Genomic DNA, 1,115,875 nt, shown 5'->3' on the forward strand with positions numbered 1-1,115,875 from the left:
TGAGAGGTGTTCAGACCGGACCTAGGTCAGTAGGAGATGAAGAAGATAGTAAACCCATGATACTTCGCCAAAATCACATGTAGGTGGAAAATTTGACACCGAAAACGGCAAGAATTTGCTGTAAACTAGATGATGTAGGATAAGTACCGAGAAACGGCAGTCGCACTTTATACATGAAGATTTTTTTAAATGTCACTTGCAATGGTTTGGAGTCGGACTAGTGTAGAAACATGTGTTGTACATGTAAATGGAGCAAATTTGGAAAAAAAAAAAACGTTTAAAAAGGAAAAAGGATATAACGTCACTGCCGCATAATGGCCATGTGCACATTTTACTCAATCTAAATTAACTGCTTTATCAAATATTTATACATCGCTTCCTAAATGTGAATTTTTCTTCGTTTAATTTCAGTGACTCTTAACTGCCGTTCGCGACGATATAAGATGCGTCTTCCATCAAAGATGTCAGATCCCTATTCGACGACGCCCGTATTCATGCCCAAATTCTCTCTCTTGTTGAAGTTTGTCGTCTACATATAGACTATGTATTTAATATGCAGGGTCGACCTTTTATATGGAATGTGATGTTTGCGTTGGGCTGTTTAGTTATATTCTGTATCAAAATGAGTATCAATCAAAACGTTGCACATAACTATCATTTCATTCACAAAATTTTTGATCTGATTCAAGGAGAAAAAAGAAATAGACTAGATCTTTATACTTAACATCAACCCTGTATGTTAAATAGTACATTTGTTTGCTGATTAGTTAGTTTTAGTAATTTATCGGTAGCTCAAAGGGACATCAACTGTTGGTATGATATCCATATTTCATAATAAATACATTGTAAACAACTCATAGAAAACGGTAGTAAACGTGATTATTCTTGAATTTTTGCTTGCCGTCATATCATGTGACCTTCATAGATGGCTACACTCAGTAATAATCTCTTAAGAGAATATTACAAAAAAACAAACTTCTTAGAAAAAAAAACAAGTCCTAATTTTGAATGTCGGAATGAATTCATTAACCATTGGTAAATATGGGAAAATTGTCCTTTACCTTAGGAAAATCCATTTTTTGGCCAAAATGAACAGTTGTTATCCCTTTATTTTGAAAGTTGACCTTCGGCAGAAAAAAAAACTCGTTTTCATTGCGTTAACTGCCTATCAGAAACTTTTTTTCCAGACACGTAGGCCTACGTATATATTGTATGTTCACCAGATGTTATAACCTGACAACACTGTAATCCAAATTATAATTTTCTCGAAATTATAACATTTTGAAACTTGCAAAAATGCGCTTTCGGTATTACAGAATTGCCCACTGAAACGTATTTTTTCAAATTGTAATTACGAGTTTTTTTTATCTCCCGAAGGTCAACTTTCAAAATAAATATTTTGATTTTATTCAAAATAAATAGAAAATGCATCTACAGGTATACAGCAAAGAGCCTAGTTGCAGATTTGCCCACAGAAGTTAAATGTCAAGTAAAAAAAGAAGTCTTACTGGCACAGTTCTCTACCTAAACATCACTAAGTGATAAGTTTAGAACAGCTGCTTAATTATTTTCATCTTCATTACCATAAGAAATCCATCAGCAGATATATTAAAATACCTTTTGCAAAAAAAAAAAAAAAAAAAAAGCCTTTTACACTACTACAAGACGAACATGAAATTTCAAGTCGAGTCTTTGGCTCAGCAGGCTCCACATCTAAACGGCAAACTAGAGACCAACAATTCGAGGCGAGCTGAGAGAGCAGATACATGTATACGTTTTACAAATTTCAAACAGTGTATATTATATGCATATGTTTATTATTGTACGGTGGCATTAGAGCATATTACATTCAAGATCGAGCAATACCGAAATCTAGTAATTAGTCTGAAAAATTGCATAGATTCGTCCTTCTTGTGAGAACAATTTCAACAGCAACAGCCAATCAAAATTCGCCATACCTGGTGTAATTTACATAATAATAAGGCGTTCAGCGCAGTGTGAGCTATCATCCAGATCAGTCACTTTACAGCTGGGCCGTGTAAGAAGAGGACGCAGGATAGGTGTGGTGAAGTTGCAAGGCCGAATATTTCATTCATTGGAACAAATGGCGTTCGATCAAGAAGGGAAACACGTAAAGTTTATTTTGCATAACTCGATAGTTTTAGACCAGTGCATGGCTGTCGCCTACGTCATTAGCACACGAGTACTTTTCCGGTTTTGTGAGTTTCATACAACTTGTAAGAGTTTGTCAGAAGCATGTATTAATTCGGAATTTTAATGGACACTGTGTCGTTTATAATGATCGAGATGTTCTTTATGCTAAAGACGTTTCTTACAATTTTTCCGTATTTCTTCCAGTTCAAATTACCAAGAAGTAATATCCTTATATTTTCACACGGCCTTGACTACTTGTTAGTCTGGGTGTTTCACTGGATTTTGAAAAAGCTGTCATATAATATATCATTTTTGGTGTCCAGATTCAGCAAAATTACAACCGATTTACTGTGCGTACCTGTAAATTTGACACCTGGAAATTTTTTTTAGTATTTTCGAAACAATTCTTGTTGATCTATCATGCAGTAAGAACAGTATAAACTGGACTGTGGAAAATCTCGCTTGATGTAGGATGTGTTCCGATTTTTACATGTCCGTCTTTTGCATGTTGTACAAGAGTGCTGTTGTGTCGTTCATTATTAGATTTGGTAATTGTTCACGAGAAAACTAAATTATGCATTATGTCATTTTCTTTCTATGAACTCTTTACTCAGTAATATATTCTGTTCCTTGACGGAATTATTCGTAGTCGTTTTAAAACTTTACTTTGAGAACGCTTTCCAATAATACTGTCGTGTTTTTCCATGTCATTCTCGTAGTGTAATAGAAATAGTTGTACAACATCCATTGAAATTTGTGAAATATCGGAGAATATTTGATCTTGAACTACATGTCTCTTCCATTATCATTTTACCCAAGCTAAGTTTAAATGACATGGGGATATTTAATTATGTCAATGACATGTGTTATTTTCATATTTCAGATCACTGCTATTTCCTTTGCCAAGATACGACTGATAGAAGCTGCCCTAGTCTTCCTTTTTTTTTTTTTTTTTTTTTTGGAACAAGACACGGACTGGCACATGCAAAAGTTACATGTTGACAATCGGTCATGATTTTCAAAATGATAGCTTTCTATTAAAATTTCTACATACTGAAATGGCGCACTAAGATTTATCGCGCTTCATTTTCCTTAAAATCAGACATCGATTATTTTAATTATCATATTATACCGTAAGGATTGATTGATATAAATAATAAAAAAAAATATATTTATAAGATAAAGCTTTAATTTGATTTCCACTTGACCGGTCAGTTTCTATTCAATTTTCTTACGTCATGCCATAGTTTCATAATTTAAAGCTATAGTACAATATGAAAAGCCATAATATAATCTTAAAGTGCTTACATATCACAACTTTCAGATTTTAAGGTAAAGTTGCATTTTCACCAGATAGCAAGTTGAAATTCGAGTACGATTATTTATTATAATTTACTACTGTATTATTCGTTATTACGATGTACATTGAAGAAGAAAATTTAATTTTATCATTTGTAACTGTACTCTGACATTTGTGAACGACAATCATTTTTGCCTGAATAAATACGCTTTTTTAAGGGCGTTTTCAGTTTAATCTAATAGATACAGAAGCAAAAGTAGTAGTATTGATATACTCGGGATTTTAAGAAAAGATTTGGAACGTGACAGGTTGGGTGAGTCCATTTGCTTTTGAGGGTCTAGTCCTTTTGATTAAAAGGGGTGACGGGTGGGTCGAGTACATTGTTTTCGGGGGGTGACAGCTGGAGAGAGTCCATTGTGTTTTTGAGGGGTGACAGGTGGGAATAGTCCATTCAATTTAAGGGGTGATAGGTGGGACGAGTTCATTCAAATTTAAGGGGTGACAGGATGGAAGAGTCCATTCAATTTTAAGGGGTGATAGGTGGGGATAGTCTATTTTGTTTTTGAGGGGTGACAGGTTGGACGAGTTCATTCACTTTAAGGGACGACAAGTGGGAAGAGTCCATTTTGGTTTTGAGGGGTGACAGGTGGGAAGAGTCCATTTTGGTTTTGAGGGGTGAGAGGTAGGGAGAGTAAATTCAAATTTAAGGGGTGACAGGTAGGAAGAGTCCATTCAATTTTAAGGGGTGATAGGTGGGAAGAGTCTATTTTGTTTTTGAGGGGTGACAGGTGGGACGAGTTCATTCAAATTTTAGGGGTGACAGGTGGGGCCAGTCAATTACATTTTAGGGGTACCAAGTGAGACGATGAAAGCTTGTAATAGCATTTACTGCATAGGACCACTTGTGATTCAAATTGGTTTGCAAATACATGAAGGAATTGGTAATAATTGGAACATTATTTTGAATAGACCAAGCAAAATGCATGCAAATAAATTCTAAAAAATAGGACTTGGAGGCATATAATCAGGTCTATATCATGAAAAGAAAGCGATCCAATTCCTTTTACATCCAATGTCATTTACTAAAAAGCAACAGAATCTTTATCTCTTGATCATTTTATTCCGATTTGTAATTGCATTATATATACATAAAAAGCTATGAATTACATTATGAAATGTGAGGAAATGATAATCCCGCGGGTGAATAAATTTCTTTTAAAGTACATTGAAAACATCATGACATGGAACAAAATTTAGAAACAAAATTTAACTTCAAAAAGCTGGTTTGTAATTACACTTTATAAATGTGTGTTTATAGAAAATCTTTTGGTTCACCAACAGCCTTGCAGCAGACTTAAGATTTTTAAGTACTCAAATATTATCGTTTTTCAATACAATGTACGTGTGCAAAGCTTTTAAACCATTTCACTTTCAAATATTTTCACGTACCACAGCAAATCGTCAAAGCAATACCAAGGGCAATAGTTACAGATTAAATTATGTAGATTGAATTTGAAACTGCTGAAACGGTTATTACATTTATATCTTTATACTCCTTTTCTATCTATTACTATTATCATTATCATAATTTTTCATATCAAAATATTAAAAATCCCAGACAAATATATTTATTCAATTACCATAAAATAAATGCCTGAATAGGCGTTCATGTAGAGTTCCTGAATCTGAACCAAAGGTAAGGCTTCTACCAGGCGCATGTTGAACTGTACCTCGGTGGGTTTCTGAAATGAGAAAATTAATTTTAGCAATTTTGAATTAAACTGACAGGCACTTAAATTGCTACTAATTAATTAAATGATATATTACACCGGATAGAGTGATTTAAGCTCGCATTGGCTTGTCCATAAAATAGCCAAGCAGGAAATAAGTCAAGGCTGTCTTATGTTTAACATGATCCAAAATGAATGAATAATATACTTAGAGAATACTCCTAGAATGCAGACCATCAAGTAAATGGTAAAAAAAAAATATATATATATATATATATATAAAAATACGAGGACACCCAGATTGTCGAAATTGTAATAATTTCTTTCCCATCTGAATATCTGTGCGTCTTGAAAATTTTCATCAAAATATGCAGAAGACATCAAGAAATGTCTTGCTTAAAAATCATATGAAAAGACAACCCAATTCTTGTTAGCGCTATGCACCACGCCTTTGGAATTCAGGGCAGAAAACACCAAATAAATTCCCATTGACAACCATGCTAAGAAATGCCTGCATAACTGCATGAACAAAATTTAATGAAACATTTCATAACACCATGGACAGCAGACATACTGACATAACCCCCAATGACACAAAGATATACTGTTGAAAAGTACTTGATCGTGTTTGAAAACAAACTACTGCACCGCTCACAGTCAGTAGCTCGCTCCGCCAGAGATTCCACACTGGACGACACCTGTGCCTGCTCCTGAAAAAATATGCATAGTTTACACCTTAGCCTGCTAGTTGACACCAGAGTAAACCCTAGCAAAACACACAAAAAATGTCAGGAAAAAAATAGGAAAAAAACACTAATTTTTCTCACAGCACTTTATTTGTAATTGGTCTATTTGGTGGAATATGCCATGAAGAAAACGCTTTACACCCAAACTCAATATAGAGGTGCATTTCACACGCTGAAGTGTCCAAAACTAAATTGAATAAATTCAAAGTTGTATTGAATTTCTTAAGATATATATGTGCATAGAACAAAATTCCACCGCTGTCTCTATTTTAATTTAATTTTTAATTTTTACCATGTCTACACATTATGTAAAGAGCCCTAAATTGTAACCAGTGGCGGATTTACAGGGTGTTAGGGGGTTCCTGACCCCCCTCCCCCTTCGGTTTCTGAAAAATATATCACACCAATATTCCCCTCTTGAAATAAAAATTTTGACTAGCTAAATCACAGTTCTAAACCGTATCAAAGGGCACTGTTTGCTCTCGTAACACCAAAAAAATTTTGGGTTCCTTGAGCAGGCCAAGGGGGCGACGGTCAGCTTCGAATTCGAGATCTGTCGTTCCGACCCCCCCCTTCAAATAATCCTGGATCCGCCCCTGTAGGGAAATATAAATATTTTAATTTAGAAATGGAATTGCATTACTATACCTACATTAGTCGTCTTTAAATATCACCAATCACCCACTAAATACCAATATGGTATATGATTTTAAATGGGTCATTCCCTAACATTAACTTTTTTTACTATTTCTCACGTTCAACTTTTATTGCCATTACTGTTTAATCCAAGAGAGTTCAAAATAGTTTTCATAGGATACAATTGCATTTTTCGTTTTCACGGGGACGCGTTGAGATGAAGCAATAGAAGAAGCAAAATGTAACACGGGAAAAAATGTAGAGGAATGACCAATCAGAAATCCACTTTTAAGAGTGCAGGCTAAATTCTAAATAGATTCAGTCATGAATCACAAACATATTACCATCAAATGCCTTATATTATTGATGCCTCCATTATGGTTAACTACTTAAAGCGTTACGTTGAAGCTGAAACGCTACGTTGAAATTGAAATATCCATACTTAGTATCTAGACCGCCTTGCGCCCTCTCTATACATCCATCATGACTGAAGAAGTGACATCCCTTTCTGGTGTATGGGTTCAGTGCATTAGATTCATTGGGAGGTGGGGAGGAGGCAGGATGAAGTGAGCGCCTTTCCTACTCAACAGTAAGTATTATCTGATATGAGAAACTCGATTTACAATTTACTAAAATAAAATTACATAGGACGCATTTCGTTAGACATTTTTCAAAATATATCAGAGAAGAAAAATGAATCTCAAACCCCAATCCACCCATAAATGAAACAACACCATGTAGGCCACTGGCTATCCTGCATGCTTTTATGTAAACAGTTTTCACCAAATTTTGACAAATGAAGCCGTACCATAGCGCCATCTGGGGGGAGACAAATGGTTGTCTCTACTGCAATCGGTATCTTAGCAGATAGTTTTTGATATATAATTCTACGGGCATGAAATGGTTATATTTATGTTTGAACATTTTTATCTCACAATGACAAATAAACAAATATACATGCGCATAATTATCTTAAATTTCTTTTTCACGTGTAGTGCTGACCAAATATTTTAGATGCATATTACCCCAGTGTAATGTAAGGAAGTTATTTACTTTAAATCAAAAATGGTACATGGCCAATCAATTATAATAGACAATCAGTTATTAGTGAAAAGAATTTATTTTAACTTTTATTTCTTTTCCCCTTAAGTCCATCTTGTAAAGACAACTGATAAACCATACCATGGTACCTGCATGTACAAATAACATACAATGTTCTTTTCTTAACCAAGCCAACCAACCAACAGTATCTTTTAAACAAAAGCACAAAAAATTCAAGGATCCAGAGTACGCTCATCTAAATTATAAAAGAAAGACAAGCAAATTTTTTTACACCTTGATTAACAATTTGTCATTTACAAAAATTGTAGGTGGATAAAGACTTAAAATAACCATAACCCTTACCCAAGGTATTTTTGCCCAATCATTAGACCTTACGTACTATTTTTTTTTTCTGAAGCTCCAGTACATTAAAACTGCTTTGTAACAGCCAAATTGCTACAATCCAAATTCATAATACAAAGGCAAAACTAGAGGATCAGAGAGGCGATACCGCCTCCGAATATTGTACCACCAGCTGGAGCAAGCGCATTCGTATAGACCCCCACATACACAAAAGAAGGGACACAGCCACCAGTCTTATGCTTGACAAGCTGTAAAAATGCAATCAACAAGAATTTTCAAAATATGCAAAAAATATATATAACTTAAAATGGTACAATCAAAGTTAAGTTCATCATAAGGTAGGTCAAAGGTCAATTTCAAGGTCACAGTAAATTGCCAGTATATGACTTCCTATTCAACTTTAATGGTAACTATGGACCTATCTCTGCCAGGTTTGGAATTAAAAGAGAAAGAAATTTGCAAAGTTCAGTTCATAGTGAAAAGTAGGTCAAAGGTCAATTTCAAGGTCACATTTAGATTGCCAGTATATGACTTTCCAAGCAAGTTCAATAGAAACTATGGACCTATCTCTTCCAGTTTTGGAGATAAAAGGGAACCAAAATTTGCAAAGTTTAATTCATGATAAAAAGTAGGTCAAAGGTAAATTTCAAGGTCACACTTAGATTGCCAGTATATGACTTTCCATGCAAGTTAAATAGAAACTATGGACCTATCTCTGACTTCCTATTCAAGTTCAATAGTAACTATGGACCTATCTCTGCCAGTTTTGTAGATAAAAGGGAAGAAAAATATGCAAAGTTCAGTTCATGGTGAAAAGTAGGTCAAAGGTCAATTTCAAGCTCACAGTAAAATTGCCAGTATATGACTTCCTATTCAACTTCAATAGTAACTATGGACCTATCTCTGCCAGTTTTGGAGATATAAGGGACTAAATGTTTTAATTTTGGAGTTACCATAATGTGCCATAAATTTCCTACAGAAAAAATTAATTAAAATAAAGAAAACGTCATTTTGGTCAAAATTCTTGAAATAAGAGGTGCTCTGAAGTTCCAGATGTTCAAATTTGATGAAATAATGTCATTTTTGACCACAAGTTGTCTGGTTTGCCAAGCCTTATGTTTTATTTTTCCGGAGTTCAAAATTTATTATCCATTACAGTACTGCACATTTTGCTTTCACCACCAATATGTGCCAGTATATGATTTCCTATTCAAGTTCAATAAAAACTATGGACCTATCTCTGCCAGTTTTGGAGATAAAAGGGAACCAAAATTTGCAAAGTTCAATTCATGATAAAAAGTAGGTCAAAGGTCAATTTCAAGGTCACATTTAGATTGCCAGTATATGACTTCCTATTCAACTTCAATAGTAACTATGGACCTATCTCTGCCAGTTTTGGAGATAAAAGGGAAGCAAAATTTGCAAAGTTCAATTCATGATAAAAAGTAGGTCAAAGGTCAATTTCAAGGTCACATTTAGAATGCCAGTATATGACTTCCTATTCAACTTCAATAGTAACTATGGACCTATCTCTGCCAGTTTTGGAGATAAAAGGGAAGCCAAATTTGCAAAGTTTAATTCGTGGTGAAAAGTAGATCAAAGGTCAATTTCAAGGTCACATTTAGATTGCCAGTATATGACTTCCTATTCAAGTTCAATAGTAATTATGGACCTATCTCTGCCAGGTTTGGAGTTAAAAGAGAAAGAAATTAGCAGAGTTCAGTTCATGGTGAAAAGTAGGTCAAAGGTCAATTTCAAGGTCACATTTAGATTGCCAGTATATGACTTCCTATTCAACTTCAATAGTAACTATGGACCTATCTCTGCCAGTTTTGGAGATAAAAGGGAAGCAAAATTTGCAAAGTTCAATTCATGGTGAAAAGTAGGTCAAAGGTCAATTTCAAGGTCACATTTAGATTGCCAGTATATGACTTCCTATTCAACTTCAATAGTAACTATGGACCTATCTCTGCCAGTTTTGGAGATATAAGGGACTAAATGTTATAATTTTGGAGTTACCTTAATGTGCCATAAATTTCCTACAGAAAAAATTAATTAAAATAAAGAAAAGGTCATTTTGGTCGAAATCATTGAAATGGGAGGTGCTCTGAAGTTCCAGAAGTTCAAATTTGATGAAATAATGTCATTTTTGACCACAAGTTGTCTGCTTTGCCAAGCCTTATGTTTTATTTTTCCAGAGTTCAAAATTTATTATCCATTACCGTACTGCACATTTTGCTTTCACCACCAATATGTACTTTTTGATACAGCGTAGCTCGAAAACCGTATGAAATACAAAAAAACGGAGACCACCTCCAGTGTTGGGCTTTACATGCTCTACAAAATGCAAAAAAGAATGGGTCTCTAGCATTAACGGTTCCCGAATTAGAGACAGTTTTCAGTTTCGGTATCTTATGGCCGCTACTCCCGTTAAAATGCACCGATTGACCCCAAATTCACGGAGATGAAAGATGACCTGAAGGGTATCATTTTCCAATAATATTATTGGTTAAGTCTGTGTGGTGTCTGAATAACAGCGCAAATAATTTTTTTTTCGTAAAAAAATTCATTTTTTTGAAAAATTTGGCCTGTTTGACCTTGAAATAAAGGTCAAAGGTCAAATCCAAGGGCATATTTGAAATCTGCACATATGACTTTTGGAAAGCCGTCTGTAGAAATTTTTCCCATAATTCCTTCCGTAGGGTAGATAATTAGCATTCAATTTTGCCATTTTTGGACAAGGGTGCATTGCAATGAATGCCACACCTAGACCCCAATACCGACAAAGCCCAAATTTTACGTGGAACGAGTTGAGATTATAGGTGACCTAAATCCAAGAGATGGGTATGGGGGCCCTTACCGTCTAGGAGGAGAAGCGGTAACGGTAACATGGCGGCGGAGCCGGCGGAACGGACCGGACGGGACTAAAACCATGTGTACCGCCAGCGCTAACGCTGGTGGTACAATTACTCAGAAAAACAGTATATAATATATAAAGGAATGTAACAGTAACTTTGGAATGAACTTGAACAAATATATGTTCATTAAGAGAAGTGACAAAAGTTTCAAAACTGTTTTCATTGTTGCACATTTCCAAGTCTGCCGAGTAATGTAATGTAGTTTTAAAATATTGTTTTGTACCACATTTCTAAACCTGACATACTGTACATGTTTTTGTCTATTAAATAATATTTAATATCAGCTTTAGGATATTTTTTTGTATCTTGCAACACAAAAATGATGTACTGTTTATTTACGGATAACACTCCTGTTACAAACATTATTCAAGCAAAACATGTAAAACTTGAAAACTTCTAACTCAGAGCACAGGAAACACAGCACTGTGATCTCATATGGCTATTAAAATATAGACTATTATTACAAGCACCGGCTGTCACAGAGATATGACAAGGCTGACTAGTGGAGCAAACTGGCTTTCAAAAACACTGGCATAGCCTGCCAATCTGCTCTCCAAATGCCTGATACCACACAATACCTCATCAAACACTAGTACAGTGCTCAGAATAACATGTGAAAAAAATTGTTCAAAAAACTTAGGAAAGCCACAATTATTGTTCTTTTACAGAGAAAATGTTTTACAAAATACCAAAGTAGGTACACTTTGTCTAGTAAAATCTCATATTCTTCCTACCTAGCACTTGCTGAAAGATACCCCAAAAAATGAAAAATTAAAGTCATAACAAATTAGAAATTATGCAAAAAGTGTAAAGAAAAACATTTTCATTCAAAAATCAATTTATTATTCTATCTAGTTTGAAAAATTGCACAGGAAAAAAGCACTCGGCAAATATACATTCTTTGTGCTATTTCTACTCCAGTTAAGAATCTCACAAAATGAATACATAACATAAAAAAAAATTAAGAAGAATACCTTTCTAACATCCACCTACGACAGAAAATAACACAAAATCTGCAATTGCACAAATGCCCTTTCTCGATGATAAAAGAACATACAAAAATGATCTTGTGATGGTCAATTGGCTACAAAATACCACCAATTTAATCAGTGTTCCTTTGTCTTTTGAGGGTCTAGTCAGACGTCCACTGCTTGTCCTCGTAGCCTTCTCCTCCAGTACCGTCTGGCCAAACTCTCAATCTGAGATATCAGAAATGAAATGTCAGGATTATTTACAGGATAGCACATATCAACCTGAAATTCAGAGGTCTCTATGACAGTTAGCTAACCATCAAGCTCTTGCAAAATTGTAACCTTGTAAACTGTAAATAAGTTACTTAATTAAAATAATTTGGCAATATTTACCAAAAAATACCCTGAAAAGGTTACTAAAGTTCATTAAATTTATTTTAAAGAATACTTTTTCATCTTGCACATAAATACTTAACATAATGAATAAGTGTAAAATGTGTTAACAATAATAAATGTAAACTTACTTTTTCTGCAAAAAAAGAATATATGCTGATAAAGATGAGTATTCCTAGGGCACAGTGCGTCATGAACCTGAGACGATCTCGATACAACTTCCTGGAAGTGACAAGAAACAAAGGTTAAAAATTATTAACCATCTTTATTTCAAATATAAAATTTTTTCAGCATATGAAATATTGCCTCAGAGTACAATATGGAAAGGAATATAGACCATACTTACCATTCTTTCAAGTCTTCTACATATAAGTATCTATTTCTATATTCTTTGGGCAGTTCAAATTGTGATGGAATAGGGTAAAATGTTTCATAGAAATCCAACTGGATGGCTCGCACCTAGGAGAAGCATAAATACATTCAATTCCTTATAAACTAATTAAATACATAAAAACATTTAAATCAAATATAAGCAATATCTTATATATTTTTATTCTCTGTAGAGGCTGGTTTACTGCTGTTTAATAATTTATCTGACTTGCTGAATAACCAGTGATAAATAATGAAAAAGTTTGCAAACACTTACAGTTTCTGCCTCTTTGAGTCCATGCTTGAGATTATCATTCAAGCACACAAATTTTCTGGAAGACAAAAAACAAAACTTACAGCAGACAGTCCTCATTCCAGCTCCGTTATCTATTTGCCTCAACACCCTAATCAAAAATTTTTCAAATGTACAAAGAGTCTATAATTCTACTAATTATTTTGGGAAGGGAAGAGGGGAAAACACATACAGCTGTCAATAACATAATATTTTGAATAACATTTCCATTTTGATTTAAAAAAATTAATTAATCATATTTTCATCAATTAAAATAATTCACAAAATAAAATCAGCCATTAAAAATTGAGAACACATACTTAGGGTTCTTCCTGATGTCATCCAGCTGGCCCAGAACTCTGGAAACATTACTTTCCAACATTTTAAAGGCAATCTCCTCCTCTCCTACTTCCTCAAATCTGAAAGTTGACAGGTTTCATCTATATTTACTTGCAGCAAATGCATTATATTAATTGCACCAAACAACTGACATAACAAATTGGACTTTGGGGAAATTTAAGCCATTTAAGATGCTATATGGAATAATATCAACCAATACATACTTGTACTTAGTTCTTCCTTTGAGATGCCTTTGAATAAGTTCAACAACAGGTTCACAGTTTAGCATCAGATTCATTGTGACTTGGGGCTGAAACGTAAATGTTAAATGTGAAGTACATCTTTATTAGAATTCAATCAAGCTCAGCATTACATTAGTACAAAACTGTAACACATTTACCACATAAACTCCACTATATTTATTTCCTTTATTTGCTTGCTCAAAATTATCATTTACCACAAATACAGAGGTTTTAAAAGTAAAAAAAAATGAATTAAATAAAAAAAAAAACTGACCAGCTCAGTATCATAATATTGTTCTCTGGGTGGTGGTGGATTTTCTGCTTGGATTTCTGCTGATAATTCTCTAGAGCAGTTCTTTATCACTTCTTCAAAGCCTGACAATGTCTAGAATACAAAAGAGTTTGAATGTAGATATGTTCAGATACATAACAATTAATGGTTGAATTTTTATGACTTCATTCAGTTTCTATTTAAGCAATCATTTCCTTTGAAGAAAAAAGATTAAATTTCACCAAAAAGACTAAGAGCAACTTTCTTCAATTAAACAATATTCCAGTTTAAATTCAACACTTAAGATTCTGAGAGCTCCTAAGGAATAGTGAAGCAAGCATTGCTCTCTGGGAGGTATTTATATGGTTAAAATGGATTTATATACCTCAAGCAATATAGGTAACTCAAAAATTCTTGTTGCAAGTAAGCGGATTTCACGATCAGAAAAGCACCTGGAAGATAACATTTTTTTAGTGTGCAAAGGTTACCCAATAATATAAAACTTAATGTTTAACAGTTATTGATAATGTAGTTTGATTACATAAAATGAAAATTATCACTTCACAAAAACAGAAAATATAACATCATGACCCAAGGTTACATCATACAATATTTTCTGAACCAACGTTTAATTTTAGACATTCAATAAATATCTTCAGCAGCAGTTAAATACTAAAATGATAAATAGTGAAAGGGGTTTTCTTTAACAGTAATGCTAGTTCACAATAAAAAAAATCACAGTTTTTTTCATCTATTAACCCTTATTACCTGGAGTGGTCAGTGTCCATCTCTTTGAGGAATGTCTCCACAGAGCTATTGGCTGGCTGACTCATCATGAAGTAGAAGTAGGAGAAAGCAAACTGCATGTCATCTGAGCTCCGTACTCTGTGAGAGGATGTAGTCTCCCATTCCTCTGAAAATCTAATAGATAAATCACATGTTGAGGCATGTTCACCAACTAAAACTTAGTTGAGGTTTAGCACAAAGCAGAAGATAAACCCCCCCCCCCCCCCCCCCCACCACACACACACAATATTTATGTTTCACAAAGTAAATAGCAAATGTGATTTCAGAGTGTGTAATTACAGTTTCTATCTTCTCAGGAGTGTTAAATCTTCCTGCACTGGCATGTACCAATTTAAATGCATAAAATCCTGACATCAAAGCTGCTTCATTTAAAAGCTACAAACTCCTTCAAATAACATTTTTTTTTCAAATTCACGTTTCATTTTCTATTGACATTTTCCATTGTTTAAAATTTAGCTTACTTTTCCTGCATCTCCATCATAATGTTCTTGTCAATCATATGTGGCATGTGCCCTGGAACTTTGCGAGCAGCATACCCAAACTCTTTGTTGTATAATTTATTAACATGTCTCAGAGAATCAGCAAAGGTGTCCATAAGCTTCCTGCTGTGGTATGGAGTTGACTGGTACTTTTGCATTTCCTGCAATGTTTTCTTCTTCTAAAATGGGAAAAAAGAGGCTGACAGCAATGAAAATGTAATATACTGTCAGAAAAAAGGGATTACTACAATGCTAGTAATCATGGTTTGGCAATGAATGTTTCAGAGTAAATAGTAAAAGTTAGAAAAGCTAAGTTGGCAAAAATAAAAACTGTATCAAAGAAAAGTGTTAAAGAATCATAATCTGGACACTTACATGTATATATAGGCCAAATATGAATTTTCCTGCAAACTGCAGCAATCTTAACCTCAGCACTTTTCATAAACATCAAGCAATTAAAAAATCATGGACATGTACAATGTTCTGCATTAAAAAGGACAACTGCTAATTAGAACAAGCCAGCTTATGGCTTAGCATGATGAAGTATAATAGGACAACATTTTGAGATGGAAAACCTTTCTATGTGAAACCCCTTACCTCTATTAGCTGAGCAAACAATCCCTGTTTCTCCCAGGGAAATGAGCCAAATTCACCATCATTATATGATGTCAATTTACGGCCAGTAGATACTTGTGGTGATTTCTGATGATTTTGTGATTCTTTGAAATTTTGATCCAGGCTTTTCCTTTGGTTTAATTCTAACTGACTAGTTTTACTGGTGGCCTCCACCTGTTTTGAACCTGGATTCTGTGATTGAAAATGTTGTTTTAACAACTTTGCCTTCCTGATATTGAAACCTTTGTCTGTCAAATCACCTGAAGAAAAGGTTAATAAGCTTTATGACTATTGCACTTGTAGTATTTTTACCCCCCCCCCCCAAAAAAAAAAAAAAAAAAAAAGTGCTCCCATGTTGACTCTTTTACTTGATATGAGAGATTTCCAGTAAAATACATCCATACTTTGGTCTGAGATTTATCATGCTGCTTGCAAATATATTTGTCTGAATCTTAAAATTCATCAAATTACTGATAAAATTAGCAAGTCTTAATTGGTTGACAGCATACAATATGCATTTCAAAATTCTCATATACCTTGTTTAAAACTCTCCTGTAACTGTTTTAGTAGAACCATAACTTCTCCTGAGAGCTGTAGGTTTGATATGTTCATGACCTGGTACCTGTCCAGATCTGACTCCAGTGTCCTCTGGACTGGGAAAGCACTCCTTCATGGAAATCAGAAAAAAATGCAAATGAGGCACAACTAAATAACTACAACATATGTTGTAAATAGGGCCACAATTTTACTGAACTGTGAATTTTCATCCATTGGCCAAAGTATGTACCATCCCTCCATTAAATGCAGGAAACCATTCCGAGTTTTCACATTAACACTGACATTCACTCTGTTCCTTAAAAAAACTTTGAACTAGTTATCATTTATTTTCCTTTCATCAAAATACACCAGTATTCCATGGAAGTTTACCTTATTTCCTTTGGCACATCAGTGAAGCTAAAAGGGGCTTCAGTGACATTTTCTTCCATTTTGACATTGTCATTGCTTGCATCCTTACTGCTAGTAGCATTCACAGATGTAGAGTCTATGACAGCCTTCTTTGTGGGCAATGGCCAAGTATTTACTGTCACATTAAACTCAAACTAAAAGAGAAAATATAAGTTAAATCAAAAGTTATTATCAGTAATTGAATCACTAAATGTTCATTTTTATGAAAAACATCGTCTGGAACGAACCTTGAGAAAACATTATGCATGCTGAATAGATGTTCCCAAACAATTTGATATATGCCACAATTTCTAAAAAAGAATTTTCTGATAATAAAATGAACCAGCAACTTACTTCAATAGTGTGGTTCAATCCCACCCTGCCAGCAATCTTGAAATTCAATTCTGTATCATTGTGCTTTGAGTACAGCAGCAGTGTCATGGTTTTGTACTTGTTGGATACAGCAGCTGTTCTGATGACCTTGTGCTTCTCGTATTCTGCTTTCCTGATACCAGAGGCATCCATTGGGAATATGGCTGTCAGGTTAAAGTAGTAGACCAGAAATCCTGGAAAAATACAAATAACTGGTGTATATGAAAGGTCTTATCAAGGTTTATATCTAGAAACTTTTCTGCTACACTTACTGGAATTGTATTTAACTTGCTGCACCTCTGCCTGCTTATCACTGTGAAATAAGTTAATTCTAGAATTTTTATAATATCAAGTACTGCACCATTCAATCTTTTTGCATAAAAGATACTGTCTCCTCCAACCTTTATATCAGAAGTGTAAGCTGCTTGCCATATTAATAAGCATCCATTTATTGCACAACATATTAGAAAAATATTTTGCAATATTCTTTATCTGAATTTCCCACGTCAACTGATCCAGACCATTCTTACCTCCAGGGAGCCTGTAGTGATGCTGTCTTGGCAGAATGTCCACCTTGTGGAGTTGATTGAAGTTAGCATTGCCGCAGTCTCCAGCATCAAAGCCACAGCTGAGCACATTGCAGGCCTGGTCACAATACCTGTCTGCCACCCAGTTGTTAGCACACCCAGAGTTACAATACACTGAATATACAGAAGTCTTATTTTTAATAGTAGTAGTAGTAGTATTTATTTATTTGAGATAAGATATGCAGTTTTTATAACACTAAATTTGCAAGCAGAGCAATACATGTCTGCTATTCTTAGTGCTAATCAATAGACTGTGCATGTAATCTTGAAAAATATTACATTTGCGAAACAGTCACTTACTTATACTATACTGATAGGGACACTGATGACTTCTACCACGTGCATAAGTCATGACTGTAATCATTTAGCTTTAATTCATCCAAAACAATTTTTTTTTAATTTTGTTCAATATCTATTAAGTATCTGTAGCATTATATAATAGAAGAATTAATAAATTTGTATGCATTTACATTGTTTACTTACATTCTTCTGAAGAGTCAAAGCTGTTTTGGGGGAATTGTGCACCAAAGTTATTAGAACCAACTTGTGTGTTTCCACCTAAAAAAATAAATAAATAAATCATCAAATATATTTACAACTCTTTATGTCACAAGGCAGCTTAGCACTGAATCAAGTAAAGTCTCACTGAAAAATTAAGATATGTGGAAATATAGGATGAATAAAAATATGCACCAAACTTGAGATTTTAATTTTTCATAAACTATCTGCCAAATTTCATTCAATAACACATGTTGTAGCCTGTCATGGTACTGCAATTCAACTGCTTTTATGTTACAACAACCATATAGAGTTTAATATGAAAATGAGGGTCCAAAATTGGAAAAAAAGTGTTACAGCCTTGATTGATGTCCTATTACAAATCAGGGAATCCGCTATTCATATGATTGCAAGTTTGAATATTTTTGTACTAAACACCACAAACATAAGTTACCAAAGCCTTCAGGTCAAAATGTTTATATTCTTGATGTGTTGTTTTGTCATTATCATTTGCTTAATATAATGACCCATTTCTACACTGTCTTTATATGAAAGTGCCATAGTCTGAGTGTGTTATGTGAGTGTACTGTACACCTTCACATACCTGTACAATCTCCTCCATCCCAATCACATTCTGATGAGTTACAAGCTTTGTCACAGTAACCATCTCTGATCCAGGTGTTAGGACAACCCTCCTGACAATTTGGTACTGGCCATGTCAGATATACCTGATGGGTAAAAGCCTACTTGATTAGCAACTTGAGGACAATAATTTATGTTTGTGTTATCAGGATGTGAATTATGTACAAAAAATAAGACTGATCGAGAAATTTCAAATCTATTTATATCTTTCCAATCACCTTCTGTCCTCCAGCATGAGTGTAAAAATCATCAGGCCAGACATCCTTTCCAAACATCACATCATCATTCATGTAGATAAACTTGTCGGAGAGCCCAGGTATACGATGAAGGTGGACTTCAATGGCTGGAGAACTATATGTGGGCAGGTGGGACTGGTTGGGGAAGATCTCCTGGAAAAAAATTGACGATTTAAGTAAAATAATAATTCTGAATTCTGTGAAACCCTAACAGAGGGAAATTCTAAAATAAGTCAATTGAATAACTGAACTTAAGTACACAAAAGGAAAATTCTATTTTAACATCAAAATAAAATTCAGAAAAAAGTATTTTTTGTCCATTTCTTTATCTGGCAATCAACCTTGCAAAGCCTTTCATACTGATCATTGCGAGTACCAACAATCAACATATTTTTCTTCTTGCCCTCTGTGATACTGAACAGAGAAAACCCCAAAAATACTTTCACCATATTTCAATGATTGGAGTATTCATATTAACCTGATGTGTGACCAGAGTGACTCGTGGGTTTTCTAAGTCTAGCCAGGACGGTATCTGACCATTGGTGATAATGTAGATATGACGGACCCAGGGGGCATGCAGTTCTATAGACCTAAGAGAGTAGCGCAGCTCCTGTAAAATATGAAACAAGTGACACCTCTATTGAAATCATGGATCCTTTTAAAAGTATTCATAGAAACAGCTGCAGCTAGCTCACACAGCTATAAAAGCAGGAATATGATTGAATATATTAATTCAAATATATATATACTTTTTGCCTATTATAATATACAGGAAGCTTTTAAATCTCTTAACATTTTCTTCTAATTTGAAATTTCCAACTTATGAAGGACTTTCAACTTAATTTTCTATACTTACATCATTATCTTGAAACCTGTTAGCTGATATCTGTTCACTTTCCAAGTCCTAAAAATTAATCAAAATATCTTTTCAACAAGTTTTACCTCATTTGTCATCATGGACAGAGTTGAATATACAGTACAATGTCTTATAATAAGCAGTGATAGACAAACTGGATCTATGATTAAGCGTTCACTATTTTAATGACTGTCATGTTACTTTTTATTCTGAATGTTCGGACTTACAATGCTGAAATACCAGACCATGTTAGCTGCATGCAGAGTGGGCTCCTTGCCGTCAATTGTGAAGTTAGAATCCTAAAAATTCAAAAAGTTTATTTTATATTTGTATGTCCACCCCTACCCTCTCTCTCCTCCCTTAAAAGGAGTGAAATACAAAATAGAAACATAACATATGAATAACATGTACACAAAATATTAAAAAATAAAAAGATTATACATGTATCTTATAAACAAAACCTGAATTTTCCTGTATTAGCATACATACCACTGACTGTGTATGAACTGTACTGGTATTTTGTTTATTTAAAAAACTACTGAATCATTTCAAATAATGAAAAAATTATTTTGATACCTGGAGTAAGTTTTCAAACTCTTGTTTCACTGGTACATACAAGACAGCCACAGCATTGTCCTTGTACAGCTCCAGCTAAATAACATTAACATAAAAAATTCAACATAAATTTCATTTTGTCAACAATAAAATGTGGCTAGACACAAAGGAAGTTTGTATTTGGACTTAACAAGACAATTTATCTTTGATGCAATTCAAGTTGAGATCAATAAAGTACACCATGAGAGATCTAGCAGTCAAAGAATATAAACAAATGGAGATGGATACCGTTTTTAACAAAATTTTTTAGAAATATGATTACAGAATATCTTGAAGAAGGTAATAATTTTGAAAATTTTGTCGACTATGCTCTCAACTACTGAGTTTTAGCTGTTTAAACTGAGTTTCTGAGAAACTGAGCTTCGGTACATCTTCTTATATTTAAGATATAAAAGAGATAAGCGACCTTTGGGATTCTCGGTAAGCAAAACTAATCAAGCTAAATCTAAGCAACTTGAAAAATAAGCCCAAAAAACTGACCTACATTTTTGTGTAAAATGAAGGGGAGATGGGTAAGTTATATTGCCTTTCTGAAAAAAAAAATTCTAACCTTCTCAATGGCCTTGCTGTACTGACTTGGAAACTTGGCCTTTAGCTCATCAGCTTTGTAGGTATGTGGAAACCCAGTCATAATAATGGTGTCATCCAGCAATATACTGTGTCTGACCGTCCAGTCACTGGTCTAAACAAAAAGAATAGACCTTATAAATGATGTTTACATAAGAGTTAAAGGGAAAAATAAAATTTATTTTCATAGATCAGACTGCAAGAAATATTTAAGTATCTAAATGAAATCAATTTTTTTCTTTTGGTTTTTTTCCTCTTTGGCAGGAGGGAAATAATTATACAGGTACAAAATTAAAATTTACAATTTAATTTACAATTTAGAATCTTTTAACTAAACAAGACTTCTTTAACAAATGTGGAATTTATTTCAATGTACTGTTAGATAAATTACCAGGTATGCTTCTTTCACAGTGTGGTTGATTCCATTGAACACAACTACTTCCTTCAATACTGGAGCAACTGGAAAAAGATGCAGCACATATCAGTTAAAAATATCAATTTAAATACACACATCCAACAGAGGATGGAAAACTGAAAAATACTGGTGATTAAATTTTTGAAAGCTGATTCAGCACATTTGTGACTATGTGTCCTTGAAACACCATTGTTGTCGATCTTGACCTAAAAGCAATGTCCAAAACTTTTAACACAAATAAGTCACATTTTAAATATTTTTTACGTATATAAAGGCACTACTCAACATATCACAAGGGAGGCACATAAGATACTCTTTTACCTACCATCTTCTACATTCTGAAACTTCACTACAGTGACATTCAACTGTTCATCCTGTGGCGATTTCATCACCTTGAAGTTGACAGCTTTGCTAAAAGCTGGGTAAATCTCCACAAACTCTGATACAGTCAGGCCAACAGGTAGAGCTGGCTCCACCACTACACTACTGGTCTGGAGACAGTGGGAGAATGTGCATACTTCTCTGGAAAAGAACAGCATTCACATTATTCACACTATTCATCTAGTCATCCCACTCATTCAAATCATAAAATTTATTTTCTTTGTCATATTTTAAAAAATCAGAATTATGTTGCTACATCTCTCACCTTGGCAAATTCAATTTCCATGAAACTAAATTAAGATTAAATGAACTTATTCACAGAACATGAAAGGCATATAATCAAGTATGAATAAAGTCATGACAAATGACCAAAACAAATATAATAGTTCTAGTATATTCAAGGCTAAACGTGTTTTTAACCAACCCAGTGTCATTAGATTGCACATCCCTCTCCAGTTCCCTCTGTACTAGTCTTAACCCATCCAGCACCTTGGGGTCACTGCCATTCACCCAGGTATATACCACATCTATGGGCACTGGCAGGCACAACCTGGGACAGGGAGGAATAGAGATAAATAGAAGGACAGGACTGTTTGCCTGCATATTGTATAGTTATCAAATATGTATAAAAATAAAACATTCAATTTTTCACTTCACAAGGTGTATAATGAACAAACTGTACTGAATAGGAAGCTACAGTACATGTACATGCATTCTGTCATTTGTCAACATGTGTTGTACATACAATGGGCAGAAACTGAAATGTACATCTCAAAAAGGACCATTTGTTTGCTAAAGAATACGGACATAGACTGATCCTTTAAATGCTCTATGTGTACCTGTTTCTAAAAGACTTGCCAGCAATGTTGTCTGTCAGGGAGTTAGATAAAGCAGCATACTTCTCTCGACTCCATTCCAGTGCAACCTGAGGAGCATAGTGGAAGAATAAATAAGACTCATAGACAGAGTGACCAGTACATCTACAATACATGTAGAACATGAATTATTCAGACTGCACACTATCATATCATTCCATACATGTACAGTAGATGCCAACAAGTGGAAAAATAAAATGTAAAAGCCTGAAAAAGTGCACAAAACTGCACCACAGAGAGTTAATTAAAGTGATGAGGAAGAAGAGGCTGGGAGTGTCTTTAAGATGATGAAAACTGATAATAAACATAAGTCAATACTGAGGGTGTTGTAAAAGAAATCCAAAACCTTATACCTTATACTCGGTAAGTGCTGAGGTTCAAATTTGCTTTATTTGGGACATCAAGCAACTATATATATATATTAATTTATTAACATCGTTTAAAAACACATGACCGGTTTTGATCGTTATTTTTTCGTTAATGTAGACTAGCGTGGTATTCTTCTCTCGTTTTCTTTGGTTTTTAGGTTTATAAACGTAAAACCGATCAAGTTAACAGCCGCTATTGAGTGTGTACATCTAGTCAACAGACTACTAGCTGTTACACGTACCAGAACAATGTGACACGTGACGGCATATTATGGCTTACCTCTCCAAACTGAAAAGCAGAAATTAGCAACAAAATGCCACCAAGCAGAAGTGCAAGCGTTCCATATCGATGGGACAATACATCGTAAGTCTGCTTTTGTAGTAGCTTGCAAAATGTTGAGTGGACTTTCGTTCTAAACCCTCCCACACTCGCCATGGCATCACAGCAAAGCGAAGTGGGTCACTATCCCTAGCCCAACGACAGTGCTTGGATTTTTAAAAATAGAAGTATAGTGCTACTGATTTCAGAACTATGGATACTCCATTTTAGTATTTTAGTGATAACATAAGTGAATGCTGTGTTATTTTAATATAAAAGTGTTTCCATTTTACAGTAACTTTACACTAGCCTGGAAGTTAAGGACGTTTTCAACCCAAAGAGATCAAGAGATCTCCCGCTAGAGGTCACTTTTTTTATCTGCGCGCGAGGAGCTCGCGCAAGGGTAAGGTAATTTAATCGAAAATGACAAATGAATTATCCACTTTTAAAAGTAACATCCTGATATTAAAAGTATAGATACATTTTTTTGTATTTTAATTAATAAAACATGATTTGTGATTAATGACCATTATTTAGACCTTGATAAAGCATGAAAATAGATAAATAAATGAATAAATAAACAAACAAACGAAGACAAATAAATAAATAAAATAAATAAATAAATAAATAAATAAATAAATAAGAAAAGACAAAATATATAAATTAATAGATTTCTCTATAGATTATAACAATTTTCCTTGTGAGCAATTTGTATCCTTTTCAAAACATTTGAGAAAAATACAGTTTCTAAACACAATTTTGAGTTTTTAAATTTCTAATTTTCACCATCAGGCCAGATGGGGTTCATAAGTTGGGTTAACAAGCACGACTGACCTCAATTATGAAAAAAAAAATAAAAAAATTGATCACCTATTTTTCTCAATCAGAAAAACATTGGGTATTATTTTGGAAGATGGGAAAGTAAAATTGTCACCAGTATCTTTTTCCATTATGGATGTGATTAAAAAAAAAAAAAAAAAAAAAAAAAAAAAAAATCAAAATTGGGTTTATGGGTCATAGTCCTGTGAATGATTTTAGGTACATTAATACATTGAGTAGCGGACATGTTATGAAATTTTAAGGAAAATTTACTGTCGTATAACATAAATTTATCATTGTGTGCTTTAATTTTATTTTTTATGCCATTATTAAAACATCTGAACTTACACAGAAGCTTACGTCTTGTAAGAAACACCTTTGGATACAGTGTTTAAATGAATGACAAAGTTCAAGGTGACAGGGGATATAAAGGTACACAAGTTGACACATGATTAAAACAATTTTAATAGGTATTTTGGACCTAATACTCTTCCCTACACCCTAATGTGTTATTAAGTGATAGCAAAAGCATCTCCATGTCTGAAGGTATTGGAAGACTAACATCAGTTCATCAGTTTTGAATTCAATCAAGAACAAGTAAAGAAAATTATAGCAATTAAGCAGTATCCCAAATTAAGCAGACCATTTATGTGAAATTCCATATATCTCACTGATGGCTGACAGTCTTCCACAAGCATAATGAAAAGGAAACACTTATTTTACATTGAAGTAAACATCTAACAATTTATTTTCTGGACGGATAAATATTTTTACAATAGATTGCTGTTCAATTCTAAAACTATTGCACAAAACTGGTAACTTTTAATTACAGCTATAGCAATAATAATAAAAAATACAATAATGTATAAAATTGATATACATATATATGACATTTAACTAAATGACAAGGGCATTTAAGTTGAAAATTAAAAGATGATGACTATTTTTCACTTCTTCTAAAATGGCAAAAAAGTGGTATGATATCTCTGAAAATAATACTATAGTTGTACATTTAGTTTATAAAACCCAACTTCCTGGGATAAAAAAAAAACAACAAAAACAACAATAATAACAACAATAACACATCTGTTTTATGTATCCTATACGGTTTTTAAATTCATACCACTGTTGGTAAAATAACTGAATATAACTGTGACACACTCTAGCACCTATTGCTACAGTTCAACAGTATTTTAAGCATGCACACTTCTCGTGCAACTTTTGGTGGATTTTGGTTTTGTAAGTTACATTTTAACTGAATTTAGTGTTACTATCAATTTGACAATGGCAGTGACCTCTAAGAAGTTGGAATAATCCATTAATTTATCTTGGTCAAATATATCTTGAAATAATCACAAAATGTTTAAAAGCAGTTGCCATAATGGAATTATATCACATTATACAGAACATAAAACTAAAAGCATTGCAAATGCTTTAAAAAAAGACTTAATAAGCAACAATGAAATCAAATTACATTGTAAAGAATAAAGATTACATTTTTAAAAATTAGCTGTAAATATGTGACCATAAATAATCAGAGTGTTCTTTCTAAAAGATCATAAATGGATTTCAGTATAAAAATATGACACAGAGAATTACACATACAAAGACTGTACAGAAGTGGAATGTGAATGATTTACCAGTGCATGTCTGAACAAGCTAAATAATTATCAATCAAAAAAGTTTTATAAGATTATAAAAATGGTTAAGATCACAGCAATTAGGACAGCATTATGACCAACATTGTGTATATCACCAGTCTGATATAAAACATGGTTTAACTGGTATACTGTACATATGGTTTCAAGGCACTGTGTTCTTAATAAACATTTTTTACACATCCCTGAAAAGCTATAGACAAAGATCTCAACTCTGGTTAATAAGCACATCACAATATACACAGTGTTAACATGTATTCATTAACTTGGGGCTATAAAAATAATTTCTAGAGAATATATCAAGGCCTGCTTATACCTTCTACTAGATCTATTCAAAATCTTACATTTCAATGTGAAAGTTATTAGTATGGTGTAATATCTTCATAATTTTAGCTACATAAATGGCTATCAAAAGTTCTCAATGACATACAGTAAGAATATAAGTAGTGTATAAAAGCAAACAATATACATATACATCTATCAAAATAATATATATGTACAGTAAGACCGGAATATCTACATGCTGACAGCAAATTTTACCCAGTCAGAAATTTGGATTTCACCTTTAGGGTGCTTTAGTCTCTGTTTGCTTAATAAGTATGAAATCTCAAACATTTAGAAATCTGAATTTAGATGGTTTTCATGAAAAGGAACTTATGAAATGTAAATGTGGTAGCACTTTTTGCATAATCAAATTTGATAAAATACATAACAAAACAAACTGGAGTTCCTGTTTCTGTCATCAACTGCCTTCAATAAATCTCAATTCAATGTGAATTATCATAAAAGTACAAATCCTAAAATTTGTTAACTATCGGATGCAGGCAGTAGATCTCGACTCAATTCACCATCTCCCTTTTTCTTGTCAAACCATTTATTGCAGGGGAAAATTGTTGATTTGTTGGTGGCTTGATTAATGACTTCCACTTTTTCTAGCAGCCAGGCTGGTCGGAAACCTGAATTATCATGTTCTATTCTCATCTTGGTCAGTTCACCTGTGAAGAAAAGAATAAAGGCACTGACATGAATTATTGTTTTCTTTGTAAGTTAATCAGTTAATGATTATGTTAAGTGTACCTTTTAACCTCAGACACCTTTAATTTACACATAACAATTTAAATTTATCTTCACTTAATTAATAAATTTTTTTATTTAAATCAGGAAAATGTATGTTAAAAAGTGCTTTAACTTTTCTAACTTCCATTAAACCTGTTCCACATATATACCACTTTGAATAAAGAAACTCTTTTTTTAGACGAAATCTGCCTCACAAAATTACAACATTTACCTAAATCTAATACTTCAATCTCAAACTCATCTGTTTGGTTCCTCTCAAACAAATCCCGGAACTTCTGGTCCAGCTGTCTTTTCCCAGTGTCCCCATTGGTTCCATAGAGGGTCATGAACACATTGGCATTGGTGCCTGCTCCCCACTCATCTCCAGTCTTGACTATGATTTTGTACTTCACATTGGCCAGGGCTGTAAAGGTGAACACACTGAGTAGAGCTAGGTTCATAAAAACCTATGAGATTTTTACCATTTGCTCAAATTATTCACTTGGACTAAATGGATATAATAAACTAAATTATAACATTTTCTTTCAATACAGAATTTAAAAAATGCCTTATACATTATCAATCTGGTTAAGAAACAGGTGATTTTATTTTTTGAAAATCTATAGTAAAAGTTTATATAAAACTTACATCTGACAACACTAACTTTTCCCTCTTCCATTGTCTTCAATTCAAGAATCTTGGCAGAGTCAATGTCTATCTCATTTTCTATTTTTACCCAGCTTTTGCATGGGAACACATATCTAGAAAGAAAAAAATTGTTATCTTAGACTTTTAAGACTGACTACTAAAAAGTGAATATTACAATAGGAAAAATGAGAATCTTAAGAATATAATCATACCAGTTGTTACTGTTACATCTGAAAAACATCATTTTATTGCTAAAAATAATGGCTATACCCTAGATACAGACACACTGTGTGAAACCTTTTCATGCATTTTAGCAATAATTTCACCACAACCGCTGCACTCATTCAATAGCTTTTATTATGTAACTTATTTTTCTTACTTGCTCCCTGTGGCAGTATCTGTGACAACCACTTCATGGCAGTGCCACATGGCCTCCCGTCCCTGAGCATCCTGCAGTGGTTTGTCCTCCCTTTCCACGGCACCCAGGTAGCAACGTTTCAGTTTCCCCAGGTTCTTGCTGGTCATCTTGAACTCATCAGTTTGACCCCTAAAATCATAAATATAACAAATGTGTCTAGTAGGCTGAATGGAAGATTGGCTTTATTGAGAAATCCAAATAAAAATGTCTTTGTGGAAAAAAACTGACATAGATGAAATAAAATGAGATTTCCATTCTCTCTCTTTATGACCCTAGATGATTTATGACGCTTGTTTTCCATTATCAATTTTAAAGATAACATTAACATTTCAGAATTCAGAGTTTAGTCATGTAAAATATGGAAAAAGTAGCTATGTTACATTTTAGATCAACATCACATTCAATACAGATGATCTAACTCCAAAGAGAAATTTTTACCCAACAGCATGAAAAAATTTACTTTTCATCGAAAACTGTCACACAATATAATCAAATGTCCATTACCTCCTGAGTATCTTATTTTTAGCGCTGTTCTCCATCAAGAATTCTTTGGATTTCTTCTTGTCCTCTCCTTCCAGGATCAGCCAGGCATTCTGGGTAGTGCCACCATCTTTCTTATCACTGGTGGTCACAGTAATCTCATAGGCTGAAATATGAGATACATCAAAATAACTTTTTATTTCTTAGATATCATTATACTATGCTAGAAAATTTGTCATATATCTCAATGTATATTCATCAGATTCTAAGCTGCCAGTAAAGTTTATATCCAAAAAATCGTCTGAAATAGAATCAGCAGTCTGAATAGACATGTTCATTACAGCCTGAACTTGCTAAAGAACATCATCAACTGAGTTATGTATTTACAATTACTTTCCTTCAAAGCAACATCTAAGATAAGAGTTATAGTGCTGTAAGATTTAGGTGTCTCTCATGTCACCTTCCGCTCTTAGCTATTGTTCTGAAAAATATCATGGAAACTGTGCTTTAACCCACAAATTAAAATGAAATTCTTCAAAAGGATTTAGATTTTATAATATGTCAGGAACTTACTGTTTTGTTTTTTCTTTGACCCTGGAGTGGAGGGACTGGAGCAGGAGAGTTCCCGAATGATTTGTTTGTCATCCTCTTTTGTAGACAGCCAGCGACTACAAGGGAACATGTACTTTTTCTTGCTGCCCAAGTCTTCTACTTCTATGTAATCCAAGTGCCAGGCAGCTCCAAAGCCTTTTATAATATTTAAGGTAAACAATTAATATATTTCAGTTTTACCATTGTATTTACATTGAAAAAGAAAATTAAAATGCTAATCATTACCATAAAAATACCTTGGGCATCCTTTTAAGATGTATTATTAAAATACTATTAAAATATATATAAAATAAAAAACTGAACTTAAATCATTTTCAATTTGATTTTAAAACTACTTTTACGTGGAGTTTTAATGTATGACAAAAATCCATATATATATATATATATATATATATATATATATATATATACAAGTCTTTGCTTTTTATATGTCTGCTCACCTTTGTTATCATGCCACACACGACATTTCATGAGCTCCCCAAGGCTCAGTAAGTCATTGAATGTAAATATATCTATCTGGTTGTTCTCAAAGGGATCTTTGTAAGTCTCCGAAGTCTTGAGATGAAGTTCCCCAGAGTCACCATTTTCACCAAAGAGAATGATGTAAACATTGGCATCTGTTCCTGCACCTTTGACGTCACTGGTCTTGACATTGATCTTGTAATTTGTTTCTAAATTATGAGAAATAAAAATACTGAATATAATTATTTGACATATTATACCAGTATATACTTTATAAATATGTTTTAAAAAAAACAAGATTTTTTATGAAGTTTTAGCCATCTATTCTGAAATTTACAGAGAAATTAAAGACAAGCGATTTTTGTTTGTTTTTACCATATAAAATATGTTAGCACAATAGAAGCAAATAAACTTACTTTTGATCTGTTGCTTTCCACGAACCGTAGCTGCCAGGTCACGTGAAATTTTCCCATCTCCCTTGTTTTTACTCAACCAGTCATTGCACTTGAACACAGTGAGATCACCAGTATCCATATTTCTTAATTCAACCTTTTCCAGGAACCAGTCAGGTCGACTGCCTTTTCCATCGTGGCCAATTCTCAGCTTCTTTATTGCACCAATTTCATCAAGCTCCAGCTGAAATGGACATTTATATAGTTCACTATGACATTCAATAAATTTGTAGTGTGGACAATGCACATTAAACAAACATCTTTGAAATAAGCAATGGTTTAAAGGAAAATGGTAACACATCTTTCCAACATGAAAATTTGATTTTGCAAAATTCTATATAGCTCAAAGTAAACATATAGCCAAGGACAAACATAAAGTCCTTAATGACCCAATTTTCAACTAGGCAAGCTGATAATATAAAGGTAAGTTACTGGCGACCTCTGATATTCAGCCAAAATTTTGTCCAACATCAGAAATTCAGCATAATAATATTCCAAGGCAATAACTCACCTTGATCAGGTCTACCTTGCCCCTCTCAAACCTCTCTCCATTCTTCTCCAGTATAATCTCTGGGGTGGTACCTGTACTCCCAAACACTGTGATGCTGACTTTAGAGTCTGTTCCTGCTCCCTGCATGTCTCCTGTGTACACTGTCAACTCACAAGGTATCACTGGAAGAAAAGAGAAAATTTTGAATTAAGGATCTATACCAGCCATTTGCAAGTATGTCACCTAACAAAGTATCTTTGGAATAAAACTGTTGTGTACTATTTGCAATATTATCATTTCACTTGACTTAAATTAACCAAAATTTCTCAAGAGGGACTTTCTCTAGTTCATTTCAAGTTATTCTGATTGCCATGTTGAAAAAGAAAGGATTCTGTTCAGTGATCCCCAACCTAAAGAATCACCACAACAATATTCCTCTTTCCTCATCGAGCCATGAAATCATGCTTACTTGGTTTGTAAGAGACCATAGAACTCTCCCCATCCTGCAAGCTGAACACCCTGCTGGTCTTCCCATCCCCTTTGTCTCTGGCCAGCCACTGCTTGCAGTTGAAGTAGTAGTGTTTTCCCTTGGTTGGCATGTCCACATCAACCTCCTTCAGGAACCAGCCAGTCCCTGGGGTTACTCCATCATGACCAATCTGGAAAAAACATTAAATCATCAATACTGATGATAGATGATTGACAAAAGAGATTAATTTGAATAAATATTTTATGTGTGTGTTTCGAATTTTGGATTTTGTTATTAGTGCTTTGTACATCACGGAAATAAGATCGGGGCACCAGTTACTGCTCACTAAAAACAATATTTGCATCTACATCTGCTGCAAATTGCATTCCTGTATTGTTAATTTGATTTTGAAAGTGTGCAAAAACTTAGTTCTTTTGCTTATGTTACGTTACATTATTGTAACAGCGATGCCAAAACAGTGCACCAATATAACACCTTGCTCCTAGTACATGTACATGACCCACAACATCATTACAAACTCCCCTACAATCAGCTCACCTCTATTTTCTTCACCTCCTCCACATCAACAGCCTCCACAGAGAATGTCTCAATGGAGCCAGGCATGAACTTCTCCTTCTGCACCAGCTCCAGTGGCAGCTGTCCTGTGTGGAGACCTTTCTTGGCTCCCATGATCTTGATAAACACATTGCTGCTGGTGCCATTGTCATCTCCATCTCCAGTGGTCACCTTGATTGTGTACGGGATAGCTGAAATATTGAGAGTATCAAGCATGAGTACATGAAAATGTTATTTATAGATTACGGAAATCTTGTCTATCAGAGTTAGTTTTGAAAGTATGTATACATGTATGTGGGCTTAAGATATTTGAATATTTACAGCTCAAGGAGACAACACACAAATATGTGCACACAAATAAAAATGTATGCATGTACACTCTGGTATGCACATACAAAAAGATATTTGTTGGAAGTAGTCAGAAACATGTCTGTTTGTGGTAAAACGACCTGATATGCCAACAACTTACTTGGTCCCTCTGGGACATTTTCCAATATGGCAGACTGCCTTCTGGAAAGACGTGGGCTCTTGGAGAAAGGATCTGTGCTCTTGACAGAGTCTAGACTTCCTATGGACCCAAATCTGGACATGGTGGCCATACTGGACATGTCTCCATCATAGCCCTGAAGAAAAAAAAAACAAAAAAGTTTACAATTACAATCAATTGAAAATGATATATCTAATCTTGATATTTAAAATTTCCTCTCAAACCACTGAATTAACAGGTTCCTATCTAAATCTCTGTCTATATGTTCTAGTCTATATGTTTCAGTATATATGATCATCTAAATTATCTTGTTTTCTTTTAATCTGTTTGGTTTTTACATGATTCATTTTCTGAAGTATTCAAGTCATGCAACTCCTGCATGTTTCAAAATGCTTCACATAAATTAATCTTTCTGCACTGTATGTATTGTATATGGTGTAATTATGTACCTTGACATAGAGTGATCGTTCCAGCTTGCCGTCATCCTTCCCTTTGGCCAGCCATCGCTCACAGTGGAAAGTGTACGTCTCGTTTTCATCCTGGTCAATGACTTCCACCTTGTCCAGGTACCAGTCGGCCATCAGATTGGCGTTGTCATGGCGAATCTTCATCTTGAACACCTTGCCAAGGTCAACTATTTCCAAGATGAACTTATCAACCTAAAAGAAAATGTAAATCCTGTTAGACAGGGGTTCTGAACTCACTTTTACTTCTGTTTTAGCTGTTATTTTACCAGGACATCATAGCTACTGTGAAAATATTTTAACTGCATTTTATTTCAAATATTGTAAATTGTCTAATCTGGAAAATACCTGTTTCCTTTCAAATTTATCCCTGTTGGTCTCTGAATGGAGCAGTTTTCTCTCTCCACTATCTCCTTTGTCACCGAAGATTGTGATAAAAACATTGGCATCGGTTCCAGCTCCACGGACATCCCCAGTGTACACATTTACAATGTATTTTTTGTCTGAAAATTAAATATCAATATATGTTAGATTGTAAATAATATTCATATTAATAAAACAAAATGATAACAATACCACATCATACCAATAAAATGTGTTATAAAATAAATGTGTTATAAATATAATTTATCTAATTTGAGTGTTACTTGTAAAATTGATAGTGACCAAAAAGTAAACAAATAAAACAATGTCACCCTATAAGTTTGCCAACCAGTGAATTATCACACTTACTTTTCAGTTTCTCTCCCGTGTCCAATTCTTTCTTCTTCACTGTGCCATCTTTCTTCACATTCTCTTCAATGATTTTCTCTGCGACCAATTCCCTCGCTATAGCTCCATCATCCTCGTCCCTGGCTAGCCAGCGATTGCACGGGAATACATATGTTACAGAACCCTAAAAAGAAAAAAAAAATGAAAAGTGTCACCAACTTGGGAGATTATTCAAAATGTTTTTTTGGACTCTTCTATTAAAATTGAAGCCATTCCTATAGGGCCCATTTTCATTCTTGACAGAAGTGGAAAAACTTCTAAAAATACTTCTTGAAAAGTATAAATTATACTTATATTCAACAGAATACTGCAATTCCAAAAAACACTATCAAAAATATAGTGTGATAATTTTACAAATAATTAAAACTGAAAGGTACCCTTAAATTTTTTTTAGTTTTTTTATTTATTAATTTTATTAATCAATGAATTAATTTTTTTGTCAGAGGCCAAACACTCACCTTCCCAGTGTCCTTCAGTCTCCTGACCTCCACCTTGGAGAGATGCCAACCAGAACCAAACCCAGAGTTATCATGTCCAATACGGATCTTTTCTATAGTGTCCCCAACATCTTCAAGCTAAAATGGAGAAACACATGCTGTTTTATATAAGCTACACCAGGACACCAAGATCATATTTCTACAACTTGAATAAATCTATATTTTGTCTAAAAAGACTAACTTGATATAGCTGTGTACTCTTAAAGAATAAGATTTTACAGAATAATTATGAAATCTAATGAGGTAAATACACAACTAATAATGATCCAAAACAAACTATTCAATAAAAATATCACCTGATGGTAAAAATATGCAAAGACATAAGGCCATTTAAAATAAATGAAAATATGGGCTGAAACAAAAGTTGTTTGTGCAGGATTTCAGGATGGAAGAATGCTAACATCTGTTAATTGTAATATGCACAAAGAAAAAAATGGATCTTAATTAGAACCCAAGTGGGAAAGGTAAAACACAATGACCAAAAAAGCTTTGATCTTAACAAAACCAAATCATGTTTCTGCTTAAATTCAATTAGAGCAACATGGTACAATGCTATGAGATTACTTCTTTCCTTCATGAATCTGTAAATTGCATAGATTATCCTTAATAAAAAAAAATCCGATAATGTGTCTGGATAATTTTATCCCATGTCAATCACAGACAATGCATAAATTGAAATATTTTAATGATCAGAATGACAATATGTACACCATGCATTGTAGAGATAAGCCTATAAACAGCCAGAATGCAGCATGAACTTGTACATAAATTGAGCTTATGGAAATATGTCATGCAACATCTTAGTAAGCCTGCAATATCAGATAAGCATCCACTGATGAACATATGCTGAACTTATATGCAGAATTTAAGGTAAATCTGATGTACAGAACATGAGAGAATGTTGATCAACTCACAAAATGACAGCTACATTACACAGTAGTCTAGACCCTGACTGCAATGGACAGAAGTTGAGATATACAGAGAAAATGAGACTTTACATTCTGTCAAAGCCAAAGTTCATATTATAGAAAAGGATAGAAAAAAGCAGTACCAGGGCAAAGAGGTATTACCATACAAATTGATAAATAATAATACAAAAATTGAGAAAAGATGAGGAATGGTTGTCTTATTTTTTTAAGTTACAATTAAAAGCATAGGTCTATTGATTTGCTTTCCTTTCTACTAATATAGTAATTACTCACAAAATGAATTAATAATCCCCCTTCCCCAACATAAGTACAAAAAAAGTATAATTTAAATAATTCAAAATATTGATTCAAAAGTTTTGAAAAGTTCATTGGCTTTATGTCACAAAGTACAATGTTGTAAGTGTCTGCTGGACATGATAAATCTAAAAAAAATAAAACATTAGAAAAAGCGAGGCAATTGAATTTTTTCAATAAATATCATAATAATTTTTTTGCATGTATATGCTAATGAGCATCTTACCTCAAGTACAAACTTGTCAACAGCTCCCTTGTTAAATGATTGCTTCCTCTCTCTCTTGCTACTGCACAGAGATTTCTGTTGTGTACAGGAGTCTTTACCATACAGCACTACATACACATCAGCATCTGTAGACCCTCCCCGCATGTCACTGGTATAGGTGGTTATCTCATAAGGAACACCTGATTCAAGGTAAAACATTAATATATATATATATATATATATATATATATATATATATATATATATATATATATATATATATATATATATATATAATAAGCATTTCTTATTAACTGGGCCAAACAAGATTAAATGAAATTTAAAAAAATTCTCAGTTTACTAGAATAATAATTATTAATTTTAATGTTTATTTACATGTTGGTTCAATATTTTTACAACATACACTGATTTACACAGTTTGGTGTTATGCATTATAATAAAAAACAAAATGTTTAGGCATAAAATGTGCATTATATTATATGATGCTTTTAATTATTAAACTTCAGTGTGAATATACAGGGTTACCACTTAATATGGAATATTATTTTTTGGCGAGTAAATTTTCTACAAAATATTTAATTTCTCTCTACCTACTTTAAATCCAAAGCTGAGGTGTCACTCCATGTGTAACCAGGTGTGTTAACTAATTACCACACAATTCTCGAAAAAATTGATGCATGCAGTTGCATGTTCTGTGGTCAGAAATGTGAGGGGTGGTCTTTTCGGCAATTTCTGCCCTTGTATAAAAACGCATAGGTTTGGTCAATCTTTGGAGTATGTTTAGAGAAGCAACAAAGGGATCGCTCTGAAACTTGACAGGTACCTTAGTGAAGATATGGCTCAACAGCTAAGCAACGCAGCTTACTATGGGATTCTTGCTCTCAGAGAAAATGGCCAGAAACGGACAGCCATTGCCAGGTAATTCAACATTTATCAGGAACCGTTTGTGAAGTCCTCCAAAGAAATGCTGCAACAGGGGCACCTACTTCAATACCTCGACCAGGGTGTCCGCGTATCACACCAAGAAGACAGGATCGCCTTCTCCTTAGAGGATGCCGTGCTGGTCGTACAAAGACAACCAGTGTCCTCAGAAAAGAGAGGCAGAATGTCATTCAAACGCCCGTTTCAAGGTCCCTTGTGAACAAGAGATTACTGCAAACCGGTTATTTTGCACTAAGGCCAGTAGGGAAACCACTGTTAACAGCAGGTCATATACAGCGACGTCTGCAATGGGCTGGAGACCACGTGCGTTTGCAGCCAAAACACTGGAATCACGTCGTTTTAAGTGATGAGGCCAGATATGGATTTTTTAGGGTTGATCGTCGAATCCATGTCCACCGACGTGTACGAGGGGCATAAAACGATGATTGTGTACTGCCTAGGGTGCAAGCAGGGGATGGTAACGTCTCTGTTTGGGGAGCATTTCATGTCGGTGCCCAGAACCAGTTGGTTTTTCCAGGAGGCAACCTCATCCAGGATTCCTACAGAGACATTCTACAGCAAACAATGCTTCGATTGGTAAGAGTCATCTTCAGGAACAACTTTGTGTACCAAGACGACTGCGCAACCCCACATCGAGGCCGCAGAATCACTGTTTTTCTTCAAAACCAATGGGTTCAGCAACTGCCCTGGCCTGCAAACTCTCCAGATATGAACCCAATTGAAAATCTGTGGGCGGAAGTTACTCACAGAATTAATAGCTATGGTCCTCGGCCGGTAAATAGTGATGAACTGCGACAGGCAAATATCACTGCGTGGAATGATATCCCCTCCCAAACTCTAAAAAACGTGTCACGGGGTTTGCCATGTAGGATGAGGGCGCTGCAAGCGGCTGCTGGAGGTCATACCCGCAATTACTGTCTTTTCATGATTTACTTTAGTGAGTTCTTTGACTGTGTTACATATCACTGTCCGGAGGCTATCACTTTCTTTAATATCTTATCTTAAAGTTTATACTGACATCAAGCTGTTGATATGGTTTTCTGGGGGTGTTCCTTTCTTTTGAATGGCATCTTATGTCAAATTTGATATTATTGACCAAAATATATCACAACAGAAGACTGTATGTTATTATCACTCAGTGACATACTTTTTTAATGACTCAAGCCAAATAAAAATTTAATCAGCACTCAAAAATAACAATGATAAAAATATTCCATATTAAGTAGTAACCCTGTATATGATATTGTACTATATACCAACAGATAAATGAGCTTATTGTTTATATTTTATTGTTTTATCTTTCAATGACTATTGAAAAGAATTTTTTTCAAGCAGACCAAAAATACTTACAAGCTTCGTAAGCCTCTGTTGCCAGCTCTTGTGGATACAGCTCTCTCTCTATCTGTCCATCATCCTCATCCAAAGCCAGCCAGCGTCCACATTGGAAGTACCATTTTCTACCTAAAGATGGCGCATCAATCTCCACACGTTCCAGGAACCAGGCACCACCACCGCCAGCATTATCATGGCCAATTCTGAAATAATAATACAAGGTAAATAAGCTTATGACTTGCAGGTAAAGATCAATGCATATCTGCAGTAAAGCAAGTTTTCTTTGTAGATTTTAAATTCTTTGTAGATTTTGAATTCAAAAATACATTAATTTTTTTTCACTACAATACTACAGTTTAGATGAAATTTTGTTGCACATGTAACTTTGATTACTCACTTAATTTTCTTCAGTTCTCCAATGTCAACTGCTTCAATTACAAACTCGTCTGTCTTCCCTCTCTCAAATTTATCTTTGTTGGTTTTGGAGACTTTCAAAAACATTTGTCCTGTGACAAGAAAATAATAAAATATCTTTTAAAAATTAATCTATTCTTGTTTGCCACAACTTTAAATTGTTTTTTTTTAATCTTTCCATTTGAATAAGTGAAATGTTATACAACACAACACACAAAAATACTCAAGCTTTACCTAAGTTTGTCACATTTGAAAATTACACAACAAGATAAGTTGGGGGTGGGGTGTTCTGTTTGAGAAAAATACATCTTTTTACCTGTGTCATCTTTCTCTCCATAGAGTACAACATAAACATTTGCATCTGTGCCAGCACCCCAAACATTGCCTGTCACAACAATCACATGGTATGTTGTCATGGCAGCTGAAAAATAGACAAAAAACCATAAATGAATAGTAAATTTCAAAATCTTTTGATAAGTACACTGCGTATACATTTTTTAATAAAAGAAAGTAATATGTCAAGTATAACTTTTTATACTAAACTGCTTCAACCATAGTATTAACATGCCCTTTAAAATGGTCATCCCAATACTTCTGATCTCAGCCCTACTAAAATACCATATTAATATACCTTTGGTCTCCAGTGCAATTTCCTGTCTGACTGCAAATGAGCCCTTCCTGTTCAAGCCCATGAGTTTCTTGTCCACAGGCACCAGGTCCCTAGCGATCTGACCGTCATCTTCATCAGTGGCCAACCATCTCTGACAGGGGAAGTAGTAACTAGAGAAGAAAAAATGAAGGGTGTATTATTATCATCCAATAAAATCATACTTTTGATACAGTGCATTTGTCATATGGAAATATAAAGGAAACAATATTCAAATCAAATTCAAAATTCCAATATAGATTAGACCTCTGGTATGTCATTCCCTTTACCATCCAACTATCTCAGACTAACAGAAAAGAAAAGGCTGTTGGTAAAAAATTATTTAGTGCCACATTGTTTATATTAAGAAGAAAAAAATTTAGAGAATCTTCATTAATCTGTTCCCTGTCAGTACAAACCCTCACCTTCTCTTACTCTTGACATCCTCCACCTCCACACTGTCCAGAAACCAGGCGGCGCCACCACCTTTGTTGTCATGGCGAATCTTCACCTTTTTCAGTTTGCCAAGATCTATGGCTTTTACAATGAACTCATCCGTCTGGAGAAATAAGGATTGATCTGTTAGATCTGTTTATTAAAATAGTGACCTCATTCACCAACTGATATTTACACAAGCTCATATAATCTTATTTTTATCATAATTGCTTGTTTATCAACAATATCTCCATGTCAATTTTATATGAAAAAATACAGATATACAATGTATACTATCAAAATGAACATAAAATGAAACCTGAATCTATGATAAAAGGATTAGCTAAAAAGTCTTTGATTGGCATTAAAATTGCACTTACAACATTGCGTTCAAATTTGTTGATATTCTGTGAATCTTTCAGTGCCCTCTCTCCAGTATCACCTTTTTCTCCAGAAATGTTGATGAAGACATTGGCATCTGTTCCTGCTCCCATTATGTCTCCTGTGTGGACTTTCACCTTATACTCAATTTCTACAAATAGGAAATAAATTTTTGTCTGTAATACTGTATATGTAAATAATTGATTCAGTATATTTTCATATTAATTGGTGAATTGATATTATTAGGCACATAAAATGATTAGGCATCCTATGGTAGGCAACCCAAAATCTAAATTGATATCAAACTACATATTAAGTTAAACACATTAAGTTTTCATCACATTTAACGTTTCATTACAATTTCTTGATGTTTTACTGGCCTTTGTTTATTTCATTCAAGTTCAAAAAAGAACTCAAACAAACAAATTCTCTGTCCATATTAAATAACAAGATAATGTGTAGTCATATATAATAATAAAATAAAGTTTCCACTAGTCCTTACCCTCCATATCATGCAAGGGTTTTCCCTGTTCATCCGTAGCCATCAATTCTCTCACAATCTGTCCATCATCTTCTCCTTTAGCAAACCAACGGTTACACAAGAACCAGTAATCTTCTGTCTCATCTACAACATCATCTTTTTGCTCGTCTTCCTCTTCCTCATCTTTATCTTTGTCCTTCCGCTTAACTTTCTTCTTTGTTTTGGCCTTCTCTGCAAGTTTCTTGTTTCTTTTTGAGGTTTTGGCTGGTGTCCTCTGAATTAGTACCTGAAAAGCAAACCAAGCAAAGTTATAAATATTATGCTCCCCCTAATATATTTCATCATGCTATTTTGGTTTCTATTCATGTTATATGTACAAAAGAAGGGGGTATTTTAGATCTGCATCTTTAAAATAATATAAAAACATTGTAAAATGTATAGCTGTTACATGTGTTGATATACATATAAAATACCTTGTCTAAAAACCATCCAGCAAATGCTCCTGCACCATCATGGCCAATACGAATTTTCACCAGAGGACCAATGTCTGCTGCTTCAATCTGGAATAAGTAAATGAAAATTAAGACACTGAAATACATATAATTGGGTGAAGTCACACCAAATCAACACACATAATGTTTGAAATATCCACAAAGACTAATAGATTAAAAAACTGTAAATTTTGGATAACACTTGTTCAAAAAGCCATATAGTAACATAGTACAAATATTTATAGATTTAAGCTGGGCCAGTTACTAGAGTGATCTGCTTTTCAGGAAAGAATATATTCTTGATAAATTCTTGATAAAAGCTAAAAGATAACTTAAGACAATCTTAGTGTTGATTTGTGTGGAAAGGAGTTTTAAGTTACAGCAACTTATTTAGCTTACTCTTCAGTCTCTGTCTCAACCAGTCACAATATACAATTATCTTTTGTCACACATCTTTCCCCTGCCTAAAGAAAGTAATCTATTCATTTACACAACTTCTAGCTGTCACAACTATGTTACCTTGAACTTCTCAATCATGCCCTGTTCAAAATTATTTGTCTTGTTGTCCAGCTTGTATTCCTCTGTCTTCCCTGTCTCTCCATACATTTGCATGAAGACATTGGCATCAGTGCCAGCACCTCTCACATCTCCTGTCCATATTGTCACCTCATAGGGGATTACTGGGTTAATAAAAAATACAAGTAAACAATGATGAATAGTCTAAGGCATATTTTAAATCTAAACACTTAACAATGCTACATGTATATAAAGAATTAAATTTGATATTCAAATAATTACTTTACACTCACATGGACTCTCTTTACAAATCTTAAAAAAATTCTGAATAATAGATTTGGTTCATAAATCAAGAACTACATAAATCAAATAATAATGCATAAGAGAAAAAATATAGAGCAGAAATTCTAAAATTTGGCATTACTCTAATCAATTTCACCCTACACTTACATGAGTCTCCTTTCCTGGTTTCTGTTGGTTCCAGCTCTATTTCAATCTGTCCATCTTCCTCATCTTCAGCTAGCCAGCGATGACATGAGAACTCGTAGTGCTCACCATAGGAAGGCACATCTATATTAACACCATCTAGGAACCAGCCTGCGCCAACACCCTGGCCATCATGACCGATACGGATACGCTCAATCTGTGTGTAAAATGTAGAGTATTATATCAGTTTCTGAAGATCATTTAACATCCAGTTGAGATAATATAACATGTTTCTATATTTTAACTTGACTAATAGAAAAGTAATTTGGTTAAGTCCCATAAAAGCTAAGATTGAAAAAATTATTACACATGTACAGTATGCTTTAACAGTTTATGGTGTATTTCTTATCTGATTTAAAATTTTTTTAATATTTCTTTGACTGTATGGAAAAAAATTTAGATTATATTCATAATTTTGTTATTTAATTAGATTTATAGAAAGATGGCCTAATGGACTTCATTATTAAGAAAAAAATCACCAATCAGGCAATGGATGGCATAGAACTTATATGTCATGTACTATATTACCTTTCCAACATACGTGGTCTCCAGCTTGAAAACATCTGTTTTGGCCCTTTCAAATTTATTCTTGTAATTCTCTGAGGTTTTGAGTTGTAGTTTGCCTGTTTTGTTCTTGGCACCATATATCCAGATGAACACATTAGCATCAGTCCCAGCACCTCGGACATCACCTGTCTTAGTGTGGATATGATAGGTTGTAGCTAAAAAGATGAATTTTTATCTTTAATAAAAGGCTGTCACTAACTCAGAAATTATTCCATAGTTTCAAGTTAAGCCTGGAGCTGAAAGAGAAAATCAGATAGGAAAAAAATCATAGTAAATATAATTAACATTTAATTCAATCTATACATTATTTTCTTAAACAGTGAATTTTAGCTAAAGTTGGGGCATGCCACTGTGCTATAAAAACTAATATATAGATGCTATCCATGGTAGATCATGTTACAGTCAAAACTCTGTTATATTTACACTTTGAGCTGGCAATTTAATTACTTTTTAAGATTACAAATTAAGTATACTATAATGCACAAACAAGGCTTTAGGTTAATTTCTTTTTCAAATGCTAAAACTTTTACCCTGTATTACATGTAGAAAGATGCACATAAAAACAGTATAATATTTGGGCGCTTAATGGATTTGACATGCAAACTTTTCATTTTCATAAAACTTATCTATAAAATCAAGGCAGCTGAAAAGGTGGCCATGCATCAAAATTAAGGTTAAGGATTTTTGGGGCATCTTTTGCATATATCATCATCATCACTATCTAATATATAGCTGATAACATGCAAAATGAGATAAAGCAGTATTAAGCCTGATTGGTGATTTATGATATAATACCCATCATTATTTGAAGTTAAAATCCTGAAACTAAAAGTGCAGCACTTTTCATGCCAACCCTCTGAACACTGCAAATTCTGACTGTGTTTCAATCCAAACAAATGGCAAAAACTTACTCATGAAACAACAGTTGTGCATATCATTTACAAGCATACATAGTGATTCAAAAATGCTCATTATATGTATCTGATCAGGCATCCAAGGGACTCTGTGCATAAAATACAAATATCTGTGACACATACATCCATACAAGACAAGACATTATAAACAAATGCAATGAGTTTACTAGTAAACTTGTCAGCTGGACCTGTAAGTAATACATATAGTTACATTTCTCAAACCATGCACGAATATGTCTCACCATCTTTATCTTCACAGCCTAAAACATGTCATGTGTGCAAACCAATTAGATGTACACTCCTTGTAGTTTAAATTGTATAAATTTATGTTTTAATTTGGCATAATCATTCAGTAGCTATTCTGTGTGTTAAAAAGTACAGTTGATTAATGACATTAATACAATCAAATGAAACATGGAAACCATTCAATTTGGCTAAAAATTACATTTCTCTTTTGATTTTTTATATTTGAATGTTAAAAGTATTGCTGTAATAAATTAGACTTTAAAGTGGAAATAGAATATATTATTCACAATCAACAACATATTACATTATTTGATACTCACTTGCAAGCATCTGAGATCCTCCTGCAGTGATCTCTCGCACTATCTGACCATCATCTTCATCTGAAGCCAGCCACCTAAAACACACATAAATGACTGATACATATATGCACTTATTCTACCCAGATTTCAATTCAACAGTAAATATATATAGACAGGGGGCCTAATGATCCTCAGTCCACTGACTAAATAAGAAGTAGAACAACGCGTACATATGAACACTGACTGGAAAAGTTTAGTCGAAGAAAAAAATGAGCCTGTGGCATTAACCACTGGCATGAGGGATCAGACTAATATATTTAGCATCAGACTAGCTAGTAAAAGTTTCTTGAATTAAGGAGATTTAAGCAAGTTTATTAGATTTTCCATGTTTTTATAGATTTCCTCTTCTAACTAGCAGTTTTTGTTTAACACTATTTATCAGTCTTAAACTTGTACCAGCAACCAATGGACTAAAAATTGAAGATATATACTGCAGTCAAATGGTGAATAAATATGACATGGTGGATGCCACACCCATCTTGTCCATTCAGAAATCAACTCACCCAGTTTACTTTATCAAGTTTCAAATATCACTGTGTCATGTACAAATAAAATAAGAAAAGTTACACTTACCGATTACATTCAAACACTGTGTCATATTTGTCTGAGCCCTCTTGTTTGACCACTACTTTGTCTAGAAACCAGCCATCTCCTGCCTGGGAGCCATCATGTCCAATACGAATCTTGGACAACTTTTTCAGTGTTACTGCTTTCAATATAAACTCATCCACCTGCAATGGAAAAATTCATTCAAAGCAATTCTATTTAAATTTTGTAATTGCTTAAAACTTATTTATAACTGTGAATCCTTTTTTATCTTGTTTTTTATACTAACTTACTAAAGGTGCAAAAATTCTGTTTATGACCTTCTATTTATCTTTTGCATACATATTTCTTTCACTTGGCTCTAAGTGTGAAAGAGTGTAAAAAAATTACAGAATAAAAATTAGATCTATATAGAGCTCCAGCACTTACATTTCCCCTTTCAAATTTGTTCATGTTTGCTTTTGATTTCTTCAGTGGCCTCTCTCCAGTGTCACCAAACTCTCCAAACAGATTTATAAAGACATTGGAATCTGTCCCTGCACCAAACTTTTTGCCTGTGTGCACCTCTACATTGTATGTCACCACTAGATGAAATATGGAGAGAAAATGAAAAAGTTAACATTCCAGAAGCAATGATAATACAATTGTGAAATTTAACTTCTAGCTGATATCTTATCATAAAACAACATTGCCAATTTCTTCAAATTTATACCATGTTGACAATAGTTTTACTATATAGTTGAAGGAGTGGAGCATGAAATCTTAAAACTGCATAAAAATAGTATTCACATTTCTTTCACTAGCTATATCTGACTAATCATTAATCTTTCCAAAAAATGAATAAACAATTTACAATACTGAAACTGTAAACCATTGTGTAGTCAAGCTCATATGGATATGTGTTAAACTAAATGCAGTTTCAATCAAATGGTTTTTCTGTAGACTTACATGGCATAGGCTTCTTGATATCCTCTCCCTCTGCTGGCATCTCTCTTATAATTTCACCATCACCCTCATCCTCAGCCAACCACTGGTCACAGTTGAACACATACTTCTTCTTGGTTTGCATATTCTCCAGTTCAACCTTAAATGAAGACAAAAAAGGTCAAATCACATCTTTTGATATTCACTTCAATTGCAGTTATGCCTATTCTTGAAACACTGCCTCAGATAAATCATCTGTTTCTGTTACTGTTTAAATAACTAGTACAACATTTAAGACCAATAAGTCCAATATTTAGATCAGGACTAACCAAAGAAGTGTGGTTTACTTTAAAAAGTTAACTTAAATATTATCTCCATCATTTTTTACAACTAAGAGCAATGTGGACTCTTATGGAATCTATCAAGAAAATCACTCAATAACTATCAACACCATTTTTTCATTATACCTTGTTCAAATGCCAGCCAGCAAAAGACCCTTTGCCATCATGGCGTATTCTCATTTTGTATGGCTTGCCCACTTCGTCTAATTCAATCTTAAACTTGTCCACTTGGCCCTGTTCAAAGTTGTCAGTCTCATTGTCCAGCTTAACTTCATCTGATTTCCCCTTGTCTCCATACAACACCATGTAGACATTGGCGTCTGTGCCTGCACCCCGTATGTCACTGGTGTAGATACGTGCAAACCAGGTGTCCTCTGAAAATACAGCAAATAGACAGTGACATTAATAAATAATTATTACTTGGTAACCACGTGACAAATGCTTGGCTTCATGTCTTACATACATTGTATAATGCTGAACACACATCACACACATAATAGATAAAGTAAAATTAACATAAATTTCTACAGTAAGCCCTGAAAAAGTCCATCTCCTTTCTTAAGTTTGGACATATGGATCCAAAGCTGTGACATATTTCCATATATAATTTGCAAAATTGATGAAACTTACTCTTCTTCTTTTTCTTCCTGAGAGACTCATGCTCATACAGTGTCCTTTCTATAACACCATCATCTTCATCATCTGCAAACCACTTTCCACACAGAAAGTGCTGCTCATAGCCTGACAGTGGGCAAATCACAATGACCTAGAGCGCAAACAAAATATCATAAATAAGGCAACCAGAATATCTGAATACTGGAAAAGATAGAAAAATACTGTTTTGGATGACTCAAAGCACTTCAAATAGATCTACATACAAAGAAACTCAGAACTAAACCTGTTTTTGACATCACACTCCGAATAATGTTTCTTTTTTTTATTTTTATTTTTTTTTACTTTAAAGCATTCTCTGGCTTACCTTCTCCAAAAACCACCCAGCTCCAGACCCTGAGTTATCATGACCAATGACCAGCTTGGACAGTGGACTCAGCAAGGACAGGACCTCTACATTGAAGATATCAGTCCTTCCTCTCTCAAACTTCCCATTCTCCAGCCAGATCTTCCCGCTGGTCTCATTGCCACCCTTCCCTCCAAACATCTCCACATACACCCTGGCAGACGTCCCAGCATGGCGCACATCTCCCGTTGTTACATGGATTTGATAAGGAATTCCTGGAAGCAAACAAAGAAAAGTGATCATCATAAAAATGAATGAGGACATGCACAAAAATTAAAGTCTATGTACCTCCAATGAGTGCGATATTTTTTGACAAATTTTCACTACACATTACACAAGTACTTTCAACAAATATAATAAATCCCACCAATGTTTTCCACAAGGTAACTGGGAAATCAAAATTCTAAAAACTGATTGGCTTACAATTAAAAATTAATAACAAAAAAGAATGAATATCTTACCTGGTGTAGGGTCATGTGGGCCAACGCCCACTAGTAGTTCCCTTGAAATCTGACCATCATCTTCATCTTTGGCCAGCCATCTGTCACAGGGGAATTCATACACTTTACTCTGGTCTAGATCATCTACTATAATCTGAAACACAGCAATTATACATACAATATAGATAAAGAAGCTCATCAGGATCCTGTGTTTTCTTGGAATGAATATGAATCATCTTGGCAAATTCATGACAAACAAATGTCTGCTCCTTAAACTTTTTAAATACAAGCTTACTGTCAGCCATGAAGGTCACCAGCCAACTGCAGAATTTCAAAACATTGTACACAATTGATTAGAGAAATAGGCAGTCAACTTATGACAATAACATTGATATGTTAACAAAATAACATATTTAATGCTTTTAAAAATCCCACTAAAATACAGATGCTTTCATTTTTTCATCAATTTGATTCTATAAGCAGAAGTTTTATTCTAAATTTTATACTTTGAACAGCTATGGATGGCTGCTGTTGCGAGGGACTGACATCATTTTGTTCTCGGGTAGCAAAGAGTGAATGAACCTTAATTATATTGAGTTTGGCGAGACTGTTGAATTTTTTAGATGAGAATGATAAATGTGCCAGATGCTGGGTGTGAGTGTTTAGTGTGCCAGGCAAGACTATTATGAATGCTAGATAAGACAGTAGAATGTGTGAGTCACTGAGTGTGCTAGGTGACATAGATGAGTGTGCTAAGAAGCTTACCTTATCCAGATACCAGCCTGCCGAGAAGCCCTTATTGTCATGTCCTACTCTCAACCTCTTCAAGGGACCAAGGTTGGGACTTTCTATTAGAAACTCATCTTTCCTAAATATCAAAAAGAGTATGTTTAATTTTCGAATATTTTGATGCAATCTCATTTACAATACAATTCCTTAACAGATGTTATGGTATCCTATATTTATTAATCTTCTATTCAGAATGTTCACACTTCTTTCATAAAAAATCAAAGAAAGCAATCAAGTACATGCAGTTATTAATATAGAATAATTGACAAAAATATGAATTACAATGCATTCAATAAATACATCAATCCAACAGTATTATGTGTCTCTAAGCAAACCTGTCAACTGGCTTGCTGATAGTAATTATGGCCACTTACTGTCCTCTTTCAAAGTTATTATTAGAGTTGTCCAATTTTCTCTCTCCAGTGTCTCCACTTTCACCAAACAGGGTCATGTAAACATTGGCATCTGTGCCTGCACCTCTTCTGTCTGCTGTGAACACTGTTATTCTGTACTTGTTGGCTACAAAATGGATACAAATGATATAATAACACATAACATGACATAGTATAATGTTCAGTGTCATACAGTAAGCATCATAGTTATAGTTTTATTAGTTGTAATAATTATGGATCTTTCTTTTGGAATGAACGTTGTCACATTTGGCTGCAGAAGACCTGGGCAACTGTTTCTATCAAGGATTTAAGCCTGTCATTCTCTTTTCCCCATTTAAGTCATCAAACTTCCTCAATTCCCCACCTCTATCAAAGTTCAAAATGACTACACAAGCAAATACCTTTTCTTATGGCCATGGGGTCCTTACTCCCCATCAAATCTCTTGCTATGAGTCCATCGCCCTCATCCTTGGCCAGCCACTGGTTACAGGGGAAGAAATATTTCCACTTGGGATGTTTCTGGTCTGTGACAACAACCTTAAAACAAACAGCACTTTACATATATACTGCTACATTTATATGTTCATTTATATGTAAATGCAGAGAGAGAGATAAAAGGAAAACAACTGCTATCTTCATCAAGATAGAAATAAAGCTCAAACCATAATTGCTTGTTTATTGCTAATTGGATTAAAATTCTGTAAGCATGCCATCATTATTGCAATGTTACCGATAAATGTGTCATTTCAATGCGATTTCAATGATACACCATTAGCTTGATTTTCACTGCAGACACCACATGTCTATATTGATCACGTTATATCCAGTTGCCATGGACACTTACTCTATCCAGAAACCAGCCCGGGGCACGACCAAGGTTGTCATGTTCTATCCTAAAATAAATTTTAAAAAACTTGGTCAAAACAAAAGACAACACGATAAGTTAGAATCATATTTACTTGATGATGATAATAATACATGTTTTCTATTTGTGGTACCAGGCATCAATTTTAGAAGATATCATGAATTCAGATGGCAAGAAATCTGCATTGTCCACAACATAACCAATTACATTTCTAAAGATAATAAGATTTATTTCATAAAGAAATGTTCCCTCTACCTTATCTTTTCCATGGGCCCAACACAGCTGGTTTTCACATGGAAGATATCACTTTGGCTCCTCTCAAAGCAGTCCTTGCTGTTATTTTTCAGTTGTAATTTAGGAGTCACTCCACTCTTGCCATAGATAGTGATATAGACATGAGCATCAGTGCCAGCACCCTTACAGTCCCCTGTCACTGTCACTATCTCATATTCTGAAAAACAAAAAACATATGTATTGTTATTATTTACATAGACAGATGCACAATTCTTTAAAATCTAATACTGTCGTAAGTTTCTAGTATGATATGTGCCAGTGATGAGGTGAGTTGATAGAATGGGAAAGATATTGAAACTGCTAGTACATAATAATAACTGAATTACACTGTGTGTTAGCAGTGCTGATTTATATCTATACAATCATATATCTCTGTTGCACACATATATTGGGTAGCTAAAGAAAAGAAATATTACTAATTTCAAATTTCAATAGCTTCAACATAAAGAAATTGCAATGAAATTTGGGATATTTTAAAAATGATGTTTTTAATAAAATTTATGCTGAAAATTTCATGACTTTTCTTCTTTTACCTTTGGCACACTGAAAAAATTAGGAGTCTAAGTAAAAAAAAAATCCCCTGTTGGCCTATGGGACTTCTGACAGGTGCAAGTGTCTGTCAGTTTTGACACCTGCCCATCAGTTTTTGATTTGATGATGATATCACAACTGTTTACATTTTAAACAGTTGAAATTTTAAGCGTTGACCAAAAATAATGTATAAAAAACTGCAAAATTTCAATTCAAATGTTTGTGAACTGTTGAAGAAATTGAACTTTGAAAAAAGTAACATTTTTTGAGCCACCCACTACACGAAAAAAACTTCATATTATAATAAATTCTTTTAAATAAATAAGCAACTGACCAGTCTTTGTGTGCCTCCTTGGGTAAAGTTCCCTGCTGAGTTGACAGTCAGATTCAAACAGTGACAACCACTGAGAACAGGGGAAGAGCCAGGCTTTCTTGTTAGCAGTGTTCACCACCTCAATTTCTTGCAAAAACCAGCTATCTTCTTTGGTCAACCCATCATGCTGGTAAAGAGAGACATTAGAAGTATGTAAATAACAGAGATATTCAAAGTATACTACCCATCTAAATGTAATCTGGCAATGATTAATCTGGAACTGTCAAATACATTACATGAAAGAGCAAAACCAGAAAAAAGAATTTTATTGAAGTGCTATTATGGTAGTTGTTGTAGAAATCATACCTCTATGGAAAGAGACTTGAGATCTCCAATATCTGCACCTTTGATTTTGAAGATATGAGTGGTTCCCTTATTAAACCTGAAAGATACTGCCTTGGTTTTCTTAACTGACCCTGCCTTCTTGGTGAGTCTGGTTTTAGAAATTTTGCCTTTTGTACCTTTTAACCTGAGATATACCTGAAAGAAATAAATAGATTAAGATTTATTGCAAATTCTGAAAAGAACAAAAACAATCAGAAATCCTATCTAACAGTTGCTTCCAATGGAATTGTGAGCAATAAAAAAAGCACAAAAAAAAAAAATTAAAAAATATATTACCTTAGCACTAGTCCCTGCATTTTTCTTGTCACCTGTTGTAACTGCCACTTTATACAGAACATCCCCCTTCTTAGCTTTAGCACCTCGAGGACTCTTGTTGCCTCTGCCTGCGTATGAGAATTGTTTGCCACGGGGTGATCTAGGGCGAATCTGAAAATGAACAAAAACCATTTATGCTTTAAATCATTTTGAAAAGGCATCCATTAGTTTACTTTTAGATGTTCCTAGATACTTCTGCTAGACAGACAGGAGAAATTTTTCCCGTAGCATGTATCAAGATCGGGTTAAAACTGCAAGCCTTTCTAAATTTGCATGCTTTAAGTCTTCCTATAGCGCCTTAGCTTATGATTCTGGACTCATAATTAAAGTGATAAAATGAAAAATTAAAAGCATTGCGTATAATCTGCCAAACTCTTGTTTGTTTGTTTGCTTGTTACCTCCACCAAGAAGGTTATGTTTTCACCCCTGTTTGTCTGTTTGTTAATTTGTTTGCCTGTCTGTCATCAACATAACTCAAAAAGTTATGGACCGATTTTGATGAAATTTTCAGGAGCTGTCAGAAGTGGGCCAAGGAAGAGATGATTAGTTTTTGGTGGTGATCCGGATCAATAATCAATCAATAATCAATAAAAATTAAAAATTGCTGCCTTGGCGTGGTTTGCGCTCTTGGAGTGCTTTTCTAGTTTGTTTTACTTTTATAACAAGATGTAATTAGGCTTAATAATACTTACACCTGAAGGAGGTCTTGGAGCACCAAATTTGCGTTGAAAATATTCAGTGAGGTGAGGATCACATATGGAGTTATAGTTTGGAATGCCAATCGTTTTACCATAATCTAACATTGGACTCCCTGCAGCAGACCCAGAGAAACTTTCTCTTGTACGAGCTGAAAACCAAAAGCACATATTAAAAACATATCAATGTATTTTAATAGATATCCTTTTCTGCACCAACTGAGATCATAGTGTATGAGAATTTTGAATGTTTTAACCTTCATTATCTTTTAATCAAATATCAAATGATGGTTGAAAAAAATGCTTATATCTCTCTGTAGTTCACAGATAAAGGATTATTCTGTTTTAACAATTAATTGAATTGCATCTTAATCATTCCAAAGGAAGAAAAAAGTCAAACACTGGTGCTGAGTAAAAAAAAAATGCATTTATCTTTGGTACTCCCAAAAATGACATTTTGGCACACAGAAGTCATTAAGCATAACAAGTTGTATCTAAATAATGCATGCAATCAGAAAATACACTGTCATATATCTTCATTCTAAAAAAAGTCAAAAACTAGTGCTGAAAAAAAATGCATCTTTGGTACTCCTAATCTACAAAGATTACATATTGGCATGCATAAACCATTAAGCGTAACAGGTTCTATCTGAAATACATGTAATCAGAAAATGCTGTCATATATGATGTACGTACGAGCATACGGTGCACGTCTCACGAGGTCTGAGGGTGAAGACATATATCTCTGTGAATCACTGATGTATTTCTCTCTGGGGCTGATGTGATTAGACTGTCTCCATGGCAATGTGGTATAAGCTCTCACCGGGGCTGTAATAGTAATAATTCAATGTCTAATCACTAAAAAATGTATAAATCTTCCATCAATATATGAAAAAGTTTTTTTTTCTATTTGGAAAAATTGTGTGCACTGTAGTATTATACCCAGGACCACAAAGTAAGTTTTAACTTATTTATTAGTTTAAAAAAACAACTTCATCTTTTATACATACATGCATAAAATGTTATCAGTGTTACCCAATTTGGTTTATTTTGGCAAAAAAAAAAAAAAAAAAAAAAAAAAAAATTGAACTTGTTTATGCTTCATATCAATTATTCTTCACATTACCCTTGTTTGCACAAACACTGTTGGAAGTAGATTGTTATTGTAAACCTTACGCTCCTATGTAAATAATTGTGTGAGAAGTTAGCAAATTCTTTTCCTGCCCACCACCCTGACAACTCAGAAACCTTTATGTTTGCTTCACAAATAGCATTCAACTGTTGTTAAAGCCATTGCATTAAGAATTGAATATTATGATAACTTGTCTGGGTCATTAAAGTCAAACTACTTTTTATATTTTTATTGTCTTAAAAGAATTTTTTTTAATTTAGGTAACTCCAGAAAATTTAAAGCAACAGTGACTGAGGTGAAACAATTATAGTGTATAAACTTTTTTTCTCTTTTTCTTTTTTATTTTGAACATATGCTAATACATTAGAATCAGAAATCAGTGTTCAAAATATATGGGGACTATCCATTCCTTAAAAATGCATGCTTCTTGTTCAGTTTCAGATTCAATTTGCTTCAGGAACATCTGAATTATCTGCTGAACACTATGGCATTTGATTAATGTAAGAGATAAGGATTTTTTTGCATGTCACAAACCTAATCCCAAAGTGCACTGCTAATAGTTTATTAATTGACTAACCTAAAAGTATTGGAAAAGAGCAAATCTCTAAACAGTCACTGGTGACCTTCAGCATCATTAGCAGCTACAATAATATCTTGAGGGATTTCAAGTCCTTATTCATTATTCTAACATGCAATATTCCCATCAAAAGGTTTTGTGAGAGTATTTCATTGTAATTGGAAACATGTTACACTTTAAGTTTAGGTCACAAATGGCGATAGATAAATAAATATTTTATTATCAAATTATCTTATCTCCTAAGTAAAAATCTACATTAAATATCCCTACTCTATTTTTCTGCAAAATTAATTTTATATCAATGAATCGATTGTCCAAGAGAAAAAAGTTTGCAAAAGCTGAATTATTTTCTAATCCACTAACTTAAATAATAAATAAATATTTTCACAACTTTTTTGTGCTTTTTAATCATATGTAGCTGGACCTTAATAGGTGGTCAAAAACAATACTCGAAAAGAGCCAAATCTTGATATAAACACTGCTTAATTCTCAATTAAATCATCAACATACAGCAAAAATGAATAACTTTATCTAAAATACCTAAGTGATTACCAAACCTGCACATATGTGGTTTCTTTTAAATATTTTTTAAATCTTCTAAATAGCGTATGGACATTAATATGTAAATGTAAAACAAACTTTCTTTAAGTTGTTAAAAGCAACTTCTACTTTTTTGAGAGAAATATCTTTTTATCCATTAAAAATAAAATTTCATGATATATACCAGTATACACTAAGACAGATATAAGGTATTTTCACTTATTAAGAAACCCACATGGCTATGTGGGAATACTTTTAACAATCCTGCACTCTATGTAGTACATAATGCCTTTTTGGATGGGGTTTGAAAATAAAGATATATTCTCATTTAAAATGCTGAAGTATGTACATTAAGGGTGATTTTATTACCTCATGTGGACAGCATATTTGTTCTAATTAGTCATAAAAACCACTGTGATTAAACAGAACCTAAACTGACAGAATTCAAGCACAGTAAGATAGCCAGTCCTTTACAAAAATATTGGAAGTATCAGAAGCAACAAAGTCAATTTATGTAAGTATCTTTAAGAGAACATCCTGAAAATATGTTATATCCTTAGAAAAAAAGGCCTAAGGCATACAATATAATCTGCAGAGTACATACAGTACATGTAATACAAACTTAACCTGCCATATCAATTGCAAGCTATTTATAATTAAAGTATACTGTCTCAACACAGATTTGCACTGCTCTTCAACCAAGGGCACTGTGCTTGTTCTCAGTTCATTTAATGTGTCACGTACCTGAGGCTGGTCTTGTTCTCCTCCCATAGCTAGCATATGCATTGTAATTAGGTTCTCTCAAGACATTTGTAGTGTAGGATTCCTTCACATAGAAGGTGGCCATGTTGGGAGCAGTCATGGAGAAACGCACTGCCTCCGAGTTATGGTATGGCATTGACATGTAGGCCCCACCTGTACCACCATATTCATAGTCATCCATTGTGTTACTGGAAGACAATAAAGCAAAATGACCATTGATAATGACATTTAACAACCTGCATACTACAATGTGCATACCCTGTACAATGCTTCAAAATGGTGTCATACATGTGTACATAGCATAAAATCGCAATGCTTTTTACTGTGCATAACAAAACCAGCACTATAAATAAACATTTTATATCATTAAAATTGCAGCTGTCAATAAAATGCATACTTTGATGCATGTAAACCATAGAAAAATTAAATACTCTCCAATGTGCTCTCTTGCTCATATAATTATGAACAGCTTACAGAAACTTATTCCAATAAGACTTTCTCCATTAACGGTATATCATGCTTCATTTAACACTCTGGAAAATATTTTGGGAGAATTGAGATGAGTACGATGATTTTCTTTCAGATTTCCTATTCTAACCTTTCAAAAACTTGTAAGCAGGTGCTTGAAAAAATACAGTTCTCTTACCGTTGTTTCTTGCAATCCTTGCTTAAAATAAGTCATTTATCCCAAACCATATTCATATTAGGCGTTATTTTAGATTCCAATAGGCGGTATTATAAAATCCAAATATAATAGGAGGACGTTCAGCATGTGAAATATTCAATGTTTGTATCGATGACAACAACTGCTCTGCGCCTGCGTAAATATGCATGCTTCTGAATAGCAAACATCCGGTTATTTTATGAAATAAAGAATAAGGTTTCTTGATGTGAAACAAGATCCCGAACAAAGTTGTGAAATTCGTAAGTACTTTACAAACAATTCAACATAAATTCATATATTATGTATAGATTTCTGTAACAGAAGTATCATGCAGTTTTCTTTACTGCAACTGTGAATTTTAACGCAGTGCTTAGTCAACAGCTGCATTCACCTTCTCCAAACAAGCGCCTCGATTTCGAAAAGTCAAACCAATCGAAGTAGCATGCAAAAATGTACTGAAGCGTTGTGATACATCCTTCTTCAGTTATATTGCTTGTTTACGTCATATTTAACAAAAATCTTGCACTTTCATTTTAAGTCTAGATAATACTTTCAATGTTTCTTCTTCGCAATATTTATCCTGCACCGAAGGATTTCCAAAAACGTGAGTAGATCTGAATATATAACGGATGAAGGATTTAACTGTTTCAGACGAGTGTCGCTCTAAAAACAAGGAAGACACGGGCGGATGTTACTGAAACTAGTACCACTTTGCAACTTTTTCTAAAAAGATTAATCATATTCAACAATCTACTGATCGATCCCGACAATTCTTTGCCCTCTGCACCATGTACTCCACCTCCAACAATCGCGGTTGTAGTGTAGAAAACTGCTTAGTTACTGTAGTTGGATTTTTTTTTATTTTAATTTATTCCCTGGGAAGTACCTCTCTGCCGACCAAAGTAGTCAGGCTTGTAGTCAGGGAATGTTTGGGGAGCCGAAAAAAACAACCTTTTGCTAGGAAAAGGTTCCCTCTGGGTAAAATTTTATCTAATGTTTCATGGTAAAAGGTCCACTTTTTCAGATAAAGAACCCCCTTTTTGAAATAGCTGGCTACGGGCCTGGTAGTCTTTTGTCATAGTAAAATATATTAGTAAGTAAAAGGAAGCAGCATATGGCAGCTGTAACTATTGTAGTACCAGTAGAATATGAAGTCAACGGAATGTGAAGTAGAATCATCTGGAATCAGCAGAATGTGCTGAGTCAGCAAAATTGGATGAAAATGAATCGGCAAAATCTGTAGTCAGTGCTCAGAATGTGGAGTCAGCAAATTCTGGTTAACAAACTTGGCTGTCCCATATTTTCTCTGTGTCCAGAGGATGAAAGAAGTGAGCAATGATTATGTAAAGCAGTAACCAGGTAAAACTTCACCTGAAGTCAGTAGAATCTAATAGAATCAGCAGAATGTGCTGAGTCAGCAAAATTAGATGACAATGAATCAGCAAAATCTGTAGTCAGTGCTCAGAATGTGGAGTCAACAAAATCTGTTTAACAAACTTGGCTGTCTCATATTTTCTCTGTGTCCAGAGGATGAAAGAAGTGAGCAATGATTATGTAAAGCAGTAACCAGGTAAAACTTCACCTGAAGTCAGTAGAATCTAATAGAATCAGCAGAATGTGCTGAATCAGCAAAAGTAGATGAAAATGAATCAGCAAAATCTGTAGTCAGTACTCTGAATGTGGAGTAAGCAAAATCTGGTTAACAAACTTGGCTGTCTCATATTTTCTCTGTGTCCAGAGGATGAAAGAAGTGAGCAATGATTATGTAAAGCAGTAACCAGGTAAAACTTCACCTGAAGTCAGTAGAATCTAATAGAATCAGCAGAATGTGCTGAATCAGCAAAAGTAGATGAAAATGAATCAGCAAAATCTGTAGTCAGTACTCTGAATGTGGAGTAAGCAAAATCTGGTTAACAAACTTGGCTGTCTCATATTTTCTCTGTGTCCAGAGGATGAAAGAAGTGAGCAATGATTATGTAAAGCAGTAACCAGGTAAAACTTCACCTGAAGTCAGTAGAATTTGATAGAATCAGCAGAATGTGCTGAGACAGCAAAATTATATGACAATGAATCAGCAAAATCTGTAGTCAGTGCTCAGAATGTGGAGTGAGCAAAATCTGGTTAACAAACTTGGCTGTCCCATATTTTCTCTGTGTCCAGAGGATGAAAGAAGTGAGCAATGATTATGTAAAGCAGTAACCAGGTAAAACTTCACCTGAAGTCAGTAGAATTTGATAGAATCAGCAAAATGTGCTGAGTCAGCAAAATTAGATGACAGTGAATCAGCAAAATCTGTAGTCAGTGCTCAGAATATGGAGTCAACAAAATCTGGTTAACAAAATTGGCTGTCCCATATTTTCTCTGTGTCCAGAGGATGAAAGAAGTGAGCAATGATTATGTAAAGCAGTAACCAGGTAAAACTTCACCTGAAGTCAGTAGAATCTAATAGAATCAGCAGAATGCGCTGAGTCAGCAAAAGTAGATGAAAATGAATCAGCAAAATCTGCAGTCAGTGCTCTGAATGTGGAGTCAGCAAAATCTGGTTAACAAACTTGGCTGTCCCATATTTTCTCTGTGTCCAGAGGATGAAAGAAGTGAGCAATGATTATGTAAAGCAGTAACCAGGTAAAACTTCACCTGAAGTCAGTAGAATCTAATAGAATCAGCAGAATGTGCTGAGTCAGCAAAATTAGATGACAATGAATCAGCAAAATCTGTAGTCAGTGCTCAGAATGTGGAGTCAACAAAATCTGTTTAACAAACTTGGCTGTCTCATATTTTCTCTGTGTCCAGAGGATGAAAGAAGTGAGCAATGATTATGTAAAGCAGTAACCAGGTAAAACTTCACCTGAAGTCAGTAGAATCTAATAGAATCAGCAGAATGTGCTGAGACAGCAAAATTATATGACAATGAATCAGCAAAATCTGTAGTCAGTGCTCAGAATGTGGAGTGAGCAAAATCTGGTTAACAAACTTGGCTGTCCCATATTTTCTCTGTGTCCAGAGGATGAAAGAAGTGAGCAATGATTATGTAAAGCAGTAACCAGGTAAAACTTCACCTGAAGTCAGTAGAATCTAATAGAATCAGCAGAATGTGCTGAGACAGCAAAATTATATGACAATGAATCAGCAAAATCTGTAGTCAGTGCTCAGAATGTGGAGTGAGCAAAATCTGGTTAACAAACTTGGCTGTCCCATATTTTCTCTGTGTCCAGAGGATGAAAGAAGTGAGCAATGATTATGTAAAGCAGTAACCAGGTAAAACTTCACCTGAAGTCAGTAGAATTTGATAGAATCAGCAAAATGTGCTGAGTCAGCAAAATTAGATAACAATGAATCAGCAAAATCTGTAGTCAGTGCTCAGAATGTGGAGTCAACAAAATCTGGTAAACAAACTTGGCTGTCCCATATTTTCTCTGTGTCCAGAGGATGAAAGAAGTGAGCAATGATTATGTAAAGCAGTAACCAGGTAAAACTTCACCTGAAGTCAGTAGAATCTAATAGAATCAGCAGAATGTGCTGAGTCAGCAAAATTAGATGACAATGAATCAGCAAAATCTGTAGTCAGTGCTCAGAATGTGGAGTCAACAAAATCTGGTAAACAAACTTGGCTGTCTCATATTTTCTCTGTGTCCAGAGGATGAAAGAAGTGAGCAATGATTATGTAAAGCAGTAACCAGGTAAAACTTCACCTGAAGTCAGTAGAATCTAATAGAATCAGCAGAATGTGCTGAATCAGCAAAAGTAGATGAAAATGAATCAGCAAAATCTGTAGTCAGTACTCTGAATGTGGAGTAAGCAAAATCTGGTTAACAAACTTGGCTGTCTCATATTTTCTCTGTGTCCAGAGGATGAAAGAAGTGAGCAATGATGATGTAAAGCAGTAACCAGGTAAAACTTCACCTGAAGTCAGTAGAATTTGATAGAATCAGCAGAATGTGCTGAGGCAGCAAAATTATATGACAATGAATCAGCAAAATCTGTAGTCAGTGCTCAGAATGTGGAGTGAGCAAAATCTGGTTAACAAACTTGGCTATCCCATATTTTCTCTGTGTCCAGAGGATGAAAGAAGTGAGCAATGATTATGTAAAGCAGTAACCAGGTAAAACTTCACCTTAAGTCAGTAGAATCTAATAGAATCAGCAGAATGTGCTGAGTCAGCAAAAGTAGATCAAAATGAATCAGCAAAATCTGCAGTCAGTGCTCTGAATGTGGAGTCAGCAAAATCTGGTTAACAAACTTGGCTGTCCCATATTTTCTCTGTGTCCAGAGGATGAAAGAAGTGAACAATGATTATGTAAAGCAGTAACCAGGTAAAACTTCACCTGGTTATAGCTAGGTCACAATCAATTGAATGTTATGCAATGTTAGGATCCACATGTTTTTTACAATATTCATCATCATTAACTATGGTTTGGTTAATCCTGACAAGCCATTGTGCTCTGCACCATGTACTTCACCTCCAACAATTGCAGTTGTAGTGTAGAAAACTACTGCATAGTCACTGTAGTTAGATTTTTTAATTTAAATTTATTCCCTGGGAAAACCCCCTCTGCTGACAAACGTAGTCGCACTCCTAGCCAGGGAGGTTTCGGGGTCCGTAAAGGTCCCAGGGGCCAAGAAAAGGTCCCCTCTGGGTAATATTTTATACACCATTTCATGGGAAAAGGTCAGAAAAGAACACCCTTCTTGAAATTCCTGGCTACGGGCCTGGTAGTCTTTTGTCAGTCACGGTAAAATATATCAGTAAGTAAGTTGAAGCAGCATGTGACAGCCGTTACCGTAGTAGTGCCAATAGAATAAGAAGTTAGATGAATATGAATCGGCAAAATCTGTAGTCAGTGCTCAGAATGTGGAGTCAGCAAAATCTGGTTATCAAACTTGGCTGTCTCATATTTTCTCTGTGTCCAGAGGATGACAGAAGTGAGCAATGATTATGTAGAGCAGTAACCAGGTTAAACTTCACCTGAAGTCAGTAAAATCTGATGGAATCAGCAGAATATGCTTAGTCAGCAGAATAAGATGAATGAGCAGCAGCAAAATCTGTAGTCAGTGCTCAGAACATGTAAGCAGAGTCAGCATAATCTGATCAAAATACTTGGCTGTCCCATAACTTCTCTGTGTCCAGTGGACGGTAGTCTAATTGAGCAATGTAGAACAGTTACCAGGTAAAACTTCACCTGGTTACAGGTCACAGCCAGTTGAACACTACTCACAACACTATATATACTGGCACACAGTTACTCTCATGCAGAACAGTACATGTCTATAGTACATGCCTAATGATTATTAGTTTTCTTTTGTCTAGAGAGAGAGATAAGTGTCTGGAATTGTTTTTCTTTGAGAATTAAAAACTAAAATAAACAACAGTGCAACTTAGCATCAAATTAAGCAGATTTAGAGATTTAATGGAGAGAAGGATCAGAGGCTACTTCCCTTTATATAACGGGAATGTTTCTCATCTTAACTCCCCACCATCATTACCCCCTGCACCAGTAATACTGGCATCTATACTTCCCAGCAGTTTAGATTTTCTGGTGAAAATTCAGAATGTGATAATAAAACATTTATCTTAATTTCAGATTCTCTGGCTGCCTAAATGAATTGCCTGGTGATATTTCTCCCCTTATTTCAACATGACTGACCTAAGTCTAAGGAAGCAGAAACTGGTGAAAGAACTTCATGGCATCTTCTCTCTTGTTGAGCAACATGTCCTTGAGGACTTGGTCCATAACATGTGTACTCAATACCCAGAGTCAGATGATAAGGAGATTCTGTTCATTTGCTCAAATCATTTGCTGAACAACATTGCCATGGAAACTGATGACAGTAAGTATAATTAAGCCTTCATAAAACGGCCTCAGAAATATTTTTGCCTATTGAATACTGAACAGTTGCATCAGGTAAAATAATAGTTGGGTGATTTTTAAACATTTAGTGTCTTTCGTTTTTTAGCAACATCACTAGCCCAAGGTTTATCACAATTAAAGGAATGATCCTGATAAACATACATTGAGTTATAAAATAATATTGTGATGAATACAGATTGTGTGACTAACATTGCTGGTATTACTGATTTTTATTTAGGTAATTCCAGTAGTGCCAATACAGTTGTAAAAGAATGTGGGCAGAAACAACAAGTGGATGAGGTGGTAAGTGTAAATAACTTAGGCAGTATTCAAAGAATACTTTTATGTACACTGTATGCTATTTTATTTGATTGGAATATTTTTGACGAGGAGTTCATTGGAAAAGTTTTTACTAAGAAATTGGTGTTGTGCCAATTCTTGGGCACTAAGAAGAAAAATATATTTAAAAATAGTTGTTGAGTTTCAACATGTGTTTTGTGCTGTATTGGTATTAAGTGTTTTATCATTTTTTCCTCAGTTGTCCATATTCCCAGACGCTGACCAAGGGTGGATCCTGCAGCAGTTAACTATAAACGCAAACCACAGGGGTTTTGATGTGCAAACTTTGATCAACAGAATGCTGGAGAACAAATATCCAAAGAATTTAAAACCCCCACACACTGGAGCAGCCTCTCTGAAGCCAGCGCACTCAACTAGTGAACAAAATTCAGAAGCACACAAGAGACTTGTAAGTGGTTTAAATTTAGCTGCTAACGAACCCGGTGTGGTTGGTGCTTCTGTTGTGCCTGACAAACCAAACACTGTGCAGGACTCAGCTTCTCCAGCATGGGGGAGGACAGGTCAAATGATGTCCAGTGATGTCCAGATTCCAAATGATGTCCAGTTACAGGCTGGAAGCAGTGGTGCGAGTTTGTCATCCCCTGCAACCAACAACAAAGAAAGAATGGGCAGGAAAAGCTGGAGGCAAGAGGGGCATTCCCCAAAGCGCATATTGGAAAATCAGGGCCAAGAGCATGCCTTTAAACATGGTTCAGAATCAACCTTGATTAGAAAAAGACTGAAAGTGAAACCACACACGCCTGTATCATCTTCATGTGGGAAAAATACTGAGCAGTCAGCAAACTTACAGATGGATAGTAGTTTGCACCTTGGTCAGCCATCTAATGGTCATCAGAAGAGTGATGAGTTCGGGTCATTATTCCAGTCATTATTCCCTCCACATAAGCATAAGGTTCCAAGTGCCAACAATAATACCACCGTTTTAAAGCAAAGAGAAGTAATGCAGCAAATGAAAAGGTTACAGGAAATATTATCTTCACATGAAAGCCCTTCTTTGCACCAAAATTCTGCTTGGCATAGAATTTTTACTCCGCAGAATGCACCAACATCATCTAATTCCACTCATGGACTACCCTGTTTACATCACAGTCAAAGACAACATCACCATTCTACTGCTGAGAAATGCACCCTTACTCCAGATTGCAATTGCCTGGTTGGCAAGAAAAAACTTGTTAAGGGGCTATTTGATGGGAAGTCAAATCAGTGTTCGCCTATGAGAAGAACAATGCCAGTTGGGGCCGAGAGTGGAAGTCAAAGACCTGCGACCAAGCCACTGAGGTCAGAGGCAGAATTACAAGGGCTAAAGGTCAGACCACCAAGGTTGGAGAATTCGACATCTTCGGCAGGGCCTAGCACTAGTAGGTCAGTTAGCTCAACAATAAACCCCAGTCGTTCCAATGAGCAGCATGACAATGATCCCAAAGAAAGCCTGTTGAGTGAAAGCCGAAATCTAAGGTCGGAGATCAGATTACAAGGTGGGAAAGACGTGCCACCTAGGCATAAGAATTCAACATTATCATTAGCAGCATCCAGTACTAGTAGATCAAACAGTCAGATAATTGAACAGAGAGGTTTTGATGAACTGAATGATAGTGATTCCAAGGACAGTTTGTTTTCTCTCGAACCATCTTCTGCTGAATCATCTTCAGATGATGACTGTCTCCCTGATCTTGAACCACAGAAAGGGGCATCAACCACCTCAAAAGTGAATCATGCACCTGCGGGTGCAAATCAGAGGTCTTTAGGCAGTCAAGTGGCCAAAGGACACAACTTTGATAAAAGCGATATTTTTTCAACCATAAGTGTTCCCAAAGCAAGTGTCATGCACAATGTGCCTGGCATACAAAATGAACCTAGTAGTAGAAGTCCACGCTCTTTTGTAGTACTTGATCTTACAGAGGATGATGGCACTACCATGACAGTGGAAACAACTGATATGGTACATGTAAGTGGAAGTCATCTGTTGGCAGGGCAAGAAAAATCTCCACTGGTAGATAAAGAGAGCAACAGTAACCAAATAGATGGTGTGGCAGGAGTTGACAGAGCTGGTGGTGAAAGTATGATACAAGAAGATGCTGAATATGGTAGTGATGATGGGAATATATCACCTCTGGATCCAGGTATTGGCAGTATTTATGTTTTTCTCCCCCCTCTCTGTGTCACATTCTGTTTTACAGTTTTCATTATGATTGTTGTCCTGGAAGAAAACCAAGAGATTGAATAAGGTTTGGAAATGAATGTAACTTATGTCTGAATGTTTCTTGCATATTTTCTTGTACCTGAAGCAACATGTTGAGTTTTCACATTTCATCATGATTCTAGATTCCTTTGAGATGCCGTGTGAGAGTTGCAGTAGGAGGGAGGCAATTAAAAAACTGATCCAGTGTTTTGATGGTCACCTTTCCTGTGCCAGGTGTGTACAAGATGAGGCCAAGGAAGCAATTACCGGAGATAAAAAGGTAAAGTGTTTGATATTTTTCATTGCCAGTAATTTCAGTACTATATATAGATAAATGTGCATTTTAAAAATAATGTACCCTTTGCCAAATATTTAAGTTCCTCTGATAACACTATTTATACTAGTAGTTTCATAAATATTATTAAGACTTTTTGTGAAAAAAATACCTGGCTTTTACAAAAATAACCATTCAAAAATGTTATATTAAAATATCTATGCTCAGGGATCAAGACTATATTGACCTGTTCATTCATAAACTCTTAAGAACTCATTTCTCGCTAAGTATAACTCATTACCTGCATTGCTTTTCAGGGTTTATTGAAATGCCCTAAGGATGGTTGTGATTGTCTAATGCCAAAAGGTGAGTATATTTTTGTTGCTTGCAAATTATTGTATTGTTGACAGTAATGTAAGCTACTTTTAATAATTATAATCGATAAGGTAAATGTACAAAATGTTAACTGCTTTTCTGCCAGGTTGCTTCTCAATTTATACTTAGCAACAATTTTTTGGCACATAGCAAGCATTTAGTCCAGCAATCTGTCTTTTTACTACATATAATTACAAATAAAATATTAGGTTTTGGAATCGTGGTTATTAAAATTATTGAATTTTATGTTATAAGAACATAATGCTTTGGACATTATTTGTCATGACAATTAAATAACATGAAGAAAAACATATAATTTACCTGACTGAAATGTTTTGTAGAATTGCTAACATCTGTGCTGCCCGAGATGGTGTTGGACCTGCTGGAAGAACAGAGACTGAAAGCAGAGAGGGAACAAATTGTTTGTATGGATGGCATAGTTCAGTAAGTATCATAGATAACACCTGCTGGGTAACAAAATACTCTTATTATGAAACAGGTTTAGGGTAAATTTCATGAGTTGAAAAATATGTTTTGATAACTCTTTGTAGATAAAATTATTCTGATGATAAGCAAGTTGACGAGTAGAAAGTTGATAAAAGCAACATGCATTTTATGGACAGAAATTGATTGATTTACTCTATATGCTATGGTATGTCCTGCCTAATTCTTGTTAGGCATTGTAGTTTTACTTCACAATAATAAAAAGGTTTTGTTTATCTTTGAAACAATCAAAAGTTTTTCAGAAATCTAAATATTGGTAATTTTTAAATTGTGTTATTCATATCAGTGTGCAGTTGCTTTTCATTTGATATTATTATTCTTCATCAGGATGGACACATTTTTTGTATAGGCTTGCATTGTTTTAAATAGAGGCAGTGCAATGCTTTATTGCATTTGTTACAGATGTCCATTTTGTGAATATGCAGCAGAGTTGGATGCAGCTGTGAGGGTGTTTGCTTGCCAGAACACTGGTTGTTTTAAGGTATGAAAATGCTTAAACACAATTGAAAGTATAATAATAGTTAAAGATAATTAAAAAAATATTTTTAAAAAATTAAAATACATAAAATCTAATATATTTATTTTTATTTAATTATTTAATTTTTTTGAGTGACAACCATTTTCAGAAGGTATTTTAATGAAGTTAAGAAATAGTTTATTAATTGATAAGAGCATTTTGTAAACCATTTTAATGCTTTAAATGATAATTTAATTACATACAGTAGCAGTGTAACTAAGTTTTCAATGGGATATTTTAGCAGCTGAAAATGTGGTAAATGAGGCTGGTTTTCCATTTTAGGAAAGCTGCAGATACTGCAAAAGTGAAATGTCGATTGGAAACCACACAAACTGTGGCAATGCCCAGCACATACCAGTGAATGAAGCTGGAACTACCAGAGAACCTGACACCTGGGAGGAAGCTGATACAAAAGAGAAGGTAGACATTTCTAACATAGTTAATACCATAGTAGAGGTCAGGAACAAAAAACCCAAATATGGGGAGCCTTGCCTATATATACGCTAAACATGAATGCCTGTTATACTACACCACATTGAGTCTTTAGATCTCAACTTCTTCCTTGGTGTTAGCTACATTGCTTGTCTTCTTTGCACTGGTGTATATTGCATTCACCTCACAGACTCTTGGTTTATCAAGTTAAAAAGTTTTAGAAAAAAAGTTGCATTGTTTGTTCATCGTAATATCATGTACATGTAATTTTCCTGTGAAAAATTGCCATCCTGTTGAGAAAGAAGACTGAAGTGTTTTTATCTTTGGAAAAATAAGATTCCAGTAGGTAGTAATGTCATTACTTTATAATTTTAAAAAATCCTGGTTAATTTCTTTAATTAGGTAGATTTTTTTATTTGGGATACAGTTGCAGTTTAAGTTAAGGTCATTGAAGCCAGTGTTGGATGAGTTTCTTTGTTAACATAGAATTGAAATGATTGTCTTATGATGAGTAACATTAAAATACATCTTGTGCATGGTCTTGGCAGGGCTTTGCATTAGTCCCAGTGGAAAAATCTAAAGAAGAATATAAAAAAGTGGAAAAATTGTTCTTGCGAACTCTCCCGAGATGCACTATTCTGTCCATTCAGAGGTTACAGAATCCAAAACTATGGCAAACGTATAGTCTGTAAGTTGTTACTATATTTAGCAGTTAATTATTTAATCAGCCTTCGGACTTTCAATAATATCTAACACATTAGAATACATAAAAAAAAAATTTGTGTGTATATGTGTATATTGTAAAAGATGGACCCATTTAAGGTAAACTTCTAAGATGATCTGTCAGTTAAAGGTATCATGCCTGTTACTCAAAAATACCAACTTGAGACTGTTGATCTTTAGAGTTGTAGGGTTATTCTGCTTCAATCAACAATGTGCACAAAAACAAATGTGCAACCCAAAGATGTGTGTATTGCATGTACTAAAATGCAACCTATGTGCATGTTTTCTTCAGTCAGAGGACACATATGCTGGAAGAAAATGGACTACAGAACCTTAATGAGATGAGGCTGTTTCATGGCACACATCAGGCAAATATTGATGCAATTTGCAGACAAAACTTGGACTGGAGACTGTATGGGAGGAATGGATCTGTATATGGACAAGGTATTTAACAGTGCATATCTTAAGGAACAGTGCATATCTTAGGGGTCGTCAATATCTGTATATATGGACAAGGTATTTAACAGTGCATATCTTAGGGGTCGTCAATAAAACATTCCTGTACATTTGGTTACACTCAAAGTGAATTGAAAACCAAGATCACTCAATAGTGTACTACCCCCTACTGCTCGAGGAGGCGTGTCTTTCAGTTTATCTAACTGGTATTCAGCAAAAGTCCAGGTGGAATTGGTTCAATAAATGTAGAAGGATAGTTTTATTAGGAATGCCCCCTTATATGCTACTGAACCATTATGCCATTAAGTTTAAAAAAGCATAATTACACAGTGTATTTATGTGTATGTAATATTTGTTTGGGCTAAAGGGTAGAATTAAGGTATATTTGACTTTGTTTTCCAGGCACATATTTTGCCAGAGATGCCAGTTATTCCAACAAGTATAGTTTTCCTTTTCATGGTGCACATGGCTTGTCAACGTTAATCAGAAAAGTCAGAAGTGGGCATGGCTTCAGGCATGGAGTTACAGCAAACAAAATATTTACACAGACCAACCAAGGTCCTCTGGTGGTTAATGGTATTGCACAAACCAACCAAAATGTGGGTTCCAATCCTAGTGCTATGCAGACAAACCAAGGAACAATTTCTAATCATGGATTTATGCAGACCAACCAGGGTGCAGCTGTCAATTCTGGATTTGTGCAGAACAACCAGGGTGCAGCTGTCAATTCTGGATTTGTGCAGAACAACCAGGGTGCAGCTGTCAATCCTGGATTTGTGCAGAACAACCAGGGTGCAGCTGTCAATTCTGTATTTGTGCAGAACAACCAGGGTGCAGCTGTCAATTCTGGATTTGTGCAGAACAACCAGGGAGCAGTTTTTAATTCTGGATTTGCACAGACCAATCAGGGAGGAGCTTTTAATTCTGGATTTGCACAGACTAACCAAGGTGATAGGTTTTCACTTCTGTTAGGGTTGCCCCAGGGTCAAAGAGATGCAAGACAAGGCAATGCAGTTGCGACAGATGCGAACAAGCAAAGCCATATGGCCAATCTCCAAGGAAGAAATATCCCTAAGGGATACACATTAAGTCTTCCTTCACCTGGCATGTCTCAGCAGTCTGCTTCTACATCTGCCAACCATGCTGGACCCTCAGGCCTTTCTTCTGGTAGCAACAGCCAGACAATATCACTGGGGCAGGCGTTTCATGACCTTTTCCAGCAGTCTGCAGCACGTTTCCACACCAGGCAACAAGCCACAGCCGTTGCTGCTGTTCACCATGGAAACATGGGGCAATGTGAGACAGAGACCGGAGGGCCTAGGTATATGTTTGTGGTACGCGTCCTTGTGGGGAGATACACTAGGGGAGATATATCCATGAGGAGACCACCCCCAATCCCTGGTGATCCGCATAATAGTCAGTATAATTCATGTGTGGACAATCCGAATGACCCCACCATTTATGTGATCTTTGAAAAGTCTCAGTGTTACCCGGAGTATATCATTGAATACAAGTAGTTTCAGATGTATATGGATGTGGTATGAAAAAAGTGTTAGGTAATTACGGAAACAGGATTTCATGTTACATATTCAGATAAATACTTTTATTCACTTAATTTGCATGGATCATATGCAACATTTAATCAGATTAAGATTTTAACTCAAATGTTACATCATGACTTTTAACTTTCTTCATACATGTGGGAGGATATTATCATAAATGTTATACCTTTGCAGTGTTCATACAGGTTTGAAAGTGCTTTAATTTAGCTTTGCTCCCTATATTCAGTATACAGCCTTAAAAAGAGTTTGAATTTATCACCTTGTCATCATCAAGACCAAAATGTGTAAGGCCTTAGGTGCACCCAGGCTTTGACATCTGCTCTCCATTTCACACTAGCTTAATTTTGCCACCTTGCCTCCTGTATGATGCAACTTGTCCATTCCCTGATGTCATCCTTTGGGTCCTCATAGGCATCCCTTGAAACTTTTTTCTGCTGTAGCAGCTTTGAATTAAAAATTCTTTTGACATCTCTTTTTATTTGATGTCCAAAGAACCTTAGTTTTCTCTCCATGATAGTATTTATAAAAGGATTAGGGGTCTTAGAGTCCTAGTAATTTTGGTCTTTTTTCTGTCCAGCTGATACCCAGCAATCTCCTTTAATTTAAAAACCATGATCTTTTTCTTCATTTTTTTTCTGATAAAATCCAACTCTTGCACCTGTACATTAAATGCACTTAAAACGCATTGAGCTCATTAGTTGGATCTTGTATATATTAGATGAATTTTCCTCACTCTCCAGTTTTGCCAATGCACTCTTAACTGCTCCAAATCTTCTTTTTAACTGTAACTCACTTATTGCATTTTCAGTGAAGGTAGCACCTAAGTGTTTGAATTCTTTGACATGTTCTAGGTCTTATCCATTCAGTTGTACTTTTTGGTGTTTACAATGCCCTAGCTTACCTGTAATCATAGCTTTACTTTTCTCTGCACTTATTTCCATGAAATATTTCTTTGATGTTGAATCTAATCTGGCAGTCAAATTCAAAAGTTCCTCCAGATCCTGTAATTTCAAACCTCTTTCATTGTACCAGTACCTACTCCATATTTTCCTGCAATGCTTTCCCAATTTTCATTCTGCATGTAACAAATCTTTGCATTCCAGTCACCTTGTAAATCATCACCTTGGAATTTTGTCAAAAAAATTTTAATTTGGCAGTTTCTGACAGTAATTTGCTTAAAGACAATAACTTTCGGAAGAGAGGTTTACCTTGTTTTGGACATTATGTTATTTTATTCTTTTCATAATTCACAGTACTTCATAAATTGTTTCATCACTGTGTAAAAATGCAAAGCTCACATGGTGTCTTTTTTTCCCTCTTGTATGTACACGTATAGTGTAAAGTAGTACATATTTATTTATAATATTTCACTATGTTTAGGCAGAATGTTAGGCCTATCCTTTGTTCCTTTATTTATGGTTATATTATGCTTAAATTGTATGGAATAAATGGATTGGCATTTATAAAAAGTTGTGTACTATTTTTAAAGCTTTTAAAAAGATTTTTTCAATAGTCCCAGCAAACCAGAAAATTCAATTTATATCAGGAACACTGGTCTTTAAGACAATTTACAAATGACCCGTCACTATTAACTAAATCATTGACAAACCTGACCTCTGCCTTAATACAATGTTTGTAAAAAGTTTTCTTTAGAAGGTGGCTATTAAGAGATTATTTCCACTGTCAAATGTTATATTGTCAACTCCACCCATGCATTTACAAAAAATTACAACTTCATCCAAACTTAATTGATCAAGATAATTTTCGAACTAGTACTATGAATCAGTCCTGCAAGTTATAAAGCAAAATGTGACATGGTTTTCATGTTATTTGTATAACAGTAGATGAAATATGCTGAAAAAGAGAAAAAAAAAACAGCAAAACTTTATGGAAAAATGGTCTGATCAAGCTGATTTTTGAAGTCCACTTGTATTTTATAAATATTCATGAGTTTCGTAAGTTTGAAGACCAAAGGTAAAACGATTTTCCACTCATCTTGTTATCACTGAAATTGCATGGGAACGACAGAGATGACAAACGCAGGTGATGGCTCCCATCTCCCATGAAAATGCACAAATTCCCAGACTTCAATAGTAACTTTTCTCATCATTTCTTTGGTTTGGGAAATATCAAGCATTTTATTTTTTATTTTTTAATTTGGACAGGGGTGCATTGTGACTAATGCCATACCATACTAGTGCCGTACTAATGCCATACCTAGGCCAGTGCACTGACAGTGCCCAAAATTTAAGTGGATCAAGTTGTGACCTAAATCCAATAGAGGTATTCTTTAAATGGTCATATACATTGGCTACTCAATATGTTACCAGTAGATTATTCTTCATTGTGATGATCAACTCATTTTTGCCAAAAATAGTTACTTTATTATACTTGTTATTCATGCCCCTAAGACATTAAACAGACAGACTTGTTAGGATAAATGTTATACACTTGATTATACAATAGTACAAATTAATAGCAATAGTAATATTACTAGGTGTTTTTAAAAATCATTTTTCTGGAATATAAACATGGACTTTTATCAATTATAAGATATCGATAGCAAGTTACCTAATATTTTTCAAGGCAACCTTTCAATATCCTGAATATATTACAAAAGACATGTTAATAAGAAAATGGTAAAAAAAAGTAAAATGTAGAGATTGTTCAGATAAACCTATCACACTTGCTGGATCAATCCAAGGAGATTTTCCCAAAGTGTAATCACTGTAATCGCCCTTAATGCCTAACACTCCTCCTCTACTTGCTTGGGGGGGGGGGGGGGGGGGGGGGGGGTAATTAACTAATTAGCTCGTTACTCGAGGAGGCATGTCAGACACTTAAGTCACTTAGTACTGAATGCACTTAAGCAAGAATCTCTCACAGAGTTGATTGATCAAGCTGTATGAATCTGAACACAGTCGTAGACTTCACATTCATTTGGTCCAAACAAATTACATGTATGCAAAATATTAAAATAATGTATAACGTACATGAACACACAGACACACATTTTACATAATTTGTTTATGATTCCAAGCAAATAAACAAGTGACAAATTTTGAATAATAGCATTCATTTACACATTTGATTTGCTCACTGTTAACAATAAAATTATGCTTAAAACATATATGCAATATATCACAGCGCAATTGGCATTGAAGCAACAACAACACCTTAATAGAACATAATTATGCAATAAAACAATTTATGTAGATACAGTTGGCCTAAGTTGGCAACTTTGGTCCCAGCTGGTACAGTTTCAAAACGTTAGGGATCATATTCTACCTACCCTGGCAAAACTGAGTCATGTTTGGAAACCTCCTCACTGACAGATAGCAACCAAATATTATCTTCATATTAACACAGTGGGTCTAGTAAAAGAAAAATGGAACAAAAAAAAAAAAAAAAAAAAGAAATCTTTCAGAATGATTTACCAGTCCAGTCACAAAGTACTGGTAAATATCTACAAGCCTGAGAGACACAGGCTTGTTAATAGGTCTTGTGCACTCACAGCTTCAAAGTACTACGATCCATTTACATGTATCCATTTACATGTACATGTAGTAAATAATGGTGGCCATACTATGTTGTCAGGGAGGCAAGCTGCTATTTAAAGAATTTTGAAACATTAGGGTCTCATGCTACAACTTAGATTATAGTTAATTATTGTTACTGTTCTCCACTTGCAAAAATCCCAGTACTAAGTAAAAATGCCAGATGTTACTAAATGGCAAACGACAGCTAGGTTTACCATTTACGGCTCCAAAAGACTGTTAAGAAATTCCTCATAGGATATTTTTCCATCTAAATTCTTGTCAAACTCTGACATGATATGATATATATCTTCTTCAGAGACATTGAGTCCACAACTTTCCAAAACTCGACGGAATTCGATCACTTCTAGGTATCCACTGTTGTTCAAATCATTCTTCTTGAAAGCACGGCGCAGGCTCTTCCAATCCAGCAACAGCTGTAATAAAATGTCACATTTCATTACTTTAACTTAAAAACATCAAAATTTTAACATTTGAAATGATCATTCAATAAACTGGACTATCCAAACAACTTGATTGTACTGTATAGAGGTTGACAATGATGTATGAAAAATAATAATAAACCAAAAGCTTATTCACAGTAGTATATATCTTGCATTGCGAGTACAGAGTAACAGCAAAAACATCCAAATTGTAAAAGATAGCATAGAACTAAATCCTTCAGCTTATTTCTGCTGACAATTGCCCACCTTTTCTCTGACCCTGTGCAGTGTGGGAACTAAGGTCAGTGTCTCCTCCTCTCCATTCTGTGTGCAAGTGTGGGTTAGAAAGCAAACAGCAACATTTGAAGTTAGTATAAAAAACTGTGCAGACTATTTAAATACCATGTTTTGTACTGCTAACACATAATTTGTTATTTATTAATTCAAGTGTGATTTGATCAAATTAGTATTGGATATTTGCTGTTTTATTTACCCCAAACATTCAATGGGCATATTACATACACATGTACATATATTTTTTGTTTGGTGCAACTTCTATAACCTTACCAATCTTTAAGTGTAGACCAGACAAAAACTGCCACTCTTAGCCCAAAGTATGGTGACAGTTTCACACAAAACACTTTTTCACACAAAACACAAAGCCACAGCCATGCAGTCATCTATCATATCATTTAATATATATCTTATCTTCTTTGCCAATGCTGCAGATAAAGCACATTATCACCTGTCACTGTCACAACATGCACAGTATCACCAGGTAAAATTTGTAACATGTTGCCCAGAACTTTGAGATTTAAACCATGTCACAAAGCTTTCAGTTTCAACACAGTTTAAACAATGTCATAATATACCTTTTGCCTTAGTTTATACATCCTGTTTTTATATGCTGAAGACACTGCTTGCTTCTTTGGTGTTTGTGGCTTTGGTGATTTGACAGCAAAAGCCTGGAGAAATTTCAGATAATGGAACCTGGAAAATTGTGAACATAAAGGTAAATTCAAATTCTTTTTCAAAAGACATTTTGTAGTAAGTAAAGAAAAAAGTGTTGGAAGTGGATTTTGATAAACTGATATCTAAGAAACAAATACATACAAAAGTATCACTATGATTTTGAAGGAATATCTGTCACTCCATGATTCCACACCACAGAGTTAATTAAAAGAGAGAGAGAGATCTGTCACTTACTGTCCATCTTTGTTCACATCATACTCCTGGCATAATTCTTTAAGTTCCTCTGCTGTCAGGTTGAAGCCAAGAGTGTTCATACATTCCTGGAAATTTTGATAAATGAAATAAGGTGACGTTTATCATTATCAACAGGAACATGGTTAAAAGCAAAAAAAAAAAAAAAAAACTTTATTCGATCACCAGTGTACACATTTATCCCTTATTCAGAATATCATGGCAACTATAAGTCAATTCTCTACCATTAACTTCACTTTAGTAAACATGGCTATGCTAGGGAATTTTACAGTTAGAAAAATGTCACATGAACCAGGTGCACTGTCACAAAATACAACAAAATACACACAATATACACAAAATACAACTCCTTCACTCCTGCACCTAGCAAACTGAGAGGTTATGCACTGTCACATTTTGTGCACTGTCATATTTAGTAAACTTTGACACCTTACACACTGTGACACAAACCACCTCACCCATCCTTACCTTCATTTCAGTACAAGGTACATATGCTGTGCCAACTGTGTCCAAGTTTTTAAAGATGAACTTCAGGTGTTCCCAGTTGGTCAAAACCTAGAATGAAACATGGGCATGTAATATGGAAATTATCCTAAACTGATAATAATCAAAACAAAGGATTAAAAAGTCTTAGAGATGCATTATTGTATACAAATATTATGTGAATTTTACAACTTAAGAAAACAACATTAAAGCAAATTTAGTTGTCTATAAAAGCTAGAATATCATTTGTCATATCCATTTTACTCATAGTCAAAGATTGTCTTTATTCTTCTCCTTTTTGCATGTACAGAAAGAACTATATAAATATAAGTCCGAAAAAAGATATGATTTCCTATTCAAGAAAAATGACATCCCAAGCTTACATCTGATTTGATCTTATTCATGAGTCCTTCCTTGCCTCCTGAATGTAGCTCAGTGGCAGCATTCTCTCTGGGCAGGAGAGTATCTAGCTTATTGTCACGCTCTTTTTGCTTCCTTTCTGCCTCAGCAGGAGTCAATTGGGAGGCTTTGCTTACTAAAATTATATAGAAGTTACACTTTCAAAAATCTGCTCATTTAAAATCTGAGCAGAAATGGAAAAAGGAAATTGGAGTAAAATATAGATTAAGTCTATTGTTGCAGTTGCATTCTAGCCATGTCAATTCAATTAGAATTCAACTAGTGGTGAAGAATATTTTAACAAGTATCTCTGTGATTTTAGTTTTGAAAAAGGGTGGAAGCAAAATATGAGTACCTGGTGGTAAAGGTGTTCTACTTTCAGACTTCTCTGGAGATTTTACTAGACCATTTACTTTGACAAATTGTGCCATGAATTTACTCCATGTAGTGAGGTGATCCTCAAATAGTGGAATATCTTTCCATACCAGGTCTACCTCTTCTGGTCCAAATCCCAAGAATCTGAATAAAGATACAGGAATAAAAAGCAAATCCTGCCAAGTCATGATTGAAAATTACACCTATCATTTGCTTGTATGGTGTTAATACCAGAAATCTTAAATTGTTTAATACAACTAGAATTAAGAGTTGCCTAAATATAAAAAGAGAAAACTATCCTCTTGACTTTAAAGTAAGGCAAACCATGAATATGCATGAATATACAATTTAGTGCACAAGTAGAGACAGCTATTTATGGACTTTAAATTTTTCAATTGATGTCTTACTATTTTCACTTTTAATCAAAAGAAAATGTTTAAATTTTACACTTACTCCTTCAAGATGGCCCCCATCTGTTCTTTACTCAGTCTCCCTGTCTGTCTTCTGTCCATTTTTTTGTACAACTTTAAAAGCAAAAGTGTGAAAACACAGGTAAGTGAATCAGAAATGCAGACTCCGTTAAATTAATGTTTAAATGGTAAGCGCATAAAATGGTTGGGTATAATTTTCAAAACTAACAATGTTTTTTTTCTAGTTTTAGATTCTTCTGGGTTTGTGAAGGAACTTCACCTAACTTACCTTGTCAACTGCATGGAATTTTTCTTTTAACAGCTGCTTGATTTTTTTATTTAACTGTATGAAAATGAAAAAGAAGCAGATTTTAAAATAAAGTCATTGCATTAGAAAACATTCAATACTACAATCAATGATCTTTTTTAGATAATCCATTTTGTATCAAAGAACACCTGGTTTTCATGCTTGAAGTGAGATTTTTTGGGACAAACTCACAACTTCTTGCAGATTGTGGTTCACCATATTTGTGTTTTATGCAAACTAAACATTAAATTTTCTCTGCCTGTGCCAAAAAAAAAAAAAAAAAAAAATATATATATATATATATATATATATATATATATATATATATCACAAAAGTTTCATCACCAGCACTCTCAGAAGTTCGGCTCTTTATTTCTTTTCAGTCTTGCTAATAAAAGCTAACCTCTTCCTTTCTTGTAGACCCTTTCTTAATATCTGCCACCTCTTCCCTCTCCTTGGCTTCTCTGAGCTGCTGTACTTCAGGAGGAGTTCTCATATCAGACACTTTCCTCTCAAGGAAACCTCCCACCGTCTTCTGGTTCCAACCACCTGGGGTACTGGATTGTATGCAATGGAATGAAAATTGAAGAATGATTTGTATATAATATGTGAAAGTTTTATCGTTAGAGAGACCAGAAAAGATGAAGTTTATTTCTGCTTAATGCAGCTATATTACTTTGATGCATTACAACTCCCCCTTGAAGATAAATTTTAAAGACAACACATTTATGAATGCCACAACTTTTTGGCTAAAGATCCAAAGCTTTATTTTGGAAATTAAATATATCCCAAAGAAAAGTGGCTAAAAACACAATTCCTTATCCCACAAAGCTACTAATCAAACAGAAACCCCATAACTAACCTGCAAGCGAACTGTTCCAGAAATGTATTGTATGGGATCAAACCATCTGCATCTTGGCCTACTTCAGCTTTCAATTTCTGCCACTCCCCATCTGATAGCGTCCTTTTTAGCACTTTCTGAATGGCATCCCTAAACTCATACTGTGGAATAACACCCAACTCATACCTATCTGCTCCCCTAAATACACCAAAGCAAGGTAAATTTCATTTTTATCGACTTGGCATTTTCTTTCAATGTCAAAAAAAGCTAACTTTTTTCTAGCACCATATCTTGTTTAAACATTTGTTTCTACAGTCATGAAAAATCATGTTTGAGCAGTATGAAAGTTGTAATCAATACCTGAGGGACCCTATCAATGCCAGGAAGTCTTTGTGTAGGAACTCAACCAATCTGGCTTCCAGGTCTTCAGCCGTCATGTCCTCAGTGAGGGGAGGCAGGGCAGATCTGCTGAACCTGAAACAAAGATGATGCAACACTGTGATTAATATGATGTCTGTAACTGCATGCTTGTTAGTTTATATGTGTTTTTACTTTGTCAGTCTGTCAAATATTATTATTTGACTTCATTATTGTGATTTGAGTGACAGTGTGTTAGGTTTTAAATGCTAAGTGTGGGGATGCTTTAGTTGTGACAGTGTGTTATGTGTGAAATACTAAATGTTAAAGTGAGGAATTCTTCAGTTATGACACATGAAATGGCCCTGAATTGTACTTACACATGGAAGGAATCATTGACCACTCTGGACAGCAAGCTTTGATTTGATTTGTTCATATATTTCAACAGCAGTTCATTATAGTTTAGCTGACCCTGCATGGTTCGGACATGACATCTTTAAAGAAAACAGATGTGTGGTTAGTGCACATGAAGAGTTATCAGGAATGGTGCATCTGAAAGGTTTACAGTCATGAAATGATAACAGTATTTTTTTTTTTAATGATTAAAAAGATGCAGTGTAGGAACCACTACACTGTAACACTCAATACAATCACAACAAATATATGAACAATATACTATATGTATATATATATTTATACCACTGTTGACAATCTATCATTACAAATACTGTTATAGCTAATAGCCATGGGTAACCCACTGTCACATCTAACAAGCTGTACAACTAACACAATGAAATCTGCTTGTGGCATTTAAATGCATATACCTGGCCAGGAAGCTTTCTAGCTCAATGGAAGATATAGGAAAGCCAAATGCATGCAGAACTTTTTTCAGGTCTATACGTGCTATGTGACCATCACCAAGGAAATCAAACAGTCTGCATCCCAGCAATAGGGAGGTGTAGTTTTGCTCAAACTGGAAAATGAGATATATACTTCATGGTCACACAATAATATATCATCTTTTACTACTTCATTTGTTTAAAAAATATTTTAGCATAATTCTGTTGCTGACTTAGATTTAAGATCATTACACTGTAATTTAAATTGCGTTTTATGTAACTTATACATTGCAGGGTTTTCATCAAAATTTGGTTTATCTAAGTCCTGACTGAAAAATGCATATGGCAAACAAGTCACTGAGTGTTACTACTGGTATATCAAAAAGTGATGTCACTTTTATTGCATATGGGCCTTCAAAAAGTTACACTAACATTTTAACCATCCAAAAGATAAAATTAAATCAACCTGATAATGCAGACAATCCACAACACTCTCAAGTTTTGGTGTTTCCCTCCTTTTGTTGACGACAGTCTTTATTTTCCTCTCAGCTGTCTCCTTTCTCCTGGCCCTGTCTTTCTCATATGCCTGCTGATCTAACACCTCCTCTTTAGGATCAGAAGCACCTTGTCTCATCTTTGGTCCATCATCTACACCAATCACTTTCTTGAAATTGGACAGTTTGATCCCACCAGTGCCTTCTAAATTAAGTCTAATATAAAAAGTAATTGATTCAAATTCACAAATATGAAAGGCACTTCCTGTACATTCAAAATAATCATTGGAAAAAAAAACAGCATGTGATGTATTGCCATCCTGAAGTAGCTTTAATCACAACAACATGAAATAATCCCTTTGTTTTTTTTTAATGTGATTTTCTTACAATAGATAACTTTCTTTACTGTAGAAATAGAACATTCAACCATAAAAAATGTAAGGGATAGATTTATGTGCACTCATGAACTGTTTGTAAGTTCTATGCCTGAATGATTTTTCAAATACTTCGGAACTATCCAAACTGCATTAGCAACCAACTACATCAATGCAGTCCATTACTTCACTTTTCAAATTTACTTTCTAGAGACAAAAATCAATAGCTAGTCCATTTTCATTTAACCTGAGTAGTGAGAAGTGAATCAATCTCTACGCTTCAGTACTCTATGTGATTACACTTTAACTTTCAGCTTTATGCACCATGCAAATTCTCATAATTAATCAAAATGGTCTTGTCAAACAACCTGTAACTGGAAGGAACACTCCAAAAAGGATATTTGAATGACACATCCTTTTATCAGGTCAATAATATGCAAATAATACACCACATGTTATTAATGGATCTTTAAACACAGTGACCAACCATAAGCAAAACTGATAAGATCTATCAATGAAAATCACTGCAAGGTTTTGGGCTTAAAGAAATAAAAAAATTAAGTATATATTACAAGAGAGATGGGGAACCACATATATCAAGGATGCCCCAAACTTCAATCATGGTATTGACTGTTGCAGATGACTGGCTTTTTTCTTTTTATTGTATCTTACCTATCCCATAATTTCTTGAACTCATCATCAAAAAATCTCATGCCCAGGGCAGCCATGGCCTCTCTTAGCTGTGGTGGCACTATAATCCCACGGGGTTCAAAGCATGCAGGAGGCAGAATACGAGACAAATTGAGCTTCCTGTAAGCCAAAGATTTTTCAATATCTTAGCACAAGTACTGAAACAACAGTGATTAATCACTTGGTTTTTCATTATCAAACAACTCCATTGCAAGTTGCAAAATCATTTCATGATTATTCATTTCTAAAAAAAGTGTGTTTAAATTACACTGGTAGATCCTGGATTTTGATAAGTGATAGAATATTGTTCTTGTCTTGCTTTGTTTAGCACACATGTAATGAAAAACTACATGTAGTATGTTTTAGGCTATGGGTGTGTTTAGACAAAAACTCCAAAATTTCTGTCTACATGTTTTGGATAACAGATGAATCTTCAGTGTTCACTTACTAAATTCCTTTGTATTTACACAAATGTTATTTTACCATTGATGTCATAATTGCAACTTTGGGATTTAAAAATGCAAAATCGGTTTATCAAATTTCTACTTTACCTGAGCATTCACGAAGACTAGCTGTTTCAAAGCCAATTTAATGACACCACTGAGTACTTAAAATCCCTGTGAGGGATTTTTCTTAAAAGTCTTCGTCAGAATTTATTGTTTAAAAAGGCAAAATAATACCTTTGTTCAATGAATCATTGTAATTAAGGTCTCATAATTCCATGACAAAAAACTTTCAAACCAAAATGACGGCATGGGATTGAAGCCCATACCTTTGTTGGCAACTATGCCAAATTTTGTGATAAGATCTCGTTGAGGGATGAAGTTACACCCTATACCAATTTGCTATCTCACCTCAAAATGGAAAGCTGTTAAAGTAATGAAAAATGCTTTGAGGTCTTTATGTTTATGCTTAGCAATTAGAAATATAAACTATTTAGTGTTTTTAATTAGAAAAATGGTAGATGTATTGCTAAATAATTAGATGCACAAAAAATCATTTTTGGTATTTTGATGGTCGTAAAACCTGAAACCAAAAGGAGAGATAGAGAGAGAGAGAGGAGGGCATGTCCTCTCTATTCCCCCTCTTGGTTCCACTTATGCAATTATGAACACATTAATGTACATTTTAATAAACCAAATCAAATTTGAAAGCCAAAACCATGAATTAAATTTTGAAAAAAATTATTTATTTGATTTTGAAAATTACCATATTCCTTAAAGTGACAATTTTTCCTTACCCCATTTTGGCTTTCTCTCTCAGAATCATCATGCAGTGTGCTGCTGTGGAGAACTCGTTGTTTTGATGAATACTGGTACTTAACAAATTAACAGAAGTGTGGCCTCTAGGTCCCAAAGTTATTATCTCTTTCTGGTGTGCAGGGGCCAACCATTCTCTCTGCACAGTCTGAAAGAGGGCAATTATTATTATTTTTTTTTTTTTGGGGGGGGGTTCTATAGATATGCTACACAGTCTGTTTTAGCTTAGATTTATTTTTATTGAAACTGAATGTAACTGCAGCCAAATTCTAAACCTTCTTAAAGGATGACTTACAAAAGGAAAAAAAACACTCATTCACTCTGCAGAAATTTTGAACTGGATTAAAGATAAATCTGCATAACCATAGAATTAATGAACAGATAATTTTGGATTCCTGATTTATCGTGGTATAAGTAATTAATCAAAAGCATTTACCTCATTGTCCTTGAAACATGAGATAAAATCATCAAATGAAATAGACTTTTTGTGCCCTAGACCCAATCTGGAAAAAAGGGGATATTTGAAGTAATAATCAATAAAAAAAGATAAAAGACATTCTCCAGTTAATTTTTCTCTTGTAACTCAATGCAAAAATCTTTACAAAACAATGAAAAGAAAACACATAAAATTTTACACTTGGGCAATGATCCTTGCAGACATATTGCAAATTAAAACAGCAGCGTTCTTCATATTATCTGTTTTTTGAAAGTAAAGTTCATAAAATATTTAGATCTTTTTTTTGCTGGTAAAAAAGTTTTGTTCATGTGACAATTGGGACCTTCCATCTGGGAGAAGGAAAACACACCAACAATAAAATCAGAAATTGCATTTCCAACTTCCAGTTTGAAAAACTCCAGCCCAATCAATTCCCCAGCAGACACGGTTCAGGAAGTCACATAGAACACGTCATACACATTAGCAATTGATTTCCCAACATAGCAACATATAAACACCCCATGCTGGGTTGGCAAGAAACTGAGACTGAGTCAGAAACAGAACTTTGTACACATTTCCTCTAACACTGCCCCAAGGTTTCTTTTGTGGGATAACAATATGTTAAGCTGGTTTCCATATAACGATCATTCAATCTATTCAAGCAATCTGCAGATCCTAAGTACATTTGGCAATCAAGGGATTTGTATATAAAATCAATAAAATGTTTGATTTAACTATTTCATTTAGAGTCCCCATAATTGGTACCATTTAAATCACAGAATATAAAAAATATAATACAGATGACAGCAAAAAAAAAAAATTATAAAGTTATCTCAAACCCTCAGTCCATATTCTTAAGTCTAAATATCAAAACTTGGGAATGAAATAATTCATGTCACATGTTCCATATAGATTTTCTCAGCATTCTCAAATATTACTTAACTCATTACTCAAAACATCCAGACCCATGTGCATTAAAATCTGTAAACCAAACATTAAACCATCAAGAATATTTCACAGCCTTTACCTACCTTTTCAACACTTTTGGAAATTGCTCTTGTTGTAGGTGCCCACATAGTATCAACAGGATTCTGTACAAAGCCTCCCTGAATGGAAAGTTGTAAATATATATTTTTATAAATGATTAAGATAAAGACTGGTGAGTTCACTTTTCACAAACAAATATTTGATATCATTGAAAATTCATGCAAAAGTTAGGCACTTCAATAAATATATAAACTGTTCCTGTTACTCTGTCAATTAAATGCATCCTGGATTTTTCAAGAACTTTACAAAAAATTAAAAACAATTATTTTCCTTTATCTGCACACTTACTGTGGCTTATGTGTTATCAACATTATAGAGGTCAACATCTTCCTCTTGTCCAAACAAGTGCGTGCACACACACACACACACACACACACACACACATGTGCACACGCGCATGCACAATGATCTTACCTGGAGACAACTCCCTGTCCTGTAGGGTCATTTGATTTAAAGAGATGCCTTAATGCGTGAAACCCTGTCTTCAGTTTTTCATTGATAAGGTCTTTTACCTAAAAATATAGATTACATAGATTACAGATGCGTTACTGTGAGAGACCCTGTCTTTTCTTTCTCATCTCTCTGTATACTTCAATATATATTATATATGAATATGAACACTTTTTGATTAATGTTTTTGGTAAATGTACATGTTTCTTTTACATAACTTATAACATTTAAACTGCTTCAGTATTATTAAAAGAAAAATTTTTGGGGGGGAGATATTAATGCATGGGAAAACAGGGGCAGATTGAGTAATTTCCTTCTTTTATTTACTTACTGTGATTTGTTGAAAACAGAGGCAGATTGAGGCTGTCTTCTGGGTCTTCAGGAAGACATTCAGATTTTCAAGTTTACATTGATATGTATCTAATTTTTTCTGTCAGAATACAGTCAAAAATAGAGAATAGATCAACAAAGATTATTTGGAAGACTGTCAGAAAATATCTATGGATCCACCCCTGCAGAAAATGCATTATAATTTGCTAATAATTAGCTGCAGCACCTTAAAGCTGACATCTATATTAATTGTCTTAGAAGTGACATTTACCTCTTCAGAACCATCTTTGTTTTTTCGTTGAAAACTGTCTTCCGATTCTTCTACTTTTGATTCCCCACCTGGGATAAAAGATTAACATGAAGCTAATTTACAAGGTTGTTATAAACATTTTATGGAGGATACATATAAAGTCTGAGTAATTTCCTTCTTTTATTTACTTACTGTGATTTGTTGAAAACAGGGGCAGATTGAGGCCGTCTTCTGGGTCTTCAGGAAGACGTTCAGATTTTCAAGTTTACATTGATAGGTATCTAATTTTTTTAACGTGAAGGCATTATTAGAATCTGTCTTAATTTTTTCTTTGCATTTCCTCTTTTGAGAAAAAAAATGAGAAAGATCGCGAAAAGTTCTGGTATGTCCATTTACTTTTTAAAAGTAAATGCCCCCCTTCCCCACTTGCCCCCCTTCCCCACCTCAAACACATAAATGGACACATATGAAAGATTTAAAACGACAATGTTTAATTTCAATAAATTAATAAAATCACTTGTCTATGCTTCAAACAGTTTAAAAGAAGGGGGAAAAGCTAAATTTTAAGTTACTAAATCTTCTATAAAATATTTAATTCAAGTAAATATATAAGATACAGTATAGTAATATTCCGTAAAATACTAGTATCTGAAATATTAGCTAAAACTTATTAAATCTGTGTTCGTACAAACATAAAAGAAAATGCCTTTATCTGTATTAATTTCAAGAGATAATCATAAAACAGCTGCAGTAACCCACCAGGCGGCCAAGACATCACTCTGTGGTGCTTCCTTGGTTTCTCAGTCGTCCTCAAAGGCATGCTTGGAAGAGTGGCGTGCCTCGAAAGCGCATGAGGGTGTCTAGGGCTTTGCCGTGAAGAGCCTCGGACAGTGAGCTCGTTGTTGTCAAGCCTTGACGCAGGATGCGAAATCACAGGCAGGGTGGACCGTCTCGGTCCCATTGCGGGCCGCGACTGTGTCTCCAAAGCCATGTTTTGAACAAAATGTTCAGGAGTTACTTGCTTTTTCCAATCACGATGAACTTCCAGTCGGCGCAAAGCTGCCGTCCAGCTCTTGTGCGAAACTTAAGTGATCTCTCATTAAATATTAATTCCTCGGATCCCTAACGCGATTTTGATTGCACACGCATTAGCTGCTTTGTAAAGGGAAGTCTACAATTGGGAACAATTATCCGCTAATTCAATAGTCCACAACTTATCGACACGTGAAAGCCACTTGGAAACTGCAAACACAAAGGTCACGTGAACAAATAAGGTCAGGGGTCATGTCGAGCTTGTTGGCAAATATTGCTTTAAACTTTCGGGGGTCATGCATATTTATTGTGTCACTTGAAATGGAACTGCATTTAATGTGCTAAAGAATGAAACGAACACAGCGCACTTGTTAAATAAATTCACGTGTCAGTTTTAGAATACGACAAACGACGTTTTTTAAGTTGTGATTTGCATAGGTAAATGTACATGTACAGGTACTTACATTAAGGTACACTAAGGAATAAAAGGATAACTCCTTGGTAACATGTACATTTTAGCTTGAGGACTAAGAGGCAACTTGTCCATGTTTGATTAGCCTAGATGTAAGAGTTATGAAACGCACACAATGCACCAGTTTAACAACTTGTGTTTTTTTTTTATCTTCAGAGGTCTTTTATTGGAGAAAACCTAATTTCAAACCGAAACAAAATGCTTTATCAAGTAATTCTTTCATGGTGTAAAGTAACATGAGTATGCATGGATTGGTACACTAATACAGAATTTTGGAAACAAAACTTAATGCTGATCTTTTCAGTGATATACCTGTATACACAGTAAGATCTTGACTTAACAACAAATACATTGAAAATAACAAAATAAAACAAAAAATATTCTTCGAATGAAAGAACATAAAATGAATTTTAAAAAATGTCAAGTTATATAGAAGGGCTGTTTATTTAATAGAAAACAATCAAGTACAGTGACATTTTAAAATAAACACATTGAACCAAATTGAAAAAGAACACTTGTTTTCCAAAACTTATAAAGATTTTCAAAAATGTAGAAACATGTTTAAGGATAAAACATTTTTTCACAGCCTTATAACAATAATAACTCGCACTGAATACCTACTAGTAGAAATTAAGTTACCAGAAGACTTCGATTGCCGTTTCCAGTGGCAGACACTTCAACAACAGCTCCTAAAGAAAGAGCTGCTGTAATAACAAATCACATTCTACCTTGACATCAAAATCTAATTAAATAATAATAATAATAATAAATTTAAAAAAAGAATTGGGGGAAGATTTACGAGGAAGGGGGACAGGGATGGATCCACTCATTGACATCTTTTTTTTTATCAGTTTTTAACAGTCCAGCTACATAATTATGACATAACATACCTCTGCATGCTTACATTAACAAGATATCAACTTTATAGATAAATTTCTCAAAAATAATTATAAAAGAGAATTGCATAACAGGTTAAATGCAAGATATCCATGATCGATTCGATTATTCATATATATATATATATACATAACCAGACCCTTAAAGACTCAGTTTCAAAAGTTGATTAATGATATGCTTGGGATATACTTAGCTATAATATGAGGGCAACTTCAGAAAATCCATGTTGTTTAAAAAAACAAAAAACTTTGGGGGTAGTTTTAGGTCTTAAATGCAATATAAAACTTCAATAAACCAATTCTCATTTTTGGTCACTATGCACACATTTTGTTTCTTTTTTTCTTTTTTTTTTTTTAATAGCCCCTTTCGCAGATATCTTCAACTGGTCGACTTCAGTAAGGATGCATTCCCAGAGATTTAGATTTAGATCGACCTAATTCCCTGGGGGTTCATGCTAAATTGAAGTCAGCTGAGTGCGCACCATAGTTAATTACCCCCTTACAGCTTTAAGTAGGCGGGACAGACGCTTAAGCCGGCTAAGCTGACAGTAATCTACTGAGATTCCCCACAGGGATAGATCGATCTAAAATCTATGGGAATGGGGTCTTAGAAAGAACCCTTTTACCCTTATCAGGGCATTGGTTGTTTGGAAAGTGAACAGGTTTTCTTTTTGTATAAAAACTTAGCAATAGGGAGGTTTCACAAACCAATGTTTAAATACTTATTGTTTGAATTTTTTTGGAAAGTGAAGATATATTTATTCATTTGAATGCCTTACTGACTGCTTATTTCCGGTGAAAGGGTAGAAATTACGTAGTCAACTGAGCAACTTTTAACACTTTAGGAATCTTAATGTTTTCATGGGTGTATTTTGTTAAGCAAGCAAAATAGCTCTAAAAAGTAATTACTAGGCTTTTTGTGCTTCTTTTTTGTTCTTCTTCATCTGTGAAATCTCCCTATCACCACATCATTTCACAATTGAAATGGTAAAAATGTCATATTTTCATTACCACATTTATAATAAATGACACTATTTTTAACTGATTAATTTTTTGAAAAGTCTCCTTCCAATCAAAGTTCTGATTGAACTCTTCAGTCCCTTCATAATTAAGTATTGAAAATGAACCTCAAACAGTGTGGTATACATGTGAAAGATGGAAACCAGCTGCATAGATGTCTAAACTATTCATTTACTAACTACATTTACATACCTTGTAGATCAAGTTTTAGCTTGATCCCTTATATCTGCAATAAGATTTAAAAGATGCCTTATAAATAGACAGTATGTTTTTGAAACATACCCAAAATTTGGATATTTCTTGGTGTGCATCAACCTGAAGGTTTTCTAATCGACATCAAACAAAAGAATAAATAAAATGGGTACACTGAACACATATAAACACACATGATACAGAAATCATCAAAAGCAAATATGCTTGCTTATAACATTGCAATAATTCAGGTTTTAACTATACAAAGCATAATGACCAGAACGTATGACACACTATAAAACAAGAAAAGAAATATCAACAACATTAAAATATGTTCTCTTGTGCCAAGAAAAGCACCATGTGCACACTTCTGACCAAACAAGCAAAAGATACCCGTTTTTGAATGTGTGTACCAAATAGACAACATTTCTTTACCTATATTAATTGCAAATACCATATCATCATTAACGAATGCAAAAGTTTTAATTGAAGTATAAGCCAGCAGTATAATAAATAAAAATACTAAATATAAACCTTTTTGCCTTGGCAAGTACATGTAATTATCACTGGTTAAACTGACCAGGTGACAGCAAAATTTTCTGGCACTTCTAAATTATATGCTTCACAAAACAAAAACCAAAATTTGCAAAAATAACAGGCATGTCTTCGATTTTCACTTTCATATAAAGCTCTTACATGTATAAAAAGACGAGGGGGAGCAGAGTCGTTGTCTAATTGCTAATGTTTTCACATTGCCTTGTTTATGTACCATTATCAGTCATCAGTAGTTCAGGTCCTGCACTCAGACACATTTTGCACACTGTCAGAAGTGAGAGTGCGCTCACTTGGATTCCCGCCAAATCTGGTTTCTGCTTCTTGGTCTTGATCCACGACTCCAGCCTTTTCTACAGAGAGGTCGGACATCATAAATATGTCTTCTTCTTGCTGAAAACATGCAAAATCGAAATGAATAATAGTCTAAGAATAATCTTTCAGTAAAGTACTCAGTTTAGCACCCTTCCTCAGTGAGGCCTATGGTACTGTTTACTGAATAATAAGTAAATAAATCAGCTATCTAGTATACATATGGTTTCTTTTGTTTGGCCTTTGTTTTGAATGTATTGTTTTTGTGCTGACACAAATACACAAACATGTAAAAATTACTATAAACTTTGAAGCAACTTTCATAAATCTTTTTATGTGTCAGTGTGATGTAATGAACTCCACTTAAACAGGAAACATAAAATTGAAGTCTATCCATTACCTGACTTGTCATAGAACGGGGACTGTGCCTATCAAGTATCTCTGAATTCTTCAGATTCAGCCTATTTCTTCGTTTTCTAGAAGACAGACTGTTGAATCTTACAGCCCTAAAAGAAAAAGTGGAGTTTTAAAAAACACATTGAGTATTACATTATTTGGATTCTGATTTTCAACAAGTTAGCCATAAAAAGTTGCACACTGCTTTATTCTTTTATTGTACCTTTTTTAAACTGTAGGGGTCTGCCATATCAATAAAATTTTCCAAATTCAAAATAACTCAATATTCGTTGTATTGTTTGTTATGTTTGTGGAAATGTGTGTGTGTGCATGCGTGCGTGCATGCGTGTGTGTGTGTGTGTGTGTGTGTTTCTTTCACAAAGGGAAACTGGTATTTCTGACATAAAAGAGGAATAAGACAATGCTGGCAATTATATTTATTACAAGGATTTTGGCTCCTACAGTATTCTCTCCCCTCCCTCATTTGCCCTTTCCTCCTGCTTTGTGGCACCCTCTGCATGCACAGTTGTTTTACATGTGGCAGATGAGTTGTGGGCCAAATTATATTACTGCTGTTTAATTGTTATTATAGTAGGGAAATGGTTTTAGAGACACCTGTAACAGTGGCTGGGTAACAAAAGTTTGTGTGAGTATTTGTAATTTAATTTGATTTTTATAATTATATACTGGTATCTATCTACTGTATTTCTTTGTTCATTTAAGAAGCTTTTTGTGTATTTAACCTGATAATGTAATTTAAGTTCTTTGTATTATTACTTGTTTAACCTTTGTTACTGTAATTCTATTTTTTCTGTAACTGTTCTTTATGTAGTTTTTTTTAAGTGCACCATACAAATAAAAAAAAAAAAGACTACTACCACCATTCTGAGTCAGTTGTTCAAAAGGTGTAGTTTACAACAATGCCTTACGTTGATTCCCTGGGTACATCCTGTGGTGTGCTGATGGCATGGACAGGTTCCTCTGGTATGGAAGCCAGAGGAACAAACTCTGAAGCATGCTCTGGCACCCTGAAATTAAAGGTTTAACATAACAATCCATTACACATTAATGCTATTATATAACTGGTGAAAATCTCTGAGAAAAATTGATTATCAAAAAATATGACAAAAAGAGGGATATTATGTGCCCTCTCCTCTCTGACTTACATGTGAATTTTTAAACTCTAGTTAAATATATACATATTTGTATACGTATTCAAGACTTGAGATTTGGAACAATGTGCTGTAGGTGGTTTAATGCTTACTCTATGTCAGCAGCAGATCCTACATGGGGGTCTGTTACTTTAAACTGCTCTGAGGCAGCATTGTATGGTAAAGTGAAGTCTGCTTCATCCCAAAACTGATCTTTAATTAGATCTGGATGTTCTGAATGCATTTCATCAACAATCAGATACGCAACCTAATAATAATGATAATAAAAATAATAAAAATTAAATTAAAAAAAAAACACCTAATAAATCAGGCCATTTTGTTTTATCTGTGCACAGCTACAGGTTTTGCATTAAATAAGGCTGCGTTCACATGAAAAATCTATTTTCTAAAAATCTAAATATCTATTTGCAGTATCTTGTGATCACGGTCGGTGCCCTGAATACCCCGCGGCGTAATTACTGGTTGCGCCGTGAATTAATTACAGCTTTGGAAGTAACTGGCTCCCGCTGCCCGTAATTACGCCGCGGGGTATTTAGGGCACAGACCGAGATCACAAGATACCGCAAATAGATTTTTAGAAAATAGATTTTTCATGTGAACGCAGCCTTAAATTCATGCTTAATTCTTTGAAGATAACATAAAATATAATGTAAAATAAAATATAATCATAAATATAATCAAAATTTTCAGAAATACTACTTTAATTACATACTGTGAATTTTGTCAAATTTGATAGCAGTGTTTGATGAATATCATTACCTGCAGATTTCTGTCAATAAGCCAATTCATTTCAAAGTCATCATCATCTTCCCCAAATGGATTTAAAAGACTTTCAGCAACCTACAAAGTAAAATGTTTAAGTCTTCTGAAATTAAAACGATATAAAAGGGGAGAAAAATAAGGTTGTGTTTTGATAAATATTGTACCTAGATCACTTCAGGTAGATGGAAAGAGAAATAACTGTGGGGTTGTGCATCAACGTGGAACTGGGCGTGCCATTGTGCTACGTGGCACATCTTATCTCAACTACCACAATTCATTCCTAAACCTATATAAAACCTTTTGTCATATTATTTTTATTTGATATAATGAATTGAAACATTTGTATTATCATAAACATGTGGAAATATAGGACATACAAAATTTTATGAATTCACACATGTACAGAATATGTGCAAATAGATGAGCCTATCCTTATCCAAAACATATACATTTCCTCTAGACCACCATGTTGGAAAGCACTCTATTATACAGATAACAATGAACATGCACCTACAAGCAAACATTATTGGTATTAGCCTTTTCTCAATTTATCCAGAAATTGGTGGCTGGTTAAATACTGGCTGCCTCGCACAATTAAAATAAATTTTGCATCCCTCTCCATAGAAACAGACAAAATAACACTAAACAGGACCTCCTATGGACTAATTACTTCTTACTATGGGGCATGCACCTACATACTGTAAATCACCTTACACGGTAACTGCCACATTATATAACCCTTTTTTCTTTAATTGACCATAAATTAACATGACATAACCATTTACTGTCTGTGCACAGTACACTGTATATTTTTTTCTCCCACTGTAGAGAACATATGATCAAACACTTGGTTCTTGGGAACTATTTAATACTGACTGTTTCATCTGGTCAGACTTAAAAGTGGAGTTGAAAAAAAAGCAGCCCTATCCTTTAACTACCCTCTCAGTGATTGGGAAGGTTCAAACCACCCATGGGACAATGGCCCCTCCTGGGTCACCCTTAATGGGCCATTTTGCATATCAATGGGCCATTGATTGACATTTATGGGCCATTTTTAAACATGACAAATATATTTGAAATATCTGTATCAATATTTTTGGGAATGATATGATAAAGTTTTGCAGTTAAACTTTGTTAATATATTTATTTAGTTAAGACTTTTATTTGTCTTTTTCAATAAAACCATTACAATGCCTTCTTTACTGAACTTATTTGAAGACTAAATGAAAAAACAAAATGATCAGAAAACATGTAATACTCATTAGTAATTGGGTTTTTATTTGATGAAACCATCAGCAAGAGGTAAACAATCTAGATCTCTGAAAACCTTGATTTCTCAAAACTGAGAAAATGTAAATGAAATTGTCTGCACATTCTGTCTAGTACTTATTAATCAGTCTTACTGAAAAAGAGATTTCCTTACTTAATGAAGTAATCTCTTTTTCCTGCGCCATACATTCAGTGCATCCTCCTAACTTATCTTACTCCCAAGAATCTTAACTCTTAGCAGGTGATTCGCAGAACATTTTCGTTTGGGTGCTGTCGTACTGGAGCTAGGGCCATAGTTGAAGCCATCGGGGTTTGAAACCTCGTGCGACCTGAGAGTGAGAGGTGCTAGCACTAGCAGTAACACTACTGTCAGTGTCACTACTACTTGTTGTAGTGCAAGGACTGCTGCTCTCAGAAGTTGGTACATTTTATTCCCCGTCTCCTTTGAGACTTTCCTGAACTTAGACGAAGCGGTTGAAGTACATAAACTAACAAATGTAGGCTAGTCTGGCAAGTTTTTAAAAATCTTTTTCGGCAGCATTTCTCTTTTCACTTCATCAAAGTGCTGCTTGAAAAAATCTCATGTGCTTTCAGAAAGAAAAGCAAGGTTACTTCTGGATAAACATGAACTATAAACTGATTGGCCAATAAGATATCAGCTTTTATTTCATTAGCAAAGCTATTGGGACGATGAGCTCATTGCTCTTGGCAAACTTCGGCGATTGCGTTCGATAGCTTCCGAATTCGTTCCTGAGACATCTTCAGGTATGAGAGGAAAATTACGCTAATCACTTGACGAATAGTTTATTGACGAGTAGACTCTTTTTAAAAACGCGAGGCATAACAAAATCACGCGCATTTATGGCGCACAAACAGGGCTTTTTATGCGCCCAGTTACGATTCTATGCGCGTATGGCGCAATGGCCCGTTCCTTCCCAATCACTGCCCTCTATCAAGATGGCAGATATTATAGGCACATTTTCCACATTATTTTATTTATTTATTTATTTTTTGGAAATGTGGAAAATGTGCCTATAATATCTGCTCCCCTGATAGAAGGTAACCTTAAACCATCCCTCCAAAAAATATAAAATGTGGTCCTTACCTTTAACCATCCCATATAAAAGATAAACTGCAAGATGGTGAATATGGGGATATAGAAGTCAATCTGATGGTTATCATAACCCTGCTGTGGATCCAGGAACTGTCTCCCCATGAGACAGGAAAGGAAGAAAGTGTATACAGCCATAGTCACAACCTGGAATATTCAAAACATATGAAATGAAAGGAAAAAAAAGGTCATAAAATTCAATGGCATCAATGGTGAATAGTGTGTTTGCCCACATCAGATGAATTTCTTCAAGAAAAATGATACAATAATGTCAAATTATTGCAAAATATAATTTGTGTACATTTTCTAATAATATTTCAATTAATAATATTAAACATGTCAAAGATATGCATTTGTACAAAACACTGAATATTTAATCAATAAAGAAAACAAAACTAAAGGCCTATGCATCAAAAGCTTTATCAATTAATATGACATAACAGAATGCTATTTATATCAAGCATATAAATAAATTAAATTCTGGAACTCTGTGGTAAGATTCAGAGCCAAAATACTGTGGTCCCATACCTGAGACATTTCACGATGTAATGACCTGGTGGGACTGGTCACCTCTGTAAGTTTGTTATTGAATTTCAGGGGCGGATTTAGGCCGTCTTCTGGGTCTTCCGGAAGACGGTCAGATTTTCAAGTTTACATTGACGGGTATCCAATTTTTCATGTTGGAAGACAGTCAAAATTAGAGGGTGAATCAACAAAGATAATTTGGAAGACTGTCAGAAAATAGCTCTGGGTCGGCCCCTGAATTTTACCACATAATTCTATTCATATCTATTTTTAATTCTAATTCTACTGGATGACTAAGAACACAACTCATTCAAAATACTATCTGCTTTCATAACCATATACCTGTGTATAAATCAGAGGAACATTTATCCAATCATAGTTTAACAACCCTCCAAGCTGCCCTCTTACAAAATTTAACTCCTGAAAAATAAATACAAGATCAGATGATGTTTTTGTTTTCAAATGATCATGGATTTTCATTTCTTTACATATTTTATTCACAAAAGAGCATTCCAACAAGGGCTGAAGGCAGATTTTATACCTTTGGTAAGCAGTTACTTTTAGCTTCTGCAGTATGAAGATTAATCTGCTAGTTTATTTAATGTTTATTTTATCAAAGGTGTATTGAAATGTAACTTCATTGTACCTCCACTAGGGTCTTCATGGCAAAATCATCCCTAATTCTTCCCTCTTTTCTTGCTCTAGAAATGATGCTGGTGGTCCATACCAGTGGCACAAAATACTTACTATTGTTAGTTTTCACACCCTCTATAATTTTCTGTTCGTTTTCTGTTTGTAAACCTTGATTAATGAAAACAAAAGCTATAATGCTGTTTTATGTTCTCAACTAAAAGAAATAAACAATTCAAATTATCCAAATGTTGTGTAACTTCATAATGTGTTAATTGCAGAAACACAAGTAAATTCCCTTGGGACAGAAAACAAAAACCTCTGTACCTATTTCTACATGTAAAATAATAATTTAAATTACAGACCTGCTTCTGTTAAATGGTCATCAGTCGGGAACCTTTTCTTTACTGCTGTACTAATAGCTCTAGCAGTCATAACAAAAGAGAGGCAAATGTAACGCATTATGGTCCTCCTTATGAGACGCCCTCTATCATCATGACCATGTATGTTTGCAGTAACGTAAAGGGCCATCTTGTCAGGCCATGGGATGGACATGAATTCCTCCCACCAACGGGTAACAACTATTGACACGTAGAAACCCAGCACAAATGCCATTGGTATTAAGTTGTTGTACAGTTCACAGTATATGGAGATTCTTTCAAAGGTTCTGAAAGTAAAGTGAGAACAGCAGAAATTAAATGTTGGCACATGAAACAATTATAGACAAAGTTGTTTACATATCATTTAGATATTAAATTTGGCAGACACAAATAAAACTGATCTTTTCTTATTTTCAAACAGACAAAAAAAATAACAAAACTGACATTTGTAAGTGTAATAACTGCATATATATCCTGCATTAAAGTCTTTAGAAAAATCCAAAATATTATTTGACACTGATATAACCATAACAATAAATAATAATAAAGGTTTTCAGTCGTACCTTTTATGATTTTCGGGAAGAGCAAACCTGTAGATAAAGCTGATTGTGAAGTATGCCACAACAAATATCAGCAATTCTACCCACAGCAGTTTATACACACTGCCTTTCCACCTGGAATATATAGAGAAAAACTTATCATTTCGAAATTAACATACATGAAATTTTGGATGAAAGGGCATGACAAAAACTACACCATATATAGATTATCTTTTCTGTTAAAAAATTGGAGACACTTTCACCATTTACTTTCAGCTAAGGTAAAAAAAATTGTCAAAAAATTGACAAATAAAATAAAATACATACTAGTAATTGCAAATCAAAGAATGCATGTACATGTATGCATTAAATCATTTCACGACTGGATAATATAAAATTTCTAGATTTCACTATTTATAAAAACATTAAAATGACTGTTTCCTTATATAAAAATGCCATCTTTAGGAGTATTATCTTAGGCTCATATTGGTGTATATTTTGTTTAAATCAAATTAAATTTTTACCTGAGAAGGAGCCTCCAGAAGGTGCCAAAGTGACTGGTGGCAACCTCTGCTGTATAAGTCACCGTCATTTTGAAATCTCAGAAGACAAATGGCTACAAACACTACACAGGCAATCTACACATCTGAAAAAAAAAGACTTCAAATAGTCTTCATGATAACATAACCAGGTCAACTTTACTATAGACATGAATGGCAACAAACAATTTACAAATGAGAGGTAAAAATTAACAAACACTTCTTCCTTGCAATTAATTTTTCTTATTTAAATTTCAGAATAACAAAATTTTGGTAATATATCAAAATGTTACTTAGGTGGTCTAAGACCCAAGGCATGGTGATATTATTATCCACTTGAAGTGGAAGCATTAGTCCATGTCTACACCATTGCATATGCAGGCATTCAGATACACTCTAATATAAAATGGCCATGGATTGAGTTTTTACGATATATTCATAGATACCGGAACATGGTTGTCTCTGGTTAATTTCTGTACATCTCTCTTTTATTACACAAAAATTTTAGTATGTACTAGTAATTAACGTCATCACTCAGCTTGCTAAAGGGCTCATTACCAATGAAACTACTGTCCTCTTAAGATCAATCCAACTCCATGGGGACTCTAGCTGAATGCAATCAAAGTAACAGATTAACACTGCTCACAAAAGGTTGTTGACGAACCATTGCTTCACACACCCTTACACTTGGATTTGATATTTTATAACATATTAATCATATAATTTAACTCATTCATATGTTTTCTGTACGTTCAATAGGAAAGATCAACATCACTACATTAATTGATAGGTTGTATCGTTTTAAGGCCTAAATGGGGGGAAATAAGTAGCTTTGCAAGACATGTAGACATAAGTGCTCACACATGTACAATATATGACCTTGGGTCAGTTTCAAAGGCAGGTGTAAAGTAAGTCATGTTGGCGATCCACCAACACTTTATGGATATTTATGGATAAAGTATTAAACATATTTAAATAAACAACTATGAAGTACGTTAAGAACCGTGTCGTTCTGTAAAATAAAGTAGATGCCCGGTGGCGATATGGCGACTAACGACCTATTTAGCACAGGCAACTCTGACGCCCCTTTACAACATGCGTTAAGTCTTTACATTTGTCTCTTTCTTTCGAAACTCTGCACCCAGGCGGCCTACCTGGAAATTATGTTGCCATTATTTACAGCGTCCTTTCAAAAAGACCTAAGAATGTCTAAAAGCAATATAGAAACAAAACACACTACCGTTTACGTTAAACGTTCGCGTTAAGTGATTGGCTTATCTTGACAGAAAAGGGGTATATGCTTGTAACTGATACTACAAAATCGAACACGAAAGCGAACTATCATGTATGGTCGGAGTAAGAAAGATTTTATTTCAGGCCATGTGCATACAAAATCACACCCAGAAAATTGTGAAAAAAATCATAACCTCAAAAGGCCTGATCAGTCCAATCAGACTGGTTCTCGAGTTTGGAGATGGTATAATACATGCAACACGAAACATTTATTTGGCTACTAATGAAAATTTGTGAAGACACGAAAATAGGGACAGTCGGTCATCCGGGCACTTTGGCTTAGCAACTAGCATCTGGGGTAAAACAATGCGGGAAAACATGGCGGATCGCATTGGCTTGTGTGTAAATATCGGCAGACTTTGTCCGATCATGTCACACTTCACAGAGCTTGACCACTTGTGTCAGTGAGGATAAGCTATTTACCTGGTTGTTTTCCTTTGATGGCCTGTGCAATTAGCCGCTGCTCACCTGATTACGGGATAAAATCGGCCCTTACCTTCGACGTCCTACGCAAGTGCCAATATCTAAGCACGTGTGGTGAAGAAGTAAAAATGGCATTTATTCGAGTGTGGAACGTTGAGGGGACTTGGAAAGTGCATTGCACTGGAAGGTAATTAGAATAATTATTATTATAAGATTACTGTACACAGTGATTAAACTAACTGCTGCTGGCATAACCAATGGGAATGGGGTTTGGGTGATGTTATCAAAGCTATGGCTTCTATGGCTTCAGCTCCATGGCTTCATTTGGTTTGTATATAAATGCAAGCCTTGCAGGAGAGCGTAAACACTTGCTTGCAGACTTTTTAGAAGAGAAGACATTGTTGTTTCCTGCATTCAGATTACCAGCACTTTTGATATATGTAAGTACAATGCTAATGTGCTATTTTCTGGCATGTTAAATTGTTACTACCCATGTATATTTGATTTACCACGTGCTTTCATTCTTTACTGTAAGTTGTAACCAGTAACATATTAAACATATGGACTTCTCATATCTATGCCCATAATATATCTATGCTTAATTTTTAAACATTGCTTATTATTGTTTCGTGTAAATTAAAAGTTGCAGCTACCTTGTAACAGTGAATTATATTATCTACCGTAATATTTATATGAACAGAGTATGATCTTGTTAATAAGTGTCTCATTCAGTAATGGATATTATTTTTTTTTTCTTTTGGGAAGTTTGGCATTAAACAAAATTTACAGTTTGACAAAATGCTCTTATTTTTTAACTTTAGACACTTTCCATTATATTTTGCAGCTTAATTATTGTACAAGCACAATGGCATATGATTATCAAGAAGGACTGCCTAATGAAGCCAAGACTCGATACAAAATGAAGTTAAACCTGGTTGGGATCAATCAGTGCCCCTACAAAGAACCTGCTGACAAGTGGACTAATGACATGAAGGAGTGGCCAGCTACATATTATGGAGATATATATCATTATTTGATCAAATCTCCTCGTAAGTAAAAATCTTTGAGTAAATATAGAGATTTCCATTGTTGTTTCATATAAGCAGAAATGAAAAGTGTTTTCATGAAAATGACCTCAGCCTGCCTTTATTTTCCAAGTGTTAATAGAATGTGTTAGTGTCCAGTCTTATATATGGTTAAAAAATTAAACCAGGTTCGGAAGATCATGTCAGCTTATTCAAACAGTGGAACACCTTTACAATTTTCACATCTACTTAATCAGAAATTTTTATTTATTTCTTTTTTCATCTTGTTGACAGGTCTGTATTCCCCAGAAGCAATGGAAAACTACAAGTCTTTGGATGCCCATGTTTTTTTCACCTCTGGCTGGGTACAGACTGTGTATCATTACAAGACAAGTAGAGGGGATTTTATCCTAAAAGCAGATGTGAAACCTTCATGGCGTGTGACAGAGGAGCCACATCACCCATGGGTGGCCTTGAGCAAAGATGGAAAAGTTCTTACTGCACACTGCGATTGCATGGCAGGGTAATTATCTTTTTCAGTAGTGATTCTTGCAATTGCATGGCAGGGTAAATAGTTAGTTAATCTTAAACTAATCTTAAACTGTGCAATGCACTCTTTAGCCTTTAAAAATATTAAATATTGAAAATAAAATTTAGATGGTTATGAAAATGCACATTTCCTCCATCTGGAGAGTAACCTGTACAAATTATGAACATTTGCTCTTTATTTTTTAGTTTGGGAGAGACATGTTCTCACATTGGAGCAGTGTTATACAAGGTGGAAGCCGCAGTTAGACTAGGTTTCACAACCTCTGCCTGCACTGATTTACCTTGCCAGTGGAATGAGTGTTATGTAAAAGATGTTGAACCAGCTCCCATTGCATCTATAAAGTTCTATAGTGAAAAAGCTAAGAAAAAGCTCAGGGAGAGCACCAGAGTCCACAGGGAATTGCCGAGGCCAGCCACTGATGAGGAACAACACAGATTCCTACAGTCTATTAAACATCTAGGGACTGCTGTAGTAGGACTAAGTGCCTGGAGTGATTACAACGAGGCCTTTATAGAAGACAATTCTGATGATTTAGCCCCTGTATCCATGGTTCCAGACAATCTGAGAACTCTCTATGAGGAAAAGTATACAACCATTAGCAAGGCAGATATGGTTGATCTGTGTAATGACATTTATAGAAAACATACCATAACCCCTGAGGAAATTAAAAGTGTTGAAGAGAAAACCAGGTTGCAATCCTCATCCTCGGCCTGGCATGAAGTAAGGACTGGAAGAATAACTGCATCTGTTGCTGGTGACATTATGCAGACAAGCATTGCCAAGCCATCCTCTACACTGCTACAGAAAATTTGCAACCCATCTGACCAGCCTCTTAGAGTACCTGCTATTGAGTGGGGGAGGGAAAATGAGGAAAATGCATATGAGCTGTATAGGCATGTCGTTCAAGAAGATCCGCGCAAGCCAAAGCTGTGCCCATCAGGAAATGTATATGTGGCAGACCATGTTGGGCTTCAACATTCTGAGGCCCAATTAGCAAAGTCAGGATTGCTGTTATCACCAAACAAACCACATTTTGGTGCATCACCAGATGGAATCATCACATGTTTATGTTGCGGACTTGGTGCTCTTGAAATTAAATGCCCTTTCAGCTGTCGCGAGAAAACCATGGAGGACAACGTATCCAAGGAGAATTTTTGTCTGGATGATACATTTTCTCTCAAAAAAAAACACAAGTACTATGCCCAAGTACAGCTTCAGATGTACGTGGCTGATGCCCAGTATGTTGACCTCGTTGTTTGGACCCCTGTGGATTGTGTGATTACGAGGGTAATAAGGGATGACCCTTTCATCACAGACATGGCAACCAAACTGGATACTTTTTGGCTCCATTGTGTCCTGCCAGAATTGTTGACCCGGCAGTTGGAAAATGCTTCAGCAAATAGTCAATCATCAACTGTGGGCAACAATTCCAAGGTTTATTGTCTTTGCAGGTCACCCAGCGAAGAAGAACCCATGGTTGGTTGCGATGCCTGTGATGAATGGTTCCATATCAGGTGTCTTAAATTAAAACGTGTGCCAAGGTCTAGAGTTTGGTATTGTAAAAGTTGCAGAAACAAAAAGAGACAAAAAAAGCAGTAAGTTAGATTGAAAAGTTTTGATTGGTGTCTGATAAAACCATTGATTAGATTCAAGCCTTGTGTTTAGTATCTTGTGATGAAGTACAGTTGGAATTTGTTGATTTCAGTATATATAGTTTCATATCAGGTGTCTTATATTAAAATTGAAATGTGTGCCAAGGTCTAGAGTTGTAAAAGGCGCAGAAGCGAAAAAGACAAAAAAGTAGTAAGTTTTATTGAAAAGTTCAGTGTTTAGATTAGTTTCTGATAAGATGATCGAGTTGGAATTTGTTGATCTCAGTATATATAGTTTCATATCAGGTGTCTTAAATTAAAATTGAAATGTGTGCCAGGGTCTAGAGTTGTAAAAGGTGCAGAAGCAAAAAGAGACAAAAAATGTAGTAAGATTTATTGATGTTTTATTGAAGTGTTAAGTTTGGTTTCCAGTAAGGCCATTGATGATGTAGGTTACAGTTCTTTATTTCAGTTATATAGACCTCCAATATAGGTTTCCAATAAGGCCACTGATGATGTAGGTTACAGTTCTTTATTTCAGTTATATAGACCTCCGGCCTTGCATTACAATTGTTCTTACATAACACTTTTTCCTTTAGAACAATAACAGAAGAAATAATAGATGACTGCATGGTGCATTTAAACTTAAATAAAATTTATATTACAGTAGTAGTAAGCTGTAGTCTTCTTTTTTTGCATTTATCTGCGTAACACAAGAGTTTCTTTTGTACCCAAGGATCTTATAAATAAATCCTTCTTACTCACATTTCAATTGCAAAAGTTCTCTAACCATTTGATTCTAAATGTTAAATTAGTGGATAACCTGAATAATATTTAAAAATACACATTTTGACCAGCCAATTTTATTAATAAGTCCCTCTATTGAAATGACAATGCAATTTTAAATCTGTACAGCTACAACAACTTTTTGACAGTATTATTAATATAAATATAAAATACAAGTAAAATGAAATCACTGAACCAAAACCAACCCTGGGCCTGCACAAACTGACATTACTTCTTAAACAATGCCAGGTCCCAAATTGGATAAAACAGCACACACTGTAATTATTTTATCTGCACTTGATATGGCCATGTCCTCACTCTCATCTTTCATGCTTTGCACACACCGTAGTGGTAATGTGCCCTTTAAAATAGTGAACCTGTTTTTTAACAAACCAATTACTCTTTCAACATGTATCCTGACTGAGGAAACACTTCTCGACTTTTCAACATCTCTAGCAGATAATTGCTTCTGTCCTTTTGTAAACGAGGGACTTAAAAGGTGACAACCACACTTAGATGCAAAATCATCTTGCAACAAAAAACCCCTGTCAGCAAGAATCTGATCTCCAGGAAGATGATATTTGCTGCTAATGAAATCTGAGTCACGGACAATTTTAATATCAGATGCTCTACCACCCCAGGCTTTGGATATAAAGTTCACAGAACCACGTGGGTTACAAGAAATAAAAAATTTCATAGTAGTGTGCTTTTTGTAGTTACTATAAACCTGGGCACGTGCTAGTAGATTTTTGGGGGATTCAATAAACACTTCGAAACAGTCTATAATTGAGGTTAAACGTGGGAACTTCTTCTTAAACACTGATGGCAGTGTTTTAAACATGTTATCTCTATCACTCCATTTTACCATGAATCCTAGTTTACTGTACATCTCATCCATTAACCTCCAAAAAGTGTCAATGAAAGTTGATTTTGGTATGCCCTTGACATGTGCCAGAAACTCAAATGTTAAATTATGTCGCAACTTTACTAGTGTCAAAAACAACTGTTCTTTTAGAGGAAGACTAGAACCTGGTTGTAAAAATGGACTTAGAAAAGTCAAAATCTGCATGAACATAGTCCAAGAAATACCAGTCATCATCTGGCAAGCACTGTCGTTACCTTCGACAGAGGATGTGGAGAATGAAGTTAGGGTAAGTAGTTTCTCCATGCTCTGGATCCGTGCATGAGCATCATCTCTCTCCCTTCTCAGATTCTCAATTTCCAAGTATAACTCATCTCTTCCCATTTCGCTCAGTGGCTTATCTATGAGCTTGGCCTCATCCTGGACAGGTCCTGAAAAAACAGTTGTATTGAGAGATTAAGTGAGATTATAGTGTAAATTACTGGATTTAAAAAAATCATATTGTATAAAAATACTTCATCTTGAATCAAATGATATATACACTAATTCTATGCTTTGTGGCATCTGGGTCATAATAAATAATTTATTCAGCTTTAAGTGTTATAATTTAACATTGTTCCCTGTTTAAGCTTCTTCTGACACTTCCCTATTATGCTTATTCATAATCAAGGATTAATTAAAGTATAAAATATCTATCAAGGCCAAAAGATAATATATGTAATGGGTGCTTATTCATTGTGCTGTTAACTGAATATATTCTGACACTGCAATATGGTGTCATTCACATACCTTCTTCAGAAGTAGGCATGCTGGTTGAGGTATCATCTTCAGACTGGTCGCATTCTGTTAGCTCTTCTTTACAGCTCTTCTTTCGCCTTGTGTCAATAACTAGAAGGAAACATCACAAGTCAAAAGGGAGTTACTGTAAGAGTATATTTGATAATAAAGTTTGGTATAGAAATGCAGGTAAAATTCAAACATAGCAGTAATGTCCAATAAATACTAAAACAGGAATAAATTTGCATCAGCAGAAATTCTAAACCATTGATAATACACCTAAGAGAAAGTTTCACTCATATGCCGCCCTGTACAGCTAGAACAAGTAGAATTGCCTCAATATTCAAATTTAATAGATTTATGTATATTAACTATGATATATTGAATATGTACCTGGTGTATCTGAGCTTCTTTTTGTCGCACGTGAATAACGTCCCATGATTGATGCAGACTTTTCATCAGTCTTTACTTTGTGGGGAAATAATGTAGGGATGTAATCTGGGTGGCTGGCATCTCGAGCTTTCACTCCTGAGAAGAAAAAAAAAACTTATTTTAAGTATAATTTTGATTACAATATATAAGCATTAAAGCAAAAACCATCAATGAAGCCCCACACTTCATATTTGAGGAAGCATTACATGTTCTAATTACTTTGGTCTCAACGCTCCATCCCTTTTACTTTTAATACAGATATAGGTACTGTATATAGATGTATATTAACATACATTTATAATGATTATCAATATAACTCTCTTAATCAAATACCAAACAATGTTAATTTACATTCTCCTTACCTGTTATGAAATGAGCTGAACAGACATACACATGTCTAGAACTAGGGGACCACATCTTGTTGTGATCGACAACCCCGTCTTCTGTGACATAAGCACGACCTATGGCTTGTAACCATTTTTCTTTTCTCTCTTCATCTTTAGGAATTACAAAAAATTTCCTTTCTGGGTTTTTTACACTGTTGGCAGTGCAATCTGGTACACAGCAAGCTTTCACCATCGTTAATGTGTGATTGAGTTAAAGATAAACATTGTACGGACCCTTTTATACCAGTAAATCTATACCAAACCAAATCTTACCTGTCACATTTAGCAGCAGTGCAATGTCAACTGTAATTAGTACAACTGGCACCTACCTAGATAAAATCAATCGCTTCCTGAGGGTGTTCTATTTGGGGAGGTGTGAATCTTAGGCTCATCCAGGTACGCATAGTGTCTTTGTAATTTACTGCTGTCAGATTCCTATCAGAGATAACGATCGGCGGTTAAGGTCGATTTTATCTCTTAACCAGGTGAGCAGCGGCTAATTGCACAGGCCATCAAAGGAAAACAACCAGGTAAATAGCTTATCCTCACTGACACAAGTGGTCAAGCTCTGTGAAGTGTGACATGATCGGACAAAGTCTGCCGATATTTACACACAAGCCAATGCGATCCGCCATGTTTTCCCGCATTGTTTTACCCCAGATGCCAGTTGCCAAGGACGTGTGACGTCAGCCCGACTGTCCCTATCGACAATTTAAACAACTTCAAGAAAGAAGGGGCTTGTTTTTGAACAAAAGCTGTATTAAAGTTATAAAGTTTGAACATAATAAGCAGTATACATGTACATGTTTTTCCTTTTATTTATTACTAGTAGTAGTCGAGAAGGCACATGAGATGGTGACGACGGACGCAGGCTAAATGTACATGTCCAGAAACACCATGTTTGGCCATGATATAATAACTCATTAAACGATTATGCCTCAGTCCGAGACCCACAGTCAACCAGCACCTAACATCAATTAAATACATAATGAATGTTTTGACAGAATAAATATTTCATACCCCTCCCCCCCCCCCCAAAAAAAAAAATAAAAAATAATAAAACAGGTAGTAAACAGAAAACCTACATTACATAGACCTTCAGTAGTTGCAACTCAAAAAATATAAAAGGACACAAAAGTCACTCCACATTTCTTTAAGGAACCAACCACAAATCCAAAGCCCACCCTACTGGTACATCAACACATTGGCCTTTTGGGAAGTTGTTACTAATACACATAAATAGCTGCACTCAAAAAATACATTGTTCTGGAAAGTTATGCCACAAACCACAATTTGCTGTTTGTCTGAATGTTGAGTAAACTTTGTAGGACACATCATCATCATATGCATCTGTGGTGGATGGCCATTGGAAATATTTCACTTTCTATGTTGGTTCTCAGTGCTAGATCTAGCTGTCAGCTCATAATAGTTTTATGTATCTCTTGATTTCCACAACTAATGTTCCTTTGCAATGTTTCTAGGTAAATCTTTATTATCTTTTATTGTGGCTGGAAGTAAAAAGCTTCACAAGACTATTTTAAACACTATGAAACAATCCTGCCTCTGTAACACTGTACATTGTGTCATTATATTCATTCCACTATGAAGCAAGATGGTTCAGACCATGTATTTCAAGGAATAATGCTTTATATTTGCAAATACTACAGCTTTTCTTATTAAAATGTGAAAATGACAAAACTATTCTTTCTTCTGTCCTCGTCACAAGGAGACAAGAAGCTTCGTATATCATAATACATTCAGAATTAATACTGTATTCTTGGCTTAGAGGCTATTTTTGGTATATAAGGTGAATAATAACTAACAATAACAATAAACTATATAATACTGATACATGATGTTTTTAAACTTTAAAAGTTTCACCACACTCAGTGGACTAGATGCTGTAAATGCACTTCTGCACATAACTGTTAAGAAATTATTTATATAAATATTGAACACAAATATCAATATATTGCAACACAAAATCCATTCTATCACTGCATGTGGGGAATGTTCGATGAGCACCTTTAACATAAAATTGATGTCTAACAGAATTGGATGTCGATTATTTTGTAAATAATTCTTGCTCTGGTGGTTTAACAACCCAACTGCCCCACCCACCAGCTTGCAAGTAATGGTAGAAAACTTGCTTGGCTTGCTGGTAGCTTTGAGCCGATAATTTGGCATCCCTGTAAGTGTTCACTTTGAGTAAATGATGCTTTTTGGCCATTTTTGCTATTTCCTTGTATCTGTGGAAAAATCCTGCCTTGCACATTCTGCTAGCTAGAGTTGCTCCTGTCTTGAATGGTGAGCTGCAAAAAGAAAAGTTCTGCATGTTATGAGGCATAATTCTCCACTTGTAAAATATAAAATAATTCTTAATAACCCATTAATAATAACTTAATGACAAATATATTGAAAATGTGAAGCAAGTTGAACTTCATACAAAATTTAAAAAGTAAAGCTTTACTTCCCTTTTGCAGCCAGCAATTAACTTAACATTTTTAAAAAATCTAATTTTTTTTAAATTCAAATTAAATTAAAGGCTTCTAACATACATGAATATATGTATGCCTGTACACCTAAACTATAATATCCAAGAGAAACAGAGACCCTTCTAACCTCGGTATTTCCTTTCCAGACCTGGCATCTATAATTTCCACTTTCTCATCCCCCTGGCACCAGTTTGTGCTGAGTATTGACATCTTGGGGTTGGCATGGCGGAGTGTTTGGCAGTGAGTAGTGCGACCTATATAAGGGTGGTTGACACAATAACCCTCTGGGAGATCTCTGATGATGCCCTCCAGCCGGCAACAAAAGGCTCTGGTGGCATGACCATGGTCATAGAGATTACCTGGAAAATATGATTTTAATCATAATAACACTTAAAACCAAGAAAATGAGAATGGAGCTAATGGCTAACAGTTAATATGTAAAGGAAGAGCAATATCCTATAAAAAACTCCTTTCACATTCTTCATTCAAACTTACTTCCCTTCATTTATATAGTCTTGTCTCACCAAACGCTCACCTAATGTAACTGAAGAGATATACACTGGTTCAAGAAAGTTAGAAAACAGAGCTCCTTGCAAGCCTAGAACATTCCACTTCAATATCTTGTCACTACAGGACATGCTCCTCAGTCTCTGCTGCCCACTCTTTATACCATCCCAAGTCTGGGTAGTTAGCTGGTCCTTCTCTGTGGGGATGGTACCTTCTCCTACAAACAGAGTGGTTCATTTATGTGTATTGAAAAGTTGAAAATTAATCAATCTGAATTACTGAATCTATCCTTTTTCTCTCTTAACAACAAGGTAAGCAATTTAATACAAATAAGTACTTCTTGTCTTAAATCTTTTTTTTTTTTAACCTAAAATCACTTAAAATTGTACCTCCTTCAATTTTTGTTCTTGCCACCCCATGGTCACTAGTTTCAAATGTTGGGTAATGGGCACCACTCTGTATTAATTCCCATTCTTCATGTGATAAGGGAGGGGGTGTCCCAGACCTAAAATTTAAAAGTAGTAAGCAAACTAAACTACATCAAATTTACATACCTTAAAATCATTCCACTATAATTCCCTTCTTTAAAATCATCTTTTCATTTCTTAAGAAGAAGAAGAAATGAAGCATTTGCACATTTATTATTTCACATTTATCTTACCTCACTTGCAAATTAGTTGTAGGCAAAGAAAAGGCAAAAAGCTTTTACCAATTAACAGAAAAAACTGGATTATGCCCTTTTGCAACAAATTCCTTGATCTTTACCTTGCAGAGAATAAAGCAGCATCTCCACAAGGTGCTGTGCTGATGTAGAGGTGTATTGTTATGTAGTCCTTCAGAGTCAGCAGTGGTGCACCTTTGTATCTTTCTTCAAATATGGAATGTACTGTGTTCCCCTCATAAAATGACTTCAGCTCTCTGTGGAAGTACCTGGTGTGATGGAATTGGGAACATTTCAGCATTCAGCCAACTGTTTAATAATGCATTTAGACAATACGATCATAATAAATACCAGCAAGCTTAATTTTGTGATATATACCTTACCTTTATCCACAAAGCTATCAAAATAATCATTATTACAAATTTAAGTTTTCCTTGTTATTTGGCAATAAATATTTACAACATTAATGCAAATAAAAGCATTTAAAACTAACACTTACCTTACAAGAGCTCTTCTGGCAATGATCTCTGCATGGCTATCATTGACTGTTCTTCCATCAGCACTAAGCTGTTCTCCAGTGATGGATAAACTTCCTGTGCCCAATGCTACAACCTGGCCACTGTCTGCTTCACCTTGAATGTGAAGGTTGAAACATATTTTTACTGTCACACCTGGTGCTTTCTCATTCTGAATAATAACAGTAATAATAATAATAACAACAACAGCAAATGGTATTTTGAACTAAATAAAAAATGCATGTCCCACAGTTTCAATATCTTACACTGATTATAAGTAACAATATAATAATCCTACAACGTTTTAATATCGTTGATTTTAAAACCTACTCTCCATCTCTTTAAAGTGGTTCTTGTAAGGAACTCTTTAAACAATGAAGCACTCAGTTACATCTTGCAACTACCGCAATAACTTACCTCGTTTGACCACAAATGCTGCCACAACTTTATTTCCTTCCTCTAGTTCTGGCAAAGAAGCTGTTAATTTGTGTAGCTGTTGATGACTCATACTGGCCATTTTATCATAGTGGGTTAGCTCTGCTTCCACTTCTTCTGGCTGAAAACAGTTCTTGTATAATTGTTCACAAACATTTTGATTGAAGGGACTATAACTATTCATATGAGATTCAAAATTTCACAATAAATACATTATAAGCAACACATGGAAATGTAATAAATTCCATTTTACCATGAAAACAGTGGTTATTGCAATTATCCTGAAATCTCTGCTTGCCAATGGACCACATGGACCTTCTAGATGGCTACCTGCTGTAATAATCTCTTAAGATTCCACAATTCTGCTGAATAATTAAACAAACAAACAAATATTATGAAATCAGATTCAGTGAGTACTGCACAGAACAGAAATAAGTTAAATGCAAAATATAACTTTATACACCAATAATACCTCATCAAATTCCAGCAGAAGACTCAAGGCTGCATCTGCTGCTTGTCTTTTAGCATCTTTCTTGCTTGGTCCTGTTGCTGTGGCAAATGGCTCATCATCTACTGTTACTGTGGCTACAAAGCTATGTTTAAAAAGAACTAGCAATGAAATACAGTGTGGTACCATGCTATTGTCAAGACCAACATGGGAAAGAGACAAAACATGAAAGTGAGTAAGTAAACAAATTTTACCATTGCTAAATGAGATTACTTATCAAAATTAGTTATCTAATTCATAGCATAAAAATAATTCTTCTGCAATATATGACATTTTCATAATGCTATGTTACTTTCAATTTCTAGGTATATCTATGAATACAAAATCCCACCTAACAAAACAGTAACCATAATTTGCAACACAATTTACCCTTTAGGACCAGGTGTATCACTGATTTCAATAAGAAAAGGTATTCTTTTTTTGACACAGTATTCCTGTAGCTCACCAACAGGATTTCTACCATATGCAACAGGTTGTGAGCCTGAGGACAGAAAGTAAAATAATAATAGACTACCATTTAAAGTACACTAGTCGACTGCATACATATTTTGTGTTCAAGCGTTGTCAGTATTTTGAGTTAAAAAATTATTATGATAACATATGTCAAGTGAATGGTGAATCAAAGTATTCTCTCAATATTAAAAAACATAAATGTGTTAATTTAATATTGGGATTATGACAGGCATCTGTTCATACCTGCATCGTAAGGGGCATTTTCACTGTCAATTGTTTCTTCAACTGGAAATTCTTCTTTCGGCAGCATGAGTTTTCTGCCCATGACATCATACATCACACGTCCCGTTTCTGTGAATAATACATCAGATATTAATGGTTGTATATCCCAGTGTGTTCTACAGAAAAATAAAGCAGTTAAAAATATGGTAATGGAAAATCTAGACTCTGATCAAAACCTATATTATTCAAGCTTTAGTAAATTACTTATGTCATTGGAATATTTTTTTTTTCTGTAGTACGAAAGTAGACATTAAATCAGCCTCCCTGTCACATCACAAATTTTGGAACGGTTATGCCATAATGATCTCAACCTAGACAACATTACTTCTGTCATATTCTTTATATACCAACCACTTTCATCCTCGATGTCATCCTCTTCCATGCCAAGCATGGCTGTAAAAGCAATCTTTGCAGCATTAACCTTGGCCTCTTTTTTAGTTTTTCCGACACCCTGTGGAAAAGGGCGGCCATCAATCTTACAAACATTGGCAAACTTGGCCACAATGGAAGGTGTTTCTACTGCAGCCTCTTCAAACACTGCAGTCATTCTAGTCATGGAGCAGTACTCCATCAGTGCACTAACTGGATTCTTTGTGCCATTTGTGAAAGCTTGGATAAGTTCTGGTGGAACCTTTTTGGGAGATTTTCTGGGAGATTTTTTGGGAAAGCACTGTCTAGGTTCTGTTGCTGCTGTTGTACATTCTGCACTACCTGGGGTGTTGCTGAGGTTGAAAAAAAATGAAGAAAAAAATATATGTTTTACAGCTTAAATTTGGAGTACAAATGCTCTTTTTAACATACATGGTAACATACATTTAAGAGTTAGTCACATCCATTACATGATATATAAAGAGGCAATAAGATTAATTAATAAATCTATATATTTTGACAGACACTCAACATATTTTGTCAATCAGATTTGAAATTGAATTTGCTAAAAAAAGTTTAAAAAAAATCAAGAAGATCACTAGCACGAATTTTGGTAATTTACAAGGCATTTGAGAATTCCTTCAAAAATGATTACTACGGAAAGCTTCATCCCTAAGGCTTAACAGATTAATTCACAAGTTGACATCAAATTAAAAAATTCACAAAGGCTGTGTCAAACTCAGTAGGAGTGGAGGCCAAGAGAGACAGACACTGCATCAGTAAATATTAATGCTGTATCATGTACCTAGTATGGCGCCCCGATTATCCCCAGATGGTAAAGAAAGACCAGGTATATATTTTTGTTGTTGCACTTGGGTCGTCTGGGGCTTCTTAACTGGTTGTTGTGCTCTCTGCGTTGCGTAAAACATGGAGTGTGCGTTGCTTGTGGAACTGCATTCATCAGCAAGTTTCCCTGGTTGAGAATCAAACATTTGAAGACATTTCGGCAATGTTTGTGGTGGACGCAAAGACCCTCTTCCTATTCCTCTTCCTGCACTCGTAGATATTTGAGTCATATATTGTGATCCAGACATGACTTTAGCCAATCAAACCAACCCACAATGCCACACACGTCTGTCTTATCTGTCCTTTATCTGTGAAGGTCCGTCTTTGAAAGTGACATTACCTGGAAAGGAAATTACTATTCAACGATGTTAACGTTAAAGCTACTTACTTGACACTATTTTATTACATAAATTCACGCCAGGCAGAATCGCCTTATATCATTTTATGGTATACTGATAATAAATTACATTTCCTTTTCTCAAAACGAAGATAAAATGTCTTTAAAAAGATTGCGTTTTTGGTACTGTCTTGACGAGCCAACAAGTGCTGACATCTGTTGATCATTACATTGTGGCAGCTCTGTACATGGCGCGGTGTATTGGGAGTGTTGTAACGTTATTTACATTTAACGCTACAGCTTTTCTGGGAAAACACATTAATGCCACAGACAAGAATGCAATTACCCTTGTAACAAGGATATAAATGAAGCAAAAATATGTAAGTATTATTTGTTTTCAAACCGGCGCGCTTGTTTCGTAAGGTAAATTACGCGTGGGCAGTCTTGAAATTGACAACCCACAGCGTATTGCCTGTGAGTGTGAGTGGTTTTTGGCTAAAGCAGGTTCAGTAAAAATCCAGAGTCACAATGAGTCATGTCCTTTGTCCGCGTTCATCTTACCCATGGGTTATTCAATCATATTATAGTGGTCAGCACCTAATTTTTATGAAGGCAAACAATTATTAAGATAATATTAAAAATATAATCAAGGGGACTGCTAATTGAGATGTATAAAAAATGAACTGTTAAAAAAAATTTCTTATTGAAACATTTACTTCAGTGTTATCATTGTTATGATGTCATGATTTCCCAGTTTGAACAATATATGGCCAGGATGCTTGGATGACATGCATGCATAATTTTGCAGCTCAGAATTCATGCAGTGACTGCCATGTACATGTATACTAATAAATGAGTGTGACTCATATAGTGACCAGTATTTGATACACTTCACAGTATGTGTATATTTTTTGTGTGTGCATCCAATGAAGGAAATCATGTGAGTAATAATTTAAGTACAGTGTACTTCAAAGCATCTGTCTTGAAACTCAAATCAAATTGTGGTGGGTTGATAAATTTTCTGGATAGATTTTCAAAACTGGATCATTCAAAAGATAAAAGATAGTAGACAGATAAATTGGAAAAAAAGTGGAAACTGAAACCTCAATTTTTTTAGAAATGCTTAATTACTAAAAGTGTAGAATATGTGTGTTTTAGGCCTTGATTGATTTCTTAAACTTATGCATCACATTTTGTTTGCTGCTGTTGACAACTTTCATGACACATTCATGTGTCCTGGCATGACACATGATAAAAAGACCATTAATGTCAGGATTTTTTATCTTTAGGGTACACTCCATACAACTGGTATAGAATCTGCAATTTTAGAAAACATGCTTCAGGTAATCCTAATCCTGAATTCATGAACAGGAATTATAAACCAGTCAACCACAGTCACTTTTCTACAATAAATTGTTTCAATTAAACTAAAATTAAGGCCAAATGGATAAAGAATGAAATTTAAGTAGCAGTTATCCTTTGCTCTCTCCCCTTTTTGTAGGTCAAGTATTGATAGCATATAAATATGATATATATTTGCTTAGCAGTTTATCTGAAAATGTTTTTAACCGTTAAACAATATGGTTGAACCAAATATTTGAAAAATTAACTGTGGACATATTAGATTGAAGTGCGTTTCTGTGTCCCATGCTGAAAGAAAATGAATGCAATATTAGTTTATAATCACATATGAATTTATAAAGATTGATTTTAGATCATATGCAAGTTATTATTATTCTGTACAATGCACAACGTTGGTCAACTTAACTAAGATACCATTTACAAAACTAGACCTGTCCAATTATACATTCATGTATTGCAGGTTTTTAAGGTTATTTGTTTTATTAATACATTGCCCAGACTGGTACTTGATCTTTAGTAAATTACTATAATATTTCGTAGAGCTCCCTATGTATTTTCTTGATATCAGTTTGATAAATTGGCTTCACGAATAAATTCTGCCGTGCCTACACGTTACTGATGTATGGTTAATTGACGTACTAGTAAAGTGTGTTAGACATACTTTTTAATGGGACTGGTCTGGGTAACCATATATTTTGCTCTTGGGGGGAAATTGATTATTTAACTTACTATACCCAATCTGTTATCTCATTTCTGGTATATTAAAACTTACCACAATCATTTACAAGCCAATTTCTTGCTTAGTGTATATAGTGAAGGTATGTATCACATAACCAAGGGTCAAGTCATTAAGATATTGATTTAACACTAATCTATAGTTATTGATCCACTTGAAGTCTGAACTCGGCTGCATTATGTTCATGGTGAAGATCAGCTAAGGATCATTAGGGACTGAAAAATGTTGATACACATTTTACAGAATAAGGCCTTGACTACTGATATATGATATTTATGCTACATTTCTGAACTATCTCTCCTTATTGATTGCAGTGCTATGATATATTGACTGAGATGACTTTATTTCAAGTTTGAAAATGTTGATATAAATTACGATATTTCACACATAACCATGAAGTTAACAAAACATATCTTTACTCCTCTTGTCTCACTTCCATCATTTAACCAGATGTGGGGATGATTGATCTTTGAAGTAGAAAATATCCCTCAGAGAAATGTGACTGTAACTATTTAGACTTCATTCTATTAAATAATTTTTTTTTCATTTTGCTTTTTATAACTGCCAAAAATGGTTGAGGGATGACATGTCATGGTTTATTAATCTCATGGTTTATTAATCTCTAAGTAAGTATTGCTCTCTAAGTAAAATGCTGGCCATTAATACGTATCTGTTTAAATCAATGAATGAATACTTAGAATGTTACATAGCCTTTTGCTTTGAAGCCACTGATATATTCAATTATCAGACTCAAGATGAATACTGTATATATATTTGATGGCTTATGTCTTAAATATTTTTAGGTACTGTTTTCACCAGCAAGAAGATAAAATGATTTGTTTATTTACTTCATGCCTGGTCATAATCATATTAGAACACACATTTAAGGTGAAGGTTTTACTGTGTGCTCTGGCGGTGAGTCGCCATGTTTTACCTTTCAAAATATATTCCCTAATAAGGAAGCATGTAACTGATATGTGGAAATTTGTGGCTGTGATGCAGTGAAAACTGAGACAGGTGAGAGTTTCCAAAAACTGAAACAACATATAAACATAATAAGAACAATATGAGAAAAGTTTTAAAAAATGTGTATGTTATGCTAATTGAGTGCATGGGGGTTATTTTACACTGTCATGTCTTCATACACATGACATTTGACATTCTGGTGCCATGAGATCCAGAATGACAGCGGTTGTGTAAGCAGACATTTATTTACAGATGTTGATACAGGGTCTAAAGTCAGATCTCAAAGAGAAGATAGCATAGTGATCTTATTATGACAGTGATTCATATTCTGTAAGCTGCAACTGGCTGTAATGCATGAATACGTGTATATGATATGGGCTTTTAAAGTCGAGTCTCAAAGTAAAGAAATTTAGAGAATGTTGAGATAAGTGCTACATGTTACATGTGGTATTGGGCACACATAACAACTCTGTGCAAGTTATAGAACAATGCCCCCAGGTGTAAGAAATTATGGCTGATATATATAAACTGTTCTAAAGAAAACATTGACCTCAGAGGTGCACAGGTGTGTTGCACATATTTAACAGGTGAAAAAGCTGCCAGTTTTTAACTTGGGACATATTTTTATTGTCCGTTGAATGAAAACCGGTTCGTTGCCTGTATGCGTTGTGTATGTGATAGCCTCAGCAATAGAAGAGAGTTTGTGTTGTTGGTTATCTGACAAAGTGAGCCATTGCATTGTTATGTCCATATATACAAAATGGAAATCAGCCTTCAGCTAGACTCCTGCTAACTTCATGTAGCATACATTAACCTGTGTTTAAGCATAAAATAAAACATGTCTACTTAGCAATGACCAAAGCCAAATGTGACCACCACATGCATATTGTGGACACTGCATGAGGTAGTGCAATTAATGCATCTCCATGTCTGTTGACTCTGACTTTGGAGGGCACAGGTTTTAATATGAAACCTTGAGCTTATATATGTTTGAACATACAGTTCGGCCAATAGGTGCATTAGTACTTGAATCAATAAAGGGTAAACGGTTGCACTATTGATTGAATTAAATTGTATATCATTCTAAATATAATGTTGCTTTGGTCAAGGGCCTTTAGTTCAAGATGGACAAGAATTTGTTCTGAAGGAAAAAAAATCAGCTGTGCAGCAGAGCTGTCAGTCAAAAGTGGTGCTTTCTCCAACGTCTGCCAACTGCAACAATTAAAAGAAATTAATATAAATATTTTCAAACAGTATCTCTTTCAGATGATAAGATAAACTTGCAGAATGTAAAAAAAAAAAAAAGATAAACTTGTCTGCCCGGAGGCTGGTCCATGTGGCTGCATCAGATGTGTTTTATTAACGCATAGATAACCAGGCACAGAATTAACTGCTGATAAATGTCCCACAGGTATATTGCATGCATATAAAACCCCTGTATAAAGTACTGGAGGCAATTCTGCCTCTTTTACTATGGAAGACAGCCCTATAGCATGTGTTTGAACCACCTGGCATACTTTTGTGGAAGTTATAAATGGCCAGTCTATATCAGATAGCATAGTTTTATGAAATATAACGAAAAAATAATTCATACTATGCACATTAAAAGTCATGCTTTTTTAACATATATCTTGTGCAGAATTTACTGGTATTACCTAAAAGGGCTACCATATTGGGAGGTGGCTATAATAAGATAAGATGTTGATAGCCAGATAAGTGCATTATTGCTGTTTGGACAATAAGCTATAGATTCTGTGTTAGCGGGTCACTGTTATCTACATGGTCCTGATGTTTGTCAACACTGGCACAGGACATACAGAAGCTTTGCAGTTAAGTGCTCTTACTGTAGCTTTGCATGCTAATATAGAAATGCTGTAAGTGGTGGGTTATTAATACCCACAGTTTTAAGTGACACTTAATATTCAATGCATTATGCCATTTCCTCATTCATACCTAAACATCTTATGTGAGCTTTTCGCTATGTGATTTATTCAGTTTTAGGGGTGTTTTTGGTGGAATGCTAGTACTTTCTCTTGATATTCATGTCAAACAATATGCTGCCACTGCCTCAGGATATGTGCCTGGAACACCTCTACTAATGCTCGAGATGTTCTTTAATGCTTGGTTGACAGTGTCTTATCACACACATACTGGATGGCATAGTGATATGTGACAAGTTCTAATCCCATAAAATGATAATATGCAGTCATTGGATTTATGTGTGCTATTTTAGTGGGGATTATTTATAGTCCGTTACCTCGGGTTGCAGTGATGGTATGAATCAAACAGCATCTTTTGTTGATGTAACTGCATTTAGTGACTATAATAGTTAAATACTTTTTGATCTAGTGTTAACACAAGAACTTGCATCCAGTAGTAGTAGTAGTAGTGGTCTGACATAACAAAAGTTGCTTGATCATTTAACTTGGGGAGACGAAACAATTCCGCCAACTTATGATGGTCATATTGTATTACAGTTATATATATCTTGAGGTATATCTGTGACAGTTTGATGGTTACAAATGTTTGCCTCTCATGCTTTGTAAAATTAGTGTTATACACTATCTATGTAAGTCAATATCTCCATAGGGGCAATCCCCTGCATGTCTCATTGTTGATTCAATATTAGGGGTTACATATTTGTAGACAAGGTGAACAAAGATCAATATACATGGTTCTGGTATTTGAGTGTGTGTGTGTATGTGTGTGTGTGTGTGTTAAAACTGACCTTTATATTTTATTCTTCATATTCTTACTCGTATAAGACTGTTATTCAGTAATCTTCTTCAAAAAGCATGCTATGTTTTAAAAACATTCTTATATTTCTTATTGTTTTATATTTTTTTGTATATTTCATTGCACAGAACACTGTTGCAGTTGGGTAATAAATAGCATTAAGCAAAGTTTATGTTGTTGATTTTTTTGACAATAATTAGATTAACTAGTGTTTGGATTTAAGTGTATTTTACTTCATGTTATAATCAGAATTGAATAGTCAGTTTCAACATCACCTGGGAAATAAAACTAAGGGAAAGCATAAAGGAAACAGTTTGTCAAAATTATTGTTTTATCATTATATTGTCATTCTTTTGTTCATACAGTCTTTCCCATCTCACAAGGGTTTCATTTTCTACTTCACAGTTTCTTATATATATACACACAGGTTTATATGGTGAAGAATGCTTGTTATGAAAACTGTAAGCTAGCTATGGTTAGGTTTCCTTTTTCTTTTATGTAACTTTCTTAATTTAGGTATAAACATTTTTTATTTTTGACTGTTTTGAATATTTAGTACTTTCATGTTTTAAATAGTGCTCAGTAATGTTGGGAATATCTTCTGAAAGTATCTTGTTAAATTTTTTGCTCTGTAATTTCAGATGATGTTACCACATTCATAGTAGCAGTGATGAAACAGTTTCATCACTATGAGGGACACAGATTGGAATTTCCATTGTGCAGATAAGGAACAATTGCGTTAGCTGTGGCAAATTGTGTTAGTTGTGACATTGCGTTAACCAGCCATGAATCACCACAGCTACCATCCCCACAACCAGGATGAAACAGCTGACCAAGTGTCAAAACTGTTTGACCAGTTTGTCAACGCAAACACCTGTAATGCCATTATGAACACATTTCAACAGCTGTGTGAGCTGTGTGATCTCAAGCCATCAGAACACAAGGATTTCTACACGAGGTTGAAGGCCAAGGTGAAGTCATGGAAAGCACAGTCACTCTGGGCCAAACTGGACAAGAGAGCCAGCCATAAAGATTACAAGAATGGTCAAGCATGTGCTAACACTAGGGTAAGTTTATAAAGGAGCTCAAATTTTAATCATATAAGTGAACATATGTTGGATGCTTCACATGTGTTTGTTTACATATATGTATTTAAAGAGGTGCAAGATATGTGTGTGTGTGTGCGCGTGCGTGCGTGTGTGTGTGAATTTATAAAGGCCCCTGATTACATTAACTCTTTTCTCCTTAATCTCAAAATCGTACCAGTTTCTAAGAAACTCTTTTCCTGTGTGATATGGCACTTAGAAGTTCTAACTGATACCCTGTCCAATTAATGAAGAGCACTGGCAAGAGTGGCCATTTGAAACCAGGAAATTTGACAATGCAGCTTTCCTAGGAGAACATGATAATGTATTTTAGCTGTTTGTCTCTATTTAAGTTGACAGTCCCTATACTGTGTATTCTAGAAGTGCTCTTAAACAGTATACTGTAGTGACAATAATTGAGATACATTTTTATTCTTAACATGTGTACATAAGTACATAAAAGTTTTTCCACTGCTTCAGCACAGTCTTTAACACTAAAAGGAAGGAATTCAGATAAAATTTAAAACTAAAAAATGTGGATGCATTTGTATTGCAAAGATCCATGGCATTAAGTTTGTTATATTAAGGGCTACAAAATGCAAAGTTTATGAGTATAGTTACAGGTTTGTTGCACCTGAGGTCTGTGAGAATTGTGATTTAGAATGAGCTAACATCTAGCCAGCAGGTAATACACGTCACTCATCTTGTAGGTGATTACACAGTTGACTGTTAAAAATGATTGCATCTGTCAGGCACACTTTGTCATTCTTCTTAATTAAATGTAGTTGAACCAGAGTCCTGTGGACTTAATTCCCTCTACATAGACTGTGCTTAGATTGATCATTATTAGTTGAGTCAGGTCAATCCCCTTTTTTTAGTTTTAGGCTAAGGAAATGACTCATTTTCACCCTAAAAATGTTATCAATTTCTCCCATGGTTTTGAGATGCCGTCTTGGCCGCTTATACTGCACTACATGCAGTTGAACTTGATATTCATTCCCTCACTCCTCAGGACAAATGATTTTTGTAAAGTCTCTCTTTTTCTCAGCCAGTTAAAATTATGTAAAACTTTTCTAGTCATTATGATAATTTAGAGATTGTACTGTAAATCAAAGCTTGATGATGATGGTAAAAAAGCTTTATACATGAATGCGAATCATAATTAGTTTTTGAGTTTGTTGCAATAAGCGCACACTCAATCATAATCATTTAGTTTTCTAGGAGAGATCCATATTGATAATGACCTACGGTATACAATATTAGACATAGGTTGGAACCATGTACACATTTTATCCTCAGTGTTGTGCTAATGAATACATGCAGTGTTTGTGAGGTATGATTCACCTGCCTGTGAGCTAGGAACTGTTTTCAGTACACTCAGCTGCACACACAGCAGACAGACAGACAAGGGGCTAGACTTTCTTTGGTGGCGAAAATATCAACTGCTTGCCAACTGAGCTCTATATGTCATCTTTGTGATGTACACAGTGACATTTTTAACTGTTATCAAAAAGTTAGTATGCAGACAGATTGAAGTTGAAAAACACCCTTGTTTAAATACACAACAGGAATGTTTAAATGTCATTGCTGCTTGGGTGCTTGGAATGAAAAATGATAAAACAAAACATCTTTGGAAATTAACTAAGAATGAATGAAAAAAAATGGCGTTTTTGTAACTCCCAGAAACTTATAAGCAAGGGTTATGTATGAGTCTGATGAAAAAGAATTGTTGCTAGATCACAAGTTATAAACATTTTTTTCTGTACATTCTTTTTGAATCAACAAACAACTCCTGACACATATTCAATACAAGAGAATTTGTAGAATGCCATCTATGTGAATGAGAAAGCACAAACTTGCTGTTCCTATGGCATGGAGTTATTCTTGCACTTATTCACCAGAGCATTAAGCAATTTAATCACTCTAGATCCAGATCTTTTTGAACATTTACTGCTTACAAGTAACAGGAAGATGTGTTACCTTAAAAATCAATAATCCCCCTGACGGTTGCAACGGAAGGGAAATGAGGATGTATTTCCAATGCTATGAACTAAGACATCTTCATCATGTACTTAGTGAGTGAATGCAGGGAAAGTGGATTGCAATGTCAATATTATGATGGAATAGGTTGTTCAATGCAGTACTAGTATGGGTATTTTTTGTTACAGATCTTTGTGAAAATATTTATGGTTTGAGAGAACAAACTAGAGTCTTAAAAAATAAGGGGAATGAGTGGATATCTTTCAGTATGATTCTTTCATCAATAAATTGTGTGGACAATGCACTAGAATATATTTTATTTGATACGCTCCGTCCTTTTGCAATAATATTATAATAAGTAAATTAGTTGTGTTAAAATGCTTTGCATGCCATATTGCTCTCCCTGCAATGTCTGTTAAAGAAGCGAACATGATACAGTCATTCAGAAAATTTTCACAGCATTTCTTGTTCCTCTCCAATACACAGAAGTTGCTGTTCAGTCGAGTTATGTATTTTTCCAGGTTTTGATCATTGGCGGCGGGCCCTGTGGCCTGCGCGTTGGAATTGAAGCAGCCTTGCTAGGAGCGACAACTGTGATAGTAGAGAAGAGAGACAGGTTCTCTAGGAACAATGTGCTCCATCTTTGGCCATTTGTTATCCATGATCTCAGAGCCCTGGGAGCCAAGAAATTCTTTGGAAAATTCTGTGCTGGATCCCTAGATCATATCAGTAAGTATAACTATCTGCAGACCTATCAGATAATGTTAATGAGGTCTGTTGCCCTTAGTTTCAAGGGTCTCTGTCACTAGAAACTGATCCTTTTTATCTGCATGCCTATGCTGATTCTGTTATCCAACACATAGCAGGGATTCTGGAAATGGCGGAAGCATGCTAATAATAGAGCGATTTTCTGAATCTCAAGATAGCGTTTGCTTGAGGAACAAGTGTTTTTGATTTTTTTAGATATGGGTGATCTTTCCTCAACCACATGTTTTAATGTTACTGTTTCTGTTTTTAGGTATCAGGCAGCTACAGTGTATATTAATGAAAGTTGCTCTCATCTTTGGTGTTCAAATACATGTCAATGTTGGCTTTGAACGCTTGGTTGAGCCACCAGAAGATCAAACAGAAAGTAAGGATTTATTTTAAGATAAAACAGACTACAATCGATATAGTAAAATGTAAAGATTATGAAAAAGGAATACATTCCCAAGAATAGCCATAGCAGACTAGAAATGCATTGTAAAGATTATTTTAGAAAAATTGCATTTCCAAGAGTAACATTTCTTAAAAGATGTGTAACAGGTATTCTTACAAATATTCATCAATCAAAATTCAGTCTTAAACTGTTCAAATTCACAACATATTTGATTTATTTCAGAAACTGGCTGGCGTGCTGAGGTCACTCCCAAAGATGACCCCGTGTCTGTGTTTGAATTTGATGTCCTTATTGGAGCAGATGGGAAGAGGAACACAGTGCAAGGTAGGTCTGAACTTTTGATTTGGTTATCATTTGGACAAAAGCTGTTCATTGCAAGAAACACATTGTGTAAGATGTAAACATAATAGAAAAATGGGCCATTTGGGTGTGAAATGAAAAAGGTTATTGCACTTTTATACAGACACATAGCATATGTTCTGATCACTGTCTTACACATTCTTCACCCTATTACTGACAGCTGTATTTTTGCCATGCTTAAGATTTTGTGAGGTTTTATTGTGTAAATTTGCAGTTCAAGTTGAATGATTCAGCAGTATTTTTCACAAAATCAGTGGCACTTTTCATGGGATTTTTGCATATATTTCTGCCATGCTTGATCCAGTTGTATCAGACCTCATCTTTGTATTATTAATTAAGTTGAATAGATTGTTCAGAAGAAAGGTAAAATAAAGGCACTTATTTGTTTAATTTTCATTTTTATTGCTTCTTCGTATTTGAATAGTAAATGTATTCACCTGGTTAAAATACAAATTGTTCTTTTAATTGCATGTCAGGTTTTAAAAGAAAAGAATTCCGTGGCAAGCTGGCCATTGCTATCACAGCCAACTTCATCAATAGGCACACCCAGCAAGAGGCCAGTGTGGAGGAGATCAGTGGCGTGGCCTTCATATTCAACCAGAAATTCTTTCTTGATCTCAAGTCAAACACTGGCATAGACCTGGAGAATATAGTGTATTACAAAGATGACACACATTACTTTGTTATGACAGCAAAAAAGCAGAGTCTGTTAGACAAGGGGGTGCTGAGACAGGTATGGGATTTTCAGTTTTAATGTATGTGATTTTGTAAATGTTTCTATTATTATTTTAACAAAACATTAATACCGTAATATTTGTCTGTTGTATGTGCTAGCATTTATTTTGTTATACTTTAAACATTAAAATTTTATCCTTGTTGATTTTTTGCAAGAAATTGAAATATTACTTGTGAATTCAATTTCTAGTAGAAAAGTTTATGGTTTATTGTAAGTATATTATCAAATACAATTCCAGGATCACAACGATACCATACAGCTGTTGTCTAGAGAGAATATAGATCAGAGCAAACTATTGGCCTATGCCACAGAGGCTGCCAATGTATCCACCAATTACAAGCTCCCTAACTTGGAGTTTGCACATAACCATTATGGACAACCAGATGTGGCCATCTTTGATTTTACATCGATGTTTGCTGCTGAGCATTCCTCCAAAGTAATAGAAAGGCAAGGTCACAAGTTACTTATTGGAATAGTGGGAGACAGCTTGCTAGAGGTAAACAGAAGGCAATTCCTATTTGAAACAATATGAGCACCAGCTTTTATAACTACTATGTGACATTTTGGCTTTTCAGATCATAGCTTTCAATAAATGGCAGTAACATCTTTAGATAAATTTTAAATCCTAAAATGGATTTTGTTGATGAATTAAATTTGCAATTGTATTTTGATTAAATTGCTTAAATAACTTAAAAAGTTATCGTTAAAATTACCTATCCTTATGCCTTAAATCTTATTTCTTAAACAGTTCTCTAAATTATAGTTTTGCCAACTTTGCTTTTCAGCCATTCTGGCCTATAGGCTCTGGCTGTGCCCGTGGCTTCTTGGGATGTCTGGATGCTGCATGGATGATAAGAAGCTGGGCTTCTGGCAGAAAGACTCCACTGGAAGTCCTGGCTGAGAGGGAAACTATTTATCAGCTGTTGTCACAGACAACGCCAGAAAATCTGAATAAAAACTTCAATGCATACAGCATCGATCCTACCACAAGGTATGGCTTGAGAAAATGTTTCGACTTTAAAGAAATTTAATTAAAATTCTTCTGTCTATGAGTTCCTACAAAGAAGTTTTTCATGGCTTCTAAATTAGATTTGTAAATGAATTGTTATGGTCAGTATCAGAAAATACATCTGTGTGAATGTAGTTTTCTTCTAAGAGTATAATATGAAACATGGCATATCATATACAGAACAAATAGTCCATGCCAGTATTATTTTATATGCTATAAAAGAATTTAATTCAAAGTTACTTTTGAATTTGTAATTGTTGAAGTAGAACCTGTAACTTTATCTGCTAGATACCCCAAATTGAACATCACCCAGAAGCCATACCAAGTACGTAACCTGTATGATTGCTTGGACTCCACCTATAAAGATGAAGTGGTAGAGGTCCCACACAAGAGAACCAAAACGTATGGTAAGTGAAGAGTGCAAATGAAAAGTAAGGTTAAAAATGTCTCTGGTAGATGAGGAACTACATATTGTGCACATTGAGGACTGAAAATGATTTTGTAAAAAAAATATATATACTATCTGTGAATTAAGATAAAAAGGACACTTAATTTGTAAAGACTGTAACTGTTTCTGATTAATCTTTGTAGCATGCATATCTTACAGCCAAATAATAATGATTGTTTTAGATTTTGTGACAAGCCGGGGTTTGTTAAAATGCTTTTTTGAATTTTTTTTTGAAGAACAATTACAGATTTATCTTGTGGGTGGCATACTGTCAAAAGTATATGATGATTGTTAAAAAGTAAGTTGTTTCTAAAGAGCCAGAATATGTTTTCTACATGCACAATGTTTTGACCCTTCATCAGAGTGCCTTGATCACATGCCTGATTTCGACGAAAGCTCCAAGTCAATGATTAAACTTATTTCATGGATGCCATGACTGTTTCAGATTTTGTGATAGATAGTGAGCGTTTGTTGAAGTGGTGCCAGAAGAAGCTGGAGCACTATAAAGAGTTGGTCCAGGTCACTGATCTGACCACCTCATGGAAGAATGGCATGGCCCTGTGTATACTAATACACCACTACAGGCCACAGTTGATGTAAGTTATGTGCGTGTGTGCATGCGTGTGTGTGAGAGAGAGAGAGCAGGCACAAGTAGCTGTGGATGACATACACCTTGCTGATATTTGGAGCGTCTGGCTTATACTATGTTGGATGATGAGAACCAAAGACCCAGATTTGGTATATCTCACAGTTATTCAAGTCATGTATGTGTGAGACATGTCTGGGTCATTGGTTCTTCGTCCTGGCCATAGTGTAAGTCTTTATAATAGATTTGTGTTAAATAAAGCACGTCATGAGGATTTCAGTTTTGCCATTGACTCCAATATAAATTTTGGCTTTGCTAATGTTGCCAGCACTTGTCCAGTTCTCATTAATTTTTTTGTAAAGTGAATTCATCATCAGACGAGTTTCTGTTAAGTGCGTTTTGTACATTGTATGACACTTTGATGTGATGCAACAAAAATCTTTTCTTTACAGCGATGTTTACTCTTTGAATCCAGAAAATGCTGCTGAAAATAACCAGTTGGTAAGGGTTTTTTGTTATGTTTTTATATCTTAATTTCTAGATTCAAAACTAGATTTCATGATTGTCCAATTTTTAAATGAACATTTAGTAATAATATGGCAGATGTTTAATGTGAAATTATTAACCAAGTTTTTACTCTATAAATTGATCCAACTGTCTTATTTCCAGTTTGATACTGTTATTTTGTTCTTATATAGTTATTGTGTGATGTAAAAGTGGAGTGTTCTGCCTATCTTACAGGCATTTGATATAGCAGAGAAGGAGCTGGGTATCCTCCCTGTTATGACTGGACAGGACATGGCCAGCTGTGACATTCCTGACAAACTCAGCATGGTCTCTTACATATCTCAATTCCATGGGCTCTTCAAGAAAGAAAAGTCTGTCAAATGTAAGTATAAGAGACATGTCCAGTTGTATCAATACTGACCGAGTATGAATTTATCAACTCTGAACAATTTTTGAATATAAGTGAGATGTTCTAGATCAATGTCTGATGTATATTTTATTCTCATCATCTCAGCACCTGGCCCAGAAAAAAGCAAACCCAGTCCGTTCACCACCACTCAAGAGTCCGCTCCTCCACCAAGGATCAAATCTCCCACTCAGAGGATGTCTTTCTTCTCAAGACTTGGACAGAAACTTTCCAGGAAAAAACATGTAAGTGACACTGCTACATAATCAGTACTGTGACAGTAGAAGTACAACTGAAACATGATATTGGAAAATTATTATTTTTAGATTTGAAAGCTGGAAATGCACTAAACATAACATTTTTAGAGTAGGATTATCCCATTAGGAAAAGAAATCATACAAATTACAAGGAAAGTAAGATATTTTTGTGGAGAGATAGGGAAATGATAACTTCATCCTGCTGTTTGTGTTAACTTGTCTTCTCATAAATATGTATATTTTTAACAGGAAAGGAAAGAAGAAAAGGAAAACAAAGAAACTGGAGAAGAATCTCTAACCTTTGGTCAGAGCAAGAAAAGGTCCAGAGATACTAAAGACACTACAGTAAGTCTACACTTGACACCATGTAGTGAAGAATTGTTAATAATATATTACTGGTTGTCGTTGTAGCTAAACTTAATGTGTTTGCAACCAGTCCATACTTAGTCTAAACTCTTACAACAGTGAGACATTGTAAAAATTGGCATTATTTTAAAAAACAAAAGTCAAAATTTTTGTTGTGACTTGGCACAAGATTGCTGTGCCCAGGAGTTGTTTCACGGATTACACTGTCAGCACTATAAAACAATAATAATAATAATGTATTATTCCAGGATGGAGAAGTTGCACTGAAAAAATTCAACAAGTTTGACAATGTGGATAAACAACTACATGACGCCTCTAAGCACCTTGCAAAAGGAAATCTGGCCAACCTGGATGTGGGCGTGAAGGGCAATAATAAAGTCAGTGCCCTGGCAGACAAGTTATTTAAAAATGTCCAAGCAGCCAATGAGATGCCAGGTAGACCAGAATATAAGAAACAGGTATGAACCATTTGAATAAACCATTTTGTTGAAATTCAAATTAAGATAGGGAGATAATTTAAAAGTAGTGTAAATTTTTTGTTAGAGTAACAAGGTTTGAGAAAAAATCAACTTGTTTCAATTAGTATATTGTAATGAAATGCAGCCCCATTTAACTCACATACACCACAGAAATAGTGATTTTGTACAATGTTAATGTAATTATAAGATAATTAATAAAATGGAATAATATAATGCTGGAGGTGTGACTTGTTTGCAGGTTTCTGGGCTTCCAATCAACCATAACAATACAACCAGCGATTTCTGCTACTTCTGCCAGAAGCGGGTGTACCTGATGGAGCGGCAAAGTGCAGAGGGCATCTTCTTCCACAGGGGCTGTCTCAAGTGTGCCTACTGTGGCTTTAGTCTTCGAATAGGAAACTATGCTTTTGAGAAAACCCCTAAAGGAGAATGTAAGTGTGCACATGTGCATGTATATTAAAGTTAAAGTTATAAAAAACTATATTTTAAATATTAAAAATTAAAGTGTATGTCAGTACAATTTGTTACAGTATGGAAGGTATTGCTTTGTTGAATGCATTTTGGCTGTCTGACTTCATGATGTATTTTCTTTTGCTTTCAGCCAAGTTTTACTGTTACCAGCATTTAGGAATGAAGAAGAGAGAGAGAAGGAAGAGAAGTTTTACAGAGGTAATCATTTTGTCCAATATTGACATACTTTTTGCAGTTGGTACTGTTATGTGATAAGCATGAAATGTGTAATTGTTTGAACATCACAGATTTATACTCTGTGTATGAATGCCAAATGTTTTCAGTCTCGTGCTTTAGGTGTCTACTCTAATTGAACATAAAACATCAGTTTAAAACTATGTTTAATAATGGGCTATATAGACATTGACAATAATATTATGATTAGTTTAAATGTGATTTTATTTTCTTGTGAAGGAGGAAGAGCTGCCAAAGATGGAAAAGAAAATGTCAATAAAAGGTAAGCGTTGTCTGTTATTCAAAACTGATTCTTTTTAGAAGAAGGAGATATACATATATATATTAGTGTTTAGCTAAGGAGATCCAAATATGTTGTATGCACATTATTTAGAGAGGATAAACTAAGTATAAACTAAATTGTAACTCAACATGATATACTTACATACTATGTACTTAAAGATACTAATGTATACGTGCTATGTATATTTTAGGTTTAGACCCTGATGCAGTGAAGAACACCGAGACACCAGAGAGGATAGAGTTTGAGTACAGCATTGATAACCTGGAGGAAGATGAAGAAAGGCAGACGGAACACAACCTCAGAGCATCACTTAGTGCAGAGTGTCTGTTAGAAGAGGGGGATGAGTCAGAGAGTGAAGAGTAAGTTTCTGTGACATAATATGATGGACTTGATTTAAAATGGAATAGTCTGTACACTTATTTCTGATCAAAGTTCAAAGTTGATGCAGTGTATGGGTGTATAAATAGCCAACATTTTCAGTGTCTTTGTTTCCAGTATGAAAGAAGCTTACAAGTTAGTTCCAGTCATAGCAGCCTACAGTTCCACTCAGGGTTCAACTAATGTGAAGAGCACATTGACTGGATGACATCTGTTTTGCAGAATATTTCATGATATTTAAACTTTCAGCTGGTTTCATAAATTTTAAGTTACAGTAATGAGTCACTTTGAAAATATTCAAGTAAAAGTAAACCAACTCTTCCCTTAAAAGCACAATCTTGACCAAGATTTCTTTTGCAGTTCTTTCGTTCTGGATAAAATGATGAAGTTAATATTTCCTGTTTTCAGTGATGAACTTTCCAGTGAGCATGAAAGTGACTACATGTCACAGGATGAAATCAACGCCTTTTTGGGGTGGGTAATAAGCTTAGGTGGCGCCACTTGCTGTTGTCAAGGAAGCAGTGTTGCTTTCCTGTCCATGTGTGCTACAATGCATCCTCCTTTGGTTTTGGTTCTGTAGCAGCCAGCATGGACTTAAATCCATTGATTATTTTGATCATTTGTAATCAGCATGGTTTATAATCGATTCTGATAATGTGTTTGATTGTATCTAGATTTTCCTCCCTTGCATGCTTTTATTCCGTGATCAGTTGTCACTTTTCATTTTTACTGTTGATCACTGTAAAAATGTTTTAGTGTTTTTTTTTCCCAGATGATCACACTGTCACTGTCACTGTGGCAATTTCTCATTGACTCTGATTAGCACCCTTGCCCTGCCTTTTGCACCCATTTATCATTGCTTTTCCTCTAAATTTTTATCTACCATTTAAGTAATGTGATCTGTTGAAAAATGTATAATTCCAAAAGCTTACTTTTGCCCATCTTTCAGCAAAAAACAGCTGAAATGTTGTGATCCAGCTGCTTGCTTAATACTGAAGCAATATTTTACTCCTGTGTTGTTTTTTATGTACAGACACAGATGTGTCTGTACATATTGCCATCACCTGCGTCTGTCGTCGCCGTCGCCGTCGCCGATCATGTCGCCGTCGCCGTGCACTTTCAGCGTTAACACCATAAGTGGAAGACAGTTTTACTTTTTGCTTTTATATTAACAGAGCTGACTAATATTCATAAAACGCAGGTCAAGTTCGAAAATCAGCATGATCGGGCCATTATTGAAGAATTTATGCTGTTTTTTCACTTTTTAGCATATATGCAACACTGTTAACACATTTCAAGGAAAACCGATAGGCCTGTTGTCATGAAACTCACAGGAATAATCAATCTTACTTAAACACAGATCAAGTTCGAAAATCGGCATGATCGGGCCACTATTTTAGTAGTTATGCTGTTTTTTCACTTTTCAGCATATATGCAACACTGTTAACACATTTCAAGGAAAACCGATAGACCTGTTGTCATGAAACTCACAGGAGTAATCAGTCTTACTAAAATGCAGGTCAAGTTCGAAAATCAGCATAATCGGGCCATTATTTTATAAGTTATGCTGTTTTTTCACATTTCCTCATATTCAATTCTTAGGCATGTTAACAGTCTCATTATTTAACTAATAAGATTCGTAAAAGTGTTTGTTTGACATTTCCTGCATCTTTACAACATTGTTAGTTGATTATGTAAAAATGATGGTAAACTTGTCATCATGTATTGTAAAATAGAGTTTCAAAAATGGAAAAAAAAAACTCATATCATTGCAGTTTGTCAGATTCATTCATTCACTATGTTCAGAAACTCAGAATGGAGGAAATTGGACATTAAACACTGTTCTATTGATATTTTTCCCATCTCATCAATTTTCTAAGTTGATCATATAAAAATGGCAGTAAATTGTTAATTTTGTTATATGTTAAAAAATTGTTAAAAATGAAAAAAAAACATTTCAGGACAGTGCTGTCTTGTCTACATTTTGGCATTTTGAAGGTATGACTTTGAAGTTCCTTGGGTCTGAAGACCTTTGCTAGGCACATTTTCTGAATATCCATGATACTAATATTTTATTATTAAAAATTGATGGTTATTATCCTGTTAAACATTATGTAATATTGCATCAAAATTTGAAGAAACCCCTATTTTTGGCACTGCTCCCATGATGACCATTTAAGGAAAACCTGTCATTACTGTTCTCAAACTTACAGGATAGAAACATGGGACATGAATAAAGCTTCAGTGGCCAATGCAGTCTGTTTGGTAAATTTTTCTGGCAGTTAAACTGTTTTTTTTTTTTTTTTTTTTTTTTTTTTTTTTTGTGAAAATTTAATTTTTATCTATTGGCATTTTCAAGGTGTGACTTAAGAACCTCCACGAGCTTGAAGACCCATGCTAATCACATTTTCTGAAAATCCATGATACAGATCTTTAATATTAAAAACTGAGGGTCATTCTGCTGTTAAGCATTATGTAATATTGCATTAAAATAGAAGAAAACACAATTTTGGGTGCTGCTGCCATGATGACCATTATGGGAAAACCATGTTACTTATGATTGTCAAACTTTCAAAAAAGAAACTAAAGACTAAAATGCAGCCTGAGTTGGAAAAGCAGTCTAATTGGCTTCTTTTTCTGGAAGTTATACATTTTAGTAAAATATTCACTTTTATCATGTTGGCATATTTATTGTGGGACTCGAAGCTCCCATGGCCATAAAGCCAAATGGTAATCAAATTTTCTACATGCCCATGCTATTTATAGTCAATAATCAAAAATTGGTGATAATTATTCTGTAATTTATTATGTAATGTTACATCAAAATTGACAAAAATCTTTTTGCACTGCTACTACAAACATTATGAAAAGAGACTGTATTACTTATTATTATTTTCAACTTACAAGTATGATTTGTAGGATTGGCATGCAGTTCAAATAAGAAAGCCAGCTCAAATGGGTTATCATTTATTATTGAATTTAAGCAGTTTTATGTGAAATTTTCATTTTTCTCATTCTGGCATTTTCAAAGTGTGAACTTAAACTTCCATGGGCCTGAAGCCTTACGCTTGTTACACATTTCACTTACATTGGTATTACCTGTTGAGCATAATTAAAATTTGATGTTGAATTTGCAGTTAAGCATAATGTACTTTTGCATCAGAATTGACAGTAGCCTATTTTGTGCATTGTTATTGTCTGCTTTTTGTCTGTACATTTGACAGCTTTGCTGCCTTGTTTATTTATACTTTTTGTGTTGACATACATAATTGTTTGCATATTATAATACTAATTTTAACACAAATCTGCATCTTTCAGGTGAACCATATCTGGTACCAAATTTTATATTAAGGTCATTTTGTTTAACAATTTCAGCTACCAAATGATTGCGATGAAGTTTTCAGTAACTTAATTTTAACAGAGCTTGCCATAGTTTTTCAGGAACATTTTCTTAGACAAAGTGATGGGCAGATGCATTAATTAGCCCATCACATATCTATATATGCTACCTCACATTGATTTGTATGTGATATAATACTCAAAGATTTAGTCGCGTGTGACATTATGATTGGTGTAGTAACAGCATGATCCATATGCATTCCACATATTTTTGGTACGATTGCCACAAATGATTCACATAGTGCATATTCAGTCAACGTATTCACATAACTTAATAGATATGTTTTGAAAAAGAAAAATCATTTTAAGCAGCTGTTACATGAACTTGACTTTGGAAAAACATGCAATAACTGAGTGGTTATTATATTCTGGATTTCTATCTTCAGTTTTAAGAGAAGAATTACACATTTTCCCAAATACTAGAATAGAAAAGTGTAGAAATTTTCTGTAACTGTATACCCACTTTATGTATTCAGTATAGAGGACAGTTACAGGTGGACCCCTGTGACTACAACTATTATACCAGAGCGTATAGAATATGAATACAGTATGGGAGAGACTGATGTAGAAGAAGGAGAGGAGGAGCAGACATCATACAATTTAGGTGCCATGCTAAGTCGCACTGAAAGCATGGATGACATAGATGAAGAAGGGGAGCTGTCTGAGGATGAGGATGAGGAGCTGAAAGAGGTTGTCAGCTCTGAGGATGAGGAGTAAGTGACAGCACCACCCTCTCTGACTCCTCACACACCTCAGCATGATGTAGGAGTAATTGGGTGCATTACCAGAGCCTGCCCAATACTTTGTTAGTGGGGTGCTTTGATGGAAACTGTATTTGTAGGGATACCTTAACCTGTAGACAATATTGATAGCAATGAAAAGCTGTTTTAGTGGATACTTTTAATAGAAAAAAAATACTCTTTAATAATCCATTTTTTGGGGACTTACAGTTCAATTTCTTTTCTTTAACTCTTTCATACCACTTGATTGTTTCTCTTTATAGTTCTTTACTTTTATTAGACTAACAGGTCTTTTCGTATTTAACCCACTGTTTCTTCTTGCATGTGTAGTACCGTCTCTGAGCTGTCTAGTATTCACACTGGTGAGCACCTCTCAGAGGATGAACTCTGGGAATTCTTAGGGTATGTACATGCTGTCACACCCAACACAATGCCACAACAAGCATACACTCACACCTAAAACAATCACGACAAAGCTTGCCCCTGCTGGCCTGCCGTGAATTGTGCTTTTCAATTTTCAGCTCCAAATCTCAGCATGTAATCTTCTGAAGGTTGAAATTGTTGCTTTCTTCTTATGCTGGCTATGCCCTTTCAGTCCAAAACCGGTTCTGCCATATGAACCAGATTTTGTTCAAGGTGATTATAGATTCTTTCAGCACAGTGAAAGACCTTGATTGGGCAATTGCGATTTTAATATCAGATGAGGCATTAAAAAGTACCAACCTCTTTGCTTGTTGGAACATGAATGTTCATAATGAGACATTGAATGCATGGATTTCCAATACTGTTGCTTTGTTGCACTGTAAGAAAGTATCACTAGTTATAGTTTTTGAAAGGTTACTATAGTCATTTATGTTGTAAATAAGACCAAATGAGATTGTAAGCTTCTCATGATCCAAAACTGTTATACAAAATACTCAACTACTATATATAATATATACATTTTTATTGTCCCTAAGCTTACTTATTAGCTTTAAAAGCTTTTTATGCAAATATCTTGCTTGACAGGTTAATTTAAAAAGTAACTCACAGTAAGTATGATATTTTTTTCTCTTTAAACAATTTGTAGGTAGTATATAATCTAAAATTAAGTAAATCTTTATTTTTAATTAACTTTAATGTAATCTTCTCTTTTTCTTTTCCCTTCCTTTAACCCCCCCCCCCCCCTTTCCTTATTAAGTAGCAGTGAGAATGAGGAGTTGGGTCTGACCTACGCTGAGGAGATGGTCTTGTCCATGACTGACTTTATGTTGGAACATGTCGATGTTGATAGCAATGCCTCTGATGGTAGCACCGGGTGTGCAGAGGCCTTAAACACTTGTGGTTCCGATGCTGAGGCGAAACTAGATCCTAATGCAGAATTAGGAATTGATGCTAACTGTGAAACTGCTTTTAATCCAGACTTAACTGGCACATCTGTCAAAGAAATAGTGGTGAATTCTAATGCAGAGTTAGCAGACAGATCTGGTGTAGAGATAGAGATGCACTCTAATACAAACTCACACTTAGTGGTCAAACCTGATTTAGGGACAGAAGTTCTCTCTGATATGGAAATTCTTGATAATTCTGATGTTGCAGTGTATCCCGGGCCTTGTTTAGGGTTGGATCCTTCTTCAAGCTTGGAGTCGTGTGCAAGTTCTGGCACAGAATTGCATATAAGCTCAGATGCTGAGATCGAGGACTGTCCCAGTGCTGAATTGCACTCAGAAATGAAGGAGACTCTTGATGATCATGAGATAGATAAAGATACTGGGAATAATGTGCTCACCCCAATTTCTTTCAGTAATGAATTAGAGTCAGTTGTCAATCAAAATGCATTCATATATCCAATAAAATGCGTAATTCCCAAAAAAGACTCCCAGAATCACATAACTGAGAATATTAGAGAAACAAATGAAGTACCTGAAACTACAGATCGAACTGCTGCAGTGCAGAGTGATGTGGAACTGACAGCAGATATAAAACAAAATGTCTCCCCATATCCAGTTATAGTACCAAATGATAACTCCCAGTGTCAAACTACTGACAATATCCCAGAATTACAGAAATCTGCTTTAGTTAGTCAGGTTTCTGAGAATATTGATGTCATAGATCAGGGAAATCAGAGTATTGATGAGGTTGTTGCAGTGTCATCTGATAAATCAGATTTAGCTGTAGAGCAAAAGAAATTCACATATCCAGTCGAAATAACTATTCCAAAACATGATTCTGAATCACCATCTCCTCCCGAGCTCAATAAAGAGCGAGAAGAGGCCGTGTTCCTCCTTAATGATGTGACGAGTTCGGGTCATGAATGGATAGATTACTTAGCCAGGAAGGTGGAGTCTCTTTTACGTCCCAGTGCCTTCCCCGCCACTGTTCTCATGCACGAGTTTAAAGTTAGACCTCGCAGGGATGATGAAGAAGATCATGAGAGTGACCTCTCTAGTTTTACGTAAGTGAACCTTGTTCTCTCACTTCTGTGCACACTCTGCAATAAAAAGAGGGGTCTTAATAGCTACAACCCAGTTCTCAGTGTTTTCAATAATATATATCGACATTGAAGAATTGAACAGATTTTGAAATTGTCTGTACAAAATGTGCAACAGTCAATCAAACATAAAAATTTAGGAAGTCATCTTGCTGAATCAGAATATCTTGTGGTTGAGAGAATTAGTACATCAGTTTATGCTACTGTGTTTTAGGCTCTCCAGGGATAACTTAGAATCTTTGACCGAGGACGAACTCTGGTCTTCATATTATGGGTGGGTATGGGAATGAAGTGTGGTGATGCCTTAGTTCCCCGTTGAATATTGACTGCTAACATCTAAACATCATACAATTTTTAAGTGAGGTATTTGTGCATCTTGTAGGTTGTCTATAGGTATGGGGTAGAAGCATTATCAGTTTTTGTGGAGAAGATGCAGTGTTTATTTCTCCTAGAATTTCTACTAACAAATTATCTACTAAGTTCTCCATTGAATTTATGAATCCAGTTAAAGACTGATGGGTTTCCTGGATTTGGGCTTTAAGTTATTTAAAGTAAGCAGCATGCAGAACATTGAAAATAGCACTTATCTAGTTTTGTCAAGTACAAGTTAACAACCAGTGTCACGACACACATTTTATTTAGCATTTTAGATATCTGCATTGTATTCTGTTGTTGATTAAAAATCCATGGACTTGTGGTATTGGTTTACATTTTCTAAGACAGAGAGTAACTTTCCTTTGTTCATATTCTGTAGTAGTATTCACATCATAATGAGAAGACTTATTCTGATGCATATTTCCTTGATGAATTTCCATTGCGGAGGTATGTGTCGCTTTTGCATCTATTGAAAGATAGGTTTGCCCTACATGAAGCACTGCTTTAGTTCAGCATCTCATTTCCAAACTGAAAGTTTCATAGTGAGCAGATGTAATTGTACGTGGCATTTTTTGTGCAGTATTTGAAGCTTTGATAGCCCATAGCAAATCTCTCTCTTATTTGACTTAGCATGGCCAATGAGTGGCGTTGTTTTCTATGCATGAATGACCATTTTTTTTTTACATTGTGTTAGGTTTCTTTGAGGAATGCCTTTAGAATTCTGGTAAATTAAATGCAAAAAATAGTATGTAGCATATTCCTTTTTAAATGGCATCATTTTTCCTGTTTAGAAGTTTTTAAATATGCATTCTCTATTAGTAAGAATGTTAAGAATTATACAGTAACCTTTTGCCTCCTTTCCTTACCAATGCATCTATTTTATTTTCTGGGACCAAATGAACTTCATTTTATAAGTAAGTTGAAGTCTTACTTTGTACTTCTGTAAATGAAGAAATAATTTGGTTTTTGCTCAATGTGTCAGGGATGTTGAGGACAATGTGTCCACCAGTGGTCAGTACCTTGACAGTCTGTATTATACACCTGGACTTGACCGGTCAGTCAGGAGACCTGGACAACCCCCAACTTCATTGTGGTCAACCACTCCACCACCCCAAACCTCTCAGGTAGTTTCTCCAACCAGTGCAGCAATGGCTAATGCCAGGAGAGCCTTCTTTTTCTCTCCCTCTGAGGGGGTCAGCTTTGATCCCAAAAACTTCCTGCCTGATCTACAGCCAAAGGAGCCTATTAAAGCTGAGGAAGAAGCAGTTCCTTGTAAAGGTATGCCAGATACACCATTAGATGGGATTGAAACATCTATTACCAGTTCAGAAAAAACTGTTGAGGTGAACACTTCAGAGGATTTTAGTCCCTCGTCAGAACAGATCACAGAGGAATTAGGAAAATGTGGTGAAGAAGTTCATGTCTGCACAGAAATACCTTGCCTGAACTGTTCGAATGGAGGAGAAACAGCTATTCCACTTGAACTAAAAGTTGACTCAATGTCTCTGACACATGAACAGCAGGGAACAGAAGAAACAGTCTGTGGGGATGCCACATTGCCTTCAACTCTTTCCCCAACCTTAGAATCTGCTGAATCTGCAGATGTTGCTTTTGAAGGAGATAAGTTTCTTCATGGCCAGGATGAAGTGTCACAGGGAGAAGTTCATGAACAAGATGAACAGCATCTGGAGATTGAACCTAAAGTTTGTGACGAAAAAAAGAACATGATTGACTCAGCTGTTGATAGAGATAAGAATACTGATTTATTGCTGGACTGTTTGTTGATAGATAAGGTGGAGGTGGAAGGAGAGGATGAACAGGCTTTGATTCAGGAAATATGTGGCTCTGACTCAGACCAGTGAGTGATGTTGTGAATAAATAGCATGCAATAGGTTCAGAATTTAAAATGTTAAAAATGTAGAAAGTATAAGAAAACAATTGTTGTCAAATAGCAATGTTTTGAATTTTTCTCAAGGTAATTTCAGATAATATAAGCTTCTTTTCCTTGCTGTGCTTCTCTTTATCAGTACTTTCTGCGTCCTGTTCTGTATTATGTTAGCTTCCATTTCTTTGCTTTCTTTGTTGTAGACTGAGTCTATCTAGTCTTCATAGTAGCGAATCTATGTCAGATAACGCAGTCCTCGACTTCCTTGGGCTGGGGTATGTAAAGTGTGAGCTGTGTCATACAAACAATTACTAGTCACACCCAACACAATCTAGAGGTACATCTAACACAGTCACCTGTGTACACCTGTCGCACTTCCTTTTTACTACAGTTATCAAATGCATGGATTTTAAGAAAAAATGATAAAAGTTATCCAGTGCTGTCACTCAGAGCATGTCAGCAGTAGGATGGGTTCACAGTTGCAGTGTACATAAAGAAAAACACTTTATTATTGAACCTGTTCAAAGCATGTTTCTGTGGTTAGAACTTTTGATGGGTTATTTCATGGCAGATTCGCTGGTTGAGGGCTTGTAGATTTGTTCTTGAAGTGTTTTGACTTTTTCACATAGAAGTGTGCATTAAGTTTGTAAGACCAGCAGTATTTGTTCCTAATACAAATTGATAGTTTGCTGGCAGATGCATGTAGTTTAGAAATTGAGTTTTTTCTGATATCTTACTTTATATATGTGGATATTCCAGGACAGAGCAGTGATAACAAGGAATTCGCAGAAGACCACTACACAGGATATGTAGTAGGATATTTTTCCTCAGTTTAGTTTATTTCTTTGGCACATCTGTTGTGCTATTCGTTGATTTTGTTTTCATAAATCAAAAACATTCATTTATATCCCAATTTGTGCACATATTTAAATTTTTGCCTTACAGTTTTGTGATTGTATGTTTTATATTTTTTGTCTGATTTAAAATGATATATTTCATATGTATGGCTGATTTATTTAATGGTAATGCTTTTCAGGGATTGTTGATATTTTGATGATGAAAGTGTTTTTCATGCCAATGAATTGTTCAAGTGTGACATATTGAATTCTTGAGTTTTGCTATTAGATTTCTGTTCAAACAGTCTATGCCATATTCTTGCCTATCTCAATATTTAAACATTTTGATTATTTAATTATGTTAAAATTGCAGTTATTTTCAGAAATTGGCAGCTAATAGAAATTGGCAGCTATTTCTGTCCATTTCTTGAGGTTGTGACATGCCACAATAGAATGATTCCTACAGTGCAACAGAAGATTGATAAACATGTGTTTTCTATCCTTAGGTCAGAGAGTGAACTTGAAGATGAAGTGTATAGAAATAAAGAAGAGGAAGAGGAGGAAGAAGAAGAGGAGGATGAATTACAGCGATCCATGAATGAGACATACAAACTTGCTGATACTTGGAATTTGAGGCATTCCATGGAGAATTTGCTGGAAAAGATGGATGCTGAGGAGGAGGAGGAGGAGGAGGAAGGGGATGAGGAAGTAGAAGATGAGACTGAGGAGGAAAGTGAGGAAGAAGAGACAGAATCTGAAAGTGAAGAAGGTAGCCTAATGGTTGTCTTAGAGAATTTCACATAAATTTCAAAATTAACTTATGTAAAATTAAGAGAATTTGTGCAGTTATAGATGCTCATAAAAGTTCAACAGAAGCTGTGAAGCAATACTGTAACTGCTAAGTTTTAATATGTCACATTTTGAAGCTAGAATAACATAAGATCGCTTGCAAAATTTACCTCACTCTTAAGTAAAATTCAATGTTATGACCCATGGTTGTGTGTATTTCATTTTAGAAGAGGAAGTACCCCCAGTCACTAAGCAATCCCCAGTTGATGATGGCAAGAAATCACTGGCAGCCAAAATGAAGGCCAAAGCAGCATTCCTGATGGAGGCTCCCAAACCAGTGAGGCTTGACCCAAACAAAGTGTTCAACGCTCCCTCCTCCCCACCACCCCCTGCTTTTGCTCCTCTGAGTGTGTACTGTGATACAGACAGTGATGTCAACAAGTTGTTTGATGGTAAAACCGAAGAGGTCATGGTTGGGGATGACAGCAGTCTGAGAAAAGCAAAGGAAAATAAGAAACAATCACCTGTAAAAACACCAAATTCTGATAAATCTAAAGGAAAAACTCCATCCCCAAAGAAAACTCCATCTCCAAAGAAATCTCCAGTGACTCCAGTTAGTGAGGTGTTCATAACTGGGAGAGAGAGGAGGCAGAAAAAAGTGAAGAAAAATAAAGCATCAGACTCTAGTCTCACTATCTCTACTCCCAGTGGATCTATTCATTCATCTTCAAGCTCACTTGATACAGATTTAGTGGAATATAATAAACGCTTATTGGATGTTGACACCCAAAACTTGACTCTTAGCCGTACTTTAGAAAGAAATCTTGCAGAGGAAAGCTTAAATACTAGTTTCCAAAGTGTTGAAAATGAGGGTAAAATGGACACATCTGGTGACAGTGTGTACTTGACTCCTAATAATGTGGAGAAGAGTCCCACTCATACCAAGAAGACATCTGGTAGGTCAAGTTCAAGGTCGGGTTCAAGGTCTGGCAGCTCCAGTCCTGTCAAATCACCAACACAAAAACGTATTGACAATGAATTTACCAAAAACATTGAAACAAAGACGGATTTGCCTATGAATCAGAGGAAACAAAAGCTTAAACTGGAACTTGATTCATCTCTTTTGAAGTCTGATTCTGATGAAGAAGAAAAGTATCCTTCCAATTCCACGTATGAAGCAGAGGTTGGACGAAAGAAAATTAAGGCAGACACTTTACTTAAGGATATGAGTTACGTTCCTAACACTCCAACCCCTATTGATGAAACTGCAATACCTTTTGCAGACCAGAGTCCTGAACATAAAAAACCACAAGACGTGTTTCACACTCCTGACACATCAATGAAGAAAAAACCTGCAGATTCACAGTCTGAAGTTCCCAAGACTAGACGAGTTCTGCCTGCCATTCCAGCCAATATCAAATCACCCAGTCAGTTGGGAACCAGTACCCTGGAACGAATCAAGCGATCTGGTGAAGCAGAAAGAGAAAAGCTTCGTGCACAAGCACGTCTGCGTGCCAGGTTGAAGAGCAACGAAGAGCTGGGTCTGAGGGAAGGTTATACACCCCGGAAATCTGGTGGCAGAATTCGCTCCAGTGACAGCTCAGGGGCAGAAAGCATGTCACCCACAAAAGACATTTCAACCATACAGGAAATGCATGCCGAGACTGGAGGTATACCAGGCCTAACTAAGATTGAAGAGAAGTTGGGTAGGACTCAGTCCCCTCTTGAACAGGATGATGTGTTTGCCACTAGTCCAGTGTCACTTGATGACATTACCATAGGGGACACAGATGATGAGACAGACAGAGGCCTCTTGCAGGAATCTCAAACCAGCAGTGGTGCAACTTGGTTTGTGGATGACAAGCCAGGGTTAGCAAGGACAATCTCATCTGAACCTGAGCACACAGGGGAGAATGGTTCGTGTGGAAAGCCAGAGTCTGCAGGGGATTTGGGCTCCACAGGGGGTCTCGGCTCCACAGGAGAGCTGGATTCTGCCGATCACATTGCTCAACAAAATGGAAAGAAATCAAAGAAAAAGAAGAAGAAGGAGAAAAAAGAAAAGGAAAAGAAAATTAAAACCCCGAGACATGAAAATGGAGAAGTTGATTCCACAGAGGAGAAGAAAGATAAAAAGAAAGACAGAAAATCTATATTTTCACTTATTTTGCCTTCTAGTAAATCTGGTGAAGGTAAAGATAAATCCAAGGATCGTAAATCCAAGTATAAAGTTCCAGAAAGTTCTTCAGAACCACAAACTCCTCAGACTCCAGACTCTGAACTTGAAGTCTCCATGAAAGACAAATCATCCAAACTACGGTTCAGAAAGAACAAAGACAAAGCAAAAACACCAGACTCTGAAACCCCTAGAGGTAAAACCAAATCCAAAGGCAAGGACAAAAAGAAGGGGAAGAAATTGAAGGATGTTATGGACGAGGAAGGGGCTTTGAGCTCCAAAGTGAAGGACATGACCCTGCAGGAAGAAGTGTTTGTCCATGGAGACAAGACGTACACCAGGGCTGGTCTGCTTTCCAGTGGAGGCTCTGTGGAAGAGAAAGTTGTGGCACCCACAGCAGACGGTAGGATCAAATGCTGTGTTTTATTTCAAAGAAAAAGGCTTTAGGGCATTGGGGTTCAGTAGGATGCAAAATATGATCTTCTTTGATTAAGTGATTTCAGTCTGTTATTTTGGAGCAAGGCTTCATTAAGGAATGATTTTAAAGCAATGTAGAACAGATGGTGGTTGCTGTTTGGTTTTTGTACTCTATCATTACCATGCCTTGTTTTCAGAGGATGACTTCAGTGAAACAGATAGTGAAATGGACTACGAAACTACAGGCAGATCTAATGTAAGTGGTCTAAAAACTGATGTTTAGTTGTAATATCTTTCCAGATCTGTAAAAAATGTCATGAATTATCTTCAATTAAATAATAATGCACTGCTGAGATAATTTCTCTCCAGGTTCTTTGCCATACAAATTTTATTTTTGCTAACAGCAGGGTGCACCATATGCACACACAGGAAAATTTCATTGTCAAGAAATCTTACATTAAATGAGATGAAAGTTAATCATAAGTGTCTTAATTTTCTCCCTACAGCACCGTGCTCCCCTCACAGAGGAAGAGTTCAGTGCCAAGGTGGCCAGGCGTGTCCAGAAAGCTGCCCGCCAGCAGCAGCGCAGTCGCGAGTTGAAGCGTCTCCGCATGGCTCAAGAGATTCAGAGGCAGCTAGAAGAGGTGGAGGTGAAGCAAAGAGAGCTGGAGGACAGAGGAGTCATGGTGGAGAAAGCACTGAGAGGAGAGGGTCCAGGTGAGAGACACAGTCACACCTGTAACTGTGACTTAGCTAACACAATGTCACAATCAGGGTACAACAGAATTTTACGTCTCTAACACAATGTTATTGATAGTACATATTCCAACATACAAGATCATCTACCAACAGTATATCCAACATTCTCACTGTTAAAACAATATGATCCCAGCTCCATGTCAGCTGCAATACACTTTTATTCCAAGCATCTCTTCTGAGATTGACATGATCTGTAATGCTTTTTTTCTTGCATCTTGTTTGCATTTTGTGGATTTTGTTTGCAGTATGACTATATAATGGGAATGGATTATTATTTTATATCAATAACTAAAGGATAATTGAAGTGGTTTAAGAGCTTGAGATGCAGTAGTGGATTTTGCCTTTATTCTTGTATTCTAGGCAAGTTGTACCGCAAACTGTCTAAAGGTATGCTGCTTTCAGAATGGGCTTCCTCTGTTGCAGTGCTGCCTTGAATATCTTGCATTCAAATGTTTTTTCACCCATATTTTGTGCTAACAATCTCACCATATTAACCACTATTGATAAAAAATTCTAACTTATTGATGAAGTTGAGTTTTACTTGTGACATTCAATTAATGATTGAACCTTATGCTGTAGCTAGCAGTGTTGACAATACTAATAATATCATTGTAAACCTCCCATCTAAACCTTCTCATGGGACATTAAATTCTCATGTGATTTAAATGTTTCCTTTTAAATAGATTTAAGTAACAATTAGCATAGATTTAAGTAACAAACAGTAGAAAAAAATTAGTAGATACACATATTTAGTATTATTGACATACTAGACTTAAGTAATGCAATGTTTCTAAAACAGATAAAGGAAAATATCACTGCTATTTTTGCTGTTGCTTTCAAACCAGCATGAAATATGTATTACAGAGCACAAAGTCTTTTTCTATTGGCACCAGTATTAACCATGCAGCATGTAACCTGATGAACCTTGCGGAATATGACAATCACCATTACTAAGCATGCACAATGCCACAGCTATGTGCAAACTAAAGCAAACTTATTTAACAATGATATGATGCATGGTATAGCAACCACGTACAAATTGATCACATTAACATATATATATATATATATATATATATATATATATATATATATATATATATATATGTAGCTTATCATTCCATGTATTTTCCCCTCCTCAACATCTTTACTCAGTAGTGAGCCTTTGTTTTCCTTTTTTAAAGAGAAAAAAAACAGGCACTTGCACCATATCTCGATACTATGGACTCAAACTTGCAGCAGTAGCCTTGAAAAAATGTTTTATGAAAGATGGATGTTAAGGAGGAGAAAAACATTGTATAATGTCCCTTTAAGCACATGCTAGCCTGTCATAACTGTATGTTTACTTTTGTTGAATTGTTGTTTCAGAAGCAAGGCGTGATGAAAAGGAACTGATGCAGGAATGGTTCAATCTGGTCCACGAGAAAAATGTCCTGGTTAGATACGAGTCTGAGCTCATGGTCAGGTAAGCAGTCAAGCTAATCTGCAATAGTGAACGAATAATCCAGAAAATACAAAAATAAACTGAAAGATATAGAATCTGAATTATTTTTGCTTCGAGAGTGTTATAAAATATTTTATTTTAAAATAAACCCAAGTTTTTGTGTACTATTGCAACTGTAGAAAATGTAGTCATTCACAATTTTAGATACATATGTTCCGAGGCTGATTTTATCCTATCCTGTTCCATTTTAGGGCCAAGGAACTGGAGCTGGAGGATAGGCATGGAAGGTTGGAGCAGGCTCTTAGAGAGAAAATGGCCATTGATGGTATGACTAGCAATTAATTTAAGTATGTTTAGCCACAGTAGATCCAGAAAGGAGTGGTTTTGAATAGGAATAAATAACAAGGAATAAGGAATTTGATGAAGCACTTGTTTTCGTCAGATTTTTGTCAAAAATCTTTGAGGTTTTACTTTAACTGCTTTGAAGTTGAATTCTGGTTTGAATTTGCAGACATGAGGAAAACCACAGAGGAAATTGAAGCAGAGAAGAAGATTCTTGATGAACTTTTGGAAGTGGTTGAACAGAGAGATGCCTTGGTGGCACTACTGGAAGAGGATAGACTTAGGTATGCCACATTATTTGCTTTTGGTTTACTCAGAATATATATGGAACAAAGTTGAATGGTTCCTTTCTCTGCTATCATTTTTATTTGCAACTGATTTGTGAAAATAAAGTTAAGGTAGCCTTAATGTTGAATTTTAAAGCAAAAACAGAAATAGTCAGAATTGCATTGCCTTGTTTTATATATCCCCATTTCCACAATTAAAATACGCTCACAAGTCCTCTGTTCTGCACTGCACATTAAAGTGAAAAATTTGCAGCATGTAGTGATAGCGTAGGAAAGTACCGGTGTACTTCAAGTATTTTCCTATGTTTGATATGAATTTAGGTAATATTTTAGAAATTTAAGCAGCTTTTTACCTCTTTAAAAATTGGATTATTCCAGAGAGCAAGAAGAGGACCAGGACCTTCAAGAAATGATGAAGACAAAAGGCTTTGCATTATCTCCTATCAGTTACAGCAAAAAGTTAAAACCTGCACAAACTATGTAATATCTGAATTAAGATCACATCGTCATCCTCACCTAAAGCTACAAGTATATAAAATAATATGTATAATCTGTGCTTCAAATAAAGTTGGGTTAACTCCTGGTTACAGCAGTTCTCTGTAAGGTGACAGGTCACTGAATTGTTGGACTCGAAACTAAACTGATACATTTGGTCTTACTACCCAAATGTAATCATCTGCAACAACATTCTGCAACTTTTTTGTGGAAAAGTCCAGAAATACCATTGTTCAGTAAGTGGCTCTTGTTTTTATTGCACAATTTCTCACTAGATTTTTTATGTTAAATGTAAAATTACATATCTGCCAAAACTGTTTCTACTTCTCACATTTTGAAGGAAAAATGAAAATGTGATTTAATGGTACGTATGTATGTATGATGTAATATTTTTGAGGGTCAGGTACTAAGCTTGATAATGTCCTGTAATGTACATATTGTTTACTCTGGTTTATAGAAGGGTTGGGGTTTGTTATTTTATCACATTTCCTAAGAGATGAATTATGACCACATTTTGGTTGTGAGAGATGAGGTGCAATGTGGATGATAAACAAGTTTTCCCATTTTTGCTGTATGAGCATTAGATCTTGTAGGGTTGCTTAATAATATACTTCAACCTTTTTGTGATGTATAAAATGTAGGATGGAGGATCATATTTACTTTTGCCAGTAGGTATATCACTTGATAATGACAGCATATGGGACAGTCATCCAAATCATAAGGGTGCAAGTTGCAACCAAATGTTATCCCAAATCTTTGATCTCCACAACATGCCACAGTAGTTTACATAATACAGAGCAGTATGCCATAAATATGATATGAGGATAATTGAGCTTGGTTAGACATTATAAAAGTGTATAATTAAATATTTTGTTTATGTATTTTGAATCAGTTTTTGATTGAAGAGGTTCTTCTATTGTAAATACTGGATCCTCTAATATATAAGCACCAGTAGTAAGCTTTATCCTCTGTCCTGTTTTGAGTGCCATGGTAGGTCAATTGTTATATATAAACACGTGGATAGTCTCAGTTTTATATATAGTAATATATATTGTGTGGACAAAAATTCATGTGATATCTGTATATAATCATACAATGCATCAAGTCTCAGCAATCTCAATAAATTTTGTTTCTTTCAGATCCTTGTTCTGTTTTACAAACTCAACTTACTTCTTTAGGACTAAATAAAACAAATGTAACAAATATTTTTAAGCTATACTTTTCAACATCTATAAATGAATACATAAATGTGAGCAATTAATCGATTTCAAAAAAAAAAAATTCCATATTGCACAATTAGTCAAATAAATTATTCAAATCAACATTTGTTACACATATGTAGCCCTCTGAATTAAAGCCGTGACAATACACAATACACAAATTATGGAATTATGACAACATGTACCAAGATTGAGTAACTGCTGCTTTCACAGCTGTGTAAGTTGATCGCAAAACCTGCAAGTCCTGGTAAAGTCCATACAACATAATGGGGATTTTAAGTGAGGATATACATCAATTATAAAATTTATTAAATGTAAGGAATAAAATAATTGATTTTGGAAACACATTTAGACATTTTTGCACAATAATTATTTCATTTGAGACTACACATTGTTCTCTTACAGAACACAGAAAAAAGTTCATTACATTTTCTAATTATCTAATTTTCAGTTAAACTAAATCTTACTTCATTTTTTCATAACATAAAGAATAGACTGTCTAGATTCTATCAGCCCTTTCATTTCCACGGTGTCCATAATAAATGCCATCCATCCACAGAACCCCATGGCTAAGACAAGTGCAACCCGTAGCAAAATAATGGCTGTGTGGATACCATACCCTATGTCAGCATTGAATTCAGCAGTAACAAATAGTAATGCAATGCAAATTGCTCCAACCAATATCCATATTTTCTTGTCTTGTTTCACTTTGTCCATGCCACGGTCCAGAGCATGGACAGCCTCTCTTAACAGTTGTTCTTTGTCATAGCCTGGAGAAGTGGCCCCTGGGGAGTCTGCAATATGTATTGTTAACTTCTTTTACATTTAATTTTGATAGTTGCCCCTAAATATTCACCAGATTGATTGATTATCATCAAATATATGTCACTGTCCAAATTAAATGCCTTCAAAGTATGCTAATTATACTTTCCTGTCCCATGTTCACTCTGAGATCTAAATTGCACTGCTGTTTCTTTTTAAAATCTTGAAAATTACAACAACAACACCTTCATGGACTCTATTTGATGCATATTATTTCTTTTCTTTAAAGGTTTTAGGTTGAATTACCTTTAGAAGACTTGTGAATGGTGAAATCTGCAGCTAAAGCTTCATGGTCAGAATAGTTGATCTTTGTGTTTGGAATGTGTCCCAAAGTGGTATAACACCTGTCACAGGTCATCACCACACCTAGTAACACAGGTAATGGATATTTTAATTTTTCTACATTTATTAAAATATTTACAAAAAAAAAACTTTGTTTTCTGGCTTTGCTTCTGTGAATAGGTTAATTTAAAATCTAGGTAGTTTTCCGTCTATGGTAGGTAAATAAATCATTAATTATTGCCATAACAAGCCTCTGGGTGTTCTTGAATTTCAATTTTTTCCAACTAATTGGGTTTTTTTTTAAACATGACATATTTAAGCATCATAGTGCCAATATTGTTGACAATCTATTATGATAGAAAGAGTTATTTACAGACATAGACTATTTCAAAACAAATAAGTTTGACAAACCTGACTTGCTTTTGAACATTATATAATCAATCCTTTTCCCCTTTGGTGCCAGTTTAAGACATGCTTTACTAGTGTAACAGTTGGAAGGCACATCACATGTATAACCCTCATCATCAGCATTCCACTCTTTCTGAAACAGGGGGCAAAAGGAAAAGCATGACAGAAAATGATTTAAATAATTCTGCTATTTCAAAGAGACAACGTCCAATTCTCTCTTAAGTTAGCTACAAAACAGCAGACCAATGAACGACTGAATAAAATACTTAATACTGAAAAATAACATTTATGACCTTCACAAAAACACTATGGGATATAGCTGGATAGGAAGGCATGATCTTACTGTTAAGAAGGTTAGACATCTCAAATAATGTAAGTAAAGTTGAAATCCAAAACACATGCCTGTTTATATAAGTATATGCGTCCCTTTGCTAGCTTCTTAACAAATTAATCTATTCAGGAAAACAACTCATTAATAAATACTGCAGTTTCATTTCACACCTTTTCTAACCAAGCATCCAGCATATTGGCATTGGTCCTGACAATCCTGTACCCTATATCTACTGGCTCATAGTTGAGATCTCCGCCCAAGATGACCAGGTCACTGCCACCGCTGGTGTGCTTGATAAACTGACTCAGTTCGTAGGCCTGGCTGACTCTGTGGGCAAGGTACTCATCATTGTCGCGGCAGTACTCGGCATGGACCTTTGGAATTAAAAGAGAAACTTTTTAAATCTTTAAAAGAAATCAAGGCATTCAATAGTTTTGGGGTAGGATTCTGCATGGACCTATGGAAAACAAACTTCTGAATTTTCTTTATTATTTTGAAAATAAAATTATGTATTCACCATTAAGTACTTAAGAAAATGATTCAGAGTCCAGGATGGTGCATTCTGTCAGAATGAACATCAGAAATAAGAGATGCAATTTTATAGCTAACATATTTGCTATTGGATACTACCCTTTATGTTCTTTTTGGACACTTGCACCACTCGGAATGTAGGCACAAAGAATAGGAATAGTTTATTCTGATGTATGTCACTCATATCAAGAATGTAAAAAAAACTTAAAATATATATACATCCCTAAATTCAATAATTTCATACTTCAGTGAAGGAAAATATACTTTTAAACGACTACTCATTTACCAACCAACTTTAAACAACTTACATGTGTAGTATAAAGTGCTATTTCAAGTCCCTGGTACACTATCTTATTCATCCCAACCAGTTTTCCTCCAAACCAATCTCCATGCCATATCTTGTGCGCATAGCCATTCAAGTAATAGCGGTGGTTGAAAGCTTCAACTATTTCACCTTTTGAGAACACACAGACACCACTTCCAACAAATCCACTGGAATATAAACATTGGTACACCAACCTTTTGTTCATTAAAGTAAAACATATATGAAAACAAAAGATCACAAACAAAATTCAACCATAAATTCTACTCTTTGTTCACCTTGGTGTCTTTTTTTACTACTTATATATAGCACATTTTCAAACTTTAATAATACATATTTTTAAATATAGAAATCACTTTCTGCAATGACTTTATAAATATATAAACTTTAAAGGCAAAACCTAATGACAATAAAAATGAATAAATGTACCAGTATCAGAAATGGGTAACTAATTAACATGTAATGTACCTATGAAAATAGTGGCTATATGGCAGAACAGAAGAAACTCTGAGCTGTATACTTTTAAAGTCTTTCTCATCCCAAATCTGAAAAAAGAAAAAATATCAAGTTAAATTGATAAAATCCATTAAGCACTTACAAAAAATGTTAATAGTGTCCACTAATTATAACATGATATATAAACTGTTACATGTACAATGCAATTATTCAACTATTTAAAAAAAACTGACATGAGCATACATGTATTTACCTCCTGCAACATCACAATGTCATGCATTCCCTCTGCAATTTTGTCTGCTATAGCCTTCATTCTCTGCTCTCTGTCTTTGCTGCCAAGACCTGGGATTGGAATACCCCTAGAACAAAATAATCTACTGGTGATTTAACGTATGGATTTTTTTCATTGTAAGAATTAAATTCTGTACGTGCCATTATGTTTATTTTGTAGTGTCTAACATCACATGCTTCCCATACTCTAGGCTTTAACTGCATTATTTGTCCATCGATCAATTTTACATTAGAATGGAACGCTGCGGAAAGGCCTTAAATCCAAAGTAAAAGACAAAAGCTGAAAATAGGCACTGGGAAAACATTTTTAACCCTAATGGTAAAGGTTTAAAGGTTAGATCTTGCATTTCAACCTACATGTACGTCTCGGGCACCGAGACGGCATACGTGGAACCTCAAAAACTTACCAGCAATTTAGCGTGAGAACACTAAGCTTGGCCGCAACCATGGTAAAACCTTCGTTAATATAATTACACTATGAAAAGTACTCTTAAGTACAAGCACACTGACTGTCAAAGCGTGAGGGTGTGTATTTTACGAATGGCGACGTTCCGTCCGCCATACTACACTATCATTGCTATACGTGCGAAAACGAGGCTGAGGGAATTCCCATTTGATTATCATCCCTTTTTATGTACAGACACAGATGTGTCTGTAGGGAAGACCGGGGCTAGTTGGACCCCGGGGTAAGTTGGACCCCCATTAAGTCTTTTTAATAAAGTTACTTTAAGATGCTAAATTATTTCATTTGGACTCACTGCCGACGCTTTCTTTAAGTAGCACTATTGGATACGGTCACTTTACAAGATGATGTGAATTCTTTTACCACATAGTTACATGTAGTTTGTCATAAATTGATGGGGGACCAACTTAATTACCCCGGGGTCCAACTAGCCCCGGTCTCCCCTACATACAGCCGTCACCAGCGTCGCCGTGCACTTCAGTGATAACACCATAAGGTGAAAATGTTTTACCTTTTGTCTTCAAACTTATGGAACTGATGAATATTCATGTAAAATTTTATTTTTAAGATATTGACATTTTCAAGGTGTGACTTTGAACCTCCGTGAGTTTGAATACCTTTGCTAGTCACATTTTCTGAATGTCCATGATACTTCATTTTATTTCATTATTAAAAATTGATGGTCATTACAGGGGCAGATCCAGGATTATTTGAAGGAGGTCCAGTTTTTAGGAATGACAGGCCGCGAATGCGAAGCCGACCCTCTCCCCCACCCCACCCCGTCCTTGGCGTTCGTGGGGTTCGGGGCCCGCTGAAGGGCCCCGAAAAAAATGTTGGCATTTTAGAAGGCGAACGGTACTATTTGGTACGTTTTAGAACTATGATTCAGCTAGTCAATTAAAATTCTAATTTCAAGAGGGAACCATTGATGCACGTGATTTTCTTCAGAAATCGAAGGGGGGTGGTCAGGACACCCCCCCTGACAGCCCCCCTAAATCCACCAATGCATTATGCTGTCAAACATAATGTAATATATTGCATTAAAATTGAAAAAAAAAAACTATTTTGGGCACATAATGACCATTAAACGAAAGTTATGTTACGTATGGTTCTCAAATTCACTGAAAAGATTCATAGGACTAAAATGCAGCTTTATGTGTTGGAAAACCAATCTGATTGCATTGTCTTCTGGAAACAGTGCAGTTCTTTATGAAATTTTCATTTCTCACATATTTGCATTTTCAACGTGGGACCTAGAACTGCCATGGGCATGAAGCCGAATGATAATAAATTTTCTTAATGTCCATGTTATGTGTAGTAGATAAGCGTAATAAAAAAATGGTGGTGATTATGCTGTTAATCATGTAATATTGCATAAAAATTGACAAAAACCCTACTTTGTGTATTACCATTACAAACATCATGAAAAAAAAACATGTTACTTATTATTTTTTAACTTACAAGAATGATTATTAGGATTGACATACAGCTCAAATTGGAAAACCTGCTTGATTGGATTATCATTTTTTCTTGAATTCATTTGTGAAATTTTCATTTTTCTCATTCTGGCATTTTCAAAGTGTGAACTTGCACTCTCATGAAGCCTTATGCTTGTTACACACTTTACTTACATCGGTATTACCTGTTGTGCATAATTAAGATTTGATGTTGACTTTGCAGTTAAGCATAATGTATTATTGCATCAGAATTGATAGTAACCTATTTTGTGCATTATTATTTTCTGCTTTTGGTCTGTACATTTGACAGCTCTTTTCAGATTCGGAGAATCTATACAATGACCATTTTACAACATTTGTCAAAAAGTCTGTATTGGTGACAGCTACTGTATATCTCCTTGCTCCGAATAAATCGTACCACTGTATTAACATGACAATAGGCAGGTGAGAGAACTGCATCTGACTCAACCAATAACGAACCGAATGGGTTGAGTTGGGAATAAATAGTATCGACGCATTCTACAAAGAGGGGTTTCAAGCATTTATGAACGAATGGCGAAATTATATGTATCCATCAAGAGCTCACAAAAAATTAATTTTATCAAGTAATATGTAACAACATATAGATTCGCCGATCTATGAGAATGGTTTCGACACAAACTATCCAATCTAAATGGACCATACCTGTTGTGATTTGCATAACAATAATTCGCTCATCGCAGTGCTATCTTCTTGACTGGTCACTTGACTGCTGGACCCTGTACGGAGAGGACGCAGGATAAGTGAAGTCACAGAGCCAAATATATACAGTATATCTTGTGAGTAATTTTTTCTACGAGCGTTTAATAGTGGACATAAGTTACGTCTAATGTGCATAATTTAATATTGAGGTTGTCTTTGTCAGAATAATTTTCTTACTTCTACCCAGTTATAGCTCAGTGTTTGTCAGCTTAGTTTGTTTTAATTGAAATGGGCAGTATAGGCTCTTTGCCGTTTATAATTCAGGTGTTCTTTGCACCGGTAATGGTGTTTCCTAAAAACATCTTTTTTATGTTTTTAGAGTATTTTTTAGGGAATAATTCTAAACTTGGTTTGTCTGCGCAGTCGATTCTTTCAATTTGATGTTCAGCTTTTTTTTCAACATGAGCATAAGCCCTAACTTTTCCAATAAAGTCAATCTCAGTTCAAATTTCATTGCCTTGGAATATACTTTTAATATAGTTGTAATAACGCCATTTTGGTCTTTCAGAATTTCCAACTCCTTTGCCGCGAAGGCCATGTGCGTCTGATAGGGGCTGCCTTTGTCTTCCGATCGTACTTTGGAACTGGACACATAACAGACAAGCACGTGCACACATGCAATGTGATGAAATTGTACAAATTTTTTACTGTTATTTTGGAAACATTAATTTAGGTGTACATATTAATTAAGTTTGATGACGATTGGTGTACTAAGATCGACCATGTTCCCTTTCCAAATTTTACCCTGAAGTCGATCAATGTTGTTTTCAAGTTATACCTCAGGGCCAGCTAAGATGTATCTAACTCTTTTTGGGCCCTATTCAATTTCTCTCTAATTTTATTTTGCAGTATTGTAATTCATAAACGTAATGTAAATTTTAACTGTTTGCATATCGTAACTTTTAAGTCCATTCGGTCGAAGATTAAGGTCGAGTAAGATTTTAATTTATTTAGTCAATCAGCTACCTGTCATTTGCTTTTGTAATCTACATTGTAGAAGTCAGTTTTCCTCCACCATTTGTAAGTGTTATTTCCTGACAATTGAGAAAAAAAGAACAGTTTATTTAAGTAAATACGCTTTTTGGGACAGTCTTTAGATTTGATCTTAAATTAATATTGATGAATAAAAAGGTACGGAATTTTCAACTGTATTATTTCCGTTCAAATACAGAAGTGTATACGGACATATATATATTCTCTTTACTATCGTTGTCTGTTGTTGGTAATGGCCTGTAATAATAAATAACATAATCATGGTCTTTGTCCTATAGTTTGCGCTTTATGTAATTGCACTGCTAATGGTGACAGTTTAGTCTATTCAGTTTGATGGGTGACCACTTTGGAGAGTTTATTTAATTTGAGTGGTAAGGGGTGGGGTGATTCCATTTGTTTTGAGGGGTGACATTGGGTCGAGGCCATTTGTTTTGAATGGGTGACAGGTGGGGCGTGTCTATTTGTTTTGAAGAGATGACAGGTGGAGCGAATCTATTGTATTGAAGGGGTGACAGGTGGGACGATTCCATTTGTTTTTGAGGGATGATAGATGGGGCGAGTCTATTGTGTTGAAGGGGTGACAGGTGGGGCAAGTCCATTTGTTTTGAATGGGTGACAGGTGGGGCGAGTCCATTTGTTTTGAAGGGATGACAGGTGGAGCGAATCTATTGTATTGAAGGGGTGACAGGTGGGACGATTCCATTTGTTTTTGAGGGATGACAGGTGGGGCGAATCTATTGTATTGAAGGGGTGACAGGTGGGGCGAATCCATTTGTTTCAAGGGGTGACAGGTGGGACGATTCCATTTGTTTTTGAGGGATGGCAGGTGGGACGAGTCCATTTGTTTCAAGGGGTGACAGGTGGGGCGAGTCTATTTATTTAGAAGGGATGACAGGTTAGACAAGCCCATTTATTTTTGAGGGGTGCCAGGTGGGGCGAGTCCATTTGTTTTGAGGGGTGACAGGTTGGACGAGTCCATTTGTTTTTGAGGGGTGCCAGGTGGGGAGATTCCATTCATTTTGCGGGGTGAAAAGCGTAACAAATCTATTCCATTTGCCAGACCTTTGCAAATAGAATTATACAAAAAGTACATTATAATGCCAGTGGCCAGTGCCATGGCAATAGATGATTTCAACCAAAATGATATAAATTCAAGAATGTTGAAGGGCTCCTGGGTGTAAACCAAAGGCTAGGTTTCTTGAAGGCGCATCGTGTGCGGCTGCCGGCTTCTGAAATGAGGAAAAACGGTTAACGTCAAATGTTTTTGACTTAACGAATAGGCATAAACATGCCTATTTTAGGGCAATCAATAGCACAGGAAAGAGGGCACTTATAAATGGAATGATGTGTATGTTTATTAGCATTTCCGAAGTTCATAATCAGCAAGCACCCCCTTACAAAATTACATTTATAAAACCTAAAATGATTTAAATTTTACAAAGACTGATTTACAATCTATAAAAATGGAACTTCAAAGACAAAATAATTATAAGATTGCTCAGTTTTAAAAGTTTTGAAAAGTTCTCTTAAAACTTAAGTCATTGTCGGCAAGAGAGACGTCTGAATTGTTGATAGAATGCGGCCGTACATTTTGATCATAAACAAGCATTAGGCCTATATAATCGAAATAAGTCGGTGTTCTTTGTGGTTAAGATTACATTTACATAAAAGATTGTCACAAATAGAATTTTTAAGTTGTCCAGGGCACGTAGTACAAAATGGTCACACAGAAGTAAACTAAGTACAGTTCTAAAAGACTATAACCAATCTTTCTTCCAAGTCGGCCAGGCGCGCCGTTCCTCTCGTTCTTTTGCAGCCCCAAAGCAATGTTACACTTAATAAATACATTCTAATATTCTGAGAGACATACAAGTAAAAAATGGACATAATAATAATAATATTAACAAGAATCGTGTTGTAAATATTTGTTGTAGGTTATTGAAGAAGAAGTAATACTTACAAAACATGTATTTGCTTATAACAGCTGGCCTTGCGACTGCACCACATGTAGGACCTACTAGAGCGCCTTCACGCAACTGTGTTCGACTGCCAAGTGAGAATTCGGAAGACAGCTCGCAGTACGATGAACAACTTATTGTTATGCAAATTACGACAGGTATGGCTCAGTTTAGGTGAGTGATTGTGACTGAAACTGTTTACGCATGTTCACAGTCAAAAGACGTAAGTAGATTGTGACTGAAGTTCACTAGTTATTGGAATACACTGCTTTATTATAGGAAAAAAATAACGTGAGTTTTCCACCATGCAGTATAATAAACCAAATTTCCCGTGATACATCACTTCCACAAAACTCAACAATAAGGGAGGAGGGGGAATGTTGATAATTCTTTTTACCGATAAATCTACCTACCAATAATCCCGTCGTCGTCGATAGAGACATAATGGGATCGTTAAATCTAAGTGCCCGGCAGCCGCTGGATAAAAAAAATGAACAAGTTCTCCACTGATTAATCCACGTCTCAATATGAACCACCCACCGATAGATACAATGTCCCAATTAACCCACAAATCTATCATTAAAGTTACACCAATTTCATAGAGTGGGTTAGTGGACACAAATTGTCAAAATCAGTGCCTAGTTGTTCGAAAAAGTCTTTTTTCTAAAATCATATAGTGCTTTTTTTCACCTTTTGTCTAATATTTCAGGACTGTAAGCAGAGAACAGGTCTTTTGGGTAGGTGTGTGTGTGTGTGTGTCACTTTTTGAGTGTGTATGTGTGTGGAGGGTGAGGGTGGGAATGGGATACCCTCTACTAGGGCGACAGATTGATTTTCCACAGATATTCACAGATATATCTCTAGATAAATAGACGGTCATTTTGGTCTGTTGTCAACGGAACATCTGTGAATATCTGTGGAAAATCAATCTGTCGCCCTGGTAGAGGGTAGGAGTGGGAGTGGATGCAGTGGAAGACCTACGGTAGTATCTAGTTATTTAGAGGCCTATCTCCTGTGGTACTCAGCTAAGATGCCTACTGACGAATATAGGAGAAAAAAGGCTAAAATTTTATAAAGAGTCCCATGATTTATTTTTCAAAAATAATATTTTTAAAGTTATAACTGAATAATGCGTTTTTGTGACGTAAAAAGTAGTTCCGCTCGCGGTACTTAATAAATCTAATAAGTACTTAATAAATCTAATAGTATTGGATTGTATAAGACTGGTCCTTTCTAATTAATAACTGGTCGCTGACATCGCTATCCCGAAAGGTTTTCTCAGGTGCCCTGAAAAAAGGCCAACAAGGTTTTTACAATGCTTGTCGTTTTTAATATTCTTGAGGCATATGAATGTAGTTTTCAATAAGTATATTACGGAAGCCGACAGGTGTCATGTTAAAAAAATTATCTTGAAATTTGGACAAAAAATATTATCTAGAAATTTCGAGGTAGTATCTTGCAATTCTGTTCAAATTTCAAGATGCTACAAATTTCGAGGTAGTATTTTGAAATTTGGACAAAAAAATTATCTTGAAATTTCGAGATAGCTGTTTTGTTACACTGGGATAACAGAATGACTAAGCCACCATTCAATAAACTTTTTTGTTAGGTCATGAACAACAAACTATTTCTTCCACTTATCCCTCTTTATTTTAAGAAACCTTCAAGTAAATGATTCAGATAAAATCTTTTTAATTTATTCAATACAGTCAAATATCAATATTGCGGCATGCAAACTTTTTTCATACAATAATGCAGCTATTTTGCTTTCTTTTAGATAACAGTTCGTTTGAGATCTTGTTAAGACCATTTACATTGCAACACAAGAAAAATATATGACACAGACAAACATTTTCCTTATAGAAGCAAATGAACATACACAAAAGACCTTAGTTAAGCACTGAACATTTGACTTATCAACCATGGTTGCATTTTGATTTTAAAACATTAAGGAATGTCAAGGTAAAATAAGTTTTTCAAAAGGGATTGAACTGGAGGTAAAATAAGAAATTAATTGTTAATTTACCTTTGTAACAAGTATGATGTAAGCCCTTTACTATATTTATATCGAGACTGTCCAAAAAAGAATGTATGGCTTTTGCCTTAAGAGAACATAAAAAGCACTAAAGTTGGTAATCAAGTATTTAGTTGCCAACAAAACAAAAACCCAAGCTCAGTAATAAAGATAATAACAAGTAGTTGGTTTTCATACAAAGAAGAATATTACAGAAAGCATAATGAACAGAAAAATATGAAAATGGTCTTCTTTCTCATAGATATAGACATGGTATACTTATAGACTTGCACTTCCATTTACTTTTTATCATAATGGCAGTAAAATATTTACACTTGGATAAAGATTTGGTAGTTATATCAGACCCCTGTATCACAAATAAACCGTCATGAACACTTGCCGCAGCAGGACAGAACCATAACCCAGGTCAAAATGTCCATTGGCATTGTCAATATGCAGTGTGGGTTATTTTTCTCCCAAATGTCTGTGCTACTCTACATAATAAAATTAACTGTTCTGTGTGATTAATAATCCACCAAATCCCATGTGTGTATTGCTAGGCATGAACCCAAGGATGGGGAGAAGAGTCCAATTTCCTAATTGTAACGTTCCTGGAAAATATAAAAAGTAACTAGTGAGACTGAAGCTTACAAAATTTGAATTTTGACAGTGACCAACCTTCAGCAACACACATATTAAAATCATGCTAATTATTCATGAGACAAAATATCTACAAAGGGGAAGACAAATGCTTAGTCAAAATATCTTAATCATATATCAATTTCTTTTATTTCAATTTTAACAACAACACTGCTGATAACAGTTGCAAATTATGAAGGTATAGCAGGCCATTAAAAGCGACGTTAACCAAGCTTCAGAAATAACCATCCCCCACATTGTTCAAGTAACAGTTTGAACAGAGAGATGTACCACATTTCAGAGAGAAAAGGTAGAAAAAAAAGGAAAAGTTGATTAATCTGTAACAAGTCTGTTTTCTGCATATAGACCTTAAGGAATTTTTGCCGTTACGTGAGAACACCTAGTGTCACAAAAGCTTTTTCACATTCAATATTTGTTCAATTTTGCAAAGCACACAACAAGAGTCCACCAAACCCCAGTTCACCAAGGCTTGCTTACCAACATGTGTTTGACATCAGTCATTTTCTCTGTGAGAACAATGCACACATGGTTAATAAACGCAACTGATATAAGTGGAATGGAATATGGCTAACAAAGGTCTTCACTCTGAAACCTCACTAGTGTAATCTGTTCATTTTTTTTGGCACCATGATTAAACTTTGCATGTTAGAACAAAATTAATTTTCGGGTATTTGCAAAGTATTCAAGACTGAGAAGAAAAATAAACCTACCTGTAAAGTGCTCCTAACTCCATTAGCTAAACTAGAGAGCTTTCCAGCTACTTTGGAAACCCCCTGCCTCACACTGTCCTTAATGTCCTGCATGTCTGGTCCAGAGTAACTCGCCTGGCTGGATGAGGCAGAGGAGGGGCGACCGTCACCAAAATAGTCTGAACTAGAAATACCACTGGCACCCTGGAAACGACTCAGATTTTGTTTTCTTTCAAACTGAAAAAAAGGGAAGAAAAAGCTGTAAACATCTACAGGATCTCAAAATGTGTCACCCTATTTCATAATTATATAATTATCAAACTAATATCAACCATTTATGATATATAATTATACATTTATTTGAGCAAAATTGAGATAATCTTTAAATGCTTGTATGCAACCAAAGAAGAATTAAGAAACAAAACTATGGTAAAAGAACTGCTCCTGAAGTTAACAGGTGTAAGAGGTAACAGAAAGGACATTCAGGATAGAGAAACCAAACTTTAAATACATTTGTTGCATACTGAAAAATGGTTTCATAAAAACATTAGCAAGAAACCACCCTTGATAATATGAATACTCACATCAGAATCTCTACCACCAAAGTACATATCTGAAGAAATGCCTTTTGCATTGCCAAATTTCTTCTGTGCATCATCTGACACAGGTTCTGCATCATATGTCTTCTGTCTGCTACGGCCTCCCCTGTAATACATGTGACTTATGATCATTGTGTTCTATCTCACCCATTATCACATCTACCACACTTAATACAACTACCTGTGCCAACATCTATGTTACCTTATACCACAAACACACACAATGTTTAATTGAAGAGAAAAGGATTGAAACTGCTTGAACAAAAAGCCATGAAAATTTATCAATGTTGTTAAAAAGTGATTTATGATAAGTGCAATATTGTCTAATAAGAAGCAAAGCTTTGGCTCATCTATTAACATGTTATCTCAAGTGCATATTACTGATTTTAATTTTAAAAATTCGTGTAACTACTACAAATTTCAATATCTGAACATAAATTAAGTACACAATGATGCTATAATGACTGACATGTCATTTCAAATCTATTTCAAAGAATCACAGAAAAGTTCACTGCAAGAAAATTGATATAAAGATGAAAGAAATGTTCACTAAAAGGCTAAATGACCAAATGAAGCCAGAAATCAGCGCCCCTCTCAGCTTACCCATAACTGTCATTTGCTGTTGAACTGAAAGTGAAACCACAACCTTTATATATCAGAGTTTAATCAACAAAACCCTTAACATTACTCAACTGCACATTTTTCTAATCAATTCTTCACTCAGAAGTTCTGAGAACTTCCTATACTAGATTAATGCCAACTTCTGCTAATCATTACATTCAATGACCTGAAGAAAAGATTACTTCCAATTACCTATCATCCCTGTCCTTGGAAGGTATAATATCATCTGAAAAGCTGGACTGCTTAGTCTCAAACCTGTCCATATCCCATGAGCTGGACTTGGAAGAACTCCCAAAGTCATCAAATTTGGAACCAAATGGACTGTCCTTGTATCTGAAGGAAGAAAATTGCATAAAAATTCATCATCTTGTGTTCTGTCATGGAATCAATGCAGCTACGCCACATAAACATCACTTCACATGATCACATGTATATTGATAAATAATAAATTTACATATCTTTAAAATCTCAACACTAGACAGTCCTTCCTTGCCAAAATAGGTATTCAACATACATTTTTGTAAAAACATGACGACTTCACTTACTTTGGGGGCCCAGAGGAGAATCCCAGCATAGAATCTAGTTCCTCCTCAAAGAAATCCCCTCTTCCCCTTGAAGAATATTTGTCCAGGCGTGGTTCACGCTGCTTTGTGGGTGTCTCCTGTTCTATTGTCTGCATATCTGACAGAGCAGAGTGGCTCACACCCCTATACAAAAGAAAAAAATTGTGCAGTTATTTGATTAAGGTGATGAAATGGTAATCCTAACATTTTATAACAAAACTGTAAAGGTTTGCACAAAAGAAATGTACGTTTCTTGTCAACAAGCATGCCAAATATGTGTGAACTCACATGTTACTGACAACATGTCCAAACATCTCTCTTTATGCATCTATAACACACTGAAAAATGTTCAACTTAATGCAATTCCACATCTGAGAGAAAGTCACAGATATCTTCATCACGTCCACGACATCTATATAATGATCATACTGATGACCAAATTAACACAGTTTTACCTGACATTGCCAAAGCCCATTCCCAACCTCTCCAACTGCTCAGCTTTCTTTGGATCACTTATCCTGATTTTTTCCTCTTCCTTTTGTCTCTGAATACTCATGTCTTTGTAGGCTAATTTCATAGATGCCCTGTTGAAAAGAAAATGTGAAAAATATTACAAACCTGCTACACACATGCACTTAAGTACACATCCTATATTTTGAAATATGATTTCTCTAATTATAAAGAAAAAAAAGCAATAAATTCTTACATTTGCTTTTCTTGTTCTTCTTTTGTCTTTGCCTCTTTCATTTCCCTTGCAGCCTTCATGTCTTCAATTTCTTTATCTTTTTGCAATGCCTGTGATTCAATCTCCTTGAAATTCGTCCTCACTTTCTGAGCACCGAGGCCTTTTTTTGCACCAAGCTAAAATCAAAATAGGAAGATACAACGGTGCTTTATTAGCAACTACAATTATTGGAAAATAACTGTTTATGACACAAAGTCAAAGTAAACTAGTTGAATGATATGGTGATATCACCAATGCTGTCTACATACCCCTTTCTTTGCAGCAGCTGGTTTTCTGTTTCCTATAGTAGATTTCCTGGGCTCTGCGGTTTGTAAGGCTTGGGTGGGTGAGATGCTAAGGGCAGCTTCCACACTAGGACCCTCTGATGAATCTATAATTTTAGGATATAGAAGATGCTAAAGTTATCTTAATGGATGTGATCGAGTCATATTAAAACTAAAAACTTATAATAATACTAACAACATTGTTCTATCCTGTTCATAATAAACTTAAAATGACCCATTTCATGATACCCTGTAATTTGCAAGAAAAACAGTACGTAAAGTAACAACAACTGCTTTTCAACTTTTCTTGTTTCATGAGAAATGAGAGCTTTTTATCAACCCACCAGTCTCTTTGTTTAAGTTTCCATTTCTAATAGGTACAGGCTGTGTAGCAGTGTCCTCTACTACACTGGTCTGTGGGGACAACTGTGCTGCAGCATGCTCCTTAAAGAAGTCTACATCAGTGTGGGTGGGGGAGACAGCTTCATGGTGACCACCATCTACATGGAGCTAAAAAGAAAAAAAATACTTTTGTATACATATGTACATTCCTATATCTGTATATATCTACCTTGCATACTATAACACTGGATTAATACGATACAGCCCCATATATCATGATAAACTACCCTTTTCTCAATGTTCTGATGCACAATGCACTGTGAACAAGGGGCTTGAACAAAAGATGTTATACAGCAGCAATGATATGGCTAATTGTAGAAGAATATAGTCAGTTTTTGTCATTGAAACCATTTAACAATTAACAAGACCAGAATATCTCTGATTATTGTAACCATTGCAAAAACTATATATTTTCTATAGAAACCATAACTAAACAAGAGCCCCTCCCCATAAAAGAACCAAACAATATTTATCATCATATACCACTGAAAATCGAGCAGATAAACCGATCCACTCCAAGAAAGCCAAAACTATGGATCATTTTGACTTATGTTACAGCAAACAAATATCTCCACATTTCCAAACAAATGTGCACATTTCCAAACAAAAAAATTACCAAAACTACCAAGGTAAGAAACAGGATTTTACAAGAATACACATGATCACCCTGAAACCCAAAAACAAATTAGTAGTAAAAGTACTGAGCAACATTTTATAAGTAGCCATACCAGAAAAAACAGTAAGCTGTAAAGAAAGGATGGTTTACAAAAAATATATAAAATGTTAGTTCTGCTCAGAAACTAGGTGTTCAGCTAAAAAAGAGTTTGTCACGCTGTTTTAAGTGTTTCTGAACTAAGTGCATGTCAGTTACAGCAACACCAAACACCTTGTAAACCTGGATAATAAAATTTATGTTGCACATAGATTAAGCTTACAAACCCTGAATACTCTTTTTAAAATTTTTCTTCTGGTTGGAAAACATACATTTTGGAAAAAATCAATATTTTATTGACAATGCATGTCTCATTCTACTCTAGTTCTCTTTAATAATACTAGAAATGAATAAGGCATAGTTCATTGTCAAGGCCAGGATTCCTTTAGATTAATTACAATTATAATGATATTGAGAAAGTGATACAATTCAAGTTACTAAAGTGCAATATTTATATGGTATACAAGTATTTTGGGTTTGTAAGATAACAAGCAAGCTAACACTTGTCAGCTGACCTTGCCCAAGGAGTGAGCCAGATTTTTATGGTCATGTCCATCATCAATCCATAGCTGTAGAAGAGGAAAGTGACCGTGTTAGAACTGATGCATATGTCAGTAGGATACTTTTTGACCTAAGCATAGATTATTGTATTCTGCCTATAGAGCACCAATGGGGCTAATTCAATGAACAGAAGTTGAAAATTCACACTTTTAACACATTTATTGTAAGAAATATCACGTGCCTGGTTCAAGGCCCAAGGAACTCTATACATTCAAAAGAACAGTGGAAATCCCATAAGTTCTCAATTATTCTCAGAAACTGGATGTAAATTCACATCAAATGCTTCTTCTTGGAACTTTAAAAGGCTTCATTTGTTTTAGGGCAAGAACAGTTTTGCAGCTAGGGAGTACCTATATAAAAGTTGAAGGACTGAACAACTAATACCACACAATGCATGCTGAATAGGCAGAATATGATATTATTATGTGTTTTTTATTCTTCACTGGGTTTGTATTACATTGCTCAACCTTATCCTCAATAAATTATACTTATGTTTGCAATGAAAGCTCTTGGCTGACTTTAAACAAACTCGGATGGATGATGCTTACCTTCTGTAAAAAACAATAACATCATGTTTAAATATGAAGAAAAATTTTACATCTATAACAATACTAAGTTTCATGACAAGTTTATCCTTTTCACAAGGCAAGCTAAGTAGCCTCTTGGTATATTTCACCTTACCTTTGTGCCATGCAGTCTCTGAGCTGCTGTAGCCAGGGAGTGTAATTTCTCTCTATACAGTGTAGCTGCTCTGCTGTGGTACTTCTGCTGGGCATCATTAGAGGTACTACCATGTTGTTGGAAAAAAGAATTCTGAAAAAAGAAAATATTCAACATTGAACATTTTATTTAATCGAGTTATAAATAATTCAGGAAAAAAATGACTTAAAAATCTTATGTTTAGCCACTAAGACTTGCGCAGGTACTCTATTAGATTGCCATCATACATTTCACTTTAAAAAACAAATGATATTTCTACATTAGGTAATAACTGTTAAATTCAAATATGTACCACTTAAAGGCAAAGAAAAACATTAAAATTGATACCACTGAATGGTTTTAATATATTTAACCCCAACTGTTTAATACTGTGTTAGTATATAGTTTCCTTACAGCTGCAGCATTGCCTCCACATTGCATAGCTCTCAGTTGCAGCCATGTCCAGCTCGTGTCCAACTGTGTTGACCGGATAAATGTGACATGGACTCCAAGTGATCTATGAACTGCTGAGCAATCTATACACAGGAACACTCCATATGTCACACTGGCCCATGTGGGGTTCATGGCACCACAGTCAAAACATTGCTGGAATAATAATCAAATAAAGAGTGAATTTATATTTGTATGGGAATGAAACTGTACACCAAACATTTTAAAACTTTCTAGAACAAAACATAATAACAGCACATGAACACTGAAAATTTCATTAAAATAATACTAAATAACAAATAGCAATCAAACCAGTGGTTTAAAATAGTTCAATAACAATACAATATCATTTCAAACTGCTTCTTGGTGCAACAGTGTCACATCTGCTTTCCCTAAAAGACATACGGTACTTTAGTCTATTCATTCATATTACAACAGTTATGTCCTTAACCAAGTCCACCCTGAAATACTCGCTAAAAAAATTAGACACTCGAAAGAGAAAATAATCCTACATAAGATTAAGAGAACTCATGGCAGAACACAATACTCACCAGTTGTGAAAATACTTAAACAGAAGTGTCAAAAGCTGAAGATTGAAACCAAATAAAACCCCTTGCTTTACCAGAACCTTAGGCTGCATTCACATGAAAAATCTATTCTCTAAAAATCTATTTGCGGTATCTTGTGACCACAGTCTGTGCCCTAAATACCCCACGGCGCAATTACGGGCAGCGTGAGCCAGTTAGTTCCAAAACTGTAATTAATTCTCGGCGCTGCCAGTAATTACACCGCGGGGTATTCAGGGCACAGACCATGATCACAAGATACCGCAAATAGATTTTTAGATTTTCAGAAAATAGATTTTTCATGTGAACGCAGCCTTAATCTAAAATAGACCGAACAGAGTTTTGTAAGAAACCGATTTAGTGACAAAACATTACAATTCATTTTCACCAGTAGTGAAAATTCTTAAACAGGCCAGAAGCTGAAGATTGAAACCAATAAACCTCTTGCTTTGCCAGAACCATAGGCTAAAAAAGACCGAACCCAGTTTTGTAACAAACCGATTGCGCGACATAAATAGGTAGATCACAATCCGCTAGGGGCGCTACAGTCGTAACTGTCCACGGGCAGTGAAGTGTTAAACTGAAGTCGGCCTGCTGACAGTTTGCCTATGGAACCCCTTTTTTAAATCTCTCTTTTAGCGCTGCGTAAAAAAACTAATACAAGCCATTAACTAAATAAGTTGTAAATCAAAGAGTAAAATCCGGTCACATGATTTTCCCATGTTGCAGTCTTTGACAAGTTTCGGTTCTGCTTGTTTTAAGTTTTGCCTCTACAAAATACTAAAAAATTTCAGGTAAGTGCTGGTATCATCTTTTTGAAATTTATATCCAGCAAAGTTTATGAAATTTGCTATATCATGTAGAAAAATCATGAAATTTGAAGGTTGCGAAGTATAGTTAATTTAATCCGCAATATTACATGATGTGAAAATTACCACAGGGAAATAGCTCTGCCCTGATTAGTCACAGGCTATGTGAGCCAGACAATAGGCTGAGCACACAAAGACACACAGGGTGCTCTGCTGCGCCTGAGTGATCATTGCTGGTCAGTGGGCACAGGTTTTGAGCTGAGAAGTGTGGACACTTTTGGTGGATTTTTGCAGTTAAAAAACTTCAATATCTTTGTTGCTTGTAGGAATATTTAAAAAATTCCAAATGATTTCATCCGGTTTTTGCATTACCTTTCAGATGATATAAGTATTTTAATTTTCTGATCAGTTTGAAAATTTTTCTGATATACCTAACATAAACATCGCAATTCGTTTACTTTTCTTAAGGGTGAGAGATGAGTACTCACACATTGGTTCAGTCACAGACCAATAACCGTTTTGACGATTCTGACAGGTAAAGTCAGAACAAAACAATAAAATACAATACTACAATCAACATTCCAGCATTCCAGTTTCTACCAGAAATTGCCGATTCCCACTGCCACATGACACTTTTTCTGACTTCCCAGATTGTGGAATATTTCTCAAACAAATAACCTCAAAACGTTATCTTTGGTAACTACTTTGATCAATATATTCTTTTCCTTGTCTTTTTGCTTTACTACTTACTTTATTTGTAGGAAGTGACCGTAAACGCTTGAAAATTGCCTGAATGTCTTGCTTACTCGGCACGTCTGCCATTTTCGCTCAACCGGTGACGTCAACGACAGGTTGGCTGCAAGTTCGCAACAAACAAAATACACGGTTTTTATTGGACAACATAGTAAAGTTTACAATATGGCAGCGGCGGCTGCGAATTATTTTACTTCGGGATGTAATACAGTGCCAACCCTGTTAAACATGTGAGTCTGGTGTGGATCATAGAGTAAACAATAACGAAACAGACGAAATTCAGAGATATCTTAATTACAAGGCTTTCAGTTATCTAAAAGATGCTCTGCCCCCAGCCTTGTGAGCTCCCCAGCAGTGTCGTCTGGTGTACCTCACACTTGTCAACAGATTGCCTCAGGGAGTTCAACCCACCACTGAGGGAACTACTGACCAGGAGGCTTTGTTGTCACTTGTTGTGTGTTTTTTGTTTACAACATGGACAAAATTTCGAATATTATGTCCAAGTTTACAATGTAAAGCTCTCGGCATATATGTACTCAGTAGTGGAATTTGTGTGTTGTATTACTGTAAATTACAGCAGGAGTGATAACTCCATTATGAAAAGAATGAGGACACGTTATAGTTAACGTTAGTTCAAGTTATAAGAATATGGTAAACCAAACACATGAATTTTAAATATTATTAAGTGGCATTAAGATTGAAAGCTCTTAGTTTTTTTACTTACCTTTTTTAAGTATTGAACTAGTATATATACATGTATTAACTATGAAAATGTGGTGTTGAGGGTGATGTATAGGCCCGTAACCAAAAAGTTTTTTTTTTTTTCAATTTTAAATGCAAGGTACATGATTACTACTACATGTGAGAGTACTCCCCCTCTCTCTCTAACACACACAATCATGTAGACTTCATCTTCTGTCAACCAGTCAAACTCAGGGGAAGCCATATCTAAATAGTTAAAAATTCTTTAAAACTCCATGACATTCATCAGCCTAGAATTTATGTGATAAATGAGATATCAGGAACAAAAGTACAGTGTGGAATATATTAAAAATTGATTAATTGTCTATGATTAGATTAGTACTTTTAGTGACATATTAAACTTCATTCAAAAATTTAATTTTATTCAGCAATCTTCAGATGATTTGGAATTTTATTCACCATAATTTTTCCTTAATTTGCATTTATCTATTTTCAGATCTGTTTTGTCCATGGTGGGGCACCTATCAGATTATTTGGAAGCATTGGACGGTCTACCACCGAATCTTAAAGATAAGTTGCTGCATCTAATGAGTAAAAGAGGATTGATTACAGATGGGAACATTCAGAAAGTAAGGTCTTACTGCTGTGAATGCTACATGTACGGTGGTGTTGTTATTGATTGTGCTGGGTGTAAAAATGGCTGTAATTTTAAACGTTGGATAAAGCTAATTCACAGTGCCTATAATTAAACAAACTGATAACAAAATATAATAGTTCCTATTTAGTTCTGATGTTCACTGTAAAAGTTTTTTTAGCTTAATTTATACATGTATTAATGCATATAACAGTTACAGATAAGTGGAATAATTTTGATATTCACAGAGACTTAGAGTATACATTTTATTTGTTTGTCAAGAATTTTTCTGAAACACATTGTAAAATTAATTAATGATATATTAATATACCAGGTGGTGCATTCTGGAGTTCGGATGCTTGACCTCAGTGAGTCTGATGTCACTGACCAAGGCTTGCAGTATGTTAGAAAGTGTAAAGATTTGAAGAAGATTGATCTCAACTCTGCCAAACAGTCCAGGACCAACATCAGCTCAGAAGGTGTGTGCTTCCAGTCTAATTCATCAACCAGCATATGTTATGGTGTTATAATATACAGGTCTATGAAAGATGCACTGTGAAAAAGTGACATTATTTTTAATTTTTTATATATTAAAAATTTTTATGAGTATACTTTTTGAGGGGATGCTTTGAGTATGTCTGTTGTGTTGTTGTTGCTTTGACTATATCTGTTGTTCAAATTCGAATTTGGTGAGTAAAGTTTTCACTTTGTGGAATACTGTTATAATGTTGATACCCGTTTCTTATTTACATCTGTTGATGTGCTAAAAAATATAGCTTGTACCTTTTTGATGTACTACAACTTTTGTTTGCACAGTTTTTAGTGCTGTGTTTTCACTGCCTGATTTATTATTATTATTATTTTTTTCATTTTGTTTTGTAGGAATTATAAGTGTGGTCACCAGTTGTCGACAGCTTCAGATTATTTACCTACGGCGCTGTCTGAATGTGAGTGATGATGCTGTTATTGCCATATCTCAGCAGTGTCCACAGCTGAGGCAGCTCAATATTGGAGGCTGTCACCTCATCACTGACAAGTCACTGCAGGCTTTGGGTGAGAACTCTAGGTTCCTAAAAAGTGTCAACTTTTCAAAGACAAGGGTAAGTTGACTGGCAGTGAAAGGGATAACTGTCAAGTCAAATAAGTGCTGTGTGTATATTTATTAAAAATAAGTTTTAAAAATTTGTATGGTCATTTAACTTAAATTTTTGCAAATTAATTTTTATCAAAATAAATTTTTTAGTTGTAAAATGGCTTGATTTTCTTTATTTTAGAAATACTCATCATCATGTGCTATTTTCACATTATTTGGACATTGTTATTTGAAGGTCACAGATGAAGGTGTCATAAGCCTAGCCACTGGTGTCTGTTCAGCCACTTTAAAGGTATGCAGAGTTTTATTTGGTGTAGTATTGCCATTTGTATTGGGTGTGACAGCATTGATTTTGATAGATTTGACAGAGGTCACTTCATATGGTGTCATTTGCATGGTCACAGAGTACTTGACATTTCCTCTGAAAATATTTATGGTCTCCATTATTTCCTGTTTTCAGCATGCAGTTTACTCATGTACCTTTTAATGTAACATCTTTTACTGATGTATGTCATTAGACAGTTTTTAACAATTTTTGGAGTTTTCTGAAATTGTGATAAAATTATGTGATAAAAAAATTTTGTTGCAATTGGCAGTGGTGGAGTACCTGCTCTTTTCTTTGAACTTTAATTTTAAAGCCATATGTCCAGTATGCCATCTGTAGGACTTTGAGATTTTGAAAACTTTTAAATTAAAGGAAGATAAATGTCAAATTAAGATAATGGACAGGGTATGATAAATTTTTAAAAAGAAGTGTAAAGTGAAGTACATGTATCTGGATTGATGCAAATATACAGTTCTCAGTAAGCAGTAATGTTAGAAACATTTTCAGAGAAACTTTCCACACATTCCAGGAAATCCACATGGATGGTTGTGTACAGCTGACAGATGAGGCAGTGGAGGCAGTGACCAATTTCTGTCCAGCTATTGATATCCTTCTGTTTCATGGGTGCCCACATATCACAGGTAGAACTACATGACTGTGAAACTTTAACAGTAACTGTTATAGCACACAATGCTTGTTTGACATATAGGTTTCAGTATGGAGAATTTCACATTTTCGAAATATACCATAGTAAAACATTATTTAGTAGCTAAAAGTCACCGTTGCTGAATGGACAAAAAGTACAACCTGAACTCGCCTTCTGAGTCATTATTTAATTTTGTATCAATGCTTTGCTGTGTTCTACTCCAGACCGTGCCAGACAAGCCATTGAAGATCTGTCCCAGCATGATGCCCACCTGAAACAAGTGACCTGGACCATCTACTAACATCTGGTAGGGCAGCAACATCGATAGTATTTCCAAGTTGTGAAGACGTATTATGTTGGGACAGTATTTCGATGAAATTGTATGTGTGGATATTCAATATAAAAGTATGTTCTCAAACCTTGACAGCTTTCAGAGGATTCCATGTGAAATGTCTTCCTGTACATGTACTTAGAATGTATATAATATGTACATAATAATTTTTAAGATTAATATTTTGTATATGTTCTGTAAATGTTAAAGATACTTGTGTTCACAAGGTGGATGAAGTTGAACTACAAATTAATATTTATTGGTACATGTATATTTTGTTTGTTTTTTAATGCAAGTTTAAATGTGTAAGTGTTGAATTTTTACAGTTTACTATTGTGATATTTCGCACTTGGTCTATTATCAGATTAGAGCCAGTTGTCAGTTGTGTATGTTAAAGGATTGATTGTATACATATGTGTGCCATCCGTATAAGGTTATTTCATGTAAATGATCATGACAGATGTAACCTTTTATAGGCCATTGTTGGCCTGGTAAGTGTCAAGTATTGTATTCCATAAAATGTATGAATAACACCATTTTGTTTTAGAAAAACGTGGCTAATGTTTGTTTCACTTTGTAACCATTCACTGGGTACAATCATCGTATCTATGTTCTGAGCCTACCAGATTGAATGTACTGTTTAATGCACCCTGCATGAGTTCCAAAAGTCTTTGGAAAGTTGTTTCAATTATCAGCATGCCTCTATTATTCCCAGTATACTGCACTGCACTGATAATAATTGTGGGTTTTCAGTGATCTCTGAAACTTTGGGTGGTCGGATGTGAGAATGGTTGATTTTAATTGTGTTAGGTGTTCCACAATGAAGCTGCACTGGTTGATATGGCAGATGACCACCCTGAATGCAACAGGAAGGGAATGCGATTCCATGCATGAAATTAGTGTTGCTTTGCTTAAGTCTTTTAAAGAGACAGCAGGAGAGAACAGATGAAAGCTTATAGATAGTATGTTTTCAGAGACACAATGCTGTTAACTGTGGGTGTTCATGCAGCGTGTGCATAGCTACCCATTAATCTTGATGAACTGATTTATGTCTCATCTGTTTTTCCAGACCAGAATGAATAGCCACATTTGTGCACAAGAGGATTATCATCCCACACAGAACATACTTGTATATAAACCATACTGTTTATGACCCAGTCACTCCAATCAAAGTACAGCACCATTTAGTTTTCTGCGAAATTCCTGTCTTCTCAGTTAAGTGAATCAGTTTCTGTAAGTTAGATTGAGTGTCCCAGAAAACTAGGTTATGATCATTCAATACAACAAACCACTATCTTACAAAAAAGACACATTGGGTATTCATGAATGTTGTGGCCAGAAAGCATAAAACATAACAACATTGCCAAGTTCTTGGAATCATGTGGGTTTCAATGGTTTCATGTGTAACCTATATGTCAGTTCAGCAGATTGTAGGGCAATTTTTCTTGTTACCTCAATAATTGAATTTATTCCAAGAAATTAGATAATTTACTTGGAACTTCAAGTGTACTGCGCACGCTATACGAAACAAATACATACACAAATGCTGCCGCCTGATTAATGATAGTTTGGGGGTTTAACATTTAAAAACTAATATATTTTTTTTGAAAAAATCAAAGTAAAAAAATTGAAAGAAAAATACTTGGCTTTTTTTAAACCAGTTTCCATTCAGTATTTGATCAGTATTTTTAACATCTAAGCAAATGAGATGGAACCAAATTTGTGATATAAAACTACAACACACGCATTCATTAGCATACTTAACTAAATACAAAATATACCAAATATTAACACCTGATGCTGAATCACAATGACTCAGGATTATGGAAAAACAAACCAATACTTACAGTTTTATGTGATTTGGATTTGGTTAAACAGATGTATTGTTTTATTAATGTTAAAAACAAAAAATTTGCTAAGATGACCTAAGTAATGGTACACAATAAGTTTATAATTGCACATGTACATAGTCACTATGGGGTTCACAGAGTGCAGACCAGTGATTGTTTTATGAGTAATTTTGGTAAGCGTCATTAAATATCAAGTCATATTCTGTGATATAATGTATACATTTAATGATTTTTTCCATCAAAAACAAAGCACTTGTACTGAAATAGAAAAAAGAAAATACTCCCATTGAACTTTGTTATTATTTTATATTAGACTTGTCTGGCAACAGTACTTTAAAAGTGGAACCCACATTTCTTCTGTAGACACATTTCTATTGCTGCAGTCAGTTGCACATTAACTGAAAATTAAAGTATAAATATCTGTAATGCAGCATAAAGTATCCTTAGTTTGAGGACAACCCATTCAGTTGATAAGGCTGACTTGCTTAATTGTGGCCATTTAGTGCTCAAATTCCATTATCTCTGTCCCAAGAGGCTCACCATAATTTACCAGATGGTATGTCGTAAGAAATGTACATCAGTTGTGGTATATAGAGTAATAGAAATAAAAGCCTTTTGGAAGTATGATTAGTTGTTCCTGGGTATTGCTTAGAGCCTAATCATGTTGTATTGGAATTCTTAACTTCCCATAGTCATGCAAGTTTTTTTTCTTTTTCACTTTTGCAAATAGTTTTCACAAATTATTTCCGATTCTTATTCTTACAAGTTTTCTTGGGTGATGAGCAGCTGTATGACACTTCTGTGAATTCACCTGGGGGAAGCGGATGCAGTAAATTGATTTGATGTGTGATGATATCAAGAAGTTGGTTGTCAATGCGTCAAACTGCTCTGCATTTAAAAAAGCGACTGACATAAAAAAGAAGAAATGCACAGTCAGCATAAGGTTCTCCACTTGGTTTATGTGTAGAAAATGTAGTGTATGACTTCTCACAAGTCCCTCAAGACATCCAGCTATACATAGCTCCATTTAGAACAGATGATGGGAGTTTGAGATTTTTGGGCCAGTCAGATGTTAATCAGGAAACATAACTGTAATCTGCATGTTGTGAGATTGTTTGCAATTACAGAGTGGAGCTTTTGCAGATCTTATCACCTGTATCTTTATCAGTGGCATGATATTTTAGGTGGCTTAAATTCTTATTTTTGTTTCTCATATTTTCTAACAATTTTGCCATATGAAATGTACATGAAATAATTAATTGCTTTTAGCTTGGACCTATGATTAAAGTATCATGGGTCCAGTGTTTCAGATACATTTACAGGAAGCATCTCTCAGACAAATATGTCAGCTCAGGGGGCCTTGCTTTGAGAATTTTTTGTTGAACACAATGGTTGATTAGAACTGACAGATGCAGGGTATTACAGAGAAATTTCAGTGGACACCAAGTGCCCCCTCCTCCCTCAACCCACCCTGCGTCTGCTTGCGATTATTACCCCAAATACATGTACAGCAAATAAGAAAACAAGAAATTAATTTGGTTATATCTTTGATAATGGTGTTTGGATGGATGGATATTCTGGTTAAATCTATGGCTTTACATGAAATTATGGTGCAGCACAATTTTGTATGTGTAACTGCACTTTTGATATCATATAATGGTACATATGGCAGTAAGTCTGTTATGCTATATATTTGCCCCTTGGGTATAGTAAACTTCAACCACATTGCTCAGATAGGTAGAACAAAATAAACAGCTGAAATCTCGTTGATGAATCATTAATAAAGTTTGTCTGGTTTTTGATTGATTAATTGTGACAAGAAGGTGGATGTTGGCAATTTTGTCCAGATCGAGGTTGTTCTTTGAATATTTTAAACAAACAAAAAAACTGAGCAACTTCATGATATAGAATATCTAAGGAAATAAACATTTTATTCAGTTAAGTTTATAAGTTACATAAAACTAGGTACAGTGATACAAAAGATACATAAGTGCTCAACTGTGACCATTGTTGTAAGATATAATTTTACTGCAAATAAACTGAGTGCCAGGAATTCATTTCTTTATAACCAGGTAATTCCAAAGAGATTGTTGTCATAAATGACAGTAGGAACATTCCTGTGGAAATGAAATACTCAAATATCAGGCCCGTAGCCAGGGGGTTTCGGGGGGTTCGAAAGGGTCCACTCTGGGTAAAATTTGATCTAGGTACATGAGGTTTTTATGGGAAATGGTCCACTTTTTCAGAAAAAGAACCCCCCTTTTGAAATTGCTGGCTATGGGCCTGAATATAGTGTTTTTTTCTCTGCACTGTATCTCAACTTTGCTTTCATCAACTCAATTCATCCATTAATACTTAAAACAACAGTATAAAAATAGCAGACAGAATTTTTGTAACAATTAAAAGTAGATATCTAAAATGCAGGAGTTAAAATTACAGAAGGTAGCACCATCATATCAGACAACATTATCACTTTTGAACCTTCAGTTCCCAAAGAAAAATCTCATTCCTTCTTAGCAATAGTGACATATCATAGCTACAAACAACAGACAGTAAAATAACACAGGAACTGAGGGTGTATATAATAAATTAGGAATGTTTTTATTGGTATTAAATGTGTAATACTTTTGAGGGATATTCAATTATTAATTAAAGTCATTCATAACTGTTTCTTTGTGACCTTAAATTATGAGTGTTTCATGGACGCAGTGTTACACACTAGTGCATTTTGGTGGTTGGAATGTTCATTATTTTAATATTTGTTCTCAGGTTAAATGACCTACTCGCCCTGTATTTCAGAAAAAAACTGGAAATTCTGGGTGCAATAGCTATAATAATGTTAAAAAGAGCAAAAAACTATTTCCACCCTCAAACAACTTAAAACAAAATGACATAAGACAAAGAAACTTTCAAACCAGTGAATGACCAGTGAATGACCAGCCGATTGAGCTGTCATACCAGTGAATCTTTACTTTTTCTTTAAACATTAAAATTTTCATGTTTTGAAGGCAGTTGATTGTATGATTATTAGGATAAATCTCAAATGATTATACTTCATAATATGCTTAATATGACAGCTAGAACATCTTAATCAAATGTTGTAACATTGTGAGCTAAAATGATAGTTTGTTCATGAATTCAACAAGATACATTTTTTAAATAAATAGTTGCTTATCATAATACTCCATATTGATCTTATAATTTGAGTGTTTTTCTTTCAGTATTATGGACCATTCAGTAGACATATTTTGGCATTGAAGTATAGCCCAAAATACTAAATAAATTAAAATGAAATGATATACAAGCACTGATGAAATGACTTAAAACATAGAAAACAATGTCAAGTGAACAGTGTATTGATATAGATAAGTGTACCATGCTACATGTAGTCTAAGTTTCAATTGTGAAATTCTTATTCAGAATAAACCATAGAATAACTTTTTTTTACTTAGTGACAGATTTGGTCTTTAAATGGAGCAGCCAACCCAGAAAACTTTTTATATGAATTATGTAACATGATGAAGTATGATCAAAATTTAACAATACAATAAATCCATGAATAAATGAATTGGAAATATAAAAAACACAAGCAACTTTTTTAAAATTCATTTCTTTATAATAAATAAAATGAATTCTAACTAAGAATTTCAACTACTTAAAGTCATGATAATATGGTACTGTAATTGCACATAAACTCACACTATACCATTCAACATGGGTTGCATGGTATAGTGTTTTTGGGTGTGATAGTTACAAGTGAGTGTACTTTGAGTGTAAAAAAGGTTGTTTTTAGCTGATAAGACATATTCAGAATATACAGTGCTACTGTTAGTGCAAACTTCATGTTTATAAGTCATCAGTAGAGTCTACTGTTTTTTGACACAAAACTCATATAGATGGTATATTGTTCAACTTAATGCAGCTTAGCACCATGTTCCATAAGACTGCATTCCAGGTTCTTAACCAATATAGAAATCACTAATACATGATTTTTCAGAAGTTACTTACTCCAAAGAGAAAATTCAGGCCATCTCCTCGTTTCAGTTTCTTATTGCCAGTGACTCACAAAGTGTTGTTCCTCTGAGAATATTTTTTCTTGAAACTGATAAGGTCTTTAGCTAATCCAGCTGGAGCTATATTTTTAGGTATCGCACTTTGATAAGCCGCCAATGGTAAAGAAATGTAATTAGAATTTTTTATCTTTTCAACAAGTGGATTTGTCTTCGTTAAATGTTCTAAAATTAGAGCTTTTTCTGTCAGAGGTGATACACATCAAGCAGCCAATCATGACATCACTTTGGAAGAATTCTAGGACATTTTATTCAAAGCCCACGGGAAACTTCAGACCCTGCACAATGTTGCTTTAGCTTACTATTCCTGTGCTAAGGACTGTCTGGCACAACTCTTACAGCTTGCTACAGTAATGAACAGCTAACTACCTGGGTCATTCTCTTATCTGTACTCTATTTCTTGGCAGAGAGCTGGTTTGAATTCAAGGAATTCTTTTTCAGTCAACTTGTGGTGTATCATCAGATATATATCTACATGCACACCATGTGGTTTTGCCTCTGGTGGGTGTTATTTTAGATATTTTGCTGGATGACAAGATCTGCAGGCGAATGGTTGAATGGAAACATTTCTGAATGAGTAGTATATCCAACTCTTACTTCTTTTTCAACAAAAGAACAGTTATTGCAGACTTGATGAAAAATATACCTGTTTTAAATCTATGGCCATGACCTTGACTCCCTAAAAGCCAAAATTACTGAACGTGCATGTGAAACAAAGTTTGCAGAAATTTGTGTTACTAGTATCTTTGTTGAGTGTTATTGACAAGATAATTCTTTGTAACAACGTGTTAGTTGTGACATGTTAGTTTTGACAATTCAGTGGTTGTGACAATGTGTTGGTTGTGACAATGACAATTGGTTAGCTGTGATAATGCCTTTTTTTGTGACAACAAGGCTGTGCACCTGGTATTTTACAGTAAACCTACATACATCATACCAGTAAATGCCTTGTCTTCCCTTTGTTTAGAAAAAAAGTTTCATTCCAAAAAAGATTCATTTCAGCAAGGTAAAAGTTCCTTAAGCAGAGAATTACCAAAAGCTCTATTACTCAGTAACTTCACAACACCAGGCATTCTCAACCATTTGGACATCAAACCTTTCCTCTCACCGTGCCAAATCTCAGAGAAATTCATAGTCTGTTCAAAAATCATATTCACGGGTGACATCATTTGCCAGAACATCCTAGAATTAGATTTTTCTGTCCTGGTGAACAGCCTAGAATATGTTTTCCATTTGGTGTCTTGTCGTTTGATGCTCCTGGAACATGCTCCTGTAATACATACCAGCGTGCAATTGGTTTACGTGGACTCTCCAGCATTTCGTACCAGTGGTCGTACCCCAGACCTACATAGCATGGACCCACAGCACAACAGCCTATCAGTTCATTGTTACCAACTCTGAAATGGTTTGAATTTCTGTACATATACTAACTCATATTGTTATAACCTTTAAAACGTGTTAATACATATGAAAAGTGGACTCCTCTCAGATGATGAATAAGATGTACATTGTAATGTATAACATGCATACAGTCATACTTATTTTAATGAATATTTTATTTTTTACAAAAATTGCAGACCAATTTAATTTTTTTAATAGACAAAATGCATGTTCTCTGAAAAAATGATGTCAAAAAAGTCACTGAAAAAATTAACAAGTTGTACCTGTCATAATCAATGACTTTGATGATAAGGGAGACATCCTCAACATTCTCTTGTGGGACATCAAACACCAAAGCTTCATTATATACTGGGTTAAGGGTATTTTTCTTCACTGATGTCTTTTTCTTTTTGATCCTTTTACCTTGGCACATAAGAGCTACTTTCACATAGGGATCTGAAAATAAATAACCCTTATGCCTACAACAAATATATATAGTTAATGATGATAAATTTGATTATATTGATGGTTTTATTTCACTGCAGTGGCATACAGACTTGAGTGCAGACACTGTCGTTACTCAAATTTTTATTGTGTTGCGTAAATTGAGTACATTTGTGATGCATAATGTTAAATTTACTGGAAGCTTTATATTAATCAAATAAGGAAGCTCATATCTTGTTTTCTCTATTTTGTCACGTACACTATTCAATTTTTATTGTTGTCTGTGTTTGGAAACACTTGGTGCATATTGTTGACTTGAACAGTATCATACTAACACAAGAGGCAACTTTGACCAAACTGTGTCAGTTGTGTCCATGTGTTAGGGTTAACATTGCATCCATTGTGTCATTTATAGCCTAGGGTATTGTGGTGGATCCAGCCACTGTTTCAAGAGAGTTTTAAAGCCAAGTGTCATGGTCATACATATCATATAAGCATAATACTGGGTATTTTGTATTTATGAAACTGGGTGGTTCTGTTATCAAAATTTCCATAGATAATAAAGTCATTAGTATATTTTGCCTGGAAAACAAACAGCAAGGTTACAACTTTTTAGTATGGGCTGATAGAATATGTGGAAATGTGGGATTCAATGTCCTTTTCTCAGTTTTAAGTTCAAGGACTTTGGTGACATTTGACATCAAAAACATGATTTTATTCTAGATGCATGTCATTTAGAAAGAACCACTTGGGTTGCCTAATACACTCTTTTTTTACTGGAAAGCTGTATAGTATGGAAACTTGTAACTTGGGATATCATTGATGGCATTGTGTATATTGTGAGATTGCCATAGATGTGAACATGTGCTAGCCAGTTATTACCTGAGGCTCCCATGACATCCATTGCCTTAAGATTTCTTGCCTTAACCATGGTGACGGTGAGTCTGCCAGCTGTTGGCAGGTAACACAGAGACAGCATCAGCTCACCTAGGTCCACTTTCTCCTGAAATAACATATTAGTTACAGCTTAACAAGACACTGCTCATAAAGGTAGACTTTCTCCTTTACCGAGTTTCAAGCATGGCAAACTCGCACTGGTAGTGTTAGATTGCGTTCAAAACGGCAGACTACCAGATCCGTGAATCAAATATGGGGAACCACTAAAAAGCTTGATGCTAAATTCCCAATTAGACACAGAATAGATTCCCTGTGGGGATTATGGAACAAGCATTCAAGTGGGTCGGCCATGTTTGATTCGCAGATTTGTTAGTCCACTGTTCAATGTAGCTATTATGCTTGGCTATTATTTGGCGGACTTGGTATTATACTTAAAAGGGCTTGTGATATTACCTGTAAATACTTATGATTATGATTTATCATATAGTACACCCTAATTGTTTATAATATTTACAATTAAAATTGCATCAGAAAAAAGGAAAGAAAGCCCAAAGAGCTGAAAGTAAATCCAACACTACACGGTACAGATCTGTTTTGGAGGTTGGAGAATTATTATAGGTCTGATATGGTGTGCATGTTCATAAGCATTAGAAATGACAATTTATGTGCTTGGTATGACTGTGTTGAGTAAAAAAAATATCCCCATCTTCCTTTAGGGGCACGAAATGTGGAAAGTTTTAAAATTAATTATGCCGTAAAAGCATTAAGCATCATAGTGCCATGCGTCATAGATATTAATTACATGTACGTGAAAGAGAACAGGCTCTGTACCAGTTACTGTTGAGCGAAATTAAAATCTCAAAGGACGTTATGTTTTAGAGGAAGCAGTCCATTACAACTACAGACGTAGGTGATTTAATAATGAAGCTCTCTGCAGGGATATTTAATGCTCTTTTGAGGGTATACATGAGTGTTGAAATCTAATTTTCTTAGCTGAATTTGAACTCCAGAGTACCACTGCAGGTCAGTTCAACAGTATATAACTTACTTGTTTTTTAAACTAAAGATGTGTTTCACTAGGAATCTACCATGAAACAGGAACTTTAAATTGTTATATGTGTACCAACCTGTGTGTTATACAGCACATCTTTTGTAATTTCTGTTTCTTTAGATAGATCCGACTCTGCTAGGAGATCTTTCACGACCACGTGCCCTATCAAATCATGCCGTGAAAAACGATCAAAGTCATAAATGCTAAATTGCAGCATCCTCTGGCCCAGATCAGAATATGGCAGGGGAAATACAAACAATTCATTAAACTCTGGATCCAATGTTTTGCGATGCACTTTTGTCTGAAACTTCTTTTTTCTGTCTGGTAACAAGTAAACTTTTACATATGGGTCAGAAGTACCAGAGAAATCCTTTGCTGGTAGGCCTTGTGCCCGTAATACATTGATAATAAGTGCCTCCCTTTCCTGCTCATATTTCATGGAAAATGTCAGCTGTCCACACACTCTTGTTTCTCCGGAGGAACTCTCAGAGATGGCATATCTGTACAGTTCAGGTTTAAGTTTGCCTAGAGTTGGTTGTTCTTTGTGCTTCACACTTTGTACACTGAACTCAATTTTGGACAGGTCCACTTGACACGCCATCTGACGCTGAAAACTCCAGTGTCGCTGGGGCACTGTCGGCAGAGTAGTCTGACGTAAAACTTTACTGCTGCGGATGGACTTAGTGTCACTGTCACTTCCAGCATCAGACTTATCCAAATCGGGTAAACTGTGGCTGATTTTAATATATGTTGTGTCAAGAGGTGTCTTGGAAAATGTCCACTGATTTTTGTTGAAATTCAACATTGTTTTTCCCTTGCGTCTGCAGCAGACCACCATGATGATAATTGCTATGAGAACTCCACAAACTACAAGGATGATGGTGATGATGAGGGTGAGATCTGAAAAGATAAATTTGAATTGGTCATTTTGAGTTATTCCTACAGAAGTAAGAATACGAAGCAAAATTTGTTTGGCCCTGTCATAAAGAACATAAAGATCAAGGTTTAAGGTACCCATAATAAGATTTTCCCACAAAAAAACTCATACTTAACAAGTTCTCTTGGGCTAAACAGTATTTTTCCAACTATACCAGGCACTAGCCATAACTTTGTAACAACCTAAAGAAATGATAAGTACTAAACCCACTCTTAAGTGTGGGTTTATCTATGTCCACAATCACTTTGAGCACTGGCTTCCAATTTTGATTGTGACTCAAAACTGTGTGAAGATGTTTGAAACTGGTGGCAAGGTTTGTCAGGAGGCGATAAATTTGGATTTTTTTTATTGGTAATATTTCATTTATGTATTTTTGTGAAAAAATTAATATTACACGTTCTTAGATAAGTGCAACAAGAGAGTTATGTATGTACTTTCAAAGAAAAAAACATGTTTCACTTTTGTCCTTGTAAGTTTCCATTTTCCTGTACATTCCACCTATATACTAGTAAGTTACAAGATTGATGTTATTTGTACTAGTTCTGGCGCTAATGCTCTGTGGAGTCGAACTCATGGCAGCCTCCTTTGTCTTCAAGGTTATTTGTGAAAAAGTTGCAAATACATATCTGCATGTTTTCTCATGACTTGATGTGAAAAGCAAAAATTTAGAACAACCAGTTTCATGGAAAGAAAAAACCAAAAAAAAAAAACCAAGTGACAGTCATTGTACTGTGCAAAACCCTGCAAACGATCCTCTCAAAGCTAGTCATGATGCGTGTACACTCACGGACGTCTTAGAACACCTAACAACACATACCGAGTAAAAATCATGCATGGCTTCTTTCTGGTGGAGTAATCAATAAGGGAAAAAGTGAAATATTCATTTTTCTTATTTAGGCCCTCTAAACCAAATTTCAAGGGCACTTTTTTGAAATTTTGCACCTTTAGCTAAGCAGCATGCCTCAAAATGAGGGGAACGATGCGATGCCACAGCCCAGATATAACACTTCTCCTTATTAAGTTATTACCTCCATCATAACGAAAGGGGTTCAATAGTGACAAAAAAAATGCACATTTTGGGGGCAAGTGAAAGTTAACGGAGGACATGTGAAACTTGGCAGCAACGTAAGCAATGAACTTTTAACATGAACTTTTTTCTTCCCATGGGCTTAATTGACTTCTTCACTGCTTTGCTGATGTAAGACGTATGGCCTGTTACTGCAACCACAATCGGCTTATTACTCATTAACTTTGCACCACCCCCTCATGGTAACGACCCTTATAATTACCAACTGAGGCGTGGCTTAGTCATCAAAGTGTAGTGGTTAAAAAATTTATCAAAAGACACATCTTTTTATCTATACTACAAAAAAAAAAAAAAAAAAAAATTCATTCAAAGTTAGATACTTTTTTGATTAATGTAAACCCACGAAAAACTCAAAAACATGATTTTTAGGCCATTTTACCATACTTCCCATGCTACTTCAGAAGTTCCCATACTACGTTTTTCCTGATTAATGAAACATGATATAGTTACAGGTACATTAGATCTCTGTATCTCATTCAGTCAGATATATCTTATCACCTGCTTTGCATTCACTGTTACTGTGACTCAAGGCTCAGAGAATATTTTTTTCACCTTTGATGCCCCTTTCATGTATACTCACCTGTTGGTGGTGGTTTCATCTCAGTCATCATGGAGTTGATGTCACCTTGTCGAGTTGTCCCCTTTGTCTCTGCTGTGACACCACCCAGTTGGTCATGGTTGCTGGCTACCATAACTGCGCCAACTCTGAAGATAAATTTATTTCAAACCTAGAGAAACAATGTCAGTTTTTCTCTTTCAAACCAACAGGAAGTTTCATTGAAGACAACAGCAAGGTTTCAGTATTTGCCTTTTCACTCCTGTAGGTTCCTAGATGGATTTCCAATAACTCTCTCCACACGTGAAACCAGAGTTAATGCATCTATTGAAGGTAATCTGCAGGAAAAAAAAACTGCTTCCCTGTTACACATCTACATGCATGAAAAGCGTACTTCACACAAGCTTTCAAAGGCACTGAAGCCAGGCAATCTGGATCTGTAGTCAAGACGTAAATCCAGGAGTCGGATCAGGTGGTAACTAAGAACTGTCACTCAATCCCAAAGAGTACTAAGAAATGAGTGCTAGGAAAAAGTTCATGTGAGGTTTTCACTGCTAGTGATTAAAATTAATGATTTCAATTAATGACTCTCTTTGAGATGCCTGCAATGCAATGCAATGTGCAGGATGTTGACAGGCCAGAGACTTGTTGCTGGCCAATACTTGTCTATTTGGTACAATAGATATAAATTAATATACATAAAAGTCCACTTAGTATGGCATTATTGTTTGTCAATTTACATGCCTGGATCCCTAGATTTTGTTTACATCTAAATTTTCTCTTAAGTATTTTGACTAATACAAGCTCCTCCATCTATGCATGATATCCTAAATTAATTTTTGTTGTAAACTAGATAAAAATCTACACTGTGACCAAAACAATATAACACAATTTTATCCTCAGTCTCACATTTTTCTATTCATCTGCCATGCCTGGAGATTTTCCGGAGCACCTGGATGCTTTTAGTAACCTAAAACAACAGAATATGAAAGTGTAAGATCCTGTCAAACCTCCATTTATCTTTCTACCCATTACATTTTTGTCTTTGTTAATATGTGTTACTGGGTAGTTTATTTTATGTAGTGTTGATAACTATAAAATATATGAAATATTCATTTCATTGGTTTATTGGTCGAAAAAGAAAGCTTCTTAACTCTTTTTGTTGCATTCTTGATAAATTATAGATTAAGTCTAATAAAGATTGTAGCACAGAAATCGAGGGCTCCAAATGTATCAACTTATTAATGTCATATATATCCTCTTGAAACAGAAAAATTAGATTGCATCAACTTATCATCATCATTGAGTGCCATCCATTCTCAGCAGGTTGGCTGTTATGCATTGCCATGCCTCTCAATCTTGTCTTTCCCTATACTTTTAGATCATTCTTTTATGTTGTCCATTTATGTTATTTTTGGTCTTCCTTTCTCAGGTTTCCCAATTAAGTTTCCTTCATTTTCCTATGCTGCAAATTATCTTTTCTTATTATATGACCAAAGTAAATTAATTTTTTTTTTTTTTTTTTTGATGGTGTTCAATAATGATCTTTTTATTTTTAGATTATTTAGCATTTCCTCATTACTTTTGTGTTCAGTCCATGATATTTTTAACATCCTTTGAAACATTTTCTTCTGCTTCAACATACCGAAAAAAAAGCCCATCCATGTTATTTTTGGTCTTCCCTTCCCAGGTTTCCCAATTAACTTTCCTTCATTTTCTTCTGCTGCAAATTATCTTTTCTTATTATGTGTATAAGTAAATCAATTTTCGTTTTTTTTCTGATGGTGTTCAATAATGATCTTTTTATTTTTAGATTATTTAGCATTTTCTCATTACTTTTGTGTTCAGTCCATGATATTTTTAACATCCTTTGAATTCTGTGTATCCACATTTCAAACATTTCCATTTTTTTTATTGTTGTTTTTGTTAGTGTACATGCCTCTGAGCTGTATAAAAGTGTAACATTTAATGATCTGTAGCCTTAGATTGATGGTAATATTTTGCTAATAACTTTTGCTAAGCTTTCAAAAGCTGAGCTTGCAATTTCTATTCTTTTTATTTCTCTTCAATTGTCTGTTGCCATATAACCCAGGTATACCATGCTGCTGACTTGTTGAATTGGTTTTCCTTCTATGCTGATAGTAACCTATGGCACTGGATTTTTTCTGCTCACACCCATTCCTTTTGCCTTATAATGTTCATTTCCATTCGGTATGGTTTTTCTTTTTCATTGACTGACGTTGTTAACTCTTGTGAGTCTGAATTAGTTTCTGTTAACAAAGCTATATCATATGCACATCTCAGATTATTTATATTGATTCCTCCTACAATGTATATTCACACCTTTTATATCTTCAACTTCTCTTAATATTTTTTCAGTAAACAAGTTGAATTAATTTGGTGATATAGCAAAACCATACCATACCCCTTTCTTTATTTTGAATTCAACTTATGCTGAACTATATACGTATTCCAATTACATTAAGCTCTATAAAATTATGAGTACTGCCAACATGTGTGTGTATGATATTTCAATGAAATGATTTTTTTATCAACAATATCATGCTTGCAGAATACCCACTCTGATTCTGATCCAGCATTGTTGACTTAATCATTGCGGTCTACCACAACTATACCCACACTGGTAACAAAATATGATGGAGTACCACGTGTAATCTACTTTAATAAAGCAATAGTACATGTGAGTCCATGCATTTCCAAGATAACACAAATATGTGGAAACAACCAGAATGTACAGATCATATGTAAATATATATATTGACATGTGCGTACTATGAGCTAATAATAATTACTGACCAATAATGCTGCATTTATACTGTTTAAAGACTGGGGACTTACGAGATGCTCCCCCCCCCCCTCCCCATGTCATGATGTATCACAAATGTACACATATTACAATAAAAAATTAAATTTTGAATTCCCTCATCTCTGGTGTTGTTCATATCTGCATGCTACTGCAGTGTTATAAATACTAAGTTAAAAGTAACTGCACATTACTGCACTTGGTCTGCTGATACATGCTTTCATATGCTTTTAACAATAATTTGTTGGTAACTTGCCAAAAAAATAGGCTGCCAAAAATGTGTGCAATTATCTCAAAGTGAATATTCTTTTATTGGTGCAGTCTATATTCATTAATAATATATACTTCAACCAGATGGAGACACAGCAGTTTTTGCCCAACTGCATGGAAGTTGACTTCCATCTTGTCAGCCATAGGCCATCAAACTGTTTCTAAGATGACAGGGGCGTAACCAGACCTTTAAAAATTGTACGCACTTGTATTTCTTTACTGGGGGGAGGGGGGAGGGCAGAACAATTGTGCCTTTACAATTGATACAGAGGATTTGTACATACAGGTGACTTTAATAAGCAGAGGATTTTCTTTTATATTCCGTGAAAAATACACTAAATTTATATAAAATAATATCATGGTTGGCCAAAAAATTGTATGCACAGTGCATCCGTGCGTATGCCTAGTTACGCCCATGGATGAGGGTGCAAGATCTTTATATTATTGTGTGTCTTCCTCAAGGTGTCCTTTAAAACTCTCATTGCACTATTGAGCTGTTTTCAAAGATTCAGGATTACTTCCAAAGTGGATGGTTTCCATTCGAAAAACATTCCAATTCCAAACCTCTTACCCCCAATTGCTTTGATAATTGTCATGTGACCTTCTCAAGAGACCTCTACATTTCCCTTAGCTTATATCCCTTAGATTTGTGGGGATATGTCATTACGGCAAATGTGATTTTTGTACACAATACTATCTGGAAATTATCCAGAAATGATCCATGACAATCTTGAAATAGTAGAAAGGAAAAAGAAAATGAAAATTAAGTCAAGCATACCAGAAAGTTAGCATATGGCAATTGATATTAAAAGATGGATAAGATTGAATTGGTCTGATTTGCAATTGCTTGACTGTATTATGTTTATGATGAGAACGATAACATTTTGCCATTTATTTATGTCCATTATAGCAACCATTTATTATTTGCAAAAGAATAAGCATGGCAACTTGATAATCATTACTATAATAATCATTCTATTCAAAATTAAGAGAACATTTTACATAGATTATTTCTTTGCATGAATGAATGACTTTATTCCCTGACAAAACGGATCCAGGCAGCATTTGTGCCATCAACAGTCACACATAAGTCTTTTTTTTCTCTCTATTTTTTTCTATAGCCATGATCAATTTCCCCTTTAGGGAGTTGGTTTTAATGGCTTAGCATTGCAGCTCATGAACAACAATGCCATTCTGTGATGCTTCTAGATGATCAATTAACTACCTGAGTTCTAGAGCATGGCATTAACATACAGTGCCCAGTTGAGTGATATGACATTACAGATATGGTTGTGGCCTTGATAGCCATTGTTGTTAACGTGCAGTTGTTTTATGCTCAGAAGCACAGCATGCCGAGTTTCCTGGTTCAAAGTTGTTGTCACACTGACATGTTGTTCTTTTGGTTAAAGGTAATCAACACTTTTGAAGTGAGCTTAGTGGCTCTGCACGATCTGCAGCATTTGTTTTTTATATACTGACAAGTAAGAGTACATCCTCACCAAGACTTAAAAATAACCTCAAAGAAAAACAGGCATCATAAGTATTTCCAATGGGACTAAACAACAAAAAAGACCACTTCTCCATTTTTATAATCCAAACGAAACACTGTCAGAATTGACAGCCTCCAAGACTGTCTATAAGATATTAAGCTAAATTCAATTTTGATTATCTAATGCAATAATGTTTGTCTTAAAAAATTGATTATCATTCCACAATCACTTAATATGCCTCTCTTAAACCATTGAGAAATTATGTCCTGTCAGCTTGTTTTCAAGTTCTATATTTCTAACTTATGAGTCACTGTCATAAATATTATTAATGGATATTGAACCTGAAGATTAACTGACACACTCACAAAAAAATATTGTTTTAAACACCAAGATATACCCATTCCAAAACTGTTTTGGTTTTCTAAATTTCTTATTTAAAAATTTCCAGGAAAGCTTCCCAGTATAACATATGACATAACAGTATGATACAACTGACATGTCTGACAGATATATGTCAATCACTTAAATTAATACATAAATTTACTGAGGGGGGGGGGGGGGAATAACCACGTCTGAAGTTAAAATAACAACTGGTAAAATCTGCCTAAATAATTTGTCACAACCACTCACAATGCCATATCTAACACAATGCTATTTTTATAGTGCATGCTTAAATGTAGTTATCAATTCAGAATTCAAATTAAATGTCATATTCACTCTTATGTACAGACACTAATGGCAGGTGGATGGTTCAGCTTCTAAAGATCTTGAGGCATTTATGCCTGAAATTGTTTGATTGGTTGAATTACAATATGAACTAGAAAAGCACTCCAAATGCGCAGACCTCTGCCAAGGCAGCAATTTTGATTATTATTGATTATTATTCAGATCACCACCAAAAACTAACCATCTGTTCCTTGGCCCATTTCTGACAGTTCCTGAAAATTTCATCAAAATCGGTCCATAACTTTTAGAGTTATGTTGATGACAGACAAACAGGGGTGGAAACATTACCTCCTTGGCGGAGGTAATTATAATGTAAACTGATATCAAATGCAATTCTGGGCATGAATGCATCATTTCTAAGCTGTCCTAACTAACTACCATATATAATAAGTTAGTGTCCAGTATGAGATTTTATCTCCATTCTTTACTGATTATATCTAGAACTGATTGGATCACAATACACACTTTTATTTGACATTAACATTATATTCAGCCAGTCATAGTGAATGATCATCATGCCTGACCATATACTGGTAGATTATGATTTTGTTTATAATGTTCTGTTACAGATAAAAACTATTAACCTTGAACCTGACTATGTGTGAATGAAAAGTTGGATTAATTTGCAGTTAAAAACACAAACACATGTAAATTGATTTGTCTGATTGGTTTCCCCAGCAGTATCAGACCAAAACAAGAACATAAGATTGAAATTTATCTAAAGTCCTTACTTACACATGCAACATTCAGATTTAATCTTAGCCTTATCCTAATTATGTTCACTAAATGAAACATTTCATGTACACTCGGTTTTACTTCGTGTTATACTTCTGCCCACCTAACTGTAATACCTCACAATCGAATGTCTGCTAGACAGAAATTTCACAAGGTTTTTCACTCTTGTTCAAGTGTCTGTGCTACAATGAAATGAATCTTTGGATATGAGATTTTGATAAGAATGGACACATTAAGCAGTAATTCCCTTGTGTTCACATGTTGATGACTGATAATTTCATGTGCCCTGTGGAATTAACCTTTGAAATGCCAGTATGATTAAATGCAGAGTTTAATTTTAAGTTATTTGCACTTTTATTTTTCATAGGTTTAATTACTTGAATGTGCTGCTTTTGAGCATAACTTGTAGGTTTTAAAAGCTCAAAAGCTTAAAAGCCCTTACATTTCTAAATATTTTTTTAGGAAGATTAATCTGATACAAATTAGAAAAACAAGGTTGATGAGAAAATTTTAGGCAGAAAAGGTTTATTCCCACAGGGTTTGGGCAAACTTGTTCTTGTCCTGTGAATTTATAGTGTAATAAGCCAGTCAGTTGGCCAGTAGATCGTGGTCGATAGAAAAATATAATACTTTCTCCCCAATGCCATTATCCTGGAAATTGACTTGACAATCAGAAAGCAAACCCGCCTGACATTAAAGTGCAAGGAACTAATGAACTCATTTACAATGGTTAAATAATGATTCAGTCCCATGATTTATTTTCACCTCGTTGTGAGTCCGATCAAGAAGTGGAATTAACAGGTCTTAGCTTTATTTGTTTGCAGACTAGCATATTGTTTAAAATCAGTTTGCTTAACAACTTACGATGACAGTTTTATTAATATCATGTTCATCTAAAGTGCTAATTAATTATTGATTGTATTGTGAGACTGAAATAAGAATGATAATGATACTCCTTTTTTATCAAATATTTACAATTAGATGAGAAGATTCATCCATACATTAACTTTTGTGATAGAAAATCAATGCATCATCATTATAAGTCAAGTTTCCAATTGAGACACTTTTATCAATACTATTAAAAAGCCTAGGACAATAAAAGAGCAGACATCTATGATGTATGTCAAAATTATATTGCAGCACAACTGTAACTTTTATTTTTATACATTTGAAAAGTAATTTAGGTCAAATATGTTACTTAACTAAGTGAAAAGTTTTTTTTCATGTTTACAATAATAAAAAAAATTAATGCCTGAAAGAGTTTCACCCCACACACTGTGAAGGATGACTGTAACTTAATTAATTGTCATGTATTTCAAGTTACTCCTAAGTCTCCTAGAATATTGTTTGTTAAAGAAAAAACCAAACGTCTAATATACGAGGCTCAGGTTCATAAATACCTTCCAAAATGTAAACTAAAACTAACGAATTGGATATCTAATTCCATGTTAAAACACACACATATACATAAATTGTACCTTTTGTTTATGCCTTCTAAGGATGTATGTTCAACTAACATTTATCAAATCAACCATCAAACATGTAACAAAATACAGTGTACTCACTTCAGCTTCTAATGACCTTCACAACCAATGGAGAAGGTGCAGTCACTTTATCAGTTTACCCGACACTTTGGTGCATTTATCTGCCATAACTTTGATAGAAGATGTTGGCGCACCTTACGCGAGTTGTTGATATCGCTGCTGGATGTTCCCCACTGCTGGTCTGATGCCACAGCTATGACACATGAAGGCTGCACCAATGATATTGATTTTCAGGTGTGAGCTGAGTTCATTCCCAACAGGTTAGGGTCCTAGCTCTTTTATGTCTACACATTTACAGGCATATACATTAGCTTTAATCTCTCCAACTACAGCCACCTGAGTTAATGACTGAGACTGATACAGGTGATACCAATATATTACTTTAAGGTACATGCCCTGGTACACATGAAACTGCGATGAAAATTCACACAAAGGAGAAAATTTTTTTTAATGTAATCAGTAGATGATTCTTTATGATATCAAAATTCTTGGTAGGATTTTGCTTGATAGTAGCTGACACTGTAAGTGCACAGTTCAATAATTGCATAACCAAAAAGTGATTTATCTCCCAGGGGAACTTGCCATATGACATTGGGTACACACTTCTCAGTGGTACAAAAGGTTTATGAATCTCATCTCAATGATTTTCCTTATTTCACACGGTTAAAGAGGGTGCAGAAACTCATATTATTTCAATAGAATCTAATGGAAAATAAGCACAAACTCAATTTTGAAAGGGTAAAATATTGGGGTATTGCACCTTAAAAAAATAGTACCAAATATGCAGCTGTGCTGTCAAATGTACAGATTATAAAAGTTTTAATCTGATCATAGATATATATATCACAAACCAAGCGTTAAAGAAATATGCAGTTCAAGTCTTGCATATTATAGTGGTGCAAAATAAAGCTGTGCAATATAACAAAGTGTCAATCCTATAGGTAATTACTGAAAGCTATATATATATATATATATATATATATATATATATATATATATATATATATATATATATATATATATATGTTAAGCATTACACCATCATCATCATCATCATCATCCAAATTTATTTTGCACTGCCAATCTCCAACTCTGACATTCACCAATGAACTAAAATGCATATATGTGACTCATTGCAATTTTCTGTCTAAATAAAAGAAAGCGCCAAGAAGTTCTAATTTTCCTTAATGGTGAATCACCCTCATGGCATATGGGAAAAAAGTAAGAGAGAAGGAAAAGTTTTGTGAAGTGGTTGCACATACCACACAGTTTCCCACATATCTGACTCTTTCTCATAAAAATAGCTCTTGATACACTGACTTTCTTAAGAAATACATTAACAAAGTCTTACATACTCCTACATATACACCTAAACTTTGCTCCAGGCAAATCATTTTTAAAAGCCAGTTTTTGTTTTATACATTATGGAAGTTTTTTTTTCAACTACTACTGATTCTAGCTATTTTTGTAAAATAAAAATAAAAAAAAGTTTCAATTAAAGTAGATTAATTTAATAAACTCTTATTTTTCAATAAGTCGACAACAGTTTTAATTTTCATTTTAACTTCACATTTCACATAAATACAGGTTTCCCTATTGGAGGTGTTTTGACTAATAAATGATTTAAGCTATTGTGCAATCAAAGATAATTTTTAGATAAACTCTGTCAAGATAACAGGCTATATACAGTTCAGGCATCTTCTGCTGACCTGTGATTTTTCAAAAGATGCCACAAACCTGGGACCTTCACTGGGCACCTTTCACATCCAATATCAGCCTACATGCAGGAGATCTTTGTTTCCGTATAGCAGCGTTTTGCAACAAGATGCAAAATGTAGTTGGTTGCAAAATGTGGCGCTACTAGCAGAGCTGTATATGCAACCACAATTCACGTTGCATCCACAGTGCATTTTGTAACCAAAGATAAAAATGTGAATATGCATTTTACAACTGCAATGCTATTTCCAACCAGTTTTTTATATGCCACTGGAGAGGTTTGCAAAGTACACTTATTTGCAAATTGCAGCTCTACATTTCTGAGAACTCCCATCTCAATGCAACAAAGTTATCAAGTTTAAATGATACCTGCTGCTTGTGGCAAGTAAATCTTTATTTCAGTCTCATGTCCTTCTCTATTTTGTACTGTATTTGCCACTGACGTTTTCCTCTCATCCTACGTAAATTCATTTCTTTCATGTTAGCATCTGACTGTGCCATCAATTCCCACTTCAGTGGGAGGCTGCTTGATTCACATGAGTAATTCAAATCCAACAAATAACAAAACTTGATTAAAATCTCCTACGAACACTTCCTAACGATATGGTCTAACATCCATTGAGGTACCTAAAGGAAATTTTAGGTGTCTGATTGCGTTTGTCACTATTATAAAATACTCTGCTGAATATTTTCATGATTATTACCTTTTTACTTCTTTTGTTAATGTAAAAGAAGATGTAGATAATTACTTTAGTCCAGATGCAAACACAGCATTCCTCAAAGGGGAAAAAGCGATTTACAACTGAAACCCCTAGAATGAAAAATGATGTACATGTAACATTTTAAGCTGATACAAGACTCGTCAACAGCATTGCTGTGTTGGTGTTAACCATGCTTTGAAACGTCCCGAGGACACTGAAAACTCATCTCCCTACTACCGTCCTCTGAAACGCAGGGTGCACTTATGCTGACAATCTAGACAATGAATCACCTAAACAGTAAATGGTCAGGAATACTATGTTCAACATAGAAGAGAAAGGGTGTGATTTTTGTTCTCACCTTTTACTCTTCTAATCCACATGTTTAGACCAGAGGTGTACATGACTTTTTTCCCAATGGGTTCTGTGTGTGTGCAAATATAAATATCAGTAGCAGAAAATAACTTTAGCACTCTTTAGGTAAGGGAAATTATTCCTTTGATGGTGGTTGTTAATTTAACGCAAAATAGGCAAATGTTAGTTCCATCCTTTCTGTTAAGTTTTGCCTGAATTTTCGTTCAGTGTATGCTGAGTTACCCAACCTCATCACATTCCACTCCTCAGGGAGGGGGGCAAGCATGGGAGGCAGGCCCCTGATTAAACAGCATACCTGAGGGGTGATAGGTGGTAATACCTATCACAATCCCTCATTTTGACTATCAGCAGACAAAATATTGGCTGGTAAATCTGAGTTAAATTTTCTGTGGCTTTTGGCAAATGAAACTGTTCAACAAAATAAGGGTTTACTGCAGCTCTCTGCTCTGTGAAAAAAAAAATGCTGGGAATTTCATCAATTTTCCTTTGATACTAAAGAGTGCCCTATTCTAAACTGTTAAGAATATAAACCTTTTTTTGAGTTTCAAATTTCTTGTTTCTACCATCAAGAGGGCAATTCACTTATCTCTATCTCCATTATCTGTCTATCTCTAGAGAGTGCCTAGAATTTTCAAAGACAGATTTATGATCATTTATAGATTTTATCGATAATGGCAATTTTGTGAATATAGGTTTTGGATAGGGACCTTGGTGATGAAAGGTGAGATTTCTAAATTAAACGTTTTTGCTAAATAAAGGTGTAATGCCTTTAAATAGCACCAGCACAATGAACAGATTGATTTAAGGATCACATCCAGCATGAGGCTGCAATCGAACCTCTCCTTTCCGAAATTGAAATTAAACTCTTTTGTTAAAATTGTTTTCAATATGGCTGGTATCATAAGTTGATTACCATCATAGTAGTTTTCAGTAGTAATTGCAGTCTTTTTTTAACGAGATCAATGTCATCACGTTCCCTCAAGTGACCGGCTAATGTCCTTCAAACTTCCTGACTTGATGGATTATTTGGTGTCTGCGGCTATAATGTAGTTGTTCAGGGAAGAGGCAATCATTACACATAAACTAGTAAAGGGATTTATATTCCAGGACAAAGTTCTTGAATAAGTACCATTAACTTTATGAGTATTGCTTTGATCCTGGGCAAGGTCATACCAAAAAGGATCATAAAGTACTTGTTGTTCCTTTACTTGGCATTCAGTGTTCGAAAGTTAAAGCAGAAGGTCCGTTATTGTAACACTGGATCCAAGATATATGGCGATTTCAGAGTTTGGTGCCAACTTGCGCAAATACTGTTAAGTTGTTTTCACAGTGAGCAGTACATTTGCCTGTACTGCTCTGGTTAAAGAGATTGTCAACTTAATGGCTGACTATCACATGTATAAGGGCTCATTCCCAATAAAACAGATCGCATTCAGCTAAAATACCTGTGGAGTTAGGCTTCGTTCACATGGAAAGTCTATATTTTCTAAAAATCTATTTTCTATTCGCGGTATCTTATGATCACGGTCTGTGCCCTGAATATCCCGCAGCGTAATTACTGGCAGCGCGAGCCAGTTACTTATACAAAGCTGTAATTAATTCTCGGCTGTGCTCGCATTCTGTAAAATCTCATCCTCCGTTGCCGCATCACTTGCCATCGGATCATGATGGTTGCACTCGTATCTGTCGTGTGTATAGCTTCTTCATCTTCTTCGTCTTGTTGTTGCACAAAATCGACAAACACATTTTTCAAAGCAACCACGACCGCCATTAACTTTCTAACTTCCTACTGTGCATGCGTCAAGGTATCAGAATCTCCTATGAGCACAGCCAAGAATTAATTACAGCTTTGGAAGTAACTGGCTCGCGCTGCCAGTAATTATGCCGCGGGATATTTAGGGCACAGACCGTGATCACAATTTAAGATATACCGCGAATAGAAAATAGATTTTTAGAAAATAGACTTTCCATGTGAACGAAGCCTTAGATTGATCTACATAGACCGATAGTTACAATAGGAATTAATTATCCCTACGTCACCTAAGCGAATATATGCTCAACATGTCAGGTTAACTCAGGATAAATTTTGATAGTTATGTACACTGGGTCTTGTAATACAGAGTACCTCTCTCCTTCCCATGGTAGGCTGGGGTAGCGCTAACACTCGCCGATTTAGCCAAATGCTAAAACTGACTGAAATTGGCTAAAGAAAAAGGGCTAGATTTGATATGTTTTAGCCAAATTATTACCATTTTGATAACAAATTGACAAAAATGTGGTGATATGGCTAAGCGAAAAAAAAATTGCTAGCGCTACCCCAGGTAGGACCAGTCATACTGGTGCATTACAGACAACCAGAGGTGGATTTAGGCCATCTTCTAGGTCTTCCAGAAGACGGTCAGATTTTCAAGTTTACATTGATGGGTATCTAATTTTTTCTGTTGGAAGACGGTCAAAAATGAGGATGGATCAACAAAGATAATTCGGAAGACTGATAGAAAATATCTCTGGATCCGCCCCTGGACAACTATGCTGCTTGATATGAAAATGGTCTTGTTGATAATAAAAGTGCCCTTCTTGAAGGCAGTCCAGTGTCTCACCACAGTATTTAATTTTTTTTGCTTCTCAACTCTGCTCTTACCAGATGGTCAGTGAGACTCTGATATATATAATGCAGAACTTGTATAATGCATGCAACTGATCTCTTTACTTTTACTTATTAAAATGTATATCTATATACTGTAGTTCATCCAAGCATATGCATTTGAAGGAGCAGGTGCCAGGATAAATTTTCCATATTAGTAACATATGCACAATCAGCCAAATATATGTGCAACATGCAATGGAATTTTTCTAAGTCTAGGTAAAGATTGATGATAATTCAATTATAAACTGTGGTTCATGATGATTGATAAACATGGGTTATTTGACCATTTACTGCACAGAGCCGTAGAACTGACCATGTGTCTTAGAGTGTGCAGTTCAGTTCCTGAAATATTTACCAGCAATTACAGTGTGGGCCATATCACATGAATTATGTCAGAGTACACTAGCAGAAGGGAATTCTCATCATCACCAATACTTGATGCCTCATTTTTTTTAGAGTGGTCAAACAGTAGTTAAATAAGAGAAGACACAGAAGGTTGATTGCCAATAAGTAGTTTCTGTTGTGGCAGAAAGAGTTGATTTCCGACAGAAACGAGCTTGGCAAGCTAAATGAGCTGACTGCTGGGACTAAACTTCCCAGGGTCTCTAGGCTATCTCAGCATGCACGCTAATATATCGATGCTCATTAAGACTGCTGGTGTATGCATGATCACCCTGGGATCGTTTCCTGATACTAGCTGCCATTTACATTCCTCAGATTCAAAGAAAAAATCTAACATGCAATTATTACTGGTTGGTATGATGAATGGTTTTCTTGTTATTTTTAGTCTTGGATGACAAAGTTCACTGCTTTAATTTGAACTCAGCACATACCATTCCATTGATAGATCCAAGATTTTTCTTTTTTTGTGTGATACACTTATTTTTGTGTTTCAGTTCATGTTCAGAAGGTTAACATATTCAGTAAAATAGTAGACATGCCGGGATAATTTTATTACAGTAAGCAAAGGGATGATAAAATCAGTTTTGTCTTGATCTGGTAATAAGTTTATTGCCTTAAGAGAGGAAAAAGTGAGAAGCTCAGAAGCTGAGGGAGGGGCAGGTGCCTGGTGGGCATTCCCTTGGTCCGCCATTGCAATCAGAGGCTTTCTCACCACGAGTTTATTAGTTTGCACATTAACATGTTTGGTGCTAAAAACAATGTATTGATGGCAAGCTGAAGGTTTAATATGATACACTGCTTTTGGATTTTTGTACACCTGCCATACAAATGTACTAATATTCACCTGTTGAGAAAAGCATTTAGTAGCACCTTCAGTGGGCTTTTTTTAGAGATATGCTAAACACCTGATTCACATCTTTCATGACATGCATATATATATATTTTTAATGTAAAGCTATAATAATGAAAATCATTTTAGATGTATTAAAATGAGGCTGCCAGCACTTTGCGATATCATACAAGACTAGAAAACGTCAGGTGGGGTCAACTTATCTGCAATATATGGGTGAAACTCCCCGTGCTGTCCTGCAATATTATCTAAGAATTCAAAAAGAATACAGCAGTGACACATAAAACATGGTGCATTTGTACCATTGTGACATAATTTAAAAGAAAACAACCACAAAAATTACCCATGGATAGATTCTGTCAGTTTTCACTCTCCTCCAAATCTAGCAGAATCTCTTTTGATTTTTTGCCAAGCCATGAGATTCTGAGCTATCTTGGTTGATTCTCTGTGCTGTAATGGTTCACTAAAATGTACATATAATTGTCATCATTTAGGCTTAAATGGCAATTTTCTGCTTGTTGACATGGTTTTAATTTGAATAATCCAACTGCATAAAACTCCATAACATTACCATATTGCAAAAGTTTATCTCACTGAATGATGAAGGAGCTGGGGAAATTAAAACTAAGTGGTTTCAAATAAAACACATTGTGGCAGTCAGGGCTGGCCTTTACTGAAATATAAAAGATTGTTTAACAGTAGACAAAAAATTATTTCAGTGTTTTATCATCACGGTCTATATTTCCTTGTAAAACTCATCATTTGTTCTTTCATGCAGATGAAAACGTATGTAGTTAGAAGCATGATTTATAACCCAATAAAAAAGTAACAGTTCCACTGTTGAAAAAAAATTTACATTATTAATATTCACATTGTTTGCTCAAAAGGAAGTGCCTTGGAAATTTATCTTGCCATTATTCTAGGCAGAACTGTATCTTTATATTACATAGATGAATTTGACTCACTTGATGGATTGCTTTTATCCTGCATTCAATAAACAAAAGCTGGGAGAATCATCAAATGCCACCTAACATATCTGTCTAATGGAGGAGGGTTGCTAATTAACTGATGTTACGTTATCTCTGCTATTAGGAGATGATTTTCTTGGAGGGGATATTGGTGCCATTGTGTTAAGTTGAGGACATAACCTTACTGGAGCACACCAATATCACAACATTGGGGAAAGAGAAGCTGCATCATTTGCATCAAACAAAATTGTCTGGGTGTTCCAACACATCAAAGACATTGATTTTTCAAAGGACATGATAGAAATTAATGTTTCTTTGACTGTGAATCTGTTCTAGCCTAGCTGTCAAAGTTAGTCAAATCATCACTTCATTGAAGTTGAGAAGAATGAAAAGAACACTGGACACATTTACCAATCAAAACTGGATCTCAATGTCTGCAGCGCTGTCCCTGGCACTTCTCTCAGAGAATCCTTCAAGCGTCTCCTCTATGTCAAAATTGTACATGGGATGCTGTCAGAACCCATGTTGTGGTTTCCGCAGTACTTAATAAAATATTCACCGGTTCGCTGCAGATGAAATAGCTTTCTCAGGCCCTTACTAACATTTGTGCATTATCATCCTTTGAAAAGAACTGCATCCCCACTAATTAGCAGCAGAAAGTCAACTGCCTGTAAGCAGTGCCATTACTCTAGTGGCGCGATATCCTGAACTGTTCTCGAGGTTTTACAGTTTATGATCATGCATCTCTGTAGGACTGTTGTCATCTTGGGGCCAGCGTGTGTGCAGCAAAGCACATCCATCCAGCTTACAGTAAACCATTTGCACAAGTGATGCAGTTGTGATGATGGCAGATCGACTGAGATGGAAGTGCATATACAGACATTAGTGTGTCATTATGACAAACACTGGAAGCCTTATTGTACTTTTTCCATCACGTATCTTTCCTGGCCAAATCATTACTTAAGGGCATAATACCAGTCTGAGGAATATGGGGTCTTATAATCAACAAAGGTTATATAAAGATAATGGTGATCAAGTTTACCACTCAACATTCTAATAATCTCCAAAATTTATGGAAATGTGAATAATAATTGACATTATTATTCAGCTTATACCAGCAATTTCAAAAGGTGTGTGTGTGTGTGTGTGTGTGTGTGTGTGTGTGTGTGCTTTTTCCACAAAAAGTGGAGTTTTTTACCTCCTTCATTGGCTCAACTTGAGAAATGACAAAGAACTGAGATTAAAATTTGGTCCAATCCAGACCTTTCGTAGCAAAAAGGGCAATTCTTTCTAATCCAATTCTACATTGCCTAAATATAGACCTATTACCATGTTTAGGTTACCTGTAACTACTTTCATCCCAATTGCCATGCAAACATGCAAATTTTATGATATATTTCAACAAAACATTATATTGGGTTGGCAACCATTAGTGAACTGTCTGGCAAGTAAGCATGCGTGAGGTGCTGCCATTAAGCCATGTTGTGTGGAGTGACTGCCACTGCTGTCGCCAGGAATATACTTGCACACCAGCAACACTGCAAGCCTGTGACAGTCAGCCTTGGGAATCCTAATTTCCTTACACTGCAAAGAAATTCTACTGTTTTCCCAGAGTCCAGAAAATAATTGCAACTAATACTGAACATGGTATAGCATTTAGGTTGATATGCTGCATGGCAATTAGTTTTTTTTTTCTGTTACACTTCAATCAATATAGGCTAATCATAATCCGTATTCCAGTGCCTTATTCTGTCTTATATACATCATGAATGCAAACCAAAACTATCGAGATTGCATGTCAATTACGTTAATTTCCTGCAGTAATGAAATATTTTCAATCTTCCTCAGAATCGTGTCTTTGCCAAATATCCCTGATTGCATGTGCTAGCAGTATTTTATCTCAAGCTTAATAATATATGGAGTTTTCAACAGACAGAAATAATGAATTGCCATTCTTTTTGAAACTTTCAAACATTATATCACAAAGCCCTCAAATCAGTATCGATTTTTTATATAAAAATGTCAAAAATCAGTTTTTTATTTAGACTTATTCAAACTATCTGCAGATTTTATTTCCTTCCAATGAAAGATACACACATCCACTGTAACAATCTCAAAATTTAGTTGTAGACTGGCTGTTTTTTTTTTCTTTTCTTTTTCCTCTGCCATTTTCCTAATAAGTTTTTGAAATGCAGTTGTATGAAAGAGTTTAGCTGTTTGTCCATCCAAATTGGTTTGTCAGTCCAGAAGTTACAGTTACACATTTACTTATGTTCTGAATTTACAAACATCATGCTGTGTTAATACACTAAACCACTTGGCAGAGGTAGAAATTTTAAACTGTAGTTGGGGAGGAGGGGCCCCTACCCCATATACCCTTCAACCTGGACTTTCCCTTGAAACCCATTCCTTTTTTTCGACACTGATGGCTAAATCAGAGTTATAATTATAGCAAAAACTAGGCTCAAAAATTATTGTTATGCCAAATGTCCTGAGGAGAGATATAAAGTAGCTTAAGCAATTACATATCCCAGGTGCCCTCCCAAAGGACATGGAAAGAAGCCTTCAAACAGAGCAGGAGGTGCACGGTTGGTCGATCTTTTGACAGCTAAAACAAGACACAATGCCCTTATTATTGTAATTGGCTTCTTTACCTTTTTATGGTTTTGCCTTTCATAGCAAAATAACCAGGTAAGCATCATGCAAGGACAAAAAAGGATTCCACTGCAAGAAAAAAGTGCATGAAATCAAACCACTTACCAAGCAATTATCTAGGACAAATTAATAATAATGCAAAATGTGCTTAAACACCAGAACCGAAAAGTCTATAGAGGGTCAAGGAATGAAGACCTCTGACATGCAGCCACGCCTTTTTTCCCCCATTTATGTTTCTAAATAAATGTTTCTGTCAGTCTAGTCCACTGTCCCCAAAACTTGATTAGTCATAAAACCTGGTAAACATATTCAGAGGAGAGAAACCCCTCCCCCCCATCCCTTACAGACAGGCCCTTCACATGTTACAAATGGACACCTGAATCTAAACAATGCTCCGAGAAACAACTGGCATCTGCCACATTTTTTCCATTTCCTAAGATCAGGTCCACTAATGCTCTATAGATGCCATGCATTATCTATTATTTACAGGCATTTTGCTTCTGTACTAATGGCTGACAGTAAAACTTCATGTATGCATAATTAAATGGTGCATGCACACTGTAACTTACTAATAGTTATGTTTATAAAATACAAATGAAGCTTTTTATGAAAAAAGACCACAGTGACTGAATGGTGTTGACACTCTGTTAGCTAACTGTTACAAATATGCTGTTACAAATATGGCAACTTCAGAAAACCATTCTCTGCGCTGGTCATTTAGGCCATATACTAATATGTAGAGCATCTTGCCATCCATGTTTTAGCCCCCCCCCCCTCCCGCCCTGCCCCCGAGGTTCAGAAAACTTAACTCTATTATCGGCATGGCTTCGCCAGCTCCGATTCTCAGAGTGCATTCCATATCTCCCTTTCACAGACTGTCAACTGTAACAACCTTCCAAAGCTAGTACAAAAGCACTGCGTGTGTCCCTCGAAACTTCCATGATTCACAGGTAATGAATCAGAAGTGCTTTCATGGAGATTCCAGTAAAATAGGCGTGGTTTTCTCCATTTACAATTTTAAATAAACACAATAACAGCTAATTTTCTTACATATCATTCTCTAATTTTAGTTACTTTAAGTACATATTTTGAAGGAACCTTTGGTGCTGTACTCATTTACATTCCTACAATCTCTGACGAACATTTACTCCATTTTTACAAAAGAAAAGCAAGGTAAAAAAAAAAAACCTACTGAACAATATTGAAAAGCAATTTACTTACTAATATTTCAATAAAAGATGTGTGTTGGGAGAAATAAAGAAATATGAACAACTGCAGAAGTAACACTTACCCTTTGTGCTGTTTTTACATGAACTCCCTGGTTTTATCCGTTTTTCTTGCTCTGCTTAGCAGCCTTATATTGGTTTCCCTGGCACCACACCTGGATTACCAAAGGCCAAAGCTGGCTGCCTTTTAAACAGCTTATCTTTATTATAAATCACATCCAGGATAACCTTGAAAATGTATATGCCACAGTTTTGCAAAACCTCCTCATTGATACCAGGAAAAGATAACCATAATCAAACTAAACAGATTACATACAAAAGAAATGAATACCGTCTGCTAGTATCCCATGCCTTATTGATTCCAGGAAACACTAAATGAGAGATGCTTTTATTCTGGGTAGCAGTCACTGAAAAATTGCTGTGTAAGAAATATATGGGCACATTCACCTTCTCAACAACCACAATGTTGTGAAGAATGCTTCATTGCTGCACTCATCACAGCATATAAGTAGTTTTATATATTTAAAAAGAAAAGAAAAAGCAAAAATGTGATTTTGAGAATCTTTTAAAGATTCCTTTACAAGCATATTTATTGTAACTGTTACCTATCTCACAAACTCACACATTAAACAAACAAAAAACAAAATGTCTGTTTGGATTAAGTAAAGCAAAACCAAACAATGTCTCCCACCAAATGGACACATCTGTTGGCTTTAATTATCATCATTCCTTTGAGAACTCTACAAAATATTTGAAGAATCATAGAATGTCTGGTTACATTAGGATTACATATGTCAATTTTACTTAAAGGTGAAGGGTTTGAGCTTGTGATATAATATTTGCTGACAAAATGAAATGCTTCAAATTTATCTAAAAACATGTATATATTGTGTCCACAGATTTCTATAATAAACAATGTCTGAACCTTACCAATACTAGGTTAGAGTTACAGATAATTCAAAGAACTAAATCTTCCTACAGATTTTTATCATGTTACATAAAAGTACTGACTGATATGTAGCTATGTAATCCTAAACATTTGTTTACTGTTATTTGGCGACTTCTATAAATCAATCCTGTAAAAAAGCAAAAAGAGAGAATATTTTGTTGAAATAAGTTCCATCAATTTGGTATTTGTGATATCATATCACTGTTTTCTTTTGTCACACACAAAGAGTTTTAATACTCCTAGATAGGTTTTGATGTCAGATTGCATCTGTGAGAATCAAATAATATTGGTTTGTGACAGAGAAAATTTGCAACCTGGGGACAAAGAGAATTTTTTTACAACATAATGTTATCAGCATATATATCACACCACAAGATCAAACCTTCATTCAAAGTTATCTTTTAGTGTTAAGTCCTTCAAATAATGTAGTGTTGTTCTTATTCAACCTCTACACCCATACCTAATACAGATAAATCCATTTAAATTCTTTAAATCTTTAAGCACAATCATTATACTAACAGCCAGGTAACATTTAATATCAAAATGATTTGTAAATATAATATCATGATTAAAGATATGATAAAATTATAATAACTAAATGCAAAATTTGCTTACAGTAACTAACATTATTCTGACCAATTTACAACAGAAAACATAAATATAAAATCACTATGCAAATGTGTCTATAATGTCTTAAGATTATAAAATTACACCAGTTCAAACTTAATTATAAAAGTGCGACAAAAAAGATAACCGATTCAGCCATTTATGCCTGAATGATTCCAGTAATGGAAAATTCCATGAAGCAGGAAACTGCGATCTCCCAAAATAATGGAAATGAGTCGTCTTACCACAAAGCAGCATGTCATGCATAAAAGACAACAGGGCTGTATGGGTTCTAATGTTTCAAGAGAAACAAAACCCCACATATTGCCTCTTTAAATGATGAGGGTTAATACATACATGTTAAATGTTCTTCAGACAACCTCTGTAGAACCTATATTAAAAACACATAGGAAAGAATAAAAACTCAATTATTTTGATGAAGCCTATCCATTGTATACTAGATATCAACTATTTATACCACACTGAATTGTTCTTTTTAACATAATGATTCTATTAGTGTAAAATGAATCAAGTAAACCATGGATGTTAACAAAATAGAATGTATCAGTATATTTTTATGAAGATTAAAGCATTGTACAAGGATAATGCATGGGCATAAATATTACTTGTAAGTACAACACAATCAAATTTTACGACAGCCATATCATTCATTATATATGCCAGTAGATATATAATGAATATATACGCAAATAAATTGCAGATAAACACCCTATAATGATACATTTAATTGACAGAAATTAATGTACCTCACACGATTCTAATCACATGTATATAGCACTTGGTATGCAAAACAATTCTGCTTTCCAGAACCCTGTCTGATAATTCTACATGGCCCTTAACATCCAAATCCATCTTGGAGTATTTACCTCCTTACAACGTCAAATTCTATAGCTCAAGTGAGTGACAGAAACCAACATGTGGTGAGCATCACTTATTCTTGCATCTTCTTACATGTGGTGCTCAATGAAAACATTACACCTCAATATATCACAGTCACTGCTAGTCTAAGATGACCACAAGCTTACTTCAGTGTGTTCAGTGAGGGACCAAAACTTCTAGCACATTCCTCAACAAATTTTATATCAATTTGTTTTCAGTTTGCCAAACGTACATGAGTAATTGATGTAAAGCCTCATTTGAAGTCTCTCTTAAAGATATTACAGCAAGTATGCACCCCTGTGTCACTCTCTGTGAACCCCTTATAACAGCTAGCTCAGAGGCTACTATACCCATGGGTTATGAAGACTGTGACAGCGTACGACCTGCTGATGATGATTCCTCCTGAATGGGATTCAGAACAGAAGATACCCGAGGAATAGGGCTCCGTACTGATGGCTGAATTGGTGGCGGCGGCCCAAACGTGTCATACCTTGGTGAAGGAGAGTCTCCACTTGGTGAAAACATCTGCCGAAATTTTGGCCTCTCGTTTGGAGGACTAAACACTGAAGTATAGGGCTGAAATGATGGTAAAAGTGAAGTAAAAAAAGGGAAGTCTTACATATCACATGGAATAACATCTCAGTACAGTTTACAAAATGCCTAGCATATTTTGGGGGCCCATGATTCAAACTGGCTGTAGACATCCACCAGGAGGAGGCAGCCCAGCTGACGTATGAGACTCAGAAAACCTGCGTATCTTTCACCGTCAGACCAGGTGCTTATAATCCTGCCTCAACCCCATAAGGGCAGAGTGCCAAGCCAGGAGACAGCAGGTACCGTTTATAATGAACTGGCATATCCCCATAGGGGGTCACACCTACATCCTGCGAGAGATGAACACTCTAGACACAAAACCATCTGGTCTTGACAGATGGATGACAGACATATAGATGTAGGAATTATGCTGTGTTCTGTTTAAAATTTTGGTCTTTTGTTTGAAAGACTAAACACTTAAGTATAGGGCTAAGATGGTAGTTAGCTGCAGTGATGAAGTTTAAATGATGAGTCCTAACATGTCAGTTGTGACAAAGTATTTGCACATAGCCAGCAGTTAGCTTTTGCTTCTAATTTGACATGAACTGTAACACACTAAAATCTATCAATGCACCACACCAGGTATCATTTCACAGTTATTGAAGCACACCACTGTCACACCCAGCACACTTACACATCCACCACAATATCTCAACTAACACACTGCTTAGACTTACCCCATCCTCTGAGCTATTCAGACCAGGTAGAAGGTCCTCCTGGTCCACTGGGGTGGCCTGGACAGGGTGAAATACACACAACATGGCCCAGATTGGGACCAAAAATTTCACTATCTGGAGTAGTAGAAAGTTTTAAGTAAATTAGCACAGTTTGATCCAGATTAGGACTAAGATTATGAAAACATGAAAGGTGGCAATTTATGAAGAGTTACATTGAGAGTATACACTTTATGTAAAATATAAATACCAAGAATAAGATTACCTTGTAAAACATGATAAAATGTCAGTTTATTTTAATGTGGGTCAACTCACAATATAGCAAAGGACTTAAACACCTTGATGCAATTTCAGCATAACACAACTCGAGCATGTCTGATATTTGTCATCTTGACAAATTTTAAATTTTGTTCTGAGCTTGATTTTGAACTAACTGCAAAGCTTACCATAAATGTTCCAAATATTGGAGAATACAGCTCTTGCATGTACAACTTGAAAACAAAGGTAAATATTGTTTAGCTTTGACATCATGAACATTATCTCTTCAATATTGTCCCACCATAAAGACACACTTCACAAATTACTTTTGTAAAGCTTAATAATTCATGTCTGAAAGTCTAAATCCATTTACTACTATAGTTATAATAATAATCATAGTCAGTTCTAAAAAATATTGATATCTTAAAGTACATAAACTTTATTCTTGAGGAATATTACTCTCCCTGCAATTTGGATACTTACAAATATTCCACTGCACCCTTTCTCTTCATCACCAACTACAAAATATAATGATATGATAAAGAGAAGGATAATCTAATTTATTCATTATTTATTTATTAGTTTTATGCTGCCGATGTTCAGGAGCAGAAATTGTATGAAGAAGAAAGAACAAAGAACCATGTCAATTAGTATTTCATGTGTTAAAAATAAGATGATTCATACAAAAGACAAACCACTGCCTAATTGTTTGAGAAAAGTAAAGAAGAATATCAAGTGATCACTTTAATTTCTAATGCATACAACCTGAAGCGACACTCAAAATATTGAAAGATACATTTGAATCATACCCTCACCTATTTTTAATGTGGCATCATAAACAAGACCAAACAGTGCTGACAATTCAAAAAATATTATAACTCTGAAATAAAAACACATTCTGTTAATAAATAATGCAAAAATGTACATCAACTGAGTCATAAAATGTAAACAATTTACTTAAGCAATTTTAAACACTGAAAGATAAACACCAAACCAATTGTCTAAAAGCTGAGGTCCAAAAGACAAATGAATGTTATTCCACAGAAAGTACTAATTTTCTGTACTTTAATCCAAATATTTAATACAAAATTTAATACAAAGATTTCATACAGAGACAAATGGTAACATAACTCAAAAATTATGGCACCATCCACCTCTTCCACAGTCCATTATCACAGTTCACTTACATCCATATTTCTCTTTTTTGAGTCCTCCTAACAGAGTCTAAAGTGCTTATTTCATTAAGCCTTCTTGTTATATAGAAGCCTGCCAACATGAACAGTTGGACCAGGATAAATTCAGCTGAAGACAGCATAAGCCAGTAGGGTTCTGAAAATAAACAAAGATTTTGTTAATTGCTGACCTCTCATCACAATTTTCACAAGGTTAAATGGCTGTGTTGGGGTGGGTGGACAACTCACCTGGACAAACTGGTCACAAATGGTCAGACAAGGGAGGTTAATAGAACCAGCCTGATGGACAAAACAAACCAGAGAATGTCACAGGAATGGAGGGGAGACAGCCATATGGAGAGACAGACGGACAGACAGACAGATAGAAAGACAGACTGGAAGCCCCTTACCCATGCACTCTGTCCAGCTGTCTTTGATGTTGATGATCCCCATCACCATGACAACTGTGAAATATATCAGCGCAATTGCAAACACAGGAAACAGGACCCTGAAAAACCAGAAATCTGTGTTATTTGTTTTAGATGAAAGAAACTAAAAGTTCGGACCTAACACTACCTGATGTGAAAAAGCCCTTATTTGTTTGCAAAATATTTTTAAATATAAGATTAAGAAGAAGATTAATACCAAGACCAATAAAACTGCTTGACAAAATATCCTAATTAAAGCAATAATAACTCTTCCTTTGAGATTAAAAATTCCGCAAGAAATACATTGTAAACAACGCATGGAAATATATTACATAGCATTTCACCACTAAAACGGTTGATATTGTAGTAAAACTAAAACCTGTGCTTGTCAATAGGGCTTTCGATGCCTTTCTTCCCGGTCGTCAAGGCATCCGTTGCCAATGACGTTGGGGTGTCACGTGGATTCTCGCGTTCATTCGAGACCAAAATAACATATGGCGGCAATATGATAGCAGTGCATGATGGCATCCTCAGATGTAAGTTGCGAATTTTTGTACAGTGCGTCGGATAACGAATAGCCCAGAACTGCACACATTGTAGATATAAATGCATTTTGAACAATAAGACGAATATATCGTATGAATCTTATATTATTGTTATATAGTGTTGTTGTTGTAGTCTGCTTTTCCCGCGGTTTTAAGTAGGTCACCAGAAAACCTCGCTTGATATCGCGTGACTGTGCAATGTCAGAGAGGGTTCCGTCAGTTAAAATCTCTTAGGAGATTTTAATAAAAAACCAAACTTTTAGGAAAAAGATCCAAGACTAACTTTGAATGCAGGAATGGGGTCGTTGACCATTGGTAAGTACGGGAAAATTGCCGTTTACTCCAGGAAAATCCAATTTTTGGCCAAAACGAAGAGTTATTATGACTTAAAGTTAAAATTAATAATTAAATGCACAGATAAATATTTGCTTTAAAAGCATCCTCTGGTTCATTGATACTTGTGACATCAACAGAGTGCTTTAATCTAACATAAACCTTGCGGTCAGATATATGAGTACCTTCTCACAACTGTAGATGACACTGATAATGTGATAATGAAATGACAAGAGTACTTATGTGGTGGTCAGGTATATCCTCATCAAGAAGGTAATAACTGAGAAGCACCTCTATTTTAAATGTTTCATCCAGTAGGAATAAGCAGGGTATTTACAGCACTCTCAGACCCCATTCCAATACCTAGATCGATCTAGCAGGATTGATCCATCTCCGGGGGGTTTTTCGCACACTTACATTCAGCTTAAGTGGCTTGAGATGTCTTGCATGCTGAAGCTGTTAGGAGGTAATTAACTATTGTGAAGCAGCTTCAGTAGGTGTGGCAGACATCTAAGATGTTTAAGCTGAATGCAATTTAGCGAGAGTCCCCTTGGAGATGGATCAATCCTGCTAGTTCAAACTAGGTATGGGAATGGGGTCTAAATCCAGCACCTCCCTCCTTAGTTCTGCTGGCACTGACCTTAAGAAATGACCTACCTTGTGGTGAGGTAATCCTTCCTCAATACTCGAGTAGCTGCTGTCCAGTAGAAATGACAGACCACTAGAAATTGCACCAGTTTGAGGTACTGCATAGCAAAGTCAAACTCTGCATATCTGCCCAGGATCCAGTGCACAGTGCTGTAAGTCCAAAAGATACAGTCAAATTTTGCTTTTACATGTTTTGCCCTAAAAATATGCATAAATACTCAAATATTGGGGAAATTAGTCATAAGTCATTTTGATTTCTACTTTTTCAATGTATTCTTTAAAGAAATGATCATTTTCATTAATTTCACAAGTCTTATTACCGTATTTTGTGGTATTCATATCATACACTTTAAACTTAATCAAAAAAACCTTTTGGTTGAAATTTTAGAAGAAGCTGCTTTCATCATTATTATTATTATTATTATCCTATGTGGGACAGAATTTGTTATAGTGTTATCAACCCATATAATAACAAACATGATGTCAGTGTTCACATCCTGAGAGAGCCATTATTACAACATTTCCCCTCTTAAAGTGCTCACGCTAAAACCAGACAAGCCATGTTCAATAAATATGTAGCGCAATTATTAGCCTGGCATGCAGCAAGCTAATTATATCAGCACAGCTTATTTCTGTAAATTTTCCATGAAATTGTATGCATGGGACTAATGGCAAGAAATAGTCATCCTGCTTCACCAATCTTGGTACGGTAAGACGTGTGTGTGTGTGTGTGGGTATGTGCGCGCGAGCGCCCATGAACAGGAACTGTCCTCCATACCTCCCCTACAATGTCCATAAGTTTGTCACTTCCCTTCTCTCTCCCTCCCTTCTTATCCCTCTGAATAATCAATTAATATTTAGCACAATATTTCAGTTGAAAAGGAATCATCTAAATATACATTCTAATTTTTTTTCAAAATTTGCTAAACACTATTTGAACTAATTAAGATATTTAAACTTCAAAAATCAATAAGTTTGATTAATGTTTTGTCTCTGTTTGTCTCTGCCATTTTTTTTGTCTCTGTAGTGAGTGTGTTTACTGGTACATGCACGTACATGTGTGTGCACACTTACCATATGATAGTTTCTATTGTGGCACAGTAAAAAATAATGAACTGGTGGATGACAGGATGGCGGTACGAATGCAAGCGAATGACTTTGGCGGCACACAGCAAACCAGTTATGCTGACAAACAATGCCATGATTCCATTCCTAGAAGTCGAAAAGATATTTCTAGTTTAGATTTGAACAAATCAGTTGGCAAAGTGCTATCCATGCAGATACTTTTTTGCAGAATAAAGCTGAACTGGAACCATCTCTGAAATATATGAAAAATTAATACCCTCCCCCTCCCCCCCAAATTCACTTTGCAGGAGAGAAAACTGAAACAACTAACAAACCAACAGGAGAGATTCCCTAGCCATAACATGAGCTAACAGTAATACCCAAGTATAAAAAAAGTACATTGCTTCACTATGTGAATAAGAATTCAGTAGAACTGACTGAATATCAGGTGGGATTTGTAGAAAATTGACATAATGCTGACTTTATCTTTCTTTTAAATTTGCTATCTTTTACATCCAAAAAAGAGATCAATTTAAACAGGACTATTTCCAAGAAATATGGTCAAAGAAAAACTGAAAAGCTTGTGTGAGATGACTGACCACTTCAGCCCACATCTACATGTACAGGCATACAGTGGACACTGTAATTATAGCACTGTCCCCTCTTCATACCAAGGAAAGAATGAGGGAAAAAAAACAAATAGTGCTGGAAACATACAGGTACAAGTAGCCGATTGTTTATATTGCAAAACTGAATAGCTGCTTAAATGCCCTTTATTCTAATGGGAAAAATGAATTAATGAACATTCTGACTGATAAAGGCCCCTAGAGAGTATCAAGATTCATAACAAAGATAACATGTAGCTACAATTCATATCTTATAAATTGAACTTTCAAGATTATATATCTCAATTATATACAGTACTAAACTCACACATTTTTCTTTTATTTCTTATGTTTTTGTGCTTCATCACTGAAGAGCTGTGTTGCTACCAGTCAGGAAAATGCATTTGCAATATTACACAGCATACTGACATTACTCTCATATGTGGTACTTCTTTCTCTCTCTGGCATCATAAAAAGATACAGCTCAATTGCACTGGCAGACTGCACTGAATTATGTTTAGAATTTTTTCCCCAGCCTATCAGTGGTAAGAGTGAGTAAAGGTTAAGTTTGCCATTCTACCCTCAAGATGACCCAGTTCCATCAGGAAATGAAGGTCAAACCTGGAAATTGCCTGAGTGAAGGATGAAGATGTAATAAGGAGTGAAGGATGGAGATGTAATATATAATTTACACAGACATTAACTGCCTGTCAAATCAAAAGGAAATTTGACAATATGTCCAAATTTTACTTATGAATTTTACTTGAATAATTCTGATGTGTTATTATCAAGAAAATATAAAAAAATGCCTTCTTAAAATTTTATGGATTGTGTAAAAGGATTCAACTGATGGAGTATCAAATATATTATAGATTGTGAACTTCTCTCTTCAGAGCCTTCTCCTTAAATATGGGCACAGTTTGAAAATAAATTAATGTTCAATTTTCAGTAAATACCCTGCACTACATGTATCCAGAATGCATATTCATTTGTACTACATTCTTGAATACATACATTATCTAGGCCAAACCGAAACAATACAGAAGTTTATGGTGATAATTATTCTTGTGGAAGGAGACAAAATACCTAATTTAGTAAGTATTATAATACACAGGAAGGTGAAGAAGTCAACATGCAGTTTTTCTTTGACCATATTTCTTGGAAATAATCATTTTTGTACTGATAAGAGAAATAGATTCGTTCTAGCTAGTGCAATTGGCCAATAATTGAAAAGCTGACGAGCTGAGAGAAATGACTCAGTAGAAGCAAGCGCTAGAATGTTCTAAAATGGATTTTGAGCATAAGGTTGCCTAATAGTGTATGCAAACCTGGGTGTCAGAATTAACTTAAGAAAAATTATTGTCACTGACAAAATGAAAACACTGAGGTATATTCGCACCGCTCGGTCGTCAAGGTATTCCTGCTCAAGCAACACAGGGTGACTCCTGCTCTTGCCACCAACACCATCCAATTATTGAACCAAGCAAATTATTTCTTCCTCTTTCATATAGCAACTATAAATGTGTGTGTGTGTGTGTTTAATTACCATACTTTTGCTTGCTCTGTGTAATAGTTACAAATTATAAAATGCCTCATGAAAAAATGACCAATTTTATAAAAATAATGACAAATTTTGAATGTGAATAAATTTCTTGTTGGTAAATATTTCACACAGCATTCTACATTAGACACATCTACAGTCAACTCTGAAATTTTGACCCAATTATCAAACACACCATCTCTCCTAACACAATTGGTGCTCACCTGATACAGGCCATGGCATTGAAGTTCTGGCAGTCATCCTGGAAACATCCTCCCAACATGATATCTGGCATTATAGAGTGGTTGCCAGATGAGTTTCCAGGCAAAGTTGCCATAGTAAATGGAGATTCTGTAGAAAGTGCCATGTTAGCTTCCAGACAGAAGCAGTGTAAATTGATAGTCTGTCTTCTCTTTTGGATACTAATTAGTATATACGATAGGATTATTTTTCAAATTTCCAGTCTCTCTCCTGCTTGCAATAAAAAATCCCCCTTTTCCTGTCTGCCTGACTCAGTGCACAGCAGCAGAGAGCCACTGTACCATATTATGACTGCAGTTCACGTCAAGACCCAGTTCAATATTAACTAAGGTTCCCATCAATATCCAAGACCAATTTGTGGCTTGTGATTCACTTCCGAGACTCAACTCCTTTTTTGATGACCGACAGCTCTTTGGTTACTACAATGCATTGCTGCTGAATATTCTCAGTGTGTTTCCAAGACATGCTGAATTTCAAAACAGATGCCAGTGGAGTGTATCCCCATTTCCATCAGTGAATCAGCTATAGAATGCAATGCCCCTGGGACTTCCCACAATATCAGTTCCCCCCGGCAAGACAATCTGAAATTAACAAAGGTTTGGAAACTTTTAAATGTCAAAAGAATCATTTTTCATGTCTGTCACATTTCCAATGAAAATGTATCTCTCTCTGTTCTTTGGGTAAGTGGGAGTTGGTATACATATTTGATGTTTGCTCTGAAAATAACCTCTTCAGTCACATGTGAGAATGCTGCTGAAAGGAGAGCTGAAAAAAATCATACATTAACCTTGCTGGTCAAGTGATGGGTGATGCACAGCCTATTACCTTATATATCATGTCGGATATCATTATAATGAATTGATGAAAAAACTGCATGCAATAAAAATAGAACACCACTGCAGTTTACACTTATGTACGTCCACCTTATAAATAGGCCAAAATTATCACAATTATAACTCATAAACCTCATTCCCAGCATCAGATCAATAGGTTGAAGACAGCCTCCTGCACTTAGGTGCTATTCATAACTGTGAATTGCACATAATAAATCAGCCCGAGTCAATCAAACTGTTAAGTACATACACAGAGAGATGTTACCAAGCCTCTGCAGCAGCATCAGGGGCTACAGGTTTGAAACCACGCTGCATGCTTACCTGGGGCTAGTGCTAGTGCATTTCCAGTGCACAAGGCTTTTTCTTTTTCTTTTATTTTTTTTAATGAGACAAGTGCCTCAAAAGGCACAATGCAGATTTGTCATTATACTAGCAGTTTGGTGGTCACTTCAGGTCAGTAGAGTCTAGACAGTATAAGAACAAGAATGATACTTATTTACCGTTTTTGGCACACCTTCAATGTACAGTATGGGTTATTGCAGGGCAAACAACTTTTTTCACTATCTCATCCATAGGCATAATTCCTATTGGTATATGATATACTCACCTCTTGATGGCATTTAAGTGACCCTCTAAATTATGTCTTCGGAAGCTGCATCTTGTATCTTACCATTTCCAAGGACACCATTTGTAATAGTTTTCAAAAGGCTAGTTACATTCATTTTCAGAAAATACCTGTTCCAAACAAAAAATATGCATTGCATGTAATGGTTGAACTGCCTTTAAGAAAAGATGGTCCTAAACCAATTTTGTCTCTTCATGCAAACTTTATGTAACAGGTCACACTAGCCTTTAGCCAGCAATATGAAAGGGGTGTCTTCTAGGCACTTGTAAACAAAGCTTAGAACCTAGGTCAAATTTTGATTCAGAGCAGACTTTTTCCCACCAAAAAGGATACTTTTCCTGCCCCCCCCCCCCCAAGAGCAGACTTTGCCCCACCCCACCCCCACCCTGGCCCCCAGGGCCGGCACAGGACAAAAGTATTACAGGCTACCTCGCCAGAGGTCACCACCAGACGTCTGGGTCATTATGTTTATTAAATATATTAAATATATTAAATATATCCATTTGTCTGGGTCTGAATATGAGTACTTACATGCACATGAGATTATTTGTTTTTATTTAAATTTTATTTACTAACTGAAGAGCTGTGTTCATTTTTAAACCTAACCTTTGAGTTCCTGCAACAGGTTGATAAATATATTATCAAACCAGATACTAACAAAAAAAATGGCACCAAGAAGATAAAAAAATGAAAACAAAGCTTTAAATCTTTTCAAATACATTCCCAATTTCTTGTGCTGAAATTATTTAACCAATAGACATATTTTCCATTATTAAAGGGAAGGAAGCACTGTGCAACATTTCATTTTTTAATAAAAAAAATGAATACCAGTAATGATCAGCATAAATAACATTCAATATCACATATACAGAACATAAATATTTCAAATTTGTAATGAGCTAAAAGGAACCCTTCTTTAATCTTCTGCATTATAAAATGAAGGTACGGATTATCCAGTGACTCCAGTCAGTTATCTATGAAGCCCATCACAGTAAAATGTGACAGAAAAATGTGGCAGTGAAATTAGATAAGACCTATCCTTAACCACTATGCAAATATTCAACATAAAATATTTTGTTGTGCTAAGTTGGTCACTGTGTGAGGCAAAGGTTACATGAAGGGCACGGGCTGTTCTAATCTCATGATGGCTGAGTTAGCACTTCCTCATTATTAAGGATATGCGGCTTTCTCGTGGGATTTTTCACACAGTCAATGTAATGTAATTGGATAATTGCATTCATTCACCTTCACTCCAGCACAGAAATTCATCAGTTTAGTTAAATGGAACAGGTGATTTTTTTTTTTCAATAAAATTTGATTAAGTCTTTAATTCATGTGAAGTCTATATACAAATATTTTTAGCATTTGCTTACATTTTGAATGCACTTCTGACACTTTGCCAGACAAAGCTCCAGACCTAACGTTAGGAATTTAGAGTAAAATATGAACAGAAAATTGGGCACAGAGCCAATGCAGTTGTACAATTTAAGTGTAACACCAGCTCCATAATCAAAATGCTTTTACATAAAAAAAAGTGTACATACATGTACATACAGAGGCATTATGGCTATGAGAGGAATTGGTAGAGCTTCCTTATCACTGCTGGAGACAAAATTACCAGGCTACGTTTGAAGTCAAGATGTAGGGAGGGATATGACATTTGTTTAGCTGTGTCTGTACAAGTTATGTTATCTGTACATAACTTGTTTTTTGTAAACTTTTAAGATAAAAACTTTTTAAGGGGCTGGAGTGTGATAACTAAGATGTTTTAAAATATTCTATTGTTTCTATTTTCTGGTGCCATTTTCTACTGACCTTTGGTTCAAATAGGAGTTTCAACAGTTGAAACTCCTTGATGAAACTCAGATCAAACATGACTAAATTTTGAACCAAGGAACCTCCAATATTCAGGCCAAGAACATTAAAGAACAATAAACCATCCCACAAGGCAAGTTGTTTGCCAGCACACCAAATTCCAGCACTAACATGAGGTCAAAAATATTATTACACGAACATCCATCATCATTCTTTCCCTTTAGGCTCGCCTGTTTTGAGTATCCAGTCAGTGGAAATTCACTAAAAAGTTCAAGATGCAAAAGGTTTTAACTAGTAATTTTTTGCACGCTGTTTTGAACTTGTGCAGCTAAAAGTGCAAATATATCCATCACAAGATCCGGTTTTGAGGTTTATTCGATTTTTGGACAATAATCAAATGGGCGTATAAAAAAATCAGCGTGAAGCTAAACAGCTACATTGTACGACTTAGTGCAACCACTTTGAAAGTTCGAAACGCCAATGTTAAACAGATACAGTATTGAGTACATACAGTACGCCAATAAAACTAAGCCAAACCTGATAAATACGCTAAGAAAGTTATTAGCTTTAACTCCCAAGCGTGAGAAATAGCGCCATCTTACATATAAAAACAAAACGTGGTTTGTACATGCGTTAACCTCGGAATGAGTAACAAACAAACGATAAAACCTTTATTTACTGTACCCTATCACATAATCAAATTCAACAATTAGATCACACAAACAGCAAATTTAACATACCTGATTCGTTCAACAAAAGTACTGGTGTATCTTTTGATATAACGACAATAAATTTTGGAGATATAAAGTTAGCAAATCCTACATCGTGTCTCGCTTGTAAGGTGACGATAGAGGGCGTTGGTTTGTTTACTTCCGGGTGAGTGCCGAATGCCATAAACAACGAAGTGCTGAATGTGCGAAATTGATCTGGAGGTATTGATGACTGGACTGCCTGTTAAAAATCTTATGTCATCCGTTTTCCATAATATAAGTTAGTGGGAATAAAACATGTAAGTTCAGTTGCATTGCATTCTGTTAGAAATGAATTGAAGTTAATTTGAAGTACATGTATAAGTGGATGAAAAATGTACATGTACTCGAGTTGAAACGCGGAAATAATCCAGATTATTATTATACCTAATATCAAATTAATGACAAGCGTTTATCAGTAATTTCAGTTGTAATGTTTAATGTGACACTTGTTGGTGTTTTGTGCATTTTTATTACAACAATAAATTCAGTATACTAGACAAGTCTTTATTTATGAATTTTATTTTATTTTATTTATTTTTTTTTTCAGATTTTACCTGGAGGGTGTGGCAAAATGGAAACCGATGCTACAGCAGACAACACCAAACAAACAAACCCCCCTGAACAAGCGAAACATGAGTCCAATATTTTGGACTTGGCCTTTGCCATGGACTGCACTGGAAGTATGGGCTCATACATAAAGCAAGCCCAACAGGTAAAACAGTGAAGGGGTGGGGTCTTACATTTAGGGATATAAGCATGAAATTTATGCATTAGCAGGCATGTTCAAACATATAGGCCTAAGTACATACAGTGCATAGCAGAGATCGGAATTTTCATGCTACATGTAGTAGTAAATTTTTGGAATTAAAACACAGGCCAAGTCTTGCAGGATGAAGGACACTTGAGCAAAATGAGGGACTACCCTGAATAATCTGGGACATGGCAACTGTGATAATTGGGCCAAACAGTTTTACAAATAGCAATATTTCTACAAATAGAAACATAATAAATATCCCTTAAGACCTGCACAAAAGTCCTGTGTTAGCACTCCTATGGATGATTTCTGATATGTACACTGTTGTACATCTCAAATTTGTCAATAAGGAGTGCTAACGCATGAATTTTGTGCTACCCTTAAGACATGACACGAGTTGGGAATTCTGCTATATTTATGCATTTTTCCTACTTTTTCTATTTGTCAGTTTTTGCCTCTGTTATATTTTACATTAGAATATACGCAAGATAGTGGAAGACATCGTGGCAGCAGAAAAAGCTGATGTACATTTGGCACTGGTAGAGTATCGTGACCACCCACCTGAGGATACTTCTTTTGTCACCAAAGTTCAGGATTTTACACCCTCTGTCAGTGTCATGAAGAAATGTTTGGATGCTTGCAGTGCCCAAGGAGGTAAGAGGAAATTTATGATCAATAATTTCACATCAATTGCACAGGCATTTGACAGTGTTACCCCTAATACATTGCCTACCCTTTTGTTGTTGTCATGAATATACAGTTTGCCAGTATATTATCTCGTCAGATTGAAGGAAGGAATGTTGATAAATGTAGTGAGAATGGCAGGAAGAATGTTAATGATCATTCTATAAATCATCCATGTCTCATAGAATTATACAAAGTTAAAAGGTGCATATTGATCTGAAATACTAACCCACAGGTCCAAACAATTTGTAAAAAAGTATACTATAATTTCCTTTGGAAATGTCTCAGATGTGTGTGTGTGTGTGTGTGTGTGTGTGTGTGTCACAGGTCAGGTACCAATCTAGTCCACTTCCTTTAAATATTTATGCAATAATCTTTAAATTAGCCTCAGATGAATACAACTATATTTCATTTGACCCACCTGCAAGTATCACAATATATGGCTTGATCTATGACATACCCTATTTAATTACACGTGTCATACAAACAAACTGGTAGCTCACCTGTAAATTACTTGGCCAATTAACATCCTCATTAACAATGGAAAGACCCAATTGGTCTGGGCCAGTTAGGAAGTGGACTAGATTTTGGATTTGGCCTGTGATATATTTTTTTCCTGCAAAGCCTGTGATCTGCCCCAATTTGTATTTTAAAAAAGACAAAACCCCTCAATTAAGTGATGTCAATATTTTCTTGTGAAATGACAGGAAGACTATAATGATGAGTTATCATTTTTCATGATTCATTAAGCACTAAGTTATTTAATTAGAAATGGACAAGCAATGGTTCCTGAGCAGGAGAAAATAGATTTCTCTCTCAGGGAAAATTATATGTGAGACAAATATCCCACATGGGTTATTATAACCTTAATGTCAAAAACTTGTATAGTACTTACACTACAAAGGAACCCAGTGAACACTTAAAGCAAATGTCACACCTAACACAACTGGTATCACATCTAACGCATTTTCACTTGCTTCACCAGGTGGAGACACTCCTGAGGCAGTGGCTGATGCATTGCATCAAGTGTTAAAACTAAGTTGGCGTGAAGAGGCTACAAAAATCTGTGTCTTCATCGCTGATGCACCCCCACATGGTCTTTCTACATCCAAATTCAGTGATCATTTTCCAAAAGGTAAGACATTGCAGCAGCAGTGGACCTGCTTTGAAAGAGATGAGTTTATTAATAAGTTAACATATAGTTTTGAACTGTGCTCATTTTTTTAATCAGCTATAGATTTAGTGTACACCTAAATCTCATTTTGCTGACAGGTCTGTAATTTTTTATCTAAATCTATCTGTTATTTATTTTGTCTAATAATTAATAAAATCTCTCTTTCTCTCTCTCATTAATAAGATGTTTTTGTTTTATGCTCATTCATGTGTATTGGTGGTTTGTATGGCAAAAAGTATATGTATATAATAACTACTACATCTTTCCTCTCTTTCAGGTTGCCCAGATGGTCTGGATCCAATGGAAATCACTCACCAGATTGCAGAAAAGGGAATCACAATATACACAGTAGGCTGTGAACCAGCAGTAAACCAGTGTAAAGATTTCTTCATGGCAGTTGCCCACACTACAGGTGGACAGTATGTACCACTGAGGAATGCTGCTTTGCTAGCTCAGGTAGGCCAGGATAACTTTTTTTTACACAGCCAACAAAAGATATATTTTCTTGATTCTGGTTGCATTATAAGGTATTGTAAAGAAATTGCTCAACAGAGACAAGATTTGGTATAGATCGTCTTTCCTTTGGAGATCATTGAAGAAGCACAGGAACAACAGTATTATCAGTTAATCCATTGAATTCAATAGAATGGACATTGCATTATTCTAGGTAATAATTGGTGGAGCCCAGGAAGAGGTGACACTGCAAAGACACCTGGCAGAGGTGAATGAAGAGGTCCTGCAGGAAGCACAAGGAATGGAGGAATTAGATGATGAAGAAGTAGCTACTAAAGTACACCAGAAACTGCTAAGCAAAGGTAAGCACGCTACTTTTTTATGTACAGACACAGACGCAGGTCAAGTTCGAAAATTGGCTTGATTGGACTATTTTTACAAAAGTTATGCTGTTTTTTTTCCTTTATTCAGCATACATGCAACACTGATAACGCATTTTAAGGAAAACCAATCAGCCTTTTGTCTTGCAACTCACAGGAGTGATCAATCTGACCAGTATACAGATCAAGTTTGAAAATAAGCTTGATCAGCTAAGTTTTGATGAAGTTATTAGCCTTTTTGTATATAAGTGGTTTTGCTTCAGATTTAATTCTTATGCATGTTAACAGTCTCATTATGGAACTAATTAGATATGTAAAAGTGTTGTTTTGACATTTTCTGCTTCTTAACAATATTGTTAATTGATTATATAAAAATGATGGTAAACCGATTATCGTGCATTGTGTAATAAAGTATCAAAAATGGAAAGGAACTCATCATTGCAGTTCGTCAGATTCAATCATTCACTATGTTCAGAATCTCCGAATGGAGCAAATTGGACATTTAAAATTGTTCTACTGATATTTTTCCTATGTCAACAATTTTCCTAGTTGATCATTTAAAAGTGACAGTAAATTGATAATTTTGTTTTAGTAAAAAAGGTGTTGAAAATGGAAAGAAAATCATTTCAGTACAGTAATCTCTTGTGTACATTTTTGCATTTTGAAAGTGTGACTCTGAACTTCCATGGCCTTGGAGACCTTTCCATATCACATTTTCTGAATATCCATGATACTTTTTTTTTTATAAAAAACTTGATGGTCATTATGCTGTTTAGTTTTATGTTATATTGCATGAAAGTTGAAGAAAACCCTATTTTGGACACTGCTGCCAGGATAGCGATTAAGGGAAAACCATGTTACTTATGATACTCAAACTTACTGAAAAGTTTCATAAGACTGAAGTGCAGCTTGTGTTGGAAAACCAGTGTGATTGTTTTCTGTTTTGGAAGCAATGCAGTTCTGTAGAGTGCTATATGGTGCAATAAATGTCTATGGATAGCAGGCAGTATGTTAATTCAGGGTTATAAAGTAATTTGCTTAATTGATTTTCAAGTTATTTCAGGGTTATAAAGTAATTTGCTTAATTAATTTTCAAGTGGCCATTAAATGAGATTACATAAAACACACGTTGAGATTTCATTGTAAAGTCCCATGTAAAAGTTCACTTTTAATGATACTTCCTGTTGTGCAATATTTGCAACTTGACTTTGCAGTTAAAGGGATAATAAGTGTTCTTTTTGGCAAATAATTAATTTTTTTCCAAAAAGTTTTTTTTTTGTTATAATCTCTTAAGAAATTATTACAAAGCGCCGCGCCATTTTCTCATCATGTGCGGGGGTATTTTGGTGAGATTTTTGCCTCGTGCGGCTGAGCAAAATTTCTCACATGTTTGATTTTTTTGGTCTCTTGAGGCAAATGTCTCAGTGTGTGCGGGGTGCAAGCGCCAATTGCTCACGCCATGCTAACAATGCGCATGTGCCAGTAGCCGGAAACAAACAAAAATGGCAGCCCCCAGCGAAGTAAACAAAAATGTACACAGTTATAGTTAGTCTGATTGATTAACGTGGTCACCATTTGCCATTACTTTCAGAAAAAAAATAAATATGTAATGTTTCCTTAATCACATAATCCCACAGTTCACGGTGCGTCCGATAGGGGCAGGCCGGGAGGCATCTCTGCTGAGCAAAGAGCGCATCGTTTGCGGGGAGCTGAGGAGCGCGAGCATCTTGCGCAGCGCAAGTGGCGCGCGCGGTATGCTCACCGTGTGCGGGCCCCTTTAAATTATATATATATATATATATATATATATATATATATATTTATATATATATATATATATATATTTTTTTTTTTAGTTTAAGCAATTTTTTTTGGTGAAATTTTCACTTTATCTCATTCTGGCATTTCCAAAGTATGAACTTAAACTCTTATCAGCCTGAAGCCTTAGGGACCATTTCCAGACCCTATCACGCTAACTGTGGATCGTTCTATCTCCAAGTGAATTCTCGCTAAACTGCAATCAATGTAAGTGGCTTAGCTGTCTGTCACGCCTACTGAAACTGGCATGCCAGAATCTTAAGCTGCTTAAGCTGAAAGCAATTTAGTGAGAAACCCCTTGGAATTGGATTGATCCTGTTAGATTGATCTAGGTATGGGAACTAAGTCTAATGCTTGTTACACATTTTACTTTCATCCTAATCCACTGTTATGCAGAATTAGAATTTGATGTTGGCTATGCAGTTACAGTAAGCATAATACATCAGTGCATCAGAATTGACAGTGTCCTATTTTCAACATTTTTATTTTCTGGTTTTTGTCTGTACATTTGACAGCTTTGCTGCCTTGTTAATTAATACATTTCAGAATTCCAAATAAAAGTTAGTGTGAAGTAAAGAGTATTTGCGTTATTGTTTTAGATTCAAGTTATTTTTTTTAGTATTCCCGTGATAAAAATGTCCTTGTTAAAATACTTAATTAAAAATTGACAGACTTGATTCAGATAATATTAATCAAAACTAAAGATCTAATGTTTTGTAAAATATTTGATGGTATATTTTCTTTACTACATGGCTAAAATAATAATTTTTAGGAGCTAAGACCAAAAAACTGATGCGGAATCAAGCTGCCTTACCTGAAGCTTCTGGTGTGGCTAAGAAAATGTCAGCATTCAAGAACATGGCAGAAGTACAGGCTATGTATGATTCAGAGGTAGCGGTAACTGCTGCACCTGAATTTGAGGTGAAAAGGTCTGTATTTGGTGGCAAAATGAAAAAGAAGTCAAAGAAACCCATGCCCATGTCAGTGGATAGTCCTCCTCCACCTATGGCTATGGCAATGGTGAGTTTGATATTAACCAGGTGGTTCATCTTATGTGCTAAGTAATCTTTTAGGAAATTTTTTTCTTATTGTCACCTTAATTTGCAACCATCAAGTTATTTCAAAAATGCATTGTAAATGTGTAAATGTGCTAAATGAGGCCAGTATTAAACTAGTCCAAAAAGGCCTCAATAGCTCAAACTTTGGAAAGATTTGCCAAAGATTTGCCAAGTAGAAGGCCCCCCTGTAAGTTATCTGTCAGTTGTGTTGATGTATATGAATATGACCTATGTATATGATATGCTAATGTTATTGAATGGTTGATATTTCAGAGCAGTGCCCTAGATCATTACGAAGTTTCAGAAGGCAACATAGACTATGCACAGACAAAGCGTTTGGTCAGTAAATCCATGGCACAGAACAAAATAAAGCAAGCTAGTAAATTTTAGACAGATAACCAATAACATTTGTTAAAAATGTGCAGAAAATATGGTATTTGTTGCAACAGGCTAATGATAGGATACTGTTAAATGTTATTAGGTTATGTTGCATATTTTACATCTTAAATATGCACTGAATGTTAAGATTTAAAATTTCCTTCATTTTTTCAAATATTGATCACTTCTATATTTTTTAATTTAGAATTTACCAAACGTGGTACCGTTCTTTTATGTATTATAATAATTTGTTTACACGACAGTTTGTGATAGTTTTGTTGTGATACATAATTTTTTTTGTTTTAAATATGGTTAAACTGCAATCTTTTAATACTCTGTGGGTGCAATTTTTATTTATGGAGATGCACTTTTAAAAAACATTCCAATTTTGTGAGTTAACAGTTTTAGAAAAACTATCTAACTTGTTGTCAGTCCAATTATACTATGCAAGGTGTTTAATTTCAGTTCAGTGTCAAGGACTAGTTGTGCCTTTAACATTTACAATTAAAAATGATTGCCAGTGTTCTAAATGGTTAGTAAAACAGGGTATATCAGATGATACTATGTGTGGATTTTTTTTCTATGGACAGAAAACAAGCAGTTGCTCTAAACACTTTTTACCACTGATAACCTGGAATCAGTGGCACAATCTCTTTTTCAAGCAGCAAAGAAACAACGTATTACTCCATATAATCATTTTATATGTCACAAGGAATAAAAAAGCTGGAATTTATGGAAACTGTATTTTTGTCAATAAATCCATATGTATAATCTTCAGGATGCTTTCTATGAACATTGTTTAATCTTTTTTCAGCAGGTCAGGTAATATTCCTAATCTTATAAATTAATAAAAAAACTCAATGACAACAAAGCTCGTCTTTGTTTCTCTATATAAAAGAGAACTGCCCACAAACATGGCATGACATATTTTTTCAATCATTTCACTGGTTGTTCAGTGTCAAGGACATTATGTCACTGATGGTGTCACATTCACATCAGTCTTTTGTTACAGTGACATTGTTTATGTCTGCCATGCTGAAATGATGACATCAAACTGCTGTTATTGAATCTGTATCAGTCTGGTTGTTTTGGTCCAGTGAAAGGATTTCTATACTGTTTATCCTTAGAAAACACAAATGATCTCGGGATACTGAAAAAGAAAGACTACTTCAGTCTTTGCATTACTACTATAAATGAGAATATACATAATAATACAGATATGAATAATCTTCAGGTAAAAGATTACTTGCAGATATGTTTAGCACTGAAAGAACAAAGCCAATCAAGTGTTGCAGTAATTTGTATTCATTTAAACTATGTAAATTCATTGAAATCATGTTTTTCTTTCAACATTATTAATGCCAAAACAACCGAAGGAACAAATGTGTGAAGTTCACTGTTGACTGACTTACATTTAAGATTTCTATACTGCTTTCTTCTTTTAAATTTGAAGACTGGTTTCACAACATCTAGTGTTTTTTCAATCACTGTTGCCTCCACTCGAACCATGTTTAGACTACAAATGTGAAAATACATGACATTCATTTATTATAGTTTACTAGTATGTGCTTATCATGGCACAGTAAATGTAAGTAGAATCATATTTTTCATTTATTACTTTCCCCAAGGTTAATATTCATAATCTATCATCTTAATTTTAAGATGAAGAAACACTGGACTTGTATTTCTATGAACATAAAACAAACCTGAGTATTGGTCTTCCTATTAGTGTGAAGTTGTTGCCGCCAACCATCATGACCTACATGTGTAATAACAGAAATTGTGGTCAGAATTCTTCAACAAGTATATATACTGTTAGCTAAGCAATTAATATTAGGGTCACAAATTGGGTGTAATAAAGATTCAACTCAGAATGCATGTAGCTGTCACATTTGTAAGGGGCCATTTAGAATAGGAAACTAACTAGTCTAAGGGTCAAATATGGCTGACCTACTTGAATACTTCCCCCGGGGATATCTATTCAGTGTTTATTACAGATTAGACATCAAGCTTTGTAGTGGGTCACCATATTTGACCCCCGGACTACTTAGTCCCTATTCTGAATGGGGCCTAAGATTTTTGTGCAGAGATTTTAGCACATAATTCCTTGTAGTATGTTAACTCCTAATTCTTGTGAGTGAGTCAGATACTGAAATTCCACAATATAACATCCCAATACCCTGTGTAAAATAAATGATGAAGCATCTATACATGATCTTTAGTGTGACCATACCTTTTGCAAACGTATCCTGTCACCAACATTGGCTGTGATGTTTGAATTCATCACTAAAGTGTCCTCTGTAGTCACTTTCCTCTGTGTACCAAACAAGAACACCACAGCAAATAGGCGCCCTCTATTTAAGTTCTGCAGCTCGGTGTCTACCTGGTTAATAACAGCTGGAAACAAAACAGACACATGTGTACACAAAAACTCAATTCTGACAAAAATTAGCCAAAAACTATATTAAAATATCTTATCTTTTTACCTTTCTTAAAACAAACTGAATACATTACTATACAAAAAACTGCCTTTTACATTATGGACAGAAAATGTGAGAAAATGCATGCATTTATTTATTATATTTCACATTCATATTTAATACGGTAAGGATACAGTGGCAATTCAGAATGATTCATAGGATCATTTATATACAATTATCATAAGCTAGAAAATCCCATTACCTATGTCAGAGGGAAATTCTTCATCTTTCTGTTCAGTTTCATGAGGTTCTGCAGCAGTGCTGAACTCTTTATGGCTTAAAAGTGAACAAAAAAAATTTAACATGCATCATGTTTCTGAAAAGTAACTTTCCCAACATGAAATGCCCAAAACAGGCGTAAACAGACCATCCTAAGTTACACCACCCACTTACAAGATCCACTCAAAATAAAGAAGTAATGACCTTTTAAGCAGAAATATTGGTGTATATTTTAGGCATATACTAGTACATGCCCACAGAGATAAAATAATAACAGCAACATAATGCCTTGCTGATGACACCACACAGTCTATTTCCATATTTTGCATTATTTTGTCGATGGCATATTGTTGACTGATCTAGACTATGTAGAAGTTGATTTAGGTTTTAACTTCACCACTAAATTTTTAACATCATAATTAAAATGGCTGACCGAATGAGATAAAATTAGACATTTCAGTAACTGCATCAACATAGCAGAGCTAGCACAGTCTGTCATGCAATCTGATGTACAGTGCTGTGATCTTGATATAAGCAATATGAGATTCTGTGATATACCTACTATAATCATGTCAAAATATTGTTCTCTAGTGACATATTCATAATCATTGTTCAAGAACACATTTTAAGTGAATTAAGGCCAAAATGACAAGCACAATCTTGATCAGACACAACGTCTACACATTCCTCTTATGCACAAAGACATACACACAAACATGTCACACAATAATAAAGGAAAGGATATTTTTGGCCAACTGAGGCTAGAACTTTAAAGATTTGTTCACTTGAGTAAAAATCACTGAGCTGAACTTGGATTAAATGATAATGTTAGATTGGATTGGATTAAATGATAATGTTAGATTCATCCCATCCATAATGAACCCAGTGATAAATGATGGTCCAGAGGTGTTTTCTTTCTGATCTCGATGGTCCTTTCTATGATGGTTTTCTATGTGTTTTTACCTCCTCAGTGTACACTAGGATTTTGTAGGAGCATGTGTCCAGTCGAGCCATGAAATAAACTATATAAATTACTTACTTTAGTTTTGAATTAAGTAATGTTGAAGCTTTTTCTCGGTGACAGGAGGATGTACTGTATTTACAATGTGCTGGGTGGATTGGAACAACTTTACCTAAAGACAAAATATAAGAAAATTACTATTCTGCTTCAATGTTACACTGTTGTGTTGCACTGACTCGGTTACTTTCATAGTACCAAATAAATTTTAATTTTAAAAATGCTATGCAGGTAAGGCCTCATAACAATCTGTGTTAGAAACTTTCACAACTATATGTGGCATCACATACAAATGGCACACAGAACTGCTAACACTACTGCATCTAGCTGGAATTACAATGTAGCATTAAATTCATGCCTTAGCACTTCTATTAACGATTTAGATTTATGCTGTGCTAAGGCATGAAAGCAGAGGCCTCAAAGAATGTAAAAGGAAGGCCAGTTTCCTAACCAGCCACAGTACCAGGGCTCTCAAATATTTATCTTATCTCTCAGCTCTGTTGATGAGAAAGATAGTTGGTCTTGCAGAAGTGTGAATGCTGAGTGGATGAGATATAAAGTAAAAATTTGAGAGCTCCTGTACAGCGACTGGTGCAGAAACTGGTCTCCATATGACATTTTTGAGGAGTTTGCTTTCATATGTTACCACAGCATAGATATCAAAATCATCAATAGGAGTGCCAATGCGTGAATATCGTGCTAGGCTAGAATAAAAAGAGAGAGAAAGTGAAACGTAACAATTAAACTGGTTCAAGAACCAATGAAAAGTGACTATTTGCGAATGATATGCTTCAATGTGCGACGAACGACACACAGATTCCCCAGGATTTGCATATTTATAGCCCCGAGAGTTGGTAACAAAGGGCGTTATTAGGCCAGACATGCGTATCATGTAAAGTTCCGTAAGGCTGAGACCTGAGGGACCAAACCTGAGGCATCGGACTGAGAAAATCTAGCTAGGCAACGCAGAGTAGAGCGTCTATTTCGAAAAACGCTTGGATTGAATAAACATTTACTGGTATAAAGTCAAATCTAAAGGTTAAACCATTCGCTTACATTTCATTTGACAAGCAACACTGCTTCCTGTAAGATTAAGACGCCCAAACTTTCGAGCGATCCGTACAACGTGATTTGCACAGGAGGTTGACATCTTGGCATGTGCAAGCGGATGTGATAGGTGTAAGAATATCATTCGATACATTTCTCCGCCGGAACTGCCTTTTCACTCAACCAGGGCCTACACACCAGAACAAGTTCCCGAAAATTGAATTTTTGGGCAGTATCATAAACTCAGATAAAATGAAATTGCACACTGTTTGTATGGAGCTTGCGGAGTCAGTCGAGGATTGCTGATTGCCGAAAAACAAACGAGTAAAGGTCTCGCGCTGAAAATTTGATGAGAACCAGAAACTCAACAATTGAGATTTTAATTCTACATTCTAAAAAAACTAATTACTGGTAAAGTTTAATTTGTCGTCCTCCCCGTAAAATATCCAAAATGTCAAAAATGCATCACCCTGCATCACCGATTGGGTCTCACCGATTGTCTTTAGCAACCGAAAACGAGACTAACACATGTACACAATATTCACCCAAGAAACCGTTGTCACATTATCTCGCTTGATCAGGGGAGTCACCCCAGATAGGTAGCCAGTTTCCCCGCAAAAGTTGGTGAGTGTTAATTGTTGGCAAAATTGTAACACTTGAACAGAAAACGAGTCAAAGAATTTACAAGGTGCCGGTTTCACAGCTGACCTTGAAATTACAATGCACATGTACTTATGCATTTGATTTTAATTATCGATGTTCCTCATTAGTCAGTTACATATGTATGTCATGAATTTGATCACTAAATGCTTTTCAAATGAATAAGTTTTATAATTGATTTTTGTTCCAAGGCTTCATTTACTTGTATGTTCAGAAGTTTGCAACATATGTTGATTGATAATTTGTATTTTCTAATGATAATTATATAATGTTATTTTTACATTATAAAAATTATTATAATGAAGCCTTGGAACAATTTCCACTGGTTATGATGTTTCAGCCGTGCAGTTTTTTTTTTTTTTCTTTACGAAAATTGGTCGGTTTGTCATATTTTGCAGACAATGACCTTACATGTATGACTAACACATTTTAACTGTCAGGATCCATCCACATAACCAGACAACAGTTAAGTGTAATAGTACTGTTATTATCCAGCAGTTACTGTTGTTGGGTCAGACAAATCCAATATTCAGTCATGTTATAACAGTTAAAACTGTGTTGTTAAGCATGTCCTGACCTAGTTCATGAGCACAGACAGTACATATCAGAATAGGATTAGGAGTGCTAATGCATGAATTTTTGTGCTAGTCCTGACCCTATGACTTTTACAACTATAACAATGTATACAGTCTGACCCACTTTTTAGAAGTTGAAAAGTTAACTCACAAAATGCTAAGGTCATGTACAGTTCTGTCGTTTAAGTTAAATATTTTTTGTGTTATTTTTTTTTCAAAAGTCTAAACTTTAGAAAGTATACCCCCATCAGCCATAAAATATTACACAAATGAGCGTAAGTCAATTTGTTGCTTTGCAAACCTCAGGAAAGTGCAATTGGACGAGGCTCAAAATTGCATTATTTACCTAACAAGGTTCAACAAAGTCTATGAATATAACTCTGTTTTCTCTAGACATATTTGACAGAATGCATGAGTAGGAATTTATAGAATGATGCTGATACATCAGATGAACTTTGGCATTTAGATTCCAGTTGTGCATTGTGGAGAAACTAATTAAATCTATGTGCTTTAATCCATTAAACGAGATATGATGAGGATGATATAATCTTTTTCTAAGGTTTGATGAAGCACATATATTTGCTACATATTCAGACATATTGTGCCACTTGATAGAGACGTGGCTTATTACATGGTTACTGAGTGCAATGGTTGTTTGGTTCACTGTGTTAATTGTGACAAAACTTGAATATCAGTTTTTGTACCCCAGCAGATGTTGAAAGCAAATTATTTAGACATGATGTATCTTGGGTCTTTAGTTGTATTGTAGTAGAAAATCGGTTATACCTGGCAATTAGCAAGGTGTGTTTGACAGCTTTTCATACTTCTCTTTCATGTATATCACAAATACATCTCACAAACTCCCAGCTGTCCTGTGGTGCATCTGTTACATATAGTAGTGAAAAATATGAGTTAAAATCTGTTGACATATATGTGATGCATTCTGTTTAATGTACTGAAAATTTGAATTTAAATATGCTGATAGATACTGTATATAATAATCAAGTTTATTGTTTGGTTACTTTATTGGTCATATATATCAGTTAGTGTTTGTGTCTGCTCTCTTCTTTAACACCCCATTTCCATAGATTAGATCGACCTACTTTAGATCGACCTAACTCCCTGGGGGTTCATGCTAAATAGCTGTCAGCCGGGCGGACACGAAAGTTAATTACCCACTTACAGCTTGTAGTAGGCGGGATGGACATTTAAGTCAGATTATCTGAAAGTAATCTAGTGAGATTAGATCGATCGGGGATAGATCGATCTAAAATCTATGCGAATAGAGCCTAAAACTACAATTTCATCAACTGAGCTGACAGGATGTTGGTCTGACTTGCTATCATTTGTATTTATAAAGACAGGTATACGTAATTATAGATGTATACACCTCGCTTAGCTTATAATTAAAAGTCAAAGCATGCGATATGATGTATAATAGGTAGGAAATAATTAGAGGCTCTGTGTTTGATGTTATGATCACAGAATGTGATATTTACTATTTCATATTTACATTATAGGAAGTTTAGGTTCATTAAGGGAGGCCATGATAGTTAACAATCTAGATTTCAAAATTATGTCTGTCTGTAAAAAGAATCTTTAACATTTTAAATCATCTCCATCTGAGGTAGACCAGATTAATTAAGACCTTATATATTTCAGTTGTTCTTTCTCTTAGATGAATCTGTAGCGAGGAACTCCCAATCATGGTGGCAGGGACTGTTGACAAACCGCTCACATTTGCGTAAGTTTAACTCACATAGAAAGGTTGGGAAGTGGTAATATCAGTAATGTTGGAATTTTGTGTGGGCATTTAATAACAACTTCATTCTTGCACAATCCCAGGGATAGAGTCTACACACCATATTCTCAGTTATTGATGAAAAATAAAATTTTTAAACTTAAAACTCTGATTCATATGAAAAGAAAGCACATTTCCTATTTGAAATTAAAAATTAAATAAAATAGTTTGGTATGCATGTTATAATGAAACATGAATGAAAGAAGAGAATGAGATGGTCTTGTATATAATTTGCAGGACTTGTGTTTTATTTCAGGGGCATTCCCAAGATTCTCAATGGTGCTATGGCTGGCCTTGTTGGGGTGACCTGTGTATTCCCAATTGATCTAGTTAAGACAAGGTTACAAAATCAACAAGTTGGGCCCAATGGAGAACTTATGTACAAGAACATGTGAGTGCACCTTAGACTTTTTCTTTTTGCACCTTAAAATGATGAGTATGAACTGTTACTAAAGACATACAAATATCATAAGATGTGAAACATTTCACATTTGAAGACTCTTTTTCAGTGAGTGATTCATAAAAATAAATTTTCTGATCAACTATGGCAATTATAAATTCTGTAAAATATTCCTGCTTTAATACTCAGTTTAAGGTGTGTACACTACTTGTATATTGGCAGTTAATACCACTTAAGTCTTTTAAAAACTTCAGGCGTGATTGTTTTATAAAGACATGGAGGAACCAGCCGTACCTGGGCATGTACAGAGGTAGAGATGTTTTCTGATATGGTGTAGTAGGCACCAGGGGTGAATAAAAACTATGACCCTACCTTTAACCTTAGTCACTTCTGTGCCTCTCTTCTAAAATATAGCAGTTCTAAAGAATTTCTGTATTTTGTATATACTGCACTTATAAGTCTTATTTGTTTATAATTTTTTAAATAAGTAGATTTTTGTCGTTTTTACAAAAATTTTTCTATAACAAATGCAAAAAATCAACATATTCATGATTTGACAAAAACTGGAAATTCTTTTTTTTTTTTCACTGTTTTTCCCTGTATGTCTAGTGAAAATGACATTTTGTCAAATAAAATACAAAGTATTAACTGCTTCTTTACGATGTGTGCAACGTTTCAGTGTAAAGTACATGAAGGGATATGAAACACTTTGTTCACACTGACAATTTAAGGTCAGAATTGCACAATTTCAACTGTCTGATTACGCAGTTTAAGTTTTGATTTTTCTATGATCTGCATGCTTATTTTGTTAACATTTGCATAAGATATTTCTTGACAATTACAACTGTCTGACTCTATAGCAAAAGCATTATTTCTATTAAATAATATTTGTTGGATTTTCTTCCTTCAGGTGCCGGGGTTAACTTGTTGCTGATAACACCAGAGAAAGCTATCAAACTGGTGTGCAATGACTTCTTCAGACACCGAATGGGAGAGGGGACGTAAGTTAAAATAATATGCAACAAAAATAGCTATGCCCATTTCAAAATTACTGTGTTAAAAAATTGTATAGAATCAGATGGCAATTTATATAAGAAAGAAGCATATCAGTTTGTATGTAAGCAGGATGGTTCTAATTTCAGTGGTCAGCTGACATTTTTTGGTGCATTAGTATCTGGTGCTGGTGCAGGGTTATGTCAGATTGTTGTTACAACTCCCATGGAACTCCTGAAAATACAGCAACAGGATGCGGGACGCATTAACACAGGAGCAGGTAGGAAAATTCTGAGTTGGTAACTGGGTTCATTGCTTGGAGAGTCTTGCCTTATGTTTTACCTTTTAAATCTGAAATAAAATTTTTAGATAGCCAAAATTTCAGCATAGTCTCATCTAATATGCTATCCACACCTAACATTTCTTTGTACTGGCACACTGCACATACTGTATAATCAAACTTGCTTCTCAGGAATGCAAATTCGTTTTCGTTTTGATGATTAGGAAATGCTGCAGCTGTCAATGCCAAAAGAATCACAGCTACACAAATGGCAAAGAAGCTAGTTGCTGAGAAGGGCCTGCCAGGGCTCTACAGAGGTTTCGGTTCTACGGCCCTCAGAGATGTACCGTTCTCTGCCATTTATTTCCCTCTTTTTGGATACTTACAAAAGCTAGTAAGTTGCACAGAAGTATCGATATTATTTCCCCATCTGGATTACCAGACCCATTCCTGAGCTGCAGATTTCCTTAGATGATCTTGTTGCTTGTCAAGGTACTGCAGTCTGCTCAACATATGACCTTTACTTCACCTAATAGGTACCTGTCCATCAACTTATGCTTTCATAGCAAAAAAGGTCTTACCCTTTCTATATAATGTATTTGAGCACATCTAGCAGTATTCAGAAGCCAGTTATCATTGACCTTTTTAGTTTTCAGCAGTAGTGTAGAGAAATGAGACGACCTTTTTTAATTGCTTGAAAAATGAAGTTAAGGGCATAAGATTTAGAATCTTGGGATATGTGATATTGCATGAATGTGTTCCTGTTTATTCAGTTTTATATGGCAGTAAAAAAGATAGATAGATAGATATGCATAGCTTGCGATCATGCTGCAATAATACAGTTCCCATATTAAGTGATTCTTGTTTTGTGATGTAGACTGTCTTCATTATATTATATCTTATTTCTGTTGTAAGCATCTATTTGGATCTGTGTGAATTCCCATGCTATTTTCCAGGGGCCTGCTAGAAGGGATGGAAAGCCTGGCACTGTATTTTGGTTCAACTGTTTGTCTGGGATAGTGGCAGGATCTGTTGGATCTTTTGCAGTCAATCCCATTGATGGTATGTGAAGTCTGTATTGAGCTAAATTTAACACATTTTAAGGTGAAGTAAATAGCACAGGAACAAAACGTTGCGACTTGATATGAGAACCAGGTCAACCAGAATTATTGTCATATTCATTATTATATTTTATTATATTTAGTATTATTGAAAGTTTTAATAATAACCTAAAAGTCTTTTGATGTACACCAAACCAATCTTTGTTAAAAAATTCCAATTTTAAAGAGATTACAAATTATATCGTTATTGTACCATTCCCTCACTTTCAAAAAATTTAAACTCAGTCAAAACACATCAGAAGAATACAAACATTTTATATCAGCTGATTTCATCTACTCGTAAAAAATATCCTCACAGCATAACCTGCAATTAAACGTCCTATGATTTTTGGTGCATTTTGCAATATTATTTTTAATCTGTCAAATGGAGCATTTTGTTTATCAAGAGTGGGGGACAGGTGGGAAATTCCCTTGGACCCACACATTACACAATAGATGCAAAGGGACTCCCCTTACAATAAAGGCAAAATAAATGTTATTCTAAGCAAAGTCCCTTTTAATACATACAATCGACAGAACATTTCCAATACATTTCAGAATGACACCAGAAAGCAAATTTCTCAATTTTGAAATCAATCAGACTGTAAACACAGGCAGGCTTTGTCAATTTCTACATTTTGTTTATTTCAAACAGCGTGCTTTTCGTGCATGCGCAGTCATTTGTATCCTGTGCTGAAGCAGGTAGGTAAGGAGTGGAGAAAACTTCTGAATCTGACCTTAAATCTGAAATCCAAATACTGCGTACTAACACATGTACTTGGTCAATTCTTATGAGTTGGAAAACACATGAATGCAAGGAACAGAGCAAAGCACAGACTATTTGCTTGAATCATGGTTTAAGTCAGATAAAGCACTCTTCATGAAGCTTTATGCAAAACAGAACAGATAATTGTCTCATCTCATTTTGCCTGTCAACTCTATTTCATGTAAAAAATCCCCAACTAGTATTTTCTCTTTTACAAAATGCACTTTTTTTTGCTCTTTTTTAAGTTACGCTCAGCAGCCAGTCCTTTATCTACTACCAAGTATGCTTATCTATTTTTTTGTCTCACCAGTTGTCCTCTTAATTTCACTTAAAGCTCTGCAGCTTGTACTTTATTTATTACAAATTGCATTTATCTATAAAATGCCATAATTAGAACCATTTTGTGCTTAGTGTCTGTTTATATGTCTGTTTTAGTTCAATTTTGTTATTCCATATTGATAGTGCTTTAGTTGTATTCGATTTTAACCTTATATGATTAAGAAATTGTCCAGCTTTACTATTTCCAAGTTGTATTTTATATTTCTTACAGTCGTGAAAACCCGGTTACAGACGATAGAAAAAGGAAAAACGGAAGCTTCATACTCAGGAATAAGGGATTGTTTTGTGTAAGTTTTAAGTAGAAAGTATCTTAGACAACCATAAGTAAAAATGTGTTAAACTGCACCAAAATGTTTTTATGTATTGAAATGGCCATGGTAGTATACATGTAAGTGGTATCTGGACAATTCTTCTCCCAGACAATCCCCCCATTTATAATGAATACCATACTGAGAATGAACAATGTGATATTGGGGATAAAATGTATGTATCCCAGGTAAAGGCAGGTAAATGGGTAATCTCACTCATTCAGGTATCCCTTTGATGAAATAACAAGGGGGAATTGTCCTAGAATCAGTATAAGTGTATTTTAAACTTTTTTCTCCTTGTTCCAGCAAAACCTACCAAATGGAAGGAATGCCAGCTTTTTTCAAAGGTGCTAGCTGTAGGATTCTGGTCATTGCTCCTCTCTTTGGAATAGCTCAAACTTTTTACGAACTTGGTGTAGCAGAAAGAATCTTGGGATATGACAGATAAAGTGTATTTAATCTGCTGAATGGACACATTTATTAAAGTGAATTTTAATCAATTATTTGATGAAATTTATGCATCAGTTACTTAGTATTTTATGTCTGCCAAGGTTAAGCAAGCTTTTTGTTCAATGAACCACATTGCCCTGTGGCAGCTAGTCAATTATTTGCTCTTCATAGAGTTATTGAATTATTGAAATGAACACAATTACTACAAAAAAAGAATTTTTTGAATTCTTTAATGCTCCAGTTAATATTCTAGTCTAACCGACTTCCAAGGTTGAACAAATTCAGGATTCTTCCATTAACTGCTCTTTTATAGCTTGTCATTTTTTTGCACAAGATTGCACTTTTAGCATCGAGTGTACTAACAGAATCACAGAAATAAAGCAACACAGAATAAAGTATCATTGTTGATTGTTTATAATAAGAATCTATAATATCCAAACAAGGCTAAGGGCAGTTTGTTTTAACAGTTTTCAATTCAATTTTCTAGGTAGTGGATTTTCGTCTTTACATTGTATTAAATTGCCCCTGTAGATTGTCATGTAATATGTCTCCCACATCTGTTATCAACCAAAAATATTTAATCAACCACAAAAACATAGCCATCTTTCTACTTGGCCAGCACATGGCAAACATTAAATGAACACAACCCTTGTTTTATCAATTTTATTGCCATCACCTTTAAGCATTACGATACTAAGAAAATGCTCATCTAGAAACACCATTACTGACATAAATATGAATACAGGTATATACACACTCTCCTGCTGCACCTTTTTTTATTTATTTATTTATTATCATTAAATTGTCCATGATACCGTTGATTTGCTAATGTATCCATCAATGTACAAAGTGACATAAACACCTTTATATACATATGGAAGTTCTACAATTCTAACATCATAATCTGAACATGCAATTTCTTGCCTTTTTTTCACAAACTTGGTTAACTTTCTAATCCACTGAGAACAATCTGGAACAAAGAAAACGGGCATATAAGCAAAACACTGAATGATATTGAGCAAATTAATTTCATAAAATAATTAAAAGAGTTCTATTTCAGCATAAACTTTAGACTAAATATAACTTACAACAATTTATCATAAAGTTATCAGTTGACAAAAAAAAAAAAGATGAATCAAAATATACATTTAATAAAATACCAAAACCTTAAATACCAGTATTAAGTTCTCTGCCAATTCTTCAATTAATCCATGAACTTTCTGTTCACATTTATACCAAACAGAGTTGTTCTTATCTCTGGGAGAATCTGAATTAAAAATGATTTTTATTTGAAGCTATCGAGGTCAAACTTTGGGTAAAAAATTACTACTATAAAACATTTTGACACCATTTTTAAATTTCCCATTCACCAAATTTCACTCAAATTTATTCAATACACTTTCCAAATATCATTTCAAGAACATTTATTTAAATTTATTTGGCACTAAAAGAAAAATCCTCATCACTATTCTTGTTGTATGATATGAAATTTCAATGTATCAATTATAAGTTAATAAAATTATTTACAAAATCCCAAAATAAAATGATAAGCATCACACAGCACGTATGAATGTTATGTAAAATTTACTGGAACTTTTTTTTGTAAAAGTGATGTTTAGGGAGGTAATGCTTACAAAATATATTGAACTTGTATTATAAATACACTTAAAATGAAGAAAAAGGTCCCATATGTTTACCTGTTGTGAGATCATTTCCAGCCTACTCTCCAATGTGTTAACTACCTTGATCTTCCCCTTCTGTGCATGAACCTCAATGCCACCAGACCTACAAACACCAAGACATACAACTAAAAGTCACAAAAAAATTCTTACCACAATACTATACAACAAAATGACTTTAACAACACATCTGGTCCTGCTAGTTTTCAATTCACTTAGTGACAATTATTAATTTAACCACAGTGTACTTTTATGGAGCGTTTGGATAAACCCATTGTACTAGCTGGATCGATCCAACTCTGAGGGGTATCTCCCCAAGTGCAATCACGGCAAGCGACTTAAAAGACTGACACACCTTCCTCTACTTGCTAAGGGGTAATTAACTAATTAGGAAGCTACTAAAGGAGGCTTGTCAGACAATTAAGCTGATTACACTGAATGCACTTAAGCACGAATCCCCCACAGAATTTTATCAAACGCAATCTTAGGATATACATACACATTTGATCCAAGAAAATCACTTTCATCTACAGTGACTTTGACATCCTGTTTGGCTATGTCCTTGTAAACTTTGACGGCATCTGGAACTACCTCCTGCAACAATGACAGTAACACTCTTTATACAAGTGCATTTATATATAATTTACTTATGGCAGATCCAGAGGGTACACATCTGTTTATCCAAAAACTGTATAACAAGTGAAACAAGACCCCCCCCCCCCCCCCCCAAACAAGCCATTTTTCCATTTTCTAGTTCTTCACCTGATATGTTTTCAATTTGACACTCAGATCAAGGCAAAATCTTTTCATTCTTGCCCCCCCCTCCCCTTAGCAAAATCCTAGGTCCATCAGTGTTTACACCCAGAGTTCATTTACTGAAAATTTCAGTAAGTTGCCCATGTATAACATAGGCCATCTGTAGTCTGAAGAGGCCATCCAATGACTGCTCACTGGTTAAACCCTTGTCTGTAATTATACCTTCACAAGGCTCGAGTCCTCCTTCCTACATTTTAGAACAACTTCTTTTTCCATCAGCTGTAACAGACCCTGTAGCAATGAAAAAGTAATAGTTTCATCATATGCAGTTTTAAAGTATACTGCATTTTCAATACAAAAAAATAAGATTTATGCATTGAAAACGTCTGATAAAAAAAAGCATTATAGAAAACCAAAATAAATTGTCATCACAGAAAACCTACCTGTGCAATCAAACCCTCCAGGACTTTTTTGTATTTTCCTTTATCTTGTGTAATCTTTCCTAATCTTTGGGTAGCCTCTTCTAGCAAATTCTAAAACACAATAAATTTAATTACAAAGTCTAAAAATATTTTGTTTTAAGTATTACACTGAAAAATACCATGAAATGTCAGACAAAAAAATTAATTAATTTCTTGATGCTGTTACTGGATAGGAGTTCTCAAAACCTCACCTTGACATGGTCTTCTCTGCATTTTAAAACTTGAAGACGAGCTGCATTCAGGAGATTGGAGTTTTGACTGAAACAGAAATAAGTTGTCAGATTTATCATTACAAATAGTGTTGTACTAGACAGTACAGGGAAGTTGGCACTGTTATTCTTTTAGCTGTGAATGAATTTTTGCAGCATATGATGCATTGTCACATTACAATATATATCTTATTCACATCCTTTGACAGAAGTATATTTTACAGTCACTAAGTCTAATATTTGATATTAGTTGATAATGATTAAGTTAATCTAATAATAACAGATTTTAATGCTTACATTTTCTTTTGTAATTCTACTTGTTTTTCTTTTCTTTCATAGAATTCCATAATTTTAACACGCTGCTGTTGTACAAGTCTGCCTTTTTCAATGTTGAATTCTTCCTCCGCCTGAAATGGACATAAACATTTAAAACTTATTAACAATTATGACATTAAAACATACTAGTATTTCACTGCAAAGGAGTTTCATTTTCTATAACACAATCATTTTAACCAATTCCACAGCTTGGTTAAAAATCAACAAACAAAGCAACCTCATATTCTTGTTGTAACTATTTTTTAATCTTAGGCAATTACTGGTAAAAATATCAAAAATGGCAAAATAATCCTATATGAAAAACAGTTCCATGATGACAGAAATACTTACTTTAGCATCAATTTCCTCTGCTTTTTCATTAGCCTCTTGTTCTATAAAGGCCATCATATGTTTGATCTGCAATGATAACAGTCATATACACTGTATCAATATACAGATGCACTCATGGTACCAAAATCCAAATCATCATAATCATTAAATTAATGACATACGGATTGAAAAAAAAAAAAAAAAACTAAAATGTGGAGCTAATGGTAAAAAATTTCTTTTGACATAATTTTCAAGCTTAACTCATAAAAATATTTAAACCTAAACTTGAATTCTGAAAAAATAATAGTACTGTACTGAATAAAAATATTATAAATTGTGGAAAATGTGGCGATAAATTGGTCATTCAGAAGGCAGAATTTACGATAAATTTCTGCATAGAGAGTAACCTCATCAGAGTTTATATTACAGAAGATGAACTATGAAATCATTTATGAGTCTCTACAAAATATATTCAGATTTTTCACATGATCTTTTCGATCGATTGGATGACAGACCAACGTTTTAACTTGTGCTACAACTTACAAGTTGTAGAGTAAATACACTAAATCTACATACTGTTTACTAATCAGAGCATCACCCTTACCTGTTTTTGAACATCTGCATCACTGAGAGCCATTTTGCTGCTTATTTGTTCTTTCCAGAGTATAAAATATCGGAGAAAATTGCAGATCCCTTTCCCAAGATGTCAAGGCTGTGTGACTCTCATGTGACCGGCTGACCCTGGTGAGCTCAAACGCGCGTTGCAACCTTGACCTAAACATTACAATCTCTCCTACCACAATGCACTTTCTACTCACCACTATTTGGTTGTGATATGACTAGCCCCAGTGTCCTAAATATCATCGCCATCACTGGGTGCCATCCACTCTCAGCAAGTTGGCTGTCGTGGATCATGCCTCTCAATCTTCTGCCATTCGTATACTTTCACCATATTTTTTTTACTTTGGTCCATTTTTTCTATGTTGTCCATCCATGTTGTGCTTGGTTTTCCTTTCCCGTTTTCCATGTAACTTTCCTTCGAATAGCAATCGCCGCATATTATCTTTTCTTATAATGCGAACAAACTAAGATAACTTTCTTTTCTTGGTGTTCAATAAAGATCCATTTTAGGATTATTTAGCATCACTTTTGTGTCCAGTCCATGATATAGAGTTGTAGTTGTAGACAACAGACTATTTTTTTACTTTTTCTGTTAGGTAAAAAACAGCAATGAAAACAATTCAAAACATAATTTTTCACATTTTTATTTAGTAACAATAATGCTCCTTGACTTCATATCAGTAACCCATGTGCTTCCTTTGTACAATATATACAGAAGATTTGTTACAGAAAAAAAGCCCTCAGCAGTTCCCAACACTTGTAATGTAAATGGACTTCTCTTGGGTGAAACCCCATAGGTATGTAAGCATAAAAGCATGGAGCACATTTGCCTTCACAAGTGCAAGCCATTGCTTTAGATGCCAACCCTACAGGTCCTAGTTTGAGAATGTAGAGATTATGTACAAAGTTCTAAGGAGAAAATGATACAATGACATGGTTATTCACAAGATGGAGTAACAAACATGATTTATGTACATGTGGAGACAATAACTATGTGGCTTTCAACTTCTCATGTCGACAACTCTTTTACACAATATGTTAAAGAATAAATCACAACTCTCCTGTTATACATTCATTTTACCTCTCATTTCATTCTTTCTTGAAAACAGATTCCAGCTACACATAAAATGTCAGTTCTGTAAAAAAATCTTTTTTCAAGTTAAATAAAATTAAACAAGCATATATTTAAATAAATGCATAAAATAATTAAGATTTACATGAACATAAGAATATGGCAAACATTTTATTGCAACATATTATGCAAATCAGTATTATGTAGTATATTTTCATTTGACACTTTTTTTTGTTTGCTCAATCTACCGACTAGCAGCATAAATACCCAAACCCTGATCACCATCTGTACATTTCACCAATGACCTTCATATGAACAAGGGTCACTCATATAGGTCATCTGTTCACCTGCTGTACAATACAGATACTTGTATATGATAGACTAAAGTGATAATCTCTTTACCCATTAAATCACCATTTTATTTCCAACAAATGCAGAGTCAGAATCAACTGGATCATAGTCCTGCTTAATTTGTCAGAGCGAGTACTGTAACCATTAGGATAATTGTTGCTTGCTCATTCACTTTAATTTTACACATATATTTCAAGAATAATTACTGTTCAACTTGGGCATTTTTTGTTATAAATTAGTAACAGAAAGAATTGCTGTCCACCTGCCAGTATGGGTATACAGTGTGACATGTCATGATTTAGCTGCTGAGATTTTCCACTGTCATGCCAGATTCATTATTTTGTCTGTTTCTGCAAAAGATTTGTGAATGTGCTTGTAGTATTTGCCTGCATCAACTTAACAGTGATGATATTCATCACAAACAGTGATGACATACATCACAAAAAGTGATGACATGTACCACAGACAGTGATGACATTCATCACAGTGACTCTATCACAGCAACAGCTCATTATATGAGAATACAATACCCTTAGAAAGAGTGCCATGCTCCTAGGTTTACTTAAATTAAGGCACTGTGTACATATATAAAATTGTCATGGGACTAACAAAGTTCCACTGCAGCTTGGTTCCCTGTGTGGATGCGACCTTCTCCCTCTCTCCCCAGCTAAATGGCATCAAACATACACAGGAGAGTTGGTCTCAGGATCAAACATTTTCACTGCATATGGATGTCCACCATCATCAAAGAACCTTCTGAAGGTGAACTCGAAAAATGCATGTTCTGGATGTTTCCCGTTGTCATATCCAAACTCTGCCTCACCTTCACCGCTTTTGTTTAACTTGTCGGGCTCAACCTCATCAAAGTTGGACGTGTCTGTGGCATAGCGGATCTTCGGCGTGTACGGCGCTGGCTGCCTCCTCATGTTGACGAAATTGATGGAAGAAAAGAAAGGATGATTCTTGATTTCCTCAGCCCCATTCTTGCCCAGTCTGGTGTCTGCTCCAGCACAGAGCATAACAATGAGATCCGATGCCTCCGGTGATAACCTGGCCTCTTTAGGTATACTGAGACATGTTTTCCAATTTATCACCTGAATCATAAAGAAGAAAAGCATAAGAAATCAGGAAAACAATTTTTCTTTGAAACCATTCAGCAAAACAATCTTCATGAACACAATGAAAAATTGCTGTGAGAATGTTTTCTATGAAGTTGAGTATAAAAAGCTGATACTCATTCAAACAGATTATGAAACAGAATGACATTTGTCATACTATCCTCTATATACAGCTATATAAAAGTTCAATTCATCAAATAGGATACCAAGTACAATCCGAAGAAAGAGAATTCAGTACAGTGTGATAGTGCATTTCATGTAACCCTACATAACAAATGTCAGTATGCTTACCTTCATCTGAGTCTCTGCTGGTGTATTTGCAAGGAATGGTGGCTGCCCCACCAGCATTTCATATAGTATTACCCCCACAGACCACCAATCACAACACGAGCTGTAGCCTGAAACATAAGAAAGTTTACAATATACATTCACAGGTCACTTGTTAAAACAATGGATTAAGTTGGATAAAAAGTTTTGTAAGCATTACACGCGCACACTAGTTTTATAGCAACAATTTATATTAGAAACTAATGTACATAAGGACTGTGTAGAGTAAATGAACAATTTTTTATGCATTGCACTGTGTGTTGGGATAACGCATGTATGCTTTTCCCCCCTCTCACTATTTCACTAATCTATAGATGCTTGACAAAAAACAATCACACAGGCTATTCAGAATAGAGCTAAATTTTATGGTTCAAGAGGTACAATAACCAGCAGGTTTTTTATCAAGACAAAAATCAAATTTTTTTATGTTATTCATTCCAGACATTTACATTGTTTGAGTCTCTTGAGTATAATTAAGTCAGATCAAAGTAAGAATCCACCCACATCCTCAGCTTCAGACAGTGAACCTCTTAACATCCATTGTTGACTGCTTATTCAACTTATTCAACTAAGAAACACAACAAGATAGATTATATAGAACACGTTTCCACTGGTGCATCTACCAAATGTCTTTTGTTTCGAGCAACTCTAACTGACAGCAAATACAGACCAATGATATGGTGTGAGAATATAACATTGAAATTTTTATCCCAAAGTAGAAAAGCATTTCACTTAATTTATGATCCACATGCTGTAAAAAGGAAAATCATATGGAACATGCATAAATGACGTTTTGGATCAAAAGTTGCCAAATTGAAAAATGTAGTAGGCCTTTTCATTCATATTACTTTGGAATCCAGATATTCAGGTAGACAAGCTATAATGAAATGCTATGACCTCCAAAGCACTTCAACTATGCACACCAATGCCAAATGCTTCACTTCTCCTCATTATATGTAGCTCTACCTTAGCCTGGTTAAGGCAACATTTACAATGCTTAGACATTAAACTTTCAGTTTTTGCTACTGCTCAATTGTAACCACCTAATGTGCCGTTAAAAAAATTAATAGTTTGAAGAAAACACCTATGGACAAGTTCACTGATACCCAATCATTCATTCTTGGGTCCAGATTCCTAAGACTCTTGTTCTGCCTTATTCAATTCCAAGTGAAAAGGTCAAAATGGGAAAAATTTGCAATGAAAACATCACCTGTTTCTTAGGCTATGGTATCTATGCCTTATCCCATACATCCCTTCACATTATCGAGATATATACCCAATGATACAAATCCAGTCTCAGCGAAAACCTTTTTTTTTTAGTACACAAGCAAATGTAACAGTGGCCTGAAGGACTCTTCATCTACTTAGGTTAAAAATGTCACAGTCACACAGTAGCATGCCTCTTAAGTGATGCGCACACTTATAGATACATTGTAGACTTCTTTATGACAACTAGTGACGTGATTCAGATAGGAATTTTGACCCTGCAGATAATGAGTGTAATTTGTGGTGAGACAACAGTCATACAGACTGGCCACATTCAGACATGCTGTCTGCAGTAAGATATTATATACAGACAGAATATGGCAGAAAAAATTGCTAGCTTCACTAGGAAGGCTCATACACAGACAAAATACAGAGAGACCTGCTGACTGCAGTGAGAGATTCCTGTATTCAGCTGTTTTCAGAGCTCACATGTATAACTCAAGCCACACATTAGTCAGATTCCAGCTCACACAAACAACATAGCTCTATTTAGCACAGCCCAACAAATCATAAATAACAGCAGCAGCAAAATTGGACCAGACACATCTTTCATCATCAGCTCACTCGAGTAGGTAATGATCTGGTGTAATGGCAATGACCACGAATAAAATGATGGAGGATTTAGCATACCTCCCCCCCCCACCAACACACACACACACACACACACACACACACACACACACACACACACACTTTTCATCAAGTGTAGTTAAAAAGTCTTACAAAATGAAACGCTGCTATGAGATAATTGCAGGTTTTAAGTTTGTGGTTTGAAGAGAGCAGATTCATGAAATTATTACTTTAAATTCAAAAAAAGACATTTCATTGTTTAAAAAGTAAAACCTCTGTCACTTGGGTAAATCCCACCATACCCCTTTTTTCCATAATGAATGCCACACTTAATGCACACCTCTTATTTCGTTTATCAGATCCCCAAATAACTTACCTGATCTTAGCAAGACTTCTGGTGCAATGTAGTTTGGTGTCCCGACCAGCGAGTGTGCCAAACAACGTTGATGGTCCCTTCTCTTCCGCCTTTCCAGCGGCTTCAGAATCTCCATCTCTGCTTTACTATCACAGTCACAGCCACTGATACCCCATGCCTCATCTGCTATCATGGAATCTTGCCTAGCATGGCCATCTAAAACATTGCACAATACCAAGTGAATATTGATATCATTAATGTAGCTGCCATTCACTCTGATAACTTAAAAGATATTGGTCAGAAATACAACATTATATTGTGCAGTTCATATATAAGATCACCATTCAGAGCTTTTCAAAATGTTTCAATATTTCATAACAACAACACAGGTTTTTTTGTATAACACCAATGATGACCGGGTATTCGTGTCTGAACTTATGATGCATATGGCCAAGAAAAGCGCATACTTGCTCTTTGTTCTTTCCTTCTCATCAGATTTTCAGATTCAGATCCACTTTCTAAAAGCTTTCACATTATCAAATCTTCCAATTCAAGTCCATTTCCATGACAAAAGAGAGCTTTTGTCAACTTTTCAGTTATTTCCGGCCAATTGTAGTTTGTTAGTATTGTTATTGTAAATAAGGTTCAGGTTTCAGTTTTCAAAGCTATGGTCACAGGTACATCTTTTATGGCGCTGAGCACAGCAACATGATAGCTTCAGCTCCACAGCTATTTACTCAGGTGGCAACCTTCCAACTGATCCACTGGTAAACAGCTACACGCAACATGAATTTCAATGATGTGTGTGCTTTTTAAAAGGCTTTTGCCATAGAGATCACTTTACAAACACAAAATGCCTGGCATTTGCACAATAATCGGCACTGAGCTAGTCAACATTTTTTGGTTATTACCTATGAAGATAACAGTACAGAGGAGAGAACAGAATTTTGGGAGGCTAGAGAGCCTATGTAATGGTTCGATGGCAAACAAAAGGATGACACCGTGACCAAAGCTGAACAGAAAACCAATTTCGATTAAAATTCAAATGGGAAGATTCAATAAAGAGAACTGTAGAACTGAAGAGCAACTGTATTGACACTTTTGTAAATCTGTTTATTATATATCTTAACAAACAATGAGGGATAAAAGAGAAGACCTACCTTTTTGATAGTATTTGGAATTGTGTGTCCACCTGAACCCTGTGCATAAGCCAAAGTCTGTGAGTTTAATGTGTCCATCTCTGTCTATGAGAATATTGTCTGGTTTAATATCTCTGTGAATGAAGCCCATTTTATGCACACTTTCTATGGCCAGCACCAATTCAGCAATATAGAAACATGCCAGAGGCTCCTGGAAGATCCCAAACTTTATGAGCAGACTCATCATGTCACCACCAGGGATGTAATCCATTACAAAATACAAATTGTCTGTGTCTTGGAAGGAGTAGTACAGTTTTACCACCCACTCATTGTCAGCTTCAGCCAAGATGTCACGCTCAGCTTTCACATGAGCAACCTGGTTGCGTCTCAACACGTCGCTCTTTCTGAGCGTTTTCATGGCATACAGTTGGCCAGTATCCCTCTTACGTGTCAAAGCAACTTCACCAAAAGCCCCAATGCCTAAAGTTTTTAGCTTTTCAAACATGTTTTTGTTCATCTTTGCTCTTTTCAAGCGTATGTAATTCGATTCCTTTTGATTTAACATTCTCCTCATTTGACACTGTGCCTGTTCAGTCAGTCCCACCTTGGCCATTTCACGTTCTAATTGTACTCTGCGATTTATCCTCTGTTGCGTGGACTTCAATAAGTTTTCCACATGTTGCTCCATGTAAAATTTAAATGCCTGAGGAGAGTAATTGCGTACAATGGTCTCCCTCCTCTCATCATCTTTTTTCTGTGCATCTGGATTGCGTTCGGGGATGGGCGACATGCAGCGTGTCTTTCCCTCTGTGCTAGCAGTGTCCTCCGACTGATCTGAACTTTCTTCCAGTTCAAGCTCTGAATCCTCTTGCTGCAGCATTTGTTGCTGTTGAAATTGTTGCTGTTGTTGCTGCTGATGTTGTTGTTGATACTGTTGCTGCATTTGATGCAGTTGTATTTGCTGTATTTTTTGCAGCTGAGCTTGTTGTTGCTGGTTTTGTTGTTGCATCCAGGTTGTATGTCCAGGATATGGAGGTGGGGGTCGGTCAGGTACATCAGAATTTGTTGATGGGGTTGATATTGTTGAAATCATAGAGAGTGGAGAGTGGTTATTATTAGTCCTGCTCTGAATAGGAGAGTCTGAGCGTGAAGGTGTGGAGGAAGGGGTTTCTGGAGATATCACCCTCTGATAATACAGTTCCATTCCAGGCGGGATATTCTGAAGACCCATCTGCTGCAGCTGTTGTTGTAGGTTGGGCAACTGTCCTGGCTGCTGGGCTGGTTTACGCAGCTGACTCTGCTGTACGCCTTTCATAGGCTCTGACTGTATGTTAGTGTTAATTTGAGTGTGTACTGCTGTGGTGTATGTACCCTGGGGTGCCGACCCCTGGGATGTAGGCCCCTGAGAGGGAGAAACAGGGGCTGTTGCTGTCTGTAACACTGGCTTTTGCACTTCTCGACTTTTGACTGACTGCATAAAGATTGGTGCCTGTTTGGCCCCCCATGCTTGCATGGGCACAGGTTTAGGGATCTGGGGGGCCTTGGAGACTGAGGTAGGGGTCTGAGCACCAGAGCTAGGGGTACTACTGCCAGAGCTGGGCTCATAACTTTGTCTACTACTGCTGCTGTTATACTCTGGCAGAGTCTGCTCGCCAGGAACTTGTTGACCCAAACCAGGGATGGGACTTTGTCTACTGTTAGGCTGAGCTGGGCTAGTATATGGAGGGGGTGGCGCTGTATATTTAGTCTTGATCCCAGCACCACTACTGTATGCCCCCATTCCATTGTTCTGCTGACTACTTCCCAGATTAAGCCCTTGAAATTGTCTATTCAACTCCACCACCTGTTGCTGTGACAGCACCGGTTGTTGTCTGTTTACTGTCATAGGACTCATTCCCCTGGGGGGTGTTACAGGGCCATTGCTCTGCCCCTGCACTGGCCTCATGTTAGTGGGGGTAGGGTGGCTCATTAATTTTATCATTTGTTGAACATGTCCAGGTGCGGCATATTGTTGTGACTGCAGATCAATGTCCTGTTGATGGAGTTGTTGCAACTGTTGCTGTTGCTGCTGTTGCTGAGCTGCTCTGAACTCAGCCCCTTTTGGGGGTGGAGGAGGTGGCAAACTCCCAGAGGTGGGTGGTGGAGGGGGTGGGGCCCTGTGCGTCCGAGGTGGTATTGGTGGTGGGGGTGTCTCCCTGCCGTTGTTGTATGTGTGGCCATTGGACACAGAGGTCACAGAGGATGGGGCATAACTGTTCTGCAAGATGGGTTTTGGTAACTCTGCAAAGAACTGTGCTCTGTTCATCTGTACATTGTGGATACCTGGACTTTCAGATCTGATGCTGGAGTTGTCAGAGACTGGACTGCCTTGTCTGTACTTTTCCTCAAAACTGGGCTTCCTTATCACTTTGTTACTGTAGCCCACTAGACCTGGAAGACAAATAAATAAATCATTAAGCCACTCCTTCCTTACCACTACCAACCTCTCCTTTATATATTACAGAATACATTTTATGGAAACTGAAGAACCAATGCTTATTCAAATTTAGGGGGCCTCTTTATAGAAGTAAACAAGAACAAGATGTACTGATCAAGTTATATGTACTCTGAGGCTGTGTTCATTCCAAAGTCAACTGCAAATTCAACAAAATTCATAACCCATTGACTAAAGGTGCAAGACCATGAAAATTCTTTCCATGACCTTTATTCAGTAGTCAGAACAAAGCCAAATGTTTCTGATGGGTCCCATACAAACAGCCTTCATTGAGGCTAGTAAGAAAAGCTTGTGTTTCTACAATGTCTGATTGGTTTGGTTTTAAGAATGCAACCATTATGACTGCTCCTTGGGCAGAACAAATAAGGAGGGGAAAATGACGTTTTTGAATTAGTATCGTTTTAGTTGTGATCCTGCCACCTTGTGTCAACAAAGCTAAAAAGGTTGCTGCAGGTGGACTTGGTCCCCATTCAGGAGTGGTCTTTTGGCTAGTGTTTGAGGGGATAACCTTGTCACCACCTCCACTAGGGCCACTCTGCTAGAATAACATGGCACAGAAAGCCTGGGAGCAAGGGGGTGAGGGCCAAGACAGTTTCCCTAACTCACACGTAGAACTCTCCAACCTACCATAATACCTCTTAATACAGGGCTGTTATTGTAGGATGCAGTGGTTGTTGTGTTTTAGCTTGCCACTGATCACAGCTAGGTGAGAGAGTACTGCAAACATGTTTCACAACAGGGAAAAAGGGGTGAAATCAAATCTTCAGAACATAGTCCTGACACCATTTTATGCACATCTTTGTAATAACATGTAGGATGACCATGCACCAAAATACTGAAAAAAAACTTTTAAAGAGTAACATCACGGGTGTAAGCAGACCTCTAAATAATCTTTCAGGAAGTCAATCATTATCATAAATCTTCCTAAATACAATTTCACCCTGCCTATTCATATCCTGAGTTGATAAAATTTTAACTTCTGGGTAAAACTTACCAGCATTTTTGTGTATCCCATTCTTTACATCATGTCCTTTTAGCATGATTTCAATTGCACTTTCTATATTTCTGCTGCCACAGAGCTTCAGAGCCTTGGCTGCCAGGTCCTGAAAAAGGATGCATTTAAATTTGTAAGTTGCTGCAAGATGTAAATCTACTGCATAAACACAAAACACTTAAACTTTGTCACATGGAACAATCAATTGTTATTTGAGGAAAAAATAGTCTCTTGACATTCAAAAAGTTGATTGATCTTCCAAGATAAATGTCTAGTTCACCAAAGGCTTAAACTCTTTCCAATTCAATCAAGTCTCTTAAAAAAGCTATACTACATTATGATTGAAAAAAAAAATACTCCTGGATATCAGCATACCAAGCCCCTCCCTAATCTTTTTTCCCCTGTTACCTTTCTTTCATTGTTAATCACACAAAAACCAACATATTGCTATCTGTAGAACAGGTCTAATCTCCCTACATTCCTAAGCCATTCAGATTATTGTACTACATTCACATAAAAATAAAGGTATTATAGCAACATTGCATTATTCACCCCAACCAGCTATATAACCCTGACACAACCCCATCTAACCACAGAGGCCCCCTTCCCTTGAGGACAAATTCCATGTAATTGCACTGACCCAAAAGGCCTACACATTCCAGGTCACGGAACAGTAGAACAACAATGAAAAACAATCCACCTCTCCCTAATAAAACCACCGCAGGGCTTAAAATTCCAGTGAACTGATGGACATCAAGCACATACATTAGGATCTAAACTAAGGAGGTTTCCAGCTTTCCCCATTGGCATGGATGTCACATAAAACTGCCAAACAGGAATACATATGAATACTCACTTATGTCAACATGGGTAAAAATGCTAAAGGGTGCACATTTTATTCAAATATCCATCAAGGAACATATTTTACCAAAGTGCAATAATTTTAATTGGGTGCAAATTTCAACTCAGTTGCCCCTAGTTTTCTTGGAAGATATGTTAAGCCCATCGTTTAAATACTTTTAACATACATTGACAGCTCTGACATACCTTGATAACTATGATAACAAGTTTATATATGACACATTAATAAAAGCGTAATCTGGTATTTTGCCTCAAGTCAATAATCTCAATTCTTTCATAATCTTAAAGGGGCTTTATATAGATAGCCTTAAACAGTTTACTATCTTTAACCCTTATGACCATGGAAAGCTTAGAAGGTGGAGGAGGATGGGCAGGTCTTAATCCTACTGTGATTAAGTTGTAATAGACTATTATATATCTATCACCATTTACAACTAATATTTCCAATACAGCCCAGATCTCTTTCATCATGACCAGGCCCTTGTACCATCAAACTATAAGTGACAACAAGAAATGTATTCCTCTCACAATAACCAGGTTATAACCTGGTTTGGTCAGCTTTTGGAAGGGCTGTTTGTTAAGTTATCTCAACCTGCTGATAAACCAAAGTCCTGGAATGCAGTCTATCACTTTATATATACATAACAAGAGTATCACAACAACAACAGCAGGACCAACACATATTCTGAAATACCAGGGCAATAAACTCTGCAAAGCAACCAGCCTTTTGTTTTAGTCTCTCAGCAATCCAGATGTAAACACTTGCTTATGATAGTGCTGCTTCTTTATTAAAACCCTGTTCTGCTCAATCTTGTTATCTAAATTACATTACATTAATATTTTGCTATTTTTATTTTGGCATAATGTATGGTATCTAAGTATTCAGGAATGCCACAATTCATGTCTATATAATGTACAGTAGCAGCTCCCCAACATTCTTTGCTTAACATTCCATGATGGCTTCATCCTTGTAAACTTCTGAAAATGGCTCAATGAAACATCCAGTTTGACCAATATTACAGAAGACTTTAAGAGTGAGGATTTAGAAATATTTTAAAGGTATATCTTACTTTGATTGCTGTCACAGTTCATTTTTATGTCACACCACCCATCTAGACCCTTTTTGTGGAATAAATTTACCTTTATCCATGGTTTCAGAGAACATAGCCATAAGCATTATTCTTTGGCTCCCTGAATTGTATGTACACAATATAAAATGTCATTCTAGACTGACTCCAGGTGGACTGCCTTCTGCTACTGTTGACCTCCTTAAAAAGGCTCCTTTCCATCTGTGCACCTTTGGGTACAAAGAGGAATTTTTTCCAGCAAAATCCAATTATGCCAAAAGATAAAGTTTCAATTGATTAACATTATTCAACTCACATATGTCATTTTATAAAACTGCACAACTTGATTTAAAAAATATTGAAAATTGACATCAAAAGGGGCCTAGCTGACATAAGATCTGCACAGTCATTACATCTTTCAACCTCCTGTAACATCTGCTCTTATCCCTGCACTTAACGGGCTCAATGTTAAGTACGATTTTCTTCCTCTTTTAGATGAGAAACTTTACAGTTTAACAGAGGGGAAATAATGTTTTAGAAGACAACCTCTGTGTATTCCTCCTATGGTAAGAGATGGTGCTGGTAATGAACTATATTAATATCTAACAAAAATCAACAACTGCTCCTGAAATGTGTATAATGTTTAACAGGCAAAGTTTAACCAATTATTCCTAGCAGCTAGCACTGAAGTCAGCATATAAATGGTCAAAAAAATTTTTTTTAAAGTGTTGCCTGCTTCCTTAACCACAAATATGGTATTCAGCACTCAGCTAGCACCAGTGAGAAATGTACACAATGAAGCAGTAATGTAATCATGTCCTACATGCCAGCAGATGTCATTCCATTGTGAGCATGTCCATCTGTCTAGAGACACCTGCCCTTTATTCACATTAAGCACCATTGAATCCTCAAACCTGCCTGACCCTCTCAAATACTAACCAGCTGACCTGTACTATTAAATAGGGGTGCCCATGGCTACATCTTTAAAGGGGCATTGGCTAGCCCCTGCATATTTTCATGACACTGTCAGTGGATTTATATTATGCCATCTATACTTCCAATTACTGCAATTGCAACCTTCTAAGAAATATATGGAAGTCTTATGACAATAATTTCACAATCGTAACACGAAACCATCTCACTGCCAGAGAATATATGTCAAAGAGATATATTTCTAAACAAAAATAATTATCTTCCACAGATTTAAGAAGACAAAAGGGATGTACTTAGCATGAAATTTATCTTTTTCAGACATAAATGTTTTTTCCTTCTTAAAACAATAGCTTCATATTCTAGATTAATTCTAAATATATGGACTGCTCTAGAAAGCCATCTTCCCAGCATTCTTGCTTTATAAAACACAAGCTCTGGCTTTTGTACATTGTTATTGAATGTGTGTGTTCCAACTGTTGTTTTACATTACCAGGGTGAGAGCCAAGCTGAGTTAATCACCTTTTTACAGTTGTCTTTAAAAACAGTACTTCACAGCAGCTAACATGTGCACAAGGTGCTTCTGGTCAATGTGATATACTTCATGTGTGCATGTAAATTGGGAACTATCCTCTTATCAATTCATACCAGCCTCAACATAAAAAATTCCTTCTTTTCAAACCAAAAAATACATTTTTTAAATTGTGTCAACCATACAACAAAAGCCTAAGCATGGCAAAGATGACCATAAACCAATTATTATTATTGTTTCAAAATTATAGAATTTTTAATAAGCCTGAATTACCATTATATTCCAAACTGAACAGTTTTATTTGTGACAGCCTCCCCCACCTATTTATCATTTCCCAATCCCAATTTATCACTGTTACCAATAGTGTGTGGATGGATAAGTGCACTGATCCTAGCACCTCATTTATCATTGCATCAGCCCAGCATTCCAATATCCCCTTCATGAATGCTTCATTGATTCAACTCTACTACAATGTCAACTATGCAGGTGTGCCAGTGTTTGTCATCAGACTTTTTCTTACTTTACAAGATCAATACCAGCTTTTGATAAGCTTTTCTAAAGAAGCATGCAATCAATAGCGCCATCCCGGAGCACAACTTCAGACAACTCAACTTCTGACCGTGTTAGAATGGCATTAACTAAGACAATAAATAGCTTTGCTTCTTCACCTTTCTGTCTAAAGATTCCCTCAGACATTAAAGGTCACAGCGCTAGCCTGTGATAAACATCTACACAGCTCTACATTCCATTCTTCTTACAGAGGCAGCCTTTACTAACAGAAAAATCACCACTGACTATCCCTGAGAAAAAGAGTAAAGTGGGGGAGGGGCAAATGTTAACTACCATTTCTTACTGTACTTTTTCTGAACTTTTCAATACTTAATGAAAAAATCACTGGTTCTTCACAATTTTAATGGAATCAATCATGAAAATAATTTTATATGATAGCATCTTTCTCTGTTTCAATATTTACCATTTACACTTTTCACATTATTCAGGTAGCACTTATTTTACATCCACTATGCAATCTTTAGAATGTCGCTGGTGAAAGGAAAAACATTTTGAACTAAAGTTAACTTTTGACAACAGGTCTTTGCAAATTTCTAGTACCATAATAAAATCATTCTTTGTGGGGAATCTTGAAACCGAATAACCTGGGTTGCCCAATCCTAATAAGAAGCAATCAATTTGTACTGAGTTGACCAGGCTACCATAGGTCAGTTTACGTGTCCTGTCAGACCTGACCCCTGCCAAACACATGATAATGTCCAGATGGGAGTCTAGCATCAAGTCTAGAACTAAAATAAGGTGGGACTTCTGGAGTTTACATGGTATTAGCTTTTACCAGACACAGGCTTCCTGGTATGGTAAAGCTAATACCATGGCATACTAGTACATAGTGGACAATATATGACTGCATGGCAAAATCTAATTGATGAACTGATACCACAAAATACATAACTGTAGTCGACAACTAGCATAAAAGAAGTCTAATGAATAAAAGAGCCTGCACATTAACAAACTGCCCATCAAGCCTGCATCTGCCAAATGCTAAAGATGATTGGTGAAGTGTGACATGACCAGTGCCTCTGCACCTTGCATAATTACGCAGGTGCATTTGCACTACCATAACATGTTAACATGCCCAGCCAACTTTTCCTTAGCATAATTTCTTGGCATTTCTACACTTTCTCTATCTGTTAGTAAGGTAATTCAAGTCACACATGCCGAAAACATTGACACATGGACTCGGAGGGGAGAGCATATTTTCAATTAAATCTGTAACCATTAACTTCAAGCATCAGCCAAACACAGAGATGTTACCTTGCCAAAATCATATTATCCATGATGTCCTGTCAGGCATGGGAGGCACATCATTTCATATTTTATTTACTATCATGAAAAAACAGAAAATTTATACTTAAACAATATAACAAGAAGAGGGTGGGATCTTATTTTAGGTGAAAGTAAAATAAGAATTGGCTATACACTTTACCTCATCATAACCCATCTTGACCAGATGTAACAGCATATGCCTGTTAACACTGTCTACATCCAACCCATTGCTACTGCTAGGACTGTTCCCTGCACTGGCAGAATCGCTATTCTGGAAAGGCTTTAAGCTATCCCTTATCTCCGCAAGAGCCTTTTGGTGATATCCCAATCTTCCTGCTTTGCCTACACCAATGCGGTCTGCAATATTGGATGTTGACTGACCAGCCTCTGGTGGCTTTATTTGCATAGGCTCTGGCTTCCCACCATCAGCTGGCTGGTTCTTACGCAGGTGGCTGAGACTGTCGCGGATTTCATGAAGCATTTGCCGGTTATTACCGGTAAATGTAGATAGGAGTGGACGGCGTCCCCCCGCCTCCTTGCGTATCATGTGTCCCGCAATAATGTGCGACACAAAAACACTTTACATCCCCTTCAAATTTCATGTAAACACTGGTACTCTCTACACTGGTATTGAATTAAAGCGCATGGTGCAATCCACAGATCATCACATTGTGGGATACTCCATTCAATGAAACCTTTAGGCCATGTGAAACTTAAATTGTGTTTCCTCTTCTAAGAGTAATCCCTGGAGGCTTTCTGAAAAAAAAAATCTTGAAATATATCAAATCTGGTAAACATTTTCGCCCACATTCTGTAACAATGTGAGCGACTCAAAACATTCATCGCCGTGTTCTATTATTCACTGTAAGAATTATGGCATGTTTTCAGACTATCTCGGCGTCCTTCAATACAAAAGAAGTCATCATTTCTCTTTTAGCAATCACATCTTTTGGTAACCTTTATCTACTTCAATGATTAAAAATATAAAATCGCTAACGTTACACACTCGTCCTATCCGACTGTATCAAGACCCAGTCACAGATGATACACAGTGGCTTTGCTATGATCAATATCCAATTATAAATAACCTTGATAAGATTGTCAGCAACAAATATCCTGCGTCGAATCTCCTACTGTATATCTTAATTCCCGCAACTGAATCAAATGTTCGAATTTCTACGCTGCATGCAAAATACCCAATAATCAACAATCTATAGTCGTACTCGGCGTGGCAGCCATGTTTTCGTGACTCATCCAACAATCGGTCAATGTTGACATACTTTCTTTGATTTAACTACTGTTTGAGGCCAAATCATGATGCCGATGACTGTGTTACATCGGCAATGGTTAAATGTGAACAAAATTTAAAAATCTGCATTATATGACCAGGATACTTACATAAATTTGTTCATTAAATACAGCATACACTCGATGAATAGGACAACCGGAATGCCAATGACTGACTGAGGTTAGGAGAATTCATATACTGATCAGAATGGAATGTGACGCATGAAATATTTAATTTACCCACTTTAGATATTGCAACAGAAATTTTGCTCCCAAAAGACTCAAATTAATTGATTTTGGTTATTCATGTACTTTTCAATATTTTGTTTTCATTTTTTATTATTACGCTAAATGAAATATCAATGAAAGATAATGACGGTTCTCATTCATGTCTGCACTCTTCTGGTTGAAAAGGCCGAGATGATTGACAAATCTATGCATCTCGCTACGCCTATTTCGAGGCATTGTTGACATTCCACAGTGATCACATGACCAGATAAATAAGAACTGAGTAAATAGAAGCCACGTGGGCATAGATTAATGGCAGGGTGCACAGAATGCATTTTACATATCCATTGAGCATAGCAGGTACTCGGGGAAATTTTAACAACGTGTAATTATCGTGTTTAACAAATATGCGTGTTTCACACAATTATCACCACTTCCTTTCCTAATTTTATGACCCTGCATTTCCCAGTGGACATTTTTTAACAAAGCATATTGAAATAATCACGGCAGAACGAGACGCATATCCGCTTCGATAATGTACGTACATCTACTGATCTCTCTGCAGACCTAGGGATGCCCAGGCCTTATAGGAATTAGGCCTACACATATAGGCCTATACCGGTATATATATAGGTTTATTTTGCCTCTAAAATAAAATAAAATAAAATAGGTGATAAATCAATTGAGAGATTAATTCTGACGGAATTCTTTCTTCATACTGATGCCTTTCATATAGGCCCTACCACAGGTCGAACGAATAATTATTTTTCTAAGAGGGCAATATAGATCTTCGTCAACTCGGCCATTTCAAACTTTGATGTAGACCATACACGGGCTGTAAATAATATTGTTTCTTCTAAAACCCACCTAAAGGCCTTGGTGAGCCTTAGCTATCTAGATTTCATGTACACCGTATGTCCAAATATTAAACCAAGATTACATGTAGATATTACATAAGACAAATGTCTTTTAAGTAGGTATACCAATAAGGACGATACAATTAAGGTTGTTGCTCAAAATAAAAGCTGGCTAGGTGTTTTCGATGTCTGCGTAGACATACACTGTACAAGTATGCATCTGTTTAAAGTGTCTAGAAGCAAAAATGTTCACATCATTTTACCTTTAATGTTAAATAATGGGTGAAAGTAAAGTGAAATGGGATTATTGTGAAAAAAAAATACGTCTATACGCAGTATGCGATCTGATATGATGAGAAAAGACATCGTATTCATGCATATTGGGCACCGTGCCTCTGGATTGATTTCCAGATTAGTAATTTTCTGAATATAAGAAGACGTTACTAAAATCTGTGGCGCTCAGGATTTATTTGACCCCTATTTCACACGATTCGGTATAATATCCGTACCGTATTTATAAAAAAACACGGTAGAAATTTTCGATTAAAACGTCGATGTTAGCCTACAATATAGGCTATATTTACAAATACCTATGGTTATACTCTGGGGCACCTGCGGGACATACCGGTATGCTTGTATTTGAATATCCTTTGTGTTCATTTCGTTCTTTACTCTTGGGAACAAGATAAACTGATTTAAGAATTATATGTTGTCGACTACTAACCATGTACCAATATACCGGTCTTAATTTGTTATATATATGTGTATCCCGAAATGTAAAAGCCAGTAAGCCTAGTTCATTTCGAAGTGCACGGCATGCTTTTGATTCACATCGTCTGGAATCTATATTCGTAAAGTACGATACATTTATCGGGGTAAAGAAATTTCGGGTTCACGCTGCTTTAACGCGAAAAGTCACGCGCCTCAAGGTGATCCAGGTTGCAGAGGTCGGCGAAGTTTGTTACTCAGTTTAATCAGGCGTAACAGATTGTAAAACACGTCGTATATTTGCGTTTGAGCACCGCATAGATTTAAGTACGAATAACAATATTACATACAAAATATTCAACTTATTTTCTTTAAATTCTAAGATAACGCAAATTACTGGTTATTTTTATTCAGAAGTTACCTTTATAATAAACTGAATTTACCATAAGTTTTTTTTTCAAAACATAATACTGGTTCCAGAGAAGAAACTTTTATTTTTGAAATCTTTTGGAAGAATACTGCATGAAGTCAGGTCATATTTTGTTCTAACACACTAAGTGGAGAGATGCTTAAAGAAACTCCTGCGTGGAAATTGGCAAAATAACAGAGCCTACGTTGTAAAGGATTGATTGTCCCCTCTGACATTGAAAAGAACCAAGGTTAAAACTGAATATCTCAAAAGATGTGCAAATTCATTTGTCAATACTGGGATCAGAAGACAAAGGTCATATGAACTGGAAATATGATATACGATAATATATACTAGAATACAAACAAAACTATTCTACAATTACCCCGAGTTTCAGAGGTCACTGTCAACTCACTGCCATTAATATGCTTGCATCTGCCGTCCCCAGTAAGAAATGATACTGGAAGTGGCAAAGGCATTTTGATTATATAGTACTGTTTTCAGTGACCTATAAATTCAGGGTGCGCGCCTTGCCCTTATACCGCAAAAAGGGGTCACTGCTCTACGTTTTTCTTTTGTTTCTTTATTTACAATTTCGACAACACGTGAGATATTTTGTCAGAATACGGTTTGTTTTATATTATAATTGGTAGGAGATGTTTAAAAAATCGGTTTGATAAAAAAAATTACCAAGAAAACAGGTGGTACATAAAACTGATTTTGATGTCGGAAGAATGAATATAAAAAAAAGGATGGATCAAATTTAAAAGGAGAGATTTCCGTCAATGACGAACTTACTGAGTCTTCAATTAATTTTCATACATTGGTTGGAAAATTTTTAAGAACAAGTTTTCATCGACTAGCAAATAATCATTTAAAATAGATTTTGGCTACAGAGTTACTTCAGCATTCTTTTCAAAATTAGATTATCTGCTTTTCTTTCCAATCATTAATTTTAAGTAGCACCATGTTTCAAAAACAAAAAAGTGCAAATCACCTTACCTCTACCAGGGTGGCAGATATTAAAGGAAAATTTTGAAAAATCCAGAGAATTAAATGACTGTCTATTTATCTAAAGATATATCTGTGAATATCTTGTGAAAAATCAATCTGTCGCCCTGGTAGAGGGTACAAAACATCCACGGTAGGTAGAGCTCTTCAGTCGATTTCAATATGGAAAGCGGGGACCATGCATGGATCGGCAGGTCAAGAACCACCGATGATGTTATTATTATTATTATTATTATTCATTTATTCACATTGGAACCCTTTCACTTATAAAACCGCACTTCGCAATCGCTGGGCCTCTGCCTTTATTCAGGGTGAGGTAAAGATTGGAGGCATTGCAATTGGTCACCAACGTTATATAAAATTTAATCGGTCACGAGTGAATGGTATAATAAAGCTAATCTGAGCAGTGTATGAAATACCGATGTGATATACATTCAATACCACACTTTACAGAACTTGAACACATCCACCAGATGATCAGTACGATTTCAAAATAATCTATTCGTAAAATTTTTCTCTATTGATATGTAAATATTCCAGATATCCTCAGTCTTCGACGTGTTTGTATATTGCCGCAGTAAATCATCCATCTTTTGCGTTTCTGTGCTTGCATCATAGACTTCCACGGCATTCACAATCATAGAGAATCCCAGAGTTGAGACGGTATTTCTGGCACACCTGGCGCAATTGTTAAGTCTCAACAATCTACGACACAAAATATCTCAGAATTCCACGAATAAAAGGAGTGAGCGTTGCTGGCTCACGCTCATACGCGTGCATAATAGGCATCATGGATGCTGCAAACACCACAACGGACCCATAAGGAATGTACTTACAAAAGCCCTTTTCCAACCCTAGTAGAAAGAGAGCATTGATGGTGTGAGGAATAAGAAACATGGCAAGTTCCTTTCTTCGTGACGCCCTCTCAAATAAAACACTCAGTCCGCAAGTGAGGCCGGCCAGTAGTGGGATGTATGCCGGCAGTGGGGGAGGCTTGCCCGACATATTCCTAAGCAAACATATAACGTACTTGGCTAGCATTACCATTGCTGACAGAAAGGTGGCTGACATCACAACGTTCTTCAATAGGGACTTGAGTACTTTTTTAGGCCTGGAAAATAAAATGGAAATGAAATATCTTCATGATCAAATTGAGGAACCTTCACTTGATTTTAAAATTGACCAAAAAGACAAAGTTAACAAGTATGAAAATGTTACTCAAGGGAATGAATATTTTATTTTTCATCAAATTCTTTATAACAAGAAATAACCTCTGAAGGAAGAGGAAAAAAGAGAGAAAGAAAAAAAGAAAATTAGCCATATAATAAGCGCCGCTTACTGTTGACGTAAAAGTTTTCTCTTGAACAGAAGAATTGGCGCCACATGAATAGGTAGATACAACTTGGCAAACCCCGGCCAACTTTGCAGCAAGTCAAGGAAGGCATGTCTAGTGCACGTATTGTCGTGGATTTCACCACGCGCGCACGAGACGAACACGCTTCCTTGCTTTCTGAACACCTTCTCCAGGTTAGAGTTCGTGTAGTCTCTGGACCACTTGAGTACCGAGTAGTAGTAGCCTTTTTGTAGCAGTTGTGGTTTAAGGGCGGTGCAGTAAACCATGAAAGAACAACAGAGGCAAAACAGGGTGGTGTAACCATGGGGAATAGGGCGGACCACGCCCTGGCGGTTTGCGGCATCTGCAAGAACACCTACAGCACGGGCCAGTGCAAACAGAGCAATAGTTCTTCGTCTCATATTGCTCTCCACAAAGAGTGACAGGCCAGCAATACCCCCAGATATGACATAGTTCATTCCATTCTATAATATAGGATAAAAAAAAACAACCTGTACATGAATACACTGCAAACATACATGCAATACTGTAGTTTAATCATTTTATTCATTCACTAAATCGATGCGGGTTGGACAGAATCAATGAAATATCATGTTAAAAAATGGTTACCTAACAAACAGAAAGAACGCCGCCTAATAAGTTAATCCACCAAGAGTATAGAAAAAAAATTAAAATTGTTAAAGCACATGTAAATTTACCTTCTTCAGATCGTAATTCTGACATAGTTTAAGAAACAAGTTGTACAATGCCGGGTAGAGACCAAGGAAAGAGGCAAAACGGAAACAATCTTTGCTGAATAGCTCTTTCCACAGTGGCGGATAGCTGCAGATATCAAAATGTATATATATTAGAAAAGACACGAGGAATCGTGTCTCTTCCAGAGCCATAGAGAATTTTTCACTAGATATTCACAGATATATCTCTAGCAAATTCTGTGCATATTACTGTGTCCAGGGGAAATTTATTTACAGCATTTCAAAAAAGACGTCACCACTCAGCTTGCTCTGGGGAGAGTATATGAATGACCCTAAGCATCTTCGGTGTTACATGACATAGCCTAACCGCCCTGTGCTTAGATATTTATGTGTTCTATTATGGCTATGGGAGATTGCTGCTTTGAGAAAAGTACAGCTTATTTCATATATATGCGTTGCCTGTTATTGTATACGATTTAAATTAGTATAAATGGCAAAGAAAAGTGTTCTTTCGAATAAATGTGATATTGAGGACACCTGTGGAGATAAAAAACAAGAAGGTCAATCGCGACCAGACAGTGCTGTAATCGGCATGCATTATATATATATTCCCCAGGACATAAACTGATATTTCTCTGTAACTATAATAGCACCCTAGAAAGTCCACCAATGGAAATATTTCCGTGGCACTAATCAAATCAATCAAAACGAAGCAATTCCCCACCCCGTGCCTTACCTATTATTAGTAAAATTGCCCACATCCTTATTTTTGCCACAATTAGATCTAGATTTTATTGTTTGTGAAGCATCCCCGCTCCCTTAAGCAAAATCCTGAATACGTCCATGGCGACTATGGTTTTATACGGTATCATCCTTATCACTATGACAGTAGAACTAGGTTAAGTGTACACTCGTGGCCACGATTAAGTTCTAGTATATGTAATTATGTTCCGATAACAGACACAACACTGTCCGGGCACAGATTTATCAGTTAATATAGGCCTACCATTGTTTTTCTATAGGGCGCACATACTCGTAAGTTCAAAAGGTCAATATTATATTGTTGGGTTGAAAATACATGTAGGCATATTTAGCATGCTAAACATGTACATATACTAAAGAGCTCCCTCTAAACTCCCTATGAAGGTCTGTTGTACCCTTTCTACCTAGAAAAGCACTGTCTCAATGAAAATTTGTGCTTATTCCTCATCCCCTTACGTATGACATGATGTAAGACATATCTACTGTATAATATAAGCGTATGAGAGGCGTACTCGCCGGCAACTTATTTATATATAAGTATGAACTACCTCTAAGGCAATCGATCGCACAAAGGATTATAAATGATGATGTGTTTTCACCAGGAATAGACTGTTCTATTGTGTTATATTGAAGCTATGTCACCGTCATACAGAAAAAAATAAAATCAAATACATAAATTTACCGCTTTCTGAAAGGATTTTTCATAAGAGCTGTTATTATCTTGAAGGCGGCATATAAACCAAATCCGCTACCAGCACCTTTACAAAAAATCTGCAATGCATCTTTGAAATTAACTCTCCTTTCCTTCTTTCGGTCGACATTTTCCGAGAATGTCCGAGGTCCGTCTCCACTGTATGCATTGGTTGCCATTATAGTGTCTCACACATCCCGTGACTGAAAGATGTTGATATCGTGATGATTGGTTACTTGTAAGTTCTGCGCATATGATATGTGTTTATCTTCACCCGTATTCTATAGATTGTGATTATCGTCTAAAATAACACAATTAGTGCGTATCCGTTGTAGTTGTATCTTTATTTAGTTTACCTCTTAATTTTAATGATTTGTGTCTTATTTGTAAAGGTTTGACCAATTAATTAATAAATTTAATGGCGTAGGAACCGGGGGGGGGGGGGGGGGCTGATAGAGTTAGCTCCTCCCCTCGGCTTTCGTCAACCTCATCAGCCCTAAGCGCAGGAAGGGGGGAGGGAGTTATTGGTCATGTCAACTTATTTGAGTCAAATAAATATCAATAAGTCATTGAAATAAATTGCGAGCTGACACCAAAGTCATCCGAAGTCCAACTTCATTAAGTAATTTTTGTCCTTTCCGCCACCCGCTCCTTTCCGTTGCCTAAAATTTCGATCGTCCAGTCTCAGAATACCTTTCGGTCCTACAAAACAGACATCGTTTTGGGAGAAAAAAGCCTTGATCTTCATTTAATGATATAATGATATACCGAAATAGTATATAATAATGCTGAGAAATTACAACAAAGAAAGAACGGGACATGTTCAAATGAACGCATATTGTAAAATGTATTTTTACCTCCGCCAAGGAGGTTATGTTTTTGGTTCCGTTAGTTTGTCTGTCTGTCTATCTGGTCGTCTGTTAGCAACATTACAGAAAAAGTTATGGACCGATTTTGATGAAATTTTCAGGAACTGTCAGAAGTTTTTGGTGGTGATCAGGATCAATAATCAATCAATAATCAAAAATAAAAAAAACTAAATCAGTATAGAAATGAAAATTTAGGGGTGAAACGGCATTGGGTGGAGACTTTGCTGCCTTGGCGGAGGTCTGCGCTCTCGGAGTGCTTTTCTAGCTTATCTTTATTTTATTGGCTTCTTTCATTCTCCCCAATCACTCCTAAATATCCATAGTGTCCACCAACCTACTCACCTAACAGTTTGTTAGCTGCGCAGTACGGGCCGGGCCTGTGGCAGCGTTTAAGCTTCAACATTTGCTTCTAATAGCCTCAATCATTAAGGATTTCATGCACAAAAACGTGCTATTAAAAGGTGTGTGTTTGTGTGTGTGTGTGTGTGTGTGTGTGTGTGTGCACATGCCTGTATATTTGAAGTATTTTATTACCCATTCAAAGGATCGTTGCAGTGAGATTGTGGGTGGTGAGATAAAGTTATTTAATAAACAAGGCAGCAAAGCTGTCAAATGTACAGACAAAAAACAGGAAATAACTATGCACAAAATAGGCTACTGTCAATTCTGATGCAAAAATACATTATGTTGAATTGCAAATTCAACATCAAATTTTAATTATCCTCAACAGGTAATACCAATGTAATTAAAATATGTGACAAGTTTACACTTTGAAAATGTATAACTTCCAGAAAAAGAAGTCACTTAGACTGCTTTTCCAACTCAGACTGCATTTTAGTCCTGTATTTCTTTTTTGAAAGTTTGGCAATCATAAGTAACATGGTTTTCCCATAATGGTGATCATGGCAGCAGCACCCAAAATTGTGTTTTCTTCTATTCTGATGCCATATTACATAATGGTTATCAGCATAATGACCGTCAATTTTTAATAATAAAATATGCGTATCATGGATTTTCAGAAAATGTGACTAGCATGGGTCTTCAAGCCCGTGGAACTTCAAAGTCACACCTTGAAAATGCCAATATGTGAAAAATTAAATTTTCACAAAATAACTGTTTAACTGGCAGTAAGAACTACCAAACAGACTGTATTTCCTACTGAAGCTGTATTTTAGTCCCATGTTTCTTTCCTGTAAGTTTGAGAACAGTAAATGACATGGTTTTTCTTAAATGGTCATCATGGGAGCAGTGCCCAAAATAGTTTTTTTTCCAAATTTTGATGCAATATTACATAATTTTTAACAGCATAATGACCATCAACTTTAATAATAAAATATTAGTATCATGGACAAATAGTAAACGTGACTAACAAAGGTTTTTAGGCCAATGGAACTTCAAAGTCACACCTTAAAAATGCCAAAATGTAAACAAGACTGCACTGTTCTGAAATGGGTTTATTTCCATTTTTAACACTTTTTTTAACATAAAACAAAATTAATAGGTTACTGCCATTTTTATAAGATCAACTAAGAAAATTGATGAGATGTGAAAAATATTAATAGAACAGTGTTAAATGTCCAATTTCTTCCATTCTGAGATTCTGAACATAGTGAATGATTGAATCTGACAAACTGCAATGATATGAGTTTATTTCCATTTTTGACACTTTATTACATAATACACGATAACAAGTTTACCATCATTTTTACATAATCAACTAACAATGTTGTAAAGATGCAGGAAATGTCAAACAAACACTTTTACGTATCTTATTACTTAAATAATAAGGCTATTAACATGCCTAAGAATTAAATCTGAGGAAATCTGAGGAAATGAGAAAAAACAGCATAACTTCTAAAATAATGGCCCCATTATGCTCATTTTCGAAATCAACCTGCGTTTTAGTAAGATTGACCATTCCTGTGAGTTTAATGACAATTGGCCTATCTGTTTTTCTTATATTGTGTTTACAGTGTTGCATATATGCTGAAAAATGAAAAAACAGCATAACTACTAAAATAGTGGCCCGATCATGCCGATTTTCGAACTTGACCTGCGTTTTAGTAAGATTGATTACTCCTGTGAGTTTCATGACAACAGGCCTAACGGTTTTCCTTAAAATGTGTTTACAGGGTTGCATATATGCTGAAAAGTGAAAAAACAGCATAACTTCTACAATAATGGCCCGATCATGCTGATTTTCGAACTTGACCTGCGTTTTATGAATATTCATCAGCTCTGTAAATATAAATCCAAAAAGTAAAACTGCCCTCCACTTATCGTGTTTACAAGGAAAGTGCACGGCGCCGGCGACGGCGACGACAGACGCAGGTGATGGCAATGTGTACAGACACATCTGTGTCTGTACATAAAAATTATGATAATAATGGGGCCATTTGGGCAGCCATACCATACTGTGCATCAAATTTGTATTACACGCACTTGTACATCAGCATTACATGGGTATAGCATAAGTACTATCCAACTTAATAGTGCAGGAGAGTGCCAGATGCACACAGTCACTCCTCAAGAGAGACAAACGTAGATTTTAATCATTTTAATCCAAAATTCCAACATACATCTTCAACTGATAACAAATAACAACATCATATCCATTTTTCTCTAGATTAAAGGTGCACTTGGCCCCACTCCCATAGACACTACTGATAGTACTGGTCTACGTGGATCTACCCAACTCTGTGGGGACTCGCACTGATAGCAGTCACCTTAACTGAATCACATGGCTCCTCCTGGTGTTGAGTAAAATACAGAAAAGCTCATGATTATATGAGCACGTTGGACACAAAAGGAGGCGTGTCATTCACTTGAGCTGATTGCACTTAGCAAGAGTCCAGAAGTGATGGGTCAATCACAGGCCTACCCAACTACCAGACTCGGCACCGAATGTTCCTGAATTCACCGGTAAATCGGACCGAACTACCCGTTTTCAAGGTGTGTATCAGTACGCATTTCACAGTATCAGATGCGACACTGCTCTTGCCTAGTACGCAATGTGATAGTGACAATTCTCAGCGGGGTTGAAAAGCATTGCATCACCACTCAAAATTTGTTCAGTGTATGATACTGTGTAATGCGTAATGACTCACACCTTAAAAACGGGTAGTGTGGTCTGATCTACCGGTGAATTCAGGATCATTCGGTGCCGAGTCTGGTAGTTGGGTAGGCCTGAATCACTGCATATCAATGGTGTCTATGAGAACGGGGTATTACATTTTGATGTGGAAGGTTATTACGTGAGATTAAACCAGTGATACAAATAATTTCAAGGCAAACTTGTTTAAGTCCTCACTTGTTGTATAAGAAACACTGAAACAATGGGGTATTACATTTTGATGTGGAAGGTTATAACGTGAGATTATAGCAGTGATACAAATAATTTCAAGGCAAACTTGCTGAAGTCCTCACTTGTATAAGGAACACTGAAAAAAAAACAGTTATGTAAACAAATGATTTTGATGCTGTTAACACTGCCATAACAAAGTTAACCAAATGTCTTACTGGCCAATTTTGTCTTAAAATCACTAATTATAAAAATCTGCTACTGCAGTGTGTTATCTTAAGTTGCAATCATGCAGAATTGAAGACTGAGATCAAATTGAAAATGCAACTTTGGTCTATATCACAAGAATCCATAGTATATCCCTAAAAAAATCCTTTACACTGGTAAATATAAACTGAATATTTTAACTGGTATTCCTCTTTAGACTAACTTGAGGACGAAGACAACTTGGTGACATCCATCTATGCAGCTTGGGATGAACACAAAAAGCAGATGGACTTGTTAATGGATTGCTAATAATATTAAGCACAACATCATTACATACAATTATGTTGTAATTAAAAAAATATCAGTTATAAAGGACAGTACTGGTCAAAATGTACGTCTTAAACCATCAAAATCTGTTAGTTTAGCATTAGCAAATATATCTGCACTCCACAAGTAAGGATGAAAATTTAGTCAACTCTGTTGCGAGACCCACTGACTACTTTTATCAACTCCAGCGCCCCCTTTCAGGTTGGCGTTCTCTGGGTGTGGCTGTAATAATGGTATCCACACGGAGTATCATCTCAGCAGCCTCTGCAGCAGACAACAGCATGCAGCTCTTAACTTTGAAGGACTCTGTCACTTGGCAATTTGACATATCACCAACTTTGCCGTGCTTCATGTCTATGAGAAAAAAATGACAAAATTGCGCTTTTTTTAACAAGTTGAAGTCTTGCTTAGATAATGTCATATGGCTGAAGGTTCATTGATTTGAAAAATATGTCCAAACAAATGCTAGGACACTGTTTCAACAAATCATCAATAAGGTGCAGGCCCGTAGCCAGCAATTCCAAAAAGGGGGTTCTTTTTTTGAGAAAGTGGACCTTTTCCAATAAAAACTTCTTGTACCTAGATCAAATTTTAACCAGAGTGGACCTTTTCCCAGCAAAAGCGGCGGTTCTTTTGAACCCCCCCTGAACCCCCCCTGAGGTGTTCTGTTTCACAACAGTTCAACCCAATGGTCTTAAATTTTTCGGAGAGAATTTGCCCACAGACACTTTGGACAAATGATTTCTCATGAATTCTTTCATACCGAGAAACCTTCAGACATAGCATCACATGTTCACTTGGCACCATTTTTTGTATGAATATATTTTTTTCATTCTGTACAATTTTATAAAGAAATTTACTAAAAATTTCTACCTTTATAAATAACCACTGGTAATGAAATGACACACATGACAGTAAAGTACTACGACTTGTTTTAAATTGAAAGATGTTAGATATTAAAATTAGAATACTACTACTACTGTGTTGTTTTTATAACTGTGTTAGGACTGGCCATTGCACCTGGTATGGCAAGGGGCTGAATTGGTAAAAAGCACAGGGAGCTAATTTTTGTAACAAAGAAAGTGCTTTATGACCAATTAACAACACCAGTATGCCTAAAATATCTTGTTTCACAAATTTTTAAGTATTTTGCCACAACAACTTGCATCCTATGCCAAAAAGTTTTAGGTCAATGCAAGCATCAGTTTTATATTTACCTCTGTGTGCACCAAACATTGTTGCACATAGGTAATTTGTTGGTAGCTCCCAAAAGGTGATAAACCAAAATAGTTCCATTTGCCAAGCAAAAAAGTTTTATACAAATATTATAACAAGTACATAAATTGAGCACATTTAGACACATACCCCAACAATCTCACCTGCACTTGATTCCCACATGGATAGATACAGTTAGTGAAAAAGCTTACAAAATCAACAAGCAGCAAAGCTGTTAAATGTACAGACATAAAGCAAATAATGATGCACAAAATCGGTTTGTTGTCAATTTTGATGCAATTTTACATGAAAATTAAAAACAAAATCAACACAACAGTTAATTCGGACATAAGGATTATTTAAGTGGCAGTAAATAAGAAAATATGTAGGTAAAGTCATATTCAAAATCTTCATATGACTTTTGGTCAGGCTTCTATACTAACTTTTCCAATATTTCCTACGGATTGGGAGAAATCTTATTATTCTAATATTGCTTGAAACCATTTAATTTTAAAAATATGCTAAAAAAAGGGAAAAAAAGAGCATAACTTTTGGAAAAAATGGTCCTATCACACTCTTTTTTGAACTGGACCAGTTAAATGGTTTTTTACTTATAATATCATCTCTGAAAGTGCACTTTGAGCCAAGGACAGACACAAGTGATGGCTGTATGTACAGACGCTGTCTCTGTACATAAAAAAAGTCTACTTTTTGAATTATCTAAATATGGTTGTTATTCCAGTACTCACCATTTCATACAGACTTCATGCTCCACTCAACTGAGGTTCGATTATGCATGAAATGCTGAATAAGCTGCATGCAATGCGTGGTATTGGAAAGTGAATTAAATTATTTTGAGGGCAGACAACTTTGGCTAAATCTATACTTTTTATTTTTAGTTGTTATCCAAATTTTAGCACGTAATGAACAATATGCACCTCTTACTATGTCAGCAACCCTGCAATATCTGTTAAACTTTTGTTTAGTTGGTAAGTTTGCAGTTATTTCATAAAATATACAAGTTTTTGACAACAAAGAATGATGGCCCCGATGCCTAAGATCTTTATTGAATAGCTCATTTACTGGTTTAACTTCAAAACATTTCCCATTTCTTTCTAAGTCAAATTCTATAAGATTTACGATTTGGATTCATGTAATACATTAGTTGCTGGTTAATTGGTAGGTTTGCATTCATTTCACAAACTGTTCAACTTTTTGATAATAAAGAATGATTGCCCTGGTGCCTTTTAGATTTATATTAAATAGCTCGATTTCCAGAGTTTTTCCCAGTTAAAATTCTAAAAGATTTACAATTTGAATCCATATAATTCATTAACAAAGTTGAAGCCAAGTTAAACTAAGTAGTGGGAGACTATACTTTGGTCACCAAAACGAGGCACAAAATTACATATTTCACATATTCAAGCTCTTATTAAAAATAAAACCAAAACTAACTTTTTCACATTTGTTTATTTTTTATAAATACACACAAAGCAGTTGTCACTCCAAGATGATATATAATGCAACATTCAACAGCAATAAAATATTTATACTAAACAGCATAGTCCATTTTACCTCATGATCAATGGTCTATTTTTTCTTTGGTCCACCTACAAAACAAACTTCCAGAACATCTTCAAGACATGCTTATATAGTGTATAGTCTTGCTGATATGACTCTAGGCACATTCATATTACCTGAAGATTGAAGTACACATGCAACTAAGATGACTTTATCATGATAGTGCAAGCACAGGAAAACAAGTGAAATATAGCAGTTATTTGACAAGTTGGTTCAGTCAAATTTCCCAAATGTGCCTTGAAAAGACTTGCGTTGTGGATCCAAAAATTCACACTGCACATCAAATTTCTCTCTTCTAGATAAGTCTAAAGCATGACAGACTGACTGACAGACAGACAGGTGACACCTAGTGACCATGGTCCGGAGCTCGCTGACGCGGTGCAGCTTTTATGATGTCGTCCACTCTAAGGATCATCTCTGCTGCCTCAGCTGCACTAATGAGGACTTGGCGCTTCACTTGGTAGGACTCTGTGATTCCCAGCACTGTCACATCAGCTATTTCTCCCCTGTTCATATCTGAAACAGGAGGTGGTGGGGCATAACCATCATGGGGTATAACCAATCAACATCGACTGCTCTTGAAACATATGTGGGAAATATTTAATAATGGGTAAAATGTTTATTGAAGGCAATTTTTTTCCCATTTTATTTCACTTCTGAAGCACAGGGCATATTCTACTACATAGGCCAATCCATCTACATTGTATAAAATACTCAAATTTCAATCAACCAGCAAGCAAATGTTTGCTCCAGATTTATAGCCTTAGGCATATATTTCAATTTGCATTTTGGATTTCAGGTAACCGTTTTTATAAGAGAATATTAAAAGGAATCTTTTAATGTTTGCAAGGTAAAAGCTTCCAGAATTTAATCTTGTTTCTGGCAGAAATAGCATGATAATTTCACTTTTTCTCTCATGTCATAAAAGCTAAGATCATCTTAAGGTTAAATATTATTTCATGTCCATTAACAGAAAATATGGTACATGGCAAGCTATGTACAAAATACAGGCAGACATACATTCAAAGCATTTACAATACAAAACAAGCTAGGACTGGTGAAAGCAGGGTAATGATTTTTTAGTGCTTCCATTTAATCTGTACAAGGATGATAAAAACTAGATGATCAGAGCGGCAATACCGCCACCACATATTGAGCCACCAGCGAGATAAAACTCAGTTTAATAATAGCTATGGATGTTTCCATTTTAGTTGTGGAGAAATAGGGCTGGTAAATATGTGAAGTGTTCTTCACAGAAAAAGTAGATGGAGCTGTACAAGACAGCTTGGGACTAAAACCATGAGTACCGTCAGTGCTCACGCTGGTGGGCCTAATAATATGGTAATTTCTATATGTTTCTGGGATATATACATATACATATATAAAACTAATAATAAAGACAACACTGCAACTCACCCAGCCCTGTGGTGTTACGTCCTTCCTTGTGAGCTGCTCTCAACTCTGTAACGAGCTGACTGCTATCATAGCCTGCATTGTCAGCAATAATTGTGGGAAGCTTCAAGATAAAAAAAGTGGTAAGTTCTCAAATTGTACTTTCATTCAACACTTGCAATTTTCTTGATACAGTTTGGTCAACAGAGACTGTATCCGGATGTGAAAATGATTTAATATAAATTATTTTATCCATAAGTAACTTTCTTTGAACATAGTAAAAAGTTTAGTGCTCCTTTTCTGTAAATCATTTTTTCTTTTTTATTAAAAGTTACATTTAGGCCATTATCAATTACCTCTCCGAGAATGTCTAATCAGAAACTCTACAATGTCTTACCATTCTAAGAGCTCTAGCAAATCCTTCCATTGCCAGGGCTTCTTTACCAGGTGTTTTCATGGCAAGTTCTGAGACAGCATTTGCCATAAGCATCTCAGAGCAACCTGCAAAGTTGTTTTATACATGTAAATCAAATTTCAAATCAATATATTTTCACACTGTCAAACTGCAGCAGTTGAAAAAAAAAGAGGAGAACAGGCTCTATTATCAAACTCTCATCCTATAATTACTTGGAAGTCTATAAAGAAATAAATTACTTTTATAAGTGAAACAGTTGCTCACCACCACCATAAACTGTCCTGGTTTCTTTCACAGTCTGCGCCAGAACACAGAGGGCATCATGCAAGGAACGCTCTGCTTCGTCCAGAATTTGCTGAGTAGCTCCACGCAACACTATGGTGCAGGCCTCTCCCAGAGCAACACCTTAATATAAACAAATATAAACTAGTAATCTGAAGAGTGGATGTCTCCATATGCAGAAGTCTGTCCATTAGACAGTGACAACAAAATACATGTCACCTCAGGTTTACCATTTTTTGGTATTTACAGTTGTGTCATTTTACTGGTGTTACTTTGACTGATAAGCAATTTAAATTCAGCACTTAAATTTAAAATGCGACTGGTGGTAAATTAAGAGAAAAATGGTAATGATATTTATTCTTTAGCTTACCTGAGAACTTGATGAGTTTATCCTCTCCAATGATGACTTCCTCGATGAGATCACAATGACCAAGCTTGACCAGCTCTGGGTTGTCAAAAGTGGACACTATCTCTCCACCTGTGGTGAATGAAATATTCTGTGTGTAACATGTCACAGCATCAAAGGTTTGACTACCCAACTTAAATATCTTAAATTGCTCAAAACACTGCATTTAAATGTGTCTTTAATGCTAATTTCATGGGTGCTAATTCAAAAATTTTATTACAACTAACAGCTACTTTGGTAACCAAGATCCAACAACCACGATTTTCTAGTACAATGCCATTTAAATTGAATGAACATGAACATGGTTTATCTAGGTAAAAAATGGTTGATATCTACTTGTAATGTTTCTTTATTTTGACGGGAAAAAATCCCTTTATGCTGAGCGTACATAATTTACCTGTGACCAAGGCCAGTCTCTCTACTCCTTCAAAGTCAGCATGTTCAATGGCCATCACACCAGCATCAGCAAACAACTGCTCTGGATAATTGTAAATTAACTGCCTACAAGACAACAAATACAGTTTAAGCAATAGTTGTGAAATTGAGAAAAGGTGACATGTCTATAATAGGAATTAGAAAACTTCAGAAATTCAAGATGCTTTTTTCCTTTTCTTTGAATTAATACATAAGATTGTGTACCCCCTTTTCCAAATACAGAGAGTGCATCTTTTGGTGGAGACATTAAACTGCCATTACACAGATAAGTATGGCAATGTAAACCAGACTGACCTACCTGTTAATGAAAACATTACAACCATGTTTAATTATCTTTCCGACTTTATCTTTCATCTTTTCCTTTTCAGCCAATTCTAATTCTGCAATTTTGGAAATGGCATCCACTCTCACTCTGGAGCCAAACACCTGGAAAATGCAATGAGACTTTTTAAAGTAGTTCAAATAAAAAGCTATATTTTTCTCAACATGCAAATAATCTTTAGTAAAAACACTTTTTCCATCTTATTTTATTACAATCGCCAATTAGGAATTACTACACAAAAGATCTCAATAACTCTAACCATTACCTAAAAAAGTACTAATCAGAGTGTCACTTAATTAATAATTAATTAAGTCTAAAAGTGAAATAATATCTTACTTTTATTTTATCAGCATCCATTGACGTGTTGGCTATTAAGATCTTAGCATTTTCTACTCTCTTTGGTTGATTAACTCCAATCTTCTTCTCCAACAGAAAACCTGCAGATTAACACATCACAGAAAAATGTTCAAAGACAGGCCAACAATGCCACAACTATCAAAAACAAATTACCTATATATCCACAAATTTTCAGCACATAAAAGGCTCCTTTAACATAAATAAGCCTCAAAGACTGGTTCACATTCAAAATGTCTTATACACTTTTAAGAATAAGTTAATGTTAAAACATCTGCTGCAAAACTAGTTTTGTTCAGGTTCATCCACTTAACTATAACACCAATGTAATAGTAAAAACAACACAACTCTTCAGTGACTCACCTTCATCTAAGGTAGAGTCCAGTAGACTTCCACCAAGAATCTTGATCACTTGTATTGCCTGCAGGTCACCATGACCCTAGAAAAGAGGAGAAAAACACTTCATCACAAAACAAGAAAGCTACCACGTTCTTTATAGTATCAAGGAAAGAATAAAGATATATTATCAAACATCCAACCCTGAAAAAAAAATTTCAAGTTAGTAACAACATGCCCAACATGTTTAGAATTCTTATTATACCTCTTTTAAGTCATAATAACTCTTCGTTTTGGCCAAAAATTGGATTTTCCTGGAGTAAACGGCAATTTTCCAGTACTTACCAATGGTCAACGACCCCATTCCTGCATTCAAAGTTAGTCCAGGTTTTTTTTCCTAAATGTTTGGTTTTTTGAGATTTTAACTGACGGAGCCCTCTCTGACATTGCATAGTCACGCAATATCGAGCGATATTTTCTGGTGACCTACTTAAAACCACAGGAAAAGCAGACAACAACAACACTATATAACAATAATATAAGATTAATAAGATATATTCGTCTTATTGCTCAAAATGCATATCTACAATGTGTGCAATTCTGGGCTTTTTGTTATCCAACGCACTGTACAAAAACTCGCAACTTACGTCTACGGATTGCATCAACGCGTTGATTGCATGAACGCGAGAATCCGCGTGACACCCCAACGTCATTGGCAACGGATGCCTTGACGACCGTGAAGTAAGGCATCGAAAGCCCTATTGACAAGCACAGATTTTGCTTTTACTACAATAACAGCCGTTTTAGTGGTAAAATGCAATAGAATATATTTCCATGCGTTGTTTATAATGTATTTCTTGCGGAATTTTGAATCTCAAAGGAAGAGTTATTATAGCTTTAAGTCTAAATCTAGTTTTATTCCCTTCATGTGCTTAAAACAACTAAGCTTTTTCTTCTTACCTTAAGTCTTAACACTGCATCCACAGCTAAATTTGCAAAGTGATCTTTGTTCGCAGTCAAAATCTTAGAGCTTAGGGTAGTTCTGGCAATGTTCATCAAATCCTCTCTAAATTTATCAGGATTAGCCCTACAAAAACAAGATGTCCCTGATTTAGCTGATCCACAAATTAGGAAACAATACATTTTACATATTTTGTATACAGTATTTTCCTTTCAACTTGTCACTTTATTTGTAGACGTTACATGAAGATTCGAGTTTGAACAACTTTTATGTAATAACAAAGAAAAAATACATTTCAAAAGATCTGTTTCAGATAAATGATAATATGAGTTATAAGGTGAAGGGTTATGTGAAGTCTACTACATAGGAAAATCATGTTAGCAAAGAGTAAACCTTGAAAATTCCCTCTGGACAAAAATAAATCCGGCAAATGAAATGATAAATACAGACATCAATATTTCTCAGCAATAACAAAGGTTTTGATGATAAATGCTCTGACTAAGAGTAGTGCCACATACCCATTATCTTTAGCAGACTCTTCTAAAGCTCTCCTGGCCTCAGTGACAGCTTTCCTCCAGCCTGACACTATGGTCTGTGGATGGAGGCGTTGTGCAATTAGGTGTTCAGCTTCCTGGAACCAAAGTTAATTACATTCATAACGAGAAAGAGGAAGAAGTCCATCTGTATTTTATATTAAAAAATAAGGTTTCCTAAAAAGTATCAGACAGAAAAACAAAAGCCTGTAATTTCGAGTCATTATCATGATGTAAAGAAATTTAATTATTTTTTCGCCCTAACTCATATCTTTGAAAATTTCTGACTTCAGTTAGATACATATGCAGTAATCCTGCATCATTTCTACTTCTTACTGCTTTTTTCATTATCAATGAATTTGCAAGTCACTTATGAAGGTTAGCATTATTACTGAAAAGTACCTTTAGTAATTCACAAGCTAATACTGTAACAGAGGTGGTCCCATCTCCTACTTCATCATCCTGTACTTTGGAAATATCTAACAGAAAACAATAAAAACAATCAGAAGTGTCAAACAGATGAAATAATGCACTTTCTTCATCAAACCTCTGAGAAAAAAGTGAAAACTTTGTGGCACATTGATATTTGCAAGTTTTCTTTTGAAAATGCTTTATAACAAACAAGTTTGACTCACCAACTAAGATCTTCGCTGCAGGGTTGTCCACACCTATAGCCTTGAGAATTGTAGCTCCATCATTTGTGACCTGAATTGTGTTATTTTTGTTCCCAGACTGCAAGATTTTGTCCTGAAAAGAGAATAAATTGAAGGCAGACAATGAAAAATTGGTAATACAATACCCCCAGGTTACTCATACTTCTTAAACAATATAATGTAAGATTATTGTATTTTTGAGTATCAGAGACATACTAGTGAAAATGTCAAGTGTACTGAACACTGAATGTAACCAGAAGCAATGAGCCTTACCAACAGTAATTTATGGCTAACATTTTGCCACTTCTTGTATTACTTTTTCTACTAACCATTCCTTTTGGCCCTAATGTAGTCTTGACTAAGTCTCCAATGGCAATGGCACCAACAAAAGAGGACTGAAAATAACAGGCAATACAAGCTAATTAATCTGGATCACAGGGATAATCTAATTTTGGCAATATGTTATAAAGCATAATAATAAGTCCTGCAAATTTGATCTGCAGTGTTAATCCAAAATTTCAAAATCAAAGCTCAGTTAATTTCAAGAGTTTTTATGATACAAAGTAATGATAAATGTCAAATTCCCAAATAGGAAGAACAAGAAGTTCCAATTTGAAGGCCGTTACCCAGAGGTGTGGAGCGTGGAGGGAAGTGGACAAGTTGGTTGTTATACTATATCATTTGGTACTTATCAGTTGGTTGTTATGTTGTATCATTTGGTACTTACCATACGAGCAGTCTCGGACTTCTCTTCCTCTGCCCCTGGCTTGTAAATACCAATAGGCTGCATGGACACCTGAAATGAACACATTGCCAAGCCTAAACTTTATATTAAACTTAAAACAATTTGAAAGGAAAATCTGAATGGGCAGGAATGACAAAAAGAGTTTTAAAAATTGTGGATTTTTAAAAAATCATCAACCTTATGAATTGTATATGCATACTGTATACGAATATGTGACATATCAAAGTTGAAATAGTTTCTTACACTTGAGCTTCAAAATATAAAGGGCATTCAGTCATTAAACGATCAAATAATACAATGACTTTCTTGTTAAAAAATGCAGGTGGGGTTTCATCTTTACCTATCAGTTCTTTACCCATCCGTACACAGACCAAATCACTCAACAGTCCAGAAGATCAAGTCATATATTTGATATTTCTATTACATTCTCATTTAAGACGAAAACAAATGGCACATTTCCATATGTCTCACAAGTCACGTTTGGTTGATAATGCTATTTGTAGGTTTAACATTAAGTTCATCTTGGTTTGTTTCAAACAGTATTTCAACAAAGTTATGGGTTTATCTCACAACCTTAAAGTTACCAGATTTGACAAAACGGCATCAGAAAAATGTATAAATTGTAGTTGCCTACTTTTGATCATCCTAAGTTACATAATGGCATATGAAGTCAAATATTTGCCTATAAAGCCTTGATATTTTTATGAGCGTGTTTAACGTCTGACACTGCTAAAGGATGCACTTATTACTAAAATCCGAAAAGTATATTCCGACTGTTCGGAATGGTAAGTTAGGGTGCTTTCCCAGAGATTTAGATCGATCTAAAGATTAAGATTTAGATCGACCTAACTCCCTGGGGGTTCACGCTAAATTGCAGTCAGCCGAGCGGGCACCATAGTTAATTACCCCCTTTCAGCTTTTAGTAGGCGGGACAGATGCTTAAGCCGGCCAAGCTGACAGTAATCTAGTGAGACTCCCCACAGGGATAGATCGATCTAAAAATCTATGGAAATGGGATGATAGAATATAATCATTTTGCACGTGCTTTCAATGACTTTACAAAAATAAAAGTAGCATTTTATATCTGGCACTTTGTACCAATTTAAAGAATGAAACATATCCTTGTGCTTACCATTATTAATTCTTTTGTGGCGATTCCTCAAATGTGATGGTTAAAACTGTGAAAATATATCACTTAATTTTACAACATGAAATCAGCATGGATGCCTTCAGACTCTGAGGCTAATATGTCCATAGGGGGCGAAAGTGTCCGCAGCTTGTATTGAAGTGGAAATCATGATAATTAACTTCTTTTGCTAGGTAATATTTCAAAACAAAACTAAAATAACAAATATATCGTAATTTTAAATTATGCTTTTATCTATCTGGTATAAATAACATGTCGAATAATACATAACGTTAACATTGTGCAGAATTGCAAGTGGGTTTCTCTTGCATTGATTTACACTTTCGTCCAGTTTAAGAGAACCGTAAGTTAAAATTAAATAGCAAGGCGATTGATTAAAGTGACAAAAGGATATATAACAAAATTTTAACTTTTTTTGAAAAACTGTATGTTATAAAACTAATAGTTGTAAAGTATTATTCAACAAGGATCGCGAAGTCACAAAATATAGATGTAAAATTTATATATTAATCAACGTTAGGCTTTCGGTTCTCAAAGCAGACAGCAAGTCTGATTGAGCCCGCATGAGTATGAACACTGAAGACTGGTGTTCAGGAGCGTTGGCATCTATGAGGAAAGGTGGGGTAGGTGCTATTTGCGATAAGAAAATGACAACGTCCATTAGAAGTGAATAAGTACATTTTTGTGACTGGGATACTTTTTATTATTAATATTATAATTATAATTATTATTTTTTATAATTATTGCCAGATAAGGCCTTGAACAAGGGTCGGGACTGGCCTGTGCAAACGCCCGGTGCAACGCATTGTTTTGTACTACAATTACACTCACTAGTGTTGTTACTATGTCTAGTCTTTCTTATTTCTACTAGTTCAGATAATCTAACTTTAGGGTTGCCATTAATGTATAGATATTGAGTGTTGTGTGTAAGAATGATAATGGTGCAAATAAGCGGCTAAGCCGAAGTGGAATTGTAAACAACATGAATTATATCATCTCACATGGCTCTCGAAAAGCAATGCTTCTTGCTGACTGTAGAACTCTCCAGAGTTTGCTAAGATATATTAAACTGCCCACGCTCAAAACAAAGTATTTGCATAAAATACCTATGTAAATCAATTACTTAAATCACTACGGTTTTAAAATCAATAAAACACTTGTGGATATTGTAAGCCACCCAAATAATGTAGTCTTGTTGTAACTTTGCTCACTATTTAATTTCATTTTCATTTTTTTCATAATTATTCAAGATAGACCAGAATTTGTACCAGTCTTTGAAATGGCTTTTTTTTTTTGCAATCGGTAGTAAGAAAGCTAATCTTGATTTCATGAAAGCGTTTTTGTGTTTGAGTTGATGGATCTTCACAAATCGATGACTCTATCAGAAGCATAGATCCTTGACTTTAAGCATTATGAACAAAGTGAAAGGTGTAGAAAAAGGTTAGTCCCACCTTTATTGGACCATACTCATTTGCACTTTAGCATAGCAGCAATATATGTAATATAATAGAATCGAGAAAAAACTGCTACGCCTAGGGTACAACTTTACAAACCATATTCAGTCAAAAGGAGAAAACAGTAGATTTTGTCTTTTATGTCTATATTTCTTTCATAAGCAAGGGTTAAGGAAAGGGGCTTTCTTTGACAAATTTAAGACTTGGTATATTGCTAGTATTATTACCAAATATCAAGCACTGCAACATGAATGTTTGAAAAAGATCGACAAATTTTAAGAACCTAGATTGACAAATTTTAAGAACAATTTGAGGTTATTATGTACAGACACAGATGTGTCTGTACATATAGCCGTCACCTGCGTCTGTCGTCGCCGTTGCCGTTGCCGTTGCCGTTGCCGTTGCCGTTGGCGTGCACTTTTACCGTAAACACGATAAGTGGAAAACCGTTTTACGTTTTGACTTGAAACTTACAGAACTGATGAATATTCATAATATTCAGGTCAAGTTCGAAAATCAGCATGATCAGGCCATTTTTAGGGAAGTTATGCTGTTTTTTCACTTTTTTCAGCATATATGCAATACCGTAAACACGATAAGTGGAAAACCGTTTTACCTTTTGGTTTGAAACTTACAGAACTGATGAATTTGTATAATACGCAGGTCAAGTTTGAAAATCAGCATGATCGGGTCATTTTTAGGGAAGTTTTGCTTTTTTTTCACTTTTTTCAGCATTTATGCAACACCGTAAACACGATAAGTGGAAAACCGTTTTACCTTTTGGTTTGAAACTTACAGAACTGATGAATTTGTATAATACGCAGGTCAAGTTCGAAAATCAGCATGATTGGGTCATTTTTAGGGAAGTTTTGCTTTTTTTTCACTTTTTTCAGCATATATGCAACACCGTAAACACGATAAGTGGAAAACCGTTTTACCTTTTGGTTTGAAACTTACAGAACTGATGAATATTTATAATACGCAGGTCAAGTTTGAAAATCAGCATGATTGGGTCATTTTTAGGGAAGTTATGCTTTTTTTTCACATTTTCTCTGATTCAATTCTTAGGCATGCTAATAGTCTCATTATTGAACTAATAAGATATGTAAAAGTGTTTTTTTGATATTTCCTGCATTTTTACAACATTGTTAGTTGATTATGTAAAAATGATGGTAAACTTGTTATCTTGTATTGTGTAATGAAGTGTCAAAAATGGAAATAAACACATATCATTGCAGTTTGTCAGATTCAATCATCCACTATGTTCAGAATCTCAGAATGGAGGAAATTGGACATTTAATACTGTTCTATTGATATTTTTCCCATCTCATCAATTTTCTTAGTTGGTCATATAAAAATGGCAGTAAACTGTTAATTTTGTTTTATGTTAAAAAAGTGTTAAAAATGGAAATAAACCCATTTCAGAAAGTGCTGTCTTGTTTACATTTTGGCATTTTCAAGATGTGACTTTGAAGTTCCATGGGCCTGAAGACCTTTGCTAGTCACATTTTCTGAATATCCATGATACTAATATTTTATTATTAAAAATTGATGGTCATTATGCTGTTAAACATTATGTAATATTGCATCAAAATTTGAAGAAACCCCTATTTTGGGCACTGCTCCCATGATGACCATTTAAGGAAAATCATGTCACTTACTGTTCTCAAACTTACAGGAAAGAAACATGGGACTAAAATACAGCTTCAGTAGCCAATGCAGTCTGTTTGGTAATTTTTTCTGGCAGTTAAACAGTTTTTTGTGAAAATTTAATTTTTCACATATTGGCATTTTCAAGGTGTGACTTTGAAGTTCTATGATCCTGAAGACCTTTGCTTGTAACATTTTCTGAATGTCCATGTTACTAATATTCTATTATTAAAAATTGATGGTCATTATGCTGTTAAACATTATGTAATTTTACATTAAAATTTGAAGAAACCCCTATTTTGGGCACTGCTCCCATGATGAGCACTTAAGGAAAATCATGTCACTTACTGTTCTCAAACTTACAGGAAAGAAACATGGGACTAAAATACAGCTTCAGTAGGAAATTTAGTCTGTTTGGTAAATTTTTCTGGCAGTTAAACAGTTTTTTGTGAAAATTTCATTTTTCACATATTGGCATTTTCAAGGTGTGACTTAGAACCTCCACGGGCTTGAAGACCCATGCTAGTCACATTTTGTGAAAATCCATGATACGTATATATTATTATTAAAAATTGATGGTCATTATGCTGTTAAGCATTATGTAATGTTGCATCAAAATAGAAGAAAACACAATTTTTGGTGCTGCTGCCATGATGACCATTATGGGAAAACCGTGTTACTTATGACTGTCAAACTTTCAAAAAAGAAACACAGGACTAAAATGCAGCCTGAGTTGGAAAAGCAGTCTAATTGGCTTCTTTTTCTGGAAGTTATACATTTTAGTGAAAAATTCATTATTATCGTGTTGGCATATTCATTGTGGGACTTGGAGCTCCCATGGACATGAAGCAGAATAGTAATCAAATTTCTAAATGCCCATGCTATTTATAGTCAATAATCAAAAATTGGTGATAATTATTATATAATTTATTATGTAATGTTACATCAAAATTGACAAAAATCTTTTTGCACTGCTACTGCAAACATTATGAAAAGAAAACTGTGTTACTTATTATTATTTTTAACTTACAAGTATGATTTTTAGGATTGGCATGCAGTTCAAATTAGAAAGCCAGCTCAATTGGGTTATCTTTTATCATTGAATTCATGCAATTTTGTGTGAAATTTTCATTTTTCTCATTCTGGCACTTTCAAAGTATAAACTTGAACTCTGATGGGCCTGAAGCCTTATGCTTTTACTTTCATTGGTGTTACCTGTTGTGCATAATTAAAATTTGATGTTGACTGTGCAGTTAAACATAATGTATTATTGCATCAGAATTGGTAGTCTCCTATTTTGTGCATTATTGTTATGTGCTTTTCTTAAGATGTGACTTATGGGCCTGAAAGATCTTTGAGAGGGTCAGTCTGTAAATTTCCCTTGGGTATCACTTGGGTATCACTCAGAGTTATAAAGTCATTAATAGGCCATTAAATGAGATTACATAAAGCACACTTGTTGATATTTCCCTGTAAACTCCCAAAGGTTAAGCTCTCTGCTAGATTAATAATAAGTAAGCAGTGATAATTATGCAGGTAAATTTTGTTTAATATTGCAAATAATATTGCAAATAAGTTTTATATATATATATATATATATATATATATATATATATATATATATATATATATATATATATATATATAAGATTAAAAGTTTGAATGGCAGCATCATTGGAATTATATTTACCTCTGCCAAGGAGGTTATGTTTTCACCCCTGTTTGTGTGTCATCCACATAACACAAAAAAGTTATGGACCGATTTTGCAGAAATTTTCAGGAACTGTCGGAAGTGGGCCAAAGAGGACAATGATTAATTTTTGGTGGTGGTCCGGATCAATAATCAATCAATTATCAATAATAATCAACAATTGCTGCCTTGGCAGAGGTCTGCACTCTCAATGTGCTTTTCTAGTTTTGTTGTTTTCTTTTATAATTTTTTCTCAAACACTTGCATTTGTGACTTTTAACTCTCATCTGCCTGGGGCTCTGCACATTTTCTGTATTTCTACATAAGCAGTTGTATTGTTTTTTATGTCTTTAAACATTATGTAATATTATTTTATGCACTGTCATCATTTTTCAAATATTGAGACTTTCATAATGTGAATTTGAACTCTCATGGTCCTGAAACTGTAATCTTATTGAAGGGGTGGATTGAGACCATCTTCTGGGTCTTCCAGAAGACATTCAGGTTATTAAGTTTATATTGACTGGTATCTATTTTTTTCTGTTGGAAGACCATCAAAATGGAGGATGGATCAACATAGATACTTTGTAATACTGTCAGAAAATATCTCTGGGTCTGCTCCTGTTATTGACCATGTTACCTGTTGTGCAAGATTAAAATTCAGTGTTGACTGACAGTGCTATTATAAGCATTATTTATTATTGCATCAAAATTGACAAAATGACCTTTTTTGCATCTTTATTTTCTGTTTTTTGTCTGTACATTTGTCAGCTTTGCTGCCTTGTATTTTTATTTTATGTCAACAATCTGCTTACTTTGTTAGAATTGCATGCTTGGATTTCAGGCCTTTTTCAAATATTCATGTTGCAGTGCTTGATATTTGGTAGATAATAGACCACAAACAATCATTTTTAGGAATACAACAGACTGAGACTCCATACACCCTGAACATTTATCTAATGGACATTAATTTGCAATTAATACTAAAGAATGCTTAAAGGCCTTGCATAATTATTTTACTTTTTGATAATGACAACAGTTGAATCAAGAACATCATTTAAAAATGGTGAACAAGGAGGTTTGGGGTTGCATTTGTAATTAATTGTAAGGTAATAGTTAAAAAGTGTAAAATAATATTTTTTCTTTCAGATATTAATATCCATCAACAAATAAAGCCAGCAGAACATAATAAAAAACTCCCAAAAGTTCTTTGTTGAATTTCCCTGCATAATGTAAGTTTTTTTTAAATAATGTATATGATGCCAAAAAGCAGAGGACAGTTTGCACCCAATGATAATAACAACCTCCATTTAAACATTTAATTTAAATCAACAGCAGCTGAGGGAAATATAGTTGAATTTAATGGAAATTGTTACTGGAGGCAAATGCAGTGGTCCTTATTTACCTTAAAAACAAATGAGGTTTGTGATGTAGTTGTGTAACATTAGACTGTTTTACTGGTCTGATTGATAGTACTGTTAGAACATTTATTTACAATATATGTGTGTGTGTAAACAGATCATATCAACTTAGTATGAAGCTGAAATTAGTAAAGTGACCAACCAGTCTGAAGTTTAGTTCATATCACAGTAATCAACTATTAAGGGAACACACAAAGCAGTAGACATATCGGCTTCTCCACCTGAACAGGTTCATTAGAAGTTACCTCAACAATTAACTCATATACTAGGCTATTACACTATAATCACACTTACAGGATATAGCACTAGCACTTAGACTGGACATTAATATATATTATTTTTATGGGTAAAAGAGGTAATGAATTGAAATTAAAGTAAATGAGTAGGTAGAAGGCCATTGGCATAAGTATTTTTTATTCTTTTTCTTTGAATTTCTATATTTAATTTCTATACATGTGACATCTTTATATCTAATTAGATTATGAGCAACCTACATTGCTTTTATGCTAATAAAAAGAGGACAGTTTAGATGCAATTACAGTTACAATTTCCATTTAATTAAGATGGAAATTCTTACTGAAAATGGAGGCAAATGCAATAGTCTCTATTTACGTAAAATACAATGAAGTGTATGATGGAGTTGCACCATACTCGACTGTTTCACTGGTCTGATTAAAACATTGCAGTTACAAGTAAGAAAAATACAGGATTTATACATGTATTGGTATTATTATTTTCATTGTTTTAGCATTTTTTTAATAGTGAGCTTACCAATTCCATTTTTATAATTAGCAATTAAAACTTAATTTGCACATAGCATGGTAAAAGAACAATTGACTTTTGTTTACCTAATTCACAGACTGACCCAAAAAAGTTTCTCTGACTACATTTGCTCTTCCCAATGTCCTCACTGCTGATATTGTTTTCTAAAAGATATCATGCTAAATTAGTTGTATCAGGCAATTGTATGTACTGCATGCAATAGTTTATTCTAGTATGAATGTTGCATTATTTATTTACTTCAGTGGCCAGATTGTTTGACTCATACAGATAGCAAGTAGGTTTACTGTAGAGTCCTTGATCATAAACTAGGAAATTGTAGGTATTCAGTCTTTTTACTTGCTGCAATATATATGAATATATTTACTTTATTTTGGTTAATATTTTGGTAATTAAGGTTTGATAATTTTTCAACAGATCTGAAGTGGTGGAACCAGCAAGAGATGCAAATGCAACAATAGTGCTACGCTTGGTTTATGTAAATCTACGCAACTTAAAAAGAGCCTGCTTAAACCAGAAAACAAAAGAAAAAAGAGCAGTAAGTATCCTTGCCATCTCAAAATCAATATGTGTGAACACACTGACTCATGTTTGTGCTATGTTTTAAAACACTGAAGTACATGACAGTAGTCTTTGATTAAAAGATTATTTGCATCTTGATGGTTCAGTAAGTAGTTATTTTGTAATAAATACCTAAGGTATTTTGTCATTTGCAACTATTTTGTGTGTTTAGAAAGGTATCTAAATAATATGAACTTTAAGGTTTTAATATATAGACACTGTGTGTCTATATATTCTGATCACTGTCTGTCTGTTTCATTGCCATCAGACACATCAGTTGCTAACTTCTTCCATATCTTTTGTTTTCCTTTAAAATTACTAAGTGGCTTTGTTGGTAAAAATGTAGGCTTCTTTTGAAGATCAGCATGAGCAGGGTTTTTTTACAATTAAAGTTATTGAAAATATTACATTTTTTTAGGAAATGTTCACCTTTAAGTCTTAAAATGCCAAACTATTTTTGTTATACTTCAAATTTGCTGAGTGGCTTTGTTTGATAAAACGGTAGGTTCATTTAGTAAATTAGCACGAATGAATTATTCTTAACAAAACTTCTTGATTTTTTTTGTCTTTTTTTTCTGTGTATTTTGAGATATACTAGAACACCAGACCATTTCCATTTTATGGAAGAGACATTGTTAGTGTAGACATATGCAGTTAAGTACTTTATGTCAAATCATTCATCAGTTTAAGCAGAAAACTTGGAGAAGATTTGCTGTACAACATTTTTCCAAACATTTTGATAATAATATTGTGGTATTTTGAAGTTTTTGTGTATCCCACAACAGATATAAATATTTGTTGTAGATGAAATTCACCTGTTCTAAAGTGGGCACTCTTGATATTTTTTTAATTTTTTACCACTGCCTGGACTTGCCTGGACATCATTTATTTCAATGTTTATTCTCTATACTTGTTCCATCTTTGATGTCTTATAAAATCATGAGCAACCCACATTGTTATTTATGCCAATAAATAGAGCAAAGTGTGCATCCATTCACAGTAACAACTTTCAGTAAACTTCATTTAATTAACTTAAAGATGGTAATTGTTACTGTTATTGGAGGAAAATGTAATAGTCCTCTTTTACCTTAAATACAAATGAAGTTAATGATGTAATTGTGCAACTGTTACATACCTTCTACCAGGGCCACAGATTGATTTTTCACTAGAAATTTACAGATACAAACATCTCTGGTTGAATTCACGATTATTCTCTGTGCTTTGGTCCTGTAATGAAATCTCAAATATGATTACATAGCTGGTAATTATTTACATAACTACTCCACTTAACAAGTACCCCTGATAGTAATCAAGACTTTTGTCACAACAAAATAGCTTTTTACTTCAGGGTATTCCTTCAAACCATGTGACTAGTCTCAGCAAACAGACAAGACAAGAAAGGTTGCGTAACGTGTGTTAATCACATTGGCAGAAACCCCAGCTCCCACTGAGCTCCTGCAGGGAGGGTACGATGCCATCAGCATGCGTGCAGATTTAATTGCTTCATGTGCCCAAAAGTTTCAGGGTCCCCTCAGCAAAAATGTCCACATAATAATAACTGCGGCCCTGTTAGAGGGTAACTGTTTTACTGGTCTGAGAAAAATGTTGCAGTTTGGAGAAATATGTGATTTATATATTTGTTGTTTTTCATTTATTATTTTTTATTAGTTATGTATATTGGCATGGTGAACATACAATTCATAATCAGCAATAAATAAACAAAAAGAAATGACCTTAGTGTGTGTATATATGTACACACACACACACACACACACAAACACACACACTCATACACACAGTCTGAAACAATCTGAGAAACCTTCATTGACAGATATATCATTTCTTTTACTTAGAACTACAAAAGAGATGATTTGTCACTTAATTTGCATGCGGCAGGGTGAAAGAACAATTGACTTTGGTTGACATGCAATTTGATCAAAAATGTTCATCAGACTACATTTGCTCTTTCCAATATCCTCACTGCTGTTCTTTTTTCAGAAGATACAGTGTCAAATTAGTTGTATCAGGCAATTTTATGGACTGCATGCAATATTTATTTTAGTGTGAATATTGCATTATTTATTTAATTTGACCAGTTTGTTTGACTCATACAAATCTGTAAGACAATATATGCATAAACTAGATTTACAGAGACCCTAATCATAAACTAGCACCCTGAGCTTCAGAGCTAACTTGACACTAACCTTTTCACTGTAGCCTATCTCCATCGTGTCAAGTAACCTCTGACCAGATTCGATTGCCTCCGCCGCCCGCCAATCAAATTTAAAAGCCCGCACTCAATGACTCATTAAACGATCTAGCCAATGAACGCGAACGAGTCAAAGCGCGCTTTGTTCAAATCCGGACCAATCAAAGATAAGGCTGAATATCAGGGTCTTGCCGTAACCTGTGGGCAGCACGCAAATAACATCGTCTCTCAGAGTCTCAGTAGATAATGATGCAGGGCATCATACTGCTCTGGTTTCAATTCCGATATACTCCATGCTTTTGTGTACGGTTATGCACTCAGAACCACTCGGAACTACTCGGATGTCTCCGCACTCGACAATAACTATGTTGTTAGTATGGAGCTTGCGGAATCAGCCGAGGATTGCCGATTGACGATCAACCAATCAGCGTTTTCACCAAACTTTGGTGAAAAATTTTGAAACATGGATTCGATTGGCTTATATAAAATAGGTCAAACTATTTTCGTCAGAGGTTACTTGACACGATAGAGATAGGCTACAGTGAAAAGGTTAGTGTCAAGTTAGCTCTGAAGCTCAGGGTGTAAACTAGATGAAGCCATATGTATTCCATCTTTTTATTTGCTGGAGTATATGCAAAGGTATATTAAGATTATTTTGGTAAATGTTTGTCCTTTCTGGAGTTTAATCATTTTTCAACAGACCTGGGGAAGTGGAAGTGATACATGTACAACACATAGTGTAGATCAGCATAACTTATAAAGTTGATTATGATACTTTTAAGGAAGTGTAAAGTATGAGCAGGCAAAATATTAAAAGGAAAAAAGATAACAAGTTACTTTAACATTTTACAACAGTAAGGTATTGAAACCTTTTAAAATGCCCCTCTTCATTAGTAGCATATACTAGTATCAGTGTAATTATTCTCAATTATCTGCTGTGCAAGCTGCCCTCAGGAAATTATTTTTTTACTTCACCAATAACTTCATGCCAATCTCCTCAGCAGAAGCCATAATATCTACTGAGAGTAGGTGTTGAAGCAGAAGTAATGACAGGCCTTTTGTAAAGAGGAGATGGAGAAAGAATGGAGATATGTTTGCTAATAGGTGTCCCTATATGAAGTCTAGATTTCCATGCCAATGCATTGCTTGTATTCAATTTTTTTTATTATATATCTTTATAAGAAAAAGAAGTGTTAGAATATATAATTTATTAGATTTGAGTGGAAATGAATAAAAAACACACACACATATATAATTCCAGTAGTAGATATTACTAATGATTATTGGCAGATGTTAGTAATAATTATTTTAGTTATTCTTTTTTATTCAGCCTTTGAAAAGCACTTAACATATGAGGAAAAAAAGAATTTAAACAAAGTTATCTATTATTATGAATAGTTACCTCTGGGGAAAGGATACAGGTTAAGTTCAAAAATATGCTTGAAGTTATCTGCTGTTTGTGTTTTTTTTGCATGTATTTCATGTTTTGAGCAAGAATTTAAAACTCGCACTGCTTTAGACTGAGTTAATTGTTTTCACATTACTCCTATAACAGCCTGAATTATTTTTTAAGTTCATTTATTTATTATTAATATTATTACTATGTGCATGTTGAAACTGAAATTGGTTATTGCCTGTATAGTTTTGGTGGAGAGAATGGGCTATGCATTTGCAAGCTTCAGCTTGCTTGTTTATAATGTTTAATTTTCTTATTTATTGTATTCACAGCACATAAACTTAATATCGAAAATCTAGATTTGCTTGTCTTCTGAACTATTGTACTTATTTTGATTTTAGAAAGACTATTTTGGTCTTCTTTATTTTGAATCTTGGGATTTGTTATATCTAAAGCCTACAAAGTTTAAAAAAAAAGAAAAGAAAAGAAAAAAAGAAAACTTCAGGTGTTGTTTAGTTTAGGCTTATTTATTTAATTTAAAAACTCTAGAGATTTTAATTTATGGATATTATATACATTATATGTAGAAGAATGAGCCTGGGAATTGTTCAGAAACAGTGGCAAGAAGCACATGATGTTCAGATTATGTGAGGTGTACCTCGGAATACCTTTGATTGCGGTTCATGTTTTTTACCTTATAAACAGTGGTTCCTTGGAGCTTTGTGTTCTGCCACAATCTTTAAGTAAAAGTGACAGAAAATTGTGAGTTGCACACAGAGAATTATTGATTTTCCTAGTTTGTGTTTTTATGCATGTCTTCATTACGTTAGCAATGTTTTACATTGCATACAAGTGATTATAGCATTAGTAGGAGTATAGAACTATCAAATCATGTAAACATTTTGGGGAAATTGAAATAGGCATGGATCAAATAATTAATAGAAATGTCTGATTTTTAAAGGTTGGATGTCAGTTCCCTGTCAACATGTTCTTTGTCATTTTCTGGGTCAGTTTAATGAGTGAACTTCATTGCAGGCAATTCACCACAAAAATGATGTTGAACATATAAAACATATAAAATATAAATAAATAAATACAAAGTTTCCAAAGAAATCAAAGTAATGAATTTCTGTAATCTACTGCATATTAACATGAGACTATGGCACCCTTGACAATATGCAACACAATATCTATTGTGGTGTACACAATAAGTATTTTTAAGATCACACCATGAAATACCCCTCCAAATCATAATTCATTGTTCACGATCAAACCTGTGGCTTGAGTCACAGACAACAATTTCATTTATAATGCCTGTCCATGGTCATAGGGCTTGGGTTAGAGACTAAAATAGGTAAGCATTCCTTAATATTCTTTGTGAAATGCATCTTTGTTGGTTTAGATTCTTACCAGCTTTGGCAGGTTTTAGTTCTGGACAGTTTTTTTATGTGTGTGAAACTGGACCCAAATGAATCATTCAATGCTTTTTACCTCTGCCAAGGAGGTTATGTTTTCACCCCTGTTTGTCTGTTTGTTTGTTTGTCATCAACATAACTCAAAAAGTTATGGACTGATTTTGATAAAATTCTCAGGAACTGCCAGAAGTGGGCCAAGGAAAAGATCATTAGTTTTTGGTGGTGATCCATATCAATAATCAATCAATAATCAGTAGTAATAAAAAATCGCTGCCTTGTTTAAAAATGATTTAAAACAACACATGGGTGGGCTTTAAAGCATTTATTGCTTTACTAACTATGACTAACTACGTTACAGGCCAATTAAGCAATGATTAGAAGCACAAGGTACATCAAATATAATGAATGCAATTAAACATTTAACTTTGCAGAAAATAAAACCCCTCACCATTTTGTTTCAAAGGCAGTGGAAAGTGGTGACTTCTTATTTGCACTAGATAGTTCATTTTGTTCAGTATTTGGCCCTATTGGGGCCATTCAGAATAGATGATCCAAGTACTAACTGATTCGCCAACTAAATATGGCTGACCACACTTCAAAAGCGATGCTGCTGATTCCTGATGGTCTCCCCACCTCCACATGCGCCATTTAACGGATTAAATCTCAGCTCTGAGGTTTTATCGCTAGGCCCCTGCAGCGACGGCGCATGTGGAGGCGGGGAAACCATCTTGGAATTAGCGGTATTGCTTTTGAACTAGGGTTGGCCATATGTAGTCAGCGGTTCAATTAGTATTCGGATCATCTATTCTGAATGGCCCCACTCAGAATAGGGGACTAACTAGTCCGAAGGTCAAATATGGCCGATCCACTTGAATACTTTCCCACAGAATATCTATTCAGTGTCTGTTAGCGGATTAGACAGCAAGCTTTGTAGTAGGTCGCCATATTTGACCCTCGGACTAGTTAGTCCCCTATTCTGAATGGGGGATTTGGCAATATTTACAGCATGTTTCATTTCAGTGGTGGGGGTTGCTTATATATTTATATGTTTGTTCTTACCTATTTGTTTACTGTGTACTTCATGACATGTTACATATGACTTATTGCAAGGTATTCAAGACATGTGTAGATAAAGATCTCAGTCAGAGAATACTAGTACATATTTGTCAGGGTATTGTCAGTGAATGGAATATATAATCTTTGTGAGAAGAAAATAGCTGTCATATTGCTTGTACATGCAGTGTGTTCTTTGCAAGGTTAGACGTGTTGCATTGTCCATGTCTCTGTCTTGGAATAATCCCCTACAGCATGATTTTGTAATAGTCAAATAATAGTAGCAAACTAAAATTTTAGGGAGGACTGATAAAAGTTAAGAATTTTGATTAAAAGGTTTAATCATTGAAAAAGTTGTGGTAAAACCAGCTGAGATGATTGGCAAAATACATGCAATTTTGATACACATTGCATTAGAGTGTGCATTGTAAAGAGATCTAATGGAAACAAAAGAGTTCAGAGAAAAATGATCTCCTGATAGGGAGTCTGAAATCTAATAGGATTGTGATGTATCTACTCTTTTTTCACTGAAGTCAATGTACTTTTAGAGAGCATTCCCAGAGATTTAGATCGATCCATCTGGATCGACCTAACTCCCTGGGGGTTCACGCTAAATTGCAGTCAGACGAGCGCACACGACAGTTAATTACCCCCTTATAGCTTTTAGTAGGCAAGACAGACACTCAAGCCGGCTAAGCTGACCGTAATCTAGTGAGACTCCCCACAGGGATAGATCTATCTAAAATCTGTGGGAATGGGGTATTAGAGAAGTTTTTATGTATTGGAAAGCTTAAATGTGATGATACAGTGCATTATTAATAAACAAAATGGGAATCTGAACAACTACTGAACTAGCAGTTACTCAACCAAATTACATTAGCAAAGAATTTTTAATTAAAAAGTATTTTGTATTGAAACTCTCCCAGGACAAAATTTGGCTCGTTCCAGAATTTCTGATGACAAAAAAATTGTCAGCATGTGTTCAGGAAGGATAGAAATAAAGACTAAAGAACTATAGGGATGTTCTCTCACATACATTTACTATGTTGGGAAGAGCATTTTGATTGATTTGTATTAAGATGTATCAAGGAAACCAAAATCTTTTTGTTGTCTACCTTTGAAGTTGCTTTGATTATGAAATCTTAATGTTTTCTTAGCGATGTCTTGTGGATTTTGGTTTTGTGATTTGCAAGCAATATCTTTCCATTTTTAGGACAACATCATGTTTTGAAGCTTAGGCAACCTGCCTTGTCTGCAGCAATTTGTAATCAAAAGTGGTGAAAAGCTAGAGGTAAGATTATTAATATTTGTTCATTAAAGCCATAGCAATTTTGTCACAAGCAGTCTAGTTCTGTGTCAACACAAAAGCTGAAAATACATTAAACTGCCACAGATAAAACAGATGAGTCACTTAACATTCTCACAGGGCTCCCATTAATTGAAATATTATCTCAAAATGTGGGAAGTGCCTTTGTGGTAATAGTTTTAATATAAGTAAAACCAATTGGCTTGTAACAATTACCATCATATGGCCTCCTTTAGTGTTGGAGAGGGTAGCGTTTGGAAATTAATATATTTTTGTAACTATGAAGAAGGTCCTATCGTATTAAGACACAATTTTTGTGTAACTATATTTACCTAAATCTTCTCAGTCATCCACGATAGATCCAGGATAACCAGAAGGGTTGGGGTTCTTTTTTATCCCTAGCTCCCTCTGCAAAATTTCCTATTAAAACCATCAGTGGTTACTGAGGTGATTTGGTTTAACATAAAAAAATCATTGAAAAGATGATGCGATTTTGGGCTTTTTACAATATTGAGGAAAATAAACTTTCAGTTGTGTTCAGTTTTTGCCTTTTTTCCTTTTTTAGGAAGGAGATTGGGCTGAATATGTCTGATATAAGCTTCTGATAAGAAAATGAGGTGGGGTTTTAAAACCTCCCCTTAACTGATCTAGCATTGGTCAACATTCATAGTTAGCCTTATTATTTTATATTTCCCATGGGAAAGTTTTTGAAAAATAAAAATATAGACTTGATAAGACACAAAATTTGTTGAAATTTATAGCATATTTTTATCTTTGTAATCCATCTGTTGTCTGTTTCTATGTCTCAGCACCTCAATATATCTTCTTATTAAATGTATCGGGGAGAGCAAGCCAGAAATAATTTACAGTAAGACGAAGCCCATAAAACCACAAATTCCCCAAATCACTTCTACAAATCTTTTGCCAAAAGAAGAAATAATGACTTTTATGTATCATTTTTAGAAGAAGAAGAAAAAAAAAAAAAAACACTTGGCACACTGCCAGTGCAACAGTTACTTGTGCCACTAGCCTAGACAAGAATTCATGAAAAGCTAAGTTGGAAATCTTTTAAGATATGTAGTTTTGGCTCTCAGCTTAAATTGATATTGCTAGTAACTGGATTTTCAGCTTGTACTGGTAGGCCATTGGCTTGTCCACTACTGAGGTAGTGTGGTGTCTGTGGTCATCATCTGTGACCTTGTTGTCACCCATAAAGCTTGTCTTCTTCAGCTTGCTGGTGTCCTTATTTCCTGTGTTAGCTTTCTCATGGGATCCCTAATGAAGTTTTCCATAATTACTATATAAAAAAGATCCATTCTCAGAAATTCAGGCTGGCAGCCAAAGCACACACTTTTTAACCTACGCAGGATTTCTTTTCCAAAATGTTTAGTGAAAAAAAGTTGATCTTTTTTATGTGTTTTAGTTATTGGTATATAAATATAAAAAGAAACATTTTGGAAATACAGTGAATACAGGTGTTGAATATATGATATGGTTTCAATATTCCCATTATTTATTAACAGTTATTATTTCCTCCTATAGCATTCATTCAGTGTGGGGCAATTTATCCTATAGATATATTTTGTGTACAAATGCTGAGTTTTTATCCACCTGTCTTCCCGGAAATCGAGCTGTTAGTGATTGGCAAGGGTAATTACTGCTTTCTATATCAAACTGAAACATTCAAAGCTGCCTTCCTGCAGAGTGGTATTGCCCTCTCCCTTTGGAATAACATGATTGGGTTAGCTTGTATAATATAAGCCCCAAAGGCTCAAATAACTCCCAGACATGTTTTGTATTTCCCCCCGATTTTTGCCTTTACACATTTGGTGCAGTTGCTATTGTATTAAAATGACTGTGGGCTTTGTTTTATTAATTATGAAATTGAACATTAACTGTTTTCTTTTCTGAGGTTCTTTTATGTAATGGATTGCAAATAGTTGTTCTGAGACAACTTTGTAATTTAATGACACTGTTCATTGCTGTTGTTTTAATGTTCAATAAATTTGCACGTTCATTAACTTCATTACATTTAAGCGTAAGGTAACAACAGTCCATTAGGATATTAGCACATTTGAAGATAGATGAAGGCAAAAATACCCCCCAAAAAATGCATATTTTAACTCTTAAGTAGTACTGATTATTTCCATATCTCAACAGACTCCATTTGGTGATTAATTATTAAAATTCTATTCGTTAGTGATGTTATAAGCAGCGTTGTTTTTAACACGGTGCTGGTTGTGACTTTCATAGTTTATGAACTGTCTGATAGGACACTGTCTGGAACAGACTTTTTATCCATGTCCTTTATTTACAATTCATATAGTAACATTTTAGATAATATGTGTAATTTACAAGTGTTGGCAAGTCAAGATGTTCTTGAAACTGTCCTACTGCCTAGATTACTTACGATCTGAAGAGTGCCTGACTCAATAAAAAAAAAAAAAACCAGCTAGTGGAGACAGCAATTTTGACCCTTACTCTATGGCATTCATGAAAAGCACTATCCTTTGAATAACCTTATAAAGAAAATAATGTTTATTCCTTTAAATAACACTGTCACCTGCAACCAAATTCAACAGGTGAAAAAGATCAACAAGCTAACACCATTAATAGTTTAATATGGGACATGAAGATGATTTATAGATGTCATTGTAGTCTTATTATCAAGCAGTCCAGCACAAGATGACAGAATGAGTGGAAGTTGACACAGCTTTGATGTGTATCAAGTGTTGACACCTGGATTACGACTGCAGGGAGAGCTGATATTCAGCACACTGTCAATATTGTCCCTCCTACCTCCACTAGTGTCTCTGTCCTTTCACTTTTCTCACAGCGAGACCTGGGTGTTAAAGGGACCTAAAGATAGGTAGGTAGGTTTGTGGGTAGAATGCTTGAGAAATATAGTCGGTTATCAAGATTTGTTTGTGTGTTTTGGTGGGTCACATCCTTATAGAACTGACCAAGCGGAGGCGTTTGCTGTCAAGATACAAATATGTGAGTTATAGAATGTGATAACAGATCTAGAATACACTAAATAAGCTTTTGTGCACTTGGTGAAATGCAGTTGTATGCCCTCATAATATTATACTGAGTTCATTTCTGGTTGAACATGCAATGTGTTGTACAGAAATAGGTTATTAGTTCATTTTGTAGGATTAAATGAGGGCATGATTAGAGCTGTGTACACTAATAAGACTGCTCACAGTATACATTTAGACCTTTGAAAACACCAACTTTGGTAGGCTCACAGGTGGGGTGGGGGGTGTAAAGAATTTCCTTTTATGCCAGGAAAGGTCTACTCTGCATAAAAATTAGATCTAGGTTCTAAATTTTTTCTCAGATTGAGTCTTGCAACCAAACTGGCAAAAAGGTTCACTTTTTCGGAGACAGATATATCACACCCCCTTTTTGAAATTGCTTGCCACAAGCTTGTTGGATTTTTTGCTTACATTAATACTTCTGATTTGTTTGCCTTGCTACTTTCAGCAGAGTAGTTGCATGGCCCACTACGTTTATTGGCATGTCAAATTACGATGTACTTAAATTATAGGTAATATTCAAGACCTTTGTTAGCAGTGATTTCTCAAATTTTCAATTAAAATGAAAGAGCATTATTCTTTTGTGTCTCCTGTCTTTTGCTAACTTGATCATAATGTCACAGGATATGTAATATTATCATTATCTGTGACAGCTTATACTTAAATTAACCTGTCCTGAGTATCTGTATGTACCATATACCTGTACTTTTAATCCTATATCTGTCTTTTAAACTTGAAATCTGAAATGACTGTAAGACTTGAAGCATATTTTCTTTTGTCATGTATAATAATTGGGTGAAACCCAACAAAGCTATAAATAACTCTAGGTGAATATACACACTTAATGCTTGAGTTACATTCACTGTATTAACTGGCTTCTTGCCTAAAGTGACTTCTATTTTGCCTAATTTACCCTATATATTGTTAATGTTTTTTTTTTTTTAATTTAAAAAAAAAATTTATTTTTAGAAAATATCAGGGTAATAGAATACTTGCTTGGCCATGCATTATTAATGAATAATGTTTTGTTTATGTACTGTTCATGGTTCTTTTATAACGGTGAATGCGTGGGTGAATATGTATAGTGAGTACGACTATGCAGGCTGACACTGCTCTAGGTCCATACAGTTGCATGTGTGCACAGGTTTCTGATGGACAAATATTAGGTGGGTTGCATATATATCTTGTTTTCACTGGAAAATGAAAAAGAATTCTTGAACAGTTTACTATCTTTTTTCAGCGAGATGTGTATTTAGAGATCTGTCCATAATACTTAAGTATTTGTATTGTTTTAATGTTTACTTTGTGGTTACAGGAAGGGATTAGGTTTGGTTCAGTTGGAATGAGGTATTCTTAATGTGGCAGATATTGCAGGTTTATTGTTCAACACTATGAATCATAGATCCCATTCCCAGAGATTAGATCAATCCAACTAGATCAACCTAACTCCCTGGGGGTTCACGCTACATAGCTGTCAGCCGAGCTGGCACAAAAGTTAATTACTCCCTTACAGCTTGTAGTAGGCGGGACGGACATTTAAGCCGGAATATCAGTAATCTAGTGAGACTCCCCACGGGGATAGATCGATCTAAAATCTATGGGAATGGGCCCACAGTCTCCATTTAAGCCTCCAGTCCCTCCTCGAACCCAATCACTTAGATTGTCTCAGTTGTTATGGGGTGATATTAGCTGACTGAAAAATTTGTGGAAAAAAAAAAGGTTCTAATCATCCACAAGAGCAAAATGTTTCTGTAAGACAGAGTGAGTTAACCAATATTCTTTCAAGTTTTTCTTCACACTGTAAAGTGACTGCATATGGTATATCCAGGCTCAGAAGGAAGAGGGCTGTACAAAAGAACATGCCTTTAATATATTGGAAAGTATCTATCCTCAGGTGTGAAAAGGTCCACTTAAAAAAAAAAAAAAAAGGAAGAAAAGAATAAGCAAATGAAAGTGCTGGCTACATGCCCGGTATGAGCTGGTGTTTTATCTCTACTCAGTGAATCAGTGAATGTCCTTTTTCCATGTACTTTGTGTAAAAAAATTCATTTATTTAGATTGGCGGGTTGGGAAGGGGATGAACCACATGCATTTCGGGTTCTTCTCTTTTGGTAATTTAATTGTTATAGCAAATGTTGCAGTACATTATATTGCTGGGGTAGCGCTAACACTCGCCAATTTAGCCAAATGCTAAAACTGACTTAAATTGGCTCTAGAAAAAGGGCTTGATTTGACATGTTTTAGCCAAATTATAACCATTTTGGTAACAAATTGACAAAAATGTGGTGATTTGGCTAAGCGAAAAAAATTGCTAGCGCTATCCCAGTATTGCATCTCCTGCATGTTTTTTTTTTATTTTCATAATTTCACAGTCTGTGCATTGAAAGTATCTGCACCAAGTACATGTACCTGAGGTTAGGAAGTGCATGGACACCAGTGGACAACAACAGCTGCCTAGATGCTTATTTGACATTGTCATCAGTGCCTTAGACCATTTTTAGTGCAATCACTACAGAAACTGGCTCATAAATATATACCATCTGCGTGTAAGTACTTGCAGAGAGCAAGTAGCCAGATTTTAGAAGCAGTAATCGGTTATTATCTTGTCTCTCCACCAATATTCAGGCACCAATTATTGTGTGGTGAATGCACCATGCTGCTTGTTCTGGTTTACCTAATGGGCACCTAATGTCCTTCATTAGACCAATTCTTCAGCACTAATGTAGCTGCATTTTACTGAAAATGCTGGCAGCAGCCTTCAGAGTTAGGTTCTGTTCAGCAAAGCTGTTTGCAACCACATTAAGAGCGAGTTTTTTGCTCAGCATCTTGTGAAATTAATTAACTTCACTCATCTTTTCTTCAAGATATCACTGCCTCCCAAACATTACATAAATATTAAAAGATAAAATTCCAAAATGATAGCTTTGGTCAATAAAAAAGTGCTAATATAAGCGGACCACCTCCCCTGAAAAAAAAAAAAAGAAAAGGAAACATGTTCTCCAACGCCATTCTCCAGTGGGGACAGTGAGTGATAGATTCTTGGTAGCATTGATCATGACTACTGTGAAATGGAATCACTAATAGCTGGAATGCACTGAAATTATCATCTTTATTATTTCCTGATACAGAAATACCATTGGAAGGCTTTGCAACTCCAATAACCACAGTAATATTGTCAGCCGTTTTACTGGAGAATGATGCTTTGTGTAGTGAATTGAGTATTTTTTTCGGGGGAAGGTGTGTGATATTTTAACTACTAGTGGTGAGAGTATGACAAGATAATTGTTGTCTTCGATAATTTTGTTTCTCATGAAAAGTTGCATGAGAAGAAGCAGAGTTATAGAAAAAACAGTTTCATAGATCTTATATTTTCAGTGGCAGTGCAGGACGTGTGCTTTTGGGCAGTGTTTTCACAGTGTTTAATGCTGTTCAAGCTTGATACAATAAATATTGTAAAGTTCGAGTAAAGGTTACTGTACATTTCCTGAAATGATTTCCTGAACATGTCCTTGTATGCATGAATGGTATACAGTATGCAGATATACTGCACAAAGTGGAAAAGTGTTCTCATCATGTACCTTGATGTTCATGTATAATTGAATGCCTAATTTTAGCTGTGTTCTGGTTCTGGTATCAGGAATGTACTAGTAGCATTATCGAGGGGATTAGTGACTTTTCAGTGAGTATGTTTTGTGGCTGTGCCTAGCATCTGCCAATACCATATTAGGTTGCAGACTTTAATTAAAATGAAAACTGTTGAGATTAAGCCTGCAGAAATCTAGTTCTTAAAGATACTGAAAATGTCAACTTCACTTTGTATTGCAGGTGACCTCAGACACTTGTTTGGAATCAAATTGTATAACAGTCGGATACTTCAACTACAAATACATAGGTTTATAGCACCGATATGACATGTTCTTTAAAGTGAATATATAAACAATTAAACATTTTAAAGATTTCAGTATCTCTAAGAACTAGATTTTTTAAGGTTTTATGTCAGTCAGTATTTTTCATCTTTATTAAACACATGCATTTATCAGCACTGAATAGATGGGCCAAGTGATAGACAGCATGGTTTTATGGTGCAGTTGAGGTGATTGTTCCAAAGACCATTGTATAATAAAATGGTACTTGCTGTCTGTTGCTTAAATATTGAAGTCGGCAGCAAGAATTAAGTTGAATTAAGGATAAAAAAATGAACCATTGACTGAAATGTCTACAGATTGGAGTCCTGTCACATTGTGAATCCCTCTGGTGAACAGACTGATTGCAATGTGGTTGTATGGACAACGCATATCACTGTCCTATCCAATGAGAATAAGCTAGCTGTCCATGGCAGCCTGTGTATCTGCCCTTTACAACAGCAAACATAAGCTGAAAGGAACCCTGATCTTTATACAGCAAAATGCATTTAGAAAAAAAAAGTCAAAAGCCAGCATATAATGAAGGATGTTGTCACATTTCCACTGAGTCACATTTCACTCAGGAAGAAGAAACAGCATTGTAAATTGTTAATTATTTTCCATATTGTTAGGAAAACTGTGGGATTTATGCCAAAACTCCTTGTTTGATGAGTGATAATTATATCATCTGTTACTTTGGTTTGTATATAGTTCAGAAGTGGGAATTGTCAAAATGTCTCTTGGGCTATTTCAAATGCACACCTTTAAATTCTTTTTCTTTTGTTGATTGATTAATATATGATTCAAAAGTGAACTCAATCATTTTTTTCTCAGCCTATTTTAGATGCAAGTTATTTTTCCCACTTCAGTCTGTTGATTGGTAATTATGCCACTTGTTTTACCCGGAATAATCTGTCATGTATGATCCAATGAATATTTGAGTAATATATTGTTTCTTTCCTTGTTGAAAGTTTTGGGTCACCCACTGTTATCATGTTTTCCAGATCATTGCAGCTATAATGGATGCAGAGCTCACCACCATGCACATGCCGGGTTGACTTATGATTGGAATCCAGTTTTATATATATCTGAGTGTCAGCTGCTGTTCAAAGAAAATTAAAGTTGACCACATTGGACATAGTTGAAGGTAGAGTTCTTCTCCATGAATTCACTCCACTTGTTCCAAATTTCTCTGAATGTGAAAGCTATATTAATTTTCTGTCAGTACAAATTTTTTTAGAATTGTACATTTTGCATTCAGAATAAAAAAAGCACATATATCCACAGAAGGATTTTAATGGACCTTTCTGTTTTAAAATTTTATAAATAGATTAAAATAAAAAGAATATCATATGTTTATATGAATTTTAAGGCATTAATCTGGTTGACTGAACAAATCCGTTTTGCTTGGATGTGCCATTTGTTGCTTACTGAACCACACTCTATTATTTTGTAATGGCTGCGATTATAATGAATAATTTGTTTCTAGGAGTGTTTCAGCGATCTTCAAAATGAATAATGCATGATTAATTTCCATATTTTTAGTCATTTAAAGTTTGTAGAATGTTAAGATTTGTACATCTTGTCCATTAGTGGTTGAATTCTTGTTGATGAGAGGAATTTGTTTTAACCCTGAATATTTTATTTTATGGAATTGTTTAAAAATAATTTTCATCTTTTGCTTGAATACTCAGAGGATGATGACTACCAGAATTAATTTCTCTTTTGTGAAATTTTTACCTAGAAGACCCTAGGCCTTATAAACAAAATTGTTGTTTTTGATTTTGAGTCAGGCTTGTATGATTGCAAACAGAGAATTAACGACTTAAATTGCGATTTTATGGTGTGTTTGTAAAAGTCCTTGCTGGGAGTACTACAATATAGATTGCAAACTGCAAGACCCCTCATCTTCCTGTTCGGCACGCTCTATTTGTGCCGGAGATTGTCAAGACTGCATCGGGCCCAAATTAAAAAACAGTAGGAAAAGTAGCATATACACTGATGCTCATAAATTAAGCAACACTCCATGTTTTCAAAAGATTTTCTATCGTGATCATTATTGTACCACCAGCGTTAGCGCTGGCGGTACACATGGTTTCGGTCTCGTCCGGATCGTTCCGCCGGCTCCGCCGGCTCCGCCGGACGGCTACCGTTACCGCTTCTCCTCCTAGACGGTAAGGCCCCCCATACCCATCTCATGGATTTAGGTCACCTATAATCTCAACTCGTTCCACGTAAAATTTGGGCTTTGTCGGTATTGGGGTCTGGGTGTGGCACTCATTGCAATGCACCCTTGTCCAAAAATGGCAAAATTAAATGCTAATTATCTACCCTACGGAAGGAGTTACGGGAAAAATTTCTACAGACGGCTTTCCAAAAGTCATATGTGTAGATTTCAAATATACCCTCTGATTTGACCTTTGACCTTTACTTCAAGGTCAAATGGGCCAAAATTTTAAAAAAAATGAAATTTTTTACGAAAAAAAAATTTTTTGCCCTGTTATTCAGACACCACACAGACTTAACCAATAATATTATTGGAAAGTGTTACCCTTCAGGTCATCTTTCATCTCCGTGAATTTGGGGTCAATCGGTGCATTTTCACAGGAGTAGCGGCCATAAGATACCGAAACTGAAAACTGTCTCTAATTCGGGAACCGTTAATGCTAGAGACCCATTCTTTTTTGCATTTTGTAGAGCATGTAAAGCCCAACACTGGAGGTGGTCTCGGTTTTTTTGTATTCCATACGGTTTTCGAGTTACGCTGTATCAAAAAGTACATATTGGTGGTGAAAGGAAAATGTACGGAAGCCCACTGGTGCCATATGTAGAAAAAAAAATTATCTCGAAATTTCGAGATACTATTTTGAAATTTGAACAAAAAAATTTACCACCAGCGTTAGCGCTGGCGGTACACATGGTTTCGGTCCCGTCCGGTCCGTTCGCCGGCTCCGCCGCCATGTTACCGTTACCGCTTCTCCTCCTAGACGGTAAGGGCCCCCGTACCCATCTCATGGATTTAGGTCACCTATAATCTCAACTCGTTCCACGTAAAATTTGGGCTTTGTCGGTATTGGGGTCTGGGTGTGGCACTCATTGCAATGCACCCTTGTCTAAAAATGGCAAAATTAAATGCTAATTATCTACCCTACGGAAGGAGTTACGGGAAAAATTTCTATAGACGGCTTTCCAAAAGTCATATGTGTAGATTTCAAATATACCCTCGGATTTGACCTTTGACCTTTACTTCAAGGTCAAATGGGTCAAAATTTTCAAAAAAATGAAATTTTTTACGAAAAAAAAATTTTTTGCCCTGTTATTCAGACGCCACACAGACTTAACCAATAATATTATTGGAAAGTGTTACCCTTCAGGTCATCTTTCATCTCCGTGAATTTGGGGTCGATCGGTGCATTTTCACAGGAGTAGCGGCCATAAGATACCGAAACTGAAAACTGTCTCTAATTCGGGAACCGTTAATGCTAGAGACCCATTCTTTTTTGCATTTTGTAGAGCATGTAAAGCCCAACACTGGAGGTGGTCTCAGTTTTTTTGTATTCCATACGGTTTTCGAGTTACGCTGTATCAGAAAGTACATATTGGTGGGGAAAGGAAAATGTACGGAAGCCGACTGGTGCCATATGTAGAAAAAAAAATTATCTCGAAATTTCGAGATACTATTTTGAAATTTGAACAAAAAAAAAAATTATCTCGAAATTTCGAGATAGCATTTTGATATTTGAGCAAAAAAATTTATCTCGAAATTTCGAGATAGTATTTTGAAATTTGAACAAAAAAAATGCTATCTCGAAATTTCGAGATAATTTTTTTTTTCAACATATGGCACCAGTCGGCTTCCGTAAAAATGTGCAGTACGGTAATGGATAATAAATTTTGAACTCCGGAAAAATAAAACATAATGCTTGGCAAAGCAGACAACTTGTGGTCAAAAATGACATTATTTTATCAAATTTAAACTTCTGCAACTTCAGAGAACCTCCCATTTCAAGAACTTTGACCAAAATGACCTTTTCTTTATTTTAATTAATTTTTTCTGTAGGAAATTTATGGCACATTATGGTAACTCCAAAATTATAACATTTAGTCACTTATATCTCCAAAACTGGCAGAGATAGGTCCATAGTTACTATTGAAGTTGAATAGGAAGTCATATACTGGCAATCTTACTGTGACCTTGACATTGACCTTTGACCTACTTTTCACCTTGAACTGAACTTTGCAAAATTTGCTTCCCTTTTATCTCCAAAACTGGCAGAGATAGGTCCATAGTTACTATTGAACTTGCATAGGAAGTCATATACTGGCAATTTTACTGTGACCTTGAAATTGACCTTTGACCTTCTTTTCACCATGAACTGAACTTTGCAAATTTTGCTTCCCTTTTATCTCCAAAACTGGCAGAGATAGGTCCATAGTTACTATTGAAGTTGAATAGGAAGTCATATACTGGCAATCTAAATGTGACCTTGAAATTGACCTTTGACCTACTTTTCACCATGAACTGAACTTTGCAAATTTTGCTTCCCTTTTATCTCCAAAACTGGCAGAGATAGGTCCATAGTTACTATTGAAGTTGAATAGGAAGTCATATACTGGCAATCTTACTGTGACCTTGAAATTGACCTTTGACCTACTTTTCACCATGAACTGAACTTTGCAAATTTTGCTTCCCTTTTATCTCCAAAACTGGCAGAGATAGGTCCATAGTTACTATTGAAGTTGGATAGGAAGTCATATACTGGCAATTTACTGTGACCTTGAAATTGACCTTTGACCTACCTTACAATGAACTTAACTTTGATTGCACCATTTTTAGTTATATATATTTTTTGCATATTTTGAAAATTCTTGTTGATTGCATTTTTACAGCTTGTCAAGCACAAGACTGGTGGCTGCACCCCTTATTTTGTGTATGTGGGGGTCTATACGAATGCGCTTGCTCCAGCTGGTGGTACAATATTCGGAGGCGGTATCGCCTCTCTGATCCTCTAGTTTTGGTTGTTAGTGGGATTACTAACATTTTATTATACTGTGCTTTCAAAGTTTTAAACCTCTGTTTGAAGTACCTGAAAGCATTTTCAACCACACCTTAATTGGGCATGGATAGCAATCAGTTTGGTGGATAACCTCTGCAGATAATATTATCAAAATTGATGTAGTTATTGACAAAAGTGTAAAATACAATCTGGTACCACAGATATTTGATAACATCAACACTGTAAGACCCCATTCCCAGAGATTAGATCGATCCAACTAGATCGACCTAACTCCCTGGGGGTTCACACTAAATAGCTGTCAGCTGAACTGGCACGAAAGTTAATTACCCCCTTACAGCTTGTAGTAGGCGGGACGGACATTTAAGCCGGATTATCTGACAGTAATCTAGTAAGACTCCCCACGGGGATAGATCGATCTAAAATCTATGGGAATGCGCCCTAAGATTTGGGTGTTTTTAAACAACTGTAGGCTGCTGTGTTAGGTGCACCCATCTACAAAGTCAATCAGGGTTAACAGTCAGGAAGGTGTGATGCTCTGATGGCATGTTATCATGCATGTTTTTATTTATTTATTTGTGTTGTGCATTTTAAATGGCTATGACCTAAATTATACAATATAATTATAATAACTGAATATACAATATGAGAATAATAATGTTTATGAAATAATAAAAATAATAATAGAAGTAGTAGTATACATGTACAAGTGACATGAATGTAACATTCAATTATACTTGATATGTTAGTATAACACAGTAGTTTTGTAGTTGTCCTGAAAATACAATCTTCTTCTAGAGTATGTTTCTCCCAGTGTTTATTGCTCTAACTTACTAATTGTACATTAGAGAATGATATGTATCCTCTTAGTAATTGGCATCAAGTTACATTAGTGTCAATGCCAGATATGGAAATTGATAGGCACTGATTGATGGATGCGTCTTAAGTAAGCTTATTGGATTTGGTTCATATTAGGTAATGTGATTCCTTCACAAGCTTTATCAGCTTTGTTCTTCCTTTGCTTATAAAGGAGTGTATGTCTTCATTTTTGAGGACAGGTATAAGTTCTCAATGAATTATTGGCTTTTTTAGTGCAGAGTTCAATAGATACATTATCTTGAGAACTTGGAGCTTGAGTTAAGTGCCAGATACATCACCAGTGTCTAGAATGAGGAGCGCAGAATTAATGAGATATTGTTGAAGGAGGTCTATACACCTGTACCATGCACAAAACTGTTGTCAATTAACATGAACTAATGATTAATAAGATTATATGTACTTTGTTTGTAGACTTTTAAAAATATCCCATATGTCTTTTTTTTTTTTTTTTTTTTTTAGAAAAAAAATTCTCATACTCACAAGTGCTTGTCCTATACATATGTGGACTTTTAATTGATGTTTTGTATATGTAACATATCTAACAAAAAAAAACTTCTAAAATAATCATGATTCATTTAGATCATTATCTTCCTGACAAAGGGTAACACTGACGTCACATAGTTTTATTTAGGAGTTTGATTGTTTTTTAGGGACTGAACTGAAAAAAGGTAAGTAACTTTACTGGACATTTAGAGATAAAAACATTATTTTGGGACATTTTAAACATACTATATTTTTAAGGATCTTCCTTATGCTGCAACAGCAGCATTTTTGGAATAAATTTATTATATTGGGGTTAAAGATTTTCTTTAATACCAGAGCTGCAATCAAAACCATTCCTAAGCCATTTGTAGATGTTAGAGACATGTTGATAAGTTATTACAAAAAAAATTAAAATACAATTGTTTTATGTGCTGGAGCTCCATGTTGAAGGACCGGGTATATTTGTATTTTTGTCTTATCTGTTGGTAAAAGGCTACAACCAGTATGGATGTATTATAGAAGTGTGAAAGCTTTTCATTTGATACAGTTGAGTGCATGGTTACCCAAGTTCTGTTTTGTACTGTAAGAATTGTTGCTAACTGGAGGAGTACCATCAGCTATTTACATTGGGTACATGGGCACTCAGGCTTTTACTTTATATTTTTGTCTTGCATGCATCCTTATCTAGAATGCTATACCCTAGGTATGTCTTGAACAAAAGTTTTGGTCTGAATGGTTTTCTCCTGAGAGCATTGCAACATGTTAAGAATGAGTTTGTCCTAACTTAGTACATTAAAAGGTACGAGGAGCATCCTACTCATGCCTGTTGTTCAACAAAATTAAAAAACTTATTGTATTTTTGGTAAATCTGTGGTGTATTTTTTGGTAAATATAAAAAGCAATCAAACTTTTTTATAAATAAAATTTATATTTTGCAAAGTTTTAATGCACTTTCACTCTTCAACTTTAATGTTGCTTCAATTAATTGTACCACCAGCGTTAGCGCTGGCGGTACACATGGTTTCGGTCTCGTCCGGATCGTTCCGCCGGCTCCGCCGGACGGCTACCGTTACCGCTTCTCCTCCTAGACGGTAAGGCCCCCCATACCCATCTCATGGATTTAGGTCACCTATAATCTCAACTCGTTCCACGTAAAATTTGGGCTTTGTCGGTATTGGGGTCTGGGTGTGGCACTCATTGCAATGCACCCTTGTCTAAAAATGGCAAAATTAAATGCTAATTATCTACCCTACGGAAGGAGTTATGGGAAAAATTTCTATAGACGGCTTTCCAAAAGTCATATGTGTAGATTTCAAATATACCCTTGGATTTGACCTTTGACCTTTACTTCAAGGTCAAATGGGCCAAAATTTTCAAAAAAATGAAATTTTTTACGAAAAAAAATTTTTTTGCCCTGTTATTCAGACACCACACAGACTTAACCAATAATATTATTGGAAAGTGTTACCCTTCAGGTCATCTTTCATCTCCATGAATTTGGGGTCAATCGGTGCATTTTCACGGGAGTAGCGGCCATAAGATACCGAAACTGAAAACTGTCTCTAATTCGGGAACCGTTAATGCTAGAGACCCATTCTTTTTTGCATTTTGTAGAGCATGTAAAGCCCAACACTGGAGGTGGTCTCGGTTTTTTTGTATTCCATACGGTTTTCGAGTTACGCTGTATCAAAAAGTACATATTGGTGGTAAAAGCAAAATGTGCAGTACGGTAATGGATAATAAATTTTGAACTCTGGAAAAATAAAACATAAGGCTTGGCAAAGCAGACAACTTGTGTTCAAAAATGACATTATTTCATCAAATTTGAACTTCTGAAACTTCAGAGCACCTCTTATTTCAAGAATTTTGACCAAAATGACATTTTCTTTATTTTAATTAATTTTTTCTGTACGAAATTTAAGGCACATTATGGTAACTCCAAAATTATAACATTTAGTCCCTTATATCTCCAAAACTGGCAGAGATAGGTCTATAGTTACTATTGAAGTTGAATAGGAAGTCATATACTGGCAATCTATATGTGACCTTAAAATTGACCTTTGACCTACTTTTCACCATGAACTGAACTTTGCAAATTTTTCTTCCCTTTTATCTCCAAAACTGGCAGAGATAGGTCCATAGTTACTATTGAACTTGAATAGGAAGTCATATACTGGCAATCTATATGTGACCTTAAAATTGACCTTTGACCTACTTTTCACCATGAACTGAACTTTGCAAATTTTTCTTCCATTTTATCGCCAAAACTGGCAGAGATAGGTCCATAGTTACTATTGAACTTGAATAGGAAGTCATATACTGGCAATCTATATGTGACCTTAAAATTGACCTTTGACCTACTTTTCACCATGAACTGAACTTTGCAAATTTTTCTTCCCTTTTATCTCCAAAACTGTCAGAGATAGGTCCATAGTTACTATTGAACTTGAATAGGAAGTCATATACTGGCAATCTAAATGTGACCTTAAAATTGACCTTTGACCTACTTTTCACCATGAATTGAACTTTGCAAATTTTGCTTTCCTTTTATCTCCAAAACTGGCTGAGATAGGTCTGTAGTTACTATTGAACTTGAAGAGGAAGTCATATACTGGCAATCTAAATGTGACCTTAAAATTGACCTTTGACCTACTTTTCACCATGAACTGAACTTTGCAAATTTTGCTTCCGTTTTATCTCCAAAACTGGCAGAGATAGGTCCATAGTTACTATTGAACTTGAATAGGAAGTCATATACTGGCAATCTAAATGTGACCTTAAAATTGACCTTTGACCTACTTTTCACCATGAACTGAACTTTGCAAATTTTGCTTCCCTTTTATCTCCAAAACTGGCAGAGATAGGTCCATAGTTACTATTGAACTTGAATAGGAAGTCATATACTGGCAATATAAATGTGACCTTAAAATTGACCTTTGACCTACTTTTCACCATGAACTGAACTTTGCATGTAAAGCCCAATACTGGAGGTGGTCTCGGTTTTTTTTGTATTCCATACGGTTTTCGAGTTACGCTGTATCAAAAAGTACATATTGGTGGTAAAAGCAAAATGTGCAGTACGGTAATGGATAATAAATTTTGAACTCTGGAAAAATAAAACATAAGGCTTGGCAAAGCAGACAACTTGTGTTCAAAAATGACATTATTTCATCAAACTTGAACTTCTGAAACTTCAGAGCACCTCCTATTTCAAGAATTTTGACCAAAATGACATTTTCTTTATTTTAATTAATTTTTTCTGTTCGAAATTTAAGGCACATTATGGTAACTCCAAAATTATAACATTTAGTCCCTTATATCTCCAAAACTGGCAGAGATAGGTCCATAGTTACTATTGAACTTGAATAGGAAGTCATATACTGGCAATCTAAATGTGACCTTAAAATTGACCTTTGACCTACTTTTCACCATGAACTGAACTTTGCAAATTTTGCTTTCCTTTTGTCTCCAAAACTGGCAGAGATAGGTCCATAGTTACTATTGAACTTGAATAGGAAGTCATATACTGGCAATCTAAATGTGACCTTAAAATTGACCTTTGACCTACTTTTCACCATGAACTGAACATTGCAAATTTTGCTTCCCTTTTATCTCCAAAACTGGCAGAGATAGGTCCGTAGTTTCTATTGGACTTGAATAGGAAGTCATATACTGGCAATCTTACTGTGACCTTGAAATTGACCTTTGACCTACTTTTCACCATGAACTGAACTTTGCAAATTTTGGTTTCCTTTTATCTCCAAAACTGGCTGAGATAGGTCCGTAGTTACTATTGGACTTGAATTGGAAGTCATATACTGGCAATCTATATGTGACCTTCAAATTGACCTTTGACCTACTTATAATCATGAACTGAACTCTGCTAATTTCTTTCTCTTTTAACTCCAAACCTGGCAGAGATGGGTCCATAGTTACTATTGAAGTTGAATAGGAAGTCATATACTGGCAATTTACTGCGACCTTGAAATTGACCTTTGACCTACCTTACGATGAACTTAACTTTGATTGTACCATTTTAAGTTATATATATTTTTTGCGTATTTTGAAAATTCTTGTTGATTGCATTTTTATAGCTTGTCAAGCATAAGACTGGTGGCTGTGTCCCTTATTTTGTGTATGTGGGGGTCTATACGAATGCGCTTGCTCCAGCTGGTGGTACAATATTCGGAGGCGGTATCGCCTCTCTGATCCTCTAGTTTGTGATGCAATTAAGTGTTTCAATTACTTATTAAAAGCAGCCAGGTGTGACTGGCAGAACAACAACTGATAGATTGGCCTGTTAATATCAGACATTAATGGCATGTTGTCTAAAATAAGGAATAGAATGGAGAGTGGCTGCCAGCTTGTATATTGTAGAGGTAACAAGTGTGAGAGACAAACACGAGTGTGATGTAAGATCATATTTGATTTATAAAGAGACCTGTCTAGAACAGTTACTGTAGGTAAATTCATCAAATATGAGTCTGGAATGCCATAGTAAAATTCACACATGCAGTGGGTACGTTAGCGAATGAAATTGATGCATTAATGAAATCAGTTTGTTTGGATTGCGCTGCCTGTTGGCAGCTCTGTTTTGAAGAGCAGCGATTCTAATTGACATTTGAACAGTGAGCTGATCATCAAATAAAAGTGGGTGGATAAGAATTTTCAAATTTGCATAAATCATATGGACAACTGAGATGAAGGGAATTGTAAAGCCATAAAATATATGAGGGTTTAAGATATTGGCAGCATGTTGTGTGAAAACTATTGATTACTGACTGGGACGGAGTCAGGAAAGATAGAATCTATCTTCTCAGGCAGGCTTCAGTGGCTAATGGGAAATTAGGATCAAAGGATTCAAGCCAACAAGTTTCTTGGCTATTTGACGTTCATACTTAAGAAAGAGACAGTCAAGGGTCGCATTTAGCTCAAAAGAACAATGACTTGGAAGAAAAAGTACTTGTATTTTCACTGAAGACTCTGATAGCTGTAAGGTAGGATAAATTGTCTTTGTATTGCTAAGGAGAAAGAGTCCAAAAGACAACTTGGTGTGGTTTGTTTGTTATTCAAATATTTTTAATTGTACTATTGTCATAAGCCTTGCATTAATTGTTGTTCATAAAGGTGACTAATGTAACGAAAGCATGCAATTTTTCACAGCAACAAACACAAATAAAGCATAGATAAGATATAATGCAATGCATATTGATGAGATTATAGGCTGTTATCTTTGCAGATGGATTAGGATGATTTCTGTCAGGTTATTGTTAAGATAGCTTGAAGGTTGAATGTCTGGGATAAGCAGCAAAATCTGCTCTGCTCTTAAATCATGCCTTGCCGCTCAATAGAGGAGAGAGAATGCAATATGTCACAGAAACAAACACAAATAAGACATTTTGACCAAAGTGTAAATGCAATACGTATTGATGAGATTATAGGTTGTTATTTTTGCAGTGGATTGGGATATGGTTTCTGTTTTTTTTTTTTTTTTTTTTTTTTTTTGTTAAGATGGCTTGAAGGTTGAATGTCTGGAATAAGCAGCAAAATCTGCTCTGCTCTAAATTCATGACTTGCTGCACAACATAGGTGAAAGATAACAATATTATTATGTGGGAATGGCATTTGTTGTTTTAGGTTAATATGCTTCTAGGGTTTCACCCTTTTATTTCAAGTGCTTACATGCTTCCAATGTTTGGGATCTTTATTGCATAGGTCCTAAACTAAAGTAAACTAAACTAAACTAAACTAACTAAACTAAACTTGATTTAGAAAATTGCAATGTATAACATTATTTCTCCCTAGTTTCAGATATGTTAAAGATTGAAATGTTTTCAAAAAATTAAAAATATTCACAATGATATAGCAATAAAAAATCATAAAGCCATTATTGAAATCTCAATATTATTGCTCAGCCAAGTTGCTTTTTCTAAATTTCTCTATTGTTTGCTGACTATCAATTTCACCTTTGAAAGTATAAGACAGTACAAGGAAAACTGTCAGACTGTGACTGCAAGTTCAATGACATTGATTGCATGTCTATACTACAATTCATCTTCTTCCTGACTTTCCTTTGTAAATTAAGTGATCTTACGTGTGGTCATGTTTTATAACCTGCAAGATCATGCTACAGATTGCAACATCGTGCTATTGACTGTGGAGTTATTTATCCTTGATTATGGAAAATTAGCAAGACAATGTCTGGCAGACAGTGAAGACGGCAAAGTGCCTGGAAAGTGGAAAATGAAGATTGCATGAGCACATGCCATATCTTCTTTTAGTCCTTGAGATATCTTTATATGTTTTTTTTTTTATTCTGTTATATGTTTTCAAGATTTACCATCTTTAGTTAATCATACAAGTAAACTTTACAACAAGAAGACAACTAACTTTTCCAACTTTTGAATCAACAATCTGAACATTACTTACAAAACATTTAGGCCATTCACATTAGAAAGTTAACCGCAGTGGAGTTAACTCCGATTGAATCGCAGTCAACCAAAACAAGATTACTTGCATTCACACTGATCCCGGCAGTGATCAGTAGCGATAGAATTTCAGCAATCGTACTTCCTGTTCAGCATGCGCTCTATTGTTCAGATAAGTAAAAATCCGACCCTTTATATTTAAATGATTCTATTTCAGATATATTACTTTACCGCATAACGGTGACAAAAGATAAGATACCATAATTCTACATGTAGGCATGGTGATACAGATAACCTAAGGCCTATTTTGCTACAGACCGTTTTATTCTTGGCGCTTCCTGCTAATTTACGTTGTACCTCACTCTCTGGCCATATGGCGAGGAGGCCCTTGACGGCATCCTCAGACCATGATTCTCTTTTGCTGCTACTGATACTCATAGTACTCAAATAGTTGCGAGAATTTCTTGCGAAGGAGATCAGTTGATTAATTGCCCACTTGTGTGCATGCTTTCCATATGTAAACAATCCGGTCTTGACCGCGATTTGGAGTTAACTCTGATTTAACCCAGCTCCCGATCTGGGTTTATTTCGACCATGGTCAGGGGTACTTCGTCCGTTCACATTAGAAAAGTTAACTGCGATAGGACTGAGGTCAGGCCTTGACCGCAGTTGAAAGTGCTAGTGTGAATAGCCTAATTGTTGTGTGCAAATTTGGTAATTTATTAATCATTGTTTGTATTAAATGAGTAATTGTATATTTAATTTAAAGCGTTTTAAAGTGTCTGCTAATGAATCCGTGAAAAGTGATTGAGACTGCTGAATATATTTTTTCTGACTAGATATAATTTGGATATTTTAAATTTATACTTGATCGGAGAAATCTGTAGACAGGAATATACAGGTACTATTCCAACTGATTAAGGTGCAGTATTTATATATTTCCTTCACAGATCAATTACATGTCATGCTAAATCAATAGACAGGATGTATATTGGTGTATATCCTGCTTTTTGTCTATTTTTTATTTTTGCATGAGCACCAAATAAGCAATTATGTCAGCTTGAGGCATCAGAGTTCCATGAGGAAGCCAAGATGCATGTAGAAGCTATGGCTTTTCATTATATTATCTTCAACAAAAAAAGGAAAATAATTGGATTTACCTGAATATCCCTTTAAAGAAAAGGTCATATCAGAGATTGAGAAAGGTTTTGGATCTTATGTTGATTACTTTAAACACAATTTCCTAACTTCATTCACAGCATTTTGATTTGAATTTTTCAATATCTGTCCTGGTTTCTCTTTAAGTAGATTTTGATGAAAGGTCTCGGTTTAGGTGGTGACTGCTGATTGATTTATTACCCGCCCCTAGAGAAAACTGTCCACAGTCTCTTAGTATTCAATTGATTTTGGGTCAAAGTTTCCTGTTCATCACAAAAGTGCATTAGTTACCTGTCCTTAGCTTGCGAGTACTGCATTTTGATATATTGTTTGTCAAACAAAGAATCTCTTAACTTAATTGTGTATTCGGGTTTTATCTAGACTCAAAACACTTTTCATAAATTTTCTTTCTTTCTTTGTTTTGGTGCCCTTCAGAATATTTGCCATTTACATTCAGTTTGGTACCTGCATTTCGCAATATTACAAATGACTAAATATGTATGTGTGTGTGTTTTGTTTTGAAGAAAGTGCAGCACATTGCAGTGGAATTACATGGTAAATGTGTTAGTGATTCTAAGAGAAGACAGTGGTCATTTGGGACTCTACTGTAGCATTAACACATCTAAGATTTGCCATTCATGTTTTACATAGTATTTAGCCTATGTTTCAGTTGACTAAGAAATTGCTTGTTGTTTAGTGAATCAGTAAAAAAATCATCAGACCTGTTTACTACGTGGGTCAAGCTATTAGGCGATCCATCTTGTAGAATGTAAGTGCTTTACCTGGTCATGCTGTGTTTTGATGCTTCAGTTGTTTCTCCAGTTGTGCCAACCAAAGTGTTTGCCTGTTAATCACTTTAAAAAAAGCACACCTAGTCAAGTGGCTTTAATGTCTTTGTTTGAAAAGCACTAATAATTTAGAATCGATAATAATGAGAAAAACGGTGAGTCAGCCCCAGGTGAGCAGAAGAAACCTTGCAGCTATGGAAGTGCCTAGACCTTTGGAGGGTCTTTCCTTTAAAAGATCAGTGGATTAATTGATTTTACAAAAAAATGATTGGAGTGAAACCTCATCAGATCTTCTACCTGCTCTGATAGTCCATTGTAAGGGTTCTGTGGTATGGCAGGATACATGGAGACAAACACATTGTCCTTGTTACCTACATGCACTGATCTGATGATGCAAAGCTGATGAATGGTTGACTGCATTTTAAGACAACTTTTGTTTATTGTTTTTCATAAATTGTATCACTTGAAAAAATTAGTTATCAGTATATGTCAAGAAAATAATTAAATTTGCAGAAAAAAGTGGGTATTTTTGATGGTTTTATAAATGGTTAATTACACAAAGTCAAATATCATTGTTTACTGATTGTTTCACCAAATATTTAATGTAAGACATGTCTTTTAGACTGTCCTATGCAACTCAAATGCCTTACACAACAGATCCATAGGCGTGGGGGATAAAAAAAAACTGCCTTTTCTGATTAGAATCAAAATTTGACTTATTGTATGTTCTTTATGCCATTTCTGAAAGACCCTTACATTTAAACAAAAAGAGCTGACTGTGCAACACAAACAGTATCTGGCCAAACATACCATCCTAACCAACACCATAATTTAATATTTGAACAGGGTTATGTTTGGACAAATTAACTCTTATCATGGTCTACTGAATATTTTGAACTGGAAATTTAACCAAAAGGCTTATGTAAGTTAATCTCCTGTCATGGCCAGTTTGGCATTCACTTAGATGGTTCCTGGGATCTTAATAATTGTTCCTAATACTGCTGAGCACCAATAATGCCAATAAAATCAGTCTGCATAGTGACAGGTCAGGCCAGAGAAAGGTTAGGCAATCAATATGAGCATGAACACAATAAAATAACCAAAAGCATTATCTACAGGGATGAAGATGGTTATTGCGCATTAGTATTACATTCTGATAAAACTAATCAAGCCATTGAAAGTATGAGTGACGGATCAGTTCATAAGTTTAAGTGCATCATTAGTTATTTTGTAGTCCACATGAAGGATTATAGGCCTAGAATATTGACCATTATCATTTGGTGGAAAGTGTCTCTATAGATTTCACACTGGGAATGCGATTTTTATTTGACTTTCATGATATAAAGGGTAATTAGGTAAAAATGGTGATGGTTTTTGTTGTGATTCGCTGATGAATGATTAACACCATTGTAAATTATTTTGTGAACATGTATCAAGTAATAAATGATGATTTCTAATCAAAGTACTGGAGTGCCAAGAACCAATAGCCTCTCGATGATGAGGCACTTCTAATAAACTCCCCTCTGCACTTCCAGCATATCTTTCACAAGGAGATATTGGTTTAATTCTTGTTCCATTTATATCGCTTATTATTAATTTGATAGATACTGGCCAGTGACTTGGTTACAGATACTTTGTAACAAAAAGAATGAACTCTCATGCTTTTTTGTGTACTATTTCAGAAAAATTGTTTGACACATTTGTGTTTAATTAAAGTTGGCATGAAGTATGAGTGGATAACTTGATTAATAAATTTTCTTCCATCTTTCAAGGAAACGTCGAACAAGTTTTGTAAAAAAAAAAAATCAAATTAAAGAGTATCTGCCATGCAAGGGCACTTGTGATTGATTTTTTTCTGACTGAGATTGGACCAGTAATAAGATTAATTCTTTGATAAAGTATTGGACAGTTGTCTTGTGCATCAGGAACATGCATGCCAGGTAGTGTCAGCTCAGGCCAGGGAGGAGGGAGAAATCTTGATGGATGACTGCCCAAAATAACTTACTGATGATTGCTGTGTGTTTGTATTTGCCCACCACGCCAGATTAGTCAACAGCTATATGACCTGTCATAAATCTGTAGGATCTCATATTAATGTGACGTAGTGTTGGAGGTTATCTTTTATAATTGTTCCTCCATTTAAGTGCCACCCTTTTCTAAAAATATCATCAAAACTATTGGCTGTTGTCATAGAGATATAGTTTAAGCTGTTTCAGCGGTGGATCAATTGGGCCCATTGCACAGGTTGTGGCATTGCCTAGGAAACGTGGAGCGGAGAACCCAAAACTTGATCAGTTCTGTACTTACTATGATGTAGAAATCAATCAATTAAAGTGGGACATCTCACAGTCAGGGGGCAAGTAATGCATGCTCACGGGATGCAGCTTGCTTCATTGATTTTCGGGCAATTGCTACCAAGAGCTGGTTAGAGGATGGTATTTAGAGCTGAGCTTTGCTCACTTTTTTTTTTTTTTATTGAGGGCTTGGTTCCATTTATATCTTGGTGAAGTAAAAGTGGTAGGGATTGGAAGGGGGGAGATCCCCTGAGTTTGCTCCCAGACAAATAATCTGGCAACTTTATGCAACTTATCAATAGAGGATGAACCAAGTAGCAGTATATGTAGCACGATAGGATGACACTTGCTGGCGGTTAGATATGGATATTTCCTGAATCACTAGTTAGTATTTGCGTTGATTAATCAAATCTGTGTGAGCACTTTGTTTGTTAAAGGGAGTAGGCAAACCATATGCTTTTCAGCCGACAGACCTTTATTGGATGTATGAAAAGTTTCCAGTAGAAGAGGCAGTTATTACTCGCAATTACTATAGACTGAAAAAAAATCCAGGGTACTTAGCGAGAGTTGTAGTTGTGGAGGATGTAAAGAGTACCAGGGGTTTGCAATTTAATATTTTCCATGCAAAAAAGGGGCCAGATATCAACTCATTTGCAGGTGTAAATTTTCTTGTGTGGGTGGTGGATATTGCTGTGTTGGAAAACGGCAAGTCTGATAAAGAAAGATAACTACCACAGCACAGGAGGTAAATACTGGAAGTAGGAAACATGGACCAGTATAATTTAACTTTCACCACATGTCCTGAAGTGGCCAGGATAGTCCAGACAGAGACCACTATTACCCTTCACTTTCTAACTCCCATACGGAAAGATGGGTGTCGGCTGGCCATGCCTCAGGGAATCAGGACGGATCTGGCCATGGAGTACCCTGGGAGCAGGACCGAGGATAACATGACAGGACGCTATAATATCACCTCAGGCTCAGGGATACAAAATGGCACACACAGTGGAGGTAAGAAACTGAAATATGAAAATTTGGGAAGTCTGTATCAATAAATAGGTATGACCCCTAGTAAAAAAATACTTGTGATAATAGAAGTGATTAATATGCTTTTTATTAGGTTTGTTGTGATTCTTTCAAAATAGATTCCAGCAAGAGCAAGATGCATTTTTAGTAAGTCTACATAAAGTGGATCAACCCAGTGAATTATTCTTGAAGAAAGTAAATGTTTCTGTGTGTTAAAGTGCCTGGTATTTTCAACATAGGCTCTATAAGGGAAACAGTGAACGGTCTACTAATATTATTTTCCCATACATGCCGCTGAAGTAGAGATAACTGGAAATTGAACTGAAGCATCTGAATTTGATGGGGTTTCAATCAATAGTATACATTTTTCGGCCCTTCCATTTAATTTCATCATTTTGAAAAAAAGAAAGAAATTTATTGCAGATAAAGTTGCACTGGGAAATACAGTTTCTGTGTTGTTATGTGTCCCACTATGGTGTAAATGGCAGGGTTATTGCATCTAGTGTCATAGGTGGTTGACCTCTCATACATTTTTAAAGAGTTCATATGCTGTATCACACCAATACAGGTCCGATCACTCTGAATACTATTTGGTGCGAAAATTGCATTTTTCCCTTGGGATAAAGTGTGGAGAATTGCAGCTGAGAATTGCAAATATTGATATATTCATTGTGTATGTGTGCAAATACTGTCCAGATCACTTCATGTTCCACATGTTTCACCTACTGCAGGGGAGTTGAATAAGGGTGTTTTGAGGTTTTTCGTTTTAAATATAAGGCTTATTAAATCATGAATAGATGAGCATTCTGAGCCCATTTTGCAATACATGGGTTGCTGACCGTAGAGCAAAAACACTTTTCACTGTGTTTATCAAGTGTTAAGGCAACAGTAAAGGGAATCAATAAAATATAAAAATGACCATTGCCTATAGAAAACATTTCGCACAAGAATTACGAGCAGGAGGAATAAAATTCCCACGTCTGTCGTTCTACTTCTCAAATGTATCAAGTTCTATTAATTAGAAATTAAGAGAGAGGATCAATCCCCATTGGTCATTAAGAATTCGTTTGAGCTTTTTCCAAAGCTCTTTGAAAAGGATGAGCTGAGAAAATGTCTACTGTTAATCTATCTTTTGGCTAGCTTATTAAACAAAAATGAATTTAAAAAAGCCTGTATAGTGGTAGAAATGGAAATGCCAGACAGTTTTGTTGCTGTGGGATAGTGCGGAATACTTATAATTATCCCAATGGCATACATAAGCTTAGCTGTTTTGTGATATAATGAATCTTAATTTCAATGAAAAAGGTACTTAGGATTTGGTTATTTAGGATTTGTAGGTGTGATCTGAATTATTTGATACTACAATACCTGAGACAAAATAGATGTTTGAGATAGTATACCTTTTAAAGGCATTTTTTGCACAATCGAAGACAACACTGCATGTATTCTTCATATAGTTTTCGGATTGAAAGTAGAATGAAGTGATGGTTGATAAAATGGCAGTTTTTATTTTGTTTTGTTTGCCCCTTTTGTGGTATATTTATTGATTGTTTTTAATATTTCACCTGGTTTTAGCTTCAGGAATTAAGCAGTATCAATCTAAATCTTGCTAAAGGTATAGTTGCTTATTTCCCCTGTAGTAATTTTCTAAGATGTTCGATCATTTACTTAATTTTGAGACAAAGGACTCAAAAAGTGTTTTTATTTTCAAATAAACAGTTTTTGTTCTCAGTTTCGTTAAGTGCACTTGGAAGTCTTTTGCAATTGAAAAAAATCCATGTTAAAAATACATTTATTAACAATACAAAGGTTGCTTTAGTACACACAACAAACAGGAGAAAGACATCCTGAACACAGATATCAAAGAAAGTTGTCTTGTCCTTTGGCATTTTTGTCCATTTACATCCTGAATTAGGCAGAGGATGCAGTCAGTGACAAGCCTTATTTCTTAACAAGATACATGAGAAACGATGTTTTTAAGAAACATGAATAACTAATCAGTGTCTTAGGCAAAAGTGAATATTTCTTTGCTTCAGTATATTTTGATTAAGTGGTTGTTGTATTGCCTGAGCAATATCCTTAGATTTGTATTTTACTTTTTTTGAGGCATTTTAGATATTTGATTTTTCCCACTTCCCCTTTTTTTGTTTTTGGAAAGGTGCCACTGAAGAAAGCATTATTTCCCATTTTAGAGTTGAAATGTGATTTGCACCTTTTAAGTACAGACATCTGAAATTCAAAATACTTGGTCATCTCTCAAAATCAATTTCTCTTCCATTTTGTCGAGTGGTAAACCCTGTTTCCTAGCCACTATAATAATTATTATTTTCAAAAACAGTGGGCAATATTTAATGAATTTTGGATAATGTTGTGAAATTAGAAAAATCTGCATATTGTGGGCTTGCTATCAAGTTAGTAAACACTGTAATTCTATTATTGTTTGATTTTTAAAAATTTGTAACAAGATGTTCATATTTATTTTGTAGCTTTTGTTTGAAATTCCTTTTTTCTTTTAAAGTTGATTGTTGAGCTACAACAAAATACCAAAAAAATTTAATATACACCTTTTCTCATAAATTGATTAATCAAAACTTGTATGGCTGGAACTCCTACACAACCTGACAATGCATGCTCAACTCATGTGTAGGAAAACTTAAAGAAGGGAAGCACATTCATATTTTAGTTAACTTTTTTATGTTAAAGTGATGACTTCATTTTTCAGTCTGCAAATTAGACTTGAGAGAATGGAACAAAAAAGACTGCATATCTGAAGGATAAACCCCATATAAGCCAAATCAATTGAACATTTCAGTAATATAAATGCTGGGACATCATTTGCAAGGAAAAACCAATTTTTTAGTCCCTGGATGCTTCTTGAGACCTGAACACCTACATAAATCTTTCCTATAGTTTGTATTTAGGTAAAGAAAAAAGTTGAACAATAAATTGCATAGACAGTGGCCCAGAGGGACTTCGTCCCAGCTTCAGTCCATGTATGAATTCTATTTAGAAATGGGGTCCTTTTCCTACACAGTAGTTTGCAAGCCTGGATATGGTAATGAAGGGGCGATAAGTAGGATTAAGATCATCAGAGAAAGCTATTTGATTCCCAAAGGCTTTTCAAATTTTGTAGTTTTCTTCGCTAGTCTTTTTATGGAATAGAAATGATTGGAATAGACTGGGTGGCTCTTGTGTTTATGAGAAGGAAATGAGGAATCTGAATAAGCATGTCATCTTCTCTGTAAGTGTAAACTGGTTAAATACATTTAAATATTTTTATACAACATATAGCTGATATCTCAGGGCTCTTTTTTCTCAAAAAATACTTTAGGGATGGTATGTAGAACTTTAGCATGAAAAACTACTATTATCAAATTTTTCTCCAAGGTCCTAAGCAATTTTGTAGTATTCACTATCACTATTATTATTAAATTCTATGATTGGAAATAAGACATATAAGTCCACCATTTTAAGACCACAGTTTTTCTGTTGACTCTGAGTGGATTGTTATATGTTTCCTTTTTTTTTTTCAAGTCAAGTAAAATTGCATTTTAATGAGGGGCGTAAGTTAAATTATCATAATAGTATTCTATTTAGATATAAACACAGACTATGTACGATGAGCATTTAAAAAAAAAAAAAAACTTAAGGCAACAAAAATCCCATGTATGTTCCTTTTCTCATAGTAAGCTCTGCTGTAGTTGCTATAAATCAGATAACTTGCTACAAAAAGCTTACTAATTGATAGCAGCATTAGACAGTTATACAAATGTTTAGCCTACTCAAAAGTAGTTGACTCACCAAAGTTTACTTCAGTCTCCATAGCAGGCAAAAATTATTGTCAAGACAATAAGATTTGGCTTTGGGGCTCAGGTCTGAGACTGAAAATGTGAGGTAAGCAGCCCTGAATGCAACTTATCTTCTAAAATTTTACCCAGAATAGAGTTGTAGACATGAGTCATTTGGAGAAATAATTCCTATTTCTAATATTTGTCAGTCATCTGGATAAATTTGTGTGCTTTGGCAGCATGTAATTAGCTACAGCAATGTGTTGTTTGTGACAGCATGTTTACTATGGCAGCATGTAGTTTGCAGCAACCTGGTTGCCATAACAGAATTTTAACAGTGTGTAACAGGTTTTAACAGTGTGTAATTAGCCATTACAGAAGGTTAACCCTAATTGTCTGTTGGCTGATTGTACTAGGTTCTTAGATATACCGCAGGTATAATCTAGACGCTAGGGGCTCTAATCCACCATTGAAAGATTCTAGGTTCGGTACGCGATTCCCGACTTGGGTTATGCCCGGAGAGAAGAGTAACGCAACACCACTGTTTAGTCACAAAAATCAAAACTCGTTTATTGCCAGGTCGCAGCCTGATTTTATACCTAACTTTGCGTGACAGACTTGTATCTTTATTGAGACTTTACTATAATTAAAGGAGATAAGATAAGAAAAGAGATTAACTTTAGATAAGAGCTATAAACTTCTATTGACACGTATTACAAGTCACGCGCTCAAGCCCGCGACTCAGATTGAATAAATTACTAGTCTGAACATGATGCAGCTCATTGGTCATAACAGAATGTTGGTTGTAGTATAATGTGTTTATCATAACAGAATGTTGATTGTGGCAAAGTGTTTGTCACAATATCAGAATGTTTGTTGTGGTTGTGTATTTGGTCATAACAGAATGTTGGTTGTGGCATTGTGTTTGTCATAACAGAATGTTGGTTTTGGCAGTGTATTGGTCAAAACAGAATGTTGATTGTAGCAGAATGTGTTTATCATAACGGAATGTTGATTGTGGCAATGTATTTGTCATAGCAGAATGTTGGTTGTGGCAGTGTATTGGTCATAACAGAATGTTGCCTTGGTTGTGGCAGTGTGTTTTTCTTAACATAATGTTGACTTTGGCAGTATGTGTATGCCATAACAGAATGTTTGTAATGGTGTGCCGTTTGCCATAACAGTATTGGCCATATCATCTTATTGGTCGTGATAGATTGTTGTTGTGGTAATGTGTTGGCCATAATAGAATGTTGGTTGTGGCAAGGGCAGTGGGGTTGTATAGGACAGCTTCAATTATGTTGGCAGGATTATATTGGCAACTGCACCATGCTAGCAATGTCATTTTATTGTGTTGGCTGTGACAGCTATAACCTGTTCATTTTAAATACAAACCATACATATGGCTGTGTGGTGGGTGTGACGGTGTAAAAAGGTGGTGAATCATAACTGCTGGTCTAAACGTAATGCCTAGCTTATCAGTTGTTGACAAGGTGTGTGAACATTTGCATGATTTTTCTCTTATTTGCTCAGAAATGTACTTTTTAAGAGGCTATACTCTCAGAGATAGTTCTTGTTGAACTTTATGGTATTAGATGAAACCTTAGTCTCATTACTTTCCTGCTAGCTAGCATAAAGCACTTCAAACACTTTCTGAGTTTGTAATTGGCAATATAGTTATTCAGCTAAGTAACAATTGCTAAGAAACATAGAAATGTCTATAGTATTGGCAACACTTCTCAGAATTGAAAACGCAGGGGATATTGACAAATATAGTGGTTTTCAGTGTCATGTAGTAGAATAATTGTGTTATTATCTCATTGAGCTTTTTCATTTTATTTTATGGTTACAGTTCTTGTGAAATGCTATTGTGTGTTGATGGTATGGGTGTGGTTTGATATCTATAAATTTTTTAGGCACCAAACATATATTCAATGTACAGCAAGGGGCATAGAGGGATTATAATGGCTATGAGTGAGGGGTTGGTTTGACTGCATGTTTAACTAGTGCCCTTTCCTTTAGCCAGGTCCTATGTTTAAGCTGTATTGAAAAATTAGTACTTTGGATTTTTTTTTTTCTCTAAGAAAATTCATCTGTGTAGTTGGAATTTTTTGTTAAGTATTGTTTAATTGCATTGCTCTTAATGTTGTCTTACTGTTATGATCGTTTTCTGGTTCAGACAAGCTGGGCATAGAGGCAGAGGTATGCCTTTGGCCTCCTCAGGACACCCATGTGTGTGGGGTGTATATGAGGAATACCCTGAGTTTGAGAAGTCAGTAGGAACTTGCCTCTAATTGTCAGCAAGTGTCTGCCAGATGCATGCTGACAATATGTGCAGATGAGTTCCCATTGACTCACAGTGGTGTGGGAAGGGATGGATGTGCATGTGTATACATATATGATATTTAATCAAACTACTTAGCACTCATATTTATGTTTTTTAATTAACTTAGTCACCATTTTGGTAGATTATGGACAAGTTGTATGGATCTGTCAATGCTGCGGAGGGGGCATGGGCTGTACTAGATTCTCTAAATTTCTCCTTACAATGCATGAAACTTTGCATGTGAACCCAACTACAGTTTTTATGTCAGGAATGTGAACTATAAAGAGCATGCTTGGTAAGGCTTATGATAAACTGATAAAACACAAGGTGTACTGAAAAGTAAACTTTACATTTGACATTATTCACATGGCCCTTAGCTGTTGGCATGATAGCAGAACTTGTGCTGCATACTAAAAGTATTATGCCTCTGCATATAGGGCATTGTATTGCTAAGATATGTGCTTGCTGCTAGTCTTTCCCAATGGGCCTAGCACACGAACAATATGTGGTGCCTCGATATGAAACCAGACAACTTTTGTGTTTTTAATCTCCAAATATTAAAAAAAATCAATTAAGTTAATAAATAGGCCGGGAACAAGAACTTATTATATAGTATATTTTATATTAACTATTATTGAAGATCATAATAATAAATGAGTTGCATTTCAATGTACTCCATGCTATGGTCTTTATTTAAAAATAGCAATTTTTACGAGATTACATATTGCATCGTATTGTTTGGTTCCATTGCCTCTTTTTCAAAAATTAGAACAGGCGCTCCAAAACCGGGAGATGAAGTAAAAAAAAAATTATATTGACCAAGTTCGCCCTTGCACAAGAACGTCCTCGCAGCATTATCTGCAATTAACCTTCCTACGATTTTAAATGTATTTTGCAATATCATTTTCAATCTGGCCCATGAAGAATTTTATTAATCAAGAGTGGGGGAGGGTTGGAAAATCCCCTTGAGGCCACATATAACACTATAAATGTCGAGGGAATCCCCCTTACAATGAAGGAAAAATAAACATTAATCTTAGGAAAGTCCGATGGATTTTCTTTTTAATACATACAATCAACATAATATTTCTAATATAATTTCTCAAAACAACACCAGAAAGCAAATTAAATCAACCAGACGGTAAAGACCGGCAGGCATTGTCAATTTCACCATTTGTTTATTTCCAACAGAGTACTTTTCGCGCATGCGCAGTAGTTTGAGACCTGTGCTAATGGGCCTTAATTGCTTAAAGTCATAATAACTCTTCGTTTTGGCCAAAAATTAAAATTTCCTGGAGTAAACGGCAATTTTCCCGTACTTACCAATGGTCAACGACCTCATTCCTGCATTCAAAGTTAGTCCATGGCCAGGGTTTTTCGTTTGCTATAATCTCTTCAGAGATTTTAACTGACGGAGCCCTCTCTGACATTGTGTAGTCACGCGATATCGAGCGATATTTTCTGGTGACCTACTTAAAACTGCGAGAAAAGCAGACAACAACAACACTATATAACAATAATATAAGATTCATAAGATATATTTGTCTCATTGCTCAAAATGCATTTTTATCTACAATGTGTGCAGTTCTGGGCTTTTCGTTTTCCAACACACTGTACAAAAACTCGCAACTTACGTCTGCGGATTGCATCATGCGCTTGCCTCATATGACGACATATGTTATTTTGGTCTTGAATGAATGTGAGAATCCGCGTGATACCCCAAAGTCATTGGCAACAGCTGCCTTGACAACTGGGAAGAAAGGCATCGAAAGCCCTATTGACAAGCGCAGATTTAAGTTTTACTACAATAACAGCCATTTTAGTGGTTAAATATTATATAATATTTTCATGCGTTGTTTACAATGTATTTCTTGCGGAATTTTAAATCTCATAGGAAGAGTTATTATTGCTTTGAGCTTAATTGCCATACCTGTATTTCTAAGAATGACCTTAATTAAAGCCTCGGTCAAAACCGGACGCACAAATTTCAGGATCGTACGTCCCCTGCGATTTTTTGGGGGTTGCGTAGGCCGTGGAGGTTGTAGAGGTAGAGGAAGGTCTGCCTTACCGTACGTGCTTTCGGGCTGTCTGCGAACTCGAAATTGCGTAAGAAGGCCTTGCGTGGGACGTGAGATTCTGCGCAAAATTTGGACGCAAACAGCCTGTAAGAACCCGTACGGCCGGTTGTGACCGAGGCTTAAGATTATAATTTAGACAACTCTTGGCAGGGTTTTTGTCAGAAGTATATAATGCTGTTGTTTGCCTATATTTTTATCTCCTGTAATGTACCCCTCTTGACATCACGTTTCCATTAAAATTGGCATACCTATTTCCTTATAAACCATTAGCAGTTTAGGCTTTGAGTTTTAAGCTAAAAAAATGATATGAGATTTTTTATTGATCAGTGCCCAGCAAGTCATGACAGCTTCCAAAGCTCTCAGCCCTTAAAATGTTTATAGTATCCCACCTGAAGCACTTTTTTTTTAAATTATTCATTGTGCTGTGACTCTGAAGTATTAGTTCACAGAATCAGAGTCAATTTGTGAGGATGTGAAGCATGCAATTTTTGTGTTCATAGCCTTGTTTGTAATGTCTTATAGACTTTTATGTGCTCCATGCAACAGCAGTCCCCCAATCACCATGATGCTCACGGTGTGCACATAACAAACAGAACGAAAACCTGACAATACTGTAATTATTGAACGAAATGTTTTATGGATTAAACCTGTAGCACTACCAATCCCAGCAAATTGCATACTTGTCTAATGATTGATATGGATATAAAGCAAAAGCACTGTTGTCAAAAGGCACTGTCTGTTCGTTTCAGGAAGCTACTGTAATTACTTTTCCTTTTTATTGCAGCTGAACTTGGCATTAAATTGTGTTTGGATGTATCTGATACAACTTCAAATATAATGTTTATGAATTGAAATCATCTTTTTGTGTTGTAATAAGGGTAGGTAGCTTGTGATTATGTCAAGCAAATTTTAATCTCACCCAGAGTCACTAAAATCAATGTGCCATAATAAAAGATTACTTATACAATATAAGTAAGGAAGTGATCATGACAGTTTCAAACCAAGCCAAGTATCAGTTTTTTAATTTGTTAATTGATGTCACATTTTTTTGTCTGTGTTTTGGAAAATGAGATTTTTCATGGTTGAAGTATAACTGACAATCTTTGTGAATAAACAAAGTTGGGTGTTTGTATTATTTTGTAATGAGGGAGATTTTTGATAAAATCAATCATAATGTTTAGGTGTCAATAAATGTATGAATTTTAGTATATGTGGGGTTATTGACAGAGACAAATTAAGGTCAACATTTCCAAATGGCATAACAAGGTCTGTGATGTGACATAGTGATAGAACTTGATTTGCAGAGATAAAACTAGATAAGATACGGACAGTTTTTCGGTTTCCTATAATAAAAGTGGCTATGTAAAAAAATCCTTCCAGTCTCCTTATTTACTCAGGCTGAAATTGTTATTAAGAATAAGATCCTTAAGACAGTGAACAGATGTCTCATGGAATATTTCACATTTAATTCTTGGCCAAATGTATCATAACCATGTCCTGACTGTCACAGTTATTTTATAGACAGGTACATTTTCTGGGTGACTGTTCATAGGCAGTTCCCAATATAGTTGGGTTCCCTGTTCTGTAGGCAGTTTTTATTATTGTCATGCATCAATAAGCTGCTTTATGGGCATTTCTCTATAGTCATTCTGGCCATTCTGTTGGCAATTCCCAATGTTATTCTTGATATATCTAGATATATTCTTCTGTCTTGTCCAAGTATATGCTTGTATATATGGCCATTTTACCCATTTTATGGGCAGTCCCCAATATTACAACGCAAGGAACTCTTAGAAGTACAGGGTAGTTTCCAGCATTGGTATATAACTGCTAGAGTACAAACAGTTCCCAGTGCCATGCTGTCAACTAACTTAATACAGGCAATTCCCAGTATTGTTTGGAGGCTATCTCATTATTGAAAGTGAGCAGATATAAGGTCACCATTTAGTTTTAGGACATATTGATTTGTCAGCAAATGCCTACAAACACTGGTTGTTTTATATGTCCATTAAAGCAGTCATACATCCCTACCAGAAAGGAATATCCCAAGTGAATTGTCTTTACTGATTTTTTAAACCTGTTCATTAATCACAGTAGGAAATCCATTATGAAAGTAAAAATATTGTATGGCATAAATTTTGAACAATATGTATCAACTTATGCTGTTGGTTAATGTATGTGGTTATGCAAGTCCTTAGGTGTGAACTCTCTGGTTACATTCTGGATGGCATGAATTTTATTTGAGTCCAGGAACCATCATCATTTATTTAAAATCCTTTGTGTGACAGGCACTTAGAACATCTTCTTGTTGAATTGAGGAAATTTCCATTTACATATTACTACTGTGCATTATGCAATTATTGAAGACTTGAAACAAAACACAAAATTGAGCTGCCCCTAATGTTCTGTATATATCCCTTTCTTAAAAGCACATCCCTGTTACGTCAGTGAATGTCATTTTTAAAAGAAATTTTCTGTAGTCATTATCTATGTCCTAGTTTTTGGACAATGTTTCATTGTGTATGCCTAATGCAGTCTGGAACTGTCTGGAATGATATCTTCACTGATCATTCCAGTAGAAAAACCTATACAATTGGAAATATTTACAACTTCTTAGCATGTGTTTCAGTGACTTGCATGTGACCATGGGCTATTTATCTCTTTTCATCCAGGCAACACACTCTGGCACTCTGTTGGCTTGACAAATTACTAGTATTCACAAAGCAGTAAATTGGGTGCTATGTTGATATTATTTCCAAAACTCTAAAAGTGAAGAGATAAAAAAGGTTCTTTGTGTGACAGCCTTTTGTGTCTTCATCTTAAATCTCTTTGTTAACATGTGTAAACATAGAGAAATGGTCTAAAGCACAGACTCATAGGCAGGGGGTTTAGGACAGATTGAAAGAACCATCCCTATGGCTGAAAAAGATCCCCTCTGAATCAAAATTTGAACTGTTTTCTGTTCCATTTCCCAAGTTGGGTCAAGTAAGGGAATAAAAAGGTCTATTATCAGAAATAAAAAAAAAAACCCCAAATTGTTGGTTACAGTCGTGAAAGCTTAGTGTATAGGAAAATCAAATGAGGCTATGTATGATATTTGTCTTAGATTCAAGACTTATTTAGTAGATAAACAGCTGGCATCAGGAAATGTATGCATTTTATGGATTTTTTCAGTACCATGACTTGAGCATGCCTAGGTATAGCATATACAATAAGAGAATAAGAACAGGGTATTTACTCTAGATCTCTTCTATGAAATAAATTTAAGCAAAGCTGAAATACATACATAAGTATATATTGAGGTACACTCAAGAACATTACATAAATGGAAAAAAAATTTGCCAAGTTTTTATGTTGGTTGCATGCTATCCTCCAACACAATTCTTTGTGTTGGCTGCATGCAACCCTAGAATTAGGTGAAGTACCTTGAGAAGCATAGTTAAGGGGAAAAAACATTGTGGGGAAGCAACCCGCTATTGCAGCATTCATTTAATGCATCCTTTGGGAAGAAAAAGAACCCATTATTGTACCAGGAGTGAAAAAGAACACTACATGTGTATATGATGTTTTATATCAGTCAAATGTAATTTGATTGTCATAATTATCACCACTTTTTTTTACAATAGACCCTTCATTATTGTGAGTTAATGAGTACTTGATGATGATAAGCCATTATCTAATTGCAAACTTGGCAGTTAACAGGCTTCCTGGTGTTGAGTAAAATACAGAAAAAATGGGTGCTTATAAGAGTATGATGGAAACAAGAGGTGTATTTGTCTGTTAAACTGATTGTATTTAGTAAAAGTCCCAACAGAGTTGGATCAATCTATTTAGACTGATAGTTTCCTTTGGAATGTGCCCTAAAGATAATCTCCAATATAGCATGCTGCACCATCCTTCACCAGCATTGGCCTGACACCAATCCATCCTCTACCATCTATGGGCCAATACTAAACCTGCATGGTTCAGGCCTACAGAACTACCAGACTCGGCACCGAATGATCCTGAATTCACTGGTAAATCGGACCACACTACCCGTTTTCAAGGTGTGTATCAGTACGCATTTCACAGTATCGGACGCGACACCGCTCTTGCCTAGTACACGATATGATAGTGACGATTCTCAGCGGGGTTGAAAAGCATTGCATCACCACTCAAAATTTGTTCAAGGTATGATACTGTGTAATGCGTACTGATTCACACCTTGAAAACAGGTAGTGTGGTCTGATCTATCGGTGAATTCAGGATCATTCGGTGCCGAGTCTGGTAGTTGGGTAGGCCTGATGGTTGATCTTCTGTGCAACTGTGAGAGCCAGAGCTTCAGAATTTACACATGCAAGCTATTTCATTTTCAAATTTTCTGCTTGTCATGTCTGAATTTGAAGGCAGGCCCATAGCCGCAATTTTAAAGGGGGGGGGGGTCTGTTAAAGTGTACCTTTAGCCATGAAACATTTGTGCACCTAGATCAAATATTGCCCAGGCTTTTCCCGGCCAAAAGAGCAGAATGTTCAGTCCCCTCCCAAACCCCCCTGTCTACTGGCCTGTTGAAGGGGATTTTGATTTAGGTAAACCACCTCAACCACTGATCTATTAATTCCTAATATCACGTCCTTCTGTGGAACTTTGAAATATGGATAGCTAGATGTATATTTCTGAACAGCCTGGAAAACTCCAAACATACCAGTGAATGATCAGAGTTTAATAATAATGTACATTTGAAGATTTGATGTTCAGGTTACCAATACTGTTCATGCACTGTTGATTTTTTGAGCAGCTTGGACCTAGTAGTAATTTTGTTTTACTCTTAGCCTAATGATAAGAATATTGATGACATAAAATTGTGTTTATTGTCTTGTTTTGAATACTGAATACTCTGAGCAAAAATAATAATAAGTATGTCTGCATTCAAACCCCATCTAAAATGCTAATAGAGGTCTCCTAGAATAGGAAAACAATTATCTGCTGGTAGGAGGCCCACTATAGACTAAATATGACTGAATATTGGAAATATTCTCCATAGGCAGCCTTTTATTCTGTGGAAAATATAAAAAAGGCATTTTGATGCGATGAAATTTATGATTCATTTCATTATGATTGGCTTTTTATGAATTTACTTTTTCATTTTGTTTTATATTAAAGAAAAATTATTTCCAGGTTATCAACATCAAAGGTACCATTATGTTCAAAATCAACCAGCATGGCAGCTTCTAGTTATTCATGTTAATATATTGTGTTGGCGTACTTTGCAGGGATGGAGGACAAGATGACAGTTGTTGCTGTCAGCACAGCTGTGGCGTCGCTAGCTTGTGTGGCATTTCTGGTGATGCTGTGTGCCTGGTGTTTTGGGCGTGGAGATGAGGAAGAATATGAGCCCATAGAACCCAAGGAAATGGAAGCAGGAGGAACCATGCCTGCAAAACCAAAAAAACTGTCATGGAAAGAAAGATTTTTGTTTGGAAAAAGTCCGGTGATAATGAGAAGCACAATAAAGTAAGTATAGCTTTTTTTTTTTTTTCGGGGGAGGGGGGCTATATGAATAACAAGAGACCATTTCAGTGGGGAAATGAGTTGGGTTACTCAGATGGCCATTACCCACGCAAAGTAAATAGATCAGTTTTATTGTGTGAGGAACAGCCCTGGGGAAACAATTTGTAGTTTAGACACAAACTAGTGGATTGAGCTGTATTGAATGGATAACAAGTGTTTTCTTTGATTTGAACATAGGCAATATTTCCTCATACAATAATCTCAGAAAACAAGCTGCATTCATTAGTTGAAATGTGCTTTTTGTTGGGAAAACCTATCGGAGGATTATAGATTTTTGCATTTCTAAGGGTGTCATTAACTTATGGGATTCCACTTGCAATCAATATTCACCATGAGTTATTGTTTTGGAGGCCTTTTTGTGTATGTTGTAGAGTGAGCTGTGGCTTTGATGCCTTCCAGATGGTTTTGTAACAACTAGATGAAGCAGATTGTCCTGTTAAATCAGATCTACTTAAAATATTGACTTTGTAACTGCTTCTTGCTTCACTGTGCTTGTGATGAAAAGTAAATAGGTGAAGTATCATAAAGAAACATTAGGATGTATTAAGTACACCTAGATTAACACATTAGTAACCATCCTATCTAGAATGGTTGCACAAGGTTTCCATGCATATGGTTAACATTTTGCCTATTTCTCTCTTAAAACTATTTTGCAGCCTTTTTTGTTGTCATTAGCTCACATGCATGTCTACAAAATCTAAGTTACAAACTAAAAGCTTTGCACATAGATTCACCAGCACAGATGCATATATTTGCCAGAGAATAACCTTTTGTTATAGAAATGAAGTAGGATGTCAGAGCATTCTGTTATTTCAATTGTCCACATCACCAGTTGTATTCATATCCTGTGTTACTGCTTTTTAAGGTCATTTTCAATGCACTTTGTGTGATGTTGATTTATTCAATTGTTATAAAACTGTCTATAGTCACCTAAATTCATGCCATGGTATAAAGAAACAAGGCATTGGTTTATATCTACAGTGTCCCAGAAGGGCGGTGTCACATCACTGTGTGGTATGTATCATTATCATTCATGTTATGGAGATGTGATGGTCAAAGGAGTGGATCCAGAAATAAGCTTAACTTCATTAACTTCAGTCTCTGTAAAAAAAAGTCTGTCCTTTGCCTAAAATGTATGCCTTTATTGACTATATACCTATTAGCCTATTACAAAACTGTTTTTGACTAATAGACAGTTGAATACTTATGTTGACTTATCATAAGTCAGACTGGTGCCAGAATATATATTTTAGTGGACCTATAGGAGGTTAGAAAGAATAGCCCTGCTGGCCATGGAACGGTCTGCTCTGAATCAAAATTTGATCTAGGTTCTCTGCCATTTCTCATTTTGCAGTAAAATGTCAACTTATTTAGAAAAATAAAATCCTCTCCCACTGTTATTGCTGGTTAACATCCTTGGCCCAGCTTCACCCCCTGTGTCAATTAATGAATCATTTTGCATCAGACCCACTCATACACACGTAGGTGCACTTGCACATTAGGATAGACTAGAAAGTGGCTTTACTGGATCTCCTCCTTGGCCAGGGGAATCCATCAAGATGGTTTAAAATTGCACACATACATGTATAATATGGTTTTATATCTTAGCTTGTTTGTTCTGCTTAGATCATTTGCAGTATTGAAAAAAAATATTTTGGGTCTTTTTTTCTCTCTCTTTGGGATTATGGTTGGTTTTTTTTTAGTGGTGAATAATGACAACGGTTAAGATGTTTGTTGTGCATCTTTTCTTGCAGAGAAGGTGAAGAAGTAGACTAAAATGCCCTTATGTAAAGCATGCCTATACATATGGCCATCACCTGTGCCTGTTGCCGTCATTGTTGCTGTGTACATTTTGCAGTAAACACAATAAATGGATATATGACCATGACTTATGATCCTCAAACTTACTCGATTGATTTTCAAGACTCAAATACAGCTCGAATTAGAAAACTAGCCTGGTTGTATTATTTATCTTGAAATTGTACAATTTTTTGGGAAACTTTCACTTTTCACATATTGGCATTTTCAGTGTACGACCTTTAGATGCAATGGACCCGGAGCCCTAGTTACATTTTTTGAATGACCATGTTATGCTTTTAAACATTATGTGATATTAAATCAAAATAGGGGGGAAAATGTATTTTATGCACAATCGGTGTTTTTCTTTTTCTTTTTGCTTTATGTCTGTACATTTGACAGCTTTGCTGTCACATTTTACAAATTACCAATTGGTGCATTTGTTAATTTGAGGACCCTGGCATGTAAGGCAGTATAGTAAATTGAATACAACTAATGTTTTTTCAATGGCAGTTTTTCAAGCTTGGCAGATTTAGAGAAGAAAAAAAGAAAAATTAATGGCCAAAGTCCATTATTAACAAGAAGAAAACATACACTTTGCTGCTGAATGGAATACTTAAGAAATAAATATTTAATTTGGAGGAAGGGAGACAGAACAGATTGCCAAGATTTGTTTTTTATTACTTTTTTAATGATGCTGTCCTGGTTTATCATGACTGCAACTATTGAAACACATTGCTTAGGCCTGCACAACTTCCACAAGGAAGACACCTGGTGGCACAATGGAAGACTTCATCATCTTGGCATTCTCTGATATTACTTGAGGAAGGTCATGTGGTAAAGGTGCAGAAGTCATGGTGCCCATGTCATGTGTTTGAATTTAAGTTGCTACCAGTCTTAATAATTTTTGTGAGGCTTTTAACATAGGTTGAATGCTCATTCTACAGCAAAAAGGGGAGAAGCAAAGGCCCATTTTAACCCTGGAAAGTAACATCATGCCCAAGCTTACTTTTATTTTTTACTTTTTGATTCTGGGAAAAAGAAATAGATGTCTTGTTACAGCTGCTTGATTTTCATTGAAATTTGGCTCTTTCCAAAATAGCATTATTCTCAGAATAACTGTAATTAAATATACAAGAAGTATGAAATAAAAATGACGTCATGCTTCTCTCCTTTTATAGGTGGTAGAAAAATGTACCCAGTACATATGCTAGCAGCTTCATTGTACTAATCTTTACTTTGAAAAGTTGCAACAAATCACATTCAATATGTTCTCTGGAGACTGAATGGCCAAAAATACCCCTTAATCCCTTTTGTTGGGATGCTGATGAAATACAGTAGAAATATGATAAGGTTTCCTGGAGGTTTGTTGGACAATTCTCACACAGCTGTGATTAAATAAAGGAGCTTTGAAGATGTTATCTGGTAGGCCAGGAGAGTTGATGTCCATGTTATATGCTGCAGTATACAGATCAGTGAATTTGGGCAACGGAGTTTATCAACTAAATTAGTTAGTAGGCTTTGGTAGATCTGTTGATCAAGCATGGTATTTTGATTAATTTTATCTTTCTCTTTTGAAAATTGTGCTTGTGTGGGGTTTTTGGGATTGGCTATGTCTGAAATGAAGAATACCTGGGTGTGGATACTGATTAAAGAGTGACATGAATAATATTTTTTTTGATGTTTTACTTTTAGGCTCACTTAAGCACAAATTTCATTACACACATCTAAATTTTGAGCCTACGCTGGAATTAATTGGACAAAATTTTTGGATTATTTCTGATTTTGTATAGTCATAGTACCTTATGTTAGGATTTTGCTGAAATTTATATTTGCTAGAGTGAGCCTAGATTTTAGAGAACTGAATTCTACACAGATGTGGGAAGTGGTTTTCTTCACCAAAAGAATTGGCAACCAGGGGAATGAATTGTCCATTCTGCCAACCTGAAATAATTGGAACTGTTAAATCATGGAGAAATTAATCATATGCCTTGGACATATTGTTTTAATCTCCTGGATGTTGTGTTTTATGTTGAATTATGGTCAAAGTTTGAGGCAATGTGTAATGTTTAATGCATTGTAGCTCAGTTTGATCATTTCTATTTTTACTGGGATGGAATATTTAATTTTCTTTTTTACATTCATGGTATTGGTAGATTAAAGACTCAGATTACTTGTGGTGTTATAAGGTGCTTTCAGTCGCTCTGGTCTTTCGACTTACTTTAATCTGTTTGTGGTACCAGACTGCCATTTTGATAAACTTGGGATTTAAAACTGTGTCACACTTGGGAACCAGTGTATAATCTGTCTGTAATCTGTCCCACCCCATAGTAGCCATGGTAATAATGAACAGAAGGATTATGTAGGAGGATATTTTTCATGGAAATATGAGCAATGTCTACATTTAATATCTTTTTTTTTTCAGCACTGAATGGATTCACTGCATATGTATTTGTAAATTTGATTTTTAATCTTTAAATTGTTTTGTTAATTAGTATAATGGGAAAAGATAAAGTTGTTTGAAATTTGGGACTGAAAAATTGCTTATTAAGATTGTTGATTTCAGTTTATAACTTTTTATAACTGTGACAGTGATAGTTATTTTTAAAGAATTGTTCCTTCTTGTGCACTTTATGACATATAACCTTGTGCTCTTACTGACCATTTTTTACTGAAGGAGCAGTCTATTTTTGAAATACTTTTAACTTATTGATGGTTTATGCCTAGTCATTTAATCTAGGTAGTAGAACAAAAATGAGATATTACCTAACATTGATTGATTTCAATGGTACTTTTTCTCCCTTTCTGCACCTCATTAATTAGTCACCTGTGCCAAAAACCAATAAAGACATTACTCAGGGGAAAAATGCATTGTTCCTAACTTCCATATAGAACAGAATTCTGTTAATTAATTGCTGTTTTCTCACTCACTCACTGCATTGAGATTGGGAAGGGCGAAGGTCTCTTCATGTCCTCTTAATTCCATAAACAAGGTAGAAAGCAAATACTTCAGGATGAGTTTATACAGGTAATGTTGGTTGCATTGCTTTCAAAATTAGCAATAAAAGAACATTGTTTTCCATTTTTTTGTTATTGTACAGGTTATGCTTTTCTTTACAGTTATTAAAACTTCCTTACATTTGTCATTCAAGGTTTGAGAAGCCAGCTGATAAGCAGATGACAATAGAAAATGTCCAGCCAGACCCTCAGGCACCTAACAATGTCAATGACTCAGTAGGGTACAGTAAAAACAGGGGACAGATACAGGTAATAGTTTGTCCAATGCAGGTAATAGCCGTTCATCATGTTTTATGAAATTTGCAGAGGTCCATTTTTAATAGAAACAGAAATGGCCTATTTTTGAAAAGTGTAGTGTACTTTGGTTATATATATATATTTTTTTTTTCAAAGAAAGATTTTAAATAGGATGTGCTAAACATTTAAAATCGATAACAACTTTCAGTCGAACTTTGTCTGGTCTCAGGTAACTGAAACATATTCAGCTGAATTTGTATTTTTCAGTACTCTGTAGGAAATGAAGTTTACTACTCATACAGTGCATCTCTCTTCCAGCGCCAGTTCAGTATGCAGCAAGGTGGGAATGGCAACTTTTCACGTGGCAGCAGCCTGGAGCACCAAGGTGCTCTACAGGCCAGCAGCTCCAGAAACTTTCTGGACGATCCAGATGAGGATCACAAACTGGGCCGCATACAATTTAGCATCGGCTATGATTTCAATGAGAACACTTTGATAGTGAAAGTAATGCGAGCCACAGACTTGCCAGCTAAGGACTTCACGGGGACTAGTGACCCCTATGTCAAAGTGGTCCTGCTGCCTGACAAAAAACACAAATTGCAAACCAAAATTAGGAAACGGTCTCTCAACCCACACTGGAATGAGATATTCTGCTTTGAAGGTAAGTGTTAGATTGATTTCCCTTGTTGTCTGATTTTGGTTCATTTTTATGCATATCTGGAATAATAAGATCTTTGTCTGCAGAATAGACACCCCTGAAGGTATACCTAGATCAATTTCATTTGAGTGATTGTAAGCCCAAGGTATTTTATTATGAATATTATAACATCATATTGTCAAACTCTCTCAGTTTATTTATTTATTTATTCAATTTTTGTTGGATTATAGAAATCTTTATTAGCAGTTAATAAATAAAAAGCTACCCAAGTCTATTTTGACAATGTTATTACTGACAATTCCAGACACATGAAATTAAGTTCATGCACCTTGTTATTTCTTAGCATTGTGTGACTGGTTGTAATCGAGTAAAATTTGGATATCATGGAAATTAAGGTTTAAAAATATCAACAGAAGCACTGATCACTTTAAAGTAGGAACTGTGCATGCTGTCTTGTTATGCCTGTAACACTGCCATGCCTAATGCCATAGGTACACCAACATGTAACAAGCTATTCCAACACAGTCAATATCATATTATCATATCAAAAACATTTACAAAGAACACCTAACAGAAGGGTAACTCCAACAAAATTACACTGTTAGAATTGAGTGTGAGACAAAGTGTTGGAATTAAGTTACTGCTGGATGTTCACTGCTGTCACTTCCAAGGTGTTCTCAGAATAACATATAAACTTTTAGTGACACCCAGTATTAAAGGACCTTATTAGCTTTAGTATGTTTCTTGGTTTCTTTGGTTATTATGAAACTCAGCTGACCAGCAATGTAGTGGGGCTTTTACACTTAGCACATTAGTAAAGGACCCGAAGTGTTAATGGAGTGAGTCCACTCAGTACGCACACAACTTAGCACTTCAGTCTTGTTGTGTAGTTAAGATCATGCTGCTTGTGTATATAGTAAATGGCAGGCTATACCCAGGAGTGAAATTATTGCAAGGACAAAGCTATCTCTAGCTTACTGGAGATCAAGCCAGTAATTGCATTGAACCCAGCATCACACTGTTCCTGTAGGTGGGTAAACTCCTTTCTGAAATCTGAAATCAATGTTTTTATTTATTTTTCCAGGAATCCCAAATCGGATTTGGCATTGTCTCTCCCCTTTTTTCGTGTGGAGAATGTATTTTTCCAGTCTCATTATTGATCCAGCCTTATCTGACACATTTGACTTTCCAATATAGGATCACATATAGAAGGGGCAAATTTTCCAAGTGATTTAGAGCTTAACCATTTTCACTATGCATAGTTTAACCCAAGCTTATTGACATGTGAGATGATGAAATACTAATAGTGAAAGGGGAAGAAATGTACAGGTTAAAGGATAACTTATTTGTTCCTTTTTTTCCCTGAATCTTTATTTCCAGGAGGGAGAGAGCTTGACCTTTAAATTGTAGGATCTTTAAGCCATACAGGTGTTAAGTACTATTTTCAGTGAAATGATATTTCCTGTGAATTTTTCAGCATGGCATGTCAGCCTTCGTTCAGTTTGTACAAATTCAACTTCTGCGAGAAAATTCTGTCATGATCGTCTGATTAATGTGTGACTGTTGCATGACTGCTTATAGTCACCATGTCCGCTGCATGTAAAAACAAATGTCCTAGGAAACAGAGTTTGATTCCCCTTGAGAATTGTTGATGTAAGGGCTCCATACACTGGAGAATCCTATCACACAAACTATAACTGCTGGCTTGGAAATCAGATAAAGAAAATCCATTTTTATCACCCTGGTTAATCCTACTGATAATGGAAAGTTTAGATCTGTCTCCATGAGATGGTGAGATTTTCTGTCAAATCCAAAGAAAGCTACTTTGCTTAAAAAGTATGCATATTATTTTCTATCTTCTGTCAAAAATGCAGTTAATTGGTTTAACTGACCAACAATTAAGTTACTGAAAAAGCATAGTGACATGGAATAAGAAAATTCATTTTGTGGACATTTTTTGAAAAGAAATTTAAGAGCAAATATATGATTAAATTAACTGAAAAGGCGAATTCCCACTGCCGTACCACCTCATTCTGCATCTTTGTCCTACACAGCATATGTTATGAAATAAAATGACACTTTACTCATTGTCATTTTCTAAAATATTTAACATACACTGAAATACTTTTTGTACACTGTTGCATATAACAACACTACTGCATATCCTATACACAGTCATAAGCATAGTCATATGTAGTTAATTTTCCCTGGACATTATCTCTTACACATTATCTCACTATAGGGATCAATAACTTCAATACATGTAGTGAAAACCATGATAAAACTACCCCAGTTCCTTCCAAAAACCCACGCCTACCTCTAACACAAAATTGTACTTTTCAGGAAATAAGTATGTGTGACACCCAAGAGGATTCAATGAAACACAAAAAATACCAATACAAGTTGTTCAGTATTCTTTTATTTTAAACCATCGGGAAATACATGTTCATGTCAAATTGCTAGAGTGAGACTTGTTAAGGAAGTGGTACATGAAGATGAATGTTATTACAGTATTTAAGGGTGTATGTGACAGTGTGTGGTGTGACTGATGTAGAAAGTGACAGATAATGATGTCTGAAAAAGCATTGTAATGACAAATATATGTTTTAAGGGAAGGGGGGTAGAAAATAGAGGGTAGAAAATGCAGGTTAAACTCGTGCTTTTGAGGTGTTTGTATGTTTATAACTATCAAATACATATCTAAGGCTGTATAAAATCACCCATCTGATCATGAGAGAGATAACAAGTAATTTCTTTAAGTTCTGTACTGACTATTAATGTTTTCTGCTGTTTTTACAACCTTCGTGGACTATTTGTGGACCATAGTTGTGTAGCAGGGATTGTCACCAAAATTGTTTGAGTTATCAGCTTTTGAAGCATAGTCCATTGTCATATGGAGTAAACTCACAAAGAAGCCTATAAAATCAGAAGGATGTCATTTTAGAGAATTACCTGATATCCTTGAGTTGTGCTTTCAGTAGTCATATATATTTATCATTTTAATAGCTGCCCATGTGTTAAAAAATCCAGAAAATGAAAATGGTATTTTTCTCTTCACCTGTAGGACACTTCTTGTAATCTCTGTGTTTAATTGGACTTTTGGAAGTACATTTCCGTGTTACATTATTTCTGTTATTTTAATAATTTCCCCCTTTTCTTTCTTAACTGCACGCTAAGGTGGATTGTGCATGCTAACTATGACGTCAAGAACTAAGATTCATTATGGAAGAACTTAAACATACTGTATATTGATTCTGAATAGTAAATGGAAGTCAAATTAAGTTACCCTTGTCTCACTGCTAAATGGTAAATTTGTTGCATTCAAGACAAATGGTTGCTTTTGGAATTTGGCTTATCGTGTTTCAGTGCAAGAAAAAGATTGAAGGGTAAATTAGATTTTTTGCTCAGTTGATTGAATGAGTTGCAAGTTCAGATATAATCCGAGTTATCTACGGTTTCTTGCAATGCAATTTTAGAAGAATCACCACAGTCTGAACAATTATTTGGTGCATTTCTTTAATTATCAGCTTATATGTCTTACCTCAAAAGATTTCTCTTTACACATCATTTAAGAAGATTTTTGCTTTGGCAGGCATGGACAGCCATACAGGGAATATATCATCTCTTGGGGACAAATACAGAAATCTACATGCAACCACATGTTCATCCCACTGTATCATAAAAATGGTATAAATTTTCTCTGAGATCAGACTGAAGTGAAATGTATACATGAAAATGTATTCTTACTATGCATAGAACAGTGTAGTGTCTGTCTCCTGAGAGCTTTACTATAAAGCTAAAAGGAAAGTCACTGGAATACTTTAACATTAGTAGAAGACTGTAAAAAACCTGTTCTTCCTATGCTACTTCAAAGAGCTTTAAGCATCTCTAGAAAAGTATAATGTAAAAAGCAATCACATAACTGAAGCTACAAAGAAAAATAAACTGTCATTTGAAGATATTTATAGACTAACTTTGTTTTCTTACTACAGAAGAATGGTACTTCTTATGAACACTAGTACAATGTATTGGTGAGGAAATAAGGAATTGATGGTTATGTCTATTGGACCTTAAATTGTGTTTTTGCTCAAGTTAGATCATCCATTCCTAATTTGACCCATCTCAGTGGACTGTCTAACTGCAGTTAGCTGACCACAGGAAGCAAATCTAATCTTGCTGTTGTCCTGCATAATTATTTTGTAATTTAGATAAGTCACATATGGGTGGTTTCTTGTGGTTTGCCTGTTCTATTTGGAAATTCTGCTGAAATGGGTCATACTTACTTGGCTAAAAACATTATGTGAGGACTGTACTCAATGTTCTAAGTTCAGCTAAGGACTAACAACAGTTTTTCTAACTTTGGTTGTTTTATGTTTCATTTCATTATATAAGACCCCATTCCCATACCTAGATCAATCTAGCTGGATCAGTCCATCTTCAAGGGAAATCTGGCAAAATTGCACTCAGCTTATTTGGCTCGCCTACTGAAGCAGTTATGGGTAATTAAGTATTGTTTAACAGCTTCAGTAGGTGTGCCAGACATCTAAACCACTAAAGCTGAGTGCAATTTAGCGAGATTCTCCTCTGAGATGGACTGATCCTGCAAGATTGATCTAGGTATAGGAATGGGATCTAAAACATGTGAAAAAAAAGTTCAATGTGAGTTCTCTGGTGGTGAGATGGCATGTCAATATCATTGTATCAAATAATAGTATGTATAAGCCTGGTTACAGAAACACATCTAAATAAGCTCTCAAGGGAAAGGCTATGAAAAAAATTAGACAAGTTGATGGACCACTTTCTACAATCACATCGTAACTGATGCTAATAAGCTTAAACCTATCACAGTGATACCTTGATGGTATGGTAGTATTGTTTTTCAGCTAAGAGTCTGCTTTCAAGAGTATTGAAATCCAAAATTTAATCAAATTATTTTGATGCCTATATTTGTTGCACTTCATTTTACTTGACGAAAATATTTTTTTCTTTTTTCTAGGTTTCCCATACAACAAGGTAGAGAGCAAGCTACTAATGCTACAGGTTATTGACTTCGATAGATTTAGTAGAGATGATGTGATAGGGGAAGTAATAGTACCCCTCAGTCAGATCAACTTGGCATCATTCCCTGCATTTTGGAGATATATCCAGCCATCTAGTAAAACTAGAGTAAGTATACAACATTTTGCCGTAGATAAGTTAAGAAATCTTGTAAAACTTGCCAACATGCATCACACTGTCACAGCTAACACATTTTCAATCTAGGCACCATTAAAGTTTTACACGTAGCCCTCTTCTCTATATTTTATAATTTCACAAGAGGACAAAATGACATACATGTAGTATACGTGTATGGCTTTCTAGGATTGCATCGAGTTTATTTAGGAATTTTATGACCAGTGCAAGTATTAGTTTTAGGGAACTTTAGAGTTAACTGCGTGGAAGACCATAAATATAGCTGATTAACCATTCAGTTTACCCACATTCTGTGTAACTGTGGTTTATAGTTATAAGTTTGATACACTAACATGGGAATTGAGATACCAACAGCAAGTTATAGAGTGGCACATTTATAGATATTCCTATTTCCCTCCGTGACTTTAATGAAGATGCATGGCGCATTTTGTCCCTAACGTCAAAGCTTTTGCTCAAAGTTATTTATTGCAGTGACATAACATAATTTGTGAGCCTGCAGAAAATTGATGATGATTACCTATTATTTGTTTGAGATAATTATGTCTGTTATTTTGGCTAGGGGTTCCTTCATTCCTGTCCCTCTTGAGACCAGACATATTATGTGAGTCTTTTCACATAGAGAGACTAAGTGGCAATTTGAAAGATTAAATTGAAGGTTAAACCCTTGATGGCTGCTTTTCAGACAGCTGCACTGAATCATGGCTGCTAGGAGCAGGTATTTTCTGTTGTGCTGATGAGGTTATGGACTGTTCTACCCTTAAATTTTCAATGGATGAATAATAATTGCTTGCCAATTTGCCCGCATTAAAGCAAGGCAGACAGCTCTGTAGCCCATCAGTTGTGTGCTACAAATCTAAATATGGTCTCTATGGGCAGATAATACATGTTATCTCAATGGTGAAGAGGTTGTTGATTATTTTAAAACATTGTTGCCTAGGGAGTTGAGACTTATTAAATATGTCACACGAAATGTGTGGTGGAAGCATCGAAACCATTGAAAATATTGGGAGAACGTAGATGACTTGTGAGGCACTGCCAATGCAGTTCATGGTCATTTTTTATATCTGACTGTGTAATCAGTGAGAACAGAGAAATATTAGAAACCTTTGATGTTCAGGGCACTGTCAAGGGAAGCACTCCAAATCTGGCATTTTAAATGTCATTCTTTTGCCAAAAGTAGCTGTATGAGATATGGATTCAACTGGGGTTTTCAGACTACTTTATATGATAATATGCTATTCTCCAAAGCACAAACAAAAAGAAGAATTCAGTGCAGAGAGTGTAATCTTTGGGCATATTACCAAAGTAGATAGTCTGGAAGAAGTGAGGCAGATACCTAGAGGGCTCATATGTTCTTATATATCTTCTTTTTTTGTATGATAATCCTAAACACTATAAATATTGAAAAAAGAGATCTGAACATTGATTCATTGTCCTAGGGATTGTTTCTTCCACCTAAATGGAACTTGTAGTTAACCCCAAGGTTAATAAATCATTTGTTTGCTTGGTTTTTTGCTCCCATGCCATATCCTAGCAATTGAGTTTTTGACAGATTATACCTCCAAATGAAATTGAAATAGGAAATGGGATCTCCTAATCACTAATTACTTGAAAAGTGTGCCACCTTCAATGGGTTTCCTCTGAAATGATGTGTGGGGGTTTTGAATCCACCTGCTCTTCACGGAAATATGAACATTTTGTAGCGTTCTCTGTAAGCTGTTATTTGTCATTTTGTGTCTTTACGTTATTTTCACTAACACATTTTGAATGTGTGGAGAAGTCAGTGGAAAGTATCCAAATATGAGAATTGATTTCCAGGACCCTTCTTAATTGCCCTTGATAAAAAAGCAACAACAAAAAAGCACAATAGCATGGTCATATTTTCTAGATAATTTTAAAATAAGCTAGTTTGTATGTTGAAAGACTAATGTATGTTCTCTGTAGGAATTACATTCTGTGCAGGGAGTCGTTTGTAAAAGTACCATAATCTGCCATGTCCATGATTCATATGACATTGTATCATGAGCTGTTTCTGATGTTTCATTTTGCTGTGGTATTGATCTTGCCTCGTCTGATGGGCACCAGATAAGACAGAGGCCTTCTGTGCTAGGTGCACATTGCATAATATGTGCAGTCTGTTATGTCTAGTATGAAAAATTCATTCCAGTAAAGTTGGTATATAACTAATTGCCATTGAGATGTTGGATATGATTTGATTGATTTTATTGTCATTTTTATACATTAAGCCATTATCACAGTCTGCTTGCGAATCATAAACCATCACAACAACTAAAAGTGTGCATGTTTCTGTTTATTTCGATTATCCAAATGGGGATCATCTGAGATAGCGTAAGAAGAGGCTGTCAGTACAACGTAGCAGAGTAGAAGTCCAGAGAAACCATGGGGTGGGGTTAACTTTGAACCGATAGGGGTGAAAGTCCATACACTGGGAAAATGTCCATGAAAGCAATAAAAAGGTTATAGAAAAAAATGGTGAAATGTTGTGTAGTAGATTGTAATTTGTCTGAGCTCCAAGAAAATGAAACAAAAGTACACCTGGATAAATTCTGCCGGCTTTTATTCATGACCACACTGCACATAGCAGTCTTATGATCTATTACCCCATTCTCCTTCACATAGTTTCACAGGCTTTACAACTAGTTTTCAGGGTCACATTGTCATATATACATGCTAACAGACAAAATGTAACTGTTTTGCTAAAAACTATAATAATTTATTGTAGTTATCTGTACACTCTCAATGCTGGTACAGGTCTATAGATTTGATAATTTTAGTTGTCTGGCTTTGTAAACACTAATAGGTTTTTGTCAATATTTTCCTACTGTCAAACATAAGTGTAACCATGCACTGTGAAGCAGTTTTTAAGTATCAAGAGAGAATCTCTTAAATTGAGACAGATACTAATTGTGATATTTTTTTTTTCATTTCTTGATAAGCTACACAAAGTCTGTGTTTATTTCAGGGCAAACTAGGAGAGCTGATGGTTTCTATATGTTACACTCCCACACCAGGTAGAATACAGGTAGAAGTTGTCAAAGCTAGAGATTTGAAGGCAAAAGATGTGGGAGGTTCTTCAGGTGAGTAAATGTTTGTTACACACTGTGGGTATGTATACAGATTGACATGACAGTGGTTATAACTTCATTTTATCTGTCATGCAATATTATAATACAAGGTTAGCAAACAGACCAAGTAATTGAGAAAGCATCTAAGTTTGTTATTTTACTGAACACCTTAATTTTCATACGTATGCTTTTTTCAAACCTAATCATTTCGATAATTTAAAAGATGTTTGCTAAGTGGTTTTCTTTTCTTTTTCAGATCCTTATGTAAAAATATGGTTAATGCAAGGAGGCAAGAGGGTAGAGAAGAGAAAAACCACTGTCAAGTGGAGAAATTTATCTCCTGTGTTTAATGAATCATTTAGCTTTGACGTACCTCTTGAAAAAATAAGAGATACTAGTTTAGAAGTTTCAGTCATGGACTTTGATAAAATGACTAGAAATGAACTGATAGGAAAATTTTTGTTAGCATCAAGAAGCGGCCCAATAGAACAAAAGCATTGGAGTGAAATGATGCAGAAACCAAGACAAGCTGTTGCACAGTGGCACTTGTTGAAGGATTAGGTAGCAGAATTCAAGACAAGCTGTTGTACAGCTGCACTTGTTGAAGGATAAAGGACAAGAAAGGCCAAGGAAGGTTGTTGAAAAGACTCGACAGGCTTTTGAAAAGGGGCTACAGCGTCAGGGAGTCAAAAGTACAGAGATGTAGATTCAGAATTTCACATTTTTGAGAGCAAAGATAAAGAGCAATGTGAAACACAGATAGTATGTAAATTTATTTGTAATACAGCATTTTTTCAATGAGAAGTTTTCAGTATGAATGAACTGATACCTGTATTTATGAAGAAACTATCTCATAAAGTTTGATTGGAACGATTTGTTCTGAAAAGGAATTTTTTGTCATGCCCAAGTATTCAGATTATTGTATTAATCTGATTAGTGAATGACTGTTACAGGCAATAATGCAGAGGAAGCTAGAGGATAATCAGTGGAGGTAAAGATCTCATGTTTATTGGGCCAAAGAGCTGTTTTTTAACACTCACTGATAGATAAAAAGAGACACTGATAGATTTTATCTTCACTGAAATGTTTCTAAAGAAATGTTTCTGTTACTGTACTTGCACTGCATAAGCAATTTGAGTAAAATGTTCTGGTACAAAATTGAGAAATATGTTCTGTAAACTTCTAATTTAACGGAAGATTCCAAACATAGATGTTCCACATACCTATCACAGAGCCTATTTTAGAAATGTATGTGTAGATGGAAAAGTTTGGGTAATCTTTAGCAGTCACATTCAACTCAAAGATGTATAAAGTTTGGCAGTTTTAAGTACACAGAGCTGCATTGGTTCAGAGAACCATGCATGTTTCTATCTTGGTTGTGTATTGAGTTAAAAGGTGTTTCTCTTAATGTCTTATTGTACCTTAGCTAAAAAAAGATTATTTTCAGGATGGAAGTTAGCCTTGAATTGTTTTCAGTGTCCTGTCACGTCAGATGTCTATAAAACAGACACGTCCCAGCTGTCAAAGGCATTTACCTCAGCAGATGAGCATATGAAAAGTGGTCCTTTTTCCATGGGCAGAATAAAGCTATCCAAACCTTTCATCTATTTATGAACCTGCCATAAAAATCTCCTTTTAGGGATTTTAAGTTTTATCTAATGGACATGTTATTGATTTCTAATTTCTTCTATTAAGATTCTGTTTATTATCACCCATGTAATGCAGTGAATGTGGCCATTTCCACCCACAGATAACTCACTTATATTTAAGTCTTGATCTTTTTTTTCCACAGGAGCTGCTAATTCTAAGTGATTTCATTAAATAGATATGTATTTAATAGAAATATTTGCATTGCATCATTCAGCATGTTTGTTCTTCAAAGGCACCTGCTCTCTCTGGAAACTGCTTACCCGTTTAAAAAAAATTGGAAGAAATCCAATACTGCTGCAGTTAACTTTGAGATCAATTAGGAGAAATATAAATGAGTAATGTAACGAAGTATAAAGCTGCATATAAAGAAAATTGATTGAAATTATGAGTATTTGTTAAATGCTATATTTGTTAGAAGTGATGGCTGTACAGCTCACTAAATGCTTTTAGTTTTAATTGTTAAGTCTAATCAATTCTTTGATTTCAGTAATATGTTGAAGTTGTCAAACACTTCCTGCAGTCCTAATTTATGCATAGAAAAGATACAGTTACGAAAACTAAACAAGTGCTTGACAATGCAGTATCATGGTCCATCTTTGTATCTGTATCCAATTTGATAGTTATTTTCCCAGGATCATCCTGTTATGGCCAGTTTGTGACAAAACCTGTCATAATCAGTATTGTATAAAATATAACAAAATGTTGAAATTTTGTACTATGGAAAACCACTTGTGAAGACATTTGATATTAATATCAAAGTGAATATTTTGATTCATCCAGTTATGATATACTGAGATTACTAAAAAATTTAATCTAATACTGGATCCTGTGTTAAAAAGGAGATCATGAAGTTTGGACCTTATCATAAGGTCTTCTTCAGATAAATGGGTTTTGAATTGTCAGTGGTGACAAGAGGTGACGCTCTGAGGTGGGTGTCTCACAATGCCCTTACAATGCCCAATGATCTTACAGAAATGGTAGTTGGTATCTCAAGCTACTGTGCTTGTTGTGGGTGGGTTGTTCAATCCACTCATGAATGGCTTCTTTCACAGCTTGTCTGAACCAGTCCTCTTTATTGAGGATCACAAAGTTCTTCCTGTCAAAACTAACACATCTTTGGGACCTGGCCCTGGGATACATCCTGTGCAGAACGCCACCATGGATCACCAGTGACAATTCAAAATCAGCTCACCTGAAGAAGACCTTGCAATAAGGTTAAAATGTCTTGATCCCCATTTCAATGTACATGTAAGATCCAATGATAGGTTTAATTTTCTCATAACCTCAACATTTGGTATGGTTTACAACAGTTAACTACCCTTCTATAAATTTAAGTTGTGTAGTTCCAAAACATCTTCATTTCAGTTTGTGTATTTTTTCCATGATAGAAATTGATTGTCAGTTCAGCTTCTCTTTCATGAGCAACCTCTAGCGTATTTCTGGCTGCTATTTCACATTCCTCACCTTTGACTAGGTTGTGATATTGTGTTAGATGTGACATTTATGTCTCTTCTCACATTCTTACTTCAGTGAGAACAATGGAAATCTATATTTTATAGTATACCACTTAAAATGTTGTTAAGGTGTACAAAGGGTACAGTCGTCAGTTGTGTTATCATGTACAAGTGTAAGTCACTTTAGTTAGAAATTTTCATACAAAATGTAAAAAAAGGAAGACAGTTATGGTGCACATAAATATGAAAAATAAAATGATCAGTCAAGCTGGTTTTCAAAATAAAAGTGGTTTTCTGCAGGCTAGAAACCGCAGTATGGTACTGTATGTAAGTATGCTACTTTCTGTTACAGTTCCTAGTTGCTCTGATTTTACCAAATGTTGTTAGGTGCTGCAATTATTAAAGTTTTTGATAAGCTGGCAAAATTAATACTTTTTGCTGAAAATGAATAGGTATTAAGACATTATTGATTTTGTGGTAAACTTATGTTGCTGTTGCTGTGGTATGGAATCATTTCTATATCATGAGCAATCACTGTAAATTAAGAAAACTGTCGCAGAGTGTAAACTTACTTGATTGTGCAACTTTCAAGTAAAATACTGTTGCATTTTGTTTAATTATAAATCTATTTAATTATAGAAGTTGAAGACAAGTTACAGGTGTGCAGATCTGTTACAGTGTTGTTATTGTCATATTGTCATAGTGCACAGTATTTATATAAATATATATAACTTGATATGTTACTATGATTATTGCCCAAGATGTCTTGCATACAGACATGATGACAATAAAAAAGAAAATGTCACAAAAGACTGCTTGTTTTGGCCTTTTCATTTTTTGAAAATTATATACAAAGTACATTATTTCTCAGTTTTGTACTTGGATCAAAGTACATATAATTTCCTCACACTTGAGATTAACTTACATGCAAATAACCGAATCTTCATGTAGACCTTAATTTTTTCTTACACTTTTTGGCAAAAGTCAACATTTTTGTCTTGTGAATAATGCAATCTACATTCCGAGAGACACTTTTTAGAAATGCTTTTTTACTTCAGATATTATCCTCTGACAGAAGTAAATATTCTGAAAATAAACATGGCATTGTTCAATTTACATGTACTTGATGCATTTTTACAAATGCCTGAGTTCTACATAGTCTTTCAGAAAGTTTGGCAGGGGAAGTTGTTCCACTGCAGCATAAGTACTCTGTCCCCATCTTGCTCTGCCTAGCTGTTGTCTGATGACATGTCCACATAGCTCCATAAGCCGTCGAGGCTTTGAGGCATGCTCCAACAGCCACTGGTGGAACTCTGGATACATCACTAAATACATCTTTGGCAGAGATGCGATAATTCTGTGAACTGAGGGCAGAGCTGCACCAGCCATAATGAGTGGGGCCAGCACATCATTAAAGTTCCCTTTACTATTCCGCATAAACCCTATGGCACAACTTACTGGAGAGATATTGTTTCTACCTATATGATTTGGATTGGCACCGTGTTGTAGGAGAACCTGAACTGCCTCCTTCTTGGCATATTTACATGCAAGACACAATGGTGTAGCACCTTCACATTGTTCTAAATCAACTACAGCTCTGCTGCGCATTAAGAACTTCACAAAGTCTATGTTACCACGAATGACAGCCACATGGAGGGGCCCCAGCCCATGTATATCAGCGTAATTAATGGCACACTGACCACTTTTTATTATGGTCCTCGCCATAGATATGTCACCATACAGGTCTGTTATATGCCAGAGAACAGAGCACCCCATGTCGTCACACAACTTTAAGTCTGCCCCTGCGGTTACAAGCACTTTAACAGTTTCAACATCATTGTTCACAACTGCCAAGTATAAAGAACTCTGTTTTAGATTTTTCCCTAAATGTTTTACAGTGGAAGGGAGGTAGGATCCTGGGTCTTGCGTGGACAGAACGTTCACATCACATTTTCTTTTGATTAGAAGTTTGATCACGTTGCTGTTTTTGCTTTTCACGGCAACATGCAGGAGTGTCAAACCAACATCCTGCGGTGGAATCCTCTTCGTGCAAAACGTGTGGTTCACGTCAAAACCAGCTTCAAGAAACTCATCCAAAGTCTTGGCATTATCATTTTTCAGAGCGTTATAAATGTCTGGCTCGATATACTCCATTTTCAAACCGTGTCATTCTTTTTTGCATGAAGTATATTCGAATAAAAGCAATTTTTGTCGAGTACAAGAAATAAAATCCCGCAGTTGGCAATGTAAACAAGGCACTTTAAAGAATTTATTTCCATAGATGGCGCTTACATAAAAGACGATTTTGTAGAGGAAATTTATGTTGCATGAGAATGTTAGACACTTCTTATGATTATTTCCAAAACAAAGGACCTTTATGTAGATTTATAAAGATTTTAATGTTATATCTAAAAGGAAAAGATGAAAAGAAGAAGATTTTATTCATGTCTTATCTTGACCCCGACTTCTCCTATAAACAGACAGGTGCCGCTGAAAAGACCGCGTGCAAATCAGTACTTTCAGCCATGGGAAGAAAAAGAAAGGTTAGTGCTTGTAGTTTTTTTTTTTTTTTTTTTTTTTTTTTTTTTTTTTTTTTGTATTATTTTCCACAAAGTGCTTATGTTAGTTGTGAGTGCTACATTGATAATGTATAGTTGCGTGGCTGACTATCTCATCACAGACATCTCGACTCTGTCCAGACTTCCTCTGTCACTAAAGTTGAACAAAGAGAATGAGCTCTCTTCTTAATATACCTTTTAAGATACTTGATAATTTAATATTTGCAGCTTTCATTTATCGATCATACTAATTACCGATATCACGTGAATAATCCGTTCTCGTGAACAACCCGTTCTGACGGATTATTCACTCGGGGGTTGCAAGCCTTGCCCATTTTTTGGCCGTGCATGCTAATGATACCACCCTGGTATGCATCTGTGAGTTGAAACTCACCTCTTTGCGTGAATGGTCTTTCTTGGCATGATAATAGCTAAAAACGAGTTGCCCTAAAGAATCCACCAGCCTTGGGATATGGAGTTTTTTTCCATCTATTTCATTGCTAATGTAATTTAGAGATTCATATATAGTTATGATTGGTCCATCCATGTCCCACTTAAGCTCTGCATACAACAGTGTCTTCATTGTAACAGACTGAGACTGATTGGTAGGGACTCATATTATTTATTATTATACCTGCAATAGGTTGGACAGCGTGGGTTGACAAATGTCTCTAAGAATAGCGAACAGAACAAATTACACAAACTAAAAAATAAATAAATAAATAAATAACATTCAAAGTGATCAAAACAAACTAAATAAATACTTATCTATGCTAGGCATTTGAAGGACTTTCTTTATATCTTTTATGGGAATCCATGCTTTGTCTTCTGTGGCAGGAACATAAAGATTCTTTTGCCAGAACCTTTTGTGTGTAAAAAGCTGACTTCCACTTTGCCATCTTCAGTCTCATGGGTGACCTGACCTAAGAATTGTTTTACTTCTTTCCTGGCAGCAAACTCTGCAATGACAAAATCTCCCTGGTGAAGCTGAGCTGTACCTTGAATGACATTGTCATTGTGTATGTATCTTTTTGGGCATGTATATTTTGGCCCTCCTCAGAGCTTTTCCATGGCTCTGTGCATTGGAGAATGGCATTTCTACAAGCAGAGAGGCAGTTGGCATAGAAGATGATGTGGGTATGGAAGCACAGGAGGGTGTGGATGGGCTATCTAACTAAGATCCAACCACCACGATATTCCTGTTCCATGGACGGATGCTTGTAAAGACGAACAGTGTTGGACAAATGTCCACTTTACTTCTTAATCGCCTTTTCCTTGAATCTGGCACTATACAATTGTGTGGAACAAGCAACTTTGCCACTATGGCCTGTAATTTTTCTAACATCTGTATTAATTCCAACTTCCAAAAACATTTTTGGAAGATAGTTAGAAAGCGTATTAATTCCAATACTTTGCGCACTGAATGCTATTGCACCGTCCTTTCTCACAATCGGCCTTTAGAAGGGATATATGACAAGTATGTTTGAAATTTTTTAAATATACATCTGCTATTGTTGGCACTTTTGTAATGACGTGCGTTTTGGGGCTCTGCTTTACTACTTATGGACCCACTGACATTTTTTGATAAACGTCCTTTATATTCTATGAACCAACACCCGGGCTCCTCCCCAAAAGAAAATAATTCACACATTAAATGCTTCAACAAAAGTGCTTCAAGTCCTGAATTTGATTGTTTTTATAACAGATTATAGTTTGCACTTTGATGCTCTCATGTGTTATTTTCTTTACAAAATCACTCAGTAGGTAATTAAGATTTACAGCCAAGTTGAACCCACCACTGCTCACACCTTTACCTTTTTCCTTTGAATTTTGCAGTGTGTTCTGCGCCTGGTGCATATACGTGCAGGCTTGTCCTGCTCTCTTTCTGTAGCCATTGCAAATTATTTGCTCTTAAATGGCCTTTGGGTTCCCCAGGGCTGCAGGATTTTCAATTTTTTTCAAAAACATTTAGATGGGTTCTGATGTGCGGCCTTCTGGAATTTTTTGAGTTCCTACATGAGGACCTCCCAAGACACTTACTGTATTAATGTATTCCACAGTGCCAACATACAGTCTTTCCTAGACCCATTACACTTTTTTTCTACCCTTGGTCTAAAGTCACCTTGTGTGACAGTCACTGATGACCTAGTCCGTATTATAGTTATGCGGAAATAATATAATAAATTATGTATTATTATTATAATGTACATATTATATATTATGTATTCTGGTAATTGGTATGACCATTGGTTCATTGCCACTGAACAAAGGAAAAAGAAAAAAGTGAAAATGTGACTGTGAAGTAAATACTTCATTTCCTTCCTGTTGGTATTTCCTCTGATCTGGGGTTTTCACTTTGGAAAAGTTTGATGACCTTTGGCACATCCACGCTCGGCTGTCACCTTGATTGGATAGTAAACGATTGTCGTAAAATCGCTAAATGATATTAAAACCGGGTGCATAAACTTGAAAACCACCTAGGACAACCTTGGACTGCCACATTAATCTAATACAATGCAAAAATAAACTATAACAAGTGGTTAAAGCCTTCAAACTGAATGTCGTAAAGTCCCCATATACCTCCATAGAGACAATAAAATAGAGTAAGCTTGTGAAACAAGATTCCACAATTTTAAACATAATAATCAAAATAAAATACTGCCGGGCATCGGAGCGGCCTAAAACTTGGCACGCTTACCGCAAATACTGCAGGCTACATCATCCCGTCGCTCGTTTGTAAATTCCCTGCATGGCATACGCACAATCAAACCGTAAATCCAAATTCCACCTCTGATGCTTGAGTCGGTCCTCTCCACTATCCAAATCAGGAAATGACGTAACCACAGAGGTCGCATTGTCCAATGGCATGGCTTCTTTTTCGTAATGGGAGGTTAGAGTGGACCGACTCAAGCATCAGAGATGGAATTTGGATTTACGGTTTGATTGTGCAGTATGCGTGCCAAGTTTTAGGCTGCTCCGATGCCCGGCAGTATTTTATTTCGATTATTATGTTTAAAATTGTGGAATCTTGTTTCACAAGCTTACTCTATTTTGTCTCTATGGAGGTATATGGGGACTTTACAACATTCGGTTTGAAGGCTTTAACCACTTGTTATAGTTTATTTTTGCATTGTATTGGATTAATGTGGCAGTCCCAGGTTGTCCTAGGTGGTTTTCAAGTTTATGCACCCGGTTTTAATATCATTTAGCGATTTTACGACAATCGTTTACTATCCAATCAAGGTGACAGCCGAGCGTGGGCACATCCAAAAACTTTGTGCCGAGGAGTGGGCTCCACCTGGAGCAGTGTCACATCCTGTGTCAGTTGTTTCTGGTAAGGTCTCTTCATGAACATCTTCTGGGTCAGCCTCTGACTGTTGTGGTAAGATGGGTGGATTTGGGGAGACTTGATCCAAGAGTGAACCTGATGCGTTCAAATTCTGGTATGTTAGGTTGATGTTTCTTCTTGTGGTTACCTGATTTGGACAAGAACCACAAACTGGTCTGGTCTAAATTCACCTTGTGTGACAGGTACTGATGAACTAGTCCATATTATAGTTATCTCTGGGTGGTGTTATGTTGGGACTCCTCTCCTATGTATGACTCTTATCAGTGGCGTTGATAAGAATTCTGGGTGAAGAGTTGGTGGAAAGGTAGAAAAGAGGGGTACAAAGTGAATTCAAGAGTTGCATCTTGTATTATTATTCTCACTGTATCTCTTCACCTAAATGTTCTATCAGCACAGCACAAAAGATTTTTTTTTCTGATTTGAGCAGTGTCTCTGTTTTTTTTCTGCAACTCCTGATAGCTGTATCCATCTATAACAAAATTGAAATGGTTTAGCACATTCACTATGTTAATGGTCTCCTCTGTGCCTCTAAAATAAGTAAATGAAATAGAAAAACATTAGAATTGATCTACTTCTAACATAATGTAAATTTTTAAAGTTACATGGGTTAACGTATCCTTTGGGATACGTTAACCCATGTAACGTATCCCAAAGGATACGTTAACCCATGTATCCTTTGGGAGTACTTCCCCCCTCAGTGCACAATATGTATGAGTCCATTTTGTCTGATATTTTTTGTTAAACAATAAGGTCCCAGCCAAGGCATATCTTCTTTTCTTCCTTTGCGATCTTGTCGTCATGTACATGCATGTATGATATGAAACCAATGTATACATGTAAATCCTTTTCGTTTTCAAGTTTGATATCTGACTTTTCCTCCTCCATTTGGCTTATATATTTAGCAAGTTGGTATACCAAGTTGCTGTATTTCATTAGACGTTATAAGTCCTGTAAGAAAATTTTATACGCTCATTAAATTTTCAGACAGTATGAGAGTACTCACCTGGAATATTTTATAGTTCAAAATGATGTCCGCCATAAGTACTAAACTGGCTAAGTTCAGACTTGGCTCTGTGTCAGCTTGGTGGGAACACTTGATGCATAATTACCAAAGAGGGAATCAGCACTTCATGAATGGTTCTCACATAGAACTGTTGTTAGCAAGCAGAAATAAGCAAACACATGAAAAGAAGATATGCCTTGTTAATAAGGTACTGATATGTTTTTAGAAATGCTGCTTGGGTTTCTGTGTTTTCCATTGAAATTCAGCATGGCACATTTACAGTATGTTGTGATTACTAGTACTGACTTGCTTGACTAGGCTGATTTTTTTTCCTCCTTAATTGTTTTTTAGGAGGGTGACTCTTCAGAGGAGCCAAAAAAGAAATCAAAAAAAGAGGAACCTGAGGTATTGTATTACATTTATGTTCATATACATTTACATTGTGTATGTCTGAAATTCTTTGTTGTTTCTCAACTGAGTAAAAAATTTGGAATTGCTGTTTGATCTGCTTTTTATCCCATGTATGATGTGTACGTGTTTGTGTTTCTCACAAAGGATCCTGTAAGACTGTATTTAGCTTGATGGTAGAGGCAATAACTATTTGTAAATTATATGATTTGAATTGTTCACTTGATTTAGCAGTAATTTAGGAGATTAAGATCTTAAAAAAGAGATTCAATTTTTGAAGTGGTATAATAAGTGTAACATTGCATGTTAAAGCGTAACCCACTTGTGAAGCATGCACACCTGAAATTCAATGTTTTAGCTCATACAGTGGATATCAGAAACTGTAAATAGGATTGCTAATGCATGAATTTCATGCAAACCTGTTGAATATATGTTTTTTATGCTGAATCTGTTTTTAAATGAAATGTCTTGTAGGCCTCTGCACCTTCAACAGACTGGACAGCTAGTTCTGATGCTAAATCTAAAGATGGCCGCCCATGGAACATGAAGATTGTGTCTTGGAATATCAATGGCATTCGTGCATGGATCAAGGTACTTAAATAATGTTAGCCTTTATTTTTCATATTGGATACCTAGTGCAGATTCTTATCAATAGGAAACTCAATAAGTACTTTAAAACATTTTGTAACTTTTTTCCAACATAATACTGTCTGCAAAATTATACTATTGCATTGTTAGTACTGGAAACTTAATGGAGTCAACACCTTCAAAAAGAATGAGCGATGCAACAAAGTACCTTTGGATAATTTTCTCTAATTTAGAAAAATGGACACGAGTATGTCAGGAAGGAAAATCCAGATATAATTTGTTTCCAAGAAATCAAGTGTGCGGAGGACAAACTTCCTCCAGAGTGTAGCATTCCAGATTACTACCCCTACTGGCTGACAGCAGACAAAGAGGGCTATGCAGGCACTGGGATTCTGTCTAAAACCAAACCGCTCAGCATTAAATATGGCTTAGGTGGGACAGTGGTTTCTGATTTGAACATTTTTCACATTTAAGAAATTTTGTAACCCAGATTGATTACAAGAAGGAACTGAGGGCTGTCATGTTTTAAATGTTTTATTGAAATTGAATTATTGACTTTGAGCTTTTAAGCTTAGCTTTTATTTTTATTTGTTCAATTTTAGGTTTAAAGTTTAAATGCTGAACTTTTAAATCATGCTGAATTGTTATTGCTAAAGACTCATAATAAGTACAGTATACAGAACATCTGTGATGGATTTATGATTTTTATAGAATATTTTGCAAAAATTGTTTGGAAGTGAACACTTGCATCTTCAGAATTTTCTTCTTGACAAGTTTTTAATGATTTTGTAAAGCATGTTATAAACTGGAAATTGTGTCTTACAGGAATTGAGGAACATGATAATGAAGGCCGCGCCATCACAGCAGAATATGAAAAGTTTTATCTAGTCACTTCATGTGAGTATGTTCTCAGTTTTTGGAACTCCAAACAAACAAAAAGATGGAAACTGGTAAATAAACTGTCAGTCAGCAACATAAACAACTAGCTTCATGTCAAATGCCAGTGAAATTGTAGGTGGGTCTGTAAATATTTTTTTAAATTATTCACTTTTTGTCACTTTCTCTGATTTGGGCCCATAGATTCTTAGAGCCTTTGACCTCCAATAGTCTGTGAGCTGAAGAGGCTTTGGCACTGACAATGATGTTGGTTTTGATAATTTTTGCATGTTAAGTTGGGAATAGGATAAGATTGTGCTATGAAATATTATTCAGTTTAGCAAAATCTACCTTGTTAATCCTTGATAACATTATTTTATGGTAAAAATCCACCTCTGTTTCAGATGTTCCTAACTCGGGGCGTGGCTTAGTACGTCTTAACTATAGAACCAAGGAGTGGGATGAAGCATTCAGAGAATATCTGTTGGGACTTGAGGAGAAGAAGCCAGTAATACTTTGTGGAGATCTTAATGTGGCTCACAAAGCAATAGGTAAGTCTCTTATTGAATTTTTTCTTTTTTTATTAATGAAAGTTGTTGGCGTGGTAATAAATGAATTGACATTTTTAAGACAAATTGAGCAAGTTTTTTTGTGAAAATAGTTATATAGAGATATAGATGTAGTTTTGTTATAGGATAATGTTACTGCAATATACTTTATATTTATGTATGGATATTTATATATATTTTGTCGTTTGCTGCACATTTCCAGATCTTGCTAATCCAAAGAGTAACTACAACAAGACTCCAGGCTACACTCAGGCTGAGATTGATGGACTGAGTAAGCTACTGGATAAGGGGTTTGTTGATTCTTTCCGGCACTTATATCCAGATGTAACTGGTGCTTATAGCTTCTGGACATACATGGGCAATGCTAGGTCAAAGAATGTGGGCTGGTGAGTGACAATTGGTGCCTGGATCACACTTTACATATTTAATGTCTCATTTATCTGACATGCACTGCCACACTGAGAAAATGATTGTACTTAGTATGTATGGATATCTCTTTGGTCTTTTTTATGATGTCACACTGAAAAATTGTTCAAACCTGCTACATTTTGCTATCACATATGTGCCACAGTATACAAATTTAAAACTCGCCAAAAAAAGATGTACCTCATCTCAGTCATTTAAATGAAGGTAGCTGGAATAACATAAACTGTATAAATTGTGGTGTAGAATAGAATTATTAATATGTTCTCTTCTATGTTTCAAATGAACTTTTGATTTTATAAGTGAGAAAATCAATAGAGGCTCAAATTTGATTGTTTCAAAAACAATTTCTTAGAAAAAGGGGATATCCTGATCAGCAAATGTTCATGTATTTTCAGGCGACTGGACTACTTCCTGATTTCCAAAAAGTTGCTCCCTAGTCTTTGTGACAGTTTGATTCGTAAGGAGGTGATGGGGAGTGACCACTGTCCCATAGCTCTACTTCTGGCCGTCTGACCAATGGAACAGGCTGCATAACAATCATCTCTGGGAACCATCCCTGACTGTGTTGCCCTGTGATAGTTTTACTTGGAGAGACCTTAAGAGAAGAGGCTGCGTGAAATGTCCTTGTTTCCAGAAACACCTCTCTCAGAAAAATGGCATGCATGGATTTTAAAGGAAGTTTCTTGCTTTCATAACAAATAATCTTCACATTTAAGGAATCAAGAAAGAAATGTGTTTTTATAACTCTACTTTCTGCAGATAGTTGTCCAAGAAAGTATTTGTTGAAACAAGAAAAGCATCATTACTTTCTTTTAACAATTCTCAGCCTCGGTGTAGGCCTGCAATATTCAGATTGTATGAAAACTGACAAATCAAAAGATCGTGCATGGGGATGCAAAAATGAAAAATTATTTTTGAGGAGCAAGTCAAATGTAAAGCTGTACTGAGGTCTTGTACCTGTACCATTTGAATGTTTGTCTTGATTTGACAAGATTCATATTATACAGCAATTTTTATGTACAGATACAGATGAGTCTGTACATCTAGCCATCACCATCATTAAAGTACACTTTCAGAGTTAACATGACGTGGAAAACCGTTTAAACTTTTGTCTAATGGAACTGATGAATATTCATAAAATAGAGGTCGAGTTTAAAAAATCCACATGATTGGGCCACTTTTTCAATAATTATTTTTTTCCAGCATATATGCTCTACTGACAACAAATGTCAAATAAAACTGATAGGCTTATTGTCTCTAAACTCACAGAAGTAATAAATCTGACTGAAAATCAGCTTGATTGAACCATTTTTCCAGAAGTTATGTTTTTTTTTCTTTTTTTTTTCTGCATATTTTATCCACTGTTATACAGATAACATAAAAACCATGTCATAGGGTGCATTCCAAGAGATTTAGATCGATCCAGAGATTTAGATTTAGATCGACTTAACTCCCTGGGGGTTCACACTAAATCGCAGTCAGCTGAGCACGCACCATAGTTAATTACCCTCTTACAGCTTTTAGTAGACAGACGCTTAAGCCGGCTCAGCTGACAGTAATCTAGTGATACTCCCCACAGGGATAGATTGATCTATGGGAATGGGGTCATATTTTGCTTTCATACTTTGCAGGACCGATTCAAAGGACTAATATTAGAGTTGAGCTATTTCCCTGAAAACGCGGAATTCCGCATTTTTAATTCAATTCTTACAGTTCATGAGATTTGTTAACAATAAGATCTGGGGAGATAAATTTTCAGTTTTTTTTTTTTTTTTTTTTTTTTTTTTTTTTTTTTTTGCATATATGTGGTTTATCCTCAGATTCAATTTTAGGCCTTTAATTATGTTAGCATGTTAATGTATAATTGCATGAGAATTAACAGTTACCTATTTTGTGCATAATTTTTTTATGAAAGAAAAAAACTTTTTTATTATTTTTAAACTAAAAGAATGATTCTTAGGATTGACATACAGCTCAAATTGGAAAACCAGGTTGATTGTATAAAATATTTTTGTGAAATTTTCATTTTTCCATTTCTGGCATTTTCAAATTGTGAACTTGAACTTTTAAGGGCCTGAAGCCGTATGTTAGTTACACATTTTACTTACATCCAGATGTCCTGTTTTGCATAATAAAAATGTGGTGTTGACATAATGTATTATTGCATCAGAATTGACAGTTCTCTATTTTGTGCATCATTTTTTCTGCTTTTTGTATGTACATTTGACAGCTTTGCTGCATTGTTTATTTTTATCAAATAATCATGTATTTTTATGTACAAAGATAAATCTTCATTAAATACTAGTAGAGTTCGTAAATGAGCTTGATGGGCTCATTTTTTCAAAAGTTAAAAAAGACACCCCACCCTTTGAAATTGCTGGCTAGTGGCATACGTATGTCACAGTTATGACACTGGCAGATTTATGATTTTGCAAAAGGGGAGGAGGGCAAAAGAATATGAAAAATATTAAAGGCATAGAACATTTTTAGTATAATAATAACAAAATGTAGGCCTCATTGATGAAAAAATGCGTTGTTTTGTCTTCACTTTTTCTTTGGGAGTAGAAAGGGTATGTCCATTACTAGTTAATACTTTTAAAGGAATGACAAAATAAAAATTTATACATAATCTTTATTTATTTCCAAACTGCGCACAAATCATAGCACTTTAAAGCAATCAAAACAGACCCAACAATTGCTTAAAATATAAACTATCCAAATAATGTAATTAGAACCCTCTAATTACCTATCTGCTTTATAATGATGACATTCAGCAGTCAATAATTCATAATTCCAATTTTTTTTTCATGACACATTTTTGAACCAAAAGCAGCAACACGCTTTGTTAACCTTGTGGAATGGTAAAAAAAAAAAAGAAACAATCAAAACGGATGAAATTTGCAAGATTAAGAAAACAATTGTACACATTTTGTAGACTTGCTTGTAAAAGGTAAATGGATAGTCGATATAAGCACTAATGTCAAATTATTCATCTATTGCCGTTAAACCCAGCTTAATAGGCCTACCGCCAAATTTTTCGAATACACGTGTCAAATACAGAACTTCTTTTCATCTTTTCTTGAAAAAATAATATTTTCAGATTAATTTCCTACTTTGTTTCGGTGGTTTATGGACTAGAAGGGGGAATAAGATGAAATTTGAGACCAGAAATTAATTTCAGTTGCTTCTTGGCATGTGGATTTAATTTGTTTTGTAAAAAGCTGGCATTAATAATTTAGATTCGTTAAAAGATATTTACACTCCATGTCTTTTTTTAGTTAAGTATGATTTCTTCATTGTCGTGGGTGCTCGAAGTGTGAATGAATACGATGAAGATTCAATTATGAGTTTTACAGATACTGCGATTTTTCAAGTCATAAATTCTTAAATTTGGAGCATTATTATCAAATGGAAGCAGCAAAATTAAAAAGTAGGTTACCTTTTAATTCTATTCTATATGGTAAAAACACCTCAAATGCCATATAAAAATATATATATTAATGTTTCTAAAATATGTATCTGAAAGATTGTTGATTTTTCTCATTGAAAAGGTCGAGTCATTATATTATTGTACAGTATCACAATCCTGAATTTGCTTGCTGACAAAATATGTTTTGACCTGGAAATATTGTCTGATAAGAATAACCAAGAACTTTTTAAGACTTTTTCTATGGGAAAGAGTCATGACCAAACTTTAACTTGTATATAAATGATAATTTCCGTATACTAAAGCCAGAGTTATCTTTAAAATTCACTTTAAAAGATATCTCATTTCACGGTAGTAGAATATTAGAACTGTTCAGCTTAAATAATAGAAATGTAACCCGGTGATAGTGTCTTGGCAGAATTTTCTTTTATTTTTCCTACAATATGATTAAAGAGGGTTTGGGGCCTTTAAAAAGTGAAAATCTTATATTCAAGAAAAACAGTTGTTTTTCTTTGAGTACACTTATCCATACCCATTTGTAAAGCATAAAGCTCTGTGTCACAACAAGAAAAAGACTATAAAAACTGAAATGTATTTTTGGTCCTCTATTGAAAATAACAAGAAACTGAGATCTAAAAATGTTCTTTTACAAAACGCATGAGATTTTTCCATCCATACATAACAGGTTCATCTAGGTGATCTTTTTCATTCACTTGCAGTTCATTGAACATCATCACCATCAGCTGTCACTCCAAACTACTATTTGTGGCCAACTTAATTTTACCAGAATAAGAATTCAAAATAGAACATTTCCCACTAGTTTTAAATGAAGGATGCAAAACTGCCTTACAAGTCATTTGAAGACAATGAAAATTTCTACCCAAAGATGTATGTAAACGTATCCCTGCCTAATATAAGCAAATTATAACATAAACGAGACCACAGTACAAGGTTAGTTAATGCAATACAAAATATATATTATTTGATACAATCTGCATACAAACAAACAAAATAGTTGCTGCCACAAGCCCAGTTCCTTGTTTTTTATTTAATTTTTTTTTTTTTCATTAAAAAAAATCCTTTGTACATAATACTATTCATCACCAAAAAAATGCAATATAGTTAGGAGTAGTATATTATTTTGGGAAAATGAAATAAAATAATTTTTTTGTTACAATGACAACAATAAATGCCTTGCTAGTTCAATAAAATCAACCCAAATTATAAATGACAAGACACATACTAGAGGGCACTGCTAATTTAAATTTTCAAACTTGAAAATGTTATTTTTCCAAAAACAATATTTTTTTTTGGTGAATTTTCCTTGAGACAATGGCAATCTACATCTTTATAACACCAGGCAGTTTTAAAAACAAAACTTACTGCATATACCTGTTTCATAATGCACAATAAAAAGCACCTGTAAGTTTTTCCATTACCATCAAGACATTCTATTACAAGAAGAAATAACCCACTTTGCATAGCAATAACCTAAATCTAAGAGCACATTGACTGCAATTAATTAATTTACAAACTAATACCATAAAATATTGAGTGATGCAGAAAATTAGCAGAAGTAACAAGATGGAGACTGGCATAAGTCATGCATATGTAACTGCTGCTAAAGCCCATTATCTTATTTGTTGTATTAACTGGAATGCACTGCCTAAGAAAACTAGTGTCCTCAACAATTTGCTTTGGTCCAAAATTAAATTCCACTTTCAGCAAGGCAATCCACTGGGTGATCCTGGAATTTGTTTGAGTTGGGGGTGGGGGGGGAATCGAGGGCACGATGATAATTTTTTCTGTTGAATAAAGCAAGGCAAGTCTAAAATAGCAGACAGGGATGAGAAAATATTTAGTGCTGTTTCATTGTGCTTTAATAATCTTTTTTTTGAGGGGGGGGGGAGGAGGAGGATGGGGTCCCTTTAGTCCAAAGGGCAGGGGGTAGAGTGGTGGCCTATTGAGTCTCCCCTAGATCCAATATTACATTCTAAAAGAAAACGAGCATTGCATTTCAATTCTCAGCCTGGCACTTCTGCTTTATCTTAATGAATGCTACTCCCTTCTGGATGGTATGCTTTTGAAAAGTCTAATCTAGTTTTTTTATTTCTTTTCTAAACTCAAATTTTGTTAAGAGTCATTTACAGTGTATCAAGATACCATGGGTTAAAAGCAATGGTCCCAAATGCATCACTTATCCCCTGCATCCTTCACAAATTGTATCTAAAGTAAAATTCATAAGCCATTTCACTCTCATATTTTCAAAATAATTATAGAGTTCATATATTAAACTGTCAAAAGTATCTGAAATGTGTATGCCCAAGAACTAAAACAATAAATATTTTATTCAAAAATAATTAAATTCTTTAACCCATAACTTAAACAAAAATATATCTTTAAATACATATAACTATATTTATATATGTATATAAATTGTGGATAGATAAAAGAAAGCCATCCTGAATTTCAGAAATATGAATAATGTGCATATAAACATATATAAAATCAGGTTAGGGTAGTATTAAATACATCAGCTGTAAAAGAATAAAAGAAAGCCCTAAATTATTGGGTCGATTGTCCAGCAATTTCTTTAAAACTTGATATTTGATTGCAGCAAAGTCTCTGTCTTCTTGAATGCTATTGGTGTGACGCAGTAATAGGTCTTGTCAAACATGCTTCATAGGGCAACATTGTTAACACCTTCTTCATGGACACTGGCATGGTCCTGCCCATAATATTGTCTTCTATGTTCTGCATATGACAATCTGGCTTTAGTCACAATCTTGATCATGTTGCAAGCTAGCAGAATGGCAAAAAGCTGAAACAGAAGTTTTCATAATAGTTAACATATCTAAATGAAGTCAAACTCAAAGCAAAATAATAAAAGGAAGCATGAAACTACTAGAATTAATATTATGTGCAAACACTATGACATGAATATAAAATGTTCATTGTTGATAATAATCAATCAATTGTATATATAGATATATATAATTTTATAACTGACCATTCTTCTTAAAAATGTAATCAAAATACATATACAAACAAAACAATTTAACCTTACCTCCAGAAATCCAACAGAAAATGCAATCAAACCTATAATAAATAACTGATCCCTGAATAATTGTAAAAGAGCACCAATACAACCATTTGTGTAAATCACATTATCAGCAGATTGTTCCTAAAATTGAAAAAAAAAAAGATGATACTGATTGCATCAAGAATCGTAATGTCAAGGAAATCTTAAGACTCATGATAACCAAATAAATTTCAATAAAAGTCAAAATATTTCACAAAAAAAAAAAAAAAAAAAAATGATTGTCTGAACCTGTAAAAAAATTACCAAATGTAAAAAAAAATGTAGCAGTGTGTCTGATGTCAAAATATATTGAAGTGAGATTGCTTGGGATGGGAGACCATTCTCACAGGGCCCAAGAGGGGTGAGGCACAAAAAATACAAGTAAATAAAGTAAACAAAAAAGCATAATGAAAACATTGATTATTCTATCCCAATGCCCTACATACAATAGTAAGATTTTTATGTTAAACTAATATGAACAATTATGCAAAGATTTCATAGGAAACTGCTCTTTCAGGTCACAGTAATAGAAACTTCCTGGACCTTGCAGCATGTGTGTGACTTACCCCCAGGCTCCTTGAACCATAGCCACACTGTATATTTTTGAGAAGTGACTGTGGCAGAGTTTGCTGCTTGCAGCAGGACATGGGAACACCACAGTGAGACACAGCAGCGGAGGAGCAATTGAAATATATGTTGACATCCCAGTCATTGTAGCCACTGCCCCCACAGCACTTGTACTGCATAAGAAATAAAGAATATTGTTAGAATAAAAACCATGTTATAGATGCTTTCCATAAAAAAAATTTTATACTTAACAGAATTCCACAGCAATACAGTTATGACAACATATCCTGATGTCCTTTTTAAAAATCATTTTTCATTCATCATGTACAACCAATGTATGTAACAAGGAAAAGAAATGTCAAGTAATATTATTGTCAGGTAAAATCACTTTCATTTAAGAAGTCCCTACCTCAGACTGTATGTAGTCTATAGCATTTTGTAAGTCGAGGTCATCCTGATAGTTAACTATGGCCTGCCTGGTGTACTTGGTGAGGCCTGCTGTGATGTGGTCCAGAAAGACAAATGCTATAACACCAGAAGCCAACTCAGCCAGGAATACTAGCACCAATATGGCACAAAACTGAAATAATATTTTTTTCATTATAATTTTCACAGTGTATGGCAGTTATTACTGAAAATGTTAATTTTAAAACTTAAAAGTGCTCAAGGTTAATGGCACAATGCCACTATTAATGTACATCAAAATATTATTATTAATTAATATACTTTCAAGTCCACAATATAATACCTCATATGCAGTGTCACTTTCTAACACATTGTATGTCCAGTTTTTTAGTTCATTCTTATTACCCCCACAGAAACCTATTCTGCTCCACTAACATATATTCAAACCTAACAAATAGCTATATCTACACTGTACCAATCCAAACAAAATAATCAACATAACACTTTGCTACCACTCATGCATTGGCAATACCTTCTCCCCCCCCCTCCCCTCCACACGCAAGCACACACATGAACTAAAATTGAATGAAATAAAATCAAAACTGAACTAGAAAAGCACTCCGAGAGTGCAGACCTCCGCCAAGGCAGCGATTTTTGATTATTATTATTGAATATTGATTGATTATTGATCCTGATCACAACCAAAAACTAATCACTTCTAAGTTAACCCATTTCCCACCTACCCTGAAAATTTCATCAGAATCGGTCCATAACTTTTTGAGTTATGTTGATGACAAACAGACAGACAGACAGACAGGAGTGAAAACATAACCTCCTTTGCAGAGGTAATAAAAAATTAAAATATCAAAAAAATCTGACTAATCTAATTTAGTCAATATACTCACTGTCTGTAGCAGACAGATATTTTCCCTCAGTGCACCTAAGCAGCCAAAGAAGCTGATGACAAACATAGCACACCCCACAGCAAGGACAAGGAAAGCAGGATCTGTTATCACACTATCCAGACTGGCAAACCCTTGTTTCTCTATCCTTGCCCAGCTCCCTATACCAATGAATGCTCCACCAGCCAGCTGAAATAATGATAAAACAACTGCACATGCAAACATATGCACACAGGCTATATATATATATATCTGCCTTAAAATACCATAATGATATAATTTATTACTTGCAAAGTTGAAAAATCACAATGGATATGAAGCAAAAACTAAAGAGATGTTTAAAGAACTAAGTAGAAAGATTTTCCTCATTGGGTCAAAGACATCTAATAAAAACTGATGAATGTCTCATATCAACAATTTTTTTAAAATTATGATAAATAACAGTATAATTTTATTATACTTTGACTGTAATTTCAATGGGGTGTCACATGAATAAAGCAAGATTTTGAAATGTGGCCATTTAAGCATGATTTGGTATGTAGTTTATTTATTACATTATAGATTTGAATAACATTTTCCATAAATAAAAATCAAGCGTGTGTTTATATCTCTTGGTATAACAAATATGATATGATATATGTGGGAAGGGGGGGCTTAATTGTGGAACCTGATGAATTGAAATTCAAATATTTCTTTTAATCTGTCCAACATGTTTTATTTTTACCTTTTTCTGGTATAAAAGGTATAATGGGCATAAAGCTCTATGAATAAAGAGACGTGTCTGTTGAACTTTTGTGTAACAGTATGCAATACAGTTTTATAAAATATGTTTGTAGATATGATCCGGTCTTTACAAACAATGCAACAGTATGAGAGGCAGCTTTATGAAATCCAAGACGATCCAATTTTTACAAACAAGCTGATAGCATTTAACTTAAAACAATAATTTACTCTAGGATATACAAGTCAAATCAATTGCGCATTGGATTGTTTTTACTGTACCTGAGTAAAGTACGGTAACCTGAAACTGTACACACGATATCAAAAATAAACACGTCACATGAGTCACCAACTGCAAATCTTAAAATTTGCACAGCTGCACTTTTAATGAACATGGTACTGAAACTGGCAGTGGTACATCAAAACAAACGACGATTTGCACTCGAATTATCACCAAATTTACAGCACATTATTTACAGCATCCACCAAAAAAACTTACCCACACTAAAAAATTAATTCCAAATAAGCTGTATTTAGTCCATGTTTCACAGAGACAGCAGTCATCCACGGAGCAGCAACCCCCGTGCGTGCGAATCACTCGTTCATCAAGAGACGTGGACTCGTGCCAATCTTGAACGTGGTTGCTGTAAGGCTGCATAGCTCTAATTCAGAAAATGCCGTTTTATAAGGTGTGCAACTTTGTGCATAGTTAACAACACGCATATACTCGCATAAACCGTTTGCATTTGATTTCATGCGGGCTTCACTAATTTCCGATCCCACCTGAGCACTCCGAGATCCTCCATGTTGTTTACACGACAAAGCCTCATTTTCAATATCAAGACAGTCTTTTACTTTGGTACATTAGCGAAATATCGTTGACAGAAAGGGAGTTGGGGGGGGGGGGGGGGGGGGGGGGGGGGGGGGGGAGGGAGGGGACAAGACACTTAAAAGAGGAAGTCATAATTATATCTTAACTATTGTATTGCTCATCGTTTTTGTTCAGATGCAATTTCTTTAACACTGTGAATGTTAATATACTACCGATATATCTTAATTAACCTTATAAAGTTCGAGATTAATTAATGAAAATAATAAGTCATCTCCAATATCTGATTAAATTGGTTTAAGTTTGCCTATATTCATGGTTTCACTGTTGTTCGGAAAAAAATTAGGACTGCACTTTTATTTGCACAGAAATTTGAATCTTTATATAACTGCATGAGGCAAAGCCTTGGATTTGATTCACCCATTACTTTTGTGCATTGCGCATTAGAGAAAATTCGAAAATAGGCAATGAGGACATACATTTACATTACTATGCTATACATGTACTTAGTAATTGGTTTTCTGTTTTTATTTCAAATATGAGAGGGGTGGAATTATCCCTTTTTACAAAAGTCTTTTGAATGTTCTTTTTTTAGCCCCTAGATTCTTGTTGTCGGCAACCAGCAGATATTCTAAAAAGTCAATAACGTAGATTTTGGCAGCAAAGGGGATTTTCTTGTCGTAGTTTAACCCGAACCCTAGAGCCAAGTATATCGGCAGAAAAAGAGCGAGATAAATGGCCGGGATTCGGACAGTCATTGTTGGTAAAGATGTTGATTCCCCTATCTTCAGATGCTGAACCATCAGATGGTCCAAAAGGGTTAGGTGAATTCCACTTTGCAGCCACTACCGTCGGCGATGGTCTTGAATGGCGTTTTGGTGTCGGTTTTGGAAACCGTTGTACACCGATTTCACGGCGCCGTGGTTTTTGGCGATTAGTCTCGTCTGGGCACAGTGCGGCCACTGCGGCGGAACATCTGTTAATGTTTGGTCCGCTGACATTTGCTGAAAGCAAGGGAAGTGTGCCATATATTATAAGAAGTATGTTCACGTTAAATTAAAAGACGTGCTAGCTGAAGTCAATCTGACATGCTTGTAAATTTGGCATTCCATTGCCTTCACTCCAAATATTTAAACGAATACATTTATTCAAAATGATAGCGCGTTTTGACTTCCAAATAAAACCCAATCGAGCAAGGATATTTCTACTCACTTAATCTCAGTTTGTCATTTGTTGAGCTGACTGCCATTCTAAACATGAAAGCAATGGTGGCGCCTGTAATACTGGCATACAGCAAGCACGCAAGGGTCGCAGAATACGGCTCCAACGCGAAGGCCATCAACACCTTGATGTGGGGGGTGATGGCTTTAAATAACGCGTCGAAGAACAAGAAGGTGCAAACTAACACAAAGAAAAAAATTAAGATACAGCTTTAGAAATAAAAACAGCATTTTCATATTCTAACACAACAGAAGCAACACTAGGTTTGAAGTTTGAATGATTTCCTTTCCGAGTGGACCTTTATCCCACGTTGACACGGAAGGCAATGTTATCAATATTATATGTTATATTTTTCATTCGTTATATATATGATAGTATATCTGACTTACTCATTAAACCCATCATCTTAATATCCTCCCAGTTGTTAAGATAGCTTCTTTCGGGGATCATCTTGATGAACAAGGCGATTCCGAGTATCAGGATACAGTCGTAATATTCGTTCAGCAACCACGTAAACAGCATGAGGCAGTCTGCCATAAATTCCTTCCAACTCTCAGGGGGCAGCGCATATGCTTCATTTATATGTATATATTTTCTCCAGTCAGTGGCGCAGAATGCTAAAATATAATTTGAAAAAAGTGTATCTAGTAACAAACTTGCAACCTACAGAACCTGCGTCAGAAATCTGACAAATGGCTTCGGTTTGAAAGAGGAATTTATTCTACGACCTAAAGACTCGTTTGACTGCTCCGTTGAAAACAAGAATGATGGTGCGTATCAACATCCATATCAAGCAATTTGAAAACTATAATGGGAATGGAAATTGGCACTGAATAAAGGTCCATTACTTAGCAAATGTCTCTTCGTTTTTCGGGGTTTTATTTTTTAGAATTTTTATAAATAGCGTGCTGGCACCCTTCAAACATAAATAAATGAAAATAATAAAGATATTTTGAAAAACTTACGGTCAAAATAGTCAAAGACATTTATTGGTATAGTAGCTAGATCGGGAGTCTCTTCGCAGTTATTGCACACGGTACGGATTCTGGTCCATTTTGTTGTCTTCCCGTCTCCGATTTTATTGCTTGAAACGCGTTTCTGACCGCCAGAGGATGAAATGTATCCTTGTTCCAAAGCAGGGCTAAAAATAACGAAGTTTTAAAACGCAGCACAATGTCAGATTTGAAGGCATTCACATCATGCATGGTACATGGCTCACAAACTCACATTAAGTGAATGCATCCATCTTGTTTATTGTTTCCGTTTCTTTTACGGAAAATGCAAGGTGAAATCGACCCGAAAATTTCCTCGCAAAATTTTCTGTTCAATATTTCGCGACTACTTTCACACGGATTCATTTGGAAGTACACTCAATATACGTATATATAATAAAAACTGGGCAACAAATCCACCTTTCCTCATCAAATCAATCTTTTCGTTTGGTAAAGTCCTTAATTTTGTGTAAGTATATAGATAAGAAGACAAGCACACGTCAAGCCTGATTAAATTATTCTTTAAAGGCAACACTTACCCGTTGATACAATTCTGGATGGCAATGATGAAAAGACAAAGTAATTTAAAATCCATTATGTCAAATATCAGGCAATACGACCCATTTCTGTCAAGTTGTTGCCACAAGTGTAAACTCTAGGTGAATCTACGTAGCTTTTACGTCATAGGTAAACGACTTGACACAATGAGCTCAATGTGACGTCATCCCAAACCATCTTTTAAACAAAGTCCGAATCATCAATTTCTACCTACTCTTCAACCGTTAAGGGTTTTTAAATTATGCATACGTGATACGTTACGTCATGGTTTATCCCAGATTCCATACCGTATGTTTACAAAATTATGTGATCAAAAATATACAACAAGCACGCTCGCAGAAATTTCAACGCATCCAAGCATCCCTCGTTTGTTGTTTCACGTTTAAAATCATAAGTGCAAACACCTGGTTTAAATGCATTTTACCGCTAGTGAAAAACAAGTTGTAAAGCTGATGCGTGAGGTGTTTATTAATTATACACGTAAGGTTAATTGCGACAACAGTGCGAGTATACCGATTTCATAAGAGAATTAATCTTTTTGATTTTTGAACAGTTCCACCAAAACCACTGCATGCGCATTTGTGACTGTCAACAAAAATGACAAACATAATATTTTTTTATTCTTTAGCGTTTCAAGATTCTCACTTTTTGCAAATAAGTCTGAAAAAAACGCAAATGCTGCCCCGTCCAATGTTTTCCTAGTGTACATTATCTGTACGTAGGGCTACGAACCAATCTTTCTCGAGTGCCCGTTCGTCCTTTTCACCAGTTTGTCGAGGTATGTGAAGAAGGGTGCGTAATTGCCGCTACCCTGCACATGGTGAGCAAAGTGCCGAGCCGGCCCACCCATCAGTCCAAAGGGAACTAGCTTGTCCAATCCCCATGGCCAATCATACACGCAATGGTTTTCCATTAACAACCACAAGAAGATTGGGACGTAGATGGCTCTGGTGAGAGGATGGCTGTTCACGATCTTAAGCCCTTCGTTTGCTGATAAAATGAGCACAATTCTCTCCACGACGGTCAGCTGGTTGGTCACGTGAATGTCGACGGTTGCATGGTCGTGGTGTAGCGCGTGGAACGTTTTGTAGAGCCAGGCGTTCTTGTGGAGTGAGTAGTGAACCAAGAAAAAGAACATATCAAAGACTACCAGAGCACATACGATGTGGATGGGGATAAGGGCCACGGAGGGTGGTTCAGCTGGGAGAGCTCTGGTGGTCTGTACCCATGTCTGTCGTTTCATCTTCCAAACCATCGGATCAATGCCACAGCCCTTATAGTGCTTCACCATGAATGTGTCCATCAAAGCAAGAGGGGCCATATAAAACACACCAGTCTTCAACATCTCCAGGGCAGTAAATGGTATAAAACGATGCTTCTTGTCGATCTTGTACCGATTGAAAAGGGGTATCGAGTCAATCAGTCTGTACATGGGAACGAGCAGTACTGTGAAACACACTGGCGCCCACACGGTTTCGAAGTAGACGCTGTTGAACCACCACTGCTGAAGAAGCCACGCCCATGTCTCATTCACAGCATTCTGTAGGTGCTCAGCCAAAAGCATGCCTACAGGAATGCAGGCTAAAATGCAGCAGCGGAGACCAAGTATTAATGCTGTGGCCATGTCCTAAACACACAAAAAAAAGCATTTAGTGGTAAGCAATACTGCTGTTACGGGTCGAATCTTTAAAATATCTACATAACGGAAATGTTTAAAATATCACCAGTTGTAAGATGACACCTGGATAATTTTTAAAAATAAGTTTAGCTTTTTTGAAACACTGGTGATTAATGGGCCCTTTAAATTAGACTCTGCAAGATCCTATCTGTACTATATAATACACTGTGTTCACGAGCCCGATATACACGTTAGGATGCCGAGCGATAGCGATGCACGCATATGGAGTATACCGGGGGGGGGGGGGGGGGGGGGGGGGGTACAGTGCATTATTTGGGAAATCGTATGCGTTTCCCACCCAAAACCCCTTAGTTTGAATAGAATGTACGCTAATATCACCGCCAGTGATTTCAGCCCCACACTACACAGTATGTATAAATTGATAAACTTTGAGCTATGAACTCAAGGTAAAGAATCGTCGGTACTTTTGCAGTATCCCCCCCCCGGCCCTTATACAAGCATGTGCTCGGCTTTCTTATTGAGCTATGTCGTTCCTTTAATCAATGATTCTGACTGCCACCTAAATAAACCAGTTTCTCAATTAACAAGATAATGTTTTTGTGTTCTCATACCTCATCTAATTCCTTGTAAAACATCGAAAAATTGTTGCATAAATTGTCAAATTAATTTATTTGAATAGTCGCTATTGATAAAAGTAATCAATAACTGAATTTAGCAACAACCAAATACTTGAAGTGAACAAACTGGACTGGATTCAGGGCATAATTTCGGTACCGAATCGTCATGTCCGTGTCCGCGGATTTCTAGTGTTTTTATTGTTAGGTCACATACTGTCAGGATTTAGGTGTGATTTGAAACTACAATGAATTGACTTTCCATATTTTAGAGACTAAATGAAGAGTAATCCGTCTATTGAAAAACTGTAAGCTTTTGTCAACGCACTGTACAGTTACAGTTATTACTCTCCGAATCCAGAAAACTGAAAATTTTACGTGTCCGAAAATGCTTTTGTACAGCGAGGGACTATATTGCGAGGAAATTGTTTCCAAATACGAAATCGGCTTAAAATTAATAAAATATAGCCAGGTTTTCGATTTTGAAGGGAATTTTCCGCACACCCTCTGATTAAAGATGCATACAAAGTCAATTTTTTGTCACAAAAACCAACCAAATGCCAGCATATGGTTTCAAGTAGTATAACTAAGAGAATTACCAAAAGGCATTGTTTAATTTTACCCAAAAAGGATGTTTGAACGGATTTTTCTGCTGGCATTCTAAGCTGTATGTCAATGGGGCAGGAAAGTAGGTCACGAATGTAGGTTAAATTTACAACCATAAATTTAAAGAAAGGAGCAGTCTAAAGGTCTTTTATGGCTGATTGAGTGATCTATTCAGTTTATCCCTTGGCATGTCGAATTTATTTGAGTCATATAAGAATCTAGTAGAAGTGGTTTACATGTGTTACTGGGAATCCACGCTCCACCGATGCTCGGTTCGTATGTACCTTTAAGAAGTCTCGACAGAAAATCCGAAAAGTTGTGAAAAAACAGTGCAAAATTTCTCCCCTGAGGCACCTCCAATAGGAGTGCACATCTCATTCACTTTCCGAACTTATAATTACATTAATTCACCTAAAAAAGTTAGTGACTAACCTCAATTTTCACGTAAAGCAATAATATTCCATAACTTGCTACGACAGCATTTTTTTACCTTGAACTGTGGAAGTTCAAAAAAGTCATGTGATACAAATCATGCGACGCGCAGATTTGGGTGCTAAAATGCAACTTTATAGACCCATATTAAAGATGCATACAAAGTCAATTTTTTGTCACAAAAACCAACCAAATGCCAGCATATAGTTTCAAGTAGTATAACTAAGAGAATTACCAAAAGGCATTGTTTAATTTTACCCGAAAATGATGTTTGAACAGATTTTTCTGCTGGCATTCTAAGCTGTATGTCAATGGGGCAGGAAAGTAGGTCACGGAAGTAGGTTAAATTTACAACCATAAATTTAAAAAAAAAGAGCAGTCTAAAGGTCTTTTATGGCTGATCGAGTGATCTATTTAGTTTATCCCTTGGCATATCCATTTTATTTGAGTCATATAAGAATCTAGTAGAAGTGGTTTACATGTGTTACTGGGAATCCACACTCCACCGATACTCGGTTCGTATGTACCTTTAAGTCAAATATAAATTTAAGAAACAGAATAAACATTTCTTTTATCAAAGACCAAAAACTTAATACAAATTTAGTATATTTACCGAAATCCCGCCCACTAAACGAGAGGTGTACTGAGGAAACCCCGCAATTTACCACGATCGGCAGGGACAGGTGAAGTAGGTTGTGCGGCAAGTTACGATTTTTATCCTTACTGATATATGGAACCCACATATTTATAGCATGTCAGAGACTCATTATCAGGTACGTATGCAAATTATTTAGATTGTAAAATATATATAAATGCTTTTTATAACGAGAAATGTGCTAGTTTCGCTCCACTACGTACTGTACATAATCAAACACATTTGTTATATACTGTATTGTATCTTGTAGATTTGTTGTTAAAATGTGCACCGTGTGACCGACGCAGGCTCATTCAGAGTAATTTAACTCCGACTACAGTTCAATTTTAAGATTAACTTTTGATCTAGTGTTATTTAGAATAATACTGATATTACATTACGGCATGTGCTTTCATTAGCACGTACAGTTTACGTACTGTACAGTATAACGTAGCATTGCAAGCACTTGTCATGTGAAGCATACATAATGTGCTTGACAGTTGTATATATTAATTGAATTATGAATACATCACCTTTTATTTGTAATAATTAGCAATAGGTCAGGGGAGTATTTGGCAAGATTTAACATTTCTTTTTTAGGCTGATAAAAAATTAAAAACTTTCTAACATTGATGTAAGGAAAAAGATGTTTGGATATAGAATGGTAGAAGTATTTATGTAATATGAGCTTTTTTCATGATCATTTAACACTCATTTTCAGTATAAAGGTCCATTTGAAAGTGTAGGGTTTATTTTATAAATCCCTGAAAAATTTTTAATACATGACTTGCTAGTGAAGGTATGAAAATGAAAGTTGAGACATTTATACACCATATTTGCTTACTGTTGAAGTTGTAGATTTTTTACTTTAGTTAAAATGAATTCTTAAGTAGATCTATTCATGGACCTATTAGGTCCATGATCTATTGTAGAATGTTTATGGTTCTAAGATCAACAGTAATAAAGATTTAAAATAAAATCCATTTATGTTTTCTGAGTGAAAAAAGATAAAGCCAGTAATTATTATTTTATTATGTGAGTTCCTAGACTTGTGTTAGTTAAGTACCACTTGGACATATCTTCCGTCCCTCGCTCATTGTTAGTCAATTTTTTTTATGTAAAATTGACCTATATATTGAAAATGGGTGAAAACAGATTGTTTTTATTTTTAGTTGCATGGAATTGTAAATTTTGAATTTATTCTTATTTTCTTTTTCAGATAAAAGAAGAACATTTTTTCAGATATTACAGAATATCTGCCAGGGTTTGAAGTGCCCTGAAAAGTGATCACGATGATATGCTGCATCATTATCATGCATTCCTATTAGTTATATTAAAAAAAACTGTCACCAAGCCCTTAGTGAAAAATGGTTATAAAAGTATTCTTTGGCAGCACTTATATTTTTTGAAACATAAATATTGAATTTTTTTAAAAGAAATATGACTCCTATGGTATTTCTTTAAGATAATTGGATGGCAGTGTTGCAAACAAGTGTTATTATGAAGACATTTTTTCTAATTGGACTCCCAGGAGCCAGACTGCTTTTCACATTCAAACGAGAATTTAAAAAGAAAAAAAATGTCAGAAAAGTAAAAGAGGTATTTTGAATATATTTACAGTCCACATCCATTTATACCCAGTATATAATGCCTGGTGTTCACTAGTACAGGTAGAGCCCTTTTCGGAAGCAAGTTGCATATTCCCATATTTTAATATCAGATATCAAATACAAGCATATGGAACTGTTTTGAATAAAGACATAAATTGTCCTTTGTGATCAGCATATTTTTCTCTTACATGTATTTTAAGTCTTAAAAGGATAGCTAATGTATTTTGAGATAATGCATTTGAAGATGGAACGTGTATGAAAATTTCTTCAGCGAAAAAAGGAAAGTCATTAAGTTCAACCTAGTGCAATGAAAGTGAAAATTTTATATTAATTTTGGAAATATTTTTTGTTTTTATTTATATATTTTTTACATTTTTACACACTTTGTATAACTAAATACTTTGTGTATTCTTACTAGCACCCATGCATATGGACTTCCTGTGCAAGCACAGTTTCCAAAGTAATTGTGAAAACTACCATTTTGGTGGTAAAATGGAATAATATATATTGTATTCCTATGGGTGCTTTACACTACTAGTATTTATGCTTAAATGTGAATCTCATACAAACAGTTGTTAACCCTTCAAAATATTTATTTAAGAACCGATGAATTTGTCTATACAAAATAAAGAAAAACAAATTGATGGGCTTTTTTTAAACTTAATTTTTGGATTCAGAAATGTTCAATTACCAAAATAATTTCATAAGTAACACTGAAACATATGCAATGTACATGCACCGGTAGTAGTGCATAGAAATTAAGAAGGTGCAACAATATCAAATTTACAAATTAGATATAAAACTGACACGCATTGTTTGACTATCGATTGAAAACTGCAATAATATCCAAAAATAACCGGTGATAATTGCCAAAATAAAATACTTCTGCAAATGTAAACAAACGTCGAGTTGGGCCCATCTTAGGTCATGGATGACGCAAAAACCTGAATTTTGCATGATTTTTGGTACAAAAAATACTGTAACATTTGTTTCCAAAGATGGATTTAAATAATTTTTTATACATACAACATTGATTAAAAGATACGTTATCACTTATCCGGAATTTTCCACACACTCTCTAGTTGAGGAATAGTGGCCAAACTTACGATGTTGCCAAGGTCAAATTTTACCGCTCAGTGCGACTTTGACGAACGCAAGCTCGCTCTAAACGACACAATTTCAATATAAGTGTACATGAATATGAAGTCTACATGCCCCACAATCATAATATCGTATTAGACTTGCTAAGTATGCATTTATTTAGAGTATTTAGCTATTCTTCGACCAACAATTAAAATTTTCACAAAATTTGAGCCCGACGTTACGTCCTGGCGCGAGAAAACGACGTTATATCACTCCGCATCGACAGTATGTGTATCGTTTTCAGGGTGCATACAGATGGTCGCAGCCAAGGGAGTGTCCCATAAGAGCAACCCGAGGTCCAGTATGGGGGGAAAAAGAAGTAAGTTTAGATATTCCACGAAAGATAAGCATTCGTACAAACTAAAGCTTAGGAATAATTCTTTTGCACTTTGCAGTATTGTTACTGGGCAATAACATTATATAGTATTTAGATTATCGAAAGCGCGTTCAAAGCCCGTTTCATCGGATATTTTGTGTCGATAATTTGCCTCTTATGCCTTAGAAAACAGTAAACAGCCAACCGACATTCATAAACGCGCTATACTAACCCCTGTTGTGAACAGTTATCCACTTCAGAATATGCAACACCAGTGATGCAACAGAAATCAATTTGATATTATGGGATAGAATCTGAGTCCGGTCCCATCGGGTTCTTTCGGGCCTTTCCGTTGAAATATAGATCATGGGTGGATCCAGCAGCCAGCATCCTGGTATAGGTGCGTGTTGAAAATAGTTCAAAAATCTCGAAACCCAGTGGGAAATTTCAGAGAATAGATATAGTTAGCGATGTGTTCATTCTACGCGCGACGTCGTGCCTCAACTTCTTTTTTACACATCCATTTTCGACCGTTTAAACTCTTTCTAAACCCGTCTAAACCGTCTAAAATGCCCTTTTTATCTTTATATATTCACGATGCACCGCTTTGCTACGTTCTCAAACTTCCCCATTCAGTGTGTGTAGATATTACGTGAAATCATATTGCCTTGGTTCTGCTTACATATAGGAAGGCCTACAGGGTTAATCGACAATTTGATACTTGAAGTTAGTGTCTATTGTCTAGTTTCCAGTTTCGTTTTTCAAAAACGAACCTGGCAACTACATGTAGTACCTACCGGTAGTGTCGATTTTCAAAAACAATTCCTGAGAAACCAGAATCGTTTTTGCGAAAGAAACGAGAGTTACCGCGACCAGAGAACCGTGGAAGCTGGTAAGGGTGTTACGACGAGAGAGAGGGACGACCGCCAATCGATGTCTACGGCGCACAAGCCGGTGTCATGTACCAGAAATTGCCCCATGACAGAGAGCTTTTGCGGAACTTGTATTTAGCCGGACGCTTTATTTCATGACAGCTATCACGAAACGCAGATTTCGCCAGCCATACAGTTCTAATAACAATATACAACACATCTGAAATTATAAGGTCCTACTGTACAGCAATAGATATATTCATTGACAGTGAAATCACTATAGGTCTATATGTACCCTGTGTTACACGTCGTCGCCACTGACGACGTCGTGTGCGATGACGTTGCTCACGCGTGGAGGCCGTGACGCTCTCGGCGTTGTTTGATGTTCCGTGAGCGGGGATTATTTGTTATTATTCTGTTTCTATCGCTGGAAGCCTTATTTTTATTTCCAAAGAATAAATTTATTAAAAAAAAAAAACCCACGCGTTGTTTCTCCCGCTAACATTTATATTTACAATCTGGGCCATAATAGCATTATAATAAAGCGACCTTTTGATAGCAAAACGAGTAAATAGCGTGATTTTTGGAATAGATTAAACAAAAGTTTTCTGGTTATACATGCAATGTGCTAGTAGTACTGACTAAAAGTGTTTGTTCCCTCATTTACAATTTCAAGAACATATTTTAAGTTACAATGTGTGAAACAGCACCCCTCCTTTTTTGGTTATCCCAAGATATGACCCAAATGTCTTCTGTTTGTAGAAATAAACGAAAGAAAGAAAGAATTAAAGAAAGAAAGAACTTTGCAGCCTATATGTTATAATTTGCCTATCGTTAAATCAAGGAGTTATAACAGAGTTATAACTCCTTGGTTAAATAGAAAGTAAATATTGAAACGAAACGTGTCGCCATCTAGTGCTGAAATACCACACCCATACTCTCTAACCCAATGAAGGCTTGATATTTGATTAAAGAACCGTGTGTATTCATACCGAAATATGACATAACGTCCGTAACATTTCTGACGTGGCTGAGGTTTAGTTTTTATCATATATATGCAACCATCATCAACTTTGAAAGAGTTGAAGACTTATCGGGTTTAGAGAGTATATATCAACACCCAAGCGGTCACTAAATCTTATTACTATGTTCTGAGGCAGGTTAGTTGTGGGTACATGAACAACCGCGTACAACCAGGTTATCCACAAAATAGTGTGCAGGCAGACAGGATGTCGGGCTATCCTCCTGGTGAGGGCACGGCCCCTCCACCCATAGGGTTTGAGATGCACACCCCTCATAGCGGCAACGGTGAGTTTGGTTTTTTGGACTCTGTTTTGGAAACATTTATTTAAGGTGACCTTTAAGTTGATTGTGAAATTTTATTTGTGCAAGAGTAAAGATGTGTTAGATTTTTATCGTTCCAGCCCCCGATAATGTATTTGGGTTCATTTTGTATGTCCGATGACAACCTTTCTAAAACTTTGTCTCAGCTGTCCTTCCTACTATGTAATAACAAAACACAAATTGGAGTTATTGACATTTGTGTGATATTAACACATTATCATCATGTTAAAAAATATGCTCACAGGTACCTTTCTAGTAATCCTTCTGCACATATTCTTATACATTTTGTTCTGAAGATCGGTCGTAATCAGCATGAATTAATTTCCATTTATCACTATATAGACATAGAAAAATCATCTTAGCAGTAAGATCTGACTTATTTTCAGTGATATTTAAGCATAAAACTGACAAAATACATCACACCTGAAGTTGATTTTGTTGTCATTATTTTAAGAAATTAAACATCAAGTTTGTAAAGTTAATAATTAAAGAAGTGCTATTGGGTTTCTGATAGCCAATTTCAAATGTATTTTGAGAAAACTTTAAATCTAAATTTAATATACAGCATTTGCCATCAGCCTGGCTTCATTCTCATACTTGTCAGGTCAGAATTTTACATCATGGACTGGAATGTATTAATTAATGATCATTGATGACATAAAAAATTCCCACAGGAATCTCTGCACTAAGATCATGCATTGCTAAGTGGAAAACTATTTCAATTCTATGAATGACCTGTGTCCCTAGGTAGTGATATTCCCACTGAGATATCTTAAGTGCCTTCTTTCTCTGTACTGATAAATATCTTGTGTTTGTAATACATTGTGTGTGCCTAGCACCTTGGTGGCCAGGCATATGGTTATTATACTTAGGGATGTCCCAGCCATACAGGGTGTGTTTGTATGTATGTAAGTGTGTGTACACAGTAACCATATTTGTATATATACTGTGAGAAGTGCTGATATTTAACTGTATAAGAAGTCCCACCCTGTAGTTACTATACAGTCACTTAAATGGAGCCTCTGTGCTGGACACAGTCAATGGATTAACTTTATCAGTATAAGAACCTCTCAAAGTATACTTGTACAGATTTTATTACTAATATATACTATTGTATCACTAAAATGTCTATTAACCGCACCTTGTCATATTTTAAACATTAAATAACATAGCTATAAGACCAATATTGCATGACTTTATTTTGTTTTATTAAAAGCTGAAAGGGTAGTCCTGTACTGTAAGGTATGTGTGTTTAGTCAGCGTTATAGCTAAGGCACTTTAATGTGTGCACTCTGGGGCCTCAAAAATATCTGTTTAGTCATTCTGAAACCAGTTGTACAACTCCCATCAATATGTAAAGTGACCCACACTAATGCAACCATTTAACTGATTGAAATCTGGTTCACAGGGAGAATTTTTAAGGACACTTCCACCACATTTTCACTTTTTTTTTTTTTTAGCTTCACTTGTCATCTGAGGTACATATTATACTGTATATACATATACTAGTACTTACTGGAAGAGTGGGTTTGTATGAGAGCATAGAAGCATAAATATAACAAAGCTTATCATAATCTAAAAACAGACACGCCCTTTAGTCCTTGTTATGCTGATACGGAATATTCATTGAGTGTGTGTTGACTTATTGTTATCTAATATCACAGAGAACCTGCGTAGGTGAAATGTCCCAATTTACTGATAAATTTGTAGTATTTTGTTACATGTTGGAGTAAATGCATCTGCAGAAGGGCTTTTATCATAGTTCCAGTATCATGTTAGATAACTTGTGATATGTGTTTATCATGTAACATTCTCCATATGTGCCCACATGTGCTTACATGGGTGTGTATCTATGAGATTTTTTTTTTTTTTTTTTTTTTTTTTTTTTTTTTTTTTTGTGATGATTTTATTTTTTTGGTATGTGTTTGTGCATGAATGTATGTGTGTGAAAAGCAGTTAAGACACTGACTCAGTGTGTTAAGAAATCTCCACTACAGCAATAGTTCAGCAATAAAATCAAGTGAAGAGTTAATTGACTGAATTTTCAGTTTGCAGTATCTTCTCTCAAGTGTACAAAATATATTGATTATCAAGACAAAAAAAGTAGATAGACTATCTGATAACAATATAAATGTCAGAAATGTATCTTATGAAAGAACTGGACCATGCAATTTTTGTTGACAACTTAAGCATTGTTAATTCTTCTTTATTTACCATTTAACATAATGTTGTTAAAATATTTCCTGCGAAGTAAGCCACACATTTTAACACTCTACATATTGGAAACACATCATTTTAGAGGTGAGCTTCCAGTGAAGTCCAAAACTCGGGGTAGGTCCCAGTCAATTTTTTGCTCGAACACCATATCCTGGTGACACGTTTAATGATGTTTTCAGTTTAAGTAGGAAAAATTTTGACTTTTATTGTTTTTCCTCCTTTTAGTCTCATGAGGTGGCTGCATAAAATAAAAACAGCCAAAACAAGAGCTGTTATGATGGTACAACTATGGACAAAAATATGGTGACCAATGTTTTGTTGCTAATTAATGCAGATGCTGGTCAAAACTCCTTTGATTTTACCACTGGGGGGAAAAACTTGACGCTGCAGTATTTAGAGAAAGTTGATTCTATATCCATTAAAAATGACCTTGCAATTTGCAAGTTATCAGGAAGTCTTAGAGACTGGGGGTTTCAGAACTATCAAACAACATTTTTATGGCATTGAGAGCAAAGACTAATTGCTAAATGTCAGTACAAGACATATTTATCAAAGTGATTTCATGTCTGTTGCGAATCCATTTCGTATTTCTATGAATGATGTTATTTGTTTTTGGCTGATCTGTATAACAAGGGTTGAGGATATAGTTCCTTGAATGCAGCCAGGAGTGCTCTGTCACCAGTTGGAATTTTGCTGGGACACAATTTGGCAGGATTGCACCACAAGTGATTTGTTATATGAAAAGTGTATTTAATCTACGCCCACATACAAATAGATATATCTGTGTGGGATATTGATCAAGTTTAATGTAACTTAACACAAATTATCTCCTATAACTAATATTAGTCTGAAAGACTTGATTTGGAAACTTACTATGCTTAGTGCATTAGTAAATGTTGCCAGAATTCAAAATGTGCACTTGTTAACTGATAAGAATTTTTTAAAGTTGACATCTGAATGTTTTGTTGTGACAGTTTACTTAAGTAAGCAGAGTAGACCAGGAAGAACTTTTTTCAAAGTTCGTTTTAAAGCTTATCTTCCTGATAAGAGACTTTGTGTTTACGATGTTACAAAGGAAATATTAAGAACTTAAAACTGACTAATTTGTTGAGACACTCTAAAGGAAGCAGGTTGTTAATCAGTTTCAGAAAACCACATAAAGCAGTGTCAAAGACACTATTGCATGGTGGATCAAAGTGGTCATAATAAGATCAGGAATAGCAGGCCCGTAGCCAGCAATTTCAAAAGGGGGGTTCTTTTTCTGGAAAAGTGGACCATTTTCTATTAAAACTTCATGAACCTAGATCAAATTTTACCCAGAGCGGACCTTTTTCCAGCAAAAAGGGCGGTTCTTTGAACCCCCCAAACCCCCCCTGGCTACGGGCCTGGATAGATACTGTGAAGGGTGATGCTCATAGTGTGAGAGCAGCATCGGCCTGTAAGGTTATAATGAACCAGGCTGGTTGGACAAAGTAGAATATGTTCTATAACAAAGAAATAGTTGAAAATGACGCAGTGAAAGTTGCACTTAAATTAGATAAGTGAACTTAAGTCAGTTTATTTATAAACTGTTTGTGTTTGATAAATAACCAATAAAGTCTTTTTGTATGAATTTAAACAAGAGTTCATGTTTCATTTTGCATGATTTATGCTTTAAAGTCTCATTTCATGACGAACCTATATAATTGTTCGATATAAAATTCAAAAATTAAACGAAACTTACCTGTAAGTTGATGTTTGATTGTAATTCTATGAGACAATTATAGGTGAGGAGATGAAATGCCTCTCCCACCCTCCCTTATTACACAACTTATGATAATAGTGATGTGGATTATTATCAAAAAATGAAGATTAATAAAAACTTCTGAAGAAATCATGCAAAAATGCTTCAAAACCTGACGCGAATGCGCACTGTGCATTCTCATTTCATCTCCTCCTATAATTGTCTCATAGAATTACAATCAAACATCAACTTACAGGTAAGTTTCGTTTAATTTTTGAATTATACACAAGTGCTCTGCCTCCCGCTATTCAATTAAGTCAAAACTCATCAGATGTGAGAGATAGCAAATTTTTAAGTAGCTATCATACCCTTTTATGTTTTCTCAAATATTAAGAAAAAGGGGAAGTGCCTGGAAATAAAAAATGTTGGCTTTTTTCCCTTTTAATTATTTTCCCTTTTACATTGTTTTCATTCATTCTCCTATTAATGATATGAGGAAGCATAAATCTTTAAATAGATAAGTGGCCTTAAATGTATACAACACTGTGCACAACAATAGAAATGCATACATACAACACTGTACACAAAAGCATGGATGAACACAATAATGTGCACAATAGCAGAAGAAGGTAGAGATTACAGCTATTAGCGCCCCATTGTTGTGGCATGCCAGTCTCCAAAAGGGCACTGCACTCGCCATGAAGACTACAGTGTGATCTATGTTGTTATGTGTTGTTTGTGACAGCCCAAAGCAGTGGTGGCTGCTGGTCCTTCTGGACATTAATAACACAACATAGCCTGCATTTCTGGGTTGCATAATAACATACTATAATTCCTGCTGCTTTTAATGTGCATTGTGCAGTGGGCAGTTCAGCGGGTGAGTTACTATTGACCTACAGCTGGTGGATAGAGGAGCTGGTCACTCACCAGTTGGGAGTGGCTACTATATGCAGTAAGAAGCTGTAGAAGCAGTGACAGCTAATGTTTAAGTCTGGGTGAGAATTGCTGTGCAGCAACTGTAGGACCAGCTAGAGCAAGAAGCATTGACAGTGAATCATCAGTTGTGCAGCAGGAGGAAGTGACTTAGGGTTCGTTAAATCATCAACTGCTATAGCAGAGCAGAGCTAAGGAAGGCTGCAGCAGGGACAACAGGATACATTGAATTATTTGCTAAGAAGCCAGGTTTTATATTGGTTTGTAGTCATGGACTACGACAAAGAAGTGATAATAGTGGATAAGGGAGGGTCAGAGGAGGAAACACCCCTCACTGGTAATGGCAGTGTCAGGAAACCATCGCCATCTGTCTCACAGGAGAATATCAAACTGGAGGAGATGGAGGGTATGTCATCTGCCAACACCCATCAACAGAAGATGCATATATATGCTCAACATATTGAATGAAAATGCAGATCTTGGAAAATGGCACAAGATCAATATAAAGACTTCATGAAAACATGTTCTGGTTGGCTTTATGCTAAGATCAAGCAGGGTTTTTCATTGCAGTAAAACTCAGAACTGAACCAGTCCTATAATACTGTACTTGAACCTAGGGCACGTTGACTTATTTATGTATCTAATGCACAGATTTGTACTACCTGGTTGATCTCAGTATTGTATTCTATTTCAGGAATGACTGGTCCTCCCCCACCACCGCCAGCAGAAAATCTGTATCCAGTTATAAACCCTGGCCCCACTCCAGTGGAGGTCCCTCCCACCACACCAAGCTCAATACCCATAGGATTTGAGGGACAAGGTAAAGGCACTCTACTTAAAATGGGATGTGTGTTGGGAGGAGGGAAGGGGGAGGCTTGTAGCAAAGCCAGTATGGGGTTCTAAAAGATGAAGAAGTATTTCCAGGATGAATTTTTTGCAATATTTCTAGCTGCGTGAATCTCACAGTCACCTCCTGTGTGTGTGTGATGACCAGCACAGCACTTGCATTCACTCCATTGTAACAAGGCATGTGCATGCTAATATGGAACTGTTCAGATATATGGGGGGGACAAATAGACTATAATTAAACAATTAGCATCTAATTAGACAGTCAGTCCATAAATTAAGCTGTGGACTGGCCTTTGCCAACAGATGCCATTTGGATTGTGGGGAAGGGGGACAAGAATGATTTGATTACTTTAAAAAGAGAAAGGGTAATATTTATCAGTCACTACCTTAATCAGGGGTTAGCAGAGATGTGATAGATGATTATTGTGATCCAGGGTTGGGAGAGTGTCGTGGCTTCAGTAATTGAGTGAGCTAAATGCCGCTCTTAGGAAGCATTCACAACAGCAGACTAATAGATACGCAGATCAAATATAGCAACCCAGGTAAAAGCTTGCCATATTGTTTTCCTAATAGACACTGAATAGATTCCCTGCAGGGATTAAGCAACAAGCATTCAAGTGGGTCATCCATCTTTGATCCAAAGATCTGTTAGTCCCCTGTTGTGAACGCAGCCTTAGCCAGCTAGGAAATGAGCTTTTACTACTTGCTAAGTGACACTGAGTTTGTAGTATGAATTAAGTAGCTAAGCCATATTTGAAGTCAAGATGATATTTTTCTAACAGTAAATCATTACAGTGACAAGTTGATATATATAAAGAATTTTTGGTGTTCATGTTGTCAAGTTGACATTTTGTCATAGTGAATGTAACTATCTTCATATTGGAATAACACAGTCGCATGTCAAGGTATCATTATCCAGGGGCCAGAATGGCTACTGTTGTCACATGCCACTGTGGTACTTAAACTGATAGATTGTCACATGATGACTTCAAAGCATTTCTGCCTTGATGTCTTTATGTTGTTATGAAACAGATGACACTGTTAAAATTCCAACATAAATATTTGTGTGAATCTAGCTATATACAAAAACAGATATTTAAAATTTTGCACAATATGTGTATAAAATTTTGCTCAATATATATATATATATATATATATATATATATAATTTATATTGTAAACATATATACTTTTATCTTACATCTGTATAGTGCTAGAGGCTTGCATAGCATGGCATTGCTTGGCTGATGGTGACTGCTATTAGGCAATAGTTTTGTGGCAGTGTGCTTTATTTACTTTCTGTACATAAGTAAGAGCAGACCATTTGACTTTTGCTTGATGAGGTTTAGGTGAGAATATACAAGTTCCCTTCACTGATTAATTACTGGTGCTATGCATTATTACTGGTATATGGCTTCTTGTATATATTAGTATGAGCGCATTCTCAACGAATTAAGCCAGGCTTTACAAAGCCGGTGACCTAAAAATGGCGGACGTACATGAAAGAAAAACCGCCTAATCTTTTAATAGTCTCTCCGCCTCTCACATGCCTCCCCACACATCGTCCCTGCGGGGTACAGTAATTAAATCGCATCTCCGTTCGCCATGCGGAAGCTACCTGAGAAATATTAAGTGCGCATGCTCATCAGTTAAACTCGTGGTGAAGAAAGCATGGCGGCTGAAGGCGATCGAAGGAAAAAAGCTCTTCTGTTCTATTATCTTTGAAAACAGAGACGAAAAAGGAATAATTTGGCCCGTAGAGCAGCAATGAATCGACTATCTGCGGAGATAATATCACCAGAGATATTCACGGAAATATTAATGTTCGGAGCCGAGATTTAATTACTGTACCCCGCAGGGACGACGTGTGGGGAGGCGTGTGAGAGGCGGAGAGACTATTAAAAGATTAGGCGGTTTTTCTTTCATGTACGTCCGCCATTTTTAGGTCACCGGCTTTGTAAAGCCTGGCTTAATTCGTTGAGAATGCTCTCTATGTAACATAAGTATGACCATAGCTCTTACAGACATATTTTTATGGCTGTCAAGCTGATTGCATATTAAGGAGGCACATAATTAATGCAGTAAAATATCTTAATACGAGAAGTAATGAAATCAATCTATCTCAATAGGTGTTTCTTATTTTTATACAATGATGGGTTTTATGAAACATCCATATTTTTGTGCCCCTTAATAATGTAACCAGTTTAATCCTTCATGTAAAAATATGCCTTAAAGACATATTGCATGTCATATCCAATGGACAAGGAAAAAACCACATAATTCCAGCAATATGTTTATAATGGTAAGTTAATCATTGCATGACTTTCTGAGCTCTAACCACAGATCTGCCTATGTGATGTTGACTCAAATAATTCCTGAATTGTGAGGCGTAATTCAAAGCATTTAGGTTACACATACATCTGATGTTGTTAAGTAAACAGAGTTGTCTATGAGCAGTAAAGAGCTATTGCTCATGGGCTACAACTAGTTGTTTAGGAAAGGATGATTATAATTTAATAAAGAAAAAACTGAAACAATATTCCATAGGCAGGTCTGTTTTTGTAACTTTAACAGTTTTTTCTTGGTATCTGCTACTACGGTTTTTGCTTCTGCTTTGCTTTAGCAGTATTTCAATTAATAACAATAATTCCAATTAATAACAGTAATGTTATTCTTTGGAATACTTAATTTTAATAAGTCAAGCTGTTTTGATGAAAAGCACCTTTGCTATGTGTTTTGGTATCAGAAAATATATACCTGCTGACGCCAAACATACCAGTCAACCTAAATGGTATGTTTGTTACTGATAAGAAGTAAAATAATTTCAAATAGCCAGTCGTGGATATACACACCCATCATTATATGCACGCCATAAAGCACAGCACTGTGGCACCCCGATGGATTTGGACATGGAGCTGCTATGAGATCATACTAACACGTAGCATATTAACACCAAAAGTTAAAACTGACTTGCTTTGGTGACAGGAAATGAGAAGTATTTTAATTTTTTTTATTTAGCATTGATCTGCCTCAAAAGTTTTGATTTTATTTGGAATTTTTAGTAATAAGATCATGCAAAAATTCTGTCTGTCTGAACTGTAGAGCTTAGAAGGCATTTACTAGGACTTGACAAGATTGAGAAGCAGTCTCTGAATTGTTTGGGTTTTTATTATTATCATGATCATTATTTTAAGATGCACAGGCAGCAAGGGTCAAAACAGAATATGAGCAATTTTTGGACTGCTGAATCATATATGTCTGTATTTTTGTTGTAGTTACTAACCTGCTGTCTGACTGTTGATGTTGTGCATGTATGTGTTTAATCTCTAGGCAAACCAAAAGGAATAGACAATCCTGCCTATCTAATGGACAGTGGCAAAATGGACCCAGGTAAGTATTCTGTACTGAACTTGGTTGCATGTCGTCTTAACTGTATGCATGCCATTCTCTTATTAGTATTCTAATCTAGGTGCAATTTAGGGATTAATACCCATGGTTTCTTAAGAATATTTTATTATAGTCAAAAATCATTGTTTGTGCTGCAAATTTGCTGGTCAGTAAGTACACATTAGAACAAGGCAAGTAAAGAATTGGCCATCAATTTGAAGGGTCCAGACAACACATTTTAGTTAGGTCTACAGTTTTTATTTCTTTTTACTTGTACCAAGAAATATGCAGGAGATAGTTTAGGCTGAGTTACTATCACATCCTAGTTTCAAACTCTGGTTAAAAATACTGGTGGATTTCTATCTCTATAATATTGCCTGTGTAATGGCTGACCACACATATGATATGCAAGTAGTCTTAATGGGTTATCAATATTTGATAAGATTTTTTAGGTGTTGTCTCTAGGTGTGAAGCCAGTATATGTATTTTTTGATTTGATTATTATATTTTGAATTATGTACATATGGCTCAATACAAGGTCTAGAGTAATTATACTTGTGATTAAGCATCATGTATTTTGTTATGTAAAGGTATATGCAAAAAAGTGGTTTGAAGCGTTACAGGGATAAATTAATATATTGGGTTTTATAAATTCTAACTTCTTAAATACAAGGTCTTGGCTCCCTTTTTTCCCAGAACTCCAGTTTTCATGCACACTTGCCAATATGTGCAATTTCCATTTGTACAATTTCCAATTATCAAGCCAGTTGATGAATGGGTATTCCATTTACCAATGCACCATTTTATGTTACAGTATAAATTGATACCGTGAATTTGCAGACATGTTAACAGAAGCATCATGTAAATGTCTGCTGTAGTGCAGTAATAGCTTGATGGACATTACTTGAACAATTTAATGCTTAACGGTACTAGGTACAATCAATTTTCAATTGACGATGTTTAGACTAAGTGTTATATTGTGTATTATGTTCATGTGATTATTTATATCTCCTATGCCCCTAGGATGCATAAATGTGTAATGGCATCAATCATCAATACGAAACAAGAAAACTAATATATTCAGCATTCTTTATTTTCAGTATGTGGTTACTGGGTTGTGTAAAGGGTGTGTCATGTATAGTATTTATACAATATTACGCTCTCTCTGTTATTTTTGAATGAAAAATGTCACTGTAGTAGGTGTGTGTCACATGGAAAACAGGTGGATGACATATAGTTTAAGGATATTGAAAAGGGTAAATGTGTTCTGTCATTGCCTGTTATGCCATAAGTTGGGGACAGTGTATATCGTCATTTGCAGTATTAACCCAAATGTGTCACCTGTTGATAGATGTGGCTGTCATTTCATTGCATACCATCACATGCCATTGAACATCAGCATTTTATCAAGCATTATGTCATTCTTACTGATAGCACTGGTGCAACTAGCTCTGGTTGTTTTCATGCTTTGAGAGCAAATTAGGATTTTTTTTTTGCCCATTTTTTGGGGGGATAAAATAAGATTAATCCTGACTGAAGATATTGCTTAAATTTGATAATATATATTCTGTTATGTATTTCACAAAAATTATCTGAAAAGTGCATCACATAAGAATTATGTAATTGCAATCTTCTTCGCTTCTTTATTCAGACATTTTAACTGCACATATAATTCTCATCTCCCTTGCTTTATTTAAAGAAAATATAATATTAAATAAATGACATTCCTTCTTAGTGCTTTTTAAACAGACTTGACTTAAAGAATTATATAATTGGAATCTTCTTTGCTTCTTTAACCAGACATTTTAACTGCACATATAATTCTCATCTCCCTTGCTTGATTTAAAGAAAATATTACATTAATTTATATAAATGAAAATCTTTTTTAGTTCTTTTTTTAAACAGACTTATTTAAAATTTACACCTTTTCTGCACATTCATTAATGTGCTATTTAATATTCCTGGGATTTTTTACCAAGATTGTAGTTCTAAATTCAAAGTCTTGGTCTTACAGCTCAGGACAGTGACTTGCCAACTGCTGTTGGTCATTCGGAAAGTGACCAGTCCGCACTGCTTGGGGACGATGCTGAGACAGGTGCTTTACATGCATGTGCACGTTTTCATATGCTTGCATGTTTTTTATACACCTGGTATTGTGGCAGAAACATTTTGTGTTGTAGAACTTAATCTTTATTGTGGTTTTTGTTTGGATTGTAACATTCAAATGGATAATGGATTCAACTGGGTTGTTGGTTTTTAAGTTTTTGTAACAAGTCTAGCAGCTGAAATTATTTGCAGTCAATGTAACAATGGCTTAAGTATCCATGTTAACCCATATACTACCATATTTTGAACACAGTATATGTACCTCTCTACTTTAAAATGTCCTCTCCAGCCTCCCATTATTACAACCACATGGGCTTTTATTTACCACGTCCACATCTGACCTCATTTCCCAACAGGGCGATTACTATCTACCAGAATCCTGAATCTAGGACCCTGAATTTATTGATTCAGAAATGTAACCTAATGCTTTTATATTGTGCTATAGTCATAAGCTATAGTTAGGATGTATTACCAAGACTTTTCAACTGAAGTGTCCAAAATCAGCCTATAATGTTCAACAAAGCTAATATATATCATGATACATAGTAATTTTTAATTAAATCAACAGGAGTTCACATATACCAATAATGAACTTCACATCTCTTTATACGATGACTTAAGAAGACATTTTTAAATTGATTTTGAACATTTCAGTAAAACATTCTTGGCTGTATGCATGCTTTAAACCTTTTGCCCCCCTGCTGCATGAGACCAAATGTACGAAATGTCCTAAGAAAGAAGATGAGCTCTCTTTCTCTAGGTTTCTAAGGGAGTATTTCAGTAAGCATGAATCTGTCTAATAATCTGATAATTTAAAACCCCTGAAATGTTCATATATTGAAACCAAAGTTCCTTAATTCTCTACTTTTTCCATAGCTTATTTTATTTACATATCCATTACTTCTGAGCATGATACTACATATTTGATAATTTCTTGTATTGCAAAACCCGCATGTTAATGCATGTTGTAAACCTCTTCAGTTTGGGTTTAATCGACTTTTTTTTAAAACAACCCCAGGTACTTTTCACTTCTAGCTGTCAATGTCTTTGTTTTATCATTCGAGATGATCCTTCTTGTCAACACTTTACACTGTCAAGTTTTTAATCACATCCAACGCAATTGCCATACCTAATTATGCTGTCACACCTAACACAATATTTGCTCATTGTCACACTATCTCGCCTCAAAACTTTTGTGTCATCCTGCACAATGTAACCTCTAACGCATTGCCCTAACCACTTCTTTAATGCATGTTCTTTAGTGGTAATGTAGTTCCTCATTGTGTATTGTAACTCTTTTAGGGAAAGTCAGGCAGCGTGCTGAGGAGGAATTAAAACATGATACTCTTAGATCAGCTTTAATGTCACGTATGTCTTTTTTTTAATGCACTACAAGGGATGGTGTTGTACATAGTGCCTTCATTGTTTTGTGTCAAAGTACTTCTTTTTTTTCTGATCCAATATCATTTTGGTGAATTATTTTATGTTGTATGTACATCTCGGTAAACACCTGGTGCCCATCAGTTTTAGGAAATACAAGGATGGTTAATTTGTGATAAAAAGCTTTGGAATACCTATATGACAATTTGTTAGATTAGTTCCATTAGCAGAAGGACACAAATCTCAATGTGACTAACTCATGTGCACAACTTGCACCTGGTCCCGTCTCTCATGTAATGTATTATGATTAAGGAGATGTCATATAAAATACAGTTTTCAGTTTGTCAGATGTTCATAGATTATACTGTGCTGTTAGAAATAATGCCTTCTAAAGTATTTGTGATTTCTCATGAATTGGACATGCCTGCTACTGAGTCAGAGGTTGTGTATGCTAGTGTTTCTAGGAAGTCGGGTAATTTAATCACTAATTATTGAATTTCTTAAAGAAACTTAATTTTTGAAAATTTTCTATTGAGTTGTTGCAACGCATTTTTTAATTATAACCCTTGATTTAACTTTCTATTTTAGAGAAACAAGGTGGTGAGGAAACGATTGATATAGAAAATGTACATCCAGCAAAGGTATGGATATAATCTATATTTTAATTGATCATGCTGATAACATTAAAGGAATAATTTTCAAGAATTTAAGATGAGCTACTCTCTTATAATTTAACCTCTGAAAAAAATAAATTATCAAAATAATTATTGCCCCTTGACAGTAACTGATTACCTATTAATAGCCAAATAGAAAAGCCTTTGCTTTGTTTTCAGCAATGTCGTATGAATAGCCATTTTGCTTTGAGTACAGAAAATGAATATTTCATGTATGAATATTTTTTTACAGAAAAAAGATGCAGCTGAGACATTATTGTTCAAGGATGGAATTAGAAAAATTGACTTTGTGCTGGCCTATAAGGAGTCAAATGATGTGTCAAAGGAAGAGAAACGCATGGTATTCAAACGCAACTTGCTGGATGAGGGAATAGAAATGGAAACAGAAGATAAATCAGTGAGCTTGATAGTTTATTTTATAGAAATAGATGTATTGTTTTCAGATAAGCTGCATCTTTTTCACTAGCATGACCAATATGCTTGTAATTGCTTCATATAGTTTAGCTCTAGTTAATCTGATAAGCATTTAGAGATATTTTTGTCAGTAATAGAAAATTATTTGAGGGGATTTATCTTCATAAGAGTTCTCTCAAAATGATCAAACATGGGTTTTGTTCTTGTTGGGTTTTTATCTTCAATCCTTAAATATATATTGTTTAACGTATTGTCCATTAAATTGTGTCTGTGCTGTGATCATACAAAGAGCAACACCATCTTGTATTTTGCTCACAGTGGCTGAAGGTACCTACATTTCATATGTTTGCATTTGCTTTGAATAAATCATAAATATATCAAGGGCTATTTTATTTGAAAGACTACAGAGGGTCTGGAATATTTTTAAAAAAATCTATGGACTAGTGGTAGTTCACATTTTGTATATCATGGTTTAGGATCAATGAGCATTTATTTTTGCCAAGTGCTTAATTAAATTTGAATCTTTCTAATTATGTGATGTATCAAAACTTGGGGTGGGTGGTGAACAAACATATCTCCAATTTACCCACTTATTTGACTGTAGATTGAAATAGAATAGCCAAAATAAGTTTCAAGGCTGATATTTTGATTTATTCCTTATTTGTTGCAAGCAGACAAACACGGTAAGGTGGTAGCACTAGGGGGTAATGATTATGTTGTTATTATTTTCTGTACTATTTTATTTAGTTATGAAGAGCATCTCATTTTTATTTTCATATTTGGCTAACATAGCATCTGGAGAATATTGCAATGTTGATTATTGCCTGTATTTATTTTGTGATGCAGTGTTTTTATTTTCCACCCAATAAAAAAAAAGATCCCAGAGAAAATTTGAGTGTTAGTGTAGAAATATCTGTATAAACATGTATGCGCAGTTCTCTAGGTGAATCAAAATTTAAGATTCAAAGTAATTTTTAGTAATGTTCTGTACAATAACTGACTGTGGTTTTAGTAGGACAAAAGCTATAGATGTTTGGTGTAGGATATGTGTGTTGTGAATTATATTGTCTTATGGTCACAGTAGATCATATCTCTGTGCAATTTCTTGATAAAGGTAAGTAAATCTAAGAATGTGCTGCAGAAAGTTATTTTTATTCTGACATGTTAAAACCATATCCTGCCAGGATTATATTTACATTTAGACATAATTAACACAGGTACTAATTTGTTAATTTTTATGTTTTAGATCATTTTAATCAGTTACAGGTCAATTGGAAATAATTAACCTAGTTTAAATCTTGTATAATTACAGCTGTTTTGCATGAGGCACAAGAATATTATCAGCACAGTTTTTGAAACAAAATAAACAAATTGCCATCATTATGCACTTACTGGTGTCGAGTTAAGTATCATTTCAGGGGGAAAAAGTAACACATTTGAAAGTATTCTATATTATAAAGGTGTAGATTAATATGAATATCAGTGAATATGTATGTGTAATATTTTAGGAATCCACAGATGAGAAAACATACTTCATCAAAATCCATGTTCCATGGGAGGTAATGCTCAGATACGCTGAGATGATGAGAATGAAAATGCCTATTAAGGTCAGTCCTGTCATTATACACTTTGGGTCTATTCCCACAACTTTGGATCGATCTATCACCGCAGGGAGTCTCACCAGACTACCGCCAGATAATCCCCCTTAAGTGTCCGTCCCCGCCCACTACAAGCCGTAAGGGGCAATTAACTTTCGTGTCCGCCCGGCTGACAGCTATTCAGCGCGAGTTAGATCGATCCAAAGTGGGTCGATCTAATCTATGGAAATGGGGTGTTTGACACAATTTTTGATTAGTATAGCCAAACACATTTTAAATTCTTATAGAAAGTTTAAAAAAGTGTCTTTATGTATGACAATGTCAGCTACAATGAAATTGTACTACAGTAAATTTCATTTTGTCTTGCAGGAGTATTATTATCTTGAAATATGTCTGTTATTCCTTTTCAGTTGTTTATGTTGAACAGTCTTTATATATGCATTATTTTATGATTTAAATCATACTTTTCATTATTTTTCGCGATAATTTTAGGAAAATGACATAGACCCCACAGATGACTCTGAGAAGACTTGCCCCAATCCATTTGCTGTGGATGAGGACATCATAAAGCCAGAACCCAATTATTTCACAGCTGCCTTTGACAGAGAGAGGATGAAACAGTCAGTAGTCACACACCATTTACAAACCTGTCTTGTGTGCATGTTGTCAAGAACCCATTACTGGTTGAACAGCTTGTGAATGATATGGTTGAGCATTCTGATTAAGCTTTCTTAAAATGGCATTTTGATATACTTTGGGAGCAGGTCTTAATTAAGAGGGGCACGATCTGTTGACATTCTTCAACATATGTCTTGGTCTCATCATTTACCATCCTTGAAGTAAGGTATTTTGCTGTTTGGCTATTTTAATGCATTAAAGATGCAAAGAGTAACCTGGTACAAAACATTGTTTTGATGCAGCTAATTTAGCAGATAAATACCCAAAACCACTAAAAAATTTCAAGCGTATAGCCTACCTCATATATAACAATGTGCTAGAAAAGGCTCATTAGCTTTTTCTGTCTGTTGAACATTCATAACTGATGAGCAAGGCCTTAAGTAAATCAAAAGGGATGTATATTTGAAAACACAGATGGTGCCCTTTCATAATATTTTGGTTTCCAACATAAATTCGTATAACTAGCATGGTTGGCTTCTGGCTTTGGCATGAAGCTTGGCTCTCTCATCTCTTGAGTTTGTCCGTGGTGCATGGGAAGATTGGACCTGATGATTGATTTTTATCTCTTTGTATCTTTGAATCCTGCTTGGTATGTGATCACGCTATTTGATTTTTTCCCAGTTGTAATGAGCTGAATTCATCTTGACTACAAAATAACTACATTATCTAGAAATTTGCTGTACCCTTTTCTGAATACAACCAGTATTCTTTGATTTTTGGGTGGAGGATCTTCCTTGACACATTAAAATATTTACTAATATATTACCTTGGCACCCAATTACCTTCTTTACTCATTCATACCATCCTTTGTCCACCATCTTCATGATATTTTGTCTAGATTTTTACACAGTTGTTTCATGGTACATTTTAATAGTCTGCTGAGTCAAAATTGATCCATTATTAATTTGACTCAACTTACATTTGTATTGCTGTGACATATTAAAAAGTAGCATGTATGCTTTGATATTTGATCTAAGGATATTATGTAGCATAGGCATGCAAAAGCATTGTGGTGTAAACAGATTAGTGAATTAGTTTAGACACAATTGCATGACTAGCATGATGAAGGCATCATCTGCTTGCATGAAGCTTGTCTGTCATTGTATTGGCAAAAAAAACAACAACTTGAAATGTAGTTAACATGCAATGTTAAAATGTATCTATACACAAGATAGACCTGGTATGGTCTCTCTTGCCATGTTTTTTTTTCTATGTTTTGAAAAAATCATAATGATATTCAGTAGACTGATTTGATCAAAGTGTTTTCCTTTTTTGAACATTTGCCACTACTTTTCAAATTAATTTACTCCCATTTAAATTGGTGGATGTTCTTTCTTTAAAAAGCCTGCTAAATAATTTCAAAAAGCAGAAAAACTTTTTTTCATCAGCTTGAAAAGTGTGAATTTTTTTCAGATGTGGCTTAATATGAACAAAAAATGTCTGCTACCTGCATTTTGGTTGGAAAGGGAGCTTCCATATCTTCTTTGTTCATTTGTTTATTTATTTTAATTAATTTATTTATTTATTCCCTCACCAGCCTTAGAGATTCCTGGTTTGTCACTTTTGCTTTCCATCATATCCCATGGATAGTGGCTTTATCCCTGCATGTGTAGTTTTTTTTTTTTTTTCAAGACAGTCACTAATATAATTGACTGACAAATCCATCTTCACACCACAACAGTGTTAATTAAAATAAAGTTTTGAACTAGGCTGGTTAAAAATAATTTCTTGCTGACTTTTTGTTCGAGAATATTTCATGATGTGTCATTATTTCACAAATACTTTTTTCAGTGAAGTCAGTGTTTTGTTTGTTTGTTTGGATTAAATATACACTGTAAATATCAACTTAGAAGTGAAACAGTTGTGTAAATGTAAAAAAAAAAAAAAGATCGCTTTTGGTGCCTGTGGATCTTATTATAAAAAAATACTAATAAGTATCTGTATCATTTCTCTTTTTCATCTCTGCCATTATTCATTCATTCTTCTTCCGCCGGTTTCCATTTGGTGACGCAGAGGGATGTAAGGGTTGCTTTACCATATATCTTTATATATATACATACACATAATATAAGCTTTATATTGTTTATATATCTTTCCTTGGCCATCTCGAGATGAAATAAGATCTGTTTATGATTCCTCAGTTAACATATATATGTATTAATCTGAGTTAAGATTTTTGGTTTAATGTTATACACAGACTGATACATGTAAGAACATTCTTCTTTATCTTTCTTCTTTCTGCTGCAAGATAAGTCTTACTTATATACTTATTTTGAAGACTATTTTGCAACTTGGAATAACATCCCTGTTAAGTAATGCTTTATGTTGATTGTTTTTTTTTGGCTTTATCAAAGTTTTTTGTCCATTTTGACATGCTTCTGTTGGATGGCAAAGTTTCAGTTACTGTTTACCTTACTTAAGTACATTTTGTCTCTGTTATTATGTTTAAGTTTAATGTTCAAGTTTCATACGTGTAAAATCTTTTGGTTCCTGTGTGGTTTATTAGAAAATTTTCATATAATTTACCATTTATTTTCAAGAAATTTTATTTTCAATGCTTATGATATATCTGCAGTGTAACATGTCATGAAGTCTTCCAATTTCCATATAGTCATCATCATATGCCCTTCACTTAGGTTCGTGATCAAAGACAAAGAATCCTTTTTCACCAACGCTCAGCGTAGTCGTGTGGCCTATGAGATACTTGCAAGGATGAGATACGATGACACTGATAGAGACAAATTTGGTAAGCTATTGTTCCATCGTGAATGCTGGGATTGGAGGAAATTTTATGAAAGCATTTAAATTTTATTTTATGAAAAAAATTCATGAATACATCTTTATTTTTGAGCTCTTGGAAATGAGTTTATCTTAAGAGGTTCACTTTACTTGCTAATTTTGATTTGCTGGAGTTATATCTTTGCTTTAATTGTCAAAGGCATACTATACAGGTGACAAACAGGCGACAAATCGCTAATAAAAAGCTTATCTTTTAGGGATGATTTAAAGACATCAGTGATTTGAATGAAATTACCAATCATTTTGCCAATGCACTTTACACTGCTTTAATCATTACAGGCATCAAAAGGTTGATAAATAATGGATCATTTGCAGCAGCTTACCCACTGCATGAGGTACTTGGTGTCTCTGTGTCTTTTTCTTCTTCTGTTATTTCTTTTTGTTATAAGTAGTAGTGTTAGTATTGAACTTGGACACATTATGCATTAAGTATTCACACAGTAAGTTTATAAGCTACAAATAACAATGTCAAAAACAGTAACAAATACAAAAATACAATAAGGTACATAATACATGAAGTGGAAATGAGCACATGCATGACAGGTTGACACATTGATTTTCCAAATGTTATACTACACACTGCAATACAACATGAAAATACAAATCAATGCAACACTTCACTATAAATTTAAACAAACGCATATACATAGTATTTGCTTAACCCTCTGTATCTTGACATAAGATAAATATTTTTAAAACTTCGGACTCTTCAGTAGTTTAAACATGTATATTATTTTTACTTTTTTTAGTTTATTTGATTTGCAAGTTCCTGGTATACAAAGTAAGTTTTAAAAACTTCCTGAAAAGAGTGCACTTCAGATTTTTATATGGAAGCCTTGTAATAATTTTCTGTCCGCTAACTGTTTTGGATTTTGAAATGTTTTTTCTAGGGCAAGTATAAGACGGAACATTCTGTGCTAACCTGGGGAGCTGACAATGAGAGAGTAGTAAGTTAACTTTGATAATGTAGTACAGTATTTCAATGCAGGTGTAGTTTCTCCTTTGAAAAGAAAGTAAATAATGTATTAAGGTTGAAATCTCTGCAAAGTTAGTCTGTTTTAGTTTGTTAAAAGTTGCACAATTTAAGAAAATATTTCAGATATTGTTATCAATTATGTGTTTCCATTGTTGATATCTGTGTAATTTTAGCTACTATTTGAAGAATGGGCCAGACCTGGAAGATGGTACAAATACCAGCCTTTGGATCTGATCAGGTGAGCTCTCTTGGTACATATACACATATGGTTTCTTTTTTTTTCCTTTTTTGGTGTGTGTGTGTGTGTGTGTGTGTGTGTGTGTGTGTGTGTGTGTGTGTGTGTGTGTGTGTGTGTGTGTGTGTGTGTGTTTAAGAAATTACATGCCTTACAGTTTTCTGTAAAATGCAAGATACACTTTTACAAATAATAATTTTCAAATAATTTAATTGTAAATTATAAAACTGCTTTTGCTTGTCCAAACAATATTTAAGTTGCTATTCAAATCAATTTATCTGCTCAAAACATTTTTCTAATGTTGCTTTTACTTTTCAGGAAATATTTTGGAGAGAAAATAGCCATCTACTTTACATGGCTGGGTTACTACACCATGATGTTGATTCCAGCTTCCATATGTGGCTTGGTGGTCTTTATCTATGGACTAGCTACTCTGAGCACTGACATACCAAGGTGAGGATTGCATAGACCTGCCCTGCTTAGACTTTGTGTATGTTTTGAGGGTGTTTTCCTTGGTTTATGATATGACTGAATAATATTGTTTCTTTTGTTTTTGTTGTTTCAAACACTAGATTCTCTTAATATGTCTTAGTAGTGAAGGCAAATGTTACCAAAAGTTTCTTGAAAAATTACATGGGACCAATTGCTCAACAATTTATATATTTATATGCCTTAGTTCCAAGTCAAATACAACACTGAACAGACCCACCAAGCCTTATGTGTTCACCATAAGATTTATTTACTTAACCAACTTAACATTACAAAATGCATGTGGCAAGGAAAATAAATATGAGACTTAAGAGTGTCATAAACCACAGAAAACAAGTATCAGATTTTAAATGAAAAACTATTTGTACAATGAAGCCATAGTTCATGTGTTCTGTATCACATCATTACTTACTGTATCACATCACTACCTACTAATGTCTGTATAACTATGCTGTAAGAATAGTCCTAATGGTTTAAGATATTGTTTTAATTCTAGCAATGAGATCTGTGACCGGAGTGGGCCAGGGAACATCACCATGTGTCCACTGTGTGACAAGAACTGTTCCTATTGGAGACTCTACTCCAGCTGCAGGTACTCCATGGTCACATACTGGTTTGACAACTATGGAACCATGGTGTTTGCTGTATTTATGGCAGTATGGGGTAAGCCAGTGGTGGAATACTTTTCAGTTGAATTTGTTTGTTTCTCTACCTCAGTCTTTAAACTTGATTTTCACTTTCTAAGTCCTGGTGATTTTGTATTTTAGTAAGATATAAAATCAAACTTCACGTTTTTAGAAAAATTCAAATAAATAGTCTAACAAACTGCCATCAGGTGAAATTATGAAATGAGGTCCCATTGTTTTTTAGCCACTATGTTCCTTGAAGGTTGGAAGCGGAAGCAGGCTGAGATAGAGTATGAGTGGGATGTGGCACATTTTGAGGAGGAGGAGGTAAGATGATGTACTGCCAGTGAGATAGAGTATGAGTGGGGTGTGGCACATTTTGAGGAGGAGGAGGTAAGATGATGTACTGCCAGTGAGATAGAGTATGAGTGGGGTGTGGCACATTTTGAGGAGGAGGAGGTAAGATGATGTACTGCCAGTGAGATAGAGTATGAGTGGGGTGTGGCACATTTTGAGGAGGAGGAGGAGGTAAGATGATGTACTGCCAGTGAGATAGAGTATGAGTGGGATGTGGCAAATTTTGAGGAGGAGGAGGTAAGATGATGTATTGCCAGAGAGATACAGTATGAATGGGATATTTTGCCAGTTATGATCTAATGTATTATGTATTGATGGACCTCAATGGGCAATAAAACTTTCAAGGTCAGTTTGACCACTCATAAATGAATAAGAGATTAAATAATTATTGATCAATAAATAATTACCAAAAAGTTTATTTTTTTCTTTGACTGTGAAAACTTACATTTCTGTTCACCTTGCATTGTTATACCTATTACTTTCTGATTTGATACATGTTATATCTAGGAAACCGTGAGACCAGAATTTGAAGCTACAGTTCGCCACAAGAAGAAGAATCCAGTTACCCAGGTAAAACTTGTCTTGGACCAGAGAAAAATACACTGAATCGTAATTGTTAACAATTTATAATTATTTTCACATTTAACTCAAACTGCCATATAAAAAGATACCACAAGTGTCTCCAGTACAAAATCAATATATATCACAATCACACAGGCACACGCGCACACAATATTATATTAGTACATGGTAATCATACAATATTTTTGACTTACAGACAGATGAACCATTCCTTCCAGCATGGAGCAAGTGCTTTCGATATGTCACAGCGTTCTCTGTCATTCTCTTCATGGTTTGTATTTCAAATTTGAATATTAATGCATGCAGACTTTTTGAGGGACTATAACTATATATACTCTTTTTAATGTTTATATTTACCCCAACAGAATGTATTTTAAAATAGATTTTTATTTTATCAAGGGAAAATAAAAGCATCAAGTTTCTTTATTCTGTAGCTTTTGGGATAAGGGCTAACCTCTATGGTCCATCATAGGTTTGTTTTGATGTTGAAAGATTGTTCTAAAACAGTAATGTTTTGGGAGGAAATTAAGGGTCTAACCCCCCCCCCCTCCCAATTCCTCAAGATGTGTGCTCTCAAAATAAACCCCTCTCTTCCCCCAGGTGTATCCCCCCCCCAAAAAAAAAAACAGAAAAAAGTAAATGGTTTACTCTGATTTCAGCTGTGCTTGGTTCTGGCTGCTGTGTTTGGTGTAATCATCTACAGGATTGTCATAGTGACATTGTTCTACTCCACTCCTGACCAGCTGGTGGCAGAGAATGCAAGACTGGCCACCACAGCCACTGCAGCAGTCATCAACTTGGTGGTTATCATGATACTTAACAGGGTATGGACATAAAGTTCAATTTATTGGCATGTATACAGTATATATGTATATATAATAGGGTACCAGTATGGAAGTCACTTACAATGCAGTGTCACACTTAACACAGTGCAAAACGAAAAGTAGTTTTACAGCCAATAGGCTTTGAATTAAATGTTTCACACATTTAATATAAGTGATATGACAAATACAGTTTGTGTGACCTAGAGCACGAGTTACATTTAAGTTTTATGCCTTGTTCAGTTCAACAAGGTATCAGACGTATACCCTTTACTTACAGTGTGTTCTATAAAGACAACAAATGGTGCAGGACCATCATACTAAAACACTTATTGTGAAAATCAAACACCATAGGATAAGAAGAATGTCATAAAAACACACCATTTGCACCCGATTTAGTTGTGTTGCCAAATGGCTTAAATTTTCTGCTGCAGTTTTATCATTTGGTTGCTGACAATATTCGCTATCGTCTCTTTTAGCTTTACCAATTCGTTGCACTTGGTCTTACAAACATGGAGCTCCAGAGGACACAGACAGAGTGGGAAGACAGTTTCACATTCAAGATGTTCTTGTTCCAGTGTGTCAACTTTTATGCCACACTGTTTTATATTGCCTTCTTCAAAGGACGGTAAGTGCACATTTTGACAATCGGTTTAGTAAGCTCTTTTATTGGAAAGTTTTGATTAAAAGGTCCATGCCAAGTATAAGGAAAAGCATGTTGTGATTAACTGTATTACATTAGTGTTAATAAAAAACATTGTTGTGATACAGTTAAGCATAAATTTTTGAAGATTTCTGTTGTTATTAGTACCACCAGCGTGTACACTGGCGGTACTCATGGTTTTAGTCCCGACCAGTCTCGTCCGGCTCCGTTGGCTCCGCCGGCTCCGCGTACTGGCGCCGGATACAAGTCACCGTTACCGCTTCTCCTCCTAGACCGCAAGGACCCCTGTCCCCATCTCTTGGATTTGGGTCACATATAACCTCAACTTGAACCCCCAGGTTTTTTTGTCTCAGTCGGTGCATTGACCTGGGCGTGACGCTCGTTGAAATGCACCCTTGTCAAAATTTTTGAAAATTCAATGCCAATTATCTACCCTACGGAAGGAATTATGGGAAAATTTTCTACAGACGGCTTTCCAAAAGTCATGTGTGTAGATTTCAAATATGCCCTTAGATTTGACCTTTGACCTTTATTTCAAGGCAAACGGGCCAAAATATTCAAAAAAATGAAATTTTTTACGAAAAAAATATTATTTGCGCTGTTATTCAGACACTACCCAGACATAACCAATAATATTATTGGAAAGTGTTACCCTTTGGGTCATCTTTCACCTCTGTGAATTTGGGGTCAATCGGTGCCTTTTTACGGGAGTAGCGGCCATAAGATACCGAAACTGAAAACTGTCTCTAATTCGGGAACTGTTAATGCCAGCGACCCGTTCTTTTATTGCATTTTGTAGAGCATGTAAAGCCCAACATTGTAGGTGGTCTCCGTTTTTTTGTATTTCATACCATTTTCGTGTTATGCTGTATTAAAAAGTACATTGTGGTGGCACATTATTGTAACTCAGAATAGTAACATTTAGTCCCTTATATCTCCAAAACTGGCACAGATAGGTCAATAGTTATTATTTAAGTTGAATAGGAAGTCATTTACTGGCAATCTGAATGTGACCTTGAAATTGACCTTTGACCTACTTTTCACCATGAACTGAACTTTGCAAATTTTTGTTCCCTTTTATCTCCAAAACTGGCAGAGATAGGTCAATAGTTACTATTAAAGTTGAATAGGAAGTCGTATACTGGCAATCTAAGTGTGACCTTGAAATTGACCTTTGACCTATTTTTCATCATGAATTAAACTGTGCAAATTTTCTTTCCCTTTTATCTCCAAAACTGGCAGAGATAGGTCCATAGTTACTATTGAACTTGAATAGGAAGTAATACACTAGCAATCTGTGACCTTGGAATTGACATTTGACCTACTTTTCACCATAGATTGAAATTTGCAAATTTTTATTCCCTTTTATCTCCAAACTGGCAGAGATAGGTCCATAGTTACTATTGAACTTGAATATGAAGTCATATACTGGCAATTTACTGTGTCCTTAAATTTGACCTTTGACCTACTTTTTACCATGAACTGAACTTTGCAAATTTTTGTTCCCTTTTATCTCCAAAATTGGCAAAGAAATGCCCATAGTTAGTTTTGAATTTGAATAGAAAGTCATTAGAGGCAATTTACTGTGACCTTTAAATTGACCTTTGACCTACTTTTCACCATGAACTGAACTTTGCAAATTTTCGTCCCCCTTTATCTCCAAAACTGACAGAGATAGGTCCATAGTTACTATTGAACTTGAATAGGAAGTAATACACTAGCAATCTGTGACCTTGAAATTGACCTTTGACCTACTTTTTATGATGAACTGCTTTTTCGCATGTTTTCTGGCCTTTAAGTCTGCAAAATTGGCAAAGAAATGCCCATGGTTGCTATTGAACTTGAATAGAAATTCATATACTATGATATTGAAATTGACCTTTCACCTACTTTTTCACCATGAACTGAGCTTTGCATATTTTCTTGCCTCGCATATCTTTAAAACTAGCAGAGATGTACCCATTTTTGCCCCTAGGTTTTCTCTTTTGTCAGCATATATGCACCATTGACAACACATTTCAAGGAAAACCAATAGGCCTTTTGTCTAGAGAATACAGGAGTTATCAAGGGTAGGAAAATGCAAGTCAATTCGAAAATCTGCTTGATTGTACCATTTTTAGTTATATTTTTTTGCATATTTGAGAACTCTTGTTGATTGCATCTTATAGAGCTTGTCAAGCACAAGACTGGTGATGGTGTCCCTTTTTGGAGGGGGGGTCCATACGAATGCGCTTACTCCAGCTGGTGGTACAATATCCGGAGGCGGTATCGCCTCTCTGATCCTCTAGTTGTTTGTAGTTTATAGTTAGATTTTAAAAATGATACTGTTTCACAGGTATTAGTTATAACTTCAAAATGATGTACCAGTAAACAAAATCATTTATGTAACTGATAATTTGACATAGAATGGTAAGTATCTATGACTTAGAGAAACTAGATGCTGTACATTTGCTGACTACATATCGATGCACTTAAAAATGAAAACCAAGAAATGGAAAGTAAGAAAGAGTAATTGAAAGACCATATTAAGAAATGATTTTAATAAAAGCTTCAGCCTTATCTCATGATTAACATCATACTGCAAATCACTGAAGAATCCCTTAGGATTAATAAGGCTTTAAGTCAGGCTTTTAGTAATAATTTAAAAGATTTGTGATTTAAAAATTGCAAATATAACAGAAACGGTATAAATACCACTGCCATTACTTACACAGCTTTGCAGGCAACCTCAATGGTGGAGACAATTATATTTTTGGATTCAGATTGGAAGAGGTACACAGTAATGTTTCCTGTGACCTTTGCTGGAACACTCTTATCTATGCCGTTGTGTTACTTACAGTACTTGGCTTTGGAGTAGAGGATAGATATAATTGGAGATTGTGGTCCTGTCCCCATCTCCTGCTTTTTAATGCCTTTTTTCTCAATATTTTCTTAATAATTGTCATGGAAACTCTGAGCTCACTCCACTTTTGCCATGTGCCAACAAAAATTAGTTTTTGACCAGGGATGAAATGCTTAAAATATTGACAAATTGAAACCACATCTTGATTGGAATGATGATTTTAACATAATTGCATAAATATATTACTGTATTCAAAGACAAAGGAGAGAAAACATTTTTTAGAGTGAGCACAGGAACACTATAAACATTTTTTATCTGCCCATTGACACATAACTTCCTTATAATTATTGTATATTTAGTATGAATTCATGCTGTATCAATATATGCATGGGTTTCTGTCACCACATTTTCCCTATATTATCACATTTTTTCAGAGCCATTAGGATATTCCTCAGTTTCACTGACAACCAGTTACTAAATATGCAGCATACTTATTATATTCTCTACCACTGCTCTAGTTGCACCCTGAATTTCATTGCTTAATATCTGACAACATTCATTTCTGCAGGTTTGTTGGGAGGCCTGGTGATTATGATTACCATTTGCTGGGGTTCCGCCAGGAAGAGGTTATAGTCTTTAACACTTTAACACTAGATATGCTTTGCTTTTGTTATTTTTTATGTTTACCAGTTATAATTATAGTTCCAAATCACACTATGAATGTTAGACCTTTATATGTCAAAAATTTTAATTTCCCTGGAATTTTCCCCTTTTGTCAACGTTGTTAATAGGAGTACCTTGGTGACTAGGGGAATGTGGCAGAAATTAAAGAAATTGAATTTGTTATATTTATTAAGGTCTAACATGCATCATATGCCTTTATTTTAGTAGTAGTAGTATTTAATAGATGTAACAATAGCATAGCAGTAGCAGAATCAGGGTTGCCAATATTATATGTTCCCAATTTGTCTTCATTTATTGTTTATAATGTCAAAACAAAGGAATAACACAAAGATCAAATATTGAAAATGTATTTGTCAACCCTGCTCTTCTTGCACCAAACCTGGGGCCTGTTTCACGAAGCAGTGGTTAGTTAGAATAACTAACCACTGAACTATCTCGCTAACGAGAAAACTTTAGGGGTGTTTCAACAAGCAGTTGTTAACTCATCGCTAAGTTCAGTCGTAAAGTTTGGTTGTTAGTTCTCTCGTTACTCACTGTAGTCTTGAAACAGTTTACCGGAAGTGGAACTCTTGCGTAAACATGTCGCGAAAGCTCTAACTCTCCAATTTCCGGCAGTTGGAAATGCATAAGAACGTCTGCTTTGAGGTCGTCGTAAAGGATCTCCACCACCTTTTTGCGGCTCTTTTTGTCACAGCTAGGCGCAACCTCTCGTAAATTGCATCGATCATCGGGTGTATATTCTAATAGATTCTGCCTATCATGAAAACGTCGTAGTTTACGTTGCCGTCTGGTGGTATGGATAGCAAGAAAGGTCGTCCCCATATTGGATACAAAGACAAACAACAGACAACGGTAACTAAGCAACCTTTCTATTTCATTCATTAAGCATGCGTACGATGAAACTCTAGAGTTAGCGACTGCTCTGACCAGTCACTAAATATCCATAGTAACAACGACACAATAAAGAGCGAGAGAACTAGCGATAGCTTCGTGAAATGGTACTCATAACTAGCAAGAGGCTAACTACTGATCTCTAACTAACTACTGCTTCGTAAAACGGGCCCCTGTAGTTGCAGTATTTAACCTTAGTTTGCTTGTCTCTGTACTGACACAGCAATGCACACCAGCCTAAATATCCGCCTCACTGAATTTGGCAAATGTTTGAGATCTATGCACTCGATAGTGTTACTAATCTATTATTTGATTAAAATTAAGTCTGTTATGGCAAATGATGTTCCAATATTGCAGTGGAAAAAGGTTGTATAAGTTTGATTCTTATTGGCTTTGTGTTGGCATATACAGGCTAAATTCCTTTGAGAAATACCTTTTATAATATTTTATAGATGGGTTATTTGAAAGACTTTTCTTCTCTCCAATCCAGTGAATAACAAGAGAAAGAATGTCATACTTGATGCTAAAAAGGGGGGGGGGGGAGTTGTGCATTTCAAAAAATGTTATGTTCTACCCAAACCTAGCCCCTTTTAACTTGATTTGATTCTCAATTTTTACTCCTTTATTTTAGTGATATGAATCTTTGAACTAACATGCAATATAATATGTAATGGGACATTTGTTACGTTTGTCATAATAAAGTTCTTTGCATTTTTCAATTTCATTCTTTAAAAAGAGCACCAAACTTTGGTGTGAACTTGAATGCCTTTAATTAATGTAAAATACTGTACTTATTTCCATCAGATTTAATGATATTCTTGTTAAGCATAAGCAGTAACCACAATCCAGAAAACAAATGTAACATAGACATTATGTTTAATCATAAGCATGTTTAACACATGAAAATATCTTTTGAAAATATCTTGAGACTGCCTGTGTTTCAGTGTGATCCTGCAGGCTGTTTGATTGAGCTGTGCATTCAGCTCATGATTATCATGGTGGGCAAGCAAGCCTTCAACAACACCAAGGAAATTATTATACCGTAAGTTGAACGTCCCGCAGAGCACTTGCATCCTGTGTCTAAGGCTGCGTCACATGCAAAATTGATCCTCAGACTAACAGGTCTGTGGATCAAATATGGCTGACCCTCTTGAAAGTTTACTGCGGAATCCCCACAAGGAATCTATTCAGTGTTTATTTGGGGAATATGTGGGAAGCTTACAAGTAGGTCGGCTATATATTATATTATAGTGGATCTGTTAGTCTGCAGATCAACTTGTTCTGAATGCTTCCTAACATAGTACCACCTAACACAATCATATTTAAGAAAATGTCACACCTAACACACTATCATTTTAAATATCTTTACAGAGAAATGTTTTTCAATAACAAAAAGTTAATGAAATGAGAAAGTTTTATACTCTTACACTATGTAAAATCAGTCATTGAAACAAATTAAAAATCTTTTTTCAAGTCTCAAGATATCTTGATATTTATGTTGAGGTATTTGGAATTTTAGGAAGATCATGAACTTCTGCCGCGCCCGGAATTCTAAGAAGATAGAGGAGACAAATCTCTACACAAGATGGGAGCAGGACTTTGATCTTGGCACCATGCCACCTCTTGGACTCTTTGATGAATATTTGGAAATGGGTATGACTTTTTAAAACCAAAGACGACAAATAAAGTTTCAGTGATTCACTACACCCAGTGTCTATTGTCAGTTTCAGATAAGTATGAAACAATGGATATTACTGCATTGAAGATATACAAATCATTTCCATCTTTATAGAGTCAAATAACTTTGGTCAACGTATTATAATATCATAGTTGAATCATAACTTTTTTCTCTTATTATAGTCCTACAATACGGTTTTGTCACCTTGTTTGTGGCTGCGTTTCCACTGGCACCTCTGTTTGCTTTGATCAACAATGTTATTGAGATACGACTGGATGCTTACAAGTTTGTCACACAGTGGAGAAGACCTTTGGCAGACAGGGCGCAAGATATAGGTAATGTTTTTTTTTTCTGAAAATGTAGACCTTTTAACTGTGCAAGTGATGGTATTGAACGTAATTTTGATTCAGAGGGGACCTTTTCTCATCCAATATGGTGGGTCCGATTGTACCTCCAAAACCCACCCTACCTATGGGACCTGATTTGCTTGATTTAAAATGATATAAATATTACATTTATTATTAAATTAATCTGCTTAATAGTTATTATGTTCATCATTCCAGGCATTTGGTGGGGAATCCTGAACACTTTAAGTATGCTCTCGGTGCTCACTAATGTAAGTACATCTAACAGTGTTACAACAACCATGCCACCATCACTTATCATGTTAACACCTTTTTAAACCACACCCATAACACTTCTGCTGATACTCAATTGTTTATTTTTAACTGAGTATGAAACAAACATTTTATGTGCTGCTTTGTATGTAAAATTACTTGTATTTTTTACTTATAAAAAGTCATCTGCTGTCCTTATTATTTACAAGTACATTGAACTTAGGAAAGAATAAAAACTTTTAAGTGCAGTTTTGTATTTAAACCAATTTGAAATTCTGCATAACATTTTTTAACCTATGAAATATCTCTTTTATATTTCAGGCCTTCATTATTGGTTTCACATCAGAGTTTGTTCCAAAGCAGCTATATCTGTTTACACAAAGTACCACTGGGGATCTGACTGGATACACAAACTTCTCCTTATCTTCATTTGATGTCAAAGATTTCCAGAATAAAAGTATCCCCAACGATCCTAAAATAGATGTTTTTGGAAATGTTACTAGCTGCATGTAAGTAGTCTAGATTTTGTTATAATGTAATCACTCATATATTTCATGCACAGACACAATAGGATTCATGCTATCAAGATCTTTGACAGAGATTGACTGAAAAACACTGTTGTAACACAAAAACAGTCACTGTTTAGTTTCAAACTTATATATTATGTAACTGTTTAAATGTTCTCTCATTAATGTGTTTTTTGGAGAAGAACCCCCCCCCAAAAAAAAAAAAAAAACAATTCTCTAAGTAGAGTCCATTTTCAAAAATTTGCTTCATTAATGACAAGTAGACTCTTTTAATTTGAAAAATCAACAACAGTATTATATCTTGTATTTGTAACCAAATGTTCCCCTAAGGTCACATTACTCTGTCTGCATGATAGTTAATGTACTCAACATAGTATACATACTCTATTAATTTTGTAATTTTTAAAGGTACCGAGATTTCCGTGAGGACCACGCACCTTACAACCCCACTCTCACATACTGGCATGTCTTAGCTGCCAGGCTAGCCTTTGTATTGGTCTTTGAGGTAAACAATTGTTTTACTGTTTTTCAAATATGTTGAGTCAGTGTTGTGAAAATTTATAGAATAACAATTTCAGAGTGCTTTAAATTTTTGGAACTTCGAGATTTAGGTGACAGAAGATCTATGTTAAAAAAATCCATGAACCAATTTTATGGTGCTTTTAAAGCCTTTAATGCCATTTCCAATACCAAGTGCACCTCATCTCTTTATTCAGAATACTATATCAAAACATGTTTCCTGGATCTTTGTGGAAATTAAGTCATTTCAAACATTTACTGTTACTAAGTGGACTACTATTGATTTTTTTGTGAACTGAAGTTGGCCAACTTTTAGTCTAAAATTTCAGACCAATTTAGGGTCTGTGACAGTTTTGTTAACCATGTTTTCACACAGTCTGAATAAACATCCAATTTAATCACAGCACAGGGGTTATACTGTAACTATATCAGCTTTGTTTCTTATCTTCCAGCATGTTGTATTCTTACTTCGCTTCATTGTTGCCTTCATCATCCCTGATGTACCAGGTTTCATCAAGATCCAGATGCTGAGAGAGAATTACTTAGCCAAGGAAGCTCTTTACACGGCAGAACTAGAGAAATCTAAAAACGAAAGAGAGAAGCAAGATTAATACCTCTGTATTCAGAATTTCAGTGTTAACAAGAAATGATTTTTGCACTTTTTTAGATAAAGGATGAATAATTGAGGGTTGTTATACAGGAAAAGTAAAGAGTCTAGATATGTGTATGTATATATCTCATTGTCTTTGTGTACAGTTATGTATCAGGGGCTATTTTTTACAAAGGAGAAGACTTGATCTTTCTGTCATATGTTTACTACAGTTGTTAAAGGTTCACAATATGCTCAGGAGATATGCTTTGTTGACTGTATTCTTGATAAGCTGAGAAATTGATTTACATTTTTATAACAAAATTGTATCTGTTACTTTGCAGATACTGGTCTGTGAATTCTATATTGTTGATAAATGTATGCCACTTTCACCAATTACGGTAAATCTATTAATTTTAAAGTTTTTAATGTTTTATGAAGAGCAGATTTAGATAATACCAGCATTAAATGCAAAGGCAATCAGTTTGAATATTTGAGCAAGCAACAATAAGGGATTTGGTTTTCAATTCCACATAAGATATTTGTCCGTATTGGACAAATTATGCCATTGTTTGTTTCAAGAAAAAATAATTGGTTAATTGTTTTGAGAATGAATATATTGGTTCTGATAAAGTCGGTTACATTTTTGTGCAGATGATCTATGTTGTCTGCTTATTACAAGATTCTGTTCTGGCAGTTCTGAGGCCTGTTTCACAAAGAAAAACTCAGTTTTGAGGTTAAGCTTAGACTGCTAAACTGGACATTTGAAATTATAAGTGTATACATGTAGTTGTGATATTGAAGTGGCTATCATCACCACTCAAGAGTTAAAATCATCACTAAGACAATCACAATATGCTCTGTGGGCTTGGTAAAAAACCAACAAAACAAGGTATGCGTAGTCTTTTTAGATCAGCTTAGCTATTTATTCACACATAAATCTTTGCTTTGACAAATTTTCAACTTCAGTCATTTTGTGAAACAGGCCTCTGGTTTCATACTTAGATATATACAGTGTACATAATCAGTACTTGAAAATTTGTTTACATTTTCAATTTTGTAAGTTTATTTTTTATCTGTTGATTCTGTATCAATTGTAGAGTGCATTTTATTGGATTTAAACAGATATCATGGTAGGATATCACAGACTCATTCAGTCTGAAAATGTTTGTACAGAAGGTGTGAAATACACTGATTTTTGCCGGAGCATGGTTCTTTCAGCTGTTCTGGAATATTTACAACAGTTAACCTATTTTCTTTGAAATTTTTCTCTAAAATATCTCCCTGATCACACATAAAGGTAGTCATTTTCATTATTTCAAATTATTGCAGCACCATACAGTTTAGATTAAAGAAGGAGATAGCTATATATTTTTTCTATCAAATTGTACTATCTGGTGATCAGTATCAAGCTTGGATTCACAAATTATGTCAAATGTATCTATGTCTTTGTTATTCTAGTCGTGAAATAAGCACTGTTAAAATTTAAAACACTGACAGAATGTGTGTAAACAGTTGTCTTTAGAATAAGTGAATCCAGAGCAAAAATTCTAAATGCTTGACTAGAATTGTTTTCATTTTGCGAAATTTGCAATTGTCTGCACCGCAGGCCGTGTTCACAGTCATGACAGAGCTTTGCTCATCTCCCTTTCAATATACTAGGACGTGTACCGGGTATGTGGGTAGATTTAATTCACCTCTCAGTAGGTGATTGTTGTTTTCTATAATGGGTTTAGCTTCTTTTATACGTGTTTCTTGTGTTGCATGCACTTAACGCCGAAACCGTATTCTCAGAGTAACAGTACAAATATAATTATTTTCCTTCTCCTTGGGTCATTTTCCAAGTGTAATATTTGACCATTAGCTCATGTAAAGAAAACGGCTACTACTACTACCAGATTTTTGAAAACGTATTTTTATTACGTTAATAGGATTCTTTATAAATAAAAGAGCATTTGTAGAACGGTAACCTGTTTCTGTTGTTAGGTACTTACATTTACTTCCCGCCAAAGATTCATTTGCTTCACTAGTGACAATTTAGCAACTGTCAAGCAATTAACTTTTCGTTAAATTTTTATTTCAAATTGATCCGAAACGTGTCTGATATCATAATGTGTAATAATTATTTACTGAACATTTTCATACGAATGATTTCAACATGGTATAAATAAATCATAAAGCCAAATGATCAGATGGATGGACGGATAATTTATTCCAGCTTGAATACTGGCAGATACTGGTAGTACAAAATACAAGTTATAAACACACTAAAAGTACGATTATATAAATAAGAATATCACATCGTCGCTGAAGAATATTTGCAAGCATTTACGCTGTAAAGGCTGTAAAGCATTCATTTCTGCTAAATTTATGAAATAATTACAAAATACACTTGTCTATATACATAAGTGAAATATGTCCCTTTATCCATGAGAACACAAACAAATTAAAATGCCTTGAATAATATTTATATATATACTTTGATAGCCAAAAAATAACTAAAAGAAGCACAGCACACCAACATGATACATCTTTAAAATAACCTTATTATTTTGGTGATTGTACGTCGCATGTTGGAAACCGCAAACCAAAGTCAGAAGTTTTCTGAATTTTAAAGATACATTAAACAAGATACATGATTTCAAGTCTATTGAGCCTGAGTGACATCCGTGATTATGTCTCTTGTAAGGTAATCCAAGTGTACATTAAGTTCCTTCAGGGTAACGGAATGTCGTCAAAATCACTGAGATCCTCACTATCTGCTGCAGTATCATATTCCGCATATGAGGAAGTGCTGTTTGACAAGAAAGTCTCTTCTGGTGACAATAATTGTTTATTTTCGTTGCCGAACTGACAGTATTGATACCTGTAGATATGATAAATCGTCGTCGATGAGGAGGGTCTGTAGAATCCTGACGTGCCACCAGAACAAAACGTGGACTCGCGACTTTGGAATATGTCGCTTGATGTGTCAAGTCCAGAATCGCATAAGGTGCTACGCTGACGCTCTCGGCATGACGGCGGCACGTCCTCGTGAACCATTTCGCTTCTACTCAGCTGTCCAAGGAATGTTGTTTGAGTTGATTTGTTAAATCTAGGGCTCAGCGAACATTTGGTGGGCACAGGGATGGATGTTTTCTGGGCCGATCCTGGTCTGGGTTTTCGTCCCAAGGACAAGGCGCTTAAACGACTTTCGTTCTTTGTCCACAAACCACTTTCAGATTCACTGGACGTCGTCTCAGGTAGGCCTACTTTATCTGTGAAATCGCACTCCTGAACAAGCAGCATTGGAGAGGGTCTGGTCTGCTCTCTCTGAGAAGGATGCGTGGTGCTGTTAGCACTCGTCACCCGACCAGTACCAAAATGACTTTTGTCCAACAAACCACTTTCAGAGTGACATTTTAAGGTGTCTCGCTGACGCTCTTGGCATGACGGCAGCACGTCCTTGTGAATTACTTCACTCCCATTCGGCTGATCAAAGAACAATCTTCGGCTGGTTCTTTCAGCTAATTTTTCTGATTTGTTGGTATTAGGATCCAGCGAACATTTGATGGGCCGAGGGAGGGATGTTTCTTTGATTTTATGGATCGATCCTGGTGTGAATGTTCGCCCCAAAGACAAAGCGCTAAAACGACTTTCGCTCGGTATCCACAAACCACTTGTAGATTCACTGGACGTCTCAGGTACATTGTCTGTGAAATCGCACTCCTCAACAACCAGCGCTGCAGGGGGTCTGGTCGTTTCTCTTTGTGAAGGACGAGTGGTGATGCTTGTCACTCGGTTAGAACTGCAAACGACGCCCATTCCGTTTTAAACATATGATGAATAATTTGTCGCACCGACGATGACAAGTAAAGAACCTTCCAAAATTCTTTATTAACTCTTGTAAGAGTTTCCCAAACTTTTTTTATCATATTGGGAATTTTCTAAAAGTAGCAAACAAATGTTGGAATTTCCAGCTAAGTCAAATGGTTGAACTTATTGAACTGAGTTTTGAAATAATATAATAGAAGGCGTGAAAGACGATCACGTGCTCTTAAATCAATACATTGTCGTTACCTGCGTAAACAGTTTTATTTACCTAGCCGTCAGGCTTAGGGCATGCATTCAGTCAATATTAACAAGTTAGTTGACGCACATTAAAGTATCGAAATAAACCATTCGATAACTTCATTTGCCGACGTTACCAAACACTGCTACTATTTAAAAAGAATTATATAAATTTAGGAGTTTGAAAATGCACCAAAGCCATATTTTCTGTCTACTTTCATATCCCAATTTAGAGTCTTTCATTGGTTTAAAAAGTATGGTATCTGATAAAACCCCTACTTGTCATTGCTATTACCTTCTGCAATGTTCAGGGAGAAATGGCATTACTGTGGAAAATGTGGTATGAAACATCAAATTCAAGTCGACCAATGATCTCACCTTTTTCAAAGAAACATTGATTTTGCGGGAATTTCGTGACTTTTTAATTATTATTATTATTATTATTATTATTATTATTATTATTATTATTATTATTATTATTATTAATTTAAGTGTAAAATCCTTTAAAGTTCGGTAATCTTTACAATTTTGAAAATTTAACGTATTTTAATTTTATTTTAAAAAATAATAAGACGGGATATACAACAGTAGTTAAGGTATTGAAGTAAAGGGCATATTACGGGGGCGGATCCAGGATTATTTGAAGGTCCGGAAAACCAGGATTTGAAGCCGACCATCATCCCTTTGTTGTTTTGGAGAGCAAACAGTGCCCTTTTGTACGGTTTAGAACTATAATTTAGCTAGTCAAAATTCTAATTTCAAGAGGGGAATATTGGTGTGATATATTTTTCAGAAACCAAAGGGGGGGGGGGGGTCAGGACACCCCCTGACCCCCCTCTAAATTCGCCACTGACATTAATAGTTCAATACATGAAACGTCTGATGAAAGAATTTCAACAATAACAATTATTTTAACAAATATAATTAAATGAAACTATTTCGCTATTTTTTTTAGTTCTGAGTAAAATTTCCAAGTAAAATTTACCAAAAAAACGCTCCATTCTTTCAAAAAATAAAAAAAAGATTATCTCCACCCCAATGAATACGCATAGTAGCCTAAAATCATATTTCTGAGCATTTCAAGTTTCCCTGCATGTGTGTCTTACTTAAGCATTCCTATTCAGAAAACGTGAATAAAGAGTGCAATTCAGTTACATCCATTATTGACAATACGATATGGTGACGAGGCACAGTCAAATGTTTTACATGACACACTGCATGTGTAATTATTACAGTATTGAGTAATTAGCAAGGCATTCGTTACCAGGCACTGTGAGAATATATATAGGCCTAGGCCTACTTGAGGTTAAAGTGATAATAACTCTTCGTTTCGGCCAAAAAATGAATTTTCCTGGAGTAAACAACAATTTTCCCATACTTACCAATGGTTAATGAATCCATTTTTACATTCAAAGTTAGTCCCTGGTTTTTTTCTAAAAAGTTTGGTTTTTTGTTAAAAGAGTATAGCCATCAATGGAGGTCACGTGGTCTAAAGACAAGCTCAGATATCAGAATAATAGCTATAACAGCCGTTTTTGTGGGAAAACAGAATATATTATATTTTTATGAGTCACTCACAATGTTTTTATTGTGAAATACAGATTTCATACGAAGAGTTATTATCCCTTTAAGGACAAAATGCGCCAGTAAAATAAACGTGCATCTCGTTATACCCCTTTACCGCACTCCAATTTTTTTATAGTAGGCCCAATATAAACGCAAATTTTATCCAAAAGGGCTGTCATTTTAAAAAAAAATTTTCTATAGGGGCCTAGAGAAATAGACTAAAACCTTCGTTACTGAATACGAAAATTCAACATACAGTAGGCCTACTAGCAAGGCATAAATTTTAAATTTATACAAAACCCAGATTCATCACTTTCTGTCAACAGACATTTAGAAAAAGTAAAAAATCATGAATAAATCTTTAACTTTATGTCCACTTTTCTGTTTTCCTCAAATGGATCTACCCATAGGCCTATAGGCCTATATTGTGAACGAGATTTATACAGTCGGCTTTAGGCCTTACACAGGAAGCAAGTCTTCATTATTAATTTTTGACCAAGATTGTCAATAAACCATTTTGATGAATAAGTGTGCTTCGTCGTCAATTCTGTTTCTGTAATCATAGTTCGCGCGGCTTAGGAAATATATGCTACACGTAATATTACAGGGAAAAGTGAGGTCACCGATAAGATTGGGTGCTGACCACATCATGTTGATGACGTCATGTGACTTCGAGCTGACCTAGTTTACAAACTACTTCCGCAAGCGCTGATACTGAACGTCGCAGTTGTACCTGAATATAATATAAGCTTTGGTTAATGGTAATCAATTTCTGTATTAACAGAGTTGGAATATCAATTCCAATCAAAACTGTTGTTCTTCTTCGAAGCAAATACGCAAAGGACGCTTATGAGACGGTAACCAGCGTTTTCCTTTGCTCCATGCTACTGTGTTGTGAAACTGGAAAGTGAAAATGGATTTCGCTTCAAAATACGTATATGACTACGAGAATTCTGATGAAGAATGTGTGTCAGAAGACGAACTTGAACATGGAATGACACTGAGGTAAATAATTAACACGGAATGTTTAACATATCTGACCCCCAGCTTACAGGAATGCAAAGCTTTGGGAGGGCGTCGTGTGATTTCAAATTGAGTATTGTTTACTATTTTATTTTGATGCCAGTTTACTTGTTTTGTTGCCGTTTCCTCGTAGTTTGGTCGGTGGTTTTATCAAGATTTCAAATTACTAGCCACCGGTGCTTGTTTTTATAATGTATCATATCAACCCACAAGACTTCATATGAGCAGAATACACTGTACTTGCATAGCATATTATGTTAATGCATATTGTACTACCATGTAGTACTTGGCACTTGTCCATAGATTTACAATGTATAGGGTGTTTTTATCTCGGGGAATTCCGAAATTACAGTTTCAGTCTGCAGCACACACCCATTTATTAGTAGATTTATATGTAGGCTCTACTCTCGGGGAATTCCCAAGATAGCAGTTTGTCTGCAGCTCACACCCATTTATTGGTACATGGAATCAGATGTACATGTACATGTAGTAGTAGGCCTAGCTCCTAGCTCTCTTGAAAATGTTAAATCATGAAAGTGAAGATAGTTAGCCATGTAGCCTTTTCTGGGTAAAAACCCTCAGTCTGTATACTGGTACTGCCGCACCAGTACAGTGTATAACTAATGGAGGTGATTTAATGAGTATAAGACAAATAAAGTGTACAGAACTAAAAGTTGAAGGCTGCATACCACATTTGTCCAAGCACTGTGTTACACGTAAACGTAGTTTTACAACATATTATGCATAATTTCCAAAAATTTAATGAACGTTAGGATGACTTACTAGAAATGTATTCCTTTAAAACAAGAAGTGCTTGAACTATTATGACATACATTATGTATACAGGATGACTGCTACATGATTCTGTTAACAATTTTCATACCTCAGCAATGAGCAAGAAAGAAATAATGTGTGAAATTTTAGTGAATCACAATGGATAGCTTTAAGTAATAGCCTTTGAATTCTTAGGTTTGGGACATTTCTTTAACCACAGCTGTAATTTTTCAGTGATGATGAAAGTGATTATGATGAGCTTGCTCCCAGAGCTGTAGCAGCAGCTGCTGTTGCCTATGATAATGTTGGTGAAACTCCAAAGGACCCAGTGGTGGCAGATGCAGCTGTATATGATAACGCGGAAGAGCAGAGATATGAGGAGATACCTGGTAATGACGGTAACATGTATACAGTGTACTAGGTCTGATGATAATTTTAGGACTTATTACACCAGTTGCAAGCTGTCACATCTCGTATGTAACATCTGATGTGACATTATGCAACTATGTAGGACAAAAGGGGCGTTTTATGTGAGGTACCTTGAAAATAACGATTTAAGCACATTTAATAAGTTACAATCACATTAAATAAAAGCATTAAATTGGCTGTCAGTATGATACAAGTTATATTCACATGGTCTGTTTAGACAAGATATAATTAAGTTAATTTGATATCAAACTTTAACTTTGTCATATATGAAGGGGCATATCATTGTTTATTTATTCAATTACGTTTTATTTAAAGATGGTTCTTTTGATTTCTAGGAGGTGGCCCTCCATTGGCAGGTGGAGCCCCACCCCCTCCTCCACCCCTACCCCCGAGGTCTGGAGGATTTTTCTCGAGTTTTTTTTCAAGTCTTCGTGGATCTTCTTCAAAACCAAAAGAGCATGCATCTGCTCCTAAACCAGGCCAGCTCAAATCTGAGAAGAAGAAGAAGAAGATGAGCCATTGGAGGTCTGTGCCTGCAGCAGGTGAGATATGGGATCTTGATTTCATAAATTTCATTATAATGAAAGGTAATCAGGAGGGAATTTAAAATGCCTCCTTTTTTCCAGTATTTTACTTTCGTACATTTCATTATTTTTTTAGACACTCATAACATTCTCTTTCTGACATGAAGCAAACAAATTTTACAAAACTTAAAAAATTTCATAGCAATAAGGGGCTTGTCTTATAACAGGCAGTCATGTGGATTAGAAAATGAAGAAGCAAAAGTGCATCAATAAATTAAACTTGAGCTAGCCATGCAAGCCACAATTACATCTCCCTCATGAATGTATCCTCATCATTACAGGTGTAACACAGGCCAATGTTCAAGGGAAGAAATTCAGACGAGCCGACACTAATGTAGTCTCTATCAAATTCCAAACATTGACATCTCCCAGCCACATGCACACAGGGGACCCAGTGTCTTGCAGCAAGTGCCAGGCTCTTCTGTCCCATATCAGCAAATTGCATAATCAGGGAGAGGACCAGGTTAGTGTTTGGAAAACTCAGATCTCTCACATATACATATATGTCAGTTATATGTGCGACACATTTGGATTGTACAAATGTATTGACTAAGGGAACCACTCGTGCTTCACCATTAGTTGAGAATTGAGTGGGTTCAATTAAGTGGGTAACAAGGTCCACTTTTTCACATAAAAAGACTTCCCCTTTTTAGAAGAAAATAACAAACCTCCTTGATACAACAGAGGACATGCATTAAATGAAGGAATCATGCACAAAAATGACCAGGTCTTTTATGCCATTTCCGTCTTGTTTCCTCAGGTGTGGACGTGTGAATTCTGTGGGGAGGGTAACATTGTGGACCTGGTGCCAGAGGAGATGCCACAGAAAGAGGACGTAACCTATATGATCCAGCCAGCTCCAGTGACCACGGCCAGTGGGAAGTCTGGGGCTGACGAGTCTGTGGTCATATTTGTAGTGGACACTTCTGGCAGTATGTGTGTTACGACTGAGGTACAGTGGGTGATACTACATATGCTATTGTATATATGTATTCTTTTTACACATGTATATTTTGCCTTTTTGCAAGTATGATATTCAATTGATATTGGAATTGAAATATTTGCTTCTAGTTAATTGCCAGTTATTGGGAAGAGACAAAAATGCTTTAGTTTTTAACTGAATGTTCTTGATTTTGGTGAAGTTTTAAAGTATTAAAATATGATTTATTAACTGGAGATTTGATAGTCTTTCTGCGTGTTCCAGGTTCCAGGTAAAGTAAACTTGCGTGGTAGAGAGCGCCTGAGTAGACTTCAGTCATTTAACGAGCGTCATGAAGACCAGCATCTCCCCGGTCAGCGCCATAATGTGACCTATGTGTCCAGACTACAGGGTGTCCAGGCAGCAGTGGCACATCAGCTGGCCGAGTTAGAAAAGGACCATCCGAACCGTAGGGTGGCTCTTATTGAATTCAACAATGAGGTGAGTGATGTCATGTTCTGTAACACCTTGCATGTATCAAGGTAAACCACCCTCTCCGTCTCATTCTCACACTGTCATGCCATTCTCTCAGCACTGTTATGTCATCCTATTAGCACTGTCTTGTCACCCCTGGAGTGCTGTGACTGTGAACTGTGATCACACTAACAAGCTTTTGTCACAAAACACTATCACACCTAACACACTGTCATATTCTCTCAGCAGATGGCTGTGATATGAACCCTTACTATTAGTTAAACTGTCACTCTTAACCTTTCACATCCAACATTCACTTCCACAAACACTACATTGTCCCGTAATCAGATTTTGCTCATTTTCCAGTGATTTAATTACCATATTTCAGGTGACAGTGATAGGAGATGGCTCTGGAACCCCCATTACAGTAACCGGGGACAAGCTGACATCCAAAGATGCCCTAGTTGACATAGCCTCTGACCTTCAGCTACCAAAGAATGTCAAAGATACAAGGCAGAACTTGGACAAAAAAGTGTTTGAGTGTGTCTGATTGGATAAACACGTTTCTTTAGTAAAAATGATTTTATGATTTATCATGCTGAAATCATTTCTAACAAAAGGGAAAAAGTATAATTTGTCTCCATTTGTATTGTTTTGAGACAAAAGGGAGCTCAAGTTCTTATGATGAATGATTTCATATATATCTTTTCTAGCCTTGAGGAGGGAGGAGGCACAGCTCTTGGACCAGCACTGTTAATAGCTGTCGCCATGGCATCCAAATACACGGCCTCCAAGGTGATCATATGCACAGACGGCATGGCCAATGTGGGCCTGGGGAGACTGGATGAAGAAAATAGCCAGGAGGCCGCAGAGGAGTTCTATACAGAGGTTGGACAGATGGCTGTTGACAAAGGGTGAGGATACTTTATCAAAATATGTTGAACATGCCATAGATATTTATCCAAGAGTGTTGTATTGGGAATATTGAAATTTCTGACAGAGTGATGGTGAATTTTTTTTTTTTTTTTTTTTTTTTTTTTTTTACAGTAATAGCATTACTAAAACAGATTGTTATCCTAGCCTTGCACTTTTTCTGTTTTGTCTGGCACCTCAAATGATGGCATTTAGTACCTGCATGGTCTTTTTAAAGTTATTTTTTCAGTGGATAACGATATTAATTGTAACACTTTGTTTTCTGTCAAGAGTGATTGTTACTGGTACAGACCAAGAGAATACTTGATCCTCAACAAGTTTTATTATTTTTTACTGTGTAATCGAACTCTGTTTGTGTATGCATGCATTTATGTGTGTAAAATTCCATACAGAACAGGAGACTTCTATATTGTATCCCCTTACATTGTGTTTAGTGTTGGTGTCTCTGTGATCACAATCAAGGGGACAGATTGCAAGCTGGTAGAACTGGGGAAAGTGGCAGACACCACAGGAGGACAGGTAAGATGGAGCACCTGAATTAACCCTGTGTCCATTACATGTGGTTACAGGTATAGGAACATAAGATTTTACTCATACTATATCAGTATATATAAATATTTGTATCACCAGGATGTGGTTTATTTAACATCAGTGGGTGTGCTTGTAGAACTGCACCTAAAAGTCAAGAGAATCTTTAGCCAAAAGTTAATGATTTCCAACACATGCCTGTGTACAGTTGGTGGCCCTGCATGCTCTGTAAAGAATGGCCTACTTTCCCTTTTATACCACATGATAGTGAACCATTGAAATATTATTTGTTGTATTTAATGTATGATAACAATGTTATTACGACATATCCTTAATTTTAATTGCCATGTTGTAGGTGAACATAGTAGATCCACTAAAACTTACCCAAGAGTTTGGCAGTATTTTGGCAGATCCTATCATTGCAACAAATGTCACGGCTACGTTTATTCTTCACAAGGGCTTGTAAGTATAACATTTGCCATTTAAGTTTCAGATCATGTTTGAAATTATTTTAAAACTAGATTGCTGCTTATTTAATTATACTGCGTTCACTAATGTCCGCAAGAATAATCTTAGGTGAATCCAAGTTGTTGTTGAATTGCAGAAACTTCAAAGGAGCTGAATTATCGTGTCCTGTCCTAGTATTTGGTAATATTTACATCTTAAGCTGGATTGTATATATCTCTGTTTCATACATCATGTGTTTTGTCAGAGAGTACAATATTTTCATGCAGATATATACGTGATGAAGAGAGCAAAGAGAGCAGAGCAACAAAGTTTATTGGGAATGTGACCGCTGACACAGAGGTTACCTTCGAGTATGGAGTGAGGCATCAGAAAAAGCAGAAAAAGGAAAAGAAAAATGAAGAAGAAGGCAAGGAAGAAGGTAAAATTTATGGCAGTTGTTAGACTTTGAATTTGAAAAAAAAACTGTAATGGTTTGACAATGCCTCACTGATGAAGGTTCATACAAGGGGCTACATGTATTTGCTTTGGAAACAGTGAAAATGAAATCTTCACCTGGGCTCACTATGAGATTTGAAAATGAAATCTTCACCTGGGCTCACTATGAGATTTTAAATATGAACTTAGGTTTAGCCATATGCTAAACATGAGAATCTCAGTGAGATTGGTAATACTGCAGTATATCTATCTGTTGTGCATCAATTTTATACTAGATTTGGTTCAAAAGTATTTTCTTCTTACTTTTGATAAATTCAAATATACTAGTGAATCTATATCCAAGGTTCAAAATAACATTTTACCTTAATTACATAATACATTGGCTTTTTTCATGCCACAGAAATATTCAAATTTATGTCTGAAGTCAAGTTCAAGAAGAATGTATTTTCCCTTTGTATTTCATAATACAGTGGCTGACGCCCAGGTGACCACAGAAAAAACAGAATCTGAAGCAGGGGCTGAAGTTGGAGCAGAAGCAGGACCTAAAGTTGAAGCAGGAGCAGGGGCTAAAGTTGAAGCAGAAGCAGGGGATGAAGTTGGAGCAGAAACAGGGGCTAAAATTGGAGCAGAAGCTGGTCCCAGTACAGGTGACGCTGGGGTAGGAGACCTCTCAGAACTGCCTTTCCAGTTACAGATCAAATACACAGACCTAGAGGGCTCTCAAGCCATGAGAGTCCTCACCCAAAGCAAACCCATCACAAAGGACAGGAATGTGGCAGAGAGAGGTTGGTGACATTGTGTTAGTTGTGACTGACTGGTCAAGTAAACATGGTGTTTTAGGTGTATCCAGGTGGTCACTGTTTGCCCATGACAGACTATATTGCGTGTATACAGGGATTAAGTGTAAGAGGACTACAGATTTAAATCTCAAAAGGAATGTGTACAATTTTAAAACAAAGTTTCTATCTAGCTTTTTTAGAATTATTTTCTCAATATTATTTAGATTTAAAAAAAAAAGAGTTAAGATGAATGGCTCGGGTCCCTTTTAATGACTTCAGTGTCTCCATTTCAGAAATGAACCTGCAGGTGATAGGTGCTCACACAGCGCAGACGACGGCACGCTTGGCACTCCAGGGGGATTACACCGCCTCCAGACTGAACGCATTCACAAAGCAGAGGCTTGTATCCAGGCACACGTGAGTCTAGATAACAGTCATCTAAGTGTCAAGAGATGTTAGACTAGCACTTGTGTCTGTTTGCTTGTATGATGTATTGATCCCAGATAATAGACAGTGCTTTGAGCAAAGTGGGATCTGATGTAGATGTTAATGGTTATATTTGTTTTTGTCTTGATATTAATTCAGTGCAGCTGTAAAACTTGGTGTTGCTAGGTAACTGTGAGAGATGATTTTTTTTTCTTCAAGGAAAACCAATACATCAGCAAGGGCAGCCTACAGACAGTTCTTTTGTAATATAGCACCTATAGAGCAGACTGTCAATGCACAGTTACAGGTAATGAAACAAAATGTTGCATGTCCCATCACTTCACAAGATACAGTATGTGCTCAGACCAATTCAGATTTTTTTTTATATCTGTAACACAAATGTGGCCTTATGTCCCACGTGTTTCATCACTTCATGTCAATAAAGTGTGAGTGTAGATTGTCTTGAACATCACGTCCATCTATATTTCTTGACGCCTGCTACATATATATATTTTTTTCTTCAGTCTGAGAGGCAGCTGTATGGTGGCAGCACCCACAGTGATGATGAGATGGACGAGGTGTCTGAGGTGGCAGAGGCATGCGTTAGTGCACCCCCAAATCTAGGCAATAAAAAGGGGAAAAAGGGACTTAAAAAGGTATTTTTTGTGATTTAGAATTCTGAAATTGTTTAAGATCTATGGGGTGTTATTCATATTAATAGGAATAGCAATCGTTGTTGTTGTTACTGTGAATGTAAGTAATGATGGAGCATTTCTGAATGTGTAAGAAGTAAAGAATTAAGAGTCATTTGTGAAAGTATTGTATTCGTAAACATGCTGCCACTGATTTATAAAGGGTGGTTTTGGTTGGTGGGGGTTTCAACTAATTTTAAGAGTCAGGGATTTTACACTTTCTAAGAAATTTTGACTTGAAGTTATTGAAATTGTATTTGATTTCAGTTGAAGAGCCGCAAAGCAGAATGTAATGATGCACTGTATGAACAGTTGTTCAAAGCACAGCGTTCCAAATCTGAGGCTTTCAGCACACCAAAGTCTGATGGTTAAACATTACAAATGGATCATTTTCTTTGTACATCCCTTGAAAATTTAAAACATTGTTTCTAATGTTTGTGTTATATGCAGTGGTTACATAACATTACCCTTAGCCATTACCTAAATTGATTCGGGTAATTGGTCTAGGATGGACAAAAGATTTTTACATGCTTTCGCCTCCATCTTCTTGATTTTTTTTTATTCACTTGTACATCAGTTATTGTACAAACATTGTTGAACTAAAATAGTTGTGAAAATGAAACTACATGTGACTATGGATGTAGGATAAATGTCAATAACCAGCCATTTTATGGATAAAAGCATTTTCATGTAACACTCCTGATAATACTTTAATTATGTCGATTGTTCTATTTACTACATGTTATTGAATTAGCCTTATTATTGTGTACTCTTTGTTAAATGTTTTTCCTGTTATCATTTGGTGCATGTGGTAATTTAATTGTAATTGCTATCTTTCTGTTTAACATAAAGAGTATTTGAAATAATTGTTAGATCAAGATGATCTATTTTAGATGTTATATTACCCACTTACTGTGATTTTTAAGATTATCCTCTATTGAAAATGCATTAATAAAATTGTCTTTTGAGTTTTTTAATACACAAACGTAGTTAGTTGTCTCTTATTCTGATCACGTTATAATCATTTATTTATTTATCATGATTAAAGTCCATTAACCTTTGTAAACTGACAGCAATAAGTTGGTTTATCCTGACTAAAGGCTTTATACGGACCACCCTGCATATGTACGTCTAGGTAACGAAAGAAGTCGCCAGAACGGGAAAAGCTTAACAAAAGCAAGTTTATTGTTGGAACAATTGTCTTTTTATGTACAGACACAGATGTGTCTGTACATATTGCCATCACCTGCGTCTGTCGTCGCCGTCGCCGATGGCGATGCCGATGCCGATGCCGTCGCCGTGCACTTTCCTTGTAAACACGATAAGTGGAAGGCAGTTTTACTTTTTGGCTTTATATTTACAGAGCTGATGAATATTCATAAAACGCAGGTCAAGTTCGAAAATCAGCATGATCGGGCCATTATTGTAGAAGTTATGCTGTTTTTTCACTTTTCAGCATATATGCAACCTTGTAAACACATTTAAAGGAAAACCGTTAGGCCTGTTGTCATGACACTCACAGGAATAATCAATCTTACTAAAACGCAGGTCAAGTTTGAAAATCAGCATGATCGGGCCACTATTTTAGTAGTTATGCGGTTTTTTCATTGTTCAGCATATATGCAACACTGTAAACACAATATAAGAAAAACAGTAAGCCCAATTGTCATTAAACTCACAGGAATGGTCAGTCTTACTAGAACGCAGGTTGAGTTCGAAAATCAGCATAATCGGGCTATTATTTTAGAAGTTATGCTGTTTTTTCACATTTCCTCAGATTTCCTCAGATTTAATTCTTAGGCATGTTAATAGCCTTATTATTTAAGTAATAAGATACGTAAAAGTGTTTGTTTGACATTTCCTGCATCTTTACAACATTGTTAGTTGATTATGTAAAAATGATGGTAAACTTGTTATCGTGTATTGTGTAATAAAGTTTCAAAAATGGAAATAAACTCATATCATTGCAGTTTGTCAGATTCAATCATTCACTATGTTCAGAATCTCAGAATGGAAGAAATTGGACATTTAACACTGTTCTATTGATATTTTTCACATCTCATCAATTTTCTTAGTTTATCATATAAAAATGGCAGTAACCTATTAATTTTGTTTTATGTTAAAAAAGTGTTAAAAATGGAAATAAACCCATTTCAGAACAGTGCAGTCTTGTTTACATTTTGGCATTTTGAAGGTGTGACTTTGAAGTTCCATCGGCCTAAAAACCTTTGTTAGTCACGTTTACTATTTGTCCATGATACTAATATTTTATTATTAAAAATTGATGATCATTATGCTGTTAAACATTATGTAATATTGCATCAAAATTTGAAAAAAACCTATTTTGGGCACTGCTCCCATGATGACCATTTAAGAAAAACCATGTCACTTACTGTTCTCAAACAGTACAGTTAATATGTACAGATGTGTCTGTACATATTGCCATCACCTGCGTCTGTCGTCGCCGTCGTTGCCGTCACTGTCTCTGTCGTCGGCGACATGCACTTTCATTGTAAACACGATAAGTGGAAGGCAGTTTTACTTTTTGGCTGTATATTTACAGAGCTGATGAATATTCATAAAATGCAGATCAAGTTCGAAAATCGGCACTATTTTAGTAGTTATGCTTTTTTTTTCACTTTTCAGCATATATGCAACACTGTAAACACAATATAAGAAAAACAGATAGGCCAATTTTCATTAAACTCACAGGAGTGGTCATTCCTGCTAAAACGCAGGTTGAGTTAAAAAATCAGCATAATGGGGCCATTATTTTAAAGAAATGCAGTTTTTTCACATTTCCTCAGATTTAATTCTTAGGCATGTAAACAGTTTCATTATTGAACTAATAAGATACGTAAAAGAGTTTGTTTGGCATTTCCTGCAATTTTACAACATTATTAGTTGATTATGTAAAAATGATGGTAAACTTGTTATCGTGTATTGTGTAATAAAGTTTCAAAAATGGAAATAAACTCATATCATTGCAGTTTGTCAGATTCAATCATTCACTATGTTCAGAATCTCAGAATGGAAGAGATTGGACATTTAACACTGCTCTGTTGATATTTTTCCCATCTCATCAGTTTTCTTAGTTTATCATATAAAAACGGCAGAAAACTGATAATTTTGTTTTATGTTAAAAATTGTTAAAAATGAAAAAAAAAACATTTCAGAACAGTGCTGTCTTGTTTACATTTTGGCATTTTCAAGTTGTGACTTTGAAGTTCCATGGGCCTGAAGACCTTTGCTAGTCACATTTTCTGAATATCCATAATACTAATATTTTATTATTAAAGTTTATGGTCATTATGCTGTTAAACATTATGTAATATTGCATCAAAATTTGAAAAAAAAAAACTATTTTGGGCACTGCTCCCATGATGACCATTTAAGAAAAACCATGTCATTTACTGTTCTCAAACTTACAGGAAAGAAACATGGGACTAAAATACAGCTTCAGTAGGAAATACAGTCTGTTTGGTAATTCTTGCTGCCAGTTAAACAGTTATTTTGTGAAAATTTAATTTTTCACATATTGGCATTTTCAAGGTGTGACTTTGAAGTTCCACGGGCTTGAAGACCCATGCTAGTCACATTTTCTGAAAATCCATGATACGTATATTTTATTATTAAAATTGAGTTATTATGCTGTTAACCATTATGTAATATTGCATCAGAATAGAAGAAAACACAATTTTGGGTGCTGCTGCCATGATGACCATTATGGGAAAACCATGTTACTTATGATTGCCAAACTTTCAAAAAAGAAATACAGGACTAAAATGCAGTCTGAGTTGGAAAAGCAGTCTAAGGAACTTCTTTTTCTGGAAGTTATACATTTTCAAAGTGTAAACTTGTCACATATTTTAATTACATTGGTATTACCTGTTGAGGATAATTAAAATTTGATGTTGAATTTGCAGTTTAACATAATGTATTTTTGCATCAGAATTGACAGTAGCCTATTTTGTGCATAGTTATTTCCTGTTTTTTGTCTGTACATTTGACAGCTTTGCTGCCTTGTTTATAATTATTAAGTATTATTATTTTGCATGGATTTTTATGACGTACGCCCCAAACCACATTTTTGTTTTACTTTATATTTGTTAGTATTACTTTATATTTGTTAGTAGTTTTGTTTAATGAAAATGCTTGTGATTTCTGTTGACTGTCTGTGTGTGCCGGTGCAACGTGACAGAGAGTTCCCCATAACACAGTCTGCTTCCCGTTCATTTGTACAGACGAGACTTGCCCTAGATTTTGACCCACTTAGATCAGACTAACCCTAACCATTATAACTATATGAAGGGCGGACTTTCTGTTATACGGATCCTCAGTTTCGTTACGCCGGCTTCAGTATTTAGTTTTTTTAATGAGATTTTTAAAGAACTTCTCAACGGAATGTATATGAAGACCATTGTATGATCAACGTGGTTATTGTCATTGTTACTTTGTTCCATTTGTTTGTAATGTATATTTGACAGTTTTTCTGTCTAACTTCCAAGTACATCAAGCCACCCTTCTCTAAAGCACCTTAAGCTTTTGTCACTTAGTTCACTTAAAAGCTTAAATGAAAAATAAATGAAGTCCAAGTATGTTGGATCTACAATGGCTGGCGATGTAATTTTTTTTTCCAAACCGACAAAACATTTATGGAAAATACATGTCATTTTTTTTTACTCGAAAATGTTCAAATACGAGATTTTTCATGAAAAACGTAATATCAAAAATATTTTTCAATTGATTGTTATGCCGATTAGGCTGAATCGCCAGATATCATTATTTGATTTCGGAATTAGTCTCTAAGTTACCGTATTGTTTAACAAGTGTTGTCCAGAAAATATTTACTCTGCGGCTTTGAATTGGTTGACTTGTATTATCGGTATAACAGCGGGCGAGGCAGTTCGTCAGTTTCAGGAAAGATAGTGGACGGAGAAAATCTTAGGAATAACGAAATAAATTTTTAAAGCGCATCAGGTATGTTTGTTTTGGAGATTCTTATTTAGCGACATTCTGTTTTAACTGGCATAATTAATCAACAACATTCATCTCATATTTATTAAGTTTTTTTTCTGAAAAGCACTTAAAATAAAGGGAAATATTTATGCATATAACTGATTTGCTGTTCACACTATTAGATAAATGAATTCAACAAAGTAAAAAAACAGTTTTACAATTAGCCTGTACAGTTAATTTGCATTACAATGTTATTTTAGTTACCAAGTCCCGTCTTTTTGGCCTTTCGTTGTGAATATTTACTTTGCGTTAATTCTTTAAAAAGTTTTTATTTCAGTTTTTAGGATGGAGCAGAAATCAGTGGTTGTCACACAACCTGGTCACGTGGGGGCCCCTCATATGCCACAAAACGTCCGCTCTTGGTCTACAGGACTCTGTGGCTGTGGTTCCGACTGTAAAAGCTGTAAGGAATTCCTCCTGTACAATATTTCATAAAAAAGACTGTAATTCATCACTTTTTCTTTTGTATTTGCCTTAAACACTAGTGTTCGTTAGTCGGTTCCCACATGTTCCTCTGTAATCATTTTTTCCATGTCATCATTTTTCTCTGTCATCAGATTTCATATTATTATGTTTTTGTGATGTGAAAAACAATCTCTCTCTCTCTCTCTCTCTCTCTCTCTCTCTCTCTCAGGGTGATATTGAGAGGGGACGTGAAAAGGACAGAGACAGAAAGAGATAAGTAGATAGAGACACGTGGGCCTAAATGATTGTACGTACAGGTACACGCACCTACTTAAAACAATCTTCTTTGTAGGCTGCTGTGCCATATGCTGTTTGCCCTGCATGCTCTGCTCCTTGGCTACACGCATGGATGAGAACTGCTGCCTGCCATTCTGCTGTGGACCACCCGGCATTGCCGCTATGAGGACAAAGCTTAGAACCATGCATGGGATAGAGGTAACGCCACACTTGAGCAAATTCAGTAACTGAATACATTTTGGTAGAAAAATTAGTATCGGTTTCAAGTTAATATTTTATGCCAAAGGTACCAAATATATAATACGCGTCCGACCTTTATATTAAGGCAAAACAAAATTCCATGAAATCACGTTTCCATCTCATTTAGGTCAGCGCCTAAAAATACCGTGAAATTTTCTAACATTGTATGCCTTGAATGACGGTCCTAACAAGATTACCTTGTTGAACAGCTTTAAGTAAGTTACAAAACAAATAACACGTGCCAGGCGAATACAGCACGTACTGTGGCATAGTTGACATTTTACGCACGTGTCCAAATTTCTTTCAGGGATCTATTTGCGGCGATTTATGTGCCACAGGGCTTTGTGGATTGTGCGTGGCTTGCCAGCTGTCCAGAGAGATGGACCACGTTGGGATGTAAAATTCTTACATAATTGCATAACAGCATATAGATTACGTCATGAAAAGTAGAGGAATCGTATGGAGCATACTGAAATTATAATGGATCATATCTGGAAACCTCCAATCGAAGTTTATACATTAAACTTTTTATACATTTAATTTTTTATTTTTGTCGTATCTAAAATGGAGCAATGTGCCGTGCAAAGTTTCTCAAAAATAAAATAGTGTGAAAACTAAAAGCAATAAAGGGAAATACTTTTTTCATTCTGTTTCAAAGGACACGTGTGCATATCCTGTCTGACTTAATGCACAGAAACGATTCGAAAATGGGTACAAACATCAGTGCCATCAAATTTAATATGAAAAGGAGATAATTCGTTCGGCCCATGAAAACTCTTTCCTGCTTACACACACACGTCCAATTAAGTTGTGCATAAACGGGCAGTCCTAGACACCAGAACAATGGTCAAACAAGAGTAATCAGAAAAAATTCTCGTTGCCGGAAATGGACGCTATGCATTTTTAGATTGAAATATTTGCACTGTGATTTCCCTGTAAAATAGCTCAATATAGATTCTATAATTGATTTTTGTAATGTTAATTTACATTTGCAATATAGTCTACTAATATATTTTAATTACCTTTTTTGTGACTGTGTTTTGTAAAATAAATTCAAATTTTTTCTTCTACTTCTTCTTCTTATTGTTATAAGGCCCATGTGACACTCTTGCGAATTTGAAAACAAACGATTAAGTTACTCAGATTCAGAGGGTTGATATTCCACTAATATCTTTACGTCATATCATAAAATAGTATATTTTAATATTATACTTATCAGCGTTAAAATTACAACTTTCAATTCCACGAGTTTGGCTGAACTTATTTACATGATTATAAGTTTTCTTACATCAGTATCCATTAAGATTCTCACAATTATAGTTTAAAATTGTAATTAAAATTGTAAAGGCGTTTTGCTAGGCGACCCTTCACAAAAATGCATTAGGCCTACTCTTTCAGAAACGCACAAGTGAGGCACGGCATTTTTGGAAAAAATTAGGTAAAAAAATTGTCGACAAACTGTTTTAGTGTCCCCTACAACAAGCTTCCTATGTTGATCACCTTTCCTCCCCTCATTTACAATTTGGGATTTTCACAAAATTTACGCACCTTACCCCCCCCCCCCCCCCCCTCCGAATATTTTTCATCAGCGTATCTCCTGAAAACTAGGAAGGAACTCAACTTCCTTGCAGTACATTGGTAGGAACCGAAGTGACTGCAAATTTCAGAACTGGTTATAAGTTAGAGGAAAGTACTTTGGGAGAACTTTACGCGTATAGGCCTATAGTGTCAATAATTGGTCATAAATTTAGCTACGTGAATTGTCCAGAAAAGTGCCCTGAATGCTATCGGATCCATTGATTAGAGTTTATATACTGAAATATCTGGATATGGTCCTAAAGAAGTAAAACAAACACTCGTAGACATTTGGTTGACAAAGAGACATGCACTTGGCAGGTCATTGATAGGAACTCCACGTTCACAACGTCTTATGAATATAATATAAGTTACAGTTTGTTTTGACCTGCAACAAAATGTATTATGCAATATGGTTAGTTATGCGAAGTATACATGTAAAATTTGCATTATTAAAATGAAAAAGTTCAAGCCGATCCATTTTATTGGATTCAAATTGAAATTGTACATAATGGTTGTCACGTTACTACCGACGACTTTTTGAAGTGCGTAGAAATTATCAATTAATACAAATCTGGAGGATAACTATTTCACCTCTACATCCAAATGCTGGCTAGAGAAGAAGAAATCAAATATCACTTATTCAGTAAATGGTAGAGTGATATAGTGAGATGTGAAAACGGGGTGTGGTCCTCACTATACCCAAGCCAGTGTCTATTGTCTATCAGTTGTGTCGCTGAATGCGGTAGAGAAGACGTCCGATAGCGACGTTCGGTTTGCCAACGCAACATAAAAAACGCGTTTAGAAAGTTTTTGATATAGTTTGATTTCACTGACGATGCGTAGCAGATATACATAAAAAGAGATTGCTGGCCGACAAAATTTTAATACAGACCTGTTTGGATTGCAGCAATCATTACGGAGAAGACGCCTAGTGTCGTAACTTAAAACGAACATGTAAATGCTTTATGTTTCATGTTTTATCTGCTGTGCAAATCTGTGATATCCTTTAATTTTTTTCCTTTGTAACAGCGCTTAAGTTATTTAAAAAAAAAACCAAGGTCAGACATAGGTATTTTTTATTCATTTCTACGAGAAGACCCCGTAGATAGCATTTGCTTTAAGGTGAATAACTTCTGAAAATGTTTCCAACCAACCATAAACAGATCGTTATTTAATATTAAGTTGCTATAATTGTTACCGCTAGAGAAACAGCTGAAGAGTTAACTTAATTATCTGACGCTAAGGGGAGTCGTTATTTCGTTAACTTCGGTCAAGATTCTCTTAGTAATGGCACAGAGCGTGTGTTAAACGTGGTATCTAGACATACGTGTGCGTGTTCAGATGAGTCAATGACATCTGGGTAATTGAATAAGTGCAGTGTCACTGTCCAAGTGAATAGTGCTCAATCAAACAGATCTTCAGACATGTAGGTCATTTATAGCGACTAGACATGGCACCGGTACGTTAATCTTCGTCTCTCATATTTCCTTGCTCTACTTCTCCAGTTTACCCTTATTAGTTATCATTCTTCTGTTATACATCTTGTCAACCTCTGTAAATGACCAGTTTGGGTACCAGTAACTCGCTCTGTTTTTTTTTTCTCACATCTCTTACTTTCACTTTCTGTTGACTACAGTTTCGAGCTACGGACTAAATTTTCTGATCGGAGATTACAGAATCTTCACGATTAATTCCTTCACATATTCTGTATCTTAATCATTTCTTCAGCTTTGCTTTACTAGTGTTGCTGACCTTTTAGATGACGATGCGATCTAAATCGGAGTTTGGCAAGCATGTCAAAAAGGTAATAAAATCTATATGGCACAACATTAACACATTTATAAACGCTATGTAGGCCTACACCGCTTTTCTGTGGGTCTGTTTATCGTGGAATCATTCCACCCTGAGGCTCAAAGATTACAGGGAACTCGCCTCTATCATCAGTATGCCTCCGCCGTTTTTAAGTAATCTCTGACACTCAGGGTTAACCAGCTCCCAGTGGAGGTATCAGGACCATAACCCTGCATTCGAAAACATTGCGTTTTAAAAGGACCCAAAAATCCATATTATATCAGTTTTGCTAGACCATTTCCCTCTGATGAAACCTTAGTGTACTAAATACAAAGCGAATTGACATCATACCTGATAGTGCTTCTACAACACTGAATAGTCTTAATAATCCGATAATCCCAATGCTCGTGCAATGTAACACTTATTTGTTTTCTGGGAGAGAGACCGTTTCCATCTAATTGAATTTCTTCATACTAAGTGAATGTCGATGAGACAGCAAACATGACAATTTTCTACAAGACTGAGTAGATTCGAACAATTATCCGAAACGTCGACGTTAATGGATTGTAACACTAATTGTTCTTTGGAAATAAATTGTATGCTCTAACTATTCTGTCATCCACGGCTGATAGTCACCTAATGAATAATTTGATGGCTATATTTGATTAAAGGCTTACTGCCATTTCAATCAGTTATTTTTGTACTTGTCGCGTGTTATTTTCTCCATAGTAGAACATACTTCTACGATTATCTGTCTAAGCTTTGACACCTTTAATATCATGTGCAAATCAATTTCAATGAAACTCAATGAAACAGCGTTTTGCTGATATACAGAGCCAAGGAGAACAAGTAATCATTGTGTTTGCGTACAAAGCAATGGCCACAGCTTAATCAGATATACAATACGTCAAATTAACACGCTCTGTCACCAGAAAACATAGCCTGGCAATCAACTAGTGACAGGATGAACTAGAACAACACCTTGCATATAGTATTCCTTTAATGCCAATTCAATTGTAACATACAACATATTACATCGATCTCTTCCCATACTTGCGTCGCCTGCTTACAATTGGCACGTCCCTTGCGGCAAATCACCAGGCTCTCATGCTGAACGCATATGGTCTGAGTAACCATGATCCCATTAGTCTTTTTAATGCATGTTTTTCAAGAAACCTCTCTCCACAGGGAAAGTCTTGTAAGACTTAATAAACTCCAAGTATCTTGATATCCTTTCATCCTGGACGATAAGCTAAACCTGAAAGTAAACACTCCAGTCAGGATAATTGTCACACACACGCGCGCGCTTTTTTTCGTATACTTCATTTGTGCGTGCGTGTTTGTCTTTAGACAGATAGATAGATAGATAGATAGATGGATGGATGGATGGATAGAACACCGCCAAAACAGCTAGTGTGTCATTGACTGGCACTTATGGATCAAACCTACTCGTCGAATATGAGTAACATATCGAATACATTTTGAACTAAAAATGTGTATTTTAATAAATATTTTAATATTTTTATAAATGTAAAATATTTAAATATTTTAATAAATATTAAAATACCCATACTGCCTATTAGAATTTCTGTGTTCGTTAATATCATAACGAAGATTTGTTTCTATACATAAATGAAATACTCAAACTGATAATGGAACAAAAACAAACCATATCATGCCCACGCAGCATTTCATTCGCAGTAAGTCAAATGCCTTCGTGTTTGCTTTACATTTTTTCCATTAGTTGTCAGCTGTCAGCAATGAATTTTTTAATACATGGACAATGTGTCGTGTTTGTTTGCAAAGTTTGACTCATGATTTATACAAACCATTATTTGTTGGCGACAAATCATACAAATTGGATGACAGAGAGTGCCGTCCCTCCCACTTTGCCGATGTATCATTGTCAGAGCATGTGCTCTTCCAAATGGTGATGGCGGTGAATAGAAATCGACCTTGACAAAGATTATTTTCTAACTTTCTTGACCGCGAACCAGTTCACTTGCAGTGCTCAAAGCAGGCCCCTACTACATAACAGGCTAAAACAGCGTTGAAAACGTAGATCGGCTCGATTGCGAAGTGAAGAAGGTGATAGGTAAGTAGAACAAACGATTGCAAGTTTGGTTAACACTAATCATTGCCATCGTCTGTAGACCTTTGCGCTCTTCAATGGTAAACGTTTCCAAAACATTTTGAGAATGATTGCAATGAATGTCAATATTGGTTGCATTTTTAGCTGCTATGGTTTAAATTGACATTTCCATGTGAGAAAGCTTTGGCATTGGTTACCTTGCCAGTGTTATCAAGGTATTTACCAGCCATGGCTTCAATGTGGTGTCCAAATGAAAGTGAAAGTAGATAATTATACGTATCCTTAAATCACGTTTCTAGTGGATAACCTATTGATAAAAGGAGAAATAGTTCAAAATAAGTTTCAAAATTCAAATTAAAAGAAGACCGATCCTTATGTGTCCGACAAGAATTTTAATTGTGATTGCTATTATCATTGTAATATATCAATGTCGATTGCACCTCCTTGATTTACAAATGTAGCGCGTGCACTTTGCTTTAGAACATTCTAGTGTGGTTAAGGCTGTGATTACATTAAGTGACAAACTAATGACTTTTTAAAATAATTTTCCAGCAGCCAATTCATAAGTGAAGGGGGCTTTTGGATCCCTGTAGACCAGCAGAAGTGTTGAGTGGCCAAGAAACCAGACGCCTTAAGGACACCGTTTGAAAAAATCGAATTGCTACAGCGTGTAACATTTAACTGTGTAAAGAGCGGAAAATCAGAAAACATACTGAACATTCATGTGATATAGAGTCTTGCAATTTGTGCGTGCTGTGTAGGCCGACTTTACAACTGAGCTGCTTTGTTCAGGAAGCATGCAGCTTGGTTTAAACAGGGCAATCCGAGAAGCTTTAATAAATAATATCCATTCTCACGCCCATTTGCAAAGGATGAAAGCAGATACGGACATTTTACAAAATACTTTTCGTATATCAGATTGACTAAAGGCATATGGTTTGGGGCCTTGACTAGCAACACGCTGATCTACAGTGATGACTTCATTTGTAGGCCAAATACTCTTTATTACGTTGTGTACCTGAAGGTATCGATTGAAACAGCGGAGGTTTACTCTACAGGGATTTCAAAATGTTCACTCCTACTACTTGATTTATAACAAGCGCTTATTGACAATTTCCCCTCATGGTAATCATCGATCTTAGTATTACAGTTGCATTGTTGATGACCTCTTATCGTGGTTTCATCATTGTTCCTGGCCAATAAGTAATTCTTTTCACGGATCTGATCACGATTGTGGTCACTGAGGACGAAAATGCAAATAGTACTGTGAAAATGAGACAGCAATATAGGCGATAATTGCTACCAGAAAGCCTGCGCCGTATGAACTCAAATGGGCACCTGTTGTTGTGCGATATGAAGATATCTTGCGAGTATGACTATGCTTACTGTCACCGATGTTTTATAGCAGTAAGAAATTGCTTCAGGTATCATGAGTAGGATCAGGTGTACTGGTATATCCAGAATCACTACTTATTAAATAATCATAAACCAGCAGACTCGTTTGTTTGACAGCGGAGGAAGTACCACAGGAGTGATTTCTTTCTTGGCACCAATGACTTGGATGTGATATATAGTTACTACTTGTTTTTCTTTTTCACACAGGTAATATTGTGTCCACGGAGAAGTAGTGCAGCGGCACAGCATATGCTATACACACACATCCACTTGAGAGCAAGCTTTCATCAGAGAAATCAAAATGGAACTTCCAGAAGTAGAATATTTATCACTCACCGCAACTGAATTACAAGACCCGGTGTCTCCGACAGAAGAAGAGACCATCATTTTGAATGTCGGCGGGGTGAACCACGAGGTTTCCTTGGAAACATTATCAAGCAAACCAGGGACAAAATTGTCCAATTTGAGTGTGCTCAAGCAGCACTATCGCCCGACAAAGAAGGACTATTACTTTGATCGCCACCCAATGATATTTCTAGCCATCTTGAACTATTACAGAACGGGCGAACTCCACATACCTCTCCAGTTTTGCGGCCCGTCAGTGAAAAAGGAACTGGCTTTCTGGCAGATAGACGAGACACTCATACAGGAATGCTGCTGGATAAATTATCATGAATATCAGGAACAGAAGGAATCTCTGATAAAGTTTAATGCTTTTTTCTCCAATGATGAAAACATCTACAAAGATATAGAGGACACGAAATGCCCACTGTGGAAACGCCTGAGGCTGATGGCATGGCGGACGCTGGAAGAACCGTGTTCGTCATTGGCGGGCAAGGTAATGTTACCTACTTTGAAAGTGTCCACTGCTATTTCGCTTTTTTTTTTTAATTTTGTTTGGGCAGTTTTACTGCCATTCGTGGTAGCACAATGGAGCAATTTATATCTGGATGATCCAAAGCTCGTGTTAAATTGAGGTAATATCAAGTTCGCATTCGTTAAAGAAAATATCTTTATCAACTTTCCGTTGGTCACTTTCCTCCGCTTATCCACAGTTGCTATCGTTGCCTCACATTATATTTGCAGAACCACTTGAAATGTTCATTGCCCTTAGTAAGTAGACCCTGAGTGAATCATGTCTCCAGTTCCACTTGTTAATGCCATTTATGTTGTAGCAGGATAGAAGAGACAAGTCAGAAAGTTGCAGCATCATTACATTTATTCGGTTTCGTGTCATTATTTTAGAGTGACGTGGAGGGATTCGTAACTGTTCCCATTATTATTATTATTATTATTATTATTATTATTATTATTATTATTGTATTCTGTATCAAATTGACATATTCTAAATACACCCATTGATTGCTGTCACAAGAAAGGCTATTCAGTACAATGAGAACATATGATTATCTGTAGATTTCCTAAAACGTTGCCCTTAATTTATTTTACTTTTGTCTATTATATATGTAACATTTGCTTTTATAAATGGTGACCTCGAAAACATATCATCAGTCACACAGTTATTTTTTCTTTGGCGTGTGAAGCGTGTATGGCTTGTTTTTAAAGTCTTTAATTGCAACCAGAAAGGCCACGAAACGCCAAGAATATGAAACCCCGAACATAAAATATTACGTGATGAAATAATTAAGTTACCAATATAAATAGTACGCAGATACATTTACATCACGTTAAAGGAATCAAATTACTGTTATTACCACTACAGTAAGCAGACCAGGTTCCAAGCAAATATTCCCGTAGGACCTTTAGACACAATGAGGCACAGTGACACAAAGCAAATAGCCAGTCAATTAGTGGATTATTTTCCGATTACATTGCCTATTCATTACGCTTGGGGAGAATTTTAACATACGTTTATCTCAAAAACGTTAGCGGTTCATTGCCCCAGATGACACTTTCCGAATACGATGTCTAGATCTGCTCACTTACTATTACGTGTAGGGTATTGCAAATGAGCGAAACTTTGCCTTATGAATAGCAATCAACTGGGGTAGCGCTAACACTCGCCAATTTAGCCAAATGCTAAAATTGACTGAAATTGGCTAAACAAATTGGGGTTGATTTGACTCATTTTAGTCAAATTTAAACCATTTGGACAAAAAAGCAATGAAAAAGTTGTAATTTGGCTGAACGAAAATTGCTAGCGCCACTCCAGCAATAGTTGGCTATAAATGTCCCATTGAAACCTTTATAGAGTAATTTATTCTGCAACAGCAGTGACAACCTCAGTACGTAAAGTCGAAAACTGTTTTTATTTTCTCCGCAAATGCTGACACGTAATATAAAGCTGAACTTTGATAAATTTTGGTTATTAATAATTAAACTTGCATTATTTTGATATAAATTGTCACCTATTCATTTAATTTTTCGAAAACTTCCTGTGCCCTAGCACGATAACACAACCTTATGTACGACAGCAATAATTATCTTATCAATGTAACGTTATACACAGGTCTCTGAAGGTGACTCAGTAACAGTACGCTCACAGACAGACAGCATACAATACAAGTTAGACAGTCGTATATTAAAAAATACTACACTTTCATTATCAAGGTAAACCATATTCAAATTAAGAGAGTTACGTCTTAAAAATGCCTTTTTGAATCTCTTGAGAACCACTCGTGGCAGTAAAATTAGAAACTTAGAATTTAAAATAAGGTCGCAATATTATCAACGGTGATGGATATGGTTTGCCTGAAATCCACAAAAAATTGCAATATTTAAAGTTAAGCGTGCAACGAAAGCTGATAAAAGTCATGTTCTTGGAAATTACACCATCGATAGCGAGGACATAAAAGAGAGGTTTATGATACATACTGTAAAAGCTGTTGCCTCAAGCTTCTTATCAAAAATACTACTAGGGCCTCTATACCAATCATTTAATCACATAGAAGTGCTGTTGGTGTTTTTCCGAACTCATTTGGGTTTGATAAAACAGACAAGAATGCAATCAATACCTGACAAAAGAAAAACATAACACAGCTCTTTCACTTTCAAGTTTATTTTATATAATTCACCAGATAATGTAACGCTGTCAATGCTAATGACAAAATTTATCATAGTCCACATTTTCACAGTAAATCCCTATTTATTCCAGTTCTAATTCAAATAATAGGCCTAGACGACATGAAATAAATGATGATTGTGTTTTTTGTAAAATGAAGTGAGCGTTATAAATGGTTGCTTCATGCATTGCATCGTTTGAATAAGCCATGTTAACTTTATTAATCATAGGCAGTGAAAAAAGCCGATATTCGAGATAACGCTCGGAGGCTCTTAACAGCATAAAGAGGCAATTAATTTTTCCTGCCCAAACAGAATTCACGAATAGATCTAGTAAAGAAAAAACGTCTGGATGCAGTGTATTGAATGAATGGGAAAGATGTAGTGATGTAGTTGGCAATGGGTACTAAAAATAAGGAAATTGCGATTCAAATCTGTTTCAATGAAGTGTTTAACGCCAATACGTCGCCCCTTTGTCTGAAAATGCACCCTGCTAGTTCATGGTGTTGATCATAAATGGCCCCTACTCTGTTCTGTCTCTATAAAATGAGTGGACTTCTTTAACCAAAGCCTACTGTATTGAGAGGGTAGTTAATAACATAGAAATGGAATACATATATATTTCTTGCCAAACGTGTAACAAATGTTTTAAAACATTGATTTTCGGTTTGTAATTTCCTTGATAATTGGCAATAAAATACTTTCTTATTTATTAATTCATATCTTAAAAGAAAAATCTGCGGAAAACTAGCATCAAAGGTTTATCAGTAGTCCGCAGTGTCTGGTAGATCCATTACACACCACCAAATGTCTTTCTTTATATATTAGCAGTCGACTTATGGGTTATTAAAGGAATATCAACTACACGCTTTTCATCATTTGGTTGAAAGTAACCCAGTGCAGCCAATATTTTGGGTAAAGGTTTTTGCAACATATAAGTTAACCCTACACTTGTAACATAATGATAATAATGGCAATCAAACACGGGGCCCTTATATGTTCTTCTGGTGACCTTTAAGTTACAACGTTTTTGGCTGCCAAACAGTTTCATATGCTATTCTGCTTATCATGCTTTTTACAAAATGTCTCTTTTTTCATGCCAGGTGTATGCCGGGGTCTCTCTGATGATGGTCCTTTTGTCCATCTCTATCTTCATGTTGGACAGTCACCACATTCTGGACGTGAGGCCGCACGACGGGGCGTGGAACCTGACCATGTCGCTCTTCGGGACATCCTACGAGGAATACCAGGACCTACAAGACCACATGAGCGGAAAACATGACAATGCCTCTCACGCAATCGGTGACGACGTGAGGTTCAATTTACTGCATCCCGCTGTTGAGATTTTAAATTTCTTTTGCGCTGGTTTTTTCACGCTGGATCTTTTAGCGCGAATTATCTGTTGCCCGAGGTTCCGGTTATTGGTGTCGCCTCTGATGTGCATCGATGTTGTTGCCTTGGTCCCATTCTATGTGGAACTGATTCTAAATATCTGCCGACCGGAAGAACTGTATAAACAGTCCGTTTTCGATTTTCTCCAGCTTCTCCAAATTGCTCGAATATTGCGTATATTTCGCGTTGCTAAGCATTACACAGGTATCAAGGTGATTCTTTATGCCCTCAAGGAAAGTGTATCGGAAATTATCCTGACTATAGTCATGCTATGCATTGCCATGATCTTATTTGCCTCGCTTATGTTTTATGGAGACAACGTTTATAACGAAAGTAGTAAAATCGAAGACATTATGATTGGCTGTTGGTGGGCGGTCATAACTCTAACGACAGTGGGGTACGGGGATAAAGTACCAACGTCCGGCATCGGTTACGTCGTTGGAACGGTGACTGCGTTCTGCGGCGTGTTACTTCTTGCAATGACGATACCCATCATCGTGAGCAATTTCTTGTTGTACTACGCGCAATCGCAATCAGACAAGAAAAAATGCAAGACGAAGAAACCAGAGAAGGAGGATGACTGTGATGCATAGCCACCCATTTCGCTAACGCTTTTTATTTAAATGTTTAAAATTGTCTATTATTATGCCAAAATCAAATATGTACCCACTTGGGCCTATTATATAGGGAGGTATTTGTTTAACCTTTTCAAAATTATAAACATGATATAAATATTGTGCTGTTGTGTTATGGATTTCATTCACTTATCAACAGGACATCGTACCCTTTGTAACGGATTGTTGATTGTTCCTTTTGCCACACTATTTCAATAAACGCGTCCTTATTGCTGTACTAAAACATGTATTTCTTATATTTGTTTATGATTTTGTAACTTACGGTTGACTTTCAGCTTGTTTTAAGCTTGAAAAAGTGGAATCAAATTATAGATTATAAAAGAAACCCAAGCTAAATGTCGATTGTGACGTTTCCCTCATTTCAAGGACTGACATGGTTACTGGTTATAAATGCTTGGCAAATAAACCAGCTTAAATAATATTTAAAGGAAAAGTTGCCCTGAATACACCTTTAAATGCATCAATTGGCTAGCAAACTTGTTCATAATGAACCAAAAGAAAAAGCATCTTACAAGGAAAATAATAACAGAATATCCAGGGTAATACATTCTGTCGGAAATAATGTTTTATTAAATATTTAAAAAGCACAAGAAAGACAAAATTTTGACGCGTGTTGTAAAACACAGGAGGTAAGCCTACCCAGTAGAAAAGTACCTCTACGCATAAGATAGGTAATGTGTAGACCTACTATGTGATGAAATTACTACTCCGTCATTCACTGTGCAAAAAAAATAATTTGTTCAAATCAAATTATTAGATCTATAGAATATGTTAATATCAATGTACTTGTATAGTAAGGAGTGTCAATTTTTATAATTTTTTTATGTTCGTTTATATTGGGAATTATATGTAGGCACCATCGACATAAAAGAAACCGAGAAAAGAATATTTATACAGCAGCAAAGAGAGAAAGAAGGGGAGAGCGTTTATTTTCTTTCTCTCCCGATCTCCCCCCCCCCCCCCCCCCCCCAAATAAGAATAATAATGAATTGGGCGGTGATTGCACAATCTCAGATGATATCATTATGGATGAAAAAATAAAAGAAAGAAATATGAAACAGATCTAAACAATGGAACCTGTAGATCAATATGCTACACAGACAAGGATTTGGTGATCCTCTATAGGTGACGTCACACTAAACTCGCAACAGGTCGTTGTCATGACTCCAGTGTCGTTCTTATTGTTGATAACCATTGTTCACAACAGTACCATCGTTTGCGATAATATAACAGCTGACGTCATAATGTAATGACAACATAGTGACATCACAGAAGAGGTCATTTCCATAGATATCGTATACGAATCATAGATGGAAATAGTGATGGAGAAGATGAATCGGTTATATTTTGAAATAATTTACCATGCGAAGTAGCGTTTATCATCATAACAAAATAAGAATACTCTTATTTGAAGAGTTGTCCTTTGAAGAGCAATGGGACAAAATCCACGGTGATCTCATTTTGATGGTATGTTTCGCTCTGGGGTTGATACTAGCGTACCTCTTCTTCTATGTGAAAGGTAAGTCAGTATTCACTGATATTAGATAATATAACTCTAAAAATATTCCTTGTATCATATTACATCATTCTTTGTTTGTCAATTTAAAAAACATTATGGTCTATTAGTTAAGTATAGGTCTTAAAGGAATGAAACCCACCCTGAGAGTCAGAGAGTTGACCGTTGCCATATATCAGATTCTTCCTGCAACCGAAGAACTACTGGTGATATTCATGTTTATAATCTGCATCTTCATGATCTCCCAGTTGTCTAAGTGACTTTAATTCATGACACCTCGTTGTTAGGCATATGTTGTCCCCAGAGGTGTAGAGAGCTGGTCATATTAGATGTTACCTTAATCCAAGTATGGGTAGCCGAGTGGATTGCAATATTACAGTAGTATTTCGTTTTAGACTGCCTTTGTCATTAACCCGAGTGTTATTGAACTGATTCTAATTTCAACTTTATCTTTAAATGGGGTAATCTAATATATAGGTATGAGAAAACTGGTGGTTATTTAAGCTGCTGGCAAATGTTTAATGAAAAAAATGTTGTACATCATTTCTTTTTCAGTTGCCTTTCACAAGAAGAAACACAGAAAACGAGGTAAGATTCTCTATACGTTCACTGTATAGGCCCTACATTTCTTTTATTTATCTTAATGCTCATATTGTTTGTAGCTTTTCACGTTTTATGAGTTCAGCAAAGACACATGTAGATTGCAATCGGGGAGGTGCACATTGTGAACATTTACTCCAAACCTCACTTTTATCATAAAAGTTACGAAGATTTGTTGATTGATTTAGTTAACGTGTTGTTGCTCTATTATAGCCGCCCGCAAAAGAACCGCTGCTAAGACGCGCCGCTACAGGAACAACCGTGCGGTCTTGTTGAGACGGGTAAGATTTAGTAAAACAACAGCACTGGTGTTCTTTTCTTACAATAAAAATATGCTTTAATATGCTGCCAGAGTCAAGCTTGATATATATATATATATATATATATATATTATTGCATCATTTTTTTCAAACCAAAGCCAGTGTCATTTGATCTTTTTACCATTACGTAATGGTACATGTACATGCATATCGAACTTGAAAAGAGATTACTCTGCTTAATCTGCGGAAAACTAATTATTTAATAACGAAAACTAAATCTGAGCGAATCATAAAGATGATTAATATTTATAATGAAACTTATTTCTTAAATTTTAGCCCCGTCTTCATGTTGAACGGATGAGAAAATTTAAAGACTTGAAAGTTAGATGTGCACATGGAATTTGCAGAAATGTTATCAGGATGAACAAATTCCAGAATGGCCGGGTACAGGTATGTTTTCTGATAACTAAAGTGGATGTTAGCGCTTAGATGAAAAAATTGTTTCTTTGATAATAAACAGATAATATGTAATAATATTTATTATAAATACCGATAGATATATGTCAGAAGTAAGAAATGCTATCATTATTTCACTGTAGGTCCATTCCCTAGTAAAGCGGCACATAAAAGAATGGCAGAACCAAAGGGCTGTGGCGGTTAGAGAAGTAAGTATTCTGATATAAAGGGATAATATAGGCGTTTGGTATATATATATTGTTTTTAACAAAGTCCAATAAGAGTAGGTGCATCCTGAATACAGAATAAGATTGCTAAGCATTAGATCTTTCGGTGGATGGATATACAGGGGTAGTAGCCGAAACCTGTTATGACTCGCAAAAACATGAACAAGCTTTTATGCTCTCCCAAACTTGAATATAATAGGGCAACTAATCATTCAAGAAAATAAAAATAAATAAAACATCTGATCAAACTTTCAAATGGTAGTTAATTTCTTTTCAATTCAGCCCCACGTTCACGTTGAACAGCTACGGAATTTTGGAGACCTGGAAGTAACTCGTTCACTTGAAATATGCAAGCATATAATCAAGGTTGACAAATTCCAAAACATCCGTGCACAGGTATGTTATTATTATTATTATTATCATTGAAAAAGTTGTGAACTCTTTCTTGATTTATGATAAAATTTACAATATCCATTAAAAAAACAGATGGATATATGTCAGAAGTAATGTAATTCTTTCCCTGTAGGTCCACCCCCTGGTAAAGTTCTACTTACAAGAATGGCAGAACTCACGGGTCGTGGGGATCAGAAAGGTTTGTATTGTGATATAAAGAGATAACATATGCATCAAAACTTCAATGTTTTTTAATCGATTTAAAAGTGTAATGCCATTAGATGTTGAAAGATTATATATAGAATGAGGTGAATGGCCGCTATAGCCATTAGATTATTTTTGCGGGAGGGCGGGTAATGTTTTCACCATAAAATACATGGGCTACCTTCGATGTTGTCCCATTCATTTATATGATAGGACGACCTATTATTCAAGTTAACCTTAAAATCTATGAGAAAATTTAACAGCTTATCAAAATTCAAAATGACACCTATTTTCTTATTAACTTAGCCACACGTCCACGTTGAACAGCTACGAAAATTCGGAGAGCTGAAAGTCACTCGTTCACTTGCAATATGCAAACAGATAATCAAGGTTGACAAATTCCAGAACATCTGTGTACAGGTATGTTTTATCGTTCTTATTATTAAAATGGTTTGAAGGCATATACATGTGCAGTGAATAATTTGTTTCATCGATAATAAAATTATATAATACGAATCTTTTAAGCAGATGTATTTTTCAGGGATAATCCAGAGGTAATTCTGAACGTATACGAAGAAACGGTCAAAGCGACCGACCAGTTATTTAAAACTTAATTTTAATTAGAAATGATGCAAGACATCGAATTCAAAAAGAGGGACGGGTCGGTCAATGGTTCGTAAGTGGGAGAAATCGCTTTTTCATTCGAGGAAAATTCGATATCTGGGGGAAATTCTGGATATGATACCTTAATCAGGAAATCTTTTAATTCATAAATGAATTTAGATTAAAATTGCAGAATATATGGGGTTTAACAACAAACAAATGATATCTATTTCGAATTCAGGTGAATAATTTGATTGTTCAGCATACCAAAGAACCAATTACGGCCAAAGTCGTTTTACAACAGACATCGGCGAAGGAAATCGAGTTGGGAGGTCAGCCACTTCTTACACCACACCATCAGATCGAAATCTGCCATATTTCAGCCTCTCTAATATACGTTGATCCAAGTGTCATTTTATCAAGACAAAGGCATGTATCATACAGCATAGATGTGACAGATCCTACTATTTTACTGATTGGACATGTAACTAAGGAACAACCATCAGAAGAGACGAGAGAGCCAAATGTCGGGAAGCACGGGGTTCCGGTGGTTCAGCGTCTCAGCAGAAAAAAGCAGATTAAACCCAGCCCGACAAAAGAGGCAGAAACACTACAGGTACGGCATTAAATGGAAGAAATAGTTATCGTAAATTGAATTCCTAATGGTAATAGACAGATCTCAGTGACGTTGTATCATTGCGACCATATGTCCCTCTTGGGTAAAGAGATTAAGTAAGTAATGATGTTTTAATATGTATATTTAATCTAATGCCGTTTTTATATTACAGGTGGCGAAATCTAAGTCTCCCAATCTGCTATCGGAAAAACGCGCTGCAACCAAAGCCAGCTTATCAAAAGTGCGAAAAGAAAGACAGAAAAATATGGGGAAGAGAAACAAAAATGTTAAAAAGCCTGATATTCCAGTGGTTAATCACCTGAGCAGAGAAAGCATTAAAAACATTTCAAATAGGGTCATAAACCAGGTACGATCTAAAAGAGATATCAGAAATATTAGCTACTATACGTAGGTTAAAATTGATTTTAAACATGATCATGTTAAATGAATTGGATAAAATGGGCGAGGTAGGGGTAAGATACAGGACTCAGTGACGCGGTGACATTGCGACTTTGTTCCTCTCGGGTTCAAAGAACAAGTAACTAATAATGTATATACAGCCTATATTTAACTTAACCTGGTGATTATTTTTATTACAGATGGAGAAGTCGAATTCACTCAGTCTGTCATCGGAAAAACATGCTGTGACCGAGGCCAGTTTATTAAGAGTGCGAAAGGACAAGAACTTTAAGGTAGCTGCCTCTGCAGATGAAAAAGATAATGATCAGCTTAATCTTTCTCTTGTAACCCAAGAAGCTATAATGGAAAATGGCTTTTATCAGTTGCCCAGATATGATCTAACCAGAGAGACTGGCGGTGTATCAAAAATCCCAAAATCGAAGAAAAAACGTGGAAACGGAAAGAAACCAACCATTTTGATGAGAACATCTTCCTTACCCAAATACAAGCTCACGACACAAAACTCGGATGCATCACTTGTTGATCATGACATACCGTCACCTAAAGCTAAAGCTGTAGTGGCCGACATCGAGCAACATAGGTCCTTCTGTCCGACACTTCCGATACTGACGAGCAAACCCGAACACAACGCCGAGGACTGCGTCAATCAAAATGCGAAGAAAGAGGACCTGAACCTTGTATGTGAAGATCTGTGCATCCTAAATAGTGGCTCTTCGACCTCTGAACAAATAAAGATTAAGCCCACTTTGCCAGAAACTGAGGTAAGCAATAAAGGAAAAAGAAACAGCAAAATCCTTTCCTTTTTAGGTTGCAACCAAGCGATTTTTATGTTCGTTGTAGTTGCTTTGTAATGGTTGCATCCACTGTTATAATCAATGAATCTGATTTCATGAGTTATAATACATTTTGTTATTAGTAACATCCTTAGTTTTTCTGTAAACATCTTATGCTGTAAGACGTCCGTAATAATTCACTGTTTTGCATCAAAGTTTTCGAAAAAATGCTCACTGTAGGTCTACATGTGATCAGTAAATTAAGCCAATAGGAATTATTTGAGTGTTTTGATTTAATTTTGTTTATTCATACTTTTCATCTTTATACAGACCTTTTTGTATGCTTGGTCATTAACAAGCCATCATTAATTATTAAGGAAAAGATCACCAAAAGCCTTATGAAAAAACCTGAAACCAAACAGTTAATTGAACCAGGCGTCGCCAAAGCCAGCGTTGTTACAGTTGACGCCAATGAACAATTTGTAAGAAGCACAGATAACGAAAAAGATGTAGCGGATAGTCTCCATCAAAATGCGAAGAAAGAGTGCATGGATGTAACTCCTAACATCCTGTGCGCCCAAAAAAGTTCCTCTTCGACAACGGAACAAATTAAGACTGAAGCCACTTTGCTGGAAACAGTGGTAAGCCATAAATAACCCTTTAGGTGATAACCATACATTACATTTCTGGTGTTCATTTAACCAGCTTTGTCATATTTGCATCTTCTATTATTTTTGGTACAATACATTTATGGCGCAAATGCATTATTTCTGATAAGTATTTTTTCTTAAAGTTTCCACTAAATTAACTTATGATGAAGACCTGGTGATGTCCTTTGGTTCATTTACACTTTTTCATCATTTTTAGAGCTTGTTATTTACTTGACCATTAATGATCACTAACTTATAATTGTTGAAATATGCATATTTAATCTTATGACATTCTTACCACAGGCGGAGAAAACCAAGTCCGCCAATCTGCCATCAGAAAAACACGTTGTGACCAAAGCTATATTAAAACTGCATGAGGACACTGAGTTAGAGACAGCAACCTCGGCAGATGTAACAGAAGAAGCTCTAACAGAAAGCGACTTTCCACCTTTGTCCAAATGTGATCCATCAGAAGAATCAAAAAGCATTGACAATGTAACAAAAATTCCAAAATCAATGAAGAAGTGTGGAAGCAGAAAGAAACCAATCGTATTGGTGAGAACGTCCCTGCCCAATTACAAATTCATGACAGAAAATTCTGGTGGATCACCCTTTGAGAAACCGGCTCCTAAAGTTAAATCTGTTGCCAACACCGTGCAACGGGAGTCCTTCCATCCACCACTTTCAACTGTGGCAACCAAACCCGAATACAATGCCGAGGACTGCATCAATCAAAATGCGAAGAAAGAGGATCTGGGCCAAGTTTCTTGCATCCAAACTAGTGCATCTTTGGCCTCTGAACCCACTTTGCCAGAAACTGAGGTAAGCAATTAAAGAAATGACATCAACCTTTTCCCTTAAGAAGCTTTGATATAGCTGACTGCTCCGTCATAACCGATGGATTAGATTTCATACTAGTTTTAATACATATATTGTTTTCAGTCATATTTTTAATCATTCTTGTAAAAAACCTAACCTTTTGTTCATCTAGACTTTTTAATATTTAGAATGAACACGTTGTATAGTTGATGACTAATAAGCCATTATCAATTTCTCATTTAGGCAAAGGAATCCAAAAACTTAATGGAAATACCTGAAACCGAACAGTTAAGTGGGCCAGGCGTCACCCAAGTCAGCGTTGTTACTGTTGACGAAGACAAACAGTTTACGGATGACGGGCAAAAGCCAGCAGATAATTTTCATCAAAGTGTGAAGAAAGGGGGTGTTGATGTAGACTGCAAAACTCCATGCATCAAAAACCGTTCCTCCTTGACACCGGAACAAATTAAGGTTGAACCCACTTTACTGGAAACTGAGGTAAACAATTACTAACACACGCCCATTTTTCTTTGTTTTATAACCAAACGTTTCTGATGTTCATTTTACCAGCTTTGTGATATTTGCATCTTCACTTATAAGTGGTACAGTGCATTTTTGGGCCATGAATAAGTTTTTCTGTATTTTTTCTCTAAAAACCTTATGATAAAGAACATGTAATTTACTTAATCATTAATGAGACAATTTTATAAATATAGGCCAAGAAAATCCAGAGCTGTTCTCAAATAACTGAAACAGAACATTCAAGAAAGCTAGACATCTCCAAAGTCGAAGTACTTGTGGTTGGAGACAAAACACAGTTTAAAAGCAGCACGGGAGATGACGGGATAGAAGAAGCATCACAAACCCAAAGCGAGACCCCAAATCTTTCTATTTCTCTCACAGACGTCGATCCAAGCATAATTTTGCTAAGACGGAGTTTCTGTGGAAAAACAGTCGTCTTCCTTGACAATGCCGCTTCCTCCATCAAAGAAAACTTGATAGACCCTAGCATTTTAGTGATGGGACCGGTATGTACAGCACGAACATTGGATGGGACGAGAGAGCTAAATGCCGGAAAGCACAACGTCCCATTGGATGAACATCTCAACAGAGAAAAGCAGGTTAAAACCAGCCCGGAAAACGGGGTAAAAACCCTGCAGGTACGAGATTAAATGAAAGGCAGTCGGTATCGTAAATTGGATTTGTTTTTATAATTATTTTGGCTCAAAACCCGTCGTTTTTGTGAAAGTGATTTCATTCATGAAAAACCTCAGGTGAAGGCAAGTAACGTGTCATTGCTTCCTAACGTGTGTCCCTCTTGGGATGAAAAGAATAGCTACCGTGTAGTAGCAACTACATGTATTTATATTTGGAATATGTATATTTAATCTACTGACGTTCTCGTTGCAGGTGGAAAAATCCAAGTCCACCAAAACAACACTTGTGTCATCAGACCATGCCGTGTCCTCTATCAAAGAAGACTGGATAGACCCTAGCATTTTATTGATGGGTCCGGTATGTACAGCACAAACAATAGAAGGGACGAGAGAGCAAAATGTCGTGAAGCACGAAGTTCCCATGGTTGAAACTCTCAACAGAGAAAAGCAGGTTAAAACCAGCCCTTTGCAGGTACGACATTAACTGAAAGGCAATAGGTCCCGTAAATAATGTATTTGAATTTTGTTTGCATTTGTTGTTTTAATAATAATAATTATAATAATAATAATAATAATAATTATTATTATTATGTATTTCTTTTGGTTCAAAAAGTATAGTTTTCTTTAAATGTTTTTAAATATGGTTATTTAAATTAATTGGATGATATGGGCGAAGTTCTGGTTAAGGCAACAAATATGCATGGCTCAGTGGCAAGTCATTTCAACCGCACGTATGCACCTCTCAGGACGAAGGCAACAATTACATGTACTAGTAACTGATTATATTAAGAATGCGTATATTTAGGCGACTGACATTTTTATTACAGCGAGGGAGATTCAAGTACCTTAATCTGCCATCAGAAAAACAAGTGCGAGAAGACAAAGTGTTAAAGGCAGAAGCCTCGGCAGATGTTACCCCTGAAGCACTAATAGCAGAAAACGACTTTCCTCCTTTGGCCAAATACGATCCATCAGAAAAATCGAAAGAGACGGGCGGTGTAAGGAAAACCCCAAAATTTACAAAGAGCCGTGAAAACGGAAAGAAACCGATTGTATTGGTGAGAACATCCCTGCCCAATTACAGATTCATGGCACAAAATTCAGTGACATCAATTGTTGAGAGCCCGCCGCCTAAAGCTGAAGCTGTGTCCAACACCGTGCAACAGAAGTCCTTCCACACGGCTCTTCCAACTGTGGCGACCAAACCCGAATGCAACGACCAGGACAACCTCAATCGAAATGCGAAGAAAGAGAATCTGGGCGTTTCTTGTGGAGTTCCTTGCATCCAAAATAGTACATCTTTGACCTCTGAACAAATAAAGATTGAAACCACTTTGTCGGAAACTGGGGTAAGCAATGACGCCAATTTCTTACCTTTAGCAGCTTTGCCCGCTCTTTAATAAGTAATATTCTTAGTTGTTTTAGAAATCTTCTGCTGAAGACGTGCCTTATAATTTACTTTAGTTCATGAAACTTTTTCATCTTTTTAAACTCGTTGTAAACTTGATCAGTAATAAGCCAATATCATTTATAAAGGCGTTATTATTTCATTTTGTTCATTAAAATATTTACCTTTACAAAGAACTTGTTGTATTCTTAATCACAATTAAGCCATTGTCAATTATTGATTAAGGCAAAGACAACCAAAGGCCTTTTGAAAATACCTGAAATCAAGCAGTACAGTGAACCAGGCGTCGCCCAAGCCAGCGTTGTTATTGTTGACGAAGAAAAAAGGGTTAAAAGAAACAGGGATGACGGAAAAGAGGAAGCGGATACATATAGTACCAATCAAAATCCGAAGCAAGAGGGACGCGTAACAAATCAAATTCCGTGCATCCAAAGCTGTTCCTCTTTGGCATTGGGACAAATACAGATTAAAGCCACTTTGCTGGAAACTGAGGTGAACAATTAACCACACACCCCTTTTCGTTGAGTTTGTGATGTTCATTTTACCAGCTTTGTGATATTTGCATCTTCCATTATTAGTGGTGCAATACATTTTAGGAGTCATAAATACATACACTCTTATGAGTAACTTTCTTCAAGATTTTTTTACAATGTTCTTTTTTGTTCATGAGTACCTTTCCATCCTTTCTGAAACCTTGTTATTTACTTGATCATTAATGATGCAATTTCAACTTTTAATATAGATCAAGAAACTCCGGAGCGGTATACGAGTAGCTGAAACAGAACAGTCATTAGAATTAGACATCTCCAAAGCTGAAGTACCAATGATTAAAGATAGCAGCACGAAAGATGAGGGGAAAGAAGAACCATCACAAATCAACAGTGAGACTCCGAGTCGTTCGAATTTTCCTTTAGACGTCGATCCAAGCATAATTTTGCTAAGACGGAGTTTCGAAGAAAAACCACTTGTCTCTCCAGAAAATCTCGTCCCCTTGAACAGCTTAGATTTGAAAGACCCCAGCATTTTATTAATGGGACCTGTCGCAAAAGCACGGACATTAGAAGGGGTGAGAGAGCAAAATGTCGGGAAGCCTGGCTTTCCCATGGCTAAACCTTGCAACAGAGAAACGTGGGTTAAAACCAGCCCGACAAACGAAGTCAAAACCCTGCAGGTACGACATTAAATGAAACTCAAAATATATATTAAAAATCAACATCCTCACAGACCCACAGACCTTTTAATTAAAAATTATTTTAAACAGGGCTATTTTTTAAAATAAATTGAACGAGATGGGCGAAGCTTTCACGTTAAAGGCAAATGACTTTAAGGTAAATGGTGAATATAGGGTAAGAGAACAACTGACTTATACTGTTTGGACTATGTGTATTTAATCTAGTGACGTTCTTATTACAGGAGGAGAAATCCAAGCCACCAAATCTACCATCTGGAAAACAAGTTATAAGTAAAGCCAGCTTATTAAAAGTACGAGAAGAAGCACAGAGAAATGAAGTGGTGCGAAACCAAAATGCTACAAAGCCATTTATTCCGCTGGTCCAACACGTCAGCAGGGAAAAAATTAAATCTAACACAAAAAAGGTTAAGAAACAGATACGACATTAAAATTATCATTGGTTTGTTTATACTTTTTGAATTTTTGGTCCTTGTTTTCTTATCATAATTTTAAACAAAACCCTTATTGATTAGCGTTACTAATGTACTGTCGTTTTTGTTATAGGCAGAGAAATGTTCTAACCTGAAGTCAGAAAAACAAGCTACAACCAAACATGAACCACAAATATCAGAATGCATTATGAAACAAACAGATAGCAAGCAAGGGGTTCTGACGGTCGGAAATTTTCCAATAGAAAATGGGCATAAAAACGCTACTGGAGCACGACCAAAAAGGAAAGCAAACACTTCGATTATCCGGCATGCAGACGTCGAAATTAGCATAAATAGTTTGGCCACAAAGCAGTCCAAGTTCGAACCCTCTTGCCTGGATACTGAGGTTGATTCAGAGATCATTTCAAGAGAAGTGAATCCCAATCGAAAGGATGCAAAAACGAAAGAGGAGCGCCAAGATGCGGAAGCGTGTAATACCAGAGGAACAAAAATGACCAAAACCGAGGAAGCTTTAACGAAGGATAACAGGGACGTTCAGATACAGAAAGTAACACATTTGCCAGAGAGAGAACAGAAGGAATCGACGTCAATCCAGAAAGCATGCTCCTCTTTCACTATACGCGAACAGTTTTTGGAGGACTTTAGTACATGGTACAGCGATTTATATCTTACAGGGGGACATTTAGAGCTGATCTATATGAAAAAGTTCCACGAGTACCAGGAAATGAAGTCTCGACGTGATAAACTCTTATGTATATTTCATAACAGCCTGAGACATGTCAGAACTTTAGCCCAGTTGGCTAAAATGAGAGTTGGGAATAAGCACAGTGAAGGAGCATGTGTGAAGACAGCAAAAACAGTTAGAGAAAAATGGAAGAGAGCAGCCTTTCGAGCGCGACATGCCGCTTTACGAGAACTTGCTTTAATCTGGGACGTGGCAGATTTTACCGAAACTTCAGTGAGTCGTGCTCCCTCTCTCTCTTCCGTTGCTTGCTCGTCTACTGCCCCAGAAGAGCAAAGTTTGGACAGGCGAACGTCCAACGCCTCGGGCATAGACACAAAGCGGTATGTAAGTCGACAACAGGATGCTGCTCTTCGTGATTCCGAGGAATACAACAGACGGGCATATTTCTACAGTAATATGAAGCTCTATAAGTTTGTCAACTTCTTCCAAAAACAATATATTTTAGAACATAATTACAACGTGGCTGACTTGAATTATCTAGACTGGGATATAATCATCAAATGTCAGCAAGCACACGAAAGGAAGATAAGAAGTTCAAAATCTGAAGGTGTTTCTCCCGGAATGGAGCTTAAATGCCACACACCCTGTAAGGAAAAGAAGGCGCCCACTTTGCAAAAAGACACAGCCCCTGAACAGAGAAATATAGATTTAATCCACACACAAACTTCTGTTGAAACAACACCGTTGCCTTCAAGTGAGAGTCATGATTTTAATAGAAATGAAGCTATCGGACAACAGATAAATACAATAAAGAAAAAGAAAGGAAATAAGAATGCTGTTGTTCTTTTAAGCACATGCGCTCTTCCACGTTATAATTTGTGAACAACTGACTTCATCCAGAGAAGTACATGTACAAGCTTCCTCGTGTGTGTATTTGTGTGATCGTGTGTGTGTGTGTGTGTGTGTGTATGTATGTGTGTGTTCTTTATTAATTTTTTTAGAGAAAAGTTACCAATACAAAAAAGACATTATCATTTTATAACGGTACGACTTATTTTTTATTCATTAAACACATTGGGAGGAATTTGAATGTTATGACAGTTATACCGTTTTCCTTTCTACATCTTATTACATAAAGTTCTGTCCCAATTGACAGATTACGATATTTATGTATAAACATGTTGAATTTTTTGAAATAATAAAATAAAATTTTAAGTGAATTCTGCCTAGTTGTTTTCATTCCAAATATTTAGTAAAGATATAAAAAATAATTTATTCATAGCTTATAAATACATGTAGTAAATAAGATTTCTGAAAAATCTGGCCCCTACATCTTTTGTACGAAAAAATAATGTAGGGCCTACCCTTTAAGGCTGCGTTAAAGCCTGCAATTAAAAATTTTTATATTATTAAAAAATAAAATATAAATGAATAATGAAAGACATCTGTGATTTTTGTTCCTTTATTAATATATGTTTATTAACTGCATATCAGAAAAATCAGAATATCGAAAAATATAGAAATAAGTTGTCGTATTCATGAAAAATCTAAATATATCTAATTATTCATATAAACGAGAAAATGTTCTAAAATTCTGCCAATGCACCTGCCACAGCGTTATATATATATGTGTGTGTGTGTGTGTGTGTGTGTGTGTGTGTGTGTGTGTGTCTATATATATATATATATATATATATATATATATATATATATATATATATATATATATATATATATATATATACAAGAAAGAGAGAGAGAGAGAGAGAGAGAGAGAGAGAGAGAGAGAGAGAGAGAGAGAGAGAGAGAGAGAGAGAGAGAGAGAGAGAGAGAGAGAGAGAGAGAGAGATTTTTTTTTGAAAAATAACATTTTTCCATTCTCTCATTCCATCAGAAGTGTCTAACTTTTGCTTTAGTCAGCGTCTGGATGAGTACAACATGCAGTAAAACGGGTTCCCTACGACCATGGTCATGATGACGGCAACATTTATACAAATATATCATGGATGATTATGATTTTGAATAAAGGGAAAAATCCTGTAAACCTGAAAATATTTTATTCGTCTCACATACCAAGACTCAGACTCATACTCAGACGGAATGATGGCCAATGTATAGACATACCTGAGCTGAATTTGTATAGTACATAATTAAAAAGAAAACAAAATCTTTTTTGTCCTTTTCTTTTTCCCCTTTTTTATCATAACAGTAAAATAATAAATTTGTTCCATCAATGTCCCACATTAAAGAAAAATGTTAATTGCGAACATTTTGTCTTACTATGCCACCATTCAGAATAGGAGACTAACTAGCTCCGAGGCTTAAATGCTAGATCCTTGCAGCGATGGAGCATGTGGAGCGGGGAGACCATTAGGGAATTAGCAGTATCGCTTTTTAAGTGGAGTTGGCCATATTTAGTCGGTGGATCATCTGTTCTGAGTGCGCTCACATGGGGCAATTTGATAACAGAGGCAAGCTTACAGTATTCTGGAGCTTACCTTTCATACAGTTAACCCCGAGTTTCAAAGTTTGGAAGAAAACTTGTAACCCCACAGGCATCCGGATAATAGAAAAGTTTTGACCAACCTGTGGTTCTTAGGGTGTTACTTAAACTTACAAAATCACTGAGAATAAAAGTCTAGTTGTCTCTGAAACTCCGGATGATTGACATGCACTTCTCATGTTATATATCCATAGCATCAATACTCTACATTGTTAACATTCATTAATTTCTTAACAAACCCTATGGAATATAAACAACTGTCTGTAATCTCTTATTACTGTAATTGAAGCAAGTCATCATTGTCTATAGAGATACTTTTATTAGTTATTTATTTATAAACATGAACGCTCGGGTACCGCAGTACATCTTTTCAACATGAACGCTCGGGTACCGCAGTACATCTTCTCACATAGACAAACATATTTTCTCTCGATAATACTTAATAAATTTTTTAAATGTGAAATGGACCTATGTATGGAGAAACAGTGAGTGTTCTCGTGGCAGGCGAAGCAAGTCCCGATTTTCAAGCAGGGTCGAGTCAAAGACCACCTCACTGAAAAAACACACAAATGGAGCTATTGTTTGCCTGGCCATGAAAACATTGATAATAAGCAATTGGCTTATTAACACGTAAGCTCTAGTGTTCGACAATTTAGGTTGATGTGATCGCCAGTATGACGTGAAAGGATGCCAGTGACCACTCAGACTTATAACAATGTTAAAAGTGTATTAGTGCAGTTTTCAACTGAGGTTTTCGGGGAAAATGTAAACGCATAAATGAGAAAGTCATGAAGGGAGGCGTCCGCTATTAATTATTACCTATATTAGTAGACGCTATATATGAAAAATATTCATTTGTTTCTACTGCCTGGCATAAGTAAATCAAGATTTTTCATTTGACCTACTGCTATTTTCTCTCGTTTCGTAAAAACACAAAAGGCCTAACTTGTTTTTCATTTCTCAGAATAACACGATTACAACATGTATTTCAAGGTACAGAGGTGGCTGTATATGCTAAGCCCAGAGTACTTTCAATTGATTCACTACAATCAAAACAAACATGTTCCCTGGGACTGCCTTGAAAATGCAGTCACCTTACAACCTATTACATTATCCACATCTTGGATCAGTGTTCGAATACGCACTTACTATAGTGGCCTGCGAGATGTTCGCGTCTACCTGATCCAGTTTAACGGACATCGTGTCCATTATAATTATGGGGAGAAGGTATGTTGCTCAGAAATTGTCATCAAAATTACCTGTACATTTCGAAGTCACTATCTAATGCGCATTGCTCTTATTAAAATAAAATGATAAATAGAATAATCAAAATAAATGTAGTTAATAAAATGTACATGTTGATCAGATATTAAAATCAATTATGAGCATCACTATCAAACGCCACCCCCTATAAACAAGTTGATCATTAGTGACAACTGGAACGCCACCATGTGACTTTACATCACTGAAAGCATAAAAGCGCGGGATTTTGAAATTGCGTTCATTCAACGCAAGCAGATCTGGAGCAACAGGAAGGATGTCATATACTGCGCCCCGTATCAAGCAAAAAAGGACACAGGAGTCAATTCACATTTCTCCGAATCTTTTCCTCGTCCCAAGTCAACGCTTCGCTCATCGACGATCACGCAGTTGTCTGGACGGTGGATTCGACGTTTCTCTAAGCTGGCCAGCTAAAACCTTCGCTTCTCTTCACGAGGAATCGTCGCTCAGGAATCTTCGTAGGATACTCATCGGCTTTCTGCTATTATGGGCTATATTGTTGTAGTGCCACAGCACATATTTTCATGCATTCCAGGTTTCTTTTTATTACATACATAGGTAGGAAAAGTAATTAATCCGTTTTTCTTTCTTTTAACAGAACTCGATTATGGCGATTCACGATAGAGCTCCCAATGACATCTGCAAGGGGAAAAGAGCGACTTCTACACTTCAGCTACTTCGATCAATCCTTGGTGCCAGTGAGTCCTGCCATGGTCTGTCTACGAGGTGGCTGCACTGGGGATGTATCCAGTGAGTCCTGCCATGGTCTGTGTCTACGAGATGGCTGCAGTAGGGAAGCGTCCAAGGCATATGACAGTGAAACCTCTTAAAGGTAAGCCTGACTGCAGAGTGCTGACATAGGTTAGAAAAGGCATTAATCCATTTTTCTTTCTGTTAACAGGATTCGATTATGGCGATTCTCGATGGAGCTACCACTGACAACTCCAAAGGGAAGAGGGCCACATCTACACTTCAGCTCATTCGATCAATCCTTGGTGCAGCGAGTCCTGCCATATTCTGGGTCTACGAGATGGCTGCAGTTGGGGAGCGTCCAAGGCATATGACAGTGAAACCTCTTAAAGGTAAGCCTGACTGCAGAGTGCTGACATTGGTTAGAAAAGGCATTAATCCGTTTTTCTTTTTGTTAACAGGATTCGATTATGGTGATTCTCGATGGAGCTACCACTGACAACTGCAAGGAGAAGAGGGACACATCTGCACTTTAGCTACTTCGAGCAATCCTTGGTGCCAGTGAGTCCTGCCATGGTCTGTCTACGAGGTGGCTGCACTGGGGATGTATCCAGCTAGTCCTGACATGGTCCGTCTACAAGGTGTCCTCACTGGGGCAGCGTCCATGGCATATGAGATGGAAACCTCTTAAAGGTAAGCCTGACTGCAGAGTGCTGACATAGGTTGAAAAAGGCATTAATCCGTTTTTCTTTCTGTTAACAGGATTTGATTATGGTGATTCTCGATGGAGCTACCACTGACAACTCCAAAGGGAAGAGGGCCACATCTACACTTCAGCTCATTCGATCAATCCTTGGTGCAGCGAGTCCTGCCATATTCTGGGTCTACGAGATGGCTGCAGTTGGGGAGCGTCCAAGGCATATGACAGTGAAACCTCTTAAAGGTAATCCTGACTGCAGAGTGCTGACATAGGTTAGAAAAGGCATTAATCCGTTTTTCTTTTTGTTAACAGGATTCGATTATGGTGATTCTCGATGGAGCTACCACTGACAACTGCAAGGAGAAGAGGGACACATCTGCACTTCAGCTACTTCGAGCAATCCTTGGTGCCAGTAAGTCCTGCCATGGTCTGTCTACGAGGTGGCTGCACTGGGGATGTATCCAGCTAGTCCTGACATGGTCCGTCTACAAGGTGTCCGCACTGGGGCAGCGTCTAAGGCATATGAGATGGAAACCTCTTAAAGGTAAGCCTGACTGCAGAGTGCTGACATAGGTTGAAAAAGGCATTAATCCGTTTTTCTTTCTGTTAACAGGATTCGATTATGGTGATTCTCGATGGAGCTACCACTGACAACTGCAAGGAGAAGAGGGACACATCTGCACTTCAGCTCATTCGATCAATCCTTGGTGCAGCGAGTCCTGCCATGTTCTGGGTCTACGAGATGGCTGCAGTAGGGAAGCGTCCAAGGCATATGACAGTGGAACCTCTTAAAGGTAAGCCTGACTACAGAGTGCTGACACAGGTTGGAAAAGTCATTAATTCGTTTTTCTTTCTGTTAACAGGATTCGATTATGGTGATTCTCGATGGAGCTACCACTGACAACTGTAAGGGGAAGAGGGCCACATCTGCACTTCAGCTACTTCGATCAATCCTTGGTGCCAGTGAGTCCAGCCATGGTCTGTCTACGAGGTGGCTGCACTGGGGATGTATCCAGCTAGTCCTGACATGGTCTGTCTACAAGGTGTCCGCACTGGGGCAGCGTCCAAGGCATATGAGATGGAAACCTCTTAAAGGTAAGCCTGACTGCAGAGTGCTGACATAGGTTGAAAAAGGCATTAATCCGTTTTTCTTTCTGTTAACAGGATTTGCTTATGGTGATTCTCGATGGAGCTACCACTGACAACTCCAAAGGGAAGAGGGCCACATATACACTTCAGCTCATTCGATCAATCCTTGGTGCAGCGAGTCCTGCCATATTCTGGGTCTACGAGATGGCTGCAGTTGGGGAGCGTCCAAGGCATATGACAGTGAAACCTCTTAAAGGTAAGCCTGACTGCAGAGTGCTGACATAGGTTAGAAAAGGCATTAATCCGTTTTTCTTTTTGTTAACAGGATTCGATTATGGTGATTCTCGATGGAGCTACCACTGACAACTGCAAGGAGAAGAGGGACACATCTGCACTTCAGCTACTTCGATCAATCCTTGGTGCCAGTGAGTCCTGCCATGGTCTGTCTACGAGGTGGCTGCACTGGGGATGTATCCAGTGAGTCCTACCATGGTCTGTCTACGAGGTGGCTGCATTGGGAAAGCGTCCAGTGAGTCCTGCCATGGTCTGTTTACGAGCCGGATTTGGGGAGCATCGACTAAGTCCAGGAGCTACAACCCCCCTCCAACCTCACCCTCAGTGTAACGGTTGTGATACTAAAAGGCAATCGTACAGGTGAACTTGTATTTTCATCTGTTTATATTGTTTAGATCGTTAGGCGTTTTCGTGATTCATATGCCTTCCTTCATCCCTCTTATTTTCTAGTCACTTTCTTTTTGTAGAATCTAAGCACTCTTCTTAATCATAATGTGGTTTTCTTGTGTTGTATTATGGAAATAAAATAAAATAAAGTAAAATAAAATAATCATGTAAAGAACCAAAGCATTATGGAATATCAAAATACTTATTAGTGTTAACGGTATGTAAATACCTGTATCATGCATGTTCTTTGTTGCATTAACTGCAAGATATCAATTGCTTTTGATATTTTGTGAACGTGTTACATTTCATTTGTAGGTTACGGAAGGACAATTTTCCAGAAATAATGCCCGAACGCAGATAACATCAAACCTAGCCTAAATGTCCAAGATGTGAAACACTATATAGCGCTAGCAACGAGCCTCTGTAGCCACTTTCATTGATGATCGGACGTCCTAGCAGTCTTGGTTTTTAAGGACACAGCTTGCCTGCAAAAATTTTTTAGAGAATGTGGAACGGTAATGAAGAGCTATATACTGAATTTAAGAGGAATACAATCTAATAATGTACTCGAGTCTTTTGGATGTTGAGAATTTTTGCGGTTCATGGGTCACAGATACGAGTTGGGTGTAATTGTAATTGCATTTAGTAAGTTTTATTTTTTTTTCACTTATAACAGCGAAACGTTTTATTTCAATAGCTTAAGAAAAAACTGATCGTTCATAATTCCATAAGTGATCAATTGAATAAGATAAATTGTGGTTCTGTATGAAAAGCTTGTCTGCCTCTACAGTTATTATAATAATTGTTTAAAAAATAATAAAATTGAATATCCAGTTGCTTTATCCACATTCTAAATGCAGATGGTTTTTTGCTCACAAAACATTGGTGTTACCACCACTTATGGTCGGTTGTGTTTATTTCATTCTTAGTGATGTAGTCATTTTTCAAATTTGTGCTGTTGATGTGGAATTGTTCGTCAGTATAGCGTTTGAGAAGATCATAATCCGCACACTAATCTCAACTAACCATCGCATCTTTGTAAAATCTGACTTCATGTAAATGCTTTTACATGAAGAGGTTTTACATTGACAGCTTGTGCAAAATCTATAATATAATGAAATATATTACGTTTGAGAAAATATTTCATTATATTTTTTGTACAGTCTGCTCCTCGTGAGAGATGGCTGGGTGCACACAGTTATCTCTCAAGATAGAACATCACAAATTATTAATATTACTAATATTATGATTTTCTCAAGTGTTATAATTGACAAATATGTCCAATTCATCACATATGCACTTTTTTCCTCCGGATCAAAAAATTCGCATTGAAATCTACATAGACGGCCATAAAGTGTAGTTTAATGTGAGATCTGAAATATTTCAAAGCAAGCTTGCTTAACTTTTTTAAGATTAAAATTTGTATCATACAGGTAGTTGCGATTGCAGGGCAAAGTTACATTTGAGAAACTTAGTTTAAACCGAGTTAGATGTCGGTTTAGTTTTAATCGTTGAGGTGTCTGAGTAATAATCATATTACCTGAACTTTTTTATGCTCATCATTAGAAAGAACTATGTTCAAGTTTTGATGGATGTTTTAAGTTGTAAAAGGGTAGAATCACTTTATGACTTCATCCCCTAGATAAAGTTAAAATTAGCCTCGGTTTAATTGTGTTAAGTCTCTAGTAAATGTGTCTCAATTGGCTTTAGCATCTCTTTCTGTAGAAATTACTTTGGCAAATACTTGTGCTTCATCTTGTGTACCAGTATAGAGTATATAGAGAAAAGTTTGTAGTTACGAGAGAAAGTTTATTCAGCTGCACCACGCTGTCTAAAACGGGACGATATTATTGAACCGTTAGGCGTCGTGTCAATAAAAGTTATCATGATATAAAGACTGAAGTATTCGGGCGTGGGCACTTTCCCGGCATTCCCCACGAAGGGTTTAGACGGGTTTTTCCCCGCGGGCATCGGGTACCAGCTTCCAGCCACAAGAGCAGCATTATCGGACTGTATGCGTTCTGATGTTAGATGATAAAGACAGGAATGGAAATCTTCAAACTTTCAATCATAGTAACATTTATTGATTAATTTCGTTTACGTAATTCATTGATTATTACTAAGGTACTTTTGATATTGAATGTTGCTGTATATAAAGATTGAATAAAATTATATTCTCTAATTTTTCTTTTCGTTAAGAGGGAAGGCTTCTACAGATGGCAAAATAATCACCAGACTTGCGAATTGATTTTAATGGAGTTGCATGCATGTGCACGCGGCTCGTTTAATTATCATTCGAAATTACATTCTATTCTATCGCCCCTCATCTCACTAAAATTTAAGTTTTGGCGATTTTTGTCACATTGTCATATTTTTGGCTCTGGAAATAAAACTGCGGTGTTGCGGAACTTTTTTCCCCGGCAATAACTCTAGCCGATACCTAGCCTTTCCCGAGTCGGATTACAGCCCCTAGAAATTACTAGAATTAACTATCTTATATAAATAAATCGCGCCGTAGATGTACGAACCCGACGCCTCTTTATATTATTGGACGGGTACGTTAAGGTACTTTTGGCTTAATCTGATATCCTACTTTTACCAATAAAGTGTAGGCCTATGTAAAACTTCTTTTTTTATGATAAGATTTGACACATTTATTGGTTATTTCTCACGTGGGTCCTATACCAAGTCAAACCTGTCAGAAAACTGGCCATTCAGTTCAATTTATTTTAGTAATATAGCATGCGAAGACCCCAACAAGACCCACGTATCGGCTGGTTTATACATGTAGTATAGTAGTATCTGATTTTATGTAATATAAACACGAGCCATTATGACAGTTTAATACACATGGTTTTATTTCATTTCCATTTGCTCTTTTGTTTATATCTGTATTGCGTCTTAAAGCATTCTTTTGTCGCAGTTTTGACATTAGACCACATCGTAACAATAACAATGCCGGAGTCTGTCACTTAAAACAGCTGGATGATTTCTCTCTGAAATGAATGCAAATATTAAGGTAGTTGGCACTGTTTTCCAAGGAAAAAAGTGTACACGAGGATAACATGCTAGTTTTATTGCTATGAATTATCACTTTAACCCTGGATTCATGTGTGCGTGTGCGTGTGCGTGCGTGTGTGTGTGTGTGTGTGTGTGGTTCCTTTACCTGATCATGAGTCGGTCTGAAAAGTTGATATGAGGCCACTTTGTCTTGTCAAAAGTTCGCTACAAGTTGACGTTGCAGGGACATGCCCTATGTTCTACCGCTGGGGACTGAAGGCCGTTGTTTTCGTGTCTGTTATGTCTGTGACCGGGAATGGGCGCATGATGCTTGTTTGCATGGAGGCAGAGTAGCTCTCCCCGCCAGTCATGCATGCAGGGCAAACCGAGGTAAGACAACTGTTCTCATTGGAGACAAAGACTACACAGTGGACAGCAAGACGCACCACGGTTCAAGCCCAAAATCATGGGCGTTGATCGAAGCAGTGCCCTTTTTGCAGTATGCTATGTAGGTATGGATTTTGCCATAGTCTTCTGCCAAATAAGGGATACATGTATATCCTAACAAAAATACGATTGGGGTGAATGCTTTATGGAGTGTGTTAGATGAGATCAATTACTGACATGTAGGCATGATGAACGACAGACTCGTTCAACTGTACTAACACAATGTGCAATTTACTTCTATTTAATTTCCTGGGGCCTTCATGTCGGATCCACAATTGTAAAATCATCTATACAAAAAATAACGAGGCACACGCTGATGGACGAGACAAAAATGGCTCCGGATATGCCTGATAGTTAAATATATTATTTGAGTGCACTGTGAACAAAGTTTCTGCATCTCTGATATTTACTCTCCTCCCTGTGCTGCTTAGTGGAAACTTCAAAGATTTCATTGGTTTGCAGTGAAACATACTCTTTATTGAGATAACTAAGAATAGGGCTTGGTTATTTTGATCATCCAACTGGAAACGTCATTATCTTTGTAAACAATCGTGCACATATCAAATTGTTATTTGACCACTCACATTAACATTTCAATAGCACGGTATTTAACCTCCAGTATATGATGCTTTTTTCTTATTAAAATTTCATCAATAGAAAAAGCAATCAAAGGTGATCTGCATTTTTCATGAAACGTTTTCCTTTACATTTACTTGACAGATGTGTTTCGCCTCTTTCGGCTCGCTTTGGTTGCATGTAATGTAATTAAACGTGGTAATTAGCATCACCTTTCTGTGTTTAATTAACTATTAACGCTACGCTGTGACAATTTCACACACGTAACGGCATTAGTTATGTATCAGTAAGAGGTAAATAATTAAGATCCATGTTGCAAACGGCTATCGTCCTGTATTTATATGTGAACACTCAATTGATCAAGGCTGCAAGATAGATCATTTACGCTGTCATGCACATCAAAATTGTTCTTGCTTGTAAAATCATGCTGAACCGGATACAGTCGACCATTTCACGTTACGCTTTCAATAACTGAACCACACTGAAAACTGGGCACCGTTACAGTGTAACTACGCTTACGACAAGTTAAACATATACGTATAATATATAAAACCATTTCACACTTCATATGGATATGTTTCTCCATTAAGGTGCTTTTTTATTGGACATATGACAACCACCATAGCCATGGAAGCACGGGAATCGTCATAGTACCACGACAACAGGATGTGGTTTGCTAAGGTAAGAGGCTTATATTTGTAAATTTTTTTTCTCTCATATTCAAAAATTGAATACATCTGTCATAACTTGCAGGGCCATAAGGACGAATATCATCAAGAATGAAGGATCGCTCCTGATGAGACAATCGACAATTATAACTGTAGAAATCTGATATTATTGTTTCCCTATTCACCCTTCAAAGACTATACGCGTCCACATGAGGAAAACTCATATATATATATATATATATATATATATATATATATAGAGAGAGAGAGAGAGAGAGAGAGAGAGAGAGAGAGAGAGTTAACATTTGTACAGCCAACTTGCAAATGGTTGACCTGCATAAACTGAAGCACCTCCACATTCTCAAATATATATATTTTTTCAAAGTACCTTTTGATTTCCGCCTGACAACATAAAAGGGATATTTCTAGGAAATTTCAAGTTTATCAACTTCAGAGGCTTTTGGTAATCAATATTGATCATCAATAAATAGACAATGCATAAGATATCATTTCCTTAAGCCGCCTAAGAGTGTCATTAATAAAATTCATATTTCATGTGATCTTTAGATATAAGGCATAAAATATGACACATTTACACTTCAATTAACCATAAATCTTCATGTTAAAAAACAATCAAAAAAAAAAAAAAAAAAAAAAACATGTACAATATTTCATCTATTCGGTCTTTTAACAATTTTCCATAAACGTTCTTATTATTTAAAAAGCCTTTCATTGTCGTCCTCAAGAAGAAAAAGACGCATAACAATACCATTTTCCTACCACAAATGTCCATGGTAATGGGATAGCTAAGAGCTTGTATATTTGCTGGTGCTCTCTTGTTCTAAATGAAACTCCATCTATTGTTTCATTTGCTATATTATTTGCTATGAACATGTGAATTGCACAAGAGAACTCATTAAGAGAGACGATATAGTCAAAAAAACTAAGGATACAGCCATCTTTTTATCCACCCTCCGTGATTAAAATTGGAGGAAAACAGAAAAAACAAGAAAGTTAAGATCCTAATATTTTACAAATAATGCATTCATTTCAACGAAGTTTTCTCTGTACTTCTCCATGGTATTGCTTCTGATATATATACGTTTGAACAGTAGCTTTCGTGATATAATTAACAAATTATGTTCCAAAAACGTAATGCTGTAACAATGCGTTTTAGAATTTCTCTTGTAATGTTTGGGGGAGCTGATCATTTGGCCTTTTCCACACATGGTATTCAACTGTCACTTTCTTTTTTTCTATATCGCCTACTAGGAACATGTTCCCAAGTCTGTAATATGGTGATTTTACCTTTAACCACCATCCGACCGCTATACACTTTCTATGCTAGCCCAATAGTGACTTTAGATTGTATTGTACCTAATAGGATAAATTCGATCGAGAATATTTATGAATCCAGACACAAATTGTTCAAAATGTTCTTCTGTGACTTTAATTCTATGGAATGTTGTCCCATCCTTATTGGAAATTTAATTATCAACTTTACTGTGTGTGTGCAAGCAGTCTTCAAGGGTACCGTCATCAAAATGACAACAATCCCCTTCATTGCATTTTTGTATTGATCGCAGCATAGCTGTTTGGACTTTATTCAGCAAAATATGTTATTTAACGTCAGGCTATAGTATAAATCAGTTGTAACGTTTTGACAACAATAGAATTGACAACTCAAATATGGTCCTATGTAAATTGTTATATTGACATGTACTCAAAGAATTTGTTCCAGTGAGAACGCTTTCGTTTTTTTAAAAAAAGGTTATACTAGCAAATGACGCTCAATTGTCCGGTCGTTATTTTCTCAGTATAACTTATTGTGACAATCTCTCTCTCTCTCTCTCTCTCTCTCTCTCTCTCTCTCTCTCTCTCTCTCTCACACACACACACAGTTTTGCATTCTCTCTCTTCTTCTTTATGGTCTCTGTGGCCTTCTTCCCCATGCCACACAGCAGTGCCTTAATCGACGGTGTTAATCTAGCAAAACGCAGTATACACAAAATAATACTGCTGCTGATATTTATCATGGTGTGAAGCGCCTTAATAATGGGGCAGTTTCGATAAAAAAACTCATATAAACATAAAGTGCGTTATTTCTACCGGGCCTGCAGGTGTAAATAAACATAAAAATAAAAAAAGAAACAAATGCACATGGGTTGATGATAAGCACAGACGTCAGAACGCATTTAGATTATTATTCCGGAAAAGATTATTTGCTTCAACGTAAAGATTTTATGTCTTTGCGTGTTTAACAGATGTGCTTTTTTATGATTAATCCTAGTTTCCAAATGTCTAAGAAAATTTCTCATTATCATGTTTAAAATTACTGTATTAGGCTGAATTATTCTTTAGGCGCATCCTTTGCACGCGAGTAATTTGTCCCGAAACATTTCCAACGTCTTCTGAGGAAATATAAGGTTTCATGATAAAATGATCTAAAATTTTCCTTCGATTCATGGGGAATGTACACGCTATTACAAAAGAAAAAGACTAGCAATATATTCACTTCAGGTTTTTTATTTAATACCATTGCGTAGACACCTGTCAGTTCAAGTCATTATTTTAAGATCATTGTTAAATAGATAGTCGGAATGTAGAAAAGCAATGTATGGACAATCATGTATTTAGTTACAGGAAACGTCGAACAGCCCCAGGGATGTCACGGTAAAAATTCATGTCCTTCGATGTTGTGGAGATAATGTAATCAGACAGTGGCATTCATTTGTCTGACTGCCTGTCCTTCAGTCTGTTTCACTGTAGCAGGATAACTAAGAAACAATGGATGCATATGTTAAGAACGTGGCTGGATATCCGTTGAATCTAAAGATAAATGGCTACCCTTTTTCTTTTCTCTCGGGCCTTACAAATTAAATTATCGTTTGTTATTTCGAGCCGCAAATTTGTGATTGTGATCGTCGAATTAACAACATAAACCGCGATTTCATGGTGCCATCGTACAAATTCTTGTTGCAAACACCGCAATATAAACTGGGAACCACAAGTACCCTCATCTTCCCGTTCAAGACAGTCCGTATGTGCCTGAGATTATCGAAAGCGCATTAATTATTCTTGTTTTAATAGTTTGCGGTCCATAAAATAAATCCGTATGTAAAGAGCGAGAGTGAGAACTCGGATTAAAGCTGGCCAAATCGTTCGCAGTTTATATTTTGGTGTTCGTAACAAATTTTTTAACGATCTCACCATAATATAATGGGCACAGGCGTTAGTTCGGCAATCGCAAACCCGCGACTCAAGATCAAAAAAGGCAATAATCGTTCATGAGGCCTGTTTCTGGCAGAGATTAACTTATTATATTCCAACAGTTATCTGTGACTTAGGCCTAAGCTATTCTCTGGGGCTTAACATGTCAGATGACGTGAATAGTTAGTATGTCACTCTCATTGTAATCATACCGCATTCTTGTTTATTCACTGGACCATTTGGTTAGATTTGACAGGTTTGATGTGATTCACTGGAAAAAGCTTTGCGCTTTACATTGCACATAAGGTGCTGCTTTTCAACCATGTAGACCCAGGGGTATTTCATGGCACACATTTTCTGAAAAAGAGGTATAATCACTGGAAGTTACTACTAATATTTGCAGTGGGTGGCACAGCATTGCCAAATGTTAAAATCCGAGTGGAAACTCTGATGCATCATCTTGAATATTGTCACGTATTAGGATAAAGCTGATTGCTCCTATTTCGACGCAAAAATTGTGTAATGATAATGTATGTGACGATAGATCTCTGTTAGGATTTTCATATAAATGAACCCGAAGTAATACCACCATCATATTTTCATCCTGCATAGACCTATATGAGGATGTTTACCTCTAGTTTAGAATATAATTGGTCAATAACAAATCAAATGGAGTTTTTATGATAGCCTTGTTGAAATATAGATCGATAAATTGAGGGACTATTGTAATTTCTTTGTGATTAAAATGAGCGATGCAAAGCATATGTAACTACGCACTTGTCAGTTGCTCTGTTGAATGGTATAAAGATTTAAAAGGTTCTGAGCTACATGAATTAAGTAAGAGTGCAGAGGCACTTCTTTAGCTCCCAAGGTTGGTTTGATTGGCAATAGCGGATCCAGGGGAGAGGCGGGGGGGGGGGGGGGGGGTACAGCGGGCTACGCCCCCTCTCCTCCCTAAAGATTGCTCGGAAAAATTGTTATCTTTGTGCTCCCTCCTTAGAGACGCCAGGGAGCTGTATACTTATTGCACTTTACAAAAAAAGCCAATCTCTATAAAACGATTTTGGCAGATGACACTCTGGTGTCTGTTGACCGCGTGCGTTTCACGCTGAGCATTTCCCTGAGGACGTTTGTGCGTCCTTTCTCGAACAGTTCACGAGGCAGACCGAGAATTTTGTTCAATTATTTCTAGAACACACCTGCCGCAGATTGACGCAAGTCAAGATAATGTCCCATTGATTCAAAGCTTAATAAAAGCACCATGAAGAAATATCCGACCAGCAAAAGGTTTGTTCTCATAAACATTTTATCTCCATCATTTTGACCTCGTTTATTATTTTGCAAGACCTTAGGCCTAAAATTAAAAAGCCATCAGGTCAGCCCTGTAGAGCGTAAAAACAGGTGCGTGCTGATATAAAAACAAGATGGACTTGTAAAACATGTTTTACCTTTAGCATCATTTAATCCAAACATTGCAGAAAGTATCTTTTTTAGAGAAAATCATTCGGAAATAAGAAGCATAAACAATACTCTCTCTCTCTCTCTCTCTCTCTCTCTTGATTCCATAATATGGAACCAATGAAGGCGTTTCTTGACATTCCGCACACCAAGCTTTTCCACTTTTTTCTTTTGGGTGCCAGTGCATTGGTCTGGGAGAAAAAATAATTTTTTTTTAATAAACGGATATCATCTCCCGGGAATTGCATTCCGAATTTTTCAGTTAAACTACTACTACAGTACTCACCTCGTTCGTAGCGGTGTATGGATTCAAACATTACTAGAATAAAGCCTCTGCTATATAATTAAATGAACTAATGAACAATAATAATTAATGGCAAATAACAATTAAGATGTGATTATTTTACGTTTCCGACTTTGAGCTCGTGACTGGAGTGAAAACTGTTTTATCTATAATTATGTCTTCCAATCTAATGTTAGGATATCACGTTGGCAGTTTCACGAAACCAATAACTAAACCCGGATCTCTACTATCTAGCCATTTAAAGGGCGTTCGAAATCAAAACGTTATATAAGGGCATAGTTGAAAGCTGCCAGGATAAGATGGAAACCCGTAAAACACTCGAACTCGGCCTCAAAGAAACCCTTCAGATATGAAACCAGGAAACAAAAACACGGCATCGATGCATCCAGAATATTTCTATAAAGGGTCTACATCGCCAGTTTATGAGGCTCAGTGAGAGGCTTGCACTTGGTGTGCTCTTCTTAATATTTATATGCTAATTATAAATGTGTTAATTAAGCGTCTCCGTCAAATATACTGCAATTTAGCGTGCAGTCGCCAATTTTGAATGGAATTAGTCTCTTGCCTAGACATGATTAATTCCTCCTGATTTCCTGGCTTGTCCTCAAATAACTCTAGTGATTGGCTACTCACCTTTCCGTCAAGTAACGTTAACCATACCCCCAACCCCCAAGCGAGTTTGTTTGTTTGTGTTGGGTTTCCGGCGCGTGCCGCCTCTCCCTATATCAACTACAGCCCAGGGTGAAAACATCTCTATTATATAGACAGTTTGATTACACGTCTATTAGTCAGTGGCTCATATATCACTCATCATCACCGTGTTCATTAAGATCAACACACCTTTTCTTTTAACCATTCGTATCTGCGTTTTCCAGTAGATCAGGATTCATTTATTGTGCAGGGGTTTTCTGCTCAATTTTGTAAATGAAAGGTGGACGGTATTATATCACCTGCGACGCCTATTGCCGGACTCGATCCTGTGATACATTCCTTACGCCATATTAAAAAATTTGCTAACTCGAAGTATTAAGGCGCAATTCATTTTTTGTCTAGTTATTTTCCTTTTGTTGATAAAAGTTATATTATTCAGCATTACAGGTGTGTGTGTCAAAGGGAATAAATATATTCGATAAACTAAAAACTGCACATAACAGGTGCTGTAATGTTTGCAACTGCTTTACCTCCACCTTTTCCTGCCTTTCTGCTGGCGTCTCCATTTACAACACACCTGTCGCCTTGTACGGGACAAAATAAACATGTTTCTTAATTATATATTAACCTTTATTTATCCAAGTTGACGTTATGAAGGCAAACAAGTGTAAATCACCTTAAACAAAACATTGAAAACGCTGAGCAATCAATAATTACATGAATAAAAAAAGAACGGCAGACTACCATGCACCTACAACAATTTCCGGTAAAAAAAACTCAAAAGCAGTCTTATTTTGTGATTTTTAAAATACTTTACACCACACCTTTGATACAATGGGCACATCGTAATTCAATAGTGCTTTATTTTGTTTCAAAATCCCTTTATGTAGAGATTTGTTTTAAAAGTACAAAAACGGTTTCCAGTTTCGACTGAAAAAGCTGGGAGATCAGTAATGGTGTTGAACCACGTGGAACCAATATCACAAACCATCCATGACTTATTAATACTTGTTTAGATTATTGTGCAACGTTATTTTCATATTTTGGTTCTTTCCTTAACCTCTACTGCTCTACTGACATGTTAGTATTATGTTAAAAAAGAATTCTGACAGAGTGTTAGTCACTGACGTTTACTGCTACATGAGTTCCCATTAAAGGATTTATCTGATGTTATCTTTTACAGGCTTAGGAGCCAGAGGAGCGCTTATCCCTCTTTTTTTCAACCATGTTAGTTATAAACACAGTATGCAAGGGCTAAGGGGCCCTGTCTACTTTTTTAACCAAAAAAATATATTTTGATAAATCATGAATATATTTAATTCGCTGGCCGAGATCCCACTCAACCCTTTGGTCAACTTCAAATATCGCCCCCCTCCCCACCGTCGCTAGGCTTAATCCTTAATTTTTCTGAATGGTACCCCCCCCCCCCCCCCGACACACACACACACACACACACACACACACACACACACACTCAGTTAATGGGCTATTTCACAATCTCCTGATATATCTCATGCCAACGTCAGAGGTGTGTGTTCCTACTTATGAATATCTTCCCTATCGCTGTTGTGCTGCAGTAGTTGACAACTACTGCAGCACAACAGTAGTAGTTGTCAACTACTGCAGCACAACAGTAGTTGACAACTCATATTAAGAGTAGGTCTAGATCTAAAAGATAATTTGAAATCCGTTGTGACTTTGAGCATCACAGGTTCAAGTTTATTACGATTGATGACTAACAACAAATAAATGTAAGCCCATGCTATTACTTACAGCTGCAACTATTATTGTATTTTTCCATAGCTTTTTTCATTTAGCTTTTTATTTAGGTATGACTAGCATTGGAGTTTTTCTCTTGTTCTTAGATATTTAAAGTCCTGACCAGTTACTACTCTTTGCGCTTCGCATCGATCTCCCTTAAAGGGAATCTTTGAGGAGAGGGAGAAAAAGCATATTAGCAACAAAGGGGAGATCGTTTCATCAATATCAGTGCATGTAGTTGACTTTCATGTGGAACTCAAATCATCATGACACCCATCACTTTCGTTTACACAAGTCACTCCAGAAATCATTGGCCAATACATTCGTCCATACAAAATGTACTTTTAATGGTTATTTCTTAGTCAATCGTTTGTACATTTAAAAAAAATGACAGAAAAGATGACAAAAGATTACTTTTTATTATTTCTATTTTCTTGTTATGTCTGGTCCCAAGCTTTTTCATTGGACAAAAAAGTGGTGTTGGCATTTGATTGATTGAAAAGGTTTAATTCATTTTCATTGGAGTGACTTTTTAATTCCCATTCTTGTTTTTGACGCCGTAAAGGAATACGTTCCATGTTTCCCTCTTCATTGACCGTACATGTATTTATTGTGCTGATTTTATTCACTGAATAAGTATCAGTACTTTTCATTCTGATTCAACCTGATCTTGTTACGTATATTACCTGTTTACGTTTACGTAACGCGACGATGCGTTTAAATCCACCACCCAGCCGTGAAAAGAGCGTAAGCACAGTAAACAGACAACGGGCATATTTAAACAACGACGTGCACAAATTAAACAAGTACGTGCCATAGGGGCCAGGAGGACTGACGGTCGCTTTGAGAAGACAACATGGAAATTTGTTGAAAATTAAAAGGGTTCAATTGCCCTGTTTAAACCTGTTGCCCTTGCCTGCACCTGTTGGGTACATGCACCGTCGTATTGGCACAGGTGGACACGGTGTTTTTACTACTTTCATTATTTTCATTATTATTATTATCATTGCCTCTTTGCTCTGTGAGGTCGGGGGATGCCCCACGCGCACTAACAGAATGGTTTTAGTAAACTCTGCCAGAGAAACACTGATTTTAAGTTAAAGTATTGCGACCTTTGTCATCGATAGCAGATAATTGAATACAGTGCGTGATACAATATGACGCTCATCAGTCGTCCTCCTTTTATTGTAATTACCTTAAATGTGCGGGTGCAACATTGTACGGTGTTTGTCTTCTTGTTTGCCTACGTGGAAGTAGTGCATAAATAATAAATACTAATCTATCGTAAAATTATGTGGAATGACTTCATGGATACTGTTTTACGAAAATCCATAAAAGCAAAGCGAATTACGTAATAGCTGTACAAAAGTAGCAAATGAAGAAAAGTTAAAAGCTTGACTATATTGATTTCTCCCAATATCTGATTTCCACCTTGACCAGGGGGTCACAGCTTACATTAACCACACTCAAATCTGCTATCCGCTCGGACACATGTATAAAAACTAGGATCAAGGAGAGCGAAAGGTATGGCTAAACAAATTTTTCTATTTTCTATATAAATTAATGAATAATATTATCCTAATCGTCCCAGTCATAGTTTACTTATATGATTATGAACTTAAAGTAGTTGCATAAATAACTCGTTGGACCTAGGGGATATTTTGACGGTCCAATACTGAGCACTGCCATTGAATATGTGCCTCCCTTGAGGCGCACGGTAATCTATTACTATAACTATTTTAGCCACTAATATTTATACAGCTTTATTCGTGTAACAAAGTTTGCAAGCACTGGCCACAATTGAGCTCTATGATCAGTTACTGAAAGTCAATGACTGTAGAAATCCCTGCCGGTAAACTGTGAATCAACGCATCGACAAACAATTGCCAACAAAAGAGGTCCAACCCCGACATACATGTAGCGTTTATAGGTATAAAAGAGCTACGCCGGAGTAGCCTAGCAAACCAATTTGCTACATTATACCTGCATTATATCCAAGTTGAAAAACACAATACTCAACTTAAGGCATGGTTTTGTTAAATAATCACCACAATGCGGTTAAAATTGGTGCGACGCGTAATTTCCCGGTCTTGCGCAATACGTGTGATTTTTTCCACTTCTCTTTCGAAAAGGGAATGGTTGTAAAACCATGTGAGAGAGAATGGTGAATTTTAACAGGTATTCCCCCCTAGCGGCAATGAGATCGACACTCGCTTAAATAAGATAATGCATAATATAAATATGGGATTATGTAATGACACAATGGCTGACCGGTAATAATATACAAGTAACTTCTAGATCAGTAGAGCCATAGTAATCGCGAGGACCCAACAAACTATTCACATATTAAAGGCTTAGGTTTCCGAAATGTTCACTCACCCCTTACAAACAATCGGGCCCCCAAAGTAATTTTGTCCATACGGGCTAGAAAACTTGAATGCCAGTCACGGGTCATTCATTTGAACTGCTCAAATCGGCTGCTCTGTATCTCGGACAAAACGTCTGGACTTAACGATAAAAAGGTAGGTAAGACATACGTGACTGTGTGCAGAAAATCCAACTTGAGATTTAATGCACAAAAGGTGAAAAACCTGGAGGCATTCACCATTTGAATAGCCAGACGAAAGATCGTTTCCTTAAAAGCACAACTATTGTGCGACACACTAAAATGTCAATGAAGCCGTGCAAGAACCTCAGAATCCGTGCTTCCTGTCAGTTTTAGGAGAGATACGCCAACCATAAAAAAGTATTCCTGGTGGACAAGTAGAACAGGTAATTTAAACGCTACCTGGGTTAGGTAATATTTATCTTGAAAACAGGACAGACAGGAAGAGGAGGCTAGAGAAAGATGGAACACCTATCTTCAAAGCTTGATCGCTAGGTCTCCGACAGAAACGTCTTCTAGAAGTTTAAGAATTAGACGCCTACTACCCTATATATATGGAGGTACATATTATTGAGCAATATGATAGTATTTGATTGAACCAGAGTGTTACGTTCCTTGCATGTCCGGTCTCTAGCGAACCTTGTAACAGCAGGATTTCGTTATCTCGCAAACCTGGCGTTTTTCTGTAAAATAGAGACTTATTTCTGTAAAATGAAGAATATTGGGGTTTACACGAGAGATGGCATATGATAGGGTTATGGAGGTGACAGTGGGAACTCGAGTACACACGGTTTAGGTACGGGTCAGTTCTGCATCTGTATATAGTGATGGTGAATGTTACTGTAACCGAGCCAAATGATGCAACTATTAACATGCCACGGTGCTGCTGCGAATTCAGTTGACAATAAATGTCATCCATACTGCATGATCTCCGCTCGACCATTTAACAAACCAAGGCAGTTTATTGTAAAGAACCAGTGATTTGGGTGTCCTCTTTGCTCCCACATAATGCCTACTGGTCATAAGTAACCAGATCAAAGGACATGGTTGACTACCTATTTTCAATTCCACGCGGTGCGGTAACATGAAAATGGTGTTAAACCGTGTGTTGATGCAGGCAGGTATCCGCCCCCGGAAAGCGTGCCAATATCATGAAAATGTAAATTATTTATTCTCTTGTAGATCAAAAGATGGTTAAATGAGCTGGATAAACATCCAGCTTTTAAAAAAATAGAGTCCCGTTCAAAAAAAAAAAAAAAAAAAAAAAAAAAAACGACGAATATGATTATTTCTTGTAATTTGTGCTTTTTTTGGGATTTAAATGTCTACATTTCCCGTCTATTATCAGTGATGTACTACACGCCTACACTCAGACTTAAGCATGTGTGCCTGGGATTATCTATTCAGTTACTGTGTAATGTTTTCTCGTTTTCCATTATCATCGAAAAATATAATTTTGTCAGCAGACCTTAATGATGTATGGGCGCAACAAATGCCACCCTTGTAAAACACGAGTACATGATATATGCCTGAGATTTTCTGTTTTTACTGTATGACATTTTTTGGATCCCCACACTCATCGAATAAAAAAATGTCAACTTACCATAATGATATATATGGGCGCAACAAATGTAACCTTTGTTAAGCGTGAGCATATAAAGGGCGTTCGTGTCCTGTCTGTTTCCACATTCATAATACAAAAAGAGGGGGACATCTATTGTCGCCAAGACGTGTATGTGCAAAAGGGGATAATAAACTTTTTGTAAAATACGTCTATTCACAAGAAGATGATGTAGACATTACTTCGTCCCTTGGCAAGCTGGCAGTCCCTTGCCCATACAAACACTAATGTGCTGGTTTTCATTTGCAAATTGCGAATTCGTAATATTCGTCCAAGTTTAAAGGGATGAATTCTGACTTCTGTAGCTATTGAAAATAGTTGGTAGTCTATTCTTATTCAGTTGTTTATGTATTTCACTATAAAGCTGTATCTCACCGTATGTATCGTACTGGAACACCTTCATGTAATATTCTCTCTGGCAGAGTCAATTACCCCTAGTATACAGGGATGAGGATTGGCGCTAAGAGGCGTTCACAGACGCAATAAAGAGTCTAAATTGCATTTCATTAGGAGCAAATTCAATAAAATTGATGTCTTCCACATTCGGCCTATGAGTATGTACAGTATTATGCGAGGAAATCACAATAAACCATTCATCGTTTTGTGGTATTGGTCAAATAACGACAGATATAGCTGACCGTGTTTTGACTTCGGGATGGGCCTGAGCCATTATTGATGATATCCCAATCGACCAAATTAATTGTGCGTATCCCCACTTACCGGCCAGGATGTTATCATATCATTATTTAAGATATTCAAAAACAGGTTCCATATCATACTGATCTCCTCAATATCAGTTGAAAACAATACTCTCGTTTTTCTATCACGCCACCGACAACCTTTAAATTATAACTATTTGAATAAAAATGTTTACTTTCAAATGTAAATGGACAAAATAATCCAATATACGTAAATCCTTTTTGCTCACTTAACCTACAGTGAACGTGCTTTTGAATATAGACTTATCCCTGTGTGTATATTGTTTCATAAATAGTTGGCATACGATCAATTTTTCCATTTGCTGAACAGGGCATCTCTTTTCCGCTCTCTCTGCTGATAGTCAACTCACGTCGTCTTTGATGTTCGATCAGAAGTTCACATATCTAAAAAAAAAAACAAACTTTATTTGTTTACGAAGAGGCGGCTCGCGGGATTGACAGCGAGGTTTTTGGTATGCGCGTGTCGGAAGCGTGCACCTGAGCGTCCCGGAGTGTTCGTGGTGCAAAGTGGGTATTGGATGAAACACCGGGAATTAATTATGATGGGAGATCTTCTTTCTCTTTACAGCTAAAGGCCAGAAATACTTCCACCCCGAGACCGAGGTAGAAAAGACAGAACATGTAAGTGTATATAAATTTAGCGCTGAGCCAAGGAGAGGTGAAGTAGGTAACACGAAGCCATTCATACAGATGAGAAGTGATCTGTGGGATTCTACGTTCATTTTATGTGAAATACAATTGACAACACTCCACAGACAATGAACACAGTAAGGATCTTTGGGGTCCTCGCTGGACTGTGCCTTAACCTAGGTACCTTTACCCTGGGGCAAGACACACGCCGGATTAAGATCGGTAAGTTAGTCCAGATTTCTCGAATTAAATACTGTTTAATACACCTGTAGCCTTTTATTGTAGCGTCTTACTTTAGAGCAGATGTAGACGTCATATTTAAGAATTGAATTGAGTCAGTATTTGGTGCCCTGTTTTTCATTATGCATTAACTCCCCCCTTTTCATGTGTACATCATCTTCACGCCTTATGATACAGTTACCTGACAAGGAATTATATACAGCACATTTGACAGGATTGTAACCTAACAAGATCACGACACATGCGGGTTGATGAAATTATTACTGCAACTGACTCTCACTCTTTAATAACGTGTCTGTAGTTGGAAGGCATATCTTGCCATATACTACTGCACATAAAGATAAGTTTCAGAGTATGTACACAATGACTGCGTATGTTTTTTTCTGTGTGTGTGCGTGTGTGTCCGTGCGCGTGCGCGCGTGCATTGCGTGCTTAACTCTTTACAGGTGAATATCAATAGACATTTGTCGAATTGTATGTGTTTGACAAGCTGGTATGCATAAAAATTTTAAGCAGAACTTATTTAGATTTTTTAAAAAATTAATATACGTGTCCAAAAGACTAAACCAAATGATACATCTTTATTTTTATTCGAAACAGAACGCTTGTTTATACATTGGAACGACGGAATGCAAAAATTAAAACCTAAGTTCTCGGGAGTATTTGACTCGTACATTTAAACTGCCATAAACTCAAAATCAACTAGCAAGCTGCCATTCTCCCGAGGCTTTTAATCTCAGCGATTTACGAAATGAATATTCCCAAAGGATTACCCAATAACCCCTTAGGTGAACCTTGATTGAGTGGGAGTGTGCGGTATGAATAAACTGGATGAAGACGCACGATGAAACACCCGCAGATCTTGTTTACCTAGACGGGACTTTTAACTACTTGAATTTAACATAATGGCGACTACAACCGACTCTTATTCACGATTCATTTGCGTTTTTTGTGAGTCTGACAGGTCGAAAAGTTTTTCTCTTTCTGTTTCCCTTATTTCTGCAATATATTTTCTCTTGGGTCAAGAATTTCTGATTTCTTTAAACTAATGTCTATTCTTTTATGTCCCTTTATTGCAATCAATGATGGCCCTATCACATTTGTAAGTCTATAATATGATGAAAACGGAAGAGAAATAACTTATAATTGTGGATAAATGTATCGACCTTTTATATTGAAAATCACATGTTTGCGTGTCAGTTCGCAATACTCCTTTGCTAGAAATTGCCAGTCTCTCTCTCTCTCTCTCTCTCTCTCTCTGACAGGATTAGTGCTGTAGTTGTTGTTGTTTAAAGTATCGATGACTCTACCCTGATCGTTATTTCATCAGTGCCTTTCCGTATCCCGCTTCTCTCCAATTTCCCCTTCTTTACATCCAGTTAACACACCTCCAGTGTTATGGCCGAAGCACACACCTGTCTCGGACTGCTGCCCACTGGCTACCTTGCAGACATTTTTAGGAGTAATCTTCCTTCAGATGGTCAGCCTTGATCGCATTTCCCAGGAAAACCGCGCTGATTGAAGCCGCGAAAATACGGGCGATATAAATACGTTTCAGTGTCAGACAGGCTGTAAAATTTAAAAGGAAGTATTGACAATAAAATCAGATGTTCAAAGTTTTACAGAACTCCAATTAAAACACCCGTTGCACCAGGTTTGCGACCGCTGGGAGAGCGAGTTTTTTGTCCACCCTCATCCCAAAGTTTGGACTTTGACAATAATTGATAGTTAACATCAGACTCATATATTAGTGTTAATAAACTTTTAACATCGCAGCCTTTTTAGTTGCGTATTTTTGAAAAGGGCAGGAATTCATTCGTCAAGCAGTCTCAATCCCGATGTAACAAGGCTCAAGGAAGTGTGTGAGGGAGAAATAAATAGATGGTTCAGCGCTGGCGTCCGATCACTTAAAGCTCATTTCAACAACCAATTAACCCTTCAACAATACTCCCATTCACTTAATGGGTCCTTTATCAACATCTTTCTTAATAATGGGAAACGGTTTGTCATTCAGAATATTGGAGTCCTAGCTCATATACCCTGTGATTTAAGGCAGCATTGCACTTCTCTTTCGTTAAATTGAATGGTTTTTATGTTGTACCGGTATATCAGTTTCACCAAGCATGATTAATCAATTTTATATGGGTGAGCTCTATGATCACACCAGTAAGCTGATACCGTGTGTTTTAACCCATCCTTGAAAAAGGACGTTAAGGTGGGGGGTGGGTACTCCAGTGAAGTTACGACATAGGTGATGCCTTGTAAAAACACGCCGCTGAATTTGCAGCACGTAATTGAGAGCATGGAAGCAGCACCAGGGTGCTACTGTAGAACACCTATATGAAAACACGTCAATATATATTCAACGAACGGCTGAAAGATATTTACGACACTTTTAATGAAATGGGGAACCTCGAATTTATAAAACACTACCTTTAAATAAACACCTCGAAATATTACAAAATATTCCATTTTCTATCAGAGCTTGGTAAGGGCATTTTCTAACTTTTTGTTCACTGTTTTGCAAATGGCAATATATCTAATTTGCAGATTAGATTTTCACCAGTATTTTCACATTCAAGGCAAATGATTGTTTTTGGCAGACATTCATCTTTAAGTATGTGAAGTACGTCTAATAGCACAGAAGTAGAATAGAAAATGGAGTAGACGATGCCATATGAAAAAAAAAACTGAAAAAAAAGTATTTTCGGTTTCTGCTTTGGCCATCCGGATGACCAGTTGTTCTGTTTGCCAATACAGACCTGCAATTAAACGATTTCTGCCTTATTTAGATGATTGGTTAACTATGCCTTGACCAATAAACTTTGTTGGTTATTCCAATATAAGCCAATCAGTCCGATTTTAATTTGATAAATGTTGTGATGGTCAGATAAATCTGTAGTACAACTGACCCATGCGGGATGTAGATTTGATCATTAGAATTTAGTAGGAAATTCTCAGTTTTATGGAAGCAGCCGGCGGCGCAGGTGTCCAGTCTTTAGACTCACGATTGACGTATCTGTAGTTTGCCTTTGCTATCAAAAGAAGCGTCTCTAAAACACAGCCGATTGGCGTATTAATTTCTACAAAATATACATCGGCAAAATAAACAGTTTTTTCTGCTTATTTATTTTTCAGCGGCAGCAAAGCGTGCTATACCATGAGAAAAATATTTTAAAAAATCACATGACGACTTGCCACGAAGTCAATCAACGTTATATATTATAGAAGACTGCGCGAGAAATCAAATATCGTAAAATCGTTATGGAAATATAACCTAATCACTTTCTTGAACCTAGGACATCGGTTAAGTTCCAACATGGCAATGGGGAACTCTACTTAAACTGATTATACTACCATTTCATTGGGTTTGCTGGGCCATTACAATAGGTCAAGAAGAAAATTGCCCAACGATTCTCAAAAGAATACACTATAAATCTAGAATTTGACGCATCACCTTTTGGGTGTCTGTGTCATTACCTCGCCCACAGCATCAGAACAGTGGGGTCTCTGCGTTCATTGTGATTTTACTCTTCTATTTGAACCCTACATTGGAATTACGTTTTACAAACAATTCAAATGTGTTTTTTATAACAGACTTTGCGAAAAAAAAACACCCAGTCTTTCAACTGAATATGAATTAGCAGATTAAGATTAAAATAGTAACTTAAACATAACTTTCCTCGATGCAGGCGAGCTGTAAGCAGTCATTACGTTGTTTGACATCCACACCAAGGTTTAATGACTCGTGTTATACATGCCACATTCCGGATTACCTGTTATCATCCACGCCTAAACTAAGAAAAATAAGTCCGTTAAGCTAGATGTCTCCGTCAGACGTAAGCAGGTGGGCCTGGATAATGACCCATCACTGGTAACAAGCCTGTCTGTTTTTCTTTGGTCAGCGCCCCGGTATTGACCGTGTTTTTTGATACAACGAATTTCACCATAAGCGCTTCCAACGTAAATAATAAGTCTTATTTTATTAACACTCCCAGTTATCGCATTCCGTAATAATCCCAGAATGTATACGGTGCGCTCCCACGAGGCTGGGCAATACGCACACATGTTGTCAGTTCATATGTTTACAGAACTGTAACCAACAGTAACCACAAGTGTTGGCTATTCTCTATGTATCTAAGAATAAATTGTTATACAGTTCAACAATAAGGAGTCACTCCTTGTAGTTTCAGCTGTAGTTTTACAACCAAAGTTGACAACAGTTTTTCTTCATGCTTCTGATCAAAGCATCCTAGTAATGCAGTTGCATTCGCCACTTTCTAGTCTTTAGGACCTACTTTTTTATGAACTTGTATTTCAATGCCCCCCCATAGAGGGGATAACAAAAAGTTGTGAGCGTCACAGACAAAGAGCAATCCATACTGCCTTACTTTCGATTCAGTCCCTGTCTAACTCCACACAAGTCCATGGTACCCAATCGGTAGAAATTTCAAGTTGAAACATCTTGGTCCCCAACTAGCCTCCACAGCAAGTGTCAGTTCATCATCTCCAAACATTTTTTTTCAGTCTGGGAAAGTGATATAGATACATGTTTTGTAAGGCTGTTTTTCTCTTGCTAGTACTATTGCTGACCTATGTTTGCATGCTGTATGTGTGTGTGTGTGTGTGGGGGGGTACAGTGCCTGAATTGAGTACCATGGAGCCATGGTACCACTGCTCACACGTACTTTTGGTTGGAAAATACACCAAATGCCTTGAAAGGAACTGTTAGATGTGCGTTACTTTAAATGCCTTTGTCTACAACTGATGGGTTGCTTCTTCCTCTCTTCTCCCTGTTACATGTAGTATTGTTTAGTGCTGAGATACCTTGTTATATATCGTAGATATCGTGGATAAACTTATAATATGCAGTTGTTCAGGACGGCAATGAACTAGTTAACCTTCAGGTGCAGTATATGTCAGTCAAAGGTCCATGGGAAACATTAGAGGTGTAGTGACAATGTGTTTTGTTTGTATTTCTTCGCACGGGGACTAGGGTTATGGTAAATTCCACTTGGGGCTTAACATACTGGCGGATCAAAGGTTTTGATGAGGGGGAAGGGGTGAGGGGTGAGGGAAAGAACATAAAATGTAGGCGAGGGGAACTTTACTTTTATGTACTATTTTGGGGAGGGGGGCAACAGGGAGAATGTGGTTTCTCCAAAGACGAGAAGAGGGGGCACGTGTCACTCTGTTGCCATTGAATTCTTCATTGTCCTGCATGTGCAGGTGTCCTTTGCCTTTCGTGCTTCAGAACTGTTGTGATGCGAAGTCGTATGCAGTGAACAGTCCATTATGATATATCTCTTTCTATTTTTTTAGTTTGCCAATGTTTTCATACATGTATACAGGTGGCAAACTAAAAAAATAGAAAGAGATATATTATACGTTTTTCTACATTTTTGTCTTCCAATGTGTACTTTTGTTGACTCTGCCATGATCGTCCGAAACAAATGAGTGCGATATTTCCAACAACCCGCATGCCATCCAAACAGTACATTAACGTGAAGCAGGGTACGTGTCTGGGCTCTCTTGCATTACTTAAATTCCCATCCGAGAGAGTCTTGGACGCAAGTTGTTGTTTTTTTTTCTAGGCTTCACATCCATATCATGCGATTTGGACTTTTCTTTCATCTTCATAGGTCTGCAGTTTGGTCTATCCAGACGTGCTTTTGGAAAATAATATCTACAAATATAATTCAAGATACTCAGACAAAACATGCACGTGATTTATTACTTGTGCAACTGTCCTTTGGGAATATAACAAAAGGCCAAAAATTGTCCATCTACAAGAACATTTCCGATTACTTTTTGATGATAAAGAACAGTCAATAATTTCTGGAGTCGGAAAATCTTTCTGAGACATTTCAGTGAAATCGTGTACAAAAAAAGCTGCTTGATTGAATTCTGTGAATTCTGGGGTTGTAATTTAAAAACGTTTTCGTCTAATTACCATGAAGATAACGAACAGCTGAACTTGTTCCATCCTGGTGTGCTGAACTCTGTGTTCTAGTGAGAACATGCTTAATGTGTGATAAATATACTCTGGCTGTATATGTAACAGGGTATATCTATATTGCATTAAGGGCATCTATACTGGTAGGCCGACTTGTATCGCGCCGTAAAATGTGTTGGGCTATTTTTCTCGGTGCATTTAATAGGATCATTGTTGCGAAATCAGCTACCGCTTCTGGTGATATTTAAAATGGTAGAAAACTCCATTTTGATGTACGCATTCATCAAAATTTATTCCATTATTGGTATATAACTAGATAAAATGTGAGAAAAAGTCTGTACGGGACACTTTCCCAAAACCTGACAAGAGCCATGCGCCGCTTTGTTTGAAACAAAGGAAATACTATATGTTTCAACACCAAGTGAGCTTTTAAACTTGTCGTTACATTTATTGGATAGTAGGACAGGGAATTGTCACAGGTATCACATGTTGCTTCAAGGTTCACAAAGATGTTTACATATGTATATAATTGGCTGTATTTCTCTGCTCTACGCGTGTGTGTCCATGCAGAAGATATCTTAAACACGACTGGACATGGCACTTCATAATCCGTGTCCTTTTTTGACACCTGCGTCACAAAATTAAGGTGTCACTCATATTGGTGTGTAATTTTCTGTCAAGGTCACAGAATTTACTTTTCAAAAACACACGTTCGCCGGAAAATCTTATCCTTTAGGTACTCTTGATGCGTTTTTATCTCCACGTACATGTTCAAGTTTTCCAATATGTACATGTAGCTTTATTGTATTCATGTATCAATATGTAGGTTCACAGATTTTGATAAGTTTTTGCTTTTATTACATAAGTCATTCATATAAAAAAAACTTGTTATCAACACTTGTTGTCAATAAACAGCTGTAGAGTAGTAAAGAGACAAGCGTCCTCGATGGACTACGTTGAAACGACGGTTAGATAAAAGCTGAGAGTCTCCGTTGAAATGATGTTGGACACTATCCAAAACAGGGTCTGATGTACGCCACGTTGTTTTGAGATGATGTTGATTTGAATGCGAAGAGGATAAAACTTACTCACCGTTATGAACATCGACGAGTTAAACGTCGACAGACCCACTAGGCTACAACTCCAATATTTATTTTTTAGAACCCATTCTACCGTAATTTTTCAATCACAATGAAATGCATATCCCTGACATGGCCAATAATCACTAACTGCCTAGGGATAAGTTGGAAGCCAAATTTGACGTGTTTATAATTGACTTACAATGCTTATATCGATAATCAACGCCCACTTGGGAATGAACTTCAGTCCCCGGCGATATTAAGCCACTTCACCTTAACTCATTCTCTTAATCGCAGTTCTGAAATTCAATTTGCTTATTCTTTATGACTATTTAAGTGCAAAAGGAGCCCCAGTTATGAATAAAAGACGACGATATCTAGCTAGTTTTTCTGTGAAACGATACAAATAAGACAAAAGATATACAGCACCTTATCCGGACGCAAAACTACTACTTCTAATTTGTCACTAATTTACAGTGCAATTGTTGCCTTGTTGCCGATACTTCTCTGGGGGTTTATTTGAATAGATGCACGAAGAAAACAAGGTCTTAATCGCCTGTATATATGTTTATATGTTGTCAAGAATCATGATAAAGATTATAGAATTATGATTTTAAAGAAAGTATTTAATTACCATATATATATATTATATATATGACAAGCGTCATAACGAACTTTGCGTTACCAACAGCATTGAAAATGACTGGGTGCCTAAATGTGCAATTTCCAAGATGATTTTTTTTACAAATAAAGTTTTTTTTTCTGTCTAGGCGCAGTTTTCGAAGGTGCTAGCAGCATTGAGGAGCTGGCGTTCAAGTATGCCGTAAACAAGGTGAACAGCGAAATCAGCGCCACTCTAAACGGGGTGACGTTAGAGTACGAGTTACAAAAAGTAACATCAGATAGTTTCCAAACTTCAAAAAAAGGTAAGTCACGGGCGCTTACAGTAACTCAATCCAGAAATGATTCCCGACATCCTTCAGATGACAGATAGAAACAAATTATTTGTGTTCATGGTTCAATAATGCGATGTACATTTAGTTTTGAAATGGAATAATTATTCAAACTAACCACATTTTGCTTTTATTGACCTATAGAAAACTGGACAATGACGTATAGGGAAACAATGACCCATAAAATTACCCATCGGACGTCAAAGGATTCATTCGATATCACGGCAATTAGTACTTGTCACAGGTGCCATAGGTTTTGACTTCAAACAAATAGCTTGTTAGCTTGGCAATATAATAAATTGGACCTCTCATCACAAAAGAAAAAAATACCAAGCACTGAACTCGACCTTAGGCCTCCTTCCAAAGAAATTAGGAAATCGGGGAAAAATAAAAGAATGCGACATTGCTTTTTAAAAGATAAAACTTCATATGGCAAGAACGTTTCTTTTAATTTTGAATACGAAACGGAGACTTTCACACACACATTCATTCACACACACACACACACACACACAAGAAAAAAACAGATCAATGCTTAAAAAACACATTTAAAAAGCGTGGAAATGACGAAGGAATATAACTAGTGCATGCAAGCATTGATGGTTTACCATCTCGTACCACATCATTTACCAAGGCCACAATGCCGTCTGCATTTTATGAAAGCGCTGGCTGACCCTTACGAAATAAATTGCTTGTAACTAGTGTAAGGGCCCACAGCATGCTTGTCAATTCAAGCAAAGATGGTCGGTTGTGTGCAGTAGTATCATTACAAAAAAAGGCATTTTACTTTTTCCTTGCAAACGATGATGGCTATATATATGATCCAGACATTGTGCGTGCGCCAGATGTTCAGTGTTAAATTTATGATAACGGAGAGGAGTTAACTGGAAATGAAAAACAAAATGAACTTTGAGTATCAAAAGTTGCAGAAAATTTTTAATACCATTTATCAGTAAAAGCACATCAAATCTTTCATCCCAAATATCAGTTTGAAAGAAAGCGAGAATCAGCAGTGGTATAGATAAAGTCATCTTACAAAAAGAAAAAATGGCATGTCTGTAGCAAAAAAGCGCAGATAATAACATTAAGCACCAGTTTGTCTGGCGCTGTTCATCTTCTCACAAAAAAGAGCAGGTATCTGAAGGACAATGACGAACAAGATAATGACACCAATTTCACCGAATGCCATTTTTCGAGATTATACAAGCCTACTTGGTAGTTCTGTGTGAACGGTAAAGCTCCGTTTTAATAATGGGCTAACTTGAGCTGTTTGAGGTCTGCATATGGTTTGCTTTACAAAGCATTTTTGATAAATCAGCTATCTTGTAGACTTAGGCCTACCTCATCATTGATAGCGACCATGCTCGGTTGTTTTATTGAAAGAGAGGTCAAAGTTACCAAAATCCCTGGGCGTTAGTCCATACACACGTATGCACACAAGCACACACACACACACACACACTCATGCGCACACGCGCGCACGCGCACACACGCACACAGTCATATTCTTTACTTTTAGACCAAAACTTTAAATTTCTATTACACTTTTTATCTTACAATAATGAAGGCCATAAAACACTTTTATTGAAAAACAGAATGTCAAATTGTTGGGCACGATGAATGCGGTGGATTGAAATAGCCCTGTGTGCGGTGTGGTCTTCTTTAAATATGTTACAAGCAGCACTATGGAATCCCAGGAGGGCCAAGCGAAAAAAAATTGAAAAAAAAATTTTTTTTGAAAAAAAAAAAAAAAATTTGAAAAAAAAAAATTTGAAAAAAAAAAAATTTGAAAAAAAATTTTTATGAAAAAAAAAAAAAAATTGCGAAATTTGCGAGATCGCGTGTAATCCCGCGAGATCGCGCGTAATCCTGCGTGGCCACGTGAAATCCCGCGGTACCGAGCAAATTTTATTTCAAAAGGAAATCAAGAAAAAGAGAAAAAAAAAATCACGATATCTCACGAGAAATTGCGAGAATAGAAACATGGCGGAAGAAGCCACGATGTGTTTAAAATGCCAACATAGCACGGACTATGAACAACAGGCTCACATTCCCATTTGTAATTCATGCGGATGTGATAATATATTGCACGTAAGTTGTTTTCTCTTTATTCTTTATGCAGATGATAGTGTGACGTATAGTATCATTAGTGAATCAAGGACGAGTGTCCTCTTAGTCTTATTTCTTTACTATTACTACACATCTCCAGTGTTATTATCAAAGCTTTTCTTTGGGCTACAAGTATGATATATATATATATATATATATATATATATATATATATATATATATATATATATATATATATCACTGTAAAAGACTTATTCATATGTGATTGGCTCTCGAGGAGAAATCTCAGAAAAAATTCACATCCATTTTGTAATAAACAAAAGAGCATACTAAATGAAATTGCCTTATAATGTGTGTATGTTTAATTGTATCTCTTATAAGTCATCTATAGTCTGTCATTGCTTCATGTAAAAAATTCATTTTATTTTTGAATTTCAGATTTAAAGGTTTTCCTCAACAATCTAGTGGAACATTATAAAAGCAAAGCTTTGATATTAGAATATTTAAAGGACATTGGTATTACCTGGAGGTAAATATTTTTGTGTAGAATTCTTTGTGGCAACAAATGCTTATTTATATTTGCTTTTTTGTAGAGAAATCTTTGTGTCAATCAATGTCATGTTAAATTGGACAGCTGCTGACATCACTGGGTAGTTTTTTTTTAATGATGGCTTGGACTCCTGGAATTTTTGTTGAAAATTACAAGTGGTGATTTTAAATGGCATGAATCCCCAGAAAAGTCTTGGTCCGTGTTATCATTTTCATATAGATTCCCATAAAAATCTGCAAAATCCTATTGCATGAAGGGCAAACTTTAAAGTTGTCAGCTCACTGAATATCTTAAAGCAGGTAATAAGTTCAGAAAGGATCTAATTATTTTTAATTATTTTGTTTTTCACTGTCAGTGAAAGAACCCTCAAGAGAAGGTTAAATGTTCTTGAAATCAAGCAACATGAACATGTCCCTGTTCAAGAATTAAGGGTAAGCGATAATTTTGATGCTGCCTACTTTGAATCAATCTGTATGTTGAAATAATATCTGTAGTATTTTGATCACTCAAGTCTTAGAATAGAGGAGATGGCATAAATACACCAACCAACCAGTACAGTATTAGTATATAGATATGTCTGATAGAAAGTCTGTTACAATCCAAAACTTAATTATATCCCCCTTGTACAAATAAAATGAAAATATTGACATCTTACAGTGATTTATATTTCCAATTATAATTTAATAAGGTTATATACATAATAAATGGTCATTTTAATGTGTGAGTCATATCTTTTTATGTAGGATATTATTCAACAAGAAGTCGTTGTTTGTGGGGGACTGGCAGGTGTAAGGCGAATATATGATCAGTGTCGCCAGAAATATCACAAGGAAGAAAAAAAGGTTAGTTAAGCAAAGGATTAATTTTTGCAATTAAGCAGTTAATTAAAAAATGAAAGTAAAAAATCTATATTTGTTTCACCTCTATTAAATTATATTATTCTGTTACTCTATCCTAAGAATTGATGTGCAAGAGATATTGCATGAAGTTGATCATGAAGGTCGGAAACTAAGATTACGAAGGGCTTTAAATCGACGAGTTTTTAAATCACAGATAAATATTATTTTTATGTATAGACACAGAGACCTATCTGTCTTGATCATTTAAGCCATGCACTTTCAGCAATAACACAATATGTGGAAAACTATTTAGTCTTAAACCCTTTTCTGGTCACAAAAATTGCCAAGTCATCATACAGTCAGTTTCAACTAACTTAAGATTATAGAAAGATAATTGTATGATGGAGCCACTTATCAGTAAAAGTTGTTTGATTCGTTCATTTGAGGAATGTATCAGTCAGATTATTCACATGTATATACTTTCAAAATGACATTTAATTTTAGGTTTTCATGTGATAATATCAACTATTTCTTTTCAGGGACCAAATTGGATTTGGTCTGTGGATGGTAATGACAAGTTTCAGTTCTGCCATATTTACATACATGGATGCATTGATACATTTTCACGCAAGATTTTGTGTATGTATATAATGTACTGTTTTAAGTAAAAAACCAATTTGAAAAACTTTATCCCTTATCTAACCACACACTACTGGGTTTAAAAGAGTTTACTAGTATTATCCATTTCTGATTTTGCCATTGTAACATACTAGTTTGGGGTATATTTCAACACTGTGGTCTTCTTAAACATCTGTGCTAATAGTTACCGTTTTTTAATAGTCTGCCCTAATAGAACTAGAAGTGACCCAGAGACAGAGAATGTAGACTTAATTGAATGCCAAATGTTCCTAAGAAGAAATAGCAGTGATCAGCGTGCTTTCTCCGATAGTCACATCATGGGGCCTTCACCACTGAACCAGGTATGTAAATTTATTATTATATTTACCCATTTGTCACAAGGATGTCTATTAAAGCCTGTAGTTGGATCACGCACTATTCTGATGTCATGCATTTATTTCAGAAAATAGAGTGTTTCTGGTCAACTTTCCTAAAGAGAGTTTTAATCCGTTGGCATATCATAGAATGACTGATAAATTCACAAGTATTATACTTTTCAGGGTTTGCACAGAGATGGTTGGTATGACAGACACAGTTGCATTGACAAGTGGTGCATGGTATTTGTTTACTTGCCTCTGATACAACATGATATAGATGCATTTCAACTGTGGTGGAACAACCACAAAATAAGACACCAAAGGCAGGTGTGGTTACCCACTGGTGCTGCTCCAAATGACATTTATGCATTTCCACATTTATATGGTAAATTTGGCAATTTCAGTTACATGTTTAGCATATAAAAGATTGAAATATTTAAAACTTAAGACATTTTTGTTTTAAAAATCTTTTACTTTAAATATGAACATGTAGTCAATTTTACACATCACCATGTTCTTGTGGCATGGCTATGTGACTAAATGGAACAACTGGCTTAAGGTATATCAACCTACATATTTTATGTAATATATATTTGCAGGCGGTCACCAGTGTGGATTCACTGTCAGTGATAGAGATTTGGCAGAAGTTGCACGAGAAAAAACACTGAACTATGAACAATCTGCTCGTGTGCCACAGGACTTCTATAATGAAGCAACTAACTTCACTGCCACTAACCACTTGACAATAGAAATATCCACTGAAGAGGAGAGTTATATTCAACTAAGGAGACACTTCATCCTAGAAAGATCTGCATTACAGTCATCTACATATGTGTAAAATGTAATATTAATGTTTCTGCACCAACCTGCAAATTCCAAATTGCTGTACAGGAAAAAAGAGAATAAAGAATCACAAAAGAGGTTATTTACTTTTTTTGATACATTTTAATGTTATTAAAATACAATGCGCAACAGGCTACACAACCCATTTTTATGAAACCACAAGTTCTGTAAGACAAAAAGGTAAATTGGTTTTCCCTTGATGGTGTTATCTCTTTATGTGCATGGAGATGCTGGTGTCACACCTGTCAGTACATAAAAATTCAACCACTTTTCAATAAACTTGACAATACATATAATTCAAAGTCTCTATCCCAGCATAGCTGTCAAAACTACAAAAAAAGAATTAAAAAAATGCACAAAGTAGGTAACTGTCAATACTGATGCAAAATACAGTATGCTTAACAGGAAGTCGAACAGCATTGCAGGTATATGTCTGTTAGGAATATGTTACTAGCAGACCCATGTCAGTTCAAATTCACAGTTAAAATATGCAAGCAAGAGAAATATGAACATTCAAATAAAAATGCATAAATTTCAGAAAAAAAAACAATCAAGCTGGGTTCCCAATTTGATCTGTGCTTAAGAATAATTATTGGATTTTCAAACTAATATGTCACTGTTTTTTCTTTATAATGTTACTATTGGCAGTACACAATTTGTTTTGCCAAATCTGATACAATTTTACGTAATGATACAACCTTGAACTGTCTATCATAATAGTATAATGTATAAAAGGTCACTGCCATTTGACTTCATGCCTTTGGGGGTTAAATCCCTCAATAAAAATGCTAATATTTAAAAAATATTGAACGCACATAAAAGGCAGTCAAACTGGTGCAAGTCTAGGTACAATTCAGACCAAGAACCCTTTCAGTAGGTTTGAGAGCCACGAGTAGCATGACGTTAATGGCCATTAAGGTGAGAGTGACCAAAATTTATTTTCCCTCACCTTTGATGCTATATTACATAATGCTTAAGAGCATAATCACCACCAATTCTTAATTATGCAATGCAGTTAAAATGGTATTTATAAAAAAATTAATTAGCAAAGGTATTCAGGCCCATGATATTTGAAAATTCCACTATGTACACAAGTGAGAACTATAACTAATGAGTTTACTTCCATTTTCAACAATTAAGTCAATGATAAAAACAGCACAACTTTAATAAAATTGTCCTATCATTTTTAATTACCAGTTTGCTCCTTCCTATTCAAGTTCAGTAGTAACAATGGGTGTATCTCTGCTAATTTTGGTGTATTTTACATTTTATTTTCACATCTGAATATTGGATGTTGAACTATTTGATACAGAACAATGCCCGAGCCCTAACGAAAAAAATAAAAAATACAAAAAAAACCTGCAGTGTTGCGCATGCAAAGCTCTACAAAATGAAAAAAAACAAGGTCTCTAGCAATGATGGTTCCAGAATTAGAGAGTTTTTAGTTTGGCATCTAATAGCCACTACTCGTCTGAAAATGCCCCAAATGACCCCAAACTCACGAAGATCAAAGATTACCCTAAGGGTAACACCTGCCCATTGTATTATAGATTAGATCTGTTTAGTTTCTGAAAATAGACAATAATAACTATTTTTCACAAGAAAGTTAGCAATTTTAGAAAACTGTGACCTGTTTGACCTTGAAATAATGCGCTCTAGGAGGAGAAGCGGTAACGGTGACTTGTAGTTCACGACACCCTGCAGAGCCATATGAGATAGGTCGGGACTAAAGCCATGAATACTGCCAGCGTACATGCTGGTGGTACTAAAGAGTGTTTTTTAAATATTCTAGCTCCATAAAATCCCTTCTCATCGTGGCATTGGCCTAGCATGGAGCCAATATCCCAGGCTGTTGGGCGGTTTTCCCTTTACAAATGACATCCTCCTCTTCATGTTCGGTGCAATGTCGGCATTTTGAACAGCCCCTCCCTGCCTCATTCGCCAATGCTTTTTTCTTTCTCGCACTTTCTCGCGAGATTTTGTGTTTTTTTAAAATTTCATCTTGAAAATGAAACACGATTGATCTCTCGGGATTTCGCGCGACCACGCGGGATTACGCGCGATCTCGCGGGATTACACGCGATCTCGCAAATTTCGCATTTTTTTTTCAAAAAAAATTTTTTTTTCAATTTTTTTTTTTTATTTTTTTTTTCAAAAAAAATTTTTTTTTCAATTTTTTTAAAAAAATTTTTTTTCCGCTTGGCCCTCCTGGGATTCCATACAGCACAGAGCAAAGCCTAAGACAAACATATCAGCCTCAAATCAAAATAGTTAGCAGTTGCGTGGTATAGCATAATAGGTCAGAGCCGGAGTCATCTGGTCGCCGTGTGAATGGCCTTAGCGTTCTGAGCAGGGCCTGCAGGTGAGAGGGTCTGGAAGCTTCAACCGCAGTTTAATCACTGCAGCTTATCACAATAAACTACCAAAGGTGCATTTACCGGAGTATATTATACCTCTCCAACTCAGCCCTCACCTTAAGGCATCCAGCTTTGGCTTTAACCATCATATTCACATAGCTACTGGGCCCAGACGTAAATGTTTAATGTAAGACATTTACCCTACAACCTCTATTTATTTATCGTTCTTAATTCGACGATGAAATAGATTATTCCATCTCACAAAAAACGATTTTGACATTTCAATGAATACCTTATGTACACATATGAGAAAAAATATGTTATTGCTGTTTCCCGTACCGAACACGTCTCATTGGCAGCATTATCTTGATTTTTTAAAATATTCTTTCGATATAGGAAAATATATCTCCGGGAAAATTAGGTATTCATTGTCTTTTACATACTTCATTCGAATGTATATCCCTTAACCTATGCCACAACCATCAGATATTCATTTCTTGATGTGAACTTAAGCCACCTGCTGGCGTGAACCCTCAGACGCTAACCCCAGTAGTGAAACAAACGCGCAAATGGCGCGCACTTGTTTTTTTTTTTTCACTATTGAATGTTGGCAGTGTCACGCGTAGGTATGAGGTGAATTTATGCACCTTAAGGCTCATACCGATGGTATCTTTTTATATGATTCCTTGGCAAGATCAGATAAATATACACCTCCACCCCCTGCGTCTTCCATGCCGGATGTGGTGCCAGGTGTGATATGATGATGGTGGAAAAAAATGAACAAAAAAATTAGTGCGCTACACTGCTCTCTCCATAGGTGGTCTTCAGTCTGTATATAAAGCTTATTTCTAATGAAATGAAATGAAATATGAAATAGACACTCTCCATCTTTCATATTTGTCAATGCCCTAAGAGCCAAAAAACAATCTCGGTATTTAGATTCCCTAAATACACTTAAGTTCTGAACTATATTCTCTGAAATTTAAAGAACACAGTGTTTTGTTTTTCCTCCATTGTCGTAAACACGTTTCGTTTTCCGTTTGCATCATTGTTTTTATTTCAAAATAGGTCCTGTTTATTAATTATTTATTTATTTGCAAAGTTCATCCAATTTTTCCATTGTGTTAAACGAGACAAAACACTTTGATACTTAGCGTCTAAACTGAGCAAGAAAGGTGCAGCTATACGTACAGAGTGAGGTACATCCATTCAAACTGGATTCAAAATAGACGCGCAACCTATTCATGCTTTTGTTGACATTACCATAGTTAAGCTCGTTTTTTAACAATACTGTTAATGGCATAGTTGAAAGTACTTTCTAATGACTAGTAAGATCTATAAAATGGTGTATTAAATCTAATTATAAAACGTCATCGGATATATATAATCACTTTATTCTAGTATGTCGCCTACTAAAAGACGGAAATGGAGTGGGTGCCATATTTGGTCCTATGGCCACCATCTCGGCCTCTCACGTACAGTCAATCTGTGATACTTTAGAAGTCCCCCACATAGAGACGCGTTGGGATTACAAAGAATTCAAGGATTATTACTCTGTGAATCTTCACCCCCATTATACCTCCATTGGGAAGTCACTGCTGGATTTGGTGACGCACTGGAAGTGGGGTGCCGTCACCATTCTGTATGAGGACAACAATGGTGAGAGACGTTATGTACTTAATGCCAGAGAGAGAGAGAGAGAGAGAGAGAGAGCAGGATAAACAAAAAAATATTAATGCTGTTCAGCGTTACTTGAATTGTGCAATAGTTGTGTTTGGTATGTATTGGTGCGTATGTTTGCAGTTGAACTATACACTTTGAAATACCATAAATAAAAAAAGAAAGAAAATAAACCAATAAAAGAAATGCATATGTTCACTTAATCAGCCCTCAAAATATACCAAAGATACAATTCATCAGAATTCTTCTTCCTTTTTATCAGGATTATTGAAATTGCAAGATTTGCTCCGAGTTCCTGGAAAGAAGAAATCTTTGCAGACGACCATTCGCAAACTCGAGGCATTTGAAGATGGCGACTATAGACCTCTGCTCAAGGATCTTAAAAGTCAAAACCAGTTCCGATTTATAGTAGATTGTGACTATAAGAAGATACCCACTTTGTTGGCACAGGTAATTTTCCTCATTGCTCAGTTACTGTTTACAATAATAATATTAATCTGTTATAGTCGTAACTTTCATTCCTCTAGTATAAAATTACATATAAAGTAGGTGCAATTAGAATAATTGAATATCTTAACCATGACTGATTATTATATTTCAGGCGATGTCTCTAAGCATGCTGTCACAGTATTATCATTTCCATTTTACAAGTTTGGTGAGTATCCCGGATATTTTTTTTTAATTGTGGCTAGATATGTAGCGCCATATAAATAATCGTCTTCAGGGCGCGTCGCACTGCAACATTTAGAATGAATGAATAAGGTGAAGATTAGCCCAAAGTCCCTTCAGCTTTTTACATACCTTGCTCCTTGCCTCATCAGAATTGCTCTCGACAGTTAAAAATATCACTTATGTAGCCATTGTTTGTCTTTTAATCTTTATAGCAGGCCCTTCTCCAAATATAGAAACAGATTATGTCCTTTGAAAGTGATGACTTACGGAGATAATAAAAAGAGACATGACTTGACGTTTCTGACATGATTATATTGCAAGACATGCATTTGCCATTCACATGTTTTAAAATAAATGGAGTACAGATGAAATTGCAAAATAGATTTGTGTCGTAAAACCGAAATGTTTTCATATTCTTGGATAGGCTGCATCAGTTGAGTGAAGACGTACAGCCCATGACTTAACGTCCAATTAATTCGTCCATTCCCATTGTTTCTTTTCAAAGGCTACTTTATGCATATTTTTATGATCTATTTATCAGATGCATCTGTAGGGCTACAATCAACCAAACTTTTATTCAAAAAGAACCCCAAATTTATGAACCAGTCTTTTTCAAAATACAAATAAACATGCATTAATCGTCATTTGCCATCGTCATAAGCTAAGTAGATAGTGTATATTTTCAAAGCCCCGCTGGTAATGTATTGTTGATGCTATGCACCCTCTGCGCGCATGTCCTGTATTGCTTGTTGCACGTGGGCTGGCGCCTCGAGGTCCCCCTCCGGCAACAAGCCCACCATCAGTTTGACGTCCATGCCAAATACCTCTTCCATTATATTAAACACAACGTCATCTAGCTCTAACATTTGTTGCAAAAAGTTGTCCATCAACTCTGGGTCTTCTGTGACTATTGTTGTGAGCCCTGCTAATTCAGCGTCCTCAAGATCCGACTTCTTCACTGATGAGTCGCCATTGCTCTGGGGACTGGAAGCTGGAGAGGTCCCGTTTTCCGTACCGTTGTCCCGCCTTAGGCTCGCCGATTCGAGAGACTGCGAATCCCCATCACCATCAGCCCCTAGCAGACGCTCAACAATAAACTGTTTCAGTCTTTTTCGGATGAATTCGATCAATCGTCCTTCAAGTTTCTGGTTGGTAGTTTCCTGATTGTTGTGAACGGTACCATTTTCAGATCTTCCAAACTGGTTCCCATGATGGTTTCCAAAATGGTTGTGTATCCCATTAACTTGACCAGTATTAGTGCTGTTGTCGCCATCATTGTTGCTTGAGTATTGGTGACTGTCTCCACTTTGAGCGTGGAGAGAGTCGTAAATATGTCCTTTTTTCAAAAGCAAGATTCTAAGCAATGACTTAATGAGTTCTTTATGGCCTGGGTTGGGATGGTGGTGGTGGTGATGGTGATACTTGTGATCATATTTCTGAGTGGTCGTCTCTGCTATTTCAGTGGTGGTGTCTGTTGAGGCAGACGTGCTGACCGTAGAAAGAATTGTGCGAGCGGTAGGCAATGTATCTGTGAGGGTCCTCACTACTGTCGTTGCCGTGACAGTACTTGTTGTTCTTTCGAAAGGTTTCCTCTCATATTGCTCGCACAGGTGCCCACAGGGATCGCCGTAAGCGTCAGGAAGCATAAAAATTTCGTCATAAAGATCTGGTGGAATGATCAGACGATCTATGGTATGAATTACGCCATTGGTTGTACAAATATCTGTCGTCTGCAGGGTCGCACCATTAACTTGGATGCTGCCGTTATCTTTAGAGAAAAAGAAGATATTGATTTATTTAAACATTTTAATAATATGTGGCTCATTATTTATTATCATGAGTTCACCGGCAATAAAGACATGAGGGCATATTTTTCTCCACATGGTTGATTGAGGACTTTATAAGACGGAATAACATTTATAATATTTAATTCATCATTATCATTAGTTCATTGGAAATATAGGCACACTTTACTCCATCACAATGTAGATAGTGGACTAAGTATTTAAAATTGGCCAAACATAACATATATTTCGTTATTGCCATTGGCTGACAGAATCAATTGGACGCGTAACCAATTTGTTTGTTGTTCTGTTTGATCAAGAACAGAAACTTATGAAACAAGTTTTCAACTTACAAGCCTTCGTGATCCAAAGCTTGAGTCCGCACTTCGTCTTCACTGCCATGTCGTAATGCAGGGACTTCTCATAAAAAGTCCCAATTATTTTATGACATTTGGCCAACTCTGTAGATAAAAAACATGAGATAGTTTAATGATTATAAATATATCACTTCTGGTAACAAATTGACAAGTCACCCTGTTTTGAAATATTCTATTTTATGCAGGAGAAATAAAACCAAATGGTGAAGAAAAAGTGATAACATGGCATTTTCCTTACAATCACTAAAGAGTTTTAAGTTAAATCATTGCGAATATGCTAGCAAGTTCATTTGCCTAAATAATTATTTTGCTTACTGAAGAAAAGGTAAAAATATATACGACTTATCTGAAATATAAAGGGCTCAGGTAAATATGCCCTAATTGATGTAAATATAAATAATTGGTAACTGTGAAAGATTTGTGTGCAACGCAAATTCAAATTTTTCTACATACCCCTTTTTGGTTAAAAATAGATCCATGCAGTGATATATAAAAAGGGTAAATCTAAAATAGGAAGAAAAAACATAATATGAAATATTTACCTTTTAAGACATCTGAGTTTTCGCTGGCCATTAGAAAATTTTGAACTTCTGTTGGGAGATTGTTGAAAGCGTCATCTGTGGGGATTAAGAAAGTGCAACCCTTCCCATACCCGCTGTAGTATCCGTGGTCGTTGTAGTCGTCTGCGTGGTCTATGAAAAAAAAACCAATTATTTGTTGTCTTTCTCTGTTTGTTTGCATGGTAATTAATCAATTACTTCCTCCAAAGAGGTTATGATTTTGCCTTTGTTGGTTTTTGACACCATGCAGTGACAGTACTGCTTTGACGCATTTCGTATATTAATCATGTGGGAACGAGAAACATTCGAGAACTGTGGAATATTGTCAAATAGTGTCCATTTTTAGAGTTAAACAACACAACTACAAAAATTCCCCTTACCTGTGTGGTCAAAGAGATCCACTCCATTAAATAGATCAAAGAAAATCTGGAAATTGTTATCGCTGGCAATACTTTGGGCTTCTGTCGTGTTGGAAAGGTCCAAGAATGGGAAACATAAGTAACAGTCGACCAAATGAACGACGCCATTTTTGGCCCACAGGTCTCTTTTCAATATCTTTGAACCGGAGGCAATAGTAGCCTAAGAACAACAACGAAAAAAAAAAGAAAAGAAAAGAAATATTCATTTGATACGAAGAAAATGAGTTATTATCTGACATTTCAATGATATAGTGCGTTCATTGCATCGATTGAAATATCAAGTACTTCACATATTTAAATACCCATAGAGATATCTTTAAGAGTACTAAAGTTTGACCATCTATCCTGTAAAGCATTTCAGTACGTACATAACCATCGTTCGTTACGCGAATCCTGTCGTTATTCAGAGTCAGGAAAGAAGCTTCGTTCTTGAATTCCTTGCTCATCACAAACCCGCTCACTATGTGGTTCCGCAGAAAGTCGATGGCGGTCTGGTTGCATTCTTCCAGGGCGGCCTGCAGGTCGTCTGACAGCTTGTCGAACGCATAGTCGGTTGGGGCAAACACGGTAAATGGACCTAATGGTTTTAATAAATTCGGGATTTTAAGTAGTTTGGCGTGTTTTTATTCATCATTGTATTTTAAAAAGTACAAAAACTTTAAACAACACGCCCGCGACATCTTCCATCTTCGTAAGCGAGTGGGAATTCTGATGAATCATATGGAATAAGAACAGAAATCCATGGCACTGTACGGAAGTACATACATTTATAGCTTATAGAAAACAAAACATTACCCGCTCCATACGTGCAGACCTCTTCCAATGTCGAATCATTGCTTGAACATCTGAGAAGAATGGTGGCAAACTTTGAAGCTTTGATAAAAAGCAACTGCTTTATATTCGGTTTGAATTCCTTCCGGTAGTTTCTAGAGGATTTGTATCCTCTTCTCTTCGAACCGTAACCTCCACCTCCGTGTCGAAATTCGAATCCATCGTGCCCACCATTATACCCGCTGTCATCATCATATCCGCCATGAGACGAACTATAGAAACTGTGGGAATCATGATGGCGAATATATCCACTCCTGCCATTCTGCCCATGGTGTCCTCCGCCATACCCATGAGCATTATGATCTACGTCGTATCCATGGGAACTACCACCGTGTCCATGCGAGTCGTGACCACCGTTGTAACCACGGTAACCATATTCATCACCATGACTAGGATGATCACTGTAATGGCTGTCGTCGTACCCGCCATCATCCTCGTACCCATCATACCCACCAAAATCACCGTGTCCATAATTACCATGGTCATGACTGTGAACCCCAGCGTTTGCTTGGTGCAAGAAGTCTACTGCTTCAAGTGCAGCAATGATTCCAAGGAATAAGATATATCTAAAAACCATGGTGACAAGGGGCTCACGTACGTCCCCTCCTCGCCTATATTTGTGTGAAAGCGCTATGTGAGTTTAGGTCATAACAAAGAACAGTGATGTTGAGATCGTGGCGTTTACACCAAGCTTTTTCACCTTCCATTGTCTGATTTTACAGTAAAGTTTCGTATTCGTGTGTCGTTAACTCTTGGTGAGTCATTCTGCTCACTGTTTGTTTTCTGTTTTTGTCATAAAGGATGCACGTTATCTTCTACATATATGGGCATTCAATGTTTAAAGCTGTTTAATCGGAACTAACTATGCAGACATTGCAATGCTCACTATTTAATGACAGCCCTCAAGCATGCCGCTTGCGGGGTAAGTAGAACAAGGCGAGGTGTTTTCAACTGTTTCGGATATTTGGTGTCACAGATATTATTTCCTATTCAGGTAGTCTGTACTTGGATCCCTTCACAGACTGGCTAGTTTCCCCACATTGCTTCTTACCTCAAGTATTTATTATATGCTTCCTGCTTATCAACAAGATCTATCCTGTCTTTTTTTTTTACATAAGCATATTTTGAAGGCGAATATACAATCAATGCATCCAAAATATGCAATAAGCTCAAGTCGGTCGAATCTTTAAAAAATAGCATATGGGAATATTCATGCCCATAAAAGATATTAGGCATTATATTATGAAATTGATCCAAGACCGCGGGGGAATTAGTTGTGGTATTATTTCCCTCCAAATCAAAATTCTTAATCAGTAAGCATGGTTTGGCAAAATAAAAAAAAAACTTTAAATTAATTTTTACACTCTGTATTTTTGCACGTAGGACTTGGACCTTCTGGACCTAGGAGACTACAGGTATGGAGGTGCCAATCTGACGGGCTTTCGGCTGATAGACTGGGACGATCCCGAGGTGAAGATAGCCATGCTTGATCTGGCCAGTCCCAAAGCTCTCCCGGTAAGCACGCCTAACCTTTTCTCACTTTGTTACATAAAAAATAGCCTGCGGTTCAGTACACATTACCGCCTCGCTGTCTAGCCTTGTTGCCTGCAATATATATATTAATGTATATTTGAATGCCACTAGGTAGGTTTTAAATAATTTGCAGGAAACTGGGAGGAAATTGGCACAAATAAAGAATGACTATCGTAAAATAAGGCATAAAGTGCCTCCTTATTTTTCTCCATTTTTATGTTAAGTAATGTCCATATTTTCTAGATAAAGCACCACGAAGGATGCTAGTTCACCTAAAGATTGTTAGTAAAGGATACGATATTGAAATGGCAACAGCAAGAACTTGTATAATACTAAACATTATAATTAAATTAACCAAGTTGGTGACATCCCAAAATGGCGCTTTAATTCTCAGGGAACACCTTTCGTCGGCGCTGTCCAAACAAAGACCAAGGTAACCGTAGGGCGCCAGAGAGCACCCTGTATACTGGCTTTACAATTAACCATTGTAGTTGGGATGTTAAATCTTTCTCTCTTTTTCTCTCAACTAAATAAGAGCATAAAGTGCATCATCTATAATTTATGTATCGACTTTGTGTCTCGTCTCGTGTTTTGGAAGTGGCATCTGTTTTTCATTTCGTGGCAGCTTGATATTTTAGGTCGTCCGAGAATTCATTTTCTTTCAAACGTTTATTTCCAAATGAATAATGGATAGTTGTAGATCTGAAATCAAATTGATCCTCAGTAAAAAAAAAAATCAAAGTGTCGCTCTTTTCTTGTGTACGCTTATTCTTGGTCAAACAACCCCTACACCAAAACTTTATTTGAAGCCAGCTTTTTTAAATCAAAGTCTGCTTTCCCTTCAAGCCAGACCTAGCATCGATTCAATCCATGTTTTCAGTTTTATCAACTATATGAATTCTGTCATCGATCCGAATCACCCCTTTGAAAGCGTTGTCTGGTCCCAAAAGCGTGACATTGACCCCGCTTCACGCGAGCAAGCACCACCCAAATTCAGCGAGCCGCCACATGTTTGACTTCATTTTGCTATCCCTTCTTCACTGACCACCTTCACTTCACGATTTTCGTACTCTTTTCTTAACCAGGACGATAATGCAGAGATAAAGAGCAATGTTACGGTAGGTATGGCCTTCGGCAACATCGTTCACTATATGTAGTTCTCTATATGCTGTGACTGCCTGGGAATGCATTTCAAAGCTTGCAAACCGTACCATTCATCTACAGTGACACCTGCCTTTTTGGGGACTCTAGTATAGACACCTGTACAGAAACATAGTTGCGTTTGAACTTGGAACCTAGGTACACATAGAAACCAATATACGGTAATCATATTGGTTTCTATGAAAAAGGAAACAGTTTGGTGGTTTGACTACATGAACGGACGTTAGGTGCAGTGATTTTTTAATCTGCTTATTGCACGCCTTGGGCTTGGTTTTGACAGTCTCCCTGCATGTGTCGCCAGTGGCAGCATGTGGACGACATTTTCTCTCCATATTTCACTTGCTTTTGCCTCCCATATTTATTTCCTGATATTCTTATATGCTAGTGAATTTTGGAATAATAATAATTAAAGAAACATTAACTTGTTTCTTTTTAGAAAAATCATGTTCGGGATATATCTTTTGCAATCTTTACCGACTTGTTTTTATATATTAACATCTCACTTAGGAATAAGGCTTTTTTCCTTGTGATCATAATCCCTTTATAATCCCTTTACCCCTTTACCTCTGTGCGATAGAGCGAAATTAAAGGTAATTTAAGTAAGTCTAAGAACCCCATGTTCGCGTAGAACTATGAACACATCGTAGTAGATCTGCGAGCACTTTAAGGTGACATCCTGACAGCAAGTCTTGCAATAGACAATATTTCAGTATTACGCATGACCATGTTTGACCTCTATGACGACCGCAAAAAAGAGGCGGTTCGTTTAAATGCATGCTCTGTCCCGAATTCAGGAATGCTGGGAAATTTACGTAGCGTAGCGAGTGAAAGGCAACCAAAAAAGTAGATAGCTCCTCAGAAATTCCGACCAGAATGCTGGTAGTGTGTGAATAGAAAGGATAAAAGAAATATAGATATCTATATATAGGGTTGACCCAAAAAGATAAATATGCCCGTTTCCATCACTGATGACTATTACAAATAACAGTGATGCTAGGCATTCGCCGTGTATCTCAAAACTTACACTTACTTCGTTCTTGTTGCTGTTTTCATTCATTGTCTTATATTACAGTTTATAACGGTGGAGGAGAGCTTTAATTTTTGAGGGAGAAGCTTAATTTCTTTGCAGTTTTTTTCTTTAATATATTGCTTGAATTATTTTTTCTCTTATTTTCCCCAATACTAGTTGTCTAGATTGAATATTTATTAAACGTGTATTTGAACGTATTTTTCTTATGTACAGGTACGTATCATACAGGTTTATATATTTAACAAGAGTTTTGCTTTAAAAGTTGCCTTATAACCTTTTCTGCCAAAATGCTATCAATATAAATACCAATATTGCATCAAACAAGATTCACACCAAACGGCATATTCATGATCAGTTAAAAATATTGTAGAATTGACCTCTGGTTTTCAGGTACAGGCTGCCGTGATGGTAGACGCCGTGATGGTCTTCGCACGAGCAATTACAGACCTGTCGCGCTCACAGACCATCCAGACTCGCAGTTTGGGCTGCTCTAATCCCGGGCAGACATGGACTCAAGGCAGCAGCCTGTTCAATTTTCTTACAAGAGTGAGGGCTACTAAGCTTTTTAATTCTCCTAAATTTCCATGGCTGAGTACTTTGTAAACATACCGTTAAAAAGAGTTGCATTTGAGTATTTTACATGTTAGAAATGACATTGATAAACAGTCGGGTTGCCGATGAATCAGTGGTGGATTTTAGTTTTGAGATAACAAATACATATGAACTGATTGAAAGTCCATGTATTATTTGTAATTAATAAAAAATGCCCCGTTTCCAGGTAGGGTTGACTGGTCTGACAGGCAGGATTAAATTTGATGGCGACGGAAAGAGAAGAGACTTCGACTTGGGGATTGTTAAAATGGGGAAAAGGACTCTAGAAAGGGTATGTATGAAATTTCTGGCAACTTTCAAGCGTTCAATGATTCGTAATTCCTAAAAAAAAAAAAAAAAAAAGCAAAATCCAAGCTACACATGTAACTGAAGTTTAAAGATTAATTCAGAAATCAGAAACTTGACATTTGAGCAAACAGTACTAGCCTATTTCATTTTCGTTTGTAGCTTTTATATATTTTTTCCTTTAAGTGAGCTACCGAAACCATGTGCGCTTAAACGCTGCCATTACTGTAATTTACCAGCATCGTAAGGGCTTTTTTAATGGGAGATCCTATAATTCTCGTTTAGAGTTATGCTGGTTTATTTGTCACACGCGTTCAATATGTCTAATGGCCTGAGCGGGTCGCTTTCAGTACAAAAATGAAATCTAAAGACTTGTTAAGTGATATATCGGTAATTTACTCTTTTCTTTGACCGCTCACATCTTGTCGAAGTGCGCAAACCTTTATCTCGCGTTCTATAACACTCTGGTCACAATGGTACCCACTTAACGTCTCCTCCATTTCGAGAAATGCGTGTGTCCATTAAAGAGATAAATTACAAACACAATAGGAATATAAGCTGATTGATGCTTGCTTGGTTAAATATAAGTAGCCATTATTTATTTTTATAAAGAAGACTAAAGATTTAATTCAGAAGTTACTTCATTTTACTGGATTATTACGGATTTATATTGAATTGAAGTAGACCAAATGTTCTGTCTTATTTTTGCGAAATCCTTGATGAAATTATTTTCTTATATCGTCTTATTTTCCTACAGATTGGTTTCTGGACTCTGGACGGAGGTGTGAATATCACAGCAAACTTCACAGAGCTGAAGGATCAGCTTCATGACACTCTGCAAAACAAAACCCTTATTGTCACCACCATTCAGGTTAGTTTGATCTGTAAAAGAAAATAAACTAAGAGACATTGAAAGTAGTGGTTACGCCAAAAACGCAACCGCCACTCATGCTCCTAACACAAGGATACACCAAATACACCAGCGTATTGCAGGGATATATTATGTCTATCATGAGAAAAAATTAATGAATATTCGCATTATTAGTATTTCGTGCCATTTAAGAGAAAATACTAAAAAGATGCCACTTTTGTAGGAGCCACCGTATTTGATGCTTCGCAAGGCTCAGCCTGGTGTGGAACTGAAGGGCAATGCGCGTTTTTATGGTTACTGTGTCGACTTGCTGGCCGAGATCTCCAAGCTGTTGAATTTTAACTTCACCATCAAACTGGTAGACGATGGAAACTACGGGGCACCTGTTGGACCAAATGGAGAATGGAATGGTATGGTGCGGGAACTAATAGACATGGTAGGTAGCAAATCCCTCGAATTGTGTTAGGTGTGACTTGACGTTAACACCATGCACAGTATTGTGTTGGTTGTGATTGGGGCTAACTCACCAAATTAACTGACATTTACAGAAAACTAATATCAAACGAATATTCATTACATTGGTGCTAGAGCGGCTTTTTACTTAATTGTATTCACTCAGTGAGTCAGTGAGTGCACCAAATAATAAAAAACCTATTTTAATTTTTTTTAATTTACTTAAAAGTACATAAAAAACTAAATCACTAAAAATTATCAAATAATACAATTTAAAAACAACATTTTTTGGTATTTATTTTCAGAAAGCAGATCTAACTGTGGCACCCATGACAATCACATATGTCCGTGAGCAAGTGATAGACTTCACCAAGCCATTCATGAACCTTGGGATCAGCATCCTGTTCAAGAAACCAGAAGCTTCAACTCCAGACCTTTTCGCCTTCATGTCCCCTCTTTCTTTCGAAGTGTGGCTCTACATGTTGGCTGCCTATGTTGGAGTCAGTATAACTCTCTTTGTGTTGGCCAGGTTCAGCCCATATGAGTGGTACAACACGCACCCTTGCAACCAGGAATCTGACATTGTAGAGAATCAGTTCAACATGCTCAACAGTCTCTGGTTTACCATCGGCTCTCTTATGCAGCAAGGTTAGTACAGCTGTCACAATGTGTGCATTATCCACTGGTGGATCCAGGATTTTGATGAGGGTTGGATAGAAGAATGAAAGTTTTTGCTTCCCTTTTCTTGGCAAATATGAACAGTATATGAGAACAGGGATGAAAATTGCTTGTTTTGTCTCACATTGCTCATTGTACTGCTTTTTATTTATTTATTTATTATTTGGGGAGATGGGAGAGTTGGAGAAATGGGTGCCAGCCCTCCACCCCCCCTACTCCCCCCAAAATCTGCCATTGATTGCTCTCAACATGATGAAATCAATCATTGGGAAGGACTTTGACAAATCCCACTTGTTACAAATGTCACTGTTATTAAATTTAAAAAAAAAAATGAAATGATAATATTCTTCAAAACAATATTTTATTAGTAATAGTCTACACTGTACATGAAAATGTCCAAGTAAGCTGGCTTCAAAACAGAAGTACTTTTCGTAAGTAACTAAAAATATAAATCTTGAAAAGGTGAAATGCTGGAATGAGTGAGAAAAAAAATTAAAGTTATTACTGTTATGCTATGTATAACACTGTACATTATGTAAGCTGTCTAATTAGCATGGATTCCCTTTTTCAGGTTCTGATCTTGCCCCTAGAGCTCTTTCCACTCGTATGATAAGCGGCATCTGGTGGTTCTTCACTCTAATTATGATTTCCTCGTACACTGCTAACCTTGCCGCTTTCCTCACAGTGGAGAGGATGATCTCTCCCATTGAAAATGCAGATGACCTGGCAAAACAGACCGATATCAAATATGGCAGCCAATATGGCGGTTCAACCATGACTTTTTTCAAAGTAAGAACTAATATGTAATTTTTTTAAAGTGGACTTGGTTTTGGAAAAATTACAAAGATTTAGATACTTGGCAAGCATAGAAAACCAGACAAATGATAAGTTGTAAATCAGCAGGGTTTTTTCCCAGTAGTTATTTTTTTCAGTTTTCATTGAAGCTTCAGCACAAAAAAAAAAAAAAAATAATATTAATAATAATGTATCAAAAATCTAGAAAGTTCCAATTATTCCAAATATTCCTACCTGTTTGAATTTTTCTTTAAATTTTAATAACTTATTCATCAATTTTACACGGATATGCTCTTAAACCATACATATGTTGCTTTCAAGGATTTGTTTACCATTTTTTCATCCAATTTTTTTTTTTCAAATCTATTTTAATTATATTTAGACCTCCAAAATTCCAACATATGAGCGTATGTGGAACTTCATGTCCAGCACTGAGCCCAGTGTTTTTGTGAACAGTTCCAAAGAAGGAATTGACCGTGTGATGAAGGGGAAGTATGCCTACCTCATGGAGTCCACAATGATTGAATACACTGTGCAGAGAAACTGCAAGCTGATGCAAGTGGGAGGCCTACTGGATTCCAAGGGTTATGGAATAGGAACACCAAGAGGTGGGCCTGCTATATAATAATAATAATAATAATAATTTATTTTTCTATGGCGCCTTCCATTAAAAATCTCAATGCGCCTTACAACATTCACTTAAAAGAGCTAAATAACACAATACTAATATAAGAACACATTACAATTTTAAAGGACTAAGAACTAATTTAAAGAACCAATTATTCATATTCTAAAATGATAAGAACCTAAAGTGACAACATTTAAAATTAATCATAAAATTACAGTACACCTTATTAAAAACTAAAATTAACTATATGATAGCTACTGATAGGCTATTCTAAAAATATGAGTTTTCAAAAGCTTTTTAAAAGTATTATTATATAATGTATTTATCAGTGTGTAGAAAAAAGTATGTAATTGTGAATGCCCGTGTGTGTGCAATTGTGTGTGTGTGTTTGTATGTGTGCGTTCTTAGTGTTCCTATACCATGTATCTTGGTATAGAAACATAATAGGTAAATTCAAATTGGGTAATTACCTCAAAACCTGGAGACAGATTATTGAATCATCATATGCTGTGTGGATAGACAAATTGTAGCTGCTTTAATTCCATGTTCTGGTTGTGACCCTTTAAATTCACAAATATTTTTCAATTGTTCCCCAGGATCCCCTTATACAGAGATTTTGTCAGAGGCCATCTTGAAACTCCAAGAGCAACAGGTCCTGCAGGTCCTGTACACAAAATGGTGGAAGGAGAAAGAGGGTGGAGGACAGTGTGAGGAGGCACCATCAAACAAAGCCAGTGAACTGGGAGTTATACATGTGGGTGGAGTGTTTGTAGTACTGCTGGCAGGACTGGGACTGGCATGTCTGTTTGCCTTGGGAGAGTTCATCTACAAAGCAAGGCAAAATGCTGATGAAGACAGGGTAGGTGGAACTAAGTGGACATGTTCAAATGGTCTTTTCACCTAATGTTTCTCCCCTTTTAAATTATTTTGAAAGTACTTCAGCTTTATATCTGTAACTCTTAATGTAACTATAAATATAAAAGCAAAAAAAAAAAATAAATAAATAAATAATAATAATAATAAATAAATAAATAAATAAAATAAAATAATAATAATAATAATAATAATAATAAATTCAAGAGTGAATTTGATAAAATTCTGTACAATTTAGGTACTGTTTAAACATATATTGATTGATTAAAATATTATTTCAAAGTAATTAACTTTTGTTTTGTGCATTTTGTTTATAGTCAATCAGTTGGAAAGTTTAATTAATAATTGATACAAATAACAATCTAGCTTCATGGTTTTCAGCAATCCATATGTTCTGAGATCATAGAAGAATTGCGTTTTGCCATAAGATGTTTTGGATCTTCTAAAAAGCCTGCTGTACACAAATCCAACCATAGGAAACATGACAATGGCCTCATAGACAATGGGATGACAATGGTTCCCCTGACAGCCAACAATTTCCCAGGCAAGGAGTCATTTGCTTGATCATGGTACAGAACATGTACATAGCAGCAAATCTATTTTCCTAGCAGAGGTTTACAAAATCATTTTAGTGCCTGGTTACAGAATGCATGCAATTTACCATGCAGCAGATGCCTTGTGGCACAGCCAGTGGCAGCCATTTTGGGTCTTGCCAATTGTGAAGAGCTGTTGCCCTTGTTGCCTGCAGAGCGACCAGGTGCAAAACTCCCTTGTGAGTGATGCATGTTGGTTTACATTTTGATCTATCATGTTGGCACATGATGAAAGGCATTGGTTGAACCAATTGCAAAGGACACACTATTATGAACAGCTTGATCTGCGTGGGACATAAACAGACATTTTTCTGGAGTTTTTGTAGATGAAAAAAATAAGAACTGTATACATAGATATAATGTCTTCCAGATGGTGCAGTTTTATACAGTGCCTAGTCTATGCAAATATAACAGTAATACAACAAAGGAGTGTGTATGAAAATGAAAACACCCATGACAACGGAGGCCTGGTGTTTAGAAAAATAAGCAATGTTGCCACATATTTGTATATTGCTCTTTCATTCTTTGGGTAATGATTTACAGTTGTTTTGTTTTTCACTATTTTATAATCAGAATCATTTTTCTATAGAAGACATTTAGTCACAGAGTGAAGCTTCATTTTTTTATTTTTATTTTTAATTCATTTTTGTAGTGTTGATTGCAGCACACTTATTGGTATTTTCATTTGACTAAAAACCACTGTATATATATTGACCAAAAGTGTATAAATTTGGTGCAGATTTGTAGACCACTTGTAGCAGAGCAAGCTATTATAAAACTGAAAGTTACATATTTTGCAGTTTGGTTGAATTCGGAAAGGTTCAAATATTTTCAGAAACTTATATAACTGTATATTGATACTGTACAATAGCCATAATACATACCAATACAAAATAGGAAACTTTACTTTGTAAATGAATTTGTCCATGACTCACACAAAAAAACCAAGCATATAAGTATAACTTTGGTATGACATAGCATTATTTTTGGAGTATAAGCTGTACAAAATACATGTAGCACATTTTTGACTGAAAAGATAATGAATTTACAGCACATTAGTAATTTTTTCTGATCTGCTGTCACTTAATTCAAAACTAAGTCTTTTTTTTTTAATATGCTTTTCATTCTTTTAAAAGATTATTTATTTTATTAATTTTTTTGTTAAATAAGAAATGCAACAGAGAGATTTTCATCATTTTAAAAATGTTTCACCCTTGCCAATCATTGTTTCATATCATCCTTCACGCTTGCTTTAGTTTATGCAGTCATTTGTAGTTACTATATGCAAAAAGTGATTTTAATTCTACTTGTTTTCTTGCCATGTGTGGACTCCAGTGTATAAAAACAGTCAACTACGGCAGTTGGTAGAACACTTGGGTTTTCTTGGAATAAAGAATTTTCAAGACTATTATTATGCTCATTTTGTTTACTTTACTTCAAAAGAGAAGAAAACGAAAATAACTTGTAAATAAAAGAAAAAGAAAAACAAATGGGCAATTAAGAGACTAATACCCCCTTTACACGGCGTCCTTTCTGCGTCCTTTCTGTGACCATGAAATTTGGAATCGCTGTGGTCTTAATAAGGAGGCACAAGCATCGATTTTGTATCAGAATTAATGCTCAATGATCGGCCAGTTATCGGCCGTAAAGTATTATAATTTTTTAACTCTCAAATGGGGCCGTACTGCTGGATGCAGAAAGGACGCCGTTCAGTGTAAAGGGGGCTTAAGGAAAGCAATTGAAAGTTTTTTTGTAAAGAAGCATATTTATTTTAAAGCAAAGGTTTATGCATGTAATGTAAAAAGGTCAAAACAAAAGAAACTAAGCTATTTAACAATTTATCAAATGAGGTACTTTTGTGAAAATATTTTTCCTCCAGATAGTGCCATAGTGCAGTCTGGTCTGTCAAAGGTTGGTAAAAACTGCTCAGATAAAAGCATGCAGTTGACCATGTTAGGATAGCCAGTGACCTACATAGTGTCGTCACTTTTGGGATGGGTTGGGGTCTGGCATTATTTTTCAAATATTTTCAGATATTTTTCCAAATTTTGAACACTTATGCACACTATGCATTGTGTCTTTTTTATTTTTTGTGCATGATGTTCCACCTATTAGATAAAGATGAGGGTTGAAAAAAAAAGCCCCCACATCACCCTGACCCCTCCCCCATGAATCTAATTGAACCTAACTGGGTAAGAGATGTCACTTTTTGTTTAGTGTTGCGCGAGCCGGGAGTGGACGTAAGGCGGCCAAGATGCAAAATATATACGGATATTTTGATTCCAGCCGATACGGTATACTTAGAAAACTTATAGATGCTAAGCATTTGATGATAAGTTAATTGTGATATGTTTTCAAAAAACATTTTGATGTCTGCATGATTTAAACTACATGAAGTTCTGGGCATTCCCATATTTTCCCCGCGTAACCTTTGCTACGTCCATTTAATTTTCATATCTTCATTGTCAATGAAAATGAAATGTTCTTTTACTCCTAATGTTAACTTTTCTTAAATCCGTTGGTAGAAATAGCAGTGGTAGTTCAAGTTTTGCGTGAGCCGTAGCCAAGAAGGGGAAAATGCTGTGGAATGACCTTGATTGAACACCTAGCTGTTGGTATGTTGATATTTATAGAGTCGAACTCATTCAACTCAAGACCAGTAACAGGTTTCCATTTCCGAATTAAAGATCATAATGATACTCGTAGGTATACATGTAGCAATATAATTTCATTTTCAATTTTGGGACGGTTTCAAAAAGTAAATGTAAAACTTAAATATTTCGTGACAGGTTAGATCAACCTTTGAAGGCATAGGGGCAAATTGAAAGCGCAAAATACTGTTTGAATCTGATTTTGATCGTACTCAATACTTCTATTCATTCCTAACATGTTAACGTCAAACTGTTCATTCAAAACGTTCTGTCCAAATAAAAGACATTTTCCATATGATCTTAACGAACGCGACATCTGGACTTTTGAAGTCTTTACAAATAAAACATTTCATATTTGACCCCACTGTAAATCCGCCACTGGTTACCATTTCGGGCTCTTTACATAATGTGAAGACATGGTAAAAATTAAAAAAATAAATTAAAATAGAGACAGTGGTGGATTTTTGTTCTATGCACATATATGTTTTAAAAAATTGAATACAACTTTGAATTCATTCAATTTTATTTTTGGACACTACAGTATGTAAAATACACCTCTATATTGGGTTTGGGTGTAAAACGTTGTCTTCAGAGCAGATTCCAACAAATAGACCATTCACGAATGTAGTGCTGTGAGAAAAATTAATGATTTTTTCCCAATTTTTTCCTGACATTTCTTGTGAGTTTTGCTAGAGTTAATTCTGGTGTCAACTAGCAGGCTAAGGTGTTAACTATGCATATTTTTTCAGGACCAGACACGGGTGTCGTGCAGTGTGGGGAATCACTGGCGGAGGACTGAGCGGTGCAGTGGTTTGTTTACAAACAAGAGGGGTCCACGTGATAAGAAAAGAAGCTTTTCAACAGTAAATCTTTGTGCCATTGGAAGTTATGTCAGGTCCATGGTGTTAGGAAATGTTTCATTTAATCATTTTGTTCATGCAGTTTTGCAGGCATTTCTTAGTATGGGCGTCAATGGGAAATTATTTGGTGGTTTCTGCCCTGAATTCCAAGGGCGTGATGCATAGCAATAACATTCAATAGTATGCATAATTACGATCCACAAATGAAATGGGTTGTCTTTTCATATGGTTTTTAATCAAGATATTCCAAAATGTCTTCTGCATATTTTGATGAAATTTTCAAGACGCACAGTTATTCAGATGGGAAAGAAATTATTACAATTTCGACTGAATCTGGGTTTCCTCGTATTTTTATATTTATTATTATTCAGGACCGTAGCCGGGGGGTTCTGGGGGTTCGAAAGAACCGCCCCCTTTGTCAGGAAAAGGTCCATTTTGGGTAAAATTTGATCTAGGTACACATAAGTTTCATAGTAAAAGGTCCACTTTTTCAGAAAAAGAACCCCCCTTGTGATTTTGCTGGCTACGGGCCTGTTATTATTATTATTATTATTATTATTATTATTATTAACTTACCATTACATGATGGTCTGCATTCTAGGAGTATTCTCTAAGCATGTTATTAATTCATTTTGGACCATGTTTAACATAAGACAACCTCGACTTATTTCCTGCTTGCCTATATTTTGGACATGCCAATGCGTGCTTAAATCACTCTATCCCGTGTGATATATCATTCATTAGTAACAATTTAAGAGCCTGTCAGTTTAACTCAAAAATTGCAAAAATAATTTTCTCTTTTCAGAAACCCACCGAGGTACAGCTCAACATGCGCCTGCTAGCAGCCTTACCTTTGGTTCACATCCAGGAACTCTACGCCTATTCAGGCATTTATTTTATGAGAATTGAATAAATATATTTGTCTGGGATTTTTTTATATTTTGATATGAAAAATTATGATAATGATAATGATAATAGATAGATAAGGAGAATGAAGATATAAATATAATAACTGTTTCAGCAGTTTCAAATTCAATCTACCGAATATAATCTGTAAATATTGCCCTTGGTATTGCTTTGACGATTTGCGTTGGTACATGAAAATATTGGAAATGGAAATGAAATGGTTTAAAAGCTTTGCAAACGTACCTTGTATTAAAAAAACGATTGTATTTGAGTACTTAAAAATCTAAAGTCTGCTGCGAGGCTGTAGGCGAATCAAAAGATTTCAAAACTATAAACGCACATTTATAAAGTGTAATTACAAACCTGCTTTTTGGAGTTCAATTTTGTTTCTAAATTTTGTTCCATGTCATGACATTTTCAATGTACTTTAGAACAAATTTGTCTATCCTCCGGAATGTCATTTCCTCACTTTTAATAATGTAATTCATCGCTTTTTTATAGGACGTTTTTTTTTTTTTTTGCTACCGCCAATTTGACTATTTGAATACTTGCATATTTAAGTCTATTACAAATCTGAATAAAATTATCAAGTGAAAAAGATTTTGCCGCTTTTTAGTAAATGACATCGGAATTGGGCCGTTTTATTTTGATGATATAGTATTGATCACATGCCTCCTAGTCCATTTTTTTAAATTTATTTATTTGTATACATTTTGCTTGGTCTATTCGAAATAATATTCAAATCATGTACAATTCCTTCATGTATTTGCAAACCAATTTTGAATTCCAAGTAGTCCTATGCAGTAAATGCTCTTACAATCTTTTATCGTCTCACTTATCACCCCTAAAATGTAATCGATTGGCCCCACCTGTCACCCCTCAAGACGTAATGGACTCTTCCCACCTGTCACCCCTTATATTTAAATGGACTCGCCCCACCTGTCACCCCTATAAATTGAATGGACGCGCCCCACACCCCTCAAAAACAAAATGGACTCTTCCCACCTGTCACCCCTAAAAAACAAAGTGAACTCTTCCCACCTGTCACCCCTTAAAATTGAATTGACTTGCCCCACCTGTCACCCCTCAAAAACAAAATGGACCCTTCCCACCTGTCACCCCTTAATTTTGAATAGGCTCGACCCACCTACCTTCCCTCAAAAACAAATGGGGCTCACCCAACCTATCACGTTCCAAATAGAGTACGTTATTCTTAAAATCCAGAATATTACTTTCACTTCTGTATCTTTAGGATCAAACAGAAAACGTATTCAAAAAGCGTATTTATTCAGGTAAAAATGACTGTCATTCACAAATGGCAGAGTACAGTTACAAATGATAAAATAAAATATTTCTGTACAATGTACATCATCATAACGAATAATAAAGTAGTGAATTATAATAAATAATTGTACTTTGAGATTATATTATGGCTTTTCATAGTATAGTATAGCTTTATTTTATGAAACTATGGCATAACATGAGAAAATTGAAGAGAAACTGACCGGTCAAGTGGAATCAAATTAAATTAAAGTTTTATCATATAATTATATTTATTTTATTATTTATATCGATCAATCCTTATGGCATAATTTGATAATTAAAATAATTGATGTCTGATTTTAAGGAAAATGAAACACGATCATTGATTCAATCTTAGTACGCCGTGTCAGTATGCAGAAAATTTAATATAAAACTAGCGATTTGAAAATCATGAACGATTGTCAACATGTAACTTTTGCATGTGCCAGTCCGTGTCCTGTTCCAAAATACGGAAGACTACGGCAGCTTCTTTCAGCCGTATGTGCATTTTGCAGTATCTTGGCAAAGGAAATGGCAGTGTTCTGAAATATGAAAATAACACACGTTATTGGCATAATTAAATATCCCCATGTCATTTAAACTTAGCTTAGGTAAAATGATAATGGAAGAGGCATGCAGTCCAAGATCCCAAATTATCCGATATTTCACAAATTTCAATGGATGTTGTACATCCATTTCTATTACACTACGAGAATGACATGGAAAAACGCGACAGTATTATTAGAAAGCGTTCTCAAAGTAAAGGTTTAAACGAATACGAATTATTCCGTCAAGGAACAGAATTCATTACTGAACTGAATAAAGATTTTATAGAAGGCAAATGAAACAATGCGTAATTTAGTTTTCTCGTGAACAATTAACAGATCTAATAATGAACAGCTCAACATTCATATAGTTCAGGAATACAACAATCGAAATAATACTAGCCAGAATTGAAAAAAAAATTAAACTCGTGACTAGAATTAATTGATTGGAAAGCGAGTCATTCTACTTGGCAATTTTTTGATATTTGTTTAGTGGTCTTGCAGCTGATCTCAAATTTCATTGTGTGACATTTTTGTTCAAATTTGATAGCGTGAGCAATACTGAAAATTCAAAATGAATACAATATCATGTTAGCGTTATCCCCGCACGAACGCGCCTCGCTCAATATCGTCGTGCTGTTGTGCGCACAAAAAGGTAGCCAAAAATAATTAATTAGGTAAGATTCGTATGTGTTTTACTCTTCGATAGATGTAGCTAAAGTTTTACAGCATTTGTTTTCTTCACTTCTTATGATTTATCCATCCTAAAATCGGTAATTTTGAGCGATGACTATTTGAAAGTGCAAAACGTGCGAATGGGGCAGGCATAACCCTTGGCCATGGTCAGTATACAAACTTGTCCAAGTCATGGTAATTTTTAAGAATGATATGCGAACAAAACAGAAAACGTAACACAACATGAGTTCCCTTGTATTAACTTAACACATTCTTTCAGAAAATGCTGAAAATTAACTTTGTTCTCCGGTATTCAGTGGTCAATCAACCCTAGGGAAAAAAGCCACACAGGATGTGAAAGACCGACATCTAATCAGGCCTTGTCTTCTCAGTCAAATAATAGAATTCAGAAAGTGCCAATTACACAACCAACCTTAAATAAAACTCCAACCTGCAAATGTTTTTTACAAGTTTTGATAACCAAATTATCAAGCCAGTTTTGATAATAAAATTTCAAACGGATCTGCAACAAATTGTATATAATAAGGATTTTTCGAACATTTGAAATAAAAAAAGATAAAGATGAACGTCAGTCCTGCAAAGACCTCTTTAATGTAAAATGCCGAAATCAAACACTTTCAAACACTTTTTTCTTTTATGAACATTTACCATATCTGCTTTGGAAAATTGGTAGAAAGCAAAAGCAACGCACAAATGGGCTCAATGCCGATGATGAAATTCTGGTTGCAACCGTTTACCTTATCGAGTACGCAAAAAATTATCCTATGCAAAAGAAATTGCACGTCAATTTTGTGAAAAATCCACCCTACCCGGTTTCCTTTTCTTAAAACAAATATTTTGGACCCCTCCCAGCAGTAATAATAAGGGTATTTCATTGATCAGATGCACAATGTCAAAACACCGAGAACCAAAGAAAGTTTAATCATAACTTGCGTCACAATCGCATATTCACAGTTTTAGAAATAACTTTTCAATGCGTGTGGGCAATTCCGCAATAACTTGAGTACATTCTGTCTGTTTCATCATGCTGTAACTGTTGTAATTTAGATTACCAAATTGTAGTTTTCCTCTTCAACCGAACAGGCAGTTTCTCTCCCGAAAGAAGTTTTCTCTTTGCATTTTACGTGATGGGGTTGCCACAACTTTTTATCTGATTCGTCATTATGTCCAAGCTTCTATCAAGAACGTCCTTGCTACTATTTACAGTGAATTAATATGATACCAATAACATAAATTTTATTCCAAGGAACCAAAATGGAATGTTTTCAAGTTCAGGACAAACCTTTTAAATTTTAATGACCTTATACCAGACGTTTTAATTGTTATATTTAGAAGCGAATAAAAAATATCTTGAGCACTGAAACTGAGTGAATTTGTTCTTACCTGCATGCTCAAAAAAGGTTAGTTCGGTAGAGAAACATTTATATGTTATCAGTTTCTTTAATAAAAGTGGTATTTTTGTTTTAGAAAACAAATCGCTGTGGTTGTGATATAAAAGAGCCTAACAATTTGCAAATAAAGTTACCTACTAAAATCATTTAAGTCGGAAGCAGCGTTGGGTATTTTTAACAGCGGGAATTAGCCTCTAACATCTTTATTGGGAAACGAGTTCCCTCTGGAAAAATAACAGATGATAAATTATTTAAACTTCAAATTGATTATGGAAGTTTATGGGAAAGCATCGTTCACGTCAATAAACTGTCACCATGCTCGTCATACTAAGAGTGCGAAAGGTATCATTTTGGACAAATCTCATTAACGCAAAGAAAAGCAATGTTATCTTACAACATTTATACGTACTGCTGTCGTTTTTACTGGCAAATTTTCGGCTAACATGTAGAAATATTGAAGCAACGTGGCATGTGGCTTCCTTCCATCTTCTTCTGACCTTGGTCATATATGAACACCTCTCACCTAAAATGCTCACCTGATTTACATAATCATATTCAGTTCACTCACTTTCCGTACCGAAGCCTCGATGTAAAATTTAGTCTTTAATATTATAAAGTGCAAAGAATAGCAATCCCGGGAAAGAGATTCGCATTTGCTGAAATCATATTAAAATGCCAAAACAAGGTCGAATGAATGGTTCCAAAAACAAGATGCAATTTTACCAATTTTACCATCAGGTTTCCGTGTAATCATATCAGAAAGGTTAATTTTTTTGATGTATGAAATATTTATAAGCTATAATCTCTTTTATATTCGTAAAATAAAGAAATGTACAGTTCCTGGAGACAGTTTCCCAGCAGAACTCGGGGAGGAAACAAGAAGAAGTAACCGGCTTTTTAACGCATTCGATCAATATGTGCAAAATTTCCCATTGATCTCAGGGGTACCCATTGCGATGGGGATAATCGTTTACTTTATTGTACGTTAGGCAATAATAATAATAATAATAATAATAATAATAATAATAAACTTCTCTGTCGCAATTCGTGTGCCCAAAACTTCCCTGCCTCGTGAGTCTGATAGAAAAGGAAAACCAGTTATCAAGCTCTATACGGGTGGCAATTGCATTTTCTTTTGGATAAAAGATAGGGTTGCATACAAATCGAGTCAAAAGTACCTTAAAAGCAAAAGTCAAAACCCGTAAAAAATTTTAAACTGCAGTTTTTGGGCGCTTGTACATTGTTTAATGTTCGGACTTATAAGCTTAAAAAATAGCACGTGTGAAAATATGCTCTTCCAAGTGAATGCAAAAAAAAAAAAATAATAATAAAAATAAAAAAAATAATAATAATAATAAAAATAATAAATAAAAAAATAATAAATAAATAAAAAATGAAATAAAAATTCATCTTGAAAACCAATGTTGAATATTTCTTTTTAAATGTTTGAAGTGCAACCAGAAAACACTGTTTTGTCTGGGTCCATTTTTAAATGCCTTTATATTTTGGCCAAAATACTAAGAGATCTGTCCAATTTGAGGCTTCTGGCTTCCCCAGAAACCATATAATAATCAAATTTGACAACAAAAACAAGTACTTCCAGAGAAAAATAAACACTTTTTTGGAGGGGGGAGGGGGGGGGGAGAGATTCCAAGTGAAGTGCATCTCTCCGGATAAATGAGGAGAAAAATCAAACTCTGAACCATGTCCGAATATATTTTATTCTTCCAGACCTCTGCTCTTAATGTTTGCTGAAGTAAAGCATATCCAAAAAAATATATAAAGCATTTAGAGTTTGATTTTACTGCCAAGTGTTTGGACTTCAGTTTCCTTTTCTTAATATATATATTTATGTATAAGCCGACAGATATACAGAAATATTTTGAATGAATAAGTACCAGCAAACAAAGACTTCTCCCATCACTATACATCATTTCAACTCCAAACTTGAAAAGAATCCAATAATGCTTTAACTATAAACAACCTTCCTTTGTCATCAACTGGATTTCACATTGAAAAACGACACTTATATAATTTAATATTATTACTCTACACAGTATACCAGCATTACTTCATATAAAATAATATATTTCAGAGTAACAACTGCATGCAGACATGATAATCAATATATGGAACTTCACACTGTTTCATGCATCTTTTCATAATCTTTTGGTGATAAATCTAATAATGTCTTCATATTTCTGTACATGAGAAACAGCCATCGTCATTTCATCAATATAAGCCCATAAGCTACACTCAGTGACGATGCATTCACATATACTTGTACGATATAATCTATCACAGACAAATGTACACGTAACAGGCAGTCTCCAGCATAACAAGGTTATGTATAACCACAACGATATGTCACAGTGATTATGTGTTTTCACTCTTAATACATTTACATGAATCCTCATGATACAATATTGGGCTTATGCGCCTTTCTCATTAATTGATTACAATAATTAGTATGCCAATTTTAAGAATGTTATGAAGTATTTGATGAGCCAGTTTGTGGGAGTTTTCAGCACATACATAAACACACACTATTAAAATAAAAATAAATAAATAAATAAAACTCTACAAATTGTGGCAATAAAAAAGTTCAATCAAAACACAGTAACTAAAAGCTCTAATATTTAAATGCCCTATAAATGGTCAAACATTTACACCCTCTGAAATTATTGGACGGACAAAAGTCAACTGACACTTGATTAGTGCCTAAATGTAAAACAGATCTCATATACTTAAAACAGCTGCTTTAATCTATGAAAGAACCTAATACTTTTGATAAATAAGAATATCTAATACTGTTATTTTGTTCTGCCAAATGTAAAGAGAGAAGGGAAAAAACTCAACATTTAGGTACAAAGACAACTACCTCTCTCTCTTCACATTATCAAACTAATTGTTGGACTGGGCTCACACTTAAGATCAACTCAAGTCAAATAGCCCTAGAAATTTTACCAAATCAAAATTTTGTGTACAATTGAAAACTGGCAAGAAAAGAAAATCTCCAATCATCATTTGTTATCCTTTACCAAGAATAAAAGGTACTGATATCTATATTTCTAAACTGACCAGGGGAAAGAAACAGTGGACTGAAAAACATGATTTAAAGGAAAATTCTCTTATTATCATTTTAGGGAAAAGAGATGATGTCCTCTGTTGATACCAGTTATACCATGTCCATCTGTCCTTAACTTCATAGTAGGCACTGTAGGATTATCACAATTTACAAATGCAACACAGGCAAATGGTGCCTGGGTCCAATATATAAATAGAACCCAAGATAGTCAATTAACAGCTACTGTTAAATGTACTCTCCCCTTTCATTTAATAATATTTGTCGACTGTCAACAATACAATTGTCAGATATTAATGGTGTCAAGTATTAAGTAGATTAAAACCCTGTGGAATCTACCCAGAAGTAAAGCTGCATACCCATATGAAACTACACAATATGAAAAATCTTACATTTTGAACTGTATTAATAAAATACTAATAATAGATAATAAGTGCTGAACAGTGTTCCTAGAATGACTCCGATGTTTATGGTTTTATTTGAATGTATTGCAAGAATGAATACGCTGTTTGAAACCACCACTGTCCCTGAACACCTCAAATCTTACACCTTCCATCCACATCCAGAGACACTGTCATATGCTGAAGAATCATTTCTCCTTAGTCTAATGAAATCATGCACTGTCCATGAGGTCCAGTAAGTCGTCACCACCACCATTGTCTTGGTCATCGCTGGCAACATTCAACTCACCCATGATCTTATTTAGCTCTTGATTTTGTTGCTTCTGCAATGCCATGAATGTAGTTTAAACACTGTGACAAGTTGTAAATGTTATCATAATTTATCATGCGCATATCACGCATGTACAGGAATATACATGCTGTGTGTGTTTGCATTTCAAAATAAAGAGTGATTTAAGATGAAGCCAATACTTCTCACTTAAAAATGACATGACAAAAACTGGCAACAATGTGTGTTTAATTAAGTCGTACTTAATTATATGTCAGAGGTACCAGAATTTCTTACCTTAGTAGCATCTATATTGATAACCTGTGACCCTGGTTCCTCTGCTGGCCTTAGTGCAGCCGCTTCTCTGGAGAAATGAAGATGTAATCACACAAGAATGGCACGCATTTCAAACCAAAATACCACACATTTTGGACATCAAAGGAACTTGACAGCAACACACTTGCTTTCTCAATAATAAAAATTGCAAAGATTTCATGTTATTTACATTAATCTCCAGACTCGTCCTGAAGTAGCCATATACTTACTCCTCCTCTGCATCAGTGGTGAATAAATTTAATCTGAATTCCGATTTTTTGGTTGTCTTTTTCTCCCCACCACCAATAAGCCTTGAAAGTAAATCTAGTTGAGCTTTTGCCATTGGATTAGGCCCATGGTCCTGGAAAAGTAACCATATGATATTAGCGCAGCTGCAGACAAAGGAAACATGCTGTAATTCTTGGAATAATAGATACTTAGATTGAATCCTATTGAATAAGCCTCAACATGCATCCGTAATTAAGCTTATGAGCCTGTGAGGTTGTTCACACACGTGTGCATGTGCTTGCATGTTTGTATATGAGTAGCACATCTTCACATTGTGGTAAGTTTATAACAGATAGGGACTAAAGGTAAAAAAGAAGTAAACAGAAATTGCAATACCTAACAATATTACACATATCTCCAGATAGTCTGCTGCATTAATTATTTCAAAGACATTAATCGTATCAGGTATGTGAGTGAAAGGCAAAAAAAATCTGAGAATCCCCTTAAAAACCACACTCAAGGCCCAGATCTGGTCAGAATTAAATCTCCCAACATCATGTAATCCAGTAAATAATTTATCAATTACACATCTTATGTATATAGCATACTCCATAATTACCATGTCTGTTGCTGAAGAAGTTGTGGAGCCAGGTTTTGAAGGTCCACTGCCTGCCATTGCCTCTACACTGCTTTTAGCCACATTGTACCTGAGGGGTAGGTATGATATAAAATATACTTCAAAACATACTACCTAGTCAACAAAGACATATCTTCTACATCTATGCTTGCAAATACATTAGTGCACATGGTTCATCATATGCAGCACCTATGCAAACAACTCTAGATTACTATGGAGTCATATTCTAAATTTGAATTCAATTGAAGAAAAATGCTATAAATTAGGCAAGAAGTATGTTCCCAATTCTGAGTTCTCGAAGCTTACATGTTGGTCCCCAACTTCGTCTCCCTGTTTCCTTTCATATCAGAGCTGCCTTCTTTCTCTGTCAGTTTGTATGGCCCAGCTGCGTAGAATGAACTGGTCTTTACTTGGTCACCTTGAGAGTTAAATATTCTGGAGAAAAGAAACACAAAATAAACATAACAAAATATTAGAAAAACAAAATTCTGTGTGCTGAACTGTCTCAGTAAACACCCCAGCAGACAAATATTCATTCAAGATTAATCAACTGAGAGTATTAATGAAATAAGGTGACTGTGTTATTTCATCATTGGCTAATCTCATAATGAACTTCCAGGGAGAATCAATCTCAGCTCAATACAATGTAATACTGTTACATAATGTACAGATCCTGGTGTGTTAACATTGGCAAAATTTATTAAAAGTTTAAACCCTAAAAACTTATCTCCCATTTTCTCGACGCATTTAAACCTTATGAAAAAAAAAAAAAAAAGATCAAAGTGAAGATTGAAAATCCTGAACTCTGGCATAATCTTTTTTTTTCAAATGGTCATTTTTTGAATTTTTTATTCTACCTGTGTGTTCAACATGCTCATGTGAAAGGTCTGACAATGCTATGAATGCAAGTGGGTTGCATGTGATAGGAAGTTGAGTGTGACAGTGTGTTAGTTGTGATAATGTGTCACGTAAGACTTAATACAAACCTAATCGTTCCTGGCATTTCTGTCCCATATGGTAAAGCCCCAGAAGTGGACAATACAAACCGCCCATTAGAATTTTGAACTTTGTCTTTTAGGAATATTGACACCTAGAAAAAATCATCCCTCAATAATACTGGATCCTTTTATCTGTAATGCTCAACAGAATGAAAATTCCACTGACAGATGAGTGACAATCCATGTTAATCTAGCTAATGTATGCCCTTTGGCAGTACAGATCTCAACAATTAAATCAATGATGCGTTAGTGCATTGGCATGGCCCTGGTTGAGGTTTATATAGAAAATAGTTCAATAATACATGAAGCAACAAAATGGGAACACTTATATGGCTCTAGATAAAGATTATGAAATAGTTTGCTTACATTAACAGCATTACTTCTACTGCAGTAAGTCAATCTGACAAAGGCTGATACATTGGCTTGGAATAAGAAAATCAATAACTCCACAAATCTGATGAGTAATTAATTGGAATTCCAATTCTCCTTCTAGTGTTTAACTAGTTCAAGCCTGCTTATATTTTTGTGACTTGTATCTTAAAACAAAATTATAACTTACTCTTATATGCATATCTTGGAAGAAAATTAATAACGTCTGCCTAATCAACTGGAATTCACCCAAAGACATACTGCCAAAGTTCTGAAGAGAAAAATGAAACAATAAAATACAAATTTTGAAAAATGACTGCTGAGAGGATGTGACAAAGAATTACATAAAATGAATCTGTTTTTACAATTTTTTGTGCTTTATAAAATATTTATGCAATACTATGCATCTGATGAGGTTTTACATTTGTAAGTGTATATAGAAAACCAAGTATTAAAATGGTTCCAATTACTAAATCAAGATTGCCTATGAAGTATATGGTGATCAGTAATTGCTATGTTACCAGCTTCAACTTGACATTTTGCCTGCTCATTAATCAAACGTGATTTCACATTAATGGATAAAGGGAGAACAAAATACCGACTTTATGACAGCAACATTCAAAGAGAGAGAGAGAGAGAGGGAAGTATCAAAGTATCTTTCAAACCAGTGGTACAGTAATCAATATCATGCATCCAATAAAGATGAATTAATAAAAGTAGCTGTTATCTTTCTGCTAACTAGAGCAAAGGCCAGCATATCCTGGATACCTGATCAACACTGCTGAACACTAGCAACAATGCTTGACCACTCATCAAACATTTTGTTAACTGAGTCAGACAATTGTCAGCATCTGAAGCACACTAGGGTTTGTGCATACAAGATACACTATATGTTGTTCTTTCAGAAATAATAAATCTATGTTGCGAAAAGAGAGTTTGGATTTCTGTCTGAAACAGACTTGTATTTCTGCATCAGAGAGTCAGTACTAGTACATGTTACTTTTTATAACTTGTATTTATAACTAGTTTTAAATGTAATTAGAGAAATATATGGTAAGTGAGGGTTCTGACTTCTAAAAAAATTGTCACATGATCAAACTACCCAAGTTACATACATAAATGAAGGAAATATAGCTGGTGACCATTCCTGTTTCATCAAGTATTTCAATTCATCATCGCTCACTGAGAATCAAGCACATATTTGATAAAAACAGTGCTCAAATATTGTGAGCACAAATGCCTTTACAGATCTAAGGAAATGATACGGAACTGGGGTATATCCTGCAGATATGTACATAAACTAGGCAGAAGAAAAGTGGGTAAATACTGCCACTTCATCAAATATTCGATAACTTTGTGCTCGCACCTGACATCTTATCAAATAATGTTTAACAGGCCATAATGCTTCTTTTAAGAAAAAACGAGAGCAAATATAGCACAGCTTATCCTTATTTTATTTGTTGATATGTGTAAACACACTACTAATGGCATGTACAGAAATATCCCTTAGTGGTTAAAATCATTATCATGGGTTATAGAAAATGAAAAATATATATTAAACTGTCTCCATGATTATTTCCCTACAATTATGAAGTAGGGCCAATTTAAATATATTTTATGTTTATGCCCCAATAAATCATTTCAGTGAGGTCAGTTTATAGGACTCAAGATTTTTTCAGTGATTGCATTTTTGATCACTCATAACGAAAGATGACTTTTTTGTACTTTCCCAACTACTGTGTGCTATTTAGCTGGGAATGCATCCGTTGTCTCTAAATGTAACATGTGTTATCATGCTGAGTTCTGATATACATCCTGAAAATGTTTATAATATAAAGGAGCTGATGTGTTTTAAAACCTACCTGTTTAATCAGTGTATATACGTACTCCACCTGTGACTTGACATTGGGTGCATCTTGAACGAAGGCGGCAATGGCATCCATGTGGTTCAGTGTGATCATGAGGATGTCGCGGGGACGTAGACACAAGGACACTTGGTATTTGAAGGCCATGGTCATCAGATCATACAGCTGCAAAACAAGATAATTTTCTAAATTGTGTAAAATAATATTTCATATATAGTACAAATTCATTCTCTTGACGAAGAATACAGCCAGCAAATGTAACTAAATCTAAATTAAGTTTTCAATTTTACTTATTAAAATATCAAGATATCAATGAACTTGCTGCCAAACTAAGACCCCATTCCCAAAGATTTTAGATCGATCTATCCCTGTGGGGAGTCTAACTAGATTACTGTCAGCTTAGCCGGCTTAAGCGTCTGTCCTGTCTACTAAAAGCTCTAAGGGGGTAATTAACTATGGTGTGCGCTCGGCTGACTGCAATTTAGCGTGAACCCCCAGGGAGTTAGGTCGATCTAAATCTAAATCTCTGGATCGATCTAAATCTCTGGGAATGCACTCTAAGGCTCATTGTGGCAAATAGCAGATATATTTAAAACCTGGTCAAATTCTTCAGTATCTTTGGTAAATTATTTCTTTGTGACAGGGTAAAGGTATTATTGTGTGTGTGTATGCATGTGCGTGTGTGTGTGTGCCTGGGGGGGGGGACTTTTCAAGAAAAACAGGCAATTCACAGGACTGATTCTTTTTCAAATACCTCATAATGTTTAAAATCAATCCCAATGCATTTTCTCCCTTTCAACAAAACCTATGTTTAAGGCTCATTCAATATTCTTTAAAGAAATTAAAAAAGCAATAAGCCACAAAATTGCTCTTACACTTGACTGAAAAACTAAAGCACTCAATGCCACGTCATACATATTTACAAATTCAGAACAATGATCAGTCAACAGTATGCATTAGGGTTTACTGCTAACACCTTGTAAACAACTACATCAATATAGGTCACAGAATATTGAATCTCAATAATAAACTCAAAGAGAAGGCCAATCTCTGCATTGTTTTCGGTTAATCTGCCACGAGAGCTGTGGACTTCAGACACCTCTGATACGGATAAAGTGCATTGATTTTAGGAAATGAACCATGCTGTGAGAAATGATACTTGGTATAATTTCTATCATGCGATCAACACTTTCCATTTACCAAGGCACTAAAGTACTGCTCACTTTCAATAGCTAAATATACAGATTGCTTGACGTTCAATGTGTTTAAAAGTCCCCATGACTTTCAGTGTCCCAGAAGTACAACTGACCACATACACTAAATTGAAGTCCAATTTTTTCTTTACCCTTGGGTCTAATATATGTTCAGTACTATATATATTCTGATCTTGCAACTGAAGTCTGAATAAATGCAATATTAAGGTATTAAAATGGTTAAGAAAATGTGCATGTGTCCTGCAAAAATATGTACTTGCCAAAATGGTCTGAGATGTGCATTCTACTGATTACTGCCAAAGTGAACAACATTTTTTTCTTCAAAATTATTTTCAATGGGGTTATCGAAACAATTCCTTGAGCCCCCCCTTGTTGACTCATAATACCTTGCTTTCATGAAGTCAAAACAAGAAAATATGAAATTAACACATTCTGTTTATTTGTTGCCCAAGCAGAAGAGTTCATAAATTGGACTTTTGGATGGGGGCCCGGGGAGGGAGGGAGTCCCTTGGGGTGACATTACTGTAGAGTCTAACACCATTTTGCACATGTGCAAGCATTTCATTTCTGTGCTGAAATGGCCCTAATGTCATGCTTACACATATGCAGAACTACAGTCCTGAAAAGTAATACGATCATCAAATATTATTATGTAAACAGAGAGCGTAAATTCATATACACAGGTTAGGGAGAAAAAAAGAGCATTCATGCTACCACATTCACAGGCATGTTTGAACAAAAGCATTTACATAAATACCTTATCCATACTGGCTGCATTAAGTCGCATAATAGACGCATGTGCTAGACGATCAAATACCGTCCTCATGGCTTTGCGCGAATATAGCTCCTGTGGCTTGAACAGCTCTTCCATAAATCTCTTGTTGAACATTGTGGCAATGATATCATGAAGCACTGAAACATGACATGTTTCATAAATAATAAATAATAATAAAATAGGAAATAAATATCAAGTCAAATTTTGAGGTGAAACAAATGTGTATGACTTAAATATATGACTAAGCTAAACATAGACTGCATTACAGAGATGAAAGAGGTCCTTTTTTAAAAAATCTGGAGACTACAAGTGCCAAAGCCAAGCAAGTCTGTGTGGGGATACTGGGGACATAGATATAATACCCAAATACTGGAATAACCAGATAAACCTTGAAGACTTCCATCTCTAAATACATCATGATATCCCTTAATGAGAAATGAAATGAAAACAAAATGCTAAGAACTAAATCATGATCAGGGGCGGATTTAGGGCGTCTTCTGGGTCTTCCGGAAGATGGTCAGATTTTCAAGTTTACATTGTCGGGCATCTAATGTTTTCTGTCGGAAGACGGTCAAAAATGGAGAATGGATCAACAAAGATAATTTGGAAGACTGTCAGAAAATATATCTGGATCCGCCCCTGATGATAAGGCTTGTTGATTGGTTTGAAATGCAATGATTCAAGCAATCAAATAAATCTTAACTGATATATTGTAAATTTGGTTAAAAATAATCAACTCCTTCATTCAGTGTTTATAAAAAATGCCACAACTATATACATGTTGAGTTACATTGCTTTTCATATAGCACAAAGTGATTCAAAGTTTCAGGTCAGATGTGGGCAGATGACAACTCAAAACTTCCATTCTTCTTTTCATTTAAACAGAGATAAAATCATGGATATAACAACTTCAGTACTGCGGAACACACCAAACCCATAAACATGGTTAGGTATTTATATTATGACCACAGCTGGAGTTGTATTTTTTACCCTGCTATGACTACCAATAAAATTTCACTGATTGGGCAGCAATCCAATATTGTAATATTTAAAGTAACAGTAACTCAACTACCATTTTTGCTATAGTATACTATATACTTTTGAGGCAGATTCAAAAACTTGGGTTTAAACTTTGTTAGAGTTCAGGGATTCATGAAATGTTGAATGTTACAGTAATATAAGTGACTAATTTGTTAGACTAACATTATCATCTTAATCTAGCAGATAACTTACTTCGGATCATGTTATGAGTCATGACCAAGAGAAATGCTCCAGATTTATCAAATCAGGACTGTTGGAAATGGGCAATGTTGAGATAAAAACAAACAAATCAATAAAATGCTATTCAATATCAAAGAATAGGTTTAATCTTCATATTATGGTAATATCACCATCATAATTACAGATTGCATAACACTTTAACTACCTTTTCCGATTTCCCATTATTTTTATTATATATGTTATATATAATAACATAAACCAACAAGTCATCACACTGCTGAAGAGAGCACATTTCTTTTTGTTTGGAGTTGTGCTGACTTCCTGTGTAGCAATTTTAACTAAGTGAACAAAATATTCTTATTATTTGGATTGGGTTTAGACAAGGAATTAGACAGCATATTTAATTCTTTGGATTAGCCTATGTACAGTTTATTTTTTCCTCTCTGATTTATTTTTGTGTCAATCATTCTGTCATGGTGTAAAAAAGGACCATTCACGAGGAATTTTGTCAATCTAGCTAAGTGATTCAAAGTGACTCTTGCTGAATGCAGTCAGATTAATAGACTCACGTCTCCTCCTGGCATTGAAAAGAACATAGAAAACCTGGCGATTATACAATTAAGTTCTTTTGAAACAAGAGAAAGCCTGTGAGTCCATGAATCTGATTGCATTCAACAACAGTCTTCATGCATGGAGTTAGCATGAAAATTCATGCGTTACGGTTAGCACTCCTATTGACGATTCTGATATGTACTGGCTGTGCTGGGGATACTGGGGACATAGATATAATACCCAAATACTGGAATAACCAGATAAACCTTGAAGACTTCCATCTCTAAATACATCATGATATCCCTTAATGAGAAATGAACTGAAAACAAAATGCTAACGCACAGACAGTACATATCAGAATCGTCAATAGGAGTGCTAACACATGAATTTTCGTGCTAGCATGGAGTTAGTGTGGATCAGCTAGGTCGAAGAAATTCATTGTGGACTGTCCCTTACACCATGTTTTGTAAATATATGCATAAATGTAAAACTGGTGCACTAAAAGACAGATTACACCTCCTACTGCCTGTCTGTGGAAGACTAGCACTAGCAGTACCGGTAGTTGTTATATTTTATTAGTGCTGTCTATAAAATCCTATTGAAATATAAACAACCTCCAACTGACCAATACTGCTATGGTTCCGGATAATATTTTTCATTGTCTTAATAGGACTTAACTTGAGTTAACTGTTTGATTTAAGTTTAATACGTATTCTGCATAAGGCCGGAATCTTGATCCAAACACGGCAACTGTGGTTCAGTGGCATTGGCACTGCACAAGATTTAAAACCTGTGAATCTTTACCTTTTGCTGCTTTATCCTGGGGTATATTCTGTGCACGTAGTCTCTGGTCCAATATATACATCATCTCACCACCTAAATTAATGAACAACAAGGATAAACTTTTCAGCGACATTTTGTTAGAGTCACCGCTACTTTCCTACTAGTGAATCGCGAAACCTGGGACTCAAACAAAAATGGACGATAGAGGTCAGTGTAGGGCAATGCCAAGACGAGACATGGCAATGTGGTTTGGTTAAGATCAGTTGTAGGACTAATAACTTAGGTCCTTGGTTAAGAAAACATTAGTTCATTTAGCAAAAGGTATGATGGAACGCAGACAAATGTTCAGTGGAACACCAGGGATTTTGTCCTTTTACATTTATATTTAGCACTGCTAAGCAGACAGAAGTTTAAATATAGCTACAGTAGCTGCACTAATGGTTTAGAAAATATTTTTGAATTTGATTTTACACTTATTTTGCCAGAAAAGCTTATACAGAAATACACAATTAAAAAGTAAGTCATGTTGTGAGTTGAAAGTGGAGATTAATGGTTCATTTTTAATAAAGTAAAAATAAAAAATCAGAAATTGAGGTGCAAAATTAATTGCAATATACTCAGTACGGGTGCATTATGTTCGTTCTTGACAGGGTATTTTTTTCAGAAACTGTTCAAATTTAAAAACACAATATAGTTTTACAGAAAAGGTACATGTAAATTGTTTTATTTATTTTAATTAATCAATGTATTTAATTACAACCACAAAGTGCATCACATCTCAACTTTGGTAGTAGTTAATCTAATGAACATCAGATCAAATGATTATAGGAAAGTCTGTCTTTTAATAATCTAAGCCTTAATTTTGAAAATAATCATCAACGTGGCAATCACTCTGCTTCATGAAAGTGTACAGCACCACAGCAACCAATAACATCTTTTAGATTTTAACAATGCAACATGATAACATATTTAGGCACACTCAATAGTATTACAGTATTATTTAAAACAAGAAAGGCAACATATTTCATAATATTAGTTTTTAAGCACAGATCAATGTTAAAGAATGATATTTGATCAATTTCCCTAATGTAGGGACTTTTGACAACAAAAAACTTACTACAGATAAATGTTCTTTTATCAAACAGTATCACAGGTCAATATACAGTATAGGATTTATAATATCAAAAAGAAAAAACTGTACAGTATGCACTAAACATATAGAAACAAAATTTCTCATGCATAAGTGGAATGTATAAACAACAGGGTTTGTTATATCAAAATATTTCATAATCAAAGATTGCACATTTTTAATAAAACAAGTTAGATATCTGTTGTGTGCAAAACCTTCAGGGCAATTTCAGTAGGAGATATCACTCTCTACATAATATAATGTTTTTATTACTCTCTACATACAATAATGCTTTTTTACATTACTGTAACAGCATTTCTTCTTCAATAATGCTCTATTTATATATGGTGGAGACGTTTGTAGCCAGAATTTCACCCTTTTTTCTAAATTCCTTCATAAAAGGATTGAGTAAAATTAATCAGTTCTTAAAATCTCTTTAAATCTTTAAGGCTGTCATTCTAATATCAGCCTGTCCAGCAGCTAGTATGTGATTCAATCTTCATCATCATCATCTGAGGCAACTTGTGGCCCCCGCTTCATGGGGACCATGCTTCCCCCCACCAGGCCATTGGCTGTATTGAACAGATTGATAGGGGAACTGCCATCTGTGATCAGAGTGGACTTCAAGCCCAGTGCCTTCAGGAGTTTCACCTGGAATTAGGAATGTGAGGGTTAAAATTATGTTATTAACAATTTCCCATGTCAGTTAAATGTTGTTCCTCCCAGTGTTCCGTGACAACTTTACGAAAACTTTCAACCAAACATATACAAAAATACTTCAACACATTGAGAAGAACAACAATTTTATTATATGCATAGTTGTAAATCATATAATCAGCATAATCAGAACAAACCATGATAGAACTAGCCATGAATTCTACTTGCCTGCATCTCGGGTCCAGAAGTTGCAATGGCTCTGATGGTGTCTGCACCTATGGAATTCACCATGTCTTTAAACTTGCCAGTCTCAATGGCAGTCATCTCCTTGGACTTGGACAGCTCAAGCTCATTCTGTTCACGAAGGAACCTGATCTCTGCTTCACGGGCACTGGTAAGGCGTTCAAGTTCTCCTTCCTGTAAGTAACAATAATTCATGTATATAAATAACTGTCTGTGCAAAATAATTTGGCACCTAGTAGCCCTTTCACACAATTGAGTCAAAGAGCAAACTGACCCAAAAGCCAAAATAATCAACACTATCTTAAGAAATTTACACAAATTTATAATCATTACTAGCATTTTTAAAATTAAATATATGTTTAAAAAATGAAAATTTTACAACTGTTTTGCATGTCAATAAATACGTATCATTAATATTATCAAAGCCCAGCTTCAATTTTGCTAACATTAGGCATGGGGCCTTAAATAAAATTGCAGACTGAAATCAGTGCAACTTTTTGTATTAACATCTAGTTCACTAAATACTAAGATATAAAACATAATCATACGTACTGCTTCAATTTTCATAGCCTGCGCCTTCAGTTTGGCTTGCTCCACATTAGCCTCTCCCTCTATTCTGGCAGACTCTGCCCTGGACTGTGCCTCTGCCTTGGCTTGCCCTGTGCTCTCTACGGCAGCACTCTGAGCCTGGAGTTCTAGAAGAGCGCGGCGAGATTTCTCAGCCTCAGCTTCATCACTTATCTTTTGACGCTCCAGGCGACCTTTTGCCTCCTGCTCTAGACGCTCTGCTTCATGTCTGAAAATGATCAAATACAACATGAGACCTTTCTGTATGCTGTTTGTATAATATTAGTTAAACAATTGTGATAAATTTCTCTCGACTAAAACTAGCTGACCATTCATAAGAATATCATACTGTATGTGATCATTATACAATGTAGTTTAAGAAGCACTAGGAGTAGGGCAGCAATACTGGTGGGTGTGGTTAAAATAAAAGCTTCCACAATCTTCACCCAATCAAAGCCTCTGTTACATATGACATAAGACTACAGTTTACCTGGCTGCTGCCTCCTGTGAGTTGGTGGTAATTTCAATGGCCAGTTGGACAGACTTCTGCAAGGCATCTCTAGTTCTCTGGTCCACTGGTTCCACAGACTGAATATCTATGCTGGTGATGATCAAGTTGTTCTGTTTGAACACAAAGCGATCTCGCACTTTCTTGCTGTCGTCAATTCCAAACACAGACGCACGGATAATTTTGGCAGAGTTCTGAAATGGAAGTTTGTATTCTCAGGCACTGACATTTTAATTTTAGTGAAAGTCTATGGTTGGGTGAAAAGACTGCCACTAATTTACAACAATTCACGCACCTATATTAAATTTTTTATCCAATGTCCATTTTTAAAAACCACCAACTCAGAAATGAACAACTCAATCATACTTCTTGAGAAGTATGCCAAACACATTGAGAGACTTACAATGGAGAAAATAGTCCAATGAAGTTTACCTTATGAAAGTCATCAAACTGAACCTGTGCCACAGCTCCTCTGACTCTAGATGCAATTGCTTTACAAGCATCTCCAACAAAGTCGGGAACACTGAACAACTTAGCTGCCTCAGTTTCAAAGTCTTTGTCTCCAGCCTTGGTTGAAATTTCGAAGTGCCTAAAACCAAAGACAAATTATAGTGCTCTACAAGTTCTGCTTTCATTACAATGTTCATACAAATTTTTTAAAAATCTGAATTGTGCTAAACTGTGATGGTTTTAAACCACGAAAGACCCAACTAAGAAAAACAATTTCCATTACTGTCTACTATATTGTCAAGCAAGAGTTTTTAAACATAAAAAAACATACATATAAATATAGAATACATACCAATTGTAAGATAGCTGCAGAGAGAGCCTTGCGTGATCCGCCGTCTCCACCACTATAATGTCTGTGCAGAAGTCGGGACCCATGAGAAGGCACAGTGATTTGATAAGATTGGGTTTCTTGGGTTTACCACCAGACAAACTGAGCTGAGTAAACTGTTCATCTGGACCCAGCATCACCAGATCTGGACCAAACACAACTCTGCAAAATTGTGAAAAATTTATTACAAATATATAACAAGCAACTGTCCGTCAAGTGAAATTTGAAAACTGTTTGACAAGAAAGTCACAAGACTGACAACAATCCATGAGGCTTCATGGAGATGATTTGTCTGCTTCAAAATTAAGAAGTCACAAATATAAAATATTATTTGTTGGCAACTCTGTATACATTTATCAATTAAGCATCTGAATGACTGTAGAAATCTCCAAGTCAAAAATCTTTAAATCAGTTAATCCTCTAAAAAATTCTTGGCATAACAAATACCTTGCTTTTTTCTCCTTGTAATCATATATCTGCACTGCTGCATTGTGTGGCACTCTGAAGGTGACTACTCTGGTTTTGTCACGTGTTTGGGTGCTTGCCCCTCTGCCGCGCTCTCCTCTATCAGCCAGTGGATCTTTCCCTTGGGCCAGAAGTGCCTCCACAGCAGGGGGCAGCTCCTTACACCACAACTCCTCATCTTGGTTCAACATGTAGGTCTCCCCAGTAATGGCTCTTACCTATAATAAAAATAATTACACTTTGAATTTCAGCAAGGTATCTCCAGTTATAAATAAATGATGAGTGCCAGCAGGTCTACACCAGTAACTTTTTGCCCAATAAAACAATTTTATCTGTATTTTTTAATTTATTAACTATGGGACCATTCAGAATGAGAAGAGCCGAGTGTTAGCTAGGCCAGGACCTAAATATGGCAGACCTACATGAAAGGAAGACTGCTTAATCCTGTAATGGTATCTCCGCCTCTCACATGCCTCCCCATGCATCGTCCCTGCAGGGGCACAGTAATTTAATCTTGGCTCAATTCAACCTGTCAAAGGATGACGCGTGGGTAGCCATGTGAGAGGCGGAGAGACCATTACAGGATTCCAAAATGCTTTTACATGCCTCTGTTTTGCAATAATGAAACAAAACAACAACTTGTATGGTGGTCCTTGCATTTTCAAATTCAGACAAAAATACACCATAGCAAAAGTGTGACCTTAGTACACATATTTCTATTTTCTTTAACTGATAACTTAAAATGACCTTCCAAATAAAAGTGTAACAACTGAGCTAAAGAAATTGATGCCTCCTTGATTAAAGCAAAATTTTCAAGCAAACCCACCTTGCCAGTTTTGACATTTCTGACATAGATTCCTTCATTTTCATCTAGTGGGATGGCTTGACGTTTGCAGACAACTTCTACTTCAACTGGAGGAACATATTCCTTGGGGCCTCTGATCATCCAACGATCTCCAGGGTGGCGCTCAATGCCCTAGGTGTAAGATTATGAATAAGTAAATTTCTTGGCAACAATGCTATAAACACTCTGATAGAAAAAAGTAGGAAAAAACAAAGGCAGTAAACCATCATGTCAAAATTGATTTGATTTCAATTTTATGTTCCTCACTTACCAATATAAAACTTGTATGAACATTTTCCTATGTTTGCAAATATGGTTACCAAAAATCACTTACTGCCCCAGCATCCTTGAACAACTCTGTAGATCTGAGGATAAGACCTTCATCTTCCCCAAGAATGTAGACATCTTGGATTCCTTCCTCCAGACTCTCACCAGGCATCAAGAAGAAAGACTTCTCTCCCTACAATGTAAAAAGTGGAAATTCATTGTTCTATTAAATTAAATATTCTTGTACAAAAAATTGCATGGAAGGCACATTTGTTTCGTACATCAACAGTGAACAATAAATAATACTGCACTTACAAAAACTACAGGTAGGCTTTTTACATAACTTCACTCACCTTCACTAATTTCTTCTTTCCAAGTTGGGGTTTCCCATCGTCATCCACGGGGTCCAGGATGACACAGTACTGTCTGCTGCTCAAAGTGGTGATATCAACAACACCAACAACTTCCTCGTACACTTGAGGAATGTGAGTTTCTGTGTCCGACATCTTGATTAACCACTCCTCTCCATTTTTACGCACATTGCCAAAGTCATCCTTGAATGTTCTTATGGCCCTCATGTGCAAAGCTTTCTATAATTGAGATCAAACAAGGGTTACTTTGTTGATGAATGGGCTTTCTTTGACATACTGTATTTTTATTAAATACTTCAATAAAGTAAAGGTTATCAAGTTCATACAAAAATATCACATCACCATGGAAACTGATATTATCTAACAAGTTCTTTAAGGTCTCATGTATTGCTTAATAAGCACAACTTCAGCAAGCATGTAAAAAATAAAAATAAATAAATAAAAATTCTAAAGGTTGTATCACACATAAATTCTATATATAATAGAAAACAGATCTTAGCATGCTATTAGCTCCACAATAATGAAGACAACAAGATACCTTTTCTGTAAGTACAAAGGCATCCTCTACATCCACTACTTCCTCATATGCTCCAGGCAGGTAAGCCCCAGTCTTCTTCACTATCCACTCCTCTCCTGTGACACGAGGGACACCATCACGATCTATGCACTCTTTGCGTGCACGTAGTTTGCATGCCTGGTTGGGTTTGATAACTGTGGCACGTATTGTCTCCTCTACTGCTACCTCCTTTCTGGGAATATAAGTTCCTACAAACAGAGAAAACTTGTATGTAGCAGCATGCTTCCCAAGATGTATTTATCTGTTGTTGGAGATTACCAAAAATGAAGTTTAGAATAATGAGATAAACAGATTTTTCATCAAAAATTCAGATTACACAGATATAAGAAACTCACACACACATTTAAAAATAATCACTATATTTTTATTAAAAAAACCCAAAAAAACTCCGCAAAATCAAGGTATCATTTTTTGAGAGGAAAATATTTTTCTTAACAAAAATCAGTATGGGTACTATTGGGCAATACCACAATCTTTTAGATCGTAAAAAAAAACTGAATAATCTAAATTATTTTAACTGATTAAAATCACAAATCATTACTCAAGCTGGCTATAACATATAAAATATTACCACGATCTAATCTTACCTGGCCCCTCAAACAGCCATTCATCCCCAGCTGTTCTTTTCTCACCAGTCTCATCTTCAAAGTCCAAAACAGCACGCAGGCGTATTGCTGCATTTGCTGCAACTATTTTCAAGGGTACCACTGGCTGTAAATAAAGAATTTATAAGATACCATCTTCATGAAGAGGATGTATGCAATCAACAAGTGCCTCTATGATAAAACTGCCCAGGTTTTCTAAATTAGGTTTGCCCATAAAACATAAGTAAAATGATATAATCAATCTTGAAGTAGCTTGTACATTCATTGAGCCATTACAAGCTTCTGAATCTGTTAGCTGTAGTTTTCAAGAGTATTTTGTGTGACTGTCACTAGCTTTGTACCTGCTTGAGCACCTCCCCTGGATAAAGAGGGAAAGGATCTTGTGCAAGGCGTATCTCCTGGTCAGCATGCAGCAGCTTGGGCTGTCCACTCTTGTCAAACACACATTTGCCGTCCTTGTCTTTGAGGATAGGGTTTTCAATGACGCAAAAATGCCTAGGGGGCACTGTCACCATCTTCTCAGGCCCCAAAACAACCCTAAACAGGCAAATGACATCATATTTACTTTTGAGTTAAAATTCCCTTTAAAAATGCAATAGGAAATCATATGGATGAAACTTGAAGCCAAAGTGAAACAAATTTTCTCTGTTAAAGGATGAAAGATCCTTAATTTTACCTTTCATTGTCCTGTCTGATGTATGTGTTTGGCCCAATCTCCAGTCGTGTGACATTGGTGTTCTGATCCAACACATGGATGTAGAAGTAGGGAGGAATACGGAACAAAGACTCATCCTTGCTTCTGGATGCCATCTTCAAAGCTTTATTCTCAGATCTGTTTAACCTGTAATGAGCAATATGACTAATAAAGAATAAATTTTAAGGTGACTGACTCATCCCTGTCTTTTACTGGATGAACTTAAATTACCACTTTGTAGTCACCTATAATGTCCCACAGCATAACATACCACACCATATCATAGAGATATAACAGATGAACCAAACTATAAATCATTTTAGATCCTGCTTTTTATATTTGTGCTACATCCATAAGAATATGGTAATGAGATGTCATAGTTTTCAGGTAGCTGAAGTATAAATTTATCATCACCAATTAAACTCATTAAGAGGGAGCACAATCTTTTAAATAACAGGGACCATGCTTATTAAAGTTTTTAACATCTATATCTTGGGGTAAGAAGTTATTTTTTCTTTAGCTATTATTATTGTACTAAAGATATGATAACAATTTAAACTAAGACTTGAACTTCTTATTTTACAGTAAGATAAAATATTTACAGACATTCAAAGATGGTCAATTGTTTTTTTTTCTTTAAAAAATGTTTTCTTTAGAGATTATTACAGAGGATAGCAATTTATGAAGGTCCACGTAGTCCAGTGGCACACAAAGACTTGGACAATTGTTGCCAAAATAAATGGAAAAAAAATTTGTAAAACAATCTTATCATGTTGATTTTCAAAAGGAACCTTCCACTTTACCAAACAAAACCAAGTTATATAAAGATACAGTTTGACAGTAATAGGGTGAAATAAAGATGTGTTGGACACCAATTGCAACAGCATGATCAGCCACGTGCACAGTGATCAGAATATATACAGACACATACAGTGTCTGCATATAAAAATATCAGCATATGCTATATATGTACGGATACAGTGTAACATATCTGAATCAATAACACTCATTTTATGCATCTGAATAATATATCTAAGCTCCTTTTAATTTTGCAAACATTTCTATGCAGCTTACATTTTGGATCCAAATGCACGTAATTGTTATCAATGTCACAGAGATATCAATGTCACACAGAACAATAAGTTTGTCATTAAATTATTAATATAAACCATCAATGATAATAACAAGAACATTTTATCATCAGTCACAAGATATCTGGTTGCTATGTCAGTATAGTTACATTTATCATGACCCATTTTATGCAGTGCCACCTGAATTTGGTAATTTCCGTATTTGATATGCACATGTAGTTCTTATTTGCAATTATTCCATTTCCAGTTTAAAGAATATTAAAAAATCTTTTAATATTTAGTTAATGTAAATTAACATTAATAACAACATTAGGAAATAATAATATTAATAATAATAAAAAGAATACGGATCAATCAACCAGTATTTAGAAAATATTTAAAATGTCTATATTTAAATTACAGTATCTATATTGCAAAAAAGTAACCTTTTAACAATGTCACATCACCATTACTGATGTAGTTCTCACCTCAGCACCACCAGCCAACCAGGCCTAGGAATTGAGGATTCTGCTCAAATTTATAAGGTTTTGCACGAGCCAGTTAAATATAACTTGATGAAAAAGCTGATGTAGCAAAAATGGACCACCTGCAAACGCATACGTGTTTGGAAAAACCGCTGACGCAAGGCAATTGCAATGAAATAATGGTGTTAGTGATGTTGCACAAGCTGCTGACATCAGCAACGCCAAATAGACCGATCAAGTTACAGATATTTGCTTACTCATATTGACCACAATGACGTCAAGGCCTAAGCAGGGAAGCCGGAGAAACATTTACAGGTGTATCAATAAATTGTATTATGCCTTTTTTCAAAAAGCAAATTATACTGCGGTTTAATAGATTTTTTAAATAAACCTTTTTTACACTATGAAAAGAAACCACGCAAGTCCTCAACTTCTGGAAATTTTGTTTACCCATTTACGTCACAAGCTTTCAATTAAAAACACTATGCTACCCAATGCAATGGCACTCTTGTAGAAGAAGCAAAGCTGGTCATATCTTTACCCTGTTTTCACCATGACAACCCATAATAAAAAAGTCTTTACTTACGCCAGTAAGTGAGTTAGTGAAACGAGGAAGCGAGCACCTGACCGACAGGAATGCGAAAGAGGTCAATATATACACCTCCAGAGCAACCAATCAGTGTATGTATTCGCTGCGGAGATATAAACCTCAGAAATAAAAATAAAGATAATCAGTTAAATTGATCATACGTGTGATTATCAGTTTAATAAGATTTACATACTCGTGGTTGATAACGAAAATTTTCAAAGAGTAAAACAAGTATTACCTCATCTATTTTACCCATTGAAATTTGTGCAATGTGTTTGCTGCACATGTAACTTGCCCTATTTTGAGTTTCTCTTAGATTTCATATTTCAGCATGAAACGAGTTAGAAGTGAACAAATTAATAGCTATGTAGGTCATTATTTGAAAAGACGACAATTTAAGGTAGGTATGTCATTTTGGAGTAAATAACAGAGTGGAAAAGAATCATTATTGGCACAAATGATCGGCATTTCAGAAGTTATGAACTGTATATTGCCTAGGCTGTAGAGAAAGTACATAGAAAATGATTCAAAGTTATACTTCTATATATATATTTCGTATGCTTGAGTATTCTGAAAAACTACTGCTTTTTCCCAAGTTGTACCGTGAAAACCAGAAAAGTACCTGATATTGATATTTCCTTCTGAAATGTTAAGAAGACATGGTCTAAATGAAGACTGATTGATCCTGATCCATTAGAACCCAAATGATTTTAAAAATTAGTCTAGAAAAAGAACTGTTATATTGCTGGGGCAAGTTGAGTGATATTTATTGAACTGAGGACAATTGCTTATTTTTTAAAAGGAAAATTAGTATTGCCACAGAAATCGGTTACCTTTTATTTCCATTGTTAATAACAGATCTGTACATGCTTCAGTTAAAATTAATCAGTACTGTATAAAAATGGGTAAAGAAATGTAAGATGTAGGTGTAATATTGTTATGTGCATCAATAGAGACATTTTCTTTTGCCTCCTCTAGAAACCCTGCACCCAACTGAAAATCATAATTAGTAAATTGTCCTTGTCCTTACAACTATCACTTTGTGCCATATACTAGTAGGAGTACATGTGCCAGGGGTAGCACTAACACTAGCCAATTTAGGCAAATGCTAAAACTGACTTAGGTTGGCTAAACAAAAATGGTTGATTTGACTTGTTTTAGTCAAATTTAAACCTTATGGGAAAAAAGGTGATGAAAAAGTAGTGATTTGACTAAAAGAAAAAAATTGCCAGCACTACCCCATTGTAATGCATATTTATGTGTTGCTTATGATTGGTTTATAGATGTTACATTACCATCTTAACATAAAATTTACAGGGAGACAGTGAACATATAAATAAGAAAGACCTGAAAGTCCAGCAAACTATAGAAGAGATGTCATTGCATGAGGCTTGCAATGCAGCTGTAGGTGTTGACAGTTCTTTCTCATTTAGCAGCATCACTGGGGATGCTACAGCTTGCGATCAACAGTATGTCAGGTAAGTATTTTTTTGGCTCTGTGTGGCAGTTTATATTAACAGTCATTCCAAAAACATATGTTTTTCATTGACCTGCGTACAAAGACTACCTTTGGCCTCATATTTATTGAATAATGTTGATCAATATTGATAACTTCAGTATGATGCTCTGACTTCAACTGTGCCTGATGGACATGCACTAGTATTCAGAACCCATTTGTCATCCATAGCAGTGCATTAACATTTTTTTCACTATGATCTGTCTATTGGCAGGTGAAATACTAAGCCATACCCATTACCATAACATGTCCATTTATAACAGTTTTTTTGATACAGCATTTACTGGCCAGTTAATTATTAGATGCAGTGTGATGCAGTAGGATAATAAAATTATTTTCTAAGTCAAAGGAATTTTTCACATGCTCTTTGAAGTTTCATGTTTGATCCAATATTGAAAAATTGAATGCAAACAACTATGGATGCTTCAGCTATGGATGAAGATATCCAGTTTGATAATACACAAAGTTAACAAATATTTATTAAGGATCTATATGATTATTCTTAATCTCAGAGTAACAAAAGTAACAGATTGCATGTTATATTGGATAATAATGTATCTAAAAATCTTTAATTCTCTTTCAGATTTCGCACATTTATTCAGGACTCAGTGGAGCCATACAGGACAGACCTGTTGTTACTTCTGTATCCAGTTTTTGTGCATGTTTACCTCGAGTTAATCTGCAATGGTCACAAAACTCCAGGTGAGACATCTCCTTGATGCTCTTGATACATTGTAATTTTTAATGTCAGTTCTTATTTAATAGCATATTTTGAGGAACCTTCACCTGTAATTAATACTGACTGAAAGGGATAAGTATAATCTAAACAACATCAGTTTTTATTTTTGTATATATTTTACATCATTATAATATTAATATTTGAGTGCATTTATGGTATTTTTTTACGGTAGCTAAAATAAACTGTAAATAAAAATGTATACCAATGATCTGTTGTTTATAAATTGATATAATTGATATTTTCAGCCCACAAGTTTTACAGTCGGCACCACTCTTACTTCCTAGAAAACTCAGAGTACAGAATGATTGTAGAGGCACTGGCACAGTTATTTCACAAAGAAGATGTGTACAGCAATGACTATATTAGAAAATTTAGGTAAAATAACATCTAATCTTTATTTTAAACTGGGGCAATTTTTACTTCTCTCTAAACAAATTATTAACTAGAAAGATGCAATGGATCACATGCAGACTTTTATCAGTATGAAAAGCTTTAATGTTTGGAAGATATACATGTACCAGTATGTGCAAGTAACAGTGTGTGGGACTTGCCTTTAACCATAAGTATTAACTTCTTGAAATATGATATGTAGTATTGCCATTCTCTTCTTACTTAGGGAAGATAAATTCAAAGTGGTCCTGTCAGAAGATGCTTTACAATATCTGTTTCGATACCTCAAGGTAATGATAGGTATATTTTATCAAGGTTTAACGTGTCATTTTTTGATTTATTATTACTTAAATAATGATACTTAAAATGTGGTCAAATGGTTGCTTAAGTTGAGGTGTTTACATTTCTAGGACCATTTTTAATAGTAAATGATGTAAAACTCTTTTTGTAACATCTTGGTGTAATGACAATGTTAATTACAATGTTACATTTTACTTCAGAACGAGGACAACATGATTATGTTGCAGATATTCAACCACCATATCCACATTAAAGGTATGTATTGAAAGTATGCTTTGGATATTAGTAGCTGGAGATTCAAAGTAAATAAGTTGTTATATCTGTTGGCAATTTACTATACTCATTTAAGAATAACTGATATCTAAAACTTGAACAATTGATGTGTGGTTAGTAACGGAATATGCCTACAATTTTTGTGTGAATTTTTTAAAAATTGAGTTTATTTAATTGAAACGACTCACTTTAAATGAATATGCATTTGTAAATATGTTCTTCACAAATATAAGCTAGTAAGTTATCATTGAGACATTGGGATGTACATGTACTTGGACTAGAGACAACATGAACAGGGACACAACTATTTCCTGTTGCACTCATTCAGAAAACTGTGATTTTCAACCCATCATTAACTATGATCAAGGATCAACATAAATATTGAAAATTCAGCAAGATATTACAGCAGTTGGTTTGCAAAATTTCATTAGTGAGAGACAACGTACCCGTGTACTTAGTCATACTAAAAGTGTATGAATTTTGAAACAAATTATGAGAAAAGCCTTCGGTTGCATTCAGTTATGTTTCTCATTAACAGCAAAGTATGGATTTCTGTGACACTAATTCCCTTAAAAGTACTTAATGAGTGGTTTCCATACACCTGCCTCTTGCAGATTTAAAGGAACTTGTAATTGCCATTGCATTTTTCACTCAGTAATAGTGTAATTATTGTTAATTAATAGCTATTAGCTATATAGGTATTGAATGGAAAAGTAGGTGTGCCAGGTACTGTAATTGTGCTCAGTGCAGATCTTCCTAGCTTATGAAATTAACTGAAAGTGAAATTGCTTTATGCTTATTTTACTTCCAGTGAAGATGCCCACAGATGTGGAGTTAGACCTTCAGGACTTTGTAAACTTCCATGACCTTGTTCTTCCTTCTGCTCCTGACACCCCACAAAACAAAGTGATCAGGAATGAAGTGTCCCTCAGCTCTCTACAACAAAGTATACAGAAAGTGCGGGATGGGGCACCATGTCTGACTTCCATCTTATTTTATACATTTCTCAATACACATCAAGGGTATGAGAAATGTGTTGGTCACCTTTTTACAATTTTGTGATAGGCAATGAGTATGGTTATAAACATTGCTACATAATCTTGTACAGAAGAAAATTAATGTAAAAAGAAAATGAAAGAAAGATCTTATGTAATTCCATCATCTCCTGGAAATTGGGAGAATCTATAAATCTTCACTAAAACTTGTCACAATACTCATACATGCAACATATTTATAATTTAGCTTAAAAAAGTGAACATTGAACAATTTCTTTTCTCCCCTCTTTAAGAATCAATTTTGATCTTAAGTTAATCAGTTAGAATTAAAATGAAACATTTTTATTTTTAATAATTAGATTGTGTTGCACAAGTATTTCACCAAATGAGGCACTCATCTGTGGAGGCTTTGAGGAAAATTCAATCAAAATCTGGAGTTTAACACCATCAAAATTGCACCCTAAAAAGGCAGTAGTCAGGACAGACAGAATCACAATGGTTGGAGATTATTTGGAGGATGTAGAGGAAAAAGAGTGGTAAGAGGATATGTTTTACAAGTAGCATTATAGGTATTTGAGGAACCTTAAATTTGTCATCTATTAAAATATTTTGAGACTAAGTGTTTCCAGATTTTGTAAAAAATCATCCTTATTGAAAAGTGCTTTTTTTTTAGTTCCAGAACGAGACCAAATGAAGTTATCACAATGAGGGCACATAGTGGTTCTGTTTATGGAACTGCATTTACTGCTGATTCCAAGTACCTGCTGTCTTGTTCAGAGGATAAATCAGGTGAGCTGCAAGATAAGTCACTGGCAGGTCTAGTCTCTCGAAGTCAGTTTGGATGCCCTACCATTTATTTCACATTCTGAAATTATCTTTCAAGAACATATTGACCATGTTTCTTTTTTTTCTTAAAGACCCCTGAAGGCATCTGAATGTTCTTTGTCTGTAGCATGTTAAGTTTATTAATGCTTTTTGTTTTGTTATTTTTTCAGTACGGCTATGGGATCTTGACACTTACAATAATGTTGCACTATACAGAGGACACAGCTATGCAGTTTGGGATATAGATACAAGGTTAGCTTTTTAGATGGTTTCTACCAAACAGAGTTACTTAGTAGTTTTATTTATTTTTAAGTAGATTATTTTAAATAGCAGCCTTAGCTTTAAAAAGATCAAGTGAGCAAGGGTTACAAAAAATGTAATAAAATGATTTACATTTGGTCCTCAGCAGTTTTCTGGTATTTTTGACTTCAAAGCTCAAAGATGTTTTAAAGACCACATGAGTGAACATTTGATTGCATTCCTTGCATTTTTGCTTTGTTGTCTTTTGGTAGTATTTCCTTACTTAAAAAGGCTGTAATATACTTTGTCTACCAGTATCTGGGTACATTGTGTGGGAAGATTTAAAAGTTCACATCCAGTTTATTTATTTATTTATTTATTTATTTATTTATTTATTTGCTAAAAATTTGGATTTTTTGTGAATGAACTTAGTGGGCTTTTTATAGCAGGCTTTGAATAGCCAACACTAGGTTTACCCAGCTAGAAATTTTGGGATATTTGTGAAAAGATTTGTGGTCCTTTTTTCAGCCCCTCAGGCAGCTTCTTTGCCAGCTGTTCACATGACAGGACAGTAAAGTTGTGGGCAGTTGACAGAACCTATCCTCTCAGAACATTTGTAGGGCACACAATGGATGTGGATGTAAGTGATATTGACTAAAAAAGTTTTATCTATCACAGAAAAAGCATTTTTGTGTAGAAGAGATCAGGTGGAGACATGATCAGCAGAAAGTGTGACGTGCATTGAGTGGGCACCTCATTCACCAGACTTGAACTCCCCAGATTTTTATCTGTGGGGGTATCTCAGGGGTAAAGTAATAGCATAACAGAACAACCCTTAAATAATTGGTGAACTGAAGACAACAATCACAGCGAAAATCAGGGAAATTCCTAAAGAGGAATGTGTTCGAGTGTATGACTATTTTGCACTACACATGCAAGTATGCCTATAGCTAGCATGCCCTGGAGGCCATTTGGAGCATGTTTAAAAAGCACATAACTTTTATGGAAATCTACCAAGTTAACTGAAACTTATGAGAATAATCATACACATACTAAAGTTTGAGTTCAGCAAATTTCTTGAAATATGATGGGCCTTGATAAAATTTTTACGGGTTCTCTTTCTCTCTCTCTCTGTTTTTTTTTTTTTTTTTTTTTTGGGGGGGGGGGGGGGGTTGCAGGCACCCTATACAGTAATAGCCTAGGTTTCAAATCTGATGCAGACCATTCTTCACTTTCAAAAAAATTTCACATGGAGATTGATTACAAGTGGAGACACATTGGACCTAAGCCTGGGCATTTACATATACAGTGTTACTTTGATCAATATTGTTGGATTTTTCAAATATTAAAGTACTGTAGATTATGTATGTCACCTTTTCAGTGTGTGAAATTCCACCCTAACTGTAACTATGTAGCCACAGGATCTGGGGACAAGTCTGTAAGGTTGTGGAGTGTGCAAGAGGGCAAATGTGTCCGCCTGATGCAGGGCCACAGGGGCAGTATATACTCTCTGGCCTTCTCTCCTGATGGACAGATGCTAGCCTCAGCTGGTAGGTTCATATCACATTGGCAATTTTTTTGGGATTTTTTTTCAGATTAACTTTAATCCTGAATTAGTATAATTGACATCACAAGACAAGCATTTAGTGTAATATAGTATAATACATTCTAAGGTGCGATAGATGGTTAAGTTTGCCTGGTTCTGAATATGGCCTTAACAAAGCTTGCATCAAACTTTTAATGTTTGGATTTAACTTGCTCAAGGACTTTCATTGATTTTATGCTCTCTCCAGTTGTGTTTCCAATCTGTGACATTTTTCTCAGTCTAACACAATTGCCTGGTTATGCCTGTTACTTAAGATGCCGCAAATTACTTGGTACTTAATAAGATCATTGGAATAGTCTTAACATTGTGATATATTCAATTTCAGGGAAAATGTGCGTCTGGGTTCTGGCTCTTGCATAAAAATGTAATTTTGTCACTGAAGTTATGTGAACTTTCAAGATAAGATCATGTTTTTTCAGGCTTTTTTTAAGCTTTTCACATTGTGAGAGTTGACACATAATGCTATTACACTTTACTTTCTGAAAATTCAGGAGAAGATAGACGTATTAGAGTGTGGGACTTAGGCACAGGTTCTATAATAAAAGAGCTAAGGGGCCACACAGACATTGTTCACAGTTTGTGTTTTAACAGAGAAAGCAGTATGTTAGCATCAGGTATGTTTATTTTCAGTTGAAGTGCATTTCTATTGGAGTACCAGTAGAAGTACGTAGTGAGTTGAGTAAAATTTCAGAAACATTTAAGATCAAAAGTAAAAATTACTTGATGTCGAATCATTAGGTGTTCATACTGCCATGATACAGACTTCCCAAAGTCATGGGCAATTTATATAATTTTATACAATGTTTTACAATTACCAGGTGGTTTAGATTGTATGGTGAGAGTATGGGACGTAAGAAAAGCAGCCAATTTAAATGCAAGTGTGTAAGTATTTAATATTTTTAGCACCAGAGAATGAGAAATAAAATCAAGTGTTGAATATTTGGTCAATGATAGCCATTACACCTATTTCATTTTCAACCAGATTCCAATTCATAGAAATATCAACTTCACTAGAAATCACATGAGAAGAAACAGATGATAAAGTAATGTAAATAATGCTCTATTACAATTATTTTTTGCATCAAGGTTTAATATGTACAGTTAATTCACTGTGTATGTCGAGTTTGAGTGAAGAATGTAATGTATACACTTGTTTTTCTATTCAGGTCTGAGGGCCACATATCACCAGAACAGCTGGGGTCTTTTTCCACCAAATCTGCAGCAATTTACTACTTACGTTATGGCCAGCACAGTGTGCTGCTTGGATCTGGGGCTATACAGTGAGCTGCCACTATGATATTTGAAGATACATAACGAGATAGAAAGCACCAAGATCCAAAGCCATCTCGCCAAAATACCTTATTTTTATTTAAAAACATGATGACATTTTGTCTGGAATATTGGGTAATATGTGGTTAGCATTTGGGTAGGGTGAGGAATTAAACCTCTCCCCCCCCCCCCCCCCCCCCCACTCCACCCCCTTGGACAGGAGCCCCACCATGAAGGCAGTGATGTTCCACAGAAGGGCCATGAGAGATTTTATATATATATATATATATATATATATATATATATATATATATATATATATATGGGGATAGTGACTCACCATGAAGGCAGTGATGTTCCACAGAAGGCCTGTGAGAGATTATGTTATACGAGGATACCGACTCTTAGGCAGGAGAAAGCCCTTTAAGATGAGAAATGATAAAAATATTTCCTCAAAGAATGGAGTATTCACAGAGACAGGAACCAATGTTAGCATGCTTTTTTACTCACGACTGAGAAATGATGAGTGTTACATAAATAAAATGAAAAGGATTATTTTTTCACCAGCTCGAGTTTTTCCTATATATTTTCTAGGTTTATTAAATTATTTTCAGTGCCTCAGAAATTTAGCTGAAAAAATATAACACTAGTCTTATATGTAGTTCATTTTCACTTGGGAATTAATTCCATCAATTAACTAACCCTTGCATTTCCATAGGAACCATAAGTACCTTAAAAACCAATTCTCTCATGTGTAAATATAATGCCATAGTAACTGAATCATAAGAGTGAAATGCCATTAAAGCTACATGTATCAGCTTCAGATAATGAATTTTTGCTTTGTTCTGGTAACTGTTGCTGCTTGTATCAGCTAGTCTGCATGTACCAGCATACAACATAATGATGAAAAATTAATGTTTGACTTTTTTCAATTAGAACAGAAATAACATAAATGTATTTTTAATCTTTCACATTTGAATCATACAAACATCACGATAAATATTGTGAACACAGACAAAAATAGGTGGCGCTAGTTGTTTTTTTTTTTTTTTTTTAACTGCCATAAAACGTGTCCACAGAGTATCAGATTTCTACCCAATTTTACATTGCATGCTGCCAGGCAACTACTGCTTTGGGAACTGAACCTGTGTAAAAACATCACTAAGAACAGCTGGTACTACCACATGAAAAATGTTTTGATGATCTAGGAAATGTTGAAAGTGAAAATTTTTAGCAAAACTTTTGAAATGAATTTTTAGAAAGTCTGCAAAGCAGGGGGCAAGACCAAATTAATGTCATGTATTAGAAAAAGGACTTAAGTTTTTTTCACCATGATCATGCTCAGCATGGGTGCAAGCTTTCAGGATTATGCCCGATTTCAGGATTTTCATTTTTAACATTATTTTCCCATGGTCTTAATGTGATGAGAAATTGCAAATTACCTTTTCATGATTTTCAGTTTTTACAATTTCACCCATGAGCATGTCAGATTTTTGGGAGAAATTTGGGAAAAATTTTGTTACCTCCTCCTCCTCCTTCGCCCTCTTCATCCCTATTTAGGCAATATTAAAAAAAAGTAAAGCTCTACTGCATGGCTTTTGACAGATAAATTGTATTAATTTGTATTTCCCATATCGCTTGCACCTGTGGCCCGATATTCTAACACTTTGCCTAATTCACTACTCTTCTTGGGTAAACCATTAAATCCCAATTAAAAATGTGTCTTTATGCCTAGCTCCTTTACCCATTATAATGTGACAAGTTTCAAGTTTCTCTGGCATTATCTAAGATAATCAAGTTGGGCATCTTTGGACTCCTTTGTCAAAGAGGCGTATGAATAAAAAAAAAAATAATTAATTTTTATTTCAAGCGTAGCTTAATTCGAATAAAAAAATCGTTTGGGACCCTACTACTACCGTAGTAGTCCTATAATCACAAAACATTTCGATCTAAAAATTCTCCCCTCTGCTTACAACTTTCACGAAATATTTTGTAAAAAAATTTAACCAATATACTTTTAAACAAACTATTATTTATATCATTACTGACAATTTTCGTTGAAGTGATTTCACGAAACGCGTAATTGAATATTTACATGAATCATTTTAATACCAAATCTAGATCTAACGTTACTACAATATATAAACGCAAATACTAGAATAATTACGCCGGCCTTGGCATGCATGAACTTCAGTTTTGCCCATTGCCCCTTCTGGCAACTCGTCATTTTAATAGATACAGTTAGAAATTAATTTAACGGCGTCTCTCCTAGCACAACCACCACACTTGGTCGGTAGCTGTAAGTGCCTTCCAGCCGAGGTTAAAGGTCAAGCTGAATTATGATGGCGGAATGCAGATGAGGGACAAAAACAAAGACGGTCGCGGTAAGCTGGGTTTTATACCTTGATTATACAGGTAAGTTCACTAATTGCATCATGTCCTTGTTTTTAATATATACCCAAAATATTCTAGATAAAAACGAGCATGTTTATACATCTTTTTCGAAATCGGGATTCACCTTCGTCACTGCATATCTACGACGGCGAAAACCTCGGGCGGTGAACGAACAGTTAAAAGAGCAATTAATAGTGGGAAAGGTCCTGTGGACTGCTGATAGCTTGCCTTTTAATACGGTAAGGTCGCCCCTCGATCATTCAGTCGATTGTCTTATGGGTTGTGAGATTTTATGGGCGGTATGGCCTAGGAGTTAAACCCCCTTTCAATCAGAAATCGAACGCAAATACTTGTGCGAGATTTTAAGTGGCAATATATGAAACGTATTCCCCGAAAATGGAGAAGTGTAATGCTTCAGAGTGAAGATATCCATGCGGGTAGGTGCCATCGTCATTGGACGTATTTCATGATTGGGATCATCGAATTTTTGTTCTATTCATTGGGTTTCTAATCCAGATTTACGAGACAAATCCTTTGGTGCTGTAAGGGCACACTTCAACGTATTGTGGACTATGTTTGCTGTAAATATTTGTCTATACGGTCGTATAAACACTGGGAAAATGAACTTGTTTGCCTTTGGCAGATGATCTCAAATATCATTCTTTCAGAGTCTTTCAGTACAGTTGCTACTGTGTGAGAATTGTGGTGGGACTCTCTGCCCTTTGTACTGAGACGGGGAAGTTTTTTATTTTCATCCTTTTAAAGGGGATGGGAGACACACTTGGTTGGCTGTTATATATAGATCTGCACCTAACGTTCTAAAAATTGGTTGGTGTTAAATTTCTTACTGACTACACAATGTGCGATGAAGATTAAGTTTTTGTTAAGATTTTTAGCTGTAACATTACGCTGCACCAATAGATATCCATATTCACATTGCTCATGTTTATCCATATTCCTGTGGAAAAATAAATCCTTTAATGTGAATTAACAGATTGAAAATAAGGTATTGGCTTTTATATTAAAATCATGTTCGATATATATAGCACAAGACGTACGTGGATTTTTAAAGATTGAAATTGTGGCAAAAGTACTAAGCCTTAGTTAGTTCTTGTTATTGAATTTAAAAACATAATCGTTCTCATGTAGTTTACGATTTTGCCTCCCACACAGGTGACAGGGCATCACTAGCTCTTATTTAATCATGACAGTGCAAGTTAATATTTTGCTCTCACATTAGTCACAAGACAAGAAGCACATTTGCTTTACACATTCTGTCTGGGCAAATTAAGTATGGAAGTTATTTGTCTCCTGATGCGGCAATAGATAGTTATTATACACTATCAGCCAATAGTTGATACCTTGGAGACAAAATTCAGTGATCCTGTTTAGAAGTTCAAACATTCCCATGCAATCCAGCAACTTATTTGTAATTTTTTTTAGCAAAAACAAATATTAAGTGTGGTTTTCCTTTCGTCCCTGTGTAAATTTACCAGATAATGGAAGATTGCTGTAGCTTCTAAATCTCTACCACTGGAGAACAATACCTTCAAGTTTACCTGGATAAGGTTTGAATAGAATTGTATTATGTCTCATGGATATGTTGCACAAAGGTTGACATTTTTAACGTTCAATGAACCTTTTATCTTCTCATATCAGTAACCAGACCAGTAGAAGACATAATTTTGTTATCAATTGTTTGCCAAAGTCATTATTATGTTTATACGAAATGATGCAGTCCCTGTATGTCAAGGTAAAAAATTTCTAAAAAAAAAAAAACGTCTTTAAAAAATGTGTATCCAGATGTTTTCTTCCCACATCTAGCTCAATATTATTACTAATCGATCCTCACTTGTTTTTAATATCATCATAATAAGGAGAATGTGTGATAGACAGAGATGTGGGGTTGTAATTTGTATTTAATCTCCTAGGTGCCTGGATGTAACCTGTTGCTATTTTATCACCTGCCCAATTGCTATATATCAAGCAGAATACCTGTTCTGTTCATATTACAATGTAGACCTTGTTGTTTATTTGCCTTTTTCTCAAGGTGTATTCTTTAAATCCACTCAATGTAGGTGGTCTGCTGAAAAGGTAGCGGTGAATAAAAATGTGGTAGTTCAAATTGATGATGAAATTGCTCCTGTATCGTTGTTATGCCCTGAATAATGGCAAGGACATTTTTTTAACATGAAGGGAAATACATTGAAAAAATGGGCCAGAGTAGAAACTTTATGCTACTGTTTGTAGAACTGGGTATGAGGTCACAAAAGAATTTAGCCCGACTAAAAATTTGGTCTAATTTTGTTCATGGTAAAGCCTTACTAGTACTTAGCCCGCTTATTAATAAGGTATTGGTCTGAAACATTGACAATTGTCTTTCTTGTTACATAACATGCACAGTGATTCATTTAATTAGACTTCTACTAATACTGATTTATATTTGGTCAAAGTAGACGGTGGGTGAGTGGCCTAGTTTGATTAGTGTACTCTCACATTGTGGTCAATCATCATCAGAATGTAGACATAATATCAGTTGCATGGCTTCTTAGAGGCAGAGATCAAAGCCATTTGGTAATACTTTAGCCAGAGTATCCAAAACCACACTACAAGGGTACTTTGCTGAAAATGTGCTGCTAAAGTAGTGAAAAAACAACAGCCAATATAACTTTCAGTACTCTCATTATGGGGTTTGAACAAAAGTACTACTATTCTGAGTGTTTTCCCATGGACATGGTCAGTGTGGGTTGTCCAGGGTCAAAATAAAACCAAGCAGCTTTTAACAATAATGAGCACCAGAGCACTTTGCTGCACTTTACTACAGCTAAAGTAGCTCATCTTAATATTTGGGTAAAGCATGTTCTCATTGTTAAAAGTATTTCCATAGTAAGGGTTATTGTTGAAGAGTGTCTGAGAAGTTGATAACTTCAGTCAAGGGGCCTAATGTATGTATAGAAAACCACTATAGATTATGCAACTTGTAAGAATTATCGTGACTCTTTGTAGCTTTAATTAGGGTAGTTCAGTGAAAATTAGCTGCCATTTTTCACTGTAACTTGGCATTGCGGGATCTAGACACACACTGTACTGTTAATTTGGTGTTAACCTCCTAGTGACAGTCAGTTTTACTTGTCTTGATCTTTATGGCAGTGGTCCTGATATATTTATCCCAGCTTGCTTTTCATCTCCAATATTACTACTAGTAGTAATGTTATAACCAATATTCCACTTGGAAAATTGGTTTTAACATAACTAGTACACAGTTGACAAAATAATTTGTTGGATGACAAAGTGCGTTATTCGAACAGTCAATTTAAGGAAAGAAAAGGTGTGAGGCTTATCTGGATAGGAAGAAGTAATTAGCACAAGTTTATGTAAATCAGCATGATATTCTGTCAGGTGTGGACTGCTATCTGGACAGATGGTGAGGTCACTGACAGTAAGATTTAGAAAAATCCTAGATTAATTGATAAATGGGCCTTTCCATATATTTTAGACAAGATAATGAACAATTTAGAATGTTATATGAAAATGTCACTTTGGTAGATCTGTTGATAGTTATGATTGTGAAAAAAATTGACATTGTAACTGAGAAATAAAGCTGTTTTGTTTTCGTTAATGAAATTGTTTACAGTAACATCTGCTGAGTTTGAAAAAGAGCTTCACCCATTTTGGCTCTTACCTCACTTGTTAGATTTTTACAGTGCTTGTGTACAAATAATGTTTTTTTTTGTTGTTTTTTTTTTTGGGGGGGGGACAATAAATGTATGCTTAGTAAATCGATAGATTTGGTCAGAAATATTTTAAGTTTTTACTGTTTTCATAGTAGTGTATTATTTTATGAACCTAGAAGATATTTTAAAATAACAACTGGGACCAAGGATCTAGATTACTACAGTACCTATTGGCTCCCACATACATAACCCAATACATTATTTTACTACACACTGTGGGTATTGACAATTCCATATTTGTATACACATTATTTTCCTCAGGATGGGTGACCACAACATGTGAGTAATAACAACTGTAGTAACAATACAGATTACGTCCTCACACAAGACAAGACTTTGAGTCATTGTTCTCAAATATTTCTCTCCAGTTGAAATGGTTCTCTCCATCACCCAGACATGTTAAAAAATTTGTGTTTGAAGTGGTATACACCCCCCCTTCACTCGCCCCCTTTACAATGATTGATGGTTTGGGAAATAATGATGGAAAAAATTTGCCAAGAAATTTACTTGAGAATCCCTGACACATGTTAGCTGATTCCAATCACATGTGCTGTAAGTGGGGAGATTGGGTTGTGTTAGTGGCCTCCCGCACTGAGCGTGGTGAAGAAATCTGCTGGATATAATGCTAAGAATTGTGACAAAGTGTACCAGATGAAAAACACCCTGTGCAAATTGACCTGTTTGTGTAGGAGTGATTCTGGAGGTTGGTTCTGAAAAAAAGAGATAATAGAAGCCAACTGACTCAGACTGTTAAGGAAATACCGCATACATACATATGTGTGCAGAGAGATCTATTACTTGATTCATTTTCACTAAGGTTGTCCTTCATTTGTGATTTAACCTGTTGACCATGTTCATAAGACTTAACATGCCTCAGTATTGTTGGTAAGTAGTTGTATTTCTCTGACGAAATATTCAAGGACAATGAATATGAATTATGAATATCTTAGTTGTGAGTTTGGCAGCAGATCATTTACAGTTAGTAATTGAGTATTTTATCATGAAATAGTAAATATTTTAGAATTACGGATAATTAGAGCCATTTGTATTCTTTTATATAAACAGTTCTAAGAAACCCTCCTGTGAGACTGTCGGGTGATATCACCTTTCCTTTGTTGTTTCAAATGAGAAATTTGAATACTTCATGCAACAAGGCAGGTTCACAATTATCAGAAATATTTTCACCAAAGCAGGGATGAAGTACATTTTGCTAAATGAATAATATTCATAATATTATATAACAATAATAATATTCATAATAGTAATCATTTTATAGGTATATTATATAGATACAATCAGTGTTTATTTCTGTTTATAAAATCCCACTTATTAGATACATTTTTTGAATTTATTTAAATAAAAGTTAAAGATGAAATTGATGTCTAGTGAAAAAAGATAAAAAGAGAGTACCAAAAGTGTGACAATAGATTATGATTGGGATTCTGATGGTTTTGCCAATTAGTTAGGTGTGGCAGTGTGTTAGCTGTGACCTTGTATTAAATAATAGTTGGGGGCAAAGACAGAGCTTAGTTACAAGATACATAGAATAGGTCTGACCTATTGTTACTGGTATGAAACCAAAGGAATTGCTGCAAGCTTGATTCATGGCTTTGATATGTTGCCACATTCTTTAGTTATTTATTACTCTTGTCATGAATGAAAGAAAATCGATCTTTTCTGTTCTCCAACTGCACACCATTGTCATGTCTGACGACATGTTGCATCTTGATATCGATTTTTTGGGGCTCATTTCTCAGAATGCCAGATGAAATAACCAATGAATGAAATAGTTTGAAAGAATATTGACAAGTAGCTTTACTTTTTCTTCAGGATGATGCATTAGGTGACATATGTTCAGCAGAGCACTGAGCCCAGACTTGCCAGTTTCCAGCTCGCCTGGGAGCTGAGGATAACAGGGACGGCTAAAAATTACATTGCCTTTTTTTGTTGATGTTGTTGAGGGGGAAATTTTACCTTTGCAATCCAGGCACTGAATATGCCTGGGATTCCTGGACGGCTGAGGCCTCCTTTAGGGAACAAAAGAAATACCCTGAAATAATGATCCTCATGTTAGGTTCATAGAATGGATATCTTCAGTGGTAACCCAAAAACTTGCAACTTAACATAAAGCCAAGTTAGATTTTGCAAAATTTTTAGGAGAGGTCAAAAGCATTGGCAGATAACCATAGCTAGGTATGTGGTACAGCAACAAATAAAGCTAACAGAATGATTCCTTTGATATTTATCTTGTTGTTTTCTCTAAAGTTGTGTCCAAATTACAGTCTGTTGCATAACAGTATGAATTCACAATGTTTTGGGTCTCAGTTTAGTGTTGTTTCCCAAGATGACATCCTAGGTGAATAGAGTTTAACCCTTATTGCTTAAAAGTTCATCCCACTTCATGCAGGTTCCTAGGATATATATTATTGGGGCCTCATAAGAATGTGACAGGGATATATATATATATATATATATATATATATATATATATATATATATATATATATATATATATATATATATATATATATATTTTTTTTTGCTTTGGGTAAACATAAACTGAAGATATGGGGATAAACTGTACTCCTGGGGTATTGGATTAGAAAGACTGCTGGTGTTAAATGTTTAAGCTGACATGGAGTCATTCCACAGTATCCCCCCTCCCTTGATATGGATCATAATGTGATATGACCTTAAATAGTAAAAAGGCACAAGATTTTATGAAGAGAAAGAAAAAAGGTTGATACTGCTCTGAACAGGAAATGCTGTCAGTAATGAGTCCAAAATGTGTCTGTATTTGCTTGGCCAAGGTCGTGTAGTCAGTTTTTTAAAGAAGAAAAAACTGGTATAATGATAATAAAACAAATGAAAATTGCAAACAAATAAAGAACAAATATCTTAAAGAAAAATGTAGTCACTCAAAGCATTCAGCTTGTCCTGATGTGAGTGCAATTGCATTATAATCAAATGTGTTTGGAATGAAAGGTGGCATCAGTCCATTGGTGTTATTTTAGCTCCTGTGTGTTGATTGATAGGCTGTGTAGGCAGATGATGTGATTGCATGTCATAAGAGGCACTATCTATTTACAGTAGCGATTACATACTCACACATTGCTTTTCTTTATTATTACTTCTATATTATCACGCCATTTACGCACTTCAGGCAAAGACTGATGCAATTTTCAGTGGCAAATACTGACACCATGTGGCTCAGTAACTATCAGTATGTTTCCTTAACTATTTTAATGTTTCAGTTTATTTTGGTCTAGATTTGATTACACAGAGCAATAACCATGCTTCGGCTAGAGTTTTAACTTTTGAGTTTTTAAGTGTCAAATGCCCATCTGAAATATATAAATTTACAAAAAAAAAAGATAAAAAGCAATAAAGAAAACAATAGCTCCATGCCCATTTTTGAGACCACCTCTGCTGAGTGGCTTCTTTTGGCAGCAGGCCTGATTTTTTCCCAAAGGTTTGGTCACATTTAGTTTATTTGAATGACAGTTTATCCCTAGTGCAAATAATGGAACATGTCTGTTTAGTCAAAAGTAACATACAGTTTAGACAGTGTTGTGACTTTATACCCCCTTCTTCCAAGATAAACTATTGGGAAAACATGGTTGTTATAATAGCTGTAGAATATAATAAGCATATTTATTTAGTAACTGTGGCCTCAAATTTGATTTTATCCTGGGTCAGTGCACACTAATTTTGAGGGAATTTCTATAATATGCGACATGTAGTGCACACAAGTAGTCAATAAGATGTAATAATTTGCAGTGGTTTATTTCTTAAATATCCAAAAGATTCTTTTGTCAGCTAACAACTATTAAGAAGGGAACCCATTGATACACAGTAGTACTTTAACTGTAGAGACTCTATCCCTGTATAACCAAGGAAGTCCTGTTGAGTACCAGGTAGTCTTAATGCATACCTGTGGGAGGATGCCGAGTTGATTTTTGTGCCTGATAAAGAACTAATATTTTGATATCGGAATCCAGATCTTATCTCATCTGGTGTGCAAAGTGGGAAGAAATGAGGCTTTGGCATGAGGGGAAGTCTGTGTACAGCAGAGGAGGGGCTGATGTATTGGTTGGGTAATGCAATGAATTAATGAATCAGTGCCATTCTATTTCTTTCCTGTGGCTAATGAGGTGTGGTTGTCAGCCATATTGTGGAGGCTTTGGTTTATATCTGTTGAAATTTAGAAAGGTCAAGACATAACCATATTGTAAGAGGTAAGAATGGCTAATGGAAATAGGATGCAAATATAGCATGAAAAATTATTGTTTACAAAATAATAATAATAATAATAATAATAAAAGTTTTTATGCTAGGCTTATTGACAGTCAACTTAACAGTGTCCTGGGTTCCAAATTATGTTATAAGATCTTGTCAATTGACTGGATGAAGTTGGCTTCATACCACCAGTATCACTCTATTATTCATCTTTATTTCAGGAAAAATTGTCTATATTTTGATACTTTGATGCAGAGTGAGTGAGGAATTATCCTAAAGTTGCTAATCTATTGAAAATCTTTTTAAATTATAGTTAAAATTGAACCAAGGCATGCCATAAAACAAATAACCTGTCAAACAAGTTCAAGGAAAATATGTGCTAAGTGAGTCTAAAAATGTAAAAGGGGAAAAAAGGTAGAAAGAAAATACAAATTGAATGAAATATTTTTATGGTTCAGTGGTTTAATTAGTGTTTGTTAGGATGACTTTATTTACTCCCTCTGCTCTATATTATAATACCCAGTGTTTTAGATTTAACCCCCAGATTAAGTTGAGGTGCAAGAAGAAATGGAAAGGACTAGTGTCCACTTACTAGTACCAGCATGTATGTATGTCTCTAGCCAGGAGATAAAAGAAAGTGTACTGAAGGGATTATGTGAGGACTTACTGAGACACACCTGTTGTAACAGACAGGTAAAAAAGTTGACCTTCTCAACAGGGGTTTTATTTATTCCAAAAGTATCTGGAACCCATCACCACATGTTGGCAAAGAATGTACAAAGGAGTCTGATCCATGTAAAAAAAATCAATTTCAGCAATTAAATTCAGAGTATCTAACATGGTCAGAAGTAGAAATTTTTCCAGACAAGAAGGTAGAAGGTCATCAATGATATATTGTCTTGTTTGTAGTCATATTTAAGTGAGTTCTATAGAAGATATGAGTGTCACTTTATCATCCAAAATTAAACATGTGTGATATATCTTTAATATGAAGATCTGCTGGATAAGATATATATATATATATATATGCTAAAATGTCTGGACCCAGGATGGGAAGCATGTCAAGATATGAGTTTTTGTATTTGTCTTTCGGATTATTATGGATTATTACCCTGTGGTGCCCTAGAAGTGGTTTATTATCCATTTTCTCCTTATCAGCTGTGTGACGCAATGTTCATGATAGAGTAGGAAGATGGAAAATATTAGAAATCTCAGTGGTTGTTACCAGTGGTTGTTCTAGGATGATGTTGTTTTTGAATGACTGATTTATTGTGTAGTAATTTCGGCTTTTTATTATGTACAGACACAGATGTGTCTGTACATATTGCCATCACCTGCGTCTGTCGTCGCCGATGCCGATGCCGATGCCGATGCCGTCGCCGGCGCCGTGCACTTTCCTTGTAAACACGATAAGTGGAAGGCAGTTTCACTTTTTGGCTTTATATTTACAGAGCTGATGTATATTCATAAAACGCAGGTCAAGTTCGAAAATCAGCATGATCGGGCCATTTTAAGGGAAGTTATGCTGTTTTTTCACTTTTTTCAGCATATATGCAACCCTGTAAACACATTTTAAGGAAAACCGTTAGGCCTGTTGTCATGAAACTCACAGGAGTAATCAGTCTTATGAAAACGCAGGTCGAGTTCGAAAATCAGCATGATCGGGCCACTGTTTTAGTAGTTATGCTGTTTTTTCATTTTTCAGCATATATGCAACACTGTAAACACAATATAAGAAAAACAGATTGGCCAATTGTCATTAAACTCACAGTAGTGGTAAATCTTACTAAAATGCAGGTTGAGTTCGAAAATCAGCATAATCGGGGCATTATTTTAGAAATTATGCTGTTTTTTCACATTTCCTCAGATTCAACTCTTAGGCATGTTAACAGTCTCATTATTGAACTAATAAGATACGTAAAAGTGTTTGTTTGACATTTCCTGCATCTTTACAACATTGTTAGTTGATTATGTAAAAATGATGGTAAACTTGTTATCGTGTATTGTGTAATAAAGTGTCAAAAATGGAAATAAACTCATATCATTGCAGTTTGTCAGATTTAATCATTCACTATGTTCAGAATCTCAGAATGGAGGAAATTAGACATTTAACACTATTCTATTGCTATTTTCCCCATCTCATCAATTTTCTTAGTTGATCATATAAAAATTGCAGTAAACTGTTTATTTTGTTTTATGTTAAAAAAAGTGTTAAAAATGGAAATAAACCCATGTCAGAACAGTGCTGTCTTGTTTTACATTTCCTCAGATTCAATTCTTAGGCATGTTAACAGTTTCATTATTTAACTAATAAGACATGTTAAAGTGTTTAGTTGACATTTCCTGTATCTTTACAACATTATTAGTTGATTATGTAAAACTGATGGTAAACTTGTTATCATGTATTATGTAATAAAGTTTCAAAAATGGAAATAAACTCATATCATTGCAGTTTGTCAGATGCAATCATTCACTATGTTTAGAATCTCAGAATGGAGGAAATTGGACATTTAACACTGTTGTATTTATATTTTTCCCATCTCATCAATTTTTTTAGTTGATCATATAAAGATGGCAATAACCTGTTAATTTTGTTTTATGTTAAAAAAATTGTTAAAAATGGAAAAAAAAAACATTTCAGAACAGTGCTGTCTTGTTTACATTTTGGCATTTTCAAGTTGTGACTTTGAAGTTCCATATGGGCCTGAAGACCTTTGCTAGTCACATTTTCTGAATATCCATGATACTAATATTTTATTATTAAAATTGATGGTCATTATGCTGTTAAACACTATGTAATATTGCATCAAAATTTGAAAAAAAAACTATTTTGGGCACTGCTCCCATGATGACCATTTAAGAAAAACAATGTCACTTACTGTTCTCAAACAGTACAGTAAATATGTACAGATGTGTCTGTACATATTGCCATCACCTGTATCTGCCGTCGCCGCCGTCACTGTCGCCGACGCTAGCGCCGTGCACTTTCATTGTAAACATGATAAGTGGAAGGCAGTTTTACTTTTTGGCTGTATGTTTACAGAGCTGATGAATATTCATAAAACGCAGGTCAAGTTCGAAAATCAGCATGATCGGGCCATTTTAAGGGAAGTTATGCTGTTTTTTCACTTTTCAGCATATATGCAACACTGTAAACACATTTCAAGGAAAACTGATAGGCCTGTTGTCATGAAACTCACAGGAGTAATCGATCTTATTATAATGCAGGTCAGGTTCGAAAATCGGCATGATCGGGCCACTGTTTTAGTAGTTATGCTTTTTTCTTCACTTTTCAGCATATATGCAACACAGTAAATACAATATAAGAAAAACAGATGGGCCAATTGTCATGAAACTCACAGGAGTGGTCATTCCTGCTAAAACGCAGGTTGAGATCAAAAATCAGCTTAATCGGGCCATTATTTCAAAGAAATGATGTTTTTTCACATTTCCTCAGATTCATTTCTTAGGCATGTTAACAGTTTCATTATTTAATTAATAAGATACGTAAAAGTGTTTGTTTGGCATTTCCTGCATCTTTACAACATTATTAGTTGATTATGTAAAAATGATGGTAAACTTGTTATCGTGTATTGTGTAATAAAGTTTCAAAAATGGAAATAAACTCATATCATTGCAGTTTGTCAGATTTAATCTTTAAAATTTTGCATCAGAATTGACAGTAGCCTATTTTGTGCATAGTTATTTCCTGTTTTTTGTCTGTACATTTGACAGCTTTGCTGCCTTGTTTTTATTAGAATTTAAAGAGAAAAAAAAGAGAAAATCTAAACCATACCAGTTCTGGTAATCCTGAATAAGATATGAGGTTATTTTGATATTGGAAATTGTTCAGCTTAAAGAGCAATGTCACAAGCTTTTCATCTCCCATCATTTTATTGAACACAGTTTGTTGAAACATGGAATTTAACAAATTGATTTTTATGGGCAGTGAATTTAGTAATACATGGAAATTACCAATTGCCATTTTGTAGTGTTAATGATTCCAAAAATTCATGAAGTTTGATAATCTTAGTTTCTAGGAAAAGGTTTTCAATGTAAAGCGTTAATTAAGCCATTAACATAACATTGTCTGTATTTTCAGATCATTGTTTGCTGAATTGAAGATGTTAGTATAACAGCATGGGATGTGCTATAGCAAAACAAGACCAGGAGTGTTCCAATATTTTCCATGTGTACAATGTGGATGAACAAGGGAACTCCGCCAATGCTGGTAGACTGGAAATAGCCAATATGGACTTAGTTCTACACCAGCGTGGAAAGGAACCAATCAGGTGGCCTGTTAGATGCTTACGTAGATATGGCTACGACCAGGATATATTCTCTTTTGAAAGTGGGCGCCGGTGCCCCACTGGCCCTGGTATATACGCCTTTAGGTGTCGCCAGGCAGAGACTTTATTCAACATGTTGCAGGAAGTGATTCAGACTGCTGGGCAAGAGAATGATACTCACACAAATCAGAACGGCAGCATTTCGCTTAGCCGACCTGTGTCGTACACAGAGCAGCAGTCTCCTCACCTTCTCTTGCCTGCCATTCCTTCACAAAATGGCACAAGTATGGCACGGCGGGACCATTTATATGTCAATGGGACAATTGCCTCCGAGTACTTGCCGCCATCACAGGTGCCCCAGAATGGCACGGTGCTGCTTGATGCCACACATGACTATGTGAATACTGCCAATGCAGCCAGGGCTTTGAGGACCCATAACGGGACAAATTCCCTGGAACACACCAAGATTCAAATCACATTTGATAATAATGACAACCCTAGTGCTATCATAAACTATGCAGTATTAGACTTGCCCAAAAGTACTGAGAATCTGACAGAAGGTGCCAACATTACATCACGGAGCTGTGTCCAGTACACAAATCTAGTTGACCCCCCTCCAATTGAAAGGGGGAGTCCCATAAGTTCACGCAAACCCAGTAGTGGATCATGTATGAGTGGGAACTCTGTGGCTGAAATGGACACCACCACAAGTAGCACTGAGAACCTTTCCTCGCCCACTGGTCAACCCAATGGTTGGGGTGCTGCCCTAGGGAATGGGGGCCCTGGGGTTGGGGTCCACAATGGGGGCACCCAGCCGACTTATATTAATGTTGGTGCTGAAGCTAAGAAAATGGAATTCCCCAATGCACAGGACCCCAAGGTACCCCCTAAACCTTCCAGTGAACAGCATAGCTATGCCAACTTGGACCTGGTGCCACAGAACTGTAGACGAGAGCCCCTCGGGATGCGCCGTGTCAACTACATACAATTGGATCTGGAAAAGACCCCCGATGACAGGGTGAATGGTGCAGATAAGGTACCTCCCTCGCCCCTAAGCCTGCTGTCAGTTCCAGACTCCCCTAGTAGAAAAACCGAGAGTTACGCTACTATTGATTTTAACAAGACTGCAGCGTTGTCTAAAACTGCTGGGCCCTCTCCAGGCCAAGACGAGGGACAAAGGAAGACACGCCATAACAGCACTATTGCAGATTTGGAATAATAGCTCCTGCTCAAATGTGAAATGCTCAAATTTTTAACTTGGCACGTATGCGATATGGACAAAAGAAGGGAACCCTCCATGATTAAGTAAGATGATAAGAATGTGCTTAAAAAGGAGGCAGGAAACTGTTAAGTGTGATAGATAAAATCTTCTCATAATGTAGCGAATAGCTTTAACATTGAATGAAATGTAACTCTTATGTTTTCAAAATTCGGAAATTGGTGCTCTTATTGTAAGTGTGCTCTGTAATGCTCAGTAGAATTTAATATACTTGTATTCTTCCCAGTATTTTGATGTTATTAAGTTTTATCGTAGACTCTTTTGTCATACACGTTTGGATGCCCCCACCCACTCACCCACACTGTGGTATTTGTACATGATGTTTAAATAGGATTAAAATGTTAGTATTTATGGCAGTTTGTAATATACTAAAATCAATTATCACAGAGTACTTTTAACACGTTATCTCTCTGCTAGAGAATATACTCATATCTTGTACATAAGCCTACATTAATCATGCTGAAAGCACATAGTATTAAAGCTACATATTGCACAGTTCTTGTCAGTATTTTGCTCAATAGGGATAATGTAAGTAATAGCAATGTGGCTAATGAATAATTTCATAATTGATAAATATGTGTATATATAGTCACTTATGTGATTAATGCCAACATTTTTTTTTTTTTTTTTTTGGTGAAAAGCCAATAAGTTACATTTTTAAAGCTGAATATTTTATGCTGAAGTAGCAGTAGGTTGGTGAAGAAAATTTATTGTCCATTTTTTTTTAGCCAAAGTCAATTCTTTTAGCCAATGATTGAATTTCTGTATGTTAGTGTGGGTTCATCAAGGTATTACTATTTCTGTATTATAATCAACTGTTAAAATATCCATTCATTAATATGTGAAATGTCGGTAGGGAAAATGAACTGAGTATTATGACTTATTCTATGTAACACATTCTTGGTGAGGTAATACTGTGCTTATACATGTCAGAGCAGTCTTTTGGGTTATAAATATTTTTGGCAAGGGTGCATTAATTCAGAAGAAATGCTGGCTCTTGTACATTTATGTTGGAATGCTTTAATTATGAGAAGAAATGGCTTATACAAGGATTTGTTTGTCAAACTCTTGAGTCATTTGAAAAATAGTTGGCGTTTTAATGATAGAGTTTTTAAATGCGTATCAATTGAAAAGTACAGTCCTTTCTTACAAAATTCAAGGTTTAGTAGTTATATATGATATGATTTTATTAAAATTCCTTTAAATTCTAAGTCGTGTCAAAGCCAGAAACATTTTGTTAGTATCTGTTACATAAACTTAGAAATGATATAATGCTTGGATTAAGTGATGCAAATGAAGTATGTGAATAATTATAGCATGTATTCAAAATGTGAATAAGGGTAATTATGAAAAGCAGAGTTTTGGCTGTCTTGAGTGAAAAAGATCTGTCATTTAGAATTATTACAGGCTTTTTATTTGTCACTAGCTGAAAATTTTGTGAGGAAGTAGTGAGTAAGGAATTAAAGCCTACCACATTAGTCATCATTTATATCAGCACTAAATATAGTAGAATTATTTCCTGTATAGAGAATACATCTCTAAAGGGGACCATTGGTAAGGTTGGTGGGGGAAAAACAGCAACAAAACATTTCTGTGGCATATTTTATACTACCATGTTATCAAAAAACTTTAAAAACCCACACTAGAAAACAAGTCTTCTTTTACGGGACTGAACCCTGGTGAAAGTTTACATTAATATTGGGCTCTATATGCAGTAGTTGAGCAGTTTAGTTTCTTAGCGATGATACAATGTGTAGGAATTGGCTTTGAAAAAAATAAGAAAAATTGAGGACACGTGTCGCCAAATATTCCTCATGGTCCCTTTAAACTCTGTGCTGTAGAAGAATTATTCCAACCCTTTCTCTCTAAAACTTCCAGAGACTAGACACTGCAGTTACCATTTGATGAGCTGTGAAGGCAGACATTTAAGTGAGAAAGATCATAGTTGTGAGGGTCAGTGATGTAAGATCACCTGTTGCACTGAAGTGACTTGAAAAGGGGTGCCTGCAGGTTAATTGCCTTGGTTGTAGTGCCCGGTTTTTATTCATTATTTGAAAAGTAAATTTTATATGAAGTTAAAGATGCATTTAATGTAAAATTTTTGCAACAGAAGCTCACCAAATGCTACAGTATAGTTTCAAATAGTATAACTTGGAGAAGTACCAAAGGATGCCATTTCATATTATCTGAAAAATATTTGATTGGATATTTTTTGCTTTCTTTTTGTGCTGTATATAACTGGCATAAGCAGGTCAATTTTTGACAAAAAATTGGAAGGTGGAGTTTTTAAGCTCTTTAATGGCTGATGTAGTGGTTTATCCCTTCACATGTAGACATAATTTAAGTCATATAAGAAACAAGTAGAAGTGGTTTAATATATGCATTATTGGGAATTTACATTTTGTTCAAATGTGTCTTTAAGATTGTTAAGACCATAAAGAACCTGCCAAAATTTCCCCTATCCTGTCTCAAGTCTGAAATATATTTTTCTGCTTCACTTGGTTCATCAGAATATGAAAATAATTTAGCTTTCCCTTATGTAATTTGATTGCATAGTAGTTGAAGCAAGAAACTGCAATAACAAAAGCATTTTAGCAGAGATGAAGTAACCTACCTAATTTTTTAAAGAAAGTCAGAAATATACAGTGTTAAAAATGTGACAAAGATATGCTTTTCAGATTTCAGTCAACAAGTTGAGAAAAGGTGACTTTTTCCCATTTACCTCATGCTGTGTAATTTTAGGGCATTTTAGTAAACTGGTTTCGTCTTCCATCAAGGAGAGGCGTGTTTCACTCACATTTTTTTTGTTTTACACAGGTTATTACTGTAACAATAGGAAAGGAATGCAACTGAAATAGTACTCTTGAGTGCTACCATTTTGTCAGCAGTGGTGTCAGGGGTTTTCACCTCCTACTTCTACTCTACTAAAGGATCATCAGGTCTTGAATTACACTGGTTATGAGTCAAATAGCAGTTTGTATTTCAAATAGCATTTGTTGAATGGTATTTTTATGGTGGCACATTTTTATTTCATTTTTATGGTGGTAAACTTAAAGTAACTGTTCATTGCCACTGCTTAATTGAATTGGTTCTTATACTGCAGATAGTTGAATTTGATTCCCATTTTATGTTGTCAATGGTTAATAGTGTGTTCAATCTTGCCAATTTGTTGAAGAAATCCAGAAAAATGTGATATTATAAGTTATTTGGTTTTGAATTGTAATAATAGATTACCTCATTTTCAATAATTCCCGAGCATTATATTTTAGGAGAACTGGGACTTTTGTATCAATATCATTGTGCCTGCTAATTGTGCAACAAGGCAGTAGTCAGAAGGAACTGTATGAATGTGTTAGGTGTGTAACTGCAGGGTGTGATGGACAGTGTTGGCCATACTCTGGGCCGCAAGGATTAGGATAGTGAAACTTGAATTTGTGACTGTCAGAATTTATTTTTAACAATAAACCAACGTGCTAAGAATATGCTTTATGTTAATTTATGTGTAACACACGCAAAGGCATTATCATACAAAATTGTGTGATAATTATGGTGTTCTCATTCTCAATGAAACCAACGTTCTATGTAGATCAGTCCACCTTCATAGGGACTCCAACTGAATGCAATCAGTTTAACAAATTAACATGCTTCCTAATCTTTGATGTACTCATGTAATTACCAGCTTTTCTGTATCCTACTCGATGCTGGGAGGAGGCGGGTAAATCAGAGAATGGCACTGCGTTCATAGAATGATAGTTTCATTAGTAATGAGCCCAATTAAAATTGTGAACATGCTTAATAACATCTCTATTGCTGTAGGGGGCATTGCAGTATTCCCTTAAATATTTTCATGAAAAAAAAATTGCTAAGTTTTAGATGAAAAATTTGTAAGGATTTCAAATTTTCTTTTAACCCAGATTTTCCCTGTTGAATTGACAAGAAAGTGCAAGATAAGATTTCATAAATTATTTTTGCACAAAGTGGGTACAAAAACATGTTTTCAGTCTCCTGTGCTTTGCTTCTTTCTACCAATTTTGGAATCTGCGACGTACTCCTGTGCTATATGCAAAAAATTAGTTGGCATTCACCCATCCCCCAACTTTTTGTCTCTTTGAGATGGTGTTGTTTTAAATAATCACTTGTTCGTTACCTAAACAAATAACTTCAGAGTTCTAGCAGCTCATGCACTGGTCTTGAACATCCCATAAAGCTGAAATAGCCAAAAGACAAAACAACACTAGGTAAAGAATAATGTTTAATAGATCTAATGGGTTTGTATTACACATAATATCTTTTTCATCACTGCCATTTGTTCTTAGCAGATTTGAAGGCAATCAAGAATCTATCCTTATTCAAAATGTCTTGGGAATTTAAATGAATCACAAGTAACTATATTTACACAAAACATTAAAAACACTTAGTGGGAAATGATAACATACCTCTGTAATACACAAAATAGACTAAAGTATACAGATATGAATAAATTTCCTTCTAAAATTTAAGTACTCCATTTCAACGTCGGAGTCTTACATTTCCTTTTTTGGATTTTAAAGTGACTGCACTTCTACCCATCACAAGGATAATGGGTCTTAGCAGTTGTAACTAGAAAAATTCCATGGGTCCCAAACTTTTAAAAAATTTTCATGAATTTCTTCAATGCTACGAAGTGCTTACCTGTTTAAAAATGATTTTTTTTCATTTGGTCAGTCTTCTAGCTGTAGACTATTTGCATGCACAAAGCTAGAAGACATTTCCAGGATAAATAATTCAACTATGAAGTCTAAACTAAAATGTATGGTGGGGATGAGTCAGTGACAATGTCTACTAAAAGAAGATTTAAAAGATTTATGAAAATAGAAAGACTGCATTTATATGTTATAACAATTATCATAATCATGGTGTATACCACATAGATAATTCATTCCAGTTTGTATCAGTTACACTTGCCTGTCTTACCAGTCTGCTCTGCTGTCTTTCTTTCCTAAATATAAATCTTTTTTTCACAATTATTGTGTACATCTATGTACAATTTTAAAATAAGGATTTGCACGTTTTCAAACATAAAGGTATAGACAAATAAATAATTAAATAAACACACTATGAAGTGCTCTTGACAATTCTATTATTTAAACGAAAACACTTAAAGTATTCCTCTACATAAAACTTTGCAACTTATTAAAAATCCCAAAAAGGTGTGTCTGCTTAAACTTGGGACACCTTGACAATTTTGATATTTCCTCATGTACAGTTTGCAAAGTTTTGTAAAATAAACTTAAGTGCAAGTATAAAGACAGCACCTACTGTCACACAATAACTGTACTACCTAACACTTAGTAAAAGACTTAGGTAAACAATTACCATGTAAATAGCTGCCCAGGGTTCTACACAATGTTACATTTGATACTGGAGAGATTTCAGTATGCGCTAAGATGATACACTCTCTCTTGATAACATAATTAATTCTTACCACATTTGATATGACACTTTTGATTTTAAAATCAGAGTATTTCATTTTACTTTCATATCATGGCGCAACAATAACTAATACAACTCAAAGTCATCTACTTTAGTATGCTTAATTCTAAGCTGTAGTTACTGTAGCCATAGGGGGGTCTCCCATGATGCTAAAGTGAAAAAGCCATCAATATCCTGACTCACAAGCAAACCCCTACAAGGCTTCAGTACTGCATCTACTGTAGTTCTTGATTTGATTCCCTTTGCAGCAAAAAAAAAAAATAAATAAATAAATAAAAATAAATAAATAAATAAATAAATAAATAAAAATAAATAAAAAATAAGAAAAATAAATAAAACAAGAATCTTGTTAGTCTTTTCTTTATAATACACTGTCCTCCCTTAACCTCTCTCTTTTAACTCTGAATCTTCGTCATGCTCCATCACCCTTTGTCTCGCTATCTGCCCTGCTCTGCCTCACTCTTTACCCTTCGCAGAGTCACTATCCATCCTCCTCTGTGCTTGTTCCTGCAGTATGGTGCTGATGTTGGATCATTTTCTCCTTGGACAACATAGCAGCTTTAGAGGGATGGTGGTGAGATGTGCGATATGCTGGAACTGAAAAAAAATTATACGATAGCAATTTGAAATAATATTTTCAAGTCCATTTGGTTGTTTTTCCAAAAATACATTATGAAATTCAACATACTTACGTATCTTTATATATATATCAGTGTTAAGTATTCCTGATGGTCTCCCCACCTCCACATGCGCCGTCACTGCAGGGGCCTAGCAATTAACCCTCGGAGCAGAGATTTAATCCGTTTAAAGGAGCGTGTGGAGTCAGGGAGACAATCAGGAATCAGCGGAGGCGCTTTTGAACTGTGGTCCCTCTATTTAGTCAGCGGATCAGTAAGTACTCGAATCATCCATTCTGAATGGGGCTTAAGATGGTTACATCTTGTGATGTATGATAGATTCAACTTTTTGCAAAAAATTGGAAAGCATTCTTGGTCCAGATAATTTTAATGTGTATCTAAATTAAATGTTTACAAAATCCAAGTAGCAAAGCTATCTCCCTGGTTATTTATAACTGGGGCTGTTTTTAATATTTCAACATTACACATAAGTCATTGGCTAAAAACTACTATAATTTTTAAAAAAAAAAAAGGATGACACTAAGATTTTTTCTCATATATTTATCACTGCTTAAACCTAAATGTTAGTCCCAGTGGTCATCATCATGTGAATGCAAGTGTGGAAACTGAAAATAATATTATCAGTTAAACATCGAATTTAAAACATAAGAGAAAAAAAAAGAATAAATCTAAACCATACCAGTTCTGGAAATCCTGAAGAAGATATGTTGGTAGACCTGTTTCATTCTCTCCATGTTTATGTGACTGACCTCAGCATGGTTAACCATAGGAAGAGGGTAGTCCTTACCAATGATGCACTTGGCCATCTTCTGGACATGTTCTGGGGCATTCCATGGGTCATAAATATACTTAGCAGGAAAGCCCTTCAGTGCTGGGATGTATTTCCTGTGAATAAAGGTGTTTTATAATCGGAAGAGAAACTTCAATGGTACATTTTTGCTTTGTTCAATAATTGGAATAATGTGGCAAGAGAGAGTCACCTGAAATGTTATCAGAATGGTACAGCGCGAGGAGGTTTGATTAGTATTATAACAGCACAGGAACCCATTTAGCCATAAAACAATTATTGAAGGTGGGGCTTGATCAGGCCCACAGAACACCCATGTGTGCATGGGGGTTCCTAAAAAGTCCAAGGCTACATATAAAGAAAGTAAGAATACTCTTACCTATAAAAACTGCTAAAACGGGGAATAAACTGGTGGATATATGTCGATCTTGGGGATTCGAATCTATTGAGATGTCCTCCTCCTTTTGAGAATCAGCTGTGCTGGGAGAAAGTGCTTGTGCCACGTGACTGAATACCTACCCATGATTGGAGGAGTTCTTCACACGGGCAGGATTATGATAATCAGATGACTCCCTCACGCAGGGTCTTTGTCTTATAAACCCAATTATTGCTTGGGCGATAATTGATCTTATATCAGCTAAATAAAACAAGGTGTGCTGGCAAATAAAATTGGACATTAAACAAAATAATGAAAATTGTTTTTCACATCCCCAGATATTTACAGAACAGTTAGGTGAAAACAAAAACACTGATAAAAGCAAGAAAACTGTGCACTTTGACATAAAAACAGCACAAACTCAGTACCTGACAAAATCTCCATTAGGGTCTGCCATCTTTCCAAACCCTACAGGACAGTAGCACTGAAAGAACTGTTGGAAAAATGAACTGCAGGAAAGCCACATCCACATGCCAGCATTCATACTCCAGTCTGTATCCAACAGAAACTCATCAAACACCTGGGACAAAGGAAACAGCAATCAGACAGGTCTCTCATTGCACACCATGACTTCAACACAATGCATCCAACTGTAATCTATTGCACAGCCATATGGATCAATTATAGATGTAATGCACTACAACTGATATAATACGCTTGCATGTACTTGCATAACTACCACATCAGTATCAAAAATTTGCCAAAAGGCAGATGAAATTTATAAATCCCATAAAAAAATCCCACAAGAAGTTACTTTCATATAAACCCTTATTCAACGGATATTAGCTATGCAAGTTCAAGATAGACAAACCTTCATGCCTTCCTCCCAAGAGATCCACAGATTACCGCGTGTAAGAAAGCAGGCCACAGCATGGCGGGCTAAGTGATGAATCCAACCTTCTTGCCGCAGCTGGATCATTATAGCATCTATCCATGGAAAACCAGTTTTACCCTTAAATAAAAAAGTGAAAAAAAAAGTAAATTCTGTAGATTAATTATGTGTGTGCTACAGCTGTGTACAAGTCTAGCATCTTTCCAACAGAGACCATGCCTTACAAATTTGCTTGATAATTTCTTTACCCAAAGAAAGGATTCCCAAATCACCAATAATGTCGCTACTTGCATATTTGAGCTAAAAATATAATTATAGTAACATTATAATCATGGAACATAAGGCAAAAGAAACTAGTGTGATACCAGAATACTCAGTTCAATGGGAGCACATGAGCATCACATCTTTTTCTGGGTCCTTTAGGAATCCAGAAAGAGAAAATTACTGAGAAGGAAAGGGAGGAAGAAAGTTACCTCAGCCCATTTAGCTAGTGCTATAGCATTTCTATCCCATGGTATTTGTATGCACACAGGATTGCCCACCATTCTATCAAACTTTGGATTATTTGTGGCAACCACATAGAAGAACTCCCTCCACAGCAGCTGTCCAAAAAGTGAAACTGGTGGGTCACTTCTTTTCTTTACCTGTTAAATATATAATAAAAGTCTGCTAAAGATGACAAATGTACAGCCCAGAATGCACGAAGACTGAAAAGGTAAGCCTCTTTCGGTTTTTACACTTAGAAATTATTATTATCATTAAGTAAACTTTAGTAATTTCAATAAATCATTTTTGACATACCCAAGCATTGTTCAAAACAAAATTCAAAATGTTATTTGTGCAGAAATTGTAATGTAACAACATAAAGACAGTCTGACACTACAGGAAAGAAAATTACCGTTGGTTGTGTTGGATGCTGTACATAACTTAACAATTAGTAATACTATCTTACCCGTCTGTATAACTCTGTCAACTTCCAGTGGAACAGTCTCACTGATAAGCATCCAAATCTGAGGTATGGACTGACACCTGTCTGGTTGCTCATCAAGGACTGGGGGGTCATCTTGGGCTTCTCGAAGCTGGCCACCCAGGCCTGGGGAGAATGGAACATAGTTGAAATATAATATAACTAGGGTCATGTTTCATTTTCATTGTCAACTCTATTTTTTTAACATGATAGATAAAGGCGTTGCAGTACCAGTGCTTTTCCGATGTGTACTTCCAAACACATAGTTCATCATGTAAAAGAATTTCTGTCATATTTTATCTTTACTTCACATAACACTATTGATTAATATGGAAAAAGATGACATCAGGAACAACTTATACTAATTCAAATGTTTTATTTATTTGGGTTCAATAGAATCAACTTCTCACCCTTCCCATAATGTGAAATGTTTATTTGGATTCAGTAGAATCAACTGCTCACCTTTCTCTCCAAGTGTCTGACAAGGCGTGCCAAACCTTCCTGTTCTCCTCCCTTCCATTCTGCAGGTGCTAAGCCCTCTGTATCAAAGCCTAAAGTGAAAAATAGGCATCACTGTACAGTAGCACCTAATTAAGTGGATGTAAACATATCTAAATATCCAAAAGCCCAAATAAAACATTCACTTCCATAAAAAACATGTCCTTGATAAAATTCTACAACTTCAAAAAAAAAATTTTTTTGAGTTGGTTAGTGTTACTTCATAGTTATTTGAGGCCAGAGAGAACACTTCCTGTGACAATGTGCTGTGACAACGCCTATGCCAAGTAGTGTTAGCTGTGACACTACACTTAACATGAAAGAACACAAAAACTGAAAATTGAAAGTGCAAAAACCATAATAATTAGGTATCAGCTATTGTACTGTGACAGCCCTTAATTGCTAAAATCCTTTAAGCCTTCTGGCCCTTTGGGGACAAACAAGTCTAGGAATATAATGTCCCAAAGCAAAAATCGTATCCAAAAATTAAACAAATTGACAAAATTTGACTGGTTCTGATTAGATTCCAAATGGCAACTGGCACAGAGCCAGAGCTAATATTTGCAGACATCTATGGCTGATCTTACCTAGCTCATCTAGAGTGGGCACTCCATATTTCTCATCATGGTCCTCCGAGACCACCGGCAGTGTCCCACGCACCATGTCCGGCGTGATGGGGTCCAGTGCCTTGGGTGGGGGCTCCATGCCAGCAAATATGGTCTGGAACCTTTTGTATGTGAGTGGTGGTGTCCCCCCATTGAGGTCTATTATTCTGTTGGAAAAAAATGTATTGTGTCACATGTTATTGGGAATAACACCCTGTGCTACCATCCTGTTTTAAATGAAAAATAAAAGCAAATAAAATTAACACCCTATGCTTACATCCAATAAAAAGGAACAGCCCATACTAACATCCTATTTGAAAATGATAAATAAAACTCAATGCAAAAAACTTCCTGTAACTGGTACAGGGCTTCAGGCTCATTTTAGTTCAAAGTCACATCCAGAAAATGCCAATGAGTTAAAAAATAAAAATTCACAAAAACTGCATAAATTAATCGTAAAAGAATCCATGCATCACGATTACACTGACTGCCACTTAGTGAGAATCCCTGCTGAGATAGATCAATCCTCCTAGAACAATTGCAATTTCTATTCTAGACACAGCATAAGTCACACAGTTATCCATTTATTGTGTTTACAGTGAAAAATACATGATGATGACAGCGTCACCAACCCCATTTTATGTACAGACAATTAAAGCATGAAAGCATTTGTCTATTTAACTCTTTATTTGCCCTTACCTTTTAGGATCATGCAATGTATGCGAGATTCTGCTGATGACAGACACTCCAGCACTTTGTGCTAAACTGATAATAGTAGCATCTCTCTCTTTGCCATATGGCTCAGGGTCCGTCTCAAAAGACAAATGAGTGGTTTTCCATTCCTAGAATGTAACATGTCAAAAATATCATTTCACAGTTTGCTTCATTTTTGCATGATTCAATAAACTAAACTTAACAAAAAGAAACTACTAGTATTTTTCAATGTGTAAAAATTAAAATTAAGATAGCTACAGCTAGGGCACTGTCAACCACAAGTAAACAAAATATATGAAGACATTACTAGTATATGCACAGTATATGCCCACAGATAACATTTCCATAGTGTGTACATAAAAATTGGCTGATCAAGGCCCATTTTCTTACATGGTCTAGAGAGAAAGAAAAACTGAAGTAAAATAGTAAAACGTTCCCCACTCTTTCTCAATCAGCCATCACTGATTGCTTACCTGTTGTCACTACTTCAATTAGTCCAATTTTCTTGAGTTAACACTCCTGTTAACACTAAACAGTTTCTGATATGTGCAATATATATGTTGAATTAGGTATGAAATATGAAACACCTTGCTACACTTTAATTGTTCTAGACTTAAAACAGTAATAAACCTATAACTTCAGTAAGATTTTCAGTGAAGTAATAATTATGTAGAAAATAATGTGTGCTATTATTGTTACCTTGAACAATTTTGGAAATACATCTGCTGGCTGCCCACGCACCACAAACAGTCTGGAATTCAACTTTCTCAGACTTGCATCTACATCTTCTAAACACTGTAAGAGGAATCTGGAAACAAGTAAATAGGGCACAATTATGTCAAGGTTATGCTTTCTCATCTGGTTAAAAGACAAGGGCAAGGAAATATTGATCTCATCTATTTAGTTCATCTCGCGTGGGCAGTGTTTTTATCAGTTTGCCATCTATTCAAACTGCACAATTTAAGATACTGTATTTGACAGCAAAACATTAAAGGTTTCTACAGACAGTGACATGGTGGACAGCTTTATCACACTTTCTAATCTTTTAAGGAATAGCAGACAAATAAAAGAATTCTCAAAATTAAAATGTATGGTCTTTGACAGTACTGGAGGCAGTTTTCACCTAGATGTCAACTGTATAGATTTTCCCATTGATTCAAAAAACCATAATCTAACTTTTTAGATATTTATTACAATCTCATACTATGCTAAACCACTGTGCATTACCAAAAACTTCATTTTTTTTGCAATATTAAGTGTAGTCCAACTGTGTAAAAGATGCAAGTTTGACATACTTAAGGTATACAGTGGTAATTAATGTGAAACCTTTATTTCAATTAAAAAAAGTTTCCTTCTCCTTGAAATTGAATCTTATCTTCACTTTTAAGAACACAACAAATTTGGTCATTGTACATGTATGCAGTCTACTTCATGCAAGTTCACTGACATGTAATTGTATAACACGCGTGATGAGACACATGTGAGTTTTTATATAACTACCATGATACCTAAAGTGCCTTTGTACGAGTCTACATAAGAGTATGTCTACTGCAATCCATGAGACAGGTGTCAGATATAGGACATATCTTCTCTTCACATTGCATATATGTAAGTCAAAGAACTCACATGTACATGAGTACACATCTTATGTAAGCATTTTTTATGTTCATTTTTGACACACTTTCATTTCATTTCTTCTGAGAAAAGAATTTTACAATATAACAATAATAATCATAATAATAATTCTTTTTAAATATAATAAAAGTATATAAAAAATATTTTAAGGAGGCCTTCCCCATGCAGAGAGATGTCTACCATCATTTGGATGGCCATTTTTTTTAAATGGCCAATATTTTGATGACCTCTGGACAGCTGGGCTTCCAATATGTTATCAATATGTTGTCAGGAAATGGCTTGATTTGTCAAGATGGGTGATCGGCCTAGACATACCCAGGGTGATGTTTTCAGATTAATTGATAAAAAGTAAAATGTCAGAAATCAAAAAGACAATGTTTTTCCAAGCCATGCAGTACTTTCCAAGGCACTTTCAAAACAAGCAGTAACAGAGTAATATCCACAGCAGGTCACAGTCCCCACAAATGCCCAGAAACCAGATGAAACAGGTATATGCTGTCAATTAATGTTCTGTGGCGTGCTTGATGTCATGCGTAGCTTGGATACGTACATGAGGCATTCCCAAGTCAAGAAGCCCATATAGTGATGACAGACAAGTAACAAGAAAAGGAGCGAAGACAACAGGGAAATTTGACACTTGTATTTTTTCCTGCCAACCTTCTACACACACACACACACACACACACACACACACACACACACACACACACACACACACACACACACACATTTATGGCATAACACACTTTTTCAATACATCTGATAAAAAAACCAAACCTCAATGAAACAAAAAAGGTGCTATCCAACTACTGTGAGTTAAAATAATTATCTTTGTTCAATAGCCCTTCTTTATTCAAAAGTCTTAGTTATCAAGGATAATATGACAATATCATACTCTATCACCATAAAAAATTACACATGCCCAGTTTATGCCAAATTCTTTTCAACCTACAGGCCACTCGAGTCACCAGGGTCCAGTGTAAGACATGGTAAATGTGTAAGGCATGGTGAGCTGTGTAATTATCACCTAGGAAGGTGTTGAAATTACCTGTCTTACCTATTTAATGGTTACATAGCATTAGAAGGTGTTAATAAAAGAGGAAAAACCATAGTTATGGCTCTCCTTAGTGAACAACTAAAGTAACAACTGGTGCCTAATGAGGTACCAAATCAGTTACCTAACGAACAGTCTGGGTCCCGTATCTCGAAAGAATCGCGCAAGCGTCTCAATTCCATAACTTCCCTACTCGTCCCATATAATACACTGTAGCCTCTATTTGATATAGCGATTCGCAATACGTAATGCTTTCGAGATATGGGGCCCTGGTTTACCTGTATACACGATAGTATAGCAATGCAGGAAATCTTTGAATTTTATTTGCTCAAATATCTAAGATAACCCTCAAATGAGACAATTTAAAAATGTAGAGAATTGACAGTACATGTACAAATGATAGAAAAAGACATGATATGGCCACAGCTTGCATTAGACTTGTACCTTTCCACAAACTAGATAAAGATATAAGCATGGCCGCTTGCTACTTTGATTTTATAACAAATATAATATACCACTTTCACATATCTTCACTGCCAAAAGCATTTTAAAGAACTCTGCAAGTATACTTCATCATCCCTAAAGAAACTGCAACCATGGCTCGGATGCTTGTACAGCCCACCATATTTAAATTGAGAAATAAAATATCTAATTGCTTGATTCACCGTTCAACTAACTCTGTCTCTTTGCCTGTGGTTGACGCATTTCTGTGCTTTAGCCACCTTTTTAGTTCTGGCACTGTGCACGCTTGCAATCAATTTGTAAATTCCGTGCATGGCATACGCACAATCAAACCGTATATCCAAATTCCACCTCTGATGTTTATTTCGGTCCTCTGCACAATCCAATTCAGGAAATGACGTAACCGCAGAGGTCGTATTGTCCAATGGCATGGCTTCTTTTTCGTAATTGGAGGTTAGAGAAGACCGAAATAAACATCAGAGGTGGAATTTGGATATACGTTTTGATTGTGCGTATGCCATGCACGGAATTTACAAAAGAGCGACGGGATGATGTAGCCTGCAGTATTCGCGGTAAGCGTGCCAAGTTTTAGGCCGCTCGGCGCCCGGCAGTATTTTATTTCGATTATTATGTTTAAGTTGGTTGAGTTTTGTTTCACAAGCTCACTCTATTTTATTGTCTCTATGGAGGTATATGGGGACTTTACGACATTCGGTTTGAAGGCTTTAACCACTTGTTATAGTTTATTTTTGCATTGTATTGGATTAATGTGGCAGTCTAAGGTTGTCCTAGGTGGTTTTTAAGTTTATGCACCCGGTTTTAATATCATTTAGCGATTTTACGACAATCGTTTACTATCCAATCAAGGTGACAGCCGAGCGTGCTTGCAATAGCTCTTTTATACAAGCAACAGGTATGTCACCCTCACATACCAACACCTTGCTGTAACATTGAGGACTCTAATGATCCTTGTAGCGCACTTTTCTTGTAATGCGCAATTTCCATTTCGGTGAAAGATGAAAAAAGCCTATACCAATCCTCAGTGAAACTAATTAACTGACCGATTTTCAGAAATTTCACTGGCCTGGTCTGATTTTTACTGCCACTGGGATTGGGAACAGAGGTTAACATTACAGACTATATGCCATATTTACTATAGCAATCTATCCTGAGTATCAATTTTTATAAAGCAGCATAAACAAGAATGTAAATTATTTTACTGTAACTAAATAGTAAAACTTCTAACAGATGTTCAATACATCAACCACTTCTTGTTGAACTTATCATCGGACAAAGTTTTGATCTTATTCTAACAGATAAAAAGTGGAATTACAGGGGTAGTTAAACCATTGATTAAACAAATGGGTTTAGGACCAGATTGTTACAGGGTTATGGCGAGTGTCAGGAGATCAAAGATTGGTTAATCAGAAGAAATAATGTTCACTCCAGGATATTTTGTCAAGTATGAATTTAATCTGGGAAAATCTTACACTGTGTACCTTTAATTTTTTATGCGGCCCCTTTTAAGACAAAGTGGGGCAGTACTAGAAGCAAATAATCCACAATGAAAATTACCCCCAAATCATACATGATGTGAAATACACAGGAACTACTACATACGACATAATCAAAATAAACTGTGAGGTATAATGCTTATCGATTTACATAATCATAAATTATCACAAAGAACATGCTTACCGCCATTTATTGATTCCGACTTGTGTAGAGCCAGCAAACCATGGATCTAAAATATACACACATCTGAAAGTCACAGCTCCCTCGAGAGCTTCCACTAATGCTGGGTTGTCGTGCAGACGCAATCCTTTGCGAAACCAGTGAATCACATTTTTCTGCGTACTTGTCATTCTTCGAACCGTTCTCTCGATTTAGATTGCATTTTCTTCTCGAAATAAATATGATAAATGAGGAGATTAATGCAGGTCTACCTCAAATAAAATGTCCCCAGGACAGTTAATATCCCGTATGATAACACTAAGCAGTTTGATACCCGGTATATAGACAAGAATCACAAATCAATTCGGTCTGTTTTGACGTTGCTCATGTAGATTTGGCTCACGTTTTCACGATGTGGTTTATCGTGCAGGGAGAATTTCCCAGCTGTACTAAAGTTCCCAAGGCAATCAAGTAATTTTACAGTAAAATAATGATAATTTATTAATTCATTTCGTTTAATATAATATTTTGTTTAAATTATATTGTACAATATGTTGATGTGTTGAATTTGATTTTGATATTGACTTAATAAAAAGAAGTACTTTCAACCTAAATGAATGATCCCTATATTTCAAATTTGCATATGTATTTTTTTATATTTTGTGCATTAAACTGGAGTAAATGCACTATTATAGACATAATTTTAACGTTAAAGCAATAATAAGCTTATTTTATAAGTTAATTTAGTAATTTGAATAAATATTTTTCTTGTATTTGAGAGTATATGTCTTCGCCGAACAAGGTGAAGGTTCTTGCGAGAAACGTGTCATCCGGGTACTTTTTATAGCATACAGGCGGTGGACATGTTTGTTGTGAGCAGAGGAACATTCATGCAGTTGATTTTTTGAGGGTGTTATTTTGCAATATTGGTCTTTTTACAATAAAATTGTGTTTGTTGTTTGCTTCTATTTCTTATTTTCTGTAGCGTTGAGAGAAATAATCTTATAAGAAAATGAGCCAGCGGTCTGCAAGGGTAAGTAATGAATTTTGCTAGTTTTTTTTGTGAGTTCACTGGAAATTTTCTGTTTGACTTGTTTGTATATTACCCAATTTGATGTAATTTGTTGTTATTATTCAATGTAATCGATCGAAATATACTTCTAATCTAAGAGGTTAGTGTTGCATAGTTGCGTGATCTGCAAATAAGTGTTGCTGTTACATTTGCTCATACTGTGTGTGCCTTCTGGATTTCTACTACCTTTGTGAAGATATAATACGGCGGTCTTTAACGTTCAGTTTTATTAACTTTAATTTATGTATGCAATATCCATATACAATAAACTGTGGACATAAATTTGAGCAGTAAAAAAGGCGAAGACTGAAAGGAAGTAAAACGACCTTTAAAAACGTGTTACAAACCATTTCAGTACAGACATCTATACCCTGTGAAGGATACAAGAATAGCAGGCCTTCTGTTTTAGTTTTCAGTTTCAATTTTCTGTAACCATAAGTAATGGATAAAGACATTTACAGAATCCTCAGATTGTATTTTTTTGTGTGTTATTTTTTAATTATTTGAAAATATCCTAGGCCATTTAGAATTCATCCTTTTATTTTTACTTAGTATTTATGTTACTTTTGTCTAATGCTAGATATGCTGTCATGTGAAATTAATTTTTGTTTAAACCTTCAGCACTCCAGTTTAGGATGGTAATATTGTTTCAGAGGTCTCCATATTGTGAACATGAGGGCGTCTCGATAGTCCGAAGGTTCATTGGTCCGAAGGTTCATTGGTCCGAAAAGTGGTAACATTTTCATCGATTTTTTAATCAAGGGTTCATTGGTCCGAAGGTTCTATAGTGAACATTCGGACCAATGAACCTTCGGACTATTGAACCTTCGGACTATCGCTACGGCCCCGTGAACATACTAGATTCTGTTTTGTATACCTAGAAATTGAGAAATTTTCTGGTGAAAGGGTAAGAATTATCATAGGGTAAGGTGTAATATAAAGTTACGCAAGATACAGTATTGCTGATGTTTGTGTTGGAAAATGTTATCTTTTGTGTGCTATACTTTTCAGGAATCTGGATATATTCCAGATAAGATTAAAAAAGCTGAAATGCGGATAGAGGAAGATCAGTTTGATATGGAAGCGTGGAGTGTTCTTATAAGAGATGCTCAGGTATTTACTTGGGAAAGATAAATTGATACATTAGCCTTAAAAATTTTTGCCCTAAAATTATTTTTGGCTTGAAGCATTTCTGTAATGTTAGATGTAAAAGTAATAAAGCCATGTTCAGTCAGAATCCGTAAAAACAAAATTGGGCAAATGTCTTTGTTCCACTCAAGTTTGAAAGTGTTATTTCTTTTAACATTGTGTATTATACGTAAAAAATGTCAAGATTGTGCTGTGCTTAACTTTGTGCAAAAGAAAAAAAAAATTGTTTTTGAGTTTATTTGACTGAAATGATGGATTGATAATAATGAAAAGCAACATCCCAAATTCAAAAGTTCATTTAATTCAATAGTTGCACTAATCTTGCCAAAATCTTGAATGCAATGCTTTTGATTGTTTAATTTCTCCCAAGATTGCTACTTTTATATATTTAAATATTCTCGGCTTGTTTGAAAACACAGTAAAAAAGAAGTTACTACAATCCTATTAAATTTTCTGTCTGACTTTTTAGCACAAAAAGATAGAAGATGCTCGGCAGCTGTTTGAAAGACTTGTCGCTCAGTTTCCTAATGCAGGCCGTTATTGGAAGCTCTACATAGAACAAGAGGTGCTACTTTTTGTCAACAGTAATGTCAACTGCAAAAAAAGCTTAAAAGTATAGAAAGTATATTAGGTACTACTGTCGGAAGTTTTGTTGATATTTTGACACTGCAAATTGATACGAGTTTTGGCATAATAGTTTTAAGTACACGGTGAACAATTTTTCACTTGAATTGGACATTCAACCTGCTGAATACTTCAAACTTTAAAGCTTTTGTTTGCAAATTTCCTTAGTGTATCTATTCCTTAAGATTGGTTAAGAATATAGATTAGATCTTTTTTTAGATGTAAATTGTTCTTGATTTATTACATAAAGATACAAAGTTGCTTGGTGTCTTGCCTTTTTATTGGAGAGAGTCGCTTAGCTCAGTCTTCTTAACTGTTAATTATATGGGTTTGTATTTACTGAATACAGGAAATATAAAGTGAAAGGGAGTGCCTCTGAAAAAGATTAAGTTATTTTCAATTTATAATCAAGTTATGAAAATTTCAGTCCTCTTATGGTAATATTAATTTTTGCTTGTTCTTTTTCGATTAAAGAAACATTTGTATCCTTCAAAACATATGATATGGATTAAGATATAGAGCAAGTATTTACATTTCAATAAAATATACCAGATATATGATATATTATAAAATAGACATATGAAATATATGAGACATGAAATATAACAAATTGTAAATGCTGAATGAGGCATAAAATGCATTAAAAATCATAGCTGACCATGGAGAAAATATGCAATTAAAATGGATTTTGAACGTAATTTTGTCGTTGGATTTGAGATTCAAATCCTTATAACCGGGATTTTCAAATGTAATTGCATAAATTGTTAAATTTTTATTGATACGGTATCATAAAATGAGCATAAAGGATAATAACGTAATCTCTTGATTCGTCATTTTAAAGAGTTGTTCATTTCTCGTTATGTTCTATACCTATGGTTTATAAACCGGATTTTTCCCAAAGATGGGATTTCTCATATTGCATAGTAACTTAAAAAGTTGCGTATAAAAGTGTCCCAGTAATGTATGTAAACCACTTCTACTAGTTTTTACACAACTCGGATAAAGTGGACATACCAAGGGATGAACAAAATTAAAAGCTAGAAAAAGCGCTTTAAAACTGCACCTTTTTGAAATTTTTGCTCATAAATCGACCTTTTTATGTGACCTAGTTATCTGTCCCCATTATTTTCAGCACAAAGTTAGCAGCAAATAATATTCAAATATCATTTTTAAGGGTAAAACATTGTCCTGTAGTATTTTTTTTTTAAATTTTATTTATTTATTTTTTTTATTATTTTTTTTTGTAAGTTATACAAGTTGACACTAGGGTGGCATTTGGTCGGCCTATGTTGCAAAAAAAAAAAAATGTCTTCATATGTATCTTTAATCTTCAAAAAAAAAAAATCTTCAAAGCTGGCTAATTTTTGTGAGTGAACTGGGTCTCTTTAAATAGATGATCATTTTAATCTGCATGTCTCTTAGCAAATTGATAACATGGTGACAATTAAAATGTGGGTTCAGTTTTTGTGCAGACCATTTCAAAAAGTGTTCTCAGAAAAATTGTGAATATAGATGGTTTAGTTTTCAACAGTTTTGAATGATTTATGGACATTTTGTGGCAAGCCTCTGGAAAATGCATGTGATTTTGATCAAGGTATCTTCATTATTTGCCATCAGTAACAGTTGGTAAAAATCGGTACCCTTCAGCCGTAAGTTGATGAAATTACAAATGCACCAGATTTAAAATTGCAAGAAGACTGTTGGCTCCACGTTCAGAGAACATTGTGTATTGGTTATCCACAGTGGTATCTATTTATCACCTCTTTGAAGCATTTTAGTGAGAATGAAGGCCCATAACTGACCTCCCTGGAGATTTCTTGTCTAGAATTGCTAAGTCCAACCTAAAGGATATTTCAAAACAAAGTATGATGGCACTCGATAACAATTTTGAATTATGTATTATGGGACAACTAAACTGTCACCATTTCAAAAGCTAATAAATTAATTGCAGACAAAAGCCACCTTTTTTTAAAAGAAGTGATTCATTGTGAAATTGTTTTCATATTTAAGAAGCTCTGGATTGCTTAAATTTTCTTTAAAAATTTTCAGTGTGTCATATTAATTTTTTTTAAAGTAATACTGATGTTTTATGGGATGACACAGTTTGAATGTAAGTAACTTTGTTGAAATAATGTTTTTCAGTATTTTTGGAATATTATGTGCATTATAAGCACTAATTAATAGCTGGTAAAAAAAATTTATCTATAATAAGTTGTACACATGATTTAGAGATAATTTTTAAAAATGTCAGATTGCTGATGGGCTTCAGACTTGCCCTGGAGATAGTTTCTAATTCCTATTTACCAGTGGTACCTTAATAGACATATGCATCTTGTACACAAAGTGCCATATCAGTTCAAAAATTTGAAAAATGACAATCATTTGCCGTAATTTTTACATTAACCATGAATTGCATTCTAGTACTGTTGCATTTTGGAATGCTATTATTATTAACCAACTATGAATGCCGTCTTTTCTTAAAAGCACCAAAACAAAACTAATGTTTTTGCCAGTTGTGAGGTTTTAAAAATTTGTTGCGTGAATTTTCATGGTATGACATGCCCTAAATTGAAGATACACAGTGCAAGTTTTCCTTGCAATAAAGCTTTATAAAAATTCTGCTGTAAAACGGTATTTTTCTCTGAGTAACCAATCTTTGATCTCCCTTTCCTGACTGTGGCAGCAGCTCTATGACAATGTAGGAAAATTAAAATGCCCTTAACTCCTACTTGGTGTGGGTTATTGAAGTGCTACCCAACTCCCCCTTCTGGGTTGTGCTTAATTCAAAATTGTGTCAAGATTATTGAGAGGTGGTGAGGTTAGTGAGAAGATGATAAATTTGATTATCTAACATTTACACTGCTTTCCCATATAGCCATCGTACCAGCTGGATCATTCTATCTATGCAGGGCTTTTTGCTTTAGTTCCTTCAGTGTAATCAGCTTCATTGTCTGGCACCCTTTTGAGTAACTAGGGGGTCATTGACTATTGTTAATTATCCCTTTGCAGCTTAAGTAAGCGTGCCAGCTCCATTTTTTATGGATAAGTTTAAAAAAAAGGATAACGTGTGTTTAAAATCTTACACTGTGTCCCTATATTTTAAAAAGATGTATGTAAATATGTCAAATAAGCTGTTTTATTTGTGTATAATGTTTACTACTGCAACGCAGCCTTTTGAGTATGCTATTCATTTTTGTGTCTACTGATCTGTAACATTTTTAAATGACAAAACAATGAACACTTGAAGATATAAAGATATAATTATTGAGGTATGGAGCCATGGCTTAATGAGTTTTTTCCTGTGATTTTAACTGTGCTGTTGTGAAATGTCAAAACTTGTCAAAAACAAATCAAAACGATATTCAATCATTTATGTAATCATACTATATATATATATATATTAAATATCTATCTAACATTTTACGGAATAACATTTTTACATTTTGAGCAAAAAGTATGCTTTTTCTGAGATGCTTTTTTTGATGAGTTTTTTTTTTGATCCTGCACTCATCGGCACCGGTGGCTTGGTTTATGCCCCGCCTTTATTGCCAAGGGTAAACTCGGTGGGTGGACCTTCGCAGCATTAGTGCGATTGGCGAAACATTATAACTGGAATGTGTCATACTTCCTTTGTCATAAACAGCGATAAATAGCCTTGCCTATTGTTCCCCTTAAGCTGTTTTGATAGCCGCTCTTGTTTGTGATCAGCGCTAAGGAGAATCTTTTCCGACACATTGGATTTGCTCAAAATACGCGTTTTCCGTTGAATTGCTTGTTGTTATACATGCTCTTTCGATTTTTTCTTGGTAACATTTTGAGATACAAAAAAAAAACAAAAAAACATTCCACTGCTTGCTACTTGTGACAGCAACTGTCATACTATTGATCAATCTTTGACTACAGCTATGCAGTCGTCAGATTTTATAGATCTATGCAACTTGGGCTATCTGGCCTAGCATTGAGGCGCAAATGTTAATCAAATCTTTAACATAACAACTTACGATTACTTGGGTCTATGATGGTGACCTTAGCCTCTAGTCATGTCTCTAGCAATAATCATCGGAAAATCAACTATGATAATATATATAATCATTCCACCTGGCACGCAGTCGATTTAAGTATTAGGAATATTGACATCAAGCTCTAGTCTTGCTAACTTGCCATACTAATTTTGACTTATGTGCAATTATCAGGTTAGGCATCATTAAAAGGTAACTATCTGATAATATCTCCCAGTTCCAACTGACGTCCAGTCCATTCAAGTGTGTCATATAAATGACAGCACATGTGATTACAACTCATAAGTTTGATGTCAGTAAGGATAACATGCTGTCGATATGGGTAAAAGGAATAAAAGTAAAAACTGCATTTCCTCAAGAACGTAATGTAGACAAGACCACCTGCAATGATGCTATTGTGTGCACATCTTTGAGCGCATCCCTAACATTTGCCCCAACATCCATTGGCTTGGCCACTGATTGGTTGAGTCGTTAGGGATTACTACCCTGAGTGTCAGAGCAACGTAAAAGCTAGCTTGCTAAATATACCTTGTGGTGGAGTGGCTGGTATTGCTACTATGGGTTATATATGAAATCAAGATCGAGCTGGCAATACCGGAATCTAGAACCTAGGTTAGGGGTCACTTGATTGCCTGTCAATTATTCTGACTGTGCTAGCAGTAGCCCCTTGAAGTTACTAACAGGAAGTGAGATTGATACAAAAATAAGATTTTCTGACATCCAAAAGCACGCAAACAAGCTAATTTCAATGGGCAATAGAGGACCCATCTTCGCGATTGTAATTACGATAACAGGTAAAGCTGTCACCTATTTATTTTGCAATTGTGGACAATTAACCTCTGAAAAGGTTTTTGCTCGTTTTCTTCCCTTTTAAGATTGACAAGATTATCGGTTTGAGCTATAAACGTCTACCTGTCCACCTGAGCGATACCAAATTTACAATGCTTATTAAGAAAAGAATGCACTACAAGTAGTTTTTATAAATTTTTGATTGATCTTGTAATTTCCATTTTATCGAGTTTGAAAGTGAAAATTCCTTAATAGTTTGATGTAATTTCACATTTTTATAAATAAAATCAACAATAAGTCTTTAAAGAAAAATTCCAGAATCCCTTTTGTAGTACTTTGTTAAAGTGTTGTAATACCATTAAAAGCATGTTTATAGCTGTCCAGGTGCCTGAGAAAATTGGGCAACTGAAAATTATGTTTTTGTCCCAAAATCCAAATATTACGTCACACGATGATTTTGGAGCTGTGTTTCAAGCATGATTAGATGTTTCAAAGTTCCATTAAATGAATGCAACAGGAATAAAAATGCAAAGACCTTTATTATAAGATAAAATCTCTAACATACGTCCCTGCCTTAAACAAACCAAAGCAAGTTATAAATCAGGGGGGTTTAATCACTGTTGTTTGTTTTAAAAACCACTTAAATATTTTGAGTTGTTGTATGTCTTCATTTGCTCTTAAAATATCACACAGTTTATCCTTCTACATTACTTTGTGCTCTTTGACACTATTTTATTGAATGTTACTGATACACTTGCAATCACCAATTCTACATCGTTTCATGACATAATTATCTTGCTAATAACTTGCGTTCTATTTGTAGCACCATAACTAACAAATGTAAGTTTATATATATATATATAAACAAATGACTTTAATGCTGTCTTGGATAAAGTTCCCTTGTTGTATTTGGTATTTTATACTGAAGAAAAATTAAAGTTGTAAATATTTTACACATCAATAATGTGATATTGATGCAAGAAACCTGAACCTATCAGTGCAGCAAATGGGATATGTATGCCAGAGAAAGCCTTAATGAAGTATTCAGCACTGTAAGGTCATACGAGAAAATAAAACGCGAGAATCCACGAGGTGGGGTTAACTTTTTAGCAGTAAGGTGGAAACTGTGCCAGGAATTTCCTTATCCCTTGAAAGCAGTAATTTATAAAAAGTGACACCCAAGATGTGGTGAATATCTATTGTTGTGTTATTGACTGTAATTTGACTGACATTCAGTTAAAACCAGAATGGGAAAAATATCCGTGGATAAATTCTGTCAGCTTCAAATTTGTTGCTGCCAAGCACTTACTAATCTGCAATCATTTCTGACCTTCGAAATCCTGCGCAATCTCTCTTGCTTTTGCAGGAAGTCGCGAGTCCCATTGCTTTACATACAAAAGCTTGCTATTCTGCCATTTCTCAATAAGGAATATTCATTAATGGAGGAAAAATTTATTACTCCCTAAAACACTTCTTGAATTTGTTAATTAAATGGATTGATGAATAGAAGTTTTTACTAATACCAAGCTGTATTATGCCAATTAATTTAAAAAGAAAGGGTGCTTTTTGTCGTTTATCTTACAGTTTGTCTTTAACAGATGTAATGGGATCTTGATATTTCTTGATAATGCAGTGTTATGTTTGCACTTCAAAAAATCTTAAAACAGTTGTAAAACTCACAACTTTAAAGTTTTTTTGTGGATTTTCTTTATTCAAGTGATTAATCATAAGTTTATTCCTTCTTACACTCTCAGGTCATCTTTAAGCATGGGTATGTAAAAGTTTCTTAATGAATATTATGAATATAATATTAATGAATATAATGAATATATATTAATGAATATAATGAATATTATGATGCAATATAAAACTGACATTGGTTTAATTCTATGTCCCATTGCATATAGATGTTGTAAAATATAAGAGAGAGAAAGAGATGAACAGTGTGCAATGAAAAAACATAAGTCAGTAGAAGTTTTTTTTTTATTAAAAATATAGCAAATACTACGTCGTGGTGAAATGTAAGACTGGTATTCAGATGTCTTGCCCAATCTCCCATGCTTAAATGCATTTTGTGGCACTGGGCATAGTATATACCAATACAGTTGGATGTATAATCTATATACGATAATATGGTACATTTACTCTCATCAGTAAGTGACCTAGACAGAAACATTTTTTTTTAACATGTAAATGGTCCATGTGTAAAAAAAATCTCCATGTCCCAATCGTAGAATAATCTTGTAACTCTCTTGAGAGACTTTGCGGCAAGATGCCTGAACTGAGTCTGAAGCGACTAATTGGATTTTTAAAACCAGCCTCTTTTCTGCAATTTATTGTTATTTTATTAATTTTTATTTGCCTGCTTGATGAAAACACTGTTGGATGATTTAAATACCAGTCATGCTGCAGGGCCTTCAGGAGCAGTATTTATTAATTTATCCAAACAAACCACCCGCATGTTGTATGTGGCAATTGAATCTCAATTATATGTACATAAAAAATAAAAAAAAAAAAAAAAATCACTTTTGAGATGATGAGTCAACAGACACTGAAAGACCTTGATAGCACTTTTCAGTCAGCAGGCATCATTTTTAATGTCTCATGGACAAGAGGTGCATGGTTTTTTTTTTTACACCTCTGGGACAAGTCTTGAGGCAATTCTCTGGAGATTAACATTCCTTAATCAGATGTCAGAATTAGTTATTATTTCTGCCAGTGAAGGGTGTTTTAAAAGAGCACATTTAAGCAGATTTTAGCATCCTTTTCCAGTTCCTGTGCTTCTTGTAGTGCCTTCACAATCAAAAGTAAATAAAGACAAAGAAAAAAAAAAAAAAGTGAAAAAGACCTTAACATTAATAATTTCTTTATACTGCAATTTGTAAACAAGCTTTCGATAATCTTACAATTGGTCAGGTGGCTCTGTTTTTCAAAGTTATGTCTCAAGAAATGAGGTATATTTTTCCCTCACAGAAATTATTGTGTCACTCGTACAAATGTGAAGGGATGCAGGACAAAACAATGTAACTAAGCAATTAATAATACTACTTGACTTAATGGCATAGGGGCAAGTAATTGGTGGAAAATGATCAATTTAATAAGATATATTAATAGGTATATTTAATAAGATGTTTGTGATAATACTGAAATTAAAAATGAATATTCTGATGCCCCACTCAAAAAATAAATAAAAAAGAAGTAAAAATGAAATTCATTGCCAATCCTTAAATTGAGGAGTGAGCATACCATAACTGAATTCTAATTAATTTATGAGGAAGGCCAGGGTTGATGTTGTCAATGGACATGTCATATTTTTATACCATATTATGTCATCTACCATATGATATTTTGAATCAAAAATAAGTTGCCGATTTTCCCTGTAAGATACTGAAAGGATACGTAAAAAAATCTGAATCCCTAACAATATTCTTTAACTTGAATTTTACATTGCAAAGTCTTTTGAACATATTTGAATTTTAGCTGTTAAAAACATTAGTATAAATTCCATGTATGGTTCAGTTTTTAAGATCAAAGCTGAAATAATTTTTGTGGAAAAGCACTGACTGATTTATAACTCCATGGAAAGAGGTCAACTAACGGGCTAACCACTGTAAGTGACAAGATTTTAAATTGGTAATTTAATAATTTTATAGGTATTTTATGCTTTCCTACTGTTAAATTTTGGTCCAAGTAAAAAGGGAGGTTTTGAGGGCTCTGAACAGAAACACACAGGTTTCTGTTTTTCTGGGCTGAAATGTTGTACTCAAAATGTTTTATTGAAATACAAAAACCCAACTTTCAGGCAACATAGGACATGATTTGTTCAATTTTCAACCCTAGTGCAGTCTGTAGGCACTTCAAAAGCCCCTTGATAGATTGATAAAGCAGGTTAATAAGAGGAAAAAAAACAACAACAACCAATAAACTTACAACTGTATGCAATCTAGGTCTTGACTTAGAATTAACTTTCTCTGACGTATATCATCTTTGTAAAATGTATGTAAAAATGTTAAAAGTGGTAAGAATAAATAGTTTCGGTGAAGTTATTTCCCAGGTCATGGATTCCCCCATCCTTCTTTCAACTTAATTTATTTCAAAATTTTAAAACGTAGTACTGTTTATGACATTTTGTGGTTTTAAGTCTTCCACTGAAGTCTTTCAAATTGATTTCATGTAACCCGCACTTGTATAGCAAAAACATCACAATGATTTGACCTACTTTCCAAACTGCATTTTTTCAATTTCCCAGCTTGTATATCTCCAAAACTTGGAATGATACATACTTAGTTACTATTGAACTTGAATAAGAAAAATACAGGAAATTCAAATTATTAATTGTTAAAATCCCCCCATAACCAAGGCTTCAGTTAAGTTTACACAATATTTATGATGGTTACTGTAGTGCTTCCTGTGCGGAGATTGGCAATAATATTGTAGAATATACAAGGTTTCTTCTCATTGCAAAAAATTAAGACTCATATTCCCACACTTTGCAGTGCTCTTGTTTTTGTCTGCTGTTTCTTAATTCATCCTTTGAGAAATTTATTTATTTATTTATATATTTTTGTACATGGTTAATTTTACACATATTTAGATTATAACCCTTTACCTGATTTTTTTTTAATTTCCTTTACATAACAAATACTGCATATTGCTTACAATGGTCTTTTCAAATTTTTTAGCTATATTCCACTTGTCGTGTTTTAAAAAGTGGGAAAATGGCAGAAATGAAATAAACAACACATTCCATTGCAATTCTGTGCAAAATTGAACAAAATATCAGAACTGCTCATTAAAGATCAGTGGGTACTTTTGCACTTAAATATAATATAATATAATATAATATAATATAATATAATATAATATAATATAATATAATACAACATAACATAACATAACATTATGATTTCAAGTGTTGCTACTACTTTGAGATTATCAGTAACGTACATACAGCTTCATTATAAGGTTATTTCACAATTTGTCCAAAATTCAAACAACAGCTAAGTGGATATTCATCCCCATAGGATAACTTACAAGCTGATTATAGAAGTGATGTTCATATTGAAATTGTTCCCCAGGGTCATGATTTACCATGGAAACTGTGAACTGGGAAATCGCTGAAACTAGTGAACCCAACTTAAAGTGGTTGAATGGATCATAAAACTTGCCTTATTTTGACACCAATTGTTTGCCCTTGTTGCTTTAATTTAAATTTAATTTAAATTTAAATTTAAAAAAATTAGGAAATAAAAGTACTAACATTGAATGCTGGAATGGATTCATTAAACATTCATTAACCATTGGTAAGTATGAGAAAATCATTGTTTACCCCAGGAAAGTCCATTTTTGTCCAAAAATAACAGTTGTTATCCCTTTAATCAACCTTGGGTTTCAGAAAGAAACTGGAAACTCGCTCTCTACTGTCAGCATCTGTTGTTTCCATAAGCCATAATAGTAGTAGAGAGGTGAGTTTTCAGTGTCTAAAACTGATGCTGCTTTAACTTACCTGGAGGGAAAAAGGGCTCTTTAAAACAAACAAACAAACAAAAAAAAAAGATGTTACAAATCTATAAACAGAGTTATTTGTTCAAGTACAGCAAGTATAAGCAGGAAAAACACTTATTGAGCGTCCAGTGGAAGGAAGCCTAGATTATTCCTTCATCTTCCTCAACAATGAGTGTAATTAGGCCTTTAAATAGCATAATACTGATTTTCTTGTGATAATTCTCCTGATCACAAAGGAACCCTATATCTGAAACCAAAATATTAGTCTATAAACCTGTTTTTGTGTTCCAGATGTCTCATTTTTGAGTCCTTCTTTTAATGTAACAAGAGACTGTGCAATTTCAATGGTAATGGTAAAAATGAAAGTATAATGCAGATCAAATATGGGCAACCCATGGGGATTCTATTCAGTGTCTCTAAAGGAATTATGCAGCAAGCTTTTAAGTGAGTCTGCCATATTTGATTTGCGGGTTTGTTATTCTGCATGTCAACTTGTTCTAAATTCACCCTACAACTCAATTTGAGGGTTTATAAGTTGTAACTTTCTTGGCCCTTCTGTCTTTTTTTCTTCCTCCACATAATTTTCTCTTTGATAATGAGGAGGTGTGACAAGATCAGGGTTCCTGAGATGATCTTCTGAAATAGCTCTATTGTCACTCTTGACACAAAGTACGAGAATCCAGATAAACTTTGCTTGTACTGGTTTCTATGACAAGCCCAGTTTCCTAATGCCACACCTTGAATATAATGAAAATTGGTTAATTAAAGGAAGATCACCCTGAGTTTTAGAGGACACTGGAAACTCATTTTATCTGTAAATTCGGTGTACTGGCAATAGCAGGTGCATGCTTACTGTAGAGAAGCAAGTTTCCCCTGCACCCTGAACCTTGAGGGGGGGGGGGGGGGAGTAGGGTACCAAAAGGTAGGGACAGAGAGTAATGTAAAGATATTTGAACAAGTTTGTTTACCAGCGTAGATGAATGTTTTTGTCAACATTTTAGACTTGGATGTTAATATAATTCTATTTCATTTCTATGTGTGTGATTGTGGTATTCATTTCTGAATTGAATTTGTTGGATGATGAAGTTGTGAAAGGTGTTAATTAGCTAAATCAGTTTGTGACGTTAAGACATGCCCTCATACCAAGTGCCAGTAAAATTGTGTAAATTAGTTCTGTTTCTGGACACCATTTCTGCTTTGAGCAATTAGATTCTTAGAACATGGAGGGGGAAACAGTTTTTGGTACAGGCTCCTTATTTCATGTAAATTAGTGTATGTATAGGCTTATGTTATCTTTTTTTTTTTAATTTCAGATGAAATTTAGAAACTATGAAAAAGTAGAAAAGGTAAGATGATCACTTAATTTTTTTCTTACGCATATAAAACATACATGGGAGCATAACACCAGAATTGTTATATGAAACACTTTATAAATATGTTATTTTTATTTAGTTGGTGAATTATTTTCATATAAAAATAGTGCCAGTCAAAAGTATATTCAATTAATTGAATGGAGTGTTTTTCTTTTCCTTTCAGTTATTCCAAAGATGTCTTATCAAGATTTTAAACATTGACTTATGGAAAACGTATCTTAATTATATAAAAGAAGCGAAAGGAAGTCTTCCCTCCTACAGGTATGTATACCTGATTTTAAGGAAAAATCACAACTTTTATGTATTCATAAAAGTAGAAACCTAACCCTGTGTCTATGAGGACATCACCCCCAAAACTTGAGTGATTCATAAGGAATGTAATTTTGAAAAAGCAGTAAAGTTTAAAGTTTAATTGTTTTACAGCAAAAATAGCCCCTCTTAATCAATTGAAGCTTCACACAGAACATGACCTTCTTGTTTTTTATCCTGACTTTAAAAGAGGGTGTGAGTGACCTTTTCCCATTTTCAAATTCCCACATTAGCATATGCTTATGCACATTTTTGAGATTTGAAAATTTGAAGAGAAGCTGGTACACATTGGACTTGAAGCTCAGATTATATATATGTGTTTGTCTTAGATGAAAACAATTCTAAATATGGCTCAATGCTAATAAAAGTGCTTTGAATTCAGAGAAAAGATGGCACAGGCATACGACTTTGCTCTGGATAAGATTGGCATGGACATAATGTCGTACCAGGTCTGGGCAGACTACATCAGTTTCCTCAAATCTGTGTAAGTATTTTAAGGTTACTTTTAATTAATATTAGATTGCAGTGAAATATTTTTTTATACATTTGAAATTTTTATCCAGTAATAGGACTTTGAATTAAATCCTATATTCAGTTGAATGTTGAATGCCACCTCTGGCTATATTTAAATGGTAAATATAAGATCTAGAATTTTTTTCTGAAAAAGAAAGACGTCCACAAAGAATAGTTTACAGTGCATTGTTATTTTATCATTTATAAGTTATACTATCCTTTCCATAAAATTATACATATTTAGCCCTTTCCTTCTCTATCCCCATCTGAAGTATTTTTAACAGACTTACAGTAAAAACTAATCAGAATTATGTGTTCAAATCAGGGAAGCAGTAGGATCATATGCAGAAAACCAAAGGATAGCTGCAGTCAGGAAAGTTTACCAAAGAGGGTGTGTTAACCCCATGGTCAATATAGAACAACTGTGGAAAGATTATTGTGCTTATGAAAATGTGAGTACCAGACCCCCAAGTTGAGATCTTTGGATGAAAATGAAAACGAGAAAGGAACAGAGAAAATTGGTTATGGTATAGTGGATATGTTGATAAACATGTAGGCAAGCTATTATATGCTTTTATATGTGTGGCATGTATTGTAGAAGTTAAAAGTAAAGAAAAAAATAAATTAAACTTTATTATGGTTCCAGAGTATCAATCCTCTAATAGCCAAGAAGATGACAGAAGACAGAGGGAGAGATTATATGAATGCTCGCAGGGTTGCAAAAGAGTATGAGCTGGTGACAAAAGGATTGAATAGGAATGCTGTATCAGTGCCACCTCAGAATACCCCAGATGAAGCTAAACAGGTTATTCTTCCCTCAAAGGGGCTCTTTGAAAAATAATCATTGATGTCACTGCATTCAAATGCAACTAAAGTGTGTGGACACCAAATGTGTGCCAGAGCATTTTTTGTTTTGGAAAAAGATAACTAATGCTTAAATTCTTCCAATGTCAGTGAATGTTCTTGATAAAAGGGAAGTACTGCATTATTTTAGCCACTCCAGGGGACTAGTTTTTGTGACTTACATGTAAGTGTATGTGTATTTTCATGAATTTATGAACATTAATGTTGGGAGTTAAGTAATACATACTCCACTGTAGGATTACAATGGAGCACACAGAAAAGATAGTTTTGTTGTGGTCCTGTGTTTTAGGTTGAACACTGGAAAAAGTACATACACTGGGAAATGAGCAATCCACTAAGGACTGAAGACCAGGCTCTGATTGCTAAAAGAGGTAGACCACCTCATCTGAGGTTTAATATGGTATCATATATATTAAAATCATTTGAGCATGGCATCAAACTATTTTCTTTGAAATGAAGAAACAAAGAGTAAAGTAAATTGAGTAAACTGAAGTCAGTTTAGATCAAAGTGTTTGGTAACTCAAGTGAACCAAATTGAATATACTGAAGACAGTTTAGATCAGAGTTTCTTGCCCATAGAACTAGAATTATTGGAAGGGGCCTAACCTGTTTACCTTTTTTTTTAGTGATGTTTGCCTATGAGCAGTGTTTACTGTGCCTGGGCTATCACCCTGATGTTTGGTATGAAGCTGCTTCCTACCTGTCTGAAACCAGCAAAATATTGACAGAGAAAGGGGTAAGTAGGTAGGGCAGCCTTGCCCTCAGACATGCATGTGCTTACATATATGCACACATGTGCCAGAAAATATGCCTGTTCACTTAGAGATGCCCTGAGTTTTTGGTAACTCAACTCTGTTATCACCATGCTCATCTTCCATTTTCAGTAACTAGGGTGAATCTCTGAAACTCGGGGTGTTCGTATTACAGGACACTTTTTGCTAAGGTGTGAAATATTGATAAAGAATATAGATAAGGAAAGGGGACAAGGCAATCATGTGTCATGTAACTGATTCTCCTCACATGCAGTTGTGAAAGTGAATGAATATTGAACGAAAGCGAAATAACACAATTATTCTAGTGCCTTTTCTTGTAAAATAACCTCCATTATGTCAAAAAAATTTTCAAGGAAATGATTAGAGCGCTGGGTCATTTCAGGATCAGAATGCTGGGAAGCTGTTTGCTGATGAGGCAGCATCGGTGTATGAGAGGGCAATCACATCACTTCTGAAGTCCAATATGCTTCTCCACTTTTCCTATGCAGATTTTGAAGAGGTAAAGTGATCAGATTGTTCTCAATAGGAAATAGATTTTTAGAAAATAGACTTTCCATGTGAACAGTCCCTTAGTCTGAGTTCTTATTTATCTGTTTTTGGTAATTGGTTGGTATTGTTGTGATTGTGCGATTTATAAATTGATTATTTTGAAATTCAGGGAAGGATGCGACATGAAAAGGTTCATAGCATTTACAAGAAACTCATAGTGATTCCAGATATAGACCCAACTTTGGTAGGTTTGAGAGTTGTAATAGAAAAACCTTTCAAAAAGTCAAATTAACAAGATGGTGTTTACAAATTTATCAATATATTTAACAAATACTTTAACTTCGCAAGTCAATTTGCACTTTTTTTGTTCAGAAGATAAGTGGCAAACTTAAAATTTATCCCTTTAAATACATTTATGCCATTTTTAATTGAATGATCACAGAAACCCGACTTATGCCATTCTACAGGTTTATGTCCAGTACATGAGGTTTGCACGAAGGGCTGAGGGTATCAAGACAGCACGCACAGTATTTAAGATGGCACGAGAAGATTCTAGAACAACATATCACGTGTATGTTGCAGCTGCTTTAATGGAATATTACTGCAGTAAGGTACAACCATAAAATGAGCCCTAGTGCCAGATGTGAAATTTCAAATGAGAGAATTGTTCTTACAAAAATCAGAATTTTTTTTCTGGTTGAATATTGCTGTAAAAGGATAAAGTTTGTACTAAAAGAGTTTTTGAGCACAAAAAGAAGAAAGAAATCCGTTCTTTTATTATCAGTGTAAGGTGTAAAAAAGATGATTGTTTTGATGGTATATTTTATTTATTTCCTTTCAAGATGCTTAAATACTGATCATAGAATTCAATCTTTTCTTTTAAATGCATGAAGTGATTTTGAAACCATTTAAAATTTAATGAGCTCAATAAAAAAAAAACAAAATTAACTAGGACTGTCATTTTATATTGTAATGTTGCTTTTATTTTTGTTCCAGGACAAAAATGTTACATACAAAATATTCGAGTTAGGCTTAAAAAAGTATGGTCATATACCCGAATACTGTTTAGCATACATAGACTATATGTCACATTTAAATGGTAAGCATATTGATATCAAATCATAAAGCATTTTAATTTAGTTATTTTGAAATAATTTACCTGTTATTTATGTAATTACATGTCATATGAGAGGTCTTTGCTAAGATTATTGCTTTTTGGCATTGCTTTGAACACATAATCTTGTCAGTTAATACTACTTCAGTATTAAAAGCTACATAAATTTTGATTATTTTTATTTGATCAGTAAAACAAATCGTACTAATATCTTAAAGGTGTTATGGTTTAGCACTCAGAGCATGTCCACTGGTTTCATATTTTCATTTCAGAGGATAACAACACAAGGGTGCTGATAGAGAAGGTTTTGTCTGGTCCTCTGTCCCCCGAGAACTCTATGTGAGTATGACACCGTGGAAACCTTACACTCTAATCTCACATCAATGTATGAAACACCAAGGTAAAGCCTTTCACTTGATTTAAATCTAATATAACTGAAGTTAATTCTTTAAAGTAAGTTGTTTGCTAGAGTTTATTCAGATCACATCCAAACCTCACACAGCCACAACCAATACAGGTACAATTAATGCAACTTGACTAAATTGTTGCAACAAACACATTTATATACTGATATTACAAGATAACTGAATGCAGTATTGTAATCTGCACCATGTTGCTCTCCATACAGGGAAGTTTGGTGGAAGTTTCTAGAATTTGAGTCAAATGTTGGAGACTTGGCAAGTGTTCTCAAGGTTGAGAAAAGGAGAGCAGTAGTATTAGAGAAGGTTAGTTTTAACTCTCTTCATTTTGAAAAGCTTTCTCTCTTTAACTACAAGTTTCTAAAATGATGATGAATAAATTAATAAAATAGTCTGGTTTAGATGATTAGTTGTTGAAGTGAACAGACTTGAAATTTTACCATTTGGTTAGGTGGTGAAATATTTTTCAGTGCTGTCAAGCTTTTCTACATATAATATTTTAGTTACCCAGATTTTGCAACCAGTTTCAAATGTCTTGAATGCACCACTAAATAAAAATTCCGTTTCTTATTCAGCTTAAAGAATTTGAAGGCAAAGAGACAGCTCAACTAATAGACAGATACAAATACATGGACCTTTTCCCCTGTTCTCAAAATGAGTTGAGAGCTTTGGGATATCAGGTAGAAAACATTTAAACAGTAGCATTTTTGGTATGATTTTCCTGCTGTTATTTTTCATTAATATATAACGTTACATAATCATGCTTTTATTGATATAATTTTAAAATCTATAAAAAATGAAGATGAGTTATATATTATATGTTGTACTGGAATTATGTAGATGTACAATTAATTTCGTTTATTTAAGTAATAAGGTATGAAAAGGAGATTACATACAATGATCAGTCTGTCCCTTTGATAGAATTTAATAGTATTTTGTTGTGGCATGGCATAACATCAGAGTCCACTTATCTTGAGTGTTTTCATTGATCAAAATATAAGTCCACATAATATGTTTGTTGATTACAGAGTCTAGTAAAACAGAGTGTCCTCCATGTGCCACTGCAGCTGGGAAATGAACCTCAAACATTACTAGCAACTGAGGAAGAAGAGGCAGTAAAAAGACCAGAATATCCAAAACCAGACACATCTCAAATGATACCATTTAAACCCAAAGCCATAGTTCGTAAGTATTTCAAATCCCAGAAGCATATTTTGAACAATATGGTTTAATATGTGAGATGCTTGTAAGGTTTAAAATTAGGTTAGATTATAAACCTTTTTAAAAGCACTAGGGCCTGAACTTGAATGGAATAGTTGGAGTAAGCCACCAAATCCTATTCCTGGTGTGGTATTTAACTGACAATGTAATAATGATTTATACACTGTTATTTCAGCTACCGGTGCACACCCTGTAGAGGGAGGGGTTTTCCCCCCACCCCCAGCTGCCGCACAGTTACTCACAATGATCCCACCACCAGATTGTTTCACGGTAAATAATGTCACGCTGGTTCGATATAATAAAATGTTTCCTCATTGTTTTAATCTATTATGGACATTAGTATTTAGTATCAGTGTATAAAGAATTAAAGAAGGATCAAGGTATTCTTGACATTTGAAAAAATAATGATCATGTGAAAAAATGGCTTTGGACAAATTATACCCTGAGCTTCTGATCTGATGTGTCCCAGCTTATTCATTTTCAAACCACTATTTAATCACCTTTATTGGTCTATGATATTCAGCAGTGTGTAGTTTGAGTTTACTGCTCCAAGCACAAATATGGAATCAGGGATGGCCACAGACATACACATCTATTTTGTCTTCACATGCCCATCAATGAAAACGTTAAAATCTGATGAGTTTTTACTATTGTCATGGTAAAGTGAAAGCAAACACTGCGGACATATTCTTTAAAGCATTTACCTGTGAATATTTTACCAATACACAACAGATCAGAAGGTAGGGGTAACAAAAAATTACACAGAATACTTTCTTGAAAAGCTTGTTCCATTAACATGTCAGTATTCGTTCCCATTTCCAGGGTCCTTTTGTTCTCATGGACAAATTCATAGAACACATGAAGGACTTAAAGCTCCCTGATGCCCCGCCCCAGTCACCCATGGTAAATGGAGACATGGACTCAGGCACCGCTCTGTCAGCTGAAATGGCGTCTGGTAGGAAACGCAAGGCAGCAGGAGGGGATGACAGCGATGACGAGGACAGTAATCTGGTACCACCAGTTCATGATATCTATAGAGCTAGACAACAGAAGAAAGTGAAATGAATTGGCCTTGCTCACTGAAAAGAGTGAAATATGTGTTACTGTGCAAAAGTGTTCTGTATGTAGGTGTACAGCAAGTAATAAATATGTAAAAAGTTCTCTTTTCACTTCATTAATTCCAGATAAAAAAGGTGAAATAGTTTTTCCTCTGGTGTATGTTGACCAAGTTTGCAGATCAAAGAGAATTAGGAACATCTCATAATTGTGAACTAGGTAGAGAAAACTTTTTTGTAGAACCGGACTGAACAGGTCAGCGAAAGGTTTAGTTCACCTGACATTTGTGACTCACCTGTGTACTCATCATGTCCTTCATAAGCTTCATTTTTTACCATTCTCAAATGTCATAATGTCAGTCAGATGGTTAAAGTTATCCATCTTTTTTTTTAAAATGAGGACCCCTTTGTTTAAGAAAAAGATCCCTTGAAATTAAACCAAGTCAAAAAACATAATTTTAGTTAACCAAACAGTTTTTGTGGATTGAACTCACCAGGCAGCAGCACTGTAGAACTGTAAGATATGTATATTATTTTTGAGGTTCCCTTTCCTATGATTTAAAGGAAGTGATTGTAGACTTAATTGTCTTAGCAGCATAGCACTGGAGTAAGTATTGGTTAGTTGACTGTTCTTCTTTATATTCCAAATAAAACTGTAGATATTTTTGTTCCTGGTATTTTTATCACACTCAATCTAGATTGAGTGAATTTAATAATAGGGGGAAACTCTTACCATTTCTTCATTGTATACACGCAGTCATAAATTCTTACGTTCAAACTTTGCCATTGTGGATACCAAAAGGTTAATCTTTCTGTCTCCAAATTTGTGTGAGATCCTGTCAATTTTAACCAAGTTCCCTTAACACATTTTCCATTGAGAGTGTCTAGGTGTGTTGCACAGACTTTGGAGAGCCCCATAAATCATTGCTAGCTGTAGGTTACTCATAAGGAGGGAAGACAATTAAGAGTAGGATAAGTGAGACAACTCACTTCTACTAAAGTCCGAGAAAATCTCCCTGGTCCAAAATTGTTCCACTGGTTGTGGTAGAGACTGATGTAATTACATTATCAACAGAGGTCAGTAGTTTTTGATCACCTTTTTTTTTTTACATTTCTTTACAAATGACTAAATGAAAACCAATTTCAAGGAGCCATCAAGATTTTTATGAAAAGATTGAAACTGCAAAAATAAATGGAAAACTTGGGTTTTTATGTAATAAAATGATGTCACTAAACAGTGTTTTGCGTTATTTAAGCTACAGTGAAATAAATTGAAATCAAAGATGTCCTAAAAAAAAAAAAAAAAACGAAAGAGATGAAAGTTTAAAGAAAAAAAAACATTTCTACTTTTAATAAGTTTTTATTCCATGGCAAGGTTCCATAACAGTTAAGCTTTAACAACAATAATCTCTTCAAAGTTGACATTCTGGGACTTGGTGCCACTGAGAATCAGTGGCCACAGATAATTACGCCAGAATTTTTTTTTATGTATGTCCTTCCAGACAAAAATTTCTGTCAAATATTGCACAAGTATTTTGCAAATTCCTCCTCTTCAGCAATCTGACAATCTTTCCATTTTTTTAAAGTAAAGAAAAGAAAATTCAATATTTTTCCTTCATAGCACCAAGATTTTGTTTCTGCAAGATTCTTTATATTGCACATAGATTAGATTAGCAACGTATTAATTACACTTTGGTGTACAATATTAAATTTATTGCACTTCAGTGGCCAGTTAATTGCACCTATGCTTAAAAAGAATGAGTGACCTAAAGATTAAATTAAAACTGTGACATCATTCATATGAATTAAAAGATTTTAAAAAATATGACAACTAAGAGAAAAGCTTTGACAATATTCAAATCCAATCCTGTGCTACAAACTGTTTTTTAAGTTCAAGATTGCTCTTGTTCTTTAGTTTTGATGTGCTTCAAGTTGATGGTTTTCCTTTAGATCTTTGTTTTCATAACAGAAAAGTGACTGTCTATACTTGAAATGAATTCCTGCACAACAACAATCTCTGGCTTATTCCATTATTTCTTCTTCACCCTCCTCTTCATCAAATTCAGCCTCATCATCTGCAGTGGCTTCCTGGTACTGCTGGTATTCAGACACCAGATCATTCATGTTGGACTCTGCTTCAGTGAATTCCATCTCATCCATACCCTCACCAGTGTACCAATGTAAGAAAGCCTTGCGCCGGAACATAGCGGTGAACTGCTCAGAGATACGCTTAAACAGCTCTTGGATAGCAGTGCTGTTCCCAATGAAAGTGGCAGCCATTTTCAATCCACGAGGTGGAATGTCGCAGACTGCAGTCTTCACGTTGTTGGGAATCCATTCAACAAAGTAGCTGCTGTTTTTGTTCTGCACATTCAGCATCTGCTCATCAACTTCCTTCATTGACATGCGTCCACGGAACATAGCAGCAACAGTAAGGTAGCGTCCATGGCGAGGATCGCAAGCAGCCATCATGTTCTTGGCATCAAACATCTGCTGGGTTAGCTCAGGGACAGTCAGAGCACGATACTGCTGGCTACCACGAGATGTGAGAGGAGCAAACCCTGGCATGAAGAAGTGGAGTCGAGGGAATGGTACCATGTTTACAGCCAATTTACGCAGATCTGCATTCAGCTGGCCTGGGAAGCGGAGACATGTTGTGACACCAGACATAGTTACCGAAACCAGATGATTCAAATCGCCATAAGTTGGAGTGGTCAACTTCAAGGTGCGAAAGCAGATGTCATACAAAGCCTCATTGTCAATGCAGAAGGTTTCATCTGTATTTTCAACGAGCTGATGCACAGACAGGGTAGCATTGTATGGCTCAACTACAGTGTCTGATACTTTAGGAGATGGCACCACAGAGAATGTATTCATGATTCTGTCAGGGTATTCTTCACGAATCTTGCTGATGAGAAGAGTTCCCATTCCAGACCCAGTTCCACCACCAAGAGAATGTGTGAGTTGGAAGCCCTGAAGAGAATCACAACTCTCCGACTCTTTTCGCACCACATCTAATACAGAGTCCACAAGTTCAGCACCTTCTGTGTAGTGACCTTTGGCCCAATTGTTACCAGCACCACTCTGACCTGAAAATATACCAGAAAAAGCATAAACAAATTTTTAGGTTTTAACCAAAAAATACGATCCTCCTCTTTCCTTCATTCATAAATGCAATCACATGTATTTCACAAAGACATAAAAAGGAGTAGATAAGATAATGCTGAAACCTGTTAATACAGCATACAGTGAAATAACATTCAACAGATATATAATATTTGAGGAGACTGACCACACTGAACTAATTCTATGAACTATCTGATCATAAACATAATAATGGCCCAGATCTGATGTGATTTCCAAATTCACACTTAATTGGTCTGAAAAGTAGTACAAATGTTTCATGTCACAAAAATAAATTTAAAAAAAAATAAAATAAAAACAAAAAAACCTTACCAAATACATAGTTATCTGGTCTGAAAAGCTGCCCAAATGGTCCAGATCTCACAGCGTCCATGGTCCCAGGTTCCAGGTCCACCAGTACAGCACGCGGAACATATTTGCCTCCTGAAAGAAATTTCAAACAAGCTTCATTTACTATCTTTGTTCTCAGTTTGTTGATTGATGTCAATATTTTTACTATAAGAGAAGCAAGTTTTGTTTCCATCTTCATTCTTTTATGCTTTGCATCATCCTTTTTCATCCTTAATGTTTTTGTTTTAGATATACTGCCAAGTTTAAAATGTGTTTTAAATTAACATTTCCACACACACGCAGACACACACACTACTGGAGTATTTTTACTGTAATACAAGATATTTATCCAATTTCTATAATTGCTTGATGACCTTATCTTTCTTGCCACATGGTGCACGTCATTAAGACTCTGGCTACAGACAGTATTGATTTTTGCACATATTAACATACCCATGCTATCCATATACAACATTACGCTGCTTTAAAACAAATTATGCATGCCTGTCCGCTTGTCTGGCATTCTGAATATCCAGTCATTGGAGAATTATACAATTTGGTTCTAACACTTGATTTGACAATCTTTTGTAGTTCTATGTTAAAACTTCCTTGTTTTTTCATTTGTCTATTTTTATTAATATTTGTCACATATCATAACATGCATTTGCCATAATGGAGGGGAAACAGTCTGTGACAATAGAGCTCATCTATACTTTATCTGCATAAAGAATTGGTTCCTACTAAATTCCTCATATGAATAAGAATGTGTGTAAATGAATTGCCCTTTGGTTTCAATGAAGTCCCCAATATTCTGTTCACACTTGGATGTCACCAAGTGTCTGTCTCACTGATGAGGGTACCACCCAAGCTCACACATGATTAGCTTACCTGATACCATGTTAAAATGCACACAGATTAAACGGTAATTACTCACCAATTTCAAACACCTCCTTCATCTCATTCTTCAATTTTTCAAACTTTATAATTTTCTATTTAGTCATTTAACATTATGACGCAAAGCCAAACATGCAACTTCAAAACTTTAGACTCAAATAATTTAAAAATAAAACTTACGACTAAGACGGTGTTTTGTGGAAATTTTATTCATTTTGTTCAATTTTAATGAGTTTTTACCATAACTAATCCCTGGTCATAAAAAAGCTCACCTGATGCCTCATTATAATACACACTGATCCTTTCTAACTGCAGATCTGAATCACCATGGTATGAGCCTGTTGGGTCAATGCCATGCTCATCTGAGATCACCTCCCAAAACTGGAAAATAAGGATGATTAATTACCAAACTACAGTTTAACTTCAGGCTAGTTTCCCCTTAAATGTATCTCTATATTCTTTGTTCTTCCTTTCTCACAATTCACCACATATCATGACCTTGGTAAATCTCCACAGATTATATTGTTGTTTACTAGTGACCTTGCTTCCAGTGGTTCAATTAAATGTATTTATTGTAAGGTAATCAAGTTATTAAATGTACATTATATGTATTTCAATCTGCCTACAAAAAAAGAGAGCCATTGTTGACTTTTTAACCCTTTCCAAGGGCAAAAGAATTCAGAGTAATGAGTGCATCAATGTGCCTGCCTCATTCCATAGGCTTATGCACTGAACTTTTTCCAGCAGGCTTGACCAGCATGAAAAATTACTCTCTTTTAACACACCATTTCACCAAGTAAATAATGCAAACTAATATTCTATATAATTTAGCACACCAGTTCATACCTGCAGACTGAAGCCTGCAATTAATTTTTGGCAACATCTTGTCTTGATCAGGCTAGTTATAGCAAGTTATCTAGACATACCCTGAATGTTCATCACGTAAGTGATTTTTTTTTTCCAGTATATATTTTTCTTTTACTATTTACGACCTGCACCTGTAAGCCTATTACAGACATGAATGAATGAATAAAGATATGAATGAATGGGAATCTTTCCCTAATAGAGAAAACTGTTTTAACTAATTTTGTATTCTTCTATCTCCCACTTAATAATCTAACAGAAAAAGGGTGTGTTAATTGCTTCTTTGTATGCTGAAGACACATATGGTCCATCTTTCAGGGTTAAGTAACTGGATTACTCTTCCTCAAAAATCAATGGGTTTTGCCTACACTTGCACCTGTATATAGAAATATGTGGGATACTATTTTCATCCTCTCCAGTTTTCTTAGGCCAAGGACCCTTAACTGGTTATTACTGGTTCAGCCTGGCTATTTGGTCTAATCAAGGAGTTATAACAGAAGGAGATTACACGCGTGGGGGCGGAGCCCGTATTACGGTCTCTCATTGGTCGGAATGAATAGAACCCAGAGAACAATGGATGCCTATCTCTGTTACGCTTAATTGCTACTCTCGTTTAAATCTCGTTTGTTAGTATCTGTGCCTTCGTCTGTTGATTTTTGAGGACAGAAACAGAAACGGAGTCCCAAGTTTCTAAAAAATGAGAGAAATACAGAATTTATATGATATTACGTTGGACAAGGTTTTCAAAAAACAGGTAAGTGCTTTTAAATGCATAACTACACGAAATATGAAGATAAATTGCAACTTTTATGTCGTAGGGTCTCACTGTGTAAGTGTCCAGCTACACGTTGATCTCGCGAGGTGGTGTGTGGAGAATAAATATTGCACGAAAAATATTTCCCACTCATAACAAGTGCCTATAAATATAGTATCAGATGAAGAAAGTTTGGTCTTTATACAGTTGCAATTGTTAAGTAATTTGTGGCAACAGCAAAGAATAAAACTTAGGTGCACTTTCAGTAGCCGAATAACAAGCAGATGCTTAAGCCGCCATCTTGTTAATATTTCGAAAAAAAATTACTCCAAAAGACATTTTCGTCCTACTTTTTGAAACTTGTGTCACATGACAGTCATAAAATTTATCTTATTGTTTTGTGTGCAACACACTTGCTTGAGCAGTATTGTTTTTTTTTGCGATTTTACATGTGGTCTAGCTTGGATACGACAATTGACAATTTTCATGAGTTCCGATCAAAAAGTGTTACGCTTGTTACGGCCAAAAGCCTTACCGCTTTTTGTACTTTTCAAATGCAAGATTATAAAAAAAATTGGTGTGTTTAGATTCTTGAACATCTTGGTCGTGGCGTGGTATATATTGCATGGATACTGCTCCAATATTTCTTGAAAAAAATAACCTGATTTGTTCAGAATACCAATTTTTTACTCTAGTGTTATGGGTAAATGTACCATTTTGGCCTTTACCTTTTTCATGTTTAAATCTAAAAAGACTTATCATGACAGTTGGTCATCATTTTTCTTCTCACCATGGTGGGTGGCTTTGGAGTGGTAACTTTGTTGTTAAAGTAAAGTGCTCAGTTTTTTTGACTGGAAAATTTTGCCTCCACCCAGCATTTCCCATCATGGCGGTCTAACAGGAAGTTTGACTTCACAGTGTCTTTGGTATAGTTATTTTTAACTTATTTAGTCTTCTTTTTACATATATATGTTTTAATTCATATTAAACCTTTGAAAAAAGAACACACGTGAATCCTGGTGCTTCTTAATTTAAAGTCTTAAGGTTTTAAGTTCACCTAGGCTCCACCAATTACTTTACCTGTTATCTCACTACACATCTCTCTTTGAGTCAAGGTGTGTAAGACACACCTTATTGTGTAAGACACCTCTATAATTAAGAGGTACTTGCTTCTCTACTTAAATTATACTTCACTACTTTGGCATGTTAGGTGGCAAGCTTGGATGTTTCAGTTCATTTTAAGAAAGAAGCTTTGCCTTGGTGGTTACAAAAGAATAGAACTCTATTAAGGTTTATTCATTACTTGAAATTAAATATTTCATCTTGTAGTGTTGAAACAGAAATTCTCTCAAAATTGATAATGAATTTGACATGCATATCTTAACACTACTCAAGTTTTTTTTTTCTATTATAGATATGGGAGAAGGCTGCATTGAAAATATGAATTATGGTCAGGCTGGAAAAAAATTAAAATATGTCAATGAAAAAAGGAGGTCAGTGTGTCTGAAGTAAGTTACTTTTGTCATAATGCCTAAGATGCATTAAACATTCACTAACAACAGTACCCTTTTTAATTTTTTTTTTTCAAAATACAACAACCTTGGGCATTTTCCTTTTAGCAACCAGCCTCTCTGAAATCCCCTTTTTGTCCTGTCAGAAGAGTAGGAACCAGGGCGGATTTAAATAATTTCTTGTAATAAATACAATTTCTTTCAATTTCTTGGGGTTATTAGCTTGTGATCATGAATCTTGATGTTCTATATAAATTTAGTTGTAAATTGTTCATTTATGTGGTGAACATTATTTCAGTCAAGTCATAACAAGACACATTAAACTTCACTGCGTAATTCCATAATGACTACATGGATACTAGTAGTTCATAATGCTATTATTATGTTTTTTTTTCTAACCTACAGGTTTCTCTCTTTTCTGAGTGGCATGGCATTAGCAAGGCAGAAGAAAAGGCCCTGAAGAAATTCTCACTTGAGTTGTCCTTTTTGGAGAAGAAACTGGATAAGACTGGCCAACAGAGATTGCATTAAATTAATAGTGCTCCTTTATGACATTTTAAAATATTTTCAGTCACCTAACTGACTCTATACATTGCAAAAGTGGACATAAATTTTATGTTACTGTTACATGGAAAAAAATTCAAAACCTATACATAAATTGTTGAGTGCCATGGTATAACTGTCTACCTGATTGCCAGTGAAATTTCTGTTTCAGTGAAATTTCTTTAAAGTAGTCACTTACTGCTTACTTACCAGTTAATTTTTTCAGCTGTTACATTTTATAAATGTTCTTACTAAGTGTTGTCTTGATCTATAATAACCTTTTGAAAATCCCATGTTTTTTATCCTATTTGTAAGAATTAACCACTTTATCTTCTAGGATTTTTTTTTTTTCATTCGGCCCATTAGATTCTCAGACCTTGCTGGCCTGTAAGTGGAATAGTATCTGGCACAGACTGGTATCAGCAAGTCAGATAAAAAAGAATATAATTATTTATATTTGCACGATTGAAAAAAATGCCATCATAGACTGCATAAAACTGGAAAACTGTAGCAACTTAATCATTCTTATGACTTCATTTATTACTGCTTATGTGTAAAATTTTTGTTTTTGTTCTTCTATTGATATAATAAAATGGTTTTACTCACAGATGCTACTTTCATGAGTATAGAGTATAGAGTGCTTGAGTATAGAGTTGACTTAAAAGATATTTTAAGTTAATATAGTAAATAATAGTTTGAAATTCAATATTCTCATCTTTATTTGTTTCACTTTAAAGAGCTCAGTGAATACTAAAATTTCTGATATATTTTGTACATAAATATATTTATGAATTAATAAAAATTATTCTTAATGTATAGCACTGTGCACTTGTTTACCGACAAATATGAACAGTGTTAGTACGTGTCAAATAATCCTGAAAAAAAGGGAAATTTCCAAGATAAAGAAATTTATAACGAGTATTCAGTAAACTGACGTGTCGTGGCATTGCCTCAACCTTGGATTAAAATTTTAATTAAATGCATTATAATATTAAAATTATACCGAGTGAGAGAAAAAATACTTTAAGAAATTTAAAACCAGACACAAAGCGCAGGCACTGTCACAATGTATATGTTTATGGGACCCAAGGGCAGGAGGGTCCAAACGTTAATGTATTAATATTATGTCCTTTGGCAGTGAGGACAGACGTTCACTTGAATGTCATTTTCACAAACCACAGTTGGGACGTTTTCTTTTGACTTCTCCTTGGTGATTTTTCACCGGGTTGTGCCATAAAAAAGCCATCTATCACCGACTAAAAAAAGCTCATGGCGACCATCCTCAGTCACCACCTTATAATCGCTTTCTATGATATCGTTCCCTTCCAGCACATCGTCCAAATAATTACCTGTGAAAAAAATCGTCAGCATACAGCGGCGCTTTGACATTACTGATCTCGAATTCTAACGCGAAATAACGCATATGAAATTTATCTCCAAGCTGAGGAGAGCGACGCAGACGAAACCTTGAGACCGGAGGCCCCCCGTAGCTAGCTCCGCCCACCGTAACAGACATCGGACAATAGAAAGGCTTGCGTGTAATCTCCTTCTGTTATAACTCCTTGGTCTAATCCTGGGACACCTCTTTATATTTATGAACTTTTTTATTTTTATTAAAACAGATTTATAATTGTTCATTCATGTTTCAGGATCTTTCTGTCTGCAATGTTTTAATACCTCATTTGCTGATAATCAGCAGGTGCAGCTAAGAGATGCATTCACTGCTGTTATCGTATTTTTCACATATATTTTTCTTCAATTACAAGATGTTGAATTATTGGCCTATCATCTTAAAGGTTATTTGCACCTTTTTTGTGCTAATATTTTTAAATAGAAAATAAAGTGATTTTTTGTCTGCAGCAGTTTTTAAGAATGACAAATAAATGTTGTAATTTTTAATATGACTCGACGTCAATAAAATGGGTAAATTACCTGTAAAAATGTAACGTAGCTGAGGCGAATGCTAGTAATACCTGTAGCTCTGTCTATAGACGGTAATGAAATGCTTTCTCGAGTCACAGCATGCAAAGTAGCCGGTCTATGAAAACCCGCATACAAAAACATTATTTAACCAAAGCCATAGAGTTGGAAGCACTGATGCGTCATCAGGTCAAACATCTTCTATCTATATCTTTAGGGAGAGGCTGCGTTTTTCTAGCAGCGCTGTCTTGATCCTAACTTACTTTAGACCCTATCTGGTTCCCGCACTGGCCAGCTTGGAGGTGGACGATTTCGCGCATAGTTGTCTCGTGTTTGTCTGGTGTCTGGGTCTTAGAAAGGCTGGGCTCAACTGTTGCTGCTGATGTTCTCGCTGCTACTGCTGCTATGAATCATCTGCTTAATATGTATAGTGTGCAGCGCTTGCGCTAACACCCAAATATACCATATCACGTGGTTATCAATCTGACAGATGAGTTCGACGGGGGAGGGACTAACAGAAAACTTGCACTACGATGTTTTTCTCTGAAACTTTGAAAAAGTCGTAGTTGTGCTTACGGAAACTAGAATAACTGTGTGCCTATGTTCCTCGTAATTAAAAAAAGAATAATTTGTGCACCATAGTCCAACCACATTATTTATTAATTAAAATAATCTCTTCGGTTTTAAACTTTTTAAAACTGGAGTAATGCAATCATTTTTGTCTTTCACCTTCATCAGATGTATCTCAGAATCACATTAAACAACTTAGTAAAAGCGCACCTGTCAACCGAAATTCAAAAATCCCGATCAAAATAAGTATTTTAAAATCACTATGTATACTCCATGCATGACCTTGTTGAATAAGAAAACGTTTTATTTCATCAACGGGCTGAGCGCGAGTGCATTGCTACACGTACAAAAATAATTCTTATTCGGGCTACGTGAACATTATGCATTTTTTTTCATTTAATTTATCTTTGCATGCACTTAATGCAGCGGGAAATAAGTTTCGTTCTCGTTTTCTCGTGTCAACTTCACACACAAGCCACTTTTCTTGAACAAAATGAATACTGGTTGTGGATTGCCCGAGGGGTTCTTTCACTTTTTTCTTCATATGGCCACGAACTCCCGATTCCAAAAAATCGTAGTGAATTTTCTGACAATATTCGTGCGATTCCAGCCGAATCCCACGTATATTCGTAACACTATCGCACCTGTATCGTAACTGAAACGTAGAACGTGTCGAATTAGCAAGAAAATTTGCAAAATCTCACGAATTCTCACGAATCCTGAAATCTGTCAATTCCTGGCGATTCTTGGGATTCGTGGTCTGTGTGAAATAGGGGCATAAGACGTTCCCCGTGTGACGACATATGCACAAGGTTTTTTAATATTACATTTGTCATGTACAACTATCCGGATTTTGATCTTTTGGAAATGTATCGCTTTACCCATAACAGTGACTGGCTGCTTCCAGATTCTAATGGCTAAATTAACGTCAGAACTCTGAATTTCAAGGTGTAAAAAGCAAATCGGTATAACATGGATATTGGGAATGGAGAATTAAAGAAACTGAATTGGGGAGGTGAGAGCGACTATACTGTAAAGTGCAACAGGGGCAAAAATGACCAGGCTTCTCAGATTTAAAAATAAATTTCTTTAAAAATAAATAAAAAAGTATATATATGTATAACTTCAACCTTAGGGTTGCAATATTTCAATAAAGATTATTATTATTATTATTGAAACCCCTTGCTGGATTCTTGGACTTGTTATTATGTCCAAGCTGGATTTAAGTGAAGCAATGGTACCTTATTGCCAGACAGCATTTTTTTTTTTTTTTTTGGGGGGGGGGGGGGGGGGGCAGCAAAGATGTCACAACTAAGTCAATGCATCTGCCATACATTACACAAATTTGTCATTTTTAAAACAGGCATTCTTCAATTTTCTGGGTACAATTATGATTATGTAGATTGTAGGAATCCATCTGTGTTAGTAGTAAAATGGACAAGGAAAATTAATCCAAAATGTGCAGTCTAAACAGCACATCAATTTTTATGCACAAGGGGAAATCTATCAAATTGAAATCCAACCAATTTAAAAAGAGTGTACATCATCCTCTCATTTCACATTCAACAAAAGACTGGTCCCTTAAAACATAAAATAAGTTGAAATGAAGTATTTTTTATTCATGCAGGATAAAAATCCACATCAAACATGAATGCAATCTACACATTTTCACAACTCTGAATAGTGACTAGATAAAAAATTTTCATTCTTTTAGTCTCAAATGGAGTTGACAGTCAACATTTTCAATATTCAGTCTTAACCCATTACATCTCCTCTTCTTCCTCTTCATCAAATTCACCCTCTTCTTCTGCAGTTGCATCCTGATACTGCTGGTATTCAGACACCAGATCATTCATGTTGGACTCTGCTTCAGTGAATTCCATCTCATCCATACCCTCACCAGTGTACCAATGTAAGAAAGCCTTGCGCCGGAACATAGCGGTGAACTGCTCAGAGATACGCTTAAACAGCTCTTGGATAGCAGTACTGTTACCGATGAAAGTGGCAGACATTTTCAATCCACGAGGTGGAATGTCGCAGACTGCAGTCTTCACGTTGTTGGGAATCCATTCAACAAAGTAGCTGCTGTTTTTGTTCTGCACATTCAGCATCTGCTCGTCAACTTCCTTCATAGACATGCGACCACGGAACATAGCAGCAACAGTAAGGTAGCGTCCATGGCGAGGATCGCAAGCAGCCATCATGTTCTTGGCATCAAACATCTGCTGGGTTAGCTCAGGGACAGTCAGAGCACGATACTGCTGGCTACCACGAGATGTGAGAGGAGCAAACCCTGGCATGAAGAAGTGGAGTCGGGGGAACGGTACCATGTTTACAGCCAATTTACGCAGATCTGCATTCAGCTGGCCTGGGAAGCGGAGACATGTTGTGACACCAGACATAGTGGCTGATACAAGATGATTCAAATCGCCATAAGTTGGGGTTGTTAGTTTCAATGTGCGGAAACAAATGTCATACAGAGCCTCATTGTCAATACAGTAAGTTTCATCTGTATTTTCAACGAGCTGATGCACAGACAGGGTAGCATTGTATGGCTCGACTACAGTGTCTGATACTTTAGGAGATGGCACCACAGAGAATGTATTCATGATTCTGTCAGGGTATTCTTCACGAATCTTGCTGATGAGAAGAGTTCCCATTCCAGAGCCAGTTCCACCACCAAGAGAATGTGTGAGTTGAAAGCCTTGAAGACAGTCACAGCTTTCTGCCTCTTTTCGCACCACATCTAATACAGAGTCTACAAGTTCAGCACCTTCTGTGTAGTGACCTTTGGCCCAATTGTTTCCAGCACCACTCTGACCTACGGAATAGAAAAAGCAATATGAACATGCTGCCACACTATATAGAAAATAGGGATAAATAAAATCCTCCCAATACAATAAGCGAGAGTAGCAAAATTGCTTAAATTAGACTTGGTTCCCATACTTGGATCAATCCATTTGGATCGACCTAACTCCCTGGGGGTCCACGCTAAATTGCTATCAGCTCAAGAGACTTAAATGTCTGTCACGCCTACTGAATCAGCTAGGGGTAAATATAATTACCCCTTCACTAGGCGTGACAGACCTTTAAGCTGGTTAGTTTAATAGCAATTTAGTGAGACTCCCCAGGGAGATAGATCGATCCAAATATCTGTGGGAATGGTCCCTTATTTTTGCAACATTTTTTACAGTTGATAAATTTTTCATATATTTGAAACAAACATACCAAAGACGAAGTTATCTGGTCTAAATATTTGTCCAAAAGGTCCAGATCTGACGGAGTCCATGGTTCCAGGTTCCAAATCCACAAGCACTGCACGGGGAACATATTTTCCACCTGTTGCTTCATTGTAATACACGTTGATTCTTTCCAATTGCAGATCTGAATCGCCATGGTAGGTGCCTGTTGGATCAATGCCATGCTCATCTGAGATCACCTCCCAAAACTAAAAATAAATTCAAGAATTTAATCAATAAGGCCTTTTAAAATCTATAATCCAAAATGCCTTTTAAATAAACAAACTAAAGGAATATTGACCGAAGTATAAACTTCCGTAGCACCCAATTTTGTAAAGACTGGGCCAAGTCCGAGTATTGAATTCTAGTTCTTCACCCCTTTTAAAAATCTACGTGTCTGTTGTCTAAATGAAATCAAGTAGGACTGTAATAAGATGATATAACTGTTAGCACACGGGACTAGATATTAAACAATACATGTTGCTGAAAAATAGAGCGGTCTCTAAAATTATAAATCAATATTTTTTCTATTCGCATGATTATAGTGCTCTTTATCAGATATGCTTTTATGCAGTATTGTCCAAGGTACGTACCTTTGCCCCGATTTGATTGCCACACTGGCCTGCTTGCAGATGAACTATTTCACGCATTTTTGGTCAACGGTTTTGATGGACTTATATCTAGTGAATTTAAATCAGATTCCCCCTTTTTACCGCTTTAACTGATGAACATTCAAATGCAGCTTCCTTTTATACGTTGCTGTCATCCGTTGGATGTCAGCCGTTGTTGCTAAGTAACGAAATTTTGATTGAGTGATTTGGTAACGCCTATCTCCATATAGAGATATCTTTTTGACCTTTCAACCTTTTGCAGGGCCATATGACATCCCTTATTTAGAAATGGATGACCCATTTATTTAAAACAGAACAGCGGTTTTTAGGGGGGTTTTAACCACTGCAATTTTTCACATAATATGAAAAAGAATATAAAAAATAATAAATTTACATAGTTAAGATATGAACATAATTAGGCCTATGGTCTATATGAATAAGACGAATCCTTGCTTTATACCTACTGTCTGAGAGTGAACGGGGAGCGGTTAATAAATAACCGGCTAATACTGGCTAATACTGGTTTTCCCATTAATCCACTCTCCGCCTGTCACTAAAGTCATGCACAAAGGAATGTGTCACATCAGTGATGGTGATGGCAGCTGCACTGAATCAGCATAATATATAAAACATGCTTATTCAGTTTGACTTAGTGACTTTATAGGTGCTTACTAACGCAATGCGCTGATAAAAGCTATTTGCAAATGACCTTGCTGACACGATAAAAATGGTTCAAGTTGTTGCTTGCAGGGTGAACAAAATGCATGCACATGTCATTGGAGTTTGACTCAATTTAAAATAACCTAAAAATAAATAATGAAAAACTATATTCTTTTCAATAATAATATATTCTCCTGACATCGGGAAAAGAACCACCCTTGACCAACAGAATATCAATAAAGCAAAAAATTTAGATAAAAACTCATGCTTTAAGGAAATATTATCCAAGTTTGATTGTTTCAAAAACCAGCGCTGCGCTTATACAAATATTTTTCCTAGATTATGTGAATTTGTTCAAAATTATTAAATTTCAGTCTTGTCAATGTTATTTAACGTACGGTACATGTACAGTATATTTCAGATCGTCACTTTCATCATTTTGAGAGAAAAGTATTTTCTGCAAAGTCGTTTTATCATTTTGCATGTCGAGTTTATTGTTTTGAGATACTGACATGCTTTGCGCGAGATGACACAAAACCAGGGGTCGTCTCATAACGAACGGTGGGAAAAGGAACTAACGCATCCAGGGATCCGTGTATAGCGGGGCAAAATTAATGGGGGGGGGGGGGGGGGGGGGGGAGTGATTACTATTTCAAAATGATGACGATCTCAAAATGATGTTAGCACCTCTCAAAAAAAAAAAATCTGGTCAAAAGGATACTTTCATCTTTTTTGTACAAACGGCGCTCCATATTAAGCCACTTAGGAGAAAAAAACTTTTGACTGAATCACATGATAAATTATTATCCAATGTAGTGAACAAAACTATCCTTTTGCAGGAAGTACCATAAATCAGTGAAGCCATTTTTATTAATAATGTAATTGTTATTTATTTGTGTATACACTTACAGAATTTTTCATAATGTTGCTTGATTTATAGAAACATTTGAAATATTTATTAATCTTATAAAATGTCTCAATCCACATCTTATCATTTCTGTCACAGAGATATATTGATATATACTGAAAAATTTCAGTAATACATAATGAACTTGAAACTTACAGCTCATTTTAATCAATTATAAATTGCAAACTAAACAGTTTATTGCAATCCTTAGCACCATCCATTGATGACGAAATTCTGTCAGTCAGGCAGATTCCTCAGTGAGAGGAGGGTCATATATCATAAACATCACATATTCCCTTATTTGAAAATATAACAGGAGGCCTGTTGAATGAATTTTCCAATGCTGTACACTTGAAACACTTAAGTCTTAGTCACTAAAGCCTCCACTGCTGTCATCTGAAGCACTGTCACTAAAATCTGAAGCATCATCATCTTTATTTTTAGTTTCTTCTCCCTCTGGGGCAGGAGCATCTGGAGTTCTGAAAAAATACAAGAATCACAAAATGATAACACATACAAGCATTAAAGTGTTTTCATTATTTCAATACCTATTGCCAAAACTAAAAGTCATCAGCTAGTTTTTATGTTATGCACTGAATTATATCATTTAATTTGCAGGTGTATGACTCTTTTAACTGACTGCTTTTTTTTCAAAGTGTTTCCAACATTTCTCCAAGCTGCCATACAGGTTAAAAACTGATACAAAAAATCACGAATAAATGTGAAATTTACTCATTTTGCTTACTCATAAGGTTGGAAATTTTGTAACTCATAAACAAAATTCAAGAGCCCCAAAATCGAACATACTCTAAAAGATCTGGATTTAAACCTTCAGCTAACATTTTTGGCCTCACAGCTGCAGCAGGAACTCCCTGAAGAAGGCAAAAATACCCAAAACTATTATAACAGGGTGCAAAAATAGGATTTGCATTCTTAGTTACTTGGTAAAAGAATCATGATCAGTCTAATTTAATCCTAGTAGATTATAAGCCCAATGTTTTTGTTTTGCTTTGCTATTTTTCTGGCACCCAGGGAATTTTTTATCACGCAAATTTTAATGACTGATAATGATTACAATTAATCAAATAATCATTACGTTTTCATTCATAAATGTTTCTCACCACTGTCACCATTTTAAAGTATTTTGCATATCTTGGATCTTGGGAAACTGTCATTTTTGGTTTTTCTGGCTGTGGTTCCTGAAATAAAAGAGACAAATGACATAAATATCCATTTATTGCACCACTGTGACAAAACACCTTCATCAGCATTTTTATGAGGAGATAATTTACATTTGACTTTTGTTTCATATAATAATATATGTCAATTCATCTTAACATAAGAAGGGTCAAATGTTGCCAAATCTCATCTGATTCATAGTTAGAGTTTGAACTTTTAATAATCTACATGTGTAATTATTGTTTGTTCAGGGGTGACTCAGGATATGGCTGTGAGACATGAAATTGGGACTGAATTGCTTAAAACCTCTTGTCAACATGATATCAGGTTTATTTATGTAGTGATGGAAATATCTGGTATACCTCAGTCTGTGCTGGTTGTTCTGCATTGGGTGCTGCTGTTGGTGCAGCAGAATCCCCTGCTGGTGGTGGTGCTGGTGGTGCCACTGGTGCTGTACCTGGTGGTGCTTGTGTGTCTGCTGTTCCAGAAGAGGGTGCACTACTGGCTGGGGCTGTTATGTTCTCCAGGCCAGGAATGGAAGATATCTACCCAAAAATAACTGACTGATAAAATATTTAATCTGAACAATTTACTGTCACAATACCATATACCCTGGATTTATGGCTCAAGTGTTATTCAATATATTAATAAATGATATATCAATTTTAGTCATCATACATTTTAAAACAGTCTATCTGTTCTTGTTATATATAAAAACTAGGAGAACAGCAAAAGTCCAAAACAATGGTAATTATGTATTTTTAGTGTTGTATTGCATACATGATACAACTATATGTAGGCATGACAATATCATATCCAGTATAAGTTTACCTTTGTTTCCAGCATGTTCATAGTTGTCTCTAACCTCTGGATTCTAGTTGACAGATGCATAAGCTTTTCTTCACAAACACATGAAAACCTGTTAAGAAATCTTGATGTGTGGATGACAAAATGGTTAAGGAATGCTACTGTTCTTTTATGGTGAATTGCTCCGACCTAGAAACAGAAACAACAACTATAAGTACCAGCTGAGTACTATAGCCTCTATTACTGAGGAAAAGGGGAAAAGTGAGACAAATGCACAACTGAGCACCTTACATTAGTACTGGTTATCAATATGATCTTGTGGGCTAAGTAAAACAAAATATACATTAGAGCAGTTGCATTAGAGACTGCTTTCTGACTTTCAAGTATATATATATATATATATATATATATATATATATATATATATATATATATATTGTATGTGGGTGTGTGTGTTGGAGGGGGTGGGGGCAACTTGGAAGGTTGGGTATGCATGCACACACTTGTCTGTCACCAAATCTAAAAACCACATAAAACTACTTTTAAATACCACAGTAATCCAGGTAGATTAGTGCGGTCTTTAGATAAATTACCTTAGCTATCATGGTGGCAGCTTAGCTAGTATAGGTATACATCTTTGGTATACAAATTTGCAACATACTCAAGTTCTTTCATTTAGGATTTTAACTCTTCTTGTGTACAAAACAATGGCCCAAAATAAGTTGGATGTCTAACAAAGATATAATACAGGTCACACACTACCTGACCTCCCAAAGCCCTTCTGATATATGTGGTGAATATATACAATATAGTTGTTCAAGCATGCTGAAAGTTAAACATATTTTAGGGGTCGAATTCTAAAAGTCTAGTCCCAAGTAAAAACACAGGAAACTGTCATTCACAAGGAAAGAGGGTAATTTAAAGGCCAAATATATTACCAAAGGTGATTAAATAATTAGCAACTCTTCATATGAGATTCAAAATTCTGCAATAAATACCTTGTAAACAACACAAAGAAATATAATAAAACGTATTTTACTACCAAAACAGTAGTTATCTCAATTATCTTGAACATGTGGACCTTCAAAGATTACTACCCTCAGTAATAATCTCTTAAGAGATTAATACAAAAAAAAAAAACTTCAAAAAAAATTATAATAATAATAAAAAACAATCGACTAACTCTGAATGTCCACATGAAATTATTATCCACTGGTAAGTATTTGTGCCAAAATATATCATAAAATTCAACAAAAATGTGTGATGATACAAACAAAATGAACACTTCAAAATGCCTTGGATATTTAAAAATTTTAACATATATATGTATTGTTCTGACACTGGTACTTTTGCAGTGTTCCCCCCACCCTGTAACTATTTTTAATGCTTATCAAAACGGAGTTATGTGGTGGCTTTGGTTAATGTCTCTGCTATTCAAATAAATTAGTTTTGAAATTTACTAAGTTATTTTTTATCTTTTTAAATAAACATTCAAGTTTTTTTAACAATGAAATTACAGCAAATTTTCACCCTAGTGATAACCTCAGCTCTCATAATAATAATAGGAGGGCAAAGTTTCATGTAAAAATATCTTAAAATTAGTAAATGAGTTGCAAGAATAATTATTTGAATAACGGAGACATTGCTTAAAGTCACCACATAATTTAATTTAGAAAAAATTATTGAACATCATAGGGTTATGTGGGGTGTTGGGGGGGGGGGGGGTACTGCAAAAATGCCTTGACGTTAATGCCGAAAATCACATGACTGCAGGCAAACCGACTTCAAAAACCTGAAGTAAAAAAAACTTTCAAATGCTTTAAAGTTAAGTGGTACGTTTATTTCACTTCCCCTTTTTACCTTTGTAAAATCTACCCCTGGGCCTACTAATGGTAATCCGTCTTCATCCATAATTGAAGCTTAATTTGATGAATTTACAAATAGTAATTTAGAATCCCTACTCCAGTTTCCCCTTTTTACTCCCACAAGGTGAAGGTCACTTTTTCAAACTGCGGATCAGTTATAATCAAAGTATATAATTACACCATGTTCACACTTTTATAATATATAGAAATATTATATATATTATCTAAAAGAGATCTGAAATATATCTAATCGAAGTTTAAGTAGCTTTTAGTAATGTTAAAGATTTAAGCTCACCATTTTCTGCGGTATTGTGGTTGGGCTGGGATTTGCAAGGCTTGATTTTCTGTGCACAGGCCGCTTTGACTGTAAACGTTTTGTGGTAAATAATGGATTCAGCACCGTCCATTGAGACGGTGCTACAAGCAATACATGCTCTTTACCACCACCCTGATCCAGCAGGAAAAGAAAAAGCGTCTGTTTGGTTGGGAGAATTACAGAAATCGGTGAGTCCTCTGTGCAGCATGGTGAACATGATTGATGTACATTCTAATGTCAAAGCTATACAATACTCAATCTGTGGAATGAATGGTTAAAGTTAGGTAGTTGCAAATCTTCTTAAAAGCCACAATATCATTTTAAACAGTTGAACGATTTTTATCACATTGGGCTAAATAAGTCATTGCGGGATTAGCAATAACTGAAACAATCGGATTGGCTGATCTGTTACTGTACAGTGTCCGGTGTCACGTGTACGGTCCGTTCTGCGTGAACCATCCGTCCTGACCGATTGTACACGCAGCAGACGCGTGTATGAGCCGTTCCGTGAATGATCCGTTGTTACTCACCTGTACTGTTATATTCGGCTAGTTCATTCCCTACCAAATTATATATTTACTATGATGGGGATAAAGTTCATGTGTTAATTGATAATTTTGATAGAGAATCAGCGTCAAATTACAGCTTGATGCATGGATGAACCTACCATGGACGGGCCGTCGTTATTCAGCTGCTGGCTACCATTTTAGTACTGATTTTACTAGGTTAGTGTGTTGATATGGCCACCTGAGGGAAATCACAGTAGAGGTGATCATCTATAAGATATGAATACTTCTAAATATTATGTTTGAATTTGCAGTATGTTCTCAACAGCGCATGTTTATTAAAGGCTAAGAATGTATTCATGACTCTATTGAGACGGACTGTACACGCCGGAAGTCTCAGATTTGCCTGCGCTTTGTGCGCATGAGCAGAACGGATTGTTCACGCTCCGAGCGGTACACGCCACACCGGTACTTTTGTAGTATAGTATACCCCCCCACCCTGTAACTTCCTGAAACTTTCATTTTTCAAACATTTTTTTACATTGTCTTTTTCACCTATGTCAAAGCTGTTGAAATAAAATGTTTTTGTAATTACCTGTGGTCTTTTTATTAGTTTTAATCACGTTCAATCCACCCCATTGAAATACAATGTGAAAATTTACAATGTACCCGCAGTCAATAACTTGCCGCGTTTTAGTTGGCTAACTCTGCCTTATTTTATGTAAACATAGGATTGATACATTGTATACTTGGACTTCCTCTGTGAAATTATTATGAGCTACTTGTTCACATAAAATTACCTTAGAGTTAGCCAACGAAAACACGGCAAGTTACTGACTGCGGGTGAAAATTGAAGATTCTAACATTGTATTTCAATGAGCTGGCTTAAACGTGATTAAAACCAATAAAAAGTCCACAGGTAATTACAAAAGCATTTTATTTCAACAGCATTGACATAGATGAACAAGAAAATGTAAAAAACTGTTTGAAAAGTGAAAGTTACAGAAAGTTACAGGGTGGGGGGGTATACTACAAAAGTACCCAGTATCCTCTGTTTTCTTCCAGGTGTTTGCCTGGCAAATTGCAGACCATCTTTTACAACAAAATAGAGACCTAGAATCATGTTATATTGCAGCACAAACCATGAGGACAAAGGTAGTTTATTACTGAGTAGCATGTTATGAACAAGTTTTAAGTTTGACAGCACTTTTTATTTCATCAGTTGGTTAGCTGTTTACATTACAGATCAAAGTTTACCACTTTTGCAGTACCTCCCCACTCTTATTACTCTTTGATTTTCAATATCTTTTCTAATCTAAATTATGTGGTGACTTTGAGCAATGTCTCCACAATTCAAATAAATAAGTTCTATAATTCATTCACTAATTGATCAGTGTTTTATCAGAAAGTCAATTGCAAGGGTGAAAATTTACTGTAATCTCATTGGTCAAAGAGCTTGAAAGTTTAAAGGGAAAAAAGTGAAATTATTTATTTGAAAAGCAGAGACACCGATCAAAGTCATCTTATTATCTAATTTTGATAAACATAAAAATGACAGTTTAATGGTTGTTTTGGAGGTGGTGGGGGATACTGCATAAGCACCCTAAGTTTGCAGCATGTTACTCTGATTGAAGTTATCCCGCATAAATTGACATTTGAAATGTCTATTGTTTTTTCATCATTATACTGTTGTTTACAGATTCAATATGCCTTCCATGAACTACCACCAGCAACACATCAGGTATGTGTAACAGTTTGTGCCTTAAGATGGATTTGGTTAATTTTTTTTTTTCAGAATATTGTTTTTATACAAGGCGAATAGCAAATTTTGAAGAAATATTTAAATGACTTTTCAAGTGGTAATGTAAAGAAGGAAGATTTATGAATTTCTTTGATCAAATCACATTTAATTTTTTTGCAGTCTTTAAGAAATTCTCTCTTAGACCACATCAGTAAAACCAATGCAGGGACAAATCAAGTAATAGTCACACAGGTAAATCACATCCAAATACTTTTAAATAGTTTGAATAATAGTGCTATTGCACTAATGTTGACCTTTTAATAAATCCACTGTTTTTAAAGGTGTAAACAGAAGGTGGAAATATCACCAAGGTAGACTAGAAAAATATGCCACGTTACCCTCACCCTCACATGCCCCACTCTTTTTTTATTGCCAAATTTTTTTGCAATCGTTTAAAGTCATAGATTAAAGAAGATCTGCCAAATGTTTTTAAAAATGCTACTTCAAAATAAACAGTCTGGAATCATTTTATTTGTTCATATGGTAATCAATTTTTGCCACTGTTTAAGTCATTGGTTCCTGAAGATCCCTCAAGTCCAGAAATGCTACTTCAAAATAAACAGTCTCTAGAATTATTTTTATTATATTTTGTTTATATTTTAATTATAATTATTATATGCTAGAAGTGTTTGAAAGTTTGTCATTTTATTTTAAAGTTATGTCTAGCACTTGCTGACTTAGCTCTTCAAATGGCAACCTGGAAGAATGCAGCCAGGGATCTCATTGACAGGTATTTGCTCCTTTTTACTTGATGTTTAATAAACAAAAACCTTGTACCCACTACCTGTACAGAAACGCCCTATCATATGATATTAGTTACTTGAGTGAACCAATTATCTGAAGTGAAATATCTTTTTCATTGTGATTTAATGTTTGTATTAACAACAATAAACATTTAGAATCAATTATTGATGTCAAATTGATTTCTCTAAATGTAAGTCATTGCTTGTTTATTTATATATGATATTTTTGTGCCACATTAATTAACAATATCTGCCATGAATATATATTCAAAACATTTTTATGGTAATTTATCCAAATGCAATGTTAAGTCTAATTTGAAAGTAAGTACTTCCCTGTGTGTCTTGAGGTCATCTTAAGCAGACTGGGAAAGCTGAAATATTACCTGTTCTCATTCTAGGTTCAGTGGCAATGTGGATCATGTGCACTGTTTAGTGGAAATCTTAACTGTGATGCCAGAAGAGGTTAGCATGTTTGCCTTTTAAAACATAAAGTGAAGTGAGATGTATTGTTACAACCCTTTAGAAAACTTATTTCAAAGACTATCATCTCAACACCGTTTTCTTTCACTGATGTGCAATTTTAGCTTTTAAACATTGTATGATGTTTACCATGTAAAGTGCTTTTTATTGAAGGTGAATAGTCGGTCACTTCGACTTGGTGCTAATAGAAGATCTGAAATCATTGATGAACTGACAGAAACGGCCCCTATGGTGCTACAATTGCTGGTGAGTGTATTGCAGTAATACATGATAATGTGGTCTGAGTATTGTGTGTTTGTTAGTGCTACCTTTGCCTAGTTTTAAAGATGAACTGGTTTACTGAAATGTACTTACTGGCAGTTCACTAAGTTTTTCATATGAAGATGGAGGTAATAGTGCATCCATTATAATGTGCCTTTATCTATCATCAACTGCCATCCTATATTGTTTGGATTCAGGTTAATGATAATTCTTCAGAAAATTACAAAGGAAACAGCAGATATAAGATTATAACAGTTAAATATGTTTAACCCAAATATATAAATAATACTATGGGTTTGCAATTGTTTAAATATGTGATTAATATTTTCTGCTTGGTGAATAAAATGCTCTCATTTGTTTATTTATTCTATTTATCATTCAGGCTGTTTGTCGTGAGAATTTTTCCCAGGAGGAGAAAATGCAGACTAAAATCTTTCGCTGTCTTGCAAGTTGGTTCAATGTTGCTGCCGTACCTCAGGATTTAATAGTCCAGAGCCCTATGCTGACAGCACCTTTTCAGGCCTTGGTAAATCAATACGATAGAACATTTTATCATTGAATGTACATAATATGTGGGTTATATATATATATATATATATATATATATATATATATATATATATATATATAACATTCTTGTTAAATACCTTTGCACAGTTTGGTTTTACTTTTTTACTTTTATGCCATTTGAAATTTCAATTTGAATTGCTTCATTTTTCTTGCTATATGGGATTGACATTATGTAATATGTCTATTTTTCATTCAACTTCTTTTCATGCTAATAGATGCTGTAGCACTCGTTTTTCTGTGTGATAAAATGGATGAATAACTTTTTCATCATTCTTTTATTTCAGGTTTTACCTGGTTGTTCCTCCACACTACACGAAGCTGCCACAGACTGCGTATGTGCTGCACTGTATTGTACTGAGGTATGTGTAGAATATGACTCACAAATGCAGATATATCTGTTGTAAATAAATAGGGTTTTCATCAATGTTTTCCATTTAACTATATTGATTTGCTTTGAAACATAAAAGGAAAATAAGATTTTCTGTCTTAAGACTTCATTTTGGTGAACAGTGTCTCCATCTTTGAAGGACTCCAAGGAAATGAAGGTGTTGTCTGAGGCACTGTTCCAAGCTGTGATGACCTTGACAGATGCCTATCACATGTCTGTGGCACAAGAAGATCTGGACAAGTGAGTTTCAACTGAAGTTCTTTTTATACTAGTTTAACAAATAACTGTAATAGATGGCTGTCTCAACTTCTTCTAGATTTTTCTTCGCAATGTTATGGACATTTCAGTATTAAAAACTACTGCTGACAACTGAAGTTGGGGTTGTCCTCAGATATTTTTTGTGACGAAGAAAATTATGATGTTGTTTTTATTTGCAGGTCAATCAATTTCTGTCGGATTTTTACTGAAATGGCAGAATCGTTTTTAGAAGCAATGTTGAAGACACCAAATCAGGTAAGTGCAGAGCATTGGCTTATAATGTGTAAAGATGGTTATAAATCACCTGGATATCTTCATCTGTCGAAATGTTTAAACTCTGTGTGAACAATTTTGTATATTATTAAGCTGCTAACCAAAATGATGTTTTATTTTCAGGGTCTTGGAGATTTTAGAACACTAGAAATTCTGTGTACATGTGTAGGTCACCATCAGTATGAGGTAAGAGTTACACCTAACATGCTGTCATACCTAAACAATTAAAAATACAGTATGACATCCTTCTTTTTCATTTTATTGCACCTCGTAAATGTTTTTTATTTTTAATGTTTCCAGTGATATGCCATGTACATAACTCTTTAATTATAAAACTTTCTGTCATGCTTTTAGTTACTCCATGCCACAAAGATAACAGTTGCAAAATCACTCAAAAGTTGTTTTTTTTTGTTCATTTTGTCTCCAGATTGCAGAAATCACATTTAACTTTTGGTATCGCTTGTCAGAGATGTTATACCAGAGAAATGATGAGATCATGAACAGAATGTTCAGTCCCTACATACAGAGACTTATTATAGCTTTGTGCAGACACTGTCAACTTGACCCAGATCATGTGAGTAACATATCTGGTTTAACATATCTGGTTTTCCCATTTAAAATGCAGTCAGCTAAATGTTTCACTTTTCTTTCGTGTTTATAATCTCTAGTAACTGTAATGTTCATCATATAAGGTGGAAGTTGTTAGGTTTCATTTTAAACAATATATATTTATGGTCTATTGTGTTTTGTTCAATCTATTTAAAGAAAAAAACATAATTATGACATTTATTGAAATTTCAGGACAGTCTGCCAGATGAAAATGATGACTTTGGTGACTTCAGAGCCAGAGTTTCAGAACTGATCAAAGATGTGGTCTTCCTTGTGGGCTCTGCAAACTGCTTTGCTCAAGTGAGTAACACATTCAGGTTTATTACAATATAATTACAGAACATTTCAAAGTTAAAACTTATAGAATCAGTTGGTTCAAATTTTTAAATACCTTGTATGCATTTATAGATAATTGATCTTCCTTTGGAATGATATTGATAAGAGAAAAAGGATGAAATTTAGTCATGTGTGTTTGATGGTTTAAAACATTGATAATTTTGTTGCAGATGTTTGATAGTTTAAAGAACCAAAGTTCAGAAACATCTTGGGATGTGTCTGAGGCAGCTCTCTTTGTTATGTGTGCAGTAGCAAAGTTTATTTTACCGTAAGTCACTCTATCCATTAAATATTTATTTTCTTAGCATTTTGGTAGTTATTTACTGAGTACAGATTTTTGTTACTTATTCACATTTTCCGTCTTTTTGTATTCTTTATCTAACCAAGAAAATTTCATGATAATAGATATTTGGAGACTGAATTAGATTACAAATGTAATAAGTCCCACCCCTCCCTCTCTCTCTCTCTCTCTCTCTCTCTCTCTTTGTGTGTGTGACTCATTTTGTTTAGATTTTATGCTTAATTTTCTCTCCACTTCTTATACTAGGGATGAGAATGAAATAGTTCCCCAAGTCCTCCAGGCTATCCTCCATCTTCCTGAGTCTGCCCACATAGCTGTCAAATACACCAGTGTACAACTCATAGGAGAGCTGAGTGAATGGATAGAGCAGCATCCAGACGTGTTAGGTAATTCATGTGTAGAATATTTCCTCAGTCTTTGATTGAAAAACAATACAACTAGTATAGTTTTTCAATCTTTGATTGAAAAACAATACAACTAGTATAGTTTTTCAATCTTTGATTGAAAAACAATACAATTAGTATGTAATTTTATGGTCCATTAAGTTGCAGTTTTTTTTTTGTGTAATTTGGCATCAGTGTTTCTAAATGTTTGACTACTTTTTAGGAACACTTTTTTTACAGTGTCTAGGAACCCATGGTTCTCTCTTGTTTCCAAAACAATTTTTTAACAGCAGTGTTCCACATCTCAGAACCGATGCTTAGTTTTAAACAGTTCTGTATCCCACATTTCAGAACCCGTGCTCCAGTTTCTAATGGTGTGCCTCCATGTGCCGAGTCTGGCATCGGTGTCGGCCTCAGCACTGCTGTACATCTGTGAGCAATGTAAACAGAGAATGACAGACCACTTTGCTGGATTGATGCAGATAATTCAGGCCATAGACAGTTTTAACTTAGACAATGATGCAGCTGTGGGATTATTAAAAGGTATTGTGCAGAATTTGCATAATTCATATATAACATATTATAGAACGTTACTTTATAATATTACATATTATATCTTTATTATCCCATTATTTGGTGATGTATCATTTTATGGAAATGATTGTAGGTGAATATTGTAGGAATAGTCAGTATCAATTTTTGAATGTAGATCAAATAAAGTAATACTCACAAATGTTTTTTCTTTCCAGGAGTGTCTTTGATTTTGGCTAAATTACCTCATGAAAAAATAACTGAAGGGTTAAAAGAGATGTGCATTCTGCAGATCACACCACTACAGAAGGTGAGAATCAGGGGTGGTGTTGACGTAATCACTTGGAATAAGAAATGATGTGCCAACTGTGAATTAGCCAAATTTCAATGTAAGGTTTTTCTAGAAATATTTGTTTTATTCCATTTAAAATTTGAATAAAACAATAGAAGAGCACAATATGATATACTTACTAGTTCACTGTTCTGTCTCACAGATACTGGATGACAGTGCCAAAGATACAGGAAGTAAAGCAGACCCAACTGTTTGGTTAGACAGACTTGCAGCCATATTTAGACATACAAACCCCACAGTCATCAATGGGCAGCTTCATCCCTGTCAGCCTGTAGTACAGGAGGTAAATATACTCACTGCTGTTGCAATATATGACGTTATGCACTAAAATACTGTGATGGATCTTGCAATTTCATATGTCCAACATTTCGTACATAACAAACGGCAGTACCTTGCGCTTCTTCAGTGTCTCACTCAACAAACCTTATTGCTATTACCAAACAGAATTCTGAGAAACACCACATCAGTAATATCTTGTTTTGATATGCATATGGAATTTTTAGAGAATTTTGTGTAAACATGGAACTGTGGATCTAGCAGAGTTGAAATTTAAGTAGAAAAATCATTGGTTTCTCGTCAGGTCTGGCCAGTATTATCCCGGGCCTGCCATCATTACCAGGCAGATGTAAAAATAGTAGAGCGCTGCTGCAGGTGTATCAGGTTTGCCATCAGGTGTGTGGGCAAGGGCTCTGCTGCTCTCTTGACTCCGCTGGTTACACAGGTGAGGTTAATAGTCCTGATATACAGCATGGTATTATTGTAACAGTCTTATGGCAAATACTTTAAATTGTACAGGCCTTAAGAATCCATTGGCCCAAAGCTACCAGTAACTGATCACATGTACAAAATTTAGCTGGCCGATATTAATTTTACTGTCTTGTGGCCAGTGATTAATGTTGTAGGCTGTTGTTAAAGAAAAATGGTTGAAGAAGACGATGACAATTTACATATAATACAATTTTCATATTTTTAATAACAAAAATTGATTTAAAAGCTTTGAGACTAAGTAAATCTGTAACCGGAACATTTCTTTACAAGATAATTTAAGTTGGTAATGAAGGACTTCCTATCAATATCGTCATTTATTTCTATGTTTCTAGATGGTGGAAATGTACTCCTTACACCAGCACTCTTGTTTCCTCTACCTGGGGAGTATACTGGTGGATGAGTATGGAGAAGAAGAGGGCTGTCAGCAGGGTCTTCTCGATATGGTCAAAGTAAGTTCTGAGGAGTTGCACTATCCAGTCTTATTGTGATCTTAAGTCATAACAGAAATAAAGATAAAGCAGGGTTACATGTGTGTCAATAAACAATTTCGTTTTCAGATTTTGTTCTTTCCGGAAGTTAAGTGTGGAATATTGGGCCTTGACTAGTGTTACATCTCACACAGTTCATAATCCTTATACTGTTTTGTGACATTTCAGGCTTTCATGGGACCAGCCTTCAAGCAGTTAGAAGAACCAAATGGATTTAGAAATCATCCGGATACAGTAGATGATTGGTTTAGACTATGTCTTAGGTATGTGACTTGTTGGCACGATTGGCTTAGTTGTCTTATGCATGACTACGTGATAAAGAGTTTCACACACACACACACACACACACACACACACACACACACACACACACACACACACACACTTTATCTTATAAAATCCAATAGAATTAAGTTGGATTAAATATATTATTATTATTATTATTCTCACATAGGTTTATCCAAAGAGCACCACAGGTCATCTTGCAGTCTCCAGTGGCTAAGCCAGTCCTTATGTGTGGAGTAGCTGCCTGTCCACTGGATCACAAAGAGGCCAATGCTTCAGTCATGAAGTTTCTCACTGAATTGATTAGAGCAGGGAGAGAGAAAGAAAAGGTGGAAGTATTACAACTGCTACTTGTTATACATAAGTATTTTATCTCAATTACTTGTCATTTTGGAAAAATCTGACATGTGAATATTATAACATGGATTCAGTCAGTATGTGACACACTTCACATATATCGTAGTCTCCTTAGTTTTCAGGGTTTAAGATTATTTTCGCAAAAAATTGAAATTTAATATTTATGACACAAGTCAAATAGTTAAGACCAAAAGGAAAACCTTGAAAACATATAACAAAGATATGTTTTGTTCTTTATAACAAATGTCAAAGGCAATGGGGGATAAAAATTTCAACCCACCTGATGTTTTGGGCTAATATTTGGCTGAGACAGACTTTTCATACATGGAATGCACATATACATTTACAGCTTATTGTCTATATGTTTACCAGTGCATTGCTTCATTCCAGTCAAGTGAAGATGCAGGTTTAGAAGTCTGCAGAAGCACTGTCCAGGGCCTGATCAAGGACACTGGTGAGGCCTTAGTTCAGTCCTTACTGTCAGCAGCCGTGTTTTTTCTCCCTTCCTACATGATAGTAGATGCTGCAGAGGTGCTGTATGAACTGATGCAGTTAGACAGGCCAGTGAGTAAATACAGTGTACAGATCATTGTACCACCAGCGTTAGCGCTGGCGGTACACATGGTTTCGGTCCCGTCCGGATCGTTCCGCCGGCTCCGCCGGATCCGCCGGACGGCTACCGTTACCGCTTCTCCTCCTAGACGGTAAGGGCCCCCGTACCCATCTCATGGATTTAGGTCACCTATAATCTCAACTCGTTCCACGTAAAATTTGGGCTTTGTCGGTATTGGGGTCTGGGTGTGGCACTCATTGCAATGCACCCTTGTCTAAAAATGGCAAAATTAAATGCTAATTATCTACCCTACGGAAGGAGTTATGGGAAAAATTTCTATAGACGGCTTTCCAAAAGTCATATGTGTAGATTTCAAATATATCCTTGGATTTGACCTTTGACCTCTACTTCAAGGTCAAATGGGCCAAAATTTTCAAAAAAATGAAATTTTTTACGAAAAAAATTTTTTTTGCCCTGTTATTCAGACACCACACAGACTTAACCAATAATATTATTGGAAAGTGTTACCCTTCAGGTCATCTTTCATCTCCATGAATTTGGGGTCAATCGGTGCATTTTCACGGGAGTAGCGGCCATAAGATACCAAAACTGAAAACTGTCTCTAATTCGGGAACCGTTAATGCTAGAGACCCATTCTTTTTTGCATTTTGTAGAGCATGTAAAGCCCAACACTGGAAGTGGTCTCGTTTTTTTTTAATTCCATACGGTTTTCGAGTTACGCTGTATCAAAAAGTACATATTGGTGGTAAAAGCAAAATGTGCAGTACGGTAATGGATAATAAATTTTGAACTCTGGAAAAATAAAACATAAGGCTTGGCAAAGCAGACAACTTGTGTTCTAAAATGACATTATTTCATCAAATTTGAACTTCTGAAACTTCAGAGCACCTCCTATTTCAAGAATTTTGACCAAAATGACATTTTCTTTATTTTAATTAATTTTTTCTGTACGAAATTTAAGGCACATTATGGTAACTCCAAAATTATAACATCTAGTCCCTTATATCTCCAAAACTGGCAGAGATAGGTCCATAGTTACTATTGAACTTGAATAGGAAGTCATATACTGGCAATCTAAATGTGACCTTAAAATTGACCTTTGACCTACTTTACACCATGAACTGAATTTTGCAAATTTTGCTTTCCTTTTATCTCCAAAACTGGCAGAGATAGGTCCGTAGTTACTTTTGAACTTGAATAGGAAGTCATATACTGGCAATCTAAATGTGACCTTAAAATTGACCTTTGACCTACTTTACACCATGAACTGAACTTTGCAAATTTTTCTTCCCTTTTATCTCCAAAACTGGCAGAGATAGGTCCATAGTTACTATTGAAGTTGAATAGGAAGTCATATACTGGTAATCTAAATGTGACCTTAAAATTGACCTTTGACCTACTTTACACCATGAACTGAATTTTGCAAATTTTGCTTCCCTTTTATCTCCAAAACTGGCAGAGATAGGTCCATAGTTACTATTGAACTTGAAAAGGAAGTCATATTCTGGCAATCTTAATGTGACCTTGAAATTGACCTTTGACCTACTTTTCACCATAAACTGAACTTTGCAAACTTTTCTTCCCTTTTATCTCCAAAACTGGCAGAGATAGGTCCATAGTTACTATTGAACTTGAAAAGGAAGTCATATACTGGCAATCTAAATGTGACCTTAAAATTGACCTTTGACCTACTTTACACCATGAACTGAATTTTGCAAATTTTGCTTCCCTTTTATCTCCAAAACTGGCTGAGATAGGTCCATAGTTACTATTGAACTTGAAAAGGAAGTCATATACTGGCAATCTAAATGTGACCTTAAAATTGACCTTTGACCTACTTTACACCATGAACTGAATTTTGCAAATTTTGCTTTCCTTTTATCTCCAAAACTGGCTGAGATAGGTCCATAGTTACTATTGAACTTGAATAGGAAGTCATATACTGGCATTATAAATGTGACATTAAAATTGACCTTTGTCCTACTTTTCACCATAAACTGAACTTTGCAAATTTTGCTTCCCTTTTATCTCCAAAACTGGCAGAGATAGGTCCATAGTTACTATTGAACTTGAATAGAAAGTCATATACTGGCAATCTAAATGTGACCTTGAAATTGACCTTTGTCCTACTTTTCACCATGAACTGAATTTTGCAAATTTTGCTTCCCTTTTATCTCCAAAACTGGATTCAAGTCATATACTGGCAATTTACTGTGACCTTGAAATTGACCCTTGACCTACCTTACGAAGAATTTAAATTTGATTGCACCATATATATTTTTTGCAATAGTTTAAAAATTCTTGTTGATTGCATTTTTACAGCTTGTCAAGCACAAAACTGGTGGCTGTGTCCCTTATTTTGTGTATGTGGGGGTCTATACGAATGCGCTTGCTCCAGCTGGTGGTACAATATTTGGAGGCGGTATCGCCTCTCTGATCCTCTAGTTATTATATTGTATACTGTGCTACTTTAGACTGTTACTCTCAAATGATTCATCTAGAACAGTGTCGCATATGTTACCAGTGCATGGAATAATATGTTGCTTTTGTGATGATGTCTTCTGCTTTGACTTGTGCAATTCGTTCCCTATATTTTATATTATATGTATTTATTGGCTAAATAATTCTTTATCTCTTATGTCGTATATGTTAATCTTTAGCCATGAGAGTTGCATTTAAAGAGCTGCCATGTTATTGAGAAATGCCAGTGTATACATGATACCGTCTTCTTATTTAGGCTGTGTGTAAATGGCTGGAACATGCATTGAAATCATTGCCTACAGAAAGTTCTGGTGGTGCTGTCACAGCAACACAAAAACAACTAGTAGACTTCCACAAAGAAGTTACAAGGTAAATGTTTATTAATGTTCATTAATAAAATGCAGTCAGCAAATACCAAAGGAAAACATTCCTTCTACAATATCTGAGTTATTTGTTTAGAAGTTTTCTAAGTTTGCTGTACTTTGAATATGAACCATGTTCTCCCCCCCCCCCCCCCACACACACACACACACACACACACCAACACACACTCTTTTTGTACTTTGATCATATCTCCCTGTTGTATTTCTATTTTCAAGTCATATTAAGTATGGACTTTTGTTTTCAGTGCCGAGGGGTTCAAACAAGTGTCACATGCTCTGAGGGATTTCTCCCGCCTATATAGGTGACACCTGGTGAATGTTTCATGTGAATATGGAAGTCGAGGACAGATTTGTGAAGCAAAGTATGAAGCTTACAGCTTCATGCAACATATTGTTAGAGAGAGGATTAAGGGCCCATGTCTTACAATGCAATGCGGGAAATAGAAACAGCAGTGAAGTGTGCACATGGTCAGGCAATCTAAACTCCAGCTCACGTGTGGGTCACATTAGTTGGCAAGTTGAAGGTGGAGAGAGAAAGATATATCTGAATGAAAACATCATCCATTTTTTAAGTACTAGGTTTTAGCAGTGTTGAGCTTTCTGTATGCTGTATTTGATGCAGTCCTCCTGTGGCAGTGTGGTAGTGACAATCTGTACAGTTTGAAAAAGAAAACTTTCAGATTTTGTAATCTTGGATTATGTAAGTCTCCAAATGGTGCAGTTTTTATAATTATGGAATGGCTAAAGAGGTGATCTTCTGTGTCTACTTATCCTTGTAAGTTTATCCAGTTCTTTGGCTTAGGCAAGGTGTTGCCAGTGAGAGACATGGCCTAATGGCGATTGGCCATTTTAACAAAATAATGCTATACTTTTTCAACTTTTTATGACTGACAGTTTTCACCCTTTTAGCAGATGTATTCATTTCACATACAACTTGTTTGGCTCACAAGAAGTGATACATCAGGTATTTCATTTTTTCTACTTCAAAGGATTTTCAGTGTAAATATAATTGGGCCAGTTCTTACTGTAATGGAGAAAGGTCATGCCCCTAAACCTCAGTGTGTGCATGTTTTAGAAGCATAAACCTTGCCTTTTTGTTGTATTTGATTATATTTTAGTTCTTTTGGTTACATTAACTTCATTGGCATTTACATTTCAATTCTTTGTTATGCTTGCTGTATACAAATGGCCCGTTTCATTTACTATTTCATCAAGTAGTAGGTGAACTGGCATGTTTTTTTTTTTTTTTTTTGAAATTGGCGACAAGAATATTTAAGAAGTAAAATGTAAAAAGATTCTTTTCAGTAGAACTTTTCTTATTTTTATCTTCTATGTTACCCCTGATTTTTTATTCCAAATATTCTTATCAGAAGTGAATGTGCCTTGAACTCATCTGGACCACCTGCTATAGTCAAATTTCACACATTCATTTGTACATCACAATTGTAATGTTATTTATTAGGATTTAAAATTGGTTCTTTTTTAAGAGGAACTAAATATTTATGACAACTGTTGAATGTTTTTGAAAGGTCTAAGAGAAAATTATGATGCAGATGTGAAAAGCATATAACAGGGACCTGTTCAAATCTTGATGGCATTATTCAAAGCAGTGATGGAACAAAGATTTAAATTTGTGTAGTGCTGGGCTTACATTTGGCCAAGACTAATCGTGCATGGGATTGTTATTTTTCTGCAGAAAGTAAAATTTTAAAAACTAGTGCCTTTTGGTTTTTATTTGTCATGTCAAATTCAGACATTTAGAAGTAAATTACTTTTTGCACCTAATGACAACTCATGAAAATTTTAAATTCATGGATCTTTTCAAATCAAAAGACCAAGTTTATCCGTCCATCTTCAAAAATCCATCCAACTCTGAACCAGCAAATGGTTTTTTAAAAATATTTTATTAGAAAAAAAAAGATAAGTACATAACAATTTGGACTGGCATCTTGCCAACCAACATTGTCCAGTTCAAAGACGGTCTGACTGGCCATAGAAAGAGAAGAGCAATACCTTTGTGCTACAAGAGACGGGACTTGTTTAGCACTACCGTACCCAAAGCTGCTGAAATTATGAGACTTATTTTATCAGCCTTCTTCTCTAGAGATTCCAAAAAGAAAACATCTCTTCAATTTTTACGCAATTTCCTTTCTTCTGTGAAACAGTCAAAACATCTTGAATTTTGTTTATACTCATGCAAATACTACAATTGACGAGGCTTACACTTTTTGTGTAAAGCAAGAAAGATACATTGTCCTTTTTAGTCACCTGTTAATATGATCCAAATTCAAATTCTACATAAAACACACCATCTCCCAGCCTGTCACAAAGTACGACTGCAATCTTGCCAGATCTAGTCAGACAGCTATGAAGCAAACATCTCTCGACGTATAAATGGAATGTAAATATGTCAACAAGATGCTTTAACAATGGACATACAATATGAAGATGGTATTATAACAAAAATAAAAAGCATTCAACAGTGGTAAATAAACATAAACGATGCCATACACAGGAGCAGTAGGGCAATAATAGCACCGTACAATCTGCTTGCAAAATAGAAAATATTACCTACTTCCTGTGCAGGCAACGCCACAGTAAAGTTTCAAAAAACCTCAATACCCCCATATCACTTTAACAGTTGTAAAATTGCTTGCTAGTGGTGCAGTACCGGGGTCATCATACTCATCATCCCATCTACCCTTGTTCCTACGTTGTTCCACATACCTGTGCTGTTTAATAAATCTGGGATCTTATTTATTTACCTCTGTTCCAAAGCAGTATTAATATATGCACAATTTTGGTTCAAATGTTGCCTGAATTCCCCTTTCTCTGTTTCAACAATATATATATTCAGAGATACAAATGAACAGTTTCAGACTTACAAAAAAATTGGGGAAACAGGTGCCCTTAAACCCTAGCATTCAAAAATTTACACATTTTAAACAAAAAATAAAATTCACTTTTTCTTAAAAAAACTCCAATTTTCAACTGTGTTTGACTTTATCCTTACGCTGCCAAAAAGAGACAAAAGCTTCATGGTACGTCTGCCCCTCAGATGGGATCAAACAAACTTTCAGATCAAGTCTCCTTGGCCCTTATACAAATAGTTTCCACACATTCTTGATGAAATTTGATGTAAACTTGACAATTTTATCATCAATGAGAAAAATGAAATCTAGCAGTGTGGAAACATAGCGGTCACTTCTTCAAAGCCAGGGAGGGAGTTATAGTATTCATATAGTATTCATAAAAAGCACTGCTTTTCACAGAGATGGAACTGCTCTAATGTAAGATGTCAGAAAGCACAGAACAATGTGGTAACCAGATGAACAGATCTGTTGTCTTGTGTAAAAAGATTAGTAATAAAAAAATTCTGTAAAAGAATCCTGTGAGTGAGTGTCTATCTGGACTGCAAGTCACAATGATACTGTACTAGCATGTATAGAATGCCGTTGTCCCAAGTGCATTCTCCCAGTATATTTATGATAATGAATGCTATATCACTAAGTGCTTCTAATCTCAAGGTTACTCTCCTCTCTTCACAGTGGTCATCTCACCAGCTTCTCTCCTCTGAAAAAAGAGAATGTTTTTAACCAATATGGTAATTTAAAACAAGTTCTAGAAAAAAAACCTGTGTCAAGTTCACAGGTTACATGACTAATGAAGTTGAGTCATGCAACAATGCAATCTGCAGCTCTATAAAGCAGCATTTTTTTTAACGTTAACAAGTTTAAATTCTTCATCTTTTTTTCATGCGTCACCTGCATTTATGAATTGGTCAATTTCTCCCATAAACAGGATGCAGTCAATATATAACAGGGATGTTAGTAAACCCAAAGCATACATTTTCATAATCTGAAAGTCACAAAGCAAGATCTTTGCAACAAATACAATTAATATATACTTGTTTAACAACTTCAATATACCACTTATACACCAGGAAAGAAGTGGAGGTCTTGGAAAGGTCTTATCACTTCCCTGAAAATGGTATCAGAACTGGCTTCACAAAACATATTCTTAACATAACGAGTTTGACTGCCTTTTTGCATTCCTTCAATTTCACCGTGCTTAAAAGCAAGCAATGTTTTTCCCAATCATTTTGACATTTTCTAGTGACAGAGGGTCCCTTCTCCAGGTTTTTGAACACAAACTGTGGCAAAACACAAAAGTGGGAAAGTCCATGAAATGGCTGGCAATGCTCAGAATTGAATGATACAAAGAGAACCGAAATGATGGAAAAAATCATCTGAAAATGCTGTCAATTTTCAATGCTAAATAAAATTCAAGTGTAAGTGACCTGCATTCTTTCTTTGCTAATGTAGTAAGTTTTTCCTACACATCTTTTATAGTATCTGTGGATTATTTTTAGCATTATTAAAGAAAAATTATAATGTACAGAAAGGCCTAAAAACCAAACAAGAAACGCACTCCGAGAGTACAGACCCCTGCCAAGGCAACTCGACTCCCATTAATATAATTTAATGGATCGCAAGCAAAATCGAATCAATTTAAAGTAATCCCATTTTTGACCAAAATACGACTTTAATTTTACGAGTTCGACTAACAAACCAACAAGGGGGGGGGGGGGGGGTGTCACCCTTTGTGGAGGTAATAAAATTGACAGTTACAGTATAAAGGATGTAAAATCCATAAAGAAAAGCATAATTCTAGAATTAGAATGGCCATTTTGAGGCCTACGAGCTGTCAAGTAATGAAGGTCTACAAAAAATCCCACAGGACCAAGACGAAAACACTAAATACCAATACAGCCCTTTCTTTACAAGAGCATCTACATTTCACACAAAGATTTTTAGAGTTGAGCAGGGACAACATTCTCTGTGAACATAGCTCATCTTCCAAGCATTTAAAATTGCTAAAAAAAAAAAAAATCATCAAACTCCCCACTTCAAGCCCACCTTACCTTTAAAGTTGTCTTCAGTGAGGATGATAAACACCATGGAGTTTCTTGGTCGACTACTAACTACTACTACAACCAGCTCCATGGCAAGTTCTCCTCTTCCAGAACCTATGTTGTGGAGGCAGCGCCAGCCAACATGCAAGGTCCACATTCAGGAATATAGCCAAACACAGATGAAGTTGGATTCCAATCCAAAGTGAATTTCAAATTTTCCCATAATTATACGTTTTAGCGATAAAACAAAAAATATTTTTCCAAGTCCTCAAAAACGATACATTATTTTTTTTGTCTATTTTTGTTTTTAGTGTGATAATTTTTTGTTGATGAATATTTGAACAAAGCCAATGAATGAGCAACAAGAACAGAACACAGGTGACTGCACAATTTGAATTTGGCACAGAAGACTAGTCACTTGCATAGCCTACTAGAACAAATACGAGGTTCCAAAGTAATGTTCCCAAGATTGGTGGTGTTGGCAATGGTGAGGGACAGGGAAGGAAAAGAAAAAAAGAGAAAAAACAATTGTTAGTGCAGTAAAACAATGCATGCAAAGATAAACATTAATTTATCAACCCTTAAACTAGAAAGCAGAGCTTGCCACTAAAAACCTGTAAACACAAACAACATTTTGTTGGGGTTTTCTCCTTTCTCAGAAACAATGCACACCAGTCTAAACTGATAACAGAAACAACTAGACATCTACACTGAAAATCACGCTTAGGGAATATAACATCTCTAGCCATCACATACATTTATATACTTGTAATTAATATTTTCAACAAAATTTTATCATGCTGTGTGAAATGGGTGGTGAAAGCCTCTTTCTGAACAGGGAATTTTTACTTCTTTTGAATAAATATCATTTATTTTGTTTAAAGATAAGAGCTACTGTTTTCATCACACATTTTCAGGTAATATTAAAGAAAAACTTCAATTCATAAAAAACAAGCTCTGCTTTCATACTGAAATCAAGCAAAATTTTCATCAAATAATTACCTCCCATTAAAAATTTTACTAAAACAATGACATTTATTTACTTGATGGCTCAATACTGACTACAAATTCATTATCATTAATAATAATGGCAATAAACATCAATAAAAACTCAAACCGAATGGGACAAATATCATTCCCATTTTTTAAAACCACGTTGTCTCACATATCCAAACATTTAGAAACAAATTGGGTAGTAAGAATTTGCTGTTGTCTAAGGTCCACGTTTCTAGCAAAGAGCTCACTAGTATTGCTATTCCACTACTTGCATGATATCGATTTAACAATTTCAACATACAAAATAAATGCATTCTACACAAAGTTACAATTTGGACTAAATAGGGTAACTATGTACAAATGACCAATTGCTCTAAATACTTTTTCCAGAGAGCTGGTCAATTATTTTCATTTCAGTTGAATGAATTCCAGAAAGAATTTCTGTTCAAATGCAGCGATCTTGCAGAACACTTTTCCATAAGATGTTTTAGAAAGTTGAATAGTACATTTTCATCCCATGCATTAACAAGTGTTTTGTCAATGAATTCAATGGTGCATTTTGTGCTGTTAAAAATCAAGCAGTATTTTGCTTGTATTTTTTTCTGTAAATCCAATTCAGGAAATTCAAAATCCCCATTTCTGATATCCTTTTCATACTTCAACACAGCTGGCTCAAAATTTGCAAGATGGGATACTTTTTTCACAGAGGTCTGCAATAATTTTTTGTCCAAATAGATTTTACAGGACAAGGTTTTTGGACAGTACCAATGATCAATTATATTTTTGGTGTTGAAAAGAGATTATTTCCACTGTGAGCCATAGGAATCTTGGTACCACTCCTGTCCTCCATCAAATTCCAGTGGTTGCTGAGCAATGGGCTGAGCACCCCACTGGTCACTGGTGGTGCGGCGTTTATTCTGACCTTGGTTTCCATCGCCTCCCATCTTGCGCTTGCCCCCTGGACGTCGGTTGGCATTGCCTCCTCTCATTGGCTGCCCTCCACGCCCACCTCGAGGAATACCGCCACGCCCACCTCTAAATCCTCCACCTCTACCTCCCATGCCACCACGCTGCATGGGGCTGCCTCGCCCTCCTCTTCCACCCTACAACAGAAAACAAGATATTCATTCACACTCTCTTTTCAAAGAAAAACATGTGTCTTACTTTCCATGTTGGGTTCTTGGTATGCTGGAAAAGAAAAAGTGTACCTGAGATTGCGTGTCACAGTTCCTAAGTACAAAAGCATGACATAGCTGTCCCAGTATTGCTGTTCACAGTATAAACGCCAAGGCTACTGGGGTAGCATAGCACTGGAGCTGGACTGTGAATATGCATTCAACTTTATGGTGAAACAAAAACTAGTGGTAAAGTGCGTTTCCATCCAAGATAATAAGTAAATTCAGGGATGAGAATTTTTAGCTAGCAGATTAATTTCATTACTGTTGTAAGCACCAACACTAAATAGTTGTAAATCCGCATTTAGTCAAAAAAAACTAATTCATGCAACATAAGTACATGTACATCATCTGATTAAAAATAAAGAAAAGAAAATCTCTATTCCCTCCTACTGATGCCTTTCAGTATTATTGCTTACCCCTGGGGGAATGCCACCTCGTCCCCGAGGTCCAGCTCTAGGGGGACCAAAGCTAAAGTCATCATAACCACCACCTCCCGCATAGCAATCATCATAGTATGGGTCAGCATAGCCACCTCTGTATTCATTATACCCATAGTCATAGAAGTCATAGTCTGAAAACAGAGGAAAAAAACAGTGCAAACACAAAAACGGACATTCACAGAACAGTGAAACTGATGGGTTAAGAACTGTGGAATACTTGGTTTTAAATTTAGAATGAACCTACTCACCCATAGGTCTTCCCATTGGCCTGCCCATGCCACGACCACCCCGGGGAGGGAAACCACCTCTTGGTGAAACAAAATAATCATCAAATCTGAAATAACAAAACAATTCTAACTTTACCCAAATCATTCACATTTACCATCAAGCTTAATTTTAGCTTAACAGTTTTAAATGTACAGACTGCAGTCACTGAAATAACTCACCCCCTTCCTCCCATCATCATCCTTTGTCGGTCCTGTTCTCGTTTCCTCATTTCTTTCTTCTTGTTTTCAGACTGGGGCTTGGCCAGGGAGATTTCCATTACACTGGCACCAAGTTTCTGAAATACCAAATATCATACATGACTACAGATTGATGTAATTACCCTCAACGTGCCCATCAAAAGACCTGTCAGGCTTCCATTTATGTCAAATAATAATTTTACATCAAATTTTAAAATATCTATTGTACAATTTATAGGAACCTTACCTGTTCATTCAGATCATTTAAGGCCTGCATTGCAGCATCCCTATCTTCAAAGTGAACAAAAGCATAATCTTTTATCTTCTTAACACGGTCCACCTTGCCATATGGCTCAAACTTTTCCTTGATCATTTCTTCTGTAACATCAGCCGTGAGGTTCCTGACATACAACACTTTTACCTAAAATTTGAAGACAAGAGTCATAACCTGCCAAACCCCACTACTTGTGGCCATTCCCTGCTCAAGAACAGATTAACAATTTTTCATCAATATCACTAAGAATGTTATCTTGCTGCTGGGACAAGCATTCTGACAGACCACCCAAGCCCACGACATCTCAAGGCTCCTAGCAAATTCAGAATATGCAGAGTTCAAGATTAATCATTGGAGGGCAGTGGATTCATAGTTTGTAATTAAACCAGGCCTGTCATGTTTACCTTGGACATGGTCTCCTGGTCAGGTTCCTCCTGAGGATCAGCCCAGTCCACGGCAAAGTCTCCATTCCAGGCTTTTACTCTCCCTGAGCTCAGCCGCCTCTTAGCCGTGGATGCAGATTTGTGGGAGTCGAACTCAAGAAAAGCAAAACCTCTATTTTTTTTCTTTGGATCATCTGGATTTCCATAAACTATACAATCTACAAGACCCTCTGAAACAAAAGAATACCAGCATATAAAAGATATGCAGGCCATGTTCCACAATACCATCACCATGACAGGTAAGTAGTACTATTAAGGTCAATACCCATGATCAAGAGGGGCAAAATTTTGAACAACATGAATGCTCGACTCCAAACTGACAGAACATTTCGTTACCTGCAATTTTCCCAAACTCCTCCATAATGTCCTCTTTGCTTTTGTTTTTGGGAATGTTTCCAATAAATAACCTTACATTGGGCACGGAAATGTTCACCTTTATCTTCTTGCCTGGTTTGATCTCATAGTTGTCCAGCTGTGAGAGGAAAAAATATATATATATACTACATTGAAACTTCACATATACTACAAAGCCATATGCAAGAGCACATGATCAATATTTGTTTTCAAGAAATCCTCTCAACATGTATTATGGAGACTTGTATGAAAAGTTCTGTGCTTTCCTGACAGCCTAATGCCAGGCTCAATTGGGTCTTTACCAACCTGTTTAGCTGCCTCCTGTGCCCCTTCCTTGTCACAATATGTAACAAAGGCATATCCTCTGTTGAGACCTGTGAGTGGATCCATCATCAGACGCAGATCCCAAATTTTCCCAGCTTTCTCAAACACAGGGATTATTTCATCTTCAAATGAGTCCTTGGGAATCTTTCCCACATAGACCTGAAAATTACAATGATGCAATTTTTCACTTACATTGTTTACCATGCTCCATTTTCTTTCTTAATTCACACCATTGTTTATAAGTTAAAGCCATCTGTTATATGTGCCATCAAGTCCCATATTATCTATTATAGAAAATGAGACCAGCATTACCTCTGTGCCACTCCCTGGCTGTGCACCCTCCCAGTCTGGGGGTGGTCCTCCATACTTCCTTTGCCCTGTTGTTACATCCAATGAGTAACCAGTTCTGTCAAGGATTTCCTATAAGGCAAAAATTTATGGCATCTTTTTAGGGTTGAATAAGCAAACACTTTCAGTTTAAGACCATTCTTTTCTCCGTGGATCCAACAGTAACCTCCATGCAAAAGTTGAAACATGGGCAAGGTTTTTCTCTTCCTTTAAACCTAGAAATAGCAAGTCTTAATGTGATCTTACCTTTAATTTGGCCTCATCAGGACCGTGTGTAGTTTGAGCTGCACCACCTGGCTGCTTCATCCTCTGTCTATACGTCTTCATCACCCCACACAGGTACGCACTTTTGTTGGTCACATGCTCAAGGTTACTGGTGCAGAACTCCTTGATAACCTCCAAAGCACCCTCAACATTGAATTCCTTTAAAGCATCTAAAGCTCGCTCATCAAGATCGTCATGACAAACTGTTTCTAAATGAAAAGGGTAAAATATTTTGAAAATTATAAAAAAATAAATAAATAAAAACTCCCCTACACATTCCATAAGAAGCAGTTTTGTAAAATGTGAATATACCCGTCTTATTCAATGCTTTAATTTTGCAATCATTTCCAAAGTACACACATCAAGCCTGGTTTTAAATAACTTAGTTCTTTAAAGTCCTTATTAACTACAGGAAATTGAAAAGTCAAAAGCTCACAACCACTAAAATTCCAAAGACTCAGCTAAAGGATCAGTCATTTTATTTAAATGTCTTTGTCATAATTTCATGATGACAAACCTGTTTGATAGACTTTGTCCAATTCTTCTGCTACTTTTTGGTCAATTCCATAATCTACAAGTTTCTGGTATCCTTCCCCATGTTCGACAGGTTCTTGGGTTTCCATGGGTTCCTCTGTTGGGTTCTGTTCTTCCAAATCACCATTGGTGTCCGCCATGGTGGGCCTGTATAAGACAAAGGAAACCGTTTCTCACTATAGTGTTTTGACTTTTGAACAGACTCCAAGCCATGTGATCAAAAACTTGAGTAATGACAATTGAACTCTGTTAAAAAAGGGGGCTTTTTAATAGAGTTACGGAGTTGGCAGTGGCAGGTGGAGTGAAGTACAATGTCCCTTTTAAAAGCAGGAAATGGTTGAAAATAAAGTATTAAGTTTGACAGCACAAGCAGCAGTAGTTATTATCACCACAAAACAAACCAAGATAATGTTATGTTGACAAAGGGTTATTTTCCTCCCAACTCGTCTTCTTTTATATCTAAAAGGTGTTTCAAATAAATGAGACTATGAAATACTACTGTCACAACACTCATGAATTTTCACAATGAGCAAAGTTTAAAGAACAAAAACAAAACCAGTATGAAATAGTTCACTGCTAAAATATCAAATTCAAAATATACTAGAGAACCCACATTATGGCTTCTAAAATCTCTCCTAACCCATGAACTTTCCCTTGTCAACACAAGTTAGTAACTTAATAACAAGATTTGAAAAGAAAGTTAATCAACTGAGCATTTAAAATCATGATGACATATGCAAATACTGACACCTCAGAAAACCCAAGGTCAGAATAGTGTAAGCCAGGGTTCAACTTCTGGAACCATGCAGGTCAATTAGCACTTTCAACCAACCTGGCAACTTAATAGTCCCCACAGCTGACATCTACAACAATAAATTATCCAATCATCTGTCTCCTACAATTAAGTCACACCTTAATTAAAATCCCGTATTGCCAGTCCTTATGTCTAACTAGTTTTCAAGTTGACTCAGAATGTGTAAATCTACGGGATACATCTTCATTTATTTTTGGTGAGGTATTTTACTTCAGTCTTAAATAGTCAGGAAAAAAATTATGGGGAGTTCTTTGCTGCTTTTCAGGAGGACTTAAGTAATGATCACCACCAACAGAAATTCAACTGCTTTATTACGAATTATTATAATTTCCTCTCATCTACTGTTCATGACCACAAGTTTGCGAAAAAGCACATGAAGGCTCATGACAAGAAGAAAGAATACAGTCTCAGGCTGGGCAAGTGCCACCAAAACTTCAATTAACCAAAACAGGCAGTCTCATTTTGCATTTAGCAATGCATGTTTTTGCCAAACGCAAAAGGTGAAATTGTAACTGATTAACAGACATTTTTATGGAGAGCATTTGATATTACAAGCTACACACTCTTCATTATCAAATTGTATTTTGGTCCTTGTCCATTCTGCAATGCCCCTTTCATGAAGTTATTGTGAAAACAGTGTTAGAAATTAACTCTGTACCGTCTGCCCAGGGTCGGCAACTTTCAGAAAGGGCCCAGAAGTTTTCCCACCCAGGAGACATTCAGTCCAGCTACTTTTCAAGGTGGCTGGACCTTCGGTCCAGCAACTAATTTTTCTAAGAGGCAAACACTGTGTGGAAATGTCTTTTTTCCCTCTTAAAAATAAAATAATTTGCCAATTTCTTCGATTATGCTTCAGTATCACAGATTTTCAATTTGGTCGATCAGAATTTTCAAGCCTGTCATACAGAATGTCTGCCAGTTTTTTTTGTTTGTTTGATTTTTGTACCCTTCTTAAGTCTGCTCTAGCTTGTCACATCACAAGAACCAAAAAATATGCTGTTGGCCATTTTGTAACATCCATGTCTTAGACATGATACATTATCAGATTAATATCTTGATTATCAAAAATCCAAACCATATAATCTTTTTCAGATATTATGAAAAAGTGTTATTCAATTTATAGTGATTCTAGACTTTTCCATACAATAAAGAATATTATTAAGGATAAGACAAAAATTTCATCTTTTCCTTCTCTTTTTAATTAAAAGCTTAGAAGATATTTTCCAGGAATAAACCAATCTCTCTTTATATATTTTGCACTTCCCTAACCAGAACTTCATAAAGAGGAGTTAATACAGTAGCAAGTCTTATCCTCCATTACACTGATCACAAGCATACATTTCATTTTTCACAGCCATTTTACAGAACAGTAGATCAATGTTGACGTTAAGTCAGTGGGATTTATGTAGTCACAGAGATGTCACAAAATACAGAATTTGTACCATGCCTTTTTACCATCCATGCACAGTGTAAGGCAAAAATGTGTACCCTTCAGGTCCCACATTGAAGAGACTGGGGTTGGAAAAAAATGAGGCCCAGTAATATCCTGAAATGATTAATGAGCTAACACAAAATCATTTTTGACAAGAAAGCGCTGAAAATTGATTGCTAACAAACCTATGGTAGAATATGTTAGTAAAACTCAATAAGAACCGTGATAACAAAACAAAGGACCTAAAACAAAGAAACAAAACCTATCCCAATACACTCACAAAGCCTATTTTCTAACTTCAAATATTATAAATAGTAATAATTTCAAATGACTGAATCCTTTACAGTGTTGCAATTTCGTTCCCAGTGCATGCAATATGGATTTCTATTCAACTTTTTTTTTACTAATAGATTGACGTCAGGCGCAATGGCGGGCAAAACGGGGTTTTTGTGGGCAAAGCCTAGAAGTTAATATTTAAAAATACATGTTTAATTTTCTAAATACCACAAACGACATTATGCAGCAGATATATTGTTCAGTAAATAAACTGCAAATCGGGCAGCAACATGGGTTTAATACTAATAGAATGTGCGCGTAACGACATTTTCACAAAAGCAGTAGCCAATCGAGAGCAAATTTCTTTGTTCTTGATTCGGATACACAAACAAGTTACTAATCATGTTTGTAAGAACAGTGTTACATAAGCATGCAGGCATTCCCCTGAAGTGAAATTCACTCTGGGAATACCGATATTACTTACCTAAATTTAAAAATGCGCCAGAATTTTAAATTTACTTCTTTCCTTATTGTTTCCTGCACCGGCTTCTTTAAAGATGGCGGCGGTGACACATGTGAATAGATTTTCAGGGGGCAACATTTCGAAAAGCAAGGTGTCCTATTCTCAATACCATTTTAAAATATCACAGACACACAGATTATGTGGGATTATCAAATAATATTAAGTCCAAATTCTAATTATAATTTTAAAATTATATTCTATGGTATAAAATTATGTATAAAATGTAATGTATGCCAATCTTCACTAAAGCTGGGTTCCAGATTATAAAAAAAGACGCACCTGCTTGGTACCGATAGTGTGCAACAAAATTCCAATCTGTCGAATATAAGCGTTGGAATTAATGCATTTTCGATTGGAATTCTTTCACTCATCTTATAACTGACTTAACACAGGGTTTCAAACTGGTGCCTGAATGGCAGATCCAGTACTAGGTATTCTATGCAGATACAGTGATGTTAGCATTATATTGGGGAGATGGCCGTAAGCTATGTCTCACGTCATTAAACATATTGACATTGCACCCGTATTTGTAGGATCGTTGAATTATTATTTTGCAAATCCAACATCTATTTAGGATTTAATTTCCCCTTATGCTTGTTGAAAGTTCGAGCTTATCTGTCCCCGTCTTAATTCCCCCGCCCCCCAAGAAATAATTATAAACAATTAAGCGAACCGAGGCAAAGTTAAGCTAATTTTCTAAACTTGTACCCTACGTACTGTGAACTACCATGCGTCGACTATTTATATTTGTTTTGCTTTACTCGATAACTTTATTTTTAAAATACATATGTGTACTACTGTAGTATTTTTATTAAAAGTTTTGAACTGAAGACAAAAAATATGATTGCATTATCGACAATTAAACGACTTCATTTAAGACCTACGGCGTCGAAGTCATCAGTATATTAGCGTTCCTATAAAGCAAAATAATTGCTATTTTAGAAGTACGGCCAGGCTATTTTATACAAAAGCAGTAAAAATCGTCCGAACGTATTTTAAAAAAAAGGAACATACTGTCGACCGATATTACCGTAAACAAGGATGTGAGTAAAACGGCCTAACTGCTGAGGGACATTCGGTACTCATGTTATCAGTGAAAATGTCACGTAGGCCGGATATATATGCTTTTACATATAAACTTTAATGGCTTGGCGGTCTACTTTGTGTGGGTCTCGTGTTTCTGTCATGGATTTTACTCCATTTCTGTTGTTTACATTCCTCGTTTGCCAGCAGGGATATTTTGCTGTTGAAGTCCATAAAGAAACCAGGCAATGGAAACGGTTTGGGGATGGACCCAGTCATACCATGGATGAGGTTGATGGCTTCCCAGAATCCAGGACTTTCTTTGAGAATTATGTATTTAAGTCAAGACCATTGAAAATGAGAGGTGCTGTCAAAACGTCACCAGCATTCCGACTTTGGGAGGATGATTACTTTCTGGAGATGGAGATGCCCCCTGATTTGCATGTCACCGTCGAGACTATGAAGAAAGAAAACCGTAGTCAACCTGTAGAACAGATGCACTTCAAGGAATTTGTCCATGTGTATAATCACACCAATCAATATCTTGTCAATAGTGTGCCAAAGATTATAGCGTACGTTTATATGTAGAAAAAAATTACTTTTAATTTAAGTTTCAAAAATTGGTTCTTCTCATAATTATGTTCAGATAGTCAAGTTTTCTGTCTGTAGCACTCGTGTTCACATTTTCTATATTTACTGAGCACCAAAACCTTGCTTTAAATAATTAAAACACTTTTTTTTTCAAAATACACCTAATTAGTAATAAGGTAACATCGAGTTGCAGTGCTGGGGCGTATCGATGCGGGTAATATCAAAATTTTACCTAAGGGAGTAACAGTGCAGAAAAGTAATGAAACGGATATAAAGGTGTTACTGTGACCTGGTTATACTCTCTAAATGCTCTATTTTAAGCCACCTACATATACATTTTAGGTTTTATAGCAAAATCAAATGCATAAACAATAGTTTATATTTTTATTTGATTTTATTGGATTCCAGAAAAGATATAATATTACCAAGACCACTGCAGTGTGAGGAAATGATACATGAGGGATTTCTTACTGAAGCTGTAAGTGTGTTAATTGTGGGCAACTAGATGAATGTGTGGAAGTTCTTCATATCAGTATTTTAAAATTTTAAATACTCCCTTACAAACCACAAAATGTTTTGACAGTTCTTCATGAGTACAGTCATAGTAATTCCACAACCATTGCCGGAGGCCTATTTTGTTGCTGTTATTTTTTGGGGATGCAGGCCAGGCCTCTCCTTCCAAAAAGTATGAACATAAATGGGATTGTGAAAGAGTAAGGGTCCATTGCCAGACCCTATCGTACTAACTGTGGATCTATCTACCTCCGAGGGGATTCTTGCTAAAATGCAATCAACTTAAGCAGCTTGGATGTCTGTCACGCCCACTGAAGCTGCTAGGGGGTAATTAATTACTGTTTAGCAGCTTCAGTAGGTATGCCAGACATCCAAGCCCTAAAGTTGATTGCAATTTAGGGAGAAACCCCTCGGAGATGGATTGTTCCTGTTAGATCGATCTAGGTATGGGAACTCAGTCAAAGTTAGAATTGTACCATATTTTTACACATTATAAGTTTTTATGTATCAGTATACATAAAAAGCAGTCATTAAAGTAGTGTACGTATGACTGTGTTCCCAAATCTTTTCATACTAGCAGGATTGATCCATCTCAGCGGGGATTCTTGCTAAGGCACAGTCATTGTAATCAACTGAATTGTCTGGCATGCCACAAAGCAACATGAACAACATATTATGGACCACAAAGTTTACCCAACTTTACCCAAGAACTTCAAGTTACGAGGGGCTGTGCCAGATATTTAAGCTGCTTAAACTGAATGCAATCCCCAAGGAGTTGGATCGATCTAGCTAATACTCCAGGGGGTTATGGGAACAGTCCCTATTTCATGAAAGATGAAGAAACAGTTGAAGAAAAGGTTCTGTTTTATACACTAGTACTATTGTATTGTCTTTGGTCTGAATCATTTTCCAGATTATGTATGTTTGTACACTGCTTCACGAGTACTATAAATTGTAATACTTCAGATGAGGTACGCACTAGTAATGTAATATTAATATTGTATTTTATCTGAATTATTAATTAATGTGTCCATTGTATTATTTTCAGATGATGTGGTATAGCAGCGGAGGGACTAGTTCTGTTGTACACACAGATTCTGTAGACAACATCAACTGTTTGTACAGAGGGGATAAAGAATTTGTCTTTGTTGATCCACATAAGTATGGAGAATTGGTAAGATATTTATTTTTTAGTGGCATATCTCATGAGCAGGTGCACCAAACGGCATATTAAACTTAATGAAAATTTGACTTACCTATAGCTCTTAAATGGTACACCCAATCTTGAATAAGTCAAAGTTATTTTAATTGTGCTATTTCAATACACTAAATATAAAATCATTAGAGGTTTTTGTCAGCATTTATATGAAAAAGAAGCAAGTCTGGTTTTATTTCTGTTTAAAACTACTTTGGCATACACTCATTTTCTCTTAACACACTTAGACCAACAAATTTCAAAATAAAATTTATAACATGTAATTTTTACAGTAGTATTTTTCTTCAAGCTGTTGCTGTTAACATTCAGTAGAAATGATATATGAGCATGTATGTTCTTGTGGTATTGTGTGTTTCAGGTTGATTTAGACCATCCAGAAGGTGCATATAGTGGTATTGATGTAGACAGGTAAGAACATTTTAACTGTGATTAACAGGTATAGTAAAATTTTCATAAGGTGTGTCAGTCTTTGTGGCAAAAGCTTTATTTCAGTAATGGTTTCCTCTAAGCAGCACCTAAAATCAATTGTTATTTTTTGCACTAATGAATGCATTAGCTGTTGAAAAGAAACTGTACTGTTATTGCTTTTTACAGGTGTTTTCTAAGATTAATAAATTCTTTTGAAGCAGCCAAAATGTGCCTTGGTATTACATTAACCAGATTAAACGACTTGTATTGCAAATATATTTTCTGTTTCAGAGTTGATTTTGATAAGTACCCAGGATTGAGGGAAGTTGAATATTACCATGTCAATCTCACAGCTGGTGATTGCCTATACATTCCTTATAAGTGGTAAATATTATCTATATACCTTTTGCCTCCGACATGGAAGTATTGGTTATTCCTACTTTGCCTTTTGCCATTAATTAGCTTCTCACTGTAAGTACACTGTAGGTTATAGTTGCTATGAGTCATTTTACAGCATTTTGGACAAGAAAAATTAACAATGAAAAGAGTTTTAAAGAAGTAAAAAACTATTTCTTTTAGTTTTTATCCACTTATGCCTCATAACAGGTGCAATATAGGCAAATGCCAGTAGTGTTAACAATAATGATTTATGAATTATTGTTAAATAGTTACAAGGAGTCAAACTATTTTGCCTGCTCCTCTGTGACAATTGTATTTTGTCAGATGTATATTTTGGAATGGTCCACTGTCTTGATATTCATTGATCAGCATTTGATAATGTTTCAGGATCCACCAGGTCCGCTCTTATAACCGTAACATAGCAGTGAATATCTGGTGGAACTTTCATAAAAATAAAAAGCTTGATCTCAGCCAGTGCGAGGGTCGGGAAGAAGACCCTGCTATCACTTTGGATAAATGTCAGTTTTCAGGGTTTGATGAAATGTTACAGGATGTAGAATCAATTATGTAAGCACTTTTTGTCACAAATTTCAATTGTGCATGCAACTCATGCAGTTATATACATATTCAATATTCATTGTCACAACATCTTTCAGTACATGGATGCATCACAAGTGGCAGATTTAAACTAAATGGTTCATTAATGGTCTTGTTATGTTTTTTCCTTTTTTTTTGTATCAGTTTTAAAATTTCAAATTTTGAGATAATATGAGATATTTGAATTGACACTAAATGTCCTTCTGGGTTAAAGTACAAGCATTTATGGAACATAAGCTAATACTTTGCATGATTTCTCTTTTCATTGTTTTTTTTTAGTGCACATTTTCTTGATATTTGCAAAACCAACAAAGAAATCACATTTGAAAAGTTCCAGAAAATCCTGGGAATAGTAAGTGCAACTTGGTCAATACATTTTACAGCTTTAATGTTTTTAGCTTTAAAGTTGGTTAATATCAAGTTTTTATACAGGAACTGTACATTTTCAAAAGGCGAAAACAACCTTGATTTTTAGATGGCTTTTGATAACACAATTCAGTGACTTATGAGATATTGTTTGATGGCATTTGTACATGGCAAATTTAAATAGATGAAAATCACCTTTCTAAATTGAAATAAACAAAAAATGAAGTCATTTTGCTACTATTTGTTTGGTTATAAATTATTGTTACGTTTTCTAACAATATTAGGATTTAACTGAAGAAGATGAACAAGTACTTGGCACAGAACATAAACTATACTTGAGTGAGGTATGGTCTGTCAAATTACAGATAAAATATGGTACTGACTAGGTCTTTTCAATGGGGGGGGGGATTGTGAATATTACAGATACTGTATTTTTGAAGTCTTAATTTCTTAAAATAAGAGCAATCCTATTGAGTGGTGGCAACAAAATTGAAAAGCAGACTGCTTTATAGTTCTATTCTATGCATAAAATGGACCACAAATGCAACACAAAAATATCATTTTTTTGGTTTTAAAATGATGTGTCTGAAAGTTTGATAATTTTTGCCCATTGAAAAGATCGAGTCATTACTGTACATATTGTAATATAAATTGTAAAAGATCCTTGGTAAAAGGAAAAAGTGCATGTTTTAGTACTTGATATAGCAAAGCTTACAAGAAGTTATTAGGTTTCATACCAACAAGGTTTCAATGTTCATTTATATTGCCTTTTCCCCTTTCCCTAGATATTCAGAATTTTAGATGCAGACAAAAGCCAGAAGCTGGAGTATAAAGAAGTTGAAAAAACAAGTATTGAGGTAGAGGTTTTTCTGTCAAATTCCATACTGCACGTCTTTAATCTGTAATGTTTTTCTTCCACAGATCATTTCATAGATCTTTAGGGAACCACTTAAAGGTTCTCTTCATGTGTCTGAAAATCTTCCACAGTCATATTTATGTCCTGTAAAGCTTTTTTATGTTTTCCAATTCAAACCCTAAAGATGATAAAACCCTTTAAATGAAAGTTTATCAGAAGCGTACCTAGTGTCGTTACTTTCTACTCAGCCTCATTGGGTAGCCATTGCATGCTCCCAACATCTGTATTATACATGGCACATTTTCTCGTGTGAGAACGAGGCATTGCACGTGACAGCTGATGTCGTTCTGTTTGACTGGCCAGTCATTTCAAACAGCACTAACATATGAAATTAAAAATGAAATGAGACATCAAATCCAAGTACAGGGACAGGCCAAGCTATCCTTTGTGAGTAAGAGAAAATTGCTCTTTACCCCAGAAAAGTTCATTTTGGTGGAAAATTCCTGTGGAGAGAACCTTTAACCTCTTTAGAGTGGTAAACAAGATTCTGTATAATACTTGTACTAAATCAAACAGCAGTCACATCTCCTAGTCATTTCAGAAATCAGTGATTAAATATTAAATGTTTTTAACAAATCAATTTAATTGCAATGCTATACAAATCTACATCAAATTGCTTTGGTGTGGTAAACAAAAACAAAGGTAAGTGTTGATATTTGCACCAAACAGAACTACAAGTACCATCACAATCAATAGTAACATCTCACAGTCATTCCAGTAATTCAATGTTCCAGGCATGGGAGAAGGTTCAAGAGCTGCTGATCAAGTATGATGACTTAATGGGAAAGCTAGATGAGCCAGACGAAAATGAAACGGCAGAAGAAATAAGAGATGAGTTGTGACATAGAGGTGATGAGGTGTGAAATGTCTCATTAATGTTTGCAGGCATGTTAGAATAGAGCAGGTAGACCAGAACACATGCAATGTAATTTTTTTACTGGACTACAGATTACTGTCATTATTATTATATGCCATATTGATTATCACTTAAAGGACATCCATGCCAACTGGAGAAAGCAGCAATTGGTGAAAACATTTATTCTTGGCACATTCCTTATTTAAACATAAATACACCCAAAATCTAAGCAATGTAGAAAAGTATTTGTGAACATTAAAAACGCGTGAATCTTTCTTGTTTCTTGGTTATGATATTGAGACAAAGGGGCATCTTTTTTTCTCTTTTATCTTTTTTTCTCAGATAAACCCAGTTTTCCAATTGAAATGAATGAGCAATATATGTCTTTCAATAGGATCATTTGTAAAAGAACAAAACTAGGTATTCAGTGTTGTGAACTGAAATTTGTTATGGATTATTAACTAGTGAATGCAAAATACATATTGACTAGTTCGAGTTAAATTACTGCCAGCTGAACAAAGAGGGGATTTTTAAAATTCAAATCTTTACTGTTATTATTTTAGTAATGGAATATTCCATTGTATGGCAATGCAGTAATAAGCATGCATCAATTTTTTTTTTTTTTTTTTTTTGGGGGGGGGGAGATTTGGCATAGGACGTGTGCCATTGTTCATTGTTTATAAGGAATAGGTCTGATATTTGTTTTATTTATTCAAGACAAGGAATTTGTGAGAGTTTATGTTGTGTTTAATGCAAAACCAAGGCAGTTGTGTATTGATAAAATGAATATTTTTTTGAAAATTGGCAGCTTTTTTCAAAAATGAATTGTGAAAATTTCCTGCTCATTATTTGTCAGTATCAGCATTAGTTGTTGACTTAAATGACTTATTGATTTTATATTTTTTCACTTTACCAAGGAGCAATTGGTATCAATTTTTATTTTGAAAATTTTTGTTGAAATAAAAAGTTGTTTTAGAAATGTTTGATATAGTCAACTTTTATTGTAATTTCCAAATTATCAGTTTACCTATAAGTGTCTTTGCCTCTGAAACACACTCTTGGCTAAAAGGGCACAAGTGTAAAAGTTATTGTACACATAAGTTTATTTTATTTATTTTATTTTCATACTACCTCAGAACCATTTTTGTGGTATATATATAATAAAAACGATATACAACTTAAGTTGAATTTGAGGATAAATTGCCAAGTATTTATTTGCCTATTTCCAAATTGACTTTTTTCAAGTGTATTGGTGCATCAAATTCCATGAAAAGGCACGCAATGGGTTTTGACTTTTGGTAAATCTTTGATGATTTTGTACATTTTTAGGTATAATGTGTGCTTTTAAATCAGCTTGTCCTCAAGTGAACTGAAATCTATAAAAGTTGTCTAAAGTCTGTATTAAACAAGACTTCTGTATACGCACATGGTCTATACATTTTAATAGGATTTCAAGTGATACCTTACTTGTTTTTGACTTAAAGAGAAAGCAAGGCCATTAATCTGTCATGGAGGGGCAATTTTATAAAATAATTTTATAAGCAACGACACAGACAATATTTTCTCACCAAAGAAACTAAAGTTATATCACAATACACCAAAATGAAACTTTTTTGCTTATTTACTTTCCTCTACTGCAGCAGCAGAAATAAAATCCCTTTCAAATCTAAAGTAAATATTTGCCAGAAAAATTCCTTCTACCTAGACTTTCTCTTTTGATTCTTTATTAATTCATTATTTTATATATTCATTTTTTTCTCTTTTACAAATGTATGCAAGTTATTCCATACTAGTGCAATCTGATGAAACTATGAATATTTTCATTCTATTAATCTTATTAAAATTAAAGGGATAACAACTGTTCGTATGACATTCATATTTCATAGTAAATACATTGTAAACAACTCATAGAAACATAATATATTCTATTAACAAAAACGACAGTTATAGCAATTATTCTGAAGTCTGCTTGTCATCAGACCACGTGACCTCCATAGATGGCTATACTCTGTAATAATCTCTTAAGAGATTATTACAAAAAAACAAACTTTTTTGAAAAAAAAACAGTGACTAATTTTGAATGTAGAAATGGATTTATTAACCATTGGTAAGTATGGGAAAATTGTCCTTTACCCCAGGAAAATTAATTTTTTGGCCAAAATGAACAGTTGTTATCCTTTTAATACAAATACCTACAGCTTGAAAAGACCATACATATATATATAGACCATGGTTAAATGTGTATAATAATAATGACAGCTTGTAGAAAAATAGTAGCACTTGAGTTTATATTTTAATCCTAGAACTTCCAAAGCCTGAGTAAGATATTCAGAGAAAATACATGTAGCTATTAATTAGAATCACACAGTCTTGAATGCCAGGAAACTGTCTGAAAGAGAGTCATTAGATGACAAGATTCAGTTATAAAGACAATGGGTCTTTTCCGATCAAAAATAATTATCTGAATTCATTGAAAAGAGGAATTAACAGACTTGGGTTTGATTTTTCTGTGAATGATGCAACTTCTTCCAAATGGGTTACATAAACTGATGAGCATCTTGAAGGAATTTTGAACCTTGAAGGTAAGGAATATAGTTGGAATATGACAATAGTGAAGTCTGAATTTTAAGTTGTATAATTATACATTTGTACCACAAGCCTATATAGCCAGCGACTGCAAAGGTGTGGATTTTTTTTTTAATAGTGGACCTTTTTACCACAGCTGTAACAGAATCTAGATCAAATTTTGATCCAGGCAGTTCTCCAAACTCCCTGTCTATGGGCTTGCTGCAAGAAAGACTTAGTACAATATAAATAATAATCAAAAACTATCCAGGGCACTGTGGTCATAGGCTCTGTAAGAACATGTTTACAAAAATATCCCTCCTACTCATCGAAGTTGTCTTTTACGTTTGATTGGAAATAAATGCATTACCTTCACACCCAGAGATGTAAAAAAACAATGTCATCTCACCATTCGTACACTTAATTCATGACTTTAAGCCAATCCAACGAGATGCACCAATAATCATAAGACTGATCTATATACAGTGAGAAATGGTTCACAATCTCAATATTAGAACCTTCTCCAAGAAATAATTGTTCACAGTTCTGTCTGCAACTTTCCCAGTAAAGTCAGACCTGCATAGACAATTTATACCAATCCAACAACTCGAGCAAGGCATGTGTGTTCTTGCTCTTTCCTGCATCTCCATGCAAACAACATATTGTGCCAGACAATACTCATACGTCACCACAGAGGATCATTTGCATTATGCTCTTATAATTTTTATGTCAGGCTACTTCAAGTTCAACTGTCACACTGTGGAAACTTTAGGATTGGTATCTTGCGAATGATTTGGCTGTGTAAAGAGATTTTCATCATCTACCGTGCTGCCTCGAATAAAATGAACTTCTTGCTCCAAGTCCTGTTTTTTGTCACGTGATTTCTTCCTGCGTCGTCTAAACACACAGACACCAATCAAAAGCAACAGCACCGCAGTTAAGATCAACCCAAGAATCACATGAACAACATTCATCTTCTTGGTAGAAGGACCTGCAAAAAGTTGATATTTCTCAAAATTTCAATCCAACTTATGTGTACTACATGAAAAAAATTAAGTGACATGAAAATATGCCAAACAAAATTTTGAAATAAAATATGTACCAGTATGAAAAAATTCACTACAAAACTCACACAAAAGTGAATAATTTTAAAAGAAAAGTGACAAATCTCCAGTACTGCATTTGTTGCAGTTTAAAGCTTCTCCTCTTAAGTATAATAATTTTCTTTCAAGGTCTGTCCTCCCCCCCCCCCAAAAAAAAAAAGTAAAAAAAAAAAAGACATATGACATCTGTCAGTATATGTGTGTGCACACAAATGAAGCACCATGCTATTACCTATTGTTTTTGACCTACATGTATAACAAATTAAGAAAAACATTTTATATAATTTATCTCAACTTTTAAAAAATTTGTACACATCAGTACTTGGAGTTTTTAAATCTATATAACTTTTGGTGAAATAAAATAAACTTATACTGAACGCATATGTGCCTCTTGTCTTTCTAAAACTCCTTAAGGGCACATAGAGACTACACAAATTTAATCTACAGATGGTCAGAATGTACATATGACTCAAATGACAATGAAATGGGCACACTGACAGTAATCAATAGGAGGCAATTACTGGAGAGCAAAGATTGATGCCAAATTCTTGATGTGTTCTATGGGCCAAATTACGTCCTCTTCATCCAGATAAGTGATGAATGACTTTCAAGTTGATCTCAAAATTGATGAATCATGAATGTCTTGGCACTGATACAATAACAAATCAATTGCACCAAACCCATGAAAAATGTCAAATTTGCTGATTAAAAATGCTGCCTACTTGTCTACTTTTCATACAGCAGGATTAAGCAATATCAAAATGGAGTGAAAATTGTAAATTGTCTAAACTTGACAATATTCCTCTGTTATGGCCCTGATCTATAAATAAATGCAAAAAAAAAACACAAAAGTTTTTTTTTTTTATTTTAGGCAGCACATTTTATCCTCCTATAGAAAAAATGCCAGAAAAAGAATTATATTGAAAAAATCTGATCTGAAAATCTAATGCAGCATATTCTGTCCATAAAGACTATTATCTTTGTCTAAAATAGACACGTTTTATGTGCATGTATATCATAATATAGGGACACATGTAGCACATCTATTCAAGGGAAAAGCAGCAGTAACTTTTATTTTAAGGCTATACATGCATGCTTCAGTAATATTTATGACATAAAGGTGAGAGTCGGTGCTTGTCATACAGTGAGTAAAATCTACTTTAAATGAATATTACTTTATTTTTCTTATCATTCTCAGTGCAGTGAATCTTAAATGTGATAGGGCACTTACTTTTTTGTTCTACAAGTGCAGACAGTGGGAAACTTCAACTAACTGCACCTACAGTTCTAAATACTGTGTGAACAAATGGAATCCAGAACAAAAACCAAGAGAGAAATGAAATAAGTCTACGGGCATCACCTATGACATAAAATGAAGAAAACACAATGCATTTACAATAAGCAACAAAAATAATATTTTGCTTGCAATCAGCCAGCTTTTTTTTAAATTCCATACCAGTTCATTTATTCTTAAATGCTTTCAATAGTGGATGGCTGGAAAAATTGTTATATAAAGGTAAAGGGGTAGCTGAATAGCCATTGGATTTTAGAGAGAAACATTTATTCAACAAGAAATGTCTGACAGGAATTTTTTTCTGTTTGGGCTAGTTAAAAATTAAAAAATCAATGCTGTGATTCAAGCAATATAAATATTGAATCCAGCTAAATCCTTCAATTTTTAAACAATTTCTCCTTGACTGTTTGCAAGCCTTCTCGAAAAAAATCACTATGTCCATTACAATGATGACAATTTAATGTAGACTTTAATGGAGACACATTGATTCGTTATTAAGCTTATGACCACATGGACAAGGAAGTAAATAAGATAAAAAACAAAATACTTCCAATGAAAGCATGATTTACACAGTACGTTGTCTTTTCACAAGTGACATATTCAAATGTAAATGTTCAGTAAATGTGTTGGATGGGCAATATTGTGTAAAGTTAACAAATGTAACAGTTGAGTGTACCAGTGTGTTAGTTGAGGTAATAATTAAGTCTAAGCCATGACCTTTGCTGTACGGTGTTGTTTGCTTCAGTCCATTCAGTGAGTTTAGTGTTCCAGTGTGCTAGTGTGTGATTCTTTCCTTTGCTGTGAAATATGTAGTATGCCAGGGGTCCATAAGAGTTAGTTTTGACATAGTGGTGTATCTACTAAGTGATCTGATATTCGAATAAGAAATTGTGACAGGTGTTCCTGCACCATTGTGTTAAGTGTGACAGTTTCTCACATGATATCCCTTCATCTGAGGTGTCCCCTTCTCCACAATGTGTCACCTTGTCACACACCAAATTCCTGGGGATGCAATACTGGTTAGCATGACACTTGAAACCACTGCAATACCCTAAATGTAACAACACACATATGTGGGCTTTTGTGAAATATAACAACTGACTAATTAATCAATTCAAGTAAATTTAAGTGACTTATTGTTTAATCTATGTTTCAATAATTGATCCAGGTTTATTAATCAATATCTCAGGCAATAATTATTTTTATATAAAATACACTTTACTGGGGGAGGGTGGGGGGAAAGAAACCTGTGTGGATGAAACTTTTTTTTGTAATAAAAAATTGAATAAATATTGAGTCTTCAGGTAAGGACTTAATTTACCAAGATAGACTTCAGGTATAATCTCTGCCCATGCTATGAAGAATCCACCATTTCCAATAGCACTGCTTGAAGTAGTAAATCTATAGGAAAAATAACCAAAGAATAAATCAAAACCTTAATTTTAAAAAATCAAAACAAAAATACATTTTTTCTTCGATCTAATATAAATATTTTGCCATTTATTGACATCATGTATCATTTAAATGAAACACTCTTTTTACCATGAACCCTTGCCTTTTCATCAAAAGTACATACTTTAAAGTAATATTGTTTTGAGCTGATATAATCATCTTGGTCTCTGGCTTGAGATCTGTACCGCACAGCTCCTCGGGTTGACTGCCACCACCTTTGTATATTCTGAGAACAGCTGCTGAACACCCGCTGTAAGTGTGAGATAATACTAATGAATTATAACATTGCATGCTGGGAATTACATGACCTTTTATGTTCTGTACTATATGTTTCAGTCAACCCTTTGATCCCGAACAGGTAAGGTATTCATACCTGTATAAAATTTTCCATAATATCACAGGGGAGTGGCTGCTATTATTATTATTATTATTGTTATTAATATTATTATTATTATTATTATACTACAAAGATAATTCACACTTTGCCACTACTCACGCAGATGGGCTGCCTTCCATGGCAAACTTTTGTAGATGTAGGAGAACTTTGCTCTGAGGATCTCTGAGCTGAATATGCCATATACATCCTGTGTCCTTCTTGTAGTTGGCAGGATAGTTAGGACTTGTGATGACACCCCCGCCATGTTCATCTGAGGTTAGGTTGCCACCACAGGCTGGAAGTATGAGAGACTTTTTTGAAATATTAGAAAATAAGAAAATGAAAGTAAAATATATTATACCATGTATAAAAATCACTGAAAAAACTATAAGAAATATGAAACTGAAGAAAAAGTACAACCTTACATAATTCTTGAAATAAAAAACAACTTATTACTAATATAACTTCTATATATAGTAAGTACTAATTGACAGATGTCAGTACTTACTTGGGTCCGTGAGTTCCAAGAATTCATATTTTCCTTGAAAACCCCCAGCAACACCTTCAAAATCTGACTGGAATTCTACCATCATGTTGTTTATTCCTCTGGGTGACAGAATAGGGCCTGGTATGATAGCTTTACAATATACTCCAATGTTAGTTAGGGTCTCATTCCCTGTGTCGCGGTCATAGGTAATTTCATAGATAATCACTTTATCCTCTGGGCATCTGGAAAATCATAATGTGCTTGTACACTTACTAAGTCAAAAGTGGTGTGTGGCACTTTTAAGCTAAAATTGTGTGGTACTTTTAAATTAAAATTGTCAAACTGGAAAATGACTATATGTATAATGCAAAGAAGTGTGAATTCAAGTCCTTTACATGACATCAAAAAATTAATAAAAGCTGAAAAATAAAAGTTCTGTCACAGGAAATAAAATTTTCCTTGCAAATCAACATTATAATTGTCTTAAATTGTGCTTACTCAGTGTTTGATACTCCATCGCTTGCCTTTAATAAAAACTTGTCAAATGAGATCCTTATTTGTTCATTTCTTAGTCCTCGGAATATATAGATGCACTGCATGTTTGGAGGGTATTTCCTGGGATAACGAGGCGACGTGAATGTTCCAGATTTCTGTGAATGTGTGTTATATTGGAATCTACAGCCTTCCTCTGACATTGGTGTACCAGGCACAGCATAGTCTGGAATAGAAACAGAAGACCATAGTCAGTGGAGCACTAGAATGTTTTAAGTGGTATTGCATTATACAAGGGAGTGTGTTAGTTGGGCTAAATGGCAATGTGCTACATTGGAGAAATATGGAAGGTGTGCTAGTAAGATTATGTGTTTTACAGGGCAGTGTGTTACGTGTGCTAAGAAGACAATGTGTAATGCTGGGCAGTGTGTTAGGTGTGCTAGGAAGACAATGTGTTACACAGGGCAGTGTGTTAGGTGTGCTAGGAAGACAATGTGTTACACAGGGCAGTGTATTACGTGTGCTAAGAAGACAATGTGTAATGCTGGGCAGTGTGTTAGGTGTGCTAGGAAGACAATGTGTTACACAGGGCAGTGTGTTAGGTGTGCTTGGAACACAATGTCGTATACTGTGCAGAGTGTTAGGTGTGTAAGGAATACATAACAATATGTTATACAGATCAATGAGTTAGATGTGCTGTTATATAGGGCAGTGTGTTCGGTATGATGGATGACAATGTTTTATACAGGGCATGGCTAGGTGTGCTATGAAGACAATGTGTTGTATAGTGCAGTGTGTTAGTGTGCTGGAAGGTCAATGTGTTAAATAAGAGGTGTTATAGGTGTGCTAGCAAAACAATGTTTAAGCTAAAATGATGCATGATGTTTCCATGTCCTCTGTGGTAATCAGACATCTAACAATGACCACTCTTAAGATTAAATGCATTCCTTACTTAAGTATAAACATTCACCCAGTTAATAGAAAAACAAGTGACCTGTACTTAAATAAAAGTCAAAAATATCTGCATGTCATAGTTTCATCGTGAACAGAGTAAAGCTCATAGGAATGTCAATGCCAACACAATCTGTTGCAAATATTCCCAAAAGACAGCTGTTTTCAGGATATTTTCCAATCATAACTAAAAACTGTACAAGACTAGCAAATATTTTCCAGGTTACTAAATTAAAGTAAGCTGAAATTGATTGAGGTTATGTTGCTAACATATTCCTTCACATCTTTAATAACATAGCTGCAGGTACAATGTGTGCTGCTTCCCATGACATACCTGTGAGGAATTCATAAGTTGCCTTGAAGCCACTGCCTGCAATGCCTGCATGGTGAGAGTCAAATACCAAGAACATTCTTGGGTGTGAAGAAACGATTGGGGAGTCTGGTACCCTACCACAGTAGATTGCATCAGCATCGTCTGTTCTTCCATCCACTGGCAGTCTGCCTTGTAGGTATACAGCAAGGAAACCATCGGTGCATCTGAAAGATCATTTTTAGAATATGCAGTTGTGCTTCAGAGATTACAGATTAAAACTGTTCCCCTCTATACAGCATGTATGTACTGACATAACATATCAGATACTAACAGCTACCATATAGTTCATGCATTCTGCAGATCTGTGATCTCTCTAAGCACTATGGGTATTAAATCTGCTTGGTGTCTGTTTAATTTTGATCAAATTCTTCTAAAGCATAAGCAAAATTTATATTTGATGAACAACGAGGAAGATTCTGAGGCCCTTAATTTGTAACTAGCCCTTCAAACACATCAAAATCAGGATCTGATAACAACCCCAGACTACAATTTTCAAGTCAGAATCAAATGCTATGATGTGTATCTTCACCTCTCTGTGGACCTAGATGGAATGTAGAAATTGTTAAATGTCAGGCGCACTTTTTCAAGATCTTTGTCATCCTCAAGGCCATCAATGTAGAAGTAGCAGGTGACATTGATGGGGTAAGACTTGGGGAAGTATGGAGATGTCACAGTGCCATTGCTTTGTCCCGAGCTCCTGATGACCTGGTCACATTCTGGAAGCATATAACACCAAAAGTCATTCCACAAAGCAACCCATATTTAATGAACATCCAATAAAAATAAGTTTGAATAAAGGTACAAATTTTATTTAAAATCAAAAACTTCAAAAAATATTATTAATATATTTTCAATCATCTTTACATTTTCATATAACTAAAATTCATTTCAGTTGTCAGAGCCAGATAAAGTGTCACAGTGTGTTTGAAAGTTTTTTCTTTTCTTATACATATCAACATTTACCTGTGCCTGGGTAGTGCATTGCAGGAGGTTTAATGAAATCTGAAAGAAAAAATGGCAAAGCTTTAACTTTGATGTAACTAGAAAGAATCCATCAGTGATATCAGAGCAAGTTACATGAACCACCACAGTAAACACCATTGCCCTGCCAGGAATGTTAATTACTACAGCTTATACTTCACATTCCATGCAGCTAAAACACCTTCCTTAGATATAGTTTTTTTTTCTTATTTTACCTAACAATAAATGATTTTACTACACCCTATTTTGCTTTCGAAAATGGAAAGGTCATATGGAGAAAAAAATTCTGGATATAATTTCATGGCATTCAAAAAAATATGACAAGCACTGGATTTTTTTCTTTTATCATTTTTCCTTCAGTTAAAATGTTTTTAGTCTCCACCAGACACTGAGGCAACAAAAATCAATAGCTGACATGTCACAGTTCAGGACGGCAATTGATTTCAAGTCTTTTTCTACAAAGCCAACTAACGCTATCAGCAAACTATTCAGGCGCCATCATTAAGAACATCATTTAGCAACAAACCAGCCATTACCTAGATTAACAAATTTATCGCTGAACTCATATTCAGCCTTGAAGCCTTTCTGTTGAAACCGGGATGACTCCTCCAGTTCCCAGTATGGCAGGTAGGAGGAGTCGGTGGGAGGGACACGCCCACTTCTGGTGACAAACTCGATGTGTAGTGCCGGTCCTGTGGAGTAGAGGACCCGGTCTTTCATGACACTGCCACAAAAAGTACCAATCAAAAGGTCCTGGTTCGTGTAACCATCATAGACCTTCACATGGTCTATGGGACAGCTGGGGATGAAATAGATGCAAAGCCTTTGGTGAACTCTTAAGCAGGTTAACATTCCTTTCTGATTACATTCAAGTAGGAGAAGTCTTTTTTTTTTCAATAAAAAATTTAAAGTGGAAAATTTGCTTTTGTTACAGCTTCCTTATATATTATTCCTGTAAATACCAACAATATTTGATGACAACACTATTTGTTACACCAAACTCTCAGCCACATTCCTCTGAACAATATAAATGATTCCATTTGCGCACACTTATATATACTCACTGAAGTCCACCCTCATATACATCAAAGTCTAAGAAGTGCAGGCGAATCCTCTGTCCCTGAACTCCCTGGAGTTTGTAAAAGCAGAAGAGGTGATCAGGGTAGATACCTGGGTATGTGGGGGCAGCTATAATACCCTTAGGTCTGTTCAACCCATCTATATTATAGCCACACACTGGTTGTGGAGCTGGAGTCCCCATGTCATAAAGAGCTGAAATGTGAACCATGATTCTGAAATGTGAAATATGTGACTACAAAAGATATATACCTTCATTGAAAAATGGTAAACTGTATATTTATAGAGGAGTTGTAGATTCTTAGATCCTTTTCACCTATTTTTAGTTAAAATAGAATGGTTACCGAGTCATTAAATCAAAGCAGCAATTTTTTTCATTAAAACGAGACAAATAAAATGGTTTTACAATTCTAAAATTCTAAAAATCATTTAAGTATCAATTAATAAAATGCAACCAAATAAACTGAAATAAAGTAAGGCTATCTTATGATTATCCTTTAAAAATATTATCTTTCTTCAAAAATTACATATACATTCACTATAGAGTGAAATACATTGAAATACATACATGAATTAAGAAAATGATATGTTCCAAGGAACCCCTTGCCTGCCTTGGCTGCATCTGTATTGAGCATGAGGATGAAGATCTGTCCCATGGATACCAGGTTGCCAGGCAACACCTGGGCAGAAGACCCACAGTAGCGTCCCAGGAATGGTGTGTCTAGCAGATTAACATCTGGATGCTCTGCTCTGATAAACAGATCTACATAGTCATGTTGACATCTGTGGAAAGATGCAAATATATACATACATAAATATATCATCGTAATGCAAGGATTTCAGTTTATAATCAAAAGATGCTTTTGGAGTCATTTCTTTCTCTTTTCTATACATCGATCCTCTTTATATAATTAACAATATATGTAATATACAGAATATATTCTTTATTGTTGATCCTCTTTACATAGATAACAATACATGTAATAAACAGAATTATTCTTTATCATTGACAAAATTAATTTTAGAAATTGAGAACACTTCTTTTTTATAGTAAACAATATATTTTTGCCATTATTTGGATATAAAAGAATTGGGCCAAATCTGTATTGTTTCATTTCATTTTTAATCATCTTCCATTTCCCCTTCTAATTATCTGCCGAGTTTGCAGGATTTGTAAAAAGAGGGCAGAGCTGCTCTGTATTTAGTGCTTCATTTATCATAATGCCAGACACATTAATACAAGAGGGAAAAGCAATTCACAAATGACTGTTTTTATCAAAGAAATAAATTGAGTTTTATTCAGACTATTCACTATTTTCAGCACAACAAAATCTTTCTTTTTTTTAATGGCTATATTGTGAAAAAATCTAAATTCAATATCAAACCAATTCAGAAACTAATTTATTTTTATAAATCTATAGTAAACAAAAATCTGTTAAATGATATAACTGGTACTTTCTAACCCCATTATACAATTTAAAATTATGAAGAAAAAAACAGAATATTACTTTCAAAACCAAAATCAAATAATTAACATTGAAATGCAGACTGCCTAAGCACTGGTGAAATATGGTATCTGGCACTACTTCCAGCCAAATATGCTTTGGTAATTCAGTTTCAATTAACTTTTCATTTCATTATCAAATTCACCTTTAAATTTGTGAGGCAATAAAAAAATTCCATGCGCAGCACAAGTTCTCAGGTTAGGCACATACCCCCGAAAGTTTAATCTAAAGTAACCTTGCTTAAGAGAGGTCAGGAGAATCAACTCATTAGCTATTAACTGGTGTGGAAACAAAAAGCGAATAGTGCGTGCAGACTTATATGATACCACAGACAGGTGCCTTGTCATAATGCACTGGATAAAGCCATTAAACACACTGCAGCTAAGTGCTGAAAAATGCTCTTCATCATCTTCCCTTCAACTGCAGATAGACGCTAAATATCAGACAAGAAACCTATGCGTGCCTAAGATAACACAAATGCTGCAATGTTCACCAGAGTCCCTAAGTCAGTTGCTGCACTGTACTGAAAATGACTAGTACTTATTAAGCTTAGCATGGAGGAAAATGACGGAAATCAATGTTTTTACAGAAATTCTATTTTCTGAGAGTCTTACTTTGGTGGGATGCCCTGGATATCAAATTGATCAAATGTCAGCTGGACTCGTTCCTGTCCAATGCCGATAAACTTATAGATGCAGCACAAGTTGTTTTGGTAGCTTTCTGGCCAGTTGGGAGAGGTGAAGGTGCCATTTTTGGGCCCATCTGCTGTACTCTGGAAGACCCTGTTACAATCTGAAAAAAATGTATGGAACATAGAAAAATAATGTTATCTATATATAGAAAATGTTGGGGAAATGACTGATAATAATAAATGGGGAAGCTATCAATTTTATGAGCCTAAAGTCACATTTTTCAAGCCATTCAATTCTTCCTCTTCTGGGTTAAGTGAAAAAAATTATATAATTGAATATCAACAGATAACTAGACAAACAAGCAAACATAACAATATCAGGGGCGGATTTAGGCCGTCTTCTGGGTCTTCCGGAAGACGGTCAGATTTTCAAGTTTACATTGACGGGTATCTATTTTTTCTGTCGGGAGACGGTCAAAAATGCAGGAAAGATCAACAAAGATAATTTAGAAGACTGTCAGAAATTATCTTTGGATCCGACCCTGAATATTAATTAACAGAAATACAAAAGAAAATGGATGAATGGAGTGACAAGTGAAATCTTAAATGTGTAAATTATCAGACCTTCAGCTGCAGAAACCTATGCCCAAAGCCTTGAAATTATTCCTAGGGGAAGGGTCCTTCAAAGTCTTATAAGCTCTCATTTCCTTTGTGAATCAAAAACACACGAAAACAAATCTAAACAATTGTAACACTGGGCTAGCTGTATCAAAGTTTTCAATTAAAATAAGAGCTGGGTAAGGTGTCTGATGCCCCTAAATATGGCAGGTGGGCATAAATTGTGGTAACTGTGAAGAATGTTCCCTATCAACAGTAACATCCAAGCTATCTCAGGTGAGATGCCAGTGCTCCTTTACCTGACCCTCACCTCAACATCAAAATATCACAGCCTCAATATAGCATAGGGTCAACATAAAAAACATTGTTCTTTTTGGATCACTCTAAATAGGTACATTGAAATCAGCCATGGACATAATTGTTTATTCGATTTTGATATTTACTGATATAGAATTAAAGTTTAAGTTTACTCTTACTCCTAAAAAATTTTGTGTGTCAATTTCATGAACTTAGTGCTTTTAAGTATAGGCTATACTAACTTAATTTAAAATCCATTTGGTTTTTGCAACTCATGTAAAACATTAATTTACACCTGCATCTATGTCATAACTGTACATCAATTTGCAATTTAAACTTTACTTGCTCATTTTTACAAATTTCTTTTATCAAATATGAGTTTAACAAGCAGAAGTACATCAGTGAGTTCACACTTGTCCATTAGCAAAAGCCCTTCATGTGCCAGTTATAGTTATACCTTCCTTTCTCTTTACTTTACAAATTACTACCTAACATGCAGAATTCTTCCCTAGGGACAAGCTGACAGGCCGGATTAGGACTCGTCCTGTGATCAATTCAATCAGTGAGAGAAGCTGATTGGATAATTTGATCAAGATTTCATAGCCTCATGAAAGCACAAATCTTGTTAGCAATAATGATCCATGCCAATACACAATTTTATACACCAGCTGCTGTAACAAAGTGCAATGAATTCATAGTCATGCACAAAGATGCTTGAGAGAGAGAGAGTTTTTACTAATCTTCCACTAATACCTAGCTAGTAATTATGATCTTTACTGGAAAAGATTATATCTCCTACTCAACCAACAAGCAGATATTCATTTCAATTTGATTCATTTATTTTTTCTCATCCATATTCCTGGTACATAGAATAGTATAAAAATATATATAAGCATTGCTAATTAATTTTGCTAGTTATTACTCTACAGTTTCAGTAAATATAACTCTTAGTAGTCTACAAAAGTTCTTCATTTTTTCCACATCTGCGATACTTATTGCTGCCTTAAATTTCAGGATATTATGTTTGCTATAAATTTTACCCAAACTGACATAGCATTCTTCAGTAAGATTTGGACACTGTAATGAGTAGTTAAAGCAATAATAACTCTTTGTTTCGGCCAAAAAATTAATTTTCCTGGAGTAAACAACAATTTTCCCATACTTACCAATGGTTAATGAATCCATTTTTACATTCAAAGTTAGTCCCTGGTTTTTTTCTAAAAAGTTTGGTTATTTGTTAAAATCTCTTAAGAGATTTTAACAGAGTATAGACATCAATGGAGGTCACGTGGTCTAAAGACAAGTTCAGATATCAGAATAAAAGCTATAACTGCTGTTTTTGTGGTAAAACAGAATATATTATATTTCTATGAGTTATTCACAAGGATTTTATTGTGAAATATAGATCTCATACGAAGAGTTATTATCCCTTTAAATTCATTACCCAGTTTTTCAGTAGTACATTTAAGACTATTTCTCTGTTCAACATTTGTCCAACTACCAGTTTCAACTGGGAGTCAATATGTATATACATATCACTATTAAGAGCTCCATCAGTATTTTGTATATCAGAAATTTGAATACTGACGAAGATGAATATTAGATAATAATAATATATATATATATATTTTTTTTTTTTTTTAAGTGAAATTCAATAGATGACCTTCTGATAAATCTAACCCAGATAAATGCCATATTATTGTCCTAGCTGAAACAAGACCTACAATCCATTCCCTCTTCCAACTTCATTAAGTTTCATTAAAACAGCAACTGATAAATTTGTCTTCCCTTAAGCTAAATATAACACCCACTGACTCAGAAAGTTTTTATATGATCTGGCTCTTCATCCCGACTGGTCAACCATCTGCTTTTCATACTTCTTATTAACATGAGCACAACATCTGCATAAACATACACATAAACATACACACATGCATGCATGCATACACATGAACATACAACACCCACACAAACACACAGACAAACAAATACTATGACCACCACCACCCCTCAATACAAATGAAGACAACAAAATTCAGTTCAATGGCCAGAAAAAATTGAGGCAGTCGATAAGATCCAAGTGGTCTCCAGATAAATCAACTTGTTTTCAATCTGGAGAAATCTTTTTGTAATTGGATTCCACAGAATCTTTCTTTGAAGATCAAATGATGAAGTGATACATGCTATACCAATAGCTTCGAATTCTCTCAGCAGCATACACATTTTTATCAAATACTAGAAATAATTTAATGTGGCTTTCAAGAGAAAATGTAAAATCTGTAAGATGTTTTTGGCAATTCGTCATTGTTTTGACACTAAAAAAAATTAAATTTGGCTTAATCTTACAGCTGTTTTTGTATTAATAAGGATGCATGGTTGGGTCAGTGCCAACCAGCTATTGTCCCCTCACAAAAACTTTCCACTGGTCACATTTTTGAGCCATTCTGTCCACTTAAACCATGGACCCACAGAGGTCTGTCAGATCATAGTTGTATCAAGTCTTAGGTCTGCCGTGTCCTTGAGGTCCATATGCTGCTGCCATCGGTAATGATTTTTTCATTTGCTGGCTACTTAGAATGTGACCCATGAAGAGGGTAAGCTTTCTCTCTGGGCATAATATATGATCAAAAATAATGTAAAATAAATAAAGAAACCATTTGCCAATTAGCTTTTCTGCAAACTTGACTGATATTATTTCAAGAAGTGTTTTAAAAGTCCATTTGTCAAAAGTCTAAGTGCATCACTTTCACATCAAAACATAGCCATTTATCAGATACTACTGTTTCCTTTTCACTGATACCGAATACACTGAAGTATATTATTTTCCAGTCTCAATAATTCAAAGTCTTTTTACCTAATAACAATATTTCAACTGCTCTAAATTACCGATCTATGAATCATAATGAAAGAAACTGAGAACCAAACACCTGATCACATAAGTCTCTCAAAGAGAAGGTAACTGCCAATATTTTGTTAGTCTTCAGCAGAAAGCTTAGCTTGAACCCAAGACGATTTTTTTACATAACCCACAAAGCCTAATACACCAGGGTGGAGTCTGAATACGTCTGTGAGCTTAATTACAGCCAGTAAATACGTGCTAAAACTTCCTGAAGATGCATAATGCTGAGAACTGAACACATGAGTAGGAATCCCAGTCAGGATATACGAGACACTAAATCAAACCAATGGTCATAGCTCTAGTGCTGATAAGTAGAAATATTACTATCCATGTGTGAATAGATCACCTGCTTTTATATTGCTGTGTTTAGGTGTAACACTGGTGCTCCTTGCTAGGTCATCATAAATAAATACATGCAAAGAAGTAAATATTGAACAATATTTGTATGAAACTTTTCAGATATGAAACAATAAATTTATTGTTTTCTTTTAATCAAAAATTACCAACAAGTGACATTCTTTTAAAACATTTATATGACATTTCATAGAATTGAATCTGAGATTACTTTCCCTTGATTTCTCTCCTGGGTATGTGTTATTGGAGAAGTCATTAACCATTTAGTGTTAATGGACTGTTTTCTCATTAAGACTAAACCTAACCAGTGTTCCCAATAGGGAGCAAAGAGGAAAAAGTTGATGACTAAAATGCCTTAGAAAAATCACTAAGAGAGAAAAATAGACAGGGTGTAATGGGGTGTCATATGAGTAAAAGTTATGCACAAAAGCTTTTTCTGAGAGTACATCACTGTTCTTAAAGGGATAATAACTCTTCATATGAGATCTATATTTCACAATAAAAACATTGTGAATAACTCATAGAAATAAAATATATTCTGTTTTACCACAAAAAATGGTAGTTATAGCTATTATTCTGATACCTGAGCTTGTCTTTAGATCACGTGACCTCCATTGATGGCTATACTCTGTTAAAATCTCTTAAGAGATTTTAACAAAAAACCAGGGACTAACTTTGAATGTGAAAATGGCTTCATTAACCATTGGTAAGTATGGGGAAATTTTTATTTACTCCAGGAAAATTCATTTTTTGGCCGAAACGAAGAGTTATTATCCCTTTAATCATTCTGTTACTGTTTTGCACATGTCCATAAGTTGCCTTTTGTTTTCATGTTCACTTTTGAGAAAAATGTCAAGTTACATCTATTTTTCCATCTAACTTCATAAGTCGATAAAAAATTAAAATATCTGTTTTTTTTTTCTTTTGAAAATCTATCTATAACCTAGATATATTGTACTTTAATTTACAGTCAAACTTGGTACATCGATTAAAAAAACGTACCAACGTCAATCTACCATTGGCCACAAAAATGCTCTCTACTCAAGATTCAGAACATCTTATGGCACTTAATTTTCTCTTTATTCAATCTAATATATGTCACCTGCTACATAAGCTACAAGCATGTGAATCCTCTTATGCATTTAAAGGATTCCACTGTTACTATAAGTATCAAACTGATGGTGCCAGCCAGCTTATCAAGGCAATTTTGCTTTTAGTGCCAAATTAAGTCAAAACCACCTAAAGCAAAAATGAATCCTTGTGAATTGATTGTGCAGTTTGCACCAAACTACCAAACTAAGAAAGGACTTCATGTATTACACATATAAATACTTATTTATAAATAACTACTCCATTCAAATTCTTGAATTTTATGAGTTACACAAAAAAGTATGTGACAATTAGGAAAACACCAGTCACCAGCAAAGTTCTCCTCAACCATTATCATAGCACAACCTACATCTATAGATACATGTATTTGCTTGCCTGACTTGCTTAGATCTCAAGTACATATATTTGTGAGAATGCTTTCAATTCCACACAATTGTCTTCCTAAAAAGTTATACACAGAAACTGGTGATAGTATATAGTGAAAACCATTTTATTATCAAAAAAAAAAAAAAAAAACATTTATAAGTTAAACCTTTAAAACAAAATATCAGAACCTAGCCACTCTTTAACGTCTTATCAATTCTATCATTACCTGCTGACTCTGTGTCGTCTGCTGAAAGTAAAGTCAGGACAAGGAATACGAGCCCACAGCCTGGTTGACATTGCCTCCACCACATTGCGGGCTGAAACAGAAAAGCATGTCATTCAAACTGGCATCCACTTGGGCATTGATCGCTCCTGATAAAATTATCCTTTAAAATGTACACTAGTTTCTATGGTGACAATCTCCTTTTGGTAGTCATTGATTTTAATGTAGCATCCCAGTGGCAGTTTAAGCTTTCCAGGAGTGCAAATCTTCTGGCGGGTTAGTTGAAGATCGTTACAGTTACAGTTTGGTTATCTTATGTACAGCATACATCACACTATCAATACTCGGCGGCAGCTATCAATATCTTCTATGTAGGGAAGATGTTGCAAAGCCCTTGGTCTTCAACTCAACAAAACCATAAATTGATACTAAAAATGCTTTCAGCTATTTGCCAATAGATTTCTCAGACACCCGCAAACAAACTGAGTATAGGCAAATGCGATAGCTCTGTTCTGTCAAACTTCACAGATTAATGCCAGTAAAACAACTGTACAAAAACCCATTGAGCAGCATTACGTACATTGTATTGACCACATCACAGACAGACTTGCCCCGGTAAGAAGATCGGCATTTCTTGCCCAGCTCCAGTTTAGGATGGAAACAAACATTAAGATTCCGAAAAGTGCATCATCTATCAATTTCATGATCAATAAAGTCAACCCAATCAAACAGTTAAGCCGGGGTACAGGTTGTAACTCTGAGTTGTCTGGCTAACACTTACCCCAACTTGTTCATTCTACCTACTCGGCACCTGAGTGGAGATCATTCATAGGTCATCTGCCATTCTCCCACTGGTGGATGATGAACCATGGCGGCCTGCCAGATACAACTATAAATCTTACAACAAATCTTGATCTCCTTGTGAAATTACCTGGAATGCTTGTTGCAAAGATATAAGTGAAATTATATTGAATACCTGGAACAATTTACTTATTTGAAGAGTACTAAAAGTAGCTTAGTTAGCGAGGTACTTACGTCTTCATATTTGAAATCAAGTAAAATTACATCAAGAAAGATTTTTTTTTTTTGGTGTAGCTATTAAAAATTAATCAGGGATGCTTGTGATAAAATACACCTGTTATTTACTTCTCAAAAAACGGTTGGGATATTTGGGATAAGGGCAAACTACATGTAAATTTACCTGTAAAACAATCTAACATGCAGTGTCTGTGGCATGGTTCCAACAATCTGCCCAATAATTAAAAATAAAGTCCAACACTATCCCAGCAATTTCTGTGCTTTCATAAACTATAAAGAGGTGTCCAGAATAGTCTTATTTTCTAAATTACAATATTTATTTAGGAAAACATCAATATTAAATTCTTTCTAATCTTTAAAAAAATAAAAAAAGTGCTTGGATTACTTGATATGAGTCACTGAGGTGGAGTTGACATAGAGAAAAAAACATTCTCAAAATTTGTTTCATTAACTATTTCACTGTGTAATAATTTGTCCCCCATGCCTTTAATCATTTACTTATAGCTATTCTTAATCCATTTATACATCCATAGTATTAAGTAACCAATATTTTCTCAGTGATTTGTGCATCTGATAATTGAGATTGATTTATAACATGCTCAAAAATATCTAGTTGCAGATTCTGTTAGACATTAGAAGCAAGAGGAATGAAGCATTGTAACTTCTGGTAATTATTTCTTTATCAATTATCTGGAACAAGCCATGGAGTTGCCTGCAAAATCATTTAGTCAGTTCTATGTTATTCAACAGAATCTTATTTCAAGTCCCATCAAAGTTTAACCTTGGGTTTTCAGTCAATACCATTAGTTTATCAGGCAGTATAAGCACACACAAGCAGGTTGCCTCTCTCCCAGCGGGAGCTGAGCTCTGAATACTTTCTAACAGAGAGCAATTTCACATTTGGACACAAAAGGTGGAGGATCAATAGACAAGTGTCAAAGATATTTTATTCCGGCTTAATACGCTCCTGCCAAACAATAACAGATCTCTAAATCAGAAGAAAATAAATAGAGCTCCTGTGCCGCCACATGGAGTCATGGTGTCTAGACAATAAGATCAAGCTGCTCAATTAATGAACCAAGCAGAGTCTGTAATAAGATTATTTCATGAAATTAACACAATAAAATAGTTGATTACAATCCGACTTTATCTGCTAAAGATTTTTCTCTATCTTTTGCATGAAGAATATCATAACTGAAGATAGTAAATTATGGCCAGCTAAATAACAGCCTCACAATAAAAAGCTGCAATCCAGGGATATTTCCAACAGTTCCTGCAGGGAAAATCAACTGACCTCCCGCAGGAATCAGTCTAGGGTCATCTGTCAGATCCTGAACACTGTGGATAACAATTCTAATTAAGCAAAAAAGCCCAAGCAAGGAATAGTCAAGTCAATTGGGGTCCATTTACCAGACAGCTAGGTAAGCAAACACATATGCTATCTTAAATCCAGAATCAATTAATGCAAAACTGTAAGATACATAATCCACATAAACATACTCAGAAACTAATTAGGATCCAGGCCCCTAGCCAACAATTTTAAAGTGGTGACTCTTTACTGAAAAAGTGGACTTTCTGTCATGAAACCATCATGAACCTAGATCAAATTTTGTTAAAACCAGACTTTTTCCCCATCAAAAGGGCGGTTTGTTGAAACCTCCACATCCCCTGGCTACAGGCACGGAAACTGTTTAATTTCATATCTGGATATCATTGACAATGCTGTTAATTCAGGTTTATAACTTTGAAACCTTAAATTGTGTTCTTATTTAATTACACCAATCAGCAGGCAGGTACTTATGTTTTATTATTATCATAACAATAGCAATAATACTTTATAATGATTCTCAAACACGAGACAGAACAGCTTGGTTTATAAAAAAACAAATACACCAGCTGTCATCTAAGTAAAAATCCATGGCTTTACATTGAATCTCATTCATATATACAAGTCAAGTGCAACTTCCATTGCATCCAACAATACACACTGAATAGTTTCTGTAAAGGTGAACAGAAAAAAATGTGTTAGTTGAGATACAGTTCTCAAACAACACAATGTACACTATAGCGCAAAGTGAAATAATTCCCATTTCCTGTTGTTTAGTACCACTGTAAGTGTCAAAACAATAAAGATTTGGTATTATCCAAATCTGCTTGCTAGTGTTAACTCTTTTGCACTGATTTGCAAGTCACATAACACACAGAGGCATTCTCTTTGTCTTTTTTGGAAGATTTAGTTCCTTTTTTACCTTCATGCTGGCCATTGATAACTTCTCCTGGGGACATCCTTGCTTCTCCAAAGGTTAGACGCTCATGAATGGTTGCTGTTGACATATGACTTATTTAGCTTATTCCATATATTTTTATTCTAAGGATTGAAGAGGCAGTTTAAAATTATCATTTATGTCCCCAAAAGGCATTTTATCAATTAAATTTCCCTTTAAGTTATTCATATGAACTAAAAAATGAGTTAGTTTTTGTTACTTTTGTGAAAAAAAATATAGTGGTGTAATTGCATTTTGGTCTGCGAACCTGGCAACTGAACAGATCAATGTCAAAAAAAAGTTACAGGTCTTTTCTGGGTTACTTTCAACAGTTATATCATGCTTTGTGTTATTAATGAATTCCAGAGTGCTAATGTTGCGCTTATCTGTTATAAATACAGTAGGCCCTACTGCAGCTCCAGCCGACTTTGTGGTGGATCTGTTTAAAAATTCACTCTTGCTGCCCTGAAAGATCGAAGTGCAGGTCACGTTCACGTGAGAACTCAAACATTAATATTAAGCGTAGGTCTCTTAATCATCATTTTGACGGTAATTAAGTTTCTCTTGTATGTGAAAGAGGGTAGGGAGTACCCCCCCCCCCCCTTTAATCACCAATATATAATCAGGCCAATCACCAAAAATTCCTGAATCGCGTTTCACGCAGAAAATTGGGGTCAAATAACGCATCACGCTCGAAAAATAAGGCCAATCACGCGGAACGCAAAAGGTATTCCCTACCCTCGTAAAATTAAAGAGTACTGAACCCGCCCCCTCCCCAATTCCCATTTTTCTTGCATACACGTAAAATAAAAAAGCGGACAGGAACAGCAAATATAATCATACCCAGAAATACACGCATACAACAAAAAATGAGGAGCCGACATAAAAGTTGTTTGACAGGGCCAAATAGGATGCACACACATACCGCATATAACATAGATACACATTTCGCGCCACGTTTGTATTCGTTTATTCGTCGTTTAGTTTCGTTGCTAAGTGCACATATCAACATGTTATAAAAGCATTGTAAATATCCATATATTTTTTTTATATTTCTTTGTATCATAGTGACCCTTTGATGATGTAAAAAAATAAAGGCAATTTTTGACAAATAAAATTCAAACATCCTACTATCTCTACATTTCCCGGTTGCTCCAGCAGAAAATTAGGTGACCTCCAAGGTTTTCTGATTTTCAAGCAAATAACCATGCTACGGATTCTCTCAAATTTGACCAGAAGCGGACACTGTGATAAGCAGGTAATGATGTCATTGTGCTTTTAATTTTCTCTCTGATACATATTTTTTTTCAGACAAAATACAAATGGCGTTTGTCAAACCGCTGCAACTTCGCCTCGGACGGCTTAGGACTGTATATTTAACTTTTTAATTCAATTAATGTTATGTACATTTATTGTGGTGCCAAGGTCAGTCAAGTCTGTAAAGTTAGCAAGAAACTGACATTGAATTTTTGGATAAAACTCTTAATGGGAACTTCTCAATTTTTATCCCAAATGAACCTCTAAATTCCAAATCTGTTCAGTAGAATTTTAACAGCGAGTACAATTATGTGCGGTATATATATATATATATATATATATATATATATATATATATATATATATATATATATAACAGTTTGGTGCCTGGTCATTACAACCTATGTTGATGATCTTTCCCTGGGAAAGATACAGCCCAGCTCCCATGTGAGGCACTGAAAGCTAGCAAGCTTACAATATCGTTCTCAGTCTGGCCAGAGCTCCGTAACTAGAAAGCATCTCAAATAGCAATATCACCTTTTATTTCGAGGCTGTTATATGGGGCAAGTAAATCCCAAGTTATGGAATAGAGACACTTTCACTAGGTCGCAATTTGCTATGCTTTCAAGTTACAGAGCCCAGGCCCCCGTTTCACAAAAAAACTTAAGTCGGTTTCCCTGACTTAGGGCTTGGTTACCAACGTAATTAAGTCGTTACGTCACTAAGTCCCGTTTCACAAAGAATCTAAAAGGTCGCTTACGTCGTTTTTTTCTTAGCTGTAAGTCGACGATGTCAAGCCTCCTCGGGAGGAGACTTAAGTCGGCAAGCTCAACTAAAACTCGGTAAATGAGAGCATAAACAACAAAAATTTGGAAAGAACATACCTCCTTCAAGATATTGTGTTAAAATATCCTTGATAGCACTGACATTTATGGAATATTAAAATAAAAAATAAAATTCCACTTTACCCAGCCGATCGCGTGTTTGTTTATGTTTTTGACCGCTAGACGTCCCTCAGTAGTGTTCCACGACAAGCTAATGTTTAACTGTTACTTTGAAGTTGTATTGAAGTTAAACTTATCAATGAAGTTCAAAAACAAACATTGTTTGTGTTTTGGCTGACTTTTATTGTTGATAAACGATCGTTCTCGGCTGAAAGAGGCCATGAAACGTCATGTCTTGTGAAACTTTTGCAATTTTACACCTCCTTTTCTTGAAGAGTTTCTCGTGCGCGTCGACTACGGTAAGCACGCCAAGCTAAGACGTTAGATTCTTTGTGAAACACTCCAAGTCGACTTCAGCTAAGTCGACCTAGCTAGGCCACCCAGCTCGAGTAAGTCGTCTACGGATTTAAGATTCTTTGTGAAACGGGGGCCAGGAATCCTGCTTCAACCCCTAACTTAAGTGCTGAGTGCCAAGTGGGCAGACAGAAGGTACCATTTGTGAAGGATTGATATGTCCCTGGACTGGAACGAACCCATGTCCTCCTGCTCTGGAGGTGGACACTTTAACCACAAGGCCATCCAGTTGGTCTTACTGTTCTTGGTACTTTCATTTCTTTACTTAAATTGAACACTACTTAGAAGATTGTGGTAAGAGTGTTGCTTTGAGCTTTAATTCATTAGATCAGCAAAGGTCTATCAACTTGCCAGTGAAAAATGTCAGTGCCTTTGGTTAACTTAAAGGGATAATAACTCTTCGTATGAAATCTGTATTTCACAATAAAAACATTGTGAGTGACTCATAAAAATATAATATATTCTGTTTTCCCACAAAAACGGCTGTTATAGCTATTATTCTGATATCTGAGCTTGTCTTTAGACCACGTGACCTCCATTGATGGCTATACTCTGTTAAAATCTCTTAAGAGATTTTAACAAAAAACCAAACTTTTTAGAAAAAAACCAGGGACTAACTTTGAATGTAAAAATGGATTCATTAACCATTGGTAAGTATGGGAAAATTGTTGTTTACTCCAGGAAAATTCATTTTTTGGCCGAAACAAAGAGTTATTATCACTTTAACTTTATTAGGTAGCCTAACTTGATAAGGTGGATTACACAGTGTTAGTTCTTTTTAAATCATCAAATAAGGAATTAATTTCGGTCTTCGGTCATTTGTAAATAAGTGCTCATGCTAAAATTGAACAGAATTGCAATCCACATGGGAACAAAAAAAAAGGACTTATCATCTAATACAGACATGGTGAAACTACCTGATCTACTGATCATGGCCACTTGAAATGCCACAGGACCTGCAAGATTTTTTATATTACAGGTCCTCTGAACTGGCAAGGTTTAAGTGAAAATGCAATACATAATAATAAGTCACATATAAAAAAAGACTCACAAGTTATGGAAATTGGATATTTAGTTTCAAAAAAAGACTTATGGAAATTGAATATTTAGTTCGTACCTGCACAGAATTAGGAGGACCTATAGATTTGTTATAGTGCAGGTCCTATTGACCTTCAATATTTCCAAATTTTTCTCCATGTCTGCTAATCCAAGCTCAGGGCACGTTTTTTAATCATAGCACCTTCCCTAGTACAAGCTTCTGTCTGTGCCACTCTTTTTTTATGTATATAATTGTGTTTTCATAAATATTTGCTGCTGTGCTACAAACAGGTAGCCATTTTGGTGGTTAAAGCCCATGCTTGAAACTGTGTTATCCTTATATTAAAAATTGTCAAAACCATTTCCTTTCTGTTCCTCTGACATTTGTTGTGATATTTTTTTTTTTGGAAAGTTGAACAGGTAAATAGTAATTCTAAATAGTGTTTGCCATATTGCTATTTCAAAACTTTTAAATAAAAGTGTAAGGGCATTTCAGTTCTAATTTTTGTCTGAAATGTGTTTTGTTACCATTTGTTTCAGGGTTTACTCTGCTTGGTCAGTGTGAGAAATGCATCAACTGTTCCGGAAGCAAGTTTTGAGAGTCAGGTATGTTTTAACCGATATATAACACCCCTGGATAGTTAGCATGTGTTGAATTTATATAAAAAGTTAAGGAAAAGCAGAGGCTTCTAAGACAATAAATATTAAGGAAACAATTGTCACCCTATGCTATAAGGAAACATTTTCTATTGACATGAAAGTCTAAGATGATTCGATTTAGGTTTAGACATTGAAAAATATCTATTTCTTGCCAATTTAACATTGATTATTTGGCAGAATAAGAGAAATTTTTATCATTATCTCAGAATACCAAAAAAAAAGTGACAGCAGACTCTGATGGCCCTTAAATCAAATATGTAAAAAGAGATTAGTTTAAGAATTTTTTCTATATTTCTTCTAAATTTTAACGTTAAAAAATTTTTTTTTCAATAAGTGTTTCTCGTGGTTGTCATTTGGCTACGATAAGATATGCACAAAATGACAATTTTCATATATCATTTTAAATTCAAATTTATTTCAATTTGTGATTTACTATTCGTAAAAATTCCATAATGGCAAGGCTAGATACTGGTGAATTATTCTCATAATATTGAACTAATGCTTTTTTCCAGCCTTTCAAGCTTCATCTGACAGAGGAAGGTCCCAGTACAACCACTAAATGTTCACGCGATGATGCTCTGCTTTACTACAGACAGATGCAAACCATTCGAAGGATGGAGACAGCTGCCGGGAACATGTATAAAGAGAAAGTCATCCGAGGATTTTGTCACTTATATTCAGGACAGGTATATTATGGGAGCAATCAGTATTTGATCTGTTGTGTTTTTATGTCATTTCTGAAATGTGTATGCCTTTGCAGTTTGTAGTATATTTTAAAATGAATATTTGAGGTCAGTCTGAAATCTTTCTGAAGTGTACATGTCTACAGTTACAAATATTTTTCATTTCTTTGAACTGATATTGGTTTAAGAAATTGAGAAGTTTACTTTTCATAAAGTTTTCCTGAGTTCAGTTAAACATATGGACTGAGAGATTATCGAATAATAATTTAAAAAACTAAATATTTTTATACTAGGAAGCATGCTGTGTTGGTATGACTGCCTCTATTCTGAAGTCTGATGCTGTGATCACAGCTTATAGAGCTCATGGCTGGACATACATGAAAGGTGTCTCTGTCACTGGAGTACTGGCTGAACTGACAGGTAATTCCAACATATGTCACATGCACCACATGCAGCCACACCAAACGTAATCGGGTATACAGCTAACTCTGTAGAATTAATATTTACCTGATCAAGTGAATGGTATACAAGTAACTAACATGGAAAATTAAACCCTGTTTGAACTGGAATGTATCTCCATGAAAATTCTGGTCCAGTCTACAAGTATTCACCAAGATGAGGAGAAACATTCTATTCTGTTTTATTCAATAACAATTCTTGAGTTTAAAGTTTCCTTTACATCATAGAGTAGGCTACAATCTATTTTTCTTTGTCTTTTCGCCTTGGTGTAATAGGGGGTTTATCTTGAGAATTTTTTCCACAAGCTTTTCCTTTTGCTGGCATTGCATACAGGGCATCCAGTTGAAAGTTCTCATAATTTTGCTGAATATCTTCAGAAACATATATGTCACAGTCCATCATAACAGCCTCTTTGTTATAGAGACTGTCGCTATCACTGCCTTCCTGAAGGTCTTCAGATGTGTAAATGTCACAGTCGGTCATAATAGTTTCTTCATTGTAGAGGCCATTGCTGTCAGTGTGAACAGTCCGTGTAATGGTACCATTGTCAAATTCATTTTCTATAGAATCTTGACTATCTATCCCTGATGTCCCATCACCATATAGGTCATTAGCTACCATATAGTCAATCTGTGAGTGTGCAGCATTATCACTATTAGTCTTGGGATCTGCAGTATAGTCATTTTCAAATGTGGTGATCTTAGTTGTATCGTTGTGGGCCTCTTTGAAACAGAGGGTACTGTAAAAATGGATTAAATAATTAATAAGTAATGAATGAAAGAGATATAACAATTGTGAACAAAGACAAATAATTATCTGCTGGTACTCTTATCATTGTCTGTTTTTGTGACATTTGATCTGAATTTAAAGAGAATATTATTCTATATTGTATGTCACTCACATTACGAATTAAAATGGCAAGACAGAGATCTGCAGATAGATATGTCGTTGAGCTTTATATTGAACCAGTGTATAATGGACTGTGTATTGACCTGCACTGATGGCAAATTAGTAGAATATTTTTTATTACTAGATTGTTTCTTGCTGCAGCTGGGTCTTTTTCAGGCAGTGCTTAAACATTTAATGTAACTGTACTTTGGTATATTTTGCAGATGGGTGAGACATACCTGTGACCGTGTTTCCTCCTGTAGAGAATGAACAGTACTAGTGAAACACACAAAGCAGTAGGAACAACCACTCCCATAGTAGCTCCAATCACTGTAACTTTAAAAAGGGAAAAGCTTGATCTCTTGCCTTATGTTAAAAGTAAAGAAATATGATTTAAAGCAAAAGAAAAGGCTATCAAGAATTTTCACTGGGCCATATTTATCTTAGTATTTATGAAAATGCAAGTAACTTTGCATGTGTCTTACCTGTCTGGCTGTTGGCACCAGTATTCTTAGCTTCACCTAACATCACCATTGTTGATGTGTAGTGCACTGGAAGACTGGTGGTCTGATCAGCAGCAGTTGTCCTTGCTGTAGTAGGATCTGTCTCTCTTACTATTTAAAAATAATAATTGAATGAAAAAATGACTTGGACTCTAAATAAAATGTTTTCATTTATAGGGGGAACTAAATCAGTAACTATATGTTCTAGATGCATAGATGGGGATTATTTTGGACTTTCTCTGAAGTTTCTGGTGTTTTTGGTGTAAACTGACTGATTGCATATTTTCCAAAATACATAGTACAATATCTCCTTACTTCTGTTCACAGACAGTGACTATATGTCCTCTTACCTCAGTTAGACTGATGACGACATTATCATTACACAAACGGTAACTTGTCCCCTTACTTCTATTCAGTAATATTGATATGCACCCATACCTCTGTACACAGACACTGAGGTTTCCCCTCCACACATCTGAGTGTTATCTGCTGCACAAGGTGAAGTACAGTTCCCCCCAGCAGCCCCCAGTAAGTTGTCATGTCCACAGTAACAATAGTAGTGTCTGACTGCAGCCAGCTCATAGTCTGCAGTTCCATTACAGAACTCAATACATGTGCTGGAATCCATGTCCTGCATGGTCATGTTGATTGTGTCTCTCAAGTCTGTGGCAGCAAAACAGCCCACATAGCCAGGTATACCTTGGAAATATAGAGATTTTTGGCACCATTTTGCCCTGGCAGTTACTGTCTTTAACACAATGTAATCATTAACTACATGTGTATGGGTAGAAGTGGTATTACGGATAAAATGCCAAATATTTACCTGGTATTTTTTTTTAATGAACATAAATGAACTCTCATTAGACCACCTTAGTTTTAAAATTTATTATTTTCATTGTGAAATACTCATCTTGGGAATGTGGTTGAACATGTCAAGGTAGTTGTTATTATCACAGACACGTAAAAACAAAAGATGAACTGGGTTGTCCATTTACCTGTACACTGCAGTGTATTGTTCCATGCCACCTCAAATTTTCGTTTACTTGGGCTGTCCGTACAAACAGCTGTCTTGGGTCCCAAGACCATATCACCATCATGACACTGAACACTCACTGTATCTCCAAACAGGAAGGAACCTTGATGTTTGTCTAAGCGAACTACTGTCCCATTTGTCATCAGCCAATCACTGCTGCAGTTCCCAGCTAAAACATTGATAAAACCCTTTGTGTCATTATAATCCTGTAGAGGGATATTTTTTTAAACCAATATATGATGCCATAGAGGTTTAGAAAAGGCAATGGGATTTGATACAATTGAGATTTTAATCTGTGGAATTGATAGCATGATGGTTTCCGGTCATAATTTTATCTGGTAAATGTGTCCATTTAGTCTAACAGTTAGTGCTCTGCTGGAAAGTAGCTTTAAAGTGGATTCATAAAGTCATAGTTTTTTTTTTTAATTTAATATTCATATTTTATTCATTAAACAGTTTATTATAAATTATTATTGTTATTGTTATTATAATAGGTGTGATAATGACTGAACTTACTAAGATAGACATTCATGCTCCAGTCCCCTCCACATGTTTGTTGCTCATTTCCGGCACACTTTTGATTGCATCGTCTTTGATTAATTTTCTTCCCACCTGAATATCTCATCAGGTTGTCATTATTACCACAGAAACATTCATCTTTGTGTTCAACACCACTGTACTTGTATCTTCCTTCTCTGCAGCGTTTAACACAATATCCAATTGTCATTTTGTTATTTGTGATTTTAACACTTTCCCCTTCTTTCCACACAGCTCTTTTATTATGCCCTTCGTCTAGGTAGCAACCTAAATGTCCAACTAAACCTCCTGTAGTTAGAAAAATCAAGACTTTTCAGGATAAAATAAAATATTGATTCAATTAATAAGTTATATTATATATTTACTTTGATTGAATAGATATTATGCTCATTCCATCTGATGAACAAATTTGCATTGTTAGGATCTGTTCTCTGCCTATTCACTGAATTATTGCTTCATGTATGAGTAATTAAAACTTTGTACAAAGCAGTACTTGCCATAACAGACAAAATAGAATGGCTAAGAGTGCATTCAGAACAGTGGACTAACAGATCCACATATCAAATGTGGCCTACCGACTTGAATGCTTGTTGTGTAATCCCCACGGAATCTATACAGTGTAAAATCGAGAATTAAGCGGCAAGCCTTTTATTGCGTCGCCATTTTTTATCTATATTTAGTCCGATGTTCTGAATGCGCTCTAAGTATCCTCCAATTTACCAGCATCTGCACAGTGACATGCAAAGACTTGCAGTAGAACAAGAAGTCCAATCCTTCCCATCTTATTCAACTTTAGCCATTTCAAGTACAAGTGTATTGGCATCATCTGGTCTGGTGTTCTTCACTGTCAACTTATCCCATACATTTACAACTTTAAAGCACTTCCTCCTTTACTAGATAGCCAGTGTATGGGTTAGTAAGGCCTTCCACTGTAGTGAAGGGAGATAACAGCTGATATTATGAGTGGCCAATAATTGAACAACTTCCTGATATCATTACCTATCTAACTAACAAATGATTACACTAACTTATCTGTGCTGTTTTGCACCAATTGGTGCGCCCTTTTCACCATTTTACATGAGAACTATATAATAAGGTCAAAATCATGAAGCTTGGCTTAAAGTAGTATTGTTTAGTATCACCACTCAATAGAGACTGAGTATAGTTTCACGCAAACAACGTTATGCAGGGCTTGACATTAAGGGTGTCCCACTGGCCCTGGGCCACTGATAACCAACCTAAGGCCATTGTATCACTGGGGTCATTGGCCTAAAGAGCAAGTAAAATGTCATGTGTTAAATCATCCTTGCAATATTTACCGATATCTCGGGCCAGTATCGAAAAAAGTTAGTGTCAAGCCCTGTATTGCAGAACATTTCATTTTGATATTGATAGAAAGCCTGGTCATTTTTATGTACAGACAAAGATGTGTCTGTACATATAGCCGTCACCTGCGTCTGTCGTCGCTGTTGCCATGCACTTTCACCAAAAACACGATAAGTTGAAAACCATTTTACCTTTTGGCTTGTTTAAATTTATTGTGTGAAGTTCTACAAACCAGATCCCAGCTGTTTAGCAATGAAAATTTATTTGCTCTGTATTTCAGGAAGTTAATTTGATTGTTTTATCTAAAATGTCTTAGACACAACTTGTCTTGGGCGATTTTAGTGGTGCATTTGATGATTTAAGTTAAAAATAATGAATTGAAATGTGATAACAGACTGAAACCTCCATCTTGATATTTCAGGTCGTAAGTCTGGCTGTGCTAAGGGAAAAGGTGGCTCTATGCACATGTATGGAGACAACTTTTATGGTGGCAATGGTATAGTTGGGGCTCAGGTAAGTATATATATATATATATATATATATATATATATATATATATTGTTGTGTAAAATACTTACCTGTTTATTTCAAAGTTCCACTCCTTTGGTTGTAGGACTTATGATATTAGTGACATGATCTGCTCACACAAGGCTGCTTCAATCATTAATTGGTCTAAATTTGGTCTTCAGAACACCTCAGCTACAGAGAGAGTCCCTATTGTAGATTCTGAAATGTACCTGTCCTAACTGTTTGTCAGAGCTATGTGCAGTGCATGATGGTCCTTGTCTAAATTCAGCTTTGAAGTTAACCATCTATAGGGATATTTCTTAATTAAAAATTTTAAAAAAGACTGGTTGTAGTTGTTGTCTGGGTGTAGTTTTCCCAACAGAACCATGATCATTTCTGTATCTCCGTGGTTTTGATCATCCTCTATATAAAGGTCCCATTGGGAGCAGGGATAGCCTTTGCCCAGAAGTATAATGGCACCAACAATATCACTCTGGCACTGTATGGAGATGGTGCTGCCAATCAGGGGCAGTTCTTTGAAGCAGTCAATATGGCCAAGCTGTGGGATCTGCCCTGTGTATTTGTATGTGAGAACAACAAGTATGGCATGGGGACATCCGTGTCCAGGGCTTCTGCCAATACAGACTACTACACTAGGGGACAGTACATACCTGGAATATGGGTAAGTTATGTTTTTTCTTTCTCCAACTTTATATTTCTGTTTTTGTATCAGCTTGCCATGAAATACAACAACATAGAAAAAAGATCATGACTTAAAAGGGTTAAGTGCATTTATATTGGTTTTTATCTTATTTTGGGTTGCCAGACTGCATGTGTATATTTGATTCAAAAGAATGATGTTATATTCCTATATTACCTGGATATCACTTAGGTTGATGGTATGGATGTGTTGGCAGTGAAGGAAGCCACACGCTGGGCTGCAGAGTACTGTCGCTCTGGCAAGGGACCTCTGTGTATGGAAGTGGAAACGTACCGCTATTCAGGACACAGTATGAGTGATCCTGGAACCAGGTAATCACATGCATTGTGTTTATTGTGACTTCCTTTTTATTTGATAGGGGAGGGGGAGAGCACCCTTTATATTGTAAGATTTGATGGAAAGCATAAATGTGCTGCAGCTTCTTTCTAATATGGTTTCATTAAGCATCAGAGATATATTATTATTTAATAGTTTGTATAAATGGTATAATAAGAACATGATTATCCTAATTTGACTAAAAAAATCTTTTAAAAATATCAAGCACAATTTGTTGTATTATAGCTACCGCACACGTGAGGAGATTCAAGAAGTGCGCCAGGCAAGAGATCCTATCACCAAGTTCAGAGAAAAGATTATTGAGGCAAATCTTGTCACCAGTGATGAACTTAAGGTATAGCAGTTTTTTCTTATATATATATGTTATCATTATTACTATTATTGTTAAGCGAAATCAATTATTTAATATCTTGGGGGTAAAATTTTGATTCAAAAACTTAATAATATAGAATAGATACAGTTAAAACGTATGAAAAATTTATTGAAATGTAACTCAATTCATCAGCCCTTTTCAATATCGACGCCACGTTTATAGCAGTCATTTATCGCATGGGGGCAAATAACATTTATGCTGTCCAGTTGTATTCTCATGGTATGAGCAGAGACATAACAGTCTTCCACACTTTGCAGCAAATTGATGCTGAAGTTCGCAAGGAGGTTGATGCTGCTGTACAGATTGCCAAGACTGACTCAGAGCTCCCTGTGGAGGCCATGTATGACGATGTCTACCACCAGGTGCCGCCAGGGTTCAAGATAAGAGGGTGTGACAACCAGACATGGGTAGAGACACATGTCACACAACACTAGAGATACTTGACTATAATTTCAGAGTATGTCATTGCTTATCGTAATTAGATGAGAACTGTCAAACTTACCAGATACTTCTATGGATAAACAGCAAATTGCTGTTAAGTTTCGTGCTGTGCATAATAAACTCTGCTGTATACATATTTCCTCAGCTCAGAAATGACATTATTAACCACTTACTCAGCATTCTACTTTTGCTACTGCCTACAACTAAGATCTGAGTTTTATTATTATTTTGATGAGTTGCCTTATATGGCTTATTAATATTACTCAGCTGAGGACATATTCAAAGTGGTGCAGGTTAAACAAAAGCTAACATGGAACACTGTATTAAAAGACTGTGTCTAGAATAAACAAATTATTTATTAACATGTTTTCTATTAAAGTGTATATAAACTTGACAGTATGTAATTTGGCAAGATCTTTTTTTGTGTAGCATATTTAAATCTGGCACTGTCCAATGTGGATTAAAGATGACCACTAAGGTAAGAGAAAATTATTCCCCCATATTTGTAAACGGTCGTTCTGCTGGAGACATTCGTTATGCTCAAAAACTACATTTTTAACAGGACAAAATTGTTCAACTGTGACAAAGCTTATCTTGGGAGTAAAACAGTAGCCTTAATCATTCCACAAAATGGGTTGTGATTTTGCCTTAAAAGATTTCATCAACTTACTTATTCAAAATGTTTCCAAGCAGGTTATACAAATATTTAAAATTGCTATGGTTCCCACATTTTGTAGTCAAAGTACTTCATGAAACAAATTTCGTTTTGATACAAATAAATTTGATCTTGGTGTCCATCTAATAAAAACTGTTTTTGCAAGTAAATAGTGCTATACAGACAACACAAAATAATACTTTTATAGAAAGACATCTCCTTCTTTTATTAGAAATACATTAGTTTTAATCTTTACTTTTATTATACATAATTGAGATAACAGTATGAAGGATCAAGTAACATCATGCTTAGTTTTGTCATATTTTGTTTGGATGAAAAATTGGTTATAAAATGGTATTTCATGCAATTAAGTTTTTTAATTCTATAACCAAAAAAAAAAAAAACACAGGACATCTATTCTGACACCTCTCTTCAACAAAAAAAGGGCCTCAACTTCAAATTAATGGCACAATTATCAAATCAATCCAGTCTCTCTAAAAAGCGGTGTACCCCAATTACCTTCACAAATTTCTTAATTTCACATCATGATTGGTATAATTATGAACAGATAATCAAAAATTACATCAATCTTCATGCAATAACTTAAGCCATTTCACTGTGAACAGGGAATATGTTACTCAATAACATCAGTGAAGACCTTGTACATGCAAACTAAATATCAAAATGAGAAACTGTATTTCATAATCACAAAAATCTTCATGTTTTTGTAAGAGCTTGAATGATGTTGAACTACACCAAGAGTCATTCTCTAATTCAGTATGAAGTAGCCAGAGTATTATCTAGTGTAATTTGAGTGGAATTTCTCTTCACACTTCACTCCCTGAGCTTGTTCCAGCTTTCAAGGACTCTTTAAGTAGCTTGACAACAACTGAGGCCTCTGATGTGTCTGGAAAAATGTAATAAAACATTAAGATTTTTAACATTTCAAAACCATCAAATGTATATTTGTGAAATAGCTGATCATTACAAAAATTACAATAATTAGCCTTAGATTTTTTTTTTTTTTTTTGCTAAAATATACCTTACACAGAAAAGAATTAATATTTAAATCTTATGCTTATCAAAATTTTTATAGTAATAATAATGATAATAATCAAAATATTTAGGAAGTTTTTTCATATTCTATCTTACTTTGTTTCCCAGTGAGATCTTGTTCTAGTTGTAATTTCTGGTTGGCGCAGGCCAACATGGCCTCCTCCACTGTGTTAGAAGCAATAAGACGGATCACTGTCACATCTCTAAAAAGGAAGCCATTATAAGGACTAGTTTTCAGTTAAGTCCCCTAACATTAAACACTAATGAGCTCAAGTTTCATCAAAAGTGTGTCTGCCTAAGCCATTACCAAGAGGGAACCAATAGTTCAATTGCCAAAATATTCAAGACAGTGATTATCACAATGCAAGCATGCACTGCACAGGGAATAACGTCCAAACATTATTTTAAGTAGAAACTTTTCTTTTTAAATGCTGTTATATCTACCCAAACTGTACACCCTATTTTAAAGGCACACACATTAGCATTAGAACTTTATAAGGCCAACATTTCATTGAGACCTAACAATTTCCCCAGCTGCCAATTATAACCATCACAGTACACCATACCTAAAACTATTCACAAAATTTTAATCTATACACCCATTTTTCAGTCAAAATTGCTACTTATTGAGTCACCCTCACAATAGCTAATTTCTGGAGATTTTTACCTGTGAGTGTAAAAATAATAAATTTAGATCTTGGAAATTACATTTATATTAGATGGCAACTTTCCAATTTGGATTGGATATACACAGATATAAAAGGAATGCATGTTTTTACCTTGTTTGCCCTACTCTGTGACACCTGTCCTCTGCCTGCTTGTCATTGTAAGGATTGAAGTCTATATCATGGAGTATCACAACATTGGCCGAAGTCAGGTTGATGCCCAGACCACCAGCTTTAGTGGACAGTAAAAATATGAAGATGTCTTTGTCGTTGTTGAACCTGTCTATCATTTCTTGTCTGTTCAACAAAAAAGGAAAATGGTTAAGATGGTTCTTGCTCTTTGTTGAAACAAAGGTAGCCTTTTTAGAGCACTGTAACCAAACTATGCTCAATTCCCCAAGATATGTCATATAAAACATACACCTAAGCATCCTATTCCTACCTTTCTACTACAGGGGTACTTCCATCTAATCTGAAGTATCTGTGTCCTCTAGCTTTCATATATTCTTCTATAATATCTAACATCATAGTAAACTGGCTAAAAAGCAGCACCCTGTCACCCTGAAATATCAAAATACAAGATGATTATCCTGAAACTGCCAGTTTTAAAAAACATTTTACTCAAAAATTTTTAATTTATATAAAATTAGTTTTTACAATGCATAAACCTTGCCAAAGATGAAAGAAAATATTGGAAAGCATTTATTAACCTTAGTCTTCATGTCAGGTAGAAAGTCGTCTAACACCCGGAATTTTCCAGTTTCCAAAATAACCTCCTCCTTCAGATCAAAATTTGACAAAACCTACAAAAAAAAAAAATGAAAATTTTGTGAAAGATTCAGCATATGTGACAACCACAGAATCTTACATCAAAGGAAAAAGCACCTTAAAATGCATCCTCTATTGAAAATTGCTTGGAATTGAAAGCTACTACAACCTGCAAATGTCACAAACGTTTTTATGCCTATACCACATTATAGTTTTGTTTAAACATACTTAAACTGTAAGAAATCCCTCACTCACCTTGTACATTTGACATAATTTATGGAGTTCAAAGTCGGACATAACTTGCATGTCTTCGTATATATATTCTTCATTGGCATCTGTGTGCGTAGGTTCCTTAAGAAAAAAAAAAAAAAAACGTACCTGACTCATGTTTTTTTTTTTCAAAGTAAATATATTTGGTTTGTACCTCCTGTATAATTCTTTTTTTACATATCTGAATGCATCTTATTCTGCTATGCTTTAATCAAAAATGAAGACCAACGGCTAATGTTGCAGACTTAGAGGTAATCAAGTGTACCAGTGAAGGTGGTGGAACTACATTCTTTACCTTCAACATCAGTTTGGCCATATGTCTCAGCACATTATCAGGATATTTGTTCCTATGCAGAAGTTGGTGGTTGGCCATCTTTCTAAGCTGCATTAAGATGGAGGACCCCTTCTCCTCTTGGTCTTCCTTTAAAGACTGTGCGGAGTATTTAGTCACCAGCTCATCATAAAGTCGCCGCTGTTCATTTGTCAAGGGACAATGATGTATTTTTTCTACTTTGGCTGGCAGCTGTTTCAGAACCTGCAACACAGAGTGAAATGTTATCAAATCCGACATGCAGTGGTCTCATCTAGTGTTATTATCTTATACGTAACTTGTCACCTATAATTTCTGGATCCATTGTAGGTCTTTTTTCATATAATGCAAATACACATGTGTCAAACATGTAGCAACTGGAATTCAACAATAATCTAGAGTTAAAAGAGCAGCGTTGTGCTTCCAACCCCCGACTTCGAAGCAAGAGGCTTCACAGTGGATCTTTTGTCATAATTGACTGCAAATCTGTATAGACCTGTAACAGGGTTCAGATACTTCTGATGTATTTTGGCAATATTCTGATATTAAAAGAGAACTTTTGTACCATACAGAACACTTCCTACCTCAGACTTCAAGCGCCTCAAGACAAAAGGCTTCATGATGCGTTTAGCATGAGCTATTCTGCCCTTCTCAAACTCACTTCGTCCAGAATTGTCACTGGCCCCTTTCTGAATCAAAACAAAAAAATATACAATGTCACTTGTTAGAGAGGACTGCCAAAGCAGCCAGCACTTCTGCTATTATGTCGTAAAATCACAAACTTCTTGCATTCAGCATATAAAACAGAAAAGTCTCAAAATTGACAAAACATTTACATATATCTGTACTGAGAAATTACTTCGACCACAACCTTCAGACACACATGAAAAAGTCTGACAGGTATACGGACATGAAAAAGAAAAGAGAAATCAAACTTACAGTACAAGTTGAGAAAATCCTCTTCAGCTGTTCTGTTTTCCCCACAAAGATTTCAGGCATCACAAAGCAGAGCAGGGACATCAGCTCTACCAGATTGTTCTGCAGAGGGGTCCCTGTGAGCAGCAGACGTCTGCTTGCCTAAATACAGGAGAAATTAGAGAAAGAACCCTGATGACTTAAAGTATCCCTTATATTTTTGCGACAATCTAGAAAAGCTGCATAAATAAAAAAAAAACAATCTCTGTAATACCATGTAGGTACAAATAGCAAACAGCAGAATAAATATCTCAATCAAATTTGCTCAATCACATAAAGTCAAAATATTTAAAGATGCATACAAAGTCAATTTTTTGTCACAAAAACCAACCAAATGCCAGCATATAGTTTCAAATAGTATAACTAAGAGAATGACCAAAAGGCATTGTTTAATTTTACCCGAAAATGATGTTTGAACGGATTTTTCTGCTGACATTCTAAGCTGTATGTCAATGGGGCAGGAAAGTAGGTCACGAAAGAAGGTTAAATTTACAACCAAAAATTTAAAGAAAGGAGCAGTCTAAAAGTCTTTTATGGCTGATCGAGTGATCTATTCAGTTTATCCCTTGGCATGTCGAATTTATTTGAGTCATATAAGAATCTAGTAGAAGTGGTTTACATGTGTTACTGGGAATCCGCGCTCCATCGATGCTCAGTTCCAATGTACCTTTAATAGTATGTAATTTTTCATTTTGCAAGCATGACCTACTAAGCAGATGATGTCCATATACATGTATTATTAGTTATTCTTCTTATATGCTTTGAAAAGGAGCTTACTTACACTGACTCTCATTAGACTCTGATATCTAGCAGATGACATATTTTTCAACATGTGTGCCTCATCTAATACAGCATAATGGAACTTGAACTTCTTGAATAAACCCCTGTCCTCTGCTGTACCAGTGGCAATGTTGTACCTTGTAAATGTAAAAATGCTGTATCTCAAAGATAAATGTACTCTTCTAAAACATTCTACAAATTCCATCAAAATGATTTTTATGTGACCTTAAACACAAGCACAAACAAAAGAGACGTGATAGTAAATAGGGCTTCAGCTCAGAAAAAAATTCCTTTGAAGAGCATTGTTCAAACAAGTGTCAAAATAGTTCAATGTGTGCTAAATTATTGTACCAAATAATAATGTAAAAATTTTGTTGAACTTACGAGGTAACCATAACATTGAAGTCAATCTGTCCTCCAAGTATTTGGTATCTGATTTCGGCCCTTTCACTCTGACTACCATAGTAGACACACACCTCAAGACTTGGGCACCACACTTTTAACTCTCTAAGCCAGTTGTCTGAAATTATCAAACAAAATAAACTGTCTGGATTGATAGTCAGTGCTTGCTATGTAGCATGGTGGATAAGAGACTAGAGGCTATGGCATCATACAATAACTGTAAAGACAAATGAAAAGCTACATTCAACAAAAGTTCAAGGTTTCTGCAAATCAGGCCAATAAATTAACATATTTACAATTCAGTGACTTAGTTTCAGTTTCCTGCACCTCACGTCTTATAACTTACCCAAAGTTGAAGAAGGCACAATAATGATATGAGGTCCAGTGTCACCTATTTCTAAGAGATGTGCTAGGAATGCTATGGCCTGTATAGTCTTGCCTAGACCCTGGAATGTATTTCTCATATTACAAAAAAAACACGTTCTGACAAGTCTGATATCAATGTATTTTACTTTTACTTTTCATGATAAAACTGACGAATGTTTAGGGCGTGGTATTGGATAACAAAAGATATCTGATTGTTTTAGATATTTGAGATACAGATAGTGAACATATGGAAAAAGAGTTGAAATATATACACCACCACCCCATCCATATCCAATATCTGCAAGTGTCTGAAAAATGACATTTTTTGGCTCAAAAAGGCAAACTACACTCAGTAGCTGGTATATTCCCAGGTGGCAAGCCTGCTTATAAACCTACCATTTCATCTGCAAGAATTCCATTCAACTCCTGTTTGTGCATCAGTCTAATCCAGTTCAGGCCGACCATTTGATAAGGCTTTAAAGTGAAACTGAAACAAAAGTGAAATTCTGAAAAAACTGGTAGAGGTATACATTCAGAATGTACGAAAGGGGAAATTTTGCATGCTACATTCAAGAGTCATGACACAAAAAGAAAAAAAAAAAAAAACAGACAGAAAAGTACGCATTGAACCAATTGCTTCATGTCCTTACTCTGAATTGAGTACATTTGGTTGCCGGGTGATTTCTCCCTCCTCTCCATGCAAGGCCACATCTCCAGTCAGTCTGCTGACCAGAGACTCCATCCTCCTAGAAATGTCCTCACATCTCAACATTAGCTTCGTCACAGCTGCTCGTGTGCGGATCAGCTCCTGGCAACCTGTCAGGGTATCATAGCTCAGTCCTTTGGTGGAATCAAATTTTTCTACCTAAAAATAATTCAATATTTTAATGTACTTTTAACATAGTCATCAGATGTAAAATTGCATACTCATCTTCACCAGCATGAGTATTTTCTTCTATCTGACATTAACATTAATATGTTAAATTACTGTTGGTAGTTTTTATCATCATAGATGAAACTGACACTAATTTGACCTTTACAACAACCAGTCAAAGAAATCAAATTTTTCAATTTATTATGACAATATTTCCTCCTGTTAATTAACTGTGACCTACCAAATCCTGAAAGCTTTCAAAAGGCCTTAAACTCATAATTAGTTCAGCTTTTTTCTTGGAGCAGGTGGGCATATTAAGGAGCTCTTCATATATTGCTTCATTGAAGAAAGAAAACACCATCTCCCTGGCAGCCTGACGCCGTGTGTCATCTTCATCAAACTAAGGAGATATGCAGTTTTAACTTAGAAAATAGGTTGCTAACACTGGCAACATTACTAATAACGTAAATGACAACACTTATATTACTACTACATGGTGCTGAATATACATTTACTGAATTATATAATAATTATGTAATATTAGAGAATTATATGAAAGGAGACCAATGCATTAAAAAAGGCCATTATGCTGATGTCCAAAATTCAATTACTGCAATGATCCATGAAGTAATCAAATATCTGCATGTAAATAAGTAATCTAGAGAGCAAACACTAACAGATGTATGTGGAGTAGAGAGAACTTCACATATAAAATAGACTCACCTCAATGCTACTATCACTGTCATAGGCACCCATTTCAAACTCCTCTTCTTCCTCCTCAAAATCTTTAACATTTTTCCTTTTTGCTGTGTCTGAAAAAAACATACATAATTATATCTTTTTCACTCCAGACAAGACCATTACCATGTTACAAGGGAAATAAATTAATTATTAATTCATCACATCCACTTGATTCAATATTTACTATTCAGTACAAGATCCTTTAATGACTACAAGTGTGGCTGTTTATGGAAGAAGAGGGGGGAGGTTAATTTGACTGGACATACACTGAATATGCTGTTGTTTAACAGGCAGTGATGTAGAAGGCTGGTTGCTGTCTTCATCAGATATCTCAATAACTTCTTTGTCACCATCATGTTGCTGGTCACTTTGGTCATCCCCCTGGCTTTGGAATGCTGTCAAGGACTCGGTGGCCTGTTCCACTGACCACTGGTTATCTGACAGTACCACAGACAGATCCTAAGGAGAACATATAGAGTTGACAGTTAAAGCACCTTGTACCTGGCTATGTTTATCATTTAATACATAGAATGATAACTTTTTATAACATGATCTATGCAATTTCACTATTGTTCAGTATCAAAATATAGCTGCTATGGGACTCAAAAGCAAGTGTCAAAGATTTTGAGGAGTACAAAATTCTCAGCCATTAACATATCCAACTGGTCTAACAAACAATTCTTGGAAATCGCAAATACTTTGAGAGCCAATTTTTACATGCAATGAAATCATGGCTTAACAAATACATTGATTATTTAATAAAATTAAATGCCATTACCTTTTCAGGGATATTTGGGAATGCTTCTTTAAGAAATCTAATCCTTTCTTGTTTGGTTTCTTCATCTATATGAAAACTAGCAACCTCCTCTTCCTGTGAATGCTGGGAACTAGAGCTGTCTATCCGCAGTGGCCGGCATTTCTTAGACCTTGGAAAAGATATGTCAGACTCCACACTCTCCTGGCTTTCCTGGCGTGACCTCTTCCTCTCTAGAATATTTTTTGCGAAAAAATATCATTTTTATATCATCTCAGTGAAATCTTAATACTGCAAGCAGTCTGATACTACTTCATCAAAGCACTGATTACAAATTATGACTTTGATACATAGTCTTTGCAAATGACCACTAGCCTCACACCAAATGCCAATGAAATTGAAGTAAGGCTAGTAAAATTTTGTAAATATATTCAGTAACTGCCCACCTTCTACTTTAGGCCAGTAGACTCGTAGACCCTGTCTGGTATGAAGGACCAGAGGGCAAAAAGTTATTTGGCAAAGACTGTACACACAAGACATACCTGAAGTGCCCATTGTGTCAAATGCTATAACAGCATCTATTGCTTGGTCCAAGTTAGGGGTAGATTTAATTGCCTGTTCCAGATACACTCTTGGCCTGGTCGGAAACAACTCCTGTAACGCAGTTAGTTTCTCACAAAACTCTGTCTCTGCTTTGTGACTAAGATCCACAGTTCCGTTCAATACTTGTTTACCAAATTCTTTGGACAGCCATGGAGAAGATGGAGTTTTCAGTGGAGATTTGGCAGATTCTTCCTCAGAGTCTGTTTCTAAAATGCGAGCAGGTGCTTTCCTTCCCTTGGTCTTTGTGAATACTGGACTAGACATTGGACTGGAGTCCTGCTGGACTTTGGTAAATATTGGACTAGATATAGGACTTGGGTGACTGGCTTCTGGAGTCTCTGGGATCGCAGTCACTGAGGGGATAGAGTTACAGTGAATTAAGGACCAATAATATAATATGAAGAATAGAATCTTTCAACAAAGCTTACAAAAATGCTTTTACTATGTACACTTCATTTTGTCACAAATTTTACGTTGTTTGGGTGCAAAAAATATACTGATGGTGGAAATTTATGTTTGAGTCAATACCATTACAATTTTTAAATTTGTGACCACTTTCCATTTTTTCATTCCTTAAAGATGCATACAAAGTCAATTTCTTTGCTGCAAAAACCGACCAAATGCCAGCATATAGTTTCAAGTAGTATAACTAAGAGAGTTACCAAAAGGATTTTACCAAAAAAGCTCTTTTATGGCTGATCGAGTGATCTATTCAGTTTATCCCCTGGCAGGTCAAAATTATTTGAGTCGTATAAGAAACTACTAGAAGTGGTTTACATGATTGAGAGTGTACTAACACAATCTTTCACCTTCTGGTACGGTAGTGCTACAGCAGAGGACAAGAATCGCCTCAATCGCGTAGTAAAAACTGCCAGGCACATTGTAGGTAGGGACTTGCCGTCTATTGAATGTTTGTATACGAGACGAGTGCTCAAGAAAGTAAAGTCAATCACGGGTGACCCTGGTCACCCAGCGTATAGCCTACTTATGCATATGTCAACAAGCCGACTACGGTCATTAAAAGCAACCTCCACGCGCATTAAAAATAGTTTTTATCCATCAGCAGTACGTATTTTTAATGAACAAAATGTATTTTAATTATTCCACTGTATCACATTTTATCGACAGATCATACCAATATTCATTTTATACTTGTATAAATATGACAATAAATAAATTATTATTATAAATTAGTATGTGTTACTGGGAATCCATGCTCCACCGATGCTCGGTTCGTATGTACCTTTAACTAGACCTTTAAGGCTAAATAAATAATAGGTGTAAGTGTGTGATGTAAGCATACATTTCAGTACACAAACATGTACTAACCCTGTTGTTTTTCTGGAGTTGAGGGTTGGGCCCTGGTGACTTCCACCCCATTCTTGACACTCTGCACTTTGTTAACCGCTGTCTTCTGAAACCTGTACTTAAGCAGACTGGATACACCAGTTTTATTCCTGCCACTGTCACCATTCTCAAGACATTTGGACTCCGAGCTTGGCTGAGACCCACTCATGGTACAGCAGCGCCTGTGCTATAAAAGAAAATTACCATTAAAATGGACCTAAATTCTCTAAAAGCGACCCATTAATGACCGTTTTCCTTACTAAGGCCCGCTAACAGTAACAATCATTCATCATTCACACAGATCAGCTCGCGTCCACCATAAAACAAATAAAAATCATGTGATTAGATTGTCACATTATTTTTCAAAGGAAGTTAACCAATAGCACATTTAGATAATGGTTTTGCTGAAGTTGGCAATTATCACATTATCAGAAAAAACGTCACTCACGGTACCGCGGTAGAATGTGATCAAACCAACAATATATATTTACAGAACTTTCCACTTACAAAGACTTCTGAGTGTCAGATCGGTATCTTATAGTTACACAGGTTACGCTAGTAAACTACCTGAAAAGACCACTTTCCTATGTGTCACAGTAGCTATGCTTCAATCACTGGTAAAATGCATGTTATGTATCTGTAAGCTCCCCGCTCTGGTCGGAGAAAATAGATGGCGCTGTTCAAGACAAGCTTCAATGTTATAAGTACCCGCTTCCAGGGGCCCACAGTGATAATGGGTGCATTCACAGTGAATGTATAGTATTAGCTACTATGCACTAACTCCAGAGGACCCTCGCTGAATGCAATGGCATACAACACTTTAAAGTCGTGGTAGGCCTACCCTTTTTGGACCATAAATGACCTAGCTTTGTTTAGTCTTGTTCAATTCATAAATTGGGGATGCCGATTTTCACTAAAAAAAATTCTGATATTTCAATAAGGCAAGGACACAAATAAAATCAGAATAATTAATTATTCGATAAGCCCTTGGTGTTGGGACAAAAACGATTAATAGGAATGCAGAGTTTACAGTCAGCATGGTTTCTTTTCATAACATTGCAGCATCCAAATAGTTATGATGATCAGTACACAGACAATGTTACATCTATAGGTTACTAGCAATGGAAAAAAAATAAAAGAGAAAAATGAACATTCAGTGAAGTGCCTAGATATATTCTGGCTAATAACATTCATCAAATAAGAACGCAAGATTGTAATGTAATGTAAGCCTTACGACACCTGATCACGGTCACGTTGTTCAGCTTCAAAAATTTGATATCTAGGCATGTATTGAGCATGATTTGTCTGTACCAGAACACCTTGACATGTAATTATGTCTGTTACTGAATAACAATCTGAAATCGAAATTGGAGAGGGATTTAAGGGAGTGATGTAAGGCACAGGAGTATATTGTGTGGTGTATAACTACCTAAACATGCACTGACAGTGACTTTGTGTGTGTGTGTGTGTGTGTGCGTGTGAAACGTTTTTCTACCTGGAGTACCGCGAGTAGCGGGAATTAGGGGGGTCGCGTAATCTAGATTTTTGCGTAATAATGCAAGCATTTTCGTATTCATGCCTTGCTAGTACGGAAAGTTTTCGTATTCAGTAAAGAAGGTTTTAAAAAACCATTTTGGATAATATTCGCACGTTACTCATACCACCAAAAATTAGACTGTTCTACAGAGGTTACGAGATGCACATTAATTTTACTGACACATTTTGTCCTCAACAACCAAGTACATGTTTCACAATGCTTGTTAACGAAATTACTGTCTATGAAAATGCAGTTTCGTCTAAAACAATTAACTGTGTCCTGCCATCATATCGTCTAGCTAATCATGGATATAACTTAAGATTCTTTAAATGAGAATCATAGAGTATTCTCGTGGCAGGCGAAGCAAGTCCCGAGTTCGATTTTCAAGCAGTGTCGGTCACCTCACTTAAAAAACACAAATGAAGCTATTGTGTGCCTGGCCATGAAAACATTGATAATGAGCAATTTACCTATTAGCATGTAAGCATATATGTACCTGATATCAGTATAGGGCCTACCTTTAATGTGCAAAAAAAAATATTCATTTGTTTCTGCTGCCTGGTATAAGTTAATCGAGATTTTTCATGTGACCCACTGCTGCTTTCTTTTGTTTCGTAAAATCACAATAACTTGTTTTTTTATTTCAAAGAATAACAACTCAGTTAATTCCGAAATATGTTTTACAGTACTGAGGTGACTGTATCTGGTAAGTCCAGTGTACTTTCAATTGACTCACTACAATTCACTACAATCAAAACAATCATGCTCCCTCAGGCTGCCTCGAAAATGCGGTCACACTACTTCATTATCCACATTTTGGATCAGTGTTCGAATACACACGTACTATAGTGTCCTGCGAGACGTTCACGGCTACCTGTACCAGTTTAACGGACATCGGGCCTATCATAAATTTGGGGAGAAGGTATGTTGCTCAGAAATTGTCATCAAATTTGTCTGTACATTTCGGAGTCACTGCGTAATACTTATCACTCTTATTATAAAATAAAATGATAAACAAAATAATCAAAATAAAAATATAGTTAATAAAATGTGTATGTTAAAAAATATTTCAATCAATTATGGGCATCACTTTCAAACGCCACTCCCTATTAACAAGTTGACCAGGGACGCCACCATGTGACTTTATATCACTGAAGCTATAAAAGCGCGAAATTTTGAAATTGCGTTCACTCAACGCAGACAGATCTGGAGCAGCGAGGAGGATGCCATGTATTGCGCCCCGTATCAAGCAAAAAGGAAACAGGAGTCAACTCGCATTTCTGCGAATCTTTTCCTCGTCCCAAGTCAACGCATCGCTCATCGACATGTTGTTTCTCGCACACGCAGGCGTCTTTACGGTGGATTCGACGTTTCGTTTAGCTGGCCAGCTAAAAACCTTCGCTTCTCCTTATCCTCGCTCAGGAATCCTCGCTCAGGAATCGTCGCTCAGGAATCGTCGCAGGATACATCATCGGCTCTCTGCTATTGTGGGCTATATTGTTGTAGTGTCACTGTATATGTTTCTGTGCATTCCAGGTTTCTTTACATACATGTACATAGGTAAGAAAAGTCATTAATCCATTTTTCTTTCTTTTAACAGAACTCGATTATAGCGATTCTCGATAGAGCTCCCATTGACAACTGCAAGGGGAAGAGGGCCACATCTACGCTTCAGCTTCTTCGATCAATCCTTGGTGCCAGCAAGTCCTGTCATGGTCTGTCTACGAGGTGGCTGCATTTGGAGAGCGTCCAACGAGTCCTGGCTGCATTGGGGAAGCGTCCAATGCATGTGGTGTTTCACTGTGATGGAAAACGCTTAAAGGTAAGCCATTCTACAAAGTGCTGACATAGGTAGGAAAAGTCATTAATCAGTTTTTCTTTCTGTTAACAGAACTCGATAATGGCGATTCTCAAAGGAGCTCCAAGTGACAACTGCAAGGAGAAGAGGAACACATCTACACTTCAGCTACTTCGATCAATCCTTGGTGCCAGCGAGTCCTGCCCTTGTCCGTCTACGAGGTGACTGCAATTGGGAAGCGTCCATCGAGTCCTGTCATGGTCTGTCTACGAGGTGGCTGCATTGAGGAAGCATTCAAGGCATTTGGTGTTTCACTGAGATGGAAACCCCTTAAAGGTAAGCCTGGCTGCAGAGTGCTGACATAGGTTAGAAAAGTCATTAATCCGTTTTTTCTTACTGATTACAGAACTCGATGATGGCGCTTCTCGATAGAGCTCCCACAGACAACTGCAAGGAGATGAGGGCCACTCGGCTACTTTGATCAATCCTTGGTGCCAGCGAGTCCTGCCATAGACTGTCGACGAGGTGGCTGCATTGGTGAAGTGTCCAGCGAGTCGTGCCATGGTCTGTCTACAAGGTGGCTGCATTGGGGAAGCGTCCGGCGAGTCCTGTCATGGTCTGTCTTCGAGGTGGCTGCACTGGGGGAGCATCCAGCGAGTCCTGTCATGGTCCGTCTATGAGGTGGCGGCACTGGGGGAGCGTCCAAGGCATGTGGTGTTTCACTGAGATGGAAAATGCTTAAAGGTAAGCCTGACTGCAAAGTGCTGACATAGGTAGGAAAAGTCATTAATCCGTTTTTCTTTCTTTCTTTCATTGAGGGAGCGTCCAACAAGTCCTGCCATGGTGTGTCTACGAGGTGGCTGCATTGGGGAAGTGTCCAGCGAGTCCTGTCATGGTCTGTCTACGAGGTGGCTGTACTGGGGGAGCGTCCAAGGCATGTGGTGTTTCACTGAGATGGAAACCCCTTAAAGGTAAGCCTGACTGCAGAGTGCTGACATAGGTTTGAAAAGTCATTAATCCGTTTTTCTTTCTGTTTACAGAACTCGATGATGGCGCTTCTTGATAGAGCTCCCACAGACAACTGCAAGGAGGAGAGGGCCACATCTACACTTCAGCTACTTCGATCAATCCTTGGTGCCAGCGAGTCCTGCCATAGACTGTCGACGAGGTGGCTGCATTGGAGAAGTGTCCAGCGAGTCCTGTCATGGTCTGTCTACGAGGTGGCTGTACTGGGGGAGCGTCCAAGGCATGTGGTGTTTCATTGAGATGGAATCCCCTTAAAGGTAAGCCTCACTGCAGAGTGCTGACATAGGTTAGAAAAGTCATTAATCCGTTTTTCTTTCTGTTTACAGAACTCGATGATGGCGCTTCTTGATAGAGCTCCCACAGACAACTGCAAGGAGGAGAGGGCCACATCTACACTTCAGCTACTTCGATCAATCCTTGGTGCCAGCGAGTCCTGCCATAGACTGTCGTCGAGGTGGCTGCATTGGGGATGTGCCCAGCGAGTCCTGTCATGGTCCGTCTACGAGGTGGCTGCATTGGGGGAGCGTCCAGCGAGTCCTGTCATGGTCTGTCTACGAGGTGGCTGCACTGGGGGAGAGTCCAGCGAGTCCTGTCATGGTCTGTCTACGAGTTGGCTGTACTGGGGGAGCGTCCAAGGCATGTGGTGTTTCACTGACATGGAAACCCCTTAAAGGTAAGCCTGACTGCAGAGTGCTGACATAGGTTAGAAAAGTCATTAATCCGTTTTTCTTTCTGTTTACAGAACTCGATGATGGCGCTTCTTGATAGAGCTCCCACAGACATCTGCAAGTAGAAGAGGGCCAAATCTACACTTCAGTTACTTCGATCAATCTTTGGGGCCAGCGAGTCCTGTCATAGACTGTCGACGAGGTGGCTGCATTGGGGATGTGTCCAGCGAGTCCTGTCATGGTCTGTCTACGAGGTGGCTGCACTGGGGGAGCGTCCAGCGAGTCCTGTCATGGTCCGTCTACGAGGTGGCTGCATTGGGGGAGCGTCCAGCGAGTCCTGTCATGGTCCGTCTACGAGGTGGCTGTACTGGGGGAGAGTCCAGCGAGTCCTGTCATGGTCTGTCTACGAGGTGGCCGCATTGGGGGAGCGTCCAAGGCATGTGGTGTTTCATTGAGATCGAAAATGCTTAAAGGTAAGCCTGATTGCAAAGTGTTGACATAGGTAGGAAAAGTCATTAATCCGTTTTTCTTTCTGTTAACAGAACTCGATGATAGCGCTTCTTGATGGAGCTCCCGCTGATGGCTGTATACATATATTTAATAAAACTGGCCTGGATTGCATTTTTATATTATTATTAAGATGACCTTGACCTTTTTATAATTATGTGACAGTTACATTAAAAATTAAATCGAATCAAAAGTTCTTTCGAAAACTTTAAAAAAACTTATGGTCAAATAATTTAAACATTATGACAAATCTACTTGTCCGAACAATAATAAGTTGAGTCGATGATTATATATTCAATAATACATTATTACACAGTCAATAATAATAACTGGAAAGTGTTGCCGTTTTAGAGAATAAAAGAAAAGGAGATGAGACCCTTGAGAATCGCAATCGACAGCAAGAAGTGCAGAGACCTGATATTGCTGGCTTTGTCTTGGAAGAACACCGTCGATGACTCGAAGGCTTACTTCTCACAGTTTGGTGAAGTCATCGTGGCACAGGTACTCGTTGCTACTCATTAAGATCATTGATATGGGTTTCACGAAAGAAAAGTATCTTTAAAGTTAGTCTTTAATTTTAGACCAAAAAGATTAAAATGGAGCAGCCAGAGTTACTCCTGGTATCAAATGATTGCAATTTCGTTCTTCAAATAAAACTAATTACTATTTTAAGTGAACTGCTTATGCCGAAGACTGCTTTAAATACACAATTTATGGAAATTAAACAAACTAGACAACAGTTCACTCTTGTGCGTACCTTTAAATGTTGAAGTTAAGTCAGATTGATAGAAAACGAGCATCTAATCATAATTCTTAAAAACTAATTCATGCTAAAAGTTAATTTATATTTTGATTTAAGATAAGTTGATAGCATTGTAAAGGCCCTAAACACTTTCATGGGGGCAGCCCACTTAGTCACTCGAAATGAATTCCCTAGATGCTTGACAACTAATGATTTTCATTTCAAGATTCTGGTAGAAAAGCCCTTTACCATGCACTGTTATGAAACGATCCACCGTCACCGTAAAAATGATTACCCTCGGCCATTATCCACTCTTTTGGGATGAACCACTTTTCAAAGTTAGTATATTGGGGGAGGGAGGTAAAGGGAAAAATTAAGGCTATTTTTCCTTTCTACATGTATTTACAGAATTCGATTGTGGCAAATCCAGATAGAGATCCCACTTTTCGTAAAAAGATTCCAGCTGCATGGGGAACATCAGAAGAATATAGCGTTTCTCAGAAATGGAAATCTTCCAAGCCGTAACAGGTAACTCAAGTTATTTCGGAGAATATTACACTAAAGTCATTTTTCACTTTACAAAATTCTTAAGATAAAATTCTTAGCCACATTAACTTTACATCTCCTTTTCACAAGGAAGTGCATCTTCCCCTTGACCCACTTCTAGAATAAAAAATTAAGTTTAGTGAGTTGGGTAGGGAGAACAGGTAAATAGGGAAACTAATGTCTTCTAAATTTCTGTTTTAAAGTTGAGGCAGAAGCATTGGTGAGCGCCTGGCCTGATGATAGTCTTTGCCTAGTTGTGATACCATTGGAATTTAGGAGCCTTTAATGTAAGTTATGGGCCAGGGTAGAGGGTGAACAATTATTCTATAAACTTTACAAATCTTTTGTCAATACAAATTCAATAAACTGGACATTTTGTGCAACGCCAAAGACAAAATTGTTTCAAATTAGACTGTTTGGAAACTGTTGTCTAGCCACTAAATGTAGACATTTTTCTATTTACAATTTATTCAAGGAAATTCATATAGCAGACATTTTAGAATCCAAAAGCTCTTTCAATTTGTCACAAACGTGAAAAAAACTCATTTAAGTGGTCAAAAGCTTTTGTCACAAACTTGTAAAAAAATAAAAGAGAAAGAAATCGCTCACGCCTATCGGCCAACTTTCAGATCTCCATCAGTTACAATGTGACACACGTTGTGTTATCACTAGTCTAGAATACAAGGCTACTACCACCCAATCTCGCCCTCAGTGCTGCGGTTGTGGTACTAAGAGACCATCGTACAGGTAAGCATGTATTTTCAACTGTTTTGTGTTGTTCGGATCGTTAGGCGTTTTCGTAATTCACATTCCTTCTTTTATCTCTCTTATTTTCTAGTCACTTTCTTTTTGTTGAATCTTAGCACTCTCCTAAATCATAATGTGGTTTTCTTGTTTTGTGCCTCAGATATATAATAGAATGAAATAATCGTGTTAAGAACCAAAGTATTATGAAACATCAAAATACTTATTAGGATTACAAGTGACATACATGTTCTTTATTGCAATTACTGCAAGCTTTCAATTACTTTTCATACTTTTGTGTGAACATGTTACATTTTATTGTAGGCTACGAAAGGACAGTTTTCCAGAAATAATGCCTGAACGCAGATACCAACAATCCTAGCCCAAATGTCCAAGATGCGAAACACTTAATGGTGCTAGCAACGAGCCCCTGTAACAACTTTCATCGATGATTGGACGTCCTAGCAGTCTTGTTTTTTAAGGACACAGCTTGTCTGCACAATAAAAAAAATGAGAATGTGGAATGGTAATGAAGAGCAATTTACTAAATATAAGAGGAATACAATCTAATAATGTACTCAAGCCTTTTATGTATTGGGTCACGGATATGGGTCGGGTGTAATTGTATTTAGTAAGTTTTATTTTTTCACTTAGGACAGTGAAACATTGAATTCCAATAGCTTAAGAGATAACTGACTTCAGTGCGTGATCATTTATAATTCCTTAAATGTTCAATTGAATAAGATTAATTGTGGTTCTGTGTGAAAATTTTGTCTGCCTCGACAGTTATTTTAAAAATTAAAAATAGAATATCCAGTTGCTTTATTCACATTCTAAATGCAGATAGGTTTTTGCTCGCAAAGCATTGGTATCACCAACACTTATGGTCGTCTGTGTTTTATTTCAATCTTAGTGATGTAGTCATTTTTCAAATTTGTGCTTTTGATGATGTGGAGTTGTTCGTCAGTATAGCGTTTGAGAAGATCATAATCCGCACACTTCCTTCAACTAACCATCACATCTTTGTAAAGTCCGACTTGATGTAAATGCTTTTACATGAAGAGGTTTTACATTGATAGCTTGTGCAAAATCTATAATGAAATATTTTACTTTTGGGAAAATATTTCATTATATTTTTGTACTCCGTCTGTTCCTCGTGAGGGATGGCTGGGTGCACACAGTCATCTCTCAAGATTGAGGTTCGCACATTACTAACTTACTAATATTATGATATTCTCAAGTGCTATAGTTGACAAATATATCCAATTCATCATATATGCACCTTTTTTTTCCTCCGGACCCAAAAAATCACATTGAAATTTGCATGGACGGTCATACAGTGTAATGTGAAATAAAATATGTCGAAGCAAGCTTTCCGTATTTTATTACTTGTATCATACTGGTAGTTAGATTATATTTGAGAAACTTCTATTCGATTATGTCAAAGTTTAATATCAATCATTGATGTGTCTGGGTAATAATCATATCACCTGAACTATTATATTTTTTATCATGAGTGAGAACTATATCCAAGTTTTGATGTATGCTTTCAGTTGTAAAATATTGAGTTACTTTATTTATGACTTCATCCTCCTAGATGAAGTTAAAATAAGCCTCGGTTTTATTGTGTTAAGACTAGTATATGTCTTAATTGTCTTCAGTACATTTTTCAGTATGTTTCATCTTCTGAAGTACTTTTGAAATTGAATGTTACTGTATATAATAGTTCAATAAAACTATTCTCTAATTTTTATTTTTTGTTAAAAAAAGGCGTGTACAGATGGAAAAATAATCGCTAGACTTGCAAATTAATATAAATGTTGTTGCATGCCTATGCACGCGGCTCCTTTAATTATCGTTCGAAATTATATTTTCAATTTCCCCTTCTCACTTGAACCTTATTTAAGATTTGGCGATTTCTGTCACGTAGATTTCTTCCATAAAACTAGGCAATGCCCAGGTAATAAAATTGATTTTTGGATTTGGAAATAAAACTGCGGTGTTACGTAACTTTTCTCCTGGCGTAACTAGAGCCGATACTTAGACTATCCCGAGTCGTATTAGAGGCCCTAGAATAAACTATCTTAGATAAATATATCCCGCTGTAAATGTAAGAACCCAGCACCTCTTGATGTTAGTGAAGGGGTACATTATGTATTGGGTCGTATCCAGGATTTCCTCGAGGGGGGTTCGTTTTTATTGATTCCCCCACCCCACGAAAAAAAAGCACTTTTCAAAATTCAGTGTGTTGACGGAACGATTCAAACCAAGCATTAAATAAATTATTTATAAATTAATATATTTTGATAATATTGTTAAAACAATAAAGTCATTAAGTTCACGATGCAGGACTCGGATATTTTCGATATGTAAGAATTTTTGTCGCATACTCGATTGACGGACCACATCTAAGATGATCTCGCGACATAATCAGCTATATGGCTGTGTAAAGAAAAGGATCGAAAGTAGGTCGATGGCATTGAAAGTCGCAGCCTCCCAGGGCCCGTTTTTGGGCACTTTTTACTCTTAGTACAGAATTACTGTTTAAATATAAAATTCTGCATACTTCAAGATGACTTATTACCGTTTATATCCACTCTAAGGCAGCCAGTTGGGACATTTGATGCCACTCACGCTTTACCCGTCTTGCAAACATATTTCGATCGTTATATTTCAAATGAATGCAGCTTCACGTCATAAGTTGAACCATCTTTTAACCACCATATTATATTAATCTATATATCAGTGATGTTAATGGCTATAGAGCGAAGTCTCTTTTAAATGATACTGGAAAATTGTACACAAAGATTATTAATAATAGTACTTATTGATAATAGTATTTATTAAAATGGCGAATGAAAATAGAAAATGTAACGAAGACGACTGATATAATTGTATTTGAAAGAAATACATGTAAATAATTAGAAGAGTTGCCGTACGCCTGCATGGCAAAATTTCACAGCTGTGTCGTGACCAGTTGAACGTGATACTTCTACAATATTAAGCCATCCTACTGACAACAAACATGGACGAATAATACGAATTTGCATTTTCGTCTACGCTGCAAAATACCTGATTTAATACAAATCTTACCATAACGCGCACTGCACCCTTTCTTAACTAGCCTTATTATTAATTGTACTCACAATTATAAAGCCATGAAACGGGTAAAGTTTTGTTAAACAAAGCGACATGAACATTCATATAGTAGCAAAGAGAGAAGGAAGGGAACATCGTTTTTCTCTCTTTCTCGATCTTGATCTCTCTCTTCCCCCACCCAAAATTTCCCCCGCGGTTGCACAATTGTAGTTAATATCATATTATGGGTAAAATAACAAAATGAATAAAAATATAAAACAGATCTGAATACTGGAGCCTGCGGGTGCTGTTTTCTTATAGATATCATCATCAGATAGATTAATGTGCTGCAGCAGATACATAAGAGTTATAAATGTGATCCTGTATCGATGACGTCACACTAAACTCGTAACGGGGCGTTGTCATGGCCCCAGTGTCGTACCTATTGTTGATACCCATTGTTCACAACAATACTAACGTTTGCCATATTATTAAAACTATTGTAGAAGTTGACGTCATAATGTACTGACATGACAGGTAGTGACATCACAGATTAGGTCATTTCCATAGATATCGTTTACGAATTATGGATGGTAATAGTGATGGACAAGATGAATCAGTTATATTTTGAAATAATTTACAATGCGAAGTAGCTCGTATCATCACAACAAAATAAGAATACTCTTATTTGAAGGGTTCTCCTTTGAAGAACAATGGGACAAAATCAACAGTGGTCATATTATGATGGTATGTTTCGCTATGGGGCTGCTGTTAGCATGCTTCTTTGCCTTTGTAAAAGGTAAGTCAGCCTTCACTGATGTTCAAAACTATTATCTTAAAAATATGCCTTATATTATATAATGAATTTTTTGTCACTTTTTAAAATATTATGTCCATATAGTTTAGGTCTTATGTGAACGAAACCCTGACAGTCGGAGAGCTGACCGTTGCCATGTGTCAGAATCTCAGCCAAAGAACTGCTGGTGACATATATCCTCTGTGTCACCATGCTCCCCCGGGTTGTCTGAGTAATTTTATTTTCATGTTCCCTCTTGCTTAGGCATACTGCCCCCAGAGCAGTAGAGAGCTGGCGGCATTTCCTTTATCTAAGTGTGCTAAGCCGTCACTCTCAGAGTGGACGGTAATATCAGGGGGCGAATCCAGAATTTTTTGATGGGGGGTCCGGTTTTTTAGGGATTGATAGGCCTCGGATTGCTAGGCCAACACTCACCTCCTCCAGGTTCGTCTGTTGGCCTCGAAAAAAATTGGTGTTTTGGAGGGCAAATGGCGCCATTTGGTACGGTTTAGAACTATAATTTAGCTAGATCAGGAACCCCTGACACCCCCCTAAATTCGCCACTGAATATTACATAGATATTAGAGTAGTATTGCAGAATGCCATTGTCTTCAACCTGGGTGTCAATGAACTGATTCTAATGCCAACTTTATATTTATATGGGATAATCTAACAATCTAGACCCCAGGTATGAGAAAACTGGCGGTCATTTGACATTTATTCAAAAAGGTTTACGTTCGTCATCCGTACAGCCTTGTGATGATTTTACAGTTTAAACCTGCGCGTCTCTTTGTCCTTTAATCAGAAAGGTGCTGGCTATCATTTTATGAAAAAAAAATAACGTGTGTTATTTATTTCTTTTCAGTTTACTGTCTCAAGAAGAAGCAAAGAAAACAAGGTAAGAGTTTAAAACCTGTACTATAGACCAATATATATATATATATATATATTCCTCTTATTTATCTAGATGAGAATATTGTTCGTATTTATTCACGTTTTATGAGTTCAGATAAAGGCACATGTAGCTAAGTGCTCCTTTTTAATCCGGGGCAGGAGGTGCATATTGGTAACCTTCAATCAAGTTCGCACTTTCATCAAAAATGTTGTTAAGTTTTTTGGTCGTTGATTCAGTTAACGTGTTGTTGCTCAATTATAGCCACCCGCAAAAGAACCGCTGCTAAGACGCGCCGCTACAGGAACAACCGTGCGGTCTTGTTGAGACGGGTAAGATTTAGTAAAACAACAGCACTGGTGTTCTTTTCTTACGATAGGACAATATACTTTTAAGTATATTTAAAAATATGCTGCGCCGGTCAAGCTTGGTTGATATTTTTATTATCGTATAATATTTTCAAATCAAAGCGAATTTCATTTGATATTTCCAGCATTATGCAATGGTATATAGAACTTGAAAAGGGAATGCTCTTTGCTTAATCTACGGAAACTAATTATTTAATTTTACCAGGCAGAATTAAATTGTGCAGATGATGAATATTTCTAATAAAGGCACATTTCTAAACATTTAGCCCCACGTTCATGTTGCACGGACGAGAAAATTAAAAGACATGAAAGTTACATGTGTGCATGGAATTTGCAGAATTGTTTTCAAGATAAACAAAATCCAGAATACCCTTGTGCAGGTACGTTTTCTCATAACTGAAGTGGACGTTAGCACTTAGATGATAAAGAATTTATAGTTTGCTTCATTGATAATATACAGATAATATTTGACAATATTTGTGGAAAAAAAACAGGGAGATATGTGTCAGAAGTAAAACGCCTATAATTATTTCACTGTAGGTTCATTCCCTAGTAAAACGGCACATAGAGGAATGGCAGAACCAAAGGGTGATTGCGATTAGAGAGGTGAATATTCTGGTTTAAAGGAATGACATAAGTGTTTCTACCTCAACTTATTGTTTTTATAACAATATTCTTCAAGTCCAATAACAGAACATGCATGCTGAATGGTTATACAGAATGAGAATGCTAAGTATTAGATTTTTCGGTGCACGGATAAGGTACCTGAAAATTGTTATGACCCACATAGAAAACCTTTTTTGGTCTCCCAAACATGAATATAATAGGCCAACTAATCATTCAAGAAGACACGATAGTATATTTAACATCTGATCAAACTTTCAAATGACAGCTATTTTCTTTTCAATTCAGCCCCACGTTCACGTTGAACAGCTACGGAAATTAAGAGACCAGGAAGTAACTCGTTCACTTGAAATATGCAAGCATATAATCAAGGTTGACAAATTCCAGAACATCCGTACACAGGTATGTTATTATTATTATTATTGAAATAGTTGTGAATACTATGACGATAACTTGTTTGATTTATGATAAAATATTGTTACAATTTACAAAGTCCATTTCAAAGACAGATGAATATATGTCATAAGTCATGTAATTCTTTCACTGTAGGTCCACCCCCTGGTAAAGTTCTACTTACAAGAATGGCAGAACTCACGGGTCGTAGTGATCAGAAAGGTTTGTATTGTGATATAAAGAGATAACATATGCATTAAAACTTGATGTTGAGTGATAATATAGAATGAGATGGAAGGCTGATAACCTTCAGATTATTTTTTACGGAGGAGCGGATAGTGTTATGACAATTAAAATCACAGGCTACTTTTCGTGTCGTCCCATAAAATAATATAATAGGACGACTTATTAGTTAAGTTCACCTTAAAATCTATGTGCAAATTAAACAGCAGATCATAATTTCATATGATACTTATTAATATACTCTTCTCAATTCAGCCCCACGTTCAGGTTGAACAGCTACGGAAATTCGGAGACCTGGAAGTAACTCGTTCACTTCAAATATGCAAGCACATAATCAAGGTTGACCAATTCCAGAACACCTGTGTGCAGGTATGTTTTATTATTATTATTATTATTGAAATAGATGCGAATGCATAGACGATGAATATTTATTTGATTGATTATAAAATAATTGTAAATTATCCAGTGTGAATCTTTTAAACAGATGTATATATCAGAGGTAATGTAATTCTTTCTGAAATACATGTTTTTATGAAGACATAGCAGTCTTGGTGAGTGACCAGTTATTCAGAACTAAACCATATAATTAGAAATAACATAAAATAGGTGGGGAAAATCAGATATGATACCTTTAACCAAGGGATGTTTATTAAATTGAAAATTGCAGAATATATGGGGTTTAAAAAAGAATAAATCAAAATTTTCGAATTTAGGTGAATAATTTGATTGTTCAGCATACCAAAAAACCAATCACGGCCAGAGTCGTCGTCCAACAGACTGGCGGGAAGGAAATCGAGTTGGGAGATCAGACCCTTCTCACACTACAGCATCAGATCGAAATCTGCCATATTTCAGCCTCTCTAATATACGTTGATCCAAGCATCATTTTATCAAGACGGCCCGGTAGACGAAGACATGCATCATACAGCATAGATGTAACAGATCCTACCATTTTACTGATTGGACATGTTACTAAGGAACAAACATCAAAAGAGACGAGAGAGCCAAATGTCGGGAAGCACGGGGTTCCGGTGGTTCAGCGTCTTAGCAGAAAAAAGCAGATTAAATCCAGCCCGAAAAACGGGACAAAAGCACTACAGGTACTACAGTAAATGGAAGCAAATAGTTATCGTAAATAACCATATGATAAAACTTAAGGACAGGACCCAGTGACGTTATATCATTGCGACTAATGTCTCTCTCAGTTTAAGAAAATAACTAACTAATGATATTTGGAATGTGTATATTCAATTTAGTGACTTTTTTATATGCATTACAGGTGGCGGAACCTCAGCCCGCTGTAGCCAAAGACAGTTTATCAAAAGTGCGAAAAGAAACACAGAGAAATGAGGGAAAGAGAAACAAAAATGCTAAAAACCCCGATATTCCAGTGGTTAAACACCTTAGCAGGGAAAAGATTAAAAACATTGCCAATAGGGTCATAGACCAGGTAAAGGAATTATCAGAAATATTGGATACTTAACGTCTGTTTAAAATGATTTTATAACATGCTCATGTTAAATTAATTTGGTGCAACGGGCGAGGTTAAGGTAAGATACAGGTCTCATCAGCGTGGTGTCATTGCGACTTTATGTTCCTCTCGGAAAAGAGAATAACTAATAACTAATGTTTGGAATATGTATAGTTAATCTAGTGATATTCTTATTACAGATGGAGAAAAAGAAATCCCTCAATCTACCATCAAAAAAACATGCAGTGACCAATGCTAGCTTTTTAAAAGTGCAAAAGGACAAGAATTTAAAGGTTGCTTCTTCGGCAGATGAGAAGGACAATGACCTGTTTAACCTTTCTCTTGTAACCCAAGAAGCTGTAATGGAAAATGGCTTTTTTCAATTGCTCAAATATGATCCAACAAAAGAGACTGGCGGTGTATCTAAAATTCCAAAATCTAAGAAGAAGCGTGGAAACGGAAAGAAACCAACTATTTTGATGAGAACTTCTTCTCTACCCAAATACAAGTTCATGCCACAAAACTCGGAGGCACCACTTCCTGAAATGCCAGCACCTAAAGTTACAGCTGTGGGCGACACCGAGCAACATAGGTCCTTCTGTCCGACACTTCCAACAGTGGCGAGCAAACCCGAATACAATGCTGAGGACAGCATCAATCAAAATGTGAAGAAAGAGGACTTAGGCCCTGTGTGTGAAGATCCGTGCATCCTGAATAGAACATCTTTTGCCTCTGAACAAATAAAGATTAAACCCACCTTGCCAGAAACTGAGGTAAGCAATTAAAGAAATGACCCCCATCTTTTCCTTTAAGCAGCTTTGCCTGCTGTGATATAAGCGATAAATTAGGTATCATGAGTTATAATACATATTGTTATTAGCAACATTCTTAGTTTTTCTTTAAACATATCTTATGCTGAAAACGTCCGTTATAATTCACTATTTTTCATTTAACTTTTCGTCTTTTTAAAGTACCCGCTGTACATATGATCAGTAAATTAAGCCAATATCAATTATTGATGTCTTATGATAAAATTTTGTTCATTAAAGGTTTTCATCTTTATAAAGAACTTGTATGCGTGATTATTAACAAGCCATCATTAATTATTAAGGCAAAGACCACAAAAAGCCTTATGAAAAAAACTGAAACCAAAGAGTTAAGTGAACCAGGCGTCTCCAAAGCCAGAGTTGTTACTGTTGACAACAAAAAACAATTGATAAAAAACACATATGGCAAAAAAGATGTAGCGGATAGTCTCCATCAAAATGCGAAGAAAGAGGGTTTGGGTGCTACTCCTAACATCCCGTGCATCCAAAAATGCTCCTCTTTGACAACGAAACAAATTAAGATTGAAGTCACTTTGCTGGAATCTGAGGTAAACAATTGATGACAGACACCATTTCCATTTAGTTAATAAACATACGTTTCTGGCTTTCCTTAAACCAGCTTTGTCATATTTGCATCTTCTATTAGTAGTGGTACATTTCATACATTTCATGGCTAATAAATGCATAAGTCCTGAAAGTAATTTTTGTCAAAATTTTTGCTAAAGAAACTTTTGAAGAAAAACTGGCAATGATCTTTGGTTCATTTTTGCTATTTCATCATTTTCAGAACTTGTTATTTACTTGATCATTAATGAACACTTACTGATAATGTTTGGAATATGTATATTTTATCTTGTGACATTCTTATTACAGTTGGAGAAATCGAAGACCTCCAATCTGCCATCAGAAAAATATGTTGTGACCAAAGCCAGCTTATTAAAAGTGCCAGAGGACACTCAGGAGTTCGACACAGCAGCTCTGGCAGATGTAACCAAACAAGCTCTAACAGAAAACGACTTTCCTCCTTTGGCCAAATATGATGCACCAAAAGAACCAAAAGAGACTAGTAATGGAAGGACAACTCCCAAACAAAGGAAGAAACGGGGGAACGGAAAGAAACCAATTGTATTGGTGAGAACGTCCCTGCCCAATTACAAATTTATGACACAAAATTCGCAGGGACCCCCTTTTGAGAGACCGGCACCTGAAGTTAAAGATGTGGCCAATGGCTTGCAACAGGAGTCCTTCCATCTGACACTTTCAACTGTGGTGACCAAACCCGAATACAATGCCGAGGACTACGTCAAACACTATGCGAAAAAAGACGATATGGACCAAGTACCCTGCATCCAAAATAGTACATCTATGGCCTCTGAACAATTATGGATCCAACCCATTAGGCCGGAAACTGAGGTAAGTAATTCAGGAAATATCACGTCTTTCACTTTTAACAGCTTTGATATAGTTGCATGCTCTGTTATAAAGAATTAATTGGATTTCATGGGTTATAATACATATATTGATAAAATCAACATTCTTAATGTTTCTCATGAAATCTACTGCTGAAGAGGCACGTTATAATCTAAAAGCTTCTCATCTTTATAAACGCAATTGTATATTTGATCACCTATATGCCATTATCATTCATTGCTTTAGGCAAAAAACACCAAAAGCCTAATGGAAATACCTAAAACCAAACAGGTAAGGGAACCAGGCGTCGTCAAAGCCAGCGTTGTTACTGTTGACGAAGAAAAACAGGTCAAAAGAAGCACTGATGACGGAAAAGGGGAAGCAGATAGTGTCAATCAAAATAAGAAGAAAGGGGGACGAGAAACGAGTAAAATTCCGTGCATCCAAAAACGTTCCTCTTTGACAATGGAACAAGATGAGATTGAACCCACTTTACAGAAAACTGAGGTAAACAGTTAATGACACACACACTTTTTCCTCGGGTTACAACCATACGTTTCTGAAGATAATCTTACCAGCTATTTGTGATATTTGCATATATTTAATAATAAGTGGTACTATGCATTTCTCAGAGTCATAAGTACATAAACTCTTATAAGTATTTTTTGTCAGTATTTTTTAAATTCTTATGAGAAAGACCTAATTGTGAACTTTCATTCTTAAATTTGTTTTCATTCTTTTGTAGAACTTGTTATTTACTTGATCATTAATGATAAAATCTTATAAATATAGGCCAAGAAAATCCAGAGCTGTTTGCAAGTAGCTGAGACAGAACACCCAAGAGAGCTTGACATCATCAAACCTGAAGTTCCTATGGCTAAAGACAAAACACAGTTTGATAGCAACACGAAAGAAGACAGGAAAAAAGAAACACCGCAAAGTCAAAGTGAGACCATGAGTCTTTCTGTTTCTCCTGTGGACATCGATCCAAGCATTATTTTGCTAAGACAGAGTTTCCATGGAAAAACACTCGTCTTCCCTGACAATGTCGTGTCCTCCATCATAGAAGACTTGATAGACCCTAGCATTTTATTGATGGGACCTGTATCTAAGGCACAAACATTGGAAGGGACGAAAGAGCTTAATGTCAGGAAGCACGAAGTTCCAGTGGTTGAACATCTCAACAGAGAAAAGCTGGTTAAAACCAGTCCCCTGGAAAACAAGGTAAAAATCCTTCTTTAAATGAAATGCGATAGGTCTCGTAAATTGCATATTTGGCGGTTGTAGGCTTTTTTCATTCTTTTGACTCGAAAGCCGTCGTTTCCTAAAAATAATTTTAAGCATGGCCATTTTAAATGAATTGGATCAGATGCCTGAAACTCAGGTGAAGGCAAGAAACAGGGGTTAGTGACATGGTGTCGTTGACATACGTACGCCCTTTCTCGATGAAAAAAAACTTCTAGTAACTTATAATATTTGGATAATTTTTATGTAAGAGACTGACATTTTTTATTACAGGGAGAAAAATCCAAGTCCTCCAATCTTCTAGCAGAAAAAGAAGTTGCGGGAGAAGTTGGCTTATTGAAAGTGCGAGAGGACACAGTTTTTAAGGCAGCATCCTCGGCAGGGGTCACACTAACAGAAAACGACTTTCCTCCTTTGGCCAAATATGATGCATCAAAAGAACTTAAAGAGACTGGCGACGAAAGGACAACCGCCAAACAAAGAAAGAAACTTGGAAACGGAAAGAAACCGATTGTATTGGTGAGAACGTCCCTGCCTAATTACAAATTTATGACAGAAAATTCCGGGGGATCACATTTTGACATACCGGCACCTAAAGTTACAGCTGTGGCCGACTCAGTAGAACAAAGGTCCCACCATCGGTCACTTGCAACTGTGGTGAGCAATCCCGAATACAATGCGAATGACCGCGTCAATCAAAATGCGAAGAAAGTGGATCTGGGCCAAGTATCCTGCATCCAAAACTCCAAGCAATTAAAGATTGAAATCACTTTGCCGGAAACTGAGGTAAGCCTGTACACATGATCACTAAATTAAACCAATATCAATCATTAAAATGTTATGATTTGATTTTTTTTTTTTTGTCATTAAACTTTTTCGTTTTTATAAAGAATTTGTTGCACGCTTGATTATTTACAAGCCATTATTATTATTATTATTATTATTATTATTATTAAGGCAAAGACCACAAAAAGCTTTATGGAAATCCCCGAAACCAAACAGTTAAGGGAACCAGGTATCGTCAAAGCCAGCGTTGTTACTGTTGACGAAGAAAAACAGGTTAAAAGAAGCACTGACGACGGAAAAGAGGAAGCGGATAGTGACAATCAAAATACGAAGAAAGAGGGACGAGAAACGAGTAAAATCCCGTGCATCCAAAAACGTTCCTCTTTGACATCGGAACAAATGAATATTGAAGCCACTTTACTGGAAACTGAGGTAAATAATCAATGACACATACCCTTTCTCTTTGGGATAAAAGCAATTTCTGAAGTTCATTTCACCAGCTTTGTGATATTTACATCTTCTATTATTAGTGGTACAACTCAGTTCTTGGGTCATAAATACATACAGTGCACTCTTTTAAATAAATTCTCTCAAGATTTTGTTTAAAAATCTGATGATGAAGACTTTATTTTGTTATTTGATTCATAAATAATTTTCTTCTTTTTTATAACCTGTTGTTTTCTTGGCCATTAATGATGCAATTTCAATTTTACTATAGGTCAAGAAACCCCAGAGCTGTTTACAAGAATCTGAAACAGAACAGCCAAGAGAGATAGATATCCCCAAAGATATTATGGTGAAAGACAAAACACAGTTTGAAAACAGTACGAGAGATGACGGGAATAAAGAAATATCACAAACCCAAAGTGAGACCTCGACTCTATCGAATTCTCCCTTAGACGTCGATCCAAGCATAATTTTGCTGAGACGGAGTTTCAATGAAAAACCACTTGTCTCTCCAGAAAACCTCGTCTCCTTGAGTAGCTTAGATTTGGGAGATTCGAGTATTTTATTGATGGGACCTGTATCAAAAGAACGGTCATCAGAAGGGGAGAGAGAACAAAACGTTAGGAAGCACAGCGTTCCGATGGATGAACCTCTTCACAGAGAAAAGCATGTTAAACCCAGTCCGACTAACGGAATAAAAACTCAGGTGCGACATTAAATGAAAAACAAATGATATCATAAATTGCATATTGATTTTAAGTTTGCATTATTATTATTTTCGCTCAATTATTTATGTTTTCGCTCAAAAGCCATCGTTTTTTTAATTATTTGAAAATTGATCATTTTCATTGAAATGGATGATATGGTCGAAGCTCAGGCTAAGGCAACAGATAGGGGTCAGAGCGTGCCATTTCGACACCAACGACGAATGCCACCCTTGGACTGAAGAAAATAACTACTAGTGACTAATAACATTTGGGATATATATATATATATATATATATATATATATATATATATATATATATATTAAAGCTACTGACATTTTTATTACAGACAGAGAAATCCAAGTCCCCTTATCTGCCATCAGAGAGACGAGCTGCGACAAAAGCCAGCTTATTAAAAGTGCGAGAGGACACAAGGTTTAAAGCAGCAGCTTCGGCAGATGGAACCCCTGAAGCACTAACGGAAAACGATTTTCCTCCTTTGGCCAAATATGGTCAATCAAATGAATCGAAAGAGACTGGCGGTGTAAGGAAACCCTCCAAATCGATAAGGAAACGTGCAAACGGAAAGAAACCAATTGTATTGGTGAGAACGGCCCTTCCCAATTACAAATTCATGACAGAAAATTCGGAGGGCTCAGCTTTTGAGAGACCGGCACCTAAAGTTAAAGCTGTGGCCGACAGTGAGCAACAAAAGTCTTTCCGTTCGGCACTTTCACCTGTGGAGACCAAACCCGAATGCAATGTCAGAGACTACGTCAATCAAAATGCGAAGAAAGAGGACCTGGGCCAAGTTCCTTGCATCCAAAATAGTACATCTTTGGCCTCTGAGCAATTGAAGATTGAACCCACTTTGCCGGAAACTGAGGTAAGCATTTCAAGAAATGACATCCAACTTTTCCCTTAAGCAGCTTTGGCTGTTCTGTTGTAAGCAATGGATTTGATTTCATGAGTTATAATATCGGTATCAGTAACATTTTTAGTTTTTCTTTAGAAATCCATGGCTGAAGACGTGCGTTATAACTTACCTTTAGCTTGATTCATTAATAATATTTCAGTTATCAAAAATACTTGTGCGGTTAATCAGTAATAAACCAATATAATTTGTTAAGGCGTGATGATATTCATTTTGTCCATTGCTAGTTTTCGTTTTTTTTTTTAACCGTGTTGTAAACTTGATCATTAATAAGCCACTGTCAATCATTCATTAGGCTAGGAACACCAAAAGCGTTATGGAAATACCTGTACCCAAACAGTTAAGTGAACCAGGCGTCGCCAAGGCCAGCATTATCACTGTTGACCAAGAAGAAAAGGTCAAAAGAAGCACGAATGACGGAAAAAACGAAGCGGATAGTGTTAATCAAAAAACGGAGAAAGTGGGGCAAGTAACGAATAAAATTCCATGCAGGTCGGAACAAATGAAGATTGAAGCCACTCTGCTGGAAACTGAGGTAAACAATTAACGAGATATACACTTTTTCTTTGGGTCATAACCAATCGGTTCTGGTGTTCGTTTAACCAGCTTTGTGATATTCGCATCTTTTATTATTAGTGGTACAATACATTTCTTGGGTCATAAATACATACACTCTTATAAGTACCTTTTCACAAGGTTTTCCTTTAAAATTTTATGATTGAACCTTATAATGTTCTTTGGTTCTTAAATACATTTTCATCCTTTTCCAAAATTTGTTATTTACTTGATCATTAATGACACGATTTCAATTTATTAATATAGGTTAAGAAACCCCAGAGCTGTTTACAATTATCTGAATTAGAACCGTCAATAGAGCTAGTCGCCTCCTCGACCGAAAAAGTTACGGTTGAAGACAAAACACAGTTTGGTAGCAGCACGAGAAATGACGGGAAAAAAGAAACGTCACAAACTCAAAGTAAGACCCCGCGTCGTTCGAATTCTCCTATAGACGTCGATCCAAGCATTATTTTGCTAAGACGGAGTTTGGAAGAAAAACCACTTGTCTCTCCAGAAAATATCATCTACTTGAGCAGCTTAGATTTGGGAGATCCAAGCATTTTACTGATGGGACCTGTATTAAAAGAACGGGCATCAGAAGGGGAGAGAGAACAAAATGTTGGGAACCACGGCGTTCCGATGGTTGAACCTTTCAACAGAGAAGCGCGTGTTAAAACCATCCCGACAAAAAGGGGGAAAACCCTGCAGGTACGACATTTTATGAATCTGAAAAGCTATTGAAAATTGTAAACAATCACAAATCCTTTTATAAAAAATTATTTTAAATGGGGCCATTTTAATGAACTGAATGAGATAGACGGAGTTCTGGTTAAGGCAAAAGGCTCAGTGACATGGTATATTTCGATCAAATGTACCATATGCCTCCCTCATGTTAAGAGAACAACTGACGTAAGATGTTTGGAATATGTGAATACAATCAAGTGTCTTTTTTATCATAGGAGGAGAAAGCCGAGCCACAAAATCAACAATTGGGAAAACAAGGTGAAAGCAAAGGAAGCTTATTGAAAATACGAGAAAAAGCACAGAGAAATGCAGGGATACGAAACCAAAGTGTTAAAAAGCCATATATCCCGGTGGTTGAACACGTCAGCAGGGAAAATATTAAATCCTTCTCGAAAAGGGTGAAGATACAGGTAGGACTACGCCATAAATGGAATACCCTTACTCTAGATTTGTTTTGAACCTTTTCTGATTTGTTGGCCCTTGCAATTTTATCATAATATTAAACATAGCCTTCATCGATTTGTGTTATTAATCTACTGTCATTTTTGTTATAGGCAGAGAAATGTTTTAACCTGGTGTCAGAAAAACAAGCTATGACCGAACATGAAGCACAAAGATCAGGATGCATGATGAAGCCAACAGTTAGCAAGCAAGGCGTTCTGGCGGATGGAAATCCTCCAATGGAAAATGGGCATAAAGATGTTACTGGACCACGATCGAAAAGGAGAGTCCACACTCCATTTTTCAATCACGCAGGCAGCGAGCTTAGCGTAAATGATTTGGCCATAAAGCAGATCAAGATCGAACCCTCTGTGCTGCATACTGGGGTTAATTCAGAGGTCGACATAAGAGATATGAGCCCCAATCGAAAGGAGGAAAAAAATAAAGCAACGCTGGAGCGTCAAGATTTAGAAGCATGTAATAATGGAGGAGCAAAAATGACCAAACCCGAGGAAGATTTAACAAAGGATAAAAGGGACGCTCATGTACAGAGAGTGACACCTTTGCCAGAGAAAGATCAGATAGAATCGACGTCAATCCAGAAAGCATGCTCCTCTTTCACTATACGCGAACGATGTTTGGAGGACTTAAGTACATGGTACTGTGATTTGTATCTTACAGGGGGACATCTAGAACTCATCTATATGAAAAAGTTCTACGAGTACCAGGAAATGAAGTCTCGACGTGATAAACTCTTATGTATATTTCATAACAGCCTGAGACATGTCAGAACTTTAGCCTGTTTAGCTGAAATGAGAGTTGGGAATAAACACAGTGATGGAGATTCAGAATGTTTAAAGACTGCTAAAACAGTTAGAGAAAAATGGAAGAGAGCAGCTTTTCGAGCGCGACATGCCGCTTTGCGAGAACTTGCTTTAATCTGGGACAAAGCAGATTTTACCGAAACTTCAATTAGTCGTGTTCCCTCTCTCTCTTCGGTTACTTGCTCGTCCATTGCCCCAGAAGAGCAAATGTTGGACAGGCGGACGTCTGACGCCTCGGACATAGGCACAAAACGATACATAAGTCGACAGCAAGACGCTGCTCTTCGTGATTCCGAGGAATACAACAAGAAGGCATACTTTCTCAGTAATATGAAGCTCTATAAGTTCGTCAACTTCTTCCAAAGACAGTATATTTTAGAGAATGATTACAACGTGGCTGACTTAAATTATTCAGACTGGGATATAATCATCAAATGTCAGCAAGTACACGAAAGGAAGATAAGAAGTTCAAAAATTGAAGGCGGTGTTTCTCCCGGAAAGGAGCGTAAACGCCAAACACCCTGTCAGGAAAAGAAGGCGCCCACTTTGCAAAAAGACACCACCCCTGAACAGAGAAATATAGATTTAATCCACGCACAAACTTCTGTTGAAACAACACCGTTGCCTTCAAGTGAGAGTGACAATTGTAATGGAAATGAAGCAACCGGACAACAGATTAATACAATAAAGCAAAAGAAGGGGAGAAAGAAAGCTGTTGTTCTTTTAAGTACGTGCAGTCTTCCACGTTATAATTTGTGAACTACAGACTTTATCCTGCTAAAATCTTACTCATTATTAACTATGTAGGACATTTTGTGTGTCTGTGAGTGAGTGTGTGTTAATTATCAGTTTTGAGAGCAAAGTTACTCATAAAAAAAATCTGCATAAGAGAACGACATAATATTTTCACTGAACACAGTGGCAGGAATTTTTAATGTAATGACAGTCATGCCGTTTTCCTTATCTACATCTCAGTTTATTAAGTTCTGTTCCCATTGACAGTTTTCAATTATTTATCTATAATATTTAACTATATATTTTTTTGTAAAATATTACTACTGATCTACCTAATGTATTAAAATATGATTATTTGACTTATTACTTGTTTACAAATGTTGAAACTTTAAAATTACGAAATAAAATTTGAATCGATTTCTACCTAGTTGTTTTGATCCCACCTTTTAAAATATACAGTGAAAATAAGAAAAATAGTTTATTCAGCTTATGTATAGAATGTTTGTACATTAGAAACTGATTTCTGTCTTAAAATAAACGTGATAGGTAGGAGTACGTTTGAAATATAAATACATTATATACTGACAGTCAATGAAAACGCATCATTTATTTATCAAATAATATGTTAAGTTCCTTTGGCACATTAAGAAAACAGTTTTCGTGTGAAATATGACCCATTATTCAGTCACACAAGGTGAAATAAAGGTCAGAAAAGAGCATTAAAAAAAATCATTAAAATGCAAGGTCACGTGATCAGATCTCTTTGGTTCCGCCCAGCCTCCAGCATCCCCAAGGCCCGCAGTCGCTCTTCCAGTGTCAGACGTGGCATCACAGAACTTTTTTGTCATGTGTCATACTGGATTTGGTGACTACATTAAATAGGCTTAATATATTGAACCTGATTAATTCACATCAATCAGAAAAAACACATGATTTTGTAACACTACCAAAGGCAATTCCTTACGGCCTGCTCTCCTACTTAAGGCATATCTGAACTTTAAAGATATTATTAATCAAACCGCCCTAAAAGATCTACAAGATCTTTTCAAAAATTTCGGGGGAGGGGGGGGGGTAATTCCCCCTTACAACCCCCTCCCCCCTCAGCCTATAGCCACGCATATTATACAAAAACGCTATGATTATATGACGCCGGGCGACGGGTCTAAGTAAATAGTAAGTTACGTGATATGAGATAGCATTAAGAATATTGGCGCGGGAGGAGGGTGTTAAATGTTAGGTCCGGTGCCTGGTTTCAGTAATCATGTTAACTATACAATGGAGTTTCGTTAAATGTGGTTCTTGGCTTATTTTATACATATACAAATGTAAAAGATTTACTAACCATTTTTATATTCTTTAACGAATTACTATTTCCAAACAAGCAGTGTCCACTTGTGTTAACAGCAATGAAATCATTCTAATTAAGTGTTAAGACAGGTTAAAAGGTCAACATACACAATGGGTAGGGCTAAGTCTTTGAATTAAAACGGTTAAAATATGTTTAGAAATAAATCTTAATAATATTTTAATCTGATGCTGATTCCTCTTTTAAAGGGTACGTTCTATAATTGTGCAAATGAACATTAAAGCATTTACGATTATCTTCATATTTCTCCAGTTTTTTGTCTTTAGTTATACATTCGTAGGACCCTATTTAGATTCAGCATTTAAATCATTTATCAACCAAATATACACAAAGGTTAAGCATCTAAGCATGCGCACAGATAAGGATGGCCTACTGACTTTTGCTTGACTAGCGTGTAACCATCATGGAGGCAGAGCGTACCTTTAAGCTGAATACCGGTGCTACCATCCCTGCCGTCGGACTGGGGACTTGGACAATATTCGGAGATCATGTAAAGTTCATTTCTATACGGTCTTTATAAAGCGTCCATTTGTGACGAGAGAGTCGCGAGTAATGCCCGTTAAACCTGTGTGTATGGTACATCGTAGGCGTGTTTCGTTTGGGGTGTTTTCTTGTATTTGTCAATGAAGGTAACGTTTCGGTTGACTTTTTATTTTATTTAAATGTATTACCCAAGTCTTTAAAGCTCGGCTAGCTGTAAGTGGGCAAGTAAAAGGAAGAAAACTCCATTACATAAATCGGGTTTTCAAAGCAAAGTTGACATCATTCAACAGAATTCTGTCTGAGCCTTTGCTATATGTGTAGAGCTATAAAATGTCTGCTTAGATTACACAATCTAGTTCATGTCGACATATAGACCAAGCTTGCAAACAAACATCGTCAACTCGATTAATATTTGGAGGAATTCATATTAAGTTGATATTTGTGGAAAAAAGATGTAGGCATAGTGCAAACATGATGCGGGCCTCCGATGCCCTGAATTTTCCAATATTTGATATTTTACAAAAAAAGTACACATAAGCTATGAGAGATGCTCATCCAAATGTTGAGAAAGTGCACCATCTTTTGCTAGAAATAATTTAGAGGTTGATATGTGACTTGAAAGGCACTGCACAGTTTTTTTTTTATATTATTCCGTAACCGTTCGATTTACAGGGAAGTACTACTGAGGTGGAAGAGGCAGTAAAAGCCGCAATAGAGCTTGGTTACCGCCACATAGATACCGCCTTTGTGTACGACAATATTTCCGCCGTTGGTAGAGCCGTCAACGCCAAGATACAAGATGGCACGGTGAAACGGGAGGATCTATTTATCACCAGCAAGGTACTGAAGTAAACCCAGTTTTAACAAACACGCTTTACATAGTCACTTCATTTTCCAGAAGCCTTTTTTAAAACGCCATATTGTGTAGAATTTGTTTCACTCCAATAGGTAAGCCAACAAAATGCAGTTTAAATTTAGTTAGTTTTCAAAATTTGGCCTTCTGCTTTACGAAAACGAAATGCATGGTTTCCGTAGACCCGCATATATTCTTTCTTATATAAAACTGGTCTGGTAATATCCAATGGAATATGAGCACCGTCTTATTAATGTTTAAAACAAGGTAAAATGTTTATATAGAACGTGATGGTGTGTGAATGCGTTTGTGAAGCCTACTTTAAATTTGCATTGTGGACCATCGATACGTCATATTGCTTTATGTTTCCGTAAGCTGTGGTGCACGTATCTTCGTAAAGAGTCAGTAATGCCACAGTTGAAGAAGGAACTGGAGCAGATGGGCCTAGAATACCTTGATATGTATCTGATACACTGGCTCTTGGCTTACAAGGTGAAATACAAAAACTTTTTGTCTTACGTTTTACAGAAACTTTTAAAGATATTAGAGTTTTTTTTAATTTTTGAATTTAGATGATATGAATATCTGCGAAAAATGCGAAAAATGATATTAGTTATGTAGTGTAATTTGCATTCTGGGGCATATTTGAAAAAGGCTTGATGTTTCAAACAAAGAAAGGTAATTAATAATAATACTAAAGATATCGTTTTTTCTTCTCATTTTACATGTAAATATTTATTCGTTTGTTTTAGTCCGGTTGCTTAGGGCAAAAAAATTGCCAAATCGTGACACGGCGGATAAAAGCACCAAATTTTGCATGTGGGTACCTTTTGACAAACTAAACCAAATTAGAGCCGTAGCCCACGGAAAAAAATTACCGTTTGGCCAAAAAAGCCAAAATGGCCGCCAATTTGTGAAATTCTGTAGAAATATATACATACCTATGTTTATTTTTTATCATATTAAGTATTTTCTCAATGATTTCCACATCCTTATTACCCATATAATGCATATGTGTCAGATAACAAACAAGTGTCCTTGGACTTTTTGAAAAATCCAAGATGGCCGCCATATGGCATAGGAATACTACTGTAGATCATGTACACGGGTTTTCAACTAACTAATGCCAACTAGGAAGATGCATTGCCCACTATCTAATTGTTTCTTATTACACAAATAATATATTTGTGGTGAGTAACTAACCTTTATTCTCAGGCATTTCGAGAAAAATCCAAGATGGCTGCCATATCAAAGGAATACTAGTATACACATAGGGCTTCTTCTGCCGTGGAGATATAATATTAATTGATAAGTTAGGTTTGTATTTGAGTATTTTCCACATCTTTTTAATTCACATAATATATATATGATGAGAATGTTATGTGTATCCTTTTTGAAAAGAAAATAAAACAAAATGGCTGCCATATTAGCCATAGAAGGTGGGGTTCAGTTAATACCTGCGGTAGATAGGCTAACATATAAAATGAAGCGGAATTCAGTTGTCATTCTGTTATTTTTTAGTATTATTATCCCATGATACATATCTGTAAGGTAATTAATGTCTATATTTTATCATTTTGGGGAAGTCCAAGATGGTCTTCTTTTCCCCATAGGAAAACTGGTGCATTAGATTTTATACGTACTTCTAAGGCAAATGAGGGTAATCATGATATTTTGTCAAAATACTTAAGGGTACACACTTGTTACCCACCAGATAGATATCTCAAAGTCCAAAAAGAATGTGGGAAATACCGAGAAACAAAATTAATGTCTCATTGAACCCAATGTCTCTCTGGCAATAGTTGAATGTACTATTCCTATTGTGAATAGCAGCAATCTTGAATTTTCTCAAATGCGCAAGACACACTTGCTACACACCAGATTTATATAGAGTAAGGTTAATAAGGATGTCAACATGTTTGAACATCAAACGGCTTTATTTCATGTTGGAATCAATGTCTGAACTGTTCCACTAAATGACACCTATTTGCATTTGAATGATATATTCCTATGATAACTTGCAGCTATCTTGGGTTTTCTCCGAATAATACTCAAGGATACATACACTTTTTACACACACATAGACCTTCTTAAGGATAAATAGGATATGAAAAACATTTAAAAACGATCTAAAGTTAACTGCATTTAAATTGTACTCAGTGTCTCTGGCACTATTCTCTGGCACTATTTGATTATATGTTCGAATATTCTAATGACAAAAGGCAGACATCTTGAATTTTTTTCCAGAATACTCAAAGATACACACATGCTACAGACCAGGTATACATCATAGGAATAATAATAAATGGAATGAAAAACATAAATTAGTTTTAAAACAAACCCATGGTAATGTAATTGTATAATAAACCATATGCCTCTCTAGCAGTAATTGAAACCCATCCATTTGTATTCCTATGTCAAATTGTAGCTATCATGGATTTTCTCAGAATATCCAAGGATGTACACTGTTTACCCACCAGATATATATCATAGGACTAATAAGGATGGACAAAACTTGATAAGCAAACACAATTTCACCCTGGTAGTAGATGAAAGGCCATGGATGTGCAGTTGTAATTACCGTGGTATTCCTATTAGTCCAGGAAATTGGTGAAAAATTGTGCATTTTTTACCTACAAGCATGAAATTTGGCACACTTATGGACAATAAAATTCTAAGCAAATTTGGATATATGGGCATGTCTGAAAATTCCAAAATGGCCGTCAAATCCAATATGGCCACCAAAATACCTTTTCAAATTAAAACTTCAAGTACATAGTCTTCTAATGACTTAAAATATCATATAAAGGTTAGAAAACACCATGGTATGAATCCTTCAGGTGTATTAAATCCAAACTGGCCGCCAAAAGTAAAAAAAGCAGACCATTTATTCAAGATATCCATTTGAATGAGGAATTCATCAAGCACTTAAAACTACAAGCATAAAGTTTGGCAGGTTTGTGGAAAATGAAATTCTGAGCAAGTTTGGATGTATGGGCATATCCGAAAATTTAAAAATGGCCTTCAAATCCAAGATGGCCTCCAAAAATACGGCTTCTAATTAAAACTTCAAGTATATAGTCTTTTAAGGGCGTAAATATCATACAAAGGTTAAAAAACACCACGGTATGAATTCAGAATCAATATTTCCTTTTTTAGGTGTATTAAATCCAAAATGGCCGCCAATAGTAAAAAGCACTCTACTAATCCAAGATATCCAGCAGAGTGGTTAATTCATCAAAAACTACAAGCATGGCATTTGGTACAGTTGTAAAACAGGATTCCAAGCACTTTTGGATGTATGAGCATGTCTAAAAATTTCAATATATGGCCCCCAAATCCAATATAGCCGACACAAATACCCGTTCAAATTAAAACTTCAAGTATATATAATCCTATAATAACTTAAGATAACATTTTATGGTTAGACAAGACTATGGTATGCATGAAGTATCAATATTTGATTCTTTAAGTGTATAGAAATCCAAAATGGCCCCCAAAAATAAGAAAAACAGAGCAGCAGCAGTATGGTGAATTCATCATGCACTTAAAACTACAAGCATGAAAATTGGCTCAATTGTACAAAACAGGATTCTAAGCAATTTGTTATATAGGGACATGTCTGAATATTCTAATATGGCCACTAAAACCCTTTTAAAGTAAAAAAAGACTACTATATAATCTGACTGACAACAGTCTTTACCCTTTTTTGGTTTTTCGCTCCTTTAGTTACATTTAGACCCAAATGACCATAAAAAATGGAACAGGACTCCTTTTGGTCTAGTTGTGACACCACATGCAGCAATTCTATAAATGTCAAGGATATGAAAATGTCAAGGTATTTTCACAAATAAGTTTCAAATTAACGAAAGTTATTTTATCAAGTAAGTGTTGCACATTTTATGGGCGGTCAACCTTTTACTTTAGTAAATGGACAATATCTCAACAGAGGATAACAGCTAGCTACACCGAAATTTCTACTTATTTGGTTAAATAATTTTCATTCATTAATGTGTGCCTAGCTTTACTAGTAGTTGCGTTTCCCTCAGCTTTCCCAGTATTTCCTTAAAGCTAAAGCTTCTACACGTAATCCTCTTTCCCCAACAAAATACCAAGAGGCATTGGTCGTTTTTAACACCAGAAAGCATCAGTTTACATGCATGAGGGTCAATAGGAATATGAAAGTGTGGTAGGGCATAGTAGTAGATGTAGGTTACTAGTGTGAACCCTTATAGGACCAGTCTTCCAATGCTTCTGACTCCCCTCACCACAGTTAGCAACTGCACACATAACTACAAACAGATGTGGTAGGAGCTACCTGGTAGATTTTGTAAGCTGGGTAAGTGAATACTCCTCATGGCTTCATTCTGGATTGTCCCACAGAGACAATGATGCCGGAAATCTCATGAATTTTTACCTTTCAAAGTCCATATTGCACTAATTTCTTGGTGTAATCCTCAGAATACATCGTTTTTTGAAGTTTTGTATGTATTAACTGTCTGGAGGATTTTAATTCTTTTATTTTCATGTTCAGTTTTTTGAAAGTATAAGTTTGTAACTAAACAAGTTGCCAAATGATCAAATGAAAACCAAAGTTTGGCGCCTATAGATCAGTGCTTCCTTTTTAGTGCACGAAGTGTGAAGTCTGCAATGCAACTCTTGGATACAGCACGTATCAACACCTGCCCTCTGTTTGGGGTACAGGTATTTCTTTGCTCATAAATTTTCACTAAATTCTCGGTGGCCATTACTGCAAATGTACTAAAGCCAATTTTTTAAATAAGAAGCTTTTCTAATTTACTTTTGAAGCACAAGATAACATCATAACATTATCGAGTGCAAATGTGCCCCGCTTTTAGTACTTTACCAATGAAAAACACCAAATTGTTGAGACCTGTATGTTTGATTAGCTGTCATTTTTGTTATATTTATGAGCATTTGATGAAGCGCCATGCACTGATCTAGCTGAAGAATCATAACCAACAGACAAAATTGGTACACCCCAAGTTTTTTATATTTGCCTCTTTAAGGCTAAGTTATTCTGGTGTTTCTTTCACATTTTATGGATTTTGCACGATACTTTTTTCTTAGAAAGGGGGAGTCACTCATGAGTGCCATATAAGAAGATTGCTAACTGGGAATTGATCTAAATGTGAATCCAGAGCAAAAAGTCAAACTACTTATGTTGGTTTATCAAAAGAAGGACTTTTTTCAGTACATAATAAATGTATCATGCTTGATGGTTTTTTAAAAACTCTGTAGAATAGCTCCTGCACAGGTAGGAATATGCTGATTATACAGGTAGTTTGCAAAGCCCACATGCCTATTCCCGAGTGATTACAATTCAATAGTTGTGGTCTGCTGACTTTTGGAGGCCATTTTGGAATTTTAAAACCTTAAGTGGCAGATATTGATACTTCATACATACAATGGTATTTTCTAACCATTAAATGATATTTTTATAAAAGACTATACAAATAACTTTCACCTTGAAAGGGTATTTTGGGGGCAATATTGAAATTGGCTGCCATATTGGAATTTTCAGACATGCCAGTATATCCAACGTTGCTTAGAATCATGTTCTACATAACTGTGCCAATTTTTATGCTTGAAATTGTAAGTGCTTGATGATTTTACAAAACTGCTGCATATTTTGCGTAAGTAAACTGCTTATTTTACTTTTGGAGGCCATTTTGGAATTCTATACACCTGTAGAAGCGGATATTGATAATTCATTCATGGCATGATATTTTCCAGCTATAAAATGATATTCTAAACCATTTTAGGACTATATATTAGATGTTTTAATTTAAAAGAGTATTTGTGGCGGCCATATTGGATTTGGCGGCCATACTGGAATTTTCAGACATGCCCATATATCCAAAAAAGCTTAGAATTCCATTATCTACAACTGTGGCAAATTTCATGCTTGTAGGTAAAAAACGCACAATTCACCCTTTTTTCTGCACCAATTTCTTGGACTATATGGCCATTGACGGCCATCTTGGATTTTCTCAAAAAGATCAAATATGCACATTTATTACCTGCTAGATATGTATCACAGTGTAATTATTATGTGTAAAACACTAAAATAATAAACTAAATTTGATAGTGAATTAGCTGGCATTAGTTCCAACCCTTTGTAATACTAGAAGTATTCCTAAGACATATGGCGGCCATCTTGGATTTTCTCAAAATGCCCAGGAATACATGTTAGTAACTCACCACATGCATATTGTGTGGATGGAAAGGATGTGGAAAACACCCAGAAACAAACTTAATTTGATAGTGGAAAATGAATCTTTCCAGTTGCCATTAGTTGAATCCCCCGCATACTAGAATTCCTGTGGCACATGGCAGCCATCTTGGATTTTCCAAAATGCCCAAGAACAATTCGTAGTTACTCACCGCAAACACCGGTAACAAAAATCTGAGAAACAGACTTAATTTGATAGTGGATAACGTATCTTTCTAGCTGATATTAGTTGTGCACTAGTATTCCTATGGCTGTTTCTAATGGCATATGACAGCCATCTTGGATTTTTTCAAAAATTCCAAGGGAACTTGTTTGCTATCTGCCATATATGAATAAAATGGGTAATAAGGGCGTGGAAAACTCTGAGAAAATAAATTATTTGATAAAAATCAACATAGGTATGTACACATTTCTATAGAATTCCATAAATTGGCGGCCATTTTGGATTTTTTGGCCAAACGGTAATTTTTTTTCCGTGGGCTACGGCTTTTATTTGATTTAGTATGTCAAAAGGTACCCACATGCAAAATTTAGTGCTTTTATCCGCCGTGTCACGATTTTTTCCTTAAGCCACCGGACTATTTAGGCATGTGACAGTTTTGGGTATTGAAGAAATGTTACATCAGCGCTCACCGAGGTGTAAGAAAGGCCAGCTTTAGATTATGCCCTGGTTAAACTCCTTCTCATTAAATTAAAAGGATTATTTATTTATTTTTTATTTATTTTTATTTTGTAGACTGGCGACGTTCTCTTTCCTAAAGACGCTGCGGGAAAGATGATTCTGGCAGACGATGATTACCGCCCGCTGGAGACATGGCAGGTAATACTGCACGGTGTATACACACGTACATGCTATGTTTATCTACTATTGTGTATTGTGTTATATTGTTTAAAGGGCAGCGTCTAGAAAAACTGAATACATATTCACACTTATTGACTGACTATATACTGATTTTTACCTTTAAAGGGATAAACTAACGGCATTAACTAATTAACTTTCGATTCCTGATTATTTCATAGGGGCTTGAAGAATGTCAAGATGCCGGTCTGACTAAAGCAATAGGGCTGAGTAACTGCAACTCCAAACAAATCCAGGAAATATTAGATGGTGCACGAATCAAACCAGCAAATATTCAGGTAATTATCTCTCTCTCTCTCTCTCTCTCTCTCTCTCTCACACACACACACCAAATACCGAAAATCCAATAACATGAACAATTTAAACTGGGATTTTCACACGCATCGCTGTTTTATTTCATTGTAGGTGGAAATACACCCACTGTTCTCAAACAGCAAGCTTATACAGTTTTGCCGTGAGAAGATTCCGGGAGTGGTTATAACTGCCTACGCTCCTCTCTGTGCTCCTGGTAGACCATGGTGAGTACATGTAAAAATGTGTTTTTTTAATCTGAAAAAGTTAATTTTATGACGGCATCTGTTTATATTTTCATTATGAGTGATCTTCTTTCTTGGTTAGTCATATTTTGCATAAATTGATAACGCATCATTGCCAGAGTAGGGGAGGCCGAGGCTAGTTGGCCCCCGGGGTAAGTTGGCCCCCATCAAGTCTCTTTCATATAGTTACTTTAAGATGCTAAATTATTTTATTTGGACTCACTGCTGACGCTTTCTTAGCACTATTGGATACGGTCACAAAATGATGTGATCAATTCTTTTACCCTATAGTTACTTTGTCCTTGGAGCTTTGTCATAAATTGATGGGGGCCAACTTACCCCGGGGTCGAACTAGCCCCGGTCTCCCCTAAGTAAAAGCCACAATACAGGAGCAACTTCATAAATTTGTCAAAACACACCTTAATAATAATGTCATTATGTATCATGTAGGCGTAAGCCGACCGATCCAATATTATTTGATGATCCCAGACTGGTGGAGATAGCCAAAAAGAAGAATAAAACACAAGCTCAAGTATGTCCAAATATATTTAACGTAATTTCATCTATACGTGTATATATACTGTAAAATCCCTAAAAGACTGAAAAAGAAACTGCAAATTCTTTTATAACAATTGTTAATTAAAAAAACAGTTTGCATTTATTAAATTTGAAAGAGTATTTGGTCATCTAACTTTCTCAGAAAATTGTTCTAATTAAATATTTATTGAGAAACTGCATTCGTTTGCTACAACGGGAATTTTACAACTTGCCAGACGACTAAATTACACACTTGTGTCATTGCAGGTAGTCCTACGTTACATGAATCAGAAGGGCTACGTCATAATTCCGAAGAGTATCAAGAAAGAGAGATTAAAGGAAAACTTCGACGTAAGTAGTTGTGTAAAAAAAAAAAAAAAAAAAAAGAAAAAACGGTTAGCACTTGCACTCATATGTTTGATACCAGAATGGACATCCTCAGAGAATATAGTTTCTTTTTTTTTCTAAACGCTAAGAAAAATTTAAGAAAAACGCATTGCCATTGGAACTGTAGAACTGATTAATTGTGGAACCTTTGATCAATAGCAGGTATTGTTTTTGCTCCAGATATTTGATTTTAAGTTGAGTCCCGAAGAGATGAAGATCATGGACGGATTTGACAAAAACTTCAGAATATATTGGGAAGACATGTACGTACTTTTTATATATAGCGTGGTACAATTTACAGAACTGACGCCGGTCAGCTTCTTCATTTTTAAATTCCCATGTAAAGTATGTTCGTCGATCGATAAGCACTCAGATATTGAGATTTGGCACGCATCAGATTAAATTACCCCAAAACACACACACACACACACACACACACACACATATAGGGCCTATTTGTAAATAACTTGACAACGTTATACTTGAAAGTTCATACAACGGATAACAAGTTGGAATACAATTCATACCTAGTAACATGTATTTATGTCGAGTAAAAGAAAAAAAAAATGATCAAACCTTTCACTTGATATTATTGTCATTCCAGAGGCAGGCACTCCCCACACTATCCGTTCAACGAAGAATTCTAATCAAGATGGGATGCATCAAAAGACTGAATTGTTTCCTAATAGAGTAGGAACAGTGATTACGAACAATGATCATTACCCAAACAAAAATCATTGAATTTACATGTAAAGTAAAATTAAATGAGCCAAAACACAATTCCTGCTCTGAGAATGACTTATTTGAAGTTGTTTGAAGCGCCGTTGCTACAGTAGCTCTACCTGTTCAGAATTGTTCAGAATTCTACCTATCTTATAAAAATAATGGGGTTTTATTTTCTGATTTTTAGTACTCGTCATACCTGGCACTAAATTGAGAGTGCGTGTCATATATAACAGTAGATTAATAAGAGCTTAAACCAGCTTTAACCAGCTTTTGAATATTGAGTTATGATACATTCTTATACCTTGTTCTCATTTAGAGAATTTTGAATGATACATATCATATGTGTTAAAATATAAGACCAAATATGTCCACAAATTTAGTCATGTACATATAACTTATAGTTATACTATAATCATAAAAAACTAAGAGCATGCAGTTACTTTTATCCAATTTAAGTAACTTTTGTGCTTATTTTTGCCACGATAGGAATTACCTGTAATTCACATAGGCCTACTGTAACAAACAACTTCGACTTTTACAGCTTCTTTAAGCATAAAAAGGCCCTCTTTGCAAATCTGTTTTTTTCCTTTCTGTGACATGAGAATAAAAATTTGTTGCAAAATGTGTCTCTTGAAGAAAAATCAACTGAAAAAGGTATCATACAGGTATATCAATGGTAACAAATTAGAAGAATCTGCTTGTAGACCTACATAAAGTGGCATTTCTGCATTTTTTTTTTTTTGAAGATGCATTAAACATATTAAGAGACAGGCATGTGAAAGTCAAATTCATTTTAAATACCAGTAAACGGTGACAATATTTGTTTGCAAACTAATGACTTTTTAATTTATAATTTATTTATTAACAGGCCTAAAGTTGATTGTAATCAATTGTTTTATTGAAAAAAATTCTAAAACGAGAAGGGATAAACATTTAATCGTTGAATGCTAACGTCTAGATAATTAAATGTATTTCAATGGGCTTCATTTATCTCTGCTTCCTCGGCATAAACGGTGAGAAAAGCTGCCAACTTGTTAGGCATTTTACGCGAGCTTGTTCAAATGATTTCGCGTCGGCGGACATGGAGCAAACACCCACGAAAAATGGCTGCGCCCACGAGAAGGTAAACAAACAGTGATTGATTGAGCATTGAGTATAAAAGCGAAGTTGTCGAACCGTTTATGTTAATATCTTGTAGTCAAACATGGATAAGAGAGCATTTTTATTAAGTGGATCCAAACAGTTATATGACACGAGATATAAATAGTAAGGGCGAAATTGCCAAAAGGATGGGCAAAAAAAAGTCAATTCGAGTTCGTACATGTGCTTACGGAAACTTAAACATGTGCCACGATTGGCTGTCATCGTGTAATTCAAACGCCTTTATAACACCGTATTGGTCTACCGTAAAGACAAAAAGAACTGTTAAAATCGGCTAAATATTCCAAACGAATTAATCAAATTGTAGTAGATATGCTGTACCGGTAGTAATAATATTAATTGCAGCAAAGCATAGTTCAATGTTACTAGTACAGTCATTTCAATTTTCGTCATTACAGTTTACATGCTTCAGTAACTAAGGTAAATTTACAGGGAATAAGTGTACAAGTATATTGTTTGAAAGGTGTTGTTCAATTGTGTACTGTAGACTTTAAGTCCACAAGTTCATATGGGTAACATTTGTTTTAATTATAGCCTTTAATTTGTTCATTGGTACATGTACTGTGTAGCCATATTATCTCATTATTTTTGAAATTTCACCAAATTGGCACTACTAATGTCATCAGCCTAAATTTCCAGATGGTATGTAGAAAAAAAAAGATAAGTTAATTTCAAACCATAAATGCACAGGTTTTTTTTAAGTTGAAATAGTTACAAATGTACATGTTGTTCAATTATAAAATCTGCAGAACCACTACATGAAATGTTTTGATGAGATGTTTAATTTTCTTTGTAGACTCTGTATAACCTGCAGAGTAATGATGGAAAGGCAGACATCTCTTTTGACTGCACAACAGATTTTGAATCCCATTAAAAGGCACTGCACCAAAGGTATGGTAATCAGATTATATGCTGCTTCTTCATCGCTTGTAACATGCATGATTTTTGTCCAAATTTTAAAGAGTCCAAGCACATAATGCATAGTGTACTTTCTATGAAATCAATATGGTTGGCTAGAAAATTGAAACTACAAAAATGTTGATGTTGCTTGCAACATTTTGCAAAAAAGAAAAGGAGTTCACTGTCTGCTACTTTTGTTTAGGAAGAATAACAGCAGAAAAATTAAAGAAGAAAAGAATGGGAGGGAGGGTATGGAAGTGTGTGGCATTTTGGAGGTGTTGTATTGCTGAAAGAAACTGATAAATGAAAATTTCTCAAGTGGAACTTGCAGGTGGTATTTTTGTGAGCAATCAAGGAAAATGAGGATATTTTACTTGCAGTTGAATTCCTGACTTGGAAGTTGAACAATTCATGCTATTATATTATGTTGTTTTTACCTGACAGGTTCTCAAGGTGAAGCAAGTGGATCAAATGCCATAGTGAGGTACTTTAGGTCAATTAAGTGGACGCCCTTACCCCTGAGTGTGGGGTTTGCACTGATTGCAGCTCTTGGGTACAAGCATGCTTCAAGGCGGACAAAAAAGGAGATACAAGCTGAAAACTCTTTGAAAGCTCAAGAATGGCAGGTAGGAACTTTAAGGTTAGAGGTTATAAAAGAGGATTGGGGTGAATTTTTTTTTTTTTTTTTGGGGGGGGGGGGGGGTGACATTTTACTCAAATGTAGAAGCCTGAGTAACTACTTTGGAGAGAAATATCATGTATGGAGGCTGAAGGTATGACTTTGATCTGTTTGCATTGGCATTGTTTAAACAGTGAAGGTTTAGGGTGCAAAATGGAAGAGTGTACCTTTAGTTTTTAGACATGTCTAGTGCCATTGTTAGTTAAAAACTCATAAATTTAGGTATGGTGAAGCTAATTCTAGCAAGGTGTTTGAGATTCAGGTAATAGAATAAATAATTAGTCATTCTTGATATATTTTTTTATATGACAGTATGGAATGGTCAGTCAGTCTTGATATTATGAGGATGGGTTTGGTGATCTTGTATACCTTGTATACCATGGCATAATTCAAGAATTAATAAACAAGGTCTGGGCAAATAGTGCCATTGAATTCACAGGAATGACTGATATACTAAGTAAATCCAACAATTTAATAACTGAATCCATAAACAAGTCATAATGTTACATTTGAATACACCTTATCTATGATAATATGTTAATTGGTTTAAATGACATGGATAGACCATGATTATTACTGTGCATTTTAATTTTAACTTTGTTAAATCAGTCAAAAGGTAAAACAAGGTAATAGGTCATTTTTAAGCAGAATGCTTATTTGATGTTGAGGAAAACATATTTCATTATTAAAGATGTATTAGTTTAAAAAGAAAAGAAAATATGTTTAAGACAAGGTTTATGTGTATTATAGTGGTGATTTCATGGCCAAACTTCATTTTAGAAACTTTCACATTTTAAGTCAAATTAAAACAACATTTGGTAAAGTTTGTTCAGATGTCTCCATTATAATGAAATAACATGAATCTGTTAATGCATTTTATTCATTGGAAAGAACTGTAACCAAGTTTTAAAGGATGTTTTCAGATTTAAAAGGATTGAATAACTTTATTAACAACTTCATCTCCAAGTTAAAGTTTAAAGCAGTCTGAGTTTAATTATGTAAAAGGTCTCTAGTAATATGCCTCAATTCTGTTAATTGGCTTCAATATCTCTGACTTGTTTTAGGATTCACTGTAATGTATTTTTTGTGTATGAGTATATAAGAAGAAGAACACTGTATTAGAGATCAGAGATTGGAGATCAGAGCTCGGAGTTAGTTTGGTCAGTTGAACTGATAGCTGGATTGTCCATGCTGTCTTAGGAGACTCCAGATCTCTCAGCCAGAGTAATAAACATAAAGATCAGGCAGTTAATAGTGCATCTGTGGAAAACATATCATATCTGTTGTGTTACCTGCTGGAGAGTTAACCTAGACCAAGTAGTCCCCTGTAATAGTTAAGTCAAACCCATGCGTGATATGGGAACAAGAAGTTGTATCCATCATGATCTTTTGTTGTATTAAAAGGTAGACAACAATACTTGAATGAAATATGTGCTTGTACATATATATTATTATAACTAGTATTTCTGCATAGTGTGGCCCACTTTGTAAAATATAAATGTTTAAAAATTGCATATTTCCCACTAAAGAGCTGGCCTAAATATATTTCACATGTTTATGAAGTGAATTCTTCTTTATCCCTCTAACTGAATTTATCTTCTCCGTGGTAAAATTCCATATACTGAACCTGGCAATATTTTGACTATATATAGCTATTTAGGTTATTTCCAACTTATCTTTGAAAGCAAGTTGATACCAATTTAACAATCACTTTTGCTGTTTTTGTATTTGTTTTTGCAGCAGTTGGATTTAAGATTTCTCAGTTAAGTGATGCACTCAATCTTGGCATTTTTGTTTATGGTTTTTTACTTTTGAATTTCTGAAATTCTTTTATATAGCCATTATATGTTCAGGGGCGGATCCAGAGATATTTTCTGACAGTCTTCCATATTATATTTGTTGATCCATCCTCCATTTTTTGACCGTCTTCCGACAGAAAAAATTAGACACCCGTCAATGTAAACTTGAAAATCTGACCGTCTTCCGGAAGACCCAGAAGACGGCCTAAATCCGCCCCTGATGTTAGCCTTGAATCAATTACAAGTATGTAAGTTATGTCAGCAACTGATTCTCATAATGCTACCATAATTAATTTATTTCAAATTTGCTATAGTCAAAATTGTTATGAAATGATGAAAACATATTAGACAACATGAAATCTATTTAATTTGATTTGAAGTTATCGCTTAAAAAGCTTATATAATGTTTACTGTATGTATATGATGAATCAGTGTTCAAAATGCCATGCTGAATGAATAATGTGTGGAACATTTTCATGGGAGAGCGATTTCTTTCAATATATAACAGTTGTAAGAAGTGCCAGTATTAGAATATAGCACAGAATTTTTAATGTAGTATATATTAAGGGACACATTTCTATTTCAAGATGCCACCTTTCTTATGCTCTCCATTCATTTTCATTGATGGTAAAAACAGGTTTAATATATATATTACCTCACACCTCTGATGCAGCATGAAACCAGCCCATTTAAATGTCAGGTAACATTTCAGTCTCCACGTGGAAGATACTATTTTCACTCAGTGAAAGGTTTGATTGTTTACTCCTTTAATCTGAACACAACAAAACAACTGTTTAGTACTTGAGCAAACTGATTCCTATTCTAAAGATAAAACAGCCGACTCAAGGGAGGATCTCAGCACCCCCTATCATGATGGTGGAAAATTCCATCCCCAAGGCCTGATATTTTACCCCATGGTCATATGCTGGTAAAAGTTGATAAGTAACTTAAAATTTGCATAGCAACATGATAATTATATTCTTAATGTTAAACTTTGAGTATTTTGACAAGCTTCTTTTCTCAGGAATTAACTGCAAATTAACTGGTGTATTTTTATTGATTAACCATTTGTATTTTACTTGCTGTATGCAAAGTTAAATGAATTTCCCAAAGAAGTGAATTATTACTGGTGAGTGCCCCAGACCTGAACTTCCTGTCTTTGCTCCCCCATAAATTTTGAACATTCCTTGGCCAAGAATCTGATGATCCTGGAACAACCAATAGAGTGGAGCAGCCTGTACATAATTAATGTATGCTGATTTGAACATGCAGCCATTACCTCCACTCCATTGCCTAACACCTAACTTAATCAATGAAATATAAATAGGATATTCATTGCACAATCTAAAGATCATCAATAGTAATGATCAATTTTTTTGGTTGTAATTTGAGAACGAATGTGGATGAAAAGAACTAGGAAGATTGACTTTTTATTGATTTTTCCATCTGTTTCTCCCTGAGAGGGGTTGGCCAGCACTGATCCCTTTTACTTCTGTAGAGCTGCACTGTTTTCATGTGTATCAGCTGCCCAAGATTCCAAAGTTTAGCAGGACTCAATCAACCAAGTCAAAAGGACCCTGGCTATCTTACATGCATATGCATCAGTGTGACAAGAATCTACGCGCTGTCATATAAACTGAGGCGAGCTTTCCTGGCGGTCACTTTCTCCGCTTTCAGTCAAGGGGTGTGGTGAGCCAGTGGCGAGTCTGTAATGCTGAGTGCCTTGCTGCAGTGAACAATATAACCATGCCTACCAGTGCCATAACCATGCTTCCCCTGGCATCCACGTGGTCAGGGGACTGGCTCTATGTTGTGACTATCTTGGCACTGCTGCATTATTATCGGGACACATTCAGGGACAACAACATGCAGTGGAACAAGGCACTGAAATACCTTCACTCTCAGTCACTGAAGCGGCTACAGAGAAGACTTCCCAACAGACTTCAGAGGAAGCACTGCCACCGTCACCATCATCAACATCACCACAACCACAGAGTCCCCGGGGCCAAAGAATTGCAGCACTTACAGAAAACTTGGCATCACAAGCTAGCACACCCTCACACCAGAGGGAAGAAAAAGGAACAGCTCAGACGTCTAAATAGAGGGGTAATTAGTCCATAGGGGCATGGATATTATACCTATAGTTTACTGAAATAAGCAAACATCATAGGTTTGGGGTGGGGGTGATAGAATTGCATGGTTGTGTTAATATAATTTAAATGTGGTGAAATATTTTCAGTCATGATGAAGTCGAAAGAATCACACATCATTCACATTAACTCTTTGGAATTAGTATGTGTTATTTAAATAGCATTGTAACTGATACAAATACTAGTTATGATATTTTAGGTTTTAGGGAAATGGATAAGTTACTTTATTTCTAATTAGAAAAAATGCTGTATTACAAACATCCTTTATAAATGGACTTTGATCTGCAATGTACAGTGTATTTAACAGTACAAGTCTTATGAGTGAGTCATCTCTGGTTAAATATAGAAATGCTCATGCTCTAACATATTAGAGGTAGAGTGCATGGTGCATCCTGTATTGCATAGTGCAGAACTGCAGATAGTAAAATAAGTAGGCAACATTGATCCTATCAAATCCTTTTGGGAGCACAGGATCAATGATGGAGTATTTTTGTGGTAAAGAAAATGATGTTCTGATGAAAAATGTAGTCCTGTCACATTTTAGTTGAAAGGGAGGGATGTGACTTTCAGACATTTTCCAAAATGTTTTTATCTATAATTCATGCGTGTTTTTCTAAATTTAAAACAGTTAATTCTCTGATTAATATTTGAGCAATATTATCTTTTACATTTATTCAAAAGAAAATTAGATCACAAGAGACCAGACAGACACTATGATTAAGCAATGTAATTAGCTTGTAAGACCTTCTTTATTGATTATTGATCATTTCATTGCAGAAGACACTTATATGTTTTCAATATAAAGGCATTAAAAACACTGAAACATTTTGATATATTGTAATACAAATCTCTTTTGAAATGATAAGAACCAAAAGTGGATTTATAAAGGTAAAAAATGGAGTTAAAAAGAGTGAGACTATATGTCTTTAATATTGAGTTCTCTTCAATTCTCTTGTCTTGACATGCACCTTACCCTGTGCTCTCTGAGGACATTAACTTATTAATAAGATAATTTTGAAGAAACGAAGATAACTGTGACATAGCAGATATGGAAATTGGTCCTTCTAGTACCAGTTACTTCTTTTCCAAGATGATATTATACAATGAAATGCCGGGGAAGAGATTTGTCATGCTGCCTATTAGTTGTTGCTAAGAAAGCAAATCCACAAATTAATTTTCTTTGTCATGAAATTTTGCCATGCAATAATATAAGGCAAAATCTTTTGTATTCTATTCAGGGATGTCAGCTCTCAACATTTAACATAATCTGCATATTTGTGACTATTGTTTCTCTTAGTTTTTTAGGTGGATGTCCACTGTTACTCACAATCACACACACACACACACACACACACACACAAATAGATTTGGACACTTAAGCACTTAAATATTTGCAACCTTGACAATTAAATAAAACTTTTTGTCTCTTTCACCAGGTAAACCTTTACCGTAAGATGCCACTGAAGTTTGTCTCTCGCCTTTGGGGTAAAGTGAACAGCTTTGACCTCCCAGTTTTCATGAGGACCCCAATGTACAAATTCTACTCCTGGTCATTTAACTGCAATCTAGAGGAGGCAGCTATACAGGACCTGAAGCACTACAAAAACTTGAGCGAGTTCTTCAGGCGCAAACTCAAACCAGAAGTGCGACCAATAGATCAGTCTCATAGTATAGTGAGTGACACTTGTAACCTATCTTCTTTGCTCCTCATGGGACATAAGTCTAGTGAAAAATAGATAATGCTAGAACAGATTTTTTTAAAGTAAGAAAATTGTATAAATTTTAAGAAAATGCATATTCTAAAAACTCAAAATTTGTAATATTTTATTTTCTGTCAGTTCCAAGATTATTGTTCTCTTATTTTCTTGCTTGAACGAATATGAGTACACATACAAAGTCAAGTATTTTTGAACAAAAACATCACAAATAAATGGCTTCTTTTTGTAGAATGAATGATTGAGTATTCTTCTTTGATCATTTCAGACAAGTCCAGCAGATGGAAGAATTCTTCATTTTGGCAAAGTAGAAAATAGTATAGTAGAGCAGGTGAAGGGGGTCACATACTCCCTGCAGGGGTTCCTTGGACCACCCACCTGGATGACATCGCAGGGAACAGAGACAGCAGAATCGTCCCCTCACACCAACAATCCTACTATATCAGATGTGGAGTATCATAAGAAGCTGCTGAAGAACCCAGAGAATGAACTGTATCATTGTATCATCTACCTGGCCCCAGGCGATTACCACAGGTTCCACTCACCTGCTAGCTGGTGTGTCAGATATAGGAGACATTTCCCAGGTAGGCTGCCACACCCAACACACTGCCAGATCCAATATTATCACACCTATCACACCACCCCTATGCCACCTATCTCCTAAAGTACACACACCACTCCTACTGCCATCTATCTCCTAAAGCACACTGGCATATCTTACATAATGTGTGGCAAATGTCATTTGAAAAATGTAACAGGCTTCAAAAGTTATCTATAATGTTAAGTTAATCCAAGATGTATCTGTAGTGGTGAATATATGTAACAAAATTAAAAGAAAGGATTTAAGTTGGCAATGACATTTCTAAACATTGTAAAACACTGTTTATGGTATTAGAGTTGACCAAAATGTTTTGTTTAGTGTGTCACATACCAACAGAGAATTCAGCCAAATCTTTAATTATGTTTAAAATGAGAAAGTTTCACAAAGTCCATTGTAAATCTGCTTTGTCCAGTTTTTGGGATTGCCCCCTTTTTTATACGAAAGCAGAAACTAATTTAGAAGTGCTTTCTTAAAAAACGTTGTTAACCACAAAACGCCACCTCTTGCCACATTATCCACAGAGAACCAATATTTTCAAGTTGATTTTACCAAATTAAAGATAATAAAGCAGAAACTAATTTTGAAGTGCTTTCTGTAAAAATGTTGTTAACCACAAAACGTCACCTCTTGCCACATTACCCATAGATAACCAATATTTTCAAGTTAATTTTTCCAAATAAATGATAATAAATTATACAATGAAGGGAGTGCCTCCCTTCCCCCCCCCCCCAAAAAAAAAAAAAAAAAAAAAAAAAAAATTAGGAAAAATTAATAATAATGATAATTTGTGCATGCACAAATATTTGAAGCCTTTGCTGCCTAACTAGTATTCCAGAAGCAACAAAAATGTTTACTAGTTTTCTCTCTTTCCTTTCACATCAAAGTGTTTGTGCCAAAATTTTTTGTACAAAACATTTTCATAGTCCAAAATCTATCATTTGAAAATATTTCATGGCTATACTTGCTCTGAAAGAAATTGTTCAGTTAAACACTCCATGTTATGACTTCAGAACGCAAATGAAAAAAAAAAAAAAAAACACTCATGATTTGTCTTCAGAAAAAAAGTTTTATCATGTTGTAGCCAGGATTTCATGTTTTATTACATAGAAAATTTTACGTCAGTTAAGCTTTTGTGCAATATTTTAGTCCAAGATTCATAATGAGGATTGGGGCCTTGGTAATAAGCATGGCTGATAATAATCGAAATCAAAATTTGCACTTAGAAGGATAACTTTCTCTGTCTCCACATAACCTGGTGAGCACATGGGGTACTCAACCAACATTTACATATGTTGTTTAACTTTGAACCCTTGTATAAGTCATAATCGATAGTGTTTGTCAATTTAATCTTTTCAAGATATATTATCTAGAGCTTGTGTTGACATTTTGAGTATATATACACATAGATATACCTACACTTATACAAGTGATACAAAGGAAAGTTTGACAGACATGCTCTTCTTTCCTCCACGTGCCCAGGCAGTGATGGCATTGGAGTTGAAAGGAAACTTTCACAACTTATATTTATAAATCAGCTATTGGGGTTTGGGGTTTCAAGAAGTTATGCACCTCCCCCATTTTTATGTACATATATTAGCTTCTTGCCACCAAACATTATACCCTAGATTAGTATTTTTCACTCTCTATCCAACTTCTCAAGTTTTCTGTTTTCATTGTTTTTCTTTGTGAACATTGAAAAGAGTTTTTATCCAAGATTTAAATTGTCAACTGGATAACATGGTTCCATCCATCATTATTTGTTGGCAGTGCAATGATGGAGGAGTTGCAGAGAAAAGCTGAATACAGTATTTGATTAAATAAAACATTTGAGTGAGAGAACATTGTGTGCATCTTTTGCAAGGAACTGCTCTTTCTTAGATTTATTGATTGTATTCATTTCAGATTTTTTGACAGAACTCCAATTGAAAACTTGGTTTCCGATCAACCTTTTATACATCAGTCTTTTGCTTGGATTTTAAAAAAGAATTTTTGTTTCTATTTCTCAATCTTTATATTCTTGTTTGTAGGAGAGCTGTTAAGTGTCAACCCAGGAGTGGCCCGCTGGATTCAGGGACTCTTCAACTTCAATGAGCGGGCAGTGTACTATGGAGACTGGGAGAATGGGTTCTTTTCCCTAACAGCTGTAGGGGCCACCAATGTTGGTTCCATACACATCAACTTTGACAGGGTATGGATGTATTTTTTTTCCAAATTAGTTAATTGTCGAAGGAAGAAATATGAAATTACTATGTGTTTTGAGATTGGTCATGCTGTCTTGGGTCATATTGCTGAAAATATCCAGTATTATAGGGAGAAATTTTTGTTGTTGTAATTTCACACATGATAAGATATACTATATTTGGAAAAAATTATACATATAGTGACAAGGAGTACTTCCTTTTGCATACATGATAAAATGAGTTTGTTGCCATGCACATAAATGATAGGAAGTATTAAAAGATTTGTATAATGTAGATTCTTAAATTGTATCTGCAGGACCTAGCAACAAACTGTGGCTGCCAGTGGCCAGAGGGAACATACTTTGACAAAGCCTTTGAAACTGGAATTGACGTCAGAAAGGGAGAGAACTTTGGAGAATTCAACCTGGGGTCAACAATCGTGCTGATATTTGAAGCCCCTAAGAACTTTAATTTCAAGATTCAGGGTGGACAAAAGATCCGTTTTGGGCAGCCAATGGGCTGTTACAGGACTTCTTCTGAGAATACAACAGAGTCAGAAAATCTGTAGTTCTTTTTCTAACTGAAAGCATTGTTTGTGTCTGTGTACGTTCATTCATGAAGTGCACCCTCATTGTCAAGTAAAGTTCATTCTGTAAAGATGGGGTGATGGGAAAGCTTTCGGCTAGCTATAATAGGATGATAGGGGTTAGACTGTTGCCTTACAGAGATGCAATGGTCAGTCAGTGTTAAATGACCTAGCTGGTAAAGAATTGTTGAACTTGTCAGTCATGCAGACTTATTGGTGTAATGTTGGAAAGATTTGTTTACTTGATTGGAAAAACACTACAGAGGGCATGAGTAAATAATTCTCAAACAATTGTCAGTGGAATTATGGTCCTAAATTAGTCAGATTAAACTGATATCATAGTGGAAAGATTTGTTGCAAGATAGACTGGACTTCTGCTGACAATTTGATTAATATTTAAGATCATCGCCAATTGATGCAGCAATGATAAACAAAGACCAAGCATATTCCAGCTTAGGCACTTATTGTTGGGTTTTTTAAAGTCTTCCTTTAATAGCTCACTGCAGCTGGATCAATCAAACAAGTTATCAGTTATGTTTCTGCATATGATTAATGATTACAACTGGGAACTACTACACTAAATAAAGTTGCAAGACACTTGTTTAACACAAAAAATGTATACATGTTGAGTTTAGTGTGTCAAAACATCAGGCTTGGCCAAAGTAATTTTCTCTATGTGTTTGTGTAAATATAATGAACCTTTTTTACTTGAAAAAATAAATTCTTGAAAGTGATCAGTTTCTTCGTTTTTTAATTAATACAAAATGTGATACAATTTTGTGTGTACATGTAGCATTAAGTTAAAGATAATCCTTGTTTTCTGTGAAATACTAATTGTAATATTTACTGAAAAGAATTGGGTATGCTTCCAGTTTGCCTGAATTGTGTGATTGGCTGCCCGTTGCTATGCGAATGTGTGCTATTAATGTATATATTGGCTAATTGTGCTCCACATAATGCACAATGTATGCACACGTACCGATTAGAGTACGTTGGATGTGTTCAATAATTTTAATACTATTATGATATTTGCATATATTAAACGACTTTAATTAAAATATTTCTAAAGAGAGAAAAAGAAAAAAAAAAGATTTATCTGAAAGGAGGTGCATTATGTGTAGTTTACTGAACAGAATAACAAAATTATAACCACAATCAACTTCGAAGTAAAACGCTTGCCTACATGGATGACACACCAAAATCAGTGTCGCTTACATCTTTTCACTATGATATTTATTGTTTGTCAATAATTCGGTATGAAATTTAGATAATTAATAATTTTATACCATGTGTAAGAAGCTTAGTGTTCACTATGATCATTTAGTTTTATTCAATCCAAAACTTGAACGCTATTAGAAAGGCCTAAGCGACTTTAATACACTGCAGAAAATGAAGTACAGACGACCAAAGCGGATGTTTTAATCAACACTGATCAAATTAGTATTTATCTTGTAAGTAATTCTTTTTTGACGTTGAAAACTTAAAACTTTGGTAGATGTCACATTCTTAAGCCTCTTTTGGTAGGTAAATTGCCGTGGTACGTATAGATTTTCACATGATTGTAAATTTCAGGAGCTTGTATCTCATAATACATACATGTACATATATTCGTAATCGCACTGTACTGGTAACCTACTGCAGTTGGGAAGACTTGAGTTCTATACAACGTGGATTAAAGACAGGGTATGCTTTGAAGGTATATCAAGAGCCCCTACTTCTTCATGAAACATGTACTTATTTCATTGTATTTTGTTCAGTGTTAAGCGTCTGCAATGACAGCTTATATTGTATGCAATTTTTATAAATACAATTGGATTTGCAGCACAAACTTGAAAACTGATGCTCTAGCATTCCTTTTTACATTTAATGTTACAAGAAAATGTAAAATAGGGGTGTTAACACATGGATTTATTTGCTATTGCAGCACCAAACAGTAGCACTCTTTCTTACAGTTTTATATATATATTCACTGCTGGATTAAATATAAATGAAATATGGATCCTAAGGTACTAATATATAGTGATTTTATTAATGGGACATGTTTAACCATGCTCTCCAAATTCATATGTCTTATACTGTTGAAAAGCCAATACTTCATCAACAGAGTAAGATTGAGAATACATTACTAGTAATTCATCTTTTAAAGATGCCTAAAACAAAACCCACTGGCTGCTGAAGACTACATTTTCCCCATTATTTCATTTTTAATAAAAATTGGCAAGAACTGACGTGTATGATGCCTCACCCTTGATAACCTTGATAAAAAGTAAAAATAAGATTGAACAACAGTCAAAATTACATATAATCTTTATGGGTATAAATTTAAATTATTGAGAAAGGCAACAAATTATTGTCATTTCTTATGTGTGAGCCATGTAGCCATGAAAATTGGAGACTTCAATAGATAGTTGATGTTGTGTTGGCATTTAAGATAACGTGAATGAATTATTGTAAAGTATGATAAATCTAATAGAATTCTACAATATGGTTTTATCTAGCACAAAAATCCATGCATCCTTTTACATCTTTTGATGTGTATTACCTGCTAAAACATGAGAGATATAGGTATTGACAACTGTAAAATGATTAATAGTAGGTCTTTTTTATAAAGCACTGCGGGACTGGGACTTGCAAGTTTCATATTATCTGTGTGTTAAACTGCAATTTTTGCACTTGGGTATTAACGTCATACCATAAGTTTTTGTTCCAGCTGAAAGTAATCTTAGACCCCATTTCCATAGATTTTAGATTGATCTATCCCTGTGGGGAGTCTCACTAGATTACTGTCAGCTTAGCCGGCTTAAGCGTCTGTCCTGCCTACTAAATGCTGTAAGGGGGTAATTAACTATGGTGCGTGCTCTGCTGACTGCAATTTAGCGTGAATCCCCAGGGAGTTAGGTTGATCTAAATCTCTGGATCGATCTAAATCTCTGGGAATGCACCCTTATTTTTTCAGATGCCTTTGTAACCTTCAACTAGCTCTGAACTTTACGTCTGACTGGACCAAAGTTCAATAACCTCTAGCATCTCACAGGTTTTTCCAAATATGAAGATAAGTTTACAAAGAAATCCCCACCTTCCCTGTATGAAAACACGCAAACGCGTGTGTGCATTTGTGCGTACACACATACTCATTCCCAGGATTCTCATTCTGAATGGCCCCATATAGTGCTTATGAAAAGAAAAAAACTGGATTCTTACGACAAATATTGTACTATACCATGTTCAGGTATTACTACTATTAGGTGGAGAATAAGTGAAATGCAGCTGACAAAGGGTCATAGGTTGCATTCACAAAAGATGATCCTTGGATCTACTGGTCTGTGGATCAGATATGGCAGACCCTATATATGAAAGCAAGGCCGCCTAATCCCTTAATGGTCTCCCTGCCTCCACACGCTCCTTCCCTTGACAAGCCTAGCAATTAAACCTTGCAGCCAAAATTTAAATTCGTTTGGAGGCGGGGAGACCATTAAAAGATTAGGCGGTCTTGCCTTCATTAACGGTCCACCATATTTGATCCGTGGACCAGTAAATCTGATGATCATCTGTTTTGAATGCGACCATATTCATTAATAAATCACAAATGCTGTTGTCTTTAAAATGTTCAAAATTGTTCACTTAGAAAACATTTTCAGTCATCTATCAAATTGCATGTGTGTACACATACATTGAATTTGACAAAAAAAATAATGTTGAGGGAAACCATATATTGATGCTTTTCTAACCAGAAATAGAACCACTGCTGCTGAGAGATGTGTTTTAAAGTGCTTTAAGGATTAGATTGTTTTATTTTGTAGCCCCCATGGTAAATGTTTCAGACACACAGCTCATTTGGGATAATAAAAATCAATTGGGTTTCAGCAGAGTAAAATATTAATGATCTCCCATCACGGCCATGTCCGCTCTAGAGACAATCCAATAGTTTCTGTAGATTTTCTAACTGGGAATGGGTCATTGTCTGTGCTTTACATTTACATACACTTCAGGTATTTTTAGCAGTTACATGTAATGGAGTGTAGCATTATCGGCAGTCCTTTTACTGTTTAGCTAAATCATCTGGGTTAAAGGCTGGTGTGGAACTGATGAAAAATTATTGATTTCATTTTGTATATTACTTTGTTGGATACGTCTGCTGAAGATTCATCGAATGACACCTGCTGATGAAATTTATCATACATAATTACATGACAGTAATGAATGAATACTTAAATAACTGCAGTTGAATTTTTAATTTTAGCCACATAGTTATAAAAATTAGCCTTACATTTTTGATAAGATCATTCATTCAAATTATGTTGAAAGAAGTGCATATATTATATAGTCCAGTTAGATGACATTTATCTACCAAATTTAATTGCTTTAAAACTGAACATAATCAAAATGCATATTTGTAGTACTTCAGAAGCTTAAGTATTTCGTTTTTCAAATCCAGTGCACACTCCTGTAGGAGTATAGCATTGAGTGGGGAAACCGCTATAGTATATTTTTAGAGTACTTACAGCTGCTAATAGACAATCTATTCTTAGGTCTATGATTAAATGCCTTTAGGAACTAGAAAACTAAAACTAAGAGCTGAGTTAGGTTTCATTTCATTTGCAAGGAGCAGAGGAACCATATTTTTCCCTGAGTGAAGTACATCTTTTGTAAGGTCATGCATGTTTTAATGATTAATAAGTCTTTGCGTGCATGTCTCCAATTTCTTGATTGAAAAAAGTGAGAAATGCACTGGTTCTCAATTCTTTCAATCGGAGAATTTTCTTTAGATGGGGCACTTTGCAATTAACTGTCGTCTAAAACTTGTGCCATACTAGCACTGTTTAAGGTAGCACTGTTTTTTTTCTTTCAAGTGCATGGGACCAGTATGTGTGGATTGTTTTAATCAAAGTGTCCAGCTTTTAAAAATGGAAAACACCTTTACCCATTTGGGGTACATGCATATTGTAATGTATATGTTGTATACAATATTTTTCAGTACAGGGATGTTTCTGAAATGTTCAGTATTTCTGTAAAACAACATACTGTTCTATGGAATGTGCCTTAATAGGGAAAATTGAATCTTGCAACTCAGAAGCATCATGTGTCTTTTGTAACCCCTATCATATGTTTATTGTCTATAGTTATGTACTGTGATTTATTGAACAAGGATCAGTTAATCGGCTCACTGTCAGCCATATTTCATAGATTATGCTTATATACTTGATACTGAGAAGTAATGTAAAATCAATAGATTGCTAATAGTCATTGCTGGCATAAGTACTGTCACTGAATATATGGGAAAGATGCCTTGCCAGATGCAAAGATGGGCCACTCTTTGTCTGCTTTGTAATATTAAAATAATACTTGTAGTACAGGTGTAAAATCATCTTATGGGAAAGTGTATAATTTTTAATCTACAGGATCTTATTAGAAAAATGTATTACCAGGAAACTTATTTGATGTTGAATGAGTGCTGAAACAGAAAAAAATATTCCAAATAATGGGGAAATATAGGTATATTGACAGTCAGTCAGTAGGTGTTAATTTAATGTTTACCAGTAAACCAGATTTGTAACCCTGATCATTCTCTCTCTCTCTCTCTCTCTCTCTCTCTCTCTATATATATACATATATATGTTTATCAAGAATTCATTACCAATATAGGGTTTCTGTGACTTTGTGTCATAGATGACTGCCAGAGACAGCATTCTGTAATTATTTGCTAAGGTATCAGTGCAAGCTTTTTGGTTACAGGCTTTTATGCTGATGATGCAGTCAGTTTCTATGGTACTTCTGCATGACTAAATAACTATGGCAGTCACTGTACAGTGGCATATAGTGTTGGCTTATTGAATGATGACAGTATTGATGAAGTAATAACTGTGGTCGCCGCCTCATATTGCTGCACACACAGGACAAGGCTGTATTGAGAATATGGCAACAGGTAGCTGCTCTGACGTCCATGATGCATTCTCAAGATGGCAACCAAGAACAGAATGCCACAGACTTTTGGACTGCCTGAATATTTCCTGGAAAATTAATCTGAGCATGTGAAAGAGTGAAACACAATTATAGCCCTGTGGTTTAGGATAAACCTTAACATAACAGTGTAAAGTATGTTAATATGACTTCACACTTGAGTCTTCCGCAGTTTCTCAGGATTGCTTCATGTTTCATAAGAACACTTGGAATAATAAAGAAGAACTGGTTCATTTTCATGAGCCATTTACTTTACATATTTCAGCTATTTAGGGTCTTGGCAGATCTAGTGTTGTAGTGTGTGAGTTTTTTTTTATTTTAAAAAAATGTTATGGTTGATTTCACTATTAGGAAACACTGTCACAAGCAATGGACAAACTCTATTTCCTCTTACTTCTTCAATTCTTGGTTCATTCCACTATACCTAGAGAATAAGACTGATCAAAGCAATTCACCTTTCAAAAATCCAAATTTACTTTTATTCATGGTCTCTACAGAATTCATCTCTAAACTGATGTGGTAGAATTTGCGTACAATTTAAGTTCTGTAAGCCATGAGATATTTCCAGGATTTATATATATGCAATGGCAAAATGCTATCTTGGAATGTCTGGACCAATAATGCCTTCTGCCTTTAAATTTGTGAGAGTGGCTCTGAGTCTTGAACAGCCTGAAGATGATGATTGAATCTTCTCTGTTTGCAGGTGTGCTTCCAGGAGTATCCAGTGGTTTGTTGATGCTCTGTGCTGGCAGACACTGTTCTGAACCATGTAACCTTCTCAGCAGGTAAGAGAATAATCTCACAGAAAAGGGGTTTACATGAGTTTGACAATACAAAAAGTTACACTTCAGTATATTGCATATGATGAGGTGTTATAGAGTGTAAGTATTATATATAAGAGATCTATAAAGTAATGGCCACAAGAACAGTGTAACCCCCTTCATTGGTCATGATCTGCAGGCTTGAACTCTTAAGATATTTGTATTTGAGCACAAATATTTTGTTTACCTCATTGCATACATTTAACTTTGAGTGTGTAAAATGTCAGATGAAGAGAGTGAGGCAAGGGACCCCTGGTTTAAATGTGAGATGGCCATTATGTACATTTACTGCATGTTAAGATGTTTCAGGGGGGAAATGATAAATTAACTGACAAGTTGATAACCTAGAAATTAACAAGTGGGAAAATTTCACAAAAATTAAAAAGTAACACTGCATGATATATTATCTGCTGGTATGTATACTACTATTATATTAAAACAAGATGGAGAACATTTTCATGAAGATTGTTTTAACTTATTTCCTATTTTACTTACTAGTAAGTGGAAGGCATTTAGTAGAAATTGGAAGCTTTTACTAGTAAGTTGTACTAACAGAAACATTGCTTAGGTCTTCTTTGAATGTGATAATGATTTTGGTATTTGTTTATATGAAAACATGAATGCACATATATGAGAGTAAAAACATCAAGCTTCCATCAGATATTGTGTACTTTAATTTGTTTGAACCATGATATCCATAAGCATATATACTAGTATGTTTCGTCATTTATTCTGTTTATGGCTCCTCCTTGTTTCTGAAATGACAGATCAATTATTTTATGAGAATTAGTGGATGACAGATTGGGCAGCCTGTCAGCGATTTAGACCAGGCACGAGGAGACTATTGGATGCCATTGTGGCACTGGCTAACTGGCAGGCCCAACATCTATAGAATTCTCACTGTCTAAGCCTGCATTCTGAAGTAGCAAGTGCTGCAAGTTATGACCATATGCTAAGCCAGATTGTTGCCTTATGGTAAAAAAAGTGATTCATCCTCTATTAGCAGTATGATTGCATTGCTATGCAGTATGAGATATTGGCATTTTGAAATGAGACCAACCTATTGACTTGTGATTGTAAGGGACTCCGCACAGCACTAATGGCAGACAAAACACAATCCTGGTTTTACTAGATATATCAGTGATAAACGCACAGATTCAGGACTGACATTTCTAGCTCTATCTGAACACACTGGTATGTGTAAAAGGAGAGAGACCAAGTACAAGCATTCTGTTAGTGTGTGTTTCCAGTTGAGTTGGGTTGACATATCTCTGTACAGCCCATCTAATATACCTTAAGCCCGTCATTGGAAGTTAAACAGAAGGTATGCAGCTTGCCTATGTACAGTACCATTGGAAAAGACAAGAAAGCGATGAGTTTTACTGCCTGTTTCAGAAAATAAATTTAGCCCAATAATTTGGTCTAGTTCAGTTCAAGATAACTACTAGTACTTAAATAAGGTAAGTATATATTGGTCTTAATCATTGACGACATCTTTTACAACAGGTGTAATGATGGTAATATATTTCATTTAATTGGAATAATAGTACTGATATATCCTGAACCAAAGTAGACTTAAATTTTAGTCTAAATGTTACAACCAATTTTCAGGCTAAAGTTCTTTGTGAAACTGGCCCCTGACGATCCCCTGAGATGGGCCATTGTCAGATAGGTCATTGTAGTTTGACTGGAAACACACTGTATGCCTAATATCTGTATGATTCCTTAGAGGGATCCTGCTGTATATTTTTAGTTAAAAATTGATCTCTACGTATATTATAGGAAAGGCAAAATGGCTTTGGTGGTGTGTAAACATGTTTGTTTTTACTGTTGATGGTTAGCTGCCGGCAAGATAACATGTACTAGGATGCTAGAATGTTGTTAAGGCAGGATCACACGTGGGTATCCAACTTCACATGCTCAGAGGGTGTATAGCCAGTCACACTTCTCTTTCAGTATAATAGGACTGGTAACTTGAACAGTACTAGTATTTAAATTGTTTACAGTGCAGTTTTTAGGCTAATGATGAAAATAAACAATGTATGATAAGCTATCTTTGTAATAATAAACAGTAAAAAAATTGTTAATAGTTAACAGTACAGTTTGGGATGTATTTGTCTGTTACATACTGTAATATATTTATGAACACAGTGAATATACTGTATGTAATGAGTTTGGATACCATGAAGATGTACATGTTATGCAAAACCAATACAGAGATGATTTCTGTTTTCAAGATTATTAATATTCTCACTTTGTAAATATAATAAATATATTATCTTATTTTTACAATAGTACACATTGTTTTAAATATTTTTTGTCAATTTTAAGCAAAGTAATGCTTCTGATTTTAAGTTTGGCTTTATTGTAACAGCTGTGGCTCTTTTCACATCAAGAGGTACACATTTCTTTGGGGGGGGGGGGGGGGGGGGGCATAAGTTTTTGCAAGTACTGTACCAGTCAGAATTACTCCACTTAACTGGCCATGTCAAGTGCTGGGGATTCATTCAGGTGAGACTAACATAAATTATAATCAGGCTATAAAATTGTTAATCTCTCATAAACTAGTGGGTTACAAAAAATTGTTACACTTGATATGATAAGGGAGCCTACAGATATCAGTTATATATTTGCTAAACACAGATAAAGATGGGATTCTGATTATACACCAACTGATCAATTAGAAGAACCAGGTTATTACTATGATTATGATTATTATTATTTTTCAGAAAAAAATAATTCTAATTGAAAATGTTAACTGTGCATCGCGGCATGAATTTTGATCTGTGCAATACGTAAAGGTGATAGTTCTGTAAAAGAGAAAATCATGCCAGCAGAAAACGGGTTAGCTGTTCACTGAAGTCAATGAAGATCAGATGTGCCCTTTTACCTTCAGTGATAGCATTAAGCTTTTTGTAAATCAGTGACAAATGTTCTTTAAGTTTAAAATCAACGGGTTTTGTAAAAATGGTTGATCTTGTTCTGTGCTGAAATATTTCTGCGAGCTCTAGGTTGAAAAGTACTCAATTATCTAAAATATTAACATGTTTTTAGCACACAATGAATAAAATCATACTAGTTTAGATAACCTTCCCTGTGCTTGGACATTTTGTTTTGACATAATAAATAGCGTTTCATTTATTTTGGAATATATTAATACTCCACAATCTTTAAGAAAATAAACCCACAGTTTTTATCCTTTAAAAGGATACATATACAGTTAAATTTTTCCCATCAGCAATGCTAAGTGATATAGGCATGTAGCATCTGGCCTGTCAGTACAGAGTGATATGAATGGCAGATATTAGCATACATAATAATTAGTGTGAGGAGAATAAAATACATATGCATAAATTGTTGTGTGGGAATATGCTGGTTGTATGCTGGTATTGTGGTGACAGGTTGTGTTGTATGCATGTCTGTATTCAACTCCTACGCATTTAAGATGGAAACAAAGTATAGTTAACAATTTATGTTTTTCGGCTATAATTCTTTTGATATGTTTATTGGGGTATTATTATTTTTTATCACATTTACATTGAGGTGAAATTTACTAAAGGTTCTGTTTTGTCAAAAGCTTCAAAAAAATATTGAACTGTATTGCTGCCACAATTTTTGTTGAGATGAGTAAAGTATGTGTTCATCAAAGGCACACACTATCAATAATTGTACTTGTAAGTTTGCTTAGAACTGTCAGCATCTCTCTTCACGTTTTGTTGATTGCAATATCAGAACATGAATTATTAAAGATTATATTGGAGAGGTTAATTAATTTAATATTGCCTGACTATGACATTTAAAAGGACATGAGACACATTTTCATTAAAAGTTCACTGTTCTCCCCCTAAGGTGATGCTTGTAATTTGTTTGTACAGTTTAATATGGACATTTTGCCCTTCTTTTAACACATCGATTCCACTGAATTGCCTCCCCTGTTCTGATAAAAGTCTGGTGAATTTAATTGATATATTTGAACATATTTGATCAGTGAAAATTCTTGAAATTTATTGTTTTTGATAAGTATCTTTAAAAAGTTATTTCTAACATCTGAAATATGATTGACTTTGAGTTTATTGTAGTCTTAAAAATGGCAAATCTTGAAATAAAATGTTGCAAAGTTGATATTTTCAATAACCATAAATTTTGATTTCAAGACAACTAAGGGCTAGTCATGTATGTCAGAGTTAGTCTTATCAGGCAGTGAAAAGTGCATAAAGAACAATTTATATCCTAGAGTTATATCTTTACGTAAAACATTGCTCCAATTTCCTTCAGATATATAATGAAGGTCATCTAGGTTTTATCAGTATTAAATAATCTCCGAGATAGGTATGAATACTTGGAAAAAATTAAGATTTTATAAGTGCTATACCAGGTCAGTGGTGTTAATTGCAAGTAATCAATCCTTTAAGCCCTCAGCAGGTAGTCAAAATAGGTGATGGAAATTGATTGCGCTTATTGGATCATTGCATGCATTAGGGTAGTGACTTCAGGATGTGATAGGTAAATTTATGTATGTATATAATGGGAAAGAGGTTTTCAAGAAGACCTTCAACCTATAGTATATAGGCAGTGCAATAGTGGGTTATGTAAACATTGTATGGGAGAAATTTCCCCATTAACATTTTGACCCTATAGCATTCTGTTGATGCTGAAAAGTGAATTATATTTAGTAGTCCAAGTCTAAATGTAGTGTGGGTAAGCTGGTCTAATTTGAGATTCCATGTTATCATGCTGGCAGACTACCTCAATTATTCTAAGAGATACAGTCTAGATTTCAATTTTCAGTTTGCATACAAGCAATTGATGAAATACAGATGTATTGTTGATTTGTTAATATATAACTTCAGTGAAGGATTTGATTTTCTTCCAGCATAACTTGCTGTTCAGTAATTTTTTGCACCTACAAATATAATGGGTGTAAGGTACATGAAGTTTAAAGCTGTATGAAAAACCGAAAGATGAAGATATTACTACATACATATACACAGTAAACATGTACATACATACAGAATTAGGCAAATAAAGGAAAATGGCACTTATGTCAAATGGAAAGTTTTCATAAAAAAATTAAAAATTCATTTTCCTTGCTTTGACCAATAGTCCACCTGTCCAAAAACGTATGAATATAAGTATGTATATATGTAGTGCAATAAAGCAGCTGATTCACTTTCCTCTGGAAACTTGGCAGAAAAAATATACAATCAGCTTCATCTAGTGCTTGTTTTATAAAGGATGGATGATTTTGGTGGGTTTTTAACTTGCAATAGACCTGTAAATGTCTGTTTTAGTAATTAACTTTTGGCTTGAAACATTAGTCATGTATTTTTTAAATGGTTGTAATTTTGTATTTAAGTGGCTTACTACTGATTTGTAGTAATTTAGGTAAGGTCATAGTAAACAAAAATTTGGGTATAAAATTCAGACTTACTTTTGCACCAAAGTAATTTTGCTATGCTGCCATTGTGAATGAAATTTCCTGAAAGAACACTATTTTTGGGCCATTAAGCATTTTTTTATACCTATGTCATCTTTTTAGTTTGTCATACGTTATACGATGACCTCATCTATAATGGCAAGGTTCCTCGTGACACCACCGGTAGGGTAATAATTTTCCACAGCTTCTGTCTGTCTGTCTACTCTGTGTATTGGCTGACATCAATAAATATGTTATTGCCTCTCTAGATGACAATGCAATCTCAGCTTTATTTGACATGGTGTAAACATGACATTTTTGTATGATTTGATTACAATTGACTTCATATATCACCCCTCTTTCACAACTAGCTTTAGGCTCATAAAGGTTGAAGCCATATAAGTATATTCATGTTTGACGCCCTTTTCTTTTTTCAGTGGGTGTCTTTATCAGTCATGTACCATATGATTGACTACACAATAGTGGGCTTTCACATGTTATATTTATAAAGGACACATGCTGTATTAATTCAAGTCTTTACTTTTCCAGTTTCTTGACAGCCTGTGTGCCACTCAGAAGAGTAAAGGTGAGTATCAATATGTCTCAGTAACTGCTCTCATTTGTATTGTCTTGCACTATTATAGTACATACATGTATTTTGGGAAAACTCTAGCATTTTTACTTGTGGCTACATACAAGTAACTTTCACATTTTGTAAAGACTGATTCAATTTGTCATGTTATCATAGTACTTTAAGAAAGCTAACCAGTGGCGTTGTGTTTCACAAAAAGCCTCTATGAATGACCATACAATGCCTTTTTTTTATATCGCCAATCAACAAGCGTTTCTTCAACTGTTGGCCCACAATTTTTACCCTGTAGAGTAATAATCACAGTCAAGAATGTAACAAATTGATAAAGAGCTCTGTTAAAAATCAGGGAAAAATCATGTACAGTAAGTGGCTTTTAAGATTCCTTGTGAAACTCAATTTAGTTGGCTAAATTCTTAGCAGTCTTTACAATTAGCACAGTTTTTACTCTTAAGTCGCTTTAATTTGTGGAACAGGTTTCTGATGCAGTGCATACACATTTGTTTGCAATTAAACATGGTAGACTAAGTTAAGTACTTATTTAAATACTTATAGGTTTATGTGCCTGTTGAACTGCAAAGGATAGTTGGCTCATTTTCTGTCTGGTATTTTCGAAGGAAAATTGTCTCATTCTTTGTTCAGTATTAGCTATAGTATATGGAGATATTATACTGTATGCAGTGTTAATTACCAGTGCAGAATACTTTAACATAGTGCTAAAAATGACAACCTAAATGAGTGAGGATTGAAATGATTCATAGTTTGAAATTTTCACCTTTGAGTTTGTCTAACAACAACATGCTTTAGTAGATCATCCGGGTAACTCCCTATCACCACAAGAATAACATTATTAATTATCAAACAGAGTAAAGAGTATTTTTTTATATTTTAAACTGGGATAAATTTGACTCTGAAACAGACATGCTGAAACTGTCGGTCCGATCGGTCATGACCGAGAAAATTTGTCTGGACTGGTAAAAATTTGGATTTGGTCGGTCCAAAGGACTGACAAGAGTTTCAATTTTGAATTTTCCAATCATCATTCGACATACTTCACTGATAAAATTATATAAAACCCAAAGCATTTGTCCCTTCCAATTCAAACCTATCACATTCACAAACAAAGTAAGCTCCCCTAATCGTATCTGTCTCAAACAAATAGAGTTATTTTCGGTCCGACAAAAATCCATTCGGTCCGACAAATTTTTCATTACTGCTGGTCCAAATGTCCGGCCTTTCTGAAAAGTTTTCAGCATGTCTGCTGAAATAGAAGTTATATATTTTATGTATATTTTTCAAATATAATGCTTGGAAAGATTATAATAGGATGTTGCTATGGTTCATTTACTTCACAATGCTAGACACATGCTTATATGCTAAAAAGATTTCCAATTTTATGCTACTGACAGTGTTTAAAGCCATTCTAATAACATATCTGAGCAATGGAAAAACTCGGCATATAAGCAGTGATCTTTCGTAGTGATAACTACTTTAGTTTTGTTCTGTTGGAAATGATGTGAGGCTATGGTCTGGTACACCAAGGCATATGTCAAGATCAGAAAATCCAGCTGCAGTTTATTTTGCATGCATGTGCAACATGCATGAATGTGATGTAGACCTCTTGTCAGAACAGTGTCTGTGACCCTAGATCACATATTACACCTTCCTAACCCTTGTTGTATCGGATTCTTGTTTCAGGGGACGCCTAGGTTTCTGGACAATGCAGTTCAATAGTTGACTGGACACCTGACTGGTGGGGAGAAACATGCTGATAAAGGAGTACAGGATCCCCCTTCCTCTCAGTGTAGAGGAGTACAGGATAGCTCAACTGTATATGATACAGGTAATAATACTCTAACACAAAGTTCACAGTAGTAGTATTTAAAAGATACATAAAAATTGTGGTGAGCCTGTGAGTGCTTAGTACTCAAGGTGAAAATCCCCATCCATACAGTACTCGTAGCAGCAGATACTAATGCTTCATATTTATTATTTATTTATTTACTTTCTAGGTTTGGGCCTGATTGAATTATTAACTCTGCAATTTTTTAGTTTTCCGGCTTTTCAGAGGCAGTGATTTGTATCCAGAATGGACTTAAAATATAGATCAATAGTTCCTTAAAAAAGAAATTCATAATATCTATGTTGCCATTTTGAAATTTATTTTATTGGCATATGAGTCATTTTTATCTTAATAAGTTAAATGCAATTGGAATAATTTACTTGACAGTATAAATGCCTTGTCTGATACAGAATGGGGAAAAAAAAGATCTATTACATGGAAATGGTATAACCCTTTTAATGCAGAGTGCAACTTGTGCTTTTAATCCCCCCAAGATATTTTCTCCCATCAATAGGCTACACAGGGTATCTTTCCTAAATGCACCAGTGTTTGTTACTAATTCTTAATGATTTAACATTTGCACAAAAATGTCATAGAGAATAACAAATAAAAATCTCAATGAATCAAATTCAAATGGAATGTGAATGCCTCTGGATTTATATTTTCCCTTTGAGAAATAAATACCTTCACCTGCCTGAGTAGATTGTTGCAGCTCAGCCTTGGAGTCCCTCAGTGGAGGTTAGAGACCATTAGTGTGGCATGTAGTTACTGTTGTGATGATAGGCAGAGAACCTGGACCAGTCTAGCATGCCTAGAATTTTCCATTGAAATGCCATGTATTTCAAGCAAGTTATGTATTACAGCTGTATATTTTCAGTTCGTCCTTCTTATATTTACTCTTCTCTCAGTGTTTTCAAAGAAAAAAAAATGGAGGGAAATTGAAAAAAATGATGATGTTTGTAAAGAGAAGTGATGTGAATTTTTTTCACAGCTTTGTAAAATGGGGTAACAAGTACTTGGATGGTGAGCCACAGTGATACTCTTTATATATAGGTGGCTGTGCACAGGTGTTAGTTGGCCCACAGCCCACTAACCTTATTACAGGGGTTAAATGGTATTGCATTTATAGCTCAGAATGTTGACATTTGAACCATTAATCCCTCTTTAAATATCAACAAGAGTTTATTGTTTACTGAAAGTTAGGTTTTTTTGTTGAGGATATCATTCAAGGATTGGATTTTATGTCATTTGATATGATTAGGCAATTTGACTTGGTTCATTATGGTCTTATTCCTCAACCTAATTATTAGCAAATTTGTTTTTACAACAATGCAAACATTCTAAAAATCCTTATGAAATGATTTAACTTGAATGTTTTTTTTTATTTTATAGAAAAAGAGCAGAGATGAAAGCAGCAGCTCAGGCAGTGGTGTGGAAATTATTGTTAATGAGCCCTACAAGGATGGCCCAGGAGGAAATGGACAGTATACTTATAAGATATTTCACATTGGGAGCCATTTGCCAGGTAGTACTTATAGTTTGTGGATTGCTGGCATAAGTAGAAACTCTAACATTTTTGCATTTATTTTTCTTAGCAATTTTTAGCTATTTTTATGTAGACTGAAAATTAAATTGTCAGCCTGTGGTCTGTGTTTGCGTGATGGTTTTTAACACTTTACATGGACTAATGTAGTTGCTACATATACAGTTTCAGTATTCATTTAAATGAAGAAAGGTTAATACACTTCCTAAAGTGTCTTTTGCTTAGTACAGTTGATATTGATCTGCCTTGTAACCATTTGTGCTATTTTTGTTTTATGTCAATGAAACAAGTAGTACAGTAATCAATGCTAAAAGGAAAGCAGTCTTTTTAATGGCATTAAGTGTACTGCATTGTTATCTGCATGTGTATTGCCATGATTTCAGGTTGGTTCCGTGCTATCCTTCCCAAGTCGGCCCTGAGGGTGGAGGAGGAGGCCTGGAATGCTTATCCCTATACCAAAACCAGGTACAAGTGTCCTTTTGTGGAGAAATTCCTCCTGGAGATAGAGACCAAATATCTTGGTGATGGAGGAGAGGTAGAAAATGTGTTTGACCTGTCAGCTGCAGAACTGAGGAATAGGACAGTAGGTAGGTGGTGTTTGATTTGTGCTGATTGTGTCAGTTGTGATGGAATGTGTTTAAAATGTATTGCAAAGTTTGGTATCAGCTTGGACCCAGTTGCTTAAAAGATCTTTGGACTGAATGCTAGTCAGAACTTAAAGATGTTTTGTTTAAAATTTTTTAGTGTACTTTGACACAAAATCCATCAGTATTAGACCTCTTTTATCTCCTATACATTGTGCTGCTTGGTGTACAAAAATAATTTCATGGAGTATTATTAATCCACTTGCTAGGTACAGCTGTGGGTGCATTGTCTTTGCATCTGACCTTCTCTCTCAGCCTGGTGCATTTGACTGCAGAGCATGATTTTCAACTGCTCAAATCCCCTTTTCATTGTCTGTATTGCTGGTTACTATGTCATAAAGATATTCATCAACACTCGCCCATCCAACTTCAAATTTGTCAGCAATGTGCATCAACTTATTGTGCTTTCTGATGGAGTATCTATCATTTGTAACATCACTTTTTGCAGCACCAAGATTGTTGCGCCCTATGTCATATAGTAAATAGTGAATATTTCAAGCTTAAATTCTTATTGCACTCTGTTTCCTTTCAATTTGTATTTAAAAGAAAGTTACCCCTTCTTTCTTTATCTTCTTTCTCAAGTTGGATAATTTTTTTTAATCCTCAAAGGTTTCACGCTTCTGTGCTTCAAATTTTGATGTCAAATGTTTTTCTAAAGAAGCATTAAAAAGTTCAAAAGCTTTGTTGAAAGATGGACCATGTAAATGTTCTTTCTTTTGCCTTCCGTTCATTGCTCTTAATTTCAATCTATTTTGACTCAAGATAAATCATTAGTAGTCCACTAAAATCAACTGATTTACCTTTTATTAAAAAAAAGAGTGGTTGGTATTTAAAACCTATTATCATTTTTAGTTTTTTGAAGTTTCTGGCCTGCATAATCAGGGTTGAACACCTACAGATACTTAATTTTATTGAACCATTATATGTGTTTATCCTTAACTGAAATGTAACATAAGTTAATCTTAGAGGTTAGACCTATTTTAGTCTTATGTGTCTAGATCTTAAATTGACCCCTACTGTATTGAAGGGCACAAGTAGGTACATTTTTAGTAATAAGGTAACTGTATAACAATAATATTATGTATTAGTTAGGACAAACATTTGTTTGACAAGATTGATCAAGTCTTTTGTCCCAGTGTTATACTTCTTGGACTGCTTAAATGAAAAAGGCATTTTGGTCTGGTAACATCATATTTAATATGTATAAAAAACCAAGATGTTAGGTTGGATATTATCATTCAAGTACACTTTTGAAGTGTGTGTGTGTGTGTGTGTGTGTGTGTGTGTGTGTGTGTGTGTGTGTGTTTTGCAGCTTTTAGACTTTTCCTAAATATCTTTTATGCTATATTATTCCAGATAGAATAGACATTGTAAAAGATCCCATATCCTCTGGTGACTACAGGAAAGAGGAAGACCCTAAATTATTTAAATCCAAGACCGGGCGAGGACCTCTCTCTGATGACTGGCTACAAGAACACATAGACCAGTCTAAGAACCCAGGTTCTTCAGGCACCAAGATCATGTGTGCATATAAGCTGTGTAAAGTTGAGTTTAGATATTGGGGAATGCAGAGCAAGATTGAGAGATTCATCCATGAAATTGGTGAGTTGTCTTGGCTATGTGATAAATGACTTTCTTTTTCACTATGTTATTGTGCTAAGGATTTTTATGGAGAGAGGCAATGTGCCTGGACATATAACCATCACCTGCATCTGTCAGCACCCTTGGTGTTTCTTTGCACTTTCTTGAATTTTTTGCTCATAAACAAAATGAAAGGAGAACTGTCTTGTTTATAAATATTCATAGATGTTTATAAATATTCATTAATATTCATAGAAAATTACAGTGCATATTTTTCCATTAATAAAATGTGTTCTTTTGCATTACTTACCATAAATTTCAATGGCAGCAAAGCTGTTGTTCTTAGCTTTTGTCTTGTTCTGGGTAGCTTGGACCAATAGTAAAATTTTACACAATATATCACTGCTGGAGGTGATTAATAATTCCTGTTTATGGTGGTATTATGTAGGTCTGCGTAAGACCATGCTGCGTGCACATCGACAGGCATGGAGCTGGATGGATGAGTGGTATGGACTAGAACTCAGTGACATACGCAGACTGGAGAAAGAAACACAGGAAACATTAGCAAAGAAAATGAAAAGCTTCATGAATGAGAATGATGACAGCATTATCAGTGATAGTATCAGTAACAGTGTTACTCCAGCTAGGAGTTTACCTGTCAATGAGTCCAGTGCTACTCTGACTGAGAGTGACAGTATAGCCAAGTCCACAGAGACATTGACCAAGTCCACTGGGAACCTTAGTGAGGGCTCCAGTACTCCCACCACCCCGGTTAGGCGCATTTCCACATCTGGGACTGCTAAGAGAAAGTCCTGGGAAAATGCCGCATCTGCATCCAGGCGCTCACAGAGAAGTAGGTTGATGCATATATGTTTGGTGAATAGTACACACATTTACTTATATTTTGTAGCTAGTTTACTAGTTCACTTAGTTATTCTACTCAGAAATTTTGTTCATAGTTAAGAATCCTGTTTTCTCTTGATAGAGAAGTCTTTATATTATTTTCTAGCATTGAGACTTCCTGATTTTATCTTATCATTATTATGTACAGACACAGATGTGTCTGTACATATTGCCATCACCTGCGTCTGTCGTCGCCGTCGTCGCCGTCGCCGATGCCGATGCCGTCGCCGATGCCGGCGCCGTGCACTTTCAGCGTTAACACGATAAGTGGAAGAAAGTTTTACTTTTTGGCTTTATATTTACAGAGCTGATGAATATTCATAAAACCCAGGTCAAGTTCGAAAATCAGCATGATCGAGCCATTATTGTAGAAGTTATGCTGTTTTTTCACTTTTCAGCATATATACAACACTGTTAACACATTTCAAGGAAAACCGATAGGCCTGTTGTCATGAAACTCACAGGAGCAATCAATCTTACTAAAACGCAGGCCAAGTTCGAAAATCGGCACGATCGGGCCACTATTTTAGTAGTTATGCTGTTTTTTCACTTTTTAGCATATATGCAACACTGTAAACACAATATAAGAAAAACAGATAGGCCAATTGTCATTTAAACTCACAGGAGTGGTCAATCTTACTAAAATGCAGGTTGAGTTTGAAAATTAGCATAATTGGGCCATTATTTTAGAAGTTATGCTGTTTTTTCACATTTCCTTAGATTCAGTTCTTAGGCATGTTAACAGTTTCATTATTTAATTAATAAGAAATGTAAAAGTGTTTGTTTGACATTTTCTGCATCTTTACAACATTGTTAGTTGATTTCGTAAAAATGATGGTAAACTTGTTATGGTGTATTGTGTAATAAAGTGTCAAAAATGGAATTAAACTCATATCATTGCAGTTTGTCAGATTCAATTATTCAGTTTGTTTAGAAACTCAGAATGGAAGAAATTGGACATTTAACACTATTCTATTAATATTTTTCCCATCTCATCAATTTTCTTAGTTGATCATATATAAATGGCAGTAAATTGTTAATTTTGTTATATGTTAAAAAATTGTTAAAAATGGAAAAAAACACATTTCAGGACAGTGCTGTCTTGTTTCAGCATATATGCAACACCTATAACACATTTTAAGGAAAATCAATTGGCCAATTGTCTTGAAATTCACAGTAGTGATCAGTGTTACTGAAATACAGATTAAGGTTTGAAAATAAGCTTGATCAGTTAGAGTTTGGTGAAGTTATGCCTTTTTTTGTATACAAGTGTTTTTACCTCAAATTTAATTCTCAGGCATGTTAACAGTCTCATTTTTGAACTAATTAGATATGTTAAGTTGTTCTTTTGACATTTTCTGCATCTAACAACCTTGTTAGTTGATTATACAAAAATGATGGCAAACCAGATATTGTGAATTGCGTAATAAGTGTCAAAAATGAAAAAAAAAAAAAACAACTCATATCTTTACAGTTTGTCAGATTCAACCATTCACTATGTTCAGAATCTCAGAAAGGAGCAAGTTGGACATTTATAATTGTTCTATTGATATTTTTGCTTTGACAACATATTTTTTGATTGATCATATAAAAATGACAGTAAATTGAATATTTTGTTTTATGTAAAAAAGGTGTTGAAAATGGAAAATAACTCTTTCAGTATAGTTTTCTCTTGTTTACATTTTTGGATGTTCAAAGTATGACTCTGAACTGTATGGGCTAGTCACATTTTCTGAATATCCATGATACTTTGATTTTATTATTAAAAAAATTATGGTTGTTATGCTGTTAAGCATTGTGTAATATTGCATCAAAATTGAACAAAACACTATTCTGGGCACTGCCTTCGTAGTGGCCGTGAAAGGAAAACCATGTCACTTGCTCTTCTCACACTAACAGGAAAGAAACATAGGACTGAAATACAGCTTCAGTTGAAAAATTGTCTCATTAGTTAATTGTTTGGAAGTAATACAGGTTTTTTTGTGAAAATTTTTATCTATCACAGGTAGCAATTTTCAATGTGGGACTTAGAGCTCCCTTGGGCATGAAGCCCAGTGGTGATCAAATTTTCTTAATGTCCATGTTTTTAATAGAAGATATTTTAAAATTGGTGGTATTTATACAGTTAATCGTGTAATGTTGCATCAAAATTGACAAAAAACCTACTTTATGTCTGCCACCATTAATATTATGTAAAGTAGTGTTACTTTCTATTTTTTTAACTATTCTTACAAGAATGATTCTTAAGATTGACATATAGCTCATATTAGAGAACCAGCTCTATTGGATTATCATTTTTATTAAATTTATGAATTTTTTGTGAAATTTTCATTTTTCTCATTCTGGCACTTTCTAATTGTAAACTTGAACTCTGATGGGCCTGGAGCCTTATGCTTTTACTTTCATCAGTGTTACCTGTTGTGCATAATTAAAATTTGATGTTGGCTGTGCAGTTAAACATAATGTATTATTGCATCAGAATTGGCAGTCTCCTGTTTTATTTTGTGCATTATTGTTTTCTGCTTTTCTTAAGGTGTGACTTATGGGCCTGAAGACCTTTGATAGACAAATTTGTGTGGTCAGTCTGTAAATTCCCCTTGGGTATTCACTTGGCTAATTTCAGTGCTATAAACTAATTTGCCTAATTAAGCGGCCATTAAATGAAATTTCATAAAGCACACTTGTTGATATTTCCCTGTAAACTCCCAAAGGTTAAGCTCTCTGCTAGATAACATAGTGTCCATAATAAGGAAGCAGTGAATAGCAGATTCATTGGAATTATATTTTTGTTGTTTTCTTTTTAATTTTTTCTCCAACACTGGCATTTTTAAGATGTGATTTTTAACTCCCATCCACCTGAGGCTCTGCATGCACATTTTCAGTATTTCCACATAAGCAGTTGTATTGGTATTTATGTCTTTAAACATGCTGTAATATTATTTTATGCACTGTCATCATTTTTCATATATTGGGACTTTTATCATGTGAATTTTAACTCTCATGGTCCTGAAACTGTAATCTTATTGAAGGGGTGGATTGAGACCATCTTCTGGGTCTCCTGGAAGACAGTCAGATTTTAAAGTTTATATTAACGAGTTTCTGTTGGAAGACCATCAAAATGGAAGATGGATCAACAAAGATACTTTGGAATACTGTCAGAAAATATCTCTGGATCTGCTCCTGTTATTGACCATGTTACCTGTTGTGCAAGATTAAAAATCAGTGTTGACTGACTGTGCTATTATAAGCATTTATTATTGCTTCAAAATTGACAAAATGACCTATTTTGCATCTTTTTTTTTCTGTTTTCTGTCTGTACATTTGACAGCTTTGCTGTCTTGTCAATTTTAGATAGTCTCCCCTTTTATAAAATAGTTTAATGCTAAAAAATTGGTCCTTAGGTCAGTTATTGTAAATGAAATATTGAAAAGTGGGAAGAATTGGAATACTTGGGTTATGTAGTGTAAAAATGTGTTAGGTGTGACAGCAGATAGTGATAGTCCAACAAACTTTTATGCATTTAACATATGTTATAACAGCTCAGCTAGAAGTGGGTTACCATAGCAACTTAATTTTAGTATTTTGCAGCATTTGTGATTTATGTCTCCAGCACTTTCAGATAGTGATGACCTCTTTAATATGATATGGTATTAAAATGCAAGTTTATCAGGGAGTTTCTGTGACTGTCTGCTACTGCCCCTAATGAATTGAAATAGTCAGAATATTCGATGTAGTAACACTTGAATTTGATACACACGACCAGCACACAGTGGTAATGGAATCAGCAACTGTTAACTGTGCAACTCAACTAACCAATTGAACCATCAAAAGGCATCTCTTACAGTCTTCATTGTGCAGTCTCAGAAAACAAGGAGAATCAATATATAGATGTCTCTGGGGAAGTTTTTTGTCTTTGATGGATTTAATGTTACAAGGTCAGCAATTGAATTTGTGTTTTTTCCCTCCTGGTTATCCTCACTCTCATCTCAGTGAAATATCAGAATGACCTTTTCATATCTTACGAGATGGTAATCAGTGCTCTGCCCCAGGAAGTCACTACAAATTGGGCAATTCTAAGATGGAGAAATTGAAAGGTTCAGAGAACTTAAAAAGGGCGGAGGGTGTTTCATGTACGTAGGAATACTAGTACTAAGATGTGATACTGCAGACAGCAGGATATGCATTATGGAGAGAGCAATATCATGTACTTTAATGTGGAACGACTCGAAATAATGGACATAGAGAGAGTGATGGTTTGCCGGTCAGGTGTAGTAAACAGTGGAGCTATTTCTGTCAGTACTTGTAAATTTTTGCATTTACGGTATACTTGCTGCAGTCTTGTATTCATCTTAGGTTTCTATAATTTTTATCACTCTCTGTTTTGATTTCAGTTGGAAATAGGTTTAATTTATTCAGTTTTTCTTTTTTGTTGTAATTCTCTGCAAAAAAATCAATGGGGAAATGTCACATTCTTTACTTGTGAGTGTATATGATAGAGGCCATATCAATTGCCATTAGATTAATTTTCATAGAAGTGTTGTTGGGAGGGGAGGGGGTTTAAAATTAAACCTGCAGGTGCTTTGTGTTGATTACATTAAAACCTCACTTGGGTCTCCCAAGAGAGAGTATTTGCATTTTAGAGTGCACAAAAACCTATCATGGCTGTGTGAAAATGTATAAATTTCTGGGAAATAGGAACAAGATTTTTTAAAAAGAAAGGAAGCTGCTTTGTGAAATTTTGATACATGTTCTCAACAGCAGAGGCAAGCTTGAAATTAGTTGTGCTTGTAGAAGCCCTCATGTGGCATCTTAGTTGAAATGTGAGCTTTTTCATCAAAGTATAAGATATATATGTAGTAATATTTACCCATGGTATACCTATGATGAGACAGCTGACGAGAGTCAGCATGGATTCCCTTAAGTGCAGGCTTGTGTCACATACATTTACTAATGCACACGTACAGTGAAACTCAGCATGGGAATAGGTTATCAAACAGCTCCATATAGGATCTGAGGGAAAACTGAAAAGGAAGTTTTTATAATTCAGGTAATTTTATCACAACTTTACATGTAGAACAGAGTCAGGAAACAAGTATTTGATGACTTTATAATCATCAAAGTATGGATGGTATATTCTCTCTCAATATTTGCAGTTCTAATGTAGGTTGAAGTGAGCTGAGTACTGATGAATATGTTCTCTATGGTATAAATGGAGGTATAAATGGCAATATAGCTTGATAGCAATGTCAGGTAGAAATCTAAATAACACATTGGGGTTTTAGTGCTGAAAAACATTCACGCTAAAGGGCCAGTGTATGCTATCATCTAGAGGTTACATATGTAGCATTAATTTCCCAGAAATTTCCAGGAGATTCTGAGTACGATACAAGTTTTTGTTGTAGTTTTGATCATTTATTGTTCATACAGCATTAGCAAACTGTAGGCTGTGTACATGGTAGATTACCACATACAGCTGGGATGCTTGGGAATATATAAAAAGTTTGACATTTTTAAAAATCTGCCTTAGATATAGAAAATAACACTTGTCCAAATTTTTATTCTGAAAGAATACAGTTTTGTATTACCATTTCGTCTGTCAAGTTTGTGAATCCAATGCTTTAGTTGCAATGCTTAGAGCAACAGGGCGCAAATTAAGTGCAACCCATGTCAGTCTTCGTCTGGTTTTGATGAACTTTGTGACTATCACTCTGGGAAAATCCAGTTCATTTCAGTTTCTGCTTCATTTATCCCATCACTAGAGAGAAACCTACTTTCACACTGATATTGACTTCTCTATGGCACTGCAACCTTTTAATAAATCACTGATGAAATACACCAGATAAAGAAAAACGCAGTATGTTCATCACTGACAGTGTCTGGGTTTCCTCAGAAATTGTTGAAATTTTAAAATAATTTCTTAGAGTAGTATATATATTCATTTATTCAAGGTCCATTCTGGTTATATATGTCAGGTAGGGTACTGAATTGGACTGATTCATTATCTGCTGAGAATTAATACTTTATACACAATGAGTCTGTAATTTTCATAACATGTTCATAAAAGATGTAGCACATGTATGTTTCCAAGTTGTCCTGTCAACCACATTATATTGCCAGGACTTATTGCAATGTATAAGCCATTTGTGATATGTGGTAATGTTTGTTTCAAGTAATTGAATGTGATTTTATCTTTTATTTGAAATGTGTGTCAGATGAAATATATTTGTATATAAATGCTTCTAGGAAAAAGTCTGATCTGGATAATTAATGGGATGCTGGTTTCACATTCATCTTGTTCTTGTTATGCTTTTGTTAGATATAGTAGTTACTTCACTTAACTGCTGTGTGTGCCGATCAGGATTTTTTTTTTTTTTTTGCCAGTATATGGTTGCTGTGTGTGCGAATGTGTGTGCATGTGTGTCAGTAGATGATAATGCTGCTTTCATGTTTTGTCTGACATTTATTTCAGGTTCATTAGGTAGTATATGTACTTTTTCAGTATGTGTACAACTGTATGTTTGTGTTTGCATATGTGTATGTGCAAGCTTATGTGTACGTGTCTGTGTGCTGATGTATGTATATTTTTTGTACATTTATTCTATAAGGCATACAGTGGGTTAGGTATAAATAATGTGGTAGTTAACAGTGAGTTTATTCAGTACCTCCATATGATGTTTATAATGTTTCCACTGCTCTGTTTTTTTCAGGTTCATCTCGCAGCATGTCAGACTGGGTGGTGGAGAAGATAGAGGATCTTGCAGACACCTCTGATGAAGAATTCTTTGATGCACAAGGTGAGTGAGGTGTCAATTTTTGTTTGTTTCAGCTAAATAACATTTATATTTTTGCTCCAAATTAATGGTTTACACAAAAATGGTCAACTATTTACAACTGTCATTGGGCATGTAGAGTAACCTATCTAAAGGATTTGGCAAGAATTAAGTATGTATGAGCGCAGAAGAAAATGAGATAGTTTTAACAGACTTGTGAAGGATGAAATGAATTGATCAATAGCAACACATTAACAAATTAGAGATAGATAAAAGACCATCCTAGTGCCAGTTTATTGCCTGGGAATTGAGTATGTATGAATCTATTATATCCTATTACCAACATGATTAAGAATGTATTTGCCTGAACTGAACAATACATTAGACATGGGCTTTTTCTGGAAAATCACAGCATTCCAAGAATTTTAATTCAATTCTGATGATGACCTCTGGGGCCCTTGTGTGATGAAGTGTTGTTGTCCCAGGATTAATCTTTACATATTTTTTAAAACCCATGGTCATGTCTGATGCATACAATATCTTGACTTTCAAACAATGCAGTATAGTTTGGCACTTCATATATAATAGGGAAATGATGACTTTAAACAATAAAAAGGTCTGAGATAGTACAGCTTTGTCACTTAGAGCAAAAAAGATGAGGGAAATCATATCCTGCATTGACATGCAGAAAAATTACTATTGATAGATACATTGCAGCAAAAAAAGTTCAGATGCCTGATTTTGATGCCTTCTAATTAGGCCAGCCAATAAACAACTTAGGTTGGAAAAAATTGGTGACAAAGGTTTCTCAACTGATTCTGGTCCGTTGAAGGCCCAATATAGCCCAAAAAATTTCCCCCATGAATCCCCCCATGGCAAAGTATCATTTTCCACAAAAATCCAAAATGGCCGCTATTGAATGGGGTGGGTGGAATTGAAATCCATAACTTGGGAACCCAATGTCACAGAAACATGTTTTAAGTATCAACTCCTACTAAGTGAGGGATCCCCAATCTTTTGCAACTAGTCTCAAGGTCACTGGAGGTCAAGGTCATGACCTTATTACAAGGTCAAGGCATTTTTGGAGGAAAAAACCCATAATGTCTATATGACAGTTTCCCAATGTAACAGAAACATGTTTTAAGTATCAACTCCTATTAAGTGAGTGATCCCCAATCTTTTGCAACTAGTCTCAAGGTCACTGGAGGTCAAGGTCATGACCTTATTACACGGTCAAAGTATTTTTGGAGGAAAAAACCCCGTAATGTCTATATGACAGTTTCCCAATGTCACAGAAACATGTTATAAGAAACAATATCAACCAAGTGGGACACTGCCAAACACTTGCAACTATTTTCAAGGTCACCAGAGGCCAAGATTATGAAAAAATTTCAAGGGCATGGTATTTTCCAAGTGAATTATATCATATTATCTATAACTTGGTAACCGTATGTCACTAAAACATGCATGTTTAATGTATCAATTCCTACTAAATGAGAAGTCAACAATCAATTGCAACTAATTTAAAGGCCACCAGAGGTTAAGGTTATGACCGCTAATTACAAGGTCGTGAGATTTTCAAGCAAAATTCCATAATTTCTCAATTACCAAATGTTACAGAAACGTGTTTAGCGTGTTAATAATGCCTTGTAAATGGGGTCCTGTTTATCATTTGCAACTATTTCCAAAATCTAGGAGGTACAGGCTTGACCTTATTGCAAGGTCATCATGAAATTTAATGAAAATTTGATTCTAGGGTGATCTAAGTACAACACATAAGATTGTTTAAGAGCAAAATATGCATTTCCATTCTTTATGACAAATGTTACATTTTAAAGAGCGACCTGAGCCCATTGTTGTTTGATGTAAAAACTTCATTTTAATACAGGTACTACTGGCATAAGCTCTCTTCTTGTCTGCCCAATGATTGACCTAAAGCCTTCTTGTCCCACCTTTGTATGTATGATCTACTTTGGAGTATCTGTGTGCCATTGTAGAGAGGAGATAGTTGATAAAACACATTTATTTGCCCATTTAATCAGTATCTTTGTTTGGTTGCTTTTATGACAACCAAAGGCTAGCCATTACTGAATTGCCAATGGTAAAATGTGTTGATTCTTAATGGTTGATTCAATACCTATAGCTCCGACTCTGCTCCATCATGGATGGGTGAGGTCTAAAAGCTATACCCTCTCCCAAGCCTACTGAGCATGCTGTCGCAAGCCGATACTTGGGTTAATTGGGTAATTTTAATGTGGTGAGTGGAAAATTAGTAACTTGTCTTGTGTGAAGACAAACTTGTAGATGGTGCCCTTTGAGCGTCATTTCAGCATCTGTTTTCCTAAATATCCCAATTCTTGGTCCTGCAGTGGGATTCTGAAATAAGCAGCAGGCCACTTGCTGAGGAGAACTTGTTCATCACAAGTGAACTCTCTATTAGAAAGTGTAATATGTTTTGGTCGACAAACTTTGAAGCTGCTGTTTTTTTGGTGTGCTCATCTGTGTCAAAAGTAGTTATATGTTTTCATATCATGCCAGCTCCTGTCAGATTATAGAACTAGTACTGAGACATGATCGCAAACTGGAAGTTTTTATCAGGTCTGTTAGGATAGGAAACTGGCTACAGGCTCTCACCATCATCCTTGGTTTACTTTGCTGCATCTCATTCGACAGTCATTGTGAAAAGCTAGCAGTCTCAAAAGGGGGGAGGGGGGCTTTTTCTGAAAAAGTGGACCTAGAAATATTTGTGTACCTAGATAACATTTTACCCAGAATGCCACTGGCTACAGGCCTGTATTTGATGGTCAAAGCACCAAGGACAAGGGACGTACAAACAGTTGTAGCTGTGGGCGAGGATCTAACTTTGTATCCTTCAGTTTGAAGCTCATCTTGTAGAAATAGCCTTCTAACAAATATCAGTTGATCAGGTGGTAATAAATGCTTATTGAATGTTGTGCATTAATGCAGACTGCCTTATCCTCAAGTTGCATTGAAGTAAATAGTCCAACTTATCTGCAGAGGACACATTTGCCTTTTAACCACTGTCTATCATGCAGTCAAATTGCTCCTTGAATTTGTCCAGGAAAATGTATTTCTTCTCTGAAAGGGACTCTTTTATTTGACCCATACCTAACACTGCTATGCCACAACAACATGTAGACCTACTGTTAGTATAGAGACCCACAGCTAGCAATTGTGATAAACTTGTGGCTAGTAAGTTTGAAGATTCGAGAGAAGCACTGGAAGTGTATATCAATGAGAAATCAACATTTGATGGTTTTTAAAAGCTAGAGAGAAACGGTTACGGATGTGTAAATGGTGTAGCAAATGGTGTAGCAACCTGTCTTCTGGGCAAGAAGATAAATACCATAAAAAGGTGCCATTCCACCTGGTTATATCCCCCCCCCCCCAGCCTGTGGCCAATATAAAATGTCCTCATTTCTAATTCCATAATATTTTAGCTAAATATTTATGTACCCAAATGAATTAATTCCCCCATTGCAGTATTACAGAATGCTGTAATAAGATTTTGAATATTCCATTTTTTTACATGTCTTATGTGAGGCTACAATGGTTATTGTGTAATAGGCTGTCTTTGCCCAGTATGAAACAAGTTTATATCATGTTATTAAGCTTTAAAGGTCTCCCACATGTATCTGAAGTTTTTGAAGAAATGTAATTTATCTTGGGGGAAAAAAGCACAAAGCATTGCTCGACTCCTCCCTGCAATAGAATAGGAAGTTTTGAACAATGTAGTTCTGACATATAGTGGGATATTCACACAAGGTTCAGGTACTTGATGTTTTTTTTTTCACTTTTAGTTCCTGTATAATGTAAAACACAGCTTTATTTAAACATATATCTGTATAACACTTAGTGATTTTGAAATGGGTACAGTATACCCTTAAGCCTTGTAAACCGAATGTCATTGATTTAAATGAGTACTATGCAGTAGTGCCGATGCCTTTTCTGTAATGAAATATTCTTTAAACAATCACCTGTGTTGTTTTTGATTAGTGTAAAATCAATTTTTCTTAAATGTTGTGACAACCTTGTTATAAGCTTAGGATATGACCCTGACCGGTGGTGATCCTAGAAATAGTTTCAAATGATCGGCAATATGTAACTTAGTATGAATCGATACTTTAAACATGTTTCTGTGACATAGGGTTATCAAAATATGGACATGATGGCATTTTGTTCAAGCTAAAAATGCCATGACCTTGAAAATAAGGTCATGACCTTGACCTCTGGTGGCCTAGAAAGCATTTATAAATTATTCGCAGAACCTCACTTAGTAGGAAATGATATTTAAACATGCTTCTGTGACATCCAATTACTAAGGTTTAGATAATATGGGAATTTTCTGCTCAAAAAATGCAGTGTCCTTGAAATTATGGTCATGACCTTGACCTCTAATGACTCTGAATAAATTTGCAAAAGATTGGCAGTGCATTATTCAATAATAGTTAAGACTAAAATATGTTTTTGTGACATTAGGTTACCAATATATGGACATCAAGTCATTTTTTTGCTCGCAAAATGTAAAGATCTTGTGATTAGGTCATGACCTTGACCTCCTGTGACCTTGAAAGTGGTTGCAAAAGATTGGGGATCCCTCACTTAGTAGGAATTGATACTTTAAACATGTTTTTGTGACATTGTGTTCCCAAGATATGGACTTCATGGTGACCCACCCCATTCAATGGCGGCCATTTTGGATTTTCGCTGAAAACAGGACTTTGCCATGGGGGGATTCATGGGGGAAATTTTTTGGGTTATATTGGGCCTTCAACGGACCAGAATCAGTTGAGAAACCTTTGTCACCAATTTTTTCCAACCTCAATGGGGAAAATATGCTCGTTTACTGGCCTAAATTATTTTCGTGAGGATGCTTTCAAACATGTTGATGTAAACATGAAAACTAATTCCTTCTCGGCTGTTTCTCATCACAGACCTCATGGAACCTTTAGGTGAGTATGCAACAAACTCATTTACAACCAATATTGCTGCAAGGAAATAGAACAGTGTAGGTATTGATTGCTTTCTATGAAATTTTCGTCTGCAGAAAAAATAGATATCATGGTTGGAGATGATATTTGCGGCCTTGTAGAATACTCAATATTTATGTACAAAATTCAGAACAGGGCCCATATCAGAATAAGCTTTTCTATATCAAATATGTTTTTTCATCAAGATCAGTGCATTTTTTATTATTTGTTGGGAAAAAAGAATGTAATAAGTCTTCCAAATTAGCTATTTCAGTCCTTGGTGGAAGCATCACTTGTTTATTTTGGTTCAGCAAAAGACTATGAGATAATCAGATGTGAAGGAAAGCATGAGAAATATTTGATTATATTTATTTGTGTTACAGCACAGTTTCTGTATGTTGTTCATTAACATAATACACACGTATGTAGTAGTGTTAGTGTTTTTAAGTTTTTTTATACCACCAGCAATAAAGCTATTTTTTTTTTTACAAAACACAAAAGGGCCATTTCAGTGTTAAAGTGACAATATTTGCTAGGTTAAAAAGCATGCATCACAATGACACAGCCATGATCTGTCTTATGAAAATAAGAGTAATAAATAAAACAGACAAAGCAGGATCGACATTCAAAGAGGGGGAAATTAATTTACACAAGTTGATAAATGAGATATACCCCTGGAACATCAAGCCGTATTCCTGGAAATGCTCAGTAATTGAGGCAGGGCATGTCTGGATTCAGTAATTCAAGAATAATGGTGTTCTTATCATCTTTAGCCCTGTAGCACCATTAAGCCATTTCTGCAGAATTTTTGCAGTGTGCATTTACAGCGAACTGGGAAGTATTTCAGTCCATATCTTCTCTCAATTTGTAAATTTAAAAGATAACTATATTTGTAAGAACAGGTAATTAAAAAGCCCACATTGTACAGCTTGGTAATAAAAGTATGCTTCTTTGCACTTGTTATCACCACTTACTGCTGTCAAGTGAGAAAGTCATTATTTTTAAGGTCACATTTTGTGAGTTACTGTGATAATTGATGTGCCATATTTATGTGACTTAATCCAGAGCATATAAAACTTAAGTCCATGAAAATAATAGTCAAGCAGTTGTCTAGTCATTAAATATGATTTTATGAAGCTTGTTATCTCTCTCTCTCTCTTTTTTTTTTTTTTTTGGTAATGCATAATTTTTGGTACAGTTTTTTATCATCAGTACTCGGATTTATAATATAGATTCCCAGATTACATTTTCAAGGCATCTTGCTTTGAACAACACATTTAAAGTTACTAGAATCATTTGCCATGCAGATTTTATTGCTTTGTTATATATCTGCCCCATCTTTAATATAATATGAAATAAAATATAAGATATAAAAATATTATATAAAATCTAAAGTGATAAGAAGAAGTGCAATGATATAGATTTACATATCTGATGTGATCACTTTGCACTTATTCTGGTTTCAGAGGAATTTGCAGAGGATGCCAACACGGCAGTCTCTAGTGTTGTGAGGACCAGTAGTATGGAGGCCCTCTCATCTGGTGACCATGCTGGCAAACTAGCCCCTGATGAAATCCTGGAAGAGGAATACTTGGACAGTATAGACTGTCAGATGATCCATGAAGCTGAGGATGCTGATACTCTCGGAGAAAGTAAGAGTGCTGGTATTATAACATTATAACATCCTACAACACCTGGTACATGTGTTACAGTACATAGGATCATTTGGTATTATATGTGACATTTGGCCTTTCAGAAAAGTTTGACATTAACAGGTAGCATTTAAGGTAACATAGTAGTTTGTAGTGTAAGGTGGCAGAAGTGCAAATATCAAAAATAAGGTAATGACATGGCTATATGTAACTTAGATTGCCTTCTATAATATATGACCTAATTGTAATGCTCTTTTTGTGTGCATTTATTACCTAGGTACAGATTCCACATTTAGTCGTCGCCTAGAGCAATTCCAGTCCATGAAATCGAGACCTAAGAGGTCTGACCATTCCCCTCCGAACACTCCATCCTCCAAGTTATCACCATCACCCGTGTGCAACACAAATGTTCTCTTTCTGGTGCTCCATGGAGGTAAGTGTCACCCTGATTGACATCTGTCAATTGAAGTAAAAATTACCCTCTCTGTATCAAAATGTTGCAAATGGATTATCTGTTCATTGCGCCATTTAGAGATTGATGTGAAATTTTTGCTTCATTGTCTGGCATAAAAATTGCTTATCATGTTATTTTTGTACAGTATGTATAAACATCTAGATCTACACCTTTTATTATTTGGGTAGATTAGACAGTTTATAAATAGTATAAATAGTATAAATGCAATGTGTCTCTATTGTTTTCCAGGCAGCATCCTAGATTCTGGGCAGTTTGAGCTTGGCTCTCAGCGTTCAGATATCAGCACACTACGAGGGACTTTTGATAAAGTGATCAGAGCACATTATCCCGCCATGTATGGTCATCTGGCTATACGACTTGTTAGATGTCCCCTCCTGTGTGCCGAAACCTTGCAGATTTTAGAAAGGTATTTGAATACAGTCAGTTTGAAACAAATATGAGAATTTTCAGAAATACTTTTTGCAGATATTAGAAAGGCATTTTCTTCAGGTATTCTCTGTGAAATAATGACATTTACTATACACACTGAATAATTTCAGTTTAAAAATGTAATAAGGTGTAAATAAAATTGTTTTCTTTTGTATATATATATAAGCAAGGTATACATTCACAGAAGTGGCTACTTGCTTAATTCTTTAAGAATCATACATGGTAGTAGTGATTTTTGCTATAATTGCACACTGATACATTTTCTATTTGTTGGTGTAAAATTTAAGTAAGAATGAAAACTTACATCTCCTTCCTACTTCCAGCTTAAGCCCATTTGGTTATGACAGTCAGCGCAGCAATGATGACACATCTCCTTACCTGACAGACAATCTTCCCCTTGGTGCCATTTCTCTGTTTGCTACGTCCAATGCAGATTACCAGGACCAAGTAATTCAGGTGATTGCTAGAGTCAACCAGGTCTACAACGACTTTCTTAGGTCAGAGGAGGGGAAGGGCTTCAATGGACAGGTATGTGCCATTGATCATTGCATTACATTACATTACATTACATTACATTACATTACATTATATTACATTACATTACATTACATTACATTACAATATCATATGGACATGGGTGAAAGTTAACATGACAGTCTTCACTATTTACTTTCGAGCCCATTGGGCTGGAAGACCTAAAAAAACTACTTGTTCAAATCAAAATATACTAATCTGAAGATGAAAGCTTTAGTTGATGGAAAAGAATTTAAAACAACTGCTCAATTTCTGCTTGTTTGGTTGGAGTAGTAATGTTGAAAATTCATAATTTCTTGTTGATTCAACACCAAGTATTCCATTAGATTTGCCTTAAACTTGTGGCTAACTTTGAAGACTGCATATTTAAAGACCTTGAGGTCTGTGAGGACCTCTGCATGACAAAAAAAGATGGTTAACTATCCTCCATACCTCCGTATTAGGTGTATACATTTATTATAATGATCTATAAAATAACATATATAATTTTATGGGGTGTTTTTAAATATAATTATTTATAATTGTATTAAATTAATTTGATTTTTATTTTCAGGTGTGCATGATAGGAGACTGTTCTGGTGGCATCTTTGGCTATGATGCTTTATGTTACGCTTCACAATCACTACTTAGTCGCACAAACAGTCGCCATGGAAGCCACTCCAGTCTAACTGAAGGGGATGACGAACCTGTACAGAAATTAAATGTAGAACCCGATAGGAGACTCAGTTCTAGTAACCCTGACCTAACTACCGATGATCCCAGAGCAACATATAAGCGGGCACAAAGTGACAATCGTGGTATATCGAGTAATGAGGATAAACCATTGCAGCATAAGCCTGTCATGAGACATTTATCACTGCCACCTACAAGGCGGATCAGTACAGGGAGCAGTCAGACAGAGGGAAACAATGACCTTAAATTAGAATTTGAAGTGACTGATTTCTTCTTGTTTGGTTCTCCTTTAGCTCTGGTACTTGCATATAGGCGGATAAACAGCTGGGATGAGAAACACAGTAAGATAAAGCTGTTACAGCATATGTGTGGGGTGGTAAACCAGGCGTGTTGCGTGTTAGGTGTGGTTTTTTTGGATGTGTCTGACATGATGTACAGGGTAAACGGGTGTGTAAGATATGACTGTGAAGTTGATATTTTTGATGCAAATGAGAAAAGTTTTTAAATCTTGAAAATAATGTTAAGGTTCATTCATTTAGCTCAAAAGGTTGATAAAGTGCAGAATGTGAACTGTAAAAAGTATAAACTTTTTAAAACCACATATAGAAAAATGAAAGTGAAAAACAGTTTATATCATCATTTCTGCATTATTCTATTCCAGTTCCTCCTCTGAAGCCTTCCTGTCTCCAGCTGTACAACCTTTTCCATTCATCAGATCCATCTGCAGCAAGGTTAGAGCCGCTGCTAGACGACAGATTTAGACAGGTGCCCCCTGTAAAGATATCTCGATATTCCAAATTTCCACTGGGTGATGGACAGTCTCTTCATGTTGGTGAGCATGGAAAAATCACCATCGTGTGATCACTAAGCATTGCTTTGAAGTTGTTTGCTAACTATAAGCCCTGATTTCAAACTTTTAGTAATATTTCTGCACGTTTTGCTAATTACAGTTTCACCTTTGCTTTTTCATAAGGGGAAACAGTTTAAAGGAAAAAAGGAAAAAAGGAGTAAAATTCAAATGGTGCTCCTTTTGACTCACAATTTTGTAGTGTTGTAATCACTAATGATATCTGAGTGGTGAAGATATCTGCTGTCTTGCATAAATATAGTACTCTTGGTTAGAAATTCAATCTGGCTTACTAGCAATATAGTACTCTGGGTTAGAAGTACAATCTGCCTTGCTGGCAAGAGGCTAGTGCTTTTCAGTATAGCCACCTATTTCTTGCATCTTGGATGAAATCATTCTGTAAGTATAACCCAGTATTTGATAATTATTCATATATGGCAAGTAAAAAAAGTGAATTTCTAACTGTAAGTACTTGGTGCTTCACACATTTATACTGCATTCACTCTACTGTAGTGGAGACAGTGCAGACCCAGACTTCAGTGTTTTTGGCACAAGAGGGCACTGTTAGCTCTCCAAGAGGAGCCCCCATGGACAGGCGCGAGAGCAACATAAGTATGGTCAGTCAGCTTTCTGGCCAGGCTGACCCGGTCATCTCTTCTATAGCGTCAGGTAAACTATACTGGTCTTTGTGGTGTAACACAAATACCACAAGGATCTACAAATCATGAAGCCTGTGACACCTGACACACTTAAACACTCTGATGCACCTAAAACAGTCACAATTATATTGATAGCACATTCAAAGTACAACATAAAATATGTATAGAGGCTTATAGTATTTTAGAATATGTAGAATCTGGTGGAGCTACTGCTGATTGCTTTGAATATGGAGTGCTTTGCTTTAACAGAACTGATCTCTTTTTGCGATGAAATGCTGTTGGTTATATCAAAATACTGTAACAAATCCTGCAGTGAAATAATTTAATTGGTATGTTAAAGTGTGACACCCAGATCCATAACAGAAACCATTGCTTGGTACAATAATTGTTATAAAACTAATATAACCTCATGAGTAAAGGTAAATTATACAATGTCAAACAAGAGTCTTCAATTAAGATATAAACTCAAACCTTCCACTATCAGATACTATAAATATGATTATATATATATATATATATATATATATATATATATATATATATATATATATATATATATATATATATATATATATATAATTTTTCTCAAATATTTCCAGTTGTGAGCAAGTGGTGGGGCAGCAAGCGTCTAGACTATGCTCTCTACTGTCCTGAAGCATTGAACAGTTTCCCTGTCAATGCTCTACCTCACTTATTCCACTCCAGCTACTGGGAGTCCACAGACGTTGTGGCTTTTATTCTTAGACAGGTACAGCTATAGCATAATACAGAATCATGTTCCCTTGATGTAACTGTCATATTAAATTACATTATATTGCTTAACATTACATTACATTACATTACATTACATTACATTACATTACATTACATTACATTACATTACATTACATTGATTCAGCTAGAATATATTGTGATATTCAACTTTTTCAGGCCCGTAGCCAGGGGGGGTTCGGGGGGTTTGAAAAAAAATGCCCCTTTTCCTGGGAAAAGGTCCACTCTGGGTAAAATTTGATCTAGGTACATGACGTTTTTATGGGAAAAGGTCCACTTTTTCAGAAAAAGAACCCCCCTTTTGGAAATCGCTGGATACGGGCCTGTTTCTTTTTAAACTAGCTGATAATAAATAATTGTGCAACGTACTTGATTTTGTCAAAGTTTTGACCATATAGTTGCAAGAAAATTACCAACCTGTAAAGTTGCATTCATGCAGGAAATTTCTCCCTTAGATTGTGCGCCAAGATGACATGTATGCAGCGTCTGAGACAACAAAGGATGCTTCAATATTTAGACCTCCACAGCCTAGAGAGAAGTGGTTACACCGGAGAACTACTATCAAAGTCAGAGTAAGTTATTATTGATCATCTTTCAAGATTACAATCAAAATTGTAATTGGTTTCATGTGAGAGTTAAAATCTCGGTTTTACTTTAAATTTTTTTTTTCATATCTTGGTCATTGTGTTCTTAAGTATTTGTTTTTGTGTAAAGTCTACCAAACATTGTAAATGGATTTTGGACTTGAAATTAATTAATTGTTATTATTATTACGTTTTACCTGAAAACAGTTATGAAGAGGCCATTTTAAGGCACATATGAATTCCAAACTAAGTGATTTTAAGATTTGATTGAGCTGGTAACATATTTCTTTTAAATTTATTGATGATTGTTATTTTTCCCATTGCAGAATGTAGGTCCAAATCACCGTGGTAATGACACTATAGTTCAAGAAGATAGGCCTCAGGTTCTTGCTGCAAGGTTTATGTATGGACCCTTAGACATTGTACAATTGTCAAGGGAAAAAGTAAGATAAGAGTTCTTCTGTTTTTAAGATTATCCAGATAAATACTAAATGTAGGCAGTATGTTGTCCTTATTTATAAATGTGTAGGCAGCTTTAGACTTTTTCAGAAATAAAACTTTTTCTGTAAAGTGGATCAATTATAGTAGACCCCACATAAGTTGGACACAGTGGCACCATAACATTTATTTGAGTTATGCAAAGATTTGAGTTTGTCAGTGATGATATTAGTATTCTAATTTGGAAAAAAAAGAAAACATTTCATAAGATTTGTTGACAAATCAAATCATAAGGTGACATATGATGGTGTAAGAAGTTGATAAAAAATTCAACTGTATCTTAAGGTATTACTTTCTAATTTATTGTCTGTTTTATGTACAATATGAATATGTCTGTTAAGGTTGACATCCATGTGATGACACAGCCACCTTCGGGAGAGTGGCTGTACTTTGGCACTGAGATAACAGACAGCCATGGAAGAGTCTCATTTAAAATTCCTGAGGACAAACGTCTCAGCCAGGGAATGTATCCTGTTAAAATGGTAGTCAGGTATGTGATCTTCTTGCCTTCCTGTGTAGTAGGTGTGCCATGTCCCATCCTGTACATAATCACATCTACCACATCATACAGTGGCATGCCTGATGCATTCACCTTCTATATATTAAGATGGATTCTCATCAAGTTCTATCGCACTCACAGAAACATATGACATTGTGAGTCTACTAGATGTGACATAATGGTTTCATCAAGTACAATGTCAATTCTAATAAACTCACCATGTTATACATGCCTGTAAGTTAGTTTGATGTGACACTGTGCTTATTGAGACTTTTTTAAAGGCTGTATAAAGGATGCCTGAGATGTATTTCACCTATTTGTGTATTTCATCCCTTTTAGTTTTCATAATTAACTGGCTTAATTTTTTTTTAGTCTCTCTTAAAAACCTCTTGGTCTGTTTAGAAACCTGTTAAAAATGGATGGGTTTGAAATGAACTTTTCTGTTATGTTTTATTTTGCTGAATTGCTTTCCTTTGCATGAAAAATTTTCATTATTTTAACTGTAATTCCAGAGGTGACCATACTTGTGCAGACTTCTACCTGGCAGTTCTCCCACCAAAGACAGAAGCTGTAGTATTCAGTATTGATGGCTCTTTTACAGCCAGTGTGTCAATCATGGGAAAAGACCCCAAAGTCAGGGCTGGGGCTGTAGATGTAGTCAGGTAATGTACACAGCACTTTGAAATGCACATTAAGACCCACAGAGGAAAATGTTTGAGAACTTGTTTTCTTGTTTGGAACTGATATAACTATTTAATCAACATTAAGACATATGAAAATTCCTTTATTATAATAGTTTAAGCTAATGCTTGAGGTACCTTCCCGATGAACAATTTACATTGAATACACTTGATTATAACTGTCTCTGCCATTCAACTTTATATCCACATCCAAAGCAATAACACCCAGGACCTTTCATATTTGTACTCGGTGTTCCAGGCATTGGCAGGATCTAGGCTACTTGATAATCTATGTGTCAGCCAGGCCAGACATGCAGCAGAAGAGAGTGGTGTCATGGCTAGCACAGCACAACTTCCCCCATGGGATGGTCTCCTTCATGGATGGGCTTTCTGCTGACCCTCTCAGGCAGAAGACTCAGTATCTAAAAAATCTTGTCAGTGAGGTAGGGATTAGATTGGGAAGTATTCCTTGTTGGTTTTTCCCCATTGGTTTTGACTGAAGATTTCGACAGAACATTTCCAGTTATGTCATAACAGTGAGAAAAATTTTAATCAGAAGAAAAAATATTGCTAAAAATTATTTTGTGTAAAATCTATGTAGATGGACAATGGCAAGTCCAAGGATACATACGGTATTTGTTTCAAACATGAACCTTAACTCCCTAAGCAGAAATATTCATACAGTAAGAATTTTATTTTATATGTTTTGATGTGTAGGCAGAGATCTCCATCCATGCAGCATATGGCTCCAGTAAAGACATTGCAGTTTATCAGGCAGTGGGCTGCAAGCCAGAACAGATATATATTGTTGGCAAAGTGGCAAAAAAGTATTACCAACAGGCCCAGGTATGTTGCCCCAATCACAAATATTTTATTTTGGCAGCCATCTCTGAGCTGCAAAAAAGTTGGGGGGAAAATGATGCTTGTTTATGATGTTGGCTTAGGCAGAACATTATTTGTTTAGTTTTTTTAAAAGAAAACATTTTCTCTTAACTATAATATGATAGTTCATAGCATCAATATTTAGAAAAATATATCAAATTATCCTCAACTTAACCATGGTATTTCAGATCCTGGCAGATGGTTATGCTGCACATCTCAGTGACCTGATCCTACACGGAGCTTCTCGCCCTGCAGTGGGTAATGCACGTATGTTTATTCGCAAGAGTTGCTTCATGTTGCCAGGCCAGATGAAGACATCAGGGAAGAAGCAGGCAGCTCGCAGGATGTCATCATTCCCCAACCAGCCAGCATTAGAGATTCCAGAGGACAGCACTATGCCGGCCATAGGGGTCAGTCAGTCTGGGAACACCGTGGTGGATGCAGGGCAGCTAGGGGTGGGTAAAGTTCGAGCCAGGGGAGCATCACCAAGGGGGAAGAATAGAGGTTTTGAGACTGGGGTCTAGGTTTAGAGGAGTTGCAGAAAGACCTAGCATCCTATGGGATTGGAATCTGACTGGTGATTAAGTTCAGCTGTTTAGTGGTTGAGATGGTTGAAAACTCTGAGGTTGGATTGTTTGACTTCCTTTTGGGATAAAACCAAATTTTCCTACCCACACTTTCAGGGAGAAAACTCTGACCTTATGAATGTGGGTTAAGGTCATCTCCTGGAACGAAAGGAACACAACATTGATAAAAGTTTAACTATGGTTGTGAGATGCAGGAATTATAGACAGCCATTTTGATGGTCATTTGACAAGTTGATTACAGACACAATGATTTTAGGAAAGAGACTATTTATAAGAATTGTACATGGAAAATCAGCAAATATGTTTGTTTGTAGCCCAAACCAAGTGATGAGCCAAGAAGTTTTACATGGAGTTTTACATAAAGCTTTTAGTAAATCATGCTTCATTCAGGAACTGAGAAACATACTCTCACATTAAAAAAAGTTCTGGACTCGGTGTTATGTTGTTACAGAGTATATTTTCGATGGTTGTTTCGTCACTAATTTGTTTTGTCTGTTCAATAATGAAAATGTGTAAAGAAGTGAATAATGATATTCTTTTTATGTAATATTGATTTCATTGCATAGTTTGAGTTGTTATTAGTAACTTGTTCAGTACAATCAATAAGGATCTTTCAAAAATACTTGCAGTGTAAACACTAATTTATGCTAAAAGCAAATTCTTTTTGTTAAATTAAGGATGTGAAAAAAAAGTGAGAGATATGAAAGGGGTCTGTACTAAAAGGTCAAGATTGATATAAGTTACATTTATAAATTTTGCCATGAATTTAGTACTTAATTCTTAGCATTGGTAATAGTATAGTTATAAAAACATGGCCATTAAATGCGATCCATGGGGGATGCACTGTTTATGGACAGGCACTTTTGGCTGTTTTTTAGCCATCCCTTATGTCTGTCACATCATTCTGTGCACTTTTTGATCACCCCATTTTTAATGATCTTTCATGGTAGAACACTAATCGAATTAGTTTATTGATTAAGATATTTTTTTATTTAAATAGTCTTAACCTTCTATACTTCTATTCTTATCAAGGTTTTATGATCTTCATCAAATTTACATGTCAGTTAGTTGAAGTACTGTACATTTGGCAGATTTTGCTGCTTGATGTTTAATATGTGCACATTGTAATTAGTTATGAAAATAATAGGACTTTTTATATTTTAATTGAGGATTTTGGTCAGTATTGCTCTGGTGGAAGTTACTTTTGATCCATCTTTTAGTCTGTCTCTCAGTTGTGCTAACAATCATGACTTGAAAGAGTGGAATGTTTTCTTTTAAAACAATAGATAATAAAGAATTTTTACATATTCTGAGTTATGTGAATTAAAAATGTTCATATAAATTACAATATTATTTTTAGCTCCAATTATTATATTTCATTTTGTTAATGATTAGCATCATGGCTACAATTTCAGGCAACTGTTCATATAATATTGGGTATTTTTTTCCAAAAAGTATGTATGTTTATCTAATGAATATCATATATATATATATATATATATATAAATGCTTCAATTTTCTATGTATCCAGTTTATATATGATTGTTAACTCTATCTTTCTCCAAGTTGGCAGTTTTTTCTTTGACAATGTCAAAGAAATTGGAAAAATTAATATATCATTTGAAAAAATAGTTATTAAAGGCATAATAACTCTTTGTATGAGACCTATATTTCACAATAAAAACCTTGTGAATAACTAATAGAAATATAATATATTCTGTTTTACCACAAAAACAGCAGTTATAGCTTTTATTCTGATATTTGAACTTGTCTTTAGACCACGCGACCTCCATTGATGTCTATACGTTGTTAAAATCTCTTAAGAGATTTTAACAAAAAACCAAACTTTTTAGAAAAAAACCAGGGACTAACTTTGAATGTAAAAATGGATTCATTAACCATTGGTAAGTATGGGAAAATTGTTGTTTACTCCAGGAAAATTCATTTTTTGGCCGAAACGAAGAGTTATTATTGCTTTAACTGTTTGTGTGCTATGAAATCCCCCTCCCTTATTTCTGTTTACTCTTCCACTTAAGACTGTACCAAAAATAAAGTATTGTATTGATAAGGTATTATTTTTGTAGTTTTATGTTATTGTACATGTTGCTTGAATGTACATTGTTTGACTATTTAAAAGTTCAGAGTATATGTACATACATGGATATGTAATAATTTCACCTTTTAAATTAACCATGACTAGGTTTAATCACCAGATGAGAAAAGCATTAATTTACATCATAAACAGTTGTTAAAGTGATATATGTATGAATGTGATAGGTGTAAAATTGGTGCTGTACAGTGTTCATTATGCTCAGTAGAAATCCCATTTTACAGGTGAAGCTCATGCTTTGTACCAGTTTGACGATCACTCATGTATCACAATGTCAAGTTTTCAGAATCACTGTTGAAAGTGTTTTTTGCAATATTTAACACGAATAAATGTCTCATCAGATGAGGAATATAGCTGTGTTTGTTATGAATAACTAAACTGGCAAAATGCTGCTATAAAATGAAATAACGTGTGATGTCCAAGTTAAAAATGCTGCATAGATGAAGGTCCAAATTTTCACTCCTCATAATATTCAACCGTTACAATTGTACCCGTAAAACGCAGCAATGAATGCGAAATATCCAAATATACTCATAGCACATGAAGCACTGTTTAAAAAACTGTGGAAATGAGGGGGCTAATTTGAAATACGTAAACCAGTAGGACACATACTGGTAAACGAAATTTGGTCTCGTTTTCAAATTAGAATGACGTCACAATGTGGCCATGTTTGATGCGACGATTAGACCGTGCGCACGTTTGTAATATTTATTGTTTCTTTCGTTTGAACGTGAAACACGGTTTTTCGTCTACTGTGCTATTCTCTAAACCGAATATACAATCTATATTCTTATTTAAGGTGAGGAATTAAAAGCTTCAACAATGTTAACTTTAGTTAGATCGTCCAAAGTAATCGAGTGTTTTGTGTTTGGGCAGCCGTAGCAGACGAATTTACGATGTCTCAGCCTTGGGTCCGTTATTGTTATGATATCTTGATAAGAAAAAAAGCGTCGGTCAAATTAAAGAGATTAATTAAATGCTTAACTGCAAAAATAGCAGGTACCGTAAGACAATGTGTCTTTTGCAGAGTTCTCATTATGCTGAAAGCTACAGGAAAGCGCGTCACGGAGGAGGAAGATGATTTCTGCGAGGAAAGTTTGCAGGAGATGGAGCTGGCACGACTGCAGAGACAACTGCGGATTATGGAAGGAGATCGCAAGGCATATCAAGAAAAATCAGTATTCATTATCAAAAAGCAAAAGTAAATAAGAATTTTTGTTTCATACACCACTAAAAATTAAGTTCACTATTTCTGTAGTTTTTACATGTGTAAGCTCAATGTAAATCCTGACGTGATGTTCCATTAGTTGGAACAAACTCATTCTTTTCTTTGTTACAATCATTATTTATCGTTTTACAGATGGAATGACTTAAAGACAAAACCATCCATTTTCTGAAAATTGGAGCTTGTTAAATATCCTTCCCAAAAAACTGAACATAATGTGCAGATACTGGGGCATACATGAAGGGCCACTGTTTGTCCTCTTTCTTGTATTAATTACATGCTTCTTCAGTAATTAAAAGTGTTGGTAACAGCACAAACATTTGATTTCTATTAAACAGTGCAGAAATCAATGCCCTCACCAAAGAAAATGAAGAGATCAATAAGGATCTGATGCAGGCTTTGAGTGATAAGAAATGTGCACAAGATATGTACAACACTGAACAGCTACAACTTCTCATTCAGAGCACTGATGATTACAAAGCACTTGTTGATGGTGAAAAATTAAAGATAGCTCAAATGGACGCACAGGTCAGGTTTGCAGGTTTTTCATTTTTATTGTATTTGCTTTATTATTATTATTATTATTATTATTATTATTATTATTATTATTATTATTTCTTTTCATTTTTTTTGTAAGTGGGCACTGCCACTGCTAAATTTCATTAACTTATTTTACAGTTATAATAAATTAGTAAAATCACTAAGTTATTTCTGTTGTGCCAAAATACTTTGATATTCATGTGAGAAAAAATGCCTTTCATGTAATTTCCATTAGATACTCCAATCATAGGATATCTTCATCATCATCATCATCATCATCATCATCAAAGGAAATGTAAAAAAATTATTTCACGTAAATAAATGCATTTATATGTTTACAACTGTACATGTTCGATTTAAAATAATTTCCCTTGAAAAACTCTTGTGAATGTCTGATAATTTTTGAGTCACTGGGGATGTCTATCAAACACTTTGTATTTAGAGACACAAGTAAGAAACAAGCAAGAGGTAGGCATATCATGGTTTTTTTTTTTTCACAGCCAACAATTTATATCTGAGGAAAAAAAAATGACTGTGCCATTTTTAATGCGAAAGTTTTAACTTGATTCATCCAATAAAAACACTACATGTAGTTCAGTGCATATTTATCTTTTGCTTTGTTTTCCTTTCTTACAGATTTAAATCTTATCCGTTCTTCTCTCTACTGCATGATATATTCAAAGAAATAATATGACTACTAATACTGAGATTTTTTTCTGTTAGATTCGTGCAATGGAAGAAAAGATCTGTCACCAGAGAATGACTATGGGTGGATTGTACAACAGCGCCACCAAGGCCAATGCGACAAGCAAAAGACTGAGAGTATTGGAAAACAGACTTGACAAGGCTGGTTTAATTTAACCTTTATTTTGTGGCTTTTCCCTATAATTTGTTCAAAAAGATATATTTTAGTCAACATGATATTTTTCTTTTTTTTTTTTTTTTGACGTAGAACTTTAATATACTTTTCTTTCGGTTGCAAAGAAGATTGTATTGTTATTGAATCAAGTTACCACATTTAACACTTTTAATTGTTGCGTTGTAAAAAAGCAGGAAAAAAATCACTCATATTGTAAGCTCTTGACCAATATACTGGTATGTCAATTAATTTTTGTCAAAATGTCTGACCTTAGATATATGCACTGAATAAGTGTGTCTGGTGTGTGTCTTCATTGTTTAAGTGGAGTAATTATAATAATTATGGTTTAAGAGAAATGATCTCTTCTTGACCTTTTAGCTCAGATCAAAGTGTACATGTAGTATCCAAGGATATTTAAGACATAAAAAAGATCCTTTCAATTGTTCATTTTTTCAATTTAGGCCATGGTGAATCTAAACAAACAGCTTGCTACAAATGCCAAACTGCGTGAAGAAATAGACCACTTGAGGCAAGAGAGAGCAGTGTTTGATAATTTACACAAGAAGTTATCTGCAGAACTGCAGCAGTCCAAAGATAAAGTAATGGAGATAATAGCAGAAGCAACTGCTGCTTATGATAGCAGGTAGTTTGGAAATTTTGTGATGTTATATGTACATAAAAACGTCAACCAGTGTGTGGTCAGCATGGTATTTGCATTATGAACATTGGTAATGCTGTCACCCTGTCCGTGTAGATTCAGCTCTGACTGCACTTGTATTCTGGTACACCTGACACAAAAACACATGCTAGTACATACAAAATACTCAATAGACCAATTAACAAATATGGGTATAAAATATGTTACCTTTTAAGGTAAAATAAACACATTGACTCTTTATGCAGAGATGATGCTGTTGTTTCATTGAACAATACCACACCTGAGAATTTGAAAGTTTTTTTGTGCAATTATTGCAGAGATGATGCTAACAATAAGATGCTGAGTCTCCAGGAGCGCACAGAGAGAGATGAGGCTCACTACCATGTGGAGATGAAGGACTTGCAGAGAATGATCAAGAATGATGAGAGTCTGAGGGAGTTCATGACAATTAAGGACCACGACAGGATGGAGTACAAACTGATGGAAATGGCTAAGAAAAAGAAGATGGGTAAGGGAGTAAGGTCAAATGGTGAAGAGTTTTAGAATGATTGCAAAAAAAAAAAAAAAATCTGAGTAAAAGATATGAAACCAATTAATATATCAATATCTACAAATATGTGACATATGTTTAAGATTAGTATATATGTAGAATTCTTTTTTTTTTTTTACCCATTTCATGATTTACTGGTAGTTATGTATTTCTTGTTGATCTTTATTCTTGTTCTTTTTTCGTAATCACTTTAATATTGCTTCTGTTAACTTACTATTTATGCACAGACATTATAAATGTCTGCATTTATTCAGAACATGTCTGTTTCTTTTAAATGCAGGACTTGTGCTTTATAAAAAATGTTTTAATACAGAAGTTTACAGAGATGTTTTCTTTAGCCTTGTTGTTTATGTGAAAATTGCTGAAATTGTTGAAGAAAATTTCTCTTTTGTCTATATAAGCAAGAATGTTTACGATCTGTTTCTTCAATAATTTTGGTCAATGTCTGTTCATGTACCAGCTGTGCTGTCTTGTTTACCTTTTTTGTTATTTTGCTTGGTCATCCATATTATTCCTCAGCAGCCTATATATAAAATATATAACATATTTTTTCATCACAAGTTCAAAATAAAGTAATGTCTCTTTCAAATTTTTTCAGCTTTATGCAATATGTCACATATTTAATTGAGTTAACCAACAAAATTCAACAGTCAAGACTTAGTATAGTATTTGTTATAGGTTGCTGAGGATGATATTTTTTAGTTCAATGTATTATTATAATTATTTATAGCTTGTGATGTTTTTGTGAGTGATGTGTTGGGAGTTATGCAGCAGGCACAGAAAACCTCCACACAAATCCTAAACAAATTTAAGGAATGGGAAAACACTGTGAGCAAAGGTGAACATAATGATAACTTATACTGGACACATGCATTGAATTCATCCTGTGCGATTGTATATGAGTAAAAGCTGTTTGTAGGAGATTCAGGGAGTGTTTTTCAGGGTGTATTACATGTATGTACCACAACTTCAAAGTTCAGTGCTGACAGTCTTGTTAACTAGCACTGCTTTTGTCACTTGGACTATTTTTTTAAATAGAACTATTATGGAAACAGGATTTTATTTGGGCTAGCCATGCAAACTTTTCAGTATCATTTGGGATGGGCCATTTTAGTGCATTTTGTGTGGGAAATATAAATCCCAAAAAGTTGGTTAATGGCACAATGACATGAATGACTGTCACAGGTATGAGGCAGTCTCCAGTCGACAAGCTTGTCTGCAAGAATCTGAAAAACCATTTGGTGCTATTATGCAGGCTCCTAATATGATGTTAAATTTTAGTTGTTATTAATTCATTTTTTAAAATTCATTTTCTTTCTTTAGTTGTTTTTTTTTTCCTTTTCCGTTTTATTTCTGACATATAATATTATCCCTAAATTAATTTTAACAATAATTTTAATACCCAGATTACCAGCACATTTGCCTCAATGACTTTCAACTCTGTTTGCTAGGATTGGATGCTGATAAGGCCATTGCTCAGAATCAAGAAAAGATCAAAACCTACGAGGAAGCCTTTGAACGCATCAAAACTGCCACAGGAGAGCAGGACATAGATGTGATAGTGAAACAGTTCATTGAGAAAGAGGGTGAGAACTTCGCACTGTTTAACTATGCCAATGAGGTGAACCATGAAGTTGAGTTGCTGAATGAAGAGATCAGTGCCATCAAGGAGGACATCAATAGGTTCAAGAGTGAGGAGGCCACTGTGGATAACAGCAGAGAGAAGATGCTTAAAGAACTGCAGGTCAGTGTAAGAGGCACAGGTTGTGAACTTTGATATGCAATAAACTATTTATTACATAATTATTTATTTTCTCTTTCAATTTATCGTGTGTATTTTTATTTACTTAACTTTTATCATTTTATAAAAATAGAAAATTTATGAATGGGTTTCTTATTAAAAATCTTGGGCCTGTGCATCATGTATAATGAGTGCAAGTGTAATTTTGTTGTTATTTATTATTATTAATTTTAAAAAAATTCAGATTAGCATCCAGAAAGCCACAGCTCAAACGGAGAAATCTCAGCAAAGGCTGAAGGAGGTGAACAAGTCCATGGAGAATTTGCGTCAGCAGATAGGTGCCATGTTCAGCAGTACTGGCTGTGATGACAAGCCAATACGGGAGATGCTGGGGGCTGGTGTGGGCATCACAGACAGCAATGTGATGATGTACCTGGGGCTGATTGAGCAGAGGACCAACGAAGTGCTGGCTGTGAAGGAATATTTGGAGATGAAGGTAGGTATAATTATGGGCTGATATTGAGGAGGGCAGTGAATGGAATCCTTTTCAGAACACTTTTCTTATTAATATATAAAACAATTTAACATTAAGTTGGCCTATGTTCTGTTCTCTCTTCATGCATTTTATCGATAATATTGTTGCAAGCAGTGAGACGATGAACTCATTCTTGTTTGAAAGTGGTATAGAAGAATTTTAATTGCAGGCTTGTGCAAACTCATTTTTTTACAAAGAAAAAAATGAAACCATATAGTATTAAAGATATTTGACAACACTTAACTATATTTCATTGGCCTGTATCTTATTTTCCAGGAGCAAGGCATCATTCCACCACCTAGTGCTGCTGCCCAAGCTGCTCCTGTAGCTGTACCTAAACCTACCAAACCCAGCCTGTCTAATGTGGTTCTTCCTCGGTAAGTTACCACATTGAATAAGGGTCGAAAGCTGGAAACTGGAGTTGCAAAAAAATTTTTTTTCAGTGGTTTTATTCTCTTTGCATTGTAAGGAAAGATTAGTAGTGAAACAACAGACATGTCAACTAGTTTTGCCTCTTAGAATGCAAAACTTTTAATTTGTTAAAAAGTAATGTCAGAAAAAAAAATGTGATTCAAACTTTTATTCTTTGCAGTGGAGACAGTGACACAGAAGAGGAAGAGGAAGATGTGAGGCCACTCAACCCTGACGAGATCAGAGCTCGTGTCCTGAAAGCTATGGATAAGAGGATGGCAGAGGCAGCCAGCTTGGAAGTGGAGCAGCCCAGAACTGGATCTAAAACTCCCACTAAAACTGGGACGAAGAAGAGAGTTTGACCCAACAATTTCTCTCTGACATATATTGTATATTATACTGTTGTAGTATTTATTGGTAGTGTAAATTAATTTATTCTGGAGATGTTGTTGTTACTGCAGCTTGCAAACAAACTGTTTTTCCATAATTCACAATGAAGGCGTGTATATTGTATGAAGAAAGTACTACGTTTTAACAGACAGATATCAAATGAAATTTTGCGTTGATATTTTCAGACAGCGTTTATGTGCGTTATGCTATCCAAGACGGATAAAAGGACTTTTTTCAACATGTCTAAAAACAAATGCATTCAAGGCAAATTTGCACTCTGGTGTAACATCTTTTGATTTACTGCATTTCAGTAGTTGCAACATCTTTATGGAGTTAAGTGGTGCTTTTGAATAAACACTTCTTTCAAGTTTTAGGTTGTTATTTATTATTAACTGCTGTCAACTTTTCTTTTGAACATGACGTGAGCAAATTTCAAACGGTGACCTAAAATCCCTGATTTATGACAGATAAGGTGTGCCTCAGCAGGATTTAATGTGAGAACTAAAGCAAGTGTTATTCTGCAGATAAAAACAAAGTGGATGTGCACCACATTACATCTCGTCACTGCACTACCAACATGCCGAAGACGCTATTCCTTTTGATTATCTGTATGGCTGTGGCGGTACAGGTAGGTTTAATTGTAATGATAATTGTAATATGTGATAATAGTCATAATACAAAAGTGCTAAGTGCGATGTGGATTCCACCGGTTAATGACATAAAATCGAAAAACCATACAAAGTCGCTTGCTATTGACTGCGATATTGACTAAATTATTTGATTTCATTGTAACGTTTGGTCATATTACAGAAAATTATCTGTGCGGCATTGTATATATAAGGCCGTCACCAGAGACTTTCAGTGCTGTTGGTCTTTGAAATTTCTGTTGCACTTGTCCCAATGCCCATCCTGCTTCTCCCATTTCTTTCTCTTTGGACTGTCCCAGTCTTCTTGAGTCCAGACTTATGAACATTAATACTTGTTTTTCACAATCGAAGGCCACAAAATGAATTCGCTTTTAGAGCCTAATACTATAGTCTATAGAACCTAACATTTTTCAGAATCGAAGAAGTTATTGGTGCAAAATTAATTTTAATTTCACAAAGCGTCATCCTATGTAGTTAGGAAGAGGAGCATTTTGGTTTTTGAAAGAGGCACGGGAAAAACAATTGTTAAGTTTGTTAACATTTTCCAGAGCATTCCTGCTCCCGGCCATGGCGGCGTGTGTAACAACGCCTCACACTGCAATGACGACGAGTGTTGCGTATCTCTGCTGCAACCCATAGGGAGGAAGAGGTCGTTAAGTCAACTCGGAATGTGCTCGAAACTGGGCACAAGCGGATCTTGTAAGTACTATTTTTATTACCGATTTATGCATTCGATTATTCCCATATTTGTTTAGGATACTCTCTAATCGATGGGTATTTGATTACGTACAGTGTATCATACATTTTCATTACTTTCAAAATCAATCTAACGATGCACTCAACTTCAGGGTTTGAATAAGAGAAAGGAAACCTTTGAAAATAAGATTTTAGAAGACTCGAAATTTTAAAAATATTTTCTTTTCAAAGTGAAGAATTTTTAAGATAAAGACTTTCAGAGATAAAAAAAATTGTTTCCACAGGGTGTGACCCGTCTTCTCTGTCTGGCCAGCCACAGGCGATGGTTTTGGAGTGTCCCTGTGCCCCGGGGTTCAAGTGTATTCCTCAGGGTTGGTCTGGGGGCATTGTTGTACCGGTATTGCATGAGCCAGGTAATACCACTGGGCGTCTAACCCTAGGGAAAGTTCTCCCTCGTTATCACCCTTATTTTTATTCCCTTGTTTTTTAAAGATCGTGTAAGACCAACAGCGGCCTTTTATTTCAATTGTTAGTATAAATTTTCACTATTGAAAAAAGAACGTCAAATCTGTGTGACTCCCATGTGTCACAACAAGGGTTCATGTTTATAATAATAATAATAAGAATAATAAGAATAATAATAATAATAATAATTTCAGACTTGTTTGTGGCTTACCTGAATTATTTTTTCTTTCAGGTCGATGTACCAGTAGTGGTGGTAATTAATATAGAAAAAATTCATTTCGTCTAGGTGGCAATTTTGCAAAAGTAATACTTCGACAGTTTTATTCCAGACAATATCTAAGGAAAAAAAACGATTGCAAAATTTGGTCACAACGAAAGAGCTGAAAAAGCATTAAAATGTATAAAAAAGAACTGTTCATTACCTTAGTATGCCTTCGTGTTAACTAACGAGAATATAAAAAAAAGGCACTTTATGCTAAAACGTTGATAAGATAGTGAAAATAAGGATTTATGAAGTGAAAAATAAATATCACCCAGATCCTCGTCTTCTCATTGCAGTTTGAAGTGAAACGATAAGCAAAACGGTGAAATTACCTCATATTTCGGTTATCATGGATGAGAGTCCGAGCTAAGAGGAAAGATTTGATTCATCTTGTGTCTGTTGAGACTAAGAACACATTACACTTCTGTTGTCTTCGCTACAGCAACGCATTATATTACTAACGTTACATTACTAGCGTTTTCAACTGCGAGCACATCCACTGTCGCATATCATGTAATTACTGGTATATTAGTAATAGAAGTTAGAGGAATCATAAATTATGCAAAGGTGATAAGTACTAAGCCAGTGCCACTTGTTCGCTATCGCACTGTATGCATTCAACGACAAGGTTTTTTTCATTTATCCCAAGGCTCCGTCGTGTTTGCGTTAACTTAAAAAGTATCCGGGAATTCACAAAGTTTTGCTTTGAAAAAAAAAAAAAAAAAAAAAAAGAAAAGAAAGAAAGAAAGGAAGAAACCCTTTCAACTCAGCAGTATTCATGAAATGTAACTCACACCAAAGAAATGTTTAATTGAAAAGACACTGCTTAAAATACTTGATTCGCCCATAACGTACTTTAGGTAACGGAAATATTGAGGCAGGTGCAAGATATACCAGAGGTGAATACGCAACCCAAGTTTTGGACTCGGGCTCGTTTTGTAACAAGTCGCAATCCAAGCGTGCAGTGTGGGGGCCCTGGATTGTGAGAGGGACTTATCATTTACGGGTCAGGCGTTACGGAGAGAGAGAGTGCAAAAATCTTTTGAAAACTTATGTAAGCAACTTTGTACTTTTCCCGTAATGAAAACAGCAGTTTTTTCTTTTGTGATGAACTGGGCCTTTCAGCTAGCTGTAAGGGTTCAGTTAAAGATGGCATTGATAAAATAGGACCATAATTTGACTGCCCAGAGTCGTGCCAGGAATATATTAACTTTATCGTCCTAAACTCGTTTTTATAAAGCATGTTCAAGCATCCGCCCGTCACCATCTTCAACGTACCCTTAGGAACTCTCCCTTCCCCTCCTTTTTTTCTTAGCTGTGCTTGCATGTGGTCGGTACTCGAGAGCTTCAGATTCTCGTTCGTAAAATCCATATACATATAACTTTCAGTTTCATTTCACGCTGTATATACCCTGTGAAACTGTTATGGCGCACACGCTGTTGAGCTTGGGCTCTTAAGTTCATTTATGATAATGTTCAAGCGACATGATACTTGTTAGTCTCGTACTTACATAAGGGCGTTGTTACAGTTAACAAAACTACCGCTTCTACGGCGCGTCGACCTGCCCCTTGTGACATACTGAAATCTGGCTGTCGCCCCAAAACATCAATTACCATTAGATCACTAAGAAAACTTTCACATCCCACTGACCAGAACCAAGACGAATTGCGTTCAAAAAGACATTGAGGGCAGTTTGATCAGATTGGTGTTTCGCTTATCAACAACCGAAGTTTGTTTTATCCTGCGACCTTATGCGGATCATTATGATCAGACAAAATGTTTTTCACACTAATCAAATAGAAATCGGTTTGTGATTTTATAGTATACCGGATGCTTTGTCCAAGTCTATTGCCTATATACCAAATAGGCTACGGGTGCAGGTGTCTATATTTAGAATGGAAACTTTTTAATGGGTAATCTTTATTTTAGATAGCACGAAAACCTCAATGATCACTCGATCTTCACGTGCGCTCGTGTCTGCAGTAAGGTTTAAAGTACAAGCAAAAGGTGCACGCTCGAAAAGCATGTTAAACTGGCTCCACCGAAAAACATTTACGTCACTTTGTAAAAGGTTGATGGAAACAAAGAATACACTTAACAGCATCAGCTATTGTGAGCAAACATACACTTGCAGTTTATAGATAACAATTTATTGTAATCAAATTTATGTACATAAAAACGAAAATAGTATGATAAACCGCGTACAAGGTGAAAAGTTAAAATATCTCCAAACCGCCAACAAGGCATACGGTACACATAAGCACATATGAAGCACCAGTACGCATATAACAACATTTTCTCATTAACGGAATGTGCCGAAAAGCTATATATAGAAATATTGATCTCATACTGAAGCTCGACTAGAGCAGTACACTGAAAGGAAGCGGTATGCGGTTACATTCATTATGATAAAAAGGCCGTTGCTCCTTTAAACAAAATTCTTTCCCGGAAAAGTACGGTAAATTGAACTTTTCCGCATTAATCTCATCACTCTTCAAATATACTGAAAACTGTCTTTTGATCACCGGCTTTTTAAGCTGCTGCTGAAGTTAAAATGCTTTTAAATTAAGATTCGCGGAGTTTTAATACTGATAGAAGGTGCGGTGTTCCGCTGATACATATTTGAAGCTCAGCGTGTGTTAACACCTGCAGAGGGCACGTAGTACAACTCGAGTACGCCACACGTGGTTACTCCCTGGACACCAAGTTACAAGCGCCGACGCTCGGAAGGTCAACTCCCTCCACCTTTAACGTTGTCGCTTCTCTGTTACCCTTCTTCTTCACAACATGAGCAACACCGGTGACGTAAACATTCGTCTGGCTCCAGCTGCCAAAATCTATGGTGCACCAGGCAGTCACCTGGACCCTCTTCTCAGTGGTGCCTCCAGATGTCGCGGTGAACGTTTCCAACTGCACTGGATCAACTCGGTTGACGAAGGCGTGGCCGATAACACATTCGCGCTTGTCCTGTACCAGGAACTGTTCACCGGGAACAACTGCCTGCAGGCTGAACGCGTATCCCTCTGGGCGGCTGTCAGACCAGAAGAAGTGGGTATTGGTGTTGCAGGTCTCTCCCTTGAACGTAATCCGCTTCCCGTAGCCCATCCCTATGCTCAGTAAGGGTAGCGCTTGGTCGTTGAACAGCGGACGCTTTGAACCGTTCGGGCGCACCAAGTAGTTGAAACCGGGAAGTATGCGCGGATCGATATAGAAGCCTGAAATGGAAAACAATCTATAAGCCTGTCTATTCAACTGAGTGAGATCCGCTGGTTAATCGGATCGTTTGAACAGTCTATCGATAAACTGTATTGAAAAGCACTCAAGATTTTAGATATATATTATGTATTAGTCATAAAAAAGCTGCCGCTTTGAAGTGGTAAATCTAAACGCACACCATAGACAGAAAGGAAGAAAATGGGAAGTATTCCTTACATATTTAATGTGCCATAAATAAAAGAATTCACAGGCTTTTTTATGATAAGTTCACTCTAAGATATACAGAACCCTCCAACATACTGTTAGCATGTAACTTAGGTTACTGCGATTCAGTTGTAAAATAAAACAATCAGCAATGACGAACTGCGCTCCTCACCGAGTCCTTATCTCATTTTCACTCGTCTGCAATCAAATAAGCATGTAAGCATAGCAAAAAAGCATCAAGTTATACAATTAGTTTTAAATGAGAACTTCGTTTTCAATTACCTTGTTTGGTTTCAACTTGAGAAATTTACAATTTGTATAACGTAATTCTAAGAAAAATATCTAGGATAAGCCAATAAAGTAAGATGACTACGCTTAAGACGAGTCATCTCATTCACATAATGCATAAAGGCGACGTTATTTTCGTTCATAGGTTCTTTGTTACCTTTAGAATAATTTTCTTAAACAGACTATAACAACACAGAACTGACTATTACCTATGACAGGCATCTCGTGTGGCTGGATTCCTTTAACAGAATACCGAGTATCGGTGACGGGGTCAAAAACAGCAATGTCTATTTCTGTTTTCTCCGGCGTTTCTTCGAAATCGGCAATCTGCTGGGTTTGTGCACAAGAAGTAGAAACATTCAATTCGCATAAATCAACTGAAGCTTTCCTCTGGTCCTCCCACCAGGTACGAAAAAAATCGTTTTGTTTTATCCTCCGTTCCCGTCTCAGGGCATTGGTGTCAACGCCCCCATCTGTATGACGGGTTGTGTATTGTCCAACCGCCAAGTCGAGAACGCCGTTATCCCGCGAGTCTCTCCATTCCACGTGCTCGCCATCTAAGTGGTGCAGGAACGGGTGTTGTCTGTTGTCCGTATCTCCTGTCATCGTTTGCGCTTCTTTGGATGGTTTTGAGACGAGCAGTTGGTCCACGCATTTCAGATCTGTAAGGTCAACAAAACTCCCAGGACAAGAAACAAACCCGGGGCTCACAGAACTTGAGGTGGCCATGTATGTTTTTTCTCTGTTGCTAGTTTAGAAAAATATTCAGAAAGCACCAGTTCAATTAAATGAATCTTATTCACGCTGGTTGGAATTGGTTAGTTATGTTGTTTTTGCTGCAGAGGATGATGAAAATACGGTTATAAATGCGTGTTTACGAAATATCTGGCTCTATAACGTATTTTGGATCCTCTGTCTGGTATCGTCGAAAGGGTAATGAAATTGCTTGTGGGAATATTGTAGCATTAAGTCCACACGTAATGAATTTTTCAGGAATATGATTGGTCATCCTGATGTCTACGATTCTGATTGGTTTCCTTTAAGCATCATTCCTAGACTGCGTGTTGTTCACGTGAAAAGCTACGTTATTTTGCTATGAATAATTTGATTTCAAATACTTTTTAAAGCCTTCATGTATTGGATCTTAACGATATAGATGACTTCTTAAATAAGTTAAATAACAAAGACAGGACATTTGGTGGTTAGTTTGAGCCAGACAAAATTAGCACGTGCTTATGTTTACTGGTTGATTAGTATACTGCGCCCCTTCTTTCAGCGTAAAGCAAAATATCACTTTTCTTATTCTTTCTCCCTTATAAGAAAAATTATGAAGATATCACTGATCAACAATGATATAAATTGTACCACCAGTATGTGTTGGTTTTTGTAGGAATCATATTAGAAAAAAGTAACTGACACAAAGCTGATGAAGATAGTTGGCTGATGTGCAATTGATGGAAGAGCGTCTGCCAATATGACCTATTTACCTACATCACGGAGCTGGTTGTATATATATCCTAGCTGTCATAGTGCGTGGAGTTTGTAACGTCCGTCTCTGAATCCAGGGTTACGACGTCCGACAGCTTGAGTAAGATAATCGGTCTTCAAGGTAAGTTAAATGCGTTAAATTGTGTGATCAGAAAACCCCATACGAGATAATTTCCATTCATTTGTGCATATGTTTATATGAGGCGAAAGCGATACGCACGTGGCTGGCTGGTTAACGTAGCACTTACCTATGCAGTTATATAGTTCAAATAAGGCCCGCGATTATGCTTACTTACAATATAATAACCTTATTGTTTGGAATTTTTGTACTATCTTTAAGAGTTTGCTCTGAGTAGTGCTTACAAAATGGGGAAACGCCATGAGCATTTGAGGTTAAGTTAATGGTCAACTCAAGTTCAATCAACAGTGAATCAATCGTATACATTACTCTGTACATCTACACAGCCTGCCTTTTCTTGGTCGGGGTACTTGGTCGATGACGTTGTTAATGTAATAATGGGAAACAGTTACACGGCAGATGTCATACGGGTTTACCGGTTGCTAGTCCAACAGGCTGAGATGCGAGAGCAAAGCTTTGAAAGCATATAACAAATAGAGAAAGGAAAAGAAAGTTTGGCCTCTCCCCTTTGACATTGCTTTGACATTGCTTTGTAATACATAACTTGGGGCAGAAAATAAAAACAGTTAAAAGGCCTACTGCAGTAACTCTAGTAGCACGGGCCCAGATACTGTCCATGTACCTTTAAATTTTATTAATGATATCCATTATGGACAGATAAGTAAAATATCTGTTTGGGTAGAAAACCATGTAATATGTGTGTTTTGTGTGTATTTTAAGAAGGTCAGTATTGTCATTGTTTATTGTGCCGTTACCTTTAGGCTTTACATCTCAGGTGTAAATAATGTACTGTACTACTAGTATGTTAGGGGCAGGCCAAAGCATTGATAGCCAAATGATTGCTTTGAGCTATATAAATACTTTATTCTTTGTTAGCAGAAATGGTGTAGTTGGAGAGGCACAGTGGCTAATAGTCCATGTCTGACAACATGTTTTGGCAAGGCTCTTTAGACCCCTCTCTAAAATTTTGGGTCCATCATATGGAATGTGCCCTTGCTTAAGAGTACATTTTCATTCTTAAGGAAGTCATTGCCCATCATGTTGTGATTGGGAATAATTGGTTTTCATACCCATTAGGATACATATAGTGCTTGCTATTTTAGAAGGGTTGGGAATTTATGTTTTTGATATTGTTGTGGTCTGTCATATGCCTTGTAAAAAGAGTTAATTCTTAAGGGGTGATGTATAGTTGGGTAGTTATCAAAAATGATTACATAAAAAGACTTAACTGTTTTAATTGAGCTGTTAAAGTTATCATTTATCCTCTTTAAGTGGAAGGAAATGGAATGAGAAAATCAATTTATGCTTATGAAATCAGACAGGAATCTTGCAGCCAGCATCCCCTCCCTCTGGCATATCTAAATCCTTGAATGCATAATGGGGGATTATGTAAGAACAACCAAGGTATCTGACTGCAAAGCATTAAATGACAGAAATATGTCCTTTTATCTGGTTTTAATGATTTCACTTAACTAATTCAAGAAAAACAGAATCACACATGGGGGCTATAAATTATTTCACTGGTGATGAATTAAATTTAAAAAAAAAAGAATTTGAAAAAGCATTTGGACACGAGTTGAAAAAAATGACTGCAGTGTTGTTGATGTGGCATTTAGAGGAAAGTATCAAATACATTATCAAAATCCATATTTGTAGAGTATTTTTTGCTCATGGTTTGCCATTAGGTCACTTGTATTTTATAAATACTAAGAAAAAAAATACTTTTCATAAGAAATCCCCAAAAGGTTGTAGATTGACATAGAACTGGAATCCACCTGAGGTAGAACTTTGTATGCATGTTTAATAGCCTCCAACATTATTGATTAAAAAGTGATTATGAGACGATGTTACCAAACAACCCCAGATGTCTTATCTGAATTAGCGCCAAATCATGATTAAGTACCATCCACAAAGTGTTTTTGAGCCTTTCACTTGCAGCTTTTTTTCTGCTCATTCATTATGTATTTCAGAAAGTAAACCCTCTTGTTATTTTTTTCTATTATAAAATAGTGTGCCAGATTTTGATGGTATAATTGTATTATGGGTATGGGCATGCACTACCCATCAAAATTTTCATAAGGTTTAAGTGACCTGTAGCATGTTGTTATTCTATTGACTTGCAGTCAAAACAATGGCAGTAAAGTTGTCCTGAGATGTACCAGTACTATATATATACCTGACATGTTGTTGTTGTTGACGTGTGTTAGCTGAGTCGCACTGGCTTGACCCCTGGTCACAGCAATGACCACAGATAACTCCTGCTACCAGAGAGCCTTAGAAAATAATCCATTGGCATGCTGTCCATTAGTATCACAGTTGTCACTAGCTTTCAAGTGTCCATCATTGCCATTAGATTATCAACAGGTAGGTTCAATTATCCTAGTCTGAAGTGGGTTTTTGATGAAGGAGGAGAAGCAGTGTTGGGAGGGGGTTTAGTGATACATTCTCAGACTTGGCAAAATCTCCAAGGGTACAGCGGTCTCAAAGACCTGCTGAAATCTGGATAGTGCAGGTGTTGATGCCAAGATAATGCAAATGCAACATATATATATATATATATCCCTCCCCACTCAAGACATACTTATGTAATTGTTCCATGGTATTGGGGCTACATATATACAGTTATATTTCATATATAGGTATTTAATAGGTATTTCATTTGACTAACTGTTGTATTTAAATTAAGGGGAGACACTCAGGAAATGCAATAATTGCTGAAAATTATGTACATGTCGAATGGTGAGTGAGAAATGATTGCTAGTCCATCTGGGCTGAATAATGCTCAGATTTCTTTGAAATTGCCAAGGGTGCTTCAATGTTGCTTAATTTTGGACTGAAAGCCATCAAGTTTAGCCATGGCTGTGTTCTTTATCTTACTGTGACTTATCTCAGACACTTCTTTTCTTACGTTTTGGATGAACTTCTAATCATTAGATGACCTTGTCTGAATAACATGTTTTTGAATATCTTTCATAAAGATATCTTATTTGATGTTCTCTTTTAGTTTTGCAGACATCAAGAAAATTTAGAGTTCCATGGCACAGCAGCTAGATCAACATGGTGATCCACAGGGCAAGATTGGACTCTATGACCCAGAGTGTGAACGTGATTCTTGCGGCGTGGGTTTCGTTGTCAATATAGATGGAAACAGGACTTATCAGGTACTCCAAACATTGTGAGATAACATAATGGGTGATGCACTTGTAAAACCCAAAATGTACCAGTTGTGTACTAGTACCAATATTTGATAATCAGCCAAACACAATAATTGAAATGTGGCAGTAAACATTCTTTGTACCTGAATAGAGATCAGCTTTAATTATTCTACCATTTGGTAGAATAAAAAGATCAAAACACTTACTAAGACATCCTCCTACATGACATATTATTGACGCAATTTGAGACAATGTAGGTATCTATATGTACAGTACTTTATGTATATTAGGAAAAAAAGGGAAATTTCTTAAGACTATACTCTACATACTACTCTGTGCACTCAACATTTCATGTCAAAATCTAAATGGGTTATAGTGTATTAGCTCGGCATATAAACCTACATGCATATGCCCCCATTGAAAAGTTGACCTAATATTTTGTCCTAGCATGCCTGGATCACATGATCAGAGGCTGCTTGCTGTCTGGAGGGAATTATAAACATTAAAAAAAATTAGACTTTGAGCTTTTGTCTAGTGATTTTTGTTATTTGTTTAGCACATTGCATAATACCTGGCCTGGGTGTACCGACATATAGGTTATCAGATATATGTGTACTCAAATGTCTAACATGATGTATGATGTAATAACTAGATCACGTACACTAAGAACTAGATCACCGATGTCAATTTGCTATCCTTCTTTTAGGTTTTTTGTGTGTGTATTTTTTTGTTTAACTGATGTTTACTCTCTGTTACAAGAATGTTTTTGTGTTATATACTGTAACAGAACATACACTGTGCTTTACCAAGTAATTTTTTTATTGTGCAATATAAAGCATTTTAAATGATAAACTGAGATGTGGCATACTACACATGCTAAACATTACCCTTTTTGTTCACATTGAATAAGGGCTCATTCCCAATGAGACTATTGTTCTACGTAGATCATTTCAACTCAAAGGAGACTCTTGCTGAATGCAAACAGATCTGCATGCCTCCTCCCTTATATGAATACATTGCAAACAAGAGGAAGCATGTAGATCTCTTAATCTGATTGCATTAATCTGAGAGTCCCCGCAGTTGGATCAATCTTCTAATAAGTAGAATGGTGGTTTCATTGCGATAACGGGAATTGGGAATAAGCCCTAAGACATTTAAAATGTGTTTTGTGATGTGACAACTATATGCATATATTCTTTCAAATACTCGATATTTTGCACTATTTTCATTGGGAAAATATAGCCAATGTGTGTTGTTTTCTTAAAACCAGGTGTGTCTTGATGTCATGAAATTTTTTATTCGGTTTGCCTAGTTGGTAAAGAGAAATGTTTACACATTTTTCTCTAGGTCTTGAAACATGCACAGACTATGCTGGAGCGCATGGAGCACCGCGGAGGCTGCGGGTGCGATAACGACACAGGAGATGGGGCAGGGGTATTGTGTGGGATTCCTCATGAGCTTTATGCAAAAGTTGTAAGGTATGTATTATGTATATCATATTTTCCACAGTGAGATGGGTGAATGCATTTTCAGCAAAACTTGTTAAATGAGGGGAGCCTGGAAGCAAAGAAATGTTAGTGAAAGTGAAAGAGGATGGGCCGTAGGTGGTTATCATGTTGTGTAACATACATATTTGACACTGACAAGGGAGACTGGGAGGGGTATTTGAAAAATTATGTAAATAATAGTTTGGGTCATCATTTGTTAGGTAAGAGGCCAGTACATGTACATTGGCAGGAAGTGTGGTTACATTTGTGTTTATTTTTATAGTGATGTCTATTTTAAAGGTTGTTATGTTTTTTAAACAAGTGAACTACGAGTGTATTGTTCATCATTGAATTAAATTGTCTGTGGTACAGAGTGGCTTATTTGAAATTATGATCTCAGCATAAATTTAAAAATAAGTTGTGTCAAAGGAAATTTCCCTGATTAATATATACATTAATATAAATCAATGTAAGTGCATTGAGATAATTTGGCAGATTTTAAATTTTGTTTGAAATGTTTTGAAGGGAAGAACATGGCATCAACCTTCCAGAGCAAGGTGCCTATGCAACTGGGATTTTCTTCATGGATGAACAGGGCTCTAAGAAGTGTGAAATGTTGTTTGATCAACTTGCTACTGACAATGGACTGGAGGTAGATTTACACTTAACGTCTGGATTAATTTTCAGTGAAAAAAGGAGAATTCTTTTTTTAACCAGCTTGATGGTTTCTGATAAGAAAATAGCTATTCACTTTTTTTCTTTTCTGACATTTTCTAGCATTTTTCTAAAGGTGTTTATCCCAAATGTCACGAAACCTGTAATATTTTAGAAGTCTTACTCTTTTTGATATACAAAAGAAGACACTCTACAGTTACTGTAATACAAGAACACAACTAAAAACAAATTGACATTTGGAACAACTACTCAAAAGAAACATGCAAAGATAAGTTGCTGTCAGCATACACTTTACTTCCTGTTTGTATGTCACTGAGACCAATGAAATAGCATTATTTTTTTAAAGACAAAATTTTACTTTAAGATATATTCTGAATTATTTTTGTGCACTCTTAATTTTTTAACATGATACATTGGATGGCTATCTTAGCTGTATAGCTGACCTATTTATGCACCTGTTAAGGTACCTAATAAACCTAATAGTAGAAGGAATCTGTAGGGCATTGCTCTCTTCAGTGGCACACATGTTTATCAATGAACCTATCACCTATCTCTTATTAATGTGAAGGTTCACCCCAATATGATTTCAGCTTCTATGAAAAAAGAAGTGTAAAGTCTTTATTTCATCACTTATGTATTTATGTGGTTAGCAAATATTGTTGTCATTGAAAAAAAAATGTCTGAAATTATATTGTTTTTAAGAGGAATTAAATGGAGCCCAGTTGATTATTGGAGTTAAATTGGTCCAAACATTTTTTATATGTTTTTATTTATTATGAACAGCCCAAGTGTCTCGGGCTAAATCTTGTGTTGATTTTTCTAGGTACTCTGTTGGAGGACAGTCCCTGGTGATAATAAGGTCATTGGCAGCATTGCAGCAGCCAAGGAACCTCTGCTTAGACAGGTGAGTTTAGGGAAAGTTTAGTGTTGTCGGTTAAGGGGGGGGGGTCGAAATGGCAGGCTGATAGAATATGTGGGAAGTTGTTGTGAACACTTGTGAGTAAAGGAATGGTAGGATGAAAAGGGGGATGCTCTATGCACAGTTGGCAGTATAGGAGGTGGTTTACAGTTGAAAACAATTATCAGAATGGTTGGCTATAATGATGATCATATCATCACCTATCATCATGATGATAATTATCATCATCATCAAAATAATAATAAAAATAACAGCCATAGAGAGTATTTTCTGTTTTGCTAGTTTAGATGCTAATGGGTTTTTCATTCAAATCATCTTTCAGTATACAAACAGATCATCATTCATTGTACAAACAGGTTCCACCTAGCTCTACTAATGAATTGCTATGGTACTTGCATGATTAATAAGGCGATTATAAGATTAATTACTTATCCAGTAACGTGGGATGATGTACTTACTAGGCATGTTAATATGAAATGCCGCGTGCACATTGTTTAAACTTTGTCTAGTCTAACACTCTTGAATACACACATTATGTTTACTTATCCATGGTTTGAAGCAATACTAGTACATGTTGGTATAATGATTATTTCAATGAAGAGAAGAACCCCAAAAATGCATAACCTTACTGTAGGGACAGTCTATGCATATTAACTGTCCCTGAAAGGTAACCAGTGGGTAGCTATGTAGAGCTGTGCCTATAATATTATTTTTGAGAGGGCACTAGTACTCCTGACGGTGAAGCATTGATCATGGGGATGCCAATATACCACATTTAGTGGCCACATGTGGATATAGGTATATGTACTGTAGGTATTTGTGGCTATAAGTAATAGGTTACTTATTCTTAGTCTTGGTCTGAAATGCCCTCTCATTGTATACAAAATAAGGGCAAAAAGAAAATGCTTAAATTGACAGCATTTGTGAAAATGTAGTGGTCTAGTGTTAATTATATATGGTTTAGTGTTAATGGATCAGAAATGATTCCATAAAAAAATGACGTTTATGAATTTTCCTGTATCTTGCACATGATTGAGGGGGGTATATCTGGCTTATAGAAAATTTTATGATATAAAACAATAAGTTATTCTGAAGTTTATGTTAAGTATCAGTCTCTCATGGGAACTGACTATATTTCTATATTCCACTATGTCTGTGTGCCTGAAAATCTAAAGCAGAGTGAGAATATATCATTACCAAACAGCTCTTATTCCTCAAACCTATACAGCATGAGACAAAAACATGTATCATTCAGTTTACACAATTGTGGTTAAGGTAGAAAGGTGAACCAGGATGAAAAAGTACATTTCCTTGAGATTACAGACCTAGCTCCATGTGAAGCATACATAATCAGGGGATTTTTGATTACGAAACCTTCCAAGTTCATTGAACAGAGCATCTTGAGGTTTTATGTAATACCCATTAACAATTCTGTAAATACTTACACTTAGCTCAAGCCATCTATTAGGCCCCATTTTACAAACAAACACAGGTAGGGAGTACGTGCCTATATTCATCATAAATAGATACAGAGATAGGAAAATCAAGAGACAGGTAGAAATATAAGAATGGTATTCTATTTGTATCTTATCTTTTGTGTCTTTTCAAAAGAAGTGGTTTTATATTCTGCAATACATGTGTTTACAGCCAAGATACTTTAAAGTATTTTTCTTTCTTTTTATTAATTAATTTTTTTGTATTTTATTATTTAATTTCATAGTAAAGAGTCAACACAGATGAGAATAGTACTTATCTCTTTCAATTAGGAACAGTTAGTTGGTAGACCAGTCAAAACTAGTTTTCACTGCAGTTACACATAACCTGACACAACTTTGGAATTGTATAGGTCAAGCATGGTCGGCTAGATGAAACTGCAATACAGCCAGATTGCTGCCTATATTTGAATATAAGGACAAAATGCCACAATAAAACCCTAAGGTATATACAGGCAGTCAACTTCATTGATGATTTGCAAATTATGTTAGACATGTTGAAATAAAATCAAAATGAAACCCTGGGCAAATCCATTTTGATAAGGTTATTTCTAGAAACAACATGTTTTGTAGTTTTGTGTTCTCCTGTAAAGACGGAAATGGCAGAATAAATTCTGGTCAAATTTATCAGCTTAGGTGATTTATTTTGAGATACAGAGGCAAAAATATCAGATACTAATTATATAAGTTGGCAGTTCTTAATAGATTATGACTAAGAAGACAGACATGAAAGAAAAACACCAAGTAATTTATATTTTTTTTCCTGAATTAAGATATTTTTTATCCAATTGATCATTTCTTAATTAAGACAGCAAACTTTTTTGTTTGATTTTAAGTAAATGGAGCTGCTAGTTAAGATTGGGATGCTTATTTCCATTTAAATTAGATAATGAACAGACTAAAATGGAAATGTCATGTGAATTTTCAAGAAAGAGATACAGCATAATATATTATTTCTTAATGAAAATGATAATAAGATAACTTCTCAGACAGCTGTGATTTATTTCCTATAAAGGTAGAGTTTTTATACATTACAGGCAAATGTGGTTATAAATTGTTTCCAAAAATATGATAATGGTTTCCTGAACAATTTTAACTGCATAGGTAATGCTATTCAGAAATTCCAACAATAATATCAAAGAAGTTATATGCATTTTCTGTGTAAATAGACATTTCTTTGTAAAATAAGATGAAAGCATTAAACTGAAAATGAAGTGTTTGGCAAAATTTAAGTTGTTAGGATTACTTTACAGAATAGGGGATAATCCTCAAAGGGAGAGACATAGACATTCCAATCAACACAGTATTTACTGCCCATAATCAAGGGAAACGAGCCTTTCTTTTTCTCCTTTCATTTAACATTGAATTTTTTGCTGACTAATTGTTTTGAGATCTTGAGGGGGTGGTGGAAGGGGCGAGGAGGAAAAAGAAATAATGTGTTCTTGATTGATTTGAAACATGTTGAAAGTGTTTTCTTTATTACTCTATCTGTCCGTCCATGAATAGCTAAGAAATAAGCTGCTGGTGTACATTCAGAGGAGACAAACATTTTGAAAATTCACTTTTCCTGCACTGATAGAAAAAAATGGGCATTTTTATTCATTTGAAGACAACCCTCCTGCAGAGCACAGAAATGGCAAATTGATAACATGCTGCGAATGGCAGAATGCTAAATTAAATCAAGTGAGGCTCATAGGAGGAAACTATTGACAAGATTTCACTTTTATTACGTAGGTGTTTGTGACGGTCAATCCTGAAGAGCGTGCTGAACTTCAGAGAAGGGTAAGTAGAGATTGAAGAAGTTCGATTTCTTAATAATCAATTTCCCAAGAGAGATTAATTCAGAATACTGTCATTTTCTAATGGACTTAATGAGTTTATTACTTGAGGCTGCGATTCAGAAAGTGAGTGGGTGAAAGGGCCCATTTAAGTACACAGAAAATGTATTTCTGACCAAAAATATTGAAAAGTTATTTGTGAAAAAATTGATCGAAAAAATTCTTATGACAAAAGCTTATCATATAATGTTTCATCACTTACTAGAAAATGTTTACTTAATATCATAAAAAAGTGGTGAAAAGTGATTGCTAATTGTTTTTAGTCTTCATGTTATTTGATTTAAAACATGACATTTCTGATAAAACAACTTTTCTGTGTGGAATGTTTTTTTCAGTATTGATTAACAGTGGTTGGTTTTTGTCTGTCCAGGTGTTTGTATTACGTAAGCAAGCCACCCACAGGATTCCACAGCTGGGGTTTAGGTTCTACATATGCAGTCTGTCCACAGCCACCATAGTCTACAAGGTGAGTATTTTATCTAGAATAAATGGGCGAATAGTTAATTTCACAGTATCTTTCATACTCTTCTAAAATAATAACTGGGGTAAAAAAAAGATTATCAATTATCTTAGCTAATTAGTATCGCAGTGAAAAATGAGGATTGTAATTACAGAAGCTGAAATATGAGGGTATATAATTTGAATATAAAATTCTAGGAGGAAAAATGGTTCCCAGGTTTCCCCTGGAGGTTTTGGATGATTTCACACCCAGATTAAAGCAAAACAGCAAAGTCTGTTATCTTGACAAGGCTTGCCATATCATATATTGATTTGCAAGAAGATTGCTTCCTTTCATTCACAGCCATGCGCTATGTAGGTGTATATTAGGATAACAAGGTTTTAAAGGCAGACTAAATTGATTTCTTTGACGCACAAGCTGAAAGCAAAAGAAAAAACAATAGTTCATGTAGGTGGATCAAAAATTGTAAATGCCATCTCACTACTGAGATTCATGCTCATGGAAATTAAAGTGGAATGCAACCAATATAGGGGTTCCTGGAACATTTGGTTTATCAAACTACAGCTTCAATCTAGATGGGATAGTAAACATCATAGTTATTCATAGGTACACGCTTTCTTTGTCCCTAATAAAGATCTATTATGGTTGGAAGTTAATCAGTATAAAAATCAATAGACTATGTTACAGATTTATGTAGTATGTAAATGCCTAGGAAGCAATCATGCCACTTTTTAGAGATGTGGATGCTTATGTTTCTATCTTCATATTAAAGGACAATGTTCATGTAAAAATCCATTTCTCGAATTTTGAAGATACAGCACTCAATCTATACACTAGAGGTATGTTTTAATCGATCCCCGCCAATTAAAAATTATAAAAACAATCTATTAGTAGAAAAAAAAGCGTTTTAGTAAACCTCACCTCAATATGCAAAAATGAAGCAACAGATCTGGGTCACGTGATACTGTGACGACAATCACGATAAAGGTCTATGAGACTCAACTGAGCTGCATGGTGCATTCAGACGGAGAAGTTAAGGAAAGTTGTGTTGAACGGAGTTGAGGAATTTTCGTTATGCCTCGGTGTGTTGCCGTGGGATTCACCAAAATTGCAGCTCTCGTTGACAATCTTTCTTTGTCTGTGACGGTCTTCCGTGACTTACTTACTGACTTCGGTGACAATAGTTGCGATGCTCTAGATCATGGTCACCTCAGGTGGTTTAGATCATATCAAGAGCTGGTAGTCTTTCAGATTAACTGTCATCAGTTGGCAAACTTACTGATTGCTGATGCATTTTAAATGCATTGTAGTTGACCAAAAGCTCGTTTACAACAAACCTGTTAATTATGCACCGCTGCAATTCCCAAGCCAGGTAATAACAGGTATGAAACTCGTCTTGGTGGGCTTTCATATTTTTCAATATATCTCATTTATTTCATGGGGTTATTTTATTGGTATTTGTAAATGACGTTAAATATCAATACTTAAACAATTAAGTTCAAACACGGTCGCGAACATTAATAAAAGAAATTGCTCTCAGGGTATCTTGAAGCTTCCGTGGAAGAAAACGTGTTGAGGAAAAACAGAAAAAAGAGCGTTATATTAAAGAAAAAATGGGAACTGCTATAATAAAATGGTTCGTTATCCTAATTCGTTTATGCTTTGAGGATTTGTTTCTGAAGATTATTTCATCTGAAATATTAAATAATTTAAAAGATTTATTATTTTATAACTTGAAACGCAAATTCTGCGTCAGTACGCAATTTTTTTTTTTTTTTTTTTTTTTTGCAAATTTGTAAGCTTATAACACCGTGCTATAAAGATCTACTCAAGAAAAAAATTTGCTTGGGTAAAATTGAGTACGGAATGAACTGGAGACACTTGGCTTGTCATTAAGTTTACACGAAAATATGTCAGGAAACTTTATACTGTCTTTGAAAGAGTAAAGATTGAAAGATAATTTTAGACAAACTTTGACGGGGGAAATACCTACAAAGAGTAATGGGCTATTTCGCCAACATCTTGTTGAAAATTTTGCACTGCAATTCTATTCAAATAAGCTAAGGAACTAATTGCCAAATTAATACTCTCATCACATAACAGGGGGGTAACCAGACCTGCAAAAATTGTACGCACATATTTAAAAAGATAACAAGCACATACAGCAAAATGTAGACTTACGCAAAACATGAAGGACAGCGTAATCACAGCAAATGTACCTCATATAGTAGCTTAATTTCCATTAATAATAAAATCATCATTTAAGTCAAAAATATTCTTGCGATTTAATAACTATTTTAATTTACCCAGAACGGTATATTTATTTTAAAGGCGGTAAACTGAAATATAGTTTTATGATTTGTTTGTGAAAATTGCCCATGTCACCCTGTTAGTTTGGAGGTCTAAGCTGGATCAAGTCCGTGTTAAAATTCCTATGAAGTTGTGCAGGAAAAATTCTTCCTTTCTTTCTCTAGCTCCTCGATGAACCTGGTGTTCAGATTTTATCTAGTACCCCCAGGTCTACGGGAGCTGCGCTTTGTAACTAACGCACAGGTAGATTTTTACCTGAGATAACTGGAGTAAAGCTTAGATAGAGAGTGCGTTCGATACAAGCAAGACAAATTGAATGCCATTTAACCCTCTAATTAAGAGGTAAAGGAAGTTCCAGTTAGATGGATGATTAAGATAGGACTTGTAAAGGTAACGGGCATTGTTTACCTCAGTTTAATAAAAGTATGCAAGATGGAGTGTCAGCGGTTTAATAAAATAAATTGAATTTCACAAATAACATGGACCTCATATGCAATAATCAACATTTCCCTTAACTCATTCAAATGAAGTGTTTTATACAACTTGGGATAACCATAATGAAATGCTTGTTAAAGAAATGACTAGACGGGAAATGGTTTTACACAGCTTCACGAGGATTTAGACCCCTCGGGTAAGAGATTTGAATGAGTATAAACTTTTATCAGAAGCCAGAGAAGTCATCTTACAGGTAGACAATGCAGCTCAGTTTGACAGCTAAGCACGCTCTGTTCTCCAGTGGCTCGATTGTCGTCATTGGACCACGTGACCACGTAGCTCATTAACTCCTAGGCCGAGCAAATAGGACGTTTTTTAAAGCCAAAAATTTACAAAATGAGCGTTTAATTTGTGTATTTGGATAAAGATATCGTTAGTTGGGCATGTTTTCTGAAGAATATGTTCCGTTCAGGCCATTCTGACGGCATGAAGCAAACCCTGAAAAGGGATAATAACTGTTCGTTTTGGCCAAAAATGAATTTTTCTGGAGTAAACAACAATTTTCCCATACTTACCAATGCTATAACTGCCATATTTGTGGTAAAACAGAATATATTATATTTCTGTGAGTTGTTTACAATGTTTTTATTGTGAAATATACATCTCATACGAAGAGTTTCAGATCAATAGACTATCCCTTTCAGATCATGTAAAGGTCACTGTCACATGCTTAACTAGTGATTTTGGTGATATTAATCTTTGGATAAAATTAATTGTACCTATGAACTTTGCTTTTTGTTTTTCCTAGGGCTTGTTTACATCCAGACAGATCTGGCATTACTATAAGGACTTAAGTGATCCTGACTTCAAGACTCATGTGGCCTTGGTGCACAGTCGATTTTCAACTAACACGTTTCCCTCCTGGGAGAGAGCACACCCACAGAGGTAATGATATCAAGTAACACATTTCACATCCATGGAAGTTGGCATCTCAACTAACACATTTCTCTTTCTTAGAAAATATCTTAAGTGATATAATCTGATTGGTTATGTTTACCACCTGTGAAAATATTTAACTGGAATGTAATTGAGCTAAAGAATATGTGAGATATATGGTTTTAATTTTGTAAATATTTGCCATGTAGAAATATGGTTGTTTAAATGTAAAAATTTCTTTTTTCTATGAAAACCTACATATTCCTCTATATGTAGATATCTGGCTCACAATGGGGAGATCAACACCCTACGTGGCAACATCAACTTGATGAAGGCTCGTGAAGGGGTAATGAAGAGCTCCACGTTTGGCGATGACTTGCAGAAGTTGTACCCTGTGGTTGAGAAGAATTTATCAGACTCTGGAATGTTTGATAATGTGCTGGAGTTCCTGTGTGCTGCAGGGGGCAGAGAGCTACCAGAGGTATGGAAGATGTCATAAGTTTATGTTGTAAGAAATCTGAAGAAAAATTATTTTTGAAACTTCTGAATTAGCAGTTATGGACAGCAAAAAATTTAGAGGTACTAGTATGCCCAACTTAAATGGTCCCACAGTACATTTATTGAGAAATAACCTAGGAGCGAGAGTTAATTTTAACACTTACACTTAATTATATATTATTTACTTAAAAGTCAGCAGTCTGAAGGATTTCATCAAAAACACTCTTTTAGGCCATCATGAACATGGTCCCTGAAGCCTGGCAGAACGACAAGACCATGCCAGAACTGAAAAAGAACTACTATCACTACTGTGCATTTGGAATGGAGCCATGGGATGGACCTGGTATGGCTGTGACTTGCAGTTATTGATAAGAAATGGAATCACTTCTTGTAAAATTCAGTTTATAATATACATTGTTTACTTCTCTTTTGGTACATTATCAGGGCGTCAAGTTCCTATTTTTTCCTGTTTTTTGGAGATCTTCCTATTTCTTCCTATTTTCTAGAGAAAATTCCTATTTTTTCCTATTTTTTTGTCTATAAGAGGCCGTGGTTTAAGCCTGCAGCTCAACAATACACTCATAATATATCACGTACAGCTCGGCAACTTGTATTTGTACACACATGTACCTATTTAGCTAGGTGTGACAGAGCCTTTAGCATTTTATGTTGCTGTTTGTAAATTTGTTAGATAAATTATTGTTGTTACACTAAATAGTGTTATTTACTACAATTAAAGATGTGTATTACACCAGTATGGCTTTAGAGGTGTTGGAAAGCCATCTTTCTTTTAGAATAATTCCTATTTTTCCTATATTTTTTTGATAAAATTCCTATATTTGTCCTATTTTTTAAATTTTTTCCTCCTATTTTTCTATTTTCTGAAGTTCCGTTATAACTTGACGCCCTGCATTATTTAAGTTGCTTAGTTACTGATTAAAAACTTAAGTCATGGCCTAGGAAAATAGAATTTAAGAAATGGTGAATATCATTTACAGAATTTTTCCCTGTATGTAAGAAGCTAGGCATTTTTGTTACATTGTTGATGTACATGTAATAAGATACAGAACAGCAGTCCCAGTAAGCATATTATTTTTGTAGCCCTTCTTGCCTTCTGCGATGGGCGTTATGTTGGGGCCATCTTGGATAGGAATGGCCTCCGACCCTCTAGATTCTATGTTACCAGTGATAATCATCTTATCATGGCCAGTGAGGTGGGAGTGACTGACTTCACACCCCCTAATATTAAACAGAAGGTATGAACTGATGTAAAGCTAATAATGTTTGTAGAAGTTCCATGAATGATTTAAAATCGTACTTTAAGGCACATTTAGATATAGTGATTGTTATCTGGATAATTTTACACTACCTAGTTTTGAAGGTTATAACATTTATATTTTTCGTTTGTTCATTCAACTCACTTATTTTACCTTCATCATATGGTGGCAAGGAAAAGAAAAAATAAAGTTGAAATGTTTTGGTAATTCATTATATCTTTAGATAATTTGCAAGTTCATTGGCATGTTTCAGGGCCGTTTGAAACCAGGCCGCATGTTGCTGGTTGACACAGAGGAGAAACAGTTTCTGCAAGATGATGTCATCAAGAATAAACTTGCCACACTGCGGCCACATGGGGAATGGTTGAAAGAGGTACAGTTTTTATTGTTTTAATTAGTACCACCAGCGTGTACGCTGGCGGTACTCATGGTTTTAGTCCCGACCCGTCTCGTCCGGCTCCGCCGGCTCCGCCGGCTCCGCCGGCTCCGTTGGCTCCGCCGGCTCCGCCGGCTCCGTAAGCTCCGCCGGCTCCGCGTACTGGCGCCGGATACAAGTCACCGTTACCGCTTCTCCTCCTAGACCGCAAGGACCCCTGTCCCCATCTCTTGGATTTAGGTCACATATAACCTCAACTTGAACCCCCAGGTTTTTTTGTCTCAGTCGGTACATTGACCTGGGCGTGACGCTCCTTGAAATGCACCCTTGTCAAAATTTTTGAAAATTCAATGCCAATTATCTACCCTACGGAAGGAATTATGGGAAAATTTTCTACAGACGGCTTTCCAAAAGTCATATGTGTAGATTTCAAATATGCCCTTGGATTTGACCTTTGACCTTTATTTCAAGGTCAAACGGGCCAAAATTTTCAAAAAAATGAAATTTTTTACGAAAAAAAATTTTATTTGCACTGTTATTCAGACACTACACAGACTTAACCAATAATTATATTGGAAAGTGTTACCCTTTGGGTCATCTTTCATCTCTGTGAATTTGGGGTCAATCGGTGCATTTTCACAGGAGTAGCGGCCATAAAATACCGAAAATGAAAACTGTCTCTAATTCGGGAACCGTTAATGCTAGCGACCCGTTCTTTTTTGCATTTTGTAGAGCATGTAAAGCCCAACACTGAGAGTGGTCTCCGTTTTTTTGTATTTCATACGGTTTTCGTGTTATGCTGTATTAAAAAGTACTTTGTGGTGGCACATTTTTGTAACTCAGAATTGTAACATTTAGTCCCTTATATCTCCAAAACTGGCAGAGATAGGTCAATAGTTATTATTTAAGTTGAATAGGAAGTCATTTACTTGCAATCTAGATGTGAGCTTGAAATTGACCTTTGACCTACTTTTCACCATGAACTGAACTTTGCAAATTTTTGTTCCCTTTTATCTCCAAAACTGGCAGAGATAGGTCAATAGTTACTATTGAACTTGAATAGGAAGTCACATACTGGCAATTTAACAGTGACCTTAAAATTGACCTTTGACCTACTTTTCACCATGAATTGAACTTTGCCAATTTTTGTTCCCTTTAATCTCCAAAACTGGCAGAGATAGGTCCATAGTCACTATTAAACTTGAATAGGAAGTCACATATTGGCAATTAATCAGTGACCTTAAAATTGACCTTTGACCTACTTTTCACCATGAATTGAACTTTGCCAATTTTTGTTCCCTTTAATCTCCAAAACTGGCAGAGATAGGTCTATAGTTACTATTGAACTTAAATAGGAAGTCATGAACTGGCAATTTACTGTGACCTTTAAATTGACCTTTGACCTTCCTTTTACTATGAACTGAACTTAGCAAATTTTCGTTCACCTTTATCTTCAAAACTGACAGATAGGTCCATAGTTACTATTGAACTTGAATAGGAAGTAATACACTAGCAATCTGTGACCTTGAAATTGACCTTTGACCTACTTTTTATGATGAACTGCTTTTTGCATGTTTTCTGGCCTTTAAATCTGCAAAATTGGCAAAGAAATGTCCATAGTTGCTATTGAACTTGAATAGAAATTCATATACTATGATATTGAAATTGACCTTTGACCTACTTTTTCACCATGAACTGAGCTTTGCATATTTTCTTGCCTCTCATATCTTTAAATCTAGCAGAGATGTGCCCATTGTTTCCCCTAGGTTTTCTCTTTTGTCAGCATATATGCACCATTGACAACACATTTCAAGGAAAACCAATAGGCCTTTTGTCTAGAGAATACAGTAGTGAGCAAGGGTAGGAAAATGCAAGTCAATTTGAAAATCTGCTTGATTGTATCATTTTTAGTTATATTTTTTGCATATTTTGAGAACTCTTGTTGATTGCATCTTATAGAGCTTGTCAAACACCAGACTGGTGATGGTGTCCCTTTTAGGAGGGGGGGGGGGGTCCATACGAATGCGCTTACTCCAGCTGGTGGTACAATATCTGGAGGCGGTATCGCCTCTCTGATCCTCTAGTTAATATATTTTTTTGTTAAATTATGATTGATTTTTCTAAAATCATCAGAGATACACTGTAAGCTGCCTTGCATATCAGATGTTTTGTCACGCAAGTGATGATAAGACGATGTAAATTAGCAAAGTATGGCAGCTGTTGAAGGTGTAGATTAACTGCATGGTGCTCTTTCCTGTAAAAATATACAACAGCCTTATGTAGCAGGTGTATCACATGTTTTCCAGATCATCACCATGGCAGATCTTTTTGAAGCCTACGATGATGAAAAACTCCACAACTCGGAGCACATCCTGGGTGTGAATGATGTGGATAACATGGTGAACGGCATCACTGAGAATGGCATGCCAGGAGTGAGTGGCAGTGTGGTGGAGGAGGACAGGAGACTGCCGTTGTTTGGGTACACTGTTGAGACACTGAACTTCTTGGTGTTGCCCATGGTCAAAGCTAGGTGAGAAAGAGAGAGGATGACGGTTTGATTTTGTTATCAAAGATAGCGATGTGTCTTGCCAACAGACTGCTGCATGGGATGACTTGATATTGCTACATTGTTGTAACCGACACTTTTTTCTTTGTGTGAAATTATATTATGTCATATTATGTACATTGAATTAGTAAACGATATGTTACAAACGTAGTTACAACAAATGATTCTTGATTGTTTCTTCATTATACAAACAGTATTGCAAAAATACAAGGCATGATATTGTTCAGAAGACAGCAGCAGCTAATGTTTCATTGTTACACTGGACAATACCTCTTTCATACCGTCAACTCACATTTCAGCAGACATTTAAATTGTTGAGAAGGAAGAAAGAAAAAAATTTGCACGGGTTTTTTAACCTCTAAGACAGATGAAAGTGGATTTCATTATCAGTTCCATTTTACCGGTTCTTTAAAAATTAATATTGTGATTGTATAATTCTGCCTAAAGATTTTTGTTGATTCTTTTCCAGGAAGGAAGCCCTGGGGTCTATGGGAAATGATGCCCCCCTGGCCTGTATCTCTGAGTTCAATCCTCTGATGTTTGATTATTTCAAGCAGCTGTTTGCACAGGTCACCAACCCTCCCATTGATCCTTTCAGAGAGAAAGTTGTGATGTCTCTGGTAAGTAACATTCCATGATGTAAGATATATGAAAAGCAATAATGCAAGTCTAGATGAGATTCAGTCATTTTGTGAATATGTTTTTAGGCAGTGTATTGATACACATATGACATGGCTTTAGGTTTCTACAATAAATAAATTTTGATTCCTACTCTGTTTGCCTTCATTTATTTCATATTAAAAAACGTATTATAAGTGCAGCAGTCAACAGCACTCAAATTTAAAGTAATGAAAGTATATTTGTAAAATGTACAAATAAATATATTTGTAATACTCATGAAAAAATTCTTTTATGATGCTCAAAATGTATTACTACAACAGCTCTCACTAGTCTGATCTACATCTCACGTTCTCTTTCCAGGCATGTCCAGTTGGTCCTGAACAGAATATTCTAGAACCCAACCGTCTGCAGTGCCAGCGCCTATGGCTAGATCAGCCATTGCTGTCCCTCATTGACTGTGATGTCATCAAGGGAATAAATTACAAAGGATGGAAAGTAAGAACACCATATCCATAATTATATCTATCGTGTTGTTCAGGTATATTTCTAAATAGGCACTTGTTCCACTGTTGCTAAAGAAAGCAGAGCTTCGGTTCATAAGAATTTGCACATTCAGCTAAAGCGGCTGATAGACCTGTTGGAACATTATGCAATTATATACATTAATGTTTCATTTCAAGTGTTTAGAAGCAACATGTTTAGCCACAAAGCATAGTTATGATGTGTTATGTATATCTCAGTTTGCTGATTGTCTTTTCCTTATTTACCCCAGGCCAAAGTGCTGAACATGGTGTTTCCTGTGGCGTTTGGAGACAAGGGTCTGGTACCAGCCTTGGACAGGTTGTGTGCCGAGGCAGCAGAGGCAGCCATTGAGGGATATCAGCTGATTGTGCTGTCAGATCGCAAAGTGGACAGAAACCATGTGAACATCAGGTACGTATGTGTTTCTTTCAAACTGTGTTTCATATTGTTTTAAGTTATTGATGCTTTTTGTGGCCTAGGAATATCAGCAAAAAGATTGAGGTTGAATATAATCAAAAATGCAGGTATAAGATGCAGCATGATGTCATATTCATGTATATCAGTGTATATATATCCTATATTTTTCAGCTCATTGTTGGCCATTGGAGCAGTGCACCACTACCTGATAGATCATAAACTCAGGATGAAAGTTGGGCTCATTCTTGAAACTGGAGAGGCAAGGTAAAGATTTGTTTGTAACTTATTTGTCAGGAAAAAATTGAAATTTTAAATTAGGGTAATTTCATTTGGGATAGTTGATATTAGCTATAAATGTTCTGTATTCTGCAATTTTGATTTTTTTTCATAGAAAATTAACATTTCTTCTGCATCTTTCTTGCCTATGGCTCAGCTAGATGCAGTCTCTCCCTGTCTGCTTCTACAATGTAGGTAGCTTTGGAACAAAGAATGCTAAAATATTGAATTAAATAAGCTGCATAGTCTATATTAATTTCTCTGTATTTGAAATTTGATGTACCTTTTCAGAGAAGTCCATCATTTCTGTACGCTTCTTGCCTATGGTGCAGATGCAATATGCCCTTACCTCGTCCTCGAGTCCCTAGGAAGGTTGCGAGACCAAGGTCTTATGGAGCCCCCACTGTCAGACATTGAGATATTTGACAACTACATGGCGGCTACAGCTCGTGGCATATCAAAAGTGATGGCTAAGATGGGGATATCTACACTGCATAGCTACAAGGTGAGATTGGCTGATTACCCTTGTTTTTTTTTATAAATAGTTATTGATAAGTTTATAAAAGATGAAATATAATAGTTTATGTTTGGAAGTGAAATTAAACTGTTTTTTCTGTTTGCAGCTGTGAAATTGAAGTATTTATACCTACTAAAAATTCTTGTTTTGTGATGCAGAGTATTTAAAAAAATATCTACTACAGCTTCAACCTTATTTATTGATAAGATTTCAATAATTGTTTGTTAAATACATTCGCATATTTGTTCCAGGGTGCCCAGATCTTTGAAGCAGTGGGTCTGCATGAGGAGGTTATCAAGAAATGCTTCGAGGGTACTGCCTCCAGGATAGGGGGAGCCACCTTCAGGGTGTTGGCCCAAGAGGTTTGGTTGTTTTCATGTAGCAGAAGTTTGTTCTACATTAATATAAAAACAATACTTAATGAGATGATATTACATCACTGACATCTTGCACAACTGTACAAGTAAAATATTCATTTGTTGTCACCTGATGATTTTGATCTCATGCTCTAGGTACTGAACAGACATGCATATGCCTACAGCAGGAAGGAAGGCGATAATTTCATCATCACCAACCCAGGTTTTTATCACTGGAGACAGGGAGGAGAAAAACATATGAATGATCCCACCACCATTGCTAACCTACAGGTAGGCAATCGAATCAGTTTAGTTTGATGATTGTTGTTCAAAACTTTTTGTTTGAATAATGTCATATTGTTAGTTACTATAGTTATGTTTTTTTTTCAACCACATGTTAATATGCAACTATATATATATTTTTTAGAAGTACAAAACAGAGCTATTAAATTTATGATCAAGACAAAAACACTTGCCACCTAGCACTATTTGGATAACAGTAAATGGTATTTTTGTGGTGTCTATGATTAATTAGGAAATTTGACCACATTTTACTTGAATAGGATATCAACATTTTCTCTGTGAAAATTACAGGATGCAGCTCGTAACAATAACAAGTCTGCCTACAGCAAGTTTGTAGAGTCGGCCACTGAGTCCACCAGGTGGTGCACCCTGAGAGGCCAGTTGGACATGAGAGTGTCCAAGCAGCAGGTGGACATCAGCGAGGTGGAGCCAGCGGCCAATATTGTCAAGAGATTTGTCACAGGTAGGCATTATATCTATTAAACTGTCTTCAACAATATCACTGCACTCAAGTGTATTTATGTGACTATATTTTTATGTTAATGTCAATAATAAATTAATTTTGAAAGGCTGGTTCATATGTATTGATGATTTGGAGTGATGTAGATATTCCTAGTGCTCTGAATTTTGTCTCCCTAAGATAATACTCACCAATCTGTTAAATGACATGAATAACCCCACATTATCTAGATAATTTTATTTTATGTAGTAAATAATGCACTGTCCATGAGCCCGATATCACGAGGGCTCGCGCTGGCACTGCTGGCGCTCGGCTTGCTATCGTGTATATTGGGCGAGAGGGTAACAGTGCATTATTTGTCATACATACAATGGGAAATCGTGCGTGTTCCCCACCCAAACCCCCTAACTTTGAATAGAACACGCTGATATCACCGCACATGGGATGATATCAAAGAATGGACTTTCCCCACGTTTACTGCCTAATTGCGGTCACCGTCCAATCATTTTCATTTGCGTGAATGGTTTGTGGTTGCGTGTGTATTGACAGGGACATGGGTCAGTGGTTTTCTGTGAGTAGTTGGCTGATTTCCTGCCCATCTTTCGCATGTGGCAGTCACTCCGTCTCATTCATTGTATCGGTCCCTGCAATCCTTTAGTTTTGATATCAGCCCAGTGGTATGTATTGGGAAAAATCACCCATCCTTTATTCCAGGTGCCATGAGTTTTGGTAGTATCTCTCTGGAGGCCCACAGCACGCTTGCTATTGCCATGAACCGTCTTGGTGGCAAATCCAACACAGGAGAGGGAGGGGAGAGCCCTGAGAGATACCTCAATGAGGACCCCCAAAATAATACCAGATCAGCCATCAAACAGGTAGACTAGTCTGTTTTGTTTTACTGCTCTATGTCAGGTATGATATGAATTTTTTTGTGAATGGTTTTGTGTGATTGCTTATTGATTTCATTTTTATTTAAGAAGTGATCTTTGAAGTTTAAACACTCTTGCTTGGAGTGATTGTAGAACTTGCGTGCTTTCAACATCTGCTTTTCTTGCCATAAAAATCACAAATCACAAGTATATTTGTAAGGCAGGGTTTGAGTAACAATTTAAGAAACTTTATGGAAACATAATGCTGGGATAGATTTCTTAAGATGTATTTTGTTTAAATAATGTTGGATGTTGTACAACATTTTCATTTGATTTGATTTAATTTTATTTCATTTCAAACCATCCACAAAATGGCATAACGCCAAAACTAGCCATGCAACACTGTCTTTATAACATAGAGGATCATATAGATGATTAAACATTAATGAACTTGAGCTTTATTAAGATACTTTTCTCATTTAAAAAAAATTGATTTATTTCTGTGCATTTTGAAATGAATGGCTTATCAAATCTGTAAAGTAAAAATAATATATTTTCGAAATTACTGTCACTGATTATGAGTCAAACACGAACTCCTGAAGAATATGAGTAAAGTCAACCAACAAACCTTTGAACAGTATATTTCAGAGAAAGAATATAATCCATCAGTTATTTGCTGCTAGCACCATGTCTTTTTTCAACTGTACAGAAATAGAAATCAAAATAAGTCAGTAGCAATAGCAATTTTACCAAGTGCAAAATGACTTGTCACTTTTTTAAATGAAAATACTAATTTTTTGAGGTCGATTGTTGTTGTTTGTTGGACCATGCTTTGTCTTGACCTCTATCTGATCGTCAGGTGGAAGGAAAGTACAGAAACAGAAGGGCAACGTGCAGGCACAGACAGGGGACAATCGCTCTCTCTCTTGCTGCCTAGGTGGGAGTGAGTTGAGTGGAAGCTCACCACTTCAAAACACACGCAGACAACATAGTTAAGCAAGCACCTAGTCACCCTGCATGAGACTCCTTAAATTTTACAGAGTACTGTGATTCTAGAATGGTTTATTCAGTACCCTATTAAGTTAGGCCCTTTTTACATCAAGCTGTATACTTTATACTTTAGTACACTTTGATAGGTCCCAACATGAAATTATGCTGCGGGGGAGGGCTTCCTTCTGCAAGATCACATCCTACTGTTTGGACAGGGGTTGATTGGCTGTCTGTCAAAAAGAGGGGCTCTGTTTAGGTGACTCTTAAACCTATAATAGACAGGCTATTAAGTTGTCAATCCCTCAGAGTGTACTGGCAAAGCTGTATTGCTGAAGTAACTGTAAAGCTCTGTGAAAAGGGCCTTAGAGTCTTAAGTGTCTTATAAGCTGCCCCCTGAATATACTAATGATAATCATAAAATGAAAGTACTGTAGTTGTGCAAAATTAAAAAAAAATAATCTAGATGTCAATCTGATTCACTTAATTTATTTTTATTTTAAATTAAGTAAGGAGTCTTAAAATTATTTAACCCAATATGTCTTGTTGACTGAGTTTATTTTGTTTTCTTAACAGGTTGCTTCTGGACGATTTGGAGTTACCAGTTCTTACTTGGCACATGCTGATGAACTGCAGATCAAGATGGCCCAAGGAGCCAAGCCTGGAGAGGGTGGAGAACTGCCTGGATACAAGGTATTTATAAGATATCTGCTGGCTAAGGAAAAAGATTGCACTAGTTTTATGCTTTAACATGGACATTTTTTCACCAAATTCTTACTGAAAGAAACCCTTAAAGCTTTTTGAATTTGGTTAACATAGATTTAAATTCGGAATAAATACAACTGATATGCAATTACTGATTAAAATTCTATTTTGCTTATTGGTATTTTTTGTACATTTATCATAGTTACATAATAGCGCTGGCTTTAAAGATATTTTAGACAAAGAAAGCTTCCATCTCTTCACTCATGATTCTTGGCATGTATACATTTACTTAATATGCTCATGTGTAGGTGTCCAAAGAAATAGCAAAGACGCGTCACTCTATCCCAGGAGTGGGTTTGATCAGTCCACCTCCACACCATGACATCTACTCCATTGAAGACTTGGCTGAGGTAAGAATTTTCTTTTGCATTTACTTTATAAGTTGAAGATTTTTTTGTAATAATGATATTCCAAATGGTATTTATATATAATTATATATGATTAATCCTTTTAGACACGTGTTGACCTGTTTTGTTTTTTTTTACACCGATTCCATTCTTGTTGCATCAACAGAATTTTGATTTAAAAATTTTGTTTCCATTTCAGCTGATCTATGACCTGAAGTGTGCGAGCCCTGCAGCTAGAATCAGTGTGAAGCTGGTGTCAGAGATGGGTGTGGGTGTTGTGGCAGCCGGCGTGGCCAAGGTATAGTCACAATCATGTGGAGTGTGACTAAGTAAGATTTAATAGGAAAAAATGGGTGTAAAAAACCAATAGGATGTACAGTTTATGCTTGTATCTCAACTGCCATTTTTTAATTCTGAAATAATGGTGCTATTTTAAAAGGATTTGATGAAGTAACACTTTTTATTCTGCATTATTTAAATCAATTTGTTTTAATCAATTTTTCCGTTTGTTTTAATAACCTTTTATTCTATATATTCCTATTGTAGATTAAAGTTGGATTTTAAACTTTTAAAAATGGTATTTTTATTATTTAGATTGTCTTTTTGTATATGAATGCATTGATTCTTATAAGATACAATCCTCTCATTGAAGTGTGTTAATTTCCTTCAATTCTCAATTTAGGGCAAAGCTGAACACATCACCATATCAGGCCATGATGGAGGCACTGGTGCCAGTAGCTGGACAGGGATCAAGAATGCTGGGTTGCCATGGGAACTGGGCATAGCAGAGACACATCAGGTTCTGGTGTTGAATGACCTGAGGTCAAGAGTGGTGTTGCAGGCTGATGGTCAGATGAGAACTGGTATGGACTTTCATCTGACTGTGCTCTGATTTGATTAAAATGGCCAGTTTCATTTTGCTGAAAATGTTGATTCATTGCTTACACAATATTTTTCATAATAAGACATATGGAGCAAAATAAATCTGCTTGAGAAAACTTCATAAAACAAAGCTGTGAGATATTTTTTTGGAGGGGGGGGGGGGTCTGGTAAATAAATTTTCCCCTTTTCATTCCTAGATTTAACAAGCCTTGACAATTAGGTCCATACATTATGATTTAACATCATCCAATTTTAATATTTTTCTTTGTTCAGGTCGTGATGTCATGATAGCCTGCCTGCTTGGAGCGGATGAGATCGGGTTCTCCACTGCCCCTCTCATTGTGATGGGGTGCACCATGATGAGAAAGTGTCACCTGAACACCTGTCCAGTGGGGGTGGCCACACAGGACCCTGTCCTCAGGAAGAAGTTTGAAGGAATGCCAGAACATGTTGTCAACTATTTCTTCATGTTAGCTGAAGAGGTGGGCCATGAATTCAAATTTTGATGCTCTTAGATTTTTTTTCCAAATTAAAATTGTCCTCTGAGAACTGGTCAGAAGAAATTTATTGAGATTTAATGCTGATTGAAAGCACTTTGTAAATAACATCTTAGAAATATTAGATTTGAGAGGTACTGTTTATCTCTTAAGGGTGCCAGTGATAATAATGTGGGAACTGTGTTGAATGTGAAAATTACTAAACTATTAACATATATGTGTAGGTGAGAGGTCACCTAGCTAAAATGGGCTTCCGTTCCTACCAAGAAGCCGTGGGTCGATCTGACTTCCTGAGAATGACTGCCAATCCAGTAAACGCCAAAGCCAAACTGCTAGATTTAGGGCCCATCTTGCACAGTGCTGCTGAGATGAAGCCTGGTGTCAATATTGTAGGGGGCAGTGTTGCTCAGGACTTCAAACTGGCAAACAGACTGGTATGTGTATAACTTCACACTTTTTATGTATAAATTGATGTGAGAAATTAAAATACATTACAGTTTGTATAAGATGTTAATTGAATGTTAACCTGGTGGCTTTTGTCTTGTGATTTAAATGAAATAGGTTTATCATTCAATTTGAGTTCATTTTAATTCTCTGTGTATTCAGGATAACCAGCTGATTAAGGCAGCTATGGATGTGCTGGAGGGAAAGAGCTCCCAGTGTAACATTGACATGACGGTCTGCAATGAGGACAGAACTTTTGGAGCTACTCTCAGCTACGAGGTGTCAAAGTAAGGTTTTTTCCCTTTTAATATCAAAAATGACTAAAAGTTAAAAATTACAAATAGTAAAAAAAAAAAAAAAAAAAATGAGAGAGAGAGAGAAGCTTTTGCTTTCTTACAATTTCCATTCATGAATCTTGGTGGTGACAAGTAGTATTTATGAATTAATATACAAAAAGGTTACATTATTCTAATGACAGTTCGTGAGAAATTTGCAAATATGATGTATTGAAAAATATGAAATCTGATTCTTGAGCATTGAAATACATTTTATAGGAGATTTGTCGAGGCTGGTCTGCCTGATGGAAGTATTAACATCAATCTCAAAGGATCTGGAGGCCAAAGTTTCTGTGCTTTCCTAGCCAAGGGGATCCATGTGACACTTGAGGGAGATTCCAATGATTATGTGGGCAAGGTGAACTGATACAGCAAATAAAGTCACAGCAGCACTTTGATTATCACATGAAACACCACATTTTAACACTTTTTTCAAGTATTAAGACACTTTACTCTAAAAAATTCATTTCTGATCTTCAAGAATGTTTTCAATTTTGCTGTTGTTCTGAAATTGCTTCCAACATTATTTCTTGCTTTAAAATTTGAACTGCCCAAGGTGGTTTTGATTCAAAATGATTCTTTTATTATACTGATGATTTTTCAGTAATACCTTCTTTTTTTTAGGGATTGTCTGGAGGAGAAGTTGTCATCTACCCACCCAAGGACATGCCTCCTGGTTTCAAGTCCATTAAGAATATCATAGTGGGCAATGTGTGTCTGTATGGAGCCACCTCTGGCAAGGCTTTGTTCCGAGGCCAGGCTGCTGAGAGGTTCTGTGTCAGGAACTCTGGTGCTACTGCTGTTGTGGAGGTATGGCAGTGTGTCAGATGCAACAGAAAAGTGTATACTTAGAATTTAGAATGAATGGAGACAAATGACTGGTCCAGAATATTTTTTTAAACAAGCAATAGCTCTTAGTGCTGAGTTTCTGTAGTTAAATGAATGCTTCGAAGCACTGTCTCAGTTAAATTATGTACCTTGCCTTTATTGACATTGTGAAAGTATAGAGGATGATAATATTCAAAAATCAGTCAGATTCTCCAAACACTGTATTCCAATAATTAAAAAAAAATTTTAAAGGATTATTAGACTAGAACGTCTGTTATCATCATTTCTAGGGTTGTGGTGACCATGGCTGTGAGTACATGACTGGTGGCCGTGTGATCATCCTTGGCCTGACTGGACGCAACTTTGCTGCTGGCATGTCTGGGGGGTTTGCCTATGTCTTGGACAGGTAGGTGCAACTAACACTCTAGAGCAGCACAGTGCTACACCTGAAAGTACCAGAAGATCTGCTTGCTTTTAGATAATTTGAAGCAATTTTGAAGAATTAGTATTTGTATGGCGACACCTTGAATGTTGGATATTATCGAGTTTGATGCTAAAAAGGCTGTTCAGTCTACATCCATATTTAACGAAAGTCAGTAACTTTTCAGAGAGAAAGTCTTTCATGGCAAGTGTAACATGGAGACCATTGATCTGGAGTCTCTTGGAGACGAGGATGTGCCGTTTGTGAAGGGTTTGCTGGAAGAATTCCACACCAAGACAGGGTCAGAGATTGCTAAGGATGTTCTTGACAATTGGGAACAGGCCATGGATGATTTTGTCAAGGTGTGGTTTCGTATAGAAAATGGGATGCTAATTATAGATCACTTTAATTACTCAATTTTTCACAGTTTTTTCTTAAACATGACCATGGATACATATAGGTGGTTCAGATCATGAATTTTTAGGTTGTCTTGCCTGAAAGTGTGTAAATCAAGACAGGTTATATAAAACAGTAATGACTTTTTATTTCAATAAACTATACACTTGTGTCCCTTTCCAAAACCTAGGTGTTCCCTAAAGAGTATCGCAGAGCATTACTGGACATTGCTAAGGAGAAAGCCCAGGCCAAAGAAGACTTGGAGTTTATGGAGAAAATGAGGGCAGAGAGAATTGAGAATGACTATAAAGAAGACATAGTCAATGTTAGCGATGTTGCTAATAAAACTATGAAAAAAAAGAGGGAGCTAATGGTCAGAGTAAGGGGACATTTAGAATAGAAGATCCTAGTATCAACTGGTCCAAGGCTTGAATACGGCAGACCCTACATGATAGGAAGACCACTTAATCCTGTAATGGTCTCTCCGCCTCTCACACTCCTCCCCACGCATCTGGTCGAATGAAGTAGAGATTAAATTTCTGTGCCCCTGCAGGAACCCTGCGTGGGAAGGTGTGTGAGAGGCGGAGAGACCATTACAGGATTAAGTGGTCTTCCTTTCATTTAAGCCATGGACCAGTTAGCACTGGGATCTTCTTATTTTGAACGGCCCCTCATTCTGAATGCCCCTGAGTGATCATAATACTTCTTCTGTAATAAAGGGGAAAAGTATGTCAAGTATGTTACTGTTGCTGGCAGATATAAAAAAGTATTACATTAATAGTCAGTGTGACCCCAGTAACTTGACTACTTTGTTGCTCGATTTTATTTACATTAAGTTGTTTTCCAGTCTAAAAGTTTGGAGAGACTGTTGGAGGTCCACCATGAAAAGACAGTGAAGGACATTGAAGAGATTGTGGCAGACACAACTGCTGAGAAGAAATTAGAAAAGGCTCTTGACAAGACCAGGTATTGTTTTATTTGCTTTTTTCTACTTCCCAGTTTACTTCAGTAATGGATAAAGATATTGTATTTTTTTCACAAGTTGGAGGATTATGCTTGTTTTTGCAAATTGAGGTGTTTCAGTTTAGTTCACATAGGTTAAGTAATTCTTATAATTTTAATAATTATAATAATCTTTTTCTTTTAAAAATATTTCAAGACAGCATTAATAAATGAAAATATGTATGTTTCTAGAGGGTTTGTGAAGTATAAGCGTGCCACTTACCAGTACCGACAACCTGCAGAAAGAATGAAGGATTGGAATGAGATCTACAATCACAAACAAGTGCAGAATGGACTCAAAGAGCAGGCTGCAAGGTCAGTCTAAATATACCTCAATGTCACTGTGGGTGCTTTCATGTGTGTGAGCATAAATGCATGTGTGTGTGTTTAAGGAAGAGTGAAATTATGTTGAGCTTAATCTGTAAGTATAGATCAATAAATACGATGTTTTCTGAACATGTTAATTTCATATTCTTTAACATCTTTTATCAGTTATATTGCCCTCTCTGTATCATGATACATTGTTATGACTCTAATTCTGTGCATGTTATATTTGCCAGGTGTATGGAGTGTGGTGTCCCATTCTGTCAATCGAGCAATGGCTGCCCACTAGGAAATATAATTCCAAAGTGGAATGATCTCGTCTTCAAGGTAAGGAGGCCATCTGAAATAAAACTGTTGAAAGGACTATCAGTCTAAAAGATTGCAAAAAGTGTTTTATAATTCTTTCCATTCTTTTGTTGGAAATATTCTTTCAAATGTTATTAATCTTTTTTTATTTTAATGCTTAAATTTTGATTCCTTTAGGGTTTCTGGAAAGAAGCACTGGACCAGTTGCTCCAAACCAACAACTTCCCAGAGTTCACTGGTAGATGCTGCCCAGCACCTTGTGAGGTAGACATGGCAACCTGTTAACAGATCTGAAAGTGAAATTAAATTTGGACTTTTGGAAAGGAAAAAAATTGGAATTTTTCTGTTGATATAAGAAGACATTCTTTATTAAATGTACCATATTTTATGTAGGGTTAAACAGCAAGTTTCCTCTATTACCATCAATCAGTATACCTTAATTTTTAATTGATTTGCAATAAGCCCAATATAGTTGGAGTAATTGACATATCTTCCTTTAATACAATATGTACAATTTTATACTTAACTCTACTGCACCTGTAATAAGTACCATTTATATAAGCAATGCTATCTTCTCAGGGTGCATGTGTTTTGGGCATTAATTCCCCTGCAGTCACCATTAAGAACATAGAGTGTGCCATCATAGACCATGCCTTTGATCAGGGCTGGATGGTTGCCCACCCACCATCTGAGAGGACAGGAAAGACTGTAGCTGTTGTGGGAAGTGGACCATCTGGACTTGCCTGTGCTCACCAGTTGAATAAGGTATATATGTAGTCCCACTCAGAAACCACAAGACCATAGCACATGCATAACCAAGTCCTTTATTTTCAAGAATCGTTTTGTGTATAGGCATATGTTGCTTGACTCATTGGTTATTGATTGTTACTGATATGAAGAAAAATATTATATGTTTTGTGTATGTCTCTCCTAGGCTGGCCATACAGTGACTGTTTACGAGAGAAATGACAGAGTTGGAGGGCTGCTACAATATGGTATACCTACCATGAAACTAGGCAAAGATGTGAGTTCATTTATAATTGATTTCTCAAGAAAAAATTTGAAAAATTCATTCATATTCTGACAGAAAATCAAGTAGTTCTGATCTGAAATTTGTGCCTGAAATGAATAGGCTTATATTGTTTTAACCCAGGTTGTTCAACGCCGCGTGGAACTGTTGAAAGGGGAAGGCATTACATTCAAGACCAATGTTGAGATAGGAAAGACACTATCTGCTCAGCAATTAGTGGATGGCCATGATGCAACTGTGCTGTGCTGTGGAGCCACCTGGCCCAGGGACCTGCCTATACCAGGTCAGAGTCTAGATAATATACTTATATTTTATAAGAAATGACTGAGTGGCATGTATTAGATACACCACAAGTCAGCAAGATATATATGTTGAATGCTTATATTTAGTAAATAGGTGGATGTCACAAACACTTTGCTAATGCACAAGGTGCAATGAATTTGTACCTTGGTGGATGCCAAGAACTAATTTAAAGATAAACTCCTTGCATGCCTCTCTATTTGTTTGTGAAATACACTGCATCTTGATCTTTTTTCAAAACACCCATCTGGCTATAACTATTAATACAGTGGCTCTCAGTTTGCTGCTGCGATTATGATTGAATAATTGTAGAGGTGTACCCATTAGATTAGTGGTAATTAATCTTCTTCAGGTCGTCAGTTGGATGGCATACACTTTGCAATGAGCTTCCTGGAGACTTGGCAGAAGAAACAGATGGGGAACAACCTGGATTACCTCAAGTACTATGCCAAAGACCGAGACGTGCTGGTGATTGGAGGTGGAGACACTGGATGTGACTGCATTGCTACTTCCCTCAGACAGGTGGGTGTGATGTGACAATGTGTTAGTTGTGATAGTATGGGTGAGACAGGTGCATTGGTGATGTGATACATAATGACATTTTTGTAATCTCTCTGGAATAGGTGCATTCTTTGTGTTGTTTTGTCTTGTATGTAGGTGGCATTAGTTGACAAAATTGATGCTTCTATCTGTTTGATTGATGAAGTGTGGTAGATGTAATAATTTGTTTTTCACAGTGTTGTGGGGATTAGCTTACACATTGCTTTTTTAATAAGTCCAATTTGAGTTGTGAAAATAAAATTTTTTTTTTCAAAATTAAAGATTTTGCACAGAGTTGGTCTTTTTTCATATTTTGTATTTTGACTTCAAACTTCAGACATGAGCTTTATCCAAAAAACGTGGAATTACACATTTTTTAATTCAATTCTGATGGTTCCTGAGATTCGTCAAGATCTGCAATAAAATCTGTTCAGAGGTTTTTTTAACCTAGGCTCATGTCTGAAACTTGTGTAAGTAAAACTGTTGAGAATCAACATAAATGGTGCTAAAAAAATAGAATAACAAAAACAAACTGCTTCAAGTTGAACTTTGTACCCCCAGGGGGCCAAGTCTATCACCACCTTTGAGATTCTCCCTCGCCCACCACCCGACCGCAGCTCCGACAACCCCTGGCCAACATGGCCACGGATCTTTAGGGTTGACTATGGCCATGACGAATGCAAGGTCAAGTTTGGAAATGATCCACGCATCTTCTGTGTTATGAGCAAGGTGAGTTTTTTCATTCATGTGATAAAAAATTTACATGCTGTAGTCAGTTGTTTATTTATTTATTTATTTATTTATTTATTTATTTATTTATATCTTCTGCATAAATATAGTAAAATGTTTTAAGGTATACATAATTGTCAATAATTAATACAAAGAAGAAAATGTACACATTTGAATGTTGAACATTTCTTAATGGTTATATATACTATTTGTCTATATTTATACATGTATGTATCATTTTTAGGAATTCCTTGGTGATGAAAATGGTCGTGTGTCTGGCATAAAGACTGTTCAGGTTGACTGGAAGAAAGATGAAAACGGAAGATGGAATTTAGTAGAAATTCCAAGTAAGAAAATTTATTGGTTATTTGTTGGGATTACAATTAATCTTCAGTTTATGGTGATCAAAGTGATGGAGGTCTTGTTTTTGCTATAAGGAACATATTGCATTTGAATTTGAAAGCTTGTTTTATATTTTTGTGTAAATTTAAAATAGATTTCATCAAGCACTGGTACATTATTTTTATAATACTACTTTCCAGACTCTGAGAAGGTCTACAAGGCAGACTTAATCCTTCTTGCCATGGGATTCCTAGGACCAGAGAAAACCATCATAGATGAGCTGTCCTTGAACCAAGACCCTCGCTCCAATATTGAAACTCCCTCTGGCAAATACAGAACTAGTGTGAAGAAGGTCTTTGCAGCTGGAGGTAGGATATTTGTTATTAAGGTCTTTCATTGCATGATAAAAATTGGAAATGATGTGTTCTAAAAACACCAGCTTTCTTTTTGCTTACTAGATAATTAGATTAAACTTGTGCTCGAACGTTTAGAATATAAAATAGTTAGATATAAAAAATTAAGATATAAAATCCCTGCTACCAAGGGCTATTTATATAAATGTATTTGTCAGATTATTATCATTTTGTATGATATTGTATCATGATTTATGTTTTGTTTCAGATTGCCGACGTGGCCAATCATTGGTGGTCCATGCTATCAACGAAGGTCGCCAGGCAGCCCGTGAAGTTGACCTTGACCTGATGGCGAAGACCTCTCTGGCAGGACCTGGTGGGGTGGTGATAGCTAAAGGTGTCCCAACTATAGCCTAAACAATAAAAAAGATGTTACATATTATGGAAAAGTGTTACCTGCATGAGAATCTCCGCATGCACCATAAACAATCACAAAGTTCTGTTAATTTCCACATATGTGTGTTATGAGAAAGTTCTGTACTCATTCAGGATAAGTAAGCAAAGTTTAAGGATCATGGAAAATGCCATCATGCTGGTGACAGTGATTATTTGTTACTTACTTATGCCATAGTAACTAACAAGGTCATATTATATGCATAATTTTAACAATTTCCAACAGTGTTTAACAGTATTTGAGTTTATCCTCTTATTTCAAGGATATTTTTTCCAGAAATAGAAGGGTTTTATTTGTACATGTATTTTATTGAAGTTTTACTTAGTATTGAAATGTTATTATTTTTTGTAGAAAGATATATTCAGCATGCACATCAAAAATTTGGTTTAGCAGCTTAATTATGTATTGACCAGACATCACATGCACGCATGCATTGCAGACACATTGAAATACCTAACACAACTCCTCATTTTTTCAATAGGTATTAATCACACTTTGCTTTGGTGCTGGTTTCTTTGGTTTTGGTGCACATGTGATTTTCTTTCCTAAAAATGGATCTTGTATTTCAGCTTTTCTAGTTTAATCTAGATTCCAAGATTCGCATTTGTTAATGTTATGCTTGCCTGTTTTAGTTGTTAACTAAGGACATAGAATTCATTTTTGAAGGAATTTATTTTATCACTGAAGACACCTAAAGGACAATTTTGAAACAAAGTTTGAAAGAGAGTGACTCCATTTTGTTGAAGGATTGTTGAGAAAGGGGAACTTTGTGAGCTGATTTCCTTTCGGCTGTAAAGTGTTGTAAAGGCTGAATCAAATGCTGCTGTTCCAAAGAAGAACATTGTAATGTTACCATTTTTGGTATATGAGGTTCCTGCTTGTCCAGTTTTGATTTTATTACGTTCCATGAAACAATTAGAGTTTTTCCCAAACAACAACTTATTTGTGTGTTACTAACTGATGAAAAACAATTGCTGAGATTTTTAAAATTTATTGAATGATGGATTTTATTGTTGAATCGATTTAGATTGTCGTTATGGTAAAATGTCAACAATATTTAATATTGTAAACAAATAAATTGTCAATGTACATATTTGTTCGTTCATTTGTGCTTCTTTCAATTGTATAGTAAATTTCACAGTGTAATACTGTAAAAATTCTGAAGTGTGATAGAAATTCTATCACATCCAGCACACTGGCACACCTGATGCAATGCAGGGTCCAACTGTACATAATATGGAGATTGGAAGTTTACTTGGAAAGAGCCTTGGAAACAGCTACGGTTTTATTAACCTGGAAGTTGCACTGTTCACGTCGTCTGCTACGATGTGTAACTTCGGCTGTGTAACCTGGAAGGCGCTCTGTAAAGATCGTCATTTGTCAGGGACATGGTCATCACTGACACAGCGGGGGTATTGTGTGCAGGCGCAGGGCTGGGAACTGTAGGAGTAATTCCAGCATTTGTGCCTACCCTTGTAGAGTTACGGGACAAAAGATCGAATGTTAATTTGCGACGTCTACTCGGAATTCTAGGCTCCTTTGTCGAATAGACGGTGGGAGATCGTTCCACTTTCTGGAATGCTGGCGTTTCACTGCCAGAACGTCTCTGTTTCTTCTCTGTTTCGATCATGGACATTTGGGACATAGTATCAGTCGTTCTTTCTGTTTCTATCCCCTCTGCTTTGCTCTTGCTCCTTTTGTGCTTTTTCTGTCGTTTGCCAGATTCCTTTGGTTCTATTTCCCGAACTGGTGTCGTTGTAGGCAAGGTGAAACGTGTTGTAGGAGCCCGAACGTCATTTAGATCTGGTTCTTCCGTATCAAGGATTGACTTATGGTATTCTTTCAACTTTTTCTCTTGCTGCTTGACCCTAATCTGTTCTAGTTTCTCCTTCCTGACTTGGTTTTTCATGCCTCTTGAAAGCTCGCTAAAATTTGTTGAAAATAATTTCGTTATTGCTAGCACCCGCTCAATAAATCAATTTATATAACAGTAGCAATGCCATTAAAAAGAATACAGCGATGAACAATAACAATAAATAAATCTCTTGGTTTATTACAGAAGTCCGAGTCACAACCCGTCTCTTTTAAAAATGACTCCGAATACTGATGTTCGTAGATATCTACTTACGTGGCGTTGACACCTCCTTGCTTTGACTCCGACACCAGAGCTAAGACCTCCTCCAAGTCGCCTTTATACAGACCCATGTCAGCGTTCTGAAATAGTGTATTCGACACTATAGGCCCTAATTTTTTTCCTCGATTTTCGGATATTTTTCGATATTGAATTATGAACTTAATGGGAACTCCCGTCTACATCAGTAGACCTGTACATGACAGTCTGCGATGTATTAACGTATGTTTTGTATCTCTCTCAGAACTATTTACAGTTTTGAGCATCACAAAAACGAAAAGTTTGCTTACAGCGTGATTGTTCCCTTCTTCCAAATACGTGACTGCTTAACATGAGGCGCTACTAGTACATAGTAAATAGTTCATAGACTTCACAAACTAAGCTATTCCTTGGGGTTGAAAATAGAGGTCTTTAAAGTGTAAGTCAGTATGACATTTTAAAACTATATAGAGCAAATACTAGAAAATTGTGTACGTCGCAAAAAGGTACTTTTGCGCAAAACTCACACGACCGAATTTCAGAAAAGCTATCAACTGTTTCCTGATAGACGAAGCAACTTACTTTGAGTCTCTGTCTGAACGACTCTTTGTTCATGTTGTACATTTTCTCCTTGTCCATACTTCGGAATAGCTCCAAAGGTCGCAGGTTCATGGACTGCATATGTACAATCACCTTTCGCATTGGATCCACTGCGGCGTCTAAAATCGGAATAAAGCGCTGGGTATCAAACTTTTTAACGACCTAAAACTCAAAATTCAAAGCGCTTTCGAAAATAAATTTATTTCACAATAACATTAACTTACATTTCTGCGTAACATTGTTAAAATCGACAGAAGGCCTATTGCATCAGATACATCATTACGGTGACTTTACACGATTCAGTATATTGGTCTTTGGTGTTAGACTGCTGATTAACTGATTTTGATGGGTGTGGTGTAAGAGTGCTACTTTGTGTTCGTTGCAACAGATAGCTGTTTGTTTTTCCGAAATAGGCTATATCTCATCTTTCTTGAACGGCCAGTAGGCCTACAGGTAATAACAAGCTGCATGCAATGAATAGTTCTTATAAGTAAAAATAGTCCTGTAATTAACCAGACGTAGGATGTAAGTCCCACCGATCTTAAAATGGGCAAACCCATGCTAGGTCCTATTATGAACAAGTTGCTTTGTCTAACTTAGCCTAGAAGACGCTCTTGGGCCGTAGCATAGTCACGTGGTCAAACTGAAGTGCTGCCACGTGTTTTCAAATGCCACTGGAGTGTATTTTAGCCACTTTTCTGAAGAATGCTTTACGAGTCCTTACTCGGTTTCCGTCCTATAGCATCATGATTGGACACTGTTCCTCCGTGTGTGTATTTGAACTGCCTAGACTGCTGTATTGCACCAGCCATAAACTCGAATTCTCCCAAAACCGGAACGCCCTGAAAAAATGCCATAATTAGATGTCAGGGACTTTACTGTAATAATTTGATTGGTCCTAGCTCAAAACTGTGTATACCCTAGCCGCATAAAACATACATAAATCAGGGGTTTGGTGCGTAGATAATATTGAAAATAATAAACAAAACTTTATTTATCAATCTTTTTTTCTTTTTCTTTTTCAATATAAAGTTTACTTACGCTCATATCCAATTCCTTTATTGCGCTGCACGTGCAGCTAACGCTCTCTATAATGTTTTGGGCCCCGTTTGTTGTCAGTGGATTCATTCCAATCTGAAACGATGAGGGCGACATGCAAACCAATACATTTTTGTCGTGATGTCTAGAGAACGCTGCTATAAACGCTCCTAAAGATTTTACAGTATATTCGTTCTTGCACTTTTTATTTATTTATTTATTTATTTATCTTTACCAAAAGAAAATTTCATAAATTTTCTCAATTCGCATTTCAAATTGCCAGGTCAGAAGTAAAACATTGGAAGCATCGTAAGTTGTTCAAGCAAGTCTTTCTTTCGAACCTTGAGCACTTCGAGTGTTGAATTTCGCCGCAGACCGTTCGCAATGAATTCCGCTGCACGGTGTGAGATGCGATTGTTGCTGATATTTAGTTCCTTCAGCCAGCGGTTTCTCTTTAGGACTTGCCCTAAGGCAAGAGAACCTTCGTACCCGAGACCGTTCCATGATAAATCCAAGTAAACCAAAGTCTTATTTTTCTGCAATGGATTTGATGAATTACAAAATTATATATATATAAAACAAATTATATATATATAAAACAAAATAAAGTAAAATTAAATACAACTAAACACCGCGATCCTAATGTTTTTTATTTATTTATTTAAAAAGTTATTTATTGATATTTATTTTATTTATTTTTTGGTGGGGGGATTATAAAAGTCGATTTTCTCAGATTAAGCAAGTCTGAAAATAAGATGTGGCATTCAGAAATAAATATGTATGTTGGAAATAAAGTTTACTTTGTACGCACGTAATCCAAGACAAATACTTCAGGCCGAGCCAAATAAAAATCATTTAACTGTAAAAGATAAATCGAAATGCCTACTACATTAAGAAAAATTTTTAATGATTTTGCGATACATATACTATCTATAAATTAGTTCCACGAGAACATTCTAGATATAAGAGTGGTTCTGTTTCCCAGACCCGATACTTACTTGTAACGCTCTGCAAATAGACACTGCTCCTCTGCGGCGGATATGGTTCCAACTAAGATTGAGCCGCTCGATCGATCGATTCTCTCCTGATGATAAAATGGATCACATTAATATTAGAACGACATGAAAACCGATCAATAAATACAAAATGTACTTCTCAAAAGCACCACGTCAAACTATTGACTGTACGCCATAATCAAATGTAGTTGATATTACCGCTTGCTATCATCTGAATTCTTGGGTGGCCTTACCAAGAGCTTTCCCAATGTACTGTGCCCCCTTTTCCTGGAAGTGATTGTTACTGAGGTCCAGCTCGGTGATCTGGTCATTACCCTGCGTGACGTACAAACAATCCGTTTATTAGGCTCATTAATTACGATAGGTAAACACTGATTATTTGTATTAAGCTATACAAAATCGATATGTTGACTTTACTTGACAATATTGTTACCCGCGCATTGATTTCCTGTTACAACAACAGCAACCCGCCACATGGAGTTTATAATAAATCACTTCAAATTAGCTATAAGCGATGGGACTATGACATCCTTACCTCTATCCCTAGTGCGAAGTACTTGGCATCTTCTTCTGTAAAGTTGTTATCTGTAATAATGAAATTGATATAAGGCTTTGCGGTTTTTTATTAACCTCGATATTTTTTGACGTATATAATAATGAATTCGAAACTGATATAAGGCTTTGCGGGTTTTATTAGGCCCGATATTATTTGGCGTATATTTTTACACCCTCGTACATAAGTCAGAATTCATTCAGTTAACATAAAACCATTCCATTTACTTATTAAGAAACAATGTCTATTCTCTTTACTCGACTTTTTCGTAACCCCCCTCCCCCCCCCTCCCCCTCTGTCTCTTTCTCTCTCAACTGGCGATTGTCTTACCTGACAGATTCAGGTGTTTGATCTCCATATTCCGTTTCATCACCTCTGATAATGGGACAGAAGCACGGATGGTGGGGTGTGCAGCTCCCATGTTATTCTTGGCCAGATTCTGATGGCAGGCAGACAAAAAAATGAAGACATTATTGTTGCGTTGTCTTAAACATTAGATAGTGCTTCATTTGAAACATATGAAAAGCAATAAAACGGTAACATCGTTTAGATGGTAAGTTGGTAACTTTATAATTTTGGAATCCTCTCTAACAAGAACCGGTTTCTTAGGGAAATTACAATAGCGAAATCATAAATAAATGAAAAAAAAAATAGCACTCAACTGGTAGTACTACAACTCCATACTCACCACATGTGTGATAAACTGGTTGTAGACCAACACCTGGGACATTACTAACGCACCAGGTGCTTCAAGTTTGTTGCCTTCCAAATCTAAATGGACTATTGTGGTGTTTATCTAAAAAATGAGAACAATATGGCATATATATGTTTTAGGTTTCAATCTTTTACACTCTAAATTCTTATTAGAGGGGCTACTAAATGTCAATTTATATTGTAATAACATTCAAAAGACGCCATTATTTTATACTCTGCACTCTTAGTAGAGTAGCCACGACCAGTAAGTGCCACTATGTAATTTTTTTTAGTAATAATGGCCACGGGCTATATAACTTCTCCTTTACTTTCTAATCTTGCTGATTTAAATCAAGTAGTTGACACTGTCATGTTAACATACAGTTATCTTCTGTGTTAAACAGATTGAAAAAAAAAAAAAAGAAACGGGGACCTACATCGTTCTGTTTCGACAACCAGAAAAGTCGAATGAGCATTTTACTACATATTCTATGATGAATAAAATTTGCGATTTACCTCAAAATGTAAGAATCACTGAGATTCATAATGCAAAAAATAATACCTCTAGTGCTGCGGCGAGGGCTTCGGCGGCCTCAATTCCCATAGCTCGGTGTCGTAATTTCATTATATCTTTATTGAGGTACTTCAGTATTGCCGTCATGGGAATTAGCTGTCGCTTGCGACACTCAGAACGGTAGATGTTAGCGCCAATGCTATTCTCCTCTACCACCGGGGCCACGGCTATGAAAAATGGAAACAAAAATTAATTTTTTGAAATAGTGTGTGTGTGTGTGAGTGTGTGTGTGTGTGAAAGTCAGTTAGAGAGAAATAGAGAGAGGGGAAGAGAGAAAAAAGAGAGAAAAAGAGAGAAAAAATGTCTGATTAATATCAGAACTTAAGAATTTACTTTTTATTTCAAGATCGACATCCTCAAGATCCGTGTCATATTTGTCGCTGTCGTAGAAGGAGTTGGTCGCATTACGCTCTAGATGTGGGATGCTTTCCAAAGCAGGAGCCGCCATTTTGCACCTAAAATAAAGATAAAAATAAATTGAAAAAAGAAGGTAAATTCTATTAATACAATCTTACGGTATCCGTAAAAATTGTAAAAATAAATACGTTAACTCCTCTTTCTGAATCTTGCTACTTGAAGCATTTCTTCAAGAACGCAGACGGCGACAAAAACCTACACTTCGTTGCGTGAAACTCTTTTGTAAAAAGTCTTTAAGATAACGGATCTTTATATCAGATGTCACATGACAAGACAATATCTGATTTGCATGTTGTCTAAAAAGGATATAACTAATGAAATACTTAAAAGTTTTGTCCACATACCTCCGACCTGCTGTGAAATCGCCGCCTAAGTAAACTGGAAGTTGTTTTCATAGTGTGGCAACAGTGAATGCCGTCGCCCCTTCTGATTATTCAATATCATCCGAATTTACAATTCGGACCTACATTCCGATATCGGACATCGATATTCCTTCACAAATCTATTTCGGTCTTAAATCGGAAATCGAAAAACCCACAGTAGTTGGAAATTTAGTTCCAATGTATTCGACGTTTAGCGACGTAGGTTATAGAGTTAGTTATATACATGTCGCAGTTACAATTTACATTGACTGATAAAAAAAACTCTCAAGCATAAAGATAACGATACGATAAGAGAGAGAGAGAGAGAGAGAGAGAGAAAGAGAGATGCGATGGGGGTGGGGGTGGTGAGGGAGACGTAGGCCTACCGACGTTCAACAAAGTTCAGTTTAAATATTTTATAATTAATATTACTTAGATATGGCATACATAAAGTATGCACAATTTTTAAGTTGCAATAGATAAATATTTTTTTAAAATCCACAAAGATATGAGATCACGCCCGGGGCTTATGATGAATTTTTGAGACGACAGAAACTGAAAAAGAAAAAATAATTGCAAAATTTAGGTACAATAGTTTGAATAAAAGATGAAGGTGGGGTTGAAATCGGGCATTAGAAATATATAAGAGTGCGATCAAATTTGGTTTCATAGAGCATTTGGTGCCGCTAACGCCCATATTCCTTTATGCCTACATAATAGCATTTTACATAGTTACCATTGTGAATGAAGTATATGAGCTGTTGTGCTGGTACCAGGGATGCCTTAACTGAAACGACGCAAATAAAAAAGAATAAAAGATCTGTCACAGCGGTCTTTTGTAAAGGTCTTTATTGAGAAAAAAGACCCCAGAAGCTGATGTAACATGATGACTGCAACGCACTGGAAAACATCTAAATTCAATTAATAGATTTTGATTCGAGATATATTATGACAATGAAAAATAAACTGCATTCTTACAGTATGTCTACATTGATCTGTTTTTTTGGGCGTTGTTCAAATAGTGGTAGTTAAAAAGTAACAAGATCTATATTTAATTTTATCGATACTTACATCTTTCTACAATTGACCGTATTGTATTCTAAGCAATAATATTTTTGATTACCAACTTTCTAACGTAACATAAAAAGTCTAGAACATCATTTCATTTAAAAAGTATTTTAGATAAATCGACCTTTATTTCCCTTTTCAAGCGTGCTTATGTATTGTTCTGAAAAAAGAAGAGAAAGAAGCCCAGAAAATCGTCTTGGCTACCTGAATTTGAGGAGTCAAAAAAGAAAAAAAAGAAAGGACAAATGAAGCTATCCTCAATGTGCTAAGACTGAGCAGGCCTCGAGTCCCATATGCTCTGTTTTCATGTGTTATTTTTATTAGTTCGTGCTGGATCTCTCAGATGTCGCCACTTACCGCCAGGGAATCCCGCGAGAATTTCGAACGAGATGTATGCGCCGCAACCTTGCGCAGTGGTGCGGTAGAGTAAGCTAGCCTGCTAGATTCGTTGTGAACTTTTCACTTCAACAAGGATTTACAGACGATGCGAATTACAAAAGCTATGAAACAATGACAGGCATATCGGCTGATGTACATTTGACATATATGTACCCAATATTAGCTGAATTATGCTCTTGATCTGGATTTGACAAACTTTAAAGGTAAGCAGGCTCACTTGACAACAACCACGCCAACTGGCTCCCCGTTTAGATAGTAGGGTAAGCTCTAAACGTCTGGTTCATACTTATCTTTATTGTCTGACGCAGGGCTGTCAAAATTAATACTGTCCCATTTTAGCATCATAACATCATTAAGTTATTCTAAAGATAAAACTACATTGGGCATAATGGCTTAAAACAGAAGCGGTATATTTGCACTTTTACTGGTACAGTGGCAGAGGCAGAGCCTAATTTTCAAGTGAAATTTGTAGTGTGTAAAAAAAACCTAAAAATAAAAAATAATTCAATGATTTAATAAAATTAAGAAAATAAATAATACCGAAAATGTGGATATTTAATGCCATGTGTTTAAATGAAAATGTATTATTTTCATTCAGGTAGCCCTGAGCAAAATGCATAAATGCACCCATTCCAGCTCCTGAGAATTAAAATAAGCAAAAGATCTGTGCTGAAACTACAGGTTAAATTCAGCTTTCAATGCATGATGTTATTCCATATACAAATGTAGTTAATTTACCACTAAATTATTGTGGTGTCGTGAATGCTTAATCTACCAGTAAGTAATGATATTTGAACACATTTAGATTAAGTAAAATAGAGCAATCAAGCATCTTAAAACAAATGCCTTGTGACATAAAAATAACTGGATATAATTTTTAACAGATCCAGTAAATGCATTTAACAACATGCATGCATGATTAAGTGTAAAATATCAATGGTTTTCTCTGTAAATGCTTCTTTGGTGAGGGGAGTTTACAAATTGAATCATGTCAACAGGTTTAAGCCTGGTTATCACCCAGAGGAGAGAGTGAGTCAAAACAAGACCCTAAGGATAAGGTCAGGGCCTCCCTTTACCTTTCCATACCTTAAAGCAACATAAATTGATAAACCCATTGCTCCTTGCTGTCCTTGCCTAAAATCAATTGCATTATGGCAGCAGACATTGATTATTATTGTAAAATGTTTATAACATCAATCATTTCTCAATAATGAAAATATGAAGGGCATGTACCTTTGATTAGGCTTAGATCTAACCAGAATATTAGCATGTGTGTTATAGTCAATTGTCTTTCAAGAATAATTTTTAGCTTTTAAGTTGTAAAAGAATTGGAAAGCAAGCTTTCATCTTGTTCACGATCTATATTCAATTATCTGATAGAAAGCCTAGTGGAGGCAAAATCACACGAATGTGTATCAGGGGAAGGTAAGATATTGGTACCTCATTAATGACATGTTTATCAATACTTTTAAGTTACATGTATGTCTTTATTCTGCTGATTTATGATGTAATGTCATTGATTACAAACAGACTACCGCTGTTAATTATCTTTTCAAAACACTACTTATTTAGATTAAAGAAAAAACATATGAGGTAAGAATTATCACACTTGCAATGCATTTATATCTTGTTGTATTATTTACTGTTAACTCCCTTTAAAATATACCTCTGTATACACACATGTGTAAACCAGCTATTGCATTAAGTCATGTGGATACAGGTTTTGTATTTCTTCCCTAAGTGACTGCCTGTGTCACACAGTATAAAGTTCCTGTTCAAAGTCCTGTTACAGTTATGAAGGCAACATTCCTTCTGGTATCATAGAAACTGGAAATCCCTTTGTAACCCTGGTTTATTCACTTAAGCTTCTTGCAAACCAAGCTTATAGCGCGATCCTGGTTCACTAGCCATGGAACATGGTTATATTTGAGAAGGCAATTTATGTGGTCTCACCTCTCATTCATTCATTGCTACTGTCAGTTTTAAGTTCCCACATTAAGTGGTGGAGAGAAAAATGGCAAAATGAGAATGTAATTTGTAGGTGAAGAGGTGGGTGACAGAAAAATTACCAGCTTTTGCCATAACATCTAGACTTATGGTGGTGCTTTTGTGATAAGGAAAATTGTTCTTGTATAAGAACAAGTGTGTTTTTTCATGTTTAGAAATTGATACATTTATTGCCATGGTTAAATTTGACACTTTTAGTCAGGATCTTTGTGCCTGCATAAAGGAATATATGTTGTTGCCAACACCAATTACAGAAAGGCACTACTTGGCACTTTGGGGAGCAACCGTACAGTAGTCTTCACTTTGTAAGTACTACAATTGTTATGATAAAGATGCAACATTGAGTGAGAAAACCTGCTTCAGAGGTGGATGTAGAAGCACAAGTTTATCTTGTTAACGAGTTAATATATTTCCAAGTCTGTGTTCTCAGTCAAGCGGGTCAGTTGACGTAAAAGCCTGTTGTTGTAGTTTGTTTGCCCCTTCCAGGTAGGCAGGAGGAGGTTGTTTATGCAATACAGCCCTCTTTTCTTCTTGCTTACAGCACCACTGTTTGATCACAATATTGGTAGGCCCAAGCAATTGCACAAAAGCTTCCATTCCATTATGTGGCGCTGTTGATGTAAAGTGAAGGTTGATCTACACCTGACCCTGTATAGGGCTCCTATGCTACAGCAGTTAGTTCAATTGGGGTCTTTCTATGTTGCTTTTTAAAAAGGGATGTATTTTTATTACCCAACTACATAAAGTCAATGAACCCACAGCTGGAGTTTCTGCTTGAGGCAGAACCAATCTATACTACTTTCGTAGAACTTGTTAAATGAGTTATTGATGATGGTCATCATGTGTAATTACTATGTTTTGTTGAATTGCCTGTTTCTATTGATTCTTAACCTCCTTGTTTTTGTTAAAATAGGTGTCTAGACAATGTCCTCAAAAGGAGATTGCAGAATAAGTTCAATCATACTTAACACATAATAGTTAGTGTAGTACTATTGGTATGATATGTTGACATGTGGATTGTAATAACTAATCCTAGCCATGTATGTTGACAACCTGCCCTTTTGGTGATCAGAAAGTACTTCAACTATACTTTTTTATTTACTTTATGAGTGTGACAACCACTTAAATTGGTTCAACTCAATATATGTCTATGCACAGTTTTAGGCAAATATAAATAAAGTGGGTAAAAAAAATCAGTGTCTTATATGTTATAACATTTTCAATGCTGCGTTTTCTAGTGATGGTATATGGGATCTACGGCCTCAAATAGGGTTAACTAAATCAAAAAAAAAAGTAAATAGAAGTGTCACAGTGTAGTTTGAAAATCAAACTAGCTAAAGTATGATAGACTTCCAATTACCAAATTTGACCTCTTCTGTCTTTCAACATTCTGTGTTTAACCTAAAAAAAGTGTTACAGTGACCAGAGCATAACATCATGCACAACCCTGCAATTTGTTGTAAAAAAAAGTGCCTGTGGTGTGATTTCTTGGCACATGAAGCATGTTAGGTGCATTAAACCATTCACAAATGTCTGCAGTTGTGGTAGGAACCACGTTCAATTTCCTGACTAGGTCCAACGCTGACAGGCCGTGTTCATGCAGTCAGCATTAACCGGAGACAAATCTGACGTGTGGAATCCGATAAAAGCGCAGAATTAAATTTGATTTTGATTCATGAAATTACATGGGCAGATTATGGTGGAGATAGATGGATGTAGAATTAATAGTGTGTAACCTCAAACTGGCAGGTGTAGCAGTAACTGTATGAAATAGAGGGTCAGGGATACATGTACAAAAGAGACACATTTTCCAGATAACATTTTTTTACTTCTGTTGCTATAAATTCCAGCAGAATCAATGCATTTAATGCATAACAGGAACTTTTTTTAAAAAAGGCAACTGACTGGAAGAACTTACACTGAGAGCTTCTCCTGTAAAGTAACACTTATAAAAATGTACTATTGATTAACTACATTGTACAACTGTGTTTATCAATAAAACATGCTTTGTTATGTATCCTCAAATCTTTGAAACAAAGAATGTAAATTTGCATAGAAGTAACACTTGAAACATCAATTGGCATGTAAAGTACGTCAGGCTTCTGTAATGAATGTTTTTGAATATTTACAAATTAGTATCTTTTGAATAAATTTCTACCATGCTGTTTGTTTTCAGTCAAATCAGTCTAGGAGAGTAATTATTGTCAAGTTTTACTGTAAGGTGTGTACTTTTCTATACTTTTCTATTCATTATAATGTGAAAACGGATAATTTTACTAGTTTTCCTTTACCTTCACTCTCTATTGCAAGCATTTTTTTCTTGTCATGGAAAGATGGATGCTTTCACCTTGAGTTTCGTAGGTCAATGGAACTTGTTTTTTGGTCTGAACTGTTTATAAGGATAGATATATTCCATTGTTAGAAAAAAGTTGAACCAAAGGTTTATACCTATTTTAAGGGACTTTGAAATTAGGGTTTTTGGGGCAGCTGAATTTAAAGCACATACAATTATCAGAAGTTGTGAGCTTTAGCAGGTGACTGTGAATCTGGGGTTCCAGGAGGGACAGTCAGAGGATATTGAGACTTGTATCTCCCCATGTACTGCTTGATAAGTAAATTTTCCTTCAATGGAACTTCACTGGTCACTCTGGATATCCCCTGAGTTTTACCTGGTTGACTCTTGGCTCTGTTGTCATCAATGTTACTAGTAGAGCCCTTGGCCTGTGGTAAATGTATAGGAGTACTTATGAAGACTGGGTTTTCTAGACTAGATTGCCAGTGTTCTTGTGAAATGTTGTAGCTTGGTTGTGATAATACAAACACAGAGCTTGGTGGCAGGTTTCTGTTATTAAAAGAAACCAATGAAGCCTTCTTTCTGCCTGTCTTTGAAGTATAATGTTTTGCTTTCCTTCCAGAATTAACAAGTTCATGTTTATATGGCACTTTTGTCTTAGTTTGCAAAATCTGAAGGGATCCCTGTAATTGAACTTGGTTTTGAAGTGAGATATCATGTTTTTGCTCATTCGAAGTTTGCCGTTTCCTCCATGATTTCCTTAGTTTTTCTCCTGTCAGAAGATTGTCATGTTTCTGTCTTATTTTCCTTTTGTGTTGCGCTTTTAAAGCACTGATGCCTGGAAGTGGTTTGTCATGATCTTGATGCAGTGATGTTAACGGGTTCACTTTGTCAAATATATACTTTTCATTTATTTCTCTAACTGGCTGTGAGCACAGTGCTTGTAGCCACTTACCCTGTATAGAGCTGGCAGAAGAGGATCTCAGTTTTGGATATTGTGATAGGTGAGACATTGTGGTGGGTGTGACATTGTGTGTTGCCTTCTGATCCAGTGACCACCCATTAGCCTGAAACGATGGTAAAACCAGCTTGCGTGGGGCAGCATGACAACTGGCTCCACCCTGATAGTCATGAGTGACCCTCAACTGATGTAACTTGCCTGACCTTGTCTGAGTATTGTTCCTAATTGTGCAGAGGTCTGTGCAGGTTGCAACTGGCAACACAACAGGCTTCTTGTTTTTCTGCATCACTGGTGAAAATATCCCATGATTCAGGTGACAATGATGAATTGGGATAGGTTTTATGGATTCTGATCCAAAAGAAAAAACCTTCTCTTTGTGGTATCAAGAATGTATATACTGGTATTAATAATACCAAGATAAATTGCTCAAACTTTCTTTCAGTTGCTTGTAAGTCTTCCACATAGTTGGTTTCTATAAAAGATCCTTGACATCTCCATCAACCCTCTTGTCACCATTTCCACCCAGGCATCTGTGTAGAACATGTAACATTATGTTGCTATATGTATACTATCCATCTCCCATGGTCTTATCTACACTAAGTGTGTATAGCCTCTTTGGGGTCATGTCAGCTTGATTTTAAACATTTCATAGTAAGGGACATGGTTTGTCAGAGAAACACACACAATCTTAGCTTTTTGTGCTCATTAAAAGGTGAGGCAACAGAACAAGGATACATTACCCCTCAGTACACAGAGTACCTAGTGATAAGTAAAACACACATGGAAAAATGTTTTCCTTCCCTACACCTTAAACTGTTTGCTCTTCCCTAATGGTTTAGTTTCTTTGTCTGGCCTGTGTCAGAGTGGCAATTAATGGGGGGAGTTATGTTATCTTTGTCATACCTAAGGCAAACTTTTGCTTGGCTATTTTCAGGTCTCACGGAAGTGAAAAAATAGAATCTATGTGCGAAATAAACATAACTTTCTTTTTTAAGAAGAAGCTTTTCATGCCTTGTTTAAATGTACAGACAAAACCATAGGAATGTTATTTTTTCTCATGAAATTTGCTTTATTAAGGAGTTAATTGGAGATCTCATGTGTGTCCATGTGTGAGGAGGTTAAGTGTGCACATGGGAGGTAAGTGATGCATATATATATATATATATATATATATATACAGAGGGCTGGTAAGGTGCTAGCTGAAAATTGTCAGACTATACTATAAAACAGTATGATATCTAGCCTGAAGGCGGGGTGGGGGTGGGGGGGGTTCTGGGGGGTGGGTGGTGGCACATGGTGAGATAGGGGTGTTCATAAAAAAGGGGCACTGTAGGTTAAGGGTCCATTAAGAATCAAGAATTAAGAATTTGACTTTATACGGTATTACCCATGCCATTTTGGGTGAACTAAGGAGGTTAAAAGGTCCAAACTTTTTTTTTTTTGTTTTTTTAGAAAATTACTTTCTTTTTAGAAAATGCTTGCTTTGCACTTGTTTTAAGATAGTATGAATAAATTAATAATAATATCAGAGTGACAGATTTTGGACAAGACTGATAAGGCTGAAAACTCTCAAGATAGCTAAAGCCTTTTTTTTTAATGGAAGAAGTAGAAGTATGATCTTTTTATATGAACAGTGCACAGATAAGTCAACATCAAAATATAACTTATCTATATATATATATATATATATATTGGGATTATGGAGGAACTTATAATATTATCTCTGATAGGCTCATTGACTGAATATATATGTATATAAAAACATATATACCTGATAAAATAAAGTATTATCTCATATGTTAAAAGTTTTATTGAGGGGGGTAATTAACAATTTTTTTTTTCTGCTTTTGTGATGGTTTTTGTTATAATAACTTCTTGGTGGTGGAGAAAACTATTGTCACTTTCTTCAAAAATATCATAGCTTCGAGAAAAAATGAAGTCCATTGAAATGAAATTAGGCTCTTTGGGTATTTTATTATTTCCAAAGAAACGTTCATTTATATTTACTTAAATTACTGCCTAAGATATTTGAAAAGGTACAGTTTTGTAGTAGACTTAAATTGTGTAAGTACTCGTGACCTTTGGCAAATCTTTAGTCCCAAATATCAGTATCCTTCATAGTTGACATTGATCTGAAACCACCCAGATGACAAATACAAATTAAGAGATTAGAGACCAGTTAAGAGAACCAAAACACTTAAAAGACCCGCAAGTGAGTTTACTCATGTTCAAATTTCCCCTTCATGAGTTTTATTTGTGTCTTATTTCTTCAGGTGGGTTTCAGTTTAGTAGACAGAACATGATCCAATCACTGTATTTGATTTTTGTCAGACAAAATCCCATTTGATCTGACTCCACCAGTGTATTTGTTGAGCCACTTAGCCTTGCTCTAAGCACTCCAAAACATTATTGATTAACATTGCATGTAGAAAAGACTGCTGGGGTTGGTGGAGTCTTTTTCATATTCAAAACTCTTTTCGAATGTAAATAAAGATTAGAATTCTCATTATGATGGGTTTTTATTTATTTATGAAGTTGAATTGTAAAGTCAGACTCTGTAGCTTGTTGTAACTGGATAGTTTTATGCATAAGTAAACAGTGGAGAAAATTGTGCGGGAGGTAACGGATTAGGTTTTTTGAATGCTGTGTTTTATGAGGGACATGTCAAATCGTAAACTTCTGGTTCCAGTGACTTGTCTATTCCCCCACCCTTCAGTTAGTTATTTATAAGGGAGTGGTTGACTCTCGATCTAAACTCACTGACTTAATGTATTTCGTCATTTGCTCTTGTTGCTAGATTGACATGTTATGCCCATGATTGGATATGTCATTATTCCAAGGTTGACTGAAGCTTTACAGTAAGCTCAGTTTGCAGTTGAGTGAAGTAATGTGAGATATACAACTTGACCAGCTCTGACTACAGCCCTGCAGGCTTTTCCACCCAGAGTAAAAGGTCAGGGAAGTCAGGTTCCAGTGAAAGAGAGAGAATTGGGAGATTGTGTTTTGAGAGTTGACTCCACTGTGCTGTGTTGTGCCCAAGGAGTGAAGTGATCAGCAAACAACACTATCTTCTTTATTTAAAAAATCTCTCCTGGTTGATGTTAATAGCTGATGTAATGCAGTGTCTATGTTTGTGTCTTGTACAAGCTCACCCCGTGTACATTGAGTCCCTTTTGTCTATTGAGACCTTTTTACTTGCATCTCTTTGAAAAACATGAATTTGAAGTGAATTCTAAATGGTCAACAAAACCACAATAGAGAGTAAACAAACTGGTAAAAGAGCTGCACTGTTTAGAGGCATGTGCAATTTCATGGTAGATTTGAGTCTTGAAAGTGGACTTTTCTTTGCTTGTATTAAAGCAAACATGGTGCTTGAATTTACCTGCTTTGATGTGTTACAGGCATGGTAGTATATGTGTGCGCAAAGAACACTGGCACTTACAGCGCTCACTCCGGCAACCTTTGTGGTGACATTGTCAGCCATTACGTGAATAGCAGAAAGCAATCCCAGCATAAGAAATGAACTGGACAAGTCAAATGGAATGGGAATCAGTTCATACCTAGTGCATTGATTATTAGACTTCCAATGGAGTCTTGTTTGCTGTAGAATATCCATCTGATTTGCTTCAGCTGGTAGTGTGTGAGCTGAGGACTGGGTCAATATTTGATCTTCTTGAACATATATCAATATCAGTGGTGATAAGCTTTAAGTGTGTCCATGTGTCAGCACAAATAGTAAAATGTCATTGCTGACCACTCCACCTGGAGGGCTGTCCATAAAAACTGGAGAACTTGACATATTTGCATTTGCGGAGATAATTAAAAAATCAACATAGCTTTCTGTAACGGTCAGCTCATCGTACCTGGCACCAATGGCAGTTAACACACTTACATAAACACATGTGTACACACACAAACAAATTATATATAATACAATATATAGATGGCAAAATAAATAAATGTTTAAAAAAATGTCAATTTTTAAAACAACAGCTGACATAAATTTGATTTATGAGAATAGCATCTGAATTTTTACTTAGTTTTTAGTCAAATACTAAATACTTTTCAGCATTTTGCCAATGGTAATCAACTGACAAAAATGATACAAAGTAATTTTATATAGCCCATGTTAATTATTTATCACATTTAGCAAAAATGGGACCAAATTTTTTAGATACCAGTGCCTCCATTTCACTAACATACACATAAAACGCTGAATACATGTAAAACAACCCAATTATGAAATGTCAACTCAGTTTCACATCAAACTATGTTTAAACTACATTTATTACTTTTGCATCAGTTGAGTAAATCCATAAATATAAAGACTTCTTTTCTAAGAAAGCCCCCACCTACATTTTCTTTAGTACAAAACACTTGGGGTAAAATTTTGTTTATTGCTGTCTGGGGGTAATTTAGCTTACTAAGCTTTGTTTTGTGACAACTAACCTTGATATTTACTATTTATGTGTGCAGATAGCATTAAATTCAATTTAGATTAAAATTAAAATGAAAAAAAAAAGTATAATGTGGGAAATACACTTAGATATTTGTACACTTTAAGTCATTTGTTTAACAAAAAAGCATTTTGCAAATGTGAAATATTCTGATGAAGAAAAATGAATTAGTTTGCTGTGAAAAAAAAAACCAGCTAATCTTACTGACTGAGCAAAATAAACAAGAGAATCTAACTGTAAACGTAAATCTGCCTAACACATGTTATGCTATATCAAAGTAAGTATTGTGATTCACTCACCAGCTTCACTGGATGCCATCTCTTATCTTATAAATAGTTTTATAAAAATCCTGAACAATAATTGAGTTGTTGTATTAAGGTGTCTGTCAATACCTGTTTTTGTAAGAGCTGTGGAGATAGGCATTTGGAACTGTGGTGAGACTGAAGTGTTCTTATCAAAGAGTGTGGTCAGGTGAGGTGGTAAATGTTTTCCCTGTGTAAATATACCAAAGTGGGAGAGACTGGTGAAAAAAAAAGGTCTGGAGTTAATATCAGTTAATATCAATACTGTGGCTTTGAGCTTTGATTATAACAGTTAAATGGCTGACATAGGGGTGCAAGATTGACGAGTAATGTAGTGGAGAGAGAGAGAGAGAGAGAGAGAGAGAGAGAGAGAGAGAGAGAAAATAAAATCAAGGCATTACATAGTCCATAATGTATTGGCACAGTGTAGATAATTAAACCATTTTGGAAAGAGTTTGTCAAATTCATTGATGTACAAACACCAAGAAGTCAAAGATATAGACCCAGTGCATCCGTACTACAATCAATGGACTTAAAATAATGTTTGTAAAGTTGTACAATTCATTGACAACACACACCTTTTATAACGAACCTTCTCATCCCTTGTCAATATTAGCCAAGACTTAGTTATACATCAGGGAGTCGAGTAGTTTATATGGTGGATCTATCCACCCCTGGGCTATTAAAAAATCTTTTGACTAATCAAAAGGCTGACTTCTGTTGTTATCTGAGGCTGTGTCAGCCAATATAAAACATGTAATTAATTGACTTTACTTTTTGCTGAAGTATTTAGTGTGTGTGTTCTGCATGCTTGTGCACATAACATCATAGTAATGTCAGTTCTACTGGTGCTACACGCCACTGCCCCCTGCTTAACATTCCAGCCAGCAGGGAGGACAGTCCGCATGCTAAGATCTCTGCCTATAGGTACAAATGTGCTTGGATTACTTAGTTTACTTGGAATCTGTGTACATCATTTACTGAATTTATTCAGTTAAAAGCTCCTTGAAATTGTTTATTCAAACTTGATTGTTTTTTAAAAAAACTTTGGCAAAGAGGGAGTCAAACTGCCTGACATTTATCAATGAATATTATTTCCGATTCTGTAAAACTCTCATTCAGGAAATTTAATCACTGTCAACTGTCCATCATAGTGAGAGATTTAAAGATGATTGATTTTTTGAAGCAGTTATAGTAGTTGGAAATGATTGATAAGGATATTAATGATAATATTGATAAAATTATTATAATCTTTATTCAGTCAACTGAGTATATAAGTTTATATGTTTATTGATTTCATTGTCTCAAAAGTAAAAGTAAGAAAAAGAAGAATATTTTAAGAAAAATGACAAGAAATAAATATGAGTTGTAGGTCTAAGAATGATATGTTAAAAAAAAAAAAAAAAAAAGGAAAAAGGATCAACAAATAAATAAAAATTTCTTGAAAAAAAAAAAAACTCAATTAGTGACAGCTTTTGAGGTTGGATCCCAAACTAAATGTTATCTATAACAAACAAGTTTTCACATAAACTTCACTAATATCATCCAGAACATTTACATGTGACACAAGTAACACAATAAGATAACAGCCTGAAATACTGATACAGAACATAGTATTATACCAACCCCCCTCTTTCATGGCTGTGTTTTATTACTTGCAGTTTGTGTGTGAAGCAGCATGAGTAGCAAGCAGCGACAGGGCAGCGCTGGACGACAGGTTCCCCACACCAGACTGGAGGATGACTCCGTTATAGAGAAAACGTATGAACTATCAAAAAAACTTGGCCAAGGCAGCTTTGGGGTCGTCAAAGAGGCAAAGAACAGAGCAACTGGGGTCACCTGGGCAATCAAAGCTGTAAATAAAGAAAAGGTAAATTAAAGGATAAACTCCCTTGTTTTTGAAAAATATGTTTTCATTGTAAATGAATACACTTCCATAAGATTTAGTACCACTTATTACAGAAGAAATACATACAATTGGGGATAAAGTATGAATGTGAATTGAGAAATTGTTTAGAATTATTATGCACTGACAAAATATTACTATTATTTTTAAAGATAAAGTTGGGTCTGCAGTACTAGGTATCTAGATTTCAGCAGGCCTGTGGGCTTGTAATACATTTGAAGTTTTTGAAATATATGCTTAAAACAACAAAAAAATAATTTTAGACTTTTTTCTTTTATAAAACATTATTTTTTCAGGCTGGCAGCTCTGCAATACAACTTCTAGAAAGAGAAGTAGCCATACTGAAAAAGGTGCAACATGAACACATTATTCATTTGGAAGAAGTTCTGGAAACTGCAAAAGTAAGTGCATTACTGCTATTTACACAGTTGTTATGTTGAAACAAGATTATTAAAACTTTTCATGTGTGGTGTCAACCATCACTAAGAAGGTATGTACTGTGGTAAATTTGTCTTATATATTTAATTTTCTCATTTGATTAGTGCTAAAAATGACAGTTGTTGAAAGAAAAAAATGCCCTCCCCCTGTTACTCAGTCCTTTAGTACTGTATATGATGGCAAAATCATATAATCTTTCATTAATGTTAAGTTTTTAAAATTCCCTTCTCATACACTTGCTCAAAGTAGTGAAAGTTTGTCTTAATACTAACATACTTTGACCAGTGTACGTGTCTATCAAATGACCACCACCCCCTTCTGAAGTACTGACCACAAACACTCCAAAATGTTTCACAAACAGCAGACTTTGCTGTTGGTACAAAGCCCATATAACCAGTATCATGTACCTCCCCTCAGGGTAGGCTGTAGTTCACATTACAATTACTATTAGATATATACCCAGGGCGACTGTTTAGCAGGCCAGAAGTTTGAATGGGGCAAAAAACACTCTGAATAGGGCAAGAGTATACACACTGGACCCGTCAGTGTGTTGATTTTGTTGTAAGTAGCCATTATCACAAATAATGCTCTGCTTTAATGCAGTAGATTGAAACAGAACAATGGGGACATGAAAGCGAGAATTAGCTGGTTGAGAAATCACAGTGAAACACAGCAGAGCTGGACCATTTGCATCAACACTGCTGCACAAGAACAGCTATGAATAAATCAACAGAGTTATGAAAGGTTCTGCTACATGTACACACCTGTGATAGAGACCAGGACATTCAGATATGAAGTAGTCACTGTACTGAGGATTAGACAAGTTATTATGCACAGAGAAAGTTAAGAGTCTGAGGGGTTGAACCACTTGTTAGCTTTTAACTCAAGGTGCTCTTTCAGTTTGTCAGTGCTGCATGTACTTTGTTTCATTAATGAATAGGAAAATAAATCCATTTTTCAGTCTTATATTTTTATACTGAAAAAATAGTAAAAATCTAATATACTAGTAATTTGTTTCATTGATGCCAAATATAAAAAACATATTTCTTTTCTGAACTAAATGAAAAAGTGTTTAGTTATGTATTTTAACAAATTGTATGCCTCCCTGGGCTAAGTTCAGAAAAGGTTTTGCTGTTCATAATGCTGATAAAATTTATGTGTGGGGCTTTTTATTTTTGTTCAATGTATATGGTGCCAAATGCTGTTTTAAGAAAAGTAGTGATTTGATATAGTCTAACAGTGTGAAGGTCTAAACCAAATTTTATATTTCATCTCTATGAGATGTATAAACTAGCCACTGGGATATATGATAAATCAACTAGAGATTATATTAAATTATGGTCCAGTCATTCACATAAGTCTGGTAATAGAAGAAATTGTTTCAAGCTATTCCCTCAAAGAGCCAAATTAGACTTGAGAAAATACAGCTTCACTGTGCGTACAACACAAATATGGAATAGCCTACCCGATCAAGTTGTCAGGGCAAAAAGCCTCAACTCTTTTAAGAACAGATAAGACAAGTGGTGGGATGACCAGGAACTCAAATATGACAATTATAGATCCGAAATCAACATCATCGGAAGTCACAAGTTAGTTTTGGAGGAAGAGTCCGATAAAGAGGATCCAGTAGGAACCTGAATCGGAAATCAACGCTAATCTAATCTAATCTAATCTAATCTCCTCAGAAAGAGAAGTCAAAACATGCGTTAAAAATGTAGGGACATAAGGTAAGAAAATTAAATAGAAAAAAATAAACGAAAAAGAAAAACTAAGTTGTCAGGAGTGGGATTCGAACCCACGCCCACAGAAGTGGACTGCGACCTGAACGCAGCGCCTTAGACCGCTCGGCCATCCTGACTTGTGAAAGAGACAGAGGGTAAAGTTGGGATTGGTACATTTTGTACCAAAGAAATTCTTTGTGATAAAAAGAACATACTCATTTATTAAAAATTTGATGTTTTACGCGTTTTATAAGCATTTTGGTGGTGTTTTACTCACTGTAGTTACAAATACCCCGACTTATTGATCTCTTTGGTAGTCTCGCTGCTATTTATTTAGAACAAGGTCAAGGTTATTTAGGCATGTACGCGTGGTCTGTATTACATGTTATCATTTGCATAAATTAAACAGTAAAGCATGGTATATAATAGTAAATGCAATTATTGTCACTACTGTAAATAATTATAATAGAAAATACGTGGGAAAAACGAAATTGATCAATAATGTAATATAGGGACTGGCAAAATTTGTGCAAATGTCCGTCAAGCGTGGATGGTGTAACGGTTAGCATGGTTGCCTTCCAAGCAGTCGATCCGGGTTCGACTCCCGGTCCTCGCACACTTTTTGAAATTTTAATTTCAATTATAAGTTATTTTTTTTCTGTTATCGTACTTTTACATAAATACATTTTATAACAACAGTATAAACACGATTTAAATCTGGTGTACTTTTCAGAGAATGTACTTAGTGTTGGAACTATGTGACCAGGGAGAGTTGGCAGATGTGTTGAAGGAGAAAGGGAAGTTTACTGAAGCTGAGACCAAAACAATCATGAGAAATTTAGCAAGTGCAATTCAATACTTACATAAAAATGGTTAGTGTCTGTAAATATTTTAGAGCTAAAGTGATATTTTATCTCAAAATTGTCTTCCATTATTGTACATTGATATTCTTATTCTTCTATAAAGGTATATTTGCCCATTCACATACTGTATTATTATTATGTTATTTTGTACGCTGTCATGTTGATCTATGTACAGTTACAGAAATGAATTGATGGAATTATATCACTCTATATCCTAGGAAAATCATATTATTATAATTATCATTTTTATTTTTGTGCTAATTCCATATAACATATAAATAATAATTTCTTTACAGACATTGTACATAGGGATTTGAAGTTGGAAAATATCCTTCTAAGTCACAATCCAGAAAATCCAGAAGATAAACTGCATATAAAGGTACATGTGTTGTTACATATGCAGAATATTATATTCAGTAGTTATATTTTTTCTTTGGTTAAATGATATTTCAAGGAAATGAGTCAGAATACTAGATGCTTATTAACGTTTTGCCTCAAAATTGAAGCTCTGTATCTACAATATTGGATGACAAAAATATACAGAAAATTAATGTAAAACATAGTTGTTTAACAACACTTCATTTTTATTACAGGTGACAGATTTTGGTCTTTCAGTATGTAAAGGAGGAGTTGGCCATGAAAATATGATGCAAGATTTTTGTGGAACTCCAATTTATATGTGTAAGTTTTAAAGATGAAGTTTCAAAGGATATTGTTTCATATTTCCCAAAAATTATATTTAAATGGACACTTTTTGCTTTTTTAGTGCTTTAGATATACCTTGAATAATGCAATTGCGTGGACAGTACTGTCATTTAGTGGACCTTTATTAATTGCCAGGACAGATAAACAGGCCAATTTACCAGCAAAAATTTGAAGAAGGTGCAGTTTTAAGGCTATTTTTTGGCTGAAGAAGAGATTAATTTGGTTTATGATTTGGCATGTCAACTTTTTTTAATGTATAAGAAACTACATGTAATAAAAGTGGTCTATATGCATTACTGAAAATCCGTGCTTGCTTCATACATATCTTTCAATAATAAATGACAAAAACAACCCACTCATTCAGAAATTTCCTAGGACATAATAAATTTATTCCTTGAGACCACTGATGCCTTTAAGTTTTAATATTGTTCAAAATGTAAGTTCCAGAAATTAAATGAACAGGCACAGATTTGGACTGTTTTTAAAAACATTTGCATTACTTGAACATATTTTGTTTCTTGAAGATAATGTTAATTTTTTAATGAGAAGAAGTTTTGAACAAACCATTTGATTAAGTTGAATGTAATTTTTTTCATTCAGCCCCAGAGATCATAGACAACAAAACCTACAGTCAACAGTGTGATGTGTGGGCAATGGGAATAATCATGTATACACTGTAAGTATTCAGAATTTGATAAGTAAGAAAATTTGATGCTAAAAATATCTACCACATAAATAATGGTGCATGGGAGGGATTTACTGCCTTCTTGGAATTGATCAAAATTGATGGACACCCACCTCCTCAGTAAGACAGATATCATATAATACACCGCAGGAGGGCTCACCTTTGGTGAAATACAGCCTAAGCTCTGCTTTACTTTTATCTGTCCTCATAATTTTGGGGCACAATAATTTTCATGGCTATCATATTTTATACAGGGTTTTGAACAACAATGAATGAATACTAGTAGATAAAAAAGAATAAATGAAACATTACTTATACATTTTCTCTTTTTTCCTTAGTTGAACCATTTTAAAATGTTTCTAAACTGCTTGGATATTATTAAAATCATGGTGTAAAAATACAAATGTATTAAAATATATTTGATTAACTCACATCTTCTTTCCATCTACAGATTATGTGGTAATCCACCATTTCGAGCACGAGAGGAGGAGAAGTTGTATGAAATGATTAAAAAAGGAGAAATTGATTTTTCTGAGCCAGTGTGGGAAGAAATCAGTGAGGATGGTGAGTTTGCAAATGAGATAAAGAGTGAGAATTAGAATAAAAAACAAACAAAAACATGATGTTTTTTGTATTTAAATAGTATACAAAATAGAATGTTAAGTAATCTGTCCTAGAATTCCCTAATAAAGTCCAAAGCGCATAAATTTATTATTTTGATTATTTCTAGCCAAACATGTGATCAGTGGCATGCTGAAGGTGGATCCTGCCCATAGAACTACAGCTAGTGAAGTGCTGGCACATCCTTGGATAACAGTAAGTGGCCCTTGTTGTGTCTACCTCATTGTTACACTGTCACATTTAGTACAACCAAAACACCACTGTCCTGAGTCAACCCACTGTGGCTTGTATCATACTGTCACATCTAGCACAGTGCCACTTCTAGTTTTACACTGTCACCCACAACAATTAATCACATGGTCACTGCAAGAGTATTGTTGTTGCATTTCATGACAGAATGTCAGAATGGTACCACAGTTATGATTAAGAAAGCATCTATCTACCAATCTATAGATAATGAAAAAATAATTTAAAACAACCACTAAAATTTCAGCTCATCAGGTTAGGTTTATAATATCTCAACTCCTGTATTAAAACTAGTCTGAGGCAATTCCAGTTGTCTCATATTATTGGCTAATATCCCAGACCAAATTATGAACAACTGTTTTAATTTTTAGGGTGAGGAGCGCACTTGCCAACCTGCCAATGTATTAGAAATGATGAAGCAGTGGAAAGATGAGTTAAAACTGGAATCCGAGGAACAAGGGGAGGATGATAGTGCAATAAATGGAGACCAGAAAACTGCTTCTACCTCAGAGACTGAAGAACGGGTCTCTAGTGGCAGTAGTGTAGGGGAATATACTAAACGGGTAAAAAGACACATTTTAATATCTAAGATAATAGAATAACTGGGAAAAAGTTGATAAAGCAAATTATAAAACTATCAAAAAAAAAAAACATTTCTTATAATTGCTAATAACTTTTCTTATAATAGGAGAAAATTATCACATAAATATAGACTTCTGACATGGAAATCATTGAATATAAATATAAATACATGAATGTACAATCATTTAAAATAATTTTACTTCTTAATGGACAGTTTGAAATATTAAATGCCATTATTATGCTATATGGATGGCTTTTGATATAATGTAGTAACATTGAGTTTGTTGTTATTTCAGAGCCCCAATGGGAGTGGAGGAACTAAGAAAACAGCTTTAAAAAGTAAATCACAGGTGTGTAGCATTATGTCTGTAATTCTTTATAACAGAAAAACATTTGAATAGCATATATTTATTTCTCTCATCAGTATTATTATTATTATTATTATTATTATTTTTGTGGTAAAGAGAAATTTCAGCTATCCTATTGTTATTTACTTTTGTTATTATAATGGCTCTCCAGAGTTCAAGCGGAGGTAGTAGCAGCAGTCCTGCAAGACAAACACAAAAGACAATCAATAACAATGTTCCTGCTGGTAAAAGCAGGTCTCCAATCACTGGGTCAAAACTGACCACGCCTTCACCTCGGACCCAACAAACCCACTCTGCCAGGACAACTGCAACACCATTGACTAAACCCAAATCACAGCCTTCAGCACAACCGACAAAGAAGAAATAGCAGTTGGCATGACTGTAACATGGGGTAAACATTTAGCACAAGGGTACTACAGATGAAGAGTTCATTCAAATTGTGGCGTTGCTTCAAATTTGAGTTCTTAACTAAATATGACATATGATAGTCTGCCTTGTCTGTGGATGCTGAATACAAGTGGTCTGCTATATATATATATATATATATATATATATATATATATATATATATATATATATATACTGCAGACTGGTTCGAAGATATCTTTACTGGGTTTAGGCTTGGTGTTGTGCCTTTAAGTCTATTTTGCACATATTTGCATTGATTTTAAGGTTAGAGGAGAACAAGAAGTTCTGTTTGAATACCATTAACAAGCTTGGGAATTGACTGGGTTATATTCAAGATACCTGCACAGTAAAAGATTGGTCAAAAGATATCTGTGAAGTTTGAATATTAACTTTCAGGTTAAGTAATGACTTTGATGCAGGTAATTGTGAAGGTTGCACAAGCTTGGAGAGATATCTGAGACTTATGTCAAATGTCTACAAAATATGTGTACAGGCAAGGAGATGCATTGCAGCTAAAATGCTGCTTGAAAGTCTAGTATATATATATATACAATAAAAGTGCTGTTGTGACTCACGCCATCATTATTTTGCTCAATCCATGGAGTATGAGAAAAATTTCATGAAATGAAATTTTAACAGCAAGAGACATTCCATGAGTAGACCTAGTAGTGAAACATATCTTGTGTAATTATTATTTTTGTGATATTATGTTGGCTTCCATGACAAAGATTATTGCTTTTGTTATTTTAGTGACCTCACAAGGGAGTTGTTGTTAAAAGTTGATATCATTCATTAATTTAGTGAAAATATCTACAGAAGATACCCTGCATATCAGTCTTTGTTGAATGGCAGAATGTAAAAGAACATGACAAAAGATCACTTAATGAACTTGTACAAAGCTGCACATTTATGGTTCATGTAACTGAAATTGGTTTGATCAAACAACATCATTACTTTTCTTGTTTTTGCTTTCATTAAAAAGAGACCGTATATTAATGGCATTTTGACCAAAGAAGACCAAAGTGTGAAAGTATAAAATCTAGTGCTTAAATGATTCTCATCTATCTTACACTTATGGCAAGTTCTGTCTTAAGCAGATAGTTATCCCAGATATATATTTTGACTTCTAGGTAGAGAGATGTATTTGTATAGGAAATGAATACAGATTCACAGGATTTAAACTGTGAAAATCTTCGTCCATTAAACTTTCCGTCCATTGGAAACTTTTGTTGCACTAGTCAATATATAATTGTGTTATCCCTATTGCACTGCTCTTTTACTTAGTATCTGAAAGTCATTTAGAGAAAACCATTCTGTATCATTGTAGGAGAGCAGAAACCATGATTAAGGTAAAGGGACTTGAACAGGTCATGTCCCCTGTCAGCTAAAAAAAAAATAATGCAGCCTCAATGCTTCAGTGTTGCTGAAATTTATAACAAAATATTATGATATTCTTAATGTTTTTTTAACAAAGTGAAATGTTCAAGCTAGCTTCTTTCACTTATGTAACATTTTATACATATTGCTTTACAACTGTACAACTTTCCCTTGTCTGTAAAAATTGAAAAATATAACTTTGGACTGTTATCTAGTATTCATGAAACTGCATTTTGAATAGGGTTATATCAGTGACTTTTGGAACAAATGGAGCAAACAGATAATGCATGCCAAAATACAAGAAGTGAGCAAGCAGAATACACCATTGTTGATCGGTTGTGATGTAGATCTCTATTTTTAAGGAGGGCAGCCTGCTTACTGTGATATAATAGATGGTGGCTCTCTAACATATGGGTAAACATTTACAACTTACATAGTTATCTTGTTGGTTCAAATTTTGTGGGCTTTCAAAACAAATTCATTCATCATCCTCTATCCAGAGTTTTCACTCTCAGAATGAAATGGTTTTTAAGCTCACTTAGTGCATGTGATGTGAGTAGACTAGTTAATGTTTGCACTTGTGTCCACTAGAAAGATTTGTACCTAGTTGTTAGAGGACATTTTATCTGACAGTTGAAAAGAGCATTTGTCCAATAAGTACAGACTGTAGTTCTTTTTTAGTTTGGCTGGCTGCTCGCTTCCTGGGGCAGAGAAGATGTGTGTACAAAGTCAGTATTTTAGGTTCATTTGATATCACACCTTGTATAACATCTGCATTTCACCATAATTATTACTTCACATTCAACATGCATCCTGTTCAAAATTTACTTGTGCATGATGCCAAAAAAGGTAAATAAACAAAATTAATAAGCAAGTTCAGAGAATGTTTCAATTTTATTTATTAAGGTCTTATAGAAAGGGGTAAATGAGTACCTTATATACAAACTTACACGTAGTACATACACCTTGATGTTTATAGGCTAAAAGAAGTATTTCTGATATTCCAATCTAATCAACAGAAATAATAGATAACCATTAAGATTTCGTTTTTCATATTGTAAATTACTAAAGCAATTGTTACAAAATAGCAGAATCTGACGTCAGCTTGATGCCTTGAATCTTGCAGGTAAAAAAATCAACAGTTTGAAATTAAAATGAAGCAAAATGTTTTCTGTACATTGCTAAAATTACTGTTCACGGTACAACTGTAGTCAATAAAATGTTCAACATCAACTACTTATCAATGCAGCACATTCCAGGAAAATCCAACATGGACTCATACTAATTTTCTAACTCAAGCTTGGATGAAATATACAGTTATGTAAAACTCTTCCCTCTTGGCTAAGGCCTAGTTATAATTGTAGGTCTCCATATTCATATGCCAAGCTCATTAGTCCCCTTCATGACTATTTGAAGACCTAAGAGAGTACAAGAAGATAATAACCTGATGCTGATCGTAATTACATCCAATCTCGATAGTACATGGAGCAAGATGCATAGGAATGGAGCTCTTTGCCACTGTTCCTTCTAATCACAATGAGATGTGAAACCTTCAAGAACTTCCTTTTACAAAACCTGCAACCTTGCAAGAATCATCTTTTTCTGGTGAAGCATCTTTTGTTTTTCTTCTTTCTGAGTCTTCTTTAAGCTTTTCAGGGGGGTCCTGAGAGGATTCAGTGTCATTGTTTTCAGTTTTTTCCTTATTTGTTTCATCCTCTTCACTTTGAAATCCCAGTCCTAAATGCCTCCTTGTTCCTCCCTTTAATTTGTGCTCCATGCCATGCTGAAACTGCTGCTCCAACTCATAGTTAATTTTGTCTACATTCCCTAGTATTGAAAGATTGAATATTAATTAAAAACTATAATTTAATATGAATTTCAGAATGATCAGCCATCCATGAAAAATTTTTTAAAGTAATGTGTTTACAGGAAAACAGATATACTTCAATGCTTCATTGAAAAAAATGCCTGTTTCACGAGTTTAGCACAATTGTGCTCAGCAAATTATTCAATACATGAGCAAAATAAGAATAGCTGAGGGCATACAGAGCACTGTTTAGCTTAACCTGTTTTAAGAAGAAGAGGTGGGGGTAACAAAGAACTGTAACGCTGTGCTGAACAGCCTCTGAAACTATTTGGTCAATAAAAAGAATTTAACCTTATTCAAGCTAATTCAAAGTTAATCCTGCACACTACCTGTTTGTTTGTGTTCTGGCTGGTCTCCAATAACAATTTTACCATGATGCTCTTTCTGTAGAAAAGAAAAAACATATGCATCTGTAAAAATAAATTGTACAAGTAGCCTGTATGTCTCTGCATGTCATTTGCTGTCTCTATCAAGAAGCAAAAAGCTGCACAGTGACACTGATAGTGAAGTAATTGCAAGAATATACTTAGAGGCATCCATTGTTTTTACTTTGCTGCATTCTGTTTTTAATGTTGTTAATTTTTATATGTTTTCTCTTTTTAAGAAGACTTTGATCTATACCTTAGCTGCCCCCATTAACCTTAGGAATTTATTTTTCCTGCCAGCATCTCCTAGATCTGCATGTTCCCAATCATTTGGAGAAGAAACCTGTAGTAAGAAACATTAATAAAGCTTTCAATAAGTCATTACATTAACTTAAATTAGTACTACTAGTAGTACTACTACTGCACAAGCAATTCAACACACTGCAACTGTCTGTACAGTAGTAGTGTGGTGTAATACTAGGTACAGAAATTCAAAAGAGTACATGTACTTACTTGGTCAAAGCGAAGACCACAAAATCTTTAAAGATAAACGCTTCAAATTTTGTTGACACTTTCTAGAGATGTAATTTACAACATAAAGCATAACACTAAGACTGCAACGCACTGAAGAAATCGTATTCAAATTCATAATCATTTTGAGTTGACTTACTTTGTTTGCTATATCCTCTTTTACTTTCTCTGCTGGTCGTTTTTGGCCTTGCTTATCGCTCTTTTCACCATCTTCAGTTGCATGGGTATCTTTCGAAGCCTTAGCTTTATCCGGAGAAGAACTCATCCCACTTATTTATCTTTAAAATTGGCAGAGAATATCATAGAGATACATACAGCGTGCTTTTACTGCGGTCCTACCAATTTAAGCTTTCTTTCTCATTTAAATAATTAGTAACGACTAACAATGGATAAATCTAGATTATTTAATTAAAAATACGCTTAAGAGTAATAAGCCAAAATGTCAAAGGGAAAAACGTTATAAGGGTAACAGGAAGTTTGATAAAATTTCCTCGAAGACTTCCGCATGCGCACCACCTACTTCCTTTCCTCTTTACGGCACCAAGATGGTGAGAAAAGCAATACCGATTCTAAATTAAATCCCCTACCATCGATTTCATTTTAGGGTCAAATGATGTGTAAAAAGGTCTATGTTCAAATTGATCTCTTTGTAATGAATATATTCAAGTATCCTGCCATAGAATAAAATGGATTTTGATATATAATATCTTAATGTGCGTTACCTGATGGATTTCTTGAACTCGGTTTCTTGGTTTTGTGGCAATTATATTATTTGCACGACTTTCAGGTGAATGTGCCTAAGACCCGCAGAACCTTCTGCAAGGGCAAGAAATGCAAAAAGCACACCTTGCACAAAGTGACACAATACAAGAAGGGCAGAGATTCTGTCCACGTCCAAGGTATGTATTTTCTTGACTTGTATTTTTACCATTTCCATATTTATTTTTTAATTTAAAGTTCATGAATTTCATAAGCACTGCACAGTTGTCACCATTCCACTTATTGTTGCATTAACCTTTCTGTTACTTATAACTGAATGAGAGTAGTAAGGCTGTGAGTGTAAGCTCTCACCGTAAGGCCACACTTTTTTATTTTTATGGATGACATCCTCTGGGTACCCCAAAATCGGTGCGAGAGGGCGAAAAAAAAAAAAAAACAGTCCAAAAAAAAAAAAAAACTGCTTAAGTAAAGGAATGCTGTCAGTACACAGCTGGAAACACAAATTTAAAGCAATAATAACTCTTCCTTTGAGATTCAAAAATCCGCATGAAATACATTGTAAAAAACGCATGGAAATATATTCTATTGTATTTTACCACTAAAACGGCCGTTATTGTAGGAAAACTAAAATCTGTGCTTGTCAATAGGGCTTACGATGCCTTTTTTCCGGTCGACAAGTGCATTCGTTGCTAATGACGTAATGGTGTCACGCGGATTCTCGCGTTCATTCGAGACCAAAATAACATGGCGCCAAACGCATTAGTGCAGACGCAGACGTAAGTTGCGAGTTTTTGTACAGTGCGTCGGATAACGAAAAGCCCAGAATGGCACACATTGCGGATATAAATGCATTTTTAACAAAAAGACGAATATATCTCATGAATCTTATATAGTGTTGTTGTTGTCTGCTTTTCCCGCGGTTTTAAGTAGGTCACCAGTGACTTTGCAATGTCAGAGAGAGCTCCGTCAGTTAAAATCTCTTAAGAGATTTTAACAAAAAACCGTACGTTTAGGAAAAAAACCCTGGATTAACTTTGAATGCAGGAATGGGGTCGTTGGCCATTGGTAAGTACGGGAAAATTGCCGTTTTTTCCAGGAAAATCCAATTTTTGGCCAAAACGAAGAGTTATTATGACTTTAACCACAGAAACACGTATCAAACTAACAATATGTCTTTATCCATGCTCTCAAAATATTAAAGCATTGTGAATACTTCGTAGAAATGTAAAAAAAAGTCATGAATTGATATACTTCATATTACCAAATCTATTTAAGGTTATTTCATGCATTCATTAGTACCACCAGCGTGTACGCTGGCGGTACTCATGGTTTTAGTCCCGACCCGTCTCGTACAGCTCCGCCGGCTCATGCGGCTCCTGCGGCTCCTGCGGCTCCGCCGGCTCATGCGGCTCCTGCGGCTCCGCAGGATGGCGTGGGATACAAGTCACCGTTACCGCTTCTCCTCCTAGACTGCAAGAACCTGTGTCCCCATCTCTTGGATTTTGGTCACATATAATCTCAACTTGAACCCCTTGGTTTTTTTGTCTCAGTCGGTGCATTGGCCTGGGCGTGGCACTCGTTATAACGCACCCTTGTCAAAATTTTTGAAAATTCAATGCTAAATATCTCCCATACTGAAGGAATTATGTGAAAAATGTCTACAGATGGCTGACCGAAAGTCATATGTGGAGATTTCAAATATGCCCTTGGATTTGACCTTTGACCTTTATTTCAAGGTCAAACGGGCCAAAATTTTCTAAAAATGGGATTTTTTTGCAAAAAAATTATTATTTTATGCCGATTTTCAGAAACTTCACAGATCTAACTTATAATATTATGGACAGGTGTTACCCTTAGGGTCTTCTTTCATCTTCGTGAGTTTGGGGTCAATCAGTGCATTTTCACGGGCGTAGTGGCCATTAGATGCCAAAACTGAAAACTCTCTCAAATTCTGGAACTGTTAATGCCAGAGACCTCTTGTTTTTTTCATTTTGAAGAGCTTGTCAAGCACAACACTGAAGGTGGTGTCCGTTTTTTGTTTTCGATACGGCTTACGCATTGTACTATATCGACAGTTCAACATCCAATATTTAGTGGTGAAAATAAAATGTGAAATACTACAAAATTAGCAGAGATATGCCCATAGTTACTATTGAACTTGAATAGGAAGTCATATACTTGTAATCTATCTGACCTTGAAATTGACCTTTGACCTACTTTTTATGATGAACTGCACTTAGCAAGTTTTCTGATTTTTATATCTCGAAAACTGGCAAAGATATGCCCATAGTTACTGTTGAACTTGAATAGGAAGTCATATACTGGCAATCTAACTGTGATCCTGAAATTGACCTCTGACCTACTTTACACCATGAACTGAACTTTACAAATTTTCTAGCCCTTATATCTCTTAAACTGGCAAAGATACGCCCATAGCTACTGTTGAACTTGAGTAGGAAGTCATACACTGGCAATCTTACTGTGACCTTTAAATTGTCCTCTGACCTACTTTTCACCATGAACTGAACCTTGCAAATTTTTGTTCCCTTTTATCTCCAAAACTGGCAGAGATAGGTCCATAGTTACTATTGAACTTGAATAGGAAGTCATATACTGGCAATCTAGGAGTGACCTTTAAATTGACCTTTGACCTAAATTTCATCATGAATTGAACTTTGCAAATTTTGGTTCCCTTTTATTTCCAAAACTGGCAGAGATAGGTCTATAGTTACTATTGAAGTTGAATAGGAAGTCACATACTGGCAATTTATCTGTGACCTTGAAATTAACCTTTGACCTACTTTTCACCATAAACTGAACTTTGCAACTTGTTTAATGCTTATACTTTCAAAACTGGCAAAGATATGCCCATAGTTACTATTGAACTTGAATAGGAAGTCATATACTGGCAATTCACTGTGACCTTAAAATTAACCTTTGACCTACTTTTTACCATGAACTGAACTTTGCAAATTTCCATTCCCTTTTATCTCCAAAACTGGCAGAGAAAGGTCCATAGTTACTATTGAACTTGAATAGGAAGTAATACACTGGCAATCTAACTGTGACCTTGAAATTGACCCTTGACCTAATTTTTATGATGAACTGCTTTTTGCATGTTTTCTGGCCTTTAAATCTGCAAAACTTGAAAAGAAATGCCTATGGTTACTATTGAACTTGAATAGAAATTCATATACTATGATGTTGAAATTGACTTTGACCTACTTTTTCACCATGAACTGAGCTTTGCATATTTTCTTGCTCCTCATATCTTCAAAACTAGCAGAGATGTGCCCGGTGTTGCCCCTAGGTTTTCTCTTTTGTCAGCATATATGCACCACTGACAACACATTTTAAGGAAAACCAATAGGCCTTTTGTCTAGAGAATCACAGGAGTGATCAATGGTAGGAAAATGCAGGTCAGTTCGAAAATCTGCTTGATTGTACCATTTTTATTCATATTTTTTGGCATATTTTGAGAACTCTTGTTGATTGCATTTTATAGAGCTTGTCAAGCACAATACTGGTGATGGTGTCCCTTTTTTTGGGGGGGGGGGTTTCCATACGAATGCGCTTACTCCAGCTGGTGGTACAATATCCGGAGGCGGTATCGCCTCTCTGATCCTCTAGTTTGGTATAGCAATCAATAAAACAAATATCAATCAAACAGTGCGTCTTTATTTGTATTCTCAGAATATTAAAACATTTTGAACACTTCACAGAAATGTTTAAAAAATGATGCAAAGATATGCTTAATACTACCAAATCTATTAAAGGTCATTTCAGACGATGCCATTTTGTCAACTTCAACTCACACGAAGCAGCTAAACTGTCAGGTGGCCTGTCCGACCTTCAGCCCACCAAATACCTCGACGCCCTTGTCGACCCTTTTTTCACTACAGAAAACCTGGTATTAATGTGCTGCTTTATACAGAATGTCACAGAAATGTTTCGGCCGCCTCCAGCCTTTCGCACAATTGTAAAAAGGTGATATCTCCATGCCCAATATCAATGGCATACCAATCCAAAACGATGGCGCCCGTTCTCTTGATGACTTTTATTGTTGTGTAATTTGAAAGTAATCCTAGAGATGAATTTGACAGCAAAGTGGCCGCATTTCCTCGTGGCGAAAATACGCATGCGCAGAAAGCTCATTTCCTTGCAAATTCAATAACAACGTTTGCGACAACCGACTTCGTTGGGGCCCGAGGGGGGGGGCTTTTTTTTTTTTTTTTTTTTTTTTTTTTTTTTTTTTTTTTTTTGGAGAACGGGCGAAAATCCGTGCGCGCGCAGGATGTCATCCATAAAATTAAAAAAGTGTGGCCTAAACCAAATTGAATAGTATCCAGTTTCTAGAAGTTATATATATGGTAACTTGGATGTAATGCAGGTTTAATCAAAATTGGGGTTTGTCTGTGGATGTGGGCGTTCATTGGGACCCCCTACACAAGTGCTATATATACTACAGTGGATAAATTTTTGTTTTAAATGCAATTTCATTAAGGTGAGCATTGCTGCAGCTGTGTGCATCTTTAAGCTTCAGCATTGTTCTGATATCTGTCAGCTTCAGTTTAGAATCTCTAGATTTGCAAGCTGATGGACTTCAGCTACATTTAATTCTAGTTCACTGTGTTTTGTTGTGGTTTATTATGTATCTGAAAACTGGTGCTTGGCATAGGGGACTAACATCTTCTGAGGGCAAGATTGATAAAGCATTGGGTCTGAAATTCAAGATGGACATTTGTATCTGATATTGTTTATGGATATTTCAGGTAAAAGAAGATACGACAGGAAACAGAGTGGTTATGGTGGTCAAACGAAGCCTATTTTCCACAAAAAGGTGATTAAAACAAAGTTATCTAAAGAACAAATTAATTATCAATCTGTTACATGCAAGCAGTCCTTGGTGATTGGTGGAATGTGTTGTTAGTTGTGCTACAATGTCTTCTAATTCTGTAAATTGACAGTATTTACATTCATGGAGAGTGTTTTATTTTTCTGCTTACGTGCAGTTTAAGTAAGAACTTTTCTGATAGTTTTTGCAAGTCTTGGAAGGGAAAGGTATTTCATGGTTTAAAAATAGCACCATGAGTGTTCACGAAAAACACATTTAACTTAACTACATGTTTTAACAATATATTGTTATTACTGTCTGACCTGTATATCAGTAATATTAAATTAACAAATGATCGTTTCAGGCAAAAACTACAAAGAAGGTTGTACTGCGTATGGAGTGCACAGACTGCAGATATAAGAAACAAATCTCAATTAAGAGATGTAAACACTTTGAACTTGGAGGAGACAGGAAGAAGAAGGTAGGAAAATTTAGTCAGCAGCAAGTTGCATCATTAAAAAATTGTCAGCAGCAAGTCTTGCCCCGGAGAGCCGTCCAGCCCTCATTTGGAAGGTGCTTAGCCTCAAAAGCTGGCCTATATTTCCAAAAAAGGCTGGATGGCTTACAAAATTCATAAGTGGGTTGGAAGTGCTTGCTTTAGTTGGACTCCCTGTAAATCGATTACCAAATTACAGATTCACACTTTGGACTACTTGTACCCCAAATCCTGGGGGGAACCCCTGGTCAGCAGTGAAAGAACCTTTTGCCAAAGAAAAAAAAAGCTGCAGCACTTTTCACACCATGCAATATAATTATCTGTGAGGATATACAAGTAGACTGGTCCTAACATGTTATTATGATTACTTGGTATTGCAATGAGAAATGGTTGGGCTCCATCAATTTAGGCGACTCTTTACAGCGTTTCAATTCAGATAATTCGCAATGTAAAAAGGGCCTACCTTTTGGCTTGATAATTATAAGAAATTATTAAAACAGGGAGTAATTATTTATTTATTTATGATTATCATTATTTTGTATTTAAAAACAGACATCTTGTTCCAAATGAGTTTGCTTTGATTAAAATTTGAAATGGAATCAAATTTGCTGGGAGAAGCATTACATTTATCCAGATAAATGTTGTATTTTAAATGACTGATTTCGCTTTTTCTTTCTTTTTAGGGCCAGATGGTGCAGTTCTAAATTCATGTCGATTCCTGTATTTAAGACCATCTTTGTATATTAAAGTGAAAAAATATTGAACATGAAGTACAAAAATATTTTGTTATTATTTGTACATGTGAGTTATTCATTGAGTAGGCAAAAATTTTACTATAAATGGAAACAAACTACACCACGACATATGGCTGTTGATTTTGTTCCAAGATGTTCTACTAATTGTCCAACTGCATGAGTCTACATAAAAAGCCAACTGTCAAATAGTTAAATCGTAACTTAACTTTAAAGGCAGCTGTTGTAACACCAATGTATAACATAAAGAACAAATAATGAAATTTAAAATCCATTACCGTAAAATATAAATAATATATTGTTCATTAACATACTAATACACAAGTTCGAAAAGTTCTTAACAAAAATTAAAGGTATATCAATTCATTGCACTTTGACAAATGTGTTAAATGAAATATTTAGTTTTCACAGGTTTATTTTTAAAAAAGGGGAAGGTAGCAAACTTTTTGATACATCTTTTGTGCATTTCTAAGATCTTGTTAAAGTAATGTCCTTTTCCCTCAGAAGTACCAACTGTATACCAAATGGTGCCAATTTAATACTTGGGTGCAGATTATTCAAAACTTCTTCACTACAGTCCCATGCCTACTTTCCTTTCTTCACTTCTGTTGCCTGCTGGTGTGCCTGTGCACATGTGATGTATGGCAAACACTTCATGTGGAAAACTGGGCATTCAACCTCCATGTTTAGTCCTAAAAGAACATATCTGTAAGGTGATTTTTAGAAAAATATCAAAGTCTACTTAATACAAACAAAATTAGCAGAGTATGTTCCACCTTCAAGAGGTAAAGCAAGACTTCACCACGTTAACAAAATTATCCAATATTTGACAAATGCCAAAACTATCTCCACAAAATGCAGACAAAAAAAAAAAAAAAAATTAAGATGCAAATGGTTGATCTGGTGCAAGTAAAATCTTTTGTTTAAACTTCTACAAATAAAATATTATCACAAAAAATAATGTACTTTGAAGAAGGGAAAGGTTGAGTCATCTTTTAACAGCAATGAAAAGGGGGTAAGAGGGGTAACTAAACTTCATGATATAAAAGTATGCTGAAACTAAACTTCATTGCATTTAGATTATAAATTGCCAATCTTGCCTTTTGTTTTTCATTTGAGATTACTTTCTTCCAACAGTTAATAAACCAAAGAGTATTTCTATAAGAAATGTTCCAAAAATCTGTCTGTTGTATACCTGTTTTAAGATTTCTGAAAGTAAAGGTTCCCCTCATATTCCCTGTGGGTGTGGCAAAGGAACAACAGCTTGTGTAAGAGTAGATGGCCTTGGGGCGCATTATTGGGTACTCCCCTGGAGTGGAGAGAGAGAGAATATGGACAAATAACACAACTTGCAGAGAATGGGAAACTACCTCTGAGCATAAAGTGGATGCTTTTGGGATCATTCTTGAAATACCCTTGGATCATTGGCAACACCTGTCTAAAGATGCTCATTCCAAAATTTAAAAAAAAAAAAAAAAAAAAGCTAATGGAAAAGAGTACAACATTGTCTCTGCATCCATCCATCATTGGTAATTTCCCAATCTCAGAAAGCTTTTCAATCATCTCCAGGACATTTTAGTACCTGTTTTCAAATTCCTCATTCTGAAATGTCCCTTCATGTTACCATACGTGGTACCAAAGGAAGTGCTACTAGTCCAGGAGAAACTGGAGCCAGGACGCATGATTGGGTAGTGACCTAGGTGCCAGTATAGCAAAGGTGAGTGCCTTTGTAATGAAGACTCATTTATTCAAGACAAGCCTCTGCATGATACATTTACAAAAATTTCCATTCCATTAATTTTGTGGAAACTTGACCTGTAATCAATGAAGTTGCATACTGAGAAATGTTTCCATTCAAGCTTGAAGGACCTCAGCAAGCTGTCTTCATATTTTCATCACTGGGAGCCAATTTAATACTTCAGCCAGCAGTGGAGCAAACCAAACGTATTTGCCTCCTTGTGTGTGTGTGAGCTAATTCTAATCAAGTCATAACAAAACAGGTTTTCTATATCTTTGAAAATTTGAAGACCTTTACTTCATTTTCACTCATTTCTATTTACGTTATGAATAAGTGCATTTAGTTACTATCGGTTACTTTTCTGTTCTGACAAATATTTATCTTTTACATTTTAGTTGCTGTCATCAGTTAATTAACATTTACCTACCCACTACTCCAGGTCCATCAACTCTCTCCTCATTTCCTTCCTCATTGGTGATAATCCAGTGCCGTGTCTCTAGCTGACAAGATTCCTGTGGATCTTCATCTTCTGCCATGGACATGCTATAAATAAAATCAAGATACTGTTACACCCCATTCTCATAGATTAGATCGACCTACATTGGATCGACCTAACTACCTGGGGGTTCATGCTAAATAGCTGTCAGCCGGGCGGACACGAAAGTTAATTACCCCTTAAAGCTTGTAGTAGGCGGGGACGGACACTTAAGGGGGATTATCTGACAGTAATCTAGTGAGACTCCCCGCGGTGATAGATCGATCTAAAAGTTGTGAGAACAGAGCCTTAAATACGAAAGTGCATGCAAAGATAAATTATTAATTTACATTACTCAATCATGATTCTAGTATTCTGCTTTTTTTAAAAAACTTCTTTATGAAAAAGTATTGTCCTCCCTCAGCAACATTTATTTAATCAAGATAATTCACAAAGCATATTCAATATTACCAAAACTTACGTGATATAATAGACAAAGAAGAAGTGAGGTGGGTTAATTGTGCTGAGCTCTGGCATGAAGGCAGTGGCAACTGTTACTTGGATACCACTGGTGACAGCAATACAGGAAGGCTCACGATATAACCTGCAATCAACAACAGTTAATGATGTGATTATTCAGACAGCTGTTTCTTAGACTGCTTTAGTGACACCCAACAAGGAAGGAGATTTTTACATTCCAAATGAAATAAATAATAGTGGGCAAACATGAGCACTGTATGCATTCAGATTGGTTAAGGTGAGTAACTATAATAATAAGACTAAATTTTAGTTATATCAGTTATGGGTGTATTTTAAATTAATGATTCACCAGTCTGCAGCTTAAAGAGATTCATTTCAAAGTGTTATATTTTTATTTCTGTAATGACTTAACACATAAAATGACTGGTAAATGTTATAATTTAAGTCACCTGTAAATCTGCCCATTCACAACTGAGAATGTATTTCTCTCCAAATCCTGTGCATATGATATAAACCAATCCTCAAAGGAATTCCCTTTAAAGCAGAATATGTAAGTTTTTTGCATTATAAGGATTTACCAGGCTATATTCCTTTTTTCATGCAAAAATCTAACAATAACTTACTAAATAAAATATATAAATTCATACTATTATTAGACATAATATTCTCAATTGATGTTACAACTCGTTAGCTATCAGAATCTGTACACAAAGCATACAGCAACAACCTCATGTTTTACACCAATCACACTGTTACAACTTATCTATATATCTATCTGTCCCATAGTCTGATGACCTTAGGGGCACAACAGACGAACTGGCAACCAATACAATACAACTAATACATTCATAATTAACACATAAATACACACATGTATAGTTATGCAAATACAGCAGTTCATTAAATAACATGCAGACCTGATATAAAGAAATCCATGGCAGAATTATTTGAAAGGAGCATATTGTCAGGTGTAGGATAGACCACCTGACCATAACCAAGACCGCCGTCTTCCGATAGCACCAGTAACTGAGCCACGTGTGTGAAAGGGCACAGTGTGATAGGCATCATGAACTTTAGGTCCCCATGATCCTAAGACATAAAAACATGAATGTACTCCCTAATGTGCAAAAAGCAAACACAAGAGTGAGAAATGTATCCTTTATTTTACTCATACAAATCAGATAAATGCTTATAATATTATCTTGGACAAATAGGCCAACATAGCCTTTGCTCATTGTATTTTATTTTATCATAAATATGACCATCTCTTACATTTTTTATTTCATCAAATTCTTGAAAGACTTTGCCAGTTTTCATCAAGACATGATATCTATTGGTCAGTTTTGCCTTTATTTATTTTCATTTGGTTTTACTCACCTGATAGTTGTTGGTTGCTGTCCGCAGATCCAGAAGCTCTTGTGTTCTGACATGACTAGCAATCTTAACAGTCCCCATCAGCCTTCAGGGATATGAAAATATTTCAAAAGAACATATAAAAAAGTTCTATAGTCACCCCATCTATTACTGAAAGAGAAGTAACATATCACAAACAAAAAGAAGATACATTTACAAAAGGGCCATGCACAGATATTTTCAGACTGATAATTTTTTGATTGAATAGATCTTTGTATTTTAATTATACACCAAATGCGCAATACTATTTGCATGAAAAAATATTTTCTCCAAAAAAAGTGTACATATCAAAAATCAGTAATTAATATTATTAACAATTAGTGTATCAGGGAGTATTAAAATGGTCTTGGGTTGATTTTGTTGATGTGCAAGTCATGGTACTTTGTTTGGTGTTGAAGTGTGAAAGGTTGGAATTGCACTCTACCCATGTGTTATAAGAGACTGTCCATTATGAATTCTGTGGGAACATCTGAATGCATCTGGTAGGTTCTGATGAATTCTGTTCTCTGCTTCTGTTAAAACCTCCTCGGAAACACCACCTGTAAGCATGATGCAAAGATACTCACATTAAACAAAAAGGTACACTCCCCTTTAAAATTTAGACTGATCAAATTAAATTTGAAATAAAAATAAATATGTAAATAACAACTATCTGAAGAGGTCCTTGAAGCTTTTAAATGTACCTCGAATTAATAAGGTAAAATTTACTTTTGAGCAATTACTAATAACTTTTGCTATTCCATCACAGCTAGACAAGTTGAAGATACTAAAACCACATGGAAAAATAATAAAAACAGCTGTAACAATGTGAATGACTGATCACTAGCTATGTGACTTCTATCTCAGTAATGTCTACTTCATTTTGGAAAGTTAAGGTTGACAACAATTACTAAGTTATGTCTTTAAGTGTTTGCATATACTCATATTGTGTACATACATTGGATTGAACTATATATCTTTGGACATGATTTTTCGATGAAGTTTTCAATATTTGTCCAAGCTTTTTTTATTTTCCTGTAGCAGTTTACATATCGCCCATAGTCTTTGTACCATGCTACAAAATGTTGTTTCCAGTCACTAACACTGTTTGAACTAAAAAACAAAGATTTATAGAAATCATAACAATCATAACAAAAATGTAAAGGTTATGATGTAAAGAAAAGGAATTAAATCCTCTTAAGTGCTTTACTGCAAACTTTGTCTATGGCTAAGCTCAATTTACTATTTAAAAATTATTAGATACTTATATACACTCCAACTCTAGATTATGGAACATTTCCACATTATGGAACAAACACAAAGGTCTGCTAAAATGTATTTAATGTGCAATGCCAAGGTGGGATTATACACTGCATGCTAGGAAAAAGAGTGAACCTCTGTGTTCGTTTCATAATTTGGTGTCATTCCAGAATCCAGGGTAAGAGTCTAGTAGAAAGAAATTATGTAGATGTTATAAATTATATTAAAACATAAAAACATCATAAGTGAATGATTCTCACTTTGTCTCTAGCCAGTAAAACTGACATAATCTTTTCCAATGAACGTTGTTTTCAGCAACTGCATGAAGCCGATGGCATGCTCTACAGCAACTAAAAATAACATAAAAGTAATAATATAATTATCATGACTTAATTCCTTACTTTCTATCCAACAACCCATCAGACTTCAGTAGCGCCCCCTCAAGTATGTTCATGAGCCTGGGCAGCTGTGAATAACATTGAACGAAAATGTTATAACGCTCTTTAAACTACGCACACAATTAGCAATACATACTGAAAGGTTGGAGCTACATTCCACAACTTTGTACATGATACGGTTATTCAATTTGTGTCAGCTGCTTGGACCAAGTCTTGTTGTTACCAGGACATTTGGCTATTATTAATATAACCAGCATTGGATTTAAATCTGACGACTTCTATAAACCATTTGGACAAAGTATGCCATGTACCTGACCAAGTCCTTATAATCCAGGTATGAGAAAATGTGATTTAAAGGATCATCTGGAATATTGTTTAGATTTACGGGCGCTGCCATCTTGAATCTCCGAATTTGCGCGAAAAGAGCCGAGGCATTTAACTGCAAACTCTAACTTTGGTATTTTAGATTGACAATTGATTGTGATACAGTGACCGGCTTTATTAGGGATTTAGGGTTATTTTGCTATTTTTCTTGCACTCTGCTTCGACCAGATATTACCTGGTTTACCGTCGACAGTCGGCGGAAACACATGCACCGCCATCTTGTTTTGTGTTTGTGGTGTCCTGTGTGTTTGTCTCTACGTTATCAGGTAAGTTTGCATATTACTTCTTACTTTTTGTCAACAGCAAAATTAGAACAGATTCCTTTTTCATGTAAGATAATCCCCTAATTGTTTGTCTGTAGCGTTATCATTTTTTGCATAAATAGCACGATATATAAAGTAGAACCAGCTGTCGGAGAGGATCGGAGCAGAGCATATGGCCGCTAAAAATAGCAGCCGATTGTAGCGCGAAGTCCATGGATTTGTGGTTTTATATATCTTGAGAGTTTTTGACACATTTCACAGTGTAGCATATGAAAATGGCATCAGCAAAGTAGCTTGTATTGCTTAAATGTTATTTTGATTTGTAAAATGCTATGCTTTGGTCTATAATTTATATACTGTCGTGCGTTGTTGTGTTGACATTGACAGAGTAGACTGGTTACTATTTTCAATATTTAGTCGACAGTTAATTCACTGAGAGTTAAGCTGATAGTTTTGTGGGTTAGAAACCGTACTTTGCAGTTGTTATCAGATGCTGTAAGGTTGCAGCCTGTTGTTAATCAATTGATTTCTGATAAAGAAATGTGGTGCTATATGGATTGCATAATAACCTGTGACCCAGAAGAACAGGTGCACTGGCAGCGGATTTGCATAATAGGCCAGCTTAGTTTTTCCCAACCTTAACACAGCATTTGCTGTCACCATGAACATTATATACTAATGCAAGGATATAATATGAAAGTCCAGTAGCAGCTGATATCTCGCTTGGCAGTGCATGCCATCTCGCACTCTAGGATTAGGTTAAATATCAAAATGTACATAGCACATTAGTGGCAAAGGGCACTCTGTCTATAATGAGAAAAAATAATGAATATATTCAGTCAGCAGTTAATACATGCAGAAAGTCTGTACACCTTTGATAGAGAGGCAGTTCATTATTTTCTGTTTCCATGAATCTATTCCCATAAATCAGATACTTCTGGTCTCTATAATCAGGAGCTATCAGTGTCTAATGACTGTGATTCCTATGATGTCTGATAATGATGAGCGTGGACTAATGGAAAATCCTTTCAGATAGAAATATCAATATGGAATATGTATTGATTTTGAATTAGAACAATTCAGTGGAAGTGGTGTTCTCCATGCTGTGGAACAAAAGAATGATGCACATTGTCACGTGCATAATCTACCTATGTGTGTTGGATGATTGATGATATTAATTTCTCCACAGAAGTGCTATTATTACCAAGGTTTATTGTCTCTCAAGCTAATATTGAGTTAAGCATTGACAGAAAATGATTTCCCCATATGTATTGAACAGCTTAATGCTACACTGTTGGATTCAGAATTAATGATTTAAACTCTTGTGTAATGAGGGTAAATTGTGTTTAACTCCTAGATAGTTGAGTGACAATATGGAGATCGAGATCTAATTAATGGGACTAGATATATGTAAACCATGATGTACAAGTTGTTTCTATTATATTCTGATGCTTATAAAATGTATGGTTCTCCACACTTTTTTCTCCTGCCTGGATGATAGTTTCCCACCAAGTGCTGTTTTGTATGGATGCAGAAGTCAATAATGCCAGCATAAATGTAATTATTTCTAGGCAGCACAGGTGACTTTCAAATAATAGGAAAAATTCATACAAATCAGCAGCTTTGATAAGATCGTGATTTAAGTACAAATAAAATATTTATTTTGATTGTTCCAACAAACGGATGATAACCTTCATATGATTTGAGTGGAAGACAACAGAGCTGATAAGTATTTTCTGTAGGTTTTCATTGATTTCATCTCATACTTTTGAAATCAACTTGTTGATAAGGCAGCTGGTTTTAAGAAGCATAGTGTCGAATACGTGGTGGGCTAGCAAAAAGCTTGCTGCTGGCTTCTAAAGGTGACTTCCCAAGGTCCATCAGGTATAGGATTATCATTTGTATGTCTCAGCAGGTGAGAGGGGGAGATAAGCTGCCTGAACAGCAGCAGCAGCCTTTATATTATTGCCTCCTCCTCCAGGTAGACTATTAATCTCCTTATAGACAGCACAAGTCTTTACCAGTATCCCTTGGGAGCATTTCCTGGCCATTAGAAACAGGTTAGAATACAGCGAAGTTCTGTCAAGTCACGGACCAAAAAGATAACATATATTCGCAGTAAATGCTGGGACTGCAGGTACAAGGAGCGTATTGGCCTGCCGCACGCAAGCTTTATTGTGATACTAGGGAATATGCATTATGAATTCATGGAAGGTGGTTGTTAAACAATGCCTTCTTGTTTTATGTTTGATGATATCTTTATGCAGGTTGTCTTCATAATCTGCACTGCCTATCCATTGGTCTGGCACAGGGCCTGAAAAAAAAACCCAAACAGGCAGCCATTGTCAGAGGATATGATGATTCACCAAGTCATTTACCTGTCCATATTTTTGGCACATGCGACCAATTGTTAAATGCCCTTTAGAAGCACAAAAGATGTTGCAGGGGGCTTGTATTACCAGTTTGAAGCAAGTTTGAGTTTAATGGTTGTAGAACATTCAAACCTCTTCGGCATTGAAGGCGGAGGTAAAGCACATTAAAGCCAAGGTGTAGTGTGGGTAGAAATGTCAAGCATTAGGCCAGTGCTGCCAGGAATTAATTCTTGAAGAGACGGTTAAGTTTGCAAGAGCACAGTAGTGCACTATCATCCAGGAGAATGAAAAGAGCAGGGGTTGCCCTTGGGAATGGATTAACCTTCTCCTGCATTGGATTACCAGCAACTCAGAAGGGGATACCTACACCTTGCAAGCTCAAGAAGTACAGTACCAAGCCTTTCTAGCACTATTGCTTAGCAGCACACGTAGTAGTAGTCTTAGTAGTACTAGTAGCCTGAGAAGTCAGAAACGACAGAATTTCTCATGGTAGAAGCTGTGTGAGTGTTTGGAGAATGAAGTCCCCAGCATGTGTGCATTGAAGGACTTTAATGGGACTGGAAACGGAATTTATGGGTTTAAAATACATTTTCAAGTATTGATGCACTTTCCACATGCTCTTTTAACTTTGATGATGTTTATGGCGTAGGACTTGAAAACCACTGACTGTGTTTTCTATGCCTGTTTACTGAGTTTAAGAAAATAATTTAATGCTGAATATTTAGTTTGAGTGTGCCCTACTGATTGTCAGTGAATTATTCTTAATGTATTGTCAGCATGAAGTAAAATATAGTAACATGGAAGGGTGAGCATTGTTATACATTATGGAGATGACATAAAGTTAATACTGGAGGAAGTTTAGTGCTCCTGTGGTCTGAACTTTGACCATTTAACTCTATGATTTTACTCTGACCATTGGTAATGTTTGACCAGCGTTCATGCAGAGAACTCTATTTTCCTAAGCCTCTGTACCTGCTGTTCTCACTGTTTCAATTAGTTTTCTGGCACTGAAGCCAGTGTAGTTGTAGGGTACAGAGGAACAGTGCTGCACAGGGATGCATTGAGATTTGCTCTTTAAGTCTCATGTTAGTGTGACTGGGTTAGAATAACAGGGGCAGCAGTGTGGTTGGGTGCCCTATGCACTGCCCTATGGCCACAGTCCAGTGGGTAGGTGCTGCTGTTACATAACCACAGCACTCCAACAGCAGGTGGCCAGACTAAGCTTGATTTAAATATCAATTAAATGTATGTATGGATAGTTCACACACTGAGCTTTTCAGTGTATTTGTGGTCTCATGGTATTACTGGTATAGAAAAGTGGTGTAGATTAATTCTGATAGAAAAGGGAATCTGTAAAATTACACCATTGGGTAGATTTGCTTCAGGGTACTGTGAAAGGTTAGGAGAAGCATGGTGTAATTGAGCTTCTTAATGTTTAGAAATGGAATGGGTCAGATCATGTCAAATATCTATCCAATCCATTAGGGATCCATATATCCAATCTTTTATGAAAGCAGTTTGATGTCAGACTGAACAACACAATATCTTCAAAACACTTCTCTTTTTTAACCAGAGCATAAGCTTGAAGCGACAGCAGAAATTAAAGTAAATCTGTCGGGATCCATTAGCCTGGATGATTTTAACAAGGCTGAACTTATGCTTTGTCCATTGATGTAGTTGAAAACAAGAATTTTTTTATTTCAAAGTTAAATTTAAGATTCAAGATAAGTGGTCAAGTTTGGTAAGTTGGTGATGGATGTTTTTTAAAGGGGAGGTTTCCAGACAAAATACATTATTCAGATGATATCAAAGGATTTGAAAAAAAAAAACCTAATTTATTTTTAATTTAATTTTATAAAAAACTAGGATGGGTTCTCATTGTCTGTGTAAGAATAGTGTGGCCCTTGTATGAATAGTGTATGTCTGAGGGAGTTATGGGTCTTTGTGTCTGGGCAGCATGGGGTGTCGGAAATGGGGCAATCTCACCTGCGGTAATCAGAAGACATACAGATAAACGGCTCAAGATAGCACTGGCAAAACTTGAGATGTTTGCTCCAATAACTTTTGGAGGTCTGTGTCAATCAATGAGAGGACCAGGGGCAGTTAGGGGTCACTGGTTTTCAGCTGAAGCTGTTTTATAGATGAGATGTTGTGAGAGGTAATAATCTGCCAATAATTTGTGATCTGATGACCTTTTTTCAAAGTGAATATAAAGCCAATGGAGCAGGCATTGTGGAACGGGGAAATAAGAGCACACTTGAATTTATAGGAGTTGACAGTTAAGAGGGAGCTGCATAATGCAGGATAACTGTATTCAAAATTGAAGATATTTCTGGTCGTTGCTGGAGAAGCCTCAAGTATGTATTTATGCCTCTGGTTGCTTCTCATCTTAGCAAGATATCTGGGCATCAGTGTTGATCCGCTCTCTGATGTTAGCTAGTAGATGTTTGGACCTACTGGTTGTTGCACAGCATCTGCTCTTCTCTTTGATGCCTGCATGGTGTAGTTAACCTGTACCCAGAGGTATATCTACTCAGACACTTAATGCTAGATAATCATATCGAAAATTGAAAAAACCCTCAGATTTGGCTAGTTAAGCCTGGCATGCATGTAGGCCTCCTGACTGTAGTGTGACTGTCTGCTGTGTTGGTTCTGTGATGCTGTTGATGCATGCATTATCTTCACTCCACCTGCTGAGAGGCACTTGGCTTCTGTGTTGCCTGCACTTCAGGTGTGCAGCTACAATATCTTGTGCCACCATGTGAAGTTGAGAGGGTTTGCTTCTAACACTGAGCAGTGTTGAGGGAACACGTGTGGAAAGGGGTGATTGGATTGTTTCTGTATTGCTGTTTTGAAATGGTCCTTGTTATTACACAGTGTCTACCAAATTTTTCTGTTACTTTTCTGGAAAGGGTCCATTCCTAGATGCTGAACAATTTCTGCATTATTTTGTACTGAACAACTTAACCCTTAGTTATCTATTATTAAATAAATGTTGCTTAAGCAAACTGTCACTTATAGACCGTCAATAAAAACAGAAATTACAAAACCTATTTAAACAGCAGCTGATGTTTGTCCAAGCTAAGTACTGTAAGCTAAAAACTGGGGTGAAAAAGTAGACACATTATTTCCACTGGCAACTTTATCCAGCTTACAGGTCAGCATTCACACTGTCAGCAATAAATGCATTAACTCCAAAAATTAAAGGAATAACTTTCATAATTTTTCCTAGGTATGTTATTTGTATTGCTTTGGAATAATTCTTGAAGGTTTAATATGTTGAAGTAACCCTTCGGTCTCCATAGATTATATCAGTGTTTTTGTGTTACTAGTATATTTAATGCAAGGCCCTGTTTATTATTTTACTGATGAAAGCCGTGACAACGTTTGCCCATACCCTGCCTGCAAAATTCTTCCAATCTCCACAAAATGCATGAACTTTGTCACCCTTGATATTCAATAGCATCAAGGTACGTGGTTCCGGCTGATATGAGACTGGTTACAATGTTACAACAAAGAGTTACGTAATACTTGCAGCCGTTGGTAAAGTGTTATGGCTGCTTGGTCGGGCGGGTGAACTGGTGCACGCAGGGGCTGTTTTCACAAGCTGATGTGTAGACTGAGAGTACTTGGTTCTTATGAAGATAGGTCAGAGTTTGAGGAACATTTGGAAGAGTTCTGGAAAACCATTAGGATGATACAGTCATAAAAATAACTTGTAAAAGTAAGCAGATGCTGTTTATGTTTCTTGGTAGATCTGATAATTAGTCCAAGTAGTCGTACTTAAGGTGTTAAAAGTAAACAAAGATGCAGGTGTAACTGCCTATAACTTTAGGTTAAACATCACTTTTGATAGTAAGGACTAAGTGGTACCCCTTCTGTGTGTATGAGAAACTGTAGAATTTTTTTTCTTGTCTGTAACACATGAGGTGGATAGGTTGAATTTGGTGGTCATTGTTGTTATTTGATGTTTATATACATGTTAGATAGAAGTCGAAGGTTTTCTGATTTTGTCAAAATACTGTACCAGCTACAGCTGAAGTGTGTAATAGATGCTGCATTCCATGTAATCTTATCCAAAGATAATATTAATTTCAGTAACAGCAGTGTAAAATATGATCTTTGTGCATATTTCCTATGCAATTATCACAACACTGTGGGATGTTATTGTAGCAGTTTGTGTTATATACTGTCTCTTGATTATTTTTAGGACGCTGAAAATGTATTTTGCACCTGTTGTAGCATAGTGTTCTTCTTGTATGAGAGCCTGAGAGTCTATGACCTTGTATATAGATATGGCAAGGTTTTTCCAATTGTCGTGTGCCACTTGTGCTATGTCCGTCTTATATTTATCAGCTAAAGTTTTTAATAAGCCTTATACTTTCAGAGTGGAATGTTTACAGGGCTGTTTGTGGATTCTGTCATGTTTTAGTATAAATTTGACTTTCAGTGGCAATCAGTACCACAAGTATTTTCCAGTCTAATCTCCTAATTTTTATGTTGATACAGCTTGTTTGCCAAACTGAGAAAACATTCTGGCTTATAAAAAAGAATTGGGCTTGAAACAAGTTTCTGTAGATGATTGCATGAGTAGTGGCTTTTAATTAGAATTTTTAAAGGTTGATATTGAAATTCGAGATCATTGGGAAAAGGAAATGACATGTTATGTTACAATGAATTATTCCTTTCTTGTCACTAATACTCCTGCAACGGCTATGTTGCTATGGCAATGTATTATTTTCTTTTAGAATTAAGACAGTATATTACCTGTCAAATTCTCATGGTGAATTTTCCTTCTAGGTAACGATAACTGAGAAAGATATATTTAATGCTTAACCAAACCAATATTTGACAATCACTTTCTCTAATAGATCATGATATCATAGATATAACATTTATTGCCTTATTTAATTTCTTGCCTCAAAAGATGTGATATATATTAATTTCCCTTTTGTTATTAGAATTATCTTTTTTTTTTGTCAGTATCCCCAATTTCCTGTGTGCGCTGATGATCCTGCAGCTTTGTAGCCCACACCACTGCATTGTGTCAGGTTAATGTTGCTGGTGCACTTTTATATATTCTTTCACTGATGCCATCTAGTTGACTTGTGTGGAAATTGTAGCATACTGTTTTGTCGTCGTGAGCGTCGCAACTGTATAGGACTCTGTGCTACCACTGACACAAATTATCTCTGTTGACCATTGTGACTGTGATCATTTACTGGGTCTTTTTCTCCATTTCGCTTCAGAAAAATGAATTCACAAACACGTGAACCCGATCCTGATGCGATCAAAATGTTTGTTGGCCAGGTGCCAAGGTCCATGGACGAGGATGATCTGAAACAAATGTTCTCAGAGTTTGGTGAAGTCCATTCATTGAACGTGCTACGAGACAAAGCAACAGGACAGAGCAAAGGTAAGACAGTGGGTACCAGCTCTCCTTACAAAAACTACAGTAAGGAAGAGCTTTAATTATTGTTTGATAAAAATAATTGAAAAGAATTAGAAAAAATATATGTGAGGATGATTTTTTATGTTAAGAATGTAAAACTATTTTACTGTTTAGAATCTGTAGTTACAGAAGTGCACAAGCTCAAATGTTGAATTTTACATGAAAGTAAAAAGTGAAGTCTTTGAAAGATAACCATACCTGTCTTTTGTATGGTTAAGCTTAAGTTTGACATTGATAACTGACATTGGCTATGAAAATACTCTTATTTATGTATCAGATATAACTGACAGCAGCAGTCACTATCAGAATTCTTTTTAAACACCTATCTGTCATTCACTGAGGTCATTAACCAGCTGTCTTTTTTTATAACTGGCCATTGTATAAGAAAAAAGTTTTTATTGCAGCAGGATCGTATATAGCACTTAATTAAAAATTTATGAAAATGTGTAATTTGGGAAACAAAAAATGTATCAGTTGCATATGTATAAAGTCTGAAAGAAAAAGATGATTCAGTTATTTTGTCAACATTTTTTAAAACAATTTTCCAGGTTGTTGTTTTGTGACATTTTTCACAAGGAAGGCAGCGCTAGAAGCTCAAAATGCTTTACACAATATCAAAACAATGCCAGGGGTAAGTACTTTTTGTCATTGTAAACACAATTCAATTTACACTGTTAATTGACCTCACTCTTTAAGAAGCAGAAGTGCATTATATTAGCACATGAACTTTTTCTGAGCTTGGATTTTATTATCCTCTTTTTGACTGCAAAGCAGATAAATGTTAATCGTCAGCGTAAAATCTATCTTCTGAATACACTGTCTTGCTGTTAACTAGTTTGGTAATATTAAGATAAATATGTTCTTGTTGTTGGCCAACAAATGATAAACAACTTGTTATGCTTGTGGTGGTTGAATGATATTTTTTATTGGAAACTCTACCAAGCCAGGGTTCCTAACAGCTATTACTAGAAAGGTCAGGTACCTGGTACTCTCTCGTAAAATTGGGTTTGGGTATGAAAAAAACTTCTTGGTAATTACAGACATTAAAAAAAAAGTAGTAATAACTAAATTTTGCTGTGACCGTAGATAAGTTCAATACACCAAATGCCATCAGTTTGGAACGGGCAGTGAAAATGTAAGATTATCTTTTCCTTCTCTCGTTCCCTCCCTTTCTCCTGTTTTTATCCAACACACATGCACATGCACACACACGCACACACACACACCTTTCAAACCACAGATAAAATCAGTTGGGTGAAGGAGATGTACATTACTACCACAGATGAGAGAGGCCCACTCCTTATTTGGTCAAATGGTTTGGGGTGTGATGGCAGGAATTAATGGAAGCTATGATATCTTCCTCTTTTCATCTCTTCAGTTTTAACCATATATATCAGGTATTTGTGTAGTTTGTGTGACCGGAAAGGACTAGACCTTAATCCTTACATAATGAGCCTAGAACTATTCTTTGAGCATTAATGCTGCTAATCTGGTTTATAAGCATGGTATAAGGCACCAAATTTTTCAAAGAAATTTGGACCATGTGAAAAAAAAGAATGTTTTTTATGTTTGCCAGATTGCCATCTGTTTTGCTATGTAACTTTTGATACTGATAGACTGTGGAGCACCGAACTTGCCTCTGAACTAGCTGTCAAACCTAAAAAAACTTAATGGTCATTTAGCAGGTCGCTTTTTTTGTGGTCTCAGTTTCAGTGCACTTTTCTCAAACCAAGTTCCTTGCTATTAAATGCCACTCAAACATATTTTTAAGCCCTTGAAAATACAAGAAGCAACTGCTAGAAGTGACTAAACATTTTGGCCTTCTTTATGGGATTTTAGGAAAAAAACATCTTTTATCTTTTCACTTTTAGGATGTATTTGTTACTATAACATTTGTTATAGTAACATTGTTGTTGTTCCTATCTAATAAAGGTTTAAAGGAAGTAGATGGCAACAAAATGAAGTGGAAAATGAAAATGTTTGAGGAAATGACAATGTTGCATGGGAAATTATATTTATGTAACTAAACTTCAATATTGACCAAGGATAAGAATAATGAAATAGTTCTCTTACTGGTAGAGAGCCACCATCTTTGAAGCACTTTGAATGCTTTAGATTGATAGCAATAAATGACCTCTGAATCATTTTCAAAACAGATCAACAGCCTAATTATTTGATAAAGATTTGTGGAATGAAGCCATTAAACTATCAAAGCATTTTATAAAGTTGTTTAGGAGCTCAGAGATAGAAGTTGATGTCCTGTAATTTTGCACTGAAGAGCTGAGTGTCCAATTTTCTTTATAAATGAACACAGCTGTATAATGAAGCACAAAACCAATGCAGCGTGATTTACCCATAGGAGAGACTTATCATGTCGTTGTACAATACTCCGTGCTAAGTGGGGAATTGATAAGCGAAAGGCTTCTGATAAAGCAAGGGTCTCAAACTGGTGCTAATATTCCTGTTTAATGACATTTTATATCACCTCTTGGATGACTATTGAATACCAGACACTGTGTTTGAGTATGTTTTCTAAACTAGAATATGTGGAGACTGGCAATCCTTTATCTGTTCTTGTGTTACAGTGTTCATAGTCTCTTCATAGTCTCTTGAGATACTTCTTTATGCAGGACTAATATCCTTAATGTAGGGACTCATGCAAGGATTTCACGAAGAAACTAAATAATCCGCACTAGCGATGGCACAGGTTAAAGATGCATATCTTAATATGACTACCACCACCACATGCAATCTGCTCATCACAAGAATTTTGACTGAGGAATCCATATATCTTCTACAGACAAACCTAATTTTTTCAATGTAAGGGATTGTAGGTAGTATAAGACATTTTCCTGGGATCCTCAGTGATTTTCCAGTGCTGATTGATGATCTCTCTAGTGCCAAGTGCCACATACCCTGTAAATACCAGTTTTTAAGATTACTTTTTAAGGCCTTATCTTGTGCTAGTTACATGCTTTTACAGGTGAAATTGTCATTTTTTAAATAGGGGAGGGGGGCTGTGAGTTCATAACATGAAGGGTCTAGGCAGGATGAAATGTGCCATTAGACACTAATACACGCTATCTAAAAAGAAATGGGAAGATTTAAGACAATGAATATACTAAATACTACCCCTTTAATTAGTGTATTGTATGCCAGTTAATACAAAATAGATGTTGTACCATTGAATGAAGCAAGGAAAATCATTAATTTAAGTGATTTTAAACCAGATGAAATGGATATTTGTATCTAAATGTTGCCACTTTGCGTGTTTATGTACACTTTAAGGAATTGCTTTTAATGGGTGTTGTATAGATGGTTTCTGTTTTCTGAGTATGTAGTGTCTGCCATATTAAGCACTCAATAATTGGATGATGATGATTCTACTCCTGACGCCAGTTTCACCTTCCATATACATCCGCATTGATGTCACACATCCTGCAGTTGCCATGGCAACTCATTATTTAACAGTTGCTGTGACAACCTTATCACAGTGTGTGCATAAATCAAGCTGCTGGTATTTACCCAGAATATGTGTAATGAACTGTTATTGCACAGAACAATGAGACCTGCTATCTGTCAAATGTTAATTCTCAGTCAAAGTGAAATGGGGAAATCAGCGGAGCTGAAGAAATGGCATATGAATGCCACATTCAGTCTTATTTTCTTACTAATTGGTGTTTGATGTATGGTGCCCACAGTTCCATTGATAAGGAAAATATCATCACAGGTCCTTTGTGACAGTATTGATAACATCTTCCTGGAATTAACGGCAGGCTATTGTGTTTTTAGATAGGCCTTTGTTTTTCTGTCCTTCCTTTGCAAATTGACTTAATGTGACAAAGTTGTTCTGGGGGGATGTATGCCACAGTGTGGTTTATTACAGGGAAAGAAGATGTTTCAGAAATCTTTTTTGTTCCTTTATAAAATGATCAATCTATTTTTGGGGTATGTGAATGTGTGTATCTTCTGATTTTAAATTGTGACAAAACTTTCTGTAAATGTGATTATACACATTTTCGGAATAACTGTTAGAATTAGTTAACATGACTAAGTTATGTTGTGATATAAGCATGAGTTTTTTCTTTTGTTTAAAAATAATTTACAGATTAATAACATGCTTTTTACTTATTATTTTAGATGCATCATCCTATACAGATGAAACCTGCAGACAGTGAAAAAAGAAATGGTAAGCATATTTCTGCTGTTTTGCTTGCATACTGTATACAGATAGCATGGCATAATGAGCTAACAGAGACTCGTTGTCTGTTAAAAGGTAGGAAGGGGGGGGGGGGGGGGCAACATTTGGCCAAATTAAAGTTAACAGCTGTTTCTGTGCTTTAGTGCTGATTGAGTCCAAGAGGAATTTATTTTGATTTAGGAAAATATGTTAACTTTTCCCAAATTGAATACCAATCAGCAGTACACAATCGAGTAATTTTTTTTCCTTAGGCCTGAATGAAGTTTATTTGATAAATTATGAAATAATTTCACATCATCAAAAATTTTGTGCTACCATGATGCAAGCAATTGTCATCAGTACAAGTACCTGTTTTTTTCTTGACAAGCTGTCATATCCAGCACTGCGTCTCATTTAACACAACAAACTACCGCGCCCAACAGTATTGCTTCCCAGCTTGGTAACCCACATCATGCACCATGCTAAACCAATTACGGAAACAGAATCGCAATGACATGTAACAATGGCTGTGGGGAGAAATGGAAGTGCTTTGAACTCTTAAAAGGGTCAGTTTTCATTGAGCACTTCAAGGTTCCCTATTAACGGTCTTATATTGTCTTGAAGAAAATGCCTCCTTATCTGTTGTTTTCTCTAGCCTTGACAGTTGGTGGTGGTGGTGGTGGGGGGGGGGGGGGATTTTTTTTTTTTTTTTTTTTTGTTTCACCCTATGAAGGTAACTATAACGATGATGACCATTCAGAAACCTTTACCTAATTGTTTAATTTCACAAAATTCTTAATATTTTGAAATAATGTTTTTTTTTAGATTAAATACTAAGCTCCTAACATATTGGTTTACATTTGAACAGTTGGCATGGTGGTAAAAGGAGGAAAAATATCACATAATGTGCTTTCTATGACATGTAGTTTCTAAGCTATGGAGACTAGTTTATATGCAGGCAATTAGTTCTAGGGAGTTGAAGTTTGCTCTCTGACTAAGCTGGTGGAAATCAACTGGTGCATGCCTGCCACACACCACTGCATGGTACAAAATAGAATCATGACTAACCACCAACAGATGCAAATCCAATTTGACCACTTTTTACCAGAATCAAAAATTATAACATCTGACTAGACAAGCTCACGAACTGCTTAAAATGCAATTACGAGAAAAAGGTATGTTTGTCCTATCTTTCACCCCCTAGATTTTTTTTGGGGGAAAGGGGAGGTAGATAGTTATGAATATCAAAAGATTTTGCCCATCGAACTGTAAAGGGTTTCTATGGCTTTTCATTCAAGAAATGATTGTGGTGTTTTTTTCTTCTTGTTGGTTAGCAATAAAGTCTTGTCAGAATTAAAAAAGGTTCAATTAACCCAACTGTTGACCTCTACTTGGTCACGCATCCATTTGCTGTAATTAAGAATGAACTGAGTGACCTAACTGCCTATACTTGAAAAAGCATTGTCATAATCAAATTTCCTCCGTAATCAGTCGATTTATTCACATATTCTTGGATTAATTCCATGGCATATATGTGATTGACATGGATATGCACACAGCAATTATTGTCAGCTTTCTCCATTTAAGCTGTCGCCAGGCTGATAGTTATCTTGAAGTGGCACTGTTGAAGTTCGTGACACTTCAATGTCACCCTTGTTAACTTTCATATCTAAGTTACTCTGGCATCTATCTAGCCAAGTGTCCAAATATTACAGCCCTACCCCCATTAGATCTCAAAGAGGTCGTTATCATTGTAGGATTTTAACCATGGAACAATATTTCTTTCTTTAATTGCTGAGATGACCTGAGTGACAAGAAGGAGGGGGTGTGCCTGTGTGGAGAAAGGGAAACAATCTATCATGGAAGTGATTTCATGCAAAGTACATCATGTACTTGATGTACAAGCTTTCATATGTGCTGAGCTGCTTTTAAATTAAAACCCCATATGATATATAACATGTGAAATGGACTTTTCTAGACAATATATTTAGAGTTAAATGGCAGAATTGTAAATTGAGGAAGTTGCTACTATGTTTTCCCTTTTGTGAATACTGTCGTGTCTGGATTCATGCAGAATGGCAAAGTGTGTTGTAGCTATCCATGTTGGTCAATATAACTTTCTGTAGCTGGTTAGTTAAGGCATAGGAGGAATTTTATCTAAAAATGAGCACATTTTTTGGTAGATGGTAGTTTGGTATGATTTACGTATGATGTATGAACTGCACTGCCATGCAGAGGTGATTGGTTCATGGCCTAGTTAAATTCCACTTTTTAAAATAACATGAGTCAGTGCTGGGCCCCTCAGGATGTGTTTTGAGTTCTCCTTGCTATAGGACACAAGATAAATACATTTGAGGTAACTTATTAGGTTATGTATGGTGTCTAGATGAAGATAATTTCAGTGAACAAATGAGTGTAAGAAAGTAATGGATTTGGTTTAGGTATATTACCTAAAAATGGTAGTAGGGAGGGCATTGCTTAATTAAAAAGGGAGGTTGGATGTGTACTATTTGCGAAAAAAAAAAGAGCTTTTCACTAATAGGTGACTTCCATTTTTTGCGAGTCAAAAAGAAAAAACACATGGCACATAAAAATATCAAAATTGGACGATATTGAAAAAAAATTTGGGGGGGGGGGGCAAGAGAAGGTTAAAATGGCATATATTTGGATACACTTGTTGAACTTATTGAAAAAGGTGTGGCTGAGATTAGACACCAATAGAAAAGTATGGTATTTGAGATTAGTTCATTGTATTAAGTATTTCACACCTGTTAATTAGTTAAATCACCACACTAACTTTGAAGCCTAATTTATCATGACATTGCATGTGACATGATGTGAGACAGTTTTCCAATATCTTTCCATTTTTTGCAAATCTGATTTTTTTTTCTAGAGCTTGTCTGAAAGCTAGCACGATGTTGAATTGAGACCAGTTAATGATACAACCATAAGGTCATCATCAACAAAGTGGGAATCCATACAAATATTGGCATTTATCTAGAGTTTTTCTGCATAGTTAGTGAACTGAGGTTGGGAGATGATTAACTTTTCAACTGATATGTAATTCCTATTAACCTTTTTATCTACAAATGTAAGCAGTACTTGAAGGTGGCTGGAGCATTTTTTTTTTTGCTAATTATGATCTAAAGCAAAGTTTTATTTATATCAAAAATAGTTAAATTATCCTTTTAACCAGTTTATTTATTTATTTATTTATTTATTTATTTATTTATTTATTATTATTATTATTATTATTATTATTATTATTATTATTATTATTATTATTATTATTATTATTATGCATCATTTAATGCAATAGCTTTGAATAAACTCTCAGGGTGTTATTCAGTGTCTATTGCATTTGGTTCAATAAAGCATGTTGAGATGAGCTTGGGTTGAGATTGCAGGGGTAGAGTCATTTATTTCTATCAAGCAGACAACCTGTGATTTGTGCTCCTTGGAAGAGTCAGAGGTTAAATATGAAAATGGGTTATTAAGGCTGCCTAGTCCTCCCACAAAGCCTCATTGTCACAGTTGGACAATCAAGACAGACCCTTGGGCAATAAGTTGTGTTTGTGGAACTTCTTATCTATCCATACTTAGATATACACCTTATCTGACTCCAGGCTCTCTCTCCATTTACGTTATTGAAATAGACGGGTTATAATGTCAGGCCATTCTTATCTAATTATCCAGTTGTTTTGTTTTATGTCCAGCCTTGACATTGACCATTCTGTGGACTTTTCAGTCTGGTCAGCAATAATATCCCTTAATCACAGAAAGCCTGGAAGATTTTTCCCAATTTGTTTTGCATAACTGAGTTTTAGAAAAAATTATTCACATAAATGCATAGGTTAAATATTGATGTCAACAAAGCTGTTTAATTTCCCGTTTGTCTTTGAAAAAAAGTGGGATGAAAAGTGATTTTTCGTGTGTTTGTCGAGAATTATTCAGATTATGGTAATGCAAGAAAATACAAATTTCTCTCCCAAGATATGCTCTCTGGCAAAAGTTCACTGGTATTAGCATATGTCGGCCAGTCTTGTCTGGTTATTAGTTATCTGTCAGACAGGTGAAACCGACTGCAAGCATTCAACCTTCAGAAGCCTGCTTACATTTTTCAATTTCCTCTGGTATGACAGGGTAATTATGGCCTTATAAGCAACGCTCATTACTCTGAAGCAGCCCTATACCTCTAATACTTTTCATTCTTGTCAGTATGGCAGATTTTTTTCTGGACTGATCATACCATTCAATTTTTAATCTCCTTTTCCTTTCATCATACAATCAACATTATTATGTGATGTCTATGTGAGATAAATGTTTTATTAGCACTGAGGTATCTGTGAGCTTTAATATTTTCACTGAAAATTTTTTCCATTAATTAATTTCACCAAGTAATAAACAAAAAGGTTAAGCCACTTGATTAAGAGCAATGTATAACAAGTAATATTTTTGGCATTCTGAACTGAACAGTCTGATTTGCAGGTATACTAACTGTAGAAAAGAACAGTTATGATGCAGAAGATAATTTAAAAAGAAGGCTGCAAACTGAACTAAATAAGTAGTGTATAGAAGTGAACAATCATAATGAAGGAAGAAAATTTTTGAAAAAGAATCCCACAAAATATACTGTAGATATATATGTATATGCATGCTTTTTTTTTTTTTTCAAAATCTGCATTTCCAACTACATAATATATTTAACCATATGGCAGTGGCATCTATTACATCTCCTGTCTGTAAGCGCCTGACATTGATGATGGTGCTGACATTCTCGTGTTCTTTCCTGGTTATACAGAACATTTTTTCAGTATCTAGGATGTCATTTCTTCATATCTCACATGGCTTTTCTTATAAGATTTACAATTTTAGGGACACTATGACAGGGTTAAGATAAGGAATAACTGGTCATTGTAAAAATCTGACTTATTGATTATTGCATTAAGTTCTGCTGTGAATGAAAAAAGCAGGGCTTTCATCCAGCAGCTGTCAAAACCTTGTCCAAATCCAAGGCACTGTCTGTATTTGATAATTTTATTTTCATTTTGCTATATAGCTTTTCTCCATGTAAAATCTAACTGCTATTGTTTTCTTTTCTGTTTTTTTCAGTTGAAGAAAGAAAACTGTTTATTGGTATGGTAGCAAAGAAATTGAATGAAAATGACATCAGGATGATGTTTTCTCCATTTGGTCAGATAGAAGAGTGTACAGTTCTCAGGGATCAGAATGGACAGAGCAGAGGTAGGGTTTAGGCAGTGTGTTAGGTGTGACACAGTGTGTTAGGTGTGACACAGTGTGTTAGGTGTGATGCAGTTTGTTAGGTGTGATGCAGTGTGTTGGGTGTGTCCCAGTGTGCTGCATGTGCAAGTGTGTGTGTGTGTGTGTGTGTGTGTGTGTGTGTGTGTGTGTGTGTGTGTGTGCAGATTGTTGAAAAAGACAATATTTGTGGTAGCATTTATTTGACAAACCTTTTGATGTGGTGAAATAACATAACAAATTATAAAGTATTGTGTGTCACTTTGTTGTATGCAATATTATGTTGGGTGTGTTAGTATGATTGATATGGGGATGTTTAATGGCAGTTCTTATAGTTTAGAATGAACTGCTACACAAGAAACAGCTGAGTTGAACTTTATGCAGGGAAGGTCAAACACTATATTTAAGGCTGCATAACCTTTATTCAAGAAGTTTCTGTAGGTCTCTATGCCTGAGAACTATAGTGATGTTAATATATAGCTTCTAGGGGTTTCTCTTAGCATTACTTGTACACTTTTCATTATAATTGTATTTTGGTAGTTTTGCATGAAAAGCTGGATTGGTATTTCCTTGTGTACTTATGGTTTTATGTTGCACATCATGTCAAAAGGTTCTCAGTTACTTAAAAACTTCCAAGGTCCTCTTTAAATTGACCTTAGTATAGCACTTTCATATGGCTCTTTTTCAAACTGTTTTTTTATGTTGGTTGGTTACACAATTTCCCAATTATTTGGCTAGTTTCATATGATCCACTATAAAAAGAAAATTTTGGATATGACATTGATGTTTACATTTTTTCATTCACCAACTTATTGAAAAGCAACTAAAATTTTGTTTCCACAATGAACAGTTATAAAAGAAAGTCAATGACAGGATAGATTTTCCCCATTTTGGGAAGATGTTTGCGGTAAATTGTTTGCCTTCATTTAAAGTTGGCTTCTGTAGAAATTATGAAAGGATATATCAATATAGTCACACTCTGCCCTTTAAACTTTGTGCAGGATCTTTGTATAAGAGGAGCAGCTAATGCAAGAAAGGGTTATTTTCAAGTTTTCTTTAGCATGAATGTCTGCCAATGTGTGTGTGTGTGTGTGTGTGTGTGTGTGTGTGTGTGTGTGTGTGTGTGTGGTTAGAATTTTTGACTTTATTATAGACTAAACAGTGATTGTAAATTACATGTTAACAACAAATGTAAATCAGTGCTACTCATGGATTTTTATATTACCACTACACTGCTTCGTTTGCAACTCATTTTGAAAATCCTTTTTACCATTGCTAATCTTCAAGGAAGTTCGATTTGGAAGAGAAATGAAACCCCACAGATTGTGTGACTTCATTACCTTACTCTCCAGCTTATATTTTCAGGTTGTGCATTTATAACATTTGTATCCAGACAGTGTGCCCAGAACGCAATCAAGGCCATGCATCATTCACAGACAATGGAGGTACAGTACTAATATTATATACTGTTACTTTATATTTAGAACATGTGCACTAAGATGCAGCCTTTAATAATTATCAAGGCCATTCTACAGATGAGAGGAAATACAACACTGTTATCAGGAATAGTTACCTTCAAATTTTGATCAAGAATATTGGTGCTGAAATTGGTGATTTGTGACCAAGTATGCATAATATCTATAAACCTCGATCTTGATAGAACCATGCCCCATAGGAGTCTGTGCTTTCATTTTTGGATATCAGTAAAATGACAAACTTCAGGCACTTAAGGGCCATGGTGTGATAGAGTTATCATATGGGGAAATAAGACAGGTATAATTGAAGGGTACCTTACCTCTGTTGTACAAAAAAGGTTTTTGGACTCCGAGAGTTTTAAAAATTTATTTAAGTATATATACATACCTAAATGAGACACCATTAAGGTATAAAACCTTTGTCAAGATGATCAAAATTTACTCAAGAGATTTAGCCAAAAGACTAGGAAAACAAAATAAATTAGATTTTTTATTTTTTATGTGATGCAACTTAGTTTCCTTGGGCTTACTAGGCTAAGAAATTAGTCAAAAAACTGACTTTAGACTTTCGTGGAAAAGATCCGAGGTCTCCCTGGGTGGTATATTGAATGTGAGGGCTAACAGGGTTCAGGTGGTCAGTGTAGTCCCGTATAGCTGTGATAACATACTCAAATAGGATAGTGAAAGTATTATCCTTGTATGTGGGTTGGGGTACTTTTCGTAGGTTTTCCTTCCTAGTTCTCCATCATTAAATTTGCTTCTCCTGGGATTGGAAATCACATCTTATGATGCTATCAAGATTCAATAGTTCTGTTCATTTAAGTTCATTGTTATCTTTTTATGAAGACCAAGTTAACACTGCCTAAAACCAACCCACAAATTAAAGATATTGATTGGTCACAGATGAATATTTGCCTTCCGACTTCATTGCTCTGCACTTGTGATGCTATTACAAGCACTGCATTATTTTAATTATTAATTCCAGCAATTTATTTGGTGCTTTGTTCAAAATTAACCAGATGTAGAACATCTTTTATAACAAGGCAGGCTGTGAACCATTAATGCCCTCTGAATTGCTGCATTTAGATTGAGTCAGACATTTTAAGGGGGAATTATGTAAGACACAGTTCTGCTGAAAACTGTGGAATTAATGCTGTATCAAATGCTCCATAAAGTTGAATGTACCAGCATTCTGGAAAGTCGGGTCTCAAGTACAAAATAATCTGTCGAAACACAGTTGTTTAGAAATGTTTTTCATAAAGCTTTGATACTTTTTTTCATTTCATGTGCTCAAATTTTTTTACAATAAAAGAGATGTTTCATTTGAACACACGAAAGATATTTCAAATATATATATATATTTATATTGGACTGATGTGAAGAAATTAATGGAAACCAGTTGGTCTGAAAGCACATGCTTCAAATCATTTATTGTTCAACACCCAGTGAAGTGATCAAACAATACACACAGCTGGGAAGTAATCTAGACTGCAATTTTTCTCAGGAAATGACATTTTGCATGTGATTTATATCTTGTAAAAATGCGTGAATGTTTCTCCATTTCTCCTGGCTTGCATGTTGCGCCCAATATATGTGACAAAATAAGTTGACCTGCTTTGGAAAACTTTTAAATTGGTGATAATGCATTTAGAATTGTGGCAGAAGATTTCTGTATTTTAAAATTATCATTATGGGAACACTGTATGTTTGACTTCTCCTTTAAATTTCCCAAATTTAATGGCCCCATAGTTGTCAGTTAAAAGAATATAATCTTAACAATAGCTGATTATAACGAAGAAACATATTACAAATTGCCATAAATTTTTTTTAAAGATCGCCTTTTTTTCTTCCAGGGCTGCTCTGCTCCATTAGTTGTCAAGTTTGCAGACACGGCCAGAGAAAAAGAACAGAAGAAACTACAACAGATTAACGCCACATTACTCAGCAGTTTAGCAAACCTATCAAATCTTAGTGCATTAGGACCACAGTATTTATCGGTACAATACTTAACAGTAAAATCTTATTTATTTACAAATTTTTGATGTACAAACATAAAAAGTTTTTTGTAAATAACTGGCAAGTATGATAATTACTAGTATGCGCATTACCATGGAAATTGTTTTTTTTTTTTTTTTCAGATGTTAACAGTTGCAGCTGGCAACATATGTCAACCTTTCATGAAGTTTCTGTGTAATCCAACCTTGAAATGAATAATCTTATGTACAAATGCATACATAATGTTGCTAGCTTTATGCACAGTATAGCTATAATGCAGGCTTTTTACTCTTTGATGTATACATAGACAAACACACACACACACAAACTGTGCTACGTAGCCAGTCAGTATTTGTGGGTAGAACCATTTGTCACTTATCCCATTTCTTTTTCTTGTCTCTTTTCAGCTCTTACAGAATGCTGCAGCATCTGGGAACCTCAGCAACCTGGGGAATCTCAGTAATTTAGGTGGGTTCTCTTGGTGATCTTGATGGTTTCATGCTTTAACTACCTCACACAGTTTCCTGACCCACAGACAAATGGCATATGGGCTTATTCCACAGGTGGTTTTTGCAACAAATTTAATTTGACAAAAAGGGTTTTTTATGTTGTTAAAGGTGAAAGTTCATTTAATTACATTGCCTTTTATTCCCCACCCTATTTGCACAACCTTTATGTTATATGTATTTTGTCAGAATTGTTAGTGTTTGTGCTGTTTAAATGTCATACAAATGGTGAGGGAACAAACAAAACATATCGCACATAGCTTGAGAAAGAAACTTCTGTCTAGATCAGAAACTTCAAAGACACTCTGGACAGAATGTATGAACCACAAACTGATGTTGCTTTATGTCTCAGATTCTGCTTTTACTGCATTTTAATGACATTAAGAAAAGAGGTTATGGGAATTTTACATTAACTTTGATACACCAACACCATGGCGTTTGCCTGGATTTGAACAAATGAAGTAGAGCCAAGGCCTAAGAAATCCAGACAAGTTCAGTATTCCTGGCCTGTCTTATCAGAGGTTTTTCCTGTCTATGTAGGTGGTCTAAATGCGATGTCTCTCCAGCAGCTTCTAGGTGCGGCAGCTCTTGCCAGCGCATCACAAAATAACTCAGGTAAACATGGTGTCCTACCATAGCTTGCTTGGTCCCCAGAGTGGTGCTGTTTAAGTTCTGTCCTGTCCATTTTTTTCCTTCTTTGTATTTTCATCCAACTTTTTTTTTCTCAACTTCAAAGAATAGCTTGCTGTATTTTTTCTAAATTCTTGTTTTCCGTTTCTTGCTCTATGAACAATTTGCTGCAAGATGAGGTTTGTTCTCACTTTCTGATTTTTTCCAACTTGTCTTTTATCTTCTAGTCTTGCTGTCTTGTTACTCCCTTCAGTGCATTTGTTTCATTATTTTATCTTTTTTTTCTGTATTATTTCCAGACCTTTGTTCAGTATTCCGTTGTTGAATTTTTAGAAAGATTATTTGCTTATTTAATTTAATATATTTGTTTTGTTTTAATGTTTGGTCTGACTGTGTTTACTGGCATCATGCATATGGCAACTAGATTATGCTATGCTTCTGCTGTCGTGGCTTTTTGGCTTAAAGTAATTGAATTTTACAGATTTGAAATTAAAGCATATAATATTGTTAGTTATTCTTAAAGATAGTAGTGGTTGTTCCATAATTTAGTTTCCATATCTTACATGATACCAACAAAATATGTAACATGTTTCACCTTAACCTCGTTAGATGCTGTATTGTCATGTTAAGTACTGTGCTGTACTGTGATATGTGTTTGTGTTTTGTGTAGGCCTAGGAGCTATGGCCTCCAATCTTGCTTCCTCTGCGCAGACTGGCAATCTGATGGCGGCCTCTAGTAATGTTAACAATATGGCGGGAACTCCCGGGACTTCCAACAACACTGGTAATACAACAGGAGCTATTCCTGCTACAGGTACAACCACCCACTGCATGGCACACCTCCCACATGCGAACATTTAATACGGCAATTCAACCAACAGAGGCAGTTAGACTATCCCAAGGTTCAGGACCATTCCGAGGTCTGATTCCGTTCCAGCTTCATCATTTTGAAGTCTCCATATGCACATGCTAGTTGGAGCTTGACCTTTAGCAGCGTGTCTGAGTGAAATTCACAGCACCAATCAGAAACTTCTATTTAGTTATCAGGATTTCATGGTTTCAGTGTAGGGCATGTGATGCAGGTAATAGTCCTGCAATTGGTGCAGTTAACTTCAATCGTTGCTGCTGAAGTTCAGATGTGACAAGTAGGTGTATATGGCAGTTTGAAAATGGAGAAGCTGACTGTTGTCGACTTCGATTCTTGGGCTACAGTGAACCCGACAAAGTGGAAGTAGTGTAGACCATTATCATGCTCAAGGTTCCACAATCAACCATAGCATATGTCAATCTAGAACACCTACCACAGTTATGTAAATCTCATACATATATGTATGAACCATATGCCATAAATGTAGAAATAAGCTCAAGGTCGTATCGCTAGGTCTGAACACTGCTTCCAGGAAGGATATTCATTATATACCTCTGGCCTTTTTGTGAGCTGATATGATTCCATTCATATATAGGATGTGTGTGTGCTTATCCCTATACATCTCCACACCCACGTGTCTTCTTATTTTAATCGTTTATATCAAGAGCACAAGTGAATTAATTTATTTCATTTTACATACTGATTTAATTTTTTTTTTTACATTTAATTTGTTTTTGTTTTTTTCAGTTTATTTATTTTGCACATTACAAGCTTATACTTGTTGAATTGTGTTCATTTTACATGTAGTAGTTGTTTTTTCCCCTTTATTTTTGTTTTGAAATGCATTTTGAAATATCTGCATTCACATTGAACTTTTTATTCCGCAAGAGGTTGTTATTTAAAGTCTAGCTGACATCCAATAAGTAAGTAGCTGGCTTAACAATTTACAGCTGGTCTTTACAGATATGTTAAGCCCTGAAAAGACATTCCCCCACTGGACAATAATAAAACCTAATCTGCTGTATGCATGCTGCTTGAAATTATCATTTACAGTTACCTTGACCAGGTCTTTACTCCGTGCTTCACCCTCTTCACCCTCATAGTGGCAAGAAAACACCATTTTATATTGGTCTCTTTGATATTGACCCAGTCATGGGAACCAGACCCATTCCAGGAAAGAGCTCTCTACCAGGAGAGTCAAACATTTGTCATTTTTTTTCCCAGTTTGATTTTGAAATATTCTGGATAAATAATATAAATGATTTGTTTAAACTATTGAAATTAGATAAATCACTACTATTACTACAATCTTCGGAGGAGTGGTCATAGCAAAAACACTATGTCCAAGTGTTCTGTGTGCCCAAAGTTTGGCAAATCAATGTTTTAATGACTGTCTCTGTCTGTGCCGTGTCTTGGTTCACTGTGCCTGTCTGATCTAAGTCCCTGTTCATCTTATCCTGTTTGTGTATCTCTTTTAGTTGTAAACTAACATAGCTAAAACAGTGTTTTTTTTAAGTTATGCATTGAGTTATTATTATTATTATTATTATTATTATTATTATTATTATTATTATTATTATTATTACTTTATTTTATTTTAATTTTTTTTTTTCATTTGGTTTTGATAGTGTGGTATTATAGAAAACACGTCAAACAAAATATTAAAGCAGTTATTTCATTAAAAACTACATGAACAAGACGCACTAAATCCACCTAGCTGTCAGTCACACTTGCCAAACCATCAAGCTGGGAACAAACTGTCACAGCAACTGGAACACCTGTGTGTTTATAGATTGGTGTCTCTTCCAGGTGATACTTCAAACTTGTCCAACCTTCAGAATTTGCAGGGTTTAGCGGCACTGGCTGCAGCCTCCAATCCAGGTGAGTTTCTATAGCACCTGATGCATGGACTCCAGGTGTGATAGTAGAAGGGAAGGGGGGGAATGTTGACTGAATTAATAATTAATGCATTTAGAGCCTGTGATATGCTCTAACATTTAAGTATGTTGATATATATATGAATTTATAAATATTGGATAAAATTATCATAATGCAAAAAAAAAAAAAAAATCTAACAAGTTTCTTAATATCACAGGTTGTAAATGTACAGAAAATGTAACTACTTATTGTGTGCTCTGAATGTGTGGACACAGTGAACTTACTAAAAGTGCAAAAAAAAATCATTTGAGGTTACAAAGAGAAGGATATGACCTTAGGTGATATATAGATAACAGATAAATTAACTTTAATGCTCTAGATAACCTGTATGGTTTTGTACTAATTTCCTTTCTTAATTTCCTTCTACATTAGAATTACATGACTTGTAGTTAGAAGTCTTAATAATCGTTGCTGTATGTTTTTTATAGCTTTTGGCTTAACCATGTTATATATCTGTACCCTTGTGTATTGTTGTCTAGTGTTACACAAAACTTACCTAGTAGTTATTTCACTCTGCTGGTCATGCATGTTTGGTTATGACATTTTTATTGCTTGATACGTTTAAAATTTACCTGTTATGAAGGTATGTTTCTATAATAAATGTTTACCTCAGATACTTGCAGTACTGATGGCATTCATGGCCCTTTAAGAATCAAGAATAACTTACCAGGTGCTAGACTTATAATGGAGTGTTAATATATATTGTAAGTCTAGCATATCTGGTGAGTTATACATATAATTTTGCTGTATGAGATACATTTATTTATATATTTATGGTGTAGAAAATGTTTCTAACCAAGAGTTGTTTCTTTTCAAAATACAAATAGTTTTATAGGAGGTCCCTCACCCAAATTATTAATTAAATTACCTTTCAAAACATTTCATAAAACCACCCACAATGTGGCCCACTTTGGACCATGCCACTTTCAAAGCCTCGTCTTTGAACACCCCCTTCATTGACATGATATGTGTTGCATGCTGTACTGTGTCTGTTTAGCTTACAATTGTGGGTCCTTGTTGTCTTTTTCTCAGCGCTGAATCTGTCTGCCCTGAGTCAGCTTGCGGCTGCTGGTGCTAATCAAACAAATAATACTTCATCAGGCATGACGGGAATGAATGGGAATCATGCAGGTAAATCACAGTGCTGGACCAACCGTACAACCTACTTTACTTCCCCAGCCAGGTGTATTAGAAAATAACACTCATTACTGGGCCTTTGGCAGGTTCTCAGTAGTGCTTGTCTATCACTGAATTTGACAGGCATATTCCTTTATTTATTAATTAATTTTTCTTCTTGTAAAAAAATGAAAGGATTGCAATCCTCTTTTGTATCTCTAAATAAAAAAGCTGTTCTTTAAAACAAAATATTTCTAATCAACCTGGCATTTCAGTATTAACTTATATAGTAACTTATATAGAGGTGGAATCTCCTGTAGAACTGATATCTTAACTGTGTTAGGCCATTACTTCTTATACTGCTACCATTAAGAATACTATCTTCTACAACTTATTCACACAATGTAGATTTACCCTTCAATTAACTTTATTATTATTATCCCTGATGAAGGAATCAAACTTTTACAGTATATATCCTAGGTAGTACATGTGTCTAGTTGGGTTAATACAACTTATATATCAGAACTTATCTAAAGACATCAATGTCATGTCTGTTCACAGTACAGTATGATTGTGTGACTGAATATTTATCCAAACCCATAATTTCTATGTACAAACTACCATTATATTATGTATTTATTTGCCTGTATATGTATTTAAGTTAGTGGTATTTACAGTATATCAATATGTGTGTTTTGTATTGGATGTGTTTCTGTACAATATCTGCAGAAAGCAGCCATCATGGTACTGTACTCTATGTGACTGCGCATGATGTCGTCTCACTTGGTCATCTTTCAGGCTCAAGTAATGGTCTTCAGTCATCAGGGTGGAATATGGGCACACAAGAAGGTGAAATTTTGAGGCCAAAGCCATCTTGGTCTGACACTTTATGACATAAACTGACAGGCTGACAAAGGCACATTTGTAGCTGTCCCTTTATGTACTTTTACCACACTGCTATACACAGTGATACAACAATCAAGTTGTCCAATACAATCAAGCATGCTATTATCTTCACAACACATACTAATACAATCACACAATCACACTGTCACACCTAACACACTGGCATGTAATGGCTGTCACTTTATGCTGTGGCATCTCAATTGTTGTCACACAAGACACATTTACAACCGACTATCACACTTGACACCATTTTAACTCACATCATCACACCCTCAGCTTTGCCCACGATGTAAACACTTCAAATTCAATCTTCCAGAAACAAACTGTATTTGAAGAAATCGGTGGATAACCAAAAGATGAACCAGACACATTTAGTTTCTTTCTCAGACTACAATGGCTATCCAGTGATTTCTCAATAGCTCAAAATTTCACCCAATACCCTTTTCTAAGTCTTGCTTTGCTTTGACATAAAACTCTGCTTATCAATTATTTTTAAAAAGTGGGATGCAAATCCCTTTTCTCTAAAAGTTTGTATGTATAGTTCATGTCATATGAGTGAATAATTTCTGAGCTGATGTTTTATACATTGTTTTATACACATTGTACAGATTATTTAACAGCTCATAAGTTATTCATTTGAAATGAAAGCTTATTTCTAACCTTTGTACTTTTTTTAATGTGTTTCTTTCTTATTTCTGTTTCTTTATTCTTTAGTTATTTGTTTGTAGCATGTTTTTTTACTGCTCACTGTTTTTAGTTTAGCGTGGCACCTTGTGTAGATACAGCTGTACACCATTTTTGTTATGATTTCTGTCTGCATTTCTTCCTTGCTGTTTTTATCATGATTTCTGCATTTTTTAACATCATTACTTATTTATTGCATTTATAATTTGTAATTGAATATCCGACTTGACACAACCCATGTTTTTGTTCTCCTAAGCTGCTTTAATGGCACAGTTGAACAGACCAGTAGGTGGGTGAGACTTGAACTGTAATAAGATTATAATGCATGACTACAATCCAGTGTATCTGTATACATTATCATTTGTGTGCATTCTTATTATTTGTCTGTTTCTGCTTCTCATTATAGGTTTATCTTGCTTTATTTTTGATATGGATATGGGTTGGTTAAACAAAGAATCTGAATTGATCAAAATAAAAAAATATAGTAAAGTTTTATATCACAAGCTTATTTGCTTGACCTGAGCACATGATAATGCACTTCTTTCTTTTATTGGACAATTAGTTAGTCTACATTTACAACAAACTGTTGTCTTTAGATTCTTTGCAATAGCCACGATGTCCTGAAGTAAAACAATCCCAAGTCTACCACTGTGTTATTAAATTGGTTCATGTTATTATGTTTCAGCTGGGAGTGGCTCCATAGGTGTCAGCAGTAACCCCAACACCACTCTCACTGGGATGCCTACCATGACAACAGGCAACAGTTTCAGCAGCATGCAGTCTGCGCTCAACTCCACTGCCAACTCCGCTGCTGCTGCTGCCACCAACATGAACGGTTATGGCAACAGCACTGCCGCCATGACAGCCAGCCAGCCTGGTGGCATGGACGCCCTGTCCCAGGCATATTCAGGGATCCAGCAGTATGCAGGTTTGTCGGGTTTACTCAATCAAGGTAAAGATCCCATTTTGATATCTCATCATCTTGGCGTGTGTCGCCACACGTGTGATGTCCACCTGGTTGTAGTAGTCCTGCTTTGTTGTTTTTGTATTCAGTGATGGTGCTGGTTCTCCTCAAAAGAGGGAGCCACCTCATTATCCTCACAAGAGAGGCCCACCTGTTGGTGGTGTGATACCTGTGGATAGAGCTGGTTTTCCTCAAAAATTGGGAGCCACTTGTCCAAAATGGCTGGTTGTTGGTACCAGGGGGAGCCACCTATCAATGGTGTTAGTTCTCCTCACTAGAGGGAGCCACCACCATCAGTACTACTTACTACTCTTGTCTTGACAAATTGAAGCTAGAGCAAATTTTTTGTTTTTGTATTTTTGAGTTTGTGTTGTAGACTCACACAATTACTTAACTTTGCAGTGCTGCTTTGACCAAAGTAATAAGGCCAGAGATTTTGTTTTTTCACATGAATAGTGTTATATTATGCTGAAAAAAAGTACATTTAAATTCACTGTTTTATCTCACAAATTTAGACATTTTTTAATCAAAAACGAAAATCAAATAAAATGGCAGCTGTGGAGGCTGTCTCACCAAATTTTACCAGTTCTTAGTTTCACAGCACCTTGGCTGCCAGATTGAAGCTTGTAGTAGTTCCAGCACTGCTTGCCAAACCAAGATTACAAGACAAACTGAGCCATGATATAACTGATCACCAACTCCCCAATGCCCCCCATATTTGTGGTGTGAGGTTTAAATAGATGGCAACATTTTAACATGAATTGTATGGAATAGATTCTGGGAAACAAATACTTCTCGTCCTTCCCCCCTCCCCCCCAACCTGGTCCTGTTTTGCCAGCCCCTGTATATTCCCCCATTGCCCCAGTATACCCAAGATGATGTGTGTCAATATGTTGATCAGGGGTGTAGGTCTGGGAGAGGGTAGTTGCCTGTGGGGAGGTGGTGGTGGTGGGCTGTAGAGTGACCAGATACTGACCCTTTTGCATGTTTTATATTTAAAATATACAGCACCTCATTCTAACAACCTGCACTGAATGCTGCACTTGGTCAAGATGGATCAGACTAAAGTGAACACATTAGACATAAGATTGCCAAAATCTAAAATATTTGTCAGTAAACAAGGTGAGACAAGTGGGACTTTTACCTTAATGGATGGTTTATTATTTTGGACAAACTCCCCACTTGAATTCAGAATGTGTTAACAGTCTGTATAGCAAAACAACTGATTGCAGCATACTGCACTATAGACATAAAGCCTTTTGGTGCTTTTAATTACCAGTTTCTATTACTAGTCAATAATAAAAGTGATGGGTTTTTTGCCCTTTAGTTTAGTGTAAACAGTATGCAGGTTATTACATGAGGTGCCTCAGTGTTAAATGTCTTTGGACGTCAGCAGGTTGCTTCCAGACACGTGCTGGCATTTTCTTGGATGTTGCACTGAAAGATCAGTTTTATTGTTATTATTATTTTATGGCTACTGCACTTTGTAATTGCACCTTAGATCAAAGATAGTCCCGCAAGCTAAAGATTGGATTTTGAGTGCTTTTTCTAAGCATTTTTCCGGCTCCCTTTGAAGATGAGCATCAGCTCTTTGCTTTGCGAGTGTCTACACCTTCACCTTTTTGGGACTTTGCCTATATATAGTTGACCTTGATGTGTATGAAGGTCATTGTGCAATACGTATCTCATACCTGTATGCACATTGCCATACCTGCCTATCAAAAGATGCATCCCTCCCATATTTGCTTGTTGGATTGATCTTTGATGTTTGGCTACCTTAATTATGAATTCCTGCTTTAAGCTGTTTTGTAGACAGTGGGCAAAGAAAAAAAAACAGAAAATAGTGACAGATGTATTCTTAGAAGATTCATATTTATGTTGTTTCCTTGTCCTGGAATGTTTCAAAATAGTGCAATGTTTTCAATACAGCATCCTCATGCATTTTAGTTTACAAAAGTATGTTAATTATTCATTTTAGTTCTGGTCTATGGGGAATTCTTCTGTTTGCTTGCAGTCAATATTCTTAATATATAATATCTAAGGTAGCGATGAATGTTTTCTCAATGTTCTCTACTTTTCAGCTGCTTGGGGTGAAACTTTTGATTTCTTTTTTAATATATTTTCATCTCACATGTTAAGAAAACATTGAATTATGCCGCCCTTTGTACAATTGAAGACTCCTTTCATATACGTCTATTGTCCTTTTACACCCTTCATTTTAACCTGTTATCCGAATACTGTGCCTCTTTGTAGTCTGTTTGAGCCATGTTTAAGTGTCTCTATTTCAGCCACGTTTCCGAATGCCTTCAACACACAAGCTGCTTCAGCAATGCTTCAAGCAGCCATGAACACGCCAGCGGGGAAACAGACAGAAGGTAAACAGACCAACGGTACAGAAAAACTTCTTATCACAATGCATACAAAATACTAGACATTTGCATCATGTAACTCAATTGCCCTATATTGTTGTAGTTATTCCTGTATCACCTTTTCATAGAATGATATTTTTTTAGTGATTTGGAATTGCATTAGCAGTATTGAAACCATCTGCTAATGGTGTTTAAGATGTGATACTGAAAATAACATTGTGTTAGATGTGACACTGGTTGAGATATTCAATTGTTCCTCATTCCAGGACCTGAGGGTGCCAATTTGTTCATATACCATTTGCCACAGGAGTTCACTGACCATGATCTGATGCAGACATTCATGCCATTTGGAAGTGTGGTCTCTGCCAAAGTCTTCATTGACAAACATACAAATCTTAGTAAATGTTTTGGTGAGTTATTAGTTTTTGTAGCAGTTTTTACGTAATTCACTTTTACATATTTTCTGGTTCATATTAAAGTAGGAAATTGTTAATGAATGCCAAATTCTAGATTTTCAGTTTTAGTTGCAAATGTATTTGTATAAATTGTAATTTGCAGGTTTTGTCAGTTTTGACAACCCTGTCTCAGCTCAAGCAGCCATAACAGCTATGAATGGGTTTCAAATTGGAATGAAACGGCTCAAAGTGCAGTTAAAACGTCCCAAGAATGACAGTAAACCTTACTAAATTGGAATTAACAGAGGTATTTTTCTACAGAGGTAGGTTGTGTGACACAGTCGTCGAATCCTACCCAGTATCGTAATGGTGTCACACAGTTGTCAACCCCCACTGTCGTTAATACTGATGTGTGACTTACACAGAATAGAAAAAAAAATTATATGATACTGGTGCTTAGTCTCAGTATCAGTGAGATGATGTCAGATAACTTGGATAACTTCATTAACATGATCTCTATATTGGTCAGTTATAAGAGTTGCAATGGATCATCTACCTCTCCAGAAATTTCAAGCTCAAAGATGCTCAAATAAAACTTGGGTGCTGTAGATGTCCTCTTTCATTGTTAAAAATGACAAGGATAGTGGCAATATCCCCACTGCTGGCCAGAGGTCACTGACACTAACTCTTACTCAGAAAGAAACTGATACAGGCACCACTACTAACATCATATCCCCATATTCACCTCCAACACTGTAACATTGACAACATATACCAGTAATAACAACACCACACCTGTAACTGTTAACACCATACCTATGCCTAAACACTGAGACTATACATATACAACTACTATACCAAAATCTTATCATTGCCCTCATGCATATACCTAAGCACTGACAACGTATATATCACCATACATATATCATACAGCTGACACCATACTTCTACCATCACCATACATATACCATACCACTGACACCATATCTGTACCACCACAATGCATAAGCCATACCATTGTCCCCATATCTATACTACATGTGTCACCATGCATATACCATACCAATTGACACCATCCCTATATCATCACCATGCTTATACCTTTCCACTGACACCATACCTATAATATCTTAAACCATATCCATACCATCCGTACCAACGACATATTTGTGCCCTCACTTTTGACTTTCTCATTTGCTTTTGACAGTGTCATCCAGATGACTGATACCATGCATTCCCTCACTGCTATTATTGAACTTGTCTGACACTGAGTATGTTCCTTTCACTTGCACTCATGACACCAATAATTTAATTTATGTAGTGTCACTGATTGAATAGTTTGTGCTGAGCTGCATTTATCCTCAGTATCTTCAATATTAGTCAAATTGGAGTAAGATGTTTATGCAGATTATAATTTTTCTTAATGATGAATAGAAAACAATCACTGTGATTTAGAGTACTATGTAACTTTAGAATACAGAATGGAGATGCTGAAGTGGTCAGTATTAAGAGTGGACAATGAAAAGTTATGGACATAGGGCTCATGTTATTACTATGAAATCATTGTTGAATAGCATAGACTAAATGCATTGTATGAGAAAAAAAGAACTGAAGAATTCAATGAGTGCCAAATTTTTGTAAAGATTAATGACTGTACGCACAATCATCAGTGTTGAATTTTTGTAAAGACAGGAATTCATTATAGGACAACTTTTTCTAACTAATTTGAATTGATAACTGTGATCTACAAGTCTTTCAATAATACCTAAGATTGTCTTAGTGGTAACAAATAACTAAGTTTCTTCTTTTGACCTGTCAGTGTGACGTGACGCCTGTTTCTAATTTAGTTATTTTTGTAAACATTTTATGTTACGCATTTTTGCAACTGTCATACTGATCTTTGGTTTATTATTTGACTAATTGGGTTTTGTCATTTTGATCATTTTGTTGGGTTTGCTTTCTGTGTTGATTAACAATGAGTCATTTTTTGTTAATCTGTGTTGTGAATTTATCAATTACAATTTTTGATGAATTTTTTCCAACCCCAAAGAATACTATTTTGGCTTGCCCCTGGATTAATTCACAGTTTAACACCTCACTCTTTCTGTTGATTAATTACACTATTGCCTTATAAATTTCAAAAAACCATTATATTTAGTTCAGCTTCCAAAATGAGATATTTTTGTGTGAAACAGGTCTGATAACACACTGTTAAACCTGACACAATGTCACCCAACATTTCCACATCTAACACAATGTCTACCAATGCCATAAATTAACCCTGTGCTTATCTTCTTTCCTTTAGATTACACGTGGCGTGACGTCTGTATCCCGTGTCAGCGTGGCGTCTTCATGTCCCTTCTCACACTTTTCCTGTCAGTCCGTCACGTACGCGTGCTCCGTGTGGGCCAACATCTAAATTAACGCTACAGCTGCTGCTGTCACTCCTTACTGCCAAGACTGCCTTGCGGAGCAAAGGGTAACTTAGCCAGGTACTGTCACTAATCAGTTTAACAAGACACCTCTGCCGTGCCCAGTCTTAAATGAGCACAACAGGGTGTAAATGGCATTTATGCCCTCTTCTGATGATTATTCTGAAGGCTGAGAGTCTTATTTTACAAGGACAGGCCTGTCTTAAAGAGGACGCAAAGGTTTTAGAGACAACACAGGACACTTTTCGTTCCATGGATATTTGTAACAAATATTGTTATTGTATGGCGTTTTTTGAAAAAAAAAATCGCAGTCATTTTAAGTTGGTTTTAGTCACTTTTTCTCATCTTATTAACTGTTGTTATTTCTTTGATGTTAAACTGTGTTATGTTAGTGTCCATTGTGGTTGTACCCCGCAGTGTAAATAGGAAGCAGGCAAAGCTTTCTTTAGCAGCCAGTTTGCTTTGATTTGTTTTATCTTGAAAATTTAATATTTGTTTACATATTAATAGGTGAGTTTACTAGTTTGATCTTTTTTGTGCTTGTGTTTCATATCAGTGTAAATCAGCAATCAGTTGATGTTGATGATATGGTTACTGGGTAATATTGTATTATTTATGTGTGCTGTGTAACTGAAATCATGGAAGTAACTTCTTGGATGTTCTAAGTGTGATCTACACGGTTGCTCAACAGCAGCTCTTTCTGTGTTGATGTTTGTTCTAGGTAGCATTGTGCTGTGAAACATGTTTTACTTCAAGTGAAATGTTATGTCAGTTTGCTGGCTGACAGGAGAGGAACAAGGTACCCCACACAGCCTCTAGATGGAACCACCAGTATACACAGTCCCAAGATGGGCAACTAAGTCATTTTATTTTTTAAGATCCAGTGATATTCAAAGGGTAAAATAAGTAAAAAAAGGAAAACAGTTTATTTATGATCTCAGCAATAGGTGCAATTTTGTAGCAGAAGAAAGTATTATTTCGTTTTAACCTGTTTTGATTTTTACCTCTTATACAATGTTAAGTATATTTTTATTAATTTCATTTTCAAAGTATTTCTTCATGGAGTATGGATAATTTTCAGTTTGGTAGTTTACCTGTTCCTCTCTCTGTCCGGCAAGGTTCCCAGTTAATGGTCATCTAAACAAACTGGACCAGGTCCAGCCAAGTGTGAATGACAAGGTGTGTTGTTTTTAATTGGACAAACATGTTGGACATGTTACAGACATGATTAATTTAATTACAAGAAAATTTATAATAGTAATAATTAGGAAAATAAATAAAAATAATAGTTAAAAGAGAAGGATCTATTTTAGCACAACATATCATCCAGTAGTTTTTATCTATCGCGGGGTGCTGAACATGCTGACAAGGAGCAGCTCCATTGTTGTCATGTTTATGTCCATTGTTTATTATTGGACACCTTTCTCTTGCCTTCATGTTTATATTTCATACATGTTTTTTTTTTTCTCTAGTCACATTGGCTTCTTGTGGAAGCAGCTATATACACAACATTACACCAGTGACCTTCTTTTGTATATAGGTCATTGATTGGCCCATATTTGCTCCTAGGTCATTGATTACACTATGAAGGGTAGGGTTTTTTGCGGATACATATCATTTTTGGATGAAACATTTATATCAAGAAAAATGAGACTAGTCTCCAGTTCTTATTCAATTCATTCATGTTTTTACTGTTGTATATGATAAAGATTAGCAGTGAATACTCACAGTTTTGACTGACAGTCATTTTATTTTTTTGAAATGTGAGCATCATGAAGTAATTGACTGACTTGATTTTTACTGGTTTTCAACAGAACATGCTTTGGCATTTCATAAAAAAAAGGGTTTTATTTTTTTGAAAAAAATAAACTTGTTGTTAGTCCATCAACCCTAGTACATTTAGTGTGTATATTGTTTTGTGGGTTGCTATTATCTTGTGAAAAATGGAAATAAATTGCAGAAGTAAATGCACATTTGTATCTGTTGTTGATTTTGTTTGTATACATAAACTCTCAGTAATAAGAATAAAATCGAGGCCTATTTCACTCAAAAGTTTGGGAGTCAATGTTTGTGAAGTGCACTTGGAAAGCTCAAAAATGAATTTCCCTTTATTTTTTCAATGAAAGAATTGCACAAAACTGACATTTTTCCATTAAAATTCTCATTGCCATAAGTGCAGGCAACCATGATTTTGAATTATTATTGTTAAAGGGGTATGTCGGAGAACTCAAAATTGGCAGACTTCGAGGCATAATTTCCAAAGCACAAAATAATGCACTTGTAATTTTAAAATGGAGAATTTCAAAACAATCACTTTTGTTTCTACATCCAGGTGTCAGAGTACATCTGTTTTAGGGAATACAATTATAACAGTCACCTAAAAAAACGACCAGATTTTGTTAAAAGGAATACCTCTGAAAAGAAATGGCGGCAAGTTTTGTTCATTGCATTGAACAGTTAAGACATGGAATGCTGGCAGAAAAAAACAATGTGGCAAAAATCCATTATGCTCTGCAAATTTAAGTTTTGCAACAGAAAGAAAATACTGTGAAAAACCTAAATATTGTGAAAAACCATTCCTGGTTTTATTATTTTAAACATGAGTAAAGCCATTCGAATATGAACTCAAGACACGGTTTAATGTACGTTGTATACAACGAGCACTTCACAATTGCATTCTAGTGCATTGAAGTTCACATTTACTATGATGTATTTCATAAATGATTTTAAACAATTTTGTATCACTTCACACCGTCAAAGTCCGCCAACAAAAATAGCTTGACAACCTCTTGTTACACCTTTTGCATAACAAATTGTCATTACCAATGAAAATACATAAGGTACCAGAATGGGCAGCAGACATCACAATAAGGTTCAAAAAGGCATAATTTTTCACCCTGGAAAGTGTCATTTGTTATCATCTTTTTTCAAATTGCTTATAAACATTTTGCTTCTCCGCCTTCATTGTTCTCCAGAGCCCGACTCAATTTTAAAAACTATTACAATGCATTTCAATCACTGATAAATGTATGCATCGACCAAATTATTACGAAGGTGCTGGAATCTTGAGTAATATTGTTTTGGCGTACTGGTATGTATAATTGTTACCAGCGACGGCCTTAAAGACCCATGTCGCCAATTCTGCCAAGAGCTGTACAACCGGAATGCATTTTTTTTCAATAATTACTTTTAAAGCTCATCGTTGTTAATATGTTTAAATTTAAAATCATTATCATTATAATGTAATGGACACATGAACAAACTGAATTGTTTGTCAAAACCAATAACAGCACGACAAGACGCAGTGTATAGTTTGGGCTGGGTCGCAGCGTATTCGCGATCGGCAACATGTAATATTCATGTGTTCAGTAGCGTTTGAGCACATCAAATGTAACAATCAAAACAGAGAAATCCTTTAATCTGTTCAATAAAAAATATTCTATCAAACCAGCGACTTTCACTTTTCTCGCGAGTAAAGTAAGCGGCCACAAGTTTTCACTTGTAATGAGCCATACCTGTTGATATTTACATAACAATGAGTCGGTCATCCCGATGTGAGCTGTCCTCCATGAAAGTCACCATATTGAGAAGACGCAAGAATGTGGATGGCGCAGTCCGAATCTCAAGGATTACCCCTGCAATATTGAACTTTTATGGGCCTTAGAGGGAATTATGTCTTGTAAGTATCAATATTTCTGTGATTGTTTACGCCACTATTTACTAAAGGCGTCTAGTTTTTTAAAAAAAATGTGCCAAATGTTTGATAAGCGCATATATCGTTGTTCCATTACGCCCATGATGTTGATCGGAAATAGGAATATGTCACACTATCCAATTTTAATTCGGAAATCTTAAGGCTTTCGCCCAGGTTCCAGACTTCCAACTATGCGCACCAACTGTAGAAGTAACATCTGGCACTGCGTCAAATAATAATAATAATAATAAGTAATCTTGTAAATTTTGAGCTTCAAAAACCTCCCTTTTGGGTGTTTTGCAACTGAACAGATAGGAAAGATATAGTAAAGAAAATGGCGGTAAAATCCGTAATAATTGAAAACGGCCTTAGTAGCTTATCACAATAGTTTTGTAATACACTTGTTCGGATTATCCCCGAAGAAGGCCCAGGGACCGAAAGCTCGGATTGTATTTAACAACAATAATGTAGATCTTTCAAGGTGCATCAATATATATACTTCTATTGTAATACACTTGTTAACTCGGTTAAAGCTTGGACAAAATAACGTAATTTTGTGCATGGTTAAATTAAGGAAACATTTTACTGACAAGATTTTCAGACTTAACGCTGATCTTGAAAAGAGGAGTAAAAAGTAGCTTTATATCCTCGCCAATCTATACTTGGTTAAATTTTACATTATGATACCTGTAGGTAAATGTATGACGGCTATAACAGCTTGGTCGTCCTATAAACCAATAGGCCGTGACAATGAAAGAGGGCACTAAAGACGGCAAAAGGTGCAAAGAAATGGACATTTTAGCTCAGTTGTCTACGTGTAATCGGCAATAACATGAATTCTAAGGCTATTTAAATCCCTTAAATCGGCAAATATACTAACAATACTACTTTCAATGAAATGTTTGATTTTAAAGCTAAGAAGTTCTTTCTATACGACTGCATCAAAATTTCTTGTGTGTATTTTGGCTGTCATACTTCTTTTAATATGGCACATAGGTGTAATTGACCATGTTTATGACGAAAAATATATTCATTTCTCACATAAAGCCTCATCATAATTTTGTTTAACACGGGACTGTTGTATTTCAAAAATATGCAAATTTGGCACATTACAATACATTTTGCAACAACAAAAACAACAAAAAAAGAGTATGAAATATGGTTGTTTCGCACATGACGTCGTCGAGTTATATGTTAAACGATAAACTGAATATTTGTGAAAACTTTTAAAGACCTATCATGTAAAATTTATCCATGTGGGACGCGCAAATAAAGCTAATTTGATATCAATTATACATTAATTTCAAACCTACTCCCAACAAGTACGTTTATTTTATGACAAAAATCAATTTCTAGTGTATAATATATATATATATATATATATATATATATATATATATATATATAAGCTGATTACACTATTTCTGTTAATTTTACTGTATATTTTAAAGCGCGGAATCAAAACAACTAGGTAGAATTCACTTTAAATTTTATTTCATAATTTTAAAATTTCAACTTTAAAACGAGTAACAAATCACAATTTTTCCAATAAATTAAAGTGGATGATATTTTACAAAATAAGATATTTCATACCCATGAATATTCTGTAAGGTTAAATATATGTAGTTAAATATAATAATTAATAGATTGAAAACTCTCAGTGGAAATATAACAATGTAACAAGATGAAGATACAGAGAACGGTATAACTGTCACAAAATTTTCATTCCCGTTAATGTGTTAAGTGAAAAAAATTAAAACTTGTTATACAGTGGTGAAAAGTCTTTCTGTCTCTTTTTTTTTAATAAAACACACACACACACACACACACACACAATGTAATATGTAGTTAATAACGAGAAGATTTAAGTATTTTGGATGAAATCGGTAGTTCACAAATTATAACGCTGAAGAGCGCGTGTGCTCAAAAGAACAACAGCATTCTTTCTTCCCTTCTTTTTCTTTATTGTATTAATTTTTTGTCCGGTTGCTTCATTTCCATTAGAATCTTCACTCTTACTTGAAGGCAACGGTGTTGTTTCAACAGATGTTTGTTTGTGAATTAAATCCGTATTTGCCTGTGTAGGGGTTGCGTCTTTTTGCAAAATGGGCGCCTTCTTTTCCTGACAGGGAGTATGGCGTTTACGCTCCATTTCGGGAGAAACGCCGCTTTCAATTTTTGAACGTCTTATCTTCCTTTCGTGTGCCTGTTGACATTTGTTGATTATGTCCCAGTCCGAATAATCAAAGTCAGCCTCATTGAAATTATGTTCTAAAATATACTGTCTTTGGAAGAAGTTGACAAACTTAAAGAGCTTCATATTACTGTGGAAATATGCCCGTCTGTTGTATTCCTCGGAATCACGAAGAGCAGCGTCCTGCTGTCGACTTATATACCGTTTTTTGTCTATGTCCGAGGCGTTGGACTTCCGCCTGTCCAAACTTTGCTCTTCTTGGTCAGTAGACGAGCAAGTTGCCGACGAAATAGAGGGAGCGCGACTAATTGAAGTTTCGGTAAAATCTGCTTTGTCCCATATTAAAGCAAGTTCTCGCAAAGCGGCATGTCGCGCTCGAAAAGCTGCTCTCTTCCATTTTTCTCTAACTGTTTTAGCAGTCTTCAAACATGTTTCATTACTGTGTTTATTCCCAACTCTAATTTCAGCCAACCGGGCGATGGTTTTCAAATGTCTCAGGCTGTTGTGAAATACACATAAGAGTTTATCACGTCGAGATTTCATTTCCTGGTACTCGATAAATTTTTTCATATGGATTTGCTCTAAATGCCCCCCTGTAAGATACAAATCGCTGTACCATGTGCTGAAGTCCTCCAAACACCGTTCGCGTATAGTGAAAGAGGGGCATGCTTTGTCAACTTCCGTTGATTCCCTCTGCATCTGAGCACCCTTTTTATCCTTCGTTAAAGTTTCCTCGGTTTTGGTCATTTTTGCCCCTCCGTTATTACATGCTTCTGCAAGTTGGTGCCCCCTTGTTGCTTTCTTTTTCTCTGCCTTTCGATTTGGGTCCACATGTCTAAAATCGATCTCTGAATTAGCATCAGTACCCAGCAAAGAGGGTTCGATCTCGGTTTGCTTTGTGGCCAAATTATTTACACTTTGCTTGATGTCTGAGTGCCAGATAGAGGGAGTCTGGGCTCTCCTTTTTGGTCGTGCACCAGTAGCGTTTTTATGCCCATTTTCTTTTGGAGAAATTTCGACCGCCAGAACCCCTTGCTTGCTATCAGCTGTTTGCTTCATCATGCATTCTGCTGTTTGTGCTTTACGTTTGGTCATAGCTTGTTTTTCTGACACCAGGTTAGAATATTCCTCTGCCTATAACAAGCATGGTGGTATATTTTAATAAATTACATTTATATATGTTTTAATTAAAATTACAAAAATCAATAGAAGCTATGTTTAAAATCATGATAACGAAATAAGGACCAATAAATCAAAAAGTTCATGAACAAACTGAGAACTATGATATTCCTTTAATGTCGTACCTGTTCCTTTACCCCCTTTGTAAAAGTTTTATTCTTTTCCCTGTTGATGTGCTTAACCACCGGAATATATGGCTTTTTAGCACTCTGGTTTTGCACCACATCATTTCTCTGTGATTCTTCTCTTTCTTTTAATAAGCTGGCTTTGCTTACAACTACTTTATCTGATTGTAATTTTAGTGGCTTAGATTTATCCACCTGTAATAAGAACGTCACTAAATTAAATATACAAATTCCAAACATTATTAGTCAGTTGTTCTCTGCTTAACCTGAGGGATACATAAAACCCACATCAGGGGCTGACCAATGATTATTTGAAGGGGGGGGGGAAGAAAATTTTTGATACTTTGAAAGACAAACGTTGCCATTTGGTGCGGTTTATAACTACGATTCAGCTAGTCAATTTTCGAACTTCAAAAGGGGAATATTAGACGCAAGTAAAAAAAAAAAAGTAAAAACCAAAATATTGATGAACCAAAGAACATTATTTGGTCTTCATAATAAGATTTAAAGAGAAAATCTTGTGAAAACTTATTTAGAAAGAAAGAAAGTATATTGTGCCATTTATAATAGAAGTAGTAATATAAAAAAGCTGGTCAAGAAATGAGCATCAGGAACGTTTGGTTATAACCCGAAGATAAAGCGTGTGTGTCAATAATTGTTTACCTCAGTTTCCAGTAAAGTGGCTTCAAACTTAATTTGTTCCACTGTCAAAGAGGAACGTTTTTGGATGCACAGAATTCTACTCGTTACTTGTCCCTCTTTCTTCATATGTTGACTGACACTATCCACTTCCTCTTTTCCATCATCTGTGCTTCTTTTGACCTGTTTTTCCTTGTCAACAGTAACAACGCTGGCTTTGAGGATGCCTGGTTCTCTTAAGTGTTTGGTTTCCGGAATTTCCATAAAGCTTTTAGTGGTCTTTGCCTTAATAAATAATAATGGCTTGATAATGGCTTGATAAAATTATAATGGCCTGATCAAGCATGCAACAAGTTATTTATAAAAATGAAAAGTTTTAATGAAGAAAATTAAATCATAACGCTTTAATGATTGATATTGGTTTAATTTAGTCATCATGTGTACAGGCTTACCTCAGTGTCCAGCAAAATGGGTTCAATCTTTAATTGTTTGGAATTTTGGATGCAGGATCCTTGGCCCAGATCTCCTTTCTTCGCATTTTGATTGACGTAGTCATTCGCATTGTATTCGGGATTGCTCACCACAGTTGGAAGTGACGGATGGTAGGACCTTTGTTCTACTGAGTCAGTCACAGCTGTAACTTCTTTTTCTGCTAGAAGATTGGGGGGCTTGGATATTTCTCCCTGTAATAAAAATGTCAGTCTCTTTAATAAACATTTTCCAAATATTATAAGTTACAAGAATTTATTTTTTTCATCCAGATGGCATAAGTACGGCGGCAAAGACACCACATCACTAACCCCATGTGTCTTGTCTTCACCTGAGTTTTGGACACCTCATCCAATAAATTTAAAATGGCCATGCTTAAAATCTATTTAAGAAAATGATGGCTTTCGAGTCAAAAAAATTAAAAAGCCTTTAACTGCCAAGTATGTAATTTACAAACTTATTGCCTTTCATTTAAAATCATACCTGTAGGGTTTTTACCTCGTTTTCCAGGGGACTGGTTTTAATCTGTCTTTCTCTGTTGAGAGTTTCAACCACCAGAACTTCGTGCTTCCTGGCATTAAGCTCTTTTGTCCCTTCCAATGTTTCTGCCTTAGATATAGGTCCCATCAATAATATGCTAGGGTTTATCAGGTCTTCTATGATGGAGGACACGACATTGTCAGGTAAGACAAGTGTTTTTCCATGGAAACTCTGTCTTAGCGAAATAATGCTTGGATCGATGTCCACAGGAGAAATAGAAAGTCTCATGGTCTCACTTTGACTTTGCGATATTTCTTTTTTCATGTCTTCTTTCGTGCTGCTATCAAACTGCATTTTGTCCTTAATCATAGATACTTCAGCTTTGGGGATGTCAAGCTCTCTTGAATGATCTGTCTCAGCTACTTGTAAACAGCTCCGGATTTTCTTGGCCTATATTTATAAGATTTTATCATTAATGATCAAGTAAACTAGAGGATCAGAGATGCGATACTGCCTACGGATATTGTACCACCAGCTGGAGTTAGCGCATTCGTATGGAAATCCCCCCCCAAAAAAGGGACACCACCATCAGTCTTGTGCTTGACAAGCTCTATAAAATGCCATCAACAAGAGTTCTCAAAATATGCAAAAAAATGCGAAAAAATACAACTGAAAATGGTACAGTCAAGCAGATTTTCGAATTGATCTGTATTTTCCTAAAATTGATCACTCCTGTGATTTTCTAGACAATAGGCCCATTGGTTTCTCTTGAAATATGTGTTGTCAGTGTTGCATATATGCTGACAAAAGAGAAAACCTAGGGGCACCACTGGGCATTGCTCTGCTAGTTTTGAAAATAAGAAGGGCAAGAAAATATGCAAAGTTCAGTTCATGGTGAAAAAGAAGGTCAAAGGTCAATTTCAATGTCACAGTATATGACTTCCTATTCAAGTTCAATAGTTACCATGGGCATTTTCTTTACCAATTTGGAGATTTAAAGGCCAGAAAACATGCAAAGTGCAGTTCATCTTAAAAAGTATGTCAAATGTCAATTTCAAGGTCACACTTAGATTGCCAGTGTATGACTTCCTATACAAGTTTAATAGTAACTATGGGCGTATCTCTGCCAGTTTTTGAGATATAAGGGAAAAAAAATTTGCAAAGGTCAGTTCATGGTGAAAAGTAGATCAAAAGTCTATTTCAGGGTCACAGTTAGATTGCCAGTATATGACTTCCTATTCAAGTTCAATAATAACTATGGGCGTATCTTTGCCGTTTTTGGAGATATAAAGATCAGAAAATTTGCAAAGTGCAGTTTATCATGAAAAATAGGTCAAAGGTCAATTTCAAGGTCACAGTTAGATTACCCGCATATGACTTATTATTAAACTTCAATAGTAACTATAGAAATATCTCTACCAGTTTTGAAGACAAAGGGAAAGAAAATTTGCAAATTTCAGTTCATGATAAAAAGTAGGTCAAAGATCAATTTACAGGTCACACTTAGATTGCCAGTAAATGACTTCCTATACAAGTTTAATAGTAACTATGGGTGTATCTCTGCCAGTTTTGGAGATATAAGGGAAACCTTGCATAGTGCGGTTCATGGTGAAAAGTAGGTCAAAGGTCAAATATAAAGTCACAGTTACATTGCCAATATATGACTTCCTATTCAAATTTAATAGTAACTATGGGCGTATCTTTGCCAGTTTTGAAAGTATAAGCACTGAAAAAGTTGCAAAGTTCAGTACATGGTGAAAAGTAGGTTAATGGCAATTTTAAGGTCATAGTTAGATGCCAGTATATGACTTCCTATTCAATTTCTATAGTAACTATGGGCCTATCTCTGCCAGTTTTGGAGATAAAAGAGATGGAAAATTTGCAAAGTTCAGTTCATGATGAAAAGTAGGTTAAAGGTCAATTTAAAGGTCACACTTAGATTGCAATTATATGACTTCCTATTCAAATTCAATAGTAACTATGGGCGTATCTTTGTCAGTTTTGTAAGTATAAGCACTGAAAAATTTGCAAAGTTCAGTTCATGATGAAAAGTAGGTTAAAGGTCAATTTAAAGGTCACACTTAGATTGCAATTATATGACTTCCTATTCAAATTCAATAGTAACTATGGGCGTATCTTTGTCAGTTTTGTAAGTATAAGCACTGAAAAAGTTGCAAAGTTCACTTCATGGTGAAAAGTAGGTCAAAGGTCAATTCTAAGGTCACAGTTAGATTGCCAGTATATGACTTTCTATCCAAGTTCAATAGTAACTATGAGCGTTTCCTTGCCAGTACGTTTTGGAGATATAAGGGACAGAAAAGTTGCAAACTTTAGATTTTAGTGAAAAGTAGGTCAAAGGTCAATTTCAAGAACACAGATTGCCAGTATAAGAGTTCCTATTCAACTTCAGTAAAAACTATGGGCCTATCTATGCCAGTTTTGGAGATATAAGAAACTTAAATGTTGCAAAGTCCAGTTCATGGTGAAAAGTAGGTCACAGGTCAATTTCAAGGTCACTGTTAAATTGCCAGTATATGACTTCCTATTCAACTTCAATAGTAACTATGGACCTATCTCTACTAGTTTTGGAGATATAAGGGACTAAATGTTACAATTTTGTAGTTACAATAATGTGCCATAAAATTCCTACAGAAGAAATTAATTGAAATAAAGAAAAGGTCATTTTGGTTGAAATTCTTGATATGGGAGGTTCTCAGAAATTCAAGATGTTCTAATTTCATGAAATGATGTCATTTTTGACCAGAAGTTGTCTGCTTCACCAAGTCTTGTTATCTTTTCCAGACGTTCAAAATTTTATGCATATTACCTTATTGCACATTTTACTTTCACCAGCACAATGCACTTTGTGATACAGCATAACTTGTAAACCGTATGAAAAACAAAAAACAGAGACCACCTCCAGTGTTGGGCTTGACATGCTCTATCAAATGCAAAAAACAAGGGGTCTCTATTTTGGCATCCAATGGCTGCTGCTCCTGTGAAAATGCACCGATTGACCTCAAACTCACGGAGATGAAAGATGACCTGATGGGTAACACCTGCCAATAAAATTATAGGTAAAGTCTGTGTAGTGTCTGAATTGTAGCGCAAATAATTTTTTTTTTTGTAAAAAATTCTTTTTTTTTTTTTTGAAAATTTTGGCCCATTTCACCTTGAAATAAAGGTCAAAGGTCAAATACAAGGGCATATTTGAAATCTCCACATATGATTTTCGGTCGGTTGTCTGTAGAAAATTCTCCCATAATTCCTATGGCAGATAATTAGCATTTAATTTTGCCAATTTTGGACAAGGCTGCATTGCAATGAGTGCCACACCTAGACCCCAGCACCAACAAAGCCCACATTTTATGTGGGGTGAGTTGAAATTATAGGTGACCTAAATCCAAGAGATGGGTACACAGGCCCTTGTAGTCTAGGAGGAAAAGCAGTAATGGTAACATGACGGAGGAGCAGGCGGAACGATCCGGACCAGATTAAAACCATGTGTACCGCCAGCACCTACGCTGGTGGTACAATAACAAGTTCTCCAAAAGATTGAAAACAAATTTATGAAGCAAAGTTCACGATTTGGTCTTTATCATATGATATGAAAAAATATTGGCAAACATTTCTTATCAGAGTTAATGTACTTATGACTCTGAGAAATACATAGTACCACTTATTATTAAAGATGCAAATATCACAAATAGCTGGTAAAATGAACTTCAGAAACGTTTGGTGATAACCCGAAGAAAAAGTGTGTGTCAGTAATTGTTTACCTCAGTTTTCGGCAAAGTGGGTTCAATCTTATCTTGTTCCATTGTCAAAGAGGAACGTTTTTGGATGCATGGAATTTTACTTGTTTCTCGTCCCACGTTCTTCATATTTTGATTCACACTATCCACTTCCTCTTTTCCTTCATCCATGTATCTTTTGACCTGTTTTTCTTTGTCAGCTGTGATAACGCTGGCTTTGGCGATGCTTGATTCTCTTAACTGTTTGGTTTCAGGTATTTCCATTAAGCTTTTGGTATTTTTTGCCTTAAGCAATGATTGATAATGGCATATTAGTGATAAAATATACAAAAACCTCTTTTTAAAAGCAAGGTTTCTAATGAACAAAAATTCATAACGACTTAATAAATGATTTTGGCCCATTTCTGATCAAGTTTGCAACATGTTTATAAAAATGAAAAGCTTTAAGTAAATTATAGCATGCGTCTTCAGCAGCTGATTTCATGACAAACATTAAGAATGTTAATTTCATCAGTATATGTATTCTAACCCATGAAAAATCCAATTCATCCCTTAAAACAGGGCATGCAACTATATCAAAGCTGTTAAAAATGAAAGACATTTGACATTTCCTAAATTACTTACCTCAGTTTCCTGCAAAGTGGGTTTGATCCTTAATTGTTCAGAGGCCATAGATGTACTTTTTTGGATGCAGGGTACTTGGTCCATATCGTCTTTTTTCAATGCTTGTGCTTTAGATACAGGTCCCATCAGTAAAATGCTAGGGTCTATCAAGTCTTCTATGATGGAGGACATGACATTGTCAGGGAAGACGAGTGTTTTTCCATGGAAACTCTGTCTTAACAAATTAATGTTTGAATCAATGTCCACAGGAGAAACAAAAAGACTCATGGTCTCACTTTGACTTTGCAGTGTTTCTTTTTTCCTGTCTTCTTTCGTGCTGCCAACAAACTCTCCAGAATCTTCTGTCTCAGCTACATGTAAAATGCTCTGGATTTTCTTGGCCTATATTTATAAGATTTTATCATTAATGATCAAGTAAATAACAAGTTCTACAAAAAAAATGAAAACAAATTTACAAAGCAAAGTTCACAATTTGGTCTTTATCATATGATATGTAAAAATATTGACAAAAATTTCTTATACATGTAAGACTTAATGTACTTATGACTCTGAGAAATGCATAGTACCACTTATTATTAAAGATGCAAATATCACAAATAGCTGGTAAAATGAACTTCAGAAACATTTGGTTATAACCCAAAGAAAAAGTGTGTCAGTAATTGTTTACCTCAGTTTTCGGCAAAGCGGGTTCAATCTTATCTTGTTCCATTGTCAAAGAGGAACGTTTTTGGATGCATGGAATTTTACTTGTTTCTTGTCCCATATTCTTCATATTTTGATTCACACTATCCACTTCCTCTTTTCCATCATCCGTGTATCTTTTGACCTGTTTTTCTTTGTCAGCTGTGATATCGCTGGCTTTGGCGATGCTTGATTCCCATAACTGTTTGGTTTCAGGTATTTCCATTAGGCTTTTGGTATTTTTTGCCTTAAGCAATGATTGATAATGGCATATGAGTGATAAAATATACAAAAATCTCTTTTTAAAAGCAAGGTTTCTAATGAACAAAAATTCATAACGACTTAATAAATGATTTTGGCCCATTTCTGATCAAGTTTGCAACATGTTTATAAAAATGAAAAGCTTTAAGTAAATTATAGCGTGCGTCTTCAGCAGCTGATTTCATGAGAAACATTAAGAATGTTAATTTCATCAGTATATGTATTCTAACCCATGAAATCCAATTCATCCCTTATAACAGGGCATCCAACTATATCAAAGCTGTTAAAAATGAAAGACATTTGACATTTCCTAAATTACTAACCTCAGTTTCCCGCAAAGTGGGTTCGATCCTTAATTGTTCAGAGGCCATAGATGTAGTTTTTTGGATGCAGGGTACTTGCTCAATATCGTCTTTTTTCAATGCATGTGCTTTAGATAAAGGTCCCATCAATAAAATGCTAGGGTCTATCAAGTCTTCTATGATGGAGGATACAACATTGTCAGGGAAGACGAGTGTTTTTCCATGGAAACTTTGTCTTAACAAATTAATGTTTGAATCGATGTCCATAGGAGAAACAGAAAGACTCATGGTCTCACTTTGACTTTGCAGTGTTTCTTTTTTCCTGTCTTCTTTCGTGCTGCCAACAAACTCTCCAGAATCTTCTGTCTCAGCTACATGTAAAATGCTCTGGATTTTCTTGGCCTATATTTATTAGATTTTATCATTAATGATCAAGTAAATAACAAGTTCTACAAAAAAATGAAAACCAATTTACAAAGCAAAGTTCACAATTTGGTCTTTGTCATATGATATGAAAAAATACTGACAAAAATTTCTTATACATGTAAGACTTAATGTACTTATGACTCTGAGAAATGCATAGTACCACTTTTTATTAAAGATGCAAATATCACAGATAGCTGGTAAAATGAACTTCAGAGACGTTTGGTTATAACCCGAAGAAAAAGTGTGTGTGTCATTTATTGTTTACCTCAGTTTTCGGCAAAGCGGGTTCAATCTTATCTTGTTCAATTGTCAAAGAGGAACGTTTTTGGATGCATGGAATTTTACTTGTTTCTTGTCCCACATTCTTCATATTTTGATTCACACTATCCACTTCCTCTTTTCCATCATCCGTGTATCTTTTGACCTGTTTTTCTTTGTCAGCTGTGATATCGCTGGCTTTGGCGATGCTTGATTCCCTGAACTGTTTGGTTTCAGGTATTTCCATTAGGCTTTTGGTATTTTTTGCCTTAAGCAATGATTGATTATAGCATATTAGTGATCAAATATACAAAAAGCTAATTTTAAAAGCAGACCAAAATTCATAACAACTTAATAAATGATTTTGGCCCATTTCTGATCAAGTTTGCAACATGTTTATAAAAATGAAAAGCTTTAAGTAAATTATAGCGTGCGTCTTCAGCAGCTGATTTCATGAGAAACATTAAGAATGTTAATTTCATCAGTATATGTATTCTAACCCATGAAATCCAATTCATCCCTTATAACAGGGCATCCAACTATATCAAAGCTGTTAAAAATGAAAGACATTTGACATTTCCTAAATTACTAACCTCAGTTTCCGGCAAAGTGGGTTTGATCCTTAATTGTTCAGAGGCGATAGATGTAGTTTTTTGGATGCAGGGTACTTGCTCCATATCGTCTTTTTTCAATGCATGTGCTTTAGATAAAGGTCCCATCAATAAAATGCTAGGGTCTATCAAGTCTTCTATGATGGAGGATACAACATTGTCAGGGAAGACGAGTGTTTTTCCATGGAAACTCTGTCTTAACAAATTAATGTTTGAATCGATGTCCACAGGAGAAACAGAAAGACTCATGGTCTCACTTTGACTTTGCAGTGTTTCTTTTTTCCTGTCTTCTTTCGTGCTGCCAACAAACTCTCCAGAATCTTCTGTCTCAGCTACATGTAAAATGCTCTGGATTTTCTTGGCCTATATTTATTAGATTTTATCATTAATGATCAAGTAAATAACAAGTTCTACAAAAAAATAAAAACAAATTTACAAATCAAAGTTCACAATTTGGTCTTTGTCATATGATATGAAAAAATATTGACAAAAATTTCTTATACATGTAAGACTTAATGTACTTATGACTCTGAGAAATGCATAGTACCACTTTTTATTAAAGATGCAAATATCACAAATAGCTGGTAAAATGAACTTCAGAAAGGTATGGTTATAACCTGAAGAAAAAGTGTCAGTAATTGTTTACCTCAGTTTTCAGCAAAGCGGGTTCAATCTTATCTTGTTCCATTGTCAAAGAGGAACGTTTTTGGATGCATGGAATTTTACTTGTTTCTTGTCCCATATTCTTCATATTTTGATTCACACTATCCACTTCCTCTTTTCCATCATCCGTGTATCTTTTGACCTGTTTTTCTTTGTCAGCTGTGATATCGCTGGCTTTGGCGATGCTTGATTCCCATAACTGTTTGGTTTCAGGTATTTCCATTAGGCTTTTTGTATTTTTTGCCTTAAGCAATGATTGATAATGGCATATGAGTGATCAAATATACAAAAACCTCTTTTTAAAAGCAAGGTTTCTAATGACCAAAATTCATAACAACTTAATAAATGATTTTGGCCCATTTCTGATCAAGTTTGCAACATGTTTATAAAAATGAAAAGCTTTAAGTAAATTATAGCGTGCGTCTTCAGCAGCTGATTTCATGAGAAACATTAAGAATGTTAATTTCATCAGTATATGTATTCTAACCCATGAAATCCAATTCATCCCTTATAACAGGGCATCCAACTATATCAAAGCTGTTAAAAATGAAAGACATTTGACATTTCCTAAATTACTAACCTCAGTTTCCGGCAAAGTGGGTTTGATCCTTAATTGTTCAGAGGCGATAGATGTAGTTTTTTGGATGCAGGGTACTTGCTCCATATCGTCTTTTTCAATCTTATCTTGTTCAATTGTCAAAGAGGAACGTTTTTGGATGCATGGAATTTTACTTGTTTCTTCTCCCACATTCTTCATATTTTGATTCACACTATCCACTTCCTCTTTTCCATCATCCGTGTATCTTTTGACCTGTTTTTCTTTGTCAGCTGTGATATCGCTGGCTTTGGCGATGCTTGATTCCCTGAACTGTTTGGTTTCAGGTATTTCCATTAGGCTTTTGGTATTTTTTGCCTTAAGCAATGATTGATTATAGCATATTAGTGATCAAATATACAAAAAGCTAATTTTAAAAGCAAAGTTTCTAATGAACAAAAATTCATAACGACTTAATAAATGATTTTGGCCCATTTCTGATCAAGTTTGCAACATGTTTATAAAGATGAAAAGCTTTAAGTAAATTATAGCGTGCGTCTTCAGCAGCTGATTTCATGACAAACATTAAGAATGTTAATTTCATCAGTATATGTATTCTAACCCATGAAATCCAATTCATCCCTTATAACAGGGCATCCAACTATATCAAAGCTGTTAAAAATGAAAGACATTTGACATTTCCTAAATTACTTACTTCAGTTTCCGGCAAAGTGGGTTCGATCCTTAATTGTTCAGAGGCCATAGATGTAGTTTTTTGGATGCAAGGTAATTGCTCCATATTGTCTTTTTTCAATGCATGTGCTTTAGATAAAGGTCCCATCAATAAAATGCTAGGGTCTATCAAGTCTTCTATGATGGAGGATACGACATTGTCAGGGAAGAGGAGTGTTTTTCCATGGAAACTCTGTCTTAACAAATTAATGTTTGAATCGATGTCCACAGGAGAAACAGAAAGACTCATGGTCTCACTTTGACTTTGCAGTGTTTCTTTTTTCCTGTCTTCTTTCGTGCTGCCAACAAACTCTCCAGAATATTTTGTCTCAGCTACATGTAAAATGTTCTGGATTTTCTTGGCCTATATTTATAAGATTTTATCATTAATGATCAAGTAAATAACAAGTTCTACAAAAAAAATGAAAACCAATTTACAAAGCAAAGTTCACAATTTGGTCTTTGTCATATGATATGAAAAAATATTGACAAAAATTTCTTATACATGTAAGACTTAATGTACTTATGACTCTGAGAAATGCATAGTACCACTTTTTATTAAAGATGCAAATATCACAAATAGCTGGTAAAATGAACTTCAGAGACGTTTGGTTATAACCCGAAGAAAAAGTGTGTGTGTCATTTATTGTTTACCTCAGTTTTCGGCAAAGCGGGTTCAATCTTATCTTGTTCAATTGTCAAAGAGGAACGTTTTTGGATGCATGGAATTTTACTTGTTTCTTGTCCCACATTCTTCATATTTTGATTCACACTATCCACTTCCTCTTTTCCATCATCCGTGTATCTTTTGACCTGTTTTTCTTTGTCAGCTGTGATATCGCTGGCTTTGGCGATGCTTGATTCCCTGAACTGTTTGGTTTCAGGTATTTCCATTAGGCTTTTGGTATTTTTTGCCTTAAGCAATGATTGATTATAGCATATTAGTGATCAAATATACAAAAAGCTAATTTTAAAAGCAAAGTTTCTAATGAACAAAAATTCATAACGACTTAATAAATGATTTTGGCCCATTTCTGATCAAGTTTGCAACATGTTTATAAAGATGAAAAGCTTTAAGTAAATTATAGCATGCGTCTTCAGCAGCTGATTTCATGACAAACATTAAGAATGTTAATTTCATCAGTATATGTATTCTAACCCATGAAATCCAATTCATCCCTTAATACAGGGCATCCAACTATATCAAAGCTGTTAAAAATGAAAGACATTTGACATTTCCTAAATTACTAACCTCGGTTTCCGGCAAAGTGGGTTCGATCCTTAATTGTTCAGAGGCCATAGATGTAGTTTTTTGGATGCAGGGTACTTGCTCCATATTGTCTTTTTTCAATGCTTGTAAAATGCTAGGGTCTATCAAGTCTTCTATGATGGAGGATACGACATTGTCAGGGAAGACGAGTGTTTTTCCATGGAAACTCTGACTTAACAAATTAATGTTTGAATCGATGTCCACAGGAGAAAAAGAAAGATTCATGGTCTCACTTTGACTTTGCAGTGTTTCTTTTTTCCCGTCTTCTTTCGTACTGCTATCAAACTCTCTTGAATGTTCTGTCTCAGCTACATGTAATAAGCTTTGGATTTTCTTGGCCTATATTAATAAGATTTTATCATTAATGATCAAGTAAATAACAAGTTCTACAAAAGAATGAAAACAAATTCATGAAGCAAAGTTCCCAATTAGGTCTTTATCATATGATATGAGAAATATTCACAAAAATTTCTTATAACACCCCATTTCCTACTTAATATCGACCTAACTCCCTGGGGGTTCACGCTAAATAGCTGTCAGAAGGGCCGACATGAAAGTTAATTACCCCTTACAGCTTGTAGTAGGAGGGACGGACATTTAAGTCGGATTATCTGAAAATAATCTAGTGAGACTCCCCACGGGGATAGATCGATCTAAAATCTATGGGAATAGAGCCTAAGACTTAATGTACTTATGACTCTGAGAAATGCACAGTACCACTTATTATTAAAGTTGCAAATATCACAAATAGCTGGTAAAATGAACTTCAGAAACGTTTGGTTGTAACCCGAAGAAAAAGTGTGTGTCATTAACTGTTTACCTCAGTTTTCGGCAAAGTGGGTTCAATCTTATCTTGTTCCATTGTCAAATAGGCACGTTTTTGGATGCATGGAATTTTTCTCATTTCTCGGCCCCCTTTCTTCATATTTTGATATATAGAGGCCATAGATGTACTAATTTGGATGCAGGGTACTTGGTCCATATCGTCTTTTTTCAATGCTTGTGCTTTAGATACAGGTCCCATCAGTAAAATGCTAGGGTCTATCAAGTCTTCTATGATGGAGGACATGACATTGTCAGGGAAGACAAGTGTTTTTCCATGGAAACTCTGTCTTAGCAAAATAATGCTTGCATTGATGTCCACAGGAGAAACAGAAAGACTCATGGTCTTACTTCGACTTTGCAGTGTTTCTTTTTTCCTGTCTTCTTTGGTGCTGCTATCAAACTCTCTTGAATGTTCTGTCTTAGGTACATGTAAAAAGCTCTGGATTTTCTTGGCCTATATTAATAAGATTTTATCATTAATGATCAAGTAAATAACAAGTTCTACAAAAGAATGAAAACAAATTCATGAAGCAAAGTTCACAATTAGGTCTTTATCATATGATATGAAAAAATATTGACAAAAATTTCTTATAAGACTTAATGTACTTATGACTCTGAGAAATACATAGTACCACTTATTATTAAAGATGCAAATATCACAAATAGCTGGTAATATAAACTTCAGAAACGTTTGGTTATAACCCAAAGTAAAAGTGTGTGTGTCATTAACTGTTTACCTCAGTTTTCGGCAAAGTGGGTTCTATCTTATCTTGTTCCATTGTCAAATAGGCACGTTTTTGGATGCATGGAATTTTTCTCGTTTCTTGGCCCCCTTTCTTCATATTTTGATATATAGAGGCCATAGATGTACTTTTTTGGATGCAGGGTACTTGGTCCATATCGTCTTTTTTCAATGCTTGTAAAATGCTAGGGTCTATCAAGTCTTCTATGATGGAGGACATGACATTGTCAGGGAAGACGAGTGTTTTTCCATGGAAACTCTGTCTTAGCAAAATAATGCTTGCATTGATGTCCACATGAGAAACAGAAAGACTCATGGTCTTACTTCGACTTTGCAGTGTTTCTTTTTTCCTGTCTTCTTTGGTGCTGCTATCAAACTCTCTTGAATGTTCCGTCTTAGGTACATGTAAAAAGCTCTGGATTTTCTTGGCCTATATTAATAAAATTTTATCATTAATGATCAAGTAAATAACAAGTTCTACAAAAGAATGAAAACAAATTCATGAAGCAAAGTTCACAATTAGGTCTTTATCATATGATATAAAAAAATATTAACAAAAACTTCTTATAAGACTTAATGTACTTATGACTCTGAGAAATACATAGTACCACTTATTATTAAAGATGCAAATATCACAAATAGCTGGTAAAATGAACTTCAGAAACGTTTGGTTGTAACCCGAAGAAAAAGTGTGTGTGTCATTAACTGTTTACCTCAGTTTTCGGCAAAGTGGGTTCAATCTTATCTTGTTCCATTGTCAAATAGGCACGTTTTTGGATGCATGGAATTTTTCTCGTTTCTCGGCCCCCTTTCTTCATATTTTGATATATAGAGGCCATAGATGTACTTTTTTGGATGCAGGGTACTTGGTCCATATCATCTTTTTTCAATGCTTGTGCTTTAGATACAGGTCCCATCAGTAAAATGCTAGGGTCTATCAAGTCTTCTATGATGGAGGACATGACATTGTCAGGGAAGACGAGTGTTTTTCCATGGAAACTCTGTCTTAGCAAAATAATGCTTGCATTGATGTCCACAGGAGAAACAGAAAGACTCATGGTCTCACTTTGACTTTGCAGTGTTTCTTTTTTCCTGTCTTCTTTCGTGCTGCTATCAAACTCTCTTGAATGTTCTGTCTCAGCTACATGTAAAAAGCTCTGGATTTTCTTGGCCTATATTAATAAAATTTTATCATTAATGATCAAGTAAATAACAAGTTCTACAAAAGAATAAAAACAAATTCATGAAGCAAAGTTCACAATTAGGTCTTTATCATATGATATGAAAAAATATTGACAAAAAGCTCTTATAAGACTTTATGTATACTTATGACTCTGAGAAATGCATAGTACCACTTATTATTAAAGATGCAAATATCACAAATAGCTGGTAAAATGAACTTCAGAAATGTTTCGTTATAACCCGAAGAAAAAGTATGCGTGTCATTAACTGTTTACCTCAGTTTTCCGCAAAGTGGGTTCAATCTTATCTTGTTCCATTGTCAAATAGGAACGTTTTTGGATGCATGGAATTTTTCTCGTTTCTCGGCCCCCTTTCTTCATATTTTGATATATAGAGGCCATAGATGTACTTTTTTGGATGCAGGGTACTTGGTCCATATCGTCTTTTTTCAATGCTTGTAAAATGCTAGGGTCTATCAAGTCTTCTATGATGGAGGACATGACATTGTCAGGGAAGACGAGTGTTTTTCCATGGAAACTCTGTCTTAGCAAAATAATGCTTGCATTGATGTCCACATGAGAAACAGAAAGACTCATGGTCTTACTTCGACTTTGCAGTGTTTCTTTTTTCCTGTCTTCTTTGGTGCTGCTATCAAACTCTCTTGAATGTTCCGTCTTAGGTACATGTAAAAAGCTCTGGATTTTCTTGGCCTATATTAATAAAATTTTATCATTAATGATCAAGTAAATAACAAGTTCTACAAAAGAATGAAAACAAATTCATGAAGCAAAGTTCACAATTAGGTCTTTATCATATGATATAAAAAAATATTAACAAAAACTTCTTATAAGACTTAATGTACTTATGACTCTGAGAAATACATAGTACCACTTATTATTAAAGATGCAAATATCACAAATAGCTGGTAAAATGAACTTCAGAAACGTTTGGTTGTAACCCGAAGAAAAAGTGTGTGTGTCATTAACTGTTTACCTCAGTTTTCGGCAAAGTGGGTTCAATCTTATCTTGTTCCATTGTCAAATAGGCACGTTTTTGGATGCATGGAATTTTTCTCGTTTCTCGGCCCCCTTTCTTCATATTTTGATATATAGAGGCCATAGATGTACTTTTTTGGATGCAGGGTACTTGGTCCATATCATCTTTTTTCAATGCTTGTGCTTTAGATACAGGTCCCATCAGTAAAATGCTAGGGTCTATCAAGTCTTCTATGATGGAGGACATGACATTGTCAGGGAAGACGAGTGTTTTTCCATGGAAACTCTGTCTTAGCAAAATAATGCTTGCATTGATGTCCACAGGAGAAACAGAAAGACTCATGGTCTCACTTTGACTTTGCAGTGTTTCTTTTTTCCTGTCTTCTTTCGTGCTGCTATCAAACTCTCTTGAATGTTCTGTCTCAGCTACATGTAAAAAGCTCTGGATTTTCTTGGCCTATATTAATAAAATTTTATCATTAATGATCAAGTAAATAACAAGTTCTACAAAAGAATAAAAACAAATTCATGAAGCAAAGTTCACAATTAGGTCTTTATCATATGATATGAAAAAATATTGACAAAAAGCTCTTATAAGACTTTATGTATACTTATGACTCTGAGAAATGCATAGTACCACTTATTATTAAAGATGCAAATATCACAAATAGCTGGTAAAATGAACTTCAGAAATGTTTCGTTATAACCCGAAGAAAAAGTATGCGTGTCATTAACTGTTTACCTCAGTTTTCCGCAAAGTGGGTTCAATCTTATCTTGTTCCATTGTCAAATAGGAACGTTTTTGGATGCATGGAATTTTTCTCGTTTCTCGGCCCCCTTTCTTCATATTTTGATATATAGAGGCCATAGATGTACTTTTTTGGATGCAGGGTACTTGGTCCATATCGTCTTTTTTCAATGCTTGTAAAATGCTAGGGTCTATCAAGTCTTCTATGATGGAGGACATGACATTGTCAGGGAAGACGAGTGTTTTTCCATGGAAACTCTGTCTTAGCAAAATAATGCTTGCATTGATGTCCACATGAGAAACAGAAAGACTCATGGTCTTACTTCGACTTTGCAGTGTTTCTTTTTTCCTGTCTTCTTTGGTGCTGCTATCAAACTCTCTTGAATGTTCCGTCTTAGGTACATGTAAAAAGCTCTGGATTTTCTTGGCCTATATTAATAAAATTTTATCATTAATGATCAAGTAAATAACAAGTTCTACAAAAGAATGAAAACAAATTCATGAAGCAAAGTTCACAATTAGGTCTTTATCATATGATATAAAAAAATATTAACAAAAACTTCTTATAAGACTTAATGTACTTATGACTCTGAGAAATACATAGTACCACTTATTATTAAAGATGCAAATATCACAAATAGCTGGTAAAATGAACTTCAGAAACGTTTGGTTGTAACCCGAAGAAAAAGTGTGTGTGTCATTAACTGTTTACCTCAGTTTTCGGCAAAGTGGGTTCAATCTTATCTTGTTCCATTGTCAAATAGGCACGTTTTTGGATGCATGGAATTTTTCTCGTTTCTCGGCCCCCTTTCTTCATATTTTGATATATAGAGGCCATAGATGTACTTTTTTGGATGCAGGGTACTTGGTCCATATCATCTTTTTTCAATGCTTGTGCTTTAGATACAGGTCCCATCAGTAAAATGCTAGGGTCTATCAAGTCTTCTATGATGGAGGACATGACATTGTCAGGGAAGACGAGTGTTTTTCCATGGAAACTCTGTCTTAGCAAAATAATGCTTGCATTGATGTCCACAGGAGAAACAGAAAGACTCATGGTCTCACTTTGACTTTGCAGTGTTTCTTTTTTCCTGTCTTCTTTCGTGCTGCTATCAAACTCTCTTGAATGTTCTGTCTCAGCTACATGTAAAAAGCTCTGGATTTTCTTGGCCTATATTAATAAAATTTTATCATTAATGATCAAGTAAATAACAAGTTCTACAAAAGAATAAAAACAAATTCATGAAGCAAAGTTCACAATTAGGTCTTTATCATATGATATGAAAAAATATTGACAAAAAGCTCTTATAAGACTTTATGTATACTTATGACTCTGAGAAATGCATAGTACCACTTATTATTAAAGATGCAAATATCACAAATAGCTGGTAAAATGAACTTCAGAAATGTTTCGTTATAACCCGAAGAAAAAGTATGCGTGTCATTAACTGTTTACCTCAGTTTTCCGCAAAGTGGGTTCAATCTTATCTTGTTCCATTGTCAAATAGGAACGTTTTTGGATGCATGGAATTTTTCTCGTTTCTCGGCCCCCTTTCTTCATATTTTGATATATAGAGGCCATAGATGTACTTTTTTGGATGCAGGGTACTTGGTCCATATCGTCTTTTTTCAATGCTTGTAAAATGCTAGGGTCTATCAAGTCTTCTATGATGGAGGACATGACATTGTCAGGGAAGACGAGTGTTTTTCCATGGAAACTCTGTCTTAGCAAAATAATGCTTGCATTGATGTCCACATGAGAAACAGAAAGACTCATGGTCTTACTTCGACTTTGCAGTGTTTCTTTTTTCCTGTCTTCTTTGGTGCTGCTATCAAACTCTCTTGAATGTTCCGTCTTAGGTACATGTAAAAAGCTCTGGATTTTCTTGGCCTATATTAATAAAATTTTATCATTAATGATCAAGTAAATAACAAGTTCTACAAAAGAATGAAAACAAATTCATGAAGCAAAGTTCACAATTAGGTCTTTATCATATGATATAAAAAAATATTAACAAAAACTTCTTATAAGACTTAATGTACTTATGACTCTGAGAAATACATAGTACCACTTATTATTAAAGATGCAAATATCACAAATAGCTGGTAAAATGAACTTCAGAAACGTTTGGTTGTAACCCGAAGAAAAAGTGTGTGTGTCATTAACTGTTTACCTCAGTTTTCGGCAAAGTGGGTTCAATCTTATCTTGTTCCATTGTCAAATAGGCACGTTTTTGGATGCATGGAATTTTTCTCGTTTCTCGGCCCCCTTTCTTCATATTTTGATATATAGAGGCCATAGATGTACTTTTTTGGATGCAGGGTACTTGGTCCATATCATCTTTTTTCAATGCTTGTGCTTTAGATACAGGTCCCATCAGTAAAATGCTAGGGTCTATCAAGTCTTCTATGATGGAGGACATGACATTGTCAGGGAAGACGAGTGTTTTTCCATGGAAACTCTGTCTTAGCAAAATAATGCTTGCATTGATGTCCACAGGAGAAACAGAAAGACTCATGGTCTCACTTTGACTTTGCAGTGTTTCTTTTTTCCTGTCTTCTTTGGTGCTGTTATCAAACTCTCTTGAATATTCTGTCTTAGGTACATGTAAAAAGCTCTGGATTTTCTTGGCCTATATTAATAAGATTTTATCATTAATGATCAAGTAAATAACAAGTTCTACAAAAGAATGAAAACAAATTCATGAAGCAAAGTTCACAATTAGGTCTTTATCATATGATATGAAAAAATATTGACAAAAACTTCTTATAAGACTTTATTTACTTATGACTCTGAGAAATGCATAGTACCACTTATTATTAAAGATGCAAATATCACAAATAGCTGGTAAAATGAACTTCAGAAATGTTTCTTTATAACCCGAAGAAAAAGTATGCGTGTCATTAACTGTTTACCTCAGTTTTCCCCAAAGTGGGTTCAATCTTATCTTGTTCCATTGTCAAATAGGAACGTTTTTGGATGCATGGAATTTTTCTCGTTTCTCGGCCCCCTTTCTTCATATTTTGATATATAGAGGCCATAGATGTACTTTTTTGGATGCAGGGTACTTGGTCCATATCGTCTTTTTTCAATGCTTGTAAAATGCTAGGGTCTATCAAGTCTTCTATGATGGAGGACATGACATTGTCAGGGAAGACGAGTGTTTTTCCATGGAAACTCTGTCTTAGCAAAATAATGCTTGCATTGATGTCCACAGGAGAAACAGAAAGACTCATGGTCTTACTTCGACTTTGCAGTGTTTCTTTTTTCCTGTCTTCTTTGGTGCTGCTATCAAACTCTCTTGAATGTTCCGTCTTAGGTACATGTAAAAAGCTCTGGATTTTCTTGGCCTATATTAATAAAATTTTATCATTAATGATCAAGTAAATAACAAGTTCTACAAAAGAATGAAAACAAATTCATGAAGCAAAGTTCACAATTAGGTCTTTATCAAATGATATAAAAAAATATTAACAAAAACTTCTTATAAGACTTAATGTACTTATGACTCTGAGAAATACATAGTACCACTTATTATTAAAGATGCAAATATCACAAATAGCTGGTAAAATGAACTTCAGAAACGTTTGGTTGTAACCCGAAGAAAAAGTGTGTGTGTCATTAACTGTTTACCTCAGTTTTCGGCAAAGTGGGTTCAATCTTATCTTGTTCCATTGTCAAATAGGCACGTTTTTGGATGCATGGAATTTTTCTCGTTTCTCGGCCCCCTTTCTTCATATTTTGATATATAGAGGCCATAGATGTACTTTTTTGGATGCAGGGTACTTGGTCCATATCATCTTTTTTCAATGCTTGTGCTTTAGATACAGGTCCCATCAGTAAAATGCTAGGGTCTATCAAGTCTTCTATGATGGAGGACATGACATTGTCAGGGAAGACGAGTGTTTTTCCATGGAAACTCTGTCTTAGCAAAATAATGCTTGCATTGATGTCCACAGGAGAAACAGAAAGACTCATGGTCTTACTTCGACTTTGCAGTGTTTCTTTTTTCCTGTCTTCTTTGGTGCTGTTATCAAACTCTCTTGAATGTTCTGTCTTAGGTACATGTAAAAAGCTCTGGATTTTCTTGGCCTATATTAATAAGATTTTATCATTAATGATCAAGTAAATAACAAATTCTACAAAAGAATAAAAACAAATTCATGAAGCAAAGTTCACAATTAGGTCTTTATCATATGATATGAAAAAATATTGACAAAAATTTCTTATAAGACTTTATGTACTTATGACTCTGAGAAATGCATAGTACCACTTATTATTAAAGATGCAAATATCACAAATAGCTGGTAAAATGAACTTCAGAAATGTTTCGTTATAACCCGAAGAAAAGGTATGCGTGTCATTAACTGTTTACCTCAGTTTTCCGCAAAGTGGGTTCAATCTTATCTTGTTCCATTGTCAAATAGGAACGTTTTTGGATGCATGGAATTTTTCTCGTTTCTCGGCCCCCTTTCTTCATATTTTGATATATAGAGGCCATAGATGTACTTTTTTGGATGCAGGGTACTTGGTCCATATCGTCTTTTTTCAATGCTTGTAAAATGCTAGGGTCTATCAAGTCTTCTATGATGGAGGACATGACATTGTCAGGGAAGACGAGTGTTTTTCCATGGAAACTCTGTCTTAGCAAAATAATGCTTGCATTGATGTCCACATGAGAAACAGAAAGACTCATGGTCTTACTTCGACTTTGCAGTGTTTCTTTTTTCCTGTCTTCTTTCATGCTGCTATCAAACTCTCTTGAATGTTCTGTCTCAGCTACATGTAAAAAGCTCTGGATTTTCTTGGCCTATATTAATAAAATTTTATCATTAATGATCAAGTAAAAAACAAGTTCTACAAAAGAATGAAAACAAATTCATGAAGCAAAGTTCACAATTAGGTCTTTATCATATGATATGAAAAAAATATTAACAAAAACTTCTTATAAGACTTAATGTACTTATGACTCTGAGAAATACATAGTACCACTTATTATTAAAGATGCAAATATCACAAATAGCTGGTAAAATGAACTTCAGAAACGTTTGGTTGTAACCCGAAGAAAAAGTGTGTGTGTCATTTATTGTTTACCTCAGTTTTCGGCAAAGTGGGTTCAATCTTATCTTGTTCCATTGTCAAATAGGCACGTTTTTGGATGCATGGAATTTTTCTCGTTTCTTGGCCCCCTTTCTTCATATTTTGATATATAGAGGCCATAGATGTACTTTTTTGGATGCAGGGTACTTGGTCCATATCGTCTTTTTTCAATGCTTGTGCTTTAGATACAGGTTCCATCAGTAAAATGCTAGGGTCTATCAAGTCTTCTATGATGGAGAACATGACATTGTCAGGGAAGACGAGTGTTTTTCCATGGAAACTCTGTCTTAGCAAAATAATGCTTGCATTGATGTCCACAGGAGAAACAGAAAGACTCATGGTCTCACTTTGACTTTGCAGTGTTTCTTTTTTCCTGTCTTCTTTCAGGCTGCTATCAAACTCTCTTGAATGTTCTGTCTCAGCTACATGTAAAAAGCTCTGGATTTTCTTGGCCTATATTAATAAGATTTTATCATTAATGATCAAGTAAATAACAAATTCTACAAAAGAATAAAAACAAATTCATGAAGCAAAGTTCACAATTAGGTCTTTATCATATGATATGAAAAAATATTGACAAAAATTTCTTATAAGACTTTATGTACTTATGACTCTGAGAAATGCATAGTACCACTTATTATTAAAGATGCAAATATCACAAATAGCTGGTAAAATGAACTTCAGAAATGTTTCGTTATAACCCGAAGAAAAGGTATGCGTGTCATTAACTGTTTACCTCAGTTTTCCGCAAAGTGGGTTCAATCTTATCTTGTTCCATTGTCAAATAGGAACGTTTTTGGATGCATGGAATTTTTCTCGTTTCTCGGCCCCCTTTCTTCATATTTTGATATATAGAGGCCATAGATGTACTTTTTTGGATGCAGGGTACTTGGTCCATATCGTCTTTTTTCAATGCTTGTAAAATGCTAGGGTCTATCAAGTCTTCTATGATGGAGGACATGACATTGTCAGGGAAGACGAGTGTTTTTCCATGGAAACTCTGTCTTAGCAAAATAATGCTTGCATTGATGTCCACATGAGAAACAGAAAGACTCATGGTCTTACTTCGACTTTGCAGTGTTTCTTTTTTCCTGTCTTCTTTCATGCTGCTATCAAACTCTCTTGAATGTTCTGTCTCAGCTACATGTAAAAAGCTCTGGATTTTTTTGGCCTATATTAATAAAATTTTATCATTAATGATCAAGTAAAAAACAAGTTCTACAAAAGAATGAAAACAAATTCATGAAGCAAAGTTCACAATTAGGTCTTTATCATATGATATGAAAAAAATATTAACAAAAACTTCTTATAAGACTTAATGTACTTATGACTCTGAGAAATACATAGTACCACTTATTATTAAAGATGCAAATATCACAAATAGCTGGTAAAATGAACTTCAGAAACGTTTGGTTGTAACCCGAAGAAAAAGTGTGTGTGTCATTTATTGTTTACCTCAGTTTTCGGCAAAGTGGGTTCAATCTTATCTTGTTCCATTGTCAAATAGGCACGTTTTTGGATGCATGGAATTTTTCTCGTTTCTTGGCCCCCTTTCTTCATATTTTGATATATAGAGGCCATAGATGTACTTTTTTGGATGCAGGGTACTTGGTCCATATCGTCTTTTTTCAATGCTTGTGCTTTAGATACAGGTTCCATCAGTAAAATGCTAGGGTCTATCAAGTCTTCTATGATGGAGAACATGACATTGTCAGGGAAGACGAGTGTTTTTCCATGGAAACTCTGTCTTAGCAAAATAATGCTTGCATTGATGTCCACAGGAGAAACAGAAAGACTCATGGTCTCACTTTGACTTTGCAGTGTTTCTTTTTTCCTGTCTTCTTTCAGGCTGCTATCAAACTCTCTTGAATGTTCTGTCTCAGCTACATGTAAAAAGCTCTGGATTTTCTTGGCCTATATTAATAAGATTTTATCATTAATGATCAAGTAAATAACAAATTCTACAAAAGAATAAAAACAAATTCATGAAGCAAAGTTCACAATTAGGTCTTTATCATATGATATGAAAAAATATTGACAAAAATTTCTTATAAGACTTTATGTACTTATGACTCTGAGAAATGCATAGTACCACTTATTATTAAAGATGCAAATATCACAAATAGCTGGTAAAATGAACTTCAGAAATGTTTCGTTATAACCCGAAGAAAAGGTATGCGTGTCATTAACTGTTTACCTCAGTTTTCCGCAAAGTGGGTTCAATCTTATCTTGTTCCATTGTCAAATAGGAACGTTTTTGGATGCATGGAATTTTTCTCGTTTCTCGGCCCCCTTTCTTCATATTTTGATATATAGAGGCCATAGATGTACTTTTTTGGATGCAGGGTACTTGGTCCATATCGTCTTTTTTCAATGCTTGTAAAATGCTAGGGTCTATCAAGTCTTCTATGATGGAGGACATGACATTGTCAGGGAAGACGAGTGTTTTTCCATGGAAACTCTGTCTTAGCAAAATAATGCTTGCATTGATGTCCACATGAGAAACAGAAAGACTCATGGTCTTACTTCGACTTTGCAGTGTTTCTTTTTTCCTGTCTTCTTTCGCGCTGCTATCAAACTCTCTTGAATGTTCTGTCTCAGCTACATGTAAAAAGCTCTGGATTTTCTTGGCCTATATTAATAAGATTTTATCATTAATGATCAAGTAAATAACAAATTCTACAAAAGAATAAAAACAAATTCATGAAGCAAAGTTCACAATTAGGTCTTTATCATATGATATGAAAAAATATTAACAAAAATTTCTTATAAGACTTTATGTACTTATGACTCTGACAAATGTATAGTACCACTTATTATTAAAGATGCAAATATCACAAATAGCTGGTAAAATGAACTTCAGAAATGTTTCGTTATAACCCGACGAAAAAGTATGCGTGTCATTAACTGTTTACCTCAGTTTTCCGCAAAGTGGGTTCAATCTTATCTTGTTCCATTGTCAAATAGGAACGTTTTTGGATGCATGGAATTTTTCTCGTTTCTCGGCCCCCTTTCTTCATATTTTGATATATAGAGGCCATAGATGTACTTTTTTGGATGCAGGGTACTTGGTCCATATCGTCTTTTTTCAATGCTTGTAAAATGCTAGGGTCTATCAAGTCTTCTATGATGGAGGACATGACATTGTCAGGGAAAACGAGTGTTTTTCCATGGAAACTCTGTCTTAGCAAAATAATGCTTGCATTGATGTCCACAGGAGAAACAGAAAGACTCATGGTCTTACTTTGACTTTGCAGTGTTTCTTTTTTCCTGTCTTCTTTGGTGCTGCTATCAAACTCTCTTGAATGTTCTGTCTCAGCTACATGTAAAAAGCTCTGGATTTTCTTGGCCTATATTAATAAAATTTTATCATTAATGATCAAGTAAATAACAAATTCTACAAAAGAATAAAAACAAATTCATGAAGCAAAGTTCACAATTAGGTCTTTATCATATGATATGAAAAAATATTAACAAAAATTTCTTATAAGACTTTATGTACTTATGACTCTGACAAATGTATAGTACCACTTATTATTAAAGATGCAAATATCACAAATAGCTGGTAAAATGAACTTCAGAAATGTTTCGTTATAACCCGAAGAAAAAGTATGCGTGTCATTAACTGTTTACCTCAGTTTTCCGCAAAGTGGGTTCAATCTTATCTTGTTCCATTGTCAAATAGGAACGTTTTTGGATGCATGGAATTTTTCTCGTTTCTCGGCCCCCTTTCTTCATATTTTGATATATAGAGGCCATAGATGTACTTTTTTGGATGCAGGGTACTTGGTCCATATCGTCTTTTTTCAATGCTTGTAAAATGCTAGGGTCTATCAAGTCTTCTATGATGGAGGACATGACATTGTCAGGGAAGACGAGTGTTTTTCCATGGAAACTCTGTCTTAGCAAAATAATGCTTGCATTGATGTCCACATGAGAAACAGAAAGACTCATGGTCTTACTTCGACTTTGCAGTGTTTCTTTTTTCCTGTCTTCTTTCGCGCTGCTATCAAACTCTCTTGAATGTTCTGTCTCAGCTACATGTAAAAAGCTCTGGATTTTCTTGGCCTATATTAATAAGATTTTATCATTAATGATCAAGTAAATAACAAATTCTACAAAAGAATAAAAACAAATTCATGAAGCAAAGTTCACAATTAGGTCTTTATCATATGATATGAAAAAATATTAACAAAAATTTCTTATAAGACTTTATGTACTTATGACTCTGACAAATGTATAGTACCACTTATTATTAAAGATGCAAATATCACAAATAGCTGGTAAAATGAACTTCAGAAATGTTTCGTTATAACCCGAAGAAAAGGTATGCGTGTCATTAACTGTTTACCTCAGTTTTCCGCAAAGTGGGTTCAATCTTATCTTGTTCCATTGTCAAATAGGAACGTTTTTGGATGCATGGAATTTTTCTCGTTTCTCGGCCCCCTTTCTTCATATTTTGATATATAGAGGCCATAGATGTACTTTTTTGGATGCAGGGTACTTGGTCCATATCGTCTTTTTTCAATGCTTGTAAAATGCTAGGGTCTATCAAGTCTTCTATGATGGAGGACATGACATTGTCAGGGAAGACGAGTGTTTTTCCATGGAAACTCTGTCTTAGCAAAATAATGCTTGCATTGATGTCCACATGAGAAACAGAAAGACTCATGGTCTTACTTCGACTTTGCAGTGTTTCTTTTTTCCTGTCTTCTTTCGCGCTGCTATCAAACTCTCTTGAATGTTCTGTCTCAGCTACATGTAAAAAGCTCTGGATTTTCTTGGCCTATATTAATAAGATTTTATCATTAATGATCAAGTAAATAACAAATTCTACAAAAGAATAAAAACAAATTCATGAAGCAAAGTTCACAATTAGGTCTTTATCATATGATATGAAAAAATATTAACAAAAATTTCTTATAAGACTTTATGTACTTATGACTCTGACAAATGTATAGTACCACTTATTATTAAAGATGCAAATATCACAAATAGCTGGTAAAATGAACTTCAGAAATGTTTCGTTATAACCCGAAGAAAAAGTATGCGTGTCATTAACTGTTTACCTCAGTTTTCCGCAAAGTGGGTTCAATCTTATCTTGTTCCATTGTCAAATAGGAACGTTTTTGGATGCATGGAATTTTTCTCGTTTCTCGGCCCCCTTTCTTCATATTTTGATATATAGAGGCCATAGATGTACTTTTTTGGATGCAGGGTACTTGGTCCATATCGTCTTTTTTCAATGCTTGTAAAATGCTAGGGTCTATCAAGTCTTCTATGATGGAGGACATGACATTGTCAGGGAAAACGAGTGTTTTTCCATGGAAACTCTGTCTTAGCAAAATAATGCTTGCATTGATGTCCACAGGAGAAACAGAAAGACTCATGGTCTTACTTTGACTTTGCAGTGTTTCTTTTTTCCTGTCTTCTTTGGTGCTGCTATCAAACTCTCTTGAATGTTCTGTCTCAGCTACATGTAAAAAGCTCTGGATTTTCTTGGCCTATATTAATAAAATTTTATCATTAATGATCAAGTAAATAACAAATTCTACAAAAGAATAAAAACAAATTCATGAAGCAAAGTTCACAATTAGGTCTTTATCATATGATATGAAAAAATATTAACAAAAATTTCTTATAAGACTTTATGTACTTATGACTCTGACAAATGTATAGTACCACTTATTATTAAAGATGCATATATCACAAATAGCTGGTAAAATGAACTTCAGAAATGTTTCGTTATAACCCGAAGAAAAAGTATGCGTGTCATTAACTGTTTACCTCAGTTTTCCGCAAAGTGGGTTCAATCTTATCTTGTTCCATTGTCAAATAGGAACGTTTTTGGATGCATGGAATTTTTCTCGTTTCTCGGCCCCCTTTCTTCATATTTTGATATATAGAGGCCATAGATGTACTTTTTTGGATGCAGGGTACTTGGTCCATATCGTCTTTTTTCAATGCTTGTAAAATGCTAGGGTCTATCAAGTCTTCTATGATGGAGGACATGACATTGTCAGGGAAGACGAGTGTTTTTCCATGGAAACTCTGTCTTAGCAAAATAATGCTTGCATTGATGTCCACAGGAGAAACAGAAAGACTCATGGTCTTACTTTGACTTTGCAGTGTTTCTTTTTTCCTGTCTTCTTTCGTGCTGCTATCAAACTCTCTTGAATGTTGTGTCTCAGCTACATGTAAAAAGCTCTGGATTTTCTTGGCCTATATTAATAAGATTTTATCATTAATGATCAAGTAAATAACAAATTCTACAAAAGAATAAAAACAAATTCATGAAGCAAAGTTCACAATTAGGTCTTTATCATATGATATGAAAAAATATTGACAAAAATTTCTTATAAGACTTTATGTACTTATGACTCTGAGAAATGCATAGTACCACTTATTATTAAAGATGCAAATATCACAAATAGCTGGTAAAATGAACTTCAGAAACGTTTCGTTATAACCCGAAGAAAAAGTATGCGTGTCATTAACTGTTTACCTCAGTTTTCCGCAAAGTGGGTTCAATCTTATCTTGTTCCATTGTCAAATAGGAACGTTTTTGGATGCATGGAATTTTTCTCGTTTCTCGGCCCCCTTTCTTCATATTTTGATATATAGAGGCCATAGATGTACTTTTTTGGATGCAGGGTACTTGGTCCATATCGTCTTTTTTCAATGCTTGTAAAATGCTAGGGTCTATCAAGTCTTCTATGATGGAGGACATGACATTGTCAGGGAAAACGAGTGTTTTTCCATGGAAACTCTGTCTTAGCAAAATAATGCTTGCATTGATGTCCACAGGAGAAACAGAAAGACTCATGGTCTTACTTTGACTTTGCAGTGTTTCTTTTTTCCTGTCTTCTTTCGCGCTGCTATCAAACTCTCTTGAATGTTCTGTCTCAGCTACATGTAAAAAGCTCTGGATTTTCTTGGCCTATATTAATAAGATTTTATCATTAATGATCAAGTAAATAACAAATTCTACAAAAGAATAAAAACAAATTCATGAAGCAAAGTTCACAATTAGGTCTTTATCATATGATATGAAAAAATATTAACAAAAATTTCTTATAAGACTTTATGTACTTATGACTCTGACAAATGTATAGTACCACTTATTATTAAAGATGCAAATATCACAAATAGCTGGTAAAATGAACTTCAGAAATGTTTCGTTATAACCCGAAGAAAAAGTATGCGTGTCATTAACTGTTTACCTCAGTTTTCCGCAAAGTGGGTTCAATCTTATCTTGTTCCATTGTCAAATAGGAACGTTTTTGGATGCATGGAATTTTTCTCGTTTCTCGGCCCCCTTTCTTCATATTTTGATATATAGAGGCCATAGATGTACTTTTTTGGATGCAGGGTACTTGGTCCATATCGTCTTTTTTCAATGCTTGTAAAATGCTAGGGTCTATCAAGTCTTCTATGATGGAGGACATGACATTGTCAGGGAAAACGAGTGTTTTTCCATGGAAACTCTGTCTTAGCAAAATAATGCTTGCATTGATGTCCACAGGAGAAACAGAAAGACTCATGGTCTTACTTTGACTTTGCAGTGTTTCTTTTTTCCTGTCTTCTTTGGTGCTGCTATCAAACTCTCTTGAATGTTCTGTCTCAGCTACATGTAAAAAGCTCTGGATTTTCTTGGCCTATATTAATAAAATTTTATCATTAATGATCAAGTAAATAACAAATTCTACAAAAGAATAAAAACAAATTCATGAAGCAAAGTTCACAATTAGGTCTTTATCATATGATATGAAAAAATATTAACAAAAATTTCTTATAAGACTTTATGTACTTATGACTCTGACAAATGTATAGTACCACTTATTATTAAAGATGCAAATATCACAAATAGCTGGTAAAATGAACTTCAGAAATGTTTCGTTATAACCCGAAGAAAAAGTATGCGTGTCATTAACTGTTTACCTCAGTTTTCCGCAAAGTGGGTTCAATCTTATCTTGTTCCATTGTCAAATAGGAACGTTTTTGGATGCATGGAATTTTTCTCGTTTCTCGGCCCCCTTTCTTCATATTTTGATATATAGAGGCCATAGATGTACTTTTTTGGATGCAGGGTACTTGGTCCATATCGTCTTTTTTCAATGCTTGTAAAATGCTAGGGTCTATCAAGTCTTCTATGATGGAGGACATGACATTGTCAGGGAAGACGAGTGTTTTTCCATGGAAACTCTGTCTTAGCAAAATAATGCTTGCATTGATGTCCACAGGAGAAACAGAAAGACTCATGGTCTTACTTTGACTTTGCAGTGTTTCTTTTTTCCTGTCTTCTTTCGTGCTGCTATCAAACTCTCTTGAATGTTGTGTCTCAGCTACATGTAAAAAGCTCTGGATTTTCTTGGCCTATATTAATAAGATTTTATCATTAATGATCAAGTAAATAACAAATTCTACAAAAGAATAAAAACAAATTCATGAAGCAAAGTTCACAATTAGGTCTTTATCATATGATATGAAAAAATATTGACAAAAATTTCTTATAAGACTTTATGTACTTATGACTCTGAGAAATGCATAGTACCACTTATTATTAAAGATGCAAATATCACAAATAGCTGGTAAAATGAACTTCAGAAACGTTTCGTTATAACCCGAAGAAAAAGTATGCGTGTCATTAACTGTTTACCTCAGTTTTCCGCAAAGTGGGTTCAATCTTATCTTGTTCCATTGTCAAATAGGAACGTTTTTGGATGCATGGAATTTTTCTCGTTTCTCGGCCCCCTTTCTTCATATTTTGATATATAGAGGCCATAGATGTACTTTTTTGGATGCAGGGTACTTGGTCCATATCGTCTTTTTTCAATGCTTGTAAAATGCTAGGGTCTATCAAGTCTTCTATGATGGAGGACATGACATTGTCAGGGAAAACGAGTGTTTTTCCATGGAAACTCTGTCTTAGCAAAATAATGCTTGCATTGATGTCCACAGGAGAAACAGAAAGACTCATGGTCTTACTTTGACTTTGCAGTGTTTCTTTTTTCCTGTCTTCTTTGGTGCTGCTATCAAACTCTCTTGAATGTTCTGTCTCAGCTACATGTAAAAAGCTCTGGATTTTCTTGGCCTATATTAATAAAATTTTATCATTAATGATCAAGTAAATAACAAATTCTACAAAAGAATAAAAACAAATTCATGAAGCAAAGTTCACAATTAGGTCTTTATCATATGATATGAAAAAATATTAACAAAAATTTCTTATAAGACTTTATGTACTTATGACTCTGACAAATGTATAGTACCACTTATTACTAAAGATGCAAATATCACAAATAGCTGGTAAAATGAACTTCAGAAATGTTTCGTTATAACCCGAAGAAAAAGTATGCGTGTCATTAACTGTTTACCTCAGTTTTCCGCAAAGTGGGTTCAATCTTATCTTGTTCCATTGTCAAATAGGAACGTTTTTGGATGCATGGAATTTTTCTCGTTTCTCGGCCCCCTTTCTTCATATTTTGATATATAGAGGCCATAGATGTACTTTTTTGGATGCAGGGTACTTGGTCCATATCGTCTTTTTTCAATGCTTGTAAAATGCTAGGGTCTATCAAGTCTTCTATGATGGAGGACATGACATTGTCAGGGAAGACGAGTGTTTTTCCATGGAAACTCTGTCTTAGCAAAATAATGCTTGCATTGATGTCCACATGAGAAACAGAAAGACTCATGGTCTTACTTCGACTTTGCAGTGTTTCTTTTTTCCTGTCTTCTTTCGCGCTGCTATCAAACTCTCTTGAATGTTCTGTCTCAGCTACATGTAAAAAGCTCTGGATTTTCTTGGCCTATATTAATAAGATTTTATCATTAATGATCAAGTAAATAACAAATTCTACAAAAGAATAAAAACAAATTCATGAAGCAAAGTTCACAATTAGGTCTTTATCATATGATATGAAAAAATATTGACAAAAATTTCTTATAAGACTTTATGTACTTATGACTCTGAGAAATGCATAGTACCACTTATTATTAAAGATGCAAATATCACAAATAGCTGGTAAAATGAACTTCAGAAATGTTTCGTTATAACCCGAAGAAAAAGTATGCGTGTCATTAACTGTTTACCTCAGTTTTCCGCAAAGTGGGTTCAATCTTATCTTGTTCCATTGTCAAATAGGAACGTTTTTGGATGCATGGAATTTTTCTCGTTTCTCGGCCCCCTTTCTTCATATTTTGATATATAGAGGCCATAGATGTACTTTTTTGGATGCAGGGTACTTGGTCCATATCGTCTTTTTTCAATGCTTGTAAAATGCTAGGGTCTATCAAGTCTTCTATGATGGAGGACATGACATTGTCAGGGAAGACGCGTGATTTTCCATGGAAACTCTGTCTTAGCAAAATAATGCTTGGATCGATGTCCACAGGAGAAACAGAAAGACTCATGGTCTCACTTTGACTTTGCAGTGTTTCTTTTTTCCTGTCTTCTTTCGTGCTGCTATCAAACTCTCTTGAATGTTCTGTCACAGCTACATGTAAAAAGCTCTGGATTTTCTTGGCCTATATAAATAAAATTTTATCATTAATGTCAGTAAATAACAAGTTCTACAAAAGAAGGAAAACAAATTCATGAAGCAAAGTTCACAATTAGGTCTTTATCATATGATATGAAAAAATATTAACAAAAACTTCTTATAAGACTTAATGTACTTATGACTCTGAGAAATGCACAGTACCATGCACTCATTATTAAAGATGCAAATATCACAAAAAGCTGGTAAAATGAACTTCAGAAACGTTTGGTTGTAACCCGGAGAAAAAGTGTCGGTAATTGTTTACCTTAGTTTTCGGCAAAGTGGGTTCAATCTTATCTCGTTCTATTGTCAAAGAGGAACGTTTTTGGATGCATGGAATTTTACTTGTTTCTCCTCCCCCTTTCTTTATATTTTGATTGACACTATCCACTTCCTCTTCTCCATCATCCATGTATCTTTTGACCTGTTTTTCTTCATCAGCTGTGGTAATGCTGGCTTTGGCGTTGCTTGATTCCCTTAACTGTTTGGTTTCAGATATTTCCATTAGGCTTTTGGTGTTTTTTGCCTTAAGCAATGATTGATAATGGCATATTAGTGATCAAATATACAAAAAGCTCTTTTTAAAAGTGAGGTTTCTAATGAACAAAAATTCATAACGACTTTATAAATGATTTTTAGCCCATTACTGATCAAGTTTGCAACATGTTTAAAAAGATGAAAAGCTTTAAGTTAATTATATTATTACATGTGTCTTCAGCAGTTGATTTCATGAGAAACATTAAGAATGTCAGTTTCATCGGTATATGTATTCTAACCCATGAAATCCAATTCATCCCTTATGACAGGGCATGCAACTATATCAAAAGCTATTAAAAATGAAAGACGTAACATTTCCTGAATTACGTACCTCAGTTTCCAGCAAAGTGGGTTTGATCCTGAATTGTTCAGAGGCCATAGATGTACTTTTTTGGATGCAGGGTACTTGGTCCATATCGTCTTTTTTCAATGCTTGTGCTTTAGATACAGGTCCCATCAATAAAATGCTAGGGTCTATCAAGTCTTCTATGATGGAGGACACAACATTGTCAGGGAAGACGCGTGATTTTCCATGGAAACTCTGTCTTAGCAAAATAATGCTTGGATCAATGTCCACAGGAGAAACAGAAAGACTCATGGTCTCACTTTGACTTTGCAGTGTTTCTTTTTTCCTGTCTTCTTTCCTGCTGCTATCAAACTCTCTTGAATGTTCTCTCTCAGCTACATGTAAACAGCTGTGAATTTTCTTGGCCTATATTTATAAGATTTTATCATTAAGGATCAAGTCAATAACAAGTTCTCCAAAAAAAATGAAAAATTTACAAAGCAAAGTTCACCATTAGGTCTTTATCATATGATATGAAAAAATATTCACAAAAATTTCTTATAAGACTTAATGTACTTATGACTCTGAGAAATGCATAGTACCGCTTATTATTAAAGATGCAAATATCACAAATAGCTGGTAAAATGAACTTCAGAAACGTATGGTTATAACCTGAAGAAAAAGTGTCAGTAATTGTTTACCTCAGTTTTCGGCAAAGTGGGTTCAATCTTATCTCGTTCTATTGTCAAAGAGGAACGTTTTTGGATGCATGGAATTTTACTTGTTTCTCGTCCCCCTTTCTTCATATTTTGATTGACACTATCCACTTCCTCTTCTCCATCATCCATGCATCTTTTGACCTGTTTTTCTTCATCAGCTGTGGTAACGCTGGCTTTGGCGATGCCTGATTCCCTTAACTGTTTGGTTTCAGATATTTCCATTAGGCTTTTCGTGTTTTTTGCCTTAAGCAATGATTGATAATGGCATATGAGTGATCAAATATACAAAAAGCTCTTTTTAATAGCAAGGTTTCTATGAACAAAAATTCATAACAACTTAATAAATGATTCTGGCCTATTAATATTAATGATCAAGTTTGCAACACTTTTATAAAGATGAAAAGCTTTAAGTAAATTATATTATTACATGTGTCTTCAGCAGTTGATTTCATGAGAAACATTAAGAATGTCAGTTTCATCGGTAAATGAATTCTAACCCATGAAATCTGTTTCGATGTATGCATACGACAGATCGTAGAGGCATACTCGAAGTTAGAGAGAGCGAGATAGAAGTGACACAAGCGCCATTGGAACTCAACATCCGGGACTTTATTCTAGTAACAAGGTCAAGGTTACTACACAGTAAACAGAATAGTGTAACATCCCCCTTTTTTTTTGAGGATAAAGCTTAAGAAAGAAAGAATGTGCAATAGAAACAATATCAAACATTTTACAGTAATGCACACACTATTCAGTTCTCAACAGTTACAGTACAGTTCATATAAAGTAAATGTTCATATGCAGAATCCTGAAAAAGAATTGATGAAACTTTCATCAGTAAAGTTGAAACAGTAATAAATGTCAGTTTGAACTCTGAGATTTATGAGTTATGTTGTTCCTCAACATCAACAAATGAACAGTATCTGCAAAACACAAAGTTCAAGTTAGAAACATTACTTGACTTGCTATGAACAAAATCACTTTGGAACAAAATCTTTAAGATATACAGGCTTTTTAACTGTTCTAGTAGATCTACGCGTAGGCACAGTTGCCTTCTGAGGCTTAACAATATTCTCTGGCACTTTCACAGAGACTGGCTGCTTAAGTGAATCCTTCACTTTAACACAAGATTTTTGACATGTACTCTGAGTGATCGGTACAGATTTTTCTGACTGACTTTTCACAATAAGATTTGGAGGAGATTCTTTTGTTTTCTTTAAATGAATACGGTTTCTCCTGAATAAACCAGTAGGTGTATCAATTTCATAAGATCTCTCGTCTAGTCTACGAGTAACAACACCTTTCTGCCATTCCTTCTGATTAAGTCTGAATGGTTTCATACGCACAGTGTCACCTTCTTCCAGAGGTGGAAGATCATGTGCATGTTCATTGTACTTTCTACATTGAGAGTCTTTCTCACACTTGAGTTGATACTTATCAAGCTGAAAGTAATCATTGCCTCTAGGCTGAAGTAGTTTATCAGTCACAGGTAACAAAGTTCTGGTTCTCCTGTTCAGAAAACGTTGAGCTGGACTTGTCCCCATACTCTGAGTAGGTGTATTACGAATTTCCAATAATGCCAAAAATGGATCAGTTCTGCTTTTCACACACTTTTGGATCATAGTCTTAGCTGCTTTAACTGCAGACTCTGCTTTGCCATTAGCACTGGCATGGTAAGGAGAAGAAGTATAGTGCTCGAAATCCCAGGTTGCAGCAAAATTTCTGAATTCCTCAGAACAGAATTGAGGTCCATTGTCACTAATGACAGTAGATGGGATTCCATATCTGGAGAAATGTCGTTTTAAACACTTAATGACACTGTTGGAAGAGGTATCTGTGAGTTTATCACATTCCCAGAATCCACTGTAGTAATCCACAGAAATCAAGTAGTCATGATTCTCCACAGTGAAAAGGTCAAGACCTACTTTTTCATAAGGAGCTTGAGAATCAATTGGAGTAAGAGTTTCTCGTTGCTGGGATCTCTGGTATGACTGACACGCGTCACAGACTTCTGCTGTCTGACGTATATCCGCTGTCATCCCTGGCCAAAATATGCATTCACGTGCACGGCGCAACATACTGTCACCTCCTAAGTGCGAAGTATGTAAATGATCCTTGATAGCTTTACGAGCAGCAGCTGGCACGACAACACGATCGCCTTTAAAGATCAATCCACTGTGCACAGCTAATTCATCCCTGTAGGAGAAGTAGGGCATGATCTGAGAAGGTACATAGTCTTTGGATTCTGGCCAACCTTTAACAATGACTGACTTAAGGAGATTCATAGTGTCATCCTTCAAAGTAGCATCACGTAGCTCACCGAGACGTTCAGAGCTCATTTTTATGTTGCCAATGACATTGATCTGCTCAAAATGATCACTCTCATCTGTCATATTCGGTAGGTAGTTCCGAGACAACATATCAGCTATAAACATTTCCTTGCCTCTTTTGTAAATGACTGTAGTGTCATACTTCAAAAGGCGTAGTAGCATACCTTGTATACGCTTTGGAGCTTTGTGCAGTGGCTTCCGCACAATCATCTCAAGAGGCTTGTGGTCAGTGTGAATAGTAGTGTGACGTCCAAATGTATACTGATGGAACTTTTCCATAGCAAAGACCATTGCTAGACATTCCTTTTCTATCTGAGCATAACCCTGCTCAGTAGCGGAGAGAGCACGGCTGGCATAAGCGACTGGACGTCCATCTTGAAGCAAAGCTGCTCCGAGTCCTGTGCTTGAAGCATCACACTGGACAAATAGTTCCTTACTAGCATCATAGTAGGATAGCACAGGCGCTGAAGTAAGTAGAGCTTTAAGTTCAGACATGGCTCTGTCTTGCTCATCAGTCCACAGAAATTCAGTGTCTAGTCTAGTAAGACGCCTGATTGGTTCAACAACCGTTGCTAGCTTCGGGAGAAATTTAGACAGGTAGGTCACAGAACCAAGTAGCTGTCTAACACCTTCCACATCCGTGGGGTTCTCTAACCTGAGGATGGCTTCAATCTTAGATTGATCTGCTTTTAGACCTTGATTGGTTATAGTGTGTCCCATAAAACCAACTTCAGAGGTACAGAAAACACTTTTCTGCTTGTTTAGCTTTATGCCTTTCTCAGCACACCTGTCAAGTAGGCGCTTTAAGTTATGGTCATGGTCCTCAGTTGACTTGCCATAGACCAAAATATCATCAGCTATGCAGATAACACCACTGAGACCTTCTAATGACTCGTTGAGTTTCCTCTGAAAGATTTCAGAACTGACTTTCAGACCAAAGGGCAAACGTTTCCAACGGTATCTACCGAAGGGAGTGATGAAAGTCGTGAGGTTACTGCTCTCTTCATCCAAGATACAGTGCCAGTAACCATGAGCGAGGTCTACCGTAGAGAAGATTTTAGCATCTGAGAGTTCTGGCAGAACATCCTCAATAGTAGGGAGTTGATAGCGCTCTCGCTGTAGCACTTCATTGAGAGGTCTAGGGTCAATGCAGATCCGAATGTCTCCATTCTTCTTAGTCTGGATTGATATCTGTGAGCACCATTCAGTAGGCTCACTCACAGGAGTAATCACATCTAGACGCACAAGATTCTCTAACTCTTCTTTGAGCTTAGGCTTCACTGAGACTGGGACACGCCTAGGTGGGCATTGCACAGGTTTGGAGTCCTCTTGCACCTTAATATGCACGGCACCAGGTAACTGCCCGATCAGTCCATTAGTAGCAAACACTGAGTCATACTGAGAGATCATAGCTTCACAGTTGCTATGGCTATTCACAGCATCAACTTGCTGAAAGTTATCATAGTTAACAGTTATGAGATTCATGAGCTCAGCTGTTTCTCGAGAGATAATGGGCTGAAAGTTTTCCTTTACAACTTGGAATTCCACAAGGTAGAACTTCCCTGCATTATCTAGAGTGAGTAGACACTTTCCAATGGGCTTTACTTTGCTCCTGTTGTACACAGAGAGAGTAGTCTTAGAATGTTCAAGCTTAGTGCCTTGGACATATTTCTCAGGTATCACATTAACACTGGCTCCACTGTCAATCTGGAATATCACTTGCTTTCCATTTTCTAAGGACATTTGAGCACAAATAGGACCACCATTCACTGAATTCACCTGAGTATCATCAGTAACACACAAGGTAAAAGATTCATCAGACACTCCATGGACTTTCTTCACAGTAGGGCAGCAGATAGCAAAGTGATTCGACGCTTTACATTTGGAGCACTGCTTACCCCAAGCTGGGCATAGCTCTTTTTTTCTAGGGTGATTCTTACCGCAAAATTTGCACTGGATTATGGAGGGGGTTGGAAACTTTCTGACAGGCTGTTTGTTTTTTTTCTTATCCAACTTCCGGACAACATGTAGTGAATTGTCAGAGATAACAGAGTCATTTAGGAGAGACATGTGCCTTGAGGTGCTCTCGTAGCTCCTGCAAATGTCTATGGACCTTTCAAGTGTTAGGTTCTTCTCCTGAAACAATCGTTTCCTAACATTGCTGTCAATAACGCCAATGATTATCCTGTCTCTGAGTAGACTGTCCCGCATACAATTGCAAAAATTACACGTTTTTGCTAGTTCTTTCAAAACACTAACATAATCCTCTATCGTCTCACCTTTAGCCTGGCATCTAGTGTTGAATTGATAACGCTCAAAAGTTTCGTTGGTCTCGCCAAGAATATGAGAGTCAAGTTTCCCGAGAATATCCTCCACTGTATCGGTGTCTGCCGGATCACATCCGTTGTAAACTCGTAAGGCCTCAATTCCCATGACAGAGATAAACAAAGATTTCTTATACTGTTCTGTTTTAGAGTCAAGGTTACTTACAACCGAGTAGTGAGACCATAGCTGCTTCCACAGTTTCCAGTTTTCTTGTTTATTCTTAGTTAAAGTCACTGGTTCCGGTGGTTTTACATTAAAGAAAGGCGAAGCAAAGTTGTTGTGATCATCCGATTGGCCTCCTTCTGCCATCGTTATCAATGTAATAAGGAAGATAGCGAAGAATAAGATCAGCATGTACAGTTGGTCACGTGGCGTGCGCGTAGCTCCCGCCAACACAGAGCTTCACTGAAAGAGCTTCTCCTCAGTTAGAAACGCCGTCGAGTTGGTGTCGAGGCAACTCTAGGCATGGTCCGATTACGCTGCCACCATGTTTCGATGTATGCATACGACAGATCGTAGAGGCATACTCGAAGTTAGAGAGAGCGAGATAGAAGTGACACAAGCGCCATTGGAACTCAACATCCGGGACTTTATTCTAGTAACAAGGTCAAGGTTACTACACAGTAAACAGAATAGTGTAACAAAATCCAATTAATCCCTTATGACAGGGCATGCAACTATATCAAAAGCTGTTAAAAATTAAAGACATGTAACATTTCCTGAATTACGTACCTCAGTTTCCAGCAAAGTGGGTTTGATCCTGAATTGTTCAGAGGCCATAGATGTACTTTTTTGGATGCAGGGTACTTGGTCCATATCGTCTTTTTTCAATGCTTGTGCTTTAGATACAGGTCCCATCAATAAAATGCTAGGGTCTATCAAGTCTTCTATGATGGAGGACATGACATTGTCAGGGAAGACGCGTGATTTTCCATGGAAACTCTGTCTTAGCAAAATAATGCTTGGATCGATGTCCACAGGAGAAACAGAAAGACCCATGGTCTCACTTTGACTTTGCAGTGTTTCTTTTTTCCTGTCTTCTTTCGTGCTGCTATCAAACTCTCTTGAATGTTCTGTCACAGCTACATGTAAAAAGCTCTGGATTTTCTTGGCCTATATAAATAAAATTTTATCATTAATGTCAGTAAATAACAAGTTCTACAAAAGAAGGAAAACAAATTCATGAAGCAAAGTTCACAATTAGGTCTTTATCATATGATATGAAAAAATATTAACAAAAACTTCTTATAAGACTTAATGTACTTATGACTCTGAGAAATGCACAGTACCATGCACTCATTATTAAAGATGCAAATATCACAAATAGCTGGTAAAATGAACTTCAGAAACGTTTGGTTGTAACCCGGAGAAAAAGTGTCAGTAATTGTTTACCTTAGTTTTCGGCAAAGTGGGTTCAATCTTATCTCGTTCTATTGTCAAAGAGGAACGTTTTTGGATGCATGGAATTTTACTTGTTTCTCCTCCCCCTTTCTTTATATTTTGATTGACACTATCCACTTCCTCTTCTCCATCATCCATGTATCTTTTGACCTGTTTTTCTTCATCAGCTGTGGTAATGCTGGCTTTGGCGTTGCTTGATTCCCTTAACTGTTTGGTTTCAGATATTTCCATTAGGCTTTTCGTGTTTTTTGCCTTAAGCAATGATTGATAATGGCATATTAGTGATCAAATATACAAAAAGCTCTTTTTAAAAGTGAGGTTTCTAATGAACAAAAATTCATAACGACTTTATAAATGATTTTTAGCCCATTACTGATCAAGTTTGCAACATGTTTAAAAAGATGAAAAGCTTTAAGTTAATTATATTATTACATATGTCTTCAGCAGTTGATTTCATGAGAAACATTAAGAATGTCAGTTTCATCGGTATATGTATTCTAACCCATGAAATCCAATTTATCCCTTATGACAGGGCATGCAACTATATCAAAAGCTATTAAAAATGAAAGACGTAACATTTCCTGAATTACGTACCTCAGTTTCCAGCAAAGTGGGTTTGATCCTGAATTGTTCAGAGGCCATAGATGTACTTTTTTGGATGCAGGGTACTTGGTCCATATCGTCTTTTTTCAATGCTTGTGCTTTAGATACAGGTCCCATCAATAAAATGCTAGGGTCTATCAAGTCTTCTATGATGGAGGACACAACATTGTCAGGGAAGACGCGTGATTTTCCATGGAAACTCTGTCTTAGCAAAATAATGCTTGGATCGATGTCCACAGGAGAAACAGAAAGACTCATGGTCTCACTTTGACTTTGCAGTGTTTCTTTTTTCCTGTCTTCTTTCCTGCTGCTATCAAACTCTCTTGAATGTTCTCTCTCAGCTACATGTAAACAGCTGTGAATTTTCTTGGCCTATATTTATAAGATTTTATCATTAAGGATCAAGTCAATAACAAGTTCTCCAAAAAAAAATGAAAAATTTACAAAGCAAAGTTCACCATTAGATCTTTATCATATGATATGAAAAAATATTGACAAAAATTTCTTATAAGACTTAATGTACTTATGACTCTGAGAAATGCATAGTACCGCTTATTATTAAAGGTGCAAATATCACAAATAGCTGGTAAAATGAACTTCAGAAACGTATGGTTATAACCTGAAGAAAAAGTGTCAGTAATTGTTTACCTCAGTTTTCGGCAAAGTGGGTTCAATCTTATCTCGTTCTATTGTCAAAGAGGAACGTTTTTGGATGCATGGAATTTTACTTGTTTCTCGTCCCCCTTTCTTCATATTTTGATTGACACTATCCACTTCCTCTTCTCCATCATCCATGCATCTTTTGACCTGTTTTTCTTCATCAGCTGTGGTAACGCTGGCTTTGGCGATGCCTGATTCCCTTAACTGTTTGGTTTCAGATATTTCCATTAGGCTTTTCGTGTTTTTTGCCTTAAGCAATGATTGATAATGGCATATGAGTGATCAAATATACAAAAAGCTCTTTTTAATAGCAAGGTTTCTATGAACAAAAATTCATAACAACTTAATAAATGATTCTGGCCTATTAATATTAATGATCAAGTTTGCAACACTTTTATAAAGATGAAAAGCTTTAAGTAAATTATATTATTACATGTGTCTTCAGCAGTTGATTTCATGAGAAACATTAAGAATGTCAGTTTCATCGGTAAATGAATTCTAACCCATGAAATCCAATTCATCCCTTATGACAGGGCATGCAACTATATCAAAAGCTGTTAAAAATTAAAGACATGTAACATTTCCTGAATTACGTACCTCAGTTTCCAGCAAAGTGGGTTTGATCCTGAATTGTTCAGAGGCCATAGATGTACTTTTTTGGATGCAGGGTACTTGGTCCATATCATCTTTTTTCAATGCTTGTGCTTTAGATACAGGTCCCATCAATACAATGCTAGGGTCTATCAAGTCTTCTATGATGGAGGACATGACATTGTCAGGGAAGACGCGTGATTTTCCATGGAAACTCTGTCTTAGCAAAATAATGCTTGGATCGATGTCCACAGGAGAAACAGAAAGACTCATGGTCTCACTTTGACTTTGCAGTGTTTCTTTTTTCCTGTCTTCTTTCGTGCTGCTATCAAACTCTCTTGAATGTTCTGTCACAGCTACATGTAAAAAGCTCTGGATTTTCTTGGCCTATATAAATAAAATTTTATCATTAATGTCAGTAAATAACAAGTTCTACAAAAGAAGGAAAACAAATTCATGAAGCAAAGTTCACAATAAGGTCTTTATCATATGATATGAAAAAATATTAACAAAAACTTCTTATGAGACTTAATGTACTTATGACTCTGAGAAATGCACAGTACCATGCACTCATTATTAAAGATGCAAATATCACAAATAGCTGGTAAAATGAACTTCAGAAACGTTTGGTTGTAACCCGGAGAAAAAGTGTCAGTAATTGTTTACCTTAGTTTTCGGCAAAGTGGGTTCAATCTTATCTCGTTCTATTGTCAAAGAGGAACGTTTTTGGATGCATGGAATTTTACTTGTTTCTCCTCCCCCTTTCTTTATATTTTGATTGACACTATCCACTTCCTCTTCTCCATCATCCATGTATCTTTTGACCTGTTTTTCTTCATCAGCTGTGGTAATGCTGGCTTTGGCGTTGCTTGATTCCCTTAACTGTTTGGTTTCAGATATTTCCATTAGGCTTTTCGTGTTTTTTGCCTTAAGCAATGATTGATAATGGCATATTAGTGATCAAATATACAAAAAGCTCTTTTTAAAAGTGAGGTTTCTAATGAACAAAAATTCATAACGACTTTATAAATGATTTTTAGCCCATTACTGATCAAGTTTGCAACATGTTTAAAAAGATGAAAAGCTTTAAGTTAATTATATTATTACATGTGTCTTCAGCAGTTGATTTCATGAGAAACATTAAGAATGTCAGTTTCATCGGTATATGTATTCTAACCCATGAAATCCAATTCATCCCTTATGACAGGGCATGCAACTATATCAAAAGCTATTAAAAATGAAAGACGTAACATTTCCTGAATTACGTACCTCAGTTTCCAGCAAAGTGGGTTTGATCCTGAATTGTTCAGAGGCCATAGATGTACTTTTTTGGATGCAGGGTACTTGGTCCATATCGTCTTTTTTCAATGCTTGTGCTTTAGATACAGGTCCCATCAATAAAATGCTAGGGTCTATCAAGTCTTCTATGATGGAGGACACAACATTGTCAGGGAAGACGCATGATTTTCCATGGAAACTCTGTCTTAGCAAAATAATGCTTGGATCAATGTCCACAGGAGAAACAGAAAGACTCATGGTCTCACTTTGACTTTGCAGTGTTTCTTTTTTCCTGTCTTCTTTCCTGCTGCTATCAAACTCTCTTGAATGTTCTCTCTCAGCTACATGTAAACAGCTGTGAATTTTCTTGGCCTATATTTATAAGATTTTATCATTAAGGATCAAGTCAATAACAAGTTCTACAAAAAAAATGAAAACAAATTTACAAAGCAAAGTTCACCATTAGGTCTTTATCATATGATATGAAAAAATATTGACAAAAATTTCTCATAAGACTTAATGTACTTATGACTCTGAGAAATGCATAGTACCGCTTATTATTAAAGATGCAAATATCACAAATAGCTGGTAAAATGAACTTCAGAAACGTATGGTTATAACCTGAAGAAAAAGTGTCAGTAATTGTTTACCTCAGTTTTCGGCAAAGTGGGTTCAATCTTATCTCGTTCTATTGTCAAAAGGGAACGTTTTTGGATGCATGGAATTTTACTTGTTTCTCCTCCCCCTTTCTTTATATTTTGATTGACACTGTCCACTTCCTCTTCTCCATCATCCATGTATCTTTTGACCTGTTTTTCTTCATCAGCTGTGGTAACGCTGGCTTTGGCGATGCCTGATTCCCTTAACTGTTTGGTTTCAGATATTTCCATTAGGCTTTTCGTGTTTTTTGCCTTAAGCAATGATTGATAATGGCATATGAGTGATCAAATATACAAAAAGCTCTTTTTAATAGCAAGGTTTCTATGAACAAAATTCATAACAACTTAATAAATGATTCTGGCCTATTAATATTAATGATCAAGTTTGCAACACTTTTATAAAGATGAAAAGCTTTAAGTAAATTATATTATTACATGTGTCTTCAGCAGTTGATTTCATGAGAAACATTAAGAATGTCAGTTTCATCGGTAAATGAATTCTTACCCATGAAATCCAATTCATCCCTTATGACAGGGCATGCAACTATATCAAAAGCTGTTAAAAATGAAAGACGTAACATTTCCTGAATTACGTACCTCAGTTTCCAGCAAAGTGGGTTTGATCCTGAATTGTTCAGAGGCCATAGATGTACTTTTTTGGATGCAGGGTACTTGGTCCATATCGTCTTTTTTCAATGTTTGTGCTTTAGATACAGGTCCCATCAATAAAATGCTAGGGTCTATCAAGTCTTCTATGATGGAGGACACGACATTGTCAGGGAAGATGCGTGATTTTCCATGGAAACTCTGTCTTAGCAAAATAATGCTTGGATCAATGTCCACAGGAGAAACAGAAAGACTCATGGTCTCACTTTGACTTTGCAGTGTTTCTTTTTTCCTGTCTTCTTTCCTGCTGCTATCAAACTCTCTTGAATGTTCTCTCTCAGCTACATGTAAACAGCTGTGGATTTTCTTGGCCTATATTAATAAGATTTTATCATTAATGATCAAGTAAATAACAAGTTCTACAAAAGAATGAAAACAAATTCATGAAGCAAAGTTCACAATTAGGTCTTTATCATATGATATGAAAAAATATTGACAAAAATTTCTTATAAGTCTTAATGTACTTATGACTCTGAGCAATGCATAGTACCACTTATTATTAAAGATGCAAATATGCAGATAGCTGGTAAAATGAACTTCAGAAACATTTGGTTATAACCCGAAGAAAAAGTGTGTGTCTCATTAATTGTTTACCTCAGTATTCAGCAAAATGGGGTCAATCTTATCTTGTTCCATTGTCAAAGAGGAACGTTTTTGGATACATGGAATTTTACTTGTTTCTTGTCCCCCTTTCTTCATATTATGAATCACACTATCCAGTTCCTCTTTTCCATCATCCATGTATCTTTTGACCTGTTTTTCTTCGTCAGCTGTGGTAACCCTGGCTTTGGCGATGCCTGATTCCCTTAACTGTTTGGTTTCAGATATTTCCATTAGGCTTTTGGTGTTTTTTGCCTTAAGCAATGATTGATAATGGCATATTAGTGATCAAATATACAAAAAGCTCTTTTTAATAGTAAGGTTTCTAATGAACAAAAATTCATAACGACTTTATAAATGATTTTTAGCCCATTACTGATCAAGTTTGCAACATGTTTAAAAAGATGAAAAGCTTTAAGTAAATTATATTATTACATGTGTCTTCAGCAGTTGATTTCATGAGAAACATTAAGAATGTCAGTTTCATCGGTATATGTATTCTAACCCATGAAATCCAATTCATCCCTTATGACAGGGCATGCAACTATATCAAAAGCTATTAAAAATGAAAGACGTAACATTTCCTGAATTACGTACCTCAGTTTCCAGCAAAGTGGGTTTGATCCTGAATTGTTCAGAGGCCATAGATGTACTTTTTTGGATGCAGGGTACTTGGTCCATATCGTCTTTTTTCAATGCTTGTGCTTTAGATACAGGTCCCATCAATAAAATGCTAGGGTCTATCAAGTCTTCTATGATGGAGGACACGACATTGTCAGGGAAGACGCGTGATTTTCCATGGAAACTCTGTTTTAGCAAAATAATGCTTGGATCAATGTCCACAGGAGAAACAGAAAGACTCATGGTCTCACTTTGACTTTGCAGTGTTTCTTTTTTCCTGTCTTCTTTCCTGCTGCTATCAAACTCTCTTGAATGTTCTCTCTCAGCTACATGTAAACAGCTGTGGATTTTCTTGGCCTATATTTATAAGATTTTATTATTAAGGATCAAGTCAATAACAAGTTCTACAAAAAAAATGAAAACAAATTTACAAAGCAAAGTTCACCATTAGGTCTTTATTATATGATATGAAAAAATATTGACAAACATTGCATTTAAAAGTTTTTGTACTTATAACTCTGAGAAATGCATAGTACCGCTTATTATTAAAGATGCAAATATCACAAATAGCTGGTAAAATGAACTTCAGAAAGGTATGGTTATAACCTGAAGAAAAAGTGTCAGTAATTGTTTACCTCAGTTTTCGGCAAAGTGGGTTCAATCTTATCTCGTTCTATTGTCAAAGAGGAACGTTTTTGGATGCATGGAATTTTACTTGTTTCTCGTCCCCCTTTCTTCATATTTTGATTGACACTATCCACTTCCTCTTCTCCATCATCCATGCATCTTTTGACCTGTTTTTCTTCGTCAGCTGTGGTAACCCTGGCTTTGGCGATGCCTGATTCCCTTAACTGTTTGGTTTCAGATATTTCCATCAGGCTTTTGGTGTTTTTTGCCTTAAGCAATGATTGATAATGGCATATTAGTGATCAAATATACAAAAAGCTCTTTTTAAAAGTGAGGTTTCTTATGAACAAAAATTCATAACGACTTAATAAATGATTCTGGCCTATTAATATTACTGATCAAGTTTGCAACGCTTTTATAAAGATGAAAAGCTTTAAGTAAATTATAGCGTGCGTCTTCAGCAGCTGATTTCATGAGAAACATTAAGAATGTTAATTTCATCAGTATATGTATTCTAACCCATGAAATCCAATTCATCCCTTATAACAGGGCATGCAACTATATCAAAAGCTGTTAAAAATGAAAGACATGTAACATTTCCTGAATTACGTACCTCAGTTTCCAGCAAAGTGGGTTTGATCCTGAATTGTTCAGAGGCCATAGATGTACTTTTTTGGATACAGGGTACTTGGTCCATATCGTCTTTTTTCAATGCTTGTGCTTTAGATACAGGTCCCATCAATAAAATGCTAGGGTCTATCAAGTCTTCTATGATGGAGGACACGACATTGTCAGGGAAGACGCGTGATTTTCCATGGAAACTCTGTCTTAGCAAAATAATGCTTGGATCAATGTCCACAGGAGAAACAGAAAGACTCATGGTCTCACTTTGACTTTGCAGTGTTTCTTTTTTCCTGTCTTCTTTCCTGCTGCTATCAAACTCTCTTGAATGTTCTCTCTCAGCTACATGTAAACAGCTGTGAATTTTCTTGGCCTATATTTATAAGATTTTATCATTAAGGATCAAGTCAATAACAAGTTCTACAAAAAAAATGAAAACAAATTTACAAAGCAAAGTTCACCATAAGGTCTTTATCATATGATATGAAAAAATATTGACAAAAATTTCTTATAAGACTTAATGTACTTATGACTCTGAGAAATGCATAGTACCACTTATTATTAAAGATGCAAATATCACAAATAGCTGGTAAAATGAACTTCAGAAACATATGGGTATAACCTGAAGAAAAAGTGTCAGTAATTGTTTACCTCAGTTTTCGGCAAAGTGGGTTCAATCTTATCTCGTTCTATTGTCAAAAGGGAACGTTTTTGGATGCATGGAATTTTACTTGTTTCTCCTCCCCCTTTCTTTATATTTTGATTGACACTGTCCACTTCCTCTTCTCCATCATCCATGTATCTTTTGACCTGTTTTTCTTCGTCAGCTGTGGTAACACTGGCTTTGGCGATGCCTGATTCCCTTAACTGTTTGGTTTCAGATATTTCCATCAGGCTTTTGGTGTTTTTTGCCTTAAGCAATGATTGATAATGGCATATGAGTGATCAAATAAACAAAAAGCTCTTTTTAATAGCAAGGTTTCTAATGAACAAAAATTCATAACGACTTAATAAATGATTCTGGCCTATTAATATTAATGATCAAGTTTGCAACACTTTTATAAAGATGAAAAGCTTTAAGTAAATTATATTATAACATGTGTCTTCAGCAGTTGATTTCATGAGAAACATTAAAAATGTCAGTTTCATCGGTATATGAATTCTAACCCATGAAATCCAATTCATCCCTTATAACAGGGCATGCAACTATATCAAAAGCTGTTAAAAATGAAAGACATGTAACATTTCCTGAATTACGTACCTCAGTTTCCAGCAAAGTGGGTTTGATCCTGAATTGTTCAGAGGCCATAAATGTACTTTTTTGGATACAGGGTACTTGGTCCATATCGTCTTTTTTCAATGCTTGTGCTTTAGATACAGGTCCCATCAATAAAATGCTAGGGTCTATCAAGTCTTCTATGATGGAGGACACGACATTGTCAGGGAAGACGCGTGATTTTCCATGGAAACTCTGTTTTAGCAAAATAATGCTTGGATCAATGTCCACAGGAGAAACAGAAAGACTCATGGTCTCACTTTGACTTTGCAGTGTTTCTTTTTTCCTGTCTTCTTTCCTGCTGCTATCAAACTCTCTTGAATGTTCTCTCTCAGCTACATGTAAACAGCTGTGGATTTTCTTGGCCTATATTTATAAGATTTTATTATTAAGGATCAAGTCAATAACAAGTTCTACAAAAAAAATGAAAACAAATTTACAAAGCAAAGTTCACCATTAGGTCTTTATTATATGATATGAAAAAATATTGACAAACATTGCATTTAAAAGTTTTTGTACTTATAACTCTGAGAAATGCATAGTACCGCTTATTATTAAAGATGCAAATATCACAAATAGCTGGTAAAATGAACTTCAGAAAGGTATGGTTATAACCTGAAGAAAAAGTGTCAGTAATTGTTTACCTCAGTTTTCGGCAAAGTGGGTTCAATCTTATCTCGTTCTATTGTCAAAGAGGAACGTTTTTGGATGCATGGAATTTTACTTGTTTCTCGTCCCCCTTTCTTCATATTTTGATTGACACTATCCACTTCCTCTTCTCCATCATCCATGTATCTTTTGACCTGTTTTTCTTCGTCAGCTGTGGTAACGCTGGCTTTGGCGATGCCTGATTCCCTTAACTGTTTGGTTTCAGATATTTCCATCAGGCTTTTGGTGTTTTTTGCCTTAAGCAATGATTGATAATGGCATATTAGTGATCAAATATACAAAAAGCTCTTTTTAATAGCAAGGTTTCTAATGAACAAAAATTCATAACGACTTCAAAGTTCACAATTAGGGTATGCAACTATATCAAAGCTGTTAAAAATAAAAGATGTGTAACATTTCCTGAATGATGTACCTCAGTTTCCGGCAATGTGGGTTCGATCCTGAATTGTTCAGAGGCCATAGATGTACTTTTTTGGATGCAGGGTACTTGGTCCATATCATCTTTTTTCACATTTTGATTGACGTAGTCCTCGGCATTGTACTCAGGTTTAGTCACCACAGTTGAAAGTGTCAGATGGAAGGACTCCCGTTGCCAGGCATTGGCCACATCTTTAACTTTAGGTGCCGGTCTTTCAAAAGGGGGTCTCTGCAAATTTTGTGTCATAAATTTGTAACTGGGCAGGGACGTTCTCATCAATACAATTGGTTTCTTTCCATTGACGCGCTTTTTCTTTGATATGGTGTTTTTTGTAACACTGCTAATCTCATTCCCTTTTGATTGTTTGGTGGGATAATGTATGACCAAAGGAGGTAAGTCACTTTCTGTTAGAGTTTCTTGGGTAACATCTGCCGAGGCTGCTGTCTCTAACTCAGTGTCCTCTTGCACTTTTGATAAGCTGTCTGTGGTCACTACATGTTTTTCTGGTGGCAGATTGGGGGAGTTTGATTTCTCCACCTGTAATAAGAATGACAGTAGATAAAACAGACATATTTCAAACATCAACAGTTAGTGATCATTAATGATCAAGTGATGACAGGTCCTAAAAATGATGAAATGGTATAAATGAACCAATTAACATTACAAGGTCTTCGTCATAATTTTCTTTAGCGAAAAAAATTGAGAAAAATTACTTTCATAATAGATGTTATTTATTAGCTATGAAAGGTATTTTACCACTAATAACAGAAATGTGTCATAAATTTACCACAGTTTCCAGCAAAGTGGGTTCAATCTTAACTTGTTCTGCTGCCACACCTTTGTCATCTGTGTTTCTTATGATTTGTTTTTTGTTGTCAACAGTAACAATGCTGGCTTTGACGACACCTTGTTCACTTAACCGTTTGGTTTCAGGTATTTCCATCAGACTTTTAGTGATCTTTGCCTTAATAATTAATGATAACTTATTAATGATCAAGCCTACAACAACTTCTTTATATAGGTGAAAAAATTTAATAAACAAAATTGAATCATCCCAGCAGACAAACGACATTGATTCACCGTTGAATCAACGTTAATTTTGGTGGATCAACGTTGAATCAACGTAGAATCAATGTCGTTTGCCTGCTGGGATAATGCTTTAATAATTTATGGCTTAAAGGGATAATAACTCTCCGTATGAGATCTATATTTCACAATAAAAACATTGTTAGTAACTCATAGAAATATCATATATTCTGTTTTACCACAAAAACAGCAGTTATAGCTATTATTCTGATATCTGAGCTTGTCTTTAGACCACGTGACCTCCATTGATGGCTATACTCTGTTAAATGTATTATAACTCATGAAATCTAATGCATCGCTTATAACAGGCAGGCAACAGGCAGGCAAAGCTGCTAACAGAAGAAGATGGGTGTCATTTCTTAAATTGCTTACCTCAGTTTCTGGCAAAGCAGGTTTAATCTTTATTTGTTCAGAGGCCATAGAGGCACTATTTAGATCTTCACACACAGGGCTCAGGTCCTCTTTCTTCACATTCTGATTGACGAGGTCTTTGGCATTGTATTCGGGTTTGCTCGCCACTGTTGGTAGTTTCGGACTGAAGGACCTCTGTTGCTCTGTGTCGGCCACAGCTGTTACTTTCGGTGCTGGTATTTCAGCAAGTGATGCCTCCGAGTCTTGTGTCATGAACTTATATTTGGGCAGAGAAGATGTTCTCATCAAAATGGTTGGTTTCTTTCCATTTCCATGCTTCTTCTTCGATTTGGGGACTTTTGATAAACCGTCAGTCTCTTTTGTTGGATCATATTTGGGCAACTGAAAAAAGCCATTTTCCATTATAGCTTCTTGGGTTACAAGAGAAAGGTTAAACAGGTCATTGTCCTTCTCATCTGCCGAGGCAGGTACCTTAAAAGTCCCATCCTTTTGCATTTTAAAGAAGCTGGCTTTGGTCACAGCATGTTTTTTTGATTGTAGATTGAGGGACTTCTTTTTCTCCATCTGTAAGAAGAATATCAATAGATTAACTATACATATTCCAAACGTTAGTTATTTATTCTCTAAAACCGAGAGGAAAATTAAGTCCAAATGTCACCGACTCCTGTTATGTATCTTAGCCTTACGTCACCCATTCCATCCAATTAATTTAACATGAGCATGTTTAAAAAAAATTTAAACAGATGTTAAGTATCCAATATTTCTGAGATTTCCTTTCCTAGATTGTACCTGGTCTTTGATCCTATCTGAAATGTTCTTTATCTTTTCCCTGCTAAGGTGTTTAACCACTGGAATATCAGGCTTTTTAGTATTTTTGCTTCTCTTTCCTTCATCTCTCTGTGTTTCTTTTCGCACTTTTGATAAACTGTCTTTGGTTACAGTGCGTTTTTCTGATAGCAGATTGGGTAGCTGAGATTCCGCCTCCTGAAATATATGTAAAAACGCCACTATATTAAATTAAAACATTACTAGTAAGTTAAAATTGTTCTCTTAACCTGAGAGGGACATATATGGTCACACTGATCCTTCATCTCTTACCTGAAGCATATTACCTTAAGTTTTATCATTTAGTTATTTACGATAACTATTTTCCTCTATTTTAAGTTGTACCTTCAGTGTTTTTGTCCCGTTTTTCGGGCTGGATTTAATGTGGTTTTTTCTGCTGAGACGCTGAACCACCGGAACCCCGTGCTTCCCGACATTTTGCTCTCTCGTCCTGTTAGATGTTTGCTCTTTAGATGTATGTTCAATCAGTAAAATGGTAGGGTCCCTCGCATCTATGCTGTTTGATACATGGCTTTGTCTGGGGGGACGACTGCGCAGCCTTGATAAAATGATGCTTGGATCAACGTATATTGGAGAGGCTGAAATAAGGCAGGTTTCGATCTGATGCTGTAGTGTGAGAAGGGTCTGATCTCCCAACTCGATTTCCTTCCCGCCAGTCTGTTGGACGACTCTGGCCGTAATTGGTTCTTTGGTATGCTGAGCACTCAAACTATTCACCTAAATTCGAAATAGATATTTTATTTAAAATACATTTTATGGATCTTAAGATTCCCTGCTTAAAGGTATCATACCTGGGATTTCCCCAACCTAATTGAATTTTCTTTGAATAAAATTTTCTCCCACTCACCAACCATTGACCGACCCGACCCTGCACTTGTAAATATAAATAATTTAGTTTTAAATTACTGCCCACTCACCAAGACCTCTATGTCTTCATAAATATTTCATAAAGAATTACATTATTTCTAATATATGCATCTGCTTAAAAGATTTATATTATGTAATTTATTGTTATTTTATTATTTTCAATCAAGCAAACTATTCATCATCTATGTATTCACAACCGCGTCAGTAATAATAATAATAATAATAATAATAATAATAATAATAATAATAATAACTTACCTGTACAATGATGTTCTGGAATTGATCAACCTTGATAATGTGTTTGCAAATTTCAAGTGAACGAGTGACTTCCAGGTCTCTGAATTTCCGTAGCTGTTCAACGTGAACGTGGGGCTGAATTAAGAATAAAATGAGTATTATTTGAAATTATGATCTGCTGTTTAATTTACTAGATTTTACTAGATTTAAAGGTGAACTTGAATAAGTTTACGTCCTTTTATATTAATGTCTGGGACAACATGAAAGGTAACCCGTGATTTTGATGGTCAAAACATTACCAAAATTTGATGGTCAAAACATTACAAAACATAAGCAAAAATAATCTAACGGTTAGCATTCTATATCATAGTTTAACAACTACTGGCATTGTATTTTTATATCAATTAAGAAAACATTAAAGTTTTAATGCAGATGTTAACCCTTTTTTGTCACAAAACAAACCTTTCTGATCTCCACGGCCCGTGTGTTCTGCCATTCCTTTAAGTAGAGCTTTACTAGGGGGTGGACCTACAGTGAAAAAATTACATTACTTATGACATATTTCCATATGTTTTTTTTTTCTCTTTAATACATATAAATTGAAACAATATTTTATCATAAATCAAACAAGTTATCGTCTAAGTATTCACAACTATTCCAATAATAATAATAATTATTATAAAACACCTGTGCACGGATGTTCTGGAATTTGTCAACCTTGATTATATGCTTGCACATTTCAAGTGAACGAGTTACTTCCTGGTCTCTAAATTTCCGTAGCTGTTCAACGTGAATGTGGGGCTGAATTGAAAAGAAAATAACTATCATTTGAACGTTTGATCAGATGTTAAATATACTATCATGTCTTATTGAATGATTAGATGGCCTATTATATTCATGTTTGGGAGACCATAAAAGGTTATCCATGTTTTGTCGGGTCATAACAACTTTCAGCTGCCTTGTCCGTCCACCGAAAGATCTAAAGCTTTTTCATACTGTATAACCATTCAGCATGCGTGTACTGTTATTGGACTTTAAAATGTTATTATAAAAAAGAAACAATCTTTTTTCATATCAGAATACTCACCTCTCTAGCCACAACTGCCCTTTGATTCTGCCATTCATTTATGTGCAGCTTTACTAGGGAATGGACCTACAGTGAAATGATTATAGCCCTTTTACTTCTGACATATATCTATCTGTATTTTTTAACAAATATTGTCAAATAATATATGTTTATTATCAATGAAACAAACTATAAATTCTTTATCATCTAAGCGCTAAGGTCCACTTCAGTTATGAGAAAACGTACCTGCACAAGAGTATTCTGGATTTTGTTTATCTTGAAAATATTTCTGCAAATTCCATGCACACATGTAACTTTCATGTCTTTTAATTTTCTCATCCGTTCAACATGAACGTGGGGCTGAATGTTTAGAAACATGGCTCATTAGAAATATTAAGCATTTGTATATTTCCCTCATATCAAGTTATGCTGTAATTAAATAATTAGTTTCCGTAGATTAAGCAAAGAGCATTCCCCTTTCAAGCTCTATATACCATTACGTAATCCTAGAAATATCAAGTGAAATTCGCTTTGATTTGAAAAAATTACACGATATCAAATAAATATATCAATTAAGCTTTACCGGTGCAACATATCAAAGTATATTGTTATATTGTAAGAAAAGAACACCAGCGCTGTTATTTGTCTAAATCTTACCCGCCTCAACAAGACCGCACGGTTGTTCCTGTAGCGGAGCGTCTTAGCAGCGGCTCTTTTGCGCTCGGCTGTAATCGACCAACAACACGTTAATTGAATCAATTATCAAAAACTTTGTAACTTTTATGATGAAAGTGCGATCTGGATTTACGTTACCAATGTGCACCTTCCGGATTAAAAGCAGCACTTATCAACATGTGCATTTAACTGAACTCATAAAGCGTAAATAAATACAAACAATATTCTTATCAAGATAAATAAGAGGAATATATAAGATTGATTTATAGTACATATTTTAAACTCTTACCGCGTTTTCTTTCATTCCTTTTGAGACAGTAAACTGAAATAAATAACACGCAGGGGATATACATGTCACCAGCAGTTCTTAGACTGAGATTCTGACACATGGCAACGGTCAGCTCTCTGACTCTCAGGGCGAGTTTCGTTCACATAAGACCTGTACTAAACTAACTGAACATAGCACTTTAAAAAATGACAAATAATGAATGATATAATATGATATTAGGCATATTTTTAGGATTAAAGATTTTAACATCAGTGAATGCTGACTTACCTTTCACATAGGCGACGAAGAATGCCAGCATCATTCCCAGAGCGAAACATACGAACAAAATAAGATCACTGTTGATTTTGTCCCATTGCTCTTCTAAGGACAACTCTTCAAATAAGAATATTCTTATTTTGTTATGATGATACGAGCTACTTCGCATAGTAAATTATTTCAAAATATAACTTATTCATCTTGTCCATCACTATTACCATCCATGATTCGTAAACGATATCTATGGAAATGACCTACTCTGTGATGTCACTACCTGTCATGTCAGCACATTATGACGTCAACGTTTACAACAGTGTCAATAATATGGCAAACGTCATTTTTGTTGAGAACAATGAGTATCAACAATAGGAACGACACTGGGGTCATGACAACGACCCACTGCGAGTTAACTGTGACGTCACCGTTACAGGATCACTTTTTTTAAAAAAGATTCTTGATGAAAACATTTGAAGCTTTGTAAGCCCTAATTTAGTTTCTTTATAATTTCTAAATCTTCAGCCAACCATAGCGGTTGTTGCAAGGAGGCCCTTATTTTACTACCAAGCGACTGTATCATATTATTGGCCGACTTTGTGTACTTATTTGAGGTAATTTTTATAACCAATGAAACATTTCATCTTGTGCTCTATTTTCCAAGTCCTCCCATATTTCTAAAAACTCCTTATTAAAACTTTCCATAAAATCAGCTTCTTTTTCATAATCCGAATAAACACGTTTGTAAGGGGAAACTTCTCAATTCTTTGATATTTCAGTACCTTAGATGTGACATCTTGTAGTGCAATCGATGGGTAAATGGTCAGAAATCTCAAGAGCAAAAAATGGGAGAAAGTTCCTTGATACTGAAATATAGTCTACCATGCAGGCTACAGCCATTGTCCAAATTTATTTATTGATTTGCGTTTACTTTTCCGTTGAAGATCAAAATCATCTTCACCACATCTATAACAATCGCACAGATTGGAATGTATTGGTTTTTAATCAGTGTTACAATTTGGGATAGAAGATATTCGGTAAAGGTTGCTATTATCACCGTTGTTAAACACGAAAGGCGTATGAGAATGAAAATAAAAAGCGCATATCGAATATTTGAAACACGTGTTATTGCTACAGTCGTTATGTTGTTGATAATATATTGGATTTGTATAACGTTAAATGCACGATTTGATTAAAAACATGCAGGTGAAGCTGTACTTTCAGTTGACTTTTGCTTGCCGTATTTATTTCTGTGCACTTTACTTTTTAAAGAAAATATAGTTATCAACAATTTTGACCTTAGACAAATGAGAGGGCTCTCGTTATAAAGAACATTTACGATATTTTTATGAGAATATTGATTGATTACAAAGAACACGGTCACCTTTACATAATAGTGCCTGTTTAAGTATTGAGTTTACAAACAGATATGAAATGTATTAATACCTCGTATATTTCTTTCAGATGAAGCTTTGGCGTGAGGCTCGAGCCGTTCTCTGCTGCAAGATAAACACGCCCTCAAAAATCATATTTTAGATGAGTATACTTTATGTATCACAACACACACGAACACAAGCTAATACAATCAGACACACACACGCCTTCACACACACACACACACACACACACACACACACACACAAAACAGTGACTATTATTTAATAGACAGATGTTTTTCATAGATGCTCTCCGCCCTCTACAAAGTACCGTATGTTACTCATACGCAACATCGCTGTCTATTAAAAAGACACCTTTTACATTTAAAAGAAAAGACTTGATCGTACTTTTATCCACATTATGCAAGATATATTTACAATATCCATTAGTGGTTGCATTGTAAAAACATAGTTTATCAGTTATTTTTATTGTTTGCCGTAAAAGAAATTCGTCAAAATGATCTTCAATAAATCATTACCCCTAAACGCATAATGCATATCAATTCAATGATATAAAATTCCATAGTAAGTGTCATAACTTATTTAACAACATATATTCATTTCAGATCATACTGGTAATTTGACGCCAGTCAAGCTCAATCCCAACCTTTTTTCGGTTCTAGCGGCCTGGACCCTGAATTTTGGACACACATACAAAACGTGAGTGGATTCAATTATAACTAAACCATCCTTGCACTGGTCGCAGTATCCAAAAAGCCTCTGGTAAAAGAACGGCTTCTCTCATCTATCACCCCTATTTATATAGCTATCACGTTGTAGTTTAGTGTACATTTTCACTTGTACATACCTTCTACCAGAGCCACGCATTGACTTTTCACTAGATTTTTCACAAAAAAATGCACATAATTAGTTTAATTTGCATCCATGGTAAAGGGTTCTGGTTCATAAGTTACAATTAAATCTTCTTCTTTACACAAGTTGACTTTTATAGCCTTTCCATTCATAAGAATTTAACAGAAAATTTAAACCATTATTTTTATATTTTAGAAGCACCATCCGAGAAAGTGCACACCATGCGCCTGCAAGAAACCTGATCAGTTGTTTGTTTATCGGGAACCTGACGCTCGTTTTTTATCTTAAAACTGAATAAATTCTTTTTCTGTGGTTTGTTATTTCAATATGAACCTATGATAGTGACAATAATGACGAAAATAGAGATCAAAATAATACCAGCGTTGGAGGAAACTTATACTAAAATGGTACCTGTTCGAGCACTTTCAAACCCAGTTTATGTATAAATAAACAGTTCATGAAATTTTTTAAATTAAAATTGTTTTAAAACTGGCTTTGTAAAAATATGCCCAATTTTTAGACCCATTGTATATTAAAATGTCTTTTAAAGGTTAAAAACCACACAAAAAATTGTTTAATGCTTTTATAAACCAGCTTTTTTCTTTTCCTATTTCATTGAACAGATCTCAATGTTCTTCCTCAGCAAATCTATCTTTGCAATGTTTCCTTTTAATTCCAAATTCTGTTCTGCAGCATTATAGTTTTTAACATATCTCTGAACAAACTTAATTTCCCCTGCTATCACTTACCTATTAGGCTGATTTTAATTTTTTTTTTTTAAATTTATGTCAGTTTCATTTTCGACAGTTTCTGAATTTTTCATTCTCACACGCAAAAAAAAAAAAAAAAAAAAAAAAAAAAAAAAAAAAAAAAAAGAATTGAAATTGCTCAGAGAGCAAGTAACTTGCGAAATTGCAAAATAAGTTTTTAAACAACGAATACATTAATGAAATATGGCGGTTAAAAGATGATTTAACTTATCCTTGTCATTCTCGATGTTCTAAGCGCTGTTGAAAGAAGGAATCCCAGAATTCTAAGTGCCTTTGACTGAAAATTTCTATTATATTGCACTGCACATTAGTTAACACAGGGTCAAACACACAGAGAACACAGGACAGGCTATTTCAGAACACACTTAAATGGCGTTAATAATTAGCAGGAAATTTGAGCCGGTCAAAGGCGGTCTTGATTAATGACGGGTGTGGCAGCTTGCATATCGTTAATGTCTCTGTGGCACTCTCCTAGCTTCTACCGCAGAATTCAATGTTTAAAAGCTTCAGGATTTTTTTATCTACTAAACAGTTTGAAAAAAAAAAAACGCGAGAATAATGAATAAATAAATAAGGTTGATAAAAAGTTTCCAAATTCGTATTCTCTGCAAAAAGTTAACCTGAAAGTTTTATTTTTGAGTCCTACGCGAATTTGTAGTAAATAACCACACAAAATTTTAATTCTTGCTAAATTAAATCTTAAATCAATTTTTCACTGTATTAAAAGTTGACATCCTCTGATCTAAAAAAAATGCAATATTATCTTTTTCCAAATGTTATCCCCTTGTTGATATGTTGCCTTTACGCCCATATTTCTCAACATTTTTACTAAAGGTTGCTTAAATAGATATATTTTGGTAGTTTGTTTGCTTGCTTGTTTGATGGATAGTTTTGGCAGTCATTTGATTTTGTTTATAAGACTTCTCAGCAGATATTTGATTTTGTATTAACTTGTTTAGTGTTTTGCATAACATTAAAATTTGGTACTGTTCAATGTCGCTGTTTTTTTTTATGAAAAATAAATGAAAAGAAAACATGTATTAGTTGTTTTTCATGGACTCTTCCCACATGTCACCCCTCGAACCCAATGAACTCTTCCCACCTAACACCCCTCGAATTAAATTGACTTGTCCCACCTGACTCCCCTCGAATCAAATAGACTCTCCCCACCTGACACCCCTCAAATGAAATTCTTCCCACCTGACACCCCTCGGACTGAATGGACTCTCCCCACCTGACACCCCTCAAATCAAATGGACTCTTCCCACCTGACACCCCTCGAATCAAATGGACTCTTCCCACCTGACACCCCTCGAACCGAATGGACTCTCCCCACCTGACACCCACAAATGAAATGGACACTTCCCACCTGACACCCCTCGAACCGAATGGACTCTTCCCGCCTTACACCCCTCAAACCAAATGTACTCTCCCCACCTGACACCCCCCGAATCAAATGTACTCTCCCCACCTGACATCCCTTGAACCGAATGGGTCCTTCCCATCTGACACCCCTTAAATTAATTGGACTCGTCCCATGCAGTCATATTAATCATACTGTCATTCCAATATACCAAACATATTTCTTTGAACCGTTTATTTATCATCAATTCTATTATCCATTTATCACAAAACAATACTAAAAAAACTTAACGACAGAACCAGAACGTACAAAATAATTCAACTTTTTTCAAAGGTTTATATTACGTAAAAACACGCCATATGACAAAAAACAATGTTTTTCAAAAAATTATACGAAATGCAGATTCAATCGATACCGAAAATTTCACATACACTGTTAAACCAAATTATTAAAACGAGTCACCAAATAAATCTACAGAAAACTAAGAAGACATAACGTGAAAATGTAGAAGTAAAGTTTTCCATTTTCTCAAATTATGTTTTTTGAAATGAATTAAATACAGCAATGTAAATACATTAAAATATAAAAATAGCGCTCCTTAGAGGATTCTCAGAGTCAAATATTGAAACAATTTAAAAGGGTTACAACGACTTCAAACAGGGTTGGGCACATTCAGTCTTTTTCTACAGGATTCGTCAGTTTATCCGGGGATTAAAAATCTTATTCTTAAATGTTTTATAGAATAGGAAGAAAAACCATCAACCTTTTGAAAGCAGAAATATTTGGAAGGGCGATCACAATACGTAGGCATAGATAATTGGGAGATTTAGGTAAATTTCAACTGTTCAATGTGTGCATAGCACTTATTTGTAAAAGAATCCAAAATTGGACGGCGTTTTGAAAATTCGGCTCATAATGCGATTTCTTTTACTTCTAATCCAGTATTTCAAATCAAACTGAAAGCGTATTGTTCGTCACTCAAAAAATGCTATTATAAAAAGAAACTGAATTCGACTAAGTGGATTATAGTAACAAATTAAACAACAGTTGATCGACTTTATTGAACAATTTTTTTCAAGATTCGACCTGCTATTTGGTGGAAAAATGCACTCCAACGTTTAAGTTTAAACTTTAGAAATGTAAACACTTAAAAAACAAACATTATTGCATTTACTCTACTGCAATGCCACCCCCCTCCAAAGCTAAAGTGTCTAGAATTTTTTTTTTTACCAAATAGCTGTTCTAATCGTAATAAGTGTGCCGGCGGGCGTGCATGCGTGCCATGTTCCAAAATCCGGAGAGCGAAGGCAGGCTTCTGTCAGACGGAGTTTACATTATCTTGACAAAGGAGATGGCAGTTCTGAAAAAACAAACAAACATTAATGGCGGTACGCATCTCCAATGTAAATGATTTTACACTAAGATTTAAGGCATTAAATATGGTATTAATATAGATATTATAAGGACGCATATAAGGACAAAAAATCTAAAGAAATCGAACCAGAATTCAAGGACGAAAAAATATTTCTCAACAAATTTCAAGGAATGGAGTACACCTATTTCTCAGAAAAAAAAACAGACCAATGTTAGAAAATGGAGCTCTTTGATAAATTGCATGAAAATTTAATGAACCAATACAAATGGAGATATTAAGACTACAATTCCTTTTCAGAAAAGATTCTCTAAAACAAATTATTGGAAGTACGTTTCCGTGTTCTCATAAAATCAGGCTTGTTGAATAACACAACGCAAAAGTACACATTTCCAACAAGTACCTTAGATTTCAAATCTGACGTTGATAGTGATACAAATATCTTATTTAATTAAATAAAGCAATTAAAAGACGGCTGTAAAAGAAATGCTGCTTACATGACAAAGCTTCAACGCTGAATGAGAGTCATTACTTGCGGCTTCAACACACCATGCATCTTCCCTTTACGGAATCCTACTGTCAAGTGACCATGAAGAAGAAACGATGACAATATGTCAGAAAAAAATTAAGTCTCTAAAGCAAATTATCGAACGTACGTTTCAGTGTTCTCGTCAAATGAGGTTAGTTGAATAGTACAACGCAAAAGAAGGCATTTACAACACTGACTGAAGATTTCAAAACTGATGTTGATAGTGAAACAAATACCCTACTGAATTGGACGAAGCAATTAGATCTTGGCTGTAAAGAAATGTTACTTACGTGACAAAGCTCCAACACCAAATGTTGCTAGCTTCTTCACCACACCCAACCATGCGCCTTCTCTTCACGGGATCCTACTGTCAAGTGACTATGAAGATGGGTCGCACTGCCGTGAGCGACCTATTGTTATGTAAATTATAACAGGTACAGCTCATGTTCATTCAGGAGTATTGCGCTTGAAATCGTTCTCATTAGGAAGGCGAAACTATGTGATTTCGATAGTTTAACATAAAATGATGAATCTGTTTTTCGTGAATTCTTGATAATATAATTTAATCCATCGGTCAGAAGTATCTTGCGATCCCTCATGGCTGAATACGCAGAGACCTAACACTGAATCTTCTCGGCACTGTCGGGCGATCATTGGTTTAGATGGAGAGCACGCTCACCTGTCTATTGTCATGGTAATCGTAATGGTCTGGTTCACTTCTGAGTAAAGGGATATACAGTTGCAGTTCCCTCGACTATTCTGATAATTATATTTCCATTTAAGGTCCTTGTATATTTACGACGGATAGATCTAGCTATACGTGCAAAATTGAAATACCTAACGTAAAAGCCGCTAATACATGAGAACCTGGCATTTCCGTAGTATTAGTCGAAGAAGGGACGCACATGGGTCGCAGTTTAGTGTGAAGGGGGGCCCCCCAAGTTGTCAGGCCAAAGAGACCCATAAAATAGCGCATTCTTAACGAAAATTCTATACTTTTTCTCAGAAAAATATTGTTGATTAACAAGGTTTTACTCTGTACCAAAGTTAAAAGCAGTTGACACTAGGATAGAAATTCATAAATTTTATTCTCAGTGGTTTCCAAATTGCAATTATTACGTAAAAAGATGCACGCACAAATTACTTTCAAATATATATTTCCTTTCTAGATTTTCCTCTTTTCTTTCTTTAAATGAGGGGAAGAGCGTCTATGGATTTCAACATAAGAAATAAAGTAACTGTGTGTATATAAATATAGCTGTGCACAAGTTACAATGCTAGAAAAGTAACAACTTGATAGTGATACAAACTTACATAATCTATGCAATATACACAGTTTAATAACAATTACACTGTGATTTTTCAAAAATAGAAGCATACCGATTTACTTCAGTTTTAAAGTGCCATGCTGTACAATATAGTTCAGTAAAATGGATCTCTCTGAAAATACTCAACAGGTTACCTAACAATACCTTTCTTTGTTCAATATATGAAAAAGTTATTGACATTCTTTCTTTAACAATCTAAATATTTTGTCTAATACTCATAACACAACTCACTACTCATATGTACATATTAAGTAAACAATATCTTATATAAACAATGTAAGTAATAAAATCCTTTATGACAATCAGTTAAAAGCACAAAAGTAATACTAAAACTGTGTAATAGTATTTTATTAATGGCAACTATGAGTGGTAGTGAAAGTAGTGTCCCAACCTTGACCTAAGTTGAAATAGAAAGAACACAAACTGCGATAAATGTCAACGACAAGCACCATACCAAAAGAAATACAGGACATTTTAAAATGATAATTCTTTTTCAAATGCCCTTTATTAAGTAGAAATGAGTACAAAAAAGAATCCCATTGGACGAATATTTGTAATGCTTGAAAGTCTGTAAGTACTTATTTAATAATAAAATTTAATAATTCTTCTTTTAATCTTCCTCAATATCATCCACTGTCTGGTTTCAACTTATCCTTCTTTATTTTTCCTAAAAAAAAAAAGAAGTGATTTTTTAAATCAAATAATTTTTCATATTTAGTTTTTAACTATACATGAAAACTTGTATGTGCTAAAAAGCTTTCACCATATCCGTTGAATATGTATTCCATGTATCAACTTACTGCAAGATCAAGATAGCAAAGAATTATCTCCATTTGGATTTGGTAAAACTACATTAATTTCATCAATGTGCTGAATAAAAACAAGTAATATGCAGAGTGGGATGAGGAGTGGCAGTATGCAAGATTCCTTATGTGCTGTGAAATATGATAGCACTGGTTTACTAAAAAAAAATTAAATGCTGTTCATTTCACCTCATTGAATGTTCCTTTTTTCTTTTATTTTTTCCATTGTGATAGATTAACATTATGATTAACAGTGTCTTAGCTGTGTCTGTGTACTGATCATCATAACTACTGGGATGCTGTTAGTATATGATAAGAAACCATGCTGAGTGCTAAATCATTTTAAGATAAGATACATTCTCCAAGGTGTTGTAATGTGTTATAAAGTTGAAATACACACCTTTCAGGCCCTATTAATAACAAGGTTGTAAATTACAGTATCTCCTCTGTAGTTTTGGTCCACAGGGTCTACCTCCATTCTGGGGCTCGACAAGGACATGTTTTGACCTCTCCTGAATGCTGTCATATCCACATGTCTTGGCACATGGCGTCCAGGGTCCCCAGCCTCCCAGCACGCAGTCTACACGCTCTGTGCTCTTACGAAACTCATTACTCGACTCTGAAAATAAAACATTCAATACCTACAAGTAAATGATATTTGCAGTATTTCTTTCCGAATTGTCATATTCTGTGTGAATTATTCTAAACATTTAGTTGTGTTCCACAGTGTTTTCAATCTGTCACGTGATATCAATCTCTAAATAAATTTATTTCTTATTTCTTTACATAACTATTTTTATCTGTACCACTTTCCGATAACTTTCAAAAAATTGACAGAATCAGGTTTTTTGTGAGCCTTTGACTGGTTTCATTAGGTGTTCGTAAGTATCTAACACCAATTTAATATTTCAACCTGTGACAAATTGTGAACTAATTATGAAGCTTACGTGTATTCTGTACAGGCTGTACTCTACTGGACTTCTCAGGATGACCAGTGTCTGTCTTATGGGTCCCTTTGCCTGAAACAAATACCAGAAGTGTTATGTATTTACAGACCTAAGGTACTAGATAGTGTAGCACTTAACACTGCACCCTGGCACATTGATATGTAACATGTTATAAGGTCAATAAAGTCAGTTCCAACAAACACATGAACTGGTGTGTTTGTCAGAAAAGAGTCAGTCCAGAAACAAAGAAGCTGGTTATATAAACAGCTGTATTCATTTTATAAATAATAGAAAAATAATATCTGCATCTACATTGCTTTACCCAAATCACTATCAAATACTTCAATTTAAATGTCAGTGAGAGTTCACATTAAACAATTTAACATGATATTTCAACTTTTCAACAACTGTCAATGACCGAATAAAGTTTTGCTGTTTTTCATTAATCAAGTATACTATTAATACTCACTACATTTCCTATGTTTGCACTTTTTCCTCTGTCGCATCTTCTTGGGACATTTTTTCCCACCATTTTCAGGCTGAACCTTGATCATCCGATAGCGTGTCACTCGCCCGCGGCCACATGTGACAGAGCATGGTGACCACTCAGTCCACTGTGTCACCATGCAGTCGATTTTATCAGTTTCTGATTTCTCATTTTCTTCTGTTGTCTGCTGCATCATTTTCTTTTTAGCCATCATGGCTGCCTGGATCTCTTCATCACTTCCTCCACCATGCTGCTGCCCCTGCATCATTTTCAGCTTTTCCATCATGGCAACTGTAACAGACAGAACTAATTATCTGGCAGTGAACCAGTGACAAAGGTCAATGATGTGGATCAAAGCAAACATCTTTCATTCAATTTACTGTTATCACTTAGTGTTTTAATAAGCTATAATTCAATGATGTTAATATAATGTGAATCTCTTCAAATGAGCAAATAAAATACTTCAATAAAATCTCAAAACTAACCTAACTGAATCTAAACTTTACAAAAAGCAACAATTCTTTATTATCAGGAGCTGCCTCCTAATTTTAGCTACAAGTGAGTCATCAGTAAAAAAATAAATGAAACCTGAAACAAAAATAATTTCTTTGTAACGTGCAAAACATAAAGCCAGTTTAAGAGTCAGCAGATCACAAATAACATTACACAAAGCAGAGACACTGGTAAGATGTTATATTATGCACACTGCAGAGACAAAGAACCACGGAATGTTCTAACTGAAGTAAGAGCATGACAATCTTTCATATTGTTACAATAAGCAGAAACATAGCAAAAAGCATAGTATTATTATTATTATTATTTTTGCATTTACTGTCCACATACACCCTTATGCCAAAGAACTTAAAAAAGTTTTCACCAACTTTAAAAACTGTAATAAGCATGGTTGAAAGCCACATTTTAACTGTTCTCCCCGTCTCCTTAGTTTCCATGCTAGCTTCCCCTCTCCCCCACGCCAAAGAAAAATAAACTCAGCAGCATATGCGAAATTGCATAGCATTACAACTACATATTAAATCATTCTGTTGCACATTTCAAGTAGCCCCAGCCTAGCACTTACTTCTGTTATGCGTTTGACTAAACAACATTCTACCTCTGGCCATGCAAATTTCATTAATCACAGTCTAACACAATGACTTTGCCATGACAGTAACAATGAATACTATACATCTCTACTATGTGTGTACGTGTATGTGTGCGCATGCACAAGTATGTGTGTATAATTACATAAACAGCAACATGAGACCACTGTCCAGTCTTGATAACTGACCTTTGTCAGCCATAGCAGACACACATCTCTCCTCGCACTCCGGCTGTGAGAAGAACCTGTTATTATTCCCTCCACACCCACCAAACTTAAACGGCAGGCACTTCCCCATTGGGAAGCTGTAATACCACCGTGGGAAGTCCCCGTAACAGGGACCCACATCAGGAAGGTCCAGACACACTTCTGAAATGGGAGGCACACTCAGGGGGCTATAAGGTTGTGAAGGGGAGTGGTACCTCAGCAGTCTGGGCATGGATAGTAACGTTGGACCTTACAGAAATACTTTACATAGGCTGCACTTTACAGAAAACAATTGATTTTTTAAAAATATCTTGTAAATTAATATCCATTTATGAAGCTTTACATGATCCATATTACTGAGGTACCACTTATGAACATGACATATAATACAAGACAATGTGCAGAAGTTTATAAAAATGCAGTTTGAAATAGTATAGAAGTGATGACAATTAGTTATACAGGATAACAAGTAAGAAGTGGAACACTTCTATAAAGACTAAAAAACATTAACATCTTTGACATATACCTTCACCGAGAGGACTTTTTTAAGATAATGAAAACAAGACAACATGTAACATTACACTGTCACTCTGCTTTTTCCAGCATCCAATGCAGTGTTAGACCTTACTTAGTAAAGGAAATTAATTTACCTGGAAATAACAATGATTTTCCCTTCATCACCAAGGTACATCCTATCCAAAACATGCAATTACAAAAGTTTAAATTTCTATTTTTAATGTTATATGTGAAGTTCACCAAGCTACTTCTCCATTACTCAACAATGAGTTTATAAACTGAAACCCTGTCAATAGTTTTTTGATATGGTATGCCTTGGTGTTGAAATTTCCAGGAAAAGTAACTTCTTGCTTCATAAAGGCCTGCCACGCATTACAGGGTTTTATAAGCACTTCACTGTTACCTTCAGTGGTAGGACCTCTCCTGTCAGAATCTGATGAAGTATTCTGGAGTCCAAACTGCATCATGAGTTTTTTAGCCATCAAGATTGCTGTAAATGGCAAAAGCCTTTTATAATGCTGCATTTGTCAATACCACATTTAAGGACACTCAATTCATGAAAACAACCATGATAATTTTTCAAGTGAAATACCGAACTTTCTAGTGAAAAATCCAATATTCTGAGAAAGATTTAAAACAGTTCATATACCTATCATAAAAAGGATTTATCATCTGAAATTTTTGCTAAATAAGCTGCAATATATTCAAAATAAAGCTAACAGGAAACATTTAACTGTTTCATTACCATTTGCTTGCATCACTGTCGAACATTTCTGGTTGCATTCAGCCTCTGTCTCAAAATTATTTTTGTTTCCACGGCAACCCCCATAGACAAAAGGTAGACACTTCTGCATGTCCTTATCAAAGTACCATCTCCTAAAACTCCCTTTGCATCTGCCTGCTTCGTAGGGCTTTTGACATATGTCTGTGTGAATTGGAGAAAATTATACAATCTTTTAAGTTCTTTTTTCCAATGCAGAATGGAAAAGATCTAGACTGTTACATAAACTACGATTTTGGTTAAAAGTTAAACAAAAGGTTATGTAAGTAAACATTACAACTTGCTTCAACTTTAAGTATGATTTTTAACAAATATTCAAGATGATGGGGCAATGACACAATGATTTCATTTGCAAGAAGATTATGAAAATTTTAAATTCTAGAGAGAGAAAGCCTTAATTACTGGATGCCTGAATTAAAATTGAAGTCAATAATTTCAATCCAAGCATTTCATTCAAAACCTTTTTTTCTACCTGCATAATCCAGCATGGCCTCAGCTTTCCTACAGTCCATAATCTCAGTCATACACATCTCACTCTCTGTCATGTCCTTGGAACATCTCCGCACCATCTCTGGCTTGAGATACATGCGTGTTCTCTCCCTGACCCCCTTACCACAGGTGACACTACAGGGGGACCACTGGGACCAATTCGTGGTAGCACACTTGTCATTTTTATTACAGATGTTCTCAAAGCCCAGGCACTCTTCCTTGTCCATCAGTTCATCCTGACATTCAGCCGGAGTCACGTCCTTGAGATATTTGCGGAAGCGTACACGCATGCCAATGCCGCAAGTGACGCTGCATTTTGACCAGTCTTCCCATTCTGACAGTGGACACTTTTCCATCATGGCTGTAATACAATCAATTATAATTCCCAATTATACTGATTATCTCCAAATTAAGTTCTTAATAGTTTTTTCCAATTTCAGTACACATTTAAATTGATGTTTTGATATACTCTATTACTTAAATAATATTGTGAGAAACGCCATTTTATTGAGTTAAATTTAGCCATCAGTTTTGACGTCCCATCTTTTCACAATCTTTTTTCACATGAGTTTACAATGCATTTTTAAGCAAAATGCCTTTATGCAAAAGAGCATCACACAACAAGAGTTCTTACTTTATCTATAGTACAAACAGTGGTAATATTTGGTTGATAAGGGTAAAGGATAGTGCTCTAAAGTACATCCTTCTAGCAACTGTGATGGGGGGGGGAGGGAGGGGGAAATCTAAATCTAATTTGAAAGACCAGTGTCGAACAAGGTATGAAAAAATCTATTTCAAGAGATTACTAAGAGCCATAAATTCAATAGTACTTCACAGTCTCATATATACAGAAAGGTAAGGTATTTTCAGTTTCAAGTATATACTCCCAAGTATGTTCATGTGAAGTCACAACTACAACATTAAAGGACGAGTGCACCCAAGAGGACACCACACAACAGGACAATAGCCCCATCCAGACATCCTACCTGCATACCCATATCCACAGGTATATGCAGCTTGCAAGCCAAGCAACAAACATAGCAGCATATATAAACATGCACAAATAAATTCATCAAAATTGTAAGCACATCTGAACCTATTAGCATATTTTAACTATTGTAAATGATTTTTCAACATTTTAGTACATATCCACTTTATGTCACTTCAAAACATAAAACATGCAACTTTAAATAACCAACTATTTCAGGCCTGCTTTTACCTTTTTTCATAATCATCTGCTTCTGTTCTTCATCTGATAAAACCCTGTCTCTGTCCTTGTTCTTATTTCTTTGGTGTTTTCTGTGCTTTTTCTCCACTCTTCTATCAAGGAAGCCAATCCCTGGATCTTCATCTGCATAAGAAAGTAAAAACTAGAAATGACATTTTTTTATCTTGGCAGTTAAAACATGTTAACATAAATCAAACTTTAAAATTCCAATTACTAATGCTATCCAGTTGAATGTGAAAGCTGTGTCAAAAATGTGCTTTCTGGTATAATATAAATTTACGATCAGCGATTTAACTTTTCCAACTTAAAGCTTTATGTGGTGAGTGTTTGAGGGCATGCCTACAAGGCAGTAAGTTAACAGTCTCAAAGATCTCAAAGTTTTATTCTCTATAATTTAGATGTAATACAGTAATAAGATAAGTAATGTGTAACCCTAAATATGTTGACTTTATGTACCATATTACCACAAAATCTTGATCAGTGGTATAATTTACTTTTCTTATCACTTGAATTACTCTTCTGATTGCCTTGTCAAGGTAAAATTGACCTTGTGTTGGCATACATTAAAGCAGCCTTTATTGGCCAAGTATCAATCGTGTTTGCCATTTATCTAAATAATATCTTGTATTATTCAGGGGCGGATGAAAGCTGTCTTCTAGGACTTCCAGGAGGCTGTCCGAAGTTTACATTGACAGGCATCTAATACTTTCTGTCAGGAGATGGTCAAAAATGTAGGATGCATCAACAAAGATAATTTGGAAGACCGTCAGAAAGTATCTCTGGATCTGCCCCTGTTATTCAGGATGGAGGATACATAAAAGTTATGTTGTATCAGAAAGGACAAAATGCTGAAGTGTGAGAGTCACAGTTACATACCACCCTCATCACTGGTGCACTGTCCCGGGGCAGCTGCTGGGGTGAGGCGTTTGATGTGTAACTGTGCCAGAGGTTTGATGGGATACAGGCCATAGAAAGGAGACTTGATGTTGTCTGGGTAGGTGTTGGTCAGTCTATGGATCTTCTCTTGAGGATGAGTCTTCATGTTGGGAGACTGAAACAGGTTGTGTAGTGCATAATGCCACAGTGAAAACACTGTATTTTTGCATCTACATATTTGTATTTAAATATTTTTGTGTATTTTTAATTTTTTTCAAATTGCCAGATAAAAATAAGTCTTTCATGCACTTTGATGTTTTTTTCTTAGGCCACTATGCAGTGAATCTATCATCAAGAAAGCAATATTGTAACAGTACTTCTGATATGTTATTCACATAACCAAATTCAGCAGAATGCCATTCAAATGTTTTAAAAGTCCGACTTCTCTTACATCATTGTACAGTGACATACGAAAAAATAAGGGAGCAGTGCTATCACGAAAACATCCAGCTCATGCCTCAGCTTCCATTACTTACAGCATAGGTGATCCCGCTGTCAGTGCCTGCATCCCATGGATACAAGTCAATGGTCTGGTCCCCTGCCCAGGTACAGTTAGGGAGGCACAAACTCAGACTGGGAACACCTGAAATAGTGGATTCAAGACAGGGGGTTTCATTTGTTATAGACAGACATCCAGGATTTATGGCATCAAAGGATGGTATCATAGCTTATCAAAACCTACCAGTACATTATCAATAATAACAAGCACTTATAAAATCATCAATGTGAACAGAAAATGTAAGCAGATATGATCCTGCACTTAAAATACACTTTCATGACACATCAATAAAAACTTTTTTCTAAACATTTTTGGGGGTCAAGATAAATAGCATATATTAAATTCACTATTGACTGAATAAGAAGTTTGGCTACGAAAATAAAAGTCATTTATTTTACCTAACCTCTATGCAATTTGACTGAAGATTTTGATTGTTCAAAAGTCTTAAGTATGATATAAAATTTCTGAATGAAACACTGCTCATCTTTAGACAGGAATAACTGAAAGCTTCAATTATTCATGGTTGCATGTCTACTACTGCCATATATCTACAGCTCTAGGCTGCAAATGAGTGAAATAGTTCTCTCTCTCTCTCTCTCTCTCTCTTCATTTGTAAAGAACTTGATACTGGAGAAAATTACATAACATGACATTCTGTAGACTTACATATTCCATAGAGGCCAGTAATAATCAATGATGTGAGACAGATTTTGTGTGAACAAATCCCACATAATGGTTCATAGTGTATACTTCTGCTCAAGCAGATTACAGTATGGTTGACTGGATTACTTTTGTCCACAACTGATTACAAAATCATATGACTATGGGAGCTTCAATCCCTGGATACAAATGTGTTATTAAGGATGAACCCTTGTTCATAATATAGATCCAACGTTACACATGACCTCCTATAACACGTCCCTCAGGATTCCAACCATAACTGAGAATAAAAGCAAGAATTTTCCATAATGTAACTAAGGACACAACTCCATACAACCCATAATTGGCAAGCCAGGCTCTATCTAACCAGCTATCAGGTTTCAGTTGTCAACAAAGAGGAAAGCAATCAATATCCCACTTCATAAAATGAAAACAAATTTACTACACAATTTGGTGTATGTTTCTTAATTGTAAACCATTCACAGCCTTACCTACACACCAGTCTGGACTGGGTCCAAACATGGTCAGTACTGACATTAAATGGTGCTTCTTACTGACACTGAAATGAGCTGAGACAGGCTTCATCAAGTTACTCATTCCCCATAATCCATGGGTACTGATCACTGTGCGAATAGCTGAACTCTGAGAAATAAAATAAAATTGATTGTAAAGCTGAAGACAGGTTTTGACACCAAAAGTGATTTGTAACATAATTGATTCATTTATCTATTATTAGATTACCAACATATACTTTTCATTATATTATTTGTCCAGAATTTTATTTAAAAAATTTAATGTGGCCATACAATGTGCATGCTTTGATCAAATAAGCAAATTTGTAACAATTAAAGAATGTTGTTTTTTTTTTATTGTCTGTCTTGTTCAAACAACAAATAGGGGTACATGTAGGAGATGCTGGAATAAAAGTGGCTAATGTAAAGTGTCAATTTATTCTTTCACTCTAACATATTGCATGCCATAAAAAAAACATAAGGTCACTTCCATTCACCATTAAATGCTTCTACGTCAATGTCTGCTAGCAGGAACCCAATTAAAATGCACTGGCTCTGTTCTTAAATGTCTCTAGAGCCATCAAACTGTCACTTAATCTCAGCAATCTTCTTGTAACATCAACTTACATGCTGCTTGAATTGTGTCTCTAGTTTTCCTGGTGAGCCATATTCACAGACCCATCTCACTGCTTCTGAGGCGTAATCTCCAAACTGCCAGATTTTGTAGCTGGGCCCATGGGTTGCCCCAATCAGATTAGACCAGTGGATGAGGTTGGCAATGTGACCTTTTCAAAAGAAAGGTTCAGAAGGATGACTTTTTCCATAAATTTAAATTTTGTGACAAAACCATATAACAAACCATATTCTAAAAGTGAAAATCTATCATGCATTTATTAAAGCTTTATTTTTAATGCAACAAGATCAAATAAAAAAAAAGCAAATACATGTTCTTTTATATTTTCTTTTTAATTTTGGTTTTCTCCATTAAATCCTATATTCTACATGTTCATCATTTAACAAATAAACACCTTTCCTCAGTATCTTAATGCTTGGTGTTTGGTATAAGCAGATACTTCTTAAATTTAGTAACAATTAAGTCAACACCTGTCTCTCTATCTGACAGGTGTTCAATCTCTTGGTTTCGCCAAGAAATTCAGACTCATTGACCATTTCACCTTGCATGACACAGACTAAAACCAAACCAGACAGGTGTGAAAGTGGTAATTACCTGTTGGGAAATCTTTTGGATGTCTCTGTCTAGTCCAGTTTCCTTGAAAGGTCATCCTGTATTTGGCCGTCCCACAGGCACAGCATTCACCATTATCAGGCCATTTCTCACTTTTAGATCTTGAAGAACCTGGATTGTATTTCAAAAATAGCCTTCAGTGAACTTTAAATTAAATTCATTCATCTCAACATCATATTTTTTCTTTTTTTCTATATCTGAAATTCTGTAAGACAACCCTTGTTCATGTATAAATAGGTGAAGGGAAGTTTTCTAAAACTGGTAGTTCCACATAGTGAATATTTTCTTTCATTTCAGACTGCCTGCCAGAGAAAAGTTAGTGATAGATTTACATAGACAAAGTGTTGTGTATATACATGGCTATAAGCAAAAAGAGGGGATAATATTCTGCAAGTTGACAGAACTGCCTAGAAACCCAATATGTTTACAACCATTTAGTCTATTTCTGTTTCTGGAAAAGATTGTTTCTGTCAGCTTGATGGTTTTGAGTACAGCAAGAATAACATGGGGAGTGTGTTAAGCTAATATGGTGGAAAACAAGCTACAAGTTCATCAAATTCCAAGGATATTAGGTAACAAAGGGCCTGGTGTTCTTGCCGGGAAGAACACAAGAATTGTGGTCAAATTCACATGTACTACAGCATGCCTCCATGTGCAAAAACAAAGGAGAGTCATTTGAGAATACAAAGAGAAAACAAAGTTATCAAAATACATGTACCTCTAAATAAACTGCAGATACAGCTCTTTAAGTTCTGTACCCATGCATGTTCATGTTGCATGTTTTTAGTTGTTTTAACTAATACTTTCAAATAAATTATTCCTTGTAACATTATATTAAATGGCATTTTAATCAAGCAAAATGAAAAAGGCACCAATGGTCTTTGTTTCACAAATATTAGGCATAAGATTACAAAAGATGTGAACAAGGGCAATCTTTGGGCAAGACTACATCTCTCCTCAGGCCCATGGTTTGTCTTATGGGTAAGGGGGTACAATTCATACCGGATAGTCAGAGGGTTTGAATGAACTGTCCTTTTTGCCAGGTTAAGGTCCCCACAGAATTAAAAATTGATTCTAGGCTCTATGCCAACATACATGTAGATTTCACAGTAAAATGTCCACATTTAAATTTTTCAGAAAAAAATGATTTGAATAGCTGTAACGTTTCACAGTGAATTTTCTTCTTTACATGCTCAGCACCTCCATGGAAGGTTTTTTGGAATTTAAGCAACAAACTGACAGTGTCTAAGTCAGTGATGTTCAATTGCTGAATGCCAAAGAAGTACCAAGTAACTGCAGCTGACTTTTGTTATTTTGTTCCGGACTGTTTAAAATGCACAAGACGTTTTCTCTGTCTAGCGTACACTTTTGCCGTCCCCTTAGTCAAGATTTAGATCCCCAGAGAAATCAAATTCTAGTAGCTAAGCTTAAATTGCATTAATAACAATTTGCATGATCAATCAAAATAATTGCTATGATTAAGTTCCTTCTGATTTCAAATGACTTTTTTTCTCTCTGTTAAATATGTACACATATTACATCTCATGATTTAATGAGGAAAAAAGCTGAGCTACATCCTATTAAGATAATTAAACAAGACAATGCTCATAATTACATAATAGCTTTGACAAGAAAAAAATATTAGTTAGTTAGTTTACAGGATTTCAAGCTGGACCTCATTGTCAGTTTCAACATAATAATATGTCCTTGCAAAAAAAAAAAAAAAAAAAAAAAAAAAAAAAAAAAAAAAAAAAAAAAAAGGAAATGCAAGTTTTCATTTTGACCACAGTGCTTCAAAATGGCCAAATATGCACACATTAGAATGGTCACTATATTCAGTGACAGAACACCATCTCAGTTCTGCAGGCCAGTACTGATACACATAAATGATTTCAAATGATGGCTGGCTTTAGATTTTCAGACATCAGATCTCATCTGAAAACAAACTAGGACAAAAGTCTTGCAGAATTCAGTTGTCCACAATCAATGCCAGAGGACACAGGAATCAAAAAATCAAGTTAAGGAAACTGTAATCCATGGTGACATCATGTCACGGCTAGCTGATCTGGACAGGGGTTATGCCACGAGCACAGTGTTATGGTTTTGGCAGGTATACAGTAAGTGGCAATTTCCAGACAGAACTCGTGGTGATTGTGCCATTTATGCATCAACACCCAACCCTACGCTTGCTCCTGCAGGACAACACCTGTCCCCATACTGCCAGGATAGCACAAGCATACCTGCAGAAAAGCAGATGGAGACTTCTTTTTGAGATGAGACATGTCTCAGATTGAGCATGCTAGTGATGAACTAGGCAGATGACATCATAACTGCCAGCCATAGCCTACCACTGTCATGAGTTAAGGTACTGGTGGAAGAATGGAGAAGGGAGACTCATAAAACCATAAAGCCATATGCATAAAATAAATTTGTTTTTCCTTTTTTGGCTAGTATACATATCCAACAAAAAAAAACTGTGGGAGGAGTATTTTTTGCTATGTTTAACTATTACTTTTAGTTTTGTTCTGTTCATCAGGAGTCACCTGGTCAAACTTTAAATTTAAGCATAAGCTTGCTCCGCGGCACATGATTATTTCCAAACAAATTCTCCTCAAACATAGAGTTGGCACCTGAAGTGTTACCCAAGTTCACACCTCACCCACTGCCCCAGGTCCCATCCGCCCAAGTAAATAAATCACCGACCTGTGTCTTCACATATTTCTTTAGTAAGTGCCCCATCATCTTTATACCAAATGTCCTTTAATTCTTGAACAGTAGCTCTGGAAGATGAAGGAAAACATATAAAGCACAAATAAAGCCATGTTCTCATGGGTATAGTTACTTAGAGCCCATCTTCATAGCAGATAGCTGATATCAACCCCTAATCCTTAGCTTGTATGTGTTAAGATGTGGGCTACAGGTAACAAGTATCAAAATTCATAAAGATGGTTTTAAGCAACCTGCAGATTTTGTGTAATTTCTGTCTAATTTTGGGGAAAAAAGACAACAATTGTTAGTATCTCTTAGTTTAATTATAAAAAATATGTAAACAATTTGAAACTTGCTCACTTGTAAAGTACTTTTGAACCCTGTATACCTACCTGAATTCTACACAGCCACTACCAGCAGGGGGTGCTGTCCACAAGACAGTGACCCCCATCTTGTGGTAGCGATAGTTGTCATCGATAATTCCAGGGTAGCGGTCAGTGATGATGTTTGGACAGCGTTCGTGACTTTTTGTGAGATGATCACTCACGTGCTGAAATAAAGGAAGCCATTATATTTCAAACTTAAAATTGATGCACAGAATTCTGTTTCAATAAACTTCACTAACTCACTTTTCAACTAGAAGCAGTTAATGTACAATGTTATCTGCTGCTGTATGTGTTGGCATTTTTTGCAATTTCTTATTCCAAAACATAGGTTAAAATATACTGTAAAACAGATTTTTGGGTGGAATCACAAATTAACCATTCAGAAGAAATATTTTCATATTCATTAGTTGCAAAAATCATATTTTTCTCTATGCTTGCCTGAAACAAGCCACACCTGTATAAATACAGGTGCAAGCTCATATGTTTATCATAAGGAACTAGATTTATCAATGAACAGGTTATGCATTATAAAATCAAACACATTTTTAGTATAAATATTAAGCAAATAATGGCTGCACTTTAGTACAAATATTATAAGGTATTAAGCTTGTAGACAGTCTTTGGAAATCTGCCATGCAATCCTATTATAAAAAGTTTTGACAAAGATTTATTTCTATTGATTAGATGAAATAATATGATCAGATTCACAGTACTTACAGGTAGCATTATACAGGTGGTTTTGAAAGGAAAACAGGTAACAATCTATAATCTATAGTCTACAGAGCATTATAAAATGCAAAGAGCTTACACCTAATACATGGGCTTATTATCTTTGACACCTAGCATGGGACATAATTAATCATAAATCCAATAATTTTTCCAGAATTTCTTTGAAGTATAATTGGTCCAAAGGCTAAGGTTTCTTTGTCATTACTTTACATGGCAACTCAAATCAATATATCACCTTTCTCTTTTTTACAATCCAACATACAAATCAACAAAGAAATTTGATTATTCATATATCAAAAGACTGTTAATCTTTTCATTTTCAAGGCAATAATAACTTGCCTATCAAATCTTACTGACATGTTGCGAAACTTTATACTGCATACGTAATAACACAAAATGTACAAAGGACGTAGCAATAACACAATACCGAAACAAGAATCATAATGTGCAAAATGGTAGATCATAATTATGTCAAAGAAAACAGAATATACTTTAACACAAAATCCCTAGCATTCCCTCTTCTCCATTTTTTGTCAGTAAATATAACCTGTCAGCCATCAGAACAGTTGTCCTTCAGTTTAGAGGAATATTTAAGGAGTCTTTACAAAAAAGTTTATGTCCAAGAACAATTTTTAAAAAAGCAATAAAACAGGGGAACTTAGTAAAAGTAGTATATTATGTCTTATAATGTTTGTTTCAACTGTATAGCTTAAAATGAGGCCTTAAAGCAAAAAAATCAGGAGATGTGTAAAGAGTTTTTTCTTTTGACAGATCATTTCCATTTGTTAAAAAACTTTTGTATGTAAAAAACAAAAAATTAAATATGTTATCCCCACTCCCAAACCATTCACTGAAAATCAAAATCATTTTTCATAAATTGTGCACATATCCAGTGTCTGAAATCCATCTGTTGCTCCATGACACTGCTGTCCATGCAGAGTGAAGTCCACCACCTCACCTGACATTTGTACAAAGAGGCTTCATCTTAACTCTGCCCAGCAGGCTATAGATAATAATACCTTTCCACTGCTGTGCTATATAGGCTCAATTACCACTACATGTTTACTCACTCTGTGTGGGTGCTAATAGGCCCACATTAATAACAGACAACAGATCACTCAACGGAAAAATTAGGGAGGGGAAGGGCTGTCACCATATATATAACAAGGATTCCTCCTATTGAGAAAGCCATTTATCTGCCAAATATCAATATACAACTACTATTGTGTTTACTGGTAGCTGAACTGACACTACTGTATACATATTGAGCTGAATGCTAAATCATACGGATAATGTGTAACATCAAATCTTTTTGTCATCATTACTGGACCATCAGACTTTGAGGACAATTAAAAACGAAAAACACAAATGCTTCTGACAGGAAATATCTCTAGGCTGATGCATTTAAAAAATGCACCAAAGCTGAAACCACAAAAAATGATTCATGTTTCAAATTTTTCTGACCAAAAAGGATTGACACTTGGGCACAAGTTCCTAAAATACCAACAAAACTAGCACTAACCTGGAACCTTCCTATCGTGACATTTTCATCCCTAGCATTCTTGGGAACAGCAACAAGCATAAACCCCAGAAGTCTTTGTCTGGGATATGTGCCATTTAATGTTACTGAAAGACAAAAGTGAAATGTAAACTATGCATTTTGCATTTACATTCAATTTCATTAATTTTAATTTCATTAAATATCCCTACAGCTTACGAAAAGTTGGTTATTTCATTTAATTCTTTAATTAAGTTTTTAATATATGGACAAGGAGTAAAAATTGATTGAAAGGACAAACTAATATCTTATAAATGGAATCTTAAAAAAGATTTGGGCTGTTGGAGAAGTTTTAAATAACATGCCAAACCGACAGCGCTGAAAGACGTCTTAAACTGACATATCTTGTTACATATTACACAATGATCCATTTTCTGACATATTTTATCAGTATGCCATATGTAAAATCATTCCATAAAATTATTACCAAAAATACAAATAACCTCTTTGGACTACAGTACCAATGAAAATATTTTTTAATTGTCAAGGAATAAAAAAAAATTCATTTAATGAAGACTCTTATAAGAATCGGGCCCATTTTCACATGAGCGCAATAAACATATTCTACACCCCTGCTTTCTGTGGTTTCATTACTCAAGTCTGGTAAGGAGCTTCGATGAAAAAATAAGTCCTAAAAATCTTATTTACATTAAAACCATAACATTCTTCAGTTTAATTACACTTACTGGTGTACTTCTTGTTAGGCGTGTACGTCGCATGGGGTGTAGTTCCAATAACTCGTATTTTAAAGCCGTTGTCTCCCGGAGTTCTGCTGGCCCTTGTTTCTGAGGGAATTCGCCGACAATAGCCGTCCGGTTCACTCGTCACGAGGCCACATATTGCCAACAAAGTTAATAGTAATAATCTACAAATTCTGTGACACAATATCATATCGGTAAAATACTCATAAGTCCAACAGCTAGAAGATGTGTTGATTTTAACAGAACTTTCAAGTTTTGCGTGCCTCTCTCACCGCACACACAACTGTTTGACCCAGTTTCCGCCAATGGCTATTACTTACGTCAATATCACTCCCTCTTGAATTGCTGTTAATGCGCAAAACATGCCCATAACAACATGGACATTGTTCCCTGTTAAGTGGTCTGAAGAACAGGAAAATTGACGTAACTATAAGTTTATCAGCATAAAACACCATTTGATGTTAGCGGTAACAAGTAATCGTTTTGGCTAGTAAATATCACGTGGGTGTAGCGCAGTAATCGGCGACCGCACCAGATGCCCGCAAAACATTCCAACAGCTTCATATTCTGGTAGTGTATATGGGTTATCTCAGTTAATTTTATTTGCGAGGGGCTTCATCCTCATAAACATGACTCGTATTCACTGCATTTCTTGGCAGTAATCACATCATGCTGACTACTGACAGTTTTCCCTCGGTTGTTGGTTCCTAACAAGCATGAACACTCCACGCTAGCCTGAACAGGCAACGAGCCGTCGTCTGCTTGAATGAGGAGTGCACTGAACTAAACGACTGTAGGCCTACGCTTTACTTTTCAATTGTGGCTTCTTTTGTCGCATTTCATCCCGTTGATTGTAAAATAGCTTCTGTCAGCTAAACGTACTTGACTTTGAATAGAGAAAGAAAAACGTGCTATTTTCTTTAAATTGTTGGCGAAAAAAATTAGAGAAAAGCCTGACGCGAAGCCCGACACCGGTTGACGCCCTCGTTTTAAAAGAGTGTAGGAATACAGGGTAGATGGGGGACCTTTTCTCAAAATCCAAGGCCAAAGACTACCGCGGATAGGAGGCCTAATATTAAACATCATTTAGGGGGAAAGACAACACGAAAAGGTACACGTCCTCGATGAAAATAGGTCTTACGCGTTTTTCTGATTACAAATGTGTCTGATTATTGAGTAAAACTTTAACTTTTTAAGTCATATTCTCTGCTGGTCCCCATTAATTTTTTTCGTGACACTAACAGAAAAACATATATTTTTGTTTAGATAAACATATTCATAAAATCGTTTTTATCCTCTTCTTGTGAAAACATAACACAAGTGATTTTTTCAACAAGGACGTGGACGCGACCTTTCCATGACTTTCCATCCTGTCGATTCTCCAGTTTTCAGATATAAACGCTGCAATTTCTTGAGATCTCTTCGGTGCACGTGAACTTCACATTTAAGAAACAAGTGGAAAGTGAAGCTGAAATAGACAAAAACGAAGCCCCCTCAATCTGGCTAAACCCTCTATCTTCAACTCCTGCTGTTTATCCTGAGATGGAAGGCGGGAAACAAGTGTGCGTACGTGTTATATAGGCCCTATATATTAAACAATGGGAGAGGGGATTCCTTTTAGTCAACCCCTATTCCAATTTTAGTGCTTTTTTGCTTGACGTGGATGAGAAAGTTAATTACTACGCCTCGCCAATGGTATTGCAAGTTTATATTTTACCAGTAACGTAACCAGAAGGGATGAATCAAGGCATTATTTACACATTCAGTTTGCGTAATGCCATCTATTTTATCTCTTACTACTAACAGGATTTTCAATTTGAAATGGATTCAGGAACTTTTCATAAGCTAAAGGTCAGAAGTAAGCCAATTTTATTGCGAGTGACAAGCGTCTGGTCGGGCTACATGCAGGGGCAGTTTCAAGTTTTTGAGATATATTCGTAATATAGATATAGGCGATAGATTTTACTACGTAAAAATAAGAAGTTAACAAGCTGAAAACATCAGTTTTCTCAACAGTTTGGGATATAGCATTCCTTGGTGATAAAGAAAAAATTGAAAAAATGTACGAAAAAAGACGGAAGACATTTTTGCTGTTCTCATGTGGATTTTGCAATTGAAAGGAAAAAAGCATACGTTTATCTTCGTTTTCTCGACACCCCCGTGACTTTACAAGAGAAGCATGGCCACAAACTCCCTGGGGAAATCAGCAACCAATTTTGACAATCATACAAGGCAATTAGGAAAGAAAATGGGGAATTCAAATAGAATTTTCTTTTAGTTTACACTTGCTGCAAAGGAAGTTCCCGCGAAATATGCGAACACGCTGCTTCCATTTCAGTCAAATGTTATCAGTCAGTTTGGAAATTTACACAAAGAATAATAATGAAAGTGATTTTTGTTGTAGATTTGCTTCTGAAAATTTCATTTAGAACCTTCTCTGGCCTTGGCGACGAAACTATTTAATCATCTGTCTGCAAGCCCAGCTGGGGTGTGCAAAATGTACTGCTGCCAAAACGCTCATTTCTTGTTGGTTATTTTACTTTTCTAAGCCTGACCGATCTTTTCATATAAACAGACGTTTGAAATTCCAAAATTTATGGCCACCAACTCTAAAACTAGTCCGCCAAAGTTTCAAGGCCCAGTCAAAATCAGGTTGAAAATGAAGACTCACTTCAATAAGTCGTCTCCAGGTATTAATTTTGTGCACTTTGCTGGAAAAGTTTTAAAGGTTGGTTCTCACGACAGCTCGTGACACTTCAGGACAGAAATACGACCACTTATATCGACCAACTACTTGGATTTCTACTCATTTACTTTCAAGACAAAACAGATCTCAAGTCCTTCAGACTTTGGAGGCACCGTCCTCCCACAAGAAACTTATCGCAATTGTGTTTCACTTCTTTTTTTTTTTTGGTAAATCCAATATTGTTGCCATTTATGCTGGCAATTATTCAGTAATAATGCAAAACAAAAGAGCATAGTAGTAAACATAATTTATTTGTTTAAATAAATAAAGCGTACAATATTTCCAAAAATGGTATTTTCACAGATTACTCAACCAAAAATAAAAAAATTACATTTTGACCATTTCAAGTTCATTCACAAAAATATTTCAGTAAAATTCTTTGCCATTGTCTATTTTTGTATGTAAAAGCTATTTTTTGCAAATAATGTCTAGTATTTTGGTAAAATTTTGCTTCATATTTGTCTCTCAAAACAAGAAGCCCAAATTTCATAAAAATTCAGAAGCCCTGAAGCAGCTTCAATCAAGTTTTCATAAACTACAACAGGAAATATGAGAAATACCAGTACATGATAAATATATCTGTCTACTGTTAACTACGTCGTTCTGATAAGCACTCATGAGATGTTTCTTAAATTTTAACAGGTCTGTAGTTTTCCTCAGGTGTGACTCAAAACGATGCCAAGCAACGTCTGCTTACAGGCACAATGTTCCATAGTGCACTGGAGGTCTCAGTATATCAAATCATCAGTGAACAATTCTTGTAGAAATACAGGAAGTGAAGCATTAAACTCCGGTGCAGTAGAGCACAAGATCCGCAAGCAGCTGCAGAGTGCATCAATTTGTTACTGTATCAAACTTTCCAGCTCAATAAACTGTTCTGGAGTACACCACCATTATTAAGTAGACCAACATCTTGTTTGCTGGCTGGAATCTCAACTCAAGTTAGCACAACAACAACAACAAAGACACAATACTGCCATTATCAACAAAAAATCTAGATTATACATAGTTATGCAAAACAAAACAATGTCACTTGTGCTTATTAATACCATTTTTAGTTATATATCTCCAAGCAGATATACATGAACAAATTCAGATGGAAGATTCAATCTGTAAGCAGTTTTTGATAGTCACAAGTAACTGGGACTATCATGAATTCCCTACTACTTTCAAAATCGCAGTGAATTTTGCAGTTTACAGAAATGTGTAACATATGTGTCGCAAATGAAGTATCTGGTTGTTCAGATTTGCTGAGAAATAATCCATAAGGAATGAGGTTTCATATTCGATTTAATTACAAGCTTATTTACACTGCTCTTGTATACAGAATAATTGATTTCCTGGTTGATTTGGTGGAGGCTCAAATCGCACAAGCACTTTCAGCTCATTGATTTTTCCATCACCAATCTGTCTCAGCATACACATATATGTATATACACCAGAGAGGGTTTGAACAGAACTTCCATCTGGTTTTGTTCACCATACTTACTGCGCAGTAATCATTCCAATCTCTCCAGGTTGTATGGGCATTCTTCACTGCTGGTGTTATCATGCTGTTGCCAAGGATACCATAAACATTACCGAAGGGCAGTGTGATAGGTTTTCAGTTCTGTCATACTGAATATTTTCTTTCAATATTAGTTCATTTTCACACTTTGCCAGGGAGCACAAGACCAACAACTGTGTGGTTTGGCCTGCAAGTTTGTGATAAAAAGTTACTTTTTTATTATTATTAGATCTTCCCAGCCTTCAATTGTTTTAAATTTTCAGGTCAAAATTCAGATTTGCAGGATAATAAGTCCATGCTGCCAAACGTTTAAAAAAAAAAAAAAAAACAGATTTTCTTTCACAAGCAATTTGCAACTCTTAATATTCACTTAAAAGTTGAAATATCTCTGAACTGTTTACACCATTTCAGAAGAATTTAAAAATAAATAAAATTTAATGGGCTATATTTAATGTAAAAGGACAATAATCTAATCATTGACAGGGCTCTAATATTACAACTGGTTCTTGGGCTTCAAGAAAGTTTGAGTATAGTGGCAACAAAGGGAGCAATGTTCACTTCTAAACGGTTGCACTCCTCTATCAACTTGGTTACAACCTCTGCTGCTTGTTGACTGATGGCAAACAGGATGAACTGTAATGATATAAAATATTGCAGAAATAGAAATGTTTTTAAATCAAGATGGCAATTTGTAAAAAAAATGTTACACAAATGATAATTTTAACGTACTTCTGACATGTAATCAATTGAAACTTTACATTAAATATCCAGTGCTACAACATGTTTAAGTTTTATATAAAAATAAGAATGTGTCTTATTCTTAAGTTTTTCCTTTTCCTTTAAGGCTAATACAAATCTAGGAAAAATCCAATTTAACTAGGGAAATGAGAAAATATTACATCTTTCCATAAAGACACGGTGTACTGGAGACTTCCAACTGCCTTCTGGTATGCTTTGTGAACCTAAAATGTAAAACATTAATCCTGTCACCTGAATAACAAGAAACAATCAGTAAACAATGTGTCTCCCCCCCCCCCCATCCTTTTTCAAAAATACTACATTTTGCATCTGAAAAATGAAAGTGAAATGTTCCATATTCATCTAAAATAATCAATACATGTTGCTATTTCTGTTGAAAGCAAATACAGTGTCTGTGGTTAATCAGGCAGTTTCAAACAGAAAAGGGAAACTTCCAGCATGCAATCAGTCCATCAAAGCCCTCTCCTGTCACAGCTTCGTGCTTTATTAGTTTTCTGACTGCCTTTCAACGAGTGCCCTAGAGACAACTTAGAGGCAGCTGGGTCCAAGATATACTGCCAATTGACACACTGCTAATTATTAATATACCTTGCCATTCTATCATTATTATTACAAGAGACATTTATGACAAGATGATTACACCTTACTAGGATAAAATGAAACGGGCACTGTTATATCTGTGCAGCTTTAATTGCAAGAGTGCTCTATAAAGAGTTTGTGTTATCAAATCTGGGCATTGTTACCACATTTACCTCTTTCACTTTTCCCTGCTTCAGCAGCAGATTAATAGCACTGAAAAGGAAGGTATTTAGGTGTTAGATGAAATTGGATGGTATGATTCATTACTTCACTACACTCATTTCCTGCCAACTTTGGTCAGTGATTTGCTTTGTTAGAATGAAATACTACAGGCTGTCTGGTTCAACCTTAACCACATTATTCTTACTTGAAAGATGGCCTTCATGTGGATTATGTTAAAACATATCTAAGAATAGAAAAGACAGACATTTTAACTGCAGAGCATATCAGGCCAAGTAAATCAAATTTCCATATCCGATTACGTATTTTGTGTAAAGTGGTAAACATCTTCTTGGCAATGTATCACTGATGAATTATTCAAACTCAACTTGCTGTCTCAACAGATCATTTTCAGTGCTTCAGTCCTCTCAAAGAGGAAAAAGGATTGAAGAACAATTAACTAATGCACCAGAGATATAAAATTCCATTTGAATGGTGTCTACAGGGATGAGTAAAGTGTTCCACTGTATCAGGAAGTGCCAAAAATGTACAGTTGTGTTTACAGTCACTTCATTACAGATAATGGGCTCTGGGGCTGGTTTCGCAAAAGAAATTTAGACTAAAACTTGGACTGAACAATTATAAGTCTACTCTGACTCAAGATAAATCAATACTAGTTCACAAAAAGTGTTGCTTCATTTTTTTAATAAACTACAATATAATTTACCAGAAGACCAAAATTTAGTTTAAAAAATATGACCAATGTTTTTTGCCTAAAAATCTTCTGTAAAACCAGCTCCTTGGGGAACAATTTATCATAAATGAATGATAAATATTGTGGTACATTATTACTTAGGAAAAATTCAACTTACCATATCAATCTAAACAGTTCCACTTAGACCTCATGTTGCATAGCAGACCAAAACCCACCCACCCTTCATCTTTACCTTAATTTTGTCTTCCACAAAATCAGTTTGCTTTTCAGTTGAAGCAGCTCCACTTAACTTTAACGATCCATTCAATTGGGAGCTCAATGACTTAAACAGATTTTGCATTGATTTTCTGGAATCATTCTGGATGTCCATGTTGGACATCTTTGTTTTAAAGCTTTTATTTATTAAGTAATATTTGTGCAACATTTTCTATATTAGTTGATACCCCATACATTTTCCAAAGTCTTGTACAGGCAGGCAGATCATACAATGCTGGATAGCACAAGCTCAAAATGGCAGGGTCATCTCCATCTTCATGAAAGTATTGCACTGACCTGAAGTACAAAACCAAATACCAAATATACAGTAAAACAATAGCCATTGTTACTGAAATTATTAACGTGCATGTCTATGCATCTGCTGGCTAACAGTTCTATGTAGTCAAAGACAATGAGTGTGGTTTAGTGGTGGTTATTTGTTGGAGAAAGTCTTCAAAAATCATTGACAAACAGTGGTGATACTGTGTGTGAGAGAGAGAGAGAGAGAATGTGTTCATCAATTATTCACAACCAGGTCTTGGTTGTCATCCAAGCTTATCAAATTAGCTCACTCCTGACACTGAACTGGACAGAAAATAAGGTAATATATGTAAATTAACACTGTTGTCAAACAAACTGACAGTAATTACAGGAGAGAAGTGACACTCCAATGATGCTATCCAAATCCTATTCCCGAAAATCAATAGAATTGATATTTATGAGAGGTAGCGAGTTTGCAGTCCTTTCTGCAATGTGCATCAATATCGCCCTAATAACACACTTATATTCTCACTAGCTATATCCTCGTCTAATGGATTTCCTGAATACCATCTCCAGGCACCAGTGGAACAATTTCTTAGTCAAATTCTATGGATAACAATTCTCAGTTACAGATTACAGTTATTTTTTTTCATTTGTTCATTTTTATAAAATCTCATTCAGATTTGGGATTAACGTTGTGACTTGGCAAAAGTTAAAATAAGTAACTTCAGCATCTGAGAGTTAGCTCAAAAAGGAACAAGGCAGCAAAGCTGTCAAATGTACAGACAAAAAACAGAAAATAAAGATGCAAAAAAGGTCATTTTGTCTATTTTGATGCAATAATAAATAATGCTTATAATAGCACTGTCAGTCAACACTGAATTTTAATCTTGCACAACAGGTAACATGGTCAATAACAGGAGCAGACCCAGAGATATTTTCTGACAGTATTACAAAGTATCTATGTTGATCCATCCTCCATTTTGATGGTCTTCCAACAGAAAAAATAGATACCAGTCAATATAAACTTAATAACCTGACTGTCTTCCGGAAGACCCAGAAGATGGTTTCAATCCACCCCTTCAATAAGATTACAGTTTCAGGACCATGAGAGTTCAAATTCACGTTATGAAAGTCTCAATATTTGAAAAATGATGACAGTGCATAAAATAATATTACATAATGTTTAAAGACATAAAAAACAATACAATTGCTTTTGTAGAAATACAGAAAATATGCAGAGCCCCAGGCAGAAGAGAGTTAAAAGTCACAAATGCAAGTGTTTGAGAAAAAATTATAAAGGAAAACAACAAAACTAGAAAAGCACTTTGAGAGTGCAGACCTCTGCCAAGGCAGCAATTGTTGATTATTATTGATAATTGATTGATTATTGATCCGGACCACCACCAAAAATTAATCATTGTCCTCTTTGGCCCACTTCCGACAGTTCCTGAAAATTTCTGCAAAATCGGTCCATAACTTTTTGTGTTATGTGGATGACAGACAAACAGGGGTGAAAATATAACCCCCTTGGCAGAGCTTGAGGTAAATATAATTCCAATGAAGATGCTATTCAAACTTTTAATCTTCCAGTTTGATATATATATATATATATATATATATATATATATATATATATATATATATATATATATATATATATTTAAAACTTATTTGCAATATTAAACAAAATTTACCTGCATAATTATCACTGCTTCCTTATTATTAATCTAGCAGAGGGCTTTACCTTTGGGAGTTTACAGGGAAATATCAATAAGTGTGCTTTACGTAATCTCATTTAATGGCCTATTAAAGCAAATGACTTTATAACTCTGAAATTGATCTACTGATACCCAAGGGTAATTTACAGACTGACCCACTCAAAGGTCTTCAGGCCCATAAGTCACACCTTAAGAAAAGCACAAAACCATAATGCCCAAAATAGGAGACCAATCCTGATGCAATAATACATTATGGTTAACTGCACAGTCAACATCAACTTATGCACAACAGGTAACACAGACGAAAGTAAAAGCATAAGGCTCCAGGCCCATCAGAGTTCAAGTTTATACTTAGAAAGTGCCAGAATGAGAAAAATGAAAATTTCACAAAAAATGCATAAATACAATAAACATGATAATCCAATAGATCTGGTTTTCTCATGAGCTGAAGGCCAATCCTAAAAATCGTACTTGTAAGTTTAAAATCATAATAAGTAGCACAGTTTTCTTTTCATAATGTTTGCAGTAGCAGTGCAAAAAATTGTTGTCAATTTTGACGTAACATTACATAATAAATTAGAGAATAATTATCACCATTTTTTGTTTATTGACTATAAATAGGATGGACATGTAGAAAATAGGATTATCATTTGGCTTCATGTCCATGGGAGCTCCGAGTCCCACAATGAATATGCCAAAAAGATAATGAATATTACACTAAAATGTATAATTTCCAGAAAAAGAAGCCAATTAGACTGCTTTTCTAACTCAGGCTGCATTTTAGTCCTGTGTTTCTTTTTTGAAAGTTTGACAGTCATAAGTAACACGGTTTTCCCATAATGGTCATCAAGGCAGCAGCACCAAAAATTGTGTTTTCTTCTATTTTGATGCAACATTACATAATGCTTAACAGCATAATGATCATCGATTTTTAATAATAAAATATAAGTGTCATGGATTTTCACAAAATGTGACTAGCATGGGTCTTCAAGCCCGTGGAGGTTCGAAGTCACACCTTGGAAATGCCAATATGTGAAAAATTAAATTTTCACAAAAAACTGTTTAATTGCCAGAAAAATTTACCAAACAGACTGCATTGCCTACTGAAGCTGTATTTCAGTCCCATGTTTCTTTCCTGTAAGTTTGAGAACAGTAAGTGACATGATTTTCCTTAAATGGTCATCATGGGAGCAGTGCCCAAAATAGGGGTTTCTTCAAATTTTGATGCAATATTACATAATGTTTTACAGCATAATGACCATCAATTTTTAATTATAAAATATTAGTATCATGGTTATTCAGAAAATGTAACTAGCAAAAGTCTTCAGGCCCATGGAACTTCAAAGTCACATATTGAAAATGCCAAAATGTAAACAAGACAGCACTGTTCTGAAATGGGTTTATTTCCATTTTTAACACTTTTTTAACATAAAACAAAATAAACAGTTTACTGCCATTTTTATATGACCAATGAAGAAAATTGATGAGATGGGAAAAGTATCAATAGAACAGTGTTAAATGTCCAACTTCCTCCATTCTGAGATTCTGAACATAGTGGATGAATGCATCTGACAAACTGTAATGATATGAGTTTATTTCCATTTTTGACACTTTATTACACAATACATGATAACAAGTTTACCATCATTTTTACAAAATCAACTAACAATGTTGTAAAGATGTAGGAAATGTCAAACAAACACTTTTACGTATCTTATTAGTTCAATAATGAGACTGTTAACATGCCTAAGAATTGAATGTGAGGAAATGTGAAAAAACAGCATAACTTCTAAAATAATGGACTGATTATGCTGATTTTCAAACTCAACCTGTGTTTTAGTAAGATTGGCCCCTCCTGTGAGTATAATGACAATTGGCCAATCTGTTTTTCTTATATTGTGTTATCAGTGTTGCATATATACTGAAAAAAGTGAAAAAACAGCATAAATTCCCTATAAGTGACCCGATCGTGCTGATTTTCGAACTTGACCTGCGTATTATGAATATTCATCAGTTCTGTAAGTTTCAAGCCAAAAGGTAAAATGGTTTTCCACTTATCGTGTTATCGGTGCTGCATATATGCTGAAAAAAGAGAAAAAATAGCCTAAATTCACTAAAAATGACCCAATCATGCTGATTTTAGAACTTGACCTGCGTATTATGTATATTCATCAGTTCTGTAAGTTTCAAGCCAAAACGTAAAATGGTTTTCCACTTATCGTGTTATCGGTGCTGCATATATGCTGAAAAAAGTGAAAAAACAGCATAAATTCCCTATAAGTGACCCGATCATGCTGATTTTCGAACTCGACCTGCGTATTATGAATATTCATCAGTTCTGTCTTTCAAACAAAAAGGAAAAACAGTTTTCCACTTATCGTGTTATCAGTAAAAGTGCACGGCGACGGCGACGACAGACGCAGATGACGGCTATATGTACAGACACATCTGTGTCTGTACATAAAAATTAAACACATTGTAGCAAGTCTTAATAATCAGAAATTGGCAATTTTCTATGCCCTATCAAATCCCCCCCTCCCAATGTTTTCTGCACCAACCATTTGGAGAGGGGGAAGCTTTCTTTAACTCCAAGTAACATCTTTGCTTACGAATTGCTTTGTAAAGATACTACTGCTAACAGCTTTGCTTTCAACCCTACTTAAAACTCAGAGAACTGACAACCTAAAGATAAGTGAATGGTTTATGACCTGCAGAACTGTTACAGGAATGCTAGCACGACAGTGCTTAAATCTCCACAACTAAATGACAGCCAATAATATAAAATGGCATTTTAACAAATTTTACATATACCACAGAATCTGCTAAAACAATGCCATTAAAAATCTATAAATAAATCCAAATAAATTCATTGTATCAGTTTTAGTCCAACCAGTTTCATGATCAGACATAATAAATAAACAAACGTGTCTGCCTTTCATATAGGTGCTATACTGATTGTCTCAATTCCCAAGACACAAATGACATATTAAATAGGTTTGCATTACAGGGTCAATGACAGTTGCTCATTTCTTGACTAGATCCTCAATTGTTAGTATAGATAACTGACAACCACTCACTTTACAACTAGTTCCACATTCCCAGGCATCATTTTCAGGAAATGCCGAAATGCTGGCCCTATTTGATCCTTTGTGAGGGACTGAAGGTAAAGGTCCACCACCTGAAACAAACAAGAACAAAAACATTACAAAACAGCTCAAAATATCACACTGCAATCATCAAACAGGTCAGGAAATTGCAACCATTTTCCAATTCTCTTCAATCCATCAAACTCACTTCTTGATTAAATTGTTATGAAGTGCTGGCTTAATGGGATAACATCACCTTACAATGAGATTCAAACTGTAGTGTCAGAGAGTTCTAATACCTGGTTGTGGAATGTGTAGTTATTCCAGTGTTTGGAAGGACAGAATGGCAAAGGGAAAGATACTGGTGTAGTCTGAAGGCACCGACGGTTTAAATCACGCAACACGGACACCTCAGAACTCTTTCCTTTGGTGAGAGCAACCTGGAACTTGTGTCTAAGATAGCTGCAAACAGAACAAAAATTTTTATGAACAAAATGGCATTCACATTTTCCACAAAATCTCAATTCAGCATGTGTATTCCATTGGTATATAGGTTAAGAGGATAAGGGCCATTCCACTCAATAACTCTTAAACTCCACACGTCTTGCAGGCTAACATGCAGTCCTACCTGACCCAAACTGCCCTAACATCCTCCACAGACTTCACACTATACAGAGCTGTCTCGTACACTTCCACAGCCTGGGCATCATCCCCTTGGAGATGGAGCAATGTGCTGGAAAAATATCAATCTGTTTATTTAACAAAATTGGAAATGTCTCATGAAATCAATACTTCTACAAAATGTGTAATTAATAAGTTGGGCTCTCTTCAGTATGGTGTATTTTATCCAACCACAAATTTTAGTCTAATTTTGTTCAAGAAGATATGAAATGATAGTAAAAAAAAAAAAAAAATCCTCTTTAATTCAGTTGGAGACCGATTCATCTTAAATCATCCAATTTTTTGACAAAAAGAATATTGTAGGGATCCCAAACATTCCCCAAAGGTATATTTTTTAAAGGTAAAACACAACTTTTTTTTTTACATACCTGTAATTCAGCCACATATACAACATGTGTTTTCTGACATCCTCAGCACTAACACCTTCTTTGTACTGTGGTTCTTTATAGGTGAGAGGCAGACTTTGGCCCAGGACTTTGCTGAAAATAACCATGAAAGTACTCGTCTGGCAGCAATATGTCTGTTGTCATATATTTTCAATATTGCCATTACATTTTATTCCTACAAATACATTGAGTTTAAGTTTTTTACAAGAAACTTTGAGTTCAACGGGAATTTAAGAGGTGCATAATAAAACTAAACACAGCCAAATAATGTCAGTCCTATCTTCACTTTTTAAAGTTTTGTTGATTGCAACCATTTTGAATTACATCTTGGTGAATATTTTAACATGAACTTCTGTATGTGCAGACCTACCAGTAGAGCAAGTTGGGATCACATATCTTGGAATTATTGATATCAACATCAAATAGGTCAATAACACATCTCTCTAACTCCTCTAAGGCACTGTCTGCATCACCCTGAAGACAAATCCAAAGAAGATGCAATAGAATATGACAAGATACTGAAAAAAACTTAATTAAAAACTTAATTTAAAAAGAGTGCAGGAAGGCAAGGTCACCAACGTAGAGCAACTTTGAAAACCACCGTAATACATCATAAAAAGATTATATCTTTCATATGCAAATGTTTTTATATGAGAGATTAATTCCACAAGAAAATACTTAAACAAGAGAATTACCTGTGTGAGTTCAAAGCTGACAGCTGCATGATATAATACCGAGGCCTTGGGCCCTGCAACTTTTGACTTTGCTTCAGATAGCACCTAGACAATATAAACAACAGGTAATTAATTTGTGGCTCTTAATTCGTTTTTCATAGTATTCCTAAAAGAAGGAAATGTTGTGCTTTTCTCCAATACAAAGATATATCAAAGCTTATCAAAGACAGCATTTCTTTTTAGCATTGAACTGTATTATTGTTAGCAGACGATGCACATTAAAAGATGTAAAATTGTTTCAATATTGCACCTATCTGTAACTTGTTGTAGCACCTGAATGGAACACAGTACATGTACATAACTGAACCATGTAACTTAGGGTGCACATTTACTTACATTGCCATTCTAACAATGATTAACAACTAGGTCAACTTTTGTTGCAATGAGTAAAAGGTAGGATTTGGACAGTATGCCTCATTCTTGAAAGTGTTAGCTGACAATGTGCTAGCTGTGACAATGTGTTAACAGTAGAGATGAATCTGGTGCTTTCAACAAACAAAATAATGCAAGCACTGAAGGGTCGGAGTCGGGCATACAGACACTCAAGAAGGCTTTAATCTCTGTAACAGTAACATTGTAGAACAATGAGTGCACTAAAGGTGCTTTAACAGAGTCCGTGTGAAAACTTATGACAGCTAGGTGTGGCCCTACGCTTAACCCTTACCGCTCTGACTTCTTCCACTTTCTTCTGTCTTTTACAGATGTCAGCTAGACACAACCATAAATCTGTATTGCTTGGGCTGGAAGACAGCAGCTTACGGCACACCCCCTTGGCTGGTTCATATCTGAAATATGTCCACTTAAAATCAATTTCTTTATGTCCACTTTTTAAGGGGTCTAAAATAGAGGCATTAAAAACCGTAAGATTTAAATAACTTTTCAAATCATATTTAATAAGTGATGTGTTTTTAAGAGGTTAAAAAGATTTTTTAAAAAGTTTACATTGCTTTGTTAAATTAGGTTTGGTATTGCTGCAGATTTCCTCTAAGGCACGCACACGTGTCTTACCTTCCTTTAGCCACCTCTAAAGCTACAAGGTTTCTATACAGTGGCATACAATTGGCAATGTTTATTTCTGTGCCAAGTTTACTCTGTGAACACTGTTTAAAAGCCAGAGAGAAATTCTGGATTGGATTGTCTTTGCTGCCTTTGGGTCTTTTGCTTTTCCATGGAACAATAAACGGTTCCTAAATGAGCAAAAAAACTTTATCAATAAATAAAGAAAATTTGCCACTACCAAACAGAGGAAGTTGAAAATGGGAGAAATGTTGAATGCCGGATGTGACGTTCCATATTAAAAATGATTCACTATTATAAAAGGTCCAGGTAAAACATCTGTATTCATTTTCATAAAAGATGGTACTATATGTAACATTTTTTGTCAACAGAAGCTGCATATTAAGCCTTGCACAAGGTCTTAAAGTGAACATCATTCTGTTGTTACTGTTGCACCTGAATGGAACACAGAACATGTAGAAAAATGAACCATGTAACTTAGGGTGCAAATTCTACACACTAAATGTTGACCTCAATCTACTTTCTTACAAACTGTTTTTTCCTCTATTAACAAATAAAATCATAAATGTATATAATATGAATTTTCCATGCTAATCAATATCATTTAAAATGGCAATTTTCAACAATATTCTCACTTACCTTGTTGACGATTCTCCCGGGGTTATTATTAGCAGGATCAAACATACACTGAGGCAAGCTCTGTGTCTCTAGTAAGTTTAAGTATGCTAGCCATGTAAGCACGCGGTCCTGGGGTACCATACATCTACACAGGGGACTGATGCCACCTACTTCAGGCTTAAGGACATTCTACAATACACAATTTATACATGAGAATACAGTTTTCTCAACATATATAACATAATTTAATCAATGTGATTCTTCTTGTCTTCAATATTTGTGTGTCAACTTCAACCTTAAGGTTGCAATTTCAGAATAACTTATCAATTAAAAAAAAAAAACTTCCATTCAAAAATCAATACAAAAATATGAGAATCAACACAGGTGTCCACCATGTTACCTGTATTATTTTCAATCCAGACTTGTATCTCCCACTCTGGATGTTAAGAGAAACTTGGTAGAGCATTATTTCCAGAATCTGGTGTGAGATTTGTGCCTGTGGCATATGGTGCACAGCTTGGAGATATGCAAGAATCTGTTGACAAATAGTTTCCTTCTTGCTGAACGGCTTGGTCAGGGTTAAGTACTGGAAATATCCAAAAGACTATAAGATTTCTATATAACATGAATTTTACATATATCCAAACAGTGTTATGGTTTTTATAGTCCAGTAAATTACAACAGATTATAATACAATAACAAGCACGTAATTTTGCTTGAATTAATGACAGTGACATAGATTTACTGTTATATGAAGCAAAATGTTACAGCTGTATGCTGTTATTGCCTTCAAGGTATTCCAGGGTGTAAAAACAAAATAACAAAGGAAAAGATATGGGTGTAATCTGCAGGCAAAGATGGCTTAAACGATGAAATTCAGACACCTCAGTACCTCTCACAGGGTCTAACACAATACTGAGAGGAACACATCTGATATTACGGTACCAATACTTACCATCCACCATAATTCATAAGATGGAGCCAGTTTCACTGCCTGCTCACACATGTCTAATGTCTCCTGGAACTGACCCAGCTTTTTGTGCAGGTTTAAGTAATGTTGCCACAGGTCAGTGCTGTGTTTGTTAGCCTCCAGGCCACGAGCTAGGACATTTAGTGCATGTTCTAGTGCTTTGTCAGTTGGACTGTCACTGGAGAGGGAGAGAAAGACAGAATTTAAAAGAGAAAATTATCAAAAGGTTTTGTCAGTATACCGTGAATCAACAATCTCTCCAAAAGTATAAAAAGCATGAATGACAAAGTACAATGCTCAGTAAGTTTCAAACTGTTGATCTCAGTACAAAAAGAGATCTTTTTAAAAAAAATTCAACATAAAAATATAATGAAACATTAAGCATCTTCCTCTTTTTTACTTTTTTTTTTTTTCAAAACTCGATTTCCACAACTTCAAATCATCTTATTTATCATTTGTCTACAAACGGTGCTATGAAACTTTATCACAGGTACTAGAAAGTTATAAAACAACAACAACAAAAAAAAAGTATTCATCTGACCAACCTTTTGTGGTCCCTCATCTTCTTATATGCTAGCTTAATCCACAGCTGAGTATCATGAGGGGTCTCCAACACAGCTGACTCCATGTCCTGGATGTCATGACTGCTCAGCATGAAATAGCGTATGTCCTGCTCACTTATTATGTCATCTGTGTCCACTGGCGACACTGAACTGTGAAGATCTGGAACAAATACAGATATAGTTCACAAGAAATGCAATCTTTATTTTTCTTTGTGCTTTTTTAAAAATATGTAATTCTGTCTCAAGTATTCTTTAACCTGCAAAAGAAAAAAAAATCATTAACATTTACATAACACATGTTTATCAGAACAATACTTTAAAAATACATAAGTAGTGCATACTTACCCATTAATACTTTAGTTTCCTTTGGTTTTAATTCTTGGGACGGTGGAGTTCTGCAAATTGCAGTGGGCTTCCACTTCCTAGGCTCAGTGAATACAGTACAAGGGGGAGCTGTGAAATAGGAATAATGTATTTGTTTTGATGCTAAAATGCCTCTCTGAGAACCAAAAGAAGTAAATACACAGTTGTTAATGAAATACATAAAATTATTCAGCTATTAGCACTTACAATGCCCTGTCTTTTCATTGACTTTGTCAACCAATAAAAGGCACATTTCTTCTTGATTCATCTTGCTTTCATGTTGCTTCTTGAAGTTATCAACCCAAGAACCTGGAACATATATACAGTATTTAAATATGTAACATATACAGGCATTTCCTCATAACAGAGAAACAACATACATATGAACAAAATATTTTCATCCAAATGTTTTTCACAGTCATAACTGCTAGATAATCCAAAGAAGGACAAAGAATTATTAAATTAATTTTGTCTTGTGAACAACAGGGTGCTAATTGCTAATGGTGGTCAACTTACTGATAATTCTCTCACACTCCTCTGCTGATGCATTATCAGCTACCCCAGCTACAGATGGGCAATAGGATATAATGTCTATCAGCTGTTCACTTGCTGTCATAACATGGTCACTTTCATGCTGCCTGGAAAATAAACAAGGAAAAAGGTGGAGAATCTCCATTTTTACAAGCTGGTTCCTTGAACAAAAGGTAGTGGCTTTTAAAACCAGGAATATCTATTTCTGTAAAAGAGAGACTTTTAAAACCAGGGGTGTATATATATATATATATATATATATATATATATATATATATATATATATATATATATATATATATTTCTTACCACGGCATATTTCTGATAAATGAATATACTATGCTTATAGGTAATCATACTATAATCAATTAATAGTTCTCTTACCATGGACACTCCTCATTGCACGTTCCCTTTAGATCAAACCTACACAGTGCCTTCTTTGGCTCTAGCTTGTGGGCAAATGTGGCAGTTGTCAAGCAGTGACCACTCTTTTGACGAAAATATGGACTGAACCTTGGGAAAATAAAAACAAGGATAAAAATTTCTAGCCTCAGACAAAAATCCTTGGCGGGTGAGAGAAAGGAACTGAAATGGAATCATAAGATCATAATTTATAACAAGATGATAAATGTGGGTAAACTGAACTCACCTGTAAGATCTAAAGTTCAGCAGTGGACTGCAGTATTGATTACATTGACTAGAGAAAATATCGCAGACAGAATCAGTGCTTTTCTCCATTTCAAATGACAATCCCGGAATCTGAATCAGAAAACAGATACTAAGAATAACTACCAGGTAAACTGTATGCAATTTTAAATCAAATTGTAGATACACATGTTAAACAGAATGTTAAATAAAGCTTTACTTAGTAACTTTGAATATGCAAAAAACAAAGAGAACACTTCATGTCCCTTTTGACTTCCTAGTTATATTTGCTGAACAAGTTTTAACATTTTTTTCAAACATACAAATCCATTATAACTTGAAATACCATATCCATGATAAGAAAATTTACAGAGAAATTCTCTCTCAATGCTATTGTCACAGACCTCTTGCAACCTTGACCAAAAACCTTCTGTAAGATCATAGTGTATGTTCTTGGTGGAAAATTCATCAACAGCGAACTTATCTACTTTCTCCTTCTGTAAGCAAAGAAAACATTAAATTTAGAAATTCAGAAAATCAACTACTCATTTAAAAAAAACTTACAAAGGCAATAGTTGTTCATACTGATCGAGTAATTAGTTTGGTAATCTCTCACAGAAGAGGCATTATCCCCGATTTCAAATCAAATGTGCATGCTCACAAATGAAAGCCCTGTTTTCACATAATATATTCTTTACATATTCAACTTTTGATAATATAAGAATATACTACTTTTGGCAATTTTCCCCCCCAACTTGTCTCACCTGTAATCTACACAAATTCTCCAGCTGGCTGCCAGTTGGCATTGTGAACTGTGATTGTCCCTCTGTTCTATCTGCCACCTGCTGCTGCACACTGGTATTAGTTGAGACTTTAGCTGCAGATCCAGAACTAATGTCATTATCATTGTCATTACCAACTGGTTTTGATGCAGCAACAGAACCCACACCTTGTTCTAAATTTGTTAATTCAAGATTTGGCTTCATACTGATATTCAAATCCAAGAAAGATTTCCTCCTGATTTTTGGTTGTAAATCATTTGCAGGCTTTTCTTTTTCCTGGCCGACAGTCAACTTTTCAATATTTTCTAAATTTGGCTGAGCAATGGGTTTAGTTCTTGCTCTTCTTGTGTTGAACTTGATCCTGTGTTCTTTAGTCCTTTTGTCTTGCTCTTTTGATTTTACAGAGTTCTCTAAATGAGTCCTCTTAAGCATTTCAATTTTTATTCTGTATTCTTGCTCTAATCGCTGAAGTTGCTCTTTGGTCAATTTTTGTTTCCCTCTGTTGTCCATTTTCCTTTCTGAATGTTCTGTTGTTATCACAGTTTCCTTTGCAATTGCTTGCTCTGTTGCCACTGTCTTTGGTTTCTTAAATGTTTGCACGTCTATTGAATTGGCCTTCCTTTTTACAGAATTTACAGCAACATTGTCTGTAATTGTGTTTTTCTTTAAAATTGCCTCTAAATCCGCTGCTTCTTTTTCTGTTTCGTTTAAGATAGCACTTCTTCTCTTTATTCTGGTCTGTATTAAATTGGACTGAAAATAACAGATGATAGTGTTTTACTAACATAAATACAAATAAGCACTAGGTTTGCCCTCCCTACATTTTCTTTCCATTTTCCTGAATATAAATCAAATTTAAGTGGATTTAAAATTCTTTGGCTTAGAAGAATGGCTATTTTAAGTTTTAATATAAACAGACACCAACCTGCTTGTTAAGTTTTTCGATGTTGTTACGATGAGTTATTGCAATCTTCTCAGCAGCTGCCAGCTGCTCTTGAAGTTTCTGAATCTTTTCCTCTGCAGTTTGTAGGGCAACTGTACGTTTATCCAGATGCACTTGGATTGTCTTCAGTGTTTGTTCATCTTTAGTTATACCTTGCCTATAAAATAATGTTATAATACATGAAGGACAATCAAAAAAGAATTTTTTGTCATATTCCTAAAGCATACAATGTTTGTCGTCTTCAAATAACAACTAAATGATAACATAACAGTGCATGGGCTTGAAGAACAACATTTTGATGTAGCACTAAAATGAAACATTGTACCTACTGCAAGGATACAATGCCACTTTATAGTGCCATGTTAACTTTTAGTACCACCGTGCTTTTAAATCAATCTCAATTTTATGATACACAGGGTTTTGGAAAACACAGCCACTTTTAAATCTGCAAATTGGTTTATTATTTTTGTTTATAAATACAGGTCTAATAATTGCATTCAGGCTCACCTCTGTATTACTATCTTCTCAGAGCATTTTTGGTATTTCACTTCCAGTCCTTCTAATTCATCAGATCTAACACTGGCTTCTCTTGCCTCGGGATTAGCAACACCATCTAGTGTTGGAACAGCTTTCATAGAAACTGCATCAGTTTGTGACACCTCTAATTTTTTGACATTTTGTTTTGCAGCACCATCATTAGAAGCTTTGGAAATTCCTGATTCTTGGTTTAACTTGGAGGTTTGTGAAAGTTTCTCTTTTTCTTTTTTAATCAGCTTTTCCTTTAGTTCCTTATATTCCCTCTTCTTGTCCTCTGGCATCCCAACCATAGCTTCGGGAGTAGTGGGGCTATGCTTTTGTCGTGCTGCTGGTTTTGGAGTCTGCAATAAACGAATAATGAGAAATATCATTTATTTGATTTTCTGCTAACCTGTTGGCATGGCAAGCATCAGTTGTCCACTGCCAAAGAAAAATTGAAGCATTGTACAAAAAGAACAATATATAACAAAGGACATCTGTTTATAAAATGTCTCAAATGTTTTTCATTTAGTTCATTTTTTTCAAAGTGCTTGCCTCTACAGATTGTCTTGCTTGTTTGAGGAAGAAATCCAGGCCTCCCAGCAGGTTTGTAGCTCCCTTGTCTTCATGCTCACTATCACTGGAGTCTCCGCCCAAGTTGATCACTAAAGGCTAAAATAAAAGTAAACCACAGTAGAATATGTATCTGACATCTGTTTCAACTGTTGATGTATTGTAACCAATCTCTGTATCAACATTTACATCATTTCAGAAGTTTCTGTACGTGCTGGTCATGCATGACAAGCTCTGGTAGTTCACCACAGCTTTTTTTTCTACGCATATTCAACTCAAAACAATCAAATGTTAACAGCTGAACATTTTGATGTTAAAAGTAACACAAGCAACATTTCATACTTTCACTTTAGCTCATGCTTTCTAACTCCACCTTGATCAAGAGTTTCATTTTCATCTTGCTCCAGTTTGACATACTTAATTACATTTGCTTAACATACAAAACTGTATTGTTACCTTATGCATGACGCGCTTTGGCCTGGGTGGGTACTTAGGTTTGTGGAGAACTGGTACAGGGGACTCATTTCTGCTGCTGGGTTCTGACATTTGCTACAACAGAAATATATTTGCAATATCAATAATACTTATGTTTATCACAGGCGAATATCAAAAAATACAAATCACAGATTAGCGAATACAAAACTGATACAAAGTGTTTATAGTAAAGAGTTGACTTCATTTTTACAAACATGTCTACCAGCATCCACACACCTCTGGCTCTGGCCTGTCCACTTGTTTCCTCTTATTTATAATACCCTGTAACAACATTGCTCTGAGTTCTGCCTCCTCTTCATCTTCTTCTGGGTCCTCCTCAGGCAGAGGGGGTGGTTCCTCGGGTGGTGGGGGCGGTGGAGGGGGATAAACTGTACCAGCACCTCCTGATGGTAGCGGAGCTTCCATCTGAATCAAATCAAGTTAATATAGTTGTTTCCAGTATTCTATGAGGGTGCTGGTAACTGTGTGCTACATATTCAGAGTTTGCTGAGTAGATATGATATATTTTGCGAGAACACAAAAATTTAATTTAAACAAGGCAGCAAAGCTGTCAAATGTACAGACAAAAAACAGAAAATAAAGATGCAAAAAAGGTCATTTTGTCAATTTTGATGCAATAATAAATAATGCTTATAATAGCACTGTCAGTCAACACTGAATTTTAATCTTGCACAACAGGTAACATGGTCAATAACAGGAGCGGACCCAGAGATATTTTCTGACAGTATTACAAAGTATCTATGTTGATCCATCCTCCATTTTGATGGTGTTCCAACAGAAAAAAATAGATACCAGTCAATATAAACTTAATAACCTGACTGTCTTCCGGAAGACCCAGAAGATGGTCTCAATCCACCCCTTCAATAAGATTACAGTTTCAGGACCATGAGAGTTCAAATTCGCATTATGAAAGTCTCAATATTTGAAAAATGATGACAGTGCATAAAATAATATTACATAATGTTTAAAGACATAAAAAACAATACAAATGCTTATGTAGAAATACAGAAAATGTGCAGAGCCCCAGGCAGATGACAGCCTGCCTGGGGCTAAAAGTCACAAATGCAAGTGTTTGAGAAAAAATTATAAAGGAAAACAACAAAACTAGAAAAGCACTTTGAGAGTGCAGACCTCTGCCAAGGCAGCAATTGTTGATTATTATTGATAATTGATTGATTATTGATCCGGACCACCACCAAAAATTAATCATTGTCCTCTTTGGCCCACTTCCGACAGTTCCTGAAAATTTCTGCAAAATCAGTCCATAACCTTTTGTGTTATGTGGATGACAGACAAACAGGGGTGAAAATATAACCTCCTTGGCAGAGCTTGAGGTAAATATAATTCCAATGAAGCTGCTATTCAAACTTTTAATCTTCCAGTTTGATATATATATATATATTTAAAACTTATTTGCAATATTAAACAAAATTTACCTGCATAATTATCACTGCTTCCTTATTATTAATCTAGCAGAGAGCTTTACCTTTGGGAGTTTACAGGGAAATATCAACAAGTGTGCTTTACGTAATCTCATTTAATGGCCTATTAAAGCAAATGACTTTATAACTCTGAAATTAATCTAGTGATACCCAAGGGTAATTTAAAGACTGACCCACTCAAAGGTCTTCAGGCCCATAAGTCACACCTTAAGAAAAGCACAAAACCATAATGCCCAAAATAGGAGACTACCAATCCTGATGCAATAATACATTATGTTTAACTGCACAGTCAACATCAACCCACAATGAATATGCCAAAAAAGATAATGAATATAACACTAAAATGTATAACTTCCAGAAAAAGAAGCCAATTAGACTGCTTTTCTAACTCAGGCTGCATTTTAGTCCTGTGTTTCTTTTTTGAAAGTTTGACAGTCATAAGTAACACGGTTTTTCCATAATGGTCATCAAGGCAGCAGCACCAAAAATTGTGTTTTCTTCTATTTTGATGCAACATTACATAATGCTTAACAGCATAATGACCACCGATTTTTAATAATAAAATATAAGTGTCATGGATTTTCACAAAATGTGACTAGCACGGGTCTTCAAGCCCGTGGAGGTTCTAAGTCGCACCTTGGAAATGCCAATATGTGAAAAATTAAATTTTCACAAAAAACTGTTTAATTGCCAGAAAAATTTACCAAACAGACTGCATTGCCTACTGAAGCTGTATTTTAGACCCATGTTTCTTTCCTGTAAGTTTGAGAACAGTAATTGACATGATTTTCCTTAAATGGTCATCATGGGAGCAGTGCCCAAAATAGGGGTTTCTTCAAATTTTGATGCAACATTACATAATGTTTAACAGCATAATGACCATCAATTTTTAATTATAAAATATTAGTATCACGGATATTCAGGAAATGTGACAAGCAAAGGTCTTCAGGATCATGGAACTTCAAAGTCACACCTTGAAAATGCCAATAAGTGAAAAATTAAATTTTCACAAAAAACTGTTTAATTGCCAGAAAAATTTACCAAACAGACTGCATTGCCTACTGGAGCTGTATTTTAGTCCCATGTTTCTTTCCTGTAAGTTTGAGAACAGTAAGTGACATGATTTTCCTTAAATGGTCATCATGGGAGCAGTGCCCAAAATAGGGGTTTCTTCAAATTTTCATGCAATATTACATAATGTTTTACAGCATAATGACCATCAATTTTTAATTATAAAATATTAGTATCATGGTTATTCAGAAAATGTGACTAGCAAAAGCCTTCAGGCCCATGGAACTTCAAAGTCACATATTGAAAATGCCAAAATGTAAACAATACAGCACTGTTCTGAAATGGGTTTTTTTCCATTTTTAACACTTTTTAAACATAAAACAAAATAAACAGTTTACTGCCATTTTTATATGACCAATGAAGAAAATTGATGAGATGGGAAAAGTATCAATAGAACAGTTTTAAATGCCCAACTTCCTCCATTCTGAGATTCTGAACATAGTGGATGAATGCATCTGACAAACTGCAATGATATGAGTGTATTTCCATTTTTGACACTTTATTACACAATACATGATAACAAGTTTACCATCATTTTTACAAAATCAACTAACAATGTTGTAAAGATGCAGGAAATGCCAAACAAACACATTTACGTATCTTATTAGTTCAATAATGAGACTGTTAACATGCCTAAGAATTGAATGTGAGGAAATGTGAAAAAACAGCATTACCTTTTAAAATAATGGACTGATTATGCTGATTTTCAAACTCAACCTGCGTTTTAGTAAGATTGGCCCCTCCTGTGAGTATAATGACAATTGGCCAATCTGTTTTTCTTATATTGTGTTATCAGTGTTGCATATATACTGAAAAAAGTGAAAAAAAACAGCATAAATTCCCTATAAGTGACCCGATCGTGCTGATTTTCGAACTTGACCTGCGTATTATGAATATTTATCAGTTCTGTAAGTTTCAAGCCAAAGGGTAAAACAGCTCTTCATTTATTGTGTTATCAGTGTTGCAAAAATGCTGAAAAAAAGTGAAAAAATAGCCTAAATTCACTAAAAATGACCCGATCATGCTGATTTTCGAACTTGACCTGCGTATTATGAATATTCATCAGTTCTGTAGGTTTCAAGCCAAAAGGTCAAATGGTTTTCCATTTATGGTGTTATCGGTGCTGCATATATGCTGAAAAAAGAGAAAAAATAGCCTAAATTCACTAAAAATGACCCAATCACGCTGATTTTCGAACTTGACCTGCGTATTATGTATATTCATCAGTTCTGTAAGTTTCAAGCCAAAAGGTAAAATGGTTTTCCACTTATCGTGTTATCGGTTCTGCATATATGCTGAAAAAAGTGAAAAAACAGCATAAATTCCCTATAAGTGACCCGATCATGCTGATTTTCGAACTTGACCTGCATATTATGAATATTCATCAGTACTGTAAGTCTCAAGCCAAAAGGTACAATGGTTTTCCACTTATCGTGTTATCGGTTCTGCATATATGTTGAAAAAAGTGAAAAAACAGCATAAATTCCCTAAGAGTGACCCGATCATGCTGATTTTCGAACTTGACCTGCGTATTATGAATATTCATCAGTTCTGCAAGTTTCAAATCAAAAGGCAAAATGGTTTTCCACTTATCGTGTTATCGGTAAAAGTGCACGGCGACGGCGACGGCGACAGCGACGGCGGCGACGACGGCGACGACAGACGCAGATGATGGCTATATGTACAGACACATCTGTGTCTGTACATAAAAATGTACATAGTAGAAGCTGGGGTAGCGCTAACACTCGCCAATTTAGCCAAATGCTAAAACTTACTTAAATTGGCTAAACAAAAAGGGCTTGATTTGACTCATTTTAGTCAAATTAACACCATTTGGATAACAAATTGACAAAAAAGTGATAATTTGGCTAAGCGAAAAAAATTGCTAGCGCTACCCCAGAGAAGAATACCTACCGGTAGGTACAAATCTTCAAAACCAAATTGAGGACCCAAATCTTCGGTAAAAATGGCTAAAGATGAAAAGAAACTTAAAAACATATTAGATGCTTCCGTTAAATTAAACTTTTAAAATTCAAAACAACTCTTTCACCAAAATCCACTAAATTAAATATTATCTGCAGTTTATATCTATCACAAAATACGTTGTAGTCTATATCCATCACAAAATATGTTATAGCAAAGGAATGTGCCAACTTCCAAGGACTTTTTAGAAGTACCTGGCGAGCCTTCATTACTGTCTATTTCCATTTCCACCTCTTCATAATTGTCCAGTAGTACTAGAGGAGCATCGTTTTCCGCTTCTCTTGGGTCATGTGACCAATCTCCAGTCCTATCACTGCTCACTCCTTGGTGTCTCGGAGACTGAAACATTACAACTTAGAACTGAGCATTTTTCATATAATGGATGTGCACAATACAACAGAGCAAAGCACTTAGTGTCTTTCTGTCCCCAAAAAGTTGTTAAAGCTGAACATAACTAGAGGATCAGAGAGGCGATACCGCCTCCGAATATTGTACCACCAGCTGGAGCAAGCGCATTCATATAGACCCCCACATATACAAAATAAGGAACACAGCCACCAGTCTTGTGCTTGACAAGCTGTAAAAATGCAATCAACAAGAATTTTCAAAATATGCAAAAAATATATATATTACTAAAAATGGTACAATCAAAGTTAAGTTCATCGCAAGGTAGGTCAAAGGTCAATTCCAAGGTCACAGTAAATTGCCAGTATATGACTTCCTATTCAACTTCAATAGTAACTATGGGCCTATCTCTGCCAGGTTTGGAGTTAAAAGAGAAAGAAATTAGCAGAGTTCACTTCATGATAATAAGTAGGTCAAAGGTCAATTTCAAGGTCACACAAGATTGCCAGTATATGACTTCCTATTCACGTTCAATAGTAACTATGGACCTATCTCTGCCAGTTTTGGAGATAAAGGGGAAGCAAACTATGCAAAGTTCAGTTCATGGTGAAAAGTAGGTCAAAGGTCAATTTTAAGGTCACATTTAGATTGCCAGTATATGACTTCCTATTCAACTTCAATAGTAACTATGGACCTATCTCTGCCAGTTTTGGAGATAAAAGGGAAGCAAAATTTGCAAAGTTCAGTTCATGGTGAAAAGTAGGTCAAAGGTCAATTTTAAGGTCACATTTAGATTGCCAGTATATGACTTCCTATTCAAGTTCAATAGAAACTATGGACCTATCTCTGCCAGTTTTGGAGATAAAAGGAAGCAAAATTTGCAAAGTTCAGTTCATGGTGAAAAGTAGGTCAAAGGTCAATTTTAAGGTCACATTTAGATTGCCAGTATATGACTTCCTATTCAACTTCAATAGTAACTATGGACCTATCTCTGCCAGTTTTGGAGATAAAAGGGAAGCAAAATTTGCAAAGTTCAGTTCATGGTGAAAAGTAGGTCAAAGGTCAATTTTAAGGTCACATTTAGATTGCTAGTATATGACTTCCTATTCAACTTCAATAGTAACTATGGACCTATCTCTGCCAGTTTTGGAGATAAAAGGGAAGCAAAATTTGCAAAGTTCAGTTCATGGTGAAAAGTAGGTCAAAGGTCAATTTTAAGGTCACATTTAGATTGCCAGTATATGACTTCCTATTCAAGTTCAATAGAAACTATGGACCTATCTCTGCCAGTTTTGGAGATAAAAAGGAAGCAAAATTTGCAAAGTTCAGTTCATGGTGAAAAGTAGGTCAATGGTCAATTTTAAGGTCACATTTAGATTGCCAGTGTATGACTTCCTATTCAAGTTCAATAGTAACTATGGACCTATCTCTGCCAGTTTTGGAGATATAAGGGACTAAATGTTATAATTTTGGAGTTACCATAATGTGCCATAAATTTCCTACAAAAAAAAATTAATTAAAATAAAGAAAAGGTCATTTTGGTCAAAATTCTTGAAATGGGAGGTGCTCTGAAGTTCCAGATGTTCAAATTTGATGAAATAATGTCATTTTTGACCACAAGTTGTCTGCTTTGCCAAGCCTTATGTTTCATTTTTCCGCAGTTCAAAATTTATTATCCATTACCGTACTGCACATTTTGCTTTCACCACCAATATGTACTTTTTGATACAGCTTAACTCGAAAACCGTATGGAATACAAAAAAACGGAGACCACCTCCAGTGTTGGGCTTTACATGCTCTACAAAATGCAAAAAAGAATGGGTGTCTAGCATTAACGGTTCCCGAATTAGAGACAGTTTTCAGTTTCGATATCTTATGGCCGCTACTCCCGTGAAAATGCACCGATTGACCCCAAATTCACGGAGATGAAAGATGACCTGAAGGGTAACACTTTCCATTAATATTATTAGTTAAGTCTGTGTGGTGTCTGAATAAGACCGCAAATAATTTTTTTTTCGGCAAAAATTTTGTTTTTTTGAAAATTTTGGCCCGTTTGACCTTAAAATAAAGGTCAAAGGTCAAATCCAAGGGCATATTTGAAATCTACACATATGACTTTTGGAAAGCTGTCTGTAGAAATTTTTCCCATAATTCCTTCTGTAGGGGAGATAATTAGCATTTAATTTTGCCATTTTTGGACAAGGGTGCATTGCAATGAGTGCCACACCTAGACCCCAATACCGACAAAGCCCAAATTTTACGTGGAACGAGTTGAGATTATAGGTGACCTAAATCCAAGAGATGGGTATGGAGGCCCTTACCGTCTAGGAGGAGAAGCGGTAACGGTGACTTGGCGGCGGAGCCGCAGGAGCCGGCGGAGCCGCAGGAGCCGGCGGAACATACGGGTCGGGACTAAAACCATGTGTACCGCCAGCGCCTACGCTGGTGGTACAATAACCACAGCCACTCTGAATGAAGACAAAGATCTACGTAATGTTCTCAAATAAGGACAGACAAAACAATTAGTTGTCAAACTTTCACAAACTTAAAGAGCAAAATGAACCAATAGCTCTCAAACTTATAGAGCAAAATGAACCCATAGAAGTTTTAGGAATGAGGCAAACAAACATATTAATACCTTGCTCTGACTCCTGGAGTTACCACTTGTTGTTGTGTTCCTGTCATTTGCAACCATCTTCATGAATCTTCTGTACTGCTCCTCTGGGTCATCAATTGACAGGACCGAGGCAATCAAACGAGGGCGTTCTGATTGGTCATCAAATCTATGCTCTCCTCTTTCTCTTTGCCTCTCCCATTCTTTTTGTCTTTCTCGTTCAGATGACCTGCGCGTTGGTCTTTTTGTTCTCTCCAAGGACTGTCTGGCATATCGTCGAGAGGGACCTTTAGCAAGATAAGATATGTCAAAAATATTCCATATTTCATCTGCTTGTTATTTCATATTATAATTGGGCCACCTTTTATCAACCTTGAATTCAGCCTTCTTGGAGGAACTACAAGAGAATCTACATATGAACAGACAAAAAGATCTTCTTTCTCCTGATTACTGACAGGTTATATGTACAATTCAAAACATGCAAAATCAACTATGCAACAGCCATGAATTTGAATGCAAGACCAAAATTCTATGAACACTTATGTCAATGATATTTACCTCTTCTGTTACTTTGTTTTCTATGCACATCCTGTCTTCTGTAAGGTTCAGGTTTTCTAAGTGTTTCTTGCCTCCCCCTCCTTGGCTGCTTTTGGTCTTGAGATTTCTGTGGTTCATCTTCTGCTTTCTTTTGGAGAACAGGCTTTTTATCTAAATTCTTGGCTGCTGATGCTAGTGCAAGTAGTCTTAATTCAAGCTCATCAACATCTTCCTCTTCAGACTTTAGCTGAAAATAGACAATTTGAAAATATTTGCAATTCATAGTTTTCAATTCCAATTCCAGGATATATAAAACTTATCAGTGTTCACATTAAAAAAAAAAAGCATTCCTTTCCACAATGTTTAAAATAATACACTTTTATCTCAGCCTGTTCAGTGCCATATATTACCCTATGAAGATGCTCCTTTTTCCCTCCCCCATAACAATACAAGCAGTGAAACTGGACAAAACCCAAGCAATTTTTCCATTCTTGTGTCCTGCATTTTACAGCAAAATTGTCCTGGTGTACCATTTACCCAGCCCAATTAGGCAATTTTTTTTCAACCTTTACTTGATTCACCAGTAACTGTGTCACCCAGTACTGCCTTACACATGTTCATACTACCTTGGCTCCAGGGTCTAGAGTTTGGTCTTCACTCCCTGGTTGCCCATTTTCAGTATGTGCAGTAGACGTAACTGTGTCTGCAAATTAAAAATTCACTCCTGTATCATTCATATTATGTTAACTATTAAATTTAAAAGCCACTTAAATGTACAAGTAACAAATCAAAATGTTGACCCTGTACATCTGACAAAACCGTCCTACTTAATCTACCATAACACCACATTATGTTCAAACTGGTTAAAATCGATCTTACCAAGTTCATCTATTTCTCTCTTTTTTGATCCTGTATCTTCTCCACCAAGCAATTTTGATGCCTGCTCATCTTCCTTCCTTAATACATCCAGTTGTTTTTGAACCAATTTATACCTCAGAAGCAGTTCATTATAATCTCCATCACTTTTATCTATGGGTTTATCTCCAGATGTTGGTCTTGGTTTGGATTGACGCCCATTACTACGATGCCTTTCTCTAACAGCTGTGACAGTTGAGGAATAATCACAAAAATGTCTGGTGATAATTACAAACTCACGTTTCTCATGCCAGAAAAACTAAGTAGGAAAGCTGACAACTATACAGACATTTAATAGAGAAGTTATTATATGAGCGTAATTGCTCCAATTTAATGTCAACCAGAAGATTCCAATAGCAATCTTTGGTAAAAATAATCTGATCGGAATAATGATGGTTTTTGAAAATATTTAACAAATGAAGACACTGAAGCAAATTTTAAGTAAAATAAAAATATCTTTGGCACTTGAAGGATAAACATTGCCATAATACATGCAAAAAAAAAGGCAAAAAAAATTACCTAATGATGCCAATTTTTTAAAAAGTTACCTTCGTTTTTATCAAACAATTCTACTCAGTAAAATGTGAAAGAAAAAAAAAAAAGTTAAGCAGTTATAGGGTGAACAACAGATCAAACACAGAACACAGATAAATCAGAATATAGACAGCCACTACTGTACCAAATGTGTTGTACATGGAATGAAGCCTCAATTTAACTTTGTCAAAACAAGTGTGCCATACATTAAAAGAGACAACTAAAGTTAATCTGTTCCATTAGAACCCTCAGACTTAGACACTTGTGTGATTAAACAGAATATCATACCCTGACAATGCCTTGGAGATTTAAAGGTTAAAAACATATTTATATTATTGTAACATTTAAATCTTTCAACACCAATGGATTCCAAAGAGTAGGCTTTGTATAAGATTACATTCTTAACACAATGTTATGTCGAATTAAAATTTAATGTTACAGAAAAAATTCTCCAAACTTTCATACTCGTTGCAAAAAGCACCCCTATAATGTCTTCATTAAAAGATACGCCTATTGGTGTCTCTTGAACCAGAATTTCTCCTCCAGTCTTGAGCTGCTGCCATGGGGTCTCTCTCCATTCCCCAGGGGTGGTACCTTGGCGGGGATGAATAGTGAGGGGGGCGGTGGGGTATGCGGGAGGGGGGCTGATGATGGGGTTCATTGTGATGATTAATGGGACCATGAAATGTTGGGGATAGTGACCTACTCACAGGGGGTCTGGCCCAGAAATGGCTGGACGGAGATGGAGGCGAGGGAGGGGATGCTGGCCTCCGAGATTGTTGACGGGGAGTTGTTTTAGAGTTTTTTCCATGACGGTATTTTTCAAGTATTCTGCTGCTGGCCTGCCTGGTTCTCGACCTCGTAGGCGTTCGTTTATTCACCAGGTCTAAGCCTGGGATATCTACGGCGTCTTCGGGTCTGTTCACTAGGTCAAGTCCTGGAATGTTCACTTCTTGATTTGGGTCATCTTTTGCTTCGCCCTCTTCTTCAGAATCTCCTTTTATTTCTCCATCGTCTGATAATTCTCCTTCCTCGCGCCCACTTACATCTTCTTCCACTTCCATATATCCCCTTTTTCTTTATAATTTATCATATAATAGCATTTTTTTATTTCTTCAATACTGCTCCTAGAAGAAGATGGCGACCTCATGCGCTGTTTAACACCGCCAGGCGGCTTACAAGAGACGCTAAGTATGTTCGTATCTCGATTAACGTTAATTCTGTTAGTATAATGAGTATCCACCAAATTTAAGTTACATGAAAATTGCACATCCCATTTTACAAGTACAAAGTTATTTGAGAATCAGTATCAAACCCATATCGAACCACTTATCAAACCAAGAAACCTACCAAGGCTTTTCGTGGGCTAATATGGCGCTACCCAGCACAAGGCGTGGATTCCGAACTGCAATGCGTTTATCGAAGCAATGCAGCTTGACTCATTCATCAACTGCTAAGAGAACGTATGCAGAGACAAAGATTAAAAAGAAGCCAAAGGTATGAAATGTCTCTTGGCCGTGTTGCTTTGTCAAACCCCTCTCTTCACTCGCGCTCTCCCCCCCCCCAATTCTCTCTCTCCTCTCTCTCTCTCTCCCTCTCTCTCTCTCGTATATATGAATCATTTTTGAAAAACAGTTAGAGAACATCTTAGATCAGATCTGATAATGTTGTCACATGTTCACTTGAACATATGTCATAAACTGAAAACGTTTTAGGTTAGATCTATACTCACATTTTATTTCCCCCTATTTTTTTTTAACCTTTCATGCTTTTGAAAACTGGGGGAGGGGGGGAAAACGCTACATGATTTGGTAAGTTAGTACTTGGACAGCTGTGTCTTTTCTGTAGTACCCAGTTTAATCTCTGGTCGCCTTCATCATTCATCGATTGGTTTTTACATTCTTTTTTCAGGGTATATTTGCCAAATGCCCTCCAACAGTGTTCTCTGGTATCCAGCCAACTGGGATTCCTCACATTGGGAATTATCTTGGTGCAATAAAAAACTGGGTTCACATGCAGAATACACACCAAAGAGTGTTATTTTGTATTGTAGATTTGCATTCAGTAACACTGCCACAGAATCCCAATGCATTGAGGTAGATTCATTACAAATGTATTTAAAATATACTGTAATTCCATGCATGTCGATAAACTATTCTTTTTATCAAGCAATTTAAAATGACTTGTAGGGCACAACCTCATAGCATTATTATTAATATATGTAATTTTTTTTTTAAACCCTTAAGCTTTATTGTCATGCTGGCAGGTTTTTGGATTTTATGTACATTGTGATATGCAGGGGTGGATTTAGGCCGTCTTCTGGGTCTTCTGGAAGACGGTCAAAATTTTAAGATGACATTGACGGGTATCTAATTTTTTCTGTCGGAAGACAGTCAAAAATGGAGGATGGATCAACTAAGTTAATTTGGAAGACTGTCAGAAAATATCTCTGGATCCGCCCCTGATATGAAAATAAACTTTAGAAGCCTTTTAGTTCTACAGTACTGTCATGCTATGTCTATGGCTAAAAAATTATTCATATTATTTTTAATCTTTAGGCAGAGTATTTTTGATACTGCGGCCTGTTTGTTGGCATGTGGAATTGATCCTGACAAGGCCATTCTATTCCAACAGTCAGATGTAAGTGTAAATGGAAATTGTAAATTAATTATAAAAAAGAAGTTACAGATTTTGAAACTGATTCTGATGAAGATTGTACTGTCAATATTGACTGCTTTTACAAAAATAACTGATATGATGCATTTTGTATTAGAGGAGTTGTTTTGAAGCTATATAGGTTAAGTTACATAAGTCTGTCATCTCACCTAATTTCTTTATCTGAATACTGACATAAAAATATTTTTTAAAAATTTATTTCAACTATGCCATCCTGGCATATTTGCACATCAGTAGCAGTTTATTATAGGTGCCACAACATTCGGAGCTATGCTGGGCTTTTACTTGTTTGACAACTTTGCCAAGAATACAGTCTCTCCCACAGTGGAAGGTGAGATTTTTAATATTCCAAATTTTTGTCGGGGATGAAACTTCTAATTCTGTAAGGTTAAACCTTTGTTTTTGTTAGGTGTCATGGCACATTGTCAGAGGTCTTATATTGTTTCATGGTTGAGAATATTTTACTAATTTAGTAATTTTTTATTCATTTTTTCCAAGTTTTTAAACATTATCAATCTATTTTTGCAGGAAAAGTCGGAAAAATATGCTAAAGATATTAATGTTGGTCTTATGACATATCCAATCCTACAGGCAGCAGATATACTTCTTTATAAGTAAGAAATGGGTTTACATCAGTTATATGTTTCTACACTTTTATTCGACATATGTAGTATTATGATTGTTGAACAGATTGTCTTTTTGTTAACTTAATATCATTATGGTGCATCAGTGAGAGACTTTGAAACAATTTTTCTAAACCTAAAAAGTTATTTTTAAATACTCTACTATGTATTCTGCTCAATGAAACATTTAATCCATGTTGGGGCCATTCAGAATGGATGATCCGATTACTAACTGATCCACCGACTAAATACAGCCGACTCCACATCAAAAACAATGCTGCTAATTTCATAATGGTCTCCCTGCCTCCACATGCGCCATCGCTGCAGGGGCCTTGAAATTAAACCTTGGAGCCAAGACTTAATTCGTTTAAAGGCGTGTGAGGAGGCAGGGAGGCCATCGGGAATCAGCAGCATCGCTGTTGAAGTGTGGTCTGCCATATTTAGTTGGCGGATCATTTAGTACTCTGAACATTTATTCTGAATGGCCCCATCGTCTCATTTATATGAAACAGGCAGTTACATATGGTTATAATTGTATGTTTTCACTATTGTTTCAGAGGAACAGAGGTGCCAGTTGGTGAAGACCAGATACCACATGTAGAATTGGCCCAAGATTTAGCAAGAATATTTAACTATCGTTTTGGAGAATTTTTTCCAAAGGCATCAGCAGTCATTCCAAGTAATAGCAAAATAAATTATTTTCAAAATTCTTGGTGTATAACCTTAAATCCAATTGCTAAATATGAAAACGCTGCATGGTTGTCAATTTATATTATGTAAAAATGCATGTCAAAATGTTTAAGATAGATTTTTAAAATTAATAAAAACAAATATCTTAAGATAGGTCAGTTAAAATTATTGCATGTTATTTTTGCTTTGGCTCATATGAATATGACACTGAATTCTCTTTTCATTTTATTTTTTTCTAAAAGAATCTGCAAGGATCAAGAGTTTACGAACACCCACCAGCAAGATGAGCAAATCCGAAATTGATGTTAAAAGTCGCATTGACCTCACAGACTCTCCTGAAGTCATTAGGGGCAAGATTAAGAAAGCTGTCACAGACTTCACCCCAGAAATATTCTATGATCCAGATAATAGACCTGGAATTTCTAATTTAATGGACATTCATGCTGCATTCACAGGCCTCTCCAGTGATGAGATAACAGAACAGAACAAGCTCAAAAATACTGTGGGATATAAATCTGAAGTTGCAGATATTGTGACTCAGTATTTAACCCCTATAAGGGAAAAAGTACTAAGACTTAGGGAGCAGCCTGAATATGTACAACAAATACTGGATAGAGGTGCAGAGAGAGCTGGTGATATAGCTCAGGAGAACTGGATGCAAATTAGAAAGCTAATGGGGTTCAAATGATTAACTGTTTTACTTTGAATATGTCGTATGTTTGAATCTGCCATTGGCTTTGCTCATTTTTATAAGGGAAAAATAAAACTGTCTTTGGTAAAAACATTTAACTGAAATGCAATTTTATTGTTTACCCTTACAAAAAGCAAAAACTAGTTAATTTTACAGCACCTGAAATTTGGAGACCAAAAAATATAAGCTCCATTTTCCCAAAACATGACACACACTTGGTTGAAGTATGTTTTACTTCTGTCTCATCCTTGAAACATTGTCTTCATAAGGTCAATCATATTGTAGCAGTCAGTTATCATTGGTGGCATTTCTTCTCCACAGAATCTCATGTCCAGATATTTCTCCACATTTTCAAGGTTGTCAACCAATTTTGCACTTTTCTCCTGGGAGTCGGCCATTTTTTCTATATCCAAAAGTTCTAGCACTTGCATTTGAAAATGAACTTGGTCTGTGGGTTCTAATTCTTCCATGGCTGCCATACACTTTTGTAAGAATTCTACCAATAACTGGGGATCAGATGATGATTTATCACCTTTGCTGTCATCTTTTTTATCATTTGGAATTTTGCCAGCCTTTTTAGTATTCATTGCAACATTACTTCCTTTTTTAGATGTTTTGCCAGACTTGGACTGAACTGATGTTTTGGCTTTGTTTTTCTCTTCGGTTTTAGCTATGGTTATTCTGGCCTCTAGATTTGCAGCTTGCTTCAGTTTAATTATTTCCATGGCTTCATCTCCAAGCAACAAAGTTCTGATCTCCATGTTTGTAGCCAAGTCCCCAGCCCTGTGACCATCCTGGAATATTTGATCAGAAGAAATGTCAGTTATTACCATAAAAACTAATTATCAATGACAGCCATAGGAATTTTAGCACGTTATTTGAGCAATTTTTTTTTTTTTTTTTTGCAAAAGGAGACTTCTAGAACCCCCCCAATTGACTTATTTCTTAGTAAACCAGAGTAACATACATTGTCAGTTATTTCAATGTCACATCCTGCTGAGAGCAAGGCTGTCACCACATCCAAGTGGCTGTTGATAGCTGCATAATGTATGGCTGTCCAGCCAAACTGAAAACACAAAAAATGTTCTTTAAAGAATGTGTGCCACAGTTAAGTACCGTGTCTTCATAATTTTCATCCTCTGTTGTACAACTGATTAATTTCACTTAAAGCATATTAATAGGTAAAAAGAACCTTACATTACTTACCGAGCACTGTATATTTGTGTTGCACCGCTGGGACAAGAGTGTTTTAGCAACTTCTGGGTGGTTGTATTTGCTGGCCATGTGCAAAGCAGTAAATCCATCCTGCAATGTGTTTTAAAACATTGACACTGCCTTTGTTGTAAAGAAAATAATGTCGAGCCACATTTTGAAAAAAAATGAAAAATTCATCTGACAAAATTTAGCATTATTTCACTCACTAAAATATATATATATTTATATAACATAAGCACGATGTTCAAAAACATCTTGACACTGACGTTACAGTGCTAGCTTTTGACCACTTTAATTTGAGATCCCATTTACATTCACGCACCTGGGGGTTCCCCAAAGGGAATCCCACAAATGACGTCACCCCTATAAATCTAAATAGTAAATAGGTCAAATCAGAGAGAGGCCGGTCACACAGCTTTTGCGGACTTCCATGCTGCAGACGGACGTTTGACGGACGTTAAAACTGAGAAGGCAGGTAATCCCTTGTTGTTGGAGGACAGGGAGATATGGAGACGGAAGACTATGTCTGCACAGGATCCTTTATTTTCACATTCTTTGTTGCGATTGTGTCAGGAAGACGAGCATGGATGCTGATAGACATGATTTCAACGATCGTCTTTGGAGTGTGGTTTTTCTTCCCAAAGAGCATTTTGCCTTTGCAGGTAAGTTTTGTACTTCGGGGAAATTACCAATAATTTCAGCTATCATTTATACTGGTATGTTACAAATTATTCTGCCCAGATGAAAAGAATAAATGAAGAATTATGTGTACTGCAGTACGTATGCAGACAATGTTTTGCATGTTAATAAATGTTCTGTATTGATAACTTGATGATACAGTACATACCGGGTATGTACTGTTATTATTATTTTTTTTTTTAATTTTTAAAATTTTTTTAGCCAGCCACAGCGAAGGAAAAAGTGTATTCATTTTATATAAAACATGTTATTCACCTTCCAATTTTTACCTTTTTTTTCTTTTTTTATGTTTTTTCTTAGGCAGATCTTGTTATAGACTCTGGTCATGTTTTACTTTGCCACATGGTAGCTGCAACACTCCTTGGATCTGCAGTGGTGTGGGCATTGAGTAGAAACTCCAGTGATGAGACGGTGCAAGTAACTATGCTTATCACCAGGGTATTGGTAAGTATCATTATACTCTGAAGGGATATAAAAATGTCTGCTCTTTTCAAGTGTCAGTCTCACACACACCCACAGATGAAGAATTGCCTGGTTTTACTCGCCAAGTATTAAACTGTAAATTAGGACAGTTTTACTGTAATATAAACAGGACTGTGAAAATTGTTTTCTCTTATTTAACTTATTATGTCTTTTGTTTATTGATTTTTTAGTGGGGGGAGGGGGAGAAGAGGGGTGTCTCAGAAGCTAAGGAGGGGGCACTTGCCTGCTTCCTCTGCCTAGTTCTGCCATTGTCTGTTGGAAACTGATCTCTCAGAAGTCAGCATTATGATGCTGCTCCCCAAAGCCAGTCCTGAATTTTCATTAAACTGTTACTCAAGGTTATGCTAACATCACAGGTACAGCGTAAAATGTGCAACAATGAAACAAATGCAACATTATCAGGCTATGATAGTTATTTTTATAACACTTTAATGTAGTCATTAATTGCAATATAAAACTTAATGTTGATCTTTTTCAGAGTGCCTCTCTTATACTGATCTACATGATATATGCCCAATATGCCAATGCTCAAGCCAAACATGGAAGGTTTACCCAACAGGTATGATGCTTAGATAATGGTGTGACTGAGTATTAGTCAGATTTGTTTGGGAGATGTAGCAATGTATAAACATTATGTCAAGAAAGTGGACAGAAAAATTCAGATTGAAATAAATACAATACCATAGTTATTAAGTGATGTGTGTGCGTACTTGCATAATCATGTGTGTGAAACTTATGAGTCCATATTACCATGACAGCTTGGACATGGCTATAAATTATTACCCAAGGTAAAATCCATGCTATGGTTACATAAACCTGCACGTGCAGTAAGCTAATTTTTCTCTTGGGATTCACAGATCTTGAATGCAATAGCACCCAGTTTGTTTTGGCACTTAAACAGAAATGTCACTCATGGAGAAATGGTTTTTCGCTAGAGAGCACTAAAATGTTTCTTCTGTATAACAGTCGTGAGGTCTGTAGAAAAGCTTTCAGTTTCAAACTGAATGCATATTTCATGTTTTTGCTATGGTGGTAAACATGTCTTACTATCTGCAGTTTCTGCTGCCTGAATGATTCATTTGCTGTGATGTTAGGTTTGGCTGCTGCCTGAATGATTCATATGCTGTGATATGTTGTTTTGATGTTAAGTTGTTCTGCTGACTACCCACACTAATTTCCTACAGCCTCGGATTTCTCCCACAGATACTGGTAGCAGTTTACAGTCACTTTTAACAACTGCCTATGTGTGGTTACATGTACACACATGACTGCTCTATACAAGATAGGTATATTAGGCTGATGTTCTTAAGCTAATTGGGCAGTCAACAAAGTCAGGAATAAACGATGGGTGATTAGATTTATTTAATGTCATTTACTAGGCATGAAAAGCTGAGTGAACCATTAGAATTTATCTTGTCATATTATAGTCAGTTGTTTTTACTCTCTTATTTCTATCTGCTTGATAGACAAAAGACATAATTGACATATGCTGAAATGTGAGGCAGAATCAATTGAAAGTACCCTGAGTTTTAGAGAGTACTGAGAACTCACCTCTCTACTATCTAATGTGAGACAGCAGAGGTGTACTGATAGTAGAAAGGTGATTTTCAAGTGCCCTTTGAAACTCCGGGCGAAAGAGAGAAAATTGGGCTGCAGAGAGAGTGAGTGAGCTGAGACTGCCAGATTTGTTAGGTGAAATTGTTAGATTTTAAGATAAATGTAGGGGAAGAATGCTAATTTTTATTATTTTCATTTTCCATTATTTTCAATTATTTTTAAATTTCATTGCAGAATTATTGGTTTGGCATACTGGGAACAACACTATGGGACCTTGGAAACATCATCCAGCTTCTGAGAACAGTGGAGTGGGGAGGAGGGGCAGAGAATACCTCGTCAGGGTTGGACCACAGCCTAAGGAGGGACTTTTTTGTTATCTTCATCGGGGGAGTTGTAATGGCTACATTTGCTGGGAGTACAGTCCAGTGTTTAGTAAGCATTCCTTCCATATTTTTAGTCTTGCATTAACATTATGTATAAAAAAAAGTACTATTGTAGCCTCTATCTGTGGACAAATGCCCCAGCTGGTGCTTATAAAGCTTGGTTGTCTTCAAAAATTCATTATGGACACAAGTGCTCATTGCTTTGCTTTGTTTGTGACATGATTTATTACCTGCAGATTTCTCAGTTTCTGTCCATATTTTGAGAGAGTTTTGAGAGATTTCAAAATTGCAGTAATATTATGCATCTTACGCTGTGACAGCATTCTGATCTTCACATCATTAAAAAATAGAAATATCCATGAATAAAATGACCATGTCGTGTTATCTGTATTTAAGTCAATTATTGATGCAAAACAGCCAGCTGTCACATTCACAAAGGCTAGACATATCAGATGGACAAAGGGATATAAAGATGATGTTGATTGTGTAAGATGTGACAAGTGAATGTACTATTAGGTATGACAGATGTTTTAGATGTGACAAATACAAATACTTCAAATTAATTTTTTGTTCTTTTTATTTCAGTTTCCACATCTCATTCTTGACGGTATACATTCTCATATGGACCGCACTGTTGGTGCTCTGAATATTGGAATGGCCTTCCTGTCCTTCATAGCACCAGGCTTCCACTCAGATGAGGATAAAAGAGCTGTATTACTGGGCAGGATTGTGGTGAGTATGTTCCAGGCATCTTAAGTACCCTGAAAACACTGTACTTGCCTATGTGGCATGTATGCTGTAATAGTTTTGGCAAAAGAGCAGGTTATTTGAAATATTACTAGATATGGATTTTATCTCTCAATTTATATAGTTTTAACTAACTAGATGTTAATAATATTAAAAAATGGCTTTTGTATGCTCAAATTCTATGTATTGCTGTGTAGCAAGTTGAAACAATTATATGCATGTAACATTTGTCATTTGTTCCAGCAATGTATCATGCTTTTGGCCAGTGTTGCATGGCAGCATTTTTATATCATCTCCATGACAACCACACAAACATTGACAGTGGGGGCACCACTAGCCCTCCTACTGCTCAGTGCTCTCAGTGGATACTTAAGTTCTGGGGAAAGGAAGAAAGAGGATTGAAACATTGCTGGGAGATATTTAATCCATACTTTCAGTTTTTCTTTGTATGAATTGGAATTTAATCAAAATAAGTATGTTGTAAGGTGCAAGACAAAGAATAAGCACAAGAGGGAAATTATCATCTTATTTCATCCCAAGGATATAAGTAGGCAGCTATTGGAAATTCTGATATTCCTCTTTTTTCAATTGAAAATTGTTTAGCCATTAAAAGATAATGTAAAATTTGACAAAAAACTTTATATGCGGAACAAAAGTATAGAAAATTCACATGGGGCATTTTTATTTTTGCTCAGTAAATTTATAAAACTATTGAAATACCTTGTTTGTAATCTTTTCATGAGACTGACGAGTTTGTTATGACTAGAGATTGGAATTGTAGAAAATGTTTTGAATGCACTAAGACCAACTTTTAAGACCACTGTCTCAGGTTATTTTAACACTAATATCTCTGTTTAACTAAAATACTGTGTGCAATTTTAGTTATTTTGTTTGTCAGTATTAGTTTGTCACATGCTAGAGTTTACTTACTAGGTTAGATTCAAAGAAGTAGGTAAGGCACAAAATAATATTATCAAAGATGCTTTAAAAATATGCTTCATAGTCGATCACATTTTTTCTTTAGTTGTTTAAATTAAATGTGCCATAGTGATATAGCATTCATATCTTTGATATTATGCATCACAGCTGACATAAAATGGATTAAAATGTCAGTCTAAAAGTTGAGACCAAATTTCAGGCTTTAGTTCTTTTGTGAAACAGGTCCATGATCTATTTGGCATGTGTGTTCAGTTGTTCTCTAATTAAATAATTTGGTTCATGGACATGTTGCATTCCAAGTGAAAAAGTGGCAACAGCTGTAAACTTTGTAAATTATTATTCTCATCTCATGATTAGCATGAAATTTTCACCAAATGTTGAATATAATTAACATATTTGAAACATTTACATCTCAAGCAGGCATATTTGTTTTGCCTCTTTATTATTTAAGATTAGTTTGTAAAAAGTAAGTCATTTGTTGAAAACAATAATGCTGTTAGGGTTCTAGTTTTGGTTGGACAAAAATGTATATAATTTCTGTTTTAAGTGTTGTGCTTCCTTAGTTTTCAGTTTTGAATATAATGTGTTTGGTAGGATCGGATAACATGTTTTGGTATGTCTTCATTTCTTACTTAAAGTAAGAAGTCTTCCATATCAAGCTTTTATTTTTTCTTGATATGAACATTGGACTTCTGTATTTTTACTGTTCTTTTTGTACACTTAAGATAACGTGAAAGGGATTTTTGTCAACAAGCTTGAAAGGCTTCCTTCTCTTAGGAGCCTTTTTTTAGCCATTTTATATTTTCTGTAATTTAATTATATATGCATCTTGCAAGTGCAGATTTGTGGCAGCTTTATGATTTTGTAATAAGCATTGGAAAATAAAAAGATCCCTTTCAGAAAGATCGTATTCTGCTTTTTTCCTTACTCACTCAAACAGGAAACACATGGCATTTACAGTTAAATAATCTGTTAGTACCCAGTTAACCTGACATCTGTTTTTAACCCTTTAAATTTGCTCAAATATTACTTCAGCTCATCAGTACATTTGCTCTTTATGGAATCTAACGGATGATTCAGTGTAACTTTGACACCAGAAAATTTGTGAAATTCACATTACAAAGAGCTGGGTTACTGTTCATATTAAACAATAAAATCTGATCCTTAAGATTTGTTGAAGTCGAAGATGAACAATAATTTAATTAAAGTGAGGAATAATGCCCATTCTACTTTATTATCATTTTAATGAAAAAAGGTAAAATAATAATGGTTTGTAAAGTAGGATATGCCCTTACCTTTGCCTGTAGGTTCACATCAGCCCCAGCATCCAGCAAACATTTCACAGTGTCTGTGTGGCCATTACTGCTAGCTGCATGTAGAGACGACCATCCTAACTGTGAAAGAATCAAGGTTTTATTTGGAAGGACACCAATCACAGGGATGAGACTGCCATTTAGTGAAAAAGACGTGGGGTCCAACCTACCCTGAACCCTCCAACCCCAGTTTTAATTTCAGATGCAAACTTTCATACACATAATTTTATAATCACAACTACATTATATTTCTATTTAGCATTTGTGGTGTTTTTACTGCATAAAATAAAATTATAAAGTAACCTGCTTTTTTAATTTTGTTGCTGTTACTCCAAAGGAATGTTCCAATTTCAAACAATTTTGACTTAAAAAATACCATCTGTAAAATGCACAGTTTTCCACCTTGAAAAGATTGAGTAATTACAGTAAACAGCTTACCTGAGAAATTACGAGCATGTCCCAGACTTTTTGGCATATTTTCAAACACTTATAAACACTTTTCAGGCATTAAAAATTCATTCATGACCATTTTAATGTTTGTTTACATTTTAACAAACATTTTACAATTGTAACATGGTGTCTGGTGGGTGCAATCTTATTTTCTCTATTGAACTGATTGAGAGAAAGAGTGCTGTTTCAGTCCGCCATGTTCTGTGAAGCTCTGATGGCAACTCCACAGAGCATATATTCTGCCATCACTAAGATAATGGCAAGAACACGCCGTTACATAAGGTCAGTTTTTGCTAGCCTCCGAGTTAAAATGCTCAAAACAAGGCAATTTCAAAGTACAAAACAATTTTCACAAGAAGAAACCTAAGTATGTCCAACATTTCTTTCATTATTTTTTTTCCACAAATTTGCTCCCTTCTGATATTTTCTCACACATTTGCCACAAAACCACCTACCCATACTGCTTGCTACTCACATCTGCCATCTTGCGGTCAACACTGGCCCCCATGTCTAAGGCTAACTGGACAGAGTGGACATCTCCATCCCAGGCAGCAAAATGTAGCTGCTCATCTATACTCAAGGACATTAAGTGTCAGCTCTCGCCTACAATAAATAATGCTTCTTTGCTCTTTTTTCTATTATATCAGTTTTTTGGTAACAATTATATCTACTTGAAATCCCTGATGTTTGACAGTTTCAAGACAGGTGTTCCACCAGAAACTAACCAAACACTGCCTCACTACTTGACTATAATCAACTACATTTCCAACGTAATCTTAAGCCACTTAAAACCTTACATGTCATTCACTGTATAGATTTCTTGTGTAATCTAGAGCCAAAGTTGACCAAATAGTCCTCTGGGAAAGGTTTTTTGTGTGCTATCTTATTTTCCCAAGCCAGTCAATTTGCCTTGTCTTAAGAAATGTGCTAACTTTCAATACATTATTGATGAACTAAAGAAAAATTCCCTTTTCACACAGCAGTATTCAAATACTCTCTAATAACAGAGACATTTATTCAATGATTTTAATTACAATGTATCTTTATGTTATGCCACATGGCCTGCTTCCTTGATAAAACAGAAACCGATAAGTTTGTGTAGTTTACACAAGATATAAAAGTTTGCTTTGAAAGTCAGCACTTGCTTTTATCATTGCACTTCAAGGGTAGACATTTATCCCTCCAACTCAAAGGTAATAATAGAAATAATACAATATTGGATACTTTTAAATGAATGAGCATTATATAGGTAAAAAAAACCTGTTTTTGCACATGATGATGCCAGACCTTTTTCACCAACTGTTCACCAACTCTATTGTATTTATCCTTTTATTTCTATTCATATCCAATATTAAATGAAAGTATCAAAAGCAGTCATAACTAAACAGTCTTAATGACCAATTGCTGACATAAACTATAGCAGACTCATTGTGTAAAGCATAGATTGACAAGATGTATTTATACTGGCCAAAATTACACAGTTTTAAAAATATCTTTTAATTATAAAGTGTGGCTTAAGCATAGGCTTAAGTATGTTTACTGAAGATCATTGATTGATCTGACTGTCAACATTACTCTGTTATTTCTCTTTTCACCTTTACTAATAACAACTGTAAGACACTTGTCAGCATTGAAAGCTACTTGAATAGAACTTAGAACTGTTATTTAACTCCCCCCCCCCCCCTCAAAAAAGAAAATATCTTCAATAACAATTCAAATTTTGGCAAATAATAAAAACGGCAATCTCAGTAGCAGCATTATGATGGCTACTTTCTAATCTAAATGCCCTTTTTTGATTTTAAAATACATTCCTTTCTGTCAATAAACATAAACAGCTAAAGGTGTCTGGTACTGGCAGCCAGTGATAGCAGCAGGTACTGACACATAAAACTCTTATTTCTAATAAAAGGAAAACTATTATTTGTTACATAATGCAAGTATTTCTTGCATATATACACTTTTTAGCACCAGTTGCATAAAATAGTTTTCCTGAAAAAATTTCATCATCTCTTTAATGCTGTATGTAAAAATACATCTGAGCTTATTGTACAACACATCTTTGAGCTTCAGTTTGTTTTATTTTAGATGCAACAAATTCTGCCAGAATCAAAAATGATTCAAATCAGTTTCTCACATATTCCCATTTGGTGTAGCTGACTGTAGCTGTTCATGACACTGCTCCCAGAATTCACGTAACCTGTTGTCTTGGTTACTACAAAATGCCCTGAAATCTGCCAGCACTTTATCCTGGAATGACTCATCTCCAGTGTTTGGTGAGCGCCATCTTTTACTCAGCATGGAGTTCCAGCACCACAGGAAGCCCACCTTGATATCCTCCGTCCCAGCACTAATGTCAGAACTGAAGCTGATGTTCACACTGTCGGCGCGGTTTCTCTGACGCTCTATATAATCTTTATGAGCATTACTCTTGGTAAACAGTTTGTGCATAGCAGTGGGGTTTGGCATCCTCCTGTCTGTGAGGCACGTGCTGTTTTCTGGGATGGCCGAGGCTGCACTGTCAGGGATCATGACAAACATTCCGCCTGTGCAGTGGACCCACTGTGGCTTGGTGTCATCTGACTGGTAGTTGAGGGGACGAGGTGTCTGCACCAGGCAACTGTCCAACATGAATCCAAACCTCTTCAAAATGAACTCCTGCAGCAACCGTAATCTTTCTGATCTGGAGTCGCTGTCATATTCTACAAGAAAACGAGAAAATTATTTTACGAGAAATATTGTAAAATTTCCAAAAACTTGCACATTTAGTATCAATATAAAATTTAAAATTCTACATATTTTATCCATTTAAACAAATCAGTAGAGATTTATGAAGAATCAGTGTTTAAACTCACCTGAAAACACTGGACTTATTTCATCATCTGTAAGGCACTGTACATTGAGGGGGACATAGATGGGACCCCGGAGGGGGTCAGAGTTGTCTGTATAAGGCAAGGCAAAGGGATCCACTGGTACTGCCAGCAAGTGATAGGAGCAAGTACTGACCTTCCTGACCCAACCAGATACCTGGGAGGAGAAAAAAAACAAATGTGCCAGGTGTGAAGATGACATATAATACAACATTGACAACATAACTGTGTAAAGTGTTACAACATACTTGTTATGGCAATATGCATGATATTCCTTCAAATCAGTAGCCCTGAGCACGAGAAACTATCAGGCCAGCTTTTTTATTTTCAAATTTCCATGTGCTATGCCTGATTGAGAGATGTGCCTCAAAGGTATAGAAAAAAATAAGTAGGCTGGCAAAAATTTTCTGTAGCAGTCAGTCTGTGGAAGGAGGAACTTGGAATTATTTCTTTAATCCAGTTGGTTGATTGGGAAACTTTCTCTGATCCTCAGTTCCTGACATTCTTCAGTCAGTTTGAACTGAGAATGAAAATATGCTTATTGACTTTGAGGTGCACCTTGATGACAAAATGAAAAATGTTGACACAAAAATATGAATGGCAGTTGAGGAGGCCATAACCACAAACATATCAAGTTTCAAGTCTAACCTGGAATGCCTCCTAAGCAATTTGAACTGCTTTGAGCCAAAAATAAAAAAAATGAGAGAACAACTGAGTTATGCTTCTTTAATTACTAACCAAAACACAGCATTCAAGAAGGCTTCAAATAAGAATTAATGGTGTCCCACTCAGTGATAATGAGAAAACCATGCCATCCACGGTCGATCATTGCATTACAAGTTCGGTTGATACTTTGTTAAAGACACTCAGACATTTTGAGTTAGATCACCATTTATTTGAAACTGTTCACAGGCTCTGTCTGCAATAAATGTAATCATAACTCGCAGCCAATGTTAGGCTGAAATCTAAGTTACACAAAAAGACCAAGAGCAGATCCCTTACCCACAGAAATAAATATGAAGAGAAGAAGAACATGTCAGTATAAGATTAATATGCTACATGTGATTTTTAGTTGACCATTCTGAAGACCTACCAGTTCTCCCAGCACTGGACCAGTGCACACTAGCCAGTTCAGGGTCAGTTCATATGCACACAGAGGGTTGTAGTTGGCATGGTAACGCATGGTGCACCACTCTGGTCTGCCACATTTGCCTGCAGGGTCTGTGTCTATCTTGATGTGTTTGTACGTGGTTTGACCTGCCAAAGATGTACTCATTTATATATATATGGAATCACACTTGAAAGACTAACCAAGATCCTCTTTTTTAATGGCTAACCCCTTAATCAAATGTGTTACTGAAAGTTTTCTGGTATTTTTTTTACAATCTTTGAGTTTAGAATGAAAGTAAAATTATAAATGCCATCATTGAGGAAGTGGAACAGGTGAATTTGCTTCCTGGACATTTGGCCTATTTATGCACAGAAACACTGTTTCTGACAGTGAAAAAATTTGCTTCCAGATGTATTCAATCAAAAAAATGTGGAATTTGGATTGACTCAATTTTCTTTCACGAAAGGACACAGCAATATTCAAACAAAACATAATAAATTATCGAATATAAAAAATTACATTTTTTTCTTTTCTTTCACTAACAAAAATTTTAACTTACCAAATTCATCTGTCAACCTTCTACCACCCCAGCCATGTGCTGATTTGGCATCTTCTGGAGTCACACTCAGTATATCTGTGGTCCCTGCACGCTGGGGCAACAAAGGCATCAAAAATGGTGGCACCTGATAATGAGGCTTCTGCATGTTATTGTGCACAGTGACCTCAATCCAGTCATTCTGAAATGTTTGTGCATCCTGTTGTGCATAGCTTAGGGGGTCTGAATCCACTGGAATTGAAAATATGTATAATTCAGCTTTTTTTTTTTCATAGTAGAACAAAACTGTTTCGATCCAAGTATTTCATCTTTAAAGTGCAATGCATCCTAGAGTTAGGCATTTCTAGGCATTTTTAGAGTTAAACAGTGTATTTTAGCAATGATCAGCATACTCTAAAATGCAAATCCAGTTCAGTTAAATGCAAAAAAAAACAAAAAAAAAACAAAATTATCAACAAACCGTTCTTACTACTTTTAAATACTTGACATCAAACCCCTGTATCAGGAAATCAAAGGAATCCTGATATTTTGGCTGATTCTTACCTCTCTCTTTCTCTGTGACAACAAAGTAGAGGTAGAATCCATGAATATATCTGTGTCTGGTGTTCCTGCAGCCATGGCATATCATCTTCTCATCCACCATTGTCTGGAATATGGTGAAAAAATTAATTACTGTCACCTAAGTGATTTTAAGCATCTTTTTATTTTTTATTGAAAACACAAAGATACAGCAAGAACAGTATCTGCCCTTAAAAACATTACATACACTAGCCTATTTAGTGTTTTCAATATAAATTCCTCATATGAAATACAGCAACAATGCCTGTAATATGGCTAAAACACAATCAAATGGAAACACATTGATCACAGTCATGCCATTGCATTTCTTCTCTAACATAATGATACATCTGCTGCAGGGGTGGGCTTCAAGAAAGAACCTCACATCGAGGGTTGCTCTTAGCAAGAGCAACCAAGATTACAGAAGTAAAGAACAACAATCACTAAAATGGTCATACTGTCAACCTGTTTTCTCCAGTACTTTTTTAAATGACTTGCCTGCAGTAGAGCTACAGCAGTGGGAAAGCCTGCTGCTCCCTCCACATTCTCCTGAACCCATTCTGTGGCCTCAAAACTCACAAAGCTTTGGCTAGGAAGACCCTCCTGGACTGGTAGAAACTTCAGACCATTACTGAAAACAAAAAAAAAAACTTTCAAAAACTATATTGGTTCAGTAGATATGTGTGTGTGTGTGTGTGTGTGTGTGTGTGTGTGTGTGAGTGTGTGTGTGTATATATATATATATATACACACACACACTCACACACACACACACACACATTGTGAACGAATTTTTTGAGAAACTTAACCTTAAACTTTTAAGTCATCTTGGAAGATAAAGTGAAGATAATAAAAGATATTTCTTGTTTAGAAAAGGTTTAGTAAAGATAATTAAGTCTAATAATTGCATAATTTTTCCCTGAACCCTTTTTAAGTTCTCTTTGTAATTTAAGCTGTAACTTTCAAGTCCTCCTTAAGTGAAGAATCTAATGTGCACACAATCTTACCTTGGGTCTTGCATCTTTTTAAGAACTGCAGACAGTGGGGATGACATACTCAATTTTTCCTCCTGAATCTGGTTGACACTGCAATCACAAAGTTTATAGCTACTGCAAGAGCAATTCATATCCTTATATCCATACACATACATCCAATAATGAGATAAACATTGTATATATTTCAATATTTTTACTCACTCACTTACTGACCAATGCATCTGGCTTTGTGATTCTGACAACTGCTTGCAAATGCAAATTTTTTCAAACCAGTGCCTAAATAAGAGGATTACAAGCAATGTGTATTGAAAGTTCCAAAAAATGTGATAATGCAATGTGAGTGTATTAGGCTGTTCAAGTGGCAATGCTTACTTGTCTTTGGCTGGAGTTGAGTCTGACTTGACTGTAGCATCAGCAGGTGCAATCACTGTGGAGTCTGCTGCGACTGGCGTCTGGGAAATTATTAGTGAACAAAGAAGAAAATATTAATGAAGACTTACAAATTAATTAATACTAGCCCCAGAAAAAAGGAACAAATGCTAGCCCCAGACCTTTGAAGTATCTTTTATGCATTTCCTACTGCAAAAGATGCCAAGAGACAGCAGGTAAAAGGCAGCTCAACCATGCCAATATTTCTATAATCAATGTAAAGATTCACAAATGATGCTTTTATATTTATTATATTATACAATTATACACTTTGTTTGAGGTCTGAGAAATTACATACTGACTGAAAGTTTAAGTTACATAATTGGTTCACTTTTTCATTTTTAAATTTAGTCTTTTAGTTATTAAAATAACTAAATGGTGACATCCTCCACATAAATATGCTAAATCTCTACCTTCTGACATTGTTTTTGTCTGATTGTTTTTACATGTTAAAATTATTCTTTTTCTATTATTGGTTAAAAATGGAAATAACATCATCACTAAATGTATGTTTTATCAGACCTCAAAAACACAGATATAAGATTAGAATCTATGCTAATTATATAATGAATGCATTTGTACCAGCACACTAGAAAGCTGCCCTGAAGCATACAGTACGATGATTCACTTGAAATATCAGCATATAGAAAGCATACCCTTTTCAGTTCTCCAGTGGGGGTTAAAATACATGGAGAAGTTGCATTAGGGGATGGAGTATTATCAGCACTTTTGATAAAGCCACCGCCACCGCTACCACCACGCCCATCATCTTGTGTGTTAGGAGTAAGATTTATGTTTATCTTACTTTTCTATAAGACAAGTGACATATGAAGTTGTAGGTTAAGATTAATCATGCAGGGGAAGCAATTTATTAACAATGTTATTTAATTATTCAATTTAACTGTTACTGTCAAGTTCTATTCATTAACTGTAGATACATGCTATAAGGCAACAACATGCTTCTTTTAAAAAAGTGTTGATTGACAACAGAAAACTCAAATATTTATTCTAGTTGAATTTATTTTCTGAAAATTTTAACCATATAACAATAAATGTTTATTGTACTATAGCACTGACTATTTAATTTTGTAATCCTATTGTCAATTAAAGGCTTGTTTCCGCAATTTTTTTCAAAAATGAACCTAATAAGTTACCAAGACTGACTATAAAATTGACACTTTTTTTCTTACCAGTCCTGGTTTTCTTCCCTGTCCTGGCCTTCTGATTTTATTGAGCATTTCCAAAATTTTGACGAATCCTTCTGTCATCTGCTGTTGTTCTTCTAGGGATTTCTCTTCATATATATCACATCTGAGGTAGGATGAGCGCATTGCAAGGAATTTGTAGTATTATGTCACAAAATAGCAATTGCAAAAGCTTTGTGATAACACAAAGCAGCAAAGATTACATAAATATCATCAAGACTAGAATAACAAAGGTTGGCGGTAAAAATCTGAATTCATGAAGAAACTACCATTTAAAGCATCTTGGCATAATAAGTTAATACATTTTAGCTTATGTTATACAAGTGTGTCATTAGAAACTTCTAACAACATTACCTTTCTGCTCCGTCTATTATCTTTTTGGTTGCAGGATTGTGACAGGGCAGGAGTAGGAAACGGCTCTTCCAGTACTTCAGTGACTGTGAGACAAATTAATTCCATTTTAGTCAATGACATTGAACATGTAGGCAGGCAAACAAATAGAAATGAATGGAAAGAAAATTCTGACTACACATGTAACTGATTGACATTAAAACTGACAAACAGATGGTCATAAAATATTGACAAACTAAGTGACATGAAGGCTGTCAAACAGAATGACAGACAGCTAAACTGAAGTATAAACAAACAGACAGACAGTGAATGACAGAAAACAAGGCAGCAAAGCTGTCAAATGTACAAACAAAAACCAGAAAATAAAAACGCAGGAAATAGGATACTGTCAATTCTGATGAACTAATGTATTATGCTTACTGTAACTGCATAGCCAACATCAAATTCTTATTCTGCATAACATTGGATTAGGATGAAAGTAAAATGTGTATCAAGCATTAGACTAAGTTCCCATACCTAGATCAATCTAACAGGATCAATCCAACTCCAAGGGGTTTCTCACTAAATTGCTTTCAGTTTGAGAGTCTTAGGATTCTGGCATGCCAGTTTCAGTAGGCGTGACAGACAACTAAGCCACTTACATTGATTGCAATTTAGCAAGAATTCCCATGGAGATAGATCGATCCACAGTTAGCGTGATAGGGTCTGGAAATAGTCCCTAAGGTGTCAGGCTGATAAGAGTTAAACTTTGGAAATGCCAGAATAAGGTACAGTGAAAATTACACACAAAAAAAATTGCTTAAACTCATAATATATATATATATATATATATATATATATATATATATATATATATATATATATATATATATATATATATATTATTATTATTATTATTATTATTAATTTTTTTTTTTTGGCTGTATGTCAGTCCTAAGAATCATTCTTGTAACTTAACAAAATACAGAAAATGTTACAAAGTAAGAGTACAGGGCTCCTGGCAGATGGGAGTGATAAGTCACAACTTGAAAATGCCAGTATAGCACTCTATAAACCTGCATTGCCTCCAAAACAGAAAACAATCACACTGGTTTTCAAACACAAGCTGCGCTCTTCTGTCTTATGAAACTTTTCACTAAGTTTCAGTATCGTAAGTAACATGGTTTTCCCTTAATCGCTATCCTGGCAGCAGTGTCCAAAATAGGGTTTTCTTCAACTTTCATGCAATAAAACATAATACTTAACAGCATAATGACCATCAAATTTTTTATAAAAAAATAAAAGTATCATGAATATTCAGAAAATGTGAGTTGGGAAGGTCTTCAAGGCCATGGAAGTTCAGAGTCACACTTTCAAAATGCCAAAATGTAAACAAGAGATAACTGTACTGAAATGATTTTCTTTCCATTTTCAACACCTTTTTTAAAACAAAATGATCAATAAACTGTCATTTTTAAATGTTCAACTAGGAAAATTGTTGACATAGGAAAAATATCAATAGAACAATTTTCAATGTCCAATTTGCTCCATTTGCAGATGCTGAACCAAGGAGTTATAACAGAAGGAGATTACACGCGTGGGGGCGGAGCCCGTATTACGGTCTCTCATTGGTCGGAATGAATAGAACCCAGAGAACAATGGATGCCTATCTCTGTTACGCTTAATTGTTGCTCTCGTTTAAATCTCGTTTGTTAGTATCTGTGCCTTTGTCTGTTGATTTTTGAGGACAGAAACAGAAACGGAGTCCCAAGTTTCTAAAAAATGAGAGAAATACAGAATTTATATGATATTACGTTGGACAAGGTTTTCAAAAAACAGGTAAGTGCTTTTAAATGCATAACTACACGAAATATGAAGATAAATTGCAACTTTTATGTCGTAGGGTCTCACTGTGTAAGTGTCCAGCTACACGTTGATCTCGCGAGGTGGTGTGTGGAGAATAAATATTGCACGAAAAATATTTCCCACTCATAACAAGTGCCTATAAATATAGTATCAGATGAAGAAAGTTTGGTCTTTATACAGTTGCAATTGTTAAGTAATTTGTGGCAATAGCAAAGAATAAAACTTAGGTGCACTTTCAGTAGCCGAATAACAAGCAGATGCTTAAGCCGCCATCTTGTTAATATTTCGAAAAAAAATTACTCCAAAAGACATTTTCCTCCTACTTTTTGAAACTTGTGTCACATGACAGTCATAAAATTTAACTAATTGTTATGTGTGCAACACACTTGCTTGAGCAGTATTGTTTTTTTTTGCGATTTTACATGTGGTCTAGCTTGGATACGACAATTGACAATTTTCATGAGTTCCGATCAAAAAGTGTTACGCTTGTTACGGCCAAAAGCCTTACCGCTTTTTGTACTTTTCAAATGCAAGATTATAAAAAAAATTGGTGTGTTTAGATTCTTGAACATCTTGGTCGTGGCGTGGTATATATTGCATGGATACTGCTCCAATATTTCTTGAAAAAAATAACCTGATTTGTTCAGAATACCAATTTTTTACTCTAGTGTTATGGGTAAATGTACCATTTTGGCCTTTACCTTTTTCATGTTTAAATCTAAAAAGACTTATCATGACAGTTGGTCATCATTTTTCTTCTCACCATGGTGGGTGGCTTTGGAGTGGTAACTTTGTTGTTAAAGTAAAGTGCTCAGTTTTTTTGACTGGAAAATTTTGCCTCCACCCAGCATTTTCCATCATGGCGGTCTAACAGGAAGTTTGACTTCACAGTGTCTTTGGCATAGTTATTTTTAACTTATTTAGTCTTCTTTTTACATATATATGTTTTAATTCATATTAAACCTTTGAAAAAAGAACACACATGAATCCTGGTGCTTCTTAATTTAAAGTCTTAAGGTTTTAAGTTCACCTAGGCTCCACCAATTACTTTACCTGTTATCTCACTACACATCTCTCTTTGAGTCAAGGTGTGTAAGACACACCTTATTGTGTAAGACACCTCTATAATTAAGGGGTACTTGCTTCTCTACTAAATTATACTTCACTACTTTGGCATGTTAGGTGGCAAGCTTGGATGTTTCAGTTCATTTTAAGAAAGAAGCTTTGCCTTGGTGGTTACAAAAGAATAGAACTCTATTAAGGTTTATTCATTACTTGAAATTAAATATTTCATCTTGTAGTGTTGAAACAGAAATTCTCTCAAAATTGATAATGAATTTGACATGCATATCTTAACACTACTCAAGTTCTTTTTTTCTATTATAGATATGGGAGAAGGCTGCAGTGAATATATGAATTATGGTCAGGCTGGAAAAAATTAAAATATGTCAATGAAAAAAGGAGGTCAGTGTGTCTGGGGTAAGTTACTTTTGTCATAATGCCTAAGATGCATTAAACATTCACTAACAACAGTACCCTTTTTAATTTTTTTTTCAAAATACAACAACCTTGGGCATTTTCCTTTTAGCAACCAGCCTCTCTGAAATCCCCTTTTTGTCCTGTCAGAAGAGTAGGAACCAGGGCGGATTTAAATAATTTCTTGTAATAAGTACAATTTCTTTCAATTTCTTGGGGTTATTAGCTTTTGATCATGAATCTTGATGTTCTATATAAATTAAGTTGTAAATTGTTCATTTATGTGGTGAACATTATTTCAGTCAAGTCATAACAAGACACATTAAACTTCACTGCGTAATTCCATAATGTCTACATGGATACTAGTAGTTCATAATGCTATTATTATGTTTTTTTTTTTCTAACCTACAGGTTTCTCTCTTTTCTGAGTGGCATGGCATTAGCAAGGCAGAAGAAAAGGCCCTGAAGAAATTCTCACTTGAGTTGTCCTTTTTGGAGAAGAAACTGGATAAGACTGGCCAACAGAGATTGCATTAAATTAATAGTGCTCCTTTATGACATTTTAAAATATTTTCAGTCACCTAACTGACTCTATACATTGCAAAAGTGGACATAAATTTTATGTTATTGTTACGTGGAAAAAAATTCAAAACCTATATATAAATTGTTGAGTGCCATGGTATAACAGTCTACCTGATTGCCAGTGAAATGTCTGTTTCAGTGAAATTTCTTTAAAGCAGTCACTTACTGCTTACTTACCAGTTAATTTTTTCAGCTGTTACATTTTATAAATGTTCTTACTAAGTGTTGTCTTGATCTATAATAACCTTTTGAAAATCCCATGTTTTTTATCCTATTTGTAAGAATTAACCACTTTATCTTCTAGGATTTTTTTTTTTTCATTCGGCCCATTAGATTCTCAGACCTTGCTGGCCTGTAAGTGGAATAGTATCTGGCACAGACTGGTATCAGCAAGTCAGATAAAGAAGAATATAATTATTTCTATTTGCACGGTTGAAAAAAATGCCATCATAGACTGCATAAAACTGGAAAACTGTAGCAACTTAATCATTCTTATGACTTCATTTATTACTGCTTATGTGTAAAATTTTTGTTTTTGTTCTTCTATTGATATAATAAAATGGTTTTACTCACAGATGCTACTTTCATGAGTATAGAGTATAGAGTGCTTGAGTATAGAGTTGACTTAAAAGATTTTTTAAGTTAATATAGTAAATAATAGTTTGAAATTCAATATTCTCATCTTTATTTGTTTCACTTTAAAGAGCTCAGTGAATACTAAAATTTCTGATATATTTTGTACATAAATATATTTATGAATGAATAAAAATTATTCTTAATGTATGGCACTGTGCACTTGTTTACCGACAAATATGAACAGTGTTAGTACGTGTCAAATAATCCTGAAAAAAAGGGAAATTTCCAAGATAAAGAAATTTATAACGAGTATTCAGTAAACTGACGTGTCGTGGCATTGCCTCAACCTTGGATTAAAATTTTAATTAAATGCATTATAATATAAAAATTATACCGAGTGAGAGAAAAAATACTTCAAGAAATTTAAAACCAGACATAAAGCGTAGGCACTGTCACAATGTATATGTTTATGGGACCCAAGGGCAGGAGGGTCCAAACGTTAATGTATTAATATTATGTCCTTTGGCAGTGAGGACAGACGTTCACTTGAATGTCATTTTCACAAACCACAGTTGGGACGTTTTCTTTTGACTTCTCCTTGGTGATTTTTCACCGGGTTGTGCCATAAAAAAGCCATCTATCACCGACTAAAAAAGCTCATGGCAACCATCCTCAGTCACCACCTTATAATCGCTTTCTATGATATCGTTCCCTTCCAGCACATCGTCCAAATAATTACCTGTGAAAAAAATCGTCAGCATACTACAGCGGCAGCGGCGCTTTGACATTACTGATCTCGAATTCTAACGCGAAATAACGCATATGAAATTTATCTCCAAGCTGAGGAGAGCGACGCAGACGAAACCTTGAGACCGGAGGCCCCCCGTAGCTAGCTCCGCCCACCGTAACAGACATCGGACAATAGAAAGGCTTGCGTGTAATCTCCTTCTGTTATAACTCCTTGGCTGAACATAGTGAATGATTAAATCTGACAAACTGCAATGATGAGTTCCTTTCCATTTATGATACTTTATTACACAATGCACAATATTATAACAGGTTTACCGTCATTTTTATATAATCAACAAACAATATTGTTAAGAAGCAGAAAATGTCAAAACAACACTTTTACATATCTTATTAGTTCCATAATGAGACTGTTAACATGCCTAAGAATTAAATCTGAAGAAATAACAATTATATACAAAAATACAGAAAATGCACAGCACTTCTGGTGGATGGGAGTATAAAATCACATCTTGAAGATGCTAGTGTTTGAAAAATAATTTAAAAAATTTTTTTAATAAAACGTAAAAAATTCCAATAAAGCTGCTATTCAAACTTTTAATCTAGCTGTATTAACTTGATATTAATAACCCCACCAAGTTTGAGAAAAATAAAGCACTGTTATGCATCTATAGCATGTTGGCATAACACATTCTTTTTGTTGTAAATTATTTGCAATGTTAAACACCATTTATCTGCACAATTATCACCAAATCCTAATTTTGTGACACAGTTAAGAGAGCTAAACCTATGGGACTTTACAGGGAAATCTCAAGGAGTGTTTTATGTAATCTCATTTAATGGCCAATTGAAAATTAATGAGTAGGCAAGTGACTTTATAGACCTTAATTTAATTAGTGATCACCCAAGGGACAATTTTAAAGACTGCTATCCATACAGTACCGTCATATAGCACAAAGGTGTTGCATACATGCTGAAAAAAGTGAAAAAACAGCATTACTTCCCTAAAAATGACCCGATCATGCTGATTTTCAAACTTGACCTGCGTATCATGAATATTCATTAGTTCTGCAAGTTTCAAACCAAAAGGTTAAATGGTTTTCCACTTATCATGTTATCAGTGTTGCATATATGCTGAAAAAAGTGAAATACAGCATAACTTCCCTAAAAATGACCCAATCATACTGATTTTCAAACTTGACCTGCGTATTATGAATATTCATCAGTTCTGTAAGTTTGAAACCAAAAGGTAAAATGGTTTTCCACTTATCATGTTATCGGTGCTGCATATATGCTGAAAAAAGTGAAAAAACAGCATAACTTCCCTAAAAATGACCCGATCATGCTGATTTTTGAACTTGACCTGCGTATTATGAATATTCATTAGTTTTGTAAGTTTCAAGGGAAAAGGTAAAATGGTTTTCCACTTATCGTGTTATCGGTGCTGCATATATGCTGAAACAAGACAGCACTGTTCTGCAATGGGTTTACTTCCATTTTTAAAACACTTTTTTAACATAAAACAAAATAAACATTTTACTGCCATTTTTATATGTCCACCTAAGAAAATTGATGAGATGGGATAAATATCAATAGAACAGTGTTAAATGTCCAATTTCCTCCATTCTGAGATAATGAATATAGTAGATGATTGAATCTGACAAACTGCAATGATATTTGTTTATTTCCATTTTTGACACTTTATAACATAATACACAATAACAAGTTTACCATCATTTTTACATAATCAACTAACAATGTTATTAAGATGCAGGAAATGTCAAACAAACACTTTTACGTATCTTATTAGTTCAATAATGAGACTGTTAACATGCCTAACAATTGAATCTGAGGAAATAAGAAAAAACAGCATAACTTCTAAAAGAATGGCCCGATTATGCTGATTTTGGAACTCAACCTGCGTTTTAGTTAGTTTGACTACTCCTGTGAGTATAATGACAATTGGCCTATCTGTTTTTCTTATATTGTGTTATTAGCGTTGCATATATGTTGAAAGAAGTGAAAAAACAGCATAACTTCCCTAAAAATGGCCCGATCATGCTGATTTTCGAACTTGACCTGGGTATTATGAATATTCATCAGTTCTGTAAGTTTCAAGCCAAAAGATAAAATGGTTTTCCATTTATGGTGTTATCGGTGCTGCATATATGCTGAAAAAAGAGAAAAAATAGCCTAAATTCACTAAAAATGACCCAATCACGCTGATTTTCGAACTTGACCTGCGTATTATGAATATTCGTCAGATCTGTAAGTTTCAAGCCAAAAAGTAAAATGGTTTTCCACTTATCGTGTTATCGGTGCCGTATATATGCTGAAAAAAGTGAAAAAACAGCATAAATTCCCTATAAGTGACCCGATCATGCTGATTTTCGAACTTGACCTGCGTATTATGAATATTCATCAGTTCTGTAAGTTTCAAGCCAAAAGGTAAAATGGTTTTCCACTTATCGTGTTATCGGTGCTGCATATATGCTGAAAAAAGTGAAAAAACAGCATTAATTCCCTATAAGTGACGCGATCATGCTGATTTTCGAACTTGACCTGCGTATTATGAATATTCATCAGTTCTGTAAGTTTCAAGCCAAAAGGTAAAATGGTTTTCCACTTATCGTGTTATCGGTGCTTCATATATGCTGAAAAAAGTGAAAAAACAGCATAAATTCCCTATAAGTGACCCGATCATGCTGATTTTCGAACTTGACCTGCGTATTATGAATATTCATCAGTTCTGTAAGTTTCAAGCCAAAAGAAAAAACAGTATTCCACTTATCGTGTTATCGGTAAAAGTGCACGGCGACGACGGCGACGGCGACGGCGACGACAGACGCAGATGATGGCTATATGTACAGACACATCTGTGTCTGTACATAAAAATAACAGATTTTAAAAAACATAAAATGAATAATTTAATCATATACATCTAGACAATCAAACTGACAATTACCTCCATAAGTCCATAGTCCCCTTCTCCCTTGGTACATATGTAGTTATCTAGGTAGTTCCAATTGTAATTCTCAAGTTGCTGGTTCTTGAAAGTGACCCAGGACACATCATAATTCACAGAATCTGGACATTTGAAGCGATACTTGTAGTGCACAGTCCTCAATGTGTATGGGTGTCTGCAAAGCGACAATGAACTTTTCTAAAAATGGACAGCTGAAGTTTTTCTTTCATTGGTTTACAATATCATTTAAGTGTGTAGGTATTAGTCAGTCTATGGAGTACTCCTAAACAATTGTCTGAAAACATTTACAACTGTTATATATCTATAAAATACTTTATATAATGATGGTAAAGGAAACAGTCTCCAAATTGTCAAAACTATTCATGACATTTTGATAAAGGGCCAAAACACCCTTGCCTCAAGGATAATAAAACATATTTCTTAAATGATTGTGTTATGTTTAAAAAACAGGTTTTACAAAAAAAAACTCATATCTGCTAAATGTACTTGCATCCAAACAATGCTACAAATTTAATCATGGGTCAAAAACTTATTTGAATAACACAAATATAAGCTACATGTGATGTTATGGGTTTGGTTGCAAACCAAATTTACACTTTTAAACATGGTTGTAAATATCAGGGGCAGATCCAGAGATATTTTCTGACAGTCTTCCAAATTATCTTTGTTAATCCATCCTCCATTTTTGACCGTCTTCCGACAGAAAACCTTAGATACCCGTCATTGTAAACTTAAAAATCTGACCGTCTTCCGGAAGACCCAGAAGACGGCCTAAATCCGCCCCTGAATATTATTTGAAAAATACAAATATAAGCTACTAATTACACATGTTGTTACAGGTATGGTTGTTAACCAAACTTGATTTACCTGGGCCTGTATCGGACCACTGTGATCTCTGGTCCAGTGAGATTTACTTTATGGTAGATACGGCCAATACTCAAGCGGTATTCTTCCTAAATATAATAAATGAAAGCACAATTATGATTTTCTGCAGTCCTTTAGCTTAGTTGATATGAAGTCATGCATATTCATTCTTTAATAGTTGCTTAATGAGGTGGAAACCATATTCAGCCAAACAGGAAAGTTGTTTTTGATGACATTCACATGTAGCAGACCTAAGAATGAAAAAGTTAATTTATTTTTCTTCAATCAACAGTTTGTATTGAAATTGTTGTTTACCTACAACATTCAACTTTTTATATAGAGCATCTTAATCAGAAAAGGAACTTATCCAACTGAATAGCCTCTATTTTTTTTAAATCAGGTCATGTTATATTTGGGACCCCTGCACTTTCTGATACTCTAATCCCCCCCCCCCCCCCCCCTGCATACCATGTGATTATTCACTACAAAGATTTGGTAGCTTTAGTAAACATGCAGATTGCACACAACTTGATTGTGCACATGGGACGTGTGAAATAAACTTACAGATTGTATAGTGCGTGAGCGTGCACGTATGAGGCTAGCAGTTCCTTTATACATGGGACTAGTGCTCAGGTCACTCTGATTGTTGGGGCTGCTGTTCTTAGGACCTACTATCACTTGGAAGCCCTGAAAATCATAACAAATTTGAGAACAATAAAAAATATAAATGGTTTATCAAAAATAGAGCACTTTTTATTCACCATTTCAACAAGTCAAATAATCACAAACGGGTATCAGAAATATGTGTACAACTTTTTTCAACCTGCTTACACATACATTTATATATATAATACACATAATAATTGCCTTTTACCTGTCCAAATCTCTGATATATCAGTTCCTTGAATACTTCCATAGTTGTCATTGGTCTCTTGTTGCTGCAACACTCATAGGATCTTAAAACAAGTTGGTTACGATATAAAGAATCATTTGAGTGAAAAAAAATGTTCTGCATTTGTATATTATGTATTACTACAATTTCATGAAAAGAAAAAGAAACTGTACTGCATCCAGTACAATGTATTCAAATCAATAAACCAAAGAAAAGTCATGTCTACTATCATTCCACTTGGTTCTGGTCACCAGGACTATTACAATCTGTAGATGTGACTGGCATTTTTAAGGTAAACAGAATTGCTAATTAAAGAGGAATCTATGATAAAGGGCAGTACTGGTAAATGATGTCAGGGCTAAATATCTAAAAGTAGGTTAAAGCAACTTCTACCACTGTGACAAAGCAAAAGACACAGGTGTAGTACATTTTGCATACACTCACAAATCACACATGAATGTGAGACAAACCCTGTCTTATGTTCTCAATAGCTGCTATGTTTTACATGTGTATACATTTATTACATTAATCTTGCTGACTCGTGTTATATGTATTAAATGTATACACATGTAAAACATAGCTGCTATGTTTTACATGTGTATACATTTATTACATTAATCTTGCTGACTCGTGTTATATGTATTACTTACATGTCTGAGTTGATGACATCAGGCAGCAGTTTATATTCTGAAATAACATAGTCATTGTGAAGGCTTCTCTTGTCCGGGAAGAAATCTGTGCTCATGGGCAACACTGCTGGCAGACTCATTGAGCGCCAGTCCACACCTGGGAGATAGAGAAACAGTCAATGAGTAAAGGTCATCATCTGAATTCACTGTGATGCAATTACCTGACATGGAAATGCACTGCTATGGAAAACAAACCAGGAAACTATTTCAACCTTCACACCTACTGAATTAGCAAATAGTCATAACTATCATGATGAGGCACTACATGATTGGCTGACAAACTTAAAACAATGCCATCATAGGGCTGCGCAGCCTTGAGTTATGACCATGACTAACTATAGCAACAGCATTACCAGGAGCTTGATTCTACACACAATGGACAATAGAAGTGTCACCCCTACTGAACCAATACTTTGGGCGAGATAAATGACTGTGGAATGATATGCTCCTGGTATCATTTTATTACCATCAAATTTCGCAAAAAAAAACCCCAAAATGTAGACCAGGCATTAAAACTACTCAAGATCTGCCTTCTTTGATTACTGATTACTTGATTATTATCTGATTACTCTGATTCAGGGGTGAGGTGACACTTCTACTGTCCATTGTGTGTATAACCTCTACACACACATACACGCGCAGACGCCTGCATGGGCTCACTACATTGTACTTACCAGTAGTAATAGTTGGACTCCATTCCTGCTCTCCTGTCACAGGCCCCCACTGCCAAGACTTGGAACCGGCTAACTTTTTACCAATTTCTTTGGAAATGCTGGGAGTCCTCAAAGAGCTCAATTTACTGGTACTTGAGTAAGAAGCTGAAAGTGCAATGTTTAGTATCTGTCATCATTAATAAAAAGGTCTTAATCTGATTCCGTAATATTCTGTTTTCAAGTGTAATGCAAAGAAAACAGCGCAATGACCATAATAAAGCAAACAATTACTAAAAATTAATAATTGAATCATGGTTATAAATGGTAGATTTTACAAACTGACGAGAAAGCTAAAAACTGACCAATGCTTTAACTTTATGGGCCAAAATAACCAATATAAAATCAAAAATGACCACTGGATATCATAATTGAGAATGAATCAATGACCAATGACTATATTAAATCATAACAAAAAAGACAGTTCATGTGGGTCCAAATGCCTTGAAATAATATTTAATACATACTATAACATGTTGTGAAAAAAGCAAATAAATTGCATTTTATAAGAATCACAAAAAAAAACCTACTGAAATCAAGATGCATAAATATTAAAAACTATTTAACTTCAAAGTATAAAATGAAATGAAAAAATTAAACATATCAGTTCTAATAAATATAGAAAATAATACATATTGCATGCTTGGATGTAATCATACAGGTTTTCTCCACAAAAATCAACCAAAAAAATACCTGACTTATGCCTGCGCCCTGTGACAAAATGAAATACTGGTCATGATAAAAAATGGACATCTGTACATCACAAGACACATGCAAACCTTATGATCCATGTATATTTTTAAAAACACTGTTTGGAATTTAAAACAAACATTTGCAAATAAAGTTGTACAGGGCCACAGAAATTTCCTAAAAAATGTTATGTAAGCAATGCGATTCCACCATGGGAAGTTGCCAAACAAAGCAAATCAGCAGCAAACTAGCACTAACAAAGTCTTGAAATGGGTGGTTCTAGGCCAAAATCTTATTGTCACTGATGTTACCAGGTACGTAGACATCAATGCTTAAACAGAGATGTACCTGAAGTTTCAGAGTTATTATTTGAAATTTGACCTTTTTATACTAGAGACCATCTTCTTTATGATGAAAACGAAAATATACAATCTTCATAATCACAATCAGATGTAATCTTGACAAGAAGTTTGTTTCTTATTTGCCAGCAATACTGAATTATAATGACATGTGTACACCTCTAACAAAATATAGTACAATAACAATAATGAATCGAATGAGCCACCTGTTCTCTGAAACCCAAGGTAACCATAGTAATATGTCAGCAAAAAGCTAGAGATACATACGTGTTTCATGCACATTGATCACACTAACAATGCTGCCGGCATCCTCACTTGTTAATGAGGCCGTACTATCTACAGTCTTCAGACCTCGCAAATTACTGTCCTTGCTGACAGATCGGTGGACTGGCGTGGTCATCTCATTCTCCATACTGCCTTCACTGGACACTGTGGGAGACTTGGACCTAGAGACAACCAGGGCGCATTCACATACAAGTCGAATATAGTACAGGGGTATCACAAATTTGAAAATTTTGCTTTTAGTCTAACTCAAATCTTTAATCTAGTTAATTTTCATATAAATCTTCAAAACAAAGTGGTAACTATTTCTTATACAACTGAAACATTTTAAATCACTCATCATCCAACTGGCTTCAAGCAGTTTTTCAATATTAATAACTGTATTTTATACCTAGGTGTATGCTTTTTGATTTCAAAGCAATCACCTTTTGATGTCCATTTCATGGTCATGTCCTTCACTGTGTCTGTATTTCCTGGCCTCTACCGCACGGTTGGCAGCCTAAATAAATAAATTGATTAATTTATTAATAAATAAGTAAACTACTTGTACACAGCTCTGAAACGCCCTTTTCTTAAATATCACCAAGTATCTACACTGTTTAAATATCTACTCTGTCATTTGAGCAGAGTAATTCATTCTTACCAGTATAACTTCCCTAGTTGGTGAGGGACCAGTCCTTTTCCACTGGTCTCTTCTGTGCCGCTGGGAATACTGATGATGCGGAAGAATGGCTGCTCCCTGTTGATCTACAAATATGAATGAAAATATAACATAAAATAAAATACTCGATCCAACTGTGATGCAGGCTGTCTGCTCATTTTTTTAAATAAGAACAATATTCATGCTCTTGGGCATTTGATGGAATGTGTTTCATTGTATGATTCATTGTATTATTCTTTCTTGCATCTTCTCCAAGATAAACGTCAACACCAGTACATATGTACACAAATTTTCAAGGAGCTTGAATTCTACAGGTATGTTTTACTTTCAACACTTACTTAGCTGGAGTTCAATACAATGAGTTATGGAAATAATTCTCCTTTAGATTTTATAACCATTATAACCATTTACATCAATTATGATGACAATAAATTTTCAAAGACTCTGAACTACATGGCTGTTCATTTTCACTGCTTGTTACTGACCTAGAGGAAATGCATGCACCCATCTCCTTCTATTAGAAGTCATCTTGAACCTCATCCTGGATGGAGCAAATGGATTGATGAGGGCTCTACGAGGGGGGTGACGAAACTGTGCAGGCAAATGATGTCCTGCAGGAAATCCTGCACTGCCTACCACTGGACGTTCCATAAAGTCGTCACTGTCTTCCGAACCCACCGAATGCTGACTAGTGGATATTTCTATGAAACAAAATAAATATTTTAATATTTAAAATAAGTTTTCTGATGATGAATCCATTATGAGCTTCTGGTCCAGATGCACGTGTATAAGAATATCATTCAACAAACAAGATGTGATCACTTGTTAGGCATGAAAAAATTACTCTGTATATCAATTTTTAAAATATTTTAAATACAACAGTGCTTTGAGCATTAAAAATTTTAGGATTGCTGTGAAAATTGTTACCACCTGTCAGACTGGTGAATAGAGTGAGATTGTGCTTCATTATCCCACATACTAGTGATTTGAGCATAATGCATTATATGTCATATGCAGTAAGAAATCACATGAATATTATGCCCAAGTATCTTCAGGGTATATCACATACTACATGTCATGTATTACCTGCTAGAGGTATTGGAATGGTTCCTAAAGAAGTGGAGAGGAGATCTGCACTCTTCACTTTTCCTGGTATACCAATGGCGGGTGACCGTTTCCCTACTGACTGGTCATCTGACAATAGACCTGATACATCATCTGAGATGGTGCGATTGCGGGGCCTCTTAATAGCCATAGCTTCATTAAGACTTTGTGGTGTTTTTCTAGCAGAGCTGTATAGTGAAGCCGCACTTCTGGTATTTCTGATATAATAAACAGTTTTCTGAAGACTTCATCATCTCATTATACTTTAGATAAAGTTAAATAAAAGATATGGCTATAAAAAGTTTAAAAAATCTATTGTGTTAAATGTTTTTTCCCTTTCTTTAAAAGTTGTTAAGTTGCAATTAAGTTTTTACCTTGACTTTGGTGTTCTTGTTCTGCTGTTTGGTAATTTGAACACCTGAGCATCATACTCGTCATAGTCTACAAATGGCAATCTGTCATCCTCCTCACTCATCCCATCCACTATATCTGGAATCCAGCAAAAAGAGATTCGATTTTGTAATTACTAGAAATCACAAAGTAATAAAATTGTAAAAACAGTTTTATTCTTTATTATAAAACAATATTCTCAATATTCCAATGTTTACATCTAGTTTCAAACAGAGAATAACCAAAATATCCACAAAATTGTCTAGCTTGAAAACATTCTTGTAACAGAGCTTAGAGCTGAAGCCCAATACGAGTACCTACTTTCAATGTCTTCTTTATCTTTTACATTAGGCTGAAAAAGATTTAAGTAAAGTAACATCATGCTTCAAGTGTTTCAATGGTGATCTGCATAATTTGATCATTTCTCCCAGTGTCTATTTGCCTCAGTGATTATTTTAATAAAGTGGGAGAGGTATAACAATGTGTTTCTAAGTTGTCCATTTAACAAGATTTATTAGTGAACTTAAATAAAATTCTCTGATATTCATATAAGAGATAATAAGCACTACGTATGCATGTGAACAGAAATGGAAATGAGATAAAAACACTACACTCCATGATAGTACTAACCTTCATTTTGGCAAGTTTGATCCTAGGGACAAATGATAAAGAACTTGTTGTTTGTATCTGACTTCTGGAGGTGTAGAAACTGAAAATAATATCAAATATTATAGTTATACAGTAATAATAGTGTGTGCTGCCAACTTTGCATGGCTTCTGAAAATGTAGAAACTGTAACAACTTTTTTTTTAAACATCTTTATTCTCAAGAGGGTTAAATATTGATACAGTATAAATAAAGGTGGCAATTCGCCTAGGCATTATATGCTCACCTTTGAAATTTAATAATAATAATAATAATAATAATAATAATAATAATAATAATAATAATAATAATAATAATAATAATAATAATAAAAATAATAATAATAATAACTGTAACAACTAGTTAGAGAAGGCACTGTTAATCATGTCAATTTTTCCTTCAACTTGCTACAGGTATCAATGTCCATAAAACACAGGTGTTGATTGGGAGAATATCAGACTGAGATTGAAATGCATGCAATCCAAGTCAATCTTTCTGTTTTTCTTAACCTGCTAAGGATACAGTACAAAACACTGCAATCCTCTGATTAACAAAATAATCAAGAATGTTTGACAAAATTATTATCAAAAAGTCAACTCACCTGTGGTTAATCCAGTGAGGAATGTGATAATCATCTCCAACATCCAGAAAATCATTAGGAGTGCTGCTATGGAACTGAAAAATTCAAACAATATGCCACTGCACAATAATGATATATGCTATAATGCTATATGCTCCTATGATGTGATTTAACCTTTAGTTAAAAAAAAAACATTTCTAATATCCAGTATTTGAAATATGACTTTAAAACAGCAATTTGAACATATTTGTATGAAATGAAATTAATTAGAAAGCAGAATTAGAAGGCATAAGGATAAATTAAGTGTAATCAAGTCGGAAATAATGAACTCACTCTAAAGAGAGGCACAGCATGCAGTGGTTGCTCCCCCATGCACACCAAGTCACTGCCCATACCTGAAGAAAGAACACTATAGAATGTACAATAACAGCACTGAAAACATTACATATTCAGCTTAATATATTTTACACACACAGTATCTAATTTTTGTCAGCTCTTTCAGCATAGCTGTAGATGTCATTCTTGAGCATATATTAATATTTAATTAACTTCTACATATATAAAATGACAATACTGTAAACAATTGTAAATATGTTAACTGTAGAAGTCTTGAAATACTTTGTATATTTTGAAGACATGAGTATGTAAAAGTATTTTGTTTTCCTTGTTCTGTCTGAGACAGTGTATACATCTATCTTTCTTTAATTAAACTTAAAACTAACGTAGCCACTTAAGGAACAGATACCTGTGTCTATTGTCCTTTGTTTGGTCATAGTGGTCAGCTCTCTGTCCACCTCAAATACGCCTGCCCCTGGGGTGACTACAATGGCCACCTTCCCAAGACGATCAAAATTCCTGTCAATGTAGTACTTCTCATAAACTGAAAACAGAAAGATCACTTGAAAGTCTAGTCATCCAAATCACAATGAATAAAGTTGTTGGAAACTATTTCAAATAAATTTTGTGACATTAATATTTGATTTACAGATAAAATATAAAATGCAAAATATCTGTTCATTCTAATTTACTAATACACATTGCTGAACAATAAACAAACCATTGAGTAGAGAGAAAATATTTCAAATAAATTTTTGTGACAATGTTAATATTTGATTTAGGATAAAATATAAAACACAAAATATGTTAACTATTATTTCTAATTTTCTAATGGATATTGTTGAAAAAAGAAAACACAAACCATTGAGAGACATGTTGAGCACTTCCAGAAAGTTCCCCATGGCTGCAGTAGAGTTCCATGCTTTGGGCACCTTAGCACCCTGATCCTGGTGGTACTGTATAGTGGTCTTAGGGTAGTCTATGAAGAACTGTTTCAGGTCTACGAGCACACCTGTCCATTCTTTGTAGCATTCATTTTGTACAACCACCCTAGAACAAAAAGCAGTGTTAAATCAGTATGTCAAACTATGTTAACTAAGTGCTAAATTTTTGGAACATATTTACTGGCATATTATGGTGTCCAGTGTCTGACACTGCAGATTCTTTTTTATTGAATGTCTGTCAAATGATGACATCATCTAAATATATGATGAGATTATATCAACAACAATGTCAAGGCAACAGTCTTTTACCAACAAATTTCAGCTCAACAATTTGGCTTGCAAATAATTAAGTTCTACCTGAAAAGTTCTCTCAAAATTTTACCTGTAAAAGTCTTCATAAAATCTTCCTTTGTAATCCTGCTGTATACATTCCCTCATGCTTTCTGGAAAATCCTCTGAAAATTTGAAAAAAAAACAACATGAATGTAAATTTCTTATGTAATAGAGAAAGTCTAAGTCTTTTCCCTAAGTTTCAGAGATAACTTAAATCTTATCTCTAACACCAGCATGCCTTTACCCTTACCAGAGACTTGTTCTCCAGTCGGCAACATTAACAATGGCCTCACAGAAATGCTAATAAAAGTGAAGGAGGGCTGGTAAAATTTTGCAAATTTCTCAAGGAACTGGGAACCTTTCCGGGCCTGTAGATTCCTTGAGTGCTAAAGGGCCAGCAGAATAAACGTTTTCTTTACAAAGTGGTTCCCAGTGATCTACGTACATAACTTGGGGTGAGTGCCTTGCATGCTAAATAAAAACTGAAACCAAACCCTATTATTAAATTTCCCCTTAAAACATGCACTGCACAATAGTCCACTTTTAAGCGACATAATGACATACCCAATGAGTGTGCATCGTAGAAGGTCCTGGAAAACATGACAATAGTCACATCATGGAGACAATTCTGCTCCTGAAAAGAAAAACAAAAAGAGAATTTACAAAGGCATGCCATTCATCTTTTTCCACAGCAGTGCAACATAGACCTACTCTTTACTCAAGTATACTAGTATCTACACATCTGACTTTTATCTATGTCTTGTCTACCATTGAGACAAGAGATCTAAATTTTCTTTAATAAATATTCTCATTACTAACCTTCCATTTTACAAAGAGATCAGTTAAGAAGCCACTGACTGCTTTTTCAAAGTATAAGTCCCCAAAAGCATCAAATTCCCACATCTCGCTGCTCATCTGGAGGAAAATGTGCACCACAGCAGTGGATGATCTATACACTATCTGAAATACAAACACTATGGTAGTGATAATATTCACACATAGCTTTGGCTAAATTGTGTTAAGTGTGACAGAAATTGTGTCTGTTGTGACTGTTGACTGTGTTGAGACTCTACATGCCTATTATAAAAAGTTAACATCAGTTTGGAAGGTCTACATAAGACTACTTAAAACATCCCATTTCTGAAAGATAAATAAATAACCTTGTAAACTGTACGATCAATTGCAAATATAAGTGATAAACAATAAGTGCCCATACCCTGGTATCTTCAGAAACATAACCACATGTCATCTTGTCCCCTTTGGCCCACAATTCATTCACCTGAGCTCTGGAAAATAGGGTTAGTTAAATTAATTTATTTACAAAATTACAAGTACAAATCAGCCTTGAAAACACCATGTTGGCAGCAGTTATTTTAAATTAAATATGATTATATTATAACCAATGGCAGGTTTAAGATTTCTAAAATCTGTTTTCTATTTTCATACCCATATTACATTTGTAATGTGTAAATGAGATGTGACATGCCACTTACCTCATTCCAATATAATCAACCTTCTTTCCCACATACATACAGGTATTACGCTGAAATATAAAAGAAGTTCTTGTGTACATTTTCTAAAAATTGCAATTTTTTGAGATAACTCAGAAAAATATTCTTTAAACCCATTAACAATAAACAACATTTTTCATCTACCTTACTATGAAGTACAAATATTACATATGTAAAATGTTAAAACAGCTATCTTTAATATGCATGATTTTCTCACCAAACTTTTTGTAAACCTCCACATATCACTCCTACTCAGGTACTGATCTTTGATGATCAACTCCATTAGATCCAAGGACACTACCTGGGAGAATAAAATATATTGTGGATAATCTGCCATAAAACAGAAGTAATGCTATGTCCTAGCAAATTATTGCATGACTATGTTAAGTTGTTCAACTGTCTCCTTAAAACATGTAAATCCATCTAAGTAAAATCAAAATACTGCCAGCAGTTTTAACCATCAATATTAAAAATGTATGTTTTTAAGAATTGCAAAATGTACTATTTAACCCCTTTCTTTTCTCCTTTGCTATATAGAAGCCTCTCATTGTGGTGATACATACATATTCTACATTTGAAGCTAAGAGAACAATCTGACCTAATCTACTTTACTGTCATCACCAACACAACAGTCCTTCTTTTACTGTCATCCACAACACTAGTAGTAGTAGTTTATTTCCATGAATGTGTGACAACATAAACAAATAAAAGTACACTGCTGAACAGTTCTATCACCCCACTTTGCAGTCCTCCCTAACGCAACAGTCCAACCTAACCCACTTTACTGCATTCACTAGTACATCAGTCTGGCTGAACCCACTTGACTTTCATTGCCCACACAACACTGCTGCATAGACCTGCCAGCCAACTTAATTGGTTGCCCTATCTACCAGAACAGTCCTACCCAGCCCATGTTGCTGTTATCTCTAGCACAGCAGTACTATCTCACCTAGTTTACTTTCATCAACAACCCAACCTATTGCTGAACACAACAATTGCCTGAAATGCCACAATTTATTATTATTATTATTTGCCAGTTTTTAGTATTATTACCTTTGGATCCACGGCCTGGATGTGCACATCTTGGTAGTTGCGCAAGTTAAAGGTGGATGCAATTGTGTGATGAACACTAACAGTGTCTATAATAGATACAATATAGGTTGAACCAATTACTTACATTCAAAACAGCTTCAAAATGCATAATATTAATATTTCCATTTTTTTAAGAATCATTGAAAATCACCAATATGTTTACAATATTACTTTAGACATTCTGACACAGGAGTTTAACATACAAAAATAAGGTATAAAATGCGTTATATAATAAAATATATTCATACCTTTTTGTTGAAAATCCTCCCTGTGGGATGTGACTTGCAGTAAAAGCCGGCTAAAATTTTTGAAAAAAATACACCAATGTGATTTATTTTAATGGCAAAATACATCTTCAACATAACAATAAAATGTCATGAATGTTACAAAAATGATTAAGACATAATTTCAGATCTAATTACGTGTAAACGTGTACAAACCTGAATGCATCTTCTGGGTGATATATCTCTACAACATCTCCAATCATCAATCCTGGGAATTCCTTTGGGTTGAATATGAGATCTGCATCTATAGGGAATAAATAGTTTTTGTTAATTCAAGGGCATGGCAATACATAAGCAATAGCATACACACACACACACACACACACACACACACACACACACACACACACACACACACACGCAAGTATTTTATTATAAGTATTATTTAAAAATGACAAATAAAATAAATCATCACCAAAGTGAGGGTCCACTTATCAAACATTATGTTAAAGTATAAGGGAAGAGATGAACAAATTACTGTATTAATGTCACTTGGTTGTCCCCTCAATCAGTTAATGAATATCAAAACTATGTAAAACATGAAAAAAATATTCAAAATTGGTTTAGTAATTTTACTAGTACTTCAATAATTTATCATTCATACCCTTACCAAAAATTCCTATAGGAATCCCTAAAGGACCCTATGGGACTCTATAGGAATCCTACAGTACTCTTTAGGAATCCTATAAGACTAGACTATGGAACTGAAGGAAATGTATCATACATCCCACCATATATCCTACAGGAAACATGTCCTATAGGACTCTTAAGGATTTGAGGCCAATTTCCTATTGGGTCTTACATGGCAATATAGGATTTTGGGACAATTTCATCCAGGGATGCACTGCTGTACAAAAAGGTGCTACAATAAGTCTGTGCTCTCTGTGCCCTGTACCGTGGGTGTCCATCACTTTCATGTAAGGATTTTGGTAATGCGATTAAAAGCACCCCACTTCGTTTAATCATTTCTTCTGCACACTGTGCTTACTTACCACTGTATGTTTTCTGATGCACCCATAATTTGAATAGTTTCATATTGCTGAGCAAGTTTAAACTACTCGTTTTTTAAAGAACACCTTGCATCACAAATGTTTTTGGAAGTTCAGACCAAGGGTATGAAATGACTACCGATAAAGGCAGTTAGCCAGTTTTGTTGTATCGGTTGTGAGTTGTGAACATTTTTGAGCAAAGGCTGAGATTAGAGTGAAGATTCTATGTAATTTATTTCGCAAATTTACTGTTAATCTGAAGTCATTGTAGATAAACAAAGAAGGATCAAAGCATCATGTCTTCTGTAATTTTGAGACAGTCTTTATTAAGGTCCAATAAGACAGGTGATTTTAAACTTTACTTTCATTTCATACGACCAAGACGATTGTCACTGGTTTGAACTCTTGTCTAAGTGAAGAGTTTGCTGGGCATTATTTCAAGAAAAATTAAATCTCTTTCTGTTAAAGTAACAGTAGCAACATAATTATGTTACATAATTTTGATTTTAGTTATATAAACATGTTGACAAAACAGATCTGTAGGATTTATTGGAATGTAAACCAGTTAACACTGTTATTTGGTCTAAGCTAATAGCTAGAGTACCCATTTCTCAGACTTTACATTTTCTTTTGTTTTAAAGAAACATATTTTTTTTCATTTAGTGCTTATGCCATGTACAGTTCTTCCAATGGCAACATTTCGTAAAAAACCCAAGTTCAATCCGAAACCACCTCAAGATTATAGCTGTAAGTACATATATATATACCACTGTACCCACAACTACTCTAGTTTATCATACATTTTACTTGATTATTCATATGGCAGTTCATACCTGTGACAGCATGATTGAATTTTAAGATAATGCTTCAAAGGTATAGTCTTATTAAATTAATGCAAGTAATGTAATGAAAATTTACTATACTTGTTTGATTTTTTTTCTTTCGAATTTCACAAATTTGTGGTGACGTCATTTGATAAACAACTTTTCTATACTTAGATTTATTGTTTATGAATTTACCCTTTTAGATCAAGTTCAACTCATTAATATGTCAGGAAATCACAATTAAGAATAAATTTCTCTGTCAAAGTTTAATGGGATGACAGTAAGTAAAAATTCATAATTCCAGGGGTTAAAATGCCAGAAAGAGGTAAATTGAAACTATATGAACGCATCCCCCAACCAAACAAAATGCAAGTGAGGATTTGGGGAGAGGGTCGAATCAAAGAAACATCGCGGAGTATTGACACTAGAGGTCCAGAACTCTTCCACAATAATTTGAATCATAAACAGTTTGGAATCAGGGTAAGTTGTTGAAAAGTTCTCAGCAGTATTTATTTAGCAAGCACTATAATATTGTAGTGTAGACCTCCATAGTGGAACAAATGTTTATTTTTATTAGAAATGTAATATTTAGATGGCTCTTACATGAATCGTAATTCATTCAAAACACTTTATTACTGTATAGCTTTCAGGAAATTAATTTTTAGTTGAGCTTTTGTACCTGCAGAGACTGTTTGGTTATCTTAATTAAATTGTGTGATATCCAGTAGGGTGCTGGATATTACAATTAGTACATTTCATTGCATTGCATATGACTGTGAAGGTGGAGCATTTTCCAACTAGTATAAATACTGTTGCCTTCTAGTAGTGTGAGGAGCGTATGCTGAAATTTTGAATGCAGGGTGTTTACATGTTGCAGAGTGCTGAAATAAAAGTGTTGGAAAGAACTTTTTGTCTTCTTTTCATTAATCTGTAATAAATTGTTTTCTGTGAGGGAGACTTGTGTCAGCAAGAAAAAGAAAAAATTGTCTCAATATATAACTTTTTGGCAAAAATCATTTTTAAGATTGTGACACAAAACATTTTCAAAAGTTTATTGGTCTGCTTGTTTGTTTCTCGCAAAAAAATTTTTGCAGGTACTTTGTTTTCCTTGTTTGAGATATTTTATATTGTAGAGTTTGCAAATCTTTGCTTTGTGAGCACTTTTATTTGTATATGATAAAGTTATAAGTTGTCATTGAATAGTGATTTTTAAAAAAATTTTATATTTAACTTTGTAATGTTTTACTATAAAAGTTTCCATCTCTTGTAAAAATAGCATAATGTTGTACTTTGTATATACAAAGCGAGTCAAACACTAATTATTAAAAATGATATCCAAAATATTTTTAATTCAACAAAATTTGAATTACTCTATAACATTGTAATATTCATCATCTTTCATTGTAACATTCTTTTAACACTGTTTGCATCCATTTAGAATAATTAACATTGTTATAGTTTTTGGTATGTTTACAAGGTTGTATTCTTTTGCTTTTAGTCACCAAGTTTATCATCTGAAATCATATTATTATAATACTCAATATTTTCCAATTCCACACTTTTTACATTGTAAACAGTGCTGAGATGTTAAGTGCATTCTTTAAAGATAAAATTATTATTATTATTATTATAATTATTGTTTTCCCCAGGCTTTACAAGGAGGTGAACTGAAGTGGGGTCACTTTGAAATGATGAGAATCAACATCAACAAAATTATAAATGAAGACAACATGTTTGCTGTGTGGAGAGTTCCAGCCCCCAATAAACCTGTCACCAATAAAACAGAAGGTGCCAGAATGGGAGGTGGAAAGGGACCAATTAAATATTATGTGACTCCCGTAAAAGCAGGCAGAATAATACTGGAGGTCGGTGGACATTGTGAGTACAAAGAAGTGTCTCGCGTCCTAGAGCTTATGGCTGCCAATTTGCCCTTCAAAGCTGAAGCCATCACTCATGAGATGCTTCTGGAAGAACAGGAAAGGAAAGAGTTTATTGAGAAGAACAATAAAAATCCCTTTGACTTTAGGTTTATGTTGAAGCACAATATAAATGGCTGTAGGAGGTACGCTGGAAGATATGACTGGAAGTGGCAGGGAAAATACAAGTAGCAGAAAAGGTGTTAATATTGCTGTCTGTTTCAAAACTTACTGTCACATTTACAGTACAGTGGGTGGGTGTATGTACCTCAGTACATCAAGCAGTAGGCATTAAAATCTACCAACAGACATTTAGTTGGTTATATTTCTGATTAGAAAAACCTGAATACAACTGTTTCAGAATGGTAACATGTTGTTTAATACCTGTAAGTGGTACCATGAAACAAATAAAGCCACAAAAAGAGATAATGTAAGTTTTTTTCCTTTTTCATTTTTTTACTTTAGATAAACCTGTACAAGGTTCAAGTCGCCAGTTAACATAGTTTCTGTTGATTTGTTCACACCTACAGATAGATTAAAACATCGCTTTAAAAGTTATGAAACACTCAGAAGGTTATTCCAAACTAATTTATTCAACTATAGTAATATAGTACTGAACATGTGAATGAAAACTAGCAGAGCTACTAAAATACATCATCTGATTTCCCGCGTATGTTGGGATTACTGATAACAGTAGATCTGTCAGAATCCTCATCTAAGTCTGAACTAAAAATGACCTGGTAAGCCTGTAAGTACTGTGAGGTACCTGCAGCAGGCATAGGGCACATGTATGAGGAGTACTCTTCTAAAGATGGAGGAACATTAGTACTGTCCAAATCGTATGTTCTACCACTATCGTAACTACTTCCAGCAGTGGGTGAATACTCGGATTGGGAGACATCCCAGTCCATTTGTAAACTCATTTCATTTACAACCACTTCTGCCGAATCATCGTCCTGCATTGTCGGAGTTGAGAACCAAGCTGGTAGAAGCTCCTCTGTCATGGTATTGGCTATGGTCAAGCCATGCAACATGTGGTCTGCCCTTCTATGTCTGCTTGGACTCTCGGCCAGCAGACGGACCTGATGTGCGACATCCTTGGCCAAGGTGTTCACCCCTTTTCTCCTCTGCGTCCTAGTCTGCTTCCTGTACCACTTGACAGACTTGTATGTTAACAGTGTCACCAGGAGTAACACACTGGCTGCTATACCCACTGCTGTCAGTGTGATCATTTTGTCTTCTTCACCTGCAATACAGAGCAGCAAAACTGTACACAAGGACAAGAGGTGGATGTAGTGTTTTCTTGCTTTACAGCGATCCGTTTAAAGATGGGGAGGGAAAGAGATTAGGCCTTTCAGATTTCATGTGGAAAGTCAATCTTTTGATACATGTACCAAAATATCTAGTAGAACAAGTTTATGGTATAAAATAAAGTAAAACTAAACAGTTTTCAAAATTGCCATATTTGAAAGTATTTGAAAGTTTTATTGTAGTCTTTGAATTTTGAAAATCGGGTTCAGGTGTAGTTTTTTAATCTTGGATATTTTAAAATTTAATTAGATTTATAATCTTGAATGCTTAAAACATGCAAGAAACTGAAGCATAAAGCTTTATATTAATTATGATAATTTTTAGCACACTCTATAAAAAATCTCAATGCATCTTACATGTTTAAAATGATTAAAAACAAAACGGTAAAATGACAATAACAATATAAAGAACAGCAAACTGCTTAGCTAAAATACAAGGTAAGAAATGCTATCTTAAAATACTCGTACCCTGTAAGCAACCTTAAAATACGCAAACTTTGAAAGAGTCTAACGGCGTCAGACTTACACCTGTTCTCATCACTGAGATCAAACGCCCCACAGTTTGGCATGGCGTCGCACTCCAGGGAGGGATGGATACAATACTGGGGAAGGTTGTAACACGCCAGTCCCCTTCTGTCCAGGCAAACCTGGCCCCCAGCACACTGGAAACCACGACACTGGGCTGAAAGATGATATTTTAAGATTGTATTCAAATAAACGTCATTTTTTTTCTTCAAAAAGATGCAAATCTTGTTATAAGACGACGTTGTATTCTACACGAGCTGCAAACCTTGTCAACGACCGAAAAGTATTTCGAATTTCAGTGTTTTTCTGAACAAAGGTAAGTAGAGGGGCCAGACATCTTTGACGCATTTTGAAAATTATAGCAAAATGTAAATAAAAATAAAGAAGGAGACATGGAGACAAAAAAGATATATGGATTATAAGTCACTATGCAATGGCATACCTACCTGTTTGATCAGCTTGTACAGCCGTCCATACAAAGCGAAAACCTTTATTTGTGTGTTGCTTTGAATTTACGGAAAAGAACCTAAAATTAACGAATAAGTAGGTCTACATTTAATTGGTTAGCCAACTTAAGTAAAACTATTATCAATTATCTTGACTTTTTCATAAAACGGTTCTTTCAGCTGATTTAATTGTCTAGAACCAAATAAATCATGATTTTTTTTAGTCTGGAATTTAATTGAGTAGAACAACAAAAATTTTAGACAAAAAAGTTTTTCCGGCAATTAAAACTGTAATGAAATTATCGTTATTAAAACCAGATCACATCTAAGTGGGCTTTTTTTTAATTCGAGCATTAAATTGTCAACCGCATGACGGGTTAAAAGCGACAGCGGCGTAACATATAAAACGCAATCACCCCGGCTGCAAAAGCTTCCCAACTGAAGCATTTCGAATACAACTGCACCGCCATTTTCCGTTTAGCTTCTGACAAACAGGCAGTGTGCGGTTGGTTTAAACCCGCTCTGCCATATATAATTTTTGTCTCCTTTGAAGGACATTGATTTACTTAATATTCTGTAGTAGGGTCTACCTATCATAACTGTCATACATTATACATTGTCGCATCTTACTTATCCTACCCCACACGTTCGTTGTCTGTATACCAAGTCTGATGTAGCTTTTACGATTAATTTACAAACATTTGGTTGAATCAAAATTGAAACTAAAGCCACGACAAAAAACAAACATTAGATAAAAACAAAGAAAAACATGAACAGTCTCTATGAATAACTAAATAAATATAGAAGCATTATTGCAATGAAGAAAATCCAAATCCTTAGGCTACTCCATTTCCACTACATTGCCCCAGAGATGGGAACAGCTAGGAGTGGAGAAGAAAGGCTCTGAATTTCATTCAAATCAATAATTAAAGGTTTGCTACAGTGTAGGCCTATTACCTGACATGCACGCTGTTGGATCCAGACATGAATTCTCTCACACCTTGGTCGTAGAGCATAAGTTTTCCGCAAACGACCGCTTCAGGGTCATCCTGCACCCGTCCAGGGTGGTTGAAAATGGAAATACGGGTTTCATTGCAGTGAACTGTAAGATATAAGATTACCCACGAAGTAAGTCTTTGATTAATAATCGCGGCTATGTAGTGTATTAACTATGCGCTAGGGTTGATTGTTTATTGTTTCTTAAGCAATTAATAAAAAAGCGCGTTTATTCTATTTTACTCTCCCATCTTAGGAAAAAAGATTGGTGAATGAATCTAATCATAATGATTATTCAACTGTCAATTTAGTTAAAAAAATTTAAAAAGTCATTTTTGAAATTAATATATCGCTAATTAAAAAAAAGGCCAATGGCTTCTGATTTCCCCATAAACCAAATGTAAAAATTTCAAGACCAAATTACTGTTATTTCCTATATCAAGGTCTAGAAATGTGATGAGGATCTGTGCACTGCTTTCCACCTCTATGTTCCAGGAGCACAGGGTCCCGGGGGAGTATGGTTGAGGATACCCCGGGGACTGCAGGGTACCGCTACTCCCAGTGATCAGTTGGGGCCCACACGAACGATCATGGCGATGCGGTTCTGCAGACCCTAAGTAATAAAACATAATGTTGGTATATTTGTAATAAATAACATGGCCTATAACAGCCGCTTTGTTTTCGGTTTTGGTTTTTTGGTTAAAAAGCGTTTGTTCGTCGTTGTGAGGTCGATAAAGAAAATTAAGGTTTGACCTGAAGTATTGAGCTGTGTTTGGGATGTCTTGCCAATTTTACGTCTATAATTCAAGGTATATTGATTTCTTGCGTCAGGAAGGCACTTATAGATGTAGAAAACATTTAAAAAAATTATGAGCCTGGTAGTATTGTTGTTCAATTAACTCCGTACATAAATGATTTTCAAAAATCTCTTGGTTACACGGTAGAAGTTTGGATACGCTCCCCCGACAGCATGGACAAACTGAACGGCTTTTAGCCAAGTTTACCGTTGTTGATGAGAATAAACGCTGACAAACAACATAATCGCCAAAATTAAAGAAATTTACATCAGTTAATCGAGTAAATCATTTTCTAATCTAATACTGTGTACAAAAAGCACGCGGATATTTGATCACCTGCAATCTCTATGGGATGGCGTTTTTTACATCTAATGCAGGGACACTCAGACGTAAGAACAAGGAAATTACGTGGAGCGATCAATCAGTAACGCCATTATCAGAAGACAGCACCTCAATGACGGACAGCAATCCACTCTGTGATATCTTGATGACTCGTGTCCGTCTTGCAACAAAAATCTTTAATGGTATTACGCTGATAATGCGCTTTCACATCACAATCGTCCGCTCGGCGCTGCGAGAAGCATTGATTCTTTGGATTCTTTGTGAAAATTACGGAGCATTAATGCCACTGAATGTACCGTCATTGTTGTCATTCCTTTCCTTCTCTCTCTCTCTCTCTCTCACACACACACACACACACACACACGCGGAAACATGCACGTGCACACACACGCACACACACACACACACTATCTCAAGCCAAAATACGTGCACACGTATTGAACATTTTACTTGCAGCTTGGACCCATCACGCATGTATAAAGGGTCTAAGTTTGCAGCAATTCATCGTTAAAGAAACTAGGTCCTTCTAACTGCCGTCTATTTGCACTGGATGTAAATGGATGTGTTTTCCCTTCGGAGTAATACTGCAATATGATGTTGCTACTAGCAATTGAACCATTTATCCTTTTTTTATTAGATTGCCTGACTGGTATTCCCTTTGCCTCTTTCGATTTCCACTCAATCACTCAGATTCAACTAAAAAATTACCATACAATACGCCATGCATTATCTGATAAGGACTTCGGATGTATAACTAATATACTTACTTTGAATACTTCTTGTCTACAAAACATGCATTTTAGGGCATCAAAATAAGGCCACTGCGAAAAAGGCCCATGCTGCAGTTAATAAAATGTAATTGATTTATAGGTTTTTTGGTTGATCAGAATTTAGTTGAGCCCGTCGGTGAATCAGTTTTTCTATGGGTACGTCAAATGAAACAGTTTGGGCATTTCTCTCCTCCCTAAAGACATAAAGATGCAGAGCACATATACGAACCATGATATTTCATTCCCTCTTTATAACCCACCATCTGTCCAGAACGTATATCTTCCAATAAAGCCATACTGTCCCTGCCTATAGGGGTCTTCCAGACTGGCGTTCCTGCGGTACCTGACCACAGCGTGAGGTGAGCGTGATACCACAGTAGGTGGACGTACGTGTCTTCCACACAGTTCTGATAAAAGATGCTCAGTGCCGCGGTCATCCACGGAGTATACAGTGACATCTCCGCCCGAACAACTGGAATGTAAATCTATTGTGATCCCTTGGGTATATCATCTAGCAGAAAAACATTAGATGAACAAATCAACTCTAGTCTTAACTATATCATAATTCATCCTTGGCGACTTCAGTTAAGTGACAGTGCTCTGTAAAACAAAGTCACGGATGTGATTGTTTTTAAACTTGAAAGTTTCATTTTATTTTTTTTTACATTTCGATGTTTGTGAATTTTGAAATCTTGGAACCAGTTGGTTGTTTATATACGCTACATACGCGTGCAAAAGGAAAAAAGAAGTAAAATTTTAAAAAAAGATAAATTATAAAGGAATAAATAAACTAAGTTTGATTTACCTGCCGTTGATTTCTGTTCCTATGCTTAAAATATCAAATTCAATTTTCACCCACATCAGGGCCTCTGCTTTGAATGTATACGAGCATTCAGTTGCGTTGATATTCTGTCCAGACGTGATTGCAATGTTTGGGGAATAGAAGCGCCCAGACCTCACGTTTCTGCTGTCAAATTCTTGGTCACAGGATTGAGTCGAGTCTGAAATCTCAGAAAAATTTACGGGGTCATTGTGTAGAAGAACAAAATATATTCTAGTGAGGTCTAAGGGTGATCGAAAACTTTCATCCTAATGACTAATGAATCCCAAATACTATTTACTATACGGCTTTAAAATAATTTTATATCATGATTGCCACAATAACATTTCTAATCGGATGACATTTGTGTAAAATACTCATTACTGAATAACTTTTTTCATCCTCAGATATGTAAATCGGCATTGTGAAAGGAGTACAACAAAATACTGTTCAAAATACTACTTCTTCTTAGTTGTAATGTTTTCTTGTTGCAATAGGTTTTCTTTCCTCGTGGCTGACAATCAATTTTGTCATGGTCATCTAAAATCCATCCGGACACAAACTACAAAGGTCCCTTCCGCCACTTATTTTTAACCTAAACCTTATATCATCTGCGCCTCTGTTTACTTTGACACGATCACAATATACTTTTTAAATACTTTTTTATTAATATTATCAAAAGTTAATTTACCGGATTTAATCGATATCGAAGACACTTTTTGACCCGTTTGTCGGTCTGTCTATGACATTGTTCATCACTGAAGAACAAACATCATTTATCTGGACGCAAACACCTTGCGTGTGCACAGGCAAGTTAATTTGTCGTGATATTTGTTCTAGCATGATGGCGAGGACGTCTCTCCTGAATGTGACACTGCACGAATGACTACAGGGCTGCACTGAGCTAATTAGAAACCATCGACTTTCTAAATATTAAGCAAGCTATGTTCTCTTTTGTTTTCAAAATTCTACACAAAAGTATATCTTTGATGTTTAAATGAAACTGACTTTTTGCAGTTAAAATGACCCTTGGATGGCGGGTCTCCAGGTCGAGCTCTTTTTCTATAATCAATTAATATCAGATGTTCTATCAAAGAAAGTGTGTAGACCCTTACATAGACGTTCCAGGTGATCAACATTTTTCTTATTTTCTCTCGATAATCATTATTATTGTTATTTATTTATTTATTTATTTATTTATTTATTTATTTATTTATTTAATTGTTTATCTATATCTTTATTTTTAAATAAACTACACAAATAATACCTAATGATGCAAAAAAAACCCATAAATATATGTTCGTTTTTTTTCTTTCTTAGTCCTTTTTTCCTTAAACCTGAAAGACCCAAAGCTATTCATTAACAAAATACATTTTCAGCTCCGGTTAATCATTTACGTTGAATAGTTTTACGTCCATTTACTTACCCGTTATACATATGCATATTAAAGATACCATGCAAATAAGGAGCACTAGATTAACCCCATTCTTCGGGATAAATCCTGACGACGCCGGCGACATGTTTATTAATCAGAAAAATGTTTCAAAGTCCAAACGCAGGTTGAACATGTCCTTCTTCTTTCAACAACACGAAAATCCTTTCATTTCCTCCCACAAATGCTGCCGCAATTTGCACTCAAAGAAAGACCCAGGCACGTAGAAAAGATATTTCCGGGATTCTGTCAAGCTGTGAAACGCACAAAAACTCAGCAAGCGAGTGATGTCGTCTTATTCTTAACCGCCCTGCAGGCGTTTCTAAGATGCCAAAGGACAGTTTAGAAAAACACGATGTCCATTGTGAGCACGACCGCTTTCTAAACCAGTTTGGAGGACTGGGTTTAGGCATCGAGTTTTTCAACTCAATTACTGATACAGAGTTCCTTTCTGTTGTCCTGTGCGACGTGATTGCTGAACTCATCTTCGCATCAATTTTCAAGAACAAGTAAATCAATATCTTCCCCCCAAATTTCTATTCATAATCAGCGCTTTCTACCCACTAGAGTATTGCTGAGCATTGATTTTGAAAATAAGCTAACAGAATCATTAACGGAAGGGATTGAAATCAATGTTATATCTCATTTGTGGGCCTTTATATCTATGTATCCATCGCTTTTTGAGAGAGAGAGAGAGAGAGAGAGAGAGAGAGAGAGAGAGAGATGGCAACTGCAGTGACACCTGGGCACCTTTAAGCTATTGAAAAAATGTCCCAGTCGTGCCTCATCTATCACTTTTCTAAACCTATGCTGGTGACCGGAGCAAGAAAATTTTACCAAAATCACGAGATTTCCATCAAACACATGTATGTAGACATATCTCCTCAATTTATTATGGAAGAGGGATTCCTTACACAAGGCGATTTACCAGAAATGAAAAATTAACGAATCAATGTGCCTTTGAGAACAAACACATATTAGAATATTTTTAAATGTTTTCGATTTTTTACATTATTTTCTACTTTCAACTTCAATACCGTTCACATGTATGTAGTGTAGAATTACTTTTCTAGAATGACAGAAATCAACAGTTGGGGTAAAGTACATGTTTATTTATACTTCGTGACTCAAATTATCAAGTAACACACTCACACGAACTTTACTAATGTGCGTACACAATAAATAATACTGACTGCGCAGTAAATAAATTAAGTATGCCTCGTTTTAAATAAACCTCAGTAAAAATCCAACTGTTAGGACTCCAAAATGACACAACTCTAAAATAGTAAAGAAGTGATCACGACATTTAATGTAAGAAACCAACAATTAAATTCACTATTCGGATGCCTCTTTATACTTACAAGTATTACATAATAATGTGGCAAATATTTTATTTTAACGTTCTACGTTTGCATGAACACGTAAGGTGCTCATTCTAGAAAAATACTCATCAATTGTAATTTTATTAATTGTTATCAAAAAACCATAGCTGTATTCCGTGTCGTGATTGAAGACATTTCGACGAAACGTTTCGTGTTTAACACCCAGTGTCATACCACCTTAGGTCCGTGCAAATATTTTAGGTTATTATCCGATTGGGCTATAAAGTAAATTCAAGGCCATTAGTTGCGTTTTTTGTAGTATTTCCTCGATTTTTTTTTTTTTTTTTTTTTTTTTTTGGGGGGGGGGGTGTTAAAAACCGCTCTGATTGAAAAAATACGTCTGTATCTCAGTGTATCTAAGAAAAAAATGAGTTTGAACATCAATATTTCAAAATTCTACATTCACTTAAATTTATATCATAGGTCACTCTTGCTTGCTTTTATCCATTCTATGAGGTCTAAAAACAATTGTTGCATCATAAAAACAGAATTATAAAGAGAAAAAGGGGAAAAATGACTATATGCTTAAAACCTGGAATGTTGCAAGTCAGTATAAACAAATGAAATGTTGCCAGTGAGAAACAACAAGGACAATCGTGTTTTAATTATTTCTAATCTAAGGTTGGGTTTCAACAATAGTCATAGTCCACATTTAAGGGGCGGCACACGTGTCAAGGTTTTATAATCTAATCAACAAGACCTAAAATGGCAAGGCGCCGAGCTATTAAATAAATATTGGCAATTTAATGAGTAGATCTTGTAAAAATAGAATCGCTGACCTTAAGATTCATCATTAAAATGTCTTCAACAAATGCAACTTTTCAAAAACAAGCAAATAAATGAAGTTAATGGCCTAATAAAATAGAAATTTCTCTTTGTAAATTGTTATTGTAGTTAAAATATATATGTATATAGTAAGGTCATAGTCATTGTGAAAAACGTACTCGTATCAGAAAAAGATAAATGAATAAATAAAGCAATACTTCATAGTTATAATAAAAATTTGGATCCAATTTCCTAAATGCCTGCTGAGCGGGTTGTTGCTGCATCAGTTCTCTTTCAACTCTGGTTCTTACCACCCCTCCTCGTCGTTGAGCACAAAGTCAACGTCTCTGCCCCTTCTGCCCCCCCGCCATCCGGGTTCATAATCGTACGGTCCTACATCATCCATCACAGCCGGCCTGCGCAATCTACTTGCCACTTGAACGTTATAGGTGGACCCCTGAGCGACCTCCATGGGCGTTCTCTTTAATGTTACTGTTGTTGTTGTTGTTGGCGTTGGGTTGACTGTTGAGGGGGGCAAAGTTTGTGTTGTGCGCTTGGCTGTTGCGTCGGGATCTTCCCTGGGGAATTCCTGGGCTCTTGCGTTACCAGTAGTTGATGTGGTTAAGATATAACCGGAGATTCTGAAGGGCGCCACCTCGTCAATTGCCTTGCTCAGCTGATGTAGTCTTTCGAGCTGTTGGAGTTTCCACCGCAGCTGCTCAATGTATTTCCATTTAAATTCTTGACCACTGCTGAAGGCGACGCCAAACAGCACGAGAACGACGAGCACGCTGCGCTGCACCATTCTCTTCTTGCTAAAATTGTTAGAAATGATTCAAATTAAATCAAGCTTGGTTTACCTCAAATCATTTTTTCTAGATATGAACTTGAAATGACAAGCGATCCTAAGCATTCCGAGAACACGAAACATATTTACCTTTAGTGAATTTATCCCACCGCGCTGAATTAGAAGGAGTCACTTCTGTTTTTACGGAATATTTTAGCAGCCTGAACGAATGATATTGATACTCAAGTTTAAAGTTTGATATTTATACAGGTCAAGCTTTACACCCTTTAAAGTAACTTAAGTTGAGTTCGGAGGTATTTTAGGCACCTTAATCGGTTTAAATCTTGTTTGACAACCATAACAACCCTTACCTTCACTCGGCTGGTTTCAGCTTAAAGAAGCGATTTGCGCCCGTTTTGCTCTGTTTTCACACGCTTTTCTTCACTAAAGCGTTTCGCTAGTCAGCTTTCTACAATAATTGTTTTTAAGAATAGTTTAGCTTGGAATTGTATCGTAAAAATAGTCTGCTTAATAGAATTTGCACCTGTGCGTTTGCTATCCGATCTAGATAAATATGCACGTTGCAGGATCTCTTATGTTGTATTTAACAGTGTGAACGCGTCATAGATAGAATCCCGTCACGTGGTCCGTACTGACGAATTATTGTTTGCTTAAACAGCGTGTTCCGCTTCATTTTTTTCAAGTCAGATGCCTAATACTCCAGCGAAGCATTCATTTCAGGCCAGTGTCTCCTGTGCATTTGATAGAAACACGTATATTTAATTTTTTTTCTTTGAGATATGTTAGGTGGCGCGTTTTAAGAAAGGGCTAGCAACGATTGCTGAACCCGAAAATTTGACAGAGTTCGGTAACCATTTGTCCACAGAAACCTCATAATAGAGGGCGCGTTCTTCTGACTAATTATATAGACAAATAGTTATATCTCAAATTAAACGTTACAAAGCACGTGTGAATTTAACCAGACGCCTCTGATCAATTAAATAAAAGTTTATCAAAGATAATCCAAATTTTATCTGTTATTCAAGTCAAATATAAACCGAATGAACACGAATTTCATGAGTGTATGCAACGGCTGTCTGTCGTCACATTTTTGATAAGTCATCGGTGAATCCATTGCATCTAGGCGACCGTGATGTCTGTGTTTAATTCGGCTAAAGAGATTACTAGACACACCTTGTAAACACAGAGTAATCAGATGTTTTATTTATTTATTTATTTCATTGTTTGCACAGAACTAGTGCATAACAGATTGGGATCAGTTTTGATGATAAGAAAATACATTGCTACCTGTGTGACCGGAAAACGCGCGGCATCGGGGCGTTTTCACAAAACAACTTTAGCCCGATAATAGGTCTAAACTTTTAGATTCGCCCCCCCCCCCCAAAAAAAAAAGTTAAACTTCATTTCGAGATAAATCAATAGTAGTCGACTTAAAAAGTAACAAACAGCCAGTAACATTAAGCAATATTTGATTTTTTTTACTATTTCTAATATGTTATTCTCGGGTAGACGTAGATCAATATTTCAGTCTGAAAGTTTACACCCATTTTCAGGATAAAGAAGTTCTTTTTGAGAAACAGATCCCGGTAAACCAGGGTGATTCCCCATTATGTGACCGCTTCCTTGGTGACACCTAGTACCTTTACGATTTTGTTAAATCAAATAAAGGATGTCCTACTAATTATATATCAATCGGCCCTACACCCTCTTCATATATTTAGAAGCCACTTGTGACTTCTGTTTCATTATGCAATGTTTTGGCGTGTTCCCAAATGGTATCCACCGAACCAAGGGCTTCTTGAAGTATTGGCGCATAGATAGTTTGTCACAATGTACATAGTTCTTATGAAATGTCGTTTAATAAGGAATCTTCGCCAACCTCTCTCTTTCTTATCGCATGCAGATTTCTTTTCCCGATTACAATTATTTGTAGTTTAATTTTTGTACTATTGTAAGAATGAACAAAATGAAAATTACAAGGAAAAATTAATCGACGTGATTACGTGCTCCTGAGGTCTAAGGAATATAAGAAAACCAATCATCAGGTAAATTTTATGATGCCCGTAACAACCAAAACCGCTTCGAAAATCGACGCAGGAAGCGGGAGTTTACCGGCTCCCGCGTTGATAACTGAAAATGCAAAGAGCTGAAGTGTATGTATTTCACAAAGATGTGTTTAGATCGCACAGCCAGATACAGATTACATAGAAACAAATTGCCAAATTTCTGGTGTACAATTATTATCTATTGCAACTTTCACGGAATGTGATATTAATTTTACCGCCGCCTTTTGATACTAATTTAACATTGGGTTTGCAAAAGTTGAAAACAAGTTTCGAATCCTGATTTTTGTCGAGGTTCAAGAGCAAAATAAGTCCAGCTTTCTGGCGTTATATCACGGAAACATTGCAAATACATAGATTGCATTTTCGATTTCAGTCATATTTACAAGGTAAATGATTGCCACATCTATGTCCTTTTTGGACAGTCGCCACTACTGCAATATGCTTAGACTGCCATTTCATAGTGTTCGTTATCTCAAAGACATTGCTGATTTGTTTGAGACAATAAAGCTAAATCGTTCGATAGGTGTCCACTGCAGTGATCTACACATTGTGCGTGCGTGCGCGCGTGTGTGTGTGTGTGTGTGAGAGAGAGAGAGAGAGAGAGAGAGAGAGAGATTTTACCGTAAAACCCGTATGAATCTGTATCAGCTTTCCCTGTAGAATAAGACATTACTTGATCTCTTGTTGTTGGTTTGTGAACCCCCGTACCTTCACTATAATAGTAACCTGACAGCCAAAAGGTTGCTGCACGGTCTATGAAACTCTTTACAGTGTACTTCGAAAACTCATCACTTGCTACGCGACATATAAACTGCAAAGCAGGTTTTACCGAAGGGACTCCCGTGTCATCATGAGCACTATTCATGCAAATGGTGCAGTATTTATTTCACCCCCACAGATTCGGGGTTTTTTTTTGTGTAGTTCATTTAGTTTGTCGTGCCACCCCCAGTCTTGTGAATCTTTAAAAGTTATTCGGTGACAAACAATGGCCGGTATGAGGAAAATACAGCCGACGACATGGCCAAATGCAGATTCAAAAAGACAATGTTACCCAAGAGTGCAACCCATTGGCAACATTTGTCTGCATTTAGCCATATTGCCCTCTCAACGTTCTGGGACCATGTCTTTGGTACCGGTAAATGTAAATAACGCTGGATTTAGCCATATTACCGTCTCACCTGTCATGATATTCACACATTTAACAATATTTATGAAGATGAGAACCATACCTTTTGTAATCTTGTCGACGGTTACGTATAAATCTCATCTCATCATAACTGAAGCTGTCTACCGATTTGACTGTCAATCTCTACTTCTTTTGTCTCATGGAGTGAGTACTTAACCCTCTATTGTTAATCCTGTGGTAGGTGTGGAGCGTCTTGAACACTCAAGTACCACGCCGTTAGACTCAGTTTTCTGAAGCTGTCTACCGATTTGACTGTCAATCTCTACTTCTTTTGTCTCATGGAGTGAGTGCTTAACCCTCTATTGTTACTCCTGTGGTAGGTGTGGAGCGTCTTGAACACTCAAGTACCACGCCGTTAGACTCAGTTTTCTGAGAGCTATTAAATGAAAACTGGAATTTCAAAATTAAGATATATTGTTCTTTTCTCTTTATGGAAGTTGGTGATGATGTAAACACCGAAGAAGTATAGTTTTCTGGAAGAAAAACAAAAACGTTCGAAACAGTTTTGCATTCTTTTCATAAAATTTTTAGTTTGCCTTCATCGATTTTATGTCCAATTGCTCAATTACCACCATATCTTACGGTTAAAATCAAGAAGTGTCAACATCAATCTATAAAAATGACATTGGACCGTGACAGTGGGATTAATAATAACTCAATATACATGTAGGCCTCGAGTATATGTGTGAAAGTTTAGGGGCAACCTCGCCTAAATTAATTGTTACCCAAAACCAGGGCTGCAGTTATTATTGGGGACATTTTTGGTGAATCTGAAAGCCAAAATGACTGTCTATATATCTATAGACATATCTGTGAATATCTGTGGAAAATCAATCCGTCGCCCTGGTAGAAGGTAATTCATTTTGTGTTTCTATCCATATACAGAGTAGATTCCGGCATTTTCCTATTTTGATAGAATTTCTCTTTTGCTAAGAATTGGCTAACCCAGTTTGGCATATGGATTTTGTAAAATATGGTCTGTAAATGAACGTAAAATCCCCGTGTGAAGCCAACCCCCTTTTCTTAGCGCGCGTTGATTCCCTGCCTTTTGTTTTTTCTATATCTTTATCTTGTTCTCAAAATCTTGTTCGTACTACCCCAGTCTCTCATGCAGCCCATCACAACTGCCACAATCTATTTCATCTACTATCCCATATTCGTTTTTGTTTTCTATTTTGGCCTTTGGATGTAAAAGCAGGCTTCTGAATCTGAGCATCACTCTAAGTATGATACTTATTCATGTCATTCTTTACCTTTCTGATATTCATCTGATATAGGAATTGCGAACTGGCCTTTTTTTACTCGGTGCTCTTATTTTCCTTTAGGTATTTATTACCTTCGACTTTTTAATCTCTATATGATGTATTCCTTTCGTAGCTGCACATTGGTGTTTTCATGGTCTCTCTGGTTTTCTGAGTCTGTCACTGGAGTCAGTTTGCGCATTACAAGGAGGGGAAATTTAAAGACTAGGCACCAATGTGTATGGGTCGGTTACCTACATGTTATTGTTTTTAGGAAACCTGTCTGGCTTGACAATTATATGTCACTGTCGTGAAATACAATGTGACTGTAACTCATTCTTCGTTGGCAAACTAGTTAAGATGTAGGCGAAACCGTCAACATGATATCGAAAGTTATGGAGCTAATTTTTATGAATATTATTCAATTTAGTTATTTACAAATTAAATGAAACTGTTTTATCTTAGATTTTTGCCGATGATAATTAACGCAAACAGTACCTTCATTTTCAATAATAGCTACATTTTACGTGTTGATACACAAGTCACTTGTTTTCCATGAGGAATTGCTTAAATAAATAAATAAATAAATAAATAAATAAATAAATACTAACAAAAATAAATCAGATGTTGTTCGTTCTCTTTACTTACTTTGGTGCATCAAAGCTATCAGCCCCATGAAAATCCAGCTATGCATGTTTTTATGCCTGCCTTTATGCATGTAAGGTCACTATTTAAAAGGGGAAAAAACGTTCAAATCGCGTACAGAATAACCATAACGTGCTAGAGCAGATTTGTTTATTAGTCAAATTGATAATGTATGTAACACAAAATTCCCTTTATTACAACTAAAGAGCTTCTCTACACTGATGCTCAAAAGTTAAGCAACACCTGGCAGGACAATTGATTTGGGGGATACCATGCTGTTGCATCGCGTCTTGCAAAACGCCTGTTTTGTAGGCAGGCACAGTAGTGTCCTGCACCAAGATAATGTTTCGTCCGGGATTTGCATTATTAATGTATGGTTCTGTACAACTAATCAAGATTTGGACTGGAACACGACGAAATCCAGGCCAGGTTGTTTTGCCGACATGAAGCGAATCTTTATGGCTAAGTTTGAGCAGAAGTCTAATGTCCCTTACATTTGTCAATCTGGGTCGATCAGAAAGAGGTCTTTCCCATGGTTCGTTTGGCGTCATTTTGCTAAAAAAGGTACCCATGGAGTTAAGTTTCACATCACATCTCGTCATTGGTACATTAGGCCTACAACAATGCATGTTAACAACAGCGGTGGTTCCGATGGATGGGCTAACATAATAATAATAATAATAATAATAATAATAATAATAATATCAGAAGCATCCAAACGTGTGTTTCACTTGGCACGCCCTAACTGTTTTTTTCGTTAGCGGTTAGCGGTACCTCCATCCATATTTTACTAAGTTGGACAGTGCATAATTATCGCATGCTTCAGCCTAAGGACGTGAACTGCTACTGTACGGAGACCACTCTGATCAAAGACGTGGAAACTGAGAAATGAAAAATAGTTACTTAACTTCTGAGCATCAGGGTATGTAGAGAAACAAAGATTAGGGCACGTTTAACGAGTTTGTTTTCACGTCATGGAAAATGTATTCACCATCGTATGGTAGATCCTTGAACAGACTGACACCACCACCACCGAAGTACAAGTGACTTGAGGATTTTAAAAGATTTCACCAGTTTGAAATGGATTAAAGTTTTCAGCAATACAGTCATATCATCGTGCTTTTTTTTAGATCCATGTCACCTTTCCATGGCATGCTCTCTCTAGAACCTAATGGTACCAGCGAAAAATACGCCAATGTGACAAAATATGCAAATATGTACATTTTTTTAAATTTTGCCATTATAAATCTTTTTCAAACCACAACAGAAAAATGGGGGGAGGGGTACAAGGAGTAATGAAAGTAGAAAAGGCGGAAGATACTTTTCCTAAAAATGTTCATTCCAAGCATTTGCTTGTGCATGAATAAAATAATTCACAATCAAGCACGAGTCGAAACAAAGGGCGAACCATACGTTTATCAGTTAATTTATTGTAGTTATTTATTTTGATAATTTGATTGCGTGATCCGTTCGTTATTTAGTACTATTTCAGAAAGAATTATCTTATGTCAGGACAATAGACAATACTATATAAATTAATTCGGGTAATACTTACACTTTAAAACTGTACTGGATGAAAGGGCTGACGAGTCATTCATCCGCATCCTATCAGCTACAAAATCTCGTCTAGCCGAGGAAAACCAATTAATCATCGGCCACGCAGATGTCGTAACTTTTTAAACTCTTTTCTTCCTTCTTTGAGGTAGATGTAAATAACACTGGAGCCAAAAAAAATCATAAAAGAAGGGGGTTTAAATATTTTAACACCAAATGCCAAATGCTTGCAATGAAAATAAATCATTCGAACTATAAACAGTTGAAATAACTGTTCAACGGACAGAAAATCAGAACAGATTGATTGAAAAAGCGTTATCTCTGCATAACTAGGTAGGAAGAATTTGCTTCTTTCGTTTAGAGGTTAGACCTTTCCAGCTTTCACAGCCTCTGAAAACGAAAAAACATTCTCAACACCTAGTCCTGTACAGCACAACCCGCTGTGCTAGAAAAACGACTTGGCGTTGATCAAGTAAAGAAAGAAATTACGAAATTCTGAATTCTAGAAAGGTCATCATGAATCTGAGAATAGAACACCCATAACCCATCTATTCTGAATATGAACATGAACGAATAGCAACAAAACCTAAGAGTCATTAAAAAACTGACTTGTAGCTCGTTCAAGTCCACATCCAGACAGAATAGATATATGGTTTGAAGAAAGTGTCCCTTGGCGCTTGGCACTCCTGGCACTGCCCAGCTTGCCACAGGATCCGTTACAAACACTGTAGAAAACTCCTACTTAAATATTTTTATTCCTATTGATAATTCTCTAATATTTATTTTTTCGGTATGCAATAATATGCCACGCTACATGCATTGACATCATAGACTTTTAATTTCAAGAATTCATACTACGCCAAAATTTGCTACATAATTTTTACCTAGTTCAGTATAGTGCTTAGTCATAATTATAGACAATAATTTTATTATATCACAAGGAATGTAATGGTTATTCATATCAACAAATGGAAGGCAAATGGAATGGTTGGGAGATTAAAGGTAGCGTCTGCTTTTAAAACGTTTTTTTAAATTTATTTTTGTGGCGCATTTTTTTGTCTACTTACACATTTTTTATAAAGACAGTATTTGAATCTGCAACTCAGCGCATTAAGAGTCAGTGTATCTGAGACAAACTACAAGTTTGAGCGAGCCATGTGTCTAAATTATTATATTGTTACTGCTTGAATTTTGGAAGGTGGCCTGGCATAAGCCTCTGAAATAAACATTAAAGGGATTGTACTGGCATTTGATGGAGATATACAGAGACGTTTCACGCGTTAACTGGATGGATTCAAATCATTCTTGCTCTTTGGTGCGTGTGTCTGTGATGTGAAGGAATTCAAATGTGTTTGTGTTGACAATGACTTTTCAGTTGAGATACATAATTGTTAAATTTTACATTGGAAAATTTTGATATATTATAATAAAAAACATCATCATAAGTATTTTGAGAAAAAAATTATGCTATTATTGAAAATCCTAAATGGTTGATATTAGGTACATAAGCCGTATTCGATTCTATTGGGCTTCATTTTGTCTGCCAAAACCATCCAGTCAAATGTAAAAAAGTTGATGCCACTGAGATTGACGATGAATTTTTTAAGGAAGTGTGTCTTTTGTAAAATTTAAAAGATAAATGTAAACTTCAAATAACAAAATGAGTAAGTGTTTTTCTCATGGCCATCCCATTTAGAATGCATCAATTTAAGTCAGTCGTGTCCTTGAAACCTTGGGTCATGTTTATTGTCCACATTTACCCTTTAACCTTAACGGCATTTACACCTCTGCACTGGATGCGTTCGCAACAATGGTTATTTTACACATACGCACACACAAAGACACACCTATCGATGCACGTGTGATAAATGTTCACTTTAAAATTCAAGTTTCAGTTTTTTTTCGTATTTCCCGTCGGGACGCTTCAAATAATAAGTGCGCTTGTTCCTTCACGTGGCTGGAATTTTCTGCTTACAGCTATGGTCATGGTTTGCCTATTCGTGCCAATGATCCATAAATCTTGTTTTCTGACGAATCAGACGGATCACGCAAATGATAAGTGTTTTTAATCCTTTACATGGCTACACCTCCTTACATCTGGCTCGTGTAATGGTCGTTTCTTCTTTCTTCCTTTCTTTCTTTCTTTATACTCATTGTCTCGATTAATGAACTTCTTTCTCTACTACCTTCTTGCGGTGCATGGTATTTGGGGTATTCTTTTAATCCTCTACTTCTTAAAAAAAAATCATGAATTCCTAAAGTCGATTGACCTCCTGAGGTAAACAATCTGAAAGGCACATGAAAGTTAGAACAAATTTCTAATTTTCCTTAAACCACTAACACTTTCCCTTAATCGCCAAGGAATACCATATCAAAAAAATGTGAAAAATTTTAAAATATGTACCCGTTTTTAACTTTTAATACTCTTTCAATGAATATGGAGGCTGGAGCTAATTTGTTGTCTTTGTACGTAAATAAAAAAGAAAAAAAGAAAAATACTAGGTCTACCTTCGAGATTAAGGGGAAAATATTAAGTGATGTGGAAGTGGATTAAAAAAATTAAAATACGCGCCGAATATAAGATTTTAAAAACTCAAAATTAAAAAAAAACATTATAAATGGATGAAATTTCAGAGTACAATGCGTATTGCTACTGGGTAATTGCTGTTTTGACTCCTGTAAATTCATTTGGTGCTTATTAACAAATCAGTCCAAATACGAGTGATGGAATGAAGTATTTCGAAGTGTCAACTGCAAGCTCAGAAAGAAAAAAAAGATGATCAAAATGCAAGCGATCTTTGTCTCTTTCTTTATAAGTCTAAACGTCTTCTATCAATAAACCTTTTCAATGTATTTCCTGATATGTGTGACATATGATAATTGTATTCACCTTTAGTGACACCCTAGCACCATGCACTATTTAGGCCAGACAGGTCCCTATGTTCTCACCACAGAGAGTACAAACAGGGTATTGTAAACCCTTTAGAAATTCTTCAGGAATTTCAACACACTTTGTCCAAAATGGTATGTGGCCTAAGTTGTATGATTGAAATTATCGTCATCAACTTGGATAGAGGCAATCATGCGAAATCTTTGCTCCGATTCTGAAAACGGAATTATTTTCTGGTTCATGTGATCATGGTGCTTCTTTTATCCCGCGAACTTTTTGTTAATCCCAACACATGTTATATAAAACTTTCTTGGCCATGTGGGCAGCAATCTCGTACTTAGTTGGTGAAAACATTATTTGTCTTCCCAAAAAAAGAAAAAAAATTTTTCCCAAAAGAGAAGAGAGTGAAAAAAAAGTATCAACTCCCTTGAGAAATACGACGTAAACATGCGGGAGGTTACGCCAGGTCAATTCAAGGTGTGAACTATCTTTGCTAGCCCTCGCTCGAGTGGTTTATTTCATTTTTTGGTCTTTATTGCTATTGAGTATGTACCTACCGACACAGTGCTACAATATGGTAGAAAACCATGCAGTTGTCTGCAAGAATTGTTGAACTGCAGTAGTGACCGTGCATGATAATTCCTCACCACGTCTTTGTTAAGTTTAGAAGATAGAAGAGACAACAACAAACCTTTTTAGCCTGCTAAAACGAACTTGTTGTTTTTCAAAACGACTCTCATAAACATTCTACCTTGGTACAGTACTGCAAATGCATCTACGAAATGTAGAAAAATTATACCAAAACTCTTTCTACCGAAATCAAAACTCTTCACGTGAACACTGGGGCAAATCTATTATTACCTCCCTCAAGGAAATTATGTTTTCACCCCTGTTTGTTTGTTTGTTTGTCTGTCTGTCATAAACATAGGCCTAACTCAAAAAGTTATGGACCGATTTTGATGAAATTTTCAGAAAATGTCAGAGGTGGGCCAAGGAACAGATGATTACTTTTTTGGTGGTGATCCGGATCAATAATCAATAATCAAAAATAAAAAACTAATCATTATAGAATGAAAATTTAGGGGTGAAACGGCATTGGATGGGGACTTCGCTGCCTTGGCGGAGGTCTGCGCTCTCTGAGTGCTTTTCTAGTAATGTTTTTAATTAAATAAAGCTTTTTCTATAAAAAACGAACACTTAAAACGGCACTCATTATGTTTTACGCATTTAAGCAAATGTATATATGAAATGTTTTCTTTGATGCAATAACTTCAAAAGAAAATTATGACAAATTCATAACTGGGCAACAATAGAGCACCTAGCACTAACAATTTGGAAACATATGGGCCATCGTAATGACAGATTAACTGTTACTCCACGCGTTAAGGGAATGACATTGTCTAAGTCATGAGTTGTGGGGCTCAACATGCAAGCCGGGTATATTAAGCACTGCGTAAAGCCACCGTGCATTTCACTCGTTGGCACATATCTGGAAGAGACGCATCTAAGTTGGCAGCTGCAAAAACTACTATGAAGGGGATAATCCTACTTTGCTCGGTCTTTCTCATGGTACGTATGCGGTTTACTTGTGTTTTATATTTGATATTAATTGTAGGTCACATTTGGGAAAAAAGTTTTTTTTCAATCACTGTAGATGAGATTCCATACAATTTTGATAGTGTAGCGAAGTAGTATGTAACAATGCAAAGAATAGAAGTTTTGCGATATTTGCTAGTTCTATTTCCTAGAAATTAAAGTTTGATTATTATTTTTCTTTATTTATTACACGTGTAGTTGCACATTCATGGGTCCTGTTACGGTCATCCAAAAGTAAGACCTACCACTCTTTTGGAAAGTTTGGAAATCTGGTAATATCCCCCCCCCCCCAAAAAAAAAAATCTTTGATGTTCAACTTTTAGTGAAAAGGTAGAATAACTTTTTAATCAATAACTGCAATTAAAATGCTCAAAGAATATGATACTAAATGGCTGTTAAATCATTATATTTTAGGTGGCGTTGGGAAGCGCCCAGTACGGTATGTTGACTAAGATTATATTCTTATATTATCCATTTTTATTTTATGCAACAGCGTTACACTTGCCAAAAATACAAGACATGTAAAACCAATGAATAAGGACAGATCCAGGATAAGCAATCTACTCAATAATCATTAAATAAACCAAATTTTCTTCAGACAGAAATGAGATGTTGGTCATCATTCATAAAAATTTTAGATGAAAATTTGGGGGAGGATGCCTGAAAACATCTTCTATATTCCAGTTCGTCAGCAACTCCGCATTGTTCCATCGCGAGTGGACACCACAGGTAACGCTGGCGGACCGCAGACCTCATACGAACCAGAGAACGAGAGGGTGAACGGTAAGTTTAACTGTAATATCTGTTGTCTTTCTTGGCCCTCTGTACAAGAACAAAGGCGGTACATGCGATCAATGCAGTATAGCACTGTACACATCTGATACATAACCTCAGCAACATGTTGAAAGACGAACTGACACTATTACATGTAAAAGCTGGTGAAATATTTAATACGGGGCTTTCTTGGGTAGAATGATTTCTTTATAGTTACGACAGCTTTCTGATGTTTAAATTGTGAAATTATTTCTGTGACGTCTATTTGGACTTTGAATTGTTTATCCTCGTGTACCCTTCTAGGACGCAACGACACAGAGACCGATAACGAAATGTCTGAACTCAAAGGTAAGTCTTAATAGTTTCGAACTGAAGATGGAAACGTTTGGAAAAATAATACCCCCCCCCAAAAAAAAAAAAAAAAAAAAAAAAAAAAACGGAATCATTTTGTGATAAACTCCTTTGTGACGCCAAGTGGAAATGGCAAATTAAATCTTTTTATTTTCCCGTCTTTTTTTCACGGAGGAAAATAGAGTGAAATTCTATATCCCGTTTTTATTGCGTTTAACATTAGGCCTTTAAAAGTCACTGATATCTAATTTTCAAACTATACTGTTGGTCTCACAAACGTTGCTTATCGAGTTGCACAAACAGTTTTCCTGGTGCCAAGCAAGAGAAATATGACTGGCATTTCCTTGTTGCTAAATTACAATAAATGAGAGATATTTCACCAAATGACGTGGTTCAATGTCCTGTTAACAGTTAAACTGATAATTGAAATACAACAGGCCTCGCATATATGACAGATCAATCGTTTTTGCGAAGTCCTACAACATTTTTGTTACTAGACGTGATCGGGGCTTTGCGATTCAGTTCGTTATATGTACTAAGGTACTGGTATACTGTATATATGTTTTTAAAACTGCGGTGATGACCAATTTACATCAGAATTGCGAAGAAAAATTGAAACATTTCCAGTGGAATTATCTTACAGATGAAGGAGGAAAAGAGGTCGAAGAAAACGAAGCAATGGAGCTGAGAATGGAAATGGCAGCAATGAAGAAACTTGGTCAGTGTCGCTCATACAAAGAAAAGAAATAAAACATAAACGAGTCATTATACACGAGTTTCTGCATTGCACTTGCATGATTAATCTTGAAAGTAATAACGAATACACTAATTTAAATAAAGAAAAAATAACTACGATTTATAATGAAGATGATACGAGTTGCTTCCCCATAATTCGGATTTAAGGCAAAACACGTAACCTAATTTTTCTTATATACCTGTGTAGCTGTGGTGAAAAATAAGATGTTCATGTTGCACGCACACACACACACACACACACACACACACAGTGTGTGAGCACACTCAAACACACGCTGTTGTGAACATTGAAAATCTTGATGTTACAGGTCTTACCATGGATCCAAGAGAGCTGCAGAGGGAGTTGATGGAGGAAAGCCAGGAATCCAGAGACACCAATGCTGGTCTTGGACCTGCATACCCATAGTGACCCTCCTGAACACCTTCTCCTATCTAGTGGGATGCCTCCCACTGAATTTTTTACAAACCGAAACTTTTCTTTGACAATAAATTGTTTTTTTTTTTGTAGTTTGCAATTCATGTTTTTTTTTCAAAATTGACAGAACAATTAAGAGTTCAAACAATAAAGAGTTCAAACAAAAATATGTTATCTTATTTTTAATGAGTATGTTGAACTTTTGTCATAAACTAACTGCTAAGATTTTCTTTTGTGTAAATATCTTGACGTAAAGTTAGCCCCAGCATACGCATTAAGGTTAAACTTTAAGTTCCCATTTTAAATTAATCTAAAGAACCTGGGCTACAGATTGATTTTGCACTAGATATTTACAGACAATTCCTTTGGGTACCTCTGTGCACATTTTTGTACTGTGACCAGTTGGAATTTTTGCCCAGAATTGACATTATCACTCAGCTAGACTCTGGTAGAGAGAGTTATTATACAGGCATAATGTTCCCACCTCTACATTTAAACAGATAATTTTCAATAGTTCTTTGAAAACATTACCTCAATATACTAAACTTAGCTTCATGATTTTAAAATAAAATCAGTGGATACAATATGCAACCATATCATGCATTACTGTTTGCCCTTCACAACCTTGATATACCTTTGTAGTCAAAACACCAAAAACATAATATGCTTATCAAAATTAACAATTTCTTGGTGAAAAATCAATTACAGGCAGGCAAAGCCAACAAGTTAAAACTTTCTATTAAAAATTGCACAAGATACTATAATTCACCATACTTTCATCATACTTGGTCCAATGAAACAGTGTTCTGTTATTAACATTATACCACTGCTGGACAAAATTGGAGGAGTTCAGTATATTGTTCATGAAAGGTGACACAATGCAAACTAAAAATCACTCATCTTCAGTGAAATATCATAATTAACAATCTCTCTTTCTCTTACTTCAGTATTCTCTCTCTCTCTCCTCTCTCATGCACACAAACACAAAATAGTGGGTATCATAAAACATACACATACAGTCACTGTTTATGGCAATGTCAAAGCAATGGATAAGGCTAATAATCTGAATCCTTGATGCACTGTTCAACTAGCTCTTTCAAGTTTGGGTTCTCCATCGCTGCTGCTACTCTCTCCTTGTCATTAATCTGCTTCATTGCTGGAAGAGAGCACAATCAATGGCATCAAAAATGTCACATCTAACACAATCTGCTGTATTCTGGCATCAGTCACTGACACAATATATGTACCAATTACAAGACCAAAGCTTGAATAAAGGTACTATATCAAACACTGCACAGCATAGCATAAATGTATTCAATAAAGAGAAGTTTTCTAAATATCTTAAATTTATCTTCTGCGAAAAACAAGCGAAGAAAGTTAGGACTTACTGTCTTCTCTTGTGGAATGAGAGCCTTCAGTTATTACTATGTCCAACTGTAATAATGATATTAATAATTATAAAAAAATAATAATGGTGGTAAAAATCTAAAAAAATATCACTGATCTTGCCAAATTGCAGATTGACGTTTAAACAATCTGGTATGGGATTTATCTTATTACAGTACACCTCCATGTATAAAAAATCAAAACAAGAAGTTAAAATTAAACTGCTTAAAAATGTTTATCATCTAGCACTGCTATCAGTTACAGAACCTTGAAAGTTTGGACACATAGCAACTGAGTTTTGTTGCACTAAACAAACAAACAAAAAATCTATTAGCCATTAGAAATTAGTTTCTAAAACTGACATTTAAAATATTAAAATACCTTATGTTTATATGGCAGTGACCTCTCAAGTTTTACTCTGATGCAAAGTCCTGAAATCAAAATTTGTGTAAGTAATTTCAATTTACACTATAAGGACAGCAGTGCAGTTTTTTTATATAGGTTAATATATATACTGACATTTGATAGGTAATCTGTTGTTTATTCACTTACTTAGGAATAGTAAAAACTGTATGAATAAAAAGTTTAATGAAGGAAAATTTTGAATGAGATGGCATTTTGTTTAACATGAATACTGAATCACATCAACTGGTAGTCAAACAAGTTACATTTTTCAATGATATGGTCAAAAACTTGAAAGAAGATTGACAGCCATCTTCAAACTGAAGAACGGTTGGTAAATGACATACACACCCACACACACAATTATATAGTTAAAAATTAAAATGCCTACATAAAAAGAAAAAACACTGAAATTTAATCAAATGGGCAAATAATCTACAAAACTGTATTACAACTGCAGGATATGACCAATAACACTCTTTAGCATGTGTTGCCCTCAAGGTACATGTATACCTATAAGTGTTGCAAGGGAGCACTGAGGCACAGTTGGAGTAAACTGAATTCTTATCAGGTAAGTCTCATTGTTATGAAATGGCTCCACTGTGATTCCCTCCTCTGATACAACATTTAACTCTTCCAAGGTCTCTGGTTTCTCAGGATCATGAATGTCTTTGATGATATCTGTAAATGCAATAATTAGTTACTAATTATTTTCCTACAGTCTAAAAACAGAAGTACCTTTTGTCCTGCCCTAGTAACAGCATATGTGCAATATGCCCGAACCTTAAACACATACAAGAATTTTGATTTTTGATGTTGGTTTTCTAAATTCAGTTTAATTTTGGATGTTTTTGAAAATCCATATGTTACTTTTTTATTTGTTTGTACCAATTTTTTTATGTTCACCAATGAAAGAGAATTCCCATTAGATATTTGATGAGGATTGAAGTTTTTTTTTTTTTTTTTGTAAAAACTTATAAATATCATTAATCTAATTTCCTTTGTAATTCATGTGAATGACAGAGACATTGATCAAAGTTACTCTATCAAATTTTAAAAGAAAAGCATGGGAATCAATAGCTTAGAAGGTTATAATATGCTGTATAAACTACATGCAGCACAAAGATAAGTTACAATCATCAGCAATTTGTGCATTCACTGTGGCGTAGCTTACTTGTAAACCATTATTAGTCGTTAACTTCGTTAACTACTCAGTAAAACCAGTAAATATCTTGTTTGGCATTTGTCTGCGGCATATGGAATGATACATTATTAGATTCACTGCGGCAATGTCAAACATGTAACATGCAACTGATGAACCTTGATAATGATACGATCATTTTAATCTTTTTTTTTTTTTTGTAATTTTCACCCTGATAAGGTGATAGCCTTACCGTACACATCTTCAGCCAGTCCAACCAAATCCAATGCTTCTATACCCTTTTCCGCACCACTAACATCAATCAAAGCACTAGACATCGTCCTACATTTTAATTGATAAAAAATCAAAGTAATTACTGTAGAAGTGACTCTGTAGGATACCTTCGAAATCGCTCTTCTTTGTTTGAAGGTATTATATGGTGTGTTGTCATTTTCAAATCTCCAAACTGTAAAGAGTAGACGCAGACAAGAGCAGAATGAGTCTTTTACCTGATCAATCGACAGGTGAAAACTCCAACCTCTCAAGCATTTCTGCATCTCGTCAGTCGGAGTCCGGATCTTCAACAGCAGGAGGTTTTGACGCCAATACACTGGTGGGTTGATGTAATATTGAAAATGAGAAACTTGATGCATCAATCCACGCGTGGATGTCACCTTGATTGGTTAATGAAAACCTGGTTAATGAACCTAAAAACCACAGAAAACGACATTAGAATTTCATTTTAGTCTACCATAACTTAAAAAACGATCAAAATTATTTTAAACTAATTTAATAAAAAAAAAATAAACTAATTTAATTATATATATATATATATATATATATATATATATATATATATATATATATATATATATATATATATATATATATATCCCATAAATTAAGTCATAAAATCAATGTAGCTTTTAAGTTCTAGAACAAAAAATAAGCGATGAAAATCTTATTAAAAAACTAACAGATATTAGATCATCTTCAAGCCAAGTACTTAATATCCTGGGGTACATCTCATTCAGTTCTGATTTGCTTAATTTTTTCAGAGCAAAAAGAACTGAAATAACATGGGTAGATCTAGGATTGGGCGTATACGCAAATTTGCTTGGAAAAAAAGGAAGAGTGAACGAGTTTGTATATTTATATGCATTTATATGAACTCTGAAATAGTACCATGAGTACAGCTACAAAATCTACATTAATTTTTAGAAATTGCATGTTTATCTATTTACTTTGTGATTATTTGTAATGGAGTGCATAATTTTGCATAATTATGGACTTAAGTAGCTGTTTTACTATAATTACAACCACTTCCAGAAATGCTGTATACAAGAGTATATGTAAAGTGAACACATATTTGTTTGCTTTGCTTAGTGTAGTGTTTTTCTTATGTACTTAAAAGCGTGCTGATCAAATATACATTGTAACATATAACAATGCAAAGTGCAAAATTCACTACCTCTCTCCAAGTTTTTAGGTATGATTGTTTAAGTTACACATTCGAAACTTTTTGCATTTTTCTTTATCCACATATCCTGCATAGCTAGTTAAGCAATGTCAAGCAATGATTCTTGAGTAGTAGAAAATTGCCTTTTCCAGAGGAAAATTCTTTACATATTTCATCACATTTTTTGCCATATAGCTCCATGTGTAATCAGTAATTTTAATATTATTTGAATAAAAATTGAGAGCTTTCTTATATAATTGGTTTTTGATGGTACTTTGTAGTACTTGTATTATTTCTGACTGATCATATATGATGGTACTTTGTAGTACTTGTATTATTTCTGACTGATCATATATAAATATTACAGTACTATGTAGTAGATAGTAGTCACATACTGCAGAAGTGCATAGTTAAAATGTAATTTTTTGCCAATCTTATAAAATATTTTGAAGCTTTCATATGAGCACAGTTGTGATCTCAGTGTATTCCTTAAAAAGGGTACTAGTATTTCATTTTTGCCCTTATTTGGACAAATTTGAAGTCACTTGAGTAAATGAAATCTGATAAAAAGATAAGGTACGGTCCTTCTGTTTATTATTTAGGTTTCTTCTATTTATAATTCAACTGATTATAGTAGTGATGAATAATACCCGTTAAATAAAAACTGTACCATTCCCACATGGCCTCATTAAACCGAATCATGCGTGAGAGATCATGGTTAATATCACTCTCTGTTGTTGACTTTTCCACAGATTCTGAGGATGAAAACTCAATGTATCCAGCCTCTTTATCTACTTTACTGTTGCACTTTGTAACATCATCTTCCGTGAGAATATCATCAAAGTAATCGCCATCTTTTAAATCTTGTAGGCACTACCTAAGGGAGTGCTTTAGATATCCCTCAGCCCAGAAACATCACCATACCGGAAATAAAAAAATTGTCCCGGGTAATTAGCACTGCATGACCATTCCTTCCCATCCCTTGGTTTTGTATTAAATATAAAAAGTTAACTGTGTAATTTTACAATCACTTTTTCACTCATAAAATCAAATTGAAGCTAATCTTTAAGTTTTTTACGTAGGACAGCAGCAATTTGTGTGCCGTGTGTGGTAAAGTTGCCGATGAGAACAGAAGGGTGATCACTGCAGAGTACTGGAGAGAAATAAGGCAGTTGTTTCCAGGGAAAGAAAACACAGAAATCTCAAGCAGACAGAGTTTGATATGTACAGAGTGCCATGTGGCCTGCTGTAGAAAGCGTGAAAAGGACAGACATTCCCCCATGGTGGTAGATGGTGAAGATGGAGTAAGTTATTATTATTATTATTATTATTATTATTATTATTATTATTATTATTATTATTATTATTATTATTATTATTAATTTTTTTTATTATTGATTTATTCAAGGGATATCACTTTTTTTTTTGCTTTTATGTCAAAAACATTATATAATTTTTTTTTCATAACATGTTGAAATTAATAGCTGTTCTCCAATAATGGGGCATCCTTATACGCTAACAGTCATGGAGCTAGAGTGAACAAAAAAAAAAAGGGCTTTGTATTGGGTATACATCCTGAGTTTACAACTTAGTAGAGTAATTGTGCAGATGCATGGATGTTTTCAATCGTATTTTTTAAAAATTTCAGTGTCCTAATCCCTTGATGAGGTTTTTTAATGTTAATACAAAGTAACAAAGAGCCTATGATCATCAATTTTTTAAGTCAAGTGATTGCAAAAGGGCTGTCAAAAGTTAACATTTTCTGACATGGAATAAACAAACAGTTTTTTGTGTTTAGATATATAGCTCATAAACATGGATCATAAACATGGATCATTGGTATTATTCTATTCAGGACAAAGTGAAGCATCTAAGAATGCTGGCGTTTGTGAATCCTGGTAAATTCATGGAGGATTTTGATCCAGAAAAAAGTGCTAGAGAAATGAGGAAGATGAACCGAAGAATATACAGAGATAAGTATGTAACAACTGACACATTTAAGGCAGGGTAACAACTAGAACAATTTGATATGTCATAGCTACAAATGACTTGATTTTTCAAAATCGTGTTCTTTTTTATGATTTGGTTAATTACTAAACAATAATATCATTTTTAGATAAGTTGTTATGTTGGAAGCTGTCACTTTTTTGCTTGTTAGAAAATATAATACCTCAAAAAGTGTTTTAAATCTCTGTTGAACATAATTTGCACTTTCTCTTTATAATGTTAGTCACAATATTTATATGCTAGCCTTTAGGAGAAATTACTTGGTGCTTCCCCTCTCTCTCTCTCTCTCTCTCTCTCTCTCTCTCTCTCTCTCTCAAATATTAAGCTGGCCATAGACAAACATTAGAATATGAAACTGTTTTGGGTGTCAAAGGAGGAAAAGTTTTTTGGCAACATCTTAATTACAAAAATACAGAGAACCTATACACCTGTTTGTTTTAGCTTTAAGAAGAACCAGTTGTATGATGACACGGGTCGTTACATAGATGACAGCAGTGACCTGTGTGACTGTCTTGACGTAGAGTGTCCAGGCTGTCACTTCCCGTGTGCCAAGTGTGGCTCGGAGAAATGTGGGGCAGACTGCAGATGTAACAGAAAGTGGGTGTATGAACAGGTGGAGATCGAAGGAGCCGGACTTGCATTCCGATTCCAGCAAGGATTTCCTACTTGATGACTACTGCAATGTTTTATGAACTGTCACATCTGACAGAACTGCAGTTGGTTTTTAGCTTCAAGATGAACAGAAGGAAAGAGGTCATCAAAACAGGAATTGGGTTTAAGTTTAAGATGAGCAGAAGGAAAGGTTGTTAATATATATTCAGATTCCAGTGAGAATAGTTTTTATTTCCTTCTTGGTTTACCTCTGCCATGGATAACATGGTGAAACAACCAATGCAACCAAGATTCAGAGTAATAATAAAAGAGTGAGATAGGTAAGATTATGGAGAAGAGAAGTGACAGTCATATTTTTGTAGGGACAGCAAGGATCTTCATTTTAATGAATTCTCTCAGTTCTGTTTGCATTCAATTTGGTTTCAGTATGAGATTACCAGATCAGAATAGAATGGAAATTAAGGATTCAATTACTTGTTCTCTTGGTTCTAACATTGCTTGCACATTATGTATGTGTATTTCCAAATTAAAATTGGTTGTTGTTATTCTTATTCACCAGAATGTTGCCAAATATGAAAAAAAAAAAAAAAGAATCAAATCAAAATGTTGTTCTTGTTAAGAATGATTGTTAAGTTTGTATCTAGGGAGGACTTGGTTGCCAAAACAGTCACAAATGAAGTATTATTTTTCTAATCAGCAAGGAAATAAATCTGCCAACAGGTGATTATTTAATAATTAGAGTAGTGATTGTTTATAACCCGTGCTATCATTAAGTATGAAGAAGCCATGACCTATTGAAATTGATATTGAACTGTTGATAAATATCTGAATAGGACAAATCTGGTGATATGTTTTCTCATTCAAACAAGGAATACTTTAAGAAAGGCTATCAGTAAGAAGAACAATTGATTATCTGTTTTTTTTTTTCTGTAGAAAGAAATGAGTGATGACTGTAATCTTGCCATTCATCTCACTTATCATGTTTTGATGGCATTTCTCCAGGTTCTTGGAAGTAAGTTGTTTTTCACCTGGATTGCTCTTGGGTTGTACAGACTTCTACTTTGTTAGAGTTTTTACCTTAAAATTTGGAATTTCCTGGATGGTGTCACAGAACATTGGGGATTATTTAATAAACTGGGTGTTTACTAAACCAGAGTGTTTGCTTGTTTGTTTGTTTTTTCATTCAGTTTTCCTTTTATATCCAGTTGAAGGAATGGAATAAACCATATTAAATTTTTGCTTACAATTAGGAATTTTTGGATGGTGAAGCAAAGCATTATGCTGATAGCTATACTGGATTTTTACTAAATTTAGTACTTTGTTATTCATCTCTTATTTAGTGAAGAAAAACCAAATATTACATATTTTTCATGCAACTTTCATTTTATTATTTAAAAAATGGACTTTATTACACCATATTTCATTTACTATTCCAGTATGATTGTTATGTTGGCATTTCTTTTTATTTACATCAAAAATCCAATTTTTTTCTCATCGGTTTTCCACCTTAAGTGGCCCATGAGACCTGGTCAACACCAGCAAGTCCTTTCTTCATACTTTTTTCTTACAATTTTAAATCATGTTCTGGACAACTAGTACATGGTATCATATATGTCACATGCACAGATGTATTTATCAATCATGAATTTCATACTGCAAATGTAAGTCTGTCTTTCTCAGCAAGCTGTCACAACAAATACATGGACATGCCCAACACAATATAGATATTTAAAGAATTGATGACCGCATCAGAAAAGGGTTTAAGCATTTAAAACATAAGAATATATTTTTCAACCTTCTCCAGACAACACTGCTTTTATAATTTATGTAAAAATCTCTATATATTTCCATCAATTTTGAGAATAGCACTGCTAATGTCTCACCTGTCAATAGTAAGCCTATATGATAAATATATTTTGGGGAAAATATTATCTTTTCACTGCATTTTGGATATACTGACAGTTAATAAATAAAAGTTAATGTTATGTGATTTTTATATCTGGGTGATGCACATTGGTGATGCAAAGCTTTTAATATTCATAATATGAAATTGAAATTCAAGGTACAAATAGTTGTGTATCAGGGAATTCTTTGGCTTTGAATATATCTGTCTTTAGTCCATTAATACATATCACTGATTGTTTAAATTAGAAAAGAGATGAAATAGATATAAAATCAAAATATTAATAAATACATTAAATACACATGTACAATATGTCACACAGCTTAAAAGATAAATTTGTATTTGAAAATTAAGTTAATATTTAACTGTAACATTAACGTGAATCAGGTGTATGATAAAATACGGAATTAGGAATTTATTTATTTATTTATTTTTGCGCTGAAACAACTCGTATGCGTCAACTGTATTTCTTGTGCGTCATCAACATCTCAGATTTCTTGGAATCCAAAAAAACATCTCCATTGCAAATTGTAATCATCATACCTACGTAATTTTGCCTCACATTGTTATATAACGGTGAAGTGTTTGTCTACTCTTGGTAAATGAATCTTCCTTTTCAAAATCAATGGTCAAGGCCATTTTTACAAAGCTTCTAATGTTTCTGCTAATTGCCTGTCTCTTGTTACGAACAGGGATTAGGTAATTCCATCCTGTTGACATGAAAGGTAAAAAGTATCATTTTGATAATGACGTCAAACGTGCTGACTGTAATAAACTGTTTTAATTAAAATAATCATATTTCAGATAGGCTCGTAAATAAGAGAAAAAATCGCCACACCAACAGAACAGCAGTTTTGGGCAAAATTCGCCCTGATCTTGGACCCATCATGCATGATGTCTGATAAGTCCTTGCGCTCATTGACGAAGTAAAGGCGATATCATTCCTTTTGGTGATGCAGACATCAGAAGCGGCTCAATCGGTTTACTTCTGTTTGTAGGGTCGCAAATATTCATTTCTTATAGTTCATTTGCCGCAATCCTGGCAACAGCGACAGTGATGCGCGTAAATAAAAAACCACAGCCTCGCAAGGCATTGGGTACTGACGAATAGAATCGACATTTTGCAGAGGGCGAGATATTTGCTCTACCGTCCTCATATCACTTATTTTTCATTCAGAATAAACGTTGTCACTCGCCATTTAAACTTTTTTCTCGGTTAATTTGAATTAGATTATAAACGATTAAGTATTAACAAGTCCATTTTAAAAATTTTGGATATTTCAACAGAAGGGACCGCCTAAATTTATTCTCATCTTCCATTAAAGAGCCTCTCTCTCTCTCTCTCTCTCTCTCTCTCT

General features: G+C 35.4%; 79 protein-coding genes, 10 long non-coding RNA genes and 2 other non-coding genes across 251 annotated transcripts; 46 read left to right on the plus strand and 45 right to left on the minus strand.

The window, feature by feature from the left end:
* Positions 1–1,685: 1,685 nt before the first annotated feature.
* Positions 1,686–3,671, plus strand: LOC147764026 (uncharacterized). Its single transcript, XR_015331824.1, has 2 exons — positions 1,686–2,131; positions 3,038–3,671. It is a non-coding gene; the product is annotated as an uncharacterized LOC147764026 (long non-coding RNA).
* A 1,339-nt stretch (positions 3,672–5,010) lies between these two features.
* Positions 5,011–23,685, minus strand: LOC106178212 (N-acetylglucosamine-1-phosphotransferase subunits alpha/beta). Of its 7 annotated transcripts, none has more exons than XM_087000029.1 (31): positions 23,304–23,685; positions 22,620–22,705; positions 22,205–22,330; positions 21,725–21,921; positions 21,376–21,443; positions 20,968–21,099; positions 20,379–20,453; positions 20,030–20,101; positions 19,803–19,850; positions 19,425–19,556; positions 18,929–19,099; positions 18,673–18,796; positions 18,054–18,128; positions 17,514–17,684; positions 16,966–17,177; positions 16,594–16,766; positions 16,203–16,333; positions 15,649–15,926; positions 15,034–15,230; positions 14,534–14,686; positions 14,151–14,217; positions 13,769–13,879; positions 13,477–13,562; positions 13,234–13,332; positions 12,899–12,953; positions 12,599–12,711; positions 12,384–12,474; positions 7,301–12,087; positions 7,009–7,145; positions 5,840–5,894; positions 5,011–5,196 (listed from the first exon to the last, which is right to left on the minus strand). In XM_087000029.1, exons 1-28 carry the CDS (start codon positions 23,457–23,459, stop codon positions 12,025–12,027), a joined length of 3,462 nt encoding a protein of 1,153 aa, XP_086856155.1. In that variant the 5' UTR covers positions 23,460–23,685; the 3' UTR covers positions 5,011–5,196; positions 5,840–5,894; positions 7,009–7,145; positions 7,301–12,024. The 7 variants fall into 7 exon arrangements, with proteins under 7 accessions (XP_086856155.1, XP_013416777.2, XP_086856154.1 ...); XM_013561323.2 differs by having other exon boundaries at positions 6,911–7,145; XM_087000028.1 differs by having other exon boundaries at positions 7,273–12,087.
* A 925-nt stretch (positions 23,686–24,610) lies between these two features.
* LOC106178182 (lipoxygenase homology domain-containing protein 1) lies at positions 24,611–59,888 on the minus strand. Its single transcript, XM_087000093.1, has 48 exons — positions 59,870–59,888; positions 54,222–54,427; positions 51,925–52,056; positions 51,226–51,380; positions 50,495–50,644; positions 50,180–50,353; positions 49,835–50,000; positions 48,931–49,126; positions 48,655–48,703; positions 48,212–48,347; positions 47,793–47,937; positions 47,395–47,497; positions 46,651–46,783; positions 46,151–46,404; positions 45,802–45,937; positions 45,298–45,545; positions 44,855–44,990; positions 44,336–44,490; positions 43,934–44,091; positions 43,322–43,395; positions 41,803–41,996; positions 41,239–41,431; positions 40,792–40,952; positions 40,255–40,341; positions 39,803–40,067; positions 39,300–39,451; positions 38,910–39,043; positions 38,470–38,618; positions 38,155–38,259; positions 37,822–37,930; positions 37,443–37,627; positions 35,151–35,329; positions 33,663–33,779; positions 33,166–33,328; positions 32,782–32,936; positions 32,419–32,628; positions 31,952–32,105; positions 31,465–31,673; positions 30,907–31,096; positions 30,459–30,619; positions 29,912–30,131; positions 29,474–29,704; positions 28,995–29,168; positions 28,446–28,587; positions 27,903–28,070; positions 27,524–27,636; positions 27,108–27,299; positions 24,611–26,814 (listed from the first exon to the last, which is right to left on the minus strand). Exons 2-48 carry the CDS (start codon positions 54,418–54,420, stop codon positions 26,627–26,629), a joined length of 7,599 nt encoding a protein of 2,532 aa, XP_086856219.1. The 5' UTR covers positions 54,421–54,427; positions 59,870–59,888; the 3' UTR covers positions 24,611–26,626.
* Positions 55,067–69,603, plus strand: LOC106178183 (uncharacterized). 4 transcript variants are annotated; one of them, XM_013561263.3, is made up of 12 exons: positions 55,067–55,163; positions 60,486–60,732; positions 60,991–61,055; positions 61,291–63,232; positions 63,435–63,571; positions 63,883–63,931; positions 64,282–64,384; positions 64,847–64,925; positions 65,244–65,381; positions 65,942–66,081; positions 66,409–66,560; positions 66,975–69,603. In XM_013561263.3, the coding sequence occupies exons 2-12, from the start codon at positions 60,540–60,542 to the stop codon at positions 68,087–68,089; spliced, it is 4,113 nt and encodes a 1,370-aa protein (XP_013416717.2). In that variant the 5' UTR covers positions 55,067–55,163; positions 60,486–60,539; the 3' UTR covers positions 68,090–69,603. The 4 variants fall into 4 exon arrangements, with proteins under 4 accessions (XP_013416717.2, XP_013416716.2, XP_086856220.1 ...); XM_013561262.3 differs by lacking the exon at positions 55,067–55,163 and adding an exon at positions 55,332–55,507; XM_087000094.1 differs by lacking the exon at positions 55,067–55,163 and adding an exon at positions 58,950–59,005.
* Positions 69,604–70,914: 1,311 nt separating this feature from the next.
* On the minus strand, positions 70,915–83,966 carry LOC106178184 (EF-hand calcium-binding domain-containing protein 6). 3 transcript variants are annotated; one of them, XM_013561267.2, is made up of 22 exons: positions 83,438–83,962; positions 82,700–82,767; positions 82,063–82,160; positions 81,633–81,707; positions 80,602–80,668; positions 80,147–80,313; positions 78,889–79,026; positions 77,815–78,058; positions 77,334–77,482; positions 76,890–77,003; positions 76,513–76,626; positions 76,174–76,350; positions 75,715–75,868; positions 75,294–75,347; positions 75,048–75,118; positions 74,575–74,738; positions 74,204–74,355; positions 73,806–73,892; positions 73,320–73,405; positions 72,986–73,103; positions 72,381–72,437; positions 70,915–72,107 (listed from the first exon to the last, which is right to left on the minus strand). In XM_013561267.2, the coding sequence occupies exons 1-22, from the start codon at positions 83,667–83,669 to the stop codon at positions 71,892–71,894; spliced, it is 2,802 nt and encodes a 933-aa protein (XP_013416721.2). In that variant the 5' UTR covers positions 83,670–83,962; the 3' UTR covers positions 70,915–71,891. The 3 variants fall into 3 exon arrangements, with proteins under 3 accessions (XP_013416721.2, XP_086856223.1, XP_013416722.2); XM_087000097.1 differs by lacking the exon at positions 78,889–79,026 and having other exon boundaries at positions 83,438–83,966; XM_013561268.2 differs by lacking the exon at positions 72,381–72,437 and having other exon boundaries at positions 83,438–83,964.
* A 636-nt stretch (positions 83,967–84,602) lies between these two features.
* LOC106178213 (bestrophin-2a) lies at positions 84,603–95,778 on the minus strand. 3 transcript variants are annotated; one of them, XM_087000101.1, is made up of 12 exons: positions 95,632–95,778; positions 94,463–94,584; positions 93,963–94,073; positions 93,385–93,686; positions 93,036–93,190; positions 92,732–92,809; positions 91,859–92,011; positions 89,482–89,562; positions 88,815–88,969; positions 88,480–88,578; positions 87,555–87,660; positions 84,603–87,235 (listed from the first exon to the last, which is right to left on the minus strand). In XM_087000101.1, exons 2-12 carry the CDS (start codon positions 94,528–94,530, stop codon positions 87,080–87,082), a joined length of 1,464 nt encoding a protein of 487 aa, XP_086856227.1. In that variant the 5' UTR covers positions 94,531–94,584; positions 95,632–95,778; the 3' UTR covers positions 84,603–87,079. The 3 variants fall into 3 exon arrangements, with proteins under 3 accessions (XP_086856227.1, XP_086856229.1, XP_086856230.1); XM_087000103.1 differs by having other exon boundaries at positions 95,718–95,763; XM_087000104.1 differs by lacking the exon at positions 95,632–95,778 and adding an exon at positions 95,339–95,512.
* A 788-nt stretch (positions 95,779–96,566) lies between these two features.
* On the plus strand, positions 96,567–100,032 carry LOC147764027 (uncharacterized). Its single transcript, XM_087000098.1, has 4 exons — positions 96,567–96,633; positions 97,038–97,242; positions 97,513–97,741; positions 97,954–100,032. Exons 2-4 carry the CDS (start codon positions 97,059–97,061, stop codon positions 99,365–99,367), a joined length of 1,827 nt encoding a protein of 608 aa, XP_086856224.1. The 5' UTR covers positions 96,567–96,633; positions 97,038–97,058; the 3' UTR covers positions 99,368–100,032.
* LOC147764028 (uncharacterized) lies at positions 99,748–103,272 on the minus strand. Of its 2 annotated transcripts, XM_087000100.1 has the most exons (5): positions 102,933–103,272; positions 102,580–102,714; positions 102,179–102,313; positions 101,798–101,896; positions 99,748–101,439 (listed from the first exon to the last, which is right to left on the minus strand). In XM_087000100.1, exons 2-5 carry the CDS (start codon positions 102,632–102,634, stop codon positions 100,382–100,384), a joined length of 1,347 nt encoding a protein of 448 aa, XP_086856226.1. In that variant the 5' UTR covers positions 102,635–102,714; positions 102,933–103,272; the 3' UTR covers positions 99,748–100,381. The 2 variants fall into 2 exon arrangements, with proteins under 2 accessions (XP_086856226.1, XP_086856225.1); XM_087000099.1 differs by lacking the exon at positions 102,933–103,272 and having other exon boundaries at positions 102,580–102,900.
* Positions 103,273–104,068: 796 nt separating this feature from the next.
* LOC112042019 (double-stranded RNA-specific adenosine deaminase-like) lies at positions 104,069–109,102 on the minus strand. The gene is made up of 11 exons (XM_024075898.2): positions 108,811–109,102; positions 108,421–108,528; positions 108,094–108,205; positions 107,689–107,809; positions 107,199–107,337; positions 106,766–106,898; positions 106,371–106,535; positions 105,995–106,110; positions 105,634–105,822; positions 105,226–105,457; positions 104,069–104,915 (listed from the first exon to the last, which is right to left on the minus strand). Exons 1-11 carry the CDS (start codon positions 109,028–109,030, stop codon positions 104,669–104,671), a joined length of 1,782 nt encoding a protein of 593 aa, XP_023931666.2. The 5' UTR covers positions 109,031–109,102; the 3' UTR covers positions 104,069–104,668.
* Positions 109,103–109,117: 15 nt separating this feature from the next.
* Positions 109,118–110,160, minus strand: LOC147764029 (uncharacterized). Its single transcript, XR_015331831.1, has 3 exons — positions 110,142–110,160; positions 109,634–110,014; positions 109,118–109,181 (listed from the first exon to the last, which is right to left on the minus strand). It is a non-coding gene; the product is annotated as an uncharacterized LOC147764029 (long non-coding RNA).
* A 55-nt stretch (positions 110,161–110,215) lies between these two features.
* Positions 110,216–144,104, plus strand: LOC106178150 (F-actin-monooxygenase MICAL3). 13 transcript variants are annotated; one of them, XM_087000105.1, is made up of 31 exons: positions 110,218–110,391; positions 116,453–116,878; positions 119,398–119,605; positions 119,895–120,008; positions 120,258–120,359; positions 120,872–121,128; positions 121,370–121,627; positions 121,917–122,122; positions 122,429–122,547; positions 123,034–123,184; positions 123,627–123,675; positions 123,916–124,063; positions 124,196–124,332; positions 124,594–124,689; positions 124,959–125,168; positions 125,428–125,620; positions 125,791–125,858; positions 126,114–126,156; positions 126,368–126,536; positions 126,964–127,029; positions 130,431–130,667; positions 131,025–131,096; positions 136,767–137,029; positions 137,277–139,625; positions 139,837–139,895; positions 140,146–140,356; positions 140,759–140,785; positions 141,767–141,863; positions 142,094–142,167; positions 142,354–142,468; positions 142,850–144,104. In XM_087000105.1, exons 2-31 carry the CDS (start codon positions 116,597–116,599, stop codon positions 142,953–142,955), a joined length of 6,486 nt encoding a protein of 2,161 aa, XP_086856231.1. In that variant the 5' UTR covers positions 110,218–110,391; positions 116,453–116,596; the 3' UTR covers positions 142,956–144,104. The 13 variants fall into 13 exon arrangements, 12 of the variants coding, with proteins under 12 accessions (XP_086856238.1, XP_086856239.1, XP_086856241.1 ...); XM_087000106.1 differs by lacking the exon at positions 110,218–110,391 and adding an exon at positions 111,320–111,354; XM_087000107.1 differs by lacking the exon at positions 140,759–140,785.
* Positions 144,105–144,478: 374 nt separating this feature from the next.
* LOC106178186 (putative neutral sphingomyelinase) lies at positions 144,479–148,205 on the minus strand. The gene is made up of 8 exons (XM_013561270.2): positions 148,037–148,205; positions 147,592–147,697; positions 147,351–147,427; positions 146,869–147,052; positions 146,200–146,403; positions 145,702–145,831; positions 145,255–145,374; positions 144,479–144,980 (listed from the first exon to the last, which is right to left on the minus strand). Exons 1-8 carry the CDS (start codon positions 148,075–148,077, stop codon positions 144,655–144,657), a joined length of 1,188 nt encoding a protein of 395 aa, XP_013416724.1. The 5' UTR covers positions 148,078–148,205; the 3' UTR covers positions 144,479–144,654.
* Positions 148,206–149,758: 1,553 nt separating this feature from the next.
* Positions 149,759–151,363, plus strand: LOC147764030 (uncharacterized). The gene is made up of 2 exons (XR_015332079.1): positions 149,759–150,367; positions 150,799–151,363. It is a non-coding gene; the product is annotated as an uncharacterized LOC147764030 (long non-coding RNA).
* A 3,505-nt stretch (positions 151,364–154,868) lies between these two features.
* On the minus strand, positions 154,869–164,504 carry LOC106178197 (ADP-ribosylation factor GTPase-activating protein 2). 4 transcript variants are annotated; one of them, XM_013561300.3, is made up of 14 exons: positions 164,345–164,504; positions 162,184–162,375; positions 161,752–161,883; positions 161,025–161,078; positions 159,740–159,905; positions 159,381–159,502; positions 159,094–159,248; positions 158,843–158,971; positions 158,370–158,531; positions 158,017–158,157; positions 157,807–157,830; positions 157,189–157,309; positions 156,626–156,841; positions 154,869–155,866 (listed from the first exon to the last, which is right to left on the minus strand). In XM_013561300.3, the coding sequence occupies exons 1-14, from the start codon at positions 164,414–164,416 to the stop codon at positions 155,852–155,854; spliced, it is 1,701 nt and encodes a 566-aa protein (XP_013416754.1). In that variant the 5' UTR covers positions 164,417–164,504; the 3' UTR covers positions 154,869–155,851. The 4 variants fall into 4 exon arrangements, with proteins under 4 accessions (XP_013416754.1, XP_013416756.1, XP_013416755.1 ...); XM_013561302.3 differs by lacking the exon at positions 161,025–161,078; XM_013561301.3 differs by lacking the exon at positions 157,807–157,830.
* LOC106178198 (protein AMN1 homolog) lies at positions 164,433–168,634 on the plus strand. Of its 2 annotated transcripts, none has more exons than XM_086999906.1 (7): positions 164,433–164,577; positions 165,546–165,678; positions 166,018–166,162; positions 166,566–166,783; positions 167,012–167,068; positions 167,631–167,742; positions 167,972–168,634. In XM_086999906.1, exons 1-7 carry the CDS (start codon positions 164,513–164,515, stop codon positions 168,046–168,048), a joined length of 807 nt encoding a protein of 268 aa, XP_086856032.1. In that variant the 5' UTR covers positions 164,433–164,512; the 3' UTR covers positions 168,049–168,634. The 2 variants fall into 2 exon arrangements, with proteins under 2 accessions (XP_086856032.1, XP_086856033.1); XM_086999907.1 differs by lacking the exon at positions 164,433–164,577 and adding an exon at positions 164,650–164,998.
* Positions 168,635–173,268: 4,634 nt separating this feature from the next.
* LOC106178171 (synaptotagmin-6) lies at positions 173,269–199,852 on the minus strand. Of its 6 annotated transcripts, none has more exons than XM_013561238.2 (6): positions 199,542–199,852; positions 180,375–180,499; positions 177,847–178,670; positions 176,705–176,825; positions 175,663–175,834; positions 173,269–175,395 (listed from the first exon to the last, which is right to left on the minus strand). In XM_013561238.2, exons 2-6 carry the CDS (start codon positions 180,484–180,486, stop codon positions 175,164–175,166), a joined length of 1,461 nt encoding a protein of 486 aa, XP_013416692.1. In that variant the 5' UTR covers positions 180,487–180,499; positions 199,542–199,852; the 3' UTR covers positions 173,269–175,163. The 6 variants fall into 6 exon arrangements, with proteins under 6 accessions (XP_013416692.1, XP_013416694.1, XP_086856024.1 ...); XM_013561240.2 differs by lacking the exon at positions 199,542–199,852 and adding an exon at positions 196,007–196,633; XM_086999898.1 differs by lacking the exon at positions 199,542–199,852 and adding an exon at positions 194,971–195,283.
* A 173-nt stretch (positions 199,853–200,025) lies between these two features.
* LOC106178174 (uncharacterized) lies at positions 200,026–214,218 on the minus strand. Of its 4 annotated transcripts, none has more exons than XM_013561245.2 (11): positions 214,068–214,218; positions 210,018–210,635; positions 207,658–207,795; positions 206,593–206,733; positions 205,040–205,137; positions 204,645–204,786; positions 204,273–204,337; positions 203,941–203,975; positions 203,646–203,690; positions 203,203–203,316; positions 200,026–202,507 (listed from the first exon to the last, which is right to left on the minus strand). In XM_013561245.2, exons 2-11 carry the CDS (start codon positions 210,158–210,160, stop codon positions 202,289–202,291), a joined length of 1,140 nt encoding a protein of 379 aa, XP_013416699.1. In that variant the 5' UTR covers positions 210,161–210,635; positions 214,068–214,218; the 3' UTR covers positions 200,026–202,288. The 4 variants fall into 4 exon arrangements, with proteins under 4 accessions (XP_013416699.1, XP_013416700.1, XP_086856026.1 ...); XM_013561246.2 differs by lacking the exon at positions 214,068–214,218 and adding an exon at positions 213,865–213,960; XM_086999900.1 differs by lacking the exon at positions 214,068–214,218 and adding an exon at positions 213,057–213,204.
* Positions 214,200–221,555, plus strand: LOC106178172 (uncharacterized). 4 transcript variants are annotated; one of them, XM_013561243.2, is made up of 8 exons: positions 214,200–214,336; positions 214,627–214,791; positions 215,310–215,487; positions 216,503–216,652; positions 216,969–217,147; positions 217,359–217,506; positions 220,115–220,362; positions 220,674–221,555. In XM_013561243.2, the coding sequence occupies exons 2-8, from the start codon at positions 214,651–214,653 to the stop codon at positions 220,788–220,790; spliced, it is 1,161 nt and encodes a 386-aa protein (XP_013416697.2). In that variant the 5' UTR covers positions 214,200–214,336; positions 214,627–214,650; the 3' UTR covers positions 220,791–221,555. The 4 variants fall into 4 exon arrangements, with proteins under 4 accessions (XP_013416697.2, XP_086856025.1, XP_013416698.2 ...); XM_086999899.1 differs by having other exon boundaries at positions 214,237–214,259; XM_013561244.2 differs by having other exon boundaries at positions 214,277–214,394.
* On the minus strand, positions 221,459–225,736 carry LOC106178176 (large ribosomal subunit protein bL21m). Of its 2 annotated transcripts, XM_086999905.1 has the most exons (8): positions 225,142–225,393; positions 224,786–224,822; positions 224,517–224,610; positions 223,461–223,534; positions 223,012–223,175; positions 222,485–222,537; positions 222,191–222,294; positions 221,459–221,928 (listed from the first exon to the last, which is right to left on the minus strand). In XM_086999905.1, exons 1-8 carry the CDS (start codon positions 225,385–225,387, stop codon positions 221,828–221,830), a joined length of 873 nt encoding a protein of 290 aa, XP_086856031.1. In that variant the 5' UTR covers positions 225,388–225,393; the 3' UTR covers positions 221,459–221,827. The 2 variants fall into 2 exon arrangements, with proteins under 2 accessions (XP_086856031.1, XP_013416706.2); XM_013561252.3 differs by lacking the exons at positions 224,786–224,822; positions 225,142–225,393 and adding an exon at positions 225,552–225,736.
* A 266-nt stretch (positions 225,737–226,002) lies between these two features.
* Positions 226,003–233,610, plus strand: LOC106178175 (mitochondrial glutamate carrier 1). 6 transcript variants are annotated; one of them, XR_015331790.1, is made up of 11 exons: positions 226,007–226,166; positions 228,456–228,521; positions 228,835–228,969; positions 229,233–229,288; positions 229,889–229,979; positions 230,121–230,251; positions 230,476–230,645; positions 231,208–231,313; positions 232,007–232,053; positions 232,668–232,743; positions 233,071–233,267. XR_015331790.1 is itself a non-coding variant. In XM_013561249.2 (10 exons), the coding sequence occupies exons 2-10, from the start codon at positions 228,484–228,486 to the stop codon at positions 233,210–233,212; spliced, it is 945 nt and encodes a 314-aa protein (XP_013416703.2). In that variant the 5' UTR covers positions 226,003–226,166; positions 228,440–228,483; the 3' UTR covers positions 233,213–233,610. The 6 variants fall into 6 exon arrangements, 5 of the variants coding, with proteins under 5 accessions (XP_013416703.2, XP_086856029.1, XP_086856030.1 ...); XM_013561249.2 differs by lacking the exon at positions 232,007–232,053 and having other exon boundaries at positions 226,003–226,166; positions 228,440–228,521; positions 233,071–233,610; XM_086999903.1 differs by lacking the exons at positions 232,668–232,743; positions 233,071–233,267 and adding an exon at positions 232,363–232,603 and having other exon boundaries at positions 226,005–226,166.
* A 253-nt stretch (positions 233,611–233,863) lies between these two features.
* Positions 233,864–237,771, minus strand: LOC106178177 (V-type proton ATPase subunit E). Its single transcript, XM_013561253.2, has 10 exons — positions 237,590–237,771; positions 237,007–237,072; positions 236,638–236,747; positions 236,323–236,389; positions 236,093–236,182; positions 235,872–235,940; positions 235,393–235,487; positions 234,912–234,999; positions 234,390–234,481; positions 233,864–234,184 (listed from the first exon to the last, which is right to left on the minus strand). Exons 1-9 carry the CDS (start codon positions 237,620–237,622, stop codon positions 234,419–234,421), a joined length of 681 nt encoding a protein of 226 aa, XP_013416707.1. The 5' UTR covers positions 237,623–237,771; the 3' UTR covers positions 233,864–234,184; positions 234,390–234,418.
* A 463-nt stretch (positions 237,772–238,234) lies between these two features.
* On the minus strand, positions 238,235–254,084 carry LOC106178190 (uncharacterized). 2 transcript variants are annotated; one of them, XM_013561290.2, is made up of 7 exons: positions 253,917–254,084; positions 252,679–253,274; positions 247,293–247,401; positions 243,826–246,234; positions 242,687–242,881; positions 240,439–240,545; positions 238,235–240,123 (listed from the first exon to the last, which is right to left on the minus strand). In XM_013561290.2, the coding sequence occupies exons 2-7, from the start codon at positions 253,063–253,065 to the stop codon at positions 239,707–239,709; spliced, it is 3,624 nt and encodes a 1,207-aa protein (XP_013416744.2). In that variant the 5' UTR covers positions 253,066–253,274; positions 253,917–254,084; the 3' UTR covers positions 238,235–239,706. The 2 variants fall into 2 exon arrangements, with proteins under 2 accessions (XP_013416744.2, XP_013416745.2); XM_013561291.2 differs by lacking the exon at positions 253,917–254,084 and adding an exon at positions 253,607–253,791.
* A 2,187-nt stretch (positions 254,085–256,271) lies between these two features.
* LOC106178162 (transmembrane protein 135) lies at positions 256,272–260,774 on the minus strand. The gene is made up of 4 exons (XM_013561228.2): positions 260,512–260,774; positions 259,071–259,194; positions 258,358–258,836; positions 256,272–258,129 (listed from the first exon to the last, which is right to left on the minus strand). Exons 1-4 carry the CDS (start codon positions 260,697–260,699, stop codon positions 257,724–257,726), a joined length of 1,197 nt encoding a protein of 398 aa, XP_013416682.2. The 5' UTR covers positions 260,700–260,774; the 3' UTR covers positions 256,272–257,723.
* Positions 260,775–267,890: 7,116 nt separating this feature from the next.
* On the minus strand, positions 267,891–276,160 carry LOC106178204 (T-complex protein 1 subunit beta). The gene is made up of 16 exons (XM_086999983.1): positions 275,987–276,160; positions 274,837–274,905; positions 274,439–274,504; positions 274,092–274,203; positions 273,859–273,935; positions 273,442–273,554; positions 272,923–273,049; positions 271,990–272,065; positions 271,609–271,709; positions 271,249–271,376; positions 270,913–271,016; positions 270,480–270,587; positions 270,092–270,232; positions 269,810–269,913; positions 269,437–269,536; positions 267,891–268,536 (listed from the first exon to the last, which is right to left on the minus strand). The coding sequence occupies exons 1-16, from the start codon at positions 275,987–275,989 to the stop codon at positions 268,367–268,369; spliced, it is 1,599 nt and encodes a 532-aa protein (XP_086856109.1). The 5' UTR covers positions 275,990–276,160; the 3' UTR covers positions 267,891–268,366.
* Positions 276,161–276,508: 348 nt separating this feature from the next.
* On the plus strand, positions 276,509–347,593 carry LOC106178188 (synaptotagmin-7). 22 transcript variants are annotated; one of them, XM_087002035.1, is made up of 12 exons: positions 276,509–276,624; positions 283,414–283,534; positions 290,844–290,921; positions 296,350–296,523; positions 298,884–299,026; positions 329,393–329,633; positions 330,672–330,704; positions 334,640–334,775; positions 335,061–335,403; positions 340,397–340,566; positions 343,577–343,691; positions 343,936–347,593. In XM_087002035.1, the coding sequence occupies exons 6-12, from the start codon at positions 329,395–329,397 to the stop codon at positions 344,238–344,240; spliced, it is 1,341 nt and encodes a 446-aa protein (XP_086858161.1). In that variant the 5' UTR covers positions 276,509–276,624; positions 283,414–283,534; positions 290,844–290,921; positions 296,350–296,523; positions 298,884–299,026; positions 329,393–329,394; the 3' UTR covers positions 344,241–347,593. The 22 variants fall into 22 exon arrangements, with proteins under 22 accessions (XP_086858161.1, XP_086858159.1, XP_086858166.1 ...); XM_087002033.1 differs by lacking the exon at positions 296,350–296,523; XM_087002040.1 differs by lacking the exon at positions 290,844–290,921.
* A 159-nt stretch (positions 347,594–347,752) lies between these two features.
* LOC106178189 (nuclear factor NF-kappa-B p105 subunit) lies at positions 347,753–349,065 on the minus strand. Its single transcript, XM_013561289.3, has one exon. It carries the CDS (start codon positions 348,935–348,937, stop codon positions 347,918–347,920), a length of 1,020 nt encoding a protein of 339 aa, XP_013416743.2. The 5' UTR covers positions 348,938–349,065; the 3' UTR covers positions 347,753–347,917.
* Positions 349,066–349,166: 101 nt separating this feature from the next.
* LOC106178207 (DNA repair nuclease APEX1) lies at positions 349,167–357,870 on the plus strand. Of its 2 annotated transcripts, XM_013561312.2 has the most exons (9): positions 349,238–349,326; positions 353,675–353,901; positions 354,045–354,098; positions 354,576–354,692; positions 354,923–355,121; positions 355,515–355,586; positions 355,970–356,116; positions 356,337–356,520; positions 356,956–357,870. In XM_013561312.2, exons 2-9 carry the CDS (start codon positions 353,716–353,718, stop codon positions 357,071–357,073), a joined length of 1,077 nt encoding a protein of 358 aa, XP_013416766.1. In that variant the 5' UTR covers positions 349,238–349,326; positions 353,675–353,715; the 3' UTR covers positions 357,074–357,870. The 2 variants fall into 2 exon arrangements, with proteins under 2 accessions (XP_013416767.2, XP_013416766.1); XM_013561313.2 differs by lacking the exon at positions 353,675–353,901 and having other exon boundaries at positions 349,167–349,326.
* A 2,521-nt stretch (positions 357,871–360,391) lies between these two features.
* LOC106178211 (tetraspanin-33) lies at positions 360,392–366,492 on the minus strand. The gene is made up of 6 exons (XM_013561322.2): positions 366,163–366,492; positions 364,947–365,132; positions 364,046–364,216; positions 363,636–363,809; positions 363,055–363,171; positions 360,392–362,808 (listed from the first exon to the last, which is right to left on the minus strand). The coding sequence occupies exons 1-6, from the start codon at positions 366,319–366,321 to the stop codon at positions 362,668–362,670; spliced, it is 948 nt and encodes a 315-aa protein (XP_013416776.2). The 5' UTR covers positions 366,322–366,492; the 3' UTR covers positions 360,392–362,667.
* Positions 366,493–366,607: 115 nt separating this feature from the next.
* Positions 366,608–369,443, minus strand: LOC106178151 (uncharacterized). The gene is made up of 5 exons (XM_013561217.2): positions 369,245–369,443; positions 368,679–368,854; positions 368,103–368,330; positions 367,705–367,893; positions 366,608–367,496 (listed from the first exon to the last, which is right to left on the minus strand). The coding sequence occupies exons 1-5, from the start codon at positions 369,298–369,300 to the stop codon at positions 367,132–367,134; spliced, it is 1,014 nt and encodes a 337-aa protein (XP_013416671.2). The 5' UTR covers positions 369,301–369,443; the 3' UTR covers positions 366,608–367,131.
* A 269-nt stretch (positions 369,444–369,712) lies between these two features.
* Positions 369,713–376,541, minus strand: LOC106178152 (cholesterol 25-hydroxylase-like). The gene is made up of 2 exons (XM_013561218.2): positions 376,490–376,541; positions 369,713–370,890 (listed from the first exon to the last, which is right to left on the minus strand). Exon 2 carries the CDS (start codon positions 370,885–370,887, stop codon positions 369,988–369,990), a length of 900 nt encoding a protein of 299 aa, XP_013416672.2. The 5' UTR covers positions 370,888–370,890; positions 376,490–376,541; the 3' UTR covers positions 369,713–369,987.
* Positions 376,542–378,219: 1,678 nt separating this feature from the next.
* On the plus strand, positions 378,220–412,297 carry LOC106178187 (anoctamin-4). 11 transcript variants are annotated; one of them, XM_087000654.1, is made up of 28 exons: positions 378,220–378,437; positions 384,041–384,166; positions 387,526–387,585; positions 389,597–389,677; positions 390,991–391,056; positions 391,657–391,709; positions 391,975–392,139; positions 393,665–393,763; positions 394,247–394,374; positions 397,069–397,178; positions 397,511–397,566; positions 398,122–398,178; positions 398,381–398,445; positions 398,761–398,895; positions 399,428–399,594; positions 399,802–399,884; positions 400,422–400,484; positions 400,693–400,767; positions 401,156–401,320; positions 401,797–401,945; positions 405,392–405,449; positions 407,343–407,440; positions 407,918–408,051; positions 408,259–408,411; positions 408,640–408,692; positions 409,015–409,202; positions 409,629–409,725; positions 410,192–412,297. In XM_087000654.1, exons 1-28 carry the CDS (start codon positions 378,305–378,307, stop codon positions 410,348–410,350), a joined length of 2,976 nt encoding a protein of 991 aa, XP_086856780.1. In that variant the 5' UTR covers positions 378,220–378,304; the 3' UTR covers positions 410,351–412,297. The 11 variants fall into 11 exon arrangements, with proteins under 11 accessions (XP_086856780.1, XP_086856795.1, XP_086856831.1 ...); XM_087000648.1 differs by lacking the exons at positions 378,220–378,437; positions 405,392–405,449 and adding exons at positions 383,297–383,752; positions 404,696–404,753; XM_087000646.1 differs by lacking the exon at positions 378,220–378,437 and adding an exon at positions 383,297–383,752.
* Positions 412,298–416,629: 4,332 nt separating this feature from the next.
* LOC106178153 (circularly permutated Ras protein 1) lies at positions 416,630–425,393 on the plus strand. The gene is made up of 16 exons (XM_087000715.1): positions 416,630–416,949; positions 417,976–418,130; positions 418,506–418,712; positions 419,036–419,217; positions 419,515–419,706; positions 419,959–420,174; positions 420,536–420,687; positions 420,861–421,061; positions 421,515–421,599; positions 421,964–422,070; positions 422,343–422,494; positions 422,982–423,296; positions 423,584–423,707; positions 423,936–424,023; positions 424,241–424,372; positions 424,676–425,393. Exons 1-16 carry the CDS (start codon positions 416,858–416,860, stop codon positions 424,778–424,780), a joined length of 2,505 nt encoding a protein of 834 aa, XP_086856841.1. The 5' UTR covers positions 416,630–416,857; the 3' UTR covers positions 424,781–425,393.
* A 3,240-nt stretch (positions 425,394–428,633) lies between these two features.
* Positions 428,634–431,439, plus strand: LOC106178203 (placenta-specific gene 8 protein-like). Its single transcript, XM_087000723.1, has 4 exons — positions 428,634–429,388; positions 429,705–429,830; positions 430,185–430,327; positions 430,677–431,439. The coding sequence occupies exons 2-4, from the start codon at positions 429,713–429,715 to the stop codon at positions 430,767–430,769; spliced, it is 354 nt and encodes a 117-aa protein (XP_086856849.1). The 5' UTR covers positions 428,634–429,388; positions 429,705–429,712; the 3' UTR covers positions 430,770–431,439.
* A 4,192-nt stretch (positions 431,440–435,631) lies between these two features.
* On the plus strand, positions 435,632–442,513 carry LOC106178163 (voltage-gated potassium channel KCNC1). Its single transcript, XM_087002310.1, has 3 exons — positions 435,632–435,833; positions 436,383–438,063; positions 441,350–442,513. Exons 2-3 carry the CDS (start codon positions 437,527–437,529, stop codon positions 442,229–442,231), a joined length of 1,419 nt encoding a protein of 472 aa, XP_086858436.1. The 5' UTR covers positions 435,632–435,833; positions 436,383–437,526; the 3' UTR covers positions 442,232–442,513.
* Positions 442,514–447,750: 5,237 nt separating this feature from the next.
* Positions 447,751–452,879, plus strand: LOC147764031 (uncharacterized). The gene is made up of 8 exons (XM_087001847.1): positions 447,751–448,329; positions 448,672–448,982; positions 449,295–449,813; positions 450,054–450,308; positions 450,527–450,970; positions 451,221–451,439; positions 451,795–452,316; positions 452,601–452,879. Exons 2-8 carry the CDS (start codon positions 448,740–448,742, stop codon positions 452,877–452,879), a joined length of 2,481 nt encoding a protein of 826 aa, XP_086857973.1. The 5' UTR covers positions 447,751–448,329; positions 448,672–448,739.
* A 5,722-nt stretch (positions 452,880–458,601) lies between these two features.
* LOC147764032 (uncharacterized) lies at positions 458,602–463,809 on the plus strand. 3 transcript variants are annotated; one of them, XR_015332077.1, is made up of 4 exons: positions 458,602–459,850; positions 460,170–461,202; positions 461,272–461,600; positions 461,943–463,809. It is a non-coding gene; the product is annotated as an uncharacterized LOC147764032 (long non-coding RNA). The 3 variants fall into 3 exon arrangements; XR_015332076.1 differs by having other exon boundaries at positions 460,170–460,952; XR_015332078.1 differs by having other exon boundaries at positions 458,602–459,549; positions 459,619–459,850; positions 460,170–461,600.
* A 2,215-nt stretch (positions 463,810–466,024) lies between these two features.
* Positions 466,025–512,183, plus strand: LOC106178209 (glutamate receptor ionotropic, kainate 2). 5 transcript variants are annotated; one of them, XM_013561315.2, is made up of 18 exons: positions 466,025–466,331; positions 478,997–479,280; positions 487,104–487,259; positions 496,342–496,599; positions 496,883–497,070; positions 497,222–497,275; positions 502,647–502,778; positions 503,191–503,229; positions 503,882–503,914; positions 505,378–505,533; positions 505,766–505,870; positions 506,642–506,755; positions 506,979–507,191; positions 507,514–507,856; positions 508,458–508,675; positions 509,064–509,289; positions 509,906–510,168; positions 510,564–512,183. In XM_013561315.2, exons 2-18 carry the CDS (start codon positions 479,187–479,189, stop codon positions 510,744–510,746), a joined length of 2,775 nt encoding a protein of 924 aa, XP_013416769.2. In that variant the 5' UTR covers positions 466,025–466,331; positions 478,997–479,186; the 3' UTR covers positions 510,747–512,183. The 5 variants fall into 5 exon arrangements, with proteins under 5 accessions (XP_013416769.2, XP_086855544.1, XP_086855545.1 ...); XM_086999417.1 differs by lacking the exon at positions 466,025–466,331 and adding an exon at positions 475,081–475,226; XM_086999416.1 differs by lacking the exon at positions 466,025–466,331 and adding an exon at positions 476,065–476,224.
* LOC147764033 (uncharacterized) lies at positions 489,187–492,661 on the plus strand. Of its 2 annotated transcripts, none has more exons than XM_086999420.1 (8): positions 489,187–489,377; positions 489,795–489,885; positions 490,262–490,337; positions 490,650–490,748; positions 491,285–491,384; positions 491,586–491,725; positions 491,924–492,125; positions 492,340–492,661. In XM_086999420.1, exons 6-8 carry the CDS (start codon positions 491,648–491,650, stop codon positions 492,576–492,578), a joined length of 519 nt encoding a protein of 172 aa, XP_086855546.1. In that variant the 5' UTR covers positions 489,187–489,377; positions 489,795–489,885; positions 490,262–490,337; positions 490,650–490,748; positions 491,285–491,384; positions 491,586–491,647; the 3' UTR covers positions 492,579–492,661. The 2 variants fall into 2 exon arrangements, with proteins under 2 accessions (XP_086855546.1, XP_086855547.1); XM_086999421.1 differs by having other exon boundaries at positions 491,285–491,312.
* LOC106178210 (uncharacterized) lies at positions 497,584–502,390 on the minus strand. The gene is made up of 6 exons (XM_013561320.2): positions 501,228–502,390; positions 500,801–501,009; positions 500,394–500,592; positions 499,996–500,145; positions 499,430–499,537; positions 497,584–499,060 (listed from the first exon to the last, which is right to left on the minus strand). Exons 1-6 carry the CDS (start codon positions 501,838–501,840, stop codon positions 498,006–498,008), a joined length of 2,334 nt encoding a protein of 777 aa, XP_013416774.2. The 5' UTR covers positions 501,841–502,390; the 3' UTR covers positions 497,584–498,005.
* Positions 512,184–512,794: 611 nt separating the features above from the next.
* On the plus strand, positions 512,795–515,792 carry LOC106178164 (uncharacterized). Of its 7 annotated transcripts, XR_015332108.1 has the most exons (5): positions 512,946–513,069; positions 513,301–513,342; positions 513,398–513,477; positions 514,176–514,289; positions 515,092–515,792. It is a non-coding gene; the product is annotated as an uncharacterized LOC106178164 (long non-coding RNA). The 7 variants fall into 7 exon arrangements; XR_015332109.1 differs by lacking the exon at positions 513,398–513,477 and having other exon boundaries at positions 512,947–513,069; positions 513,301–513,390; positions 514,176–514,321; XR_015332110.1 differs by lacking the exon at positions 513,398–513,477 and having other exon boundaries at positions 512,947–513,069; positions 513,301–513,390.
* A 670-nt stretch (positions 515,793–516,462) lies between these two features.
* LOC106178202 (uncharacterized) lies at positions 516,463–519,697 on the minus strand. Its single transcript, XR_002886529.2, has 3 exons — positions 519,536–519,697; positions 519,261–519,350; positions 516,463–517,036 (listed from the first exon to the last, which is right to left on the minus strand). It is a non-coding gene; the product is annotated as an uncharacterized LOC106178202 (long non-coding RNA).
* Positions 519,698–520,828: 1,131 nt separating this feature from the next.
* Positions 520,829–532,050, minus strand: LOC106178200 (protein OSCP1-like). Its single transcript, XM_013561306.3, has 10 exons — positions 531,859–532,050; positions 529,264–529,418; positions 527,290–527,457; positions 525,618–525,698; positions 525,047–525,150; positions 524,367–524,495; positions 524,043–524,130; positions 523,426–523,556; positions 523,178–523,244; positions 520,829–522,935 (listed from the first exon to the last, which is right to left on the minus strand). The coding sequence occupies exons 1-10, from the start codon at positions 531,968–531,970 to the stop codon at positions 522,825–522,827; spliced, it is 1,146 nt and encodes a 381-aa protein (XP_013416760.2). The 5' UTR covers positions 531,971–532,050; the 3' UTR covers positions 520,829–522,824.
* Positions 532,051–532,528: 478 nt separating this feature from the next.
* Positions 532,529–541,848, minus strand: LOC106178155 (major vault protein). Of its 3 annotated transcripts, none has more exons than XM_024076970.2 (15): positions 541,744–541,848; positions 539,585–539,749; positions 539,250–539,445; positions 538,891–539,014; positions 538,265–538,491; positions 537,709–537,945; positions 537,423–537,548; positions 537,071–537,220; positions 536,227–536,462; positions 535,744–535,941; positions 535,374–535,530; positions 534,924–535,135; positions 534,419–534,662; positions 533,852–534,040; positions 532,529–533,617 (listed from the first exon to the last, which is right to left on the minus strand). In XM_024076970.2, exons 2-15 carry the CDS (start codon positions 539,716–539,718, stop codon positions 533,459–533,461), a joined length of 2,589 nt encoding a protein of 862 aa, XP_023932738.2. In that variant the 5' UTR covers positions 539,719–539,749; positions 541,744–541,848; the 3' UTR covers positions 532,529–533,458. The 3 variants fall into 3 exon arrangements, with proteins under 3 accessions (XP_023932738.2, XP_023932739.2, XP_023932740.2); XM_024076971.2 differs by lacking the exon at positions 541,744–541,848 and adding an exon at positions 541,161–541,329; XM_024076972.2 differs by lacking the exon at positions 541,744–541,848 and adding an exon at positions 541,119–541,289.
* LOC106180262 (TAF5-like RNA polymerase II p300/CBP-associated factor-associated factor 65 kDa subunit 5L) lies at positions 541,677–550,465 on the plus strand. 2 transcript variants are annotated; one of them, XM_087002206.1, is made up of 16 exons: positions 541,677–541,838; positions 543,064–543,224; positions 543,846–543,964; positions 544,247–544,376; positions 544,618–544,681; positions 544,892–544,946; positions 545,776–545,986; positions 546,319–546,495; positions 546,633–546,748; positions 546,955–547,036; positions 547,553–547,664; positions 548,406–548,574; positions 549,122–549,244; positions 549,449–549,512; positions 549,797–550,135; positions 550,247–550,465. In XM_087002206.1, exons 1-15 carry the CDS (start codon positions 541,794–541,796, stop codon positions 549,912–549,914), a joined length of 1,746 nt encoding a protein of 581 aa, XP_086858332.1. In that variant the 5' UTR covers positions 541,677–541,793; the 3' UTR covers positions 549,915–550,135; positions 550,247–550,465. The 2 variants fall into 2 exon arrangements, with proteins under 2 accessions (XP_086858332.1, XP_086858331.1); XM_087002205.1 differs by lacking the exon at positions 541,677–541,838 and adding an exon at positions 541,917–542,146.
* Positions 550,466–552,148: 1,683 nt separating this feature from the next.
* On the plus strand, positions 552,149–569,314 carry LOC106178178 (fibroblast growth factor receptor substrate 2). 5 transcript variants are annotated; one of them, XM_013561254.2, is made up of 2 exons: positions 552,149–552,314; positions 564,369–569,314. In XM_013561254.2, the coding sequence occupies exon 2, from the start codon at positions 564,407–564,409 to the stop codon at positions 565,772–565,774; it is 1,368 nt and encodes a 455-aa protein (XP_013416708.1). In that variant the 5' UTR covers positions 552,149–552,314; positions 564,369–564,406; the 3' UTR covers positions 565,775–569,314. The 5 variants fall into 5 exon arrangements, with proteins under 5 accessions (XP_013416708.1, XP_013416711.1, XP_086858334.1 ...); XM_013561257.2 differs by lacking the exon at positions 552,149–552,314 and adding an exon at positions 552,389–552,532; XM_087002208.1 differs by lacking the exon at positions 552,149–552,314 and adding an exon at positions 552,587–552,730.
* A 759-nt stretch (positions 569,315–570,073) lies between these two features.
* Positions 570,074–582,040, minus strand: LOC106178179 (cryptochrome-1). The gene is made up of 11 exons (XM_087002207.1): positions 581,633–582,040; positions 577,483–577,591; positions 576,769–576,911; positions 576,052–576,236; positions 575,429–575,517; positions 574,952–575,092; positions 574,473–574,643; positions 573,979–574,119; positions 573,536–573,687; positions 572,624–572,829; positions 570,074–571,903 (listed from the first exon to the last, which is right to left on the minus strand). The coding sequence occupies exons 1-11, from the start codon at positions 581,797–581,799 to the stop codon at positions 571,788–571,790; spliced, it is 1,620 nt and encodes a 539-aa protein (XP_086858333.1). The 5' UTR covers positions 581,800–582,040; the 3' UTR covers positions 570,074–571,787.
* A 394-nt stretch (positions 582,041–582,434) lies between these two features.
* LOC106178168 (cleavage stimulation factor subunit 3) lies at positions 582,435–603,562 on the plus strand. Its single transcript, XM_013561231.3, has 20 exons — positions 582,435–582,641; positions 583,692–583,793; positions 584,299–584,394; positions 596,080–596,112; positions 596,303–596,400; positions 596,831–596,932; positions 597,287–597,413; positions 597,608–597,766; positions 598,115–598,196; positions 598,452–598,561; positions 598,981–599,097; positions 599,257–599,331; positions 599,555–599,698; positions 600,084–600,186; positions 600,474–600,540; positions 600,830–600,926; positions 601,196–601,300; positions 601,649–601,805; positions 602,017–602,111; positions 602,664–603,562. Exons 1-20 carry the CDS (start codon positions 582,621–582,623, stop codon positions 602,904–602,906), a joined length of 2,133 nt encoding a protein of 710 aa, XP_013416685.1. The 5' UTR covers positions 582,435–582,620; the 3' UTR covers positions 602,907–603,562.
* A 674-nt stretch (positions 603,563–604,236) lies between these two features.
* On the minus strand, positions 604,237–613,294 carry LOC106178169 (tubulin beta-2B chain). Its single transcript, XM_013561234.2, has 4 exons — positions 613,120–613,294; positions 607,537–607,645; positions 606,353–606,463; positions 604,237–605,985 (listed from the first exon to the last, which is right to left on the minus strand). Exons 1-4 carry the CDS (start codon positions 613,174–613,176, stop codon positions 604,919–604,921), a joined length of 1,344 nt encoding a protein of 447 aa, XP_013416688.1. The 5' UTR covers positions 613,177–613,294; the 3' UTR covers positions 604,237–604,918.
* LOC147764034 (uncharacterized) lies at positions 608,605–611,543 on the plus strand. Of its 4 annotated transcripts, none has more exons than XR_015332123.1 (3): positions 608,605–608,882; positions 610,297–610,390; positions 610,799–611,543. It is a non-coding gene; the product is annotated as an uncharacterized LOC147764034 (long non-coding RNA). The 4 variants fall into 4 exon arrangements; XR_015332124.1 differs by having other exon boundaries at positions 610,297–610,375; XR_015332122.1 differs by lacking the exon at positions 610,297–610,390 and having other exon boundaries at positions 608,615–608,882.
* Positions 613,295–615,024: 1,730 nt separating the features above from the next.
* On the minus strand, positions 615,025–617,446 carry LOC106178170 (tubulin beta-4B chain). The gene is made up of 3 exons (XM_013561236.2): positions 617,259–617,446; positions 616,655–616,874; positions 615,025–616,247 (listed from the first exon to the last, which is right to left on the minus strand). The coding sequence occupies exons 1-3, from the start codon at positions 617,313–617,315 to the stop codon at positions 615,190–615,192; spliced, it is 1,335 nt and encodes a 444-aa protein (XP_013416690.1). The 5' UTR covers positions 617,316–617,446; the 3' UTR covers positions 615,025–615,189.
* A 1,342-nt stretch (positions 617,447–618,788) lies between these two features.
* Positions 618,789–622,849, minus strand: LOC106178160 (WASH complex subunit 3-like). 2 transcript variants are annotated; one of them, XM_013561226.2, is made up of 6 exons: positions 622,690–622,849; positions 620,854–621,018; positions 620,385–620,567; positions 619,965–620,042; positions 619,651–619,715; positions 618,789–619,322 (listed from the first exon to the last, which is right to left on the minus strand). In XM_013561226.2, exons 1-6 carry the CDS (start codon positions 622,738–622,740, stop codon positions 619,211–619,213), a joined length of 654 nt encoding a protein of 217 aa, XP_013416680.1. In that variant the 5' UTR covers positions 622,741–622,849; the 3' UTR covers positions 618,789–619,210. The 2 variants fall into 2 exon arrangements, with proteins under 2 accessions (XP_013416680.1, XP_086858343.1); XM_087002217.1 differs by having other exon boundaries at positions 619,589–619,715.
* A 138-nt stretch (positions 622,850–622,987) lies between these two features.
* Positions 622,988–637,855, plus strand: LOC106178205 (transportin-3). Its single transcript, XM_013561310.2, has 26 exons — positions 622,988–623,198; positions 624,582–624,671; positions 625,216–625,257; positions 625,438–625,509; positions 625,974–626,047; positions 626,459–626,522; positions 626,694–626,786; positions 627,184–627,327; positions 627,656–627,730; positions 627,899–627,999; positions 628,197–628,272; positions 628,414–628,476; positions 628,718–628,864; positions 629,092–629,199; positions 629,406–629,503; positions 629,783–629,922; positions 630,271–630,462; positions 630,669–630,760; positions 630,945–631,085; positions 631,383–631,523; positions 631,903–632,019; positions 632,227–632,321; positions 632,513–632,672; positions 633,091–633,264; positions 636,012–636,124; positions 636,384–637,855. The coding sequence occupies exons 1-26, from the start codon at positions 623,082–623,084 to the stop codon at positions 636,442–636,444; spliced, it is 2,790 nt and encodes a 929-aa protein (XP_013416764.2). The 5' UTR covers positions 622,988–623,081; the 3' UTR covers positions 636,445–637,855.
* Positions 637,856–638,023: 168 nt separating this feature from the next.
* LOC106178185 (heterogeneous nuclear ribonucleoprotein R) lies at positions 638,024–649,860 on the minus strand. Of its 4 annotated transcripts, none has more exons than XR_001239933.2 (14): positions 649,679–649,860; positions 646,656–646,819; positions 646,121–646,347; positions 645,839–645,946; positions 645,509–645,685; positions 645,185–645,320; positions 644,810–645,018; positions 644,379–644,552; positions 644,114–644,229; positions 643,916–644,001; positions 643,644–643,798; positions 642,972–643,152; positions 641,063–641,480; positions 638,024–639,711 (listed from the first exon to the last, which is right to left on the minus strand). XR_001239933.2 is itself a non-coding variant. In XM_087002215.1 (13 exons), exons 2-13 carry the CDS (start codon positions 646,810–646,812, stop codon positions 639,695–639,697), a joined length of 1,743 nt encoding a protein of 580 aa, XP_086858341.1. In that variant the 5' UTR covers positions 646,813–646,819; positions 649,679–649,860; the 3' UTR covers positions 638,024–639,694. The 4 variants fall into 4 exon arrangements, 2 of the variants coding, with proteins under 2 accessions (XP_086858341.1, XP_013416723.1); XR_001239932.2 differs by having other exon boundaries at positions 641,063–641,483; XM_087002215.1 differs by lacking the exon at positions 641,063–641,480.
* Positions 649,861–649,993: 133 nt separating this feature from the next.
* On the plus strand, positions 649,994–657,585 carry LOC106178208 (tRNA wybutosine-synthesizing protein 5). 2 transcript variants are annotated; one of them, XM_087002216.1, is made up of 10 exons: positions 649,994–650,148; positions 651,740–651,809; positions 652,893–653,018; positions 653,419–653,468; positions 653,760–653,852; positions 654,255–654,434; positions 654,744–654,816; positions 655,115–655,174; positions 655,616–655,687; positions 656,481–657,585. In XM_087002216.1, the coding sequence occupies exons 2-10, from the start codon at positions 651,780–651,782 to the stop codon at positions 656,586–656,588; spliced, it is 792 nt and encodes a 263-aa protein (XP_086858342.1). In that variant the 5' UTR covers positions 649,994–650,148; positions 651,740–651,779; the 3' UTR covers positions 656,589–657,585. The 2 variants fall into 2 exon arrangements, with proteins under 2 accessions (XP_086858342.1, XP_013416768.1); XM_013561314.2 differs by lacking the exon at positions 649,994–650,148 and adding an exon at positions 650,214–651,312.
* Positions 657,586–658,876: 1,291 nt separating this feature from the next.
* On the minus strand, positions 658,877–679,161 carry LOC106178157 (cubilin). Of its 4 annotated transcripts, XM_013561222.3 has the most exons (18): positions 679,044–679,160; positions 676,538–676,695; positions 675,760–675,850; positions 669,873–670,050; positions 668,322–668,536; positions 667,741–667,948; positions 667,213–667,475; positions 666,659–666,697; positions 666,225–666,411; positions 665,657–665,859; positions 664,378–664,597; positions 663,901–664,121; positions 663,513–663,687; positions 663,141–663,266; positions 662,886–662,965; positions 662,502–662,615; positions 661,502–661,630; positions 659,988–660,158 (listed from the first exon to the last, which is right to left on the minus strand). In XM_013561222.3, exons 3-17 carry the CDS (start codon positions 675,842–675,844, stop codon positions 661,536–661,538), a joined length of 2,409 nt encoding a protein of 802 aa, XP_013416676.1. In that variant the 5' UTR covers positions 675,845–675,850; positions 676,538–676,695; positions 679,044–679,160; the 3' UTR covers positions 659,988–660,158; positions 661,502–661,535. The 4 variants fall into 4 exon arrangements, with proteins under 4 accessions (XP_086858338.1, XP_086858339.1, XP_086858340.1 ...); XM_087002212.1 differs by lacking the exon at positions 661,502–661,630 and having other exon boundaries at positions 658,877–660,158; positions 679,044–679,161; XM_087002213.1 differs by lacking the exons at positions 661,502–661,630; positions 676,538–676,695; positions 679,044–679,160 and adding an exon at positions 676,337–676,530 and having other exon boundaries at positions 658,877–660,158.
* Positions 679,162–680,175: 1,014 nt separating this feature from the next.
* Positions 680,176–691,480, plus strand: LOC106178158 (putative pyruvate dehydrogenase E1 component subunit alpha, mitochondrial). Its single transcript, XM_024076974.2, has 9 exons — positions 680,176–680,316; positions 683,192–683,257; positions 683,824–683,997; positions 684,288–684,414; positions 689,162–689,253; positions 689,681–689,929; positions 690,140–690,279; positions 690,530–690,638; positions 690,935–691,480. Exons 1-9 carry the CDS (start codon positions 680,266–680,268, stop codon positions 691,109–691,111), a joined length of 1,185 nt encoding a protein of 394 aa, XP_023932742.2. The 5' UTR covers positions 680,176–680,265; the 3' UTR covers positions 691,112–691,480.
* On the minus strand, positions 684,412–687,619 carry LOC106178195 (uncharacterized). The gene is made up of 6 exons (XM_013561298.2): positions 687,394–687,619; positions 686,840–687,046; positions 686,283–686,543; positions 685,827–685,955; positions 685,581–685,677; positions 684,412–685,192 (listed from the first exon to the last, which is right to left on the minus strand). The coding sequence occupies exons 1-6, from the start codon at positions 687,602–687,604 to the stop codon at positions 684,694–684,696; spliced, it is 1,404 nt and encodes a 467-aa protein (XP_013416752.2). The 5' UTR covers positions 687,605–687,619; the 3' UTR covers positions 684,412–684,693.
* A 487-nt stretch (positions 691,481–691,967) lies between the features above and the next one.
* On the minus strand, positions 691,968–702,986 carry LOC106178194 (SWI/SNF-related matrix-associated actin-dependent regulator of chromatin subfamily A containing DEAD/H box 1). Of its 3 annotated transcripts, none has more exons than XM_087002209.1 (21): positions 702,924–702,986; positions 701,667–701,871; positions 700,277–700,690; positions 699,759–699,967; positions 699,247–699,439; positions 698,963–699,051; positions 698,477–698,639; positions 698,016–698,226; positions 697,762–697,852; positions 697,346–697,445; positions 696,982–697,117; positions 696,599–696,734; positions 695,782–695,919; positions 695,427–695,531; positions 694,828–695,067; positions 694,518–694,613; positions 694,205–694,297; positions 693,937–694,055; positions 693,609–693,791; positions 692,926–693,032; positions 691,968–692,680 (listed from the first exon to the last, which is right to left on the minus strand). In XM_087002209.1, exons 1-21 carry the CDS (start codon positions 702,969–702,971, stop codon positions 692,601–692,603), a joined length of 3,156 nt encoding a protein of 1,051 aa, XP_086858335.1. In that variant the 5' UTR covers positions 702,972–702,986; the 3' UTR covers positions 691,968–692,600. The 3 variants fall into 3 exon arrangements, with proteins under 3 accessions (XP_086858335.1, XP_086858336.1, XP_086858337.1); XM_087002210.1 differs by lacking the exon at positions 702,924–702,986 and adding an exon at positions 702,252–702,395; XM_087002211.1 differs by lacking the exon at positions 702,924–702,986 and adding an exon at positions 702,192–702,342.
* A 1,995-nt stretch (positions 702,987–704,981) lies between these two features.
* On the plus strand, positions 704,982–711,005 carry LOC106178149 (uncharacterized). Of its 4 annotated transcripts, none has more exons than XM_087001137.1 (7): positions 704,982–705,043; positions 705,426–707,186; positions 707,572–707,721; positions 708,371–708,490; positions 708,712–708,795; positions 709,138–709,255; positions 709,577–711,005. In XM_087001137.1, exons 2-3 carry the CDS (start codon positions 706,931–706,933, stop codon positions 707,673–707,675), a joined length of 360 nt encoding a protein of 119 aa, XP_086857263.1. In that variant the 5' UTR covers positions 704,982–705,043; positions 705,426–706,930; the 3' UTR covers positions 707,676–707,721; positions 708,371–708,490; positions 708,712–708,795; positions 709,138–709,255; positions 709,577–711,005. The 4 variants fall into 4 exon arrangements, with proteins under 4 accessions (XP_086857263.1, XP_086857264.1, XP_086857265.1 ...); XM_087001138.1 differs by having other exon boundaries at positions 704,988–706,718; positions 706,788–707,186; XM_087001139.1 differs by having other exon boundaries at positions 704,988–705,990; positions 706,060–707,186.
* Positions 711,006–713,089: 2,084 nt separating this feature from the next.
* LOC147764035 (uncharacterized) lies at positions 713,090–718,553 on the plus strand. Its single transcript, XM_087001886.1, has 11 exons — positions 713,090–713,129; positions 713,992–714,024; positions 714,283–714,350; positions 714,653–714,766; positions 714,927–714,992; positions 715,299–715,412; positions 715,560–715,625; positions 715,902–716,015; positions 716,926–717,096; positions 717,318–717,890; positions 718,229–718,553. The coding sequence occupies exons 1-11, from the start codon at positions 713,090–713,092 to the stop codon at positions 718,502–718,504; spliced, it is 1,635 nt and encodes a 544-aa protein (XP_086858012.1). The 3' UTR covers positions 718,505–718,553.
* Positions 718,554–718,772: 219 nt separating this feature from the next.
* Positions 718,773–727,181, plus strand: LOC147764036 (uncharacterized). The gene is made up of 11 exons (XM_087001887.1): positions 718,773–719,357; positions 719,601–719,861; positions 720,147–720,578; positions 720,873–721,385; positions 721,557–721,817; positions 722,104–722,538; positions 722,889–723,425; positions 723,769–724,008; positions 724,296–724,739; positions 724,991–725,185; positions 725,330–727,181. Exons 1-11 carry the CDS (start codon positions 718,773–718,775, stop codon positions 726,797–726,799), a joined length of 5,373 nt encoding a protein of 1,790 aa, XP_086858013.1. The 3' UTR covers positions 726,800–727,181.
* Positions 727,182–728,451: 1,270 nt separating this feature from the next.
* Positions 728,452–739,087, plus strand: LOC106153978 (aldo-keto reductase family 1 member B1). The gene is made up of 10 exons (XM_013528142.2): positions 728,452–728,631; positions 729,297–729,464; positions 729,853–729,969; positions 736,470–736,553; positions 736,754–736,870; positions 736,998–737,110; positions 737,579–737,660; positions 737,933–738,016; positions 738,233–738,315; positions 738,657–739,087. The coding sequence occupies exons 1-10, from the start codon at positions 728,545–728,547 to the stop codon at positions 738,697–738,699; spliced, it is 978 nt and encodes a 325-aa protein (XP_013383596.1). The 5' UTR covers positions 728,452–728,544; the 3' UTR covers positions 738,700–739,087.
* Positions 739,088–739,810: 723 nt separating this feature from the next.
* Positions 739,811–751,283, plus strand: LOC106154011 (phosphatidylserine decarboxylase proenzyme, mitochondrial). 2 transcript variants are annotated; one of them, XM_013528215.2, is made up of 7 exons: positions 739,811–739,901; positions 740,736–740,830; positions 741,284–741,465; positions 746,904–747,140; positions 747,451–747,766; positions 749,811–749,971; positions 750,280–751,283. In XM_013528215.2, exons 1-7 carry the CDS (start codon positions 739,840–739,842, stop codon positions 750,529–750,531), a joined length of 1,305 nt encoding a protein of 434 aa, XP_013383669.2. In that variant the 5' UTR covers positions 739,811–739,839; the 3' UTR covers positions 750,532–751,283. The 2 variants fall into 2 exon arrangements, with proteins under 2 accessions (XP_013383669.2, XP_013383668.2); XM_013528214.2 differs by lacking the exons at positions 739,811–739,901; positions 740,736–740,830; positions 741,284–741,465 and adding an exon at positions 744,621–745,423.
* Positions 751,284–751,873: 590 nt separating this feature from the next.
* Positions 751,874–792,855, plus strand: LOC106154002 (protein retinal degeneration B). Of its 4 annotated transcripts, XM_087002076.1 has the most exons (24): positions 751,874–752,000; positions 757,211–757,292; positions 763,294–763,330; positions 765,032–765,176; positions 766,569–766,701; positions 767,103–767,306; positions 768,720–768,965; positions 769,393–769,797; positions 776,555–776,641; positions 783,075–783,260; positions 783,538–783,693; positions 783,964–784,141; positions 784,488–784,692; positions 785,252–785,711; positions 786,032–786,202; positions 786,731–786,886; positions 787,476–787,624; positions 788,103–788,219; positions 788,558–788,674; positions 789,071–789,219; positions 789,741–789,890; positions 790,168–790,351; positions 790,626–790,754; positions 790,979–792,855. In XM_087002076.1, exons 4-24 carry the CDS (start codon positions 765,099–765,101, stop codon positions 791,312–791,314), a joined length of 3,996 nt encoding a protein of 1,331 aa, XP_086858202.1. In that variant the 5' UTR covers positions 751,874–752,000; positions 757,211–757,292; positions 763,294–763,330; positions 765,032–765,098; the 3' UTR covers positions 791,315–792,855. The 4 variants fall into 4 exon arrangements, with proteins under 4 accessions (XP_086858202.1, XP_086858205.1, XP_086858204.1 ...); XM_087002079.1 differs by lacking the exon at positions 786,731–786,886; XM_087002078.1 differs by lacking the exon at positions 757,211–757,292 and having other exon boundaries at positions 751,923–752,000.
* Positions 792,856–794,122: 1,267 nt separating this feature from the next.
* On the plus strand, positions 794,123–800,771 carry LOC112041493 (coiled-coil domain-containing protein 63). Of its 2 annotated transcripts, XM_024074809.2 has the most exons (11): positions 794,123–794,286; positions 794,515–794,688; positions 795,051–795,240; positions 795,976–796,098; positions 796,573–796,754; positions 797,087–797,277; positions 798,050–798,157; positions 798,771–799,063; positions 799,305–799,556; positions 799,872–799,972; positions 800,188–800,771. In XM_024074809.2, the coding sequence occupies exons 2-11, from the start codon at positions 794,525–794,527 to the stop codon at positions 800,366–800,368; spliced, it is 1,785 nt and encodes a 594-aa protein (XP_023930577.1). In that variant the 5' UTR covers positions 794,123–794,286; positions 794,515–794,524; the 3' UTR covers positions 800,369–800,771. The 2 variants fall into 2 exon arrangements, with proteins under 2 accessions (XP_023930577.1, XP_086858206.1); XM_087002080.1 differs by lacking the exon at positions 798,050–798,157.
* Positions 800,772–800,855: 84 nt separating this feature from the next.
* On the plus strand, positions 800,856–802,742 carry LOC112041494 (uncharacterized). The gene is made up of 4 exons (XM_024074810.2): positions 800,856–801,024; positions 801,592–801,742; positions 802,024–802,152; positions 802,437–802,742. The coding sequence occupies exons 1-4, from the start codon at positions 800,974–800,976 to the stop codon at positions 802,463–802,465; spliced, it is 360 nt and encodes a 119-aa protein (XP_023930578.1). The 5' UTR covers positions 800,856–800,973; the 3' UTR covers positions 802,466–802,742.
* A 1,859-nt stretch (positions 802,743–804,601) lies between these two features.
* LOC106154000 (uncharacterized) lies at positions 804,602–807,106 on the minus strand. The gene is made up of 2 exons (XM_013528193.2): positions 806,385–807,106; positions 804,602–805,682 (listed from the first exon to the last, which is right to left on the minus strand). Exons 1-2 carry the CDS (start codon positions 806,902–806,904, stop codon positions 805,156–805,158), a joined length of 1,047 nt encoding a protein of 348 aa, XP_013383647.2. The 5' UTR covers positions 806,905–807,106; the 3' UTR covers positions 804,602–805,155.
* Positions 807,107–807,601: 495 nt separating this feature from the next.
* Positions 807,602–842,941, plus strand: LOC106153998 (uncharacterized). 3 transcript variants are annotated; one of them, XM_087002075.1, is made up of 46 exons: positions 807,602–807,784; positions 810,807–810,963; positions 812,305–812,435; positions 812,970–813,096; positions 813,943–814,023; positions 817,266–817,313; positions 817,740–817,835; positions 821,383–821,519; positions 821,787–821,991; positions 822,240–822,351; positions 823,110–823,264; positions 823,539–823,658; positions 825,968–826,191; positions 826,697–826,847; positions 827,209–827,343; positions 827,621–827,781; positions 827,959–828,051; positions 828,355–828,568; positions 828,832–828,942; positions 829,093–829,227; positions 829,531–829,702; positions 830,414–830,574; positions 832,132–832,248; positions 832,569–832,670; positions 832,867–832,965; positions 833,350–833,530; positions 833,823–834,031; positions 834,271–834,480; positions 834,653–834,777; positions 835,045–835,183; positions 835,450–835,635; positions 835,944–836,059; positions 836,262–836,436; positions 836,661–836,795; positions 837,318–837,436; positions 837,665–837,787; positions 838,033–838,123; positions 838,280–838,366; positions 838,682–838,867; positions 839,037–839,126; positions 839,256–839,415; positions 839,785–839,954; positions 840,534–840,701; positions 840,946–841,048; positions 841,244–841,411; positions 841,665–842,941. In XM_087002075.1, the coding sequence occupies exons 2-46, from the start codon at positions 810,838–810,840 to the stop codon at positions 841,811–841,813; spliced, it is 6,303 nt and encodes a 2,100-aa protein (XP_086858201.1). In that variant the 5' UTR covers positions 807,602–807,784; positions 810,807–810,837; the 3' UTR covers positions 841,814–842,941. The 3 variants fall into 3 exon arrangements, with proteins under 3 accessions (XP_086858201.1, XP_086858198.1, XP_086858199.1); XM_087002072.1 differs by having other exon boundaries at positions 807,603–807,784; positions 836,661–836,849; XM_087002073.1 differs by lacking the exon at positions 807,602–807,784 and adding an exon at positions 809,992–810,166 and having other exon boundaries at positions 836,661–836,849.
* LOC106153999 (uncharacterized) lies at positions 842,453–849,086 on the minus strand. Its single transcript, XM_013528192.2, has 14 exons — positions 849,051–849,086; positions 848,768–848,889; positions 848,423–848,601; positions 847,856–847,963; positions 847,498–847,606; positions 847,150–847,199; positions 846,848–846,929; positions 846,597–846,682; positions 845,940–846,134; positions 845,602–845,694; positions 845,285–845,402; positions 844,543–844,679; positions 843,979–844,064; positions 842,453–843,775 (listed from the first exon to the last, which is right to left on the minus strand). The coding sequence occupies exons 2-14, from the start codon at positions 848,880–848,882 to the stop codon at positions 843,172–843,174; spliced, it is 1,962 nt and encodes a 653-aa protein (XP_013383646.2). The 5' UTR covers positions 848,883–848,889; positions 849,051–849,086; the 3' UTR covers positions 842,453–843,171.
* A 1,584-nt stretch (positions 849,087–850,670) lies between these two features.
* Positions 850,671–871,494, plus strand: LOC106153985 (serine/threonine-protein kinase 33). Its single transcript, XM_013528149.2, has 12 exons — positions 850,671–850,883; positions 862,362–862,570; positions 862,903–863,007; positions 865,499–865,637; positions 865,925–866,007; positions 866,222–866,309; positions 866,934–867,009; positions 867,470–867,582; positions 867,749–867,834; positions 868,257–868,448; positions 868,764–868,817; positions 868,987–871,494. The coding sequence occupies exons 2-12, from the start codon at positions 862,379–862,381 to the stop codon at positions 869,200–869,202; spliced, it is 1,344 nt and encodes a 447-aa protein (XP_013383603.1). The 5' UTR covers positions 850,671–850,883; positions 862,362–862,378; the 3' UTR covers positions 869,203–871,494.
* Positions 864,819–864,902, minus strand: Trnal-cag (transfer RNA leucine (anticodon CAG)). The gene has a single exon. It is a non-coding gene; the product is annotated as a tRNA-Leu (tRNA).
* Positions 865,310–865,381, plus strand: Trnag-ucc (transfer RNA glycine (anticodon UCC)). Its single transcript has one exon. It is a non-coding gene; the product is annotated as a tRNA-Gly (tRNA).
* Position 871,495: 1 nt separating the features above from the next.
* Positions 871,496–873,799, minus strand: LOC106153987 (small acidic protein). Its single transcript, XM_013528153.2, has 4 exons — positions 873,523–873,799; positions 873,109–873,195; positions 872,817–872,871; positions 871,496–872,447 (listed from the first exon to the last, which is right to left on the minus strand). The coding sequence occupies exons 1-4, from the start codon at positions 873,646–873,648 to the stop codon at positions 872,173–872,175; spliced, it is 543 nt and encodes a 180-aa protein (XP_013383607.1). The 5' UTR covers positions 873,649–873,799; the 3' UTR covers positions 871,496–872,172.
* Positions 873,800–873,828: 29 nt separating this feature from the next.
* LOC106153988 (uncharacterized) lies at positions 873,829–880,203 on the plus strand. Its single transcript, XM_013528154.2, has 5 exons — positions 873,829–873,931; positions 874,171–874,282; positions 878,876–878,943; positions 879,302–879,418; positions 880,117–880,203. Exons 1-5 carry the CDS (start codon positions 873,929–873,931, stop codon positions 880,135–880,137), a joined length of 321 nt encoding a protein of 106 aa, XP_013383608.1. The 5' UTR covers positions 873,829–873,928; the 3' UTR covers positions 880,138–880,203.
* LOC106153991 (F-box only protein 3) lies at positions 877,762–886,365 on the minus strand. Of its 6 annotated transcripts, none has more exons than XM_087001953.1 (12): positions 886,240–886,365; positions 885,791–885,880; positions 885,229–885,383; positions 884,716–884,830; positions 884,256–884,337; positions 883,796–883,967; positions 883,328–883,412; positions 882,880–883,002; positions 882,351–882,466; positions 881,768–881,881; positions 881,381–881,494; positions 877,762–880,877 (listed from the first exon to the last, which is right to left on the minus strand). In XM_087001953.1, exons 1-12 carry the CDS (start codon positions 886,323–886,325, stop codon positions 880,771–880,773), a joined length of 1,359 nt encoding a protein of 452 aa, XP_086858079.1. In that variant the 5' UTR covers positions 886,326–886,365; the 3' UTR covers positions 877,762–880,770. The 6 variants fall into 6 exon arrangements, with proteins under 6 accessions (XP_086858079.1, XP_086858080.1, XP_013383631.2 ...); XM_087001954.1 differs by having other exon boundaries at positions 877,762–880,891; XM_013528177.2 differs by lacking the exon at positions 881,768–881,881.
* A 32-nt stretch (positions 886,366–886,397) lies between these two features.
* LOC106153989 (CUGBP Elav-like family member 1) lies at positions 886,398–922,087 on the plus strand. Of its 24 annotated transcripts, none has more exons than XM_087001950.1 (19): positions 886,398–886,578; positions 894,197–894,363; positions 894,948–895,030; positions 898,540–898,588; positions 903,692–903,823; positions 905,204–905,283; positions 907,167–907,310; positions 907,716–907,776; positions 908,355–908,429; positions 909,115–909,258; positions 911,122–911,193; positions 912,283–912,381; positions 913,165–913,215; positions 914,213–914,245; positions 914,642–914,908; positions 917,209–917,310; positions 917,556–917,699; positions 917,848–918,007; positions 919,990–922,087. In XM_087001950.1, the coding sequence occupies exons 2-18, from the start codon at positions 894,201–894,203 to the stop codon at positions 917,973–917,975; spliced, it is 1,827 nt and encodes a 608-aa protein (XP_086858076.1). In that variant the 5' UTR covers positions 886,398–886,578; positions 894,197–894,200; the 3' UTR covers positions 917,976–918,007; positions 919,990–922,087. The 24 variants fall into 24 exon arrangements, with proteins under 24 accessions (XP_086858076.1, XP_013383614.1, XP_013383622.1 ...); XM_013528155.2 differs by lacking the exon at positions 886,398–886,578 and adding an exon at positions 888,797–889,332; XM_013528157.3 differs by lacking the exon at positions 886,398–886,578 and adding an exon at positions 888,800–889,332 and having other exon boundaries at positions 914,642–914,884.
* A 3,200-nt stretch (positions 922,088–925,287) lies between these two features.
* Positions 925,288–932,948, minus strand: LOC106153975 (uncharacterized). Of its 2 annotated transcripts, none has more exons than XM_087002614.1 (6): positions 932,696–932,948; positions 928,935–929,366; positions 928,400–928,630; positions 927,972–928,232; positions 927,309–927,503; positions 925,288–927,138 (listed from the first exon to the last, which is right to left on the minus strand). In XM_087002614.1, the coding sequence occupies exons 1-6, from the start codon at positions 932,933–932,935 to the stop codon at positions 925,702–925,704; spliced, it is 2,796 nt and encodes a 931-aa protein (XP_086858740.1). In that variant the 5' UTR covers positions 932,936–932,948; the 3' UTR covers positions 925,288–925,701. The 2 variants fall into 2 exon arrangements, with proteins under 2 accessions (XP_086858740.1, XP_086858739.1); XM_087002613.1 differs by having other exon boundaries at positions 928,920–929,366.
* A 50,792-nt stretch (positions 932,949–983,740) lies between these two features.
* On the plus strand, positions 983,741–985,753 carry LOC106153980 (uncharacterized). Its single transcript, XR_001237472.2, has 2 exons — positions 983,741–983,841; positions 984,190–985,753. It is a non-coding gene; the product is annotated as an uncharacterized LOC106153980 (long non-coding RNA).
* A 3,344-nt stretch (positions 985,754–989,097) lies between these two features.
* LOC106153983 (spondin-1-like) lies at positions 989,098–1,006,798 on the minus strand. Of its 2 annotated transcripts, XM_087000264.1 has the most exons (18): positions 1,005,835–1,006,769; positions 1,005,113–1,005,216; positions 1,002,868–1,003,025; positions 1,002,470–1,002,546; positions 999,749–999,877; positions 999,148–999,305; positions 998,500–998,650; positions 997,326–997,432; positions 996,790–996,964; positions 995,905–996,036; positions 994,669–995,046; positions 994,161–994,340; positions 993,819–993,905; positions 992,882–993,061; positions 991,576–991,884; positions 991,107–991,178; positions 990,560–990,778; positions 989,098–990,023 (listed from the first exon to the last, which is right to left on the minus strand). In XM_087000264.1, the coding sequence occupies exons 1-17, from the start codon at positions 1,006,037–1,006,039 to the stop codon at positions 990,573–990,575; spliced, it is 2,808 nt and encodes a 935-aa protein (XP_086856390.1). In that variant the 5' UTR covers positions 1,006,040–1,006,769; the 3' UTR covers positions 989,098–990,023; positions 990,560–990,572. The 2 variants fall into 2 exon arrangements, with proteins under 2 accessions (XP_086856390.1, XP_086856391.1); XM_087000265.1 differs by lacking the exon at positions 992,882–993,061 and having other exon boundaries at positions 1,005,835–1,006,798.
* A 2,029-nt stretch (positions 1,006,799–1,008,827) lies between these two features.
* LOC106153974 (zinc finger C3H1 domain-containing protein-like) lies at positions 1,008,828–1,037,970 on the minus strand. Its single transcript, XM_087000261.1, has 35 exons — positions 1,037,404–1,037,970; positions 1,036,326–1,036,547; positions 1,036,073–1,036,149; positions 1,035,468–1,035,693; positions 1,034,934–1,035,196; positions 1,032,145–1,032,289; positions 1,031,882–1,031,937; positions 1,027,671–1,027,859; positions 1,027,416–1,027,508; positions 1,026,942–1,027,058; positions 1,026,378–1,026,748; positions 1,025,853–1,026,027; positions 1,024,910–1,025,680; positions 1,024,550–1,024,642; positions 1,024,150–1,024,259; positions 1,023,885–1,024,013; positions 1,023,486–1,023,607; positions 1,023,177–1,023,278; positions 1,022,952–1,023,059; positions 1,022,589–1,022,766; positions 1,022,029–1,022,221; positions 1,021,474–1,021,659; positions 1,021,095–1,021,262; positions 1,020,447–1,020,625; positions 1,020,103–1,020,223; positions 1,019,400–1,019,483; positions 1,019,075–1,019,178; positions 1,018,687–1,018,797; positions 1,018,266–1,018,370; positions 1,017,937–1,018,099; positions 1,017,629–1,017,729; positions 1,012,765–1,012,866; positions 1,011,614–1,011,653; positions 1,011,002–1,011,064; positions 1,008,828–1,010,735 (listed from the first exon to the last, which is right to left on the minus strand). The coding sequence occupies exons 1-35, from the start codon at positions 1,037,957–1,037,959 to the stop codon at positions 1,010,616–1,010,618; spliced, it is 5,943 nt and encodes a 1,980-aa protein (XP_086856387.1). The 5' UTR covers positions 1,037,960–1,037,970; the 3' UTR covers positions 1,008,828–1,010,615.
* Positions 1,037,971–1,038,152: 182 nt separating this feature from the next.
* Positions 1,038,153–1,041,668, plus strand: LOC106153981 (tryptophan--tRNA ligase, mitochondrial). Its single transcript, XM_013528145.2, has 7 exons — positions 1,038,153–1,038,392; positions 1,038,807–1,038,991; positions 1,039,454–1,039,535; positions 1,039,822–1,039,902; positions 1,040,100–1,040,185; positions 1,040,752–1,040,873; positions 1,041,127–1,041,668. Exons 1-7 carry the CDS (start codon positions 1,038,153–1,038,155, stop codon positions 1,041,570–1,041,572), a joined length of 1,242 nt encoding a protein of 413 aa, XP_013383599.2. The 3' UTR covers positions 1,041,573–1,041,668.
* On the minus strand, positions 1,041,559–1,050,286 carry LOC106153982 (uncharacterized). The gene is made up of 6 exons (XM_013528146.2): positions 1,050,159–1,050,286; positions 1,049,837–1,049,964; positions 1,048,894–1,048,992; positions 1,042,782–1,042,880; positions 1,042,543–1,042,641; positions 1,041,559–1,042,369 (listed from the first exon to the last, which is right to left on the minus strand). The coding sequence occupies exons 2-6, from the start codon at positions 1,049,945–1,049,947 to the stop codon at positions 1,041,818–1,041,820; spliced, it is 960 nt and encodes a 319-aa protein (XP_013383600.2). The 5' UTR covers positions 1,049,948–1,049,964; positions 1,050,159–1,050,286; the 3' UTR covers positions 1,041,559–1,041,817.
* Positions 1,043,183–1,048,501, plus strand: LOC106153973 (uncharacterized). The gene is made up of 6 exons (XM_087000273.1): positions 1,043,183–1,043,452; positions 1,043,790–1,043,933; positions 1,044,451–1,044,531; positions 1,045,764–1,045,961; positions 1,046,498–1,046,644; positions 1,046,903–1,048,501. Exons 1-6 carry the CDS (start codon positions 1,043,297–1,043,299, stop codon positions 1,047,059–1,047,061), a joined length of 885 nt encoding a protein of 294 aa, XP_086856399.1. The 5' UTR covers positions 1,043,183–1,043,296; the 3' UTR covers positions 1,047,062–1,048,501.
* Positions 1,050,287–1,050,344: 58 nt separating the features above from the next.
* Positions 1,050,345–1,079,169, minus strand: LOC106153972 (GATOR1 complex protein DEPDC5). Of its 2 annotated transcripts, XM_087000262.1 has the most exons (39): positions 1,079,004–1,079,169; positions 1,078,168–1,078,255; positions 1,077,976–1,078,025; positions 1,077,689–1,077,774; positions 1,076,853–1,076,936; positions 1,076,618–1,076,667; positions 1,076,341–1,076,410; positions 1,075,944–1,076,084; positions 1,075,689–1,075,758; positions 1,075,174–1,075,246; positions 1,074,710–1,074,897; positions 1,074,257–1,074,391; positions 1,073,845–1,073,906; positions 1,073,533–1,073,606; positions 1,072,917–1,072,995; positions 1,072,608–1,072,638; positions 1,072,271–1,072,385; positions 1,071,879–1,072,114; positions 1,071,278–1,071,493; positions 1,070,775–1,070,878; positions 1,070,557–1,070,630; positions 1,070,117–1,070,295; positions 1,068,765–1,068,908; positions 1,068,052–1,068,187; positions 1,067,384–1,067,465; positions 1,067,074–1,067,196; positions 1,066,513–1,066,598; positions 1,065,625–1,065,799; positions 1,057,437–1,057,519; positions 1,057,068–1,057,188; positions 1,056,534–1,056,686; positions 1,055,821–1,055,900; positions 1,055,461–1,055,538; positions 1,054,952–1,055,084; positions 1,054,439–1,054,541; positions 1,053,899–1,054,126; positions 1,053,322–1,053,485; positions 1,052,214–1,052,385; positions 1,050,345–1,052,060 (listed from the first exon to the last, which is right to left on the minus strand). In XM_087000262.1, the coding sequence occupies exons 1-39, from the start codon at positions 1,079,044–1,079,046 to the stop codon at positions 1,051,492–1,051,494; spliced, it is 4,878 nt and encodes a 1,625-aa protein (XP_086856388.1). In that variant the 5' UTR covers positions 1,079,047–1,079,169; the 3' UTR covers positions 1,050,345–1,051,491. The 2 variants fall into 2 exon arrangements, with proteins under 2 accessions (XP_086856388.1, XP_086856389.1); XM_087000263.1 differs by lacking the exon at positions 1,056,534–1,056,686.
* On the plus strand, positions 1,058,992–1,061,910 carry LOC147764037 (uncharacterized). Its single transcript, XR_015331845.1, has 3 exons — positions 1,058,992–1,059,251; positions 1,060,665–1,060,757; positions 1,061,166–1,061,910. It is a non-coding gene; the product is annotated as an uncharacterized LOC147764037 (long non-coding RNA).
* Positions 1,079,170–1,079,175: 6 nt separating the features above from the next.
* Positions 1,079,176–1,082,169, plus strand: LOC106153964 (large ribosomal subunit protein uL16m). Its single transcript, XM_087000274.1, has 4 exons — positions 1,079,176–1,079,345; positions 1,079,664–1,079,747; positions 1,080,129–1,080,304; positions 1,081,474–1,082,169. The coding sequence occupies exons 1-4, from the start codon at positions 1,079,297–1,079,299 to the stop codon at positions 1,081,930–1,081,932; spliced, it is 768 nt and encodes a 255-aa protein (XP_086856400.1). The 5' UTR covers positions 1,079,176–1,079,296; the 3' UTR covers positions 1,081,933–1,082,169.
* A 215-nt stretch (positions 1,082,170–1,082,384) lies between these two features.
* LOC106153963 (uncharacterized) lies at positions 1,082,385–1,095,716 on the minus strand. Of its 6 annotated transcripts, none has more exons than XM_087000271.1 (8): positions 1,095,429–1,095,716; positions 1,087,732–1,087,934; positions 1,087,156–1,087,398; positions 1,085,442–1,085,630; positions 1,084,979–1,085,123; positions 1,084,022–1,084,101; positions 1,083,577–1,083,732; positions 1,082,385–1,082,986 (listed from the first exon to the last, which is right to left on the minus strand). In XM_087000271.1, the coding sequence occupies exons 3-8, from the start codon at positions 1,087,382–1,087,384 to the stop codon at positions 1,082,385–1,082,387; spliced, it is 1,401 nt and encodes a 466-aa protein (XP_086856397.1). In that variant the 5' UTR covers positions 1,087,385–1,087,398; positions 1,087,732–1,087,934; positions 1,095,429–1,095,716. The 6 variants fall into 6 exon arrangements, with proteins under 6 accessions (XP_086856397.1, XP_086856394.1, XP_086856395.1 ...); XM_087000268.1 differs by having other exon boundaries at positions 1,087,187–1,087,398; positions 1,087,732–1,087,927; positions 1,095,429–1,095,712; XM_087000269.1 differs by having other exon boundaries at positions 1,087,187–1,087,398; positions 1,095,429–1,095,712.
* On the minus strand, positions 1,090,270–1,093,481 carry LOC147764038 (uncharacterized). The gene is made up of 2 exons (XR_015331846.1): positions 1,092,484–1,093,481; positions 1,090,270–1,092,140 (listed from the first exon to the last, which is right to left on the minus strand). It is a non-coding gene; the product is annotated as an uncharacterized LOC147764038 (long non-coding RNA).
* A 7,439-nt stretch (positions 1,095,717–1,103,155) lies between the features above and the next one.
* Positions 1,103,156–1,105,661, plus strand: LOC106153967 (uncharacterized). Its single transcript, XM_013528129.2, has 6 exons — positions 1,103,156–1,103,284; positions 1,103,726–1,103,750; positions 1,103,996–1,104,094; positions 1,104,389–1,104,433; positions 1,105,080–1,105,154; positions 1,105,501–1,105,661. The coding sequence occupies exons 1-6, from the start codon at positions 1,103,246–1,103,248 to the stop codon at positions 1,105,596–1,105,598; spliced, it is 381 nt and encodes a 126-aa protein (XP_013383583.2). The 5' UTR covers positions 1,103,156–1,103,245; the 3' UTR covers positions 1,105,599–1,105,661.
* A 113-nt stretch (positions 1,105,662–1,105,774) lies between these two features.
* LOC106153966 (cytosolic iron-sulfur assembly component 2A) lies at positions 1,105,775–1,108,980 on the minus strand. Its single transcript, XM_013528127.3, has 5 exons — positions 1,108,790–1,108,980; positions 1,107,909–1,108,076; positions 1,107,375–1,107,424; positions 1,106,996–1,107,041; positions 1,105,775–1,106,763 (listed from the first exon to the last, which is right to left on the minus strand). The coding sequence occupies exons 1-5, from the start codon at positions 1,108,872–1,108,874 to the stop codon at positions 1,106,663–1,106,665; spliced, it is 450 nt and encodes a 149-aa protein (XP_013383581.1). The 5' UTR covers positions 1,108,875–1,108,980; the 3' UTR covers positions 1,105,775–1,106,662.
* LOC106153971 (ARL14 effector protein) lies at positions 1,108,981–1,113,769 on the plus strand. Of its 2 annotated transcripts, XM_087000092.1 has the most exons (5): positions 1,109,009–1,109,149; positions 1,109,595–1,109,678; positions 1,111,078–1,111,299; positions 1,111,851–1,111,972; positions 1,112,444–1,113,769. In XM_087000092.1, the coding sequence occupies exons 2-5, from the start codon at positions 1,109,616–1,109,618 to the stop codon at positions 1,112,670–1,112,672; spliced, it is 636 nt and encodes a 211-aa protein (XP_086856218.1). In that variant the 5' UTR covers positions 1,109,009–1,109,149; positions 1,109,595–1,109,615; the 3' UTR covers positions 1,112,673–1,113,769. The 2 variants fall into 2 exon arrangements, with proteins under 2 accessions (XP_013383588.2, XP_086856218.1); XM_013528134.3 differs by lacking the exon at positions 1,109,595–1,109,678 and having other exon boundaries at positions 1,108,981–1,109,149.
* The last annotated feature ends 2,106 nt before the right edge of the window (positions 1,113,770–1,115,875 follow it).

Source organism: Lingula anatina, chromosome 1, assembly GCF_051362555.1.
Source record: "Lingula anatina isolate TDL-2025a chromosome 1, LinAna3.0, whole genome shotgun sequence".
In the NCBI taxonomy this organism is placed as follows: Eukaryota; Metazoa; Brachiopoda; class Lingulata; order Lingulida; family Lingulidae; genus Lingula; species Lingula anatina.

What these genes read in the sequence shown, in the direction of transcription:
- LOC106153964 (XM_087000274.1), top strand. Translation starts at nt 1,079,297, where the DNA reads ATGTCTTCTGTAATTTTGAGACAGTCTTTATTAAGGTCCAATAAGACA. An exon ending in ATTAAGGTCCAATAAGACAG is followed by an intron (nt 1,079,346 to 1,079,663) that starts GTGATTTTAAAC and finishes TTTTTCATTTAG; the next exon opens with TGCTTATGCCATGTACAGTT. An exon ending in ATAAACAGTTTGGAATCAGG is followed by an intron (nt 1,080,305 to 1,081,473) that starts GTAAGTTGTTGA and finishes TGTTTTCCCCAG; the next exon opens with GCTTTACAAGGAGGTGAACT.
- LOC106153966 (XM_013528127.3), bottom strand. Translation starts at nt 1,108,874, where the DNA reads ATGTCTAGTGCTTTGATTGATGTTAGTGGTGCGGAAAAGGGTATAGAA. An exon ending in CACTGCCATATAAACATAAG is followed by an intron (nt 1,107,042 to 1,107,374) that starts GTATTTTAATAT and finishes TCATTATTACAG; the next exon opens with TTGGACATAGTAATAACTGA. An exon ending in TCATTCCACAAGAGAAGACA is followed by an intron (nt 1,106,764 to 1,106,995) that starts GTAAGTCCTAAC and finishes GCTCTCTTCCAG; the next exon opens with CAATGAAGCAGATTAATGAC.
- LOC106153985 (XM_013528149.2), top strand. Translation starts at nt 862,379, where the DNA reads ATGAGTAGCAAGCAGCGACAGGGCAGCGCTGGACGACAGGTTCCCCAC. An exon ending in TAGGGGAATATACTAAACGG is followed by an intron (nt 868,449 to 868,763) that starts GTAAAAAGACAC and finishes TTGTTATTTCAG; the next exon opens with AGCCCCAATGGGAGTGGAGG. An exon ending in CTTTAAAAAGTAAATCACAG is followed by an intron (nt 868,818 to 868,986) that starts GTGTGTAGCATT and finishes ATGGCTCTCCAG; the next exon opens with AGTTCAAGCGGAGGTAGTAG.
- LOC106178155 (XM_024076970.2), bottom strand. Translation starts at nt 539,718, where the DNA reads ATGGCATCCAGAAGCAAGGATGAGTCTTTGTTCCGTATTCCTCCCTAC. An exon ending in ATCAGACAGGACAATGAAAG is followed by an intron (nt 539,446 to 539,584) that starts GTAAAATTAAGG and finishes TTGCCTGTTTAG; the next exon opens with GGTTGTTTTGGGGCCTGAGA. An exon ending in TCACAGGAGGCAGCAGCCAG is followed by an intron (nt 534,663 to 534,923) that starts GTAAACTGTAGT and finishes GATCATTTTCAG; the next exon opens with ACATGAAGCAGAGCGTCTAG.
- LOC106153972 (XM_087000262.1), bottom strand. Translation starts at nt 1,079,046, where the DNA reads ATGAAACTATTCAAATTATGGGTGCATCAGAAAACATACAGTG. An exon ending in TCAAACTTGCCAAAATGAAG is followed by an intron (nt 1,072,639 to 1,072,916) that starts GTTAGTACTATC and finishes AATCTTTTTCAG; the next exon opens with CCTAATGTAAAAGATAAAGA. An exon ending in GTCCAGTGCTGGGAGAACTG is followed by an intron (nt 1,052,386 to 1,053,321) that starts GTAGGTCTTCAG and finishes TTCTCCTCCCAG; the next exon opens with GTATCTGGTTGGGTCAGGAA.
- LOC106153998 (XM_087002072.1), top strand. Translation starts at nt 810,838, where the DNA reads ATGGCACAGCAGCTAGATCAACATGGTGATCCACAGGGCAAGATTGGA. An exon ending in AGAAACCATGTGAACATCAG is followed by an intron (nt 827,782 to 827,958) that starts GTACGTATGTGT and finishes TATATTTTTCAG; the next exon opens with CTCATTGTTGGCCATTGGAG. An exon ending in CCATGAAACTAGGCAAAGAT is followed by an intron (nt 839,127 to 839,255) that starts GTGAGTTCATTT and finishes GTTTTAACCCAG; the next exon opens with GTTGTTCAACGCCGCGTGGA.
- LOC112042019 (XM_024075898.2), bottom strand. Translation starts at nt 109,030, where the DNA reads ATGGAGTACTGCTCCATGACTAGAATGACTGCAGTGTTTGAAGAGGCT. An exon ending in AAGAACAAAAATTGAAGGAG is followed by an intron (nt 105,823 to 105,994) that starts GTACAATTTTAA and finishes CTCTGTTTGTAG; the next exon opens with GAGAAGGTACCATCCCCACA. An exon ending in TCTGGAAAGGAAATACCGAG is followed by an intron (nt 104,916 to 105,225) that starts GTTAGAAGGGTC and finishes TTCTTTTTGCAG; the next exon opens with CTCACCATTCAAGACAGGAG.
- LOC147764027 (XM_087000098.1), top strand. Translation starts at nt 97,059, where the DNA reads ATGGCATATGATTATCAAGAAGGACTGCCTAATGAAGCCAAGACTCGA. An exon ending in TTATTTGATCAAATCTCCTC is followed by an intron (nt 97,243 to 97,512) that starts GTAAGTAAAAAT and finishes TCTTGTTGACAG; the next exon opens with GTCTGTATTCCCCAGAAGCA. An exon ending in CACTGCGATTGCATGGCAGG is followed by an intron (nt 97,742 to 97,953) that starts GTAATTATCTTT and finishes TTTATTTTTTAG; the next exon opens with TTTGGGAGAGACATGTTCTC.
- LOC106178213 (XM_087000101.1), bottom strand. Translation starts at nt 94,530, where the DNA reads ATGACGGTGACTTATACAGCAGAGGTTGCCACCAGTCACTTTGGCACC. An exon ending in GGATCTGCTGCTGACATAGA is followed by an intron (nt 88,579 to 88,814) that starts GTAAGCATTAAA and finishes CTTTAATTTCAG; the next exon opens with GGTGCCAGAGCATGCTTCAG. An exon ending in GATGTACCCAGGGAATCAAC is followed by an intron (nt 87,661 to 88,479) that starts GTAAGGCATTGT and finishes TTTTTCTTTTAG; the next exon opens with GGCTGTAAGATTCAACAGTC.
- LOC106178208 (XM_013561314.2), top strand. Translation starts at nt 650,861, where the DNA reads ATGGCTTGGCGGTCTACTTTGTGTGGGTCTCGTGTTTCTGTCATGGAT. An exon ending in AGGGATTTCTTACTGAAGCT is followed by an intron (nt 651,810 to 652,892) that starts GTAAGTGTGTTA and finishes TATTATTTTCAG; the next exon opens with ATGATGTGGTATAGCAGCGG. An exon ending in TTGAAAAAACAAGTATTGAG is followed by an intron (nt 655,688 to 656,480) that starts GTAGAGGTTTTT and finishes TCAATGTTCCAG; the next exon opens with GCATGGGAGAAGGTTCAAGA.
- LOC106178185 (XM_013561269.3), bottom strand. Translation starts at nt 646,812, where the DNA reads ATGGCGGACACCAATGGTGATTTGGAAGAACAGAACCCAACAGAGGAA. An exon ending in ATGATGATGGGAGGAAGGGG is followed by an intron (nt 644,002 to 644,113) that starts GTGAGTTATTTC and finishes TTGTTATTTCAG; the next exon opens with ATTTGATGATTATTTTGTTT. An exon ending in GAGGTGGCATTCCCCCAGGG is followed by an intron (nt 643,153 to 643,643) that starts GTAAGCAATAAT and finishes TTTCTGTTGTAG; the next exon opens with GGTGGAAGAGGAGGGCGAGG.
- LOC106153999 (XM_013528192.2), bottom strand. Translation starts at nt 848,882, where the DNA reads ATGGCGGCTCCTGCTTTGGAAAGCATCCCACATCTAGAGCGTAATGCG. An exon ending in GTACATTGGGAAAGCTCTTG is followed by an intron (nt 846,683 to 846,847) that starts GTAAGGCCACCC and finishes TTTTATCATCAG; the next exon opens with GAGAGAATCGATCGATCGAG. An exon ending in CGTTCAGACAGAGACTCAAA is followed by an intron (nt 844,065 to 844,542) that starts GTAAGTTGCTTC and finishes ACACTATTTCAG; the next exon opens with AACGCTGACATGGGTCTGTA.
- LOC106178205 (XM_013561310.2), top strand. Translation starts at nt 623,082, where the DNA reads ATGGATTCAGCACCGTCCATTGAGACGGTGCTACAAGCAATACATGCT. An exon ending in GTAGCAAAGTTTATTTTACC is followed by an intron (nt 629,504 to 629,782) that starts GTAAGTCACTCT and finishes TTCTTATACTAG; the next exon opens with GGATGAGAATGAAATAGTTC. An exon ending in GCAGCATCCAGACGTGTTAG is followed by an intron (nt 629,923 to 630,270) that starts GTAATTCATGTG and finishes CCCACATTTCAG; the next exon opens with AACCCGTGCTCCAGTTTCTA.
- LOC106153987 (XM_013528153.2), bottom strand. Translation starts at nt 873,648, where the DNA reads ATGAGTTCTTCTCCGGATAAAGCTAAGGCTTCGAAAGATACCCATGCA. An exon ending in AAGAGGATATAGCAAACAAA is followed by an intron (nt 873,196 to 873,522) that starts GTAAGTCAACTC and finishes TTCTTACTACAG; the next exon opens with GTTTCTTCTCCAAATGATTG. An exon ending in GCCAGAACACAAACAAACAG is followed by an intron (nt 872,448 to 872,816) that starts GTAGTGTGCAGG and finishes TTTCAATACTAG; the next exon opens with GGAATGTAGACAAAATTAAC.
- LOC147764031 (XM_087001847.1), top strand. Translation starts at nt 448,740, where the DNA reads ATGAAAAAACCTGAAACCAAACAGTTAATTGAACCAGGCGTCGCCAAA. An exon ending in CCACTTTGCTGGAAACAGTG is followed by an intron (nt 448,983 to 449,294) that starts GTAAGCCATAAA and finishes TTCTTACCACAG; the next exon opens with GCGGAGAAAACCAAGTCCGC. An exon ending in CCACTTTGTCGGAAACTGGG is followed by an intron (nt 452,317 to 452,600) that starts GTAAGCAATGAC and finishes TTATTGATTAAG; the next exon opens with GCAAAGACAACCAAAGGCCT.
- LOC106178200 (XM_013561306.3), bottom strand. Translation starts at nt 531,970, where the DNA reads ATGTCGCTGAAAAGTTTATCCTTGTTGTTCATTAATTTAGGTGGTGAG. An exon ending in ATGCAGCCAGTATGGATAAG is followed by an intron (nt 527,458 to 529,263) that starts GTATTTATGTAA and finishes CTTGTTTTGCAG; the next exon opens with CTGTATGATCTGATGACCAT. An exon ending in ACCACTGATGCAGAGGAGGA is followed by an intron (nt 523,245 to 523,425) that starts GTAAGTATATGG and finishes TCATTTCTCCAG; the next exon opens with AGAAGCGGCTGCACTAAGGC.
- LOC106154002 (XM_087002076.1), top strand. Translation starts at nt 765,099, where the DNA reads ATGCTGATAAAGGAGTACAGGATCCCCCTTCCTCTCAGTGTAGAGGAG. An exon ending in GGAAGGGCTTCAATGGACAG is followed by an intron (nt 784,693 to 785,251) that starts GTATGTGCCATT and finishes TTTTATTTTCAG; the next exon opens with GTGTGCATGATAGGAGACTG. An exon ending in CATCTCTTCTATAGCGTCAG is followed by an intron (nt 786,887 to 787,475) that starts GTAAACTATACT and finishes AAATATTTCCAG; the next exon opens with TTGTGAGCAAGTGGTGGGGC.
- LOC106154011 (XM_013528214.2), top strand. Translation starts at nt 745,064, where the DNA reads ATGCCTACCAGTGCCATAACCATGCTTCCCCTGGCATCCACGTGGTCA. An exon ending in TAGATCAGTCTCATAGTATA is followed by an intron (nt 747,141 to 747,450) that starts GTGAGTGACACT and finishes TGATCATTTCAG; the next exon opens with ACAAGTCCAGCAGATGGAAG. An exon ending in ATATAGGAGACATTTCCCAG is followed by an intron (nt 747,767 to 749,810) that starts GTAGGCTGCCAC and finishes TCTTGTTTGTAG; the next exon opens with GAGAGCTGTTAAGTGTCAAC.
- LOC106178169 (XM_013561234.2), bottom strand. Translation starts at nt 613,176, where the DNA reads ATGCGCGAAATCGTCCACCTCCAAGCTGGCCAGTGCGGGAACCAGATA. An exon ending in GGAACCAGATAGGGTCTAAA is followed by an intron (nt 607,646 to 613,119) that starts GTAAGTTAGGAT and finishes CTTATTTTCCAG; the next exon opens with TTTTGGGAGGTGATCTCAGA. An exon ending in ACCAGATAACTATGTATTTG is followed by an intron (nt 605,986 to 606,352) that starts GTAAGGTTTTTT and finishes GTATATTTTCAG; the next exon opens with GTCAGAGTGGTGCTGGTAAC.
- LOC106178151 (XM_013561217.2), bottom strand. Translation starts at nt 369,300, where the DNA reads ATGGATTTTAAATTACTTTGTCTTTTCATCATTGCCATCCAGAATTGT. An exon ending in TGTCTTTGACTATTTTGACC is followed by an intron (nt 368,331 to 368,678) that starts GTAAGTTTTTCA and finishes ATTATATTTTAG; the next exon opens with CATTCTGCGCCACTGACTGG. An exon ending in AAATGACAAACTGAGATTAA is followed by an intron (nt 367,497 to 367,704) that starts GTGAGTAGAAAT and finishes CCTTGCTTTCAG; the next exon opens with CAAATGTCAGCGGACCAAAC.
- LOC106178174 (XM_013561245.2), bottom strand. Translation starts at nt 210,160, where the DNA reads ATGGCACTTTCTACAGAATCTCCATTTACTATGGCAACTTTGCCTGGA. An exon ending in ACAATAGAAACTATCATATG is followed by an intron (nt 206,734 to 207,657) that starts GTAAGTGTGCAC and finishes TTGGACTTACAG; the next exon opens with CACTGTGCACTGGATCCTGG. An exon ending in TGATGCCACATTAAAAATAG is followed by an intron (nt 203,976 to 204,272) that starts GTGAGGGTATGA and finishes TATATTTTGTAG; the next exon opens with TTGGTGATGAAGAGAAAGGG.
- LOC147764028 (XM_087000099.1), bottom strand. Translation starts at nt 102,796, where the DNA reads ATGGTGAAAGCTTGCTGTGTACCAGATTGCACTGCCAACAGTGTAAAA. An exon ending in TTCAGCTCATTTCATAACAG is followed by an intron (nt 102,314 to 102,579) that starts GTAAGGAGAATG and finishes TTTTCTTCTCAG; the next exon opens with GAGTGAAAGCTCGAGATGCC. An exon ending in AAGAAGCTCAGATACACCAG is followed by an intron (nt 101,897 to 102,178) that starts GTACATATTCAA and finishes GTTTCCTTCTAG; the next exon opens with TTATTGACACAAGGCGAAAG.
- LOC106178197 (XM_013561300.3), bottom strand. Translation starts at nt 164,416, where the DNA reads ATGGCAGACGTGCCGAGTAAGCAAGACATTCAGGCAATTTTCAAGCGT. An exon ending in AGAGACTGCATGGCACAAAG is followed by an intron (nt 161,079 to 161,751) that starts GTAAGGTGAAAT and finishes CCTCTTCTACAG; the next exon opens with CTATGGATTGATGATGGACA. An exon ending in GAAGAACAAGAAAAGCAAAT is followed by an intron (nt 158,972 to 159,093) that starts GTAAGAATTTAT and finishes TCTTTTCAACAG; the next exon opens with GGCATCTATGAAATTAGCCT.
- LOC106178183 (XM_013561263.3), top strand. Translation starts at nt 60,540, where the DNA reads ATGACTGACCTAAGTCTAAGGAAGCAGAAACTGGTGAAAGAACTTCAT. An exon ending in TGCCATGGAAACTGATGACA is followed by an intron (nt 60,733 to 60,990) that starts GTAAGTATAATT and finishes ATTTTTATTTAG; the next exon opens with GTAATTCCAGTAGTGCCAAT. An exon ending in TGATTGTCTAATGCCAAAAG is followed by an intron (nt 63,932 to 64,281) that starts GTGAGTATATTT and finishes AATGTTTTGTAG; the next exon opens with AATTGCTAACATCTGTGCTG.
- LOC106178204 (XM_086999983.1), bottom strand. An exon ending in TAGCTTGTGAATTACTAAAG is followed by an intron (nt 273,555 to 273,858) that starts GTACTTTTCAGT and finishes CTTTGGTTCCAG; the next exon opens with GAAGCTGAACACCTAATTGC. An exon ending in GGACTCTACCTTAGATGAAG is followed by an intron (nt 271,710 to 271,989) that starts GTGAGTCACTGA and finishes GTTAATCTGCAG; the next exon opens with GTTTTCTGTTGGAGAAGAAG.
- LOC106178211 (XM_013561322.2), bottom strand. Translation starts at nt 366,321, where the DNA reads ATGCAGCCTTACAGCAACCACGTTCAAGATTGGCACGAGTCCACGTCT. An exon ending in GAATTAATTTTTTAGTGTGG is followed by an intron (nt 365,133 to 366,162) that starts GTAAGTTTTTTT and finishes TCATTATTTCAG; the next exon opens with CTGGCTGGTGGAGCATTCAT. An exon ending in TTTCTGTTGGATTTCTGGAG is followed by an intron (nt 362,809 to 363,054) that starts GTAAGGTTAAAT and finishes CTTCTGTTTCAG; the next exon opens with CTTTTTGCCATTCTGCTAGC.
- LOC106178188 (XM_087002030.1), top strand. Translation starts at nt 315,692, where the DNA reads ATGGACCAGTATAATTTAACTTTCACCACATGTCCTGAAGTGGCCAGG. An exon ending in TAATAGTTTGTCCAATGCAG is followed by an intron (nt 334,776 to 335,060) that starts GTAATAGCCGTT and finishes TCTCTCTTCCAG; the next exon opens with CGCCAGTTCAGTATGCAGCA. An exon ending in AGCCATCTAGTAAAACTAGA is followed by an intron (nt 340,567 to 343,576) that starts GTAAGTATACAA and finishes TGTTTATTTCAG; the next exon opens with GGCAAACTAGGAGAGCTGAT.
- LOC106178160 (XM_013561226.2), bottom strand. Translation starts at nt 622,740, where the DNA reads ATGGATGAAGACGGATTACCATTAGTAGGCCCAGGGGTAGATTTTACA. An exon ending in AACAACCAGCACAGACTGAG is followed by an intron (nt 620,043 to 620,384) that starts GTATACCAGATA and finishes CTTTTATTTCAG; the next exon opens with GAACCACAGCCAGAAAAACC. An exon ending in ACTTTAAAATGGTGACAGTG is followed by an intron (nt 619,716 to 619,964) that starts GTGAGAAACATT and finishes TGCCTTCTTCAG; the next exon opens with GGAGTTCCTGCTGCAGCTGT.
- LOC106178162 (XM_013561228.2), bottom strand. Translation starts at nt 260,699, where the DNA reads ATGGCAACCAATGCATACAGTGGAGACGGACCTCGGACATTCTCGGAA. An exon ending in AAAAATCCTTTCAGAAAGCG is followed by an intron (nt 259,195 to 260,511) that starts GTAAATTTATGT and finishes TGATATCTGCAG; the next exon opens with CTATCCGCCACTGTGGAAAG. An exon ending in AGAATTACGATCTGAAGAAG is followed by an intron (nt 258,837 to 259,070) that starts GTAAATTTACAT and finishes CCTATATTATAG; the next exon opens with AATGGAATGAACTATGTCAT.
- LOC106178152 (XM_013561218.2), bottom strand. Translation starts at nt 370,887, where the DNA reads ATGGCCACAGCATTAATACTTGGTCTCCGCTGCTGCATTTTAGCCTGC.
- LOC106178189 (XM_013561289.3), bottom strand. Translation starts at nt 348,937, where the DNA reads ATGGAGTATATCGAGCCAGACATTTATAACGCTCTGAAAAATGATAAT.
- LOC106153963 (XM_087000267.1), bottom strand. Translation starts at nt 1,089,266, where the DNA reads ATGTCGCCGGCGTCGTCAGGATTTATCCCGAAGAATGGGGTTAATCTA. An exon ending in CCTTGATATAGGAAATAACA is followed by an intron (nt 1,085,124 to 1,085,441) that starts GTAATTTGGTCT and finishes TATATCTTACAG; the next exon opens with TTCACTGCAATGAAACCCGT. An exon ending in TCTCAGTGATGAGAACAGGT is followed by an intron (nt 1,082,987 to 1,083,576) that starts GTAAGTCTGACG and finishes TCTGTATTGCAG; the next exon opens with GTGAAGAAGACAAAATGATC.
- LOC106178175 (XM_013561249.2), top strand. Translation starts at nt 228,484, where the DNA reads ATGGTGGCAGGGACTGTTGACAAACCGCTCACATTTGC. An exon ending in GACAAACCGCTCACATTTGC is followed by an intron (nt 228,522 to 228,834) that starts GTAAGTTTAACT and finishes GTTTTATTTCAG; the next exon opens with GGGCATTCCCAAGATTCTCA. An exon ending in TTGGATACTTACAAAAGCTA is followed by an intron (nt 230,646 to 231,207) that starts GTAAGTTGCACA and finishes GCTATTTTCCAG; the next exon opens with GGGCCTGCTAGAAGGGATGG.
- LOC106153982 (XM_013528146.2), bottom strand. Translation starts at nt 1,049,947, where the DNA reads ATGTCCTTGAGTATAGATGAGCAGCTACATTTTGCTGCCTGGGATGGA. An exon ending in TTGACCGCAAGATGGCAGAT is followed by an intron (nt 1,048,993 to 1,049,836) that starts GTGAGTAGCAAG and finishes ATTCTTTCACAG; the next exon opens with TTAGGATGGTCGTCTCTACA. An exon ending in ACATTGAAATAACTGACAAT is followed by an intron (nt 1,042,370 to 1,042,542) that starts GTATGTTACTCT and finishes CAAATATTCCAG; the next exon opens with GATGGTCACAGGGCTGGGGA.
- LOC106178210 (XM_013561320.2), bottom strand. Translation starts at nt 501,840, where the DNA reads ATGGTTTTTAGATATATCTTATTCCTTGGAATCATTGCTGCACTTGAA. An exon ending in GGATCTCTTTGACCACACAG is followed by an intron (nt 500,146 to 500,393) that starts GTAAGGGGAATT and finishes TTTTTTTCATAG; the next exon opens with ACCACGCAGACGACTACAAC. An exon ending in GCTTTGGATCACGAAGGCTT is followed by an intron (nt 499,061 to 499,429) that starts GTAAGTTGAAAA and finishes TTTTCTCTAAAG; the next exon opens with ATAACGGCAGCATCCAAGTT.
- LOC112041493 (XM_024074809.2), top strand. Translation starts at nt 794,525, where the DNA reads ATGCTGAAAGCTACAGGAAAGCGCGTCACGGAGGAGGAAGATGATTTC. An exon ending in TGGAAAACAGACTTGACAAG is followed by an intron (nt 796,099 to 796,572) that starts GCTGGTTTAATT and finishes TTTTCAATTTAG; the next exon opens with GCCATGGTGAATCTAAACAA. An exon ending in ACTGCTGCTTATGATAGCAG is followed by an intron (nt 796,755 to 797,086) that starts GTAGTTTGGAAA and finishes CAATTATTGCAG; the next exon opens with AGATGATGCTAACAATAAGA.
- LOC106178177 (XM_013561253.2), bottom strand. Translation starts at nt 237,622, where the DNA reads ATGGCTCTCAGTGATGCAGATGTTCAAAAACAG. An exon ending in ATGCAGATGTTCAAAAACAG is followed by an intron (nt 237,073 to 237,589) that starts GTAAGGGTGATG and finishes TTATCATTGCAG; the next exon opens with ATCAAACATATGATGGCCTT. An exon ending in TGGAAATGATCTCACAACAG is followed by an intron (nt 234,482 to 234,911) that starts GTAAACATATGG and finishes TTTTTAATTCAG; the next exon opens with ATTCTCCCAGAGATAAGAAC.
- LOC147764036 (XM_087001887.1), top strand. Translation starts at nt 718,773, where the DNA reads ATGTTTGGAATATGTATATTTTATCTTGTGACATTCTTATTACAGTTG. An exon ending in TCACTTTGCCGGAAACTGAG is followed by an intron (nt 721,386 to 721,556) that starts GTAAGCCTGTAC and finishes ATTATTATTAAG; the next exon opens with GCAAAGACCACAAAAAGCTT. An exon ending in CCACTCTGCTGGAAACTGAG is followed by an intron (nt 724,009 to 724,295) that starts GTAAACAATTAA and finishes TTATTAATATAG; the next exon opens with GTTAAGAAACCCCAGAGCTG.
- LOC106178182 (XM_087000093.1), bottom strand. Translation starts at nt 54,420, where the DNA reads ATGGATGACTATGAATATGGTGGTACAGGTGGGGCCTACATGTCAATG. An exon ending in CTGGATGGTTTTTAGACAAG is followed by an intron (nt 40,068 to 40,254) that starts GTATTTTATATG and finishes TTTGCTTTTCAG; the next exon opens with GTACTAATTCAGAGGACACC. An exon ending in TGGAAAGCAACAGATCAAAA is followed by an intron (nt 29,705 to 29,911) that starts GTAAGTTTATTT and finishes CTCATAATTTAG; the next exon opens with AAACAAATTACAAGATCAAT.
- LOC106178149 (XM_087001137.1), top strand. Translation starts at nt 706,931, where the DNA reads ATGTGTCCAGCGAGTCCTGTCATGGTCTGTCTACGAGGTGGCTGCACT. An exon ending in GAGATCGAAAATGCTTAAAG is followed by an intron (nt 707,187 to 707,571) that starts GTAAGCCTGATT and finishes TTGCCGTTTTAG; the next exon opens with AGAATAAAAGAAAAGGAGAT.
- LOC106178184 (XM_013561267.2), bottom strand. Translation starts at nt 83,669, where the DNA reads ATGGCTTTGGAGACACAGTCGCGGCCCGCAATGGGACCGAGACGGTCC. An exon ending in CATGTTTCAAGGACAATGAG is followed by an intron (nt 80,314 to 80,601) that starts GTAAATGCTTTT and finishes GCCCTCTTTCAG; the next exon opens with ACTGTGCAGAGAGAATGGTT. An exon ending in GTCAATGATTCCTTCCATGT is followed by an intron (nt 76,627 to 76,889) that starts GTAAGTACAATT and finishes TCTTTGTTTCAG; the next exon opens with GTTCAGCAGATCTGCCCTGC.
- LOC106178207 (XM_013561312.2), top strand. Translation starts at nt 353,716, where the DNA reads ATGATGTCCGCCATAAGTACTAAACTGGCTAAGTTCAGACTTGGCTCT. An exon ending in CAGCATTAAATATGGCTTAG is followed by an intron (nt 355,122 to 355,514) that starts GTGGGACAGTGG and finishes TGTGTCTTACAG; the next exon opens with GAATTGAGGAACATGATAAT. An exon ending in AGGTCAAAGAATGTGGGCTG is followed by an intron (nt 356,521 to 356,955) that starts GTGAGTGACAAT and finishes ATGTATTTTCAG; the next exon opens with GCGACTGGACTACTTCCTGA.
- LOC147764033 (XM_086999420.1), top strand. Translation starts at nt 491,648, where the DNA reads ATGTTCCTAAGAAGAAATAGCAGTGATCAGCGTGCTTTCTCCGATAGT. An exon ending in GGCCTTCACCACTGAACCAG is followed by an intron (nt 491,726 to 491,923) that starts GTATGTAAATTT and finishes TATACTTTTCAG; the next exon opens with GGTTTGCACAGAGATGGTTG. An exon ending in TGCATTTCCACATTTATATG is followed by an intron (nt 492,126 to 492,339) that starts GTAAATTTGGCA and finishes ATATATTTGCAG; the next exon opens with GCGGTCACCAGTGTGGATTC.
- LOC106178178 (XM_013561254.2), top strand. Translation starts at nt 564,407, where the DNA reads ATGGGATGTGCTATAGCAAAACAAGACCAGGAGTGTTCCAATATTTTC.
- LOC106178157 (XM_087002212.1), bottom strand. Translation starts at nt 675,844, where the DNA reads ATGTGGTGGAGGCAATGTCAACCAGGCTGTGGGCTCGTATTCCTTGTC. An exon ending in ATCCAGGGCATCCCACCAAA is followed by an intron (nt 668,537 to 669,872) that starts GTAAGACTCTCA and finishes ATCTTTCCACAG; the next exon opens with ATGTCAACATGACTATGTAG. An exon ending in CAAAACAATATTACTTTAAA is followed by an intron (nt 662,966 to 663,140) that starts GTATGTACTTTT and finishes TTTTTCCTATAG; the next exon opens with ATTTACTACTTCAAGCAGTG.
- LOC106178176 (XM_086999905.1), bottom strand. Translation starts at nt 225,387, where the DNA reads ATGATACGCATGTCTGGCCTAATAACGCCCTTTGTTACCAACTCTCGG. An exon ending in TTACTTAATTCAAAACTAAA is followed by an intron (nt 223,535 to 224,516) that starts GTAAGTAATTTA and finishes TTCACTTTTAAG; the next exon opens with CCATAAAGAGTTCAGCACTG. An exon ending in AGAATTTCCCTCTGACATAG is followed by an intron (nt 223,176 to 223,460) that starts GTAATGGGATTT and finishes TTTTGTTTCCAG; the next exon opens with CTGTTATTAACCAGGTAGAC.
- LOC106154000 (XM_013528193.2), bottom strand. Translation starts at nt 806,904, where the DNA reads ATGGCCACCTCAAGTTCTGTGAGCCCCGGGTTTGTTTCTTGTCCTGGG. An exon ending in ACACGAGATGCCTGTCATAG is followed by an intron (nt 805,683 to 806,384) that starts GTAATAGTCAGT and finishes TTTCCATTTCAG; the next exon opens with GCTTCTATATCGATCCGCGC.
- LOC106153967 (XM_013528129.2), top strand. Translation starts at nt 1,103,246, where the DNA reads ATGAAGGGGATAATCCTACTTTGCTCGGTCTTTCTCATG. An exon ending in GTTGGGAAGCGCCCAGTACG is followed by an intron (nt 1,103,751 to 1,103,995) that starts GTATGTTGACTA and finishes TCTATATTCCAG; the next exon opens with TTCGTCAGCAACTCCGCATT. An exon ending in GGCAGCAATGAAGAAACTTG is followed by an intron (nt 1,105,155 to 1,105,500) that starts GTCAGTGTCGCT and finishes TTGATGTTACAG; the next exon opens with GTCTTACCATGGATCCAAGA.
- LOC106178195 (XM_013561298.2), bottom strand. Translation starts at nt 687,604, where the DNA reads ATGACAATTGGATATTGTGTTAAACGCTGCAGAGAAGGAAGATACAAG. An exon ending in CAATACACTGCAGTGTACAG is followed by an intron (nt 686,544 to 686,839) that starts GTAAATGGACAA and finishes TATATTTCCAAG; the next exon opens with GTATACCTGGCTATGTGGGC. An exon ending in CTCAGTGTCTGTGTACAGAG is followed by an intron (nt 685,956 to 686,282) that starts GTATGGGTGCAT and finishes ATTTTTAAATAG; the next exon opens with TAAGAGAGACAGATCCTACT.
- LOC106178153 (XM_087000715.1), top strand. Translation starts at nt 416,858, where the DNA reads ATGGATTTCGCTTCAAAATACGTATATGACTACGAGAATTCTGATGAA. An exon ending in TTGGACAAAAAAGTGTTTGA is followed by an intron (nt 420,688 to 420,860) that starts GTGTGTCTGATT and finishes TATCTTTTCTAG; the next exon opens with CCTTGAGGAGGGAGGAGGCA. An exon ending in CAGGAATGTGGCAGAGAGAG is followed by an intron (nt 423,297 to 423,583) that starts GTTGGTGACATT and finishes TCTCCATTTCAG; the next exon opens with AAATGAACCTGCAGGTGATA.
- LOC106153973 (XM_087000273.1), top strand. Translation starts at nt 1,043,297, where the DNA reads ATGGAGACGGAAGACTATGTCTGCACAGGATCCTTTATTTTCACATTC. An exon ending in TGCTTATCACCAGGGTATTG is followed by an intron (nt 1,043,934 to 1,044,450) that starts GTAAGTATCATT and finishes GATCTTTTTCAG; the next exon opens with AGTGCCTCTCTTATACTGAT. An exon ending in ATGGAAGGTTTACCCAACAG is followed by an intron (nt 1,044,532 to 1,045,763) that starts GTATGATGCTTA and finishes ATTTCATTGCAG; the next exon opens with AATTATTGGTTTGGCATACT.
- LOC106178186 (XM_013561270.2), bottom strand. Translation starts at nt 148,077, where the DNA reads ATGGTTGCGGCCAAGCTTAGTGTTCTCACGCTAAATTGCTG. An exon ending in GTTCTCACGCTAAATTGCTG is followed by an intron (nt 147,698 to 148,036) that starts GTAAGTTTTTGA and finishes ATTTTGTTCTAG; the next exon opens with GGGTATTCCAATCCCAGGTC. An exon ending in TGGATGCTTGGTTAGAAAAG is followed by an intron (nt 145,832 to 146,199) that starts GTGTGAAATGAA and finishes CCCCTGTTTCAG; the next exon opens with AAAGAGTGGAATGCTGATGA.
- LOC106153981 (XM_013528145.2), top strand. Translation starts at nt 1,038,153, where the DNA reads ATGAAAATTGCACATCCCATTTTACAAGTACAAAGTTATTTGAGAATC. An exon ending in AGATTAAAAAGAAGCCAAAG is followed by an intron (nt 1,038,393 to 1,038,806) that starts GTATGAAATGTC and finishes TTCTTTTTTCAG; the next exon opens with GGTATATTTGCCAAATGCCC. An exon ending in GCAGATATACTTCTTTATAA is followed by an intron (nt 1,040,186 to 1,040,751) that starts GTAAGAAATGGG and finishes CTATTGTTTCAG; the next exon opens with AGGAACAGAGGTGCCAGTTG.
- LOC106153988 (XM_013528154.2), top strand. An exon ending in AGCCTATTTTCCACAAAAAG is followed by an intron (nt 878,944 to 879,301) that starts GTGATTAAAACA and finishes TGATCGTTTCAG; the next exon opens with GCAAAAACTACAAAGAAGGT. An exon ending in GAGGAGACAGGAAGAAGAAG is followed by an intron (nt 879,419 to 880,116) that starts GTAGGAAAATTT and finishes CTTTCTTTTTAG; the next exon opens with GGCCAGATGGTGCAGTTCTA.
- LOC106178190 (XM_013561290.2), bottom strand. Translation starts at nt 253,065, where the DNA reads ATGATACGCAAGGAGGCGGGGGGACGCCGTCCACTCCTATCTACATTT. An exon ending in TGGGATACACAAAAATGCTG is followed by an intron (nt 246,235 to 247,292) that starts GTAAGTTTTACC and finishes TTTGTCTTCCAG; the next exon opens with GTCTAGTGGGCTACAGTAAC. An exon ending in TTCCAAATACTATCAAAAAG is followed by an intron (nt 242,882 to 243,825) that starts GTAGGTCTTCTC and finishes GCAATGTTTTAG; the next exon opens with ATGGCCATGCTAGGCAAGAT.
- LOC106180262 (XM_087002205.1), top strand. Translation starts at nt 542,078, where the DNA reads ATGAAACGAGTTAGAAGTGAACAAATTAATAGCTATGTAGGTCATTAT. An exon ending in TGCGATCAACAGTATGTCAG is followed by an intron (nt 543,225 to 543,845) that starts GTAAGTATTTTT and finishes ATTCTCTTTCAG; the next exon opens with ATTTCGCACATTTATTCAGG. An exon ending in AAGCAGTATGTTAGCATCAG is followed by an intron (nt 549,245 to 549,448) that starts GTATGTTTATTT and finishes TACAATTACCAG; the next exon opens with GTGGTTTAGATTGTATGGTG.
- LOC106178168 (XM_013561231.3), top strand. Translation starts at nt 582,621, where the DNA reads ATGAGCCAGCGGTCTGCAAGG. An exon ending in ATTATTGTGCTTATGAAAAT is followed by an intron (nt 597,414 to 597,607) that starts GTGAGTACCAGA and finishes TTATGGTTCCAG; the next exon opens with AGTATCAATCCTCTAATAGC. An exon ending in GAGCAGTAGTATTAGAGAAG is followed by an intron (nt 600,927 to 601,195) that starts GTTAGTTTTAAC and finishes TTTCTTATTCAG; the next exon opens with CTTAAAGAATTTGAAGGCAA.
- LOC106178187 (XM_087000648.1), top strand. Translation starts at nt 383,617, where the DNA reads ATGGACTACGACAAAGAAGTGATAATAGTGGATAAGGGAGGGTCAGAG. An exon ending in CAGTGGCAAAATGGACCCAG is followed by an intron (nt 387,586 to 389,596) that starts GTAAGTATTCTG and finishes TTGGTCTTACAG; the next exon opens with CTCAGGACAGTGACTTGCCA. An exon ending in CAGCTTACCCACTGCATGAG is followed by an intron (nt 397,567 to 398,121) that starts GTACTTGGTGTC and finishes TGTTTTTTCTAG; the next exon opens with GGCAAGTATAAGACGGAACA.
- LOC106178170 (XM_013561236.2), bottom strand. Translation starts at nt 617,315, where the DNA reads ATGCGTGAAATAGTTCATCTGCAAGCAGGCCAGTGTGGCAATCAAATC. An exon ending in GCAATCAAATCGGGGCAAAG is followed by an intron (nt 616,875 to 617,258) that starts GTACGTACCTTG and finishes ATTTATTTTTAG; the next exon opens with TTTTGGGAGGTGATCTCAGA. An exon ending in ACCAGATAACTTCGTCTTTG is followed by an intron (nt 616,248 to 616,654) that starts GTATGTTTGTTT and finishes TCTATTCCGTAG; the next exon opens with GTCAGAGTGGTGCTGGAAAC.
- LOC106178209 (XM_013561315.2), top strand. Translation starts at nt 479,187, where the DNA reads ATGAACACAGTAAGGATCTTTGGGGTCCTCGCTGGACTGTGCCTTAAC. An exon ending in ATTTCCATTTTACAAGTTTG is followed by an intron (nt 497,276 to 502,646) that starts GTGAGTATCCCG and finishes TTTTGCACGTAG; the next exon opens with GACTTGGACCTTCTGGACCT. An exon ending in AAAATGCTGATGAAGACAGG is followed by an intron (nt 510,169 to 510,563) that starts GTAGGTGGAACT and finishes CATGGTTTTCAG; the next exon opens with CAATCCATATGTTCTGAGAT.
- LOC106153971 (XM_013528134.3), top strand. Translation starts at nt 1,109,033, where the DNA reads ATGAGTCTTTTACCTGATCAATCGACAGGTGAAAACTCCAACCTCTCA. An exon ending in GTTTTGACGCCAATACACTG is followed by an intron (nt 1,109,150 to 1,111,077) that starts GTGGGTTGATGT and finishes TTTTTTACGTAG; the next exon opens with GACAGCAGCAATTTGTGTGC. An exon ending in TGGTAGATGGTGAAGATGGA is followed by an intron (nt 1,111,300 to 1,111,850) that starts GTAAGTTATTAT and finishes TATTCTATTCAG; the next exon opens with GACAAAGTGAAGCATCTAAG.
- LOC106153974 (XM_087000261.1), bottom strand. Translation starts at nt 1,037,959, where the DNA reads ATGGAAGTGGAAGAAGATGTAAGTGGGCGCGAGGAAGGAGAATTATCA. An exon ending in TCGAAAAACTTAACAAGCAG is followed by an intron (nt 1,025,681 to 1,025,852) that starts GTTGGTGTCTGT and finishes TGTTATTTTCAG; the next exon opens with TCCAATTTAATACAGACCAG. An exon ending in AAGTGGAAGAAGTCAGAGCG is followed by an intron (nt 1,019,484 to 1,020,102) that starts GTAAGGGTTAAG and finishes TATATTGTCTAG; the next exon opens with GTGCTATCTGAAGCAAAGTC.
- LOC106178171 (XM_013561237.2), bottom strand. Translation starts at nt 187,914, where the DNA reads ATGTTAGTTGAACATACATCCTTAGAAGGCATAAACAAAAG. An exon ending in GGATGTCATGGGAGCCTCAG is followed by an intron (nt 175,835 to 176,704) that starts GTAATAACTGGC and finishes ATTTATTTTCAG; the next exon opens with ATCCCTATGTGAAAGTAGCT. An exon ending in AAAGTCATTGATTATGACAG is followed by an intron (nt 175,396 to 175,662) that starts GTACAACTTGTT and finishes AAACCATTTCAG; the next exon opens with AGTTGGTAACAATGAACTGA.
- LOC106178203 (XM_087000723.1), top strand. Translation starts at nt 429,713, where the DNA reads ATGGAGCAGAAATCAGTGGTTGTCACACAACCTGGTCACGTGGGGGCC. An exon ending in TGGTTCCGACTGTAAAAGCT is followed by an intron (nt 429,831 to 430,184) that starts GTAAGGAATTCC and finishes TCTTCTTTGTAG; the next exon opens with GCTGCTGTGCCATATGCTGT. An exon ending in GAACCATGCATGGGATAGAG is followed by an intron (nt 430,328 to 430,676) that starts GTAACGCCACAC and finishes AATTTCTTTCAG; the next exon opens with GGATCTATTTGCGGCGATTT.
- LOC106178198 (XM_086999906.1), top strand. Translation starts at nt 164,513, where the DNA reads ATGGCAGCGGCGGCTGCGAATTATTTTACTTCGGGATGTAATACAGTG. An exon ending in CAGATGGGAACATTCAGAAA is followed by an intron (nt 165,679 to 166,017) that starts GTAAGGTCTTAC and finishes TTAATATACCAG; the next exon opens with GTGGTGCATTCTGGAGTTCG. An exon ending in TGGGTGCCCACATATCACAG is followed by an intron (nt 167,743 to 167,971) that starts GTAGAACTACAT and finishes GTTCTACTCCAG; the next exon opens with ACCGTGCCAGACAAGCCATT.
- LOC112041494 (XM_024074810.2), top strand. Translation starts at nt 800,974, where the DNA reads ATGCCGAAGACGCTATTCCTTTTGATTATCTGTATGGCTGTGGCGGTA. An exon ending in ACTGGGCACAAGCGGATCTT is followed by an intron (nt 801,743 to 802,023) that starts GTAAGTACTATT and finishes TTGTTTCCACAG; the next exon opens with GGTGTGACCCGTCTTCTCTG. An exon ending in ACCGGTATTGCATGAGCCAG is followed by an intron (nt 802,153 to 802,436) that starts GTAATACCACTG and finishes TTTTTCTTTCAG; the next exon opens with GTCGATGTACCAGTAGTGGT.
- LOC106153975 (XM_087002613.1), bottom strand. Translation starts at nt 932,935, where the DNA reads ATGGAAATACCTGAAACCAAACAGTTAAGAGAATCAAGCATCGCCAAA. An exon ending in CCACTTTACTGGAAACTGAG is followed by an intron (nt 927,504 to 927,971) that starts GTAAACAATTAT and finishes TTCTTATTACAG; the next exon opens with GTGGATAAATCTAAGCCACT. An exon ending in CAAAGGGGGTAAAGGAACAG is followed by an intron (nt 927,139 to 927,308) that starts GTACGACATTAA and finishes TGCTTGTTATAG; the next exon opens with GCAGAGGAATATTCTAACCT.
- LOC106178179 (XM_087002207.1), bottom strand. Translation starts at nt 581,799, where the DNA reads ATGACAAGTACGCAGAAAAATGTGATTCACTGGTTTCGCAAAGGATTG. An exon ending in GCCCACTCTAGATGAGCTAG is followed by an intron (nt 575,518 to 576,051) that starts GTAAGATCAGCC and finishes TTTTCACTTTAG; the next exon opens with GCTTTGATACAGAGGGCTTA. An exon ending in TCAGACACTTGGAGAGAAAG is followed by an intron (nt 575,093 to 575,428) that starts GTGAGCAGTTGA and finishes CATTCTCCCCAG; the next exon opens with GCCTGGGTGGCCAGCTTCGA.
- LOC106178158 (XM_024076974.2), top strand. Translation starts at nt 680,266, where the DNA reads ATGCTACGGATTCTCTCAAATTTGACCAGAAGCGGACACTGTGATAAG. An exon ending in GTCACTTATATTCAGGACAG is followed by an intron (nt 683,998 to 684,287) that starts GTATATTATGGG and finishes TTTTTATACTAG; the next exon opens with GAAGCATGCTGTGTTGGTAT. An exon ending in ATGAGTGATCCTGGAACCAG is followed by an intron (nt 690,280 to 690,529) that starts GTAATCACATGC and finishes GTTGTATTATAG; the next exon opens with CTACCGCACACGTGAGGAGA.
- LOC106153983 (XM_087000264.1), bottom strand. Translation starts at nt 1,006,039, where the DNA reads ATGATATTGTGTCACAGAATTTGTAGATTATTACTATTAACTTTGTTG. An exon ending in GACAGTGATGCAAGCAAATG is followed by an intron (nt 993,906 to 994,160) that starts GTAATGAAACAG and finishes TGCCATTTACAG; the next exon opens with CAATCTTGATGGCTAAAAAA. An exon ending in GAGAGGTCCTACCACTGAAG is followed by an intron (nt 993,062 to 993,818) that starts GTAACAGTGAAG and finishes CTCCCATTTCAG; the next exon opens with AAGTGTGTCTGGACCTTCCT.
- LOC106153989 (XM_013528155.2), top strand. Translation starts at nt 889,232, where the DNA reads ATGAAAAGAGCAGGGGTTGCCCTTGGGAATGGATTAACCTTCTCCTGC. An exon ending in AGACAGTGAAAAAAGAAATG is followed by an intron (nt 898,589 to 903,691) that starts GTAAGCATATTT and finishes TGTTTTTTTCAG; the next exon opens with TTGAAGAAAGAAAACTGTTT. An exon ending in GGGGAATCTCAGTAATTTAG is followed by an intron (nt 907,777 to 908,354) that starts GTGGGTTCTCTT and finishes CTGTCTATGTAG; the next exon opens with GTGGTCTAAATGCGATGTCT.
- LOC106153991 (XM_087001953.1), bottom strand. Translation starts at nt 886,325, where the DNA reads ATGGCAGCGCCCGTAAATCTAAACAATATTCCAGATGATCCTTTAAAT. An exon ending in GATATATAGTTCAATCCAAT is followed by an intron (nt 884,831 to 885,228) that starts GTATGTACACAA and finishes TCATGCTTACAG; the next exon opens with GTGGTGTTTCCGAGGAGGTT. An exon ending in CAGCAACCAACAACTATCAG is followed by an intron (nt 883,968 to 884,255) that starts GTGAGTAAAACC and finishes TTTATGTCTTAG; the next exon opens with GATCATGGGGACCTAAAGTT.
- LOC106178150 (XM_087000105.1), top strand. Translation starts at nt 116,597, where the DNA reads ATGAATCACCACAGCTACCATCCCCACAACCAGGATGAAACAGCTGAC. An exon ending in GAAAACCCCTAAAGGAGAAT is followed by an intron (nt 125,621 to 125,790) that starts GTAAGTGTGCAC and finishes TTTTGCTTTCAG; the next exon opens with CCAAGTTTTACTGTTACCAG. An exon ending in GAACTCTGGGAATTCTTAGG is followed by an intron (nt 131,097 to 136,766) that starts GTATGTACATGC and finishes TTCTATCCTTAG; the next exon opens with GTCAGAGAGTGAACTTGAAG.
- LOC106178172 (XM_086999899.1), top strand. Translation starts at nt 214,239, where the DNA reads ATGTGCGAAATTGATCTGGAG. An exon ending in ACATAAAGCAAGCCCAACAG is followed by an intron (nt 214,792 to 215,309) that starts GTAAAACAGTGA and finishes ATTTTACATTAG; the next exon opens with AATATACGCAAGATAGTGGA. An exon ending in CACCTATGGCTATGGCAATG is followed by an intron (nt 220,363 to 220,673) that starts GTGAGTTTGATA and finishes TTGATATTTCAG; the next exon opens with AGCAGTGCCCTAGATCATTA.
- LOC106178163 (XM_087002310.1), top strand. Translation starts at nt 437,527, where the DNA reads ATGGAACTTCCAGAAGTAGAATATTTATCACTCACCGCAACTGAATTA. An exon ending in GTTCGTCATTGGCGGGCAAG is followed by an intron (nt 438,064 to 441,349) that starts GTAATGTTACCT and finishes TTTTCATGCCAG; the next exon opens with GTGTATGCCGGGGTCTCTCT.
- LOC106153978 (XM_013528142.2), top strand. Translation starts at nt 728,545, where the DNA reads ATGGAGGCAGAGCGTACCTTTAAGCTGAATACCGGTGCTACCATCCCT. An exon ending in AGAATAAAACACAAGCTCAA is followed by an intron (nt 737,661 to 737,932) that starts GTATGTCCAAAT and finishes GTGTCATTGCAG; the next exon opens with GTAGTCCTACGTTACATGAA. An exon ending in GATTAAAGGAAAACTTCGAC is followed by an intron (nt 738,017 to 738,232) that starts GTAAGTAGTTGT and finishes TTTTTGCTCCAG; the next exon opens with ATATTTGATTTTAAGTTGAG.
- LOC147764035 (XM_087001886.1), top strand. Translation starts at nt 713,090, where the DNA reads ATGGGGCTGCTGTTAGCATGCTTCTTTGCCTTTGTAAAAG. An exon ending in TCCAGAACATCCGTACACAG is followed by an intron (nt 715,413 to 715,559) that starts GTATGTTATTAT and finishes CTTTCACTGTAG; the next exon opens with GTCCACCCCCTGGTAAAGTT. An exon ending in TCCAGAACACCTGTGTGCAG is followed by an intron (nt 716,016 to 716,925) that starts GTATGTTTTATT and finishes TATGCATTACAG; the next exon opens with GTGGCGGAACCTCAGCCCGC.
- LOC106178194 (XM_087002209.1), bottom strand. Translation starts at nt 702,971, where the DNA reads ATGCCTAGATATCAAATTTTTGAAGCTGAACAACGTGACCGTGATCAG. An exon ending in AATTATGTCAAATGTACAAG is followed by an intron (nt 694,298 to 694,517) that starts GTGAGTGAGGGA and finishes TTTTTTTTGTAG; the next exon opens with GTTTTGTCAAATTTTGATCT. An exon ending in TACCTGACATGAAGACTAAG is followed by an intron (nt 694,056 to 694,204) that starts GTTAATAAATGC and finishes TTGATATTTCAG; the next exon opens with GGTGACAGGGTGCTGCTTTT.
- LOC106178212 (XM_087000029.1), bottom strand. Translation starts at nt 23,459, where the DNA reads ATGGCGAGTGTGGGAGGGTTTAGAACGAAAGTCCACTCAACATTTTGC. An exon ending in TGGTCTGGTATTTCAGCATT is followed by an intron (nt 19,851 to 20,029) that starts GTAAGTCCGAAC and finishes ATTAATTTTTAG; the next exon opens with GACTTGGAAAGTGAACAGAT. An exon ending in AATATTATGATACTGAGCTG is followed by an intron (nt 13,563 to 13,768) that starts GTCAGTTTTTTT and finishes TTTACGTTTCAG; the next exon opens with CCCCAAGTCACAATGAATCT.